This window comes from Pseudorca crassidens, chromosome 17 (assembly GCF_039906515.1).
Source record: "Pseudorca crassidens isolate mPseCra1 chromosome 17, mPseCra1.hap1, whole genome shotgun sequence".
NCBI classification, from domain to species: domain Eukaryota; kingdom Metazoa; phylum Chordata; class Mammalia; order Artiodactyla; family Delphinidae; genus Pseudorca; species Pseudorca crassidens.
Window position 1 is genome coordinate 76,895,279 of NC_090312.1, and position 1,153,433 is coordinate 78,048,711.

Genomic DNA, 1,153,433 nt, shown 5'->3' on the forward strand with positions numbered 1-1,153,433 from the left:
TGGCTTCTTTTTAATCTCCTCATTCTCATTCTACTACTGGACAGCTTCTTCTTTGGTCTTTGGACTCAGACTAATCTGGCTTAAACTTCTGTCTTGGTCACTTATCCACTGTGTGCCTATGGAAAAGATACTTTAATGGTATATACAGTTATAATTTGGGGTAAAACACCCAACTTTACAGAGTTACTGTGAGGATTAAATATCTAACACACTGCCTGAAATATGGTGGACTCACTACCCGGGAGATGTTCTGTGTTATTATCTTCTCTTCAATGTCTCTTTCTCTTATTGGAACTCTATCCTTTAATAGCATCATTTCAACCCATAGCAATTTCTTCTCACTCTCTATCTTCATATCCCATTAGTGGCCAAGTCATGTTGATTTTGTTTTTCTTTTCACTTTTCCTTGCATCTATACCTAACTTTCTCTGTATAGGCTCTTATTATCTATAACTTAGATCATTGCAAAACTTTCCAATTGTTTTGCTGCGTTCAGTATCTTATTCCTCCAAATCATCCTTCATACTGCCATCTAAGTTGTTTTCCTAAGGAACAGCAATAATGCCTTTACATTTTCCCTCAGATTGCTTCAGTGGCTCCTAATTGCCTGGAGTATAATGAGAAAACTTAACTAAGCATTCACAGTCCTTCTCAGTCTGATTTTTAGTTGCCTTTTCAGTTTTATCTCCTCCTACTACTCTTTATGAGTTCTTTGTTCTAGCCAGATTGAATAACTAACTGTTCTTCAAGGAAGCTCAATAAAGCATGCTCAATACATTTCCAATCTTTGCAAGGTCTCTCTTTCCTTAATAAATTCCAGTTAGACACAGCAGCTTCTGCCTCAGGCTTCATGTAGTATGTTGCTTGTATCTCTGTTAAGTGTTTTATTTCTTCCTTTCTCTCTTATATTGGTATTAGGTATGTGGGTGTCTTTCTTCACCACAAGTTGAGCCCATTAGAAGGAGAAATTACAATACAATAAAGCCAGTAAAATAGAAATGAAAGTAGAAAAACAGGACTGAAAAAAATAAAGCAGACCAATATTATAGCCCAAGACAACTGCTGTGATTATTACCAAACTGTGCTCTGAATTTCTGAGTACACTGAACTTCTGAATTCAATAATTCATTTCCCAAATATAATTTGAATGCCTTCCTTAAGTCTTGCACTGTGCTAAATTCTTGGGATAGAAATGCAAACTTCACAGGGAACTTTAAATGGCAAGTTACATATCTCAAATTTTCCAAGAAAAAGAGACAACATGCTTTGCAAGAAGCAAAGTTTCTTTTAGTACTAATGTTTGAGAAATGATTGGGATCTTATGAGGAAGTCATTGAAAAAATAATGAACAGGAGCCTCAACTATTCTCTCACAAAGACATAGAAGCGAATATCCATATGACTGTTAAAAAGCAATTTGTATCACTACATTATATGTAATATCCAAAAGTACTAGTGCCTCTGTTCATCAAAGTATTTTTGGTATTTTCATTAAACATAGCCAAATTCATTGATAACAGCATCTTTGACACATTAGTTAAATTCGTTCTATGCATTTATTTTACATTTAGCAGTAAGTAATCCTTAACTGACAGTCCTTATTACTGGCATTTCCCAATTTATTGTGTAAATTGTGACTATAGCCACTAATTAACTATTCAAATAAGCAAACTGTATGAAATAAATCTGCACCCACCTCTTGAAACAAATAAATCTTACTTTCCCTTAAGTTCATCAATAATTGCATGTGTATGTATGTGTGTGTGTATCTTTAATGTAGGTCCTGCAATTTTCTCTGACTTGCGATGTTAGTCTTTGGAATCAGAACACAGTAAGCTGATATGAGCTTGCAGGTTTCTCCCCTGCCTGTCTGTCAAGGTTCTGTTTCCTTCTCAGGGATTATTTCCACTCCCTTCACCACGCTTTCTAGTTTTCTGCATTTCCTCACCTAATACATAATGAACAATGGGTTGAAACAATTTATTCTATTTCTTCAACTGAAGCAAAGTGAAACAATAAAATAATATCTACAGACAGTGGTTAGCTCTTAAACAACTGATTTTTTATTCTTATGGTAAGATGTTTTTAGTTGTGAACATGCTGCTTATGTGATCTGCCAAAAAAAGATGATTTTGCACTGTGTGAACAATTTTCCATTGTTTACCAACGCATAAGAGTGGTTAGAAGACACATTCCTACTACGAGTCTACCGGTTTCACTTTACAAAATTTTAACAACCTTGGATAGTGTGGATAAAAATCCAGATGCATGAAGATTTTTGATTTGAGTCTTGAATGTGATCAAAGCATAATACGCTTCTTCTAGGTTATGAGTTACTCACTGGGACTTATTTAAAACCCAGGCAAGCACCCTCTAGGTTTGGGAACACAGCAGGAATTCAATAAATGCTGAATTATCAGTAATAGAAGCATCTTTCACTCTTCTTTTCCCTAGTAATCTTTATATTCTTGCCAAGTCACGTAGAACTTAAAATCAGATAGAAATAATTGATGCTGATGATAACATGTGTCACTAGTCACAAAATGCCATCTCTGGAGGTGATGCTTACACTAAAACATCAGTTATTGTTCTACAGAATATAGCATACTAGATATTTTTCTGAATGAGAAATATGTATATATATATATATATACACACATATATATTTAATAGTATGGCTTATGTAATTGGCATATATAATGCATACATTATATTTATTTTTATATGTAATATATAATATTTGCATGGCGTATCTTTTTTCACTCTTTCAATTACCTACGCTATTGAGTTTGCAATGAGTTTTTGTAAACGATGTATAGTCAGGTTGTGTTTTTCTCCACTCTTTCAATCTCAGTCTTTTTACAGGTGTACATCCATCAATCATATTTAAGATAATTACTGATATGTCTAAATTTAAGTCTTCCATTTCATTATTTTTGTGTTGCTTTCTTCTTGTTCTTACTCCTGTTTCCTTTTTTTCTTTTTTGACTTCCTGTGAATTACTTGAAAATATTTTTAGGATTCTATTTTGATTTATTTACAATGTTTTGAGTGTGTCTCTTTTAAATTGGTTACACTGATATTATAGTATTATATGTGATATCACATCATACTAGTACCAATATTTTACCATTTACAGTTCAATGTGGAAACCTTATTTTCATTTAGGTCCCTTTACTGTCCTCACATTTAAATATAATTATGTAAATATAATTATCTTAATAACAGATGAAGTTAGAATTTTTGTTTCAATTATAAGATTTATAAAACTCATGAGTTAAAGGATAGTCTATTGTATGCACTCAATCTGCTCCTTCCACTGTTCTTCTACATTCCTTATGCTCCAAGATTCCTTCCTTTGCAAGATTCCTTCTGTTTTAATAATTTCTGTGGCCAGTATTGAGAGTAGGTCTGTAGTGACTAAACCTTAATTTTTCTTGGTCTGAGAAAGTCTTTATTACCCTTTCATTCCTTGAGGATAGTTTCCTGTGTATAGAATTCACTGTTGACTTTTTTTCTCAGTGATTGAAAAATACGTCACTTCCATCTGGCCTCCATGGTTTCATAAAAGAAATCCACTATCACTGAATCGTTTCATTGGCGTTCCCCTATGGGTAGTGTGCCATTTCACTCTGGCGACATTCAGGATTTTTTCTTTGTCTTTTGTTTTCAAAAGTTTAATTACACTGTCTCTTGGCATAGATTTCTTTGGGCTTATCCGTTTTGGGGATCACTCAATTTCTTGAATCTGTAGGTTTGTGTCTTTTGCCAAGTTTGGACGTTTTCAGTGATTATTTCTTTGAATACTCTTCCAGCCTCACCAGTTCACTTTTTCCTCTTTCATGGGATAGCGATAATAAGAATGTTAGATCTTTAGTTAACATTAGGGGAGAGGGCTGGTTTTTAGGTGTGTGCTTTTCAGACTGAGTAAATTCTATTAATTCAATCTAAAATTCACTGGTTCTATCCTCTGTCATCTCCACTCATTTTCTAATGAGTCCACCCCACGTTTGTTTTGATTTCAGTTATTATATTTTTTAATTCTATAATTTCCATTTGGCTCTTTTCATGACTTTTATTTCTTTGCCAAGATTTTCCATTTTTCATTTCTTTCAAGAAAATTTGTAATTGATTGTTGAAGCATTTTGATGATGGTTTGCTTTAAAACTCATGTCAGACAATTCCAGCATATGATTCCTCTAGGTGTTGGTGTCAGCTGTCTTTTCTCATTCAAATTTAATTTTCCTGATTCTTAGTATGATGTATGCTTTTCTGTTTTATCTTGGGCATTCTGTCTGTTATGCCAGGAGATTCAGAGTTTTATTTTAATCTTTTATTTTAGCTAGAAGTCACCGGTTTAGACTTTATATGTGGGTCTAGAACAACTTTTGTGGATTGCAGTTCCGATGGCAATTTAAATTTTCAAAGCTTTGTGATGTTATTTTGGCCTACTTGAATTATCTGGTGTTGCTGGGGATACTACTGGTCCTGCCGATACTGCCTCGTGAGACAGGAGGGGATTTTCTGGGCCAGACAGCCTAGTATCTCTCAGTGGGGTAGAGGAGTCTCCAGCCTCAGGCTTGGCCCACAGGAACCAAGAAGCTTCCCTGGTCTGAGCCCTTGTTGGGGTGAAATCCTCTTGACACTGTTGCCTGCCCCATTCCCCTCTCTCTCCTTGGGGAGGGGAGTGGAGTACATTTCCTGATGCTTATTATTAACAGGGCTCCAATGGTCCCCCTTTCTGGTGATGCTGGGCTCTTCTGATGTTGTAGGAGAGACTTCTGCTCAACCTGACGTAAGAGTGAGCCTACCTGGACTGCCTTCTGTTGCTAGGCTGGAGTGCGAAAATGCTGTGCCTGGGTCATGTTTTTCTGATGGGTGGGCCATCATAAGATGCCCTACTGCTGCTTTCTTCCTTCAGTCCCATGATCCCAAACCAGTTCTTCCTCTTATCACCTTTCAGGGTCTCCTTTTTTTGTCTCTTGTACTCTTTCCAGTGTTTGTAGCTGTACTTACCAAGGAAGATCAAGAAGAAATAAGTCTATGCCACCTTGTTGGGTCAAGATGGTCCCATCAAGACCATATTATGTCAAAGTTGAATCAGGTAATCAGATAAGATTTTTGAAAAGGATGTCTTTATAATTCATTCAATTTATCGCTCAAAACCCTTGTACTGTTTACTGATAGTATGCAGAGTCTACATTAGGTTTTAAAAGAATGGGACTTTCTACACAATGATGAAGTTCCTACCCCTAGTTGGCCTGAAATCTTAATGATAAGGATAATTAAAACAAGAAACAAGTAAAGAAAACAAGTAAAAGGCAACTACAGGGAATAAATATATGTGTGTAAGATCGTTCTGTACATGACAAACCGTGTATGTAGGGAATAAAACTTTGATCAAAGACAATAGGAGATGGAATGGAATGGGAAGATTTAAGGAGGTTTGGCCATAACATTGAAATTAGAAGAAAGACATCCAGTGAGAGTTTTCGTAAGTACATTGTCGCTTATGCCTCAAGTTCTGCTTCACTTCACTAAGGTAACCTTGAGTATGTATCACACCATCTGTCCAGGAGAATGTTTCCATTCAGTGAGATCTGTGACCCTTATTCTTCTGGTCCTTTTATCTGTCACTTTGACTATTGCTGTGTTCCATATGCTCTCTTCCTTTATGGTCTATACTGTGTGTCCCTGACTGCACAAAAATAGTTGTGTGTTTGGTATTTTTGATCTATGGGCTCTTAGTGAAATGCAGCAATCGTTGCAGTTTCATACCGAAGCAGTTTAAGCATCCAAGGAACAGAGACATAATATAATCACCAGGTTGCCATGAGGCACAGGCCACAATTGCAAAGACATGTCATGTACCTTGACCTGGGTCTTCTAATTTGGGTTTATTTTATAGTAATTTCTTCCTTATTGTAATTTTCCTAAATATCATATTATCTATTTTTCCTCTATTACTAGCCTTTTCATATAGAGACATTTCGAGCCATATCATCTTGGGCATTTTAGTCATTCGCTAACTAAATCAGTATTTATGGAGCAACTGCAATGGGGAAAGCAGTATGTTAGACACTGGAAATATGCACATAATTTATACATGGATTCTGCCTTCATTTGTCTTACTGTCTAACAATAGGAGTCAGGACATTTACATAAATGCCTTTGTTTTAAGTATGCAAAAGATTTACGAAGAAGAGATACAGATATTCAGAAAAGGAATAGATTCTTTTGGATTGGATGAAGGAAAAACTTCATAATGGGACTGACATTTAAAATAGGCGTTCTAATGTTGCTTTGAAATTGGAAACTGAAGTTTAAGGAAAAGAACACTTTGGGCACACAAAACAGTATGAATAAAGGGAAAGATGGACTTACAATGGAGTTCGTAGAGGGAACAGTAAATAGATTACAAGATAGAAATACTTTTAGCTATAAGGAACAGGAAACCTTTCTAAACAGTGATTTAAACATAAGAATATTTATAGAATATTTATAGAATACTTATAGAGAGCCTTAAGACAGAACAGCTCAAGATAAGTTTCTTGATTCAGGCATATCCTGAAAGACCCAGACCATTTCCATCCTTCCATTCTTGCATCATTACCATGTTAGCCTTTATCCTTGAACTTCCCCCTTTATCTCATTTTTTAGAATTAAACTGCACGTCCACGTCTAGACCATGGGGAGGAAGGAGTAGAAATGACAAATGCCATTCTGATTCCTTCTCTGAAGGACTGTTGTTTCCCCAGAAAAAGACAGAGTTGGAAAAATAAAAGAGGCCATGGTGGTGGACAGGTAATCTGATAAGCAGCTGGCAGTGTCTGCCAGACTTCCTTTGGCTTCACTTTGGGTTTTCAATGTTTACAGGGATACATTGGGCGAAAACTTAGGAATTGTGTTTTGAGACCAATCCATATTGTTCAGTCCAGTGGTCACAGTTCAGCCCTCCACTCACCTGACCTCTTTTGACATTTGACCCTTTTAACTCTCCTTCCTTCTTAAGCTCTCGTGTCACCCCCTTTTCCCACTGTTTCCCTTCTTCCTCTTTAGTTGCTCCTTCTCAATGTACTTTGCTGCTGCTCTTCTGCTCCTCACAGAAATGTCAAGGTTCCTGGTTTCTCTCCCAGGTCCTTGCCTCTTCTCACTGTTCCAAATGAAATTCATATGCCATCTTATATGTGTTTGCTGCTATATTGCTTCTAAATCTCTAGCACAAGCCTCAAACTGTTCTTCCAGCTTTTATACTTTTTTTTTTTAAAGAGAGAGATTGTTAACTTTGTTTATTTATTTATTTGGCTGCGCCAGGTCTTAGTTGCCGCATGCGAGCTCTTCATTGCAGCATGCGGGATCTTTTCGTTGCATCCTGCGAGCTCTTAGCTGCGGCATGTGGGTTCTAGTTCCCTGACCAGGGATCAAATCTGGGCCCCCCTTGCTCGGAGTTCCAACTGCTGGACCACCAGGGTAGTCCCTGTATTTATTTTTGACTTTGGGGTCCCTCCAATCCGTTTTACACCTTCTGCTTTCACTCACATTGCCGCTACCTGGTATACTATGTTCCTTCGCATTTTTGTGTGGTAAATTAATTCTCATTCAGGCTATAGTTCAAGTGACATTCCTTTCAAGATGTTCTCTTGTATTCTCATGTTGATTCTCCTCCTCTGTGCTATCTGATACTTATTTTTTCGCTGTAGCCATTCTTTTAGAGACAACTTATCTTTCTCCCCAAGAGAAAAATCGGTAATTTATTGCAACCAATTGTATTCCAGATTTCTTTAACACTTCTACAAAATTACATTCTACCACATCAGCTCACATAGCATCAAACTTACCAGAGGAAGGAAACAACTATATTTACATTTAAAATGAATTATTTTTAGTGCACTTGTGGGTATAAGATGTGGTGTACATCCATTTGAACTTCTCTATTCTGTACTTTTAAGGTACTGTGTTTTCTCTATTAGACTTTAGCTAAAGGTACACATAGTTTGCTCCAGAGATTACTCAATTTATTTGTATAATGAGACTGGGTAGAGCCACGTTATCCAATTAAACTAATAACTTACATTCTATCCTGTCTCATAGATCCACCTGTATTAACAGATTAAGTTGTTTGCAGAGTACATCCATTAAAATACAAGCTCTTGAAGGGCGAGTATCTGTGTATCTTATATGCCTAGGCACCAAATAGGGATTTAATAAATTTTTAATTAATTAAAATGCTTAGTATTGATTGACTGGTAAATTTTAATTCACTGAGAACAATAACTTGAGTGATCTTTAATAGTGCACTAATATTGGTATTGAGTGTATTAAGGTAAAATAGAAACAGGAGGTCTGGCAGTATTAGTGATTATCATTTGTACTACTCTTATGCTAACATACTGATCAATTGTGTTGTTTATCGCTCTTTGCTAATTATTTATTGACCGTACTACCAGCCTTTGTTCTCACTTAACAAACTGCATGATGGTGCACTTTGTGTCTGAAATATTGTACATTGTCTGAGTCTTGTCCTCCTGCAAAACAGATGGCTAAGAAATCTCTCTACCTCTTTATGTCCCTTGAAACAACTAACCACAAAGAAGCATTCTGCTCTCCTTTACTCAGAGGTAACACCCATCTCCAACCCGCCTCGTGACTCCCATAAGACTCATTGGCCAGCCTTCTTCACGATCACCTTGTTTAGTTGCCTCTGTAAGACCCCAAGTTTTCTCCTTCCTCGAGACATTCTACATTAAGAAATATATTTCCTAATGCAATAGCCTGAACAAAATTTTCCCCTTAATTGTGTAATACAGTCTGTCTTTCATGTGAGAGATGCCTTGGGATAGAAATACATGATTAGGATAAAATAAACAAGTAAAATTAAAATATGTACTACTATATTAACAGATAGAATTCTATTTTAAATTACACACACACACACACACACACACACAATGCAGGTATTCGATAACATATCTTAGAGAGAAAAGTGAAATTCAGCAAGTTGTTGGGTTAAAATAATCTCTGTAATAGAATATTGTTTTCTGTGTTTTTACATAGTTCATTATTGCAATGAGGATGAATACAATAACAACCAGTTATTTAAATGTAGGGAAATACTTTAAACTGTTTGGGTAGTGTTTTCGTTTCCTAGTGCTGCTCTAACAAAGTATCGCAAAATTAGTGGTTAAAAACCCGCAAATTTTCTATCTAGCAGTTCTATACATCAGAAGTCCAAAATGGGTCTTACTGAACTAAAATCAAGGAGTCAGTAGGGGTGTATTTCTTAATCTGTCTTCTCGCCCTTTCCAGCTTCTAGGGGATGCCCCTCTCCTTGGCTTATGACCCCCTTCTGCCATTTTTAAAATCAGCAACACTGCAGCACTATTTACAGTAGCCAGGACATGGAAGCAACCTAAATGTCCATCAACAGAAGAATGGATAAAGAAGGTGTACATATGTACAATCGAATATTACTCAGCCATAAAAAATAACAAAATAATGCCATTTACAGCAACATGGATGGACATAGAGATTGTCATACTGAGTGAAGTATGTCAGACAGAGAAAGACAAATATCATATATTACGGCTTATATGTGGAATCTTAAAAAATGGTACAAATGAACCTATTTACAAAAAATAAATTGAGTCACAGTTGTAGAAAACAACCTTATGGTTACCAAGGGGGAAGGCGGGGGATGGATAAATTGGGAGACTGGGACTGACATATACACACTACTATATATAAAATGGATAACTAATAAGAACCTACTGTATAGCACAGGGAACTCTATTCAATACTTTGTAATGACCTATACGGGAATAGAACCTAAAAAAGAGTGGATATATGTATATGTATAAGTGATTCATTTTGCTGTACAGTAGAAACTAACACAACATTGTAAATCAACTATACTCCAATTTTAAAAATTAATTTAAAAAAATAAAATAAAAACACTAATTCAAAAATAAAATAAAATAAAATCAGCAACAGTGAGTTGAGTTCTTATCATGTCACACCAGTCTGACCTCCTCCTCCACTTTCTTTTTTCACTTTAAAAGATCCCTGTGATTATACTGGGCCGAACTGTACAATCAAAGATAATATCTCCTTCTTAAGGTCAGCTCATGAACAACCTTAATTCCCCTTCATCATACATAACATATTCGCAGGGTGTAGAGATTAGCACTTGAACATCTTCAGGCAGCTATTATTCAGCCAACCACAGATAATATGTTCGTTTTACCCTAAGTAGAAATAAATTCTTCTGGCAGAAGCAGTCTTAGGAAAATTGTGCTGTAGATGAGGTTTCTCTGCTCGTGTCTGAGATCTTTTTCTTTCCTTTACCCAGGCTTGCTCCTGCCCCATCTATGCCTTTTGCCCAGCCACTATCTCTTTGCCCCATTATTCCTCTGCACAAACCTGCTCTCAGGAAAGGTTCTAATGAATTCAGTCCTAGGACAGGACTGAAGCCATTAGTCCAATTCATTACAGATCTTCATATTTTTATAGTTTAACAGATGCTAACATGTCTAATTTCAGAGGAAGCATTTTGCTGGTGGAGGTGCATTTCAGAACTGTGAGACTGTGCTGTGTACAAAGCCATCCAATCACAAGGACTGTGCTCCTGTTAAAGTTCCACTAGGAAAGACAGATTTCAATTTTGGAACTCAGTAACAGCATAAACAACTGACTGTCTTAGCTGCTTACCTTAATCTAGTCCCCAAATCTCCACGAGGCACAGAAAACAAAATAAAATAAAACAAAAACTCTTTAAAAATGCACAGGCAGTGAAGTCACTCCTCCTCACATAGGTCTTCTTAAAATTAGGTCACCTAGAAAGAAGATAAAAATTATTAACCACAGAAATAAAAGAGAACATTATTATGGATCCTAAATATCAAAAGGATAATAAACGAGTACTATGAACTAAATGATATTTTATTAAATTCAACAACTTAAATGAAATACATTTTAGAAAGATACAAGTTTTCAAGCTCATTAATGAGGAAATAAAGAAATATGAGTAGCCAAATGTCTACTAAATAATGAATTCATAATTGTAAACAGTCCCATACAGAAAATTTCCAGACCAGAGAGGTTTCTTGGTGAACGTTCCCAAGAAAGAAGAAAGAATACCAATAATACATAAAACCTTTCAAAAAAAGTAGAAAAACTCTTTCCTACTCATTTTAAGAGTAGCATTATCCTGATATCAAAGCATTGAGGTATTACAAGAAAAAAACACAACAACTATAGACAGTATCTTTCAAGAATGTAGATGCAAAATTCCATAATGAAATGTTAGCAGATCGTATCTATTACTATTATAGATGATAATGATGCCGAAATGATGGATAGCCACATGTAAAATAATGAAATTGGACCCTTATCTCACAACATATACAAAAATTAACTTAAAATTGATTAAATATCTAAATGCAATGGATAAAACTATAAAACTCTCAGAAGAAAGCAAAGGACTAAATCTGCATAACATCAGATTTAGCAATAGATTCTTAGACACGATGCTAAAGCATAAACAACAAAGAAAAAATAGACAAATTAGACTTCATCAAAATTTAAAACTTTTGTGCTTCAAAGGACATGAGCCAACAAATGAAATGCCAACCAATAATAAAAAATACTTGCAAATCATTATATATCTAATGAGGAATTTATTTCTTGAATATATAAAGAACTCTTACAAATGCAAATCAAAATTACAATGAGGTATGACATCACAACCACTAAAATGGCTATAATCCAAAAGAGATAATTACAGATTTTGGTGAGGAGGTGGAGAAATCAGAACTGTCATACACTGTTGGTCAGAATATAAAATGGTGCAGCCATTTTGAAAAAGAGCCTGGCCATTTTTCAAATTGCAAACATGGAATTAAATATGATCCAGCAATTCCACTCCTAGCAATATACCTAGAGTAATGAAAACATATGTCCACACAAGAACTTGTGCATGAATATTTATAGCAGCATTATTATTCATGATAGCCAAAAGGTGGAATAATCCAAATGTCCATCAACTGATTAATGAATAAACAAAATGTGGTATATTAATATCATGGAACATTCTTTGCTTATATGGATGAATCCTGAAATCATCACGCTTGGTGAAAGAAGCCAGTCACAAAACATGAAAATTTTATAATTTATTTATATAAAATATTCAGAATAGGCAAATCTACAGAAACAAAAAGTAGATTAGTGGTTGCTTAGGTATGGAAAGATAGAAGGATAGGAGAGTAACAGCTAAAGTTTGCAGGTTTCTTTTTGAGATGATAGAAATGCATTGATGTGGTGATTGTTGCACACTTCTGTGACTATAAAAAAATTGACCTGTATACTTTAAAACAGATGATTTGTATGATATGTGAATTATATCTAAATAAAGCTGGTGACTGCATGCTTTCCCAGCTGCTGTCTGAGGATCCAGCTTATAATCAGCCTGCAATTTAAAGCTGACTGGGATCCTGCCTGGAGCCCAGAAGAGCCAGTGGGCACTTCCTCAACTGTCTCCCTCTTGCTTGCTCCAGCAATAAGACCAAGTCTCCAGCTTCTCCCTAGAAAGAGCTTGTCCACACATCTAGCACCCTAAGTATAATGGCTGCCAGCTGAGCAACTGTCACCGAGCTCTTGGTTCTGACAGGGCTCAGCACTGATGTGTCCCCTGAGACCACATGAAAAAAAAGGCAATTCTAGTTGGATGTAAAAGTGGTCCCAGCAACTATACCTGCTGGATCAGCACAGATTAAGTGGGCAGAAATACCCAGCACCTAGGTTTCTCCCTGATAGGGGCTAGACTGCTTAGCTAACCTCCTGACTTTGCCAGCTGTTACCTGAAGATTGGACTTTAAATTAGCCTGCACTGGGGAGCTGAAGGGGAAGGCAAGTATTAATCTTTCAGGAGCCAGAAGAGGCATATGGGCAATGTACCACTGGAACACCTATGGGTTCTGGCACACTCTCAATTATTGGGAGCCACTAAAAACAAAGATAGCTGCTTTCAAAACCACCAAGGTTTGAGGGGCAACCAGGAGTTTGGGCCATGCTGATTGACAAGGTTCATCTCATACAGGAGGCCAGTCTGTCAATACTGAGAGAGGTAACTCTTTGATCTAATGCAGATAAACCAACCCAAAGAGTCAAGGAATATGAATAAACATGGGGAATATGTTCCAAATAAAAGAACAAGATAAATCTTCAGAAACTGACAATAATGAAGTGGAGATGTGATTTACCTGATAGAGAATTTAAAACAATGGTCATAAAGATGCTTGCTAAGGTCAGGGTAGCAAGGCATGAACAAAGTGAGAATACACCAGTCAGAATGGCCATCATCAAAAAATCTACAAACAATAAATGCTGGAGAGGGAGTGGACAAAAGGAAACACTCTTGCACTGTTGGTGGGAATGTAAATTGATACAGCCACTGTGGAGAACAGTATGGAGGTTCCTTAAAAAGCTAAAATAGAATTACCATATGACTCAGCAATCCCACTACTGGTCATATACCCAGAGAAAACCATAACTCAAAAAGACACATGCACCCCAATGTTCACTGCAGCACTATTTACAATAGTCAGGTCATGGAAGCAACCTAGATGCCCACTGACAGATGTATGGTTAAAGAAGATGTGGTACATATATACAATGGAATATTACTCAGCCATAAAAAGGAACAAAATTGGGTTATTTGTAGAGACATGGATGGACCTAGAGACTGTCATACAGAGTGAAGTAAGTCAGAAAAACAAATAGCACACATTAGCGTATATATGTGGAATCTAGAAAAATGGTACAGATGAACCTGTTTGCAAGGCAGAAATAGAGACACAGACGTAGAGAACAAATGTATGGACACCATGGGGGGAAAAGTGTGGGATTGATTGGGAGACTGGGATTGACATATAAACAGTAACTAATATGTATAAAATAGATAGCAAATAAAAACTTGCTGTATAGTACAGGGAACTCTACTTCACCTCGCCGTACAGTAGAAACTAACACAACATTATAAAACAACTACATCCCAATTAAAAAAAAAGTCCCAAGTAGAAATTATAGAGCTGAAAAATAAAATTAAAAATTCAATAGAGATATTCAACAGTAGACTAGAACAGCAGAAGAAAGGATCAGTGAACTTGAATACAGGCCAGTAGAAATCATCTAATCAGATGAGGAAAAAAGGAAGGAAGGAAGAAAGAAAGAAAGAAAAAAAGAAAGAAAGAAAGAGAAAGAAAGAAGAGAAAGAAAGAAAGAAAAACAGTGAAGATAGTTTAAGGGACTTATGGGACCCCATCGAATGGAACAATAAACATATTTTAGGTGTCGCAAAAAGAGAAGAGAAAGAGATAGGAACAGAAAGATTTTTCAGAGAAATAATGGCTGAAAACTTCCTTAACCTGGGGAAAGAAACAGCCATCAGATCCAGGAAATCCAAAAAGTATGAAGAGGAATCCAAAGAAACCCACACCAAGACTGCTCTCTTCATTTATCTTATTGTTTTGTCTTTTATTATGCATGAATTATTTTAGGTGACCTTTTATTTTTGTTTTTATTTCAATTCACATCAAATGTATCTTTGAGGTATTTATGGAATAGATTTTTGGATGATAGATGAGAGAGAGAGAGAGATTTCCTCGGTAAAGAATACAGACCTCCTAATAGGTTTCATTATTTAGAGTCTTTTTCACTATGTACTTTTGGTCTAATATTCTAAAATGGAATGTTACCCACACATTTTCTAACAGAACAGGAAATTGTTCTTACTTGTTTGAAAATTTTACCTTGACTGTTTTGTCCTACATGACAGCTTTAAAATAATGTTGCTTTCAGACCTTAAAATAATGTTGTTTTCATACTGTATTACCTGTAACTGCCCTTCTGGGATCTATTTTTCTGAGCACAGCACTTGTGTTAGTACCTTCAGGCTACACATGTATCAAGAAGTAAATGGCTGCATTTTTAGTGCGCTGTTCATGGCAACTAATTAGGGTCAGAGATAAATAGGGAAATGGAAGGCTGCCCATTTATTTATATTACTCTGATCATTTTGCTTTTTGGCCATTTCTATGTATCTTTCAATATGTGGATGCAGGAGACTGTGACAAGTCACTTAATAATTAGGAGAGATACCCATGAAATGAATGTGGCTCTGCTGTGGTTGTCTTCAGGCACTTGCTCTTTTCTTTTCTCCTCCACAGCTTACTAAAGGTGCACCTTAACCAAGAGAGATTCGGCTTCCTGGATGGACATTTCTTTTTGTCAGTGGAGATTAAAGCTAACCAATCCAAACAGCTGCCATGAATATCTGGTGATATCCTTCAGGTGCCATTTTTATTTCTAATCTGTTGCTTCTACTGTTATCAGTATAACTAATCATTGCCTTACTTTGTTGGAATTATTATTTCATCGGTGGAAATCTAGGAAGGGGGGAAATGCCTGAAATATATCAGATAGTATCCTAATATAGCAGGTGGCACTATAAAAAACTATAAAAATTATACAGATAAAGAATATAAAACTTATACATAATAATGATCCTGGTAGTCACTGAAATTCATGAAATTCAGTTGCATCATCGTAAATTATATATATGCATATTTTAGTACACCTTAAAATTACTTAACAATGTTATATATATAGCAAAAATGGACTAATACTGACAATACAGCCAAAACTCTCATGGCTCCGTAATTTGCATTTGACTATTCCAAAATAGTTTTTTACTTTTTAAGAGAAATTAGGACCTACTGAATAGAACACGGAACTCTACTCAACACTCTGGAATGCGCTATATGGGAAAAGAATCTTAAAAAAGAGTGGATATATGTATATGTAGAACTGATTCAATTTGCTGTACACCTGAAACTACACAATACTGTAAATCAACTACACTCCACAAATTTTTTTTTTTAAAAAGAGAGAAAGTACCTTGTAAAGGTTAGGTCTCCACAAAATGTATTTCAAAGGGATTACTTTCCTCCAGTTTGAACCATAGTTTGAGGACATAGTAAGTAATAAGGAAGCTTTGTAGTTTTGTTTTTTTCACACGCACACACTGTATTTTATTTTTACAAGAGAGAAATAAACTGACACCAAGCATTGTAAATGGATGACCACAACAAAAGCAAAAAAGACTGCAATTACCAAACACGAAACACACTCACACTATGTCATAATACTGACATTCAGTCCGGTAATCCTCCACTGTAACAGGAAGCTTTGTTTTTAACAAGTGGTTAGCTCTCATCAAAACTGCCATTCTTTTGAGAAAAAAAGAAATGTATATTTGCGCACAGGGAGGTGATAACGTGCAATAATTTCCTCCACATAGCCTTAGCTCTGTTACTGTAAGCCTGAAATTGTTGTGCAGAAAGTATAATAAGCCAATCATTTTATCAAGCATGGTAGGAAATTTATATCATAAGTCTTCCCAGATTCTGCTAGTGTAGACAACTTACATATATATTTCTCCACATAGCTCTAACATCTATTTAACACTTGAAATCATAATCCTCACAAGATCCTCAGCACATCCTGAGAGAAGCTGCATAAAACTGTTTATGAATTTGGTAACAAACATCTATTAATATGGTGCCATAACATGAAACTGAACATTCAGACCTCACTAGCTGCTCCAGTTATTATGATCGGGAAATTTAGGGGCTTAAGCAACCATTTATTATGCTCACGAATTTGGCTGTAAGACATTCAGTCAGGGCCCTGTGGAGACGGCTCTCCTCTCTGCTCTGCGGTGTCTGGGGTCTCAGCTGGAAGACGCAAAGGCCTGGAAAACAGGGCTTCCGAAGGCTCACTTACACGTACATCTGCCAGCTGATGCAGGCTGCTGGCTGAGACCTTAGCTGGTGCTGTCAATCAGAACTCGTGTAAGTCCCCCTGTGTGGCCTGGTTTCTTCACAACATTGTGGTGGGCCCACGGGAAAACATCCGACGACCGGGAGGAGCCAGGTGGAAGTTATGTGACCAGCTGTGACCTAGCCTCTAGTTCCTGAATTCTGTCATTTTCTCCTTGTCGAGGCAGCCATAGCTCTAATTTCAAGGGGAGGGGAATCTGAAGCCACCTCTTGATGGGGGGCGGCAAGGTTCTGGAAAAAGATATGGGACAAGCAATACTCTGTGATCATTTTTGGAAACTGTAATCTGCCACTTTAACCATGAAAGAAATATCAAAATAGTGTGAGTGTACATAAATTAAACACTACTAGATTGTTGTGCGTTTTTTGTAAAACTTTCAGCCTCTTTAAGGGGCATATCTTTGATTTCCTTGACTTCCACTGGGCTCCTATTACTGGTAATTTTCTACATGTAATAGTCACTGCATGGGTTTGTTTAGAATAGTCAGAATAGTTCTTAACACATTGTGACTGGAAGTGTCTTAGATTTACCATGTCTTTTTATAAAAACACTGCTAAATTGTTACAGGACGATGAAAGGAGAAAATTGTTATTCACTTTGATATCTTCAGATTACTGTTCTAGAACTCAAGTATTAAATTATATTGAAAAAGGACTGTCTGCAAGGAGGATAACAAGGGCTTGCACACATTGAATAATTCACAGTGAGAACAAAACACAGAACGCCAAGCATATAATGGCACAGTTGATCTCACACCACATCTGAGTTCAAGGTTTGCCCAGGGAATTTAAAATGGAGTCTGGCCAGAATCAGAGGACAGATTTTGGCCATGCAAGAAGAAATGAACATGGTGATGATGAGAATGTAAATTATAAGTGTGAAAACCCTAAAAAGCTATTTAAAATCTTCAAAATTCCTGTTTGAAGATTGAAAAGAACAATGTAATTCAAATTATAATTAATTTAGTAAATTACAAATATGTATATTGAATTTATTTTTGACACATCCAGAAAAAATTTCATCCTATACATTATTGGATATTTCTCCAAATCATTAAGTTAATTTGGGGAGAAAAAAAGAAAACACAAAAACTCTGTATTCTAACTCTTCCAAATATGATTGATATATTACCCTACTCTGGGCCAATATAAAGGCTGTGTACTAGAAACCACAATCTAATAAGTTATTTACCATACTTAATTTCATTTTCTATAAAGACAGTTTTTATAATCACTTGCGCAAAAAAATGTACAAAATAGCAAGTGCTATAGGTAAATGTAAATAAATTCTCAATGAACTATTTAACCATACGGTACTCAGTTTGGTTATGGAATTACTGAGTGTTCGCTCTTCTTTCTCTGGTTTCCTAAGGGGAAAGATTAGATGATTGGTTTTAGATCTTTCTTCTTTTCCAATATATGCATTTAATGCTATAAACTTCCTTCTAAGCACTGCTTTTCCTGTACCCCACAAATTTTGATATTTTAAAAAAAATTTTCGTGTGTTTAAAATGTTTAAATTTTTTCTTGAGACTCTGTCTCAACCTATGTGTTATTTAGAAGTGTGTTGTGTTCATTAAACGAGGAGGCCATTAGACCAAGGTGGCTCTTATGCCTTGGTAGCTACATAAGCCACAGTCAATGCACTAGGATCTGAGAAAATGAAACTTAAGAACAATCATAAACAGCCAACCAGGCTTTCCCAAATAAAGAAATGTCTTACGCTACAGCCAATCAAAATTTTCCTTGCTTTGCTTCCTTGTCTTCTCTATAAAAATCTCTCCTCTAGTTCTGTGGGTGGAGGGCTCCTAAAAACTTTGGGCTTGACACTGCCCAATTGGAATCAATGTATGCTCAAATAAACTCTTGGAAATTTTAATGTGCCTCAGTTTATCTTTTAAGAGTTGCTTAATTTCCAAATATTGGTGGGGGGTTGGTTAATCGCTACCTTTCTATTACTGATTTCTAGAGTAATTCCATTGTGGTTTAAAAATACACTAAGTATGATTTTTTGTTCATTTAAATTTGTTAAGTGTATTTCATGGTCCAGAATATGGACTATTTTGGTGAATGTTCTATGCAAGCTTGGGGAAAATGTATATTCTCCTACTACTGGACAGGGTATTCTAGAAATGTTCATTAGACCAAGTTGATTTGAGGATACTGTTCAGGTCATCTATATCTTTACACATTTTCAGCCTCTTGATATATCAATTACTGACAGGTGTTAAAATATCCAACAATAAAATATAATTGTGCATTTCTCCCTTCAGTTCTATCAGTTTTTGCCTTATGAATTCTGGGGTTCTTCTGTTGTTCGCATACACATTTAGCATTGTAATGTGTTCCTGGAGAATTTACCCCTTTGTCCTTATATAGTGGCCATCTTTAATCCCGATGATCTCCTTGTTTTGTTCTTTTTTTTTTTTTTTTTTTGCGGTACGCAGGCCTCTCACTGCTGTGGCCTCTCTCGTTGCGGAGCACAGGCTCAGCGGCCATGGCTTACGGGCCTAGCCGCTCCGCGGCATGTGGGATCTTCCCGGACCGGGGCACGAACCCGCGTGCCCTGCATCGGCAGGCAGACTCTCAACCACTGCGCCACCAGGGAAGCCCGATCTCCTTGTTTTGAAGTCTGCTTTGTCTGAAATTAATGCAGTTACTCCAGCTTTCTTTTGATTAGTATTACCATGGTATGTATTTCTCAATCCTTTCACATGAAACCTGTCTTTATATTTAAAATGAGTTTCTTTTAGAAAACATTGTTGGGTCTTATTATCCACTCTGAAAATCTTTGTCTTTTAATTGTTATTTAAACCATTCAGATTGAAAATAGTTGTTGATACAGCTAGATTAATAGCTACCATGTTTGTAACTGCTTTCTATTTATTGCATTTGTCTTTTTGTTATGTCTCCCTTTCTCTTCTTTTTAAATTTTTACTTTATATTGGAGTATAGTTGATTTACAATGTTGTATTAATTTCAGCAAAGTGATTCAGCTATACATATACCTATTCTTTTTCAAATTTTTTTCCCATTTAGGTTATTACAGAATATTGAGTAGAGTTTCCTGTGATATACAGTAGGTCCTTGTTGATTATCTATTTTAAATATAGTAGTGTGTATATATTAATCCCAAAATTGTGTTTTTCTTTTTTCTCCTTATTTACTGCCTTTCATTGTTTTAACTGATCATTTTTAATGATGCCATTTTATCTTCTGTTAGCATATCAACTGTATTTATTTTTAAAATATTTTATTGGTTTCCCTAGTTTAAAATATACATTTTTAATTAGTATAATTCCACCCTGAACTACAACTATACACCTTCACATTTCACTTAATAACAAAATCTTCCCAATTTCTCCTTCCTGTCCCTTGTGATACTGCTGATATTCATTTTACTTCTCCATATACGAATTACTTTGTTGTTATTATTGCTTTAAACAGTGAGATATTCTTACCTTCATGTATTTTTTCTCTTTATGTAAATCTTTCCTTTCTTTATGTAAATCCAGGTTTCTGACCTATATATTCCCCTCCTGCCTAAAGAAGTTTAGCATTTCTGGTGGGTCATATCTGTCACCAGTGATTTCCCTCAGTTTTTGTTTATCTGAGAAAGTATTTATCCTTCATTTTCCAAAGATAATTTTGCTGGCTACAGAATTCAAGTTTAGTGCTTTCTCCTTCAACACTTTAAACATTTCGTGTCTCTCTCCTTTTCTTCCATGTGTCCTGATGAGAAACATTTGTTTTCTATAGGAAACATCGTTTTCTTTTTTTTTTCCTTCTCTGGCTTCTTTCAAGATTTTGTCTTTAATTAATTTTCTGCAGTTTGAATGTGATATGAGTAGGTATTTGTGTGTTTGTGTGTCTGTGTGTGTATGCATTTTTATCCTATTGGTGTTCTCTGAGTTTCCTGGGTTTGTGATTTTCTGTCTGTCTTTAATTTGGGAAGTTCTTAGCCATCTTTATTTCAAATGTATCTTATGCTCTGTTCTCTTCTCCACTTATTCCAGTTACATTTATGCTATACCTTTCCAGTGTCCCACAGTTTCTGGATATTCTGTTCTTATTTTTGGTTGTGTTTTAGTTTTCCATTTTCTTTTCTCTTTGAATTTCATTGTAGGAAGTTTCTATTGACCTAGATTAATTCTTTTTCAGCTGTTTCAAGCTTCCTGATGAATTCATTGAAGGCATTCTTCATTTCTGTCACAGTGTTGCTTTTTCTAGCATTTCCTTTTGATTCCTTCTTTAAGTTTGCATCTTTCTGTCAACATTACACATCTGTTCTTGTATGCTACTTTTACTATTGTAGCCCTGAACACATTAACTACGCTATTTTAAATTATCTGTTTGCCAATGCCTGCATCTATGTCATATCTGAGTCTGATTCTGATGCTTGCTGCGTCTCTTTAGGGGGTACTTTTCTTGGCTGTTACATGCCTTGTGTTTTGTTTGTTTTTTTTTTGGAAGCCAGACGTGGTGCTATCAGCTAATAGAAACTGAGGTAAATAAACCTCTCATTTGAAGATTTATATTAATCTGGCTAGCAGTTGAGCTGTGTTTAACACTTGTAGCTTATAGTTACCAAAGACTTCAAATTCCTTCAGTATGCTTGTGTCTCCTCTCTCAACTTCAGGTCCGCTTTATAATTCATGTCTGAGAGCCTGTGTCTTGCAGCTCATTCGGCTGTAATCCACTGTTAATCTCCTGGAGAGCTAACGGTGTGATGGTAAGGTGGGAAGTGGGGGGGGGCTTGTACAGTTGTCCAACTGAGCCTCAGTCTTTCAGTGAGCCTGTGTCTCAGGACTGGGACCTCACAAAGTATCTGTCCAGTTGTATAGCTCCCACACCATGTCCCCCTATTGTCCACTCCCTTCTCTGATTTCCAGTTTGTTTTTGTGAAGCCCTGACCCCTGCTGACTATGTTTCCCCCCTCTGTTGAGATCTGAAGTCTAGAGAGGAGGAATCCTCTTCCCTAAGCAGGGATAAGGCTCTGGCGAAGTCCTTTTCCCCAGAGCAGGCTTTGTTACAGAGAAGACTGAGGGCATAGTTCACAGCGCTTCCTCTTCCCCACTCCCTACTCCCTGATGAAGCCCTAAGGGGACCATTCTCAGATCTTCACAGGAAAACCTGGTGGGGTTCCTGGGGGAAAAGTCCATGGAAGTGTGGGAGCCCACCGAAACTCTGGCACTGTGGAGTTTCCCTCTGTCATGCTGGTCCACGCTCAGCCTCCAACAGTTCATCAAAATCACCATTTAAGTGCTGCTGCCAGTTTATGGTGCCAGCATCTGCTGCTCCAGGCGGATCTCAGTTCTCTCTCTGGATGTGCCTGTCCCCCCAAATTTCAGGGGAGCAGTTTTCCCTGAAATCTCAGTTCTCTTATTGGTCCAATGAAAGTCTTAATATTCAGTTTGTTCAGCTTTTTCTGTTGTACTGTGAAAGCTTAACTGGGAATTTTTCTCAATGTATTTTTAACTATTTACATTATCCAACTTCTCCAAATCTCCAGAGTCAAGAGCCTAGGTCATCTCTACAGTTTTATGGTCCTTTAAAAATAAGTTACACTAGGAAAACCTCCACCTCAAAGACAAAATGAGTGACAGGATATCAAACTTAACCAATTTGGGAAATACTACACTTTTATAAAAAAATCAAAAACAAAAAGCAGAGAGAATGTAAATTAAATTTTGTGGCTATGATGAGCCTCTGAGAAGACTAAACTATTCACTGACACTGCTGAAAATGCATAGTTCTAATAAGGGATGGAGTATAAAATAACAAGAAATAATATAATAAAACAAATATAACATTCTTCATAATTTTAGATCACTTAAGTCATTCATTATCTTAACTGATAGAAAACTATCACTAGTTGCCTATATAATGAAAATTAAGGAAAGGAACTATTCGTGGGCTTTTCTAAGTAAAATGAATGGGAAAACTATTGTTTTTGGTGCGTCATGACTTTTCCCCAAGGAAATCATCATTCTTATTCACTCAAGCTGTTTTATGATGAAGTTCTCTAGGGCATAGTTTCTTTATCTGAATCTAGAAAGTGGCTGGTTAGATCTCCATCTCGCACTAGCCAGTTAAGTTAAAGATAACCAATGCTCTCTAGTAATTAAGATATTCTCTAATATAAAAAGAGCCATTAATAAAAACCAATTAATGGGTCACAACAGATTTATAGGTTTGATTGGAAGGCTTTCCTTCATTATGGAAATCGGTCATTAATTTATTCATTCTCATCCTATTCATTAAAGTTTCATGGCATTTTTTTAGTTAATATTTTCACCATATGATCCACAGAAAGTATATTTTCTACTTTCATAAAAATGGATTGAGAAAATAACCTTTACTTACTTAAGTCTGAATATCTGTTTTTAGAACTAGCTTTCTGTCAGGACTCTGAAAGTGCTGTCACTGTCTCTAGTCCTGACAATTTATTAGTGTAATTTATTGTAATATTATGGGTGGCCTCGCAAAAAATTTGCATGTTATTTGTTACGAAATGAGAATACTTAGAAAACAGTAATGAAGTCAGCATTAAGGATAACGTTATATTTTCAGGCCAGCAAGACAATTTAAAAATTAATTTTACTGGCAGGTACTGAAAGTGGTAGAGACTACTGGACTCTGAAATTTGAAATATCTTAGTGGACCTTTAAAGACCATGGTTTTCTGAGTGTTCCTTGTCTTTCTTCCCAGAAGATTTAAACTTACTGACACTTTTGTTATTGACCTATTTTGTATATATGCCTTCCATCCCCACATTTTTCTTCTCTCTTTTAATGTTATTTTTGTCTTGTGTACAATCACCAGGAATGTTATTATGTAATTTGATCGGGAAGTATGTAGTCCCTCTACGGCAAGTTTATTATGCTGTTTATCATACTACTGGTATGAAAAAGTACACTTACAAATTATTATGACACACATTATTGTTAATGTAACAATCAAGATAATATTTTAAAGGAAATGCTGATTTAAATAGTAAATAATGACTTTGGAAATATGTAAACATAACAAAACTTCAAAACAACAGCCTTATGTTTTTGTTTTTCACGCTGAAGTGGGACTTGGCTTCCAGTGTATCTTCATGTACATTTTTAGATAAGTAACATCAGCATGAACACAACTCCAAATGATTAAGTGAAACATTGTTTTAAACATTCTTGTTGTAAAAGCAGAAAAGGGGTTGACTAAGCATGTTAATGCAACAACATACAGAGCAAATCGGTTTCACAGTTTGAATAAATCCTGAAAAGTATATATATCACAAAGGATGGCATCTCTGCATGTCTAAGTGGAAGACTTATTTATAAATAACTGAATGTTTTATTGTGGTGATTCATATTTTGATTTCCTGATCAGATAGCAGACAGTCGCCCAGAGTCTGACCCTTATGTCACTGGTAAAGTCCATTAACAATTCCTGGGAAATAAAAACAGAACCTAATAAAATAAAGTCTAAGCTTTCCTTTTGTCTCCTTTGTGCTTAGTCTGGTTTCACTTGCTCATAGGGTGCCACATGCATGGCCCTGCACCTGGTGCTTAGGACCAGAGTTCCTAGTATGAAATGGCTGCACCCAACACCTCAACTAGGAGGACCACGTGCAAAGATGCTGCACCCAACACTTGGATCCGGAGTGCTGTGAGCAGCACATCTGTACTGGACCCGCAAGAACTCTGTCCCCCTCTCCACTGACAAGAGCCGTAGAAAGTAACCCTCACCCCAAAGGCCTTTTGGAGAGTGCTACCTACTAGGCTTCATTCTCACAGAAGGTCAGAAAAGGCTACCCCGGGAAAGGAAAGAAGCCATCTGCAGCCTTGCCCCTCCTCAAACGAGAAGACAGCTTAGGTGTTTCCTGGGGAGGGCTGGGTTTTGCCACATCTGGAGGCATACATAACTAAATAGTTAGACCTCCGTATGAGAAGTTGAAAGGAAAGGACGATAGTACTTTTGAATGGAATTCCGAATGCAAAGGAGCCGTCCGAGAATGAAAGAATTACTTCAGGCTCCTGCCCTTGCCCTCCCAGATTTGGCTAAACTCTTTGATCTTCACATTCATGAAAGAAGGGAAATCGCCCTTGGGTATTAGCTCAAAAACTAGGGCCCCTTACTGGGGCGGCTGCTTATTTCTCTAAATAATTAGATCAAACAGCTAGGGGGTGGCCTCCTTGCCTGTGGGCAGTAGCAGCTACCCCCCCCCCCAAAATAACCTGAAAAGTTAACATCTGGTCAGCCAGTCCCTACATGGACCCCACACAGGGTTTAGGCTTTAGTACGTTCCAAGGGAAGAGAATGGTTATCCCCCGAAGGGCAGTTCAATTTCAGGCTATGCTTTTAAACAACACAATGGCTACTATAAAAACCTAATGCTAAAAAGCATGCTAAATCCTGCCACCCTGCTACACACAGAAACGGGGCCCCCGGAGCATGACTGTATAGAAACCATACACACCATCTATTCCAGTTGCCCAAACCTAGGAAGTGAGCCTCTCCCAAACACCGAAGAGGAAGGTTCACGACAGAAGCAGTTTTATGAGACAGGGAAAAGGGCTGGTGGGATAAGCAGTAACCTCCCAGACCCAACTCACAGAAGCAAGAAGCTTCCCCCCAGGGACTTCTGCCCAGAAGTCCCAGCCGATAGCCCTCACCCGAGCCTTAGAGCTCAGGACAGGGAAGATCTTAAATGTTTACACAGACTCTGGTGTGCATACGCTGTCCTACAGGTACACGCGGCTATCTGGAAGGAAAGAGGGATGCTTACTGCGGGGAACAAACACGCGCAGCACGGCTAAGCATATTGAAGCCCTTAGAAGCAGTGCAGCTTCCAGAAAAGGTGGCAGCAATTCACTGTAAAGGTCGCCAAAAGGGGGGTGCAGAGGTAATAAAGAGAAACAACAAAGGGGACGCAACCGCCAAAAGGGCCGGCCCTAGAACCAGTAACTTGGTAACCACCCCGCAAACCTTGCCGGCCAGAACCCTGCAATCATTCCCCAATCTATACAAAGGAAGCATGAGGCAGAGCCTGAAAACTGGGCTTCAACAGAGATTTAGGAAGCCATGGGTGACTAGTTAATGAACGTGGGCTATCCTTCTTTTCCCAAACTGCAGCTTGTCCAGCCATCAGGGGGGCTCATCAAGGAACTCACTGAGGAAGGGAAACCCTATGTAGTTGGTCAGTTGAGGTCACGGCAACTCCTGGCATGAAAAGTATAATCCGTTGGACAGTTGAGGGATGATGCTGCATCTGCAGAATGAACCACCGCAACACCAGACCCTCCAGGGGTCCCCAGATAAGGTCCATTCAAACCAGAGGGACATATCCTGGGGAAGACTGGCAGACTGATTTCACTGTCATGCAGAGCAGTACACATTTTCTGGGTGGACAGAAGCATTTCCTGCTAGAACTGAAATGGCAGGTGAAGTGGCTAAGGCATTACTAAAAGACACAACCCCCAGGTTTGGGCTCCCAGGATCCCGAGAAAGCGATAATAGTCCAGCATTTGTGTCTCAAGTGGTAAGGGAGATAATGAGTGAGTGCCCCGGGCATAAAATGGAACTTGCACTCCGCCTGGAGACCCCAATCACTGGGGAAAGTAGAGAGGTCCAATCAGACCCTGAAATGGGCCTTAGCTGAGCTATGTCAGAAAACTCAAGACAACTGGATTAAGTTAGCTCTGAATGCCCTGCGCTGCATGCGGTTACCCCAAGGGATAAGTTAAAGCGAAGTGCATTTGAACTCCTGTACGGTACGCCCACTCCCCAAGCCTGAGCACAGGGACATCTTAACCCCTTTGAGATAGAACAACTCAAGTCGCCCTCCAGGTAGGAGAAATCACGAAAGCCCTCACTGCATAGGGTAACCAGGTCTGCCCACACCCATCAACCCGGCCCTGAGCCCCTCCAGCCAGGAGACTGGGTGCACCTAACAACCTGGAAAACCCACAGCCCGCAGGCCCCGCTCCCTCCTAAGTGGGGCGGACCCCACCCAGTGATCCTAACCACCCGTTCCGCTCTGAAGTCGCAGGGCTGACTCCATGGGTGCTTCGCACTTGAGGGAAGAGGCGCCCCCACCCCGAGCCCCAACCTCCGGTGAGACAACTTGGGGCCAACAGCCCCCATGACTGCTCCCTCTGACCTGAAGCTTCTCTTCTGAAAAACAACCAGAGTGTGAGCAGGGCACACTCAGACCACAGCAGGGCACACTCGCCTACAGGCCGAAGACCCAGAGACCTGCATTTTTAGGAAAAGTTTGACACGTGACCACTATTGTCTTGTTGATATTTGGGCCACGCATCCTACATTGTCCCGGGTCCCTTGTCTCCAAAGACAAGTAACTGGTGGTCGCTCAGGGAGATGAAGAGTCAGGGCCGAGTCCTGGTGACACCCAGACACCCCTAAAGGCGGCTGGGAGAAGTCCTGCACCTCCACTCAGGGTTCCAACAATGCCTGAAATCAGCAAGAAGCAGTCACAGAAGACGGACCTGCGCCCTCACTGCCCCTCAGGAATGAAGAGCAGGCCAAAAGGCATTGGAGCGACATGTCACCAGCCTAACCCATGAACAATTCCCAGGAAATAAAAACAGAAAGTGGGCAGTAAAATCAAGTCTAACCTTTTTCTTTCTCCTTTGTGCTTTGTCTACTTTCCCTTGCTCAGAGGGTGCCGCGTGCAGAGGCCTCACACCCGGCTCTTCAGACCAGAGTTCCTGGTGCAAAACGGTAGCCCCGACACCTCAGCTCCGCGGGCACCTGCAGAAGCGCTGAAGAAACACCACGATTCAAGATGGCGGCGGCCAGAGCAACTAAGCCCGCGAGGCACAGCTACTGAGCCTGCGCACGGAAAGCCCGCGAGGCACAGCTACTGAGCCTGCGCGCCTAGAGCCCGCGCTCCGCAGCAAGAGAAGCCACCGCAAAGAGAAGCGGGCGCACCGCAATGAAGAGCAGCCCCCGCTCGCCGCAACTAGAGAAAGCCGGTGCGCAGTAACGAAGACCCAACACAGCCAAAAATAAATAAATAAATTTATTTATTTATTTAAAAAAAAAGATGGCGGCGGCAGGCCGTGTCCAGAGAGGCTGCACCCCATGAGAACTCCCCCCACCATGAGATTCTTATAAAGCAGCACCTCCCCAGCCTGGAGGAGGGGCAGGGGGACGCTCTAGAGCCGAGCTGGCATCTCTCCATTCTCTGATCAAAGAATAAAACTTTGCTTCAAAACAAAATTCGGTCTTGTTCTATTGGCCCAAACGCTACTGGGCAGAAGGAGCGACTCGGGAGGGTCAGTAATCCTTTCACAACTGTTATGCCAGCCTATCCAGCTCAAATGTCAAAAGTACAAGCTTCTCATGACTCCTGCAGAAGCAGGGTTTGATTGCCTTCCAGATATAAGAGCAGCTTGTGCTGAATTTTGATTTAAGTGATTTAAGTATTTTCTTGTACACAGTATAATTTGTCATTGTAACGAACCTAAACGGTATGATTAAATAAAAAGCCATATCTATGATTTAAATTTACTTCCAACTATAGTCTTCAAATGCATGCTGTTGCTTTAAGTCACTCTCGAAGATTTCTGAATACCTTATGGTTTAGATCTTAGAAAATCTGCCTTGACCAGCACAGATTCTTATAGAATAACTCTAACAAAAACTCCAGTGAGGCCCATTTTGTAAAAAAGGCGTTGATTCAGTTAAGCAGTAAGATATCCCCAGAGGATTTCCTCTAAAACCCTCAGAGGTGGTTTCTGTTTGTTCTACATTATAATCACTGTATAGTTAGAACCTGTCACCACATTTCCCATCAATGGATATATCTATGGACCATACAGTGCATTTCCTACACTAAGTTCAATACCTGTAAACTAAATTTCTCTTTTATAATGTGTTGTTATTTTATTAATTGCCCCAGTCTTCTATCATATGCATATTATAAAATAATTTGAACTTTACAAATAAAATCATTATGTACACTGTTTTCTGCTTATTTCAATCCATTTTGCATCTTGTAATTTGAATTTGCTTTATTTCCTTCTACGTAACCTAATTTGAGATAGATTGTAACTTAGACTAGAGAAGGTACATCCTGTGGAATTGGCAGCATGCAGCCTGTTTTTCTGCTAGGATTAAGTTCCTCATGGTCACTCCCATTTCCCTGAGATGTTGTCCCTCTTCCAGTCACTTCCTTTGTTGTATCAGACACCACAAACACAGGACCATTGGGCATAGCAGACACTTACAGAAGACTTGAGATAAAAGAGGGCAGGATAGCGCATTATGAATGAGAATTTGACCCAAACATTAGACATCATGATCTTTGACCTTGATCATGGGAATTTATCATTGGTCATTTTTTCCTCTGTCACCATTTTAGTTGCCCTCTCTCAGCATCTCTTTGATTTCATATTTATAATTGAACTGTACTGAACAGGTCTTTACAAATATAATTGGATAACTACACTAAAATATATTTTCTCTGCCATTTTTATGTCATACTACATTCTCCCTCCAATCAACATTTTGGAATAAGCAACTTTTTAAATAAAATGCTTTATCTGTGTAATTAGTTTGCTGCATAGTTTCAATTCAGGAGTATAAATATGAAATGATTATATTTTCTCCGATATCTCCTTTCCTAACTCTTCTGTGTTAGATTCCCTGTCTCAGTTTCTTAGTACATCATGCATATTCTGTACCAACTTTAGCCGTTAAAACTTGGTGGTTAAATACTTGTCTCATGTCCGCTCCCTGGCCAAGCAAACCACACTTGTGGCTTGTGGCTTGAGGGTTTCCTCGCCTACCCATACTTCCTCCCCCAGACTCTGCCAGCTGGGCAGGGGACAGGATGGAGCAGTGGGTGCTCATCTGAGCCAGACTGAAGTTGGAGGGAGCTTGGGAGGTGATCCTGCTAGCACTCAGGTTCCCTGGTGTCCCTGGGGCTCTTCTGATATGATGGTCTCCAAATTTATACACTTTGCTCACATGCATCAATAAAAACAACATTTCTTTCTTAATAAACCTATAATTATTTCAATCTATGACAGTTAGGTCACTGTTTGCAGAAGTTAAACCATTGAGAGTAGGCTATGGCTGCTAAACATCAAGTGAAGGCCGTGCTGTGCTCCAGAGAAAACCACTTTCCTAGTGTCCAGTGCAATGTGTTCCTGTGCCTTTCGAAAGGCAATTCATACAGGTGGAATTCTTGATGGAGCTTATATAAGGTCATTCTAAAAGAACAATGTGTAGAACAAATAGAACACCAGTAAATGCCTTTAAGATTGTGGATTCTCTTGCTGTGATGTTAATTCATGTATTTAATCGATACACTCCTACTCTTATAGTTGAGAAATTTCAATTAAAAGGAAAATCCAAATGAAGACTTTTAGGCGACATCTGCAATGTCTCATAAGATTACAAAAGGGAACATAATAAACATGTTGATTTGCATGCCACATTGTTTTTCTTAACACAAGGCTATTTATGCCTTCAAGTAGTTTGATACAATAGTAAAGAATACCACCACAAAATTAAATGATAACTGATGAACAGTTAGCCAAAGAGCCTTGTAGGAACAGAGCTTACAATACAAGAATGCAACTCTACTTTCTGAAATATTACAAAGGAAAAAGGAGAGTCACTGAATTGCTATACAAATTTGCCTCCGTAATTCATTTGACAAGAATCACTTATAGGCAGATCTAAAAAATTTCTCTTTGCACAGAGACAGTTTGCTATTGATACATGAGAAATTGTGGGTAAAGGCTTTAGAGTGGCCTTGACCAGGAGAGGCACCAGGGTACCTGTGTATTTGATTTGTGGTTTGACTGGTGTGGCAGTCTCAGAACACCCACAAGAGACTAGGTCTCTCACACTGAAGGAGAAAGGCTGAGAATGCAGGGGAAGCAGAATGATGAGGAAATCAAACCAATTATGTTGGGGAGGATGGAAAAAAGGATTGGCTGAAGCCTGAGCAGCCAGCTTGGACCATAAGGTAACCTGGAGCAGACAAGTCATTGGTTAGGATAACAGAACAGAAAGATAGCAGGAGAGCCTGGGACCTTCTGTCTCTGTGAAGCTGTGACATCGTATCCAGACTGACTCGCTATTGGATTTCTTGTATATGAGACAATGTCTTGTAAGCCATGGTTTTGGGGCTTTTCTGTGGTGCATTTCTATAGAATGGAAAGCATAGACAATTTAGTAAATAATAACGATAGAATGTGAAAGTGTTATAATAAGGGAATTCTCTTGGACTTCTGAGTACATAAAGCAGGAGTGTTAAAACCAAAGATGAGCAAAGGTCTCCCAGAGGAAAACATGATGAGTTTATAAGTTGCTGTGTTTAAGAACCAAGAGAGGGCTTCCCTGGTGGCACAGTGGTTAAGAATCCGCCTGCCAACACAGGGGACATGGGTTTGAGCCCTGGTCAGGCATGATCCCACATGCCGCGGAGCAACTAAGTCCGTGTGCCACAACTACTGAACCTGCGCTCTAGAGCCTGTGAGCCACAACTACTGAGCCCACGTGCCTAGAGCCCGTGCTCCGCAAGAAGAGAAGCCACCGCAATGAGAAGCCCACGCACATCCCCAGTCTCGGCAACTAGAGAAGGCCTGGGCGCAGCAACGAAGACCCAATGCAGGCAAAAATAAATAAATTTATTTTAAAAAAAGAACCAAGAGAATACAGCCTTAATAATTCATAGTTAATGCTGATATTCACATGTGAGGACAACGTTTATGACCAACCACATGTAGGAAAAGCAGTTTTTTCCTATCCCTTGTGATGGATTTGTGTTAATCTGTCCATCTCCATCCTCCACTCTTTTTCCAGATTCTTCTTTTACCTGTAGTTATACTTGTGACTGCATACGATCATGAATCAGAATGCGGATCACTGTCCTTCCAAGGTGGTCTTGAAGAGAAATGCTCTAAACAAAACTGCAGAGCTACAATGTTATAGACCAGAGCAACTGTGACATGCTTCTTGCGGGGGATCCTTCTAAGGTGCCCTGCAGTTAATCTTGTTGAGCAAATATAGATAAATGTGCTTCTCAAATATAAGACTCCTGTATAGCCCCTCTGTATTATTTAGCTTAGAGCCAGTATTGATCAAAAGCACGTTTCAAGGAAGGGTAAATATGCTTCTGGAAAAATCCCCTTAAAAAAGTATACTGCTAGAAAAAATAGTGTTAAGACGTCTTTTCAGAACAAAGTACTACATCCCTAAACTTATTTTAGGAACAAAATTCTATTTGAGCTATTTGAGCTAATCTAGCCTTGTTCCTAGAACAATGTGCAATGGTATAATAGCACAATTTCCTAATGGGCCATCTGATGTTTTAGGTTGTACATATAATTCATCATTTTATTTTTGCCCTATAATGATACAATTAATGGAGAACAAACTCCTCTGTGTTTGAAACATTAGGAGGCACTGTTAGTCTGAGAAAACAGCCTGCTCTACTTCCGAGCAGCATAGGACAGCAAAAGCCCTGAGGAGTGACTTGTGCTCAACATGAACTGAGATACTGAAACAGGAGGTGTAGTTATTTTCCCTGCTTATGGTTTTAATTTTACATTTGAAGACAATAGAAACAATCAGGTGGAAAATGTCACCTCCGTATAAAAGATAGAATTCCAGGTCCCTAAAATCAATGACTGTCAATCAGAACACAGACACTGGGTGATCTGATGAATAATTTAAGACTGATTTGTTAACTGGGCAGAACTGAAGTTAGCCATGCAGGGAGACACATTGTCAATTGCCAGCAATTTACTACGTTTTTGAAAACCACAGGCAGCAATTTACAGAAAAGATTAGGCCAGTTACTGTATATGTGTGACATTTTCTTGATTTAAGCTGTCAATCTGGAAAGCTGTTCACTGACAACTGGCGTTGGAATGAGGTTATAACGTTTATGAAGAACTGCTTTTACCTGAGAATGTCTATATTTCTGCCCTGGGGGACTCCTGAATGCACACCTCCTGCAAATGAGCGCTGTCAGAGAGGGTGAGTCACCTGTTCTGGGACCATTAAGCACCTTCGCATCACTCAGTGCTCTAATGCACTTGTCCCCTAGAAAGCATGGTGATGGGTTTGTTTCTTAGAGCTGATACTGTCTCAAAGAAAACACTATTAATGCATTTTATTTAGCTTAAGCTATCTCGATAGATATAACTACTTTAATCCTGCACCAGAATTCTTATTTTTTTTTTAGTTGTTTTCAAAAGAATATGGTATGAGCAAAGTAGAAAATTACCCCCTGGACACCACAGTAATAATTGCTGCAGGTAAGATCCACTGATGTATGATAAAATTAATGGGCAAACCTTTAAGGACAAACAGGTTACCTGCATAGCCTCAAAGTGTCTACCCCCAAACATTTACTAATTACTTTGTAGGTTTTAACCTATGTCCACAAATTTCTTTATATTCCCCTCCACTCCAGGAGGTGAAAGCCAATTTTCCTTCCTATCAGTATGGACTGGATTTAATGACGTGCTTCCAAAGAACAGAACATGAAAAGGGGGAAATGGTAACTTTACAGTGGAGAAATCTTATCAGACAGAACCTTAACCAAATGACTCAGGTTAGTGTCACCAAAGACAAGCCATGTTGGTATAATGTACCTCCTGATATGATGTGATGAGCAGGGCACTTCACCTCTGTGATATCCTTCCCCCAAATTCATAATCCTAGTCTAATTACGAGGAAACATCAGAAAAACCCAAATGAAGGACATTCTACAAAATATCCAATGTTCTTCAAAAGTCTCTATGCCACATTCATAAAATATCAAGTAAAGATTAAAACAACTGTCCCAGATTGGAGGTGCAACTAAGTTAACTAAATAAAACTTGGTATCTTAGGTTGGATCCTGGAACCAAAAACATTTAAACAGGTATTAGTGGAAAAATTGGTTCAATACAAATAAAGTCTCTAGCTTTGTTAATAGAATTTTACCAATATTATTTTAGCTTGATAAAGGTATCATACTTATGAAAGTTGTTAACATCAGTAGAAACTGAATGAAGGTATATGAGAATCCTCTGTAAAACCTTTGAAACTTGCTCTGTATCTAAAACTATTTCAGTACAAAAAGTGAAAAAAAAAATAAAAAGAAGAAAATGGTCAATGGACTTTATACGTGGCACTAAGTTCCCCAAAAGATAAGTCCTAACACTCAATGCCTCAGAATGTGACCTTATTGGAAATAGGATCCTTACATATGTGATCAGTTAAGATGGGGTTATAGTGAAGTAGGGTGGGGCCTTATTTAATGGGACTAGTGTCCTTTTAAGAAGGCACACAGACATACACACGCAAGGGACAGGGGGCAGAGATGAGAGTGCCGCAGTTTCAAGCCAAGGGACGTGAGGACTACTGACCTCCACAGGAAGCTAGGAAGCTGCAAGGAAGTTTCTTTTTCCTCACAGGTTTCAGCGGGAGCATAGCTCTGCAGACACCTTGATTTTGGACTTTCCAGCCTCCAGAATTGTGAGACTTTTTTATTGTTTTAAAGCATCCAGTTTGTGGTACTTTGTTTCATTAGGAAACTAATACAGCTGCAAACTAGAGTAAACTTCTGATCTCGTTTTTTATTAGCATGAACTATTTTGATCTGTTTCTTATTGATATTAAAGTTTTCCTTGAATTTTAAAGAAGCTACATTGCCAGTAGAAACTGTAAACTACAAGATGTCCTGAAGGTGCTGGCTACTCAAAGAGCATTTATGGGACAAAGATTTCATAATTCAAATGCAATTGGGAGTACAACCTGGTTTTGATCATTTCTCTGTGCTTTAGAATAAAATAAATTTAGTATACATTTCTAAATTTATTCTCAGGGTTTACATTAATTTATTAAATTCTTCAATATTTCCTAGGAAGTTTAAACCTTGTAAACCAGGGTGCTTATTATAATTCCTACGCTGAAATTGCATATGCCAATTCACATTTAAAATACAAGCTGAAGTTTTGTTTTCCATACGAGAAACAAGCCAACATGTCCTTCTTGTTTAGCAGCAAACTATATCTGAACATTGACACTTAAAACTTCTGCTGTATTATACCTTTTATCATTCAACTCTGATACTTTGCTTCCATCCTTCTTTTCCTCTGAATTTTTTCTCCAACGGGAAAAGAAAGAAGACTGTTTAAAAATTACTTTTTTATCTTTGATCTCAATTTTCAGAGTTAAATGTAAAATGGTTAGATTTGATGGTAGAAGTTAAACACTGAAGTAATTTGTGAATAGAAATTATTATTCAGCAATTATCCTGAGACTAGTCAGGTTTTTTAATTTGTGATTGCAAAAGACAGTTATTTGTTTAAAACAAATCAGCAGAGTTGACATTACACTGTACAAGGTAAGTGGACAGACAAAACGAATATGAATGGACTGGGGATTTTTGGTCTACTTTTAAAATACTATTTTGAAGACTGACAAATTCAGCTCTAAACTACCTCAGCTGTCATTTTTATTTTGTCCTGTAAGGCTTATCATGACAGAATTCAGATTTTACATTACTGACATACTCTTACATTAGGTAAGAACTCACCATGATTTTGGAATGGCGATTGGCAATTTCATTCAATTTTTCCCTTTAACTTAATAATATAATACCAAGCATCTACAATGATAGCTAACAAAGCTTACATTTCCATTCCCTTAAGTTTTTTTAGTCCCTTACAATAGCAAATATATTCAAAATTATTACAAATAGAAAAGTTTTCTAAAATTCTGTATACATACCTTATTTTGGAGACTAACTGGTTAAATCATATACTTTTATTGTGTATACTTTCCTTAAAAATTTAGAGTAGCCATAATGTAAAAAAAAAAAAGTTATTTCAGAGGGGTAGTGTTGGCTTATTTAGAGACAACCTGAGCCTCTTCCATGCCTAATTTCTTAACCTTCCAAATCCTACTTACGCATCACTTTACCTGTGCCTACCTGTATGTTGAATCTGATTATGCTATGCTTTGGCAAAGGTTGGCTCACTGCCTCTGACCAGCTGCTCTGCCTCTGCAGGTAGATTCAATGTCCTATTGGTCTTTATAATCTTGGGACATATCAAGTGGTTGGCACAGAGAGGACATCTAATAAAGTCAGAATCCCATCTTAAAGTTATATGCCAAATGTATAACATGGTTATACAATCATGGGTATAGAAGCATAGAACACGAAAAAGACAAGCACAGTGTCATTCTTAGAACATATTGGAAAAGCTACTTATATTTCACGCCCAGGGGACTGAGGTTCTTCATCAGATGGTCTTTCAGATAATGCTCCTTTTCTCAGACGCAATACCCTTCATCTTAAAAACAAGCCATCATATAAAATTTTTAAATGTACATTTTAGAACATTTAGTCTTCACATTTTATATATATGTATATTTGTGCACGTGTGTGTACAGTTTAATATATTATTAGCCTTTTTTTTCTAATGAAATTCCTATTACTGATGAACTTTTAGGAAACATGTGTGTTCCCGCAAAATCCATTGTAAAGTGCTGAGCCAGGGCCTAAAATGACACCCAGCTTCCTTTTGAGTACACTAAAGTGAATTTTAAACTGCTTTATTCTTTTCAGTTCTGTAAGTCTGAAAATATATTCTATTAGATTGAAACAGAGTTTGAAGAGGCAAGTACGCACGAATACAGTTTTGGTACGAAATTCTTAATTAGGAAATAGGATTTAAATGGCCCGGAAGGATTACGACAGAGAGAATAAATTCACACCCTTATTGGGATGTAAATTCTACTAAAATTTAATTAAAACACATCCTTGTCAGTTTCTTCCTATCCGAGGGGAAATGTTTCATTTCTTTCTCATCCTGCAGTGGGAGGCCCAGGACCTGAGGCAGAATGGCCCTCAGCCACAGGAGCAGAGCAGGGCAGCTCCTGAAGGATTCTTAGATGGTATGCACCAAGGCTGCAAAATGTAGGGTAGGAGCGCGGCTTGTGAGCCTTCCTCTCCTAATTTCAAATTCTCATTCTGCCACCTAATAGCTGGGTGTCTGAGCAAGTTACCTAACTTCCCTGAGCTTCAGTTTCTGCTTCCGTAAAAATTAGTTCAAACCTCACAGGATTACTGTGGGCACCGCTCTTCGAGGGATAAAGTTTATTATATAGCAAATCTTTGTTGTTCTTGTTTTACAATATTTGAGAAATTAAAAATAAAATCATTTCTGAGTATAGACATTCCTACTCTTCCTGTTTGCCATGTAATTGTCTCTTTGATTATTTATTCTTTGTTTCTACGACCACTTTCATTTCTCATCATTCCAGGGAAATGAATGCCCTAATCAACGCTAGACTTCTATTTTGAAAACCTCACATTTTTGGATGGGGGTTCCAAGTGTAAAAACATCGAATCTACATCCATAGTCCTGACTTTTCTGTGAAGTCTCATATTTCTTGCAATGGGAAAAACAGCAATGCTTGAATTCCTTGTCATCAATGAAAATTAAGTGGCCACTTGCATCATCTCTAGCTTTGCTGTTTTCCATCTGCCCTCTACCTTTGAACAATTCGAACCAGCCGTGAGTTCTTTGGGAACAGGGACTGCTGCTTTCATCTCTGTCCATACAACCTGAGCTCAGTGGTAGGGGTCAATAAATAGTTGTCAAATAAGAGAGTGAATGAATGATTGAAGAATGAAGAGTTTTTCTGGTCAAAAAGGGTAAAGAAGGGAAATAAAACTAATAATCAAAGGTATCACTAATTGTTTTCCTCTTTAGATAAAAATAAAATTGTTTGGGGCTGGGGAATTGTGATTGGGAATGCCAAGTTTTCAATTCTATTAATAATTAACTTATCTCTAGTACCCATTTCTCAATCTGTGACATAGCTATCCCCCAAATATTTTATATCATCACAAGGGTTTCTTGAGATGACCTCAAGAAATAGAAATATAGGGTTTACCTATTTCAAAAATTCCAGACTCAAATAAGTCAGCATCTAAAGGGACATAAGAATACACATGCTCATGCATTGACTCAAACACAAACACACATGAGCCACCATCTTACCCATCGTGATGCTATCCTTCCTTGCCAACCAGTACTAGAGTATTTTCCTGCCTATGAAAGATGAAATATGCAGTAGTTAAGATCAGCTTTTAAAATATAAATCGCTCAGAAATGTTGAAGTCATGTCCTTATAAGTTCTAAGAAAAAAATCTTAGCCTAAATAAAAAGTGCTCTCTTTAAGACCAAGTTTAAGTATATGTAGATCATGACTTCACAGTACACTCCACCCAGCTACTTTCTTTTCAAGTTCATGTAGAATATTCACTGAGAGATTCTATTCTGGACATTCAAAGAAGTCTCAGCAAGTTTAAGAAGGTAAAAGTCAGGGCTTCCCTGGTGGCGCAGTGGTTGAGAGTCCGCCTGCCGATGCAGGGGACATGGGTTCGTGCCCCGGTCCGGGAAGATCCCACATGCCACGAAGAGGCTGGGCCCGTGAGCCATGGCCGCTGAGCCTGCGTGTCCGGAACCTGTGCTCCGCAACGGGAGAGGCCATGACAGTGAGAGGCCCGCGTACCGCGAGAAAAAAAAAAAAACATGCCAAGTATGTTTTCTACACAAAAGAGAAATAAACTAGAAATCAGTAACAGAAGTTTATCTGAAAAACCCCAAGTATTTGGAAATTCGACAATATCCTAAATATTATGATTCATGAGTCAAAGAAGAAATCAGAAGAGAAATAAATATTTTTAAATTAATGAAAATGAAAACACAACATACCACAATTTGTGAAAAGCAGGTAAAGCAATGCTCGAAGGAAATTGAGAGTATTCAGTGCCTATATTGGAATAGAAGAAGTACCTCAAGTCAATAGTCCACTTTAAGAAGCTAGAGGAAAAAAGAAGTCAATTATACCTAACATAAACAGAAGGAAAGAAATCATGAAGATAAGCATGACAATAACTATTCAGTAAAACGTAAGGATGTACCATTTTGCTGTAACTTTTACTGTGACTCTCAGTTTATATGACATGATATGTTACCTGTTGTCTGGGGATATTTTTTCTTCATGTTATTCTTTAGTGTCTTAAATTATTTGATCAATGAAGCAAAATTAAAAACACTTATTGGATAGTTGTGGTCCTTAATACATAAGGAAGATCTCTGTAAACTGAAAAGCACAATAAGATGTGAAGTGATTTTTTTTTTGGCTATCTGTAACAATAGCCTAAGGGTCACCACTAGTAATTGAAATTCTGTGCATTACAAATTATTCAGAATTCTGCATTCTTTTTAATTATCAATAAATCAATATTTCCATATCAATGTGATGGACGTTATGGAATGAATGTTTGTGTCCCCCCAAAATTCGTACATTGAAGCCCTAACCCCCAGTGTAGCTATATTTGGACATGGGGGGTCTCTAAAGAAGTGATTAAGATTAAATGAGGTTATATATATATATATATCTCCATTCTTTTTCAGATTCTTTTCCATGTAGGTTATCACAGAATATTGAGTAGAGTTCCCTGTGCTCTACAGTAAGTCCTTATTAGTTATCTATTTTATAGATAGTCGTGTGTATATGTTAATCCCAGTCTCCTAATTTATCACCTCCCCCCTGGCTGATTCACTTTGCTGTACATGCGAAACCAACACAACATTGTAAAGCAACTATACTCCAACAGAAATTTAAAAAAAAAACAAGATTAAATGAGGCCATAAGGATGGGGCACTAATTCAGAAGAGTCCTTATAAGAAGAAACAATGCAGAGCTCTCTCGCTCTCGCTCTCTCTCTCTCTCTCTCTCTCTCTCTCTCTGTGTGTGTGTGTGTGTGTGTGTGTGTGTGTGTGTCTCGCCAGGAAGAGCAGCCTTACCAGAAGCCGACCCTGCCAGAACCTTGATCTTAGACTTTCCAGCCTCCAGACTTTGAGAAAGTAAATTTCCATTGTTTTAAGCCACCCAGTGCATGATGTTTTGCTATGCCAAACCCAGCTAACTAGTAAAAATATTAACAACTAAGTTGAGTTTTTATAGTACACCATAGTTCTAAACATTTTGCTAAGACTCTTCTATTCTAGTGGGACTGGTGTGCAGTGTTTAATCATATTAGGTAAAAAGCATTAAAAAAATTCATCCCAAATCATCGTGGCCTGATTTGTGCAGGCACCAGGAGAAATCAAGTACAAGCAGCCAGGTTGAGGCCATGCTCACCAGCGATGGACCAGATGCCTGTAACATCTCTGTTCCCAAACGTCAAGGTCAGAGATCCTGAAGCTTCACTGGGCTAGAAAGCAAGGGAACCTGGGCCAGCAGCTATTGTCCCCTCCCCTCTCTTGTTCATCGAGGGTTGCCAGGTCCCCTCTCAGGACCACCAGGCATAGGTGTGCTGGTGGGGCAGGTCATGACCAGGCAGGTGGCCTGGTAGGAAGTTCCTGGTGGACGCAGGGAACCTTGTCATCTCAGGCTCATCAAATCCACCTGGCATCAGTTAGCGACCACAGTCAGGCCAACTATGCCTTTTAGCAATTACCCAAACTGCCGTTCCTCTTAGGTGGTTATCTTTCACTCAGTAGATATTTGCTGTGCAAGATGGCGCAGGAAATTAAATTTTGAACAATAAAGTCATCAAACTCAGACCCTCATGTAAAGGTTGTTCTCAGACTGTCAGGTAATGGTCACGTACACCACAAGTATGATACACCACAGAGGGCGAGCAATGCTTTAGACAGACAGCACAGAGAGGGAAAGCCCAGTGTTTATCTCTTTCTCTGGACCTCTTTGAGGTAATGTCACAGCCACTCTCCTGCTCCCAGAGGCTGGGATAATTCAAGTGTTGAGATGAATTCACAACATGGATGGAGGTAATTAGGCTTTCGCTGTAGTCCGTTTGGTATCGGGTAACTCTGTTCAAGATGCTCAGAGCTGTGAGCCTCAACACTGACTGATGTGAAAAAGCCTCCTACCATCTTAAGAAAAGTGCTCAAATGAGCCCATTTTGTGGCTAATGCATTTCCCACGTCTCACAGGTCCCCCGTGCTGACTCAGTGACACTAATGGTAGCTTTTATCCCCTTTTCCACTGTACACCGTGTATTGCCTTGACAGGTGGTAACGCCGAGCACATTTTATTTTCCCTGTAGTTACATTCAGATGTACGTCTGGGCCTTGTTATTCTGGTTTTGTTTTTAAATGAGAGAGGAGACAATTTGTTTGACTTTTTTTCCTTTCGCCTTGAATAACAGCTTTATTTGCTTTAAAGTACCCACACACAAAAAGCACTTTTTCCTGCTGCTCAGGGGAAACTATACTCTGAGAAAGAATCCCATGCAAGAGAGGAGTTTCTCAGATATCCACATGGGGACAGAAATAGGGAGTTTGCACTTATTAATTGCCTCTTTCATGTTAGCCTCAGTACTTACCACCCGGGCCCTTTGGTTCTTAATCTTCTGCCTACCAGACTTCGGGACTGGGTTCCTAAAACCTGCTGTAGAGCTTCTCCCCAACGGAAGGGCCCATAGTGCTTGCCTGGGTCTCCCTGACAGCTGCACTGGGTCTTTGATTTCCCTGACTCACTATACGCCAGCCTCCTCCTGTCCCATCACATTCTTGGCCATGGTCCCGCAAAGGCTGACCTGTCTATCCAAGCTATAAATTTTGCAAATAAAGCTGCATGATCTCATGCCCTTGAGTTGATTTTATCAGCAATACTGTAATTAAAAGTGGGGTCTAGCCGCTCATCGCTCAAAAGCCAATAAAGAGGCAAGGTTGGTGGAAAGGAAAGTTTGCTTTAATTTGGATGCCGGCAACCAGGGGAAGGGCGGACTCCTGTCCAAAGGCCAACTCCCCCCACTGCCAATCAGGGGGCAAGACAGAGGGAGGGGGCTCCATGCAGAAACAGCACAGGCAGCTCTGACAGTCATCTTGAAATCAGCCACGTGGTGGTCTGATCAGCGTCATCTTGATTGTTTTAGGTACAGTTAATCTTCAGTTCCAGGGTCGGTTTGTTTCCATTTCCTTGAGGCCAGTTCTCATAATTGTGGCAGCTTGTGTCATGGCTACAGTCTGCTCATCACGTAGTTAACTTCTTCTACCCGGGGAGGGTTTCAATATCCATAAGACAGTTCACAGGATACGGCTCAGAATCTTATCTATAGCCCTTGAGGAGGAATTAAGGGTCCTTGACTTTGCTTAATGACTAAACTGTTATCATTTAGTCTTATTGGACTGTTTTCCTTTGCTTCTGCATTTTCTCACTTCTCTGATTAAACTTATTCTTTGGCTAAAGTTTTTCCGCAGACAAAAGGCAGGCGGAGGACATGGGGGGCAAGGACCACAGGGTCCTGCTCCGTTTCAATACCACCAGTGATTCAGTGAGCATGAGCTTGATATTTCAAGTAGAAAAACATGAGTCAAAGATTTGTTAGTGTCATAGGTCATGCATGTCCCATGGAAACAAGACGCTGAGGCAGAGATCTGCTGCAGGAAGTTGACTGGGAAGTGCTTTCAGAATTAACACCCCTGAGGGATGAAGGAAGTAGAACTGATCAGACAGAATGTGTTGGATTTTTATTGCTGCCATAAGAAACTGACTTTAAAATAACTATTTTTTGTTTTTAAAATATAATATATAACATATAAATTATCTACTTAGGACCTCGGAAACAATTGTTGTTAGATAAATTGCAGCTATTATGATAGGACATACTGTGGTATAAGCCCAATTGTTTACTTGGCTCTTCTGCTAAATAACTGTAACTTACAGGACAAGATACTGTATGATCCATCATTTTATGCTTAGCTCCCAGAACAGTACCTGGCATGAAGCAGTCTGCTTAATGCTTGTTGATTGGGTAGTTTTTTGATCAAGTGGCTAACAGAATACATGAATGAATGATTTCATTTCCAGTCCTAATTCTTAACTTAGGTCTCCTCTTATAAGCCTTCTATGATATCTTCTCAATAGGACTCTCAAAACTTACCTGCCCACTACAAGTTCCTCATTCCAGCTGGACTGGTCTCCTCATTTCCTCCAATCTAAAAATATTGTAATTTAATCTCACTCCACACCTTCTTTCATGGCTTCCCTCCTTCCCTCCCCATCCAAATCCAACCCAGGTATCGAGATCCAGGTTGAGTCCCACCTACTCATGAAGACTTCCCAACTCACTGTTCTCGCCAGAAGTTTGTGTATTTTAAATTCTCATTTTCCTACCATCGGCAACACTCATTTTGCACTCTGATATAATAACTTGCGCTGTTTGTGTTTTATGTCGTTAATCATAATGCAATCAGTTGTTTCTAAGCTCTTTTAAGGCAAGAAGTACACCTCATACCCTCTTTCATCTATTCTGAGTTTTCCCCCCACATTTCAAAAACTCTGAAATCAGAATGCATTTTACAATCAATGGCAATTAAAATCATCTTAGGCTTAATTGCTGTGTGTTCTCGTAGAGAGTATGAGTTTGCTTCTGTCAGAAATTACTAATCTGAAACCACTTTAGATTAAACCTGTAGTGTATTTTCAGACCACGAAGATGAGTGAATACCAGCTTCACATTTTCAAGTGAGATCTGTTTTCCTCCCTTGCCCAGGGCTGAGACTGAGACATGTAACTTCCCCTGTCCTTTTCTGCCTGTCAGGCTCATTTTTTGTTTACTCTTATACCAAGTGTATAACCCTTGTCTCAACTTAATGCAGGATCTCCTACTACTCTTGGTACGCTTTTCCTTAATTGAAAATAAAATAATAATCCACATCACAAACAGTGGCACCTTATGGTGTGCTGACTTGGGCGACTGGGATTGACATGTCTACACTGATGTGTATAAAACTGATGACTAATAAGAACCTGCTGTATAAAAAAACAAAAACAAACAAACAAAAAAGTGGCACCTTAGAGTCAATTCACTATCATAATATTTTCCCTGCCCCAAGTGCTTGACACAGTATTATTAGACGATAATATGTGTGTGCCAAATCGAATTCCAGTTACTCTGGACGCTCTTGTTCTTACTCCACAACCTACCTCTTTGTCAAATCCACTTCCTCTTGCTTATTTAACAACCCGGGTATGAGGTAATAAACCCGGGTTAGTGTAGAGTAGCACAGGTTACTTCTGCAGTCTTTGAAATCAGGCTGCTGGGTTGGCATCTTGGCCTTTTTTGCTTTCTAGCTCTTATACCTCAGACGTATAACTCAACCTCTTTAAACCTCAATTTGCTCATTTGCAAAAGTGGGGTTACTGTGGTATGGCCAAGGAAAGATGTGAGAATTAATTCAGAAAATCATGTGAAGCATTCAGCCTAGTTCCAGGGTCAATGGAACGTTGGTTGATTCTTAGTGTTAGTATATTTTTAGTCAAGTAAAACATAAAAGTCCTCCATGTATACCAACACAAATAATAATACACATTAAGATCTCACTGTGTCTCACTCAATCATCTGTGCCTCAGTTTCTGCTTCTGAGAGTAGGGATAACAGTAGTTCTGATCTGCTAGGGCTGTTGTGAGGATAACATGGGATAAAACATTGAAAACGCTCAGCATTCCGTGTGGCACGAGCTGTTGGTACCTCCATCGTGATCTCATTTCTTCCCCAACACAATTCTGTAAAATGGGTGCTATCGTTACCCCCAGCTGTAGACCAGGGTTGCAATAGCTTGTTCAAGTGCACACACTTACTGTTGTTTGAGCCAGGAGTCCAGGCCAGGCCTGCCTGACTACAGTCTAAAAAGTCTGAAGCTCCGTCACTTCCAGCTGCCAGTGGAAAGTAACTGTGACATGTGCCCTTTAAGCCATTTCTGCTCAGCACAGATTCTAATTGTATGAACTCTTTATCAAACATGAATATAAAAAGAGGAATTGAAAGTGATGTGGAGTCATCTTTCTAGCTTCGAAATGGTTGTGGTTAAAAATACGGTTGTGGGGTTTCCCTGGTGGCGCAGTAGTTGAGAGTCCGCCTGCCGATTGCAGGGGACAAGGGTTCGTGTCCCGGTCCGGGAAGATCCCACATGCCACGGAGCGACTGGGCCCATGAGCCATGGCCGCTGAGCCTGCGTGTCCGGAGCCTGTGCTCCGCAACGGGACAGGCCACAACAGTGAGAGGCCTGCGTACCGCAAAAATAAAAAATATATATATATGGTTGTGGTTTAAACTGAGAACATATGGATATGATTTAAGTGTGAATTTAGCAAGTTGAAGAAAATAAACAAGCAATAAAGGGGAAATTTTAAGCAGGACTTTTTGTATTTCTGAGCTTTTATAACAAGTGACCAGAAATATCTTCACTTTGTCATCTCTGAAGCCGTGTCAGTTGTGTACAATGCCAATTGTCTGCATTCCTCCATTTAAAAGTGTCTTTTTGTATATTAAGAGTCCTGAAAAAGCCTAGCAGCCCTTTTTCAGTGAATGGGTGCTTTTCCTGCATGATTAAATGGTCCCTTTATCTGCCTAGTATCTTCTAACCAGACCAGAGAAGAATAATTGCCTAGAAATTTCTTGTTCATCATGTCTTACCCTTAGGAATAATAATGGAGCATATTGGTAATTACCCTGTTAGAATTTATCAGGCAGTAGGAGGCATTAGTAGATAATTATCGAATTCTCTAATCTCCTGAAATTCAGCATCAGTACAAAGTCTTTAAAAATTCCCATATTTTATAATTATTAATCTTGAAGAATGTTATACCTTCTTACAGATAAATTGATATTTATATTTGAAGAATTAATGGCTTTGAATTTGCATACTATTCCCCATGTAATTATTTAGGAACTTGTAAATATAAGAATGCCCACTCACAGATAATTTGGGAAACTCATTTATCAAAGTTCTTATTAAACATCAAATAAAATTGTTCTAGTGTATGAAGGCACTAACCATTACTTCCTGAAATTACAGGTTTAGGATTTCTTTCATTCACTCAATCATTAATTCACTTAACACATTTTGTTTGAGCACTTGGGATATGCTAGGCAGTGGGACATAGCAGTGAAAAAGACAGACAAAATTCCTACTCAAATGATGTCTACCTTCTGATGGAGGGACACAGCCATTCAACAAAACAATCAATGAGAAAATACAAGATAAACAATAAATGTTCTGCAGAGTTAAAACAGAGAGGGAACCAGATGGCAGCTATCACTTATTACACCCTTACTGACTTTTATTAACGATCATGAAGAACTAACACAGGTAAAGCATAAACTTTGTCCCCTAAAAGCTTATATTCTAGCAGCTTACTAGAGTATAAACAATTTATGAACAATTTAAGAATAATTTATGGGTGTAAGGTGTCCCATGAGACAATTGTGGATAAGGTTGAGAGAGGACAAATGTCAGAGAAATTGCTTCCAAAAATGAGAACAAGGAAAGGAAGCTTTATGGGAATAAAAGAGCCTTGCATATGAATTTGAAGTATGTGTAGGATTCCATAGGTAGGTAATGATAAGACGATGAGAAGAGATTCAGTAAAATCAATGAGTGTGAGCCCAGTGACAGAAGAGAAGTGTTGAGAAGGGCAGGCAGGGCAGGCAGTCTTGTTGGATGGAGTGTAGGGAGTGACTGGAGATTGGGGGGGATGTAGCAGAACCACAGAGGAAATATCCTGAAATTTTATTTGCATTGTTCCACTTGACTAGATGGTCAGTATAAATTCCCTCTCCCAAGGTCAAATATTTCAAGTTTCAAATTGACTGATGGCTTCAATATACCCAACAATATTTAAGTGTCTAATCTAGAAAAGGCATCTTTCTTAATGCCTGAAATGTCTCTTATTTTCTTCTCAATTTCTTTATGATTTACCTGTGATATTGCTGTTATTTCTGTGACATTATAATAGACCAGGTGTCAGTAATCTTTTTCTAAATGGTGAGATATAACTATAAATATTTGAGACTTCATAGGTCATATAGTCTCTGCCACAACTACTGGATTCTGTCCTAGTAGCATGAAAGAAGCCATAGACAGTACATAAATAAATCAGTGTAGCCATGTTCCAATAAAACTTTATTCATAAAAGTAGGCAGCTGGCCTGTCAATCTCTGAAACAGACTGGAAACTTGTGAAGGCAGAATCCATGTCTGTTCTCTTGCAGTGCAGTGATTTTATGCCATGGATACATTACAAATATTTGTAAATTGAAGAAAGTCACATAATACTTCACATCATCTTTTAAGAAACTTTTAGCAGTGTCTTCTGAACGCTTTCATTTAAACATAATAACCAGTCACCAAATGGCTGATTAAATGAGTACACTGTTGACCCAGCTCATTTATTAAAATCACCTAAGTAACTAGACCGACTATTTTGTAGCCCACTCATTTCTGACATGTTAACAGTAATTATTAGTGTAACTGCAAAGTAATTCAACTATTTATTCAAAAAATATTTTATAATTAGTTGACTCAAATGGTGTATGCTTTTGTTTTCCCATTCATTCAGACACGAGAAATTTGGAAAATAATTGAGTTTGTATTATCATATATCATAATATACAAATATTTGCTTAAAGTTTATCTAATAAATGTGTCAAAACTCTGCTTAGTAATAGTGGTAATGGATGGGAGACTGGGGCCAGAACCATAGAAACTAAAGTGTAGCTTGAGAAAGCAGGGAGACATCAGAGAAGGAGACCTTCCCGAAAGGCATTTTGGGAGATCCCAGGATGGGGACCATACGTTCAGAAGCCACTCTGACCAACCAGGACTGGGCAAGGACATATATCAGATATGCTAATGTCCAGGCAGACTGTAGGAAAGAGATCAGAACCAGAAGCTAGCAGGCTCTTTTCTACATTTGGATCTTTTATCTCCCTCTTATGAGAAAAGCACAATAGCAACTATTGGCTTTAAAGAAGAAAGAAAAAGGGGGGAAAACAAGGATTAAAAAAAAATGACATGGTTTAGCATTTCAAAACTATGTCTGCCACTTCATCATGTGGCAAGAAAATAAATGTTCTAGTGCAATTTCCTTTGCCCTCTTCTCTATGATACATCCCTGACAAATGGTTAGTCTGGGTCCATTATTTCAGTGATGTTTCCATCACTGCAGTTACCTGTGAGAGAATGGATTCTAGAACAGTCAGACTGCTCAGAAAGTTAGTCCTTGTATTGAGTCATCGTGACATGACAGGAGGCATATGGACTTTAGGCTTAAATAAACAGAGATTGTTCAAATAAAGGCTCCTGTCTCTTGCCAACTCTGTGCCTTGCAGAGGAATAATGAGAAACTGGGGGCTGTTGATTAAAGATTAAAGAGTGACAGCCTGAAGTTCTCTTTGACAGCCTACAGAGGCTGTGATCCCCAACAGAGATAAGCAACAAGCAGATCTAACAGAATCAACTGCAGAGCTCCAGAGATACATGCTCTTCATTTGGTAAAGGACCTTGCAGGGAATCGTGGGGTCCTGAAACATGGAATGAGGTCAACGGGTGACTCCTGAAAGCACCGCTCAAGCCTCAGAGTTTTCAGTCATGATCCACTCTTATCTACAGATTAACTTTAAATTAATTAATTAGATCCTTTAATTAACTGAAGAATCCCTATCAAACTCCCAGATGCTTTATGCAGAAATAGACAAACTGATCCTAAAATTCATATGGAAATGCTAGGGATCCAAAAGGATCTTGAAAAGAAAAACAAAGTTGGAGGACTTATACTTCTCAATTTCAAAACTTATTAAAAAGTCACAATAATAAAGACAACATAGTACTGGCATACAGATAGACATTCAGATCAAAAAAATAGAATTGAGAGTCCCGAAACAACTATATTCATGGCCAAGTGACTTTTGGCAAGGGTACCAAGATAATTCAGTGGGAGAAGAATAGCTTTTCAACAAAATCTGCTGTGACACATGAATCTCCACATGCAGAAGAATGAAGCTGGGCTCTGTATTGATGTCCTAGCGTTGCCATAACAAATTACCACAAACACAGTGGCTTAAATAACAAAAAATTTATTATCTTATGGTTCTTTAAATTAGAAGTCAGGTGGACTTACTGTACAAAAATCAAGGTGCTGGCAGAGCTGCATTTCTTTCTAGAGGCTCTAGGAAAAATAAGTTTTCTTGGCTTTTCCAGCTGCTAGAGACCGCCTGCATCCCTTGGCTCCTGTACCCCTTTCCCCATCTTCAAAGCCCACAATGTTGCATCACTTTCTCTATTTTTCTGTATTTCACACTTTCTTCTCTCTTTCCTCTTCTGCCTCCTTCTTCTATTTTTAAGGACCCTTGTGATTACATTGGGCCCACTTGGATAATCCAGTATAATCTCACTACTTTAAAGTCATCTGATTAGCAACCTTAACTTCATTTAAAACTTTAATTCCCTGAAACCTTTGCCATGTAAAATAACATATTCACAGGTTTCAGGGATTAGGTTGTAGGCATCCTTACAGTGGCTATTATTCTGTTTACCACAAGTATCTTCCTTATATCATACCAAAAGTTAAATCAAAATGGATGGTAGATTAAAACATAAGAGTTAAAACGATACAACTCTTAGAATAAAGCATAGATGTGTATATTTATGATCTTAGGTTAGGTAACAGTTTCTTAGATATGACAGGAAAAACAAAAGTAACAGAAGAAAAAAATGAATTTTCACTACATAAAACTACAAACGTTTGTGGCACAAACAATGCTCTCAAATAATGAAAAAGTAACACACAGAATGGGAAAAAGTATTTTCAAATCGTGTACCTGGTAAGGGTTTTATTTCAGAATATATGAACTCTTACAACTCATAAGAAAAATGCAAGCAACCTAATTAAAAGATGGGTGAAGGAGTTTAATAGACATTTTCTCAAATAAGATATACAAAGGTTCAATAAGCACATAAAAAGATGTCAAACCATTAGCCATCATGGAAATTCATATAGAAATCACAAGATACTGCCTCCGATTCTCTAAAATGGCTAAAATAAAAAAGACAGACAATAACAAGTGTTACCATGGTGGAGAAATTTGAACCCTTAAACATCGCTGCTGGAAATGTCAGATGGTTCAGCCACTACATGGCTTAGTAATTCTACTCCTAGATATATGTCCAAGCATAATAAAAACATATATCCATACAAAAACTTGTACATGAACACTCAAAGCAGCACTGCTTATAACAGCTGAAAACTGGAAACAAGCCAAATGTCCATGAGTGGATGAATGGATAAAGAAAATGTGGCGTATCCATGCAGTAAAATATTATTCAAAACTTAAAAAGCAAGGAAGTACTAACAATACCTACTATAACACGGATAAATCTTAAAATTATTAATGCTAAGTGAAAGAAGCCAGGTACAAAAGACTACATATTTTATGAGTTCATTTATAGGAAATGTCCAGAATAAGCAAGTCTATAGAGTCAGAAAGTAGATGAGTGCTTTTGTAGGGGGAAAGTGGGGAGGGAGAGCGACTGCTTGTGGATATGGGCTTTCCTTTGCGGGTCATGAAAATGTTCTAGAATTAGATTGTGGCGATGGTCGCACAACTCTGTGAATATAATGGAGTCTAGTGAGTTACATACTTTAAATGGGTGAACTTTATGCTGCGTGAATTATGGTTACAATAAAGCTATTTAAAAGAAACCCCAAAGAACAAGTACATTAAAATTAAAAAGAAAATAATACAACAAGGGTTTTGGTAGTTGTTAGAAAGAAGTCTCTGGACATTCTTTAACATAACTGCCAATAATTCCAATAACATACATCCGGGAAGAAACTCATTGTATGTGTAGGAAACATATCTGATGAGAAAAACCTAAAAAAATGGAAAATGCTAGCATGAAATGTTACTTTAGTTTTCTAGTCGTTCCAAATAACATTCCTATTGATTACTGTTATTCTAATAACTAAGTAGCAATAAGTACGTATTAGTTAACCATCTTTGAGAAAATGGCTCTGTGGTATGATGTATGGATTAAGAATTCATAGAGTCTGTCGAAGGGAAAAGCCTGGTTCTATGACATACTACTTGCATAATTGTGGGTAAATCAATTTTACCTCACCTCAGTTTCCTCATCTGTGAAGTCGGTATAATAATAGTATGTACTTCATAGGTTTATTTTAAGAATTAAATGAGTAAACTATGTAAAATGTTTAAGAGAGAATCTGGCATATAGTCAGGTTTATGTAAGCAACTAACATTATTTTCTCATCAATTACCTTATTTTACTAGGGTAACAATGATTTTCTAACCAAAACATTAATTTCTGTCCTATATGACAAAGCTACTTTTAATGTTCAGTTGTCATACTGAACATTCTCCCAATCACCCAACATGTAAGATCTGATTTTTGAGGAAGTGATGTTTTGACAGTGGATGAGAAATCACTGGAGTAGAGAGACCACGTCCTCAGTTTCTTAGAGATGAATGTCAGCACTACAGATGTACAGTTAGAAACCAAATGTTGCTTCCTTTTTAATTTCATGTGATTAATATTAAGAAATTATTTCAGCACGTAGAACGTAAAAGCTAACTGGAAAGGGCATTGCATCGTGACATAAAGTTGCCTTTGGACTCTTAAGAAGCAGATTGTGCAGAGTTTATGCACACCGACATTCAGCAGAGAGCCTGGAGGAGAAGCTTGGGGGGCAACCAACATGTTGCTTGAATTGTGTCTTGATGGACTCTAAACACCAATTTAATAAAACTTGTGAGCTGAAAGGGACACTAAATGCCAACTACTCCAATCTCCATAGCTGATATTTAGAACAGTTGATATAAAGGGCAAGTGATCTGTACCATGTATTAGGCACTATATTTTCTACTGTCTCAATTTAAAATTATTGTTATCTCAAGAGTGCTCAAACCACAAGTTATTTCAAAGTGCTATATACAAGTGGGAAGAATGCTCTATATACATTAAAAGACATTTGAAAATTAGAACTTTAAAATATCCTCTTCTTAGCCACATTTTGAAATGGAATTTTAACAGTTTTCTGTAAGATTTTAAGAGAGAATTGAGCTTCTCTAAGCTATTGCCTTCCTTTCTGACCTAGCAGGAAGGAGGTGTGAACTGTGAGATCTGATCAGCACTCTACAGTTTTTCTTTTTTTGTTTTTGTGGTACGCGGGTCTCTCACTGTTGTGGCCTCTCCCGTTGCGGAGCACAGGCTCCGGACACGTAGGCTCAGCGGCCATGGCTCACGGGCCCAGCCGCTCCGCGGCATGTGGGATCTTCCCGGACCGGGGCACGAACCCGTGTCCCCTGCATCGGCAGGCGGACTCCCAACCACTGTGCCACCAGGGAAGCCCAGCACTATACAGTTTTTGCACCAGACAGCAGTGCATAGTTTGAGTAGCGCTGGTATAAACAAACACCTCAGCATTTTAGAATTCTCCCACCAAAGGAGAGAGAGAGCTGGGTATTTACCTGCAGCTCCGGAGGGTTACTGGTTATACAGAGACAAGGAGAATCTGGCGGTATTCGTTTCCTGGCACTTCCATTCTGCTGTGTTTATTCAGGGAGCCCAGTCCTCAGGGGCTCCTGAAAAAGTCCTCAGAAGCAGAAGGACAGAGCACACCAGAAGGATGGGATGGTGGGCTTTGAGGAACTTGGGCATCTGTTACACAACTTATTGCTGGGTGTGGGAACTCTCTGTGCCCACATGCAGATCAAGAGAATTAATGACTCTGGAAACAGTGTTCAATGACAGATGGACAGTTGGGGGATAAATACTCAGCTCCTCACGACGTCACTGTGAGGCATGTTCGCCGCCGGCCCCCCTGGGTGAGTGTGTTGCACATGCTCCTCCTAATCTGTCATGACGGTGATTCAGGCTAAAAGCACTGGATTTAGGGCTTCCCTGGTGGCGCAGTGGTTGAGGGTCCGCCTGCCGATGCAGGGGACGCGGGTTCGTGCCCCGGTCCGGGAAGATCCCACATGCCGCGGAGCGGCTGGGCCCGTGAGCCATGGCCACTGAGCCTGCGCGTCTGGAGCCTGTGCTCCGCAACGGGAGAGGCCACAACAGTGAGAGGCCCGCGTACCGCAAAAAAAAAAAAAAAAGCACTGTATTTAAATGGTTGGTGAGCAGGAACTCTGAAAGGGCGTCACATAAACACTCTGCCTGCAACTCGAGTTGGACACGTGATCGTGATTTTAAAGGTTTACGTGTGCTGGACAAAGCGCTATAAAGGATTTTCCTTTCCTCCCGGGTTTACTTTTCAACCATAAACCCTAAATAAACAAACTACCTGTTCAGGGGGAAAAAAAGCCCTTAGCAAAATGCGTTACATTTGTGCGTTTTGTATTTAACATGTTTTCTTTATTAGTTAAACATGAAATGTACTACCTACACTTTCTACTTATAATTACATATGTTGCTAGATCTAGAATTAAAAGAAAAAAAATTCTAGATGCAAGAAAGTTTACCCTACCACGTAAACATCATCTAACATATTTGGTTTTTCTTTTTCTTTCTTTTTCTTTCTTTCTTTCTTTTTCTTTCTTTTCTTCTTTCTTTCTTTCCTTTGTTTTCCCTCCCTTCCTTCCTTCCTTCCTTTCTTTCTTTCTTTCTTGCTGGCTTGCTTGTCTCCTGGAAGGTTATAGTTCTCTCCTTGTTGCTATGGTTCAAGGTGTCCTGGTCACACGCACAAAACAGATCCCTAGTGCTATGGAAAGTTACAAAGACTTTGTTAGCCTAGCCGTACAAACCCAAAGCTTTATGGTGATATCAGTTAACATGAGTTTGAATTAGGAACTTCGTCTCCTTTGCAGCATGTTTAACCATGTTAAGATAGTAAGAGTAGTATCAGAATGCTAACATGAAGAAGAGTGAGTTAACGTTTTTCCGTCGTTGTTTCCAGTGCTTTTCAAGCAACAGTAATCTTCGTGGCCTAGGTTCCCTACAAAACAAAGCCTGAAACACAACTTCATACGCGAACATGTTTTGAGAGGACCTCAATCTCAGGGAAGCAGAGTTCACTGGAGTAAGCCCACGGAGGAAGGAGGGTGAACACAGAGGGCACAGTACTGAATGACAAGGCTTGGTGACAAGGGGATTGTTTACTCTTGTCCTCAGAGAGACTGTACGAAACTATGCCGTTTTCAAATTGTATTCAAGAGGATGTTAGAGGAATTATCCGCTTCTTCCATCTCCTATTGGTCGAGCTCTCCTGGGGAGCGGTAACTTCTCTGCACCTCCTGTCCAATCAGATCCTTCAGAGCCTCCAGCCTCCGCAGCGTCAGGGATGCTCCAGTGGAAGAGCCGAGAGATAAAGCACCGTCAGGGCCCTTTAGAGCGTGAGTGCCGCTGGGTTAGGAGAAGCTGCCCCAGAACACACCTGGGTCTGCAGGGCGATGGCTGCCCCAGTGACAAGGAGGCCACGCCCCTGACAGCAGGACTGGCCACTGCAGTGACCTCTCCGCCCAGAAAGCAAAGCTCATGCCTTAGTTCAGGGTGGCGCACCTACGGATTCGAGCATAGTATAGACTTATCTCCCAGTTATCTTCAAGCACACGCTTACAGCCATTGTCAAGTTCATCTGTAAGGCTCAGTGTATTATTATTGAGACCATGAAGAAATACATTAATTTATAATTTAGTAAAGAAATCAGTAAACCACTCCTGGAAATCAATCTGAAGAAATTCTATGGATCAACCCACTTTTAATATTATCTATATAAAAGCAGGGGAGACGTGTAAAGGTGTAAATGATTGACCATAAGGAATTAGTTAAATAAATGATGATACATCTCCTTGAGGGATTATTATCTCATATTACTTCATTTTTAAAAGGACGAATTATTTTTAAATATTGCAAAATGGAGAAAACACTAATGACATAATGTTAAGTTCGAAAAGCAGAATGCCACACTTTCAAATTGTGATTCAAAATTGTGTTGGTCAGGAGAGGCTAATCGCACAGCAGTAAAAAACAACCTAAACATCTCAATGGTTTGAGACAATAAAAGATTGTTTACTGTTCACAAGTACTCTGCTGCATGTTTGGGAGGTTCTCTTGGCCACTGTCCCCTGTATTGCCCATCATTCTTGATCCCATCTTATTCTCCATCTTTGATGGAGTGGGGATGAATGACATCCTTCCCTGAACCACCAGGCTACCCAGTCATTAGAGTTCCTGACTGTTCTGTAAACGCAGGACTATTCTACTGTTTCTGATTCTACAATCAGAAATCATCAGATATGTCAAGGTCAAACATCAGACAAACCAGCATCTAGAGAACAAGCAAAAAGAAAGGAGGTCTTGCCCTGCAATGACTCACAGTAGTTCGGGGAGCCAGGCTCAGGCCGGGCTTGTCTGCTCAGGCACAGAGTGCCTGCTAAGATCGCCTTGGAATGCCTGTCTGTGTGCCTGACCCATCACCGTGACAGCACAACTACAACTTGTCTGACTCTGGGTCATAGTTCATCTTGTGCTGTCAGTTACAGTCCTGGTGCTGGTATTACTCATGAGAGTCCAAGAGGGTTACATCTCCGATCATTTGATGACAACTGTCCAGCTTACTGCAGCACAAACACTTTGTGGAGTTGGGCACACTTGATTGAAAATCTCTTGCTCCTGCCCAGGAAGGCTATATTTTCAGTTTATTTCACATAGACTGCCCTTCTTCAGATCCTACGTGGATATCTGTTTTGCTTGAAAAGGTCATTTATTCCAGTTATTCAGGATTGCAACTAAAAATCTATGCACCATTGGTAATTTAATATGGATATAAGAAAAATTTTCTGAGAATCTTACGGATTATTAAACACTAAAATGGGCTTCTGAAGAAAATTGTAGGATATCTCCATGCCAAGTTCTTTGGTTCTCTGTGGAGCCAGGGGAACTGCTTCTCAAGGCGCTTCCCAGGCCTGCGATTTTATGATAGGGACCATAAAATCAATATGCTAAGTTGAGGAAAAATTACATCTTACCAGTTGTGAAGAAAAATCTGCAGTATTCTAGATTAGCATTTACCATGCACTAAGCAAGTGTTGCTTCCTTAGCAAAGAAAGAAATGTACCCAGGTTCTTTGATTGCAAAGATTGCAGAAATGCAGCACATTTGGAAAAAAGTTTAATACACGGAGCATTTAGTATAACATTAAATGTGGCAAAGATGGGGAAAGTCTTTCCTTAAAGGAAATCATAGTAAATTCCAAGTGTAATCCTAATTACATCCTTGGTTAACAGAAAAACTATAGTTAAAAAATCATTCAAGGGGGTAGAGTTAAAATACTATAAAAGAGCATGAATATATAAATAGACTGGCAAATATCATGGCATATGGTTTTTGAACATAATTAAATTATACTCAAAATAATTCAGTGATAGGGCAGAATGTCAAACTAATATAAAGGAATCAACAGCCTCTGATACAGAAATCATAACCCGTTAGAAGATATAATATTGGAAAAAGTCCCATTTCCAATAGCAAAATAAAGTATAACATACTTAGGAATAAACTGAACAAGAAACTTGCAAAACCTACGTAAGGAAAACTTTAAAACATCCCTAAAGTAGACAAAAGGAGACCTGAGCAAACAGAAAAGCATCATTTGCTCTTGAGATAGGATAACTTAATACATGGTTAAAATGTTATTTCTCCCTCAATTGATTTATAAAATTAAGGTGATCAAAAAATAAATACATAACAGGCATTTTTTGGAGCTACACAAGCCAATACCAAAGTTCATAATGAAAAATAAAATGCAAGGATAGCTATGATGGCACTGAAAAAGAAAAACTACGATGAAGTATATCCCACATGAAGACATACTTAGAAGCCCCTATAGTTAAAACAGTGTGGTCTTGGCCCCTGAATAAACTGAGGGACCAGTGGAATAGAACACAATCTGAAAACTGACCCAAGAACAAATGGAAAATTAATAAATGATAAAGACTATCTCAAATCACAAGGGCAAAAAAGTTTTAAAAGCCATTTGAAAGAAGATAAAATCGGATTCTTAACTCACACTATATACAATAATAAATTCCAACTGATCTGAGTTATAGCAGTTGCCTGTGGGAAGAATCAAGGACAGAGCTTCCTGGGAGAGGGGATGGAGAGAACGAAGCGTGCAGACACGAAGCCACATGACTTTGCACGAGGTATTAGTAAGCCCACAAACACCAGCAAATAACCAAGAGCTCTAGGAAGATTGAGGCAACAGAACTGATCATGTGTTCTTCTTGGACTTTAGGTCAATGCCACATCTCTTGTACATCAGCCACATTTCAACCTTGACCCAGAGGTTTGCTTCGATGCATATGCCCTGTTGAGTTAGAAAGAGTGCCGAGGAATATGGTAAGTTCAGGAAAAGGAGATGTATTCTTCATTAGCACAGAAAGAAAATTCTAATTTTGGATAGATTGATGATAGGTAGCTAGGTAGGTAGGTAGTTAGCTAGCTAGATAATGGATGGATGGACGGATAGATAGACAAATACATAAATACATGCAGACATACACACCCACTCACAGAGACACACACAATCAACCACAACACCTTGCAAATATCTTCCAGTCTGTATTTACATGTTTCTGGCTTCTCTTCCACTTTTAGACGCCCCTTCATTTGTATTTAATACAATTTCATTTATATAAGCATTTACAATATAGGAGGATTACACCGTACAATATGACCCAGATCCTGCATTTTGGGATTCTTGGCTCACTTTGAAAGTTCAGTGATATTAGTGGTTCACCTGGGAGACTTAACATCTGGAAAGGAATTTCTTAAACATGTTTCACATTCACTGATGAAATGAAATAACGTCTGGTGATTATTTCAAAATAATCCAGGTGGTGTTATAAATGAAACAAGATTGGCCATGAGCTGGTAGCTGTTGGAACTGGGTGATAGGTACGTGGGACTTCATTTTCCTATTCTTTCTGCTTTAGTATTTGCTTGAGATTTTTAACAATAAAAACCTTTTTAATGAAAAGAAACATGTTTTATAAAATTGAAAAAAATGGTTGTCCCATCTTCCGCTTAGAGACCATCATGTACTGTGTTTTTATGCAAATGCTTCACGGGTTTATGAAGCTCTGGTAGTCCATGATCAAGAGGAAACGTTTCCTCTTGTTACAGAAAACACTCTATTTTTCTTTGATGACAGTGTGTACATTATCCACTTTGACCTCTGCACTGTAAGAGGTAGCACCCTGGTCTATAGGGCTTGGTCCAAACTCCACAGCTCAGTTTTATTTGAAAATTGCAGTTATAGACTATGTATATTCTCTGAGGAAATGAAGTGAATTTTACACGTTGATTGCAAAAGGGGAGCACACCTGTGACATGCTAAATGTGTACTTGGAATGATCTTTCCTGTGTCAAACCTCCTGACATGCTCTGAGAGGCAGAGACTCATCAGAATGTGTTCTTGCTGCTCTCATCATCAATGCCCAGAAGTGGTCCCCGGCTGGGCGTGGAGGGTCAAGCTGACAGTGACGCAGTTGAGCTGGCAGAGTTCTTCTGTGCTGGTCGGCTTTCCAAACACAGCCACCAATTCCCCCGAATGCACAATTAATCTTCCTTCCCTTCTCCTGGCCCCACTGATGAAGAAAAGACTTCTCCTTATATTCACGCATCATCTTTTAAATATTTTAAAGAATTTCTATTGATGATGCAACTCTGCCCATTTTGAAAACATTATGATGAAACTGCATCTTCTTTTTAATAAAATGCTCATTGAGTAAGTTTTATCCTGTGTCTGAAAGCCTATTAGAAAAGCTTAAAAGGTAAATATCTTCATTGTGTTGCTATTGACAACAAGATAATTATTTTTAAAAAATTCTCCCAGTCTTCGAGTTGGTGGCAGTAATTCACTTGGAGGCCCACACTGGTTTTCCTGGCCTGTGAGAGTGATGGTTCCCACACTCTGCTCCCAGACTGTGCCCTTTAGAACACTTCTCACCACACTGTTGAAACAATAACAGTGTGTTTGTGCTAAATGACAAAAAAAAAGGACCCTGCCTGTAGGACCTAATGTCCAACCATCAGCTGTTCCCAGCTCCCTAATCCAATATTTCTGCTGTTAAATTTCCCACTTGATGCTAGAAATTTACAACTGAACAAGAATAACTTTTGCTCTGGTCTAGTGGAGTTTTTTCACAGTAAACAGGTCACTTTATTTTTCAAAATTGTGTGATATTCTCATTGATTTAAGTTAAACGAAGTCAAAAGACTTCACTAAAAAAACTCATATCTAAATATCCACAGTACATACAATTTGGCTGATGTTAGAATCTTTACACAAGGTAAGGCAATGGCAACAGAAGTTGGGACTCGACTGGAAAAAATACAGCTATTCTTTGTCTGACCCCTACTGTTTGCCACAAGTAAGTGTAGTGTCAGAAAATACCAAAGGGAAAATTTGACAGTTACTTTTAAAAAATGGTGTTTTGTTTCATTCAGAACAGGAATTTGAAAAGGGTTCCAGAATAATAATTCACCTTCACAAAACTATATACTAAGCACAGAAACATAAACATACAAGGAACCTTAGATATTTTCAAATTCAGCCTTTGCATCTGATAGACAGGAAATCTGAGAAAGACACTTTTCAGGGTCATGAGCACAGTTTGAATTGGTTTTCAGGGCCCCACTTCTTTCTCCCTCACTCCACTTGTCTCTAATCGGTTCTACAAGAGCAGAAAGATAATCTGTGGGTTTTCAAAGCTTCCCATCACCACCTAATCTGCACCTTGAACAGCATCACCATCATCCCCAGGACAAGCGATGACATACACAAGGACCACTCCCCTTCCCGAGAAACCAGTGCTGGCTCCTGCCTGAGGCCGTGAGGACAAACAGATGGTACTCAAGCAAAGTGAAAGACAGAGATGGGCACAGAATTCCATCTATCTTAGCCCAACCCTAGTGCACAATTTTCTGCTTTCCTTATGTTGAACTGAAGTAATTGCCTAGTAATGGTCCACTCCAACCGCGATTTATATGGCCCTCCTTTTTGAGGTAGAGCTTCTTACAATTCAACCAATTATGTTTTCTTTGCCATTTTCTCTGCTTGTGGATAATCTCTTCCTGTAGTTGGAAGGCTTCTAATGATTTGCATGGAATGTCACACTATGTGAAATTACCAACCAGTGGCTTATATTTTCCTCCATGGCTTCAAAAACAGAAAGGGAGCACATGTTCCGTTACTTTTGCTTGTTTGTTTGTGGTTCTTTGTTGGATTTTTTTTCCCAAATGACATGCAGCATCTATAAGTTTTGGTCTCTTTGCCCCTTCATACCATCCTCAATTTAATTCTGTACATCTGCTTTCTTAAAACATACTTTATTCAAATATTCCTCCTCTTCACGGGATGCTGAACTCAGCCTGTTCATAGATGTTTTCCCAAAGGTGTGTGTCTAGTTTTAGATCTTCAAATAACTCAACTTTGTTTCCAAATTAATAAGAATATTTGTCCTAATTAATTTCTCTAATTCTAAACCAGGAAATTGTCTCTCAGGTGTTTTAAGATACTTTCAACAAGACATGACCTTTCAGATTGGTAGTTTAGCACAAGTCTACATAGCTAGTGGCCCAATTACACTCAGTTCTTTCATTGGGAATATTGCTAAGTGGCTCAAAGAAGGTCACGTTTGAAGATAGGATAATTATTAATCTCTGCTCTCTTACGTCTGTACTAGCCTGAATATTTGGAATAGAAAAAGTCTTTTTAGAAATAATGGAAACTACTTTTACTAAAACCCTTCAAATACTTTGCAGGATATATGTACATTTAAGTTTGTTTGCTGTGTTTGGAAGTCTGTCAGGATCAAAAGCAGTAAATAGATGCTAGGAGTAATCATGTCTAAGAGGAGACCTACTTCTTGACCATACACCATACTGGACCCTGACATCTCCATCCCTGTCTCAGCACCACTGTCACCCCTCTTGCCCAGCCTTTCTGGGTTTCCTGATCTCAGCCTGTGGTCCAGTCCCACATCATTTGTATGAGCTCCTCCAATGGAATTCTGATACATCCCTCTTTTTGTTCAGAGATAATTCTATTGATTACATCCAAAAACCCTACCTGATACAGAAATTATTTTTGAAGAGTGAGTTGTAGACAACAGGTTCTCAAAGAAATAGGGGGAAATGTGTAACTAGTCATCTGTCTAAATATAAGGCAGAAGGCAGTGAAATTCCCAATAATAAACCCACAGGGGAATGTAGAACTTCCTGAAGTGGCTGCAAAAACTACAGTTTCCCCAAATCAAGTTCTTTTGAGAGAAAGGCTTTGGGTGCTGCTGACCTGAAGAGAGCATGAAAAATGTTACAACTTCAGACTGTCAAAAGTCAAGTAGCAGCCATTGAAGTAAAAGAAGCGAAGTGGGCGTGGGCATTCTAGTAAACAGCAGAGAGCCATATGGTAACCACCTGGGCTGAGCCCAGCAATACCGATGATGGTCAGCTGAGGATTTCCTGGAACCAACATACACATAAGCAGCCCAGAAGGGTCCTACTTCGTTTGTAGGACCATAATATATTGGTTTGTTAGTTTAAAGACTCTTTCTGCTCATTTAATAAGAAATTACCTGCTTTGTAATTATGGCAGAGAAAAAACTTATTCCTAGCCTTCCCTGAGTAACCAATCATTATTCTCATCTTGAATACAGAAGAGTTTTATTGCTAGTAATTAAATCATGAGTGCATCTGTACTATGAAGACTAGGAAGGAACTTTCATATTTATTCTGTGACTTTGTAGTTTAGATCAGTTTCATGTGTACATATGTCCATGCATGGTTACTCCTTCACCCAAAATATTTACGTATTGTATAACTTGCTAAAATCTTCTTTGAATGTTTTAAATTTTTAATTTAAAATTACTCTGAGAAACCCAAGCTTACTTCACCTTTGAACAATAACATAAATTCTAAAAGGAATCCAAAGTTTCTTGTGAAAGAATTTGGGGTCCTCTTATTTTAAAGAAATGGCTTCTGTGAAAATGAAAAAGGACTTTCCAAGCCAATGAGGCAATGAGTACAAAGTCCACCTTTATCATGTGAAGCAGCTTCCAACACCACAAGGTTCTGTCAACGAGCAGTGCAACACGGTGTAGGGTGGGTTACCGGATTATGGTGTGGAACACAGTAAAAGAGATGTGTGTCCACAATACCTGATCTTGAAAAGGTCAGGGGAGAATTAGGTCTATTCTACAATTTCTTCACAGATCAAAAACGTATTTTCTAAAATCTAAACATATTTTCTAAAATTTATAACCAACTTTATTGAGATATAATTCACATTCAATAAAATGCACTCATAATACATGTACAATTCAGACAGTTTAGAAAAATGCCTGTCTATTTATCAACCAGTATAAACAAGATATAAAACATTTCCAGCACCCCAGAAAGTTTCTTGTGACACTTTGCAGTCACTACCCTCCTATCCCAGGCCTCAGGAAAACACAGATCTGTTTTCTGTTACTAACAGATTGTATTTAAAATTAGAATTTAAATACTGAATGAGAAATAAGTAATCGTATAAGGCCAGCTCTGTGAAGGACAGTGGACATTTGTTACCACTCATTTAAGAAACCAAGACTGATATCCTAAAATAACCTTCATAAACACGCCCATCTGAATGAGTATGCACTGTATTAGTGTTACTACTCAAGGTGCCAGCCCACAGTGTTTGCTACCGCTCCATTTCAAAAGACATACAGGGGGGCTTCCCGGGTGGCGCAGTGGTTGAGAGTCCGCCTGCCGATGCGGGGGACACGGGTTCGTGCCCCGGGCCGGGAAGATCCCACATGCCGCGGAGCGGCTGGTCCCGGGAGCCATGGCCACTGAGCCTGCGCGTCCGGAGCCTGTGCTCCGCGGCGGGAGAGGCCACAACAGTGAGAGGCCCGCGTACCGCAAAAAAAAAAAAGACATACAGGATTTACAAGTAGGGGCTTAGGAACTTTTATAGCAGTTTGAGACTGCCATGTCATCCAGCTACATGATCACTTTTCATAGAAGTTCCATTTTACTGTATTTTATAGAAGTATTGGTCAGCAGCAAATTTAAAAACAAAACAAAAGCTGGTACTTTACCACAATCAGAGAAGTACTCCTGAGGCTTCCAGTGGTTTGGTTTTCCTCCTTCTGTTATTTGAGGAATGGCTTTTAGGCTTTTAAAAGATATGCACTGGGGCTTCCCTGGTGGCGCAGTGGTTGAGAGTCCGCCTGCCGATGCAGGGGACGCGGGTTCGTGCCCCGGTCCGGGAGAATCCCACATGCCGCGGAGCGGCTGGGCCCGTGAGCCGTGGCCGCTGGGCCTGCGCGTCCGGAGCCTGTGCTTCGCAATGGGAGGGGCCACAAGGTGAGAGGCCCGCGTACCGCAAAAAAAAAAAAGATATGCACTGAGGGGGCCTCCCTGGTGGCGCGGTGGTTGAGAGTCCCCCTGCCTATGCAGGGGACACGGGTTCGTGCCCCGGTCCGGGAAGATTCCACACGCCGCGGTGCGGCTGGGCCCGTGAGCCATGGCTGCTGAGCATGCGCGTCCGGAGCCCGTGCTCCGCAATGGGAGAGGCCACAACAGCGAGAGGCCCGCGTACCGCAAAAAAAAAAAAAAAAAAGATATGCACTGAATCTAACGATGGAAATATATGAGTATTTGTCAAGATTTTAAAAATATGTAAGTTGAGAAAGAAATCCTCAGTGACTCACCTAGAATTAAACAAGCGTCCAAGCAAGGGAAAAGTCATTCATAAGGAAAAGCTGAGGAAATCACTGCTGCCCATTGGTTGATTTAAGCTAATGATGCAAGTAGCCATTACTTCAACTAATGGTAATGAATCTTCCGATGAGCAATTTAGTGAACATATCCCCAATGCTCCCATTCTGCAAAAGGCTCAGAGTTAAAAAAAAAAAAAAGGTATTTATTTTCTAAATTAATGGTGAAGAGATCATTGAGTAAAAGCAATATATAAGGATATTCTTTAGCGATAATAACTAATAACTTATTCTTAAAATTGCTAATATCTTGTGTCCTATAAAATGAGTTACTAGTACTAGTATTGGCAGACACATATAGCACATTTTATGTCAGGTACTGTTCTAAGTGTTTGACATATATTATTTCAATTAACCTTCATACCAACCCTATGAGGTCATCACTATTATCGCCATTTTGCAGATGAAGAAACTAATGAAGCAGATGAGTGACTTGCCCGTGTTACACAGCTACTTCATAGCCAAGCTGGGTTTTCAACCCAGGTAGGGTGGCTCCCAGAAGCCATTGAATGAGGCAGCTAGAAAAAGAGAAGTACATCCGTGTTCTAACTAAGGCATTTTCCCACAAATTTGTCATATCATTCAGTAACTTAAGGCATTGAGCATTAACTTCTTTTTCTTTCCTAGAAAATTTTCCTGGCGGCATTTGCTAATCATGCCGGGTTTATCTAATGTCATAATAATCAACTGAAAAATAATCAACTGAAAAACTAAAGAAAAAATAAATCACAAACCAATTGGCATTTTTAATGAGGTCAGACAACTATTTATTTTTCCTGCTTAAATAACCACCTATTTTGAGTGCTATCAAGCTGTAATGGCCTAAAGCCTGATCCAAAAAGAAATGCTAATATGAGGCTGCTGATACCATGCTTTCTTTCTGATGAAGCAAGGTGCCAGTCGTGGTTGAATTTCTTCTCTTATTTTATGTCTCTCTGGATCCAAGCACTACACACCCTCTTATACATTTAATATAAATGATGCTGCATTGTGGTCATACTACAGAAATCCTATGGAATTTTTAAGTCTGGAAGACTTTGAGGGAGAACATCTACAGAATTCAGATTTTTTCACGATATTTCCACTAAAATAGGATTGATTACTTCTGCCACTGATCTAAATGAGATGTTTAGCTTTTGATATTGTATATATTGGTGTGTTCATTTCCCATCAATTCAACAACTAGACTCAAAAACAGCATTCAAATATATCAGCACCAAAGAAACTATGTCTTCCCAGAGTCTTCCACAGTGACAAAGGCCTCTTATGAAAATTCCAGGTTAGATTCCCCTTAACGTTAAAGCAGTCGCTTGATAAAAAGAAAAGTATAAAACGTCACCTCACACTTTTCTGAGGTTGATTCACAGGCTAATGTGTAAGTTCTTTTCTATCCAACATGAATGTAATACAGATGCCAGTTTTGAATTAGAAAGAAAGTAAATTTGGGGATTAAAAAGGAAGATTATCTGAAAAATCCATTCATTTCACTTGAAGAGCATCATTAAACATGCATTATGTACTGTAATAAAAGTATATTGTTATTTTCCACACAAGGATTTTTCTATTTGAATAACGGCAAAGCATAAAATGTAAATTTCAAAACATTTACATCTGAAAGCACGATACATGTCCTTGGTAAAAGCAACAAGAGAATTTTTGTACAACAGATTAGTTCCATTAACATTTTAATTCTCTGACAGTTGAAGAGTCCCAATTTATCAGCTGAGATAGTCAAAGCTGGCCAGAAAGCAATTTCTTCCAAAAGGAGCAGAAATATCGCGTGAAAACAATGGATGCTAAAATATAAGAACTGACGTGGGACATGTCAGTAGTGGTTTGGAGTATCACATACACTCCTGTATATTTTAGCTTTGATTTTTTAAATATAGGAATGACAAAAACTGTGATTCTCTCATTGCAGTTACCACCAACGGTGAAAGCATTAAAATGTTTAGACCTTTCTTAAAGAGGCAATCATTCATCAGACATCCTTAAAGAAATTTTCTGTCCTCGAATTTGCCTCTGTGTATTTACTGAGTGATTACTATGTGTCAGCCACTGTACTAGCTTACTGTAGACAGAATGGTAAACAAGATATGGTGCCTGCCTCTCAAGACAAACAAGTAAAAGGCTAATATTTATATGATTTAATTATCTATACATACAAAGTTTGATTAAATGTGTCTATAAAAACAACAGCACATTATTTGAATAGCTTCTGTCTGGGAAAAAATCAAAAAATATTATTTTTTATTATAGAAAAATTATTTTTAAATCATAGCTTTAAAAAGTAAGATTAAAAAGAAGTGCTCCAAAAACTATAAAAGAAGTCTTGAGAATGAAATGTCTACGGTCTTTGAAAAGCTCTGACATATTCATGGAAATCTAGAAAGCCACATGCATGTGTAAGTCTGTGGACATGTCGAGGAAAGACATGAGGAAACCCTAATACTTCCCCTCTGGCTGACCTTGAGATTATTTGAAAGCAGGAGCAAAAGCTAAGGCACAGTTGTAAACTGCCATTTAAGGCGTGCCTTAACACACATGCAGATTCCCTTGGCAAAGATAGGAAACAGTGATTCAAAGTATTTAAGGAAATTTCTGGCCAGTCCTTAGCTGACCAGTAAGTTAACCAAGCAGAGATTTCAGTGGTTCCATATGACAAAGGTTATGGATTTTACATAATTAGCTCGGAAAAGTCACTAAACAAAGAGCAACAACAAAAAGTGATGGTAAGGCTGGAGTCTAATTTCCGGAAAATACAATGTCCAGTGAATTTCAGCAATAAACTATCCTAATGCTTCAGGGATAAAGAGGAAGCTCCTGAAATCCTAAAATACATACTTTTCTACTCCCCAGCACCACACTATGCCTTGATTAGCCAAGGAACTAAACTCATTATGCCTTTTTTTCCTCCTTGACAGTTACAACTAGAAGCCTGAGACTCCAGCCATCCCTCATCCATCCCCCAGTGGTCCCCAATCCCTGAGAGACTCTGCACGGTTCCTTTTCTTTCTCCTTCTCTCACCTCTCTCCATCTCTAATTCCAGAAACCCTTCCACTGTGCCCTTCAGAACTCACCACCCACCATCAGCAAGATCCTCCGTATTTTCAGCCTTGTCCCTAAATGTTCCTTTCACCTTCTTTATAGAGCAAAAGCCTGGCTCTCCCCAAAGACACCACCTTCCCTGTAATCCTCTCAAGAAATGGCTCTTTTTCTCCCACCGTCCTTGTACAGTTCCACTAAAAGGCAGAGTAGATATCCTTCTTCTTCCTCCTTCCCACTCTTATTCTCCTTCCCTTTACTCCAAAACTTTCCGGCTTTGAAGATCATGTGATAAAAAGAATACTGCTTGTAAGTCCTCATGGATCCCCAGATCATTATCCTACATTTCTTGATGACTTTAGCTCACTTTAGCTCACTATCATTCTCCTGCAAGATTGAAATTCCCTTCTGAAAATTCTTGGAAATTGCGATTTATAGCAGCCTGATCTCTCAGTGTCTTTTTTTTTCTTAATTTTTAATTTTATCTTGGAGTAGAGTTGATTAACAATGTTGTGTTAGTTACAGGGGTACAACAAAGTGATTCAGTTATACATATACATGTATCTATTCTTTTTCAAATTCTTTTCCCATTTAGGTTGTTACATAATACTGAGCAGAGTTCCCTGTGCTCTACAGTAGGTCCTTGTTGGTTATCCATTTTATTATTATTTTTTTATTTTTTATTTTTTTGCGGTACGCGGGCCTCTCACTGTTGTGGCCCCTCCCGTTGCGGAGTACAGGCTCCAGACGCGCATGCTCAGCGGCCATGGCTCACGGGCCCAGCCGCTCCGCGGCATGTGGGATCTTCCCAGACCGGGGCGCGAACCCGTGTCCCCTGCATCGGCAGGCGGACTCTCAACCACTGCGCCACCAGGGAAGCCCTGGTTATCCATTTTAGATATAACCGTGCGTACACGTCACTCTCGGTGTCTTGATCTCTTCTCTACAATGATCTCGCCCACTCCCTGAACCTCAGCCTCTCCCTCCTGTGGTGCTGTCCCAGGTCTGTCATTACCAGTAGCTGTAGAACAGGACGGCAGCTCCCGCTCAGGCTCAGCCTGCAGCCCCACATATATGAGAAGAGAGCTTCCCTGGTCATCAACAAAAGCCCCGACAGCAATGCCTCGGAATAAATGACCAGGGACTTGGAGACACTTATCTGGCCAAACCTGCTTCTCCTACTTGAAAAATAAAAGATGAAGGGTCTTTTTGTTCTATACGGAGAGGCCCACATGAAGATGAACATCGGTGCCTGTTTGTATTTGTATCATCATTGCGCTCTTAAGTAAATGAAATACATCAACTGTAGAGCATCCACTCACATTCCCCACAGTGTCATTTAAATAAACCAACCAACCAATTTAAATAAATAAATAAGCCGGAAGGAGTGGGAGATCCCAGTGTAAACAAACAAAAAAATTGCAGTTCCCCCAATAAAGTCAACTCTGGCACCTGGTGATTTAGATTTACTTTTTGTAAACAGTCCACATGAGATGGACTTAGTGTGTTGCCCTAAGGTAGAGTTATGATTTTCTAGCTTAATTTAATTTCAGTTCTGAATATGTCATTATCAAAATGCAAGGGATTGAGTTTGCCCTAGCAGAAGAGCACTGTTCTCTAATTACAGGCTTAATGTTAAATTAGGTCCTATTTCTCTGCAGCAGCAAAGTAATCAGAGGAGAATCCCATGCCTCTGTTAAACATTTACATTAGAACTGCCTAATTATGCCAGGATTTGTTTGGGTAGCAGCGGCAGATGTTCTGAAAGTCTGTGGAAGACGCAGTTGCTGTTTCATAGGAAATGGGCAACCACTTAAAAGCATCCTGATACAATAGCAGGGTACATGAGTGCACATGTAGATGAAAAAAATGTACCAGGTTTTTTTCAATATGATTCAGTAAAGTGCATCATCTGAACACCTGTAAGGAAGCTATTTGTTCTCCATCTGCCTCAGGAAAATATTGCAAGGGTTACCGTGGAAGTCCACTAAACTTGGATATTTCCACAATTGAGTGTTATGGAGGAAGAAGTTGACGTAAATTTTTACAATCAGAGTTTTCATCTTATTTTTAGAAAGTAATAAACCCACTTGAATTTCCATAGTGCCAGCTGACAGTACATTTTCCAAGACTTCTTTATGCAACATAAGGCATGAGATTTGAGAGACAATGAGATGGTGCTTGTTTTAAGCCCTGGTGTTTTGTAGCTGAGTGGGTGGCACCCTGCCAGCCATCTCTGCCGAACAAAGGAGTGAACAGAGCTGGCTCTGTTTTCTGTTTTTCCTCCCATACTGGTGTACTTGGGCGGGGGGATGGTAAACTGTGGGCCAGACAAGTGACAGATGGCATGTGTGCCCCAATGAGACTTGCCAGTGCAGGAGGCTCTTCCTTCCCACCATGCTCAGGAGCTGCCATGGCTCCACATACAAGTAAGATTGCTCCAGGAAAGCTTGCTTGAATGGACAAGCTTGGCACTGACCCTGAGTCTGGCAAATGGCCTGAAGGACCCCGATTTGACTTACCATAGTTCTGGGTCATCACTGGACATTTCCTTTCTCTCGGAGGTATTCCAGAACAATAAAACTACTTCCCACTAGTGCCAAGAACTCCCAGCACGGACTTTTCCTTTCTCTGAAGTCAGATTATTCCTGGAAAAAGAAAAATTAAGTTTAAGAAAAGAATAAAGAAAAATTTAAGTTTAAGGGAAGAATAAAATTCTCCCTTACAGGCAGTTTTGGGAAAAATCCGATGATGTAATCCTGTTTCCCTTCCAACCTACTGTACCTTCCCATGTCACTGGCTTTCTACTGCCATCCTTCCTCTCAAGCTCTGTCCTGCTGTTGTTCTCCCCCATCCTACCCCACCCAGATCCTGTTTCTCTGATTTTATAGGTAAGAAAGAAAAAATTCCTTGAAGACAGTGGCTGATCGGTTCCCAGCAACTAGCACAATGCCAGAATGTAATAGATATGTAATAAATGCTTATTGGATAAGTTTAGAAAGTGCTATATGATATCAAGAAAATAAGGAGAAAGAATCAGGACTGTCTATGTAACATAACGTATGTCCCCCAAAGAAATAAGCCATATTAAAACAAAAGCTCCATGTATTAAATGTCCACCCTCCTCTTCAGTGTTTGTTGTTCTTCCCACTAAAAGATAGAGCCTGTTTCTCCACCCTCCTTGAATCTGGACTGACTTTGTAAGTGTCGTTGACCCATAGAACATAAGGTAAGGTACATCCTATCCATTACAAAACCTAGTCCTTAAAAGATTTTGCAGATTCTGCTCTTGTTCTCTCGGAAGCCTGAAGCCAGTGCATTCTGAAAGGGCTGGGTATAGCCTCCTGGGGGGTGAGAGGCCACGTGGAGGAGAGCCAAGTTGCTCTAGTCAACAGCCAACTGCCAGACGCGTGAGTGAGGCCAGCTTGAGTGAGGCCCCTGTCGAGCCATCCACAATCAGCAGAAGAACCACCCAGACTGCAAACTAGTAGGACCGTGAGAAATAATCAGTCATTGTTGCCTTGTTGGGGGTCAGCTGCCCAGCAAGAGATCCCTGAAACCCTCCGTGCTGTCCGGGTCATCAGTACCTCTCCTCCCACCGCAAGGGTCTGGAGCCTACGGTCCTCGGTAACAAGGCTGCAGCTACTTTCTTGAGTTCAGGGTACTCCTCAGGGTCCCCCAACCAGCCCCTGCTCAGAATCCGCTTGCTCTCATCCATTTTCCTAGGATCCTGTACCTTTGCCTCATACCAGGAGCTTCTCTCCTTATCTCGCTCTCTCCAACAAATAAATCTGTTGAATGGTCTGCTTGGTTTTCATTTGAAATTTTTCCTTGTGAACCTACGACTTGGGTCACCCCACCTGAGTTCCGTGGAAGACCCCAGAGCTCATTGAACCTGACCGGATTCCTGGGACACACAATGCCCAGGACTCAGCTTCTTCAGGGAGGGGGTTCTTCAGATCAATGCTTTAAGTTTTTTATATTTTAATATAAAATATTTCATATTTAATATTTTAAAGAAAAAAGGCTATGGATAAATGTAACTCACATAATGAAATACTGATTATGAAACATTATCTTGAACACAAAACATTATCTTGAGCAAAAACACAAAACCCTCTCTCCATGTTCCGTTAAGGCCTTTATTACTATTTGTATTAAGTTTTTGCCATTATATCAGCAGATGCTCACCGGTAACCTTCAGGAAGCTCTTTACCAACTGGTTTTGTTATCATTTATTATCCCGGGAGTAACCTTGTCTGTTTACTTGGTCTGTAGTGAATGCCCTTTGACCTGGGTCTAGAGTCTTCTTCTATGGTGACATTCGTCTCATGAATTCTCTAGATACTTTGACAATAATAGTAATTTCAAGTTACTTTTAGTGGGAACATTCATTATCTGGTTGGGGTCCCAGCTGAAAAGGACAACAAAACCCTTCCAAAATTCCAGAATTAGTGTGACCACTAACCCGCCCCATGGCTGCTGCTGCCACATAGGGCTGTCTTTCTGCTCCAGTCTTTCATGGTTGCAGTCACTGCACCTGCATTCAGCTGCTGTGCCAGTGACAGTTCATCATGGCAGGTGGAAACTCATCATGGCAGGTGGCAGTGGAAACCACTCTTCCGCTCTTCCCTGGTCACCAGCTTTCTCTCCAGGCCATGGGCTCCCTCCTGAATGTTCACTTACAAACTGAGATCAGGAAATAGGCTCTGTTGTACGTAGCAGAGCACCTCCCTCACTGCGATCTATTGAAAGTCAGCCCTCGACACAAGGGTTTGTAAAAAAATAAATAAATAAAAAATAAAATTAAAAAAAAATTTTTTTTTAATTTTAAAAATTTAAAAAATAAATAAATAAAAGAAAAATAAAATAAAAAGAAGGAAATAGGCTCTGAACTGGGCAGTAGTCTTTCTATTTAGTCTTACCCATTGACTGCCACCCTCCAGAAGAGTTACAGAGGCTGAAAGCTTTCCTAGGAAAAATGAGTCACTCAGTGGCAATTATCTTCATATAGAGACATCATGCCTCTTTGTCAACAACAAGAGAAAGAGCCTGGCTCAGTGCCCACGCAATCTAAATGCACCTGGCAGAGTGCATATGCCCCCTCCCGTGTACTCTTTCTCAGGTAGATTCCCATCTCCACGTGACTTAGTTGTTCTTCTGGGGCTTTACCTTATTCCTTGGTCTGGAACATTTTTTTCTGCTGTTTCATTTTGTCTAAAATTCTATTTGCATTTTTATGTATGTGGAAGACGTGTTTTGGTGATTACTTTCTAGAACTGTGTTGGCACTGATAGTTCTCAGATTAGGGAAGCTGCAAACCCTCCATCCTGTACCCTGAATGACAGACTTTGGCAAATAGTGACAAATAAGGTAAGATCTAATAGTCCATATGCACACTTTTTATATTTTTTCTGTAGTCATTTATTAAGGTGAGCCAAACAAATTAGAGGTAAAAGATAAACAACTTTGCTGAGAAAGAAACTTAGAAGGAGTTTGCAGTTACTCTCAATTGTGAGACACACATTGCAACTTCCTTGTCGAGATTCAGTTGTTCAGACACTCCTGAAACCAGTAACAGCCAATATTCTGGATTCATTAAAGCTGGAAGATGTAGAGAGGAAACATGTGCATACATGAAGTGCACAAATTTTTAAATTCTACCTCTTCATCAATGTAGTACACTTCTAAGATAGGCCCATATAACATATATCTGACCCAGTACTAGAGTATCTTATTTGACTTTGAAGCAACATCTCTTGGGAAATGTCAGAGCTTGTTTAAAAATCTTTTTCATGTACCCTGGCTGGGAATCCTTCCAAAATGCTCTGCTCATCTCTAATCCACACCTGTTCTGTAAACAACCGTGACTGTTCGCCTGGAAAATAAGCACCAACTTGGATGCTAAAGTAACCCCAAGGGATTTCTTCATCAGAAAGAGAAAATGAGAAGGAAAACATCAAGCCTATTAAAATATTAATAGAACTTTTATAAGATCATTTTACTTATGGAAAAGAAAAACACTGCTTTAGAGTAAGAGAACTGTTTTAGTGACAAATACATTTAGTTTAAAAAAAATCAATTTGACAGAATCCTAACGTAGGAATTCAGATGTAATTATTCCTATCAAAAAATCACTATAGGGACTTCCCTGGTGGTCCAGTGGTTAAGAATCCACCTTCCAAAGCAGGGAACATGGGTTCAATCCCTGGTCAGGGAACTAAGATCCCACGTGCTGCAGAGCAACTAAGCCCAGGTGCTGCCACTAGAGAGCCCATGCGCTGTGGAGCCCGTGGGCTGCAACTAAGACTCAATGCGGCCAAAAATAAATAAATAAATACTTAAAAAAAAAATTGCTATACATTTCACTGAGGATTTTTGCCATAATTTAATAGTTGGGGCTCCGATCACATTTAAAATATTATTTAAGATATAAAATTGAAGGTAAAATGCAATTGCATGTACGTGAATTCGAGAAAGATTAAATCTGATCTATATTGCTGGCAAGCAGGTCAGTGGTTGTCTGGGCTGGGGAACGGGTATAGGGAATAACTGAGGAGGGGCCCAAGTGAAATTTCGGGGGTGATAAACGTGTTCTATATCTTGATTGCAGTGGTAGCTTCCTGAGTGCAAACATTTGTCAAAATTCACTGAATCATTCACTTAAAAGGGGTACATTTTATTGAATGTAAATTATGCTTCCATAAAGATGATCTCTACTCCAAAAAGACAAAAATAAAACAAAACAAAGGTATGCACAATATTCCATATATATATATATTTTAAACGAAGATATATCTCTAACTTAATTTTGAGATGTAAAAACTTTAATATGTCCCCAAATTAGCCATATTTATTGTTTTTATATCTTTTTCTGCCATGCTCCATTACCGACCTCTACTGAGCATTAAGTCGATTTTACAAGAAAACTTAGAAGTCTCATCTTAATAGGTTTCCTTTCTACTAGCTACTATTTCTTCACAAATATATATGCGTATTCAAACTATTGCATATAAGTAGTACATTTCTATTAAAATCCCTAGTAGAGCAGTCTGCAGGGTCAGGATAATCATATGTCCATTAGAGGTGCTCAGTGGACTTCAGACTTATTTGTCTTGGGGTGCAGTCTACTGAAGCCATTCTCATCTCAAGCTTTCACTTTTTTTTTATACTTTTGAAATACATCTCCTGTCTTCAAAAATACTGGATCTGTATTAGTTTCCTATTTCTGTTTTAACAAGTTACCACAAAGTTAGTGGCTGAAAACAAGACAAATTTATAATCTTATAGTTCTGGAGGTCAGAGGTCAGAAATGAATTTTACGGGGTTAAAATCCGCATGTTGGCAAAGCCATAATTTTTTGTGGTAGCTCTAGGGGAGAATCTGGATTTTTGCCTTCTCTGGCTTCTAGAGGGCCCCTAGCTTGTGGCCCCTTCTTGCATTTTCAAAGGGCATCACTCCAGGGAATTCCCTGGCGGTCCCGTGGTTAGGACTCTGCACTTTCACTGCTGGGGGCCTGGGTTCGATCCCTGGTCAGGGAACTAAGACCCCTACATATATATCCAAAATGATGGAGAATAGGTGTTCAAACAAAAACTTATATATTGTTCATAGCGGCACTACTTACAATAGCCAAAAGTTGGAAGCAACCAAAATGTCTATCAATGGATGAATAGATAAACAAAATGTGTATCCATACAATAGAATATTATTCAGTCATCAAAAGGAATGAAGTATTGATACATGCGATGGATGGCTGAACCTTGAAAACATTATGCTAAGTGAAAGAAGCTAGACGCAAAAGACCACATGTTGCATGTACATGTATTTGAAATATTCAGAATAAGCAAATCCAAGAAGACAGAAAGAAGATTAGTGGTTGCCAGGGGCTTGAGGGACTGGGGATGGAGATTGACTGCTTAATGGGTAAACAATTTCCATTTGGGGCGACAAAAAATTCTGAAACTGGACAGTGGTGATAGTCTCACAACATTGTGAATGTACTTTATGCCACTGAACTATACATGTTAAAATCGTAAAAATGGTAAATTGTATGTTTTGTGTATTTTACCACAATTTGAAAACCTAAGTAGAAATGATTCCTGATTCATGTCTTTCAAAGTTTCTTTTTATACATATGACACACTTGTATCTCATTGTTCTTATACACTTAGACATCTTCAAACCCTAAGTCAATCTCTTCTCCACACCTAAGCAGAGTTTACTCAGCAGCCTGTAGATGGGATATTCAAGTATAAAATGGGCTGTTTTCAGCTTCTAGAAATTCACATGAAGAAGGTTTTAAGTCTGATTTCTGTAATAACACCCACATCATTTTCTTCTACCGTGAGTCATTAAATGATTAAATGATATTCTAACGAAACATCCCAAATCATCCCAAATGTTACTATCTGACTAATCGGCAATTTTTTTAAAGATTAAGAGAGACTGTGTATTTGGAGATTATTTTTAAAGAGTCTTCCTTTACTTAGACACAAGCAGCCGTTCTGAGCTGACCTTGGGAGAGAATTGCCAGTCCAACAATTTGCATATGTAATGTTTGCCACTGCACTTCCTTCAGGCGTAAAGCAGCTCCTTGAAAATCTGGTCTTTTATCTGCTAGCAAAGTTTATAGATTATAAAATTACCATTTTGCTTTTATTAAGATTGGATAAAAAGGGATTCTGTGTAAGATGTACTGCTGAAAAATAATGTTCGATCTTATGTTTATTATAACACAATCTGCGTAAACCCAGTTGGCCCAATAGACCTCTGAAGTATTTAACAAATAGTGTGATTATCTCCGTTTCACCAAGGAGACAGTACAGCCCAGGGGAAGCAGAGAAAGTCCAAATGTCCAGCTTCCAACACCAGGGCTTGAATTCAAAAGAACACTGCTTCCAACATGTATTCTGTGAACATCAGCCTCATCCGGTTTGTTTTTGTAAGTAAAAGTTTCCAGAATAAATTAAACTTAGAAAATACTGAACAGTTGAACCTGCTTTTGAAGCTTGGGCACTCATATGAACATATTAAAGATCCTGAGAATTCCTGCCGTGGAGAAACTTTTAGATGTTGTTTAGCTTAGCACATGTTTGCTTCTAGATTTCATTATTCCATGTAATGCTGTTTGTATCCTACAGAAAACTCTTAATATAAGATACTCTAAAGGACTCATTAGAATTTCATGTACACACTGGTACTTATTTTTATCTTACCCTTGATAATTAGCCCATAGGTAGTAATATGGTCTAGGATATTGTAGAACCCTGAAGCTCATCTTTACACAGCCCCCAAATAATGTGCTATCTTCTGCCAATTATGATTATAAACAGGTGAATTACTTAATATTGAGTATAAGAATCATATTGCCATCATTAAATTCTACCACTACTTATACATTTATTGGAGAGAGCAGGTGTCCATAAAAGCAAGAAAAGGAACAAATGCCCATTCTTCACAGGATCCTCGTGGGTCATATGATAATGATTTGAAGAGCTACTGCCAGAAAGCACGTGCTGGGAGTCATGTTCACTGACCAGGAGTTCTGCTGGGGCATGGGGACAAGGGCAACTCCTACTCTGAGACTGACCTGCAGACACTCAAGGGAAATGGATGGCTCAGGGTATCAAGGGAGAAGAGCAGGTGTCTTAATCCTCTTCTGCAGCGATGGCTCAAATTTTCCCGTGTCTGTGAGATCAAGACCCTACCCTGGATAGAGCAGCATCTCCGTCACGCTGGCAGAGGCTGGCAGCAAAGGGAGAGGTCTGGAGGGCAGTGCATGCGAGGGAGTGTGTGACATAGAGCACACCTCTCACACTACTGGATGCTGACTCCCTATGCCTCTTAATTTGTCTAATTGAAATCTAAAAGTAATCGGTCATGGTAAAAAACAAACAGAAAAACAACGCACTAGACCATCTTTACCAAGGATCACCAACAAATCAACTTTACTGTTTCACAGCTGTCTGCACACAAGGAAGCGTGCATCTTTCTGACCTAACACTCAACAGTAGCAATTGGCTTCCTCCAAGGTTCACGCAGGTAGAGATGAGTATCGTAAGTAAACACAAGCATGTGGACACAGTTGGAATCACATTTAAATTGCATGGCAAACTGCTATGGACTACTAAACAGCAGCGCCAACCAAAATGAATTATTTTTTAAGACTTTTGAAATCATGTATTGATGATAATTTGTTTGTATTTAAAGTATCCCCAAAAATAAGAAAAAGAAAAATACTAATGCGTGCAATAAAGTGAAATAAAATACCCATAGCTCCCAAAAGTTGCTTTAAGATATCCCAGGGTACCACAGTGAACTCACAGAGATTTTGCAGGATATTTTAAATGTTCAAGGGAAACAGCGCTACTCAAATCTGCCGGTCACCCTGCAAACTATTAGCTAGAGTTCGTTCATATTTTCGGTATTCGATTGTGCCACCTTTCTGTAGACCCTATCATATCTTTGCAAAGCTATGTTTTCTGCAGTTGCTATGACAAAAGGCAAGTGCCTCAACAAAAATCAACGTGGAACAGAAAATGAGGGTGGAGGTGTGCGAGCCGATTCCCAGCTAGTTGTGAACGCTTCTGACTGTGCAGTCACCAGCGAGAACAGGAACCTCTTCTTATCCATCTTTGCACAACGTCCAGCACGAATGCAATGCCTTGCATGAGGCAGGTCCTCCCTAACTGTTTGTGACATGTTACTGTTGGATAAATACAACAGAAAGCAGCACATCACTACAGAGCAAAGTACTTATTACATTGTGTATACAACAGTGGTGAATGTCTTTTTGGAAAGCAGAGCCCGCGCTAAGGAATCTGTGGTAAAACCCATTTTGTTCCTATGGGACGAAGCAAGAAAATCCACGTTATCTTTTCTGACCCATCAGAGATGCCCTTTAGGCCCCAAGTTTCCTCAAACAGCTAGAATAATGTGTGCAAAATAGTTTCATAAGTGAAGGAGGAAAGGCATCACTGAATCAACGTTAAGAATAGGATGGGGACTTCCCTGGTGGCAGAGTGGTTAGGAATCCGCCTGCCAATGCAGGGGACACTGGTTCGATCCCTGGTCCCGGAAGATCCCACATGCCGAGGAGCAACTAAGCCCGTGCGCCACAACTACTGAGCCTGCGTGCCTAGAGCCCATGCTCTGCAACAAGAGAAGCCACTGCAATGAGAAGCCTGTGCACTGCAACAAAGAGTAGCCCCTGCTCGCTGCAACTAGAGAAAGCCCGCACGCAACAATGAAGACCCAATGCAGCCAAAAAAAAAAACAAAAAAAACCCCCAAAGAATAAGATAAAGGAGTCACTAAATGTTCACATGTTCCAAATGTCCTGTGTCCCAGGAAAAAAGAGAGGTGGTGTGAGAGACAGGAAATGAGTAAATGAGAGTCACAGAGACCCCACTGTGAAAGGGGAAGGATAGGAGGGGAAGGGACATTGTTAAAAAGTAAAGCTGTGTGTGTGTGGCTTCAGTAGCCACACCAGGGATGGTCTGGGAAGGAAGGGCTGACCGAGAGGAAAACAGCACCTGGGCTGAGACTTGCCGTGGTTCAGAAGGGGAAAGAACTGAACACAGCCCCATTCACGATGGGAGGGCAGAAGAATCCGGCCATGCTGTCACCATATCGTTGTTCCCCAAATGTGCTAAAAAAAAGACCACAGTAGGCACTGGAGGGGGTTTAGGCTAGTAGTGGAGGGATGTCTCTTTCATTGTAATGGCTATACACATATTTTTATGCATTTCCTTGTGTTCTAAACATATACCTAGCATCAAACACTTAGTATCACAACATTATTGCTGAGAAGAAGGAGGACAGAGGAAGCTACCTTGTTACCCACCAGACACACACCGCAGGGACCGCAGGCATGCCCCAGAGCTACTAAGTGCATGAGCTGGTGAAGACATTAGGTAAATGTTGGAGAAACACTGTTTACGATGGTTCCCCAAGAAACTGGCTCTGGCCTTTCTCAAATTTTGCAGGACCTTGTTATACAAATTCTTGTAATGTTGCAAAGCCTAACTTTGGGGGAAAAGAACTTGTTTGCTGGTGCATCTAGATAGGAGAGCAGTTGCTTTGAAACATGTGAAGAGAACAAGGTAAACATTTCATGCCCAGGCATGCACAGGTTAGAGCTCCCCAGATGTAAGAGGAAAGAAGAGTCCATAGGTGTGTGTAGTAGCAATATTCTGTATATTACGAATACCTAATGTGGCACAGGTCTAATAGGGAAAAAAACCTTTCTTTAATCATAAATTGTATCATTTTATGCCTGGTTGCTCCTTTTACCACAAGGAAGAAAAGAGTTTGCATTCATTAGAGTAAGTTTACCACTCTAAAGGAAGAATAATATTTTTATCATTTTCTTCCCTAAAGCAGGAGCTTCAGAAAAATTTTTAAAAGAGTAATATTTTCTGTTATTATTGCCCCACACTGATTTTTCGCAATTTTCAAAGTATTTCCTGTTTTTAGTGCTGTAATCCACTTATACTCTCCTCAGGGAAAAACATGATCAAGGAATATTTCTTGGTAAATGCTCTGAATTTATTCCAGCTTGTTTTGTAATAAAAAACATTCTGGAACATATTAGTTGGTAGAAATGAAGCAAAGATGGTAGAAACAAGCTTTTTTAACAAGACCTTATTTCACATGTAGAACATGCTGAAATGCTACTGAGATGGGAAATCAAAACAGAACTGAGTGTTAAGAATTATTGAGAAGAACACTGTGTGTGTGTGTGTGTGTGTGTGTGTGTGTGTTGGGGGGCTCCCTGTGCATCCTCCCTTGACCCCCATACTTCCCTATCAGAGCACTTATCATGCTTGATTAGAATTGCTCATCTGTCTGTCTCTCTCTTAGCTGCACACTCTAGAAAGGCAGGGAGGGAGTTTGTTTGCCTTCCTCATCACACATCTCCAGCACTTGATCACTTGTGAAGGGGAGGGAGGGGAGGGAGGGAGGGAGGGGAGGGAGGGAGGGAGGGGAGGGAGAAAAAAAAAGAGTGGATGAAATGACAGCTAAGGTCATGTTCTAGAAATCCTGAATGTCAGGTTACAAAGTTAGAAGTTCAATAGATAATGCGGAGTCATTCAAAGTTTCTGAGCCGGAGGCTAGGAGGGGGGAATGGTTGAAATGCTCAAACCACAAGCAGAGGATGACTCATGGTGCAGAGGACGGATTGGGCAGAGTAAGGGAAGCAGGAGAACAGAGAAGTCCTCCAGAGGAAGACAGTGAGAGCCTGAATGGGTTTTACGGGAAAAGGAACAGAACTGGACCAGTGTAACCTGGCTTTGGGTTATCTGACCAGAGCAACCCAGAGGTGACACAACCTGAAAAATGCTGATGATTCAAGCCCAAATGAATAAAAAGGTGGTGACACTATTAGCAAACAAATAATAAGTGTGGAAGTAAACTAAGTTCTGACTGAAAGAATGATGACCTTCGGGGTGGGTCACATTCAAGGTAACTGGTAACTGTGGGTTATCCGGATAGAAAGGTTGGGTGTAAATGTGGAGGTGATGGCCTCAGGGGGAAGAGAAGCCTAAAGAAGCAGCCTTGGGAGGCAGCTGTAGAGAGCTCAGGGTGGAAGCCACAGAGAGCCTGGCGCTGGTGATGGCTAGTGATGTAGGGAAGGTGAAGGAAAGACCTGTTATTTGCGGGATGGGAAGGGGGGCAGACTTCATAAGAATCATTATCAACACACATAAAAGTAAAAAAAAAATAAAAATTGTAAACCCACCAATTAAAAAATTCTTTGGAGTAGGTAGTATTTCCTACCTCAGTTTCACTCCCCTGGGTAAATAACACCGACATGCCTACTGGGTATCTTCTCCAGCCTTTTCCTTTGCTTATTCATATGGAGCCTAAGGCTCCCCTTGGGGTACACTCCCATCTCAAAAATCCATACCCTTTCAATTCATTCTCCAGCAACATTTAACAAATACTAGAGGGAAAATGGATTTCTGAGCTCAGAAGCATACAAACCCATAGTTATGATTGCATAGAGGGAAATATATATGCACTGAATTTATTAGGACTGAAGTACCTTGTTAAAATGTAGTTTTTTAGGACTTCCCTGGTGGTGCAGTGGTTGAGAGTCCGCCTGCCGATGCAGGGGACACAGGTTCGTGTCCCGGTCCGGGAAGATCCCACATGCTGCGGAGCGGATGGGTCCGTGAGCCATGGCCACTGAGCCTGCGCGTCCAGAGCCTGTGCTCCGCAACGGGAGAGGCCACAACAGTGAGAGGCCCGCGTACCGCAAAAAAAAAAAAAAAAAGTAGCTTTTTAAAATCATGCACTCAAATATTCAAATGCCAGTTTTTAATGGAGGAAAGTAATTATAAGCATTACATTAATTATGCATTTAAATACTTCAGGTGGTTGATTTGATATGCAGTTTGGGTTACTTTACTTTCCTATAAATATTCAAAATAAAAAATAATTACCCTAGAAGCCTATAAAAGCTTTTATGAATTTAGCCTGTCCAGTGCAGGTATAGAGTTATCAGTATCCAGTGAGGACACTTTGATCATTGGCGTAGACCCCACTCCAACAATCAGGAGAACTGACTAATAAGTCAGCTTTTTGAACCATATAGACAGAGAAGAACCATAAAGAACATTTTTGACTTATTCTGATCATCTCTAAATCTTTGTAGTCACAACGTAGCATCCATGTGAATAGTAAACTTCAAAAGAAAAGAGTATTTATTGATTCTGCAAGTAAGATGAGTGGCTAATGTCTGTCCTTCTGTTAGGATGTAAGTTCCATGAGGATGGTTTTATGTTGTCTTTTTTCCTATTGTGTCCCTAGACTTTAGTAGCATTATACAGAGTAGATGATCAATAGCAGTGGAAGGAAACAGGGATGGAAAGAGGTAGAAAGGGAGCGGGGGAGGGAGGAAAAAAGGGAAAGAGAGATGGAGGGAGGAAGCCTCCCCATTTGGACCAACTATGAAAAGCAGACCATGTCAGACTACATTCAGGTACATAAGGTACATTTCTTGTGTGTGTGTGTGTGTGTGTGTGTGTGTGTGTTTTAATTTTATTGAATTACAGTTGATTTACAATGTTGTGTTAGTTTCAGGTGTACAGCAATGTGATTCAGTTATACATATACATATATTCATTCTTTTCAGATTCTTTTCTCATGTAGGTTACCCCAGAATATTGAGTAGAGTTCCTGGTGCTATACAGTAGGTCCTTGTTGGTGGTTACTCACCCTCTTCATATTTTCTTTTAAAGATGAGGAAGAAAGAAACTTCTCACTCCCTGGAAGCATTCCTTCCTGGCCTGGCATCACCAGGGAGTTATGCTTGGTCTGCTCTTTGTAGGGTACCTTCCCAAAAATTATTTTCAAAATTATAAAGTCAGCCACTTCATATTTTTTAAGCATCTGACCAAGGATCTCATTTATTTTTCCACTCTACGATGAACAGACTATCTCAGTTATGAAGATATTTAAAATACTAAAATTTTCCTTAGCAGAGCAAAAGCTGGGTTAAATTTCATATCTACCATACTTATTTTAGGAAGATAAGAATGTTCCCATCTAGATATTATTGAAACTACCTTGGTGAAAACTTTCCTTAATAATCTGAGCCACTTTCCTATAAATGTTATTTTGAAAGATATATGGCCATTTACAAAGCACTTTTAAATATATCTTCCGAACAATCATGGGAGAAAATAGGAAATCCCATTCTACAGATTAGAAAATTGAGGCTGAGAAGTATTTAATAACATACTTAAAGTTACAGAGCTTGGAAGAGGAGGAACAGGTATATGAACTGTGATCTATCTGCTTCTTCCAATCAGCTAGCTGGCTCAGAGAAAAAAGAATTTTTTTCTATTATTCGTATTTAATTCGTAAACCAAGGCAAGCATCTTGCCACTAGCTCTCATTTTCTAATCTCTCACTAGGTTAATATAGAAAACACTAGCTCTGTAGGAATGGACTAAATTCTCACAGGAGAGATTCCTCAATGTGTTTAAAAACTACATGAACCATCAATACTTGTGCTTCAATTACCTAAGCATCTAAAAAGTCTTTTCTGTGTGTTTCAGAATGCACAGCTGTCAAACTGCTCCATCCATTTTATTCGTCTTGAAATTAGCATTTGTGTATCTTTCCATTGCTGATGCCTCCCCGTGACCTTCTAGACTGAAGTTGCCTTCAGAAGAGACAAAATATAAATGGAAGTCGTAGTATTCAAAGGCAGGAAATGGCCAAAAGCAATCATTTGAAAACACACAACAAAAAGTAGTAGTTGATGATTCTTAGAAAGTCAACTCGTTTCAAACATGAGGAACTTTTTTTCAAAATGACCAGGAGTAAGGCAACAAGTGCAGAGTGTTTGAATATCTTGAGGAAAAGGAATCTTTCTTAGTTATTCTTTCAAAGAATAACTTGGTCTTTGTGTAGTGTTAGGGATTTGGCCATTCTAATAGATGCATAGTAATATCTCACTGTTGTTTCAATTTGCATTTCCCTGATGACATATAATGTTGTGCCTCTTTTCATATGCTTATTTGTCATCTGTGTATTTTCTTTGGTGAAGTGTCTGCTTTGGCCCATTTTTTAATGAGGTTGTTTGTGTTCTTATTGTTGAGGTTTAAGAGTTCTCTGCATGTTTCAGAAAACAATCTTTTATCAGATATGTATTTGCAAATATTTTTTCTGTCCTAATCTTCAATCTTTCAGCAGTGTCTTTTGAAGAGCAGAAGTTTTTAATTTTAATGAAGTCCAGCTTATCAATGATTTCTGTCATAGATTGTGCCTTTGATGTTGTATCTAAAAAGTCATCACTATACTCAAGGTCATCTAGATTTTTTTCCATAGAGCTGAGGGATAGCAGGATACGCCACCCCAAAGCATGCTTCTTTAGTATATGGATTATTTTGAGCTAAAGGCCACTGAAAACTATTAGATGCAAGAAAAGTTCTAAAAATTGGGCGCAAGTTTTCCTTTTGTAAAGTAAATTTACATTTATAAGGAAAATTTCCGTTTGAGAAGTCTTCCTCTCCCTTACTAGGAGGAGGAGAACTCAACAATTCTTTTTTTTTTTTTTTTTGATGAAGACACGAAAAGAGAAAAATCCATTTATTTCTTTGTGCCTTTTAATGGTATTGTCTGTGTCCATTCCAAGACTAAGACAAACCACACCAGACCAAGCAAACATGGACGCAGAGTTATAATGCTCCTTTATGTGCTAAGTACACAGCAGTAATTTTATGTGGCCTTGAACTTTCATCAAATCTGTTTCTGGGTGCTGTCAATTCCACCTTTAAAAAGCACTACTGTACATCAGCAAAAATACGTGACTCAAAATATGTAACCAGATTGCTTAGTGGAACAAGAGATATCATTCCCTGAAAAGTATAGTAAAAAGTCACAGAAAATCATATGTGATATTTAAATAGCTTATTAATTGTTAAGTAAATAGAACATCTATCTTGGAACTTCATGTTAAATGAAGGTAAGGTTAACGTACCTTTGCCCACGCTCTTCACTAGAAGGAATCAAGAGCAGAATAACTGAGGCAGAAGAACGGATAAGTGACCTGGAAGGCAGAATGGTGGAATTCACTGCTGCAGAACAGAATAAAGAAAAAAGAATGAAAAGAAATGAAGACAGCCTAAGAGACCTCTGGGACAACATTAAACGCAACAACATTCTCTTTATAGGGGTCCCAGAAGGAGAAGAGAGAGAGAAAGGACCAGAGAAAATATTTGAAGAGATTATAGTCGAAAACTTCCCTAACATGGGAAGGGAAATAGCCACCCAAGTCCAGGAAACGCAGCGAGTCCCATACAGGATAAACCCAAGAAGAAACACGCCGAGACACATAGTAATCAAACTGGCAAAAATAAAAGATAAAGAAAAATTATTGAAAACAGCAAGGGAAAAATGAAAAATAACATACAAGGGAACTCCCATAAAGTTAACAGCTGATTTCGCAGCAGAACCTCTACAAGCCAGAAAGGAGTGGCATGATATACTCAGAGTGATGAAAGGGAAGAACCTACAACCAAGATTACTGTACCCAGCAAGGATCTCATTCAGATTCCATGGAGAAGTCAAAAGCTTCACAGACAACCAAAAGCTAAGAGAATTCAGCACCACCAAACCAGCTCTACAACAAATGCTACAGGAACTGCTCTAAGGGGGAAACAATTCTTATCAACGGAAAAATGGTGCCTACTTAAATCTGCATAACAAACTTTGCTTAAACAACCCTTGTTTCCCATACTTTTCCTGGTCACCTTCCCAGAACCTATCCTGCCCAGATGCCCAAAATGCCTTTTCTTTTGTTTTGGTCTAACTGATATATAAATCCAAGTTCTAACCATCCCTTTGAGCTTCTCATATCTGGATATTCCTATGTGTAAACTCATGCAAATAAACTTCTGTTTTTTTCTTTTATTAATCTGTCTCTGGTCTTTCTCCTTTACAGGAACTCAGCTAGAGAAGCTTAGATGGATAGAAGAAAAGATTTTTTTCCTCCCCTGCAGGGTTTAATTTTGTGGACCTGCTTTCCAATGTACCCGGTGACCAAAAATGAATCACGCAACTTCACTGAAACTCTTCATTTTAAAATGGGGAATATTATTTATATGCATGTGAGACTAAATGAGGTGATGAACATGAGGAGTCTGGTACATTAAAAAGTAAGTACTTTAATATTTAAGGGTTTTAATGGCACCAAGAATATCATTATGTAACCATGCAGGAACCAACCCTAAAGAGACTTAATACCAAACTCATTTCCACTTCACCCTGTTTTCTGTGTGGCATGAGAAAATGCTAGCTGAAGCTAACTTGGGACTTGCAAACAGGGACCCCGTCCTTAACAGCTGTGAGGCCTTGGGAAAGTAGAGTAATCTCTCATGCCTCAGTTTCCTTGTCTGTATGGGGTAAGCGGTAGTTTCTAGCACCTGGAATTGTGAGTAAAAAATGAATTAACACAGAAGAGGTCCTGGCACATAGCAAGGGGTCATGGAAGGTTAGTAAAAATTATTGTTGCTCTTGTTGTTTTTGTTTGCCAACTGCAGGCCTGGCTAAGCTGTAAGTACTAGAAGCTTCTGGTTGAGCTCTCCTGCTGTTCACTTTCTGTCAGCCTTTCTGAATCTGTGTCTTTGCCTCAACTAGACATAATATGAGGCTCAAATGTGAGTGTGGGTGTATTTTGATTTGTACTTTATTTATGCATAAATAACAATTTATTGCACAATTTCTTGCTTCTGTTTCTGCAATGAGTTATAATTCCTTTCTGTTTCTCTCTACTCACTCATGTTCACTTGCCTTTCCTCATCCTTACTTCCCCACCCCTGCCAAAGTCAAACCAAACTTAGCTGAAATGGCTTTTTATTGTGAATTATCTGTGCTGGATCAATAGCTTTCAACGGAACAGAAGCGTTTCCTACCTCCTTGAAAGTTCACTTTGCTTTTGTTCCTATACTCATTGCATTGTTAAGAAAACAATCTCATTTTAAGATAAATTTACTTGCAGAGATATTCAAAACAGCCAAATTTGATTAGTTCTCAAAACCAACATCAATTTGGCATTTCCAGTCATGAAAACAAACAAACAAACAATATTACCAATTCTGTAGTAGTTTATAGTCTTTAAAAAAACAAACAAATAAAAAAACCCCAAAAAACAGACATCACAGACAATATAGAATTGTTAAAAGTGCAGGTCTGAACCCTGACCTGCTATTATTAGCTCTGTGACATTGAGCAAATCACTTGACATCTCTGAGCTTCAGTTACCCTAGCTATAAAGTGAGGATAATAATGGGTACCTTTAGTGCTGTCGTGAAGATTAAATGCAGTAATTGCCTTGAAATGCTTACTACACAGGCTGGTCTTATGAAATACTAACAACTAATTTTAAGTCAAATGATTTTAACTTTCAATTGTCACTTCTAAATACATCTGAACTTTGGAATGTACCAAAGCTTTTCTAAAAATCTTTATGTAATTCCTCAGCTATTTGTACAACATAGGTAGTTTTGTTCTAAACTATTTCATGTGAAATAGTCTCTCTTGTTTGTGCACATGACCCATTTGATCTGGGAGCTGGTGTCTCCCTGAACTAGAGCAAGGATTTTGAGCCCTATTATCATGCATGACCAGTAAGGGATGAAAGTAGCCTTTATTTTTCTTTCTGAAACTTAATACAAACTGACGGACCATAAGCAGCCGTTTCTGCCTCTGTGTCAGCTCCGAGGAGCACACCACACTTCCTGACCTCCCCCTGACCCCAGTTCTTTGCCATCCCTCTGGGCACAAAAGGAAATTCACTCCCCGGCTCACAACCCTTCAGTCTCTTTGCTTTCCCTCCTAGATCTGCTAAATAAAAAGTGGCAAACTTCCAGGTCCCTCTCAAAACATTGTATAGTACTTGCTTGTTAAAAAAAGAAAGAAAGAAAGAAAGGAAGGAAGGAAATGAAGGAAGGAAGGAAGGAAGGAAGAAAGAAAGAAAGAAAGAAAGAGAAAGAAAGAAAGAAAGAAAGAAAGAAAGAAAGAAAGAAAGAAAGAAAGAAAGGAAGAAAGAAAGAAAGGAGACTACACATGCTTCCTGCCTCTGAGAAGTAGCTGTTAAGACCACCACAGGGTGCAGCATGGGGTACATATCTCCTGGAAAGGGGTAGCTGAGGATGACTCCAAATTTGGTTGGGGTGAGTGGACCCCTAAGATGCATCTAATTTTTCCATTGTCATGTGGCTACTGAGCTGATCATGTGGAAGAGAAACTTTCAGTTCAGTCTTAGATAAACTTCTTGGAAATTGTGTCAACTCGGGCAAATTTTACATGATAGGCAGTAGTGAAGATAGGACCTGCTTCTGATAATGCTTGTAAATATCCTCTGGGAACTTAACGAAAAGATTTATTTTTTCCAAAATTCAGAATATTAAAGACAATTAGATAAAAAGATGAATGTTGAATGTCTCCAAATCTGCTCTAAAATTTGCCTCTTTGGTGTTAAATTGTATCTAGCATTTCCAGTGTAACTCTGAATTCCGTATGGAATTAAGCATAACCGATGTTTTGTGTGTGCAGAAGCCATATGCCCTACCTGAAAATTTCTAAAATCCAGTTATTCTTTCTTATTATTAGAAGAATAATTAGAGTAGGGTTGCCAGACTTAGCAAATAAAAATACAGAACTCTTGTATTCTGAAATTCAAATTTAATCAAGGGTCCTGTATTTTACACAGTGACCCTGAGTTAGAGAAAATTTTTAAAAATAAAAAATAAATTAAAAATAAAAATGGTAATGATCACATAGACGGAGGCTGGGCAGGGGCTGGTGTCAGATTCATTGACATCAAGAGATCAGCACATGAGGCAGGCACAGAGATACTGGACCCTGATTCTGCAGATCAGAGATACGCAAATAGAACCAAGAAACTCATTTTAATATAGACAATAAACCTTTATAAACAATAAAGATTTAATACCTATAATTAACAAAATGCTTAAAAATTTACAAGGACCTACCAATGATATATTAGAAAAATTGAAAAGTGTTATGAAATAAAGTTCCCCAAGTCCAAATGGCTTGAGTGAAATAAATGGGAAAATGCAGAAAAGTAATTGATATATTGTTATAACCCTCGCGATGACACTGCAAGGGCCCAACTAGAAAAGCGACAGCATTTTACTCCATTTTAAATGGCTTTCGGTGGATTATGAGGGTCCATACGCAGCCTGAGACTGTTTGTGTCAAGATTATTTGAGAAGAACCAAGAAGGTATCCTGTTTCAAGCCCAGCTGATATAATGCAGTTCAATTCTAGCACTTAGCGCCTGGAATTAGTGCACACTCCACCAGGGAAAATCTCGGTCCTCCACGTGACTGTCCCACCTCAGACACCAGCCAGAATGTCAAGGGGTCCCCAAGCCACCTGATAGTACTGTAAATAGATCTCTAAAAACCATTGATATTTTTAGGATGTTAATTTTTTTAATTAATGGGCCCACTGGCTACAAATTCAGAGGTTCCTACAACCTCCATCAGTTTCAATTATTCACTAGATTGACTCGCAGAATTCAAGAAAGAGTTATACTTCTCATCACGTTTTTATTATAAAGGACACAACTCACAAACAGCCAAATAATGAATCACAAAGGTCTGGGAAGGTCCCAAATATGAAACTTTGTGCCTTCTTATGAAATCATGGTGTATCAGTTTCCCAGCGCATCCACGTGTTCACCGACTAGGAAGCTTCACTGAGCTTCAGGGTTCAGAGTTGTTACCGGGATTTCATTGATTGATTAAATCATTGGCCACACGACTGAACTCAATCTCCAGCCACCTTCCCTTCCCCAGGGGTCAGGCAGTTGGAAGTCCCAGCCCTCTCATCTGTACTTGGTCTTTTTGGTGACCAGCCCCCATCCTGAAGATACCTAGGGGCCGACCGTGAATTACCTCATTAGCATAAACTCAGGCATGATCCAAGGGCCTCGTGAATAACAAAGACCCTTCTACTACTTGAGAAATTCCAAAGGTTTTACAAGTTACATGCTAGGAAGTCCCGACAAAGACTGGATAAATTCTTTATTATACAGTAAAGGGTGAGCAATCAGAATAAGTGTTTGAAAAGGTAAAGTACTCTAGATAATTGTTTTTCAAAATTGAGGACCCATTCATGAGTAGAAAAAATGATTTACTCTACTGGGAACCAGTATTACTTTCAATAGAATATAGAATAAGATAGGATAGCATAGAAAATATTAAAACAGCGGTCCCGGGGCTTCCCTGGTGGCGCAGTGGTTGAGAATCTGCCTGCCAATGCAGGGGACACGGGTTTGAGCCCTGGTCCGGGAAGATCCCACATGCTGCGGAGCAACTGGGCCCGTTGCGCATCTGGAGCCTGTGCTCCGCAACAAAGGAGGCCGTGATAGTGAGAATCCCACACACCGCGATGAAGAGTGGCCCCCGCTCTCCGCAACTAGAGAAAGCCCTCGCACAGAAACAAAGGCCCAACACAGCCAAAAATAAATATACATAAAAAAACTTCGGTCCCCAACATTTTTAGTATCAGAGACTGGTTTCCTGGAAGGCAATTTTTCCTTGGAAGGGCGGGCAGTGCAGGAGGATGTTTCGGCCGTTAATGCGAGCGATGGGGCTTCGCTCGCCCTCCGCTCACCTCCTGCAGTGCAACCGAGTTCCCAACAGGCCACGGCCCAGCAGGGGTCTGCGGCCTGGGAGTTGGCGACCCCTGTATTAAAGTATGTCATATATAGTAAGGAGAACTGTTATTTTCTGAAATTTTGCTTTAGATAGATATAGATATACAGCTAAATATAGATCGAGTCCATTAGACATACATACACAGACATGCACATACATGTACATTTATATAGACATAAAATGGATTTTTACTGTGGTTTAAGGTCAAAAATATTTAAGACCAGTGCCCCAGATGGACAGATAACATTTCCAGATATTTTTAAGGTGTCAGGTGAGTTGCAGCATCATTTTGCCCATGCTCTATTTTTAGTTTATCAGTTACTTTTAGGACTTCAATAAACATTTTATTTAGCATACAAGCTATTTGAAAATAACTCAGCCCATAGGATGATGAATTGCACTTATTTCTCTTGTTTAAAGCAAACACTTACTACACTATCTATGTTAATTTTTTTTTTTTTAAACTATCCAGTCACCTAGCTGAAAGTTGTAAATTTACCCTGCTCCACGGATATGTGGCCATTCAACCATCAGAATAAGAAAATTGCAGCCAGGAAGTCTTCGAAGAAAGGGTTCGTATTGAATTATGGTGCTGCTGTGAAATACATTTCCATACTTCCTGCATCAACTGAATCCCTTTCACAACTGCTTGGTCCATGGGAACATTACTTCATATACATAAATCTGAGGTTTTCTTTATGGCTGAGTATATGATCAATTTTTATGTTTTATGTTTACAGAGGAAATACACATACTCTTTTTTTTGAATATAGTTGATTTACAATGTTGTGTTAATTTCTGCTGTACAGCAAAGTGATTCAGTTTTATATATATACATATATTTCATATTCTTTTCCATTATGGTTTACCGTAGGATACTGAATTTAGTTCTCTGTGCTACACAGTAGGACCTTGCTGTTTATCCATTCCCTATATAGCATGTATTCTTGTTAGAAGCAGAACTCCGAAAAGTCTACTAGGTCCAACTTATTATTTCTGTTGTTCAGTTCTTCTGTTTACTTGCTTATTTTTGTCTGCTTGGCCTTCAACCATTAGGAGAGGTGAGTTGAAATCTCCCATTATGGTGGTGAATTTCTCAATGTCTTCCTACTGTTGTGTCAGTTTTTGCTTCACATATTTTGAAGGTCTTACTAGGTGTTTAATGGCTTGAACATGTTCTCATTATGCAACTACAGTCTTCATCTCTTTATCCTAATCTCTGTTAATATGAAGCAGCCACTCTCTTTTAGTTAGTATCTTCCGGACAGGTTTTTAACATCCTTTACCTTCAACCTTTGTATCCAATATGCCTAGGTGTGTCTTTTGCAAACAGCATCTGTCAATATTTGTTCTTTAACTGGCATGTTTAGTTCATTTGCTTTTATGTAATAACTGACATATATTTCTATCTACCACCTTTATCTATTACTGCAGTTTGTCCCTCACTTTTTCTGTGCTTCATTTTAATCAGCCCCCAAAGACAAGAATTTTAGTGTTCTCACATCCCTCTGCCTATTCTGCCCCCAGCACTCATCAGGTTCATACCATGCACAACTTTGGTGGGTGGTCATAGCTATCTGTAAAGACGACAAGCAGCATCAAAATATTTGTTCATCTTTTCTTTACACTATTTCTTGCAACAGTATCTTCTAGATTTGTCTTTAAATACTTCACACAAAACTCTTCCCAGTGAGGAGTTTTGCACGGCAAGGTGTTCAAAGCCTTTACTTTACATGCCTGAGAATATTTATTTCATGCCCTCAGATTTAAATGACAGTTGCGTCAATATAACATTCATATGTTCTAAGTATTTTTTCCTCAATTCTTCAATGCTTTTAAAACACTACTCCACTCTCTATAGACATCTGATTTTTGTTCTTCTACAGTCTTCTCATTATATATGTGGGTTTTAGAATTTCCTTTGTCTTTGGTGGGATTAAATTTTACTATAAGCTGTAGATGTTTTTCCTTACCTCTTCTCTTTAGTATTCTATGTGTCTTTACAACCTAATGCCTATTTGTTTTTTTAAAATTAATTCTGCAAAATTTATTTATTATTTATAAATACATGAATAAAATAAAAATTTAAAAGGAATTTGTTCGTTTATTATTTCTTCAAATATTTCTTTAAATATTTCTTCCTCTCCATTTTTAATTTTTTCTCTTTCTGGGACTCCTATTAGTTAGATATTCTACTTCTATCTTCCATATCCCATAACTTTTATTTTATAATATTTATTTCTTTGCTCTTTCATCTCTTCTGGGAGATTTTCCAAGTCTGGTGCTCCAATTCACTAATTCATTCCTTGGCTGTATCCATTCTGTTACTCTTCACACTGATGTGTGCTTTATTAAAAGTAAAATTGTGGAAACAGCAAATATTTCTGCTTGGTTCTCATTTTCTTTTCCTTATTGCTAATAATTTTCCTGATCTCATTTTTCGTGCTTATTAGGCTGCATTTAAATTCTTGGTCCGTCTGTTCTGAGAGTTCTACCTCTTACAGAAACTGTAACAGTATGTTTTTCTTTGAAATGCTCCTCCATAATCTTGTTATGTTGTTGAATGAGCTCTTGTTTGCCCTGAACCTATAGGGCAGTGCATCAGACAAGATCCCAGACAACGTGAACTTCGTGAGCTTGGAGGAGGAGGGTTTGGGCCCTGCATGGAGGGCCACAACCAGGAACCCACATCACCCAATCAGCCCTCCTGCCTCAAAACAACTCAGCTCAGCTTCTTCACCCTTACTAGCCCCACGCATTCCAGCCACTGCCAGTAGTTGGTGCCTGGGACCCTCTCTAGATGATCATTCCCCACCTGGTGGCTTTGGAGGGACAGAGGAGAGCGGGGAGAGCACTGCCCATAGTCAGTCCCCACTTGTTTTTCTCAATTCTTAAGCATGAGACATTCAAGCTGCCCTGATTTTCCTCCAAAAGACCCTTGAACCAGAGCTCTAGGTTTCTGCAGGTGGCCGGGCTGGCACTGTCTGGCCCAAGGCATAGCAAGAAGAACAAAAGCAGAATTCTACGGCGTCCTTCCTATTTTATCCTCACACCACATCAGCATCATCACTGTCTGCTACCGCTCACCCAGCCTCTCCCCACCACACACCACCCCAGTTTTGCCCCAACCTGTGGTCTCTTAGGTTTTTTTGTGGTGTTTTTCTTCCATCATTCCTCCAGGGTTGACCTCTTTTGGGGGATACAGGGAAATCAGCACTTTGTAGAAACCAGAAACTGACCACTCTAGTTCCTTAACACAGCCAAATGAAAGTGTACACATTCATTTGTGCGCAAGCACAGTGTAACAACCCCCCCGGAGTTGTCTGGCCAGCAGAAGGGGGCAGGGAAAGTAGGGGAGAGAACCCCCAGTGATCCTCAGCCCAGGATACTCAGCAGGAGTTTTTGTTATAAGATTGGAAACTTCAAGGAGCCTTTTGAATGGGGGCGCTGAGAACATGTATTTGAAAAGAATCAGTGTTGGCCCAGTAGAATTTTAAGGGCCTACCATTGTGTTGAGACATTTAACTTTCTCTATGTAAATACTTACTGGGTATACTTCCTTATTTTAGGAGCATATAGAAAGGAAGAGCAAAGCAAATTTTTTTTTTTTTTTCTTATTAGGCAATGCAGATCTTCAGTAGGCATTTGGTTCCACAGGTCTGCAGCTTCTGGGATGCTTGGGTCACGCTTCAGTTTACCAAGGACAGTGGGAGCCATGGCAACAGATGACATTCATGAGAGAATGAGGGAAGAGAAGACGGAGGCTGGAACAGTAGAGGAAGCCACCACGAAAAGCAGATGGGGAGGAAGAACCCCTGAAAGAATTGGGGAGCAGTGAGAGGAAAAAGCAAAACCATGAGCAGGGGAGTTTGAGAAGCCAGGGAAATCAAGTGTTCCACAAAAAACAACCGCAGTGTCTAATACCCTGGTCAGGTCAAGTACAACCAGGGATGAAGTGTGTCCTTGATTTTAGGAACAAGGAGTTTATGGAATTCAAAATGCTAGAAGCAGAAAGCAAAATTGAATTAGGGATGAACTGATAGTGAAGGAGAGAGCCGGTATGAGCAACTGTTCCAAGAAGTTTGGTTGTAAAGTGGAGGGTATGGGAGGAAATGAGAGACGTTCTCTATATTAAAGAACTGAGCATGTTCAAATGACTAAGACAACAGATCTCAACCATGGCCAGCAAGTAACGCCACCTGGGAAGCTTTGATGCATACCTGTGGCTAGACCCTGCCCACGGATGTTCTGATTTAATTAGTCTGAAGTGAGGCTGAGGCATCCGTTTTTTTGAAAGCAACCTAGGTGAGTTCAATGCAGCCATATTTGGAGCCACTGGTCTAAGGGAAGGACCCAAGTGAGAAGGAAAGAGTGAAAATATAAGTGAGAAAAAAGATGGGAATTCCCTGGTGGTCCAGTGGTTAGGACTTGGTGCTTTCAGTGCTGGGGCCCGGGGAACTAAGATCCCACAAGCCAAGAGGCGTGGCCAAAAAAAAAGAGCGAAGGAAAAATGATAACCACTGGAGTGAACGGGGCTCAGGCAGGGCAGAGGAGTTGGTCTTCAACAGGAGGGACATGTCTTCTGTTGGGGAAAGAGAAAGGGAGGAAAGATGGGTTCAGAAGTTGGCAAGGGCACGGCTGAGATCGGGAAGGGAGCCCAGGCGTTCCTATGTGTCAGGCTGCATTTTCTTTGTGAAGTAGGAAGACAAGCCATCTGCTGAGGGGTCTGGGGAGTAGTTGGAGAGGAGATTGAGGACAGAAGAGAAGGGTTGGAAAGGTCGCTACAGCAGGAGCCTGAAACAGAATTTCTGACCTTGCTGAGGACCCGTAGGAGGATGTGGGGGAAGCAGTCTATGCTCTTAGGTGACTTTCTCTGGCAGTGTTAAGACTCCAGGTTTTTTTAGACTGGCAAAGTGGACATTTATAGTTACATGGTTCATGATTGAGAGGCCAAGGGACACAAAGGAAAAAGTGCAGATAAAGGGAGTTATAGGTGTGGATCTTCCCCAGAATCTGGGGAAGATAGAAAAGGAATTGAAGAGACAAGAGGGCTGGTGGGAAGAAAGTAAAAAGTTCAATAGACTGGAAAGATCAATGAGATTGAAAAGGAAAATAGCAAGAGAAGCTGAGTCATGAAAGGGGAAGATAGCAATGTTGTCATCAGAGTAGATGTTGGAATTTGAGTCTTCAGACGTGCACAGAGCTGGATGATGACCAGGTCTGGGTACCACCAAGCGTGTGTATGGCTGAGGCAATATAGGAGAAAAAGCACCAGAACTTTCCATTTTCCAGAACACCCACTTTCCCAAATATTTCAATTGTCTTACTTATAATTTATATCTATGGTTTATAATTATACTATAAATGGTATAAATAAATATACACTATATATAATATATAAATATAGTTATATATTATAACTATAGTTTGCCCAGTATATTTTTGAAAACATAATAGGGAGGGAAAAAAGGAAAAAATGTATATACAGATAAAAAGGACTAGATGATCATAAACCAAAATGTTAACAGTGAATCATGGTTAATTTTTTTTCTTTTCTTTTGTCCAAAAGTCAAATATTTCTATAATTAGAAAAGGCAATACATTTTATATTTTATTTTATTTTATTTTTTTTGTGGTATGCGGGCCTCTCACTGTTGTGGCCTCTCCCGTTGCGGAGAACAGACCCCGGACACACAGGCTCAGCGGCCATGGCTCACGGGCCCAGCCGCTCCGCGGCATGTGGAATCCTCCCGGACCAGGGCACGAACCCGTGTCCCCTGCATCGGCAGGCAGACTCTCAACCACTGCGCCACCAGGGAAGCCCCATTTTATATTTTAAAAGGAAATGGTTTACCCTAAACGAACTTTGGTCCTTCAAGATGTATTAGTCTGGAAAGGAAGTAATATTCTGAACTACGGAACATAGTGCCATGTATTGGTACAGAGAACGTAATGCAAAGAGTAACTGCAATGAGTCACTTTCTTTCCTGCGTGTTTTAACCTGTGAGATAGCCATCAGGCCTAATTATTTGGATTTATAAATATTTACTCTCAAGACAAGTTCCTTATGTTGATAATGTTGACTTAGTAAACGCAAGTTGACGTTGATATATAACAAGACTTCCTCTTTTGTAGGTTAGGTAATTCCACTGAAAGAACTTCAGGAAGGACAGCAAGAATAAAACGAGCAAAGAAGAGCTTCTCTGACTACCCAGTTTTAACCTGCAACCCCTTCAACAAACACACACACATTTCCTGTTCCCCTTTCAACCTCACTTTCCTCCCTAGCACTTATCTGTGCCACAGGAGTGCGTGAAGTCTGATATACAACATACACACAAGTATTCGTGTATCTTTGGTATAGATTAATTCAGAAATTCTGATTTACCTGGTCTGTGGTAGGATGTGAGTGTTGCTATGTTTTGAGGGTCCCAAGGTGATTCTTCCCTGTAGCCAGGACTCCACATCATCAACTCAGTTAAATCGAAATGGAATTTTGGGAGGCTTACTTCCTTGTTCCACGACTACCAAGACGTTTTCTGGGCTGTTAACATTCCTGTCACTTTTGGCCCCAGCCACCTTGAATACCTGCTTGTTCAATTTCCTGATACACAAATTTTCAGTGTCTGCCTTTTTGTCTCTCCTTGAAGAAATTGAAGTGTACTAACCAAGTAAAAATGAAGAAAATAGATGCCTACGGTCCTTTGAAAAATGATTGAGTAAAGGGCAAATCACATCTCTTAGGTACTTCAAAAAGGCAAAATGAAAGAAATGCCTTTGATGGAAAAGTTACACCTGTAAGAACTTGTCAAGGGCTGCTTGAAAATGTTTAATGGTGCGCACAGGGACACAGCTGGCAAGGGTGCCATAATGAGATTGAACAGAAGCCCGGTAGCCACAGCTGGCAGAGGTCACAGAGGGCCGCTGTAAGGAAGTTCATCAGGGATTATGAAGCAGCAGCTGGCAGGGCTACAGGTGAAACCAACTCAGATGACATGAACTTTACATAAAAAATCACTTTCTCAACCAGCATCATCTTTTTTTTTTTTTCAAGTTTTGCTTTTGAAATAATTATGGACTTATAGGAAATTGCAAAGATAATACAGAGAGGTCCCATGTACCTTTCACTCAGTTGCCCTGGATGGCTGCATCTTGTGTAACTACAGTCCAATATCGAACCCAGGAAACTGGCATTGGTACCAGGTGTGTGTACAGTTCTATGCCATTTTTATCATAGGTACACTTTCATGTACCATCACTACAATTGAGATATAGAAATATCCCACCATCTTCATTTCTCCGGGATAAATGCCCAGGAGTGTGGCTGCTAGGTCTTCCCAGTGGATTGATCTTTCTATCCTTACGGCCCTCTCCGTACCTGGTAATTCTCTTTGCTCTCAAGTCGGCTTTATCTGCTTTCTTCTGACTCATGTTTTCTTGATATATCTTTTTCCACTCTTTTACCTTTAGCCTATCTATATTGTTATGGTTGAACTGAATGTATTAGAGACAGCATATAATTGTGTCATTTTTTTAACACAAAGAAAAATTAATAGACTTTATCTTTTTAGAGGTTTTAGTTTGATGGGAAAATCTTACAATTCCCCTGTTATTAACATCCTGTTATTAACATCCTTGCAATTCCCCTGTTATTAACATCCTGCCTTAAATGTTCCAAATTGGAACATTTGTTACAATTGATAAACCAATACTGATACATTATTATTAACAAAAGTTCATCATTTACCTTAGGGGTCACTTTTGTGTTGTACATTCTATTGTTTTGACAAATACATGATGTCATGTCCCCCCCATTCCAGTGTCACGCGAGTAGTTTCACTGCCTGAAAAATCTCCTGTGCTCCACCTACTCATTCCTCCCCCCCCACCCCAAATCCTCAACAAGCCCTGATCATTTTACTGTCTCTATCATTTTGCCTTTTCCAGGATGTCATATATTTGGAATCATACAGTATGTAGCCTTTTCAGATTGGCTTCCTCTACTTAGCAATATGCATTTAAGATTCCTCCATGTCTTTTTACAGTGTTAGTGGCTCATTTTTTAAACATTGAATAGTATTCCATTATATGACTATATCACAGTTTGTTTATTCATTCACATGCTGAAGCCGTTCACATGAATCACCCCAGCAGGATTATCCCAGTGTCCTGGGACTAATGCCCTGCATGCCATGTCCTGTACTTCCAAGGGGCAAGGAAGCCTCAGGCTGACCCAGGACAAGAAATGGGACTGGAATCTCTAACCAAGCCCACCAGGCTCTTCCACAGATGCTACCTCCTTTCTAGTGTCTGCTTATTCTAAATGACTATGAAAGGCAGGACACACATTCTCCAGTACCCATTCATTTATTCCATAAATATTTATTGAGCAACTACTATGTGCCACACGTTGTGCTATCTCCTTTCCAGTGTCTGCTTATTCTAAATGACTATGAAAGGCAGGACACACATTATCCAGATACTCATTCATTTATTCCATAAATATTTATTGAGCACCTACTATGTGCCACATGTTGTAGATGTTGGAGGGACAGCAGAAGTAAAGCAAGTTCTCTGCTCTCCTGGAGCTTATATTCCCATGTTGGGAGATAGATAATGAATAAATACACAAGAAGAAAGATACACACATATATAGTGTAATGTTATGGCAATGAATACCATGGAGAAAAGTAAAGCTGGACAAGAAAGTAGAGATTTTCAGGGTGAAAGGCCACAGATGTGTTGGGGAAGGGCTCTTTGTGGTGGTGACCTCTGAATAGAGACCTAAGAAAGAGAGGAGAGGGGCCTTATAGACCTGCAGGCAAGTGCAAAGGCCCTGGGGTAGGATCATGTTTGTCATTTTTAGAAAAGCCAACAAGAGTGAGTGAGCAGGGGAGGAGAGAAAGTCAGAGGGGAGGCCCGGAACTGGATCACGTGTGGCTTTAGAGGTCGTGAACAGGATACTGATTTATTCTAAACCAGGTAGAAACCTCCTGAAGGCTTTTTGTTGTTTGCCTCGATCTGGCTTATACTTTCTGACAGTCACCCCGGAGGCTGCAGGGGGTACTTTCTGTGGAGGGTGGCTGCAGAAACTGGAACACCATCTACCAGGAGATGCTGGTAGTTTGGGAAGGACTAGCTGTGGTAGACTTGGTTGAGAAGGACTGTGATACGGAATCCATGTCCAATTTAGAGCCGGAAGAATTTGCCGATGAATTAAATGAGCAACGTGAGAAAATCAGGAGCACGCAGGTAGGTGCTGAGTTTAGAGCCTGGGCAATTGGATGACCATGGTGCCATTTTCTGAAATGACAGCACTGAGGGAGGAGCAGGTCTCCAATGAGAAATCAAGAAGCCCTGATGTAGCAGATGCTTGACCGTAACATTTTTCTGAGGTAAGTAGAGGACTTCCAGGAATCCTCCAAATTCATAAATACCACCATAACCTATGATTTTTCCCATAAAATACAGTAGAGTGGCCTCTTCCTTTTGGTCCCTTAAAGATCTCTCTCTTGCTTGAGAGCAGTTATGGCCGAGGCCAGAGAACTCTCTTGAAATGTCACAAATGCCCTTTTCTCATTGCTCCGTAAGACCACAAAGTGTACCCATTCAGGGGGTGACTGTTCCACACTAAAATTTGACATTGCACTCTAGTTTATCCAGAAATTTTAATTTTTAGCTAAGGATTTTTTAAGGCATTTCACTTCCATTATCAGCATTAGCAGTAGTTTCTTTTCTGGCCACTTTTCAAAATGAAATAGAATTGGTTTCACCTCACTAGGTGAAAATTGGTTTCTGAATATGAGACGATGACTCAGCATAAGAAAGCCAAGTCACAACAAGATTGCTAAGTGAGCTAGGAGCATCTCTCAGAAGCTAAGTAGATCATTCAGTAACATCAGCTTGCCTACACCTAATATATTCAACTGTATGAATCAGTCAAATTTGAAAGTCTTTCAAGTTACAAACGAGGTTTCCGTGTAAACCTCACAGATGATTAAAACCATGAATTTTAAATCCAAGAATGTTTAAGTTGATCACATCCAGTTTCTGCTAATTTGTTTTACATCCTGTATGCTATCCATGAAATTGTATGCTCTGAGACTTCTCCCCTTATGCCCTGTGGTAATGCAAACCTTCCCCTGCCTACTTTTATTTTGGTTGTTTTTGTTTTTTTTTGTGGTACACAGGCCTTTCACTGTTGTGGCCTCTCCCATTGCAGAACACAGGCTCGGGACGCGCAGGCTCAGTGGCCATGGCTCACGGGCCCAGCCACTCCGCGGCATGTGGGATCTTCCCGGACCGGGGCACAAACCCGCATCCCCTGCATTGGCAGCCGGACTCTCAACCACTGCACCACCAGGGAAGCCCCCCTGCCTACTTTTAAGAATTTGTTAAGACCTCAATAAAGCTTTAGATATCCTAAAGAAAATACGTTTGAACGGAAACAGAAAGACTTTGGTTCAAGTTCTATCTCAACCATTTACAAGCTGTGTGACTTCTGGAAATTTGCTTAGCCTCTCTGAGCATGTTTCTCCATCTTCCAGTGGGGATAATGACACCTACTGTGTGAGGTTCTTGAAAATGGTCTAGAGTAAGTGCCTGTGGTGGTCATGGAGATGCACCATGCAGACTGCCCTTCAAGAGATGCAGCCGTGGGCTTCCCTGGTGGCGCAGTGGTTGAGAGTCCGCCTGCCGATGCAGGGGACACGGGTTCGTGCCCCAGTCCGGGAAGATCCCACATGCCGCGGAGTGGCTGGGCCCGTGAGCCATGGCTGCTGAGCCTGCGCGTCTGGAGCCTGTGCTCCGCAACGGGAGAGGCCACAAGAGTGAGAGGCCTGCGTACCACAAAAAAAAAAAAAAAAAAAAAAAAAAAGAGATGCAGCCATGAGGAGGTCGGTGTGCCAGGGCTCTGGCTGCCACACCTTTGGATTTGCTGTAGCATTTACATAGAGGCCATTCCTCCCAAGCCAAGACACGGCAGGGGTATTAGCGCTGTGCCATTTGACGTCTAAAGGTCAAAACTCTGCTGCGGATTCCCATTGGCCTGGCTGAGATTTTTCTGAGAGCTGCTCTGAACAACCTATGACTATTTCTACCCAGTCATCTTTCCTTTTCTGTCTCCACGCACAAGAGTCAGACTGCATCACAGGCTGAAGGAGCTCCCTGTCTCCACCTGCTCTCTAGCCCTTCATCCTTCACACGTGTTTCCCTCAATATACCTCTTGCATGTCTGATTGTGTCTTAGTGTCTGTCTCTCGTGGGACCCTAACTGACATGCAACCTTTAATGGAGACAAGTAGGACCTTGGACAGGGGTCCTGAGTGGTCCCGCATTTCTTCTCACCAGGACATAGACCACATGGCTGCTTCTCTGAAAGATTACTTGTGAACAGCTAGTTCAACATTAGCCATGCTTGAAAATTTCTGTTGCTTTACTTCTCTTAACTTATGACCTCCGAAGCACATATATCAACTTCCCAGCATGGTTTTGTCTGTTCTCTTCAGAACTCTTAACTCCACCTTTGTGTCAGGTCCATTATCACCCCACCCGACCCCATCCCATCGCTATTCCAGCTCCTTAAAATTTCCAAGCTCTTGGAAATACATATACAGATAACCTCAGGAACTGGCTCATAATCCCCCTATATTAACATTACCAAGGAAACAAGAACTCAACTGTGCAACTACCCAGACTGCCTCCAAGTTTGGGTCATAATCATTAGTGTAGCATGGAGGGCAAAGCTTGTACTCTAGAGCCAGACTGCCAGGGCGCAGATCTTGAACCTGCCACTTATTAGATATGTGGTCCTGACTATGAGAATGTGACTTTGAGTAATTGGTACCTCAATTCCTTTGTTTTGTAAAAATCAGGTAACAATCTCATAGTGAATGTTCTTTCCTCATTAATGTCTGCTATTATAGGTATAACCATAAAATGTTTTTCCAATAAACTAGGATGCTGTTATGAATTTGGTTTCTAAATATGGATTTTGTTTTAGAGAATAAAGTTAACGTTAAGGGATTGTGTTTCCTACATCTGTTCATTTACATAAGTTTTGCAGTATTAGTTAAGCCATATCACAGTGCATAGTGCCTGAACATAAGTAGTTCACTAACAACAAATTAGCCTTCATAGATTGTAATGGTTGGATGGTAGGAAAAAAGAATTAAAGAGAAAATGGAGAATAAATGGAAAGAAAGAAAGCTAGACAATAAAATAATATCCAGGACCAAGGAGTAAAGATGAGGTTTCAATGTAGCGGGATCTTTATTTCTCAGTTTGTGATGCAAAGTAGCAGAAAGAACAGTAGAAAGGATGTAAGGCAGTGTTTCTCAACATTTTCTAACAGCTTTACTGAAGTGTAAATATGTTAAAACCTGCATTTATTTAATATATATAATTCCATGAGTTTTGACTTAATATCCATGAAACCACCACAGTGAAGTCAACTTTTAAAAATAACGATTGTCCCCTACCCTGTGAGAAACCTTTTTAGATATTTTTCTGTAACCATCCCTCCACCCCATGAAAATTTAATGCCACAGATATGTGTTTATGTAGTATGGCCCTTTGGAGATGACCACTGTAATATCTAAAAATTTTTTGCCCCCAGGAACCAATTTCCCCCCCATTGGAGGCAACACTGCCCTTGCTGAGAAGGGATGCTGTAATGCGCCCTGAGTTCTAGCCCTGTGTTGACTGATTATTCAACCTTTGCAAATCACTCTCACTTTTTGAGACTCAATTTTCTCATTTGTAAAATGAAGAGGTTGAACAATATGCTCTTGAAGACACCTGCAGCCCTGGAGTCCTGACTTCTCTGTGGTTCGCATGGACCCCCGGTAGCTGACCCATCCTGCCCTCCCTGCCTGCTTGTCTACCCATCTTTTCAGGCAGAAGAAGAAGGCAGCACACTCTGTTGTGATTGTCAATGTGTGTGCCACTCTCCCTCCAAAACCACACAAGCTCCTTTAAGACCAAGTCCATGTGCATTTGGTATAGTAACTGGCAGGAACTGGGCACTCGGTTGACTCTGTAGAATGGGCTGCACAGTGTACGTACAGGTGGAAGTACATGAAATCGCCAACGTTAGACCTTTTTGACGTCAAAATACAGGCTAACTCAGGCACTAGGGAATTAAATGACCCCTGCTTTGTACTGTAGCTCCCAGGGTGGTAACTGGCATTTCAAGAGGTCAAGAAACGTTTAAACAAGGAAAGAAAGTCCACAGTGAGACAAAAGCACAGAAGTCATACTGTTACCGATTTTATATTTCTTCAAAAGTGCCTGGTAACATTTAGCTAGAGCGGATGATTTTCCCCTAGATCCAGCAGGTTAGTTAATGAGCTTGGCCAAAGTTGGGCATACAGGGATATTGCTATTGCAAAATTTTATGCTCTTCATCGTATATATCTGTCATAAAAAATGAAAAGGAAACAATTGCTTACATTTGTAAAGCAGTTTCTAGTTTCCAAGGGACTTTCTCATTAAGTATCTCATTGCAGGCTCCAGAAAAGTTTCATCTAGTGCAAAAGGCAGTCGAACTAAGTAAATCCACTGAACCAGTAATTGGATCCTTCCACTGTCAACCACATGTTTATCTTATGTAGATGTCTTAAGCATTATCTTCACAGACTAGTTGAGAGTGTTCACAGTTGCCATGGATACAAGATGCCATTTCGCATCCTCAGCCATCAACCCTGTGAATAGACTAAGAAAATGTAAGAAACCAGTTCCACTAGCAGCTCCCAAGGCTTAACATCATAGAAAGCAAGAGGTAAAAGGATCTTTATCTGTCCGTGCAGTTATTCTTAACCTTAGGTACATCAATCCCTAAAATTGACTAGAAAACTTTATGGCTATGAGAATGTTTCGGATGAAATTCCATAGCTTTCATCAGATGAGGAAGGTGGACAGGCTTCATGATGACAGCCTACCATTTACATATGAGATAATGGAGCCTGGAGAGGCCAAGGGAATTTCTTGGGGTTCCACAGCACTAGTTAGAGGCAGAACTGGACTTGTGGCACTCCTAGTTAAATGTTCTTTTCCCTTGTCACTCAAATGTCTTCAGGAGCCATAAATTTTTGACTTCAGTCAGGGAAGAGATATATCTGTGTGTTTCGGAATTAGAATATGAAAGGGTCTTGCGCAAGCCTGTCTCCTTTATCCTAAGGTTCCAGCCTTTAATTGGGATGAGTCAGCATTTCCTTAATTACACAATCGCAGTGGTAAAGTATACAGAAAAGGAGTCATTTCACAAGGTGAAATTTGGTGGGTACACATAAATTTTGAACAGAACTGTTAATATTCTATGATTATAGATGAACACATTCAGTCCCCTTGGAAATGGTTAGGGCTGATGCCATTATTTAAGAATTAAGAAACTGGGAGCAAATCTCATTTGTAACGTGAACAGCCTTAATTCGTACAAAAAGCAGCAATGAAGATGGTGGAAAAGCTTATTCATGTAAATGTCAAGGACAAAATTTTAAAAGGCCACAATGCCAAAGTTACAAGTGAGAAGATAAGAAATGTTAGGAGAATTTGGGAAATAAGATTTCCCTTAGTTTTTGAATGTGGGAAGTTTCTCAAATTATCTGAAGAGTACTTTTAAAAATATATAGTTATCTCATCAATATCCTTAAAACTAGTCATTTAAGTAGTACTTTAAAAATATAGTTATCTTTTATAAGATAACTATATAGTTAACTATATAAGTTTATAACTATAAAATACAGTATAAACTATACCGTTTATAGCTATAAAAATATAACTATATTTTATAACTACATTTTTAAAAAATATAGTTATCTTATAAAAAATATACTTTTCTTAGTCTAAGGACAATCAATTAATTGGATGCCTAACTTATGTAAGAATAGGGAAACAGTTGCTGCTGTTTACAAAAGAATATCATTTTCTACCTCATCTGTCCTTGACCCATTATTCTAGCGCCTTCCTCCACGCAGATCTTCAGATGCCATATTTTGTCCTCCCGTCAAAATTAGCTTTCAAGAAAAAGGTCACAATACTAAAAGATAAAGCCCTGACAATATTGTCAATGTCTATATGGCAAACTGCCAAAATCTCAAAAACTGCAGGGAAATAAAACCCCTGAAGCACGTGTTACCCTATTAGCAAATGTCCAAATCTTTCCTGGCCTGTACAGTTCCGAAAATAGCAGGATGTGGATCTGAGGAACTGAAGCACCCGCTTCAAAATGAAGGACACGATGAGTGCGTTTGCTGCTCGCCAGGCAGACAACTAAGTTCCCCCAAGTGTCGTTGGAAGTCCAGCTCCCCATTCTTCCAAAGCCTGGAGGTCACCCAGGAGGGGACGGCGGAGAGAGGAAGGCCTTGGATGCCAAGATCCCCATCTCCAGGAGAGCGCGCTGGGGATGCAGAGGTGTGCTGGAGGCTCTGGCCTCGGGACTCTCGTGGCTCCGTCCCTGTTATCTTAGAAGAAAAGGACTGATAGTGGCTGTGGCCCAAAGATGGTGAAGACGTGAACCTTAGAGACCCTCTTTAGAGCACTTGTAACTGTAAGGGGCTCTTTGAGTGGGATGGGGAATTAAGCAAATGGTGGGGGAGGGACAGACACCGCGTGGGGAAACCATCCATCAGTCACCGTCACGGGACTGATTCCACAAAGGGTAGGGAAGATGCTACTTCCCTCTCCAGGTTCTGGTCCAGCTTTTGGCCGTCTAGGAGACAACTGAAAACTGTTCAGAGCAGCTGCAGAATTACGGCCTTGGGGGCCGGTAATCCTTTTGGAGCATGGAAGCTTAGAGAAGGTATCACAAAATGCTGTTCCATTAGCCCCCAATGACCCAACGGCCAGACTACTATGTGTAGGGCCCTGTGGTCCAGTGTAGAGCTGGGAACACAACCTGATTACAACCTGCTTATGGTGACGACTGAAAGAAACCCCCCTCCACTCCTGCTAGAATAACTGAAAAGAGGGATCCCTGGCCTGGAGTGAGGGCTTCTAAGTGGGGAGAGCAATGGGCCCCAGAGATGGATTGCATCAGTCGTGCTTCCTGGCACTGCTGACTGCTGCAAGGCTCCGTGCCCCCGACTCCCAGTAGAAAATATTTTTGGCCAGTCTCTGGCATCGTGCCTTATGTATTTGCGGAGCTGTTATTCTATAAGATCTGAGCCAGAGGCACGCCAGTTTTTTGCCAGTCATGCTGAATCTGCCATCCTTCCACCCTTCCACCTTGTATTTTTACTCAGAGTCCCAAGTGTGGGTCCAGGAAGAAGGGCTTTTGGTTGCTCTGTGGAGCAATAAATACATCTGCTTTATGTAGCTAGACTTGATGAAATTGGAGGACCCTAGAAACTAGTTTCAGGATACTTTTCTTTGAATAAGGGACCTGTTTCCAGCTCAAGAGAATGATTTTCATGAAAGACATAGAAATTATTATATTAGTTATACACACACACACACATGCTATTAGATCCTTCAGGCAAATATAGTTTAAGTAAAATTACCTTGCAGAGAAATTGAATCCTTGAGATTCTTCCACTTTCTTTCTCTTTTCTTCACTTCTCCAATGCTTTCTAAAGACTCCTAAATCACATTAGTATTTCCTTTTATATACCGTAGAATTGCCATACGTATAATCAGTAGTTATTCTCTAATTATTTGATTTTTCTCCATGCTTAGTTTCTTTCTGGCATTAATTTTGAGATATAAGAAGACTCAATTAGTTCTGTGAGTTCCCTAGACTAGGAAACTTAAGACCTAGCAACAGCTATTACTTAAACGCTATTTTTTACGAAGAGAATTTGGCACTAAGTACAACCAATCCTGATAGAAAATGTAAAGAATTGAAATGAAAAAAGGAACTATAAGTTTCTTAGCTAATATGTTTTCAGATTATTTTTCCATATTATAACACAGTATTTCCAATTCTAATCTATTTTTGACTAGATTTTAAAATTACTTCTTCTTATATGAATTCATTCTATGTATTTATGATACAGATACTAGCCAGGTTTATTTTTTCTCTAGTAATATAAAGTCAAGCTGTTTGATGAAAATGCCAGTTCCTTTACTTGTTGAGATACAACTCGTACGGGAATAATTGCTTTGGGAACCCTTTGAGTACAGAATGCTTTAAAAGTGTTCTTGTATTTACCGACATGGCCCTCATTGCAACATATTCTACTAATGTAAAATGAAAACACACAACTGAATCATCAGGATCAGTTGAAATTCACTTTTTCCACTAGAGAAGAATTTACTATGAAAAATAAAAACAGGGAAATACTCATTTTTAGTTTGCAATAATACAATTTCATTTAGGAAGACCGCTTACAAATGAGAGCCACTTTCTAGGAAGCAGGTAAAATGCGACTTTAAAACAGTGTTTTAGTAGGTATACACAAGTCTGGAAATACTTAATTTGGAAAGCATTTAACTGGAGGTTGCGAAGGGTCAACACGAGGGGAAAAAAAGCCAACTAGGACAAATCTTGTCCTCAGGTTCTCACTTGCAAATCCCAGTGGTAAAGCCAATGGAAAGTTTATGGAAATATCTGAAAGGCACATTTGGCCTAGTTCAAAAGCTCTCTTAAATTAGTATTTTAATACATTGTCCTAGTTAAGTCTTGTCTTTATGATCCTTTTAACATTGCTTCACCCAGGGTTCATTCATAGCTGACTCAGAAATCACAAAAATGAGGATAGGCTAACAAGAGACCTTTGACCTTTTGTTTACTTTCGGAGGTAACTTGACTTCCTAATCTTCTCCACCCCAATGCTGAGAAAAGGCCCTATGTTAAGAGATTCATGGATCCAAGGTAAGCTTTGCAGTTTTTTTTTTGTTTTTTTGTGGTACGTGGGCCTCTCACTGCCGTGGCCTCTCCCGTTGCAAAGCACAGGCTCCGGACGCGCAGGCTCAGCGGCCATGGCTCACGGGCCCAGCTGCTCCGCAGCATGTGGCATCTTCCCGGACCGGGACACGAACCCGCGTACCCTGCATTGGCAGGCGGACTCCCAACCACTGCGCCACCAGGGAAGCCCAGCTTTGTGTTTTTTAATGCTCATAAAAAGGGAAGTAAAAACAGATGTAAAATGTATAATACTGGCACTTAGCTTGGGAGAGTTTAGTCCCTGAAACTAAATTGTGTGTAACTGACAGTATCTAATGTCATGAATATTGTCATAAGTTTTATTTTATAATACTGAGTATATAAATATCATTGTAACTGTTTCTTGCATTAGAAGGAGGAAGTGAGGAAACCTCTAACTTCCTGTTATCTGTATTTACAAAGCTTCTATTTTGTCCTTGTAAGATACACAGCTATGTATCTTCTCAATGGTACCAAATTTTGTTTCTGGAAATGCAGGAGCAAAACATCACCTCACAACATTGTGGAGTCAGTTACCAATGAAACTTGATTTCCTCAGAGAGGTAGACCTTGTTAAGTACCCACCATCAGGTTTTTTTCAGACCTATCTTTGCAGGTAGGACCAAAGCAGCTTCTGGGAGAAATCTGCTAAGAGAAGAAGGAGCCGGCGAGACATTCTCTGCTCAAAACTAAGCCTTGTCCTGGAAGGATAATTTGGACCATACACTCTGGAGCCAGATGGACCGAGTTCATATCCCTGCTCCATCATTTACGGGCTCTGTGATATCCTTACTTTATGTAACCTCTCTGGGCCTGAGTTACCTCATCCCTAAAAAAGGTACACAACGAAAGGGTTTTGTCAGAATTTGAGTTCAAATATCTTGAGCATTGTTTTCTCAACTTAGTTCTCATTATGATTTTATATTAAGTTCTTTCACTTAGATTTGTCTCTTAGCCCAACTCTCCCCTCCCATTGATAAGGGGGCCTGTAGGGGGAAAAGCTGTGTGAAGGCAGAAGGAGACGGTAAGCTAAAAGCTGAAAGAGCTGCTTTAGTAAAAACTCTGTGAGCTTCCCTGCCCCTGCTCTACCTTGGTAACTATCTAGCATTATTTCACAAAAAGGAGAGAGAGGCCTTCTCCTCATGTTGCAACACAACCCTCGGTGGGCTTCTGTGAATCAGAAGAGGCGGATGGAGCCAGGGACCTGCCAATGCGGGGTGGCAGGGCTAGAGAAGAGGAATAAAAGCAGATGCTACTCTGCAACCATGTCTCTAGTTCCTCCGCCCTCTCGAGACACTCCCAGGCGGTGCTCGGAAACATGGTCAAGAATTGGGGCAAGGTGTTAAGCAGTTACCAGAAATGTATCAAATCACCAAGCATGTCTGGCTTCTCTGTTACGCACCAGGCATTGTGCTGGCAACTGGCGACACTAAAAGATGATGACGATGTCCCTGACCTCAAATCCCCGTCTGGCTCATCCAGGGACCCAGATATTTTAAAGACCATGTGTGGAATTCAGAAGCAGCTGAAGGCCCAGGAAATGTGCGACTGCACGGGGGACCCACGGTTGGCGGCCTCAAGGGAAGAGAAACGTAGACGGCAGCTCGGAGGAGAGAGATTTCAGACAGAGGGTGCCCTGCAGGGCAAGAAAATGAATTTTTGCTTTACATTTACATTTGCACCTCTTAACTAAGATCGTCTGAAAATGTTGATGGCACAAACGAAGTGAAGTCCTGCTTTAAAACCGAACAGATCAACTGCTTATGGCTTAAGCATGTAATTAGTCCTAACATCACCATTTCAGAAATGTCCTGACATTAATACTGACGAAATACAATTTTTTTCGCAAGAAGGGTGGGTTGCATCCGTTGGCGTCTGTGTGCACAGAGACGTGGGACATGAACAAAATTCCAGGAGAAAGGCCGGGAGGAGGTGGGCTCCGTCCAGACGTTGCACACGTGTCGCCAGTCCCGCCCCCGGCGCCCCGCCCCCGCGCCCCGCCCCATCCCGATCGTACAGGGTCCGCCAACGCTCGCGAGAGCCCTCTCGCCTTCCACGTCTGCCACGTTCCAAAGGACCGGGACAGACTGGAAAGTCGAAAGCAGCTCGCGCTCGCAGGCGGCTGCGTCGCGCCAGAACAGCCCTAAATCTGTAGGGGGTGGGGGAGCGCGGCCGGGTTCCGTCCCCCTCATAGGAGCCCTTGTGATTGGCTTCATGTCCCGTCACTCAGCTTTCCGCGGGCGGGGAGGGGGCGGGGCTCAGGCGAGAAGGGGCGAGGCCTCGTGCGGGAGAGCGGCGCGCTCTCGCGTCGGGAGGGCAGTCACCGGCTCGGCGCACGCGAGGGTCGGGCGCGCGCAGGTGGCACGCGGGCCAAAGTCCTTAGAGGCGCTGCGGGCGGTGCCGAGACACCCGCGCGGCTGCAGGAGCCGCAGCTCGAACCCGCTGCAGCGCCCGCCGCAGTCAGCGCGACCCGCGCCGCCCGCGTCCCCCACGCCTTGAGGGAGACCCCCCCACCCCTCGCCTGCTCCAGCGGTGCGCGCCATGGCCCCGCGCAAGAATGCCAAGGGCGGCGGCGGCAACAGCAGCAGCAGCAGCAGTTCCAGCAGCCCGAGCAGCTGCACCAGCGGCGGCAGCAGCAGCCCTGGGGCCCGGAAAGGTCAGAGGCGCTTCGGGGCCGGGGGCCGGGGCCGGCCCTGGGGATGGGGCCCGGGCGGCGGGCGCTGCGGGTCCACCGCACGAGATGCCGCGGAGCGTCTCCTCCATCCTCCGCGTCGTTCCTCCTTTGGCCGCGGGGCGGAGGCCGCGCTCGGTGGGCCTGGCGGGCGGGTTGGAGGGGCCGGGCCGAGCGGGGTCCGCGGCCTCGGGTTGGTCACGCCGGGGAGCCCCTTCCCGGCCGATCCTTCACCTGCAGTGCGCAGCCGAGATGGAGATCTTTTGATCTACTCTTTCTTGGCTTGCCGTGTAATTGGTGATGGGAGTAAGAGAAACAATTTACCTTTGCCGTGCATATTTTGGGGAGTTTGGAAATGAGCCAAAGTCAGAGAAAATAAGTTCCTGCCAAACCAGCAGCTTTTAAGAGCAACTCAAAGGAGAATATTCTATGAGGGCTGCAGGGGTGAGTGTGTGGGAGTGATCTGAATGTTCTCGAAGATTATCTTAGATACTTTTGCTTTTATGTAGCTTTCTTATGGTGTGAATACTGGGCGAGTTTCTCTGTTTTTTCCCTTTGTCTTTTAAAAGAATCTATTGGATATTCACCTTTCTCTTCCATGTGCTTATCCAGGAAAGTGGGAGAACAGAGGTTTTAGATCTGTTTCATCTCATATTTCAGTGGTTCTCGGTTTCTTTTATACGTCCTTTGACTCATATTTAGGATATTGAAACTGCAGTACACATGTGTATTGAATGTGAGCTGTAAACTTTCTTCTTTGAAATGATTTTAGATTCTTTGTTTCCTGAGGTCTACAAGTAATGTATTTATATGTATCAAGAAAGTAAATCAGAATACTATAGTCATACTTTTTTTTTTTTTTTTGTGGTATGTGGGCTTCCCACTGTTGTGGCCTCTCTCGTTGTGGAGCACAGGCTCCAGACGCGCAGGCTCAGCGGCCATGGCTCACGGGCCCAGCCACTCCGCGGCATGTGGGATCTTCCCGGACCGGGGCACGAACCCGTGTCCCCTGCATCGGCAGGCGGACTCTCAACCACTGCGCCACCAGGGAAGCCTTATAGTCATACTTTAAAGAACTGTTTTTTAAATGGCACTTACCACTATCCGACATTATTTATTTTCACGTGTATTGCCTTCCTGTCTCACCCACTCCTTGTTCACCCCTATTCCCAGCTCCTAGAGTGCGTCTGGCCCTTAATAGTTGCTCAATAAATTATTTGATTAGTGGATGAATAACTTTAAATGGTAGTGCAATTAAAATCATTGCATAAATTTACACTCTGAGAACTAATATTTGTAGAGAAAAAGTACAGTTTGAATTTCAAAACAGGCATGTTAATTTACCTTTGGCGTAAGTAAAAGTTTGTGTTCCTTTGCCACTTGCCCTTAAATGCCAGTCAGTTGATTTAAACAGGCAGACGGGTAGATGCACTGTCTCAGGCAGCTCTGGCTACCCTTTTTTTTTTGAGTTCAGTTATATTTTATTTTTAATTTTTATTTTTTTTGTGGTATGTGGGCTTCCCACTGTTGTGGCCTCTCCCGTTGTGGAGCACAGGCTCCGGAAGCGCAGGCTCAGCGGCCATGGCTCACGGGCCCAGCGGCTCCGCGGCACGTGGGATCTTCCCGGACAGGGGCACGAACCCGTGTCCCCTGCATAGGCAGGCGGACTCTCAACCACTGCGCCGCCAGGGAAGCCCTGGCTACCCTTTTTAAAGTTTCTAAACGAGAAGAGCCCATTGGGCAGCTTAAGCACCAAGCAGAGAAAGCTGATAAGACTTTAGTGTTAATTGTTTTCAAAAGTTTTCTGTAGCTGTTTACAAGGAAAGCACATCTTTGTTCCATTTTGTCCTTTGCAGTCGTGGGTAGAGTGGGTTAACTATCTGAAGCAGTTGCTTCATTATATGGCCTGTTGTTGGTGGGAATTAGTATTAGGAAGTTGTGTATTATATTCCCACCTCCAGTGGTTCAAGAACTAAACCAGTTTTAAAAGGTAGGTAATACATTTAGGAAATGTTAGGACCTAAATGAATATATTCCAGCTTTCATATTCAGGCATTTTAGAGCAAGTTCTGTCTGTATTTGAGGATCTACAGCCTTTTAAATATTTTACACATCGATTCTATAATTGTTATGAAACAGACGTAGTGTATAAAAGAGAACATGTAAAAGAGAGAAATATCTGTATTACCAGAAAAATCCCCAAACAGAGAGTTGGTATTGGAGTGTTGCGTGTTACATAATGAGCATTCTTTTTCCGCAGCATTTTTTTGAGTAAATGGTGAGTTCTGACTGTGTGCCAGGCGGAAGGCACTGAAGATGGTGAGGATTCTCTCAGTTGTGAGCAGTTACACTGTAGTGTGAATCTTTTTATATTGGTTTCTTATAGTAGGGTGTACCGGAAAGATCGAGCCACTTCTCTTTCGTTGCTATGTTTATTGGGTCACTGATGTGTAGACATTGATGCCCAAGTCAATCCCATGTGCTGGGGAAATCATAGAAGCTGAAGAAATTTTAGCTGTGGTGTTACGGTGAGGCCCAGAAAGATTGTCTGGCTCATTAAAGGTTATGTACTTCTTGGAAACCGAACTAGTTAATGGGTGACCCAAGACTAAACCCAGGTTTTCTCTTATTCGATCATTATATTATAGTACTGGACTTTAGGTTCTCTAATTTTATAAGATATTATGGAAATCTTAAAGTAGATTATCTTTTAAGTTTCCTTCTGGCTCTCTGTGGCATATTACACCTAGTTATTTAAGAAAAGTGTTCTTTTTGTCATAACACCGATTAACTTTTCTTTTACTAAAATTACGTGTGAAACAGTATATTTGAAAATCTTAGTTTGAGAAGTACATGGGCTCAAATAGTGTGTTTTTTGAGATGTTTTGCATTGAGAGTTTGAAGTTGATGATGACGTTGGTCACATTAAACATTATTATTTCTTAAATCTGTGCATGAAAGTACAGTGGAAAAAGGACCCAGTCCTTAGAAGCATGCATTTTAGGGAAAATGTGATTATCTGGACTTCTGTTTATCTTGGTGGTCATTTTTTTCAAAAGTGGTGCTTTGAAACTGTGACTTTGGGGATTTACATAACACTTGGATTTTTAAAGCAGGTGTCTGTTTTTTGTTTAACTCTTCAACTTAAATTGAGAACATTAAATATCTAGTTTTTTGCAGAGCTCAGTTTTACCTTTTCCAGTTTTATTCTTTAAAATATAAAACAAACATGAGTAAATTGGACATTTTACCTTTAACTTGCATATAAAATCTTGACTTGCACGGCCAGTTGAGGCCAAGGGGAACCTCTTTCAGATTTATTGATTTGAAAATCTTGGTTAAAAAGGATAATGAGACTTATTTTGTAGTTACAGACACTGGTATGTATAATGTTTTTGTTTAGCTTTTCCCTGTGGAATATCAATCAGTCTTTCCCTGTAGCTTCTAACTTGCTACAGGAATGGAAACATCTGTTTATTTTGTCTAATAGTGTCGTGCTACTACATCATGCTTTACCAGTAGGTGTCACTGTAGAACAATTTTTCCTCTTTCAATTTGAAGCTTCAGGTTATGTAACACCAACTCGTTTTTAAAATTTAATCAGCCCTGTACATACTCAAACCCATTGATGGACATCTACTTAAAAAAATGCTCAGCCACTGCTGTTTAATTCTCTAAAAATCTCTAACAAAAGGTTTTGGATTTAGTAGTAAGAGTTGGCCGCTAGCAGTCTTATTTCTTTAGGCTTATTGTATTCAGAATTAAGTGCATTGATAGACTGTAAAATTTATACATTTGCAGATATTTGATGGGTGTTAATCACTTAGAATTCTTTTCCTTCCTTTTTACTTTCAGTATTTCTTAGACTACTTAGTAATTAACAGATACAATACATTGCTGATGGTGCCCTTGAATGAGGAGGCCTTAGTGAAATTCCTTCTTTAGCCAAAGAATGTCAGTTAGGGCCAGTTGCTTAATCCTCCACCAGTCATTCTAGAATGAAAACATAGGAGCGCCATAATTCTTCCACTGTAAGAACTGTGTGCTGTTTTGTGTTCAGATGAACAACGTTTTGACCACCTGGCCAGATTGTATGAAACCAAGGGCTAAAAAATGTTCTGAGGGAATTCTTGAACACAATTTTAACAACCTGTTTTTGGCTTAAGTAAAAGGAGAGTTCCATACTTTAGCTTTGCTCTAAAATCGTGTGTCTCAGAGAGATTACTAGGAAATGAGAGGTTCTGATTTTCAGCAGATTACCAACAGGGTAAGTTGGATAAAGGGTCATGTGGGCTCTCCACTCTATTTTTAGTTAGTATTGGCAATTTAGCCCCTGCGTTCTCTGATCCCAGTAGAATAAACCTTATTTTCTCCAGAAAGACAGTGCAGTGTAGTTTGGGAAAGTCTGATGACCTGGATTCGCATCCATTTAAGAATCATGTGGCAGGTCACTCAAAATTTCTAATCCTGGTCTCCAATGGAAAGAATTATTCAGAGCTGTGATAGCCCTAAAATCAATTTTACATGCCTTCCTGTTCCTCACATTTTTCATTAAAGTACCTCTAATGGTAAAGGTGAGTATAAAACTTTGGAGAATATATAAGGCTGTAGAGCGAAGCAGGCTACAGCATGCTTGAAACGTTATGATTTATTTAAAGAAATCATTTTCTGTTATATTGTGTAGCATCTGTTTAAGTGAAGTGGATGTTCTAGAGGTCATGTTTATACTGGGCTCTGAGTATCACTTGACACATTTCTGTCTACCTCTGGGGGTGTACGTATCCCGTATGCACATCACCCTTCGAGTTGCTGATTTACCCTCTAACCCCTCCCAGATCTGTGCTATCTTCTGTTACTGGAGCTCAGATATATTTCAATCTTTTGATGCTACTCGTGCCTACTGTTTTAATATCATGAAAATATGCAACTTAGTTTGTGTCTTGGGTACTTCTGCATCTCCCACGTGGTTTGACTTCATTCTGTACTAAGATACAGAACATTTTAAAATTCACTTCCTTTAATAAATCTTGTATGTACATAGAACCCATCTGCAGTTTACCCAGATCTCTGGGGAAAGCCTCAGCCATCTGTCAGGAGACGTGAGTGTGCTCAGGCTGGCTCCTGTGTTTCCTGCCCCAGCGTCCCTGCCTGTTAGGATGTTCATTTCTTCCTGTCTTCATCTCTGTGTGCTGCTGTAGGGGCACCTATTCCAGAGGCGAGCGCTTTAGCCATTTCACTTCCTCCCGGTAGTGCTGGGAGTCAAGGGGGTATTTCCTCGTCAGTCGTTATTATTTTTTAATGAGGGTGCTTCAGGCATTTGGTCTGCATTTAATATTTGTTTTTCAGGGGTTGTCTTGCTTACCTCTGACTGATGTGGATATCTTTTAATGGCAAATCAGTGAGTGTAATTTAGTTCTCATCAGATTGATGACACCTGAGGACAGATTTGCTGTAGATAACCCATTAGACTCAAAGGAAATTTTGAGCTTACTTGGTGAATAAATCTTTTTTTTTTAACATCTTTATTGGAGTATAATTGCTTTACAATGTTGTGTTAGTTTCTGCTGTATTACACAGTGAATCAGCTATGTGTATACATATATCCCCATATCCCCTCCCTCTTGCGTCTCCCTCCCACCCTCCCTATCCCACCCCTCTAGGTGGTCACAAAGCACCCAGCTGATCTCCCTGTGCTATGCGGCTGCTTCCCACTAGCTATCTATTTTACATTTGGTCGTGTATATATGTCCATGCCACTCTCACTTCGTCCCAGCTTACCCTGCCCCCTCCCCGTGTCCTCAAGTCCATTCTCTACGGGTGCGTCTTTATTCCTGTCCTGCCCCTAGGTTCTTCAGAACCAATTTTTTTTTTTTTTTAGATTCCATATATATGTGTTAGCATATGGTATTTGTCTTTCTCTTTCTGACTGACTTCACTCTGTATGACAGACTCTAGGTCCATCCATCCACCTCACTACAAATAACTCAATTTCGTTTCTTTTTATGGCTGAGTAATATTCCATTGTATATATGTGCCACATCTTCTTTATCCATTCATCTGTCGATGGACACTTAGGTTGCTTCCATGTCCTGGCTATTGTAAATAGAGCTGCAGTGAACATGGTGGTACATGACTCTTTTTGAATTATGGTTTTCTCAGGTATATGCCCAGTAGTGGGACTGCTGGGTCATATGGTAATTCTATTTTCAGTTTTTTAAGGAACCTCCATACTCTTCTCCATAGTGGCTGTGTCGATTTACGTTCCCACCAACAGTGCAAGAGGGTTCCCTTTTCTCCACACCCTCTCCAGCATTTTTACTTGGTGAATAAATCTTTAGAAAAGATATTTACATAAGATCTTTTGAAGGACTGGGGCTGTTCTTTGGCCCCCTGCGAGTTCCAGGTGGCTTGCCTAGTCGTTCTGGCTGTAGCATGGTCTCATGTGCCATAGAGGCTCTCTGTGCTCTAACGCAGGTGGGACTGGGGGTGGTGGGCGGGAGGGTGTCTGGTTAGAGTGGAAACCATTATTGCTGTACTTGGAGAGGTGCCAGCGTTTCTCTCCTGCATGTGTTCCTACAGATTTAACCCTGTGACTCATTCTGTACGGAAGCCAGCAAGCAACAGTCTTAATTTTGAGTAAGAAAATATGACTTGAGAAAATAATTTTATTCTGTCACCAGTATTGTATAGCTGCCATTTCTCATATCTTATATAGGTTTCACAGCCTTTGCTGTCCTTCCCTAGTGCAGACTCGGTGCTGTCTTGTTCTCTCCTGTCTCTAACTTCTGGTTCTTGTTTATTATATTGCTAATATACAGTTTCTGACACTATCTTTCACACTCTGTTTTAATTCAGTTTTCCTGAATGGGTCTCCTGGAAAGTCTTTGATTGGTCTTAGGTTCACAGGTAAATTTTATTTAGAAGTTAATTTCTTTCCCTTACATGAAAATAAAAATCTGTGTTGTGAGTGTTGATTGAAAGAATACCTAACATTTAAATTTTCCATTCTTTGAATCAAATCAATTTGAATAAGATGGCTGTCACTTACTGAATTTTATAAAGTATTTATAAATTGTTTCATGCTTTATGCTTTTTGGTAGCGTGCCATCTCTCTAACTTTCAGAATACAAATATTTCTATGTGCTGCTCTTTAAAACTGTATCTATTTGAAATATTACATATTAAGACGTTTACAGAGATATAAAGAGCAATGCAGTGGTTACCACGTATCCACCATACAGATGAGGAGGTAAAATGTTACCAAATTCTTGGTTTCTCCTGTCCTGTGTTATCCCTTTCCAACCGCTCTTAAATATTTTGTGATAATCATTGTCATGCATTTCTTTGCAATATGTAATATATGTTGTATAATGTTATGTTGCATATTATATATTGTATATCCATTTGCATAAAATATATCTGCTGTTAAATGCCATATATACGAAAATTGCTTAGGAAGTATATTTATATCTCTATGTATAGAAACATAAATATATACATATATATACATACATACATATACACTTGTTTAGTACATGTTAAAAGTTTTATGAATAGGTTCATACTTGGCCCATTAATTCGACACTGTTTGAGATTGTACCAAACTGGCTCTTTGTTTTCATATATATAGTTCTTCACTGTATGAATGTGCTACTTTTTCTTGAGCCATTTTGGAGTCCAAGATCACTTTGTTTTCATTTTTCTTCTTTCAAAAACTGCTGCTCTGAACACTCTTAGAGTTATCCATCCTATAAATGTCTAAGTGTTTTTCTAGAGCAGCGGTCCCCAACCTTTTTGGGGACTGGTTTCATGGAAGACAGTTTTTCCACAGACACGGGGTGCGGGGGCAGGGGGATGGTTTCGGGATGATTCAAGCACATTACATTTATTGTGTACTTTATTTCTATCATTATTACATTGTAACATATAATGAAATAATTATGCAACTCACCATAATGCAGAGTCAGTGGGAGCCCTGAACTTGTTTTCCTGCAACTAGATGGTCCCATCTGGGGTGATGGGAGACAGTGACACCTGAAGTGTGTCGCTTGTGTCTAGTCTACTCCGCGATCTCGTTTTGGTCTCTGTCACTGCAGAAAACCCTGCTTCACGAAGATAGGACACTGGAAACGGAAGCAGGCTTTTCAGTGCTTACGTGGCAATCTCAGGATATTCCGTCTTGACTTTAATCCAGACGTATGGAGATTTGAAGTTGTCTCAAGCATACCTTTAAGGCCACCGTCATTTGTGATCTCAAGCAGTTGATCCTCTTCTAGCACGGAAGTCTGTTCACCTGGCTTATTCACAAAGGGGGTGCGGATCCATTCCTTCCCAGTTCGGGGGTCTTTTGTGGTTGGGAAGTAATGCTCAAAAGTCTTTTGAAAGCTGAGATAGGGGATCATACACCAGCTGGGAGAAAGAAGGCCCTGGCTCAGTCTCTTTCAAAATCTCTGCTAATATTTGAAACATGTCAAAAATCCCAATGTTCACTCATCGCCCCCATAATTCCAGTTTGGCTTTGAATGCAGCCACTTTATCTGCCGCCTTGAACACAGTTGTCATTCTCCCCTGAAGTGACAGATTGAGTTCGTTGAGCAGGTGGAATATGTCACACAAGTAAGCAAGTTTTGTGACCCATTCTGTGTCACTGAAATGTGCTGCCAGTGGTGACTGTTTTTCTAAAAGAAATCTCTGGAGGGGCTCTCGTAACTCCGAAACTCCGGCCAGGGATCTGCCTTTAGAAGCCATGTCACTTCTGTGTATAAGAGATGACGTGTGTGCTCTGCACCTATCTCCTCACGGAGCTGCGCAAACAGACGTGCAGTTAAGGGCATGTACTTTAATGGGCTTGATAATTTTAATCACATCCTGCAAACGTTGTTAAGTTCAGGTGACATTTTTCAGCCTGCCATCATTTCTCTATGGATGACACAGTGCGTAGACTCACATTCAGAAGCTACTTCTTTGACCCGAGTAGTGAAACCAGAAAGCCGTCCAGTCATGGCAGCCGCCGTCTGTGCATATACCGACACAAAATGACCAATTCAGTTTTCCTGATATGAATGAATGAAATTTTTCATATGAATGAAAATTTCCTGTACCATTAATTGAAGTGTCTTCTTTCTACACTAATCTGCTGTATCACCTCTTGTGTGTAGATACCTGTGGCTCTGTTTTGTTCCTGGCATGTGGAATTGGGCAAGTCCTTCTGCCCTGTCTTTTTCATCATTATCCTGGATGTTTTTGGACATTTCCTTGCCTGTGTCCTTTTAGAATCTGCTCAAGTTAAGTGTCATGAAAAAATTTCAGGATTTTGACTGAGATTGTATTGAATTTATAGAACAGTTTGGGACAAATACACATTTATATAGAGTCTTCCTGTACATGAACACAGTGTAACTTCCTACTTATTTAAGTCTTACAGTGAATTGTTATAATTTTATCCAAAAGTGATATGCCTCTTTTATTAGATTTAATCTAAGTACTTTATTACTTTGTGTTTTTTTAAACTAACATTTTATTAGGAAAAATTTAAAATATACACCAAAGCTAAAAGAATTGTATAATGATCCCATCCAGATTTTACAGTGGTTAACATTTCATATATTTGTTTTATATCATACTCATCAATTAATCTATTCTTTTATGCATTTCCAGGTAAGATGTAGACATCAGTATACCTCATTCCTAAACATGTATGCATGCCTGTTATTAGAGCTCAACATTTGTTATGGTCCCCTGTCCCCTTCCCCCACTGAGGTAATATTATCATACAGTAAATTGCACAAATCTTAGTGTATGATTTGAGGAGTCTTTATAAATGTAAACATCTGTGTAACCCAACCTCAGATGGAGAATATTTCCATGGTTCCAGGAAATTCTCTCAACCCTCTTCATTGCTACCACCTCAGCCCTCAGAGGCAACCATTGTGCTCACTTTTCTCACTGTAGATTGGTATTGTCTGTTCTAGAACTTCATTTTGTAAGTACTTTTTGTGTAAGCCTTCTTTTACTCAGCATATGTTGCTGGTATGAGTACCTTGTTCCTTTTCATTGCCAGGTAGTTCATTGTGTGACCATAGCACAATGTGTGATCCATTCTTTTATTGATGGACACTTGACCTTTCCCTAGTTTGGACTAATATGAAGAAAAGTCTATGAATATTGTACTCTTGGAGAAGTAGTTTTTCTTTTTTTTGGTGGACATATTTCTTCATTTCTCTTGAGCAGATACCCAGGAGAGGAATTAGTGGGTTACAGGGTAGGTGTATATTTAGTTTTATTTAAAAAATAGAAATAAAAACCTGCCAAAGTGTTTCCAGAGTGGTTATACAATTTAATTTAACTCTCACCAACACTGTGTGGGAATTTTAGTAGTTCTATATCTACCAGCATTTGGGATTGTCAGTCTTCTTAATTTTAGCCATTCTGGTGGGTGTTCAGTGGCTTCTCATTGTAGTTTAAAATTGTCTTTCCCTCGTGACTCTGATGTCATGTACTTTTTCTTGTGCTTATTGGCCATATACATTGTTAGCTTCCTTTGTGAAGTTTCTGTTTAGGTTTTTTTGACCATTTTTATTGCTTTTCTGTCCTTTTGTTATTGAGCTGGAATTTTTATATATTCTCGATAGAAGTTTTTTCAGGTATATATATTGCAAATATTTTTTCCAGTCTATAGCTTGCCTTTTCATTTTTTAAATAAAATATTTTGAAGAGCGAGTATTTTTAATGTTGATTTTTTTTTTTTTTTTATGGTTCTGTTTTCTGTATCTTGTCTAATAAGCTTTTCCTATTCCCAGGTCACAAAGCTATCCTCCCATATTTTCTTCTAGAAATTTTGTAGTTTTAGTTTTTGTGTTTAGGTCTATGATCCATCCCAAATCAATTTTGGATTCGTGTTTTGTTTTTCCCTAGGGTATCCCCTTGTTAGGGTACCATGTGTCGAAAAGACTTGGCTTTCGTCAGTGGATTGGTTTTGGTGCCTTTGTCAAAAACCATATGACAATATAATTGTAGACCTATGTCTGCACTCTCTATTTTCTGGCACTTTCAGATTTATTTGATTATTTTATGGGTTTTAGCTACTCCGTCTATTTAGTTGTTAACCAGTAAATACACTTGGAGGCCTCGAGGGCTGACATAGATCTAAGATACAGTTACTGATGACCTCTGTGGTACTAGTCGATCTATGTGTGAAACAAAATTACCCTTTTGCTCTGTAAGGTTATGTAGAGTAGGACATTTTTAAGGTGAAATTAATGTATGTGAAGGTGCAAAGCTTATAAGCAACTTATATTTATTTTTTCTTCTAGAGGTAGTGCAGTATTTGTGTTGGTAAGTCAGTTGTTGGAATGGTCTTGTGCTCCATGAGACATTTGAGATGATGAATAAGGATAGAATGAGATTGAGTAAGACAGAGCGCTGCTCACCAGCTTAAGTAAGTACTGATTTGGAATAAATTATGTACATTCAAGACCTTCCGTCTCCCTGGCCCCTCAACAGTGCCCTGCAGGCTCTCCGCGGTTTCTTAGTTGATGTTTACCGGTGTTTTCAGCCCCAGCTATTTAAATCTTCAACTTTCTGAGCTCAGGACCTACTACTTTCCATTCAGTTCTGGCATGTGGCTTCCTCCCATTGTGCAGGGAAACCAGAGGACATCCTGAGGGGAGTACTCATCGCTTCAGTGGTGGGTGGGGTTGGCCTTTGAGTTGCATGGCATTGGGGGGGCAACTGATGTGAGGCTGATAAGGAGGCATGGTCTAGGACCCATGGTGGCTGCAAAAGCCAGACCAGTTGAGAATCTCAGCAAGCTATTGCTCTGATTTGGGCATGGAAGTACCCAGCAACTGAAGTAGGTCTTGAACGCGTAGTTCAGTAAAGCTCCTTTTCTTTCTTCAGACTGAGGCGCAAGCCCAGCGGGGTGGTGGGTGAGTGAAGGTGAGCCAGCACCACAATTAGGATTTAAAATCTTGGCAGTCACAGCTCTCCTGGACCTTCGGCCCCCACCCACCTAAGAGGGAGGCCAAGCCTATGGTCGGAGTCCTGGATCTCTCTCGAGGACCCTTAGTGGGCACCACTTTCTCAGAGACCTGAACCGTCACTTACCTTCTCCCTGAGAACTCTCCTCCACCCCCTCCCACAGCCTGGACCCCCTTCTTTAGTCTTTCTCATTACATGAAAAAGAAAACAGAAGACACAAAGATCTTGTACTCTCCCTCCTCTAACCAGCCAGATTCTGCAGGTGAGTAGTATGGCTCCTTGCCTTCTCTCCCTCAGGTCTTTCTGGAATCAGCAGAGACTAAGCCCAAATCCACTGGGCTCTTCTTGTTCCTTTTCTTTATCTGCTTCCTGAAGGATAATCTTCCTGAGGATTCTTTGCTGGGCACGGTTCTAATCCTGTGCCACACACTCTTCACTTAATAACAGTAGTGACAGAGGAAAAACAGCACCTGTTACTGACCGCTAACTATGTGTCAGACACTGTGTACTTCTTTATATGTCAGCACTGAATTCCCACAGTAATCCTCTAAATTCCCTTTTTGTAGATGAAGAAAGGGAAGCTTAGATCAGTTTGCCGAAGATCAAGGAGCTTGTAAAAGTCGGAGCTGGAGTCAAGATCCCAATTCTGACTCCAAAGCTACTTTAGTTGAATGTTTTAGATCCCCGGTAGTTGTTGCTTCGATTACTCATAACTGGTCCTATTTCATCCTTCTGTCATTGTCACCTTCATTAATTGGAAGTTAGATCATGTCCCTTCCTTATTTGAAAACCTTGAGTAGTTCCCCCGGGTACTCAAGGTGTAGTTTAGATTTCTTAGCACCATCTGGGAGGCGCTTCATGGTCTTGCCTCTCTTACCCTCTCTAGCCATTCCCGGCCTCGCTCTCTTTATATTTATATTAATTAAGCCATATTTAGTCGCTCTCTGTCGTCTCTGCATGGGCACTTGCTGTTTCTTCCGTGACAGCTCCTCGCTTTCTCTTTCCCTATGTGGCTCCTGTACGTCCTTCAAGATGCAGCTCCTCCATCAGTTCTTCTTACTCTCCCTTCATCGTCTCCCCAGAGACTGGGTTTTGCAACCCACTTCCCCCTCCCCCAGCACGAGCTTCTGTAGCGCCCTCTGCAGTCAACTGTTTTAGCATCCTCATTGATTCACGGGTTCCTTCAGCAGATGAAAGTGTGACCCAATCATTGACAACAAACTATCAGACTGAACTGGACCCAAGTACTAGCGCCGCCACTCAGTTTTAACCTTTAGTACGTCAACAAACCTCTCGAAGCACCTTTAAATAGTTCTCCATCTTTCAAATGGAGAAAGTAATACTCATATCATACTTACGAAGATTGGCTGCAAAGTGACACGTAGTAAGCGTTTCCTAACTACACTTATTCTATATGGGTGATACCACCACGACCAAAACAGCCATTTTCTTTTGTACCGTGATGATCTGTTTTCTTTCATTCTTGCTTGATTGTAAGGGCAGCTCTGTGTTAGGAACAGACATCAGATGCAAACTCCCGTAAAGAGTTTAGGAATTGATTTCATTTAAAAAGATGCGATGTGATCATACCGAATGTGGTAGGATCAGTGGCTCAAAATGTCCTCAGGGCACGCGCCCTCTCAGTGTAGGTGCCTGCCATCCTGAGGCTGGCCACTCCGGGATTCAGGATGGCAGCCGGCGGCCGTTGGGATTGCTTGCCTCCCTGTTCACGCTCAGCAGAAGAAGGGGGCTTTTTCTCTTTTGCTTAGAGCAGGGCTCCTTGGCTCAGTCCTACCTGTCTCACCATCGCTGGCTGCCGAGGGGTTGCCACAGTTGTTCTGATCAGGGGTCAGCATTGTGGTCACATGATCGTGTTATTACATTTTTCTTTTGATTTCTTTTCAACTGATTTAAGAAGTGAAAATCATTCTTAGCTCCTGGTTCATACAAAAATAGGAGGTGGGTCACAGTTTACTCACCCTGGTCTAGAGTAATTGTTAGGGTTGGGAGAGTTACTCCTAATGTTTGGTGAAGGTAAACACCACGTTTCGTTTTCTTTTTATCTCCAGGGCTTAAATGATTGGGTGTAGTAGGTGCTCAGTAAATATTAGAATGAACAAATACAGGGGAAAGTCTTACTTCCCTCTCATAGATCAAAAGGGCACTGAGAATATATAGGCTGTGTTTTTGTGCCTTCTACGCTGCCTTGAATGTAATAAGTGCTCCAAAATTATGTGTTGCGTAGGTGGATTTTATTTTTTAGGTTTATGGTATGGGCCATAAGACAGATCACAAAGTCCTCTTGATGTTTATAAGTGTTGGAGCTAAAGAAATAAAAATTATTAAGATGTGGAGAATTGTTTAAATCAATCAAGTCCTTGCTGGTAGTTTCAACATGGTGGTGCTTCGGCCAGTAGGAAGCATTCAGAGTTCGTACTTTCTGACTGGGAGGAGGGTTGGACCAAAGCAGGCATTTATTTGTTCTGAATTTTGTGAAATTAGAAAAGCTCTGCTTACTTTGCAAGATTTTGATTTCCCCTCACTTTATTCTTAAATATGGCTCATAGATAGACTAAAATTATTTATGTGAATACCAAAATACTGCTAAGTTTTTGTTCCCTTTATTTTTCGGTTTTGGCTTTTAAAATTCTTTTGTAAGAATGATCAATATTTCCTTCTTGACTTAAGATTAAAGTTTGTCAATTTTAATTAAAAAATAAAAAATATGAACAATGCTAACATTTATAAAGAAGATTGTCCCTCAAAATGCTATATATCTTTGAATTCAAGAGGATGGTTCTTCCCAAGTGATTATTTTCATCCACATTGTCCCATATACTCTTTTTTCTTTAACATCTTTATTGGCGTATAATTGCTTTACAGTGGTGTGCTAGTTTCTGCTTTATAACAAGGTGAATCAGCTATACGTATACGTATATCCCCATATCTTCTCCCTCTTGCATCCATATACTCTTTTACCCTAATATAGTACTTACCAAAATGAATTTTTAATTTATTTTTATTTGTTTTTCTCCTCCACAGGACTGTAAGCTAAGTGGCCTCTCTTGTTCATTGCTATAGTGCAGGGCAGGGATTTCAAGACTATTTGTTGAATGAATGCATATTCAGGTGCATGGAGAAAACTGTGGAGGCCTTTTAAAATTTACCATCCTGTGATTTTGATTACTTTGTGTCTTAAAATCTTTACATTCGTTTATAAAGCTGAGAGAAGCTTATTCTGCTGATCCGAATTACATGTTGAGCAGAAATGTTCTATTTAGAACAAGACTTTTATCCGAGATGGTATTACAAATATTTAGCCACTGCTAGGGAAGGGACCCCAGTCAGGACAGCACCTGTAAAACATACCTGTGCTGTATAGCTGATTCGCTTTGTTATAAAGCAGAAACTGTCACACCATTGTAAAGCAATTTTACTCCAATAAAGATGTTTTGTTTTTTTTTTTTAAAAAAGCATACCTGTGCTTTCTGCCTGAACATTAGCTTCTCGGGAACTGGCGTAAAGCTTGGAGACTTCAGCCTTTTTAGCCGGTCAGATTTCATTGGGTCATACTCCTAGGAACTTTGGCAGCAGCCTAGCTGGGTTATTCGGGAACACAGCCAAGAGACCAGTATTTGCAATAGTTTGCTGCAGTGCAGCCTGAGCGCAGGATGGCAAGTGGGGTGTATGGTGACTTTTCTTCCCGGTGACCTCAGCCAGAGAGGGAGGTTGTGAGTTTGTTGAAGCTGGAGCTGGGGCAGGGGTCAGGGAGGGAGGTTAGAGTAAAAATGAGTCAGTGAGAGCAGAGTTAGGGGGCACCTGAACAGAACAGGTGGTCACATTGACCATCACTTGGGTTTTGAACTGGGGCAGGATTGGGAGGAAAGGGACAGACTTGGGGTGTGGGGCAGGGCAGCCGAGTCGACGAAGCCGATGAGGTTCTAGCTGGACCTGCCCTGGCCATTCCTGTCCCTCACCCAGAGCCAGACTGTGGTCCGGTTTTGTTTTCAGAATGCTCCATGTATGTTATATTTGCTTTACCATCTAGATGGCCCCCAAAATATTTATATTTGCATTGTTTTTTTGTGGGAATACCATGTAAATTGTCCAGTGAAGTTAATGAGGTTTACTATGTCCCGGGTCCTGTGCTCCGTGGGAAGGGGAATACAGCAGTCAAATCTAACACCAGCCTCTGGGAAGGTCACTGTCCTACGGGCTGCAGAGCAGTAAATACTCCGGTGAACGAAGTGTGCATGGTTCAGGGAGTAGGGAAAGGAAGACTAAAATGCGAACCCGCTAAGGCTTTTCAGGACTCTCAAAACTACAGCCCCAGCTAACGTCTTCTGGGCAGTTAAACTCTGTGGAATTAGAAGAGGTGACAAAGACACTCGAGGGACAAATGGCCCATTTGTATTGAAGAAAGAAAAGTAGATTCAGGGCAACTCTAAACTGATGTCTCATGACAATCCTAGACAAATTCTAGGATTAAAAATTTTAGGGTGAGAGGGAGGGAGACACAAGAGGGAGGGGATATGGGGATATATGTATATGTCTAGCTGATTCACTTTGTTATAAAGCAGAAACCAACACACCATTGTAAAGCAGTTACACTCCAATAAAGATGTTTGAAAAAAGGAGCAAAACTTCTATTTTTCAGTGGATAGAAAGGACACTGCGGGTTTACTAAGTGTAGGTTCTCGCTGTGCATTCTGGTAAGCTTTCTGGACAGGTGATCGGGATACAATCTTGTAGTTTTTCCGGACTTCACCAAGGTGTTCAACACCATCTCTGAGAGTCCCCCTGGGCCTCGGATGGTAGAGCATCCGTCTCGTGACAGAGTGTGGATCCCAGCTGACTGCGGCACTGGACCCACAGAGCGCTGATTTCGTGGGTGGATGTCAGTTTTCAGAGTGTCCGGCCCAGCTAGTGTCTCTTAAAGTAGTGTGTGGCGCACAGGTGAGGGCGGCTAGTCCCGGGAGGGGGAGAGACACCACGCAGGCAACCTGGCTGGGAAGGCGGACTTTGACGTGGTTGCACACTTCTGCAAAATGAACTCCTTGCTGCGGATAAGCTGGGACAGGCTTGAAGCAGGAGGTGTCTTTTCCAGAAGGGCTAGTGTTTTGTTTTGCTGGGGTTGGGTTTTTTAATTACTCGCGGTCTCAGAGGGTGCTGCCCACCTGATGTGTCTGACAAGGAAGCCCCTTGCACATGGCGGCCAGGTGAGGGAGGGAACGTCCCGCCCTACACAGGGCGGGCTGCCTCCGGAATTGCAGGGCCTGCATATTGGGGGCGGGGGTGGAGGCGGCGGGGTGTGGGGAGCGCCTTTCCGATGAGGCCCTGGGCCGAGGGTGTCCTGTTAGCCCGGTGTGGGGAGGGGTGAGCACCCTGGGACGCTGGCCCCCATGGAGCCCTCCCCGCGCCCCCGTCAGCGCAGAGGAGTTAGGCTTGTACTCCCAGGTGAACGGGAGGCACAGCTCAGGGCATTCGGTGGAGATGTCCAGCCAGCAGATGGAGGTCTGTGGGCAGAACTTGCCTGGAGGAGACCGTTTCCCCTTTGGTTTGTCATAAGTTGGAGGCCAGAGGCAGAATCGGTGTCCTTTTCATTACTGCTGGGTTTAGGACTGACTCGATCCTTGATTTCTCTTATTTATTTATTTATTTTAAAATCAGTTTAATTTTGTTTTTATGTTTATCCCACCTTTTGTTTTGAAACTTTTAAACCTATTTAACAGCAAAAAGGTTTGTACCTTGAAAGGCTCGTGTACTCGTCACCTGGATTAGCAGCTGCTGGCAATTGGTCACGTTTGCTGTTTGTGTATCTTCCTTCCTTCCTTCCTCCCTCCCTCCCTCCCTCCCTCCCTCCCTCCCTTCCTCCCTTCCTCCCTTCCTCCCTTCCTCCCTTCCTCCCTTCCTTCCTCTCTGTCTCTCTCTCTCTTTGGGACTTCTTTGAAGGTAACCTGTTAGTCATCATGACATTTTAACTGGCTTAACTACTACTTCCTTCCCCATATGCATCTCCTAAGGACACAGTAGGGTTCTCAAACCTAAGGAATGCAACACTGATGCGGTATTATCTAACTGCATTCCCTGTTGAGATTCCTCTAAGAGTCTCCAGAAGCATCCTTAAAACTTGAAGTTTTAAACTTTTTTACTTATCCAGATTCCAATCATGAATTAACCTGGGCGATTTTAGCATTTCAGATTTTTAACCCTTACTCTCTGGAGTACCTGATTCTTTTTAGGACTAGAATGAGCCTGGAAATCTGGATTTTCCCAACTTTTTAGGGTGAAAAAATTCAAACCTTCAAGACAGTTATGAGAAAATTCGTTTAGATTCACTAGTTGTTTTGATGCCTTTGCCTTTTCTGTTGGTCTCTCTAGACACACACACACCATTTTATTTATTTATTCATTTTTCTGCTGAACCACTTAATTAAATCATGATACTCTACCCCTGAATTCTTCAGCGCGTTTTTCCTAAGAGCAAGGATATGCTGCTATATAACCACAATGTAATTACCACACACAGAAAGTTTAACACTACTCACAGCACTGTTAACTAAAGTCCGTAGTCAAATCTTCCTAATTCACTCCAATGGTACCCTTTAAACAGCCACCTCCACCTTTGAATTGTTGGTCTCTCTTTTATTTAAAGATTTTTTTTTATTATTAAAATAGATTTTCTCCCACAAAGTCTCGTGAGTAAACCAGATGCCTTTCCTCTAAGATATGTTGCTTTTTGTAATATTCTGTAGCTCTTACGAGGTACGGATAAGGTGAAAATCACAGTAAAGAGACACTTTTTGATTTCTTCCTTCACAACAGACCGGTAATTTAAATGCGCGAGTCATGGGAAGTTGGGGGAAAACATGCCGATAAAAACACAAGTACACTGGTTTTTGAAAGAAGAGGTTGAAGTCTTGGCAGGGCTGTTGGGTGGCAGAGGCATTAGATTTATTCCATGCAGTCGAATTTGAGGGGAACATAACTAGCTGGGAAACTTTTTGTGACTCATGGGAGCTAATGAAAATAGTCCTTCAAGTAATCAAAGTTATCTTGCTTTTCCTCTGTGATGTCTGCCACTAACAGACATTGAGTTGACATCCTGGACTTTGATTTCATGACTGTCCTTTTCACTGGCACAGTGCTTGAGCCAGTGACATGGCTTCTGTGAATGGTTGTGTCGCAGGTCCAGTGATTGTGTAAAAGTGCTGAAGTAGACGTCACTTCAGGATGTAAAGCATGGAAACCCTGTCAAAGTTCAGCATTTTCCGATTTGGTGATATATTTAAAAAATATATAAAAGTAATACATTTTTATGACATTTCAAGAACAGGCAAACCTAACCTACGGTGGAAAAAAAGCAGAACAGTGGGGCTGTCCCTGCATTTGGGGTTGGTGTGGAATGGGGATGGTAAGGACCGTCAGAGCACTTAGGGGTGGCCTTAGTGTTCTGTGTCTTGATAGGGATTTGGGTTACACAGTATATATTTTTGTGAAAGCTAAGGGAACGTACACTTAAAATTAGGGCATTTCATTTTATGTACATCGTATGTAAAAATGATAAATGTTGGACTGTGGTTTACGATATAGAAGCTAAAGTACTTAGGGGACGTGTGTTAATGTCTATCATTTAGTTTGAAATGTATTAGACGTATAAAATGGATTACCGGATGGATATGGAGGGATAAATAGACATGCCATAAGCCAGATAATAAAACGTTAATTGTAGCATCTGAGTGATGCATACACGGATATCCTACGTCACATTCTTTCACCTTTGTTGTGTGTTGGAACTTTCTGTAATCAAATATCTTGAAACTAGTCATGCATTGTTTTTTGATCCTTTGAAATAGCCATTTCTGTGGGCTCCGTATGGTCAAGGGCTGGCAGTGTCTTACGGGTCAGCCCGCGTTTTGTGGCTGCTTTACTTAGCAGGCTTTGTCCGGCGGGGTACCGGCATGAAGCTTCATTTTCCTCCAGTCATTGTGGTTAGTCGGACTAGATTAATCTCTGGGTAGCAGAGGCTCTTGACCATCCCTGGGACAGATTCCTTAACACCCGAGTCACTCTCCATTTCTAAAAGCCTGTGTGCTTTAAATAAGATCTCGTTTTCAATGCAGAATTTCTCGTCTCCGTTGGCAGGAAGGCACGAGGGCCTGCAGTGGGGAAGTGGTATTTGCGTCCTCTCCACGTGGTCTGCTTTGGGGCAGTGCCCTTCTTGCCTCTTCCAGGCTCTAGCTTGTCAGGGATGCTAGGGAAGGAAGAGGGAGAGAGGGAAAGGCCTCTGTCCCCTTGCTGGGCCCTATCGGAGTCTCCTGCTAGTTGATAAGATCACCTGGCCCCCATTGCCCACAAGTGGCAGGCGCCCAAACGCTTCCTCTGTGAGTTCTTTGGAAGGCCTGGTGGGACCTTCCCAGGGTATACGATGTCTTCCAGCCCTCCTGGGCATCCACTCCTGGCAGAACACTTCACCCTCTCTTGCTCTGGGAAGTCACATGCTTGGCAGTCAGCGCTTTGGGGCGCGATGCTGGCGAGATGGTACAAACCCCTGCTCTCCCTTGCTGCCCTCTTCAGGCCAGGGGAAGCTGACACCTTGCGGGGGTGCAGACTTCTTGGTAGCCGCTGCCTTTCCTCTGCAGCCATTCCTCCCTGGTTTTCCCTGCTCCTGATCAGCTCTGCTGCGGGCGGGCCAGTCCCCAGGGCTGCCATCACTTTAGACCAGCTGGCTACAAATTTGAAGGTCCTCACAGCCACCCTCAGGTTTGATAATTCCTGGGAATGACTCAGAATTCAGGAAAGTGCTCTGTTCATCACTGCAGTTGCATTACAGTGAAAGGATACAAATTAGAAGTAGCTAAAGGACGAGACTCAGGACAAAGTAGGAAGGTTCCGAACACAGAGCTCCCATCGTCCTCAGGGACATAAGTATTGCCTAATATGCACGGGGTATTGCCAACTAAGGGAGCTCATCCGAGCCTTTGGTACCCAGAGGTATTTACTGGGGCTCCATCACATGCTGCGAGCATGGCTGCCATTAAGCGATACAGCCACACAGCCTGTCCCAAAGCTTCATCGTAAATCACATTGTTAAGACTGTCTGGTGACCAAAGACCCCAAGCAAACAAATCACTCCTGTCAGGCAGGACATGCCAGGGACCTCCAAGCAGGCAAGGGCAAAAGCCAGAGCTCTCTTTGGTTGAAGTTTAATTCTTCACTATGCAATTCACAATTGCAGCTATTCTTGCTTTTTATTATTTTTTAAATCAGATTCATCATTATTAATTTATTTAGTAAAGCATTGTTGGCTGTCCCCCAAAAATGTAGTATGATGCATAATTGCATCAGCTTTGTGCCCTGCCCTGTAAGTTTTTAAGACCCATATGTTTTGTAATTTACGTCTGAATTTTCCCTATATTTTGTGCTAATGCTTTTATTTACTCCCTGTCTTCTCGCCCTATTTGCATCTATAGGGCACTTTGTTGTAAACGCTGAATTCTTTTGCCCTAGAAAGTGGGGACTGGTGGGAAGGATGGGGACTGGTGGGGAACCCATCTTTTGCTGTCTAGATGGGTTAAGGTGGAAGTGGGACGCAGCAGCAAATTGGTGGTGGTCACACATAATGGCTTTGTGACCTAGTCTCATTGCCTTGGAATTAGAGCTAAAAGGGTAGGCTAGGCTTTTCTGTTGTTTTTAGTTTTGAAAAAAAGAACTTTTTTTGTTGTTGTTGTTTTTTAACAACTTTTCACCTCACCACCTCAGTTTCTGAATGGACACCACAACTTACTTTTTTGTTTTTAAAAATACATTTTTCCACTCTAGGTTCAGCAGGAGACTCTCTGAATTTCAATACCGTGCTAATAGCCATCCACACAGATGAATGGTTGACTAGGTTGGGGGTGTTTTTTCCTGTGAGACTAAGTCTTCTTTCTTTATTAACTTCTCTCTAGAAGGAATAACGGAGTTTAAAGAACTCTCTCATTAGGCCTGGCGTGAGCTTTCGGAATTAACTCCCATTTCTATTATGTTTTTAGCATCTTACCGGTGGAGTTTTGGCCCATCACAGATTCATAAGGTGGGGTTGATGGACCCGTGTTCCGATTCAGGTGTTCCCTTCTGCAGTGAAGCAGAGGTGATACAGAGAGGCACAAGCTAGGGCAGTGGTTCCCCAGCTTGGGGCTCCAGAGAATAATAAAGATTCCAAAAAGTATCTGGAGGCTGATTTAGATAGCTGTTGCTAATATTTCTCTTTCCCTTATTTGTCCTGATACGAATGGAAATGGCTTTCTCAATTTTGTTTTACTAAATTCTAAAACCCAGGGCAGCCCCTTGTCACTCCTCCAGCCACTCATGCCTTTTCCACACAGGACCATTCAGGAGAGGTGTTAGGAGCGTCAGGTGTCTGGCTGTTGGACCTGATGAATGCGCTACAACATCTCCTTCGTGCTCAGGCCTTCTTATGTTCAAGCTGGGTGTCATTCACCCAAGATTGATCAATGAGGAATTTATCTGACACAGAGCAATGAAGACTTGGTCATGGACCGATTTGGGTTCATCACCAGTATTTGGGAGGCACTGGGCTTCTTTTTTGAAATATCTCATTCTTAATGATTTATAGGTCTTTTCCTCTTATGAATGAATTTTAGGATCATTAAATTCTTGGAGATGAGGAAACCTGAAGTGACTTGGCATTTGTTGGACCATTTTTTGTGTCCCTTTGCTCTCTTATTTCTGAAGTGTAGGCAGGAAGAGGTTTGATTACTCATATAATATCAAGGACTTGAGAAAGAATTTACCTACTTATTTAACAATTAGGTGCAGGGCAAATGTACATTAATGAACAAGGCAGGTTCAGTCCCTGGCTTCATGAAACTTGCATTCTGGAGTTAGAAAGAATTTAAGAAATTAATTATTGTAGTTGTCTAATTACCAATGAAAGAACACTCAGAAGAGTACATTCTACAATGAGAGTATATTAGAAAATGTTTCCATTTAAGCCAAGTGGGAGGAGATAGCTAGGCTGGGACCACAGTGCTGCTATCCCAGGAAGAGGGAATGGCGTGTGCAGAGAGCCTGAGACTGGAAAGAGCATGGTGAGTTTTTTGTGGCTGGAGTATAGACAGCTTGGGGAAAGGACACGAAACTAAAGCCGGAGTGATAGACTGGGGCCATGTTGACTAGGGTCTTAAAGGCCACATTGTAGATTTTAATATTATCCTAAGAATACTGTAAAGCCATTGAGGGATTTTTAACAGGGTAGTGATACAATCAGATTTAAAAAATTATTCTGGCCGCTGTGTGGGGCACTAAAGGTCATGTTAAGGTATTGTAGTCGTCTAGGAAGTGATGCTAACTTGGATTTAGATGATTGTAGGAAAGAGGCAGAAATATGGGTCATTTGAGACAACTTCCCACTTTTTCATGGCATGGCGCATACAAAAAAAAGTTTTAAAAATATCATGCTGGGGTACATACAGGCAAGGGTGACCCAAGTACTGAGGAGAATTCAAATCTTGGCATAGTTGTAATCCATTGGCCTGATGTAGAAACTGATTTGGGAGATGGGTGTTTGGGAAACGGGAGAGAATAAAATCTAGGGTGAATCCCAGGGTTTTGGTTTAAGCCACTGGCTTGATGGAAGTGCTTATGAGATTTAGAACACTGGAGAGGAGGTGGGAAAGATGATGGGTCCAGTCTTGTATAAGTTGAGTTTGGGGTGTCCTTAAGTCACTCACATGGGGTATTGAGTAGACAGGTATGTGAGCTTGAAGGAGAGAAAAAATTAAGCTATCTAGAAAAGGTGGTAGCTAAAATAAACTAGGGAAAGGCCATAGGACCAAGGCTTCTGGAATTTCCATGTTTAAAAGTCAACTGGAGGAGGGTGAGCTAGGAAAGGAGATTGGGAACTAGAATTCCACAAAGGTCGAAGATGATTCTCGAGTAATGAAAGTCAAGGGAAGAGAATGTTTAAGAAGGAGGGAGAATTCTTCTGAGAGGACAAATTAGATGAGGACTGAAAATTTTCGATTCGCTTTAGTGACGTGGATGTCATTGGTGTGACATTGGCGCCGCTATACTGGAGGCCCGGGCAGAAGCCAGATTGCAGCCTCCAGGTTCTAAGGGGTGAATAGGGGGTTGGAGAGCGAAAGCAGTGACATGATGGCCCTACTGAGAATTTCACCTGTGACAGGGAGGTGGAAGGGCAGGGGCTATAGCTGTGGGGCTGAGGGAAGATGCCGTAAAGGCAGAGAGCTGATGGAATAGGACAGGGAAAAGATAGAGTATAAGGTGGCTGAGGAGGGAAGGGGCACGGAGGACCTAGGAGGGAAGCAGAGAATGAATGCACGCGAATTTCGGCTTGTAATGCTTGGTAGAGCACAGCCATTGCAGACAGCTTCCGGCTGATGGCTCTGTCTTCTCTGTGAGGTAAGAGCTATGGCATTTTCTTTTTTTTTTTGAGTTTGCAAAGATAGACTACTTTAGAGGCAGATAAGTTTGACGTAGTCATTGTGGAATAGCTGTGTTTGTCCGGGGAGCCAATGATGGCAGATTGTTACAGTGAAAAGGGTAGAGCAGCAGGGAGCTTAGTGAGGCTGGGAGTGATTTAAATAACGAATTATGGGCTCTTAAGGTGGATTTAGAAAGATGTGAAGGCAGGAGGGGAATGAAGAGGGGTGGGAAAAAAGGAGAAGCAAGAGACCTACAGGACCTAAGAAGAAATCGTTGAGTAAACAAGCTGGAACAACGGGAGAGTCGTGATCAGAGTGGTTGCTTACATATTCAATAGAACCTAAACCTTTGCCTGTAGAGGTAGTGTTCCTTCTACCTGGGAACAGCGGAGCTGGTGTGTTTGAGGAGATTTCACCCAATGTCTGCTGAGTTGCCTTTTGTTACTTCTGTGATACTGGCTGTTTAATATTGGGTTTAGAATGGTAAGACATGCTCATGTTTGCTTTGGAGACTATATATAGATGAGAGGGTTTTAGTTTTTGTTTTAAAGAACTGTATTTTCGCTATCTCATGGTATCCTGCAGTCCTCATGATGCACCCGAACAAGCAGAGCTTTCTTAGCAGGATCTGTTAGGACGGTTGTGCTAGGAGAGCTGCAGAGATATTTCAGCAAGAACGAAGATGTGATTAGGAGGGTGAGTTAGGTTGGGTTTGTGGTAAGGTCCATGGTGAGAATGTAAGGACTAGTGTGGATATAGAACGGAAGGGAACAAGGTCACTGGATGGATAAAGAAATGACGGAAAGAGAACCTGACATGCTGGCCACACAGCTGGACATGAAATCCCATGGTTATGGCTGGAATTGAGGTGAAGAAGGTTTCACTGAGAGGAGAGGTCACCGCACACGGGTGATGACAGTGATGGGGCAGGTGGAGGGTAGTATAATTGGACAGCATGGACCTTGGGGGAACAGGGTTCTGTTGTTTTTTTCTTTTTTAGGTGGTAAGGAATGATGGTCTGGAACTTGGTAAAAGCAAGAGCTCCTTTCCCCTGCTCCAGACCCTGAGAATTAGGGATGGCTAGTGCAGGCAGTAGTGCAGTGATTCTCTTTCTGTGTGGTCCCTAGACCAGCAGCATCAGATTACCCGGGAGCTTATTGGAAATACACATTCTCAGGCCCCTCTGCAGACCTACAGAATCAAAATCTCTGGGGGTGGACTCAGCATCTGTTTTGACCAGTCCTCCAGGTGACTCTAAAGTTTGAGCAGCACTTTTGATTGGGTGCTTGGGGGAGTGGAGGGAGTCATCACTGTCACCTCATGAGAACTCTGATGGGTTTTCACCTGGTCAGTTTGGGAGGCAGGGAGAGCGCTGGACTCCGTGGACATAGATCTTGACTCTTGTGGTCTCCAGTTGTGTCAGGTTGAGAGTAGTAGAGCACATTGCAGAAGTTTGGTCTTTGCTTGGACCTTAGGAGTTTGCTATTAGTTTCAGCAGCTACTACAAGGAATAGTTAATACTACTGTAGTTCTCTTTGCTAGGGTTTTAAAAATATGATTGCAATATGCAAATTTTAGTTAAAAGCCTTTATAAACATTTCCCATCATAAAAATGAATTGTTATTATAAGAAATAGTTACTTGTAAATCAGGATTTCTTTTTCCTTAAGCACTGTGATGGATTAAATGTTATTTCAGAGAGATTCATTCATCCTAATCACCCTATCCAGAATAACAGGTATGCCATTATTGCAAAATTGAGGAGGGAAGAGATTTGATTGAAATAACTGTAAAATTGTTGCAAAAATCAAAGGAGTAGGTTAACTCTAGGATGTGTGAATATGTGTGATAAAGATTTGTGGAGGAGTAGTAATTGCAGCTGTGTGGAAGGTGCCTCAGTGGTGAGGCATACCCGTACTTAGTAGCTGTAATTCTTGTCTCAGTTCAGTGTTTGGCCCCAGACCCAGAATGTAGGGTGCAGCTGGCCTTGTACAGGCCCATAAAGGGAAAGAGGAAACCCTAGCAGCCCCTGCAGTCTTGGTGGCAGGCTAGGATCATGAAAAGAGCTGTGAATTGGAGATGAGGAGACTTATGCACGAGTCCAGATGGATTCAATCAAAATGTGTTGCGTGCATGACTTCAGCAAATATTTGCACACCCCATTTGTGCCAAGACACTTTTTTTTTTTCGCGGTACGCGGGCCTCTCACTGTTGTGGCCTCTCGCGTTGCGGAGCACAGGCTCCGGACGCGCAGGCTCAGCGGCCATGGCTCACGGGCCCAGCCGCTCCGCGGCATGTGGGATCTTCCCGCACCGGGGCACGAACCCGTGTCCCCTGCATCGGCAGGCGGACTCTCAACCACTGCGCCACCAGGGAAGTCCCCAAGACACTTTTTATAGGCAACGAAGTCGAGGCCCAGAAGTTTGATGACTTCCTTAAAATCAAAGGTAATGAAGCAGCTGGAATTGAATTCAGGTCTCCTAAGTCTGAAGCCGGCTACCCGCCGTGTAAGTGTGGTGGCTTGGTTTCCAGTGCTCTCAAGAAGGGCCTCTTGTCACTTTCCCTCTCCCTCTGAAAACAACAAAAGAAGCTTCTGAAATATTTGTCTAGTAAACTTGTGTGCTGGTCGGTCATCTATCTTAAACCCCTGTCAACAGATGATTCATTACTCAACCTTGTAGCAGGCACCGACTTCAGTGGGACAGATCCTTGAGGAAAGGAATGGCTCTTGGTCAGAACACCTAAGACCCTGGTCAGTTTTGATTAGTTGTCCCAGTTGCCCTGTTCACTCTGTCCCAGCTCTGAGCCATCAGATACTGGTATCTTAGGTTGCTGACTCCTTTTCAGAACATTTAACTGTTTCATTTGCATGTGAAGCATTGTTTGACTGAAAAAATGAAGACTCACAAAGAACTTTGAAAGGTTGCTGCCTCACTCTGGAGACAATTTGTGCTAGATTGATTTAGTGGAACTGATCAGAGCTCTGATGAATTCTGTGAGCTGCCAATCTTAAATCAGTAAATAAATTGGGCTGGTTTTATTTCCCCAGAGAGAATATTTGGAGAGGGGACTGGAGGGAAGATGAAGAAAATCAGAATACGGTTGTACAATGGCTTTCCAGTTCCCTGAGATAGTGTTTCCTAGGTGATACTCTTACTGATGAAGAGTTCCTTCTTTCCCTGTCTCCTCACTCCATGCTTCCTTCACAGCTCTCTCTCTCTCTCCTTCTCTAGGGAAACATTTTTGTTTTTTGGGGGCCATGCCACTCGGCTTGCGGGATCTTAGTTCCCTGACCAGGCATCAAACCCGGGCCCCCGCACCAAGTCCTAACCACGGAATTCCCTAGGGAAAAAGTTTTTGATTGTTGCTTTAGTTTTGCTGTTGAGGGAATTAGTCTTGGGATGGTAATGCCTGTGAATCAGAATTCTAGAGCATTAATCCATTTCTTACCATTTAGGGTTCTGTTTCATTCAAACAAACTATGTAATGGACTTTTCATATAGGCATTGGATTAGATTCCGAAGGGTCAATTTAAGCCGTTGCAGGGCTGGGGCCCACATTTTATAGCAAGACTTGTTTCAGTTTTGAATGATTTGGTACTTGCTAAAACCATTCAAGACTGAATCCCAAAACACCCAAACTGGCAGTGCATTTGTTCCTTTTTTTTTTTCAGCATGCCTGATATTTTTTAGGGTTTGGAATTGGCGGATAGGACCAACCCAGAAAGGAATCCCAGCAGTCGGACTGTTAGCAGAGAGAGTATTTCAGCCTGAGTGATTAGCAGTATTTGGCCATGAGGAAAAGGCCTCTAAAAATAACTGGTGAGCAGAGTTTGCAGTCAGGTCCAATTTCAGTTCTAGAGGCCTTGCCCAAGGAGCTGTTGGCCATCCACAGCTCTAGTAACGAAGGGCCTGTGGTGTGCCTGATACCTGCTCATAGGGCTTTGGTTTTTTTTCTTCCATATATATTATTAATGGATTGAAGAAATCAAAATGGCAGAAGGTAAAGGTATATTTTTATTGTTTGGGTTAAAAGTGACTTGGGATCTAGCCGACGATTTTTAGCTTGGTTTTCAGTTGTGTGCTGTTCAAATATTTTTGGCTAAGTGCTTTGACTGCATCTTCTACGTTTTCTATTTTGAACTTCTGGAGACCTCGATGTTTCAAAATAGTTTAATTTTTCATGGACTAATCTGTCTGTAATATGAATATTAAGTTTTAGTGTCTTAACTTAGAATATCTTTTATTGTATCGTACTACCAGAGACCACATTTTACAAACTTCAGAAAAATAAACATGTTGTCTGTCTTGGTCTTAGACATTAATTACAGTGAACGTAAAGAATTGTGTGCATTCAGATCTCATGTAAAATTATAGGAAATTTAAGGGCTTTATACGTCCCTTCTTGTATTAACGAGCACACTTAGTTGGCTCAAGCAGAGACTTACCATATGTGGAAATGGACCTAATTTTTGTGAAGCAGGCAATAAATGCAAAGAAAAGACATTGGGACTTTTTTTTTTGTTTTTCAAATCAAATCATTAACCTTCAAGTGTTCTTTAATGATGTGTTGGTTTACATTTTTGTATGTGTTTGTTTTTGCTTTTCTTTGTAAGTTAAGATTGTCTTTTCATTTAATTGAAGGCAAGCTATATTGGCTCATTATATTGAAAATGTATTTAAGAAAAATAAAATAGACATATTCAAGACTGCTTCCAGCTCTCAGCTGCCCGAGCAGCGGCTGGAAGGATTCTATTATTAGTATAGAGAGTATGAGTATCTCTGCTTTGAACACTGTTTTAAATAAATGGTTAGAATGGCTTCCTTGACTTTTCTGATAAAGTGGCCCATGGAGCCGTGAAGAAGAATAGGAGATATCTAGCGGACTTTCAGTTCTCTTAGAAGGCGTTTCTCCTCTTCTTCATGGATTGCTTAACGTACATAGTGAGGCAAAGTCAGCTGTTACTTCTGACCCACTTTTAACAGTTCATGGCTCCTAAAGGGGGACATTTTGTAATGTAGAAAAATAACCAGTTTGATGAATTGCTTTTATGTTAACTTTAAATGAGTAGAATTTGTGTATAAATATGAAATCACCAGCATAATGCTTACCAAATCTCATCAATGGTTATTTGTAATTCACTTAGTTGTACTTCCAGTTAAGTAACTGACTTGTGCTCAGATGCTGGGGGTGCATCTTCTATTTTCCCTTTTCTAACCAAATAAATAAAATTTCCGATTGTCCCTAGCCCAGGCTTCATTTTGGGGAGACTAATTCCGTTGATAACCATGGTAATTTTCTGTGTTCGGTAGTATGTGAGAGCGTTTTCTGATTTGATGGGTCAATGTGGAAAAAAAATGAATCACATAGTTCTTGCCATATTCTTAACCCTCATTAAAAAAAAATCTTTTTTATTAATCCCTGGGACTATATAGGTTGACTGTGGAGCCAGAAATGAAATGAAAATTCTTAGATTTATTCTGATTTTAGAAAAGAGGGACAACTACTAGATGTTCTTCCAGAATATGTTTGGAACACAGTACTGGTTTCAGGTGTGCTTGGGGAGTTTTAAACTCTCTCGAAGGGTTTATCTTACTCTGCTTTTTTCAGTTTAGTTGGACAGAAACTGATCTGCCCTTTGGGACTAGGTACACCATATTTACAAAGTGACATACCAAGAGTGTGCTATTTAGTGTCAATTAAAAAGTTTCCCCTAGAAAAGATGTCTCAAGAAAGACTCCTTTCTATAATTTACTGTTTTGTTCCTTTATGGAATTGGTAAATATTAACAGTAAAAAGATTAATACTACTGGAGTAACACCTCATGTATTTGACATTATAAAGGGTTGGATAAAATAATGCTAATTATTTCATGTTCTAGCTAAATAACATTTACTCTTTTTTTTTGACGTTTACTTTTTAAGCGATAAATCCATTTAATAAAAAAATATTTTGAATGAAAATCTTTCCAGAATTTATTGTACATTTCTTGCATTCTTAAACAGTTTTAAAACAATAGTGTAATGACAGAATGAATATGATATCATGATTACCTTGTACTAAAGATTACTTTAATAGTTAAGGACTGTAAGTTTAATAGTTAAGGACTAGTCAGGGTTGCCAGTGAGCATCAATCGTAAATGGCCTCCTGCCACTCTTCAGGTTCTTGTGTCTACTCGTGCTGTATTCAGACATTTTATAGGCCTGCCCTCCATCAGCACTTGTTGCTTTAACTCCTTTGGGGGAGGCTGTCTCTAAGGTCTCTTCTTTAGTTTTGTGCAGTGAGTTAGGAAACTTGATTGAAGTTGTTAGCATCATGTCTAAAATAAATGGGAATAGATTCTAGGTAAAGGTGTATTCTTTACTGTCTTTGGTTTTCTCTCTCTTTACCCTCCTAATCCCTTCTCTCTGTTTTGGTATATGCATTTATATAATTTTTTTTAAAACTCATTTCCACTTTTTACTTGTATTTGGTGTTGCAGGTCAATAACTTAGACGAGTATTACGAATCAACTTGGATAAATGATACTTTCCTTTTGAGAATCTCAGGAATTTTCCCCCTCTGTTTCTGTTTTAAGAAAGAGAGAGAAATGGAGAAAGAATTGGACTTGGAATTCAAATGATTATTTTGTTTTACTAGCTATTTCTTTATAAGCTTATTTCAAATAGCATCGTCTGAGGTGTACTTTTATTGAGGTACACATTTTGAAAACTTAATTATTGAGTAAAAAACTGAGTCATGTCTGGCACATATGTGCTGAATAAATACATTAAATGAATGAATAAAATGTTGAACTATATTTATTTGGCCTTATTATTTTCTAGTTAATCAGGAACAGTACAAGAGACTGGTAATCAGTTACAAAATGTCCAAGAGGAGATAAGACAAGAACCCAGATTTCCTGCCATTTTAGCACTTATTTTAAATAAAAAGTTTAAGTTTGATTCTTAGGTAATAAGTAGCCAAGGGAGGAACATCCTTAGTCACTATTATAGTTCCATATTTAGAAGGCATTATTCTTTTTTTTTTTTTTTTTGCGGTACGCGGGCCTCTCACTCCTGTGGCCTCTCCCGTTGCGGAGCACAGGCTCCGGACGCGCAGGCTCAGCGGCCATGGCTCACGGGCCCAGCCGCTCCGCGGCACGTGGGATCTTCCCGGACCGGGGCACGAACCCACGTACCCTGCATACAGTCTTAAACAATGTCTTCATGTTTGTAGAAGTTCAGTAAATTAAACATACAACACTGTTACTGAATCTGTGGTGCTCCCCTTCCCACAGAAGCTATTTCTTTTCTTTTTAAAAATTATAGTGGTGCTTTATTTTATATTGTTCTTCGTATAACTTCTATCCTTAAGACACATAAAATTTTGGAAATCATCATTTTCCCTCACCAGCACTGCAGACAGTTTTCACCCAGTCTCCACTCCGGTGACTATGTTCAGATAATAAAACAGTGGAGCCTATTTTAAGTGGATTTAATAAGTAACATTGTGATCTGTGCCCAGCAGGTATTTTTTTAAATGTGTAAGTTATGTTTTTATATAGCCAGCTTTTAGGAGACTTTTAATAGATCATGTGAGGAAAAAGAAAAAGAAAAGAAACAAATCAGGTGGCCGGATCTTATTTGGTAAAGCATACTTTTGTAAGTTCACCATGTGATTATTCATAAATCTGGCCCTTATTGATGGGTCTGTTAATATTTAAAGAACACTAGAAAAGGAAATTGACTTTTTCTTTAAGAAGGAATTTTGTTTTATTTTAGTTCACCAATTTATATACTTAAATATAGGTATATAAGTAAATATGTGTATGTTTGAGTGTGTATATCCACAAACATAACGTACACACTCTAAGACTGATTCAGTTTTTATGACCCCTTTTGAAAAGTTGATCTAGTGGTTGGTTTAAAAAACATGTATATCTTTTTAACAAGAAGAATTGATAGTATGTTCTTGATTTAAGCCACTGGAAAATTACTACCAGTATTCCCTAATTAGAACTGGATTTAGGAATCAGGAAGCAGGTTTTAGATGAGAGCTAGTGAGGTATCTGAAATCATGTAATTTGGCCCATTCATATGGAGCAAGGAATTCAGGACCATAGAAGTCAGGGCTTATTCCTGGCTCGACCCACCTTATACTGGTGGCTTTGGGTGAACCATTTCATCATTTTTCTATAAAACAGAGATGATTATTCCCGTCTTTACCCCCAGTGTTGTAGTGGACACTTGGAAATATTTGGGGGTGTTTTTGTTTGTCATAATTGCTGGGAGCTACTTACCTGTGGGACCAGAGGAAACCAGAAATGCCAGCTGCCCTGCAGTTTGAGGAACAGTTGCACAGGATGAAGAATTTCCTGTTTAAACCCAGAAACACCCTCTTGAGAAACACTGACAGGACCCTTGTGAGAATCGCATGCACGTAGAGGAGGTAATGTGCTCCACCAGCGGAAGATAGCATCCTACTTTCCTACTTGCTTGATAAATTTTTCCTTTTCCCAAAGGGCATGTTGAGATATGACATATTCTTCTAATTTATTTATTAATATTTAATATTTATCATATTCCTTTTTAAGAGAAATTTGAGTTTTATGGTCCTTTTAAGGACAGTGTTGACCATTTTCTCTTAATATTACTTGGCTGTCATTATTTTTGTTTATTTTTGGCCGTACGAGTATTTCCAGAAGAGTATAAAGTATATTAAACATATCAAATGTGATATATGACACTTCTGGTGGACAGCACTTTACAAAACTGTATCCTACGTCGAGACCAATTATGAAAACCTTTCCCTTTTTCCCTGGGTCCCAATGGATCTTGTGGAGGTGGACTGAATTGCACTGTTTGGCTTCTCTTCTTCCCTGACCTCTGTTTCCTATAAATAGTTTCCTTCCTTTATCTCTGTGTCTCTGGCTAAGAATATGAAGCGTTTTGCGGGGAGCTTCTTCTATGGCAGTTACAGTTTTCAAGATTCTACAGAAACTAAATGCGACAGGAAAAATAAAGGCTTTGGCTACATTTATGATCTCTTTAAGTTGTTGATATGCTCTGAACTTTGAAGGAGGTTATATTTAGGTCGTTTAGATAAAGAACTTGGAAGGAATACACATATCAATTTTTATTTTAAAAAAATCGCTAGCCCATTAGTAGTTTATTTCTCTCGTTACTTAGAAGTTAGGGTCATACATATGTGGTATTGAGGCTAAGCATAGTCTTTTCCATTTTTAAAATCTTTATTTTGTGTAACATGATTTAAGAATTTAAGTGAAAACTATTGATAGTTTTGAAGTGATTTACCACTGGAAGTACTCACAAATTCCTGGAGAAATATTTCAGTGAAAAGAGGTTCAATAAAGTGTTTTCTTCTTATATAATGACATTGTCCGTGTGTTTTATTTTTTTAACAGAGACAAAGCATGGAGGACACAAGAATGGGAGGAAAGGAGGACTTTCTGGAAGTTCGTTTTTCACGTGGTTTATGGTCATTGCATTGCTCGGAGTCTGGACATCGGTAGCTGTGGTCTGGTTTGATCTTGTTGATTACGAGGAAGTGCTGGGTAAGGATTTTCATATTGTTTCTTATTGGTACTGTCAATTCTGTAGCCTCTCAGTGGTTCTCAGTAGGGAAGGAACAAAAGGGGATGTTATCAGGGTTACCTTGCTGTGGTACTTTCAACTTCTTTGAACATGATCTGTCATAGAAAAAAATAGGCTTTATATTGTCTATATATCACACCAAAAAGTTTTAACAGTACGTACTCTCGCGACATGCAGTACTCTATAATTTCTATTCTATTTTGTTGTATTATGAATTTTTAAAATACTGGTCAGGAGCCACTGAATTTATTTAGGGACCCATGAATGGATCATAAACACAATTTGCAAGACCCTGCCTTAAAGAGAGCATTTCCAAGCACACGCCTCTGTGTCCTTGTTGGAACTGTTGTGTGTGGATGTGAGTGTGTGTGTGCGTGCATGTGCATGTGTAGGTGTGGCCTGTAGGATGTTCTGAGGAAGTTGCTGTGTTATTTCTGATAGTTGTCTTCCTTTCCTCTCCATTTCCTTTTCTCTCCCCATAATCACTGCAGTTTTTCACGGTTTTTTACGTTAATGATTCTTTATAATTTTTGGAGTCATACTTTTTTTTTTGTTTCACCTGACCAAGTCTCTTTTTGTAATTGAGATAAAATTCAATATTGTAAATATGTAAAAACGTACAGTTCACTGTTTTTTTTGTTTTGTTTTTTGTTTTTTAACATATAATTTTGTGCTGTCATCATTATTAATTTCAGAATATTTCCATCCCCCTCTCCTTCTTGTCTCCTGGCAAGCACTAATACACTTGGTGTATTTGCCTATTCCGGACATTTCACATAAATGGAATCATACAATACATGGCCCTTCGTGTCTGTTGTTTTGCACTTAGTGTGATGTTTTCAGGGTTTGGTATTTACTCCATTTTATGGATGAATTATGTTCCATCGTGTGGATTCACCACATTTTGCTCATCCATTCATCATGGATGGACATAGGGATTATTTCCACTTTCGGGCTGTTGTGAGTAAATGGCCTTCCTTTCTAATAATCCAGTGAAAGATGTGGACCTTTTCACTGAAAAAAATGCATACCTTTCTCCGTATGTACAGTCTCACAGGGAAAATCCCCTCCCTTCCATAGACCGTTCTGCACTTTTGCTTTACTTATTAGTTTATAGCCAGCCATCTTTCCGGGGGGAAAGGCAAAGAATAACAAAACACACATGTAATCTGCCTTTTGTTAAAGCTTTTTACTTTTATTATTGTACTTCGAGGAAAGTGCCTCCGAGTAGATTGGTAAGAGTGATAGAGGAAGAATTTTAGTTTGGAGATGAACTTCTGAGTAGGTCTGTGCTTTTGTTAACTTATGTTGATGATGTTGCGAAGCAAAGTCTATCAGACAAAAGAAGAGATTTAGAAGATGTGTACATGTAAGCTCAAGTAACAATTTTCGTGTTTTTGTATGCATGCAGCCAAAGCAAAGGACTTCCGTTATAACTTATCAGAGGTACTTCAAGGTAGGCTATTGGAGATGCCTTTTAAGTCTACTTGTGTTAGTCTCTAAAACCTCATCCTTGGGCTACTATTTTAGTTATCACCTGCATCAGAGAATGTAAGTGGTAGGACCAATTTTCCCTCTTAAATTTGTGAGAAAGTATAGTATTTTCTGTCTTTTTATTGTTATTTGAACTCTGTGCTATACGTAGCCTCAACTGCAGACCAGCGCTTTTCACTTATATTTTCTTAGCTATAGAAATGATAACTTCCTTATGTCTACATTATCATTGTTATTGTCACTTTCAACGTGTATGTGCTTTGCCATTCAGACTTCTACATAGCAGGTTAACAATATTTTCCTAAGTGGAACAGGGCTCTGGGAGGGTCTAGGTTGGTCATAGCAACTCTACTCCCAAAGATCTTCCTGCTGTTGTGCAATGTTTTAACTTCTTTTTTTTTTTTTTTTAACATCTTTATTGGAGTTAACTTAGTTTTTATTTTAAAATGGTGGCAGTAAGGAGGGAAAGTGGCGGGGGATGGTGGTGGTGGGATGAACTGGGAGATCGGAATTGACATATATACACTAACATGTATAAAATAGATAACTAATAAGAACCTGCTGTATAAAAAAATAAATAAAATTCTAAAATTCAAAAAAAATAAGTAAAAATAAAAGCATTGCTTAAACAAACAAAAATGGTGGCAGTGCTGCCAACTGGTGTTTTAGTACTGATGCTGTATTTGTAAATGTGGTTTCAATATTGCTATTTAAAATATTGTTGTTTAAAATGTTAAATTAATAAGTCTCTTCACAGCCGTTGTCCAATGATGAATTATAAACTGTGTTGATTTTAGGATGTTTTTAGGGAACTGAATGTATTTGACTTATATTTGAAATGCTGAATAGTGCTCTGAGATGATAAAGTTAAAATACACAGTTACTGTTCTTGAAGGAGGAAGTCTGCTAGTATTGTCTTCTCAGCTTGTCTGTTCTAAGCCTTATTTTTTTTCTTAGTAGTAGGTGGCCAGTGCTAATTACATTTTTAAGTAGGATAAGTGTAAGTTTTCCTTTGTAGTTTCAAAAAGCCAGTTTTACATACTTTATTTCCAGAAGTCTGTTTTTAAAGGTTGATTCATGATGCTTCTGTCATAAATCATTATTATGAAACGTAAAATTAATCATCCTCTTATTTTTAGTCCTTATACTCGATGTTATATATGGTCTTTATTTGAGGCTCAGTGGGTGTTCTTTTGTTTTGAGTATTAATGGTGTGAGGAACTTCTATACTTTAGAAACATTAAATTTCATGTAACTGTTAGAAATGGATCTGTATTATTCCTTATGTATGTTGAAAATTTTACCTAAAATATTTTTAGCAGTAAAGTTAAAAAAAACTACTCTGAAATGATTAAATCTCAAGGTATTGTTAAGCCCTTAAAGAAAATATTATCTGAGTTATATTTCTTAGATTTGTTAGGTGAATATTTCCTCAATCTCTAAGTGAACTGCCTTCATTTTTAAGTGAGATTATCATTAGCACGGCTTTTAAGGATGAAAGGAGCAAAGAGTTGCATTGATTGGTTGCATTAATGGCCGATATGCAGGACTGTAAGAAATAGTAACACCTTATTAAATTTGTTTTTCCTTTTGTTCCCATATCCGTCTTTCCTTCCCCTCTTATAGGAAAACTGGGAATCTATGATGCTGATGGTGATGGAGATTTTGATGTAGATGATGCCAAAGTTTTATTAGGCAAGTACACATTTTTTTTTTTTAATTAGTGGTGCTAAAATGTTGGAAGCAAAATAATATCAGGTTGGCCAAATGAACCTTTTGGCCAACCCAATATTTTAGCTTTAGTAATGTTTGTGTCAGTCATTTCCATTTTATGAAAGATATTTTCCCACTTAAATCATTTATTTCATTCTTGTTGGGATGTTGAATGGCTTAATTATTTTTCTATAAACTCTCACATTTCAATTTACTGTTACAAATGGATAAGTGTATAGCTCCTGCACAGATATAAGTAATATGATTTCATATGTGTTTTTAGATTTAAAGCACTTTATATTCTGAACATAACATTTGCACATGTAGATAATGTCCTAGTCTGCTTTCACATATGGTAATGGTGACCATTCTTTAGCATCATTTGACATAATTCAATGTCCATTTGAAAATGTAAATTTCTGAAGGCTTACATAAATTCATTCTGAAATAAAATAGTGGTAGTAAACATCTTATAATGTCCTATGACTATTTGAAAGGTAACATTAAAATATAAACTAGTAGTCTTTGGCCAGGTTTCTTGATTTTTTTTAAGTCTTGGACCCTTCTCTTTTATCACCAGAATTACCCGTCTTTATCATTGAGTTTTTTTATAATAGATAAAGATGTGATATTCCTTCATTTAATTTTAAAATAGTCTCATACTAGAAAGGATGGTGCTAATTTTAGTATGCAAATTTTATATAATCTGGCCTGGTGAGATATTATTTCTGCTTGTTAAACAGCATCCTTTCCTTTGTTGTAGTATGTAGTGTAATATGCATTAAAACATTTCATACTAAAGTCTTTAGAAAAATAACAAATATGGCAAGGTTTACATACTAAGCTTAATAGAATAATGGCACAGATTCTTCCTAGACACACAATTTTGTGTATATTTTATGGATATGAAAAAAATGGGAGATACATCTGTATTGAAGGGTAATAAAACATCTTAATTTTGACATTGTTTTCTTGTTACTGCTCAGTGAGAACTATATTTGCTACTTAACAGTGAAAGCTTCCTATACCCATGGAATTTCTTTTCCTGTCTTAACCGTAGTAGAATTTTCTATACAATTTTGACATTATATATCTAAATTTGGGTTTCTATAAATATGGTAAATTCTCAGAAGACTATAATCCTAGGCCTTTGTAAGAAAGAAGATTACATAGACCTTATTTCAGAATGATGCTAATTTGCATGCCTATAAGTGGTTTGTTACTTCATTTTGTTACTTTTCTTTAAATGACAGATTCTGAATAGCAAAGCTTTTTATTTAAAAATAACTTCATGTGAGCCGTTGCCTCATTTTTAGAAATAATATTACTTATCTACTGTATTTGTTGATTTTTTTAAGGGGGCAGGTGCTTAAAATCAGCTATCTTGGTCTGTCAGGAAATGTCAACTATTAAAAATTAAAACATGTTATTTCTTCTACAGCACACATTGATTTCTATTGCAAACTTACATTAATCACTTGATTTTTAGTATTTTAGATTTCAAAAATGTATTCCCCTTAATATTTTTAAGCAACTGTTAAGAGTTTAATTAATTATAATTTAGAACATTACCATTTGTGGGTAGCCACATATGTGGTATGGGCAAATGGTAACTTGTTCCTTTTGCAAGAATCATATACTTGGAGACAGAACTCAGTTGGTGAATCTGAGTGTTCATTTGGTCATTTGACTATTAAATGCGCAAAGGCTAAGATAAACTATTTTACTGTATGTACAAATTCGCAGTTGGCTTGTGGCTTTGGTAAAGATGAAAGAAACTAATGTAAGCTCTTTGTCCTCTGACCTTATTCTGTAGTGTTTGAATTCTCTGCATGAAATACAACCTTGATGGGAATTGAATTTTATGACTAAGGTTCTTTTCTACTTTGTGAGGTTATTGTAGCCTAGTTGTGCCTCTATTACTGGTGGATGGTTGCAAGAACCAGGTGAAATTCTGGCCTTGCTGGGCTCTGTATGTTCAGGGAGAGATTACGGGGGAGCAGATTCAGTGAGTGTGTACCCTAAAAGGAGCCAGATCTCTGGGGTACGTTCTCATTGGAGAAGCAGTTCAAGGTTAAGGGCCTTGAATTAAGGCAGAGGGAATCCCTGGGGAGGGATGAAAGTAGAAAGTCAGAGATTGGGTGAGAGCTTGGCATGGCAGGTGTGGTAATAGTTATGCTGAACTTCCATAGGTTTGGATTTCTCTCATTAGTATTTCTTTCTGGAGTCTTAAATTTGCATATATCTAAATTTGATCAATTTGAGGAAATGTACACGTTCATGTTTACATTTCCTTTACATTTCAAAGTTTGCTTTTCTTATGAACTATAAAGAGAATGAAATATGGGAGTAAATCAAGATCAATAGGCATCATTAAGTTTATTACTTCTGGCCACGGCCCTTACAGTATACTTTGAAAATATTCTAAGCCTGGTCTTGTTTTACATTCCTTCCTACTTTTGTGGCCCAATTATCTAAACTAAAATGTCTTTGATTTTGGTTTGGATGATCGAAAGCTACATTGTCTCATAATGTATTCTTTGAAAACTTGTTTCCCAAATAAATCCATAGGAAAGAGGACTAAATTCTGAGTAGCATTTTCTTAGAGTAACACCACCTGTGGATTCCATAGTTATCCTTTTCCACCTAGCTGCCACCAGCTATGGCCAGAGAACAAAAGGGAAGGCAGTCCCTGGAGCCTTGACAAGCATTTGTGGACTTGACAGATGCCTGAGTGAGCAGTAGGGAAGGGAGGGCTGGATCTTGCCCAAAGGCAGGCACATGTTGCTCTTTGGTTCAGGCCTTTTCTTAGAGGATAAGGAATTATAAACCCAGAACATATTTTCTTTTTCTCTTTGGACTAGTACTTTTGTCTTAAGAACCACAGAAACGTTGCATAGTTGGGGAATCAGTTTTGCCCAGATACTTTTGCATATTCGTTGCATACTTCATCCTGTCATGCTGAAGGGTGGTAAAGTTTTGTATTTTATATTCAATACTTGGAAGTACTTGTATCGGAAAATGGAGAAAAAGAAAAATGTTTATTCTAAGTATACAGCCGTAGAGTGTTTGGACAAGGAGAAGAAATAGTGTTATTCCCACAGGGGCTTGGGGGGGAATACAGATCTCTGTTCACAGCACTTGTCAACTGTTCAGTTCAGTGAAGAAACATGCTGGGTTGGTCAAAAAATAATTTAAATACCGACTGAAGTTTGTGGGGTTTCCCCCCCCCTCCAATGCATGAAGAATGGCGCAATGTAGTTCTTCTATGGACTAATGTGGGGAAAATTCACTATCATCTTTAACATTAAACTAGTTGTCTTATTATTATCCCTTACCTGCCAATCTTGATTGCTGGTAGTTATGCTGTGTGGACAAATTCTGTGTTGTCAAAGCCAGAAATACCAGATTAGGTGGTTATAATCCGAACAGCTCTAAAATCGTAGATGTGCATATTTCTCACAGCCTGTCTTTTTTTTTTTTTCTCCTCAAAATTATGGAACTTACTGTATAGAACTTGACAGTTCTACTGGTGGACTTTGATACCTACTGGACCCAAGAGACCAGTCTTACCCAAAGCCAGTTCTTCACAGGAAAAAAACAAATGATAAAAACGATATATACACTGCTTTCTTTCCATATGGGGGTCTGGGATCTTTGCAGTAGAAGCTAATTCCGTGAGCTGATAGGGAGAGAACTCTGGAATGTTCCTGTTGCAGGTGACTGGCCTTGATCACATCTCATATTGGTAGGCTGAGCGAATTGTTATTAATAGCTGACTCTTATTATTGGTCAGAATGACAGGACCACAAGTCAGTAACCAGAGCATTGTAGAGCTAACAGTTTCTAGTTTTAAAATTTAAGTTGTTTATCTGGTATAATTTGAGCACGTTGGTGCCCATCTGTGGAGGCTGAACAGTTACCCTGCTAGTCATATCAATTCCAGAGTTTCCTAAACTAACTGCAGCTCCTAAAGGGAAGAGTTTGAGGAAATGAACATTTCTGTTTTCAGTGAATATTTATTGATATATGTAAGTGTTTGTATAATCAACTCTCGATAACATCTGGGTGCTACATGGGCAAATGTGGGGCTTGTCGGAAGTGTCTTTTTATCCTCATACGACTTTCACTCACTTTTCCCGTTGAAGTTGGTCAGTCTGTTTTGGCTGATACAATCTTGTGGTTTTTTTGGCTCTCAATTCTCTGATGAGAGAAAGGCAAACCCGGTTAGGGGCTGGTAGGAAGGGTGAGGATTGGTCAAATTGCTTTTCCTTTAGTCCATATGATTGAGAGTTGATTGTAAGGTGTGCATCTTAACCGATTTCTTTATTTTCCAAAATACCTTTTCTGTAAACTTCCTTGACCATGATGCACATCCTTTTTGAGATCACTCTTCCTCAACTTCTTTTTTCCACCTAACTGCTCTCCTTATTTTCTCTTTCTCTCTTCCTTTATTCTTATGTAGGCCTGACCAAAGATGGCAGTAATGAAAATATTGATTCTCTTGAGGAAGTCCTTAATATTTTAGCAGAGGAAAGTTCAGATTGGTTTTATGGTTTCCTCTCATTTCTCTATGATATAATGACTCCTTTTGAAATGCTAGAAGAAGAAGAAGAAGAAAGCGAGACCACAGATGGCGTTGATGGTACGTCACAGAATGAAGGGGTTCAGGGAAAGACTTGCGTCATCTTGGATTTACATAACCAGTAACTTTGATGCAGGGACTGAAGTCACTGGCTTGTGAACCCCCGAAGCAAAATCTCCTTTTTCTTTCTTTCCTTTGCTCATCCAGGGCTTAACATGCAGTGGGGCAGCTGCGATCGGACAATACAAGGCAACTGTGTCATCTTTTCCCCAGTACAGCGCCTAGCTGGTCCCTTGCTTGGCTTTCCCACTTGAGGAAAGCGGTACCCCCTCATTCTCCTACTGGTCCACAAAGTGCATTGAGAATGATGTTCTTGGTAGTATAATTGGTTTCTGTATCGTTTTGTTTCAACTCATGTACTCGCTGAACTAAATTCAGAAACTTAATAGCACATTGTTTTGTGATTAACCCTTGCTGCTTGTCCTTCTAACACGCTATTCATTAAGATGATTATAGTGGAATTAATTATAAAAATATTTCTAGCATGATACATAAATTCAGTGCTTCTCTGTTGTTCTTTAACATGACTGATGTGTAAAACGATGGTCCTTTAAAAGGCTGATTTTTTTCTTTAATTGTAATTTGTTTAGGTTGATTTGTCAGACAGGTTAATACAAATTTCAGTGTAAAATTCTGTATTAATGGTGCTTTTAAAATAATTTGAAAATAACCTCATATTTTTGCCTTAGGGTAGTTCAGTTACTGTATTCAGATAGTAGTGTGTCTGAATCTTTCTGTCTGTGAAAGCAAAATTTATTTTAAATTTCATTTCCAAATAGACATCCAGAGAAAGTAATTTGTATTTTTTTAAAGGAGGCATATTACACAGGAAGGAAAATGTCAGTATGTTATCTTAAATAATGTTGTACATATTAAAATTATTCATCCTAAATAACGGTCTTTTTCCATTTTTTCCTGTATTACCTTATTAATTGACCATCAACGTTGGCTTAGGTATATATGGTATATTAGGTATATATGGTTTTTATATTTGTAAATTAAATTTATTAAAGTGGTAATTCTTTTTAGGAGAATCAATTTTTGCTGTTAGAAAACCTTAAAAACACCTTTGAATCAATTCATGTAAAATGAATTGCAAAAACAATGATAGCAAAAACAATTGTATTAGACAAATGTAACATGCATTTCTTAAAATGAGATTTCATTCATTTCGCACCTCAAACAGAGCTCTTGTAGCTTAAGAGTGATAAGATCCAAGACCTTTGATTTCTTTTACCCTTTTTGGGAGTGGTGTTTCATGTTTTTACATCTCATTGAGCCTCTGTGAAACTTAGCCTAGCTTTGGTTCTTTATAGAGCTTAAAATTGGAAAATATTTGCATTTTTTAACATTTTATTTAACTATGATAATTTCTGCTTTTCAAATATTTATTCTTATTTTTTCCCATTTAATCAAGTTGCTTTCAGAAAGTAGATTATTCACCCATTTTTTCGGAAGGGAATATGACAAATTTAGTTTCTTTTTTAGAGCTCGCTCTTGCAGGCTTATCAAAATGAGAGCCTGAAAGTAAAAGTCTCGAATCAGAGCCCTGGAAGCACATCAACTTCCCCCTTGACTCAGCATTTACGTGTGTCGGGAAAACTGTCCAATTTGCTAATCTTAGTTTAAAAAAGCATTATTCAGTAGCTACTTTTGGAAATAGATACACGTGTTGTACATTGGACAGTGATCTCCTAACGCTTAAATAACTATTATAACCCTAGTTGGTCTTTTCCTGATTATTCAGGGACTGTGTTTCATTCTGTTAATGTTTCTGACAGTCCAAAGCTTCTGATTTTGGAATATTAATATTTTGGAACAAATGAGTATGATTTAATAATGTTCTTTCTGAAAGCTTATGCAGTCTTTGCCTGTATTTATCATGTCTTGCACTTTGAATTTGAGTACTGTGACATATCAGAGCTCATTAGGTTTAAATTCAAAAGCAGTCTGAGGTCTCACTCAGAGAAATTCTCTTAGACAAACGTCTGAGATTTGTTTTTTAAGGCAGTCTTGTTTCTTCATGCTTCATTGTTACTAACCCTAGAAGATGTTTGATCAGTTTATGAGAAGTAAATAATTAAATTTGTGTATTAAAAATGTTTGGAATCATTAATTTCTCATCAGGCTCTGCTTTTTTGTCATGCTACTAATGCACATTTTATGTACAGAAATTAATTATGCTGTATTCTTGTAAGTGAAAAATAAGGATGTGAGATTATAATTTGCCATTTCTTTGGTATCCCTTCTGATCAGCCCTTTTGAAAAGCCTCTGATGAAGGTAAAATCCAGGTAGCTGGTGAACCCCTGACTTCTGTGACTGCCTTCAACTTGTGCCTAAGGCTTGCTTTGGTGAGAAAATAAAGTTATTTGCAAAACTGGTATGGAGTACTTTGAAGCTGAACAAAGTTGCTTTGCTTACATTTTGTTTATTATGTATGTTACAATTCTTAATCTTCTGAGGCTTTATTGTGTAATTTTCTGTTCGATCATAGAAATATTTTCCTAGCTTGTGTCTTTTAAGCTTAGAAACTTAGTTAAAAATGTAATCTGTACGTTTGAATGTTTATTTATGGTGAATTTTACATTGTACTGTATTTACTCTGCATTTCCACTTTGGAACAACCAAAGGCACTTTGAGGAATGTGCTCTGAGTTCAGATGCCCTTGTCTCCTCCGAGCTGCCCTTCCTCAGAGGAAAGTGCCGTTTGTCCAACTGAAAAGGCGCTGGGTTCTCTGGAATTTGGTACCAAAACAAGGAAGTGGCACTCAGGGGACTTGTTTTCTGCACTTTAGTTTCTTTCAGCTCTTATTTCCCCTGGGATGTGAGGGGTGACGTGTAAGTCAGTTGGAGAGGTGTCTTCTGGGTGCTGATCTTATTAAATCCCTGAGGCCCAGCTGCCGGCTCACTGCGTCATGCAGATGCCTTGGACTTAACGTGCTGGGTGATATCCTGCTTTTTCACCGTTTTCACTTGATTCTTTATTCTAGAAATTACCTCCCTGTCTTATAGAGCTGTATCCAGGCGTGTAAGAAAAACTGTTTTCTCTGCTTGAATTCTGGTTTGTTTTCATTTACAGTTAGCTAGACGGGGCAAAATGTTTCCTCGTGTGGCCTGATGTTTATAACTTTGGAGTATTAGTAAAGGCAGATAGAAGCATAGACAGTTATGAACTTGAACACCTGGAGTTATACCTTTGGGGGCTTGATACTCAGCAACCCTTTCGAAATCAGATTCTGGTCTATAAAACAAGTAAAACGTTTTCCGTGTTTTGAGCTGTGGAAATGTCTTTGATCACCATGCATATTTGGAGCACTTTTATAAAATCCAGTGACGCAGACTTTATTATCACAAGTCGATAGATGGAACACTGTGCTGAATTCTCTGCCTGTTATTTGTTGCCATAACTCTGTAATACACAGGAGTAGATATTAACTAAATTGTGAACTGTCTGAAGTTGGGAGTCAGGTTAGGCTGCGTTTGAATCCCTCTTCAAAGCTGAGCCCAATATAGGGTATTTATTAAATATTTGCTGGGGTTAGTCCCGGTGAGTGAGAACGTCAGGAGTTACCTATTGCATAATAAAACGCTGATTATTTTTTTAAACAGCTTAAATAAGTGAAAAAAATTATTGGATGTATTTTGTTTTCCAAGAGAAATGACACTTTGAAGTTCAGACAATAAACTGACCTGTGCTAGCTGAGGTCTTTGCATGATCTCTCTGCTGTCTCATTCGTAGTTGTGTCTGGATTTTATCTTTATTCAAGCTCTCAGTCTCTGGATGTAATCCCTTCTTAAACTTTTAGTCTTTCAGTCCTCTGATGTTCTGATCTTCCCTCATCCCAGAGGGTTGGAAGGTTTGTAGCTTCCTTTTTTCAAAAACGTCTGTGATAATATTGTTACGCCATCTATTTAAAAATAAAAAGGAAAATGGTGTAGCGTCTTGACTTGCGTTTTGCCAAGACTAGACTTATGTTCTAGAGCAAGTCTGCCTAGCTTGCAGAATCTTCTTTTAGGCGTTCAGGGCCTCATGTCTAGTCAATGTTGAAATAAATTATGATGCTTCGTACAGGGCAGCAGGCAGCTTCGAAACTGAGGCTCAGAGTGACTCATTGGTCTCACCAGGGATGGTGGGAGTGACTAGGATGACCTAAGTATGACATGATACTCAGCTGACCAATTCTGTGACCGACTTCCTGAAAGCCTGCAGCAGCTATAGTACTTGGATTTCTGTAATGGAGCCAGTCTCCTAAAATTGTGGTGAAACCGCAGGTCCAACCGTGATGCAGCGTTTTAATTACACACAGAACATTTCACTTTGAAAATGTGTGTGGGATAGTGGCCCTGAGGCAGTTGCCAAAATAATGTCAATTACCTTAGGCAGCACCCTCAGGCTCTAAGGAGGTATATAAGACCTGCTTTTTCCAAATTTCTGTATAAGGATTACCAAATAGTCAACTTAGCTATTAACAGTAATCACCTTAAAACCATCAGAATAAACGCACAGGGCAAAAAAGAAGTAAACAACATGGTGATTACTTTTTTTTTTTTTTTTTTGCCATTCTCTTTGACCGTAGCCACATCCTAATGGCTTGGGTTCCATTATCATTTCTCTACTCTGCACAGCATTTCTTTACTCTGAGAAGTGTTTTGAATGGTTCTTTCCTCTCTCATTGGTCATTTTTTTAGCAGCTGACCTTTGCCCTGTGTCTGCACCTCCTGCTTCTGGCCTCCTCCTTTCTCTCCCGCTGACTCAGTTTCTCTACCCTTAGACATGCCTTTGTTTCCTAGCCCTTAAAACATAGGAATGCAGATCAAATTCTTCAAACTCTTATTCCTTTTCTGCCCACTGAGAATCTTGGGAAACCCCATAGATGATCAGTTTTCTTCTAAGGAGGGAAGAGAGGCGGTGATGAGCAGCCCTGGGGTTTTGCTCACCCTTCTTTCTACCTGTTTTCTCATTGTAACATGACCGCCTCTTATACTCCTTGTAAAACTCTATATGGGACATTTACTAATAAACAGAATTCAGTAGTGTCCTCATCCTAACCCTTTGTTCATTCCTTCCTTTCTACAACCGCTACTTTGACTTTTAGAATCCTGCATTTTCTATTCATTCATTCATTCATTCATTCCCTGCGTTTTCTTGACTCTCCCCTCTTTTTTTGTTACTTACAGGCTCCTGTATTACCTTCTGTTTTCCAAGTGCTGTGCTTTCTTTCATGTTTATACTCTTTCCTTCAGAGACTGAATATGATGATTGTTGTTTAAATTATTAGTTCAGTCTTTGTCATGTCAAAAATATTGATAAATGATTGAATATATTCTTTAAGTTCAGAAAAGACAGCTTAGGTTGATACTTTGGCATTTTATATAGTACAGTGGCACATTGTTAATTTGTATCACTTTAGGGATTTATACCCAAACTGGAAAAGTTTTAAATCAAGTACTTATTATATTTTCATGTTTCTGATCAGCTAATCTGATGTTGATCTAATATGTTGGCTTATTTATGTTAACTTTAGCCTTTTCATCAATATAGCTCTTTTGACTATATCATAATAATGGAGGGGTAGGGGGATAGTCTGATTCCCACCATTCTGCTTTTTAAGGGAAAATCCAGGCCTCCCCAGTCAAGAACATGCAGGAATCAGGAGGGGACATTAGCACCATTAAAAGTGTATTTTAATGCGTTACGCTAATTTCTCTTGCACATTGGATAATACCCATCAGGAGGGGACATTAGCACCATTAAAATTGTATTTTGATGCGTTACGCTAATTTCTTTTGCACATTGGATAATACCCATGTATTTAAAAGTTGTCATTGCAAGAATAAGTTTGACATTTTACCTAAATAAACTTTCTTGGGGAGTGGTCCAAGATAGCGTTCGGTATTACACGGTGGTATGCTGTTTTTGCTAGAGTTTAAGAAAGAACTGGGCTTTGTCTGTGAAAATAGTTGTTAGACACACACACTGGTTTTGGTTATGTATGCATGTCAAGTAACTGGATAGATACAGACAGCCACATGGAACAGTTAATTCACGTTTCTGTTTTTAATGTAGTCATTGGTAAGGTACGCTAACACTTTTTTTCCAGAATGACAATGATGATATCTCAACCAAAATAAGTTGCCATTCTCAAATGAACTGTCTCATATGATGGAAACAACTTGCCATGAACAGAGACAGGGGAGGAGATTTAGGAGTGGAGGGTGATTCAAACAACAGAACAGGAGTAAAAAAATCTCATACTGGCAGTGGGAGTGTGATTATGGTTTTGAGAAACATACCGAGGGGGTTCCACAGTTTCCAGCAGGAATATGTGTGAAAGGGCTGAGGGGCTTTCTTGGGACACTTCAGACCTTAGTTGTAGGGTGACAGGTTGTACATGGTGCTGCCTCCACAGGGGATGAGCAGAAATCACCCTACCTCCTACCCTGGTGTCCCCAGGAAATGGATTGGCAACCTGGAATGCCACTTTGGGAAGTTTGCTGATACGTGAGTGTAAAATAACATTTATGTGACCAGGAGATAGAATTGGGAACATCAGTTGGTTGGCATGCTAAGTACAGGCTGGCTGGAAAAAGTGTACGGCGAGGTATGTGGTACTGATATTTGTTAGAAGGTTAAAAATAAACACATCAGAACTTTCATTTGCCTAGAGAAGAAATAGAAAGCCTTTGCAGAGTTTTTAGATGAAGAGTAAAAAAGTTAGTATATACCTCCATAATGGTATAATTCTTATTTACGTAATTTTTTATAAAGAAAGTTTGAAACTATGGGAGAAAAGCCATGATTAATTCAAACAGTAAAGAGTAAAATTCTATCAAAATATGCTATCCTTTTTTTGAGTGGCAGTGATAATTGAGTAGGGAAATAAGGTCCCCAGGTCCTTTCACCCCTGGTGCTTGTAATTGACCATCTGTGTCCAAGCAGAAGTCCACTGACATCCAGGTACCACTGAGAGGGAAATGCCATTTCCTGTGGTAATTAGACATTTCTAAAGCCATCAATTCTTTCAGACCTAAGGCAGGTTGTGAAGTTGATTAAATCAATGATGTTTTTAAAATGCATTTTTCGGTTATAGGTAGTGAAAGTAAGGTTCTAAAATGACGTATGAATGATAGATATTTGTATGTTGCAGGAGTGTATTTTTTTAATGGTGAATTTATGTAAATTTGTTTAATAGTTGCATCAATTTAAACTATTTTTTAGATACTTATTTTTTAATTACCTTAATATTTTCTGTTTGTAACATATTTTCATCTTGTAAACACCAACAGAAGGACCTGGTGGGGTAGCCAAGAGAAAAACCAAGGCTAAAGGTATTTTCTCTTTTTCAAATTAGCCTTGAGTGAATCAAGTTTAATGCTTGAAAATGCATGACAGTTTATAGATAATGTTTTGTAGATGCAGCTACTAATGCTAAACATTATTGCTTTTTGGTTTGGGTGCACCTTTGGTTGTAAGTAGTTTTATCAAGGTTTCATTAAAGAGTTTTCTGCCTCGGGCCTATAATTTTAAGTAATTTCCTTTTTCAGATTATCAAAACCTCGGAACAGTCTTTAAACTACACATTAAATTTACAGTATATACATCCTATCTACCTTCTAAAACTTTTCTTTAGTCTAAATTTTTGAGGTACTGTCGGAAATAAAGATGAGTTCATCAATGATTGATTTCCTTTTTCCAAAAGCTCTGATGATGCTGTCTTAGAGCACAATAAAAGCTAGTGGGACCACACTTGTAGTTTTCAGTAAAATGAAAACTTAGATTTCATTATGCCGGTATAGAATTTGCTGTGTTTGATATTTTGACTCATTAAAAATTATTACACCTGTCAACCATTCTGTATAGGCTAACAGCTTATTATTGCAGCCTTATTTTATATTCCTTCGGTTTTTCTCGTTTACTGTAAAGATTTCTGTACTTTAGGGAGAGGGGCATGGGGAAAGTGCATGCTTTTCTTCATAAACTTGTAATACTCTTTTGTGTTCAAGTGCTTGGCACATTGTATGTAGTTGGATTTTGGTGGAACATTAACAGGTGAGACTTTTACTATGTGATTTACAGGGTTTTGTGATTTGTATTTTAACTTTAAGATTAGGAACTTTTAATGTTTTAACTTTGATATCCCGCCTGAATAATTCCCGGGAAGAAAACCAGAATTTTTACCATTTTATTCTTATGTAAGTAATTATGAAATAAATGGCCAATAAAGTATAATTTGACTCCTTGATCTAGAGAGGCAAATTCAACATTAAAGATTTAATATTTTAAAAACTGTGTGCAAAGTAACACGTGCCAGCATTGCACCAGCCTTCTGCTCTTGCAGTGTTACTTATCTATGTTACTCTGAACGGCGTTGGAAAAGAATGAGGACTTTGAGGATGGTTGATGATTTATGAATTCTATTCTGTATTTTTACAAGGTTTTAATAAAATTGTCAGGAAGAATCGAATAACATTTTGTACTCTGAGTTTTACATGATTCTGATGGGCAGAAACATCTTCCACGTTTTATTATATTAAAGAAATCTTTCTCTTTTTTGTTTCTGCTTAAATGCTACATTATACAGTAAACACCTTGCTTCTCGTATGATTTCTTAATGAGGAATCAAGGAGGTGAAATTCAAAGCTTTTGCTAGCAGCACTGTTCAACTTTATGTAAAGCAGGTTGAAAGCAGCACCTCACGTGAGATTTGGAATCACCTGTATATTCCGTTTAATTGTTCTCTCTTCTGTGAGCATGGACAGCATAGATGTTGGCTTGGAGTGGCTCTACGTAAAATAACGGGAAATATACTTAAAGGAATACTGATTTCATAATGTTGAATAGAAGCAGAAAAGAAGTTCTCCTTGTCATCTTAGACACTGTAGATAACAAACTTAAAATTTTGTACTCATGGAAATTGTGTTTTTCTAAACTAAGAAAATTAAATGGTATTTAACTTTTCATTTGTGCGTTATATTTGTTTCCAAGGAATGCAAGCACAGATATTTTAAAGACATACTTTTTTTGTTAGAGCTAAAGACTTTTAAATTATCTTTGTACAAATACTTGCAAGCTATGGAAAATTTGTTCCTTTAATTATGTCAGTGTTCCTTTAATTATGTTGTCATAGCTGTGACATGTGAGTTGTTAACGCTCTGTGTAAAGTGCTGCCTTTATGGCTGGACTCATTTTATTAATATTGCTTGTTAACCTTGTTCTGAGGCAAATCATACTATATTGCCAGCTGGGAAAGTGATGGCAAGTTTCTAGCATTTCTTTTATAGCTGATACTTCATAGAGGTTTGCAGCTGTTTTTAGCCAATTTAAAACTAGTGGATGAAAGTCACTTTTTGAATGATCATTTCATGTGTGTGGGGAGATAGAAAAAAAGACAATACTTTTGCACTAAGTTGCTGTCTATGAATTAAGAGATGACTTTCAATAAACATTTTTCCCTTTAATTGGAAAACCGGAAAGTTAAAGAACTCACTAAAGAAGAGCTCAAGAAGGAAAAAGAGAAGCTTGAGTCAAGGAGGGAAAGTAAGCATGAAGAGAGGAAAAGGGGCAAGAAAGAAAAGGAGGATGACCGGAAGGAGAAGAAAATTGCGGATTCAGTTGTCTCCAGGAAAGAGTCTCCTAGGGTTAAAAAGGACAAAGACAAGGAGAAAGCGGGACTAGGTAAAGGTACTAAAGCCAAGGAAAATAGGAAAAAATCAACGAATATCAAGGATTCTTCTGGTAAAGTGGCACCCAAAGACAAAGATGATAGAAAAGCAGGGAGAAGTTCTGCCAAACAGGCACACTTAGCAAAGGGGAGCAACGAGAAGAGAAAGAACTGAAGCTGCAGCAGCATCCCAGGAAGTGGTAACATTCTTCATCGTGATTTGCTGCTGAAGGGCATAGAAAACTTGGTATTGCTCTGGTTGGGGAAGATGTGTCATTTAGCCATTGACTATATTTATTGGTGCTCAACCAAGTAAATTCTTTGAAATTGAGGTACCCGTCTCATGCTTCGAAATTTAAAAGATGAAGCTTTAAAACAATATGTAATAAAAATATGATGTAATAACGTCTGTTTTTATTAACTTATTGATCGTGTATCAGGTAAATGTATATGTGTAATATGAATTGTAATGATTTATTAATACAGAGTATTTTCACTGGAGTTCAGCAAGAATATGAAAATTTTAAATAGTATTTATATGCAACGTGATTTGTAAGTTTCAGGAATGATAAATACTCAGGTAGGTAGGAGTAACGTTACCACCTTCTCTGTTAGCTGTTGTCTTTCTTCCCTCCTTCGCCTTCCTGCTTTCCTGCTTCCCATTCTTCTTCAACTACCCTTTTCCTTCTCCACTTCCTTTCTCCATCCCCTTTTCCTTCCCCCAGCTCTTCCCAGGGCATCCCCTCGGGCTCCTGTGAAGTTGCCTGTGAGTCTCCGTCCCCAGGCCCAGCCAGCGCCATCCCCCTCCCCCGGCCCCCCCTCAGGGGGCTGCTCCTTCCTCAGGCTCTTCCCCATTCAACTCCTTTTCATCTCTCCTCCTGGTCTTTTACCACCTGCTTTACCTCCTTTTTCACCCCCCTCTGCTGCCTCACTCCTCACCCTGCCTCACCCGCTCCAACCATCCCTCCCCCACCTTCTCCTGTTGCCCAGTACTTAGTGTTCACTGTGTTCTGAGAATTCTAGAAACAGTCCTGGATAAAAGAGAATTTTATGTAGAAGAACAATTTTAGAATGCTTATTTATGACATCTTTACAGACTCAGAATAGTTATAGAAAGGCTTTAATTGTTTCAAATTAGGATATACTTTCATTTTATATCACAATTTTTCAGTTATATTGGTGGAATGGCATATATTTTTCATATTTGATTGTATTGTACTTGTTTACCGTTGCTAAGGAGTTGCAAATTTGAGATCAAAATTGAGTTCAGAAAACATTTAATAAAATGAAATTTCTATAAGAAATATATTTCTACAAATGGTCTGTGCTGTTCTACATGAAGTCTTAATTCTGTAACCGTGACTGCTGGTGAAATTCAGTTACTGAATTTGAGAAGAATAACCTGATTTGTTGTAACTGCATCGTAAGTGCTGCCACAAAATTTTTATTTTATTTTTAAAATAATTCTTCACCTTTTTCTTTGAAGAGCCTTTAAAAACAGAGATTTTGGCCTAATTAAAGATATTTGAAATGAGAAGTGAGTGAGTGTTAAGTGCAAATTTTCTAAAAGTATTTGTGTTTTTTGGTTTTTTAATATGCTGGCACCTTTTACTGCTTAAAATCAAGCACCTGTACATTTAGTTGACAAAAATTCCAACAGACATAATAAAATTATCCAGCAAGGGGGCAGGCCTAGAGAATATCTAGTCTAATATCTCTAATCCAATCCTATCATTCTGTTGTTTAAAAACTGAGTCCCAAAGGAATTGTCACATGGGTTAACTTGGGGCTTCCTATGTTGATCAGTCCGGATTTTATTATTTTTATAGTTTGATTATAGGAGCACAGTAAACCACAGTGAATTTTATGGCTCATTTGGTGGCAAATACAGGGGCACTGGCTTGAGGTGAGTAGATCCCAAGTACAGACCTGTAATCAGCTGTTTCCTCCTAGCTCTCTTCTCAGATCTTGACCCTGCTGATTTCTACTTGACTTTATCCTATATGGAGGTGCTACCACTTGATGAGGAAGGTGGCCCTCCAGGGGCCCCAGACACATTTTTCTAGTTTAGCCATCCTTGTACAAAGATGCAGTTTTCTGGGCTGGCCCTGGGAGAAAAGTCCTGGGAGATTCTGGCTGTCCTGGTTAGGCCTGGAAGCATCTGTGACCATTCCTGTAGTTGGGGGACAGACTGGCTCCTGTGCACAAAGCTTTGGGTGTGGGTTGAGGGATTCCCTCTCAAACCACATGAAATGCTTCCTGCAGGAAGGAGTTTCTGGGAGGAGAAGAGGGAGACTCTGAGAACTGGATAGAACGAGAAGCAAAACTATATCCACTGACCACATAAAATTACAATCTTTAAAAAATATATACGGATGTTAGGTCTTGCTAAGATAAATAGATTGAGTTTTTAAATTTATGTATCAAATTTTAAGTGTTAATTTCTGTACAGATGACTTTTTCTTCTCCCTTTTAGAGAAGGGCAGCAAATTATAATGACCTTTACTGAGGGCATTCTAATAATTTTTACCTTGGTTTTTGAAGGACAGTCAATGGCTGTGGGGCATAAAGTACATAAATGCTAAATTCTAAGAAATTAGTGAAAAAAATTTAGACTAACCCTAATCAGCATAAGCATATAAGCATTATCTGTTGCTATTTAATAAAGCACCTGGAAATATTTTAGTTCTATCATTGAGTTTCCCTTTGAATAACAACTCAAGAATTGAATTGAAACTTCTGTCCTAAAATATTAAAAATATTTCAAGAGCTCTTGAGAACTGGGAATTGGCTTACTTTCTTTTTTTTCTTTCCTTCCATTTTCTTCAGTAAATAAAGGTTTCAACTGAATTTTATTGAAAATTGAGGTGACACTTTACTCAGATGCAGTTTTTTACTGTTCACCTAAAAAACTTAGTGGAAATATGCTTTTGGTCATGATTAATGGGTTAATATTATGCTTGCTTTCTCAGTTTTACTTACGTTTTATTCAGTATGTAGTTATTTCTATATTCTGCTGCTTCATATTTTTATGTAAGGATAATTAAAACCAGAAAGGTCACCTTTTTGAAATGTCAACTAAAAACAGGGACAAAAATTATATAACTTGAAGTAGTTGGGAGTCAGAAAAAGTCCTGAAAAGTGAAAATTAAATACTGAGTAGAAATGTATTTTGTTATATCACTAACATTACTTAAGCTACACTAAGAGATGATGCATAGAATTCTAAAAAATGACATTCTTGGCATAATTTTCCTTTGTATGGTAACATTTCCCATGTGAGTAGCAGTCATCGTAAAGACGGTCAGTTTTACAAAAATATTTGAGAGCTTATCAGTTTTTCCAGGAATCTATTATCCTATAGTGTTCAGAATACTTTCTTTGGAAGAACTTTATAATCATTGATATTTTTCCTTCAGTTGTGATGTGTAATTTCTGTGTTTTCATTGGTTAATGGCTTTGTGTGTGAATTTCAGTTATTTCTAACATTGCTTGTAATCAACTATTTGCAATCTTATTTTTTTCAAGATTTTCAGTTTTACTTTATGGATGATTTGCATTGTGTATAGGCGGTCCCACAGCATTTCAAAATGAGGGAGAGACTGGTAAAGAAATTGACATAAATCTGTTAGCATGAAAGTTTGAATTAATCCCGGGGAATTAATTCTGCCAGAGATTGGCTCATAGAGAGTATTTTGTAGTGTTATGGCCTGTGTAGCCATCCAACTTTGTAACTTCAGAGGTTCTCATAATGATTACTTGGGTAGTAGGGACTCCCTGTATATACTTCCATTAGAAAACAAAGAAAGATAGCAAACAAGTATGATTTTAAATGTTAACGGTTTGGGAATTCCCTGGCGGTCCGGTGGTTAGGACTCTGTGCTTCAGTGCAGGGGGCACAGGTTCCATCCGTGGATGGGGAAGTGAGGTCCCACATGCTGCATGGCCAAAGGAAACAAAATTTTTTTAGTGATTTAAGTTAACTATAAATGTCATTTTCCATGAAATGGGTCTGCTGATTTAGTCTGTGTCTCCAGACTTTTATTCCTTTCTCCTGTGTCTTCCACTGTTCCTTCTGTTAATGCCCATTGGTAACAATTCTCCAAATCGGTTACTCAGTTCACTATAAAATGCATCTTGGAAATGCTGTTTTTCTCTCCTTTCCCTCGAGGTGATTGTGCGTGAGTGGCTGGTACGTTGTTAGCACTCGTGCTTCCCTTTCTTTTGTCAGAATAATGGTAATAATTCTACCAAGTTGTTTCAGTCAGTTGTTAAAAGTTTGGAAGCACTGTGGCTATGATTCCCATTCCTTTTATCAACGGATTGTGAGACAAATAGTTAAGTTCTTTATTCTTTGTAACTAACGTATCATTGTAAAATGGGTGTACTGGGTCCTACTTTGTTTTACTGAGATCATTGAACGGGCAAATAAAAGTAATTCTAAATGTGACATATGTATAAAACTGCAAGAATGCTTAGTTATTAAAGGATACTGCTACAACATGGAAGCACAAGATGTGAAATGTAAAGCCTAGAGAAAAGTTATGAAGAAGTAAAGTGTAGTCTTAAGTATATGGTATAATTGAGAAATTTCATACCCAGTCTAAGTGTGAAAAACTTATTTATAAGTTTGCTTTGTACCCACAACACGTTTTTCTGTAGAAGCGATTTTATGGTCTTCAGAGGTTTTTCCATCCAGTCCACAAAAACCTATTCAATTCCTAATTTCCAGTTCTGCAAGTCTCGGTGTAACTATGTTTCTATGGAAAAAGCATTCATCATTCTTCCTCAGGATATTAGGAACACGTTTAGATTTACTTCTAAGTATTTTCCAGAATTCTTTTGGTTACATGTGTGAATCCATTCCACTTAGCTTACGTGGACCAAAAACATTGATTGGCTCACATGACCGTAAAGCCCAGGGGTAGTTGTGCTTTTTGTCTTTTGGTTATGCTAGCTCTGGGTGCTCAGACAGTGGTCTGGACCTCTCTCTCCATCTTTGGGCTCTCTCAGGAGGTGGCCTTCCTTCTCAGGCAGCCTGGAGTCCCCCGTGCTCATATTTATTCCTAATTCTTACAGAATGGGGGATGGGGTAACCAAGCTGTGACTGCAAGACCAAGGGCATGCGAGTGCCACCCTTAAAACTGGGATGATGGAGAACCAGTCCCTCAACGAAATCAGTGCTCTTTTACCGGGAGAAGGGGGGCTGGGTGCGGGGCAGGCCACACGGTGAATATTTATACCCTGTATTTCATCCGCACCAAAGGCAGGCACTTCTGGAACTGTTTTCCCCTTCTCTCCTCCTCACCCGATGCCTCCTGCTGCCGCCCAGATATGAAGGGTTGAACGGGATGAGCCTGAATGGGTATCTCAGAGTTAGAGGCCTGGGAATAGAGAGAACTCATCCCAACCCTTGGTCAACAATAACTTTAGGCAGTTAGAGGAATGTAAGAGAATATGCCATTTGATAAATACTGCCATTTAGTTATCAGGTGAGTTAGGTTTATTTTGTTAAACTCTTTACATTTTCCCCTGGTTCTGTCTAAAGAGAAAGTGTTCGTTCTTAGGAAACTGAAGGGTGAGTATTATATAGCAGACCCAGAAGGCTTATTCTCATGCAAATCTTGTTCGGGGTACTTGGAAAAAATCCTCAGTAACAATCTTTAGTGTCAGGGCCTACCTTCTCCATTTGCCTGAGGATAAAACCACATGAACTAGATGTTTATTACTGGTTTGGGATGTCATTTTTACGTAGAAATCAATTTCTGCAAAAGCTTCCATTTTCTAAGCCCTACAGAGCAGAAAATCATCTATTTTTCTTTGTTCTCATTTCATACCTCATTTGATTTCACTTCATGTATGTATTTATCACTGTTTATTAGCATCTCTACATCGTAGAGGTCTGTCACTTCTTCCTTGCCTCAAATATTTCTTCTCTAAGATTAGAGGAAGGCATATACTTAAAGTTTCTGTGTTGTTTTTGATAATGAAATAAAGACCCACATGCTGTGTCATCTCTATTTCCCATTTATTGGTTCGTTGAAGAAATATTCAGAGTGTCTGCAGTGTATTGGGGGCTGTTCTAGGCCCTGCGGATACAGTCTCTACAATGAAATGCTCTGAGATAAACAGGAGATGGAGAAAAAATAAACTGGACTATTGTCTGTCCTGCCCACTTCCCCTCTGCGTACAACACGCTCCCACTGTGGTGGGCTGCCTTCTGCCTCTCTTGCAGTATCCAGCTAAGTCATCACATCTGTCCTCACGTTCTCTGATCCTCCCAGGTGGTTGGATTGTGTGCCTTGCAATTATCATGCTCTTCACTTTGCTTCTTTCTGGGACTTTGTTATTAGACTATGATTTATGTCCAGTACCTATCATAGTAACTGACATTAACAGGCATTCAATGGATGTTTATTGAATGGTTAACATATAAAGTAGATAATTAAAATATATTTCAGGTCTGTATACACTGTTAGTAATATTAGAAAGGTGAAAAATGTTTAAAAAAATTTTGTTAAGGAAAATCCCGGAAGCTTTTTCATTAATTGTTTTAACCACCTTGTAAGTTGCCTTAAGCTTTGTTCATGTTGTTGTGAGTATGTGTGCAAGGCAGGCGGGAGGGAGAGGTAGATTTGTTTCTTTAGAAGAAATAAAGGAAAACATTAACTGATGGGGAAGATGTGTATTTTCTGGGTTTAAATTATCTCATTTAATTCTTAAAAGCCTTCTAATGAGTTACTATTTTATCCGCTTTCCATACTTGTGGAGACCAAAGTTGTAGCAGTGGTAATGTGTTCAAGATGGGATTCAAATGGATTCAAAGGCAGCGCTCTTGGCTGCTGTTCCTAAGCTCCTACACATGGTCTCCTGTTGTGAGATGTTAAACTGAGTCCACTCCAACCCCATCTTTGTGGAGTCCCTCCATTGGTCCTGAAACCAGGCTCTTAGGAATCTTTCTGGCAGTGTTTGATTCTTTTGAGATTTATGTCATCCTCTTCCTGAAGCCTGTCTGTCCACCTTGGGTCACGTGAAAATGATTTGAATCTGGAATGGCTCTTACTGTGTGTCAGGGAAGCTCTTATAGTTCCTGGCAGTAGGGCTGCTCTTGGGATACCTGCCAGGATTGTACCTGCTGATTATACAAGCCAAGAACAACAGCAAGGATTAGCATGGCCAGTTAGTACGGGTGCCTTTGTGGTTTATTGATTTCCCAGAATGGGAAGAAAATCCACTTATTCTTTCCCATTATGGTCAGGTGTAGTTGGGTAGCAGTGAATGAAGTAAGCTGATACTAGGCTACAGTAATTGTATCAGGTAATTAAATTTGCTATGAATGGTTGATTTTAAGTGCTCACTTCATTTACTTTTTATAACTTACTCCATTTTTTAATTACAATTGGAAGAAAATTTATACATTTATTAAATGTAAACATTTAAAAAAAATTTTCCTAATTTGTCTCATGTGCTCAAAGAGCTGAAAACAAGGTGTGTTTTAAGGGAACTAGTTGGTTTTCCAAATCATGCAGGAGCTGTCGTGGTTGACGTGCAACGTTCGTTCAACCCTAGATAATTACTGTCAAACAGTTGTGGTCATCCTGCTGCTCTTGCCAGTTTAGGAATGGAAGTGGGTTCTGGTTCTGACTGTTAAAACTGAAAGGGAAGAATGGTGAGAAGTTCCAGGAAGGATTTCCTCAAGCCTAAGAGAAGCAGAACAAGAGGTGGTCCTTTGCTTCTGGACATCATCTTGTCTGAAAGAGGAGCTTGCAGCTGGGAGAGCCCGGATTGCCACCCTGAAGATGAAGCCAGGGCTGAGAGCCAGCCCACCTGCTGTTAAGTAATAAACTTCCTTCTTGCTCAAGCCAGTGTGAGTCGGTGTTTTGTTGTTTGCAGCCACATCAGCATCAGAACCGATACATTCATTTCATAACCTGATTTTGAAGATTCATTTCAGAGCTGTATCCTTGCCATGTGTACCTCATAATAAATCCAATTTGAAAACCTTTCATTTGCCTTATTTTATTTATTTTTCTTGTTTAATTTTTGTTTACTTTTTGCCTAAAATCTTGTATGAGACATGGATTTACTACTATTTTCTGGGGAATACTTCATGGATTCATGGATTAAAATGGACTTGGGTAACAGAAAAAATTTTGGAAACATCACAGTAAAAGCTTCCACATGGGTTATCAAAACAATAAGAATTATTCTAAAATGTGTTTTTGTTAAATATTAGGAAGTTTATAAGGGTCTGGGGAAAGAGATGTGTTAATGCGATCTTCAGCTTCTTTGAAGTTTACAAAATATTTTTGCACTGATTTCACCTCTGGAAAATAGCTGTGACCAGGTATTAGTACATTTACAATTCAGCTGCTGCTTTGGACAGAAAAGAAAGCTACTCAATATTTTCTCTTGTTATGCGCTTCTGCTTTCTCCCGTTGTTTTTCACGTTTTACAATGTCAATTTTAGAGACAAATAGCTCCCAGCTGATTTAGAGAAAGCTGTTTATTAGGGGCATCGTGGGTCTGAATATTGATGTACTAGTTGTTTTCAAGCACTTTTAGGATCAAAATTTTTTTCAAATGAAACTTTTCTCAGAATCCAGTAAGAACGGGATTTTCAGGCAGCTTAAATCTTTATTGTTTGATGGGGGAATATTTAACTGCTTATTGAACCCATGGAGCACAGTTTTGAAAGCCTGCTACAGATGGGATTCGTGAAGAATGACCCTGTAATTTTTCATCCAAACTGAGATGCTTTTGAGAGTGAAGTCATTTTACCAGGACAAAAGACAAACCAGACCGTCCGGGTAAATTAGGCTTGTGGTACTGAAATGGTGGATGCTGCTAGAGCACAAATAGGCATCTCGTTGGTAAATAGTAGCAGGGAAATTGATGTGAGTCCGCCTTGCCTCCTCTACAGCCCTAAGCCTCGCTGGTGCAGCTATAGCCTTGGCCCTGCAGAGAGTCTGCAGCCCTTTAAAGAGCAGAGCAGTCACACACGGGGTGTGCTCAGCCCTTTTGCAGCAGTTTGTTGAGCACCTGCTATGTACCAGGTGTTTTCTGAGATGCTGAGAGTGCAAAGATAAATGATTCTGAAGACTCAAAGTTTAGCCTGTTCATTCAGCAGAACTTGGCCGTAAGTCCATACCTGTTCCAGTAATAGTTAAGAGACGTAAGCATGGCTTATTTAAGTGGAAAAGGTCATGGGAATTTTCAGCCCTGAATTTGGAATTTGAAATGAGATGTTTTAATAAACCTTCATCCCTTACCCCCGTGCCCTGAAAGTGAACTACAGTTAGGGTCTGTGCCTATTTGTGTATGCTTTCTCAGGAATCTATAGTTAGGAGTAGAACACAACTCTATGTATTGGTGTTTGTTTTCTAACGTTAGGTTTTTTGGCTAGGTCGTATCAGAAATAAGTAACTAGAGGAAATATAAATGATGAGGTGGGATCCTGTGAATCTGTTTCAGTGTCTTTTTAGGATTTGGGAGGGGATGGTGGGAGGGTGTTTTTGTCAGTGGGAGAAAAATGAAGAGATATAGAAAAGCGAACAATAAGGGAAAATATAAAGAACCAAAACAGAAGAGTAAGTGACACTGAAATGAGGATTTTCCAGACTGCAATAGCATATCTCCAATGAGTTGTATAAAGCTGCTTAAGATTAGAAAAGACCTCTCAGTTCTCTCCTGACCTTTTCATTCCAGCTATTGACATGCAGAACACATGCTCTTTAGTAGCTACTCTTGGTACAAGATTCTCGGTGGGGTAGCAAAGAGCCCAGGGTTTGGTAAATGGAATTGTCAGGCTCATGACAGTCTAATTTAGTTTTCTAAATAGCTGTATTTAATTGAGGATGTACTTTAATGTGCTACATATAAAATATCAAAGAACTAGCAGTATAATAGATTTTAGACCAGCATTGACTTTAAAAATCATCTTTCATATTAATTTACCCCGATGTCTTATTTTCCTTAAGACAAAAAAGGAAAAACATAACTTTTTCCGTATTTTTTTATGGAATAATATTGCTCATAAATGTTACCTTTAGAAGATTGTACATAGTGACTTATGTATTATTTCCTCTCATATTTAACTATAGTTTTCAAGAAGAATAATTAATTATATATAAATCAAAATATGGAGTACATGCAAATAACAGTAGAAGGTTCCAGAGTCTCTTAATTGTCTTATTGCTGAATTCGGAGTCCAAGAGTTAGAAGCTAATTAGTCACTTACGAACACGAGAGGAGACTGAACTCATACTGAATTGGCAAGTTCAGATACGGCTTTTTATTTTACTTTGCCTATTGTTTTAGTGCCTATATTTTAGAGATTTGTGAATATTCACACAATGATTTATTATTATTTTTTAAATGAAAAGTTCATTTAGGCAAAGAGATGTTAAAGGCCCAGGTGAAGTTAGAGAACAAACTATTTTCCTACTTCAGTTTTTAAGCATATCAACATTTTCCTGTAATATAAAGTCTTGGAAACTTTGAATTACTGGCAGTATTGATGAAGTGTTTGGAAACATTATTTTACTTGGTTTAACGTGTCAAAATTTTTTTAAAAAAGAAAGAAAACCTTAAGTTAACTTTGTGAATAAAAATGCAGGCTTTAAAGAAAGATCTGCTCCAAAGCCAACAGTCCCACCAGAAGAGGCCGAGCCGTACCCTTGGCTGGAGGATCAGGTCCTGGAGGGGCCAGGTAAGCTCTCCTCTAATTCTGACTGCTTGCACCTCAGCTGCCAGGTATCCCAGGTAGCAGTGTCCACAGTCATGTTATACCCATCATTTTGTTTCACAATGTTTGCAGAATAATGAAATGCTTTCTCTGTCTTCTGAAATTTTATAGTGAACTCTGTTCTTTTCTAGAAAAAGTTTATACAGGATCGTTTTAATTTTTGAGCTCAAGAATCCAAGGCACAGAGGAGGTTTCTCCTTGTCTGAACATAGTTAGAAACATTGTGAACTAAATGCTCTGTTTCTTGATTCCAAGTCCAGGACTACTGTGCCATATTACATTGAAAGTAAAATTACACATGTACCGTTGCACTAGTTTTGTCACATTATTTAATAGAGGAGGTCTACGGTGTTTCCAGTCTTTTTAATATGAGTCTCCTGTCTGCAACAAAAGGCTTCTCAGGCCTCCGTGTGATCCTCTGTGCAGCCTGTTTTACATCTGCATGAATTCATAGCTCATTTCAAGTATTTCCCCAGTCACTCAAGGGCCTGTGACCCATAGGATGAAGACTCCTGAAGTCTCTTAATAAATTGGTAAATGAAATTTGGTTCCATTACTATCATTTCCTATTCGTGCTTTGAGTTTTGTTGCAAAGTACTGTTTAATTTCTGTACATTTTTCATTTACCCAGTAGTTCTCAAAAATTTGGTTTCATCTTGCCACCTATTGGAAGTGTTAGGTATGACATTGCATATTTACTGGCAACTTTATTACTGAGTCCAGGTGGTATCAATACTTGGGCTGACTTTATCACTAGGTACTGGTGAATACTGTTTGATTTACCTTCCTTCCTTTTACTAAAAATCAATATGTTGCTCTTATTTTTTGTTATTGCTCAAATAATCCCAGGAGAATTTCCTGTCTCTCTCCCATTCCTGTAGAATTGCGGTAATCATACCATGGCTTCAGAGCAAGAGTGATTTTTTCTTTTTTCTTTTTTTAAGGTTTATAATTTGAATGTATATTTGGATTTAGCACCTCAGTTTTACTTTGTGCTAGATTAATCTATAATTTTAAAAAATCTTAGTTTTCAAAGCTGGTACTTACTCCGAAATGTACTATTTGCTTTCTCTCCTCCTTGTTTTATTCTTTGTTCATATTACTCTTTGCATATTACTGATAACTTGTCCTCCTAAGTCCTTCAGTTATCACCTCATATCCTTTTCAACTTCTTGGTGATATTTGATTTAGTTTAAATGTTGCCTTCTCAACCTTCCTCTTACCTAGGTCTTTACCTTCTGTCTTCTCTGACTACCCACTATTCTATAAACAGAGGTACATATCTTTCATTAAAACACAATGAAATAACCACCCCTTTGATCCCCACAGTTCTCTCCATCTGCCTTCCAGTCTCTCTCCTTGTACTGGCTACACTTTTGAAAGAAGAATTTGCAGTTGCTTTTTTGCCTTATCTACACTTAGTCTTTAACTCACTGCAGGCTGGGTGGGGTTTTTTTTTTTTTTTTTTTTGCCTTTACTCAACTTCCCCAGGGGAAAGGAGGGCATCAGAGACTCGTGGAAAGATTACACAGCATGGCGCAGTCACCAAATTCTAAGCCGGTGCTGGTAGCAGATGATTTTAGAGAGGCGTGTGAAGGCTAGATTGTGGAGGTCTTGCATTTCCTTCTGGGGCTTCAAGGAACTTAGATTTTCATCTGTTCAGGGAGAGGAAGCCATTAAAGGGTTTAAGAAGAGGAACAGAGTGCCAATCTCTACTTCTCTTTACTCACATTATATTTTCTGTTGCTGTCAGCAGTTGTAAAACTGGGAACTCTGCTAGGAAGCTATCGTGGGCATTGTGTGAGGGAAGAACAGAGATTGGGAAGGTCTCCTGTAATTCTGTGAGAATATGTATAAAAGTAGTTTGTGAAATATCAACATCTATAAAAATAGAAGGCACTCTGTGCTTTAGAAATGGTTTTGTAGTATAATTAGCATAGTAGAGTCTTACACTTTTTTCAGTCTGAAGTTCAGATTAACTTATTCTGTTTTTGTCACTGAAGATTAGTTTGTCAGTATAACTGATGTCGTTGGCATTATCTCATTTGATGGCATTCATGATACTAAGTCTGGTGCTACTTCTGTTTAGTGAACATAGATGACGTCTGTTAGACGGAAAATTTATAATAGTGTCAATGTAATTATAGCTTCTTGTTTGTTGTATGATATTGCAATAAGCCTGATAATCCGATAAGCACCACAGTGTAGTCGCAATGTCATTACTAACGTTGTTCACGTCTGTAATTTACATTATGACAGATGTGACTGTCAGATGAGGTTCTCCAATGCTGAGAGGATTGTCTTGTAAGGTCTTCTACTCACGCTTCCTGACACCTTCTGGGAGCAGGCAACCAACCATCCCAGCCCTCATACCAGCCAGGGAGCCCTTTCTCCTGACTATTGGGAAAGACAGTGGTTGACCATGTACTTTAATTTTATTGACCTCTTCCTCCACATTTTATCTTTGTTTCCCAGTACTTCCTTTTCTGAAAGCTTTGCCCTTCCCATTTGCTTTTTCTATCGTTAGTGTGAATTTTGTTAACTAGAAACTGAAATAATTTTGCTCTGAGTGAGGTTTTTTTTTTAAAGAGAAATCTGAACCCGAGTTAGTTTCCTATGTTTTAAAATCTTATGAAGTTGTTTAGCGTTTATATCTGCTGTCAAAATAAACCCAACTTTAAATATCTACCCTATTTGCCAACTTAAAAAACGGGCTAAGCTGATAGGAAAAGGGTACACAGTTGATTAGTCCAATATATTCATTTTAATGTGTATATGGGGAGGCCATATCTCATGTTCTACATTAATGTCTAGATTTTTTCTACTTAGTTATGTTTTAATTATTTTAGGGCTTCCGAATATTGAGGATGAAGTACAAGAACAAGTTCAGTCACTTCTTGATGAAACGGTATACGCAGAACATGGTATGAATTAAAATCTGTGTTTCATGCATTACTAAAATAATGGTTAATTACCTTAAATGACTTGGACATTATTTTGAACTTTAAATAATAGTTAAGTGGGCTTTTAAAAAAGCTACTGGAGGACAAGGATTTCTAAAATAACACTACACTCATTTTATTTTACCCCATTTTATTGTTAAGAGAATAAGCAAACAGAGACCAGTGATACATCAAGAACACATACCTCAGCAGCCGGGAGGAGGGGATAGAACAGAACCAAGCGAGCTGTAATGGGCTCTCCTGGAGCTGTCTTCAGCCCTCAAATTATACTGAATGCTTGGGTGGCCGCCACAGCAAAAAAGGGGAAACTTTAAGTTATGTGGGTCACATTACTAGAGAAGAAGTAAACATGCTATTTACTTAAAGAATCTAAAAAGTTTCTTATGTTAAGTTCTGTACAGAGAATATTAAATGATACTATAGAAACCAGTGTTTTTAAGATTTTGTAAGACTGTTTCTTGAAGCATCTGTTGATAAAAGCACAGAATCTAACCCCAAAATGTAACAAGGATTTTGAAGAGGGCAGAACACGTGGTGTCCTGATACTTCCGGTGGTTTGGTGTGAGCTGAAGGTAGTCCTAGAGGAAAACAATAATGTTTCTTAAAAACAGACAGAATTCCCTATCATTTAACTTGGGCTTTTGCAGGCCAGCTAAAGTATCTTACTCAGTCTTAGGTATTTGGGGGTTAAATGTAAAGCATCCCATCCAGCTCCATCTGTGCTCCTTTGGGGAGACCAGCTTTGGCTGCGTTGTAGATTTTTGCCCTGGGCTGCTAGGAGTCTAGGAGCCTGTGTCCTTTTATTACCAGTTTCTTCTCAGCTAGAAAAGCTACTTCACCTGAGCGTATCTGCCTGTATAAGCAAACGCAGGCTTTCCCTTCCTATATCTTTTTTTTATTTTTTATTTTAACCTAACACAAGGATGATGTAATCTCAATACATGATTGATTTCAATATGTTGAGGTAGGTGCTGTGATGGTGAAACACGTGATGCTATGTGGGGTTAGCAGAGGCTTCCTGGGGAAAATGACATACTGATTTAGGAGCTGGAGAATGGTGTAGTGCTTTGCCAGGCAAATGCTATGAGTAAAGAGTAATGTTTAAGCAAAGGGCATGGCATGTGTGAAAGTCCAGAGGTCAAAAGGGTCTGAAGTGAGGTGGAGGGATGAAGGGAAGGGTGTTTTTACTTGATTCTAAGAGGAGTTGGAACCATTGGAGGGTGGGAAGGAGTGTTGTGTATTCTGTCAGTGTGAAAAATAAGGTGAAGGAGATGTCAGCAGGGAGATCAGATGGGAGGTGGTACCCGTGACCCAAGTGAGTCGAGATGGTTGGTCAAACTAAATTTCACCAAAGGTTCCCAAGGTAGGGGAAGAAGGAAGTGAAGGATGTGGTAGACATTTAGGTGGGTGGGTGCAGGATGCCAGACAGGAGAGAGGAAGCCAGGCTAGCATTGGATTGTGTTCCTTGGACCTCTTCTTTATCAAGACTTTCTCCTTAGAAAATCACAGGCCATGACTTTAAATATTATTTAAATATTAAATATTGCTTCTGAATATGTATCTACGGCCCTCACGCTCATCTAAGCTCCTGGACTGTCTAACTGCATATTCTTATCTCCATTTGTATGTTTTATCTCAGACTTAAAATGTTCCTAAAACTGAATTCGTGATTCCTTTCCATCTCACAGCTCGCCTGCTCACCTGCAACAATGTTTTACTCTTATTCTAGTCTTTAGTTAATGGTCTCCCTATCCACTTAGTTGCTTAAGCTAGCATCCTGGGAGTTTTCCTTGATTTCTCTCTCCTCTTTTCCCCTCATATGTAATCCATCAGCCAATCCCTTCAGCTTTGCCTCCAAAACGTATTTTGACTTCTGCCGTGTGTCAGCTACCACCATCCCCTCTTCCCATCCACTTGGGCCCCTGTTTCCATCTTTGCTCCTCTGCACCCCCTGTTTGATGTGGCCGAGCCCACTGTGCCTTGTCTGGGCCTGGCCTCTCTCCCCTTGGTCACTTTTCTCTAGCTCACCTGGCCTTCCCTTTTTTCTTGGTCATTGCCAGACCTGTCCCTACCGTGGGGCCCTTAACTTGCTCTCCCTTCTGTTAGTGTGTGCGTGTGTGTGTTCCAGTCTTCACATCTTATCAGACCAAACTTGGCCTCCCTGACACCATCTCTGGAGTAGACTCTCTGTCCCTGTTATTCTGTATCTCACTGTCAGGTTTGGGTCCTGCAGTTGCATTTATAAGCTGTGTGGCTTTAGTCAAGTTCTTCAAGCCTCTCATACTTCAAAGTGGGATAATTGCTATCTCATAGGGTTGGTGCAGCAGCTGCAGGAAGGCATGGCAGTGCCTCCGGTGAGGTCCAGCAAACTCTCAGGAGACTGTTTTCCTCACGGCAGGCTGTCCCTGGGCCGTGGAGACTCACAGACAGTGTACGGTGCTCAGTTGGTCTCCCTATGAGAGCAGGGGCTTCCGTTGAGTAGATGGCTGAAAGAGCTCAGTCCCACTCACATAAAAACTGTAAAATTAGACTGAGTAAATGAGAGTAAGGGAAAAGGAACATGGCAAGAAGAAAAGAAGAAAAAGAGTTGTACGGTTAGTGACAGGAAGAATTGGTGATTGGTTTGCTGAGAAGCAGAAAATCTCAAATGAGGAGAAACAAGATAGCAGGCTGTGATGAGAAGACAGAAGACAAAAAGTATCGACAGAAAAGGGCCTAATAGTCCAGCAACACCTGAGAACATCACTGGGCCACACCAGAAGTAAAGTGACCAAGGACTCTGTCCTGCAGTGTGTGTGGGGGGTAGCTCCGTAGCAGTAGAAGTAGTAGTATTGTTATTACTGGGATGATGATGGTAAAAATATTAACGACAGCAGAAGCAGCACAGCAACAATAAAACCTAAATACTTATTATGGGCCAGGCTTTTTTCTAAGTGTTTCAGTCCTCACAACAATGCTGTGAGTAGGTACTCTTATTGTTTCTTTTTTATGGAAGAGAAATCTTAGGCACAGAGTCATTAAGTAACTCTCCCAGGGTCACACAGCTGGTCTAGGGACAGACCTGGATCTGGAGTCAGATATTCCAGATCGCACACTCCTAGAGCAATACTGCACTGCACACCTGAGTCTAGTTCCCTTGAGTTCTCTCGTTTAAGGGCTACATCCAGAGCATCCTCTGCTCGAGGCCATGGCAAGTTACTACTGGGAGAACGTCTTACACCGTGATGACAAGCTAACCCATGTGGCAGTGGAGTCATGCAGCATGTCCAGCGTCTACACAAGAGAAGCAGAATGGTTCAGTGTATCGTGAAAGTCTCAGAAGAGAAAATGAGCATCTTAGCATAACTTAAAGGCTAAACATAGGAACCTTTAGAAGCAAAGTATAATGCAGCTGAACTAATGCGGATGACGGGGCATACGGTTTAGCTGGTGGCCTGATGTTCTTTGTAATAGAATATTTGCAGAGAGTTACTTAAGATTGTTACGTGGAATTTTACGTCAGTTCTCAGTGGAAGGTTGCAAGGTGACCTTTCCTCTGACCTAGTGATAACTGAAGAGGCAAATATAGTAAGAATTCTGAATTCATTTATTCACTTATTAAATACGTATTGAGAACTTCCTATGGCTAGTCATGGCCCCAGGGGCTGGGCATACTTAGTCACCAAAATATGTGAGGTCCCTGTCCTTGGTGAGTTTATGTTCTAGTGAGAGAAGACCTGTTACCCCCTCGGGTACACTAGCCCTTGGCCAGAGAGAGGACAGAGTTTCAGCATGTGCAGTGGCCCAGAAAAGGGGCGGGGCATGCCAAGCAGCTGAAGTGGGTATGTGGCAGCCTTTCAGTTGGGGTGTCTGTGTCTGTGTGGGCTGCTGCCTGGGGCCCTTGCTATAGACCTGTGTCACTTTGTTCATTATCATTGTTCAAGGAGAGGACCTACACCAAGAACAGGATGGAGCAGCAGGAGAACTACAGCCCGAAGACGGTATCTTTGCAGAAAGTGATACAGATGACAGATACCAACCTGTGGGGACTGGAGCAGTGCATGAAGGTAGAACACAATTTTTTGGTTTCAGAATAAAACACAATAGGTAATTTGTAATTACGATTATTGAAGTTTTCTTAAACACCTTTAAAACCAATATTTAGCTTTTATCTAAAGTTTTTTTTTTTTAAGTTGAAAACTTCAGTTAAAATCAGTCTTTTCCCTAAAATAAATAGATATCCCAATTTTTTAACTCAAAGTACGTTAGGGGAAATTCTAAGGATACATACATTTCTTATAGGATGTAAGTGAAATCCTTCAGCACATTTACTTTTACTGTACTCTCCTTCCTAGAGTACCATTTGTTGTAAGAAATTCAAACGACTGATGAAATACTGACCTTGATAATCTATCACAGGCTCTTGTTCTAAAATAAACTCTATTACTACAGTGGGTAGAATACAGTTCATAGCCTAGGCATTGGCAAACTTTTTCTGTAAACGGCCGGCCGGTCAATATCTTAGGCTTTGCGGACCATGCAACCTCTGTCCCAACTACTCATCTCTGCTACCACGGTGCAAAAGCAGCCCTGGACGATGCCTAATTGGATAAGTGTAGCCGTGTTCCAGTAAAATTTTAATTAGAAAGTCAGGAGGCAGGCCCAATGTAGACTACATATGGACCACAGTTTGCTGACATCTGTGTATAACAATATTTTAAATTAAATGCTGGTTATTTAAATATCAGTTGAGTAGTTTACTTTGTATTATTTGCAATAGGCAAGTCAGAATTATTGCTATTCACTACTGACATATAGAAAAATTTTTATTCGTATACTTATTGCTCTGCTCTGCTTTAATGTGAGGCTACCATGATTATTTGGAGCCCTGCTGAGTTAAGTCCACATGCTTTGTTCTTGTGGTATCTATTCTCTGTACTCTTTTCTTAAAGTAGTCCTTTAAAACCTTAGTGGTTTTAAGCCACAAGTTTTGTACTCTGACGATTTTTGTCATTTTATTTACAATATATAAATGATATCATTTTATACTTAAAATGAGTGCTAAGGGAACCTTGTTTATTTAAGAGGGATGTTGTATTTCTAAAGAGTGATACAGGAAAACAAGCCTATGCTGAAACCGGGGAGTGGTTCGTGGCACCAACACAAAGTGAACAGTTACATGACGCACCCCGCTGTGTAGTAATCGTCAGAGTCTGTAGGACCCATGTAACAACACAGCACCACCGGCCGCCGAGGGTCTAGACTGGAGGTGCCTGGTAGGGTTCAAGGGTTATCTCAGCCTAAGTTGAGTTCGGAGACCGGACAGAATGGTAAGAAACAGGCGGTAGATCGGATCCGCAGTGCTAGTCAAGGTAGGAAGGTCTGGAGCCATAGGGTCGTGGATTCAGAGAGACAACCTCTGATGAACATGATCCACTAAGATGGGCTGGTATCCCACCACACCACTTCAGATCCTGGCTGCATTTTAGTATCCCCCGGGGAGCTTTTAAAAGAATTCCGGTGACCCACCCTGATCAAAGTGAATCAGAGTGTTTGGGGTACGGGGCCCCCAAAATGGACGATTATAAAAGCTCTCCAGGGGATACATAATTGCTGCCAGTGTTGAGCCCAGGTATGGTTCAGCTGTTTCCTGTCTCCTGGGCCTCCCCTCACTTCCTGCTCTGCTGTGTCTGCACGGGTTAAGGCTTGTGCTCAGAGCCAGCGGGAATCAGGCAGAACACACAGGACTCGTCCCGGCCACGTAAGAATTGAGAGGTCAGGTAGCCTCAGAAGATGCAGTTGGTAAATGGTCGCAAGGACTATTTTAAAGCATAAACATTATGGAAATGTTAAGTATGTCTACTTCTCACAATATCTAATATATTGGGGAACTACTTGAGAAGCAAACAGCTCCTAATTTATGAATGAATGTATTTCCAAAAGCTTATATTGATGCCTGTTGTTGAGAAAATGCACTTTTCCATAGAAATAACGTTAAAAGAGATGGTTTGGTTTCCATACGAACCTACAGAATTATATATAATGCATAATTTGGGGGAGAAAATGTAAGTTCAAAATGCTTTTGAACTTGTGTTTGATTCCAGTTCGATTGTGCATTGAAAATAGGCATTTACAGGGCTTCCCTGGTGGCGCAGTGGTTGAGAGTCCGCCTGCCGATGCAGGGGATGTGGGTTCGTGCCCCGGTCTGGGAGGATCCCACATGCCGTGGAGCGGCTGGGCCCGTGAGCCATGGCCGCCAAGCCTGTGCGTCTGGAGCCTGTGCTCCGCAACGGGAGAGGCCACAACAGTGAGAGGCCCGCGTACCGCAAAAAAAAAAAAAAAAAAAAAGAAAAGAAAATAGGCATTTACAGACTAGGTTTTGAACTTTAGACCTTTAGTTGTCATGCATATCATGATTTCTATGGGAAAAACTTTTCTAAGTTCTGAGTACGAATGCTGATGAAATGATTTCCACAATTCCCTGGAATCTCTTGCTGTTTCCCATCTTCAGCCAGGATAGCTCAGGAAGATTGACAGTTGCTCAGAATTTTGGTGTCCTAGATGCTGCTTACACAAAAAATTTCAGTTAAGACCCTCAAAGAATCTGAAACATAAGGCATTTGATATTTTTGAGGCTAGGAGTTATAGACTGGGAGTAGGAAGAAACACTTCTAAAAAGTTCATAAACTGAAGAAACCTTATTTTCTGACCTAATTTTTAATTGGGACATAGATTCAGTTTGAACATAAAAGTTGCTTGTTAAAAGTCTTCAGAAATTAGGACTTCCCTGGTGGTGCAGTGGTTAAGAATCCGCCTGCCAGTGCAGGGGACATGGGTTCGAGCCCTGGTCCGGGAGGATCCGGCGTGCCGTGAAGCAACTAAGCCTGTGTGCTGCAACTACTGAGGCTGCGCTCTAGAGCCCACGAGCACAACTACTGAGCCCACGAGCCACAACTACTGAAACCTGCATGCCTAGAGCCCGTGCTCCGCAACAAGAGAAGCCACCGCAATGAGTAGCCTGCTCACCGCCAGCGAAGAGTAGCCCCTGCTCGCCGCAACTGGGGGAAGCCCGCGTGCAGCAACAAAGATCCAATGCAGCCAAAAAATAAATTAAAAAAAAAAAGTCTTCAGAAGTTAAAAATATTTACACTCCATGTGGCTGTTAAATAACAAGGGTCACATGAGTGGCAGCACTTTGCCATCAGCGGTATGCGGGTGAAGGTATCAACCCATTTACCTTTTAGCTCCCCAAACGTATAAAGGCTCTGGGTTCTTCCTTTGTGTTCTCGTGTGGAGACAGTGTGCTTTTGCACTAGAAAATGGCAGGAGTGTCTAGAAAATAGAACAGCACAGTGGAATGTGATGGGGACATAGCTTTGTCACCACGGTGTTACTCTGTCTAAATTTTTCTCCCTCTTTATCCCACGTTGTAGTATTTGTCAACCTCGTGGGGTTGTTAAGTGGATCATAGAATGTGTGAGACGTTTCTAAGCGTAGTTCTAGTGAAAGATAAAGTGTTTAGCAGACATTTAATTGATATTTTCATGTTTTATTTTAATAGTTATTTGCTTTCAAAATAAAATCAATGATAAACATTCAGAATATACATATACAATATATAAACATACCATTTTATGAAAGTAACAATATTTATTTAATGTTATCTTTTTCAGTAACTGAAGATAGCTACCATGTAGAAGAGACAGGTGAGATTTTAATTTAATACTATTATTTTTTGCTTAGAATGAGTCTTTTCCTATAAAAGAGCATCATGAGAAAGAGATAACATTATTAATTTTAATATATTTTATATCAAATATCACCATACATAGTTAATTATTATATAATACATATTATATCACAGGTTTATATGTGTGTGTGTATGTATGTATGTGCATACACACACACACACACACACACACACACACATACATATATATGAATATAGTTTTTGTGCTTTTGAAAGTCTACTTCCTGAGGATAAATTCCCAGTAGTGGGATTATTAGGTCAAAAGATAATGTGGGAGTTTGGGATTAGCGGATGCAAACTAGTATATATAGGATGGATAAAGAACAAGGTCCTACTGTAGAGCACAGGGAACTATATTCAATATCCTGTGATAAACCATAGTGGAAAAGAATACAAAAAAGAATGTATATATGTATAACTGAATCACTTTGCTGTACAGCAGAAATTAACACAACATTGTAAACCAGCTATACGTCAATAAAAATAAATAAATAAATAAAATAGGAAAAAAATAGAAAGGTAAGAGAACAAAAGATACACTACTCTATACAAAGTAGTAACTAATAAGATCCTACTGTATAGCACAGGGAACTCTACTCAATACTCTGTAATGACCTATATGGGGAAAGAATCTAAAAAAAAGAGTGGACATATGTATATATATAACTGATTCACTTTGCTGTACAGCAGAAACTAACACAACATTGTATTGGGTTGGCCAAAAAGTTCGTTTGGGTTTTTTCATAAGATGTTACTGAAGAACCTGAACTATAAATCAACTCTACTCCAATAAAAATTAATTAAAAAAAAGAAAAAAAAGATACTGTATAATTGCATGTTTTGTAGTCTTAAATTAGCAAGTGAGTGAATGGTCAAATTGTGTATTGTCACATGTCACGTGTCCCCAGAAGGTATGACCACACTGGAGATGGACACACCATCTTCCCATAAGCCTGTGTTGTTGGCCGGTTTTTCTTCCAGTGTTGGAATAGATCCCTCTTTCTGTGCTTAAGGACCACAGGATATTGTTGGCTGGCATTTAGGACCTATATTATTTCAACAATAGGCACCTGTAAACACTAGAATTACATTGCAGTCTGGGGGTACTCAGGTGTTGAGTCCAAGTTACGGACTGGGGATGTGTGTCCTCGCTCAGGCTCACTCAGGCTAGTGCCTGCTGGGTGCCTGGGAGGAGGGTTCCCCCGCACTGCTCTCTCTGTGTCTCTGCCTCACTTTTTGTTTTGTGAATATAGTTGAATTTGCATAAGCTAAATGAGAATATAGCTCCACGATTTTGTGGTTCAATTACACTGATGATGGAGACTTTCTTATTTACCTTTGTATTTGGCATTTAGCACAGTTAGTACCTGTTTGTTTCATGAATGAACGTAAGTTTGAGCATCATTTTGATTTGATTTCTCTCTTTACTAGAAATTGTGCTTGTCTTGTTTTAACTATCAAGTGTAATCCTTTTCTGAGACATATTTGTAATTTCCTAATTGTTTCCTAATTTATAGCTTCACCAGCCTACAGTCAGGATATGGAAGACATAATATATGAACAGGAAAATCCAGGTTCGTGATATATGTTTCTGTTTGAGGCAGTGGCCAAGGTCATTTTCAACCAAGGTTAATGATCACTCTGATACAACATAGAAATCTCTTTATAATACTCAGCCATTTTTGGCTGCCCATATATTATATACATTTCTGAATATAGTTTAATATTACATGAAGAAATGGGGGAAAAGGGGATGTGTTTTTCAGACCACTGTTGGGATTTTGATCTTTGTAGAGAGGATGCTGGAAAGAATATTTGGAAATGAATGAGGCAGTATGATTTAGTGGAGCCAAACTGGGTACAAACCCTGCTCCTTCCTATCTTTGTGACTGGAGAGAAAATTATGGAATGTTATTCAGCTTAAATTTTATTAAATAATGATAATACTGTCTATCTTACACATTTGTGAGGTTTAGAATTAATTTGTAAATATTTTAGAATAGTGTCTAGCAGTGTGTTTGGTTTGTTCAGGTTTGTCAAAAATGTATGTTTTTTCTTTTTAGATTCCAGTGAACCAGTGGTAGATGATGCTGGAAGAATGTATCAACAAGCAGGTATGGACGTTTTCATTAGCTATTAAACATACTTCCAGCTCTATGGCTGCAATGCTCTGTTAACCTGGTGACTTTTCTTTTGATGGGTGAAAGGCATAATTTTAACACCTAATACAAGACTTTCTGCTTTGCAACAAAATTAGATTATTCAAAGAATATCAGTTTTCATATTTCATCTCATCTACCACCACCTCACAACAGAAGAGGATATTAATTCCTAATGTTTCTTTTGAATGTCTTGCTTTATGCCAATCTGAGGAATTTTTTTTGTTTTTGACAACAATGCCTCAGTTTTATTTTATTTTATTTTTTAACGACTTTATGGGAGTGTAATTCCTTTACAGTGCTGTGTTAGGTTCTGCTTTATAACAAAGTGAATCAGCTATACATATACATATATCCCCATATCCCCTCCCTCTTCTGTCTCTCTCCCACCCTCCCTATCCCACCCCTCTAGGTGGTCACAAAGCACCGAGCTGATCTCCCTGTGCTATGCGGCTGCTTCCCACTAGCTATCTATTTTATATTTGGTAGTGTATATATGTCCATGCCACTCTCTCACTTTGTCCCAGCTTACCCTTCCCCCTCCCCATGTCCTCAAGTCCATTCTCTATGTCTGTATTCCTGTCCTGCCCATAGGTTCTTCAGAACCTTTTTTTTTTTTAGGTTCCATATATATGTGTTAGCATATGGTATTTGTTTTTCTCTTTCTGACTTACTTCACTCTGTTTGACAGTCTCTAGGTCCATCCACCTCACTACAAATAACTCAATTTCGTTTCTTTTTATGGCTGAGTAATATTGCATTGTATATATATGACACATCTTCTTTATCCATTCATCTGTCAATGGACACTTAGGTTGCTTCCATGTCCTGGCTATTGTAAATAGAGCTGCAATGAACATTGTGGTACATTACTCTTTTTGAATTATGGTTCTCTCAGGGTATATGCCCAGTAGTGGGATTGCTGGGTCGTATGGTAGTTCTATTTTTAGTTTTTTAAGGAACCTCCATACTGTTCTCCGTAGTGGCTGTATCAATTTACATTCCCACCAACAGTGCAAGACGGTTCCCTTTTCTCCACACCCTCTCCAGCATTTATTGTTTGTAGACTTTTTTTTTTGCGGTATGCAGCCCTCTCACTGTTGTGGCCTCTCCCGTTGCGGAGTACAGGCTCCGGACGCGCAGGCTCAGTGGCCATGGCTCACGGGCCCAGCCGCTCCACGGCATGTGGGATCTTCCCAGACCGGGGCACGAACCCGTGTCCCCTGCATCAGCAGGCGGACTCTCAACCACTGCGCCACCAGGGAAGCCCTACTCCGCCATCTTGAAGGTCCCCCTGCCAATCTGAGGAAATTTTATGAAAATAATTTACCTGCCCTTTCCTCTTGTTTTTTGGCCAGAGGCATTTCTCACTGATTGTGCAAACATTAATATTTAAAGGAACAGAATTCTGTATTTGAGATTAAGTTGTGTTTTTTAGCTAAGCAATTACACAGAATGACTCAAGTAATATTGTAATAAGCAATACTTATTAAACAACTGATACTTATTTTGGTTTTACTCTCTTTTTTGCAGATGACATCACCTACCAAGAGTATGATGAGCAAGGTCTGAAAATGCTTCTTGACCTTAAGTTACCTGCTTGTTTTAAAATCTACTCAGAGTTTGTGAAGTATGGAGAGTAGTATTTTAGCTATAAATATTATACCATAACTTAAAAGATCCAAATGAATGGGTAATTCTCAAAGAGTTTACTTGGGGAGATTGTCTACCTATTCCAGTGGTTCTGCCATTGCCTAAATTGTTTCTTAAATTCTTTGCAAGGTGCCTTAGGAAGTGGTTACAAATTATTCAAGAAAACACATCTCATTACTTTATAATCATAGCTCTCTTTTAATGAAAAATAAGTCCCATGCTTGAAAGACTACTTTAGTCAGAGTTTAACTACTCTAGCTGCTTCTGCAGATTAACTTTAGTTAAATGAAGATGACTGATCTGCCAGCATGGAGAAAGGTGGAGCAGAACTTCATTCCGGGCTTTCTTCAGCATAAAGAAAACAGTTCTGGCATCAGATTCTGATTTAGACAGTTATAGCTCCTCTTGTTGCCCCAGCACTTCTCATGCTGTTTTATTAAACTCCGTGAAGTAGATTATGTTTTCACTACTTCCCAGATGAAAGAAGTAGGGTTCAGAGAATGTAAGTAATTTTGCATAAGTCCACATGACTAAGAAATGATAAAATACCAATGGTGGATCGTTTTTATTCTTATATCTTCAAAGATGACTCTGTAGAAGGAAAGAAGCCCTTTGGGTATAACTGTCTGTGACACAAGAAGGATGAACCAATGTGTAGTGCTTGAGTCAGATATGGAGGACTTCCTACGCGCTGGATGGTTTTAGCGCTTGACATTCAGTTACGAATAATATAGAGTCTCTACTTCCAAAACATTTGTGGTCTCATGTCAGTTGGTGAATCTCAAGTGAAGAAAATTAGGAAGGGCTGCATGTAGATCTAAGATGCTGAGTTATTAATCATGTGATTTTAAAATTTTAGACCCTACCAAGAGCACCATCCACAGTGGCTGTTCCTAATGGGATATGAAGGATCCCATTGGAAGAATCCTGCAGTCTGTCTCTAGGGAATAATATATTTTTTTTATAACTTGGCCACTACAATTGAATTTAGATTTTTTTTTTTCAATTTTGAATTTGAAGGAGAAGATAGGAATTTGGAATTTAGAAGTTGCACGTAGATGTGGGATTTGAGATAGTTTTCTAATTTCTGCCAGTCACTGTGGTGCTTTTCTAAATATGCTGGAAAGAACATGTTTGGAATGCAAGTTGCAGACTAGATCTAGAGAATTTTAAAATCAAATTTGCAAGAAGTGTAAATTAGATAAAATGCTAAAAAAGATGTTGTGAAAGTAAAGATATTTTCATAGGAAGAATGTCATAATAAATATAATTTAAAATGTTAACAGGGTAAAAATATGACCTGAGGGGTCATCAGGTTTTGATGAGATACTTTGAATTACCTTGTTATAGAACATAAACTTTTTCAAATCAAATAGATCTAAGAGAACAAAGGATTCTTCATTATGTGCTGAAAAGATACCATTGTGCAGTTCAGGAACCCAGATAGGGAAACCAAGTGACCAAATATATATGTATTATACACACACACACACAGACACACAGACACACACACACACACATATAAAGCTGTAAGTCGGGTGAAAAGAAAACCGTTTTTCAGTCGGAGAACAGAATATATTCTGTATTAAACGTTCCAAATTCTAGGACCTGGAAAACATAAAGCTTGTTAAGGCTGTAGAGGGAACCAGCTTTCCACATAAAAAATGTCCTGGAAAGCATTAAGCCTACATTGGAAACACCTGGCAAATGACAGTGCAGTCTTAACCATCTAATTGATTTGTTTATTCATACACTACATATACTACATATGTATCATGTAGCCTGTGTCCAAAATGTAGGACACTGGGGCAGTTCCAGTGAAGAACACACATGGCTCATATTCTCATGGACTGTGTATTTTAGCAGCGGGGTAGAAATTATACCAATCATTTTAGTTTAGTATTCAGTTACAATTACATTAAGTACTGGTAAGAATGAGCATAGTGTACAACGAGAGTATAAAGTGGCCCTACCTAGTTTGTGGACCAGGGAAGGCTGAAGTATGAGCTGAAGAGTAGAACAATTGACAAGGCCAGGGGAAAGGATGCTGGAACGTAGAATGAAGCTGCTGATGGGAAGATGTGTCTGGAGTGCTGAGCATAAGAGAGACTGGGGCTGAGATTGTGAGATGGTCTGGGTCCAGAGGTCAAGGGCGTTCATCTCCACCTTGGAACACTGTTCTAGGGCAGTGCATTTTGTAAGGATTGATCTGTCTAAAACGTAGCAAATAGATTGGAGAGACAAGAGTAGATGTGGGGAGGGAATTGCTTGGTAGTACAATGGTTAGGATTCCACATTTCCACTGCAGGGAAGCTAAGAATTACACAAGCTGTGCCACGTGGCTTAAAAAAAAAAAAAAAAAAAAATTGTAGATGTGGGGAGACCAGTTAGGTTACTGCAGTTATCCAAACTTGATGTTCACTGAGTCACATCTCTGCCAAACGAGGCATCAGAGGAGATGAGTTTTAAGAAAGGGGTGTTCAGCCCACCCAAGTGAGCACTGAAGACCTGCCTTGGATCTCGGGCTATGGAGGCCTCACCGGTAACCTTGGCAAGAACTGTTTGCAGTGGACAGAAGTTGGACAGAGATGATAGTGGTTTAAACCAGGGTGGTGGCAGTGAAGGTGAATGGAAGTGGACAAAGGGGAGAAGTAGAAGATAAAGTTGGTGGGGATGGATGTGCAAGTGTAGCTGGGGAGAGAGAGCAAGGTGTCGGGAACCACATCCACTGTTGTGCTTATGCACCCGGTGGATGGGGTGCTTTTTCCTCAAACGGTGAGACTGGAAAACAGGCTTGGGTACAACAGGCTACGAGTACAATCGATACACCCTGATAGTGCCTGTTGAGCCATCCAAGGGGAGATACCAAGTTAGCCGATGGATGGTGTTTGGATCTCAGAAGTCTATTCGTAGTTGAGTTTGAGAATCATCAGAATGTGCATTGTGATTGAAGCCAAAGGCTGAGATCATTTAAGGAGAGAGGAGAGAGCAGGAATAGAGGAGGATCTATGGCTGGACTTTGACAAAAAGCAACATTTAATGCCTGGTAAGAAAAAGGTGATGTGATGAAGGTTGAGAAGGAGAAAGGAAAGACTCAAAGGAGAGTATGGTCACATTGGAGTCCAAGGACAAGGAGCTGCTAGGAGACCTGATACAGTAAAGGCAGGAAGTGTCCATTGGGTTAAATGAGTGCTCGTGGGAGGTCTTAGGGGAGCATTTTCAGGGATGTTATCAGGGCCGGAAGACAGACTGGAGTGGGTTGAGGAGAGGAAGTGAGGAGACAGCATGTGCAAATGACTCTGAAGAAATTAGATTGTGAAATGGAGGAAGGAGAGGACAGGGAGAACCTATGATGGAGAAGAATCTGAAAAAGAATACACACACACACGTATAACTGAATCACTTTGCTATCCATCTGAAACACTGTAAATCAACTATACTTCAATAAAAAATAAAGGACATAATAAATAAATGAATAAAATTAAAGTAACAACAAAAAGAAAAGACTTGTTTATTTGTTTTTCAGTTGATAGACTTGAGCATATTAAATGCAGGCACCGTTCAGGGTGACAGAGTGGGCAAACATTCACTGCTCCTTTGTCTTCCAAATGCCACCAAAAGGATAGAAAATGATCTGTTAAAAATTATACCTTGCTCTACCCGAGCACTAGTAATAATATCTGAAACACAGTAGATGTTCAAATTTTTTTCTTTATTAAATGAACAAGGAGAATATATTTGTAACCATGCTAGAAAAAAAACACAGTTTGCTCTTAGGGTAGCAGAAATTTTCAGGCATTTTGGAAGATGGAAAAATAGGGATCAGGTTGACTAGGAAAGCAGTGAACCAGCCAGGCATGAGGGGAGACGGCAGCCGAGACAAGGGCCTCCTTTGCAGCGGAGCAGAGAGAGATGAGCCTGGACCGTGGTTAAAGTAGTGGATTAAGACCTGCCGCAGAACCCTGTCTCTCTCAGGGACTGGAGGCAGGCCATTTGCCCCAGGTGAAAGATCCGAGCATTGCTCCCTAAGCAAAGTAGAGAATCTGCCTGGTAAAAACTTGGACCCAGAGTGAAAAGCGGGTTGAGCCACGGGTAACTCAGAGCCTCCACTACAGTCACGAAGCAAATAAGAAAATGAAATTCAGTGTCACCCTGGGGTAAACAAATTACTGGATCCAGGTAAGCAGTGACTGGGGAGGAACTTTAATTTTCCCCATTTTACAAGAAGGAGGCATATATAATTGCTCCTCTGGCTAAAAGTGGCTGCCCTGCAATTTGAATACCAGGCCTGTTTTACTCCAGACCAAACTCTTCCTGGCTCTACTCTGTAACCTGCCGCTTCCCAGTGACTGAGACCCAGAGGTTCAAAGATAAATTAGACATTGAACCATACCGCAAATGTTGTGTTTTAATGGGAGTGACACAGTGCTCAAAGATTATTTTTTCTGTGTACTTTGCAGCGTTTGAGCCATCGGAAAATGAAGGGACAGAAAATTCAGGTAAGGTATTTGTCTAAGCAGATGTTTCCTGCAAGTCAGCTCCCCTTGTATTTGTGAAAATGAATATAGCTTGTGGAACAAAGGCTCCATAGCACAGGGAGATCAACTCAATGCTTGGGGACCACCTAGAGGGGTGGGATAGGGAATGTGGGAGGGAGGCTCACGAGGGAGGGGATATGGGGATATATGTATGCATATAGCTGATTCACTTTGTTATACAGCAGAAACTAACACAACATTGTAAAGCATTTATACTCCAAAAAAGATGTGAAATAAAAAGATAGATTTAGTCAGAAATACAAGACATTCTCAAGTCACCAAGGAAGTCATTGGATCATGTTGATATGTTTATTCCCTGTTTGTGGTGTAAGTTTTATGTCAGCAGGGATAATGCCAGCCGATTGATGTATTCTTTGAATATAATTTAGAAATTAAAGTTGATATTCTAGTGAGTGTCTCTATAAGAAGCCCCAATCTAAAAAGAGCCAAATTTAGGTCTGAGTGGAAATGTTCATTTAAGGACCTAGTGAAGATGAGTTAATGTAAGACATGTTTGCTTTTTTTTAGATAATGCTGTAGATGACTCAAACACAATTTTAGAAGGTAAGTTAATTTTATAGACATGATTTCACTTTTTATATTAAAATGATGTTCATTTCTTCAACAAGCACTTATTACACCTCACTATTTGCTGTCTTTACAGTGCTCAGGGGCTAGGAGGGCAAGAGTGCATAAGAGAGTTGGAATTCTGTTTTCACTGCAGCTGGAACTCTAGTGGCCAAAGAGATGATGAAGTCATTAAAGATTATGAGAAGTGCAGTGATGGAGATAAAACCAGGATCGTGTAGTAGAAAGTAACTTGTTAGGGTGAGGAAGGCCACCCTAAATAGGAGGAGGTGGTCTTGTGAGAAGGAGTTATCCCTAGGCAGAGGGGGGTTGAAATGGTAGGAGTGTAAATTGATACAGCCACTATGGAAAACAGTATGGAGGTTCCTTAAAAAACTAAAAATAGAACTACCGTATGACCCAGCAGTCCCACTACTGGGCATATACCCTGAGAAAACCATAATTCAAAAAGAGACATGAACCACAGTGTTCATAATTGCGTCCTTTACATTGTTACTCAGCTGGTAAAACCTTTTTTTGAACCTGAAGGATTTGTTTCAGAAAAATAAAACCTGTTACATATGTTACATAGTCGTGCTTCGACACGACTTAGATTTCTGAAGTTCATAACAGTTTGCAAAGCTCGTTCCCATATACTGTTTCCATTGTTTCTCACCATAGGCACTGAAGAGGAACCTGGGCAAATAGCATTGTACTTACTTTACAAATGAAGGGCTGAGAGCCTGAGGTGAGGTCAGGTGGCTGCCCGGGTTCCAGCTAGAGTGGCCGGGCTGGTCTTCAATCCAGCATTGGGGCCGGCAGTTGACCCTGGAGTCTGTGTGCTCACAAGGAACATGTCATGGGGAATTTTGCTCATGAGATTAATCTTAGAATTCATTTATGATCCACTGATTGTCAGTTTTCAGATTAAATGTTACTGCTTCTGAGCTTGGTTAGACAAAGTACAGTCAACTGAATTGGAGAAGATGGGGAGGGGGAAGGGGAGAGGAGGAGAGGGGATGCTAGAACTTCCCTCATTGTCCACTTTGCTGCTGGGAGAGACCCCAGCACAGGAGCTGTGGGCCGCTCTGTCTAAGCTGATCATCCTTGGAGCAGGCTGGATGGCACTCAGGTTTTCTCCCACCTCCTATTACTCAGTTCTCTATGGAAAATATAACTGAGTCTGTTTTTTTATTCAATTAGAATTAGAAAATGGAAACTCAGAATCCCTAGAAAGAACTTCATCCAACCCAACCCACATATATTGTTTTATGTAAAAGAACTAACCTCACAATATGCAACTTGGCTTTGCCTTTTTTTGTATTAGAAATACAGTTTTTGTGAAACCATTTCCTCTAAGATCAGGAATAAGACAAGGTTGTCTACTCTCACCGCTATTATTCAACATAGTTTTGGAAGTTTTAGCCACAGCAATCAGAGAAGAAAAAGAAATAAAAGGAATCCAAATGGGAAAATAACAAGTAAAGCTGTCACTGTTTGCAGATGACATGATACCATACATAGAGAATCTAAAGATGCTACCAGAAAATGACTAGAGCTAATCAATTAGTTTGGTAAGGTAGCAGGATACAGAATTAATGCACAGAAATCTCTTGCATTCCTATACACTAATGGTGAAAAATCTGAAAGAGAGATTAAGGAAACACTCCCATTTTCCATTGCAACAAAAAGAATAAAATACTTAGGAATAAACCTACCTAAGGAGACAAAAGACCTATATGCAGAAAACTATAAGACACTGATGAAAGAAATTAAAGATGATACAAACAGATGGAGAGATATACCATGTTCATGGATTGGAATAATCAACATTGTGAAAATGACTATACTACCCAAAGCAATCTACAGATTCAATGCAATCCCTATCAAACTACCAATGGCATTTTTCAGAGAACTAGAACAAAAAACTTCACAATTTGTATGGAAACACAAAAGACACCGAATAGCCAAAGCAATCTTGAGAAAGAAAAGCAGAGCTGGAGGAATCAGGTTCCCTAACTTCAGACTATACTACAAAGCTATAGTAATCAAGACAGTATGGTACTGGCAAAAAAACAGAAATATAGGTCAGTGGAACAGGATAGAAAGCCCGGAGATAAACCCACGCACATATGGTCACCTTATGATTGATAAAGGAGGCAAGAATATACAGTGGAGAAAAGACAGCCTGTTCAGTAAGTGGTGCTGGGAAAACTGGACAGCTACATGTAAAAGAATGAAATTAGGGCTTCCCTGGTGGCGCAGTGGTTGAGAGTCCGCCTGCCGATGCAGGGGACACGGGTTTGTGCTCTGGTCCAGGAAGATCCCACATGCCGTGGAGTGGCTGGGCCCGTGAGCCATGGCTGCTGAGCCTGCATGTCCAGAGCCTGTGCTCCGCAACAGGAGAGGCCACAACAGTGAGAGGCCCGCGTACCACAAAAAAAAAAAAAAAAAGAATGAAATTAAAACACTCCCTAACACCATACACAAAAATAAACTCAAAATGGATTAAAGACCTAAATGTAAGGCCAGACACTATAAAACTCTTAGAGGAAAATATAGGCAGAATACTCTGACATAAATCACAGCAAGATCCTTTTTGACCCACCTCCTAGAGAAATGGAACTAAAAACAAAAATAAACAAATGGGACCAAATGAAACTTAAATGCTTTTGCACAGCAAAGGAAGCCATAAACAAGACGAAAAGACAACCCTCTGAATGGGAGAAAATATTTGCAAATGAAGCAACTGACAAAGGATTAATCCCCCAAATATATAAGCAGCTCATGCAGCTCAATATCAAAAAAACAAACAACCCAATCCAAAAATGGGTAGAAGACCTAAACAGATATTTCTCCAAAGAAAATATACAGATTGCCAACAAACACATGAAAGGATGCTCAACATCACTAATCATTAGAGAAATGCAAATCAAAACTACAATGAGATATCATCTCACAGTGGTCAGAATGGCCATCATCAAAAAATCTACAAACAATAAATGCTGGGGAGGGCATGGAGAAAAGGGAACCCTCTTGCACTGTTGGTGGGAATGTAAATTGATACATCCACTATGGAGAACACTATGGAGGTTCCTTAAAAAACTAAGTAGGACTACCATACGACTCAGCAATCCTACTACTGGGCATATACCCTGAGAAAACCATAATTCAAAAAGAGTCATGTACCACAATGTTCACTGCAGCTCTATTTGCAATAGCCAGGACATGGAAGCAACCTAAGTGTCCATCGACAGATGAATGGATAAAGAAGATGTGGCACATATATACAATGCAATATTACTCAGCCATAAAAAGAAACGAAACTGAGTTATTTGTAGTGAGGTGGATGGACCTAGAGTCTGTCATACGAAGTGAAGTAAGTCAGAAAGAGCAAAACAAATATCGTATGCTAACACATATTTATGGAATCTAAAAAAAAAAAGGTTCTGAAGAACCTATGGGCAGGACAGGAATACAGACATAGAGAATGGACTTGAGGACATGGGGAGGGGGAAGGGTAAGCTGGGACAAAGAGTGGCATGGACATATATACACGACCAAATGTAAAATAGATAGCTAGTGGGAAGCAGCCGCATAGCACAGGGAGATCAGCTCGGTGCTTTGTGACCACCTAGAGGGGTGAGCTAGGGAGGGTGGGAGGGAGACGCAAGAGGGAGGAGATATGGGGATGTATGTATATGTATAGATGATTCACTTTGTTTTAAAGCAGGAACTAACACACCGTTGTAAAGAAATTATACTCCAATAAAAACGTTAAAAGCATTAGGGATGAACTGGAAAAAAAAATACAGTTTTTTCCTAACCTTTTGATCAGCCAGTAGAGGGCGTAACAGAGGCTGCTCAGGGAATTCCTTCTGCTGGGCAGTGGGGCTCTGGATTGTGCGCCTCTGGCCCAGCCCGCAGCTTCTATGTTCCTGCGGCACTTGAGTGCACAGCGAGAGGAGACTTGTCATCGTCACTCGCCCACCAAACTTCTCTTCCTTTGTCTTCCCCCATCTTGGCTGGTTGCATCAATAAGTCCTCGGGTTCCCAAACCAGAAATGTGGGTGTTGTGTCCTCTCCTCGTCTCTCTATAGCTAATCCCAAGTCCTGTTGAATAGTCTCCTTAAACATTTCTCAAATTTATTCTTTCCTCTGAAGCTCTGGTAATCTAGTTCAGCCCCTCATCAACTTCCTGGACAATGGCTGTAGCCTGCTAGCTAGTCTTCTTAACTCCACGCTTGTTGCCTTCAAATCCATCTTTCACAGTGTCGCTAGGATGAGCTCTTCAGAAGTACACATCTGGCTATGTCAGTCCTGTGCTTAAACCCTTCTGTGTCAGTAAGGTTACTTTCTGCTGCAGGTAACAGAAAACTGAATTTGAATTGGCTTAAGCAGTAAAGAGATGGGACAGATCATTTGGGGCCTTGGAGGACCTAGTAAGGAATTTGGATTTTTTTCTGAGTACAGTCAGAATCTATGGAAATACTTGTGAGATATGACATAATCTGATTTATGTTTTGAAAGATTACTTGTACTCTTAGAGAATGGATTGGATGGAGCGAGAAGGGAAGCAGGGGCCACCCTGTTAGGAAATTATTGAGTCCTAATCCAGAGAAGGGATCATGGTGGCCTGGAGGAAGACCATGAAGTGGAAATGGAGGGGCAAGTTTTAAACTTGAAATGTATTTTAGAATTACAGCTGATGGAACTTCCTGATGGTGGTGAAGTAAACAGGAATAAAGGGGCCTTTGGTTTGCTTTGAATAACTGTTGGATGATAGGGCTGTTTACTGAGAAGAAATGATTTTCTTTCCTGGTTTAGGGAAGAAAAATCAAAGATTCCATATTAGGTATTTTATGTTCAGGAATTATGTGAGATGCCCAGGTGGAGGCGTCAAGTAGGGAGTCGGATATGCCAATCTGAGCTCAATGGGTGAGATGCCCAGGTGGAGACGTCAAGTAGGGAGTCGGATATGCCAATCTGAGCTCGATGGGTGAGATGCCCAGGTGGAGGCGTCAAGTAGGGAGTCGGATATGCCAGTCTGAGCTCGATGGGTGAGATGCCCAGGTGGAGGCGTCAAGTAGGGAGTCGAATATGCCAATCTGAGCTCGATGGGTGAGATGCCCAGGTGGAGGCGTCAAGTAGGGAGTCGGATATGCCAATCTGAGCCAGATGGGTGAGATGCCCAGGTGGAGGCGTCAAGTAGGGAGTCGGATATGCCAGTCTGAGCTCGATGGGTGAGATGCCCAGGTGGAGGCGTCAAGTAGGGAGTCGGATATGCCAATCTGAGCTAGATGGGTGAGATGCCCAGGTGGAGGCGTCAAGTAGGGATTGGATATGCCAATCTGAGCCCGATGGGTGAGATGCCCAGGTGGAGGCGTCAAGTAGGGAGTTGGATATGCCAATCTGAGCTAGATGAGTGAGATGCCCAGGTGGAGGCGTCAAGTAGGGAGTCGGATATGCCAATCTGAGCCCGATGGGTGAGATGCCCAGGTGGAGGCGTCAAGCAGGGAGTCGGATATGCCAATCTGAGCTCGATGGGTGAGATCTGAGATGGATGTGAATGCTTGGAGCCATCCCCATGGAGATGGCGCCAATTCCATGGAAATAGATCATTTTGGAGGTGAGTGCAGAGGGAGTAGACCAGCAGTTCCAGAACTGAGCTCTAAGGAATCCCAACATTGTGACGTTTGAGGGAGCATGCATAGCCAGTGAGAAAACCAGCAGGGAAGGATGGGAAAGAGCAGAAGGAAGGGAGAGTATGTTCTGTGCTACTGCCACTGGAATTTCAGGACTTGCAAAGCATCGATCGCATTCGGCAATGTGGAGAATGTCGGTGATCTCAGCAAAAGCTATTTGAGTAGATTGATGGGGGTCAAAGCCATACTGAAGTGGGTTTACAAAGTCCTGGAGTAAGACAAAGTAGGCTCTATCAATAGGCAATACTTTCAGGTTGTGCTAATATAACGAATTATTTCTTTTAAAAAATCTTGTTATATCATTACCAAAATACATTTCAGATAAGTTTGTTAAATGTACATTTTCTCAGAACAAATTTGGATGAAAATTTATCACAGTAATAATGTCTCTCAGTATAACATCAGGGATGAAAATAACAACGGATGTGGTTAATACTTTACGATGCATACAAGTTTTTCAAATATACCTAAAATGACAAAAGTAAAAGAAGTTCTGAGAAAAATATTGGTCAAGTTGGTAAAGTGCTAACATGTCTCTAGATTATTAAGAACCAAATAAATAGGCAAACCGTGAACAAGCCAGTCACAACACCGAAAGCTAGTGAACATTCATGGTGCTGCCACTAGGAGAAGGAACTCTTCCAGAAGCTTAACAGGGGTCAGGGAGAATATGTGTGATAGTTTTCTGTTTCCTTTTTACTTTTATCTAAAATATTTCCAACTGTTTTGAGCATGTATCATTCTTAAAATTAGAAGCAAAGTAATGCAAGAAGAAAAATGATTAAAATAGCTGCATAAATATTTTGAGTTTTAGAAAATGCTAATAAAAATTCCTCCTTTTGATCAAAGCCTGTTAAAAATCTTGAGCAAAGGGAAAGCAGATACAATCTTACCTCTCGATTACGGTAATGTTACAGGGGTTGGTAGGGATGAAGATGTAAATATGTGATGTAATTTTATAGAGTGAATCAAGTCAGTATATCATTATACTGTTGAGTGGGGAGGCTTACAGTTTCTTTAGTTGTAAGTAGGTTGAAGTAGCCAAGGAAAAAGACTAGATGTTAACCTTCATATCCACATTTCTGGCTAGTTTTAGAATATGTTAACCTTGAGTATTATTTTTCAAACACAAGTTTATTAAAGATAGTGATATATTTTTAAGATTCGGTTTCAATTTGACTTTTTGTGCCATTAAGAAGAAATGAGATGCTTTAAATGTCTTTCTTCAGCTTTCTTGTCAAGTCTGATGCAAAATTGTGGTGAAAACTTAGGTTTTAGTTCATATCTCCTTTGCCAGACTGAGTTTTGAGGTCAGTCAGTTAGGCAGATAATGTTTTAAAGCCTGTAGTTCAGGACAGTTGAGAAATATACAACATTTTACAAAGTTATAGCTAATTTTTCTGTGTTGGGATGGTGGAAAAACCTAATGTTTTATGATAATTGCAGTTGAACACCCAAAAAAGTCTGTAAAAATGATCACTGTAACTTAAAGATCAGTGGTCTGTATTTTAAATACTGGTCAGCAATCTGTAATTCAGTGTTTTATGATTTATGATTTATTTATTTTAGAGGTGCACGTGCCCCATGCGGAGGAACAGCGAGAAGTACCACCGGGTATGGATTTTGTCATATGTATTGCTTTTTCCTTTTTTGTTTAAAAGATGCTGCTGATACACTAGTTGGAATAATTCTATGAAGAGTAGAATTCCTGAGAGAGGAGGATTAATTATACCTAAATTTAAAAAGAAACTGTTCCGTGTTTTCGTCAGTTGAGCCAAAGTAATGGGAAATAGACATCAGACTGAGTCTAGTACATATTTGTTGAGCTAGACTTTGAGGAGTACTCATGATCAAAGTACTGTATGATTGTTGCCATTATAGATGGTGCTAGTAGTGGAAGTTAGGTAGGCTTCCATTATAGATGGTGCTAGTAGTGGAAGTTAGGCTTTTTTTGTTTTCCTTTTGTTCTGATTGACAGGCTATCTGATGGAGGATGTGGAATCAGACTTGCCTTCAGATAAAAGATTAATAGTGTTTAAATTAGTGACATTGGCCCTCCTCCTCCCCCGTCTTCCCCGAGAGCACCCTTGTGCCCTGCGTGACCCAGGCAGTCCTTCCTGCCAGCCCACTGTGTTACACCCTCTGCTTTTTCCTCCCTTCCCCCGTATGTCCCTTTCATCATCAGTGAGTTTAAACTCATCATCAATGAGTTCAACCAAGGCCTGTGCTTTCAGATGCATTTCAGAGATGACATTAACCATACCTGCAGTCGGAAATTAACATAGAAACCTCTTGCTTTCAAAGTGGGAAAAAAATGTTTCATTAGGAGAGGATTTTCCAACACCTCTTTCCCAAATGTATTTCTTCTTGTCTCTCTGTTTTATTTCCATTTGTTTTCTTTCTGTGTCCTTTATTGGTTCAATTTTTACTCACGTTTTTCACATGATGCTTAATGTGAATTTTGTAGCAATGATGTACATTCGTATTACTGATTTTGGTAGAAATAATTGTGCCTTCCAAAATCTAGTGAAATACTAAATTTCAAGAGGAAAACAACCTTTTCTAATCAGAGTGTTTTTAGTTACACCACAGCTCATATTTGCTTATTTAATAGTTGGGATGTTTCAGATTTTGATAGTTGTGGCGTGTTGTACATTTAAAATATATACGAATACTAAAGGAGCTGCATTGTTGGTATTGTGATATGAGTGAGAAAAGAAATCCATGGAGAAGTTGATCTTTTACAAGATGACTGCTGGGCATATGAGTGTATTTTGTGTTTAGGAAAGATGCACAGAGCAGAGAAGGTCGATGTTTCTGCCCTGCTTCTGTACTTTCCTCTTCGTTGTTGAGCAATGCTTCACAGAGTGCCTCGTTTCTAACCTGAGGATGCAGGGCAGGTTACTGAATTTGCATTTTGATTACTGTCCATTCCTCTCAAGAAAATTGTTTCATAAGTATTCCTAAAAATAACGAGTTTCTGCAACACTGACTCTTTTCTAGTTATAGTTGATATTTTTTAATATTTACCTGACTTGAATGAAGGTAGGAAACGTAATAATATTTTCTGACCAAAAAGTTCTGTGCTTCTACTTTGGTGTCTTATAAATGCAGTCCAAGAATTTCCTTGGAACATAAATACAAAATACTAAGTGGTTGGGGGGCTGGAATAAGGTGCCTTTTTTGATGAGATGTGTAACAGCTGCAGTAAATGAAAATGAAGATTGGATTCATATGCATGTTTCCTGACACATATGAGCTCCCAGTACATGGTGGCCGTGGCTCTTGTTGTTTAGTAATTAATTAGCCTGATCTCTGAGCTGGATCAAGAGAAGCTAAATTCTGAGAGCCCTGATCAAGGAGTTGTAACCTGTCAGTTGTAATGCATTTGTCTTACATTCTGGTGTCATAAAAATTTGAGTGATGCACTGCACGGCTGTAGTTTGACCTTCACCAAAGAGGATGTGAGGCGGAGAGTCAGCAATAATTATTTGTAATGATTGCACTGGGTTTGCTTATCTCCTATTCTTAGTCTTACTTTATATTACATTTTTTAAATTATTCAATCTTACAAAAGAATAATATTCATACATCGGTCTCTATTTTGTACAATAAGGTGACTGCTTTTGCAACAGTGTTGAATTATGTGATGCAGGAACTGAGGAAACAATCGTGGGACCCATTTCCTTACTACCTTTCAACCTTTAAAATTCCTTATTCAGTGGAAAACGCAAACTGAGGCCCTCTGCAAAATGCTGGGTATCGGTTTTTCCTGGCCCTCGGAATCTAACTGATGATTTCTTTGCCTTCCCCGATCTTTCTACGACTAGGTTATACAATCTTAATATTGCGTATTAAAGTTCATAGTAACATACTTATCGCTGTGATAATCCCATCCTGTGGGTGTACAGCTGGGGATAGCAACCAAGACGGCGTCATTAACTTCTCAGAGTGGCAGCACCCAGAGGAGGGGGAACTAACCCGACTTTGGGGCCCAGAGTGTAAGCGTGAGGCAAGGCCTCCCACGTGTGGTCGTGCTGGAGCGGAGCCTTGAGGAGCTGCTGGAAGTGAAGGAGCTGGCACGTCGGGGGTGGGCACGGCAAGTGCTTGCAGCACAAAGTCCAAGGTGGTGTGCCAGGTACAGGTGTAAGTAGACAGTGTGGACGGGCAGGCGGCGCTTCTCGGAGGATCCCGTAAACGATGTTTGCGAATTTGAACGTGGGCCTGAAAGTGCAGGGAAGCAGCAGAAAAATTCCAAGCCGGGGAGTCGTGTGATCAGATCCAGATTTGAACAGAGGAGGTCCTGTGGGGAGGTGGAGACCAGTCAGGGGGCAGATGTGTTCATCTAAGCAGAAGTGGTGGGACCTGGAACTGGTGGCAGGGACGCAGAGCAGGGACGGATTTCACGGACCCTGGCGGTGGAGGTAATTTGGTGGGAGAGGGGCTGGTTGAGGGGGAAGAGTCGAGCTTGATTCCTGTGCTTCTGGCTTGAATGGATGAATGATGGAACCTTAATGGAGATACAGAAGGCGGGAGGAACAGAGGGTAGCAGAGACCACTGGCCTGAATTTGGAGACGCTGGGTTTGCAACTTGGTGGACTACCTCTGAGTGGAGACTTCTTCAAATACGTAGGGGCATAATTTGAGTCATTCAGAATTGTAGCTGAGCTTTTACGTTGTTTGCCTTGTTATTCTTTGAATAAGTTCCCATGGTCTCCAGGATTTTTGATTGCACAGGTTACAGAAATGCTTATTCCTCACAATCCAGCTAACAGTTGAATTCTAAGAGAACCTAAGGTCAAACCCATCTTTTAAAACTCTCTCTGTTGAGGTGTAATTTACACACAGGGAGGTGCTCACATGTTGAGGGTACAGTTTGATGGACTTGTACGTGTGATACATTCTTGTACCCACTACGCAGAGTTCTTCCAGCCCCTGGAGGTCTCTCCCTCTCCCCTCCCCCAGTAACGCGCCCACAAATGATAGCTACTGTTCTGACCTGTGTCATCATAGATTGATCTGCCCGTCTTTGAATTTGATTGAATAGAACCGCAAGTAAACACACACACATATATATACACTTCTTTTGTGACTGGTTTCTGTTGCTCATCATTATGACTGTGAGTTTCATCCAGTTTGATATTTATAGTTATTGGTTTTATCACTGCTATTTACTGTAATATTCCATTTAAAAATTCCCTTCTGTGTTTATGGCTGCAGGGGCTATTTCTAGTTTGGGGCTGTTATGAAGAAAGCGGCTGTGAATATTCTTATACATGTCTTTTGGTAGACAAACATTCATTTCTGTTGGATGTACAAAAGTATACATATAATTTCCAGTTCCTTCTCGTTAGCGCCAAATAATTCTGCTTACATAAGAATTTCTGGTTACACACACACGTATGCACACATGTAGACAGATACATAGGGAAGGAAGGAAGGGAGGGAGGGAGGAAGGAAGGATCGCAATCCAGCTTTAGAAATTATATGGGAATTTCGCTGGGCCTTTATGTGCACAAACGCCTTTTTTACTCTAACTGTAACATAGATCCAGTGCTGTGGTAGTAAAATAAATCAGACACTAGAGTTCAGAATAAGAAAATATTTGTTGAAAGTTGGACAGGAATGAATTTTACTTCTTTTAAAATAGTGTATACTTTTTTTACCAACCACTTATATCTTCAATAACATTAAAATTGATATAAGATTATTAAAGTATATATTTTAACTGCAACTTCAGTATCCTCTTGCCCCTTGAAAATCCTTCCTATATTTGTGTTTCAAATGCCATACTAGATTTCCCCCCCTCTATTGCATTTCGTTTTAATACAGTGAAAACATTGATGGGAGAAATTTAATTTAATTTGTATTTCGCAAAAGACTGACATTTTAAAATTCAGTTGTAATTCTCAGATGCTCTAGAGAACCTCTAATTTTCATTAGCTTTGCAATGAAAGCGGTAGGAACTACTTTCATAGTAGTAGGGCCCCCAGGCACTACTCTAGGTAGTGAATCATTCTGTTACCCTGTTGCTGTTAAAAACAACAACAATACAAAAAAAAAAAGCATTTACTTCTGTTGCTGGGTTTTTTAAAAGTAGAGTAAAAATGAAGCAGTTTCACAGTCTATGTCTAGTTGGTCCTTTAATTTAGATTTCCCCTTATCTTTGCAGATACTTAAAGCTTCAGAAAGGCTGCCCCTACCACCACAGGAGGACCAGTTTACCCATACGCTGCAAAAGATGGCTGGGATAGATCTTGTGAAGTAATTTCTGAGCAGACCAAGATCTTTGGGAATGAACACTAAAGATGTTTTGAATGAACCATAGTCCACTGGCATTTTAGTGTATTTTTTTTTAGAAACAAAAATCACATGTGATGTTACATTCCTGCATGTCCTTTTCTGATAGCCTTAGTGGATCCATTGGATTTCTTTTCTTTTTCCTTTTGTGACACAGCTTTTAGTCTTACCTGCATTTATGTGTTTTTCAGACAATAGTTAATCGTATTGATGATGTAGCAGCAATTGTCATGGCAGGATTTTAATATCTCTTATCTGTAATTAACACTAACTGTGTTGGGCTGACTTATATACACTGTGTGAAACATGATTTAAAACCACTAAGAGTGTCTTAAAGACACTGATGGGGTCATTATTAGCTGTGAAGATTTGCGTTGTATATATCTGCAGCAATACCTTTATAAAAAATTGCTACATTAGCTTCGAGTATTCAGGGTAAAGCTCAACATTTGAGATTCCTGTAGCTTTTAGCTTGTTAATTAGAAAAATTTTAAATTTCAATAAAAGTTTAAATTATCACGGTTAATTTATTTTTCAAAATAAGGGGGGAACGTTATTGTTAGGACGCAGGGGAAAGGAATGGCCTGTTATATCATGCAAAAATGCTTTTCCACACCTCGGAGTGATTGTAGAATAGCTGTAGTCCCGTGAGTATCTGTGTAAATTTTAGAAAGTCTCTTATCAATTACTGGTGCACAACGTAAAGGTTGTTCTGCCTTTGGCTGGTTAAGTAACGCCCGTACAACGCCGAAGCCTGCTCCGTGTATAAAAGTCCGCGGGGCCTCTGGCTGGGTGATGTAGGCTGTGTGAAAAGTGCTCACCAGCCAGAGGCCCGCTGCTGTTTGACAGTGTGTGAGCCCTTTCCTTTCCACGCTGAAGCATTTCTTCTGTTTTTAGTGTAATTTGTGGCTCAGAAATAGCCGCCGTGATGAAAATACTCATTTGTTAGGAAAAAAAAGGTAGCTACACCCTCATTTTGAAAGGACCCTGAGCTATAAAAAACAAACTCTAAGAAGTGGTTTCATTTGTGTGTCCGGGGAGCTCTTGATCATGTTCACATTGTTTTAAGATAAAGTGGCATTTTTTTCTGCTTTTAGGGTCAAAATCAAAGAGATTTTACATTTTTCTCATTAGAGGTCATCGGTACAATGTAGTAAGTTATGCTGAACCGTAGTGTAGTGAAACCCAAAGTAATATGTTAGTAAAGAAGCAATAATTTTCTAAAGCTGTGATCTGGGTAATACAGAGTTGCTACTCAGAATCTCCTAAGGCTCTTACTCCGTATTGTGAATTATAGAAGACTACTTTTTATAAAGCCATATTTTTTTAGGGAAACTTAGGAGTGACATAGAACTGATAACTGCGTAGAATAAATTTTGCTGGATTTTTGTATATAATCATCTCTAGAACTCTGGACATTGAAGATTCATTATGCTGTGGTCAACTTCAAATACTTTCTAATTCCAAATATCTCAACGAATGAGCCTTGTCTTTACAGATATATGCCAAGCTGGGCAGCATCAGTGGATTTTCTAAAAATAATGTAATCATCTTCTGTTGAATGTTATTTGAGTGCAATAAAATGCAGAATTCATCTCTACATTGTCCTTATTTTGAAGTATATTATTTTTTGTTTTGTTACATAACAAAATTGGTTCATTTTATACTTACTAGTATTTTAGAATATTATAGCATTTTTGATGACTAAAATCACAAAGGCGTACCTTCAACCTCTTTCTTAACCTATTTCTTGTAGGTAATGTTTATTTATTTTGTTTAACATTTACTATTATGCTACATTTTTGGGAGCAGAATGAAAATGAAATAGCCCCTGCATCCATCCTGTGTAGGTTTTTGTCCGGCACCTAGAAGTTCGGATAATTCCCTGGTGCGGCCACTCCCCTCCCCTGTACCCTCTGATCCTCTGTTGACCATCACACGGTGGGGATATTAACTTCAGCCTGGTTGAGAGGACCAAGGAGCAGCTGGAAGGGCAGCATAGGATACAGAAGGTTCTCTTCTGATCTTCATTCTGTGGGCAGAAAAGGAAAACTAGACACATAGGGACGAAGCTTCTGGGGTTCTAGAAAGTGTTGTTTTCTCTTCCAATATGCCCAGAAGAAACTCTTAGAAAAAGACTTTCAGGCTAAGCAGACCACTTTTCCTGACTGCACTTACTCTGCTAAGTGCTGAGTTAGGGAGTCGAGTTTTCCCAGCACATGGGTGTTATTACCCTGCTTGCAGACAAGGAGACTGAGGGTCAGAGAGGCTGAAATGCCTGCTGGCTGAGGTCATTCATGGCCTAGAGTCTAGAGTGCTCAGGTGGAGGGCACCAGGTGGAGGGCAGAAGCCATTGGAGGGCGGCCACAAGCTGGTGGAGGGCAGTTAGGTAACTAAGGAGTAATAGTCCAGGTGATGTTGTGATAAGACCTGACCTGGGGAAGCGCTATTGGAGAGAGAGGACGGGGGACCATGTGACTTAGTGAAGACTGGGTCAGGGAGAAGCGGAGCCCCAGGTCTGGGTCTTGGGGGGTGAACAGATGCCAGTGTGACAAGGAACTCGGGAGGACACACAGGCCTGGATGGAGATTAGCTTTGCCAACAAGAACTGGCCAGTAGGCAGATTAGCGCAGTAGCTGGAATATGATTGCGTTCAGAATAATTGAATATGCAAAAGTGATTTTTTTTTAATGGTTGTATGACAGTTTTTAAAAGATTAAGATCCTGTTCTTTTTAGTAAGATTTTCCTTATAATGTTAAATAGTGTTGAAAAAGAAGAAGTAGGCGGGAGCCCAGAGCGAGGCGCACAGCGGAGGAGTTGGGATCCGGCGCAAAAGTTTCCTCCTAACTGCAGGCCCGCGCGCCACCACCGGGGCCGGGGCCGGGGCCCTAAACCTCGGCGTCCCCGGCCCCCCGCCACCTGGGGGGTCGCCCTCCCCGCTGCCGCCTCCTCTCCGATTCCCGCCTGCCCGGGGCCAAGGGGCTCTGCTGCAAGCCCCCGGCCCGGAGGGCGCCCCGGGGTCTCTGTGCCCGCCCGCGCTCGCCGGCCCAGACACCTGTTCGGCCCAGCCCGGCCCAGTCGCCGGGGGCCAGGATGAAAGTGGCCGTGCGCCTCGGCAGGACCGGCACCATGGTGCCCTGCAAGGAGGGCCAGATGCGTGTCCGGAAGCTCACGCAGCAGGCGCTGCAGCGGTACCTGAAGACCCGGGAGAAGGGAAAAAGGAATCGGAAGCTCTGAGAACACTGCGCTTTACTCTCCCACATGGCAGCCATCAGTTGGAGCTGAGGACACCTCTTTAGAAGGAATCATCGTGCTGTAGTCTCCATCACCACCTTTCCCAGCAGATGAGTGTGCCCCCAATACAGCTTCCTTGTGTGCTGGCGCCTCAGGGTTCTGGCCTTTCTTTCAATCGGATCTCATCCATTCCATGGCTTCAGCTACCCTCAAGCACACACCTGTCTAGCCTTGAACTTGCTAGAACTCAATATCCACCAGCCTGTGGCCTTCACCTCCTTGATGTCCCATATACAGTTCGAGCCCAGCCTGTTCTCTGTACATCTGTTCGTCCCCATTCTCCTGTAGCCTATTTCTCCATTTCTGATGCCACCATTCACCTGGTTATCTAATCCAGAAACCTGGAAATCCTTCATTCCTTGATGACCTCTCATCCTCCATATTCTACCACTTGTCTAGTTGGTCAGAAAGTTCCTTTGATGCTTCCATGCGCTCTTTGATCTGCTTCCTCTTTTCTGTGCCAGACCTTGCGTTTCTCATTCCTGCCGTGGGGAACTGCAGCAGACCAGTTAACTGGCCTTTCTGCCTTTTCTAGCTCCCAACTCTTCCAGACTATTCTCCATTGAGGACTTTACAGCTGCAAACATGTCTGGAGTATGGCTGGGAGTATTTGAATGGCTCTACATTGCTTTTAGGTGAAAACCCGCTTTGCTTACCGGTCCAGTACCTTCTCTATTCCACTGTACCCTTTAAATTGGTACATGCAGTGTAGTATTCTGTCACATTTTCCCCCACCCCAGGTAAATCCTGCTTATCTTTTGGGATGAGTCTTCAGTTGCCTCTTCTCTAGGAATTCCCTCCCTCCCTTCCCCCCTCACCATCACTTAGGGGCCTCATTCTCGTGTTCCTAGAGCTCCCTGTGCTGTGCTTTCATTTTGAAAACTACATTTACATTATACTGTCTATTAGTCAGGGTCTAGTAACTTAACAGACAGCCCCCGAAGGACAGTGGTTTATCCCAGCAAAAGGTTCTCTTTCTGGGTGGGAGGTGTGAGCTCTGACCCATACAACCACCTGTCCACCATTCCTTTTGGCTTTGGAGTTTTCTGCAGATCCCCTGCACTGTGCTAACTGATGAACAAAGAGAGTGTGGAGGATGCCACAGGAGACGTAGGGCCTGGCCTGGAAGTGGCAGACATCACTTTTGTGTCAGCATTCTACTGGTGAGACTGGCCATGTGCACCGTCTAGATACAGTGGCCTGGGGAAGTAGTCCACTTGGACATAGGAGAGCAACTAGCTGGGCTCTGCCACATGGTGCACTCATTTTGTCTCTCTTACTCTACTGTGGGCTATTCAAGAACAAAGGATGAGTCATTTATTTTCCTATCCCCATTTTTTAGCACAGTATCTGATATATAGTATGTATACCAGAAATGCTCATTAAATTATATCAAAGTCCACATCGTTTTCTTTCATAAAAATGACCTTGTATTCAACACAGTGTTTTGTAAGTTTGAAATCTTCATATGTGGTATAGTTTTAAAAAGAAAGTCTAAATGCAACTTTTCTCGATTATCTTCAAATAGCTCATCTCATCCACATGTGCTGTAGGCAGTAGTTAGTGATCCGTTATATCTGCCACACTGATCGTCTTTAATAACAGCTTCAAATTCTGACATGTTGACTCACTTTGTAGATTTCTGAGAACTGAGCTCTGCAGTTGTGGATCGTCAGCAAAGGAACATCATAATGTTTTTGTTCCATGCAGATTTGTGCCGTGCTGTCCCATATATTTGAACAATGTTTGATTTTCAGCATTTTATTCATTCATTTCATGTTGATTTTAAAAATGATTCTGGACTGTCAAAAGAAAAAGGAAAAGTAACGTTAGTACAGTTAGAGAATGTGTAACATCGTTTTCTTTTCGTGTATGTATTTAAACACTAAATTCGAGTTACCGGCGAGATTGTAATTTTCTGGGTTGGACTGAGTGTAGAGTTCCCTTTTATGTATGGACTGCCCACTGTTGGAATATACAGAGCATGACTAACATAGTATTGTTGTAGAGTGTGGCCTTCTGAATCCGTCTTAATTGTTCTGCAACCCTTGGCAAGATTCCTTAGCCTCTCTAAGCCAGTTGCCTGATCTACAGAATTAAAATTACCTTTCAGAGCTGATCGAGTTAAATGGGATCATCTGCATTAAGTGTTTAGAACAATGCCTGGCAGACAGTTAAATTTTAATAAATCATTTTCCTTTTTGGCGCATCGAGGGCCATTTGAGGTCTCCCAGGGAAGCCTATGTACAAAGAGTAAAGTAAAGCAAAGTTACGCTTTATTCTACTGTGCAGAATGCTAGTGAGGTAAGCTGGATCTCTTAGAAAACTTTACCTAAGCTAAATTTAAGCTCTGCAAACCCGAGAAGCTAAAATTCCCTGCTCTGTGTATTTTCCACACCCAAACACGAGTCTCGGATCTCAGCATGCTGATGTGAGGTAGGGCAGAAGAGGACACAACCCACAGCTTTCGCCCCGGGGCCGGAATGATTGGGCTAGGCCTTCTTAAGGCAGCCTCTCGCCCGCCCTAGGTATTACATTGCAGGAGATACAAACACGGTGGCCCTGATTCCTGGGAGCGCACCTGGCCAGGGCCCTCCCACACCTATTTAAAAGGTGACCAGTGCAATCCACTCCTTCCTTGGTTTCCCCCCTGGGGCAGGAAGATTTGTGGAGAGCCCTAAACTTGTCTTCATGACCAGCACCTACCCGTCTTCTCTAGTCAACTTAGAAACTTGCATTTTACGCGTGATTTTTAAAATTACACTAGCCATGTGTCAGGTAACAGATTACTGGAAGGTGTGGAGACGCCCAGCCCTCCTGCAGGCATTGCTGGTACCGCAGAGAGAGAGCTCTTTGGAGATGGAGACTTTTGATGCTTTTCTTCTATCCTGTATCCCTGATGCCTACAAGAGTGCAGCTTAGTAACCGATGTACTGCCTGGACTGATAAGGACGGTATATATGAATAAGATCAGAAATTCTAGAAAGTTCAGTAGTGATCTAGAAGTCTTTTATTTATTTATTTTGCGGTACGCGGGCCTCTCACCGTCGCGGCCTCTCCTGTTGCGGAGCACAGGCTCCAGGACGCGCAGTCCCAGTGGCCATGGCTCACGGGCCCAGCCGCTCCGCGGCATGTGGGATCTTCCCGGACCGGGGCACGAACCTGCGTCCCCTGCATCGGCAGGCGGACTCCCAACCACTGCGCCACCAGGGAAGCCCTAGAAGTCTTTTTTATTTTATATCCTCATACCTCCTGAAGCACTGGCTAGTGTGTATACAGCCATCGTTATAAAACCCACTCTTTGCAAAAGTCAAGACCTGCACTTCTCTTTGCCTTCGTTTCCCTTGCAACAAAAGTAGAGGCTGGCACAGGAGAAAGAGCGTGTTTTGGGATTGTGTGCACCGCTGACCTTGATGACTTGGGCCCTCTACTTTCTCAGCTTCCGCTTCCTCCTCTGCACGAAGAAGGAGATAAGACCTTCTGCGGAGGGTGTCGGGAGACAAGAGACGTGCCTTGTGCTTGGCACCAAGCTGGCACACTTTTAGTCAGTTTGCTTCCTCTCACCTGGGGTCTCAAAGGAGAAAGACACTCAATGGATAAAAATCCCCCTTGCATCAGGAGCCTGCCTCAGATTTACTTCTCGCCTCCAGAAAATGAAATGGTTTATATGAATGAATGTGGGAAACTGGGGATGAAAAAATCCAATGATCATGACTGCAACCCTGAACGCACCCTGCATGGCACCCGCACCCTCTCACATCTACTCTGGGGAAAGGATGGAATCTATGACTTTTTAAAAATTAATTAATTTATTTTTGGCTGCGTTGGGTCTTCGTTGCTGCGCATGGGCTTTCTCTAGTTGCGGCGAGCGGGGGCTACTCTTTGTTGCAGTGCGCAGGCTTCTCATTGCGGTGGCTTCTCTTGTTGTGGAGCACAGACTCTAGGCACGTGGGCTTCAGTAGTTGTGGCACGCGGGCTCAGTGGTTGTGGCTTGCGGGCTCTAGAGCGCAGGCTCGGTAGTTGTGGCGCACGGGCTTAGTTGCTCCGTGGCATGTGGGATCTTCCCAAACAAGGGCTCGAACCTGTGTCCCCTGCGTTGGCAGGTGGATTCTTAACTGCTGCGCCACCAGGGAAGTCCCTGGAATCTATGATTTTTTTAATCAATCTCCCAAACTCTGCCCCATCCCCACTGGAACTCACGCATACACATCATTCCTAGGAATTTTCAAAGGCTAGATAAGTACCTACTGGGACAGAAATTAACTGGTCTACCTTGAAAATTAACTAGATCCTAATCTGTACTAAACCAAAGGCCAGATAGGAGGTTGTAAATGCAGAGATGAACTTGTTTACACAGTCAGGTCATGTGCTGTTGTTCCCTGTCTGTGGTGGGTGTTCTTCGGCCTGTCCAGGCTCTTGGTGGGTTTTGCTGTGCTCGGCAGCCCCATCCGTTGGTGGAGAGACACTAGCTGTGATGAACTTAGTGAGAGGCTGATACAGCCTCTCCTCAGCAGGTGAGCTGTAGCACACCTGGGCTCAGTGTGGGCATCCCCACTGGGTCACCTGTGGATGTATGAAGTGCTTGAGGAGTGAGGCTAGTGTCCTCAGTAGGGTGGCATGCTGCATTCCTTGAAAGCACACAGTGCCTATGATAAAGTAGTATATGGCTTTAGGAGGCAATAAAAATAGTGGACAGGCCTTGAGGAGGGCTTCTCCTGACCCAGTTTGCACCCACAGGGGCACTTACTGTTGGTGGAGATGACCCTCCACCCCTTATAGACCAGGAACATTCAGCCTGGTGCCCAATACCTACTTACTGCTCGGCGACTTTTATAAGTTATTCAGATTCTTAATATTTTATAACAAATTGCATGTGTAAAGAATTCAGGATTTAGGAAAATTGAATGGTTTGCCCAGAAATATTTTTCTGTTTTTTTAAATTGAAGTGTAATTAATTTACAATGTCGTGTTAGTTTCAGGTGTACAACAAAGTGCTTCAGTCATATATATATATAATTTTTCAGATTCTTTTCCATTGTAGGTTATTACAAGATATTGAATATAATTCCCTGTGCTGTGCAGTAGGTTCTTGTTGTTTATCTGTTTTATATACAGGAGTGTGTATCTCTTAATCCCAGAAATATTGTTCTTAAATGATATTTATTTGAATTCATTTAAAGATAGTCCTGTAATTTGAGATATTGAATCATGACTCTCACAGTACTTATTTTGCTTTGTCTTTTCAGAAACAAATAAGAAAACAGATGATCCAGAAAAAAAAGAAAAAGGTGAGATTATCAAATCAACGTTTCAAGTATACATAGGGAAGAGTTACTGAATCTATACTATCCATGAATAACATGATTTTATTTTATATCACTAGTTAAAATAAATTGCCAGTGAGTTTATTATTTCAATGATTTTATCAACAGACATTAATATTCTCCATAAACATTAAAAGCTAAGGCTCTGGAGAGAGATTGGCTTCTAATCCTGGTTTTGTCATTCACTGTACATGCATCTTGAGAATTACTTAGCCTCTGTGCCACAGTTTCCTCTTCTGTGATATGGGAATAATAATAATAGTACCAACTTCCAGGAACTGTTTCCACAATAGTAATTAAGTGAAAATATATGTAAAGTTCTTAAAGCAGTGCCTAGCACAGGGAAAGCACTTAGGAAACGTTAATTATTATTGTCACCTTTGTTGACAAAGGTGCTAAGTAGAGAGATCCAAGGTAGAGAGATCCAAAGATTATTAGAACGTGTTCTTTTTTCAAGGAACTCTGAATTGTGGGAAAGAAAGGCATGCAAACAGTTACATCCATAGAAAACGTCATCTCTGCCTTCTGAGAACTTATGACAGAGGCATTCTAATAAATTTAAGAATGGTGTAGCATTTTAATTCAACTCTCACAAAGGTCATTAGAGTGAGGAGCTATTAAATTTATAGTTAAATTTATAAATATTATATGGATGATCATAGAATAGTGTTTATACTTTTAGAGTCAATTGAATGATAAAATCGTCAATGATTAAACATTATTGGAGTTTCAGGAATGGCTTTAATTTGTGGTGATAACAGAAGTGTTTACGCTTAAAAGGTACAGTTCGAGTAAGGTCCGAGATCTTACTTACTCAGTGTGTAAATACTGCTTGAGTATATGGAGTTCCTGGCCTGTGGCCATTATTTTATAGCCCTTAGGCTGGGAACCAAGCGTTTAGCTCATGCATTTTTTTTTCTGACTAGTTGTTTTTAATTTTATATTAAAGTGATATACAGGTCTAATTTTTAAAGTGTGACTTATAAAGAAAAATAATATTCTTCTACCCTACTGCTCCCTATCCATTTTTAGTTGTTTCTTCTAGTACTTCCCTATGCATTTCTTTTGTTTTAATTGAAATACAGTTGATTTACAATGTTGTGTTAATTTCTGCTGTACAGCAAAGTGATTCAGTTATACATTTATATATATTGTTTTTTTAAATATTCTTTTCCATTATGGTTTATCATAGGATATTGAATATAGTTTTCTGTGCTATACAGTAGGACTTTGTTGTTTATTCATTCCATATATAATAGCTTAAATCTGCTAACCCCAACCTACCAATTCATCCCTCCCCCACCCCCCTTTCCCTTGGCAACCACAAGTCTGTTCTTTATGTCCGTGAGTGTGTTTCTGTTTCATAGATAGGTTCATTTGGGTCATATTTTAGATTCCACATTTAAGTGCTATCATATGGTATTGGTCTTTCTCTTTCTGACTTCACTTAGTATGATAGTCTCTAGGTGCATCCATGTTGCTGCAAATGGCATTATTTCACTCTTTTGTATGGCTGAGTAGTATTCCATTGTATATATGTACTACTCCATTGTACATAGTAGTACATCTTTATCCTTATATCTGTCAATGGACATTTAAGTTGTTTACACCTATGCATTTCTAAATAACTTCTGAATTCCGCAGTTTTCTCCTCCATGTTGGAAACCGTTGGCTGGCTTTTATATATAGATGACTGGGATTTCACCTGCTCATCTACTCACACAAGCTCTCCATGCTGCCTTACCTCCCCCATCTTCCACTAAATTCATGACTTACTCTGTTGGGTAGTGATGAGTACTAAGGAGAAAAGACAAAGCAGAGAGGAGGGTATCAGCAGCTTTTGATAGAACTGATCACTTCCTGTCCTCCGGAACACTTCCTTCTCTTGGCCTGCAAGATGCCACGGTCTTCTGACTTTCCTCCTCTCTCTACTGTTTGCTTTTTCCCAGCCTCTTGGGGTGGTTGCTCCTTTTCGCCCTGACCCTCAAGCATTGGAGGCTCCAGGATCAGTCCTCAGAGTGTTTCTCCATCTACACACACTCCCTTGATGATCCCATCAAATCTCATGGCTTTAAATATGTCTTTATGCCAAAGACTACTGCTTTAACTGCAGGCTGGGCCTCTTCCCTGAACTCTAGACAGGTATGTCCAGCTGTCTACCTGATGGCTACCTGGTGCCCTCAGTTGGGTATCAAATAATCGCAACAAACTTAAAAAGTATAAAACGGAACTCCTGACCTTCCCCTGAAAATACACTCCTCCTACAAATCTTCTCTTTCCTGCCTCCCTGTCATTCCATCACCAAACCCCGTCCTCTCTTCCGAATGGATCCTGAATCCAGCTACTTCCTGCCACCTTCTCCCGTCTGCCACCTGGGTCCCAGCTGCCACCATCTCTTGCCTGATTATTTCACTTGCCTCCTAACTGGCCTTGCTTTGTCTCTATAATCTTTCTCAATTCAGTAGCCACAGTGACCGTTTTCAAACCTAAGTCGTATCATGTTGCTCACATGCCTCCAGCCTCTTCACATCTTCCGCAGGGTAAAACCGAAGTCCTTTCCAGTGGTTTACAGCCCTCACGCATCGGGTTCTCACTCTCAGAAGGTCTCTGAGGAGGTTAATGATGTGCTCAAGGCCGCTGTGGGAAGACTTGGCTAAGAGCACTCCAAGCAGAGAACAGTCTGTGCAAAGGTCCTGAGGCGGGAGCGAAGGCCTGAGAAGCTGGAGCACCCCTAACAAGCTGAGAGTGTGTGCAGGGCAGTTGGAGAGAAAGTCAGGGGCCAGACCATGGCAGAGTCAGGATTGGTTTCTCTGTGCAGTGGGGTGCCACGCCCAGCCCATGCAAGTGCCTGTGCAGATCAGAGCCTTTCCACTTCACACTCTGACTGCTTGGCTTCTGGGAGGCTCACTCCAGCACCTACTTGCAGAGATAGAGACGGGAGGCTGGGTTGTGGAGGTCACTTATTGCCGACGTAAACAGGGACAAACCCTGCTCCAGACGCTGTGCACAGCGTTCCTGTGACCTCAGGCTGCTCACTCTGCAGGGCTCCGTTTCCTCCCTGGGGCTGTGTGTCCCTCTGCACTGCCCGGTTCCCTCTGGTACCCTTTGCACAGCTTTACCCTCCCGGGGTTCTGAGCCTAAAGCGATCTTTCCAGTGGCCTGGGAGGTGGGCTCCCTTGGCTATTTCTTCACGGAACCTGTGGAGAGAATCCGCAGCAGCTGCACCTGACCGGCTTCTCACTCCATCATGTAGAACTTATATTAATACCTATATCAGTACCAACCGAGGGATGTTGGCAACTGAAGTCTTTTATTGATTGTGACATCCAAGAAGAGTCTTAGGATTAAAAGACATAATGAATCAATGTTACCCCAGATTTACTGAAAATCCTATTTGAGCAAATTGTCAGCTTTGGGAATTCCATCCGTTTTTTACTCAGATAGATTCATACAGTGCTGTTAACTGGAAGGGCAGAGGGAAGGGGAAATATTCCATTTCTGGAATATGTGGTGAAAAAATTGAATGTTTTAATAGCCAGACATTAATTTCATAATAATAGACATGGAGATTTTTTAAAATAGTAATTGTAAATTTGTCTCAGGATGAACCATTAGGTTGTCTAATTTTCTACCGCGTTACCTCCCTCAAGTTCTTTATCAAAGAACCACGGATGAGAGGGGGAAGATATTATTTTTACTTAGAATTAATAATTATATGATCCTTTTCTTTTAGAGAATCAGGTTTAGTATATTTTGATAGAGTCATAGGTGTGGAATAGGGCTAATTCCAAAACAGGCCCTCTTTGGAGGTGCCAGCTTCTTAAATTGAATCAGTTTATTTACATCTGTTTTAGCTAAAATTGCTATATCAGTTTCTCCCCACTGGATGTCATCTTTTCCCACACATTCCATATTCCACAGCCACAGAATGGGATCGTGAGTAACAAAGTCATGCAACACAAAAATGGCTTATGAAATGTCCAGTTCAAACAGTTATTTTTATTCATCCATTTATTCAGAACATATTGAGTACCTGCTATGTGCCAGGCCCTGTTTTAGGCACTGGGGCTAAAACATTCAATAAAAACAAAGTCTCAGTTCTCGTGGTACTTATAACTTATATTTTAGTGTATGTGTATGTAGGGAAGTATATAATTTTAAAAAAATAGAATATAATATGCAGTGATAAGTATGAAAAGGAATATAAAAGAGGAAAAGAGTACAGAGAATGACAGTGGGCTGGGGTGTTGCTCTGTTGATGGGCCTCTTGGACAGTGACATTTGGAGATGCAAGATGCAAGGGCGTGAGCTCTGCAGCCACCTGGGAGAAGTGAGTTCCAAGGGTGGAATATGAATATGAAAAACATATTCATAGTCCCTCAGGGAGGTGTGCTTAGCACGTGTGAGGATTAGTGGGGAGGCTAGTGTGGCAGGTGAGGAATATGAAGGGAGAGAGAGAGGAGGGGGTGAGATCAGAGGGGTTATAGGGTCCAAATCACATAAAACTTTGAAGAAGGGCTTTGAATATGATCTCAAGTGAGATGGGAAGCCATTGGGAGATTCTGAGAGGAAGATTGATATGATCTGCTTTATGTTTCAAAAGGCTCATTCTGGATGTAGGGATGCAAAATTGGAAGCAGGGAGGCCACTTAGAAGATGCTTGCGGTGGTCTGGGCATGAGATGGTGACACCTGGGATTAGGATGTGGGGTAGATGTGGCGAGCAGTGGTTAGATTCTGCATATATTCCCATGTGAGGTCTGTAGGATTTGCTAATGGTTAGGATATGGGGTATGAGAGAAAGGAGTCAAACGTGACTTCTTAAAAAGCTGTGCGTTAACAAATTCATTGAACGTTAAAAGTATGCAGTGTGTTACTGATTTAATACATGTCAAATGTCAGTTATTAGAACAGGATTTGTGAGCCTTTAAAGAAATTTGAGGAGCAACAGAATATACCCATGCCTGCAAAAAGGGAATGTGCTTTTGCATGTGTTTGTATGTCTCTCTCTCTCTGTGTGTGTGTGTGTGTGTGTGTGTGTGTGTGTGTGTGTGTGTGTGTTGTGTTAGATAAAATTGCTTCTGGATCAGGGTCTTTTCCAGAAATTCTCCTTTGATTTAGACTAATATTTAATGTCCCACTATATTATTCATTACAATTAAGGATATGCTTACTCACTAAATTTTGTGAACGTCTTTAAGAAGGCATTTAAAGATTTCCTGGTTACTATTTGTGTTCTTTTAAAAGTAATAGTGCCTCAGCAAAACACCAGATGGCACTAGAAAACAAGTCACATTTACACTAACAAATGACGTTTTTTATGCAACTTAGAGAAAAGTCTGGGATGGCTATATTACTGCCCTTAAATCAGCTTAATGCAACCAGTACCTCATGTGGATATTTCTGAGTTTTCTGTGATCATAAGGAAAATAGAGAGAGAGCCAACAAGGGCAATAATCAAGCCTAATTAAGAAGTTTTCATGTTTTTAAAATATCAATATGTCTGTCTCCATGAAGATTTTCCTGGGATTCTTACAACTGTATATAACGTATTTGAGCAAAAATGGAGAACATTGCCCTGAGGATTAAAAACCAGACTCCTTACAGCAGCACCTGAAGCGTCTCAGGGTCTGGCTCCTGCTTATGTCTTTCCTCTGTTCAAAATGCGCTTCCTTGACTCCCCACTTCACAGTCACAAACTCCTGTTCCTCAGAACTGAGCTTAGCGATGACCTCTGCCAGGAAGCCTTCCCTGACTACACCCCCATCTCCTACCCGAGGCTAGAAGATGTACTTCTCCTCTCTGTTCCCAAGAAACCTCGTGTTTCAGATTTTTGACATGTATTTTGAGTTTTCCCCTTAATTTTTACACACACACACAAAAAACTTCTTAAGGGTGGGAACCATGACCTCCTCCACCCTTGTATTAGTCAAGGTTCTCCAGAGAAAGAACCAATAGTGTGTGTGTGTTTGTGTGTGTGTGTTTAGAGAGAAACACAGACACAGGTGTATTTTAGGGAACTGGCTCATAACATTGTATAGGCAGCAAGTCTAAAATCTGCAGGGCAGGCAGGCAGGCAAACTGGAGACCCAGAAGAGAGTTGATGTTATAGCTCAAGGACAAAGACATTCTGGAGGCAGAATCCCCTCTTTCTTGGAGGTGGGAGGGGTGTCAGTCTTTTTCTTTGGGTCTCCAACTGATTGGATGAGGCCCACTGACATTATGGAGAAAAATCTGCTTTACTCGAAGTCGACTGATTGAAATGTTAGTCTCATCTAAAAAGTATCTTCTCATCATCTAAAAAAATACCTTCACGGCAACATCCAGATAAGTTTGACCAAATATCTGGGTACCATAGCCTGGTTAATTTGATGCATCAGATTAACCATTACATCTCTCCAGTGGCAATTAACCATTACATAGTAGGAGCTGAATAAAATAGTTGTAGTACGAAAAAATGTGGTTAATTCCATTTCCTTTGATTGCCTCTTCATCTGATGGTGATAATATGAGATGCAAATAGCCTAAATGGTGGGAAGGGAGAATTATAAACAGAATATCCAAGTATGAATGAACTTTGTGTCTACAATGTACTATGTCTCAAGTTATTTTCACATAGTTTCTCATGTAATCCTTATCAAAAAGATCTTGTGAATTAAGTATTTTTTAGCCATTATTTCAAGTATTTTTTTTCCTTCTTTCTCTCTTCACTACTTCTGGTGTTCCAGTTAGTTACACGTTGGACTGCATGATACTGTCCCACAGGTTTTGAACCTGCGTTCATTTTTTTCCTTTGTATTGCATAATTTCTATTGCTCTATCTTTAAGTTCAGTGATTCTTTCTTTTGCCATTTCAAATCTGCTGTTGAGTCCATCTAGTTAAAATTTCATTCCAGCTACTGTCCTTTTCAGCTCTAGATTTCCAATGCTTCTTTTTTGTAGTTTCCATTTCACTGTCAAGATTTTGTATCTGTTCACTCATGAAAACCTTGTTTTTCCTGTAATCCTTTGTCTTCAGTTATAATCACTGATTTGAAGTGTTTTTCTGCTAACCCTGGTATTGGGCACACTCAAAGGCAGTCGCTATTGCCTCCTTTTTTGTATCCTGATTGAGTCAGGAGAGTCCTTTTCCTTTGCATGTCTAGTAATTTTTGGTCAAAAGCTGGATTGTGTATGTTATATGTTGTAGCATCTCTGGAATTTGTTTTGCTTCCTCTGGGAGTTGTTGGTGTCTTGTACACAGTTAATTTGCTTGGGCTCAAACGGAAAAAATCTGTCTCCCCTGTAGTAGGAAGCAGCGACTGCCTCTGCTCAGGGTTTTTGGCTTCTAACTGCTGTTTTTAAGTCTAGCCCTCTGGGGGGTGGCGGTCGAGGCGCCCTGTGCCTGCATAATTTACTGGTCTGCTGAAGATTTGGGCAGGATTCATACTCAGATCTCGGGGCTTGCTTCTGAGATTTCCCTTTGCATGTGGGATTCCCCGTCTAAGTTTCCGGTTGCTTTGCCAGCGCTACCTTCTGCGCAAGTTATATCTCAAGCCAGGAGGACATCTATTTTCTGCTACTCAAACTGTGTGTGTATTGAGAAATGTATTCAGGCAAGACACAACAAACTTACAGATTTCACCAGAAGCAGTTATGTTTTCTGAAGATCGATTTCTGCCATAGTTTTTGCTGCCATGAAGTCTCCCGATGATTCCTGCCTCCTAGCAGTCATGCCTCTCTGTAGTCCTCTCTTCACTGAATAGGGCGAACCTGTGTGACCCAGAGGGTATTGCAGAAATGACAGAGTGTGACTTCCAAGGCTAGGTCATGACAGACATTGCAGCTTCTCCCTTGCTTTCCTGTGGATACTGCTCTGGGGGAAACCAGTAGCCGTGTTATGAGAACACACAAGCAGCCCTTTAGGCAGGTCTGTGGAGGAGGAGGAACTTGTGTAAGATAAATGTTTATGGTGGTTGTAAGCTGCTAAGTTTGGGGGTAGTTTGTTTTGCAGTCATGTATAACGAATGCATCTTCTTCGAGTTTCTGCTTGCTTTTTCACCAGCCTCCCTGGGGTTACCCATGAAGATGGAAAGTTAACCATCAGCCAGGGATTTGGGCAGAGTTTACTCTCAGGATCTCAGTCCTTCTGTGGCTCTCCTGCTTCCAACATTTCTCCTTTAAATTTCTATCTGCTCTGTCGCTCTGAATGCCGCCATCCACGCCCTTCAGTGAGGAAGGACACTGCCCATGCAAGAAAACCACAAACTCATCATTCTTACCCAATGTAGAAACAATCTTTCAAGAATAAACTCTTCTATTTTTAAGTTTCTCCCTGTCTTTAGTCATGTTCTAGTGCCTTCAAATAATTGTTTTAATGTTTCAGCGATATTTCATTGATTTAATGAGTGAAATATAGAATACTAACACTCTGAATATTGAAGAAGCTGGATATCTCCAACCCATTCTGGATTCCCTGACTGTGAACTGCCTCTTCGTATTTTAGTTAAAAAAATTTTTCTTGTTGATTTTCAGTGGTTTCATGTGTATTACTGATATTAACCCCTTGTTGGATTTTTGTATTACCAAAATATTTTCCCAATTAGTTTTTAATCTATTAACTTCATGTACCATGCCTTACAGGTACATAATGGTTGGGATAAATGAGTGTATGAATGAATACGCGAGAGAATGGTGTTCTCTGGTCTGTTTTGGTACTTTGAACAGGTCTAACAATATCACCGTGCTTTCATATACTTTGCCATTATAAAATAATAAAGTATGTACAAAAACATTGGACAACCTTGATTCAGATGATTTTGTTTCTGGGAGCTTGGGAAGAGTGAGGCAAAGAATAAATGCTTCCAGCAAAGAATTTATTCATTATCTTATTGAGATAAGCACTGTAGTTTCTGACTGTGGAGACACCTGTCATCAAGCTTCAATTATTTGGTCTCTTAGCGTCCTTTTCATTGACGTACATGGGCATGACCAAGTCATCACTGCCTTGAACTCAGTTCCTGCACCGTCAGTGTATGTAGGTCTTCTGTCTTTTAGCTGTCGATTGGAGGTGCTTTGGTTCATTGTCTTTAGCAGTCCCTAAAACACTGTAAGCTTTTCATTATTAGTACCACAACCCATTTAGATGTAGCGTAGGCTGGTGGTTCAGTTCAGGCCACACCACTATGGCTTCAGAATTTTCCCTTAATGTAGAAGAGCAATGTAGCAGTAACACACTCAAGCCGACTCAGGGCAAAGCTTTGAAAAAACAATCTCCCTTCCACCCTTGCAGCTGTGAAAAGACATTATGAGATAACTGCTGTTAGAGATTTATTATAGTCATTACATTCAACAGCTACAGTAGTCTTAGTGGTTCCTAAAATATACCAGCAGTTATTGTCTGATTACTTCTCCAGATAAGTTAATTATAGGAGATTTCTGACTCTTATACAAGTCTGATTTAGAGAGAAGTTTAATTACAGCAATTTTGGTGATTTCAATAAGCTCAGCATATATTACCAGTCTCAGCGAGTGAAGCAGAGGTTTTTAGCTGTGTTGAAATACACATTTGCTTTGTTTTTATTTTTCATTTCATGATTTTTAACTGTATTGTAGTACGAGTGATAATTCAGGCACCTGTTTCCACTAGAGTGGCTCTTCCGTCAAATACACCACAGGACAATAATGGCAAATTCTTTGTTATCATTAAAATCCCATTCTAATGTTTCCCATTGAACACTCAACATTTTACAATGCTCATTTCTGTAATGATTGTGACAACGTGAGCAGGGAAGAAAAATAGGTTTCTTAAGGAAAAAACTCCGATATTAGTGTGTTTTACAATTATCATTAGGATCTAAATTTTCTTTTAACTGATGGGAAATGAGACGCTGCATCAGAATAATCCATTTTTTGTGTATTAACACATTGTCTGTTTGTATACCGAAGTATATTAAGGAGTGACATATTAGCTACATATGCCCAAGCTAGCTTAAAATTAAGCTTTCAAAAAATGTGCCGTAAAAAGACAGTGCTGTTGGTAGTTGAATAGATTCATTTACTTAAACAAGACTTCAAGTTGGAGAGTGCCTTAGTTTGAAAAAGATATTACTGAGAATTATCTCAGTCTGATTACAGAGTCCTTCCTCCCAGCATTTTTCATTCTTCTGATATAATGGTGAATTGTACTGACATTTACAGCAGTAATTCTTGCCATATGTTTATATTTTTCATTAAAAAATCAAATATGTGTTGACAACAGAAAGTATTAGTAATAGTGAAAATAAATCACATCCTTTCTGTTTCAGTTTGGGGGATTTGATTACGTTCTGCCTGGGAAGCTGGGCTATTTATCCCTAACACCGTGTCAGTCATGCTTTTCTCCTTTGCTAGAATGTTCTTTCTACTTTATCTCCTTAGATCCTACAGCCCTTTGCTGTTATTGAGGCTGCTTAGCAGTGGCACAGAGCAGCATGGGAGTGGCTGGAGCCTAAGGTCAGACAGACACTCAGGAAAGTCAGGCACGAGCAGCAGGTGGTGTCGGAAGGCCATCCAGTAGGCAACAGGCAGATATATCTTAGGAATGGGGAGAAGCCACTAACTCTCACAGGGATTCGGGAAAAGACCACAAGAAAGGCTGGGAGTGGGAAGATGTTTGCTGACAAAGTATTTTCACATAGAAGAGGAGCACTGAAATTCTCCAGAGGCCCTGGCGTAGGGTAGAGCCCACCGCCAGCCCTGCCATGGACTCTTAGGTCCAGGGTGATGGCAGCAGGGCACGGGGTTGGTGCAGGGACATCAGCGACACTCAAGGTTTATCAGCTGCCTTAATGCTTTGATTTAACCCCCCGCTGGCCTCCTCGCCCTCCATCCAGAACATTGGAAGCTGGTATATGGATAATGAACTGCTACTGAAACCAGGGAGGCACCTAAACACAACTGGCTTCCGTGTAGGCACCGGTGTGTAATGCAGCATTTCTCAGCCCCGCCTCCATTTTAGAGTCACATGTGGGAGTTTTCAGAAGTGCCCCGGGTCCCACTCCCAGAGACTGTGGTTTCCTGGCTCTGGAGCTCAGTCATTATAATGAGCAGACAGGTTGAGAAGTACTAGGTAAGGCATGCTGATGACCTGGTCAGCTTGGTCTGTGCACCAGGATCCTCTTAACTAGAACTTTTTCATTGGGTCCACTTGGTTCCGATACCATTCCTTGATAATATTTGAATCCAATTTGAAGGGCCTCTTTAATAAAATATAAAGACAACAAAAGGATTATCTGAGAGGAGCTGAACCTATACTATGGAAAGAACTATCGTTAAGTTTATTAAACAGCTCTCCTAAAGATAAATATACGAGCCACAAATGGTAAGCGACCCCTGCCCCAGCGGCGCAGGTCTGAGAACCGGCTACTTCCTCACTGTGGCGTTGGTAGGATGCTGAGCTGGGCAGGGTGTCTGTGTCTGAATTTGGTTCTGGACCCTTTTCCTCTTTTGCGGCTCATGTTCTGTCTCATCTGCAAACCCTCTTCTCACCTCACATGGGCCCATTCCTTTGCTAAACCTTGCAAATTTAAATCGGGACTAAGAGAAAAATGTTAACGAATTCTCAGTCTCCATCTACCCGCACTCAAACTTCAGGTATTAAAGAACAATGACGCTTTCCCAAGTCTAGCTTCTTCTGTTACCACTAGTTACTATCGCACTGATGTCAGCAAATGTTGGAAGCAACTTCAGCCCTTCCAACGCTACAGAGATGCCACCTGGGAAGACACTGACTGCCTCTCTGGCCTTTGACTAGGAGAGACCCACTTCCAGGCAGACTGTGCTCAAGCCCTCTGGCCCTACTGTCCTCTTTCTCCACCCTCCTGCAGCAGCCAGGGGCAGAAACTGCTCTCTTTGGGATTTTTGCTGTTTTACTAATTTAACCCTCATCATGTACAGGTTATAAAACATCTGGGGACCTAGGACATATCATTGATTGAAGATATGTTCCTGTATGGGATGAAAATGTTTGGGGAAAAATATAAACGTAATAATAGAGAGCAAATATATTGCACTATTTTGTCTCATGCTTTGCCCTCTCCTGATGGGGCCCAGCTGTGCTTTACACACAGAAGCTGCTCGGCATTGTGGTTCACTGCCGTGGATGCCTTCTTGGATGGCCAGGGAGAACTTTTTATAAACTCTTTTCTGTTAAAGTCGTAAAAAAAATCACTGAGGTAGTTAAAGGAATCCATTTCATACATCCTCCAAATTGTTCACTACTAGAAATATTAATCATTTAAGGCAAATGTGCAGCAACTTATATTGTAAATTCTAAACTTATTTCAAATCATAAGTACATTTGTCCATTTGATTATGGTAGAATCAGAGAAGACTGATTTTGCCTTTGAGTTAATTCTTAAGAAGTCAGCTCATGTGGATGAAGGGAGTAAGGGTAGGAATTGCATATATCCTAATACATTTCTTTTACCGGAGATTCACTTGTGTTGGGTGAAGGTATAGTCCCGGTTCACCCCTATGTGTGTTGACTTCTTAAAGAATGAGCGTGGGAACTGAGTCAAGGGACAGCAGCTTCTAGTTAAGAGGGACGATTCATTAAATTAACCAGTGTTTCAGCTTTGTTTGTTTGCCATGCTCTGTGGAGTGCCCTGAAAACAGAGCAAATAAAATAAAGCAAACGATATAAGGAGGCAGAGGTTATGAGCAAAATGCGGTGGGAGCACCAAGGAGGGAATAACTCACTACTGGGGGTGGGAGGGTAGGTGGAAAGAACGGACGTCTTCATAGAGGGTGACATTTGGGCTGGTCCTCAGTTAGCGAACAAGGGTTGTATCCGTGCAGGTCTCTTTGCATAGACCTGAGAATTCAGATACCTAATTTTTTTGTTGTTATTGTTTTGTTTTTTTGTTTTGCGGTACGCGGGCCTCTCACTGCCGTGGCCTCTCCTGTTGCGGAGCACAGGCTCCGGACGCGCAGGCTCAGTGGCCATGGCTCACGGGCCCAGCCGCTCCGCGGGATGTGGGATCTTCCCGGACCGGGGCACGAACCCGTGTCCCCTGCATCGGCAGGCGGACTCTCAACCACTGCGCCACCAGGGAAGCTCCCTAAGTATTTTTAATGACAGGGATGATGGGTTAAGAAAAACAACTCCTACGTGTTTCTGCATACAGCCAGCTCATCTTAACTCCAAGAGCAGTGCTACTAGGGTATCACAGGAATGCTGTCTATGAAACAATTGACATTGATTAGAGTCCCATTTTGAAACTCTTGACAACTGCCACTTTGGGGGAAAATTATAATTCTTTTTTTTTTTAAATATCCAGTGATTTTTAAAGTACTTTCCTTTGTTTCTTCAATAACACTGATGGTACCTTTTGTTTGTTCCTTTCCTGGTTCACCAAATAGATTAAATTAGAGCCTATTTCTAGAACTATTTATGTATTATTTATCTGGAGCCTTCAGGGTCAGTTAGCTACCATGATTATATAATATCAACTCTGCTCAAGGTGGAAGTAGCATTAATTGCAAATTATAGCTTCTGCATAAAACTAATGAACTTGGGTGAGCTTTTTATTTTGTTGCCTTGTCACTTTGATTCATACTGCATCTTGCTTTTTAACTGCTTCCATGAACCCCATGTGCTTTCCTTCTGCCTCGGGTGTTAAAGCTTTATTAACACTGCTTTGGAAAACAGCTAACTTAAAAAGCTAAATGCTAAGGGATTTATTATAAAACTCAATCGTGCCATTAATTGCTGGGGTAAAATAATGTATTCAGCAAGGAAGCAAGTTCCTGCTTCTCCCATGTGTCTGCTTGATTGTGCTATTGGTAGCTCACTCTTTAATTAAACGTGTCCAAAGATAGGATCAGCTAAAGTGTGTACTGTATAAATAGTTTTCATTCCCAGTTTGCAAGTTTAAAACCCTGGTAAAAAGAGTTTACCATCTGTTAAAACCCAAACATGCAGTGTGCCGTTGCATAAAAATAAGCTACACGTTATTCATAAAAAGAATCACAACATAGATCCTATCTTTCAGGCTGACAGTCATCTGTCATGTTTTAGAATGTCACCACCTTCTAAGTGACAGCATGCTGAGTAGTGCATTCTGTTAAAAAAACATGATCATCTAGAAACACAGTGAAATTAGTAGATTCATTTTTATTCAAGTGAAGATAGATTTGGATCTAAGTTTTACTGGTGAGAAATTACAGCTTTTTTCTTTGATATTGGCAAATGAAATTATTTCTAAGAGTTTTATTTTCAAATCTTCTTTTCCCTAAAATTTAACCATTTCATTTAGGCAGGAAATTGGCTCTCTCCCTGCATTGCCATTCCCTCAGCCCTGTGACAGCTTCTCCTCAGACTCTTACAATCACTTCCACTTTTTTTTTTTTAACGAAGTATAGTTGAGTTACAATGTTGTGTTAGTTTCAGGTGTACAACACAGTGATTCAGTTTCATATATATATATATATATATATATATATATATATATATATATATTCTTTTTTAGATTATTCTTCCATATAGGTTATTACAAACTATTCAATATAGTTCCCTGTGCTATACAGTAGGTCTTTGAGGTTATCTGTTTTATATATAGTAGTGTGTATCTGTTAATCCCACACTCCTAATTTATCCTGACCCCCCTTTCTCCTTTGGTAACCATAAGTTTGTTTTCTATGTCTGTGGGTCTATTTCTGTTTTGTAAATAAGTTCATTTGTTTCTTTTTTTTTTTTTAGATTCCACCTATAAGTGCTATCATATGATATTTGTCTTTCTCTCTCTGGCTTACTTCACATAGTATGGTAATCTATGTCCCTCCATGTTGCTGCAAATGGCCTTATTTCATTCTTTTTTGTGGCTGAGTAATATTCCATTGTGTGTGTGTGTGTGTGTGTGTGTGTGTGTGTGTGTGTGTGTGTGTGTGTACCACATCTTCTTTATCCATTCATCCGTCCATGGACACTTAGGTTGCTTCCATGTCTTGGCTATTGTGAATAGTGCTGCTACGAACATTGTATTGCATGTATCTTTTCCAGTTGTGGTTTTTTCTGGATATATACCTAGGAGTGAGGTTGCAGGATCATATGGTAGCTCTGTTTTTAGCTTAGGAACCTCCATACTGTTCTCCATAGTGGCTACACCAATTTACATTCCCACTAACAGCATACGAGGGTTCCCTTCTCTCCACAATCACTTCTTCTTATACTCTTTACCTTTCCACTTATATGTATTCACGACAAGAGAAACTTCCTAAAATGCAGGTTATTTATGATCATTCATTAAAACCATCAGTAACCATTGCCTGTGGAACAGAGTCTGAATTCCTCAGACGACTGTTCAAGAAACTCCATAATCTGACTCTGAGCCTTCTGTGAAGCCTTGATCATCACTATTCCTCACCCAGAGCCCTGTGAAATTCCACCAGACTTCCCACAGATCCCTGAACTGTCCTCTTTCAGGTTTCCACCTCCATATTTTCCTCTTTCTGTGGAAGACTTTTCTCTGCTTCTGTCTCATCCCAAGTTAGATCTGTGCTTCAAGCCTCAGCTAAACACCAAATTCTTCCTTAATTCTTACCTTATTGTTCCTATTAGAAGTAATACCTTGCTTCTTTGTGTTCCCAAAGTATTTTATAATTCTTATTTTGCCTAATAATTTTCAATATTCTATTCTAGTCATTAATTTACCTTTTTTTTTTTTTTTTTTTTACTTTCTAATGTCAATTATTTGAGAATAGAGATTTTTTTCTTAGTCTTTTCAAGCTGCTGTAACAAAAATACCATAAACTGTGTGGCTCAACAGAAATTTATTTCTCGTAGTCCTGGAGGCTGGGGAGTCCAGGGTCAAAGCACCTGCAGATTTGGTATCTGGTAAGAAGTCTGGTTTGTGGATGGCAGATTTTTGCTGTGTCCTGACTTGATAGAAAGGACTAGGGAACTCTGTGGAGTCTTTTTTTACAAAGCACTAATCCCATTCGTGAATGGGGCCTTCATGACCCAATCACCTCCAAAGCGCCCCACCTCCTAACACCATTACCTGGGCGGTTAGGATTTCAACATATGAGTTTTAGGGGGACAAAAACATTCAGTCTATGGCAGGATTATATACAGTTCATTTTTGTATCCTCTTCATTAGCCAGCATAATACCTTGTGAGGTACTTCATAAATGTTTGTCAAGATAGTTTGAAGGAGGAGTAAGACCTTCAAGATGGCGGAGGAGTAAGACACGGAGATCACCTTCCTCTCCACAAATATATCAGAAATACACCTACATGTGGAACAGCTCCTACAGAACACCCACTGAACGCTGGTGGAAGACCTCAGACCTCCCAAAAGGCAAGAAACTCCCCACGTACCTGGGTAGGGCAAGAGAAAAAAGAAAAAACAGAGATGAAAGGATAGGGACGGGACCTGCACCAGTGGGAGGGAGCCGTGAAGGAGGAAAGGTTTCCACACACTAGGAAGCCCCTTTGCAGGCGGAGACTGTGGGTGGCGGAGGCGGAAAGCTTCAGAGCCATGGAGGAGAGCACAGCCACAGAGGTGCGGAGGGCAAAGCAGAGAGATTCCCATACAGAGGATGGGATGCTAAGGCCGCTGCTGCCGCCACCAAGAAACCTGTGTGCAAGCACAAGTCACTGTCCACACCTCCCCTCCCAGGAACCTGTGCAGCCCGCCACTGCCAGGGTCCTGTGATCCAGGGACAATTTCCCCAGGAGAACGCACGGCGCGCCTCAGGCTGGTGCAATGTCACGCTGGTCTCTGCCCCCACAGGCTTGCCCCACATCCGTACCCCTCCCACCCCCCGGCCTGAGTGAACCAGAGCCCCCAAAGTAGCTGCTCCTTTAACCCCGTCCTGTCTGAGCGAAGAACAGACGCCCTTAGGAGACCTACACGCAGAGGCGGGTCCAAATCCAAAGCTGAACCCTGGGAGCTGTGTGAACAAAGAAGAGAAAGGGAAATCTCCCCCAGCAGCCTCAGGAGCAGCGGATTAAATCTCCATAATCAACTTGATGTACCTGCATCTGTGGAATACATGAATAGACAATGAAGCATCCCAAATTGAGGCAGTGCACTTTGTGTGATTTTGTTTGTACAACTTTGCTTTTACCATTTGTCCTACGGTTCTGTCTGTCCATTTTTTTTTTTTTTTTAAGTATGGTTTTTAGCACCTATTACCATTTGTAGATTTGTTTCTTGGTTTCATTGCTCTCTTTTTTCTTTCTTTTTTTATTACTTTTTAATATTTTTTTAATTTTTAAATTTTAAATTTTTTAATAAATTATTATTTTTTCTTTTTTTCTTTTTTTCTCCCTTTTCTTCTGAGCTGTGTGACTGACGGGGGCTTGGTGCTCTGACTGAGTGTCAGGCCTGTGCCTCTGAGGTGGGAGAACCCAGTTCAGGACATTGGTCCACCGGAGACCTCCCGGCTCCAGGTACTATCAAATGGTGAAAGCTATCCCAGAGATCTCTATATCAACATTAAGACTCAGCTCCACTCAACGACCAGCAAGCTACAGTGCTGGACACCCCATGCCAAACAACTAGCAAGAGAGGAACACAACCCCACCCATTAGCAGAGATGCTGCCTAAAATCATAATAAGGTCACGGACACCCCAAAACACACCACTGGACACAGTCCTACCCACCAGAAACACAAAATCCAGCCTTATCCACTAGAACACAGGCACCAGTCCCCTCCACCAGGAAGCCTACACAACCCCCAAACCAACCTTACCCACTGGGGGCAGACACCAAAAACAACGGGAACTATGAACCTGCAGTGTGAGAAAAGGAGACCCCAAATGCAGTAAGTTAAGCAAAATGAGAAGAGAGAGAAATACACAGCAGATGAAGGAGCAAATTAAAAACCTACCAGACCAAACAAGTGAAGAGGAAATAGGCAGTCTACCGGAAAAAGAATTCAGAGTAATGATAGTAAAGATGATCCAAAATCTTGGAAATAGAATGAAGAAAATACAAGAAATGTTTAACAAGGACTTAGAAGAACTAAAGACCAAACAAACAATGATGAACAACACAATAAATGAAATTAAAAATTCTCTAGAAGAAATCAATAGCAGAATAACTGAGGCAGAAGAATGGATAAGTGACCTGGAAGATAAAATAGTGGAAATAACTACTGCAGAGCAGAATAAAGAAAAAAGAATGAAAAGAACTGAGGATAGCCTCAAAGACCTCTGGGACAACATTAAACGTACCAACATTCGAATTATAGGGGTCCCAGAAGAAGAAGAGAAAAAGAAAAGACTGAGAAAATACTTGAAGAGATTATAGTTGAAAACTTCCCTAATATGGGAAAGGAAATAGTCAATCAAGTCCAGGAATCACAGAGAGTCCCATACAGGATAAATCCAAGGAGAAACACACCAAGACACATATTAATCAAGCTACCAAAAATTAAATACAAAGAAACAATATTAAAAGCAACAAGGGAAAAACAACAAAAAACATACAAGGGAATCCCCATAAGGTTAACAGCTGATCTTTCAGCAAAAACTCTGCAAGCCAGAAGGGAGTGGCAGGACATATTTAAAGTGATGAAAGGGAAAAACGTACAACCAAGATTACTCTACCCAGCAAGGATCTCATTCAGATTTGATGGAGAAATTAAAACCTTTACAAACAAGCAAAAGCTAAGAGAGTTCAGCACCACCAAACCAGCTTTACAACAAATGCTAAAGGAACTTCTCTAGGCAGCAAACACAAGAGAAGGAAAAGACCTACAATAACAAACCCAAAACAATTAAAAAGGTAATAGGAACATACATATCGATAATTACCTTAAATGTAAATGGATTAAATGCTCCAACCCAAAGACATAGACTGGCTGACTGGATACAAAAACAAGACCAATATATATGCTGTCTACAGGAGACCCACTTCAAACCTAGGGATACATCCAGACTGAAAGTGAGGGGATGGAAAAAGATACTCCATGCAAATGGAAATCAAAAGAAAGCTGGAGTAGCATTTCTCATATCAGACAAAATAGACTTTAAAATAAAGACTATTACAAGAGACAAAGAAGGACTCTACATAATGATCAAGGGATCGATCCAAGAAGAAGATATAACAATTGTAAATATTTATGCACCCAACATAGGACCACCTCAATACATAAGGCAAATGCTAACAGCCATACAAGGGGAAATCGACACAATAATAGTAAGGGACTGTAACACCCCACTTTCACCAATGGACAGATCATGCAAAATGAAAATAAATAAGGAAACACAAGCTTAAAATGACACATTCAACAAGATGGATTTAATTGATATTTATAGGACATTACATCCAAAAACAACAGAATAGACTATCTTCTCAAGTGCTCATGGAACATTACCAGGATAAATCATATCTTGGGTCACAAATCAAACCTTGGTAAATTTAAGAAAATTGAAATTGTATCAAGTATCTTTTCCAAACACAGCGCTATGAGACTAGATGTCAATTACAGGGAAAAAATCCGTGAAAAATACAAACACATGGAGGCTAAACAATACACTACTAAATAACCACGAGATCACTGAAGAAATCAAAGAGGAAATCAAAAAATATCTAGAAACAAATGACAATGAAAACACAACGACCCAAAACCTATGTGATGCAGCAAAAGCAGTTCTAAGAGGGAAGTTTATAGCAGTACAATCCTACCTCAAGAAACCAGAAACATCTGAAATAAACAACCTAACCTTACACCTAAAGCAATTAGAGAAAGAAGAACAAAAAACCCCAAGGTTAGCAGAAGGAAAGAAATCATAAAGATCAGATCAGAAATAAATGGAAAAGAAATGAAGAAAACAATAGCAAAGATCAGTAAAACTAAAAGCTAGTTCTTTGAGAAGATAAACAAAGTTGATAAACCATTAGCCAGAGTCATCAAGAAAGAAAGAGAGAAGACTCAGTAGAGTTAGAAATGAAAAAAGAGAAGTAACAACTGACACTGCAGGATCATGAGAGGTTACTACAAGCAACTATATGCCAATAAAATGGACAACCTGGAAGAAATGGACAAATTCTTAGGAATGCAAAACCTTCTGAGACTGAAGCAGGAAGAAATAGAAAATATATAAACAGACCAATCACAAGCACTGAAATTGAGACCGTGATTAAAAATTTTCCAACAAACAAAAGCCCAGGACCAGATGACCTCAAGGTGAATTCTATCAAACATTTAGAGTAGAGCTAACAACCATCCTTCTCAAGCTGTTCCAAAGTATAGCAGAGGGAGGAACACTCCCAAACTCATTCTACGAGGCCACCATCACCCTGATACCAAAACCAGACAAGGATGTCACAAAGAAAGAAAACTACAGGCCAATATCACTGATGAACATAGATGCAAAAATCCTCAACAAAATACTAGCAAACAGAATCCAACAGCACATTAAAAGGATCATACACCATGATCAAGTGGGGTTTATCCCAGAAATGCAAGTATTCTTCAATATACGCAAATCAATCAATGTGATACACCATATTAACAAATTGAAGGAGAAAAACGATATGATCATCTCAATAGATGCAGGGAAAGCTTTTGACAAAATTCAACACCCATTTATGATAAAAACCCTCCAGAAAGTAGGCATAGAGGGAACTTTCCTCAACATAATAAAGGCCATATATGACAAACCCACAGCCAACATCATTCTCAATGGTGAAAAACTGAAACCATTTCCTCTAAGATCAGGAACAAGACAAGGTTGCCCACTCTTACCACTATTATTCAACATAGTTTTGGAAGCTTTAGCCACAGCAGTCAGAGAAGAAAAAGAAATAAAAGGAATCCAAATTGGAAAAGAAGAAGTAAAGCTGTCACTGTTTGCAGGTAACATGATACTATACATAGAGAATCCTAAAGATGCTACCAGAAAACGACCTAGAGCTAATCAATGAGTTTGGTACAGTAGCAGGATACAAAATTAATGCACAGAAATCTCTTGCATTCCTATACACTAATGATGAAAAATCTGAAAGAGAAACTAAGGAAACACTCTCATTTACTATTGCAAAAAAAAGAATAAAATACCTAGGAATAAGCCTACCTAAGGACACAAAAGACCTGTATGCAGAAAACTATAAGACACTGATGAAAGAAAATAAAGATGATACAAACAGATGGAGAGATACACCACATTCTTGGATTGGAATAATCAACATTATGAAAATGACTCTACTACCCAAAGCAATCTACAGATTCAATGCAATCCTTATCAAGCTACCAATGGCATTTTTCACAGAACTAGAATGAAAAATTTCACAATTTGTATGGAGACACAAAAGACCCTGAATAGGCAAAGCAGTCTTGGGAAAGAAAAATGGAGCTGGAGGAATCAGGCTCCCAGACTTCAGACTATACTACAAAGCTACAGTAATCAAGACAGTTTGGTACTGGCACAAAAACAGAAATATAGATCAATGGAACAGGATAGAAAGCCCAGAGATAAACCCATGCACATATGGTCACCTTATCATTGGTAAAGGAGGCAAGAATAAACAATGGAGAAAAGATAGCCTCTTGAATAAGTGGTGCTGGGAAAACTGGACAGCTACATGTAAAAGAATGCCTTAGCACCATACACAAAAATAAACTCAAAATGGATTAAAGACCTAAATGTAAGACCAGACACTATAAAACTCTCAGAGGAAAACATGGGCAGAACAGTCTATGACATACATCACAGCAAGATCCTTTGTGACCCACCTGCTAGAGAAATGGAAATAAAAACAAAAATAAACAAGTGGGACCTAATGAAACTTATAAGCTTTTACACAGCAAAGGAAACCATAAACAAGATGAAAAGCCAACCTTCAGAATGGGAGAAAATATTTGCAAATGAAGCAACTGAGAAAGGATTAATCACCAAAATTTACAAGCAGCTCATGCAGCTCAATATCAGAAAAGCAAACAACCCAATCCAAAAATGGGCAGAAGACCTAAATAGACTTTTCTCCAAAGAAGATATACAGATTGCCAACAAACACATGAAAGGATGCTCAACATCACTAATCATTAGAGAAATGCAAATGAAAACTACAATGAGGTATCACCTCACACCAGTCAGAATGGCCATCATCAAAAAATCAAACAATAAATGCTGGAGAGGGTGTGGAGAAAAGGGAACCCTCTTGCACTGTTGGTGGGAATGTAAATTGATACAGCCACTATTGAGAACAGTATGGAGGTTCCTTAAAAAACTAAAAATAGAACTATCATATGACCCAGCAATGCCACTACTGGGCATATACCCTGAGAAAACCATAATTCAAAATGAGTCATGTACCACGATGTTTATTGCAGCTCTACTTACAATAGCCAGGACATGGAAGCAACCTAAGTGTCTATCGACATATGAATGGATAAAGAAGATGTGACACATATATACAATAGAATATTGTTACCAAATGATATACATACCTAATGTAAAATAGATAGCTAGTGGGAAGCAGCTGCATAGCACAGGGAGATCAGCTCGGTGCTTTGTGACCACTTACAGGGGTGAGATAGCGAGGGTGGGAGGGAGACGCAAGAGGTAGGAGATATGGGGATATATGTATATGTATAGCTGATTCACTTTGTTGTAAAGCAGAAACTAAGACACCATTGTAAAGCAATTATACTCCAATAAAGATGTTAAAAAAAAAGAACATATATATATGGATATATATATATGAGTCACTTTGCAGTACACCTGAAACTAATAAAACATTGTAAATCAACTCTACTTGAATAAAAAGTTTTGGAAAAAAAAAGAATCCACAATAACCAAATAAATAACCAAATAAATTCAGTGGAGAAATATAGGTCAGAGCAGATTTTCAGATTCAAGTATTCCATGAGAATTTGCTGCAAAGATTATTCCTTTCCCACTGAATTGCCTTTGCACCTCCATTGAAAATGTTCTTATACATATGGCTCTATTTCTGAACTCTATTCAGTCCCATTGATCTGTTTATCTCTCTATATATCAATACCACATTGTCTTGATTCATCTCGTTTTATAGGAAATCTTGAAATCATAGAATTTGAAACTTCTTTTTCAGTTGTTTTGGTTATAGTAGAGATTATTTGTATTTTCATATGAATTTTAGAATTAGTTTGTTAATTTCTACCAAATAAAAAATGTGCTGAGGTTTTGACTGAGATTGTATAAAATCTATATCTTTACTTGTGGTGAACTGAGGTCTTTACAATGTTGAGGCTTCTGGTCTCTGAATTTGGTGTGTCTCACTATTTAAGGGCTTTTAAAATTTCTCTTGGCGTTGTTTTATAGTTTTTCATGTACAGATCTTTCACATCTTTTGTCAGATTTAGTCCTAAGTATATTATATTTTTGGATGCAAATGTAAGTGGTATTAGTTTATAATTTCAATTTCTTCTTGTTTTTTACTGGTATGTAGGAAGAAAATTGGTTTTTCTATACTGATCTCCTATCCTGATGCCTTCCTAAACTGACTTACATATTCCATTAGTTTTCTTCAGGTTCTATCAGATGTTGTACAAAGTATTTAAGTACCTCTAAATAAGGACAGTTTTACTTCTTTGTTTTCAATCAGGATGCTTTTTCTCTCTTTTCCTTGCCTGATTCAGTGGGTAGAACCTCTCGTAGAATTTCAAACAGAACTTATGAGAGTAGAGATCTTTGTCTTGTTCCTGATCTTTGGGGGAAAAAAATCAGCCTTTCACCATTAAGTATGATGTCAGCTGTAAATTTTTCATAGATACTCTTTATAAGATTGAGAAAGTTTCCTTCTATTTCTATGTTACTGGGTTTTAGATTCAGTCGAAGACTGTTTCTGTGCCTAATAATATGATCATATGGTTCTTCATTTTTATTGTATTAATATTATAAATTACATTGATTGATTTTCAGATATTAAACCGACTGTGTACATTCCTGAGATAAATCTCATGATGCATTATCCTTTGTATATATTGTTGGATTTACTTTGCTAAAACTATGTTTGGAATTTTTTACGTCTATGTTCATGAAGAAAATCAGTTTGTAGTTTTCATCTCATGTAATGTCTTTGCCTGGTTTTGGTTTCATAGTAATGCTGATTTTATAGAATGAGTTGGGTAGCAATCCCTCTTCTCTGAGAATTAATGTATTATGTATTATTTCTTCTTCAAATGTTTGGTGGAATTCACCCGTGAAATGAGTGGGCCTGGAGTTTTCTTTGTGCTAAAGTTTTTAATTACAAATCCAATTTCTTTAATTGATGTAGGATATTCAAGTTATTTATTTCTTCTTGAGTAACCTTTAGTAGTTTGTGTCTTTCAAGACTTGTGTCTATTTCATCTAATTTGTTGAATTCATGGACACATAATATTGTTCATAATATTCTCTTATTGTCCTTTTTTTTTTCTCATTATCCTTTTAATAATTGTAGGATCTGTAGTGGCATCACCTGACTTATTCCTGATATTGGTTATTTATGTCTTCTCTTTCTTTTTCCTGATCTGTCTGGCTGGAGTTTTGTCAGTTTATTTATCTCCTCTCAAAGTCAGCTTTAATATTATTGATTTTATTATTTTTTTGCTTTCTAAGCTATTGATATTTTCTCTGACCTTTATTGTTTCCTTTCTTCTACTGCTTTAGGTTTAATTTGCTCTTCTTTTTTTTTTAGTTTTTTAAGTTGGAAGCTTGGAAAATATTCTGTGTGCCCTAGTAAAGATGTGTATTTTGCTGTCGTTGGGGAAAGTGTTCTAGAAATATCAGTTCGGTCAACTTAGTTTATACTTTGATTCACATCTTCTTTATCCTTGCTGATATTCTCTCTCCTTTTTTAATCAGTTGTTGAGTGAGCAATATCAAAATCTCTGATGGATTTGTAGATTTTTCTGTTCTCTTTATAGCTCTGTCAGTTTTTGATTCATGCATTTGGAAGCTCAGTTACTAGATGCATAAACATCTAGATTATTATGTTCTCCTAATGAATTCACTCCTGTATCCTTATGAAATGACCTTTGTCACATCTCTTCGTTGTTCCTTTTTTTTTTTCCTTTGTCTCTCTTCTTCTGGAGTAATAGAATAATTTTTATGATTCCATTTTGTCTCCTTTGTTGAGTTATTAACTATAACTCTTTGTTTTGTTACTTCAGTGATTGTTTTAGAGTTTATGGAATACATCCTTAACTCATTACAATCTACCTTCAAGTAATATTATACTACTTCACATACACTATATAGAACCTTATGATAATATACTTCCTTCTCAAGGAAGGGGAGGCTCAGAGAGTAACGACAGAACGTGAAGTGAGGAAATGGGCTGCTATGCTAAGTCTACGTTCTTAGCCAGTGGGCCCTGCCTCTCTCTCAGAGCAAAGCTCTTCTCCTGTTGACTTAGCACAGGATAGAGAGGAAAGAATTCACAAAAATTGTGGAGCATCTCTGACCGTCCAAAGAATTTTCCCTAGAGAGGCTAAAGAGGAAGTTTTGTAGACCAAGAGTCCTTGTTTAATCTCCATGAGTACCTCCCACAGACTTGTTCACCAAACATCATTTCAACAGACTGTAGATGTACAATGCCAACATTTTCTCATTATTTAAAAACCAACTTTCACATATGGGGTTTGAAATTTGCCTGTTTAGTGTTTATATTTTTCTTCACTCACAATATTCTGACCTGTGAAAAAAAGAATACTAAGTGGCCAAGGTGATCTTCTTAAAAAAAGCTCTTAATATCATAGAAACTATGCTTTTTGTTTAACTTTGTGTTACTCTGGAAAGAGTCTAGTATTAATTTAAAAAAAGCTTAAATGACTTGCAAAAAAACTGCTTTCTTCTCCCCTTAGAATTTGTGCTATCGTTGTCAGACGTTTTAATTTTACATATTCTCTAAAGCTTACACAACATGGTTATTGTTTTTGTTTAAACAATTATTTTATTTGAAATAATTATCTTTTAAAGACTTAAATAATAAGGAAGAAAACTATGTTAACCCATGCAGTTACCATTTCCAGTCCTTTCATTTTTGTGTGTGTAGATCTGTATTTCCCGCTATTTTTATTTTCCTTCTGCCTGAAGGATGTCATTTAACATATCTTGCAGTGCAAGCCAGTTGGTGATGAATTCTTTCAGCTTTTGTATATTTTTGTTTTGAGAGACATTTTTGGTGGGTATAGAATTCTCAGTTGACTTTTTTTTCTGTCCATACTTTAAAAATATTGCTTCACTCTCTTCTTCTCCCTTTCATTTTTTTCTGTTAAGAAATCTGTTATTCATATTTTTGTTCCCCTGTATGTAACATGTCTATTCTGTCTACATTTAGAGTTCTCTTTTTATCACTGGTTTTGAAAAATTTGATCTCTGTCTCTCAGGGATCACTGCCCTTCATTATCTGATGTAAGTGCCTTGCAGGCCATTGTTTCATGTATGATATGGAAGTATTTAGAAATTTGATTTTGTTTCGAAAGTATGCTCTCAACCTTAGTATTTGAAAATAACATCTCTTTCTTTGTGTTATTTCCACTACATATATTTCAGAAAGGCAATGGCTTTATTTTTCAATATGTTGAATTATAGGTTTATGTCTCTGTTATTGATCCATATTCACATTTGTCTGTAATTAAAACCTGGCCATTTAAACATGTATTTTCTACTTGTTAAAATATCAGAAATCGTTTGTCACTTTATCATCCTGCTATTGCCAGAGTAAACACAACTCTCTCTCATTCTCCAGAGATCCAGATCTTTACAGTTGGGTTGCTTGTTGAAAGTTTGTGGTCATCTTATCATGTCCGCCGTACTCCTACAAATCCAAATTAATACATTCTGTAGTAGCAGGTTTTCACTTCTGTCACACAGGGAGAAACTCCAGAGGCACTCTTGGGGTTTCTGTCATTGCAATGATCAAATTGTATTGAAAGATATCCACTTGGGTTTGGCGAAATCTTTGATGTTGTCTAAAAGAATGTGAGCCAGATGTAATTTCTGTCTTAAAAGATGTAATCATCAAAACCAATACCAATGCTGACAAACACCAATCAAATGTGTACATCCTTGTTGACATCTGAACAATCAAGTAAAAATCAAGGTAGTGTTAGAAACTTAAGCTTACCGATACCTACATTATTCATGTATGTAACATATATTAATCTTCAGATGTATCTGAGATGTTGCAGAGCAGAGTTACCTATACTTACTTTTTTTTAGTAGAGTGTCTTGTTGCTTCCTAACCCTAACCCTAACCCTAACCCACCCGCTTCATGATTCTTATCTGATGGCGCTTGGGATTGTCTGTGTTGTCTCAGGTTCCCCTGGTGATACTGATGTGCGGACAGGCTTGAGAATTATTGTGTTATTTGACATTACTGGGAAATCAATATTTCACGGAAACAGATATTTAAACATGACTTTAAAGACCCTTAAGCACCACTTAAACAAAATTAACACAAGTTGGTAGCTGCTTTTCTAAAATACTTTTTATGCCCCTCTGCCTTTTTAAATTGTATGCCGCACACAGTTTAACTTTCTTTGGTGATTAGAGACTGTCGTGCCCATTTTAATGAACATCAGTTATTGTGCAGAGATACCTTTTGGGGCTGTTGAAATACGTTAGCACTGTTTACCTGTACACAGTTTGACCCATATTGGAATGCTATTTGAGCTGGGTTCATTTCTGATGTCTTTCTTCCTTCAGTCTGTTGGCTTTTACATCCTGCTACTGAGTGTATATCTGATTCAAGCAACCCTCACTTCTTTCTGATATACTTATAATAAGGTAAAGGTGCTAGCCTCTAGAACCAGAAGATCAAGATTGTTAGAATTGTGTCTAAAATAAAATTTGGGGAAGGTGGCTATTCTCTCATGGAACAGTGAACATGGAGATGAAATTCTTAATGTCTGAATTAGCTGTTGGTAAGCCTGTGGACTGCCTTGGCACTGAAGGGGTTTCTGTTATGTATAGAAAACACATCACTTAGCATCTCTGAAATTTCTAACTTAACATATGGGGTCACATCTGTTAAAGGATTATTACTCTAGAAGGGGAGTGATGTATAATTTATTAAAATAACCCTATGGGGAGACAGCAGACTACATTTAATAAACCGGAATACTTGCTGGATCCATTGACTGCTCCCAGCTGAATCCCACATTATTTCAACAGAGGGGGCAGAGGAAAACAATTGCCCTTTATATAATGTTTACTGTGTTGTATTAGTTAGTGTCTCTCAGCAGAAAAACATTTATGTTAACTGTGGTTTAAGCTTTGAATATTGAGCTCCTGCTGGCATGTACTTGATATTTGACTCAGGAGAACAAAAGTCCGTTACTCCTTAGATGTAGGAGGAAAGGAAGGGTCCGCCTTTCTTCTTCCCTCCAGTCATCAGTAAAGGCTGGCAAGTAAGACGGTCTCCCCTGAGTTGTCAAGATTTACCTCTTCTCCCCTTACTATATACCTGCAAGGTGGATATATCACATTAGAGGAAGTGGGCTCAGAAGGGACTCTTTTTGGATCAAACACATTAATTTTCCTTTTTCACAGTGATAACAAAGACTCCCGCCAGAAGCACTTCTGTAGCTGTGTGCCGATTGGGTTTCCCAACAGCCAATAACATGACCCACTATCGATATGAAAGCAGATTTATTTCAGACCCTCGTGTGAAGCACAGCAATAGAATACCTTGCACAATTCCCACTTGTAAATGAAAGAGAAAAGAACTGAGAGCTCCCACCAACATCCCTGCCTGTGCCTTGGAGGAGCATTGGTAGATCTGGGCTTGCTTTCCCTGTACCCAGCAGGAGGAATTTCATCAAAAGCCCTAGTACTGGATTCTTGAAGTCTTGAATATTTCACTCTGTTGTTTCCTTCTTTTTTGTTATTTGCCTTAATTTATAGATTTCCTCACTGCCAGACAAATTTAGCATGGAGGTTTTTTTTCTTCCACTGAAATCTATCACTGATTTTAAAAAGAAAAGCAAAATTAACTTCCAGTTGTAACATAGGAAGACTAAAATATGTAGTGGGGTCTGTCGTGGTTTAACTGCTATTTAACATGAATAATATTGAAATTAGCATTACATGATTATTTCAAAGCTTCAGGCCGTATCTCAGATATAGAGCACGTTTTTCTTCAATGACTTATTTTGGTCTTACTCTTCCTTCCCTTAAATCATTTTGCTCTTTAGATTATTTTTTATCCAATTCCACCTTTGGATACCTATAACAAAAAGCAACCCTTCATGTTTTATGTGGTCCTGCTTGAAAACACAGTAGGGTTTAGAAGCAAAGGGAGTACAATGGGGCCCCATAGCTCCTTAGTCCTTTGTTGACCCAGGAAATACAAACGGGTTGTAGGAATGGTTTGGCAAAGTTATTAGTTGTCCAAAATCTCTGCCAGAGAAATGTTTGACCGTAGAGCAAATCTGGTATCTTAAAAAAATTAGTTCCTCAAACGTTTACTAATAAGGTAATATCTCCCATTTAATTAAAGAGCAGAATTTTAAAGGAAATGAAAGGAAATGAAAATAAGGTATTATAGACGGAAGGCATGATTAATATTTATATGATATTTTATGTTTATGTTCCTTTATGGTTGGTAGGTAGGGGTCAGATGTTATTCCTGTTTCATGGAAGTGAGACTAAGCAAGTCACCTAAGAAAGGCAGAAGTGAGGCTCACACCCTGGCCTCCAGACTCCATACCCTGTGACCTTCCTGCTAAGCCAGGTGTCTCTGTAATGTGTACACGCTGGGTCTTTGAGACACAGAATGAAGGGAAATCACTGTGATTATTTAACTGCCTTTATCCTCTGAGACAAGTAGTACAAAGTTCAGCTACTTCCTTACACAACATAATACTTATACTGATCCTTAATTCCACGCTGTCATCACTCTCCAAACATGCAGGAACACCCTGGTGTCTGAACTTTTGGGCCAGATGCCGGGTATACAACAAAATGTTGTCAAAAGCATAGACACTGGAGTCAAGACAACCCCCAGCTCCAGTCTTGGCTCCTACTGTTGACAATTTGTGCAGCCTGGGTGAGTTGCACATGTCTAGCAGGGTAAGTGATCAATGAATGTCAACTATTATTATCAGCAAATAATTTGACAAGGCACTAAGCAAGACTCAGAACATAAAAAGCAAGCTGCTTAGTGTAGTTTTTATGTTCTACTAAAATCAGCTGAACTTTGCAGTCCAAGAACTTACTGGTTAGTTGTATCTAATATTCTGCCACTGTGTTCTGAATTCTAAATATATGGAAAAACTAGAATGGAATAAGAAATATCGGTGTTCTCTATAAAATCTTTAGTGGGGATTGTCTCGCACTTACCTTGTGTCTTTCTCTTACCTTCCTCCTCCCTCCCCTCTTTTGTTGTCTGTTGACACTTTTTGGACTAGACCTTCTTTATAAAGCATGCTATTCTCATTCTCAATTCATTCTCTATCTTGGATGTTTACAATTTTCCGATTGTTTTTTAAATAACTGATACACCTAAGTTACAAATTGACATGGATATCCCCTTCTGGAATATCTTTTTTTTTAATTGAGTTATAATCAACATATTACTTTCAGGTGTACAACATAGTGATTTGATATTTTTTATACATTATGAAATGATCACCACAATAAGTTCAGTTACCATCTGTCACCATACAAAGTTGTTGCAATATTATTGACTATATTCCCTATGTGACATTCCATCCCTGTTACTTATTTATTTTACAGGTGGAAGTTTGTCCTCTTAATCCTCTTCCCCTTTTTCAGCCACCCCCTAACTCCCTCCCCTCTGGCGACCACCAGTTTGTTCTCTGTATCTGTGAGTCTGTTTCTGTCTTATTTTGTTTGTTCGTTCGTTTTGTTTTTCAGATCCACATATAAGTGAAATCACACGGTATTTGCCCTTCTGTGTCTGACTTATTTCACTTAGCATAACACGCTCTAGGTCCATCCATGTTGTAGCACATGGCAAGATTTCATGGAATATTCTGATTCATTCGTGCTTGCATGTGTTTATGTACATTCAGAAACATTTATTGAAGACTTTTCATGGCACAGACCATGTGCTGTGCTGGCAATAAATTATGAGGAAGACACAGTTCTTTCCTCACAAAAATTAACAATCCAGCAGTATGGGGGGTGGCGTGGGGAAGAGAGTGTACATCATATATAACCACATGGCCAACTTAAACACGGCCTGAAACTTTGCTATTTCTAGAAACAAAGTGTTGTATGAGCACAGAGGAGAAAGTTTTGTTGTTGTTGTTTTTTCACGAGGATGTCTTTAGATGACTTGCTAGAGGAAATAGCATTTAAACTAGACCTTGAAGGTTGAAAGAGAGTATTCTTTGGTAGAAATAGAGGGAAGGGTTTTCCAAGCTCCCACACCCAACCACCACCAAAAAAAAAAACACCATGAGAAAAATCACGGAAGTGTCACAAGTTCATGCGAAATTTGAGAGTCTGTGTAAAGGAAATGTAACTGCTTTGCAGGTAAGTAACAGGAGGTGAAGATAGAGTGGCTAGGAGACAGTTTGTCAAAGGCAGTAAAGCTGCTTCCAGGAAACAACTATGAAAGGCTTACTTCAAGATGTATGTATTTTTCTTGACTAAATACAACGTTTCAGATAGGTTTTGAGTTGGTGGGAGAAGTTCTCATTTTCTCTCTCTCTTCCTCCCAGTAAAGTTAATTTAAGGTCCTTAATCAGCTTACAGTGTTGTATCAAAAGCAGATGGCAGCCCCGGGCAGAGCGGCTGGTTTGTCCCTCAGCGTGGGAATCTTGAATCCCGCCTCTGGCTGGGGTGCGGGGCTACAGCTGTCCACTCTTGGTCTTGCATGTTTTCAAAAGCCCCATTCTTGCTGTGCCACCTCTTACAGTTGGGGTGTACATCCTCTCTCTACAAAACTAAAACTCCCTGAACGTGCATTTCAGGCCTCTTCTGGCTCTTAAAGCAGGTTCAGTGTCACTAAGGCCACGTACCCATATGTGGGGAGAAAGCAAGTCAGTGGCCGGGGTCCCTGAGCAATACCTCCACCACTGTGAGCTTTCCAAAATTCTGGAAAGCCCGGATTCCCATAATAAGAATATATATATTGCACCAAACCATTGTATCCAAGCAGGAGGAGATTTTTAGAAAAATAAAGAAAAATAACTAATGGTGAAAAATACAATGTCCCAAACTTGGGATTGATTTACAAAATAAATACTCTTTCCTCTGCTGGGAATGCTGCTTCTATCTGGGTCTATACTTAGGTCCTCGATTTCCCCAGAAAGCTTTCCCTCCCCCTTCCCAAAAAGATTAGCAGCACTCCTGGTCGCCCTTATAATTACCCTCATTCCTCTAAGCATTCATTATCCATTTACAGCTTTCTCCCCAGTGAGACAATAGCCTCCTTGAGGAATGTTCTGTTGAATCCCCAGCACTTAGCACAATCCTTGAAACATGGTGGCTTTTTAGCAAGTAGTTGAATTGAATGAATGAATGAACCAGTGAAAAATGTGGGTCTCAGTCCAAAGCCTGGGGCCCCCTCCACTGCTTAGAGTCACACACAGAAGAGCAGCAATGGTTTCCTATACTTCAAGAGTAGTCAAATTAAAAAAAAAAAAAAAAAAATTAAAAGTAGGGTGCTTGGAGGGTGGAATGAATGATAAGAAAGAGACAGGAGCAGAAAAGGTAGCTGGGATATTAAATAAGGAGAGAATTTTTCTTCCTTTTTTCTTATATTTGCAGGGAGGAGCTTCTTAAGCATAGTTGAATTTGAGTAAGTTCAAATTACCTCCTGATAGGTTCATGGCTGGCAGCGGAGAGCTCAAAATCAGATTTAATTTTATTTTTGAAAGAACAATGTTTTTATGCCCAAATGCTTCTCTTACTGATATACCTATCATAAGAGTCTTCATTGATTTTATTTTTTGTTGTTTGTTTTTTTGGCCATGCTGCTCGGCTTGTGGGATCTTAGTTCCCCAACCAGGGATCGAGACCTGGCCCTCTGCAGTGAGAGCTCGGAGTCCTAACCACTGGACCTCCAGGGAATTCCCGAGAGTCTTCATTGAGAATCATGTGACTTGTCTCTTCCTTAATAACTTTCTTGTCAAGTCAGGTATTGAGGTGTAATTTACATATGGTAAAATCCACCTTTTGTGGTGTGTAGTTTTGACATATGCGTTGACATCTAGTTACAATTTCTCCACCACAATTAAAATCTAGGACTTTGTATCTCAAAATTCTCTCATGCCCTTTGGAGTCAACCCCTTTTCCCACCTCCAGCCTCTGAAACCACTAATCTGTTTTCTTCCCCAACAGTTTATCCTTTTCTAAAATGCTGTGTAAAGGGAATCATCCAGTTAGTAGCTTTGTGAACTTGGCCTCTTCCACCGAACGTGATGCACTTGGGAGGGATCCACATTGTTGCACGTATTCTTATCGTGGCTGAGTAGCATTGCGTTGTACGGCTCTGCCATAAACTGTCCATCCACCAGGTGATGGACGTTTGGGTTTTGTCTACCTGTGGCTGTTACAGTGCTTCAGTGAATGCGTGCATATGAGTCACTGTGTGGACGTGTGTCATCATTTCTCTTGGGCCGAGAGCCAAGAGCAGGATTACTGGGACGGCATGCAGAGGAGTTTAGTGTTTATTTTATGTGCTTGGGGGATCCATGGCGATGGGGTAACATGGACAGATTGTGTTTCAGGAAGATCCGGAGGACAATGTAGAGAGAGAACAGACTGGAAGCAGGGAGACAGGTCCGGAAAGTTGCTTTTCTGTCTACCTTATGGCAGACCTTGCACCTTGCGTCACTTATCATCAGAGCGTGTCAGGGACATAGAGAGATGCAAAGATCCTGTGTCTGTTTTCATTGGTGGTCAGCTTCTCCTCATGTACCATAGTATGAAAACATCTTCTTCCGTTGACCAAGTGGAGAGCAAAGGGAGTCAACATTTAATTTTTATATAATCTGCATGTGTATTGTTAGTCTTTTTTCATGCCTTTAATTATTCTTTTATTTCCCTTCTTTTCCATTTCATTTGCTCTTAATGTTTCAACCACGGCAAGGGAAGTCAGGATTTGAAATGCAACGGGTCACTTTTTTTTCTTTCTTTGTGGTTTTGGAAAAGGACACAATACTTGTAATGGCAGTGACCAAAAAGAAAAGTTCAAAGTTTTATAAAACATAAACATCTGGTTCCTAAACCACTTTTAAAAATCCAAATTCAACAAAATTAACAACCCATGGCGATACTCCTAGGTCTACTTTGAAGGATTATTAACATGATTTAAATCAACTGAAAATTAAAAGTGCAGGATTTGTTCAGAGAACCATTTGTAGAAGAAGAAACTAAGGCCCAAAGAGCCTGAGAGAGTTTGCTCCATCCTGTCACAAGCCCTGAGACCCCACTCCTGGTTCTGCAGTAAGACCACATGTTTCCCCAGAACAAGAAGGAACAGATCTCTGTTTTTTTACAGTTGGAAAAATTGCCTTAGGCTTTTTATACACTTAAAAATAAAAATAGTCATGACAGGAATAAACTTGAATTTCAAAGAGAGGAGCAATATTAACAACTATTAAATAGGAAGGTTTGTGAAAAGAAATTTTATGGGACAAAGTAATTTCTCTTGGTAATGAGTGCTTTGAGATTTTTAATATCCTATTTTTTGTGATGATACTGAAATATGTTGACACTGAGTACAGTATGGCTATTTAACAAACATATTTTAATGTTAAATGTGTATTTTGGATGTCCTAAGCTGCCAATAGCTTTTTTTTTCCCCCCTGTAAATAAACCTCATGTTAACTTTGACAGTGGAACATGGGAGACGCGCTTGGGAAAAGTCCTGATGCCAGCAGTAACCCTCTGCTCAGGTGCTTGCCAGGCTTTCCTGGTCCTGCTGTCGTCCTGCTGACAGACACTTCTGCAAAACCAAAGCGAGCAATTGCGAGACATGAGTCAGTGCTGGGTGACACGACACTAACTTCCACCATTTATAAATCCCCATCTCAGTCGAATGTCGGTTCATTTCCCGTGTCCTCAGCACGTAAGCTAACACGTCATAGCATGCCGTCGAATGTGCCCACTAGTCACTATTTTTTCAGTCTCTGCTTTAGACATATTTTTCAACAATAGGGGGTCTTGGGGCTTGGGGGGAGGAGAAGAGAAAAGTGGAATAAATAAAAGAGAATACCAATTTTTAAAAATTTATAAGGAATGATATATGTACCACATCTTCTTTATCATTCCTCTGTCAGTGGACATTTAGGTTGCTTCCATGTCCTGGCTGTTGTAAATAGTGCTGCAAAGAACATTGGGGTGCATGTATCTTTTCAAATTATGGTTTTCTCCAGGTATATGCCTAGGAGTTATATACGATGGAATATTACTCAGCCATAAAAAAGAACAAAATTATTCCATTTGCAGCAAATGGATGGAACTAGAGATTGTCGTACTGAGTGAAGCAAGTCAGACGCAGAAAGACAAATATCATATGGTATCACTTATATGTGGAATCTAAAACTAGGGTACAAATGAACTTATTTACAAAATAGAAGTAGAGTCACAGATGTAGAAAACAAACTTATGGTTACCAAGGGGGAAGGGGTGAAGGGATAAATTGGGAGATTGGGATTGACACATACACACTGCTATATATAAAATAGATATCTAATAAGAACCTACTGTTTGGCACAGGGAACTCTACTCAATACTCTGTAATGGCCTATGTGGGAAAAGAATCTAAAAAAAGAGTGGATATATGTATCACCAATTCACTTTGCTCTACACCTGAAACTAACACAACATTGTAAATCAACTCTACTCCAATAAACATTGAAACTATATTATATACAAGGAATGAAATGAAAAAAGTGATCAAAGTGTCAGCTTTATTACTGATAAAAGTCAAATTGAAGAATGGGACTTAAATGAGCAGGAATAATAGGTTTCATAATCTTGAACCCGAGAATTGGACATACCCGCCCACTCCAGGCCGTGGAGAGCAGCCCTAGTTCCGCCACGTGGGTGGGGACCCCTCCCTGCAGGATGTGGCATCTGCTCAGCGCATTAGTGGTACACGTCCTGGGGGAAGGGAAGGGGTGGGACTGAGCTACACAAGCTTGTTGCTTCCCCCTAACTCAGTGATCAGGTAAGTCACACCACCTCCCCTGTGGGGAGAGGCAGGAGGCTAAGATACTTAGGAAACTTCCCTGTTTTGGGAAACCATTCAGGTGGGAAATGTAGATGGGAGAGGGGAGGTGTCGGAGGACGGACGGAACAAAAAGTGCCCACTGAACTGAGAAGGCATCTTGAGACCGAACAACGAGGCAGGAAGCCCCGTGTAATCAGTAGATCAACTTATTACAGGGTAACTTACTCACAGGGTGGGGCTGGGCAGAAAATGATCTGGAAGCATTCGCAGAGGCTATGGCCACTGGGACAGTTTGATAGTTAACCTGGGGTATGGGGTGCTTGGAAATACGGCGTGTATTCCTAAGTCAAGATTTATGAGTGGGTAACTAGTCTTGTGGGCGCCTGGAATACGCCAGCAAAGGTCTTCATCATTGTTCGGAGACTAAAAGAGCATAGAGGCCACCTGGTCCTAATGATGATGAAACAATATCTCTTAACTCTAAAGCCCCTGACAACAGAGAAGTGATTCACTGCACAGTACAGTCCTGGGTAGTGTCAATGGAAGGACAGGAGGAACTGTCAGGCCCAAGATGGCATCAACCATGCTAACGGCCATAGGGGAGGTGTCAAGGGACTGACCCCTTTGAAACCTCAGTGGCCACATCTGTGAAGTTAAGTTCCCCATGTCCAAGAGGTTGAGGGAATAAAAGGAGATATGGCCTGGAGACCGGCACACAGTGAGTGCTAAAAAAAATAGTAGCGATTACTTTCAGTCTTCGGATAATTCCTCATGTTCCTTCTTCTTTATTCTGGTCACAGACCGACCAGGTTTGTTATTTGGAAACAGATGAATACAGCGCCATCCTCTGAAATAGGGCAAATCCGAGACAGAACAGATTTGTGAGCAGTAGCAAATTTCACTTTGGATCTGAGCTTGAAGCCTCTGTGTAGGCACTTGGATTTATGATTTTTGTATTTCAGGAGAAAAGTAACTAGTTAACATGGAGCTCAGTTTGGAAATTAAACCGTGGAAGCCCTTTAGAGGCTGAAGACTGACCCTGATGAGCACAGCATGCTGGGGGGACAGGAGGAAAACCAGGAGAGCGGGCAACACAGGAGTCAAGGCGAGGGACCCTTTCAGGAAGGAGGGAGGAGTCCGCCGTGTCCGGTGCTGCAGGGGGGCCAGGTTGGATGGGAGAAAAAGGAACAGGGGGACTTGCAGAGATGGCCACACGCATTATTAGCTCTCAGATACAGAGCACTTACTGTATGTTGATCACTGTGCTAGTTGCCCACATGCAATATTATTTAATTCTCAAGAACGCTACCCCATGTTATAGATTAGGGAAGTGAGAGTCGGAAAAGTCTACCACCAGCTTGACTTAGGTCACAGATCTGGGACAGGACAGGCCCCTACCATCTGACTCTTAACCACTGAGGCTCCTTCCTTGTGGACGACTCCCTTTTGCCTCTGTGGTGGGTTAGGACAAAGCACTGTGGGTGGGAAGGGAGCCACGAGGGAGGGGAGGGGGGAGAGGATGGCGAGTGGGGGTGGGGAGGCTGAGGTTCGTCCTGGTTGGTTGGTTTGCTGGCTTTAGGATGGTGGAGACTTCAGCGCTATGAAACGTGCACAGGGGCTCAGAGGAAAGCCAGAGTGAGGAGGCCTACGGAGGCAGCAGAGTGCGGGCCTGTGGGGCAGGGCGGGGAGTGACCTTAGGAGGGAGAACCCCTCCTCCTGCACCTGGGGACAGAGCACAAGGAACTGAATGTGTTGGTTTAATGTCAGAGCATTAAGGAAGTTCTCCTCTGACTGTTCTCATTTCTCTCTACCTGGAACATCCGGCTTACCCTTCAGGGTCACACCTGGTCATGCTCTGAGCCCTGAGACAGGATTATCTGCTCTGGGTCCACCCCGAAGGCCCCAACCCTCCCCTGCTGGTCATGACTTCAGGCTGAGTCAGCAGGAGGAAATTCAGGTTGCATCAAAGACATGGTGCCACTCTGCAGGGACTTATGATTTGAAAAGGGACCAAGATAAGTACACAAAAGTCCCATATATTAGGGGGAAGAACCACAGGAAAAAAAAAAAGTCATATACGTGGTGCTGAGGATTTGAGTCGTGTGATAGAGAAAACAGAGCACTTCTGTGAGTGATACGTGGAGTGGGTGTGGTTTTCAGCTGGTTGTTGAAGGAGGGGCGTATTTTCAGCTGACAAGGAATAAGCCATTTTCCTTGGAGAAAGTAGCCTCAGAAATGGCAGGAAGCTTATTTGGGGAGCGAGGGGTGGTCCTGTCTGGCTAAAGTATGGAATATGCTGGAATTCAGGTCCAGGATGCAATGGAAGGGCCTTGAGTCCTAGACTAAGAAATCCTGCTCCCTTGAGAGTAATTTCCTACTTTTATCTGATCGGGAAACACTGTGGGTGTGTTCAGAGACAGTTGTAAGCAGCCTTTTGGGTTTAGCCAAGGAGTTGATCCTAAGAGTTTAGAAATCATACCTACCATTTTCATTCCAGAAATTAGGTCACTATCCTGAGAGTTTCAGGATACCAGAATGCACCCAGTCTCCCAAGAACACCTTCGAGCATCTGAGAAAAAGGGCCCTGACCGTCTCCCTGTGGTTTGGCAGTTACGGACTGGGTCATCCTGGGGCTTGGGAGAGCCGTGTGGGGAGCTGAGCCAGGACTGTACCTGGTTCTCCAGTTATAGGCTCAGGACCAATGCTAGGTTTCTTACTACTTTCGTAAATCACTATTGTCAAGAACTATTTCTAGACAAAAACTTAAAATAAAAATTTAAAACCTCTTTTTCTCTTACAGTGAAGAAAAAGAAGCCTAAACTATTAAATAAATTTGATAAGACTATTAAAGCTGAACTCGATGCTGCAGAGAAACTCCGTAAACGGGTAGGTGGTTGTTTTGCTTTTCGCAGGAACATGCGATGGTTTCTTTGTTAAATAAACTCAGCCATTACTCTTGATTTGTTTTTAAAAAAAAACTGTAAGAGAAACAACCTTTGAATAGAGTGGATTTTCCCCAGGCACGTCAGCATTCCATGTGAAGTGAATCAAATGAAAAGAAAAAACGGCAGCTGTAATGGCCACAGAGAAATAGAACTCCAGCCGACTTGGGTGTCAGCCCCTCCCATCACTGTCTACTTTGGTGGCTTTGGGCAGCTCAGTTAGTCATTCTGAGCCTCCGTTTCCTTATTTTAAAAAATGAGACTAATACGTGCTCTTCCTACTTCCTACTTGGTCTTTTCCAATGAGATAAGAGATTAAAAAAGAAGCATCAGTACTGCAAGTACCATACAAGTAGGGGTTTTCATTTTAAAGCAACGCGATGCAAAAAGAAAACATAGGTTAGTCCAATGCTCTTAGGATAGTTACTGTTAAGGTGAAATGATGTTAGATTTAAGATTCTTCTCACTGGGGGTTAACCTCACGCACCTCCAGTTTCCAGGGTGACTGAAGTTTTGCCTTGTCATCAGTTAATTTGAAATATTATTTGCGTGTGTTTCTGGATATTACAGTTTTTGGAAAGCCAGTTAACCCTAGATTGAAGTTATCTGTTCTCTTAACTCCATCATACTCATGTAATGATTGGGCCAAATATTTATTATAATGTATCTAATGACACCTTCGCTGAATCATCTGCAGGCACACCTCATTTTATTGTCCTTCACTTTATCGTGCTTCACGGATATTGCGGTCTTTACAAATGGAGGGTTTGTGGCAGCCCTGTATCAAGCAAGTCTACTGGTGCCATTTTTCCAACAGCATTTGCGCGCTTCGGGTCTCCCTGTCACATTTTGGTAATTTTCGAAATAATTTCAAGCCCTCCACCGGCAAAAAGATTAGGACTCGCTGAAGGCTCAGATGATGATTAGCATTTTTTAGCAATAAAGTATTTTTCAATAAGGTATGTGCATTGGTTTTCTAAACATAACGCTATTGCACACTTAATAGGCTACAATATAATGTAAACATAACTTTTATATGCACTGAAAACCAGAACATTCATGTGGCTCACTCTACTGTGGTATTCGCTTTATCGTGGTGGTCTGGACCCAAACTTGCAAGATCTCTGAGGTCTGCCTGTAGTTGTTTCTCATGAAAATTTCTTCCTCTACTCTGTACTTGAATTTATACTTGCATTTTAAACTAATACTCATTAGTTTTCCTGTAATGTGGCTTTTAATCAGTAGACGTTAGCTGAAAAAAAAAAAAAAGGAATAAGGGGACTGTCATAGGTAAGCGACAACAATAAAAACACCCGAGTTAGGCACTGAAGTGGGACGAGAATGTGCTTCCCCCATATTTACTGGAAAAGTCCCAACAAGCATGGCGACGTCTGTAACTAGCATTAGGCACGGTTCCCAAACCAAAGCCTGGCTCACCCTGGTCAGCAGCTGATACAAAGGTAGTAACTCCAAAGAATATTGCAGCGAAGTCTGTTCACTAAATTAACATCGAGTGATTTCTGTGTCTGTCTTGTTTGACTTTATAAAATGCAGCCACTACTCTTTGATGAAAATTTGCATTTCTTAATAGAAACGAAGCAGGAATCTTCTTTTTCTGTCACCTTGTTTGGCATTCTCCACTTTCTCTGTGCTACATGCCCTTGATGAAAATGGATGCCTATTTCACAGGTGACTTTAGGGATAAAGAACAAACGAACAGCTTTCGAGAAGGATTTGTATGTAATTATAATGAAGAGTAGAGAAGGGCTCAGTTATCAAGGGGCAGATAAGTCAGTGAAGCATAAAAATGCTGGAACGATCCATGGGGTGTTCTCCAGTTCTCGCTTATCTGGAGAAATTTTGCTGCTTCCTTCAAGGAGCACCGTGGGTCTATAACAGGGTAGATAAAGGAGGAAGAAGGGCCCACAGAGGCAATTCTTGCTTCTGAAACAGCAGGGAGCCATGTTATTGACTGAGTCATCAGCGTAATTAAATTTTTTAGGGTTGTTTTTATAGCTGGTAGTTTCAAATAATGCAGCCGACTATACTGGGATTGCTACGGCCATAAGGCAGCAAGGGTCAGAGGAGGCCTGGTCTCAGGCCACACCCATGTTTCAGAAACTATGTGACATGAAAGTACGAGGTCACTTTAGTTTTCCTGCAAAAATGCATGGATCATATTTTAATCATCAATTTTTTTTTTATTTTTATTCTTTGCGATACGTGGGCCTCTCCCGTTGTGGAGCACAGGCTCCGGACACGCAGGCCCAGAGGCCATGGCTCACGGGCCCAGCCGCTCCACGGCATGTGAGATCTTCCCAGACCGGGGCATGAACCTGTGTCCCCTGCATCGGCAGGCGGACTCTCAACCACTGCGCCACCAGGGAAGCCCAATCATCAATTTTTTAAAATAATACTTATTGCTTAAAACTCCTCCTTATGCCCCAGAAGAAGGATTTGAAATGATACACTGAAATATTTGTTCATTTGTTGGAATTAGTTTTTATTATTGTATTATAAGTGGAGAAAAAGAGAGAAAGAAGGGAAAACTTTATAAAGTCAGAGTAAGTGCGACACACGAAAGTTCACACCACAGGCTTTAAACGGGGCTGGGAAAGAAGTAAACTGCGGGCAGAGCAAGGAAGGGGTGTAGATCACACTGTCAGACGGATAGTAGTCCTCAGAATAGCTGTTCTGCACCAAGTCCAGAGAGGAACCTTATGCCATAGATCTTCATAAAGGGCCTAGTGATGGATGGCACGGTCTCCTCCCTAATGTCTCGCCCGCGGGTTCTCCGTGACCTCCATGGGGTGTGTCTTAATGTCCTTCAGCGCACCCGCTGACCTCATGCCAGAACAGGGGCTGGGGGTGGTGGGGGGTGAGGCAAGTACATGTCTCTCCAGTGAACTGTCTTGGTCCTAGGATAAAATGTAAGCTGTGTTGAAGAACAGATGATTTTCAGGCAGTTCTTCTGAGCACTCTATCCTGGGTTGAGTTTTTTAAGAAGAATTGTGTAATAGTATCTGGAGCTATATTCTCCAGCAAGAACCTGGGGAAGGGAAAGTTTTTTCAGACTAAAAGCAAACACATTAACTTTGCCAGACAGCTGAGGTGAGGGCAGCGCTGATGGTCCCTTAGGAAAGGCATAGAGCATGTGTGTTAAGGGATCCAAAGGGTGCCTAGGACAGAGGCAATGTATTCCATCATTTTTATAACCTTGATGGCCAACTAAGGGAGTGTTAAGCTGGAAAAAATACTTTCGCAGAGTTGTTATGAATATTGTTAATCCTATGGTTTAAATCTGGAAATGGTGCATTTAGCATGATTTTCACAAAAATAGCCTCAATATTTGCGATTTAAGTTGTGTAAGTCATGTGATAGGCGAAAAATAATCCCTCCAAAGATATTCTGTGTCCTAATCCCTGGAACCTGTACCTGTTACCGTGTTTGGAGAAAGGGTCTTTGCAGATATGATTAAGTTAAGGGTCTTGAGATGGGGGATTATCCTGGGTTATCCAGTTGGGCCCAAAATTCAATCACATGTTTCCATATAAGAGAGAGGCAGAGGGAAATCTGATACAGACGAAACAGGAGAAGGCAACGTGAAGACAAAGTGGAGATCGGGGTGATGTCAGGAAATGCTGTCGCAGATTCTCCCCTAGAGCCTCTGGAGAAAGAACGGCCCTGCCCACATCTCGATTTCAGCCCCAGTGAAACTGATTTTGGACTCCTGCTCTCCGGAACCATGTGCGAATGAATTTCTGTTCTCTTAAGCCACAGAGTTCGTGGTCATTTGTTACAGCAGCCTCAGGAAACTCATACAGGTTAGTTAGAAGAAAGTCACACGGAGAAGGATATTTAACTTGAATTCTTCATCCCTTACAATCAATCATGGAAGAAATAAAACGGTGGTTTTAGAAACTGTTATCCAAAATATACAAAAAACTCATAAAATTCAATGATAAGAAAAACAACCCAATTTAAAAATGGGCCAAAGACCTTAAAGGACAGCTCACCCAAGAAGATATTCAGGTGACAGATAAGCATATGAAAAGATGCTCCACCTCCTATGTTATGAAATGCAATTTAAAACAAAATGGATATCACCACACACCTATCAGAAAGCCCAGAATCTGGAACACTGACGCCACCACATGCTGGTGAGCGTGTGGCGCTTCGGAATCTCTCACTCACCGCTGGTGGGAGGCACAGTAGTACAGCCGCTTCGGAAGACAGTTCGGTGGGTTTCTTACAAAACTAAGCATGCTCGTAGCATACAGTCTAGAAACCTTGCTCCTTGGTATTTATCCAAAGGAGTTGAAAACTTACGTTCTCACAAAAACCTGCACACGGATGTTCATAGCAGCTTTCATAATTGCCAAAACCTGAAAGCAACCAAGATGTCCTTCAGTAAATGAATGGATGGATAAACCGGGGTACATCTAGACAATGAAATCTGATCCAGCACCGAACAGAAATGATCTCTCAAGCCATGAAAAGATAGGGAGGAAGCTTAAATTCATATTACTAAGTGAAAGAAGCCAATCTGAATAGGCTACATACTGTATGATTCCAACTATATGACTTTCTGGAAAATGCAAAACTATGGAGACAGTGGATACGTGTCATTATACATTTGTCCAAACCCACAGAAAGTACAACACCAAGAGTGAACCCTAACGTAAACTAGGGGCTTTGGGTGATTTCAGCGTGGCATTGTAGGTTCATCAGTCGTAACAAATGTACCACTGTGCTGAGCGATGTTGATTATGGGGGGAGGCCGTGCACATGTAGGCGTAGGAGGTATGTGAGAAATCTCTATACTTTCCTCTCGATTTTGCTGCAAACCTAAAACTGCTCTCAAAAAATAAAGCCTTTAAAAGGGTTAATATCGTGAGAGACACAGCATATTTTAAATAGCGACACAACGATTTCTGACAACAAATATAACTTAGAGAATATGTTCCTGACTTGATTTATCTCAGCCTTCAAGTCCTCATTCTCTTTGCATTGACCTGTCCATCAGATGAGAGACTTACCTGGGGCATGCTTTATTGTCTCATGTGGGCTCCCACATCCTCCCCACGCTACGATAGTAATAATCATAATAGCTACCATTTTTCATTGCTTTCCATGCGCTCTGCAGCGGCTATAAGCATTTTATATATGTTATCAGATTTGACCTTCACAGCTGCCCAACAAAGTGATCAGGTACCCTCATTGTACCCATGTCACAGATGAGGCATATAAGGCAAAGTCGTAAGTAAGTTGCCAGGAGTCACACGCCTCCTAAGTGGTGGAGCCCAGGGTCTAGCCAGTCACTCCGGCTCTGGAACCTGCACTCATGACCACTCCTCTGTGCATATACTGTCTCCCAGACCCTCAGCGCCGCTGATGGGCATGTAACAGGGAATAAGAAACCTCCTTCTTCCATGATTTTAAGGAACTTTAAAATATGGATATTGCCTGGCTCTATTTAGTCAAGTTGTGGAGAAGTAGGTATCAGTAATGATCAGGTAGTGATGTATGGTTTGCTGAGCCCAGCCACGTTTGAGGCGTAAACTCTGTTGCTGTGAAAACTCACTCAGTGAGGGTGACAACGTACAAACCACGGTCAGCTTGCATTTAAGCACGGAATGAATGGGTTTACAGATTGATAGGCAGCTGAAGTGGTGGTAAAGTTCAACTCAGAAAATCCATCTCCATCGCACGGTTCCAATATTCTGACCTGCTGCCTTCCATTAGACACCAGGGGATGTGTGTTCCTCCTTGTGGATGGACTGCGAAGGGGAGAGGGTGCCTCACCCCCATGCCAAGACCCTCAGCAAGCTTACCTGTTACACATCCCCCATTTCCGCTTGCACAGTGGTGGTCAGAGACCTACCGCAGGTGCTTGGACCAGCTTCTTAAGGGCCCGCGTGGGCTTTGGGGGGAGGGGGCGTCACATGACAAGGAAGCAGTGGGGTGCCCCAGCAACCCGGTGAGCCGCATCAACCCTCATGTTCAACGGGTGACAACGTTGGCGGCCAAGTGGCCCTGTCATCCTGCGTGCTTATTCCCTGCCGACAGTGCCCTTCTCATTGCAGACCCCAGGCATTCTAGCTGCTAGCAGTATGCTTCCCCCAACTGAAATCCTAAACTTTTTTAAGAGTGCGTGTGGGAACTGTACATATAGAGACAAAATGCAATTTCTTTGTTTTTCTTTTCTTTTTTTTTTTTTTTTTTTGCGGTACGCGGGGCCTCTCGCTGTTGTGGCCTCTCCCGTTGCGGAGCACATGCTCCGGACGCACAGGCTCAGCGGCCATGGCTCATGGGCCCAGCCGCTCTGCAGCATGTGGGATCTTCCCGGACCAGGGCACGAACCCACGTCCCCTGCATCGGCAGGCGGACTCTCAACCACTGCGCCACCAGGGAAGCCCTGTTTTTCTTTTTTAAATTTTTATTGGAGTAGAGTTGATTTACAATGGTGTGTTAGTTTCAGGTGCACAGCGAAGTGAATCAGCTATACATATACATGTATCCACTCTTTTCTTTTCAGGTTCTTTTCCCATGGAGGCTATTACAGAGTATTGAGTAGAGTTCCCTGCGCTATACAGCAGGTTCTTATTAGTTATCTATCTTATATATAGTAGTGTGTGCAATTTCTAGTACATCATTTGCCAGGTGTCTGCCTTTTAAAAAATAAAGTGTATTTATGTTCATTTCTAGTTTTCTGTTTGTCATAATGCAGTTAATTATTTAGAATCTTAGGATAAAATTGTCTTAAACTCAGAAAGGAGTCCAGGAAATTTTGACAAAATTACTTGGTGAATATTAAATGACTATATTGAATAACATTATGCATTTGAATTTATTGTATGTATATAATTGCCTCTTCCTAACAGGGAAAAATTGAGGAAGCAGTGCATGCGTTTGAAGAACTGGTTCAGAAGTACCCTCAGAGTCCAGGAGCGCGATACGGGAAAGCAAAGGTATGCTGAAACCTTGCTACTTAGGACACTGTTTTGATGTCCTTATGCTCTGTATAATTGGATTTTCAAACCCAGTGTTTGCATTTTATTTTTCCTTTCTAACTTGTATAGAGAATCAATTTCTCATGCATATACATAAATTCAAGCAAGAAATACAGTTTTAAATAAGACAGTTAATTATTGCTATTTTGTATCACGAATTTAGTAACATTTTTTGCTCCCCCTCCATCTGGCTTCTCTCCGGTTTTGAAAAGAAAATAAAGAATAACACTTTAGTCACTGATTTCCCATCACCCTCATTTTGTTCCATTTAGACCCACCACCTAGTTTTTACTTCAGGCTCCTTAGAGGTTTAAGAACCTCATTTTATCACTAGAGGTTGCAAAGTGTGCTTAGAAAAGACTTTTAAAATATAAAGTGGGATGGACTTTGTTCTCTGTGTAGTGTCTGTCAGCTGACTCATTTCTTACCCCTTACTTTCTCCCCAGCGCCTTCCCCACCTTCTCCTTTCTTTCTTTTTTTTTTAGTTAATTAATTTATTTACTTTTGGCTGCATTGGGTGTTCGTTGGGTTGCGCGGGCTTCTCATTGCAGTGGCTTCTCTTGTTGTGGAGCATGGGCTCTAGGCTCGAGGGCTTTAGTAGTAGTGGCTCTCGGGCTCTAGAGCGCAGGCTCAGTAGTTGTGGTGCACGGGCTTAGTTGCTCCGTGGCATGTGGGATCTTCCCGGACCAGGGCTCGAACCTGTGTCCCCCGCATTAGCAGGCGGATTCTCAACCACTACCTTCTCCTTTCTTATTGGACTTTCTCCATCCTCCAGCTCCTCAATTCATGAAGCTTTTCCACGTCCTTCTGTAGCTGGGAAACCCTCTGTGGGCCACATTCTGTTTTAGGTCCTGGGATTTATCATGAAGAACACTCTCGAGGTCTGTGTCCTTGTGGAGCTTATATTCCAATGGAAGATATTTTAAAAGTTTCTTACTCAAGTTTTTTGTAGTGAAAGGCCGCTCTGCGGTAGGCCTATTGTAGGCATCGCAGGCACAGCCATCAGCAAAGCACATGGTGTTTTCATTGTAATGGAGAAGACAGTGCATGAGACATAGAAGAAAGTCTCTTGCTTGCTACTGGATACTTTGTCAGGAGACAAAAATAAAGAAGAGCACAGCCACAGGATGTGTGAGGGGGGTGAAATTTTGGATAGGGTGGAAGGAAAATATCTCACCGAGGAGGTGATGTTTGAGCAAACCCCTGAAAGTCTTTATAAATAAATATCTATTTAAAGAATATTAGAAGGGTTAAAAACAAATGTATGAGAATATCTTACATGATAATACCTGCTCTAGAGAAAAGAAGGTCATGGAATAAAGAACATGTTATTATGATATTTTGTTTGTAGGTGGTGTGATTGAGAGTGACACAGCAACACTTATGATAATAAGGTGATCAGCAAAGGCCTCCCTAGGGAGGTGACAAGTGGCTGAAACATGTCAAGGTCAAGGAAGGAGCTGTCCAGGCAGAGGGAAGAAGGGGGGCAAAGGCCGTGATGCAGGGAATCAGCCTTGGCTTGACTGGAAGGACAGGAGCAGGGGCGTGCTGAGGGAGGTGACACGGGCAGGCGGGACCAGGGCCCCTCAGGTTGTATTCTCTGTGCACTGGGGGCCCTTGGAGGTTTTGTGCGTGGGTGTGCCCGTCTGGTTCTTTTTTTGTTTGTTTTTGTTTTTTGCGGTACGTGGGCCTCTCACTGTTGTGGCCTCTCCCGTTGCGGAGCACAGGCTCCGGACGCGTAGGCTCAGCGGCCATGGCTCACGGGCCCAGCTGCTCCGCGGCATGTGGGATCTTCTGGGACCGGGGCACGAACCCGTGTCCCCTGCATCGGCAGGCAGACTCTCAACCACTGTGCCACCAGGGAAGCCCTGGTTGTTTTTTTTAATAACGATCACTTTGGTTGCTTGGTGGAGAATGGATTCTGGTGGCACAAGTAGAAGCCAGAAGAATAGGAGACCATTGCAGGTGCCCTCGAGAAGCGCTGGCTCAGACTGTGGTCGTGGCCATGGAGACGGAGCAGTGGATAAGGGCAGAGCTGAGAGGTCTTGATGATGGATTAGATGTAAGGGTCAGAGAGAAGACTGGAGGGTGACTTCAGATTTTCCGCTCCATGCGGCTTGCTGGGTTCCAGACCAAGGATGGAAACCAGGCCCCCTGCAGTGGAAGTGCGGAGTCCTAACCACTGGACTGCCAGGGAATTCCCAACTTCAGGGTTTTTGGTTAAGCCATCTAAGGAAAGGATAGTGCCAGGTGGAGGAACAGGTTTGGGGCGGTACAAAATCAAGCATTCGCATTTGGTCCTGTGAAGTTTGTGATGCCTATTAGAGACGCAAGTGCACGTGTCAAATAGACGGTCGGAGATATGTAGTCTGGAACTCTGGGTAAAATCCAGGGCTGATGTACAAATGTCAGGCAGTAAAGCTCCTCCAGCCCTGCCTGGGGGGATGAGACTGTCAGCCCTGCTGGGAAATGGCAGATGCAGAGCTGCAGAAATTTTCCAGACCCAGGAGAAGCTGACAACACCCCTTTGGAGGGGGCAATGCCGTCACTTGTGGGTGACACTCACATGGAAACTAACGCATCTGGAGATAAAACGAGTGTGCTTTGCTCTGAACTAAAGGTGGCAACCACTTGAAATCCAGATGCTTAAATTCTTCCTATCTCCCCCTTAAAAACTTATTAATTAAATTTGTATTAATTCAGTTTTAATAAATTAAATTTGTGAAAATTTAATGCAAAGAAGCTCCTTTTATCCATGGTGCAATACAGACTAGGTTTAGCAGACAGCAACTGTATCATTTCTATAAATTAATTTGGTCAGTAATCCTCCAAAATTGCTAAATTGTATTGCTATTAAGCAAGAGAGAATATATTTATTACCAAAAGATGGTGCCTATTCAAATAAGTGATGTGCTTTGCCACTAGTCCCGGCAGTCATTTGATTATGGAAAAGCATATTAACTCAAAAGAATAATGATTGGGCCAAATGCTCATCATGGCAAAAATGGTTCATGCTTTAGAATTTTTCTTTGTATGTGATGTTAATTGCAGGTACCAAGGTCTAAATAAATGCATTACTTTTTACACGCGGCACTTGCTATATTTATACCCTTATTTACGGTCAGAATTTGAGATTTATGCCTCAGCAATATTTTTTATCTCTAAACTATTATGCTACAAGGTGTTATCAATATTAATGCAAAATTTAAGCATGGTAAATTAAATTCTAATAGAATAATTTAAAAGAAAGCTTAAATTTGTAGGAGTTTTAAAAATAAAAGTTCAACAGAAGACGGATTTTGTAAGGAGGAGTACGTGATGACTTTTTCGTTCTTTGTTAGCAGATTAAACAATTACTTTGGAACATCCCAACAAGTTTTTCAAATTCAGCAACATTAAGTTAAATAGAAACTACAGTATCTGTCATTTCTAAAGTAGCACTGGGGCTTCCCTGGGGGCGCAGAGGTTGCGAGTCCGCCTGCCAGTGCGGGGCACACGGGTCGGAGCCCTGGTCCGGGAAGATCCCACAAGCCGCGGAGCAGCTAGGTCTGTGTGCAACAACTACTGAGCCTGCACTCTAGAGCCCGTGAGCCACAACTGCTGAAGCCCGCATGCCCTAGAGCCCGTGCTCCGCAACAAGAGAAGCCACCGCAATGAGAAGCCCGTGCACCGCAACAAGAGAAGCCACCGCAATGAGAAGCCCACGCACCGCAACGAAGAGTAGCCCCCGCTCGCCGCAAGCAGAGAAAGCCCGCGCGCAGCAACGAAGACCCAACGCAGCCAATAAATAAATAAATAATAAAATACATGAAAAAAAAGTAGCACTGATAGTGTCTTATTCTTTGGATTACTGTGAAAACCAATTTTGACCAAGTTCCTTGAACATCAGACACAAAATTATGAGCTCAATTCACTTTATTATCTTACACAAACCATTAGTGCCTCTCAGGCAGAAAATGCCACATCTCAGGCATCTTCAGGCATCTTCCTGCCACAAATAGGAAGGTTGGATGGGGAATTCATTTGAATCAACAAACGTCTTTCTGATGTTAATGTCCTGTAGCAAATGCTCAGTTTCAGGGCAAATCCTTTATCTACAGATGCTAAACTAATCAATATCAATCAATTTTGATACTCAAAGCAAAGCCTATATCAGTTTTGTTTAAGAGACTTTGAAGAAATGTACTATTTTAACACTCATGTTAAAATTCCATTTCCGGAAGTTCTAAAATGTTTATACTTCATTAAAGTGAAGAACCTTGAAGATGGAGGAGGGAAAGGAGCAAGGCATGTAGTTGTATCATCTGTCTCTCATTTCAGATTGAGTTTAGTTAAGATATTTATTCCCCTCTATATAGAGAATGATGTCTCGGTCGACATTTGCCCTTGAACTAACCTTGAAGAGACCCTCCAGTTCCAGGATCTGTTTGGTAGCGTGAAGAGGCTACCAAATGAAGAAGGTGAACAAGGTGGTCTCAGAAGGGCTCTCTCAGCTCTAGGACTCTGGCATTCTGTGACGTCATCTATGAACGATCATGTTTGGGGGAGTTAACTCACCATAGCCAAACTCACAAGAAACTGATGCTTAAACAGAAAAGCCAGCATATGAATGTATAGAAGGCCGTGCAGTCAGGATGACCAATACAGGATATTGACATTGGACTTTCTCTCCTGGTAGATAAGTCTACTCTGGAGACCATTTGCAGATAATGAACAGATTGTTGTATATTCTGAAGCTTTTTTTTTCCCCCCCGTCAAGCACAGGTGAATTGCCCTTTTCTAATCTAGAGATTTTCATCCTGTCAATTTTCCTTTATCATAAAACTGTCCACTGTCCGTCACCACTGATTCAATTCCAGCCCTTATCATCTTGGGAAACTTACCCTTATCAGTACATATTAACAGGTTCTTTCTTTGATGTGGTATTTTATGAAAAGCTTCCCACAGGTATCTTACTTTATCAATTTGTGCTGATTCTTGCTAGTTTTTCATTTTGGGGTGGAGGAGGGATGTATCATTTCCTTACTGTGTCCTCAAGCTGTGGAGTTAGACTTTGTTTGGTTTCTGCAGGCATCTACATACTGCCTACAGCACACACTTTGTTTTAACAAGGTAAACATGTTAAATAGGATATTCTGAGAAAAATTACACATGCTACTTTTAGCATCTATATCGTTTTTTTCTCAAATGGTATGCTTCAAACTGTAGTCTACTAAATCTGATGAGATTTTTTTTTTTTTTGTAAGGTTCTTTTTTTTTTTTTTTGCTGTACGCGGGCCTCTCACTGTTGTGGCCTCTCCCGTTGTGGAGCAGAGGCTCTGGACGCGCAGGCTCAGCGGCCATGGCTCACGGGCCCAGCCGCTCCGCGGCATGTGGGATCTTCCCAGACCGGGGCACGAACCCGTGTCCCCTGCATCGGCAGGCGGACTCTCAACCACCGCGCCACCAGGGAAGCCCCCTCTGATGAGATTTTGATGACCATTTTACAGTCCGCCCCTCTCTTCCTACCTCTAATGTTTCAGTCCCTGTTCTTGTGGATGTTAGCATGGATGAACTGCTCTGGTCCCTTTCCCATCCCCTCTCACCTGCTGAAGGACATCATTCTAATTTTTGTGTCCCCTGCATCATCAGATTTCCGCCCTCTACAGGGTCTTCTGCATCAGCTTAGAAACATGGTGTAATATTTCCCATTGTTAAAAAACACTCCCTTGTCTCCACATTACCCTCCAGTTACTGGCCCATTTTTCTGCTCCCCTTTACGCCAGAACTCCTTGAAAGAGGTGTGTTCACCTCCTTCCCTCCTGTTTTCTCTTGAGCCTCTCAGCTGTGGGTCCCCAGCAGCCCCATGGAAATGCTCTTGCTGGGACCCTCAGAGGCATCACATTGTCCCCAATCCAGAGTGATCTAGTTTCAGTTCTCATCTTGTTCAACCTGACAGACACTTCTGATACAATTGATCACTCCCTCTCGATACCTTTTGTCACTTGGCCTCCAGAATACCACTTTTTAAATTGTTATTTTCTTCTCTCTTGCTTCCGTCCTTTTTGCTGGTCCTATCCTGGTCCTTTCTGACCTCTGATGACCTTGAAATCTTGCAGCACTTTAGAGTTCTGTTCTTGGACCTCTTCTTTGCTCTGTCTACACTCACAGCTGCATCTAGCTTCTTCGCTCTAAGTACCCTCTCTATCCTCGATGATTCCCCAGCGTTTCTCTCACTCTGACCTCTCTCCTGAACCCCAGACACATGTAGGCACCTTTCTATCCATATCTCCACTTGGGTACCTAATAGACATTGAAGCTTAAATTTGTCCAAAACTGAACTCCTGATCCCATATTCCTACAAACCTGCTTCTTTCTGCTCTAGCTTCCCATTCTCAGGAATGACAGTTCCAACTGGTCACTGCTCAAGCCAAAAATGTTGAATTCATCCTCGACTTCTCTCTCCCTTTCTCTTATACTCTACATTCAGACCATCTGCAAGTCTGTTGGCTTTGACTTTCAAAATGTACCTGTAATCCGACCACCTCTTACCACCTCATTACTGCTACCCTAGTCCAAGTTGCCATCACCCCTTGTCTTGATTCCTGCCAGAATGTCCTAACTGGGATCTCCACTCTTCCCTTTACCCACCTCTGTCTATTCTTCACATCACTGCCAGTGTCCTTTCGACTCATACAGGAGATCACGTCAAAAACCGTCAGTGTCTTCCCTTCTCAGGTAGAGTTAGTGTAGTAGGATTGGCAGTGGCTTGCTAGGCTCTTCATTACCCGATGCCCCACCCCCCATCAGTCTCCTCCTAGCTCCCCTTCAACGTACCAGCCTTTCCTCTATTCCTCACTTCTGCCTCAGGGCCCTTGCTCTTGCTGTCCTCTCTGCCTGGAATGTTCTTCTCCCAGGTATTTTCGTGCCTCACTACTTTCATGTCATCTCTGATCATCCCGATTAAACTAGCATCCTTCCTGCCACCCCACTCTCAGTACACAGAAGCCTACATTATTTTTATCCACAGCACTTACGGCCACAAGACACATGATACTTTTATTTGTATCTTGACTTTCCCTTCTAGAACGAAGCAAAATGAGAAAAGGGCTTTGTCTGTTTTGTTCAATTTGTCTGCCACCTGTCTAGAACAGAATATAGTTGTTGAAGGAATGAATGAACACAGGAATAACCTAGTGAAAGAACAGGAACTGTGGACTGGAGTTCTGTCTATTAATGATGTATAACAGGATATAAATTCCATCAGCCCTCACATATATTAGTCTTGCTTTTATGATACCCTTTCTCATCTGTAGCTTAGTAGCTAATTTTTCTTCATATTATTAAAATAACATGCTATGTTGCTTTCCTTCATTTTTTTAATCCTTGACAAAAAGAAAATTTGAATTTGTCTTGAATTACTTTTAAAGCATGTCCCAAAGTCGACTTTTCATAACTATTTTGAGCAACTGCAAATACAGCTTGTCCTGGGACATTTCTCCCTCCCTCTAGTGTGAAGATGATTTGGCTGAGAAAAGGAGGAGCAATGAGGTTCTGCGCAGGGCCATCCAAACCTACCAAGAGGTGGCCAGCCTGCCTGACGTCCCCGCAGACCTGGTGAAGCTGAGCTTGAGGCGGCGGTCAGACAGACAGCAATTTCTAGGTGAAATGGAGTAAGAATCAGTTCAGTGGCAATCAATGGCGTGCTTTTATCTGGAAAGACCTGCAGGCTGTGTATACTTTTAGAAGAGTTTAGTTACATGGAAGGAAACCTGAGTTTTATAACTAATTTCAGGCAACTTCTCTGATTGTGTCAGACTGAAAGAGTAATCCTTCTTAATTACAAAGATGCACATGGTACTTTGCCGCTTACCCATCCCCCCCACACACACTTTAAGGAGGAGGCAAATGGAATTCTGAGAGGTTGGATACGTTGCCTAAGGGATCATAGCTAATAAATTAAAACGTCTGCAGTCAAAAACTTCCTATCATGCCAAATTCTTCTTTTCTCTCTTAACGATAACCGACTGATTCATGGTGGCTGAAATCATCGGTGCAACAGTTTTTATGGAGGAATGTTAGGAGTTCTAAGCACTCTAAAAATTTTACCTGTAAGTTTTGACTCTATACTAAAGAAAATGATAGAAAAAAAATTTTTTTAATCACTAAGTAAATTTGCAAATGCTTTGAAAAGAGCAGCATAAAGCATCCTTTCTAACTGACCCAGGATCCCAGTGCCAAAGGCAAGGGAGACTCCCTGTACCCTAACTTCATTATAACCAGGCCAGTGATTGGTTCTCTCTCACCTAAAACGCCATCGGTAAGCCAGGAGGGAAGAATCTAAGCCATGTGTAACCCCTAAGGTGGGTTCTCTGCTGGCTGGATAAGTTATCTAGACAAATTATCTCGATTACACTAGGAAGTGCTCATAAAAGTAATATCCAAAGTCAACTGAACTTTATATCAAGGATAAGAATTAAAGGTAGTTGTGTTGCTTTGGTAGATAAGTAAAATCTGTGACAGGAGTAGAACCTAAGCGATGACTGGAAACTAGAAGGAATGGTCTTATTCTAGAAGAATGGACTTATATTCATAAGGGCCAGTCCTGGGGAAGGAAAACATACAGCACACATACAGGATGGAAAAGGCAAGGCTGGGGCTGCATGGAGGCGCTCGCCGTGGGCGCAAAATCAGTGTCACTGAGTTGTCCTCTCTCCTAGGGCTCTGACATGGCTTGCTTAGCACTGCGGATTTTTTACAGTAATTTTAATTTTTTTTTAAATGTATAAAATATGCATCTTGATGACTGAATTTTTGGTGCCCTCTTCAACTTTGCCTCTCTTGCCTCACCCTATTCCTGGCCCAGAGGAAAGACAGCCCACCAGTAGACTTAACCTTCTTTGGAAACAGTCCTTCGGTATTTGAATATAGTCTTTCCTCCGAATGAGAATGAGGCAAGTTCACTAGAGGAGGGACTCGTGTGCAGACTAGGTGGTGAAGTCCCTTGCGATTCAAAGTGGGAGAAGATTTGGAGATTGGACGCCAGTCCCCACACTCCCCTCTTCCTGGTTGGCAAAGTCAGTATTCATTGCAGTGGTGCAGGAAGGCTTCCTGGAGGAGGTGGAGTTTAGCTGACCTTTGAAGTTGGGCTACCATTTGAGAGGGCAGTCTTCTCAGGAGAGGAGAACTTTCAAAACAAAGTCATGGAAGCAGATGCAAACTATTACATATAGGATGGATAAACAACAATGTCCTACTGTATAGCACAGGCAGCTATATTCAGTATCCTGTGATAAACCATAATGGAAAGAATATTAAAAAAAAAAAAGTGGAAGGGGCGGGGAGGACATGGCAGCAGGACGGACTCTCACCTGGGCCTTTGTCCTTTGTTGTTTATCTATTTTATATAGAGTGATGTGTATATGTTAACCCCAAACTCCTAGTTTATCTCCTGCCCCTTCCCCTTTGGTAACCATAAATTTGTGGTTCAACAGGGGAAGTTTAAAAGCATCAGAAAAGTGATCCCAAGTGGGGCAGGTGGGGGAGGAGGGGTACACCATCCCAGACTGGTGAGGAACGGGGAGCAGCCCGTGGGGTGAGTTGGTGGTGTTTTATGCCGAACAGTTTTTCTATTACTGGAGCGTCCAAATGCATTTGCTTATCGATGGTCCTACCATGTCTTGTCTGCTTTTCAGTTTGTGGTCAACAAAGCCCTTTAGGTAATTAACTTTGTCACGTGGCCTCTCATTTTGCACATTCTCCCTTATACAATTTGTCTTTCCAACTGTGGTGAGGAGTGATGACAGTTGGCTCCTGAAATCTTCAATGTGCATCCAACGGCCTTAAAAACAACTTGAAGCTGGGTTTTCATGACTCGTGTGTGCATAGGCCCCTGTCGTCCACCAGAGGGTCCCCTAATACTGGATGATGTCTCCTTTGCTCCAGGACTAGGTCATTACTGAGAGAAGAGGACAGCATAGTACTCTTATTTGCCTGTCCTGTAGTCATAATTTTAATTATAATAAATCAAAAATATCCCAGTAAACATTTTTCAATAAGGAACTGGTAACTAAAACTTTCTTAAGAGGGAATTTGACATAAAAGGGGAAATGTTGACAAATTTAGAAAATAGGAGTGTCTTCAAAGGATTTATAATCAGCATTATATTCAGTATCTATTTATGGGAGTGACTGATGCCTCTGCAGCTGCAGGATGAAATTCTAATAGGTACTTAGCCATCAGTATATAGAATCAGATTTAAGCTGGTCCTCAGGCTCTGTTGAGTAGTCTCTTATGATTTGTAGTCTCAATACAGAGGTGTACAGAATCTGCTTTTATTTCTATTTTTTTTTTCTTTCCACCAATCAGGTCACATGAGGGGTTCCCTGCTCACTCTGCAGAAATTAGTTCAACTATTTCCTGATGACACTTCCTTAAAGAATGACCTTGGAGTGGGGTACCTCTTGATAGGAGATAATGATAGTGCCAAGAAGGTTTATGAAGAGGTAAGCAAGCAGCAATTTGCTACTAACAATTAATCAAATTATTTTGAACATGAGGTTCTTATGTTATTTGTAAATTGCGTTTAATACACCTAATCACTCAATCTCTTTAAGTTAAATCAAATTTGTCTCATTATAGTTGACATATCCTAAATTTTTTTATCTCCTTTTTTTCCCACTTCATCAGAAGATTTTAAATTTTAGTTAACACTTGGTACATCAAAACCTTCAACCTATAATTGTGATTTTTTTTTTTTTTTTTTTTTTTTGCGGTACACGGGCCTCTCACTGTTGTGGCCTCTCCCGTTGCGGAGCAGAGGCTCCGGATGCGCAGGCTCAGCGGCCACGGCTCACGGGCCCAGCCGCTCCACGGCATGTGGGATCTTCCCAGACCGGGGCACGAACCCGTGTCCCCTGTATCGGCAGGCGGACTCTCAACCACTGCGCCACCAGGGAAGCCCACTTGTGATCTTTTTAAAACTTATATATTGATATTTATCAGTCCACAAGCAGCCTTTCTAAAGGTGTTCTTTATGATAGGAAAAGGAACTGAAAAACTTATGAGCTTAAACTCATGAACTTAAAAACACATAATCTTGTACGTTTTTTACTAAAAGACCAAACTAGAGAGAGATTACAGAACGCAAGCCTTTTGAGCACATGGAATAAATGACGCACCTTTCAGAGGGCACTGACTACCTGATCTTCTGGCAAGGATACCTTTAAAAGAATGTCTGCCTTATCATGGATGCTCTAATGAATAACTGCTAAGTCGCAAGTGACTATGTAATCTAGAGAACTATGACTCCTTCAAGCAATGAGGGGCGTCGTTTGGTACAAGTTAAACAGGATACCAAATGAACTTTGAAGCTGGACCAAGTTAATGCATCTGTAAAAGAAAGATGGACACGTTGACTCGTTATTCTTTACTTTAGGCCTCGGGATCAGTGGTTTTCAGGCTGGTGCACTTTGCATCAAAATGCAGATGTCCCTACTCAGTAGAGACGATATGAGTCCTTCTGTTTTTAAAATGCTGTCAGGTGTAGTGATTTCATACTCAGTCTCGAGACTGGGTCCACCCACAAAGTGGTGCTTTCCTCCTTTTATTGCCGTTGGTCCCATAATTGGGGATCACTGGATTTGAGTGAAATCTGAGTGAAATCGAACCCCTTTGTGTTTTGCATAGAGGAGGGATAAAATCTGACTTAGGATTTAGTGTGTCCTTTCAGGACCCACGTGGAGAATGGGTTACAGGAGAGTGGGGCTGGGGTTCAGAGGATCGGCAGTTAGGAGGCTCCTGTAAGAAGGTAGCAGAGAGAGGATAGACTTGGACCAGGATGGCAGCGGTGGAGGAGGTGACAAGGCGTTTGATTCTGAATATATTGTGATGGTATCATTGGCTGGATTTGCTAGTGGATGAGGTACAGGCGCAGATGCAAGCTGGAAAACACTAAAATATTGGCAGGGTGCACTGTGGACTCACCAAGAGTATGGGGTCCCTGCCCAGCACACTTACTCCTTCTGTGTAAAAGATCCCATGACTCCCTTTTCCTACTCAGGCTCAAGGAGGAAGAGAAGCTGTAGGATAGTCATCTTTTCTCTACATGCGTTCAGCTCAAACCTTCTTCACCCTTCACTCTTGGTCTAAAGCAGCTTCCCAAGTTGAATGTTGTTTTGGTTTCTCACTGCTCATATTTACTTTAGAGGCATTTTGCATAATTTATCTTTAATCATAGTAAATGCATACGATAATAAACCATGATCTGATTGATATTAAATATTTACCTGGCTTTTATCACAGAATATTGGATTTGGTCACCACTTTATCCTCAGTCCTTAAAATAGTTTGGGTGTTCAAGAAATTTATGATGGATCGTGATATATTTTCAATGCAAATCTAAATTTTCTCGTAATTAAGGCAATGTATAAAGCATGTACATAAAGAAATGTATAATAACCATTTGGAGTTGACTTCAAGTAAAGGTAATTTAAAGCAGTTTTTTTTTTTTTTTTTTTGGCGGTACGCGGGCCTCTCACCGTTGAGGCCTCTCCCGTTGTGGAGCACAGGCTCAGCGGCCATGGCTCACGGGCCCAGCCACTCCACGGCATGTGGGATCTTCCCGGACCGGGGCACGAACCTGTGTCCCCTGCATCGGCAGGCAGACTCCCAACCACTGTGCCACCAGGGAAGCCCCCTAAAGGAGTTTTTCCTGATCACTACAAAAATACTGAAGTCATGAAATTGACAGAGGTTTTGCTGATTTGCATTGTTAAAGCGATGCTTTAATGGTCATTGCCTTTTCATTCATTTCTTCATTCTTGGAGAACATTTTGAGTTGAGGGGAATTGGGGCCATTTAAGCCTAAGATATTGCAATGAGACAAAACACTATAGCATTTTAATCTATAACATCATAATCCAGTCCAAGTACTGTACAGCAAAGCTAATTAAAATTTGTTTTGATGGTCATTTGTAGAATTCATAGTCCATCACAATAGCTTTTTGTTTTCTTTGAGTTTAGGTTCTGAATGTGACGCCTGATGACGGTTTTGCTAAAGTGCATTATGGCTTTATTCTGAAGGCACAGAACAAGATCGCTGAGAGCATCCCCTATCTAAAGGTAACTCCCTCCATTTTCCTCTTCTGATCCCTTTGAGTCAATTGGACACCCTTGATTATGTATTGTAGATTGACTGGCATGCACTGCTGACTCTTGTCAATGCTGAAATGTACACCCTTGGACCATGACATTCACAGACAGTGTGGACCTTCAGCATAGTCAAGAGTATCAGAGGTAGAAGTACCAACTATGTGAGCAGAGACTATGTGGAAAAACTTTTATGAAGAAATTCCTAAAACTGCAGTTGTTATTAGTTGATAAAATATTTTAAAATATGGACAACGTGTTAACTGTTACTTTTACAATTTAATTATACATTGAAATGACTTAGAACAGGGCTTATGGAAACCTTTACAAAGCAAGGTAACAAATGCAGACTGAATAGGTCAAATCCCCAAGAGCCTGATAGCCTTAAAGACTCAGATTAAAATATGCTATCATTTTTTTCTCACATAAAAATTGAAGTTCACCAGAATCACATTTCGTCTGGCTCAGGGGTCTCCAACAGAACTTACTGCCACAAAGGAAATGGTCTTTATTTGTATCCTCTAATACGGTAGCCACTAGCCACACGTGACTGTTGAGCATCTAAAATGTGGCTGGTGTGACTGAGGAGCTGAATTTTTTATTTTAATTGTAATTTAAATAGTAACACTAGCTACTAGCTACCATATCAGCCAGGTAGCTGATTGACTACTTGTGAACTTTAAGTAGTACTTTTGTGATCCACCTTTGTGATCTCTTTCTTTCACATGACTTTGATCCGAGATCCCAAATAGCAACCCACTGATTGCAAGTAGCTTGCATGTTCTATTTGGCCAGCATAATAGTTTTAAAAACAATTTTAATTGCTTGCCTTAGTTGAAAATCTGAACATTTTATATAATCATGCAGATTTCTGGTGTCTCTGGAAAGTTCACATGTGGCCCACATCTCAGCACAGGAGCTGAGCAATGGTGTCCCCTTGAGGTGGGCATGCACCCCTCAGTCTGTCTTGGCTGTCACTGGGCCTCTGCAACCTGCCTGTTCCCTACCATAACCCTGTGGGCATGTGGGTTTTTCTGATTTAAAGTGTTCCCCTTAGATTTCCTTTCATGTAATAAGGACCTAACAGTACTCACCTGGCTCAGAGGTGAGGAAGTGGAGGGCAGGGTTGGTTAGTTAATGAGCAAAGGGGCGTTTATTTGAGTGTCAGTCAGTCAGGAGCCGAGATCACAGCTCTCCTCTCATGAGTGATGCTTCTGTTCCGTGCTATTTTCCAACATTATGCAAATAAAATTTCTTCTGAGTAAAAGATAACGGGCTCCTTGTGAAGAGGCCTCAAAGATGCAGTTTTTTAGACATTTAAATACGTTGTATCCTCATCCTTCTTTTACTTTTCTAAATTCATTCTCTTGCTTTAATATTTTCTCTTTCTGATTTTTACATAAATTTAAATTTCAGTTCTTTTGTGGACAGTGGGGATGGAAATCAGCTGAGTGTTTTAGGATAGGAGGTGTTTAATAAAATTAAAGATTCCAACTGGCTTTAACCCTGTTGTATGTTCTGTCAAAGATTTCATTGAAAAGTGAGGACACATTTGTTTTGAGTGGAAAAAAAATATTATTTGCAGTTGGGTCTCTATCATTTCAAACATCTATGAGCAACTAACCATTTTGGTTCAGGGATAAAAAAGCCTCTAGATGACATATGGTCAGATTTGGAGAGCAAAATAAGTGTGATAGAAACTTGGACAAAGAAATCCTTTGAGATATTGAAATACGATTGCTCCTGCGGACACAGTTCACAAAGTGTCATACTGATTTTGTGGGGTATTCCACTGTTAATTGATGATGAATATATTGTTAAGTTGAAATTTATCACCTCCTTTTGGCTTTGCATTGTAAATGTTGACCAGTAACCTAATTGCCAAACTTTAATATTGAGGTGATTTTCTGATTCTTAGAAAACATTAAGTAAATCAATGAATTAAATCTGCTTTTTAATTCTTTCATAAATACTGACACTGTCCTTTCTACAGGAAGGAATAGAATCTGGGGATCCTGGCACTGATGATGGGCGATTTTATTTCCACCTGGGGGATGCCATGCAAAGAGTTGGAAACAAAGAGGTAATGCATTCGTGAACTTTTTGTTCTCTTTAACAGAAGATAGAGGAAGGGGAAAGTATTTCTATGAGAGAGTTACAATTGAAAAAAATGTGTTAAGCGTAAACTTTTGAAGGTGGTGATTTAAACTTTTTGTAACAACCTAACAATTCTTACTAAATCCTATAAAGAATTTTGGGGATTTGACTTTTATAATTTCTTTCAAGGAAGTATCTGAATACTCATGAGTAGCCTGTAAATTAGTGTGCCTGTGTGTATGTCTGTGTGTGTATCTATAGAGATAGATATTGCCTTGAAAAAATATTTTTAAAATTATGAAATGAAGAGATGTGTTTGAAATATTGAAAATATTTTTGAGATCATTTTACAGTTTGCCTAGATTTATTTTTATTTTATTTTGGAATTTAAAAAGTAGTTATTTTTAGAATGAAGTCTTTATTCAACTGATTCCTAAGCACAGTGAACCCAGTAGTTAATTGTGTAATTTACCTTCCAAAATATTTAATGCCAAGTTGAAGATGAATACCTATAGCTATAATAATGACTGCTATTGACACAGAAAATATAGTAGCTAAAGCAAATCACATGTTTTCTTTGTGATTATTCCTTTTTTTCTGAGTACAGTGTCAGCTTCTTTAAACATAACATTTGGTCATTAATCATGACATCATACAATGTAAATTCCCAAACTCTCACCATCCACTGTGGTTCACACAACATTGCTGGGCTGTCCTTCACCATCGCATGGCTCTAGGCTGGGCTGTCCTTAGAGTCGGGGATCAAAGGCTGTAGTGAGTCCTTGGCTTTTTGTAACCATGCATTCCATATATGTAATAAAGTGACATCTAAGGATAACATAGCTTCGGGTTTCTAAAATTAATAAGAACATGGGGCCATTTGGACAATTGAGGGTTCATTGGAGCAAGGGGTTTTGTGATGGGGTAATTGCCGGCTAGTGACAGGAACCAATTTCGGGTAACAGAAATTTGGATAATTGACACTGTTTTCTTTATACATTTCTGTGTATCTATACCTTTCCCCCTCTGACCTACCAGTCAATCAACTGGAATAGAATGAGAAATGAGAGGCAGAGAGAAAGAAGGGAGAAGAAATTGCTGATTAGTACTCACTTTTGTGCTCCTTCATTCTTTCAAGATGTAAATGCTGACACCTCCTTCGAATGAGAGCGATAAGGAAGATTTTGCTACAGTGTCTGACCTTGATAAGTGTTCATATGTGATGGCTCTAAATGTAATTGTCGCTAATTAATTTACCTTTTAACATCTCATGGTCCAGGACAAAGGCAGATAAAAGAAGTCTGTGATTTATTCTCACATCTTAGATGAAAACAGCCCTTACTTCAAGGGCAAAGAATTCACTACTACACATCGTTAGGGGCTTGGGATTTGAACCTATGGGATTGTTCTATCAGCTTAATTATCATTAAGACGCAAAGAACAGCACAGTTCTTGAATTTAAATGCTCACAAAGATTCATCCTTATAGGAGAGACAAGCCTATAGAAATCCCACGTTAGCATATTCTCCATATTAGATGTTGAGTCTGAGTGGACTCTCGCGCTCTGAGTTTTCATACCGGGAAGCAACCCTCCTTCATGCTCTTAAGCTCTGCTCCAGGCATGAAAAGAGAAGCAAACCCACGGCCTCTGTGCTGCAGAAGCTGACAATAAAGTTGTTTTGACTTTTCTCACGGGATCATTTCGTATGGGCAGGAAGTGGGAGAAAGACCAATCGTGATACTCTCGTAGCAATTCAGCCTCAGCTTTTCCCAGAATTTCTGTAACTCCCAAATCCACATTTGAGCTCCCGTCTCCTACTCAGAGTCCACAATCTACTGCCTGCCTAGTTTCTCCACACGATGCCGCAGATGACAACTCACTTGTTCTCCTCTAAAGGACGTTTCCTCCTGGGTTCTGGCTCTCGTTGGATGGTGTTGCCAGCTCCCAGGATCCAGACTTGAGTCAGCTTAGCTCCGCCCTTTCCTGTGACAAGCCCCCTCCTCACTCCAGTCCGGCCAGGCCAGTCAGCTTCTTCGGAGGTCTGACGTCCATCTCATCTTCCCTCTTGCTTGGCCGGTGTTCTCATTCCAGCCTTTGTTACCGTCCACCTCTGTGATGGCTGCAAGAACCTGGCTGTCATTTCCTGATTTAGTCTTACTTTCTTCCAGGCATCTTGGGCTCAAGAACCCCATGGTGCAAAATAGAAATAAAGCCCTCTTCCCAAACGATGGCATTCATGGTTCTCCCAGGCCAGTGGAACCACCTGTTCTCATCACAAGTGTGTGTCCCATGTCCCACTGTGCACCACGCCCCAGGCAGAACAGGCACTGGCTGGGGTCACGTACCACGGGCCCCAAACGTGGCCTGGGCTTTTCTGAGTTAGACTCTCTTGACATACTATTTCTATGTAGTTATGTAGTGAGTGTGTGTGTGTGTGTGTGTGTGTGAACTATACCTGGCATTAATTTGAAGTATAGTAGACATTGATATAGACCATATTTAACAAGGTGCCCAGCTATGCTTTCTGTCTATTTTAGTATTCCTGTAAAGAGGACATGTTCAGAGGATTCTAACAACTTGATCATGGATTTTCTAGCAACTTTTATTGTGAGGTAGTCTAGATGTTTAAAAAAAAAAAAAAGCAGTCTGGCTGAATTCATTGGGTCCCCTATATAATTGAAGGTATCGTTGAAGATGATTTTTTTTTATTTCGAATATATCATTTCACAGTTTTGTTTCTGTAAAAGTTAAATGGCAGAGGGTGTAAAACCAAGGGCCCTGTTTGATGCACTTTGAGTGTCAGAAAAGCTCTTATGGGCAGTTAAACATGTCCCCGTAAGCAAAGTCTCTTGCCCAGACATTCAGCCTGCTGAGTGTTAAGGCCAAGACTTGAAATCTAAGACTTGTAACTCCTGAACTAGAGTTATAAGTTTTTCTATAATATGTATATTAATATAATATGATAATAATATAATATATTTTCCTATAAGAATTTTTCTCACTACTCTAACAATATGCCCAGTCCTTAAAATGAATTGCTGATGATTAAAAATCTAATGGACTGTAAGAGTTTCCAAAAATCATCTGTTGTAATTAATAATGTTGTTTAACACTGAAGATTATAGGGAACAAGACCCTAAATTTAAATTGGACAAAAATAACTGAAATAGTCAATTTAATTTCAAAGGTAAAATGCTATATTTTTTGAAATGAATGAACCGTGAGCCGTTTTTAAAGAAATTACTTTATGGTTACCACTTACATGTATTTCAAGGAAAACATATAAGTGATTAGTATATACATTCTTAATTTGAGATATTATTGAGAAAGATAATTAAGTAAGAAGATCCCTTGTGATAGTTTTTTTTTTTTTTTAATGATACAAAGATAGAAGGAAAGAGGAATAAATTGCCAATAAATTGCCCTGGGTGATAATTCAACATATTTAGTCTTTTTAAATCTCAGATCGAGCATTTGTAAAGTGGAGCTATTTGGGGTTATTGGAAAGATCAAATGAAATTACGCATGCACAAGCTAGTAGTAAGCTGAAAAGTGTTACTGAAAATAGGAGTGGTTCTGCTATCACACTTGATTTTTCTAACGAAGGAAATTTTTTGACTTATGAATTTGAAGAGACTTAAAAGTTATTATTTCTTACATCTAAAGTAAGATGGGGTTTTATGAAGATATTCTTCTATCTTCTTACTCTGCCTGATATTAACTGCCTGTTTTCATTGATCAAAATATGTATTTGGAATCACTCTTCAAAAGTAATCATTAGATCAGAATTAAAATAATGGAGGCGATACCATTAGGCACTCTCCTAGAACCGTCTTCCCGTCTAAAGACAATGGGGTGAGCACGGTGCAGGAGGCATGTGGGGAGGGCCCCTGGGAGAGGATGTGGTTCGGGCGTCCTTTGAAGGGTACGTGTGGAGCTGCAGACTGCAGCCAGCTGTCCCTGAAAAGGCTAGTTAGTCTTCTTGGAGGCAAGTTGTATCATGTTACAGCTAGCCTGCAACCGCAAATGTTATCCCTTATGGCAGGAAGAAAAAATACTAGGAACACAAATTCCCTTCTAAAAAAATCTGACGTGGGCTATCACTCTATTTACTGCTAACTCAGAATAATATTTTCTTTCGGTCTGCTTCTTTAATCGAGGATTTATACTTCGTTACTTCTTCATGTGGACGTGAGAAGACTGTTCATGTTGCTGTCCGGGAATTCCCTGGTGGTGCAGTGGTTAGGACTCCCCGCTTCCACTGCAGGGGGCACGGGTTCAATCCCTGGTCAGGGAACTAAGATCCAGCATGCCACCAGGCGTGGCCAAAAAACAAAACAAGGAAGTTGCTGTCCTTCTTAACATCCCAATTCAGTAAATGCAGATATCTGTGAAGAAATGATGAAAATCATACTCCTTTCCTTTGAAAGGAAACACAGACTTTAAGAAATGAAAGCTAAAATATAAACATAGTCCCCTTTTGTGTCTTAAATGATTTATCCATTCAACAAAGTCCTAGATTCTGCTGGACACTCCGGGGAGACCAGTGAGTGCAGTGGAGTCCTGTGTTCAGAGAGCTTTCAGCCTAGGAGTGAAAATAAAAAACACACATTTATTTAAAATAATAGGTCATAATCAGAGACCCAATCAAATAACAGTATTTTTGCCAGTGTAACAGATTTGGGCACCTGACTAGCAAGCTCTTTATTTAAAAGTCAGACCTTGTTTTTAGGGACTTTAATTGTAAAATTAGTAAAACTGCTTCGTTTCGAGTTCAGTCTTTCTGAACTCTTCCAGGCATATAAGTGGTACGAGCTTGGGCACCAGAGGGGCCACTTTGCATCTGTGTGGCAGCGCTCGCTCTACAACGTTCATGGACTGAAAGCCCAGCCGTGGTGGACCCCCAAGGAAACGGGCTACACGGAATTAGTGAAGGTGAGTGTTAACTTTGTCGAGTCCTTGTCTGTCTCGTCCTCTAAATTCAAAAACGGCTTCTCATGGAAAGGAATGTCAGGGAGGAGATAGATTTTCTTTCCGGTGGCATTTGCAGAAAATACGGCAAAAGGGATCTTCATCCCATCAGCCAAGAGTTTAGGTGAGATGGTGAAGAAAGAAATTTGTTGAAGAGCAGATCTCAAATCTTTTGGCTTTAGGACCCCTTTGCACTCTTAAAACTTACTGAGCACCCCAAGGAGTTTTGTGTGTGTGTGCTGGGGGATTATATGTATAAATATAATTTTTAGAAATTAAAACTGAAAGGAAATTTAATCTTTATATGACTTCTATGAAAATAAAATAATAACTCCATTACATATTAACATCAATAAGTTTAAAAAATACATTTTCAAAGCAAAAAAAGTGAACTAAGAAGATGGGAATTGTCGTGTATTTTTACAAATCTCTTTGGTGTGTGGCCTAGTGGAAGACAGGAGGGTTCTCACCACTCTTTCACCCGTAAGTCCAGAAGCGTCCTGAGTGCGGGAGCTCCTGTCCTCATGGAACTGGGGTGCACAGCCTCCTGGCCTGTGGACAAGCGCACCCACCCAAAAGCACATCAGATCTTGTGGTTCAAGAGATTTATAGAGCTTAATCTGCAACACCCATGTCCATTCCCAGTGGTGGGTGGGCTGGAAGTTCCAGCCTTCTAATCACCTGGTCTTTCTGGTGACCAGCCCCATCCGGAGGCTATCTGGGGCCCCATGCTAAGTCGTTCTATTAGCATAAATTCAAGTGTGCTCAGAAGGGCTCCTTATGAATGACAAAAGTCACTCCAGTTATTCAGGAAATTTCATGGGTTTTGGGAGGTTTATGCAGGGAACTGGAAACAAAGACCAGATATATTTCTTATATTATCCGAAGCCACCCTCTGGGTTTTGAGCGCAGATCCCTTCTAACAAAAGAATCCTAACTGTTAACAGATGTGGGCACATTACTAGATCTCACTGAGTCATTAATAATAATGAGTCCAGTCCATTCTCACATTATATGAAAGTACCTCCCAGGGCGAGGCCCCTCAGGTTGGCAGGCCGCCGTTAGATCTCGTAAGTTCCAGAAGTAGGAGTGGTCTTGGCAACATATGGCTTTACCCTTTCAGACATCTGGTGTAGCTGAGCTAAGAGACAGTATCTTGCCCTGAGCCTCTTCGAGGTGTTAATGTAATATTGGATTTCCCTCATTACATACCCTATTTATTCATCCTCTTACCTTCAGCTGTTATTTCTCCTTTTCTTCATTTATACCCTAACTTTTCCATCCTTGGAAAGGACATTAAGTTTGGCCACTGTGCTGGTCTGGATTGCAGGCAGCTGTACTAGTATAGCAAACACCTCCTCTCAGTTCACTCCCATTCAGGTGGGGTAGGGTTACCCAGGGGCAAAACTCGTGGGCTGTTTGTCCCACCAGGCAGTATAGCTACATTCACTCATCGGAGAGAGGTGAGAAGGGAAAAGCAAGAGTGACAAAATATTGATAATTTTGGAATCTAGGTGATGGATATATAGAGGTTTCTTATACTCTTTTCTCTACCTTTAAGTATATGTTTTACATTTTTCATAATTTTTTTGTTAAAGAACATCTTGTTCTTTAAGACTTATAAGACTTCACTGATCAATTTGGTTTACTGGGGAAAAGAAATTTTCAATGAGGTTTCAATAAACGTATATTAAGTGAGTCTTCCTAGACCATGTTTATTCTGTATTTTATTATAAGATCAGAATACAAAAATAAATTGTATTTCTTTACACTAGCAAAAAAAAAAAACAAACCCACTCCCAAAATGAAATTAAGAAAACAATTCCATTTGCAGTAGCTTCAAAAAAGAATATAAGATACTGTATTAGCTTGATATACCTTCAGTAGCAAAGTATCACAAACTAATTGTCTCACAGTTCTGGAGGCTATAATTCCAAGATCAAGGTGTCAGGTGGGTTGCTTCCTTCCAGGGGCGGTAAGAGAATCTGTTCCATTCCTCTCTCCTAGCTTCTGGTGGTTTTCTGGCAACCTTTGGAGTTGTGTGACTTATAAATTTCTGCCATCATCTTCACATGGCATTGTCCCTGTTTGTGTATCTGTCTCTGAATTTTCCCTTTTTATAAAGGACACCCTTTGTAAAAGACACCAGTCATATTGGATTAGGGCCCACCCTAATGTCTTAATTTTAACTTTATTACATCTGTGAAGACCCTATCTCCAAAAAGGGTCACATCCTGAGGTACTGGGGGAGTAAGATTCAACATGTAAATTTGGGGGTCATCATCCAACTCTTAAAAGATACTTAAGAATAAATCTTACAGAGAAGTGCAAGACGTACACTGAAAACTATGAAATTGTATTGGAGGAAATTTCAAACCTCTAAAGAAATGGAAACACATTCCATGTTTATGGACCAGAAAACTTGATATTAAGATAGCAATATTTCCCAAGTTGATCTAAACTTTCAACACAATCCCTATCAGAATTCCACATGGCTTTTTTTTCTTTTATGGAAATTGACAAACGGATCCTAAAATGCGTATGAAAACACAAGGGACCACGAATAGCCAAAACAATTTTGAGAAAGAACAAAGAGAACTTAGACTTGCCAGTTTCAAAACTTACTACATACAAATTAAAGTAATCAAGACAGTGTGATAGTTCCATAAGGATAGACATATAGATCAGTGGAATAAGAATTGAAAGTACAGAAATAAACCCTTACATCTATGATTAATTGATTTTTGACAAAGGTGCCAAGACAATGCAAAGGGGAAAGAACTGTCTTTTTCACAGGTGGTCCTGGGACAATTGGATATCTAAATGCAAAAAATAAAGCTACCTCATACTATGTATAAAAACAAACTCAAAATGGATATAGACCTAAATGTAAGAGATAAAACTATAAAACTTGTAGAAGAAACCATAGAAGTGTTCATAACATTATTGAGTTAGGCAATGGTTTTCTTGGGTATGACACTGAAAGTACAAGTGACAAAAGACAAAATAAATTAGATTTCATCGAAACTTAAAACTTTTGTGCTTCAAAGGACATGATCAATAAAGTGAAAGTAAAATCCATAGAATGAGAGGTAATATTTGCAAGTCATATATCTAACATATATATATATGATATAATAAGAACTCTGAATATAATAAGAACTCTGATAACTCAATATAGAGACAGATAACTCAGTTAAAAAATGGGGAAAGATTTGAACACTTATTCAAAGAAGATAATGAATGGCTGAGAAGCCTATGTAAAGGTGATCGATGACATTTGTCATTAGGGAAATGCAAATCAAAACCACAATATGATAGCATTAACCCTCACTGGGATGGCTGCAACAAGAAAGATGAACATTAACAAGTGGTAGCAAGTATGTGGAGAGACTGGAACCCTGGAACTTTGCTGGTGGGGAGGCAGAGGGGTGCAGCCACTTTGGAAAACGATTTGGCGGTTCCTCAAAATGTTAAACACAGAGTTAAGGCCCAGCAATTCTTCTCCTAGGTGTATCCCCAAGAGAAATGCAAACATGTTCATACAAAAATGCGTCCCTGAATGTTCTTAGTAGCATTTCATAATAGAAAAAAAGTGGCCAATCACCCAAAGGTCCATCTAAATGATGAATGAAAGAATAAACAAAATGTAGTGTATTACACAATGGCAATAAAAAGGGAAGACGTGCCAAGGCCCATGGTACAGCATGAAGGAACCACGTGTTCCATGATTCTATCTGTATGAACTGTCCGGGAGGCAAATCAACAGAGAGAGGAAGGGGTGAGAGCCAGGGACTGAGGGAGGGCCTGAGGCTGAGCAACTGCTCATGAGTAAGGAGTTACTTTTTGATGTGATGAAAATGTTCTAAAATTAGATAGTGTCGATGGCTCACAGGTCTGTGAATGCACTAAAAACCACTGAATTGTAAAAAGTTAATTGAGTGAATTTTATGGTATGTGAGTTATGTCTCAATAAATCTGTTAAAAATTGGGAAACTGTGATATATATGTTGTGGTTCAAGTATGTTGAAAACTAAACAGGTTTCTGGGGGTTGATGAAGAACACCTAACTTAACCATCAGTGAGGCAGTACAGTGAGGCAGGTTAGAGCATCTGCTCCATAGCCATATTGCGCGGTTTTGTTGGTTTGTCTGTTTCGTTTGGTTTTTCACTAAAGTATAATTGATTTACAATATTATGTTAGTTTCAGGTATATAACATCATGATTCAGTATTTTTACAGTTTGTACTCCATTAGAAGTTATTACAAGATAATGGCTATAATTCCCTGTGCTATAGAGTATATCCTTGTTACTTATCTGTTTTATACATAGTGGTTTGTATCTCTTAATCCCATACCCCTATCTTGCCCCTCCTCCTTCCCCTCTCCCCCCTCCAGTAACCACTAGTTTGTTTTCTGTATCTGTGAGTCTGTTTCTGTTTTGTTATATTCATTTGTTTGCTTTATTTTTTATATTCCACATGTAAGTGATAACAGAGTATTTATCTTTCTCTGTCTGACTTATTTCACTATGCATAATACTCTCTAGGTCCATGCACGTTGCTGCAGATGCAGAATTTCATTCTTTTTTATGGCTGAGTAATATTCCATTCTCTCTATATATACACCACATCCTCTTTATCCATTCGGCCGTGGATGGCAGTACCGTGAAGCAGTTTAGAGCACTGGCTCTGTAGCCACACTGCCTGGTTTTGAATTTTTGGTCTCATTCTTTACTAGCCATGTGACATTGAGCAACACTTCTTCATGCTTCCGTTTCATTATCTGCAAAGTGCCTGTGGCAGTAGTGCTTGTTCCATGGTTGTTTATTTAATAAGTAGGTAGGAAGTGCTCAATAGACATTAGTTATTGTTATCATTTATAATTTTAATTTATGTGTTACCTTGTTTTCATAGGAAAGTATTTTCTAGTTTCTAAAAAATTAGTCGGAAAGCACATTTTGAAATTTTATGTATTATTGAAATAATAACATAACAGCCATCGTGTATGAAATGCCTATTTGTAATCATTGTGCTGAGCACTTTGGTATATAATACTTCTCATCTTTACAACAACTCTTCAAGATAGGTGTCACTGTACCCACTTACGTTTGAGTAAGTAAGGATTAGAGAAACTAAGAGATTTGCCCAAGGCCCTATATTTAATAGGTGAGGGCTGGGATTGGAACTGAGGCCTTCTTATGCTCAAGTCCGTGCCCTCACTGGTACCTCACTACGCCCTCAAAGCTACTGAGGTCTGCTCTTACATCTCATGTTATTCTCCTTCTAGCCAATTAAATCTTTATTTCAGGGGGCTTCCCTGGTGGCGCAGTGGTTGAGAGTCCGCCTGCCGATGCAGGGGACACGGGTTCGTGCCCTGGTCCGGGAAGATCCCACATGCCGCGGAGCGGCTGGGCCCGTGAGCCATGGCCGCTGAGCCTGCGCGTCCGGAGCCTGTGCTCCGCAACGGGAGAGGCCGCAACAGTGAGAGGCCCATGTACCGCAAAAAAAAAAAAAAAAAAAAAAGATTATTAAAATCTTTTTTTCAAAATTCTGTTTCTCTGGGCTTGATTTCAGCCCTGCCTGTTTTAAGCTCTGCTTCATCTAAGAAGAAAAAACCAAGTCCTGGGCATTAATCCCAGGGTCCCCAGCAGCATAGAATCTCAGAGTGTGTGACAGCTGTGGGTTGTGATTGTAAAGTTAGCTTTACTTTACTAACTACCTTGATTTGCAGTAATGTTAATATTGTATATGTTATGACTTAAAGTAATTTCGGGTGACCACTCACCAGTCGTGAGTATGACGAGGCAGAACTTCCTGTGTGAGGAACCCAGGGCCCAGAACCATTTAGCTGACACACACTTGCATATCAAGATTTTTTTCCATTTTCAAATTACAGATTTGACTGTTGTGGATCAAGGATCATCACCCAGGCATTCATACTGTAAGGTGGGAACCTTCTAGATGGGGTAGCTGCCATGTTTGGCCAAAATCCTTTTAGAATACTTACCCAGATCTGGCCCTTACGTAATGATTAACTGCCAGGCATAGCACATTTTCATTTAAATTATTTTCATTGTATGTTCCAGTGAGCTGTAGAGTGCAATTTTCTCGAAGGCACGGGACAGTGTTCAGTAAAATGTTATCATCTGTGTTTTTCCATTTTGTTGAATTGTCATTGTTTCCCCGTATTGTGTAGCTTGCAATTTGGCAATTCCGTGCACTGGGGGTGTTAAGAGGCTGTGCAACTTGATGAAAAAAATTTAGAGAAAAATATCCCAGTAGAGTTTTCTCTTTTAGGCATATGTTCATTAAAATTGAGTACTTTTTTTGCCCAAATAACAAATATGAAAACCCTAAGTGTTTTGGGGGTATTTAACGTAGAAATTGAAACAAAAATAGATTAATGTCTTTGCTAGGTTATAAATAGAAAAGGGAAAAGAAATCTCTTCCAGTGAGAGGAAAGCCATCATAGTTAAGAAGTTTGCTCTTCTTCTTTTTGAGATTAGCTTTTTGATCCAAATTATTCCATGGCTGATTTAGATGTAAACATGCATGCCTTGAAACCGCTGTAGTAACATGGAGAGCACAACAGCCAATAGCAACTGAAAACCATAGTTCAAAATAACCCTTTTCTATTTTTTCCCTGCTACTTAACTCTGCATTCATCACTGGGAAAAAGGGAAACCCTTGCATGCTTTTTCTGAGGTTTTCACAGCATTTGCTCTGATAGAAGCATATAGCATCGCTGATAAGTTTTCCCTCCTCATACGGTAGTTTTATTACAGTTGGAGAAGTGCCCAGTAAAACTTGCCAGTGTTGTGACACAGTGCGTAAGAATGATTGATTGAATGATACTCTTCCTGGCATTTTCTCTCAGGCTCTGGCTTTTATTAAGTAAGAAACCCGTTGTGTATGAATAATGCCACCTGGACAAAAATAGGACTTATACAGGAGTGAATTCGTGGTTCAGCATTCGTATCTGTGTGATTAAATATTTGAATATTTTCGCTGAACTGCTTTTGAAATGAATTGGATTGAGACAGAAGCAAAAATGTCAGACTTACAGTGGAATTAAGCTATAAAGTAAGAGGATTATCAATTTTATAGAAAAGTAAGTATCATCCTATAAAGAAGTGCTGAAAGCAGTTTCTTAAGATTAACGTAATAGTTTAATCCTATTTTTCTAAATCAGACTTTCGACTTTTGGATTCCAATGATATTTTCACTAAAAATGACAACAAGAGTCCAGAGAATTTACAGAATTCGATGGTTATGTGATTTAAAAGTGAACTTCAGAAGCAGGTTAGTTTTGCTCTCTGCTCTGACACCTTAAGGAAGTCATTTCATCCATCTGGGCCTCGGTTTCTTTCTCTCCAAATGCAAAATAATTGCCTCAGTTCCTCCTCTCCTACAAGGTGCAAAAACAGAACAAAACACAACAAAACACCACCATCGTGGATGTTCCCGTGTGTGTTTAAGTGTGAGCCCTTAATAAGAGCTGACACTCTGCTACGGTTATAGGAGGGTCTAAGATGCCAGTTATAGCAACATATCAAAAGGGTGAAATATTAGAAATTCTTTGAATTATTTCAAACTCAAAGGTCATTTTCTTTCTCAAAGCAAAATTTATGAGTTTTCAATATTTGTCAGTTTTTTCAAAAATGCCTAAAAATTGCCTTTATCTCTGGTCCACCTCGGGAGCTTGCAGTACAGCGTTTGACTTACAGACCCGGGCACTACACTGCAAGCTGCATCTGTAGGTTAGTACGCCATTTGCCGTTCCAAAATTTTTGATCAAGCGGTGTTACCAAAAGCGGGATCCGGCTGCTTACCGCTCAAGAGCTGGCATGCGGGGATGGGGGTGGGGAGAGGGCGAGGTGTGTGGAGGCAGCGGACTCCTGTCCAAAGGACAGCCAGGGGGCAGGGAGGGGCTGCGCGCAGAAACAGCACAGGCAGCTCTGACAGTCATCTTGAAATTGGTCACGTGGTGGTCTGACAAGCATCATCTTGATTGGTTTAAGTACAGTTACTCTTCAGTTCCGGGTCGGTTTGTTCCCATTTCCTTGAGGCCAATTCTCGGAATTGTGGCAGCTCATGTCATGGCTGCAGTCTGCTCATCGTGTAGTTAATTTCTTCCACCCGGTGAGGGTTTCAGTATCTACAAGACAGCTCACAGGATAGGGCTCAGAATATTATCTGTAGCCCTTGAGGAGGAATTAAAGGTCCATGACTTTGCTTCCTGACTAAACTGTTATTGTTTTGTCCTGTTTGACTGCTTTTCTTTGCTTCCGCATTTTCTCACTTCTCTGATTAAACGTACTCTTTGGCTAAAGTTTTTCCACAGACAAAAGGCAGGCGGAGGACATGGGGGGCAAGGACCACAGGGTCCTGCTCTGTTTCAGTAGGTCATGATCTGTATCTTAATATACATACGCACGGATGGATGCATGCGCACATACACATTATAGATAACTTGCTTATCTGTTTATCAAGTGGTTTATTATATATATAAACAGAAAGTCTCTGTCAGACTTGCAGCCCCTTGAGATTAGGGGCTTTGGGGTTTTTACTCCCTCCTGACCTAGCCCGCTGCACCGTTCCCCGTGGGTAGGGCAGGGAAGGAACGACAGAACTTTATTTCCCCTTTTACCTTCCTCTGACTGAGAATGTTGGCTGGCATCCCTGCCAGTCTGGGCTAGAGTACAGGAATGTGGGTCTCCTTTGCACTCTTGTGTCCTTGAAGCCCTCAGGCTGGCTGCTTCTCCTGGCAATCTGGGCTATCTTTTTGCCTTTCTCCTAGGAGAAGAAACCCCTTTTTTCCCACTCTTTAGAAAGAGCAAAATTCAGTCCTCCAAGACTCTTCTCTTGCCCTGTGCCACGTACTTTATGCTATCCTTTCCGTTCAGTAAGGATACGAGAGACTAAGCGGCAATGGCCAGACCATTTCTAAAAATAGAACCTTGACCTACAATCTGCAGCAGCCTGCCAGGGAAACGAACCCCTTTTCTACAATAAATAAACCAGGAAGCGAGCCTACTGTAGATCAGACTGGCAGGAGGCCAGATTACTATCTCCAGTGGCAATCCAGAAAGCTAAACAATCACTTCTATCACATTCTGCCCCAAATGGCCAGGACTTGATTGATAACTGACAGCTTTCCTAGTTTTTGTCCCCGCTTCCAACTTGGGACCCACCAGAGAAAGTCAAATATGCTCCGCTCACCAATCACCAGAACACCCAGCTTCTAGTCAGCCTGCCTACAGCTTCCCCAGGCCAACAGCCTCCAATCAGGGCACCCCTGAATCCTTCTCTTCTTTCACTAGAAAGTTTTCCCACGTCTCTGCCAAAACACTGATGATCGTGGCAGACTCCCTTGCTTGTCTGAATAAATAGCCTTTGCTTTTCTCATTTGGTTGGTCCTTATTTATTTCCACGATAAGAAATGTCAGATGTTTTCCTTTATTTTTATATTCAAACTTGAAAAACAGGAGGTCTGATTAAAATGCACTAGGGGGCTTCCCTGGTGGCGCAGCGGTTGAGAGTCCGCCTGCCGATGCAGGGAACGCGGGTTCGTGCCCCGGTCCGGGAAGATCTCACATGCCGCGGGGCGGCTGGGCCCGTGAGCCATGGCCGCTGAGCCTGCGCATCTGGAGCCTGTGCTCCGCAACGGGAGAGGCCACAGCAGTGAGAGGCCCGCGTACCGCAAAAAAAAAAATGCACTAGGACCAGCAAGAGATTGCTCCTTCAATGCTACTAATTTCCCTAGAGATTTTATTAAGATCAGCTTGCTGTGAGAGCATCGCACGCGCTGTGGTGTTTGCTTGGATTTCATCACTTCAGCTCGGTGCTCAGGAGGACGCCCCTCTACCTGGTATATTCCTTCTAAGGCAGGGGACACTGCCACCCGTGTCTTCTCATCACAGTGTAAAGTATAGGCATGTTTTAGCGAAGATTTAAGTAAACTGACTTTAAAAAATCAGATCTGTAATTCCTAAAATAATTAACTAGAGCCAGCATGTTCTTAGATAATGAGGTAAAAATGGTATACATTTTAGTAACGCACCACTATTATCAACGCGTTCTAACTCCAACTGAATGCGTAAACTTGGCCTGGAATAGTCTTCGACCACATGCCTTCTCTTAATTTAGAGTCAGAACCTTTCAAAGTACACGCACATCTCTGGGACTCTCAGTTGCCAATGTCTATATTTTCTCAATTCCCTTTTTTCTTAACAGCTAGTCATACACAGTTACTTACCTACTCTTGCTTATGTTAACCTGAGCTCTGTGAATTCTTGTGTTATGGTTTGTTCACGTGTTAAAAGTGTAACTCTTCCTGACTTTTCCCATGACTATGCTTTATTTTGCTGCTATAGACTTACTTGATTCCTGATCCCTTCCCATCTGCTATTTGCTTTCTTAGCTGGATCTAGTTCTAACCTGAACATGCATTAGTGTGACAAGTTACTTGTGTCCCCTCAAGAATTATATATTGAATTCCTCATCCCGTTAGTACCTCTGAATATGACTGTACTTGGAGATAGGGCCTTTAAAGAGGTAAAGTTAAAATGAGGTCATTAGGGTGGGCCCTAATCTAATGTGACTAGTGTCCTTATAAGAAAAGGAAATTTGGGGCTTCCCTGGTGGCACAGTGGATGAGAGTCCGCCTGCCGATGCAGGGGACACGGGTTCGTGCCCCGGTCCGGGAAGATCCCACATGCCGTGGAGCCGCTGGGCCCGTGAGCCATGGCCGCTGAGCCTGCGCGTCCGGAGCCTGTGCTCCGCAACGGGAGAGGCTGCAACAGTGAGAGGCCTGCATACCGCAAAAAAAAAAAAAAAAAGTAAAAAAAAATCAACAAAGAAGATCTTAAAATTCTCATCATTATCATCATAGCTCTATCCATATATAGCACAGTTACTTTTAGCACATTTAATCTTCTTATAGACTCCTGAGGGAAGTAGTAGTATTTTATGCTCTTTATAAGTGAGGACTCTAAGGCACAGGGTGGTTAAGTAATTTGCCTGATAGCACACAGCTAATAAGTGGCACAGTCAGATTTTCAAACCAGGCAGCCTGGCTCCCATGTTTTACACCCCTAACCACTACACTGTATTGACTTTTATAAAGCTTCTAGAGGGGAAAAGAAAAAAAAAATCCAAAAGGCATCAGATTTCCCAACAGCAGCACTAAATGTTATATAACGCAATGGATCGATGCTTTCAAAAGTCTACGTAGAAATTATTTACTACCTAGAATTCTGTACATAGTCAAGCCTTCAATCAAGTGTAAGAACAGCTTCAGATAAGTCAGAAAGACAAAGACCAATACCATGTGATATCACTTATATGCAGAATCTGTAAAACAACACAAATGAACATATATACGAAACAGAAAGAGACTCAGAAAACAGACTTGCGGTTGCCAAGGGGGAGGGGGTATAGGGGAGGGATGGGTCGGGAGTTTGGGATTAAGAGATGCAAACTATTATATATAGGATGGATAAACAACAAGGTCCTACTGTAGAGCACAGGGAAATGTATTCAATATCTTGCGGTAAACCACAAAGGAAAAGAATATGAAAAAGTATATATATATATATATACACACGTATAACTGAATCACTTTGCTGTACAGAAGAAATTAATACAGCATTGTAAATACTTCAATAAAATTTTTTTTTAAAGAATAGCTTCAGACATTTTTAGAAATTCAGTTTTACCTGTGGTGTGTCCTTTCTCAAGCACACAGATAATCCTTTATCCAGATTAGAATCCAATAATTAGGGAGCCTCATACTGGGCAGAGGTCAGGAGAAGCTCCCTGATGACAGTTGTCCGGCAAAAGCCCAGACACCGACCAGTTCAGAGCAGAGCGAGGCAGGTGGCTCCTGGAGGGCTATCTTCGGAGAAAGAGAGAAAGAAAGTAATAGCTTACATGATGTTTTTGGCAAAGTGTAGAACAGTATAAGAGGTTTTACAGCACCCTTGCAGGGCTATAAAGAAGAAACAGTGATAAGGCCATTACAGAATTAAGCCAAAGCAAAGGAGGCAGAATCTATAAATGCTGCATGTGACATGAAGAGTAATTGTTACAACTCAGTAAAACCCAGATGTGAGTTTACCCAGATGTATGAAAGGTTTGTGACATGAGCTGAACTGCTAGATGGAGACGAGGGAAAAGAAGACATCAAATCGTTAACTTGTTCCCTTCCCTGACAGAAAATGAGAGATCAAGTCTAGAATTAATAAATCAAGAGATAGCAAAATATAAACAGATTACTTAGATAGAAGCAGGCAGATATGAGAAAACAATATTTAAAGGGATTAGTTGGGAGTTGGACTCTGGGGAAAACTTGAGTAAGGTACTGCTGCTTCCATTGTAAGACTTGTAGTAATATTTGACTTTTAAAAAAATGTGTGTGTCTTAATTGAATGAAGGGAAATAGTTAAGAATTAGTCTGCTCCTCTAAAAGCTTTCCGCAAGAAATCAGTGTTAGGAGAAGCCTTTAAAAATAGGACTTAATCTGATGTGGAAGAGAAAAGTGAGCCAGCCGTCCAAGCGGGGTGAGCAGAATATCTGGGAAAGGAGGAAATGGCCCCGAACTGGAGGGAGGGTGTGGGTTAAGGAGAGCTGGCGCACAGTTTGGGATTGATGAGGCTTGAAACCGGGAAGTCCATCTCTAGATGACTGAGCGCCAAATACAGCTGAGGTGTAACTGAGAGGCGAGTGCTGACGACGGGTTTACGAGGCCATGAGGCACTGTGAAAACAAGCGAATCTCTGTTTTCTAAAGCCTGTGTAGCCAGAAGAGGAAACGTGAATCAGAAGCTGTTGTCTTCTGGGCAACCAACTCAAATACTAACCCTATGAGTTTCTCTTTTCAGTTTCATGAAATGAATGAATTTAGGGTCAAGGAAGTAATAGGTCAAATGAAACCTTTAAAAATGTAGGCATGGCCCGGTCTGTGTAAGCCTTCAAGTTCCTGTTGGAATTTCCTAAAAAGCGGAATTTTTTGCCGAGTCAGACAACTAATAATGTTACTGTAGAGAAAGTGCATTTCTTCTTTCCTCCTCCTACCCCTCCCCCCCGTCCCCCCTCCCTTTCTCTCTCTCTCACGAGCACACACGTAATTAGGTTTGGTCTTTAATCCCCTGTAACCATGTGAATGTTTCACAGTGCAGTTCATTGGTTTGTGCTTGAAAATGCCATTTCCGGGTCCCATTCCAGGTTTCTCCCTGATGCCCGTAAAAGAGACCCTGCCCCGTCTTTCCAAAGCTGAAAAACACCCCAAGCAGAATCCTTACTTTAGTAGAAAAAATGTTTCTGTTGAACACGTAGGGGATCGTGATGGTTGTGACCTTTGTGTTTTTCATCATGTCACCAGGTAGAACGGGTGTGATCTGGTTAGCCCAGTTTTCCCCAGCTGTCAGCGTGCGCCCCCTTTGAGACACACCCAGTTCCCAGCCAGGGACACCTTGTTCCACCAGTATGTGTCCAGTGTGTGCCCTGTAAGTCACAGGAGACGGGGACCCACGGCCGCTCTGCTGCCCCAGAGGGGCGCAGGGCCCCGAGCCCACCGCAGCCTGACACCCTCCTCCCACAGGTGCCCTGGGGATAATCAGGGGGCACCGCAGAGCCGGTTCTGGTGCTAGATGGTGAGACCTTAGGCTCAGTCACCGGCCCAAGGTGACTGAGGGTGCTCTGTCATCCCTAAAGTGGAAAAGTCTCCACTGCACTCACAGTACAGACACTTCCAGTTGTCAAATTCCACGACAAACTACTGAACTCTAAAGAGGAAATGCTGAGTGGCTGTTTCATGATGAAAATAAATGTCCGTGCAGGGTCTGCTCAGCACTGAGCGTACTGAGCAGGTCGGTGGCACTGCCGCAAGAGTGTTTCCAGCTTGGGACTGACCGGGAGACCCTGCATCTGGTTGCTCCTTTCAGCCAGACTGTCCTCCAGCACCCCTGCGGCACGTATAACAGGGGCAAACAAGAAAGTTTTTTTAAAAAGTCATCACTATTCCCGGAAAAGTACCTCTGCAGCGACACTTCCCTGGGGGGACCCTGGGGAGAGGGGTGCGGAAGGGGGCAGGAACGACATTTCACTTGTAAAAGACAGCCTGCCCTTAAAGAAAATTTAAACATTTTATTTAGTGATGCAGTCACTTGAACATTTTCCCTAGGGCTCTGGGCCCTATTTTAGGAACAAAAGATCAGCTCTTTCCAAAGATGCCCCTAAAATCAGCTTTGAAAAGAAATGAAAGAAGCCACTAAAGTACTGGGAGGGCAGAGGGTGAGAGCCTGCCTGCCATATCAGGCACTGATAACCTCATTTGAGAAGTAATTTCAAGTGTTAGAGAGGTGATTCTCCCCTGTCTTTGTGGCAGTTTAACATGAATTAGACAGATTTATCTAACAACTTGAATAAGTTACAGTAGCTGCGGGGAGCGTTGGCAGTTTAGGTACATTTGGGGAGATGCATCTGGGGTGCATTCTCTTTCCATGATCTTGGGATTCTTGAGAAAACCGTGGTCTTCTCTCACTCTGGGGACCTGCCTAAGTGAGGGGTTTTGAGTATCTCTTAATTGCAATGCAGTCTTTGACTTACTATTTATGAATTACCTTCTTGGGATGAAATAATATTGAAATTGTTGCCAAACCAGATTCGTTTACCAGGTTCGCAGCAGCAAAGAAAGGATTTATTCACAGGCAGCCAAGGGAGGAGACGGGAGAACCAGTCTCAGATCTGCCTCCCTGAAGGCAAGGAGCTTGAGATATTTATGGGATAAAGAAGTAGGGTGATCTTAGGGGTGGGGAAAGGTGATTGGATGTAGGGAAAAGGTGAGGTAATCAGTGGTCTGCCCAAGGTGTTTCTAAGTTACACGCTTCTTCATGGAATGTATGTGTAAAAACGGAGGGACTTCCCTGGTGGTCCAGTGGTTAAGACTCCATGCTCCCGATGCAGAGGGCACAGGTTCGATCCCTGGTCGGGGAACTAAGATCCCACATGCTGCATGGCATGGCCTAGAAAAAAAATTTTTTTAATAAAGCAAAATAAATAGATAAAATAAAATAACAGTGGAGGCACTTAGCATGATCTGAGTGTGCAGGTTTTGGTCCTCGACATCAAACAGTCATTCATCAGACACCTATACAGGCCCAGTTTTAGGGTCAGTGGTCCCAACCAGCCTTAGCCAGCTGGAGCTTGAACTAGACACAGCTGACTCCAAGTGCCTAGAAAACAACTCAGGCAAATGTCTTATTGTTTAGGCTAACATGAAGCTTGGAGGGTATGCAATTTGCAAGAAAATAATTAAGGCGAGCGTGGGTAGTAAAGTAGGCTGCAAGCAGATATATAGCAAACTATAAGACAAACTCAAGAATTTCTGTTAGTCACCAAGTTTCTGTTAACCCAATGGGGCACAGTTTCAGGGTGGTTTTTTTAACTCTATGGGGCATGGTTTCAAGATTATTTGTGGACAGATGATCCACACTAGCAGAGAGCATGGTGATGGTAACAGCAGCTCCAGATTTTGACACAAATCAGTGGGTGGGTTTCATAGCAATATAAAATCAATTGGTGCAGCTACTGTGGAAGACAATATGGAGGGTCCTCAACAAGTGAAAAATAGAACTACCAAGTGACCCAGTAATCCCATTACTGGGTCGATATCCAGAGAAATGCAAATGTAATTCAAAGTAAAATACTTTGAGATATCTGCACTTTTGCGTTCATTGTACCCTTATCCACAATAACCAAGATATAGAAACAACCTAAGTGTCCATCAATGGATGAGTGGATAAGGAAGATGTAAGACACACACACACACACACACACACACACACACGCACGCACGCACAATGGAACACTATTCAGCCACAAGAAAAGAAATCCTGCCATTTGTGACTTGGACGGACCTTGAGGGCACCAAGTGAGATAAGCCAGACACAGGAAGACAAATACTGTGTGGTATTACTTACAATGTGGAATCTCAATTTAAAAAAAAAAGTAAGACTCATAGAAACAGAGAGTGGAAAAGTGGCTGGCAGGAGCTGGAGGCGAAGGAAGTAGGGAGAGGTTTGGGTAAAGGGTACAGACTTCCAGCTATACGATGGATAAGGTCTAAGGACCTGATGTATGACATTGAGACCGTAGTTGACAGCACCGTATTGTAAATTGAAATTTGCTAAGGGAATAGAAGTCAAATATTCTCACTCCCAAAATATCAAATAAATAAATATATGAGGCGATAAATGTGTTAATTAATCAGGTGGGGGGATTCGTTTCACAATGTATATGTATATCAAATTACCACGATCTACATTTTAAATATCTTACAATTTTATATGTTAATTAAGCCTCAAAGCTGAATTTTTTTAAAAAAGAAATGTCAATAGACTCAAAGTAACAAGGGGGAAAAAAGCAGTATAAAATCAGTATCTAATCTTAAAACCTACCGCTTGCCCTAGAATATTGGAATATACCTAATGTGGTCACACAGTGTCACAAGCGTTCCCGGGGTTTGGCTGAAGTTGGTACCATGTCTTCACACAAATCTCTGAGTGTATCTGTCTTTGGTGGAGTCCTCTGCTTGTGCCGTCTTCCTGGCTCCTTCTTGGTTTTCCTACGTTGAATTGTTAATTCATAAAGCACGTGTTGGTAAAAACACTTTACACCTTCTCTTGTGCTTTGCCCCACCTGTAATTGGTCATCCAGCCTTCTCTTGAATACTTCAAAAGATAGAGACCCCTGTTTTATTTTATTTTGTTTTATTATTATTTTTTTGCGGTACGCGGGCTTCTCACTGCTGTGGCCTCTCCCGTTGCGGAGCACAGGCTCCGGACGCGCAGGCTCAGCGGCCATGGCTCGCGGGCCCAGCCGCTCCGCGGCATGTGGGATCTTCCCGGACCGGGGCACGAACCACGTCCCCTGCATCGGCAGGCGGACTGTCAACCACCGCGCCACCAGGGAAGCCCGAGACCCCTGTTTTATAAGGCAACTCGGTCCATTTTCAGAGCACGCTAATTGTTGCTTCCATCTTTTGTATGTGTTTGTAACTCATCAGCTTTACTTCCTTGCTCTTGAGCCCCGATTCTCGTTGAAATCATCTGTTGTGTTCTTCGCTATCCGGGTACCCGTAGACTCCACGACCACATCCACTTCCCATGCAACGTAGAAACGTTTGAAATTACGAATGTTTCAAAATCCTGGTTTCTCTGTGTAACCTAGCCTCTTTCATGCCGCTTTCGTTCTTTTCTCCTGATAGTACTTCCCCCTAGGCTGCCACTCCTGATGCTTGCCCTGGCCTGCTGTCCCCCATGGCACCCACCCCTCTGCCATCTCCACTGCTCATCAGTATCGCTGTGCAGTGAGGGTTCCCAGGAGGAGAGCCTGTCCTCCTCCTCCCATGGGATCTACCCTCACCAGCCAGGCACTTACTGACAGAGCCTAAGGCACCCTCAAAGTGAGAAGTCAAAGAAATGTTTTTGTTTGGCTGAATTCTAAACACGAGGACATTTATTGGCTTTGTTTTGCTACTAATTTTATAACACATCACATGCTCCAATGGACACTTTTCCAATGTTCTTGAAAGTTTAATTAATATTTACCACGTTGAATGGCATCTTTATGAGGACCTCTGTTGGAGGTGGAATTAAGTCTGTGATTTGTATTCCAGTTTGGACGCTGGAGTGTCATGTGGGCTGTACGGCAGGGTCCTGATGTAATGATGCTCAACAAGATTAGTCCTCTCGGTTGGTTAGGGTCTGTGAAAAAACGACCTTTAGGCAGACGTGAAAACAAATGTTAGACGGAACTGCTCTCGGCGGTTCCTGGGAATTACTGAAACGTTTATGCTGCGAAGGCACTTGGTTCTGAAAACTAATTATTAGGTGGGTTTTTTTACACCCTTGACAAGAGGTCCTAGAGGAAATTGAAATAAGTAATCTAGATGAGAGGGAACATTTCATTACTTATTAATCAGACAAACAAAAAGCTGAACGTCACTATAAAGTGTTTAACCAGGCATATTTTCAGTCCAGTAAAACCAGAATCTTCCCTCTAGTCCTTAGAAAGAAACTGGAAGTTAATCCGAGATGAAGGCCTTGCAGTGATGGATAGAGCCCAGGGCCTGTTTCTGCCTGAAGATGAGAACCTGAGGGAAAAGGGTGACTGGAGCCAGTTTACACTGTGGCAGCAAGGTGAGCATGCTACTTCCAGATCATTCTCTGCAACCTGATGGGAAGGGGGGGCTTCTGCTGATACCTCCCAGAGCTAGGGTTCCCTGACTTAAAGGAAACTACCTGGGAAACCCAGATTATGAAAATCTATTTGTTGCTTCTTGAAACTATGTAGGAACACTCATCTGTGTGTGTGTGTGTGTGTGTGTGTGTGTGCGCATGTAAATATATGGGTGTGTATATGCATGTGTGTATTTGGATAAATATATATATATATGTTGTATTTTGATTTTCCTGGTCTTTCCTGTTAAATGATATGTTACAAAGAGTAACCCTACTGTACAGACGTAACTGAAGAGCCCACCGTGTGCTCATCGACGCCTTAGAAAGGAGCTTTCCTGAGCCTCTTTTGCTCCTGTACCTTGGAGACGATGTTGTGCAAAATATCACCGCGGTGAGAGCCGTTAGGGGTGATGACAAACCAGAGTGACAAGTCAATAATAACTAGTGTCTGAGCTCATCAAGAATAGGAAGAGGGCTTCCCTGGTGGCGCATTGGTTGAGAGTCCGCTTGCCGATGCAGGAGACGCGGGTTCGTGCCCCGGTCTGGGAAGATCCCACATGCCGCAGAGCAACTGGGCCCGTGAGCCATGGCCGCTGAGCCTGCGCGTCCGGAGCCTGTGCTCCGCAACGGGAGAGGCCACAACAGTGAGAGGCCCGCATACCGCAAAAAAAAAAAAAAAGAATAGGAAGAGGTTCACAGTCAACCTAATATTCCTTGAGCTGAACCCAGGCCCAGGTACACAGACAGGGCCTCAATCTGTGTGTGTCCAATGAGTTAATATATCAATCTGTCCTCAAAATGAGGAGCACTGAATTTTATCTTTAAAGCTCTCTCCAATTCTCTTCTGGAAAATTCAAGTTAACCTGGGTTAACGGTAGCTGAACAAAAGTAAATCTATTTTGAAGACTAAACAGCATGTGTCACACATCTTTAGCTGCAGAAAATAAATTGAGAGGATGATAAGCAGTTGGTTTATATCATGGGACGAATAGCACTGTTGTTTATGTCGGTATGCTTTCAGAATACTAAGATTTACACGTCAGAGAAAGAAGAACGACTTCAGTAATATTTTCAGGGAAATGTCCAACAGAAGAGACATCACATGATTTCAAGTGACTGTGTCAGCTTTTTGCCAGCAAGATTTTTTTAAGTAGAGCTGTGATAAGGTCAATATGTGAACAACGTGCTAATTTTGTCTATTGGCATCTCACTAAATGAGTCAATTCTGTTGGCCGTAAGCATTCACCAGTTCATCTGATGGCTCCGTTCCATCAACATCCTCATGCTTCATGGCTTCCTACACTAAGTCTTCAGAATAGTATGCATCCTGGCAGTAATTTCCGGAAACCATAGTCTCTGCTAAAAGCACATGCTTTAATAAGGTTGAAATATGCAAAGCATTATGGGGCATAGAAAAGTGTTAAGAAAGGAAATAAATAATGGAGACAGTTTCATTGGGGGCAACATTTTGACTTTTAAGGTTTTTGTGTATTTAAAAAATTTTTTTAATGGTAGCACAGTACATATAACTTAAAATTTACCACCTTACCTGTTTTCAAGTGTACATTCAGTGGGGTCATGTATATTCATATTTTCATGCAACCAATCTCTAGAACTGAGTTTCATCTTGCAAAACTCAAACTCTGTACCCATTAACAACACTCCCCACTGCCCTCCCCCAGCCGTTGGCAACCACCGTTGCACCTTCTGTTTCTATGAATTTACTACTTCAGACACTTCATAGAAGTGGAATCATACAATATTTGTTAACTTATACATTTTCATATAGTTTGATTATACCTGATTTTCCATGAATTAGAGTAATTTCTTAAAATATTATTTACTTCCTTGAGCTTTGTTAAATTCTTCTTCCCACTGAATGGAATTTGCATGTTCCTTTTTTTTCCCTCTCTCCTTAAGTTTGACAAAGTGATCTAGTATGTTCTTTAAAAACCTCAAATTATATCTCACCTTATTTTGAATTTTTTCTAATTCCTGCTTTTATATTTTTCTTCCTCCTCATGTTCTTTTTGTTGTTTATTTTATCCGTTTTTTCTAAACTTTTCAATCAGAACTTCTTAGTAAGTTTATTTTCATTCTTTCATCTTCATTAATAAAAGCATTTAAGGCTATGGACTGATCTCTAGATTTAGCTTTGGATACTTTCCTTAAGCTATAACTTATATTTTCACTTGTATTATTCCCCCCAGAAACGACTTCATTTTTATCTCAATTCCCATTTCGATTCAAAATAATTTAGAAGTGTGTGTCTGTGTTTTATAAGTATCTGTTTTCCAATCAGTTGCAGTCAATTAAATAGAAATTAATTTCTGGTTTTATTTTATGATCATAAAATAATACAACTCCCATAGTTGCTCTTTCAAGAAGTTTTATTAAGGTTCTTGGTGGTCTTTTGTTTGTGGTTCCAGGCTTCTGTGAGAAACCCAGTAACTGTTTTCTGGAAACAAATTTCACAGTTTAAAGAATTTTGAAGGCAGCTAGTATTGTAGCTTGCATAGAAGCAGGGTGGCACCCCTGAAGGCAGATGCCCTGTTGGCCTGGAGACAGAGGGGAGGGAATCCTGCAGCAGGAGGGGTCAGGAAGGTGAGGGGAGGGAGATGGCGGGGTCGTTTCTTAGCCACACTGAGAGCTCAGATTCAGACAGGAGGCCCATGAGGATCTGACTTGTGAAGACTTAGAGGTTGTCTAGCCTAGTTAGGCAAGGATGCTCCTGGAATCTTGAAGGCCTTGAAGCTATGGCTGCAAGCTTCATTTCTATCCATATGTAAGTGGGAATCATGGAAGTTCTCTAAGTAACCCAACCATTTCTGAAGTATATTTATTCCTTTTTAAATGATCAACGTTTTTGAGTTGGAGAAAAAAAAAAAGACCGAATCAACAAATATACATAACTAATTTTTCCCCACAGATGTTTTCAGATTGCTGTATGAATGTTACAGAACATCTGTTTTGCTCATTTATTGTTTCAACGATGAACGCTAAAACATAGTGTTAACAAGTATGCCACACATGCACAGTCACGCTTTCTTCCAGAGCCCATGGGAGATGGTGCTAACCCATCCCAGTAGCCTTTCTGGATGAGCTCAAGCTGAACCTCTGAATCCTGCTCAACACAGTGTTCTAGGTAGCCACTGTCAACTGATCAGAGTTGTCATGCAAGATGAACCTATTGTCATCCCAGCAGTAAAGCCTTGAAACTTCAGAGAGATACAACCCAGAACCTTTAAAGATCTCACCTCCATGATATCCCTCATAAAGTGTATTCTTCACATGTAGATGAAATATTCAGTTGGTTCTTTCAGATTTGCATCAGCAGTTAGATCTCTTTCTGGGGCTGTTTTTCCCAAAGAAACAAAGTTTATCACTTCTTGAAAGTTACTTTAAACTGTGTGAGAAATAATAAATTACAAACAAAACCACACTGAGTTCAGCTGCTGGGCAGTTTTCTCCTCTGCAGAATGGTTTGTTCTGCACAGTTATGTTCAAATCCAAGACGTGACATAGTGAAAATCATGCTTTAAAGCATAGCCTTTGGAGACCGAGGATCCCGAGTTGGGGTCCTGGCTGCACCACTTGTTAGTGTGTGATGTGGGCTTGTTCCTGACTCTCTGAGCCTCAGATTCCTCAGCTGAAAAATGACGATGAAAATAGTGCCTCGACTGCCTGCCGATGCAGAGGACAGGGATTCGTGCCCCGGTCTGGGAAGATCCCAGATGCCGCGGAGCGGCTGGGACCGTGAGCCATGGCCGCTGAGCCTGCGCGTCCGGAGCCTTTGCTCCGCAACGGGAGAGGCCACAGCAGTGAGAGGCCCGCGTACCGCAAAAAAAAAAAAAGAAAAAAAGAAAAGAAAATAGTGCCTCGAGTATGGGGTTGTTACCAGGATCAGTGAGCAAAGGTCTGACATACAGAAAAATGATAGCGATTCTAGTTTTTAATACATAATAAGCATACATTATGTAACAGTAATGGAGACATCCTTAGGTCGCCGTTAAGAACATGGACTCTGGGTCCAGTTGGACTGGAATTCCCGCTCTGCCACTTACCGCGTGACCTCTCCGTGCCTCGCTTCCTCTTGTATAAAATACGATTCTAATAGTGTCCCCCTCCCTGGTGTGTAGGCATCAGGTGAGTGGTCCCTGGCCCGTGCTGAGCACCATGGAAGTGTAGTTGCGTTCCTAAACCCTCCCAATCACGTGTGAATAGTTAAAACTACCAACGGCAATCCACGAATGATAAGATTCCCCTACAGAGAACCTGTGTTTACAGACTAGAAAAGATTTATGTGGCTAAATGGCTAGAGATGTTCTCTAATTCACTCCTCACCAAGTGGCAATCCTAGTGACCCAATCTGTTAGGTTCCCCATCTATTAGCTCTCATTCGGGTAAGACACACGTGTTCTCCAAGTGACACGTGCTCAGCCCTCACCACCGTGCCCGTGGGAAATCCAGACACCTCTAGCCGCTCCTCAAGGCCCCAGGCCTCACCTAGCTGCTGCCTGAACACACAGAACCCACAACTGGTACTACCGCTAAGTCATCCCCAGATCCTGCATTTGGGACGGCATGGGAAGCTAGGGCTTGAACATTCTTTATGATGTCGTATACAAGAATCTATTGGTGCAAACTGACATTATCATTAAACTCATATTCAATTAGTAACTAAAAACAGCAACTACCATTTTCCTCAAGAGACAGATTACTTAGGAAAAACAAATATAGAAGTATTTTTCTAAAATATCAAGGTCCATTTGATTGAGGACGCTGCCGGTAAGATACATTCCTTGTTAACTCTCATTTTATTCTCAGTATATAATTATCTTAGGACACAACTAACATTAATTAAATAAAGTTGAACTCAGCTTAGATGTGTCAGTACCTTGTAGGAATCCTGAACAGGGAATTACAATGTCTCTACCTTTTAAAAAAAACCCATTGTTTTCCTCGTCCGTGAGAGCAAATGATGCTGTACCTTCCTAAGCACATCTTTCTTAAGAAACAGTGATTTTGTCGATGGTGAAGGAATTTGCCTAGTCCAGCGTGCTTTAGACTATGTCCCAAAATCTGTGTTCTTGACCAGGCCCTCAGAGAAACCCTCATCTCTCAGAGACCTCTCCCCTCGTCACTGAAATCCTATTCTTATCAGCGTATAAAGGATGACCTGTACATTGGAAAATACATTAAATTTCAATGAAAACTGATGTGTGGGTTAGTAGAATATAGTCCTAGAAAATGCACTTTTAGGTCAGAAGTGTAACATAAGCCATTTTCCTTCCTTGGGGGCTGGGGGGTGGATGAGTTTCCTGTGGCTGCTATAACAATGACCATAAATGTCGTGGCTTAAGATAACTCAGATGTTTTACGTTTACAGTTCTGGGTCTCACTGAGCTAAAGTCAAAGTGTCATCAAGGCTGCATTCATTTTAGAGGCCGCCCACATTCCTTGGCTGTGGTCCCCTTCCATCTTTGGAGCCCGCAGTAGCCACTCAAGTCTTTCTCATCCTGTAGCACTCTGGCACTGACTCCCTCTTCTACATTTAGACCCTGTGATTACACTGGGCCCATCCAGTTCATCTACGATAATCTCCTTCTTTAAAGGTCAGCTGATTAGTAATCTCCACGTCACCTGCAACCTTAATTTTCCCTTGCCACGTAACATAACCTATTCACGAGTTCCTGGGCTTAGGATGTGGTCTTCTTTAGGAGGGAGCCATTGTTCTGCCTGCCACAGGGGGAAAAATACGTATTCGACACGCGCCTTGCCCGTTAGACACCCTTAGTCAAGTACGGTAGTCCAAGGCTGGGTGCAGAGCTCTGGTCCTTGCTGTGCCCGTCAGTGTTTGTTGGAACAGGACACTGTCTTCTTGTGTTTACTCGGCCTTCTCATTCTTACAGTAAGGAGGACAATATAGATTGTGTGTGGTCAAAACGGGATGAGTTAAAGCTTTACTGTGATTTGTTTCTAACAGTGGTTTTATCATTTATTGTTCTAGGAAGGAAAAATGAAAATGCCTGTAAAGGAGCTCGTAAAACCTGTGCTTTACTAGATAAATTCCCCGAGACGACAGGATGCCGAAGAGGACAGGTACCAAGAATGTTTTCTGTGCTGGGAGGAGCACAGTCAGTTATTAGGGGAATAAATGGGAATGCTCATGTTTACAAAGAAACGGTTATTTCCTTTGACCCACTGAATGCCTCTTTTTTCACTTGCTTTTTAATAAAACATAATGTCATGCCCTCGACGGCAGCACTGAGGGTGGAAAATGTTCAGCGTTTATAGCTTTGTGGAAAATGGGAGTCCTTACTTTTAGTTCCTTCACAAAGAAATAAGACGAGGATATAAATTGAGTACTGCAGAGGCACTAATCTGAATTGACAGTAATTTTGTACTTTTAGCAGTTCTCCCACACCTTGGTAAATGGATGAACAGGGTGGTACGTTTTCTGTGCAGATCAAATATTCCGTCATGCACCCGGGAACCCACGTGTGGCCGCACACGGGACCCACGAACTGCAGGCTCCGAATGCACCTGGGCTTGGTGATCCCCAAGGAAGGCTGCAGGATCCGGTGTGCCAACGAGACCAAGTATGTTTCCTCCCATCCCTTTCTCTCTTACTCGTCACCTCTGAGGATGGATGTTCGTTACGACAAAGCTAGGCTCGGTTGGATTGTTTCTCTTCCTTTGTCACTGAAGTAGACTGGAGTGGGTGGTATTAATCCAGCTTCTTAGTCGGTGTCCCACCTCTGCGCTTTCCGTGAGTCTGGAGATACTCCCCAGTTCTAGGGCTGCCCTCCTTAATCACTTCTCCCCAGAGCATTCTTGTCTGATTGATGGACCTTCTTGCTTCTCTTTCTAGATGGACAGACTTGCATTCAGTCAGCTAACTTGTCCTAAACCCTACACATATTACACATTGTGTTTATTGCTTTACACCTTGAACTATGCATCAGTACAAAGAGTCTCCTTCCTGAAGAAGACACCCTGTGATATTTATATGTCTTGCTCTAGAGGACACAGCATGGTGCAGCGGACGTGGCTGCCTTTTCAGATCCCAGTTGTGCCAACTAATCCTGTGTCACCTTGGCCAGTCACTTAATCCCCTGCAGCCTCAGCCTGCTTACTTATAAAATCGGCAGCGTTGCTATCTGCTTTGCAGGGTTGTTGTCCAGATTAAACGAAATAATGCCTACAAGGCACTTAGCCCGGGTACCGGCCTGAGAAGGGACATGGTGAATGTCAGGGCAACTTCTTTTGATGCCTTTGCCTGTCCTGGTCCTATTACTCTGTTCCCCTGGAATGCCCGCCTTTTCACCCATCCAAAATTAACCTATTACTAAGATCCAATTTTGTTCCTAAAAAGGAACCTCTCCTTTGACTTCTTAGAGTATTTACAGGGTATATTCTCAGTGATTCTGCTTTTTATTTCCATTGCTTTTTATTAATTGGTATATATTGGTCTAATCTCTGGGACTGAGCTGTAAGTGCCTGGAGGGCAGAAACCAAGTTGTCTTCTCACACGTGTATCACGGCCCTTGGTGGAGGTCTGCCGGAGGGGTGTGCAGGAGGGTACTGGTTGTTCGTTTGGTTATTGGCAGACACCTGCCTGCCCCGGGCCTGGGGCAGCAGCCCACCGTGCCGTGAGGGATTCTGAGACGACTCACATGGGGGTCTTCCCCCACCAGAGGTGTCCAGTCAGGGAGAAAACACAGCTCGAAGGTCGTGAGTCATAAGAGAGGCTCAGGCAAGGATGCTGCAGGTGGTCGGTGGGCAGGCAGCTCATTTGCGCCGAGAATTGGGAAACCTGACAGTGGTGGCTTTTAAAGACAGGAAGGATTTGCACATTAAAAGCTGGAAGAGAGGGGCACTCGAGGCTGAACAAACGGCATCAGCATAGGCACGGAAGCCAAAAATTACGAGCCACGTGTGAGGAATATTGAGTGCTTTCAGCAACCAAGAGTGTGGATACTGTTAAGAGGTAAACGGACCTTTAAATTCTGGTAAATTTTTCCAGAATTTATTTGAACACATATGATTCGAATCAGGTAGCACCAAACCAAAGGTGGTTAGGAGCGCTCTACCGGCACGCGCTGGGGGCCAGGTTTTCATAGAGGAGCCGCTGAAGCAAAGCAAGGAGATGATTTGACTGGTTATGGTGTAAGCGGTTGCCTCGTTTGGGAAAGGCTGCTGGCTAATTGCGATTGGTCGTTCTTAAGTTTCACTTTCTCAGATTCCAATGAATTGACTCCGGGGTAGGTTTTGCTTTGCTACGAGGCTACCAAGGCATTAGAACACCTCCATCTAATGGCCTCCTTGTTTCGTTCCTTTAACATACGGAATGAGGTTGGAAAGTGAGAGAGTGGATTAGAAGCTAAATCATGGAAGGCTTTGAATACAAACTAGTGGGATCAGATCTCTTTTAGCAAGGCGTTCTGGAAACCCTGGGTGTGTCCGATGGGGCGTTTGGGAAGAACAGTTAACAGACTGCCTCAGTAGCCCACCCCAGAAGGGCAGGGATTGGGATCCTGGAAAGAAAGGGAGAGTAAAGAACAGAGGCAGGAGATGTGATGAAGATTGACTCAAGTGAATCTCGAGTGTGTGGGGCAAGGGAGGGGTGTCCGTGATGATGCGACAGTTTCCATTTTGGTCAGTAGGGGGGTGTTGATGCTTTAGCAAATGCTGAGAGCTTGGGAGGCATGAGGCAGGTTAGGGGAACAGATCATGAGTCCGGTCTTCATATTATTTGTTTAAGTTGCTGTTGGAACACAGGAGTGAAAATATCCAGGAGTCTGCTGGATAGTGAGGTCTGGAGCTCAGGGGAGAAGTCAAGTCTAGACATAAAGGTTTTAGAAGCAGGCTTATTGGGAGGCTCTAGAGGAAGCGTGAGAGTCCCATGGCCACATCGACATTTCGGAGGCAGAAAAAGGAAAGAGAGCCAAGAAGGAGCTGGGGCAGCAGAGGGCAGAGCTGGAAGAGCCAGGAGGGGGAATCAGAGATGGCCAGACCGGGCGAAGTTTCTTCCAAGATGCAATGGAGCTCACCAAGCCTTGCTGAGCTCCGTTCGGGTCTACAGGGTCTCTCTGCCAAAGGGGAGAGGGGCAGGGGACCCAGGGAAAACAGAGAGGAGGTGGGAGTGTGCTGGGGAAGGCAGAGTTTGACGAGGTCAACTCCTTGGAGGTCAAATAAGAATCACAGGGGCCGTGAAGATGGAGAGGAGCTTCAGACCTAATTTAAGTATACCAACTTAGGGTCTTAAACTGAAGCTGGGAATGTGATTAGGGGAGCTGTCAGCACCCACCAGAAGTAGGGAAGGGCTGTAAGCCCAGCCCCACAGCTCACTTGTAGGGTGATCTTGAATAAGAACATTGACTGGGCAGCCCCTTCATTCCCACTGGGCTAAAAGCCAGCCTCCTTCAGGTGGCAGTAAGTAGCTGCTGATAACAATACTTTGCAGATGGTATAGTTTACAAATTCACAGTGATTATTAAAAAGCACTTGCCGACACCCCGGCTCTCATGGGCTAGGGCGGCGGTTTTGCGGAGGATGGATTGTTTCACGCTGTCTCGTCCCCAGGGAGCTTTGAAGCATCGGTGCCCTTCCTCTCCCTCCTCAATGCTGGTCAGCCTCCTTCTCCACGTCCCTTCTATGGTACTTGTTTTATGTTGCATTACATTCTCATCCTTCATAATCCTTAACTCCAGGGTGGCCGGGTCAGGCTAAGTATTTCATTACAAAAAGAGTGTTTTTCATGAGAGAAATGGGTCAATGAAATTAAAGCACTGTGCAATGCTTCTAGTGAACATAGCTAGAGAGCTGAATAGTAGAGTCAGTTTATAAACTCTGAGGACAGAACGTGAAATCTGTATGTAATATGAAATCATACGTAATATGAAATCTGGGAAGTTTCACACTTATTATGGAAGCACTATTAGTGTGGAAACAGAAGCACACGTACCAGGACATCAGGCTTCCTTGTTATGGGCAAGTGGAAGCAATTTTTCAGAGCTTCTCAACTTTTGAAGGAATAGCAATTTGTGCCTTGTAGTTCTCAGGTATTAATCATCACACTGCGATTCCTGCTAGCGGGCGTGCGTGTTGGTTAAAGAGTCCATCACTGCAGATCATAGCACAGCTCTTTCTATCTGAAGATGGGCTTGAAGGTATGCAGCTGTCTATCTCAATAAGTAAAATGATCATTTAAAATGAATAAATGCTTTCCGGTGACAAAACTGATGCATGCCCCTGCTACCTAATTTGTGAAACACAGAGAAGCACGACAAAGAAAGTAAATATTATTTTTGATTTCGGTACTCAGAGATATTGCTCAGACGCTTCTCAGGGCCTGTATAATGTATATTCATGATGAGGAAGCTCCTAGTGATAATATGCATCGTGCTTGCTATGTGTCAAGCACGGTCCGAAGCCCTCTGCATACCTTCACAGCAACCCCACGTAACTGGGAGTATTAAAGTCTCTACTTTTCAGCTGAGAAGACTGAAAAGGCTGAGTAACTTCCCCAAGGTCACTCAGCTTAGCAAGTGTCGATATTTGTATCAGGGTCCTAGGGCTGCCGTAACGGATGACTTAAAACAACAGAAGTTTCTTCTCTCACCATTTTGGAGGCCAGAAGTCCGAAGTCAAGGTATGGTCAGGGTTGGGTCCTTCTGGAGGCTCTGAGGGGCAGTCCCTGTCCCCTGACTCTCTCCTGGCTTCCGGTGGCCGCGGGCTCTCCTTGCTGCGTCCTGGCTCGTAGGCGCATCACTGCCATCTCTGCCCCTGTCATCATGTCACCTTCTCCCTCCGTCTTCTGCCCTTGTCTTCTTTTCCAAAGGCGCTTACTGAGGACCTCCCTGGCGGTCCAGTGGTTGAGACTCCGCACTTCCAATGCTGGGGACACGAGTTCCATCCCTGGTCGGGGAACTAAGATCCTACGTGCTGGGGGCATGGCCAAAAAAATAAGCAAATAAATAATTAAAGGCGCTTACTGGATTTGGGGCCCAACCTAACCCGGAATGATCTCAAGCCCTTTAACTTAATTACAACTGCAAAGACCCTTTTTTCCAAATCAGGTTATATCCACAGCTTCCAGGGGGACATACTTCTGGGGGTGAGGGCCACCATTCAGCCCACTACAGTGTTGGAACCAAGGTTCCATGCCAGACAGTTTGGCTTGAAAGTTTGTGCTTCTGGCCTCAATGCCATAGACCCACTTATATATAGGTTTGGGGGATTTTTGAGTTTTGTTCACAAGATTAGGATCATGCTATACTTATAAGGTGACCACTTTGAATGCCGGTTTTTGTTTCCAGACATCAGGGTAACAAGTAGAGAAGGCTGCTGGGGAGTCTCCATCTCTGGGGGTTTGTTCGTGTCCCCCTCGACAGGCCATGCTTTGCAGTCAGTAAAATGAGCTCATTAGCGATCTTGAGTCAGAGCTGAATGAACTTGAGTCAGTGGATAAACAGGCCCCCGCTGGCAAGTGGGAATAATTGTTATCCTCACAGAGTGGCCAAGGTGTGTGAGCTTTGGGTGATCCCAGAGACAAATCCTTTCTTCTGAGTCTCCACGAGGGCTTCTGGTTCATGCCGGAACCATACCAAGGGAAAGGAGGGTGACCGTGCAGCTCTCCTGGAGACCCGGCCTCATTGCCTGTGAATCGCTGACCTGAAACGTTGCACAGGACCTATATGTAGCCAGAAAATCATGTGTTGGCATGAGTGTCAGCAACAGACTGAAGAAATGAATGGGCAAGAAGTCATTTAATTCCTCTTTATGTGGTTGTGGAAATAATGACCTTTCCCCACACACCTCGAGTATTCTAGGATATATCTTTTCACGACTCTTGCAGGTTTCCTATTAGGCAGATTGTGTAGAAGGCATGCTAAAATATTAACAGTCAAAGAGAGACCGTTGTTTTTAATCCACCGTGAATTGTTCGTAGACGTTATGTGTTACGTTTTCATAAAGTGTCCAAGAAGATAGTTTAAATTTTTTCTCATCATGTTATAGAAGCTGTAAATTAACAAATCATTTGGAACCAAATATTTTTGCCTCTTCTTCCTTTTTTGGGGAGAGGGAGGTTTGTTTTTTGGTTTTTTTACTCGTTTCCCTGAAGTCATAGATCTTCTGTTTCACAAAATATACCCATCTTCCATTCAAATTGTAATGTGACCTTTCCACATTACTTCATCCACCATTCAAGCCTGTCCATCGGGGACTGTAGGACCAAAAATGTCACTTTTAACTGGATGGGATGCTTCCCTTAAGGTTTGTTGTTAAATAGTGACGTTTCACGCTCTTTCTTCTTTTTCTTAAGCAATTTGGAGAATTAAAAACACCAATAAAGTTCCTTTACCCCTGTCCTGGTTAGCATGGGGTGTCTATGGCTATCCATACACACAGATGAATATCTGTGTCTCGACAGGGAAACAGCACTTCCCACATTGAAAACAGATTTTGTCCAAACATTTGTTCATTGAACTGATGGTTGAGAATTTGGAAAGTTGAGATCCATTTTGCTATGGCAGTAATAAATGATGTGGAGGTTCCTGGGCCAGCCCTTAAAAGCCTCCTAACTCATGGTCTCTGTTAATAGGGCTGTAGCACCAGTGGCTATTGGTTTTTTTAACTTTTTATTTTATATTGGAGAATAGTTGGTTAACAATGTTGTATTAGTTTCAGGTGTGCAGCAAAGCGATTCAGTTATACATATACATGTATCTATTCTTTATAATAATGTTTCTATGGGAAAACAGATCCTGAGTTTTCACTTCAGATTTTAACATCCTGTATCTTCATGAAAGTAAATTAAGAGCACCAAAGTCTCCTGACCTGGGTTCAAATCCTGGCTTCCCCTCTTATGAAGTGTAACTTTAGACAACTTGCATGGCCTCACTAAGCCTCAATTTCCTCATCTGTAAAATGGGAAGAATAAAAGTATGTCTTGGTGTAGTTTTGAGAATTAAAGTGATCCGTATAAATACATTCAGAACTGTATTTACAGAGTGTGATGTGGTAACCATGCTCAGTATTTTTGAGCTTTTATTGTGCTCGTCTCTGATTGCTGCAGAAATGGGGACTTCTGCCCCTTACCTCCCAGGGCGTGAGACCAAGCACTCCTGTACTGTCGGAGGTGGTCCTTGGAACCTGCAGTGCGCACTCTGGCGGGGATGAGGGTGGGTGCTCTAAGGAGACAGGAAGGAGGGGGAAACGGGAAGTCGAGGGTGTGCAGGGCCAGGGCTGGTGAAGGAATGGATCAGATGCAGAGGGGGGCTATGATGTGATAGGCCTGGGGCTGGGAGGGATGCTGAGGCAGGGGGGCACAGCAGGGCACAGCGGATGGCCACCCCCTCCATTTCCCCTTGTGCCGCCACCCTGGAGAGGGGCCAGAGGCATCCCAGCTCTGTGGCCTCGGGAGGTTTCCTCTCCTCTTCCCTTTCTTTGTCCTCCCCTTTTGGCTTTCTTCGCAATGTTACAGAGCCCTCTGCTACTGGGTAACCGAGGACCACGAGGGGGAAGTCAAAAGCTGTTACAGAGGCAGCGCAGGGGCTGCACAGCGGAGCCGAAGCCCCAGGCCCACTTGGAGGGGAGAGAATCCCCGCGGCAGCCTGGCTGGAACGAGCCCCCCCAGAAGGGGTGGAGAGAGATACTAGGGTGCATATATACAGAACCTGTTGGGGAAAGAGCTTCTTTGTAATTTAGCCATCTTTTGTTGAAATTACTATTTTGACATCCAACAAAATAGCAAATACCATACCCATTTCTCAGATGACAGTTTGTGAAATGTATCCTGTAAAATGCAATATGAAGACTAAAGTCCCAGCCAACAGCTTGGCTCAGAGAATTAAGAGAATTTCCGAGCTGAAAGAAGCCTTGGAGACCCTCCTGTCCTCCTCCATCATTGCACAGATGGGGAAACTGAGGCCCACAGGTGACATGCTTATCACAGCCACATGGCTAGTTAGCAGTGGTCAGAACAAGAACACAGGTGTCCTAGCTTCCAGAAAAATGCTTTATCCTGATAGATGATAGATAGATAGATAGATAGATAGACAGACAGACAAAGAAGGTATGTGCATGTGTATTTCTGTATTAGGAGGAGAGAAAAAAGAGGAAGTGGCAATAATGCAGTTTTAATTTCAATTCCAGGATGTGCCAGGCTTTCCAGTGCAGTCAGAAACTGAGGGATTTCAATGGATCAGAATTGATAAGAGCTGCGTTAAAGCAGCCTGATTTCCTGAGCCCTCTGACCCTTTTCTGTACTCCAGTCAGCCTGTTTAAATTCCTTTCAGGCCACCTCAGCATAGCAGCTATAGGTGCTGAGAATGTTTCCTACAACCGCGATCTTGAGCTAGAGGTCCGGCTGTAATGAAGCAAGCCTAGTGCCTTTCTGCTTCTTCCACAGAATCACGGTGTCACCGCAGGCATCCGAACTGACTTGCATGTGATTCCTTTGCTGAAAAATTAGAACCGCGTCATTTGTCTACCTCAGAACCTTTTAGCAAAGATCACTGAGATATAATCTATAAAGTTTTTAGGTGGAAAACTCTATAAGCACGTAGCGTCATTATTTAGCATTATTAATGGTGATGGTAATTCTATGGCAAAATTATAGTTATTAGGTTTATGCTGCCACCATTATACCATTATCATTAATTATAATAATCTGAGAAATTGAGGAATTACACAATGTTGGTTTATCTTGTGACCAGATATTCTTCTATCTTTTGGCAAACCAGGGAGAGACGTTCTTCTCGCAACAGTAAGAAATGCTAAAATTAAGCTGAGGTAGCCATCTGGGGATGGGCTGCAGCTCCCCACTGCTATCCTGCCTTTCTGGACCCGCAGAGGAAGGCTGGGTGAACGCCTCCAGGAGGACTTCTTTCCAAGGCTGCTCTGAAAATCTTTTCTCCAGAGGGTCCTTTTCTTGTCATAATCTCAGCATAACTTAAATGTATGTGGTGGAGATTTGCTCTCAAAGCGAGTGGCCTGAAAACTATTTTCTTTGCATTGCAATGAGTGTCTTTGTTTTTCACTCAGAAGAGGTGCAAGACCTTTGACATCTTTGAGCTCTGACTCTTTTTGTTCTGGAAAACCTTCATCCTTTCCCAGACAGGTGACACATCTCTTGTTGAACGCAAGTCACTTTAGTCTGCATGTCACTTGGACGGAGTTTTATTGTCCTTCCCAATTAGGGCTGCACTTTTAGTCATTCTAGCTCTCATAAGTGATTGAAAGACATCATTTTTTACCTATTCAGAAGGTATCTACATTTAAGAATCTACAATAAGTGATTATCTTTACTGTTTTCTGGGAGAGTGTCTGAAAGAAAATAGAAAGGCAAGTATAAATCTAATAGAATTTTATGGCCCTAATGGAATGCAGCCCCTCGGAATACCTCCCAGATTTCACGTTTAAAAAATTGTTTAATCAGTGGTTTACACTAGTCCATATTTGACCCAAAATATCTGCAAAGCCACAACCCAGTGCTAACTTAAGTTCCACCTTTACAGGCACTGGTATGCCATGAATGAACCAGCGCTAAAAGCTTTTCCCAATTTATAAGGAATTTAAGTTAATGAATGGAGTGCTTAAGGTTTTTCTCACATCCAGCATTCCTAAATCTTTGGCTTTCTTATACTTACCGTAATCTAGTGAAAAATGTCATTTTGTGCAAACTTAGAATGTTCAATTTAGTTGTCTTAATTACTTCCAGTACTTTAAGTAGGTTCTAGACTCTCTACCACTCAGAAAACGTTGAGAATCACTTGTCATTGCCGCACCAAGCGTTACGTCACAGATTCTCTTAGGGAGTTTTGATATTGCACCCCCTGGGAAGTTTTCAGTCTTCTCAAATAGAGGGAGATTACTCATAGAGAGTGATGCCAAAGTAACTTTGAATTTTCTGTATGAATTTGACTACTCTAGGTGCTGCATATAAGTGGAATCATACAGTATTTGTCCTTGCATGAGTGGCTAATTTCGCTTAGCATGATGGCCTAAAGGTTCATCCATGTTGTAGCATTGTCAGAATTTCCTTCTAAGGCTGAGGAATATTCCATTGTATGTATAGACCACATTTGTTTATCCATTCATCTGTCAGTGGACACTGGTGTTGCTTCCACCTTTTGGCTACTGTGAGGAATGCTGCTGTGAACATGGATGTACTGTTGTTTTCTTTTGCATGCCCTTCCCCCCTTGTCTTCTGCCTGTATTGTAGGCTTGTCACTGACATTGCTTAGTCCCACTGATAACAAGGCCGAGGAAATGACCACCAAACTGTATAAGCTAGGGATCATTTTGCTTCTTTTTTCTTGTCATTTTTTTCATTTCTTAACTTTGCTTTTCTTTTCAAATTTGACTTTGCATGGTAATGAATACATAGTCAGTCATTTGCCCCTGAGTCTATATATTTTTGTCCTTCGTTACACTTGGATGGGACTCCAGTAGACCCTGACCCTTCAGAGGAATTGGATCAAAGAGCCAAGCAACTCATTTATTGAGTGCAAGACTTTAGGGTAGGTGGGACCTCCCCTGCGGTCCAGTGGTTAGGACTGTGTGCTTCCACTAATGGGGTTGTGGGCCCCATCCCTGGTCAGGGAGCTAAGGTCCCACAGGCTGTGCGGCGTGGCCAAAAAATAAAAATAAACTCGCAATTGCACAACATTGTGAATCGACTGTACTTCAGTTAAAACAAAGACATCCGGGTAGGTGTGTGAGGCAGCGCAGGAGGTGGGGCTGGGGAGAGAATGGGTAACAGAACAGAGGATTGGTTCCCAACTTCAAGGAGCTTTTAACTTGCAGATATTTGTTACTTTAAATTATTTGGAAATTTTAGTGTCAGATTCATTAATATGTCTCAGACAAATTTGTCTCCCACTTCACTGCCTTCCAACTCAGGACATTTGGCAATGACTGGAGACTTTTTTTTTTTTTTTTTTTTGGCTGCATTGGGTCTTCGTTGCTGTGCGCGGGCTTTCTCTAGTTGTGGCAAGCAAGGGCTACTCTTCGTTGAGGTGTGTGAGCTTCTCATTGCAGTGGCTTCTCTTGTTGTGGAGCACAGGCTCCCGGTGCGCAGGCTTCAGTAGTTGTGGCACGTGGGCTCAGTAGTTGTGGCTCGCGGGCTCAGTAGTTGTGGCTTGTGGGCTCAGCAGTTGTAGCTTGTGGGCTCTAGAGCACAGGCTCAGTAGTTGTGGCACACAGGCTCAGTAGTTGTGGCACACAGGCTTAGTTGCTCCGCGGCACGTGAGATCTTCCCAGACCAGGGCTGGAACCCGTGTCCCCTGCATTGGCAGGCAGATTCCTAACCACTGCGACACCAGGGAAGCCCAGGAGACATTTTTGATTGTCACAGTTTGTAAGGGCGTGCTACTAGTATCTAGCGGAGACCAGAGGTGCTGCTAAACGTCTCACAGAGCACAGGACAGCCCCCGCCCCCCGCCAAAACAAAGAATTACCTGGCAAAAATGTCAGTATTGCCAAGGTTGAGAAAGCTTGCCGTGTGTAACATTAGATAATATTAGATAATATTATCTAATTTAATATTGATTAATCAGGTAATGAACATAAAAAGACAAATCATTTCCCTAAGGAAAACTTCTTTATGATAATGCAATAAGTTGAAATCAAGCTAGCATTTTCCTCCTATAATTTTAATTATTTGCTAATCCAGGAAGTAAGATTTTAAATACTTGAGAGGAATTTTGATATCTAGAAAAAATTTCCTAGTAAAAACTTCATTTCAGAAACATAACTTAGCATTTGCCATATTGACAATTAATACCTATTCGAAAAAGAAGAAAACATTAGCAGAAATAATAAACTTCCCTTGGGTTTGAAAGGCGTTGTATGACTGCGCCCTGCACTTTACTCTCTCGGCTGTGTCTTATTTAGACTAACACCGTATTTAGATCTTAGCTCCTCTACAGGTATCTTGTGAAGTAGTGCTGTCAGCCCTAAAGGATGTTTTGCAGCATTCATTTCAAATATTCCATGGATAACCCACTTGCACAGCGTATAACATTAGGAGTATAAACAATCTGCCCTTCCATAAAATGGAACTTTAACAAATGGAATGGGTTGAAAAGAGAATCATTTGGAGATGCACAGACACCATGCCTATGGGACATCAAAATGCCTGAGACCCAGTCACTGTCTGTACTTCCACACCAATCTCTGAAATGCCAGGGAGGATACCATGGAGCCATTGACTGGGAGGCCACCTTGGGAATGAGCCACTGGGGCACACTTTTGAGTGCTCGCCCGACTGAACAAGCCTTGCCTAGGTTTGTACCAAGAATAAGTTTACCCTTATCACCAGTCTCCTGCCTTTTGTATACCTTCAGTGCTGAGCGTGAAAGCTGATGTTCATGGTAAGCATCCTGAAATTCTTTCTTAATCACCGAGGAAAGAACACATCCTGTGTTTCACTTACCTGGTCCTATTGCAAAGGTTATCATGAGAGAGCCTTCCTGAACACAGACGTGGATTGATCCTCAGGCATCTGAATCACAAGCTTCCATGCTTTTCTGTTCCAGGACATGGGAAGAAGGCAAGGTGCTCATCTTTGATGACTCCTTTGAGCATGAGGTGTGGCAGGATGCCACGTCTTTCCGGCTGATCTTCATCGTGGATGTGTGGCACCCCGAGCTGACACCCCATCAGAGACGCAGCCTTCCTGCGATTTAGCATTTTGGGCAGGCTCAGGACACGCTGGAGAGAGGCTGCCTCTCTGGTTCAGTCACCTTGGATGTGGGCATAGACGTTCAAACACCACAGCCCTTAATTCCCTGGATTTGCAGCCTGAAAAATTCTAAACCTCCTCCGAGGGTTGGATGACACTAAAGGGAATATATGCCTCGCTGCAATTCTTTTAGAAAATACCTGCGGTATTTCATCCATGACAGCCCCCATCTGATGCCTGTATTCCAGGTGAACCCATGATAGCTTCTACCTTGCCGGCCAAAGATATTTTTTCCACTTAGAATAGGCGAAATCAGTGTAAATGAGAGTATATGTAGAAACTGTAAATGGATTGCTTTAGTTTTTAATTTTTCTATGCAATTATATTTTTCTAGGGAAGCAGGATGATTTTGTCATCACACACCGCTACTTTTTTGTTGAGTTTAATGGCAAGCTGTATAAACGCTTTAGTTCTGCTTAATCGTAACTTTCCTGATGAACTCAGACGTCCCTCTTTTAATTATTTTTAGTAAAAGGCACTCATATGAAAAAACGATTCTATTTTCCTAATACAAAGGAGAAAGACATAATTATGCCAATGTCTTCATGAACCGTACTGCTCCCTACCCATTGCGTCTCTTTGCTTTTTTGTCACCATTGAGAGCTCATGTCTTAATTTCTCTCCTCGCTATGTGAATGGTGGAGATACTGTCAAAATGGTATTTATTTCTAAGAGGAACTTTTTACACTGAAGAAGTACTTGGAGTCATTTTGTAATGAGTTATAACAATGACGCATGTAAATTTTTTTAATGTCAAGCACTAGGCATTAGAAAACAAAAAGTAAAATTTCTCCAAGTGAAAATTTTCTCTTGGGATCAGGTAATAGGGGGCTGCTAGGACACCTGGCTCCTGGTCTCTTTGCGTCTATGAAACAGGGCTGGAATCCAGAGTGTTTTCTGTTGGGGATCCTTGTGAGTGATGAGGCCGTTGAAAGGACTCCCATCAAAATTTTGTAAAACTATGAAGGATGGCAGAGTGGAAGACCAAGAATATGCCAGGATCTCTGTCCTGCGTGTAGGATGTAAAAATCGCTTTCCTCTTTGAAATTGTTTGGAAGACTCTGACATCTCCCTGGCTTGAGAAACTTCTGCCATTTGAGCTTCACTTTGAGATGGCAATCATTATTGATAGTTCGGCTTTAAAATTTCCTACTGCATAGAAAGAACAGTTGCCCACTCGTTCCGAAGATGACCACGTCATTAATTTAGAGGAATATTGATGCATTAAATTTTGTGTTTTTTAAATCAAAGCTAACTAGAAATGTTAGCTATAAGAATGTAATGATATTCATGCACTGAATTTTAAGCCAATATGAACAAAAATGCTGGAGAAATGACACATAGGTTACCAGATTTCATTCGCAGGTAGAAAAAACACTTGTGCTTTCTTTTCCATTGAAGGACAAAGAAAGATGCTTCCTTTATCTTGTTTAGAAAACATTCTTTAATATTGAAATGAACCCCCTTTGCTTGTCTTTAAGGACTTCAGCTTCCAGTCAGAGTTTGTAAAATATTTGTCCTCTTTCCTTCTGTTTTGCCAATGTTGAAAAATCTCACTAAAATAGATGAAGAAGCATGTGAGGAAAAATGTCCAAATTAATTACCGAAATCCAGAAGAAAAAGCAAACTCTTGAAAAATAAAAAAGCATTTGTGTCCTTCAGTATTTATTGAACAGAAGAAATGACTGACAAAGAACAATACAATCTAGTGTTCATGTGGTAACATTCATGTCACTTACTGAATTTGGTTCTTGTATGTATATTGCATACACATAAAGAAATTCAAAGTGTAAGTTGTCACTGTTGAACCATCATCTTTGATTCATTTAATGAAATCATGGAATAGAGTCAAAACTAGCTCTTAACTTAGTAATTATAGTATGGTATTTAAAATCGGGTCACTACAGGAGGATTCTAAATATTGCCGATTGGAAAGCCAGAGCTATTACTGCTGCAGAATGTTGGCAATAATAGACTCCAGTAGCATTTGAAATACTGGATCCCACAACTATTTTATAAACTCAAGTAATAAAATGGGTTTTCCAATTCGCTTTAATTCTTCATCTTTCTTCCCTATGTTGTGGTATATAAGAAAAGTGTTTCAGTCATTGCATTGGTAGAATTATTTCAGTGTTATTTTTTTGTTATTTGAAATGTCTACACAAAATGAATTGGTTTTATTTATACTGTGATGCAATTGGTTAAGAAATATTTTAAATTCTCTTTCAATTTTATTTCAAGGGTGGAATACAAAAATCACTTCTGTTATTATTTTCTACCAGTAGAAAAAAATTATAACACTAGATCCATTAAGAAAGAGACGTAATACATGATTAAGATTAGTATCTATTGAGGGTGATTATGGCCAGTTGAATCACCTCTTTCCTTTGAATTTTTTAGCCAACAAATTAACCCTCCCAAGTACTTAACGTGTAAAATCATATTTTACTGCTCATTATCAACTAAAATATTTTTTGTTTGACATTGAGCACCAACTGGTCATACTAATGAAGGCCCATGTCATGCAGATGGCTGGGAGAATAAGAGATAGCTAAGAACATACACCTGGTTTTGGGAAACATGGCACAAGTAAGGATATCATATCTTATGATAATCTGCTTATTTTTTATCTGATTTCCTTTGAATGGATAGCTGGGGACTCCATTTCTAAGGATAATAAACAAAGAAATAAAGTGATCTTTGGCATTTCATCCTGCATTCCTGGTCTTCTCTTATTTTCAGTTCTTTCATATTTCACCATCCTTAAGGGTCTTCCTCCATGATTGATACCTACCCTCTCAGCAACAGCCAGGCCCTTTCTGCACACCTTTAACTGGTTGCAAGGGGAGGTGAGGGGACGTGGGGAGCGGTGTGATACTTTTGTAGCACTTTTCTTTTCTGTAGTGACCCAAGTGAGGCAACTTGAATGGATTCATTAATCAGTGACATGTATTTTCAATGAGACCCCCCCCCACCCTCTAGAGACACACATCCCCTGTGGGAAGTCACATTGCTAAGATGAAATAGAGATCTTTCCGTTTGTGTCTTTGTTTAAAATTAGCTCATGATAATCAGCTGGTGGCCTGATCAAAGATGTGATATCAAAATCATTTTTGCAGGATATCAAAAAAAAAAACAACAACAAGCTCTGCAAACAGCCAGACCTACGAGAACGTGCCCTTAGGCTGAACAATTTGAAATTTGATGCTGGTGATGAGGTCAAAGAAAGTATTTCAATATAGGAATGGAAATCACTGGAGATACTATTGTCTTGGGGCTTTGCACTACATTAAACTTGACAGTTGTGTCTGCACAGTTTAATTCTTATGTATCTACTTGGAAATGCACTTAATCTTAAATTGCAAAAACTGGACAGAGTCTCTGCAAAGCCTCAGAAAGATCCTTATCCTAATGAAGTGTGTGCGTCAGATTTAGTTTTTCTCTTTTCAATTCACTTAATACTATAAATATGGGATGGGGGGAATCTTGTTTCCATAACTGCCTTGCTTCATCCTCCAATTCCCTCATTGAAAAAAAAAAGCATCTCTCAAGTCTTTGTTCAACTTTGGCTGCTTAGACCAATGGCTGGTGAGAGTCATTACTGGGTGGCAGGAGAGGAGGCCCTTGTGTCGAGCCGAACGCACGCATTGTGGGGTCAGTTGCACATGTGCTTCCTGGTGGCTGCTACCACTGAGGGCTGGCGATGTCCGGAGCACAGGGTGGCTCAGGGTTCAGTCCAGAGCCAGGAGTGGCTGAGTGTTCTCATTCTCTCCCTTGTCCTCATGTTTCAGGGTCCCAGCTTCTACCACAGACTGAGATCTAATAACAGGGGAAGGAAAAAGATATGATTACAAATAAGTCATGGTGTCAGCCATTTTGGAATCTTGTAAGGCATTCAGACTTTATGTCCCCCTTATTAACCAAGACACTCAAAATAGCTATATAACTTCTCCCCCCTTTTGTATCTCCGTGTTCCTTGCTTTTGTGTCTTCTACACCACATTTTGAGGGAGCGAGGCATCTTGGAATCTTCTTTGCAGGAATCTCTTCTTTTGGTAAAATGAACACGTGTTCTAGCCACAACTCTGCCCCCCGTCTAAACATTCTGTGGATCTTGAGATGTATAAAGTCTCCTAAATTTTGTTAGATTTTTAATGTTTCAAAGTATTTCTGAGAGCCTTTGTTTCTCAAGGTCATAGGAAGCTATCATGTATGATGTTAAGACCATGAGATTTGGAATCAGATGGTCGATGTATTCTTGACCCCTTACTGACAGGAGTCTTGGGGGAGTTTTCAGAACCCTGGACCTTTATTGCCTCACCTGTAAAGCAGAGCTGTTACCTACCTTCCAGCGTTGTTGAGAAAGACTAAAACTAATACTATACCTAAAGCACTTGACATGTACTTGTAGTCAAAATTTATGGGGCACTGTGCTATCACCATTATTGCAACAATGGCATTGATCTTAGTCTCTGGTGTGTCCTTTTATACTAGAGTAATAACAATTTCCTGTGTTTATAACATGATTGAAACTGAAATTAGTTTCTAGCTTTATAGAGAGAAGATGATAAGAGCTATGCACACAGTAGACATTCAATAAACGTTCACATACTAAAAAAAAAAAAAAGCCATTCAAAACATTAAGAAAATGGTTGAATTGGGTTGTTCAAATAAGCAAGATTTACATATATGTGCAGTAAATGGTTAACTCAGTAGGCCTGAGTTGCCCAAACCCTCCACATTCCAAAAGTCTTCAGGACTGTCCCTTGACTGGTTCTTCTGAACCCTGGGAGGATCCTGACTGATAAAGTGTCTTCGTTTGCCTGAGCTTTGGGTCACACCCTGTCAGTTGGACTTCTTGTTGGGGAAGGTGGAGGAGTTGAAGACCGAGTGGCTAAGGTCAGTCACACATGCTCTGCATGCCTATGTGACTGACGGACCCCCCCCCACCCCAATAAAACCCAGAACCCTGGGCATCAAGGCATGGGTGGGTGGTTGGTGACACTGTGCATGTGTTGTCACTCGTCATTGCTGAGAGAATTGAGCTCTCTCTGTGTGACTGTACGGGAGGCAAACTGGAAGCTTGCAAGTGGTCCAGTGTACCTGAACTCCACCCACTGCACCTTTTTCCTTTGCTGATTTTTATCTGTATCCTTGTGCTATAAGAAACCTTAACTGTGAGTGTAACTACATTTCCGGGTCCTGTGAGTCCCTCTAGCCAACTATCAAATCTGGGGATCCCAAACACAGTATATAATAACACTAATATTTGCTGTCTGTGCACCTGGTGTAGTTGTAACTTCTTTACATGCATGAAGTTACTTCATTTTCATACCCCTAAGGAGTGATGCTATTATTGCTTCCATCTGGGGAGTGGGAAAAACTAAGGGACCAAAAAAATCAAGTAACATAGGAAAGGCTGCACAAATAGAGAATAGAGAACAGGACAGGTATATCACCCTCACAATGTTCCTGGGTCTACCTCACACTGCAGAGATTTTTAGCTACTCTAAATGTCAATCCCGCCAAACAGTCCAACGTTAGGTACCAAGTCTAACCTTTGAAAATGAAATGGATTCGTTTGCTCCTGGGACAGGGCAGAGAAGCCCCAGGTAGTGTAGTTCAGCTCTTTTACACATTGCCTACGTATTTCTGTCTTTGCTTTTAAATAAGGCCTGGGTGTGTGTGTGTGTGTGTGTGTGTGTGTGTGTGTGTGTGCGCGCGCGCGCGCGCACATACACGTGGGGGGGGGTAATTGATTTATATAAGAAGAAGAAAAGCTGAAAACCCAGAAGGCATGAAAACAAACTGAAAAACAGAGAAGTAGAACTGCCCACACAGGCCACTCCATGCAGCACCTTGGACAGCTGCCTAACTGCTTTGCCCTTCAGGCCCTGGTGAAGATGAAGGATATTCAAGGCCGGTCCTTTATTACTGAAGTGTATTCTTCTACTTTCATGCCAGTTGGCTTTGTTTTACAACATGGCAAGAGAATCACAGCCACAGAGTTAGAAGGGACCTTGGCGACCCACTAGATTAACCCACTAGGACATATTCAGTCAGGAGCCACGCAGCCTCTTGCTGAATACATCTGACTTAAGAAATCTACTCCTCCATGCTCGTAGAGGAGGAGCTCTGCTAGGAAGTTCTTTCTTACACTGAACTAGAACCTGTCTTTTTGCAATTTCTCTATACTGCTTCTGGTTTCGTCTGCTGGAGCCACCAGAGTATGTGTAATCCATCTGGTCCACGTAACAGCCCTTTAAGTATTTCTCTAGTGCTCTCCAGCCCTCTCTCTGCCCGCACTAAAACTAACCAAACTCTTCTTGAGCCAAGGTTTCTAAAATTACCACTCTCCTGCATCTCTTCATCAACTGGTTGCCCTCAGGACGTCACCTCAAAAGGGAATGAAATTATCGCTTCCTCTCTTCTTCTTTTTTTGTATGCTTCTGTTGAAGCATAGAAAATGCACCTAGAATTGCCTTAACCTTTCTGGCACTCACGTAATAAAGCCGAGGGAAATATTAGCTATATTTACACATGCTGCTGTTAAGTCGATTCTCCCCCATCTTGAAAGTGCGTGGTTGAGTATTTCATCTTTTTTAATTTGGCTTATATTACCACTGTATCTCTATCCTTTTGGATCTAGAAATTTGTTATCCATCCAAATGATTGTCTGTGATTTTCACGAGTATTGGATTTGTTTCCAGACTTTCCCTTCCCCTATTTTGGGAGCCACTATGGGGAAAAAAAATCAACAGATTCTCAAATATTGAACTTTCAATCAACAATCACTTATTTCCACTCACTCATGGTAAGAAATGCTTGTGAATGTCCTCTGCTATATGCCAGGGACTGTGAGAAAATGTTCAGAACCCCTCATTCCTTAGTGGAAATATTGCTTCAGTTACCCAGTCATAAACGCACAGATAGGTATGGGATTACTGTGATAGGCACCCTGAGAACAGGGCATTTGGGGGAGGGGAGACATTAGCTCTAGAAGGAAAGGAAGGAAGGAAAAAGCTATCATTCACCCAGTGACATCATTCACAGTCCTTATTCAGGTGACTCTTCCCTCCACTTGGCATCAGATTTGGATCTATTTGGGATTTTTTAATACCCATACTGACAGCAGGGACACAGAATGCTAGTTTTGTTATCTCAGCCAATAGACTGTTTGTCTTGGGTGAGTGGTGAGTAACAATTGAACAGTTCTGAGGCACCGACCATGAGGGACCAAACATAACATTTTTTCCCCTTGTTTGCTTTTTTCCTGATGAGAAGGAGACCATAGCCTCTTTACTTCCGGCATGACATGATGCCATTTACCTGGTCACACAATGAACATTTGATATAAGGAACACACTCATCATGAAGTGTTTGAAATTCACTGGAAAAACAGAAAGCATATGTTGCTGTTTTCAAAATCTAGTATAAATAAAGCCAAGAGAAACACCTTTCTTAAATCTTGCCCTCAGTCCATTTAGCTGAGTCACAGTACTCTCTGGGAAGACCGATCCACTGCTCACTGATAGAAATGTCTCCACCACTTGTAAACAGAGAGCTCAGGAATTGTGCATTAACTGGAGGACCCCTTGCCTTGCGACTTTGTTGCCCAGATCACGCTCAGTGGTAATCCCTCCATGTGGTGGATTTGCCTTCTCCCAAGAAGATTAACACTTCTGCTAGAATAAACATTTCAGACTTTTCCCTTGGGTCCTCTTTCCAACACTGAAAGCCAGCTTAACCCCAAGGGCAAGCAGAGGAGTTATTTGAGCTATCTCAACCATCATTATCTCAGTGCTATAGCAGACTACCCTCACAAAGGCTTCATTCTTGCCTTCATAGCCACATTTTGTTTTCCTGCTATTATATCTCCTCTCTCTCTCTCTCTCTCTCCCTCTCTCTCTCTCTCTCTCTCTCTCTCTCTCTCCCCCCCCCCCGCCCCCATTCTCTCTACCTTTCTTCTTTCTACCTTCCCCTTTTCCTCTCCAAAATTTGGAACTTTCTCCACTGCATGTCATCAAACATCTATAGCCATGGTTTAATTTTTACTGATTCCAAAGGCAATTAAATTCCAAAAAGAACAAGATAAAGATGGAAAATGTTCACCATGAGCTAGTCCATTCTGCACAGACTTGCAGTTGAACTAAGAGTTCTGTTCTCAGTCAGAGGCTTATTTGCAGAACTTCACTTAGCTACCTTATCTCAACAGCTGTCACCACATATTCTTCTTACTAATGAACTGCCATGGCCTGGCTTGGGCTTTGTGGACCCCAAATAAGGGCACAGGAGCTCCGCCCTTCAACCCCAGACATTCACCTAGAGTCACTGAAGGCCAGGGCTCTAAGGAACCTCAGAGGCAATTTAGTCAAACCCTCATTCATCTCAGGTCCTCCCCGTTTCTCTTCCAGGGACCAACCTCGTCACTTCATCAGGAAGTATTCCATACTTCTGGTTTTTTTTCTTAAAGTTAGCGATGGGCTTGGTTTTGTGGAATAGTGCAGAACTGCCTAATATCTTAGTGAACCTGTATAAGAACTTCTAAACAGAAAGAGTGGGGGCTTTTTTAAAGATATTTTTAAAGATGCCTCTAAGTAATTCTGTTTAACCCCTGTTTCTCCCCTGTACGTTCAGTTATCAAGGCAGTTCCCTCAGGAGCTCCTGCCTGGGCTTGAATGATGGCTCCACTGCTGGCTTTGTGAGCTTGGGCAAATTCGACCCCCTCATGTGTAAAATGGAAATAGCATAGTGCCCACAACCTGGGACATGGGGGTGATGAGAATTAGATGAGTTACAGCAAGTCAGGTGTCTAGCCCAGCGTCAGCTTGTGACGTGCTCCTACATTTCTAGCCCTTGTTATTCTTCCGCATTTGCCGATAAGAAAGTTAAGGCCTGGCATATTTAGTTCATTGACACATTGGGTAACGAAGCATGAATTCAACTCCAAGTTCCCATAGCCTCATGATTAAACTTACAAGAGAAAATTGTGTGTCCTGCTTGATGTGTCGGGTAACCTGACACTAAGTGCAACTAAGATTTGAGAATGGATCCAGGCTCATATTTTAGAATTTCAAAATAAGTGATGCGACTATTCCACATGAAAGCTAACCTGATTATTTTACTTTATATCCTATAATTTTCAGAAGTAACACAGAAGTTCCCATCTGATTAACAATTATTTATGTAGCTTTCAGCACATCTATTTGTTGTTGTTTTCCACTATGTAAAGCAATATGAGGTTTCCTTCTACTATAATGCCTTTGATAATGTCCTTGATAAGGAGTCGTAAGTTATAGTTGTAACACATGTATTCTTCCGTCCAGCTACCAAACTCTTCAGTATTAGAATCATACTTTCAGGCAACACGAAACAGTTAATATTTACTGAACTAGTAAATAAATCACGAATCATAAATCAACAAAGCACTTTAACAAAAGGTAAACCTAAGTATTTTTCATGTCAGCAAAGCTTTTCCCTATCAAAGTAAAGAAATAAAAAGTCAACCTCCCTCTACTTTGACAATATAGTTAGCCACAACTTACTGAAATATAAAGAAACCAGTCCAAGAAAAAGAAATATTCTATTGCTTTTTAAGTGAACTATTTTTAGAGTGAGCCAAACATTCAACTCAGGTCTTGCCTATGTGCAGTATAACTCAAATTTAAATATATAACGTATTTCTATTTAACCATGATGGGTACTGATCTTATAGCAAGGAGGACAGAGCCAGGAGAAAAGGCACTTTCAGAAAGGATGAAATTGGGCTCACGTGTACATAGGACTAGAGCAGCTGTGTCCAACACAGAGCCCTAACCACATGTGGCCATTGAGGACTTGAAACTGGGCCGGTCTGAGTTGAGATGGACTGTAAAGATAATGTATACATGGGATTTCAAAGACAGTGGGGGAAAAAAAGAATGTAAAATATCTCACTAATACTTTAAAAATTATATTGAAATAATAATTTTGTACACATTGGGTTAAAACATATTGAAATTAATTTCACGTGTTTCTCTTTACTTTTGTAACGTGGCTACAAGACAACTTAAAATTCCATGTACGGCTCACATTATATTTCCGTTGGACAGCCATGTTATTTAAGACCTCATTCCCTCCATCACACTTGTAGCTGAGCCAGAGTAATATACTAATCCTCATTTAGAAATTCATAGTCATCCCAAAGGACCACAGCAACAACATTATGATCTGTCATTGCCAGTATTCACTGTGCTGAGTTATTTTCCATGTGTTAACTCATTTAACCCTCACATTGACACACACAAAGCCCGAGGTGACATGAGAGCTGCTTTCTGAGTATCGCTGTCGTTGCTTGAATTCTAAACAGAAAGAAACTTCATCAGTCTAGATTCCGTTAATTTGTTATCCTTTAGATGAGAGTGAACACATACCATTATTTTACCTCTAAATGAATAAATCATATGAAAAGATTTTAGGAAGAAATTTAACCTACTTGAAGGGAAAGAAATAAGTCCTTTCTGAACATATAGCAAAATTAATATTAACTTTGTGTGACCACTACAGATGTGTTTTGCCGTTCATTGTAAGGGTCCTTGGAGAGCTGAGCTGATGAAAGAGAACTAGACTGGGAGTTCAGTGCCTCTTCTCATCACCCCGTCACCAACTTGCTGTCACAAACTAGGGCTCTATGGAACACCTCACTTGGCTTCTATGATCCCACATTTTTCAACTGTAAAATGATCTCAGACAAAGTGCTATTTTTAACCCCAAGATTTCATGAAGTCTACGAGACTGGGTTAAATCACCCATTAGTTCTTGAAAATAATTAGACGTCATTTTTCAAATTTCTACAATTCAGACTTTAAGCTAATTTGCTCAGATAGTCTAAGTTCCTCTCTATCTCAGCATTTGTCTTTACCTCCTTCTAGAAAACCATAACAATACTAAAAATGACAAAATTTAGCCAGACCTGGAAAGCCTTTCCTGAAGTCTGTGTATGCCCAATACATGTAGATTTCATGAGTCAAAAAGATTTACCTTTTAAAAATATTTTTATTTCCGTAAGCTTCTAAATATTGAATTCAGAGCTGCCAGGTGCTACTTAATAACGATTTTCCTGTGTCATTGTAAAGCGTTTTAGTTTATTTAAAGGAACTTCTTGCTACATGTCCACAGGTCACAGTTTCCTGCTGCAGAGTAGCTCCCGTCTGCTCTGGAGCCAGCAAGCGTTTTCCAGTGTGCAGAAAAATTCCAGCTGACACCCAGCAAATCTTGCTTGTCACATCTGAAATCAGTTTCAGAATGTTTTGGAAAGGAAGATTTCAACACACACTTTAATCGGATATTTTTAGAATTATCACCTACAGGAGAGTTTCCCATCCCCAAGGCTGGTTATTATAATTACTGTCATCATCTCATCGTGACCATCAACAATAACAACCACACCATTTATTGAGTACTTATTTCATGCCAGGTTCTGCACTAATTATTTAGCCTGCATTATCTTTATTTAAACCTCACAATAATTTTCTGAGGTGAGTATTGGTTGATTTACAATGTTGTGTTAGTTTCAGGTGTACAGCACAGTGATTCAGTATATATATATATATATATATATATATATATTCTTTTTCAGATTCTTTTCCCTTATAGGTTACTACAAAATATCGAGCTTAGCTTCCTGTGCTATACAGTAGGCCCTTGTTGGTTATCTATTTTATATATAGTAGTGTGTATATGTTAATCCCAGCCTCTTAATTTATCCCAACCCCCGGTCCTTTCCCCTTTGGTAACCATAAGTTTGTTTTCCATGTCTGTGAGTCTGTTTCTGTTTTGTAAATAAATCCATTTGTATCATATTTTACATTCCACATATAAGTGATACCATATGATATTTGTCTGTCTCTGTCTGACTTACTTCACTTAGTGTGATAATCTCTAGGTCCATCCGTGTTGCTGCAAATTACGTTATTTCATTCTTTTTTATGGCTGAGTAGTATTCCATTGTGTATATATACTACATCTTCTTTATCCATTCATCTGTTGATGGACATTTAGGCTGCTTCAGGTCTTAGCTATTGTAAATAGTGCTTCTTTGAACATTGGGGTGCATGTATCTTTTCAAATTAGAGTTTTCTCCAGATATATGCACAGAAGTGGGACTGCTGGATCATATGGTAGCTCTATTTTTAGTTTCTTAAGGAACCTCCATACTGTTTATGGTATAGCCATAGTGGCTCCAGCAACTTACATTCCCACCAACAGTGTAGGAAGGTTCCCTTTTCTCCACTGAGGTGAGTGTTGTTAATTCTGCTTTGCAGATCAGGAAACTGAGCCTTGGAAAAGTTAATTAATTTGCTCAAGTTTCCACAGTTAGTTGTGGAACTAGAATCTGAACCCATGTGACTCTATAACCCACATTCTTAAACACTATGCTATACTGTACAAGAAGTACCTACAACTTGGTAAGAAACCAAAGGATACTAACATATATCCAGAACTGTTAATATTCAAGTTCTCAGAGAAGCATTTCTTCTATTGGCATCGACGAAGCCAGTGGTGAACAAAATCATCTATTATGTATTAAAACTTTATTTTAGGCACAGTGATGAAATCAGAAAAGAAAATAGCAGAACTTCATTCAGGAAAAAAAAGTGTTCTGATAATTACATGTTGTACAATCGTATCTTCATCTATAATGACCAGCAAAGAATTTAATAACAAACACTTCAAGATCCTTTCTTTGAAATGTACAGCATTCACCCAGATGCCTGGGAACAGCTCTGCAGAACTGGAATCAGTCAACATGGAGGGTCCGTTAGGATGGAGAAAGGGAGCAGATAAGATTATCTGAGAACAGAGCTCAGCTGCCAGAAGACAAATCAGACCAGGAACTTGGAGACGAGGAGGAAGGAATGGAAGGAAAGACCAGGAAAGGCCACGGCGGAAACTGGCAGCTGCAGCTGGATGTTCCGCTTTATTTATTTGCAAAATGGTTTATTGCTCTTTATGAAACAATGCATTCCTGTCATGTTAACTCACGGTTTTTCACCGGTACAATGAGGACAGGATATTACCACATTCTCTAGAGGGCTATGAGAGAGAAAAGATACAATAAAGTTCTTGGAGCTCTTTCAAGGAGAAATTATTTCAGTTGGAAAGACATCATTTTACCAACACTTCTCTGAATATGATCTCTGAGTATGAACAGCTGATAGTCTTTCTGGTAACAGAGGCAGCCCTCGCCTGCCGTCTTGAAGAAAACCAAAGAAAAGAATGCAAATTTAGAAAATAGATGATGTAGAGAAGAGGATTGTTTAATTATAAAAATATTCTTAATGTTACCGAGCAATTTCCCAAAGCATTCCTTTAAGCAGAGTCGCCCTAGTGCCCCTGAGGATGAGAGTGTTCAAGGTCATAATTAGCGTGTGTTGTGTTCCTTCAGAGGAACCCCAGGCAGCAGAGTGAGGTCTGCAGATGTCTTAGGACCAGTCTGTAGCTGAACCAGATGACTGCCCTTGCCATGAGCTCACATTCTGTGTGTGTGCAGGTTTCCAAAATGTTGAGAAACAGAATGCATTGCTATAGATAACTCCGATGTGGATTCAGGTGTCCTGAGCGCTCAGAGGATGGTTCAGATAATACATTTTCAACCTGCAGATATTTCTGGAGAGTTTTTTAATACTACCGATCCTATCTTAAAATAGCAACACAGCAAACGGCTACAGGTGCTGGTACCACCTGCTTTGAACGCACTCATCTTTCATTAGAATTAGACGGGCACGAAGAGCCGCCAGGCACTTTCAGAGCATCCCTAATTTTTCCAAATTCTTCTTCTCCCTGTGAAATGGATGGTGCACAGCCTCCGTGGAGTTCCTTTGCTAGAACTAGAATATGGTGTTCCGAAGCAGGTAGAGAAATGCCAGAGGCTGCCACCAGCTGAGACCATGAGGATGACTCATTCCACCTGAGTTTGAAAAGGATGGCTAGGGTTCTCGATAAAAACTACCTTCTGTAAGTCTGTTTTTGAGTTAGATGACTTAAATGGATCTAAATGACAGGACGTTAATGGACCTTCTTTGATAGTACTACATTAGCCTGAATATCAATTTTCTTCCTGTAAGCTGTAGCTTCCCCACTCAGAATGGGGTTTGGGGACAGCACAGTACATGAAAGTGTGACAGAGTAAGTTGCTTTTCAACTGTGTCTTAAAGACAGGGTACAATCCGGGCTGGCGGGAACGGGAACAGACATCCAAGACAGCTGCAGTGCTTTGCGCAAAGGCAAATGCCCCGAAGAGGTGCTCTGTAAGCCCTCGTGGAAGGAAGGAAAGGGAAGGAAGAAAGGAGGGAGGGAGGAAGGAATACGCAAAAGTGTGAGAACAGATGTGATAAAGGAGACAGAGCATTGGGCTTGGAATGAAGAGAACTGAATTTACAATATCTTGCCACCTACCAGCCCTGTGATCTGGGCTGAATCATTTAACCTCCGTGGGCTTCAGCTACTTGATCTATAGCATGGGGATAAGAAACTGTCTATTTTTATTAATTTTAATCTATTAAAATTCTCTATTTTTAATCATATCTATTTTTTAAAAATTCTCAAAACCTGAAAGGCTCAGTTTTTCAACAACCCTTGGAATAAGTCCAGGAACATCTGTGTCCAGTCTGGCTTGTGGGGAAATATTCCAGTCTAGGGCCTTGCCACTTAAAGTGTGGTCCCCAGAGTAGCAGCACCCATACCACCTGGGAGCTGGTGAGAAATGCAGATTCTCAGGCCCACCCCAGACCCACTGAATCAGAATCTGCATCTTAACAAGATCCCGGTGCTTTGGACGCACATGAGAATTTTCAAAGCATTGCTCTGGAGCTGTCACTACCTGGCTAAATCATTGTGGGGCAGTAAGGAACCTTCCCATCCCAGGTTCGCCTAGAAGGAAATCTGCTTTCGTCTACCTCAAGAAGAGCTGTAAGGATTTGTCAGGCGTGGCTCATTCAAACCAGATTCCTGCTTCTGTTCACTCATTGATGCAATATCTTAAAGAGTCAGAAGAGCTCATGAAATGCCAAATTTATTACTGGGGAAGAGCTCTCGGTTTAGGAAAATCTACCTTCAAATCTGGGAAATATTTCAAGGGGCAGGAAAACATTCTGGAAATTCAAAGCTGAGCAATCCTGCTTTCCCACTTCGCATTTTGTCCTTGTTCATGTCACACAATAAATTTTTTCAAAAGTTTTGAGCATGTCGGTGCTTTGTGACCACCTAGAGGGGTGGGATAGGGAGGGTGGGAGGGAGACGCAAGAGGGAGGAGATATGGGGATATATGTATACGTATAGCTGATTCACTTTGCTATAAAGCAGAAACTAACACACTATTGTAAAGCAATTCCACTTCAATAAAGATGTTAAAACAAAACAGTTTTGAGTATGTACTATATGCTAAATAAGGAAGGGAAAATATCTCTGCCTTCAAGGTATTCACATGGAAGAGATTCAGATTAATATAAAAACACCTGTCACTCTGGCAGCTCTGTATACTCTCATTCCAGAGAGTTGCCCAGACTCAGTGTCAACAGCTCACACACAGGTTGGAAACACCCTTGGAAAGTCAGGATTGTGCTGTCTCCAAGCTGGGCATCACTGTAAGTGCTGGACCACGGGACTGACGCAGTCAGAGAAGCCTTGTTCACAGACAATGAGCATGGAAGATGGAAGCAAACGAGAAACTTCCGGAAAGTGAGAAGTGCTGGGAAGCAAATGAATCAGGGCACTGTGACAGAGAGGGCCTGGGGAAAGGGGGTCTTGTTCCTTTAGTGAGGATGCTTCTCCAAGATGAACGACTACTGTGATTCAATTTGGATCACTGTTTTATACTTTGGTTCCAACTAAACTTTTCAAAATAGCACAAAAGTCAGATTTTAGAGTAATGCATCTAGACCTGTGTTCAGTGGGTAGAACCAACAAGGTTGGGGAGGAGGTTATGTGTTCAGTTTTGGACACGGTTAGTGTGAGGGCTTGTGTGGCATCCAGTGAGAGTAGTCACGTAGGCAGCTGCTTATACGGTTCTAAAGCTCAGAGGAGAATTCTAGAATGAACATAAGTTAGGGGCTCCAAGGCATAAAGGGATGCAAGCCACGGGAACGGAGGAGAGCTCCAGAGTGAACATCAGAGTGGTAGGAGGTGAACCAGAAGTGGCTTCCTTGAAGCCAAGGGGGTAGAGTGAGAGTTTAAGGAAGGATGGGGTAGTCTGCTCTACTGACCTTCTCCCCACTCAGTTCCTCCTCCAAGTTCCCTATCTTGGGAAGCAGAAATGTTCTCCAGCAAGTTACCCAAGCCAGAGACCTCCAGTCATTCCTGAAATCTTTTCCCTCTGTTCCCCATAATGACTTTATCATCAGGTCATGTTGATTCGACCCACTAAATATCGTTGAGTCCACCTTCTGTCTGCTTCCACTCACACAGCCCCGGTCCAACTACCGCCATCTCTTGCCTGTACTATTGCGGGAGCCCCAGACAGTCTCCGTGCATGTACCATCCCTCACTCCAGTTCATACTTTTCACAAAAGGCTGGGTGAGCCTTTTCATAAATTCATATTTTCATGTCACTCCCCTGCTTAAAACCTTTCCATGACTCTCCTTTGCTCTTGAGATAAAGGTCAACATCCTTCTCAAGACCTATGTGGTCTTGCATCCCCCCCCCCCCGACCTCTTCTCGTCTTACTTTCTGCTCTCCAGCCTCTCTGGGCTTTTCTGTTCTTGTTTTTGTTTTAATTCTGTATTTCATTGAATCTAAGATGTCATCATTTGTAAGACAGGTCCTGATTTCAGAGATTTTTAATTTAAAAAAATACATCTTATAATTGGTAAAACACAGTCGTCCCAGGAACCACCCTGCTCCTTCCAAATGCAGGGTGATTGCTCCAATTCCACGCTTCTCCTTTCACCTGGGAACCTTTTTCTCAACCCTCAAGTCTCAGTTTATGCGTCACTTCCTCAGCGAAGCCCTGTCTGACCAGCACCCCTCCCAGACCAGATTAGGACCCCCAAGATGCACCTCATGGTACATTGTCATTGTCAAAGCACTTGTCCTGGTGAGAATAAACCAGCTGTTTGTACAGTGATGTGTTTAAAGTCTGTCTCCCTTCATAGGCTGTGGACTCAGAGAGCAGGGGCAGGGTCTGCCCTTCCAACCACTCTATCCTCAGCAGCTAACACTTCACTTCATCATCACAGCACAATAAGGCAGATCTAATAGTTTTTCCCTTTGGAGAGAGGAAACCAAGGTCACAGAGAGATAGCTACTCAGGTCCCATGGCTCCTGATCTGAACCCACAGAATCTGACATAGATCCTGGTCTCTTAATGACTCTATCTTGTACTGCGTCTTGGTGTCTAGTAGGTCCTCAATACATATTTGCTGAATGAATAAATGAACAACATTTTCAAAAAGATAAGTATTATAAAAGGTAATTGTTAATGAAAATTCAGTAACTAGGAGAAATAATCAGACTAAGGAGTTAGTTATAGATACCCTTAGAGACAATTTCAAATTCTGATCAAACATTGATTACAAATAAGACGATGATACTGTCTTACTCCATTATGCGTGGTTGACTATTAACCTCATCACTCTACAGAGTCCTCTGTTCCTGACAGCATTTCCTGTCATACAGTTCCTTCCTTCCTTCTTTCCTATTTCCCTTCTCCTTTTTGCTCCCTGCCTCTCTCCTTGCCCTCTTTCTTCCTTCTTCAGAAAATGTGCATTGAGCATCTATTATATACTGGGGTATTTGTGAGGCACGGGGTACATACTGGTGAATAAAACAGCACAGCCCCTGCCCTGAGAGGGTATATCATCTATAGAAGGGAGATTGAATACATAAGCCAACAGATGTGTGATTATGGGAGTGTGATCCCTATTAAGAAGAAAACAGGGACTTCGCTGGTGGTCTGGTGGCTAAGGTTCTGCGCTCCCAATGCAGGGGGCCTGGGTTCAATCCCTGGTCAGGGAACTAGATCCCACACGCTCCAACTAAGAGCCCACATGCCGCAACTAAAGATCCCACATGCCGCAACTAAGACCTGGCGCAGCCAGATAAATAAATATTAAAAAAATTTTTTTAATGAAAACAGTGCTCAGTGACAGAGGAGAGCAGAATGGGAAGGGAGGGGTCTTTGGGATGGGGAGGGTGAAGAACTCCCTCCAGGGCTGTGGGTAGAGAAGCCAGCCCTGATGAAAGTGTGGGCCACGAGCCAGGGGAGAACATCTCGGAGCAGGGAGGCCCTGGAGGCGGTGGACAGAAGCCAATGTGGCAGGGGCCTGTGATAAAGGGGAGCAGCCTTCATCCAATGCAGGGAACCAGTGGGAAGTCTGTAGAGGATGTGGGGCAAAGGGGTGGCATCATTATGATTTTTAAAGATTACACTTAAGATTCCATGGATAATAAGTTAGATTAGAGGGACAGAGAGGAAGGAATAACACTAATAAAGACCAATAAGGATAGAACTGCTATCCAAGCCCAAGAGGGCAGGCTTACACCAGGATGGGTTGGTGAGTGGAAAATCAGTGGTCCTATGAAGCCTAGACCTTCTTGGCAGACAGAGAGGAGGAGAGGCAGGGGGTCTGTGTCGCTAATTCCCCCCACCCTGACTTTGCCTTCTGTGTCCAGCACCCACTATGCATGACCGTCCTGGGTGCAGGGCTCCAAGGGTACAAAATTCCTGCCCTCTGCACACATTAAGGCAAAGAAGAGGGAGATGGCCAGTGCAAGGCTGACTCCTAACCCGGAATTCAAGGCATCTCCCTTCAGGCCACCACACCTGATCACTGCCTGCTTCTCTCTTAGGGAGTTGGGAATTTCCAGCATTAGTGAGAAACTTCCACTGGGAAAGAAGTTAAAACTCTAAAAAACTGGAAATCCTTACGAACCATGCTGGAGAAGGAAAGCTACTACTTAGCATCCTGTTCCTCTGTAGGACGTCCTGGGTACTGTCTCCCCCTGCTGCCATCTGACTCTGACAGCGACCCCTGAGGTTATATCCACTTTAGAGTTGAGGCAGCCAACACTCCACGTGTGCCTAACATCACATAACTAGAAAAATCAGTGGAAGGAAGTGACCGGAACCCACATCTAGTCCCATAAGGGGAGACTGGGGGGGAAAAAAAGGCAAGTGAGAAGAAGAGAACTGTAAACACTGCCTCAAAGTCTCAAAGCGGAAGCAAGCGGGGGTGGTTAGGATGCGGTGACACGTGCCTGGAGCCCCTGAGGCCCGTCTTGAAGAGCAGTGGAGCAGAGGGAAGCCGGGCCAGCAGGGCTGACTGCCGTCATCACAGGGACACAGGCAGCTGCATCCCAAATGGGGCCCTGAAGGAGTTTCCTATGAGATGCTGAAAGCTCAACAATGCTCACTTACGGCCTTGACGTGAGAACTCGAACACTGCAGTTTGGATAATTTAAGCCCAGATAGGATCTACGGCAGGTTTGCCTAAACCTGAAAAGGAGCTGAAATTCTCTATGCAAGCAGCGCATTGTTTTTATGATTGACACTTCCAAGAGATTTTTATCACATATCATGTCAAATATTTGTTTTCATCCATACGATCACTAAAACTTATACGAGACACCCACTGCTAGCTAGATGTTGGGTACACACAGCATCAGCGTTATTGGAATCAGGCAAAATGTTTGTCTACCAACAGCAATATGTTCACAAGAAATAAGCTTTCTTTGCTTTTCTTGCCTAGACTACATCTCCCTTTCCAAGTAATTGCATCTGACTATGAGTCTTCAGCAAACAGGAGTCTTTTTCGGAACAGACACTGTGAGTAGCCAAACACTTTGCACTTGAAACTACACCCAGTCACACCCACGTCTGTTCATTTTCCTCTAATTCAACCCTACTTCCTGGCTTTGCCAGGAGCTTAGAACTCTTTATCTCATAATCTGTCATGTCATTCGTTAAAAAAGAGGAGAACGTGGCATCCCCCCACCATATTTTATCTGGCCTCATTCATGTCCTTATGGACTGAATTCATCGTAGATTTTCTTCCATTCTAGTGTTGCATGGCTCTATAGGATGCATTTGCAAGGAGATGCACCACCACCCGCATTTCTGCCCCAGCAAAGAAAGTTGTGTAAAAGCAGGACATCACCTCAGCCGGATGCACAAGTAACGATGAGACTAGCCAGCTATTTCTCTCGGTTCTTTAAGATATGTTAACAGTTTCCTGTCAGCACCCACGCAACACTTCAGTATCCAATAACCGACATAAAACACCAGGCATGTGTGGCGCACCCGTGAGGTCCTTGCTTCTAGAAGTGACGATATGTCAGGCATGAGCTGCCTGAAGAGGAGTGACACCCCGAAAGTACGAAGTTCAATCCTGTTTGAGCTATAAACCAGTCACAAGACAACTTACAGGGCAGCAGGGACTGTGGGGCATTCATTAAGAAATGACGCATTATGTAATTTTACTGAACGTAACCTCCATATGGAACATCTGTTCCCGGGCCACACAGTAAAATGGGCCCTTTTTTGCCCCGACTGCTTAGAAGACAAGGGTCCTCCTGTTTCCACACCGCCACCCCTCATTCTTTTCGTATGGGTTGTATTTCATGATGATGTATTACTTCTGCCGGAAATGAGTGGTTATCCAGCAAACGCGTGCATTCACCCTATAAGACGAGGAGTACATGCTGAAAGGTCACCAAGGTCACGGCCAATTCTATTGACAGCTGAAAACAGTTCAAACGACTTTTTTTTTTTTTAACCACCCAGGCAGGACCCAAAAGGGAACAACATGGCCAAAAATTTCCTTCTGGCTCAGAAATCTGAACTCGATCCAAGCATTCCCTCACCCTCTCCCCACTCCCTCCAAAAAAGCGGATGGCTCACAATGTCTTTTGACATCGTCCTACTTCTTCCATGTGGGATCGAGGAGAGGACTTTAGGGAACATAGGGACGAAGGCGTTTTGTCAAAGGGATCAAAAGCAGCCCTTCCACTGTGTAGCTGGACAAGACCCCAAAGCACTGGCCCCTCTGATCGCCCGGTATACAGGCTGGGTGATGTGGACCATTTCCCTGGAAGCTGGGGCCACTCCTTCCTGGCATGAGTGAAGGTGCAGCTCAGGTCTTTAAGGCCTCTTCCTCTACAAACAAGTTTCTGGATTCCTAATAAGTTCTAAAGGTTTAATAAATGAATGAAAACAGGAGTTATTGCATATACTCAGCCAAACTCTATCTATGATCAGGCTGCATCAAAGCCCCCCAAATTACTGGAAGTGACAAAACTTGCCAGTTTTGACTGACGCATGGTGTTATCTCTAGCTAAAAAAATCATCCTGGGAACAAACATCTTTACATGTAAATACACACTGAAGGCAGCACAATCATTGCCGTGTCGTGCCAACTTAGAAGGTCGGTATAGAATTTATATCTAAAATGTTACATGTGTGCTCTTCTACGTGGGTGCTGCAATATTGCCACTTTTTGCGTTGAGGTGCTTTGCACGCACTGGTCTTTTGATTCCATGAGGTGCAGGGGCCTGTGATCTCAGCACAGAGGAGCTCTCCCTAAATACCTGTCGAAAGGATAAGGCCAGGCTTCTACACCACTCTGTGTATCTTCAAAGTCACTTTGGCTCTGCTTTTCCTCAAAGTGACTCTGTCTGATTTGGTGGCTGGTGCGCCTGCATCACAGGCTGGGTTTAGCTGTGAGGCCCCATTCAGCTCACTCACTGTACAAGGAAAAAGAAAATGTGCCTTTCTGCCTATGGTAATTTCTGGCCTTTTGAGAAGGAACCACGGCTCCACCATCATCAGGCTAGGAGTTCCTCTTCCAGAGCTGAGACACGAATGTTTGTTTGGAAAATTAATGAGCTGAATGAGACTGGAATCCCAGATAGTACATTAAAAACATCATCATCATCATCATCCCTTTCCTTGAATAGCAGGGATGCCAGATTGAGCCCAGATCAAAATGCAGATGTATCTGAGCGCACTGCGAGGGGACCTCCAGGAAACAAAGGATGAAAATTGTGAGTGTAAATGCTCAATAAATGGTTCCAAATGCATCGATGATAGAAACGTTTTCTAGCAGATTGCTTTTTCATTCAATGGATCTCAAAGGTCCCACATTTCATTCTGTGTGAGTTAACAGATTCCGTAGAGACTAGGGCTGTAATCGTGACATGAATGAGGTCCCAGCCTTTTACTGTTTCTATCATACAATGGGAACAACTGTATTTCTGGGCCAGCCAACCCCCATTTACTTTCAGTTCTGGTGAAATCAGCTGAGAATGTATTGCAGTTTATTTTATTCAAGTTCTGTGCCCATAAAGGTCTTCAATTACTTAACCCACAATAGGCCCAAATCCAAAATGCCTCTGGACCTCTAACTGGGAGGCTCTGCTAACCCAGGCCTTACCTTTTCATGGGCTTGGGTGAGCACTCTCTCTCCAGATTGGAGGATGTGTGCTTCACGTGCATTGCGTTATAGGAGGTGTGAGTGTAGTCGTTTTCATCGCTGTAGTCAGGGCCGAGTAACGTCCGGGCCCAGGTTCCCATGTCATAAGGAGGAAGGGTTCCTCCAAATTCAGACGGCAAAAATTCAGGGTGTATTAGCTGGTGGAGGCTGTTTAAGTTGTTTCCATGCAGGAAAATCTGGAAAGAAAAAATAATTAGCAAGGAAAACATCCAAAACTTATGACCAAGCATTTAATCGAATACACAATCTAGCAGTGACAAAGTGGATGCGCTGCTGGTGATCACGGGGTTTAAAGAGGCGTTCAATTTTGTGTCTGTAGCTTAGTCTGCATAAAATGTTAATTTATTGCTCAGAAAAGGGCCTGAATTAATAGTCCTTAAAAATGAAGTTCATGAACAAATTGGGTATTACTTGGCCATGGCCCAAATTTACATGCACGACGTCATCTCTTAATTATCCCTGCTGATGAAAAGAGTAGGGATGCAGCCCATCCGAAACCATCGAGTCATGCTTCACACACAGCTCCACATTGCTGTGTTCTCCCCCGGCGTACCCTCTGAACCCTCCTCAACCCTCCCCATCCTTCCCAAGCCTACACCCAGTGGCAACTTCTTTCTCAGTCTGTCCCCGTGGCACCTGCCCACTCTGGTTCTCCCCTCTTCCCTAAATTAACTCTTCATTGTGTGATGACTTCTAGTTTTTTCTGATTTGTTCATTTATGTCTTGCTTCCCCATAGCAAGAAAAGAATGCTCAGGAAAAGGGACAGTGTCGTCTTTCTCTTTTAACACTCTCCTAGCTCCCAGGGTGGTGTGGGCACAAGGAAAAAGCTCAGTGAATTCTTAGTCAGTGGAACTGAAAACTGGGACCTGAGAATTTGCCGTGAGATATTTTTGCAACGATTTTCTATTTTTGTCTGGATTTGCCAATACCCTCAACAAACAAGTTTGCATCTTCTAAGCATATGATAGATGGTGATGGAAATTAGTCAAGCAGGGGAGAAAACACCCCCAAATAACAACATTTTCAAACAGATCTATAAAGTGGATAAGCCACAAGTTGATGATTACCATTGCCTGCGATGTAGGAATTGACTCCTGAAAGTGTATCTAAGGGGCATCTGTATAATGACATCGGTTCCCACACTTCTTCAAGTTGCAGGCTTAATGCGCGTAAATTGTACTCAAGTATAGGGCCATCAATTACACACACACACACCCACCCGTGCTTAACCATGATGAAGTGTAAATGTGATTTTTAAAATACACATAGTATAATAATATGCCATATAAGTATTATATTATGCTATGTACCACATACTACAGGCATCCCTTGTTTATTGTGCTTTACTGCACTTCACGGATATCATGCTTTTTATAAATCGAAGGTTTGTGGCAACCCTACGTCAGGCACATGGCATCAAGTCCATTGGTGCCATTTTTCTAACAGCGTTTGCTCTCCTCGTGTCTCTGGGTCACATTTTGATAATTCTCTCAATGGTTCAAACTTTTTCATTATTATTATATTTGTCATGGTGATCTGTGATCAGTGATCCTCGATGTAACTATTACACTTTTTTTGTTGTTTTGTATTTTTAATTAAGGTATGAACTTTTTTTAATCAAAATTTTACTTTTAAAATTTAATAATTATTAACATTTATAACATATTTACGTTGTTTTGGACAATTGTGCATTAATAGCATTTTTATGATTACCCAACTTTAAAGAAAAATTTTTGATACTTAAAGCATTAGGGTCATGGGTAATCAAAGAGTAATTTAAATTTATATACATATTTTTGTTGCAAAGAAATGTAACAGGGTGACCGATAAAATGCTTTTCAGTATAAAAAAAATGTTATATGAGGCTATGATTCGGTGGGGGAAGTATAATGGAAACACAAGTTCAAGGAGAACAAAAAGGACATGTAAAGTTTCTGACTGTTAATGAGGAATTTGTTTAATAGTTTTTTTAACATCTTTATTGGAGTATAAGTGCTTTACAATGGTGTGTTAGTTTCTGCTTTACAACAAAGTGAATCAGCTATACATATACATATGTTCCCATATCTCCTCCCTCTTGCATCTCCCTCCCACTCTCCCTATCCCACCCCTCTAGGTGGTCACAAAGCACCGAGCTGATCTCCCTGTGCTATGCAGCTGCTTCCCACTAGCTAGCTATTTTACTTTTGGTAGTGTATATATGTCCATGACACTCTCTCACTTCGTCCCAGCTTACCCTTCCCCCTCCCTGTGTCCTCAAGTCCATTCTCTATGTCTGCGTCTTTATTCCTGTCCTGCCCCTAGGTCCTTCAGAACCTTTTTTTTTTTTTTTAGATTCCATATATATGTGTTAGCATACGGTATTTGTTTTTCTCTTTCTGACTTACTTCACTCTGAATGACAGTCTCTAGGTCCATCCACCTCACTACAAATAACTCAATTTCGTTTCTTTTTATGGCTGAGTAATATTCCATTGTATATATATGCCACATCTTCTTTATCCATTCATCCAATGATGGACACTTAGGTTGTTTCCATCTCCAGGCTATTGTATATAGAGCTGCAGTGAACATTTTGGTACATGACTCTTTTTGAATTATGGTTTTCTCAGGGTATATGCCCAGTGGTGGGATCGCTGGGTCATATGGTAGTTCTATTTGTAGTTCTTTAAGGAACCTCCATACTGTTCTCCGTAGTGGCTGTATCAATTTACATTCCCACCAATGGTGCAAGAGGTAAGGTATGAACATTTTTTTAGACATAATGCTACTGCACACTTAATAGAATACTTTATCACAATACTCGCCTTTTTGCGGTGGTCTGGAACCGAACCCGCGATATCTCCGTGGTGTGCCTGTTTATTATAGTGTACTGTATAAGTACATAATAAATACTTGCTACTTTGTTCTGTTGTACTGGTTTTAACTTGTGATGTAATGACATCATTTAAAGAGGAAGGGGACAAGAAGCTAAGTGTTAAAATTCTTCACAAGAATACTGTAGCACTTCAGAAAACAATGTACATTTTCTGACACTGGATTGTTGGCTATGACTGAATTTTAACAAGAATTTTTTGGAAGAAATTCACATATTCTGGCTTTTGCAAAATGTCTCACTGGAGGAATTGTAGTATTTGAAGCATGGAAAAGCTGGAGCAAAATACTGGCCCTGGTACCCACCCATGCAACGCTTCCAGTTCTTAGAGGAAAAGGAGCGCTGTTGAAACTGGCCCTCTCTCCGGGGGTCCTGTGGGGTGGAGGAATTCAGCAGGTAGGAGGTGGAATCCCCACCTGTCAGATTCTGTTCTGCACCCAGAGCTTCAGAAACCCCCTTCAATGGCATAGCACAAATGTCGATTGCTTTGTGGGAGGAATTCCCACTGGATCCTTCTTAAGTAGAAAATAAAGCCAGTGGAAAGCATGAAGCCACACTGGGAACAGTCTAGGGCACTTCTCTGCCCTTATCACTGTCGTGAACCCCAGACAGATTGCAGAATGTTCCAGAATGCCTCTGCCTCTTGGGGCTGGTGAATTCTAGTTCCCAGTTCCACACTCATTTGGGGACAGCGGAATTACCCCGTATCCCATACCCTACTGCCGTGTTTCCTAAGGATCTGGAAGCATCTGAGGTCTAGGAGTTAGGAAACCTGCAGAGTGTGTATGGGAGGGTGTCCCTCACATCGTCATTCCCCCCCGAATACTCAGAGCTGTTCCCCAGCACGGGGTCCCTGGGGCATAGAGGCCTATGTAAGGCACTGTAAGACTGACCCTGGTTCCTTTAAGAGGTGATGTCCCTGAGCCAGGTGATAGCTGAAATCGGAAAGCTTACAAGAAAAGAGAGCTAAATGGGAAAGAGAAATTGGTGTCATAGAGTCTCTGCTACATGAATGGCTTTATGCTGTCTGTCTCATTAAATTACTCCAACCACTCTGTGATGTGGGTGTTAGTTTTTCCATTTTACAAATGAAGAAACTGAGATTCCGAGTGGTTAAAAAATGTTCGGTTTCTCAGCTAATCAGAATGCCATGAAAAAATACCCAGCTCTGGTGGAAGAGGCTGGCTTCCCAAATGTCATCAGCTGATGCAGTCAAGATTTTAAAAGCCTTCTTCCTACGAGCTCTATTATTTCCAAAGAAGAATGCTTTCCCAATCTCAAAGGTGACGGAGCTGGCAGCTATGACCCAAGAGCCATGGGGAAAAATACGAATCATCAGTATTCTTCTTGCAATAATATATTCACAGGACAAAATGCTAGCTCTTAAAATATTCCACGAACAGGAAGCTGCTTCACTCCATATTTCCCACAAGCATTTACAGTAAAAGGGGCATCTGGTATTTGCATACCTTCCATGTTTCCTTTGGTTTGTCACCCGGACTGTAAAATAACTCAGTTACTCAATTACTGATTAAATCCAGGCCATTTGCGAACTCCAGCTGAGCTCAAATGCTCAGGGACTACAGAAAAGCAGGGAAAAAAAACAATGAAAAATACAGAGAGAGGGAGAGAGAGAGAGGGAGAGAACAGGCTTTGTAACTGTGCCTCTGAATCCCCCCTTTGGGTTTTTGTTTTCATTACCCGTTTCCTGGTCTTGTCTTTAAGGAATGGCTTGATGAGCGTATACAGGGCATGAATGTACCAGGGCTGGTTGACAAAATGGACTCCTCCGAAGCGGGCAGGAAAGCTGTCCTGGGTGGAAAGAAAGAAACGCACACCAATGAGCGCACATCACAGGTTAGAGGGGAGCAGCCTGCTTCTTCTCTCAGACTGAAGCACCAGCTAGCGGAGGGAGAGACAGGAAACACGCTTACTTCCCAGCTGTTAAGGTCTTCTCTGTTCCCCTTGCCTCCCTCTTCCCCCAAGGCTCCACAACTGAGAAATCCTACATCAGGCCTGTCTTTTCCAAGTCACAATTATATGACCTCCGACATGACACCAGAGCGTTTGCAGCCCAGATAGTGAAGGAGCTGGAATTCTTCGTAGTGTCAGGGCACCAAGGCTTCAGTTCCCATGAGCCCTACAAGATGGCTGTCTTTACCCTTTACCCTCATTCTCTGCTCTCCGGCTCCAGCCCTCTCCACTGGGTGATCATGACAATAACTCAACTTTCTGGGTGATTGAAGCTGTGTAGGGAGGGGTTGGAAAAGGATTTCAAAGGCTCTTCAGAGATGGGGCTCTCTGAAATCCTCCAAAGTCTGACAGCATCCAACATCTGTGGCTCCTTTTCACAGATTTCAGAACTGACTCCTTACTTCAACCTGGGATCCACACAGTAGGTCCCAGGGACAGACATTTGCTCATTGATGGGCTAGTTGATTCCCCTAATTGAGGTCCTCCTTTTCTGCAGATGAACACATTTTGTAAATATCAGGAAATAAGAGCATTTAAAAAAACGCATTCAATTTTAGAATCCAGCTCAGGGCATAAGCTTACACTTTAGAAGCCGAGAAGCTGCTCTGCATGCTAATTAGATCCACAGAACAAGGGACCTTGACCATAAAACCTGAACTAGTCCCACAGCACCAGGTCCTGAGTTCCTGATATAGAGCTTCCAAAGATTGCATTCGTGTGGTTAATGGCATTAAAAAAGAAGGAACATCTAATGCAATTCGAATTGCCAAGTGCGCTGGCAATCAATTTCATTGCAACAAACATCTTTGTAGAATGTTAGCAAGATGGGATGAAAGCAGAAGGAGCCCCGTTATCTGAGCTAACAGTTCAGGCCACTAGCTGCTCCTTGCGGTGTATGAAATGCCCTGCCTGGGTCTTTTTTAGTCACAAAGAATGAGGGTTATTAACTTTTTTCAGAACCCTTTGAGTCTATAGGCTCCATGGGCACCTTCTACATTGAGACCTAGTTTCCAATGTAAGTACATGGACCTGTGCTTAAAGGTCAACCTTTAAAAAGTTTAACAATAATTTTGCCTCTATCTAGACATCTTACAGAGTACAAAGGAATTAAATATTTTGAAGGGTAAACTAGACAATTTCAGTAAAAGGTCTTTGTTCTGAGGGGTATGTATTTTTTCTTTTGTTTATTCTATTTTTAAAAAAATTAAACCACCAAGTAAGGTTGGAGAGACCATTTATACCAATTTGCACATTTGTCATAATCTCTCACTATTCCAAATGTAAATTTAGAAAAGTAGAAGTTCTTAATAAGGTTTTCTTTTCTCTTTCAGGTACAGTTTGGGATCTAAAAATTCTTTGGTTTCTTAAAAAGCAAGACCTTTCCCAGAAGGTTTTCCTTTGCAATGAGCACTAAGCAATAACCTCAGTCTTTTAGGGCCTTTTGAACTTGTTATCCAGAACTAAAAATAACTATAATTCATTGTCTTACATGCTAAACATGGGTTCTGGAGCTGTAGAAGGAGAAAAAGAGCAAAGAGTTTATCTGTAAACCAGGGCTTTACTATCCTTTTCTTTTCTTTTTTTTTTTTTTTTACATCTTTATTGGAGTATAATTGCTTTACAATGGTGTGTTGGTTTCTGCTTTATAGCAATGTGAATCAGTTATACATATACATATCTTCCCATATCTCTTCCCTCTTGCGTCTCCCTCCCTCCCACCCTCCCTATCCCACCCCTCCAGGCGGTCACAGAGCACCGAGCTGATCTCCCTGTGCTATGCGGCTGCTTCCCACTAGCTATCTACCTTACGTTTGGTACTGTATATATATGTCCATGCCTCTCTCTCGTTTTGTCACAGCTTACACTTCCCCCTCCCCATATCCTCAAGTCCATTCTCTAGTAGGTCTGTGTCTTTATTCCCATCTTACCCCTAGGTTCTTCATGACATTTTTTTTCTTAAATTCCATATATATGTGTTAGCATACGGTATTTGTCTTTCTCTTTCTGACTTACTTCACTCTGTATGACAGACTCTAGGTCTATCCACCTCACTACAAATAGCTCAATTTCGTTTATTTTATGGCTGAGTAATATTCCATTGTATATATGTGCCACATCTTCTTTATCCATTCATCCGATGATGGACACTTAGGTTGCTTTCATCTCCTGACTATTGTAAATAGAGCTGCAATGAACATTTTTCAATAGGACCAGTAAGAGGGTTTTTATTTCTATTGAGAGTCTATTATATAATATATTTCTAGGTTGGTCAAGTGGAAGAAAACTCTGTAAATACTACTGCAAAGGCACTAGGTAAAATCTCAAAGAAAACATTAACCTTTACGAAATATCTAGAGACTCCTAATTTTTGTCTGTGGAATCTCAGTCCTCAAAGACAGCAGCACTGTCTTTGATTTGTGTCAGAAGAGATTGAAAGAAAACAGGGCTGAGACCCATCAGTTGTCTGTGGGTTGGCCCTGGCTTGGAGTCTGCCATCTTGAAGGCATGGGATCTTATTGATCTCATTCAGGTCGGCAGACGAATATGTGCAGATAAACACATGTAACAAGGCTCTCCTGTGTAATAAGGGCAGTGTGCAAATGGTATGGTTATCCTCGAATGAGCCTGACGGCATTATTAATTATTGTGTGTGTGTGTGTGTGTGTGTGTGTGTGTGTGTGTGTGTATTGTGCAAAGGGAAGGATGAGGGAAGGGAAAATTAGAAAACAGAGGGCTCTTTTAAGCAATGCCCATCATTCTTGGTCGTTTTGCCTGATCTCATTAGCAAACCACAGATAAATGGGAAGTTGTCTGTCACGCAAATGTCTCCCAGGACCCCAAAGGAGTCCACCACCCTCACGAAGGTGCATTTCTTAGGGGCTGGAGCAGACCTGTCTCAAGATGGTAAACCTTGATTCCATGACAGTGTGACATTTTGTTTTTCAGAGTTCTTGGTGACTACAGAGTCTGCTCCAAAAACATACCCCGGGTTCAAGAACGTGGCATTAATTTCTGTGTATTTCATGCATTTATCAATAAAGATATAATTTTGAATTATAAACATATTCAAATCATTAAAATCATCTTTTCCCTAGTTTATTTTAAATTAATTTATTTCCTTATTACAAAAAATATACCCATTCTAGAAGAGTACAAAATTGATTTAAAAAATTATTTGAAAAATTAGAACATACAAAAAGATAAGAAAGAAGAAAAGAAAAAACACCTACCATCCTACTGCGAAAGACTATGTTACTTACTATGTTCTATGATTCAGGACAGGCTGTGTTATGTTATAGTCACACACAACCCCAGCTTTTTATCATTTAGAACTGGAAAGATTTCCTTCTCGTTCACACAGAATATCCTTGCAGGGTTGGCGGGAGCCGGGCTTGACTTGTTCTTGGCCAGGGATGCAGCCTCCCCGTCTGGAACAGGGCAGCCACAGCGGAGGGAAACAGCGTGGGGAATCGCACCTTAGCTCTTCAGGTTGGCTGCCAGAAGTGACATGCTTCACCTGTCACATTTTACAGGCCAAACACGTGGCTGACTTCTAGGGTGTCAGGAAGTATAATTCTACCATGTGGCTAGTAAAGAAAAGACCAGAAGTGCTGGTGAACAGCACTAATGATTACCCAAGCTCTCCTTTCCTTCTTCCCTTCCCTTCATTTCCGGTATTCCCTCCTTTTCTTCCTTCTTTGCTTTCTAAAGGGGATCATGTTTTTACATTGGACAACTGACGGCCTGCTTGATACTCGTGGAATAATATCAAATAATACAAGGTAGAGTTTACAGAGGAGAGGGGAAGACAGAAAATTGCCTTTGTGTAATGACTGGTTTACTGTCTTTAATTCCTCACTGAACAATCAGTTCAGACCTTGCACCTCTTTTTTTTTTTTTTTTTTTTTTCCAGTACGCAGGCCTCTCACTGTTGTGGCCTTTCCCGTTGCGGAGCACAGGCTCCAGACGCGCAGGCCCAGCGGCCATGGCTCACGGGCCCAGCCGCTCCGCGGCATGTGGGATCTTCCCAGACCGGGGCACGAACCCGTGTCCCCTGCATCGGCAGGTGGACTCTCAACCACTGCACCACCAGGGAAGCCCCAGACCTTGCACCTCTTCAATTCAGCACATACTTATGAGTGTCGACTACAGGACAAACACTGGATTATATTCTTTGAAGCACTTGGCAGAAATGGCCATCGCCACGGCCTTCTGGTACTTTGACTCCTTCTCCCTCCTTCTCTCCCTGAGCTCTACTCATGCCCTCGGCTGCTGAGGTCAGGTTTGTGTTCCTTGGTGTCCTTTTTTTAAATTTACAGTCATGCTTCTCTAATATTTTTCTTTGGAATAGTGGTGACACAAGAGGTAGCTTGGAGTGCTAACATCGCTATAATCAATCCTTCCTCTAAACCCCAAGTCACTCAAATACATGTTCTCACTAGATAATCTACAAGCATATCTTCCAAACTAACTAATATTCTAACTCCACATTCAAAGAGTGCTACCTCTAAATCCCTCCTAAATGGAATACTGGCTCAATGATTGACCAGGAAATCTGAAGCTAGGATCCCCTCTTTGCTCTCTGAATATTCAGAGAAGGTTATTCTCACCCATCTGCCTTATTTTCCTACACCAGATAAAAATCAGAGCATTCAAGGGTTACTAAAATAAGGATCTGATACCCGAGAGTGTAGGAAGTAGGGTGGAGATATGGGGATATACGTATATGTATAGCTGATTCACTTTGTTATAAAGCAGAAACTAACGCACCATTGTAAAGCAATTATACTCCAATAAAGATGTTTGAAAAAAAATGAATGAAGGAGGAGCCAGTGACCAAGAGAGTGGTGGGGTGATAAGAAATAGGTCTGAACATGTGGGGAAAAAAATTTTTTTAAGAAATTGGGAAAGCCAGTTGAGTGGGATAAATCAACTAGGAAAGAGAAGGAGATAGAGGAGGTTCTACTGTACATTCTATTGTTCAGAAATGTAACTGTGGAATGAGTATTGGAGATGGGACTTTACTGTGGAAAATAAGAGGGTGAACCAGAGTCACAGCATCATGGATGTGGCATGACTCTTTCAGAGCCATGCAAGGTACCTGGGCTTAGGACTGAGGTTAATTAAAGAATCAAGATCAGCTCCCTAGAAGGAATTCCCAGAGAGAGGATAACTGTTAACGCCCTGCGAGACTGATAAATGGGTAACAAGAGAGAGCCTTGTGGTGATGAAGGTGTTCTGTAACTTGACTCCACTGATGTCAATATTCTGGTCGTGCTAGTGCTCTGTAGTTTTGCAAGATGCTACCAGTGGAGGAAGCTGAATAGAGGTTGTACAGACTCGCTCTGTATTTTCTCCTACAACTGCGTGTGAGTCTACAATTATCTCAAAATAAAATCAAGGAATATGATTACTGTGAATATTTCAAAACTCCCCAGTAGGAGTAGCCATTTTTCTAAGTATAGTAGAAGCTTCTCCAAGGCTAATCTTTTCTGCCGTATGTGAAGTGTTAAACAAAGAATGCCAAGGTAAACGGTAAGGCACAAGATACACTGCAGGACACTCTCAGGGGCTCTCCTCTCTTGTCTTTGGGCGTCTGGAGCAGCACTAAGTGATTCGTGCAGTCCATTAGAAAAATCCTTCATTTCTAAATGGGCACTACGTTTGCACTTCATTTTCACACCGCACGATTCAAGCGTCACTCAGCTGCCTTTTCTTGTGTTTGATCAAGATTTAGGAGCCACACGGTACAGCCGAAACTATTTCCTCTCTCTTTCCTTGACAATCAGTTACAGATGTTACTGGTGGCAGTTGGCCGAGTTTCCTGCTGGATAATAAAGCACTTACTAGCGATATTCACTAAATTTCTAATGCCTGCAGGCAAACATACTTCCAACAGGGTTCAAGACACACCTGACCTCAAAATCACATTGCCTGGCAAGGCTTGGGGAGCTCTGCTCAGTCTGGCTGTCTCTAACTCCCATCCTTCCTCTCTTCTTCTACTGCACTTATGTGGAAACCAGAGCAGGACCACTCAAATTCACAGATACTATGCCCTCTGCCCATCTATTAAGATTCCTCGGAAAACCAAAGGCAAAGAAGGAAAGAGGGAGAGGATGAGGACATGAGCTGTGTTTTAGACCGTCTGCTTCTTCCCCGTGGTGACTCTGAGTGTCTTTCAGGACCTTGGCTGAAGGCCTCCATTCATTCACCCAACTGCATGTATGTAGGTCTGAAGGCAACACGAGGACACAAGCATGAAGTTGGGATTTGGTTCATGTCCTACTAATGACACCCATTTCCCACATCAAAGCAGACAGATAAAAACATTTTCAGCAGCATAAATGGGCTTCCCTGATGCAAGAGAGCCTTCTAAAAATGCTATATTTCATGGTGATGGGTTTCTGTTACACCATGTGGTACTCATTAGTGTGAAAGTCACATATCCACCTATTGGCAAGGAGATGGAGAGCTCATGCAGTAACAGCGACACACCAGATGCTTTACGTAGCAAGTCAGTAGCAAGCATGAGAGAGAAGAGCATGCGTATTCGGACGCCGCTGGGAGATAGCTCCAGCTGATTACGGGCTATGGACTTTCTTTGAATATGTGCTCCTAGAAAGCATCATTGATTTCTGAGACGCTGTACCAACCCAGTGTTCTCTTGAGGGTAGGAAGGATTGGGGCTTTTTATGCAGGTTCAGATCAGGGCATGCTAAAGGATGAAATTTTTTTTTATCTGCAGATCCTAGAACTGTTATAATGCTTTGGCAATTCTCCTAAACAGAGTAAGCAAAACCGGCCTTCTGTCAAACCAGTTCAGACGAGCAGATCAAACTCAGAGTCTTCCCTGGCTACAACCTAAACAAGATTCCTTGATGATATTTTTCATATTCCATTCTGGTCAACAGTTCACCCTGCAGTTACTGAGCTCAGCATATGAGTGAAATGCAGGGGTGCAGGGATACAGGATGTGCACTTCTGTGTCCCATCCGTTCATTGTCCGGTGGGAGAGACAGGGACACTGCGATGCTTCGTCTGAGAGAAAGACACAGACCAGAGTTTAGCCTGTGTGGTTTATGGTAGTTTCTTAGAGCAGAGCTAATAAACAGCATAGATAACCGGAGGTGAAGGTCAGGGAAAGCTGAACGTGCTGCAGAGGCCAAATAAGAAAGCCTTCTATAAAAGAGCTATCCAAAGATTTGGTGATTAATAAATAGACGTGACTACGTTGGAGAGTCTTCAAGCGTTTATTTGTCACCAGGAGACCCTACATTTTTCTTAGCTCCACTGTTTTCTAAGAATGAGCTTACAGATAATCTCTATTTAAAAAAATTTTTAAAGAAATTAAAAGGAAGGAAAGGAGGCAGGGAGGGAGGGAGGAAGGACGGAAGGGAAAGAGATCAAAAACCATCTATCTCATGGTGCGTGCCTGCCAAATTTTTGCCGAGACAACAGAAAATGTGACTGTAAACTTGAAGAGTATCTTGATTACCCTGATATCTGCCTCACACCTGGTAGGAAAGTCTATAGAGCAGGAAAACCAACTGTTTTTTGTTTTGTTTTGTTTTTACTTCCTACTTAATAGAGCGCCAAAGAGGAGAACTGCATTCTTCCTGGACTCTGGCAATCTCATTGCTGGCCAGGCAAGGTGACCAAGGAGGTGACTGTCCTCAAGGAGGTGACCGCTGTTGGGAGGAGAGAAGGGGTAAACTGCAAATCCATCCAGCCTGGTCACTCTGAGTCAGCAGAGCTGAGCTCAAGCAAAGAAAATTTAATTTGCCAGAAAAATCCCTCCTGCTTCTCTAACCACAGTAACCTATAAAAGGGCTTCTAGTTGACTATGAAGTACACAATACTTCATCTTCAGGTTTCCCTCAGGGGCCTTATGTGGTAAATAGATGATCGTTGCTCATTATTTAAAAGCCAATTAGTGGAGAAATCCAGATTGGTTGAATCACTGATTTGCACGGGCAATCAATGCCGGAAGATACGATGTGCCTCACCCTTTAGGCCTTACAGTCACAAAACCATGGTGTGTCTTAGAGAAAGAAGCGCGGTCAAAGGAACACAGAGGTCACTGGAAGCAAACCTTCTGGCAAATGTTAAAGTTTTAACCACCAAAATATCTTTGGTCTGTAACTACGCTCGTAATAAGTAAGTGTAGTAAGATGTTAAAGTCTTAATAGATATAATTTAAGAGAAAACATTGAAGTCAGTAAAGGTAATTTAATAGTTAAGAATTGGGCACTTAGTATCTACCAGGAATTTTTACATATGTTATCTCATATCATACCCATGACAATCTTATGTAGGTATAATACATGTGTTATAGTGTCTATAATATCCCAGTTTTACAGATGAGGAAACATAATCTTACTTAGACTAGTTAAAAACTTGCTCAAGTTCACACATCAAGTAAGAGACTGAATGAAGTTGAATCCAGACCTGTCAGTTCTTATAGTCGAAGCTCTTATCTCCTACTGTAGGTTCATACAAACTATATACGTCACAAAATTTGGATTGTCGACCATCTTCATGAGGGTTTTAAGGGTGCATATGCTCACTAATTGAGATAAAACAATAAACATTTCAAAGCATAAATCTCAAATCCAAGTTAGAATTTCTTAATCTTGCTTTAGCTGCGAGCGTTTTAGATGACATTTACAAGAGGACTGTCCTCATGGTTTGAAAGTGCTGTCATTTAAAGAGTTTCAGTTGCTATTAGAACAGAATGAACAAGTGTTCCTAATGAGCATGCTGGAAGTTTTAAAGGTCAACTTGAATTTCTCCATACTGGCCCTGCCTTGTGAGGGAACATTGTACTTTTATAGCATAGATAGAATCATTTTAACATGGCCTCATTCTGTACAAGATTTGAGTCAGCTGAAAATTTTCTTGTATTTGAGCACAATTTATTTTCCAATTACTAGATATACATCACTTCTCCATATCAAAAACTAGGAGTGGGGCTTCCCTGGTGGCACAGTGGTTGAGAGTCCGCCTGCTGATGCAGGGGACACGGGTTCGTGCCCCGGTCCAGGAAGATCCCACATGCCGCGGAGCGGCTGGGCCCGTGAGCCATGGCCGCTGAGCCTGCACGTCCGGAGCCTGTGCTCTGCAACGGGAGAGGCCACAGCAGTGAGAGGCCCGCGTACCACAAAAAAAAAAAGAAAAAAAAAAGCTAGGAGTAACCCATCTCCAAAACAGCAGGGAGGATTCTATTAAGACAAAGCCATGAAATTCACTTGTGGTACTGCCCCTTCCTCCTAGCAGTGGAGTTGGTGGAGCTCACCTGTACCCTGGTCTTCTCCCCTGTCTGGGAACCTGGCTAAACTACACTTCCCAGCCCCCAGGTTACAAGATGAGGCATACGACCAAGTTCTGGAGAGCGGAACGTAGGCAGAAGTAAGACTGTAGGTAGAAGTAAGATTCACCACTTCTATACGCAAACAAAATAGATGTGAATCTCCCATGCTTTTTTTTTCTCTCTTCCGCATGGCTGGAAATGAAGAACTCTGATGCCCTAGAAGATGGGGGAGCCCCAGAATGCAAGGAGCCCCAGCCTATGAGCCACTTGCTGGAGGAGAGATCCGTGCTTAGTGGAGCTGCCTACCAAGGACAGCAGGTAAGAAGTAAACGTTCATTCTCTTAGTAAAACCAAACTCAGCATAGCTTATCCAGCCCTGATGAGCTCGGCCACTACCACGACGGGTCGGGACATCTGGGCTGCCGAAATGACTTGGGAGTTATCAGCCTGTAGATGATGTTCGCATCCACGTGCTTTGTGAGTGAAGCTAGAGCAGAGATGAAATCTCAGGACTGAGCCCTCCGCTTCGCCACGTTTAAAGGCACAAATGTGAGAAGAATCCAGGACAGATATCTGAAGGGTGGCCAGTCAGGCAGGAAAGAGGACAGTGTCCTGGAGGCTGAGTGAAGGGAGCATTTTCAGACTATCTCAGTATTTTCACAGTTGACGGAGCGTTCGATGGTGTTGAATAAAACAATAGGCTGAATAAAATGCCGGCTGAGAGCTGTCCCTTGAGTGTGGCAATAGGAAGGTCCTGCCTTCAAGGAACTTACCCTCTATTTGGGAGGGAGGGAGAGATAATAAACAAAAGATAGAGGGGAGAAAAAGCTAGAAGGTGCCACGTTGGAAGATAAATAGGGAAGAAGGCTAGCGAATGTTGAGAAAGGGACCTGAATTTTAAAACGTTGATCAGGGAAGGCCTCACTGAGAAAGTCACCTCCGAGTAAAGGTGATGTGGGAAGCCAGCCATGTGGCTGCCTGGGGCTAGTATTTCAGGCAAAGGAAACAGGAGCAAAAAGCCCGTGGTGGGAGCATCCTCACCACCCCCACAGAAAGGGATCATTAAACTAGCATTTCCCAAAATAGGTACTGCAAAATATTATTCTGCAGGGTCTCTTCGTACAAAAAGAGGATTCCAAGTGAAACGCCGCATTCTTGGCCTTCTCTTAGGAAGTTAAAGAACATGTTGGTCTGTTTAATTAAAGCCTTTGAAAAAGTCTGGTAGCAAAGGAACCAATTGAACTTTGTTTAACCTTTTGTTTCCTATGCGTTTTACAACATAAGATCCATTTGGGGGAGGTTATCTATTAACCAAAACTAATATTCTAGAAAATCCACGAGGGAAAATATTGGACTTCCTCACCTCTCTGTGTAAGTCAGAAAACAATGTACTTCAGGTACTTGGATGGGTCAGGCTTGAGTAGGCAGTGTGACAGTTTGAATATTGTCAGATACCATTTTAAAGAAAGCTACTATGAAAGTCATATAGTTACAGGGAGCAAACATGTGATTTCAAGATATTACTTTATCTCTTTTTAAAGTTTGAACTGTGCTTTAGTCACTTGAAAATCTGTATTAGTCATATTTCACCCAGCTTACCCGTGATCTTTAGAAAGAGACGCCCTGCAACTTCTTGCAGGAACAAAGAACAGAACTGGCTCTCCTCCTGAGACATCTGTCTATATTTCCATCCCAATTACTTGATCTCAGGTCTGGGGAAAGAACCACGCCACCCATTAGAGTTTAAATGGTACCTATGTTCGTCTGAGATTAGGATAGAGCAGAATCTTGCCTTTAAACAGGACCACGTTAAGCACTGATTTGGTGTCACCTTGAGAGCAGGGCACCAACGGTAGCAGAGCCCGTGGAGACGGCTGACGGGTCATTATGACCTGGGATCCCAGAGAAGAGCCAGGCTGGACCTGAACAGAGCCCAAGTTTCCTTTCACTCAGGCAGAGAATACACTGCTTCTTACTGCCTAGATAGGGTTGCTGCTTTCCTGGATGAAAAAAACAAAAAAACACACCCTGAACGTGGAGGGCAAATAACTGATCTTGGGGAATTTTTTTCCCTTTCTTTGAAAAATTACCTCATTACTTCTTCTTTAAGCTCATGTGTCTGCCATGTGGAATGGGGCCTAGTTTGTCTTATAACCACTTACTGCACGACCCAAAGGAAATTCTCCCTAAATCCCAACACGAGTACCCAAATGGTGCCATGAACTTTAATGTTTGACTTAAGCATCTTGGATCTCATGCATTCATATATTTATGATTTATAAATGCATCTGCAGAAGAGTGTTGGCACTTATGTAGACGGTTTTATACACTTATTTATATGTTACAGTGGCCTAAGTGCTATTTTAAGGGTACAACTTAAAAATCCTAATCAGTTGGGCTTCCCTGGTGGCGCAGTGGTTGAGAGTCCGCCTGCCGATGCAGGGGACGCGGGTTCGTGCCCTGGTCCGGGAAGATCCCACGTGTCGCGGAGCGGCTGGGCCCGCGAGCCATGGCCGCTGAGCCTGCGCGTCCGGAGCCTGTGCTCCGCAGCGGGAGAGGCCACGACAGTGAGAGGACTGCATACCAAAAAAAAAAAAAAAAAAATCTCAATCAGTTCTCTAATAAATATTGACCATTATAAATATTTGAGTGATTTTTATCATGGACACAGCAGCTTACAGGGACAGTTCTTTTAAAACTGATAGAAACGATCCCAGAGGGAGTAACAGCTCACCAGCAGGACGTGTTAGATTCTAAATTCTACTGCTTGTGCTTTTAACTCAGCTATGAGGATCTTCAGGAATTTAAGGGCCAAATGAGAGAAGATTATTCCCGATAAAATTAGATATTTTCTACCTCCATCATTATAAAATACCTTGGGGAAAATGGCTTTCCAGTTTTTTATTAGTAACACAAATTCTTATAAGTACTTTATATTTTATACCAGCAAAACCACTAATTTATTGAAAATTACATCATTAAGGTATTCCATTTCAGATTAGAGCTTCCAGAATTACCTATTATCTTCAAGAAAATTCTTTTAATGCTATCATACACACGCACATATCTGCAGGATAACATCTTCAGGGATTATCTGATCGTCAGGGAGTGTCTCAATCAGCTCCATGGGGAAGAATGTGTCTTTTTGTATCCACACAGTATTCAGATTTGCTCTCCTAGCCACATCCCCTCTGTGGACTTCGACTTAAGAAATGGGAATCCTCTACTTGTGGGAAAAGATTCTAGGGATCTTACTCAGGATACTATAATGTTTCCTCCTTTGTACTTAATTTTAGTTAACATTTTATCCACTAACTCTAGCTCTGTAATGGACTCTTAACTCAGGATAAAAATTCTTATTTTGCTCTCTCTCCCCTTACACACACACACATGTACACACACACCACAGACCCCAGTGCATAATTGGTCTATGTCTATCTTTCGGCTTTTCTCTTCCGTGTTTATAATTGAGGGCTCCCAAATTTAGGATTAAATGAATTCAAATTTACAACAACAGCAAAAAATTCCAACGTCAGCCTTGTCAGCAAGCTGTGACTTATGTGGGCGTCACCTCAGGGGTGAGAGCAGATCCCCACCCCCTTCTACAAGCTGCAGATCCATCATTAAAGAATCAGCCCTCTGCCATAGAGCCGATCTCCTGGTAAAATAAGGACGCCACTGTCAGGGTAACACATCAGTTATTTTCCTCCCATTATTGCCCGGGAGCAGATCTGGAGCTGTTTCGGATGCGAGGTTTGTGTGCGTCTGTGCGCTGAGGGTGCTGATGGGGGCGGAGCGGAGGATGTGAGTGTCGGTGGCAGAGGAGAACTGTAGGGCCGAGAAGGAAGCCTGCAGAGGAAGGTGGAAGAGCGCCAGCTCTCCCTGCCTCAGCACCAGCTCTGTTCCTCCAGTGGCGTCACCGAAAGGCCCCTATTCATCGACACCTTTGAGTACCCAACACTGTGTTTCAGGGGCAGCACGGTGGATGCAAACTCACCTTCAGTGAGCTCTGATTCCAAAGCTACAGGCAGTACAACCTTGGGCAAGTTGCTTCATCTCTCTGGGCCTAGTTTGCTGCTGGTAAAACTCTGCGGGCGATTGTGAGGCTTCTCTGAATCAGAGTGTGTCATCCGCCATGTCCGGCAACCGGCATAGGCCCTGCATGTCCCCTCTCGTGGCAGTAGGTGTGGGCATGCCCAGGTGACCTGGCTGCTTCTGCATGCCAAGTCTGTCTTTCCGTTGCATCCTTATTTTCCCCAGCTTTGTCAGTGATATCTCAGGGGGATTGTGTGTGTCCTGGGCCTGTTTACCCCAGGGTAGGTCCATCACTCACCCTCCCCTCCCTGAGCTAGAGTGCAGGGTTTCTGCCCCTGCACCCAGGCCAGCCTCCCAGGTTCCTTTTCAGCCAACGGGGAACTCGGAGGTGGGTGGGATGGGGGAGAAACCAGGGTATTTCCCCCACATGGTTCCAGCTTGGGTGGCCTCTCCTCCAGGCTCCTGTTCCCTTGGGACAGGTCTGTGTGGGTTCCGCCGCTGGGTCCCAGGAACGCTTTGTCTTTCAGCCTCAGGTAGGTCTCTGCTTCCGGTTCCTGCTAATCTCCAGTTTGCCCCATCATCCCTGTTTGTCTTCTCAGATTGGTGTACCCAATTCCCTGTGTTAAATTAAGTTACCTCTGTTTAAAATACTTATTGTTTTCCTGGCTGGACCCTGACTGACACACGGATGCTGTGTTATGACGTTACTGAATTTTTGCCTCTGGGTTGGAGACTCACACTGTGGAATTTCAAAGCAATGGACTTGAACCCTCACAGAGCCAACTTAGCTTGAGGAGCCTGGTGAATTCAGCTCTACACATCAGCACAGAAGACACGTGTGTGATCCGTCCAGGTAGGACCTCTGTTTACCCCTGGCCACAGATTGTGTTGAAACAGGGAGCTGAAACTCCTGTAGGAAGGACCGAAGAGAATTTTGAAGACCAGAGAACCACTTCCTGAGACGAGCGATTCGTATTCTGCATTTGGGGAGGGGGCAAGACGTCCCATCAAGTTTAGGTTAAGTGTCATAAACAACGTCTGGGAACTTGCTGCTGTTTATGTCACAACATCAAGTGACGTGTCCCCAAATGGAGAGGACAACTCTTTACCAGCCCTATTAGATTCTCTGCATTTCTTAATCTTATTTCACTGGTAACAGGGACGAAATCACTACTGGAGTATTCATAACCTTCACCCATATAAACCCTCTTTACCGCTCTCCCCACCTCCATCCACTTCTAGGAAGGAAGGATGCTCTTGCTAAGTGGGTTGGTTCCAGGCTCTTTTCTGCAGTGCAGACTTAGGATAATGAGTGAAAGAGAGGGAGTCAAGGAAGCCAGAGAGGCTGAGTCTGGCACTGAGAAAAAAGCCAAGGGGCAGATGCCTACAAAGTAGGTGCCCATCGAGTGAGGGGAGAGACTTGGGGACCGGGGTGAGAGGCTGCAGAGAAGCAAGGAGTACAAGAAGATGGGCAGACAAAGAAAGGTGATTTCGTGAAGTGTTGTTGAACGTAAGTTACATCTCCTTTAAAGCTCTTTAAAACATGCAGATAAAAATCTGATGTACTGTAAAATGAGTTTTAGTGGTTGGATTATACTTTTCAAACATGTTTTACTTCTATACCAGACGATATGGGTACCTAAAGTTTATTCGGTTTACACGTTGTCGGCTGTGCGCAATTAACCCTTTCAGTGATACTGTCTTGTTCTCTCATTGTTTCAGATGTGTGTGTGCTGTCTTTTTGGCTAGTCAGAGAGCTGCTAACAACTGCCTTTTAAGTTATTTATTCACGTGACAAAAATTAATTTGAGAGCCTGCTGTGCGCCAGGCTCTGTGTAAAACTCCACTCTGCCCATGAGGTGCTCACAGCCCAGGGAGGGAGACAGAAAACACAGCCCGCGTTGTACCGTGGGGTAAATGCAACGATGGACATGAGGATACAGGGGAGCACAGAGGAGGGATGCTGCTTTCAAACACCTGGCCCAGAGCCAGGCACATAGCAGATGCTCAGACACAAGGCACATCCAGTGGAAGAGGGTGCTGGGCTGGACACCAAATGCAGGGACATAGCCATACCAGTTGTCAGGGGCCCAGCTCTCCACTTAACTATTATAAAATGGGAGTCAGTAGAAACAGTGGCTCAACCCACAGCTTTCTACCTGACAGCTAAACCAATTCCATGATTCGTCACGTATTAACAGCATCAGGACGCAGTGGTGGTGCAGAACAGGGACACACTGGTCTCTATTCTCAAGGCAACCTCATTCTCTTTAGGAAGATAAGACAGACACGGAACACAATTAGCAAACATACAAGGAAGCAATAAAATCATGAGCTAGAAGTGGCTAGGTATTGTGGGAATTGACTGTCAGGTAAGCCTTTCCTACATCAAAGAATTCATGCAACAGAAATTAATGCCCATAAGAATGTTTTGAGTATGTTAAGGTGGCACTACGGACCCCCAGGAAGAGGGAGTGTGTGTCGGGATGATGAGTGTAGGAAATGATGGATTGGTGTTCATGGGCTATACCCTGGTTGGTTTCCCACTGAAATAGAATAGAATCGAGGCAAAGTGTGAGATGGAAGCAAGTCAAAACTCTTCACTTATATCCTGTGGTCTCCTGTTGGGAGCCAGGTTCTAACTCTAAATAAACTTGTGAAAATGTATTCACAGCTGTATAGGGCCAGAGATACCAAATGATGGTGCTCTACCAGCTTAAAACTCTAGCTTCATGCAAAATGGAGTTGTATCAGATCTTTCATCCGTCAAGCACAGAAAAGAGAGCTAGTCTGTGTACTCTGAGTTTATCTCAGAGAAGAACCATATCTCACACGCAGAACTGTCGACTCTCTTCCCTCTTTTACACCCCAGACAGTATTCAATAAATATGTATAGAACAAATGAATAAGAGAAACCACCACACCAAAAAAGTCCACTGTCTATTCTAATCACAAAAACATTCAATTGAAATGAAGCCACATGGGGTTTGGGGGCAGGGGTACTGAGTAGTGAGTGCCATTAGGTACAGAGTTTCTATGTAGGGTGATGAAAATGTTCTCAAATTAAACAGTGGTGATGGTTGGACAGCTCTGTGAATAAACTACAACTCACTGAATTGGGCACTTAAAAGGGGTTAATTTTGTGGTACGTGAATTATATTTCAATACAGCTGGGTTTTTTAATCATAGTTGAGATTCAGTCTTGATGAAATACATTATAACTTGAGAATCCAAATACAGCTCATTGTGCATAGTGTAATCAATTAGTTTTATTCTTGAACATAAGGAGACTTATAATCCAATGAAAATTATGACCTTATGAGAGAGAAAAAATTATTCTGATGAAATATGAAAGCACTTTAAACTGAAGACCAGCATGTAAATGAGCAGGAACTTATTAGCTGAGAGCTGCAAATATTCTGTGTATCAGAGAATGGGTATTTGGGTTATTGGTTCATTTGGTCTCTCATCCAATGAACATTTTTAAAGAAAACTGAGTAGCAGTATTCTTCTAGGATTCTGAAGAGCTGTCTCATCACTGGCTGAATCAGTGAGCAACAGAAAGGTTTGAAATTCTCTAATACCTTGTGTATACACTACATCCCGGGCTGTATGGATCTGTTTCCTCTACAGCAAGACCTGGGGCTCTCTCAGACGAAAATTGGAAGAGAGTTACACAGCTGTAACAGAACTGTGTTCATCTTGACCACAAATCCTGATGCAAACAGAAAAATGGACGTTCTTTCCTAGCTATAGTGACTTTCCTCTAACATTTATGGCCCAGAACTACCATCAGTTCTCTATCTACCTGGCATCCAGTGTAAGCTTCAACGAACTATAGCTGATAGGCAGTCCAGTGCCTCTAGACACACGTGGTTATTGAACAATTGAAATGTGTCTTATCCAAGTTGGGATGTGGTGTCAGTGCAAAATACCCACCAAATTTTGAAGACTTAGTACTAAAAATCTAAACCATCTCTTTAATAGATTAAAATTTGTATTTTATGTTGAAATCACACTCTTTTGGATATATTGGGTGAAATAAAAATATACCACCCCCTCCCAATGTAGCTTTCTCTTCCCTGAGGATGAACAGCAAAGAACTCAGTTAAAGAAAGGTCAGCCTTGTGTAGGCAACAGAGAATATAATGAAAAGGGGTGAAGAGAGAGGCATGGCCAGTCTCTGCTCACTAACTTGTTATAACTGCTGTCATAACTGGGGGGAAATTATAAGAATGAGGTTTGAGGTGTTCATCTAAACCCTTCAGTCATTCTGAAATGTTAACACCATTTTATAACCAAGACTTCTTTCTGGAAGGGGAATCCCAGCTGACCACAGGCAGACTGTGTAGCTGGGCATTAAGAGCTAGGTCTCACACATAGGTTAATGTAACCGCTGCTGCTATGTACAGGCTCAACTGGACATTTGAGGCGTTGAACCAGCTGCACAAGGATGATCAAAAACTACTGGAGCCCCTTGGCAAGATGTCAGTAGTCATTTTTAAACGATATTCTTCATATACACGTGGATAAGGAGCTCATAGCAAGTGCATTTCCACTGCATAAAATGTAGGGATTTAATCTTCAGGATACATTCCCTGTGCATTTCCTTTATGTGAACAGTTCCCATTGAAAAAGAAAACACACGAATCTTCCAGAGTAACTCATATGTGCTTCCAGCTCTTTGCCATCAATAATCTAACAAGACCCACCGTGTCTGGGTGGAGGTATTAGAGACACAGTGATAAAGTGACTGGGTAGCCTCCCTTGAGAGAGACACAGTTTGTTAGGGGAAGGATCCGAGAAAACAAATAACTGCAGCAATTTTATACATATTGTCTAATACTTGTGGTATTTGACTATTCGTGGATGTGACATGTGGCTTTTTTGACATGTGGCTTTTTGTAAGTAATTAAAGGCAAATCTATGTAACCTACTGCCTGATTAACAAAGCTTCTAGTGCTGCGGGAGAACAAATGAATTATCTGCTAAGTATCTTACTTTAGAGGTTAGTCCAAGCCACTTTGGTGTCTATATATTCGTGTCTATGGTTATTTGCTGCTGGTGATATAGAACGAACAAATGAGGAGGGAGTGTTTTGTGAGGTACTCTATGCCCAACGCAGCCATTGGTCAGGGTGTGTGTGCTTTGCCCACAGCCCTTGGTGCCCTGGAGTCTTGGCTCTGCAGGAAGAGTAAAACCTTCGTGAAGTCCCCGTGTTCACTGAGAGGCACTCAGGTAGATAATAATGGCAGACAGTTTAGGAAAACAGATTAATTATTACGTCTGACAACTTTGGGGAAAAAAACAGGAGCTCATTTACAAATTTGCTAATTAGTCCTCTCCATTGTCTTATAATTAGGTGAGAAAGGAAAGCCTGTGTCCCTTGCAGGGAGAAATCCCTATAGGATATTATCTATGCTGGTCCTGCCCTAGAAAAGATGTAAAAGTCATGATGAGTTTGTTTTGAGTAAGCTAATTAGCATCATTAGTTTAACATGTTCTGCGAATTAGAAAAATTTCTAAATGGCCTGACTTGAAGAATATCTTAATTTTTAGTACTACTACATAATAAAGAGCTGTAACTCGGCACAAGTTAACAGCAGTTTGACACTTACTTATATGAGTCTTGGGGTGACACTAGTTAATAGAGGAATAAGCGCCTGGCCCTGAAGCCACAGCCTAGGAGAGGAGGTAGCAGGGAGGGGACCCGTGGGAGGTGGTCTCATCTGCAGGGCGGGGCCGGTGGAGGAGGGACCACACAATGCAGGGCACATTTTGCTCATTCTGGTAATGCTTTGAGATGCACTTTTTTTTTGTTAACATCTTTATTGGGGTATAATTGCTTTACAATGGCGTGTTAGTTTCTGCTGTATAACAAAGTGAATCAGCTATACATATACATACATCCCCATATCTCCTCCCTCTTGCGTCTCCCTCCCACCCTCCCTAGCTCACCCCTCTAGGTGGTCACAAAGCACGGAGCTGATCTCCCTGTGCTATGCGGCTGCTTCCCACTAGCTAGCTATTTTACGTTTGGTAGTGTATATATGTCCATGCTACTCTCACTTTTTCACAGCTTCCCCTTCCCATTCCCCGTGTCCTCAAGTCCATTCTCTAGTAGGTCTGTGTCTTTATTCCTGTCTTACCCCTAGGTTCTTCATGACCTTTTTTTTTTCCCCTTAGATTCCATATATATGTGTTAGCATACGGTATTTGTCTTTCTGTTCCTGACTTACTTCACTCTGTATGACAGACTCTAGGTCCATCCACCTACTACAAATAACTCAATTTTGTTTCTTTTTATGGCTGAGTAATATTCCATTGTATATATGTGCCGCATCTTCTTTATCCATTCATCTGTTGATGGACAGTTAGATTGCTTCCATGTCCTGGCTATTGTAAATAGAGCTGCAATGAACATTTTGGTACATGACTCTTTTTGAATTATGGTTTTCTCAGGGTATATGCCCAGTAGTGGGATTGCTGGGTCATATGGTAGTTCTATTTGTAGTTTTTTAAGGAACCTCCATACTGTTCTCCATAGTGGCTGTACCAATTCACATTCCCACCAGCAGTGCAAGAGTGTTCCCTTTTCTCCACACCCTCTCCAGCATTTACTGTTTCTAGATTAACGTAAGAAGGTAAAAGAGCAGCCTGATTTCCAGCTCAGCTTTGGAGTTCCCTTGGCTGGTGAAACAATTACAGGTCCCCGGAGGCCACCAGCCTTCAATGAGTCAGCCAATTTTTTTCCATTGCTTATTCAGAGGCATCCTCAGATCTCTTAGAGAAAATTCCCTATTTTCCCTCATTATTTCCTTCCATATTTTCACGAAAACACTTCTTAAAGAAATGGTCCCATTTGTAGTCTCGTTTGTGCCTTCATTTGTTCCTTTTTAAATTCATTAGTCTATTCATCAATTCTTCCTACATTGTCATCCCACTCTTATTGGTCAGTCACCTGCAGGGTGCCTCGTGCTGGGGGCAGCCATGGATCAGGTAGTCCTGGGGCCCCTCTTCCCCAGCCTTGGGGCCTCATACTGCTTCCACTGAGGCACTTTCCGCCGAGGCTGGACAGGTGGGACAACTGTGGATTCTGTGCAGCAAAATTACTGACTGCATTTGTGTTTAGTAAACTCACCTATTCTTTCACTCAGTTAACCTCTCATTGGTGTTAGAAAGAGGAAGCTTGAGTGGCGACTACAGTTTACCAAGCTCTTTTAGGAATCTGATTTCATTTGCTTCTGAAAACAATGTATAGAGTAGGAAAAAAGCTTGTTGCAGAATAATGCATATATCATAAATTTTAATACAAAAAATTCCTCTTTATTTATTTATGTTCGTATGAGCAAGGAGAAAGAGGTGGAAGGGTGTACATTGGGGCTGCGTGTTTTGCCTGTATCAGGAGGGAGGGCATGAGGGGGAAAGGGAGAAAATCAGCTTTGCCTTCATACCGTTTTGTTAGCACTTGTTTCGTTATGTAAACTAAGCATGCAGTACTTCTGTAGTTTGGGAGATATCAGGTAAAAATTTTACACTTAAAAAAACACAAAAATAATCCTATGAAGTTGAGATTAGCAATACCTCATTTTTATGGGAGAAGAAATTGAATGTGGGGAAAGCAAGGGTTTTCCTCAAGTGATAAGGCCAGAAACAGAGCCAGGCTCCATTCCAAACCTTCTGGTTGAGAGGACAGTGAGATTTCTGTCCCAAGCAGCTGTTTCCTTTCCATAGAACAAACACATCACAACTTGTTAGGATTGCGGGCAGTGTACCGAAGCAAAGTAAAACTCTCTGTACTGAGGGATAAGACATTTTGACTGAAAGGATAAACAGAAGGCCAGTTGGTTCTGGATGTGATGTCGGACTCCACGTTGAATACGCCAAGCTCTTCATAACTTCTTTTACTTTTCTTCTACCAAGTCCAGAGACCCTCTAAGAGCTCCCAGCTGTCATCAAATGTCTCTCAGGGCAGAGTAGCCAGCCTCTGGCACAAGGAAGTAGGTTAAGGGATTGACCAGGCTTTTTTGTACTTGTCGGGGTCTAGCTCAGGGGTCTCCAAACTTTTTGATAATGTATACTTATGTATAAATTGAATGCGTGGATAAAATCTACGAAGTTAGAAAATAGAAATTTTTCTTCCCATACATCAGTGGATCATCTTTTTTTTTTTTAACATCTTTATTGGAGTGTAATTGCTTTACAATGGTGTGTTGGTTTCTGCTTTATAACAAAGTGAATCAGCTATACATATATCCCCATATCTCCTCCCTCTTGCGTCTCCCTCCCACCCTCCCTATCCCACCCCTCTAGGTGGTCACAAAGCACCGAACTGATCTCCCTGTGCTATGCAGCTGCTTCCCACTAGCTATCTGTTTTACATTTGGTAGTGTATATATGTCCATGCCACTCTCTCACTGCGTCCCAGCTTACCCTTCCCCCTCCCCGTGTCCTCAAGTCCATTCTCTACGTCCGTGTCTTTATTCCTGTCCTGCCCCAAGGTTCTTCAGAACCCTTTTTTTTTTTTACATTCCGTATATATGTGTTAGCATACGGTATTTGTTTTTCTCTTTCTGACTTACTTCACTCTGTATGACAGACTCTAGGTCCATCCATCTCACTACAAATAACTCAATTTTGTTGCTTTTTATGGCTGAGCAGGTGGATCATCTTGTGCTCCATCTTGGGGCTGCTAGTCTGTCCCCTTCTTAACGACAATTCGTGTGCTTCATCACTTTGAGGATGAAGATTGGTGGCCACTTGTTGGAAACGCTTTGCTTATCTGGAGAGCAAACAGCATGGACCGTGTACTGGCAGCCACGGACGGCTCTGTGAGAGCTGAGTCCTCCAGTTCCTGGAATTCTGTAGCTCTGCTGGCGTTCCAGCAGCTCTGCCTTCCTGTGCACAGGGGTCCAGACATTCCTGATGAGCAACTGATCATTCTGATGACTTTGAATAGAGGTCTACACAGTGGAATGACTTAGCCATCACCATTTGAAAGACAATTAAGAATCTCCTAGGAGGGACTTCCCTGGTGGCGCAGGGGTTAGGAATCCGCCTGCCAATGCAGGGAACACGGTTTGATCCCTGGTCCGGGAAGCTCCCACATGCCGCGGAGCAAATAAGCCCGTGGGGTATAGAAAATAAGTTAAACCTCATGCCTGGTAAGCAGGCCAATTGTCCCTGTCTGGGAGAACTAAAGCAGAGGCAGGTGCTGTGAGGGGGAGCCGCATTTGACCCCTCGTCCGACTGGCGTGCAGGAAGCTGCCTGTTTTCCTGCACAGACAGGCTCAGTTTAATCAGATCAACTCTCAGCACCTTAATGATGGTGTTGCTTTCTTTTCCTCCGTAGCTTCTTTCTCCCACAGCTTTTCTCAATTGACTGTGGGCTGGTGACAGCGATGGTAAAGGTAGGAGCTGGTTCCATACATCGATCTGGAAACCTCAGACCTCATCCACCGCCCCAACCAAGGAGGAGGCCATTGCTCCATCTCTCGAAAAACAATTCTGAGACCTGGAAGTTCACAATAACATCTTTGTTTGTTAAAGATGTCTCATTCTTGAAACTAACAGTAAATCAACTATACTTCAATTAAAAAAAAAGTCTCATTCTGTTCTCCATTTCATGTCATAAAAATATCCCAGGAGAAAAGAAAAAGAATGGAAAATATGAAAAATAAGTTTTCTGATAAATTCCAGATGAAGCTTGAGTACCCTGTTTTTCTTCATTGCCTTTTTTTTTTTTTTGTGGTACGCGGGCCTCTCACTGTTGTGGCCTCTCCCGTTGTGGAGCACAGGCTCCGGACGCGCAGGCTCAGCGGCCACAGCTCATGGGCCCAGCCGCTCCGTGGCTTGTGGGATCTTCCTGGACCGGGGCACGAACCCGTGTCCCCTGCATCGACAGGCGGACTCTCAACCACTGCGCCACCAAGGAAGCCCCTTCATTGCCTTTTATAACCTATTTATTGTTTAAAGTCCCCTGCAGATCCCATTTCAGTCACGGGGCCTTTTTTGCCTAATTGCATGAACTCCCAGGTTAGGCATTTCTTTCTCAGAACTCCATAGCATCTTGGGCACACCCTTATTTTCATACTTCTCACTCTTCTTTGTATCAGTTTATATATCTATCATTCCTACAAAACTGCGAGCCACCTTGGGGCAGAAACGCAGATGTATTTCTTTTTCTTCCCTGCACTCTCTCATTTTACATTATGTTATATTATTATTATTTTCTGGTGGCCTAGCACAGAGTGCTCGGTGTTTGCTGATTGACTAGGTCCCCCCAGGGTTAAGTTACTAATCAGTTATTCAAAATTAGAAATTAATTTTCCAGTAAGTTCCATGTTCAGAATGGCAATTACATTACTGGCATCATTAATCACTCCCTCAAAGTATGTATTTGTGATCAAGGAGACATATTAGCTATGAGTAGCCAACAGCAATTCTATTGCAATATTAATGGGGTACAGTTGACCCTTGAACAACGCGAGGGTTAGGGGCGTCAACCTTCCACGCAGTAGAAAATCTGGTATAATTTGTAGTTCGCCCTCCATATCCGAGGTTCCTCCAGATGGGCAGTTCCGAATTCGGGGGTTCAACCAACTCCAGTCCTGTAGCAGTTTAGTATTTACTATTGAAAAAAAGCCGAGAATAAGTGGTCCCTTGTAATTCAAACCTGTGCTGTTCAAGGGTTAACTGTATATCCTTTGCATTTTGTGACTGTTGCTGTAGCATGTAATTTGCCCCACAAAATAAATCTGACCAGGAGTTTCAAACCGAACTCAAAGGGGTTGAGAAGTCGACCCTGGGCTGAGCCAGCCTGTTTATGGTTAAGTGACACGCCACACTGCCAGACTTGCAGTACCCCGAATTCAAGGGCCACAGCAAAATGACAAAATTGTTTGTCATAGCCTTGAAGTATCACGGCCTTATTTACACACAAACTAAACCAAAATATTAATTCCAAAAATACACAAAAACTTCTGAATGTAAATTATAAGGGCAAAAACCAAAGAGGAAGTAATAGGTATCTGTTATTAGTGGGGAATAAAAAAAGGTACAATTAAAGGAGAATAAAGAGTTGCAATTTAGAGAATATATATATTTCTGACAGAAAGGTCTAGAAAAGCCTAGGGAAATTTCAAACTTCCTAAACTAGGTCTTAACTCCTTCAATGACATTCAAGGCCCTCTGAACAATAACTCAAACCCAGGTCTGAGCCTTAGTTCTGCACCCCCTTTTGTGTGGCCCGGTCTTGGCCACACTGGCCCCAGGGTTCCTCGCGCAAAGGGTTCGGCTGGCCCCGGAGCCACGCAGCCTGGCGGTGCTGGAGGAATTGGGACACCACTATCCCTGAGGACACTTGGGCTTTGCACAAGTAAGTTCCACTCATCATGATACCACGATCACCTCCCAGCACCATCCCCACCAGTAATTGATTCTTACAACCCCGGGCAGATGCCAGCTCAGGGCTTCCGTGAAAATTCCTCCTGATTCACCAAGTCCCCGTCAGTCCTCCTTATCACAAAATCTCCACTGAGACCCCCAGCACGGTCGTTTGCTTTTCTAAATCTTCACAGTATTTCCACGGCTTTCATGGCACGTCTCATAGTATGTGTGTGCTTTTTAAATACGATTTTAAAATTAGAAATAATTTGAAACATGTGTTTTGTCTTAATTACTGGTTTACCTATGCCCATCCCCACCAAACCATCACTTTCTCTGAGGGTAGCACTTTGTCTTTCCCTGCTTGTACCCCCAGGACCCAGTGTGGTATGAGCCACAGAGAACGCCGTGTCCCCTTTGCTAACAAGGGTGGGAGCGGGTGATGCACAGTGAGGGCCCTTCGGGGGCTGAGCCTTCCTGGACGCACAGCTGCTTCCTTCGGGGCCCACAATGTTGGCTGAGGTGCACGGAAACACGTGGCTCTGTTTTTCTTGGATAAGGACAGAGCCCGGACAGAGCTGCGCTCAGCCCTGGGGTCAGGCAGGCTTCTTCTCATTCCTCCCCCCAAAGGGCTATCATTCTGAGCAAAGTGGGAAAGACTTGGAAGAGAAAGGGAGAGTGGATGAGAGCGAGTGAGAACGAGGACACTGAAGGAGTGATGAGTGAGAGCGAGTGCGCGAGGGGGTGAGTCTGTGAAGGGGTGAGTGTGTGAGTGCGTGTGAGTGTGTGAAGGCGGTGCTAGTGTGTGAGGGGCAGCGTGTGAGTGTATGACGGGGTGTCTGTGCGAGGGGGAGAACGAGTGTGCGAGGGAGTGTGAGGGTGTGAGAGGGGTGTGAAGTGTGTGAGGGTGTGAAGGGATGTGTGAGAGGAGTGTGAGTGTGTGTGTATGTGCGCGCGCCCGTGCTCGCGCGCGCGAGGGGCGGCCCCTGGGCGGCAGAGCGGCGGGAGGGCGCGGGGGGTGGGCCCCGGGGGCACCGCCTTCCCGCCCGGACCGAGCCTGCGCCCCGCCCTCCTCGGCCCCGCCCCCTGCGCGCGCGGGACGCGGGCGCTGCTCCCTCCGTGGCTTCCGGCGAAAAGCGGCCCCCGAGGCCCTGGAGCTGACCCCGACCGGTGAGAACTGTTAAGTGTGCTTCTTTGAGGTTCGACCTCTCTGTCTCCGTCTGTGTCTCTGTCTCTGACTCCCCGGCTCCGGAAGGGCGGAGAGGCGGCCCGTTCCCTCCTGTCTCTGCGGGTGTCAGGTCTGGACACGGCGGTCATTGGGTGGCGCTGCTCTGGGATTCCAAGTCCAGCAAGCTCTGGAGCCTGAAAAGCACTTTTTTTTCCAATTCATTTTCTTTTCTCTTCCTCCGCCCCGCCCCCGTTTTCCTTTCTGCCTGACCCGCTTGATGTATGTCTCTATCTCCAAAATATATTCTTGGAAGCCTACCTTTCTCTAATCCATCTATAAAAAGTTAATGATTATCTGCTCCCCAGAACAACTTTTAGGATCTAGATCCAACAGCCTGGAGGGCAGGTGTAAGTCCTCGCACATCTGAAAGCTTTCAAAATCACTGCATTTACCATCTTACAAATAAAAGCACAGAGAACGGAGGAGAAAACAGTTCTTTGTGCCCACAAACAGCAGCTTTAAGGGTAAATCTGATGGGGAGAGGTGGCGCAGGTGTGCAGAGTAGAAGCAGAGTGAAGGAGGCTGTTCTCAGGGGGGCCACGTGGCTTCTGAACCAAGAAATCACGTGGCTTCTGAACCAAGAAATCATACAGTCAGCTTCGGAGAATCAGATCTATTTCTTTTCATAGCCGATACATTTATATTGAGTAGAATTTCTCAAAGGAGCTAAATCTACTGGATAGTAAAACATTTTTAAGTCTCAGTAGTTAAAACGGTGTGGTATTTATGCATGAAAAGACCCAAGTATATATGGCGTATGATGAAGTGGCAAGTATAATCAGAAGGGTGGAAATAAATGTGTCCATAAATTGTGTTGGAACCAGACAGCCTTCTAGGAAAACAACAGCAGAAACCCACACTGTGCAGTAGGATAAGCTGCAAAAATGTAAATGCAAAATAAGCCATGAAATTTTAGGAGAAAATCCAGAAACCACATAAAACTGATAAACACTATAATTTTAGAAATGCTCTTATCTAGCAAAACCAAAAACAAAGCAAAAAATCCTGCAAGTAAAATCAAAAGATAACTGAAAGAAAACTATGGGAAATATTTGCAATTCATATGACAAAGAGCTAATCTCCCTAATGTAAATTGATAAAACCAACAACATAATAGAGGAAATGGGAAAAGGCTATGAACAGAAAATTAACCGGAAAGGAAAGACAAATTCCACTTAAACATATGAAAAGATGCTCCACCTCAGTCATAGAGAAAGCAAATTAATATTTCACTGAGACAACATTTTTCATTCTGTGAGTCTGTCAAAAATCCAAAAGGTTGAAAATACATTCTGGCCTTGGCAAGGCCTTGGATAATAGGTGTTCTCATAATGACTGATGATAGTGGATATTGTAGTGCATGCCCCATGGAGGGATATTTCTGAATATTTACCCAAATTACAAGTGGATAATTTTTAATTTATACAAAACTCCTACTTCTGGGAATTTATCTTGCAGATATATAATCTGTACATGTGCAGAATACTGTATGTACAAACTTGTTCCTTGCTGCATTGGTTGTAATAGCAAGATTGGAATTAAACCAAATATCCACTAATAAAGAACTGTGTTTAGCAAACTGTGGTACATCCATATACTAGAATACTCTGAACATGTAAAAAGCAAATAAAAAGAAAGTTTTCTTTGTGCTGATATGGAAAGATGTCCTTTCTGTGAAATGATATGTTGAAATCCTCAAGACATATTGTTTAAATAATAAGGCAAGATGGGTAATACTGTATAGAGTATGGAATATTTGAATAAAAAGGGGAAAATAAGAATATATACTTCTATTTCTGTTACACAAAAAACAAAGACACAAGGACCTAAGAAAAGAAGTTACCCTTGTGGAAATGAAGGATAGGAATGAAGTAGAAACATTTGATGAATACCCCTTTATATTGTTTGATTTATATGCAATGTGAATGGATTGCCTATTCAAAACATATATATTATGTGTCAGTCATATTGAAATATGTCTGATTTTGATAGTATCACTGAAACAGTCCTCTTAATGAAAACCAAAACAAAACTCAAAACTGCTTCTTACAAATTACTCTGTCTCCTCTTTTGTTTTCTGTTCCCGTTAGGGCTTTTAAGCCTGACATGTTTCTTCCTTTGACTTGGAGAAGAAGATAAATAACTGTGCTGATGAGTGGCCTGAGGATTTGAGGTGTTCTGTCAACAATATGGAGACCGCCGTTTCCCAATAACTCTGGATATCTGTCTCTGAGGCATCAGCTTTTCTTAATGCACTGTTTTCCTCTATAGGTCACTGCTCTCAACCTGCTAACGACACCCAAGTAGATCTACAGCAGTCATGTTTCAGCCCAAGAGTGACTGAAGTACAGGCAGTGTCTCTCATTGAGATGAATAGCACCAGGATCCCAGGTATTTGCACTTACGTGCCTGAGCTGCTTTTCCTCAGTTATAAACAGTGGTTTATATATAGTTTGATTTTATAACGCTTCCATGCAAACTATAACAATTCCTCAATGCATCTATGTAGATAAAGAAAGTCTGTGACGTGCTGTAGGCGTACAAAACCCTGACAGTGTCCTGGCCTGGTGGGTCGATTTCTAGGTCTAGAGATGAGAGTCAGGTTCTGACATGGCATGGGGCGCACCTGGAGGAGGCGAGGTGCGGAGTTGCAGGAAGGAGAAAGCTTCCACTTGCCTGTCTTCCCAATCCGATTTTTTTAAACTCTCCTAAAGGCCTTTGCACTTGCTGTGTCCTCTGCCTAGAAATTGCTGTCCCAGATCTTTGAATGACTTTCTTCTCTGTGTCATTTAGGTGCAAAGCTCCCCAGCCCTCCCGCGCCAACCATTATTCTATCGCGTCCTCTGGTTTTACCTTCTTGATAGCACTAATCACTGTCTGAAATGGTCTTTTTTACTCACTTGTTTACTTTTTCATCATTTATTAACCCTCTTCTCCCCACGACCCAATAGACTGCAGATTCCAGAAGAGGAGGGGCCTGATCTGTCTTGCCCTCCCACATATTCTTGTGCTTAGAATAGGGTCTGACACATAATGAGACCTCCATAAATATTTGGTGAATGAATAAATGAAGGATTAGAGTCCACGTCTAATTGGGTTTTGTACATAAAACCTAGCAGATGAAATTAGCAAATTCTTATTCAGTGAATGAATAAATTCAAGTAAACTCTTCTTAGACATGGGCATGACCTTTTAAAACACTCAATCGGGCAAAGAAAATACTCTAGGTTGACCCTTACTTGTTCAGTCATCACTGTTTTTTATCACACTTAGGACAATTACTGATATCTCAGAAATTCTGATTTAAAAAACCAGCTTTCTTCTATAATTTTAGTATTGGTTAAGAAGGCCCAAAGTGCACTAAAAAGCTTATTTAACTTAAAAGGCTTATTTGACTTTCAGAAGAGTTATTTGTTATACACATAATTTTTCTTGAGAATCAATGGAACTTGTGCTGAACTGAATTTAGTTTTCCTCCAATAACTGATTTAAAAATCAGTTGCACAGAATTCTCTGTCATGGACAATACAATATTTCTTTAGGTGCTTTATTCCAATTTCAAATGCCATTTTTATCAGTGTGAAGATAGATTTTTAAATTGTATAAACAACTAGAGTTAATTGATGTGTTGGTTTAGTAAATCCTAACCACAAGGCTACATTTATAATATTAATAGTCCTGGAGACATACCTAGTTACATTTAAAAATACAAATAATATCTGTGCTTTTTAATGAGGTTTAAATCCTTTTTTTGAAAAAGTATTTTCCTTCTGCAACATATGTCCTTTTCTAATGAGCTAAAATTACAGATAGTGAGCCAGGTTTTGGAAAGGAACACAAACATGTATTGGGTGTCTAGACATAGTTATGGGTATTCTTCATATGTTGGGGACCAATTAAATGTTCTCTGGAGTTTTCTGCGAACCACTGAGCCTTTGAGGCACAACTTTTGTGGGCTGTTTTGTGTGATGCAGTGTACATTGTGACGCGGAACCTTGGGAAACCAAATCCTTTTGATCTGGGTCCAGGATAAATCTTATTTTATTAAATTTATCACAAGTAATAATGATGTTCAATATACTGTAAAATCCTTGAAACTACAGAATCTTGTCTTTTGGAGAATTTTTGATTAAGATGATCTTATCTGGAGAGAATTATATGTCAAACTGCATGTAATCAGTCAGTTAATTAGGAGCTATCTTAGGTTCTCTTCCATTCTGAGGATTATATGTTAACTCTTTTAGCCTTTAATTTTATTTTAATGAACACATGCCTAAAAATCACATTTCAGATCAAAGGAGCTGAAACACAACTGATGACTAGTCTCTGTGTAGTGAATTACTGAAAAAAAGCGTTTTCTTGGAGCACAGAGAAGGGAAAGTAATGGGCCATGCACGTATTTTTTTATCATTATTTTCTTCTCTAAACTCATGGATCTGTTGTAACATATTGTTTTAGAAGATGGTTTGGAGTTCACGTGAGCAATGTATTCCATGGTTGAGATAGCTGAGTTGGGAGAAGTAACAGAAATTGAAGAGAAATTACTCTTTCCCCTCAGACACACAGAGCTATGAGTTAAAATTTGGAATCTTTATCTTACCTGTAAAGAGGACATAGGAGCTTTAATTCCATAGAGGGTTAGCCTGATAAAATGGACTTCCATACCTTACAGAGGGAAATGCCAATTGGTGGATCATGTCTGAAAGGCAATTTCTAATATGTACCAGGCACCTTAAAATACTTATAGCCTTTGACCCAAGAATTTCAAGGATTTGTAGACAGCAGCAGTTCTTAAATTATGGTCTGCCATGCTGCAGGGATCCTTGAGACCCTTTTAGGGGGACCACAAGGTCAAAATTATTTTCATAATCGTGTTAAGATTATTTGCCTCTTTCACTGTGTTGCTGTTTGCACCAATGATGCAACAGGAATCAAGAAAGTGGCACCAAATTGTACTAGAACTCATGGTCTTCCACATTGCCAGCCCCAGGAGAAAAATGTGTGTCAGTTCCACTTAAGGGTATCCTTGGTAAAGTAGTAAAAACCAGTAACTTTATGAAGTCTCGACCCTTGAATACAAATGGTTTTAATGTTCCGTGTGAGAAATGGGCAGTACAGGTGGAGTACTTCTGCTGGGCACTGAGGCATAATGGTTGTCTTGAAGAAATGCCATGTGTCGTCGTCTGATTTGTGAACTGGCTTCTTTTTACATGGAACACCCTTTTTGGGTGAAAGAACAACTGAAAGGCAAACCACGGGTATTCAGATTTGGGGCTTCAGCAGACACTTTCTCCTAAATGAACAGAGCAATCCTGTCATTTCAAGGATAACAAGTGATAGTATTTTTAAGTCAGAAGAGTCAGGGCTAGAAGCAGGGCTAGGACAGTAATTAACACGGTAATATTTTTAGATGAATTAGTGCTTCTGTTCCCTGCGCCTGGAGAGTTCTTTGTGACATTCCAGCATACCCAGTTGGTGGCTCAAGCAGCAGCCATTTCCCCTTAGCGCGTGTTGAGCAGAGCCGCGATTGGGTCCTGGTGGCCAACCCCTAGATCGTGGTAACTGGCTGGTTTAAGGCACACATCATAGTGCATCCTACTCTTTTCGCCAGGGCTGGAGATTGAACTTGACATTGAATCTCCTGCCCTGCAAAAGATAACTGTCCGGGTCTCTTTTGGGCAGGCTGAGCCCAGGGCCCTTCTGACAGGTCTCTGAAGGGATGAGTACCAGATGCCAAAGTTCTCGTTATCAGGTACAGTTAGCGCGTTAGTTCTTTCATCCTTATAAGGTATGCAAGTAGTGTAGACAGATGCCCTTACTGCAAATCCACCACCGTTTCCCTCTCTTTAATTAATTCATAACAACCTGACCTGTGTTCTTTGCTTCAAGTTTCCAGTTGATAGTTGCTGTTTTGAAAAATCCTGTTTTCTGAAATCTTTCTCGTCTGCTGCCTCTTACAAGGTAGTCTAATTGTAATGGGCCTTTCACCTATTCAATAAAGACAAGGATTTCTCTTTTAATTAAAATCTCCCCTAGGCATTGAAATGAAAATATGATAAGGAGGTGTCTGTATCAAATACAATTCACTCTTTGAAAAAACATTAAAATTCCACTAATGAATCATTGCGGTAGATAAAAATCAACATATAAGGTCTTTGCTCTCAAGGAACTACAATCTAGGGAGGCCAAGAGAAAAGTAAACAGACTCTTAGGATACCCTGGGACGGTGCTGAGATGGAAATGTGAACACTGGTTGGGGAGGGAACCCGAAGCTGATCAGTGGGCCAGGGCTGATTTTCTAGACAAGGAGCCTAGTCTTCAAGGCGCCCCCAAATCTGGTCCATGTTTATGCTCCAGTGTTTCCAGTAAGAACTCCTCACCCCAGGCAGGGCTCTGCTTACTCTCACAAACTCACCATGCTTTTTCCTGTTCCAAGGATCTTGCTTAGATATTTCCTATGTCTGGAATTCTCTTCCTACTCTCTCTGTAGCCATTTTTTTCCTATTGTGCGATGCCCGTTTCACCCGCTGAAGCCTTCTGGATCACACCAGCCTCCTTTCGAGAGGCAGTGTTTGTCATTTCCTCGGGAAGCCTCATATGGGTGCCCTTCCTACACGTTCCCATAGAATTCTCTGCTCATCTCTGCTTTGGTACTTACATATCCAGCTGCCAACATGAATCTCCACTTGGAAGGTTTCAAGCTTCCAGTGTACAAAACTGAACTTCTGAGCTCCCCGACCCCATCCCCGATCGGATTCACCTGAAGGCGTTGCCCTCCCCTCCATTCTCCTAGGGGTTAGCCCTCACCAAAACCCTGAATTCATCTTCGAATCCTCTCTGTTTCAAAACTCATACATCCAATTCTGGTGGCTCTAACTTAAAATATATCCAGAGTCTGGTTATCTTCCCACCACCTCTGTTGTTTTCACTCTGGTCTCAGCCACTAGAATAACCTCAAGCCTAAATGTTGCCAATCATGTCCCAACCTGTTTCCCTGCATGTGCTCTTGTGTTGTCAGTCTGTTCTTCACAAGCAGCCAGAGTGATCTGTTTAAATATTTGATTGCATCACTCTTCTGCTCAAAGACCTCCAGTTGTTCCTCATTTACTAAGACTAGTCCTTCCAAGGCCCATAGGGCACCCAGCCTCCCTGACCTCATCTCCTACAGCTGCTCTTAGTCACTTAACCTCAGAACTAGAGCTTTTTTGCTGTTCTGTGAATACCGCAGGCACTCCCACCTCAGGGCGCTGGCTTGCCCGCTCCCTCTGCCTGGAGCATCCTTCCCTCAGTAGCTGTATGGTTAACAGCCTCACCTCCTTCAAGTCTTAGCTCCAGTGTCACCTTCTTGATGAGGCCAATCACAAGGGCTCTAAATTGCACCTCATCTCATCTATGCCCCAGCAGTCTCAATCACTCTAATCTGTTTTCTCCATAGTATTTATTTTTTTTATCATACTATATAATTTATCTATCCACTTATTGTCCTCCTCTCCCAACTAGAATGTTTGCTCTATCTGGGCGGAGAGTTTGGTCTTTTTAATTCATTGCTGTATCATGAGCACCCCTAGGATAGTATCTGTGATGGTATTTGCTGAATGAATAAATATAAGTTATATGTTAATTTGCATTACTTCCTCACTAGACTATAAATTCCTTGAACACACAGATTCTGAATTATTCAACATTATATATTCAACATCCAACCCAGTACCTAGCATACTGCTAGTGCACAATCAATAATCGTGAGTGAACGAGTCTCTCTCCACTGAAATGCTGTTGTCTGCACTACCCATCTTGACATTTAATTATTGACTGCTCTAATGTCTCACTGAATCTTGTGTGTGAGCGTTCACCATTTGGTGAAAACTGCTTTTATTACAGTCAGAGGCTACAGCTCTTACTTCTTTTGTGCATGAACATGGTAGATTGATATATTGATATAGTCTACTGTATTTTTTGAGTTGAATTGAATGTATAATAACTAGTGGTGGATATTGTTGTCGAGCAGTGGGAGAAATGGGGCATCAGCATCCCTAGGAAGGTGTTTCCTAGAGACCATTGTTTCCAGTAATTGAGACAAGGTCTGTAAACTCAACACTTTTGGTTTTTTTGCTTGACTTGTCTATTTATTTGCCATCCATATTTTCCTGCATTTATATTCCATGGTCCCTGGAACAACTCCATTTACCTTTAAGGTCTCTTGCTTTTTATGGCTGCTAAGAACTTTAGGATTGTGTGAGTCTTTTTATTCATTTATGTATGCTCAGTATTAAAAAGTGACATAAATCTCAACATCCATCCATTCATCTGTCCATCAAATTACTGAGTGAGTTCCAGGCACTGAGGATGAAAGATGGTTAAGATATGGCCCCTGACTATAAGAAATTTATCCTCCTTGGAGAGGCAGAAACTTAAATCAACAATGCAGAATAGTATGTGAACTCTAGCATAGGAATATGTGCAGTGTGTTGTAAGAATATAGAGGAAGGCACCTAAACCAGATCTAGTTAATTGATATCTTTTTGAAATTAGTGGCACTTGAGCTGTGTCTTGAAGTATAATTAGGAACTAAAGAGTAGGGATAAGGCAGAAGATAAAACAAAGAGACATGAGGTAACATGGAATGTTAGGAACTACATACAGTTTACAATAGGTAGAGCTCAACATTTTGGAGATGAGGTTGGAAAAAGAGGTGCAGAGGGAGTATCCAGAGATGTGGCTGGAGAAGTAAGCAGGGGAAGCTCCAGGAGGATCTGCAGTCACAGGCTGTGGAGCATGAACTTGATCTGATAGGAAATAGGGATCTCCTGAAGGATTTTAAAAGGAGATGGTTATTGACTGACCAAACTAGGAATAGAAATTTCCTCAACCTGATACAGGGCATCTACAAAACATGCAACTAACTTTATACCTAATGGTGAAAGACTGAATGCTTTTCCCATAAGACCAGGAGCAAGACAAGGATGTCTATTCTTACCACCTCTAGTCGATATTGTACTAGAGATTGTAGCCAGAGCAATTAATCAAGAAAGAAGTCATCAGATGGGAAAAACAGTAAAACTATCTGTTTTCAGTTGACATGATCTAGTATATAAATAATCCTAAGGAATCCAGTTTTAAAAACTCCTAGAACTAATAAATGAGTTCAGCAAGATTGTAAGATACAAGATTAATGTACAAAAATTAATTATATTTCAATATACTAGCAATGAAAAATTAATTTCATTTAAAATATTATCAAAAAGAATAAAATACCTAGAGATAAATTTAACAAAAGAAGTACAAGGCTTGTATAACAAAAACTATAAAATATTTTTGCAAGAACCTAAATATCTAGGTAAATGGGAAGATATCTCATGTTAATCTGAGATGTTAATATGATGACATATGTTAATATGATGACAGAATATGTCAATATGTTAATATGATGACAGAATTCCCCAAACAGGTCTACAGATTCAGTTCAGTCCCTATCAAAATTCCAGTTCCATTTTTTTTTTCCCCAAAAATTGACAAGCAGATCCTGAAATTCATGTGAAAATGCAAGGGACCTAAGATAGCCTAAACAATCTTGAAAAAGAAGAATAAAGTTGGATGACTCACATTTCACAATTTAAAACTTATTTCAAAGCTACAATAATCAAGACAACATTATACCAGCATAGTATAGATATATGGATCAGTGGAGTAAAATTAAGGGCCCAGAAAGAAATCTATATGTTAATGGTCAATTGATTTCAAACAGGGAAGCAATACCATTTAATGGGGAAAGAGTAGTCTTCAACAAATGATGCTGGAACAAGTGGATATCTTCATGCAAAAGATTGAAGTTGGACCCCTACCTCACACTATACACAAAAATTAACTCAAAGTGAATCACAGACACCCCCCAAAAAATATAGGAGTGAATTTTCATGACCTTGGATTACACAAGTTTTTTGGTTTTTTTTTTTGCTACGATACAAAAAGTACCCACAAGAAAAGAAAAGAAAAAAGACAAATCGGACTTTATCAAAATTTAAACTTTCATGCTTCATAGGATTCTATCAATAAAGTGAAAACACAACTTACTGAATGGGAAAAAAGTATTTGCAAATGATATATCAGATAAGGGAATTGTATCCAGAATATATATGTGTGTTACAAGTCAATAATAATACGACAAATTACCCAATAAAAAATTGGCAAAGGATTTGAATAGACAGTTCTGCAAAAGGGTATACAAATGGCCAATAAGCACAAGAAAAGATCCTCAGTATCAATAGTCATTACGGAAATGCAAAGCAAAACCACAATGAGATACTGCTTCACACCAATGAATATGGATATAACTAAAAAAAAGACATTAGCTAGGGTTGGCAAGGAGTGGAGAAATTGGGACTGTCATACATTGCTGGGAGGAATATAAATGATACAGCCACTTTGGAAAAAATGTGTACATGAATGTTCATAGCAAGATGATTCATAATCATCAAAAGTGGGAAGAGCTCAAATGGCCAGCAACTGATAAATGAAAAAAAAAATGGGGTAGCCATGCAATGGAATATTATTCAGCAATAAAAAGGAATGAAGTACTGATAGATACTACAGCGTGGATAAGTCTTGAAAACATTATGTGAAGTGAAAGAAGCCAGTCACAAAGGATCACATAGTATATGATTCCATTCATATAAAGCATCCAGAATTGGCAGATCTATCCAGACAGAATGTAGATTAGTAGTTACCTACAGCTCTGGAGCGAGTGGAGGAAGTGATTAATGAGGAGTGACTGGTAATGGGTATGGGATTCTGGGGGAGGGGGTAATAAAAATGTTCTAAAATTAGATTGTGGTGATGATTACACAACTCTGTGAATATACTAAAACCCATTAAATGTACCCTTTAAATGAGTGAATTATATGGTATGTGAGTTATATCTCAGTAAAAGGTGAAAAGGAAAAACACCAAAATGTGAATTGTGGTTCTCTCTGGTTGATTTTTATTTTCTTCTTCATGTTTTTGAAATTTTCCAATAAGCTCAAGTAAATTTTTATTTTTTCAACTTATCATGAAAAATATTTATTTAAATTAAGACAAAAGGAAATGGTGTATATTACAAGACAGATTTGACTTTTAGGAAGACAATATGGAACCTTTAGAAGAATCAAAGCAAGCCTAGAACAAAGCAGGAAGAACAATTTTAAAAAATGTTCTGTCTTTTGGGAGAGAACTGATGAGGTTCCAAACTGAAGTGGCAGCTCTGGAGATGGAAAGAAGATGGAAATGTGAAAACTATTGAGATAAAATCATTTGGAATTGGAATTGGGAATCAATTTTTATATATATATATATATGTATACAACACACACACGCACATATATACACATACGCATACTATATATATGTATATCAACTAGATAGATAGATAGATAGATATACACTAATTCAAAATGATATATTTACCCCCATGTCCATTACAGTACTATTTACAGTAGCCAAGATACGGAAATAACCCAAGTGTCCATCAACGAATAAATGGATAAATTGTGGTGTATATATATATATATGTATATATATATAAAATTGATTCCATATATATACATACACACACACACACACTACAATGGAATATTATTCAGCCATAAAAAGAGGGAAATCTTTTCATCTGCAGCAGCATGGATAAACCTCGAGGGCGTTATGCTAAGTGAAACAAGTCAGACAGAAAAAGGCGAATCCTGTATCTGTATGTTCTCTCTTATATGTGGAATCTAAAAAAAAAAAAAAAAAGGCAAAAAATAACGTATGCTATAGTAGTGATTCTCAAAAAGGAGCATATCAGCAATGTCAGCATTATCTGTGAACTTGGTAGAAATGCAGATTCTCAGACCTTACTACCCCAGGCCTATGGAAATCAGAAACTCTGTAGAGGGGTTCAGTATTTTTTTTTAAACTTTCCTGTAGATTCTGAAGCATGCTAAATATTGAGACCTACTGATCAATACCATTCCCAAGTTCTCTTTTAGATCTAAAATTCAGTGGTCTAGAAGAAACCATGTTTTTAGGGGAAGAAACGTTCATCAGGAATTAGAAAATCTGGGGCTTCCCTGGGGACGCAGTGGTTGGGGATCCACCTGCCGATGCAGGGGACACAGGTTCGTGCCCCAGTGCGGAAGGATCCCACATGCCACGGAGCCTGCTGAGCCTGCGTGTCCAGAGCCTGTGCTCCGCAAGGGGAGAGGCCACAGCAGTGAGAGGCCTGCATACCGCAAAAAAAAAAAAAAAAAAAAGAATTAGAAAATCTGGAGAAAATCTTCACAGAGGAAGTAAGGTTTGGTCTAGCAACGTGACATCATACTAATCATAAAAGATGGAGAGGATTGTTAAGAGGTAAAAGGGTAGGGGGATTGGCAACATTACAAGCTGAGGTACCAGGGGGAATGGGAATGGAGAGAGGGGAATTTTATAATTCATCTGTGATCAGGGAGGAAATTAGGCAAGTGGTGCAGGAAAGGGGGGGTAGTTTTGGGCAGCGCTGGTAAATAAACTTGGATGAGCAGAGTAGAGCCACTAATGGTTGCTCTTAAATATTGAATATTAGTTTATGCTCATAGTTGGTTATTTTCTCTATGTGTCTATTATACTTTGAATTATTATATTTAGCTAACTTTCTTATGGAAGGTGTTGTAATTAAGACACTCAGTTTTTTACAAATATAAAGAAATGTGAGTATCTATAGGAAAAAGAAAACACAAGAATAATCAAGAAATAGAACTTTGTACCAAAGTACTCAACAATACTGTGCTCTGACCAGAGAAAAATATTTCAGAGTGTTCTCAGGCTTTATGTCTGTCTTAACTTCTGAGTCAGGTCTTCTCTTCTCTAGATCTTTTTCAAAACTGAGTTCCCCCTTCCAAAGTCTGAAAATCCACTTTAACGTTGCCCTGTCCTCTTCTTTTTCTAAGAATATCTTAATTAAAACCTCATTCAGTTAATGGAACAAGTTATTCATAATTTCTTCCAAATCCTTAATGAGTCTCTGGATTAAGGCATCAGGGATTACTCCTCTCAATTAATGACATTTCAGCTGAGCTGGCATTAGCTTAACCATTTAATTTTTTTCACATTGTTAATACTCTCCATCAAACATCTTGAAATTCCTAAACTCCACTCTAGTATTATTGAAGCAGGAGAAATCATGTTTATGACTGCATTTTTAGAGTTCCTTAGCGCTGAAAGATATTTTTCAAAGTCTTCAGTGCAGCTTTTGTGCGCAACAACAATCGCCCTGTGTCTGGCCAACACCCCTCATTTTTCATTTTCTCCTATGTGGAATGGAAGGAACACCAAGCTAATATCTGTCCCGTCAGCTGGTCCCTCCACCTATGCCTACCTGGAATTCTGGCGCGTGAAAAGTTGAATAAATGGTTGTTGAATTAAAGTGAATCTCCTCTTCCAGCCTTTGCCAATTCATGTTACCCATACTTATCAAAAACTAGCTCAAACTTTTCACAGAAAGTATTAAAGGATAACTGGCTCTGCCATCACTCTCCTTAATGTTTCCTCATCACTGATTTATCCATCTGCTAAAATGCATTTCAGGAGGCATTCTTCAATAGCTGGGATTAAGACAAATCAAAATACCGAGAAAAAAATTAAGTTAAATCCCTTCCTCCACACCTTTTCAAATGTAAATTCTGATAGATAAAAATGTTAAATTAAAAAAAAATCTAAGTCTAGAAGGAAATATGAATTTTATATAACATTTGGGAAAGAAAAGACTCTAAGCCCTAGCAAAGGCCACTTAACAGACTTGATCGTATAAACGTCTTAAACTGCTTTAAACAAGAACAGCAAAAATAAACATTAGTCATTGTAGATGCAAATTATGGAAAAATGTTTGTGACGTGAGAAAATGTTAATTTCCTTAGGTAATAGAAATCTCTTACAAAATTAGAAATAAAGCAATTTAAAAACCTCAACTGAAAAATGGTTGAAGTACATTAACAAGTGATACACAAAACAGCTAATAAAGAATGTCTAATAAACATATGGGAAAATGTTCCACCTCAGTAGTAGTCAAAGTGATCAAAGCAAATTAAAACAAAAAGGGGCCGTGTGGTGGAGGCATAGTGGGGAGGTTACAAATAGATCAAGACTTATTTTTAATACCCAGTGCTGATTTTGGTTCAGGAGCAGACCCTTTCATATAATGCTGATGAACATGAAAAACAAAAAACAAAAAAACCTTCTGTAGAGCATCTTCAAGATTCATTTCACCTCTAGAAATTAATCCTAAGGCAGTAGTTCATGTGGCCAAAAATTTAGTAAAAGGACATTCATGTCAGGAATTTACATAATACTGAAAAAATTGAGAACAATCTAAACATTCAGCAATTGGGAATTGGTTAATACATTATCATATAACTAAACAGTGGAATACTATGCAGTCGTTATAAATGATGGCTGAGGTAAAATAGCTAGAATACTGTTCACTGTGTACTATAAAGTGAGAAGACCAGATGCCCAGGTTTAAAAGGTCTATTTCTGTATAGGGTTGTGTGTAATTTGCATTTTCTTATTTTTATTTACCAGTATCACCAATATTTTTTAAAGATTTTTTTATACAGAACATGAATAATGAACCCCCAAGAGTGGGGTTTGGGAGTGGAAGCTGAGTTTAGGGAATGTTACAGATTTCAACAGCTGGAGGTGCTGAGGGCATTTATTGTTCTTCCATTTCAGGGAATCTATTAGACAGACTTTTAAAGAGCTCCAGCCATGGGAATTCCCTGCTGGGCCAGTGGTTAAGACTCGGCGTTTCCACTGCAGGGGGCGTGGGTTCAATCCCCGGTCAGGACACTAAGATCCCATGTGCCACATGACGTGGCCAAAAAAAATAAAATATAAAGAGCTCCGTCTTGGCAATGTGGAAGCTATTTTCACTATATAACAGAACTTCTCTGAAGTCCAAATAATAATTTCTGGGATTCCTATGTGATACAAGTGACTAAGGATTTGTCTCTTAAACTGTAAAATTTTCTATATCACATTATTACTGTTTTAGATGAAAATCTCTCTACTGTTTACACATTTCCATGGTGTCTTCAGTAATGCTTATTGAATGTGACTAAGGCTTTTTTTGATAGCTCAGGATCATGGCTGTGTACATCATATCTGCTCCATGGTATACAATGGTCTCAGGTACATTAAGCTCTATGCGAAACGACCTCAATTATAGTGCTCTCTAGTTTCAATAGTAAAATTTTTATCTTATTTGTGTTTCTTCCGTGGCTGACAGCTGTTATTTCTTGATATAGTCTATACGGCAATGTGAATTAGCCCCTCAACCAAATTCTTTTACAGACTTCTAACATGTGGTAAGTTTGGAAACTACATGGCCAAATTAAGAAAATAAACGGGCTCTAAAGGAAAGTTAGAGAGATTCTCTTAATGTAGCTATTTTGTGACACTTATTTGATGCTGCATATTCTGTATTCTATGGGATACAATTGTCATATAGTTAAATTCCACAAGGACAATGTGCTACTGCATTTCTTAGCCTTGGTATTTTCCAAGAATAATCTTATTTATTAAATTCCAAACATAGACATTAATAGTTTAGATCTTTGATGAAAAAAGTACAAGCAGATAGTACACCAAGTGTTGTGATGCCACGAAAGAATGATTGACTCGGGAACACCTGGACACCGGGGGCAGGTAAATCAAACTGTACTCTAGCAGAACGAATCTACCGTGTGGGAAGTCAGGATAGTAGCTACCTTTGGGAGTCAGCTACTGGGAGGGGGAAGGAGAGGCCTCTGGGTAACTGGCAGTATTCTTTTTCTTAATCTGCATCTGGTTACTTAAATGTTTTCATTTTCTGAAAACTCACTTGGCTGCACACTTACAGCTTGGGTAGTTCTCTGGATGTATATTAACATATCAACAAAAAGTTTATTGGGACTTCCCTGGTGGTGCAGTGGTTAAGAATCCGCCTGCCAATGCAGGGGACATGGGTTCGATCCCTGGTCCAGGAAGATCCCACATGCCTAGGAGCAACTAAGCCCGTGCGCCACAACTACTGAGCCTGTGCTCTAGAGCCCACAAGCCACAACTGCTGAGCCTGTGCGCCACCGCTACTGAAGTCCACACGCCTAGAACCCGTGCTCTGCAACAAGAGAAGCCACCGCAATGAGAAGCCCATGCACTGCAACGAAGAGTAGCCCCTGCTCGCCGCAACTGGAGAAAGCCCGCGTGCAGCAATGAAGACCCAACACAGCCAAAAATAAATTAAATAAATTTATTTTAAAAAAATGTTTATCCTAAGTATAAAAACAAACTACTACACTTTGAAAAATTATCTTAGGGCTAAAAAGATATGTGGCAGCCTTGACATTCACCATCCACAGTGAAAGGAACCATCACCAATCAGTGCCAGCATTCTTTTTTGCCTGAGCTGCATTCGGATTGTTTAGGTTTGGTGTGGGAGGGCAAGCCTATTTTCCGTCCCTGACATAAGCACTAAGGCTATATCCATGAAGGTAAAGTTATAGATTTGTAGCACTGGGTGGTTAAAAGGGTTGTAAGAATTATCTAGTCCAGTGTTGTCAAGAGTTGTCCCTGGACCAGCACATCACATCACATCACCTGGCGACTTTTTGGAAATGCTAATTCTCACTCACCTACCCGAACACACCCTCACCCTGTGCCAACCTACTGAATCAGACACTCCAGGGTTGGGACCCTGTAATCAGAACTTGAACAAACACTCCAGTGATTTTGGTGCGTGATGAAGTTTGAGAACCACTGCCCTCATCCAATCCCCATTGGGTTTTGCTGATGAATAATCTTAGGTCTATAGGTGTGATGCCATTTTCCCAAGGTTACCCATGGAATTACAGTTGCCAAACAAATAAAACTCGACTTCCTGATTCCTAGTTGCTACATTGGATAGCAAGTAGAGGATTGCAAGAAAACTTCCCTCTGATTTCTACCTTACGTTTCTAAGTGAAAATTTCTGTCATTTCCCACCATCTTTGGGGGGGGCACCCCTCCAACATTCTTAGTCTCTGTGGTTTGGGTTTAGCATCTTGGGTGGGCTCATAATCTCATCTGTCCAGAGCACCCTCTGTCCCCTCGCTCCTATCAAGAATGTGAAAAAACCTGTCTGAAAATGAAGTCCGTACAGAGATCTCATCTTTGGTGTGCTGAGGAATGTCATCCTGGAACTAAACAATTCACAGAGGTCAATTCTTTGTCAGGACTGATCTTCCACAGCTGCGTGAAGGCCCTTAATATATTCCTCTGCTGAAAACTCTTGTCCAGTGGAAAAGTAAGGCGGCATACTCCTTCCAGAACCATCTTCCTGGTCCCTCTCCTCAGTCCACCCACCCCCCTGGGTCTGTGGGACATTCTTCTTGATAGAGTTATCTCCGTTTCTCCACCGCCCTCCTCAAACCGGAGCTTTCTAGATGCCATTCCCACGGCTACACTGAAATAGTTTCCCTCCTTGAAGGCCCATCCTTTTAGTTTCTTTTTTTTTTTTTTGCGGTGCGCGGGCCCCTCACTGTTGTGGCCTCTCCCGTTGCGGAGCGCAGGCTCAGCGGCCATGGCTCACGGGCCCAGCCGCTCCGCGGCATGTGGGATCCTTCCGCACCGGGGCACGAACCCGTGTCCCCTGCATCGGCAGGCGGACTCCCAACCACTGCGCCACCAGAGAAGCCCTGTCCTTTTAGTTTCTTGAATGAGCTCGTCCTGCTTGTCAACCTGCCCCTTCTCTTTCATGGGCTCCTTCTCGTCTAACTTGGTCATTTTTGTTGCTCTTCACTTGGGTTCTTTTTCTCAGTCACTGGCTTCACTCCATAGTTTTTCTCCAAATGATCTTTCCTATGATTTCAAATACCACCAACTCTATAGATCCAGCCCAGACCTCTTCCCTCAGCTTATACTTAACGTAAACAGTTAAATACCCCATGGCATCTTAAGCTCAACATGTCCAACACTCATTCTCTTCCCACACCTGCGCACTCCCGTCTGCACCATCTCGTGGGTCGGCACCACCTCCGCCCTTCACCGGAGCTGCACACCCAGCTACATCCTCAACTCCTGCGCTTCCGCTTTCCATTCTCAAGCATCCAGCCACCAAGCACTGCTTTGCTTTACTTCCTATGTCCTTATTGAATCCTTTTATCACTCCTAATTTCGCCTTTGGTTGTTTCTTACTTGAATGATTGCAGTTGTCTTCTATTCGGTTCCCCTGCCTTTGAATCTTCCCTGCTCATACCTACCAAACTGATCCCGGATGAAATACCAATCTGCGGTGTCATCCTGCTTCAATATGTTCAGTGGCCCCCAACGTCTGCAGAAAGAGACCAAGCTCCTTAGCATGACACAGGGGCATACAAGCTGCTTGCCTGGCCCTTCCTTGTGCACGCCAGGATTATGAAATTAATTCTGCTTCTCTCTCTTAGTGAGTGATGTCTTGCCCATAATATCTCCTCTACTTGAAATTTCTCCCACCCTGCCTTCATGTAGCTATTCCACAGTCATCTGCTAAGAATCAGCGGAGGTGTGGCCTCACCCAGGAGGCCATTCCTAACTCCTCCTGCCTGGATTGGGATTTTATTAACCCGGTACATATGACCCTTCCTGCACATGCAACATTGTTTTCATCATTTGTTTATAGATCTGCCTCTACTCTGAATGATGACTTGTTGAGAGCAGGGACTGTATCTGTTTACTTTTGTGGCTGACTCAAAGTCAAGTCTTAGTTAACTGTTTCTTGAATGGATGAATCTGAGCACTGGCTAGGTCTATAATGCATGAGAGTCCAGAAAAACCAGTTATCAAAAATATGCCAGAGATAGACCTATATAATTGGAACTGTTTTCAATGGGCCATCCTGTCTGCCATCTGGATCACCAGAATGTCTTTACCTCTAATCGTCTTCCTGAGTTTAATTGATATTTAACAAGGTAGAGCATTAAAAGGGATATTTTATTCCTCTGATATTTCTATAATAACATATTGCACTACTGCAAACTCAGAATTACAGCTTTGTGGCCTGAGAAAGTAGTTTGTTTAGAGAGAAAGTGTTCTTCAGGCACCCCTGGAGTGTTCAGAATGAATTAAGAACCTTCTTGGCAAAATATATACAAATATCCTTTTCCTTCAATCTGTCTGTATCTAATATTCTTTAATATATGAAAACTGTAAGCATCAAAGACTGTAAATGTTACTGCTTAAAAGAGCCCTCCAGGATGAAAGAGGTGAATTTTGACCCCATTAATCACTCAGCTACAAAGGCTTTGGGAGTGGACTCTGGTGATAATTAAAAGAATCACAACACATAAACAGAAAGAAAAAACACCTCAAGTGCCACAGTCTGAACGAATAACACCAAGCTGGACCCAAGTCATTAACTGAGGTGAGAAGGTAGCTCCCTTGTTTGGGGTCAGTGAACAGGCTGGTGAGGTCAAACTTCAGAGCAGAGGCAATGGAGAGCAATTTCATTTAAATGCGTGAATTAGAGCCACAGGAGCCCACAGATAAGGGCTGGCCTCTTCATTCTTTCAGTAGCATTCTGCCTTTCAGTGAGCACTATGGCCTGGGCACTTTTCATTCACTATTTAATTTCTACCATAAACCTATGAGATAGTACTGTTTTGACACCACATTTTTACAGACGACAAAACCAGAACTGAAAGAGTTAAATGACTTGACTGAGGTCTTAAAGTGGCAGAGCCAGGACTGAAGCCCAAATAGTTGGACTCTGCTCTCACCTGCACCAAGGCGTGGTTGTACCGGCAGCAGTAGCATCACCTGGGAACGTTTTTGAAGGGTCAACTCATGGGCTCTTCTCCAGATCTACAGAATCAGAAACTGGGAGTGGGGTCCCGCCGTGTGTGTTGTAGCAAGTCCTCTGGGGAGTCTGTGTACTTACAGTTGTGATCCATCGCTTTATACCGCAATACCGTCTATTAGAGCAGTGCTCTCCAACTGTAATGTGAGTACACATCACCTGGAGAACTTGAAATGCAGATTGATTCAGTAGGTTTGGGGTAGGGTCTGAGAGTCTGCATTTCTAACCAGCTCCTGGTGATGTTGAGATTGCTGTTTTGTGGACTACACTGCATAATAAAACCCTAGAATGTAGCTTCAGGAAGCCAGGTTGCTTTGTTCTCTGCTGTCATCTGGTTTAGAAGAATACCAGGCTCACCTTTTCTTTTGAATGAATACACCGCAAGTCAGTATGTCTGCATGTCTGAGTCATAGACTGTTGATTTGGTGTGAATCTACTTGTAACTCGAAATGCATCTGCCCAATCAGCCTTTACAAATTTCTAATCACACTGGTCATTCATTTACCCTCAGGAACTGTCAGGTTTCCCGGTGACTTGACGGACGTTTTACTGTTCTAGTCTTTCAAGTGAATAGAGCACTTTGGATTCCCCAAGGGCAAGTGAACATATTGTATGTTTTGGAAAAGAGATGGAAAATCAGAATGTGGGAAGGAGTGGGATGTGGAAAGGAGGCTAGAGAGAATGGATGAAGGTTGGAAACAGTTTAATGAAAGGGACACCCAGGAGATGGTTGATTCCCAGCTGCCTGAGCCTCTGAGCCTTGCCCGCAATCCCCTCCCACCTTTGGGTTAAGAGTTGGAAAAGCAATGAACCTCCTTCTACACTAGACTGGCTCAAAGCTGTTGGGAGAGTTTAAATCAAAGTAGATATAAATATTATAAAACCATTTTTAACAAAAATGACAACAAAAGTCACACAGTAAACCTTAAACTGGAACAAAGAATTAATGAACTGATAAAGTGTCTGATTGGCTAGAAGAAAATGACATAAGCACAGAAATGAGAAAAAAACAAAAAGCGTGCTTCCTAGATCTCCTCTGGTGAGTGAAAAGTAAGCTTCTCTTTATTTTGTTCATTTGATATCAGTATCTCTTTTCATGCCAGTACCATACTCTTTTGATTACTGTAGCTTTGTAGAATAGTTTGAACTCAGGGAGCATGATACTTCCAGCTTTGTTCTTTCTCAAGATTGCTTAGGCTATTCAGAACCTTTTGTGATTCTATACAAATTTTAGGGTCATTTTTTGTTCTGTAAAAAACGCCATAAATATTTTGATTAGGATTGCATTGAATCTGCACATTGCTTTGGGTAGTATGAATATTTTAACAACATTAATTTTTCCAATCCATGAGCCTGGAATATCTTTCCTTTTATTCACATCTTCTTCAATTTCTTTCCTTAATGTTTTGTAGTTTTCAGTATACAGGTCTTTCACCTCCTTGGTTAAATTTATTTCTAGGTATTTTATTTTTTTTAAATTTGATTGTATTCTTGCTTTCTCTTTCTAATAGCTCATTATTAGTGTATAGATATGCAACAGACTTCTGTATATTAATTTTGTATCCTGTAAATCTACAGAACTTATTTATTTGTTCTAATAGTTTTTTGGTGGAGTCTTTCGGGTTTTCTATATATAGTATCATGTGATCTGCAAATAGTGACAGTTTTACTTCCTTCCAATTTGGATGCCTTTTATTGCTTTTCCTTGTCTAATTGCTCTGTCTAGGGCTTCCAAAACTTTTGTTAAATAGAAGTGGTGAGAGTTGGCATGCTTGTCTTGTTTCTGATCTTAGAGAAAAAGCTTCCAACTTTTCATTGTCAAGTATAATGTTAGCTGTGGGTTTGTCATAAATGCCCTTTATTATGTTGAGGTGTGTTTCCTCTATAGCAGCTTTGTTGAGAGTTTTTATCATGAATGAAGGATGCATTTTGTCAGATGCTTTTTTTGCATCTGTTAAGATGATCACATAATTTTATCCTTTGTTTTGTTAATGTGGTGTATCACATGGATTGATTTGTGGGTATTGAACCGTCCTTGCACCCACTTGATCAGGATGTATGATCCTTTTAAGGTGTTGTTGAATTCAATTTGCCAATATTTTTGTTGAGGATTTTTGCATCTATGTTTATCAGGGATATTGGCCTCTGATTTTCTTTCTTTTTAGTGTCTTTGTCTGGTTTTGGTAATGCTGGCCTTGTAGAATGAGTTTGGAGGTGTTCCCTCCTTTTCAACTTTCTGGGATAGTTTGAGGAGGATAGGTATTAACTCTTCTTTAAATATTTGGTAGAATTCCCCTGTGAAGCTGTCTGGTCCTGGACTTTTGCTTGTTGGGAGTTTTTTGATCACTGATTCAATTTCATTACTAGTAATCAGTCTGTTCAGTTTTCCATTTCTTCCTGATTCTGTCTTGAAAGATTGTATCTTTCTAGGTATTTAATCATTTCTTCTAGACTGTTCAATTTGTTGGTGTATAACTGTTCATAGCATTCTCTTATGATTGTTTGTATTTCTGTAATATCTGTTGTAATTTCTCCTCTTTCATTTCTAATTTTACTTTTTGGTCCCTCTCTCTGTTTTTCTTTATGAGTCTGGTTAAGGGTTTATCAATTTTCTTTATCTTTTAAAAAAAAAAACAGCCGTTAGTTTCATTGGTTTTTTAAATTCTTTTTGGTCTCTTTTTCATTTATTTCTGCTCTAATCTTTATTATTTCCTTCCTTCTACTAACTTATAATTGCCATTTAAAGCATTAAAATACAACTGGTAGACCCAAACAGAAGACTGTCACCAAGCTGCTAGCCCAGTGCCCATCACCTCTGTATTACATGGTATCAACTCCACTTGGGGATAATTGGGACTGTATATAACCAAGAAAAAAAGCAGTTAAACATCCAGGTTCAAAATAAAGGAAGCTTCTCGACATGACATTACAGGGTATTAAACGTCTTTTGCTTATTGTGGTAGATATTCTGATATGCTGCCAGGCCCCCTTTAGGACTGAGTACTTATTTCCCAGCTGCTTGAGGTGCTACCAGGAGAAAACTCTCAGATAATAGCTCCAGCCTCTGGAGCCCCAGGCTGAAGAGAGCTGCTTTGCCCAAACTCACAACCACTTCTCAGGACAGCCTGCGCCCAGTTACTGAACAAGGTGGGAATATAAAGGTCCAGTCCCTTGGCTCCAGTCAGGGACAACTCTGAAGGGTCATCTCAGTTTCAGAACACCTGAAGCTTTCATTGGAAATGATTGAATCCCAGCTTAACTTCTCCTGCTGCCAACCATTCTTCGTAGCTTCCCTTCTGCGGGTGCTGACCCCAAGAGCATTCCCTAATGAGTCTCCTGCATGTTAATCTCTGTGTCAGAATCTGCTCCTCAGAGAACCCAACCTGGCACAATTAGTAATTGAGGGTCTCACTGAACAACTTTCTTTATAGAGAACTAAGAACAGAGGTAATAGAGCTAAAACTTAGGGTTTTGAAACTAGGTTGTGATGCAGGTGAAGGACTGAACAAAAATGATTCTAAATTCTCACAACCTGAACACCCCACCCCCTTCTCCTGCACGAGGTATTGTGCTATCTGTGTGTGTTGAGGGGGTTGCCATATTTCAGGGCCCCAGATTCTCTAGGAGTTGATCAGCAGGTAATCCTAGATAACGTCTATGAACAGCTGAAACCCCAGACCAGATGGCCTAGCACAAAAGTAGTCTGATTAGTACCCCCGTGCCAGGTTACTTTCTCACATCTACCCCACAAAAGGCAGGACAGCAGAGAAAGCAAGTTCCCTTCACTGGAACATAGGGTCTCCCTCCCCTGCAACCTCCTGCATGTCTACAGGACACTCGAACCTCTTTGGGCCTCTCTGATGGTGCAGAGGAAAAAAGAACAGCAGTGACTTCTCATCTCTCACTGACCCTTTCCTTTTCTCCAGTAAAGTCCATGGCCTTTACCCATGCCAGTGGTGTTATGAAATTTATCTTGAACTTTCATGGCTGACAAGTGGAGACCTGTATGGGATCTTCCTTGTACCACAGTGTGACCACAAAGACATGAATTCTGCTAGTATCAGTTAGGACTTTTTTGAAATGCCATAAGCAGTTAATGGTTACACTGTGGATGGAAGCAATCCCTGCAGTGATATAAGGTCCCTGGGAGAGCTGGTAGAGAGGTGACCGTGGTGTCTGAATTCCCGCAACGCCTGAAAGGGGATAGCCTGGAGCGAGAAGTTGCCAGTGGCTGGCCAGAGCTGACCACCCACTGTAGGGCAAGAACCAAGCCAACAAGCTCGTTAGGACAGGGAGCCCATATCCCAGACAGAGGAGCTGCGTCCAAGCTCAGCTTCCCCTGGCAGGAGGGTCTGCACCTTTTTAAGAGTTCTTAGGTCTTCAGGGTCTGGGCAGGCAGAATTCACAGAAAAAGCTGCATCCCAGTCCAGACAGCCTGACGGGCCTGATGCTTTCCCACAGTCAAGGGAGTTTACCTTGTTTAGCAACAGAGAGGTCCAGGCCATTGCTCTGTGAGATGCTGGGAGGAAGTACTTTTTCTCCACTCTGACCCTGACCCCATGCATCTCCCCTTCGCCCAGTAGAGGCTATTCTTTAACCAGAGCTATAGGACGTTGTGGAGTTCAACCCGGACCCTGGTACATGAAGAGAGAAGGCCCAGATATGACTCGCTTTGCCCCACAAAAGGTCATCTAGTATTTCTTGTAAAAATATATTACAAACTTATGTACAGCTTTATGTTTTAAAACACATTCACATGCATTAACTCAGTAAGACCCACATTAGCCTAGAGAAGTTGGCAGGGGACATGTTATATAATCCACACATTTCCAGAAATAAAAATTGGAACACAGGGTTGGAATAAGTACATTTTTCTTCCTGATTTATGAAAAATCTTATAAATACATAGAATTTGAATCACAGCTACTTACACATGTAATGAATTATCTCTTTTTAGAAAGATAAAATTATGTGAAGCTTGTACTACACCACAGAAAATCCTGGAAATATGGCCAGCATAATTATAGGGAATGAAATAAACCTTGCAGCTTACTTTAAATCTCCCTTTGATAAAAGCTTTAAGGAGAGAAAGATCAGATGTTCAGAGGCTTAGATGAGAGGACGCTGAAGAAAAAGAGAGCTAAGAGAAAGTGATTGACAGTAAAGGACAAACAAGTCTATGATGGAGATTTTTTTTAAGGCAAGGCAGGATACTCTGTAGTCTAGAAATGCAAAAGCAAATTTAAAAATGTGCCCCCGATACACTGTGTGATGTAACTCCCCAGGATAATGTGGCATTCTTGGAACAGTGTGTACTTGTTCCTCTTCTGAAATAGGAAACCCTTTCAACAAAATAAGTTCCATTCAATAAACATGAGTTTATCAGAGGCCCTGTAAGTGCTGCATATTTGCTGGGAGCCAAATGTGAATCAGCCACAGTTTACGAAACAGGCCCATCGATTACTCATCACAGTAGAGTACGACGGGTGATGGAAATGGGTTTCCCAGTCTTGTACTTTGAAGAGCTTGAGTAGTGGCTGCTTGATCTGAGAATTAACAAATAGTTCGTGATCTATGTAGCTGCGTGTAACTGCCGTCTGTTGGGAGTCAGTCTTCCTACGAAATGAAGAACGGACTTGAGTTTTATCTATGCTGATTCTGAATCTTCCTGAACAATGATAATGCGTCACCAGGAAGCTAAGCAGCGTTGCTTAGCTCTGAGTTTGCTACTTTTCATGGAATCACCGGTCCTTAAAAGTAGAAGGGACCCCAGGAACTGACTACCCTAACCTCTACACAGCACAAAAACCCCTTCCCCAAAGTCCTGACAACTGGTCATACAAACAGGAAGTTGAGTTCCATATGCTTCCTTTGCACTGAAATGATTCACTTTAGTACAAACACCTCAGCACGTTGCCTTCAGAGAAGTGAGGACCCACCGGGTATATTTTCATGTGCAAAGATGCTTCCAGAAACCCTGGAAAGCTTCCATGCCACTGCAATATAAGGGCACACTCATAAAGTAGATGTTTTCTAGTTTTAATTTGTGTGAACTCTCACATGGATTTGGCTAAACATCTCCAAGCTTTATTCATAATAGCAGCGGTAGGTAATTTGTGCCCGTGGTAACAGTAGTTTAGAGTTGTTAATGAAAATGGAAGCTAATTTTTTTTAAAAAATCATCTCAACTCAGGCTGGGGTAAAAATACAGAGTATTCACAGGTGGATTCTATCAAAGTTTTCTTTTTCCATTCTCAAAGGCAAACATTACTTGGGTTGCAATAAGAAAAGAGCACACAGTCGCATACTATCTCATATGGTGCATTCATTGAACATACCTGCAACCCTTCAATGGCCAGTTTGAGGATTGATGGTGTCAGTTTGGAGGCTTGTTTGAAGGAAAAATTACTCCAGTCTATAATTAAAATGAAACCATTTATCTGGAGCTCCGGATCTTCAATAAGGACTTCCAATGACAGCAGGATGGCCCGGAGGATGTCTGTGAAGGAGTTCCTGCAGCCAAAGCAGAAAGGAGAGGCTGTGCGTGAATATTAGCAGGTGATAGGACTTTGTGTGTGAAGCACTGGCTGCCTGTCCTCTGCTCCGTGAGCCCAGCCTGCAGCGTAACACCAGTGTCCTGTACCCAAAGTGACAGAAATACATATGCTAAACTTCACAGGAACAATGCTTTGAGAATCACAGGATGGAACCTCCCTTTGATCTGACCGCACCAGAACCCCAAACTTTACAAGATGTCTCTCTTTTGTGTTTCCTTGGGTCTCTGGTCTCTTGCTTCCACCACAGACCTGATTGCATTTCATTGAAATGCATCCCTTACTTGTCTCTCCCTCCTGGGCCATAATCATAGTTGCGGCCCCAGTATCTAGCTACTTAATGAATATTGCTGAAAAAATGAGGTAAGGCCTTCATCAGAGGCACTTGTTTTGATTAAACCTCTTGTTCTTTTTGTATCGTTAAAATCTTGCTCAAAGTGTAAAAACAACTGTGCAATTGCTGCTATTTTTTAGCCTCAATTCATGAATAGAGAAAAATAAAGAAGAATAGCTTATTTTCATTGAAGGTTTGCAGAGTGTGATTCAGGAAGGAAATCGCGTGGAGTACAACAGTAACTATGACAACAGGTAGATCTGAATACAAACTAGAGTGACGGTTCTCTAGTGTTGTATGTGTTCTTCCACATCATATATTCCCAGTCACCAGTTGATTTTTGTTTTAAATAATTTTCAGACACGAAGAAATGATGGCATATTTTGCTAATTCTCCCAGCAAATTATTTGAGCTAAAAATTTAAGATCTTAAAGGATCTCTAAATCCTGTGGATGTCAAGTGATGGCAAAATCTGTTACTTCCTTCAGGCTATCATTACAATCAGAAGCTGTATCGTCTTGTGAAACCAGATGAAATGAACAGATTGCTGAGCATTTCAGTCTGATTCAAATTATAACCAAATCTAATGATTCTAGATTTTGGAAATCAGAAAATATGTGATTAAATATGGGATTAACAGATACAAATTACTATACATAAAATAGATTCACATCAAGGATTTACTGTACAGCACAAAGAATTATACTCAATATCTTGTAATAACCTATAATGGAATGTAATCTGCAAAAAATCCTAAAACTGTATCACTGTGCTGTACTACCGAAACTAACACAATATTGTCAATCATCTGTACTTCATTAAAACAAAAACAAAACAAACAAAAAACCAGTAAGAATTTACTGAGTGGCTGTTATAAACTCAGAGCTCTGTTTAATACTTGAAGTTATAGAATAGTATGTCATATTTCTACTTTCAAAGAGCCCTTAATTTAGTTGGGGTGGGGTAGCAGATTAGCAAAATGAGTTGAAAGGGTTTGATAAAATTTGAGTAACTAGGAAGAGCTTACAGAGGAATGAAAGCTTGGGCTAAGCCTTGAAGGGTAAATAAGATTTTGGATAAGTGGGAAAAAGAGTAAGACATCTCAGGAAAGAGGAGTGACGCGTGAAAAATACAGATATTAGCCCATTCTGTTTCTGTACAGTTCTTCTTACTCAAAAGGTCTTCCTTATATCAAGCAAAACTTTTCCTCCCCGAAATCCACCCACTGAGTATAGTTCTGCTACAAAGAAGAGAACCTCAGGTCTTCCTATACCACACACTAAATTATCTAAACATGGTGGACATGACGCCCTATATAATCTCTAGATTAATATATATATATATTAGTAACTTTAACCGTGTCTCATAGGAAGTGGTTTTTAATAATGTTCTCATCATTTTCTTTTACATATATTCTCTTCTAAATTTTAGAGATGTCAAATTCCTATTAATGTAGGGTAAGTTTTCACTAGGGCTTTGAGTTTTGTTTTTGGATTCATGGGAAATAGGATCTAAAGACCCAAGTCTTTTCTAGAGATACAGCTTTGTATTGGGAAGAAACATTGATCTAAGTGGAGCGTGAGACCAAAGATTGTGAGCTTAGGCAGTTCCAAAGGAAAATATGGAAATGCCCAATGGTAAACTATAAATGACATTAGGGAATTAGAGAGTCTGATCCTGGGTAAGCTTTCTTAGCAAGAATACACACATGGAGAGAATCAGGAAACTCAGAAAAGCTAAGCCTTATGTAAAGCTTACATACAGTTCTGAGGTTGAACGAAGAAAGGTTAAGGAAATAAAAAGTGAGAGAGGGCTTCCCTGGTGGCGCAGTGGTTGAGAGTCCGCCTGCCGATGCAGGGGACACGGGTTCGTGCCCCGGTCCGGGAAGATCCCACATGCCGCGGAGCGGCTGGGCCCGTGAGCCACGGCCGCTGAGCCTGCGCGTCCGGAGCCTGTGCTCCACAACGGGAGAGGCCACAGCAGTGAGAGGCCCGCTTATAGAAAAAAAAAAAAAAAAAGTGAGAGAATCATGATAGTAATGTGTTTTCTAAAAAGGGGGTTAGTGTTTCAAGAAGGATATGATAGATTGCATTACTGACCCCAATTCTTCACTTATCTGAGCATCCACACACTAGCTATGTGTTGACCTCATTGATGAGAGTGTATTTCTTGCCCTTTGGCCATGTGACTTGCTTTAACTGATGGTATGTGACTGAAATGACAGTGTACCAATTTGGGGCCTAGCTCTTAGAGACCTCAGATGTTACTTGTTCTCTTGCTTTCTGCCGTTGCCATGGAAAAACATATGCCACAGCTAGACTGCTAGACTGAAGAGAAGAATGACTCCCCAGCCAGCCAGCCAGCTAGCAGATCTTTGAAAGAAGCAGAGCCACCCAGCTGACCCCAGCCTAGATGAACACTAGCTGCCCCACAGATGTGTGAGCAACAGTAAATCATTGCTTTTCTAAGCCATTGAGTTTGGGGATGGTTTGTTGTAAATTAATAGCTACCCAATACCATAAGGTCGTTAACCAAGTCAGACGCAACAGAAAGATGAAGGAGAATAAGGAAGGAGAAAGGGCTATTGTATTTGACAACAAGTAGATCTTTGGAGAATTTTGAGATAGCCCTTTTCGTTGAACAGTGAAGACAGACATCATTGATTATGAAGATCTTTAGCAAATCGCTTAATTGCTACCACATTTTACTCCTCTGTAAATGAGAGATAGCACCTCTTCCATCACATATCCACTTGTATTCACTCCCAAGAAAGAAACATTGACTCTTGGAAACTTGAAAACTATTTTATATGTTTTCAAGACCAGAACCTTACTGACGGATAGGCATTTGCAATGAATGAAGTATTATACTTACGGGGTGATCCCAGGAGAAAAGTAAAATAATTTTGGAATTCACTATAGTTTCCAAATGTTTGAACACTTCACTTTTCTAGAAGAACTAGAAAGTTGGGCAGCAAAAAAGTTGAATGGGATGGGTCTCAAGTCATGAGGGTTACCCCTGTTGAGGGGTGTGACCGCCCCCTATATCTTAGCTGATCATTAGCTTGAACTCCTTACTTCCTGACTTCCTCAAATGGATTTCCTCTTTCTTATTTATGATATCTTTGAGTTGTGAAATCCTCTCAGCTTTTTATAATTTGACATACCAAATACTTTATATAGTTACTCCACCCTCATGGAGGTGGAACGTAGCTTCTCACTCCTTAAGTGTGGGCTGAGCATAGTGACTTTTCTTTTCAAAGATCTTGTACAGTGTGGAAAGGGAGGGAGAAAGAGTAACTTTACGAGAGAAACCAGACAAACACTTCCTCAGCCAGGTGACTAGGGTCGACATCAACAGAGATAAATCATGTTGAGAGTAGTTCCCCTTGATATGATGATGAAAATCATACTTTACCTCTGTAATCTTCCTCCCCCAAAACCATAACCCCAGATTAGTCAAGGGGGAAACATTAGGCACATTCTAATTGAGAAACATTCTACAAAATACCTGACCGGTACTCTTCAAGATTGTCAAGTTCATAAAAAACCAAGGAAAGTCTGAGAAACCGTCACAGCCTAGATGAGCCTAAGGAGACATGAAGACTAAATGTAATGGGATATTTTGGATGGGATCCTGGGACAGAAGAAAGATATTAGGTAAAAACCAAAGAAATCTGCATAAAGCATAGGCTTTAGTGAATAATAATGTATCGTATTGGTTCATTAGCTGTAATAAATATACTATACTAATGTAAGATATTAATAATAAAGAAAACCCAATGCAGGGGATAGAGCAACCTTCTGTACTGTCTTCACAATAATTCTGTAAATCTACAATTGTTCTAGGTAAAAAGTTAATTTTTTAAAACTGCTTACTGGAGTTCGTAATCTGCCATGGTACGTTTCCATGAATCTCTTCCAGAATTTCCAGAATTTACTCATTCTACCAACTCATTTAGACTTACAGCACGGTTTAACTCTAATAAACGGGGGGGGGAATTATTTTCTGTATTGCCTACAATCGCAGTTCTCTCAGTGTAGCTGAGCACTTATCTCAAAATGAACTAACAGGTGACAAGTGGATATTCAGATTTTTTCAGTCTTCTTCTGTAATTTGCAAGGCATTTACATAGTCAGCTATGGATTAGATCAGTTTTAGTTTGATAATTAAAAGCTCAAATGTGAAAATGTGCGAAAGCTCTGTGAATGGCAAATTGCCAGTGACATGTAAAGAACTTTTCTCAAAAAGGGATAATTTTGTATTAATTAGGACTTATTAAGGGTTTAGAGGTGGAGGTTCATCATTATATTATGAGCAATTAGAGATTATGAAAATGGATGCATTTGTAGTTCTACTGTTGTTTTTATGAATTGAGCACCCAACATTGCCACCCGAGGCTTTAAAGTCTAAGTCAACAGCGTAATACAAATGAGATGCAAAATAGTGTTTTATCTCTAAGAAGATATTTAAGTTTCAAGAAGTGACTCCTTTGTGCTTTGAATTTTTAGTGGAGATTTTAGAACCTAGATCCCAGGGCTAGACGCATATAAGAAAAAAGAGACTACCTGTGATCAGATAACCACTTAAAGGCATAATGTGGTTGCCAGTGACACTATTTCTCAGAAAAAGTGGTGGGAAGCCTCTTAGTTAATTCTGAAATCACAGTGCCTATTTCTATGCTAATTCTTCTGCATATAACAGCAAGAAGTCTGTTAATATTAGTAGTTAAAGCTCTTTTGGCCAGTTCTTGAAACCTCTTCACTTTACAATCAATATCGTTGTGTTTATGACTGTTGCTTGGAGATTTTTAGGGTCCTCCTTAAACCACAAACTAGTTGTGCAGATGGTTTGCCACCAATATCTATTTGCAGCAGGTGCAGAAACATTGCATCTGAGTATGTTTCTTTATCTCTTCATCCCATTTGAAGTTTCTTTCAAAGTGAATTACTAAAATAACCACAGCATGACTTTCACAGTTCCTACTTTGCCCCTTTTCTGATAACGTTGCCTAAGCCATCATGGAGAGGAATATGTGCTCCCTCTGCAACTCTTCTGATGCATTTTGGCCTCTAGACATGGCAAGAACCCTCTGAGTAAAGTGGCAAAAGAGTCTATACTCAAGGGCTTGACATCCTGGCTCTGCCACTTAATAAGCATGCAACTCTGTGTAGAAGACTGAAGTCCAACGTGGGGTGATTTCCTGTTTCTCCATGTGGGGGGCTGTTGCATGGTTATGCAGAATTACATGTGCGAAGAGCTTGGTGAATTGGAAAGTTCATCCCAATAGGATAGGAGGCAGTATTTGTACTTGCATGGAATATAGAGATACCCCTCTTGGTTACACTGCTTTCATGCTGGTGATGGCAGCAGGACAATAGGAAATGTGCAAAACTCCATTGTGTTCTGTCCAGATGAACCTATTTTCTCCTCTTCTAGGGCTGAGGGTCTTTGATAAGTGGTTTGGCATGGGAATTCGGGTGATATATTTTCCTAAATGGGTTCTAATAATTTGTATGTGAAGCAGGTTTCAGCTGGATGGTCTCTGTGTGTCGTTATGCATCTAGGCAAACAAATCTATATTTCTCAATGAGGTAATCAAGAAAAAGTAAAAGAAATAATTGTGTTCAGATAATATTAGATCAAGGAAGATGCTAACAAAAATGTTTAACTTTGCTGTGGTAGAATTAACATTTGCAAGACCTTAATCTTAAATGTATTACCCTGAATGTTAGCTGGAAAGTCAATTAGTTAATTACTTGTCTTAGCAGGGATGGTCTCCCAGAGAACAGAAGCCTGGGATTTAACTCTGCCTCATATGGTTTGATGAAGCTCATATGATTAAGAGGAGTAAGAAAGAAAAGGAAGGAGAAAGCAGGGAAGAAAGGAAGGAGGAAGAGAAAAAGAGAGAAGAGAGAGAGAGAGAGGAAGGAAGGAAGGAAAGAAAAGAGAGAAAGAAAGGAAAGAAAGAAGGAAAGGAAAAGAAAGAAAGAAAGAGAAGGAAAGGAAGGAAGGAGGAAAGAAAGAAAGGAAGAAAAAAGGGGAAACAGAGGGAGGAGGAAGGGCGGGAGGGAGCCCCAACTCACCTCCAACTCAAGCATTTGCTTATGGAGGACAGAACATAAAGGGTAATGTTCTTGTCTAAGAACAGGGCCCGGCTTTTGAACTAGTATAGAGAAGATAGTGATGTAAATGGTGAAGACAGTGTTCTCTCACTCAAGTAAAGTATGAAGATAAGAGACTGTTTCTTTAGACCAATCCTGACAGGCCCATCCATCTCAGGATATAGACACAAGAATGCAGAGTATTCATATCCACCAGTAAAAAGGAAACTGAAACGAAAGTTTTCAAATTCCAATTTGCCAGGGTTTCTCCTTGTTTGTGTTTCTGTGGTGAGCAAGTGTATAAATCATCTGTGTGTGTGTGTGTGTGTGTGTGTGTGTGTGTGTGTGTGTGTACACAAACAATGAATTCATCTTTTAGGGTTGCCTCCATTCGGGCTTTTTTAATTTTAAATGAGAAGCTGGTTTGAATAAATAAAAACAATATTTTATTACGTTTGGTCCAAGTGCTTCTAAATTCTCCCAAGAATTGAAGAGAATGAAATGAACATCAAATGCTTCTATCTGCTCACTTAAACAGTTAATGAAATTTATCATCACTCAATGATTTATTTTAAAAGTTTTGAAGTACCTAAAACCGGATAAGGAATCAGGAAGGCATTTATTCAAAGATATGACAAAATTTTACTTTGTGGAAGACACATAAGATAAAAGGATATTTTTTACTCTTCTGCTAGTAGATGGAAACCAGTAGAAGACATTAAAAAATACATACATGGGAGGCAGTGAAGCACAGTCATTAAAAGCATAGGGTTTGGAGTTAGCAGACTGATTCAAATCTCAGCTGTTCTGTGTAAGCTTAGCGAGTGAGTTTTATCTCTCTGTGGTTTAGTTTCCTCATCTGTAGAAAGAGGATCCTAGCACCTACCTCCCTGGTAATGATAACATGAGCTAATGTACACAAAGTCATAGAGCAACTGACTTGTTCTATCCATGGAATGAGTTGATGGTCATGTTGGTTTTCATTATTACATAAGTGAACGTGGTATCAGGTGGAAAGTGATAGGAATCGCAGAGTGTTTGGGAGTTATAAGGCAAGGTCACCCATGGCTGGGAGGTTTCAGAACATCTTCAGTTGGGCTGTGAAGAACGGGAAGGTTTGGATGCTGGATGTAGAAGGAAAAGGGCAGAAGGAGCACATAAACAGTAAGTTCTGAGAGTGTAGAGACTATTGTATTGGGAGCGATGGCAAGTTTGCCAGTGCCATTGGGGCAAGTGTAAAGGAATATAGAAAGAAGGTTAGAATTGTGATCCGTCTTCATCCTGCTTGCTGGGAGAACTACTGGCTGTTTATGCAGAGTAAGGGAGCAACAGCAATTATGCTGTAGGAAGATTTGAACTGGGAACAGAGATTATGTGGATTGGAGTTAGGAGACTGAAGACACAGAGTCCAGTTAAGAGGAGGCCATTGCAATATAGTGAGAGCTGAATGGGGATGGAAAGAGAGGAAGGTCAGAGGTACTATTAAGGACAGAAGGAACTCTGCTGGGTAGGAGGTGAGTTAGAGGTGCTATAGTTGTATCTAGTTCTTACACAGTAAGGATCAGCACCCAGGACAGCAACGCACAATATTAATATTAGTTATTAATATGACTTGACTTCGGGGCTGTCAAGGGGGTGCCTAGAAGTGCCTGGTTGTGCGGGGTCTGCATTCCTGCCACTCAAGTGATGAAATATCACCCTAAGTAGAAACCATGTCTGCAGAAGAGAATATTTCCTGTTCTCTTTGCAAGAAGGGACCACTTGCCTCTCTAACCTAGACTGTGAGCTCCATCAGGGGTGGAAGTGTGTGGTGTTTGTCTTTGAATCCCTGTCAATCACCAGTACCTGTACACAGTAGATGCTGAATAAATGATTCTTAGTAAATGAATGAAGGCAAACATGTTAAACCAACCTGTTGGAAGCTTTGAAACACTGAAAATAGACAAAACCCACTCTGGGAGCAGCACTGGGTACATTTTCTTCCTCTTCAATGTCTCTTACGCTCATTGATAGGAGCAGTGATGGCAGATGTAGGTCCTTAAGCCCTTTTCCCATTGTGGCTCATATTTATAAAATAATATGCTACTAAGTACCATGTGTACAAGAATTGCAAAGAAAACCAGGCTTTAAGGTTAATTTGGGGGACTTACCTCGTGGTGCAGTGGTTAAGAATCAGCCTGCCAATGCAGGGGACACAGGTTCTACCCCTGGTCCGGGAACATCCCACATGCTGAGGAGCAGCTAAGCCCGTGTGCCACAACTACTGAGCCTGCGCTCTAGAGACCGCGAGCTACAACTACTGAGCCCGTGAGCCATGACTACTGAGCCCGCGTGCCTAGAGCCCACGCTCCACAAGGGAAGCCACCGCAACGAGAAGCCTGCGCGCCGCAACAAAGAGTAGCTACCACTCACCGCAACTAGAGAAAGCCCGCGCGCAGCGACGAAGGCCCAACGCAGCCAAAACTAAATACATAAAATAAATAAACTTATTTTAAAAAAAGGATTAATTTTGGTTTAGGAGAGGGCCGTGGCTGTATTCACGTAAGGTTAGTGTGGGCGGTAAGAAGATTACAATCTAGAACAGTTAATAATAAATGCTAGATGGATGTCTACAGATAGGAAGGCTAGTATACCACGAGATTCTCAGCTCACTGGGAAAGAACTGGTCCCAAAACACCACTTTAAGACAGCCGAAATACAAGCAAGGAAGAGGTTTATTTCATTAGCCCTCTAGATGGGGATTGGGCCAGGGCCTATAGGAGCAGCAGCCATGGAAGAAAAAACACCCCAATGGGAGTCAGCTCTGGGCAGTCCATCCATTACTAAATGACTATGACAAACTAGTTTCATGCTTATCTATTCTGGTAACTCTTGGGCTGAGGAGCTTCAGAAAAGTAAAAACTAGGAAGAGTCTCAAGAATGCAAAGAAAGCACTTAAGACTAGACGTGGAGCTATGATTATATCAGCCTAACGGGGGTCACGAACAGCAAGATCTCCTCTGACATGGGGGAATGAATATGAATGGCCACATCACTCTTACTTACAATGGAATTCAATTGATATTTATAGATCTTGCGTGGAGTTCATGGTAGTGTACTAGCCACTGCTTGAAATGGAATATTCTTTCCTCTAAGTCTGTCTGGCTCTTATAGCCATAAAATCACTTTCAGGATAAGACATTGGACAATAAGGTGAGGAGGCATTTTAGGAAAACATACATCCCATGGTACTACACTGCTTTGAATGATTTTGCCCTCCTGAGGTCCTTCCCTCTGAGTGATATGCTGCAATCACTCTTGCAATCAAGATTCCTTTCTGAAATCACAAACTGTGTGCAAGACAGTTTGAACTAAATAGTGCATTAGCAAAACAACTCTATAGATGTTACCTTGCATGGAAGGCATACCTGTGACTTGAGTTGGAAGTATGCAGCATCTCATAATTCTAATTAATTCATAAAATTGCCCATCTCCAATGAAAACTCCAAACCTCTGTACTTAACGAAGAGATTGGTGTATTCTGGCAGGATAACAAGATCTTAAAACCAAGAGAAGTCCCAAGGTTCTAAAATTAGTTGCCTGTAACTAGGAGTCTCAACCCTGAAAAATATGGGTAGTCCACATCAGAAGCTTCAATAGAGACTGATTGAATTCAGAGAGTCTGCAATCTGACTGAAGTTTTCAAAGTTGGTTTATCCTTTCCCCTTTTGAAAATTCTAGCCTTCTAATCATAAGCTACTTAAACAGCAGCAGGCAATCAAAGGTATGCAGGATTAAAAGGAGAGAGCCACAAGGAAATCATTACATAATGGAAAGAAAAGGCTTATTTTCGTAGATAATATATTCAGGAGAGCTTTATAATCTACTCTGATAGAAATGCAACTTGGTGGCTGGTTTCCAGATAGGCATCCTCTATCTGGCTATCACCCTTGAGCTGTTTCATCTTCCTCAAGACACCTCAAGGTTATTGGATTCTCAGAGAGAGAAAGATACAAGGCTCCCATGACCGTCACAGCTGTCAGGCTCAGGAAGCCCCTTACCACTGTTTATACCATCTCTGAGCTTTGGCACCACTGAGGCTAGTCTGACAGTAGGACTTTTTGGTCTTGATCAACTCCTGTGATGCTTGTGATGGTTCACAAATTGCAATAATGACAAGCAGTTTGATCGTCCTTCTGAAACTAAGATAAATATATTTCATGCCCAGAAGGAACAAGCCTTTTGCAAACCCCACGTACTTTTCTTCCAGAAAAATCCCCTTTGGAGGTTTCAGAAGACAGGTGGGACCTTGAGTGCTCTGCCTATAATAGTTACCTGGCGGGACCAGACATGTCAGAATAGAGATGTGGGAATTTCTAGAATTCTCCTAGAGGAAGTTCCACATGCACATTCCCTGGGCCCCAACCCAGCCCAATTCAGGTGGTGGGTTATGGAGATGAAAGAGTAGCAGTGCCCTCTCCCTGCACCCTCTTCCCAAACCAGTGGCCTGGAAGCTCCCATGAACTCACTTACGGACCCCCAGTCAAAACACAAGCTCATATTTTTACCCTGCTTATTTGGGGAATCAGAATCAAAACAAAAGGTAACTCTTGAAACATTCATTAAAAAATAAACATAGGCTCTACATAGTTCATTTAACAACAACAACAAAACCAACGCAGGGTTTGGTTGACTTCTGCTAGCTGAGGGAGTGTGCTTAGAGGGTTAATTTTGCCCCTTAAGGTAACTTTCCTTATGGAAGGTCAGATGCCTCTGTAGGGAATCATTTTATGGAGGTGGTTAAAGACAACATTGGTTTCCTTTACTTAACTACATCACAGATTATCACTTGGCAATTCTCTAAGCAATTAGAGCCAGTGGTTATTATTTATTGCTGCCACTTAACAGTAGCTGCACTGCAGGAGATACTGTAAAACATCCACATACATTTATCTTCAACATAAGTCCAAAATATCCTACTCTGAATGGCAGAACAGAATTTGGAAAATGTATTACATATGTATAGAGACACGATTTATGTATTTTAAATATATTTCTCACACAAAGAGAAAATACAACATTTTAGGACTTGGAATTTTGCTGTAGGAGGATTTCACTGCCTATATTTATCCTAACAAAATCTCAGAGATTGTAAAGGACGACTTAGAAAGATCAGTAGTTTAATTTCCAAAGAGGAAAAAATTTAAATGCTCAGGCTCTGGAAAGTTTTATCTCAAAATTTCCCTCTTGCTTTGATTCTCATCTGCTACAAAGTGGTGGGTTATTACCCATTCCTCTTCTATTAGTCAAGGCACAAGGAGGGTATTTCTAGTTCTGGCTCGTAAGAACATTCCCAGAGGAAAGAGCTGGAATCTTCTGTCTCTTTCACCCACATTCAGGAATATGGGATGGTACTTACCCACCCACTTAGTTCTCTGGACTCTGGGGAAGCTTGAGGGAGGGAGAATGGATTAAGACGAGGTTGGTTCTTCCAGAATGAATTTACAATTCAAATAGAGTGAAGCAACAGAGAGCTACAAGGAATCTTGTAGGTGATTTTCAGCAGAAGGTAGGATCACTCCCTCCCCAGTTTGGGGGACATCTGGTTATGCATATGGGAGGGAGTCATTGCTGGTTTTTACAATATTTGGAGAACGCTGCCAGCATTTATTGAGCTGAATATCCTGCAATGTGCAGTACAGGCCCCATCCCCAATGCCAGTAACTTCCTTGTCTTGCATGGCGACGTTCAGATCCAGAGATGCTCAGTGAAACCTCATGAGCAGTTGGTTGCACAGTCATAACAGGGTTCCTGACTCCTGCGTCTAGTATGCCTGTCACAGCTCTGAGACTCACAGAACAAAGGAAGAAACACTGGCTCAGATGGGAGGCTGAGCGGTGCGTGGAATCAGGAATTCCTGGTGCTTCTCTTTTGCACTTTCTTCCTCTGCGCCTGGACTACTCTCTCCCTCCTCCTCACCAGGCTCTTTCTCACTCTTTAAGCCTTGAGTCAGATGCTACTTTGTTAGGGACACTTTCCTGCCACAGGAAGTGGCGGAGTGTTGACAAAAAGCCCCACCTTGACCGAACTTTAGTCAGGCTCCTCTGAGTGTTTTCTTCATCCAGGCCTCCTCCTTGGTCCACATCCTTGGCCTGCAGAGCCCAGTTTTCCCAAAAAGTCCTGCTAAGCCAGGATTTGAGAATATTGACAATATTGAGAAATTTGAGAATATTGAGCTCTCCCCACCTTTCATATCTTAAACCAAGTTTCTCCCTGCCACCCCCATCCTTGGCACCTAACCAAATTCCTCTTAGGAATTGTCCGTCCACTCCCTCTCCCTGCCCATCAGCCATAAATCTCCACTTGTCCCTTGTCAAACACTCTCTCCTATTACAATAGTCTTGACCCCTATATGCCTGTATATACGCAGCATAGGCCGACCTCACGTTATTGAGCTGAGCTTTGTTGCACTTCGTGGACACGGCGTTTTTTACAAATCGAAGGTTTGTGGCAACCCTGTATCAAGCACGTCTATCAGTGCCGTTTTTCCAACAGCACTTGCTCACTTCGTATCTCTGTGTCTTCTGGTAATTCTCACAATGTTTCAAGCGCTTTCATTATTACTCTATTTGTTATGATGATCTGTGATCAGTGACCTGTAATGTTACTATTTCCATTGTTTTAGGGCACCACAAGTCGCACCCATATAATAACTTAATGGATAAAAGTCTGTGTTCTGACTGCTCCGCTGAGTGGCTCTTCCACTGTCTGTCTGTCTCCCTCTCCTCGGGCCTCCCTGTTCCTTGAGACACAACGATATTGAAATTAGGTCAGTAACCAATAACCAAACAATGGCTTCTAAGTGCTCAAGTAAGAGTCGTATGTCTCCCACTTTAAATCAAAAGCTAGATATAATTAAGCTTAGCGAGGAAGGCATGTTGAAAGCCAAGACAGGCCAAAAACTAGGCCTGTTACACCAGTTAGCTAAGTTGCCAATGCAAAGGAAATGTTCTTGGAGAAAATTAAAAGTGCTACTCTAGTGAACATATGAATGATTAAAAAAAAAAAAAAGTGAGGGGCTTCCCTGGTGGCGCAGTGGTTGAGAGTCCGCCTGCCGATGCGGGGGACACGGGTTCGTGCCCCGGTCCAGGAAGATCCCACATGCCGCGGAGCGGCTGGGCCCGTGAGCCATGGCCAATGAGCCTGCGCGTCCGGAGCCTGTGCTCCGCAACGGGAGAGGCCACAACAGTGAGAGGCCCGCGTATCACAAAAAAAAAAAAAAAAAAAAAAAGTGAAACAGCCTAATGGCTGATATGGAGAAACTTTTAGGGGTCTGGTTAGAAGGTCAGACCAGCCACAACATTCCCTTAAGCCAAAGCCTAAGCCAGAGCAAGGCCTCAGCTTTCTTCAATTCTGTGAAGGCTGAGCGAGGTGAGAAAACTGCAGAAGAAAAGTTTGAAGCCAGCAGAAGCTGGTTTATGAGGTTTAAGGAAAGAAGCCATGTCCTTACCATCAAAGTGCAAGGTGAAGCAGCAAATGCTGGTGTAGAAGTTGCAGCAAGTTATCCAGGTCTAGCCCAGATAATTAATAATCTTTATAATAATATAATGATGGATACCTTTCATTATATATTTGTCCAAACCCATAGAATGTACAACACCAAGAATGAACCATAATGTTAACTATGGACTTTGGGTGATTATGATGTGTCAGTGTAGGTTCATCAGTTGTGACAAACGTACCATTCTGATGAGAGATGTTGATGACTGGGAGGCTACATGTATGGGAGCAGGGGGTATATGGGAAATCTCTGTACTTTCCTCTCCATTAGACTGGGACTCTAAAACTACTCTTAAAAAGAAACAAATAAAAATGGACATTTTATTAAGAGCAACTACAAAAGAAAATGACTCATACGTTCTTCTGTTTGTTAGGATGGACACTAAAATCCACATGCCCAGTGTACCCTAAGCGCATAGCTTTTAGATCTCTTCCGTTGCATTGTTCTTCCTGCATGACTCGGGCAGCCTCTCTCCTGGGATACTCAGATCTTGAGAGGGGAGACGGGTTTTCAGTTCTCTGCTCCTGAAGCTGGGCTTTGAGGGCAAACACACCTGTCAGCATAAATCTTCATAATCATGTTCAGCTTTATATCCTGGAAGGGGAATGATGGTGTCATGCCTGGAATTCTGATCAAATTTGGGACTTATCCTTGGATAAGACACACTGGTCGGGCAGCTCAGAGCAATAGGAGCAAATTGGCTAAAACTTGGCCTGACAGCCTTCGGAAAAGGGTACAGAGGAAAGTCAAATACGGCTGAATCTTGGTAACAGAAAGGCTAAAGAGGCTTGCACATGGTATACGATATAATGGTATATTGATTTGACTTGCTAGAAATGACTAGCTTCAGAAGGGAGGTAGGTGATGGGCGAACAAAGAACATTCTTCAAATATTTGAAGAACACTTTCTCTCCTTCCTTCTCTCTTTGTTGGATCCAGAAGAAGAGAGAAATTTCTTAAATTACTGTTTGAAAGATTCATGTTGAAAGAAAAAATGTGCTGGCAATAAGGATTGTTCATGGTGTGAATGGATTATTGAGAGATTTAGAATCAACTTCTCTGCTGACCTTAAGATATACAGAATTTTAGAACTGTTCCAAAGCCTTCATCTTTATACATGAGAAAAGAACGAGGCTCAGAAGACACAGCTAACAAATATCAGTGCCCAGATTTGAATGTCAGTGTTCGAATATCACAGCGGGAAGGCACCTGAAAGACCATGCCATCCCCACGTGGCCAGCGGGGTTTGTTTTCCACCAACTTTTTACTAAGAAAATGTCCTGGCAAACAAAAAAGTAGAAAGAATACCACAGTTATACACCCATCATTTGATTCAACAATTGTCAAAATGTGGCATAGTTGCTTTATCTATCATATACGTATGTATGCGTATGTGTGTGGACAGCTAAAAGCAAGTGGAAAGTCCCATACGTCAATTTTTTTAAATGATTTCCTCGTTACTTGTCCTGTAGAATGTCCTACACTTTTGTTTTCTCGTTATGCCGTTTAATTTGTTCTTTTTAAACTGGAAAGAGGTCCACAGGCTTGGTGAGATTCTGGTTAGATATTCCTGGAGAGACTATTTTGTAGGATGATGTGCCAATAGGCTTGAATTCATTGCTGATTCTGACCTACTGATGGGTGCCGCAAGTGCTCTTATTGAGAAAGAGTCAAACACTACATGGAAGCTCAGCAGAAACTGGTGCCAAGATGGACTTATTGGTATTGAGGGGGTGGGAACAACTTTATATTTATGAAGAAGAGGGAGGAAGTGAATATTTTTTCAGTTGAGATAACTGCAGACTCACATGCCGTTTTAGTCATTTGTGTGTGTCTATATATGTGCATTTAGTTCTGTGCAGTTTTATCAGACATATAGGTTGGTGCGTTCATCATCCCAGTCAAGATGCTGAACAGACCCATCACAGCAAGGGCCCTACATGCTGCCCTTATCATTCCTCCCTAAACCGTGGCAACCATTAAACTTGTCCTTTGTTTCTAAAATTTAGTCACTTCAAAAGTATTATAATAAATGGAACATTATGGTATATAACCTTTGGGGACTATCTTTTTTCATTCAGCATAATTACCTGGAGTTTCATCCAAGTGGCTGCATTTATAGCTTATTCCTTTTATTTCTGAGTAATATTCAATGGTATAGATTTGCCACCGTTTGTTAAACCTTTTGAAGGATATCTGAGCTGATTCTAGTTTTTGGCTATTACAGATAAAGCTGCTCTAAGCATTTGTGTATACGCTTTTATGTGAATATCAGTTTTATTTCTCTGAGACTAATGCCCGTGAGTCTAATTTCTGGGTTGTATGGTAATTGCGGGCATAGTTTTTTTTTTTTAACGTCTTTATTGGGGTATAATTGCTTTACAATGGTGTGTTCGTTTCTGCTTTATAACAAGGTGAATCAGTTAACCATATACATATGTTCCCATATCTCTTCCCTCTCGCGTCTCCCTCCCTCCCACCCTCCCTATCCCACCCCTCCAGGTGGTCACAAAGCACCGAGCATAGTTTTTTACAAAGAACTGTCAAACTGTTTTCGAGAAATGCTCTGCTGTTTTAGGTTCCCACTAGCAATATTGATGAGTCAGTTTCTCTTCATTCTTCCCAGTATTTGATGTTGTCACTGTTTTTATTTTAGCCATTCTGATAGGTGTGTAGTGTTAGCTCCTATCTCTTATTTAGTGGCTAAGAACTTCCAATACTATATTAAATAAAAGTGGTGAGAGTGGACATTGTTGCCTTATTTCCTATCTTAGGGGGACAGCATTCAGTCTTTTACCCTTAAGTATAATGTTAGCTGTAGGTTTTCTGTAGATGCTCTTTACCAAGTTGAAGTAATTCCCCTTTATTCCTAAACTGCTGAGTTTTCGTTAGACTAAAATAATCATAAATGAGTACTGAATTTTGTCAAAGCTTTTTCTGTGTCAGTTGATATAATAGTAGGATTTTTCTTCTTCACCTTGTTGATGTGGTGAATTGTGCTGATTGAATTTTGATTGTTGAACTAGCCTTGTATATTTGGAATAAATCCTGCTTAGTCATTGTGTATAATTCTATATATCATGGGATTCAGTTTGATAAATTTTTTGATGATTTTTGATTCTAAATTCATGAAAGGTATTAATCTATAGTTTTCCTTTTCTCTACTGTCTTGGTCTGGTTTTTTTTAAATTAATTTATTTATATTTATATGTATTTTGGGGGGCACTGGGTCTTCACTGCTGCGCGGGCTTTCTCTAGTTGCGGCAAGCGGGGGCTAATCTTCGTTGCGGTGCGCGGGCTTCTCATTGTGGTGGCTTCTCTTGATGCGGAGCACAGGCTCTAGGCGCGCGGGCTTCAGTAGTTGCAGCACACGGGCTCAGCAGTTGTGGCTTGCGGGCTCTAGAGTGCAGGCTCAGTAGTTGTGGCGCACATGCTTAGTTGCTCTGCGGCATGTGGGATCTTCCCAGACCAGGGATAGAACCCGTGTCCCCTGCATTGGCAGGCGGATTCTTAACCGCTGTGCCACCAGGGAAGTCCTTGATCTGGTTTTGCATCAGGGTAATATTGGCGTCATAAAATGAATTGGGAAATGGTTCCTCCTTTTCTTTTTTCTGGAAGAGATTATGTAAACTTGGTGTTAATTATTCTTTAAATGTTAGGTAAAATTCTCCAGTGGAACCATCTGGACCTGGAGGACTCTTTTTCAGGAGAATTTTAATTACGGATTCAACTACTTTAAAGGTTATGGGGCTATTCAGATTATCTGTTTCATATTGATTGAGTTGTGTTACTTTGTAGTTTTGGAGGAATTGCTCCATTTTTTCTGAGTTGTTGAATTTATGAGAATAAAGTTGTTCACGGTAGTCCTTTATTTCCTTTTTTAAGGCTGTAGGATCTGTAGTGATATCACCATTTCATTCCTGATATTGATGATTTTTGTCTTCTCTTTTTAAAATTTTTGTCAGTCTTGCTAGAGGTTTATAATTTTTATTGATTTTTTTGGAAGAGGCAACGTTTTGCATTGATTTTCTCTTTATTTTCCTACTTTCAAGTTCAAGGATTTCCATTCTTTATTATTACCTTTTTCTGACTGCTTTGGGTTTAGTTCATTCTTCTCTGTTCTAGTTTCTTAAGGCTGAGATTTAGGTTTATGATTTGAGCTCTTTCCTCATGTCTAATAGCAGCATCTCATGCTATAAGTTAACCCTCTCAGCACTGTTTTCTCTGCATTCCACATAGGTGGATGCGTTGTCTTTTCATTTTCATTTAATTGTATATACTTCTAAAAATTTCCTTTCAGACTTCCTCTTTGACCCATAGGTTATTTAGAAGTGTGCTGTTTAATTTCCATGCTTTTGAAGATTTTCTAGTTGTCTTTCTGTTTTTGTCTTATTTCAGCAGTGGGAAAATGCCATGCTTCTTCCTTCTGCTGCCATGGTCAGGTGAAAAATCCATTGTCACTTGAATTAGTGTCCCTGTATATGTAATGGGTCTCTGGCTACTTTCAAGATTTTTTCTTTGTCTTTAGTTTACAAATATTTTATAATGATGTGTCTTAATTTGTTTTATTCTGTTTGAAATTCATTTATCTTATTGGATCTGTAGGTTTGTATTTTCCACCAAATTTAGGAAGTTTTCAGTCATCGTTCTTCAAGTACTCTTTCAGACCACTCTCTTCTCTCCCTCTGGAACTCCAGTCATACAAATATATGATTTTATGATATTGTCCCCCAGATCCCTGAGTCTCTGTTCAGTTTTTTTCAGTCTATCTTCTATCTGTTGAGATTGGCTAAATTCTCTTTATCTGTCCTCAAGTTCACTGACTCTATCCTTTTTCTCCATTCTACTATTGAGACTATCCAGCAAAGTTTTTAAATTTTCTTTTATCATATTTTTCAGTTCCATAATTTCCACTTGGTTCTTTTTTATAACTTCTATTCTTTTGCTGAGACTTTCTATTTTTTCATGATGCACAGCTCACCTTATGTCACTGGAGAGAGTATTGTTAGATCCCAGGGGGAGGAATGAGGCCACCTGGGCTGCCTTCTGTTGCTAAGTTGGATGCCAGGAAACATTGACCCTGGGTCACTTTCTTCCATGGGTAAGGATGTAAGATAACCCAGGGCTATGCTATTTTCCAGTCCTGGGGTCTTAAACCAGTTTACCTTCTCCTTGCCACCTTCCAGCAAGGTTGTCTGGTTGTCTTCCGTGCTATTTCCAGGGATTATAGCTATGGTTAGTGTAGAGGAGCAAAGAGAAGCCCATCTATATCATTTTGTCTGGAAGAGAAGTCAGAAGAGACTGGTTTTTAAGGCTTTTTCTTCCCAGAGCAGTGGTTCTTAATCTGAAGTTATGTTTGGTGCCTTTGTATGCATCTGTCTTTCTCTGTAACCCGGAGTTTTCTTTTGTGTATCAAAGGAAAACACAGTGAAAAGTGTCAGGCCTTGCTCTCAGAGTGGCATCGTTTCCAGACACACTAGCTCTGCCCAGATGATGGGTTTCCATGAAAGGGCTCAGCCTGGCTCTTGGCCACTCCTGCCTCCCCTACTCAGGAAAACCAGAGCCTCAGCGCTGAGTATTTGTCAGAACCTCATGGTTAGGTAGCCCCTAAAATAGAAGCTCTACGAGGGTAGCATCTCCATGCATTTTGCTCACTGCTGTATCCTCAGAGCCTAGAGCAGTGCCTGGCATCAAGAAGTCATTCCGTAAACATCTGTGTGAGCAACACTTGTACTGGAGCTAAAGCAGCCTGAGAACACCCCACAGCCCCAGAACCTCCTTCTGAGCCCAGGGTAGCTCACTTACAGCCCTGTATGGGGGAGGGAGATTGTTCGATATGGGGTGAAGGCCTCACGGAGAAGACCCTATTTGATTTAGACCTTCCTGGGATGCCCTGACAATGTGGGATTCCTTGGAGGAGTCCAGACCTGAGCAAGTACAGAGGAAGGACGAGGTTCAGCATATACCCCATAACGTGACTTACTAGGACAAGCCATGGTGCCAGTTACATCTTTCTGGGACAGATGAGGACATGCATTTATTCCCTACCAACTTCCTCATGCATCCCAAACTTTTCTAGAAATCTCTATCAGCCCACCACAGCAGCCCACCAGGCAAGCAGCACACCATCTCTGTTCAGCTGCACAAGCAGAGAGAAGTGAGGAAGCCTTCATAAGAAAAGGCCAGATGCCCCTGTAACTCTGCTACCATCACAGCCATGTGGGTGACTGGGAATCACACAGTTAACTAAAGGCTTCCCCGCAGCTTCATTTCCTTTGCTAAACATGGTAATTGCTTTGCTCATTTTTGCTTTACCTTTGATTTCAATTCATATAAACAAAAACATAATGATATGAGGGGGAGGAGAAGAATATGCATTTTCTAAGCTGTCTGGGGGTTGACGATTGTTTGAATGTGTGCGTACTTTAAACAAGATGGTAGATTACACCATTAGCTTATCTTCAGAGTAATAAAGACTTTAGGAACCAAAAGTCTTCTAATGGTTCATTGAAATGGTTCCCTCTTGCAATGCATTATCGCCGTGCTTTACAATAAGGAGAAAAGTATGTTCCAGTACAACATCAGATAATGCCACGGACACAGGCTTGCAAGAGAAATAGCTCACTTGGGAAATAGAAGAAGCGAAGGAAACGCACCGAGTGCAAGGTGCTAACTAGAACTCTGGTAAATGCAGTGAGCAATGACCCACGTGGGACCCCCGATTGTCTTCCATGGTCAAAAACACTGAGGAAGAGGGTGAGTAGAGAGGAGCCACAGTTTATGTGTTTTAGTTCATTGAATACCCTCACAGACTTATTAACCTATGCAGCAGGCATAATTAAACCTTTCTTACATTTCTTGCATGGCAAAGAGACCAGGTGCCTCAATGATACAGTTCAGGGATTATTTGGATGGGGCTTAAAAAACACAGGCAGTGGGCTTCCCTGGTGGCGCAGTGGTTGAGGGTCCACCTGCCGATGCAGGGGACGCGGGTTCGTGCCCCGGTCCAGGAAGATCCCACATGCCGCGGAGCGGCTGGGCCCGTGAGCCATGGCCGCTGAGCCTGCGTGTCCGGAGCCTGTGCTCTGCAACAGGAGAGGCCACAACAGTGAGAGGCCCGCGTACCTCAAAAAAAAAAAAAAAAACCCGCAGGCAGTGCAGTGCACACCTGTGTTGTGTTTGGAAAGTGCTAGAAGGCCAGGAAGTGCTTGATGTAACTACCCAGACCGATCCTTCACCACCTGGTGACTCCTGCCCTGTGAAACGTTAATGTATGGAGGCTAATTCTGTATTCATATTTTTTTCTCTTTGGAATTTTCAAACGAGAAACATTTGGGAGTTTGGAATCAAGTACACCAGAATTGCAAATCATTTCAAATTGTTTTTTTACTGACTCCAAGTGGCAGATCAAGAAGGTTCTGAGCACTCAGATGGGGGATCAAACAGAAAGAACAAAAAACTTCCTGGCGTGTGTTCTGAACCATACGACAACCCATTCCGTCTTTGTATTCCTTCCTATCTCAGGCACTATCCCAGACACAGGTTCACATGCAGAAATCTGAGACGCATCCTTGACCCCAGCCTTCTCCCCTTCCTCTCACTAATTCCCAGGCAGTCACAGAACCCTGTTGATTTCACGTCCTAGTAACTTGGCAGTCTGTCCAGGTCACCTTATCTCCACCACCACCTTGCTCCTCCAGTCACCCTCATCTCTGCAGGAAGTAGCCTTGGGACTGGCCTCTGCTGCTTTCACTCTTACCACCCTCTAATCCATTCTCAGCCCAACGGGCAGAGGAAATGTTTTAAGAGACAAACCTCATTCTACCGATCCTTTCCTTCAAACTCTCAACGGCCGCCTCCTGCTGTGTCTCAGGATGACCTACCGGCCTCCGCGTGGCTTTGTCTCAGCCCTGCTCCACGTCAGTGCGTGTAAGTTGGGGCTCATTCTTGGTGCTGCTGCAGCCCCCTTTTGTGACCTGTGCCCCCTTGGAATTAGTTGTGCAGCAACGCCAAGGGTGCGTACATTTAACAAGAGAAGAAAGCACAATTATAGGAGTGAGTACCACTCTCCACCCAAGCTGTAAGCCTCCCGCTGACTGGCCTTCTTAAGTTCCCTGAATATACTATGCCTTTTACCACCTGAGGACATCTGCACAGACTCCGCTGTTGATATGGGATGCTAACCTTGGCCCTTTCAGATCTCCTCTCAAATCTCTGCCCCAGAGCAGATCAGGGGCCCTTGCTTTCCATTCCTTAGAATCCCGTTCTTCTCTCCTGAACAACTATCACACTTGTGCTTAAAAAATTACATGGGGCATTATTCGTGTGATAAACTGTCTCACAGCCATTTCTACCATTAGAGCAGAAGCCCCGTGAGCACAGGACTTCCATCTGTCACGCTCATAACACTGTGGCTTGCTCGGGGCAGGAACTCAGGGTCTGTCACATGAATAAATTACCTGGGAGAAATACCTGCTTCCCGGTTTACAAGGAAACCTCAGGGGAGCAAAATCTTGAAGGTTTGCTAGTGAGAAAGCGATGATAAATGGACATTAATTGTATGCTGCCTTTTTTCTAATTAGAGGCATATAAAAGGTTATCATTAGTGTTTGGTAGGAGCCCTGTTATATCTTGGTGAGCACAGGCATACTGACACAGGCTTTAAGGGCCTCTGAAAGGCTCCCATCCTTGACTTTTCTCTGTTTTGTTTGCTCATCTGTGTCCTCTACATGTCCATGCGGAGACTGCTTATGGCAGTGGTTTCAGCCCTGGCTTCACCGCTGCGGAGTTTTTCCAAAATACTGATGGCCTTGCCGCATGCCCAGAGATTCTGATATAATCATCTGGGGGCAGGTCCCAGGTAGCCTGAGTTAAGAAGCACAGACTGAGTTCCATTCCATACTTAACTTCCATAAGTTATTCCATAACTTCAGCAAAATGCCCTATGCAGGTACATTGGAAGTTCTTTCATTTTTAAATAAATGTTCCTTAAGATTTGATGGACACAATTTTACCCTAAGCCATTGGACCAGTGTGCTTTTTTATGAAGTGTATCACCACAGAGTTAAGTGTGCTCTCTCTTCATTGTCTAAAATAACCAAGAATGGATATGGGTTTAGGGCAGTGGAGTCAGTCACTCTTGAGCTAATTTGAGCTGAGTTTCCTGAAATACCTGCCCTACAGCCCAAGCTCAGGACCCTCCCCAGCCCTGCCCCCGGTGACCCTGCCAGTCTCTATATCCAAATTCTCCAGCACCTGCTGTCACCATCCACAGCCCTCCCCAGCTCAGGAACAAGGCTCTTCACTCACTTTTCTTCTTCTCTACCTCTTCCTTTCCTTCTATCTCTCTTCTTTTCCTCCTTTTCCCATTTTCTACTTCCATTCTGTTTTAGTCAAGCCTGGGCCTTTGAAAGACCTGTTCTTTTCCTGTAACAGCTGAAAAATATCTGCAGATGCCATCAAGCCAGACACACACCCAGAAGCAGCTAACAGGGAAGAGAGAAAAAAGCTGGCACAATATTCTAGAGGACATCCAGTCCTCCAAATGTAATGAAGAGTTTCCTTCTCACCCAGGACTATACACATTGCTTCTGAACCCTGAGCACCCCTTGCTTTTAGAAAAGGGTGTCCCACATGCTGTGTGATCTTTCTGAGCGACCCTCAGCCTGTGAAAGCATCTAGTATGGGGCACTCATATGAGGGTCGTGAACAATGCAATGTCAGCCTAGTCCTTGCTTTGAGAATAAAAATTAAAATGCAAATGGGATTTTATAAGTAATTTTCATAAAGGTAATTGTCAGTAATGGAAAAAATACAATTACAAGAACACGGTAATGAGAAGCAAAGTTGAACTTGCTTCATCTTGGCTCTCATGGATATGTTGGCAGGTGCATTGCTCTTCTGTAGCAATGTACTCTTTAATATAGGTTAATAAAGGGATTTGTTTTTATTAAAAACCTTCAATATGATAGTTTAGAAAACTACCACTGAAGAGATGCTACACAGCAGCAGATGAGCTGCTCTGAGCCAACAAAACACACATTTGCCTTTGGTAGCAGTGGATCACACGGATGTAATTTTCCATATCCGTTCCATATGGTACTTTTTCACTCTCTCTGGGATAGCACTTTTTCTTAGGTAGTTCAGACCCCAAACGGTATGCCTTTTGCAAAACCTCAATGTAATAAGCAAGAGGAAAAAATGAATACTTACCAAAGAAGTATGTCTTATAGCTAAAAAGTCAAGGCAAATATTGGAACCAAGGAAAAAATGAGAGCTGGCTCCTTCAACAAGGGGAAGAGTGTCTCAGATCCTATTGGCTATTCATTCATTTATGGAGCACCCATGTCTATGGCCCGATGCTCAATTCTAGAACAGCTGAGATAGAAGGTCAGCTTGCACATACTCCAGTCTGTACTGCAAGATGCCAGAACTGGGGGCAGGGGGTTGAGCAGATCGCTCTGGGGTCATAGAGGAGACAGAGGTGATCCGGCAGAGCTAGGCAGCTCCATTTCCTGGAGATGGAGTCTAATCCTACTGCAGTGTGCCGAGCACCGTGCCCCATCTGGTCCTCCTGAATTAAAGAGAGATCAATCTTGCACTGTATTCGGGATGGTCCACTTGTGGCCATAGTGGTGAAGGGTGGGAGCTCTGGAGCCAGACAGTAGGGTATGAATGTTGCATCTGAACTTACCAGCTTGACTTGGCCAAGTTTGTTACTGTTTATTAATTTCTTTGTGACTCAAGTTCCTTGTCTGTATAATCAAAATGAGAGTGCCAAATTCATAGGATTTTGGTGACAGAATTAACTTTGAAAAGATGTGCAAAATATCACTCATTTGTTTAGCAAAGGGTAACTGAATTCTGTGTGCCTTGCAGTGTGCCAGATGCAGGGGCAACAGAAGTGAGGGCAGCACAGCTTTGGTTTCCAAGCTTTTACCATTCAGGGAGAGACCAAGAAGAAAACCAAGCAGTAGATCTCGCATGAGAAATGCAGTGGTGAACAGGATGCCAAGCAAGGCAGACAGGTAGCTCAGGGAGCTTTGTGTAGGGTGGGAATTGGCAACACATGCCGACATCAAACTTCACTGGCCAAGTCACAGAGGAGCTAAGACCTCTCTCCCTGCTGAGTCCAAGGCAGAGCCCTCTCCTCTCGGCAGGGCTCTGCTCTGCTCTCTTTTCTCTCTCCTCCCATCAGCCCAGTGATGCAATTAGAAGGGCCCTGAGCTCCCCTCTGGATGGGGAGGAGAGTTCTTCCCCCTCTGCAAGGGGCACAGTGGAGCCAGGATGAGACGTGGGTATGAGGGGGAGGGTGCTCATAAGGGGAGTCCGCTGGACGCTCCAAGGAGAGACGAGCAGGTGCAGCCCAGTTCACACTGGAGCGAACAGAGAGATCTGGGGCAAACCACCACCTGGCACTATCCCTGCAAACACCTCTCAGGAATCTGGGGTTTTCGGAGTTGGGTAACTGAAGGTTAGAAATTCTATCGCTTTCCGCTGGAAAGCCAACTAACACATTTTCATGACTCTTTGAATCCGCCATTCTTCAGATGCTAAGCATTAAAAGCCCTCCAGGAAACGGCAGTGAGTTCAGCATCCATTCATACCGTGCTGTCTGGGTATGAATGAGGAAACAGCAGCTGTTTTCACTCAGGAGTGTTCACACCCAAATCTTCTTCAAATGCCCTTCAAAGCCATCAGTTAGATTCTGGTAGCTTTATCCCAACCTGCTGGTACAACCTTGGCTTTCGCCTCCAGCCTTAAAAGGTGGAGCATACTGCCAGACTGTCCCCCGTGTATACGTTTTTGTCTGAAACACAATTCTCAACCCCAGGGGAACGTTCATCTGAGTGACGCTCAACACAAATCCTCCCGGGTTGTAATTCACGGAGGCACGCGGCGCCTGGAGAGCTGGCCGCCCAGCGATACCAGATGGTGGGTGCGGGATTGATGAGGGACCCTCCTGAGAGATGCTGGAGGATACAGGCATGGGTGGGAGTTCCCAGCCTGCGGGCCAGGCCTATGATTTGGGACATGCATATTCACGAAGGCCCCAAAAGAGACCAGACAGCCAGCTGTGAACACATTGTATGTACGGAAAATGGCCCCCAGAGCACAAAGAGAGCGGGGCAGCGGGCCAGAGGGCCCTCCATTCATTTGTGGGCTTTAACACAGGTCTATTATCTTTAACAGCTTCACGCTTCCATCCAGTTTTAGTCCCAGCACAGTTTGCAGACCCCTTTCCCTCTAAACAGAATGATGGGCTTCTCAACGTGTGGAATAGAATTCATTCTGCTGTAGTGGCTAGAATGAAAAACGCCAACACCATCAACAAGCCGAAGAGGAAATGTTTTCTACTGTTTACCCGCTAGGCCTAACTTATTCTTCTCAGTGCACTTTAAAGGTGTGTGTTTGTATCCACAATACCTTTAAGAGAAGACCAGTATCTTCAGCGCCTCTCTCCTGCCTGTGATGTGTGCGCTGAGCTGACAGAACGGACACCTGGTTACAAAGCAGAACAAAGCAAAACCCAGGACCTACGAAGTGTCTTCCCATCCCCAAAACTGCCAACCTGAAAATATTCTACCCCAGAGTTTAAAAATTATTGAAACTATTAAAAAAGAGAGATTATTCAGAAACAAAATTTCTATTTGCTTTCAACAATACGATATTAAAATTCATCCAATTAGAAATGTACCCAGCACTTCCAGAAAATTAGGAGAGTTCCTATTCTTTATTCCTCCCTCCCTCCCTCTCTCTTTCTTTTTCTTTCTTTCTTTCTTTCTTTCTTTCTTTCTTTCTTTCTTTCTTTCCTTCTCCCTTTCTTCCTTCCTTCCTTTCTTTCTCTCTTTCTTTCTTCCCCCTTCCCCCCTTCCTTCCCCCCTTCCTCCCTCCCTTCCTTCCTTCCTTCCTTGTATTCCTCACTGATCCTATCCGAGGGGCTGTACCTCTCCTTTCAGACAGCATCCATCTGTGCCCTGAACCTGGCCTCTGACCCCTTAAAGAGTCAGAGTCCCTTTATCCACCACACTTGGTGTGCCTGCTGGGTGAGTTCCCTCCAGGGAAAGGCATGCCATCCCAGGATGCTTGGATATCTGATCCCCTAAAGGCTCTACTCTGTGCTTGGGGCAAAAGAGAAAAAAATCTGCCTTTGCTGCAGTCTCTTTTTCAAAAAGAGTAAAGCAGAAGTTTGACACGTTTTAGAATGTGACGTTTGATGCTGAGAGACAACCAAAGCCTTACATTGTAAAATAAACTCTAGATAATTTATACGTGTTACCTAGGTTTTTACTGCATATTTACAAATAGACTCCTACTCTGAAGAAAACTGGCTTAACAATTTCAGTGAGGAATACAAGCGGGTGGGCTGGGGCTTCTCCACGCCTGCTGGACCCTCTTTCCCACTCTGAGCTGTCAGCTTGGGTCGGGGACCCAGAGCCAGACCCAGAGCTGCTTCCAGCAGTTGCTGGGACACCACTCAAGCTTCCCTTCAGAGTATAAAGTCTCACCATACATTCATCCTTGAGAATTTCCGGGCTTTAATCCAACTTGAGACTCACATTTCCGTCTGTGAGTGATAGACTTCTGTTTTGTTATTATTTGATCTCCTAAGGAGGAGAAGAATCTCTCATCAGCCAGAAAAGACGACTTTTCCTAGTCCACTTGGACATAAGCGATATTTCCTGGTTCAGGGCTGATGCCCTTCTCTCCACCTGGATAGATCCTGGTCATTCACTAAGATCCCGCGTAGCCATCGCTGTCTGCCCCTCCCCCTCCCCACACGTGAGGTGCCTCGCCTTTGCATTGCCATGGCAACCAACATACTTATTTATGACAGACAGCACTTACTACACTTTATGGAATTACTTTACTCAGGTATCCCCTTCATTAGCCACTTAATTTTTCAGGGGTAGCCATCTTGCTTATTTATATTGACGATGTTGAAATTTATCCAATTTCTGTGATCCTGGGAAACAGCAGAGGTTACGCAATCTCCCCACCCTTTGTGCTCCAGGAAAAAAGCACTGACTGCAAAGAAGCACCCTGCCCGCATGACTTAGATCAGACTCACACAGACGCTCCCTCCTTTGTTGACCTGTGACACGCACAGACTCCCCAGCTCCCCATTCATTGCCTCATAAATGATTAGCTGAACTGCCGGTCCCCACTGATCAAAGGAGCAGAATGCTTGTTAACCAAATTTGGTTAAGATTCTCTCCTTTCCCTGGACCCTGAAGGTTGGTTCCTCCTCACCTGGTCTCAGGATAATACATTCTCTGATTTCCTCTCCATCTGGCCATCCTTTCATCCCATTTCCCACATCCAGATCTTTCTAGCCTTGTTTATTCCTCCCCAGAAAACTCTGTCTGCTTAACCCGTGAGATACTCGCAGATCTTATGTTCAGAGTGGTCTCCCTATTGCTTTTTTTTTTTATTATTATTAAAGTGTGTTTTTTTTTTTTAACTTTTTATTTTGTATTGGAGTATAGTTGGTTAACAATGTTGTGATAGTTTTGGGTGCAGAGTGGTCTCCCTTCCCCTGCTACAATAGGGGGACCCAAGGGAACTTAGGATGTTTCTACACTGCGCGTCATCTGTGTGCAGAAGTTCCTTCTGCAGGTTCTTGCCGTCCGTCCCAGTTCCTCTTGCTACCTTCTCCCATGGCTTCCACATGCTGGGCAGGGTGGCTGCATGGTGTACATTGTGATCTGTTGGGTTTTTTTCTGTTTAAAAAAATTTTTTTAACTAAAAAGCAACTCATTGAGTTACCTTGCAGTGGGTTGTGTCTAAATCTTTTTTTAGACTGGCTTCAGCATTGTGCAGTTTAAAACAAGTAACTTAAATAACTTAAACTTATTTAAATCCTGAATTGTAAAAAAAATTATTTCCTCCCTTTGCAGTAATCTTTTCTGAGTGAAGTCTCTCTTTACTAAGTCCAGATTTGTTTTTTATTTGACCATATATTTATTCTCACACAGTAAGCACTTGGTAAACTTTTTAAGCTGTTGTTGCTTTTGGAAGTTTTGAAACTTAAGGTCTCTGATGAATAATTAATCCTAAGGTTTCCTTTCTGTTTTATTTTTCTTGCAAGCTCCAGTTAGTCAAGTACTGTTAAGTCAGTACCTTTGGAATCTCTACAGGACTCTGTCAAGTATCACAACTAGATGATTGGCCTTTAATTTCTAAAGGAGTTTTCCGATTATAATTACTTCCTACTATGATGCTTTACCTATTTGTCACTGGATATGCACCTTATTAAACTTTCAAACTTTGCCATATCTTTCTTCTTGCCCTAATTCAAAGGGTATTTCAAAACTTTTTTGCTTCCTAAGCAGTGTAATAAAAAACATAATCAGTAAATGCATATAAAAATGCATGGACTGGGAGCTTCCCTGGTGGCGCAGTGGTTGAGAGTCCACCTGCCGATGCAGGGGACACGGGTTCGTGCCCCGGTCCGGGAAGATCCCACATGCCGCGGAGCGGCTGGGCCCGTGAGCCATGGCCGCTGAGCCTGCGCGTCCGGAGCCTGTGCTCTGCAATGGGAGAGGCCGCAACAGTGAGAGGCCCGCGTACCGCAAAAAAAAAAAAAAAAAATGCATGGACTAAAAAACTCTTAGGTATTTTAAATGTTAACATTGTAATATCCTTGCAGGAAAGTATAAAGAAAATATATGAACAAAATGAAAGAAACCTCTTACAGCTTCCAGTTAAACATGGCAGATTGAGCATATGATTTTATTTCCTCTCCACTTAAGACCTTTTTTACATAAGAGTAAAAGAATTTTTTAACAATGAGTAAACCTTGGGAACAAAGAGAACATATGGAGAGATGATGGCAGATGAGAGATATTATCAAATTTTGGAAGCTGGGAAGCAGACGGACAAGTGGCTGCTGACGTAACAGACCAGAGGAAGGAAGCCAGCGAGAAGCAAGTCGATTTTGCACCATGAGCTCCTGGAAATGCTCAGGAGATAGTCTCCTCTGAAGGATGGGGCAGGTGGCTCAAACCAGGGGAGTTCGTGGAACGTGTTTAAAGGAGCAGTTAGATACTAGATCCCACTCAGGAAAAGGACAGTTTACCCTCCGGAAGTTGGAACAGAGAGGCTCCCGGATGCTATGTGCAGCTGGGGCTGGGCCACGGGCCAAGCAGGGGGTTCACTGAAAGTCTGTTTCTGAAACTGCAGAAGCACTTGTCCTCCGTCCCCACACTCAGCTCCCAGAGAGCTGGCACCGCCCGCACCCCTGATCAGGAGATTGGGAGGACTTCTCTCTGGGGATGCTGAACCGGGCAGGAAAAAAGACCTACAGATACTGACAATTGGGAGGCCTCCATGGAAAAAGCCAGCTGACTACCTTGTCATGCCACCGTGGAGCTCACGGGGCCCTCCCATGCAGGCTGAACTTCCCAACAGGTGTTCAGTGCCTCCACTCTTAAAAATGACTTAGCCAAGGATCAAGGACAAGTGAGGAAACAAATTAACTTAGAGAAGGTGAGCATATGCAAGAAGGAGGACTATAATTAATATTATCGGAGAGATGAAAATATTGCATCTGTGGGGGAAAAGAGTAAGATATTGTTAACAACACAACCAAGAGTACTCTTAGCAAGGAAAGGTGTGATATCATGTGTGAAAAATGCAGAGAAGGGTAAGAAAGTCACATCAATAAAGTCTTAAAAAGATAAAACAACAAAAAACAAATTTAGAAAGTGGAAGAAAAGAGTAAAAAAGTTAGAAGTTAACTCCTGTAAATCAACCATTCACATAACAGGAGTTACAAAAATAAAAATTAGAGAAAAAGGAGAAGGGGATTTAACAATTGAAAGTGATAATAAAATAAGAAAGTTTCCCTGGACTTAAAGCACATGGATTTTCATATTGAAGGGCTCATGGAATGTTCAACTGAGTAAATGAAAAAGACCCAGCCCCTTCCTTTACCATGAGGGGTTTTGCACACACGTTTGGATGCTACACACCTGCGCCTCCATCAGCCCTTGGCCTTGGAGTGTGCACACAGTGAGAACATCTGCCTTTGCAAGGAGGACCTGAAAGGGCACGTGGGACCATCTGGGCAGGGAATTCTGGAGTCCAGGGGTTCAGAAGCCACATTTAGGAGGGCAGAGGGGCACAGCGTCCAGGTGGACATGTCCCTGTCCCCTTGGCTCCCTTGGCCAGGGGATCCCATGACATAGAGGGGCAAGGATGGAGGAAAGCCAGAGTCTAAGGCTCATGGCCAAGGGCAAAGGGCAGTGCTGGATGCACAGAACATCAAGTAATCTCTTATAAAAGCAATTACTAACCTAAGGGATAACAAAATGTTGTATAAGGAAGGAAATGTCATCATAGTTTTTAAAAACATTTTTTAAATGTTTTTTAATGTTTTTAAATGTTTAATGTTTTTAAAAAACATTAAAATATAATCATTTTTTAATGTGGTCAGCTATGAATATGATTTATATAGTTATAAAAATATAAACACTAAGTACTGATTTAGTCCCAAATTGTGTTTTCACGATTTTAAGAAGTTGGGAAGAGGGGAAAATGATGTGCAAGTTGGGGTTAAACTCTCTTAGCAGAATCACTAAATTCTCTTAGCAGAATCACTAAATAGTAACTTAAACCAAAATGATAAACAAATAGCAATTTATGCATGTCACTTCAAAATTTGCAAGTAAATACTAGAAGATACAGTCAAAATGATTGAAAACATTTGCCTCTGTACAAGGGAGTTAGAGATAGAGATAATGAGAAGTAAGGAGATGCTGTCTACTGTTCAAAAGCTATTATAATTTGGCTTTTGATAAAATCACAATTAAATGAAAAAGAAGATTACATTATTACTTTTATAAAATCAAAATTAAATTAAAAAAGAAGATAATTAGAAGGAAATACTGGGGGAAAATGAATGAGAAAAAATGAAGAGAAAATATAGAAACATCAAAAGGGAGGAACCCAAAATTTTTTAGAATAGAAAAAAATAAAAGGAAAAGAATGTACAGGTCCAACTTGCAGACATAATATTGAAAATTCCATTTTAGACACAGTGCACTATTCTGCAAAGATTTCATGGATTTGTCATTCACTTATTTTATTGCCTTAGCTTATTCCTCATAATATGCCTCTGAGTTAGCAAATGTTCATGGTAAATAGAGTGCAGGGTGAGGAGGGAGGGGAGTTAATAACCAACGACAAGTCTTTGTTACCTGAAGAATTACCTCCCGCTGAGAGACAGCCACATAAGTGGGAAAACATGAAAACACAAATGATAGACCCATAGAAATCCATCTAAGTGAGATTAGAAATGAACTCGCACGCTGGAGGACTCCTGAGGCTTCAGGGAATCTGCAGTCTGAAAGATGCTTTATGGAAGTAATGGATTTGTCTGATGAATGAAGGAAGAAAAGACAGTTCTTGCATGGAGATAAAGAAGGTGATTTTTAGAAAAGAGTAAGATTGGCCAGGACAAGGTTGAAGGGACAGGACAGCCTGCCCACCTGACCTGGCTCTAACTTGCCCACGATAACCCTGACCAGCCTGTGTGTCCAAGTCGACCCTCACCTTCCAATTCAAGCCCCATCTCCACATAAGCCACAAATGGGCCCTATTAGGAAAGACAACAATAATTTCTCTCCTCCTCACTGCTAGCTGAGGTCCTGTACCCTCATTTGGGGCACTTTTAAGATTTTCTGCCAGGTGTCCCGATCCAACTATTCCCTGGATTAGAAGGCCACCCAGAAAGAGCGTGGCCTTTGACACTGAATTTGAGTTAGAATTCCTGCTTCATCTACTTACTACGGCAGCGGTACTGGGCAAGTTCACAGAACTCCCGGAGCCTGTTTGCCCACCTGCAAACTGGGCGTAATGAATGTGTAATTAGAAATGTCTTTGGAAGAATGGAGATAATGCATGTAAAGTACCTGTCAAAGAGCAGGTGTGCAAAGCATGGTGGCTGCTGTTATTATTACCGAGATTATGGTTATTTACGTAAGTATTCTTTTCTCAGTTAAACAACACGTATCTTGAGAACAGCGACTTGTCTTTTTCCCTTCTTAGAATCATAGTGCCAGGCACATGGTGGATATTACTGCATCTGTGTAGATTAAGATAGGGTTGGCACCGTGTGTGTTTAGAGGAGAATCCTATACTACTAATAAAAGATGATGGCTGGGGGGAGGCCACTGAATCTAATCCTGACCCAGGAGCAGGGAAGGACACTTAGGTGGAGGTGATCTGACTATGTTGTCACACCCCTTTAATATGAGGAAGAGAAAAAAATGGGCAGAAGACCTAAATAGACATTTCTCCAGAAAAGGCATACAGATGGCCAAGAGGGACATGAAAAGATGCTCAACTTCACTAATTACTAGAGAAACGCAAATCAAAGCTAAAATGAGGTATCACCTCACACCTGTCAGAATGGCCATCATCAAAAATTTACAAACAATAAATGCTGGAGAGGGAGTGGAAAAAAGGGAACCTTCCTACACTGTTGGTGGGAATGTAAATTGGTGCAGCCTCTATGGAGAACAGTATGGAGGTTCCTTCAAAAACTAAAAATAGAGCTACCACGTGATCCTGCAATCCCACTCCTGGGCATATATCCAGAGAAAAACATGGTTTGAAAGGATACATGCACCCCAGTGTTCATTGCAGCACTGTTTACAACAGCCAAGACATGGAAGCAACCTAAATGTCCATCAACAGATGAATGGATAAAGAAGATGTGGTACATATATACAACGGAATATTACTCAGCCATTAAAAAAATAAAATAATGCCATTTGCAGCAACATGGGTGGACCAGGAGATTATCATCCTAAGTGAAGGCAGTCAGACAGAGAAAGGCAAATATCATATGATATCACTTACATGCGAAATCTAAAAAACATTATACAAATGAACTTATTTACAAAACAGAAACAGACCCACAGACTTAGAGAATGAACTTATGGTTACCAGGAGGGAAGCCGGGGGGAGATAGACTGGGAGTTTGGGATTGACATGTACACACTGCTATATTTAAAATAGATAACCAACAAAGAACCACTGTACAGCACAGGGAACTCTGCTCAATATTCTGTAATAACCTAAAGGGGAAAAGGGTTTGAAAAAGAATAGATACATGTACATGTACAACTGCATCACTTTGCTGTACACCTGAAACTAACACAACATTGTTAATCAACTATGTTCCTGTATAAAATAAATTTTTTTAAAAAATGAGGAAGAGAAAAATGCCTTCACAAGTATCTGAAAAATATTTCTTTCCAGTGTGCACACAGGAATAAAATCATACAGAAAAGTTGAAACTTTTTAAGTCATAGTTGGAATTGGAACTACAAGTTCGATGTGCTTTAATTCAGTTTAAATCTTGAGGAACAACTAAATGCAATGCTCTGAGAAAGTAGGTAATACAGAGTTTTAACTTTAAAGAGATAAAATATTTATATTACAAATAATTCTAAAAGTGATTGGAAATTTTCTGTTCTATCCATTAATAAGCAGAAACGTAAAACAAGGCTCAGATATTAGACAGTAGAGCATTGTCATGGCAACAGAAACACTGTGCTGTTAGTACATACATGTTTATGCTCAACTTTTACCATATTTTAAATTGCCGGGATTTAAAGTTCCTTTGATTATTTCAAGATGCAATTTATTGCAATATATAGAAACAATGCTTCTTCGTCCTGCCCCACCCCCCTTTTTTTAACTAAAGAGAAAAAATTGGATTTCTTCCTTGAAGGGCTCTCTTTGAATTTCTCATGCTCTCTCCATCTAATAGTTTCCTCTACACAGACATATATGGTGGCATATATTCATGTGTGTGAATTGTTCTTGCCTCCGGAACAAAGAGAGCTCCTTTAGCTCACTTTTTTATGATAGCCTGACTATTGTATTCATGAGAGTTGTCAAATCGAAAATCCAAAAATCCGTTAACTGAACTGAACATGCTCTTAGGGATTTCAAGTATTAAAAGATAAAAATCAGCATTTTTATGGCCACATTTATTATGTGGAGTGCAATCCTTCTAAATCATCGGGGGGGAAAAATGCCTTTGAAAGTATCTGAATGCCAAGTCTATTTTAAAAAGAACATCAGATTTGGAATTACTAATCTAAATTCTTCTTCCTCCTTCACTTCAACAAATATCTATTATAGCGCTTATTTATGTTAGATGATATGCTTGTTGCTGCAAAGAATATAAAAATTAACAGGACCTGGCTTCTGTGATACATTATTCAATGGTCACAAAGACCTCCCATCTCAGGAGACAGCTCCATTTGTAACGTGACTGGGCTGCACCCCTCAACCAGAAATAAGAGTCTCTTTCCGTACCTCTTCAAACCAGGCTGGTCACATGACTTGCTTTGACAAATAGAATGTGGAGAAGTAACATGTAAGTTCCAGGGTCTAGGTCTCAAGAGACCTTGTAACTTTTGCCCTTTCTCTCTTGGAATCCTGTAACCACTATAGAAGCCCAAGATGAAAGACTGCTTGGAGACAGAGGCCCAGCTTTCCAGCTGTTACAACTGAACCCAATTCACAGCTGACCCTACAGCTGATGCAGGCATGTAAGTGAACCCAGGCAAAACCAGCAAAGAACTACACAGTCAAGCCACAGGATCATGAGAAATAATATATCGTTGTTTTAAGACACTAAATTTTGGTACAGTTTGCTATGCATAATAGACAGTAGATCCAGATTGATACTGGGAAATGGAGTTGTGCTGTACCAAAAGCTTAAAACATGTGGCACTGGTTTTAGTTCTGGGTTGCAGGTGAAGGCTGAAAGGCAGTGAAACTGTTGATAGCAAAGGCTGGAAGAGCAGTGAGGAAACTGCTATTAGAGACTGGAGAAAGCCAGTTTGTGTTATCGGTGATGGAACATTTGCAAGACCGTTTTCTGGGGTAACGTAGAGCACAGAAAATGTACCGAAAGAACTTGTGACTATGGCAAAAAGTTGAAAGTGTCAACTGGCACTTTTTGGTCATGTATGATAAATTATGTCAAAGGAGAGATGAACTAAAGAAGGAACTCTTCAGTATGAAAGACCCAGGATTTGTTGAGTTGGAAAATAAAATTATTTCCTATTCTCAGTCTCTCCCGCTAGCAAACAATTCTCAGTGTAAGAAATGACTTCAAAATAGAGACCAAATCAAGGCTGTGCCTGTTGGTACTTTGCTAAACCTCACAAAGATTTAAAATGGCGCCCAATAAACACTTTCAGCTAGACACTTTCTGCCTGCTATCGTTGGGCATGACATGGAATGGGGCTTTCATGTAAGTCCATGGTAAGGGTAGGAGGAGACAGAGGCTCTGTTTACAGATGATATGATACTATATATATTAAAGACTCCACCAAAAACCTGTTAGAACTAATAAACGAATTCAGTAAATTTGCAGGATACAAACTCCATATACAAAAATCAATTGCATTTCTATACACTAACAATGAACTATCAGAAAGAAATTAAGAAAACAATCCCATTTACAGTAGCAGCAAAAACAAACAAACACAGGAATAGATTTAACTAAGGAGGTGAAATATTTGTGCACTGGAATATAAAAGATGAAAGAAATTGAAGAAGATGCAAATAAATGGAAAGATATTCTGTTCATGGATTAATGTTTTTAAAATGTCCACACTACCAAAGCACTACCCAATCTACAGATTCAATGCAATCTCTAACAAAATTCCAATGGCATTTTTCACAGAACAAGAACAAACAATCCTACAGTTTGTAAGGAACCACAAAAGACCCCGAATAGCCAAAGAGATCATAAGTGAAAAGAACAAAACCGGAGGCATCACACTTCCTGGTTTCAAACTAATATTACAGAGCTATCATAATCAAGACAGTATGGTTTTGGCATAAAACAGACACCAGAGAGAAAAAAACAGATACCTATGAAGAAACATCAGATTGACAATACACTTTTTTAAGGCAACCAAAATGCAATTAATTAATATCTTCAAAGTGTTTAGGGAAAACAATATTTAATCTAGATCCATATACCCAGTTAAAATATTATTTAAGAGTAAAGAAGAAATTACATTTTCATACGTACAGAGGTGGCTAAGAGAGTTTACTAGCCACAGCTACTCACTTCAGCAAGAAGGAAATAAATTCACAAAGAGGAGTCATGTGCAAGATTCAACAATGAGGGCTTCCCTGGTGGTGCAGTGGTTAAGAATCCGCCTGCTAATGCAGGGGACACGAGTTCGAGACCCGGTCCAGGAAGATCCCACATGCCACAGAGCAACTAAGCTGGTGTGCCACAACTACTGAGACTGCACTTTAGAGCCCATGAGCCACAACTACTGATCCTGGGTGCCACAACTACTGAAGCCCGCGAGCCCTAGAGCCCGTGCTCCACAACAAGAGAAGCCACCACAATGAGAAGCCCGCGCACCTCAACGAAGAATAGCCCCCGCTCGCCGCAACTAGAGAAAGCCCACGTGCAGCAACCAAGACCCAACGCAGCCAAAAATAAATTAATTAATTTTTTAAAAAAAGATTCAACAATGAGCAAAGAAATTGGTAAAACACCTTGGAAAATTTGAACAGGCATTAATTGTCAAGTGATAACAACAACAATAACAATAACTCTGGGTTTGAATACATGGTAGGACTAAAACAATAGATAGCAGTGATTTTAAATACGGGGAAGTTCAGAGAGAAGTTAGAGCTTTCTTTTTTCTTTATCCTGGATAAGAATAGAGAGATCGACCTCGAACTTTTTAGCAAAATCTGCTGGTAAAGCATCCATATTAAAATTTGGAGAATAACATGTAAAATAATAGAAGTAGATAACTTTCAAACCCAAAGGGTGGAAGTGGGGAAAAGGAAGAAACAATAAAACTTGATCAGACCAACAGAAAGCAGTGCTTTGATGACAGTATGCATAACAACACGTTGCATTGTACAGCAAGGAGAGAGGAGAGCTCTCATAGGCTGCTGGGGGGAATAGAGACTGGAACCTTATTTCTGGAAAGCAATTTAACTATATATGTACAAGAGCCATATGAGTTTTCATTGCTCACTAATTCAACTTCTTGGAATTTATCCTAAGGGGGGAAAACCAAAGATGTAGAGAAATATTTATATAGAAATATGTTCATTATGCCATTATTTATACTGGTCAAAAATTGAAAATAGCCTAATGCTCAGCATTAATTGAGTTTTAAACTATCCACTCATAATTTTGTGCTTAATACGTGCTTAGTAAACTAATAAAATAACCATGATATAATTTTAACTGAAAAAAAACACAGATTAATAAACTAGTGGTCACCAGTGGGGAGAAGGAAGGCGGGAGGGACAAGATAGGGGTAGGGGATTAAGAGATACGAAATACTATGTATAAAATAGATAAGCAAAAAAGGACACATTGTACAGCACAGGGAAATATAGCCATTATTTTGTAATAACTTTAAATGGAGTATAATCTATAAAAATATTGAATCACTATGCTGTACACCCGAAACCAATATAGTATTATAAATTAACTATACTTCAATTAAAGAAATTTACTGAATTGAAAAAAGCAAATCAACAAAAAATAGTTGACACTTATTGAGTGCTAAGTATGGGTCAGTCATTTTTCTGAGCCTTTATTTGTATGAACTATTTTCATTCTCATTACAACTCTTTAAGGTTGATACTGTTACTCTCCTCATTTTATGGGTGATTAAATTGAGACCCAGAGTGTTTAAGTGATTCGTCCAGGCTCAGGCAGCTAGTATGTGGTGGAGCTCTGACTCACATTCAGGCAGTCCAGCCACAGCTCTTGAGCTCTATATCATAGTGCTACCCTGCTATCCAGTATAAGCCTGATTGTGTGTGTGTGTGTGTGTGTGTCTATGTGTGCAAAATATACTTCAATTCTCAGTGTAAAAAGTGGTTATAGCTCAGTGGGGGGATTGTGGATGATTTCCAATGTCCTAATACTTTATTGACATGATTATCATCAGTGCTTACTCTTTTATTTTCCAGTTATATATATACATATGCATATATATATATATGTGTGTGTGTGTGTGTGTGTGTGTATAACTTTTTCAGATCCTATTCCGTCATAGGTTATTGCAAGATATTGAATATAGTTCCCTGTGCTCTGCGGTGGATCCTTGGTGTTTGTCTGTTTCACGTGTAACAGTAATGCTTCCTCTTACAGCCACATGGCCCTCCATGTTTAGGATAGAGCGACAGGCCCATTTGGCAGCCCTTCCGTAATACTATCCAAGTAGGGTCTTTGCTCCCCAGGGCATCGCAGAACTGTATGCACAGGGAAATCAGTAAATCGAATGTGGGGTTCTTAAACAACTTTTGGCTGTGAGCCTCTTGAGAATCTGATGGAAGCTGGGTACCTTCTATACCAAATGCACATGGGTCTAAAATGTCAGGAGATTTACAGATTCCCAGTGGCCAAATGTAGACCAAAAGTCTCTGCCCTCAGGTAAAATGAGCCAGGTCAATGTGCCTCACTTACCCAGCAGCTGCAATTACTTAGACACTGTGGAAAACAAGGAAGAAGGCATCTCCCACGTTTCTCCCCGGCTAAGGTGTCTATGAGCTCATGATGCTTTGCCAGTGTCCGTGTTCCTGTCCCCATCCCTGGGTGAACAGACCAAAGCAGTATAAATTTAAATCTATACATATAAAAATTATATTTTGGTCATGGTGGTGGGGTCAGGGTCATATGACACATGAGAAGGGGGTGGCAGCTCAAGTGAGGAGACCAAAGGGAGTGGGCCCAGGGACAGTGCTCTTTGGATCCCCACTGCCTTAGAGTAGGTGTTCAGGAAAGACACAGGGTGTAGTAAAAGATAAACAGAGAGCTAAGCTACTTTATGTTGCCCAGTATATTCTTGATGAGAGACAAAAGCTTGCATTTAATAGCTAGAAAAATCTAAACATAAAAATATAAAGGGTAGTCACCACTTTGGTAAAAACAGGTTTAGTCCAAGTGTAAATGAAAACATAGGTCCTTTTCTGTTAGGCTGGGCAAATGGTATAGAGAAGAAAGACACACAGGTCAGAGGGGGGTGTAGTATGTGAATCCAAGATGGGAAAAACCTTGGAAGAAAAACTGCCCAGGTTTTCCATTTTGCCCAGCTCCAGATAGAATCTGCATCAGAAGGTGCTTCGTGCCCTGCCTGCTGGTGCGTTAGGCAGAACTGTATTTCTGAGCGTACAGATGAGATGCCATAAAAGTCATGCACTGCTGCAGCTCATTTACATTATTTCTTGGGATTCCCTATAGATCTTCACCCAAAGCATACAATTCAACACGCTCAGTTTTCTGGCTTCCTAATCCACAGAAAATTAGGAGAAAGGGTTTTGAAGCAAGCCCACTAACGATAGCCAATTAATAGCTAAGAGGAGAAAGGGGTACTAAAGACAAAACAAAACAAACAAAAGAATTAGAAAGTGCACATAGCGTGGCAGTCTGGGCCTTGTAGCATGGGAACAAAGCCCATATGTTCCAAGAATCCTCATCACGATAGTTATTTCACAGCCCAGGGCATGGTAACTTATATTTACTGTTGTCAACATTTGTCATTTTATTTATTTATTTATTTATTTATTTATTTTTTTGTGGTACGCGGGCCTCTCACTGTTGTGGCCTCTCCCGTTGCGGAGCACAGGCTCCAGATGCTCAGGCTCAGCGGCCATGGCTCACGGGCCCAGCCGCTCCGCAGCATGTGGGATCTTCCCGGACCGGGGCACGAACCCGTGTCCGCTGCATCGGCAGGCGGACTCTCAACCACTGCGCCACCAGGGAAGCCCCTCATTTAAAAAAAGTATTACCCTATATTTGACAAGGGTAGGCAGTACATAATGCATTCTAAGGTGGTTTTTGTAAAAAAACACAACTGTATAAAATAACATTTTAAAATTGGCTTCTAAAAAGCAACCCTCAACTATCTGAAGATTTAACTTCTCTGGATGGGATACCCTCTTCCCTTACGAAGCCGTAAGGTAAATGAGGCATTGCAGTATTATTCTGGGGGGTTTCACAGATCAAATATCAAACGGAAATACTCTAGCTGTGGTGGTGTGATCTACTAATCAGTATGCGTGCTATAAAATTATATGATGGATTAGCTCATCAGAAACTCATGAGGAAACGCGCGAGCGACATCAGCCACACAAACCTGTCAGGCTGAGGAGGGTCCAGAGTAGAAATAAGACGCCGCTCGCAAAGAATGAGGCGGGGAGTCGGGTTTCCGCTCCCTGAGCTCTGCAGGGAAGGAAGCACCCTGAACAATGGGCGCTTCTATAACACGAAACCTTCTCTCAACTCGGTCTTATGCACAATGACACGCACGGAATACAGAATGTAAGAACTGAGAGAAAACCATGCAAGTCGTCTACTTCCACATCCTTATTAGGTGAGGAAATCGGCACCTGAGCTCATCGCACAGCGGATGGAGCCACGACAGACCCCGCAGTAGTGACTCCCGTCCCACGTCCTGGCTGCTCCTGCTGCTTCTAGGACATTCTCTGTCCCCCTTATGTCATGCTGAGGATCACTGGGCAGGCGGTAGACAGAGCATCCTCATCTCTTCCTCCTCCATTCTCAAGTTCAACTGCACACAACTCTGGTGCCCTTAACAAGAATATTGTCATTGGGAAGAGTCTACAAAGAGCTTCTCCCCTCTGGACTTTCCATTGTTCCAAACTTCTCCCCGGCAGTCAAGAGGGAGCGCTACTCCGTACCTGTGGATACCAAGGAGAAAAAGACACAGCCTCCTGCCTCCAGAAGCTTCCTGAAGCATGGAGAAGTGTGCAGCAAAGAAGATGCGTGTGACAGGCATTCAGGGAAGAACAAAGGAAGAGATCAGTGCTGCCCCAGCCGTGGACAAAGCTTCTTAGTGTGGAGAAGAGCTTTGAAAGAGGAGTAGGGCTTGATCTGGCCTCAAGCATAAAGCCCAGGTTCCTTGTGGCAAGCAGGGCCTTTCATTCCTGGCGTCTGCTTACCTCCTGAGCCACATCTCTCTCCACGTGAGCCCTTATAGTCTATGCTCAATGGGACCAACTGAGGCTCTTCCAACAAGGCTAGCTCTCTCTTCCCTGGATCCCTGCACTCTGTGGTCTTTTTGCCTCAAACGGCCCCCCTCACATTCCTCCCCTCTACCTGCTCAGTCTTCCCTCTGCTTCAAGTCAGATAATGGCTTCGGGAAAATGTCTCTGAGGCCCCAGCTTCCCAGTGGGTTAGATGCCTCTTGTCTGTGCTCCTGTAGGGCCCATGCTCACCTCATCATGGAAACGAAAACTAAATAGTAGGCACTAGGTAAGCAAAGGTGGGAAAGAGCTTCCATGAGTGAGGAGGGGGGAAGGGGGAGAGGAGGCTTACTCAGGTGGAAGATGTCCTTTGGATAAGGAAAGTAATGCCAGATGCTTAAGGTTTTCTATGGCAAAATGTGTGGCAAAGAGACTGAATCCGTTTTGTTAGGGAGCCCGTAAGGATTCCCGAGCAGGGAATTTGTAATAAATTGTGAGCAATCAGAGATTAGGTGACACAATCCCCAGAAGCAGAGCCCAAACATAACCGGGTATCATGAAGAAGGAGAGAGAGAAATACTCAGAATCAAACCACCAACCAGTCTTGTGATTTTGTCCAGATTAAACACCCTCTATTTAAAATGCAGATAATTCTCCTTCATAAATTGTTGGGAGGATTAAATTAACAACGTGGCACAGGAGATGCCCATTGCCTGGGAAGCATTACTAATATTAGCACACTCTTAGCCGGGAAGACACTGGGTGTTACTTGCGGGAGTGCCAGATTTGAAATTAGATTCGGAGACACTCAGCAGGGAGTATTAGAGATGGGGAAGAAACAGAGGCAAAGAGAAGAGAAAAATGATGAGAAACGAAAAGAGAATTTGCAAAGAAAAAACAACACATCACTTTAAAACCCTCACAACAAAATTTCCCTTCTCTTTATTTTCCTGTCTGATGCTGTTTCTCAGTATAGTGGCAATAACTTCTGCTGCGTTATAGGACTCACAATAAATGGCTTCTGAGCTTGATTTACAACCTCGGCGAAGTGCAGGCATTTAATCATCCCCAGCAGCTATTTAAGGTTCCGTATATCACCGTTCAGGAGCGATTATCTAGGAACCATATAAGGGCAGGAGAGCTGGGCGCTGGTGCTAGGACTGAGGTTCAGGGCTCAGGCACTGGGGGGTTTCCTTGGAAGCTCTACAGTGTGCTTCTTGTAAAGGGATCAAAAGATGCTTCCCGGCTGATGGAGAACTGGGGAAAGCAGCGAACTGCCCAGAAGAGCTTCAGATCATACAAGAAAAGGCCCCATAGCTCGCAATGCACTCGTTTGGGAAGTCAGCTACGCCCTTGAGAAAACCTCGCAGTGAACGCAGCGCACAGACAGCACCGTGATTAAAAACGCCCTTTCTCCGTGCCCTCTTCTACTACCGCTGGCCTTTTAAAGAGCAGACCCAGGCTGTGCCCCCACCGGAGCAGCATTTCAAGTCGAGTAAGTGAGCAAAGTTCTGGGTCGGCCGCTTTATCCAGGCCACGCTCCAGGCAGGAGGAATTTATTCTTAGACCCTCACATTTCCAGGCATCAGAGGAGACTTCCTTATCTACAAAATAATGAGTGTCATGTCTTTTAAACTCCTGGGTGTGTAAGTGAGAATTTGCGCGGAGCAGGTGGCCTGGAAAGATATGCTGTCAATGAAAGCTTGCTCTCCTGGTTCCCCTCCTGCTGCAAACCTGCCCGGCCTTTGTAACAATGTTACAGGAGCCGTGTGACATCTGACAGCTCCCTGAGGGGCAGCCACCCAGGTAGGCAGGAGCGTGCACTGCTGTGTTATCTCAGAGCAGAGACCCCACTGCTCTGCCTTCCATTCAGTGCACACGGGAGACGCGTCTAACGGGCATGCTTGCAAGGACCTGAGCTCAATCGAAGGGGATGTTGACAGTGGGCCGGAAGCAGCTGAGCCCCGGACTAAGCAGAATTAGAGTGTGAGTGCTGAAGAATGTCTGACAAGGAGTTCTTACGGAGGAAGAAGGGGATTTGAAAGAAATATTTGAGGAACTATTTGACTAACCCACGTGGCGAGCCATACACTCATCCAGCAGGTTGAGGAGGCAGAGTAAACTCTTCTAGCTTCATTTCCGCGTCAATCACCAGCTTTGTAGAAGCACGTAACAGAGATGTGGTCCATCTTATAAGGTGTTTAAACCGAATGAGAAATTGTATCTTGGGCATTTTACATTAGATCGACGTGGGAAAACCACCTGAATGATGGAAGAAAGGACATGGCTGTCTGTGTCAGACCCCTTCCTACCTAGCACCTCATTTAACCCTCACAGCTCTACCAAGGACACACGATTATTACCAGACAGTGAGGGAACCGAAGGTTAGAGGAGTTACGTATCTCGCCAAGGTCACAGAGCTGGTAAGCTGTGGAGCTGGGGTTCTGTTTGCCAACTGAAAGCTGACTCATCTTAGTGGAAGGAACAGGTAGGCAAAGATGACGTTTTCGATCACTATCTTAGATCACACTCGTACTAGGACCACTTTCTGTGACATATTCCAAGCAGTATCCAGATTCCTTTGTTGGGCTGGGGTTTTTAAAAAGTCAAAGTTGTTTTTGTTGTTACTCTTATTATGGCCAAATAATTAGGGTTGAGATTGGACAGGATCTTCAACATTTGATTCGCCAGGTTTCTATGAGATTGGAGGACGTGGCAACAGGATTTCCCTGTTAAGCTATGAGAGCCTTTTCAAGTCTTTGGGACCTTGAGTGACCAAGAGAGGCTTGCTCAGTCATACCTTGCTGAGAGCCCTCCAGAGTGTCTGATCGAATGGCCCCCAAGTTTGGCAAATGCGTTCTAGTGGTGAGCTATACAGAACGGTATTTGAACTATGGAGTTAGGTCTGAGATCCAGCTCATTTTAGCCATTTACCAGCTGTGTGACCTTGGATGGGTCACCTAACCTCTCTGAGTCTCAGTCTCATCACCTGCAAAATAAGGATATGAATAGTGACTACCTAAGAGCATTACTGCCTGCCGCAAGGAAGCACTCAACACTGTCTGATCTTGTGGTTGTAATATTCTCCTTCTCCTTCTCCTTTCAACTTTGCCCATTGCCAAGGTCACAACAATTGGAAAACTAATCACTCCCAGAACGATGCTGGGAATGTTTCTCTAGGAAGAACAGAGAGCTAGACCTTTTCCTGAACCTGCCTCGATAGGGCCTGGGACTGGGGAGGAGGGTTGCCTCATGGCCCTGGTGAGAAGCACTAAGTCCACCTGACTTGCCTCCCCCTTGGCTACCCAACATTCAGCACTGACATTTTGGAAATCTGGCCCCTCGTTCACAAGTTCTTATACTTAGGACAGTAAAACTGAATGAGGTGTAGACCCCCCGCTGCTTGTAAAAAGCTCTTTTATTTTCTTAGATTCCATATATATGTGTTAGCATACGGTATTTGTCTTTCTGACTTCCTTCACTCTGTATGACAGACTCTAGGTCCATCCACCTCACTACAGATAACTCAGTTTCGTGGCATAGCACAGGGAGATCAGCTTGGTGCTTTGTGACCACCTAGAGGGGTGGGATAGGGAGGGTGAGAGGGAGGGAGACGCAAGAGGGAAGGGATATGGGGACATATGTGTATGTATAACTGATTCACTTTGTTATAAAGCAGAAACTAACACACCATTGTAAAGCAATTATACTCCAATAAAGTTGTTAAAAAAAAAAAAAGCTCTTTTATGCTCTTCCAAAAGCTAAAGGTGAACCTCCGTCAAGTGGCTTATTTATAGTCTGAAGACTTACATCCCACCCACTAGCTCAGGGTTTTACTCAGAAGAGAAAACCCACTTAATGCGCATCTCCCACCACCGTGCTGTCGAGACGCAGGCCACGCCAGCCCTTTGGAGGCTGCCACAGCTCAGCAATAACCGGTGACGTCTGAAGGAGCTGGATCGCCAGCATATCCTTTAGCTCCATCACGTCTGGCATGAGGCGACGAGGAGAAGCTGAACGCCTGTCCAGAAAAAAAGTGTGAGTGGAAAAGCGCCCGTTCCCTGAGAGCAGATAGATCCTCGGTTGATTTCTTCGTTGCAAAGTAAACATGGCAGTGTCCTTGCTTTCAGAATTGTGACAGCAGGAAGGTCAAGTACCCTAGTATCATTCATCTTCCTGTCGTTTCACACCTGGAGGGACTGGGAGGGGGGGGGGCGGGGGGCTTGTGTGAGATGCCATTCTGGGATGCGGAGCTCCTTTGGACCTTCAGGAACTCGCCCAGAGCTGGCCAACTCTAACTGTTCAGCGCGTCTCTGGAGTGCATGGAGGAACGCGTGAACCTTGGATTCATCCCGCTAAACAACAGCAAGTCTTACAGTAGATAATTACACTATAAAGTGGTAACAGTACTTGTTTCCATACACTGAACCTTAACGGTGTGTCAAAGACTCCGCCAAGGGCTTCCCTAGTGGCGCAGTGGTTGAGAGTCCGCCTGCCGATGCAGGGGACACGGGTTCGTGCCCCGGTCCGGGAAGATCCCACATGCCGCGGAGCGGCTGGGCCCGTGAGCCATGGCAGCTGAGCCTGCGCGTCCGGAGCCTGTGCTCCGCAACGGGAGAGGCCACAACAGTGAGGGGCCCGCGTACCGCAAAAAAAAAAAAAGGCTCCGCCAAGTGCTTTGCCTGTATTATCTCGGCTCCTCACAGCAACCTTAGCTAGGGTTACTGCCAGGTCCCATTTGAGAAAGCCGGAAACTTAAAGAGCTACATCACCCAGAGTCACATAGCTCACAAGTGGTAAAGCTGGGATTGAACCATACTCTTAATCACTGGTCCCTAACGTGTGGACCCAATTCTCGTAAGTACCATCTCATGAGGAGTCAAAAAACTGCACACGGGCCCTAGTATTTTCTGCAGCCTGAATACATTACAGGCCCAGCTCTTACGTATACTGTTATTTTTCAAGTGTTACTAATGCTACTGCATTTCATAAAATACTGATCACATAGTTAAAAAAAGACTAGCATGTCTTGTCTATTGTTCAGCACCCCACCCATCTTCTTATTTGCTCAAACTGAAGTGATGGGTCCCTCTCCACTCCCTTTCTTCCCACTCTTATTAGGGACTAGACGGGCCCTCCCCATTGAGCCTCCAGATTCATCTCAACTTCCGGTGCACCCAACTTGCAATGCTCATCCTTCACTGTCTGAGCCCCCTGGGAACTCTCGAGGAATGGCTTTCTTGTTTACACCGAGACACCCTGGGCTTCTTGGCTAGGAGAGGGGGCTGAAAAGAGGCTGTGAAAAATCTTGCATTTGGACCCCAGGGCTGCTTTGCCACTTAGCAACACACCAGTGATTCAGACTTTGATTGTAAGAAGCTCTGGAAGCTTTGAGTTCAGGGTAGGAATGAGACCATAGGTAGGGTTTCATGGGAAGGCATAGTCTTTCTATTGACAGACAAGAGAAGCATTTCATCTCTTTTATAGATTACCTACACACATAACATAGATCCTTGCAGGACTATGGTAGGAATTATAAATTATATGTATCAAACACTTGGCACAAAGGCAATTAACAAAGGGTGTTATTGACATTGATGTTAGGACGTTTTTAGACACGCCCCATCAGGGGTTCTCACAGTGGGTTCTAGCTCCCCTAAGGGTTTTGGAAATATGAAGGTGGTCGTTCAGGTGATGACGGCACCTGGGACAGGGGATGCTAGACATTCCCAATGCTGGACACAGCCCTGCACATTAAGAACTAAGCGGCTTCAAATGCCAGTTGTGCTTCTTTTGAGAATCTCTGCTCTTAAGTCTTAGATCCTCTCCACTGTGGTCGTCTTCATCTACACCCTTGTCTACCACCAGGAAATCCACTTCCAGCCTTTCAGAAGCTCCGTGGATATTTTGAAATATCTAATCACTCAGGAGCTAAGCAGTCAGCTCCAAGTGTCTTTGCAATGAGCTTGGAATTGGAAGCCTTGAGTCTAAGTTTTTCCATTGATGAGTCATAATGCTCCGTGTTTAGAAAGTATCCTCTCCTCCCCAAACCTCTTCTTTGTTATTTGTAACTTAGTGATACTGAAACTCCTCAAATGGTTATGAGCATCACATCAGAAAGTGTACATGGAAATGCTTGGGAACCATAAGGTCCTAACAGCTGTATAGAGTATGGATGTACAGAATTATACACTGTAATATAACTGACTAGGAACCAACTTAAGGCTCTTCCCTGGAGAAATCTGATCGGCCTGAGCAATGCTGTGCTGAGCCATATTGGAATGCAAAGCACAAGGAAAACTCAATAATTCTTATCCTGCCTTCTTGAAAATTTGGATATTCTGTTCGTCAGGAAGTTTTGTTTGCGTTAATTTTAATTCTAAAAAATATTTTATGACAATGTTATTTACTTTGATTAATGAAGTGTTTCGGTGCCCCCTTCAATTTTGCATCCCAAGCAAATGCACCAACCCCTCACCCTTGTCCCAGCCCTGGGGCTGAAGCCATGGCTCAGGCTCCCTGATCTTCAATCCAGATGGTTGTGCTTCAGTGCAAATTTTTTGTCCCTGGTTCTGTATCTTGGGGAAAGAGAGCCTACAGGATCCATTGCCTTCTTATAATAACTCTGTATACTCGAAGGTAGTAATCAAGCTGTCCATCAGCTGCCTTTTCTCTCTGCTGAATTACCCTAACGTGGCTCTTCCTTAGAACGCCTCAGCCTCCTCAAAGAACCAACTTTGCAACTAATTTTCCACCTGGCTGCTGATTTTTCTTTTTTTCTTGCGGTACACGGGCCTCTCACTGTTGTGGCCTCTCCCGCTGCGGAGCAGAGGCTCCGGACGCGCAGGCTCAGCAGCCATGGCTCACGGGCCCAGCCGCTCCGCGGCATGTGGGATCTTCCCGGACCGGGGCACGAACCCGCGTCCCCTGCATTGGCAGGCGGACTCTCAACCACTGCGCCACCGGGGAAGCCCTGGCTGCTGATTTTTGAGCTTTCAGTTGTGGGAAACAAACAATACACTGACAAAAGAATGTCCAGTGTAATTTTATATATTTTGATTTACAATGCATTTCCAATTGTTTTGTCCCCCATTAAAGTACTTGGGGACCAGCTGGTCTGCACATGGCACCAACAGATACTATTGGAGTCTATTGTGGGGCTTGTATTACCTGGACTGCTCCCCGCCAATGCTTTTCTGATATCCTGAGACTACAGTAAACATAACAGGTAGGGACACTAAGACCAGGTGACTTCTTAGAGCCTGCCAGCCACAGCTGAGCTACCATGGAGGACTTTGGAGCATGGTGGCTTGGGGTCTTAGCTGTATTGTCTATACTTTTCAGGAGGAGGCAAGTTAGTAATGGCATCAAATTCTGCTGCCCTTAGAAACAACATCTTGTGATCTGATATCCTAGATACTTGCCTGCTTTGAGGTTTTTTCTTACGAAAGAGCTGCCGTTTACTGACTAGAGCTAATCTGTGATCATGGTCATCCCCACTTCACAGGTGAGAAGCTGAGGATAATAAGAATTTAAGCAACTTGCTCAGGATCACATAGCTGGTTAGGAGGCGGCTGGAATTTGAAGCTGGCCATCTGGCTTCAGAGTTTGTGCATTTAATCACTAGCCTATTCTGCCCCTTGGACACCAGCAACTAGAGTACTTGGGGTTAATCCTTGCAACAGCTCCACATGCCAGGTACTAGATCCATTTCCATTTGATAATATTGAGGCTCCAGAAAGTAAAATAACCTGACCCATTTTTAGCTCTTTTGTTAACTGAGCAAAATCCAGAAAAAAATAGACGAGTTCTTCTGTGCTCACGTTTTCCCCTTGGTGGGAAGGGCATTCCTGGGCAGATCAGGCTGTGTGGCCCCGTGCAAGTATGCAACTCATAAAGAAACAAGAAATAGATGTCTTTTTTATCAGATCTTAGGGGACAAGTTGGGAATTCTTGCCAACGTTGTTATGAATCTAGGTGAAAAAGATCAAAAGGCTCATTGAACAAGAGTGCTTCCTTAGGTCTCCGTTACACACCAGGCTGCTGAGCTGAAATGCACACTCTGCTGACCCTGGAGGTGCCAGCCGCACTGTATGAATGAGTAGATGGGCGCTGACTTAATCTAACTCGTTTCGGTTCAGCCCGGCAGCCTCAGGAAAGACAGAAGTCGGCTGAGGAGGCCAGCTTGTGCTCGGAGGCTCCTGTGCTCTGTGGGCACACCTAGCCCTGCACACGCCCCTGGAGGGTAGCACTTTTCATCACTCAATGTTCTGGGCTCTTACTCAGGCTGTCTGGGTCTAGATGAATGAGATTTACATCGTTTTAATAAATATTAATAACCATTTTAATCTCAGTAAACCTTTTATATAAGGCGTTCAAATCACTTTCCAGTCATCTCGGGCTCCCCACGAGAGTCAAGTAATCATTCTGCAAAGCTGTGCTAACTCTTCAGCCCTTCAAGGTTCCATTAGGCTAGGTCTGTGTGACAGGGAACACTTCTGGGGAGAAAGCTAACAACTGCTGAGGATGGGCAAGGGGCAGCTCACACTCGTCGGCCCACTTCTGTTCTCAAATATTGTACGCCTGTCTCTATTTTTACCTTATTTACCATCTGTGCTCTATTATATTTGTAGTGGGAGGTTTAATAGTGTTTGTGATAATACCAGAAGCTAACATTGATTGTTTACCATGGGCCAAGCAATGCGCTGTGTACCTTAAATGCCTTGTTTCATTCAGTCCTCCCAACTACATTATTAAACAACCATCAAGAGGCTGCTTGTCCCAGGTCATAGAACCACTAAATCACATGACAGTATCCAGGTTCAAATTGAGGTTTGTTTGCTTCTAATCATCTTTGGCTATCAGTAAGATAGCCCTGTCGTTCACCTTCTTGTTAAAGCCAAAGTGGTTTGGAACAAATAGTATTCTACAATCTGAAACAAACTGCCTCAAGTAGACCCAGCTTTGGGAGGGGTAGGAGGGGTGGAAGAAAGAGACTGTGTGTGTGTGTGTGAGAGAGAAGAAAGGATTACTTCAAAGAACCTAGTGAATCAGGAGCCTATAAAGTGAATTTTAAAATCCCTCTCCATCCGTAGGATCAGGCTGAATGAGCTTCACATTCATGAGCCGTTAGAGCTAGAAGATACCTCAGGGATTACCTAGTTCAAGCCTTTTATTTTACACCTGAGGAAACTGAGGAACAGAGACGTGAAGTAACTCTTTCAAGGTTATCTTAATCATAAAGATTTGAATTATTCCCTTAAAGGCTTGTTTCTTCTTGCTTCTTAACACATTCTGAGGTACATACAGACCAAAGACTGATACAAAACAAGGTATTTCCTGATGGTTTATCTCCTCGTGTGTAAATCATCGCTTACTGGTGTTCTGTGCATCTTCCGTCTTAGCAGAGACAAGTTCTCCAACACGTTCAACTAAGCACAGATGACCTCAGCATGATCATTCTCCAGAATCATCACATTTTTCTGTTTCGAAATCCACAATGTTCATGTGCCCTTTTCAAGAGGACAGCTGCTCCCTCTAGTTTAAGACTCATGTCCTGTGTTGATGGTTTACGTCTCAAAAGGAATTCTCCTGTGGTAGATGGGAGTTAGCTGTCTATGTGTTTGCACCATAACTGGACAGTGGGTGGCCCAAGGGGTTGTTTGCTGGAGGGACCTTGTATTTTCGTCGTTTTCATCATGTCCTTGTGCCTAAGCACAAGCCCTGGCACAGAGTCTACACTTGTCACATGTTTGTTGAGTGGATGGTATATGCAAGAATGTAAAGACCTGGAAATCTTTCTCATCAGTAGAGCATTGTAACAAGAGGCTCATCCTTAATGCTTATGGAATAAAAGAACAGAGACATAGCAGGGCAGCCCAGGCCTAGGTGCAGACCTGAACAATCTCTAGACTGATAGTGTTAAACATTCAAATACCTTTTCAGGGTTAGATTGCTCTATTCCAGTTTATCAGCCAGAAAACAACCAGTGGTCCCTAAGGTTTCCCATACGAATCATCATTTTTAGGAGGAGGAACAGTCATATGAGGCACTAAAGGGGCGCCCTAGAAATTCCTTTTAATTATATTTGGGGGAGGGGCTCTTTGGTATATTTTTAAAGTTAAACGTATGTTTCCCCAAATACCATAATTTCAATATGATCCCCCTGTGAGAGCTCAAGCCACAGGTGAAGTTTTGGAGATTAATTCATGCATTCTTTTGCATTCAACATTTATTGCCTATTGGACCATGTGCCCAAGAGATAAACATGAAAAAGTCACAGTCTCCTGCTCTTAAGGAACCTGCAGTCTTGGGAGGAGGAATAAGAAAGAACACACAAGCAAACACACAATTACAGTAAAGCTAGGTTAAGATAACTTGCTCTCAAGTCAACCCCACTCTGTATTTCACTAGTTGTGTGACACTGAATGACTTACTTAACTTCTCAAGACCTTGTGTCATCAAATGTAAAACAGGGATCATAGGAACACCCATCATGCAAAGTTCTTGAGTGGATTAAATGAGATAATATATGTACATATAAATGCTTAGCAGAGTATGTGGTATGTTTTCAAAAATATTAACTAAAATAACAGTGGTTCTTATACTCCAACTGTAACTACTTTAACGGAAATATGTGAGCAGAGGAAGGCACCTCACTGAAACAGGTTGGGATGGAAGGTAGGTAAAGACTACCTTCCCGAAGAACCATAGAGATAGGTGTGAGTCAGTAGGCAGGTTATGTCCAAGATGGTTGGACTTGGCATAAGAAATGGTTGATCCCTCCCTTAAGTAGCTGGTGGGGCAAGTCCAGAGGCTTGGAGGCATGTTGAAACCTCAGCTATTTAAGACAAGGCTTACACTTCGCACCAGAGAGCATGAAAAAGGGCAGAGGGTGAAGAAGAGCAGGAGATGCAGAAGTTGGATCATACAGAGCTTTACTTGGAAGACCTTGCAGATCGCTGAAGAATTTTAATGAGAGGAGCGACGTCATGGAATTTTGGAAGGGTTACTCTGATGATGGTAAAGACTGCAATGGCTCGGAGGAGACTAGACCAGAGGCAGGGACTCCAGTCAGGAGGCTGTCTCAGTGATGCAGGTGAGAAAATAAAGAGAAATTACACTAGGGCAGTAGCCATGGGGGCAAAGAGAGTGAAGAGGTTTGAGGTGGTTTTAAGAAGAAAGGGGTAGCACTTGGCAATTAATTGGATGTGAGCAGCAAGGGCAAAGGAGCGGTCCAGGAAGACACCCAGATTTCTGGCTCGAGAGACTGGAGGGATGGAAGAGCGGGGAGAGCGGGAAAGATGCTGCACTCCGTTGGGACGTGTTGAGTTTATGGTTCTTTATAGGACTTTGCGGGAGGAATGGCCGGCAGGCATTTGGATGGGAAGGTCTGGCACGCAGAAGAAAGGTCGGATATTAAAGTCATGGAGAGGATCCAAGAAATTAGTTCATGTGTTAAAAACACTTGACTTAAAGCCATCTACTGAATCCATTTTTGTTGTTGTTGTTGAAGATGAGAACCCTAAAGACAGAATATATGGTTCTCCTAGAAGACCAGATTTCAATTTCATTAAAACAAATGACCCACTTTGATGAATAGAGGTCTCTTACAATTCTAAAACTGTGATTCTTTTGTTCCAAAACATTGCTGTGGATCTGTAATCACCTATTGATGACAGTAAAAGACCTGTGGCCTTAAAATTCTCTTTGTGGACGTGTAGAATATATACTTTTAAATAAGAGCCCGTTGTCTGTAAAGGCATACAGCCCCAAACATGCAGTGACAATGCTTATGAAAAAGAAAAAACAAAGACACTATCTACATTTACCTACTCTGATCCCAATTGGCTGCAAACAGCAGAAGAATCTTCCTGCCATAGTGATCGCGGTTTTCCAGCACTCCAGGGAAGCCATCGATGAGGGCCCTCTTAATGCCAGGATCATCAGCCTTGAAGTTTTTGAACATGTCCAGGTTTAGCTGGCGGTACTGGAAGTACTGGGCCAGGAGTCTAAAGGCATCTGCTTGGTGAAACTTCCTGGCTCGGAGGAATCTCAGGATGAAGGCATCATCTGTGCGTAAAAATCCAATGTCAGGCCTGGTGATGATCATGTCCCTGACTTGCTGAATATCCTGGTGTAAAACGTCTGGGTTTTCATTCAGTTCTAGGCGAGCTTTCTCTATAGTCTCTGGGCTGAGTCCAGCCTGTAAATGGGTCATCTTGGCCAAATCTCCTTTCCAAGCGCTTAATTTCTGATATTCGGGAAGAAAAGAGACTGGTCCCATTCACGTGATGGTCTGCTGAAATTGTGGCCCATTCAACAGTTTTTTTTTACTACCAAGCTGCCACTGAAACAGACAAATAGAGGGTCTTCTTTCTGTTCCTGGAAAGCAGTAGGACATCCAGGTCCTATGTGGTGGCGGCCATCCCAAAGAGAAGCAAAAGCGAGGCCATTGCTTACTGCAAAACAAATGCACACAAGAGAAACAAACAGAGATGATACAAAGAAAGTCTGGGTAAGTTAACTGGAACTCAGAAAAGCAGTATATTATGCTGCAGATCTGATTAGAAGAATAAAGGGTATATTTTCTTTAAAAGAGGATACTTGGCCTAATTTTATTATTGACAACTTCAGTGTGTAATATGCAAGTATTTGCAATACGTTTAGGAAGTTTTTAGTTACATTGACTAGGTAACATGATAGCGTATGGTCAGATTAGTAATAGATTGCGTTTTTATGAATCACCCAAGAAGAGAGAAAAATCCTCCTCTGTTACCGCCTGCTTTATGGGGCCATTCACAGGCCTCCTATCCAGAGACGTTATGGCCTCCCATTAGCTTCTTTTCTCAGTTTCTTTCACAGAAATACGCCCTCCCCACCTGTTTTAAAGGCAGCCATTTGCAGCTTAACAATAAAAAGGGACTTTTAAAAGTCACCCTATTTTCACCCCACAGTACCTAATTACTCAAAACTAAACTCAGTAAACTGGAGCAGGGAGGAAAGGACAGGCTTATGGCTGGAAGCTTGACCTTCAGTCATCAAATTCAACAGCAGTGAGAAAGGGTCTCATGTGCAGACATTTACAAGTGGTTTTACTATTCTACTAAAGACAAAGGGACTTGAGGACTTCCCTGGTGGCGCAGTGGTTAAGAATCCGCCTGGCCAATGCAGGGGACACGGGTTTGAGCCCTGGCCCGGGAAGATCCCACATGCCGTGGAGCAACTAAGCCCGTGCGCCACAACTACTGGGCCCGCATGCCACAACTACTGAAGCCCGTGTGCCTAGAGCCTGTGCTCCACAACAAGAAAAGCCACAACAATGAGAAGCCCGTGCACCACACAAAGACCCAACACAGCCAAAAATATAAATAAATAATAAATAAATTTATTTTTTTAAAAACAAAAGGCAAGGGGACTTGAAACTCTTGGTTATCTCCCTACCTAACCCAATATCCATATGGACTTAAAAGTCATTTTTTCGTATAACTTTTCTGTTGTCCTGAGATATTATTTTACTCATGATAATGATTGTTTTTTGTTTGTTTGTTTTGTTTTTCCCTTGGTGAAATGAATTTATTTATTTATTTTTAATTTATTTTTTATTGAAGTATGGTTGAATTATAATGTGGTAATTACTACTGTACAGCAAAGTGACTCCATCATACATATATACATAGTCTTTTTCATATTCTTTTCCATTATGGTGTATCACAGGATACTGAATATAGTTCCCTGTGCTCTACAGTAAGACCTTGTTGTGTTTCCATGCTATATATACTAGTTTGCATCTGCTAATCCCACACTCCCAATCCAACCCTCGCCCACCCACCTCCCCCTTGGCAACCACCAGTTTATTCTCTATGTCTCTGATTCTCTTTGTTTCACAGCTAGGTTCATTTGTGTCATATTTTAGATTCCACATATAAGTGATATCAGATGGTATTTGTCTTTCTCTTTCTGACTTGCAATCCCAATCCTGGGCATATATCCAGATAAAACTATAATTCAAAAAGATACATGCACCCCTATGTTCATAGCAGCACTATTCACAATAGCCAAGACATGGAAACAACCTAAATGTCCATTGACAAATGAATGGATAAAGAAGATGTGGCACATATATACAATGGAATATTACTCAGCCATAGAAAACAATGAAATAATGCCATTTGCAGCAACATGGATGCAACTAGAGATTATCCTACTAAATGATTGAGTGTTTTAATCCCCTTGGATTTTTCTACCTAAATGGTATACAGACAAATGCTCATATTATTTGCGTCTTTAATATAAGTGTTTAAGCTCTCTCAGACATTGGTTTGGTCTAACTTAGAAGTTCTAAAAATCAGAACATATTAGGTTTAAAAAAACTTGCAGGCATGCATTTTTTTCCTAGCTTTCCTAGATCAAACAGTATATGCAATAAGAGGCAGAATATTTACTTCCAACCTAATTATTAATGCCATATCGTACAAAATAATTTTAAAGACAAAAATGATTCTTTTACTTAATTTAGGACTAGCAGTAATTTCTTCAGGGAGACAATCACCTCACACATTTCTGCTTTATATTGCCTTTGTGATATGGAGGAGATGAAGGTCAGTTCAGGTAACTAGTATTCATTTTCAAGAATGAATATAGAATAGTAAAAATTTTTATTTACAAAATGCTGGTCTTGTAAACTAATTTGTAAGAAAGTAGCACTTAGCTCTGTAATGTGTGAAAGTAAGAAGTATAACGGAGTCTTGATTCTCACTGATTAGAATAGTAAAGTAAATAGTAAAGAATAGTAAAGGAAAACAGTGCTATGCACTAGTCCCAGGATTGGAAGAATCTTTAAAATCCGTCTAGTTCGACATCCATCTGATTTTAAAATTCCCTCTCTATTAGCCTCACCACACCGCTTCAAAATTCATCTCTACACCCATTGCAGTCTACCTTTGATTGCTCTCACCAACCAATGACCAGGATGATCGTATAATTTATTATCCAGATTTAGGCACCAGGGGTCACTAATAACAATAATGCTCAACAACAGGCATAAATGGGGACATTTGCAAGCAAACCCAGACAGATGATCATTCTACTAGTGAATGACCTTTCTGCTGCTACCTCCAATAGACACATTTTGGTAACCTGTTATGGGCGACCCCATCAGCAGTTGATATTGATGGCTTCATCCTTCTTAAAACTCTCCCATTTTCCCTCTCTTTTCTGTGATTCCATATACCCTATTTCTCTCCTAACCTCTATCCATTCCTGCTCCATCTTCTTCTGTGCTCACCACGTCCATATGCTATTTTCCAGGATCCAACCGTGACTTAACCACCTGCATGTGGATAACTTCAGTCCATAGCTGTCTCCTGATCTTCAGGCTTACTTACACATCCCAGTTGCTCACTGATCACCCCCACTTAGATGTCCCCTAGACGCCACAAACGCAGTATGTTCAAAACTGAACTAATCGTAGTTCCTCATCCTGAATCTGCTCATCCACCTCCGTCTCTTACTGACTGACATCATCTCTGTATAGTTTCCCACGCTAGAAGCCTGGGAGTCAACTATTATTCCACCTTCTCCCTTACCGCCCACATCCAGGCAATCACTTCCGTAATATTTCTTAAATCTTCCCTGTTCTTTCCATCCATTTTCACTGTCTTTGTTTAGACCGCGTCTCCACTCATCTGTTTAGTTCTGCAGCATTCTCCCTATGGTACCCTTGCGACCAACCTTGACCTTTTCTTGTCCATTCTCTATACTACAATTGAAATCTGCTCATGTCACTGCTTGATTGACAGTGATCAATAGCTTCCAGTTGTCCTAGGATGAAATATAAAACTCTGTGACATGGTTTCCAAGACTCTTCATCATCTGGTCCCTATCTGTCTCTCCAGATTCACCCTCCAGCCATGCAGCCACACCGAGACACCTGTAGTTTCTTCTCTCTTCTCTGGGCCTTGGCAAAAGATGCTCCCTCTGTCTAGAAAAACCACTGATTAACTCCTCTTTCCCCTTTAGGAGTCATCTTGGAGATCATTTTCTCCACGAACCCTCCCTCACCTTCAGAGGTCACAGGTAGCCCTCCAGCCCTGACCACACCACATTTTATTGCCATGTTCCTCTCTCCCCTCTCACTCTGAACTCCTTGCACAGAATCTCATTAATTACCTGGATCTTACTCATCTGCGTATCGCCAGTACAGTGCCTGGCACACAGAGGGTCCGTGCCATGAGCAGAGCCACTCTGTTGTGTTCACTGCCTATTCTCAGTGCCTGGAACTGTGCCTACACTGAGTAGGTGTCATATATCTACGTACATACAGAACCAATTAATAAAGTAGGCAAAATGTTGCTTTAACGAGTAAGTGGTTTCGCCTTCTGTTTGGGTACCTCTAGGACTGTTTTCCTTAAATGAGGGTGTGGCAGCCGCCTTTCAATTTCCTTCCTCATCTACAAAGTATTTTTTTTCCTAGAAGAAGTTAGCCTAGGCACACTGTACTTCAGATCATTGCCTCTTTGAAGCATGCTGGGTGATATTCATGGTTCCAGCCACGGCACAGCGCGCTCAGAGCACAAGGCATAGCAAAGGCTCATCCCTGGCAGAATATTTAAAGCTGCTGGGAGCGAGTTACTTATCTTGCAGTTCAGGGAACTCAACAATGTTTCCAAGATAAATTACTGTGAGTTCAAGGGGAGAGTTGAGGTTGCATTTTTCATGGCCCACTTCCACACATAGTTATGCCTCCAATCTACAATCTCTGAAATAAATTTGTTTCAGTCTATATCTTTGTTCTGTGCTCAGCATACAGTGGAAGCTGCTGGGGAGAATACCCAAGCCAGGGTCACTGGGTTTCATACTTAGGATGAAATAGACATTTTCCATTAAAGGCAAATCCTTCATTTCAGAAGTCTGAATAGACTGCTACTAAAAATAACAGCTTCAATTGATAAGATTTAAGGCACTAAAAATGCTATGCTATACAAGAATGTTCTCCAAATGTAGCATTTTCAACTGTAATTTTTTTTGTTCACGTGAAGGATTTGGTTCTCATTCAACTTTTCTGAATTGGTCAAACAAGTATAAAGGATACATTGGACTAGGTATCACCTGAAGAAGTAGGAGCGGTTTCTGTCCTGGTGGTAATAAGAATTGCTTCAATTTGTTATTTATTATAACTGTGTTTATTATGTCCCAGGCACTTGCATACTCTCTTTTTTATATAGTATATTATTTAATCCTTAGAACACCTATATGAGATGAGTATATTATTGTCCCCATTTTTCAGCTGAGGAAACAGGCACAGGAGATGGTAAATGACTTTCCCTAGGTTACACAGTTACCAAGAGTCAGAAATGGGTTTAAGCCTAAGTAATATTTCTGGTGTCCCATGTTCTTTATGACTGTGCTATTCCATCCTTATATGTAGCAGAGAAGTTCTAGTATTTACCACTTAAGACGTATGTGACCTTCAGCAAGTTACCATCCCTGCCAGAACCTCACTCTCCTTCCCTAAAATTCCTTCCAAATTCACTATTCTGTAAGCCTAAATGTGCCTAAGGGGTCAACAGACATTTTTAGGTGGCCTAACGCCATACCTTACAAATGTCCAGTTACCATCTCGTCCTCATATTTCATCAGCGGATGACTGGAACTATTTAAAATCTACCTATATATGACTCTTCCGGCTATCATGGATTTTTGCTCTGCCTTTACGTATTTTCCTGTGGCTAAAATGACAAATCCGAGGCCCTGCCATTCTACTTGAAGGACTGATATCTCGGCATGACTAGTAGAGCTCCAGGCATAGCCTGGGCATTGAAGTGTGCTTGATAACCCAAAGGGGCACTTTAGGCAGGCTCCTAGGAGCCCCGGAAACTCTCTCTTCCACTGCTGGTTGGGTCTGAAATGATTATTTATTTAGAGATTGTTTCAAATACATGAAGAGTAACTCACTACACTCTCTGGGGAGCCCAGGGTAGAAGCTTACCTCCATTCCTAATCCATGCTTTTTCTAACGAACTAGAAATTTAGGTAGTGGTATTTTTGTGTGAGGGGGAGGAAAGGAGAGTCTCCACATCATGATATTTGAAATCATGGCATCCACAGATTCCAGATTCATACTTCATCTCAAATTTACATTAGAAAAAATACGTATTTGTGTATTTCCTCATACGGAATTCAATCTTAAGAAAGTGTATTTGCACACACACACTTTTAAACACATACCCTAGTCTTTATGAACCAAGGGGTCTAGGTGGAAAAATCATTTCAGAAAGTATAATAATTCAAATGAAATCTATTTTGGTTATTTTATAATCTATTATTCTCATTTATTTCATTATCCTTAGAAACACACATTAAATATAGGATAACAATCAGAATAATAATAACCACGTCTTATCTACAAATATGTACATATGTGTATCATTATTTCAAAGCATTTTACATCAATTATCTTTTTTCATCATTACAATGATTCTGCAATAGGTAGAATAAAGATAATTCCCTGGGAGATGCTGAGAATCATGTGAAATAATGTAGGTTAAAGTGCTTTGAAAATGAAAAGCTCCAGTTTACATTTACTGTAATATTCTTGTTGATATCATACTTCTGTTGTCTCCAGGTAGATAAAAGGATGTTGAAGCCTAGAACAGCTAAGCACCAGGCATTAAGTCAGATAGTGTTAAAAGTGAGGGAAAAAGCAGACAAGTATTTGTGACTACTTGTTACGTGCCTCGGGCTTTGGTATTATATAGTCTAATCTCCACACCAACCTTTAAAGCTAGGTTATTACTTATTAGATAAAAGGATAAATCTGAGATTTAGATAGATTAAGTATAGGTGGAAGAGCAAAGATTCATACCCAAACCTGCCTGACTCAAAGCCTGTGTTCTATCCATTGCCCTACCTTGCCTCTCAGAATAGGTGCTTTCTCTTTACCAGCCTGGGTATCAGTGCTCTCATACTCACTCACACAGCAAGCACAGACCTACACCCCATCAATCCTAAGGAAGAACATTTAAGGGATGTAAAATTGGCCAAATTTGGGAGGAAAGAGTATATTGTTGTCATGACCAGAAAGATGAAATCTATAAATCCTAAATATTGTTTGAAACGTAAGAACATCAATAACTAATGAATAATACCTCAAATATTTATTGCTTCTGAATGTTCTTGATAATACAAAGAACAATTTTAAATACACATCAATTTAAATTAATACAGATACAAAATGAGAGACTATACCTATATTTGTTTCATGGGTTTCTTTTATAAGAAAAAGATGAAGAATGAGTCTCAGTGATAAAACTTTCCACATGAAAGTCTAATCAACTACCTCAGCCATCAGTGTGAAAGATGCGTTTCAAAATTTTAAATGTATATTGAATTAGGTTAACCCTTATGGCTCTTCACCTTTCTAAAATCTCACTTCTAATTTTTTAACTGAATATGTATTTCCCCCTAGGAGTGCTGAAAGGGACTTTTACACTGAATGAAATAAAAATAGATGCTGCTGATAGATCAAAACTAAAATCAAAAGTCACAGTGAGCAAAAATCTTTTTCTAAGTACAGTTCTATTTGAAATCTTTCCTGAAAGATGATAGGCTCCCTTACTGCCAGTGGAGCCTATATTTAAATCTCAGAGGTCGGTTGATTACAATATTCTATGATGCTGACCAGAAAGGAATCTTATTTCCAAGTGATGAATTTGAGATTGACCATTAGGGTTTGTAGGACTTCTCTGCATAAGTACTGGCAAGGGAACATAAGCCTTGTGAGTAACAAATAGAACTCCAATCCATTGACTTTCTATCAAACATTAGCCAACTTGCAGATATGAGCTATCTACACCCGGGGCAGGGAGAGTAGTCTAGAAGGATAAAGGGGAGACCTTTAATCATCTGAAAGTGTAGTGAGGCCAGAATTTAGCCCCTGGCTCATGGTCAACTTTCTGTTGCCTTTAGCTCAGTAGTAGCCCAGGGCTCGCCCTTGCCACATAAATATTCATTGTATAGACTCCCTTGGCTCCCTTTAAAATAGCAACTAAAGGGCTTCCCTGGTGGCGCAGTGGTTGAGAGTCCGCCTGCCGATGCAGGGGACACGGGTTCGTGCCCCGGTCTGGGAAGATCCCACGTGGCGCGGAGCGGCTGGGCCCGTGAGCCATGGCCGCTGAGCCTGCGCGTCCGGAGCCTGTGCTCCGCAACAGGAAAGACCACAACATTGAGAGGCCCGCGTACTGCAAAAAAAAAAAAAAAAAAGAAGGCATGTGTTCCTTGCCGTTACTTCTCAAAGTATATGGTCCACGCTGAGCACCATCCGCAGCTCCTGGAGCTTGTTGGGATCTCAGATGTCAGGACCCACCCAGACATGCTGAATGGTTAGCAGAATCCCCGGTCAATTTGGATGCCCATTAATGTTTGAGAAGCGCTGACCTAAAGGATTGATAATCAAAGCGGTTGAGAAGGTAGGTTAATTACCCCTGAATTCAGAGCTCACTCTGTCTGCGGACAGCAGTGCTACTTTGTCCAAGAGGAGAGTAAAAGCACTCCCAGTGTGCTTTTGGAGCACTGACACTTCCTTTTGGAGTACTGACACTCATAAAAGATCACCTCATTAATTGTTCTCAAACATGCTGGCATGCTCTATATACCAACCAAAAGCAATGAAGGAAGGAAGGAGGAAGGAGGCAAGTGAAAGCAAGAGAAAGGGAGAGAGAAAAGGAAAGAGAGACAAATCTTACATGTTTAGTTTGATTTATTTTGTCCACACATAAGACTAGATGTCTTTTATTTATAGAGCCTGGGATTGGAGTTCCCAAGTGCCATTTCCAGGCCCACGGATTCTCTTATTCCCTCCAAAACTACAAACTAGTGAACACTGAGTACACTATGTACTTGACACACATACAGCTGTGGAACTTTACGTAAGACATTTGAGCAATAACACAGGCTGAACTGACGTGATGTTATTCTAAGGAGAGTAGATGGAGAGAGGGCTGAACGATACCTACAAATTGGAGATGTGGCTAAAAGTGTCCAGAAGACAAGATTGGATCATCTCAGACACATATGGGGAAAACCCTACTGGCTCAGCAGTCAGGAAGAAGAAAGCTCACAGAGAATTTAGCCCCCCGCATAGAAACTTTCATGTGATAGCAGGTCTGTAAAGGGGGAGAATAGGGTTACCCAGCCAGAGACAAGATGATAAGGGGCTGTGGGAATCAGCAGAAATAGTGGAGAATAATGAACTTATTAACTGAATAAATGAAAGCTTTCTTATGGAGAGGAGAGCGACCAGTTGATTTCTGCATCCATGAAGAATCAAGCCAAAGAAGATAAACCTTCCATTAAGCTAAGAAAAACTTGGATTGAAAAATAACCACAGTTTTCTCTAGAGAGATGTACACTTGGGGCTGACAGTGGAGGCTACAGTCTTAGAGTAATACTGCGGCTCTTCTCCTGAAATTTAGTCCAGTAAATAAACAACTGGATAAAATGAACAATAATCAAAACAATAAAAATTTGGGAGAAAGATGTAATGGGGAAAAGATCCCTCTTAGCTTAAGGGGTATTTCTGGACTGATTGCATGCGGCCAAATTTCATACTTTGTGTACCCATTCTGCTGTGTTACGTCCTCTGGGTCACCATTTAACGGGAAAGCAGAGAAGATCCAAGTCAGCCTGGATCCATTTACTAAGGATGCCTCTGCTGGGGAAATGTGTAAAATCGTGAATAGGCTTCTCAGGGTTACTAAGGTGTCCCTTTGTGAAACCTGCAGAAGTGAAAAGACACCACCAATTCTGGAGTTCTAGATTCCCCCATTTGGGAATGAATGACCTTCCAGCTTGATACTCCATGATTCTAAATGATGCACCTCTCTGGGAACATGTCTACAAAAATGTTATGATGCCACTCTGCTGGAAAGCGTGTTTTCTGTTCACCTTTAAATCCATCATAAAAATGAGAAAGTTCTGTTACTGAAAATATGAAAAAAGCAAAATATCCCTTAATAAAAAAAACAAAAGGGGAAGCCAGGATAGTGGCACTTTAGAAAAATTAATGAGCTCAGTATAATATCTTAGTCAAAGAAAAGCATTGCGTCTGAGACAGGTGCCTGTAAATCTCATGGAAGCAGCATTGTTTTGAAATTTCCCCAGCCACAGGAAATCGTATGAGGCACAGGAAGACGTAGCATTGAAGGCACTACATTCCTGGCCTGAGTTTCTAGTTCAAGCAGCTAGAACTGGCAGTATATACATTTTAAAAAATTGTCTGGGCTGAACCGTTCTTTGCAGACAGATAAGGGAGTTTTAAGAATCTGGTTGCCTGGGGACTTGAGAAGTCCAGTTTACTGTGGATATTACCAATCTAAGGACAATATATAGATAACCAGATTTCCTTCCTCTCTAAAATCCATTTCACCAGGTATTTTCACTAGTTTTCTTGGTTTGAATTCAAAAGTGAGTGAATTTTAGATGCAGATAGAATTAATTCATAGCAGTAAATAACTTTTGACAAAATGCTGCTATTCCTCATTCAAGAAGAGTATTTGATGTGAATTTTTCCTCAAAACTTCTTCCAGCAGTTCCTTGTTTGTGACTTTTTTTTTTTTTGACAATGCCTCTGATAATAAGCAAGCTGATTTAGACAAAACTTGCTTCTTTTTCTTTTTAAAGAGGCAGAATAAATGTACAATGGGGATTTTTTAATCAACCTTTTCTGTGCTTTGGTTTAAACTTGGTTGTTACATGTGACTGACATTATTCCCATATGAAATTATAATCCATCTCATTTTTAATAAAGATGTTGATTTTATGAAAAACAATTTGCTAAAAACTCCAGCATTTTGCTGTCTGGTAACAATTGATTAAATGAGTACCCACGAAAAGGTTTTTATTTATGACAGGCTCGGGCACTTATTTTCTGAGGTTTGTTAGCTCTTATAAACAGATGATCCTGGCTAAATCAAAGGGGTGCTATGACTTGTGTTTGTACCCTCAAGATATTTGAAGACCCTAACTTCCTTTCAGCTGAGATAGAAAATCTTAGCACTCTAAAAGCAGAACCTGGTAGAACACAGTTACATAAAATGCCTTTTCCATTTTTCCCCCCTCTATTACCCTTTACTATTATAGGAAAATGGTGTTATCGCCTGATTACTGAGAAAGCACACAGAAATCTCGCCTTCCAAATCCGAGTCAGTCCTTGACTAGGATGAACAAAGCCAGGCCATCTGCTCTGAATATCATTACTACTTTGGCCATTTGGGCAAGGGATCTATCTTCTCTGCTTCAAAGAGAGGTTTTAGATTGGAAAATTGAAATCAAATAAGTAGACAGGAAGAGACATTTGGACAAATAACACTTTCCAAAGAGAGCCCTATTTGTTAGGTTCTTATCGTCATGATCATTTTAATTTTCATTCTGGACACAGAGTTAACCTTTGGGGTCTCCATTTTACAAAACATTTCAGTAAAAAACTTAATTCCAGAGTTTCTGCAATAAACGCTTAGGAAGGAAAACCAGCATGTGGGTGAATATGAGTCATCAGTCACCCCCCCTCCGCCGCTTCCTGGTGATTCTCCACTGGAAAACCAGAAACATGGATTGAGTTTATACAGCTATTTCACCGGAATAATACTATACCGCAGGCCATGTTAATTTCCTGAACTAAACAGTCCCTAATCTGCTGAAAGGCAGCTGGCTAACTGCTGGTGTCTGGCAAGTGCCCCATCTGTCCCCCTGCCCAGGGTCTCTCTCTACTGTCTTCACTTTCCCGTTCTCTCAAGCAGGCGTCTCTCTTTGTTTTCAGGGGTGTAGTCCACCTGAACTTTCCTTTCTATGCCTGAAAACTTGGGCTCTTTTCCTCTATCCTGCGGACCTGCGGCTTTGTCTAAGTGACAAGGCACAGTTGTGTTGACTGTAGTTACGACGCTGGTGATGGTGGAGATCATGACGGTGATGGTGGAGATGGGGGGCTGATGGTGTAAGGAGCGCAGGCTGAGCGGGCGCCGGGGGGGAGGATGAACCACGGAGGCGGTGGAGAGTGGGGTGCGAGAGGGATGGAGTGAGCAGGGATTGCAGATGGGAGCTGTCCACGCACCGAAGTGCTGAAACGCCGCAGCCATGGCATCACAAGAGCGGAGAAAGGCGGGGAGGCGCTGCAAATATAGAAGGGAGAAAAAAGGCAACAAATACCTTCACACGGCCGCCCAGCCTTGCTTTGGGAATGTGTTTCTGCAGGTGTCCTCGTTGCTGAGCTGAGTGGGTGAGATCCCCTATTCTGGCAGGTTCGGGCTCAGATTTCTCTAGAAAGCTGTGAATGAGAGCCCTGGCTCTTAGGGGCTGTGATTTTGGTAGGAGGCGTGTGCGCCCGAGACTCTGTCCTTCTATATGGAGCCTGGCTTTCCCCTGGGTCCTAAATGCCTCCGCAACGTTGGGTTTCCTCGGTTCCGTCAAGACAATACTAAGAATTATTGTAATTTTGTAACATCTGGGACAAAAAGTATTTACTTACCATTACCCCCCGACAGACACATTTTAAAAAGAAAACCTTTTAAACAGATTAATGCAAGCGCTGAAACAAGACTCGTGTGTGTGTGTGTGTGTGTGTGTGTGTGTGTGTGTGTGTGTAAATTTAACAGATGAGAAAGTATTACAAAGCTATAGGGGAAAGGATGGGATTATTTCATTAACAAATGGTGGTAAGAAAATGAACGATTTGGAAAAGGCTCAAATTAAAGCCCCATCGTACCAAATTAATTCCACCTAGATTAAAGAGCTAAATAAGAAAGTAAAATAAAATTTAGAAAAACAACTAGAAGAACATAAGAAATATGGTTACTGATTTCAGCATAGGGAAGGCTTTCTAAGCACCAGAGGGATAGAAGCAATCATAAAGAAAAAAGGGCAATAAGTGTGAGTGCATAAGAATACTTCTGAATGTAAAAGTGTCGTTAACAATGTAAATATCAATGACCACTTGGAAAAAATTGCAACAAATATATGATTCATACATAGAATATCTCATATATCAAAAGAAATACACTATCAGCCCAAGGGGAGAAAAAAAGGACAAGCACATGACAAAGAATTCACTAAAGAAAGGTGAATGCGTTATAAACCTATTTTTTTTTAATCAACCTCTCCTGTAAAGAGATATGTAATTTAAAATAGTGGATTTTGGCTGACGGTTTAAATCTACTTAATATCTCATGTTGTTGAGATAACGGTGAGGAAGTGTAACCTTTCTATAAATCTATTTTGCAACATACATTGAGTCATAATATACATACATTTAGACCCAATAATTCCACTTTATGCACCTTATCCTGGGGATATAATCAAATATGCAGATAAGGATTTATGTACATAAATTTAATTTATAGGACCATAGAAACTGTCAAAAATAATGAAAGAATCACATTTTTGTATATAGCCTATAATATTTGCAGCTATTAAAAACATATTTTTGAAGACTACTATAGACAAAGAAACATGCTCACAAAATGGTAAGTGAAGAAAAAGCAAGATAGCAGATACAGTACCCCCATTATAAAGTTTTCACATTTACTAATAAAAAAAGAAACATTAAATATTTTAATGCAGTCTTTTTATCATATATTTCACACAGCCTTTACAATTGTCAGAATTCTTCCAACGCTGACATAGCATTATGTGTTTATTTACTTATCTGTATATTATCTCTCCAATAGAATGTAAGCGCCACGTGGTAGAAAATTTGTCTCTTCTGTTCAGGACTGCTTCCCAATCACCTAGAAGAATGCCTGAATGTCATAGAAGTTCAATAAATATTTGAGAAATAGAAAAATGAATGAATGAATGAATGAATGACATAACCCCCCCACATACCGATATTTTTTAAAACATTTTATAAAGCTATGAATTTCATATAAAAAGTTATCCAAAAAGGTATAGTACACCAAAACGACGTGAGGTTGCCACTGAGTTTCGATCACATATCAGCTTCAAGGGACATCTTCAAAAGTATAACTAATCATGGACGTGACTTGCAAAGTAGCACTAAATGGGAACTTTTTAGGAGAGAAAAGTTTTCTCTAATAATTTGCAGTCTAATACTGTTCACTTCTTCTTGATCATGACCCCTTTAAAAGCTTTGTAGACTTCCCTTTCTTCTCAGATGTTAATGTTAATTATTCTGCTTCTCTTCCTCCTTTCATCAATTTTATAACCACTAATAGAAATATAAACCAAGACCAAGACATAAGTGTTTCATTAGCCTATGATATAAGAAGACTTTTTCAAAGTTTCAAATGAATTTGGCTACCTTTGCTCAGCCTCTGTTCTCTTTCAGTCTTTTTTTCCACTGTCCATTGTGACTTTTGAATGACATCAGTGATAATCTAGCCAAGTTGTATTTGTAGAAACAAAAATCATATATGTGTGTGTGTGGTGTGTGTACTCTCCTTCCCGAGAAATCTTTATAGAAGAAAACTCTCCCCACTTGTATGAGGCTGAGACATAAACCCAGAGTGTTCCTGCCTGATGGAGTGATAGGACCTACAGAGATGGGTAGAGTAACCACGAAAGCTACTGGCTGCCAGTATATAGTCTTATATTCTGAAAGTTTTAAAAAACAGTTTTAAAATTTACTTGCACTGATCAGAGTGAAAAAAAATAGTTGTTTTTTAAAAAACCTCACTTTTATTTATGATTAGAACAGGTATATTCACTATATTACAAGATTTACTTCTTCCCAAAGTGCCAGTGAAAGTATACCATTTCACTTTGTATTTAAGGATATTATCCTTGTATTGTTTATCATAATACCATTCTACACTGCTTAAAATTTCTGTGTAAGAAGAACTGCCCTTTACCGAGTAGATGTGTCTTCACTGTGTTGGATCTTTTTGTTTCCAGGATCCAGATTATCTTTGCTCAGAGCCTTTGCTTGATAACTGTTAACCAGAGGCTTCTGTGATGGGTTTCTTTTCTTTCCTCACCCTGATTGATATTGTTCTGATACTTGGCACACTCTACTTACCCTCCATTTCAGCTTCTTGTATTTCTCAGCTGCCTACATATTTGTTTGCAGGGTTCCTCCATATCTCATTTGTGTATAAGCAGCTAATGCCAAGGGTTCAAGTGTAGTGTGCTCATCTGCTCACAAGCATCTTTCCTGGTCCCTGACCTCGTGCCTGACATTCCTAAGTTAGTTAACTCATTTCTGTACTGCCTTAAAGGACCCTGTTAATGTTGGATTTGCTGTGGTCTAGGTTCGGTTAATGGGAAGGTGCTTTCTGTGGTTGGCTAGTGACCGATGAACGTTGTATCCAGGTGGGAGTGCACTAAAGTCTTAAGAGTCCAGGCAGATGGGATAATACCCAGAGAAATCTTGATATTTATAAGAGGGATGTTAGGATGATATTACAATGGTAAAATAGCACATTTCTAGACAATTGGATGTTTAAGGACTGGGCAATGTATAAAGACTAAGGTCAAATTGCAAAAGTAAAAATATTTTACTTAGCCATAAGGATAATTCATTCTCCTTATGTATGTTTTGTAATGTACCTCTCAATTTATTTATTTATTTATTTTTATATATTTATTTATTTATTTATGGCTGCACTGGGTCTTCGTTGCAGCACACGGGTTTTCTCTAGTTGCGGCGAGCAGGGGCTACTCTTCGTTTTGGTGCGCGGGCATCTCATTGCGGTGGCTTCTCTTGTTGCAGAGCACGGGCTCTAGGCACACGGGCTTCAGTAGTTGTGGCTCGAAGGCTCTAGAGCGCAGGCTCAGTAGTTGTGGTGCACTGGCTTCGTTGCTCCGCGGCATGTAGGATCTTCCCAGACCAGGGCTTGAACCCATGTCTCCTGCATTGGCAGGTGGATACTTAACCACTGCGCCACCAGGGAAGCCCTCAATTTATTATTATAAGAGATTGTCACTGATATTTTTACTATCTAATATGCATGCCCATGTTGAAGTTTTAGAGTTTGTATTAGTCTGGATAGGCTAGGTAATGCTGAAAGAACAAATTAACTCTACACTGCCAGTGGCTTCCCACAGCAGTGTCTTCTTCCTTGTTTATACTTGTTTGGGGGCTGGGGGGAAGAGGAGCTGTGTTCCATCTAGTCACCTAAGGGCCAGGTGAGAAATTGGCACAGCAGGGAAGAACAATGCATGGAGAACTTAGACCTGCTTGAAAGTAACACACATCTTTTCTGCTCACAGCCCATTGGCCAGAACAAGTCACGTGGCCCTGCCTATATAAAAGGGAGCTGGGAAATGTGTACAAGCACAGGGATATTTGATGAGCAGTCAATATTTATACAACAGTCTACCCTTGTGGTTACCAAAAATGTCTTAACACACATAGAACATACTCAACCCATCCCCAAAGATTAATTTATTCACTACATCTAGCTCCAAGTTTCAGATCTCTAGGTTTTAAGGAGTTGTCTTATCCAGATGTGATCCTCTGTCCTAAAGATGTATTAAAATGCAAATAATTTGCAACCCATCTGCCAACATACCCAACATGTAACAGTAAGAGAGGGACAGGGTAACCACAGCAAACACTCCCGTTTAGAAGGGGAAGGATGGGAGGATACCTGGCAGTCACTGAGCCCAGTAATTCTGAAATCACACTGAACGGGTGCGGCCAAGACCTCCTACACTGGGGGTTAGAGGGTTTTTTTGATTAGAGTCTTACTCTGGTCTCTGGGAAAAGCTTCTTATTCCTTTGTTCTCTGTGACGCCTGGCACCACATCTGAAAGATTGCTGTTTTTTCCATTATACACCTTGGCCGCATCCAAAATGGGAATTACAGAATATGCCCTTAGTTGAAATTGAATTTCCAATTTTAGTTTCAATTTCTATTTCACTTGGGTCACAGCAAACATCCAGTTCTTTGAGTAGCAGTATGCGCTCAAGAAACCACACGACCACATAGTTAAACATTTATAAATTCCAGCCTTTATTTCCTCCAAAGTCTAAATGAGTAAGCAAGCTAAAAAGGTGGTAAAGTGGTTTACAAACTGTGTCTCTGAATTGGTCAGTTTTTCTCTGTCTTGACCACTACCAGATATCTTCTGCTTGTTGTCATTTCAAGGGTTCTTGGAGAGATTCAGGGAACCAATGTCACAGGTTGCTCCATCACTGCTGTGGCAGGTTGGGTGTATCTTCCAACTGGGACCTGGACGGTATCGATATACCTCACATTCCATTGATTCAAGGTTACAACATTCAGTGTTGCATCCTTAAACTGGAGTGTTCATAGATCATTGTATTCTAATCTGTCCTGGGCAAGGTGACCATATGCTCATCAAAGTATCCCATTTCCTTTGGAGTGACGTGGGAAAACTTAAGATCAAATTAAGTTCACATCTAGTCAATTTTGCATGTAAGGCAGGTGTGAGCAAGTGGTTACAAACAAGATGAGGCATCCTTTACAGTATTTTGGAAGATATATACTTCAATCTCCTTAGGGGATACAGTTTTTCAGACCATTACCTTCCATAGGGGTATGAGGGGGGCACACAAGTTATTTCAGTTCTCTAAGGCTCATGAATTTTTTATTCCAAGTTCATAGGTTTTTTGAAAGTATCATTCTCTGAATACTTTAGAGGTGCATTGTCTGTCTGGCTTAATCGGTTTCATATTATAATATCCACAGTATAGTTCTTTGGAGACATAGACTTCAGAGCTGCTATATTTATTTGCTTTTTTACTCCCTCAATACATTTTTTACCTCTCAGTATATTTGAGCCTCTCTGGAGTAGTAAGTGGTAAAGCCAGATCCTTTATCTGATCTTTTTCGGGAAAAAGTCTAAACCATTGAGAGGTTTTAAGTAACCACGAAGTAACATCCTTAATCTTATTCTTGCCAAAAATATCTGTTTTAATGGACTTTTCCTCAAGTTCTTTCTTAATTTTAACTCTTTCTTTGGGAGTAAAAATCAATCAGCTATTTCAACATGGTAAAGTGTTGGATTTCTAGAAGTCTCTATTTCCTTGTATTTCTACTTATAAAACCAGTCATCCTTTTCTTTCTCTCTTTACTATCTTGTAAAACACAACAAATAATAACCAAGACATTCTACCACACTTTGTTTTTCACTCACTTTCCCCTAGAAATTTGAGTTCTTTAAATATGCAAACTTACTAAGTTATTGCAGGTGACAGTTTTGCCAAATGTTTTACCACTGCATAACACGGACTATGTTCCTTACCTTTGATATCAGACTCCTAACCACATATTGCCAACCATTAAGTCAACACTACACAATTTATTTTTTAATACAGCACTTCACTTCCAGGAGATGGTAGGCTATGCTTCAGTGATAAGTAAATCCAAAGATCTGAGTCTTCACACAACAAAAGCTTATTTCTCATGCTGGAGGCTCAGGGCTGGTTGACAGGCAGACGGGATGCAGGGGAGATTGAAGGGCTCTGCTCCTCAAAGTCAGACTTAGGGAAGTCCCATCATCTGGAAAGCCATCATGACAGGAAGAACGAGTCCATGAGAATTCACATTTACTCTTCCTGCTCTGACCTAGAAGTGACATGTATCATTTCTACTCATAGCCCATGGACCAGAATAAGTTGTCTGCTCCTACTTGAATGCATGGAGCTGGGAACACGGGAGAGAGTAGTTGATGTGCAGTAGGATTTAATAGGGAAGTGCAAACCTAAGCTCATGTCCATGCTTGAGAGACTAAAAACAAAGACCTAACAAGGCACCATTATACTCTGATACTCATCGGAGGGAATCATCACGCAGGATCAAACAGTAGGAAGTGCTCGAGGTTGGACATTCTTGACAGAAAGAGTAAAGTCATTCAACCTGTAGAGAATGTCTACTATGTTTCAAACAAGGAAGCATAACCACTGCTATCAGAATTATTACTTTCTATGACTGGAACACAAAAGAACTCAGTAATCAACATCAGTGTGATTGAAGAAAGAGCATGAGATTTGGAGTTCAAAGGCTTTGGTTCAAGTCTCTGCTTCTTACTAGCTGTGGGATCTCAGGCGAATTACTATAGTAAACACAGGTTTTCTGTCTGGACTATATACCTTTGTAGAAACTCCTCTTCCCCCACTATCTGAAATTCCTGTCCAGACCATGACGTGGGCAGACACGTGACAATTTGATTAATTGTTGCTGTAGAGTGCCACAATGGGTAAACAAAGTAGGAGGAAATGAAGCCCGTGAGAGTTTGAAAACCTCTGGAGAGTATATCATTTTGTGGCGTCGCTGGCAGCAGATCTCCTGCCCCCGCCCCCCCGCCCCTCTTCCCGTTCGCCCTCAACAATGTTTTAGATCCTCTTCATCCTTCCAAGCCCGTCTCTTCCACAAAGCTTCGCCGGAGACCGGGCTCCCGCCATTGCCGCGCGCTGGGTGGACGGGGCCATGACTCTGGTTGTAGCCCTTTTAAGTACTGGGAAGACTCAGAGAAGAAAGGTCTAACCTGAGAGGCAGTATCTTGAGGCCATTTATTGTCTTCCAGAGGGAAAGGAGCTCAAGCAGGAAAGTCACAGTTTGGTGACTTCAGACTGTCTCAGGACTGTCTGCTCCTTGGGGTCAAAATGGATGTCGAATTCATCTTTGTTTCCCAAGGCACCTGGCACAGGCAGAAGTCATCCAGAGAGTCATGAGGACACTCAGGCAGCCTCTGGAGAGGCCCGTGTGGGAAGAAACTGAGGCCTCCCATGAGCTACAAGCACCACCTTCCCAGCCTGTGACTGCACCACCTTGGAAGCAGATCTTCCAGCTCCAGTCACTTCTGATGACTGTGGCCCTGGTGACATCTCGGCCGTAGCCTCATGGGACGCCCTGGGCCAGAATCACCCGGCTGAGCAGTTCCCAGATTAATGAACTGCACAAACAATATCATGATGGTTGTGGAGTTTCTGGTGCATAAGAATGGCCTGGGGACTTTCCTGGTGGCACAGTGGTTAAGAATCAGCCTGCCGGTGTAGGGGACACGGGTTCGAGCCCTGGTCCAGGAAGATCCCACATGCCTTGGAGCAACTAAGCCCGTGCGCCACAAGTACTGAGCCTGCGCTCTAGAGCCCGCGAGCCACAACTACTGAAGCCTACATGCCTAGAGCCCATGCTCCGCAACAAGAGAAGTCACCGCAATGAGAAGCCCGCACACCTCAATGAAGAGTAGCCCCCACTCGCCACAACTAGAGAAAGCCCGTATGCAGCAACGAAGACCCAACACAGCCAAAAATATAAATTAATTAATTAATTTTTTTTAAAAAAAGAATGGCCTGGAATAGAGTGGCATCTATATTAATGCTTTCTGCAGATGCTTGCATCCGTGTCATCAGAGCCTCCTTGCCTTCATGGGGCTCCGGTTGTAATATATGTTGTCCATGTTGCCACAAAGCAGCCTAAAGCTTCCCATGACTTTACACCAGCATATGAGGCTGAGAATGTTTGGAAATGTGCCCAGGGTGCCAGCTATGACAGCAGAGTAGAAAGAGGATCCCTGGATTTCACAGGCAGACGCACCAGACTTGCTGCTGCGCCCTTTTCTCAAGCTTACCACTGCGTGTGGACTGCGTTTGAATCCTTTTCTGAGGATGACACTGCCAATCCCGTGTGCACTACAGATGCGGGAATCGTATTCAAGGACTGTTAGTTGGACTGTGTTTTATATTGGTTTCACTGACCATATCCCATCAGACGATGGTGCCAATTTTAAAGCAGAAAGTACCCTGCTGTAGGGAACTTCACATGACGTTCCATGGACCACTCACTCCCTGAGTCACACCGGGGAGTTAGTCAGGTGTCACTGAAAGATGGCTTGGATTCGCAAAGAAAAAGCGTAAAAAGCAATGGAGAGTCGGTGCTCAGCTTCTAGTGGAGGTCATGGTTAAGTCTGTCAGGCTGGGCTGTAAGGTGGCATTTCCCCAGCAAGTACCTCTCATTTAAGTAGAATGTTTAATTATGAGATTGAGGAAAGGAGGAGGAGATCCAGATTCAGAATTCAGAAGGAAATGACTACTGGGCTGGTAACTCCTTCTGTATTAGTCAGGGTTCTCCAGAGAAACATTACCAATAGTTATACATGTATATACACACATACATACTTACATCTGTATCTGTATCTATATATCTATCTCTGTCTCCATCTCTATACGTATACTTCGCGGCCTTTGGCTGAGCAGGAGTGGGGGCAATGCACGTCCACACCCCTCCTACTTCACCACTGCCGGAGCCCTTGACCTCAGTCCCTGACAATGGCACTCTTTGTCCGGGGTGGTGTAACCAACTGCTGCTCTGGGGATGGAAATGTCACGCTTGCGCATGTTTTCTGTGTGTGTCTGCATGTTGAAATTGGGCAAATAAATGCTCACTCCAAACTAGTGGTGTATTTCTCGAACTTTTATACTATTTTTGTGATACTTAAGTATTTGCTGTAATTCTAAATAAAAATTTATATTTAAGAAAAAAAAGAAAACCTATGGCAAGAGAGTCCTGTGGGTCGCATTTCCTGTTCCAAGGTTTTGATTCCCAAAACTCTTCCCTCAACTGTTTGAGACACATGAACTAGCCCATCAAGTTCATTTGAATGGAATTTGAATTTTCATCTTTGCTATTAAGTAGTTCTGGTTAATCCTACTGATTTCTTTGAAAGAGTTTGAGGAGACCTTACTACTCAGACCATAATTTCTCTATGAAACCTGGTCCTATGAGAAATGTCTGCTTCCCTGAAAATTGGCCCCCGTAGTGAATGCCCAACCTTAGGAGGAGAAAATAAGAAGTACTAGTGAGTTTAACTGGCATTACCCATACTAGGATTTGCCTATGAGACTTCTTACCATTTAGCCAGATTACTTTGGGGAATCCCAAACTTCTCCACACACGTCTCCTCTTTGTTAGGGCAAAAATAAGCAGTTGAGTATTAGAAATTATACAGCTTAATCCCCACCAAACCTCTGCAAAATGTAAGTGTCTTTTAGAGAGAGGTTATTCATTGTGTCATAATAACTATGAGTTAGTGTCTTTCACATTGCAAGGAATAGATCCACACTTCATTTACTTCATCAGGTGGGAGCTTATTATAAGTATACACAGTTTATAATAATAATAATAATAGCTAAAATTTATTAAGCTTTTACTATATATAAGCAATACAGTAAGGAGTTTACAAGCAATATGTCACTGAATCCTCATAGCAATCCCATGACGGGGGTACTTTATTGCCCTCTTTTTACCAGGGAAACTGAGTCACAGAGAGTTTAAGTACATGGTTGAATTATTTGGGCAGCTGGGGGCATAATCCATGTCTGTTCCCAAGCCCAATGCTCTTAACCACTCTTCTATGGTACTATGTGAATCCCACAAGAATTGGGGGATGGGGCCTCTTGGAGAACTAAAAAGTGTCATATCTCAGCATCGCCCTTGTGGTCTCTTAGGCGGCTTCTCTCTTGGCTTCTCCATCCACTCCCTCTGCTTCTACCAGTTGCTTCTTTCTCTCTTCTCCTTTTTATCTCATGACTTCTGCTACTTACACTTTATGCCTACTGAGATTTTCTCTGTGTGTTGCATTCAAGCTTTCATAGAACCACAATCTGACTGGCTTATTTAGTCATTATCAATTGAGGAGTGTCCTCTCAGGTAAAACTCTTTCATAGGCAGCATGATAAGCTGTCCCATTGCTAGCCGCCTTTTGCTCAGGACCAGCCCTGTTCTAATTGGTTGTGGCCAGGGTGATAGCGGGGTGACATAATTGTAATGGAACACACATAGATACTCTTCTCAAAGGAGAACATGAAAGGTGTTCAGAACTTCATGGCTTATTAGTTATTTGTTGCTACACGTTCGTGTACATCTTTGCAAGTTTTAATAACTAAAAAATAGGCAAACCAGTCACTTATTTGGCAAGTTTCTCAGGGTTTGAGATGTAGGATCAGTATGTTTTTAGGAGTGGAATACCATAAATGTCTGGAGTCAGGAGAGCAGGTGGGAATTACAGGGGATCAGCGGATGCCTTGGAGAGACAGGATGCAGCAAGAGGACCTTGAATATCCAGTGGGATGGGGTTGGAAGTATGGCAGACACGCAGAAAGGGATGAACCAGTAAATGGAAGGACACCCTTGCATTAGTCTGCTGGGGCTAATAACAGGGTATCCCAGACTGGGTAGCTTAAACAACAGACATTCATTGTCCCACAGTTCTGGAGGCTGGAAGTCTGAGATCAAGATGTCTGCAGGGTTGGTTTCTGGTGAGGCCTCTCTCCTTGGCTGCAGACAACTGCCTTCTCGCTACTTCCATGCACATTTGTAGTCTCTTTCTCTTCTTATAAGGACCCCAGTCCTACCAGATTAGAACCCTATCCTTATGACCTCATTTAACGCTATCTCCATGAAGGCTCTATCTTCAGTACAATCATAGGCGGGTAGAGCTTCAACATATGAATTTAGGGGGAGATACAGTTCGGTTGGTAACACCCCCAAACTCTTCCCCTTTCCCTTTGGGTCATGACCAGCCCTGCACTCACCCTACTCATTCTTACACAGTCCAACAATTCATGCCTTATTTCAGGAGTGAAGGAAGAACCACATTTCTTTGATGTTTTCTAGAAATTTTTTGTAACGATGCTGTTTATTCTGCTCAAGAGAAAGAAACTGTTTAGAATAAATGGACAAATCCAAGTCTCTGGGTTTAGTCTGGGGAGCCTTTCTAGTTGTCTCCAAGACTGAAAAGCACATGCATGTCTCAAGCGAGGTTTAATGAAAGAAGACTGAAATGTACATGTGCATGTTGGTCATAAATAACTGCTTATGAGGCAAGAGTATTTTAAAGTATGTGATAAAAATTACTCCAGAACCTCTATTTTTTGAACTCTTATATTTGCAAATAAGGGGCTTTGTTGCCATTAGTGAAGGTGCAGGGAAATTCATCCCTCGTGTCTTTAAGAAATACCTTTTAAAGTATTTTTACTTTAAAATATGTGATATCCATTAATGCAGATATTTAGTGATCTTACTATGTTCATTTATTTTTGTTTCTATTTCAATATAAAACATTTTAATATAAAACTCATGATAAAATAGCTCTTCAATACCAAAAGTCAACAATATGATTTTTTTAATTGGATTCAGCAGAAACTGGATATCATTTTGAATTCCAAAAGAAAAATTCTAATACAAGGGATAAACTTAAGCAAGTGTGTATTTAATTGGGTTCGTTATTTATTTAGCATATTGAAACTATCCATTTAATTTAAAAATTAATCCTTTTGCCCCATGCTTTGAATAAGATGATTAATAATATGTACAGAAAATATTTAAGTATGTTGACTTCTTATCCTATTTAAAATAAGATATTTAAAATTCACTTTTGTCTTCTATTCATGTAATTTTATGCCTTCATGACAAATACTATCATGCTAGATGAGGCTTCATTTCTTCTAATAAAAATTAAGCAATTTCAAAGTTATTAGTATTATTTCTGAAATTCACAGTAACCTTACCAAAAATTTTATTGAGACTCAGAAAGTGGGTTAAGTATCTACTGGGTTCTAAACTCACTGTGTTTAACATATATATTATAGACACATATCATAAATAAATAATCAGCCAACCAAACATTCAACTTACATATGTATATCTTATTGGACTGATATTTCAAATTTATATCCTTGTGATACAGTTACAGTTTACATCCTTCCAGTTCCTCAAGGGTTTCAGTGGATATCTTAGAGTTATGGTTTGGGAAATTAGTGCTACAAATCGGCTCTAAATGGATTCCAGCCACCGTGAGTTCCCCTTTCTGCAAAATTGGAATAGCTGCGGAATGATTTCTGCAGATCTTTTCAGCAACCACAAGAGTTTGGTTTCTAAATTTGCAAGTCATTCTTTGGGAAGACCATAAGGAAAAAGAGAACTGGTCCTTGAGAATAGGAAAGAAGCAAAGGGAAAGGTAGAAAGGAGCAGAGTTTTTGCATGAAGACTTGGGAGAAATGAGGAAACTAAGGCACATCTGGGCCAAAAGCTGGAGGTGGGCTGCAGAAGAGGAGATGGCTTTGAATAAGAAGTCCTGTGGGCAGAGCTGTGTTGTAAGAAGGAAGGAGATTGGGGTTAGGAAACACAATTCAGGTTTTTTAAGCCCCCCTTTTCTTCATCCCAAATGTAACCTATATGACCTGCATCACAAATTCTAAATGTAATAGGGTCACCAGTCTCCTATGTTACTTAAATATGTCTCCCCAAACCTTGCCAGCAGGAAGTCCCCGCTTCCCCCAGGTTAACCCAGTCCGAAGGGATGGTGCTGGCCCCGGCCCACCCCACCCCAAGAGTTACGGTGCAGTTTGATTGGCCGCCCGGGCGTGTTTCTCACAGCCATATTCTATCTCTGGGAACCAGTTCCTACACCAGTGGTGCAAGTCCTGTCAGGGAGGGTGCCTGACCATCACTGTGGCCTCTGTCCCAAGCAGGGCTGCCTGTGCTCCACTGCGCAGCACCGGCCTGACCCACAGGCCCCAGGAGCATGGGATTAGGCTGGAGACAAGCACCCTTGTGGTCCAGGGAAAAGGCACCTTTAGCGATTCCAAGATGATCTCCTCTTCTGAGGGAGACCCTCTAAGTCATTCCAAGGGGCCCAGTCCTAAGCTTGTGGGAGTTGGAGGAGGGAAGTTGCCTTCAGTAATTTCAAGGCTCCTGCATATATGTATATGCGTGTATATGCATAGATGCATAGGTAGGTAGGTAGAGCTAGAGATAAATATGTACATATGTAAAATCTCTGATGACATCCAGCACCACATATGACCAAAGGAGTCTGCGGTACTCACACTACCAGAGAACTTGGAAAGTTGTGTCCAACACTTCTGGGTTATAAAGCAGAGACATTTTGAACATCTGCTTTGAAGACAGGACATACAAAAAAAATGTTCACAAAAAGAAGACAAGTTTACAAGGACCTTTTTGAAATCGTAGTGGAGGTTGAGCCTAAATGTCTTCTAGGAACCCAAGACTGGGTTAGTGCAACAGTCCACGTGATTGCTATTTAGTAAGTGTACAATGACACAGTCTTTGCTTACTGGGTTGTCTTTATTGGTTTGTTCAGTGGACATAAGAAGATTCATGAGAGACGAGGCCATTTGTTTTTGCACACCACTGTGTCGATCAATAAATACTTGTTGGATAAATGAGTTTACCTAAGACCTTGTAAATTCCCTCTAATTCCCCGTAAGAGCTTGATTCCCGCCACATGGAGCTGTTGTGAAGAACAAATGAAGCAATATATGTAAAGCACATAGCAGGAGCTAACATTTATGGGAGCTGAAAGTGAGAATCAAATAAAAGAAGAGGCATCCCCCCACCCATAGATCACCCCCTTGTACATACACCCTGGGCTGGGTTCTGTATCATGAGGGGCCTCATGGACACATATGTGGGTATCCCACACAGCAAAGCTCGTCCAGCCTCACCCCGCGACCAACAGCACGGGCATGCTCAGGAAGGAGGACCTTTGGAGCAGGTCCACACAAGCCCCAGGTGCAGCTTTGGGGCCATTTGGGCAGGGGATTCTTTCATTCCGGGTACTTGGGACATGGGGGGGGTGCAGACTCTGGGTGGACATGTCCCTGGGCACCAATGAGCATTTCATCCCACGGGGATGCTATGCACATGACCATGGCAAAAGCTCCCATTACCCAGATCTATGGGCAATGTTGGTGCTTCTAGAACACACCTGGTACATAGTAAATGCTCTATCAGTGGGGAGAAGGAGGGAGAGAGATGGAGAGCAAGAGATTGAGTGAGAGACAGAGAAAGAGAAAGTCAGAGAGACAGAGGGACTCCTGAGCCAGCAAGACCAGACTTCAATCAGATTGAAGAGACTGACAGATACAAAGTAAAAATATGGGTAATGAGCAGTTTAGTCTGTTATGGTGGAATTAAAAAAGGAGAATCTACAAGACAAATCAGTATGGCCACAGATCACTCAAGCATCAAAGAGGTGGCAACGGTAAGGAACAAGACACCAGAGGAAGGGAACAACCTGGTAGGGGATAGAGAAAACACCAGAGGTCAGTGGGAGCCACTCAGCCCCCTGATATGCTTGGGTCATGGGTCTAAGCCGGCTTCCCTTCCCCTGAGGGCACCATTCCCTCCATAAGGTGGCCTCCCCGATTCTTGCAGCTCAACCATTGCGTCTCTTTTCTGTGTTTCAATGTATTAACTAAAACGTGGAGTTTTAAGAAAGCAGGCTCCTGGGCTTCCCTGGTGGCGCAGTGGTTGAGAGTCCGCCCGCCGATGCAGGGGACACGGGTTCGTGCCCCGGTCCGGGAAGATCCCACGTGCCGCGGAGCGGCTGGGCCCGTGAGCCGTGGTCGCTGAGCCTGCGCGTCCGGAGCCTGTGCTCCGCAACGGGAGAGGCCACAGCAGTGAGAGGCCCGCGTACCGCAAAAAAAAAAAGAAAGCAGGCTCCTTCACAGACAGTTATTATCTGGTGTGGTTTTTGCTCATTCGTTTTTTTTCTTTTTGTTTTAATAATATCACATATACTGTGTTAGGTGCCAGGAGTACAAAACTGATTAAGGCATAATTCCTTGTCCTTGAGGTGCGAAGAGGCAGATGAGGGAGCTGAATATGTGAGCAAACGGTTATAGTGCATAGAGCTGGATAGAGACAGGAAAAAATGCTGTAGAGCACGGGGATGGCTTAGAACTAAGAGTCTAGTTTAATCAAAATCTAAAAGCAAAAGAGAATATTGCCAGAAAGACAACTTTACTGGTGCATAAATGCAAGAGTTTTTCAAGCAATCTTTCTCACTCATATAGATCTCCTGCTGGGACTGTTTGGGATGACCCCTCAGAAGACAAAAAAGGAGTAAACAAAAAAGAAGAGAAAGGTATTTTTTAATACATTTTAAAATTTTTATTGAAATATAGTTGATTAGGGTTTGTTATAATGTGATAGTTTCAGATGTACAGCAAAGTGGTTCAATCATACACATGTGTAAATATATATATATATATTCTTTACACTGACTTCCATTATAGGTTATTACAAGATGCTGAGTATCGTCCCCTGTGCTATACAGTAGATCCTTGTTGGTTTTCTATTTTATATATAGTAGTGCGCGTGTATTTTAATCTCAAACTCCTAATTTATCCCTCCCTCCACCTTTCCCCTTTGGTAACCATAAGTTTGTTTTCTGTCTGTGAGTCTCTTTCTGTTTTGTAAATAAGTTCATTTGTATCATTTTTTTAGATTCCACATATAAGGGATATCATATGATATTTGTCTTTCTCTGTTTGGCTTACTTCACTTGGTATGATACTCTCTAGGTCCATCCATGTTGCTGCAGTGTATTTTAATTACCAATCTGAACCTCGCCCTTCATTCTGTGGTCACCTGCCCTAATTGTTAATGGCTTATTCTAAATGTCTTAGAAAACCACCAGAAGCATTGTTCTCCTAACGAATGTTTAGCTCTGAGTCAGAAAGTGCAAGGAGCCCAGAATTCCCCAAACTAAACCTTTCTCTGTTCCCTTTTATGTTCCTATTATGTAATCGTGGAGCTTGCTTACTGCGTTAATGGCATGACTGGTTAAGAAGCACAGTTGCCTCTTTCACCTACCCCAATGGTCTTTTTGAAATGAAGACGTACTGACATAAGGAAATCTTGCATGAGTGATATGATAGCAATAGAAAATAATTTCTGAGCATGCCGTAAGATTTTACTAATGTATGTTAGTTTACTGGGTTGTTCTTTTGAAGGATCAATGGCATTTTAAAGGCAAGCACCTTCTACAAATTTATTTGGCAATTTTGACTCTTTGCTTACAGAAAGAAATGCCATAACTTAATCACCTTTCACAGGCTGTTCCCTTCATTTTGCAAAATAAGCAATAAACCCTGTGTGTGTGTGTGTGTGTGTGTGTGTGTGTAGGGGAGGGTGTTGAGTATAAGACACAAAACCCAGCTTTCTCCTTCAGCTTGGTTAAATTACTCCACCTCCTGAACTAAGCTTCCTTTTCATAACTCCTTCTTCTAAACTACTTTTGTGATTTCATTCATAGATTTTTAGTTGGTTCTGACTTTAATCTCAGACTAATATAACCAAGGCTGAAGTACAAAGGATTCTAGACGGACAGTCAGGATGTGGGTGAGGTAACCCGCGTATGAAACACACTGCTCATCAGTTACCTTGAACAAATCACTCACCTCCACAGTTTTCTCATTTCCTTACTGTGAAAACTGGGTCACAGACTGAAATGCCTTGAGGTGCCAGGCGGGTAATACAAATGCGTGAATGGGTTCAGGGGTCGGGCAGTGTTGATGGTGGGAAGTGTGGTGGACAGATCAGCTTGCCTTTCCTAAAAGCATTCAAAACCAAAGTTAAAGAAACAAAAACAATCTGTAGGCCAGACGAAGTTTGGAGTTCTGCTGTTTGCAATCTCTGAGTTAGATAATAATTCTCCCCCTCTCCGGTTTTCGTAGGTCTGTAGTCTTTGTTTCTTTGGCTTGAAGTCAAGATCTCTCAGCATGAGATTCTCCCCAGATTACAAATTGGGCACCTTTGGAAACTTCATTAATTCTTTTCATCACCAGAGAGCCCTTCCATAAATTAACTTATTCGTTGCACTCTTTATGTATTACTCATTGATTGCAGTCTTGAAGTTGCCTGACAACCTTATTCGTACTTGGAGAATTGAACAGGGTCTATAATATGAATTTTGAAGACGTAAGACACTACAAGTGTGAATCAATTGAAGAAAGTGGCACGAAATTTTAAGTTTATCTGGAGAAAAAGGATGTATTTTAAGCTAGTTTTAAGCCATCCAAACTTAAAAATAATCAGTGATTGTGTCCTCCTTTGCCATGATGTATCTTCAAAATGGAGATAAATTCTTAGGGCTTGAAAATCGGTAGCAGTGGGATGAATGAGGAAGGTAGCAATTTCCCTGCTTCAATGAAAACATTTCAGATTCGCTACATGTTAAAACACACCTGGAAACAAACTGTAATGAGCTCAGTAATCAGAATTTGGTTAAGATGGAGGAGGAGAAGAAAGCAAGAAGAGAAAAGTTTAAAGGAATTAAGTATGTCCTGGGTGAACTGATTCACTGGGTAGAGAAATGGCATTATCAATAACTGTCAAGAAGATTTAAACTCTGGGAAATAGAGCTAATTTCAGCTGGAATAAAGGAACACATCAGTAATGTAAGGAAAATAAATTCAAAGAATGTTTAAACTAATCCAAGCAAATGGCAACAAAATAAAAATAGATTCTTTAAAACAGTGTTGAAAGAAGAGCTCTTATGCCATTTTTTTAATCACCCATTGGCTGTTAGTGCAACACCAAGCATGATGAGGGTACTCAACAAATTACCTGATTGCCTGACATGTGAAATGTTTAAAATAAACCGAATGTTGCTTTTAAAATTTTTTATCTGGAATAATTAGCCATTTCTAATTCTTACAAGTTCAGAATGACTCTCTTATCACCAGAACAGCTGGTGTCAGCATTTTTTATTGTGCTGAGTAACCACCAGGGCCCATGAATGGCAGAGTCTCTTTCCATGATCAACCCACCAATAAAGAGTTAATTGACGCCCTTTTCCATGCCCAGTCCTGAGATAGATTCCTTAAGAGCATTGAGCAGAATTTTCTTAAATAAATTAACTCAAAATTGACAATACAGTTATGATAAAATGAATAGTTTATGGGTCTTGAAACGTAATCATACCAACTTGCAAAGCTCGTTTGTTATGCATGTAAGAAGGCAATAAACCCAAATTAGCTATGTACCTCAGTCATGACTATCATTTAATATATTTGCAATTAAGAAGGATGCTTAGGTTAGTCACGAGAAGAGGAAAAAATAAACTGGTGTGGAAAGTTCGGTTTTTTTAAATCATAGCTGTTTAAACAGTATATGGAAAATATAGGAGTTGCTCTATCTTTCAAGGCTGAAGATAATTTTTCCCATAAAATTATTGTCAGACTGAGACTAAGCACGGGTGATCTAAAGCAAAGAAAAATGTAAAAATAATGGAAGATTGTGTGTGTGTGTTGGGGTGGCAGTATTTAGGGCTTAGTGAGTATTTTATTTTACTCTGTTTTGTTTCTGTTGGTTTTAATTTTTAAATGTAACCAAGAATACGACACAAATTTGATACAAAAGTTATAAGATGCTAAATATCTGCTTGAAAAGTGGGAAATTTTATTTACAATAGCAGCCCTGGATTACGTGGGTAGTTCGCCTCCTGCAGATACAAAGACAAACCCATCCTTATTCAGCATCTTTATTCAGCATCTCATCTTTATCCAGCATCCCAGTCCGGGTGGTACACAATGCAGGCTAGAGTGGAGAATGAGGGAACTAAACTCTGGAACGACCAGGGCAGGCATTTTCTCTGCAAGTGAAGAAGAATGAAAGAAGTGGCTGGGTAAATGGCAATTCCATTTCTACCATCAGCCACCTACTCTTGGCCTGAATGCCTTGTCTGTGTGCTTCATAGCAGTTGGTGGTGGGAGCGGGTATTAAGCAATGAGCATTAGATTTGTTGCAGGAAGGGAGACCCCTTCCAGGGCCCAAGAGTGGGCTCTTAACACTCAAAAATGAATTGTCTGAGGAGACACACGTACTGACAAAGCAAAAGACTTTACTAGGAAGGGGCGCCTGGGCGGAGATCGTGGGGTAAGGGAACCCAGGAGAACTGCTCTGGCACGTGGCTCACAGTCTCAGGTTTTATGGTAATGGGGTTAGTTTCCGGGTTGTCTCTGGCCAGTCATCTTGCTTGTTGCCCATATCTGGTCTGACTCAGCATCCTTCCGGGTGGCATGCGCCTCTCTCAGCCAAGATGGATTCCAGCAAGAAGGATTCTGGGAGGTTGGCAGGATATGTTATGGGCTGGCATCTCCTCCCTCCTTTCCGCCCCTCTCGAATTCTCCCGGTTAGTTTTCGGTGGTAGCACCGTGCAAGCACCGTGTTCCTTATCGGGACCTCCTGTTGTGAGACAGCCCAGGCAAGTGGTTACCATCGTGCCTGGCCAAGGCGGGCAGTTTTGGTCAGCGGTTCCCTAACGGATCCACCGTGCACAGGGCTGCCATACAGAAGCTGCAGTATTTTGACTAGAATCCCAAATGACACTCTATTTTTATTCCATAATAGATATCCATTAAGCACTTATGATGGGCCAGGCGCCTTTCAGACACCAGAAACTGTCAAATAAAAAAAACAATTCCAGATTTATTTAAGAGAGACTATTCAGAAAGATTATTGCAAGGGAGGAAAAGAATTATTGCAGTAGGAGAAGAGGAATATTACAATAGAAAGGAAGCTGTGGCCATAAGATCTGTGAATACCTCAACGGTTAAACAAGGGTTTTTCTTTTACAGGGAGGAGTGAAAAGGCTAGAAAGAATCTGTGTGGGAGAGTGGGGTGAGTGGGAGAGTGGGGTGAAGGAGTGGTCTGATCAGACAGTAGATCAGAGAACAGTTTACCCTGCAGCCAACGTATTCTCACCCGCCTGCTGGCTCAGGCTGAGGGTGGGCCACAGTTCAGTGGTCTCGGGGAAGGAGAGAATATTAACCAAAGTTTGGTTAATAAATATTTCGATCCAATTGCTCAGTAGAGACAAGCAGTTCAGCTAGTCATTTAGAAGGCAAAGAATAGAAACTTGGAAGGTCTGTGTCTGGCCTTGTTATAGGTAAACAGGGGGCATCCATGAACTAAGTCATTTTGGGGAAGGATGGTTCTTTTTTCTTTTAACATCTTTTTTGGAGTATAATTTCTTTACAATGGCGTGTTAGTTTCTGTTTTATAACAAAGTGAATCAGCTATACGTACACATGTATCTCCACATCCCCTCCCTCTTGCGTCTGTCTCCCACTCTCCCTATTCCACCCCTCTGGGTGGTCACAAAGCACCGAGCTGATCTCCCTGTGCTATGCGGCTGCTTCCCACTAGCTACCGGTTTTACGTTTGGTAGTGTATATATGTCCATGCCACTCTCTCACTTCGTCCCAGCTTATCCTTCCCCCCTGCCCGTGTCCTCAAGTCCATTCTCTACATCTGCGTCTTTATTCCTGTCCTGCCCCTAGGTTCTTCAGAACCATTGTTTGTTTGGTTGGGTTTTTTTAGATTCCATATATATGTGTTAGCGTACCGTATTTGCTTTTCTCTTTCTGACTTACTTCACTCTGTATGACAGACTCTAGGTCCATCCACCTCACTACAAATAACTCAATTTCATTTCTTTTAAAGGCTGAGTAATATTCCATTGTATATATGTGCCACATCTTCTTTATCCATTCATCTGTCGATGGATAAAGGTTGACAGGTTGCTTAGATTGCTTCCCTGTCCTGGCTATTGTAAATAGAGCTGCAATCAACATTGTGGTACATGACTCTTTTTGAATTATGGTTTTCTCAGGGTATACGCCCAGTAGTGGCATTGCTGGGTCGTATGGTAGTTCTATTTTTCGTTTTTTAGGGAACCTCCATACTGTTCTCCATAGTGGCTGTATCAATTTACATTCCCACCAACAGTGCAAGGGGGGGGGGTTCCTTTTTCTCCACACCCTCTCCAGCATTTTTTGCTTGTAGATTTTTTGATGATGGCCATTCTGACTGGTGTGAGTGATACCTCACTGTAGTTTTGATTTGCATTTCTCTAATGATTAGTGATGTTGAGCATTCTTTCATGTGTTTGTTGGCAGTCTGTATATCTTCTCTGGAGACACGTCAATTTAGGTCTTCTGCCCATTTTGGGATTGGGTTGTTTGTTCTTTTTGATATTGAGCTGCAGGAGCTGCTTGTATATTTTGGAGATTAATCCTTTGTCAGTTGCTTCATTTGCAAATATTTTCTCCCATTCTGAGGGCTGTCTTTTGGTCTTGTTTATGATTTCCTTTGCTGTGCAAAAGCTATTAAGTTTCATTAGGTCCCATTTGTTTCTTTTTGTTTTTATTTCCGTTTCTCTAGGACGTGGGTCACAAAGGATCTTGCTGTGATTTATGTCAGAGAGTGTTCTGCCTATGTTTTCCTCTAAGATTTTCATAGTGTCTGGCCTTACATTTAGGTCTTTGATCCATTTTGAGTTTATTTTTGTATATGGTGTTAGGGCTTGTTCTAATTTCATTCTTTTACATGTAGCTGTCCAGTTTTCCCAGCACCCTTTACTGAAGAGGCTGTCTTTTCTCCATTGTATATTCTTGCCTCCTTTGTCAAAGATAAGGTGACCATATGTGCGTGGGTTTATCTCTGGGCTTTCTATCCTGTTCCATTGATCTATCTTTCTGTTTTTGTGCCAGTACCACACTGTCCTGATTACTGTAGCTTAGTAGTATAGTCTGAAGTCTGGGAGCCTGATTCCTCCAGCTCCATTTTTCTTTCTCAAGATTCCTTTGGCTATTTGGGGTCTTTCTGTTTCCATAAAAATTGTGAATTTTTTGTTCTAATTCTGTGAAAAATGCCATTGGTAGTTTGATAAGGATTGCAATGAATCTGCAGATTGCTTTGGGTAGTATAGTCATTTTCACAATGTTGATTCTTCCAATCAAGAACATGGTATATCTCTCCATCTGTTTGTATCATCTTTAATTTCTTTCATCAGTGTCTTAAGAGTTTTCTGCATACAGGTCTTTTGTCTCCTTAGGTAGGTTTATTCTTAGGTATTTTATTTCTTTTGTTGCAATGGTAAATGGGAGTGTTTCCTTAATTCCTTTTACAGATTTTTCATCATTAGCATATAGGAATGCAAGAGATTTCTGTGCATTAATTTTGTATCTTGCTACTTTACCAAATTCATTGATTAGCTCTAGTAGTTTTCTGGTTGCATCTTTAGGATTCTCTATGTATAGCATCATGTCATCTGCAAACAGCGACAGCTTTACTTCTTCTTTTCCAATATAGATTCCTTTTATTTCTTTTTCTTCTCTGACTGCTGTGGCTAAAGCTTCCAAAACTATGTTGAATAATAGTGGTGAGAGTGGGCAACCTTGTCTTGTTCCTGATCTTAGAGGAAATGGTTTCAGTTTTTCACCATTGAGAATGATGTTGGCTGTGGGTTTGTCATATATGGCCTTTATTATGTTGAGGTAAGTTCCCTCTATGCCTACTTTCTGGAGAGTTTTTTCAAAAATGGGTGTTGAATTTTGTCAAAAGCTTTTTCTGCATCTATTGAGATTATCATACGGTTTTTATCCTTCAATTTGTTAATATGGTGTATCACATTGATTGATTTGCATATATTGAAGAATCCTTCCATTCCTGGGATAAACCCCACTTGATCATGGTGTATGATGAAGGATGGTTCTTTGCAAGCAAATCATTTCTCAAATACAAAGGATGGGGGGATTTCTTAGACTTTAGTGTTTTCCAGGCTCTCAAGCATCAGGTAAAGTTTAGCACTGTCAGATGGCAACAAAGTAGACAAAGTGGGTCCTCGCAGTCAAGGACCTGAGATTCCATGGGATGAAATGAACAGGGACCTCTAGGCCTGTCCATTAATATGGTCGTTTCAGATCCTGCTAAGCCTATGAAGAAAAGAGGAGGATATGACGATGGTGGGCAGTGACTGGTTGAGGAGGCCTCTGATGGTGGAGACAAGAGAAGGTCTCCTAGAAGACATGCCATTTGAGCTGAGAATTAAGTGATGCAAATGCGCCATCATGGCAGCTAGACCATCCTGAATGAGGTAGGAAACAGGAATGAGATTGGAAAGGAAAGCAGAACTAGAACAGGTGGGACTTGCAGGTAAGGAGCCTAGACTCTGGTTGCTCTGCCGAGGATGGATAGAGCAGAGGGAGAGCAAAGACAGGGAGGCGAGTAGGAAGGGCCTGGGAATTCTGCAGAGCTGGAATGATGGTCTGGACTGGGGTTGTGGTACTGGGATAGTGAAAAGTCATCCAGTTCAAGGTATGCTTTGAAAGTAGAGCTAATGAAATTTAGATAAGGCATGAGGAAATGATAACAACAGCAAACCCTTCCATAGAACCTACAACGCTCTAGGCACCGTTGTGAGTGCTTGATGTGTACTAACACATATTTTATCTTCACCAAAAAACATGAAGAGATAGGTGCTGTTTGGTTCCCATTTTCAGATAAGGAAACTGAGGCACAGAACGATAAGGTAATTTATCCAAAGTCACAGAGCTGATAAGCGGCAGAGCTGAGATTTGAACCCTGGTAGGCTCCAGGGCAGAGTCTAGCATGCATGATTCCTGTAATTTTGATCTGAGCTATTGTCCTGCCATTGGTTGAAATATTTAAGGCTCGGTGGGAAGTGGACTTGAAGAGGAGATCAATGGCTCAGTATAGGCCATGTTAATTTTCTAGTACCTGTTAGATAACCAAGTGACAGTACTGAAAATTTAACTGGGTATATGTTTGGAGCTCGGGGAAAGTTTCAATTTGGAGCTGTAGCTTCCAGCATCTTCAGCATACAGATGGCATTCAACACCACAGGGTTAAATGAGATCGCCTCAGGGTTTGGGGGTGGGAGAGGAGAAAAAGCCAAGATCTGCACCCTGGGCAGGTCAGAGGTGTAGAAGCTACACCACTGGCTTCGAGCCTCTATTCGCGTTTTCCTGATTTCGGCATGAGGGTATCTGTTCCGATGCCTCCTTCTCATACTCTCGCAGCTTGAAAAGAAACTCTGAAGTAAGCTGGAAGTTAATTTGCAATTTATTGGGGGCGGACTATCTCTCTGTGTATAGAAAATCTCATTCTTGATCACTATGAGAATGACCGCTCGCTCAAGCTAAGATACCGCTTTGTTAACGTGTAGGAGACCTACTAGCACTGGAGCCCTAGACTATTTGAAATATAAAAGACCCAGTTGCAGTTTACTAAATGGTTTCCTATCTCCCATCCTCTTTGACCTTCACACACACCCCAGGAGGTAAGCAGGCCACTGATGATGATGACCCTTAGCTGGTGAGCGTCTGATGTTTGAGAGACTAAATTACTTGCTTAGGGCTACACTGTTGAGTAGCAGAACTGGGATTCAGACCCACATCATGTGCTACCAAATCCTTTGCCCCCTTCAGCGGCACCAAGCCTGCTCAGCACGGCCAGTGTGCTTCACTACATTTGCAACTCCCATTCATTCTGTCAAAAGACAAAGGTAGAGACGCAAACATTTAACTTCATCTCTCCTACTAGCCAAAATGTCCAAGTGTTGCTAATATTGAATCCCAGGACATCATGGGTTATAGATAAGAGCCCATAAAAGGAGTCCGACGGGAACTGGGCAGACTGCCAACACTTGCAGAGGGCGATCGGCCCAGTCGGGCTTCATTACTTTGTTAAACATGAATTCTCCAAGCATGCAGCACACCCATTTTCATATGTAAATATAAAACTACGTGTAGAAGTCAACTAAAAATAATCTGTGGGTTTTTTTAAACCATAATTGTGTATTTGCGATATTACAAATAATTGAGAGTTGATAGTCAAAGAAAAGCATGTAGGTAGAAAACAACAATATGTAAAACCCATCCCCTGTCCTCTGTGTGCTGGTGAAATGGGCAGGGACTTTTAGCAGAAATCTTAAGCAAATTATAGCAAATATCAGTTGGTTTTTAGTACCTGTGCCAGCCAAGCTGACTCTTTAACAAAGGATTCTTCTGGGTCATTTTTCACCTGTCAAGATTCCCGGGGAGGTGTCTCTCTCTTGTCCCCGCCCTTTCAAATGCCAGCTGATTCAGTCACTAGAACGTTCATTTACCTTCCTTCTTGGAGACAGTACAGCACAGCAGGTTTAACTAAATTGCCAACAAGACCATCTTAAATTACTGGTACCTCCACCTCCACCCCTTGCAGCACCTCCAGCGGGAGCAGGTGTGACGGGCTTTCAGAGCAACAAGTGTTCTTTGCTACTGTTGCTCTGAACCCTTTGGCAGACACCAGTCAGGAAAGAACAAGTCAAGGACAAGGAACCGGAGGGTGAGAGTACCCGGAACACTGGCCACCCTGTCACCCGACACTGCCTGCAGCCTGGGAGGCCGAAAATCATATACGAGGGGGAACTTGTCTGAACGCGGCATGGGCTCTGGTTGGCAGAGGAAGGCCACCTGATCTCTATCTTTCCAGATGCTGATGTCAAAGACAAGTTCAGCAGATGTGCTGTCACTGACATGATGCCATCCTCTGATCTCAAAACAAAGAACAAAATCCCTCTGAATTCTCACCAGACGTGCCTGTGAACCTGTACAGCTGATGGGTGAGTACTATCTTCCTGGACAGTCGAGCAGCATCCTACGACATGCTTTAAAAACGCAAGGCAGTGAGAACCGCTGTCAAAAGGTGAACGAAAGAGAAGCAGCAGTGATTAGACACAACAAGAGAGCATCCCTTGTCTGAAAAATGTGAACTGTGGCATCCTCCCTTTCGCCAGGGCTTTCTGTCTCTCTGGATTGGTGCAGTGGACAAGGACGTTGTGCAGAGACGTCTCCTGAACCCCAGCCTGGCCCCAAACTATATCCTTTCTACTCTCCTCTTTTAGTTTATTTATAATTCCTCTGAAATCAACTTTATTACTCAAGGGATAGTTAGCCTGTATGGGATTCTAAAACAGTACGGCTTAGCCAATGCCTCACAACCTCTTTCACATCAGCACACTCAGAACAAATGACAGTATTTGGAAAACACAGCAAGGGAAATGGATGAAGCTGGTCAAGGGTCCCTGGGCCACCCCCTGGGAAGCAGTATCTGAGCACACATCACTTGGAAGCACTGACTTAGATCAGGGAGCTCAAGCCACAGGTACTTGATTCTTGTAGGACAGGAAAACATGCAAGACTCACTTTTATGATATTATCAGGGCGCCAGCATGTAGATTCTGGGGTCCGGTACTTCCATCCTAGAGCTACTGAATCCAAATTCAAGTAGGCGGGGAGATCTGGGGATCTGAATTTATGCAAGCTCCTCGTGTCGTCTTCACGCGGGTTAAGGCTACAAACCTCTGTGTTTGGTGTCTCCATTCTCATCACCCTTACTTCCTCCCCAGCATCCCTTACTTCTCTCCCATATCCACTTCCTGGCTGGGGTGTTTCCTCTGGGGAGCTAGCACTTCCACATTAAGATAGTAGAAGACAGAAGAAAGAAAAAAGACTCAGCAGAACTAAACGCAGAACGTGGGTGCTCAGAGGCTGTCGGTACGTTTGAGCTGGACCGGAAAGGACCCCTCACTTTCCACACAAGACCCGAGGGCCCTGAAGATCAGAACTCCCACCCCTCCCCCAGCTCTTATTAACCAACAGCTTCACCGGAGGGGTAAAGAAAGAAATGACGCATCCCTGGCATGGCGAAGTGGGAAGGAGAGAGAGGGGTAAAAATACTTCTTCCCACTCAGCTGGCGTATGGGAAGAAGAGGCCCGGAGAGCAGCTGCTTGCTGGAAGCTAAAGGAAAGGCAGAACGCGGTCTGGTTCCTTCCTTTGGACAGTGCGTTGGCTTTTCCACCTAATAGTCAGACTTGTTTACAGGCACAGGGGCTCTCAGATGTCCCTGACCTTTCAGACGTTGCAGACACAGCCCAGGGCGCCACAGTTAATCGAAGGAAGCAATTCTAAGCACTTTCCTAACGCTCTGGGCTATTCATAGCCTTTATAAAAGGCAGGGGTTGGACACCCTAATAAGTAAGGTCTAGCACCTAAGTGCACAGATAACGATTAAAAACAGGGATCTGCCGCCCCAGTTTAGCTGGGCGAGGGGGCAGGGGAGAGGTGCCAGTCACGCTGACAGCACAAGGAGGAGGAGAAAGCAGAAAAGGGGCTCGATCGTGTGCTCTGGGCAGAGACCACATTCGTGTGAAGGGAGGGATCAGGTGGGCGTAGCGTTACTGCAGAGCTGCACCTCGGCCACCCCGCCAAGGCGACGATACAGCAGCCCCTCCTGTAAGCCTGGTGCTGCAGCTGGGGAGCTGGGGCCAGAGCACCCCTGCATGCAGCGATGCAGCACCGTGCCGACGGCTGCAGCCCGGGCTGCCTGCGGCACCGGCACCGGCCTGCTCACATCTGCTGTTCACCGTCAACACCCGTGCAGCTGCGCACGGTGCCGAGTGCTCTCTGGAGCCCCGTGAGTGTGTGTTCACAAAGGCTAAGCTAGAAGACGACTTTGAATGCACAGGCGATGCTTCCTGAGGCAGGCTATTGGAATCTCTCTCCTCGGGATGGCTATGACCACATGCTGCCTGCACTGTCTCACTCTTCTGTTACCACATCTCTGGTTTTGCCCTCAGCACCTCGGCTGCCGTTTCTGTCAAGTTTAACCCAACCCCACCCAGGACTGCACGTGATAACTGCCTTCCACCAATGTTCCCATCAAGGAAGACACCACGATAGCGATTCCTTCCTATAGAGAATTATCTTTGCACTTCAGGGTTACCCGATCTGCTGTGTTTTGGGGACTTCCAGTATGCCAAGGTCAGGAACCCCTCTGATGTTGTGATTTATACAGTATATACCAGCCAATGTGCTTTAGTGCTATGATTGCCATAAAATAGTCCCTCTGTGGGTGATGCTACCTCTCATGTGCGCGGTTTCGCCCAAATGGAAAACCTACCTAGGAAAGACAGTTTGACTTTCCAGGTATTTAAGCAATAGTTAAATTGGTATTGTATTTCATTCTTAAAATTGAAAATGAAGTTTTCATTTTCAGTGCACTCCGAAGTTATTCACTAATGATATGCTGCAGTTTTTAAGCAGAGATGATATATTAAATCACTTTATGAATGATTTTTTTAAACACAGACGTTGACTAAAATGCTGTACAGTAAGTCCCCTACATACGAACCTTCAAGTTGTGAACTTTCAAAGATGCGACCGTGCATTCCCTCACCATCAGGCGTGAGTGAAATTAAACCTCGCCCTCCGTCTGCTATTGCTGATGACCCTTCAGCTCTACCGTCTCCCGCCTCCTCTCCCTCCGCCAGTCAGTAACTCTTCTTGCCTGTTCACTCGATGCCAGCCCCTGTGTGCCAGCTGTTGTACTGTACTACTGTACTTTTCAAGGTACTACACTGTAAGATTAAAAATGTTTATTTTTTGTTTGTTTTTATGTATTATTTATGTGAAAAGTATTATAAACCTACTACAGTACAGTACTATATAGCCGATTGTGTTAGTTGGCTACCTAGGCTAACTTTGTTGGGCTTACGAACGAATTGGACAAACCCACTCTCGGAACCGAACTCACACGTATGTAGGAGACTTACTGTAAATAGTCTGGCTGTAGAATTCTTGACTACGCCTGGCTTAGGAATCTTTAATATGCAATTTTTCAGACATTGGAAGTTTTTAAATGTTTTGTACCTGCTGCGCCCCAGAGTTAGGGACTCTGCATTGCTCTCCTACTCTAGGTTTACACTAGAGCTTTGGCATGTGTCAAATGAAACCAAAGTTCGGCATTGCTTTTCTTCAAAACATTCTATTGTGCAGAATAAACTCTTACGGGAACAAGAACGTTAATTATGTAATAATTTCACTAGACAAGCAAAGAGCAATTCTAATCTAAGTAATGTCTCCTTATACCTCCCTTTTATGACATAAACACAGTGGCGATTTTGAATGCACTTACCAAGGATGTTCTCTATGGTTTAGGTGAAAGCCATTCAGCTGCTCCAGGCAAGGACAGCAGTAAGTAACAGCTGTGTCTGTGCTGGCGTCACGGGTATAATGCCTGGGTCACAGGGGTGAGAACTGATTCTGCTGGGCTTGTGCTTCATGGGATGCTTCTGTCTCTTGGTGCCCACCCCTTCCCCGGGCCACCTTTGTTAAGTATGATTTGGCTCAAACCTGATTCAAAGTGGTCCTCCTGGTGTGTACGCACTTGTTCAATAATATGAGACAACATTTTCTTCTCCTCTCCTTGCCAGGTGCATGACACTGCTTTGGACTTTCTAGGATGTAGGAGAAAAGAAATCTTTTAAAATATAAAATAATCAATTCTTTGGAAAACTGAGTTGGGCTGTGTTCTTGCTGAATGTTCTTATGTTGACTACTCAAATACCAAGATTTTTTTTCTTTGCATTTGGTTAATTAAAAATCTGCAAATTCACTTCTCTTTTCCTAGCTTTACTGAGGTAAAATTGACATGTAAAATTATAAGATAGTTAAAGTGTACCGATTCGATAATTAGATATACGTGTATATTGTGAAAGGATTCCCCCATTAATTAACACACCCATCACCTCACATATTTACCCCCCCTTTTTTATTTTTGGTGAGAACATCTAAGTTCTACTCTCTTAGCAAATTTCATTCACACAGTACAGTGTTATCAACTGTGGTCACCACATTATATGCTATGTCCTCAGACTTTATTCATCTTATAACGGAAAGATTTTTACTCTTTACAGACCTCTCGCTATTTTCCCCAACCTCAGCCCCTGGCATCCACTTTTCAAAGCTCTGCTTCTATAAGTTTGACTATTTTTTTTTCTTTTAGATTCCACAAATAAGTGATGCCACTCCATCGTTCTCTGTCTGGCTTATTTCACTTAGCATAATGCCCTCCAGTTTCACCATGTTGCTGCAAATGTTAGGATTTCCTTCCCTTTTAAAGGCTGAATATTATTCCATTGTCTGTCTATATATATATATATATATATATATATATATATATATATATATACACACACATTTTCTTGATCCATTCATCCATCGGTTGACAGACATTTGGTTGTTTCCCTACCTCGGCTATTTAATGCTGCAATGAAAATGGGGGTATAGCTATCTCTTCAAGATAATGGTTTCATTTCCTTTAGATACCCAGAAGTGGACTTGCTGGATCATACGGTAGTTCTATGTTTAATTTTTTGAGGCACCTCCATATTGTTTTCCATATTGGCTGCACCAGTTTACATTCCCACCAACAGTGTAGGAAGGGTCCCTTTCCTCCACATCTTCACCAGCAAGTCTACTTCTTTTTTAAAAAAATTATTGGAATAGAGCTGATTTACAATGTCGTGTTAGATTCAGGGGTACGGCAAAGTGAATCAGTTATACGTATACCTACGTCCACTCTTTTTTAGATTCTTTAGAGTCTTTCCCATATAGGTCATTCCAGAGTACTGAGTAGAGTTCTCTGTGCTATAAGTAGGTACTTATTAGTTATCTATTTCTTGTTCATTGTTAAATTCACTGTAAATGAAGGCTTTTACAATTAAAATGAGATTTGTTTCCATCTAAAGAAAGAGGCAAGAGTGCCTGCAAAACTGAAACATGGCCCGTGCGAGCAGAGCAGAGTGACAGGACTGGCTGGCTCGCCCAGAAATTCTGCCCCTTGCTTTTCTTCATGCCCTTATTTCCTCCCATCTGGTCTTTTCTCCTGTCCTTGGCTTTCTCGGTAAAAGTCATCATCATCCTCATCACCACCATCACCATCACCACTGACAACCATAAATACATATTTAATAAAATAACATATTTAATAAAAGAGCAATGAATAGCGAGTCTCCTCCAGCAGAGAAACAGAACACGTGAACACACAGTAATTCAGGTTAGTATGAGCCAGTAAGTGGCACACAAGCATATCTGTTTTCTAAATTCCAGTCTCCCAGCCCTTTACGTTGCTGAGAAACACTCAGTAAGCACTCCTGGAACACGGGCACAAATCTTACTGGGTTTGTAGCCTGCGACCTGCACTGGTGGGCACAAAATCCACTCGCTTCAGCTTTGTGAGCAGACAGGAGCGTCTCCAAAGTTAATTCAATTAGAGGGCAGAAAACTGAAAGCATCCAAAACGCTTTCCCTAACCTCTTCAAGTATGCTTGAGTAATATGTAATTTAAGCACTTCTCCTCGTGAGTTAAAACATATTTAACACTTATAAAATCTTAAAAGTCAAGATTTAAAATGTGTGGCTTTGCTGAACATACATCAAATTTATAGGCATTGAAGGCCTGCCTGCCATCAATTAATGGTGGCAAAACAGCTGAAGATGTTTTATCAGTCTCTGTTTGCTAAAAGGAAAAATCTGTCTACTCAATTAGCACAGACACAGAAAATGAAAGTGATGTTGCTAATGCCTTTGTTGGAGTTATCCCTACAATCTGGGTTTTGTTTCAATCAAATAGTATGCTGTAATCAATTTTAGCCCATTTTAAAATGCATGTGTTATGATCAATCAAAACCATTTTTTTTTTTTTTTTTTCTTTTTTTTGTGGTACGTGGGCCTCTCACTGTTGCAGCCTCTCCCGTTGCGGAGCACAGGCTCCAGACACGCAGGCTCAGCAGCCATGGCTCACGGGCCCAGCCGCTCCATGGCACGTGGGATCTTCCCGGACCGGGACACGAACCCATGTCCCCTGCATCAGCAGGCGGACTCTCAACCACTGCGCCACCAGGGAAGCCCTCAAAACCATTTTTAGTGCTATTTCAGGAAAGAAAATAATTCTGAACATCAGAGAAATTTTTTTATTGGCACCAGAAGCATCACCTCGAACGCATATGATGTAGGACCTAAAGCTCTTATAAAATTATATTTCCTGGGAGTTCCCTGGTGGCCTAGTGGTTAGGATTCCCGGCTTTCACTGCCGGGGCCCGGGTTCAATCCCTGGGTGGGGAACTGAGCTCCTGCAAGTTGCACGGCCAAGAAAAAAAACCTTATATTTCCAATTAGGAAATCAATAACCATAACACATAAGTAGTTAAGTTGATCTTGGTCTGAAACTTGCCTTCTTCAATTCACTTAGAAGCCCTGTATGTCATGAGAGGGCTCTAGTGATTTATTTTGTCAAAATGACCTGAAATCATCTCCTTCACTAACACCACCTCACAGATTTAATAAGCAAAATGCATAAAAACCACAATCAGTGACAATGGTCAGAACAGAGTTAACTTGTGCTAGTAATTTACTATTTGATTCCTATATAGAGTAGGTCAGTTTTAAAAATAATATTTTAAAATAGTGTATGATTCCACTGACATGAGGTACTAGACAAATTCACAGAGACAGAAAGTAGAATGGTGGTTAGCAGGTGCTGGGGGCAGGGTAAATGGCGAGGTTTTGTTTTACGAGTATAGTTTCAGTTCAGGGTGATCAACAGTTCTGGAGATGGATGGTGGTGATAGTTGTATAACAATGTGAATGTATTTAACACCATAGAGCTGTACGCTCAAAAATGGTTAAAACTGTAAATGTTGTTATGTATGTTTTACCACAATAAAAAATAAAACTAAAAAATTCACATTTTAGCTACCTTATTCTCAAAGCAATAATAAGTAACTGGTGTGAAAGGAAGTTGAACGATGTATTCCTTAAGTGAAAGACGGTACTTAGATTTCCAAAGTATATATCTCCCTTCTATTCAGCAGGGTCTATTTTCTTATAGCAAGGTCAACTTTCAGAGTTTTTTAAAAATTATGAACACTTCAGTGGCAAATCTTTCTGTTATTTTTGACATAGTATACAAGGTGCTTCCTTAGAGATTTATTTGACCTCTACTCCTGCTCTGTTGTCTTACTTGAAAAGATGCCCCTGAAACCAAACATCATACCATTCCACGCCTAAGAGAAGACAGGTGGAGATCTACCTGTAGAATGTAAATGATTGTAAGGAGAAGCTTATAAAGGAGCTAGAATAGCACTGATCAAGACCTGAAATTATATTGTACCTCTGTTTGTTATTTTCTATCGCCTTCACTGCTCCACACACACAAACAAGAATTTGACTTCTGTACGTACTGAGGTTTTGTCTGTAAAGCTCCCTACTACACCCTAAGCACCTTGTGTGGTTCCTGGAACATATTAACTGATTGATAACCATTTGCTTAAAGAATGAATAAATGGAGAAAATTGATGAGAAGTCTGGGAATTTGAAGGTACCAGAATCCTGTCAAAAGATCATATTTCTAGTAATTTTTTTGGCACACTGCTAATTTAGTTGCACAATCTCAGGCACGTCCCCCAACTCTCTGGGAACCTGTATCCTTGTTTACGGAAGGAAATCCAAGTTTCTTCCAGCTGCACTATTCTGTGATCTCATCCTGTCTTCCCTAAGGCCCTAGAAAGGGAAGCATCATATCATAGAAGTTGAATTCCCAGAATGGTACAACTCCTCCCTAAAAGAAAAAAAAAAAAACTACAAAAATTCGTAGCAAATATTTATTAGATAATGTGAATGTCAAGACAAGAGTACTAAAAATGGTAAATGATCACTTTACCACAGTCAGGCCAAGGCCCTAAATCAGAAATGAACTTGGCCTGTTAAAGAAACAGGAAAAAGGTCGATGTGAGTTGAATAAAGTTTGGGGCGGGAGGTGGGATGGAGGTCAGACAGGAGGAAACCAGGGGCCTGATCCTACACGTGTAGGAGTCTGGTTTTATTCTAACACGGGTGTGAAGTCATTTAAGCAGAAAGGAGCACGCTAGACCCTGTCCATCTTTATCTCATCTCTGCTTTTCAGTGTTGGCTGGTCTAGTTTTCCCCTGCTAAAACTGCGTTGCTTCCTAGGGAAAAGCCCTGTCACTGGCCAGAGGGCCTTGGCTCTGTAACTCGATGGCTAGTGATGTAGGCATGTCACTTAACCACTGCAAGTCTCAGTGCCTTCACTTTCTAGACAAGGAGATAATAAGGGCATCCGTTTTGCAGGATTGATTTGCATGTGAAATTAAATCTTCCATGAAAGCTTGGATGAGGAGTGACACAGAGGAGGTACTTTCACAATTAGCTTTAGTATCATAAAAGCTGTATCTTAAAACAGCCGTCCCCAACCTTTTTGGCACCAAGGACCGGTTTCGTGGAAGACATTTTTTTCACGGATGGGGGTGGGGTGGGGGGAGATGGCCTAGGTGGTAATGCAGGCGATGGGGAGCAATGGGGAGCAATGGGGAGCGGCAGCTGAAGCTTCATTCACTCGCCAGCCGCTCACCTCCTGCTGTGAGACCTGGTTCCTAACAGGCTGTGGATCTGGGGGTTGGGGACCCCTGTCTTAAAAGACTGAAAAATACATGTATTAGAACGTAACTGATCTCTGGATAAGGCCTGTTTTTCTAAACACACTAACAATAAAGGAAATATATGCAAATTCCACAGGTGATTTTAACAAAATTTAGAAATATTTTAGGGCTGATATATCCAGTTGTCTACATTTTACGCTCTACAATCCCAGGGAACAACGAGCAACAGTACATCCTTATTAAATGATCACATTAAAATAAAATCTAAAATAAGCTGGGTTTAAAAATGAAACAAATATAGTAGCCAATACCATGCTATTTAAAAAGTTCTAGGGAATTCCCTGGCGATACAGTGGTTAGGGCTTGGCGATTTCACTGGGGGGCCCTGGTTCAGTCCCTGGTTGGGCAGCTAAGATCCCACAGGCCTCTCGGTGCACCCAAATTTTAAAAAAAAGAAGAGTTCTTAAAATAAAAAGGACAAATTTTCCAGCTGTCAAAATGGCAAAGGTAAAATGCTGAAGAAATTGCAGTGAGATGGAGACCCTGTCAGCGTCTGGCAGTGTGAAGTGTGAATTGGCTTGCTCCTTCCAAAAAGAAATCTGGCCGAATGTATTAAGACCACTAAAATATGGGTATCCTTAAACATGAGACTTCTGTCCTTAAACATGTCCCTTCTAAGAACATCGGAGTTTACCGTACAGAAAGAATCATACTTACCCACCAAGACTGATGTATAAAAATATAAAGCAGGGTGAAAAATCAGAAACTGCTTGAACAGCCACAACAGCAGATGGATTCAATAAATCATGCTATCTTCATTTGCAATAATATTCTTAAAAAATACCTAATTGGGCTTCCCTGGTGGCGCAGTGGTTGAGAATCCGCCTGCCCATGCAGGGGACACGGCTTCGAGCCCCGGTCTGGGAAGATCCCACATGCCGCGGAGCAACTGGGCCCGTGAGCCACAACTACTGAGCCTGCGCGTCTGGAGCCCGTGCTCCGCAACGGGAGAGGCCGCGATAGTGAGAGGCCCGCACACCGCGATGAAGAGTGGCCCCCGCTCGCCGCAACTAGAGAAAGCCCTCGCACAGAAACGAACACCCAACGCAGACAAAAAAATAAATAAATAAATAGCGTTCCCTTTAAAAAAAAAGCTAATTGCGTGAGAAATTACACACAATTTAATATTAAGTAAAACAAAGATTTTTTTTTAAACTATGTGCAGCGTGACTCCAGTTGAGAGGCTGAGTGTCAGGAAGCACACAGGAGCACATGATGGTGGGTGGCCCACCACTGCACCGAGAAACAGAGAAAACCCACCTACCCAGAGAACTGGCTGGAACACAGCTGCGGGGAGAACCAAAGCAGAGCCTTTCTGGGTTACCCCCAGCTCGAGTCTGCTGCTGGGGCCCGGCAACAGCTGTCACCTTTGCTCTAGGAGCCAAGCTATAGCCTCTTAATGAAGCATCTCTTTGTGGGGAAAAGAGAAGGAAGGAAAGAAAGAAGAAAAAGAGAGGAAAGGAGGGACACAAATGTTCACGGTAGGGCCTTTCTGAGCGTTAGAATTACAGGAAACTGTTGATTCCCTTTTTTTATATCCACGGCACAGTCTCGGATGATCTCATAGCTTCTTCATTACACCCGCTCAGATCTCTAGGACCCCCTGCTCGGTCAGGAAGTCGTGTGGGACGGGATAGGAAGAACCCTACAAGTTAGGATCTGTCAGATCAAACCAGTCATTAAAGTGCCTCTTTAACTCATCCAGTCTCTGCCCGAATGACCCAGGTAAACACTCAGCGCTTCGGAGTTCTGTCCGACTCCCAGGACTGCCTGCCATCAGGTCCCATCATCTATCCTGATGCTCCCAGAAGGTCAGCCGCATAGCGTCTGGGCCTCACCTGTCTTTGAGTCCATCTGCCTTTGGAGAGGGGAAGGACCTGGTTCTGCCTTTTGTCTCGAGTCGGGATGTCTCTGAGTGTTGAGCTGCTTAGGTGTGACCGCGGGTCTCGCTCCCCTTCGGGCCCTCCAGCAGCTTCTCAGTTTTCTAAAGGATCCCATCAAACCACCGCCCCCTGGACAGGCTGCTCCACCATGGTCTGTCCGAAGGTTCCCAGAGTTTTGTCAAAGCAGGGAGAGGAGTCACTTTACCTCTCTAGACCTCAGCACCCTCAGCTCTTAAATTACTAATTGAACAAGTTTGGAAAAATGGCCCCTGGGGCCATTTTGGTGTCCAGCTCAGTGCCATCAAGATTTTCAGAACAGAGGAGAACTTCCGCCTCCATGGGCCGCCTCGCTCTCCCACGCTCCCTACTGGCATTTCCAAACAACCTCCTAAAAATGGACTGCATCGCTCTGGCCGGGGGCTTGCTGCCTAGGCCAGCTCTGACTTTAATCTGATAGAACCCTCTTACGTCTGGCACAGAGCCTGGGCTAACTAAAAATATTCCCTTTTGCCTTACTGATCATTTGGCCCATGGATATATTTCTCTTAGGGACTTCATATAAAGGAATGATTACTTGAAGGCAGGATCTGAGAGTTTCTGGGTCCTCTGGCCACATTAATAACATTTACTTATACTGTGTTCCTTAATTAATGGTCCTCCACCCACCAGTGTGGAGAGAACAGTGTCGAGGAGGCAGGTTTCGGCTCCGCTGACCCCTCACAGGCTAAGTGAGGGCTCATCCGTTTGAGCTGATATCCCCCCTCTGCCCCCTGCACAAGCTGTGTGACCCCAGGGAAGTAACTCAGCCTCTCTTGGCCACCATTTCCTCATTTGTAAAATGAGGTCAGTGAACTAGATGATCTCTACCATCCTTTCTGTTTAGAAGCCTGTAATCCTTCTCGTTTTTGTAAGTGCAGCCCAGCTGGATCTAGGCCCTGGGGAGCTATTAAGGAACAGAGCAGGTGCTGAACGCTGAGAGAAGAGATGGGATTTCACGAAAAGGAAAAGCCGTCCGCCAAGGAACAATGCCAGGGCTGCATTTGTGAAATTTTACTCTCGACCCCAGAGGTCTGTGCTTGGTTGGATTTCTGGGTCCCAGAGGGATGTCTGAGCAAGTGGCAGGGGCGGGGGACATCGCGCCCCCGCAGGCCACATCTCAGAAGGAGGTCCTCTACCCGCTCTCACTCGGGAATCCCTAATTGCCTGCTGTCGCCATGTCGACTGCCTCCCTGTAAACACTCCTCAGGCAGACTTCGCGGCTCTCTCTCACCCTTTCTCCCTCAGGCTTGAGGACGGTCCCTTCCCCGCTCTCGTGCCCTTGGCCGACGTGCTGTTCTCTCCCTGCCCTTGGCCCTGGCGGCACATTGCCTCATGTCAACCCTGCGTCAGCACAGCCGAGATGAACGGAGGGGAGCTTGGCTCAGGTACCGGGACTTATGCCACAGCCAACTCATTCCCGACCGGTTTTGCTTCCTCACCGACCATGGAAAGTGGTCCAGGAGCCTCACAGAAGATCCTGACAGCAATAGCACGTCTCAGCAGATCGGACCCCAGCCTCTGATTTCACCGGTCGGAAACCTGACTGCTGGGAGTGCCAGGCCCCGCTGACCGCGTGCCAGAGGGCACATCGCCATGTTGACTGTAAACAAAGAAGGAAAGTCTCCAAAGATCCTGGCCCCAATGGTCTCCATTCCTAGCCACAAGAAGTGGTTGGTACATTCTGTTTCAGCTTCAGGACACAGAATGTGCCAGAGAACAAGGCAGTCCTATATTAACCTTCAAGTCAAATCACCTGATATTTGTGGGTTCCGACATCCTTACAAATGCAGGCTGTCTCTGGACACCGCTGGTGAAGACCAGCCTGGGAAGAGGAATTGTGCGTAGACAAACCAAAAACTCTCCTTTCCCCCCACGCTCCTCCTCTCTACTTTCTAGAAAATCTTGCCCTCAAAATTTATAATTGCTTCTTTTCATTGAAAGACATGTTCAGAAGCTTTGAGAAAATAAAATGGTGAGTTTTGCTAAATTTGAATAAAACAAAACAAAAACTACAAAGTGTGTCCACTCAAGTTCCATTTTCTTGAGCTTTAATCGTAGTTATTGATAATAACACAGAACTAGGTAAATGCATCCGTGATTTGAAATTCTTGCCTCTTGAGACCATTAAAAAAGAAGGCAGAGGGCATTTCAATGCAGCTCTGCTGGGCTTCTGTTGGGATCCTCTATCTGTGGGTCGTTTCTCTGTTCAGTTTGGGGGCTGCCACAGATCCTCCAGCAACTGGAACATTTTTGTGTTCTGCTCATGTGCTTGGATTTTAACCTTTGAAACCTTTACTCTGCAATCTAAACAGTAATTGCTTACAGGACAGTCGAGTCATTGAGATGCTCTTTCCACAAATTCTTTTAGTGATTCCCTCTACCCAGCTCCTTAGACTTGCTATTTAAGTGGCTACCAGATCCATCTATGAGCTGCAATTAGATTGGTCATTTTAAAAACAACACTCAGCTTACTCCATTTAGGGTAACAATGATTATTCTGAAGTGACCTAGAATGGCGTGTCCCATGCAGAGAAAACCACCTGCTCCTTAGAGATCTAGGGTGGAAGAGAACCACAGCAGCTATTCTATCGGCTCTGATTTTTTTTTTTAAAGACCTAACTATAAAAACTAGCAAAAATTGCACCATTGATGCTGAAGCCTGTGAGCTCTGAACACCCCCGTTTTCCTGCCGAGACCCACGTCTGCTAAGCTGGTAAAGACTTGGGCAGTATCACAAGCGTTAGAAGTTTACATCCAAGGCCAGAGACCAGGGACTGACCCCTGGCTTGTCCTTGTCCACCCGTGTGATCTGGGGCAAGTTATGTATACTTCTAAGCTTCAGCTTTCTCATCTGAAGAAACTGAGGAGAATCAAAGTATCCAATCACGCAGGGTGGTTGTGAGGATTAAATGAGATGGTGTGTATAAAGTGACAGAAACTCAATGTATACGCCCCATCTTGTTCGACTCCCCCTGGCTTAGGGGGACTGGAGATACATTTCTACTTGTCCACAACTTGAGAACAGGGTCATGTGTCTACACGCTGCCTACCCTGAACTCCTAGCCCCAAATCTAGCATATAAAAAGCCCCTGCAAATATAAACAATTATTATTCATCAGAAATGTGTTGAGGATACCACTTCCCACCTGATTCTCATTGATTTCTGTTTGTGAAGGTTATGCCTATGGCCCCGAGGGCTCAGACACTGCCTTGCTATTCTGGGGAAGAGTGAAAGGCTGTTCTCTCCACTGCGGGAGCGGAGGCAGCCTACAGTGAGCAGTTAGTATGGCCTGTCATTGACGCGAAAGAGTTCTTCCTAAAATGCCAGGATCCCCGAACTCCACCCACGCACTCCCATCCTGTGTGGGCCTGCCAGGGAGGCACACTCTCCCTCCTGCTGGAGCAGCTGAATGAGAGCAAAGCTCCAATGTGCTTTGGGCCCCCGCCTGCCTGGACTCCGATAAAAGGCATGTCCATGCTCTGTCGATACAGGCGGGCCCAGCAGGGATAATTCACCTCTTCCTTTGGAGTAATTATCTACAGTTACTTATGCACAGACCTAGGGACCCCGAGCCACGCTGACACTCCAGCAGCAAGGGCAGGACAAAGGATGACAGGGCTCGTCAGACCAGGCCCTGTCCCTCCAGCCAACCAGGGACAGGATCCAGCCACCCTGCTTCCCCACTCCCTGGCTGAGAGAGACTTCTGCACTAGGGTCAATAATTCCCTGGTGCCGGGGGCCTGAGGTGAGATCCTGGACTAAGAAGCAAGCCATCAGCTCTGCTATCCATCCAACTGCTACCCCTTTCCTCTCCCCTTCCTGAGGTGGGTACGCAGGGAAGAAAAGAGTATCACTTACCCCCAGTGCAAGACTCACACTTCCAACCATTTCCTCGCTCTCTCTTTGGGGGAATCTTCTCAAAAAGAAAGGGAGAGAAAGTCTCCAAGAAAACCCTACCAAGCACTGGGTGTGCAGAGAGAAGGGGCTGGCATCTCGTTCTGCGAGTGGATGTCAGCCATGCGTAGCCCTGGGCAACAGACTGCTCCACTGGCCACGGCCACGCAAAGACCGGAGTGAGGGCGGGGCCAGGGTGGAGGGGGGATGGGCGTGTTTTACCCAGGTTGAATGGACCCCGTGGATGAAGCAGGTCCTTTCCCCAGCCAAGGGGACAGGCTGCCAGGAGAGGAGACCCCGGCTATGAGAGATTGGGGGTCCTCAGCCGGGACAGGCAGCGCTAGTGGCAGGCTTGGAAGAGGTCTGGTTCTGGGAGAAGGGAAAGGGATCAGCATTAAGCCAGAACTGAGTCTGAAGTTTTAAACTAGACGATACCAACCTAGATTTTTAAATAACTGAAAGTTGTAAAAAGCTATGGGTTCTTCCTGAGACTTCATGAAGAAATGAGAAATGGTTGATGGAGAACGGCCGACAGAAACGATGGGGAGAAAAATAAGAAAATAAGTCCTTTCCATGTCTGTCCTCCACAAAATCTCATACATGTAAATGACAGATATCTAGCAGTCCTGAATACCTCACAATGCAAACGGATTCATAATATGTAGACACTCCGTAAATTCTCATTTAGCCTTTTGAAGTATAAAATGACAAACTCTAGCATAATTTGTCTGGTAGATACACTAATATCTCCTACTTCCTAATTTTTTCACTTAGCAGAAAGAGAGAAACATGTCCATAATTCCCTCTTTAGTGATTTCCTTATAAAGGTTCAAACCTTTATATGTTCAAATGACTGCTAAGTTGTTTGATTAATTAATATTAGTTGATTAATAAGCAATGGTTTATTAATCAAAGATATTAAACAATTACTATCTTCTTCAGACATGCTAGAAAATAACCAACGTATTTTACCCTCTGTTAAAGCTTTACAGGGTTATATAATTTTTATATATTATTTTACTTTCCAAAGATTCTAGGAAGCCAAGACTAAAAATGAAAAGAATCCGCAAAATTAAGCAAAGAGCTAAAGACATGATCAAATGTGGTTTATTTTAATGCAACCTCTCAATAAATAATATAATTCATGCTGTTATGCTTTGCTCAAGAGGCCCTACTTATCATAGGGGGAGATGTGAAAATATGGCCAGGTAGTTGCCATGGTAACTGCTATGTTTTTGATGTTGGGTCAGAAAGTCCAGGGCTAAGGATCGCCCAAGACTGATATTGGGGTTTGGGGAGGCTCTCACTAAGGAAGTTTCTAGATCCATGGATATTCACACAGTAAAGAGACTACAGACTACATCGTGGTGGCGTCCAAAAACCAAGCCAACACTGCAGATCTGGGTTGCAGCTCCCAGTTAGTAGACTTTCTATGGGGAATGAACCTTTCAAATGAAGGAAGCTAGTCTGGGAAAACGTGAGGGTTAAATAAGACTTCTTTCTGACCCAAGCTTCTCATTCTTAAAAGGTCCAAAAGCTTTCCGTATCCACAAGAGCCCCAGATGTGGCTGACCCTAATGGACAGACCTCTTCCATATAGATGCCTGGAGGTCCCCGATGCAAACTATACTTTTAAAATGATCCTAAGACTTTTCTCAGGGCTCCTTCTTTGGTTGCTCCGTCGACCACAAGGGTCGGGAAGCATCTAACTACGGCAGCAAAAGACATACAGGAGGTCGCTATGACTGCCTCTCCCATATCTGCCCTCGCACACACCCATCCCTGTGTTGAATGAAGTGGCCCTGCCCTCATTTCTAGGTATGGGTCCCTACTGGTCTAAGCCAGGTTCTCAAACCTTAGTGTGCACAAGCGTCGGCACCTAGAGAGCTTGTGCAAACAGTGTGCATTCCCAGTTTCGGATTCAGTTGTCTGGAGTGGGGCCTGAGAATCTGTATTTCCAGCGAGTTTTCAGGCGACCTGGATGCTCCCCGGTTTCCTGTCACTTGCCTCCACTGCACTTTAAATAGTACAACAGGTGAATTCAAAAAGCGTTCGCTACACTCAAGAAATGAAAACCCTCTGTGTGCCAAGGGGGTAGGGGAGTTACGGGGGTCGATTTACTTTAGAGCAGTGGGTCTCAGCATTGACCACCTGGGGCTCTCTAAAAAAAAGAAAAAAACTGAGACCCAGCCCCTACTCTCAAGAGATGCTAATTTCATTGTTCTGGGGAGGCCTGGGCATCAGTATTTTTCAAACTCCCCCAGAGATTCTAATGCCCTTTTTAGTGGAAGCAAGGGACCCAGTGGACTCTAACAGGGGACTTGGTCCAGCTGGCCCTATGGATTCAGATAGCTTTTAGGGAAGATAGCTTTTCCGGGTCCTGGATCTCCAGGTAAACGGCATTGTCCAGTTTTGCGTACTAAGCCACGTGGCTAATTCTGCTCAACCCAAGTGGAAGGTCTGAGTAGATGAACAGGAAAAAGAGAAGGTGAACAAAAATAGCAAATTACAAAGTACACAATTAAGATTAAATAGTAGTGATGATATCTGCCTTACAGTACACTTTGAACTTGGATACTTATAGCTAATACTTAAGCAATACTTACTGTATTCCAGAGACTATCCTATGCTTTAACTATTACCTAAAGGATTCCTCCTAATAACTTCTAAGGAGGATGCTGTCTTTCTCATGATCCTTTTCCAGATGAGATTATTGAAGCTCAGAGAGGTTAGTCACAGGCCCAAGGCCACACAGCCAGGGAGTGGAGAGCTGGGATCTAGACCTAGGTGGTCTGTGTGATCAACCACTGTGCTACACGCTGCCCATCTGCTAATATTGACATTTGGAATACTTAACTTATTCACCCAGAAAAGCAAAGCAGAAACTGGCTACACAGTAGTTCCTGTCCGGGGTTAGCACACAGCCTTTGAGAACTTCATCTGTCACTGGCCCCCCCTTTAGTTTATTCCTGTTACAGAGCTTCCCAGATCTTAGAGAAAAATGCCCTTTTCGGATGGCCCAGCATTCTCCTTGCTGATGTAAACATCAGATAAGAGGACCCACGTGAAGGCTGTTAGAAACGTGCCTGGTACCACACAAATGCTCCGCCGCTCAGCTGTGCCCTGAATCCCGGGTTTTGCTTCAAGGGGCATGGTGTCACGGGGGCTTCATTTCAGACTCTAGTGGCTTAAATCCCACCGTTCTGCCTTGGGCAAGCTCCTTTGTCTCTGAGCCTCTGTTTCTCTACCTAGAAAGTGAACTAACAATGGAATTCAGTAATTAGAGTTATTATGGGGAATAAACGAGAACACAGGTGGGTGCTCAGCATGAGGTAAGAGCCAGCACGGGGAGTGTAAACCTCACCACAGGACGCATGCTGTTCCTTCTCTGGTTTACAGTCGACCTTGAACAAACATGGGCTTGAACTGGGCTGGTCTTCTTATATGCAGAATTTTTTTCCATAGTAAATACCGGACTATACCATCCTAGGCTGGTTGAATCCGCAGATGCAGAAGCGCAGATACAGGGACTGATTCTGGGACTTGAGCATCCGCGGATTTTGGTAACCATGGCGGGTCCTAGAACCAATCCCCTGTGGGTACCAAGGGATGACTGTATTTCTGTTGACAATGTCTTGCAAAGGAAAAAGATACTTAATAAATGTTTTTGAATAAATTAATGAGTGAGTGGATAAGACAAACCACTTAACTGTTGGTTTTAACTCACTCACTGAAATTCAGGGAAACCAGAAACAGCTGTTTCTCAGAAAAGTCACTTCCCTTTGGAACTAAACACAGAATCCCACAGACCTCAATCTGTCAGGGTACCAGTTTTTTATCTTCCCACCACTTCTGGTATTCGATTTCTGTGTATTTTCTTTCCAAACAGGAAACACCTCTTCAAACAGGATTTCTCTGTCTTGATCCTTCCTGTCTCATTAGTCTAGTCACTGTCTTAGCACAGGTTGGACAACAGCCTTGGTTGGCCAAGCATTTCACAGTTTTAGTACCAACAGTCCTGTGTTCAAGAAAACCTCTCTCACATCACCCTCCTTGGCACCCAGATATCTCTGAACTGTAAAAGCTTAACATTTGGGTACCACGCATTGTAATATAAAATGTCTCAAAATAACTCATTCCTCTGCATCTGACCTTTGTCAACGAACAACATATGCCTTCCCTCTCAGTGTCTTGTTTTGGATACGATCACGACGGGAAAAAGGTAAACACGAGAATGAATGTGTCATATTTATGGAAAATAAATACTAATTTTTTGGCAAAAGCCAAAACAGGAATTAATATAAAAGAATGACTCATATCCCTTCAAGGTATTTAAGTTAGATTATTTAAACAGAAGGAAATGTGAGAAAACGCTTAGAATGAAGCAAAGAGCATCAAGTTCTCATGAAAATGTAATGGTGTGGTTTCAGCTCAGGGTACATCAAAGGTTTGCTGGAAATGCGATTATACACTTTGCCAGAATCAGATTTTACAGCTGTGGGCCTGATGAGAAAGATTGTAAGATCGCTCACACAAGAAAGGAATAGCAGTTCTCACTGAATCCTTAAAGGGCTAGTTCCTCACAGCCAGGTGGACTTCACTGTTAATGAGAATTCATTCAATATGGCACTGGTCTATGACAGAATCCTGTTTTATAAGGCAATCTGCCTGGATGTTCATCTATTAGTACACAGCTCCGGACACACATGGATGTCATGGGCCTACTGGTAACACTTCGTTTTGTAGTATGCCTTTCAACTACTATCAGAACTTATTTATTAGAACCAGGTGTTGCTGTAATATAGAACTGCTCCTGAAAGGCTAAATTTAACATGGGAGCTGAGCAAGGAAAAACAAGTTTTCATAATATGACAGGTGTTCTTCATGTACGGTAGTCACCCCCTCATCCGCAGGCAGTACATTCCAAGACTCCAGGGGATGCCTGAAACCGTGGATGGTACCAAACCCTAAATATACCATGTTGTTCCCTACAGATAATACCTATGATAAAGTTTAGTTTATAAAGTAGGCAGAGTGAGAGAATATGCAAACTTCCAGCATCACTACTCTTGCACTTCGGGGCCAATGTTAAGTAAAATAAGGGTTACGTGAACACAAGCACTGCCACACCGCGTCAGTCAATCTTACTGGCTACTAAGTGCCTAAAGGAGAGGAATCGCTGGGCAAAGCAATGATTCACGTCCCAGGCGGAACTGAGCGAGATTTCATCACGCTACTCAGGACAGCGCACAATTTAAAACTTATAAATTGTTTATTTCTGGTATTTTCCACGCAATATTTTTAGGCCGTGGATGACCCAAAGTAACTGAAACCATGGAAAGCAAAACCACAGATAAGGGGGGACTCCTGTAATTCTAGAAGCCCAGGTCATCAGAAAGGAACCCTCACTATGGAGAACAGTATGAAGGCTCCTTTAAAAACTAAAAATAGAGCTGCCATAGGAGCCAGCAACCCCAGTCCTGGACATACACCCAGAGAGAGCCATAATCTGAAAGGCCGCGTGCACCCTGCTGTTCACTGCAGCACTATTTACAGTAGCCAGGACGTGGAAGCAACCTAAATGTCCATCAACAGAGGAATGGATAAGGAAGCTGTGGTACATATAGACAATGGAATATTACTCAGCCATAAAAAGGAACAAAATAATGCCATTTGCAGCAACATGGATGCAGCTAGAGATTGTCATACAGAGTGAAGTAAGTCAGAAAGAGAAAGAAAAATATATACTATCACTCATATGTAGAATCTAGAAAAATGGTGAACTTATTTGCAAAGCAGAAATGGATGCAGAAAACAAACTTATGGCTACCAAGGTAGGGAAGGGAGGGTGGGATGAACTGGGAGATTGGGATTGACATATATACACTACTATATACAAAATAGATAACTAATGAGAACCTGCTGTATAGCACAGGGAACTCTACTCAACGCTCTGTGGTGACCTAAATGGGAAGGAAATCTAAAAAAGAGTGGATATATGTATATGTATAACTGATTCAGTTTGCTGTGCAGCAGAAACTAACTCAACATTATAAAGCAACTATACTCCAATAAAAATTAATCAAAAAAAAAAAAGACAACGAGCTCTCATTCATTCTAAATACTTTCCAAAGAGAAACGCATTACCTGAGCTGTGCCATCTTTAGACCGCAGTGCCTTCTGATGTCCTCACTAGACGGACATCAATCCTCATTTTCTGACACCAGACCAACGATTGCAAATAGAACCAGTTACCTTCCCCCCATATCCCCACCTATTTGAGCCTCTTCCCTCCCCAGGCCCAGCGTTTAAATGAGAAGGCGCCACAGTATGGCCTGCATGATCGCCAGTGAAGAGGAGATGATTTTGATCTAGAAAGTCCACATGAGGAACACTCCAAAATTATTCTTCACTCTAAATTTTACTGATTTTAAGGGCAAACTGAGTTCTGCCTCAAATCCTGTTACAAGAAGACATCAAGATGCATGCCAAAGTGGAGAACTTGGTATTTCTTCACCCATTCACTCTGATCAGGTTAAAACAACACCAGCTATGAACAAAAATAAAGTGCTGCATGTGAAAAATGTCTTCCAGTTTTAAGGGCCAAGGCTCAAGTTGAAAAGCTTCAATGATCTTAAGGGTATGGACATTTTGTTTTCATTTTAAAAATAAAACATTTTGAGTGTCTTATATGTTCCAAGTCAAGAATGTAGTCACTCTTCAAAAACACAACTTCTGGGCTTCCCTGGTGGCGCAGTGGTTGAGAGTCCGCCCGCCGATGCAGGGGACACGGGTTCGTGCCCCGGTCCGGGAAGATCCCACATGCCGCAAAGCGGCTGGGCCCGTGAGCCATGGCCGCTGAGCCTGCGCGTCTGGAGCCTGTGCTCCGCAACAGGAGAGGCCACAACAGTGAGAGGCCCTCGTACCGGGAAAAAAAAAAAAAAACAACTTCTAATAATACCGTTGAACAATAAATTGTGGGCTGATTTTCCTTTTAAAAGTAACATCTATTCTTCACTAATTGATTTAGCCATCTTGAAAAGAGCCACAGGTTTTTAAAAAACTATTTGACCAGTTTTTTCATTTCTGGAACATATTAATCTTACTTCAGTAAGCATCTCTGCTCCAGTGCAACACTTGTGAGGCCAAAACAAACCTAGAGATTATCTGCACTGTAGTCAACGTTAGTAGTTATCACCCATGTATCTCAAATGGGAAATTCATGATTCTCCTTATTAAAAGGCTTACAGGAAATGTCTTGAGAACTAAGCAAAGATGGCCTTTTAGGGATAGTATTAGAAACCCAATTGGTTACACCATCTCTCATGGTATAATTGGAAATAGTGGACATGACATTTTCCTGTGCATTACATTTAGCAATTGCTACCCAGGAGGAAGCACTACCAGGACAGGCAAATGCATCCTGGGGATTAATGATAGCCCAGGGGTTGCCAAGGGACTGAGTTGATGACAAAATTCCATTAATTCCAACTAGTCATTTTGCCCTAGGATGTGCTGTCCAGATAAGTAGCTCTGACTATTTGTAGCGCGTGCAAATAGCCTGAAATACACACACTGACTTACAAAATTCATTCCCCTCCAGCCAAAATAGGATTTTTTTTTTCTTCTGGTTCAGGTTTCATCCTAGTGGTTCAATACCTGTAAAACTGTAAAGGGAACTGTGATATGAGTTTAGAAGAATCCCTTCAGAGTTGAAACTGCCTTACCAGGATTTGAGAATCCAGTGGAAACATCTCGCTTTCAAATCCCAACATGTTCAGCACATTGGAACGAGAGTGCCAAAGATTTCACTTACCAATAACAATGTGTGATATTTTTTAACTCGTTTCTCAGGATTTGACAAGTATAAATGATGGTCGATCCTAGTTCATAACTACTGGGCATGAAGGTTTCATGTTTTTTAAGCTTCTGTTTTCAAAACTATAAAATTACTCTGGTAAAACACAAATATGTATTTCTCCCAAAGTTATAGATGAGAATTCACGGTGCATTTACAGAGGATTAGAAAGCAAATGACCTGCAGTCTGGTTAAGGACCATCTCCTCCCATCTCCCCGTGCCCTGACCCCGTCCTGTGACCCCACTGAACATGAATTAACCACATCGAGAGAGGTGCTCTGTTTACTTGTTCATCTCTCCCACCTACAAAGACTGTGAGCTCCTGAGCTCAGCCGCTGTCTCTTGTTTGTTTGTATACCATCTAGTGCCTGGGCAAGTAATAGGTGCTTAATTAAAGCACTGAACCACGAGGCTAATATAGTCAACCATATTCTAACAGAGAAGCTAAATGGTGACTTGAGGCATAATTTTGATCCAAAATGCAGTACTCGCAGCATTTATACTTTAGAAGAGGAAACGTACTTGAGCATTTCTCACAGGCTACTTCCTTCCACCATTTGGTGTTACTTTTCTCCCTTCAACACCAAATAGTCTGCACTATTGATACTGTGTATAAAATAGATAACTCATGAGAACCTACTGCAGAGCACAGGGAACTCTACTCGATGCTCCGTGGTGACCCAAATGAGAAGGAAATCCAAAAAAGAGGGGAGATATGTATAGGTATAGCTGATTCATTTTGCTGTACAGTAGAAACTAACACAATATTGTAAAGCAACTCTACTCCAATAAAATTTTTTTTTAAAAAATCCACCAGTCTGTTAGGAAATATAAAGGGGGGCAAATGGCATTGTAGCCCCCTTCATTTGGCCCCTGCCGTGACTTTCTTGTGATTCGTGGGGCATACATACTTTGGTGAACTAGAAACATCTGAAACCCCAACTCTCCAATCTGTAAATATGAGGGACTTTCTGCAAATCAAGATCAAATCCACCTACACTGATGAGATGCTATTTAACACAACTCTTGGAAAAGGGATAGAAAATGGTAGAAAAGCCTCAGAAAAGGTAATGAAAAGCTCTAGAGGAGCTGAGATTTCAAGAACTTGAGATTAATTAGGATAGTATTTGAGAAAAGAGAAGGTGGGAAAATCTAGATCCAGACAAGCGATGAGCAGACATTTTTGCGTGATGGACAATTAAGGAAGGTTAAAGATGCTTAAATCTGTGCTTTTTGTTTTGAGTTAAAACATATTTAGAATAGCCTGGAGGTGGAAGGTACATGTTTCTAAAGGTTGTGTCCTGACATCATAGAAGAATGCCAATGAGAACCTTGCCCTAATGTCACAGGACCTGGATGCTAGAATGCCAGCACCCAAGCCAGGGCCTATGTCAGGGCAGAGGCTGGCTGCTTTGTGCACGTCCCAGTGGAGACAGAAAACTGGATTCAAATCCTCATTACGTCTACAACATTTGTCAAACTCCCTTGGGTAAAATACTATTTCTGAACGTCCATCTTGTAATCCTGTTTTGAGGGGTGATAAAATCAATCTGGTTTCCCCATCTTGATCCCCACAAATCAGCCTCTTTTCTCTATTTAAGCACATTAATGTTAGAGTGTTTGTGGCCCAGAGCCCAGCTCCTAAGGCAGCATCGCTGTCTTTGTGGGGAAGCTGTAAGGCGGATGCTAGCACGGTCTGCTCAATTCCATCCTCCAAACAGACCAGAGGGTGGAAAGGCCAGGCAGGTATATTTAGAGAGCAGACTGGCTTCCAGCGCACGTTTGTGGCCAGCGAGGCAAAGGCTCTTGGGGGGATCTTCCAAGCTAGTCCTAAGGATTCTAGACTCGCAATCATATTCCCTTGACACCCAGTTTTTGTCATGTGACCATGAGATCCTAATGAATTGAAACAGTAAGGAGCCAGTGCTAACATTTAATCTACAGCCCTGTGAGACAAGCCAGTACACCCTCCAGTTAGGGGTGCTCTCCATTAGCAGGACTCGAAATTCAGCGTGATGGTAAAGGACTACCAAGCCCCAGGGCAGGCCTACCAAGGGGAAAGTAAAGGCCAAGGGGATATGTTCTATGTCCCCCAAATCCTCCTGTGCTGGAATCTGATTCACAAACTCGGACTGAGTGTCCACTACCCAGTTTACATGTTCACGCACCTGGGAAGGACCCAAGAAGTGGAGTGAACAGGGGGTGGAATGACGCCGAGGCAGGAGGAGAGCGCGATCTGTTGACCCCAGGTCAGCTCCCTGGGTAGAAACAGCACTCACATTCCTCTCCCCAGTGGCACAGCCATGGGAGCCAGTTCCTTCCCCAGGTCAGCCTCGATTTCCCTTGACCAAGTCATAACTGTCATTCTGAAGGCGTGTACAATTTTTTAAAGTTGGAGGACAACTGAGCTCTCTCATTGTCAATTGAATTCCACCTCTCTTAGCAGTGACTTGGAAACTTTTAAGCAAGTGAGTAGGATGGCACTCAGAAACACACACGCACACAAGCACTTTCAATTTCAATGCTATGAGTTCAGCATCATTGGGAAAAAGGGGGGGATGTGAGGTTTCCAAGCCTCTTCTGGCTAGGATCCTGCAGGTAAATGAAAAGCCAAGTGATTCTTCGCCATAATCACAGTTTTTTTTAAAAAAGACCTTGACTAAACTTTACCTTTGATCATTGGTAAACAAGCTAGCTCATGAGGCTGGCCCAATATAATGAGTTTTAACTCATAGACTGTCAAGTTCAGGTGCACAGTGTGACTTTGGTACAATTTTTCACCTCTTCAACTGTTTTTTAATTTTTTTTTTTTTTTTTTTTTTGTCTTTGTTGGGTCTTCATTGCTGCACGCGGGCTTTCTCTAGTTGCGGCGAGTAGGGGCTGCTCTTCGTTGCAGTGTGCGGGCTTCTCACTGCGGTGGCTTCTCTCTTTGCCGAGCTCGGGCTCTAGGCGCACGGGCCTCAGTAGTTGCAGCACGCAGGCTTGGTAGTTGTGGCTAGCGGGCTCTAGAGCACAGGCTCAGTAGTTGTGGCACACGGGCTTAGTTGCTCCGCGGCACGTGGGATCCTCCCGGACCAGGGAATCGAACTCGTGTCCCCTGTATTGGCAGGCGGGTTCCCAACCACTGCGCCACCGGGGAAGTCCCTCAGCTGTTTTTAATGTCTGTTCCCCCGATCTGTGTGCCACACAGCCTTGCTACAGCAAAAGTTTTGATGCTACTATTTGTATATAGCCAATTTAAAGCAACTGCTAGGCTATTTAATGCAGTCTAAAAACGAACTTCTAATCTTTAAGGTTTTTTTTTTAAACTATGTCCTTTGAATACCTGACTTCTGTACCCAAACCGTATCTCATTTCTCCATCTCATCTTGGACCACAAAGCTTCAGGAGGTAAGAGATGGGGCACATTTCTTAGGAAAAAAAAAAAAAAGCTTGCAAAAGCTGAATATTTACTTTATGTCACACAATAGGAAACACGGTCAAAACATTTCCAGTGTGAAAACGGCTCTGTGGGCCCAGAAACTCAATTTTACAGCATTCACAAGGAAAAGAAGGATTCAAAGACTGAACCATCATAAACATACTTGTCAAACTGCTGCATTAACCAGAAAGCTGGTCAACTAATTCACAGTGGGCGATAGAGCTGAGAAGTGGGCTGGGATTCTCATGAGGTCCGGTTAGTGAATTCTTTCCCCATTATCATAGTTGCAAGGGAGGGCAGATTATAGCCAGAAAGTTACTCCAGGAGTTGGAAATCAGGGTGCAAAGAGCTGGACGGATATATTAGTTTTCCAACTCTGCCGTAACAAAATGCCACAGACTAGTTGGCTTCAATAACAGGAATTTATCTTCTCACAGTTCTGGAGGCTAGAAGTCCAAGATCACGGTGTCAGCAGAGTTGGTTTCTTCTGAGGCCTTTCTCCTTAGCTTGTGGGTGGCCGTATCCCCCCTGTGTCCTCACATGGTTTTCCCTCTATATGTCTGTGTCCAAATCGCCTCTTCTTAAAGGACACCAGTTAGACTGGAATAGGGTCTACCCATACAACTTCATTGTACCTTAACTACCTCTTTAAAGACCTTGTCTCCAATTACAGTTCCATTCTGAGGTCCTGGGAGTTAGGGCTTCACCACATGAATTTTGGAGGGACACAATTCAACCCCTACCAGTGGATGACTTCAAGGCTAGTTTACCAACATTTTCATAGCTTGGTACATCCATCCTCACTGCAAGGTGAGCCCACCGTGAGGATGTGCCGTTGTGGGGTCTCTTCAGGGTACTCTGCCTGACAGCACTGGAAACACCAGTTCTTGGCCCGTGGGATCCCCATTCGAGTTCAGTGATGACAGTCCCACCAGTGTTGCAATTTTCCTTCAGAGTATCTTTCAAGCGATTAGATCTAACCTTCCTGGGTTGCATTTTTATTTCAATCTCGCCTCTCTCGACTGGCAGCTTCCTTGGATTTGGGCTGTTCCCTAACTCCTGAGTCACACATTTCTTATGTATGACTTATTCTCTTATTCTTTTCCACAAATGGCCAAACCCATTCACCTAGTGGGTTTCATTAGTTTAACTCACGGAAAGCAACCGTATCTCAAAATTCTTCATTATACATTTCGGTTGCCACTAAGCCATTGATTAAAGAATTAGAATATAGTCATAAAGCGTTCTTGTAAAGATGTTGTTGATTTAACACTATAAGCTTCCCACTTTGTTTTAAACACAGTAGTGACATCACACACACACACTTAATTTGAATAACTTGAGTGCAGTTAAAAACAGAAGAAACGATACATAGATCAGAAATGGGCACAGCTATAAATGAAACTAAAACTGCAGACTGGTTCTGGGTCAAAGTGCCCACTGGCTTGAGAACCGGATATGCCATAAACCCAGCTTCACCATGAGGGTCCAGCCAATAGTTTAAGAGCTGCTTCTGGACAGGGAATCTCAGGAGACCAGATGGACGCAACTTTAGGGCCACCAGACAAGGAAGGAAAAACAGAGGAAAAACTTTGAAAGTAACCTATTTTGACGCAACTGCAAACCATCATTTCAAACCACATGAGAAAAATTAAACACTAAGAAAGATAACCAACAAACCAGCTTCCACCCAACTAGAGAGATAGTATAGTGCAGACCTGTCATTCTCAAGTTTGATACACATCACAATCACCAGGACATAGTGTTAAAAATATAGATCACAGATCCCCAAAGGTGCCAGGACAGGCGCAGAGTTGCCAGATACGATGCAGGTCAATGAAAATCTCTTAGCATAGGTACGTCTCAAATATTGCATGGGACACACTCATACTAAAAATAGTTATTCATTGTTTATCTAAAATTCAGATTTAACTGGTAATCTGAAAAATGACCAGCCAGAAGAAAACTGGGTTTTGCTTTTTGGCTTTTACTAACTGACAAATAACCCTGCTCCCAACAAAATGGAATACTTAATAGACCAATCTGAAATGACTTTAACATAAGTATGTTTTAGGACCTCAAAGAGATAAAGGAAGAAATAACACTCATTTAATCAAACCATAAAAGTATGAAAAAAAAACTGAGCAGATTAGCCAATTGCCCCCTGGAAATAATAATATATGTTGACATGGAAATTAACTTTTACAAAGTTAACAAACTGGATAAACCTATGACAGGGCACAGTTAAAGGAAGAAAGGATGTGATATGAAGTAATTTGCCTAGAACCCTGTACAGAGAGAGATATGAAGCTAAAAAGCACGCATGAGAGTTTAAGAGACATACAGGAGGGTGCAGAAGCTTCCTCATGCTTCTAACAGGAACTCTGTTCAGAAGACTGGATGGGAGGGCAGAGGGGTCAATGAAATGGGTAATGGCTCAGAGCTGTCCACAGCAGAGTGTGTACAGAAGGCCTCAGAGGGTGAGTAAAACAAACAAAAGCCACAAGGAGAATCCATATGGTAAAATGCAGAATACCAAGAATAAAGGTAAAAACTTTCAAAGCCACAGGAGAGAAAAAAGTCACAGAGTGACACAAAGGGACCATTAATGATGGTAGACGTTTCATTGGGGCCAGATGTGCTAGAAGGTCAGGGTGAGATGTTTAAACAGGATCGTGTACCACCCACAAACCACTCTGAAAGATCTGCAGAGGCGTTGGCATCACCTGAGACTTGGATGTAACATAATCACAGAAGCCATCTCCCATCACCTTGGTCACAGAAGCAAGTTACAGGTCACCCCATACACGCACACTCAAAAGCAGAGGTTATTCAAGGCCATGAGTCATTGGGAATCCTCTTAGAATTCGGTCTATGACACTGACCTTCAAATCATCTATCCAATTGCCTCCCAAATATCTTTATCTTAGACAACACAGGTACCGACAAAATATGTCCAAAAGTAGATAATCTTTTCCTCAACGCTTGCCCTTCCTCCTCTCTTGCAAAGCTCAGTTAACATTAACCCAGTCACTCAGGTCCAAAAACATGGCAGTCACCGTTCACTCCTCATTCCTTCTCACCACTCCCACTCAGACAGCCGGAAGTGGGACCCATCTCCCTCTTCCATCTCCACTGCCTCGGCCTTAGTCAGGCAGTGGTCTTCCTGTCCCTAGACGACTGCACTTGAAGCCAGTCTTGAAGCCGTTAAGCAGGTCCTCACGCTTATGGCTTGCCCACCCGAAGCCACATGATAGCCAATGTTCTATCATAGTTGAGTCTATCTTCTTTTGCAGCTTTTTTGAAGGGCTATAGAAATGTGACAATAAGTATTTTCTATGAGGATGGGATAAAACTTTCTAAGCTTGAGGCAGTTAGGCTGGGCAGTCAAGACAGCAACCTCCACACCCAGAGAACAAGCTTAGCCTCACAGCTGGCTGCTGGGCTCCAAGGCCAGCCCTGGATACTGAGGGGCCCCTCGAGCCTGGTCCACACAACTGTCATTCATTCTATTCATTGTGTGTCTCCCTTAGAGTTACCAGGTTGAAAACATGGTCAGTGCCTGTAGAAACGGATGCTGTTACCATAGTGACGGAGAAGTTTATTAAGATAACCCCCCATTTAGAAGAATTGGCATAGGGTCTTTTTTTTTAAACATCTTTATTGGAGTAGAACTGCTTTGCAATGGTGTGTTAGATTCTGCTTCATAACAAAGTGAATCAGCTATATATATACATACATCCCCATATCTCCTCCCTCTTGCGTCGCCCTGCCACCTCCCTAGCCCACCCCTCTAGGTGGGCACAAAGCACCGAGCTGATCTCCCTGTGCTATGCGGCTGCTTCCCACTAGCTATCTATTTTATATTTGGTAGTGCATATATGTCCATGGCCACTCTCTCACTTCGTCCCAGCTTACCCTTCCCCCTCCCCGTGTCCTCAAGTCCATTCTCTACGTCTGCGTCTTTATTCCTGGTCTGCCCCTAGGTTCATCAGTATCATTTACTTTTTTTAGATTCCATATATATGTGTTAGCATACGGTATTTGTTTTCCTCTTTCTGACTTCACTGTGTATGACAGACTCTAGGTCCACCCACCTCACTACAAACAATTCAATTTCATTTCTTTTTATGGCTGATTGATATAGGGTCTTGCACCACCCTACCTATCTTGTAAGCTGGATAATCTTACAAGAATCACTCAGCCTCGTCCACCCTATTTTTAATGGGACCATACACCTGCCCACAGCTGTCTCTTAGAAATCAAAGAGGATTTGTGAGAAAATCTCTCCAATCCCTTTAGAAAAGGGTGAGCAGTCAATTTGCTAAATTATTTTTCATGTCTGGTAGATATGTTCTGATAACTTTTATATTTTGTTGATTTTCCTGTTCAAACACTACAAAAATACCCTTAGTCATTGATGTGAAAAATGTGGGCTAATTTCTGAAACGATTGCAGCTCTTGCCAGGAAAGAGTAAGATGTAATACTGTTCTGATGTATCTCATATTTTGTCAGAACCCTTTCTTCAAAATTAATAACCTGGATGCCTTGCTCCAAAATATATGAAAGATAGGCTCTTTACAGAATTCTGCCGCACAGTTGAAACTAAATCAGCATGTGTGTCTGGAAAAAATCCATCATTTTGTGAAGCCAGTAAATATCCCTCCTTAGCAAATGTACTGGTAATGGATCACAAAGTCACTTGATCTATCTGTATGCAACCAACTATCTGAAGGCATTGCTAATTTCTGAGCTCTCATTTACAGTTTTGTTGAAGGACCGAGAACCCAGATGAAAGGTTACAGGGACGAATCTGAGTTTCCTGTGGACCTGAGCCCACCGCTCTCCCCCGGCTTCCATCCACCTGCGATAACCAGGGTGTGTCCCCTCCCACCGCCAGCGTGTGCTCGCCTAACTCCCTGAGCAATGTCAGCATCTTTCCAAGGCCCTCCAGTGGCAGAAAGCTGGAACTGCAAGACCAGGTAGACAGGCTGCCTGGAAAGCCAAGGGGCTGAGTGATTTGTCTCCACCCGCCCTCCCTGTGAACAGAGTTAGAGCTGAGAATCATGATTGATAAACATAACTAACCTTTTCCCTCACACATTCTATGTGGATAAAAATGGTGTCGAACTATGAGCCAAGTACTTCACAATCACTTCCTCCTCACCAAAACCCAATATACAGTTGGGAAACGGAGGCTGAGTCGGCAGGTCAATCACTGGAGGTCGTACAACTGGCCAGTGACAGAGCCAGACTGTGAGCTCAGGTCTCTCTGTCTTTTTCAGTAGCTTTCAGACCTGAGTGTATATCAGAATCCCTGAGAGTCTTTTAGAGCCTGGTACCAGAGCCCTGGGAGCCCCGTGGTCTGTATTTTAATGCTATCTCCTGGCAAATGTGATGTGCGTGCAACTTGAGGCCAGCTCTGAATCACACCACCTCCCGACAGTCTATCAGGAGAGCAAAGCAGGACTCTTCCACCTGAGATGTCAGCTGCTTTGGGGACGGAGCATGAGGCAGCATGGGTCTCACAGCTCCCAGAAGTTGCTCAACAAATAATATATGAGGGATATATATAACCCAATCAGTCTGCTGTACACCTGAAACAGACACACATTGTAAATCAACTATACCTCAATTTTAAAACTATGAGGTAGTTAGAGTAATCGAATTCATAGAGACAGAGGCAGAACGTACACAGCATACAGAAGGTATATAGAATGTATACAGAATATATAAAGTATACAGAAGGTACACAGAATATATACAGAAGGTATACAGAATATACAGACTATATAGAGAAGGTATACAGAAGGTATACAGAATGTATACAGAAGGTATACAAAATATATACAGAAAGTATACAGAATGTATATGGAATGTATACTGAATATATACAGAAGGTATACAGAATGTATACAGAAGATATACAGAAGGTATACAGAATATATACAGAAGGTATACAGAAGATATACAGAATATATACAGAATGTATACAGAAAGTATACAGATATACAGAATATATACAGAATGTATACAGAATATATACAGAAGGTATATGCAGAATATATACAGAAGGTATACAGAAGGTATACAGAATATATACAGAATATATACAGTATACAGAAGGTATACAGAATATATACAGAATGTATACAGACTATATAGAGAAGGTATACAGAAGGTATACAGAATGTATACAGAAGGTATACAGAATATATACAGAAAGTATACAGAATGTATACAGAAGGTATATGGAATGTATACTGAATATATACAGAAGGTATACAGAATGTATACAGAAGATATACAGAAGGTATACAGAAGGTATACAGAATATATACAGAAGGTATACAGAAGATATACAGAAGGTATACAGAATATATACAGAAGATATACAGAAGATATACAGAATATATACAGACTGTATACAGAAAGTATACAGATATACAGAATATATACAGAATGTATACAGAATATATACAGAAGGTATATGCAGAATATATACAGAAGGTATACAGAATATATACAGAATATATACAGTATACAGAATATATACAGAAGGTATACAGAATATATACAGAAGGTATACAGAATGTATACAGAATATATAAAGTATACAGAAGGTACACAGAATATATACAGAAGGTATACAGAATATATACAGAATGTATACAGACTATATAGAGAAGGTATACAGAAGGTATACAGAATATATACAGAAGATATACAGAAGGTATACAGTATACAGAAGATATATACAGAATATATACAGAATGTATACAGAAAGTATACAGATATACAGAATATATACAGAACGTATACAGAATATATACAGAAGGTATATACAGAAGGTATACAGAATATATACAGAATGTATACAGAATATATACAGAAGGTATACAGAATATATACTAAATGTATACAGAAGGTATACAGAATGTATACAGAAGGTGTACAGAATATATACAGAAGGTATACAGAATATATACAGAAAGTATACAAAATGTATAGAGAAGGTATACAGAATATATACAGAAGGTATATACAAGGGAATACTACTCAGCCATAAAAAAGAATGAATTAATGCCATGTGCAGCAACATGGATAGACCTGGAGATTGTCATACTGGGTGAAGTAAGTCAGACAGAGAAAGACAAATATCATATGATATCACTTATACGTGGAACCTAAAAACATGGTACTAATGAACCATTTACAAAACAAATAGAGTCAGAGATGTAGGAAACAAACTTACATTTACCAAGGAGGAACGGGGGCAAGGATAAATTGGGAGATTGGGATTAACATATACGCACTACTATATATAAAATAGGTAACTAATAAGAACCTGCTATATAGCACAGGGAACTCCACTCAATACTCTACAATGACCTACATGGGAACAGAATCTTAAAAAGAGTGCATATATGTATATGTATGGCTGATTCACTTTGCTGTACAGCAGAAACTAGCACAGCATTGTAAATCAACTATACTCCAATAATTTTTTTTTTAAATAAAGATTATGGTAACCAGGGACTGGGGGAGAGGAGAATGCAAAATTATGGCTTAATGAGTACAGAGTTTCGGTTGGGGAGGATGAAAAAGTTCTGAATTTGGATGGTGGTGATGGTTGCACAAAAACGTGAATGTACTTAATGCCACAGAACCGAATGCTTAAAAATAGTTAAAATAAGAAATTGTATGTTATGTATATTTAACTACAATTTTTTTAATGTTTTAATTTTTTAAAAAAGCGTTATCGTCATTAAGCTTAAGTAATTTCCTCGTGATGTATGAATTCATGAAACTTGGCAGATTTTCTGGTTCTTTCAACCAAATGAACAATTCTATCTACCTCCAAAATTTCTTTCCTAAGCAGTTATTCTTTATGGAAAGTTCAACCATTTCCTCTGGCTTAGCAGTTACTGAAACAGATACATCCTTAAATTGTAGTTTACAAACTTGACATCCATAAGCTACTCCCATTTTGCTTTTGTTTGGTTTGGTTTTGGATTTTTTAGTGGCGAAGAACTCTTGAAGAAAACAAATAAAATACGCTAAGTCCATTAGGTCATCTATTCGTGGGATAACTTGGCCTCATGGAAGCTTAATGAAGCTGGATTCCCACATACAGTGGAAACTGCTTTAATAGACAAGTAGCTAAACAAAGTGACATGTGGTACTTCACATTTGTTTTGTTATATGACATTGATTCTTTTCTTTTTTTTTTTTTTTTTTTTTTTTTTGCGGTACGCGGGCTTCTCACTGTTGTGGCCTCTCCCGTTGCAGAACACAGGCTCCGGATGCGCAGGCTCAGCGGCCCAGCCGCTCCGTGGCATGTGAGATCTTCCTGGACCGGGGCACGAACCCGCGTCCCCTGCATCGGCAGGCAGACCCCCAACCACTGCGCCACCAGGGAAGCCCTGATTTTAGATATTTTTAATGGCTTACTGACATACTATTGATACTGATTTTAGAGACACTGCAATTAATTCTTGTCATCAATATGCGTTTCTTAAAATTTAAGGTTAAAATCCACTGCAATTAATTCTTGTCATCAATATGCATTTCTTAAAATTCAAGGTTGAACGACTCTGAATCCAAGAATCGTCCGAGTAGGGCCTTCCCAGCCTCCTCTGAAGCCCAATCTGTGCTCTGCTTCTGCAGGAGACTTTCAGTTCCTTCCAGAACCAGTCAGGCCAGAGAAGAAATGGAAACACACCAGCCTCAGCTCCACGGACAGTGAACAGTGAGATAAAAAGTCCAGCCTGGGGAAGTGTCAGTCACTTACGGTGTCAGCAAGAAACCTAAGTCTAGGCGGAAAGGAGCTATAAATACTTCTGAGGGCCTCCCAAGAATTCTTGGAGAATGTTCAGGAAAATCAAGCTGCTTCCAATTGCTCTGAATTCCTTTTCCGAGTGTAGACAATGGTTCAATGTCGGCTTACTCCTCCCCTCTGGGCTCTGTTCAGGACACAGCCCACTTTTCTTTCTGTTGCTCATGTGACAAAGCCCCAGAGGACTGTCACACCAGCCATTCTTTCTCCTCCTGGCAATCAGTTAAATGCACGAAGCCTTGACTTCCTCTTATGGACTCAGATCCATGCCTTGTCTTACAGCGTTTTGCATTCTCAGCAAGCTTTTTCATTTCTGATAAATGATTGGGTGCCTGGAGAGGAGCTGTCCCTGTGGAAAGACTAGGTAGCTCAGGAGGCTGAGGAAATAAAAGTGCTTTTCTCTGATTCAAATCCCATTTGGTTAGTGGAGACAAGAGGCTATTGTCTAAAAGCCATTCACCAGCAGAGAAGGAGCAAATCTCCCCCATACCCGGGAGTCTTTGCAAAGGTCACTCCCCTGGACTTGCTGTGAACTGAATATTGTGTCCCTCCAAAATTCTTACTCTGAAGCCTCATCCCCTTAATGTGACTGTAATTTGAAGATAGAGCCTTTGGAAGTAATGAAGGTTAAGTGAGGGCATAAGAGTACGGCTCTGATCTAATAAGATTAGTGTTCTCATAAGAAAAGGAAGAGACACCAGAACTCGCTTGAGCTCTCGCTCTCTCTCGCTCGCTCTCTCTCTCTCTCTCTCTCAACCAATTCAGCCTGTATCTTGATCTTGGACTTCTGCCTCCAGAGCTGTGAGACAGGAATGTCTGCTGTTTGAGTGCTGTGTCCATGGCGTGTTGTCATGGCAGCCCGAGCAGACTCAGACAGGCATGAGCCATTTCCGCAAGCTCGCCCAGCCTTGTCTCCTTGGGCCTGCATTTGCACCCCAGCCTTTCTCCTGCCTGCCCCGGGACTAGCAGGTGACCCAGGAAGAAGCGTTTAAGGTACTAAGGTATGTAAGGTAGGTTCAGGTGGGGAAGAAGGCCCCTCCAGAAGAACACACATTCGAGAAGTATTTACTGAGCATCTCCTAGGCCCGGGACTCGGCCCAGTGAAGGCATTTGTAAGCACAGGCTGAGAGCACAAAGGAAGCAATTTTACTAGTAGCCAGTCGGGTCCAGATGCTACTGCAGCGTATTTCTTTATGATTCCTACCCTCATCTTCCAACCTTTCAGAAGCCATGGCAGATAGGCCAATGAGGTCTTTCTCTTGACCCCTTTCTTTCCTACCCTCACCCACCCTCTGACCTAGACTCATTTTGCTGCCGCCCCTTTAGGTTAGACCTGTGAGGGGAGCTCTGCTCTCAGAGCCCAGGCCGTCCAGCCCCTCATTATGCACTGCTCTGTCTTCTGCAGGAAGCACTTGCCAGACAAACAAAGCTCTCTTTTGCAACCCATGACCAACTGGCCGTGGCTTTAACTTTTTTTCCAGTTTCATCGAGCTATAGTTGACATACATCACTGGATAGGTTTAAGGCATTCAGCCTAACGGTTTGACTTACATATATTGTGAAATGTTTATCACAATAAATTTTGTTTGCCTCCATCATCTCATATAGATACAATGAAAAGAAAAACCAAAATAAGAAAAAATATATTTTTTTCTTTGTAATGAGAACTCTTAGGGTCTAGTCTTCTAATAACCTTCCTATACATCACCCTGCAGAGTTAACTATAGTCATCATGTGGTACTTTATATCCTTGGTACTTATTTATCTTCTAACTGAACGTTTGTACCTTTGGACCACCTTCCCCTGATAACTTTCGTTTTTAAATTGAGGTTTAATTTATGCACAGTGAAATGCCCAGATCTTAAGTGTACTGTCCACTCAGTCTTAACGAATGTGCATCAAAACACAGAACATTGATGTTGCCCCCAAAAAAAGTCTGTCTGCCCTTCCGCACTCAATTCTCGCTCCCTGGAGGTAATCACTGATCAGATTTCCATCACCATAACATAGTTTGCTTTACTTAGAATTTTATATAAGTAGAATCATACGTTTAGGTTTTGGCTGGTGAGGTCTGGCTTCTTTCACTAGGAAAATGTTTTTGAGGTGCATCTATCTTGCTGCGTATACCACTAGTTTGTTCCTTTTGCTTTGAGGTACCTTTTGCTTAGATGTACCACAGTTTGCTTATCCACTCTATTGATGGGCAAGCAGGATACTTCTAGTTTGGGGCTGTTATACAGAAAGCTGCTATAAACATGCTTGCACATGTTGTTTTCGTCTCTCTTGGATAAATATTTAGGTCATAGGGTAGTTGTAAGTTTAACTTTTAAAACACTGTTGAACAGGATGTACCACTTTAGGCTCCTGCTAGCAATATACGAAAGCTCTGCTTGCGGCATGTTATCTCTCATTTTATCCGTTCTAGGGGGTGTGCAGCAGTATCTCGTGATTTTCACTTGCGTTCCTGAAGGATCGTGTGTGCTTTTTCATGTGCTTACTGCCATTTCATTATCATCTTTTGTGCAATACTTAAGTCTTTGTCCAGTTTTTATTTGGTTGTCTCTTTTATTAATGAGTTGCAGGAGTTCTTGATATACTGGATACAAGTCATCTGTCATATGTATGTGTTGTGCATTATTTTTCCCTGTCTCTGAATTGCCTATCAATTTTCTTGATGGTGTTTTTTAATCCACAGGAATTTTTAATTTTGATAGTCTAATTTATTAATGTTGATCCTTTTATGGTCTGTGGTTTTTATGTCCTCTCTAGAAAATATATACCCACCTCAAGGTTGTAAAGATATGTCTGTGTTTTATTCTAGTAGGTTTATCATTTTTGCTTTCTCACGTAGATCTGTGATCCAGCTTCAGTTGATTTTTGTGCGTGGCGTGAGATGGAACAAGGTTCTTTATTTTTCCAAACAGATGCACAGCTATCCCAGCACTGCCAGTTGAAGAGATTTTCTTTTCTCCATTAAATGGCTTTGGTGCCCAGGTTAAAAATCATTTGAATGCTTTTATGTGGACTTACCATTACTTTAATATGTTTATGTGAAAAAGAGCCCCTTCCTACCAGGAGGAAGGGAAGGGCACAGAGAAATTGATTCTCATCTGTACAAGGACTATACCAGGTCTGCTGTGAACCCTCTGGAGCAGGAGCTGCCCTGTCCTCGAACAGAAGAAACCAACAGTGAATGAAACCCAGGAGCCTTCAAGCTGGGGAGGTGATTGGCACAAACCAGGGGGCATTTCTACCTGAGGCCTGATTCTCACGTTAGCTTCTCAAGCTCTCTGATGATGAGAGAGAGAGGGAAAATCAATCAAAAGAGCTGTTGGCATTTGCAAAGGACAGAGTCCCAGTTTGTTGTTTTCCATCCCCACTGAAAGAGGAATGGTCCCAGGTTCTTCATGAAGCTCTGCCGTGTGGGGCTTCTTGATCCAAAACACAGTCATTTACTCTCATTTCTAGAAAACTGCATGGAAACCTCCTCAGTGCTAGGGCACTGAGCAGATATATTTAGAGTTTTACGGCTGCTCTAAATCAGAATTAAGGAGTAAGTAGCCTGACCAATTTGCACTTTCCTATTTCCTCCTCATAAATTCTAAAGTGATTCTTATCATAGGGAAGCTGACATTTTAAGAATAGTAATTCTTTTACATCCATGGCAGATAGGTCTCTTTGAAGTTTTGGTGGAAAGCCTTCCTTCCAGCTATGGTTGTCAAAGTCACAGTGTAGGGGCCTTGTAAGTATATTGAGTGCTTGGAGACGGGCAGGAAAGGAATTTGCTGGGCACTGACTGTGCCGTGCACTGTGCTAAGCTCTTCAGAGGCAGCACCTCCTTTAATGATCACAACCACGGTACCAGGGAGGTTTCATCATTATTTTCTTCTAGATAACGAAGCAGAGACGCAGCGAGATTCTACCACTTGCTTGTGGACACAGAGCTAATTGATCCTGAGTTTGAACAGAGGACTGTCAAGCTTCAGTGCCTGTCCCTAACCACGATGTAGGCTACCTTCCTCTGTGTTGCTTTGGGTTCATTTATTTTATTTTTTGCCAGATCAAGCTATGTGTTAAAACTACCCGCCCCCCCCAAAGTGATACGGTGCCCTCATACGCTTTGGCAGCTAACATTTCTCAGGCCAGAATGATGACATGGTTGTTTCTGATTTTTCAGTTGGAATGTTTGGCAAAGAAACGCTATTTCCTCTGTTGAATCTGATGGTGTTGTTGAATACAGCCTCTTTCATTTCAGCTTCATTCAGAACAGACAAAAATCAATTTCTGCTTACGTAAAAAATAAAGTAACGTGCTCCACCGGGGGGGGGGGGGGGAGAAAAAGATCTCAGGTTCCGTGTTATTATTCTGAACAACGACAAAAGCAGGGATGGAGCTGAGCCTCTTGTCATTGCTGTTTGGGGTTTCCTTTTTTGCTGTCTTTGTGGAGAAGAAAAAAATTCTGATTTGCAGACTTTTTTTTTTCCAGCTGCCCAGATAGTCACTCTTAAAAGCCTAGGGATCTAGCTTAAAATGCCTTGTAAAGCATCTTGAAAGGACTAGGTTTTTTTTTGTTTTTTGCACATCTGAACTCCATCTAACCGTACTGGTGCAATTTTACCTGGAAATGCCCCCAGGACACCGGGTTCAGGAGCCCGCCAGGTGGCCGACATTCATCCTTTCCCTCAGTATCCTGGAAGCACCCGGCAACCCAGGACAAGCCGGACCCACGATGTTTTAGGGACAGCTGCATGCAGACGCGAGGCAGGGGTCCCGTGGGCAGCACCCTCCTCCTCCCTGAACCCCGAGGCCGCCACCCTCCTCCAGGAGCGACCCGTCCCCCTCAAGGCTCCCCCCCCCCCGCCCGGAGGCACAAACCTCCTCTCCCGTTTACTTTATCCTCGTTATTGGAGGACTTTATTTTTATGTCTACCTTGCCAGACGCAGAGAACAAACCACAACAGCGCTTCCGATTGTCTCCACACACGCTGCCCCTGGAGCAAACCCCACCCGCAGCCACCGTCTGCGAGACTGCTCCTTTCATCCGCGTGCAAACGTTTCCAACAGGCCTCTGAAAGGCAGCCACTTGCCCAGCCACGCGACTGCTTTCCCGCAAACACTGGGATTTCAGATTTCAACTGCAGCCCCTTGATTGGACATCAAAAGTCCATAAGTGGGCTTCCCTGGTGGCGCAGTGGTTGAGAGTCCCCCTGCCGATGCAGGGGACACGGGTTCGTGCCCCGGTCCGGGAGGATCCCACATGCTGCGGAGCGGCTGGGCCCGTGAGCCATGGCCGCTGAGCCTGCGCGTCCAGAGCCTGTGCTCTGCAACGGGAGAGGCCACAGCAGTGAGAGGCCCGCGTACCGCAAAAAAAAAAAAAAGTCCATAAGTGAGCGTTTGAAATGGCATTTCTAAAACGCAAATCTACCCATTTCAAGCGCTTCCGCAGGGTTGTCCGAGAACTGCACTGGTTTTGTTAGGCAGCAAGTTAGCCATGAGCAACGAGAGGTGGTCCCCTCGGCGGAATGTCCAACAGCCACCTAATCCCGCCAAGCTATTTTGCCAACCCCGCCCCAAACACGACCCCATCAGTCCTCCAAAATGGTCAGGGCACCGAAACAACCACCACCACCCCACCTCCGCCGGCTGACTGGAGGGACGGGCCTCACTCTGGCACATGCGCACATCTCAAGCTATCACGTCCTTAGATAACCTTTGGGCTCATTAAATGTTCATAAATATTCTATGAATACATACATCTAATTATAACAGACTGCATTATGGGAAGAACATGCACAGCAGAGCCTCTTGTTATATAACCTGCAGCTGTCAATTAAGACTATCAATCAACGACCTCCTGGACTAGGCAAAAACCTTGCCTAAAAAGCTCTACACCCCAGTCCTTGGGGGCCATGGCCTTCCTTGGCCTGGCCCACCTCTCTTTTGAGGTGTTCTCTCTGTTCTCTCCTTAACTTCAGTAAACTCTCTTGCAACGGGTAAGATCTCAGATTCTTCTTTGCGTCCTTACCAAGAACCAAGGCCCATGGGAGAAGGGGTCTCCAGACTCTCTTTTGCTAACAGTGTTCACCAATTTTTGAAAATTCGCTGGCACCACCCCTAGGAAAACACTCTGGTGGGTAGCATTCGTTATTCTTCACTTTCATAGTCACCTTTTTCAGATACTTACAGAGAATCTGAGCTTCGCAGCAGCCAAGAAGAAGAAGAAATAGAAGAGGAAAGACAGTGGGGGGGACATTCAGTGAAATCTCGCCCCTACCCCACGCGGGTCCACGAGGCACAGGGAGGGGCAGCTGAACACTCCCCTCCCCTCCCCTCCCCCGGCCTCCTCTGCAAGCGCCTGGTCTCATCCTTTCAACTTTAATAAACCAGGACCTCAAGGATTTCAGATCTGAAGATCTGCAAGGAAGGGGCTTGCATCCAAGTGGATCACCCTTCCCGGGGGAGAAAAATGCAAGAACTGGAAGGTACTCCTTCCAGGAAATATTTGTGAACCACTTGATATGTGCCTGGCCCTGTGAGAGGTCACGTGACAGGCCCCCCTCGTGCCCTGCTCCCCACCATCCCCTCACACTTTCCCATCTTTCCACAGGAACCACAGCCCTCTTTGAGGCCAAAATCTCTCACTTTAAGAAGCCCTCGGGGGTTCTAGAAAGAGCAACAACTTCAAAATCAGACTGATCTTGACTTCAGTAAAAGCTCTGCCTCTCTGTAGCTGTGGGTGCTTGAAAGAGCAACTTAACTCCACTACACCTCAGTTTTCTCATCAGTAAAATGGGGAGAATATCTACTTCATAGGATTATCATGAGAATTAACAAGATAACATAGCAAAGAACATAGCCCAGGGTCCAAAGCCAGTAAATGTTCAGTAAATATTAGTTTCCTCATTCTGGCCCCTTTCCATTTTCTGGTTTATTCCAAAATCCTCTGAACAGCACCAGACTTGAAAACCTACCTTCCTAATTCACCCAAGCTGCTGTACTAACACCGCAGAAGCCCAGCTCTTCTCTTTACCTCGACATCGACTTCCTGTTACATGCACGTAGGTACAAGAGTTTGTGTTCCTCTAACCCTGGCAGCCAGTGTACTAGTCAGGATTTTTTCATTGCAAGAGACAGAAATCTAATTTTTCAAACATGGTCTGGAAGTGCATTGATTCCCACCACCGAGAACTTATGTCCTGGCTTATCCAGGGCCCTGTAATGCCACCCAGCTCTCTCTGGCTCCATTTCTCATTCTGCTTTCCTTTGTGGAGCAGCCTCCTCTCCTGCTGCAGATGGCTTGTCTGATGGGTGGGAAAGATGGCTTTCTGCGGCCCCGGAATCTCATCCTCCCAGGGTATCGACCTCCATGAAAAGAGGATGCATCACCCACAGTGCCTGCACACCAACTCCAGGGATTTGCCCAACTGGCCCTGTGAGAGTTACATCTTTGTACAACTGAGGGGACAGGCAGATCACAGTGGCTGGGGCTTCTGGTGGAACCTCAGGGCAAGAGAGGGTCGTCATGACATTCTGGAGGGCACATGCCCGCTGCAGCCAAGGATCCTGGGCCCAGCGACCCAGGGCCCTACCCCTGGAGCATCAGACGAAGCCCGGCCCGACTGGGGTCTGTAATGGGAGTCAGGGGCGGGCTCCCCACCTGAACCTCCCTTGGGGGTAGGGGTAGAACCCAAACCAGGCTTTCTGTGTGATCCATAGAAACTTCGGGTCACAGAATGGGACAAGGCAGGTTTCCCCAGCATCTGGCCTCAGGAGATCAAGCTTAGAAAAGTGTGGAAAGGAACAGCAGAGCTACCCAGGGCCACTCGAGCACCTGGTCGAATGCAGGAAGTACTAAGCGCCATGACCTTGACCCTCTGTGTGGCTCAGAGCTTTGTCTTGCTGGACCAGAAATGAAGAAGAGTGAAACTGGAACATTTTCTGGCAGCTAAGTCAAGTCTTTCAAGGGTTCCCATCACACTGACAAAGCACTTCCGGCCTTACATTTATCTGCTCCCAGGACACACACACACACACACACGCCAGGTGCTGTGGTGAGGACAGTTACAGGGAAGTGTCTGCAGAGAGAACAAGAGCGTTGTTTGGCCTTTACTAGATGCCTTTTATCTGGGCATCACAGGAATACTTTTGAAATATTTAATTAGGTCACAACATGTCTGTAAGGAAGGTATTATTATTCACCTTCCCCAACTGAAAAAACTGAAACAGAAAGTTCAAAGCATTCCTAGGAAGTGGGATTTCCAGTAGCGTGACGGTCACAGATTCTGAACGTGGCCACCAACTCACCTCTTCTCCTCTCCTGCGGCCATCAGTGCGCCTTAGCAGCCGGAGGTCTAAATCCACATGGTTTAAGCTGATAAGTCCACACAACGCTGGATTCCTAAAGAGGAGGAGAAATTTTAAATATAAAAAATATTTTTAGCTTAATCTCACCCGCTTGTAGAGGTCATTGAATCCATTTCTCACTCTAGTCCTGGCCTGCAATGTTTTCTTTGAATATATCAAGGCACAGGGAACCATCCCCAGAAAACACTGGTTCCAAGACCAGACACCAGCAATTGTTGGAACATCCCATGTCTTATTAAGTTAGAATTAGTCTCTTCCTAACTCTATGCACTACGTCTATTTTTGCCCATTGGAATCCATTCATGTTTTCTTCCTTCCTTTCTATCTTCCAGCTATTACTGATTAAGAATCTACTCTGTGCTGTTTAAATTGGCTTGAGCACCAGGACACAGCATTGAAGAGGAGGGAAGGGCCCTTGCGTCACGGGGATTATAGTTTGATGGATAAAGAGAAAAAAAAAAAAGAAAACAAATGAACAAAAATTTCAACTCGTGCTAAGCCTTATAGAGGAAATGAAACAGGATGATGAGATAGTGTGGGCCCGGGAGGAGGGGCTTTCTGTGAGGGGTTATGAAGGGCTAAGGCGACATATGACCTGCAACGTGACTGTTCCTGGAATCACACAGCGTATTTCCAGCCCTCTTGCCTCGGCCTCTGCTCATATTTGAAGACAGATACCATGACACTCACGCACGCATGTGTAGGCACATGTAGGCACGCAGACACAGCTGTCTTCTTTCCTCTTGGTTAAACATCGATATTCCTCTATCATTTCAAACGTACAAATCTGTCCATCAGTGTTGCTCTTAAAATATAGCGTTCAAAACTGGAGAGTCCACTTTAAATTTGGTCTGACAGATACAGGAGGGGTGGGTCCATGCACTCACTCTCTTGTTCTGGACTCCATCCTACCATTAACTAGACTTCTGTGCTTCCAGACATTGGGGTGCCAAAGTCGCCATCGGCTTTGACAACCTGTATTCATTAGTCCTCCCATCAAGCCCTCAGCCAACTAAGTACAGGAAGTCTAGCACATGCGCTGTTGCCGAGTATCATCACTAGTATCCTGTCACTTTGTCATTTTGGGTGGGGAGGGGTAGTCAAGAGGAGGACCTGGGTCTCACCCTTTTTTTGTTAAAGCCATTTTGCTACCTGATTAATATTTTCTTTTTTTTTTTTTTTTTTGTGGTATGCGGGCCTCTCACCATTGTGGCCTCTCCCGTTGCGGAGCACAGGCTCCGGACGCGCAGGCTCAGCGGCCACGGCTCACGGGCCCAGCCGCTCCGCGGCATGTGGGATCTTCCCAGACCGGGGCACGAACCCGTGTCCCCTGCATCAGCAGGCGGACTCCCAACCACTGCGCCACCAGGGAAGCCCGATATTTTCTTTTTTTTTAGTGCAGATATTGTCATTAGGATTTTAACTGTCCTACATTTCACTCTCAGATTTGATAAGCATGACACCAACATTCAGATCCAACTCATGATATAAACATCTCCCAGGAGGGGACAGGGAAGGACTGTGGACAGTCAAGCAGTATCAACCCAACTAAAATATAATGAGCCAGTCCACAGAAAAGAGAAATATGCAAGACACCTGCTGAAATCCGAATACACTTATACATTCATTCAAGACCCAGTGAACAAAGAAAGAAGGTCATTGTGGTATTAAACCGGTGCTGAGTCTTGAATTTGAATTCTCGAAAACTCTCCTTTTGAAACTCTGTTCTAAATACGTGTTCTAGAATCTTGCTGTTCTACATATGGGCTCACCAGTTTAGGGAACACATATGTTTATTTTCCCCTTGAAAATTCCAACTTTAATCCCTGGATCATGTTCCAGGATCCCCCAGAGGTTGCTGACGGTGCTGCTGCAGTGGAAAATGAAGGGTTTTTCTCAATGTCCTGAGATGCAATCCATTTGGGGCCAGAGACTTAGAAACTTAGAACCCATAACAGCCTCACTTTTACAATCATTGATCTAATGCTGGGTTCCTTTTATGGTCATCAGTTCCCCCATTTCCAGTAAGATTCTCATCCCTAAAAAAAATTGAGGTAGAAAAAAGGAATTGAACACTTCTCCATTTATTGCTTTTCGTGTATCGTTTTCCTTGTTCATACCTTTTATTTGAGGATATAGAGAAGTTCCCCAAGAGTAAAGCAGAAAGTGATAGAAAGGAAACCTATATAAGAAATAAATGAAAGACAAATACCGCACAATGGCACTCATATGCGGAATATTAAAAAAAAAGTGAACCAAACCAAATGAAGACAAACACATAGACACAGAGAACAGAGTAGTGGTTGCCAGAGGGGAAGGGGCAGGGGGGTGGGCGAAATGGGTAAAGGGGGTCAACTGTATGGTGATGGATGGAAACTAAATTTTTGGTGGGTATACAGAAATAGACATATAATGTTGTACACATGAAACTTACATCATGTTATAAGCCGATGTTACTGCAATTTTAAAAATCTTTAAAAAAGAAAAAAATGAGATTTTACACCTATCTTTTTAGGATATTTTGAAAATTAAATTTCTAAATTCATATGTGCCTGGTCTAAGCACTATGGTAAGAAATTTCTTTAAGCTTCAGATGACATTCTCTTTCACACCCAAGGTTTTTATAATTACAAAGTATTCCCTCTTCGATCTGAAATAATTCCACAGCAACAATATCCACTGTTGCTTCTTTTAACTTCCTAGAAATAGAACTGTCGCCAAAACAAGTGGAAAATCTATCGGCAGCTCTGTTTTCACTGAGTGAGGGGTCCAGCCGAAGTCCGGTTATTTCCAGCCCTCGCTTGTGATTCGCTCTTTCCCCTAAGCCTGTCTTGGGGTTTGTATCGGGAACACGTGATTCACTTCCTGCCTCAGGCTGGGGAGGGGGGAGGATTCCACACGGACAAGCAATGCCCCTTCTCCTTTAAGCTTGACTGAGAAACCCTCCATCTTGTGAAGGGGACATTCTCAAAAGGAGGAAGTCCTGTTTCAGTCACCTTTTTGCAAGGGCTGCTGATCTTATGATCAATCCCATCACCAGGAAAGGAACTCAAATATGGGTTGCGCTTACCTAATTAAGTATGTCCCCCAAACAATATATAAAATATGCTTTTAACTCGGGGCTTTATAAAGACCCTACAGTCATGTTGATGATATATATATATATATATATATATATATAGTCAAAATACTGGTTAATACACCAGTATTCAACAAATAGATAAATACAGAAATAAAATATTAGAAATATGTATCATATATATGCTATTTTCTGAATGCTGCGATTGTTCTTAAGTGAGTTGAAATATCACTGAGGTCATAGAGTAAAGTTCCACTTGTCTCCATGTTTAGATGAGGTTATTTGAAGAAAAGAAGGAGACCGAAAAGAGGAAGCAGAGGAGTAAGGGGAGGGCTGATATTTCGGAGGACCTACTATACTGCAGGTGTTTTTGACACCTCGTTGTACTTTATGTACATGTGCACACATGACAAAACAACTCTTATTATTACCCCATTTTACATCTGAGAAAACGGGAGCTCTGATGAGCTCAAATAAGTGAAATGATAAAATTAGTAAAAGGCAGAAAATGGACACAGAATGAGTCTCACCCTTCTGGCCAAATAGGGGAGGATTCAGGGTCACTTTCAGCCTCGTAGGTGTGCCCAGGAATCTGCTGCAGCACAGTCACAAGCAGGGGTGAAGAATGGCAAGTCAATGGAGATGATGAAGGACAAAGAAACTGCTAAACGTTTCTCCCTGCTAATCAACGGAATCAGTATGAGAGGAGACACCTGTCGCCAATGGAAAGATCAAGGCTGCCTGTCTCCCCTCACTTTCTGCTTCTCTCCCTTCATCAGGCTGTGACGCTTTGCTGCCTTCTAGAGCACAGCCTCTGGAAATGTGCCTGCATCCTCAGGCTCCTTAATGCAGCCGCCTGCCTTCCCGCCCGCCCGGGTCCCGGGTCCGCTGCCCCTTGTCCGCCGCTGGCAGCGGCCCCAGAGAGGGTGCTTGGCGCTGGGGAGAGGGGCTGGGGGCCCGCGGCCGACGTTCACCGGCTCCTGCACCAACCTTAAGCGGGAAGAGTGTGTCACCAGATGATAAAATGCTAAACGACAACTCATTTTCATTCTGCGGAACAGATTTGTTGAATATTTCATTCCTGTCACCAGCTCCTTTTCGGGGCACCGTCACGCGGCTGGAAGGGCTCCCGGGGAATTGCTTGAAAGCTTGGCGCCTGCAGCGAGCGTGGGTCCTGACGCTCGGCTTCCTGGCGTGGCCCCCGGGCGCCGGCGCCGTTGGTGTCTCAACGCTGCCCTCTGCTGGGCGGAGGCCCGCAGTCACCGAGCGGCTGAACGGAGAGGGGTCACCTACGCGGGAAGGGAGCCCGCGCCAAGGGGTGTGTAGCTGTACACAAGGGGGCACAGCAGAAATCCACCGCCTTCGAGGGCATCGGACCTCACCGGATGGATGCTCAGCTGCTCTTTCTTTCCGCCGCGTGGCCGCTGCCACCCGCTCCCAGGCTGTCAGTACACAGATGAAGAAAGCCACTGTCGCCGAGGACTTTCCTGCCTGAAAGAGATTTGCTTGTGGAACGAAGATACGTGTGAGTTGGGGGCGTGGGGGAGGGTTGCTACTAGGAAAGAGCGAAAAAACACCTGGGGCGTATATACAAGATTTCCAGATTCAGGGTCCAGTGATAAACCACACATTCACCCCAGCTGGGAACCACCATCCCCCGCAAGGAGCACTCCCTGAGGGGACCCAGCCCCGCCTGCCTGGCCGGCTGCTGTCCCCGCCCTTCAGGCTGCGTTCCTGGCACTATTCCCCGTCAGACACCCCAACTTGCCCCTCCCCCGCCAGCTCTCTCCTCCCCAAGTCCATCCTCCACTCAACCCAAGGAAATCTACATTAAATGACTGAATTAACATAAAGCTCTTCATACAGTGCTAGGCATGGGGTAAGCACTGAAGAAATTTTAGCTAGAAATTTGGTTATCTCTGATCAGCCACTTCCTGCCCAGTGAATGCTTCAAGGGGCTCCCTAGGTACGTCAGCGGGCCTCTGCCCAGCTCTCTGCTTCCTCTTCAAGCATCTTCTCAAGCTTCACAAACCAGCGATGGAACCCCTGGGGCTCTCCCGTGCACACCCTGTGTCTGATCTCTGCCAGTGGTAGTGCTAATCCCTTTACCTACTAGACCCTCTCCTGGCCCCTTCATCTCTTTATTTATCCAGACTCAAGCCTTCCTGAAGGCCTCTTCTCCTTCAGGAGTTTCCTAAGTGTCTGCTTAGGAGTCTGTCTGCCCTCTGTGTATGAGCTTCTTGAATTCCAGGACTCTCTGAGTCATCTTTCCATCCCGTACAGCCTGCACAGTACCTGGAGACACTTGAGACTCACCAGATGTTCACTGCATGAGTGAATGAATGAAGGCAGGAAAGAATGCACACAGCAGAGGGGTCCCAGAAGCACCTACCCGCCCCATCCATCTCCTTGTGCCTGCCAACTCAGAGCCTTATGACTTAATCTGCTCCTGCGGTGGTTGGGAAGGACACCGCGTCACCTCCTGGGAGCCTTTGGCCAGTCCAGTTCACCTGGACCTTCAACTTTTTAAATTAGATGATGCTGGCCACTCCAAGCCTAGCTACCTGTGAAAAGGGAAGTGATTTTTGGAGGAGAGGAGAGAGAGGTTCTGGAGACTTGGGAACTTGGCAGAGGACAGGTCTGGCAGGAGTACAAGAATTGAGACCCAGGAGAGAGCTATTAGGACACTAGGCGCACAAGGAAAGAAGAGAGTGTGGGAGCTCCGCAGAGGGGCTTAGAGGAGAGGAAAATTGCCTGAGTCCCTTGTACGTGCCAAGTGCCGTTCACATCACTGCTGAACCCCATGCCAACCATAGAAGATCACGCTCCCCATTTTCTCAATGGGAAATTGAGGCTCAGATAGATTTGCTTCCATACCTGAGGTCACACAGCAACTGAGTGACAGCCCTAAGATTCAGAGCCGGGCTCCATGACTTTAAGCCTATATTTTCGCATTACGTTAACGTTTGCTCTGCTTTGAGAAGAAAGGCCAAAGCACCTGGCACAAGCAGGAACTAACCTCCCACCTCTGAGTGAAGTGGTCTAGCCCGTCTAAAGATCATTCTCCTCTCCATCTTGGGAGTACCGGTGGATTTCTCCACCTCTGAAACAGGCCCCCTTGAATATTAAGGGTCACCTATAATTCAGACCCCTTCATAGCTCCCAGTCTGGGCAAGTCCTAGGTCTGATGGGGAACAGTAATTGAAGAGTCTCATTTCCCATCTTATATAGGCGAGGTCCACTTTCATATACCCCACGTTACTAGGAAATATGAGATGCTACTTCATTCATCACGTTCCGTCCCTGTGTCACACTTCCTTAGGCATCAGTAGGATTAAATAGCCGTGATTAAAGAGATCTAATCGACTATTACAGTCTTTAGAGAAGAAACCCAAGCTCACAAATCTCTGTACTTTGGTGTTTCAGGGAAACCCAGACTTGTGTCTCAACTTTATTTCACAAAATGGTGCTGCAGTGAACCAGGAGCTTAGAGCTAAGAATCCGAGCCACGTTTTTACTGAGTCCAAGTTCGCTCTGCTCGCCCGCCACACGACAGGCCAATCAATTGGAGACGAGGTGCTGAGGCAAGGAAGATGACTGCATTCGGAAAGCCGGCAGACCGAGAAGATGGCGGACTAAAGTCTCAAGACAACCATCTTATCGGGGTTTGGATGCCAGTTTCTTTTATAGCACAGAGAGGGGGAGGAGATGAGGAAGTAAAGTAAAAACCATAAGTTTTGCAAATATCGCCCAGAATGGCCAGCCTCGGGGAGGGGATGTGTTAATTTCTTCTTTCTTGCAGCCATCCACAGGTGGACAGGGTTTTCCTGAACAAAGGCACTTTGGTTTAGCTTTCAGGCAGAGGGGCAGGGTGCCCCGAGGCAGGCCATTATGTAGAGACAGTATCCTTTTCCTGAACAAAAGCAGCAGAAAGCAAAGGTTAAAGTGAAAGAAACAGATCCAACATATAATCAGATTTGGCCCTTCCCTGTTAGAATGTCAGCAGGGGAAATCAAATCTCAAGTCTTCGACATCAACATCCACTGAATTCCACACGCATCCCACATGACCCTCCGGTGATACCATACCTGGCAAGAGTCAGAAATAGCAGCCTGAGAGCAGTGGTTCTCAAACTTCGGTGTCCATCACAATCACTTGGCGGGTCATTAAAATGCAGACAACTGTGCCTCAGAATCCCTGGGGTTTCTGATTCAGTAGGACTGGGGAAATCAAGAATTTTGGTTTCTAACCAATTGCCAAGTGATGCGGATGCTGTTGGTGTGGAGCTCGTACTTGGAGTACCGCTGCCCCCGAGCAGTTGTAGCCAGAGTCAGCGGGAGAGCCCAGAAGAGTAAGGACCGGCACTGGAGCGCCCCCTGAGCAACCCCAGTGGCTTCATCCTTAACTTACAGTGGTCCCCAAGGCATGTAACCTCTAGTAGAGTTACTTTTCTGTTGTGAAATGCATTTTTTTTTTTTTTTTTTTTTTTTGCGGTACGCGGGCCTCTCACTGTTGTGGCCTCTCCCGTTGAGGAGCACAGGCTCTAGACGCGCAGGCTCAGCGGCCATGGCTCACGGGCCCAGCCGCTCTGCAGCATGTGGGATCCTCCCAGACCGGGCCACGAACCCGCGTCCCCTGCATCGGCAGGCGGACTCTCAACCACTGCGCCACCAGGGAAGCCCGTGAAATGCATTTTTACGCCTCTACTCACCGACTCTGCACGTGCAAAAAACTCCAGAGGCCTCTAGGTGTGTTAGGGCTCGTTTGGTTTAAGTGACAGACAGCCTGGCTCCAGTTGAAATAAACACAAATACATTGCAAAATAAAAACAAATATATTGGTTCCAAAAGCGAGAAGTCTAAACCTGGCTTGATCGGGGCTCGAATGATGTCACCAGGACCAATTTCTCTTTCTCAGCCCCTCCTTTCTCGTGCTCTGTCTCCTCTCTCCCTTTCTCCTTCGCATAGTCTCCGTTACCATGAGTCCTTTTCACCGGGGTCTAAAGAAGGCTACTGAGGCTAAAGACCTGGCAGATTCTTACATTAAGATCTTTCCCAGGATTCCCAGCCAAAATCGCATTCCTGTGATCGCTTCTCATGGACACAAATTGAATCAAGCCCTCGCGCCGAACTGAACGGGAAAACGGCAATTCACGTTAGGCTGACATGGCGTACTCCACTCTTGACCCCCAGACAGATCGCAGGCGTTTGGAAGGTTCAGGTGCATGGACTATGGGCCTCCCCAGGCCATCAGGCAACACTGCCACTGCTAACTGCCAAATCTAATGGGCACTCTTCCATCTGAATCTTCAAGGGAGCATTTGCCTCCCTCCTTGGACCACTTTTCTCCTGGCTTTCTTGATTACATACTTTCCTTGCCCTCCTTCAACTTCACTCTGCCTTTCAGGATCTTCTTGTGCCACTTAAATCCAGGTGTACATCAAGGATTTTTCCTTAGGGCTCTTTTTGTTTTATGTACTTTCCAGGATGCCACTTTCCAGGATGCCACGCTCTTGCTTCTAAATACCACCCCAAGGCAGTTGATTCCCAAATGTATATCTCCATTCATGGAATATGGCAGAATAATGGTCCTCCAAAGATGTCTACATCCTAACTTCCATAACCTGTGGCCGTGTTACGTCACATGGCAAAGGGGGATTACAGTTGCTAATCAGCTGACCTTGAGATAGGAAGGATATCCTGGATTATCCAGTGGACCCAATGTCCTATAAGTAAAAGAGTGAGACAGAAGAGTCAGTGCCAGACTGGTGTGACAAAGACTCCACTGTGGTTGCTGCTTTGAAGATGGAGAAGGGGCCACAAGCCAAGGAATTTGGGCAACCACTAAAAGTGGGAAAAGCAAGAAAATGTGTTGTCATGTGTGTTACCTAGGACCCCAGAAAAGCCCTGACAACACCTTGATTTTAGCCTAGTGAGACCTGTTTTGGAATTCTGACCTCCAGAACTGGAAGCGCATAAAGTTGTATCATTTTAAGCCATGAAGTTTGTGCCAATTAGTTATGGTAGCAATAGGAAACTAACACAGATTTTAGTCTATTGATTCTCAGATAGATATCTCCATCCCAGATACTTTACATGGCAAAGATGTTTTGAAGCCAGCATATGTGGCAAAATTGCATCTAACTAAAAATACCCTTGAGAATTCCTTAAATCATTCACAAAATATACAAGGATTTTTCTATACATGCATGTACAGTAACATATGTGTACAAACGCATACTGAGTTTGGCTTGTGCTTAGTGGTATGTTACTAAAGCAATGTGTCTTTAGTCCCTAGAGCAGGGATCATCACACTTCATCTGTAAAAAGCAAAATAGTAAAAATCTTTGGGAGCAAAACTGTCTCTTGCTTAACTTTGCTAGTATATCGCTAAAGTGGCCATAGATAACTCACCAACCAAAAAAAGTGTTGCTGCAGTCCCCTAAAAGTTTATTTATAAACCCTGAAATTTGAATTTCATATAATTTTCACATGTCATGAAATATTCTTTCTAAAAAAAATTTTTAGCCACGCAGCTTGTGGAATCTTAGTTCCCTGACCCTGGCTTGACCCCGGGCCCTTGGCAGCGAGAGCGTGGAGTCTTAATCACTGGACGGCCAGGGAATTCCTAGAACCATTAAACCCCTGCCCCAGAATCACCATCAGGCCGACCCTCACACTCTGAAAGGCCCCTGGCTCCACTGAGAAAACGGATGGATAATGCCTGCACCGGCTGCTTCCCACTGGGCATATGCTCGTGAGCAGAGTGGCGCAAACAACACTTTTTAAACTCGTGTCTCCTCTCCCTGGACCTCCCTATCTCTGTGTCTATGGGCTGGGTGCAGTCGGATTTGCATACACTACATATGCTAATGACGTGTACCCAGCTGCCTGCTGGGCGCTGCCCCTGAACACCCCATAAACACCTCACGGGCACCGTGTCCAAAGCTAAGCTCCACTGAACTCATTATCTCTACTTTTTCTCCCCGCCCCACACACTTGACCACTCAGCCAGAAACAAGCCCCTTCTAGACACCTCTCCCGGCTTGTCAGCACCACGATGCACCTGGTCGCCCAATTCAGGCCTCGAGAACATCATTCTCCCCTTCTCTCCCTCATATTCTGCAGCTGGCCGTGAGAGCCTGTGGTGTCCACCCTTGCCACCCAACAGCGCCCTTGAACTGTCCCCCTAGCCGGTGCCTTCCCCAGCCTCCATCCCTAGGACTCTGCATCACAAAGGCCTCCTAAACCTGGGCTAGCAAACTCCAGTCTCGCCCCTTGCAATCCTTCCAACGTATTTTGCCAGAGTGACCTCCCAACTCTTTAGCAGAGTCACTCCGTGACTCCCGGACCCAAAGCCCTCCAAGATGTTGCTTCACTGCAGGGTGAAAGGTCCCCATGACCTGCCCCCTGCCTGACTGTCTACATCCTGCTGCCCCCCCCGCCCCCCCGCCGCGCTGATTACGAGTCACAAAGAACGACTTGCAACATCAAGAAACATGCTGTTCTGTGCTGTCACGCCTCTGCACGTGCCGTCTCTTCTTCCTGGATTCATGCCCCTTTGTCCACATGGCTGATCTATACTCACTCAGCACCCATGTGCTGGGGAGAGTTCCTTACCGCTGCCTCCTGTGCAGAACTGATGTGATTCCTCTCCATTCCACCTCTGTATCTTTTTACATCTGTCTCTCTGGCATGTATTTAACTCCATCGAAATTATTTGCTTTCCGGTCTGCCTTCCCCATAGGCTACTAGGTCTTCGAGGGCGCTATCTCTTGGTGTCTCCGGGACCAAGCACAGCACCTGGCCCTCAGTTGATGCTTCACGTGCATAAAAGCTCTAACCTCCAAGCTGACACGAGACCCACCCACGGTGCAGTAGAAGGACGCTGGTTCTCGCAGGACTTGGATGCTGGCAGTTATCACTCTTCCAATTCAGAATCTCACTGATTTCCATAAAAAGAGCCACGCTGCTCAGGCCTTTCTGAAAGGGAAGAGTGTCCTGGGTGAGGCCCACCCCACAAAAGCTGCATCTCGTGCTTGGCTAAATGGCAACAGGAGGGTCATGCATCCCCCGTGGAAGATGAAACCACGTGCCCTGAGTCACGCTGCGCTAATGACGTGCTGCGTGCACCCTAAGCCACCCCCTTCAGCATCATGGGAGTCGGGCATCGAGTCCCAGCAGGGACACTGGAGGCCCCATCACAGGAGCGAACCCCACCCCGCTCCCAGGGCATCGGAGGCGTCCAGTTGGCTGAGCAGCCGCTAGCCTGGGGGTAACAGCCCTGGATCAGCCCTGGGAGTCTCGCTACTAAGTACGCCCATGGACAGCTCGATCCCGTGAGAAAAACTGACAAGTAGGCGGGGCTCTGCCACACAGAAGGGCAGGTGCTACAAGATGCAGTGTCTCTGATGGAAGGAAGGACACCGACAAGGGTTCTCTCTTCTCTTTTGTGAAAACTGGGGCAACTGCTTCTTGGGGGCAGGGATCCACCTGCGCCAAAAGCCAGCCCCGTCCCACCAGCCTCAGCCCCCCTCACATAACTGAGGCGCCCTCAGCCGGTGCGTCTCCAGCTTCCAGAGCTTTCCGGGAACACCTTTCTGGGCCTGGCCAGAGTGTCTTTGGTTCCAGGCTCTCTCTCCTGACCTGCCCACAACACCAGTGTCACTTTTCATCACCACCAGCAGCCGATCCCAGCCCAGCTGCCCAGATCCCTCCCAAAGGGCTCCCAGGCCAGAAGACTGGGCCAATTTAGGGCTGGTTTCTCACACCGTGGTTTCACTTACCGCAAAGAAGGACACACGAAATCTCCCCACGTGTGAAAGAATCACAGGGTCATAAGGACGAAAGCACTTTGAAGCTCTAGCCTGACCCTTGCCCGATGCAGGTGCCTACCGGGATTCAGCAGCAAGCACAGTTCTTTCTTTCTTTCTTTTCTTTTTTGTTACATCTTTATTGGAGTGTAATTGCTCCACAGTGGTGTGTTAGTTTCTGCTTTATAACAAAGTGAATCAGTTACACATATACATATGTTCCCATATCCCCTCCCTTTTTCGTCTCCCTCCCTCCCTCCCCCCCTCCCTATCCCACCCCTGCAGGTGGTCACAAAGCACCGAGCTGATCTCCCTGTGCTATGCGGCTGCTTCCCACTAGCTATCTACCTTACGTTTGGTAGTGTGTATATGTCCATGCCTCTCTCTCGCTTTGTCACAGCTCACCCTTCCCCCTCCCTGTGTCCTCAAGTCCATTCTCTAGTAGGTCTGTGTCTTTATTCCTGTCTTGAATCACTCTCCCTTCTGCTACCAGAGGGAACCTCCTAAAATGCAAACACACTCAGGTGAAAAAGCTCTGGTGTCAAATGGTATGTGCACAACGTTGCTGTGATAATACCTCAGCGCAGAGCCACAGATGGAAATTACCTCCCCAGAGAAAAACACTGGGTCATCGGAGGGGGACATAGAGTGGGGAGTAGTCATCGCGGGGACCCCTGCCTGGGGATTAGGCGCGTGACCCTTGTGTAGAACAATCCCCAGGTATGCAGGTGGGCACACCCAGGGCTAACCTAGGAGGAGAGAAGGGTTCAGAACATTCAGGCCTGAAACAAGCCCTGAGCCAGAACTCCTTCTAACCTCACGAATAGTGAAATTATTATGATTTGATGCACCCGGAATTTTGGAACCATCTTAGGCCTCTGCCCTGGCATCAATTTTGCAGAGAAAGGTAGAGGCCCAGGGTGATCACCAAGGAGCCCCATGGCAACTGGCTTCTAGGCTTCTGAGAGAATCCCAATGTTCCTTCCATCAGCAGTGAAGTCAGGGAGGGGGGGCCTGCAGCCTGTACATTTCAAACCCTTGCCCTTGAGCCTCTTAAAACTCTTCAGAAAATGTTGTCTTCCTCTGCCTTCCTTCACCCCATCAGGCATTACTGTGAATATATGTAACTACCTTTTAACGAGATCCTATGTACAAATAAAACAAAGAAAAACAAATGCGATACTAATTATAATTTAGAAACATGTTTCCCCACCCAGGATGCCACGTTATTATTCATTCTGTTGGCTTCTGATCTATTTGGCGTAAGAGTTTTTTTGATTGATGACAGATATGTGAACTAACGCATTATATATTCATCCATTCACTGCAACTCTTTATTCACTGTCCACAGGACGCTCGGCATGAACTGGGCCAACGGGATGTACACAAAGGCGCCGTACTGTTCATGATATCTTATGGAATGTCCTGATCTACAGTGGAGCTTTGCAATATACATGTGCTTTCACACTCTTTAAACGAATTGTTCAATCAGGATCATTTAAAAAAAGCATGTGTTTAGATTCACACCAAAGAATATGTTAACATTGTCTTAGAGAGGTGTGCTGCTTTGAAAATATGTCTGCAAGTGGTTTGACAGTCCTGCCACCGAGAGGTAGCCGTCTGTATGCCCTCCCTTTGAACCCGGCCCGAACGTAGTCACTGGCTGACCAACGAGTTTGGCAGTCATGGTGCTACAGGACTTCTGAGACTGTGCCATAAAAGCAAGGTGGTTTTTACCTGGTTTCTGGAACATTCACACGGAAGCCCTAAGTCTCTGCTAGGAAGTTCTACCACGGAGAGGATGCCATTCTATGAGACCCAAGCTGGCCTGCGTAGAAGGACGCCACAGGAGGCCTCGAGACGACATGGGGAGAGAGAGAGGTGTGTGCCGGCACAAGCCTCTCTCTCCAGCCTCCTACTGTTTCAGCTCCAGCTACTGGCTGACGGGACCGTTCGGTAGACCCAGAGGCAGGTCAGCCTGGAGGAGTCTTCCTGAATCCCTGACCCTCAGAAACCGTGATTGATTATAAAATTATTACTGTTGAAAGACACCATTAATCCTGGGACTGGCTTCTTACCCAGCAACAGACAAGTGATACAGGAGGAAAGGGAAGGTTTTCAATATGCATTTCCACTGCGCTCATTAGGAACGGTCCAGAAAGTATTTCCTATTAACTTCAACAAGACAAACCACCTCTCTCTTCTTATATTTGACCAGTTATTTCTCTGAGTCGTTAATGTTTCACGTGCCCTTAAGTAACATTGGGCTTCTCTATTCATACTTGACTCTAAAAAGATTATTCCTAGATAGCAACCCCAACTTGCTTACATTTTAAAAGGAGACAGAGTTAAAGGAAAAAGCAGTAACCACAGGTTTAGCCACAGTGTAAATGTCAGAATCCCTGCAGTGGCAGGACACAGAACCAGACACAGTTTTTCCTCCACTTAATAGCTGTGTCACAGGTGCTCAAATCAAAGTCCTCTAATTGCTACACAACTAAAATGGCCAAATTTCATTCATCCACAGGCAAAGCTTCCACTGTGCCTCTTCTTTTCTGAAACAGATAACGAATGTGAAATTGTCTGGTCACCAGCAACCATGAGTTACTATCTCTGTTCCATTTAGCTACAAAAAATTCCATCTCTCTCTGTGGCTTGCCTGGGGCCTACCTTGCAACAAATGAATCAGCTGAGGGTTAGCATTCTAACAAAACTGGATGGGCTTCAGAATCTCGATCTTCCTGGTGTAGAAACAGGACTCACTGAACATTACCCTGGAAAAGGCTGAACAGTATCTAAGGCAACAAAAACAGAATCAGTCACTAATCAGTCAGGAATCCCCCAAACAACTTAGAAAAACTAACAGGGGCGCAGTAGAACTGCTCTGTCCTAAGAGCAAGCAAAGAAACAGTAGGACTGTGAGCTTATTATCTATTCCTCCAACAAATTGGGACAAGGTCAACTCTTGATGGTAAAGAAATGGGTCTTCTGGGAATTCCCTGGCAGTCCAGTGGTTAGGACTCCACACTCTCCCTGCTGAGGGTCCACGTTCAATCCCTGGTCAGGGAACTAAGATCCCACAAGCTGTGCGCTCAAAAACAACAAAGAAAAAAACGGGTCTCCTAAGTGGGTTGATATGAGAAGTAGCTATTCAGCAACGTGCTTTTTTGGGGTTTGGGCTGGAGAGTGAGAAGGAAGGTACAGACGGCAGAAAGCCGAAGTGTATTCACGTGTCAGTGAAGCTATTGAAAGTCGAGGCCGATGGAAACACTGGGACAGGTTGAGAAGCCCCAGAGTGGAGACAAAAGAGCACAGATGGAGGCCACGCTTGGTGGCTGCCCTGGCACGAATCCTCTGCCTCTTTCTCCTCTGGGTTCGGGATTTCATACCATGTTACATAACACACCAAATCAGGGCTTCCTATTGCAGGAGCCTGCGACCATTAAGAAGATGGAACAATAGTTAGAAAAAAAGAATCTAGAGGAAGGAACCCTACAGATGGAGGAAAAGAGTCCAGGAAAAAAAAAGCAGATGATAAAGACAACCAAACACCCAATTCTGTGGCTAGTTCTGACTGTGAGGGATCATGAAGGAATTTCTTTGAAAGCATCTAACAGATCAAGAAGAGTAAAATCGAACCCACGTGCCTGTGGAGTCATTCAGGCCTTACCCCCTCAGGTGCCTAAATGAGTTCCGAGAGGAAGTTAGATCACAATAATTCTTTCAGGACTGCGTGTATCTGTGCACAGATCAGGTGTCACTACTAAGAAATAGCTTTAGATCTAGGTGGTCATATACAGCAAGAACTCAAAAAATCAGATATTTGATTATACTGATCCCAAAAAGCTTGTTTAAAAAAAACAATAAAATCACTCAACTGAACATTCCACAGCAGCTGGTTAATGAGTTTTCAAAATAACTTTTTTTCCCCACTGTTGTTGCTTCCTAGATCTTCTATGTGTATTTAAAACCATCTCCCATTGGGATGGTCCTCTAATAGTGACGGTTGTGTTTATGACAAAGAATGGTTAACAGTGTCTATTTCACATGGTTTGTGGAACAGACTGTGCATCTCGAAAAAGAATGAGGGGAGGGGATTCTTTTTTGACTTCACAAGGATGCTGTTCGATACTGAATATCCAATTGGAATGCACAATGAAAGAAAAGTATATAATCTTAAAGTGTAGTTTCTCTCAAAGATTAATCAATTTGGCTTAAAATACTCAGTGTGCTATCAAGGGTAGATATAATATTCTATGAGCTCATTAGGCATATTCCAGTTAAAAATCAAAACTATAAAAAAATCATTGTATGTTTCCTCCACTTTATAGATACTTTTTTTATCCCAGAACACATACATCTGAGGCTTAATTATAAACTGAATCAATATTAAAAATAAATAAATAAATAAAAGACAACTCTTGTTGCTTAAGTTTTTGTCTGCAACCCTCTATTTTTTTTTTGTGGTACGCGGGCCTCTCACTGTTGTGGCCTCTCCCGTTGCGGAGCACAGGCTCCGGACGCGCAGGCTCAGCGGCCATGGCTCACGGGCCCAGCCGCTCCGCGGCATGTGGGATCTTCCCGGACCAGGGCACAAACCTGTGTCCCCTGCATCGGCAGGCGGACTCTCAACCACTGCGCCACCAGGGAAGCCCCTGCAACCCTCTTTTTGGAGGTTCTTTTGGCAAGCTCCTCCCCCATTCCTGTGGGCCTGTACAGGGGTGAAATCACCATGCTCATTTCAAGCCCCCCAGCAGGCCCACTTGGACCTGCCCGCAGGAGGGGAAGAGATCCCAGGCCCACACGGAACCATACCCCCAGGGCCCAGTGATTGGTTCAGGATGTACATGTGACCTAAGTGTAGAGTCCTCTGTGCCACCTCTTGGCTTCAGAAGGAAAGACTCCCCTTTCCGTTTGGGGATCGTGAATGGTAAGAAGGTCAACTCAAGACTTTCCAGCAATGTAAAGAAAAGTATGAATCAGGAAGAGAGTAAACCTGACATACAAACAAAAAACAGGAAAAAGCTGCTCTGAAAAATGAGAGGAAGAGAGAAAGTGACGACAGTGTTGTTTAAACCCTTGGATCCAGCTGTGCAAAAGTGAGAAATTTTCCCTAGACCTCAACTAAATCAGTCAGGGCTTCTGGTTCCTGCAGGGCAAAAACCCCTGATTAATACAACTTAGGTGGTTATTTTAATATTTCTTTAAAGCTGTCAGTTCCACTGGATACAAAAATTATATATTTTATGTACATCAGAATACACAAAACTTGGATGTACAAAATATTCCAATTTTGTAAAATAATAATGTAAGAAATAATTCTAGTTATGACAATAGCAAACAGTTTTGCCCACTTATTATGTGTACATATATGTATAAAGAGAAAGAGAGACGTGAGACCATGGTACAGGGCCAGCTAGCCTGGCAGGACAGACCTCCACAAAGTTCATGGTGGGGCTCTGAGGAAGCCTCGAGACCTTAGTGATTTCCATTCCTTTGGGTACTTATCATCCATTTCCAAACCTTCCACAATAAACTATATTACATTTGGAATCAGACCAAAAAAAAAAAAAATGTCCTTGAAAAAGACTCTACTCCATTTATCAAACCAGCAAGGCTATTTCTCATTAATTGTTGTTTTAATATTAATTAAGAACATTTATGTAATGTTGAAAAATCAAACTAAAATATATTATCTGTCATAGTTTTTCATTGCGTGTGTCTCAGAGCTGTGTCTTCCTATTAATCTCCCTGGGATATTTGCATATCGCTTTTTAAAATTCCCTCCCAGAAAACCTTCCTGGTACTAAGTAGGACATTGTTCTGACCCTGGAAAAAAAAACAACAATGGACTTCTTTAGATTAGAAAATCCCTTTGGACTGAATTTAAACAATAGTTGAAAGTTTGTTGCCTGTTTGTTTATTTTAACTCTCCCAAGAATGATTCCATGTGCCTCTATCATGTGTTCTTTTAATCTCGTGTTTTAAAGGAAGAAAAAAAAAATCACTCATGTCTTTTTCAGTCAGTTTGAACTAAGTGAGAAAAGAAATAAGATCTGGAAGAGACAAACCAAAATGAGGAACTGAATTTACGTAATTGTTTTAGTTTTAGTTTTAGTTTTGAGTAACCCCTTCTGGGTAAAACCTGACTCCCCTAGGCCGGCTGTGCTGTGGCATAACCTGTCCCCCATCCAGCCCTCACCCCCTCCCGGGACACTGTCGCACTTGTGGATGCAGTTGCCACCATGGGGGAGATAGACCCACTCTGTGTTTGCAGCACCAAAGCCGAGAAAGGGGAAGACAGCAAGGGTTAGCGTTTAAAGGCAGACTCCGGGGTTCATTGCCTGGAGGAGAATCTTGAAGTTGTCATGCTGATTGCATGACCTTGTCAAGTTGCTAATCTCTGTGGGCCTCCGTTTCCTCTTCAGTTGAGAGATAATTATAGGAACCGGCAAAGAGGTATGTGGAGAGAGATGAAAAGTGCCTGCAACACCCGGGTCCGGGACATACGGGTAGTAAGTGCTAGGTGATTGTTTGCTATTACTATTAGCCGAGGACTTTCCCAGACATTCACTCTCCTCTGTCTCTGATGTCCCCTGCTCCTCTCGTCCCCAAGGAGAACCGATCACCACCACCTCCCACCCTCACTTGGTGTAGGGACACTTCCAAGAGCTCAGGGCACGCATGACATGAACATGTGCGTCTCTGCACCACAGCGTAACTCACGAGGTTAATAATAGTAAGCCTGTATCTTATTGTCCTTGTGTGTCTGACACCCAACATCTAGTGGCCATTCCCTGAATTTAAAGGAATGAGTGGATGAATTCTAACATGAAGAACTGGAGGCTCAGCCGTCCTAAGCGGCTTCCTCGAGATCACAGGCCGCTGAGTGCCCGTCTGGTGCTTTCATTAAAGGGTCTGCAGGACCCACAGTGACACGCTGCAGTTTCATGTCCTAGAAAACTAGACAAGCTTGACTAGAAAGGGGACAAGATAAAGGGGCTGTTAAAAATAACGAATTTGGATCAAACATATGACAATAACATGCTCCCTTTATAAGAAATGAAGGCCTTGTCCAGACACGCACACACCACCTTTAAAACAAAGCGACCCACTCCAGTGCTGTCAAACACGTGATGACTGGGAATGATTCATCTCCTTCCAGGGATCAGTCACTAACCATGGAATCTCATATGAAGTACTGGCCTGTTTTTTTAAGACCTCCTAAATCTTGTCCTTTGGTTATGTATTCGTTGCTTTCATTCAAATCGTTGTTTTAAAACCCACTCAGTGATGGTGAATTTTGGAGGGTTTTTCGTCTGCAAAGGTTTTAACCTGAAAGTATAACCACCGAGGAACATTGATCCTCTGAAACACACGGGTATTTTACTAAAGTGACTTTTTAACAATTGATTGTCATCCTTTTTTTTTTTTTTTTTTTTTTTGCGGTATGCGGGCCTCTCACTGTTGTGGCCTCTCCCGTTGTGGAGCACAGGCTCCGGACGCGCAGGCTCAGCGGCCATGGCTCACGGGCCCAGGCGCTCCGCGGCACGTGGGATCCTCCCGGACTGGGGCACGAACCACATCCCCTGCATCGGCAGGCGGACTCCCAACCACTGCGCCACCAGGGAAGCCCCCCTCTCTTACTTTTCTCTGTTCCAAATCTTTGGAAAGAGTGAGGCCGCTAGCATCTTATTTCTAATCTTTTATAGAAATACACATGTAGTATTGACCTGCAAGGCTTTAATTGGCTAGTTATTTCAAGGCTTTAAGGAAAGACTTCTCTCTCTGCCTATTCAAATTATTTCAAAGTTTTAAAAATGGGAAGCTTTGCAATTATTTGATCAACATAGCTGAGCTCTGATATAAAATCTTACAAAGATAGCACTGAAAAAGAGAAAATGATTGAACAATTCTTAACTACGATAGAAATGCATGAAATTCTACATTAAGCATTAGCAAATTTAATCAAACTTATATTATCGAGATTAATACACCATGATCAAGTAGGTTTTATTCTAAGGATTCAGGAATGGTCAGAGGAAAAAAACATATGAACCTCTTTATGTGTGTGCACGAGTGCGTGTGTGTGTGTGTGTGTGTGTTTAGCATGGAGAACGTTACACCAGAATAATAACGGTGCTCACATAGGTGGTGGGCTTATAGATTCTGTTTTTTTCTTCCTTTTTCTTCTCTGTAAAGCCATTTGAAATATAATGAGGAAAAGATCTTACTCATAATAGCAAAAACAAAAACAAAAATGCCTAGGTGAGATTTAGCAAGAAATCTGCAGGACTCATTTAAAAAAACCTTCCTGAGATTACTAAGAGAAGACTCTACTAATTAGAGAGATTTTATGGCAAAAACAAATAATATATAAATTAATATCTATAAATGCAAAATAATCTATAAATTCAGTATAATTTCAATAGAAATTTCAAGGAAATATTTTGAAACCTATAAAAATGATTTTTGGACTTATTTGATAGAATGAATATGTGACAGCCTATAGTTTTAAAAAAGACAACAGAAAAGAAGGAAGACTCATTTTCCCATATACTAAAACATGTTCTAAAGCCACAGTAATTAAAAAGTGTACTAACAGCAAAGAACTCGGCAGAAAGATTTACAGAACAGAGTAGACCCGAAATGAGCCCATATATAAACAAATAGGTTATAACAGTAACATTCAAATCAACATGGAAAGGATCAATAAATATAGCTAGAACTTGTTAACTAAAAGGAATTTCAATTGAATTAAAGTTTAAATGTGAAAGATGAAACCACAAATGGACCCTGCTTGTGTTTCTTTTCCACTCCCAATTCTTTCATGCTACATTCGAAGGATAATACACATCCAACACATCTATCTTCACCAAAAGTAAATTCCAAGAAGATAAAATACTGAGCCACCATCCTTCTCTTGGGAAAAGTGACAGTGCCTTTTGGGGAAAGAAGAGCATCTTGTTTCTGTGATGAACCGTCATTACGTAGAGAATTTTAATAACCTGACAAATATTATGATCTTTCTGTTCACGGGTTTTCTAGTTTTTCGCACAGCAAAAGCTGAATATTAATATCTGAATATGTTCTCTTAAGCATCATTGCATTTTCTTCAGAAAAAATCCTGCTTATCTTTATACATCTTCACAGTTTTTAATTATAGGAAGGGGAAAACGTCCACATTCATGGATAGCTGTCTTAGATTTATTTTCCACCTAAGACAGGGCTTGAGACAAGGATTCTTGGGAAATTAAGAAACAGTTCTCCAGAGGGGACAGAGGGAGGGAGCAGGGGAAAGAAGATGCAGGACGGGGTCTCTTCTGGAGCCTGGCTGCAAACTGCACTGAGGGGTCCCTCCTTGAGAAAGGGGGGCTGGTCTTTTGTGCCCACTGCCAGTCAGTCAGAGCCACAGGCTGCTCCCCTTTCAGGGAGAGGGGATGGCGGAGCCTTAATTTCCCAGGTGAGGCGGCTCTGTTCACCCGAAGGGGCAACTGGAGAGCCTTCAGCAGCCAATGTGAAATTCCACCTTAACTGGGCGCCCTGTTTTTAGTTGCTTAATTTGGCAACCCTAGGGGGGGCCCAACACCACGTCCCCCCAGTAGCACATAGGTACCAGCTCTTTTATGGAAATTACTTCCTTTAGACTTTAAGAGTAGTAGTATTTTCCTTATAGTGTGAATAAGGAAAGTTACAGAAATCACTGGAAGAAGCAGAATGTGGACCCAGTATGACTCCCCAGCCTGAGGACACCAGCCTCCACCAGCCACTCAAAGGGACCCCCTGCAGTCACTCTTCCCCCCCTCACACCAGGTCCTCGGGCCAGCGCTTAGCCAAGGCGGGGAGAAACCCCAAGGAGAAAACTGCTTAGTGAATCCTAAAATAGACGGGAAAAATCCCTGCCCACGCCCTTCGCTCCAACCAGGCATCTTGCTAAGGAAAATGCTCTCTGCTCTCACAGGAAAGGCTGCTCCCCGGCTCAGGGCAACGCGGCTCAGAACCGAGAGAGACGAGCAAACTAGAATACAGAGCTGGAAACGCCCGCAGGCCTCTGAATCAACAGGGCTGCCTGGCCCACCAAAGAAAACAGAGCCTTCTGAACAGTGAGCTCCAGACTCGGGGCTGAGCTTTGCAACAACAGGCAGGACGTGTACAGCCGAGAGGGTTGTAAGCGGAAAGGAAAAACAAAGTCGGGGAAAATACAACCCCTGGATTAGGACTCACTGTATTTAGCCTGGTTGGGTCTTAGAAGATTTCTTGGAAGTTCTAATAGTCTGACCCAGGCTCACACATGTACGTATAATAATAGGTGTCCCTTTCATCCTTTCTTCCAAATGTTCTTAGGGATGCACATATTATCTGAGTATGAGTATATACAGAGAAAGAGATATACACACAGAGAAAGAGACAGACACAGAGAAAGTGTGAGAAATTGGAATAGGCTAAACGAGAGATCCACTCAGAGCTTTTGGATACCAGAATTACAGATCAACTACGTAGTCAACAATGACCCATGAATGGCACAGAAAAGTACCAAGCAAGTGTCACTCCTTTTGATATAAAGGAGAAATGTAGTCATTAGTGTATGTTTATAAGTAACATTGCAGATTTTTATTACACTTAATATAAGACCCAAAAGAGCAGAAATTCCTGTCTGTTTTGTTCTCTGATGAATCCCAAGTGCTGGAGCAGAGCCTAGTATAGAACAAGTACTCAATAAACATTGATTGAATGAATTACACTTCAGCTTATAAATAACCAGAGAACATAGAAACATGTCGGTTCACAATTCCACCCAATCCAAAGGAAAAGGCGATCTCTTGAACTCTGGAAATTGCAAAGAATGGTGGAAATCTTTCCAAAGCATCTCCAACGACATTTCAGTTCAATCCAGACAACACGTTTCTGTGCTAATTGATGTCCCGCTGAGCAGAGGGAGATGCAGATGAAGATGCTGCAATAGTCGACTTCACAGGGGACCATCCGCGGCTCCCGGTTGGTCCTCACAGGTGGAGAATCTCAGTACACTGGGTTCCGCAGAGCAAAGGAAGGCTTCTGTCCTGAATTCTGACTGATCTTTAGATAATTTCTCACTCTCTCTAATGTGCAGACCAGCCCTTACGGTTTCAAATTGTCCACCTAGTTTTTATGTTCTGCTTCCTCAGTTAGGGTAACAAGGACGTAGGTGATCAAAATGTCCAAAATCCATTAGGATAATCAAATGGGGGAGTGAGGGAGGGTGGCGTTCGGCCAGCTTCCGTCCATCCTCCTGAGACGGCCTTCTCAAAGATTCGGGACTGTCACTGCCTGGGCCCTCCGTCAGGCACGCTGTCACATGCAATCATGAAGCTGTGTCCATTTTCTCATTCATTCATTCATTCCATCAGCACTGACTACCTGGCCCTCCGCTTACCTCTAGGCATCCAGAGATAAGAAGCCTGGTCTTGTCTTCTCAATGTCATGGTACATCCCTTAAAGCTGACTTGGGGGCTTCCCTTGTGGCGCAGTGGTTGAGAGTCCGCCTGCCGATGCAGGGGGCATGGGTTCGTGCCCCGGTCCGGGAAGATCCCACATGCCGCGGAGCGGCTGGGCCCGTGAGCCATGGCCGCTGAGCCTGCGCGTCCAGAGCCTGTGCTCCGCAACGGGAGAGGCCACAACAGTGAGAGGCCCGCGTACCGCAAAAAAAAAAAAAAAAGCTGACTTGGGCTGATTCTTATCTATGAACTTCACAGTACCTGGGAGTGTACCCAGTAAGATTTCAATAGCTGTGTCTCCTCTGGGTGCCGGGAACAAAATCAGGCATCTCCACAAGGCCAAGTGCCTCCAAGCAGCCCGTCCAGGCAGGCAGCCTGCATCTGGGCTGCTTGTCAACGTGCCAGGGGCTGCGACGCCCCAGCACCATCTGCCGCCAAGAGGCCAGCAGCTCGTTCCGCGGGGCCTGGAGCAGGCCCGGGCTCGCGCTCCTTTTCTTAACCTCTAATCCTCCCACCATCATTGTGTGTCTCCCCTACGCCCAGTCTGGTTGAAGAGCCTGTTCCAAGCATTGTTTTTCTGTTTGGCTCCCCAAACGTCTTTAGCCTTCACTCTAAATCTTTTTTATTTTTTTAGGAATTTTGGATTTTTTTTTTTTATACAGCAAGTTCTTATTAGTTATCTACTTTATACATATTAGTGTATACATGTCAATCCCAATCTCCCAATTCATACCACCACCACCACCACCACCCCCTCCGCTTTCCCCCCTTGGGTCCATACGTTTGTTTCTATTTCATTTATTTCTGCTCTGATCTTTATGATTTCTTTCCTTCTACTAACTTTGTGTTTTGTTTGTTCCTCTTTTTCTAGTTCCTTTAGGTGTAAGGTTAGATTGTTTATTTGAGACGTTTCTTGTTTCTTGTGGTAGGCTTGTATTGCTATAAACTTCCCTCTTAGAACTGCTTTTGCTGCATGCCATAGGTTTTGGATCATTGTGTTTTCGTTGTAATTTGTCTCTAGGTATTTTTTGATTTCCTCTTTGATTTCTTCAGTGATCTCTTGGTTATTTAGTAACATATTGTTTAGCCTCCATGTGTTTGTGTTTTTTACGTTTTTTTCCCTGTAATTGATTTCTAATCTCATAGCGTTGTGATCAGAAAAGATGCTTGATATGATTTCAATTTTCTTAAATTTACCGAGACTTGATTTGTGACCCAAGATGTGAGCTATCCTGGAGAATGTTCCATGTGCACTTGAGAAGAAAGTGTAATCTGCTGTTTTTGGATGGAATGTCCTATAAATATCAATTAAATCTATCTGGTCTATTGTGTCATTTAAAGCTTCTGTTTCCTTATTAATTTTCTGTCTGGATGATCTGTCCATTGGTGTAAGTGAGGTGTTAAAGTCCCCCACTGTTATTGTGTTACTGTCGATTTCCTCATTTATAGCTGTTAGCAGTTGCCTTATGTACTGAGGTGCTCCTATGTTGGGTGCATATATATTTATAATTGTTATATCTTCCTCTTGGATTGATCCCTTGATCATTATGTAGTGTCCTTCCTTGTCCTTGTCCCATTCTTTATTTAAAGTCTATTTTATCTGATATGAGTATTGCTATTGCAGCTTTCTTTTGATTTCCATTTGCCTGGAATATCTTTTTCCATCCCCTCACTTTCAGTCTGTATGTGACCCTAGGTCTGAAGTGGGTCTCTTGTAGACAGCATATATATGGATCTTGTTTTTGTATCCATTCAGGAGCCTGTGTCTTTTGGGTGGAGCATTTAATCCATTCATGTTTAAGGTAATTATCAATATGTGTGTTCCTAATACCATTTTCTTTTTTTTTTTTTTTTTTTTTTTTGCAGTACGCAGGCCTCTCACTGCTGTGGCCTCTCCCGTCGCAGAGCACAGGCTCCGGACGCACAGGCTCAGCGGCCATGGCTCATGGGCCCAGCTGCTCCGTGGCATGTGGGATCCTCCCGGACTGGGGCACGAACCCGTGCCCCCTGCATCAGCAGGCGGACTCTCAACCACTATGCCACCAGGGAAGCCCCCTAATACCACTTTCTTAATTGTTATGGTTTTGTTTTTGTAGGTCCTTTTCTTCTCTTGTATTTCCCACTTAGAGAAGTTCCCTTAGCATTTGTTGTAAAGCTGATTTGGTGGTGCTGAATTCTCTTAGCTTTTGCTTGTCTGTAAAGCTTTTGATTTCTCCATCGAATCTGAATGAGATCCTTGCTGGGTTGAGTAATCTTGGTTGTAGTTTCTTCTCTTTCATTACTTTCAATATATTGTGCCACTCCCTTCTGCCTTGTAGAGTTTCTGCTGAGAAATCAGCTGTTAACCTTATGGGAGTTCCCCTTGCATGTTATTTGTCATTTTTCTCTTGTTTCTTTCAATAATTTCTCTTTGTCTTTAATTTTTGCCAATTCGATTACTATGTGTCTCGGCGTGTTTCTCCTTGGGTTTATCCTGTATGGGACTCTCTGCGCTTCCTGGACTTGGGTGGCTATTTCCTTTCCCACGTTAGGGAAGTTTTCGATTATAATCTCTTCAAATATTTTCTCAGGTCCTTTCTCTCTCTCTTCTCCTTCCAGGACCCCTATAATGCAAAGGTTGTTGTGTTTAATGTTGTCCCAGAGGTCTTTGGCTGTCTTCATTTCTTTTCATTCTTTTTTCTTTATTCTGTTTCACGGCAGTGAATTCCACCATTCTGTCTTCCAGGTCACTTACCCGTTCTTCTGCCTCAGTTATTCTGCTATTGATTCCTTCTATTGTGTTTTTCATTTCAGTTATTGTATTGTTCATATCTGTTTGTTTGTTCTTTAATTCTTCTAGGTGTTCTTTAATTCTTCTAGGTCTTTTTTAAACATTTCTTGCGTCTTCTCGATCTTTGCCTCCATTCTTTTTCTGAGGTCCTGGGTCATCTTCACTATCATTATTCTGAATTCTGTTTCTGGAAGGTTGCCTATCTCCACTTCATTCAGTTGTTTTTCTCAGGTTTTACCTTGTTCCTTTATCTGATACAAAGTCCTCTGCCTTTTCATCTTGTCTGTCTTTCTGTGAATGTGGTGCATTTTGTCTACTTTTCCTTCCACAGGCTGCAGAATTGTAGCTCTTCTTGCTTCTGCTGTCTGCCCTCTGGTGGATGAGGCTATCTAAGAGGCTTGTGCAAGCTTCCTGACGGGAGGGACTGGTGGTGAGTAGAGCTGGGTGTTGCTCTGGTGGGCAGAGCTCAGTAAAATTTTAATCCCCTTGTCTGCTGGTGGGTGGGGCTGGGTTCCCTCCCTGTTGGTTGTTTGGCCTGAGGTGACCCAGCACTGGTGCTTACCAGGCTCTTTGGTGGGGCCAATGGCAGACTCTGGGAGGGCTCACAGGAAGGAGTACTTCCCAGAACTTCCACTGCCAGTGTCCTTGTCCTCTAGTTGAGGCGAGCGGGGGCTACCCTTCGTTGTGGTGCGTGGGCTTCTCATTGTGGTGGCTTCTCTTGTTGCGGAGCACGGGCTCTAGGCACGCGGGCCTCAGTAGTTGTGGCTCGTGGGCTCTACAGTGCAGGCTCAGTAGTTGTGGCACACGGGCTTAGTTGCTCCATGGCATGTGGGATCTTCCTGGACCAGGGCTCGAACCCATGTCCCCTGCGTTGGCAGGCGGATTCTTAACCACTGAGCCACCAGGGAAGCCCTCCTCATTGGAGTTTTAAGTCAGGCAGGTATCAGATACGTTCTCTGTCATAAGAAGTTCTCTCTGGTAGTTATGAAAAATGAAATGAATGAGGAAGAACCTGGGGTCAGAGAAATCAGTTGAGAAGCTATTAGATTTCAAAGATAGAAGCTTTATGCAAAATTGCGTGTGTGTGTGTGTGTGTGTGTGTGTGTGTGTGTGTAAGGTATGCACAAAAGCTCTCTATGTACATCTAATTGATTCAAGTTTGTTTTTCAAATTCCTTTTATTGTTTTTTCTTCCTATAAATACTGATGAAAGCTACCTTAAGAAAATCTGTATTTAAAAATGTCTCTTAAAATAAATTTAAACATTCTGATCCAATTCTTGGGTTTTCTTCAAAAAACACATATGCTTTTGATTTGACCAAAAAAAAAAACAAACTGAAAAAATCTGTATTATATAGAATAAACCAAGTTTCCAAATGATGATTTGAATGTGTTTCATATTCTTACAGGTCACTACAGCTAATAACAATAAGATGTAGCAATAGACGGCTTTTGTAACTTGGGTGAGTTTTTCTTCTACTCCATCCAAATCACTGGAGTCAAGGACTGCATGAATTTCTCTTGGATTTCCCGTCACTGCCAACCACAACAATAGAGATAGCCACACTTTCTCTATACCTTTCAAGCACATTAATTTTAATCTGCTGAAACAACTGTTTAACCTCCCATTCACCTCAAGAGCTCTGAAGTTGACCAAATGATGAATCCAGCCTGACTCCTGGTTTATATGGACCAAGGTTCTTCCTTCTGCTGCCTGTAACTCAAGTTTTCATTATCTATAGCAAGAAGTTTTTAGAAAAGCAGAAATTTTGCAAGGCTGAGTTTGTGCTTCAAAGAGCAATGGGCTCAATTTGCTTACTTTCATGCCTTCTGAAATCCCAGTGTCTAGTAGATTGTTAATCACTTTCCGAATACATGAAACACGCAGAGGAAAAAAAAAACAGATTTTATGATCTATGTTGGCTATCTATTGTATTGTGCCCCGGAATACCAAAAAGCCAAAAGACTTAGTTGGAGTTTTGTTAGGCTTCTAGAAGAGGGGTCCGGTGGAGGGACGATATAATAGCATCTATTCTCCACTCATAAATTCCCACCCATCCAGGAGAGAATAGAGCCCTAACGTTTGCATTCTTTAAGCCAGCCCTTGCCTAAAGTTCACCCCTTCCTGAAATTCAACTCAACTGTTCAGCACATGTCGACCCTGCAGTAATGAATTGGCAGAAGCCTAATTCTTATGATGATTAATGGAGCGCCTCGGAGGCAGCCTATTATTTCATCCAAAGTTAAAACAGTGACTCATCATTAATCACTGTAAGAAATGGGCCAGTGATTCATAATTCTAAGCCAGCCCGTTTCCTTAAGGATCCCGTTTGCCTTTTGTTATTCCAGAAGTGGCACCGTTCACAGCCTTGTGCTGCCTACATTCTGATGTGCACATTTTCTGATTAATTCTCTTTAAAATCTCACATACTCCAAGGATATTTCCTTCTAACCCCAAAGCCTCTGAAAAAGCATACTCCTTTCAGATACCAATCTTTTTCTGGATCCAGCTGCCTTCAGATTATCCAAGTTAAAACAAGCACCCGCAACCCAGAGACTGAATGAATTAATCACAAGTCAATAATCCTCATGGTTACCTTTGGTCCTTGGCAAAGAACCACATTTGGAGTAGGGCCATTGGGTTGAAATGCACTCCCCTTGGCTATTTCTTCATTGTTATCCCTCACCTACAACCAGATGGTCACCAGTGGGCAAGGAAGAGCAGCAACACAACCGAGGCTTACCCTTCCATTCCTGGCTCAAAGTCACTGACAAGGACAGAATCACCGCTTTCTACACAGAGACCTGCATTGCATCATTTGCCATTTTGACGCTATTTTCCCTAAAACTGCCCATCCTGCATTTGCTTTACACAAAGAAAATGAAAGCCTCTACTAAGCTGGAGCACCACTGCCTGCCTTTCCTGCTGGTGATCAGGCAGTACACAAAAAACAACAGCATCACTGCTGGCGCGACTGCCTACACAGAGCTCAGAGAGGAAAACTTCAGCCCCAGAGCCAACTCTTTTTTTCTGTCCTTTTCCTTCTCCTCCTCCTTCATTACCTCCTTCCTGTTTCTCTCCCTTCACTCACTTCTCCTTTTCCCTCTCATTTTCCCCTTTTCCTATTTTCCTAAGATATTTCTTCCCTAGGGACCTAGTAGTAAATCCCAGATGACAGCTCAGCCCAGTAATGGCATTTAGGAATAAAGAGCTTTGGAGAGGCACGGAGCTTGTCACTATGATCCATGATATTCTCTCCAGAAGTTATAATTTCTAACCAAGTCAATTAGGCAAGAATCTTAAATAACAGGCATACAGATTGGAAAGGAGAAAGTAAGACTAACTCTATTTGCAGATGACATGATCTGATGTATAGAAAATCCCAAGGAACCCACTAAAAAACTACTAGAACTAATAAACAAGTTCAGTGAGGTTGCAGGATACAAGAAAAATATACAAAAATCAATTGTATTTTGATACAGTGGCAATGAGAAAAATAGAAAAGAAATTAAGAAAACAGTTCTGTTTATAATAGCATCGACAAAAAAATACTTAGAAATAAATTTAACAAAATAAGTGTAAAACTAATACTCTGAAACCTATAAGATATTGTTGACAGAAGTTAAAGAAGAACTAACTAAATGGAAAAGCATCTCATGTTCATGGTTTGGAATACTTAAGGCTGTTGTTAAAATGACAATACTCCCCAAACTGATCTACAGATTTGAAGTAATCTCTATCAAAACCCCAGCTGACTTCTTGGCAGAAATTGACAAGAATGGGATAAAAAAATTGAACCCACAGAATGAGATAAAATTTTTGAAAATAATATATCAGATAAGGGATTTGTATTGAAAAAATATACATAAGAATTATTACAACTCACTAATAAAAAGGTAACCCAGTTGTTTAAAAGTTGGCAAAGGATCCAGATAGACATTTTTCCAAAGAAGATATGCAAATGGCTAATAAGCACATAAAAAGACTATGAACAGTATTAGCCATCAGGGAAATGCAAATCAAAACCACAGTGAGATTCCACTTTACATGCACTAGGATGGCAAGAATCAAAAAGTGTTGGTGAAGATATGTAGAAATTGGAAGCCTCATACTCTACATGCAAAATGGTGCAGCCACTTCGGAAAACAATCTGGCAGTTCCTCAAATGTTTAAACATACGGTCATGCTACCGTGTGACCCAGCAATTCCACTCCTTAGGTATATGATGAAGAGACATGAAAACATATGTGCGTACAAATATTTGTACACAAATGTTCACAGAAGTATCATTCATAATAGCCAAAACATGGAAACAACTCACATGGTTATCAACTGACAAATGGACAAACAAAATGTGATATATACATACAATAAAATATTATTCCACAATAAAAAGAAATGAAGTACAGATACAGGCGACAACATGGATGAACCTTGAAAACATTATGCTAAGTGAAAGAATCCAGTCAAAAAGACCATGTATCTATATTAAATGTTCAAAATAGGCAAATCACAGGGTTTAGTTTGGTGGTTCCCTAAGGCTGGAGGAGGGGGTAGCATATGGGAGATTGGGAGTGATGGCTAAGGAACATAAGGTTTCCTTTGGGGGTGGTGAAAATGTTCTAAGATTGATCGTCATAATGGACGCACAACTCTGTGAATACACTAAAAGCCATTGATCGTACACTTAAATGGGTGAATTGTATATTATATGAATTACAATTTTCTGTTTCTGAAAAAAAAAAGAAAAAAAAACAATTTAAAAGAAATAAGTCATGGCTTGAAATGTAAAGCTTTTGTGGAAAAGTCAAAGTAAATTCTCCAAAATACTAAAAAATTTTAGGATACTATTTGAAGTTCTGGTGTAATTTCTAGTGCTGGAACTTACTCACGAATTTAGACCAGTCATTTGCTTAACTTGTATCATTTTTGCCTATGCCATAAAATAGTGGCTAATAAAATAGCAATTAATGAAATAGCGATGGACAATTCAACAGATCGGTCCCTCACAACGCATTGTGAGTCCTGATCATTGTCAATGGTAGTCACTGTCGTGGTCCTTAGGTCCTTGTCCTGCTTAATGAAACTATTCAAAAGTCTATCAATCATTCCAGTTAAATTCTGTCACTCTAAGGAAACACTTCAGAAGAGACCCCTTCGGTCAGGAATGAAATAGACTTGTCCTTTGTCATCCACACACCTGCAGTGGGATTCAAGGTGACTAAGAACTTCGGAGAGTAAAAGGGGGTAGCAGAGGGCGACTCCCGTGTTTCAGGCTTAGCTTTCCTGTTGCCCTGAGCAAAACTGGAGGCTCATGAATAATTAATAGCATTCAATCCACCAAAGTACTGTGTTTTCAAAAACACAACATTTATCATCTCTTTTAAAATGTCCTTTTACTCACGGTGAAAAAAGCCTGCTGTATGTCCCTTAATACACACTTTCCTGTTCTTCCTTAGGCAGCTGCGGACGTGGATGCCTGGTAAACACAACACTTCCCACCCTCCCCTGTAGCTAGGTGTGGTCACATGACCAAGTTCTGGGAAATGGGAGAGAAGCAGGAGTGGGGTATGCAGTTTGCAAAACCTTTCCTTCAAGGGTGGCCTGCACCTTTTCCTCACCTACTCGCTCCCTGGTGGCAGGGGAATGGACATATGGCTTCTCCACCAGCATCCACTTAAACCACTTAACACTTGATCTTGGTCAAAACTTGGATTTGTGGAGACACTACCACCGTCCACTGACAGCTTGTTCTCTCCTTCCAGATGCAGTGGAGGGTTATGATTCCTCACCCCTTGACATCTGGCTTGGCCATGTGATTTGCCTTGACTGTGAAATGTCACTAAAAGTGATATTTATCATTGTGAGTTTAAAACAATTAAGTAATTGCCTGTGTGTAAGTCTCCAGGGTGATCTGCCAGCCACTGCGATCAGGTAAACCCATTCCGATACATAAGTGCAGCACTAAAAGAATGTTATTTGTTAAAAATGGTCTCATTTGTTACTGCAGCACAGCCTAGCCTAATCCAAATGAAACAAGAAAACTGGAGCCAAATACAGGTGATGTGATCATAGAAAACACGAGGATGTTTTTAATGCGTTTCCTGGACTAGAAAAGTTATACCCCAAGCAATGTCTATATTCATTAAAAACACAATCTTTGGAGTTTGAGGGAAAAAACCCCACAAAAACTACAAAAACAAAAACAAAACCTGGTCTCGGCAATGGGAGCTTTGCAAGGTGGAGGGATGAGAGAGCGGGACTGGGGGGTCGGGATGCCGTTCCTGGAGAATCTGCTGCCAGCCTTTGACATGAGAGGGGACAAACTGTGTTTCTTGTTTAAGCCACTTCTGCTTGGAGTGTTCAGTCCCTGGCGACCAAACCTAAACCCACCCGTTAGACCTGCCTGCCCAAGAGTCTCTGGATGCTCTGTTCTCCAAAATCAAAGCCCACCCCTCCTAGTCTGGAAGTGAGGTCTGACGGTACAGCTTGAAGTAAAGGGCTCCAGTGGTGGCTGGGCGTGTTGGCACCATGAGGGGTAGGGGGCACTGCCGGCGTCACAGTCAATGAGCATGAAAGCCCTGCCCCACCTGTCTATGCTTGGGTCCCATCTCTCCTGCCTCCTCACCAAATGGCCTGTGTTTGGTCCACTCAATATGCCCCCACCTATCCCCACCGCAATCATTTTCGTTTTATTTCCTCTGCCTAAAATCTCTCCTATGCCTCTCACTAAATATCAGAGGTTCTCATCCTAGCCCCAACTTAGTTTCCATCTCCCCCATAAGTATCCTTAATTCTAGCATTTCAACGTTCACCCTCTTTTCTCTGGATTTCTACTGTGCATATTGTCTGAGTCCTCAAGTGGGACTAACTAGACATCGCATTCTATTGCTACTTGTCTCTAACATATCTCCTGTTTCCTCAAACAGATTGTAATTTGCCTGAGGTCAAGAATCATTTCTAGTGTCTTTGCTTCCCCAGGAGTCCAGGAGTGTGGCTTGTGTATATCAGGAATTCAGTGACCACTTGCTGCTGCTGTAAATGATGCTGTCACTCCTAATCACAGACCTTCAGCAAATGGATAACCCTGGAAAGTTTAGCTCCGTTGCTGCCCTCAGCAAACTCTTCATCCTTCAGACACATCCTCTTTATGGTCAAGAAACGCCTCTTGGGGCTTCCCTGGTGGCGCAGTGGTTGAGAGTCCGCCTGCCGATGCAGGGGACACGGGTTCGTGCCCCGGTCCGGGAAGATCCCACACGCCGCGGAGCGGCTGGGCCCATGAGCCATGGCCGCTGAGCCTGCGCGTCCGGAGCCTGTGCTCCGCAACGGGAGAGGCCACAACAGTGAGAGGCCCGCGTACTGGGGGGAAAAAAAAAAAAAAGAAAGAAACGCCTCTTGGAAGATTTCTCTGAGCCATTCAAGCTAATTTTCCTTAGTCGGACTTTGTAAATGTCTCTACAATTACTTACTATTTTATATAATAATTATCTGTTGCTTGTTTATCTTTGCTCCTTGACTGCAAACTCCTGCAATATGAGCATTATGTCTTATTCATCTTAGAACCGCTTGCACCCAGACGACAACTGGCGTACAACAGATACGCGATGAATGTTTGTTGAATAAATAAATAAACCATAAATAAAGACAATGGCCCAAGAAGGCTCATGGTTTCCCACTGAATCTGCTGCTCTGCCTTTCAAGCCAGTCTCTGGAGCCCTTTGACCCCAGGTTCCAGGCTTTCAGTGGCTCTCTTGACATTAACTAGCACCTTTGGTGCCCACCCAGATCACACGGTGGCCCCCTCTTCTGGCTCCACTGAAACTACAATGAAGTCCATGTGAAACCAGCCTGCCTTCAAGTGACACCAAGGAGAAAAGGTTGTCTGTCACACTCAAAAGACAGATGTCAGTTTCAAACTGAATCCTAACTCTTGTGAAGTTCAAGTTTCATTTCTGCTTGGCCAAACGGCATTTCCTGATTCTATGTAAGAAAAGTTTAAGGGTCTATATTGGAAGACCTGGAGGACTTTGGGGCTCTATCTAAGTGATACCCAATTTTATTTTGGTGATTAATGTACACATCTCTTTTCCTTAAGGAGCACAGATTTTACATTTCAAGGAAAAAAATATTCCGGCTTTGTTTTTGGCAAGATGTTCGGTGTGTTGCTCCACACTGACATTCGAAAGCAGGTAGAGACAATTCCCAAGATCCAGCTGTTATTGGCTTTTGCTCCTGAGAAGAGGCAGACTGGGGTTGGAACACTACACGGCTCTGACTCCTGCGACCTTGGGGAAGTTACTGAAATCCTCTGTGCCTCCGTGGCCCTGTCTGGAACATGGGCTAATCACCTTGCCTCTGATCCACCTCCCCGGAGGGTTGCAAGTATTAATGAGTTAATGATGTCTGGAGAGCATGTGAGCTTTGGATGAAAGATACAGAAGAACAAAGTAGGAGGGTTATTATGCATAATGAAAAGCTCCAGCAGAAACGCTGGTCTGAGTTGACCCCCAATACCACAATAACCACAACTCAGACATACCATAGGACCAGTACTCAAATACAAATCATTTTTAAATTTTAAAACTTAAAAGGGGACTTTAATCTGATTGCATGATTATACCAAACTAGCTTGTCTCACGAGCAGGGGGCTCATCATGACCGTGGGTAAGTGCCTGATTGCATTCCTACCCCGAGGCGTTGGTTATTGCCCCGACTGTGCACTACCGCCCACCAAGAGGGCAACTCTCACCCCCACACTGCGAGCTCTTTTAAGACTCTTTTTGAAGAACTCTTAGGGGTAGATCAGGGAGATCCACTGCTCCCAAACCATCCTCCCACGTGGTCATGGATTCTCGAAGTTCCTTTAAGAAGAAGACAAAACCCTTTGCAAATTAGAGAGGAAACTTAAAATACAACTACTGCCGGTAGTAGAGGAGAGCACTTAGCCTGTGAATTACGTCCACCAGATGACATAAACGATAGCAGACCCCACCCTCCACCTAGCGCAGGTTTCCACAGAGAAGAGAGAACAAATGACCTTGAGTTCAGGCATGAAGATGAGTTTCTCCGAAATATAGGGGCTGGGTGCAAAAGGAGAGACTCGGATGCCTGAGACAGTCACAGCCTCCCTTCCAGCTTCACCCAGAGCACAGACTGCACACAGAGGACCCTCTCATCTTCCTCCAGAGCACGGCCTCCTCTCACACCACCCAGGGAAACGCACAAGCCACGTGCGCTAGAAACCCTGGGCCGGGAAATAGCAACCAGCGCCGTCCTTGCTAGTTTCTGAGGGTGAAAAGGCAGCGTACTGTGAGAGCTCGTCAAACATCACCCCGCTCACACTTCTCCCAAATGGCCACCTAGCGGCCTCGGAGCGCTCCAGCTGCGCAAAGTGCTCTCTTTGCTGGTCAAGTTGATGTCTGAGTTGGACAGAATAGAAAGCAGGGTTTGCAGAGTGGAGGTGATGCTGTCCATCAGCTTCACAGGGGTTTGCCGCGGATGCTCAAGTACAGCAATCCAGGCAGGACCAGCGACGAGCAGGCACAGCCAGAGGAGCAGGTGGTCGGGGGGCGGGCGGAGGGCGTAGGGATCAAGGCTCTGAAGGCAGGTCTTCAGCCTGAAGGATAAGCCCAGGGAGCTGGGATGACGTCTTCATACGTGCGAAGAGAGAAAATCCGCTCTCTCTGTGGCGTTCCAAAGCACGGGACCAGGCTCAAGAGGCGAACACAGTTTAATCCAATAGAAGGACATGCTTTCTAATAGCACTGACCCGAGATGGAGTTAGCTGGCCACTGGCCACTGACCACTTCCTGAACTCAAGCAAAGGCTACTGCATTTATTTTTTAATAAATCTTTTTTTAAGAGATCTATTTGTCTATTTATTTATTTGGCCGCAGCATGTGGGATATCAGTTCCCCCACCAGGGGTTGAACCCATGCCCCCTGAAGTGGAAGCGCAGAGTCTTAACCACTGGACCGCCAGGGAAGTCCCAACCATGATTTAAGTCTTTTTAAATGACATTTTACAGTGAAAAGCATTATTGAGTCACTTCTGATATAAGAGGGGGAAAAAATAAAGAAAAATTTGAAATGGCTGCCTTACCGGTTCAGACACTGTGTCGAACAAATCCTTCTCTCAAGGCTCCTCTTTCAATATTTATATCCTCTTTATTATAAATGTGTTACAGAATTTGAAGATTCATTATAAAGAAGAATTTTTTCTACAGAATATGAGGTTTCGCTTTGTATTCTAAAAGAAAATTTAAAAGATTCTGATCTCTTGAATGACACTGGGAAGTGGGTAGAAGAAAAAGTCATATAGATGAATGGCTGAGGATGGGTGACTGTGGCTGCGCACGTCCCCGCTCTGTCCTGTAGGTGGCAGCATCTGTTTACAGCTGTCGCATTTACCTTCAATAGCAGCTGGAGGGCAACTGGGTTGAGCGAGTTTGAGTCCGGCTGCTTCAATTTCCAGAACATCCAGCATAATCAATTAAAATTTTAATATCATTAGGTAACTGCCTTTACTGAAGGAAAGAAAGAAAGAAGCATAGAAGTAGGCTCTGCCTGACAGAAAGGGAAGCAGCGTATTGATTCTATGCAAGGTCATAGCTCAAGCCACCACTGTCACATTTTTTTACCTGGACCACGTATTGAATCCTTTATTTTTCCTCTGCTCAAATCTACATGAATGCAACAAAAACTGTTGTTTACTGTTCTCTTGTCCTTCCCACGTAGATTTCAGAAAGAAACCAGTGAAGAAGTAGCCTACACTAACCCAGTGAAAATTCAGAAAGGCCGTGAACTGTCTACAGCTGAAACCAGGGAAGTGGGCTAGCGTTGCTTTTTATAAAAATAAATAAATAAAGTATACAATTATATTTTAAAGTTATATTTTTAAATATTATACATATTTTAAATATATATATGGAATGGAATAAACTTCTTGAAGTATTAAAAATGAAAAGCCAGATGTGCCTTGCTTGAAACACCAAACATTCCGCTCCCTGTGCCTGGGGTCTCTGTGTTGATATATTACTGCAAAGCCCCAGAGTAAGCCAGAGAGCATGGGGAGAGCAGGTCTCCGACTGCCATTATGGTCAGTCTTTTGGAAAACTCAAAATACTCTGTTGTGTAAGATCCTCTAGGGCAAACATTTCCAACCAGTAGATCAGGATCAACCAGTAGGGTCACCTAGCTCCTCAGGGGGGTGGCCAGGTCAGGGCTGTCCACACCCCGCCTGCTCATCCCATTTTTATCCCAGGCTTCCTGTTGGGAAAAAGACACCACGCAGGCCCACACCTCAGAGGCCTCCCCTGGGGAGACTCCCCCCAGCCCCTCAGCCCTCCCCCATGCCCAGGCTCTCGATCCTTTGGGAAAATAAAAAGTGTTCCACTTCTGGAGAGGCTGCCCGCCCCTGCTCTGGAGTCAGAAAGCCCCACTCTTTGGGGAATTTCCAAACCTTATTGTTTGTTTGATTTCCTGAAACCTGTCTTCTGCCCCTAAAAACCAAAAGCTGTTTTGCATAGTTGTTTCTTTCCCTTTAATTAAAGAAAAATTGAGTAAGTGTTGTTTTGAAATTTTCACGGCTCACTTAGACATAACTGGACACCAGGGCAGCACAGAGTCAGATTTGGGAGAGACGACTTCCAAAATTTGGTAAGTACGTTATAAATAGGAACAGAGAGACATAGCTAGTATTTTAAAACATGTCCTTCCAGAATATTAACTAATGCTTAAATGTATTACTTGGAACTTATAGAAAAATTATGAGGTTTACACTGAAAATGTGGGTTCTGTAGTCAGGTTTGCCCCGTGTATAGCCTTGGGAAAGTTACTGTATTGCTTTGCTAAGGCTGCCATAACAAAATACCACAGGCTGGGGGATTAAAACGACAGAAATCTACTTCCTCATGGTTCTGGAGGCTGGAAGTCTGAGATCAAGGTGTCAGCAGGGTTGTCTTCTTCTGAGGCCTCTCTCTTTTGCTTGCAGTTGGCCGCCCTCACCCTGCGTCCTCACATGGTCCTCCCTCTGTGTCTGTGTCTAATCTCCTCTTCTTATAAAGACACCAGTCATGTTGGATTAAGGTCCACCCTAATTCACTCCCCTCTCCCACTTCTGACACAGATATCTCAGAGCAGAAGATTGCTGGACCCACAGGAAATTCCAGCAGAGGAGGATCTATTTAAAGTTCTGACTTCTCGGCTTCCCTGGTGACACAGTGGTTAAGAATCTGCCTGACAATGCAGGGGACACGGGTTCGAGCCCTGGTTCGGGAAGCTCCCAAATGCCGTGGAGCAACTAAGCCCATGCGCCACAACTACTGAGCCTGCGCTCTAGAGCCCGCGAGCCACAACTACTGAGCCCACGCGCCACAACTACTGAAGCCCAAGCGCCTAGAGCCCGTGCTCTGCAACAAGAGAAGCTACCACGATGAGAAGCCCGCGCACCACAACGAAGAGGAGCCCTGCTCACCGCAACTAGAGAAAAGCCCACGCGCAGCAACGAAGACCCAAACGCAGCCAAAAATAAATAAATAAATAAATTTATTTTTAAAAAAGTTCTGACTCTAGAATTCAAACCAAACATGGGTTCAGAAGGAAAACAAGAAAAGAAAGATGCATTTTCCTTCCCTCAAAGAAGTGTCTGGCCGTGCACAGAGTGGGTGGCCAAGCAGAGAAGAAGCGATGGCCAAACGGCCGGCACCCCATGCTCCCAGGCACACCGACTGGGATGGAGTTTCACAAGCAGAGCTCTCCTGGCAGAGACAAAAGCTGGCCTGTCTGTCCCTTCTGCTCCAGGGAAAACGCACGGCCATTCACCCAGTCACCCCAGTGGCTGTGACACCTGATGCTGGCATAGCAGCCAGCTGCTGAAACAGCATTGCTAAGGTAGCCCGAGAAAACCAAACCATGGCAGATAAACGCGGTGATTTCTTGCTGGAGGGGAAAGGGCCCCAAGAAAAGAGCAACCAAGCAAGCGTGTTCCAGAAAGAAAGGTAAACAGGGATAGGCCAGGTGCCTCACTATTTCTTCCTTCACCTTCTCCCTGGTGCGTGCTTTTAATTTGCGACACGCGGTACTAAAGAGACTGTCCATAGATTTAGCATTGACGTTTCCTTCATGCAGTAATCCTTTGAATCCCATTTGCTGTAGATTTCTGCAGCGTGACATAAAAAAGACTTGTTTTGAAATTAGTGAGCACATTATAACGAGCTATTTTTTTCCAGTATTTGGGGCAACTTGAATAAGCTAACTCACCCAAACTCACCTCGCTCGGCCTGTGCCCAGGAAGAATTCTACAGGAATAGAGGCTGGATTACAAATCATCGCACTATCCATTGTTATGAAAAACGCCAACGGACACTGGCTCTAATCACATGATTTTTCCCACACAAACAACTCAGACCCTCACCCGACTTAAGGAAAGGATTTGTATGGGGTCAGTATGGCGACTTCAATAGGATTAGCCTTTTTTCCATCACACTGGTGCGCTGCAGAAAGTTGTGTATAGTTGTCACATACACAGTAAAGTATAAACAGAAGAACGATATACTCTCTTGCTCCTAATAAAAAGGTTTCTGAGATTCCACATTAAAAAAAAAAAAAAAGAAAAGGAAAGGAAAAACGAGAAGTTGGACGTCCAGTACAAGACGCTTACTTGGGGAAAACTTCCCATTTTGCAGGGAGGAGACAAGGGATTTCTTTCTCCCCGCCTCACACTGTGAGGGATGTGTCTTGCCCACGCCTCTCCATCCACGATCATAGCTCGTGCGGTGGTCCAGCTCCCACCGTATCGCCCTGGCTGCCAGCCCCAGTAATACCCCTTGGGGAAAGCAAAATAATGGCTTCCAAAGATGTTCATGTCCCAATTTCCCCCAATTGTGACTATGTTACAGCAGAAGGCCAAGAGGAATTAAGGTTGTCAGTCAGCTGATCTCAAATAGGGAAATTATCCTGGATTGTCTAGGTGGACCCAGTGTAATCACAAGGGTCCTTAAATGTGGAAGAGGCGGCAGAAAAGTGATGTTTGAGTGAGGTGATGGGAGAAGGACCAACCTGCCATTGCTGGCTTTGAAGATGGAGGGTGGGACTCAGTATCCAAGGAATGTGGGCAGCCTCCAGGAAACAGGTTCTCCTCCAGAGCCTCCAGGAAGGCCCTGGTGACACCTTGATTTTAGCCCACGGAGACCCACTGTGGACCTCTGAATTACAGAACTGCAAGGCAATATATCTGTGTCATCATAGCCATTTAGCGTAGGGGAATTTGTTACAGGAGCAGCAGCAGAAACTATCCACCACGCCTGCCCCTTGGCCTCTGGAACTAAGGCAGGGGTAGCCGCCTACTCTTGCAGACCAGCGGGTCTCCCCACTGCCCTTGACTAGATCTCAGATCTTTCATCACATGCGTAACCCACACATCCGGTTTCCTGACTGGTCTGTGACTGATATAGGTACCATCAGAGCAAACTGGTACTTAGTCAAAAAAGCTCAAATGCTAAGAGAAAAAATGCCACCTAATAAGCTAGCTGTCTAAAGAGAATCTTCAAACTTCTCCATCTGCAAATCTTTTCCAGTGAAAGAATCTGCATCCAGACATTAAATGTAAATGGATTAAATGTTGTATGCGTGCATCTCTGATCAGTCAAAAGAAGCAAGTACACATGGGAACAAAGACCTCAGTCTAAAGAATGTTCTTCCTAAAATCGAAAGCACATTCATTTTACTTCAATGTTTTGCCAGATCTGCCCAAACTTGTCCTAAATAACCAGTACCATCAAAAACACCCCGCGAGCTTTAACCATGGCATTTTCCCCTATTAGGATTTCATAAGAATATCAATAATGTGATCTTGCTTTCATTTTGGCAAAAATAATGTTATACGTTATTGTTAGTTTCTTTCCTAAGAGGCCTTAGGTCTTCTAGAGAGAGGATTTTAAAAACGGAATTAGTTCAGATATTTAGTAAAAGCGGAAGTATTGTACCCCAGGTAGTAGCTGCTAAATTATAGAACTTTTGTTTTATGAAAGACTTAATAATTTAGTTGCTTCTTTGTAGTGCATTTAAAGATGTGGTTTTGTTTGAGAAAAAGAAAATTCACCAATTATAATGAAATAAATAGTCCTCCTAGGAAAAATGTCCCCTCCCTCACTCCTTTTCATACAACTGCTCTTGCTAACATTCTTGCATTTACAAGAGCACTGAAGGACCCTGCCCCAACAGAGAGTGTATTAGTTTCCTACTGCGGCTCCATAACAAATTCCCACAAACTTCATGCCTTAAAACAACACACATGTATTACTTTCAGTTCTGGAGGTCAGAAGAGTAAAATGAGTCTCATGGGGTCTAAATCAAGGTGTCAGCAGAAGCTGGTTATTTCCGGAGACTCCAGAGGAGAATCTGTTCCTTCCCTCTTTTACCTTCTAGAGGTGTTACCGACCAGAGTTCTTGACCTCCTTAATCAACAGAAATTGATCAGAGGCCAGACAAGAAATTCAGGCAAGGCTTTACTGGGGCTCCTGCTGCAGCAGCGGGGAGCGAGAACAAGCAGCACATTCCCCTGCTCACTCGCTCTCTCCCTGAGGCAGTGGCAAGCTGGTTCCTTATATAGGGGCAAGTCCAGGGTCAGCCGGAGGGGGGCTTAGGTGGTTTGCTCACCCCTTTGGTGGTGTTGTGTGCAGCAGGTGTGAGCAGTACCCGGCTTTTGCTCCAGGCTCTTCTTTTTGTATCTTGTTGCCCATAATTTGCCCCTACTGTGCACGTACACGGTTATTTTTAGTCCCTTATAGTTTCTTTGTATTCTACTGCTGGAGGAGACATTTGTCCAGGTGCAAGCACTGCAGCAAAGGGTCCCAGGTCCCAGGTCCTAGCCTGTCTCAGAGGCTGCTGACATTCCTTGGCTAACGGCCACATCCAATCCAATCTGCTTCACGTGGCCTTTTCCTCTGTCTCTGACGCCTCCTACATCCCTCTTATAAGGATGTTTGTGATTATCAGGCCCACTTGGATAATCTAGGATAATCTCCCATGTCAAGATCCTTAAGCAAATCACATCTGCAAAGGTGCTTTTGCCAGGTAGAGTAACAGTCACAGGTTTTGGGGATGAGGGCCTGAACATATTCAGGGGGTCATTACTCAGGCTTTCACAGTCCACCCTCTGGCCCCCAAAGATTCACACGCATCCCACATGCAAACTGCATTAACCCCATCCCAAGGTTCCCAAAGGTCTTAACCCATCACAGTTTCAAGTCCAAAATCGCATCCAAGTCTCAGCAGCTCCCAAATCTCATCTAGGAAATACAAATCAGGTACAGGTGAGTCTCTGCATATAATCCATCCTAAAGCAGAAGTTCTCTCTTCCTGCGGACTAGTGAAATTAGAAAATGAGTTACATGTTCCAAAAAAACAATGATGGGACATGCACAGGATAAGTTATAGGTATGCCATTCAAAAAGGGTGAAAATGAAAGGAGAAAGGGAGAATGTGGGTCTCAACCAGTATGCAAAGAGGCAAACTCCATTACATTTTGGGACCCGGGAATGAGTCTCTGTGGCTCAGCCCACAGCTTCACCCTCGAAGCCATTCTTTTCCTTCTTTCCTCCCTTCCTCCCTCCCTCCCTCCCTCCCTCTCTCCCTCCCTTATATTTATTTATGTATGCAGTGCTGGGTCTTAGTTGCAGCAGGCGGGATCTAGTTCCCCGACCAGGGATCGAACCCGGGGCCCCTGCATTGGGAGTGCGGAGTCTTACCCACTAGACCACCAGGGAAGTCCCTCATCCTTTTTCTTGAAGGGTACTGCATGTTTGCAGCTGAGTACTTTTATCAGCCTGTCTCCTACCTGTGGAATTTGGGGAGCCCACCAGCCTTATTTTATTTCATCTTCTTTCTGTCCCTTTCCATCCAAGTGTCAGTGTTTCTGCTGGAATGACATTCTCAAAAACCTATGGGCCATTATTCAGCCTGCCACAGATTGCTCAGACAGGATAATTAATACAGGGAGGAAAACGTGACTTCTGAAGGATGCGTTTGGCTACCTACGTTATAAAGCACCACATACACAGAATGCAATCATTCACCGCTCTTAAATGTGGATTTAAGGTACGTCAGGTCTTTAAGTCTCAAGTTATACACTAGAACACGATATTATCTGAAAGACCTTTCAACTGTGATATATCTCCTTACAGGAAAAGTCAGAATGAGTGCTAAAAAGTAAAAACTGGACTGTCCAGACGATGCTCATGACTAATAAATAGAGAATAATTTTAAAAGGAAGGAGGTGCTCAGATTACAGCAGGAGGTATTAGGGACACCTTCCTCATAGGACCCCAAAGGAGCATCAGGAAGGTTTACGAAGCTGTGGAATCTGCTTCCTGGAAAATTTTTAACAATTTCTTTTGAAATGAATGGCATCAAGGACTTTCTTTCCTGAGTTAGGCCCCCACTGCTGGCAAGGTGGACACTGAAAAAGTGGCAATCAACTACTTTGGAAAACAGTTTGGTAAAAATTAAAAAGTGATACCATACAGCCCAGCAATCCCACTCCTACGTATATATCCTAAGTGAACGCTTGCAAATGGGCCCCTTTAAACGTGTTTAAGACAGTGTAGTATATAATGGCAAAAATGCCAATAAGCCACGCATCTCTCGACAGGAGAATCGATAAATACGTTGTTATGTATTCACACCATGGACTACCGTACAGCAGCGAACGTGAAGAAATTATAGCTACGTGCTTCAGTGTGGATGAAGCTTAGTAGCTTAGCAGCAGGTGAAATAAGTAAGTCATAGAAAAATACATACATATAGTTCGATACCATTTAGTAAAGTTCAAATCAAGCAACACATTATAGAATACTCACATATGAAACAATTGTAAGGAAAAGAAAGTCATGAAAATAAACCAAATATCAGGGTATTGATCAACTGGTAGCAGAGTGAAGGATGGACTGGGGGTGGGGCAGCAGGGGTCTACAGGGAACTTCAGGATTTGAGGCATGTTCTATTTCTTGGGTCAAATGGTGGGTTCACGAGGGTTCATTTTATTATGCAGATGAATAATTTCAACATATTGCATAGTTTTAGAGTATAAACCAGACTCAAGATAAAACTAAAAAATTCTCCCAACGTCATTTATTTATTTATTTATTTTTGGCTGCGTTGGGTCTTTGTTGCTGTGCGTGGGCTTTCTCTAGTTGCGGTGAGCAGGGGCTACTCTTCGTTGCGGTGCACGGGCTTCTCACTGCGGTGGCTTCTCTTGTTGCAGAGCACAGGCTCTAGAGTGCAAGCTTCAGTAGTTGTGGCACGCGGGCTCAGTAGTTGTGGCTCGTGGGCTCTAGAGCACAGGCTCAGTAGTTGTGGCTCACGGGCCTAGTTGCTCTGCGGCATGTGGGATCCTCCCAGACCAGGGCCCGAACCCGTGTCCCCCACATCAGCAGGCGGACTCCCAACTACTGCGCCACCAGGGAAGCCCCATACAGAGGTTTTTTTTTATCACTAGCCTTCCTTTTGGTTCTTAGAGTTTCCATCTCCCAGTTTATATTATCCATCTCTTCTTGCACGTTGTCCACTTTTTGAATTAGAGCCCTTAGCCTATTAATCATAGTTGTTTTAAATTCCCAGTCTGATAATTCCAGTATCTCTGCCATATCTGAGACTGGTTCTGATGCTTTCTCTCTCCTCAAACTTTGCTTCGTGTCTTTTGGTATGTCTTGTAATTTTTTGCTGAAAGCTGGGTATGATGTACTGGGTGAAAGGAACCCGGTACTGATTCCCATGGAGGTTTCTGCTCTGGTACCTCTACTCCAATAAACTGTGATTCTCTGTATCTGCCTATCTGTATCTCTAATTTGGGGGGCAGTGGTTTGCCCTGTGACCTCGGTCTCTGATGAATCTAGTTAAGAGTTGTTGCTTTTCAGTTTCTGAAGTCTTTCTCTTGCTGTGAAGATGGGAGTAATGACTTCCAAACTTTTTACAAGCCAGCCTGAAAGCTGGAAGTCCTCCCTTTTGTTTATACCAACAACAAGACACTCTCATCTCTGCAGACCAAGATACAATTTACTCTATTTGCCTCACGTAGGCTCTTCCCACTAATTCCAGGCTCTTGTCAAGCACACAGAGGAGAAATCCTCCATCAACCTCGGAATTCGCCAGAGATGGGGCCGTCCTCACACCCTCCAGCCTGGCATGCCTGCTGGCTTCTGCAAGCCTTGGCTCAGGAGACGAAGCCTGGACACACTCAGGTTGCCATCTTTCCAGAACTCTCTTCAATCCACCTGTACCCGATTTGCTGCCAAACCAAATGTAGATTCTGCCTCTTCTCTTTCTTTCCCTGTTGCCACTGGCCTGGCCCAGGTCCCCACTCCTTCTGTTCTCTCTTCTTCACAGGGCATTCTACCAGCTTCCACCCTGCAGGTCTCTTCCCAAACCATCCCAGCTCAGTCCCCACCATCAGTGAAGCATGACTTGGATCATTTCGCTGCCTCCTCAGGAACTGTCAGTGTCTTCCCAGTGCTTTCTGGATTAAATACAACATGCCTCGTCCTGACATTTAGGACCAATCTACATTTCTAATCTTAACTCTTACTGATCTCCTACAGACAACCTACTTCCAGCCAAACTAAAATTATAGCATTTTCCCAACACCTGGGCATTTCCTATTCTGTGCCTTGGCCTTATTTCAATTCTGCCACCTAAAATGCTTTCTCAGTTTGCTAAATTCTTACCCATTCTTCCCAAACCACCTCCTTTATAAAAGGACCAAACACACACACCACAACTTCACAACAAATAGCTAGCTCTTGCCGCACTTTCTCTCTCCTTTGTGAATCTCCAGGCCACTCTCACTTTCAGCATTTAACACTCGCTTTTATTAGAGTGTGATTGTCCTTCGGGCGCCTGTCTTTTCTATGATATTTCTAGTTTTCTGAGGACAGAGTCCATGCCATACTCATCTCCATATTCCCCCATAATATCTAACACAATGCTTTGCAGACAGTACACGCTCAACAAACATATCTTTAAATGAAACCATGTTATTTTAGGAAGGCAATCCGTGGTTTTCAGCTCATTCGTTATGGTTCTGATGTATTGGATAAAATAGATGATACGATATCCCTGATAGTCACAAGGGGAAGAAGGACTGGGAACCAGAGGAATCCCAAATGGTAGAACTCAGAAATGTTCATCCACCTCTTAATTCCTCCTTCATTGCGTCTCTGTCCATAGCTACGTGTTGACCAACTCCCCATGGATTAACTACATTTTCTATCTTTACTTAACGTTTTCTCTTACTTAATGATCATTTCATTCAAAGGAACAAAGTTTTGAATCACTTCATGAACGTTACTGTACGTGTGTTGGGAGCAGGTAACCAGGAGGCATACTGGCAGCCAATGAGCCTGGCAATTTGCGTTGTTGGGTTTTTTTATCTCCCCAAAATGACAAATGACTATAAACTACAGACCTTATGCTGTTTTTCTTACAGACGGTGATCACCACAACTGTTAAATCCTTATTGCTAAGAAACTACTATACTAAGAAGAATGTTCAAATCATCTACCACTTGCCATTGATAAAATGTAGTGCCAGCAATAAACAGCCCCAGGTCTGGAATATTACACCCTTGCTGTTCCCGCCGCCCCACTGGAAATCACATAGCTACAGTGATAGTCAACATTAACACTCTCAGTCACTAGAGTAAGATAAACTTTTTCTACTGACTCTATTTTTATTTTGGTAAAATACACATAACATGAAATTCACAATTAGTGACACTTAGTATATTCACATTGTCGTGCAACCATCACTACTATCTGGTACCAGATACACTGACTTTTGTTTTCTTTTCCTAATGGCTTTTTGCTAAAATAAATTAGAACTATCTTCTATAACGTAAGCACTATTCATTTTGCAGAATTGGATATTTTCAATCTCTTAGACTCACCAGCTTTTGTCAACGGGACAAATAAACAGCCCAAAAGAAAGAATCACTGCTGGGTCCCTTTGTTGGTCTGTGTAGAGGTATTCTGAAAGTCATAGGTAATTGATATCCATTTGCCTTGCAAGGACCAGGCAGCAACGTGGTTTCTAGCCCCTGGCGGTATGTTTCTGGAACTATAACAAACCTGGATGAAACACAGGAGACCCAAGACCTTGGCACGTTTTCACCTAAGCCAAGTCACACCATTAAACCTCAGTTAGGAAATATCAATAACTTGGGGAAGGTGGATTGCAGTTTAGCGTATTACCAGCTGTCAGCACCTCAGGAACTAAATTGAACAGCCAGGGAATTGAGATATGAAAAGTAAAGAAAGCAATCATATGGGTCTCCTTTAATATCATCTGTGGCATGACCACCCCCTGCCAGCCTCACGCCACTGCCCCTCCCCAGCTGAAACAAACATAAACAGTAAAACAGAAGTTTCATTTTATTTTTAAAGAAATAGGGACAGAGCGATTATAAAATTCCAGAAATATAAAAGTTGATGTCTCAAAGACCGCTACTCTTTCTATGCTTATATTTTCTAATATAAACCAGATGTTTTGAGTTTTTCCAAATAACTTCTTTCAGAGAAATAATGCTTTAGTCTTTGGCATGTTTTTGATCTTAGGTCAATTATTCTTACCTACTTTTTCCTCAGCCTTCACAGATGTTGTTTTCATACAATTCTAAACGTAAATATCCCCTAACTGGGCTAATTTGCATTTGCAGCTGTTCATCTCAACATTTAATGTTTATCATATAATAAGGTATTGGTTTTGGAAAAATTGGAATGTAATGAGAAAAATGCATTTACAGGCCTATCTCAGAGATATTGCAGGTTCAGTTCCAGACCACCACAATAAAGCAAATATGGCAAGAAAGTGAGTCTCATGAATCTGCTGGTTTCCAGTGCATATAAAAGTTACGTTTACATTACCCTATGGTCTACTAAGTGCAATAACATTATGTCTAAAAAAGATAATGGACGTACTTTAGTTTAAAAATACTTTATTGCTAAAAACGCTAACCATTACCTGAGCCTTCAGAGATCTGTAGTAATAACATCCAAGATCACTGATCACCATCACAAACATAATGAAAAGGTTTGAAATATTTTGCGAATTATCAAAATGTGACGCAGACACGTAGTAAGCAAACACCCTTGGAAAACGGGCACCTATAGACTTGTCCTACTCAAGGCTGCTGCAAACATTCAACTTGTAAAAAGGCAGTAGCTGCGAAGTGCAATAAAGCGAGGTGTACCTGTAGACAACTCTTTTGACCTAATGATATCCAGTTCTTTAGGAAACATTTGGGGGAACTAGCCCAATAGGGTTAGCAAACTAAGATAGAAGGAATGGCCCAATATACATAAAAATGCCTGAGGTCTCTACCATGGGGGGTTTCGTCGACCAACATCAAAAAAGAAGGAAGGAAAATTCTTGAATTCAAAAAGTGTCCTTGAATTTGTTAGATTTATTGTTAGAGTGAAAAATGCAACCAGTTTCAGAATGAATTAGATTCAATCTTCCTGAGGTTTCACTGACGGGTTGCATGCATTTCAGGCTCGCAGAAAGCCCAGCCAGTAACACAAATCAAAATGGCCATAAAAACAGATATAAGCTGAAACTAGAAACTTCCACTCTCTGACCAAGACACTGCCTCTCACCATGGCCTGGTCCCCTGCCCTGAGCCGACTGCCAGAGGCGGCAGATAAACACACAAACACACACCCAGGTGTCCTAATCCAAATCAGGCCACGTTAGCGAAGAAAATTCATCACTTGGGCCTCATGACACCGCACAAGGGAGCAACTGTGGTGTGTGTGCCTTGGTCCCCCAGACAGTTAACATAAGCCACACTGCAGAATGCAAAACAAATACACCTCCCTCCTTCCTGCAGCACGCAGCTTCTTTTATCAGCTGCCTGGTGCGCCCCTTAGACAGGCAGCCCCATCGGGTAGACTGGGCACGATGCTGTCTGGGATCCATCCCGGGAAAGCCCGGATGGGGGTTCTATGGAAAACTTCAGATCAGCACTCCCCTCGGCTCCCCCGACCCGACCCCAGCACTGCTTGTTAAGACAATAGGACAGCGAGGGCGGTCTGATCCCGAGTCTAAGGCAGCTCAGTCTAGAGCAAGGACACAAAGGCTGCTGAAGGAGGGGCCCAGTGTCCGCGCTGGCCACTGCCTGGCAACGCCAGCCGCGCAGACTCCTAGCCACCCGCCACCCGCCACCCCGGGCCTCGTCATGTGGCTCCGGCGTGGTCTGGGATCCACTGAGGCCGCCGGTGCTCTGCCCGCTGCTGCACGGGAGCGAGGACGTGCACACTGCTCGCCCCAGAGCGGAGCGTTTCCTCTCATTCCCCTCCCCTTCCCGCGCCGATTTCAAACCCCGGTTTGCTGGCAAAAAGCTTTGCGAGTGTTTAATTTTGGAGGGCCTGCTGGCTTTCGGGAGCTCAGGAATAGCTGAATGCTATTCATTCTGGGGAAAGTAGATTATCTGGTTTCTAGGCTAAGACCTGGCCCGAGGCCAGTAACACGTTTTGGTAAATATTTCAAGGACCAAATGTAAAGTATAAAACAGGAGCCCTAGCCGCAGAACAGCAGTAGCACTCCTGGGGAGACATAGTAATGGCCTGGCTGGATGAGGGTGTAAGAGAGGGAATGCACTGTTGCCAGAAGATGAAAAATGGGCCTAAATCTTAGTGCAGGGCCTCTGGCCTTCTTCCAGCGGGACGGTTAGACCTGGTATCAGGGCTGGTACGGCAGGAGTCGCTGAGATGACGCATTCTGCTGACAGAGCCACCCAAACAGCTGGCGAGCTGCCCTGCTCCGCCCGTCTCGTGCGCTCACCGCGACCGGGACGCATCCGGCACGTTCATCATCTTCTCCGGGGCGTGAATGGATGCTTAGCAGGCAGATAATTCCGCAGGCATATATGTGTGTATTATCATGCAGATACGACAATTATTTCGTAATAGAAATGGAACCTGGGCCGTCTCTGCCTGACTTTTGATCCTGCCAGCGCTGCAGAAAAAAACGCTCGCTGATATGTTCCATAGTCAGGAAATGGAAGCACAGAAGGAGAGCGAGATTACAGGCCACTCTGTGCATTCGCTAACACGTGCTGTGATTTTAGCCCTTTCTTGTGGATATCTCATTTCACAGGGAAGGGGAAAAGGCAAATGGGAGACAAAGAGGCCGCCACCCAGCATGCACGCATTTTCCATCCCAGTGTGTAACTAGAAAATAGAACAGAGTCATATAAATAAGGCAAAAGCGTATCAACAGACCAGTTGCTGTAAAATGGCGCAAAAAAAAAAAAAAAGAGAGAGAGAGAGGTGGAGGAAGAGAGAGAGAACAAATAAATGAAAGAAATGTGTAAAACTGACTTTTCCTTATGATAACTTTCTTTTGAGTCAGATCAGCATTACCCCACTTTGTTTCATTTCATGTTGAGTATATAGATAGATAGATGTCCATAGAGAGAAATGATTTTCTACGATAGATATTAAACTCAGTTAGGGCCAGACACGGTACTATTCCTTGTTTAATTCCATAGCCTCAAACTCTTGGTAGAAAATCTAATATTAAACTTTTTTCTTATCTAATTTGGCAGGAATTGGAAGATTTAGGGAAAGCAGGAAGTTAAATAGGATATGAGATCAGGTTTAACCAAGCTTGAATTGACTGAGCTGTAAAAAGAGGGAGGGGAAGGAAGCATTGCTGTCCAAGCCACTGAGTCCGCCATACTCCATTTGTAATCAAGGCGGCAATGGTTAGTCAGTGGCCCAGGACACCCCGGGTGTTTTCTGAGAAGAGCATGTGTGAAGAGGGGAGCAAGGATATTTGAGGGAAACTAGTACCCAACCAATCACTGATATTTATGGGCCATCATAAATTAGGTGTTTATAACTTGGGAGATACTTTTGTTTGCATCACACTTAGAGGAGTTTCAATCATAGTTTAAGGTTAGAAAGATGTGACCCATGCAAACGTTCTTTCATTTTAATTTGGATCTATTTCCTGCATCTAAGGAACGTGATGGTCCTGTTCGCTCAGCTCCCCCTCTTTCAGCCTCTACAGGGGTCACACCTTGCCAACACTGGAGGGTGCTTATGCATCTTGATCCAGATAAACTTAGGGGTGCTTGACTGATCTGTCATAATTCTTTCAAACTGTTGGTCCTGTTTTGGATCAATTCATTGCCCTTTCAGCTGTAGAGAAAGGAACACCCTCCGGGGAGAATGATCTGCACACACCTCTTTCATTTGCCTGGGGCTGCTATGTGAAAACAGCCACCTGCCGCCGTCTGGCATCAATCCATCAATCCATGCCCTGCTGCTTGAGCAGCTGGTGGTGCCTCCCATTCCTTAAGTACTTGAGAATCCTTCCCCACGAGCTGGGCCATTGATTAAGTGCTTACTTTGGAAGAGGTGTAAGTAAGGACTACAGCGTGATCATAGAAACCACGTATGCCCACTTGAACAAGAGGGAAAAAGACATAGAAGAGCATTTTTAAAGGGAGGATGTGATTTTCTGTTTCAAAAGTTGCCCCCCCCGCCCCGCCCCTGATTCTCGTAGATCAAACAGCCCGATAGGAACTCTCTTTGTTGAGCCAAGCTGGGAATAATAGTTCCTTTGTCTGAACACCCAGTATTTATTCATTTAACACTTGGTAAATGCCTACTAAGTGCCAGGCACTTTAAATGCATATTTGTTTTTACAAACAAACCTACAAGGCAACTATTATTATCCACCCCACCTCCACTACCACCACAAATATAATAAATATAAAAATCAGATGAAAGGAATGCAACTCAGAGGAAATGCTAAAAACCAATATAAAATTATCAATAAAAAAGATAGCCAAATACCAAAATATAATATTATTAATATATTATCAAATATTATATTATCAATATAATATTATCAATAAAACATATTATTAATATAATATTATCAGTTAAAAATGATAGCCAAATACCAAAAATATATAGACTTCCATAAAGGAAAACCTTATCATTTCACTTTGTAGTTTATTATTCCTTTTCACTAAGCTTGATTTTCCTAGAGGTTTCAGAGATTCGACCTAAAGACGATAGCTTAACAGTTCTCTTTGGAAGATAAAATGTTTATTAGCAAACATATACTTATAGTGCATGGTATTATTTTATTTTATGCTAAGATGTGAGCTGAGAAATGTGATTTTATTTATTGCAGGGGCACCATATTCAAAACCCCTTTGGTGCTATATATGGGAAGCAATGGATGGACCATGGTCCCATTAGCTGTGTTTAAATCTCCATTCTAAACTTTAATACTCTAAATCAAGTTTTTGCTAATGTAACTTGCCACAATTTTGGATGTGTCTTTCTGGGTTTTTCTCCTTTTTTAAGTGAATTAGATAACCTGACTACATTAAGTACAGTTTATTTTATATGTATGTTTATAAGAGCACCTACCATACCAAATATTCAGTCAACGTGGGTCATTAAAATATGTAACCTTGGCAAATTAAAACATAATCATTAAAACATCTTAAACCAAAAGAAATAGTAGAGGCACTTGAGAAACTATCAAAGAAATACTTTATATTTAGTATTTTCCATTAGGGACATAGGTCTGGAATTCATCCCCACAGTTGAGAGTTGCAGTCATGGGAGTGGGTAAGATTACCAAAGAAGAAATTCATGAAGGAGGGAGGCAGTCCTTAAAGGATAGAATCTTAATGGAAATATCTCCAGCTGGGCGTTGAGGGCAGTGGGCAAAACTGAGGAAACCAAAGAACAAGGCAGGGAAGTAGGGGGTGATTGGGGGTGTGCAGTCAGTGGAACAGCGGGTGGGGGGCATCTTTCACTCTGGGCTTTGGAGTTTTGGAGACTGGAGAGAAGCCAGTGTCATTACTGGCACCTGAGTGAGCCCAACACCTGGACACCTGGACAACTCCCCTGACGGGTGTACATGTCCTCATAGGGGCTCTCTTTCAACAGGCTGAAAGAGGACATAATATTGGCATGATGGTTTTTCCATGAAGTTAAACACAAACACTGACACTGTAGAACGGGAGAGGCCACAACAGTGAGAGGCCCACGTACTGCAAAAAAAAAAAAAAAAAAAAGAAGGATTTTAGAAGAATCAAGCTATAATTCTTCTTGGATCAATACCTACATCCTAGTAAGCAAACCTCAACAATGATCAGCTAAAGCTCTCAAAGACCTAGCGAATGAAACTAAAATGATAAGGGTAACATGCATAAGGAATGCACACAAAATATGCCAGGGGGTAAAGCCACCTACAGAAAACTCAGAGAGCTAGGACAGGGAGGCTCTGCTCAGAACCCCACGGACACGGCCCTCAAGGGTCAGGCCGAGCAAGAGGCATCCACGGAGGAAAAAGGAACCACGCCAGCGCTGTGAGGGAAACGGGGAGCGTGCAGGGAAGTCTGAAAACAAGCAGGGTGGACGCTGTCAAAAGCCGGATGTAAAGACTGAACAAAGATCAGTGGCAGCGAGGAGGTCCCAGTGACCCTGCTGTTCTAGGGGTGCTGGGAGCAGAGCCAGGGAGCGGCGGGGATGACGTGGAGGTGCGTGAGAGGCGCTTGAGCCAAAGCCTGGTGACTGAGTCAAGAAGTCCGCTGTAAGGTGCAGCCGGAGAGCTGTGTTACTATTAATAACTACTCATGTATGCAAATGACTTACTTTCAAAGGGAGGGAGGGAAGGAAGGGAAAAGTAGAGAGGCTTTAATATCACCCTTAGTTACTCATATCCTGATACGATTCCTGGAAATAGTGAGGCGCAGATGAGTTGGAGCTAGTGCGCTGGGAATTGCCTGTGACCCTGCATTTTAAAAGATTCCATGTGACCGCGCTGCAGAAGAGGCAAAATGGAAATGCAGGGCAGGTTAGGAGGCCGCTGCAGGAATCCAGGAAGGCGGTGAGAGCGCAGCCTCTTCACAGGCAGAGGGGGCATCACCGTGGAAATGGACCTAAAGATTGGAGAGCCTCCTGGGACGGGAAGGGATGAGAGATGAACCCAGAAGGGCGGGGGTAGGACACGGACCCTGGGAGAGGCTTACACGGCTGGGAGGAAGCCACCTTACCTTTGCCGGCTGGAGAGCAGGCTGGGAGGACGGACGTGGGTGTAGGTAAATTGTAGGTAGAGGGTGGGAAGTTACCAGAAAGCACGCGCATGCCCTCAATTTTCTCAATGACTCACGAGGTGAAGTTGTCTGCTGAGAGCAGGGGGCGTAGGAACTGAGAGGGAGTCTGTCTTGAGAGGAGCGCTGAGGTCTATAAATAGTCTTCTAACTAATGAGACTGCGGAGGGAGACCGTGGGTCTCTCTGGGCGCACTGGAGGCCTCATGGTGACCTCTTACTGGGGACCACAAACCCAGCTCTGCGCCCACTGCTGCGTGTGTCAGACGTGCAGTTAACATACCCAGCTCGTGGAGCTTTGCAGCCGCAGGGTCTCGGCCATATTTAAACAGCACTGAGGCTGGAAGAAGCTATTGATTCCAAAGTGGCAGCTTTTTTAAAAAATGGATTATTGGCAATTTTTTGCTTGTGCTTTCAAAACATATGGCTTGATGCTAACTGAAACAGTGTAGCCTTCGGAAAGTTTCTTAACCTCTCTGTGCTTCCTTTGCCTCTTTCGGAAAAAGTAAACAACCTAATTAATCCTCATAGGATTCTTGTGACAATTCAATAAAATGATAAATGTAAAACACTGAAAAAAGTTTCCGTTTATAAAAATTAAAGTGCTCAATAAATGATAGTTATTTTTGTCAAAAAATATGACTTGTACGTATATATCCATACCTTGAATATATATATATTTATATGTTCAGTGAAAGTATACATATACAATGTGTTGTAGCATTAATATATGTGTGTATATGTATGTAGGTATGCACATATATGTGTATTATATATGTATGTATGCATGTATAGACACACATATATATAATTATAGCAACCATTTATTCAATATGCATTTGTCGAGCACATTCTACGTGCCAAGAATGACGCTAGATTCCGAAGAGACAATACTGAACAAAAATAGATGAAGCATCTGCCATTATGGGGTGAACAGTCTGAAGGTTACGACAAGAAGAGGGTCAAACTGATGTAAAATGACAACGTGCTCAGTGCTGTAAAGAGCTCTACCGAGTGCAGTGAAAAGGTAAATCAGCACAGGTCAGGTGGTTCCGCCCCACCTGAGGTCACAGGCTGACGCGTCCTCGTCCTTCTCCCCGACTACATTACGATTCCTTCGAAAGCTGTGGATCGCTGCCTACTCCTCTCTGTTTACGGCACCTGACTCCTGACCCCCGTGCACACAGCAGGTGCTCAATGTGTGTCTGCTGGCTAACCTGATGCCATGGGGTATTCACCAGCAGTGTTAGTCGTGACAGCCACGTGGGGCACCCACTGCCTTTCTTTATAAGAAACCGCAGAGGGACATCTTGGTGGTAACGGAACATCGCCGTTGACTGGCTGATTTGACAGGAACAGCTCACCCCAGACACTGCGTGAACTCTCAGCCCAAAATGCAGCGTCATTGATGCTTTTCCTTTTAAAAAAGCACAAAGCGCAGTGTTCTCTGTGCTAACATACATCGAGGACCTATATGTTTATTTCCTCTTGTTTTTCAGCGCAACTTCCATTGATCCAGCAGGTCGTCGGGAAAATGGGGGAATGATTGTTCAATGGGTACAGAGTTTCCCTCTGGGATAATGAAAATTTTCTAGAAATGGATAGTGGAGATGGTTGTACAATGTTGTGAATGTACTTAATGCCACTGAATTATACAATTAAAATGGTAAGTTTTGTTATGTTGATTTTACACAATAAAAAATCCCCCCTCAAAAAAAAAGATTTAAGCTTGGGAATTTAGAAAATAGAAAACAAAAACAAAAAAAAACTAGGTATGAATAACTGTCACCTCTTCCTTAAAGTCCTTCAACAGTTCCCCATTCTCTCCTGACCAAATCCCAACCAGGCCCTTCATGGACTGGGTCCCGCTTGGCAACTCCTATGTCTGTCCTTCCTGAACCCCAGGCTCCACCCAGGCCAGATAGCTTGTGTTTCCCCCATCATGCATCTGTGTTTTGCCTGCATGGGTTCTGGTCTCTGGGATGCTCTTCTCATCCCCCACCTTCTAGCTGGAAAGGTGCACCTCAGCTTAGCCTCCTCAAGGGAACTTTTCCCAACACCCATTTCAAATCTTGCAGCCCCGGCCAGAGAAATGACTGCTTTCTCTCTCTCTCTCTCCCACTTTCCCTTGTGTAGCTCATTATCACAGCAAACACAACATTAAATGCACTTGTTTATTTATAGGTCTGTCTTCCTGTGCCCTGCCTTGGTGGCAGCAGGGGCAAAATCTTTGTTTTTTTTGCATACTATGGTTTTAAAATCTTTGGCTCCAACGGGGTGACCTTGGGCAAGATATTTAACCTCTTCTAGATCTGTTTCACCTTCCATACAATTTGAATAATAATAATAGTCTCTATGTCATACAGTAGTTATGAAGCATAAATGAAATAATGCATGTGACGTGCTTAGAGAGGGCCCGATGCACAATCAACAATGAAGTATTTGAAGAAAGGAGGTTCATAACCAATAACAATTGTTCAGTGGCTAAAAGGATGAATATTTAACGTTGAGAGTTGACAAGAAGAATGAATAACCTAATTCCAGATGTTTATTTAGAAAGACGAATGAGGAAGCTGAATGACTAGAAGAAAGAGCATTATAGGAGAACATCTTTTGCTGTGTGTATCATAATATAGTCAACATACTTCCAACAACCTCCCACGTTTCTGCCATAAACTCTTCCACTCCCTCCAGAATCAGGCTGATCAGGCTACAGAGGTCTTTATAACTAAAATATCAGAGTCGGAACGAGGGGAAGATGGCGGAAGAGTAAGACGCGGAGATCACCTTCCTCCCCACAGATACACTAAAATATCAGAGTCTTCTTAGAAAACAAAAACTCAATGAAACCGATAAGAAAGGCTCATTGCCACAGTCTTCAATACCGAACCAGTGGAGGCTCTTCATGCTTTAAAGAATATAAGGCAGTCCTGATGTGGACGTTGAGGAATTTTTGAGTGTTGTCTATACTGACCCACTTGCATCAGAATTTTGGCAAACTAGCCTGACTCCTGGAATTTAAACCAGTAAGTGACCTTTTCTCCAATCAGCTTGGCTTTGGGTGTAAATTCTTATTTTATTTTATTTATTTTTTATTTTTTTGCGGTATGCGGGCCTCTCACTGTTGTGCCTCTCCCGTTGCGGAGCACAGGCTCCGGATGCGCAGGCTCAGTGGCCATGGCTCACGGGCCCAGCCACTCCGCGGCATGTGGGATCTTCCCGGACCGGGGCACGAACCCGCGTCCCCTGCATTGGCAGGCGGACTCTCAACCACTGCGCCACCAGGGAAGCCCGTAAATTCTTATTTTACGTAAGCAGATGCTGGCTATTTTCAAGGTATGGAGCTCGCTCATGCGGTGGACACAAAACATTATGTGACGCTATGCACCGTTTCTTCTAAGGCAACACACACTGCAGGGAACAGTGCTGGAGTCTTCCAGGTGACTGTACCCGATTTCCACGCAGTCCCATTAAAGCGGACTCCACACGGAACCCCAGGAGTGGAGCTCGTGACCAAGGCCTAAGTCATCAGTTATCTCACTTCCCCATCCTTTGATCTTCGTGGATCATATGTGACCTAGTCAATGAAATGCAATGACATTTTCACTGCACCTTCTGGGGAAGAGACTCTCACTCATAACCTTTGACCTAAGACGTAAGAGAATGAGTGGGTTAGCAGGGACCTTTCTGGTACCCACAAAACCCAAGGCTAAAGTCAACGCAGTGGAAGGCAGAACAAAGGTTTAAAAGCTGGCAGGTGCCAATGGTGAGCCTGAGCCCTGAATTGAGTCCTGTCTGTAGGTAGCATCCCCTTTCAGCTTTTGAGTCAATAAATTCCCTTTTGGACTAAGCCAGTTTGGGTTGGGCTTTTCTGTAACCGCAACTAAATAATCCCAACTGGCCTTCATCAAAGCCACTCTTCCCAAACGGGAGCTCCACACTCTGATTCCATCCAAGAGATAACTGGTGTCTCTAGAGAACCCACATGTGAATAGAATCAGGGCATATTCAAGAGGGTAAGTGTCTGGGTAAGAAAATCTCTCCTTTGGGGATACCTGTGGTTCACATTTCTGTGTGGGCCAAGAAACTCCTATAAATTCCACCTGTTGACACATTTTCTTTGCGGGCACTTTGCTACTTCAGGGGGAGGAGCCGGAAACAGAGGTGGAGAAGGGAAAGCATGAGGCAAAATGCGAATTATTGTGCAGGAAGCAATATAGCAGATGGCCTTTTCACAGAGGGCTGGCGTGTGGGTACATGCGGTGTGAATTCACGGTGGAGGAACTAATCAGGCAGTGTTATCTGATCTGGAACAACAAGAAAAAGAAAGGGTCTCTTTCATTTTCCCCTGCTTTGGTATGTCTGAAAGCCCTTATCAGTGTGATAGGGCCTGGAATCACCCAACCAGAAAACCTTGACGGGATTGTGCTAAAGTGGGGACCTGGGATCTGGGTTGTTTTCCAAGGACCAACCGTCATTTCATTTTCAGAATGAATCTGGATTTTTGTTCTGTGAAAACAGGGCAGGTTCTGGATTGAAAACAAAAGTCAGACGTGCTGATGCTTGAATGTAAAGAACTACGGAGTTTCATAAGTTCTTCTGAGTAATAGAGGCTCGTCTCCAGCCTGGGGCCGAGGAGGCAGCGGGAGCAGACCCAGAGTCTGTGAGGTTATTTCTCCCGTGAAAAGCAAAAGCCCGAAGCAGGACTCTGAATAATCTAAGTACAGAGCTGCTCCCATGGAAGGCGACAGAGCTTTCAGGAGGGGCCCTGGCTTCTGGGTACCAGGAGGGGTTTCAAACTTGCCTCCATCCCCCACTGTCTCCATGGTGACAGAGAAGTTAGTTATCCTCTCTGAATGTATTTCCTCATCTGTAAACATCAGTTACGTTCTTGAGAGAAGTAAGTGGTTGAATTACATCAAGAGTGTATGGCCCATCGCAAGAACCCAAATAAATGGCAACAACATGATTTCAGTTACTCTGGGGAGACTTGGATCAAATACAGGGCTGCAGGTACTGAGACAGGAATACCTTCTTCTCATTTGTCAGGCAGAGGGGGCAAAGTTCAGTTTCTTCTTAATGTGATTTTCTGCAGAATATCAAGAGAAAAACACCAATTTGCCACCAAATTTCTGCATTTTTCTGGCTTCTTCGAAGCTCAGCAAAATCTTGTCCCTAAACCGCTGAACAGCTCTATAATTCCAGACTGGCTAGAGACAAAACCAAGTCAAAAGACTTTCATTGGACCATCAGTTTCTCAAGTATTCCCAAGTATAAGAATTGGGTTTTATTCCTCTTTTTAGGCCAGATACATAGCACGGCACCTTACGGGTTGCTCAAGAAATTTTTATTCTCTTATCTAAGAAAATGAATTCATTCTCAGACCAGCCAACCTAAACTTCTGTTGGAATGTGCTCAAAGAAGCTAGGAAGGATGGAAGGAAGGAAGGGAGGGAGGGAGGGGGGAAGGCAGGAAGGAAAGGAGACTCTCTTGGTGTATTAGTTAGGGTAAGAGCTAAGCTGCTAAGGGCTAATAAAGAAACCCCAAATTCCAGTGGTTTAAAAGCAGATAGGGAGCGGCGCAGTGACGGCGGCGGCAGTGTCGGCGGTGGTTGCTATTTGGAGCCGTTGAGACGCCTCTGCGGCAGCTGGTGGCACAGGTGGCTCGCGTGGACGTGGGCAGAGGCGGCTGGCCCGCCACCGCAGCCCCAGCGCCCACGGCCCCGGCAGGTAGATGAAGTTCCTGATGGAGCTGCAAAACCACCCACAAACAAACTCCCCATTTTCTTTTTTGGAACTCATGAGACTGCTCTTTTAGGCCCAAAGGACATATTTCCTTACTCAGAAAATAAGGAAAAGTACGGCAAACCAAATAAGCGAAAAGGCTTTAATGAAGGTTTATGGGAGATAGATAACAATCCGAAAGTGAAATTTTCAAGTCAACAGGCATCAACTAAACAATCAAATGCGTCATCTGATGTTGAAGTTGAAGAAAAAGAAACTAGTGTTTCAAAGGAAGATACTGACCATGAAGAAAAAGCCAGCAACGAGGATGTGACTAAAGCAGTTGACATAACCACTCCAAAAGCTGCCAGAAGAGGGAGAAAGAGAAAGGAAGAAAAACAAGTAGAAACCGAGGAGGCAGGCGTAGTGACTACAGCAACAGCATCTGTTAATCTAAAAGTGAGTCCTGAAAGAGGATGACCTGCCGCTACAGAAGTCAAGATTCCAAAACCAAGAGGCAGACCCAAAATGGTAAAACAGCCCTGTCCTTCGGAGAGTGATGGTACCTGAAGAAGACAAAAGTAAGAAAAAGGGGCAAGAGGAAAAACAACCTAAAAAGCAGCTTAAAAAGGATGAGGAGGGCCAGAAGGAAGAAGATAACCAAGAAAAGAGCCAGATAAAAAAAAAGGGGGAAAAAGAAGTTGAATCAAAAAGGAAAAATTGGAAGAAAAAAAAAAAAAGGAAAAATTGGGCTTCCCTGGTGGCGCAGTGGTTGAGAGTCCACCTGCCGATGCAGGGGACACGGGTTCGTGCCCCGGTCCGGGAAGATCCCACATGCCGCGGAGCGGCTGGGCCCGTGAGCCATGGCCGCTGAGCCTGTGCGTCCGGAGCCTGTGCTCTGCGGCGGGAGAGGCCACAGCAGTGAGAAGCCCGCGTACAGCAAAAAAAAAAAAAAAAAAAAAAAAAGGAAAAATTTAGCTAAAACAGGGCTTACATCAACCTCTGATTCTGAAGAGAAAGGAGATGATCAAGAAGGTGAAAAGAAGAGAAAAGGTGGAAGAAACCTTCCGACTGCACATAGAAGGAATATGCTGAAAGGCCAACATGAGAAAGAAGCAGCAGATAGAAAATGCAAGCAAGCGGAACAAATGGAAACTGAGCAGCAAACAACATGTAATCTACAGTAATAAAAAATATAGCGCATTTGGGGCTCAAAGCATTAATCCAGTTACTGAAAAGAGAATACAAGTGGAGCAAACAAGAGAGGAAGATCTTGAGACAGACTCATTGGACTGAATTTCCCCCTCCCCGCCTTGATGGAAGAATGTTCCAGATTCTAAATTGAGGACTTCGTTAATGGCATTATTACTGTGTTGTGACTGTTAAAAAACATTTCCTGTAAGATACACACTACATACTAAGGTCAGCCATCATTCCTGTTAAAAGTTTTTTACCAAGCTTAAAATGAAGCTTTGTGTTTGAAAGTTATAATAAGCTCAGATGAAGATGGTGGTTGTACATTATTTCATTTAGAAAATGTAAAAATTCATTTTGTTTTGAAGCTAGGTGTTAAACTGGAGTAGCTACTATACCCCCAGAGAATGGGGCAGTTGTGCCCTTCCCCTTGACATTCCTTTGTTGTTCAGTTCTTTAGAAGATTAATAATTGTTTTTTAATCCTGAGAGATTAAACAGTAGACTTGTTAAGGAAACAAAAATGAAATTGTAACCAAAATTTTAAAATAGAGTGTTTTAAAAATAAATAAATATTTTAAAAAAGCAGATAGAAGTTCATTTCTCGGGACTTCCCTGGTGGTGCAGTGCTTAAGAATCCGCCTGTCAATGCAGGGGACATGGGTTTGATCCCTGGTCTGGGAAGATCCCACATGCCGAGGAGCAACTAAGCCCGTGCGCCACAACTACGGAGCCTGCGCTCTAGAGCCCACGAGCCACAACTTCTGAGCCCACGTGCCACAACTACTGAAGCCCGGGTGCCTGGAGCCTGTGCTCTGCAGCAAGAGAAGCCACCACAATGAGAAGCCTGCATACCGCAACGAAGCGTAGCCCCAGCTCACTGCAACTAGAGAAAGCCTGTGCACAGCAACGAAGACCCAATGCAGCCAAAACTAAATAAATAAAAATTAAAAAAAAAAAAGAAGTTCATTTCTCCACCATGCAACAGTGCAAAGGTGAGTGATCCTGCTGCACCAGGTCATTCTGATCCCCAGGGCACTGTTCTCACCAGCGTGATCAAAGCTGATCATAAAAAAGAGTCCAGAGAAGCACACACATTATTTTAAGGACTGAACCCAGAAGTAGCACACTTCACTTCTACTCACATTCCACAAGTGGCAACTCAGTCACGTGGCCACACCCAGCCACAAGAGAGGCTGCAGAATGCATGCACATCCATGTTAAAGAGGATTAAAGACAAGTTGCATGATACCTGCAGGGCACGTATCTGATAAACGTCTTGCATCATGAATATATAAAGACTCTCAACACAACAATTAGAAAACCAACAACTCAAAGACAGTGAACAAAATATCTGAAAAGACACTAAAGAATATGGACAGATGGCAAATAAGCACATGAAAACGTGCTCAACATCATTAGTCATTAGGGACATGCAAGATACCACAACACATCTGTTAGAATGCCTAAAATTGCAAAAATAGATGTTATCGATTATCAGTGAAGATACGGAGGAACTAGAACTCTCATACATGGCTAGTATATGACTCTAAAATGGTACAAGCAAGTGAAAACAGTTTGTCATTTTCTTAGAAAGTTAGATGTATACCTACTGTATGACCCATCCTTTCTATCCCTAGATATTTAGCCAACAAAAAAGAAAGTGTATGTCCATACACAGACTCACACATGAATATTCACTGCAGCCTTATTTGTAATATCCCAAACCTGGAAACAACCAAATGTCCAGCGAAAGTTGAGTGAATAAACAAATTGTATAATACCTGTCTGATGAAATACTGCTTACCAATAAAAGTGAATGAACTCTTGAAATACACAAACAGCATGGAGGAACCTCAAAATAATTTCACTGAGTGAAAGAAGGCAGACTAAAAACAGTGTATACTATATGATTCCATTTATATATAATTCTAAAAAATGCAAATTAATATATTGTAACAAAAAGCAGATTAGCGGTTACCTGGGGAAAAGGGGATAAGGCAGAGAGGGACAGAGATGGGGGAATTGCAAAGGGATACAAGGAAACTTTTTGGAGTCATAGATATATTCTCTGTCTTGATTGTGGTGATGTTTTCATGGCTGTAGACATATGCCAAAATTAGTGACTTGTACACTTTTAGGATTTGCAGTTTAATGTATGTTAATTCTACCTCAATTTTAAAAGTATGTGCCTTTTTTAATGGATAATGAGGAGAACAGAACTTGGTGGTCAATCGGAAGTATCCTCCACATCTAGTTTCTTTTCGTCACGTCACTATCAAGTTCTGGGATATTCTGGACCACAAGAAGGGAGACTATGGGAGGAAGATTTCTGTTGGGAAACAAGACTCAGAAGATTTATCTACAGCTCTTGTCCCTGCCTCGAGCTCACGCGCTTCTCAAGCATCGACCAAGCTTCCTTCTCTGGTCTTGATTCTCTGCAGTGAACACATCCCATCCTGCACAATTCCATGAAACTCTCCCACCCACTACCAGTCCACAGTGCCAACTGCCAGAGACTTTGCACCCCAGCCTCAGCCCGCCTGCCAGACCACACCTTTCACTGTAACCTGCTGGCCCCAGGCCTCACTCCAGTTCAGCCCACTGGACAAAGTTCTAGCCAGGTGGATGCTGACCTGGCCAATGGGGTGATTTTTCTTTCCCTGACACTTTCAACAGAGTGAGAAAAGTGACTGTATCTGCACCCCATTGAAGCTCACCTAAAACCTTTCCCCAGAATTCCAGTTAGCATCAATGGGACTTTTTCTCTCAATACTCTTCCAAAAGATGTCTTCAAGTCTAACCCCTTTTGCAGCCACCATGCTCCTTCCCAACTGCACAGCACATTCGTTTTGGTAACACTTTGGAATCGTCCCAGGTGGAAGGCTGAGATATATAAAGGCATCATAAAAGAATTCTAGAGGGCTTGGGCAGGATTATTCTAAGAATTTTATCCATCCACTTCAAGCAATTTCTTCTGTTGATCTTTAGGATTACTATGGAAACAGCCAAGGCTTTTGCTGATTTATCCCAGAATATCATCCTTGTGGGAGCATAGTGGGGAGGTATCAGGGAGGCAAAGGTTTTTTTCCTCTGACTGGCTCAAAGTGGGATACCGGAGCTAAGTAAGAAATAAGCCTACGTAAGAATGAGAAGATTTAAGGATTATAATTGATTCTCATAAACTTAGTTGGGGAGGAGCAGGGTTGCAGGGGGAGTGATTTCCATCTTCCTCCATCATGTACTCAGGCCTTACATGAGAAACACAGCATACCACCCACCCTCCCTTTAGAGGTGAGATTTTTCTTGGAGGGGTGTGTGTGTGTGTGTGTGTGTGAAGGATGCTAGCATGAGCAGGGCTAGATCAACGGAAATGGTGCGAGCTGGAGTAAATAGCTGCTGATGAATCAAGGAGATACGTGAGAGAAGAGACGGAGCATAGAAAATGCCAGAGGTTGACCAAGTTGAATTTCACTGGGACAATGAGATCGCGGCGGTCCTGTTGACCGAAGGCCTTCCCTCTTGGGTTCTTGGAGCAGAATTATCCAAAACAAACTGCAGGAGAGCCTTTCTCCAGCCAGAATTCTTGATAGGCAGTCATGTGGGGGTAATTGCGCCTTTGTCTGGCTCCTACTCCCTCCTCGCCCTCAGACCCTCTGATTTCTGCCTGAATGGAAAGAACTCTTGCTGCGATTAGGTCTTGGGGAGGCGTGGAGGGCGGGGAAGGAGAGGCGCTCCACCGTCCTGACAAAGGCCCTGGTGGTTTACCTCTCCCCACGTGAGACAGGCAGGAAGGAAGCTGGTGGTGATGGGCTGTCCAGGACGGCAGGCACTGCGGTAGGTGATTTCTCCTTCAATATATGCCATAACCCTTACAGCGTCCCATGAGATGGGAACTATTAACCCCATCTTCACAGAATAAAGGACAGAGGAAAATAATTTACAGAATAATTTAACCTAGGAGGTTAAATAAGTTGCCCAAACTTCACAGCTACTACGTGATGGGCTGGAGAACTTTTCCCACACCTGCCCGAAGGTGGGAGTTGACTAACCTGCGGGGGTCAAGAAGCTGGGGGTCTGGGCAAGGCTTGACGTCCTGAAACAGGTACTCAGTGCTAAATGATACCCAGATCTCACAGACAGAGGTAGAGACAGAGAGAGTGAGAGAGAGATCTCTATCCTGTTTGCCTCAGGCCATGTTGACGCAGAGCCTCTAATTTTCAGACGATTTCTAAAAAGAACAAGGTCAGGTAGACTGCTTTTGCTATAGACCCTCTCCTTTTTGGCTGTTTTTTTTTTTTCCCCTATGTTATTACAGACCGAGATTTTAAGATGTTAAATTCCAATCTAGAAGGCTATGAGATAAGCGAAACTCAGTAGCAAACCAAGGCAATTAATTTACTGCCCTCTCTTGAGGCCCACCCTAGCAAGTATCCCACATCCTTTGGAGGGACAGTCTGACCACTGCCAGGGTCAAAAACCTCTTGACTGAGGCCACAGAAGGCCCACACCGTCATTACATGTTCAGGCTGGCACACAGCTAAACTGCACCCCCCAGCCTCTTCGCAGGGTGATGTGGCCATGGTCCAGCATCTGTCCTGATCTGGTCAAGTGAAAATGAGCAGAATTGATCCACCCCAATCCCGGGTCTGGATCACAAATCACCTGTGACCCTCCACGGGCTTTTCTCTTCCAGCCACTGGAATGATCGGACTCTGGGAACTGTCTTGAGAGCCACACACTGAACCTGGTGGAGTCACAGAGGAGAGGAGCTGCTGCTTCCAGTCACATCGTGGAGGAGAGCTGCCCGACCGGAAGTGTCAGCCTCAGACCGTCCTGAGATCAGGACACAGACTTGCGGCACGTAAGGCAGCTACCGTGCGGGGACTTTTCTGTTACAGCAGCTCGCACTTCCGAAGGCCGGGTCTGCTCACCTTCCCAGGATCAAGATGGGAACCTAAAAGCACCAGACCTGGGAGAATAAAAACCACTCTTCCAGAAAAAAAAAAAAGACCTATGGACTTCCGGACCTCAGGACTTTCCTCTCCTGCACTTCATGTCCCAACTACAGGAAGTGGGGAAAGACTTTCTGGAAAACCTTGTCTTTATCTGGTTTAGAAAGCGGCATCCAATTACGGCACCAAGAATATATATACCTTATTGGAGGGTAAAGTCTTAAAGTAAAACATTCTTTTTCAGACCAATTGTGGGAGAAGGTCAAAGGAAATTAGCGATCAGGGTGAATGACAGGGTATTTAGGTAGTTTTATTGCAGAAAATAAACAGTAGGCTGAAAGCCCGCAGCCTCCAGAAATCCTCAAAAACCTGCTTGTGTGAATCCAGACGATTTGCGTGGACCTGGCAACCACTGTTTGAGCGCAGTACGACGGTTTAAAGTGCTTGAGGTTGTTTGAGACAGTTTTTCTCTTAAACACTTTAAATTCACCCTTCCTGCAAATGTGTTTAGTCTGGTAACGTGCACTATCTGAGCAACAAGTAGATTTCATTTCAGCATCTGTCAAATGCTACAGCTTCCAAATGGGTGGCACTACGTATAATGAGGTTTGTTGAGTCGGTCTCCTTCATATTCCACGATGGGAGTAAAGTATACTATTGGAAGGAAGGCTCAACATCGTTAGATGACGAAAGGGTTGGTGTGAAACATAAGTCTTCTCCAAGGACATAAGAAATCCTGAAACAGGAGCAAGCAAGGAGGCAGTGATTTTAGATGCACAGGACTTAGACCAAGACTTTGGGTGCAAAGATGTCGCAGGGCTCTCCGAAGTCCTGCCTTCAGCCTAGGTAACCAGGGATTATCACTGGAACATCGTTTACCTGGTCAGGGTGCAGAGGAGAAGATCAGGGCTCTCCCAGGGCTGACTCATGCATCTGCCCTTGCAGGGAAGAGCAATGAGACGGACTGAACAACCCATCTGCACCAAGACCTGGAAGAAGGGTAAAAACACGGAGAAGATGCACTGGATCTTCAGAGCTGAAAGCCAGCACCCATGGATTACACTCTGCTCCCGGTGCCTTTAAGACGCTACAATGTGTGTGCGGCTGGCCCTTTAAAAACAGTTCCAAGCCAGAGAAACCTCAGCCAGCAGAACTAGTTTGTTTTAGCAACTGCTTCCCGTGCCCTGGTCTCCCATTACTTCATCTGCATTCCCCAGATGCTGGCCCTGTCCGCCCCCAGGCCGGTGGCAGTTCCCCTTGTGGCTTTCCTAATCTCCCAGGGAACTCCCAGTACCAGTACGAGCCCTGTGCCCCGCAGGACGCCACCTCCTGGGTCACAGGTGGAACCCGATGCCCTCACCCAGCTTCTCTGGTTGCAACCCTACCTGCCCCAGATTTCAGACCTGCGTCAGAGGCTGCCACACGAAGAGGGGGGAGGTGACCTTGTCTGGTCCTGCCCAGCCCAGCCTCCACCATGCAATTCCAGGCAGCTGAGAGTCCTGAATCCAGGGGTTGCCCAGGAAGGCTTCATTCAGAGGCCTGCCCCGCGAGGACTGTCTGTGTCTTTGCCCAGGGGCTCAGAGACCCGTCTGGTCGGCCTCTGCCTGGCCAGGGGCTCTGCAGCACACCCTCCCTCACACTGTCTCCCACCACCAAGGAGTGGGCGTCAGAGAAATCCCCTTGGATGCAAGGGACAGAGGCCGATTCCAGTGAGCTTAAAACAGGGGCTACTGGCTGGGAAGTGACACTGAGTCCAAGGATGCAGCGGGCTTCAGGCAGAGCTGCATCCAGAGCTGGTCCAGATGCTCTTGTCAGGACCTGTCTCTCTCCATCTCAGAAGCAGGGAGTCCACCCGACAGGCAGGACGTCTGCTAGAGGCCGGGACTTGCACCGCAATGCTTAGCAACCCCAGGGGAAGGGCCCGTCTGTCCTGACAGCTCCAGGAGGAAATGGCCAGAGAGCGGTCCAACCGGCCAGCCTGGGCCGTGTGCTCCACTCTGCACTGGTCACCGAGGCCAGAGGAAGGGATCCCCGTGGTCGGCCAGACCTGGGTCCACAAGCCCCCCCTGAGGCTAAGGTAGGGGCCAGAGCCACAGCTGAAGTGTATTGACAGGTTTTCTTCACACAGAATCGGGCTCAACAGTGGCCTCCCCTTTGCTGGCAGCAGCCGTCATCTGTAGGCCTTATCTTCATTGTCACGGACCACCCAAAACACCGGCCTGCTCACCCCATGGTCCCAGTCTCCCCCTTAACGGGCCTTTCTCAGCGCCCTGGCCTCCTCATGCTGGAGGCCCCCAAGCTTAGGCCTTGACCTCTCTCCTGTCTCGTCCGCACCTCCCCCACCCCCAATGGTAACCTTGTTCTGCCTGTGAACTCGAAAGCCATCTCTGTGCCACGGGCACCAAGTTTCTCTCTGGAGAGCTGTCCTCTCATGGGCTCCAGACTTCATTCTTCCACTGTGGTGACCGACAGGCATCTGGAGAACACCCAGCCCATTGCCCACTCCAGCCCTCCAGCCCTCTCCTTGCCCCCCATTCTCACTGTCCTTCAGGCCAAAAATCCCACCCCACGTCTTTGTCTCCACTCTTTCGGTCCCACACCACGTGCAGGCTGTTCGACCGCTGTCTGAGCTCCGTTTCTCACCTCGTCTGCCTTGGCCAGTCTGGGCCGAGTCATGTCACGTCTCACCAGTATGGTCACAGCCCCTCACCTGGGCGCCGTCTCCCCCTTGGTCCTCTTTGGCATCCTCTCGTCTCAGCCATCAGAATGAACCCGTGAAGGTAGTCAGATGATGACTTCCTCGGGTCAGCACCCGAAGCGGCACTCAACTCACTCAGAGTAAAACTCGTACAGCTGTCTGCAGAGCCCCTCACCCCACCCTCCCCATCTCCTTTCTGATACGCTCTGCCGCCCTACCTTGTCCCTCACTCACACCAGCTCCCTTACCGGTCTTCTGGCTCACTGAGCACAACTGTGCCTCAGGGCCTTTGCACCTGCCTTCTCCCCTCTGTGCACGGAAAGTGTCTCATCTGTGTGCCACATGTGATCAGGCCACCGAGAACCAGGGCGTTTCTCCTGCCTCCCAGGCCCCTCTGTGGGACCAGCAAACTGTGTCCAAGTCCAATCAGTGGCGATGTTTAATGTCCCTTTTCTGCCCAGAGCAGTCACCGCGCCTTAGAGAATGCATTATGTTGGGAGAAATGATCCTGCCACATGGAGCCCTTGGAGGCTGGGGGATGGGATGGGAGATGCAGGCAAAGCACAAGAATGCATCTCCCTCAGACTCCACGGATGTAGACGAAGTCAGCAATTTCCTCCAATGAGCAAAATATGCATTTTCAAATAAAGAAGAATTTGGATGCAAAAGGGGGTCGTTATAGAAACACACAAGGAAAGGAGAGCGTGAACACAGTAAAAAATAAAATAGAATCAAAAACAAGAATGGGAGTTTCTAAGGTTGGAAATCACCCACAGCGCTGTAAGGAACAGCCGAAAGCAGACGGCAAAGAGTTAAGTCTGGGGCTTCCCTAGTGGCGCGGTGGTTGAGAGTCCGCCTGCCGATGCAGGAGACGCGGGTTCGTGCCCCAGTCCGGGAAGATCCCACATGCCGCGGAGCGGCTAGGCCCGTGAGCCATGGCCGCTGAGCCTGCGCGTCCGGAGCCTGTGCTCCGCAACGGGAGAGGCCACAACAGTGAGAGACCCGCGTACCGCAAAAAAAAAAAAAGAGTTAAGTCTGGCCTTAGCTAACAGCACCCACTGGTAAGTCCAGGGCTCGTTCAGTGTTACTGTGTTAAAGATAATAGCAGACTTCTTACAACAGAGAGCTCCACATACATTAGTGCCCACACAGTGTCACCTGTCTGTGAATTCAGCAGAAGTTGCTCACAGAAGAATACAGTATTGCCATTGTCACAGCTTAGAACTACACGTTCATTAACAGAAACGGTATCTCTAGCGCCTCTATGCAATACTCAGTCCCAAAAAAGGCTCATTGTGGAATGTGGCCCCAGAGCCAGTAACGGCAGTCATTATGACCATGTGCATTAATATCAAAGGATCTGTAATTATTTTTACATTTTTCCTGGTGCCATCAGTGATTCTCTAAATGGTGCACCTCTTTTGGTGTAATCATGGGCCCTTAGAGCCTCTGACCATATGCAAAATTTATTGCAGGCTGTTGCAGAAGAGTTGCCTAGTAGAATGTTTGTTAGCTACCATTTTGTTTCAAATTGAACCTCAAATTGTAGTCCAGGTGATTTTGCTATCATTTAGCGATATTTAGCCAAAATCAAATCAATCAAGTGCTTCAGAATTTATAATTGGAACGAACGTAGTGAAGGCACCATCTCTCCTCTTCTCTATATTGGGTTAGGATGGTTTGAGCTAGCCACCAAAACTGGAGGAAAAGAGAGAAATTGATATACCCAAGAAAACTCAGTGGGAAAAAAAGATGACTTTGCCAGATGTGTGTTCGTTGCTGTAGAAATTCATAATCTTACCCACATCCAGTTCTCCCCTCCACTTATAGGTGGGCCATGTCCCAAGTTCTAGCCTATACATGACAATGGAAGTATGATGGTTATTTCTGGGCTGAGTTATAGAAGAGTCTGTGATACCTTGTACCCTTTCTCTTCCCTTTCTGCAATGTTCTTGTGAAAATTCAGCAAGCTGTATATTTCAATGTGCTTTTATCCTTCCATTAAAAAACATAAAAATAGGGCTTCCCTGGTGGCGCAGTGGTTGAGAGTCCGCCTGCCGATGCAGGGGATGCGGGTTCGTGCCCCGATCCGGGAGGATCCCACGTGCCACGGAGCGGCTGGGCCCGTGAGCCATGGTCACTGAGCCTGTGCGTCCGGAGCCTGTGCTCCGCAGCAGAGAGGCCACAACAGTGAGGGGCCTGCATACCGCAAAAAAAAAAAAAAAAAAAAAAAAATATATATATATATATAAAAAATATACATACAATGGAATATTATTCAGCCATTAAAAAGAATCAAATAATGCCATTTGCAGCAACATGGATGGACCTAGAGATTGTCATATTAAGTGAAGTAAGTCAGACAAAGACAAATACCATATGATATCACTTATGTGTGGAATCTAAAGCAATGATACAGATGAACTTATTTATAAAACAGAGAGAGACTCACAGACATAGGAAACAAACTTATGGTTACCAAAGGGGATAGCTGGGGTTGGGGGGGAGGATAGATAAATTAGGAGTTTGGGATTAAAATATACCCACTACTCTATATAAAATAGGTAAACAACAGGGGCCTACTGTGTAGCATAGAGAACTATACTCAATATCTTGTAATAACCTATAATGGAATAGAATCTGAAAAAGTATATATATATATATATATATATCTCTCTCACTGAATCACTTCGTTGTATACTTGAAATGAACACAACACTGTAAATTAATTATACTGAATACTTCAATTTAAAATTTAAAAATTGTTTAAAGTAAAAATAAGAGGTGGTCTTGAATAAATTTTGCCCTTCAGTTCTAAAAATTCTGCCATTAGCAGCTCCACTCACCAGGGTTCTTATTTTTGTTCATGGGATAATGAACAGAATGCCTTCTCCCTAGGCCCAAGGACCAAAGGAGGGAGAATATCAGAGCCTTGGTCAGAGATCCAGGTGTTCAGGGTTCGTTGAGGGAGGGCCTTATGGGAAAAACTGGTGAGGGGAGGGAGGGAGTCAAGCACGGCAGGGAGAGAGAAGAGCTGAGTAAGGCTGTTGTCTTGGAGGAAGTCCAGCTCTGCCTGACCCATGGTGGGGGGTGGAAGGAGCCCCAGGGCAGGGACAGAACTGCAGAGTTACTCCCCCGACCGTGATGCAGATGATCCCGCCTTGTGTACCCTTTTATCAGTCAGCCATTGCCTATGGGCCCCCCAACCCGGAGGGCAGTGAAAGTTTTCTTGACAAGGCTGTTCCCGTCAGCGGAGGGAAACGATTTGGAGAAGCATCCACCTCCGGGAACCAAGATATCTAAAACTGTGTGGACGGAAAACACAAATTACCCAAGTCAGTCATGATGCTGGAAATGATGGTGAAGAAAGCCACAACTGCTTCCCGGAGCCAGGTTTTGACCTCTCATCCTAAGAAATCAACTGCATCCTGAAACAATGCCTCATCCACACGGAGTGTGACCTTCATGCGGTCACACTCTAGGTGTGACCCAGATGCTCTGTTAAAAGGCTCTTCCACTATTGTGTCATGTTAGCAACTTCTGAATGGTGGGGTAGAGGGTCGAATGAATGATCTCACGGTCATGCACCCACTGCCACACCTCCTTTGCCACAGAGCGAGCCTTTGGTCTAAGGAGATGTTGTGTGTGATCCTGGGTCATGGACTCTCGGTAAGCCCTCGCATAGTCTAATGACCAACGTCCTGTGGGCAGAAAAGACCAACCCATGTCCAGAATGTGCATCAATCCCAGTGAGTGTGAATCACGGCTCCGTCCAGAATGGGAGGGAACCTTTGTGACAGGCTTACCACAAGCGCCATTCTGGTCTGCTCAAGGGGCTCGGCTTTGCTTAGCTAAGAGATCTGACTTCCAGCAGCACAGTTGCTAAATTAGCCTTGGTGAGAGGAAGCCCATGCTTTGGGGCCCATGCAGAGCCTCCTTCTCTGCCTTCATGCTTAGTGCGTTCATGAGCCCGTTGCTCACACACTGGGGAAGCCAAGGGTGGAGGTTAACATCAGCTGGCCAAGTCATCCTATCTGTTTAGCTGTTGAGCACTTCTTACTGCAGTGGCTCTTGGCATGTGAAGTGGCCAAGGCTCAACCTCTCTCCTGAAAGTTGTTTATGAATGAATAGGAGAGATGAATATGAGAGAGAATTCTCAGTTCATATGAGGGAGATCAAAAGCAAAACAGGGATTCAAGCTGGTTGGAATTTTGACTAGAGGAAGTCAAATCCTCCAGAAATCTTAATTCACAAACAGAGAGTACCCATCTAAACAACTTTTTTCTCATATGATTCAAGCCAATCTGGGAAGTACAAGGAATTCAAACCCTGAGAGATTAAGTCATCTAATTCAACCATTATCCATTGGAAACACCACCATCGACTGAGTCCTGAGAAAAGTAACCACCATCCTGTACTGAAGGAACTTGCAAGCCTTTGGGGATGAACTTGGATGCAGTGGGCCAGAAATGAACCACAGAAGTCTCAACGGCCTCATTTTGCAGTGTTTCTCAAATTGCAGGTTTCAACCCAAAATTGTATCTCTTGTAGGAAGAATAAGTATTGTTTTGTGAAGTTGTGTTACTTTGGATGAAGCAAAATGTATTTCTTACTGTGGTCAAAAAAACTGGAAAAGACTGCATTGAACATACAAAAGAATAGAATACTTCAACAAACAAATCAAGCCAGCCTCCAACCAAGGGGCACCGAGTTAGCATGACATCAAGAGAAAAGCGAATGACCAAAACAGAAGTGTTTCCGAGACTGATATAGCTACAGATGTTTCTGTACCCTAAGGGGTCACAGTAATGAAAAATAACACAGGTAACAGCAATAACAACAAAAAGAGCTTAATGCTTTTAAACGTTCTTTGATCGTGACACTCTCTCAGGGTCATCTAAGAGAGACAGGTGTTTGTGCATGTCCAGAGTCACTTCACATCACAAAAGGACCACCTCCAACACCACTCATACATGCTGAGCACTCACTTCTCCATAAAGTGGGTCTGAGGAAGTGGCTTTGATACACAGGCCTGAGCGGGGGAGCGACACACCAACCACAAGGGCAGGGGAGGCTGACGTGGACTTGAGATGCTTGCCAATGCTGCTTAAAGGACTGATCAGCACCAATCCTTACGTTGGCCACCAAGAAATCCAGGATTTCTTCTGTCGCAATCCATTCCACAACAGTAACTCTCCTGATCTGAGAATTCCCCCACTATAGGTCAACAAAAGTATAAAATGAACAGGAAAAAATGGATAGTTTTTCAAAGCACTTTTCATCCGGGAAGGGCTCTATAGGAGTCATGCTTCACACTTTCCTTCCCAAAGGGTCCTGAGAGCCTCACCCTGCTTATCACTGCCTCCCATATGGGAAGCAAAGATCCTTGGTAGGGACTCCCGGGGGCCCCAAGGCCTCAAACAGGGCTGGGATGTGTGCAGCCTGGAGAAGAAGGATAGTCATGCTTCTATCTACCACTGAGATGCTGCAGTTCCAAAGTCTCAAGCATGTCAATAGCCATAGTTTTATGCTTGGTTCATAAACCACAACTGAGCTGCTGGAATGTCAGGAACTTGAGTCACACTGGACAACCGGAAACACAGCCAGAACTGATTGCAAACGGGGAGCTGGAAAATCAGTTGAGGAGTTTCGCCCAGAACTTGCCTGCACCGTGTCCTCACCCAGGAGTCTCTTCCCTCCCACTCTGTGCTGGTCTGGCTGCTTCTCATCCTCAGACTGCAACACAAACGTCACCTTGTTGGAAAGCCCCTCCCTGACCACCCACCTGAGCCAGGTCACCCATCAACGCGCTCTCAGTGCCTCACTTCCTTCCCAGAGCTGATCACAAAGAATAATTATATGCTGACCGGTATGTTCATATGTTTAACACCTGCCTCCTCAGGTTACCAGAGGCTCTACAACAGCCTGTGGGGTTCACCCTGGACACCCAATACGCGGCCCCCGGCACCCAGCACTCCAAGATAGTGAATGTTTGTTGAAAGAGCAAATGAGTTCCCTTTATGAAATTGAAATTTCATTACCTCTTATTTACCATTAAGCAGTTGGTTTGCTATCAAGTTTAGAAGAGATAACCACTAGTATCAAAATATTAAGTGTTTAACGTACACTCGTGTTCCTAGTAGCAATGTTCGCAATAGCCAAAAGATGGAAGCAACCCAAGTGTCTGTCGACAGATGACAAGTATGGTCTATACGTACAGTGGAAAATTATTCAACCATGAAAGGGAACGACATGTTGGCACAGGCTGCACCATGAAGGAATCTTAAAGACAGTATGTTAAGTGAAATAATCCAATCGCAAAAGGACAAAGACCGTGTAATTCTACTTAGTATGAGGCACCTGGAGTAGCCACATTCATAGAGACAGAAAGTAAAATGGTTACCAGGGGCTGGGGGCAGGGAGGAATGAGGATTTAATGTTTAACTGGTACAGAGTCACACTTTGGGAAAGGTGAAAAAGTTCTGGAGATGGATGGTAATTATGGTTACACAAAAAACTATATGGTTGCATGCAGTTAATGCCAGCAAATTGCACATTTTAAAATGGTTACTCTTAGAGGAAAACATAGGCAGAACACTCTATGACATAAATCACAGCAAGATCCTTTCTGACCCACATCCTAGAGAAATGGAAATTAAAACAAAAATAAACAAATGGGATCTAATGAAACTTAACAGCTTTTGCACAGCAAAGGAAACCATAAACAAGACCAAAAGACAACCCTCAGAATGGGAGAAAACATTTGCAAACATAGCAACTGACAAAGGATTAATCTCCAAAATATACAAGCAGCTCATGCAGCTCAATATCAAAAAAACAAACAACCCAATCCAAAAATGGGCAGAAGAGCTAAATAGACATTTCTCCAAAGAAGATACACAGATTGCCAACAAACACATGAAAGAATGCTCAACATCATTAATCATTAGGGAAATGCAAATCAATACTACAATGAGATATTCTCTCACACCGGTCAGAATGGCCATCATCAAAAAATCTAGAAACAATAAATGCTGGAGAGGGTGTGGAGAAAAGGGAACATTCTTGTACTGCTGGTGGGAAGGTAAATTGATACAGCCACTATGGAAAACAGTATGGAGGTTCCTTAAAAAACTACAAATAGAACTACCATACGACCCAGCAATCCCACTACTGGCCATATACCCTAAGAAAACCATAATTCAAAAAGAGTCATATACCAAAATGTTCATTGCAGCTCTATTTACAATAGCCAGGACATGGAAGCAACCTAAGTGTCCATCGACAGATGAATGGATAAAGAAGATGTTGCACATATATACAATGGAGTATTACTCAGCCATAAAAAGAAACGAAATTGAGTTATTTGTAGTGAGGTGGATGGACCTAGAGTCTGTCATACAGAGTGAAGTAAGTCAGAAAGAGAAAACCAAATACCACATGCTAACACATATATATGGAATCTAAGAAAAAAAAAGTCATGAAGAACCTAGGGGTAAGACGGGAATAAAGACACAGACCTACTAGAGAATGGACTTGAGGATATGGGGAGGGGGAAGGGTGAACTGTGACAGGGCGAGAGAGAAGCATGGACATATATACACTACCAAACGTAAGGTAGATAGCTAGTGGGAAGCAGCCGCATAGCACAGGGAGATCAGCTGGGTGCTTTGTGACCACCTAGAGGGGTGGGATAGGGAGGGTGGGAGGGAGGGAGACGCAAGAGGGAAGAGACATGGGAACATATGTATATGTATAACTGATTCACTTTGTTATAAAGCAGAAACTAACACACCATTGCAAAGCAGTTATACTCCAATAAAGATGTTAAAAAATAAAAATAAAAACTAAAAAAATAAAAATAGAAATGGTTATGATGGTAAACTTTACGAGTATTATAAAAAAGAAAAATATTTAAATATTTTTAAATATTAAGTGTTTATTACTACTCAGATGCATGTTTTTGGTGTTATGGCAGTATAGGGCATATTTCGTATAAATGTTAAAAATACTGAAAATGTCGGCCCTCTATTAATGCAAGTTTTGTATTCTGGCTGTGATTCTGGTGGGGCTTTCATCCCCCCCCTTTTCTACCTGGAGAGGCCCAGTGTCAAGCTCAGTGTCGGACACACGGCGGGAGCTTAGAAATACTCATTGTACGGCTGCTGGAGGTCCGATAGGATGCAAGGGTGAACAGACAAGTGGGGAGACGAATAAAAGGATGTCCATGATAAAAGAAGTTGTTCAAAAGTATGTTATAGAAACTAGAATTCATATCCTAGATTTTGGTAGTTGTGACACCTATGTCCTCAAATCACTTCATTCCCTTTTCTAATGAAAGGTATATAAATGATAGATATTTTTAAATAATCAAATTTGAGGGGAATCTTAAATAAGAAAGGCAGAATTTGAAATTGTATGACACTCTTTCTGAAAGAAGAGTTTCATTCCCAAAGATTCAAAAAAAATTATAATCCTTATTTTAACATTTACAAGTTAGCCTTTTTTTTTTATTTTTTTTGCTGTACGCGGGCCTTTCACCGCTGCGGCCTCTCCCGTTGCGGAGCACACGCTCCGGACGCGCAGGCCCAGCGGCCATGGCTCACGGGCCCAGCCGCTCCGCGGCACGTGGGACCCTCCCGGACCGGGGCACAAACCCGCGCCCCCCGCATCGGCAGGCGGACTTCCAACCACTGCACCACCAGGGAAGCCCAGCCATTTTTTACCAGCCACATTTTACAGGAAAGATCATTGGAGCAGAGAGAGATAAGGACCCTGCTTAAGAGCACGTGACAAGAAAGTGACAGAGCCGGGGTACAAGCCAGAGCCCGTCTCGTGAACCAAAAGTTCTACCAGCTCTTCCTCTTAAAGAAAGAAAGATAGGAAGGAAGGGGGACGGGAGGGAGGGAGAAGGGACAGGAAAGGAAAGACCTCTTAGTTCAGCTTCTTAAAATTTAAAAGCCAAGTCATAATCAACTACCTGGTCTAATTTAATGCTCACATTTTAATACAAACACCTCAGAGTGGGGCTTCTGTGAACCCCAAGCCCACCTCCAGTCCAAGTCTGAGTCTTGCCAAACGAAGTCTCTTGTTTCCCAGGATGGTGGCCCCTGCAGCTGCCCTGAGAGCCTGGCCAGGGATCCTACGACATCCAGCGCCTCGCTCACTCTTCCTGTAACAGGGGATAACTTCCCTTAAGACACTCCACAGTTTCCGGGAGGCTGCATTGTTCTCAAATTCCCATTTTGGAGTTCCAAATGACCTCATTTCCTCTGGCCGTCCTTTCCCCTTCCCAGGCAAGCAGGGGAACAACGTAAGCCCTTCCATCCTCCTTTGCTCTGGTTCACCGGCTCCTGAGGGACCTTACGAAATACACTGAAAGTGGTTAATCACCGATATCCTCCGTGAAGACGCTTTACCGCCACAGGAGCACAACCTCGGCGTGCTGTGGAAGGAGCAGAGGCGGGGCGGGAATGAGGGGGAATCACAGAGGGAGGAGCCTTACGAAGAAAGTCCGAGAAAGTCCGTGATACTGGGTCTAGATGATACCAACCTACCCGCTAAAAATTTTATCAGGTGCACTCAAAAGTGTCATTGGGGCTTCCCCGGCGGCGCAGTGGTTGAGAGTCCGCCTGCCGATGCAGGGGACGCGGGTTCGTGCCCCGGTCCGGGAAGATCCCAGATGCCGCGGAGCGGCTGGGCCCGTGAGCCATGGCCGCTGAGCCTGCGCGTCGGGAGCGTGTGCTCCGCAACGGGAGAGGCCACAACAGTGAGAGGCCCGCGCACCGCAAAAAAAAAAAAAAAAAAAAAAAAAAAATGTGTCATTGAATTAGAATTTATTCTAATAAATGTTTTTATGATTGATGTCAAGTTAAATCAGTTTATACCTAAAGACAATATTTATAAACAGTAATTTAAAAAAAAAGAAAAGAATCTGAGGGAGGGGATGGTCTGTGTTTACTAGTACTCTTCTTGAGAAGTCATTTATCATCATTGCTGGGGTTTCTGCCTGGTCTTTATCCTTTAAACAAGTCTGAGGAGGGCTTCCTGTGCCTTAGGGAAATGATATCTGAGTTAGTCTGGGCAGACACCTGCATCTCCTAGAGATTACACTGAACAGACCTTCCTTTTTCCCCTCTCAGAATTCTGGCCAGCCCCTGACAATGCAGACCAGTTCTCGGTAATAGTAAGAGAGGTCGGACCCCGGGGCCGGTCACAGGGCCCAGGCCATTGCACACCTATTCTTCAGGATCCAAGTGTTGGCAATCTCTCTCCCAGCGGTGAGGCTGAGAAATCGTAAAATTACTCTTGGGTGTCTTGCCCTTATTTGATCAGTTGACTTTGTAAAGAATAAAAAAACAAAACAAAAAACATAGAACTTCCGACTGGAAAATGCAAACAAAAGAAGGAAATGACGGAGACACTATGATTTTTGAGCTCTCAAGAAAAGTGCAGCTTCGGTGAAGAAGGAATTTCAGACTTTCCCCTCCCCCACCCACTTCATCATCCTAGTGAGGTCAGGGTAGGAAACGTGCTGATCTCCTCAAAAGAAAAGACTAAAGACCAAGAATTTCAGGGGTTTTGTTTGTTTGTTTGCTTTTTCGCTTGATACTATTTGCTTGCTAATTTTTTAAAAATATACATTTTCACAAAAAGCTGTATGTACCCCCATGTGCACTGCAGCATTATCTACAATAGCCAAGATATGGAAGCAAACTAAGTATTCATCAATAGATGAAAGGGTAAAAAGGATGTGCTATATATACAACGGAATATTATTCAGCCATTAAAAATGACATCTGGGGCTTCCCTGGTGGCGCAGTGGCTGAGAGTCCGCCTGCCGATGCAGGGGACATGGGTTTGTGTCCCGGTCCGGGAAGATCCCACATGCCACGGAGCGGCTGGGCCCGTGAGCCATGGCTGCTGAGCCTGCGCGTCCGCACCCTGTGCTCCGCAATGGGAGAGGCCACAACAGTGAGAGGCCCGCGTACCGCAAAAAAAAAAAAATGACATCTTGACACTTGCGACTACATGGATGGACTTTGAGGGCATTATGTTGAGTGAAATAAGTCAGACAGAGAAAGACAAATACTGTATAATCTCACTTGTATGTGGAATCTTCAAACACACACCCAGGCTCATAGATACAAAGAACAGATAGTGGTTTCCAGAGGTGGGCGGTAGAGGCTGGGTGAAACAGGGAAAGGCAGCCAAAGGTACAAACTTCCAATTATAAAATAAATTAGTCATGGGGATATACGGTACAGCTAATGACTATAGTTAATAATATTGTACTGTATATTTGAAAGTTGCTAAGAGAGTGGCTCTTAAAAGATTTCATCACGAGAAAAAATATTGTGTAACTACATATGGTGACAGAGGTTAACTAGACTTATGGTGATCATTTTGCAATATATAAAAATACTGAATCATTACACTGTTCACCTGAAACTAATATAATGTTTTATGTTGATTATACTTTAATAAAAAAAGAAAATAGGGCTTCCCTGGTGGCACAGTGGTTGAGAGTCTGCCTGCCGATGCAGGGGACACGGGTTCGTGCCCCGGTCCGGGAAGATCCCACATGCCGCAGAGTGGCTGGGCCCGTGAGCCATGGCCGCTGAGCCTGCGCGTCCGGAGCATGTGCTCCGCAACGGGAGAGGCCACAACAGTGGAGGCCCGCGTACCTCGTGGTAAAAACAAAAGAAAATAAGCCATTGTTCAACTCTGAAAAAAATACGTATGTACATTTTCAAATAATATGCTCAGTGCTCATCTTTAACTTCCAGACTCCTTTTCCGACGAAGCGCCTCTAAACTGAAAGCATTAGGTCCAATCACTAGTCTGCAAAAGTAGACTGTCTATTGTCTAAAACATCTGGAAATTCAGGGCAAGTTGTGTACTTATTGTACGTTTATCAGACGTATCCTGAGTTTGGGGACCTCCTATATTTACCTCTCTTTTTCCAAGACCTCTGCTTCTTTTTTTGCAAACACTGTACTGGGTTCCTTCAGGAATCATTAACACAACTTCCCCAGAGAACAATCGTGGGTAGAATAAAGTCGCACTGAAAGTTTTACTCAGAGTTACACCTGTCTGGCAACAATGTTGATGAAGCAGCTCCCAAGATGACATAAGAGGGAGCGATGGTCAGAGAATCGGTAAAACTTCTTAACCAACGACTCTCGGGCATCCCGACTGTGGGAAGGTCATTCCTGGTTTCTCAGCTCTGAGTCAAGGACTGTTGGCTTCTGACCCTTGAGCTGTGGGCCCGAGGTGAAACCTGATGTGACCCTGGCTCTAACCTCTGCACTTGAACTTGGGGATGACGGAGAGGGCCTGGTGGAGCTGACCTGCCAGAGGAGCAGGTGAAGGGCTGCGTCGCCAACCTCTTGAGCCGCCCGAGGCTCTGAGACCGTGGTGTGCGCAGGGTCTTGCTGTTTACTCCTGACTTTAAGCTTCAGTCCATCTTGCTCACCAACAGAAAGGCCGGTGGTTCTATGGCTGGGTTCCTCTGTCAAGGTCGGTCCAGGCCGACTTGCAGCAGAAAAGCTGACTCTCTTTCACCAGCCTAAGGCAGCTCCTTGCTGAGCAGCAGCGGGGGTTACACTGTGCAGCAGGGGTCTCCTCTGAGCTCTCCGGCCGGAAAACCCTCAGGCTGTTCAGATCACGCCGGTGGAGAAAGTCCCCGGGGGTGACTGACACCCTGGAGACAGGGATGTCCCTCCCAAATTAGGGAGAAAGGACAGGAGCTCTTTCTGTTGCACGTGACAGACAGCAGTAGAATCACCATCCTCTTCGGCGGTGCTGGAATCCCCGCTGCCCACCCTATGCGATTCCCCTCCCCCCCCCGGGCGGGGTGTGCTTCCCTCAGTCTCCTCGCTGGGCTCAGCCATGCCACTAGCTCTGGGCGATGCCGTGACAGCAGACGTCATGCAGGCAGAGGTTTGGGGAGTGGCGGCTCTCTTGCAATTCTGCCATCATCAGGAGGACGGGCCAGGGCTGGTCTACTGTCCCAGGAGGAGGACAGGAGACACTCCGGCTGGAAGCCTTTCCGCCTGGAGCCCAGACCCTCAGACTTGTAAGGCCTGATAAAGGGTTGCTGTTTCAAGCAGCTGCGTTTGGAGAAACTTTGTTCGATAGTATTTCGAGGCCACAGTTAAGGAATACGTCCTGTCAGGTTTCCCCACTGGGGCCCGTATTGACTACTGCACCGCAGTTTTGCTTAAGGATAGAAGAGGCCTCAGAGCCAGAGGCACTGGGAGAAGGAAAAGTAGGCTTTCCCTTATTCTCAGCCTTTCCTCAGGGGTCCCCCTTCCTAGACCTCACGTAAATGGAGGAGGGGCTTCTGCAGAGGGTAACCATCCTCCAGCTCCCTTCATTCAGTTTTTCTTTACGGCCCAAAGGCCTGCAATCTTGGAGGGGGGGGTGCCTGGACCCCCCAAGAACTAATTGGTCATTGACATCTGTTGACGGTCATCAGCGCTCGGCCAGCACCGTCTTACTGTCGGGCTGCAGCACACGTGTTACCCACAGAGGGTGACAGGAAGTGCTTCAGAAAGAGATTCTGACACACGGCGGTGGTGGAAGGCGAGATAGCAAAGCCCTAGAGAGGCAGCAGCCCCTGTCCGTGTTCTGGCTTCCACTTGGTCTGAGAAAAGAGAGCGCCGGTAGGTGCTCGAATGATGAAGACCACGGGGGCAGGAATGTTTTAACACATGCCCCAGCCCCCTGCCTGTTCTGTCACCCTGATGTCCTTCCCGCCCCCCAGGTCATGGTCTCACCTCTTGGGAGGGAAGAAGGTCTTACCGACAGCAGAGTATGTCTCCCTCGATGCTACACGTGCTCCCTAGGCCCAGGCTCTGCGTTCTGGGCCAACTCTTTCTGGCTGGCTGCACACCTGCTCCCCACACCCCAATCTGAACACACGATGCCTCTGAACCTCCGTGAAGATCAAATATCTTTGTCTGAAGACTAAAACCTCCCACCAGTGCATTCGCCCCCTTATTTTATTTTATTTTGTTTCCTTGAATCCTTCTATGCAAATCCAGAAGACCTTCAGTCTTCTGTCTTCTCGGTCATCACATCTGAATTTTGTATCTTTTCCCTCATTTCTTCCTTTCCTTTAGAACAGACGCCGATTCGTGTTTTCTTGCTTTAGCTCCTCCTGAAACCCCCACCTGTCCCACGAAGGGTTTCATCAGCAAAAGCCGCTAATCACCTTGGACCTGTTCTGCACTGAATTATTGATGCCACTCACGCTGCTAGACGTCAAGTTCCTGCATAGCCAGGAACTTTGTCACTCGTTTGGTTCATTTCCTCTGCTGTGCAGTCCTGTGTTCGTTTACTACTCCAAACCCAGAATAATGAGGGAGTAACGGTGTGAAACCCAGAGGCGGAAACTGGGGATTTTTCTTTAAAGGCACAGAGAGAATCTGGGGCCTTTTGAATTATGCTGGTGCCTCTTCGCTCTGAAAGAACCACAGAATTGGCCCTTTCAGCATCTGGCTTGGGATGAACCTGACGTGGAGACGGATGCAGGAGGGGAATACAGAAGGTGGGTGAGTAGCCCCCGGGTGAGGAAGACGGCACCAGAAGCCCGTGCTAAGGGCCCAGCAAACGCCAAGTGTTTGTCCCGATGACCGGGAGCCTTGCCGGGCAGCAGGTCCAGAGAAGCAAAGAGGGTGCGCATCTTCCATCCTCTTCCTGCGACCCTGCGGCCCACGGCCCACCCTCCCGGGCCTTCGGTCTTCCCCTGAGGGCCGCCATTCCATACAGTTCTGTTCTCCTTGAAGAAACTTTCTGTCCTTCCTCTCACCAAAATTCCTTTCTATGCACTCTGGTAGCTACAGTTTACTGGGTTGTTCAGAACTTGACAGACTTGGAGCAAACATATTCCGGAGCTTTAAATAAAGGATCTCGTTTAATCTTCGCAGCAACCCCACAACGAAGCAGGCGTTATTAGCTTCTTCCTCTTACAAAGGAAGAAGCAGAAGCCCTAAGGGTTCGTAACTTGCCCGGAGTTACAAACCCAGCTGAGATCTGGACCCAGCAGCTTGACCCCCAAACTGGCCTCTCCCTACTGCTCGGCACCTCTCCTTCATGGCGGCCAACCTGGCCGAAGTCTTCAGGCGGGTGCAGCTCAGGGATGTGAGGACGTTAGGGGGTGAAGGAGCCGTCCTTCTAGGGAGGGGCTTCCCCAGCACCTTGGAAAGCCTGGCGCCTGGCACACAGTTTGTGCTCAATGAATACTGGACAAACAAAGGGGCGTCTTGTCGACAGCCACCTTCTCCATCCCTGGGCAGAATCCTGCCCCAAGGTTGCTTCGTCGAGGTCTTCCAGAGGAGCCCAGGCCTTGGCCCAGCATCTCCCAGCGGCTACATCTGTGGGAGGATAAGTGTGAGTGTGTAAAGAGCTCTTAACTGTGCAAACACGTAGGACCTTCACTTCTCCAAAACTAAACTTCACTCCCTCTGAAGCTCCTCCTTCCCACTGATGTTGGAAAATGTAGCCTTGCTAGTTCATGATGATTCAGTCAATTCGAGATTTCTTCTCAGTCCCTTTCAGGTAAGTGCTTAGTCAATTCATAGTTTGCTGCCCGTGCCTTGTCACTTCCTTCTTCCCCAAGATGATCTAAGTTCTGGGGAGAGGAACATTTCTACTCTAAGGCCGAAACTATTTCTGAATGAAGTGTTTGGAGGAGACTACGGCCCTGTTAGCAGTAAATCCTGAACGGAGGCAGACCCGCGGGTCTCGTGAGATCGGCACAGGGCTGCCCAGGCAGGCCCAGGCCACCTGCCACCAAGCGGGCAGCCCACGGGGGCATCCAGGGGCCAGGCTGAGCCAGAGCTTCACTGAGCTCTCCAGTGGTTTCTGTGATTATGGCAAAGAGACCTTAGAGGCAAACACACGTTCCAACGCAGGGGAGCGGCGTCGGAGTGTCCTCTGTCCCAGGAAACTGTCGTGGACCTTAACATGGCTCGTAGGAGTTGGACAGTGAGACTGGCTGAGCCGCATGGGAACTAAAATCACCCTGGACCTTCTGTCCTGTTTTACACCCTATGTTAGTTAAGGGAAAGAATAAGTACCAACATTTCTGTGGCTTAACACAATCAAAATGTATTTCTCACCCAGGTAACAGCCCAACACAAGGGCTCCCTGTGGGCTGGGTGGGTTCATCTCATGATTCCACTATCTCCTGACAGACGAGGGGAAAGAGAATGGTAAAGTCGTCCCTGATTCTTCAAAACCTCAGCCCAGAAGTGACAGGTTTCACTTCCACTCACGTTCCAGTGGCTGCTCTCCCTGCCCCGCCTCCCTCCCTCTGTGCTCCCTCCACCGTTGACCCAGTTTCCTGGGAGCTGCAGGGGCCTCACAGTAAACCAGACACTCAGGGGGAGACCACACCCTCACCGGCGCCAGGTGGGGGACTCAAACGCTGGTGGCAAATAAAGCCGGGTTAAAGTCCCAACTTATCTCTAACATGCGAGGTAACCTCGAGCCAGTTACTTCACTTGGGGATCAAGCGACACGTAAAGTGTTCAGCACACCCCTTGGCTCACGTGAAGCGCTTAATAGGTGTGAGCGATCGTATTTGCTGTCGTCTCCTGGTCAGACTGCAGAGGCCAGAGCCAGGTCCCCAGACCCGGTGACATGTGCTCATGGCCACTGGAACCATCTGCATGGCACGCATCCGGACTGGGGAGCGGGGTGCGCCCCCTGTCCCTTCTGCACCCTCCTTGGAGTCCACACATCTGGAGGAGGAGTTGAAGCAGAAGCGGAGGCAGGAAGGAAGGGCCAGGGCAGGGATGCATGTGGGTGTAACAGAGGAGAGGGGCCGGACAGAGGGAGGGAGAGCCAGGGGCAGCATGTGAGGGCTGGCAGGGAGTCCGAATGAGGAGTGGGGGCAGCAGGGAGCACCCGAGAGGGATATGGGCCCTCGGTGTCTCCCAGCCCATCGCCTGACCACTTCTCAGAGAACGGCTGTGGGTCTTGGAAATTACCCTTGTCTATGCTAGGTTCCAGGTCATGATTCTCCCAGGTACTCATCTCAGAAACACACTGTTATTCACCACGTGGGTTGAGCTCTGTCCCCCCAAGAAGATAGGTTGACGTCCTAACTCCTGGCAGAGGTGGAAGTGACCTTAATGGAAAATAGAGTCTTTCCACATGTAAGTTAAGATGAAGCCATGGTGGAGTCAGGTGGGCCCTTAATCCACTGTGACAGACGTCCTTATAAGAAGAGACACAGGGACAGGCACACACAGAGGGGGAAAAGCCACGTGACACGACAGAGGAAGAAGGAGGACAGCCAGGTGACCACAGCAGCAGAGACTGGAGTGCTGCCCTGTAATCCAAGGAACACCGAGGGCTGATGGTCACTGCCAGCCGCTGGCGGTGCGGGGATGAAGAGAATCCCCCTCTGTGCCCCCAAGCAGGAGCTAACCCTGCTGACAGCCTCCAGAGCTGGTGGAGGATAAAGTCCTGTTGTTTTTGTTTTTGTTTTTGTTTGCGGTACGCGGGCCTCTCACTGTTGTGGCCTCTCCTGTTGCGGAGCACAGGCTCCGGACACGCAGGCTCAGCGGCCATGGCTCACGGGCCCAGCCGCTCCGCGGCATGTGGGATCCTCCCGGACCGGGGCACGAACCCGCGTCCCCTGCATCGGCAGGCGGACTCTCAACCACTGCACCACCAGGGAAGCCCGTGAAATGCATTTCCTGGAGGGAAGACCCTCCAGGTCTCTGAGCCTCAGCGTGAGTCCACGCAGAGGGGAAGGATGCTACAGGAGCCCCCTGAAGGCCGGAGCAAGCTGCGGGATGCAACAAGCTTAGGCAGCAGGAAGGGAGGATCAGAAAGACCAACCAAAGAACGGAGCCCTCAGTTCCGGAATCTTCGAAAGTTCTCTGTTAAACAGGACTTAGTGATTTGCTTCAGCTCATCATCATTTCTTTGGTAACAGTTTACTTAGGAGATTCCTTGAGCATCCAGCAGCCTTAGAAGAGCAAGGGACCACGACCCAAGGCTCTCAGCATATCTGGCCCAGCAGAGGCAAAGTGGCCAGCAGAGAAATCTGGAACCCGGGAAACTCACGTTGAAATGCCGGGGAACCTCCAGAATTGGGCTTGACACGACCTAACGCCTCAGAGTGGCCGGGAATTGCTACCTTCAGTACCCTAACGCCTGGACTCCTAAATGCCGTGTCGTCACTAGTTACTGGGTGTGGACTGTGATTACCCCACTTGGAACAAATTCATTTGGTATGAATTTGGAGTGTCATGTGTACAGGACTTTCACAAGAATAACTGTATGATTCAGCATTAATTAAACTATCCTTCAAGTGAAATGTTAACATCAAGTCGTATTTCTTGGATCCCTAAGCCACTGGCAGAGCCTTTATTGTAACTATGATTATTTATGAATTGTGCGAGTTATTCTCAAATACGTGCGTTCACAGACTTCTCCCAACACCCGGCTCCCCTATCTATACATCTGCTCGTGCCAAACAGATTTGTCCAATCAATACCTCCACGTGTTAATCTTTAAAGATGTCATCTTGGGGTGCTTCCCTGGTGGCGCCGTGGTTAAGAATCCACCTGCCAATGCAGGGGACACGGGTTCGAGCCCTGGTCCGGGAAGATCCCACATGCCACGGAGCAACTAAGCCCCGTGCGTCACAACTACTGAGCCTGCGCTCTAGAACCCACGAGCCACAACTACTGAAGCCTGCCTGCCACAACTGCTGAAGCCTGCCTGCCACAACTACTGAAGCCCATGCACCTAGAGCCCGTGCTCCGCAACAACGGAAGCCATCGCCATGAGAAGCCCGCGCACCGCAACGAAGAGCCAACGCAGCCAAAAAAAAAATTGTTTTTAAAGGTGTCATCTTGTGCTCGCAGCTTAGCCCATCAATACTTTTCTATTATACCCCGAAAATATTCTCTTAATTGCTTATCACAGAATGGTTGATTCACCGCTAACCAAGATCGTGTTTTAGAATGTGAACGTTAGAATCAGATGACTTCGAGGGGAACGATATTGTAAGTCAGATGACTTCATATGAGTATATTTAGTGTATCACCTCAAACATGCTGATGCCAAGTGAAAAATGGACAACCATGCAGATATTTGTCATATTCCAACCAGACCCTGGATATTCTAAACACACAGCCCATCAGTTTTCTGGTGCAAATGGGAACGCGCAGAGAGGCAAACACAACAACACTAGAGAAAATATTCAGGAAAGAAACGCAAAATGGTAAATCATGGTGGTGCTGACACTTTTTGAACTTGACCTTAAAGATCTCAACAGCAAAAGAGAGTTATTTTTAAGTGGGTCAAACTATAAATTTATGTGGTGATACGGACCCAAAGCAAAGGTGACACACATATAGAATTTTGAGTTAGACACTCATTTTACCTATTTTATTCATTCCACTCCAACTTTTGACATTTGATGAGCCCCGCTTAGTATTCAATTTCCAAACCCCTAGAGCAGATGCCTAATGTCTACTGAATCCTTTTTAATTCCATAGTTTGTGTGTGTGCGTGTGTGTGTAAAACACAACGTAAGGCAGGGAAGGGAATAGTTTTTTGTAAAGTACAAGATCCATATTAACGCACAGCCTTGTTGGCTTTTATTGGGAGACAGTGTGAGTCTCCTTGAAACATTGTCTCGCCCGTGGGCGTGACGGTGTGATGGATATGATCACGGTCATTTCCTTCCTGCATTCCTTGCCCTATTGGACCAGGCATGGGATGGTGGTAATCTTACAAAAACTCCCCAAGATTTGTTTATTACTGGAGGTTTATTTAAGGCTGTCACCATCACCTGTATCCATTAGTAACCTCACAGGTTCTTAAAGGGACACTAGTAACAATACTCGATTTAAAAAAAAAGACTCTCCTGAATTTTAGTAAAAGCCCACTTGAAAGGTGTTTCTTTGCTCCACTTGTCCACTACCTTCCCATCCCTTTTAAGAACCATTTTGAGTTGTATCCACTTTTCCACAAAAAAATACTTCAGGACGTCTTTAACAAGTCAATGTTATGTAGTGAGGTGCACTAAAGAAAATAAAAATAAAAATGCTCTACACTCCTTTTTTTTTTTTTTGTCTGCACCATGGGGCATGCGGGATCTTAGTTCCCCGACCAGGGATCAAACCCTCGCCCCCTGCAGTGGAAGCGCAGAGTCTTAACCGCCGGACCGCCAGGGAAGTCCAAAAATGCTCTACACTCGAGTGAAATTGAATTCTCATGATCTGACTTGGTTTTGAAATGTTTATTTACTAACATGAAAAGAAAAACCAAATCCAGCCTAAAGTTGTAGTTGTTTCCTCATATCTACTGACACTAACCCGAATTCAACACGTGTACCGAGTGGTGGCTGTGCTCGTCGTGTTCTACAGATACCAAGACAAGTTAGCTTCTGGAAGGTTACTACAAACCCCGTATAGGATAAGCTCAACGCCCACGGCGTCCAGCAAAGAACTAAGCCTCTGACCAACTACTCCCTGGGAAAAACAGCTGCATCGATGAAAAACTGAAAAGATGAACCAGGCAAGTCCCTAAGGAGTATTTATGGAAGAGGCCTCACCTTTCAGAGCACCAGCAAAAGCTCTCACCTGAGCCTTCTGTCTGGACACCACACACGGGCACATCAGGACAGTCAGCCATTTGTATGCGCTGGTCCTGCATCTGCAAATTCAACCAACGGTAGATGGAAAGTATTCAAAAAAAATTCCAAAAAGCCAAACTTGAATTTGCCGTGCTGTCAACTATTTACATAGCATTTACACTGTATTAGGTATTACAAGTAACCTAGCGATGATTTAACGTATACGGGAGGGTGTGCGCAGGTTATATTTGAACACTACGCCGTTTTATATAAGGGATTTGGGCATCCTCAGATTCTGGCATCCATGAGGGGTCCTGGAATCAATCCCCCTCGGATACCGAGGGACCACGGTACCTTAGCATGCAGTTTGCGGGTCCATAGAGCTTAACTCTGTTCAAAATCATATTAAGGGTCTGCAAAAAAGGTGCATAAGGCACTATGTTTTGAAGTGCCTGATCTGTCAGCGTGAAAAATTTTTTTGTGTCCAGATGTGTGAAGCGAAATAGAAGACAGCTACACCCACTAGTAACCACACTGTGCACACGACAGTAATGCCGCACAGACTTCAGCGCTACGTATGCTTTACCCAGGATTCAGCGGTTAGGTCAGGGCCAGGCTGGAGACCTCCTGAGGCCTCGTTTAGTGAGCTGTCAACCCCCCTCCACACACACATGCGCACACACACACACACTCCCCACCACCACCATCACCACCACCATCATCACCACCACCACCGCCACCGCCACCACCACCACCATCATCACCACCACCACCACCGCCGCCGCCACCGCCGCCGCCGCCGCCACCGCCACCGCCACCACCGCCACCGCCGCCGCCACCACCACCACCACCACCACCATCACACACCAATTTCCCCGCAGGGAAGATAAGCCTCCCACTCTTCGAAATAAGAGAAGTCGTTTTGGAATACCAGAATATACCGACAGCTGCATTAACTTTCTCACCTTCTGTGTGAGTTTGCAAGGGTTGCCGTCACGAAGAAACAGCAGAAATGTATCGTCTCACAGTTCTGGAGGTGAGAAATATGAGATCAAGGTGTCAGCAGAATTAGTTCCTTCTGGGGGCCCTGAGAGAAGCGCCTTTCCCCTTGGTGTGTAAATGGCCATCTTCTGTGTCCTCACGTGGTCTTCCCTCTGTGTGTGTCTGTGTCCTAATCTTCCCTTCTTATAAGGACACCAGCCATATTGGATGAGGGCCCGCCCTAATGACCTCATTTAACTTGATTACCTCTGTACAGACGCTGTCTCCAAATAAGGCCACATATTGAGGTACTAGGGGGTTAGAATTTCAACACGTGAATTTGGAGGGGGACACAATTCAGCCCATACCTCCTTCCTACAGGGAATCTGGTGTCAGATAGCACAACCTTTAGACACTTTGTTTCTGGTTTTCTCCATAAAAGAATAAGCCAAACAGATTAAAGACTGAGTTTGGGGGAGCTAATTCATACCCGTGTTTCTTTGCCAACTCCTTTATATTCAGTAGAGGAAAAAACCCATGAAACAAATTATTATATTAGACAGGAGCTAGAAAGCCATAATGCTAAGGCAGGTAGACCAGGATGCAAGAGGGTGACTCCAGGCCACGGCACACGGACTGCGTGCTGGCTGGTTGGAGAAGCCTTGGGGAACTTGCACGAAAGCAGGACCGTGACATAACTGTCCCCAAATGGATCCTCCTGGTAATACTACCAACACAACGTGAAGTGCACGGTCAAGACACTTAGAAGAGTTTGCCTTCAGTCATCAGATGAAGCAAAGGTGATTCCACCTTGAACATTAACGACCCGACCAAAGAGTCTTTGATTTTTCTTCTGAGTAGCAAGGAGGGAGGCTCTCAGGCCCTGCGTCCTTTAAGAATGGGATTTTCTGCATTAAATGCAAGCTCAGTAACAAACCCATCTAGCACCGTTCCGTCTGCTTTTCTTGAACCAAATGAAGGCTGTTACTTAGTTTTGACGCTTGCCTGGAAAATAAAGTGGTCGCACAATCTCCAGAGATCTGTAACTTCACACGTGCAGAAGAACTATAAATTATGTGCTTTTGTTCCCAACCCGGCAACTGCTTCCTTACACTTCTTTCCTGTACAAACATCTGAAGAAAATGCTTGGAAACTGTGGGGAATGGTGGTGTAGGGAGAGAGGCTTCCTTTTAAGGAGAGGGAAGGAGAGTTCCTTTGGAGGATGAGAAAAACATTCTCTGAACTGTGGGGCTTGGTGAGGTGAACTTAACTTTTCAGAGGCGGTTCTAGCATCTCATTTGAATTGATTAATAACAGTGAAAATCTCCCTGAGAAAGCACAAAATAGACCATCCCAAACTCAGCAAAAAAAAGCCCAGAACACCATCTGTTGCTATGTTGAACCATTTGACTGGGAAAGGAGGTGGCTGACAAATTAGAAGGCTCGCACATAAATACCTACTCTGAGTCCTCTGCTTGGGACCCTCGTTGGGACATGTGGATTACTATGTTCTTAAAACACTGTGAAAGCACGTGAGTGGCACATTTACGGAACTTTAGTGAAGCAACGTAGATTAAGCAAAGGTGTCAGAGAAGTTTGAAGTAAGGAACATGTTAACGCTGCTTTGAAGGGATTTCCCTCCTAAAACACATAGAATTATCACTTGATGGTTGTTTATTTGCTAAACGGGATGACTACATTGAACACAGTTTAAACCAACCTCTACAACAATGGATGGTTTGCAGTTGCCCTGACCACGCCAGAATTCGACTCTGTCTTAGAGTGTTGAAGGGAAAAAATTTCCCTGGGAATAAAATACTTTTTAAAACATCGCACATGGCAAGATTCAGCGTTGTCTTTATCTGGGAAATCATGCTCTTGGCATATCGGCAGTCACCGTCTCTGCGCATCAATGTTCTCTTTAAACAGTGTCTTGCAAGAGCAGAGACTGGCGTTTGGTAATGAAGGAATGGCTTCCCAGATCAGCCGGGTAAACAGCAGTTTGATTAGATCATCTGGCCTTTAATAAAGAAGAATGGGAGCAGCAGAGCTGCTAGCAGACCAAACCGTGCTGGCTTTGCAGCGGGAACAGAAAACCCTCCTCCGGCCTCGACAGCAAATCTCCCTGGGTTGTCCCCGCGACTTCAAGTTGACCCACAACGGCAAAGCCCAAGGGAGCAGTTAACACACTCGCTGAGAGCTCGGTCCTGCCTAGGATGTTTACAGTGACGAGTGCGAAGCGGCCACACCGGCCTTCGGCGCCGCTCCCGGAGCTCCGGAGACGGCGGTCGTGCCCGAACCGGCCGGTAGATGGCGCACCGAGCCACCGACACAGCCTACTCGGCTTGGGCCGGCGAAACGAGCAAGGATTTTGATTCATCAAAAACATAAATTCTACGTGATGAACAATAATAATAAAGGAAATTGACTACTGGGCACCATAGAGATGAATTTTTAAAGCCCCGAAATCAAGTAATTTGAGATTATTTAATTTAATTTACTAAATTTGAATAACTGCAGTGTGATGATGCATGGCAGGGCATTTAGGTTTTATAGCTTCTAAATGCTCCTCTTTAGGGCGATTGCTCAGTTGCATGGTCGCCAGAGAACTCTGTCCCCATCTCCAAGCCCTGTAAACAAATCGAGGAAAGAATAATTACACGTTGGGAAAAAGGCAGGGGGAAATGTATGGAGGGGAGAGAGAGCCCAGTAACAAAATCTCCCCCTTTTTCGGGCAATACACCACCTCAGAAGTACTCCGAGGCCAGTGTTGGAGACCTTCTCAATATAAGCACAGCAGCTGAGCCTAAGCTAAGGGCTTTCTAGGCGCTTCTCGAAGTAGGATCCTCATCTCTTAATAAAACAAATAAGATCGACAACAATATTTACATTCACGTCTAAATTTTTTTAAGTTGGTGAATATGCATCTTTAATAGCTTCTAAACCCACAAATGAGGACACCGTAAAACTCAGAGATTCTGTTCATCTTTTGATCCACGAACACTTTCTGCAAGCAGACGCAAACAAGTCCTTTGGTAAAAGTTCAGCCCCCGCCTTCCCCTCCGTGTAGCTCCAACGCACACGTTCTGTGCGCACAAACACGCATGTGTGTCTGCGTGCACATACACACGTATCGGTTCAGATATCTCCGAGTGTGAAAAATAAATAAATAAATAAAGGCAACTTAAAAAATCACACAATATATACATATCTCCTGGTGTGTACACATGCATGGGGGGATACACACGCTGTCTGTGTACCCCTCTCCTCTATTGTTTTCAGCATAACTGATTTTGGCACCAGCGCTTTAGCACTTTGGAAGGGCCTTCATTAGCACTGGGACAGTGTCCAAAAAGGATCCAGAAAAATCAACACATGGCTGCTCTTGTTCTCACGATAAATGACAGCTTTGGTGGAAAACAACAACAGTCAAGAAGCAAAACAAAAATCAAAAAGCAACAAGAGTAGCGATGGCATGAATAGAGGAAGTCAGACATCACTAAACTCAGAGTTTTTAAATTCAAATTTATTTATTTATTCCATTTTTACAACTCTCTTCCTTTGCCACTAACCCTCTGGGTACTTTCGCACCATTAAAAATACAAATAGTGCAAGTATATTCAAGACCCTAATGGACAAAAAACACAACAATCATGGGGCTTACGTCTCTTTATAGACACAAACATGCTTATTATATTCTTTAAAATGTGAAACAGGTAAGGGGCACGTTTATGTAACTTTACTGTTATGGTGTGGCATGAGCTGCCCATAAACTATAGCAGCCCCCAATTGAAGGCTGTCCCTTGAGCTTTGCATACCAATAATCCACAAATCTTTGGAACTGGGGTTCTGAAGAGATGAGCCTTTCTTGGAAACTAGAATCTCCCTAATTACCTGAAAGTCTTGTCTCAAAACCATTAATGGGAACTTTTGGGCAGCTCAGATGCCATGAGACTGTGAAAAGAATGCAGTAATTTCTAAACTAGTCAAAAACCCAGTACCATTCAATATGTGTGTGTGTGTCCTCACACCATACCTTAATAGGCTGATGATAAATCACACTTTGAAGGAAAGCAGTAATCAAACAAACTACAGAAGACTTTGATTCAAAGGGTTAATTCTTCTGCTCTTCAGCTGTCAAAACAATAGTGGAAAATTGAAGTGTGCATGGCCCTTTAAGGCTCTAGGCTCTGCTCCGGAGACCAGGCAGCAAGGGAGAAAACCCCATTGGGTGTTAAGAAATGAGAAGTTATTGTGCTATTCATTCCTCTTTGCTTTCTCTTTCCTTTGCCTTCTCTTTCCTCAGTTTCTCAGTTAGATTTTGTGAGTTGTTTGTCATGGGAGGGTCTTGAAATTGTTCAAGGAAAAGGGAAAAAGGAACAGGGAAGCAGTAAAACAATTAAAAAAGAAAAAGAAGGGAGGAAGTACATGGGATTTGTAGGCATGTGTTTTCTCCCTTCTCTTCTTTTTTCTTTTTAAATTGTTTCACTGCTTTCCCCTTCCTTTTTCCCTTTTCCTTGAAAACTTTCGAGACCCTCCTTGCTTCAGGACAGGAAAAGGATGAGTGCAGGGTGGGCTAGAACCGCCTTTATGGGGAGCCCTGCAGGATGCTGGTGGCGAAGATCCAAAGGAGAAGGCTGGACATGAGTAGGTAGCAAGAGAAGCCTCTGAAAGAAACAAATCTTAAGCTTTAAGACATCCTGGAAGAACAGCTCTGGAGTAATTCAGAATCAGGAACAGCCTGAGAGCGTAATCACAGCAGAGAGGAAGCAGTGCGTCTCCAAATTAACTCATTGCTGCCACAAATATTAATTAAGCGCCTCTCATGTGACAGGTACCCATTAAGCACTAGGCATGTGAACGTAAACTAGCTGCTTCTTCTCAATGCCTTTCTTACGTGGAACACGGCCACCATCTTGTCTGAATTCACACTCAGTCAGTGCACAAAATCCTCTAACTCAGGAGGCAGAGGTGAAAACCCTTGTGAGTCTGTGGACCAAGAGGAAATTGAGTCCATCTCTCCTGATCACGGCACGCTGAACGAGCACCCTCTCAGGAGCTCAGCGGTTATTCCAAACTATAGCTTAAGTATCTGTGGACAACATTTCATCCTTAGAAATGGCTCCATTTCACCCCGTTGCTGATCATCATTATGAATAAACTCATGCTGGACAGACTGTCTCACTCTCCAAGAAGGACCAGAAAGCCGACTGACAGGTCTCCAACAGGAGAGATTCCAAGTAGAATGGAGGCTACTTCTCAACAGCCTGTTCAATAACTCCACAATATGAGGACAGAAACAACCTGGAGTTTGGCAGGCAGACCAATGTCAACACTCTCTATATTTACTTATTTATTGGCAGTTTGGAAGGCAGCCACAATTTATGGTCCTTCATTCCCAAATCGAGGGAGTGATGCTTCCTGCCAACAACATTTCCACACCACCTGACCGGTCTCTCTCTGCACAAGCCAGGAGGGGAATGGGTCCAGGACAGTCGTTGTTAGCCGCCATGTTTGTAACATATTTAATGCTGCCCATACTCCCAAAGATGCCCACTGGAGGAGAGAGCGGGCTGCAAGCTCTCCGACGTGGCTTAGCTCTCGCGAAAGGAAGGTTTGGAAGGGCAGAACCTGACCGTCCACACCCAGCCAGCCACACAGCCGCAGTGTAGTCAAGCCCACACTGGCATTCTGTTTGGAAGGAGCAACTTGAGGGTTATGCGAGGACCACGGAGACGGTTCCAGAGAGTTTCATGTCCATGTGGGTGAGGATATGTTTGGGAAATCTGAGAAACAGCCAAGGACATGAAGATTTGTTTGAATGGAGCAAAGAGGGAAAGGTAGAATGGGGTTGTGGGACCTGTAACCGGCTTCAGAATGATACTGGGAGAGTGAGCCTGTCCTTGAGAGGAAGCAGTGGTTCTCAACCTCTGGCACAGCTAGAACAAGAGAAATTTGGGGCATTTGAGAGCTGGACAGGTCCTTAGCAATTATCTAGTCTGAACTCTTCACTTGACAGACGATGAAGTTTATTTTTTAGGGCAAGATTCTGGACTAGAAGTAGGTCCCCTCGGTCTAAATGGAGGGCTGGATTCTCACAATTGGCTGACAACAGCACCCAAAGGATCGGTTTAGACGTTATTAGAAGCACAGACACATCACCAAAGGCACTCCAGCCACAGGTTAAATTCTAGATCAAGGTAAGCAAGTGTGTTCAGTCAGGAGCACAGCACACCCCTTGCCAGACGTTGAGAGACCTCCTGAAATCCTTATGATGGGATCAGACCACACTGCTTCAGAAAGCAAAGGGACTGTGGGAAGGGGGTACAGGCCAAGTTCGACCTGTCCAAGCACAGGAGAATGTGGTTTTATGAAAGTGCTGGAGTCAGCCTAGTTATAAAATCCAGAGAGCCTTCTAGACAAGCAGCTCAATGGCCACTCTCCAGTTGCTCCCTTGAGCTGATAGGCAATTTCATGGGAAGCAGGTTGTGGACACACCGTGTAAGTTACTAAAGCTCGGTGGACCTCCCCCACGGCTGCAGCGTGAAATTTCCTGTTTGCTCCACAACCTCCAAATTCAAAGCAAAATTGCCACCAGCTGTGCTTTCAACTTTCTCTGTTGCAAGTGAAGAGCAAAGCATCTTTGAGGATAACGTAAGTGGAGAAAAATTTAGGGAACCCCTTCTGCACCAAGAGTTCGTCAAGCCTGACTCAAGTCAAAGCCAACCCCAGCACTTGAAGAGAAGTCATCTGTTCTCAAAGATGGCATCCTGCCTAGCCCAATAGGTGAAGTAATGAGCCTGGACTGGAAGTCGAAGAAGACCAGAGGTCTTATCTTTCTGATAAGAAAATGCACACTCAAGATTTAAGTGGGTCCACAGGAGAAATATGACCAGAACCGTTTCAGCAGTTTAAACATTCATCATTGTTGCAGAAATGAGTTGTGTTATATTTTCAGTACCCGAAACACCTTGCTCTCCTTTTCACCCTGTATCTTTGCACACACCATTCCCTCTGCCATTCCCCAACCCGTGTTCCATCTCCACTTGGCCAACTCCTGCTCATCCTTCAAAACCCAACACAAATATCTTCTCAAGTGAAATCTCCTATTACTTCCTTAGTGGAATTAGGGACTACCCTCCTCTGTGATTCCAGGTATAAAATATTACATTTTATACATCTGATCACAGTATTAACATTGATCACATTAAACTGCAAGAAACAGTAAGGAGGAGAGAAAATAACAAGAGCTTTGGTGTCAGAGATAAGAGACTGTATCTCCCAACTCCTCCATTTACAAACTGTGTCCTTGAGCAAATTATCTAATCTTCCTCATCCTTCCTGCAATTCCATCTACAAAATGGGGCCAATAATGCCTGCTTTAGAGTATTCTTGTGAAGATCACATGAGATTGGCAAATAAAGCCCCTAGTGCTAGGTCTGACTCATAGCCAGTGCTCGACAAATTAGTCCCCGCCCCTTTCTCCTCCCTCCAAAGGCAAAAGCACGCTTTTCATCATTGTGTCCTCAATATTGAATTGAACACACTAAGGATTTAATACATGAAATCAGGCAATGAATATGATAACTAAGGGCAAACAGGGGCCAGTTTTTAATCACAGAATGCCAGGCCTAGAGAGGGCCCTAAACCCATGGCATTTGACCAGATGATTATCATGGAGGAAGTTCAGAGACGGAAAGCCGCAGGGCCCTTCTCTCGTGCTTGCAGACCAGGACTCTCCCACTTTCTCCCCACCAGCACATACTTACTGCTTTTCAGGGTTGCAGACCAGAGCCTGAGCGGGCCTCTCTGGGGGTGCATTTTAGCCGGCCTTTCTGCCCATGGACTTGGAGACCAGTACGAGTCTGGTGGCTGCTTTAGTAGGAATCCTGTCCAGCTCTTAGTGGTTAAGTTCAATTTCTCATCATCCACACAAATAAAGCTTCATTCAAATTGGAGATGATAGATGGTTAACAGGCATGAGAAAACGTGTTGTGCTACACTCAGAAAGGATGCAAAAACACATTGCCTTCTGGAGAGGCAGGGAAATGGCGGCACCAGAACGCACCCGGCTTCTTGCACCTTCGTGTCTGGCTAGACGGTTTTACGGCATTTAGCAGCACCGTGCGAAGGCACCCACGGCATCCCATAAGTCTCACAAAACAGCGTTTTCATGTGCTAATGGCAACGGAATCAGAAACACATGGACTTAATTTCCTCCAAGATACCCAGGGGTATCAAAATCAATGCAGGAAAGCCATTTGGCTAACTACACTGGGGGCTTTTCTGAGCCCAGAAATGGTGAGAAATTGTGGGAGATGGCTGCTGAGCCCAGAAATCCCACCAGGCTCAGCCCTCCCCGAGCACAGCCCTGGCCTAATGTGATGTGAAGCCCCGGCTGTGCTTTTGGAGAGAGGCAGGTGCTTGCCGTGTGGTACCTTCACGGCCGCCATCTCCGCAGAGTTCCTGCTTTCTGCTGTCCATTCATTCGCTCAGCTGCTCCCACCACAGAGCCGTCAGGGAGATCTCACTTTGGCAGCAGATCGGGATCCCTGCCTGAAAGTTGATAGAGGTTGAGCTATTTGCAGAAATAATACTTTCCAGACGTACTAAACAGTATCCCTCCTTCCAGATGGAGTGGCATTAGCGTTGCTTCCAGCCATTTCCTCACCTTCTGGTGTACTTGTCAGCTCTCGCATATGCATCACAAGCCTTCCATATTCTGGGGAATCTCGGAAAACTGCTCAAACCCTCAGCTTCTCACCACTTGCCTGCACAAATGCGTGCGTGCGCGCACACACACACACGCACACACACACACACACACACAGAGTCTCCACTGTTCTGTATGCACATACAGTTTTCTTCCTCCACGTCTTGGGAGTCAACTTAGATTTTCCAAGAGTGCTAATCACTAACTGTGATCGTTTAGCAGCTCGGGGAATTAACAGGCTTGAATACGTGGGACACCAAAGAATTCCCTTGGCGTGGTGGTGAGTTCCACCATCCGCAGTCACCGATGACTTTGCTACTCACATTGTCCTTTGGTGGCCTCTGGTTTTCAACGTCAGAAAGAGCCCTTGGTGAAGAGACTACTCCCTGGCCCCAAATCAACCTCCTGAGAGACAAATGAGGCCACTTTGCGTTCGTGGCCCATAAGACACTTTGGGTTGCAGGACCCCATAGTATTACATCCATGTGCTGCTACTCCTCATTGAGAAATTGCCCGGCTCGCCATATTGTGTGTGAACTCTGGATGGCTGAAACATGCCCAGGCTAGAAATCAGGTCCTTCTCCCAGGTCCTGTGTTAAGGTCCTTCCCAGTTCTCAGGACTACTGAAGTTACTTACATGCACTCAAGTCTGCAGACTAAAGTGGTTGATGGAGCACTGGGCCACATGGTGAAAGTCCAGTATGGCAGCCGTGCTCATTCGTCTACCAGTAAGTGTCCCTGTTGGTTTGCCATCCTGCCTCCCTTTCTAATTCCCTCCTGAAGCTGAGCTTCCCTTGTCAGGGGGAGGGGGAAGGGGAGGAGAAGGGAGGGGAGGGGAGGGGAGGGGAGGGGAGGGGAGGGGAGAGGGGAGGGGAGGGGAGGGGAGGGGTGGGGAGGGGAGAGGGGAGGGGAGGGGAGGGGAGGGGTGGGGAGGGGAGAGGGGAGGGGAGGGGAGGGGAGGGGAGAGGGGAGGAGAGGGGGGAGGGGAGGGGGGAGGGGAGGGGGAGGGGGAGGGGAGGGGGGAGGGGAGGGGAGGGGAGGGGAGGGGGAGGGGAGGGGGAGGGGGAGGGGAGGGGGAGGGGAGGGGGAGGGGAGGGGAAGGGAGGGGAGGGGGGAGGGGAGGGGGAGGGGGAGAGGAGGGGGAGGGGAGGGGGGAGGGGAGGGGAGGGGAGGGGGAGGGGAGGGGAGGGGAGGGGAGGGGAGGGGAAGGGAGGGGAGGGGAGGGGAGGGGAGGGGAAGGGAGGGGAAGGGAGGGGGAGGGGGAGGGGATATTACACACACACACACACAGAACCCCTTGCCCTCCTCACTCTCATTTCTCAGTTTGGCTGGGTTTTGTCCCTGAGTGGGATATGCTCTCCCCAAAATCTGAGATCTGTCCTGTTTCTGCCTCACATCCTGGGGTGGATGCAGGAGTGGGGCTGGCTTCTCAGAAGAGCCTGACGTTGGAGACACTCAGCACTACCAGAGTCTGTGAAAGTCAGGCTGAGCAGCCGAGGCCGATTACTAAACACAATGAAGACAAGATAAAACGAGAAAGCCGTTTAAAAAATATAGACCAGTGGATATAATGGATACCTTCCTCTTCAACTCGGCTCTTCAACTGTTACTCAGATCAGTAGCTCCTGTGTGACCCTGGGCAAGTTTCTTAACCCTTCTGTGCCTCAGAGGCCCCACCTGTAAAGTCAGGCTAACACCAGTAAATACCTCATAGGTTTGTTACGTGGATCGAATGAGATAAGGCATGTAAGTGCTGAGAACAAGCGTGAATACGCTAAGCAGTCTCTAAGTGCAGGCTGGTAAACAAACCGTGAATTTTCTTTTTGCCTCCAGGAAAGCTTACTTCCTATTACCTTCCACGCTTTTAGGGACTAAAAAGTCCTTGGCTCTTGACCCAGCAATTGTTACCAGAAGACATGATATTTGTAACACTTCTGGCTCATTATGGTCACTGAGATGCTCTCATCCTTTTGCTGTGTGAGGTGAGTCACTGATGGTCACATCTTGCTCCACGCGGGACCCTCACTGATGAGCTACTTTTTCTTCTGGAAAGGCACTGTCCTCATCATCTCAGGGAAGATCTCACACATTCGAACATAATTTCTTGTTTTATTTTTAGTATTCTACTATTTGTGTTTTTATTTTATTTTTTTATTGACGTACAGTTGATTTACAACGTTGTGCTAGTTTCTGGTATACAGCAAAGTGTGCTGGTGTACAGCAAAGAATATATATATATTCTTTTTCAGATTCTTTTCCATTATAGATTATCACAAGATATTGAATACCATTCCCTGGGCTATACAGTAGGTCCTTGTTGTTTTTCTGTTTTATATATAGTAGTGTGTATCTGTTAATCCCAAATTCCCGACTTATTCCTCCCCCCCTTTCCCCTTTGGTGACCATAAGTTTGTTTTCCATGTCTGTGAGTCTGTTTCTGTTTTGTAAGTAAGTTCATTTGTATCATATTTTAGATCCCACACGTGATATCATATGGTATTTGCCTTTCTCTATCTGACTTGCTTCACTTAGTATGATAATCTCCAGGTCCATCCGTGTTGCTGCAAATGGTATTATTTCACTTTTTATGGCTGAGTAATATTCCACTGTATATATGTGCCACATCTTCTTTATCCATTCATCTGTTGACGGACATTTAGGTTGCTTCCATGTCTTGGCTCTTGTAAACAGTCAAGCCTAATTTCTTGATCCCTACATCTTTTGATCTTGCTAGAGTGACAGAGATAAGCTCATTTTGCAACTGGTGTACCCAACTGTGCTATGTCCTTCCGATCAGGAAAGGAGAGAGCTTAGCAGTCAAATAATTGCTTCATCTGATCACCTGTGTATCTTCCACCTTGATCAAGTCTTCATGGGCTTTGAACCTTTCTACCCAAAGCTGGGCAGATTTGCCATGTTTCTTAAAATCCCCAAACTTTTTTCCTTGATGGTTCAAAACAAATAAAAGCAACAGCAAAAAGGCGTTTTTTTAAAAAATAAGTTACAGCAATCTTTTTAACATTTCAAAATGCATCTTATTGCTTCATTGATGGATACAAATCAACTGTTCCACATCCATCTTCTTGATGTGCACACTCTTTAATTTCTGGAAGTCCCAAAGAGCAAAATATCCCCCTTCCCAATTCTTTCTGCTACTGCTGTTGGTAACGGAAAATGAAATATATTAGTTACCACCCATCAACCCAGGCTTCTAATTACATTGTGAGACCTGCTCATTAAAGCAGGTATGGGGTGCAGAGCAAGAAAGGAGGTGTTTCCATTTAGCCCATGATGGGAGTAACAAGTGTGCTCAGCCTGACACACCAGCTCCACGAGGGGAATACCTTAAACAATCCCATCCACACAGATTTACTTCAACCAGGTGATATTTTAATGAGCCAACCCCAGTGCTCCCTGGATGACATGATGCCTCATGTCACACCATGAGAGGGGCACACCACCTTTAAAAGAAAAAAGATCACTAAAAAAGCCAGAGCGTTGACACTTGCAGATGAGTTGAATTCCCTTTGTCCTGTGGACATGCACGATGCTCGAGAGCCCCAAGTGCGAGGAGTTGATTTCTGCTGTCATCAGACCTGACCCGCACTCCCCTAGGAGCCCGCGGCCTGTCTGCTGCAATGACAGGAGAGAGAGCCAGCCTGTGACTTGGGGTCCTCAGCTGTGCAGCACCGCAGGCCACATCCAGCCCTGACGAGGGCAGCTGGATCGCATGAATTTTTAAAGTAAAACAACGGATTTGGGGGGGGAGGGGCAGGGGGCATCTCTCCCCACCCCACCCCCTTGTGAAATCCCCACAGAAGAAAAGCACGGACCCAGCATGTTGATTTTGGCAGAGGTACACACAGTCCCTCTGTTCGGAAGAGGAGCTGACACGTGCAGATTTGCAGAGAAGCCATTCCAAAAGGTTAATTAAATATTACCATTGTTTTCTGAGCTATTAATGCATATTCTTTTATTTCTTCATGTGAAAGCCTTCTCCCTACACAAAATCAGAGTTTGGATTTGCTTCCCAAACCCTTCCCCTTTTTGAAGCCTGGAAAGAGGATGACCGAGGGACCCAGAGAGAGAGAGAGAGAGAGAGAGACAGGAGATGCAGAATGCAGTTTGGAGCTGAGCAAGGAGGGGCTGTTGTCTGAAATGAAGTCCCTGAAACACACTCCCAGCTGCAGCTGCGGATTGGAATCGTGTGGTTCAAGGAAGGTTCTAGAAAGGGGCCAGGAAGGAACCTCTGCTCTTTCCACCTGTATTTATTGGCTGATGTAACTGGCCACTGGAGCTGAGGAATTGCCAGCCTACGGCCTTCGGTGATTCCGGGGAGGCTCAGGCTGGGATGAGTGAGGCCTGAGGCCAGAACACGGCCCACCCTGCACTGCCTGTCTGTCCCCTACCTCCTCCAAGCCACGCTGCTTTCTCCCTGCCCAGGGTGGGGCGTCCTGAGGTCGGCAGGACAAGACCCTCGATGCAAATGGGAGAGGGATTCCAAGACAGACGGCGAGGGAAAAGAAGACGGAGGTCAGGGAGAGGCCGAGGTTCCTCCCCGGCAGGGAGTGCCACCTCTGGGACCGCAGTTGCCAAGAGCCCTGAGCCGCGAGGAGCGCAGCAGTCTGCGGGCAACCTCTCCAGACGACACGTCTTCCAGAGCAAGCGGGACATGTTTGGTTTGCAAAGTCAAGATGCCTCCCTGGATGTGGGATGCGGCAGTGAACCTACAGCGTAATGAATGAAAAACAAAGGACAGCGTGAAGACAGGTGGTGACTTGCCGGATTGGGGGGTGTGCTGGCGTGGATGGGAAGAGGCAGCACAGGCGGTGCCAAGTTGGGCCGCGCAGTCCTGCCCAGGACACCGACCCCGAAGCTCTGCCCTCCCCACCCACCCCTGTACCTGCCCTGCATCTGCGGAGGGCTGGCACCCCACGGTGCTTCCACATGCAGACTTTGCCGCCCGAAGACCTGGGGTCAAAGCCGGCACTCTGGCCGGGCTTCCTTAATGTTTCTCATTTCCTAATGGCTTCGCTTTTAAACACAAATGGCTATGCTGTGGGGTTGTTAAAATGAAAAGAAAAAGTACGGGAGGTGCCCGATATATAGTAAGTGCTCTCGCAAAGGAAGGGAAGCGAGGGAGAGTCAGCGCAAGCTAGCCGCGGGGAGTGGAGGAGAGCATGGGGGAGGGGGCCTGGATACCTCGCCCTGTGGGAGCATCTGTTAACAGGCCACCCTGGAGCATCCTGGGTCCAGCTTCCCTGGATGAGCTCATGCCTGTCTCTGATGGTCCTGACAGGATTCTCATGCTGGTGCGGTCACCTTGACACACTAGCTACCCACATCTAGGGCTGAGCCCCTGCATGCGCGTGAGGCTTGGTGGTGACCTGTCTGGGATGGAAAGTGCCAAAGCTAAGTGTGTGTCCGCACAGGCCACAGCTGGAGAAGCAGAAAGGGCAAGCGCACACGCGTCCTTGTGAGCAGGTTGTAAGTGCTGAGATGTGCCCTCCGGGGAGAAGTGCTGGGTCTCCTGTAAGGTTGGTGTCCCGGGGACAGGGATGGCAGGAAAATGATGTCCCAGATTCAGGGACCTTGGGCTGAATTCATTACAACCAGGTGTGCATTGGCACCATAAGGAAATGTCAGGGGGCGTTAAAGAAGCCCCCCTACACACACACAGACCCTGCTCTTCATGTGGCTTACACCACATCATGGGGACCAGAGACCGAGAGGGTTAACAGTGACAGCGAATGACAGAGCACAGTGCTAGTGAGAAGGGGTGCGGTCAGGCAGTCAGAGTCACGGGAGGGAGCTGGCAGAAAGGCCAGCCGCACAGAGAGACAGCCGGTCGAGGTAGGGTGGGTGTGGCAGACACCCACTGGGTTGTCTAGGGAACACCACACCCCACCACTGGCAAGTGGGCAGCAGCGAGAACATGCCCACTGGACACTGGTAACCAACGTGAGGGTAGACAGAGCCCCAGCTCCCTGGCTCTGAGCTGACTGTTCCAGAAGCAGACTCCTGACTAGAGTTGCCAAACTCGGCAAATAAAGATACAGGATGTCCTGTTAAACTTGAATCTTAGATAATCAATTAATAACTCTGTAGTATAAGTATAGCCCATGCAACTTTGGGGAGATACTTATAACTAAAAAATAATGAGCTGTTTCTCTGAAACTCTCATCTGCTTGGACATCCTCTACTTTATCTGGCATATCCCTCCTCCTGACCCAAACTGGGCCCTCGAGAGTGCTTTCTGCAGGATGCAATGAAAAGAGAACAGAGTCTCCCTCTTTCCAGGGGCTAAAAGTTCAAGATGTTGTCTGACACATGAAGAAGGCCAACCAACCAAGGGAGAGAATGAGACGAGGACAGAAGTCAGAAGTCAGCAAGAGGCAGAGACAAAGGGAACAAGATGCTGACGGCATCCGAGGCCAAGTTCACGCCTCTTCCCTGCCTTCCCCGCAGGGGGTTATTCTGCTTTCTACTTGCCGATCCCTACTCCCTGCCCACCCTGCCCTAGCCCCCAGCTCCTGTGGACAGAGGAGAAGGCAGAGGCATTGTAATTCATCAGCTCAATGGTAATAAATACAAGCAAATGTACCTTTCGCACAAGAAGGCCAGAGTTACTATGTTATATGGTACATGGTCAAAGCCACATTACAAGAAGAAATACCATTTCTTATATAGACCAGACTGGGTGTTCTTCAAAAGGAAATTAATCGTCAGGATGGTGAATTGTGTTTGATTTGCAAATTTAAGGAGAATACAGCCAGTGTTGAAACATACACCTTCACCCAGTCAGTCCACAGAGCCAGAAGTCCCCCTGCGAACAAAGCTCACGGACACCTAAGTACCTAAAATTTGAATGACAAATTATTTACCACGAATAATAGGCCCTGGGTTCATATCCTACAAACCAGTAAGAAAAACACTGTCAGCACCTCCCCCCCCAAAATGGGCAAGGGGATATTTGCAAAAGAAATATAAATTTCTAATAAACATATGAAAAATGTTTAATCTCATTAATAAGCGAACAAATATAGACACAAACATTGAAATGGCCTTTTTAGACTGTTAAATTGGCAAATTAAGAAAAGCAGTTCCAGGGGCTTCCCTGGTGGCGCAGTGGTTAAGAATCCGCCTGCCAATGCAGGGGACGCGGGTTCATTCCCTGGTCCGGGAAGATCCCACGTGCTGCGGAGCAACCAGGCCCGTGAGCCACAACTACTGAGCCTGCGCTCTAGAGCCCACGAGCCACAGCTACTGAGCCCACGCACCGCAACTGCTGAAGCCCACGCGCCTGGAGCCTGTGCTCCGCAGCAGGAGAGGCTGCTGCAGTGAGAGGCCCGTGCACTGCAACGAAGAGTAGCCCCCGCTCACCGCAACTGGAGAAAGCCCACATGCAGCAACAAAGGCCCAACTCAGCCAAAAATAAATAAATAAAATTTATTTAAAAAAAAAAGAAAGAAAAGCAGTTCTGGACTCACAGATTTAAAGAACAAATTTACAGTTACCGGGGGGAAGGATGGGGGGAGGGCCAGACTGGGAGTTTGGGATTGACATGTACACACTGCTATATTTAAAATAGATAACCAACAAGGACCTACTATAGGGCACAGGGAACTCTGCTCAATACTCAATAACCTAAATGAGAAAAGAATTTGAAAAAGAATAGATACATGTACATGTATAATGGAATCACTTTGCTGTACACCTGAAACTAACACAACATTGTTAATCAACTCTATTTCAATATAAAAGAAAAATTTAAAAAGAAAGGTAGTTCTACTGAATGCAGCCCAGGGTACAATGGTGTGAGCATTCTTTTGCATGAATCTTGTGTCCCTAATATGCAAAGAACTTCTGCAAAATAATAAATGACAAAGAACCCAGGAGAAAAATGGGCAAAGGGATTGAACAGGCAATTCACAGAAGAGTTACAAGTGGTCAAGATAGATGAGAGAGATTTCAGTCTAGATGGTGATTTTGATTTAGGATAGAACTCATCCTCACGATCAGAGAAGGTCAGGATTAAACACGACACCAGCTCTTGGCCTATGATGTCATAAGTACTGATAACTTCTACTCCTCGGCAGGACATTGGGAAAGAGCCAGTCTCACACACTATTGGTAGGCGTCAACATTCCTACAGCATTTTTAAGGGATAATTCCACAGTATCTATTTAAAGCGCCCTAAAATCTCTGACGGCTCTATGTTCCTTCCTTGAAGATATTGCTTATTCTCCTCCTTGTAAAAGGAAATTCCCAATGCTTAGTGTCTCAGGAAATAAGAATTATTCCGTGGGCGCCCCCCCCCAAACACATTTTTTAAATTTTCAAACAATGGAGTTATTTTCCCTGGGTTCTGACCCATTTTCTCTCTATTCCGGGCATTCTTTGATGAATCATGTCTCATTCTTTAACATTCCATTAAGAATGAGGCGACCTATGTGGGCACAGTATTATTCTTAAAAAACAAAGCATAAATGCCCGAGCAATGTAACAAAGTAAGTACGTTTTCAGCAAAGATGGGGAAACAGTGATTGTGTTGAGTGGGTGAGGATCTCCTACACGCTGAGAATCTAAGCAGCTCTGCTAAGTCCTCCTTTTCCGTCTTTGGAATTTTTCCCACTGCCCCTTCAGCTAAGCATCTTCCCTCCTTCAAGATTTCCTTCGTTCAGGGCAGGAGTCCCTGAGCCTGGAATCCTGCCCTGTCCCATCTCGTCAAGCTGTCTCCTGAAATCATTCTACCAGCTCCTGAGACCTCCCTTCCTCCACAAACCGCCCCCAGCTGAGAGCAGAGTGACTCTCCTCCAGCTGCCCACCTGTTTGGAGCCACGGCGGCTCCCTCTCTCCCCCTCCCGTTGTCTGGACTGAACAGCAGCGGGCTCTACGGCGTCCTGTCCGCTAAATGGCTGCAGCATCCTCCACGTCCTTTTCTATGCCCGTCTGCATCCAGAGAAGCCGGAGCCCGAGTTTATCAACATGCTTTGCTTAGATCAGCAACTCGGGACGCTGTGGAGCGACATTTGTGTTCTCTGAGATCACCTTGCAGGGCATCACCAAGGACCAGAGTCCTGTGGCTCGGCACACTAGGCTCGCATTTATGGTCAAGTTGAGACTTCTCGAACCTCTCTGTGCCTGTCTCAGTGTCCCTGGGATACAGTAATGACTTAAACTGGCAAGTAATGACTTAAACTGGCTGACTTAAACTGGCAAGATCTGAAAATCAAACGAATGATAGTGACTTCAGTGAAACGGAGGTCTGGCTTTCCTTTAAATGGTTAAAACACCACTAACAAGTGGATCTAAATATTCAGATCTACCCTCCTGCAATTGTATTTTCCTCTTCTGTGATTCAGCGTCGCTGTAATTGAACTGAATTCCACAAGACTAGAAATCTGGTATCTAGGACTATAAAACACCTTCAGTTGGTAAAATATTTAGGAAGTTTTCTTTTAAGTCCTTTTTCAGATTTTGTCTCTCTCCACCGTTAAAATGAATTTCACACCCATTTTCCCCCTTTTACCTTTGGGAAAGATGCTTGCTTTTACAGCCTCCTCTTAATGTCAAAACAAAAGATCTCTTATACTTCTTAGAATCTTGAGATCCTTTTCTGGTAAAGAGGAAAACAAATGTGCTCTAATTAAGGCAATCGGGGAAGTATTGGGTCACTGCAGACCACAGCTAACCCTCTCTAACTTCCATGAACTGGTAGCTCAAATATTAATAGACAACATGAAACAAGAAAATGCCAGGAATCACACAATTTTTCACTCATTTACCCTTAATTTTTTCCTGAAGTGTTGTGTGCATTTTTGTAAGCCACAGTTTGAATGATGTACAGTTTAGGGTGAGATACAAAGAGATAAGTTTACAAGATCATATAAAATTATATTCTGGAGTCAACAGTGCTACCGTAGAGCAGAGGATTTTTCTTCCTTTCCCGTCCTCTGTCAGGAAACAAGAGAAACAGAACAAGATCAGGGTCTAAATCTTGGTTCATGTGAGTAATGTTTTATTTCACGTAGGCACTGACAAAAAGACCCCAAGGAGGACAAACAATAATAGATAATAAATTATAGATGCTAGAAAATTGAAGGACATTATGCTTCAGCATTTCTGCCTTCTAATCAACCAGGAGGGATGAGATGTCCTTCTTCATCTGTCTGCTTACAGACCGTTTGTTCATTCACACCCACTGTGTCGTGGGTCACCTGCACAGGACCTCAGCAGACAGACTGTAAAAGCAGGTGAGCGGCCGCTGACTGCTGAACCCCTGCCTCCCTCCCCCTCCGGCCATCTGATTTGGTCCAAGGGCATCCTTGAGAGCGCAGAGAGATGAGGAATGATGCTCCTCTCGGTGGCAAGAAGGGGCCGTGAAGGCTCACAGGTCCCAGCCTCTGCAGAACCTTTGTCGGCATCGAGGTCTCCATCCGCGCCTCCCTCCCACACCAAGCATACAATCCCTTCCCCAAATCCAGAAGATCAGCAGTAATTGATTTGGCTTCTGGCCCGTCCCCTTCTGGGGCAAAAGCAACAGTACAGTTCACTAGCTCTTTCTGATGTCTCCCTGCCCTCCTTTAAAGAGAACCCTCGTGTCTGATTAAAATCGGTCATGCGCCAGTCCTGGAGTGAAGAGGTGCTATTTATTTCCGTCAAGTTCTGCTTGGAAGGTTTGAGGCTTCCTCCTACCAGACATTTTACTAGTAAACAGAAAAGTTACCCATACTGTCATGCTCGCCCTGACCTGCAAGCTAGTGAACAATAAATCTTAATTACAGTTAAATGCCAAATCTGCAAAGAATGAGGCAGCGCCAGTCAGCTGTGAATCGGCCTGCGCGCCTCGGCCGGGGTGCAGCTGCAGGAATACATAAATTAGTTCGTGATTTGTTTGTGCCAGAACCATCAGTTGAGGCTGGTTCTTAAAAGCATTTCCAGTATCAGTGGACACTCAGGCATTCATCCTATCGCCATGTCAAATACAGGTGGCCTCTGGGAAGTTTTATCTTAAAGGACCTTCAGCATTATGCTTGGGTTAATAAGAAAGCGCTGTTTCTAAATATCTCGGCAGTTTTCCAAAATAGCGCTCAGTCTCCTGACATCTGCTCCATCCATACTTGTTACCTTTGGATTTGTTCGGGGAGCCGCTGAATAACCTTTTTGTTAGCAATCTCTTTTTTGCACCGTGCAGGGCTACTGGAGTGCAGGCAGGCATCCATGCAGGGGCCTTTTTTTTTTTTTCCTGCTGCTGCAAAGCTCATGAGCTCCTTGCTATTCAAGCGTTTGCTTGTCATCATGTTAAATAAAGCCACCCTGGTGTCCCCTCGCCTGGGTCCTCTTGACATATTGGCACCTATATGCAAGAATTAGAAAGATGATTGCCCACATAACTCTGTTCAATGGCTTCAGGCTGTTCTATCAATTTTGAGACTGACAGGAGGTCGGAGATGGAACGGAAGAAAGAATGGAGTTTGGGCTGCTCCGTGCTTGGTCCCATGAATCAATCTGCAATCTACTCATATTATTCTAGACGCAGATCCTGTTCTCATTGGGAGTCAATCATCTGCTAGATGCCCCTACCGGCAGGTTCCCAATAATAAGGTAGGCTCTGGTTCCCCCGAGCCTCTGAAATCAGCAGAGGGTGGTGGCAGGCCCGGGGTGCGATGCTATTTCACTAAAGAGGAGGTGGATACGTAAGTGGGTAAAAGGGAAGCAGAAAAACCCTTTCCCGACAGAGGTGGCGGGAAGAGAGTTGCAGAGTAGGCAGCTTTCTGTTGCATTTTTAAGAAAAGTGTAAGAGGGTGCATTATTCCGTGCTTAGATGGAGACGTCAATTTCACTTGGGATTCCCCGCGCGGAGAGGCAGCCCCTTCCTGCCCTAGGCCGCCTGCTCCCCCAGCATCCCGGCGGCCCCGCCGCCTCTCCGGGCTCTTCCCGGCTCTTGCAGGGCCCCATCCTGTCACCAGCGGTCCTGCTTCCTGTTTGTGTTGCCGCTTTGTTGCTTCCTGGCGGCCATCCGGAGCCGCCCTTCTGCTGCGCCTCCGCCCCGGGACTGGCTCTCTTCCCAGCTCTCTCTTGTGCTAGCAAATCTGTCTCCCTCCGTCTCGGTCTAAACCCCACGTTTTTAAAGGACCCGTCCTGGTGCTGGAGTCCTTGCCGCCAAGTCCCGCGGGGTGAGGGCCGGCCTCTCCCACGTGCTCTGATCCTCTGCAGACCTTTATCCGAAGAGCTGGTTCAAAGCATTTTTGCATTTGCTACCTCACCTGCCCTTTTGCATTCTTTTGAGGAGGGGCCAAGGGTTGTTTCCCGTTTGTATTGATTGAGAAAGAGGCCCAGAGAGACTGAGGGTTGACTTGGTCCTGAGGAAGAGTGGGGTGATTAGCAATCTGCTCACCCGGGCTGCAGGCTGCGAGCCTGACAGCATGCACCCTGGTCCAGTTTGTACTGCAGGCCAAGCCTTTCCAGGCCTCCTGGCATTTTAATCTCCCGTAGGCGTCATTAGCTTTATTTTAAACCTTGGAAACAAGGTTCACAGAAGCTATCATCTTGCCCAGGGTCACACAGCTGGCAGCACACTGCCTGACTCAAATCTTCCCTCTGCAGGTCCCACTGCGCTTCCCCCAATGACACCCGAGTCTCCTCCAGGGCTCTGCCCAAATGCCACCCCACAGATGAATCTTCTTTACATTGTTCAGTTCCAAATAGAACTCTCTGTCCCTTCACCCATCTTTATTTATCTTTGGAGCATTTATCTTTCTTTGGAGCATTTATCACTACCCAATAAGTATTATATACCAATACCCAATAATTATTATATATATATAAAATAAGTATTTTATTTTTTTATTATTAAAAAATATTTTTTTTCTTGTCTAATTGTTGCTAGCATGTGTTAGGAAGTTTGACTATTTTGATCCCTGCTGTATCCTCCCGGTCATTGGCAGGCATTTAATAAATATCTGTGGAAGGAAGGAAAGAAGGAAGAGAGGGAGGGAGGGAGGGAGGGAGGAGGGGGGAGGGAGGAAGGGGGTGCAAGGCTTTCAAGCTCGAAGCTAAATCAGTCATAATGTTTGGCCAGGTTGCCAGAAATGTCAGGCAACAATCCCATCTACATATGGAGAACTCGGGCATGAGGTGGACATGTTCAGGATTCTACCATAAAACACTGGTCGATCTAGGACTAGACCATCAAATTCTGGACTAACAGACTAAGCTATCGTCAGTTATCCTAGCAGTGGCTTCCTGCCCCCTGGAAATCCTGTCCGGGAGCTGTTTTATTACGCTTCTCCAAGTTTTCCTCCTGCACGCTGCAAAACTCTTGCCTAGACGTCGCTAATCCAACCACCAACACTCCATCGCTCCTGGGATGCAGAAGGTGGCAGGCCTGTTGAGCTGACCCCTATGCCTTCCAGACAGTACATATAGAACTTACTGCCTTCCTGCTGGCCACTCCCCAGATCCATACATTTTTTTAAGTCAAAGACTGTAATTCCGGTGTTTGCCTGGATCATGGAAGTAAGCCCTTCCGGTGTTTAAAATCCCTCACGCTCAGAGGATCCAAGAGGAAGTGTTTGGACCAGGACCCCCTAGAGTCCTGGTCCACTAGAAGCCCCCCTAGAAGTCCCACACGTGAAACAGAGTCCCTTCAGAAACCCCCTCTCTTTTTTTGTCCTTTAAGTGTTTTCCTCTGAGCTGCAGAGAACCCGCCAGGGACGGAAGACAGCATATTTGCAAGTCCCTTCCTGGCCTCTGCCTCTGCGCCCAGGAAAGAGACATCTACCAAAGTCAAATGTGGGGCAGCAGATCTGATGTGCTAGACCAGACCAAGGTCAAAACCCAGCTGCTCTCCCTGCTTTTCTTTTCTTTCTTCCACGTATGGTCCTTTTAGCCAGTCAACTTAACAGAGATGAACCCCAAAAGAAAATTGACTCTAAATGGAAAGCTTTCACTCTTCCCTAATCCTGGTGGCCCACAAGGAGGCAACTTGAGAAAGCTTTGGTGCAGCTGATGGAGTGTAGGGGGCTGGAAAGTGTGTGAGGCCGCTTCTACTTCAATTTCAAGGAGATGAGCATCTCGGATTAGACTAGAACACAGGTCACAGGGGATTCATTGGAGGCACCGATGTGCTTTGAAGGATAAAAAGGAAGGAGAAATAACCGTTGACAGAATCACAGTTCAGAAAATCAGGGAAGACTTCATGGAAGAAGTGACTTCTGAAATAAATCCGGAAGGAGCAACAGGATCTTAATAGGCAAAGACGGTGTGAAGGGAAAATGCCCTGGATGAAGGGGGTGACAAAGGCCCTGCAGTGGAGAACAGGAAATGTGAAAGGTGGGGACAGAGGCTGGATGAGTTTGGCTGGAGTATGAGGTCCATGCCCAGGAATTGCAGAAGATAAGGCTGCAAAGGAATTAGGGGGTAGAATACCAGTCAAAAGAGTTTGCACTTAATATGAAAGACAAAGGGGAGTGAATGGTCCAGCCCTACGGTGGGATGGTACTCTGCAATGAGAATGAGATTTTAAAAATTCGATTCAAATTTAACTAGTGTAAAGTCAACTCTAAAACCTGATGTTCTATTCAGTTATTGGCAATGTTTAAGGTATGTTTGGACAACTTGGTTTGTGAATCTTCTCTTAGAAATGTAATCTTACGAAAGCTAAACGCAAGATGAAGTATAACTGATAAAATTTAACTTTAAAATTGAGACGGGCTGTAACTATGCAACACACACTGGATTTGAAGCTCAGTACAAACATAGGATATAAAACATCTTATTCCTTCTTCTGATGTGGATCATACTTTGTAACGATAATATCTTGGATTTCTTGGGTTACGTTAAAATGTTATGAAAAATGAAGACCAAAAAAAGGCAAGGAGGAGCCATTGAAGGTCTTTGAGCTGGGCTGCTACCTGATTAAAGATGCATTAAAATAATAACAATTAATAAGAAGAAGGACTTTGAGGATGTGTGTGAGGCAGGTTGCAAGGAGAGTCTAGAGACAAGAAAATCCACGGAGAGGTTCTCTAACGGCTACCGCAGACAAAGCCTGAGTCAGAGGCTCAGAGATACATACTTTACTCACCAAACATGGCTCCCTGTTCTCAGGGATGTTCCCGCTGGGCTAACTAAGCCTTACTCCCCCAGTACTTCACAGTCAGGAGAGTTCTGGGCTCTATTGGGAGGGGTCAGTTACTGTGAAGAGTCACCCCGAAGGGTCCTGGACTGACCCTGACCCCTGGTTTGACTTGGAGGCAACCTGAGAAACTTTGTTATTGCATCTCGGGCTGGAATTTACCATTGGAAATGCAGCCTTTATCACTGGCATAAGGAGAACTGTTTTGCATTTGATGACATTTTCGAAATGGTGTGAAAAAACCTTGACATTTTTATTAGAAAATCTATAAAGCCCAAACAAATGGTTTCATGCTGCTCTGCCTCATTCTTCATATGTTCATTGGCAATCCATCATCCCTCCCGCCCCCCTTGAACCCAGCAGCGGCAACGTCTTGCCTGGGAATAAAAGGGCCTCTCAGAGAAGCCGTTTCAACCTCGCTTGTCCTGTGCCTCTCAACTTTTACCCCTTAAATCAACTACAGTCATCCCATTTTCACTGGCCCCCTTCCTGGAAGGCTAAACAGTGCTGTCACCTCCTTCCAGAGCCTCTTCCTGTACCTCTCATGACACTGAATTACAGAAGCTTGACCCACCTCCTCTTGAGTTGTACATGGGACTCTCCTTCTCTGGACTCTCTTACACGTGATTCATCTTCCAGTTTGGACCAAATAATTGGATTCAGAGCAAATCAGTGAAGGCTTTCTCTCCTGAAAAAAAAAAATACGTCCCTTTCTTAGATTACCATTTTGGATAAAGATCTCAGCTACCCTAAATTTCAACTAAGGTAGCCTGCATCATTCTGCCTCACTGTCTACTGTACCCCACCCGAGATGACTTCATCTGTCTGCCCATCGGTGTGCGACCTCCTGCCTCTGCCTTTAGGTTTCCTAAGACCAAGTGTTGTTTGACTTTCTCTCGCCGTCTCCACCGTGGGGGTTCTCCCCTGCTCCCCCTGCTCCGGGCCCTGTCTCTCACTCACTGGGCTGACACTGAGCTCTTAAGCACGGGTATCGCTGCTCATCCATTGGACCCCATCACTCTTTCTGCATCTTCAAGTGAGTCTGGTGTCTCTGCCAACACCATCACCATCTGGTTCTTTCTTAATTCTCCACCTGGCTCCCTCCTGCTTCCTTTGATTAATCAGCTTCTCTCTATGTTCTGTTTTGTACTCCCCTGTGTCTTTCTTTCTTTAACCAAATTTGTTGAACCAAGCAATGGTTGGCCAAGGAGGGTGTTAGCATGAGTTTTGTCTTACAAGGTCTTCATGTTTTCATTTAATTCTCACACCATCCTTATGAAGGACAGAGGACGGAGGTTATCGGCTCTACTTTCAAGAGGGTAAAATGGAGGCTCAGAGAGGGTAAATCCCTTTCCTAAGGCTCCCCAGCTCATAAAGGGCAGAGGTGAGACCCAGGTCTTCCGCCCCCAAATCACAACGCCTCTCTGCAGAACCCCACGTTCTCACTTCCTCGTTGCCGCTCTCCTGCACTCTCATTTCTGATTTCGGGCCTCTCCCACCTCTCATCCGTTCTCTGCTTAGCTCGGCTTCACCCACGTGGCTTCCTCTCCTCTTCGTCCTCTGCCCCAGGTTCCTCTTGCACAGTAACTGCCGGCCAACAGCCTCACACACTGAGCTGAAATGGACAGGTCAGCCAGAGGTCCCGGCTCATCCCAGAGCCCACAAGCTACAAGCTACAAGCTACAAGCTTGGCTACAAGCTCTTTAGAGCAGGATCTTGCTCTGAAATGCTGCCACTGGCTGTCCCCCACCTGCTCTCCACCCTCCCGCTGTCCTGTCACCTCCATCTCACAAACACCCATCAAACCCCAGGATACTGGCCGCTGGATGGCAGGACTGTCCCCTGTGTTCCCAATCACCTTAGGCTGTAGCACCTTGGGGGCTCATCTGTGTTTTTTTCACGCTTATTGTGATTTGTAGGACACTCTGGGAGCAAACAGATACCAGGGTGAGGGCTGACAGGAAAGGAAGACCCAGATGGCAGATTCTCCGGCCACACAAGGGACTGACTACCTGTGCGAGCTTCACTGCCTGACAGTCAACAAACCTGTACTTCAGGTAAAGGGAAAGTCTGTCCAAAAAAAAAAAAAGTCTGCTTTGTTGTGGGTTTTTTCTTTTCACGCCAAGACTTCTGGAGTCATGTTTACTGACTCCCCTCCAAGACCAGGATCAGACCCAGACAGAAATGCAGGGACAGTAAATAGAATTCCTGCGACACCTCAAGCCTCGCAGGAGTTCTTTTTGTCCCTTGATCCATCTCCTGTGCCACCCAGAGTGACAGCAGCCAGACCAGGCAGGCCCGAAAAGCCACAGAGAAGAAGTGACGCCCCCTCCCCGTCCTACACCCCAGGGGCCAGCGCCACGAGGGCAAGCTCTCACATCACGTGGCACTTCGGTTGGGTATCCTGGTATTGCACTGCAGCTACGGAATCAAAGTCAAATAAGCTCACCGAACAAGGCTGAGGGTGTTCCAGCTTGAAGTTGACACCAGGATGGGTGGGAAGCAGGTAGGGAGTGGGTGGGGACCAGCCAGCCAGCCCTCCCGGCGTGACACAGCACCTCTCCGCCTGTCCTCTCAAATCCTTGCCAACTAAGGCCTCAGCACGGCCAGCAAAAGAGACCAGCCCCCTTCCCCCTCCTGCCTTTTGTCCTCCCTGACAGAGCACTCAACTAGGAGTCCACTATATCAGCGGTCCCCAACCGTTTTGGCACCAGGGACCGGTTTTGTGTAAGGCAATTTTTCAACAGACGGCGGGGTTGGGCGGGGGAATGGTGCAGGCGATGGGGAGCAATGGGGAGCAATGGGGAGCAGCAGAGGAAGCTTCGCTCGTAGCCTGCCACTCACCTCCCGCTGTGCTGGCCCGTTCCTAACAGCCATGCACAAGTACTGGTCCGAGGCCCAGGGGTCGGAGACCCCTGCACTATATGGATTCTTTCTTACTGGAAACGATGCAAAAGCACAAATGCTCATCGCCTCAGCTTGTTTTTTGGTTTGGGTTTGGGCTTGGGTTTTTGGCCAAGCTGCGTGGCTTGTGGGATCTTAGTTCCCTGATCAGGGACCGAACCCGAGCCCTTGGCAGTGAAAGCACCGAGTCCTAACCACTGGACCACCAGGGAATTCCCTATCAGCTTGTTTTAAAAAGAAGATCATGCCTTCCTTCCACCGCCTACCCAATCTTCCCGCCATCCTACACACACACACACACACACACACACACACACACACACACACACACACACACACACACACACTCACCCAGCAACACCTGAGGGTTGGTAAGAATCCTGAGAGTGCTGTGAGCTCCTTTCCATGAACTCTGCATAAATATTAGAACATCTTTTGACCATGACCACCTGGCTATTTAAAGTGATCCTATACTATTTAAAAGAAAAAAATCTTAGGCTCTTTTCAGCTGAAGAAGAGAGAGCTTGGTAGCAGCCTGAGTAAGGTGACAGCCTCCCCTTTCCTTCGTGGCACAGTTTACACAGAAGGAAGAGAGCGGCTGGGCCAGGCAAGGCACGACAGGAACCTGGTCCCTTCCCAGCTCGGATGGAGACTAGAAAAACTTGGGATCTGCCACCCTCCTCCCCATCTGATTTTATTCTAACCAGCACAGAATTAATACACGTACACTGTGTAAGTATGTATGTGTATATATACTTATTTAAATATATAAATACATCAAATGTATACATATTTGCATACATTTATATGCTACACAGATTGTTTGCTTGCCGTGAGCCCATGCTCTAGACACTGAGAGTGTACTACTGCACTGTCGGTCTGTATTTCAGGCAAGGATGTCCCACGATTGTTTCTAGATGTTAACTGCAGTGGCTCCCAGGATTCCCAGCATGTCTGTCTGCTCCCTGAAAGCTCTTTGAGGGCTTCTCGTCATTACAGTTCCCTGAGTTTTCACTCTTTCCTGGCAAGCCATCTGACCTCTCTGCGCTGCAGCTGTGGTCACCGTCCGCCAACTCCATCCATCAAGAGTATTCAAAATTGCAACCAGAAATTTTGTTTCCCCAAAATCTAGAATTAAAATTTTCTTTCCTTCAAACCTCCATTTAGGTTTCATGCTTCATTTTTTTTCCCCTCAAATTCATTATTTATGCTCTTGGAATAGACAGGGCTGTGCACGAGAGAGAAAATGTCTACCTTTATTTCGTCATTTGGCCCCGTTAGCTGAGGCCGCTCCCCTCCATGGTTGCCCCTTGAACACTTACAATTGCCGTTAAACAGAAGAGCAGAGGACGGCAGAACGAAGGGGCCTTCGAGAGTCAAAGGTTGCAGACAAACAGCCCATGGGCTTGAAAGCCTCTGCCTGCTTCTCCTCAGAAGAAGCGGGGGTGCCAACCGGCAGGCCTTGCCCACAGCCATGAACCCTGGCCGGAGGGACATTTTGAGCGACCGAGAACCACCAGAGCACCACTCAGAGGAATCCATAACTGGTGATGGCATTTGCAGGATGCAGGAACGTGGGACCAGGAAGAGAGAAAAGCGAGAGGAAAGGCCCAGAGCCAGAGCTGCTGCTGCTCTGACCTGGGACAGAGGCGGGGACAGAGACAGAATTTTCAAAAGACCTTTTCACTTTTCTCATCTTCGGAACCAAGTAGCTCTCTCTCCCTTCTTCTTTATATTTTCAGTGGTTGTTACTGGTGCTCTTTACTTCCTTTTGTGTTAACTGAAGAAACACCGAAAGGCTATTTTGTGAAGATATCGCAAGCAACCCCATCGGCTCAGGACAGATTTTCCTTCGTTCTTAAGATGACAATTGTGAACCTGTGCTCCAGTGACACGGGGCATGTGACCAGTAAGACAACAGTTGGACGATGTCCTGAAACCCCTAACAATATGTGGTCGGAGGAGACTCACCGAGTCCATTTTTTTTTTTTTTTTAAGTACGCGGGCCTCTTACTGTTGTGGCCTCTCCCGTTGCAGAGCACAGGCTCCAGACGCGCAGGCTCAGCGGCCATGGCTCACGGGCCCAGCCGCTCCACGGCATGTGGGATCCTCCCAGACCGGGGCACGAACCTGTGTCCCCTGCTTTGGCAGGTGGACTCTCAACCACTGCGCCACCAGGGAAGCCCAACCAAGTCCATTTTTGATTCAGCAGCGTCGCAGTCAAAAAGTTCTCAGCTCTGCCCTCATTTGCCCCTTGTCAGTGGTGGTACAGCAGGCGTGGGATGTGAGGGAGCTGGGCGGGAAACAGAAGGAAACAAAGTGATTGCCAGTTCAGCCCAGTCAGAGCTGCAGTAATACCCGCTCATGGACCATAGGTTATCCCAGCGAAATACGGGGCAGCAACACGCAGCAACACATTTTTTTCTTTTTTGTATTGAAATATAGTTGCTGTACAATATTATATGTTACAGATGTACAATATAGTGATTCACAATTTTTAAAGATTATACTCCATTCATAGTTATTATAAAATATTGGCTATATTCCTCGTGTTGTACAATATATCCTTGTAGCTTATTTTATACCTAATAGTTTGCGCCTCTTAATCCCCACCCCTATCTTGCCCCTCCCCCTTCCCTCTCCCCACTGGTAACCCTTAGTATGTTCTCTATATCTATGAGTCTGCTTCTTTTTTGTTACACTCACTGGTTTGTTGTATTTTTTAGATTCCACATATACGTAATATCATACAGTATGTGTCTTTCTCTGTCTTATTTCACTTAGCATAACGCCCTCCAAGTCCGTCCATGTTGCTGCAGATGGCAAAATTTTGTTCTTTTTTATGGCTGAGTACTATTCCATTATATATGTATATAAATGCCACATCTTCTTTATCCATTTGTCTGTTGATGGACGCTTAGGTTGCTTCCATATCTTGGCAATTGTAAATAATGCTGTCATGAACATTGGGGTCTATGTATCTTTTCAAATTAGTGTTTTTGTTATTTTCAGATATATCCAGGAGTGGAATTGCTGGGTCATATGGTAGTTCCATTTTTCATTTTTTCATTTTCTGAGAAACCTCTATACTATTTTCCACAGTAGCTGCACCAATTTACAGTCCCACCAGCAGTGCACAAGGTTCCCTTTACTCCACATCCCTGCCAACATTTGTTATTTGTGTTCTTTTTGACGACATCCATTCTGAAAATGTCAACAAATTGAACCAGCACTGATCAAGTGCCTGCTTTATCCAAGTTTTAATATACAGGTTTTCATTTAGCTTTCTGTTATGGGCTGAACTGTGCCCCCCACCCCCCAAAAATTCATGTGTTGAAGTCCTAACCCCCAGTTCCTCAAAATGGGACTCTATTTGGAGACTGGGTCATTAAAGAGGTAGTTAAGGTAAAATAAGGTTGTAGATCCTAATCCAATCTGACTGGTGTCCTTATAAGAAGAAGAGATCAGGGTACAGATCAAGGAACGACTATGTTTAGACACAGGGAGAAGACGGCCACCCACAAGCCAGGGAGAGAGGCCTCAGGAGAAACCAACCCTGCAGACACCTTGATCTCGGACCTCCAGCCTTCAGAACTGTGAGAGAACAGGTTTCTGTTGTTTCCGCCCCCAATCTGTGGTATTCTGCAGCCCGAGCAGATGAGGGCACCTTCTCAACAGCCTGTACATTCAGAACAGAAGCGAGGATATAAAAGCTCAGTGATAGAAAGTAACTTGCTCAGAATCAGAATTGTGAGGGGGAAAAGCAGGCATGAAAAGGCATCCTCTGTCCTCAACTCAGGAGCCTTGAACAGACAGTGCAGTTTCCACCTCCTGAAGACAGGAGAGGCACTGGGCAAGAACGTCCCGTCCTACGGAGTGAACCCAGGGATTAAACCCGTAACTGCCCACCCTGGGCAGCTCTAGAGAAATCATTGACGTGGAGGTCCATGAGGGGCTGCAGTGAGGCTGGCCTGTCTCCTGCCGCTCAGAGGAGTGAAGCCCTGAGCAGCTTCATGGGCAGGTCCCTCCCCAGGGCTCCACATGTGTCACACCAGGTGATCCCCACTGCGTCCCATGAGCTCGGGACTTCCATTTTTCCCCATAGCTTTCCTCTCTCGGGTGCCCTCCATTACATTGATTCAAAGAAGACCTCTGCTTCAGAAAGTATTCTTTGGGTCACTTCTTGTGGTGCTGTTTTATGCCACTCCTTGTCTGCTCCTTCTAGCACTTTCTCTCCATCTTCCTTTCTCACAGAAATGCTATCTTCTCTTGCACGCTACATATCATACACATGCAAGCTGACCGTGTCTTTATTTTCTACAACTGTGGCCCCTGAAATTATTCTATATTCAACCCCCACTAGACGGGAGGCTTGGAAATAGGTGATGGAACACAGGAGACAATGAGACTAGTTGGCTCTCGTAGAGTTTACAGGTGAGTATCAAAGATGAAAGCAGACAATTACTTACAAATTAGACGCATTTCCTTACCAAAATAGAGACATAAGGGACTAAAGCAAGTTACCGAATGAGCTGCCCGAGAATGTGGCATCTCAGGGAAACCTGAATGGTCAGGGCTTGGTGAGGCCAGGCGGGAGCAAGGATAAACCAGGCAGAACAAAGAGGTCGTTGGCTTTTCGCATCAGAGCAGGCGTGGCCGAGCTGGGAGCCTGCACAATCGTGTGACGGGCATGAATGAGGTGAGAGGATGCAGAAGCCACATTGTGCCCATCCTGAGAAGCCACCACAAGGACTATGCACTATATACCAAGGATAATAGGACCACACAAAGTTTTCTTTGTTTGTTTAACTTTTTTTTTTCTTCTTCTTCTTCTTTGGCCACGCTGTGCAGCTTGAAGGATCTTAGTTCCCCGGTCAGGGATTGAACCCAGACCTCGGCAGTGAAAGCACCGAGTCCTGAGCACTGGACCGCCAGGGAATTCCCAAAGGGTTTTTTTTGTTTGTTTGTTTTTTGTGTGTGGTATGCGGGCCTCTCACTGTTGTGGCCTCTCCCGTTGCGGAGCACAGGCTCCGGACGCGCAGGCTCAGCGGCCATGGCTCACGGGCCCAGCCGCTTCGTGGCATGTGGGATCTTCCCGGACTGGGGCACGAACCTGCGTCCCCTGCATCGGCAGGCGGACTCTCAACACTGCGCCACCAGGGAAGCACCCCCAAAAAAGGGTTTTTAATAGAGGAAAAATTTGGTCTGATATGGAGGAGGAGCTGAGAGCTTATTTTACTTTTTATTTAAAATTTTTGATACGCAATCATACCTTCACATGTTTTCAAACACCAGAAAGCTTGAGAAGGTGTTCAGTAAAAGCTCCTCCCTTGTCCCTCATTTGCTTCTCTCCTAAATGGTATCGATTTTTTATAGTCTCTTATGTGTCCTTCCCGACTTTTTCTATACTCACTCATAATCAAATAAAACTAGCAATTCTTATTTTTCTCCTTACATATTCAAAAAGTAGGGCTTCCCTGGTGGCACAGTGGTTGAGTCCGCCTACCGATGCAGGGGACACGGGTTCGTGCCCCGGTCCGGGAGGATCCCACATGCCGTGGAGCGGCTGCGCCCGTGGGCCATGGCCGCTGAGCCTGCGTGTCCAGAGCCTGTGCTCCGCAACAGGAGAGGCCACAACAGTGAGAGGCTCGCGTACCGCAAAAAAAATAAAAAAATAAAAAAGAAGTAGCATACCATGCGCTGTGTTCTGTACCTTGAATTTTTCTGTGATAGCTCTTGACTGTTTTGCATATTGTCGATTTAGCTCTTAGTGTTAGTATGAGTATGAGTACGAGTGTTAATATTAGTATTAGTATCAGTTATCTTTTCACAAATGTAAGTTTCTCCTCTCTGACCAGATGGTACTGAGAGGCAGAAGCTGAGTCTTATTCAATTTTGTATGAGGTAGGCGTTCGTTAAAAAAAATCTGTTGAATTGAAGTAGGTGAAGAAAGAGTATCTTTGTCAAATAAATCAGTTACTATTGAAAAAAACAAAAGCTTCATCTGGCCTATTCACTTGAAATTTTACTTTTACTTAGGCTACTTTCCCAAGAGTCACAAAGGTAGACAGAATACATGATGAACCCACTTCGCCATGCCCCAGCTTCAACAGTTACCAATATTTTGACGAGCTTGATTCTCATCTATGCACACCACCCATCCACTCTGGGGAAGGAGAGGGCTGAAGTATTTTAAAACAAAGACATCGTGTCACTTCCTCTGTAAATACCCGAGAATTCACCTCTAACCGATAGAGCCTTCGCTTTGCGAACAGAAGGGTGTGCAGGCAAAATTAAGAGTAGCTCTTCAGCTAATGTCCACGCCGTGGTCAGATTTCCCTGATTTTCTCCAGAAGGTCTGTATACACTTGGCTTGTTGAAATCAGGAGTCACGCTCAGCCCACAGATAATACTTGGTCACTGTGTTGACAATTCTTACACCTCTTTGATTCCATCACAACCCCCTCTCTTCCCTCTTCTCTCTCTTGCATGCCATTGATTTGTTAGAGGAACCAGGTCATCTGTCCTGCTCAGTGCCCCACATTCTGCATTTGTCTGATTGCTTCTTTGCGGTCATATAACTTATTTTCTGTCCCCCATATTTTCCTGGAAACTGGCAAGATTTGTGTTTGGAAAATGTAATCCAAGTTGCTGTGAGGAGAACTGATGGGAGGTGGGAGAGTGGACAGTGAAAGGCCACGCTGTCCCCCAGGCAGGAGAGAAGGGTTCCCTACATGACAGCGGTGGCACATAGCTCCAGGGGTGCGAGGACAGAGAAGTGGGATGATTCAAGAAAAACTTAGGAGATATGCTCAACCAGACTGCTGGCTAATCGGGAAGGAGGATGCTTCTCGACGCTCTGTGAAGAATCTGGGTCTCCCCATGAGACAAATGGAAAAGTCTGCTTCCCCTGGAAACATTTACATGTTTTCTGACAATCTCCTCACAATAATCATTTATGACAAATTTTAAGGGCATGCAAAGTTGTAGTATTATTGTTGGTATTAAATTTTATTGCTGTGGCTTTAAAATGTAAACAAAAATAATTCCTTAAGTAGCTGGAAATTGTAATGATACTCTTGGGAATAGATTTTATTGTTATGGATACTGTAAAGCACAAAGATAATAAATTTAAATTGTGGTATTAGTATTGGGAATATATTTTACTGCTCTGGCTAGAACACAAAGAAGCAGGACCCCTAACTTTCTTCTCCCCAGCAACAGGTTTATATGAAATGACGCTGGATCTGGTGTGTAGGGAGGATCAAAGGTCACCAGCATCACAGATCACGTGACAAGGTGATAAACCTGGGCTGATGGGAGAAGGTAGAGAGAGGCTTGTCTCTTACAGGTGGCCAGGGAGCTGGAGAGACACAGGCCCAGTGTCTCTGAGTAGGAGGTGCAGGTGGTCACATAGCCTGCGGGAGGGTCATCTGGGAGGAACTGCTGCAAATCCACCCCCACTGAGATGTCTTTGCATTCCACCCGCTAGCACATGCACTGCTTCACCTGCTCCCGATTTGAGTCTAGTTTTGAAAACAAGCTCTACAGACCATTTGGGTTTGGGTATTGTATGGTCTTTCACGTCATGAACACTGCCCGCGGCTCCCTCCATATCCATCTCAGTGGAGGGACCCCCATGCTCCTGGGCAGAAGCAGCCTAGAAGCTGCTGACTCTCCTCTCTCTCTCACCATGGCACATCATCAGCCACTAGCCCTGCTGATTCTGCCTCCCCAAGTATCTTTCACATCAGTTGCTGTCTCTCCACCCCATCTCAGGCTGCCATCATTTCTCACAGCGTCTTTACTGTTTCGGATCCCACACCTTGCAGCCCATCCTCCACGCTCATCATCATAATAACCACTTCTATTGAGCAGCAGTAATGTGCCGGGGACCGTGCTCAGCACCTTATATCCGCATCTCATCTGACCCTCACGACTTCCCGATGGTGGAGGGACATCTCTTTTTCATAAATGAGGAAACTCGGTTCAGAGGTTAAACATTAAAAGACATAATAGACAACGAAAATCACCAGGCATAAGCAGAAAATAAACATTAGTTTTTTGTTTTAAACATCTTTATTGGAGTATAATTGCTTTACAATGGTGTGTTAGTTTCTGCTTTATAACAAAGTGAATCAGCTATACATATCCATATATCCCCATATCGCCTCCCTCTTGCGTCTCCCTCCCACCCTCCCTATCCCATCCCTCTATGTGGTCACAAAGCACCGAGCTGATCTCCCTGTGCTATGCGGCTGCTTCCCACTAGCTATCTACTTTACATTTGGTAGTGTGTATATGTCCATGCCACTCTCTCACTTCGTCCCAGCTTACCCCTCCCCCTCCCCGTGTCCTCAAGTCCATTCTCTACGTCTGCAACTTTATTCCTGGTCTGCCCCTAGGTTCATCAGTACCATTTATTTTTTTTTAGATTCCATATATATGTGTTAGCATATGGTATTTGTTTTTCTCTTTCTGACTTACTTCACTCTGTACGACAGACTCTAGGTCCATTCACTTCACTACAAATAACTCAATTTCGTTTCTTTTTATGCCTGAGTAATATTCCATTGTATATATGTGCCACATCTTCTTTATCCATTCATCTGTCAATGGATACTCAGTTGCTTCCATGTCCTGGCTATTGTAAATAGTGCTGCAGTGAGCATTGCAGTTCATGACTCTTTTTTGAATTATGGTTTTCTCAGGGTATATGCCCAGTAGTGGGATTGCTGGGTCATATGGTAGTTCTATTTTTAGTTTTTTTGTGTGTGTGTGTGGTACGCGGGCCTCTCACTGCTGTGGCCTCTCCCGTTGCGGAGCACAGGCTCCGGACGCGCAGGCTCAGCGGCCATGGCTCACGGGCCCAGCCGCTCCGCGGCATGTGCGATCTTCCCGGACCGGGGCACAAACCCGTGTCCCCTGCATCGGCAGGCGGACTCTCAACCGGTGCGCCACCAGGGAAGCCCTATTTTTAGTTTTTTAAGGAACCTCCATACTGTTCTCCATAGTGGCTGTATCAATTTACATTCCCACCAACAGTGCAAGGGGGTTCCCTTTTCTCCACACCCTCTCCAGCATTTACTGTTTATAGATTTTTTGATGATGGCCATTCTGACCAGTGTGAGGCTTAGGTCCTTTTTTATTCTTTAATACTCCTATTGTCATTTCTTCCTTCCTCCCTTCCTTCCTTCTTTCCTTCCTTCCTTCTTCCCTCCCTCCTTCCTTCCCTCCCTTCCTTCAACAAATAAACCCCTTGGAATTAAACACAACAGCACTGCCAATTTCTCCAGACTCATCCATCATCACAACCCTAAGTAAGGGTAGCACTCATTAACAAAGTAACGTGTAGTTCTTGGAATGCCATTTGCTCGCATCTAGAATGTAATCCCTTTCCCTTTCATTATCTCAAGTCCTGTTATCCTTCCAGATTTGTTTTAGACATCATCACCAGGAAGGCTACTTTTTTTTTTTAATTGGAGTGTAGTTGCTTTACAATGTTGCGTTAGTTTCTGCTGCACAGCAAAGTGAATCAGCTATACGTATACATATAGCCCCTCTTTTTTGGATTTCCTTCCCATTTAGGAGGAAGTCTACTTTTGAACTATGCATTTCCAAACACCATGAGCACACGCGTGTACACACACGGCTGGATCTCTGGCTTCCTCCTGGCTCCTACTGTACCCTGGGCATCTCCCTATCTTGGTGTTTATCGTACTACATCGTAACCATCCCCCTGGTCTTGGAAGCACTTCTGGACTGTAACCGGCCTGAGGGCAGGGACTGTGTCCTTTGTGTGTAAGCTCCCAGAATCTGCTGCCTGAATCCCAGTTCACAGTGAGCGCTCAGCGACAGCTTGCTGAGTGAATACACAAGTAAACAAAAAGGATAAAATACAATGAATTCAACAGTGATTATTAGAACAATGAGACATAAGCCTCTTCAATCTCAAAGAAATTTCAGGTCATGCTTTATTTAGTTTGAGGAATTATATTTATATACTACATTTCAAATTCAATCCGCAGTTACTCACCTGTTCTCAAACACCCAGCAACACGCTACCTATAAACTCAAGGCAGACCAAAATTAATGGAGGATAAGCAGTCCTTTTCAGTGGCCTTCAGCGAGTGCATGGAAAAGATCACCATAGCAACCACACAAATAAATATTGGGAGTAATGTTTACCGTGTCACAGCAAACTTGGAACGCTACAATCAGTTAAAGAAATTAGGTTTAGTAAGTTTGAATGCTCTCAAATGCCGGAATCAGCCCAACTTCTGTGAGCTTCTTGTTTGGGAGAAAACTCCTAAATTCTCAAGTTACACGAAGCTCTGTGCTTTGCATTTGGTCGCCATTGAGGTCAGAAACTTGCAGAGTCAGAGTATGGAATCTGAGCATATGGAAAGTCCAAGAAGCCGACAGGAACCAAGCCTCTGACCAGCGCAGCTTCCTGCCTCCATTTCTGTTTCCATAGAAATGACCATTGGCTCAGCAAAAATAAGTTCAAGATTCTTCCACTTTGTTTTCCTTTCTTCTTCCTTTGAGATAACCCCTCAAAGTTTTGCTAATTAGAGAAAATGGGCTTGTGGATGAAATTTGAAATGTCTGAGAAGTTAAATATCCTCCTAGTAGCAAGAGCGTGCCTCTACTCTGTCTCACATAGGCCTGCTCCAGTGACAGTTACCCGCCCCCATCTGGGGAGGTGCTCACAACCTCTGGATCTACAATCATCTTTCCGGTCACTTCCAGCAGTTGGATAACCTTTATGACTGAACACGTTGCTGGGGATTCACGATGGTCCCTATCAAACTGAGATGAATGCATTCCCTAATGTCTGTTTTTATTACATTAGCCTGGGAAGATGAAATCAAAAGGACTACGTTCAACAAAAATGCCCTGTGTCGACAGTTCAATACTCTTTCTACAGGCCCTGGAGATTGCCCTGATTGTGTGCTGGATAAAGGCTAAACGTGCAGCTACCTGTTAGTCTGACAAGGCTGTTCTCAAGCCAGCAGGTTGCTTAGGCTTCTTCTTCTTCTTTTTTTTTTTTTTTTTCACAGCAGCCCTCTAATTCCAACAAACCTACTGGATTAACAAAAACCTGAAAGTAAGATAGCACAAAATGCTATCCCTGCAGGAGCTACTCTTCTACTTTGCAAACTACAATTACACCAGTTCAACCTAAATGGCCCCGAACATTATTTCATTAATTCAAGCCATTTCAGAACTGGTAAATATTCCCTCTTCTTGGATTTTCTGTTATTATTCGTTCTCAGCAGAGAATCACGAAGCAGGCAGAGGCCACAACGGAGAACGGCGCCAACGGCACAGTCAAGATGACAGGAAGTGAGGGGCTGGCACAGGAACGGGAGTGAGAGTTGACAAAGTCGATTCGGATAGAAAAAGAGAGAAAACGAACAGGGGGAAAGAGAGAGAGAGATCAAAGAGAGGCATATCAAGGAGGAACTCTCCAGGTGGGTAGATGGAGCTGAACGGGCTGGTCCAGGGCCCGCGGCTGGCATGGGACAGTCATCTAGGAAACCGGGTCCAGCCCCGCTGAGCCCCACGGCCGCCGGGCATGTGCAGAACCTGAGCCGGCTTTCAAGACCCGCGTGCAAGACACCTTAGGGTCTGAGAGTCAAATCCTTTAAAGAGACTTCTTCCTGTGACAGAATCCTTGGACCAATACAGATGCAAGTGTTAGTTAATTTACAAGAGAAAAAAAAAAATGTCTTAACATTCTTAGTTGGTCCAAGATCTTCGTTCAGTAAAAGAGCCTTCCGAGCTGGGAAAGAGGATTTGGGGGAAGATCGTGGAGTTGGGCGCAGACAAACGACTTGTGTATTCTCAGCAGCTGTGTGCTGGGCAGGAAAGGAGGAGGACAGGGAAACAATATATCTCACTCGTGGATTCATTTCCATGGCAGCTGACGGTTAAGAGGAGGGATTTTGAAAAGAGAAGGACCTTGATTCCAATAGCAGCTTTGCTACTTACTAGATGTGATGGGGGGTAAGTTATTGAACTTCTACAAGCTACCATTTCCCCATCTATAAGAAGGAAATCCAAATAGCACCTACGTGAGAGAGTTTCTGTGAGAACTAAAGGTGCGGATAAGAGCTTAGGAAATTGCTGGGTACCTCTTTGACCTCAAAGGAAGGTTAGATAGTATTATTTGAAGCATAATAACATATGAGATGAATAGAACTAGATCTTAGGAGTCTATGAGAGTGAGGGAAAGGGGTTAAAGCCAATCTGAGGGTTTTAATTCTCATTAGCAAAACTGGGACATGAAGCTTCACGTTGGTGTGTAGCATCTTTCTAAGATCAGGTACTAGAAAAGGAAAGATATTCTAGGAAGAGGGAGGAGTCCACCTGCACCATCTGCACCATCAGTCCCTTCCTGCTGGTGAAGATGGCCGTTTGCACCTGTGAGGGAGAGAGGGAGGGAGGGAGGGAGGCACCCAGGAAGTGCTGGGAAGGGAAGGGGTCACAATGGAGGTGGGACTGAAACCAGTGGAGGTGGGGAAAGGATTGGCAGGGATGCAGGTCAAGCTGGAAGTTCTCCTTTCGGAACAACAAACATCTCCTGGAAAATGTCAGGTGCTAATCTCGGGGACAGCTCTGCCGGGAAGAAGGGCACCTGCCCACACGTCCTACAGGCAGACGTTTGGGGGAGCAGGGGGTCTTCCGTCATTGTTCGAGCTGAGCTGAATGGCCAGCTGGAGCTCTTGGGCGTTGTGCTAGCCTGGATTTCACACTGTTTGCACAATTACAGAACAACAGACAACAGAAAAGGTGCCAATTCTCTCTTCAAAGGCACATGAACACCCCTCGCTCCCGAGGCTGGTTGCAGCATGCAGACACCGCTGATTCCCGCATCCTTCCCCCTTTGGTACCTCATTCAGGGCCCAGAGCCCTCCCAAGGGGCATCTCCACACCCCCCTCTTTTGGATGGAGAAAGAGCTCCTTGCTGATGAGCATCTAGGACCCAGGCTCACACTGTGGTGGCAGCAGAGGCTTTTGCTGCCCTTTTTGCCCTCCTGGCTGCTGGGGAGGGAAGCCAGCTGCATCCCGAAAACAGTTCCACTCAGCAAACAATGCAGTGCCCCGACGAGTCATAATGAGGTCTGGTTCAAGTGCTGGCACGCACACAAAATATTAATTAAAATAACGTGCATGATAAATAATATTGGAATCCAAAGCATAGGACTCCTGGAAAGTCACAGTTGGCAATTACTTGAGCGCCTGCTAACACATACTCAGAATTCCAGGGTTGCTTCCATGACAAAATCAGTCTTGGGGAGGTGACCTTGAGAGGTCGCTTTGTGTGGCATCCTCCTGTTCATAAACTGAACAATGTCTAAGCAACCCCGGAAGAAGAGTATCCATCCTGATTTTCAGGTGCTAAGGAAAGAAATTCCTCGAGAACTCAATAATTTAATTTCATAATAAATACTGGAGTACCAGCTAGGCTGAGGCTCTCTCTGCTTAGCACTGGGGATAAGGGGATGAGGGACGGGAGGGATCCATGGTTCTGGTTTTCAAGAAGTAACTGGTTATTGGCAGATAGAAAGTCCTTCTATATGCCTCACCTAAATCTTTCATGCTGCTGTTAAAAACCCATTGCCACCTGTTTAATCCTTGACTGAGGACCCCACAGGATTCCAGTTCAAATGCTTCTAGAGCCTTTCTTAGCTACCAGGGACTTGGGGAGAGGGGTGACAACAGGTAAGTGTCCCTGGTCCTTCTGCACTACTGAGGTTTCCCACCAGCTCCAACAAGTAAAGCAATTGTGCACCATCTAATTTATCTAGACCCTTAAAAATGATTACCAAATGTATGGCCCCGGTTAGTACAGAAACCTAACTGGGAGAGGAAAAGACCCCATTATCTTAATTCCAAAAGCATTTTCTGTTTGTGGCTCAGGCAACATTTCAGCATCTCATTAAACGTGTTTAATTTCATTCCCTCAACAGTGACCCACATACCACACCAGTGACCACAACGTCGGTGCCCCAGCCCCTAAATTCTATTAGTGTTCAGAAAGCCTCCTGCTTGCAACATAATGTTCAATCAGTGCAGAGAAATTAATTAAATTAAAATTATTTTTATTGTGATTTAATTAGCTCGATTTAATTACTTTGTTCACTGACTGAGCATTCTGTTGTTACAGGCAGATCCTCGCTTTCATTCGTGGCATGAATGTTCCCACAGAATTACACATTTTCTCTGTTCAGCCATTGGAGCAGGCCGGGGGAGCCTGCCAGAAACCCACGATTTATCACAATCAACATCATCACAAATTATAGGAAGCATCCAGCAATATAACTTCTAAATAAGTGTCTGAAAGCAGGTCACAGCGCCAGCCTCGGCTGTTAATCCATCATATTTCATAGTCGACCCGACAGCTTGTCCAATTAGCCACGCCTGCTGCCTCTCTGGGCGCCCGAGTGAGGGGTCCAGCTCCTGCACAGGCTGGCACCCCTAAAAAGGCCTGGCCGGCCCTCCTTGGCCTCCCCAGGCCCCAACTCCACACTCACTGTGGCTGTTCAGGCTGCCCTTCCTGCTTCTTCTCCCTCTGAGCCTGAGCTTCACCGTCTGAAATTCAGTATTTCCTCTGATTGCAAAAGTAGGCAACAAACCACAGTGCCTAGCAATCCTGGGACTGAGTCACCAGAGCGCACCAGACACTTCCATGATTACATTACAGCTACTGTCGGTATCTTGGAACCCCTTACTTTCCTCATCACTTCAAAACAGCAGTGGGTATTCGACCCCCCAGTAGATCACACGTGAACTCAAACTTTCTCCCCCGCAGGCCAGTCCACGATGCCGTGTGTGATTCAAGCTGGACCACAGTGGCCGTCACAGTGGTGTTTTACAGAAATGAGATCAGCTCTAGCTTGGCTATATTTGAAATGTGTCATCTTGATTACTGTGCTCAAAGCTGTGCAAAGTTGTTTTCTTATGTTCTAGCAACAGTGTGTCAATATATTTGGCTTTCTGCACCGTCTTACGTGTTTTATTTTATGATCTGAATCCATTCTCCTGAGAAGGGATTTTATACGCTCTGCTAGACTGCTCTAACAACAGAGGCCTAAGCTTTTTTTTTTTTTTTTTTTTTGGTCTCTGTGTTAGTTTCCTGTGGCTACTGTAACAAATTACAACTTTGGTGGCTTCAAACAATAGAAATTTATTGTCCTGTAGTTCTGGAGACTAGAAGTTCAACCTCAGTCTCACTGGGCAGAAATCAAGTGTGCTGGGGCCATGCCCGCTCCAGAGGCTCCAGTGGAGAATCCTTGCCTTGCCTCTTCCAGCTTCTAGGGGCCACTAGCATTCTTTTGCTTGTGGCTGCATCACTGCAATCTTTGCCTCCATATTCACGTCGCTTTCTCCTCTTCTGTGTGTGCGATCTCCCTCTGCCTCTCTCTTATAAGTACAGTTTTGATGGCATTGAGGGCCCAACTGGATAATCCTGGAAACTCTCCCCATCTCAAGTTCTTTAACTGAGTCACATCTTCAAAGGCTCTTTTTCCAAATAAGGTAACATTTACAGGTTCCAGGGATTAGGTCCTGATATTTTGGGGGCCACAATTCAGTCTGCTATCGTCCCTACGCTTAATTCTTTATTGACCATACAATTCTGTCCTTGAGGAAGGGACATAAAATGATTTCAAAAATGTGACAAAATTGGTAGCAAGTTAAAATAGCTGTCCATGCAAAGCCCACTGCAATAATTAGATAAGAGTTCATGTGATGGTTAAAGAGACAGCAAGACTTTTTAAAAAAATTAAGTGTTTACCATGGCCCAGGAGAAGAAACAGGCCTGTTTCTTCACCTCCAGATGAAGAAAGTACAAGCTTTGCAAGGCTTGCTACTAGAACGTGTGTGGTTCTTGGGCCCTGAGATCGCACGGGGCCCAGGTTGGCAGTTCTGCTTTTCCCTCCTCCACCTTGTCCTGCCCAGAGGGGGCTGTATTTGTGTGTTCTGCAAAGTGCTGAATGAGGAACTTATGCCACTGACCAGAAGTGAAAAAGGGCAGGGACTGTGTGTTTTTCAATTAAATAGAACAAGAGGAAGGAAGTGTTAACTTTGACTTGAGCTGTTCAGGCTACCGATGAGAACAAAATCCCTGCAGTCAGGTGCGCCAGCCCAGAGTTTATCCAAAAGGAGTTCTAGAGCCGCCTCTTCTGAACATCATGAAAATGGTGCCTGGCAGATCCAGCAGCAGCCTGATCCCCTTCTCTGTCTCCCTGCCCCAGTTATGCCTCTTTAACTCATGTGATTTCATTCACAAAACCTGACCTCTCCAAGTGCCGGTTTCTTCAACCGGGCCTGATGTCCTACGTGGGCTCCTTAAAGGCAGGACTCACTCTTCATTCCCTGTGTGAAGCTTTGAGCACATGGCCTGGCACACAGAGGACCCTCAATCAATATCCACTTATCTGGGGCTTCCCTGGTGGCGCAGTGGTTGAGAATCTGCCTGCCAGTGCAGGGGACATGGGTTCCAGCCCTGGTCTGGGAAGGTCCCACATGCCGCGGAGCAACTAGGCCCGTGAGCCACACTACTGAGCCTGTGCGTCTGGAGCTTGTGCTCCGCAAAAAGAGAGGCCCGTGCACAGCGATGAAGAATGGCCCCCGCTCGCCGCAACTAGAGAAAGCCCTCGCACAGAAATGAAGACCCAACACAGCCAAAAATAAATAAATAAAATTTTTAAAAAAATGATTTACATTTTAAATATATATATATCCACTTATCTGAACCGGATGTCTGTCTTACCTGACTCACAGTCTCAAAGTCACGCCGGGCGCGCTGCCTCTGAGGATAATTCCAAAACTCTGCACAGACAGACAGCATCAGTATTGCTGCAGATGTCGTTGTTCTTGCACTGACTGACTTTGCAAGGTCCCTTCCAGCCACATGACACTTTCATCCCTCTTAAATTTAGCCTCACAGAATGAGCATCTGTCCTGGAAATGAGAAAAGAGGTCTCTGTTATACCCGTGCTCTTCAATTCAGAGGGCATGCGCTGTCAGTGGGAGACTGTGCACAGACCCTGGTGCCCATAGGCAGGCTGGAGAGACCTTTGAATTATCTAGTTCAACACCCTCCCTTTACAGCTAAGAAAGCTGACAGCTGTCCAATGTCACAAGGCTGGCTGGCAGCAAAGAACCCAGGGAGCTAGGACCCCTGCTACTGTCTTCTGGCCTGGTGTTTTCTCCACGCTATTACACTCCTTCTTTGACCCAAGGTCTTAGCTTGGCCTGGTAGAACTGGCCCAGCACACTACCTCACAGCTAAGTGCTCCAAACTATCAAAGGGTTGAGTATGTTACCGATTCCTCTCACACAGCCTGGGTTGTAAGAACCCATAAATAAAAACCACTGCAAGGTACTCAGAAAGTGTAGAATGTTTTGGTAGGACTCGATTTTGTAGTATATCATTTTGATTCCCTCTTCTTGTCTTCTCTGTGTTTTTGTTTTTCTTTAGTTATTTTCTTGGTGGTTACCTGGGGGGTTACAATTAACATCTTAAATTTATAACAACCTGGTTCGAATAATACCAACTTATTTTCCATAGTATCAAACATTCCACACCTATACGTCTCCATCTCTCCCCCTTTATATTGTTATTGTCACAGATTATATCTTTGCACATTGTGTGCCCGTTAACATAGACTTATAATCATTGTTGTATGAATTTTCCTATTAAATCATATGGGAAAAAGAGAGAAGTTACAAATCATTACCAAAGTGCAGTATTATGCACTTTTAAATCCAGATACTAGATTTTATATTTAACTATGTAGCTATCTTTACCAATGTTCCTTATTTTTTCTTATGGGTGAGATTTACAGTCTACTAGCCTTTCATCTGAGCCTAAAGGACTCCTTTTAACATTTATTTTACAGCAAGTCTATTGCTAATGAACTCCCTTGGCTTTTGTTTATCTGGAAATGTCTTAATTTCTCCTTCAGTCTTGAAAGATAGTTTTGCCAGATACAGAATTCTTGACATTTTTTTTTCCTTCAGGCCTTTAAATATGTTATCCCATTGCCTTTGGCCTCTATGCTTTTCGAAGAGAAACCAGCTGTTAATCTTATTGAGGATCCCTTGAACATCGTGAGTTACTTCTCTCTTGCTGCTTTCAAAATCCTCTCTTTGTGAGTTTTGACAGTTTGACCATAATGTGTCTTGGTGTGAATCTCTTTGAGTTTATCCTGCATGGAGTTCATTGAGATTCTTGGACATGTATATTCATGTACTTCCAGATTTGGGAAGTTTCTGGCCATTACTTATTCAAAATATTTTTCTTCCCCTTTCTCACTCTCTCCCCCTTCCTCTCTCTCTCCCACTTCTAGGACTCCTATAATGTGTACATGAGTATGTTTGATGATATCCCTCACATCCCTCATGCTCTTGTTCATTTTTTTCACTCCTTTTTCTTTCTGTTCTTCAGACTGGATAATTCCAGTTGTCTTATCTTCGATTTATTGCCTGCTCAGATCTGACATTTAACCCCTCTAGTAAGTTTTTCATTTTGGTTATTATACTTTTCACCTCCGGAATTTTTTGATTCCTTTTTATAATTTCTATCTCTTTGCTGGTATTCTCATACCAACAATGTTCATGTATTGTTTTCTTGATTTCCTTTAGTTCTTTGCCCATGGTTTCTTTTAGCCCACTGAACATATTTAACACAGATTTAACATCTCCGTCTAATAATTCCAATGTCTGGAATTCCTCAGGACTGATTTCTGTCAAACTCTTTTTTTCTTGTGAATGGGTCATGTTTTCCTGTTTCCTTGTATATTTTGTATTTTTGTTATTATTGTTGAGAACTGGATATTCTGAGAAGTGTGTTAACTCAACTCTAGAGATCTAGTTCTCCCACACCTCAGGGATTGCTGAATCTTGCTTGTTGAACTTTTCCAAACTATTTTAGCAACAGGTGTGTTCCTTGCTTTGTGTGGTCCCTCATGTTTCTGTTATCTCTGCAGCCAGATTTCCTTAAATGTCTGCCTCCCAGAAGAGCTGCAGGGGAGAAAAAAAAAATGGGTCCTGTCTCTTTAAATCCCCTCAAAAGCCGCTTCAACACATGGAAGGGCTGACAGTTCCTGCCAGTTCAGTCACTGTTTTGGTGGATGGGTAGATTCCTGGAGCTTTCTACTCTGCTTTCTCCCCATGAAGTCACCCAGTAGTGACTGACTGATTCTTATTTAGAAAAAAGAGAAAATAATTATTAATTTAAAATTCAAAGTACACGTTTTTTCCAAACATGAAAAAACATTTCATAAAATGTGGGTCTTAACTTTCTCATGGTCTCTCAGAAGAGATTAAACAACCCAGTGATTTTTATCTGCCATCTTTAAGTCACATACATTCTAAAACTCACTTTAGGAGGCAGGCACGTATAAAACACGCTGGAAACATGATCTGAAAAAAAACTTAGACCTAGAAGAGTCTAGCAGGAGGGTCAGAATTGAGAGACCAAAGTGATGTTGTTAAATGAGGTACATCTTCCAGAGCATGAAGAAAGCTTGTTCTCAGGATCAAGGAAAGTTTAATCAAGAGAAATATTGACTCTGAGCCCAAAAAAGTCCCTGACCTCCCTGTACTTATTGTATGCACTCTTAGCTCTTGGTCACCTGGTGTCTTGTGGCATCCCCATCTTGTGGTCCTATTTGGTCACTTAACTTGCATACCATTTAACTTCCACTGGGATAGGTGTCCTTTACTTCAGCATAATTAGATCTCTTTTGAGAACAAGAATAATTTCTTAAACATTATGATTAAGCTGAAGAAGGAGAAGAAGGAGAGAGGTATAATAAAGGGTGTATTCCTTTCCTCGGGCTGCTATAACAAATTACCACAAACTTGGTGGCTCAAAACAAAAACATTTGTTCTCTCACAGTTCTGGAGACCAGAAGTCCAAAGTCAAGGTGTCATTAGAACTGTGCTCCCTCCAAATCCTCCAAATCCCTCCTCACCCTTTCTAGCTTCTGGTGGCTCCAGGCCCTTAACCTGTGGGGTCTGTACTAATCCTGGGCAATTAGTGTCAGAATTGAACTGAATTGTTGAACACCCAGTTTTGGTGTTTAGAATTAGAGAATTTGTTGGTGTCAGAGAAAATACCCCACTAGGGTTAGGATTTGGATATATATTTTAGGGGTGCATAGTTCAACTCACTACGAAGAGGAAGGGAAAGAAGAAGCAGGATCCTTGTTTTCTCACAAAATCTAATAGTACTGAGCACATATTAATTAAATCTATGAATGTGTTATTTATGGAATCAACCTAAGAAGGCAAAGTAAAGAGGTTAATGGATCTTCCTGCTAGGGATCTCTTTTGCCTTTAGTAAAACATGAGGTCTTTGTACAAACTTTATAAAAAAGATTGCAAGATTTTTTTCAGGACTTGCATCACCTGCTCACCAATCCTGAGTTTACACTGCAGGAAATATGAATCACAGGAAATATGAGGATAGGCAGGAAATATGAATTACATTTAATGAGAGTGAAATCTGTGAGTTGATCACTGGAATTGTCACTGCCCTTAGAGCTAAGGAAGCATGCAACGATCTGAGGCCCAGATTAAGGCCCCTTTGGACCCCCTTCCTGGATTGCCCCCTGCAGTTTCTCACCATGAAAAAATAACTGATTAAATTCATGCCAAGGTCAGGTAGCCAACAAAAGGCATATCATTATTCTCAATCTTATGATTTTTACTTTCTTTCGTGTCATTTCTCTCCCTTTTCTAACATGACATTTTCTCTCTTTCTTTCCTTTTAAAAAAAAATAATAATAACAAACATTTGCTTTCACATGCAATTTCTCTTGCATCAATGCCACAAGGTAGGTGTCATTACTGCTCTTTTATAAAGAATGAAATGAGGCCCCAAAGAGGTAATGTGAGGTTACACAGACATTCAGTTGTGGAGCCGGCAATCAGCACTAAATCCCACTGTTTTTCCTCAGCTCTATCGTGTCTTCCTTTCTGCTATTTCCTTTTCTATTTCTATTTCCTTTTCTTCCTTTTTCCTTATTCCAAAGGCACTCACAGACCTAGGACATGCACCCACCCATTATTTTAAGAGCGATTGTTCTCAGCACTCTCAGTACCAAAACTACCCAGGGAGCTTTTATGAAAGCTGATGACTGACCCCATCCCAGGCCAATCAAATCATAACTTCTGGAGGTGTGGCCTGGACACCAGCATTTTGTCAAAGCCCTCCCCACCCCTGCCAGGTTATCTTAAAGTGCAGGGTTGAGAATAACATCTCAATGTATCAAGAGACAGACAAGATCTCTTCTTAACCCTAGAAAAGAAAATATTCACTCTTTCAAGCATAATCCAATCTTTGGAGCGCATCTCTGCAAACCTGGTTGACGAAAACCAAGAACAAACTGACCAATAAGACTTGCAGATGGCAATTTGAGCCAACATGCTTAATGCCCCCTCCCTTCCTAAATCCCACTAAAAGATCACAGAATTATGCTAAGCAGGGAGAAAAGTGTAAGACATTAATGTAAAATAAAGAAGAATGGGGCTTCCCTGGTGGGGCAGTGGTTAGGACTCCGCCTGCCAGTGCAGGGGACACGGGTTTGAGCCCTGGTCCGGGAAGATCCCACATGCCGCGGAGCAACTAAGTCCGTGCACCACAACTACTGAGCCTGCGTGCCACAACTACTGAAGCCCGCGCACCTAGAGCCCATGCTACGCAACAAGAGAAGCCACTGCAATGAGAAGCCCGGGCACTGCAACGAAGAGCAGCCCCCGCTCGCTGCAACTAGAGAAAACTCATGCACAGAAACGAAGATCCAACGCAGCCAAAAATAAATAAATAAAATTAATTAATTAATTTTAAAAAAAGAAGAAGAAGAATGGTATCAAGGGGCTAGAAACTTTGAAGAAGTTGGCATGATTCGGTGCAGGTGAAAATGTCGCACCAAATACTGACAAGCACTATTCAACACTGACAAAGAAAAGCCAGGTGGGAAGCAAGTGGATAAAATTCCCCCTCAAAGACCTGGGAAATTCTCAAACTTGATCTGGAAGCAGATGGGACTGTGGGACAGTTGGTGGGCAGAAAATGAGAGCAGTTTGGCAACAACACCAGTGCCTGACACGGAACTGCTGGCCGCCCAGGAGGCACCTGGGGAAGGAGGGACCCTCATCCACACCTCCAACACAAGAAGCTTCAAAGAAGCTGTTTGAAAAAGCAGTGACTTCCTGAGGCAAAGATGCCTTCTCAGTAGTTTGCTACCAACTTTTCCCAGCTGAATAGGTTCCCCAAGCAAGGAAAATAAAACTACCAAATAAATTTAAAATTCCCCCTTTGGGACTAAGAGAAAAAGAACCAGTACAATTGCTGACAAAACCATTTCAAATCTCCAAAATGAATAAATATAGATCTCCTTCCAAAGGGAAAAACAAATCAAAAAAATAGAATACAATAAAAATCACGGAGCATATGAAAAGAGAAAGAAGACATTTTTGAAGACTCAGAGCAAATGTTTATCTATGAAATAAACTTATTCCAAAGCAGGGGATAAGTTTAACACAATCTTTCATTTATATTTTCAACAATGTTGGAAGGACATTATGGAGAATAGCTATAAAGAGGAAACAATTGATAAATATTCCTATCAGTGAAAATCATGCTCACTAGAATTTTTCTTTCTTAAAAAAATTATTTATTTATTTTTGGCTGTGTTGGATCTTCATTGCTGCGTGCGGACTTTCTCTAGCTGCGGCCAGCGGGGGCTACACTTCGTTGCGGTGTGCGGGCTTTTCACTGCAGTGGCCTCTCTTGTTGTGCAGCATGGGCTCTAGGTGCACGGACTTCAGTAGTTGTGGCACGCAGGCTCAGTAGTTGTGGCACGCATGCTCAGTAGTTGTGGCACACAGGCTTCGTTGCTCCGTGGTATGTGGGATCTTCCTGGACCAGGGATTGAACCCATGTCCCCTGCATTGTCAGGCGGATTCTTAACCACTGCGCCACCAGGGAAGTCCCAAATTTTTCTTTTTTAATCAGCTTCAAGCTGGGTAGTTGTGAATTTTCCAAAGATGGCAAATCTCCCAACTCCCATATTCATTTGCAATGTGGACTTCTTCTTCCAGGAGGAGGAGTCTATTTCTTCACATCCTTGAAGCGGTCACGGGTGGCAGACAGACTAAAACTTCCGAGCGGTAGAATGTGTGGGAAGCGATGCTGTGCCAGCGCTGGGCACAGCTCCCCACTGGCCTAGCAGCTTTTGCTTCTTGCCAGTTGGAAGTCATCAGTCATGTAAAAGGTACGACCGCCCTGAGACCACCACACTGTGAAAAGCCCGAGCCACAGAAAGGCCCTGGAGAGTGAGATACCATGGTGGCGGGGCAGGGCCGCCATGCCACAGGAGTAGAAGCCAGCGTGTAAGTGGACCCTCCATCCACGCTGCGCCAGCCGAGGCCGCGTGACCAGAGACACACCACCCAGCCGAGCTACTCCTCACCCTAAGTACCGCGAGCAAAATAAAATGGTTATTCCAAGCCACAAAGTTTTGAGGTAGTCGTGAAACGGCAACAGATAACAGGCAGAGGCAGCCAAGAGCAGCCCGCAGTGCCTTACAGAAACAGGTGGGTTTTGGAAAATAAAAAGACACGAACGTTAGAGGACTCAAACAGACCCACAATCATCTGTTTATCCAAATAACAAAGAGTTCCGGAGAGAAAGAACAGAGAAAATGGAGAGGAGGAAATCACCCATGAAGTAACTCAAGAGAATTTCCCCATATTGAAGGGCATGACCCCCACCAAGTCACGTTACCATGAGACATCACAGCAGGAGTGAGAAAAAGAAGATTCTGCAAGGAGAGAGAGAGAGGATTGAAAGAGAGATTGAGAGAAATGTCACGCACAAATGATAAGAAATTGAATGACTTAGAATTTCTCAAAAGCAACACAGAGAGCTAAAAGACAACGGTGCATTGCCTTCTAAAATGATCTCCATACTGGACTCACCTACCCAGACAAACTATGAGTCAAAGGTGTGTGTAGAAGGAAGACATTTTCAGACATATGAAAAATTAACCTCCTCCTACAGTTTTTCTTAGGAAACTGTGGGAGAGTGTGTTCCATAAAACAAAGGAATGAACCAAGGAGGAAGAAGATATGAGGTGCAGGGCTCGGCTTCAACACAGTAGAACAATAAAGGGACTTCCCAGGCCGTTAGTGAAGGGGGACCTCCGAATGACAGTAGCCACTCGGCACAAGAGCTCGTCAGAGGACTCCCGGACAGACTCCCCCAGAAGAGTAAGACACAGGATGTCCTTTGTGAATGCTTATCTCAAGAGACATCTAAAACACTGGCATAGAATCAGGGATTGACAAATGCATGGAAAACCAAATAAATAAACAAACAAAACAATTACAATTCAGAGCAGCACCCTCAAGAGTCCCATATGTAATTTTACATTTTTTAGCAAAATCATATTAAAAAAAGAAAGAGCTGAAATTAATTTCAATAGTATATTTTATTTAATCCAATTTATCCAAAACCTTATTTCAACATAAAATCAATATAAAATGATTGAGATTTTTTTAAACATCTTTATTGGGGTATAATTGCTTTACAATGGTGTGTTAGTTTCTGCTTTATAACAAAGTGAATCAGTTATACATATACATATGTTCCCATATCTCTTCCCTCTTGCGTCTCCCTCCCTCCCACCCTCCCTATCCCACCCCTCCAGGCAGTCACAAAGCACCGAGCTGATCTCCCTGTGCTATGCGGTTGCTTCCCACTAGCTATCTACCTTACGTTTGGTAGTGTATATATGTCCATGCCTCTCTCTCGCTTTGTCACAGCTCACCCTTCCCCCTCCCCATATCCTCAAGTCCGTTCTCCAGTAGGTCTGTGTCTTTATTCCTGTCTTACCCCTAGGTTCTTCATGACATTTTTTTTCTTAAATTCCATATATATGTGTTAGCATACGGTATTTGTCCTTCTCTATTGAGATTTTTATATTCTTTTTCATATTAAATCTTTGAGGTCCAGTATGTATTTTGCATTTATAGCTCATCTCAGTTTGCACACTGAAATTTCTCAGAAATACTTGATTTTGGCTGTATTTAGTTTTCATTAAATCTGCAGTTGAAAAAGTGATTCACATACCCAAAGTGCTCCATACATACTTAATTTTTTTCCAAAAGCCATCCGTTTTCAATTTAGATGTAAACGAATTAATAATTAAATAATAATTATTATTACTATTATAACAATTTAATAATATTAAAAATTAATTCCTTGGTCACAGTAGCCACATTTCAAGCACTCAAAAGTTCCATGTGGCTAGTTGCTATTGTATTGGAGAGTTAAATCCAGAGTGATCAAAAAGTTATGTGGAAAAGGAAGAATCATTGTAGTTACGACATGGCTCAGCTTTGAGTAACATCCTCTGACTATTCATTTAATCAGAATCATAATATGAACTCCACTGGGAAGGTGGGGATGGGAAATGTTCATCGTGTCAAAGGGGGAAGAGGAAAGAAAGCTAAATCTCAAATGCCTAAAACTGAAAAATTAAGAAGCAGCAACATAATCCTACTGAATAGAAACACAGAAATAGATACAGAAGGACTCACTCACTCACCCTAGCTCCAAGTAACTGCCCCTGAGTAACGAGAAATGGAGCGGGAAGGGGCTTGGGACTCCTGGGGTCTTGTGTTTTGTGTTTTTTCTAACCAACCTCAGGGGACTGGCTGACTCTTTCAACTCATGCATATATGATTTTGATTTTTAAAAAGATCTTGAAAAATGATCTTGGGAAGGTGTGCGGAGTGAGAATTTTCTATGTGATGCTGCCAGTGTAGGACTGTCACTTTAAAATGTGCCCCTTTCTCATTGCTTTATGGAAGGAGAAAGCAGGGGAGGCAGCCCCTAGTTTAGGAGGAAAATAAAGTGAAAGGGAGCTCAGAGGTGGCAGATGTATCCTCCTGGCCAAATCCCAAATCGCACTCTTACTCAAGTGCCCACGCCCAGAGCAGGCTCCTAAGAGGTTACACAAAACAGCAGAGTTTTCAGGGGGTGAGTGCCGCCCAGGCCACAGGGGAGGCGTGCACTTTCTCCACATCTCAAACCTGCCCATCTGCGAGGCCTGGCAGCTCCAAGGGCAGCGCCAAGACCACCTCCCCTCCTCCAAGCCAAGCCCACCATCCTTCATGGCCCAGGACGGAGCTTCTTTCCACATTAACTTTTCCTGACTTCTACTGTCCTCACCAACAATCTTTTTCTGTTTTTTTTTCCTATCTCATGCAACTCATGTGGTATGTCTCACAGAGTTTGGGCCTTAATTATAAACTGTTTTGAATTGTACACTGTTAATTCCAAGCTGCATGAAAAGAACAAGGACAATCCCATATACTTCTGCAGGCCCCTCGGTACTCAGCATATAGTGTCGGTTTAAAGAGTGTTTGATGATTGATTGTTGAGGATATTATATATGCATTCATGCACTTCTACAGTAGCTCTTATCACAGAAACGATGGTATTAGATAGGTAGGTGGATGGATGAGAGAGAGAGAATTTTTATGCATAGGAACCAGGTACAGGGTTCAGTTCATTGTTTCTTCATTTCATGGCACATTATTATAATTAGTCAATATAAAACCCCCTCCCTTCTTTAATTTTATTTCGATTTTTTCCCTGTATCCTTGACCCCATGACCTGTTTCCCTCCTCTCTCCCCACCCGATAGACACCCATCTAAAGTGTTAGGAATTTGCCCTTGGAAACATACGTATCTTAAAGATAGAGTGTTGTTAGTGTGTGTATGCTTTTCCTAACTCTATTAAAATGGTATCTTGCTAAAGATCCCATTCTACATCTTCCTTTCCCATTCAACACTCTTTCTAAGGAACTATGTTTATCTGTTGCTTCATTGCTGCACGGTGTTTACCACTTCTGCTACATCTCACCTATCCATTCCCCAACTTATGGAGACTTATGTCACCTCCAGCTCCCTGGGACCCGAAGTAATGCTATGAGGAGTACCCTTACCCCTGTGCGTTTCCATATGGATGTACGCAACAGTTTCTCTGGCGTACGTTGGGATGGCCATGGCATGGCATATAAAATATATAATATACAATTTTTTAATTGCTGTCCAGAATGGCTACACCCACCTCACTTCTACCAGTTGTAGATGAGAACTCACTGCTGTGTAACACAGAAAGAGCTGTCAGACACAGTGGGACAGCTGAGCACCTCAGGAGGTAAGTCTCACAGTGACTCTCAGCATCTCCACGAAAAGGAGAGGACAGAAAGACGGAGGCTGCTCTGGTGGGTCTTTTCCCGGGCCACAGGGCTTTAATGTAGGGTCGAGGATGAGCTCTGGGAGACCTCTGCTTCCCTGATCTCCCCATTCCGTGCTGCTGACTCACCTGTGCTCCTTAGGGGTCAACTTATTTCAGACAGTGCTTTTGATTCGTAGCTCAAAAGGTTCTGTAACCCCCAGTTTCTTAAAGGGTAAACACACACACACACAATTAACTAGAAGGACTAGGGCTCTGAAGTTGACGGCTCCTCCCTACCAGCCTGGGGACTGGTGAACCCCTGTGCCAGGTGTGGCTGAGCGAAATGGACTCTGTCTTTTCCCACCGGCGCCCTTGTGTTTCATCTCCCACCGTCTGCAGGGTCCCAGCGGCGTGGAGTCCTTTTGTTTACCCTCGTCCTGCCTTCCACCTGGGGCTCCCTAATCGCGGCCCCTCTGAGACCTCTTCAGCCGTCATCTCCCCTCCACAAGTGTGCCCTGCGCCCCCCACGTGCCCGCACTTGAGCTTGAAGATCAGACACGCCAGGCGTCACTTCCCCACTTGGCCTCAGCTGCTGCATCCAGAGAGCTGGGCGGCAGGACAGCAGATCAGACGTGGAGACGGAGAAAGACCAAGCACCCAAGAAAGGGCAGACAGCCCTCTCCCGCCTGGGCCCCCGCACCCCTGCGCGTGCCCCTCAGCTTCCTTCCCCTGATTCCCACCATCTGGGATCCACCTAGGAACTGACAAAACTCCTGTTGGTCACATCTGGTTTAAGAGAAAGAAACGAGGAGTTAGGAGACCTCAACTAACAGGCAGCACTTGGCACGCACAACAGAAGCAGCTGCTGCTTACAGCCTGTTTTAGGGTGGCCTCGAGCTGGACCTCACACTTCCTGTCCCTGGCTCTCCCCTGGGGGGCATTGTTTTACACGGGGCATTTGCAAACCTCACAGTCCTGCAGCTCAAAAAAAAAAAAAAAAAAAAAAAAAATCCATGAATCTCATGAAGCCATGAAACTATAACGAACTCTCTTCCTGGGAAAATGTCCCAGACTCGGTCCTGATTGGTCTCTTATTGTAACGCAGGTCCCTACAGCTCCTAACTCCCCACTTTCTCCTGCCCAGTAAAAATGCTACCCCAGGAAGCCCTTTCCTGCATAACAGCCAACGAGGTTTGAAACACTTCGGATTTCTTAACTGGGAAAAATACCAGCAAGAATTCAGGGTGTCAGTTCAAGACCAATATCACACTGCCTAGGAGGCAAGTAGCCAGGGCCTTCCCAGCCCCTCCTGCTTGGCGTTGTTATCTGTGCGTCTCTGCTGACCCCAGGGCCTCTCCTCCCTGGTCTCATCCCCATAGAAACAAGCCAGGAGCTGGCGGGCGCGGAGAAGGCGCTGCGCACCATCTGACTCCGCCAGCGCCCTCCCAATACCCGCTTCTGAGCTCGCTCCGCTGGGCAAGGGGGTGCCTAATTACCTCCCTTCTGTTTTCTCCTTCCTCTCCTCTCTGGTCCTCTCCCCTCCCCACTCCCTCAGAGGACAGCCTTTCCAAGAAATAACACACGCTCACACCTGGCGCGGAGCGATAGGGAGGCTACCATGGAGACCGGGCTCCCATTCCCACCCCGGTGGCGGCTCCTGGGAATAAGCAACTATCTCTAGAATGCTACAAACTCCAGATGTGCCCCGCCGAGTGCCTGGAGACCCGGCTTCCTTGTTTCATTATGCCTATTTTTTTTTCTCCACAAGTTTCATATATGCATATCGAGCCTTCAGAAGGGGGAAAAAATGGTAAATGGTAATCTTCCTTTTAATATGCTCTCACATGCCAGCCCGGAACAGCTGTGCACACACCACACGTTGGACTGGACGTGAAATATAGCCCAGGACCATTTTTTAAAGCAGTCATTCCCAGGGCTTACAAAACACATTTACTTGGAGGGAGGTCACACAGTCTTCCCTCTGAATAAAAAGGTGGCTTTGAAATAGGTACAGCCATCTGGAGACAGGCTCCTCTGCCATTGATATGTAAAATGCACACAGGACACCATCTTGCTGAGACCGGGCAGAAGACGCAGAGACACACACGGGCCGTAACTGTTTAAATATACAGCCTCCGGTTCTCCGTGGTGCTTACCTTGCTCTGAAAACCCATTTGCCAGCAGCCTCGGTGACTCTGGACAGGCTGGGGGTGGGAAAGGGTGCAGTTTGCTTGCTGGGGCATTCATCTGTGTGGAGGGGGAGTGTTGTGGAATCCAGATTTGGGGGGAATGATTTGCACACTCTCCAGGGTGGCTCCAAGCTTGCTAATAAGGAAGAATACGTCAAGTGCCTGACTGCAAGTAAATAGCAAACACCCCATCAAAACTATGACCTCTGCTCCTTTGATCATTACAGCCAAGGGTTTGCTCCACCCCGGAAGACTTAGATCTCACCTTTAATAACTGGTTTGGTCAGGCATTTAAAGAAAATGTGCAATGGCTCCTATATGGCTAGCTGATCTCCATGTAATGGGGTGGGGGCAATGGCTCTGTATGTTTATTGACATTTACTCTTTAAAATGAGTAAACCGCTCCCCTCGGCAAGACCTTCATTGTGCAGACCTCATCCAAACAAATTCTTGACCTCTGAAGCTATTGAACTTTTGTGTTGTTTCTTCCATTTTTACTTCCTAGGCTTGTTTTTTAATCTGTTTTATTTTATTTTTTTAATATACACATGATATGGATAACATAAATCAGCTGCCTTAAAATTTAGAGTGCCAACCCAAAGCCGGACACTCTCGCAAAAGCAAGCCCAGAAAGGATGCAGAGCTCTGGGTAACCCAAAGGGTTAAGCTGTGAAATGCACAAATAGCAGAGCTCCTGTTACCGAGCTAGCAGGAGAGGGAGGTGACTGGAGGAAGCTCGCTCTAGGTCAGCCTGTCCTTTACATTGTGAAGAGCTTGAAAGGGGCTAATAAACCCAGCAGCCTATGGCAAAGGTAATTTATTTTATATTCTTAGTCATCACATGCAATATTTTTTGGAGGGGGAGAGCAAATATAATTCAAAGAAAGCGATAAACAATAAAAAAAAAAAACCACATTATCTAGTGATGCTTCCACCCGTAAGTCAAGAGAACTCGGCCCTTCTCTGCTTTTGTGGTGTATTTCTCATCCTGTTTGTGCCTCAACTTCTTCAAAGCGCTTCAGGGCTGGGGTCTGGGAGGAGGCGGAGTGGTGGTGGCTCTGCCTGGCCTGAGGTCAGGGTCCTTCCTGGGGTGGAGGAGGGGAGATGCAAATCCCCTGAGGGGAGCAGCTCCCAGGGTGGGCGTGGACACTTCTGCACAGGCACTTCCCAGCCCTACCCGCTGGAAGCCACGTCCACTTGACTTAGGAATCGGCTCCTGGATGGGAGGGATTACTGAGTGGACAGCTCTCCAGCTGACTTCCTGAGCTTCTCCTGGGCTCTGAGGGAGAGGCTGGGCCGTCCTGCTCCTGTCTCGCATTGGCCACATTTTATGTGCATGAGGTCACTGGGCTGCAGATGAGGTAACTAGGCAGCCGCCCGAGAGCTGGGAGAGGTTACCACGTGACCATTCACGTAAACACAGCGAGGTCCCCGCGGGGCCCACGACAGCTGGCTCTGCTGCTGGCTGCCCTGCCAAGCGGTGGGAGCTGCCGGACTCATGGAGCTTGTCAGAGCTCTTAAAGGAGCCAAATCGCTGCCTGAGCTTGTGTCACACCCGCCTTGAACACCGGTCCCCCAGCCTCAGGGCAGAGCAGCATCCTCGAGGGAGGAGCGCTGGCTGGTCCTGCGACACGTGTGCATGGTGGGGGCGCTGGATGAATAATACTGCCTCTTAAAAGAGGACACCCAAGGCAAAGAGGCACAGGGGTCTGAGGGGGCGTGGTCTCTGCAAGCCCAGCTCTAAACCTCTCTGCCCTCGGCCAGGAGAGGTGGCCCCAGCATTTGGGCACCTCCTAATCATCTCAAAGTTAGAAACGTGGCTGGAAAACAAGTATTTTTGTAAAAGCCAATAAAGAAATACATTTTTAAGCTCTTCTATGGAAGGACAGAATGCACTTCCAGACGTGGAGCTCTGCTGCTTAGGTGTTTCAGGGCCCCTTGACTCTCAAGGTCAGAAAGTTCTTTCCAAGGTCAAGTCAGATGCACTAAATTCCGCATCTACCCCAGTTCTGCATTTATTCCTTTTTTACGGAGCCCGACCGTGTACCGAGCTCTCCACTGAACCCTGGGAGTGTTGTAGGACCAAAGGTTTGGTCTCCACACGGACGAAGCTCCCACGCCGGCAGACAATTCCTGCTATTACACTAGCGGTATCCACGAGTGATGGCAATAAAGAGGAATGCGTGCAGGGAGGGGAAATGTGGGGTGCAGGAAAACAGAGGGCACGTCACGGAAGACCTCCCTGAGAGCCTCACTGAGCTGGGGCCAGACCTGTGAGTCCCAATAAAATTCACGGTGGCAGCCAAGATGCACTGTGGGACCGGTCACACATCGTACAACAACCTGGGAGGTAAATTCACTGTGATGCCCATCTTGCAGATGCTCACACAGCTTAAGAGAAGTTAAGTAACTTGCCCAAGGAAGTGGTAGAATCAGGATTTGAACCAAGGGGTGGGACCCCAGAGCCTGCACTGCATAATCGCTCTACGCCAGACAGTCACTGGGACACCAGGACAGGAAGAGCCTCAGAGCCAAGCGTGAGGTTGGTGCCCTGCCAGCAGCACAAGCAGCTGGGCTCACAGGAAGGGTGGGAAGACCCTGGGAGAAGAGAGCTAGGTGATGGAGAGAACATTCTGGAAAGAAAAAGCAGCAAATGTATAGGCCCGTGTGTGTGTGTGTGTGCGTGTGTGCGCGTGCGCACGCGCACGCGTACACATGCGCACATACGTGAAAGAGAGAGAGGGACTTTGCAAGCCATACTAAAGAATCTGAACTTTTTCCTAAGGGCCATGGGAAGTCATTGAAAGACTATAGGCAGATTAATGAGATGATCAGATCTGTTTGTTTGAAATGCTGCCCTGGCCGCAGTGTGGAATATGGATTGGACAGCAGTGAAGGGCGTGTTGGGATAATCCAAGTGAGAAATGATGGCCAGGTCTGAGAGGGAGCCGTGGGCGTAGAAGGGAGGTGACTTCTGCACAGGAAGCAGAATCAGCAGAGCTTGGTAACTGACCGGCCACGGGGAGGTGTGTGCGTGCCAGGGAAGGATGGAGGAAGGGGGGGAGGATGTCTTCTGATGGAGCTGCAGGTTGTGGAGGAAGATCAGGTTTAGAGGTGCTCACTAGGCATGTAGACACACAGATTGCAAGCTCAGGACCAAGATCTCGTCTGAAGATACAGAGCGAGGAGCCGTCGATACGCACACAGCAACTGAACCTGGGGAGCTGGCGAGCGTGGCCGAGATGTTACTGACACCCCATTTCTTTACCTTGGCTTTTTTGGGTTCTTGTAGAAAGGCCCATCCTCCCCCACTGGAATAGAAGCTACATGAGGGCAGGGACATTTTATTGTCTTGTTCTCCACTTGTTCCACAGTACGTGGCATTTGAAATGTAGGCAATGTTCCATAAATATTGTGGAATAAAAGAACTGAAGGATAACCCTTTCTAATATAAGGTTCTAAAAATAATACAGGCAGGCAGTTTTTAAAGTTGTAAAGCACACAAAATAATTTTAAATTTAAATTCTCCTTCCACCCTCACCCCTCAAACGTGCTATGTTAAGACCAGGAAATGAGCGTACGGAGAGTCCATCATGACCCCAGCTTTGGTCAGCTGCCATGCACCCTCCTACAGCATCAAGGTTTATATTTACCTTCTGTCTTTAACTATGTTTGGGTCCTTCTTGCTTTGTCAATTTAGGTTAACTCTAAATTTCAAAACAACATCAATTATACTACTGTTACTGTAAAAATATCACCCACTGCAGCATCGAGTGATGTGACGGTGCTCGTAGAAAAGTCAGTGCAGCCATTGGACTGTCTGTCACTCAGCTCACACTGCCCAGAGGAGAGTGTGCCCCACGTCAAGATCAAAGGCAGATGTGGAGAAAGGGAACTGCCGTGCACTGTTGGTGGGAATGTAAATTGGTGCAGACACTGTGGAAAACAGTATGGAGGTGCCTCAAAAAGGTGCCTCAAACAGAACTACTCTATGATCCAACAATTTCACTACTCAGCGTTTACCTGAAGAAAACGAAAACACTAATTCAAAAAGATATCTGCACCCCATGTTCATTGCAGGATTATTTACAATAGCCAAGATATGGAAGCAACTTGTCTATCAATAGATGAACAAAGAAAATTATATATATATATACACATATATGATACATATCTTTCTCACAATTTCTATTATCTTTCTTTTTTCGGATTCACGGAAGACACAGGCACCCGTCTTATCAGGAAAATCTTCCAGGTTCTTAACCACATAATGTGTGTAATGTAAGTACCTATCGTATTAAAGGCCTTCTTTATTGGGCCCTCTGCTGTCCTATACTCATTTGGATCAACTGCTTTCTAAGACTGCCGCACAGCTGTCATCCGGGATTCTTTTTCATTATGCTCCTGGGTTTGTTCCACTGTTTCTCAGATTCCCATTTTTCTCTTGGAGACTTTTTTGTCTCAGTCTTGTATTACTCTGTCTCAGCCACACTAGCACTCTCTCTGACTGCCGAAAATACCAGAAAGTTCCTATTTTACAGTCTCTGCCCGGGCTCTTGCTCTGTGTTTAATGCTCCCTCCCCTACCTCAGATCCTTACAAAACTCGGTCCTTTATCTGATTTAAGTCAGCTTCAAATGTTGCCCTCCTCACCGAGCATCCCTCTGCTACCATACCGTCAAAAAAATAAACAGACAAAAACAACCTCCCAGTCACTCGCTAGTAAAACAACTTCTTTTATTTTCAACATAGCACTCTCATTTCCTGATATTTTCTAGTTTTATTCACCGACTTATTTTCTTTTCTTCCCCATTAAAATGTCGGGCCCAAGAGAGCAGGAGTTTTTTCTGTCTTTTCTACCTGTAAACCCTAGCCCCTAGAGCAGTGAGAGACGTGTAGGAGAAGCCCAGGAAACAGGCTGAAAGAGATCTCAGAAGGCCACATTCGTACTGAACACCCAAATTTCTTCTACTCTATCCTCTGACACGACAGAAGAGGGGTCAGGCTCTTAGCATAGCTCTTCTGAAATCTTGCTAACCTGTGACGAAAAGCTCTCATATGGAAGAGGAGCTATAAATTGGTACAACAAGATGCTAAAGGACTGAGGGAGATGCTTAAGGAAAAATAGATGATTGTCCTTTAGCTAATTTACCAGGCTTTGCCTAATTGAAATGGTATGTAAGCTAAAAGAGAGAGAGAACTTGTTAAGTTCTGCCGTTAGAAATACAGAAGACTGGATACTTCAAATATTCTTTCACTGTGAAGCACAGAGACTGCAATATTAAATGAGTTGATTAATAAGGGAAATGCCCAGAAACATAAAGTGAGATAAAACAAAACAAAATAAGCCATGAGCAAAAAAGTAAGGAAACTCAGGAGCCGGGGCTGCTCAGGAAACAAATGCCAATGCCAGGATTCTACAGCAGGGATTAACAAACCATAGCACATGGGCCAACCACCTGTTTTTGTAAATAAATTTTACTGGCAGATGGCCATGCCCATTCATTTATGTATCGCCCATGGCTGCTTCTGTGCTACAACAGCAGAGCTGAGTAGTTGCAGCAGAGACTATATGGCCTGCAAGCTTTTAAACTATTTACTCTGATCCTTTAAGAAAGCCCTTAATGGTTGTTCAGGGAAATGGGGTCTTTGGACCTATACAAAGTTGGGAGAGGAACCCAAGAGTCATTGAAGCTTGAACCTTCAAAGGGGCTTACTCTCCAGGAAAAGGGTGGGCTAGAAAAACACACCTGCTGGCAAAACAAGTCAGAGGTAAATCTTTCTGTTTTCACCACAACAATGTTATTAATAAAAGTGATAATAATAAAGATTTTAAAATAATAATGATGATCTCCCTTGGGGATTTGTAACTATGAACCTGCTTCATATGAACCTCAGATTCAAATTTTTGCTACCCACCTAAATTTGAAAACCCCAAACAAAAAAATAAAGTGGTCCCAGTTTGACAACACTTGGCAGAAAGAAATGCAAATCCTCTCCAACGCAAAGCCTTCCTAACTCAGTCACATGAGGATTCCCACAGTTTAAGTTTGATTACATATAAGTTTTTGAAAAGAGAAAAAATTTACCAAACCACAAGGTAACTACCATCATAAGTGAGAATCGACAGAAATAACAAGCATGATTTAAACTCCCAAGAACTTCAATATTAGAATTATCAGATATAGGACATAAAAATAACTACACATGAAATGTTAAAAGAAATGAAAGATAGAAAAATGAACAAGTTTTGAAAAGGGTACCACCAAAGTGACCAAACAGATCTGACAAAGAACCAAATAGAACTTATGGAAATAAAAATAGAACTATACATAATTAAAATTATACATATATTACATATAATAATTATAATGAGATAGATACATTCATACATATATGTGTATGGGTGCGTTTGTATACACTAATGAATAGGTGAAACAACAAAATAAACATGGATGAAGAGAAGATTAGTGAACTGAAGACAGATATGAAGGAATCATTCAGAATGCAGCACAAAAAAACAAAAAAGAAACAGAAAGAGAAAGGGAGGAATAAATGAGAAGTTTTAATATACAGCCAAACAGAGTTACACAAAAGAGAACAGAAAGAATGAAAGAGAGAGAGAGACCCTGTTTGAAGAACTAATAGCTAAGAAAATGCCAGAACTAATGAAAGACATGGATCTGCAGAGACAGGAAGCATAATATATCCCAGGGAGAGTACAAATTCTTTAAATTATCACACACGTTTGGCACATCCTGTGAAACTGTAAAACAGCAAAGCCAAAGAGAAAATCTTGAAAACAACAAGAAAGGAAAAACAGATCACCTAACAAAGAATGACCGTGGTCTGACAGCAAACTTCCAGCAGAAACAATGAAGCCAGAAGACAGTGGAACCACATCTCCAGAGGCTGAAAGAAAATAACTGTCAATCTAGAATTGTGTTCTCAGAAATATTATCTTTCAAAAATGATATGAAAATAAAACCATTTTGGCAAAACAAAATCTGAGACACTTTACCATTAATAGATTCTTATCAAAGAAACTTCTAAAGGATGAACATCTAAAAGAACAAAATGTTCCTAAAAGGATGCTCTGGAACAGAACAAGAAATTCTGAGCTGAATTGCAGTGCACGGTGCCTGTCACAGGAGTGCTCAGTAAATGTCATTTCTTGATTTCCCTTTTCCCCAGAGGTTGTGCTTGGAAACTACCACCAACACTGAGACCTGATCTTAGTAGAAATGGGGGTGTTGAGGAAAGTAGAGAGGATTTTGAGGCAAGAGAAGAAAGGGAGACAAGAAAGCTGGCAAAAACAGCAACACTTTGTGGGAGTTAGAAGGAATGTCTAATGGATGTTTCATTATGTTTTTGCAGTGTGGGATGGATTGTGAATTCTTCTTCCTGTATTCCCACAATATCTTCAGTAAAGTATACATTTCTCTCAAGTGCTTTGTGGAGCCAAATTTACTTCTCAAGATAGGAGTAAGAGCCCTTCAAATGAAAAGTTAGGGCAGCACCCTAACCAAATCCAGCCTACTTCCTGATTGATTTTTACATTTTTTTAATGATTGAAGGAAAAAAAGAAAGAAAGAAAGGAAAACATTTCGTGACAAGTGAAAACTAGATGAAACTCAAATTTCAGTATCCATACAATTTTATTGGCACACAGCCATGCTTGTTCATTTACATCTAGTCTACGGCTTCTTCTGTCCCATCATGGCAGAGCTCAGTGGTTGCAACAGAGATAACAGCGTAAGGGCTGAGTAAAGTGCAAGGAAAGTGGCTGGGACTTACTTCAGAGGAAATAATGCCTGTGTAGCAACAAGGGTCCCCCACACCCCCACTTGATACATGTGCCTCACCTCCTCCTGTAGCTTTAGCTCCTTTTTCCTTTTGCCCAAAATATTTGTCATCAGATTCTTTACAGAAAGTGTTTGCCAACCCCTGGCCTAATTGATAGTATTAACATATTTAAAGAAAAAATGTAATAATCAGAAAGGTCAGTGGGTGTTTCAAAGGAAAAAAGTCAAGAAAATGAAAGCCAGATGTTCCCAGGCAAGTACTAACTTGTGAGGTTAGCCTGACAAAGGCCCTGGGTTAGCAGACCTCGTAGGGCCTGTTGCAAAACGATGCACTGAGCTAAAATTGTGTATCAACAGCTGCTATAACACCACTTGGCAAGCAAGGCTATGTGCCAGGCGTTGTGCTTCGCACCTCATATACATTATTAACGTAACACTCAGAACAAGACTATGAGTGTGGTGGGTGTTATTTCTACTTTAGTGGTAGAAAAAATATGAAGTGCAGAGAGGGGAAGTGGCTTTCCCAAGGCTATGTAGTAAGTAAGTGGATGAGTTGGAATCTTGGACCATCTGACTCCAAAGCCCCTAAACACTAACCTATACAGTTATTAATATTCTAATATTATACCCACTAAGAAACTGTCAATTTGGTCACTACTGCCTCTGCAGCATCTAGCCCAAAGCCTAGAGCATCTTAGGTAATTAGAAATCGTTTGTTGAACAAATAAAAGACTCTATGCTCACCCAGCAAGGTTTTTTATTATAGTCTGGCTTCCTAGGAAGTTGCCTGCATGGAAAAACTACATCAAATTGAGAACTCAAGACTCCTGCCTCTTGCCAGCTCACTCTACATCTATCAAGTCAAATAAAAATGGAGTTAACATATACAAGAGTCATTTATGAAACTGGTTAGTGGAAGTCAATCACTGATCTACTCTTGCGTGATAACAGAATCAAGATTTTTAGCCTGCAAAGCTGTGGGGACCAAGCCTCGTTCACACATCAGCACCTGTCGACCTTCAGGGCCCCACCTGATGACAGCCTGTGTCACTGTGCATTGCTGTGAGCCCACAGCAGTCAGACTAAGAAACAAAAGACCCAAGTGCCAAGGCCACCTCGCCAGTAGGAGCAAAGCTGGGATTCAAAACCAGTTCTTTCCTGTTCTAGACCCAGTACTGTTTCCTTCTGCCATACCTTCTCTTTTGTATGACAAAATGTCTACAATCTTCCACTTTCTTTAGTGACTCAAGAAATCCATATCCATTTTAGGAAAAAATTAACATAACAAATTAGAAAAAAATTTCACATAATCCCTCTCCCAGAAATTATCTATTAATATTCTAGGTTATATTTTTCCAGATTTTTTCTTGGGCATGCATGTTTTAACCAAAAACACAATTATACTGTTTTATAATCTGCTTTGGCCTCTAATAGAGTGTGAATATTTATGACACCCTACATACACATATAATCTTTTTTTTTTTTTTTTTTTTTTTGGCGGTACGCGGGCCTCTCACTGTTGTGGCCTCTCCCGTTGCGGAGCACGGGCTCCGGACGCGCAGGCTCAGCGGCCATGGCTCACGGGCCCAGCCGCTCCGCGGCACGTGGGATCCTCCCGGACCGGGGCACGAACCCGTGTCCCCTGCATCAGCAGGCGGACTCTCAACCACTGCGCCACCAGGAAAGCCCACATATAATCATTTTTAATGTCATGTTTTATTGTATTGATATGCTATAATTTATTTAACCAAAATCTTACTGTTGTACAACCGAGCTTGTCCTGGTTTCTAATTTATAATCTAATGTGTCTATCTTATTCTCAGTAAGCAATTCCCCCCAGCTCCAATCCTAGTCGTCACTTGATCAATGTCTCAGAAGCTAATATTAAATTTATAATGTTATAGCAATGATCATCACGGCTCTTTGCTCCATCTTTGAGCTCAAAATCAATGCAAAGTAGACACAGTTGTTCAACATGGCAACTTTATTACAAGAAGACTGTAGTGGACCACAGTTTAGATATGGCCACTATTGGCTCTTCCTAATGGAACACCACATCTGGACCAAAAGACAGCCCAAACCACTGCCTTGTCGTACCCTCTGAGTTACATCAAGCACACAGCAAGCAGCAGACCCAGCTTCGCAGCTCCTGGAACCCATAATATTTGTGAGCTGGCAAATCTCTGAGAGAGGAGAAGGGCTAAGATGCCACACTCGCTTCTCACAACCTCAACAATCAGACCCAAACACGCCCTCACCCGGACTGAGGAAGGGCAGAGGAAGCACGAGGAAGAGGCCGGGAGGGTCGCTCCAGCAGAAGAAGCCCCGCACTTGATGACACACCTACACCTCTCCAGCTGCTGCTGCGGCTTCTTCGTCTTTTCTCCTCCTCCCCCCAGATCTGAGTCGGGATGGCTCCCCACGGCTTCCCCATGTATCACATGCCTGTCGGAAGGCCACTGCCACAAAGCTACACGTTCGCTTTGGCCATGGCCACAGGCTCAGTGTGGCTGCCACCAGCCCCGCTGACTCAGCCCTGGTCAGGGTGGCCGGTCTGCAGAAGGGACTTGTTCTGCCTCGACGTGAGTCATTCTGAGTAATAACAGGAGCTGACAAACTCCGCAAGAACCTCTTTCTTCTCTCCTTGCCTCTGTCCCTTCCAGGCGGACACCAAAAGGTCCTGGCCACCTTTGGCGCTCCCAGGGCTGCAGCTCCTATGGCCACCTGCTCCCCACAGGAGGCTGCAAATCTGCCCACCCCGAATCTGTACTCCAGCTGCCCTGCCTTCCTGAGCCCGCACGGTCAGCAGGTGAGCATCCTAGCTCTGCCTGTGGGCTGTGTGACCTTGGAAGAGGCACCTGGCTTCTCTGGACCATAGCGCCCTCCTCTGCAGAATGAGGACCACAGGCCCGGGTAGAAATGTGAAGCTGGCGTGGCAGCAGGCACCCCACAACAGGCTGCCCCGCTCCCCACCCCCCAGCGCCTCTGCTCTTCTCTGCCTGTTTGCATCTCCCCCCCGGCCCCCCAACTTTCCCCACATCTGTCCTGTAAGTTCAGCTTCCCCAGGAACTCTTTCCTGCCTCCAGGCTTGCTCGGGTGCCCTCCCTGTGCCCATGGCCTCCCCTGCCCTGCCTCTTTCATACCCTTTCCTCAGGGCTTGGAGATTAATCCGGGTCACCTGTCGGCAGTCCATAGGTTTTTCAGGGCGGGAAGCTTGATCCTTTGTTCCCCATTTCCTAGCCCATTGGCTGACTCTAATGCAAGGTAAGGGGAAGGGGACAGGAGAGCCGTTCAAATCGCAGCATCCCAGCTTCTGGAAATCTATGCAATGTCTCCCTTTTCGTGTTTATAACTCTCCAAACACAAAATCTTAGACTGAACGCTGCCCTCTAAGGGCCCTGGGACACAAACCACGGCCACTCAGTGGGCAGCTTCGTGGGTGCTGCTCTGCTGGTGCTGGGTCAGCGGCTCCCAGCCTGGGATCACAGAGAATCTGGTGCCAGGTGCCTGCCCTGCAGCCCCAGGCCACGTGTGCACACAATCGTACCTCTCCAGTACAAACAGCCCTGGAAGACAACACCAGTTTGTTCCAAAGAGAGAGGAATTCTGAGCAGTGGCTCTTTCCTGGATGATGGAGTACTCTTTACACTGGAAACATGGACGGTCTGAACAGATTTATTCAAAAACAGCTTTTCCCCTTGTTTCAGACTAAGGAGGGGGTTCCACGTCACCTCTGACGGGTTTGTGACAGTGATACTGGAAACATGGAGGCTTCCAAAGATATTTCTGTGCTGCTCCCCACGGGGTACGCAAATTCCAGCATAAAACCCAGAAATGAGAGGACACAGAAGAATGCCAAGTATATGCAGAGTTTTCTGGAAGACTTGGGCATAATTTCTACCTCTGATCAGTCTCATTGTGCAGACGATTTTGCATGTAACAGAGACATTTTTTTTTTTTTAGCTTGAATCAGGCTAAGGAGAAAAACACTGCAGCCTTTTATAAGGGAAAGTGTCTCCCCAAGGAAATAATTGAAGGCCCCAATTGCTCAACTCTTTCAAAAGAGACTGTACAAAGTTCTCCTGAAAATACTGTGGGGAATAATTCTGTGTCAGCTGGGGAATTGGCTCGATGATCTAATAGGTCTTTGCCCTTGCTCTAATTTCTATGATTCATGTGTGACTTATTTAATTGTTATCATCTATTGCAGATACATAAAAGAATGCTTTTATTCTAAAAAAAAAAAAATCTAAATTCAAATCATCTTTAATATCACACCAAGTTCTTACTCCCATCAGCCTTCAGAACATTGACATATTAACTTTTTGACCTGTCTTGAACCTTCCCGCTACCTCCCAGGATACAAAAAGTACCTCTGCAGCGCTGCTGGGTGTACTGGGGAGCCCTCACCCCACAGTGCATTGAAAACAAGCTTGGGAGAACTAGGGTTAAGTGAAGTCCCCTAGGAATTCCAATCTGTTGCAGGCAGCTCATTCAGAGGCTGCCTGGGGCCTAGGTGTAACCACAGCTAGGCAAACAATGCCTAACTGCCTTATCCTCAGCAGCACTTAGCATTTATTATGGTCAGAAAACCACCTGTTACTTGGGAGAGATTCAAAAGAAGTATGGGCCATAATTAAAGCAAAAATGAATAAAAACATATTGCGAATCACTATCCAACCCCCAGGCAGATGTGTGATTTAACCGTGGGCTTGATCTATGCTATTAATCTGGAATTAAAAATAACAGACAACAAAACACAGACCCAACCAAGGCCCTGCCCTGCCCTGGGGTTTTGTTTCTTTCCAAGGCCGTGACAGTTGTGGTTAGTAACCCACTGCCAGCAGAGATGGCTGCAAACCTGAATGGTGTCTGGCAGCTGGCAGCCAATCGGAATCAAACGCACCCCTGCACCAACGTGACTACCCATAAATGAAGTTGAAGGAGCGAGTAGGGTTTCCATCCTCCCACACTGCCGGAGGCTCTCTTACGGAGGCCTTTTAACCCTGCCCAAGCCAACAGCTCTTTTACCCTAGGAGAATCACACCTGACCACCTGGGTCCCGCCAGGAGATACTTCAGGCATCTCACTGGGGAACATCTGAAAACACATTTCTCTGACCGTCAGCAGGATTGCAGTCAAACACAGAACATCGCATGGGAGGGTCAGTGGCGGGGGGGGGGGGGGGGGGGGGCAGTTTCTACTTGCAGGTTCTGTTTGGCGGCTCCTGGTTTGTTTTTAAGGCTCTGATTCCACCTCTTTAAGTTCCTGTGAAATCTTCTGGTAGAACCAGGCTCTAGAGGGGGTGAAGGAAAGGGCAGAGGGGGTGTGAGGTGAAGGAGAGAGGGGCAAAGCAATTTTGTGGCACCCGGGTGTTCCTAATTTTGTATAAAACATTACTCTTAAAAGAATTCAGAACTCAGTTGACATCCAAGCAAATGTGTGAAAAGTAGGAAAAGACAAGCTAGCGTTCATTTCAAAAGTTGAAAGCATCGCTTTGATTTGCAATGATCTTTAATCTACCTCTTTTACCACAAAGAAACACTGCAAAGAAAGGAGCCCCAAATGTCACGAAATGAAGTCTGCCGATGTTCTGTTGGCATATATTTTAATTCTTGAACAATTACCCTGCCATATACGTTTGTTCTTGAATGTTATATACTGACACATTAAATTTTGGAGTTGAAAGAGAAAATGACACACGTAAGTACACCCAAATACAGAGCCGACTTTACAATGTAGTCTACTAATCTGCGTGAGTGTGTGTGTGTGTGTGTGTGTGCGCGCGCGCGCGCGCACTACAGTAAATCTGTGAAAAGTTAAAAGAATGGCTTGTTTATTGAAGTTGACTTCGAATCACCCTCAAGGACTTTGAATACACATGTTCATGCCCTGAAAAAGTTTTGGGTTAGTCTTTTCTGGGATATGCTATCGTCTATATTTAGGATGTAATCTCTAAACTAGCAAAAATAAGGGGTGCTGATGTGAATTTGTACTTGAGGGTGGCCTTTGTGCGGCTGCAATCATATTGCTGCCCTTAGATGGCTCCTCCGTTGCCTTTCAAATTAATTACACACTGTCATTAATTCAAAGCTGCCCAAATACGGCCCCAAACGTCTTTTCTGGACTCACCTGCATTACTCTACAAAATCCACGGCGGCCACAGATGACTCCTGGGAGCGCCACAAAGCTCGCTTCCATCTCCTTACCGCTCTGTGAGAATCCAGTCCATTAGGAAGAAACTAATGGCCATGCAGATGCTCACTTTGCCCTGGCTTCACACATGCGCCTCCAGATGGGCCTGACACTCTACACCATCCTGGTTTCCATTTGTGCGCACTTAACCCAACTAAAAGGCCCCCAGCGGTGCCGCCTGCACACACTCCCAAGCCTTCTTAGCCACCCAGCTCTCTACCTCCAGCTCTCTGCTTCTCTTTTTCCTTGTTTCCTTCTATTTCTCTGTCTCTCTGAGCTTCTCTCTCTCCACCTCTCTTTCCCTGTTTGAGTTTTGCTTCTGCTTTCTCTTTCTCTCTCCCTCTCTCTCTCTCTCTCTCTCTCACTCACACACACACACCCCCCATGACATGCTAACTGGGCTCCCAGGAGAGTCTGCCTCACCCATACAGGCAGAAGTGAACAGAGATGGTGAGAAAGGACGCACTTCACACCTGTCAATTAAGCTCAATCGCCTATTGTGTGAAAATAGCCCGGTGCCCAGGAACAGGAGCCTGGCTGGCTCAGGCCCAGCCTCGGCTGCCCCTCCGAAGTGGGCCCAGGGAACAAATGCTCCTCGTGTTCTCCGTGGGTGAGAGCACCTCCTGGAGTGTCCCAGGAGCAGGTGTGGGCCCCTCCACAGCGTGGATGCAGGGGCCAGTTCCCAGTGAGTTCACAGGACTGTATGTACTGCAGTTGGTCAGCTCTTTTTACAAAATTCCAATTACATAGCTAAAGGACAATAATCACATAAGGAGGAAATAGGTGACATCCCGGCACTCATGTCACCGGAGCACGTCAGCGGCAAGGAAATGTCTTGGGGCTGGACTGGCCGTAATAGGAAAGAAATATGACCCAAAACAAAGGTGCCTCTATTAATATATTACTTGTGATTTAAAATGGTCTGCCAACTGGAACAGAGCCCATCGAGAGGGAAAGCTGGGTGTCACCATGAGGGAAGGTGGGAATATTTTTAAGGGTAAGCTGAGATCCAAGTCTTCATCTATCATTTGATGCCCTTGACAATTATTTGAGGGCTCACAGTGTTGAAAGCATGGTACCAGCTTTCAGAGGTTGTCCCCCAGCCTCATGGAGCTTACAGTTCAGGGGAGAATAAGGACAAGTGATCAAGAAGCACCCACGTTGTGTGTGGAGTGTCGCGGACACGGGAGTCCAGGGTATGAACATGGAAAGTAAGCGGGGGCCGGGGAGGGACCAGAGTTGAGCAGGAAAGGCCTCCCAAAGGACATGGCACAGAAGCTGAGTCCTGCCGCATGAGTAGAGTTAACGGCAGAGGGAAGGATGAAGGGTTCCAGGTGAAAGGGACAGACAGCGCCAAGGTCAGAAGGGAGAGAATCTGGAGAGGGGGGGACGCCAGATGACAACGGGTCTGATGGGCCCGTTAAGGAGTCTGGGTCTCATCCTCAGGTCAATGGGAAGTTATTAAAGGGTTTTAAGTGGGGTGCAATGTGACCAGAACTGCACTTCGGACGCATTGCTCTGACTCCGGTGGAAAGAGAAGAACCTTGGCAGCAGGAGACAGCTGTAGTGAGACACCGGAGGGCATGAAGGAATCAAGTGGCGTTTAGGAGGCAGATCAATAGGGCTTGACGGCTGATTGAGAGGCTGTTAGGAGAAGGGGTCAAGGAGGACCTCTCGGCCTGTGGTGTGAAGAGTGGCACCCTTTCCTACCTCCGGGAAGATGGAGAAAGCGCAGGGTGGTCAGGAGATGATGTGTCGGTGTGGCCATGCTGATGATGCTTATGAAACGTCTGGCGCTCAGACCCTACGGTGACCCACGATCCAACTCCTGGAGTTCATGCCCTTGGGTGACCCCTTCCCCTTGAGTGTGGGCAGGACCTGTGACTTCCTTCCAGCCAACAGACTATGGCAAAGGGGATGGGACATCACTGCTGTGACTACATTACGTTACGTTACAGAAGACTCTCGCTCGGCCATCCGGAACTAGAGACTGTCCCGTGGGCTTGACGCAATGAGCCGCCATGTTGGGAAAGCCCAGGTGCTGAAGAAAAGGCTGTAGACACTGAGACTGGGGGCCCCCATGGAAAGTGATTCTGCCAACACCTGAGTGAGCCTGGAACCAGATTCTTCCCTCAGCTAAGCCTCCAGATGAGATCACAGCCCAACCAACACTTTGATTTCAGCCTTGTAAGACCCTGAGTAAAGGACCCAGTTAAGCCGTGCCTGGACTCCTGGCCCATGAAAACCACGAGATGATAAATGTGTGTCAGTTGAAGGCACTAATCGGAAAATAACACAGTATCTAACTGGAGACAGCGAACAAGCACTTGATGTTTGGATCTGGACCACGAGACCGAGGTCAAGCCTGGAGATACACAGTTGGCAATTGTTAACGTATAGGTAGTAGCCAAAGCCATGGGAGAGTGTGCAGTGACAAGGAGAAAGTCCAGGACAGAAACTTGAGGATCCACCAATGCAGATGATAAGCAGATGAGCAGGGGTCTCAAAGGGTTCTGAGAAAGGGTGCCCAGCACGGCAGGAGAAAAACTAAGAATACGGTCGTATGAATCGCAGCTAACATTTATGAAGAACTTACCACGTGCCGGGTACTGTTCTAAGTGGATGGCAAGTATTAATCCATTTAATTCTTACAACCCTGTATGAGGCATTATCACGTTAGTACCCTTATATTACAGATGAGGCAACTGAGGTACAGACAGAAGAAGGAGCTTGTCCAAGGTCACACTGCAGAACAAGGGTTCTAACTCAGGTGGCTGCCCCCAGAGACCATGTTCTCTGCCCTCCTTCTTACGCCAAATTGACTCTTCCTGTTCTGAGGAACAGAAACTGAACGCAAACTGACTTAACCATGGGATTTACCAGTTCACCGTAACTAAAACGATGAGGGGTAGAACGTGGGACATATTTGAGGCACACCTGAGGGGACAGAGGCAATGTCATCACTTCTCTCTCTCTCTCTCTCCCCCTCCTCCCTTCCGCCCCTTCCTTTCTCTCTCTGTCTCTCAGCGCAGCTTCCCCTGTGTTGGCTTTATTCTCAGACACGCTCTACTGACTCCATGGCAAAGAGAGCTCCAGGCAGATCCTGACTGATGTTAATCTCCACAGAACAGTTTTTCTGCCATCACTTGCCAAGCCTGAACCAATTACAGGGTTCAGGGCGATGAGTTCCCCCTCCAAATTTAGAATCAATTGAGAGATGAATGCAAGAGCCAGACAAATAGAATAACATGTCAGATTTAAAGCTGGGGAGTTGGGGGGACAGTGGCATGGGGAGGATAGAGACATGACTTAGGTGTTTGGCAAAAAATGGGCTTTTCTAATATTGCACCTAAGAAAAAAGTTACCACCAGGCGTGGGCAAAACTGGACCAGTGGGAGATGTCCCAGCAGGGGCAGAGCCTGGGACCACAGCCTGTGCAGCCAGGCCGGCCACGCACATCATCGCGCACCTTCTCTCGGGCATAGGAGAGAAGGGAGCTGAATCTCGCAGGCCCTCTCCCAAACTCACCTGTTAAGATAATTCACCTCTCCACCCACCTGTCCATCTCTCCGTCCAGCAGGGAATAACGGAAAAGGAAAAAGAAATTCAAGCACAGACCTATCAGAACGGCTAAAATTTAGAAACCTGACAAAACCAAGTGCTGATGAGGACATAGAGCAACTGGAAGAATCGTCCATTACCGATGAGAGTGCAGAATAGTACAGCCACATTGGAAGACTGTTTCTTGTGCAGCTAAACGAACTTTTACCACATGACCCAGCAATCCCACTCCCAAATATTTAGCCAAGAGAAAGGAAAAGGTACGTCCACATGAAGATCTGTACATGAATGTTTATAGAAGTTTTACTCATAGTCACCAGAAACTTGAGACCATCCAAATGTCCCATCAACTGGTGAATGATTGCACAAACTCTAGTATATGCACAATGGATACTATTCAGCAATTAAAAAGACCACGCCACTGATAACACACAGCAAGGTGGAAAAATCGCACAGGCACTGCACTAAGTGAAAGAAGCGAGTAGTATTTCATCTACGTGATGTTCTGAAGATGGCAAAATTATAGGAACAAAATAAGATCACTTGTTGCCAGGTGCAGGGGGTGGAGGGAGGGATTAAATACAGAGGGGGATAAGGGAACTTTCTGGGGTGATGGAAGTATTCAATACCTTGTTAATGATAGTGATTACATGACTAGATACGTTTTTGTTTTTTTTTTTAATTTCTCGAACTGTGTGTGTAAAAAGAGTGACTACTACTGCATGTAAATTAAACTCCAACAAACCTAACCTAAAACAGAACAAGAATAAACAACAAAAAACAGGGGTGTTACGCTAGTTCTCAAATTTTAACGTGTGTCAGAATCGTTTGGAGAGATTATAAAACACAGATTGCCGCGTCCCACCCAGAGTTTCTGATTCAGTGAGTCTGGGGTGGGGAATGAGAACCTGCATTCTTAACATGTTCCCAAGGGATGCTGATACCCCTGGTCCAGGGGCCACACTTCAGGAACCGCTACTTGTGAAAACCCCTCCACGTGGAAACAAGGGGCAGGAGACAAGGCTTCACTCCTAACCAGCTGTTTGAGCAGCTCGGGGCAGGTGGTGGGGTCGCTGAGGGAGACCAGCCTTTCCACAGACAGCCCCACGGGAAGACAGGGGATCTTCCAAGAGGAAAAGAGGGGGTTCTTTTTCCAAAGGTGGAGGATCAGAAGGTAAGTAGCCCCAAAACAAAGTCTACTTTGGAGATGTACCAAAGAAGCCAAAGGAAGCATTTCTACAAAAAAGGAGTGGGAAGCGCTGTCAGATGCTCAGATGGGTCAAGGGGGTAAGAACTAAGGGGATCCTACCAGATTTCGCAGCACGGAGGCCACTGTGACCTTGGGCAGACCTCCTGTAAACGGGTGCTGGTGGTGGAGCCGGAATGCAGAGGGATGGTGAGGCCAGGTGGGACCATGCAGTGAGTGGGGAGCCATAGGGACCTGTGGGGTGGGGAGGGGAGGGGAGGGAGCAAGGGGCCAGAGCATCACACTTCTTTCTTCCCACGGGAGATACTTAAGTGAGGAAAGGAGTCCGTGAATGACGAGAAGCTGAAAGTAAAGGTGGAAGAGAATGGTCATGGAGTGAAGTCCTTAAGGAGGCAGGCCAAGGAGGGACCCCGAGCGCACAGGGGACAAGTGGCTGCGGAGAAGCACGAGCAGACGGGCACCAGCAAGGAAGACGGTGCAGATGTAGGGATGTTTGTGAGTTCCGTGGAGGGAAACTGAGCGTCTTCCCATCTGATGGCTTCAATTTGCTCTGAGGAGGAGACAACGTCAGTCAAGGGAGGCCCTAAAGCAGTGGGTTGAGAATTCAGTCTCCAAAGTCAGAGTTCAAACCTGCTGCATAACACTGGGCGGAGGACTCCAGGGCTTGACCAACATCTATAAAACGGGGATAGTGATGGGACCTTCCTCAAGGTAAAGGTGCCTAGAACTGGGCCCGAAATGTAGCAAGTGCTCAGCGAGCATTTGCTTCGTGTGAGTGAGGGTCTCGAGGAATGAAGTAGAGACTTAACCGTAGACCTGCTAAGAGGTAACAGCTGTTAAAGTTTAGCTTCTACCAAAGAAGTAAAACCCTGGTGAACCCAGTGGGCTGCGGGTCCAGGCGATCTGCAGAACGTCATCCGCGACCCTGCTCAACCTCTAACAGACGTTCCACCTTGTTTGTAAAACTCTGAGAGCCAGTGTGCACACGGGAGAGCGATTCAGAAGTCCTGGGTTCTGCTGCGGCCGCAGCCACGCCCAGCTGTGGGAACGTGAGCGTTTCGGAGGCGAGGCCACTGTTGAGGTCATCTCTGAAGTTCCATCAAGACCCAACAAGTTGGTGTTTCAGAGGCTCAGAAGTGAGTCACTCGCCTACAGTTGGCACCTTCAGACGGATCCATCGTGTAAGAAACCCAGGGGGAGGGAGGGGAAGGGAGCTGGACCTGGTTAACCTGTGGAGTCCAAGGTGACTCTTCTCCCCACCCAGACCACCGGCCACTAGCCGCGGCCACAGGTCAAGGACACTGCTTCCATCTCATACAATGGAAAAAGGGAGAGCATTTTCCCCCCAAAGCATTCCTTCTCCCACTCTGTGTGCCAGAGCTGAGCCTGCATTTCCAACGACGTTTTTTCTCCTGGAATTCCTTGAGCATGCTCCAGGTGTGAGTCCCAAATTAATCACAGGAAAAGCAGAACGACTCCAGTCCCTTTGTTCCTCTTCCAAAAGGAAGAGGTTTTTCTGAGCTTCTGGTTTGTGTTTTTTCTTCCTTTTTTTCCCCTCTATGACCTTTTACTTCGGGACTCACCGAACGGCAGTTACCATATTTCATCAGTCCTATGATGCACATTTCCCTCACATTCAACATCTGGGAAATGGAGATGCAGTTTACAGTCCACGGCACCTTAGTTTTGTGTAGTAGTTAAATTGCCCATCTGACAATCAGTGTCTTTGTTTGCATGAACTATGGAAATTGTTCTTCATTGAGTGCCTCAGCGCTGGGACTTTACGTAAATGTTTTCCACGGGTCTAACCACAGCCCTGAACGCTTGATGTGATGCCCCATATTATGAGGGAACTCGAGGAGCAGCCAGATTCAGTGACCTGCTTGAGGTCACCCGGTGCATAAATAGCAGAGCGGGCTGATGCCAAGTCACCCTGCTTCCTGGAATATGCGAGCTGGATCAGAATCGTCAACCAACCACAGCCATGAACAGTGCAGGGGAGATGAACAAGGTTCACAGGAGGATTTCAGCTTACACTATACTGTAATGTATGGACATATCAAGAGAGCCATGTACACAGAAATTTAGAACCAGCCGTGGCAAGAAGCAACCAGAGGACTGTAATCTTCCCTGGGTCTCTCAGTCTTGTAAACACGGTCACAGTGACGATGACATCTACCACTCATCAAGAAGCTGCCCATCACTGGGTCTGTGCCAAGCATTTTACCATGTTGTCTTATTTATTTTCTCACAACAGCCCCCAAAAGTAGATAGCATTGTCCTCATTAGAAACCGTTGCTTAGAGTGCTTAAGTTACTCACCCAACATTACAGATCTAGCAAGTATCAGAACTGGAATTCAACTCTGCCTGGTTGGCCCTGGGGAGCACAGAACCCCTGGGCCATTCAGCCCCATGGTCAAAGGAAGTAGACAAGATGACCTCTGAGGTCCTGTCCCTAAGAGGCAGTGGTCCTGCTTTTACAAATATGTACACAATGGCACGATGCTTAGTGATTTGGGGTTGACGGTTCCTCCGGAAGTTAAACAGAGAATGACCATGTCATCCAGCAAATCCACTGCTAAGTATAAACCCAAAAGGACTGAAAGAAGGGACTCAGACGTTTCACAGTCACGTTAGCAGCATTATCCACAACAGCCAGAAAGACGGAGGCAAGCCAAATACCCACCAACAGAGAAGTGCTTAAACAAAACGTGATATACGTGTGTGTATAATATATACAAAGGAACATTTTTCAGCCTTAAAAAGGAATGTCGTTTGAATATATGCTACAACATGAACGAATCTTGGACACTCTGCTAAGTGAAATAAGCCAGACAAATACCATATGATTCCATGTATATGAGGTACCTAGAACGTTCACAAATCCAGAAAAAAACAGAATCGAGATTAGCTCGGGCTGGAGGGAAGGGAGGGTGGGGAGTGACTGTTTACCGGGCACAGACCTTCTGTTTGGGATGATGGGGAAGTCCTGGTGATGCGTTGTGCAGCCGGTTGCCCGACACTGTGAATGTACTTAATGCCCCTGAACTGTGCACTTTAAAATGGTAGGTTTTATGCGGTGTAAACTCTATCACCATTTTTTAAAATCACCAAGGAAATGTATTGGTGACTAAGCATGCTACCCCAAATAGAGCAGGAAAACTCTTGAGACCTGTGTTCAGAGAGAAGGGACGAACCTCGTTCCCACAGTGTGTCAGGAGCAGCAGCGAGGGCGAGAGGGGAAAGGGGCACGCCTGGGAGGGGAAGATGCACAGGCAGAGGATGTGGGTTCTGCCAGGCGACGCCGGGCGCACACACACCCAGAGCATCCCGGAGCAGATGGCGAGTGCTGCCACGCCAGCAAGGAACAGCGAGGGATCTCACGTCACTGAGAAATAAACCATCCTCCTCCGGTCACACGCCCGCCTTCTCACATATCAGACAATACTGTATCCTTCCTGGAACCTGTAAATGACATCCGTGCATCCTAATTTTCACTGCAAGAAGGAAGCAGTCGACTTACGAAGTCGCTTCTCGGCCTTCAGGGGACGTGGGAGGGATCTAAAGTGTTTCCTCACATCAGATCCCCAGGGTCTGGATTACAGAGTGCTGCGCAGCCCCTGATAAATGTGCTCTGACGCGTGCTTCCTGCCAGGGGGCCGGCGGACAGGCTTTCCCGGGGGCTCCGAGAAGCTCTGTCCCCCGCAGCGAGGCTGAGGCCCCGCTCCCGGTCTCTCTGGACGCGCGCCTGCCTCCTGTTGAAACAAGCTGCACCCCGATGGGATGCTTGCACGCTGTTCTTACAGAGAAGGGAATCGAGTCCCCCGTTGAGAAGAATCTGGAAGGACTCTAGGGCTCACCCGTCTGGGCTCCTATTTGCGTGGGTGTCGTGGGCGGAGACGAGGAGGCCGATGAGACCCGGCCTGTCTCATCTGGGGAGCGCTGGTGCCGAGGAAGAGCCGGCACTGGTTTCAAGATTTATCAGAAACACAAACAAAGGAAAGTATTCTCTGAAAACGTACCAAAGCCCCAACTCAGGGTCAGAGGCTCATTTAATACCTCCAGTCCACTTCCGTGGGCCTGCGGAAATCTCAGAACCGCCCAGCTACCTCGGTGCAAAGCTTTACCTGCGCGCGGGCCTTTGGACCGTGCGCGCTGGGAAGTTGGCAGTGGCTCCCTCTCTGTGCCCAAGCTTCCTTGCTCCAAACAGGAGACATTGAAATAGGTGCTTTCCAAGGGTGATATATGTGCCACGTCGCCACTCATTTTGCATTTATAATTTTTAATGAGAAAGGTAATATATAACAATAAAATTTATGAAATGGAGACAAAGTTAATTACCTCTAATCCTATTGTTCTAACAAAGGTCGCTTAGTTTTATAGTTAAGTGTTTTAAGTCTTGCAGCATAACTGGTTCTGGAAAACACTAAAATGTTTTAGCTGTTTTTTCAGGACAAAAAATCTTATTAGTACATTTGATTTTTTTTTTCATGGTTAAGCCCTTATACTTTCTAAACTCCAAGGCCCTGTTCTGTGTCATGATGACTCTTGTGTCCTCCACAAGTCATATGCTGAAGTACTAATTCCCAATACCTCAGAAAACTGAGTATATTTGAGGAAGAGTTTTTAAAAGAGGTAATTACGTTTTTTTAAAATTACTTTATATTGGAGTATAGTTGCTTTACAATATTGTGTTAGTTTCTGCTGTACAGCAAAGTGAATCAGCTATACCTATATATATATCCCCTCTTTTTTGGATTTCCTTCCCATTGAGGTCACCACAGAGCACTGAGTGGAGTCCCCTGTGCTATACAGTAGGTTCTCATTAGTTATCTATTTTATACACAGTAGTGTATATATGTCAATTCCCAAAGAGGTAATTAAGTTTTAAATGAGGTCATTAGGTTGGGATCTAATGGTGGGTGACTTTATAAGAAGAGGCGATTTGGACAGACACACACAGAGGGAAGACCGGATGAGGACACAGGGAGAAGACGGCCATCTGCAGACAAAGGAGGGAGCCCTCAGAAGGAACCAACACTGCAGACATCTTGATCTCAAACTTCCAGCCTCCAGAACTGTGAGAAAATAAATGTCTGCTGTTTAAGCCCCCGAGACTGTGGTGATTTGTTCTAGCAGCCCTAACAAAGCAATACAATGAGATATGACTCTTTCTTGGTAAACTACTGATCACACTAAATGGTCACTGACCACAAGGTCCACATAATAATACCCAGGAAAACACACACACACACACACACACACACACACTATTTTAATAGCTACAGGTCTGTTACATTGTAACATGAGTGTGTTTTGCAACAATTTGTTTTGTTTTGATCCTGGAGCAGAACAGGGTCTTGCAAAGTAACCACATCCTCTCCCCCAGCTGCTTCTCCCTTCCTGCCAGCCAGCTCCACTCACATAGGTGCTTTGAGAGTGAGCCCAGCACAAGGGGTTGGGTGGGAGATCTCCCTCTATCCTGGCCTGCCTCTCCAGTCCTTTCCGAGAAGGTCTGGTGAACAGTCTGTTCATTCTGCCAAAAGGGAGACGAGAGACTGCCCCCATACGCCGCGTGCCCGCAGTGCCTTCCGAGTGGCTGTGAGCGGAAAGCCTTCTCCCGGGCTCAGACCCCCGATCAAACCTCCAGTGACTCACCAGCGGCAAGGAGAGCAGCTCCCTTGGCCTGTGCGGCCGGCTTCCCAGCAGCACTACTGTTTGCTTTGGGGTGGAAAGCTTCAGCTTCTCCTGTCCAGACCTGATCGTGGCAATGGCAGCCACACAGAGACCCGTTTACGTTGTCACCAGTACCGCTATAAACAACACCACCAAAGAGAACAGAGAGGGTTGGGCTGTTTTTCTTCAGGGGAGCAGGCCGCATGGCCCTGCAATTTTGAGTCGGTGTAACTGGGAACCACCAAGAGTTGAATCGGTAAACACTCCACCCTCTCCTCATTCCTGCAACATTCTAAAGAGACAGTGAAGGTCAAAAGGGACACAGTTATCTCTGCACCCAACTGCATGAGTTTCTGAAAACAGCTGCAGCCCAGCACCCGGATGACCTCAAGGGGTAGGAAGAGTGAATAAACGTTAGACATCGAGGTGCAGAAAAGCACCTATTATGCACAGAAGAGGACGGGGGCCCGCACATCCCTGAGAATGTCTCGTCTATCAAGCGACCAGGAACGGCACCAAGAAATTGCTAAAAGGCACAGCAGCCTGAAGGAGCATCAGTACCGACGCTGCAGTTACAACCTAGGTTCAGCTTTTGCCTCAACCAGACGGTTCATCTTCTTTCTCATGGGGAACTCTCCCATGACTACTGTCACCTCCACTCCTTAAAGATCAGCCTCTGCATTATCACTTCCTTTGCGTTGTCACCGAGGCCACGAAAGCTAAGGGAGAGAGTGACACCCGTGTGGCCCTGCCCTTGGGTGCTTCCTCCAGCCTCCCCAGGGATGTCATTTTTTGCAGGGATGTCATTTTTTGAAGGGACTAGCCAGGCTTCCCACAGAGGCGCCGCTCTGGGCCAGCGCTGCCCTAAGGAAGTAGCTAACAGGGGAGACGGTCACCAAAGCCATCAAAGGGGCTCTAACCTTGGACTTGTTCAGAGTAGGTTTTAAGGACCGCAATTTTAGGAGAAGGCATTGACCGGACAAAGGCAAGGGCTCTGTCTCTGTGGGCAATGCGTTCCACACACATCACCCCACCTACTCCTCACGAGTCTGTGAAATATTTATGCCCCCATTCTGCAGATGACCCGCCTTCCTTCAGGCCTCGGTTTATGCCAGCTTCTCAGTGAAGCCTTTCCTGGCCACGCTCCCTGAAATACCAACACCAGCCCCTCCTGGAACATTTCTGGTGCCTCTTCCTGCTTTGCTTTTTCACCGTACGACTTTATCACTCTCTAACATGCTAGTTTACTTACGTCTCCTATTTAATGTCGGTCTCCCCGACTCATATATAATTTCTATATAATCATGTATTATAAAAGCTCCATTAGGGCAGGACCATGTCTGTTCTGTTCACAGCTGTATCCCCAGCACGCAGCACAGCACTCAGCACACAGTGCAGGCTCATTCATGTCTATTCAATGAATGAATGAATGAATAAGGCAACTGAAGTTCCGAAGTTGAACCCAGCAATACAAGCTATTAAAAGGCAGAACCAGTACTGGATCTCAAATCCTGCCCCAGCACCAGGCCTCCCTTCCTGGGAGAACGGCTAAAACTGCTACATCAGCTGCGGCCTGGGAGATGGACGACCAGACAAAACGAGGCACAATAGGACCCAAAGGGGAGCAAACACATGCTGTTCGCATTTTCTTTGAGAAAGGCTAGAAAACCAAAGGCAAGTTGAAGGACCCGGGAGACAACAGAAAAGTGACAGCTGATTCCAGGCGGGCAAAAGAAGAAAAACATAGGAAGATAAGGCAAAATGAAAACAGAAACAGAGCTTGGGGTGGAGAAGCCTCCTCCGTCCCTGGGGCTTTCTTTAGCAGCAGATGGAGAAAGGAAAAATTCATACAGCCTCCTGGAGAGTCAGGAGAAGAGAAAAAGAAAGAACAACCAACATGTAAGAGAGTGAACTTTGCAAACAGCTTAAGGAAGCCCTCAGGGCTGCGATCCGGTAGGAGCGATGGGGTAGGACTGCCAGGTGTTGGGGGTGAGAAAGTCGTGGTGGGGGAGGAGGGATCCTAAAGTGGGGGGTTCTCTCAGAGTGGCCTAGAGGGGGTCGAGAAGCTTCACAATGAGAATGAGCCAGGTGGAACATAAGGGGGAGCTCAGCACCTCTGAACAAAACCAATCTGCACAGCCCGACTGTACAGGACCCACCAATGAAGGGAGGTTACACTGGGCTTCGATGATGGACATTTCCAGAAACTTCAGGCTAGAATCTCCCCCTGTCCAACACCAGTGATTATAAGAAGCGGCAGACATAGTGGCTTCCCTTGGGGATGAGCCCAGGATTCTTAAGGGAGGAGGCAACGGATTCAAAATATCATCGTGGGGCTTCCCTGGTGGCGCAGTGGTTGAGAGTCCGCCTGCCGATGCAGGGGACACGGGTTCGTGCCCAGGTCCGGGAAGATCCCCCATGCCACGGAGCGGCTGGGCCCGTGAGCCATGTCCGCTGAGCCTGCGCATCCGGAGCCTGTGCTCCGCAACGGGAGAGGCCACGGCAGCGAGAGGCCCACGTACCGCAAAAAAAAACAAAAAAAACAAAAAAAACATCATCGTGGCCCTGCACTGTTATGGGTACCACCTCAACCCCCTGAGGTTCAGAGCCTGGTCCTGGGGGAAGGTGCCTTGTTAGGAAAACACCTAACAAGGGTAAATGATGGGCAGGGGAGCACATGAGGACAGACGGGATAATGACCCGAAACTGAGAGCTGGGGACCAGGTGACACCCCAGACCAGGCCAGCTTGCTGGAAAAATCCAGCAGCCTTCCAGGAACCTGACAACTTTTGCTGGCAAGGAACTCCTGAAGGGTGGTCTCAGAACCAAGATGCAGGCATGGGTTTTACAGAGAGGCCCTGGAGTAGGCCCCAGGGCGAAATGACAAGAAGGGAGGTTGAACTTCCTGGAATCACAGAAAGGCTTTTCCAAGTACCTCTCAGAGTGTTTACTACTCTTGGCTGGAGTAACTACCAAATTAAAAATCATCCATATGGGTGAAATGACATGATGTCTGGGATTTGCTTTAAAAAGTCTCCAGGGTACTTCCCTAGCGTTCCTGTGGTTAAGACTCCGCACTCCCGATGCAGGGGGCACGGGTTCGATCCCTGGTTGGGGAACTAAGCTCCCGCATGCCACATGGCACAGCCAAAAAATAAATTAAATGAAATAAAATAATAAAATAAAATAAAAGTCTCCAGCCCCCTGAAGATGGGGAAGGTAATGGAAGAAACCTGATGGGCAAAATGTTACACAGTTTACATATTGAAGCTGGGTGAGGGTTACAAGGGAGTTTACTATACCAGTGGCTCTCATAGCGCCCTTTGGAGACCAGCAGCAGAATCACCAGGAAACTTGCAAATTCTCAGGCGGCTGCAGGAGACCTCAGATCTACTAAATAAAAACCTCTGGAGGTGGCCCCAGCATTCTGGAGTTTTCACCAAACCTCCCAAGGCTGCTGCTCCCGTGATGCTTGCTGATGCTTGCTCAAATTTGAGACCCGCTGCGTTATACTATTTTCTTTCTCCCTCAGTGTTTGTGCAATTATTTCCATAATAAAGGCTTTAAAAAAAAAAAACCCAACCCTATGGGCATCTTTGTTGTTGAGTTGTTTATTTCTTACATCACTTGTCTTCAATTGCCATTTAACTATTGTTTTGATCTTTTCCTGGAGCCAGAACTAAAAGCCAGGAAGCAGATGCGACTACCCCTCTCTCCCGCCCCTCCCTCCGCAGTTTGCAAATGTAAACTTCCTGTAAGAGACGCCCAGGCCGGGTACACAGCACTCACACCTGAAGAACTGGGTCTCCAAAGGGGCCCAGGAACAGCCCTCACCCCAGCCCCCCGCAGCGGGGCGAGATGCCGGGCGAGGAGACGTCTTCCAGGGGTCACCCTACAGGAGTCCGGGGCCCAGAGAAACTGCCACCCGCTGATCCTGGGGGTCAGCCGGAGCTCCCAAGAAACGTTCCCCTGGCCTGCCTCTCAAAACTGCAGCCCCTTGATCTCCGTTCTCCCTTTAGGAAGTTCTTTAGAAAGAAGACCGAGAAGGGAGTGGCGGAAGCCGGGGCCGGGTTACGGGGCCGCCCCCTGCAGCATCATCCTCTCCTCCCTCCTGTTTCTGCTGCTGGGAGCACGGGCGAGGCCGGGGAGGCCTGAGTGGCCGCGGGAGGGAAAGGGTTAACAGGCCGGGGCCACCTTCCCCTCCTGGCCAGCCGGCCCCCCTCCCCCCCACGTGCTGTAAAACAATCCCAGGGTTTCCTCTTTAAGCTGTTAGCCTCAGGGGCCATTATGGGAAAGAAAGGTAGCCGGGCTCTTTTATCTGCAAGAATCCATTAAGCTTGGCCTCGGTGCCGCGGGCCGCTGTTTACGGGCAGCTTCACTAGGGCACCCTAGGGGGACCTCTCCCCAGCCAGGACGCAGGCGCACCTGTACCCCATCTCACCGCCACCACCCCTCCCCCGCCAGGAACTGGAACTCGGGAGGCGGGGAGTGGAGAGCAAGAAGCCCCCAGACCAAACCAGAGTTCCGAGCAGTGGAGCTTCCGGTTCACACCTTCCTGTACGCCGGGGGAGGGGGCACACGTGCGACGGCGAGATGGGAATTGAGCCCCTCGCGGTCTTCGACTCTCCACGCAAGTCTGCGCGCCGCGCCTCGGGTGCTGAACGCGGGCGGGAAGGCGGGCGCGGCAAGATGCGCACGTGTGCCCGTCGGTCCGCGTGTCGGTCGGTCGCCGCAACCCGCGGAGCATGTGCTCCCGGCCCCATCCCCCAGCCCGGGCGCTCAGACGGCCACCGCTCCCCGCTACACCCGCGCCACCGCCCGCGGTGGAAGGTGGCGCTTCGGGCTGCAAAAGTGTTTCCACTGCGGGCCTAGGAGTCAGCCCTTTACCTCTCTTAAGGAAGCTGTGGCGCAAAACGCCGGCTGGAGAGCCCTGGAGAGGACACTAGAGGTTTCCGGTGTCTCATCAGAGCGCAGTCTAACACCGATTAATTATATCTTCCCCCGAGAATCATTTGCCCAAATGCCCACTTTGTGCCGGCCTCCCAATCAAAACGAGGGAAGAAACTTCGACAGGCCCGAGGCATAGGACCAGAGAAAGTTGGCTTTGAATTCTGGTCTTGGGGGCAGAGGCAGGGGGAGGGGGGGGGGCTACCAGGGCCCTGGGAAGGTCCAGTGTGATACTTTCTTGGAGCTTCGCGGGCGAGGGATATTCCCTTTTTCAAATTGCCAACAATGCAGATTGTTAAGAGGAGCAAAGGTGGCAGGGAAAGCAACAAAACAAAACTCTTTAAATTCTCTGTTGTGTCCAGCTAGAGACAGAATATCAAGTCTGTGCGTCTCCTTCTTGAAATCTCTGTGCAGTGACCTTCTTTGGATCTTCCCCTGCTCTTTCCCCATGAATATAAATATTTTCTCCACTTGCCATATGTTACCCACGCACTTCCACAGACCCCACTGCCACTGCCCCGCTGGGCTCCTTGCAAAAAGAGTCTGCCTGCCGCTCAACCGGGAGGGCAGGGGGAGGAGGGGGCAGTGTTGTTCAAGGGACAATGTCACTTTCTTCTTCGTCAAGATTCTTTGTCAATTGCTGGGGAAATAATTGACCTCAAGCTACTTCAGTCACAACCAATAGAAAAATGGAATGGTGATGTGTCCAGCTGTTAAGGGGAGGCACGCATGCAGGCTGGGAAACAAAGGTGGCTGGGAACAGAGCTGACATGAAAAATATGTAATGCTTCATGTTGGAATTCCTGGGAAACAGTGGACTTTCACTTAAAAAAACAACAACCCTAGTATTCTGTTCATTTGCCACATCTTCTAGTTTGTGGTCCTTAATTTATGCCTTTGGATAGCTTAAAAGGAGAATCCCAACCCAGAAGAGCCCTTTAATACAGCTGCCATCTTTTCAGTTCTCTGACCCTTTCCTTAACTTGCACAATGGTACTTTTTTCCAACACCCTCCACTCCATCAGCAGCCAGAATGACACAGTTCTGTCGGACTCAGGGGCCCAGGGAATGATTTGAGAGTTCAGTGAGTATTGTTTGGGGGTTTTTGTTTGCAGGCAGTGGGAGAAAGAGGCAAGAGAATGCTAGGCAGGGGACACCAGGAGAAGTGAGAAGAGCCCCCAGAGAGGCCACCAAGAAGAAATTCACAACTTGCCTTTGCTTCGTTCCCTGGGACAGATGATGGTTACAAGCAGTTTGTTAAAACAAATCTCCTATTTCAAACCACAAGATGTCCCATCTACGAAGCCAATCCTGTCCCAGGTTGGACCAATCGGGAACAAATCAGTAAGGACATTTGATGCCAGCGGTGCGGTAACAAGCAAGCACGATATCGAACAGCAGCTCAAATAGGCCTCCAGCACAAGCTCTGAGCGCAGACTGTGTGGTTGGCTTACAAAGAGGAGAAAAGAAGCCTTTGGAGGAAAAAAATTCAGATGCTACAAAAGCAGCCCAAGAGCTTTGGTGGTTGAAATCTTCTCCTCTCCTGTGTGACTAAGCCCACGTGGCAGACGTGTGAGTGTGGATGAAAAGCCATCACACAGAAGAACTAAGATCCCTGCCCTCTCCAGGCTTACAACTGAAACACAAAGGGCGGGGTGTCATATCAACATGGCACAAACTCCTGTCACCAGGGGGGAAGAGGTCGCCAGAGCCCACGCATGAATTTCTCGACAGCCTGCTTCTTCTCCATGGAGTCGCAGGGAGTGCGGGTATGTGTACAAGTCATCTTGAAAAGAAAGCACAGGCCGTGCACAGAAAGTGCATCATGGTAGAGGTAAGGCTGGTAAAACTCCATGCAGACGTCCAGTAACGTATACTTAGCGTCACTGTAGAACATTCCCCAATTGCAGGATGCGGTATTCTCAAATGGAATTTTTGAAATTTGTGTGTCTGCCCTCAGATGACCTCAGGTAAACAGGTTGATGGGCATATTTTCAAATTTCTCCAACCAGTAACTACACTTTACTTTTCTCAGAATTACTGACTCTAATAACCGGTGGGGTGGTATTGAAGCAAAAAACCTGTGGAAGGAATTCTCTGGTTTCCGTCATTGTTTGAAGCTGCTGACTGCCATTTCATCTGAAACTAGAGAGATGTTTTTCACATACCATCCTTGAAGAGAGATGGGTCTGGACTGGTTTTATTCTAGCTGGATCTGGAACGTTCATTCTAGAATCCAACAATTGTCCAACATGAAATATTCTAATGGTGCCTATTAAGCATTACCCCCTGCCAAGTTCATCTAATGGTTCAAAACAGAATCCTTTAGGTTGGCTGTCTAGTAATGGATTCTCCCTGGTGACCCAGGTGGGAAACCAAGAGTGGGGTGAAATTGGTGGCCACAGTAGTTAGTAAGGCTAATTGACTCTTGTGAGGATGAAACCTCTGGCCTGGCCTCATTAGCCCTGCTTTAAATCTAACATCTCAGAGTACAGTTGAATGGACATAGCTCTTGCCTGGAGTATATTTGGTAGAAATAAATATGGTTCTAACTAAACACTGCCCCATCTGCGACCTGTTCTGGGCCAAACAGAGGAAATCAGAGTGAGACGCCAATCAGGATTCACACACACTCACGTTGCTGTCACTGCCTGCACCAAGGATGGTCACCTGACCCAAAGCCACCATGCCATTAACTTCTTAGTGCCAATCAGATCCTCTCTTCTCAAGAATCTGAATAGAAGAGATGTATAAATTACGGTAAAGTGTAACGATAATAAGCTTTTCAGCTCAGATGCTGGCCTGTGGGGCAAGAGCGGGCGTCAGCTCCATCAAGAGCACAGATGTGGAGGACGGAGGCCTCTCAGATGAGTGGAGAAGGCTGGTCCGCCAGTGGGAAGCGAGGCAGAAACAAAGGCACCAGTGGCCACGCCGCCCTGTGCTGCCCAGAAGAGCTATGCCCATCCTCACAGCTGTCCCGTGAGAAACGCGCCCCAGGAAGCTCGTTGTATGCTAACAGTTCCACGTTTTATTTGAGCTAGCTTGACTAAATTTCTTTCCTTACAACCAAAAGGTCTCAGACTACAACAGAAATAAACACACAAATTATCCAAGTGATTGTCTCAACTTGCCAGCGAGGACCAGTGTCCCCAGTCTCAGGTCCCTGTGGATGTCTCTCAGGAATCTCAAACCCAGCATGCACACAAGCAAACACATCCACTTCCCGCCTGCATTTCCCATGTGTTCCCAGACCCTCCCAGTTGTTCAAGTAGAAACCTAGGCATTAGCTCGACCTTCCCCTCTCCTTTGCCTCCTGTATTCACCCTGCTACCAGTCCTCTCAAATATCGCTCAGATCCACCCATTTCTCTGCCCCTCCACTGCCCTGCCCTAGTCCAGGCTCCATCGCCTGCTGGTATCTGCAGCCATGTCCTATACCCATACGTCTAATGCTGAAGTCTGATTGTTGCGCGCGGTCGCGTGCATGCTCACACACACACACACACACACACACACACGAGCATTTAAAACACTCTCGTGGCTTTCCTTTCCCTTGTAGGGTAAAATCAAAACTCCTGAGCTCAGCCTACGATGCCCTGGCCATGCACCCTCTCCTGTCCTGCCTCTCAGCATCCCGCCCACGCTCTGCCCAGGCTGAACCTCTTTCAGTTCCTCAAAAATGCTGTGCTTCTCTGCCTGAGGGACTTTCGTGCACCCCGTTCCCCTTTGCACAGAACTCTTCCTCTACCTGGCTGACTCCGACTCTCCTGTGGCGTCTCAGCTTAGACTCCGTGTCCTCCACAAAGCCTCATTTGACTCTAAACTCAAGGCGAAGGAACCCCAATATGTGGTCCTGAGACCTTCTGACCACTCTGACCACTTACCAACCTTCTTGGTCGTTCCTCATTTGCATTATCTGTCTCCCCTGCTTGACTGTAAGCTCCATGCAGGTGTATCCCCAATGCTGAACCCACAGTGCACGCTTAGGAAGGACTGGAGGAATGAATGGATTAGGTTCATAACAACATATTGTTAGATATTTTAGTGAACCAGCCCTTCTACTCATTTTTGTTACAGCTTACACCTTTTAAGGATCTGATACAAGTCCTGAAAGGGAAGGTGCAAGATGAGGCCAGAGAAGAACATTAATAATAATGATTACTGTTACGAGCATTAACGCACCTGAAATTTCTCCTCCCTTGTTGCACTAGGCTGTAGATTATAGTCTCATTCCTCTGATTACAATTTGACTCTCTTTGCCCTTATGGTGAGTCCTTACCCAGGACTCTCTTGGATCTTCATGCAAATCAACCTCACAGCCCTCTCCAGAAGTCTCTCCTCCTAACATCAAACTTACGGTGGACATAAACCAAAACATCTCCCCTACACGTGTGCAGGAGCATATCATTTGGATGAGGAAACTGAGTCCTCGCACAGAGACGGCTGATGTAACAGATCAGACTGTTCTTTCTCTCCCACAGGCTGCCTTGGGGACCAAACAGTCTATGGAAGGATAGATCAGACAGGAGAGCTTGGAGGCTGGGGGCAGGGAGGTAGCAACCAAAACATCGCAGACACGACGCGCTCAAGAGCTAGATGTGTGTGGTGGTCTTGGAAAGGAAATAAGAGAGATTATCAGGTGGAGTCACTGTGGATGAAGATGCCTCAGACCCAGAGCCTCAGAGAAGTAGACAGCAGCCGGGAGGAAGGGTGTTCAGGAGAAGGTGGAACCAGCATGGTTCCCAGGGTGGAGTCATACATCCCGAGGCTGGGAGAGGATTTCTGTCGGAGAGGGAAGGTGGTCACTTGGGTTTTAGGTAGATTGGGTTTATGATGCCACAAGCAGTCCAAGTGGAACTTGGAGTCACAGGAAGTCATCTGCAGAGAGGGCTGGGGATGCCAATTCGGAGGTGACCAGTGTAGAGTCGGTAGTTGCAGGATGGATGCGGGAGATTCAACAGTGTGAGACAAATACAGGGCCAGCAGGTACTCCCCAGGTGACATCAAGACGACCACGGGAGACTGGGAGAAGGACTTCAAGGAGCCAGAGCAGGCCGAGATCAGAGGCATCCCAAACGTAGTGCGAGGCGACAAAGCCAAGGGAGGAGAGGCTTTAAGGAGTTGTTTGCGACCTTCAGCGCTCGTCATGTATCTGAGCCCCGGCCACGGGCCAGGCATGTTCCAAGGAGGTCTTCACCGATGGGCTCGTTTAACTCTTGCAGCAGCTCTCTGGGCGGGGTGCAATCATGATCCTCATTTTACAAGTGAGCTGAGACGCCGGGCAATCACACAACTCATCGAGGTCAGGTGGACAGAAAAAGGCAGAGGTAAGATTCAAACCCATCGTCATGGAACCCAGAGCTGGATCTTGAAAGAGGAAGGGAAATAGGGAACAGAGGATATGCCGGTGTTCTGTGACGCTAAGTCACTTGACAGAACAAAACAGAAGTCTCTATTCTGCATGGGCATTGAAGCTGAAAGAGACAGAAGTCTAGACACTCTTCTGATTAAGTGAGGCCAGGACAGGGAGGGAATCAGAGAGGTCTGAGAAGGGGCCACAGCCCTGAGACAGTGGCCGGCGTCTGCTGGGCTGGCTGCTGCCTCTCCCCCTCCCCTACTGGAAATGCAGCCCCAGGGTTGCCAGGATGGGTGCTTTCCAGTGGCCACGGAGCCAGTGAGGGCAGAGACGGGGAACAGCTCATCCACTTGCCAGAGCCCTAGTGGCAAAAGGCCCTACAACCCAGGAGCGAGGTGGAGGCCCTGAGAGGGACTTGCCTGAGGCCCGCGGCTGGGGGTGAGGGAGGGAGGTGACCATAAAAAAAGAAAAAGTCAATTGTAGGAGCCTCCGAGTTTGCTTACAAGTGAATTGAGAGCCCTAGGAGTGAGGCAGAGGGGCTGTCCTGCCTCATTCCTCAGCTGGGGGCTTCCTGCTGCCTCACTTAATATTCTTTTATCTCTTCCTCTCCTCCACATTCCACCCAAGAACTGGAAAAGCCTTGCCCACCATTCAGAAATCTAAATTTAGGAATGAGAAAAGCAGGAAAGGAAGGAAAGAGATGGGCCCTTTTTCCAGGGAACTCAGAGGTGACTTGATGCTTTCATGGGAGAAAAGAACCAAATCTGCCCTTGGCTGCTGGGACAGACCTGTGAGTGAGGAGGGACACCCCAGGCCTCTGGAAGAAGTGGGAAGCAGACCTGGGGGGCTGGATGGCAGGCACCTGAGACAGGAGGCCCACACCCAGGTCTGAGGGGGCTGCTTCTGGCGGCACGAGTCTCTCCCGAGGGGAAACACTGGTCCTGGTACACGGGTCACGGGTCTCTCCCCTCAGAACTGCGTAACCCAAGCCCGTCCCCACCAGTTGGCCAACTCCTCAAGATGTACCCTCTGACACCTCCCCCCCCCCCACTGCAGACAATGGATTTTTGCTCTGCAACAGCTGTGTCTTCTGCTTTCAATCAATATTGCCGGCTTTCAAGGCAAAGCAAAGAAGATTCGCAGGTAAAGAGGCATCGTCTGAGCTCAGCAGGCCTGCTGGTTTGCCTGTGGAAGTGACTCAGGGCAGACGCCGGTTACAGGCAGGCTGCAGGTCAGGACAGCGCCCCCTGGAGTTGTGCACGCAGCAAGTGAAGGAACCCTGGGCCTCCGCGCCCCCCACCCCCTGCTTCTCCCCAGCCCTGTGACCTGCGCCTTCCCTGTGTCTGCGACTGAAGCAGCTCCTCCCAGACTTCCTGCATCTCTCTGCCTGGACTGTTTCTCCCAAGTGGCACCATGGCTGCCTCCCTTTTGTGTCTTGATCTCAGCTCAAATATCAGCTCCTCAGAGAGGCCGTCTCTCTGTCCGGTGGTATTATTTTCAAAGCTCTCAGCCCTAGCCAGAAGTCATTTAAAAATTTACCTGTTAGCTCTCGCTCCCCCATAGGATGTAAGTTCCGCGAGAGCACGGCCTCGGCCTGCCTTGCCCTTCCGTATCCTCGGCACCTAGGAAAGCACCTGGCTGGGATCAAGGCTGCTCAGTGAAAGGATATCAAACTGAATTCATTTAACTGAAGCTTCCACCCACAACAAGTGGCCAAATGTTACAAATGATTTGTTTCTAAGCAATTACAACTTAGCTACAAATAATTATTTTTGCCCATCCCTCAAAAGGATGGTCCATCTTCTCCCTCCTCCTTTGCCTCTTTCATCTCATCAGATACTACATTCGGAATGTCGGGAACATCTGTAAACTCCCCTTGGTTAAAGGGAACCTATGACTTTAAAAAAGACAGTCATCACTGAAGTTGGTATGAAACGCGCTGTAAAAGGAAAATCTCCCAAGGAGATAAAGGGCATCAGGAGTAGGGCGGCGCCTTTTTATGAAGAGTTCCTAGGTGGTGCTGGGCCAGCTGCTCCACCCCGGTAAAATAGGGCAGCAGGGAAACCTGCCTGTGGCCTGGTTTAACCCTTCCCTGGCCCTCAGCTCACTAAGATGCTGCGGAAGATCAAAAGAATTCGAGCACTACTCGCTGACTGGAAGAAAAGAGCAAACGGAAAAAAAAAGACTGATTCCAACGTTGCTCCCCAGCCCCAAGCTTTCTTCTCCCAAAGAGCCTTCTGTTCGGAGAAATTAAAGGACTCTGATAGCAGATCACAAGTTCAGGACAGAAAAGCTTCACTGTGCAGCCAGAGACTGTATTGTGGGTAACCAGACATCGGACACTGTTTTTTGCTTATGAACTTTTGGAGACCATTCGAATAAAAGACTGTTTGTTCCTGGACACTCACCAAGCCTTTAGGAGGAGGGGGCATTTTTGTTTTGCATTTTCCCTTTGTAAAAAAAAAAAAAGAGCGAGAGAGAGGAGAGACAGAGACAGAGAGACACTTGCTCTATTTACTTTTCAGATGGAAGAACCTAGACTAATTTGTTTACTGTTGTCGGGGATTTGTGTTTACAAGTTCCTATGCCGTTGTGGTAAAAAGAAATGCTATTTTTAAAAAGCAAAACCCCACACAAGCCTCCATATGCAGGGCTTTTCTTCCTCTTCCTGTCTCCCCACCTTCATCTGACAGGTGGTCAGGAACCTATAAGGCAAGTCAGCACTCAGGAGCTAACTCGGAGGCACTTTTCTCTCCCTGCCTCCCTTCACAGAAGGCCATACCGGACCTGGAAAGCACTCTCTCGTCAAAGTTCAGTGAAATTCTACTTGCCCTAAAAGTCACACCCCAGATCTGCTGCTTTTCAGAAAACCCAACTCCTGGCCTGTAGGAGGAACCTACACCCTAGGTTTCAATTCCCCATCCCTTGCAGTCTTCATCCTCCTTGTATCCACGGACCGTTTCTGCAATCAAGCTAGCAAGACGTGGACTGATGTCCTTTTAAAAGAGGGTGTGCCGTAACTGGGTCACTCACTGTGTGTGACTAATCGTGGTTGCCTGGAACCACAGTGACTGTGGCTTCAACCTGACTTGGTTGTTCGTAAACCGCAAAATGACCCAGCCATCTGCAGGCTCTGGAGCTTACAGCTCTTCCTAGGCCCGTTCCTTCCTCAGCCACGGAAGGGATGGGAGCAGCCCTGGGCTTGGGGCCTCCGGGCATGTGCAGCAATCCAGACGGGTGGATCTGACCTGCTCAGACTTCCTCTCACTCAAGTCTTTGCAGGCTCCAGCCTCAGCAAAAGCACTGGCAACAGCTGCTCTCTGGTCCCAAGTCCACTTTAGCCACACTGAGTCCAAATGAGGAAAAGAAGGGACCCAGAATAAATTTCTTTTCAAGAAAGAAAAAAGACTTCTCCCAACTTAGTTTGGGGTCTTTTGTTGTCCCTATCTTTTACTCATTTGTTGCACTTAAAATGTGATAAAATCCATACATCTTTCCCCAATCACTACAGCAATTTAAGGAGTTTTCAGGACAGAAGCATCCTTTGCCAAAGGCTCCCCCAATGTATCCTAAGTTAGGAGCACCTGAGGTTGCTTTGCGGTAATTCTGGCCCCCCGCAGGGTCAGGGATCAGTCTGGTCCGGGTGCAGGGAGGGAGCAATTAACCCCTTCCCTTCCTGCCACCCCACATCATTTTTTGCAGGCCTGCAGTGCTAAAAAAAAAAAAAAATCAGGGCGAAAAGGTATAGTTATAAATGAGGAAAATGATTGGTGGTAGGGGAGGGAAAGCATCTGTTCTCACTGCCTCTCAGCACAAACGCCTCACCCCACCTCTCTGGAAATAAGGTTTTTTCCTACATAGTTGGGGTAAGAGTAGTCGAAGGTCCGCGGTGGACTCAGCCGTCTTCTTCAGCCCCGCCCCCTTACCTGCGTTCCTCTCACCCCCTCTGAGCAATCCCTCAGGGAGACACTCACTTTTTGCTTTCTTATCACATTAAGTCTGTAAGGTAACTACTGTCTTGGGGAGAGGAAGGGGGAGGCATTTTCTCGGAAAGGACGGACGGAAGCAACAAATGGGAAAGAAAACAGGCAACGCTTGTGAAACCCCAAACCGGATTGGTAAGAGCAACATCATAAATTATGGATCCCTCGAGCCGCCTCAGGCCTGTCACCGCGCGGTCCGTCTCCAGGGACCCGCCGGGCGCGGGCGACACCGTGGTCCGGGCGCGCGGGTCGCCGGGGCCTGCGATGCCCCGCGGGGCCCTGGGGGGAAGGAGCCCCCCGAGCCGGCCGAGGCCAGGCTCGCCTTTGTTCGCCGGGACCCCCGGAGCGCGGGCCGGGCCGGGGGACCGCAGGGGCGCACGGGGCAGGTGCGGGGCCGGGAGGGCGGCGTCACGCGCGGGACGCCCATCTGGCCCGGCCTTCCTCCAGCGCCCGCGGCGGCGGGGGGAGAAGTCAAGGTCAGCGGCGGCGGCGGCGGCGGGGCCTCGGTGGGCTCAGAGCCCCGGCCCCTGGGCCCGCGCCGCGCCCAGCGCCCCGCCGCCAGGCCGCGTGCGCCCCTGCTCGCCCTTCGGCCTTCCTGCGGGGCAGCTGTGCCGTGACCCCGGCAGCCTCCGGGCTGGCAGGATTAAAGGAGCCTCCGCCCTGCGTAGGAACTGCGAGCCGGGTCCCCCAACCCTCACCAACCCCACCTATTGTTTTGTTTTTGTTTTGTTTTTTGGCAGCATTTCAACCACTCTTCATAAGGTGGGCAAGCCCATGCCCCGGTTCACATTTAAATTTGTTTGTGTGCCAAATCGGCCTGCTGTTACAGCCTTTCAGCACTGCAACCCGCACCGCAGACACAGTGAATGAGGAGATTAAAGTCACCGAAAAACGACTCATCCTGCAGATGTTGCCTGCGGAAGGCTGCTCTATTGACGAATGTGTAAAGGGGCTTTGTGTGTGTGTGTGTGTGAGAGAGAGAGAGTGAGAGAGAGAGAGAAGGAGGGAGGGAGGGAGAGAGAAGCCTCACATTTGTTCTTCGGTAATTTGTCTTCAGTAAGTTTTTTTTTTTTGATGATGATGATGAAAGGTCAACCATGAGACTCAAAACTAAGCAACCTTCTCTAGCAAGCCCTACTCCCAGAAATGAACGGCAGAGTTGGGGCTCTCCTGGGGCAGAGAAAAGGGAACTCCAGATCAAGCCGAGTCGGGTGTGAGTTAGGCCCTGGAGAAAATTGTGCGGAGAGGAAACGTGGGGGACGGCTTCCTGGATTTCTGCTGCAGGAAGAAACCACCAGTGGGAGGGAGGGCAGCGAGGGGAAGGGCGAAAGAGGGGCGGGGGAGGGGAGAGGGCTGGGAGGAGGGACCGGGCCTCCTTAAGGCCGCGCGAGGAGGGCGGGGTGGACGGGGGAAGGTCGGGCTGCCTTTGTTTGGCTCGGGCCGGCAGGGGCTGGGCCCGGGGGAACTCGCCTGAGAGCGCCCAGGCGGTCAGCTGCCCGTTGAGGTACCAGCTGGCACCTGTGCCTGAGAATGCCGCGTGCGTTCGCAGCATCGTTATTGAGCATTAGAGCACCGCAAAGGTAATCATTAACAGTTAGAACAAGGGAGCACGGGGGACTGGAAACCCCAGACCCCTCGGCTTATGAAACTCCCAGTTTACACGTGTAATTTCCAGCAGGGTTTGGAGGCCACCACCTCTCGCAAAGCTGCCAGTCTGTGACTCTAGATTCGACAGCTGGAACCAGTTCCCCGGGGGCTTCTTTCCAGCTCTCCTCCTAGCTCAAAGGTCAAATTAGGGTCAGAGATAAAATGTCAAAGGTCATCACTCAGATGTTCTGATAACCGAAGCAGTTCCACCTGGAATGCCAGAACTATCCTTTTTACCTGGAATTAAATAGGTCAAATAAGGGGGAGTGGGCACTTTGGTCTTCAAATAACAAGAATCACCTCGACGGCTAATTGCTGAGCTCTTTTCCTGTGTCAGACACTCTGGAAGCACTTATCACCACCACTTGACAGATGAGAAGACTGAGGCTTAGAGAAGCCCTGGGGGGTACACGGAGTTACTCAGCGCCCAGCAGTCCTGTCGCACTGCCGGGAAGGGGAGGAGATGGCAGTAGGAGCTAAAAGCCCACCAGACAGCAGGCAGAATGAGAACGTATATTCTGATTTTCTGTAGCCATCAAAGACCCTTTCTCAAAGCTTGAGCTCTAGCACAGAAATGCTCGTTCTCCAAAGACATCCTCTCCAAACATGTCCTGGTTCGGGTCAGAAGTAAACCTCACAGAAGTTAATGTTAGGGTTTCTGGAAAACCAACTGTTTTCAAGGAGTGTCTTCTTTCATAGGTTGGTATAGTAATTTAATTAGTGAAAAATGTTTTACAAACTTCCTTCTTAAAAAGTTTGCCTTCGGGCTTCCCTGGTGGCGCAGTGGTGGAGAATCTGCCTGCCAATGCAGGGGACGCGGGTTCGAGCCCTGGTCTGGGAAGATCCCACATGCCGCGGAGCAACTAGGCCCATGAGCCACAAGTACTGAGCCTGCGCGTCTGGAGCCTGTGCTCCGCAACAAGAGAGGCCACGATAGTGAGAGGCCCGCGCACTGTGATGAAGAGTGGCCCCCACTCACCGCAACTGGAGAAAGCCCTCGCACAGAAACAAAGACCCAACGCAGCCAAAAATAAAATATAAATTAATTAATTAATTAAAAAAAAAAAAAGAGTAGCTCCTGCTCGCCACAACTAGAGGAAGCCTGCACGCAGCGGCGAAGACCCAACGCAGCCAAAATAAAATATAAATAAATAAATTTATAAAAAACAAAAGTTTGCCCTCAACACATGCAACTCATTATATGGACAATAGTAAACTGTTTAGGGATCAAAATCGGCTTTACGTTTGAGACCCAGCTAGGCTAGTAAACTCACCGCCCGACTCCTGACCTAACTTTTTTTGACGTTGTGGTGACTGAAATCAGAGAAGACATTTCGTTTTGGGTGTACATGTTGAATTATAGCATCAGATTATGATGCCAAACTGAAGCATTATTACTATTAATACTGATAGTAATGAATAACAGCAATCATGTAAACTGGGCAGTTGTTATGTGTCAAGTATTGCACCAACTGCTAAACATTCATTATCTCATTTAATCCTTACAAAGAAAACCCTGACTTCCACTCCCTTCCCAGCCTCCACTCCACACGGCAGTAGCAAGAGAGCTCTTTGTAAAATGTAAATGAGGTCAAGTGCTGCTCTTGAGTGAAGTCTTCCAATGGCCTCCCAAAGTGCTCAGGAACTGAGCTCCAACTGCTTCCCTTGGCCCACAAGCCGGCACCACCTGGACCCGCCTGTTGCCTATTTCCCCTCGCAGCCCACAGCACTGTTCTCCAACCAAGAGTCCAGTGTTCCGTTTCTTCAGCCTTCAAAGACTCTTGCACCTCAGGGCCTTTGCACATGCTTCTCCTTCTGCCTGAAATATCCAGCCTTTGCCTGGCTGATTTTGTTCATTCTTCAATTTAAATGCCTCCACCTCATGGAGACCTTCCTTCAAACCAATCAAATCACCCTATTTTCCTTCATAACACTTAACATCATGTAAAATTGCTTATTTTTTGTTTGCTTACTTGTTCATTTCCCTCCCTGAGCAACAAAAGCCAGAAGGACAGGGACACACATTCAGTGTTGCTCTCTGATGCATCCTCCACACCTGGTGTTTTGGGGACACGCAGTGGTATTTGTTAAATTAATCAACAGAGAAGCACTCTCACAGGAGGATACTATTATTACCCTCACTTTATAAATGAAGAAACTGAGGCACAGGGGTGTTGAATAACTTGCCAGAAGTCCTACAGCTGAAATAGGGCAATGACTGTTTCAGGTCGCTAGCTTTGACTGAAGGCAAAAACAAAATGACAAACACACGTGATCATGAAGAAATGTTAAGACCAAACTGGATTCTATGGAAAAGGGACTCTGAACAATTTGAATTTACAGAAGGGTGCTATTTCCAAATACATCATCAAAGATGAATACATCATCTTGCACACTTATTCCAGCCATACAGGTTAACATTAAGTATTCTGTGGCTTCAGATGCAATGTTTCCTACTATTTCTGACTTTTTTTTAAGGTTTCAAAGTATTTGAGGATTCAGACTATGTCTCTTCAAATAGCATGGGCTGACGGGCATTCCATCCAGTCATTTCTGCTCTTACCTAAGGAAACCAGCAGAACGTGGTTTTATTTCACAATAGTAGGAGCCAGATGTAGCCACAAACCCAGTGACCTATTCTTCTAGTACAGTCGGCCCTCCCTATGTACGGGTTCTGCGTCCTCAGGTTCAACCAACCTCAAATCAAAAATATTAGGGGAGAAAAAGAATTCCAGAAAGTCCCCAAAAGCAAAACTTGAATTTGTTCCATGCAGGAAACTATTTACATAGCATTTACATTGTATTAGATATTATAACTAATCTAGAGATGATTTAAAGTTTAAAGGAGGATGTGCATGTGTGTGTGCCATTTTATATAAAGGACTTGAAGATCTGCAGATACCCTGTGATCAATCCCCCTTGGATACCGAGGGACAACTGTACTTCTAAATCTTTGCATAAATCAGAAGAAGCCCTCACCCGAGAGAAAGGCAAAATTCAAAAAGAGGAGGGGCTGACTTATCCCTAAATTGCTGGAGTGCCTTTACACTTAAGGATTTGCTGTTTCTCCAGACAGTAAGCAAACAGCTTTTCTGTAGTGAGGAAAATGTCCTTAGTCTTTTTGTTGCTTTCACAGCTGGGATAAACCTGCAAGTCCTACTGAGGAAGTGCGGCCGGGTTCCAGCAAAGCCCCGTAGCTGCACATGCAGTAGCTTCCCTTCAGAGAACTGAAGTTTTCTGTTTCCTTCCGGCAGGAACCATAGATGCTCCATAGGAAAATACAGGAATTCGATTCACATGGAACAAAACACAAGCCCAGGGGAGGGAGAGATTTTCCTGAAATATATGAATTTCCCTGGTTTCACATGACACTGTGTATGGTTTATAATTCACGTACCACAGGAGGCTGAAAATTGTCATTTCCTGGCCCCTCCAATGGTGGTTTTCCAGTGAGGAGAGCGTTCTGACTAACCAGTGCTGTTTTTTTTTTACTTTGAGTCTTCATGTTTGTGAAAGAAAGCCGACCTGCACTTGCAGGGGGAGGGGATGAGAAGGTGGGATGCAGAGAAACAACCTAGAGTTGGTCTTATTATCAATCATCTCTGCCTGTTGCCAGAGTTTTAGCAAGAAAAACCTACCCACACAGACCGGCGTTGATGGGCATTTCGGCGCGTTACTTAGAGCATAAGTGAGACATCATCTAACTTTCTATCAGATGGGGTTTTTCAATATAAATATTCAGACCAAATTGAGATTTTAGGAGCGTTTTGTAACATCCAAACCTGATCATGAAAACACAGGCGAGAGAGACTATATGCACTCTTTTTGTATCTTTTAGTACACAATTTTGGTTTCACTGGTTCACTTTGTGTGCGTGTGCGCGCGCGCGCGTGCGTGTGTGTGTTGAGGGGGGAGTTTTCGAACCTTGAGCTTCTGTGTAACGTGCATTTGCTGTTATACTTAAATGACACTGAAGTTCAGCTGAGGCAGGCAGAGTGAACCTTCCGTTTGCTCTGGTTTCATCAGTGATTTCTCTTGTGTGTTGGATGTGAAAATTGTCTTTTCATGAAAGCAACATCGGGGCTCATTCAGCCCTTCAGGAAGGCCTTCTGTGACATGGGGAACCTTGGTGTATGAGGTATGATCAGCTGTCTGTAGAAATGACAGGCTCTCAGGGGTAGCCAGTGAATGTGCGGCTTGCAGAAAATTAAGAGGCCTGGTGTCACGGAGGGACGAACCCACATTCTCAGGAAGGTAACATCGAGTCACCAAAGAAGACCTTGGGCCCATCACAGTGAGGGAGTGAAGGGACCCAGTCTCAACTTGAAATGATCAGCACGGGGATTTTTAGATCCAGAAATTGTCACTGTCTCCCCAGAATTGTCGGGGGGAAGGGGGAAGAGGATGACTTGGCCGATGAGTAATACTATGCACTCTGGGACAGACTCCTGACCCCAGAGATGGAGGCAAGAAGGACAGACGTCGGCGGCCTCGTGTTGTAGGTATTCTTGACCATGTGGTTGGTAGATTCTGCATCACATATGAATTAGCTGGACTTAGGGCTGGCATGTCAGTTTCCTGTGGGTTTTGGTTAAGCGAGAAGCAGTTCCAAGTCAACCGCTCCAGGTGACCTAACTAATCATTTCTTGACCTGAGAAGCCTGGGACCAGACTGGGGACTTCGCCAGGCAGTGCCCCCTGGGAACCCAGCCTCCCAGCCAGCTAGCCCCACATCCAGCAACTCCCTAATGGTGGCAAAACCCCAGGGCCTGGAGAAACCCTGAGAGGGAAAGTGCCCCATCTCTTCACAACACCTCAGCCCACAGCTGCAATCCCGACATTTGATACTTTTCACACGATTCACAACTATTAATCAAAAAGCAGTTATTTTTCAACAATCTTGAAAATAGACACCCCAAAGTCAGAGTTTCTAGGGATTTTCCCTCCGGGAATAAATGTGTGAAGAAGAATCTTCCTGAATGGACATAACTATTTCTAGTGAGGCAAGAAGGCTGGAATATGTTCCTAGGAAATGAGAAGGAATCATGCTTACAGTTATGAGGTACGCTCAACTCCGAAGGTAAGGCCTCTCAGGAAGCAGAAGAGTGAATGAATGAATAAATGAATGAATATGGTGCCACTCAGTGAGGAAATGAGGGGTAATGCAGTCTCACTGTTTTCTGGGGGAAACACTTACTTGTTCACAGGGCCTTTTTTTTTTTTTTTTTACTGCTGGAGGAAAGCCACACATGATGTGTTTCTGCGGAGCAGCCTAGAGACAATTAAGCCAGGTTTCCAGAGAACATCCTGGCCCCGTATGTAGTGGGTCCGTGCTGGCCTCAAAGCCTTCCTCATCAGCCTCAGGTTACTCAGGTGGTCCTTCAATTTACTTGAAGGCGTTAGAGGAATAATGTAAAAATCTAGAAGAATTGAGCTCATAACGTGATAAGTAACACAATTCTGCGAGCCTATTAGAGGGGAAAATTGAAAAGGTTGCAGCCAATTATTAATAAGACAGGTGAACATGAGCTGTCTGGGGATGTGCTTGGACCACAGGAAACAGATTACCGGTGTGAACATGCTCGGAGCGGTCACCTAGCAGCCCTGAGGAGGGATCCAGCCAGGAGAGGAGGTGTTTTGATCGTCCACAGGAATTTAAAAAAAAAAAGTGAGCCAACATAAAATCAAGATTCTTTTTCTACACGTAGTAGAATCTGCACTTTTACCTTCTTTATCTCACACACTTACAAACAAAATTCTTCATTTTTTAGTTTGAGGACGCTAACCTGGGTCGGAAAGAGCAGGATACAGTGATTAATCTCATCTAAACCACCAAAAAAAATTGCTTTTGGGAAAATGAAACCACCATACTTCCTTGAAGAGGGCCGGGACTCTTATAAGACAGGCAGGAGCCCAGGGCACAAAATTTAAGAGGCACTTATGTCCGGCAAGTGCATGCAAGTGCAGGGCTGGCGGCTGAGAGGGAGAGGGAGGGCCTCCTTAAACCGGGGGCTTGTGCCTCCCTCTGGCTCTGGCCCACTAGGAATTACAGTGGGGTGGAAGGAAGAGAGAACGGTAGAAAGCATGAAGGCTCTTTTACTAAAATAAAATCAGAGAAGTACTGGGCTTCCCATTTCTATTATATTGTAGAACTCAAACTATAAAACTCTAAACCCTAATCCCTCTGACTCCATCACCTCATCTAAGAACACGCTTTTAGAAGCTTTGCTCAGGACGGCAACTCTGGTTTAATAAGGTGGTTTCTTGCTGCTTTTGAAACCTGTCCACCAAGCTCTGCGCTCCCTGTACATGTGGAATAGCTGAGTGATGTCTTTTTTAACCTTTATTTTCCTAGAAACATCACCTTTTAGCCCCTCTCAACCCCTTTCACCTTTTCTTATCAAACCCATTTTCCTTTAGTCATTGAGGTGCTAGGTTTCCAGTTTCCATTTAGTCACATATACTCCAGTGGTATCACCTAGGGTTTCCAAAAAAAAAAAAAAAAAAACACACTCTCTACAAAGATCTTTCTTTCAGCCAATGTCGTTTTAGGTTTGTACAGCGTATACTAGAAATAATGGTGGGAGAAAATACTGAACGTAATCTCTTGACCACAAAGATTGCTGATCGCTGTGCCGAGCAAAAAAGCCAGACTGGGGCTTCCCTGGTGGTGCAGTGGTTGAGAGTCTGCCTGCCGATGCAGGGGACACGGGTTCGTGCCCCGGGCTGGGAGGATCCCACATTAAAAAAAAAAAAAAAAAGCCAGACTGTAGCTTCTCCACGGGTCCCTTGATCTGCAACACAGCACAGCTCCATCATCCTGGCTGATTACTCCAGGGAAAGGGGTCTGACCTGACAGAAACGAGCTATAGGCTGGTTGGTGGCTGTGAGGTGTCCTGACATGACCACACTGCTTCATACAGACGCTCTGGACCAGATGCTTACAAACCCAAGCAGGTACCTTTCAGGGAACTGCAGTGTGAGCTGTTAAAGGAGATGCAGCTACAGTGGAGTGAGAAGGGATGGAAAGGGAATCAGAGAAGGACGTAAGCAGGAGGCATGAAGGCGGGAAAGCTGGAAGGCTGCAAGGCCATGAGTCATGGGAGTCCGGGAGGCTGAGGGGAGGAGGGGGAGGGAGGCCAGCGGTAGTGACAGCAGAGGCGCACAGGAGGCGCTGGCCTGGGCTGTGCTTGCAGCGAGCATCCCTTGTCCTTTCTTCACGCGGCAGGGGCATGACCATCCCTGGGGCACCTCCCCAACCCCCGTTCCGGGGCTTTGTTTTCAGGGCGCGGACGCACCCCAGCCCCAGCTCCAGCTCCAGCTCCAGGACTGGCCAGTCAGAGCATCCCATTCACCTGGCTGCAGGGACTGGTGTGAGAATGGGCCTGTGACCCAAACCAGGTGAGCGAAGCCAACGGAACTGGCTTCCAGAAGTATTACTGAAGCTGCAAAGAGAAGTTCTTTTTGCTGCGGTTGTGAAGCTAACCTTGCCCCGAGCCACCATAAGGAGGATGTCGGCCCCAATGCGAAGTCAGCCCAGAGAAAGGCAGACCCAAGGGGTCGAGGGGGAAAGCCTGGGCCATGAAGGTGAGGCCTACCTCTCTCTGACACAGAAGGAGGCACCGTGATGGGGCCAGGCGCTTGCTTCAGGGGACAGTGGCATAGCTGGGCCAGCTTGGAAGGACCGGCCCTCATTCTCTCTAGTGTGTACCATATAAACCTAACACCATACTTGCTGAAAGAAAGCAGCTCAGAACACAGTGGCTTCTTAGCTGGTGATAGTTATCATTACCAGGACATGACACACGCTTATCAGCCAGTGGGACCCCATCTCTGACTCTCAGGGCAAAGTCACAAATTTTCAAAAGGACCCTTGAAAGTCCCTTACAAAGCTGCCACATTGGAGAGAATTTCTCCAAGGTCCAATACGTCCAGATTCTCCTCACTTCTGGACAGATCATTGCTTCCTCAGTGTTTACATGTGAGCACTTGTGGAGAATCCATCTCTTTAAATGCCAGAGTGACAGAGATCAGGCCACAAAGGCGTGTGGCAGCTGAGGCCCCCTAGGAGAAGGACAGACTTCTGACGCCCATCTCAGCCTGCGAGGGGTGTAGCTCATTGAGTGGACAGACAACACTGCCTGCACTGTCATACTGTTATTCTGCACTCCCCACACCACCTTTTTTTTTTTTCTTTTTGACCTTTATTGCCAAATCCACTAAGGCAAATATGCATGTGGCAATTATGCTCTAATATTACGGTCTGTTCCCGGCTAAGTTATCACCATCCAATAACATACTATGTAGGTCAGCACCCAAATACCGGCTGCCAGGTCAGTCTACCTGGAAAACACTCTGACGTTTAGATTCTCTTTTCCCCAGCACGTGCCTAGAGCCGAAGGGGGCATTTCTGGAAAGTAAACTTTGTGGTAATTCTGAAATAGTCCTTGGAAAACAGTATGGAGATTCCTCAAAAAATTAAAAACAGTACTATCATATGATCCAGTGATTTCACTTCTGGGTATTTATCCAAAGAAAAAGAAAACACTAATTGGAAAAGATATCTGCAACCCTATTTTCATTGCAGCATTATTTACAATAGCCGAGATATGGATACAGCCTAAGTGCCCATCAATAGATGATGTGGTATACATATATGTGTGTACGTATATGTGTATATATACATATATACACACGTATATAAAATGGAATATTACTCAGCCATAAAAAAGAATGAACGGGGCTTCCCTGGTGGCGCAGTGGTTGAGAGTCCGCCTGCCGATGCAGGGGACATGGGTTCGTGCCCCGGTCTGGGAGGATCCTACATGCCGCGGAGCGGCTGGGCCCGTGAGCCATGGCCGCTGAGCCTGCGCGTCCGGAGCCTGTGCTCCGCAATGGGAGAGGCCACAACAGTGAGAGGCCCGCGTACCGCAAAAAAAAAAAAAAAAAAAAAAAAAAAAAGGAATGAACTCTTGCCATTTGTGCACATGGATGGACCTAGAGGGTATTATGCTAAGTGAAATAAGTCAGACAGAGAAAGACAAACACTGTATGATTTCACTTATATGTGGAATCTAAAAAAAAAGCAAATGAAAAAAAACATAGCTAAACAGAAACAGAGTCATAGATACAGATGACAAACCTACGGCTGTAGGTTACAGATGAAAGTTGCTAAGACAGTCGATCCCAAGAGCTCTCATCACAAGGGAGAAAAACATATTTTTTCCTATTTCTTCCATGTTGTATCTATCTGAGATGATGGATGTTCCCTAAACCTACTGAGGTCAATCTTTCATGATGTATGTAAGTTAAATCATTACGCTGTACACCTTAAACTTACACAGGGCTGCATGTCAATTATATCTCGATAAAACTGGAAGAAAACTAAAACAAAATTGTTCTTGGATACTTCCCAGGGTCAGAGGTTAGCAACGCAAAGGTTTGGCTTTCCCAAGAAAGCTGTAATCATGGATGCTCAGAGCAGCACAAGCCCCATTTCCTCCCTGGCACTGACCTCGCAGAGCGAGCGCTTCTGTGGGAGCCCTTCCCCGGGGGAAAGCAGTGCAGCCACCATGCCCACCACCAAGACACGCGGGGGGAAGTAAAGGTCTCCTGTCCTCAGAGGGCTACAATAACCTTAAAGGAGGAAACCTGATTCAGTTAGCACTCACTTTATACACTGGACCGAGATGGAACGGAGACTTGATGCAATTTGAGAGGACGCAGAAGGACCTAGAAACACTGAGACCAGAGAGTAGGGGCAGGGGATGGCGGTGGAAGGAAGGAGCATGGACTAAGGATTGAGAGTCATGGAAGGCAAATATTCCATCAACTTTCCACCACCACCCCTGCCACCTGGGAGATTAGGGGGTGCGGTGGTGAGTGGAACCAAGATCAGAAACAATCTGTCACAAGGCAGGGGACCCCATTAACTATTGGTTCTGGGTCTCTCTCTACTCCTCTTTCCTTCAAAAGAGAGCAGACTAATAGAAGGGTTAAGCGTTCAGGGTCTGAGCCAGATAAATCTATTGATAGATTCATACGTTGACCATCACCTGGTTGCTTTCTGCCCTGGAGCAAGTTACTTCTTTTTGCCTCAATTCCCTCATCAATGAAGATGATAATACTACTATCTATCTCAAAGGACTGTAAGAGATAATGGTTGAAAAGTGCCCAGCACATAGAAAATGTTTGGTAAATATTAGTTGCTGCTATAGTATCTTCTCCCCCATCCTTCACTATTTATGCAGCGCCTGTGGTATAGATTACTGACAGAGTGCCATCCTCCTCTGGGCATCCCGAGGCAGGAGAGGACGCTGGGGATGTCACTTTGATCTCGTGTGCGTTTACAGTCAGCAGAAATTAATCCACACACTAGATTTGTCAGTTGCCATAGGCTTCAGGTCCCACTTAGGAAAGACCTTGGACAAAAGAAAGAAACATTCAATGTCAGTAAGTGAATTTGGAACTTCACCAAAGTGGGCTCTTACTCAAATGAAGTCGCATGGAGCGTGGAAGTTCTCAGAATGGTCTCCCTTGATGATCAGGTGGAAGCTTCGGCCTTTACATTCCAAAAGCAAAGTTGTAAGAAATGGGCCTCTCAAAACCCCCAAATTCACACCAGAAAAAAAAAAACAAAAAATGGAATATCTCCACACCAGACTCTGTCACACACAAACTTGTTGAGAAGACGTTACTTATCTTTGCAATTTCATGTTTCCACTTGAGGGTGGTTTTCCCAATGTTTGCCCCAACAGGGGACTTAAACTGTGTTGGTCATTTTAGGACAAAGAGACACCCTTGACAAGGAGACTCTCACATACATCTTCTGCATTTTCTGCTGAATTACCCAATTTATTGTGGTTTGCCATCTTCTGCCTTTTCGTAAGGCTTGAGATTCAAGAAATCCTCTACTCATCTTTGGAAAGTAAACTGGTTATGAAAGTAGCTCTGGTAATATTCATTACAGTTTTAAATGACTCTTCTTTTTTCCATTTCATCATAGTCAAAATTAATTTTGTGGCTCAGGTACATGAAGAGATTTAAAGCGATGTTTATAAAATGAATTAGGCTCTCCCTCATGTTATTTAGAGTCCTCCATTGTGTAGATATTCAAACTGTAACGGAGAAGCAATTCATGAGGGAGCTCTCTGGTGTCCCTGATTCTGGATCCCAGAAAAGTCACATAGATCCCTGTGGTCTCCACCTTTGTCAGCAGTAAGATGAGGCTGTTGGAACAGACAAGCTCTAAGGTCTCTTCTAGCTATGAAATTCCATGATTTAGCAATTTACCAATTGTAAAACTGTTCATTCAGCTAGTCCTTATTTCAGTATGTCTTCAGGGTTCCGGTAGTTGATTACACACATACAAACACATCTTTAAAATTATATCTCTTTGCCTGTATTGAGCCATATCATGATCAACCGAAAAAAAAGACTTAAGCTAGTTCGTTACTAGAGCTGCCCCATCCAACATGGGAGCCATTAGTCGCCGTGGCTGTCTACCTGGAAACGAGTTCCTCCATTACGTGAGCCACATTTCAAGTGTTCCATGGCCACATGTGTATAGGACAGCACAGATACAGAACATTTCCACCATCACTGAAATTTCTTTTGGACCAGAGCTGTCATTAGAAGGAAAATTGTTTCTAAATAAGAGACTAGGGACTTTCCTGGTGGCCCAGTGGTTAAGAATCCGCCTGACCATGCAGGGGACATAGGTTCGAGCCCTGGTCCAGGAAGATCCCACGTGCCGCAGAGCAACTAAGCCCCTGTGCCACAACTACTGAGCCTGCGCTCTAGAGCCCGCGAGCCACAACTACTGAGCCTGAGTGCCACAACTACTGAAGCCCCTGCACCTAGAGCCTGTGCTCCGCAACAAGAGAAGCCACCGCACTGAGAAGCCCGCGCACCGCAACAAAGAGTAGCCCCTGCTCGCCGCAACTAGAGAAAGCCGGCGTGCAGCAACAAAGACCCAGTGCAGCCAAAAACAAATTAATAAATTTATTTAAAAAAAAATAATAAGACACTAGCTTGGGTGCCCAAGACTGGTTACTATTTTCCAAGGAGTATTCTTCCTCTTAATCCCAGATTGATAAATCATGACCTCCAATGCCAGTCCCATAAACCAATAGTCATTTTTTGGCAGAATTTAAGGCATCTCAAATGTCTGCTTAAAAATACCTTCCCCATGAGTTTGTCATGGGGTTTCCCCACCCACTCTTGCCCACTTCTCCCTCCCTCCCACCCCTGCCAACTTCCTCTTCTCTCTGCTGATCCCTGGTGTCTAGTAACCCTGATGTAATAACTCAGGGAAACAGCAACTAAAGAGGAGAAAACAGAGAATTTTCCCTCCATTCAAACATGCCATTGATTACAGGGCATAATATTGTTTGTTTTTTGGTTTTAACTTTTGACGTTGAGATGATTTTAGATGGCCTACAGGTGAGTTGCCAAAATAACAGAGAGCTCCTGTACGCTCCTCATACAGCTTCCTCATGTTAACACCTTACATAATCATAATACAATGATCAAAACTGAGAAACCAATGTCAGTGTAATTCTACTAGCTAAATTGCAGATTTTATTTGGATTTCACCAGTTTTTTCACTGATGTCCTTTTTCTGTTCAGCGACCCAGTCCAGCATCCCATGCTGCATTTATTTGTCACATCTCCTTACCTCCTCCGATTGGTGGCAGTTCCTCAGTCTTTTCTTGTCCTCCACGACCTTGACATTTTTGAAGAGTGCTGGTCAGTTATTTTGTAGAATGGTCCTCAATCTGGCTCTGCCTGATGTTTCCTCATGACTAGACTGAGGTCCCGCATCACTGGGAAGGAATCTTCAGAGGTAACGTATCCTCCGTGGTGCCTCATATCAGGAGGTACAGACTGCTCTCTGGCACAGGGACAATTGTAGCGAGTGACATTCCTGAGAAAGCAGATCCAACAGTGCTGGTTCTTCTGTCTCATGACTGTGCCCAGTGGTGTCAGGGGTGGGAGCCATGACAGATGGTACTAGGAGATGAGAGCCACAGGGTTTTCATTTGATAGATCCTGTGATGTAATCTGGTGGTGTTATGCCTTCTCTCACCCCGCTAGATTCTCTGGGATTCCCAATATCTTTTTTAATGAGTTTCTTTTCTGCTTAAATCAACCCCAGTAAGTTTCTGCTGCTTACCTCTAAGAATGCTCACGGATGGAGAAATTGGAACCAGAGGTGGTTATAGGAAACAGACCTCGAGGTAATGAGGGAAATCTGGGATTGGTTATCAGACCGAGTTGGGGCAGATAGCAGAAAAAAAGTTCAGGTAAGAATCTGATTCTGTCAGGTCCAATGCATGGTGGCAAAATGGTTATTCGTGACCTGTGGTCCTCCGAATTAAGTGCCCATTCAGGGCAGGCTTCAGGGAGACAGGTGACTCCTGCCAACAATGGTACAAAGGCCACAAGGAAATAAAGATCTAAGGGTGGAGCTCAAATATGTAAACTCTTGGCACAAAGCATAGTCAGAAAAACATGGGACTTGTATGACAGTTAAGATGAACTCATTTCTTGCAGATAAGCCTGAGGGAGACAACAGCGAGACTCAAAGCTGGGTCCTGAAGGCCGAAGAACTCCGTTGCCAGTTGAATTCACAGCCTTAGTAGGTATTTTATGCAAAATTTAGGGCATTGATCAGGAAAGAGTAAAAGTCTGGGAGTTGAAATGGGGATCTGGGGAGGATCCACTGGAATCCTCTGGCCCCCCGTGAACCTTCCACAAAGATCCACACCAAGGAGATACGTGCATATTTGTAGATCAAACTGAATTTAGTTGATAGAGGAGAGTCTGGGTTCACTGAGTTAGCTCAGGCAGCTGGGAACAGTTTCAGTTATTTATTTGTTTAGTCAACTGAAGTCTGACTCATCGAGAGTCCCTGCTGAATGAGACGGCGATACCCAAAATTAGTTGATGTAGTTGAAAAAATCAATCCAAAGACTTCAAGTTTGGAGGGACAGGACTGTTACAAGCAGATTTATCGTAAGTGAATAAGTGGAATATATTCCCCCAAATGTGCCGTGTCTCCAAAGAAGGCCCCAAGAAAACACTCCCTTTGTCAAAGCAATGAGAAACGCGTGGGTTAAGTGAAGGCCAGTGTATTCGTATGGCACTAGGGTTGCCATTTTCTATAGGCTGGGCTGCTGGTGGTCTTAGAAAACACCCACTTCTGGAGACCCGGAACACCACTCTAGTCCTCCAGTCAGAGAGGGAGATTTGGGAGAGTGACCTTTGACCGAAGTCCTCTCCCAGGAGATTCAGTAAAATTTTATCCTAACCCGCCCCCCCCCCCCGCTCCCCGCCCCCGTCCCCCTCCCCCACCCCACCCTTTACTAAGTGTGTCATCTCAACCATTCACAGAATCCTCACTTTGGCTCTCTCTTAGAAAAGGAGCAAAGGCTACTATGGTCAATGAATTGGATGGAAATCCCTGAAGCATACTGACTGCCCTGGTAAACAGTAAATCCCAAACTATGCTTTATCTCTGGGAGAATTGCAGAGATAAGTTCTTTCACCAAAGATGTAGGGGGTTGTAAAGTACATACATCAGCCAGAGTCAGTTTCTGTTGCTTCTGACTGAGGATGATCATGGGTAAAGGAAATGGAACCAGAAGTGGTTACAGACCTCAGGGCGATGCTGCAGATAGACAGGTTTTGGAGAATGAATGACAGTGGATTATCATAAGGTTAATAAAGTGGTTGTTCTAATTGCCACTACTCTTCCAGGAGTGGTCTCTCTCTACTGAAATAAGTCAACAGAGCCTCTGGTACTTTCTATGCGGGTAATAATCAACAAAAACAAAAACAAAAAAACAATGCTTTTTTCTCTACTTCAATAGGTAGAGAACATCTGAGGTTTTGTTTTGCCTGGTCGGCCAGCAGTACACTTCACCACCAGGCTCCAAGGCTCTGTGCCAAAGGGCCACTGATCATCTCTCCTTCCCAGAGGCATCACACTGGTCTACTCAGCCAGGCTCCACCTCGGCTCACGGCAGAGGCCTCCAGGTCTGAGAAGCAGAGCCACAGTCGTTTGGCAGGAATGATTTTTCTTCTGAGAAATAGGCATTGCTACTGGACCCTGGCGGGTGCTGAAAAATCTCAGCCTAGAACACCAGGTAAACCTGAAAGGCACATCACGAAGTGGGCTTTATCTCGTCCTCCCGGCCATAAATTCAGGCATTCCCAGACGCACCCATCATTCAGGCTGAACACATCCCGAAGGCACAAGGAGACCGTATGAGCAGATGACTCACGCTCCCGGTCTGAACCCTCCTCCTGTATTACGACCCTTCCCTCAACCTGCACCTGGGCCTCCTGGAGAATTCTCCTCACTATATGCTGCTGTCAGCCAGAGAGAGAGTTACACCTGACTCAGGGGTGGCCTTGAAGGATGGCTAAGAAATCTTCCCAGTCACTATAACTTTGACTTTTTTTCATCCTCTGTCTCACCTGGAAGGAGACTGGAGCTGAGCAGTCTATACAGGCAGTGGTTAACTGTTTAGCCATATGGTAAGGAAATGGGAAAGAGTAAAATTTAAGAGCTGGTGACCAGGTTAGGGAAAGAATATGGACTGGCCTCTAAAAACAGGCACAGAGAGTGCCATGTAAATACTCACCAGAAGTCCCTTGCGATGGAGGAGGCTTTCTTTACTAAGGTGGATGTGATGACCTATTTTATCAGTCAACATCTGGGCTCACTCGATAGGTTCATGAAGTAAGTGGCCATGAAGGGCGCCAGCGAAGCTAAGCAAGGGCTCAAAAACACGGGCATGTCCTCACCTGGCTGAGTACCCAGCTTGTCAGCAGCAGTGACTAACCCTGAGTGTCAATACGGTACCATCCCCAGGAGGAGCAGCCAGCTTCCTGGTGGCTGGTTAATTACGCTGGATCTTTTCCATAACTAAAGAGGTAGCAATTCATCCTTACTGGGATAAACACTGATTCTGGATTTGGAGTGCATCTGCCTTTCTTCCTACCATGCTTCTTCCTCCATGACCTGCACAGTCTTATGGGTGTCTTATTTTTTATTTATTTATTATTATTTTTTTTGTGTGGTACGCGGGCCTCTCACTGTTGTGGCCTCTCCCGTCGCGGAGCACAGGCTCCGGACGCGCAGGCTCAGCGCCCATGGCTCACGGGCCCAGCTGCTCCGTGGCATGTGGGATCCTCCCGGACCGGGGCACAAACCCGTGTCCCCTGCATCGGCAGGCGGACTCTCAACCACTGCACCACCAGGGAAGCCCTGGATGTCTTATTAATGATGGTATCTTATTAATGATTAATGATGGTATCTCACATTCACACACAATTACGTCTCGCCAAAGCACTTACTTCTGAGGGAAAGAAGACAGACAATGGGCTGGTGTCCATGAGACTCACTGATTTTACCCTGTAGCCCATTTCTCAGAAGCAGATGCCCTTATAGAACAGCAGAATAACCTACTGAAGACTTAGTTCTAGTGACAGGAAAAGTAGAAAAAAGAAATCTTGCCCTTAAATTGAACCAAATGATCTTGCCATTACACGACCATTTTTGACCTACAAAAATGGCGCGTTTAGGCCATTCAACCTAATGATTTAGGGTACACAGAATGTGTTGAGCCAGCAATCAACACGTGGTGCTTCCACCTGTGAATACGGTGGATTGTGGGAATGGTATGACCTCATGATCACTTGGAACCATTCTGTTTTCTGATCCCACAGCACTGGGCTTTGTTTAGAGGTCTTAATAAACAAGGAGAGCATGCTTCCTCCAGGTGGTTCCACTGTACTTGAAGCTGAGACTCACACCTGGACATTTTATGACCCTCCTCCATTGGATGAAGAGACAAAAAAAAAAAAAAGTGTGTGTGTGTGTGTGTGTGTGTGTGTGTGTGTGTGTGTGGTGATGGGGGTATTAGGGATTGGGGCTGAAGTAATTAATCTGTTTATAAAGAGGAAATGGAGTTACTGCTCCACAGTGGGACAGAGGGGGCAATGGATAGGCTCCAGGAAGCTCCCTGGAGAGCCTCTGGATGCAGTGTTCTTGGAACCTGGAGTCATGCGTTTTGATAAGTTTTCTCTTCCTACTTAAACGAGCCAAAATCGGTTGCTGTGAGCTGTAACTAAGAACTCTGCCACGCTGGGCTGGACCTCAGGTCCATAGCTGTAAAGTGGAGGTAATGCCCACTGTAGGGTAATGGCTAAGCACACAGACTTATGATTCCTTAATTCAAGTCCTTGCTCTGCCACTTTCCAGTTGTGGCATCTTAGGCAAGTTACATGACGTTACTGTCCTGTTTTCTCATCTATAAAATAGAAATGACGGGCTTCCCTGGTGGCGCAGTGGTTGTGAGTCCGCCTGCCGATGCAGGGGACGCAGGTTTGTGCCCCGGTCCGCGAAGATCCCACATGCCGCGGGGCGGCTGGGCCCGTGAGCCACGGCCGCTGAGCCTGTGCGTCCGGAGCCTGTGCTCCGCAACGGGAGAGGCCACAACACTGAGAAGCCCGCGTATCGCAAAAAAAAAAAAAAAAAAAAAGAAATGACAATTAAAGCACCTGTATCTTAGGGCTTTTGTAGGGATTAAATGAGATAATTTGCATAAAATGCATATAGCAAGGAGTCATGATGTTAACTATCATTATCTGTGTCTATTATTGATATGAATCTTAAAGAAAATTACCTAAAATTATAGAGTGTTAGTTATTATTTAGGATATATCCGCCCTTTCCTTCTCCCTCTGTGTTGTCCGCGGTAACCACTTGTATAAGGTATAAGGTGGACCATTTTGGGCGCTGCTGGAAGGAGTCCTGGGGTGAGAGTTCGTGCACCTGGGTGTAGATACCCGCCTCTCGCTGTGGGGACTGGAGACAGTTTCCTCATCTGTAACTTGAGAGGCTTGGGCTTGATTTCCTCCAGTTGGATCCAGCTCGGACAAGCTCAGGATGTTAGGGGAAGGGTCACAGGCTACACTTCTCCTGGAACTCCTGTCTCTGGGGTATGTCTCGCAATGGAGTGTTAGATAGGTGTTGCATAAAATAGAAATTCATTCACGTTCCAATTTTTCCCAGCACCGGACCTAATGACAAGTTCCCCTCAAATATTTCAGTCAAAGGAATCAGAACTTTCAAATGAGCTAAGACATAACAAATACTTAGAACAACTTTGGGACAACCATGCAAGTATAAACCACGATACCACACACTCCTAGATGTGTGGAGTGTAAAAAAATGTTCCAAGTTATTTGTTCCCCGTAAAAAAATAGAATGTGAAATTGACTCGGAAAAACTGACCCAACCTTTATAGAACAGGTTAGATTTGAGTAGTCTACTGACTATATTAAACAAAAAACTTGAAAAGCAAGGAAAAGATTTAGTAATCCCCAGAAGGTTGAAAGAGGGATAATTAATGGGGATGGGATGTCATTAACGGTGTTTCATCTTTAGTTCTGAAAGGTTTCTGAATTTTAGTCTTCTCGTTTTATTTCTTAACTAAATTTTAAAGTGTTTACTAAACAAAGAATCCTAAAGAGAAAGGCCAGCAGGCAGCGTATATTTAATAATGTTGAGTAATTACGTCTTTGTAAATGACAGCTCTTCCATTCTTGTGTTGCTCACAGGTACACTGAAATGACAGCAGGAGAGTGGTCGTTAAGTATACTTCAAATGTTATTAGACTAAATAAGAAAAGGAGAGATGTGCAAGAGGACTCCCTGATTTAGGCAAGGAAGCTTTCATAGGATTCTGGAGGGAAATGTTTTTTAGAGTGATAAGTTGGCATTGTTTGCAGATAATAGGATCACCCACCTGGGGCGGTGGTGCTGAACGAATCAACAACCAGCCGTTAGAACTAACCAAGAGCTTCGCCAGGTTTAGTCAGTGCGATCAACCTACTAAATAGCGGAAACCAACCAACTAGAAATTTTAATGAGAAATAAAATAAAATCCTTCATTCATAATAGCAACAAAATCTATGAAGTGTCTAAGAATCCTGAAGTCTTTTGTGGAGAAAACTAAATTTGAGGAGGAACATAGAAGATGACCTGAAAAACAACAGGGAAACGGTCCGCGCTCTTGGATGATTTAATAGTTTGTGTCAATGTCTCTAAAATTAACCCATGATTGCAATGCAATCATGATCATGACTAGAAATTGAATTTTTGAGGAACTTAAACTTATATTAACATGTATATGGAAAAATAAAACATCTAAATCCATCCTGAAAGTAATAGAGGATTTTCCACACTAGATAATAAAGTATATTACAAAGCCACAGGGGGGAAAGATGTGATATTGGTACAAGAACAAAGAGGCTAATGGAATATTACACGCACACACACACACACACACACACACGAAGTTAATATATGATCATGGTGGCACTATAAACCAATGGAGAGAGTACAGAATTTTTAGTAGCTGGTAATGGGGAAACTGGTTCACTCTAAGGAGAAACGTACCACTGCACTCTTACATAATAGCACTTACAAAGATGACATCCGGATAGATAAAATTCTCAATGTGAAAAGTAAAACTACCAAGTCAAGAAAGCCTAGGATAAGATCTTTCTGATATAGGTTTGGAGACTGACTTTCTAAGTAAAATTAAATTCACCAGAAAAAAAAGCAATCCCAATAGAAAAATAGGCAAAGAAGCTAAACAGGCAATTTACAAAATGAAACCAAAAACGCTAATAAACATGAAGAGATGCTCAAACTCATTCGTAAATAGAGAAATGAAAATAAAACCACAGGACATAAATTTACATCTGGCAACAGTTAGAAAGATAGACAATGGCACAGGCTGGGGCGGATGTGGAGGTAGGGCAACCTTGGTTCTGGGCTGGTGGAGGGTAGACTGGTGCAGCACTTCTGGGGAGCAGCCCATCACTGCTCAGGCACAGTGAGTGCAGGCACGCATCGGTGACCCTGCAACCTCATTTCTGAGTGCACATCGTAAGGAGGTTTGCATGGAAGTCCATACGAAGACATGAATGCAGATGCTCTCTGCAGCACTCTCTGGAGTGATGGAGAGTAGGGGCCAACCTGGTGTCCGTCACCGGGAGAGTGTGTACCTACAATGCGGTGGATGCACATGGCACGTGGAGGCTGCATGATGCTCCCAGAGGTGTCCCTGTCCCAATCCCTGGAACCTGTGACTATTACTTTGCAGATGTGATGAAGTTAAGGATCTCGAGGTGAGGAGATTATTCTGGGTTATCTGGGTGGGCCTGATGTGATCACAACATCCTTGTAAGAGGAAGGCAGGAGGGTCAGAATGAGAGAGAAAGATGGGAGGACAAAGCAGAGGCTGGAGTGATGCACTCTGAAGACAGAGGAAGGACCACAGCCAAAGGATACAAGCAGCCATTAGAATCTGAAAAAAAGGCAGTGAAATAGGCTCCAGAAGGGACCAGGGTGGCCAACGCCTTGACCTTAGCCCAGTGAATCTGACTTCAGACTTATGACCTCCAGAACCGTAAGAGAATACTTTGGGGATGTTATAAGCCTTTAGGTGTGTGTAACTTGTTACAGCTGTCATAGGAAACTAATACTCTTGCTGAAATTAAGCAAGAGTTAGAAGCAATGCAGTAACTATACACATAGGAACATAAATTAAGCTTAAATTTTCAATGTTAAGAGAAAAGGGTTTTTAAAAAATATCATGTTCATGGATTGGAAAATTCAATACCGTTTAGATGCCTTTCTGCTCAGATTGGTAGGTAGACTCAATGCAACCCTAATCAAATTCCCAGCAGGCTTTTTTTTTTTTTCCTAAAAATTGACAAGTGAATACTAAAATTGATATGGAAATACAAAGGAACTAGAATAGCTAAAACAACTTTGAAAAAGAAGAATTAAGTTGGAGGACTTAGATTACTTGACTTCAAGAATTATTATAGAGCTACAGTAATCAAGACAGTGTGGTCTGGGCATCAAGATAGACAAACAAATTAATGGGACAGAATATAGGGTCCATATACAACCCCAAAAGCATGACCCAGAAGGGAAACAAATTGATACACTGAACTTCGTCCAAACTAAACATTTCTGCTCTTCCAAAGGCTCTATTAAGAGAATGAAAAAAAACCACAGACCAGGAGAACATATTCACAAATTATACAAGTGTATCCAGATTATAAAAATAACTTTCAAAACTCAATAATAAGAAAACAAACAACCTTCTCCACAAACGGGCAGAAGATGTGAACAGACACCGCTGCAAAGGAAATACACAGATGGCAAATAAGCACATAAATGGTCCTTAATATCATTAGTCACTAGGGAAATGCAAATTAAAACCATCACGATACACTACTATGCACCTATTAGAATGTCTAAAATCAAGAGGACTGTCTACACCAAGTGTTGGCAAAGTGTGTGGAGGAATTGGAACACTTCTGGCTGGAAAATGAAACACTGCGACTGCTCTGGAAAGAAGTTTGGCAGCTATAAAAAGTTAAACTTATACCTACCATGTAATCCAGGTGCTCCATTTCTATGCATTTATCCAAAAGTAACAGAAGTGTCTCTCTATTAAAAAACTCATAGCAGCTTTACTTGTAACAGCCAGAAATTGGAAAAAACCAAAGTGTCCATCAGCAGGTGACTAGGTACATAGATTGATACATCCATATAATGGAATACTACTTATGCTACCACAGGAAGAAATGAACTATTGATGCACACAACACGAATGAATCTCAAAAACAGTCATGCTGGGCTTCCCTGGTGGCGCAGTGGTTGAGAGTCCGCCTGCCGATGCAGGGGATACGGGTTCGTGCCCCGGTCCGGGAAGATCCCACATGCCGCGGAGCGGCTGGGCCCGTGAGCCATGGCCGCTGAGCCTGCGCGTCCTGAGCCTGTGCTCCGCAACGGGAGAGGCCACAGCAGTGAGAGGCCCGCGTACCGCAAAAACACACAAAAACAGTCATGCTTTGCAAAAGAGGGCAGACAAAAAAAAAAAGAAGAGTACACACCATAGAATCCCATTTATAGAAAATTCTAGAAAATGCAAGCTAATCTATAGTGATAGAAAGCAGATCAGTGGTTGCCTGGAGATGACGGGTGGGAAGGGGCAGGAATAGAGGGGTTACAAAGAAACAAGAGGGAACCTGAGGGATGCTGGACCTGTCGTTATCTGGATTTTGGTGATGGTTTCACAGGTGTCCAAACTTATCTCAACATGTTCAGTATAACGTCTGCCAATGATATCTCAATAAAGCTGTTAATAAATAAGATAAACTCACAAGATTAAAAAGTAGAATGAGATACACAAACTACCATTTACATAATTACATATATGTGTGCACGCAAAACAACACACATTTTGAAAAACATATAAGCAAAACTAAAGCATATATCTGTGATAAACACATTAGAAAGTGTCTCCTAGGTGAGTGGGAGCTGAGAGACCAGAACTGGGGTAAAAGAGAATAAAAAAAGAAATGAAAGAAGAGAGAGACTTTTATAGACCAATGACGATTAATGAGGAACACAATGAACTCAACCCTCTGCAGAAAAAAATTTTTTCTCATTATTTATTATAAAAAAAAAAGTTTCCTAGGAGAAGATAAATTTTTGTCTCAATTCAAAATGGGAATATTTTTGAGATTTTTATGAAACGGATGCAAGAACTTTGTCTCCAAAGGGAGACAAGTCACATTTTAGTGCTTCTGGATATGGACTTGTGGCTGGTACGTGTCACATCTCTGAAAATCCTGCTAGAAATCCTGCCAGCAGCAAAACGCTGCCATTCCAAAGGGCGTAATTACCTTGATGTTTACAAAACTCCATCATACCCTTTTCGTGGGCCCATTGCACAGATGTTTAAGTACCTTCAAGCTGTGTTTTCCTATGTACAGCTAATAACGCCTAGTGGTCGTTTCCCTTTAAATAAGGCCAACAGTAACCAGAAGATACACTTGGCAGAAAGGGTTCCCTATGTAAAACATCATTTATTTTTAGTTTATTGCAGAGAAATGAGGTAGGGGGAGGGTGGTTAGAAAAGAATTAAAAGTGTGTGCTTCCTTATAACATGCTATCTCCACTAACTGAACTTCTAACCTGACATAAATACATTGCACACTGTAACCTGTTTCGCCTTATTATTAACCTTGAGCGTGGCAACCTATAAATCATCCCCGAAACAGCTGGCGCTCAGCATTGCCCCAAAGGTACATGATTACGATCGTTTTATATACGTCTTGGTATGCAGACATGAAAAATTCATTGAAGAGGTTGGTATTGTAAGACTCATTGTAATGAATTTTCTCAAAAACATAGATCATGCTTAAAATAGGTGTCTGCTTATTATAATGCAGCCATTTATATCTTCTTGAATTACCTTGTCCATAGCTCAGCCATTTTCTTAAAGTCAAACACGATGATACCGAAACAGATTTACTGCAGTCACTTTGCACTGCTTCAAAGTAGAAGTTTTTTCCCCCCTCCTTTCTATGTTAATGCCTACAGAATCCAAGGGTACAGATATTTTTTAAGGGAATCATTTGGAAGGTCATTCCTTAAAGGCACCCCATTTACTTCGGTTTCTCAACCATGAACACACAGAGTATAGAAACCCCCCAAATTGTTATGCTTCTCTCAACTCGCTAAGCTTTTTCACTGCTCCTGCAGAATGGTTCATATCAACATTTATTAGAATAATTAGACGTTAGTGCTGAAAGAGTCCTCAAGTGTGAGGCCCGGGCCTTCACCGTGTAGATAAAGTATCCCCAGGGGGCGGTGACCTCCTCAAGGTCACACATCTGGGAAGGAGGAGGTTCCAGACCTGGAGCCAAGTGTCAGGTTTGCAATAGTAACAAAATAATCACTCAGATAGTACGTCTAGGTACAGGTTCAGTGCTAAGTGCTGGACACATGGCAAACGGCTGGATCCTTCCGGCAGGCTTGTGAAGTGGGCACTACCACCACCACCACCACCACCACCATCACATTTAAGCAAACAGCCCCAGCGAGGTAGAGCAGCTTGCCCTGGGCATGGACTTGTAATTGGCTGAGTAAGACTCAAGCAGACTCACTCCAACCCAAGTCCGTATTCCTCGCCACTGCTTTTTACCTCTCTGTGATGGTTTCTTATTTTTTCCTTTTCTCATGTGTCTGGCCAGACTTTTAACCTGTTACTATATGAATTCATAAAGCACACAGGGTGTCAGTTTGCTGGGGCCGCTGTAACAAAGTACCACGAATGGCGTGGCCGAAACAACAAATTTACTCTCTCACTGTTCTAGAGGCCAGAAGACCAAGATCAAGACGTCCGCAGTGTTGGTTCCTTCTGAGGCCTCTCTTCCTGGCTTGTGGACGGTCGTCTTCTCTCCGTGTCTTCACATGGTCTTCCCTTGGTCTGTGTCCTGATCTCCTCTTTCTATAAGGATACCAGGCACACTGGATTAGGGCCAACTGATAGGACCTTATTTTATCTTAATTACCTCTTGAAAGACCCTGTCTCCAAATACAGTCACATGCTGAATCACTGGCGGGGGAGGGGGGGCGGTCAGGGCTTCAGCGTATCAACTGTGTGGCGGGAACTCAAGTCAGCCTATAGCACAGCATGCCTTTTCCCAGTGGAAAACACCTGATTTAAAACAAATAGGCCTAGGGCTTCCCTGGTGGTGCAGTGGTTAAGAGTCCGCCTGCCAATGCAGGGAACACGGGTTCGAGCCCTGGTCCAGGAAGATCCCACACGCCGTGAAGCAACTAAGCCCGTGTGCCACAACTACTGAGCCCGCATGCCACAACTATTGAGCCTGCCCTCTAGAGCCCATGAGCCACAACTACTGAGCCCACGTGCCACAACTACTGAAGCCCGCGTGCCTAGAGCCCGTGCTCCGCAACAAGATAAGCCAGCGCAATGAGAAGCCCGCACTCCGCAACAGAGTAGCCCCCGCTCGCCACAACTAGAGAAAGCCTGCGCGCAGCAACGAAGACCCAACACAGCCAAAAATAAACAAATTTATAAAAAAATAAATAAAACAGGGGCTTCCCTGGTGGCGCAGTGGTTGAGAATCTGCCTGCTAATGCAGGGGACACGGGTTCGAGCCCTGGTCCGGGAGGATCCCACGTGCCGCGGAGCAGCTGGGCCCGTGAGCCACAACTACTGAGCCTGCGCGTCTGGAGCCTGTGCTCTGCAACAAGAGAGGCCGCGATAGTGAGAGGCCCGCACACCGCGATGAAGAGTGGCCCCCACTTGCCACAAATAGAGAAAGCCCTCGCACAGAAACAAAGACCCAACACAGCAAAAATAAATTAATTAATTAATAAACTCCTACCCCCAACAACAACAACAAAAAAAAACAAAAAAAAAACCCAAAAAAAACCAAATAGGCCTAATTCTTGTAGGTATATACATCTTCATTCGTTACCAGGTATGAGCTGTTAAAACCAGAGAAACCTTTTGTCTCTGTGTCCTTTTAAGCCAAGCTCCAGAAAAGAAGAGCTGGTTCTGGCAGAGGACTTGTTTGCTTGCATTTCAGCCCCTCCTGGGAGCAGGACCTGACCTCATGGTCCATCTGTATCCAGCACAGCCTGAGCTGCCGCACTGCCTACTGCTGTGTCCAGCAGAGCCGCTGCTGTGTGGAGCCAGGCGTCATGACTGAGTCGCGTGACAGCAGACAATGTGGTGGGCTTCGCAGATAAGAAGGCAGAAATCCAGCCTCCCCCAAAGGCAAGCAACGCACACACAGAGGCATCTTCCTTCTCAACTCACATTCTCCTTCATAAGGATGGAAAGTGGAGGGCAACTCTCTCGGTCCTGTTTTGTTTTCTTCTGATTTGATTTTTATATGGAAGGGTGAGAAGGCGCCCGAGTACAGGTCCTGGGTGTTGTCTGCCATCTGGCAAGCAAGGCACATGGGTGCCCAGGAACCCGGGGTAGCCTGGCAGGCACGCCATTCCGGCCCTGGGGCCGGCTTCCAGAAGCCAGAGAGGGAGGAAAGGACTCGTTTCTATCCTCTAGCTTTGTACGAGGACCGTGCGGCCAGGCCCAGACATATATTTGATTGCCCTGAATTTCTATCTATCAGCCTCGATCCTAATGAATGAGGGAAATAATTCATTCTACTAAAAACAAACACACACACTCATACAAGAATGGAGCAGATACAATGGGACAACCTTCCCTGTGGTACCACCGTCACGCAGGGTCCGTGTGCACAATGGTTGACATTGTGAACGTGTTTATCTTGCGCCCATTCTACTCATTGTTCTATATGCATTATCTCATCCAGTCTTCAAAACAGGCCTATATGGTGGGTGCTCTTTCCATCCCGACTTGGTGCAGTTGAAAAGGGGGGCAGTCATGACCGCTGGCTGCTACACAATGGAGAGAGGCATCCTCTATCCAGGAGACGCGTGGAGGACGCTCAGTTTAACTGTGAACTGGGTTTTCCTCTTCAGGGACTGGTCTTTCATCGGTTCTCCATTTCTAAGTGGCATTAAAAGCAATTCCCAGTCAACGCAAACTTCATTTTCTGGTTCTCTTTCTCACCACCCTCTCAAAGAGGGAGTCAGATGCTTTGAAAACCAGATGAAACTTAGGGACACTCTTTCCAGAAAAACGCACACACACAATTGTGCATCCAACTCCAGGATATCTGAGGCCACCTTCACGTCCCTCCCACAAAGCCCACCCACAGGCCCAAGTTAAAAGTCCTTGTTTTAAAGCACAATTTTCCCCAAAGCAGGCAATTATAGATTTCAATTTATTGAAATAATTGAAATTTCAATTTATTCAAATAATTTTCCAATAACCATCCATTATTGTATCCTAAAATCAATTTAGAGGGGCGTGAACATTTGTTTTTTTAATGGAATAGGATACAACAGAGAAGAGTGCATTAGAGGAAGTTAGGATATGTTATACTGTATGAAGTTTTGAAAAAAATTCATATCCAAATGTGAATATGTACCAGGTCCCAGTGCCACTCGTATTTCTCTCTGGTGTTTGAGAGCCAGCGCCCTGGAAGCCTTGCCGCCGCCCAGACTCCCTCCTCCAGGCTCTGCATTGCTCTTGCCCGCCAGCATTTTCAGGACGGGCATCAGCCTCATTTCTGTGGGACCTTCCTTGCAGAGCCGTCACCCCAGCCCCTCCCTCAGTGCTTTTCAACTGCACCTCCTACGCTGCTTGGCTAACTCGATAGATGAGGATGGTTTCATTTACTTTTGTTAAGCCTTTTTTTTACTGGAGTATAACCGCTTTACAATGCTGTGTTAGTTTCAGGATGATTTTAAAGTCATCCTTTCCCGCGTCAATTCAGTGCCAGGCGCTAAGGACTTTGCACAGTCACAATTTCTAATCTTCCCACAACACTACGAGGAAGGCATGTTTGGTGTTATTTTTATTTTTATTCCAAGTTTACAAAAGACATTGGTGAGGCTCAGAGGAGAACGGAACTCTGGCCGTGCAGGGCTGCCCCGCTGTGCATAGTGGAGTTGCCTGCCGGCTGTCATAACGTGGTAGAAGGATCTCTGGGTTTACAGTCCAAACACCTGCCTGCATGCTACTCCGGGATGGCTGAGCCTTAATATATTCCATCTCTAAACTCGCATCTAACTTGCGGTTTCAAAGTTCTATCAGCTGAGATAACGCCTGCATTCGTGCTCTGAAATCTCGAAATCGCAGGCAGGTATATACTATTTACACGCACTGCGTCAGCAACACGCGAAGGGCCCAGAGAGCAAGGAGCCTGACTACGCCCTTTGTCCCGCGTCGCCCCCCCGGCACACCCTCTAGCTGCACATTAAATATTTGCCAACTTATGGCGGCTGCTTAAGAACAAGAATGATGCCTATTATTCCCTCTCTGTGTCCTTCGTACACAGAAAGACTCCATGACGTTTGTCCTTGAGAGAAGAGGAGGCTTCTTGTAGGAAGCCCGGAGCACAGAATGGCTGCCCGAATCCACCAAGCAAGGGTGTCCAGGTCCAGGAGGAAATCGGCTGTGGGCACGGGCCGCGGGGATCCTGTCCTCGGCCCCGCCGCCGTCATTGTCAGATCACCGCTGGTGCACCAACAAGAAAAGAGGCATCACGACCACGTTCACGCAGGAGGGGCTGACGTGTGAGCCGTGAAACTGACATTTCTAAACTTTTTTTGCGGGGGTGGTGGTGGCAATGATTCAGAAGCCCAGATGGCCTCGCCTTCGAGTTAATCGAGATCAGTTCAAGCTGCTGGTGCTCTGGAAATGAGGCTGTCAGGTGCAGGGAGCTAAAATTACCTGGAGCCGAGGACAACCCATCGTTGTCCCCCCCTCCTCCAGGATCTGTGGGCTCAGGCCCTCCTGAAGTATTCAATACATTTACACACAGCTGACAATCAACTGGCCAGGATATTGTGTACCTGGAATGGCTATTAAAACCGTAAGTCTGCCTAAACCCTCCAGTTACGGTGGATTTCTGTGTTTCCTTGAGGGCAGGGAGAGGCACCAGACTCCCGTCGCCCATGAGGATACATGTGCCACGTCAGCAGCATTTTAGACAACGGGAGCGCTGTGACCAGTTCTCCCTTTTCCCTGTGCTTTAATGCTATATACCACCTGCAAGGTAAAATCATGCGCTGTCTGATGCACACGGACGTACACAGAGAAATAAGTTCAAGCATGTTGGGAACGTGTGGACTGGAGATGAGTTTTTGGCCATTTAGTCATTTGAGCTCCAAATACAAGGAGGAACGCCAGATGATTTGCAAAACTGCTTTTCTTCCTGCGTCTATTTTCCACCTTGGTCGCCCAGTCCCCTCTCACCTTTCACAGGTCAGAGCTGTAGTGCTCCCAAACCACATTAAAAAGAACAACAGGGGCTTCCCTGGTGGTGCAGTGGTTGAGAATCTGCCTGCCAATGCAGGGGGCACGGGTTCGAACTCTGGTCCGGGAAGATCCCACATGCCGCGGAGCAACTAGGCCTGTGAACCACAACTACTGAGCCTGTGAGACACAACTACTGAGCCTGCACTTCTGGAGCCTGTGTTCCGCAACGAGAGGCCACGATAGTGAGAGGCCCGCGCACCGCGATGAAGAGTGGCCCCCGCTCACCACAACTGGAGAAAGCCCTCGCACAGAAACGAAGACCCAACACAGCCAAAAATAAAACAACAACAACATAAACACAAAAGCTTTTGTTTCTCTGACATTACAAACGGTATTTGGGTTTTCGCTGTGACTGTCCCCCACAGGAGGGTTTTAATGGTAATAAACATTTGATACCCGAGAATCTCCTAGCAATGGACAGCTTTCTGGTTGAAACGTAAAGGGACACTTTCAGCTTTAATTGCATCCTGCCCTCCCCCCCGCAGGCTGTCCTGATGGCCAATGGTGTTTTTTTTCTCAAGAGCCGTCTGGAGGCTGAGGGGCAGAGCTGAGCCCCTTGTCCTTGAGTTGCCATTGCTGTGTTACTCTCTCTGTTTCCTCTCAGAACACACAAGCTCTGCACAAGATGAGGCTCGAAAGAAAAGGGGGTTCGGGGTTTGTTTGTAACTTTACGTTTTGGAGAGTGAGGGGGAAAGGGAGAATTTTAAACTGTTTCATGTAACCCTTCAGGCCACTGAGTCAGTCCAGCGGCTCCCCAGAGCAGGCCAGGCTGAGGCAGCAGAAACCCAGCGGCTGAGAAGCAGGCCAGCTTCGTCCAGCAAGAACAATGCCTCCGCAGTCAGACACGGTGGCTGCTCTCATTTTCAAGGGACACTTAGAATCAGATGGAAAGGACCCCAGAGGCGCCTCGCAGGGCTTCCAGCCTCGTGAGAGAACAGGAGCTCTGCAGCTACAGATATGCAAATCCGTCCTGAGAGCCACAACTGCCCAGAAAAGCTCTGTAGGGGTGGAGGCTGCCAAGGCCGTGTCCCATCCCTGCAGGGACTTCAAGTCCCAGACTTAGCTGGGGCTGCCTGCTAGGGCCATTCAGATACGCGATTCACTATCCAAAAATTCTAAGGAATAAGCTTCAAGAATGTGCAAAGACATTTAGACTGTCAGCTGCGCAGGTTCTATCATAAAATCAGCGTGGATGTAAATAAAGCAAGCTCGTAACTGTATACACTTTTTTTTTTAACTTGAACATCTTTCAGTCATCCTGTCCTGGGGTACTTTGGTCTTGCAGCATGAGAGACTGCAACCTTCTGGCTTGTTCTCCAGATCAAGCTGTTATTAGGAGAGTGTGTAGCTTATTCTATTTTAGGTTGGGAGTTTTTGTTTAAGCTCACGGACCTGAATTAACAAGAATGGCAGGTTTATACTTCACACAGACAGCCCACTGCTGGACACGGCTTACACTGGAGGAGTCTAAATACTAGTTGTCGCCACCACACCTGTCTCAGCACTCAGACTTGGGCAAGAGATCCTGCCTCACCAGGTAAACGGCTGGTGGCAAGAACTCTGAGCTAACTCGCCAGGCTGTGCTGTGGGTTAACTCACAAGTGCCTATTACCAAACACAAATGCTGAATTCTAAAGTGTTAAGAGCCTCCTGACTCCCAAGGAAACATGGTGAAACATGTTGAACAGGATGAATTTTCCGTTCCAAGACGTGATGTGTGCTCCCCAAACTATTAAATTTACAGCCCGCTTAGGTTTCAGTCACCCAGCCTACATCCAAGTTGAAGTCGCATTAACTGCAGCTGACAATTAGGAGGTGGTTTGGGGTTGCAAAGGATGTGAAGCTACTGCAGTACCTGGCTTGAGTCACGGAAAAGAATCAGGTTCCTCTCATTTGTAATTTTGAAATCAATCAAAATTCCTGTAATTTTCAGATCAAAATGCAGAGGCGGGCAACGGACAATGGAGGAAACCACCCAGAGTAGAGTCTTAAGTGATTCCTAAACAATATTTTGACTTAGTGTTTCTCTTTATTATACCTTAGAAATAAATCTATTATGCTGTCCTTCAGCTGTAACTCAGATTCACCATGACAGATTTATCTTGGAGCCCAGTAGAGACCTCGCAAGTGAGAAAGGTTCACAGGAAGAAACATACTGGGAGACAGCCCGACACTTAAATAACATGTCTGTATTGTGTTTGGAGATGGGTTCTGCCATCTTTGTTCAATCGACGAAAATTTCAACCAGTTTAGGAGCTACACAAATGATAAGAGTCAACCGTTCTGGAGCTAAAGATGTCAGATGAAAAAATATTTGAAATTTTAATTGTCATTACCCTATTCTTCAATTTCATTTAAATTACATGGTAAACATTCATCAAGGAGATGCAAATTAAACATCAACTCTACATTGGTAGATCCAAAATAAGATCTACAGACCAACAGGCCCATCAGGACGGTGGACCTACGTTGCCAACACACATACACAGGGAGTTTTTTAGTTTTGGTCTACAGCATTAGGGAAGTTCAGCAAAAACCTTAGACATAGAAATGATTTATATAGCTCAAACTACTTTGAAAATCACATTCTAACTCCTACAAGAAAAAAAATCTCCAAATTAGGTGAGTCTCCCAACAAAAAATTCAAGGATGAAATACTTTCACTGAAGGAGTCTTACGTTAGATTAAATATTCCGGATGGTAATTTACACATCTATTTTGCCAAATGTAGTTTACTTTACTATAAAATGTCTATAAAACGATGGTAAATCTTACCTGTGCTAAGAAAATACATAAAATTGCTCATTAGAGAGCCAAGTTGAATGAATAAGGTATATTCTAACTTTTAAGTGCTTGTTAGTAGAGGTCATTTACATTGTTTTGCTTCCTAATTTAAATTTACTGATGGCTCTGGAGGCGCACTGATGTTCACTGCACATGCATCACTTCAACGATGCACACACCTTCTTACCTCCGCTACCTGTTAGAAATAATTGCTGAAAACTCTTCCCAAAGATAATTAACAAATAATTTTCATTGAACTGAAAAGGTAACTTTGTAACAGGGCATGGATGGAAAGATTTCTGTTCCTAGCACCTTTTCTATTAACACTAATCATGGAATTAAAAAAAAAAAGTGTATGTTCTTCATCTGTTGGTTTTACCTTTGGGCTAATCCTGAAAAGTTAATTCAAATTATTCACTTAATGTAAATTGGAGGCTCTATTTCTTCAAAACATAGCCCAAATCCATTTACTGCCTTCCATCTCCATTGCTACCTACTGCCTTGATCCAAGGCTGCTGCAACAGTCTCCTAAATGGGGCTCCTGGTTCCTCCTTACAAGTCATTTTTTTCACATTGCAGCCATAGTGATTATTTTTTTAGAAACATGAATATGATATCACTTCTCTGCATAAAACCTTCCAAGGAACTTCCTATGGCACTTAGAAAAGAAATCCAAATCCTCCACCAGCACCGGTTTGGTCCCTAGCCCCCAAATCTTGTAGGCAAACAGGCTCCCTGCCCCTGCTTCCTCCAAGCTCACTGTCAACACAGGACGTTTGCACTGGCTCTTCCATTTGCCTGGAACATTCTCCAACCAGCTCTGTCTGGCCACTGCTTCTCATCACTCAGGTGTAAGCAGAGTTGTCCCCTCCACAGACCTGAGCACCCCATCACCTTATTTAATAGTATTCCTCCATCTACAAAAATTGTATTTGTATCTGTGTATCACCTGTCTCTTCCTATTAGCATATAAGCCCAATGACAGCAAGGCCCTAGTCTATTTTTGGTTTTCGCTATATTCTTGCCACTAAAACAGTACCTAGCACATAGCACCCAGTAAATGTTTGTTGATGAATGTTAATCACCCCAGTGCAGTGATTTAAGTGCCTAGGGTTGAAATACCCCAGAAGTTAGATCAATCTGAGTTGAAATACCAGGTTTGCTATTTGCTAGCTCTGAGGCTTAAGTTAATCTTTTCCAAAGACTTGACTTCTTCATAAAATAGAAACATTCATGGGGCAAGATAAATCCAAATTTAAATGAGGTAACTGGGACTCAAGTTTGCCTGGTCAGAGATCACACTCTTCTTCCAGGTTCTGCTTCATATAGACTGCCTCTTAATCCCCAATCTTAGATTTAAGGTCCCTTACGGAGGGGTAAGGGAGGGGGGAAACGTAAAAATACAAAAGCCCTAGACACTTCAAATCATCACTAAATAACTATTTTATTTCAGAGACCAGAGTGCAGTATTTCAAGAAACTGTAAGGAAGCTCTAATGTTAGACTGCCTGGGTTCAGATCCAGCTCCTGTACTTACTGCTAGCCAGTTACTTAAAGTCTCCAAGTCTCTGTTTCCTCCTGGAAAGCAGCACTTCCCTCACAGAAGAGAAGTGACGGTGAAACAGAAACGCCATGGAAAGCACTGAGCACCTCAGTGCTTAATTTATACAAGCACGTGACGAACACCGGTTATGAAGAATCAGACTGAATTTAAAATATTTCTTACTTAGGCAAATTCGAGATCTCACGTCGAGAATTAATTCCATTAGGAAAAAAAAAAACCAAACAAACGCATTTTTTGCGTTTGGAAACTTGCATGACTTCAAGGCCACCTTCACAGGTAAATCCCAGATGACTCAGGGCCAGCTGCTGACCTACCTATCATGTCAGGGTTCCTTCTGGCCACAAGCAATTGATGCCTCTGCTTTGAAGATCGTCATTGTTCTCAGCATCTTCCTTTAACAGGGACAGAGTCACATCGTGTGCTCTATTTACAGAGTGTCATAGGAAAACTTCCAACGCTATAAAGAATTTCAGAAGAAGCCCCTTTAAGACTCACTTTATGAAACATATTCTCCCTACCTAAGGTCCTGTTTTAAGGCTTAAAAAGTCTTTCAGTTATTTAAATATTTAAGTTCTTTATACTTTGTGGAAGTCTAGTCTTATTTTCCACGTTTGAAGAATTCTGCTCCCGAAGCTATTCTTTTAAAAAAATTCTTTTTAATTTTATTATTGTTTTTATTCAAGTATAGTTGATTTACAAAAGGCACTTTCCTGCCCGCGCACTACCCAGGCGCTCTTCAAGAAAGAGTCACGGTAACGTGACAGGTGAAGCCACCACGGGGCGTCTAAGGTGGAGGCTTCACGGAGCTCTTTTTCCAGAATCATCATGGGTATATTTTCATCTTGCGATGCTAATTCACGGAACCTCGTTAACTAAAAGGGACTCGGACAGCCTGTCTCGTGCCACGTCGGGCGGGGGACGGGCTGGGCGCGTCCCGGGGGCGGTACGCAGGGAGCCACCACAGACCACCCTCACCCTCTCTTCCCCTCCTTTTTAACTGCAGGGACACGGCACTTTATGTTTGGTCAGGTGACATTACAAGGTGAAAACAGAGCATCTCAAATTCTAGCTTACCTTGAACATCAGAGGTCATGAAGGAGTGCCCGAACCAGCGGCTCCCAGCCCGTGCGTGCGCGTAGCTGCACGTGCGCGTAGCTGCATTGCGTGCGTGCGCGCGCGTAGCTGCATTGCGTGCGTGCGTGCGCGTACCTGCATTGCGTGCGTGCGTGCGCGTCGTTCTACGTGGGGCTCCGTGACGCTGGCACCGAGCCCGGGCCCTCAGGACACCAGAGTGCCTTCGCGTCCCTTGCTGACACCACGGCATTGTGTTTTTCTACCCATTAACCGAGGATAAATGACCCAGATATTGTGCCTATTAAAGCCTCATTTTTCTTTTGACCCTTTGTTCCTCGGTGTACCACATTATCAGACGCTGCACACGTTTTTTAAGTAGTCTCGGCCTCGGGTGACCTTTTGAGGGAGTAATGGGAGGTTTCTGCGTGTGGTTCTGTTGAGATATCTGGAGTGGAATTATGTCAAGGTAATGTGAGGTTTTTCTTCCAGTCTAGGCGGAAGACAATCAGTTGAGCGTATTACCAACAGCTAATCTGGTATAGGAGGATGTATCAAGAAACTGTACAAAGGCCAGAATGCTGTATTTGCATCTATTGCGAATACAAAAAATAGAGTGAAACCAGTTCCCCTACGCTACTACATTCTATACTTACATCTCTGCATATCATGGGTCACTTTTATTAAAAGCATCATTACTACAGTTGGCAGCAATTTACATTTTATCTTACATGATAGCAGTTTTCAAAGGAAAAAAAATAAAAGGACATCACAACAAAGAAAAACAATACATTTACAAAGTCATGTCTGTAAACTTCAAGGCTAGTTTAGAGCTGAGGTAATGCTGTTTTAGCTTGTGGCTAAAGTAACGAAGTCCTTTAATTTAAAAAAGGTACCTGATTCTCTCTTCTCTCACTCTTTATTTATTCATCTATTTATTTTGTTTATACCAGTGCATTACAAGACCACGAGACAATGGAACTGCAGTTCTGTCTGGCAAGAACCCTCCCAGTAGGTTAATTTCCAAAGGGACCCTTCACATTCAACAGCTGCCTTATTATTGCTGCGCCTCGGGACAGAGACGTTCACACTAAGGTGGAGATTGTCAGAGTGTGTGGATGTGTGTGATGCGCAAGTGCGGGAACCCCCGTGTAGTCAAAAAGGGAAACAAATGAGCAAGGATGATATGTATGGTAAATTTCATCTTGACCTTCACAGCAAAAAAATTAAAATTAAAAAATTAAATATATAACTTCATACTTCCTTTGAGCAGCACTTCCTTTCATTCGTGCCACTTGGTTACAAATTGCTCTTTATTATAATACCAATGGTACCAAAGGAAAAGAAAAAAAAAAAAAAAAAGCAGAGCATTATGTAAGTTTCCTTAAAAAGACACGATCATCTCTCAAATTTCATCTCTCCTAGGGATAATAAATAATGCACTGCACAATACTTAATGACCAAGATACCTTCTGACACACCTGTATAACATGACTTGGACTTTTTTTTTCTTTTGCTACACTATGTTACAGAACAGCTTATAAAACTAGGTATGAACATTAACTGTGAGTGTAAACAGTAGGACTACCACTTGTCAAAAGTTTTAAACACTTTAACTGAAAACTGGTACTGGTTATCCATCATTTTCATTGTTTTCTATTTCGTCCCCCCCGTCGAGTGAGTCTAGCTCTTCGCCCTGTGCTATCTCGTCTTCTAAGACTGAGGACTCCGCCGTCTTGTCCAGGCTCTCCTCGGCGTCGCTGCCCTCGAGGGTCTCCTCTTCCTGAAAGGTGCCCCCCTCAGCCTTGTCGGGAGCCTTGTCGTCGCCGGAGCCCACGGCGTTCTGCAGTCCCGCCAAGGCGGGGAAGCCCGGCAGCGTCAATCCCCCCAGTCCCGGAGGTAGAAACATGGACGGGTAGAAGAGGCCCGGGGCCATGGTGGACAGGAGGAAGGGGTTGAAGGCGAGCGGGTTGGAGGGCAGGCCGGCCGGGGCAGTAGCAGCACCAACAGATCCATTCGCAGAGTCCGGGCCCGGAACGGCGTCTGTGCTTTTCTCCGAGTCCTTGTTCTCGTCCTCGTTCTCGTTGCCCTTCTCCTCCGCTTTGCACGCGCCGTCTTCCGGCTCCGCGGGGCCGGCCGCGGCCGCGGTGTTGCCGGCGGCGGCAGCTGCAGCTGCGGCGGCGGCGGCGGACAGCGGGGTGTTGAGCAGCCCGCCCAGCCCGAACATGCTGGGCAGGCCGGCCACGCCCGGCAGCACCAGGGGCAGCACGGCGGCCGGGTTCTTGGTGTCTCCTCCGGCGGCAGCGGCTGTGGCCGTGGCCAGGCCCGGAGGGAAGCCCATGAGGCCGGCCAGCTGCAGAGACTGGAGGTTCTGGAGGCTCTGCAGGCTCGTCAGGTCCATCCCAGCGAACAGGCTGTTCACCAGCAGGGGGTTGATGCCCGACGTGGAGGCCACGGCGGCGGCGGCGGCGCGGGCGATTTCACTTTTGGGCCTCCGTCCCCGCCGGCTCGCCCCTTCTCCCCGCACCACGGGTCCGGTGAGAAGACGGTCAAACATCGACTCAGGAACGAAACCCTGAAAGGAAGGGAGAGGCAAACAGGGGCTATCAAACGCTTCGGAAGAAAACCTCATTTCCACGCGGGCCTCTGTGATGGACTGAACACTGACATTCGTAATGGAAATACACATGCAATTATTTCCATTCTAGAAGCTCAAGGATCAGACCTCGGAAAGCAGAACTTCTCTTTTTTAGCATTACACAGCTCACCGAATTATGCTGAATTGCAGAAAAAAATGTTAAAGGCTACTCTATCGGTGAGGTAAGTGTCAAGATATCTGCATCCATAGCTAACTCGAGAAATAGCACATCAGAAGGAAGTGGAAAACGATGGAAAATTTAATTAAAGTTATATTTTAGTATCTACCCTGGAGAAACAAAAACTCATGTTCACACAAAAACCTGTACATGAATGTTTATAGCAGTTCTACTCATAATTGTCAAAGTCTGAAAATAGCCCAGATGTCCTTCCATGGGTGATGGGTAACCACACCCAGGGGTACATCCACACACAGGAGCCTGATCAGCAGCAAAACCTGTGACACATGTAACCACTTGGATGAATCTCAGTATGATGAGTGAAGGAAGCCGTCTCAAAAAGGGTACGTGATTTATGCTTCTGTTTAGGTGACATCCTCAAAAAGACAAAACCTCTAGGGATGGAGAACAGATCAGCGAGCGGTTGCCCTGGACTAGGGGTGGGGACGGAGAATAATACAAAGGAATTTGGGCGAGTCACAGAACTGTCTGTATTCTGATTATGGTGGCCGGTCAAGAAACCATCCATGTGTGAAGACTGATAGAACTGTATACCAAAAGAAAAATAAATAGACAAAAAAAAAAAAAAAATCAAGACGTTTAAACACGTTAATTTAAAAAAGAAACAGTGAAATTAATGCTTAGGCAGAACTGCTGTATTTTTTCATTTGTTTATTTTAAAATCAGAAATCACAGTTAATCTTAAGGATCTCAACCACCATAAATTCCATTCCACAGATGCTGTTAGCCACGTTTACCTGGGGCATTCCTCCCTGGAGCAAGTCTGCCTCTAAGACTGTGAATGTATATTTCTACACAATCCCTTTAAATCAGAGCTGTCAAATTAATCCACCTTGGTGGATTAATGACATATTGATACAAGGAATGATGATGTATTAATGATGTATGAAAATGATGCATTATGTCAACTCTTTTAAGCCAAGAATAAGTTATCATTGAATAATTAATGGCCCACAGAAAATAAAGAAAAATTCAGGAAAACAGTTTTGTACAGATACCTTTCTGGACAGAAAGGCGGAGTCTGTACTTACAGACTGCTTGACTATATCGGTCCAGTCTGGGGCAACTGCAAACTCGGGGTTTTCTTCCAGCCACCGGGGTAGATCCTTCATGGGAGGCGCCATAGCTCCACCCATCTAGGGAGAGGCGTTTGGAAAATGATTTAGAAACAGACAAAGTCTTCCCTCTCCCCCTCCCATCTGTATATCTACACATATACATACACAGATCATATAAATACACATGTATTCTGGAAGAAACATAATTCTTTTCCCCTATAAAAGATGTCAGAATAAAACACTTCTTTCTGGGAGAAGAAATCACATAGAGATCAATTCCCTTTCCCAATGTTTACCTTCTTCCCATTTCGTTTATTGACAACAGGCACCCTTTCTTCTCCTGTCAAAGTGTTTATATCCAATTTATTAGGGTTTCGACATCTGTGTCGTTTCTGTTTCGGTTTCTGAAATGAGGAAAACAGCACATCTGCATTCTTCTGCAAAAAAACAAAAACAAAAAACATATTTAGTAAAATTCTACTTAGTACTTATTCTTTCCTATATAAATGACAAACAGAACAGTCAAGCCATTTTCAATTACTATGGAAGTTTCAAGAATCATTTTAATTATTAGAAACCATAGTTTCCTTTGAAAGGAAAGACTATTCTCTTTTTCCTTTACTTAAGGAACAAACTTAGAAGCGGAGAACATACTTTTCCTTTTATCTCTCAATAACCTGCTTAAAATCTTTTCTTCAAATGTTTAACCAAGTCATGGTATTTGAAAAGGAAACTTTCTCTGGTACCTTTGCTGATCTCTACTCAGAGACTTGAGTGGATACAGAGGTGATCTCACATCTACGACATGCGACTGACTGTACACGAGGAGAAACAACCCAAGGGATAAAAGAGCCTTTGCAGGAAGGTGCATTCTGAGTGGCAGGAACTCAACAAGATAAAATGTAAACTCCTACGCTTAAGTTTTCAAAAATTCAGGGCTTCCCTGGTGGCGCAGTGGCTGAGAGTCCGCCTGCCGATGCAGGGGATACGGGTTCGTGCCCCGGTCCGGGAAGATCCCACATGCCGCGGAGCGGCTGGGCCCGTGAGCCATGGCCGCTGAGCCTGCGCGTCCGGAGCCTGTGCTCCGCAACGGGAGAGACCACAGCAGTGAGAGGCCCGCGTACCGCAAAAAAAAAAAAAAAAATTCAATCACGTAAGTTATAGGACGTAAGACATCTGCACAACTAGCTCGCAAGCAGTTTAAGTGACAAATCATCTGGAGATCCTGTCTCATGTTTAATAAACGGCATGAGTGTTAGTTGTTTAAGAAAGAAGCTAAAAAGTCTTGGGCTGTGTTAGTGGCTCAGATCTCTGCAGTAACAGCTTCCTAATATTCTGTGCTGGGCAGACCCAGTCCAGAGACCAATTAGAGCACGTTGGGGAGTGTCTTCCCAATAACGAGTCCCCCCTGGAAACCACGCCATGTGAAGAGTAACAGAAAAAAACCCACATCTCTTTGGTGGGAGAAGGAAAAGGCAAGGAAATGCACACTAGGCATCTTCAAATCAGTACAAGGCTGCCCTTCACGTACAACAGACCTGAAGCTAGTTTCTCTAATGTAGAATATACAATGACAAAAGCTGGGAAACGTCCGAGATGACGAGACAGTCAAGTGAAAGGCAGAGGGACCAGGGACTTCTCCGTCGCACGGGAGAAGGAAATGGACTGACTGAGCAAGAATCCTCCCAACCCTACACTCTGTGATACTCACTGGTACGTAACTTGGCATATCAACAGTGTAAGCGGGATGCAGCTTCAGCCATTCGACTAAGTCCTTATTTTTAGGAGCTTCTTCCCCCACCAGCCGAGTCCCATCTTCGAGATTTATAACAGGGATCCGCGTGTCTGGGTCCAGCTGTCCAGGAGAAGGAATGTTTCTTGTAGGTGGGGTCTCTATATCTTCTTCAAAAGCTTTGGTCACCTCAGCATCCTCCTGCAGAAAGTTGACAGTGGTCGGAATTCTCACATGAAGAGAGAGATCCTGACAACATCCTAGCCCGAGGAGACGCCAGCCTAGCATAATGGATCTCTGATCATAAAGGGAAAAAAGTTACTTGAAACAACGGCAGTTTGGGAACAGCTATTAAATGAGGAGATGTGTATCATTCTTCACACTGTAGCATTAGTAATGGGGTAGAAAATTCACAGTCCATCACCGCTCCGTGTCTGAGATCTTAAGCAAGCCGCTAGGAGCATGACACAGGCAGCGGAGCCTGAGCCCGATATGTATGAAAGGCAGCCTCTCAGTCTCTTTTGGGGATCCCTGGATAGCATCATTAAAGAAATTATAATTAAAGGAATGTTCCCAAAGCCAGTTTATACCTAGCTTTGTGGCACTCTGTGATCAGCACACTTTTGTCAGTAGTACAATAGTTCATATTAGGCGTGTGTGGCAACACTGGAAAGATCAATGCTAACTGGAGCTGAGTTAGAGTTGAGACTCTACCATCGCCCAGCCACTGGTCCTCAAACTCCGTTATTTCAACCTGCAGACATCTTCAGTGAGGCCCATCTGTCCATCCCTACTGTTCCCGCTTTGGTTCAGGTCGCCATCACTGACCACCTGTATCACTGCATTACTCCTAAACGGTCCACCTGATTCTAGTTCCACCCTTCTTTAATCCAACCTCCACTCTGCTCAAAAATCATGTTACATCACTCCCCTGTTTAAGCTATTTTGATAAGTGAACCTGCATCACCTTCAGGATAAAATCCAAGTTCTTTAGCATAGCAATCACAGCCCTCCGTGATTTGCAGCCTACCTTGTCGCCAAGGTCATCTCTGCCAAAGCTGCCTCCTCACCAAATTCCCTGGCCGGTAACTTTCAGTTCACCAGACACGACAGGCTCTCTCTGGCCTCAGTCCCTTTGCACATGCTCTCCCCGCCCCCTCTTTTCAAATGACTTACCCCCATACAACCTTCAAACTTTCACCAAGGTATGACCAACTCCAGGGAAACGTCCCCATCTGTTTCTCTCCACATCCACCTCCTCCAGTCCCATTCTTCCTTTGGGTTTTCAAAGTACCCCAGGGACTTCTCACAACAGTGATATGTTGTTATTTATCTGTCACCCATCTTATACACTGAGTTCTCTGGTGCAAGCACCCGTCGGGCCTTTATTCTTCGCATCCCCACGCCTGGCACAGGGCGGGGGTGGCTCTCACAACTTACTTACTTTTCACGGCTGCACAGTGGTCTCCAGTCTGAATGCTAACACAACACAAGATTTTGGGATCTGTCTTGTTCCACACAAGTAACCTTGCCGACCTCTATACCTCTTCACTACTCAGTTTATTTACAGACCAATCAGCATTCTCCTTGAATTTTATGTGCACGCACATAACCCTCTATAATACCAAATGAGGAATCCCCAAATTCCAACAGTTAAGAGTTAAAAAAAAAAAAAAATTAAAATACATTCTCTTAAGATCTGTTAGGAGTTTTGAGCCACACTGCTAAGGGAAAAAAACAAATTCCTAGGGACAGCTTAAAATATGTGAATGAATAAAGTCAGCCGTAAGTTTAATATAGGGTGTATAACTACAATGGGAAGGAGCACTTGGTCGCGCTGACTGTTAATCCCTGACGCTGGGTCCACAGACAAACGTGAGATTCAAATTGAAAGACAGTAAATGAAGCCGCCCGTGTGCGAGCTGCAGAAACTCCCCGATTTGTTGATGTCTGTTCAGTGAACAAAACCTATCAAAGCATCAGGGTGGTTCCCAGCAGGAAGCTAATGGCTGGCGATGCCACTTTGGGGACCACACACCTAGAAATGGCGTTTTAACTTAGGGAAAAAACAATCACAGCTGATCCACTGTGAGGTGTATTTTTCAAGATTCTAGAAGTAGTCAGATGATCAACAAAAATGACCATTACTACCACTGGTACATTTGTAATGAGTTTTGAAAATTACCTTTTAACTACCCAGATGCTTCTGGTTTAATCAGACCCCACTAGGGGGCAAGTTTCAGTGAAGGCTATTTTGTCACTTCGAGACTCTAACTTGACCACGCCTTCCCTACTCTTTTACTAAGTTTCCTCTAAATTCAAGAAATAAAAAATGGGGAAATAATAATAGGAATGAAATAAGGAAAAACATATTGAAACAAACGTCTCCCCTCGGTGTTTCCCAAACTGTGTCCCGCCGCCCAGGGGATGGGCCGGCCGCCGGCATCCCATCTCCTTGGGCAGGAGCTCCAGCACCTCTGTGCTGATTCGGGTTTCAAATCCAAAGGCTTAGAGTACCTTGTACCAATTTCAGTGCTTTAAAAAGACTTCGTGTAATCGGGTTCTCTGGGGTAAAACCTCATCGTTAGTTGGGCGGCACTTTTTTAGGTGAGTGGTTGAAGCGCATTAAGGAGGAGAGTTATTTTGATTACACTGCACTCATTTCCTTTGAATTGAAGAAGAAAATGACAAAACCCACTGACACATATTTCTTGCAAACCTAAACTAGCACAGGTCTCAGTTCAGTTGAGATTTTTTAAATATCTGCTTCTGGAGGCAAGAGAATTTGCAATCATTAGCTTTGCACGCGAACAAAAATCTTAAGTCTGAAACTGAACGAATCTAATAAACGCCAGGCCCCAAACAGATGGATACTTTTAACAGCAGAAGCTTTTTCCACCTCGAGGGTTCAGAGCTAACGATTACAGGCTCAGAAGAACGTGTTTTTGTTTTGGGCTAGTCTTCCGAGAGTGATCAATATATTAGGATCTTGGGCAGAATAAATCCTCAAGCTACCCGTGGTTCAGGCCGAGTGATCTGCGTCAACGCTCTACACAGCTTTCCGGCTCAGAACCACGACTCTGTCCATCGCGACTGCTTCTTTAGCGGAAGGGGCCGGCTTTCGCGCCGCGTCACCGAGGGGCGCGTGCCCCGGAGTGGGCAGCAGAGCCGGGACCCGGGCCGCCGGCGCGGGCACGCGGGGGGAGCCAGCCCTGGACTTACTGCACTCAATGACGTCCGTTTGTGGCTCATGAACAGCAGGTCGAGGCCCTCCACGTTTTTCCTCCTTCCCCGCCTCCTCTTCATGGGAGGCTCTCCGTCCACGAGGGAGCCGTTGAGCAGATGCCTGGCGGGCGTGCGGGACAGGCCTGCCTGGAGCAGCTCCATTTGAGTCTTAAAGGCATCAGACATGGGCGCCGAGACATTAGGCAAGATAAACTTTGAAGTAAGAGATGAAAAATTTGAGGTAGAGCTTGCTGCCTCTCTCGAGGCCTTTGATAAATCGACAACTTTCTCCTGTCCGTTTTCCGAGACCACCTGATTCCCCCGCAGCTGGGCAACCATCTCCATGAGGTTTCGCCGCTTAGCAGCTCTTTCGGCCTCGATTTCGATCTTCCTCCTCCTCCTCCTCCTCTGGCGAGGGACGGAGAGGTTGAGGGCGTCTTCCTGTTGAGAAATCCCGACACAAGAGTGAGCCAAAACTGCACCTGCTGCAGGGCCGGCTCGCGGAAAGCGGGAACGGGAAGCTTAAGGAATTAAACATCCGGGGCTGCTGAACGGAGCTGAGGAAACAGCCGCCTCCTTAGCTCTCAGCAGGACCAGTGAACACGAGCTTCCAAACGGAGTCAAGGGAGCTTATCTTTAAGCGGCACCAGCAAAGCGCTCTAACTGACCTTGGACAACTGAGGGGAAGCGGTGAGGTCCTCGCTGCCGCTGATGCTCGCCTGGCCCACCATGGAGAGCTCGGCCAGGCTCCTCTTCTGCAGGGGACTGTCAGCAGTGGGGGGCGTGTAGCCGGGGATGAGGCCCTGGAAATCAAACACCTGGCGCCTATTTACCGGCCATTTGCCTTTCAACACTGCTTCACAGATGTTGTCTAATCGGTTTATCATTACTCGATCCTGGAGGGGGAAGAGAAGTCACACGAAACTGTAACAAAGACCTGGTGAAAATTACGGGATAAATACATCCACTGAGACGCTGAAGAGCAGAAAAGGCTTAAAAGCAGACGGGCGAGCGAAAAGCAAAAGTAAACAAAAAGCAAACAAGCGTGGAAATAAACCAAACCCACCAGAACCACTTTACTCTGGTGTGAGGCCTGAAGGTGACCGCAACACGTAAGACTCAGCATTTTTCAATTACGCACAATGAATCACACAAACGAGAGAATGTTACATAACCACCACCTCTAAAATGTCCCCATGTTTTACGAGTAACTGTTGTGTAGGCTAAAGATTGTTGGTGCACGTCAGCAGGTGACAATGGAAGCCTGCAGTCAGCTTCTCGACGCTCTGGTGCTTCAGTCCCCAGGCTGGACTGCAGCCTGTCCCAGGAAGTGGGACATCATTAGCGTCACTATTAATAAAGTTCAGCATTACGAATGGGCACCAACCTAGGAACACCTAATGAGCGTCAATTTGCATCTCCCACCTATTATCACTTCAAGTTTCATTGAAGCGTGTCCTTTAAAAATGTCTAATTACAGCTCTCAGACCCAGTTTCCATAGATTAAAAGCCTGCCACTATAGACCTTTCGGCTTACCTGGGAAGCTGCCTTCTCAACTCAATAAGGCAGACTAGCAAAACACGGGAAATAAGGGAGCATACAGAGGAAAAAAGAAATGTCTCCGATAGTACACTCTTCAGTTAAAAATTTCACATTGTTTCTTCCACAGTTAATACTATGGGAGAGCAGCCTGGGGAGGAGTCGAAGGAAGCCTTTTCTGTGTTGTTTGTTTAAACCAGACAGCCCTGTTATGGTGATTAGGATGATTATCTCTCCACCCTGAGAAACAGACCCAAATTACATAGGGATTTATTATGAAATTATGCCAGTTAGCCAAAAAAGTAATTTCTACTTTGCTTTTGGGTTACAGATAACTACATTTGGAATTATCTCATAACGTATTCGAGCAAATGGGTCAACGCCCACCCTCTCCCCAGTTCAGAAGATTACAGGGTTCCAAATGTATGAAGTTGTCTTAAATCTGAAAGTTCTGCTTCAGGATTTAAAAACCACCCAAAACACACAGTTTTAAAGTACACACAGGTTCCATCGGGCATTGTTGTTGGGATTACAAAATGGTACAATGGCCATGGAAATCAGAACAGAGGTTCCCCCCAAAATTAAAAATAGAACCATCACATGATCCAGCAATACCACTTACGGGTATGTTTCCAAAAGAAATGAAAGCAGGGTCTCAAAGAGACATTAGTCCATTCACATTTACACTAGCACCATAATAAGCCAAGAGGAGGAAGGTACCCAAAGGTCCCAATGATGGATGAATGGATGAAGAAAATGTGGTATATACACACGACAGAATGTTATTCAGCCTTAAAGCAGAAGGAAATCCTGTTACATGCTTTGACACAGATGGACCTTGAGGACGTTACACTAAGTGAAATAAACCAGTCATAAAAGAACTAGTACTGTATGATTCCACTTATATGAGGTATCTAAGCTAAAGCAGTCAAGTTCACAGAAACAGAAAGTAGAATAGTAGTTGTCTAGGGGCAGTGGGGCAGGGGAGTTGATCTACGGGGAAGGAGTTTCAGTCCTGCAAGATAAAAAAAGTCCTGGGGGTCTCTTTTACAACAACCTGAAAATATTTAACTCTACCCAACTGCACACTTAAAAACAGTCAAGATTGTAAATTTCATGGTATGTGTTTTTTACCACAATAAAAAATTCTTTTTAAAAAAGGTTCACACATTTTATTTTGTCAGATGGGTGAGTCTTTTGAAACAATAATCCATAGACGGCACTAGACAAATAATCTAAAACACCGCGAGGAAGCAAAGATCCTTATGAACAGTTCTTTTTTCTTATTCGCTTTGCTTCCTGGCACCTTTCCTATCCTATTAAAAAAGTTATTCCACAGAATTTTTTCTTTGGGCTTTCCCAGATCATTCTTTTAAAAACACAAGAAAAATCTACAATCTTCATACACTGTGTCAGAGTTTACCTTAAAATTAGTTGAAAAATCAAGCTAGAATGATTTCCTCCACCCTATTCTTTTTTGGTCACCAAAACAACAACAACAACAAAACCCCACCGACCTTAGGCCAAAACGAGAAGGCAAACGTTCTTTCATGAAGGAGCTGAGCTACGGACGGATCTCCATCCTCCATGTAGAATCCGTCTCGGGTCTCATCCCTAGCAGTGCTCATGGAAGCATTGCTCTCTTCATCAAAATTCTTCCCTCTCGAGACAGTTCCTGCTGAGAAATGAGTTAATGTGCATCGCTCACAACCAGCATATTGCTGAAAAGGGAGTGTAGAAAAGACATGATTTAATATCTGAATGCTGATGAGCTCCATTTTATCGAGTACCTACTGCGGCTACAATGGTATCAGGCACGTTACAAGTCTTGTCGCTTAAAGCTTGCAAGGGCCCTTTCACGTAGATGGTGTCGTTCCTGTTTTACAGATGAGGAAGTAGAGGCTTAGGGACGTTACGTCTCACTAGTCGTCAGGCATCCTGCGAACAAGTCTCACAGGCGGCTGAATCGACAGCCAAGCCTCTGACCCAGCAGAGCCTCTGTTCCTCCACCAGGAAAAGGATTAATGCGTTGGCCACAGTTCCGAGCCGCAGCTCCGGCAGAAAAGTACAACGCGGCGCTTCATTTTTCCTTCGTGGCAGGTACGGCAACCTACCTGGGACTTAGGAAGAGAACTGGTTCTTCCCAGATTCTACTCCCACCCTTTACTTCGGAATGAAAAATAAAGCATCATTTGTTTTAAAATTGTTAGTGTCTGTAAAACCCTCCTCCTGGGAAGTTAAGTCGTTCGAAATAGCATGCTTACACATCGTATCAGAGCAAAACATACATCTAGGCATAACCTGACACTATTCCTTCACAGAAAGAAATGTACGCTCATTACCTTTAAAACGACCGGAAAAAAAAAAGAGCACCGGTCACATGACAGGAAGACACCTGCGGGGATGGGGTCAGGAGAGGCCTGAAGGGCCAGGAGTTACCTTCGGGCTGGGAAGACTCTTCCGACTTGTCATCGTCCTCCAGCTTTTCCTCTTCGTCCTCCTCGGAACCCTTTTCTGAAATGGACTTGGGCCCCATGTCCGCACCGACCTCCGCCCCTCTCGGATCGCTCTTCCCAGCGCCGGGTTCGGCCTCGGCCTCGCGGTCCTGCTTCCGGTCCTTCCCGCCGCCCTCGGCCTCCTCCTCCTCTGCCTCGGCCTCCCCCGCCTCCCCGGCCTTGGCCTCCGCCCCTCCCGCCTTCTCCTCCTGGCCCGGGGCGGCGGTGGGGGCGGCGGTGGCGGCGGCGGCGGCGGCGGCGGCGGCGGCGGGCGTCTGGCCAAAGCCCAGGGCCAGCGCGCTCAGGGCCGGGGCGCCGGCCGCCCCTCGGGTCTGGGCGAAGGTTTTGTGCGCGTCCAGGAAGGAGAGCTCGGGGTCGTTGAGGATGTGGTAGTCCGTGCGGCTGACCCCGTGCTTGGCGGCGCCCACCAGCAGGTCCCGGTCGTGCCTGCCGCACTCCCACCACTCGGGCAGGTCCAGGCTGGGCTGGCAGAGCCGGAGCCGCTCGGCCAGCTGCGGGTGGCGCAGCACCTGCTCGCGGATCTTCCGCAGCAGCTCGATGCGGTACAGGGTGCGCGAGGCGCGCTCCTCCGTGATGGGCTCGATCGCCGAGGGCAGGTCGGGCGGCTCTGCGGCAGGGGGAGCGCGTGTCACCCGAGGGCGCCCGCCCCTCCCACGCCCCGCTGTTCCGTGCCCGGCGAACCTACCGCCATCTGGCTTGGCGGGCACGCGACACACCCGCCGGCACATGGCCACGAAGCAGCTGAAGTACTTCTCCAGACTCTCATCGGACTTCTTGTCAAGCCTGGCAAAGGCTCGGAATTGGTTCCAGTCGAACTGCTGTTTCGCCGGGTCAAAAATAACCCCAAACGTGGACACCACGCGGTAAAAGTCCGCCTCTTCCCGTCTCGTCCACCTGTCAGAAAGGAGACGTTAGCCGGACTTGGGCTGCGTAAAAAGGCTTCACGTTTATTACTGCTTTTCCTCGTTTGCCCTGAACTTAATTCACAGGGCTTGTCTCTTTCTGCGGGGGGCGGGGGGGGGGGGCGCTTTGACGGCGGTTATCTTGCCTGCGATGTCTGCCTCCCGCGGGTGCAGAAGAACAGAGGAGAGGGCAAGGTACCAGGCGCTGGTAAACCCTCAGAAACTCACTTCTGCCGTTTCTCCGATATTATAGCCTCCCTTTCAGCTTCCAGGGCCCGCACTTCCTCCCGGGGCCGCCGTCTCCGCCGGTCGGTCTTCATCAGGGCCTCCTGCCTCATCTGCTGCCTTTTATAGCTGCGCTGATAGGCGGTAATGAGCCTGCGCAGACGGGTGGTCAGGGTCGAGGTATTGGGCCAGTACAGCTGGCCTAACTCAGCGCTGCCCTCGCTGTGCTTGCCTGGGGAATCGAAGAGAAGATGTCTGAATGTGCAGCCATAACCTCGCCATACACAGAGGTTTCCCAGCAAAACGAGATGACTCGCTAACAGTCAAATGGCAGCACGGGAAGGGCATCGTAGTGCTCTCGCTTTTAAAATATAAGTAAGTTGTGATGTTAGTGTGGAACTTGTAAACCATTTCTTTCTCAGCTCCTTAGGGGGGAAAAACCAAGGTCATACGTCAATCCTCCATAAAGAAACATACTTTGTGCCACAGACTACGTGATAAGGGTGCTCTCCTGTAATGTGATAATCTTGAACGTAAAAAAGAATCACATGATTGTTAGCCAATGACCTTACATTAGGAAAAAAGGGTAGTAGTGTCTCAATAAGCGGGCAGATACTTAACAAATGCCCTGTTTTTAAGAGCTGTGTTTCTAAAGATGCTTAAAAGTTTTCACCACCTGATTTGAAACATAAATATGTAAATTATCTTAATCCAAAAAATAGTTATTTTATCAAAGCAATTCAACAGAATGAAAAACCGAGAATAAACAGGCATTAGAATTCTTCACAAAAGAGGTGAGTCAGCGTAGATGAAGCGGCACTTGAAGACGCCGCCGTGGTGAAGCGGCAGCAGTCCAGCCGCAAGGCAAGGCCTGCACCCCACTCTTCAGCCCTGCTCCCCCCAGCTTTCAGGGAGTCCTACCTGGGCCGCGTATTTCCATGGGTTCTTCCTTATCTTCTGGAGGAGAATTTGCAAATTCCTCAAAAGCAAAGCGAGAAAGAGAAATTATTTTAATTTGGGGTTTTATTTTGCTTTTATCTTTTAAAGAAAAGGCCGTTATCTATAAAGTTTAACAAGTCTTATATGAGCATACAATATTTTACTGGTGCCGTAAAAGTCAATGTACTCAAGTTCTTACATCTATTTCATCCTTGAACGGCGTTCTGGTTGGTTTATATTCTGGGTCTTCATCTTCTCTATCAAATTCTCCCCTATATAAAATTTATAAAAATGTTTAAATCACACTGGTTAGCAAGAGACTGAAGGGAGCCTGGGAAAGAGTAACAACCCGCCTGATGCTACTTTGAATTCTGCGTCTGACATCCAAAGCGACTCTGTCGGTATTCAAAGCGTGCAGCCATGGGGGGGGGGGGGGGGGGAGGTGTGTGTGTGTGTGTGTGTGTGTGTGTGTGCGCGCGCGCGCGCGTTGGGGGGCGGGGGGTTGTCATCATTTGGAAAAGACAAGACAAGTTGCAGATTATCTAGATCATATATTGTGTTTAAATAGTCATTATGATATATAAACAGACTACACTGGTAAACATCACTTAAGTCCAAATCAGATGCAATGTAATGCACAGTGCCGTGTAAGAACTGAACCCTGCCAGTAGATGTGACACTGACATAAAGTTTATTAAAATTTTAAAATGTCCTTCTTACCCATCACCGCCATCTGCTAGCATGTCTGTTCCTCTCTGCTCGGCAGCGATGGCCTTGGCATCGGGCATACCAACTCGTTCCAGGAAGCACAGCGCGGGGTCAGCTCGCATGGAATTGTACTTCTCGTACCCTGTGCCGTCCCACCGGCCCACAGAGGACACACACGGAAACAACGAAGGCCCGTCACTCACAGAATCACGAGCACGGCCACCCCACCCGTGGCTCTCGACTGAGATGATCATTGTATGTTGGCTTTAAACGAACCAGGCTGCAGTAGCCTGTTCTACGGAACCCTTATCCCCGGGCAGATTTGGAGGGGGAGGAGGGGGCCAGGTTACATTTCAGGGATGTTATCAGAACGACTGCAAATACTAACGGAAAAACGGGTTCAGAATAACTGCAAGGTGCCTGGGAAGGTGTCTGACCCGACCGTCCCCAGGATCTCATTTTGCTTGGCATTAAAAGGCTTCGTAATGTTCTTCTGTGACCTCTGCAGGGGTCCACCCCACCTTCCCCGGGAACGGCTTCAGTCCTGCAGGAACGTGCACCGCCGGCTGAAACATGCCTGTCTACGTCAGGCCAGCGAACCTGTCTTATTAGGTTTAGGATGATGCGTGTCAGTAAGATGACACTGTTCCCTCTATGGTTTTCAGACTGCAATTTGCTTTCTGACTGCCCAAGTTGACTAGATGGAAGATGGCAGATCCCAGCAGTGCACTGCGGGAAGATGATTTTTAGGCTGAGCTCACAGAACACGGCTGTGGTACAGAGGCAGAACAGCACAATTCAATTAGGATGTGTACCACCACACCCCGCTCCTAACTGCTCTAGAGCCGCAAGCCAAACTGTAATCATGAAAGGTTTTATAAGCCATCATTCTCCCCTTTAGTCAGGCTGGGCTGCTGAGAATACCTCCACGACCTCCAGAGACTCGGGATTATAATCAGGAATCGTTCACTGTATATATCATGCCAGTTCTGCATCCCCAGCCTTTCAAAGTTAACAAGGCTGCATCCCACTCAGGGGAGCCACGAGTTCTCGGCACTGACATTTGTGAAATATTGCTTGGAACAAAGCCCAGGAGGCACTTGTACAGATTAATAGCAGAGGTTAAGCCCACCGTCCACTTTGACACGGGCTGGCAGAGCCCGCAAGGGGAGCCAGGCTGGAAGCAAAGTTTAGGGACAGCTATAGGACAACTTGGCTATTATTAAAACAAATATGGCTTGGGTTTTATTTACAGCCAAGAAAGAAATGTTTTCTTCTCAAATACTCAACAAACATTCAAAAACAGCATCTGATATTTACAGTTCATATTAGATTTTTAGTACAGGAAATGGTAGACGCCAAGAGTCCTCTGGAACTATCCTCATTAATATTATGACTTTGGAAAGAGAATGCAAAGAGCTCTAAATAAAGACAAAGCCACACGGTCAAGATGTGGTCCAACAGAGACGCCCCTTACCGTGCTTGAACACTCCAATCAGGAGGGACTTATCAGCTTCCTTATCCCACCAATCTGTGGGGACTTCCGCGTGGAAAGGCTCAGGTATCCACACATCAGCTTCACTACAAAGACAACCGTTTACGTGATATTTAAAACAAATCCCAGTATTAAAAAAGAACGCCAAGGGACGAACGCAACCCGCGCCCCCTTCCCACAAGCACCTGAGCATCGTGAGGTGGGGGCTGGGGGCGGCGTGAGCAAAGGTTAAAAGAAAGGGCAGAAGTCGGCCACGTACGTCCTAGCAGGACCAGAGGTGAACTTTACCACGCAGGGCCCCATTTTTTAAAGGTCAGCTCGGAACACCGGTCGTTTAGTTCACACCTTTTCGTACATCCACACATACATACGAACAGGCTTTTCCCGATTCTCATCACGTCCCCAGGCTGGTAGGGCAAACAACTGCTCTTGAGATGCAAAAAGGGAGAGGCGCCACTGACGGCTGACGGAGGTTCGAGGCGCGCCCCGCGCTCTGTTCTGACCGCCCGGCTCATCGCCGAGGGGAACGGGGCGAACGTGGGCTCACACCAACCTTGAGTCGGCGCCCTCTAGGATCTTCTCCGCCTGGTCTCCTATCACTTCTTGTCTCAGGTAGTACAGCATGCGGACACGCAGCAGGACCCTGGAGAGGAAGACGGGGGCGGGGGGGAGAAGTTCTTAACTTCGGGACTGTTTGCCAACAGCGGCTCCTGGCAGCTGCTGCTGTTCATCCATCATCCTGCCAAGGCTGATTAGCCATGCTGTATGGTAGGCTTGAAGCGTGACAGATGGTGGCACATAATCACCTCTGTGTGGTGCTTTCTGCTAGCTTCCAGCAGGCCTGCCTGGCAACCGCTCCCCCTGCACAGAGAGGGCCAGAGCTCAGCCCGGCCCGGGCACACTTCGTGGAGTCTACCTAGTGCAGCTTGTGAAGTTTAGACACGTAGCCCACCGCTGCCTCTGAAGTATCGAAGCGAGTTTGTAAACAACGGAGCAGATGGCTTTCAGTAACTGTTCTGCTTCATTATCTCGTAAAACTTCCTCAGCTGCTGCCTTAATACCATTTTTGGAAGCACATCAGAAGTTGTAGGAATAAACGAGATATAAAATCTGGTTTTACTACCTTACCATAAACCCTCAATATGGAACGTCAGGTTTTTCAGATTATACAACTTTGCTTCCGAGAAAGGAAGATGGTGGTGGCAGTGGATCCTTACGTTTCCCCCTTAAGGAACAGTAACCCGGTTTTTATTCCTTCTAGCTTATATTACCTGGAAGCCTAAGTTATAGCTTAACAAGTAATAATAAAACATCACAAAGGAGATTAAAATGTGTCCAGTTCACTGAAGTTTCTAGTCATCTTCAAGGAATCAGTTTTTAAAAACTCATGGAATTCTAGGAACCAGATTTTTGATCTCACTTGGATTTCCTCAATGGCGTACACCTAATTCTTTCAATAATGCCCCCCTGGTAAGTCCCCGAGGCCTGTCTACTCCAAGTCTAGCATCTCCTGCTGGACAGCCCCACTGTGCACTCAGGACTCACATCTGAAGACTACCTCCTTGGCCATGAGTAGGTAACACCGAGCGCTACTCCCCTAGCTGGATAATCCCATCATACACTTGCAGAACACTTTACAACCCATGTATCACACTGACTAACACTAGCCCATTTGATCCTTACAATAACTCTATGACAAAGTGGAGCAAGTCACAATTTCCATTTTCACAAACATGAAAACTGAGGCCAACAGAGGACAAGTGACATATCCAAGGTCACAGGGTCACCTTGAGCATGGACCACTCAGAATTAGGCCTTCTGACTCCATCACTTCTTAATGTCTCTAGGGACGTGGCACTTGTCATTGAAAATATCAAAATGACAACTAGGGGCAGCTTCACCACGACAGGCCACTCCCAATCACACACAGATACCCCGTGACCCGCCTTCCTCTCCACCAACAGGCTGCTCCTGGCCAACCTGGGTTCTCAGCGGGCAAAGCGTGAGGCTGTAAATACCTGAATGCACTCCAAAGTAAGCGGCCTTTCTGGATAATTCGTTTTTATTTTTTAAGATTTCTTTCTTTTGATAAGATTAAACATTGGCTGTGCCGTACTGAACCAGCAGAAGAGAAGTGACAGTGCAGGCCCCATGGCTGCACAAGAAGGAACTGCACACCACGTCTCCTTACAGAGGATGCCTGGCAAGGGGACGCCCTCCACCTTTAGCTGGATCCTCTTTTATTCACCAAAACTCGGTGCGGCAGCAGTGATCCTGACGGTTTCTCTCCCTTCGGTAGAAGACAAAGTTTTCTACCTCGTGAGGAATTTTGGTTTTGTGGAGACTTTTACGAATGAACTGTGAATGTCACCTTTCTTCTAGAGGAAAAAATTCAAACCAATGCACTGGCAAGCTGAGTGGCCTGGCAGGATAACGGGGTGATGGGAGGTGGCCTCTGACCCTAAGGAGCTTGCACGTGGTGAGTCAGACAGACAGGACTCCTAACAAGTCCCCAGACCTCATTCTCATTTCAGCGGCTATCCCACTGGTGCCCGTTTTCTGGACCAGCATCAAGGCCGGGAGCACGTGTGCACTGAACTGTCCTACCCCCTTTTCGTCTCCTTCAACTTGAGACAGATCCTGTCTTTGTCTCTTGAAACTTTTTTTTTTTTTTTGCGGTACGCGGGCCTCTCACTGCTGTGGCCTCTCCCGTTGCGGAGCACAGGCTCCAGATGCACAGGCTCAGCGGCCATGGTTCACGGGCCCAGCCGCTCCACGGCATGTGGGATCTTCCCGGACCGGGGCACGAACCCGTGTGCCCTGCATCGGCAGGCGGACTCTCAACCACTGCGCCAGCAGGGAAGCCCTGTCTCTTGAAACTTTTGAAGAGGACTGGCCAGCTGTTTTCCAGGAGGTCCCTCAATTTGGGTCTCATTTTCTCTCTGACTGCTCATCCCAGAGAGGAGATGGAAGAGGCACTGTCGATTCTTCTCCTGAGACCCAGGGGAAGATGTGAAGAACACTAGTTACATCTCACGTACTAACTGGGCCCCGTACCCTGCAGAAGTCTGTTACTGACATCAAAGTGGGGAATTAAAAACCGCCACCATGACACTGGGGTCCGGGAAGAGGAGCCGTTGTTCCCACACTAAACCCCTTCACTTACAGTTTGTCTGAATCCAGAGTTCGGAAGGTTATGGACCTCAAGTTCACATAAACCACAAAGAAACAGAAGTTTTCTAATAGCTCTAGGCAGGGCAGGACTTTAGGGAGAACCATTATGCTATGGCAGTAACAGCAGTTTCTGAGGTGCCAAAAGGGTTTGAGGTAATGGTTTTGAAGACTCAGAAGGGAAAAATTTTGTCGGTCAAAATCCAGCAATGATGATCAAAGCGAGTCCCTGAAGGCACCACTGCATTTAAAAAGGGACGAGAACCACAAGTCAGTGCGACCCAGGAGTAGCAGATGTTCTCCAGGAATTATTTCACTGAGGTTTTCGACAACCCTGAGGGGAGGCAGGGTTCCGAGATGGGCAGGGCTGCTCGGAAGCAAAGGTGCTCGCTGCCCCTTAACTAGCCGAGGGACCTTAAGCACCCGAAACTTGGTCTCCTTGCCAGGTAAATGGGGATGAAAGAGCACGACTTATCTTAGACAACTCAAAACACATAATCCCTAGGAAGCGCTTGGCGTGCTGCCAGTATTAGGTGCTCAGACTTTTGCTGCTACGATGTCTAAGAGAGATAGACATTTATTTAAGCTCTATTTGACGAATACAGAAAGTGGGTCTTTGAGAGGTCAAGGAGCTTGCCCCAGGTCGCCCAAAGCCAGGAAGGGGAGAGCTGTGCGGCGGTAGCGCTGCCTGAGCCCGGATACCGCACATGCACGCTCAGGGGACGGAAGGAATCAACACATGTGGACGCTGGTGTAATGTGTCGGCAGCTCACAGAGCTCCAAGCGAGGAAAGGAATTCAGACCTAGTATCCTTCAATTATATATAATCAGGTTCTGGAAGTAAAGATAAGGAATGTGATTCTAAGCTCAGAGGTAAGAAGAAAGGACCCAGTAACTGAGGCATCATGAAGCAAAAAATACCATGTGAGCTCCGCCGTTGCTCGACTGAAAGCAGTCAGTTGAAGGCGGGATCATATGAAGTTAACCATAATCCTCTAATACACGTCGGTGAAAACTCAGTTATCCACAACGTCCACAGCAGCATCATTCACAACAGTCAAAAGGTATCAGCCAACCCAAGTGCCCACTGATGGATGGATGGGTGGATGAACAAATGTGGTCTATACGTACAACGGAATACGGCTCAGCCATAAAAAGGAACGAAAATCTGGCACAAGCTACAACACGGATGAACCCTGAAAACACTGGGCTAAGTAAAATAAACCAGATACGGCAAGGCAAATATTATACGATTCCACTTATGAGGTACCTAGAATAGGCAAATTCACAGAGACAGAAGGTAGAATGGTGTGGTTGCCAGGGGCTTCAGGGGGGAGAAATCATTTAATAGGTACAGAGTTCGTATTAAGGTCAACAAAAAGATTTTGGGTACAGACAGTGGTGATGAGGACACAGCAATCTGCGTATGATCATTCCCAGTGAGTTGTTCACTTGCAAATAGTTAAAATAGTAAAACTGTGTCATGCATCTTTTACCACCCAAAAAAACAAAAAAAAACTCAGTTGCCTGAAGGCAGGCTGCCACGTGACTTGGCATCATGTTTCAAGAAAAACAGTAAGGTTGTACCAACACAGTAAATATGATATAATAGCCTCACTGATATATATCTAGTATATACATCTACTTAAACACATGCATGTTTAAGAAGCAGGGTCGCCAGCTCCCCACGACCGCCCTCCCTGACGTACTTGTTGCAGTGGTGCTTCAGGTGCTTCTTGTAGCTGTCCTCCTGGAACAGGGCATCTGGGTTGCAGCCGGCCAGCCAGTCAGCGTCCTGCACCACTGGATGCGAGCTCTGGGCTTTCACCTTTTTGCCCTTCCGCCCCCTGGGCACCGGGGCTGATAAACCTACAAGCAGAGTAGTCATGATAACCATAGCAACAGAAGCTCTCCACGACCCCGGTTATGGCGTCAGGGTCAGGAATCTCCGTGCAAGGCAGGGACACACGGGGTCTGGGACACATCTCGAGCGTCCCCGACAGCTCCCTGGGACCCCACCGCACAAGGCGCGACGCCGACCCACCGGAATGGTTGACCAGGGCTCGCGTCTGGCCATCGGCCGTGGGCGTGATCAGATCCCAGATGAAGCTCTTGATGTTCTCGTCCCCCCGGTAGTGGTTGAGGCAGTACACGAGGATAGTCCTGCAGATGGTTTCCACGTCCTGCTCGCTGAGCGGACGCTTGTAGCGGCCATGGGAAAGGATGTCTGTCCAGCGCCCCCAGCTGCAAAGCAAACATTCACATGCAGACGGTGCCTCTGGGTTTAGACGTGCGGCTTTGGTTTCATGGTCAGGTGGCAGTGTTAGGAGAGCCTGGGTCAAAACTAGCGACATATGACATCAGGTTATCGTGAGGCAATCCAGGGTGCCGTTACCACCCGGCCGCATGTTCACTGCGCCACCGGGCAGGGGCTGACACAGCCCTTCCCAGCTGAGACCTGGAAACCCCCCGCTCCACTTCACGTGGGCATGGTTCGTACTTTCCGAAGCTGACCCACCGTTTGAGACGGAAGGTGACGGGAATGACTACCCCCAAATCAGGGATGCACGCGGCTAAAGGTGCAGCTGCATCTATTCACCTCCAAGGGACGCCCTGATAATTAATGAGAGGCCATGAAAGGTCTCCCTTTGAGACAGGGGTGCTAGGTACCAAGTATAAGAGCGCTCCTAGGTCCTTGTGTGAAACGGGGGGAGAGAGGACCGTGGACAGACCTACGCGTGCAGTGCACAGGCTGACGCTGCGTGAGCGTGCCCTCCCCAGGTTCCAGGCGCTCAGGGCAGGAACCAGCCTCCACGCGAGGGGCACAGTTCACCCCGCGGCCCCGCCTCTGCCCCGCCTGGTCCTCCCAGCTTCAGAGAAGTTTCCCCAGTTCCTCAAATCGCCTTCGGACACACGGCTCTTTCTGCTGGGAACTGTCTCCTCCTCCCTGCCCGACGACGTCCCACCCTCCCTCTTACCCCAGCTAATTCATGATATCCATTCACGCACCTCCTTTGATTCCCCACCCCCCACAGTGGGCAGACAGCCCCAAGCTGCATCTTAGAGAGGACGTGCCTCTGCCCCACTGGCATGTGAGCACCTGTGCAGCTTTACCAGTTTACTGCCCTTTCTGCTGGTTCACCTGCCTGCCCACCTGCCCCCGGGGTGGGGGGTGGGGGCGCCGTAACCACCTGCTCACGGCCCTGTCCTAGCAGTGCCCTGCAGGTGGTAGGTGTCCAACACACCTGATGCCCATGGGAGGCGGGAAGGGCGTTACTGAAAGACAGATGTCCTGAGCATACTGCTCAGCTTCAGCAGTTATTCATGTTCCGTCTCTAAAGTGAGCAGCAACATTCTCAACTTTGATCATTAGGGTGAAACATGGAAGCAGGGGAAGCAGCAAAGGGCTCGGTAGCTAGGGGTGGCCAGGAAAGAATGCCCGGCTTGCAGAGATGACGATGAGAGGTGACCCAGCTGCCGAGACACAGGACCGGCTGCAGCGGAACCTCCTTTACTGCATAAGCAGCCACTGACCCAGCGCTCACCGTGCCTACGGGCCCCGCACTCTGCCCCGAGGACACGAAGAGGGAGCCCTGGTCCTCGCGGAGCCCTTCACCAGGGCTCCAGCAGGAGAGGCTATCACCTGACATGCCGAGTGTGACAGCAAGTGCAGGGAGACCCTCTGGGGCAGGTGCTGAGGTGATGCCTGCTCAGAGGTCAAGGGCAGGAGATGGTGGGCGGGCAGGGCTGCATGTGGAAACAGAGGGAGCAGCGCACACGGCAGGAGAAGAAGCCTCTGTCCCAACAGCAGCCCGGGGTGCCCGCAGAAAGGACCCACGAGACAGACAAGGGCCAGGTAGGAGCCCTGTCTGCCACGTTGGCAGGATGTTTGTGTTTCTTCTGAAACTAATGATGAGCCATCGGAAGAAAAAAAATCACAGAGCAGATGTCGCCAGATCTATAGAAATACCGTTTTGGCGGCAGCTTTTTCACTTGAGCGGCATTCGCCGGCAGTCCCGCCACGTGCCAGAGCAGGCGTATTTACGAATCCAGATGCACGCCGAGCATCTGCCTTTCAGAGCCCTGTGTGGGCGCCACAGGGTCAGACATGGGTCAGATGTGGATCTTGTGGTCCAGGAGGAGAAACACGACCCATTCAGAGAGTTGAAATGACCGCCATTTATGTTGCAGATGACTTGGAAGAGCTATACAAGTTGAGACGATTGCCTTTAACAAGTTTTTATAATGGAAAAATAATGAAAGATTACCATAGTGGTAAACTTTATGTGAAGGTACACTAGGAAAAGAGGTTGTTATTCTGAGACTTTGCTCTGAGTTATTAATGATTAGCAAGTCAATGTGGATGTGACACAATTCCTTAAGGGGCAAACCCCCTTCGAATCCGTGAGGATCTGCACGGCTTTCAGCTCTTTAACCAAGAGGCCCCAGGCCTGCCCGGGTTGCGTCAAAGGCATTTGCTACGGGGAGTCACAGAAATCCAAACACAAACAGGGTTTTCCTCCGCCACCTGGAATTCTAACTATTTTTCGAATGAAAGTCCATCTCTCACATGAGCCTGACTCACCCGTAGACAAGCAGGTTCTTCTCTACTCGGAAGCACTCGCTCCTGGCATAGCCCTGGGACCTGTCCTGCGGCCGCCGTGGCTTCGTGCTGGGCTTCTCTTCAGAATCGCTCTCCAGGTCTGAAAATTCCATCAGCTCATCCTCCTTCACTGCACTGTACAGCCTGGTTTGCTTCCTCACTCTTGGAGTGTCAATAACCAGGTTGTTCTGAAAGACAGCAGATACATTGGAAACTTCTGAAAAAGCAACCCCTGGGGGAGATCAGGCAGACTGTGAAGGGGCCTCTCACTCACCCTCCCATTTAAGGCATCGATATCCAATTCCGCCTTCTTAGCCCACTTTTGCCAGAAATTTGGATCATCCAAGGAAATATCTGTCCTGTTTCCAGATGCAACAAAACTGGCCTAAAAGGGAAAAACACATGCATTACTTTGAGATGCTTTTCTCAGTGGCAAAATGCAAAGCAGTTTTCACATATTCATTCACTCGAACATGGACCCATCCTTCTACCGTGAGCCAGAGGCTGTGGCCCATGGGACTGGGATGAAGGACTGTCCCTCAGGCAGCTCACTGTCCAGGGGTTGATAAAAGATGATAAAATAAAAGATGACAGCACAGCATAGTAAATGACAGGCAACAAAGGTACGTACAGGTGTAGCCGATATACAGAGAGGAGCCCTAACCAGGCTCAGGTTGGGTGAGGGTACAGGGAGGGCACTGCTGGGAGGAGAGAACAGGCCCTCCAGAATACGGTGCCTGGACCAGAGTGTTAAAAGCCCACAGAACAGGAAAGCATGTGGAAACGTTCAGGGTGGGGCATGTGCAAAGGCACAGAGAAGAAAGGTGATCACGTCATACGGCTGGGGATTTGGGCGGTCAGGGGAGTGTAGCCCAAGGTCAAGCTGGTGAGGAGGCAGAAGCCGGGTCAAGCAGGGCCTTGCATGTCCTGTTAACAGAGTCTGAACTCCATCCTGAGGTAGTGGGGAACTCTTTGAAGATGGGAATAATCTCAAGAGGTATGCGACCATATCCAAAGTCACCTGCCAGAGGGACCACAGCGGTGTCCTGGAGCAGGGAGGGCAGAACAAAGAGGACAGGCTGCGGCCATAGTTTAGGGAGGAACAGTGAAGACCGGCAGAAATGAAGAAAAGGATACAGTCTAGAAGGCAGTCTTTAAGAGGTAAAATTAAAGGAGATGGAATCTGAGTGGATGTGAAGCCTGAAGGACGAGGAAGCCAGGAAAACCTCAGCACCCAACCCTGGCATCTGAAAGGTGTGGCTCAGGTGAAAAAACAGGGGTGTGTGTGTGTGTGTACATGCATACGCGTGCAAACAGAGGGTGGAGGGACAGGGATGATTAATCTGCTTTGGTACCTACTGAATCTGAGGTGCCTGTGAGGATGGAGGAAAGAACCTGAAAAGAGGCTGAAAGATGTGAGCGAGAAGGTGTTGGGTCACAGAGCCCAGAGGAGGAGAGACTTTCAAGACTGGAGTAGCTGGGACAACTGAAGTAGCTGAAGTAACTGGATATCTACAGGCAAAAGGAGGGAGCTGGACCTCTGTCTCACATCACACACAAAAATTCACTCAACAGGGATCAGAGACATAAAGTTAAGAGTGAAAACTATAAAACTCTTAGAAGAAAACACAGGAGCAAATCTCTGTGACTTAAGGTTAAACAATGAACCAAAAGCACAAACAATAAAAGAGAAAATGGGTGGGCTTCTTAAAATTAAACACCATTAGGAAAAGACTAGGGGAAATATTTGCAAATTGTATTATCTGATGAGAAACTTTTATCTGGAATTCTTAAAGTTCAATAAAAAAGACAACTCCCTCAAAAGAGTTCAGAGTTGTTCAAAAGATTTGAATAGACATTTCTCCAAAGATTTTATATATATATATATATATATATCTCTCCAATAAGACGACGAACAGATGCTAAACAGTAGCAGAGAAACGCAGATCGGACCAGAGTGGGCTACCACTTCACACCCAGTAACAGGACGGTAGTCAAAAAGTCAGCCAACGAAAAGCGCTGGTGAGGATGCAGAGAGATTCGAACCCTAAACACTGCTAGTAGGAAGGGAAAATGGCACAGTCACTTTAGAGAACAGTCTGGCAGTTCCTCAAAGGATTAAACACAGAGTTAACATACGACCCAGTAATGCCATTCCCGGTACATATGCGAGAGAAATGAAAACATATGTCCACAAAAAACTTGTTCACAGATGTCTGTAACAACAGTATTCATAATAACCAGAGAACAGAAACAATCCAAATTTCATTATCGGCTAGTGAATGGATCAACAGTCAATGTCCATTATCAAGTGGTAAACGAGGTATAACCATAGAATGGGATATTGTTCAGCAACAAAAAGGAATGTCTGACGCGTGCTGCAACACGGATGAACCTCAAAGACATGCTGAGTGAGCGAGGCCAGGCACAGAAGACCACACGTTGTATGATTCCACGTATATGAAACGTCCGGAGTAGGCAAACCTCGAGAGACAGAAAGCAGTTGAAGGGTTGCCAGGACTCCGAGGGGGAGGGGACGGGAGGCGGGGTGGGGGGACTGTTACTGGGGTGATGGAGACGTTCTAAACTTAGATGTGGGGATACTTGTACGAGTCTGTGGATACGGGAAATGCACTCAACGGTACACTTAAAGTAGGGGAATTTTGCGGTAAGTAAATTCCATTTCAATAGAGTTGTTAAAAATGAAAGTGTGGCACTGGGCCTGGGTGTGGATGGGGGAAGCCTCAGAAGGGGTCCTGGGCGGAGGGGATGGAGTGGAGAGGTGAGGGAGGGGTGGAAGCTGGCAGGTGGGAAATTAGCAGAAAGGGAGGCAGGGGAGAGAGCTGCGTAGATAACGCGTGCGTGGCTCTTCGCTGCGAAAGAAGAGCTGCGGGCTTGTAGCCAGAGCGGAAAGCAGACGGGGTCTTCTTCAGATAGGGGTGAGCTGACTGGTCTGAAGGCTGTCAGGGGTCAGGATCACAGGAAAGCGGGGAGAGGGTGACGGAGCAGAGGCTCAAGAAGCAGAGAGGGCGGGGCCGGAACACAGGTAAAGGACGAGCCTGGCGAGGCGGGAAGCGGGGCCGGGACAAGGTGAGGGTGACCCCGAGGCCCGGTACAGAGAAGAGAACCCAAAACACAACGAGTGCTTCGTGCATCGGGGGCCCCATCGAGCGGGAGTTAATCACTAATCTCGTGACGTGCAACATAAAGCAGACATCACGTGTGCTTCCCGGGAGCGCGTGACACAAACTCCGTGCCGCTGCCGCAGAACACCCGCCGCTCGGGATCGATCCGCACCTTAGCAAACGTGGAACCCTTTCCCTCAGACTCGATGGTGATGGTGTGGGTTCGCCGGAGGAGAATCTGGTCGATATCTTCTTCGCAGAATTTAGACCCTTCGTCCTCCTCATCCATGAGGGCACCATAGGCCCCTTTCCGGAGAAGATCCTCTATTTCTTTCTTGGAAAGCTGCTGTACCTGTTTTAGAGAAATATTTTTAGAATTGCCTGTAGACTGAACAAATGATTCACCTTTCTCAAAGAGGGTAAACCCTAATGACAAGAAAGGAAAGTGTGACAAGATATGCTTAAAATATCGAGGCCAAAAGATAATCAGATGCCGGAAAATTTCTCAGTATAAGCTAAATAATGGAGCGAGAGTGAATGCACGGTGTGGGCAGCGTGCTTTACCCCGTTGGGAGCGTTTTCTCTTCCGCTCATGGACTGCAGGACAGCTTTATCCAGACCGAGCTTCAAGCTAGCTTTGTCGAACATCTCCCTCTCGTAAGAATTCCTTGTAATCAGCCTGTAGATTTTCACAGATTTGCTCTGTCCTATTCTGTGACATCTAGCCTGAGCCTGGAAGAAAAAGGAAATGAATGGCTACCAAAGAAAGAAAAGATTCGACTGTCAGTTATAAGAGCATCTGTTCCAATAAACAGGGGTGCAGTTTAACAGAAGAGGGTTAACACACTAAGAAATTACTGTCACATTATTAATAAATTGATTACTAGTTGGTTCATTTGCCCCAATCACGGGACACTGCCTGAGCGACTACACGATTTTAATTTATTGGTCTGACACAGCAGAATGACTTTCAAAAGTGGGAGAGGGAGGCATCGGGGAGATTTTCTTGCATGCTTACCTGGAGATCATTTTGGGGATTCCAGTCGGAATCAAAGATGATGCAGGTATCAGCAGCAGTAAGATTAATGCCTAAACCTCCTGCCCTTGTACACAGGAGGAAAACAAACCTATCAGAGTCAGGTTTGGAGAACCTGTCGATAGCTGCCTGGCGGAGGTTCCCTCTGACCCGGCCGTCAATCCTTTCGTACGGGTACCTAGAAAATGTCAGTGTTAACAAGGAGGCCTGACGAACGCCCAAAATACGCTTTTCCTTCTTTGGTGTTTCAAAGCAAGTACTATAATGTGGGATATATATTAACAGGATGGCATTATTTATCAGAAATAAATTTCAGAGCAAATAGGTGTTGTTGTAGTTTTTCATACAACTGGTCGAATGCCCCAAAGATTAAAGTTCCTGCTGCTTCCTCTCCAGTGTCTGAAAAGGGCTGACACCTCCAACAGTGAAACAACAAACAATTTCAATTTTCGGTAAGAACTATTCTCGCCTAGCCAAAGGAAAGAAGTGGAAAGCAGAACTGCCCACAAAAGCACGTGTCGCATGGAATAGCCGTCATGCCCATCTACAGCTTTTAAAAAGAGGTGTGACACATGTCCCCTACTCCATCCCCTTTACTATAAACGCCACTTCAAGGGACTTCCCTGGCGGTCCAGTGGTTAAGACGCCGAGCTTCCACTGCAGGGGGCACGGGTTTGATCCCTGGTCAGGGGGCTAAGATCCCGCATGCCGTGCCGTGTAGCCAAAAAAATTATATATATAAAAAAAACAACTCCCCCCCGACGCCACTTGGAGGCAAAGCGCGTGGAGCCCCGTCTTCTGACCCCAGCTCGCCAGCCCGGTGCGCGGCCCTCACCGTCTCTGAATGAGGTAGTCTTCCAGGATGTCCAGGCAGCGCACCATCTGGGAGAAGATGAGCACCCTGTGGCCGCCGGCCTTCAGCTTCGGCAGCAGCTTGTCAATCAGCACGAGCTTCCCAGCAGCCTGGATCATCGCCTGGAGCTGAAAATCTGGAGAGTCGGCATTGTGTGTTTCTTTAAACTCTTCCAAAATCTTCTCTTCAGCACCTGCAGAGATTGGAGAGCATAATGGGAACGCTGTAATATTCTGTTACGGTATGGAATACTGTTTTTAGTAGTAAGAACGGTGAACCTGCTTTCGAAACCCACTGCAAACTGTAAGGGCCGGGAGGCCGCACGCGTGTTTATGAACACACATCCGTCCACGGGCTCCAAGGAGGGTCTACACAGAACCGTGGAAGTACAGAAGGGATCAAAGTTTTAAGCGCAGCACATTTAGGCGTTTGTGGGGGGGAAAAAAACCCCACATTTTCCAACAAACAAATGTTTGCTGTCTGTAGAAACTGAATTTCAACAACAGACTGTCAGCCAGAAGTGGCAGAAACAAGCCAAGGGCCAGATACCTACAGAAAACCTGGAACCTAAAATGCTAAAGAAAGGAAGAACTGTTTACTAGCTGAATATAAACACAAATAACAGAATCTGTTCTGAAACGAAGAGACAAGGGAACAGGGTTCTAACAGTTACGGTGCAAGGGCAGACGTCTGTGTATCCAACTGCACATTAGTACAGCCAAAAGGGCTGCGACAACAGGAAGCCCATTTTCCAGGGTCATTTTAGGGATTTCTCAGGGTGCCTGAGCATATCTTTACTGCGGTCTCTGCAGCTCCCTCCACGTTCATTCTCAACTGGTGAGTTCCTAAGGTACAAAAATTCTACCCTGAATTATCCAAAGCTTTAAAAAAACAAAAACTGACCTCTGTTTCATGAAAGACTTCTATACCTAACCCTCTTTTTCTCATCGCCCCACAAGAGACCTCTGCTTTGCTCCAAGACCTGGCTGCATCAGAGAGAAGCCTGGAGAGAGAGGCACCTTCCCAGGGATGGAAGCCCTTCCACCTCCTCCCCTGACCCCAGACGTGCTGGCTCAGGGAGCAGCAGGCTGAGCTGCCTGCAGCCGCTTAGGTGGCTTAACTAGAATTAGGCGGCAGGGGTTCGGCCGCGCTGGCCGGCGGGGGGGTCAATCAGGGCCGGCAGCTGTGCTCAGCCAGCCCCTCTCCCCTGGGGACAGAGGGGTGGTCACCTATCCTTTGGAAAATACAAACAAAATCATCTAATGGGATTTGTCCTCAGCCTTAAACCGTACCAGGAACTTTAAACTACTCTTCTTACCACTGGTTTTAAACGTGAACGAACTATGCACAGGATGGGGATACGGGACCCTCACAGGGTGTAAAGGTCACGTGAGCTGGGCCACCAGAGCCGTGAGGACAGAACGGTGGCACACAGCAGTGGGTGGGGCAGAAGTGCCCTCCATTCCCGTTTTCAGGGCACTTGGGCAAGTTAAGTCATGACACGGTCACACACTGAAACACAGCTTGTTCATTATTAATCAACAAAGGATCTTACTGAGACCAGATTAAAGTCACTAATGCCTGGACCGGGCACTGAGGTCCGCGCAAAGTGCATCGCTACTTCTCAGGAAGGGCCTGGCAGAAAATGCCGGCTGGGTCCAAACTGCTGTCTCTCCCTCCCCCTTCCACATGAATAAAACGCTAATGTTCAGGATGTTAATCTAAGTGAAACAAATGGCAAAGGTTTTACTAGGAAAAGGTAAAAACCAAAATGCTGTTTAAGAGAATCGGCAGGAATATTCTTGAATAAAGAATATTCTTAAATAAATACTCTTGTGTAAAGTTGAATAATGTTTTTCAAGGCAAGAAATTTAGAAATCTAGGTTCTGGATTCAGGACAAGAAGGCCCTCAGGAGACAGGAGAAACAGATTTACATCCATATATTACATTAGGTCTTTTCAAAAAGTTTTTTCTTGTTGGATAATATACTAAAAGCTCTGCAAGTCAGAAATAGATTTCACTCATAATATCTGGGCAGTTATTTTTTGCTCATATTAGGATTACAGTCCATAATCAAAATACAGCATTTTAGCTTAAGCTAATGGTCGGTGAATAGCTTTTAAAAATGAAACAATCGTTTTGACAAAATAAACATGTTTGAGTTATTTTAGTAAAAAATTTGAAAATATAAGTTCAGTCTAATTAGTAAATTTAATTTTTTCATTTTAAATTTATCTATATGACAGAAATAACTTTCCTGTTTTTTCAATATTACCAATGATTTCTCATGTCATCAAAAGTAGCCAGAATTAAAATACACTTTTTCTTATCTGACAGAAGTTCCTCCTGAATTAATCAATTCAGCTCTTTGCTGTGAATTTAGGTTCTTAGAGTGGCAGCCAGTGGACACTAAGAACACTTCATTTAGAAATATCGTATCAGCAGACATATTTCCTATGTGGTTCCTGTTGCACTGTATGATGCCCAGAAGAGCTGAAGACAAGAGGGCAGGGAAGGAGCTGGGGAGGAAGGCAGCACCTCCCTTCTGAGTCATTACAAGGCCGAATTTGCAAGTTCACCAGTTAAAGATTTACCTTGATGCTAGATTTGTAAATATCAAATCAGAAAATTAACTGGAAATAGGTTATGATAAGCCCAAATACACCGTTGGCACTGCCCTAAAGTCCTGCATTTACATTTAAAAGTGTGTGTGTGTGTGTGTGTGTGTGTGTGTGTGTGTGTGTGTGTCAGAGATAACTTGAAGAAGTGTGGAAGTCTGTTTCCTTAAACAGATGGTCACTGTGAGGGCAGGAGCTGCAATGTCACCTGGCCACATTAGCCGCAAACAAACAAGAAATTCTTTTCTTTTTAAATTTTACTTATTTATTTAATTTATATATTTATGGGTCTTCATTGCTGCGTGCTGGCTTTCTCTAGCAGCAGCGAGCAGGGGCTACTCTCGTTGCGGTGCGCGGGCTTCTCATTGCGGTGGCTTCTCTTGTTGCAGAGCACGGGCTCTAGGCGCGCGGGCTTCAGTAGTTGTGGCTCGCGGGCTCAGTAGTTGTGGCCCACGGGCTTAGTTGCTCCGTGGCATGTGGGATCTTCCCGAACCAGGGCTCGAACCCGTGTCCCCTGCATTGGCAGGCGGATTCTTAACCACTGAGCCACCAGGGAAGCCCAAGAAACTATTTTTTTTTGCAGATTACCATTTTCTCTCTGAAATTCATTCCATCACGTGAGCTCAGTCTTGTCTTCTTTCTGCCCACGGCTCTCCACCGTCCTCGCCCCACCACCAACAGAGGATGCGTAAGTCGCCCTGAAACATCGGGGCCCCTACCAAGTCTTCAACATCATTTTCACTCTCACATACGGCAACATACAGTTACCTGCTCAACTTTTAGCAAGAAAAACAACTAGCAACACTTACCAAGCGTTTATTATGGTCGCCTAACACTGTTCGATGCTCTTAAAAGTCTCAGTACATATTAGAGACATTTCTCATTTATGTACAGTTTGTGTTCTACAATCACTTCTAATGTTTTTTCCGCTTTGCTGATGTTATCGCTCTCAACCTACACAAACAGTTGCTTCTCTTGTCCACGATCACAGAAATGTTGTGCTTTGTTGAACTGAACTTTCATTTGACCGGGGCTGCTTTGCTCTTTCACAACCAACCCAAATGTCAGTTTAATTTTCAAAACTGAAAGCCTCCTGTAACTGCTCGATAAATGAGCGTGGAGCTGGCATTGGGTCAGTACTTCTGTCCTTCCTTCTCCAGGTTGTGGATGAGAACAGACAGTCCTGGCCCTGGGTCAACCTCTGAAACACAACCTTTACATAGGTCATCTGGGCAGCTGTAGCACCCGGTGCGTCCATGTGTGTATTTTTTTTTACTATCATTTCCCAACGCGAAGGCATGTTAAGGATGCCTGCTTAACAGATACCTTGTAACTTGCTGTCAGGACAGAAAAGCTGACCTCGAGGTGTGACCGATCAGAACAGCAGCCATGGATCCACACCTGGGAAGTCCTCAGGACCTCTGCCAACAGGGAGTGACACAGGATGACCCCGGAGAGCCGTCAGCCAGGGAGGGGACCTCTGGGCCGTGGTTTGGGGTGGGCTGCCCCCTTCAGAGTGCTCAAGGCACGTGATTAGCATGTAAACCAACAAGGTAAACTGATGGGACTAGGGCGGATTTCTACCAGCCACTGGGGAGACATTCCTTTCCCACACGTCCTGCTACAGCATTTCAGCTTTTGTTAGTGCCTTTTCTTTCCCCTTGGAAGCTACCGTGCCTCATTTTTTTTTTTTTTTTTTTTTACAGACATTAAATGAAAACGTGTGTGTGTGTCTCTCTCACGTGCGTGTGTCCATGCACCAGAGTTTTACTCATACCATCAACCACCTTCAGCCCCAACTCCATCTCCCCAGCTCAGAACCAGGCTGGTGACACTCGCCACAGTGGCCTCACAGGCTCTTAAACACATGGCAATTAGCAGGCTGGCAGCATTAAAGAGGCAATCATCACACGTGATACTCTCTTTAAAGACCAAGCTACGAGCGCAAAGTTTGAACAAGACATCCACTGATGTCACACCACAGCCACGACCTCGTGTGCTGCGTCGAGACAGTCCCAGGTGGGGACTACTCTGTCGTTTAGTAACTGCAACTTCTGGATGTGAGGTGGTCGGTACGTGTGTAGCTACGCAACGGGGAGAGACGAGGAACTCTTTAATTTAGCTGTGCTTGAACCTCATGGAGTGTGATAATGACAAACCTGGCTTTGTTCCTTCTCCCCTGGAAAGGAACCTAACTGAATTGCTGGCCAATTACAATTGCACACAAGCACCCTGATTTAGCTGGCCATCACTTTTCTTTAACCCATATTAACTCCGGCCTGGACTACAGCAGTCGCCTCCTAGCGGGGCTCTCTGCTTGTATGTCTTTCCCTTCTCCCGTCCATTTCATACCGTGTTGCCAGATCAATCCTGAATCACATCTCTAATCATTTCCAAGCTTCACCCAAATTCCACGAGCTAGCATCTGGGCTTCCCACAAGGTCCCACTGTGTCTAAGGTTCACTGTCCCACCGTTTCTTACGCGTCCTTTATACTTTGGGCAGGTTCCCCCTTTGTTCTCTTGCCTCCTTCTCTTTGTTCATGTGATTACATCAGCCTAAATGCCCTTTCTTTTTCTAACCCTGACTGGCAAAATCCTTGTCTCAATGCCATCGCTTTCTAACAGCTTTCCTAATCTCAATCCCTCACCAACTGAAGGTTCTTGTATTCCCCAGAGTATCTTACACATCATAGGCATGAAAGCTTTGTTCCTCTAATGATTTTTAGAAGGGTACGATACAGGTTTTTACTCATATCAGTTCATAACACTATCAATTTAGTTAAGAAAACAGGAAGACCATGAAGCATCCGTCAGCACCAGGAACCAACTATTATCAACACTCGAGATAACCTCTCACTCTTAGAGAAAGGATGCTAGAGGCCTGAAGACTGCAAGAACTTTTCTCCCATCAAAGTCTTGAGACAGCTGACAGCTGCCTCTCACCCCAAAGCTGCTCTTTAACTTCTCTGACCTAAACACACACACATACAGAGCAGGGAAACCTCAATCAGGGGCTAATTTCTCTTTAACTGTTACCATGTTTGATGACTTCTAGCCACCAAGCAGCAACACCTCCCTTCAAGGGGTGAGATGCAGACACAGGAAAGGTGAGTGGAGGTCCTGCCTCAGGGATCGGCGGGGACAACAGATCTGCACCCTCGGCTACAGAGAAGGAGGCTTTGTGAAGAATAGGAAGATGATGAAGCCCACACTGGGATGATTATGAACCGTAACATCATCAGTCTGGAGGGAGAAAAGGATTTCTGGGGTTTGGACAATTACTGAAACAAGGTGCCAGGCGGGCAGCTTACCGTTAATAAGGTAGGGATGATTGCAGCACTTCCGTAATTCCATCATAGTGTTTAAAAGGTTGGGTACGTTAGCTTGACCACCACCTTTGGAAAGAAACGTAAAATTCTTCTCAAGGATGGCTCGGTAATATTTCTTCTGAATGTTTGTTAGCTCGACTTCGATGATCGTTTCTTCCTTGGGGGCCAAGTTCTTTTCCACGTCCTCTTTGAGACGTCTCAACATCATTGGCTTTAGAATAGCCTGGAGTTTTTGCACCTAAAAAAGGACCTCAAGTAAATACCGGTATCATGACTTGCTTGCATGGTATAATATATACTAACATGAAAAACCACGATTCTCGTATTTATTTACCATTCATTTTCATTTGTCAAAGCCCAGGAAGGGTATGGAAGCACTGATCTTACATTACAGATGTCATAACAGAAGCGCATAAAGGTTGCGTGGCCAATTTCCGATGGGCTACTTCGCTTGCCCAGGAGTCCTGAACAGCCAGAAGGCTTGAACGGTACAACACAGCAGAAAAGAACCCCACTTATTCTGTTAGTTTTCCCTTCTGTGTGTCTTAAGCCTTTGTGATGATGAGGAAGGAAGAGACAATGTCATGGGAGTGCCACACTTCAATTCTCTTCCTTTCTAGAAAGAGCTGATAGAAAGCGTGAGGAAGCCAAGGAGCTGTCCGGTCCCTGCACCAATGAGCGTGCAGGGACGTCCCTCTCTGTTCTTTTCTGTTGACTGGCAATAGGATACTGCACACTCGACAGCTCTTATTTTAAGAAAAGCAAAACAAAACAAAACAGACTCCACTTTGAACTAAGCTAAGAGGTTTTAGACAGTAAGTTAGGGGAGGGGGCACATGAAGACCAAGATTTCAAGCGTATCTCCGTGTTTATCTCAAATACAGCCTAATAACCAACACCAACATAACTCTCACGATGTATGAAATAACCGACCACTTTTCATATGCAATACCGTATTTATTTCTCACAGAAATCCTGCAAGGTAGTTAGGACCCATGTTTCTAAATGAACATATGCAGACTCAAGAAAAGTAAGCAATGTGACCGAGTAAGAAATAAGACTAGAACCTCAGAACTCCAGGAGGGAAACGGCTCGACAAATTTCAGCAGCTTCTGACACTACACCCAAAAGCATACATGGCAAAACCACCAAACTCAATAGCACAGCGGCTGAAAAGTACATGAACAGTTATGGAACCTCTCTATGCATCTCGACAGCCCTTCCGGAGGGCAAAGGGACAAACAAACCAATCAGAACACCACCTTAACGAAGACTCAGAATGTCCAAGGAAAGGGGGTGTAAAGCTCACCGGTCTACTGAGGTTGGCTGGGGGCGGGGGGAATGGATGTAATTTACATTTTTAAATGGTTGAATCTTAACGCTCTGCCCTTTCGGGGGTTAATCTTCAATGACGTGACTGAGATACAAAGGAGGCTTGGTGAGTACCTGTTCTTCGGTTTTCAGATCACCGAATTCTTGCATAAAGGTGGTTTCCGAAGGGAATCGACCTGGTTCCAGGAAGTGAAGCAAGCTGAAGAGCTCTTCCACGGTGTTCTGGAGCGGGGTCCCTGTCAGCAGCACTTTGTGTTCCTACAGGGGCGCGAGGAGAGCAACTGAGCAAATCGTAACAGAGCGCATCTCTTAACACCAGAGCCTCTCTCGACACAGGCATTTTCCGACTTCCACTCAGGAACGCTGAAATCCAGCACCCACCCTGCGTAAAATACAGGAGTTAGAGCCGAAGGCGGAGACGCGAGAAATGTGGTCTCTGCTTCAGACAGACTCCCGGACCCCGTAACCGTGTCTTGCCATTTTGTTTTTTCCTGGGATTTTTAGGTCCCAGGAAACATTCTGGTGCTGCGGCTTCGCAGGTCCCCTACATCTCGAGGCTTCTCTCCCCACCAAAGTTTAAGCCTTTTCCTCAAATCCCTAGGCTCAGACAAAGCTCGCATGCTTCTCTCTGCTCTCCACACCGACAGGGCTCTCCCCTCCCCGTCTACTTCCTGCATGACTCACTTCAGAGACAAAAGAAGGTCTTCCACAGGCAACAGCACATGAAAAACTATTTTTTTCTGCAAACATTTCAAACTAGCAAAGAGGTCAGCTTGGTTTTAAATACCACAATCACTTTTTTGTTTTTTTTTTTTTAAATAGATGCTATTTCTAACTTTGTCTCCTTGAACCAAGGTACGTATTTCTTTAAGGCAATTCTTCCTGTTTACGAGCTCTTTCTCCAGCTTTCCTTATGCATTTGTACCCTTGTCCTCATACTTCCACATATCCGACATGGTGACCAGTCTTAACGACGGTGAATTTATTAATCTGAAGGGCCTTATTATTTTCTACTTTGGCCATCTGGTACACAGTCCAGTTACTAAAGCTATTTCAAAAAGTGGCTACACCTTCTAGGAGGTTCAAAAGCAATATTCTGACTCAACTGGAAGTCCGATGAGGCCTGGTTGCCGAGCGGAGAGTATGTGCTCAGTAAACCCTGGATGGTGATACACCTAAGGGCATGCTCTTTTTCTCAGTACCTACCGTGTCTTATCTGTCAATGGAGTACTTTGAAAGCGAGGTGAAGCAGTTCAATTTGCTTTTATTCTTCCTTTGCTCCCTTTTGAATAAGGGGTCTCTGATTCAGGAAGATACACAGACCATCATCATCTTCCAACTCATTAAATTCATAAAGAGTAAGAAGCTTGCAAATCAATTCAGGATTTTCTAACGTATAACCATACCGGTGAGTAACCTGGGCCATGGTCCCTGACATATTCAAGTCCAAAATTACTTCATCCAAGAATTATTTAAAATATTGTCATAGATTCAGGAAAAGAGTTATTGCTGTGGGAGAGCTGTGTGGGTACTAAAGACTGTCTCCTGGTTTTTTTTATATCCTTTGTGACCAAGTGAAATGCTGAGCTGCTAACCAAATATCAGTACTTCAGAAAAAGCCTTTTAAGTTATTAATTTCAAAATTAACTTATTTGGGGGGGGGGGAAGAACTTTTTTATGCTGCTTCCCCTCAAGGGCTGTTTAAAACCAGTTTCACTGAATGATTACACATATGACCCTTTGGTAAGGCTGCATGGGTAGCAAAAAAAAACCAGGTTTCCCTTTGAAAGTAACTATTATGTAACATACAATTAATATACAGGGGTCACAGAATGTCACGTGAGAGACGGGCTACCAAGCTTATCATCTCCAAGTTCAACTATGTCAGCAGCTAGGCTTTTGGCTTGAAAACGTTACCATTCTTTTTAGCTCTGATGGAGTGGCGTCCATTTGATTTCATTTCAGCAGAGTCTTTAATTTGTGTGAGGCCTCCTGACAATGAAAGATGAGATAACAGAATCCACGAAGAACTACTGCCACCTCCAGAGAGTCCCCTCCTTGTCAAGAGGGGACAAGGAGATGGCCCTGCTCCCGGGGCTCCCGTGGAGGACAGTGGGGACCGTAAATGCCCCTCATCCCAGCATCTTCACAAGAATTTCCTTTGCGATGGGAGAGCTGAAAACATTCACTGGTCCTCCCTTTCTCAGAACGCACTTAAAGACAACCCGAATCACCTCCATCATAACTGCGTCTAGTGCAGGTAACAGTAGTTCCCTGTGACCTGCTCCACAGCTGGATATAGTTATTATTTGCTATTTGCACCATGCCTTATTCTAGAAAAGATGAACAAAAAGTGGCCAGTGTATAAGTTCTCATGATGGATATTTTAAGTAAGGACTTAAAGACCAGGCAATGAGCTCTTCAGAACTGGACAAATATAATTATATTCTAACTCTGAACAATAATAATGTGTTCCATCTAGAAAACAATTCTTGTGAAAGTAAAGATTCTTGATCATCAGAAAAAAGAATGATTTTGTTCATCTGTTAATCAGAGCTTCCCATGGTGAGACATGAATGAGTTACAGGTACGCCAAGTCCTTGGGGCAGCCGGCACGGCTGTGACAGTCAGGACCCCAGGGCCGGTCACCTGCAGTAGTGGCCAGCCTTCTCAGCTTACCCCAGTATGATATACAAATATCATTTTCTATATGTGCCATTATGTGAAAATGGTTAGAGAACACTGCAATATGTAACAGAAAAAGTATCTGGGTAGCAAATTCTAATCCATCAATGAAGTGTTACTATAAACAACAGAAAATCCTTTGAAATCTCCCAGCGACAATTAGGTTGTTTGATGTTGACAGTTAAACGAACTGTGCTCACCAATGAAGGGCTGTTTTGCTGTTAAGAATCTACTACCTGGGAGCACAGACACTAATAACAGAAAACAACTGAAATAAACTGAGATGACTATCTAAGCCTTCAGGAGACGGTGCCGTAACTGTGTCTTATATGGACCGCTGTGAAGATGGGTCCCTACTCAGAAGACGCAGTTAGATATTTCATGAGAATCAATGTTCACCTGAACATTAATAGGTTTACTTCAATGTAAGACTAAAATATCACCTAGAGAGACCAAATACAGCCACAGAGTTTCTCTTTTCCACATGCATAGTTATTCATGTCTTCAAGACTGTTCACCATTTACAAGTGTTCTAATTCGTTCTGTGGACTGAACACCAAATAATACAAAACTGCTCTGAGAAAGGTCTTAAGGATGGGAAATCCCATCCTAAATAAGATAATTCAGTCAGACCTTTTCCTTTAAACAAAACTAGATTTTTGTTTGTTGTTAATTAAAAGAATAGCTGGCTAATCCAATCCCCTTAATTTAGGAATAAAAGAAGCTGCTTCAAAGAACCAGCTGCAACAGAAAGCATTTAAGTGTTCTTTTCGGTGGTACCAGTCTTCAGTAAGAAATTTACAAGCCGTGAACATACAGCATATTCCTTCCCATCTCAAACTCTCGATTAACAAGAGATCAAATTAATCTATAGAAGTCAACACTAAAGGGATTTAAAAAATCTTTCTGTATTTTTGAAAAGCGCATCAAAACATCCAAGACATGCTAAATAACAATATCTTTGCTTCTTAAATGTACATTAAAAATAAAAACAAGTGATCAAAACCCACCTTGTAAACTACAGAGAGAAAAGAAACCTGAGGATGACTGAGTCATGTAGTAATTTCTGCTAGAAAATCATACAGCAGTGTGGAAAGGAAAATCAGTCAAATTCCACCACTTCTACAATATGTTTTCCTATGATATGCCTACTGAAAAAAAATCTAGAAAAATCTAATCAGGAAGCCCTGACTATCCCTTAGGAAGCTGGAAGAGCATGGGATAGACATGTCTACAATTCCAGATCAAACGCAAGGTCTTGCAATGCCCCAAACTTCTAAGTGTCTGCGTGAACTGAACCAATTCCAGATATCCGTTCAACTTACTGAGAACTTGCACCTACAAGTCCTCCTGGCCCCTGGACGCCAAAACCTACGAGCCCTGGAATATAACTGGATGATCATCACGGAGCTAACATCTGGCCCAACAGCTTATGAAATGGCAGTATTTACAAACACAAAAGGGAAAAGCAAATACTGGAAACTCATTTCAGTGAAAAATACCATGACTATCCTCTGCTGTGATACAACCGTGCAAAGACACCAGCCAACAGCGTGAGAATCAGGAAGACGGCAGCGACTTTTAAGTCACTGGAAGCACAGGAGCATACATCACAGCGTTTGACTGGTTTTGCAAACACCCTTCAAAGGTATCATTCAGATTCAGAGCAACGGGAATACTGAGTCAGTGACAATTCTATCCAGGGTCAAGGGAATCGCCAACATGACCACTGACCAAGTCCATCAGCTTGAGTCCCTCCAACAGCTTGCAGTTCCGATTCTTCAGCCTGTGGGCTTCATCAATGACCACGCAGCGCCAGGGAATATTCCGCAGCTCAGGACAATCGGTCAGAATCATCTCAAACGTAGTGATGATGGCATGAAACTTATAGGACCCCTTTATCACTCGACCCTACAAGAACAACTCTGGATTATTACTTAGCATTAAAGGTTACATTAATAACTTTAAGGATGAATAAACAGCAGTAAAATATATGTATTGATCCCCTTGGGGACATCTTTATTCTAGGTCACACTTATACTTTGTTTTCAAGATGTTTTGGAGGTTTTAAGCTCTTGTGGTACAACAGAGTTTTAAAACCTTACCTTTTTCAAGGAAGTCTGAAAATTGTTAGTAAAATTTCCAACCCAATTTCCTTACAGATCACCCGCAGTGAAGAGTCACTAGGTGTGCCCATTCTAGTTACATCCTACAGACTCCAAAAGGTGAAAGGCCGAAGAGATTATGTACGAAGACAACTTTTTTAAACCGCTTTTACTTTTTAAAACTTTTTATTTATGTATCTAAACTTTTGTAACTTTTTTTTACTTTTTACTTTTTAACGTGCTAACTTTTTTTTTTTTTTTTACTTTTTACTTTTAACGTGCTAACACGAAAAGAACACTCAACTCAGGACAGAACTTATAACAATTTCCCAAATCTAAAGATCAACACCAAAATAGATTTTAGGTTTTTTCTCCTTTAAGTATTTAATTGTAGGGCAGATTTTACACTCAAGCTAAACAGACACAGACAACAAAACCCTGCCCTATTTCCAGCTATAGGACTTCCATTTACTACCTATTGCTTAAAACTATTTTCACATATACTATTTATTCTTCCTTCTTTGTCATTTATAATGCTTCACTGTCAATATCATAGGATAATTGCAGACAGGTAACTAAAATTAGTTAAAAATCATAGCAGTTGCTACTAAGAGCCAAAGTATAAATTCTCCCCTTTGGGTATATTTCATTCAATGTACCAGTTAATACCACATACCTAGTATTTTTCACTTCTAGCAACAATAAATAACACAATATTCTTTCCATTCACATTAAAAAAACTCCATTTTCTGTTTCGCTTTCTTCTAGGGCTTGCAAAATAAACCAAACTAGCATATCAACACATTAAATGATGCTTAGCAGTCATCCAAGGTAAAACGAAATTTCATTCATTCTAATAATTAGAATGACCAAGGCTATAAAAATAAAGAGCTGCAAGCAAAAGATGTGGAATTATAAGACAAACACAAATTGGGTAAGGAATCTAAAGCAAAATTCTCTTATCTGCAAAATCTAGACCTCCCCTGCCAAAGGTCTGAGACCATTTTAACATCCAACGCCTTAAAATGTCTATAAGCCTAAGGACCGCCCGCCTGTGATGCTTTACCTGGGGATCTTTGAAGTACATTTCATACAACTGAATGGTCCGACGACTAGCTTGACTCCCATGATACACAACCACGTTCAACTCTGTCCAGGTCCGGAATTCCCTTTCCCAGTTGGGGATTGTGGACAATGGGGCAATTACTAAAAAAGGGCCATGGATTCCTTTCAAATATATCTCATAGAGAAATGTAATGGACTGGATAGTTTTTCCCAAACCCATTTCATCTGCTAAAATGCAGTTTCGCCTTTGGGAGGGAAATAAAACAAGGAAACTTTGGTAAGTATACATACAAGACAGTGCTTTCATACTCATAAATGCATGCCTTAGATGTTCCCTTACATACAACAAAATACAGTTTCAAACAAAATGCTCTAAGACATAAAAATTATTGCTACACACTTCTAGCAATCTCTATATTAATATGTGTTAAGTAAACAAATATTAAGCATACTTCCAGTGTTTGCTTTTTTTTTAAAATAATTTCTATTAGCGAGTTAAAATGTTAAGCTATATTTGATCAATACTTTAGATAACGACAAAAGAGCTACTGTAGGCTTTTTTTTTTTTAAGTGAAAAAACCCCACATTTTACGTACATGTTGTACCAATTGAAAAGTAGCCAGTTTACTCCCTCCAACTGGTATTCCCTGAGTTTGTTATTGTTTTTATACTCCCTGGAACTCTCCGATTTCTTCCAGTCATCAGCAGGAGGTCGCTCCTGTTTCAAATATAGTAAAAGTCCCATTAGTGGTTTCTCAGAGACCGCATACATTAAAGCCACCGCCACTCGCCCTCCTTACCACGCGCTCTGTTTCCGGCTCCCGGGACAGCAGCTTCTCAAACTCTTCGATCTTGGCTTGGTCTATGTCCTGCCTCAGCTCCCACGTGCTGTCTTCATAAGGCAGTGAGCACCACTTCACCAGGTAGTGAGTCACGGGCTGGGCCGGGTTTAAACACAGCACAGTTGGGTTCATGCTCTACTGCACTTACCGACAGACACTACCCCAGACACAGTGAGATGGAGCTGGGAGAAGTTTTAGAGCTATGACCACTGAACGAGGAGTCCTTAGTTACAGAGTCTCAAGTCTAAACCGGAAGTAATATTACTGAATATTATCAGAACAAACTGACTTTTATCTAAGCCACTGGTAAGTCATGTTCAAAAGCCAAAAAAGTACACAGACACAGCTAGCAAATAACAAAGCCGAATCTGAGCCTTGCTCTTATCTGTGCAAATCATCGGGCGTCTGATTCAGACTTACGTGGTAACCCATCTTGGTGTGTTTACATATTTGCCTAACTGGCTACTTTCTTAAGGAATGAGAAACAGACTTCAATTTATTAGGATTTCTGCCTTCTTCTTAAAGAGATACTATTTGCACGCTATCACTTTAAAATAATGTGTTTGAGCTCTAGAAAGACTGCAGAGCAAAACAGTTTGGATAACGCAGATCAATAGGACTTCCTTTGTCTTTCTTCTTGAAAATATTTTGGTTTGTTGATCTTCATCTCAGGACCAAGGTACACTGACCTGGTTGTGATGTTACAGACATTTGCTGTACTAGGTAAATATACGATGGGGAAAAAAAATTTTTTTTTAAAGTACAACTTAGCAAAACTAGAAAGGTAAACATCATGTCACAGACACGATCTCTGAAACATCGTGGACCTCGTGATACAGAGTTTGGAGTAAAATGGGAGTTCACTGCAGACTCACTAGACAAGCAAGATACAAACCTTTACAAAGTTTAATTTACAGGAAGAAGCTAGGAATGACATACCTCATGGCGGGTGGGCATAGACTTACTAAGACACAATGCTCAGAAGTCACTAGACTTGTCTTTACTCTTATGCCCTACCGACTGTCCTTAACAGCCTCATAGGGTTCTGCAAAGCAACCTGGGCATGCCTAGACTGGGATCTCATAAAGAGAAAGATTTTATAGTATCTTCTGTGCACCACATTAAATGAGGTCCGTCAGCTTCACTAAGGACGCCCAATGTTAAATATCTCTGCACTGCATTCTGCTATAAGAGCACTCTTAGTTTATAAGGGAAATTCATGCTACCTAATAGATTTATACCAAAATACATTGAATCCTTTATTGATCGTATCTGGAACCGTGCAAAAAGTCTATTTGCTTCACACTGAAAATTGATTTCTTTTAAAAAGCTCTCAGACTAAACAAAACAACACATTTACAGTGATTAAGTCCTAAAACTAATAGTAAGTCAATAAATTTCAGTTAAGTTTAGAGCAAGTGTGTCATAACCCAAGGCCCCGACCAGAACCAGATCTAGGAGTCCACCATCATTCTCCATAAGCACACATAAGCTCTCTGAGTCACTGGCTTCTAATACAAATGATCTTCTGTTACCTCTCCCCGGTCATCTGTGCTGCGTGCAAAGTCCATTATCCGGTCAACCTCCACGTAATCTGGATTAAAAAGCTCATCTTCAATCTACACCAAAGGAAAAAAAGTTAGAATGTTTATTTAACTCCTCAGAGTAGACACTATTTCACTCTTCATCAGGCAATAATATTTTGGGTCACGGCAATACACAATTTATATTCGGCAAGTTCTATCATATCAATGGAAATGCTACAATTTAGCAAAATCACTCCCCATGAGGAAATCAGACTTCTCAGACTTTGTTAACTGGGTCTTTTAATTACTGTGTGAAACCTTTTCACTGTGAGAAAATGTTTAAGAATATTTTAAATGAAGTGTGAAATTATAATTCACTAATGAGCAATCCAAAAGGCTTGTGGCACACAATGCATTTGACATTCTTGAAACCACAGCTTGCAGTGAAGACTCAGAGCCATGCACAGTAAGTGCTGTTGGAGTCTCATAACTACTGGAGTCGTCTGATGCCTCAGAGCATCATTTGCAGAATGTTATTCAAAAGCTAAAAACGCTGAGACCAGTGAATTCCATATTTTGGTGTGAACAGAGCTTATGATGGCTGGTCGTCTTTGCCAATCAGTATTAGTATCTCATTTGAACACAGTCTTGGCGTTCATCTAAGTGTTCTAATGATTTATTTGTACTGAACATAGAGCATTTGGCTAAAACTCTTAAGGATAAAGAAATGAGGCTGAAAAAATTGGGTTCTTTAGCCAATATATTAACGATCTTTACAAAACTAAAGTAAGGCTGCGTGCCTGCAAAGTTATCTCATGTAAAAGAACAGAACGCGGCTCAAAAGGAAGTTATAGACTAAGCCACACTCAGAGTCAGACAAGTTAGAAAAGATACATTATTATGTGTTTCTAGAGATTAATTTATCAGTAATATAACTTCATTCAAATGCTTGGCAAAGACATATTACAAGCCACTTAGATACTCTTTGTATCCCCTGAGTTGCAGGTTGAAGGGCCGTTTGGTCACAGTTGGCTTGAGGATAACAAACATTCCCTGGGCCCCTGGGCCCACTTACAGCACCCAGTCTGGATGCTTTGAACTGTGAATTATAAAACAAAAGCCAGAAATACCAGAATGTGTTTCAACTGCCTCAGGCCTTTACACAGAGTTCACGACAAAGGCAAAAAAACCTTTGAAATGTTCCGTTAATTTAAAATGTTCATATATCAAATGCACTGGCTTTGTCAAAGCTTCTAGACGTAGGTACACAAGATCTATGTATTATTCATATAAAGCATAAGCACTAGAACTTCCCATAAACTAGGCTCTTCTGATAAAAGCTCTAAGACAACTTGCTCTTAAACAGAATCTTTCATTACTGACATAAAATCCTTAACTTGACTCCTAAACACGTTTATCCTTCAAGCGAGCCATCTATGCCACCATGCGTGTGACATAATGTCAAGTTCTGATCATCTTTTTGAGTAGAGATTTTAGTTGCAGTGACTTAAAAGGAAGCCTAAGGTGAAACAGAGAATGCAAAGGTGGTCATAACTAAAAATCCCAAAGAAGCAGAACCCTGGGGTACCTGAAGCCAGGACCATCTACGGGACATGACAAACAGTGTGTGTGGTGAGCAGGGGGTGGGGGCCGGGGGGTGCGTGTGTGTATGTAAGAAAGAAAGAGGGGAAGAGAATTGGTATCCTTCTCTGTTAACCTTCAGATCACCTCTTCAGACTCAAGTTTATGCTACTTCCATTCAGGACAAAACTTGAGATCTCTAGTTGCCAAGTTACCAGCAAGCTAATGTATTTCAGCCTTGGTACAGGTGATTCCCAGAGACAGACTCAAAAAGGTAGACTACACACCTCGGGCCGGGCCCACGTCCCTGAAGGGCATCCGACTCCAAGAAGCACAAATAAATTTAATGAGCAGAACCATGATTTAAGGAGCAGGGTGGGGGTAACCACTGTAGTCTTTCCTTTTCCTAACACGGATGCACAAAAACATCAGTAGAACGTACAGTGTCTCTTTCTAGGAGGAAGCTAAGGATTTCAACTTGCCCAATATCACGAACATTTAACTTTAGTTTCATTAAGGGGCATGAAAAACAGAACTTCCTAGTATTTTCTCAGAACCTGTCCTTTCAAAGAAAGAATCACCTACATATTCCCCAGGACACGAGGGAGTGAGTCCCATCCAAGCACCTGCACCCCTTGGTGCTGACCACTGCAGGCAAGGAGGCTGGTGCTCGGTGACACGGGCACATCTGTCTAGCGGAATCCCCTCCGCCTCATTTCCCATCCAGTGCAGATCTTACAATAATGCCTTTGGGGGCGTGGAAATCAGACTCCAGGAGAACCCAGACCTGTCACCTGAGGGTATAAGGATTGACTCTATGACATAAAACTACGGAACTTTCTTCCGTCCCCTGTTCCCCCATCTCCAACAAGGGGTCGGTGTGTGTGAAGTTGGTCGTGAAGCAGGTATTATTTTCCATCAAATTTCACACTTCTTTACAGTTTGCATTCTGTTAATTCCCTTATGGAGAGGAAAACTAATAAATCAGCCAATTTAGTCTTTCAATGTGAAGGTTTCTCTTTTATCTGCTTCAGGCTGTAAAGTGAAAGCAAATTGGTGGTCGCAAGCCCAGGGACCCCAGGAAGCGCTCTGTGAGAGCATTTTGTCCATGTAATTGACTACACTGGAGGGGAACCCGGCACTTCGTAAAACATGCAGGACTTCTTCCCTGCCCTAGGTATGGGTACCTTCTCATCATGATTGATAACCTAGGATAAAGGGGGGCAGGCAAAGGTATCAGAATATTATATCAACTCCTGTACCACAGCGCGTAATCTGTGAAAAGGAGTTCAGTGAAAACTCTCTGTAATTAGGCACTGACTTGAATAGAAGAAATTTGTCACACACCTCCCCCAACAGAAAGAAACTTTTATATCCTAGAACTTATACTTAATACTCACTGTAGCGTTTTTACCCTGCTAAAATCTTAATAGGACTTTAGTCTACTTACTTTTTTCACTGTCTACTAACTGTATTTTCATTACAAGATTTAATCGTACCATCATATTTCCACATAATATCATAAGGACCAGTATCTTCTAGAACTAAGCAACAGGAAGAATGAGAAATTTCCTGTTTACAAATTATTTTAGCAATAACCAGTTACCGATACGCAAGTAACAGCACCAAATGAGGCAAACTAGTTTTTCTTAATAATATACTGACCTAAAATTCAAAATTCAGAACATTTTAAAAAGGTAAATACTTTAGAAAATTAACCAGGTTTTCCATACCTCTGAAAGGAATTTGTTCTGGCCCTGCTTTGCCTTAAATCGTTTAATCTTTTGCTGAATTCTCTTATCTTTTTCCAGATCTTCTACAGATGCCCATTGACAATGAAGATAAGAGCTAAAAGAACAAAATAATATCCTTGAAACAGGTAGAAGATAATTAGTCTTTTATTATACATGTTCATTATCATTCCCCCCCCAAAATGAACTAAACAGATAATTAACATAATAACCTGTTTAATTACTCACAGAGGTTGCCAAGCCACGTTCAATATAACTACTAATGTTTGAGAATAAGAAAAGAAAATCAATAATAATGCCTAAAATTTGCCTTCTGTCCTGGGCCTGCAGTTCTCTTACCCACTTCCCATTAAAAAAAAAAAAAGAAAAGAAAAGAAAAGGAAATGACCTAGTAACAAGCTGTTTTCATAAGTGAATGGATTACACTTCAATACAAAACAATTAGCACTACAGGGTGGCCTTAATTATGAATTTGTTTTGAGCCTTTTATCATTAATTGAGAAATAAAAGGTTTTTGTCAAGGTAAAAGAATTCAAATTTAAAAGAGCAAAGGTAAACCTAACTCCCTCCTTCTACAGCTGCTGGGCAGCAAAGGGCCACCACCAGCTCCGGAACTCCCTTGTCCCCAACCAGCTCCTGGTCAGTTCCAGTCTCCCAGCTCTGAGAGGACTGATGCCCCTTGGGGTCCCTTGTGAATCTTTCACTCCCTACTGTCTACCCTCTTCCTTGCACTGGCTAGTCTCCTCCCGTTCAGACCTGCCACAGGCCTGTGCTGAGAGCATTTGCTGTGTCTTCTCTGACCTGAACTTGAATACTCCCCACCCTTCCTTGTCCATCCCCAAGACTCACTGGTATATAGTTACTGTTTTATGGTACCTCTGACATTCTTTCGTTTGGTATTTCAATATTCTTCTGTACTATCATCCTCTCTCTGCCACCCCCCCACCCCCCTCCATGGCCTCGACTGTCTCTTGTTTCTCTTTCTGGTGATGACATTAAAAAGAAATGAGGTGCTTTCACAATCAAGGTACCACTACTCTTAGAAATTATGCAGCCACTATAAAATCTCTCAAAAAATAATTAACGATATGGAAAAGGCTTCTGACATTAAATATCACATCATTTCTATTTATGTAACGTCTAATATGCATTTTCATAGGTAGGATTGATTTAGTCCTTCTACAATTGACCAAGGGAGATAAGGACTTTAAAATACATATACCTTGTACAGATATGAATTGACAGAAACCCTGCGCACAGAGGGAGAGAGAGAGAGAGAAAAAACAGACTAGACGAAAATGCATCAAAATGTTAGTAATGATCATTGTGGGTGGTAAGATTGCAAGTATTCTATCTTCTACTTTCAACTTGTAATTTCCAAATTTTCAATAAATAATTTGCAATACTGCTATAACCGAAACCAAATATTATAAAAATCACCTAGTCTAGTCTCCTAATTATTGGACAGAAAAAGGCATGTGTGCAGTCAGCACCCTTGTCTCGGCTGAGGTGAACCTGCCGTAAAGCACTGCCAGGGTGACCACAAGGGAGACACAGGTACTTGAGCAGCTGGGTCCAGCCCTGCTCTCCCTCTTGGAAACTGGGCTGAAACTTTCTGGCAGTGACTCTGCTTTAACTCAATGGAGAAAAACCACAGGCTTTTTGCTCTAGGATCAGAAATAAGGCAAGGGTGCCCATATCTCCACTACTATTCAATATCATATTCCAGGCATTAGCCAATGCTATTACATGAGAGAAGACAACAAGAGGAGTGATAATTGGAAAACAAGAAGTAAAACTATCTTTATTTGCAGATGCCATGACTGCATAACTGGAAAACCCTAGAGAATCAATTAGGAAACTAATTCAAATAATAAAATAAAATAATTCCGTTATGCAGCAGGATATAAAATTAACAGACAGAAGTCAAATGTCTCCATTCACACAAATAACAGCCACTTAGAGGAAATCGCATTAGGGAAAAACCTCTTTTACGGTATCAACAAAGACAAAATCCTTAGTAATATATTTAACAAGAAGTGTGTGCAACTTGCATGAGGAAGCATTTAAAACCCTCCTGAAAGATACGAAAATCAAGTTGAACCAACTGGAAAGACATCCTTGTTTTTAGATAGCATGACTCAACATCATAAATCATAAATTTGTGATTTAACACAATGTAAATATAAACAACCATTTTAATGGAGTTAGACAAGTGAATGCTAGATTTCTATATAAAAATAGACACGCAAAACATCCAGGAAAACACTAAAAAGGAAACATCTTAGGAGAAACTAGATAAATCAGATATTAAAATACACTATAAATCCTCTACAAGTAAAATAGTGTGCTACAGACTCGTGAAGAGACAGAGCAAAAGATTAGAATAAGTAACAGATATGGATACAATAAATATGTATCTTCAGTTCACGATAAAGATTGCATCTCAAATCACCCGGGCAAAGATGGGCTTTTTAATAATGGTGCTGGAACAACAATATTTGGAAAACAATAAAAAAATTAGAGTCATGCTTTACCCCATATACAAGAGTAAACACCAGTGGATCAAGCACCTAATAAACAGAGAAAATGAAACCATTCAAGTACTAGAGGAAAACATGGCAAATTCCTCTTTAACCAGGGGGTGGGAAAAGGCTTTCTAACTATGATTCAAAAGTCAGATCCTATAAAAGGAAAGATTAATAAATCTCAATATACAAAACACTTTTTAAAACTTACAATGCTATAACCAACAATAAATAAAGCCAAATGACAACGGAAACTGGGAAAAGATAGCTGCAACATATAACGCAGATTAAGGACTAATATCCCACATATATAAAGAACTGTTAAAAACGGAGGGAAGCACAACAGAAAAATGGGCAAGAGATAGGAACACATAATTGACAGAACAAGATACAAAAGTGGTCGTTACATTTATGAAAAGATGTTCTAAATCACTCACAATAGAAGAAAATGCTAATTAAAACCACACTGAAATACGACTTCCCACAAAAAGTAAAAATAACAAGAAACAGAACAACAAAAAAACACACCACACTACACTGGAAAGGCTGTGGGGAAACAGGTGCTCTCCTACATTGCTGGTAGGAATGCAAACTGACACAACACTTCTGGAAGGGAATTCTGCAATGTCTAACAGAACTACATTTATGTATGCCTTTTGATCTAGCAATCCCTATTCTAAAAATTCACCCTGAAGCTATGCCTCCAACAATTTGCAAATACACAGGCATGAGAATATATATTGCAGCATTATCTGTAACTGTGAAATATGAGAAGCCATTTACATGCCGGCATACCCAGGAGACTGGCTGGATAAGTTATGACACAGCCCTGCAAAGGAGTACTAGGCAGTCGTAACAAAGAATGAGGAAGACGCTATGAACTGATGTTGAATAACTTAGCATACGTAGCATTGTGAAAACAGCAAAGTGCAAATGTGTACTGATGCTATTCCTTTGTGTTTAAGGAAGAAGGGGAAATAATAGTATCTATCTGCACATTCATGCCAAAACTTACAGGAAGGATAAATCTGGGATTAATGAAAAGGTAAGTTAGGAATGAGGTGGAAAGGAAGGGAGGACGGCGTCTCTTCTTTGGGCATCATTTTGCGTACAGTTCTGACTACTGAACTGTGTTAATATTTCATGAACTTGGAAAAAAGCAAAAAGAAAAAGAAAAGAGAATCAACAAGGATGGGGGTGGGGGCGGCCTACAATGGAATCCAAACACAGAAACTAATGAACCAAACTGAGTAGCAAATAACATTGCACTGAAGGGGGTCGGGGAGGAGAACTAACCTGAGGAAATACTGGAAAAAGCATTTAGCCTCTACAGCATCAGGCTAAAGACAGAAGAACTCCTAACAAATACTGAGTGAACGCTAGTTAGCAGGCTTCTTTTTCACAGAAATATGGTCTAGTAATTCTGAAAGCACTTCCTATACACCCTAGGGTTAACAAATAAGAAAATATATTATGGAAAACAGGAGCCAGGTTTCTCATAGTCGAAAGAATGGAGTTATTAATACTGGAAGGGGAAAGAACAGAATGAACCCCGTGGTACTGAAATAAATTGGAAGTATCACTATAAAGGCACTGGTTTTCCTTGTTGGTAGGGAGGTGGGCAGACAGACGTGCATGTGTGTATATATAACAAACATATATGTGTGTGGAACATATGTAGGTATATATGTCATACATACATACATATCATATATACACATGCACGTGCATGCCCTTCCTAGCCCCATCCACTGAGAGGTCTGGAAGCAGTGACCCCTCCAGCAGCAATGAGCACACCTAGTACCCAAATCTTGGTTTCTAAATGCCCTTCTCCAGTAAAAAACAACCAAGGCTCCTTAGAGAAACGATCGGTTCCAGGACTTAAATAGGAAGTTGCAAATGGGTTAGGAACATCCTCTGGTGCCAGAAAGTAAGGAAGAGCTCGAAGAAGGATGGGGACAAGACAAAAGGAAGGGAGGAGACAGGCTGCAGGGGCTCCCACCAGCCAGATCTGGGATAATGTGAGCCAAGTAAGTAACGGTAGGACGGTAAGGAACTATGACGCACTGCATGAAAGAAGACTCCGCAAGTCCACACAGCTATAAATAAGCAGACAGGTAAGAAGGTAAAGCTCTTCCTAACAGCAGAAGCCCGACCAGTAAATTCAGGAGGAACAGTGGAATTGTTAAATCACCACTTAGCGACTGTCATGCGTAATAGTCTCAAAGCATCTTTCCACAAGATACTTTTTAATTATAAGAAGAAAACCAGGAATTCTTTGCACTGTTTTTGCAATTTTTCTGTAAATCTCAAATCATGTCAAAATGAAAGGTTAAGAAAAACTTTTAATTTTATGGAAACGTTAACTTCCCTTAGATCTCGATAACATCAGAGAGGAAAGCTACTTCTGAGCACTGCTTTGCCTCATCTCACGGGACCGATGGCAGACAGGTGGCTCGCCTCCCCTGGCTGGCGGCAGTGGCACCTGGGCAGGGAGCCCGGGCCCAGCTCTGGGGCTGTGCGCAGGCGACTTGAGATGGTTCCCACAGACCGAGCGCCTCACCTCCCACAGCCACACGCTGACCGGGACGGGTGCCTGTCTCATGGTGCCACTTCCTGGCAATCGATACTTAAACTTCTGTGCTTTGAGTGTGATTTGATCAACTGGCCAGAGAACTCTCTGACTCTCCGGCTTACTTCGTTTTCTCCTCCTTATCTGGTCTTTCCACTCTCCTTATAAGACGATCTGAAACCATGCCATGTGCATAACTTGCACATGTGTAAACTCATCGTGCTCTGAGTACAGAACCATGACAGCATCTAATGTTTGCTGAGCATTTTTCATTTCACTGCATTCTTACAATAACACTGGTAAGAGACTCCTTCATCTTTTTACCTGGTAAAAGGTTTTGCCCGCAAACGTCAGAAATGCATCCGTTAATTAACACAGTGCCAACTGCAACGGGGGGAATGACAGAAACCACGAGGCCTGATGCTTTTATTTTCGAGGGTAGGGTAAATTTTCTTAAGCTGTTCTGACAGCTCCCCAAAGCCTCTCTTTAACCCTAGAATTTATTAATATGGTACTTGAGTTCCTTGCCTCAAAAAGCTTAAAGTACATTTAAAAAGTTTACAGTACATTTAACTTTTATGTTATCAATAAATATTTTTGTCCTTGTTCTGTGATTGTTATTTGTCCTCCCCAGCAGGATGACTATTGATGCTTCCAACGAGGTTGCCTCGTCAGAGCGTGCCTGGCCCTAGTATCCAGCTTCCATCTACAATCACGGTGGTTTCTCATGCAGCTTTCTTAAGAGTTGTGCAATTCAAATTCACTAACAAAAATCAGAAATGGAAACGGAGCAACAAAATCATAGCTCACTGCATTTCAGAACATGAGTGATGTCACGATTTCCTAGAGCCTCTGCCTGAGAGCAGAGTTCTCATCTCGGGTGCCAAGCGTCCCAGTGAAATATGAAGGCAGGGAGCCCCGCGGAGCAAAATTCATTCTCAGAGTCAGGCTGGTATTATACTACTTTGCTCACTTTTCCGTTATCGTATGAGCTTTCATCCCCTCTAAAAAGAACTTCTTGGTTATACACAAAAGCTAGTCAGCCTGTACACCAATTACACATTTTGCAGAAAAATAAAGTTCATAAACTATCAAAGATGGAAAAGTTAGTGGGCAACGGCCTATGGCACTGAATAAACCACACCAGAATTTCCCCGGTGCCAATTTTTTTTTAAAAAAACTTCCTGATTACCTTTTAAAATTTGGTACATTGAAAATACATTCCTCCATGGAAAAAAAAGAACTCACAATGTACTTACAAGTTTTTGTATTTCACGTAGAACTCCTCAACTTCTACCTCTTCTCCAGATTCCTTCTGCAACAGAGGAAAATTTCAGGCATGCACTTGAAACCATCTACTAGAATGTTCCAAAGTCATGATTTACTCCCGTGTGGGCACAAACAGGCATCGCGGAAGCGGCACAGGGCGCTCGCTCCTGGAAGGATGAGCATGTGGTGAGCTGCTGGGAGGCCAGAGGGATGAGGGCGGACCATGCGCGCTACCCGATGGGCTCCGGCTCCTCAGACGTGCATGGCTTTAGCTCGTCCCTAACCACATGCAGCTTCATTCACAACAGCCTGACCCCAAATGTGGCTTTCTGCCAAACCCACAGTGCTAAGTAGACGTCAAGTGCACCATTTTCTCAGGCAGCAGCCAATTAGCCACTGCTCTCCTGAATGCCATATGGATTATTTTTGGCCGCCTCATGGCAACTTTACATGGTGGGTTTTGTAATGTTTTAAAATATTTAAAAGACATTTATTCCTCCATATAGTTAATAACGCTAAACAAGAAACCATCTAAAACTAAACCTTGTTCCGAGGCTGTAATTTCAGTGTATCACTATTCACAGTTTCAGTTTGACTCAATGGTACAATTAAAATCTCTCAGACAAGATGTCACATACACATAGCAAGCCAAATAAAATTAACACTCCAACTACGACACCGAGGTGAGGTTAAAATCGTGACCCATCAGCAAGTCAAGGGTGCAGCGGCGAGATTATCTCGAACGTCTCCCCTGGTCCTGCCTATTGTAATGTCTGCAGAAGATACTGCACATATAATATTTTAAGCATCTCTTTCAATATTTTTTTTCCTCTTGGTTGTAGGCTGTTAAACAAGTTGTAATATGTAATGTTCTTTTGGAACATTTGATCAGATAAATCAGGGATGTAAAAAAATCAACACCACTTACAGATGTCTAGAGATTGCTTTTACACTCTTACAAGAGCACCTGCCTTGAGGGTCACATTTGGCTGCTAAACTGCCTCAGAGGTGCCGCAAAGAAAATTAAGGCAAGTCAGAACACAGCAGAGGGCGAACAAAGGAGCAGAGACTTCTCACTGGGTGACAGCCTGGCACCAGATCTGCTCAAAGAGCCTAGGATCAGCCTCCATCCCCAATCTTCGACCTACTGTCAAAGACTGTGAGCTTAAAACTTTTCTTCAAAACTCTCCCACGTATCAGTTAAACCTAAATTTTAAGCAGTTTTTCCATCTGCTTAGAGATCACCAGTAAGAAGACAGGATATTCAGGAGAGGGGTCGAAACCCATTAATATCTGATCCTGCCCTCATGGATCTATAAACGGTCATCACCCTAAAGCAGCTTCTTAAATCCACGTGTTCAGAAAACCATCTGTATCCCCAGATTTTCTTTTTTTAAATTATTTTTTATTGGAGTATAGTTGCTTTACAGTGTCGTGGCATGTCCCAGACTTTCAGGTGTCCAAGCTGAAAAGAAATGTTTGCTGGGTACCCTCAAGAGCAGGGATATAAACCTGCAATCACTGTAGAGGTAAGTTCTGGTCGATTCAAGCAACAATCCATCCCGAACTCGCCTGACATTTTTCTAGCCCTTAACATTACCCCGTCCCACTCCCACATTTCAGCAACCATTTCAAGACACATTATCTTTGCACAGAACTGGAGATCACAGTAGAAAGGCAGAGATAAGACTGTGGTCAGCCGAGGAGAATGGGGAACCAGGGTGAGCCTAGATCTCGCGATGCTTCTCATAGCATATCAGGAAATTCAAACCTCGAGTGGAATTCAAACGTCTGGTCTACTGGTTTTGCTTTTTTTGATGTTAACTATATTTCTTTCAGTTCTGAAAGAGTTTTTCAAAATTACTTACCTTTGAGGTAGTAAAAAGACACGCTTTATCCTTTCTATGTTCTGTTATCTCCTGATTTCCTTCTTCCGGATCTTTCCTCCCGTACTGTCCCCTTTCCATCTCGTTCTAAGTGGCCTCACTGTCTGTAACTTCTAAGTGGGCCTCAAAGCACACAGATCAACTCTTGAACAAAGGGGCAGTTTTCATTCTGTCTCGATTCTGCTCCAGAAAGTTCCGACTCTTAACGCCATCAGCTGTCTGCCCCTGACTCTCGTGAACACCCATTTTCTCATCACGATCAGCTACGCCTCTGGGGGTGTGCTGTGGAGATCTCAACAAGAGAGTCTCAGGCTGTCTGGGAGGAGGTGATCAGGTTCTGAGACCTCATTTAGTAGCACCTGGAGCTTGTAGAGAACTGTCCCAGGACCTATTTCTCTTGGACGTCCCAAATTAGAACCCTGTGCTTTGTTTAACTGACCACACATACTGGATCAGCTTCTTGCTCCCAGAGCTGTAAGTAGAGAGCTGTAATAGAGCTGTTTTGCCCTTCATTTCATAATATTATCACGCTGGCCTCTTCTGCTTTACTTAGGGCAAAACAATTAACAAAAGTGTGTGCATTCCTAAGCTCTCAGGAGCATCATTTTAATCACGCACTAAACGGCAGTCGGTTTGACCAGACTCTCTTGACAGTTGAAAACAGCCCCAGCCTCTACCTCCCATGCCCCAGTGTTCCGAAGCCTTTCCATAATGGGCATATCCGATGCATAACTGAGTCAAGGCACTATTTCACACACCACTCAAATTTATTTCTAGGACAGTTACCGTTAAATTTGAGAGTCCTCTAAAGTAATTTTATGTGCTCGATAGACTAGTTTTGAGAAATGTGTGTATCTTTTCATTCATTAGACTCCTAAAGCAGTCTGTCAAAATCCTTACTATTCACATGAAATTGAAAGTTCCAAACATATTGAACCATACTTGTTCCACTGTTCACTTGAAACAGAAACCTTGACCAGGCACTAAATCAACTCTTCTGGTCACCTGGATTCTAAAACAGCCGTTCAGCAAATGATAATCCTGTTGGCCTGAAAGAATGAATGACCTTTCCCAAGCATCCTATTACTAAATTAAGCAGTCACACTGGGGAAACAAAGCTAAACTGTAGTGTGAAAAGGCAGAAATTTTGTTAAACAATGCACAAAAGAATGAGAAAGCGCCTTGATAAAGGTAACAATAAAGCAAAGGTATGAATCCATTCCTACTTCTGGCCCAACCTGCTGTATATTCTACCAGAGATGCCAAATCATACTTCATTTAGGAAGAAAATAGGACATAATAATACAGAATCCACTTTCAAAACTATTTTTGACCTTCTGGTACAAAAAGGATTTGAACTGTTTTCCCCCAAAGACAGATGGCTCAAAGCAGAAGGGGCTACATGATGACCAAATGTGGAAAAGAAGAAAATTAACCTTTATACAATACAAAAGTCCATTCTTAAATCTACCTCGAAATTCAAATACAAGTACCACCTATGTCCCTTGCACTGGGTCTCACGCACACTCATTTGGGTTTAGAACAACATAAGTGCCTGAGCCATCCCTATGTAACACGCGGTGCGGAGTTAGGGAGGTTCTGCCGGATGAGTTCTGTGAGTTTGCACGACTCCACCGTAACGGCTGATGCTTCTCAGGCTACAGTGATGAGGTCAGCTGATCGCAAAACCCGTTAGCCGTCCCCACTATGTGTCGGCACCATGCTGGGGAGGCTCTGAGCCCTTAACCAGTTTCCACAGTGCTGCCAGTGGGAGACAAAGGCACCTTCTCACAGCCATGTCTTCCATTATTCATGGTAATAGGAAACAGACCAGCAGGCATAGCTAGAATCCGGGGGAAAATCTCAAATTTCCTTTTGCTTCTATCTGCTACACTTTCCTCCAATATTACTGAAGCTGATAACTAAAGTAACTATTTGGAGAACATGAGCAGTTTAAAAAGTTAGCACCTGCTAATGTTTACAACCTTCTAATGGTTTTCTATGGCCCTTTATGAAATGCCACTAATCTACAAGCGACTCAATGGGCTCCATACCTCTTTCTTATTTTAAATCATACCTCAAGGCATATCTCTCCTTCCAGAGGAAATTTCCCATTAATTTTCTCCATCCTAAAAGTCACCTACTCAACAAATACTCTACCCTCAAGTACAGTTACAGTGATTTTTAATCTCCTGTGTTAAGATAAACCTGGTCATCTGTAAGTGGCAGCAATACCTACTCCTCAACTGTGGGCACCTATCTTTAAAGGGTTGGAAAGAAAAAACAAAAAATGCCCTCCGGTGGGCAAAACAGAAAGAAAAAGTGATGCCCTACATCATGCGTAGTCTAAGCAGCTCTGAATAACAGAGCTAATTATAATTTGCAACCCCCAAACCTGCTGGGTGTGCCTGCTGAAGCACTATCGGTTGAATGAAAATTATTATAACCCATCCAAACCACGTGCTATTTATTCAAACAAGCCACTTCAATTCGCTGAAGGGGATTATTCTTTAAAGTACACCAAGCATTCAAATTTTGCCATATACCTACAATTCACAAGTTAACAGTTCTAGAGTCATTAGAAGGACAAAAATGCAACCTTTCCAATTAGTTAAATAGTGCTCATTTCTGCTTGAACGGGTGGGAAATTTGGTTGAGATTTTATGTTCATCAGAGAGGAAATCCTCAGGTTCAAAGAGCTACCAGATAGACACCCCATACACTCCCACTACCTACACTCATTATGAAAATATCTTGACATGTTGTTCTTGATTATTTTTGTTTGAAGCAGAGTTTTATCTTCTGATAAAAATCTGTACTTTGAATAACACAATACAAAAGCAGAGAGTACTGGAGCAAAGGTAAAGAGCAGTTTACGGCTGGTGCAATACCATTTTCAAGGATCTCTAGATAGTATCTGAATAGTCAACGTTTCCTGTTTGATAAACCCAGAAGCTCACTTTAAATCTCATAATTCCTACATTCCTCATCTCTCTCCCTGGAAATTACACTTTGTATACACTTTACATCTTTAAAAAAAAAAGGCTTATTTTACATGTCAAAACAATGAGGTTGTCTTCCACACACCTTGAAAGCAATAAAAAGTAACAACTCTGCCTTTGACAATGATTCAAGCTAGAAGACAGACACCTATGTCTAAAGGAGACCATTTTCTAGAGACACCGAACACGGTTTGCTGGAATATGTAAATACATCTGGATGCCTATGTGCTTCTTCAAAGTAAAGTGTTTTCTCAAACTGGGCAAGAAGGGTGGGATGAAATGGGGAGTCTCCATCAGTAAAAGAAGATGCAGTGTTCCTGGAATTTGTTGTCACGGCGTGTATCTGCCCCTCAGTGACATGGGCACCAGGCTAGTGACAGGTACTTAGGGCTTACCTTCGCGGATCAGCATGAATTCCGAATAATTTGGAAGGATAAGTCACATTATCTTCAAAAATTACACTGAAAATAGTTCTGTATTTCACTTCTGCACTAACAAAAGAATACGAATATTTCAATTGCATATGAAAAGTATGAGAAAACATCTACTTGCTAACATGATAAAGAGATCTTCCGGGGGGTGGGGGGCTGGGGTAGGGACCTCCCTAAGAGAGATGAGAGATAGATTCATGGTCATGATTTTCCAGAAATAATATTTATGAAAAAGGCAGCCTACAACTCTAGGAGTCCTAATATATTTCTTTTGAGACGTTTGAGTTCTTGCCTACTCTAAATGGGGTAATAAAGCACTGATTGTTTGCTACATTTTAATTTCATTTTGGGCTGAACATCCCAAAGATTGATATTGGACTAATAAATCAGACAGGATTAGAAACATCACCAGAAGTTTCATTTTCAACAGTGAAATTTTTTTTTTTTTTTTTTTTTTTGTGGTACACGGGCCTCTCACTATTGTGGCCTCTCCCGTTGCAGAGCACAGGCTCCGGACGCGCAGGCTCAGTGGCCATGGCTCACGGGCCCAGCCGCTCCGCGGGATGTGGGATCTTCCCGGACCGGGGCACGAACCCGGGTCCCCTGCATCAGCAGGTGGACTCTCAACCACTGCACCACCAGGGAAGCCCAACAGTGAAATTTTTAAAGGAAATTATAAAGCAAAAAATAATTTAAGAGTCACACACACACCACAGGTTTTGATAGCTCTACACGGTGCTTACCTGTTTTTTTACTGAACGACTACTCATAATTTTTTCTACCACTGGACCGTCTGCATCAACAGATTCCTAAAACATAAAGTGGAATGAATGAATCCAAACAGAAAGTATTTCATTCTAAGCTGTAAAAGCAAGAAATCATTCCCTTTTGCACCTCCTTCCATACCCTTTAAGTTCATACCCTTTAAATCACTGGGTACGATCACCAGTGGGGAATATGACTGAAAAGAACAAAAATCTCCCTTGCAGAAAGGCAAAAGGAAGAGCTGTGTTTATTACTTCACGATTATGTGGTTTAATTGTGTGGACTAGCATGGGTCCCTAAAGCCAAGGAGCGTTCAGAAATTCCAGCTGCTAAGAGAAAATGATCTCTGCGTGACAGCAGAAACATAACTTTTCCTCGTCTGGACCCATGGGGTTAATATACTCATCATTCTGTTATTGTAGGCAGCTTTTTATCTATGGAGGTCACATAAAACGCTATATAACAACAGAGCGCAAATTACCAAATAAAATACAAAACTGTATTTAATATATTTTTCAATGGGTTACCAGTTTGTTAACTAAAGCACAGTAACAGTAAGAAGAGGGCTTTTGTGTGTGTGGGGGGAAGATCTTCACAATAATCAATCCTCCATTACTACCCATACTTTATACAAACTCTTTTATCCATCACTTACATGGCACAGAGAATAAAGTAGGCCCTGCTGGGTACTACAAGGCAATAATTTCATAAAGGGGCTCTTACAGTGCCAAGCAGCAGGAGACAAGCTTGAGTGGTGTATTAAAGTCCCAGAAGCTACGGCACTGAACTCTCAGAGGTAAATTCAGCCTCCTTGCATCCTAGATCTGCCTCATCCTCAACAAAGACCATTAATTCTCCAAAATTGTGTCAAATTACGTATCACAGGCTTGTACAAAAATAAATCCCAGTGAACGGGGCTTTTTAAAAGACACTCCTAAAGGACTAATTTCCCATAGCGTGTTCACCAACACGAGACGAATGTTCCCAGCTCAAAGTCCGACGCTTCTACTGAACTTCTCAGATTCCAGCTATAAAATTTCCAGCCCATCTTCTGATTTTTTTTTTTTTTTGTGGTACGTGGGCCTCTCACTGTGGTGGCCTCTCCCGTTGCGGAGCACAGGCTCCGGACGGACGCGCAGGCTCAGCGGCCATGGCTCACGGGCCCAGCCGCTCCGCGGCATGTGGGATCTTCCCGGACCGGGGCACGAACCCGCGTCCCCCGTATCGGCAGGCGGACTCTCAACCACTGCGCCACCAGGGAAGCCCTCCAGCCCATCTTTTGAAATGCACACGAGAACTGCACAGGCCACTCACCTGCGGCTCCGACTGCGAGGTTGTGGAGGGCGAGTCTCTCCCAGCAGCGTCTGCGTCATCGGCCTCCTCATCGGAGATCTTGAACTCCAAGTCCTCGGTGTACCGCTTTCTCTTCACCTGCCTGCTGGACCGTCTCTTCTAAAACGAAAACCCAACAGCCTGGGTTTAGAAAGCTGCTGCTCTCCCCCTTCTCAGAATGGCACGGTACATTTATAAAATAATAATAATCGTAAAGAAAAGCTGGTGACTTTAACCCTGCAAATCACAGAAGATATCACAGTGGCAACAAATATAATGGAAATGGGGGCAATCTGAAACCAGGCGCCTCGGCCAGCGATGGCCCTGCCACTCCCGGGTACGTGACCTTTAACTGGGACATGGAAGTAACGATACATCTTCCTCCTCGTTCAGCCGGTAAGTTGCTCAAACGTGAAGGCAATACTGAAGCTGGGTGATGGATATATAGGGGTTCGTTATACTATTCTAGTTTTGTATGTTTTAAAAATTTCCCCCCCAAGAAAAAGTCAAAGAAAGTGAAGGCATGAGAAGATAATTTGTGAATAATAAAGTTCTAGATAACTATTGTTACAGTAGTATCCAAGGTTCTAAAACTATCTCAGAGACCCAGTTAAATAGAAAGTTTGTATTTTCATCTTGGTCCTGAAAGAAAGAGTCTGAACATTTTTAAAGAGCTGAAGGATTGAATGGCAGAATTTATAATGAGTGACTAGGAAAAGGAATTAAAAAAAATTTTTTTTACTGCACTGATGAAAATGTGAAGGACTGTTACTAGCTAGTATTAATAGGATTATTGGCAAAATGGGCCCTCTCCCACCCAGTGGTCAAAATAGAACGCAGTACACCTTTGCAGGACAGTGTGGTCAAAACGTAAAACACGCCCATCCCCCTTCCCAGCAAGCGCACGTCTAGTAAGCTACATGACGCATCTGGGTAACATCTAGCAGATAAATGGTTAAGTAAAAAGAAAAGCAAGTCAAGTAACAATAGCTAGCTTATAGTTCTAAGATTACAAAAAAACCTTGTGTATCTATTTGTATGCGTGGGCGATAAATATATAAACTCCTCCAGAGAAACATACTGTAAATCCTGTTTACTTCCCTACACTCAGTGAATATTTGCTAAAAAATGAATGTATACGGGTATGTTTTCAATAACAGAAAAAAATCTGAAAAGACACAACAAACTGTAATAGCTATTAATTCTGGAGAGTGAAATGAATGGAGCAGAAAAAAGGATTCTGTACTTTTTGTTCAAAACAATTCTAGATGGCTTGACCTTTTTGATATAGAAATAGTTTTGTCAGTTAATTAAAAACAGACAGAAATAACCTTCTCATTAATATGTGTATGTGATGACATCTCAGATAACTCTAAAATGACACGTGTAAATTTTAAAACCCTGTTCAATTACAACTCATGGGTGAGTTGGCGAAGCACATGGAAGAAATAAAAAGAATACTGAGAAAAGTAACACTGATACTAACTGTTCTCTAAGAATTATGAAATAAACTCTTCTGAAGAGCCTTTCGAATTTTAAAGTTGGGATAGTAAGGCAGAGAGAGGCAAATCACCCTGCCGTGCAGACCTCAGGAGGGACGGGCATGGGACCTACGGGGCACAAGTCAGGACCAACAAGCCCCCGTGCCATGTCTCAAAGAATGGGAACCACTCAATTTTACTGTATTAAGTTTGTGTTCGCCCTGCTCTCAAAGGGGATGTGAGACAGCTCACATTACGACTGTGTATAACAGGACCGTCAGACGGGTCATTCGAGGCTGTGAACTCAGCCCTACAGCCAGGGCTGCAGAGGCACGATGTACCCCTCTGCCGGGAGGTATCTGGGAGCTGGGTGGGGACATCTTATTAACAGACTTCCTAGCGGCTCAGACGAGAGGGAGCGGTGATGTGGGCCAAAGGCTCCACCTCTGACCCTTCTCTCCTCTCCAGCCCCGCACAGAATAACCAGTTCCACGTGGAGGTGACACCCAGGCCAGAGGGGGTCCTACCACCGTCCATCTTGCCCCACGTCACCAGGGGCAGTTTGACCTCGGGGGTCCAGGAGCTGAGTGCCCACGTTAGAATGAGGCCAGGCTCTCACTGCGTGACCCTGGACGAGTTCCTTTAGGGACCTCAGCTTCCTGGTCTGTAGACTAGGGGTAATGATAGTAGCTGCCTCATCAGTATACTGTGAAGATCTCCTACGAGAATTCATTGAAAGCACTTAAAACAGCGCACTTAAAGGGACATGTTAATGCCAAACGCAATTAGTAGGATTACAGTCATCAGTAACTAGCTCCACCTTTCCAAGGGAAAATCAGAAAGCAATGAGGCTCCGAAGCCGGGCTACGTCATGTGGCTTCCCTCCTCTTTTCCCAAAGCTGATCTGGAATAGCTCCGCCTCTTCTGCTTACTTCAGCATTGCCTGCTTCTGGCTGTCAGTTTCTTTAAGATATAAAAGCCTATTATCAGGAACAACATTTTAATTTGGTGAAATTTAGTATAGTATCTGTATTTCTTTTGATATATCAATTTAGCTAAATGGAAATGGATGAATCTACAGTTTCACCTTTCCGTCATTACTGTAAGGAGAATGGGCTACTAATGACACAACTGTGATGTTTCATCAGGTTTCCATGGTTGGGGCCACACTGCCCTAGTATTCTTGCAGCACAAGTAACTAAACATCCTTGGACAGAGTCTAAGCTTGGACAGAGTCTAAGACAAACCTACTTTACACTAAATCCCACTCTGATATTAAAGAAATGTTCCAGTACAATAAAAACAGAGACTTCTGTTTATTTTTCTAATAGAAATGTGCATATTGGTGAATATAATGTTTATAACGGAAGTTTCCCCTCATATCAACTTTGTGTTATAAATCTATGCAACAGTGATAGGGTTAGTAATAGTGGATACAAGGTCACTTCATAAGAGTAAAAGAAACCCCAAAACACAATTAGAACTCAACCTTCTGAAAGTTTTAAATGTTACATGGCTTCTCTGCCTTCTAAATAATAATTGATCTTAAGTTCATTTCTTTTGGATATCAAGGTTCCTTTCCCAATTTCCAAACATAAAATAAAATTATTTATCACATAATAGGCTTTTTATGGTCTGTTAAAACTATTGTTATTTGAAACATTTGGGGGAATCAAAATAAAATATAAGAACTGCATTTAAACCAACTGCATTGAAAGCTCAAAACTTTTGAATTAACACTACAATAACAGGTCAACTTGTTAAACTTGGATTGTTTTAGAAAAGTTTCATATAGTTAAAACAGGTATGCTGAAGAACAAATTTAAATGTGTTACCACAATCTCACTGTTGTAGTACTTTGTGACACAAACTTTTCAGTTTGTTAAAAGAAAAAGAAAAAAAAAAGACATGGCATTTAGTAACGTTTAAACAAGTTGATCATAAAACTCGAGAACTTTAAGCCCTTTACGCGTGTGCTACAGGAAGAAATACAACAAACAAGCAGTCAGCGTCACTTCCTGTGTTGCTGTGATACAGAAGAGACACTGAGAAACATGGACCTGTGTGTTTACTGATATTAGCTGTCTGACCCGTGACAGTTCAGCACCAGCCAATTAGAAAGGATGCCCGGATGTCCATTTGCATTGATTAGCATTTTTCTGTAACTGAAATGCAGAAGGAAAAAGAAACACCACTAGTATTTCATAAAGTCCATTTGAGTCTGTGTTAATGCAAACAGACTTGTAAAAAACAGCAGTGTTTGTGAAAGAACAACAGAATTTTCTTGACTTGTGTGACAGTCTTCTTAGTATTGTCCAAATACTACTGCACAAAGGTCTTAGTTTAAGCAAAAGCAATTCAGGGGAAAAAAAAAAACACCTGTGGGCATAAGGAATAAATTCAAAATAATTAAAAATACTTTAGTTTAAAACCCCCTAAACAATTTTTTAAAAGATAGCTACTTACCTTCCCAATATCTTTTCACTGATATGGAAAGTTAGAGGAAATTACAAGATTAACTCTAACTGCCAGAGTTTATCACTATGTTAGTTATAGAACCAAACCAAACTGAAACACATTCATTTACACACACACACACACACACACACACACACTCACTCACTCTCTCTCTCTCTCTCTCTCTCTCTCTCTCTCTCTCTCTCTCTCTCCCCCCCCGCCCTTTCAGGTCCTCTAAGGTTACGTCGGTCTGTGAAGTTATAGATATCAGGGAGTTCTAGTTAAACCCACACACACAAAATCTATCTGAAATTCTTTAGCACAGAGCTGTATATTGCAAGTACTTTGTTTCTAACTTTTAAGCAAATCAGTAGGTACAGGGAGAAGTACTGAGAGTGCACCAAACCATTAGAAAAGGTCAAACCCGCTTCCAGGGGCTGCTTGCTTTTCTAGCAGGATCCTCAGTAACTGCTCCTTGGTAACTTACATGTCATTCACAGAAGCCACATTCCCAGCCATCCCAGAGGACCAAGCTGGCATGCTTCCAGGGAACGTAACAAGGAAATAATGTTTAACGGTCACGTGTAGGGGTCCCTTACTTACTGTCCAATCAGCAAAGGCAGTGTACTTTACGCACAAGAACCTAAATTCCTGATGTTTATTTCAGGGCCAGTTTTTTTTGACTGATTCCTATAAAAGTCTCCGAAAGCCAGGAGACTCTAACACTGGAAAATTGTGTGGGGCTGCTGTCCAGAAAGTCACTAACTTGTTCAGAAACTTTAGGGTTACACAAATACATCTCGGCTCTGACCGTCAGATGTCAGAGACCTGAAGACGAGCTACAGATTACACTGGGACTTTCTGTTCTGCAAAATAAAAGAACTGACAAGGAACCAAACTTAGCAGAAAATCAGAAATGTGGGTGAAGCTTTAAATGAACCAACATATTAAGACTATGTTAACACTAACATAAACATCAAAAGATACATGTACAGAAATAAATGAAGAGTCTCAGTTTTATTTATCACAGAGTCAAAGATGGCAAAACCAAGAAGTCAGGAGTTTAATTCTGGGTTGGCCCCCCCAGCTCTCATCACTATGGATATAATGTTCCAGGCGACAATAAAGCCATCTCTACGGCAGCTCTATAACAAAGCCAGGGAGGTTCAGTGCACTCGATATGCAGCTAAAGTTACCCACGCTAAACAACCACAGCTCGGGATCAGAATAATGTATTACCTGAACACCTGGGTCCTCGTCTTCTTCAGGAGGAGGAGATGATGGGGGTGTTTTGTCTAAGTCTGAATTCTCAGAACCTTCTGTTTTTCCCTTGTTGGCCTTTTTCTTCAAAGCACTTGCTTCTGAATCAGGTTTCTTATTACTAGAATTCAAAGTGGATCACTTAGTGTTCACTTTTTAACAAGGTTTTTCGTACGCCCCACGCCTTATATTTCCCACATCAATATCCCTAAAGTATCGATAACAATTGATAAATCAATGCACGTGGGCCATCGAGAGTTAAATAGTACTCTCAATTAAGTTTTTACAGCAAAACCCCATACTGATGACCTTCAGCAGATATCTGACCTAATGAAAAGCTGCATGCAAAAACTCCTAAAACCACACAGAATACATTTGTTCATCTAGACAATGCACGATCCCTGCCAATACACCAAGCCATAATGAAAAACTGGATTAAGAAATCATTTTGCTATCAACTTTTTAAGGTACCAGAAAATGGTTTTTAAAACTGTCAAGGAAAACTAGAACATAATGATCATTTCTTCTGTGTCTCTTGCAGATAGTTTTAAATACTCCTGTTTAAGTCCTTTTCTTGACTAGTACTACTAGGTGTCCTCTTTTATAACATTCAGATACATTTTTATCCAATTTATAACCTTTTAAAACATAACAAGATATATAGCAATTCCTCTTCTACATAAATTTATTTAACGCTGTATCCTTAAGTAAAAATCAGCTTTATTTTGGTGCTAGACTTATTTTTTTTTGAGGTAGTCACGATGGCCTTTTTTTCAAAAGCTGGGTCTCCAAAATACAGAAATATAGCAAAGTGACCCCAGCAATTCAAGTGCGCGTTCCATAGTATATTTCCATCAAATGTTAATAGGATTTGAATGTTACATAAGTCAAAAGACAAGAATGAACTGTAAGAAAAAATTTTTTTAATTTAAGTTTACTATCACCTTTAGAACCTTTATTTGCCATTCTTTTAGAATGCACACTTGGTGCTGCCTTCCATACCAATTTCCAAAACCCAGCCCCAAGGGTTTTCTAATATTGATTATTACCATTTACTATCCAACATTTCAAATAATCCAACCTCAGTAATAATTATTTTTACTATTTCAAGAAAGCCTAAAATTCTAATAAATTTTGAAAAGATACATTTCGAAAAGCTTTGAAAAGTTTATTTAAGTTTGTAAATTCCTAGAAAAGTATGCTGTCAGAATGCACTAAACAGTATTTTTTTTCAATCCCAACAACTACAAAAGGAAAAGAGGCCAAGATACCAATATGCTTTTATTTAAGTAAAGCATGTCATGTAAAATGTTTCAAAAGTACTTAGTATAATTACAACCTAAAAGGCATTTTTGTAATGAATAAATACAATATTTGATAAACTAGTCATTTTCAAATACTCAGAGCTTGTTTTTATTTTGTTCTGTTAATATCTGAGCCTAGTAAATGGCCACATAAGGAAAAAACTTACGACAATTCAGATTACAGCAAAGCAGCAGTTAGGTTTAAAGAGTTCTTTTTAATTTACAAAAAAATAAATAAATAAATAAAAGGAGTGTCCTAAAAACTTCAAGCCCCCGAAAGATCCACGGAAAGCATAATATTTTTTAAATTAAAAAAAAAAAATCCATACAACAGTTCTTCATCCAACTGTCCTAGTGTTTACGCTACACATGGACAGAAGTCTCCCCTACTATGAGGCTCCATTTCCAGCATTTATTTCCGCTCTAACTGCCACAAATTATACAATACTACAGCTGAACGCTGGGCCCCTTTCCTTTCATCTGCACGCCAAGAGCAATCAGATTACCCTGGTAACCAGCGGTCACATGACCAGCACCTGCTCTTTTGGCTGGATGCCACTGACTAAAGCCATCTGCTTCCCTCAATCAGCTTTCAAACATTCTCAACACCTGCGCTGCAGTGTTTTGTGGTTTCTTTTATCAAATCAGTGCAAAACTGCTTCCAAAACTTTACATATTTCTCAAATTTGTTTAAATCAGAGGTAGGCCTGTCACGGAGCTGAACCACTGCCAGGTAAAGAAAGCTGGCAGCAGGTCCTTCCCCAGTGCCCTCTCCACGCCACAGTGAAGGACACAATTTGATTTAGTGGGGTTCCTGCACCAGGGGTAAACTGTCCTACGGGAGAAAAAGGCTTACTGCCTCGGAGCCCGCCAGAGCCCAGGTCTGAGGAGACGTCAATCTGCTGGAGGAGAGAGGTGCTAATGATGTTCCGTCTGTCCCAAGGATGCACTCTGTGGAACCTCCAAGAACATGCAAAGTCAGACAGGACCTCTCCAAATGCCCGGACAAAATGCCTGTAGCCAAGGGAAGCAACCACCCCAGTTCTGATGACTGGAGGATTTCTAAACTCAGTGGACCTTGAGCTATTCATGCTGCCCCGAGACATCTAAGCATTTCCTTGCTAACATCTTCTCGTGACATCAACGTACAAATCAAAAACATACCAAGCGGTCAAAAAAGCTACAAAGTCTTCAATGTTCACCCCAAGACATTACAATCACAGACAAGATGAAGTTATTTACATCAGATTGCCTTTGCCACTATTTTGCAATAAGCTCATTTGGATTTTCAACTGTTATATTAAAACTGCTTTGCCCCAAAAGAGCTAAAGACAGAATTTTTTTTTTTTTTTAAGCCAACGAGGAGCACTGATTTCAGACAGCCCTCAGTTCAAGTTCCAACTCTGTCATTTATAACCTGTCTGTCTGTGACTCTGGATACGTCATTTCTTTTCCCTGAGTCTCAGTTTTCTCATCCATAAAATGAGGTGAGTAATTACATTTTGCTCCAAGATTCGACCTTTCCAAGCACCTGGCACACTCGACCGGGAGCTGTTCTCTGACTGCGGCTCAGACCCACGGGCGGAATCAACTGCGGAGACTTAGGGACGGGACCCTCTGCGTCGTGACCACATCACCTAGGCCACGTGAAGAGAAGGAACAGCCTTTATCAACAGTCTCAACACCCGCCCAGAGGCCACTCGCCTCTATACTCCTGGCCCCTGCTTTAGTTCAGACGCGTTATCATGTCCCACTCCGACCGTGACAACGGCCTCCCCGCCTCGTCCCCGTCACCAGCCAGGGGCAGGGCCACCCGCCATCAGACTGCTGGCGAGAGGACACGTATCCCACGGCCACAGCCGCGACCCAAATCTGTAAGGTTCAAGGCTGGTCTTTCGCAATGTCTGAGCCAAAACACGGCCGTACACATTCCTCTCCCCAGCTAGAATCTGGGAAGCCTGAACGCACGAAGAGGGCAGCTCTTCCGGTTGGGGAGAAGGAAGCGGTACTTATTCACAAGGACCACCCCTCAACCCGACACTACGAGGTCCGGGACGAGGCCACGGGCTGCCTGGCGCGAATCCAGAACCTCAGGGCGCCGCCAACAGCTGCAGGGCTGGCCCCGGCCCGACGCCCCGCCAGCCAGGACGGCCAGAAGAGCCAGCTGTGCGGGGTCCAGCCCCGACTGGCCGTGGCCCGGAGAAGCCCCGGCTGCCTCCACGCGCCCCCTGGGCCGGCCCTGCCCGCCGCGTCCCCGAGCTCTGTGGCTCAGTCCTGACGCCCGAACATGCCCTGCGAACCCAGCTCCAGGCACCAGCAGAGCGTCGCCGCTCACACACAGACCCGACCGAATCATTCCGCCCAAAGCCGCAGCCCCACGTGTACTGACGTCTGAGATTCTCGGTGCGCGGTTTTTAATCATCGGCAACATGAACTTTATTTTTCTACTTTTCCCACACCCCAAACTCTCCACCCTCCACCCTGCAGATATACAGGACCGCTCCCAGAAGCGTACGCGCATCTCTCCTCCCTCCACTGCCCCTCGCGCACTCATCTGCAAGGCTCAGCTGGACACCACTCAGTCAGAGAACCATTTTCTGGCCACCAAAGTCTGGATTAGTAAGATCTCACACTCTCTGCATGCCACGTGATGTACCCCCACACAAGGGATGTTTAAAACACACAGTACTGGGTGGTAACATTACTGCAATGCAGTAGAACCAAAGCGCCAGCTGTGTGTGTGTATGTCTTTCTCCAACTATCCTGTTAGCTCAAGAAGGAAATGTGTCTTATTTATCTCTGTATTCCTTGTACCTGGTCAGGTGGGCTACTTATAAGCTTCAGCTGACCAATTAAACAGTACAAGTAACCGTGAAATCAACAAACACACACACAGCCCTGACCACGTGCAGCTACAGCGCTCTTCTCCTTAACTCATTTACGAAAACCCCACGCAGATTCTATCTTGACGAAGCTCAGTAAAATGGGGCTAAACTACTACCAAAGTAGAGTGAAACCTAGCAAGTTTTCAAACCCCGTACATCTGTATACCTCCCCTCCGGACTCACAGAGTTCTTTCATTTCTTGACCCTTATCGCCCACCATTACTGGTGAGGCCAAGATGCAGGGCCACCCCCTCGTGAAGCTAGGCAGGCCGTTGTACTCTTGGAAAGGGTTATATCTTTCTGGGGATGCTGCTGGCCACCGTAGGGCCACCATCCCTCCACCAGCTTTACTTACATGTCACATTTCACCATGAGAGGGAGGTCCCAGTGGCGGGCAGCGGGATATCCGCAGGGTCCATGGCTAAGTGACACTTAGGTCACCCTGCCAGACCGAGCTCTAAAGTTCTGTGGTTGCCTCCCCCAACCCCAAGTGATCAAAACCTACACCACCCTGATGAAAACTCCAAGAAACAACTGCTGGGTTCAGAGAGGAGGAATCCACATGGAGGGAGTCATCCCTCTGGAAGGACATATTCAGTGTATGGCTCTAAGAGTCCACAACGATGGGCCCAGTGACAGTACCTGAAGTGGGGCTGGACACATAAATCCAAGCTAAGATAGAGCATGTAAATAATGAAGTCTTTTCGGTGAGAAACGAGTACAGGTTTTTTAAACACGACTTTATGCAAAGGGCTAGAACTTCCTGGAAAGCCAGCTAGCTGCCCTGATTTATTACAGAGCGCAGGGAAACATGGGTAAGCACCAGCCTAAGGGTCTAAGTCCTCGAAGGAAAGACGGTTTGAAAAGGAACCGTATCGTGGAGCCAAACATAACGAGAGGAGTGGAGTCAGCGGGTGAAGCTGTGTGGACAGTGGCGGGGTTGGGCGGAGCGGGGGCAGCGAGGATTCTCCACCACACAGACCCTCGAGACAGGACACGTCAGTGACGGGCCCCCTCACACCGGGGAAAATCAACCTGGAGGCGCGTGAAGATCAAACAGGTCCGTTTTCAGGAAATCAAGCCGACGTGTCACACGACCATCTTTCAGAAGAGCAGAGAGTATTGAAACATATCCTTATACTTTACACACATAAAGGCCTTTTAATAAAAAACTGAATGTCATGGATGAGAAGTGAGTGAGGGATGCCTCTGGCACAGGAGGTGTATGGCTTGTCGTGATTCAGAAAGATCACGTATGATAAAATACATGAGCCGCTAGGGTCGAGGTCTCAAGGCTGGTAGGAGAAAAGCGTCTGGCCTCTCAACTTCAGATTTTCCTCTAAGTTTTTAAACAAGGAAAAAGAAAATTAAAAGATAAAGAGGCAAACTAAAAAAGCGACAAGATCAAGGACTAAAAGTTTAAAAGGATCAATGAAGGCAATATAAAATGTGATACATCATGGAGTAAAATAACCCAACAAAATAAAATAAAAATGTTACAAGTCCTAAGACCAAAGTTTTATTTAACAGCTAAACTGGGATGTGATAAAATGCAGGTGACAGAATAAACTAATGAAATAAGAGTCAAGACAAATTCTGCACGACAGACAAGAAACGCAGAAGTCAACACCACCTTCACACGAAGGCCCTTGGAGCTCCCTAGGCCAAGGGCCCAGCAGCGGTCAGCAGACGGTCCGAATGCCTGAGACTCCCTACAAGGCCACGCAAGGCAGAGAGCATCTGGGCAGGATCGGGGGACAGGAGCCCCCGTCCGCCCAGGCAGTCAGCCCTCGGGTGCTGAGCCGGCCCCCGACTCCTAACTGCCACCCGCAAATTCTTCACCCTACGCTTCTGCTTGAGAAAGAGAAAGGAGAGCTGAGAAGTGGAGGAGAGAGGGGGTTAGGGGAGGGGGCTCTATTTTACTTCTGAACAACAAGCTGCAAAGACAAATTATCAATCGAGTTTTTAAGTTCTCTGCCTCGAAGACAAATAATTTCAATTGTTACCTTAGGTAGCTCTTACACGATCAAGTACTCCTGAAGTACATTAATTGTGCTAAATTTCTAGGAAGGGAATAGCGAAGTTAGGAAAGATACAGAAACCCAGCTTGCTTTCATTTAAAATGTGTATTTCAAACTCAACAGGCCTCGCCTTCACATCTTACAATCAAACTGTGCAAGGATAAGGAAACAGGGACAAAGAGGTTACACACTCGGCCCAGGAAGCAGTCGTCCCAGGACTGGGCCAGAACCTGCCCGGCTCCAGAGCCCCTGTCTCCGTCCTGAGACCGGCCTGAAGGTCTCACCTCCTCGTGGAGACGTACTATGCGTCCAGCACTGGCCTGGCGTTTTGGGGGACCCTCCAGGCCTTGGAAACCTTCCCTGGTGAACGCCTCTGTTACTCCAGCTCATCCCTGGGTGGCCTTCCAATAACATCAGAACCCTGTCCTGAGGAAAGCTCCAGTTGACCATTTTATAAAGAAGAATATTTTTAAAAAATGAAAGAGAAAGTACAGTAGAAAGTTCTCCTGAAAGAGCTAAACGCATTTTTAATGTTGAATATACTGTAGATGGGGGGGAAAAAAAAATCACAAAGTCACGAATTATCATTGAAAATCTAAAGGTTATTGAGTTTTATGGACTGAATGAAGACCCACCAGAAGTAAGATGGAAGCAAAGTCTGGTGAGCTGATGTGTTATCCGATCCCAGAAGCTCAACAAACATCAACATTTAGCCCCCCAGCTCTGCAGCACCACCTGGCACTGCAACACGGCAGAAAGGATCGGGCAAATCAGACATCACACGACCTGCGCAGAAAGCATGCCTTTCAGTGCCCTTTTACTATGGGATATTCTTCCAAGGGCCAATACTTGGCTGTCTGTGCCAAGTCCTAAGACGCCAGCCTTACTCACGCCCAGCGTTCCCACGACCCAGGACGGGGAGAGTGAGGACAGCGTTAGCAGCCAGAAGCCCACTTCCTGGATTCATAAGTATCCTCTCTGATCCGCCAAGGTGGCTATGACAACCGGTGAGACGTGCAGCCCACCCTCGGTTTAATCAGGTGAGGTATGAGGTATGTAGGTGGAGAATTAGGCAGAGCAAATGGCAAGGCCTACGAGGAGAAAACCTCACCACCTACCGCAACAGAAGCAGCATGAAGTTACATCATTCCTACAGGAATCGGGCTACACATAAAATTAGTAATCTAATGGAAGTTCAAGGGTGCTGCCTTTCTAAAATTAAGAGAGAAAGAAAGAACAGTGTCTTTTTTCTTTCTTTCGCCACAGCACTCGGCTTGTGGGATCTTAGTTCCCCGACTAGGGATCGAACCCGCGCCCCCTGCAGTGGAAGCGCGGAGTCTTAACCGCTGGACCGCCAGGGAAGTCCCACAGTGTCTTTTTTCTTAATTCGAACGCTCCAGCTCCCTGTTTAACATTTTAGAGCTCAGTCACACGGACTTCCACGGAAAGGTGGGTGAAGCAAAGGCCGGCCTCTCACGTGACTGATGCTCTCACAGTGGCTTTGCATCCAACACCCCACAGGGAGCTCTGTCTGGGCAGAAGACAACTAGCAAAAAGATCTTTATGTACCACGTGACAAGTTTTGCATCCGCACAGAACTTCATACTTTTCAAAAGCACATTCATATCCACAGACATTTTTAACGATAATTTAAAAAATCAGCCTGTGACGCCTTCTGCTCTTTATCTTCCGACTCTGACACCCCCAACACATCTCCTACGGCAACACGTGCGACACCCTAAAATTCCACTTAAGAAGACTTCAAAGGAAGGTGTCTCCAGAAAAATGCCCCTTTAACATCCTCCTGCTGCCCAGGGCCTCCTCACCTCTCACCTCTCCTCCGACGGGTGCAGTGGGACCTACCTCACCTCTCCCACACAACCACAAGGCCAGCAGGCCACCGCTCTGAAGTCCACTGCAGCTCCCTGGACGGGCAGGAACAAATTCCCACCAGGCCCACTGTGGCCCGTTCCTGCATCCGGCACAGAGCATGAGTCAGCAGAACTTGCTGTTTAGGGTCAGTGACGTTGGGCATCCGTCCCCGCCAGGGAGCGTAAAGGGAATCACGGGCTATCAGAGACGGAAGGGTCTGAACTGAAGGCGGCTGACAGCTCCCTCACTGCTCATCCTGATTTAAGACAAATCAGATAGAGGAAGGGTCACAAGGTGGCCTGTCACTGGCCTTTTACATGTACAAGGAAGTCTCTGAGATGGTTATCCTTCCTTTCTCGAAGGAAAGGAATCCCCACGGGGATTAAGAAGACCTCACGGCCCGGCGCCTTTGTCAAAGAGAAGGCAATCTTAGGAAGGGGAAGGGGGCACCTGGTTGCACCCCTGGCCCGGAGCTTGGACGTAGTGACCAGGAGCGGACAGGGCAGGCCGGTGGGCAGACGCCTGATGCTCACGGACACGTCTTCCTTGTTCCTCGCCAACACCTAAAGGGCTCAAAAGTCCTTTGTAACCACATGCCAAAGAAACCTACACTCTCTTCTGCTGGTACAGTATCCAAAATACCTAATTCGGTCTGTTCAACTATCCAATGTCTTGGGTCAAAGCTAAGTCACGGCACGTGAATAAAAGAAAGAACAAGAAAATAGAAGAAGAAAAGCTGCTGGTTTCGTTTACTTTATTACCTGATGGGGAGATACCTGACTATCTAGGTTTTCTGTACTCATTAGCAAAACAAGTTTAACGGTTTGCTTTTGTGTCCAAGAAATTTTACATATATAAGAGCACATTAGAAAATATGTATTAGTTACTTAAAAGACACCACTATTGGGCTTGCTGGCTGAATAAAAATATTTCTCAGGTAAATGCTGCTACTCTTTTAGATCATGATTGAGAAAACAATATCTGAAAAGTTAACTAAGCTCCTCAGAAGAAAGTAGCAACATAAATATTAAGGACAGCGTGGTATGCAAAGAATACACTTAACGTGTTTGGGGTACTTTATATGTCTTTTGAAGTAAGAGTGGTGTTTCACAGTTTAAAAAATATATATCTTCACTCTTAATTGAGAAGTAGCATTTTAGCTTCCTATTAACTTTAATACTGGGGGTGGAGAGGGGGGGCAAGGACCAGATGAGTTCCTAGAAACTGCATTAGAAGCAAATCTCCACGGCTTCATTTAAATGAAGCTTCAGTAGTCAAGTCACAACCTTTGGCTAAGTTCCCTTCTCTATGTACATTCAAAGAATCTTTATATAGCTAAATGGACCACTAAATCCTCCAAGAGTCATTCAAAGGAAGCACTTCCTCCAAATTCTCTCTCATTTCACAAGGCCCAAGCATACACAACAGAAAACGCATTGAAGAGAAGACCACGAGTCCTCATACTTCAGCTCCGTGAATCCTTCCATATGCAAAATGGCATCCTCTCCAGGCCACAACTGTCTTAGCCTTTATTTTCAATATTAACCGTCAATATTTAAAAGCTATAAAGACACCTGGGGAAAGCACTAGACAGGTAGAAAAATATATATTTAATGTAAAATGGGAAGAGGGGAAGAAAGATATGGTCCTAATTAGAAAAGAGGCATGTGGTCCATTTTTTCCACCAAGATTTTAAATGTCTCTTTTTGGGGACTTCCCTGGTGGTGCAGTGGTTAAGAATCTGCCTGCCAACGCAAGGGACACGGGTTCGAGCCCTGGTCCAGGAAGATCCCACATGGCCGCGGAGCAGCTAAACCCGTGCGCCACAACTACTGAGCCTGCGCTCTAGAGCCCGCGAGCCACAACTACTGAGCCCGCGTGCCACAACTACTGAGTCTGCACTCTAGAGCCCGCGTGCCACAACTACGGAAGCCCACGAGCCACAACTACTGAGCCCACGCACCGCAACTACTGAAGCCCGTGAGCCTAGAGCCCGTGCTCCGCAACAAGAGAAGCCACCACAATGAGACGCCTGCGCACCGCAACGAAGAGTAGCCCCTGCTCGCCACAACTAGAGAAAGCCCGCGCGCAGCAACCAAGACCCAAGGCAGCCAAAAATAAACAAACAAACAAACAAATAAATAAATGTCTCTTTCTGAAATGCTGACACCTTTTTCTGTTTCACTACCATTCTATATAACAGCTTCTGGGCAGATTCTTTTAGGTTCTCCTGCAGAGGCAAGACAGACCCAATTATATCTTGGTTGCCAAAAGGGCCAGTGTGCTGGGAATGGCCACAAATTCAAGCCTCAGTGGCTTGCAGGGATGACAGGTAGTGAGAAGGACACGGTGAAGGCACACAAAGAAACTCAGCCCCACCAATGACGGCCACCTTTCTCATGTCATTTATGACAGTATGTGAATGACGCAAAACCAGCTCTCTCCTGTGTGGACATCATGCAGACCCCCAGCGGGTCACTGCCGTCACCAGCCGCTCAAAGGGCAGCACGTTTGTTAGGAGAATCTCACCAGTGATAAGGCATAGAGGGCCAAACAAGAAAGATGTGAGTAGTTCTACAGTAAATGTTTCCTTCCATTTCTGTTTATCCCCTCTGCTTCAGCCCTCTGTAGGAGAATTATTTTCTGTATAAACAAATTCATCAAGTCAACTTATTCAAGGATGGAAATAACTGGTATCACATAACGTTTTGCAAAACAAAATTGCCACTGCAGCATTCCAGCGCCTAAAGCAACCTGCTCCGGCAATTCAGCCCCAGCACTGACATAACCCAAACCTCCTATTACCTTCATGACTGCATATTCAATTTACATAATTATTCTGCTATGCTATTCAGAATTTACATGTAGCTGTGTGCAATCTACTTATCCTTGCTTCAGGGATGCTTTTTCCTTCCAGACTTAGAGGAACAACGAGACCACAACTTGAGATACTCCATTCCCCTGACCACCTGAAACACTGTAGCTCAACACAATAATGGGTTGGCTGGTTAATTCAATGACAATCTCTATTCAGTTACCATATTCTTGGACAGCCACCCCCATCTGAACATTAACGACAGGAAAACCTCTCAGGCATCGTCCTCACCCCACTTCATCCTAAATCAGCAAGTGGCCCTCCAAGGGCAAGTCGCCAGGGCCAGCAGAGGTGCTGCAAATGCTCTCAGTGGCCCTCCTGGACGCACCCCCTTCCCATTTGCACTTCTCCAAGCTCTAAAGAAGGGTTCCCCTCAATTACTTTCACACCACTTGGGGAAAAATGACTGTCACCTACAGCAGCCATCAACTGAAACTACTAGTCAAAAGCAAAAATAAAGAGAAAAAAAGTAATAGACGGGCTTCCTTGGTGGCGCAGTGGTTGCGAGTCCGCCTGCCGACGCAGGGGAAACGGGTTCGAGCCCTGGTCCGGGAAGATCCCACATGCCGCGGAGCAACTGAGCCCGTGCGCCACAACTACTGAGCCTGTGCTCCAGAGCCCATAAGCCACAACTACTGAAGCCCGCGTGCCACAACCAGTGAAGCCCGCGCGCCTAGAGCCCGTGCTCTGCAGCAAGAGAAGCCACCGCAATGAGAGGCCGGCACACCACAACGAAGAGTAGCCCCCGCTCGCCGCAACTAGAGAAAAAGCCCACGCGCAGCAACGAAGACCCAACGCAGCCAAAAATTAAAAAGTAAATAAATTTATAAAAAAAGAAAAGAAAAAAATAAAGATAGGGTCAGTCTGAGGTAGACTGAGAGCTTGAAAGAATATATTTGGAAATTTACGACAAGTATCCAAGATACAGTGGGGTTTTTTATATCAATTTCTACCATTTGGTAATAAATTCAAAAACTTAAGATAAAAACTTAAGACAGATGTATTTTGAGGCTACAGTTAGTTTTGGTGATGTATGTTCTGAGTTCCAGAAACCTTCTTTAGAACACACACTCTTACATTGTAAGTTTGTTTTAAAAAAAATACATTCTTTTAAGATTTTGCTTTGATTTCTTTCTCCTTAGGAGAAATAAAGCACATGCTTCCTCCTACTAAAAGCGCAATACTCAGACTTAAGCAACTATGTATTTTTTAAAACCCCCTCATAAATCAGACTGAAAGTCTAACTGTCCTCTGGCCTCACATCCCTAAGACTTAACACAGTACCTACAAACAGTAAGTCCTTAATAAAGTATTGCTTAAGTAAATGAAAAGAGAATTTATAATAAATTCTGAGGTTAGAGGAGTGTTCATAGGGAGAAAAACATAATGGGCTTCCCTGGTGGCGCAGTGGTTGAGAGTCCGCCTGCCGATGCAGGGGACGCGGGTTCGTGCCCCGGTCCGGGAAGATCCCACATGCCGTGGAGCGGCTGGGCCCGTGAGCCATGGCCGCTGAGCCTGCGCATCCGGAGCCTGTGCTCCGCAACGGGAGAGGCCACAACAGTGAGAGGCCCACATACCGCAAAAAAATAAATAAATAAATAAATAAAAATAAAAAACATAATGGCTTTCAATTAAGAGACCACATACTGAGGCATCAAAGGACACTATAAGTGAATGCAAATATTAAGTTACCTATAAGACTGAGTTACTGAATATACGGTGGTCCCTCAGTACCTGCAAGGAATCGGTTCTAGGACCCTGGCGGATACCCAAATCTGCAGATGCTCAAGGCCTTTGTGGAGGGCCAACTGTAATTCAGTTATCTGGGTACCATAAAAAGTACTGGTGACAAAAGTTTTGTTAACGTCTATGATTCAAACTTGCAGAACACTACAGAATAATGTATTGGGTTGTTTAGATATTTTTAGCAGGAAGCTGAAAATCCAAGTTTGTTCTCTCACTTTGCGGCATCTTTCTAGTTACAGAAACCACCCTTCTTTGTGTACCTGCTCCTGACACACAAGCAAGCTCACAAGCCCAGGGCTGCCAGGCCGGCGAGCTCGCAAAGCCCACGTGGAGCATGTCAGTCTCGGGGTGGAACGCCACGCGCCCTGCACAAGCGGGCATTCGCTCGTGGCGGGAAGCGGTGGAGCGTGTTTTCTCCTGCGTCCGCAAACAGGTTCAGAGTAACCAAGTCTGACCATACTTCCATCTGGAAACTATATTTTCTAACATGAGCCACATTCTGAAAAACAGATTCAGATGTTTGGAACTGGTTCAGAACAGTTGCAAGAAATGTTCGGTACAAATGAAAAAAATTAGTCTTCAATGTCTTCTCCTCTCAGCTTTTCTTACTGAATAAATATGCCTCCTGGGGGGTCAGAGAGCTGGTGGGGAAGTACCAGAGGGGAAGCACGATGTGGAGGCGGCTATTTCCTAGGACCTAAAACTCATGCTACTCTCCAGTGCATATCTAATGGGTAACTGCTATTTGATTTCTCCCACGTTGCCCACTAGGATTCCAACGCTGCCCCTGGAAGGCTTCCTCCGCCTGCCAAGTGGAGAGAATGCATTCTCCCGTTTCAACTTCTGGGAAGCAGGACTGAAAAGCCTAGCGAAATGCAGTGACTCGCCTTGCCTTCTATAATCCTTCTTACCCAGTTTGGCACTGTCGCTGAAAATGAGGCTGGTGGTCTAAGCTCACAAATGATTCTGCTGGTAACTTGGTTCTGTTTGTTAAATGACAGGCTTTCACAAAACTACAAGAAAGTGATTTTAAAATAATAAACAGTTTTCATCCAGTAACGTTTCTAAAGAATCTACCAACCAAATCAACAGTTCATAATAACTGAGTCCTAAATCTCAGAACGCATAAACACCTCAACTTTTCAGTTCGGGTACGAGAAAAAGCAGCTCAGCCATGAGGACACGTGTCAGAGCGTCCCGCGCCCACCCCGTGTCCCCACCCCCGTTCCACAGGCTGTGACTGCTGTGCTCGTGTCTCTACTGTGTTTGGTGGTGGTGGTTTCTGCCCACGGCCTACCTTGACTTTTTGCTGGATTTGGGTTTTGGCGTGGCAGTTTTTGCTTTCTTTTCCTTTGGCTCTTTGGGAATCTTAGGGGCTTTCGGGGTCTTGGGTTCCTTGGGCTCTTTCTTCTCCTTGGGTTCTTTCGGTTCCTTGGGATCTTTTTTTGCCTTCGGCCTTTTCTTTTTCTTTTTCTCTTCTTGGGACCCATCCAGTGAGTTCCTGTTTAGTTCTTGGTTATCAACCCCACCAGGGAAGTCATCTTTACTGAAACTTTTACTGGGATCCTCTGCAACAATGTGGTTGTTTTTCTTTTTCTTCTTCTTCTGCTGCGGCTGCTGTTCTACGGACAGCAGGTAATCATCACTGTTCACTAGCTGAGCGTTCGGTCCACTAACCTGAGTCATATCCGGCACTGGTTTCTCTAGAAAGGGCTCCGATGGAGAATGCTAAGAGACACAAATAGGAATTGAAGTTAGTTTATCGTTCTTCGTAGTGAAGAAAGGAACTGAAAGTTAGGTGGCTGATGCTTCTGAAACTTACACTCAAGGTAGCAAACTTAACCAACTACCCATTTGTGTAAACCTATCATTTTCTCTCATCCAGAAAAAAAATAGGTTTCTTCAACAGGAAAGCTTTTAAATAAATAAAGAGGGCAATTTAGTAATACAGTAAAAACTTCTGTTCAGGTGGAAGAAAATTTCTCATTCAGCTGAAGACACTTTCCATGTTCTCAGCACCCATGTAGGAAATGGTGAAGAACAGAAAGAGCAGCAAAAGCTAAGACACACAGATGGAATTCAAGTGGAATTTTCCCCATGCAGGAACGGGAGCTCCAATTAAAGATACATAATCAAGTCACTTTTAAAAAGAACAAGTGTACTGGGCGTTGTAAGAATCAGATACCATGAAAGTTTGAAATCCGAGTGTAAACACATAAATCTTACACAGTACAGGTCATTTCTGATTTAAATGACATTCAAATGTCAAATTAAAAGCACATATACAAGCTTAACGACTCTGGGTTGGTTAGATTTCTCATACTGATAGAAGATGCAGACAATGTTTTTCTTAAGTTATTAAAGCTTTACATTTCCAAATCTCACTGAGAGCGAGAGCGAGAGAGAGCGAGAGCGAGAGAGAGCGAGCGAGAGAGAGCGAGAGAGCGAGCGAGAGAGCGCGAGAGAGAGCGAGAGAGAGCGAGAGCGAGCGAGCGAGAGCGAGAGAGCGAGAGAGAGAGCGAGAGCGAGCGAGAGCGAGAGAGCGAGAGAGAGCGAGCGAGAGCGCCCCACATAGTCAATTTGACATGCCTTGCAGGAGATTTTCAGCATCCACTAAGACCATATCCAGAAATGGTCTTAAATATGGTGGAGAATACCAACACCTGGGATGGGACGCTGAGTGGTCATGATACAAATCAGGGCAGGGGTAGGGGACCATCTGTCTCCACTGCAAACTATGACATCTAATGAGCCTTTACATTTCAACGCAATACTTGAAAATGTTGTATCTGCCTTTTTCATATGCTTCTCCAGACACGAAATAGTAACTGTAATATAAACAGCAACAGCCACGAGCGTGTACGCAACAGCCTCACCATGTGCTGGGCATGTGCTCAGTGAGCACTTTACGCCCGGACCCCATCCGATCCCCACGCCAGCCCGGAGAGCTCCATGGAGACACAGACTTGCTAAGATGAAGAACGCACCCAAGGAGTTACGGATGCAAGTGACAGAACTGAGAACTGGGCCCCTCACACGTGACCCCCAAAAGAGGAGCCACAGGAAAGCCCAGGCCCAGGTCTGCTGAGGCGCCCAGGAGTTGCTACTCACCACCCACAAAGGGATACAAATCAGATTCCGGTACAACTCACATCCACTGAGCATCTACTTCATGTTATACACTAAGCAAGGTGCTTGCAGGAGTTTGTGCACCCGAACCTCACACCAAAATGTGATAATTTACCCCCATTTTTCAGAAAAGAAGTAAAATTTGAGAAGGCCACGTGGCTACTCAAGGCCACAGCATGGGGGACAGAGGTGACATCTGAATCTAGGTTTCCTAAATCCAGTGCTCTTCTGACTCTGTCCGGCTCCTAAAACCTCACACACGGGCGTCCTCCTAGGAAAGGTGCCGCAGGCTTCACTTTATTTCCAAAGTGCTCAGTGACCCAAAGAAACGTTTAAAAAAAGAAATCACTGCCAGAAAAGAAACTGGTTTTCCTGTTCCCAATAAAACCTACTATGGTTACTGAAGAAACCTACATTCAGTTCTCCATCTGCACCAGTGTAAGGGAATGAGCCCAGAACCGTGAGCTGAGAGAGAAAATTCTAGCCCGGGCCCTGCCATGAGCTTTGTAATCTGGGGGAAATCATTTCACTTCTTCTTCATCTGCAGAACGAAGCGTTTGGTTTAGATGATTTCCAAAGTCTCTTCCAAAATCCTACGGTATGAGAAAATCTTAAAATACACATTGCCCTTTCTTGGTCAGAGCTGAGAGAGAAAGATGCTGAAGGAGAGTAAGGACAGACAGGAGGGGAGAGAAGCCAGGGCAGAGGAGTGAGAATGAACACATGGATGCAGTGTCCATCCAGGGGTAACACAACCGACCAGATCCTGAAAAAAGCCACTCACCTGCCCCCAGTTTTTCCCTCACAAACACGCTTAACAAACATCAACCAAGGAGCTCTCCAAATTATACTCGCTGAGAAATAATGGGATCTGATTTAGCGGTTTTACTATACCTAAGTTACTGAAGCAGAATTAATTGTTACATATTATTTCCTAATGTAAGGAAAAAGCCAATTCTTTTCATGAGAGACACAGAGGTCAAACTTATTTGGGACAAGCTATTTCTCAGGAGATGGAAGAAAAAACATTTTCCTGGAAAGGGAAGGAAAGAGGAAAGTCTACCAGTAAACAATGCTTACAGCTTAGAACGGGGAATTAATTCCAGGTATGTGTACCTTTCCTTCTTTTGTTTTAATTTTTGAATTTTATTTTATTTTTTTATACAGCAGGTTCTCAGTAGTTATCTATTTTTTATACATCAGTGTATACATGTCAATCCCAATCTCCCAATTCATCCCACCACCACCACCACCACCACCCGCCATTTTCCCCCCTTGGTGTCCATACGTTTGTTCTCTACATCTGTGTCTCTACTTCTGCCCTGCAAACCAGTTCATCTGTACCGTTTTCCTGCATGTGTACCTTTCTTTAATCTGCATGGCACTAACTCCGGTAACCAAATGCCAGCCTCTGATGAGAGACACCTGGTCCACATTTGTGAATCAGAAAAAGCGTGTAACACGTGATACCCGACGACTGAAAATTTATCTGCACGTGAGCACACAAATCATTCTGGATGCCCCTTTCAGTAATACATGAAGCCATAAATTAGTATCCCTTAAAAATTTAATCTTCCATAAGAAGGAAAAAAATGTAAAGACCAAATACAAAAAAGATAGTAGTCCTGTTTGATACGCGGCAGAATTATGTTTTGGTACTGTTTGAAATAGGGTGGAAAGGTGCTCGGAAATATTATAGTGTTTACCAGGCCCACATCTCCTTAAATCTTTTAGAGAAAAGCTGTTTTTGTAAACATTTAACAAAGAACAGATGGCCTGCCTTAATCATGTGGGGAAAAAACCTGGAGCTCACAGTAATACCCTGACAAAGTCTCCCAGGCCCGCCGTTCCCCTCCCAACGCCCCGCGCATGGTACAGTCTTCTCTAATGCTATTTAATTTTACAGCGGACATTTTCCCATCAATTCCCACTGCCTGACAGGTAATCAATGCCATTAACATCTGATATCACCATATAGGGCATTCCTCAAACCTCTCATTTACTAGGGCAAAAGCCGAGAATGTTAGATACCAGAGGTATTTTTAAATACACCCTTTAGAACTTCCTGCTTGACATATTTGCTATCATAATTCCATATGCCTTTTGGAGCATTATGGAATATACAAGGACTACACGTGGACTTCTGAAACTGAAACAGAATGACGGACAGTTGAACAATAAGTTAAAACGATCCAAGGTGCGTGTTGTCCAAAAAATTACCATAAACTAAAGATAGTCGTTTTTAGCCTTAACTTCACTTTTCGTAACATATAAATTAGACAAACACATAAACAAGTTCCCTCACATAAAACAGCAGAGTAGACAGGATGGGCCTCTCCCAAAGGAGAGGGGCCGGGGAGGCGAGGCCAACCCCTCCGTTACCTTTAAGCAAACATGACCCAAAACGCTCAGGAGCCTTCGTCAGAACAACATAAATACAATGTGTGAGAAGACACTTTTCATCCGTCTCCACTGTGTTTTCCCTCCAACATTACCCAGCATTTTCTGACTTTCAAGGCTATCTTATTTAACCATATTTTGTCTTAATTATAGTCCTGAAGCCTCAGCGTGCTTTCAGCGTCAGGCACCATGAATGAGCAAACAGTGTGCAATGTCCCCAGTATGGACACTCTCTGCAAAGCCGCGCCATTCTGTAATATAGGACGTCTCTGGGCAAACATTCTACTTACTGGGTGACACGAACACGTCTAAAATCAAAACACTACTTTATAATAAGGAGAAGATACTACCAACTGGAGGAGAGTAACATGGCCCTTCCAGGAGACACGCCCGCCCCGCCCCACAAATCAGGCCGAAGGGAGACAGGCACTTGCGAGCTCAGAGAAACGCAGGTTCTGGGGGAGACGCGGCAGGCCAACTACGACCCACGTGACAACGAGTACAATCTTAAAACGCTACACTAGGATTTAAGTGGCTTGTAAAAATACAAATATTAAGTAGTCATTTAAGACTGAAAAGTACAATTCAGTTTTTGGGTTTTTTTTTTTTTTTAAATCGCTTTGGAGACACATTCCTACTACCGGCCTTCTTCACTTCTATTTACTCTTCCAGTATCCCACAGGTTCTCAGTCCCTCCGCACTCTTCTCAAAAGGAATTCCAATATGAGCCCTGAAGCTCAATCTCGAGCCAAAGGAGTGAACCAGGTTCAAAAGATCATTCGGCCAATGTTCAGCAAGTCCCACTGAGATTTTCACATCCTTTTCTTGTCAGTGACACTGATAAAAAGAAGAGCGCTCGGTAATACTCGGTGCCCAATTCATGTATTCATCCAACAGACAGCTGAGGACGTAACAGTAAACCAAGCAGCCCTGGTACCTGCCGGGGGAGAACAGAGCGCCTAACCCAGGCTGATGCCAAGGAGGGTTCTTGGGAAAAAGGCAGCCAGGCTGGGACTGAAGGGGAGACACATGCTGGCCAGGGGCTCCTTCCCCAAGGGACCAGCCCAAGCAACAGACCATGTCCAGGATGGGGTGACAGAAGGCACAAAAATGCATCACAAGCGGCTTTTAAAACCTTCTTTGTGGGGAGGAGATCAAGAAGAACAGATATTAGTTTGAATGGTCAACTGAAATAACTTTTAACTTTGATTCTTTGATACAAAATAATACGTACAGAAATAATCTTAAGAAAAGAATCAAGGATTAGAATATTTTCTGCTTGACTAAATTTGGTATCAGAGTCAGGCCCTCAAGTTCAAGCCTTTCATCTATCAGCTAGTTTTATTCAGCTCGTTTTTAAAGACAATTTCTAGGGAAAAAAATATTGAGTGAATACTTTTACGGACACAGACACAAAGATGAACAACATCACGCCTGTTGGTCATATGACTTGAGAAGGCAGAAAGTATAGAACAACATTTTCTAAGTTTAGGATTTTAAGACGCGTTCCAAGAAAAGAAGACTCGGGTCACAGGAGTGTTGAGAATTCTGGGTTAAACAAAGTTAAGCATTTTTCTTTACTGTAAAGCTCTCCAAGCCCTTACTACGCTCTGAGGGGGAACAGGACACAGTGTGCCATACAGGAAAAAGACATTCTTTATCCAAGAATATCCTGAATAAAAATGCTCTTCAAAATACACTCTGGGGCTTCCCTGGTGGCGCAGTGGCTGAGAGTCCGGCTGCCGATGCAGGGGACGCGGGTTCGTGCCCCAGTCCGGGAAGATCCCACGTGCCGTGGAGCGGCTGGGCCCGTGAGCCATGGCCGCTGAGCCTGCGCGTCCGGAGCCTGTGCTCCGCAACGGAAGAGGCCCGTGTACCGCAAAAAAAAAAAAAAAAAAAAATACACTCTGGATTACACTGATACAGTTAATCCGTCACCTCCGTGGCAGGGATATGAGAGTGTGAGAGAGAACGAGAGAGACGGCACGCGCCGGTCTCAAAGCAGTGGTTATCAAATGGTTCAAAACATAGTATATGACTCTACGAATAAATACAATTTTATATAAAGGCACTGAAACAGCTCACTCAATTATGCTCAGATGTAGGAATAAAACAGGAATATTAGGATAATCATATAATCTTCTGACTTGTACAGTTTCCATTATAATATATATGCAGTGAAGATAATTACTAAGTTAAATAAAATGAACTTTGAAATATAATAACTTATCTTAGTGGGTCCCTCAGAAGAATCATTAAATTTTAGAATTAAAAAAAAATTTTTAATTACTGTGAAGTATCTCGTCTAAAAATCATCTGAAGGCATTTTTGAACCTTTGGTTTTCTGCTTACATTCTGTCCTTAGAACAGATCTGCCATATGCACAGCATCTTCAACAGCTACAAATTAACGTGAGCCACTGTGACGGCATCTACGTTATAAATGCATTTTGAATCACTGGAGTCCAAAATAATGAGAATACTGAACCAACTGGTCATGTTAAATTTAATGTTAAATGGCTTCCCATCACATATTGAATACTGACCACCTTCCAGTCTTCAGGGTGGAACTACGCCACAGGAAGGGTCCCATGGCCTCTGTAACGTGTGACACACCATGCTGAGGTGTTTCTATGGTCAGCTGGACCACAACAGCCCAGCGGTGAGGCTCCAGCAATGCAAACCTCCTTCCTAAGTGTCTGAGAAGCTCTAAGTGGCGTGGACTCCCCCTCAGTGGAGGAGAAGAGGGCGTCTGGCCGCCGCCCCTCACTCTCGCCGCCGCCCACTGTGTCTGTGCCACCAGGCTCAGGAGGTGCTGGCCCAAGGGTGCGGCTCTGTGGCCACCATTCCAGTTGGGTAACAGGTCAATTCTACTTCTCAGAAAAAGCACCAGGCCAAGTAACAGGTTTGCACTTAAAAACCATGCAGTGAAATAACGTTTGTCTGCCACACACACACACACACACACACACACACACACACACACACCCCAAGGGCACAGAATTGAAGTGATGTTAAAGTTCTGAAATTTGTTTTCTGTTTTTGTCTTTTTGATGTCTCTCCACAAGGGCCTGGGAAAAGTAGCTTAATTGTTTGGACAAGAGTTGAATGTCGTTTTAACATGTGTTAGTTTTCCAGAAAGTGTATGCGAGTCATCAGACCAAGCCCCTGACCTTGAGAATCTCCCATCCCACAGTACTTTTAATAGAAGGAAGGGAAACGCCGAGGGGCCGAGAGGAGCATCACTCCGCTGGGCAGGGGAGAAACAAAAACCAGCACAAACTCGACACAATTCCAAGCCACTCGCTGGAACGATGAGTAAGTTCCTAGGCCTCCTGGACCGCACACAGGGGAGCAGGCCCTGCAGGCAGCAGGGCCACCCACCCATTCTCCTCCAACAGCAGCCCCCCAAGAAGAAACAGGGCCTGCAACTGTGGCATCATGGTGCCTCTGACTTACAATAAGCAAACCAAAACTCTGAGCCCGCTAGGGGAATCCGAGACAGTCATACTTTCACCCTCTCGCTCTGAATGTCTTGGTCCCTAAAGGCGGTAAATCATCAAGTGTTGTCTTTTACCAGACACTGCCTGCTAGAAGGAAAAACAGAAAAGATGAACGTATGTGCTCAGGGTCCTCAGCAGAGTCAACGGTATTGTCTCTCCCGTCCCTCATTTTTTCTTCCTTCACCACGGTGCATATGGTGCCCTACCCTTAATAGGCTCCACTCCCCAAAGAGCAGGGAATGAGGGTCTAGAGAACCAATCCCAGTTCGCGGGCGTTTCTCTTCCTTATTTCAAGTTCTCTCTAAGGTCCATACTGTCCTCAAAGGAGTGTCTGGAGGCTGGACTTTAGCAGCAGATACCCAGAGGTGAAGCCACCCAGCTTACCAGGGATAAAACTCGGCAAAAACACAAGACAGCAGGGCTTCTGGGCTGGTCGACGTGTTTTAACATAAATAAATCCTATTCAAGGCACTAAGGACAAAGACCAAATTTACGTACTAAAAATCATTTCAATTCAATCTTTTTTTTTTAAACCGTACACTTCCATTGTTTTTAGCTATCACTGATGTACCTAAATTGTAAGTTTGATCCTCAAGTCAGAAAGGTGAACTGTATGGAGTTTGGCTCTGGAGAAGCAATTTATTCCAAGTTTGCACTGGCCTAAAAAAGGTCAACGTTAAAGGTAACTTACTATAAAGCAGAAACTAACACACCATTGTAAAGCAATTATACGCCAATAAAGATATTAAAAATAAATAAAAATAAAGGTAACTTACGATGCTATTCCTATGAATTTAAAAAGTCAAACCTCAACAGACTGAAAGGAAAATGTGCCTTTTTACCTAACATTGAACAATCCCAAGGGTCTGTGTAGAAATGGGAATAGAACAATCTTTCAGGGGAAAAAAAAATCCATTTATAAAGAGCTTGGTGATAAAGCTAATTTACACTCGGCAAGTTCTCCAGGATTCAGAGCCTTTGAGTATAGCAAATCTAGTTGGCAATAAATGCTTAATGATGGACTACTTTGGTCCTATAAAAAAAACTCATTCACATCTTGTAGGAGGCCGAATTCTAAGGTGACCCCATGACCTCCGCATCCTGGCTGTGGAGGCACCTGTGCTGCAAGCCAGCAGAACATGGCAAAGCTGAGAGGGTCTCGCAGGTGTGGTTAAGGGGCCCAAGTCAGTTCGTTCTGAGTTACTCAAAGGGGAGATTACCGTCGGTGGGCCTGACTTAATCAGGGGGCTTGTGAAGAGGGTGTGGGCCCCCCTTGAGGGCCAGACACTCCCTGTTGCCTGCTAGGAGGCAGCCCCCATGGTCAGGAGCCAAGGGCAGCCTCCAGGGGTCAAGGGCAGCCCCAGGCAACAGGCAGCGCAAGCTGAGTCCCCAAGTCTCACAGCCGCCCGGGATGAATTCTGCCCACAACCTCAGTGGACCCGGAAGCTGATCGCTGCCCAGCCAGGGCTCCAGATGTGAACGCAGTCCTGACACCTGACTGTAGCCTGGAGAGACCCCAAGCGGAGGGGCCAGCTAAGCTGCGCTCAGATCCTGACTCCCGGATGTGAGGGATAAGAAGACAATGTTGTTTCAAGCCACGAAATCTGCTGCAATTCGTTATGCAGCAATAAACAGTGCATACCTTAAAATCCGCTGCCACTCAAAAAGGCATTTTTTCCAGTCTTTTTTTTCCACCCAGGATCCCCCTTCCATGCTAGACATGTCTCTGTCCGCAGGAGGACGGACAGCACAGCAGGACTTCCTTATCCCTTTGCGATGCTGCTCTGCTGAGGGTCACACTGAGCCCTTCTGTGCCAGGCACTGTTCCAGGCTCACAAAGAGGTTACGCATTTGTCCAAAGTCACAAAAAGCTGGTTGTAAGAGTCAGGACTCAACCCAGGCCACCTGTCTGCAGAGCCCACATCTCAGCTGTCACACGGCTCACCCATTCCTGCCGCAGTGTCTTCAAAGAGGAGGAAGACGTGATGACACTGAGAGCTGGGTGCAAGGCAACAGCTGGACAGAGGTGGGACCCTCTCCGACAGGAAGAACCCGGATGACATAAAGGGTGTAGCTGTTACAGGCAGGCTGGAGCCTGACACTGTGAGACAGTTAACTAGCATTGAAACCATCGCAGGCAGAAGATTTTAAAAGAAAATCACTTCCTTCCAGTAAAAAAGAAAGAAAGGAAGGAAGGGAGGAAGGAAGGAAGGAAGGGACAAAGAAGAAAAGGAAAAGAAACTGCGCTACAAGCGACATCAAAGGTCCCTGATAATGTATTTTAACAGAAAATTTATTGCACCTTAGAAACAGTCAGTTTAACACTTAAAGGGGATTGTGTCCCCATGACTCCTTCCAGCTGGAATTACACATGAAACAGAAGATACCAAAGCAATTAAGTATTTTATAAACACTGCTGAGGGGTCAAAAAGAGGGAGGTTCATTCACTGACTAATAATGCAGTAATAAACAAACAGCAATGTTATGCAACTGAGAAAATTATTATAATTGAATCTACACAGCTGGGCAAGAATAGAAGCCTGGTTATGTATATCAGCTCACAAATGCTTTGTGTGGGTAGGTTTTAGTTTTAGAACTGGTTCAGATTTGAGACCCTTTAACAGTCAGATTTTTTTTCTCTCAACCGAATACAATTCCACAATTACAACTGCAGAAGAGAAAACTTAATGAACTGCCCCACCAATTATTTGCTATTATTTGTACTACGGAGGAATAAGTGTGTACAGAGCGGTGAGGAGGTGAAACTTCCTTGCGATGCACTCATTTCAGATCTCTTCCAGAGACATTTTATCTTGTTTGTGCACGGTGATATGAATAATGAATGACCATGACTGGGGCACATACTGGAGGGAAAGCCCAGAACAAAGTTGCTTTTCACATTTTAACATTCAGCTCCCACTGTGTTCTTGGAGTTTCCTTCCCACCTTGATATTTTCCCCTTTGCAGAAGATAGGCAGAGAAACACCGCCAATTACCACATTTAAGTTTACACAGATGTGCCTAACAGGGACCAAAGAGTGACTAGTATATTTCCCTTGAATTGCTGAAGTTGCAGCATTAGAATCAGAGAAACATCATTATTCTCTGGGGTTCAAGAACGAGCTTGGTAAAAAGCCACCGTCCTTCCATCAATTAAATGTAGTTAAAATACAAACCAAAACAAGTTTCTTTTCATAGGATATTCTAGCTGGATATTATCCTTCTTACTCCATGAATTCTCTTCTTAATTAAGTGACTAAATCCGAACAAATCTGTGATCTATGTCAAGTTCCCGTCTGCCTAAAACCTAACTTCAAACACGAAAGGATGATTAGCTAACCATCAGGGCAGAAGTACCCATGTATCTTCGACAGGCACACATTTTACATCAATGATATCTATTTTTATGAGATAAAAGTACTAAAGCTTTAATGGTGGCAATTAAAACAGCCAAGAGTTTGAGTAGCTCGATGGCTGAGTCACAGACCTTTTACCTATAATGGGATCCATTATATCCCTGAGCTCAGTCTGAGGGAGTAGAGGAGGAACAGATTTTTAAATATGGTGATAAAACAGCAGTGCCCTCTGAACTAAGCTGTTTCAGTTTAAACCGCTGCGTGACTTACCCCGCGCCTAATGTCACCCTCCATTCAAGCAGCCTTCTTCGTGGTCCTCAGATACCTGTGTCTATCTGAAACTATTTGAACAATTTGAAGACGCTGTTATGTAATGATGTATATTTTGAGTAATCTGTTTCTATTTTAACTTATTTATATTTAAAATTCATCACTTTTTTTGAAAATGTGTAACTTCAGATGACTTCTGACAAAATATCACTTATGCCTAAAATAATAAATATTTGTATTTTTTGTTTGTTTTTGGTTTTGTTTTTTGCGGTACGCGGGCCTCTCACTGTTGTGGCCTCTCCCATTGCGGAGCACAGGCTCCTGACGCGCAGGCTTAGTGGCCACGGCTCAGGGTCCCAGCCGCTCCGCGGCATGTGGGATCCTCCCGGACCGGGCACGAACCCGCGTCCCCTGCATCGGCAGGCGGACTCTCAACCACTGCGCCACCAGGGAAGCCCAAATATTTGTATTTTGATATTCCCTTTTAAAATGTAATTTAGGGGGATGAATAAGAATGTATTTATTCACAATGAGATGGTGTGTTTGAGCCATATTTACGTATGGACATCAGCAAACAAAGGAGCGGAGGTTTTCAATGGCGGTTTAACATTGTTATTCAAAAGTATTAGGATGATCAACTCTCCAGTTGCAAAATTTAATAATCATCTAACATCCAGTCCAACATTAAACACTTCTCTAATTCAGGAACCCTAAAGGTTTTCTCTTTTGCTTCTATTACAGCAAATCAGAACTAGAAACAGAAATTATCTTGGGGACAATCTCACAACTGTTTCTATCTGTTACCATCCCGACCCCAGGAAGAGCTGACAAACAGGAAGCAACATGCAGAAAGGATTTACCTCCAACCAGGAAGGACCCAGCCAACAGGGATGAGGCCAGCCACGGAGCGGCCTTGGCCCAGGGCGCCTGACGGCAGTCGAGGTCTCTCGCGGCTGCAGTGGGTCTGCACCCACACCCAGCACGCCAGCGTCAGCCGGGCACTCACCTGGGCACGTTCCTCTGTGTGCTGGCAGCTCTTTTTTTTTTTTTTTGCGGTACGCAGGCCTCTCACTGTTGTGGCCTCTCCTGTTGCGGAGCACAGGTTCCGGACGCGCAGGCTCAGCAGCCATGGCCCACGGGCCCAGCCACTCCGCGGCATGTGGGATCTTCCCAGACCGGGGCACGAACCCGTGTCCCCTGCATCGGCAGGCGGACTCTCAACCCCTGCGCCACCAGGGAAGCCCCTGGCAGCTCTTGTGATGTAAGTCAGCTGAAGGAAGAACAGGAGGATGGACTAGAGCATTCGCTATTATGTCTGGCTTTGGGGATTTTCTCTGGGGGGCTTTAACAATCAAGTGTGAAGACACTCTTCTCAGGATGCCTCAACTTCCTGTCTGAAAGATGAAGAAGTGGATGAGCTGATCTGTAAAGCCTTCTAACTCTAAGACTCTACAGTTGGATATTCTCTACTGCTAAGATCTGGCTTCAGGGCTTCCCTGGTGGCGCAGTGGTTAAGAATCCGTCTGCCGATGCAGGGGACACGGGTTCGAGCCCTGGTCTGGGAAGATCCCACATGCCGCGGAGCAACTAAGCCTGTGCACCACAACTACTGAGCCTGTGCTCTAGAGCCTGCGAGCCACAACTACTGAGCCCCCTGCGAGCCTCAACTACTGAAGCCCGCATGCCTAGACCCCGTGCTCCGCAACAAGAGAAGCCACTGCAATGAGAAGCCCGCGCACCACAACGAAGAGTAGCCCCCCGCTCGCCGCAACTAGAGAAAGCCCGCGCGCAGCAACGAAGACCCAACACAGCCAAAAATAGATAGATAGATAGATAGATCTGGCTTCAGCCCTGCTTAAATAACCGGCCCACACGTCCAAAAAGGAATGAGCATTTGTGAAGTGAAATGGGAAGTGAAGATAATTTCAGAGGGAACTATTAAGGAAGTTTCTTAAACACAAAAAAATAAATAAAACTGATTTGAAAAGCTACAAAAGAAAGCCCAAATTAAATGAGATACACCAGAATTAGAAATATAAATGAAATCTTAAAATATACAATTTACTTTTCCCATTTATAAAAAGGAGAACTTTTATAACTGCATTGCAATAATCCATAATCTCATTTCATCGATACCTAACCTCTACAAGGTTTTCTCCCATTAAGTTTAGTCTCTGCTCAATACAATGTGTCACAATATTTATTAAACATCGCAGCACGCGCCAAATACGACTACTTAGGTATAAAAATCCGTTCATGTTTGTGAACCCCTGAAGTCATGGATCCACACCACATAAACCATGGGGAGGTGACAGGGAAGGGGAAGGACAAAGGTGGGGCAGGAGGGACAGGAAGCAGCGTCGCTCACAGGAGCCCCGGGGCCCCGAGAAGGCGCACACGAGGGCCACTGCACAGGGACCGTCTCCCAGCCCTGAAAGGTGTGCTGAGACTTTTGGAGCGAGGCACGGTTGACTTCAGGCAGGCAGGCAGGCACAGGGAATTCCTGGGGACCCCAAATTCCTCACGACACAGCTCAGTGTGGGCCGCAGCAGCACAGATGCCCATCACCCGGGGGCCACGCAACACCAGCCCCGCAGCCGTGCGCGGGCTCCCCACGGGACAGCCTGGTAGCAACAGGCTTTAAGAACGGTCATTTACAGAAGTCGGCCTCGGGATGATGTAAATAGCGACAGCCTCCAAAGGTACCTCATTTCTCTCCACCTTCGACCCCCTCCGCCCCTCGCTCGGATTCTCAGCGACCAACGGGGCCTTTCTTGAGCCCACATCCTCCTGCAGCCGGTCACCTGTCTCTGCACTCCTTTAGAACAGAATCCTCCACAGAGTGAGCCTTTGCTGCCTTCCTCCCGGTCGACAGAGTTCACACTCACACTCCACCAGGGCGGCCGGCCCTCCCCCTTGCGGGGACCCCAGGCCCCTCCCTCCCTCGCTGCTCCTGGCCCCTCCGTCCGCAGGAGCTGACACAGCCCTGCCCGTTCCAACCTCAACCTCTCTGCTACATCCCCTGAGGTGCTCTGCGCCTTCACATTTGGATCTCAGATCTACGCTTCCTCCCTCCGGGGGTGCCACTGCTCTAAATACAGCCCACCCACGGCTGATGGCTCCCAGGGTCCCTCCCAGAGCCCAGACCCCTCCCCTGAGCTCCATGCTTCCCTATGCGACCGTCTACCTGACACGGCAACCTGCACGCCCCAAGAGGCATCTCACACTTAATGAATTCCAAACCAAACTCTTGATTTCTCTACCAAACTCCAGCCCCATGAACTGTCACTCCGCCAGCAGCAGTAGGCAGATGCGTGGAGTCACCCCCACTCTCCACTTGGTCTCACCTAACGCGTTCAATCCACTATGGCAGTCCTGTTGGCTCCGCCTTCAGCAGACAGGAACTGGCCTCTGATGCCCTCTCCACACGCCGGGAGGCCTGCCTGGACCGCTGCCACAGCCTCGATAACTGACCCGGATTCCCAGGTCTGCCCTCGGCCCCAGTCTGTGTGCTGCACAGGCCGAGTGATCCTTCAAACATGTAAATCAGATCATGTCACACCTCTATTCAAAACCTCTAGTACCTTCTCATTTCATTCACGGTAAAATCAAAAGTCCTGAGCCTGTGCATCCGGAGCCTGTGCTCCGCAACGGGAGAGGCCACAACAGTGAGAGGCCCGCGTACTGCAAAAAAAAAAAAAAAAAAAAAAAAAAAGTCCTCAGCATGGCCTACAAAGCCTCAAATGACATGGACTCTGGCCACCTCCCTAACCTCATCTCCTACAATCCCCCCCAGCCCCACCCTGGCCTCAAACTACAGATGTGTATGTAAAATTGCATAAATGCACTGACTTCCTTCTCCCTGAATATATTTTTAATAAACAGCATTATCCTACCAAAAACAAAAAATTGAGGCCTTCCACTCCAACTGTTTTGACCACTTGCTTATTGTCAAACAACGAAGGCCAAAAGCCCTTCCACCTCAGGACCTTTGCACAGGCTGTCTCTGTCCTCAGAGCTCTTCACCCAAGTTTCTCCATGGCTACCTCCCTTGCTTCCGTCAAAAGGGCCGGGGCAGCAACAGATTAACGCAATTTTAACAAAATGTTAACTGGTGATTTCAGGTAAAGGATAAACAAGTATTCATTGCGTTAATCCTTGAAGTTTTCTGTAGATTCAAAATTTTTCAAAACTCAAACTTGGAGGGGGAAAACCTCCTTGCTTCCACATAATCACTCCCTCTTGTACCTTGTTTCTGACCATTCTTCCCTCATCTGCCCTTTCCTGACCCTCCTCCTTCCTCTGTGGTTTCCCCCAGGTCTGGGCGTCCCCAGGACTCCAGTCTCCACGTGACACAGTCCAGCAGGCCCGGATGCTCAGCGCGCTGAGCCTGGATGTTGCCCCAGCACCACAGGGTCAGCCGAAAACCAGAATCACTCTCCTCTGCCAACAGCCTTGCCCTCCCACCTTGGTTAAAGTCACCATGATTCCCGGTCACCCACTCTTGTTTCCCCCTCACCCTCACTGGCCACAGCCCACCGGTGGCTAAGACCTGCCTCTCCTCTGGCCCCATTCTCCTCTCCGTGCCCATCCTTCTCCCGCTAGGCTCGCCTTCTTCACTGGACTACCTGAATCATAGCGGAGACCATTCTAAAATGCAAAGCGCCTCTGCTGCTTTTCTTTGCACCATTTGTCGGTGATTCCCCATCAATTACATCTAAAACAGAGCTGCTGGGGATGGCTGGTCAGGGCCCTCCCCCCGCCCCCTCCCAGCCCTGGGTCCACCTCTCCCCACCACACACACCGTGCCCCCAGGCCAACAGCTGCGGTCACACCCAGGTACTCTGCTCTTTCCCAGCTTGTGCCTGTGGACAAGTCACTCCCCGGCCTGGAATGCCTGTTGCTACTCTCTCCTCCCAGTCAAATCCTACTCCATCCTCAAAACTCAACCCAGACGTAACCTCTTCCTGAGGCCTTCCCTGATCCCTCCAGGTAGAGTCAAACAGCCTCACCAGGCTAGTAACACCACAGCACTTGGCTCTTTACCATTAGATCCTTCTAGACCCCGGGACTATAAGCCTCTGAAAGACTGTTTTCGCAGGTACAGGTGACCCTTGAACAAGGACTGTTTTCCAACAGCAAATGCGATGACACTACAGTCGAGGCTGGCTGAACCTGCAGGTGCAGGACTGTGGATACAGATGAACCATGGACACCTGGAGGACCAACTGTAACTCATACTCCGATTTTCGACCGTGCAGAGTTGTTCAAGGGTCAACTGCATACAGGAGCATATAGATACAAGAATATGTGTCTGTCTGTCTTCTCTCTCTCCAACACCTGAAGCAAGAGCTGATACATACCGTAGGCCTAGTATTTACCGACTGAATATCAAACCCTCCCCAAGTCTCCTCCAAACGTTAAAACAGACGTCACACCTCCAGCCTGTCCTGATCACGTGCACACCCTTTGGGAGCTCCTTGCATCCTTGCAGCAGCTGTACCCCCAAGGTGCCCAGAAGGGTGCCTTAAGCCGTTGTAGAACTAATAAATGCATACGTAAGTGGGCACACATTTTACTGACCGGTCCAAGGCAATGTTGAAACATTTGCTGTCCACTGAAAGAACCATATTCTGCCTTTTGTCTGCACGAACTTCTTCATTATTCCTCTTTCCCTGACTCACGTATCACCTTTCTTCCTGGCCCTGCAAATAGCTAAGTTGTGTATCTACTCCCATACAAGTCTGCACTTCTCTCTTTTCATTGCAGTTACATCACTGTTTAACTGGAATTTTTTCAAGGGGAGAATAGCTTCTTTTATATATCTCCACGACCTCACATAGCGACTGGCACGTTATAAATGCTCAAAACTGCCGACCGATGAATAAATGGAGAATGAACGGATGGGTGGACAGATGGGTGAGGTTCTCACCTCATCTTTAAATATCCTTAAATAAGGCCTGACAGGCACCAAACGTTGTCCCCCTGCTATGAACTGATTACCATCCCTTATCTCATTCCCAACAAAAGCGCTCCTGGGGAAGACATCTAGGAAGAGTTTTCAGAATCTGACCTCCAAAAATAAAAAGGTACAGACATTTTCCTGTAGTTGCCCAACTACAATGATCATATATTTTTATCTAAGATGGCTTTTAATTTCCCTGTATGTAAATTTTTTTTTTTTTTTTTTTTTTTTTTTGTGGTACGCGGGCCTCTCACTGTTGTGGCCTCTCCCGTTGCGGAGCACAGGCTCCGGACGCGCAGGCTCAGCGGCCATGGCTCACCGGCCCAGCCCCTCCGCGGCACGTGGGATCCTCCCGGACCGGGGCACGAACCCGTGTCCCCTGCATCGGCAGGCGGACTCCCAACCACTGCACCACCAGGGAAGCCCCGCTTGCTTCTCTTTTTTGCTCTGACCACAGCCCATCTCTCGAGAGGGTGGGGGGAAGATCATCTGTCTTCCGCTGAAGCCCAAGAAGAGAGGCCTGGAGCCTGCTGGAGGGATGGATGGCCCAGGGGTCTGCGCTGGGTTTAAGGAGCTCTAGTCCCAGTTCCCAGGCCCCAAGGTCATAAAGACCCTAGACTAGGCTCCGTCACCATGAAGCCCGATGACCTACGTGGACCTCCAACTCCAGAACCTCACTCACCATCTTACCTCCTGCCCCTCTACTGCTGAAACAAACACCCAAAGACCTTGTGCTCTTTTTGCTGATGTCTTCCACCTACCTGTGAGGCCACCACTCACCTGGTTAAGCAAGCGAGCAACGTGGTGGCCCGATTCTCCCTCCCCGACACACTGCCGCTGTCTTCGTTCCAGACCCAATACCTCCCGCCCACCTTTTCCCAAGGCCTGTGACGTCCAAGGCGGCGGCCACCAGACACGCGTGGCCTCAGGGCACTGGAAATGTGGCAGGCCTGACCTAAGAGGGGCTCCAAGTGTAAATCACAGCAGAGCTCAAAGAATTAGGGGAAAACGTGTGAACTATCCCGTGAATATTTTTGTATTAGATACTGTTTGTTGAAAGGATATTCCATTATTATATGCTGAAACCATACTTTGGATATAGTACATTACATTAAATGCATCCAAATGAACTCCACTGCTTCTTTTTGCTTTTTTAATGTGACAACGAGGCGATTTTACTCCACACCTGGGGCTCACATCCGGTTCCCAGGGGACAGCGCTGCCCAGGGCAGCCCTCAGTTTCTTTGCCGGCCTCCCCCTGTCGTCTGTCTTCCCCACCCACCCTCCCCAGAGTCCTCCAGGCGGCTGCCCCGTGACCCTCCGATCTGGCTGCCTTCCACCAGCAGGGGCAACTCAGCCCAGAAGGCACCTCCTCCAGCAGGGGGGGGGGGGTCCCTCAATACCATTCTCCCCACACCCCCTTCCCCCCTACAGGGCCTCCTCTCTCCCAGGCTCTGCCGTGCGGTGTCGCACATGGGACGTGCCCTGCACTGGGAATATGACACAGAAGGTGATGGACAGGAGCCCTCACCTAACTTAGAACACAGCGGGGGGCGACAGAGAAAATACCCTGTCAAATACTCTAGCAAAAATAGAGTCACAGGAGTAGTTATGATATAATAATGAGGCATTAACAGCAGTAGTCACTTACAGACAGCAGACCATGTGCCGGGCACAATTCTAAGCAAACCACGTGTACGATCCCGCTTAATCCTCCTAACGACAGTATCAGACAGGTACTAGTATGATTCCTACTGTAGAGATGAGAAAACTGAGGCCCAGAGAAGCTATGCAGTTCGCCCGAGGTCACACAGCTCGTAAGTGATGGAACCAGGACACTGCTCTTCCACGCTGCGCCCACTCCCAAGATGAGTGATCGCACAGGTGCTATGGACACAGAGGGGCAGCCCGGACCCCACAACAGGTGGGGTGAGAAAAGACATTACAGAGCAAGTGATCTCTACACTACAGGCGAATGTTCTGAACCAGAAGTTCTGGGGTGACAAGGTCTGGAGGAACTAGAATCAGTTCACTGTGTCTGAGGGGGAGAGAAAGGGCAGCAGGTAGAGGAAGACAGGGCTTTGCTCATCTGTGGTTGCAGAAGGGGCTTTTCTAAAGAGCCTGCAGGGTCTGTGAAGCCATGAGACAGGCCGACCCAGAAGCCTGGCGAAGGACAAACCAAAAACCGGGGAGATGGGCCCCTCGCATGGCTCCCTGATGTAAGAGAAGGGGGCCCTGCAGCGCTCACTCCCTGTCCGATGCGCCTGCCAGAACCTCCCGTCTTGACCAGTGGGAAACCCAGTCCTCGTGAGGAATTCTAGTGGCCCTGCCTAAGGGCTTCTGAAGATTGTACTAATTTTATCCGACGGAGACATACACCTAGACGTTAAGGAAATTTCTGATTACAAGGTTATGGAGTAGAAATGTTACAAAACCACCAGCTTAAGCATTTCCCCAAAGCAGCCAACAGGGATTCAAAGTAACCCCCAAAGCACATCTTCCTGAAGCATCAGAATTTTTGCTTAAGGGCTTGGGGTGAAGGGGGAGTTAAATGATCAAATAGTTAAGCAAACATGACACATCTGAGTGGACTGCAAACTTCACTTTCATTGTAAAGATGAAACGTGAGATTTAGAAGAAATGCTTATCTTGTCAGTCAATTCAAGCAACACCACAAGGACACCCCCTAGCCCCCAACACACACACACACACACACACACACACACACACACACACGGGTTCATTCTTTTTTTTATTTTAGTGACAGCACATGGTAGGAAAGTGGGACAAGCAATACGCAAAGATTCCTACTGGCACCTGGGAAGTACAGTGATTTTGTTTTTCAAGTGGACATCCTCCCATAAATATCTTCATAAACGTTAAGACTGGTTATTTTTTACAGTGTAAAGCTGGCACCGGCTGGAGGAAGGTGAGCAGCGACTGAATGTCAGGTGAGTCGCGACTGAATGTCAGGTGAGTCCTGGTTCTGATGCTGCTCTCAGCACCACCTCCCTGCGAGTCATCTATCGTCAGCTCCTCTGCGGCGCTCCATCGATCTCCGCCTATTTATCATGGCAAGCGTTGAACTAAAATTTTTACATACCTTCTCTCTTAAGATGACAAGTCTGGGAAGTTTACAAGGGCCTCTCCTATTCACCTTTGTACCTCAGGAGCCAACGCAGCCTGGTACGTGGTAGCTGCCAAGTGCTGTTACAACCGTCTCTAGGTGAACCGCTACCTCAAATGCAGAATTCTGCTAAAATTTAACAACTAAAAAAAAGAGTGATGTTGGCGAGAAGTATATAAGGATAATGACAAGGGTTGACCTTTCAGACTGAAAACTGGTAAGATTCAGTCCTCGTCTCACTGGACCTCACAGTGAAGAGCATTTGACACCATGCGTGGCTCCCTCCTGGCAACCCTCTCCCCGCCTGGAATCCAGGACGTGCACCTGGCGGTGGTCCCTCCTTCTCATTGTACCTTCCCGGATCCCCTGCTCTAGTCTAGAGTATTAACAATGGGCTGCACAAGAGCCCTAGCCTCACTCTTCTCTTCTAACCATCTGCTCTAAATGACCTCGTCGAGGCCTGGCAGCATATACCACCTATGCAATGGTAACTCTTAAGCTCCTCCCCAAATTTCCATATCCGACTACCTATCTGAAACCTCCACTGGAGTCTAGAAGCATCTCCAAATTAACATGTCCAAACCAAAGCCATCTCCAGACCTCCCGACTGCTCGAGTCAAAACCTCGAGGGCTCTCTCTCTCTCAAACCCCATTTCCAATCTGTCAGCAAAACTGTCACTTTCTACTACCAGCCCCTAGTCCAGGCCACCACTGCATCCTGCCCCATCAACAGTCCCCTTGTGGGACCACATATGCCCTCCTATCTAGTCCTCATAGAGCAGAGTGAGCCTGCTAAAATACACAACACATGGTGCCACTCTCATGCTCAAAACCCTGCGATAGCTTTCCATATCACTCACAGTAAAATTCAAACTCCTTACCATAGCCCACAATACCCTACCTGATCTGACCCCCTTTCACTCTCCTAACCGAAGCGCCTATCACTCCCTCACTCTCTCCCTCCCTCCACTCCAAACACACTGGTCTCTCTGTGCCCCTCAAACATCCCAAGCACATTCTTGCCTCAGGGCCTTTGCACAGGCTATACCCTCTTCCGCCAGATGTTTACAAGACTTGCTCCCTTTACTTTATTCAGGTTTTCTGCTCAGTGTCAGCTCCCAAGGAGAAGTCTCCTCAGCAGCAAAGAGTTTAAGTAAGAAATATCAAAAGGGGGCAGTGCCAGGGGGCAAATGCCTGTTTAGTGGTGACGGTCATGCAGACCGACACAATTTAACGTATTTGTTTGAACTGAAAAATAAAATTTAAGTTTTTTTGTTTCAAAATTCTTTTAGGGGACCAAAAAACACTGAATACCTCTGCTCTATCGATTATGACTCTAGAATTGTGCTGTTGGATACAGGAGTCACCAGCCACATGTGGCATTTAAATTGCTTAAAATTAAATAAAATTTAAAATTTAGTTGCTCAGTCTCACCAGCCACAGTTCAAATGTTCATAACCACACGTGGCTACAGGCTACCGGAATGGACAGTGCAGAAGACACTTCCATCCTCCAGAAAATTCACAAGGCAGAGCCGCTCTGGGGTCTTGATCAACTGCTTAATAAAGGACTGACTTTGTTTCTAGAGGAAATCCTGGATTTTACCCACAAGCATTTTTACAGCCCCAAATGCCAACAGCAGGTGAGAGATTTCCATCTACGTGACAATGCCTACTGGGAACCCAACTTTCAAAACGGAATGTTCACCCGATAACCCGATAATCTAGTTTCCAAAGAACAGGGCTCTGGCTCTCCACCAGTAATATACAAAATTAGTATTTTAGACTCTTTTTTTTTAATTGAGTTGAGATTCACAGATATAAAATTAACCATTTTAAAGTGAATAATTCAGTGGCATTAAATATACTCACAATAATTTAGACTCTTGATGACCTAAAGAACTGTCAAATTATCTTCTGTCAAGAGCCTATCCATGACCTAATTAATAGACCAGAAGTCTCGGGGAGATTGCCTACGACGTGCAACCCGCCACCTCGGACGTCCTCAGCCCACAGACTTCACCGAGCAGGCTCTCTGGGATACATCACCTGGGCCAGGTCAAGGCAGCCCTCACAGGACAGCTTTCGCCTCGTAGCCCTGAGTGCTACACTCCCTCGGACAGTATCATCCAGGGTCAAGGAAGGAACTAGCAGATGAAAAACAAACAAAAAACCCAAAACTATTTCTACATGTGTTGTAAAACTACTCTTGTCAAGAAAAGTATTTGTGATGCCTGTCGACACCTCCTACATATAAAATACACCAAGCACAATTTCTCTTAGGATTTCATGCCAAGAAAAAAAAAATATCTCTGAGGGGGGGAAAAAAGTTTCCTTCTTTCTGATGAAGAGAAAGATACATCCTCCCTGCTTCCCTCTGCAAACTCACCAGGGCACTCAGCCCAGCAGCCAGGGCCGCAATTAGCATATTTCCTCGCTCTCCATTTCAGAACCTGATTTCCTGTTTCTATTTCACTCACACACACACGCACGCATGCACACGCACACTTTTGTCAAAATGTCTCAAATCCTTTTTGGAAAAATATCAGCTAAGGACTATAACCTAAATTTCTATTAATTCCATTTACCCTCTGCCACTAAATCATACATTAGAAAATTTGGGAACAACAATATCAATCTTAATATAGGACTAATTCACCCTAAAATAACATCTTATAACAACTAAAGTTTCTCTGCTTGTCTTTAATGCCAAATGAAGGCCAAGCACCTTCTGATCGAGAGATCCACACAGGTACCCACGCCGACCTGGAGATGTGCAAAGTACAGCCTGGGAGGCCAATGGGCAGGAAACGGTTGGCACCCACTGAAGAAAGCGTTTTGAAATTTTTTCTTCCAGGAATGAGGAGACCGAATTTAATATCAAATTGTGAAAAATCTTTTTCGAGGAGAAAAAGATTGATTTTATCACCTGTAATAACAGCTTTTCAACTTACGAAACCGAGTACTATCCAACGTTTTATATGAAGTATTTGTGACCGGGATGACTTTGGGAAAGAAATTTAAACAACGACTTTCTGAAAGATCACTTATATTTTCAAACAAGACACTCTCTTCACATTACTAAAGAGAGTGCGCTGTGTTAAGCGACAACTGGCTGGTACCCAGCAAAGATTTACTCCAGAAATAATGAGGTGAACTGTGTCGGCATTACCACGTGTGGATCAGTCACTATATCCTCTCTACCACGTGTGGATGATTCACTATATCCTCTCACTATCTAGCAGGGCCCATGCGGTTAAGAGGTGAGAGAATAACGGTAGAAATACAAAGCTTACACTGGCTACGCACTCAACAAAACACTGTCTTTTTCTAGGTCTACTCGTTACATCTTATATTCCTGTGATTTAAATAATTTGTCTAATTTGGTTATACACACTGAGCTGTCCAACATGCATGTCACTAGCCACATATGGCTATTTAAACTTAAATTAACTACAATTAAATTAAATTAAAATTTCAATTCCTCAGTCTCACTCGCCTCATTTCAGATGCTCAGGAGCCCCATGTGGCTGGTGGCTTCCATACCAGACAGAGCAAACAAGGACCATGCTCACCATCACAGCAAGTTCACAGACAGCACTAGGCTATACATTTCCTACAAGCACGTTACTGTGTGACATCCAAAAACATGGCAAACTTTCTTTAAAAAAATAATTTGGAAAACACTAGATACTTTCTGACAAACTTCAGTACACAGCTAAGTATATTTAGAGGCGTTTTTTTTCCCCCTAAACATTGAATTAAATGAAAGTATATGACAGGCCTGGATTGCAGCCACTCTCTAGTATTTCCATAATGTGAAGGGAGCGCTTCATTTTACACACAGATTGTAGACTGCGGTTCAAAAAAGTAGTATGTACAAACCCCACACATGGTATTTGAGAAACACATTATATCTGGACATTAGACAACAAGAGGTTTTCCACTTACTTCTTTCTGATCTCGCTTTTCAACCAATATTGTTATAAAACGCAAAAACCCACGGTACATAAAGTTTGAAGAGGATAAGCCAACGGGCCCCGTCCCTCATCTGCAAACAGGAGCAAAGACGCAACTGTGACCTTTCCTACAGAACAACACTCGGGCTCCAGCCTCTGCCAGCTCTAAAGCGCCAGAGCTCCAAGCAGCAAACTTCAAAGAGGGGCAACAGTGTTAGGAGTTGCATAAAAATCGTTTCCAAAGCTGTAGACCTCACATACTCAAAAATGTCAATCACCTCTTCTTTGGCAATGGTTTTAAAATTTAGCTACTAAATCCAACTACAACAAACTATTTTCTTTTTTGACTCTCTCACTTTAAAACATGAAGTCACTTTTTAAAGAAAAAAAAAAAAAAGATTAGGAAAGGAAACAATAAAGTGGTATGACCCTCACACACCAAGTGAGCTCAGAACTGCGGGCAGTGCTACTTCCCCAGGAACCCGCTCACCAAACAAATCCAACACTGCAGTTTCAGCTCAAGGTGTGTGAGAACCCACGGTGAAGACACAGCAAGATGCCAGCCAGGACGACCGGATGAAGTGGATCGCTGCATTTGTGGTTAACAGCTGTAACTTTAGATTTATATTTAACCAAGTCAAGACTGACTATATATAGGTGTAAACAGAGTTCGTGGGTTAACCTCTTGGATGCTGGAGGGAACGCCAGCCAACTTCCCTCGCAATACAAAACAGGATGCTGGCTTCACCCCTGCAACCTCAAGTTGCTCAACGCTGAAGAGATGGTTTTCGCCTTGGTCAAAATTGGGAAGAAATTAAACACTGAGAAAGAAATTAGTATTTTATCTATAGTATCCCATTTCCTAGAGATTCAATTAAAAAGAAATACAGCAGCATGATAGCAATTTTTGCCCCCCCCTTAAAACTATTATGAATTTGTGTTTGCCCAATGGAGAATCTGATACATCGGTTTTTAGGGCGCTGAGATAATGATGTTCTATTTTACACAACAAGGGCAAGTTTTTCTATTTTATGATGAAGAGTAGAAAAGGGGAGAAAAATTCCAAGAGCTCATTTCAACAACCACATTTACAAAAGTTATAATAAAACAGTTAAGACTCCCTGAGGACCCACTGAGTGTCCTGCACTGTGCTAAAACTTCACAGCCAAACTTCACCTCCTTTAATCCTTGTAAGAATCTTGTGCAATTGGTACAATTATTATCCTCAGCAAACTAAGGTTTAGGGACGTATCCAATTTTTTTACCAAGTCAAAATTTTTGCCAAGCAAAACACTGGAAGAGCGAGACTCCAATGCAGTTCCTGTGCCCTAAAAACCCATGGTCTCCACGGCTCTGCACACGCCCGTGTCCCCTCAGCTACCTCCTGCCAGCAGGGACACACAGAGCCCAGTGAGGCCACTGGACCCAAGAGCAGGCGTGAGGCGTCTAAACTATGAGGAGAGAAACTCTAAATGAAACAAGTAAATGGACACCTCTTCCCATTCCCTTATTCTTGGAACTATATTTATATTTAATATGAATTATTATGCTAGCATCTAACACAGCACAGCATTGAAAGGATTTCCACTCAAGTCTGCAACGAGGGAAACATTAAAACCGATCTTATAATCCGGCTCATTTTTACTCTATAGGTGACTAGTTTCTTCCTTTTTTTTTCCCTTCACCAATGACACCCTAGCTTAGAGACCTTACTTATATGAAAATATTGATTTTTTAACTTCCTTGCAAAAACTAAAGCTGTGAGCTTGAAACTCGGCTCTAAGGACTAGACCTTTTCCAAAATCAGACCCTGGAATATTTCCTGCCTTAAGCTAAGTCTTCTACCATCGTTTCAAAGTAAGAGGGACGCCTGGCTGAGTCAGAAGTTGAGTGATTGAAGGCACTGAGCACACGAGCCACTGTGGCCTCTGACCCCAGCGTGAAGGATGGGGATGCTCCGTTAACATCCCCAGAGTTTGGGGGACGACGGTTAAAGTGAAAAGGATATCAGATATTCAGAGAACTGTAAAAATAAAATACTACCTAACTTTTCACCAAATCATCAACTTTTTCCCTGAAGAACTCTCACTTATCTCCTTTAATCCATGGTGTGCCTCCATGTGTTTCATCAGCTTTCCTTTGTGAAAATGTCCTTGCAGTGTTAGAGCCGCCAGAAGCGGAGTTAGCTTAGTAGTGAGTGGGCCGAGTTAAAGCAACGCTAGCGCATCACGCTAGGTCACTGCCCCAGTGCCACGGCGTTCCGTGGCTACTCACAGATCCCCTGGAGATTTACAGCTGCAACTCCAGAGAAGGGAGAGTAACAGCGAAATGTCAAGGTTAACATAAATTCTCCATAAGTCCCCACTGTCTATTTCTAGCCACTTCCATGGTGGTATTAAAGTTCGACCATCGCTTCATGCTGACATTTTGAGGTATTTCCAACATTAACAGTGAAAACAAACACATCACAACTCTGAATAATCCCACAATTGTATATGATGTTTTTCTAAGTTAAAGAGAATGTTCAGACTATAAGAGTCTATCTAGAGGCGTAACCTAAAAATTGAACCCTAATTTCAAGTATTACCATATTCAGTAAGAACTCTAAGTCTAGGACTTCCCTGGTGGCACAGTGGCTAAGACTCCACACTCCCAATGCAGGGGGCCTGGGTTCAATCCCTGGTCAGGGAAGTAGGTCTCACATGCATGCCGCAACTAAGAGTTCACATGCCACAACTAAGGAGCCCGCCTGCCGCAATTAAGATCCGTTGCAACCAAATAAATAAGTAAAATAAAATAAATATTAAAAAAAAGAGAACTTTAAGTCTATATACTGCTCCTTCGTTTATTTTATTTTATTTATTTATATAGCAGGTTCTTATTAGTCACCTACTTTATACGTATTAGTGTACATATGTCAATCCCAATCTCCCAATTCATCCCACCACCACCCTGCCCCCCCGGCTCTCCCGCCTTAGTGTCCATATGTTTGTTCTCTACATCTGTGTCTCTATTGCTGCCCTGCAAACCAGTTCATCTGTACCATTTGTCTGGATTCCACATATATGCGTTAATATACGATATTTGTTTTTCTCTTTCTGAGTTACTTCACTCTGTACAACAGTCTTTAGATCCAACCACATCTCTACAAATGACACAATTTCGTTCCTTTTTACGGCTGAGTAATACTCCATTGTATATATGTACCACACCTTCTTTACCCATTCGTCTGTCGATGGGCATTTAGGTTGCTTCCATGACCTGGCTATTGTAAATAGTGCTGCAATGAACATTAGGGTGCATGTGTCTTTTTGAATTATGGTTTTCTCTGGGTATATGCCCAGTAGTGGGACTGCTGGGTCAGATGGTAATTCTGTTTTTCGTTTTTTAAGTAACCTCCATACTGTTCTCCATAGTGGCTGTATCAATTTACATTCCCACCAACAGTGCAAGAGGGTTCCCATGTCCCTTCATTTAAAAGTACATCCAGAAATATAACTTTATTAAAGTTTTGGAAAAAGGATGATCTGAAAGTCCTTGCCTATGCACTAGCATCTCAGGGAAATCCACCCTGAGATGCTCCTGACCCCCTACGATAAACAAGAGGCAGGGACTTCACAGCCCACCAAAGGGCGAGGGTGGGATTCCTATGCTAAGGCTGCACACCTGTCCAGCCAGCCCATGACAAGGCAGGAGAGCACAAGTTAACATCATTGGAGAAACTCTTAACCAGGTTTTTCCAACATCACCACTTGCACTGCCTTCGACATTCTCCAACTCTACGCCCACAGCCAAAGTAAACAAACAAAGCAAAAATGCTCTTGAGATTAAGACCTCTTTACTTACAACTTAAAACAACTGTTTTTACTTTCACCCAGTTAGCGTTCAAGTCTAAGAATTCTCCTGAGATCTGTGGTACAGAATTATCTGGAGTTAAACTAAACACAGAAGGCAGCAGAGAACAGACCAGAAACGCTATAAAGCAGATGAGAAATACCATGCTCTTCACGAATGGGCATCAAAATGGCGTGTTTCCTTCAAATAACTTCCTGGGTGCTGATTTTGATTCAATCATTAAATGAAGAATTAAGGAAATCCCACCCAGTCTTCCCAGACCATCGCTCTCATCATTCAATCCAGACCAGGACACAAGCAAGCAGAATCACAAGCGCCTCTGTATCTATGTTGACTTTTTAAAATGGTGCCAATTTCTTGGCCTTTTCCCAACTTCGTTTAAGTTCTCCACTAGTACCCTGACCCAGTGCCATGGCCCAGCCCCTAGAAGGTCTATGTTTTTTACACTAAGTGAAGAAAAATTGAAACCTCACTCGTGGTGACACATCATCACCTACGAAGGTTTTGCAAGGCAAAAGCACAAGTAGGGCTTCCCTGGTGGCGCAGCGGTTGAGAGTCCGCCTGCCGATGCAGGGGACACGGGTTCGTGCCCCGGTCCGGGAAGATCCCACATGCCGCGGAGCGGCTGGGCCCGTGAGCCATGGCCGCTGAGCCTGCGCGTCCGGAGCCTGTGCTCCGCAACGGGAGAGGCCACAACGGTGAGAGGCCCGCGTACTGCAAAAAAAAAGAAAAAAAAAAGCACAAGTAGAAGTTTGCTACTGACTTCCTTCGCTGATAAAGAGCTGTATTCAGTAACAAAGGAAGAATGAAGGCCATCTCCCCGTGGTTACTTAGAGATTATCTACAGACTGACAGCTGTAACTACAGAGAATGAAGACTACTATTAGATAGCAAGATTAAGATAAATTCTCCAAGTTAGGTCCAGCGATGCTTTTCCCTTAACTGTCCCCCTGAGCTTTTTCCCAATTCTCCTCTCCCGGCCAATTATCGCTCTGCAGTGCCAGAGACTGCCTTTCTGAACAACTGATAAAACGAAGAAGAAAAGGCAGCAGAGAATAAACAGGTGAAAGGAAAAAGAGTGGAGGGGGCCGGCAGGGGCACGTGGCAGTGCATGTGTAAGTGAAAATGAAGGCTTTCTCCCTCATCCTTGGAGGACCAGTCTCATAAAGAAACAAGCATCAGAGACAGAGGGGCAAAGAAAGGTTGAGCTGGTGTGTGTGTGTGTGTGTGGGTGTGGGTGTGTGTGTGTGTGTGTGTGTGTGTGAATAACTACTAAAAGTATCCAAAAACCACTTGAAACTAAATGGCTATAATCCACCTTTCTGAGAAAAATGTTATTTTTTTCCCCACAAGAAAATAGAAAGACAGCCTTCTTTGAAATCTAAACAAATGAAATTTCACTTTGATAATCTATCTTTTCAGGAACTGATACTGATACTATACACACACACACACACACACACACACACCCCCCTCCAATGTATTGTTCATATATTAAAAAATGCTACTAAGTTTCCAACCTTACAATGAGGGTGCTAACACCTGTGCTGGAGGTTGACTGTTGTCATTAAACAATTTTAAATTTATTTATATGTGCATTAGTCTTGCTTACACTCTGACTTGTTTTCCAAAAGAATGAGAAGCAACGGCTATGGAAAGAGTATAGCTCTGCACTGTCCAATATGGCAGCCACCAGCCGCATGGGGCTACTGGCTTGCCTTATGCAGATACAAATGCAGAAGGGCTCTGCCTGTAAGTACACACCGGATCTCAAACAGCTGTGTAAAATGTCTTTTTATTCTGATTATGTGGTGGAATATCCTGGATATATTTGGTTAATTAAATATACGATACTAATGCGTGGTTTCTTTTTTTTTTAATGTGGCTACTAGAAAATTTAAAGTAACACATGTGCCTTGCATTCACTGCTCCCATTACATTTCAGTTGGACAGCACTGGTCTACAACATAGTAGGTAAACAAAGAAATGAAGGTCAGGTCATACCTAAATAACAAAATTCCCTGTCCATCTCAGTGAAGGCCTTGACCTCCTCCCCAGCTTCCAGCACACCGCCAATCTCTGTCCTTAACACAGTGCACAGCACATAATAGGCACTCGATAAATGTTTCTTTAATGGAGCTGAATGAAGGCAAACAAGTTACAAGATTAAAAAGCAGTATCTAAAAGTGGCTTCTTAAAAGTTAAGAAAACCCACTGGCTACTTGGGACACCTAGCAGATGGTTAACATGCAGGCTTTGAAAGTAAATTTAAAGACGAACTTCTTATTACCTACATTTTTTGACAGTCACAGGAAGCAATACCCTTTTACAAAATAAAAGCCACTAAGACGCAAGGCTAACATTTAGTATTCGGCTCATTTCATGCTTTCAGACTGTGGGGTGAAAGGACAGATGGAGTAGACTGCTTTTCTTTGCTCTAAGTCTACACTTGGCGTTTTCCATTTTAACCCACCGAAACGCTGCCCTCTGGATAAACCAGCTATGCTCGAGGGACATGCCGGGCAGTGCTCACTGAGCGGTAATACATACGAACAGAGGTGGTCAGAAGAGGCATCTTCAGTCTTCGTGAACAACAGGAGGCTCTGGGAGCGCCTCATGGACCAGGGAAGTCGAGAGCAATCGGGGAGGGGCAGGCGGCCTTAACCCACGATGTCCCGAAGGCCGGCACGTGGGAGAGCAGGGCTCCCCCTAACAGTGCTGCAGGGCAGCTGCTCCAAGCAGGTCTAACCATGGGTGCCTGTCCCTGAACGTGGGCACACTCACCACAGCCCCTGGGAGCCACTTAGGTCCAAACTGGGTTTTCTTCAGAGATGATCCGTTTTCCCATCTCCACCAGACGTCTTTAGGGCTGTGAAAGTATAAGTCTGTCCGGAGTAGTATTCAGAGAGATACGATTCAAAAGGCCCTGTCCTCTACTTCTGAGCACAGTTTGCATAAATGAGGCATAAGATGCGTGCCTATTTTTTCCATAAAAATGTATTTAGTAGTTGCAGTTACTCTGCTCGTGTCTGCAATTCTGTATTTACCGGGTGAACTGAGAGGATTTCTCTGCTTGAGATTTACCGGGAAAAAGTTTCCCAGAAAGGCTATTTTTTAACGATATTCGTAACACATCACGGAAAGACGGAGGACTGGAGAAGCTGCACCACTGATTCTTCTGGATCTGTTTTATTTTAATCTCCAGGGGAAAATTAGGACACAGAAATTACTATCCACCACCTCAGTCTTAGTGGTCCTTTGAAAATGCTTTCTGCTCTGTCCTGCTTCACCATGACTGTATTTCAGGACCAAATTAATGAGGGGAGCACACATAAATACACCCAACATACACTTAATCCAAGGACACAATATTGCACATCCTAAAAATCCCACCAGGATCTGCCCGTCTGTGAGCGTAATCTGTGAACCTACCTACACCTGTGTAGGCCTAAAAGCAGGATGAGTTATTCAGAAACTCAGAAACTCCCTTGGAACCTCGAAGGACAACCCACGTAACCAGTCTTCCTTAGACAAGCTCTTCAAACAAACAAAACGACGTGCTGAGCTCTCCTTCCAGGTGGTCCTTGCTGGCATCCACCTGGCTCCGTTCTCTGCTCGCTTCCTGCTGCCGAGGACAGTGCCGGCTCCCGCCACGTCCTCCCAGTGCACCCGTGGACCCGGGGCCTGGTAGGAGCGTCCTGCAGAGGGGTCCCCCAGGCCCCGGCCCCACATGCCAGGGACACAGGCGCACTCTCTTCACCCTCACGGTTGCCAAGCCTTAAACTCTCTCCTCCTCCACCCTTGTGTGTCCTCCTCTCAGCTCAACTGATGCTCCACAGCTCAGCAGAGCTGTCGCCTGCCCCGGCACGCCCGCCCACGCTGGACCAGGCGCTGCCCCCAAGCACGCGAGCTCACCTCCGTGTTGCGCCTTCCAGGGGCTTCCTGCACCACCTCTGCCCCGACCGGCCCTTCCTCTCTCCCAGGGAGCAGAAGGTGAAGCCTCAAGGTCTGCTAACTGCTCCCAGAAGCCAAGGGAAGGAAGTGCAACAATTCTGACTGTACTTAACACTGGAACAAGTGCTTGAGATTATTTCCTAAACTCTGTGACAAGCAACTGTAAACATCTGCCCGATGATAACGGATCATTTGTGAGTGCCCACCGCGTGTCTGTCACCATGTTAAATTCTGAGAGACGTCATTGCTAATCTCTCTATAGCTCTAATCAGGAAGGTGTATCGTCCCTCATTTTGGAGAGAATGCAGCCAGGGCCCTGAGGTTAAGGAACCTGCCCGAGGTCGTGGGGTGAGAAATCAGCTGCTGATTCTCTGGCTCAGGAACTGCAGGCTCCGAGACCTACGCTCCTGCCCCCACACCGGTGGCTCTCAGGGTGCGGGACCTGCGAGGTCAGGACCGTTTTTCATAAGGACCCTGAGATGTTCTCCGCCTCTCACTCGCCTTCTCTCCAGGCGTGCACGGGCTTGGCCAGAGGCTCCTGCAGACTGCACGGAGAAGTGGCTATTAGAATCCAACACTTCGGAAAACGTAAAACAACGCCGTTAATGTTCTGTTGTCTTAGAAAACAGCTGCTTTTTGGTTAAAAATGTGATGTATGTTAACGCATAACGGTTTATTATTTTTACTGATTTTAAAAATGAGTAACAAGTATTTCAAACTGTCCTCAGTTTAAATTTCTAAGACAACAAATACCAACACATAAAGTCCACATAAACAAAGGATCTTTGGAGTCACCAGTAATTTTTAGGAGCATAAAAGGGTCTGAGATGCAAAGAAAGACAAACGCTGTATGACTCCACTTACATGTGGGACCTGGAAAAGCAAAACAAGCGAACAAACATAACTAAACAGAAACAGGGTCACAGATACAGAAAACAAACAGGTGTCTGCTGGAGGGGAGGGGGTTGAGGGGAAGAGAAATAGGTGAGGGAGGTTAAGAGGTACAAACTTTCAGTTACAAGACAAATGAGTCACAGGTGTGAAATGGACAGTGTGGGGAACAGAGTCCACAATTATGTAATATCTTTGTATGGTGACGCATCGTAACTAGACTCACTGTGGTGACCAGTTTAAAAGGTACAGAAATATCGAAGCACTGTGCTGTGTAACAGGAACTAACACAGTGTTGTAGGTCCATTATACTTCAAATACAAACAAAAAATTCACAGAAAAAGAGATGAGATCTGTGATTACCAGAGGCAGGGGCTGGCGGAGGGCGAACTGGAGGAAGGTGGTCGAAGGGTACAGACTTCCAGTTGTAAGGTAAGTAAGTACCAGGGGTGGAGCATGCAGCGTCGTAAGGATAACGAACACTGCTGTATGCCACAGACAGAAGCTGTTAAGAGAGGAGATCCTGAAAGTTCTCGTCACAAGAGATGTTTTTTTCTATTTCTTTCTTTTTGCGCTTAGATGATGGGTGTCCACTAAAGTTACTGTGACAATCACTTCATGATGTAGGTAACTCAAATCATTATGCTGTGGCCCTTGTACACTTTATACAGGGCTATACGTCGGCTGTATCTCAGTAAAACTGGAAGAAAAAATTAAAATATAATAAATTATTTAATGATGGATGGATGGATAGATAGATAGAAAAACAGGTCTGAGAATGAAAAGGAGAACCACTATCCTAATCGGCTGTTGACACAGAAGCTAGGTTTTCTCCTTCCTTGTAAATTTTTATCAAATCATCAGGCTCGTCTGGAGCTTCCATTAAAGACTGTGTCCAGACAATGAACATGTGGCCTGATGAACTCTGGCCTCGGTTCTAATATTTTTCTTTGCTGACTCTTTAATATAAAGTTAAACTTATCTTCAAAGATACTTTAACATGCGATAGAATTTAGAAAATATCTGTTCGCTACCCATGAAACATCTAAAAAGCATAACTTCTATTTTTTTTTCAAAGTAATGACTCAAGATAAAAAAGTCAACAAGCGGGCTTCCCTGGTGGCGCAGTGGTTGAGAGTCTGCCTGCCGATGCAGGGGATACGGGTTCATGCCCCAGTCCGGGAAGATCCCACGTGCCGCGGAGCGGCTGGGCCCGTGAGCCATGGCCGCTGAGCCTGCGCTCCGCAACGGGAGAGGCCACAACAGTGAGAGGCCCGCGTACCGCCAAAAAAAAAAAAAAAACCAAAACCAAAAGAGTCAATAAGCCTCTCTGAATGTGATAATTCAGCAAATTACATCAATATTTCAACTTAATCTGGTGATTTCCCTGCTGCACAGCATGGTTTCAAACCACCATCCGGTCATACATGAAATGCAAAATAATTTTAGTAGTTCTAAAGCAAAGCAATAACAACAGATTATTTGCTAGAGTAGCACGTGAGTCAGTCCCAGGGAGGGCGAGGCGCTCAGGATGCTGTAACAGCATTTTGAACCTACCTCATTATCCTCACCACACCCAGCAACACGGGCAAAAAGGCGGGTAATATTTCCACAAGTCACATTTCATGTGTCACAACTAAGGCTATATTTCATAATATGCAACCTGTTCCTTAAAAATAAAAGTAACTTTACATTGTATTTAGTACATCTGAAATGACATGAATTATAAAGTAAGGTTCGCATTGCAGGAGATCAGAAACTAAAACCTAGAGGAGAATTCACACTTAAGTATGCACCACCGGCTAGAGATCACACTCACTTGATGTGAGTATATTACCCTAATTAATCTCAACCCCTTTTGAGATGGGTACTATTTTTCCTGTTGTACTGATGACGAATCTGAGGTTCAGAGAGGTCAAGCTGCCTGAAGCCACCAAGCTAGTAAGCAGCAGACCTGGACTTCAAACACTTTGCTGATTTCAAAGTCTGTGCTCTTCTCAAGACTTTATACCTCCCTAGTATGATGTGCAGAACTGAGTGCTTCAAAAGCTGAAGCGGATGCAAAGGTGAGCAGAAATAAGAAAGCAAATACCGTGAGAAACGTTTAAAACATGCAACTGAACTTATAAAGATACCTCAAGTGTACTTGTTTGCACCCCTTAAACCGTTCCAAGTGTGCCTGCGATGGCACGCTCGAGAAAATGGAGCTGGAGAAAAAGGGAAATACACTTGGTGTCCCCCAGCGCTCAAGGACCCAGAGTCCGCCTACTCACACTCGTCCTCTGAAACACCCGTTGAGAAATCTGTGCTCTTAAAACTAAGAAACGCTGGAGGAGACCAACGATTCCCAACCAAGGATGGGATTATAGTCACAGGGGGTCTCCTTCAAACTGTGCTTGTCCTCCAGGGAGGAGAGAAGATGCTGGGACCAGCAGAAGTCTGAGGACCACTGCTCTGAAAAGATCCCATGTTTAGTAAGAAACTCCCAAGGAGCAAGAAAAGAATAATCCCTGGAAACTAAGTCATGTTCATTTCTGCCCTAGGAGCCATCCAGGTGGGCCGAGGCCCCAGCAGCTGGTAAGACGCCCTTTCTCATCCCCCTCCACGCTGTCCACAGTCTCAGGAGCCCGCTCCCATCACTGCAGATGAGGCTCCCCAGGAGGGAAGCGGCTCTCTCCTGGGCAGCGCAGGCCCGGTGGCTGAGGCCCACGTGGTCCCCGCTGACCTCGGGGCTCCTCCTGAGAATCTCCAAGTCTGCCGGACCTGTGAGGGCAGCCTTCCCGAAACCCCAACGAGTCCTGTGTCCTGAGGTCCCCAGGAGACTTTCCTGGCCTCCACTTCCCCAGTCCCACCAGGCCTGAAGCTTCTGATCTCCAATCTAAATGCCTCTCCACCCAGGATGCCCCAGAGGGCTTTGTTTCCTGACCCGACCCTTTTACTTGCACATAGTTTCATTCCCTTCTGTTCCCATTCCCCAATCCCTGGTCCCCGGACCAAACTGTCCTCACAGGCCTGGACCACAGGCTCACAGTTCATCTTCTGGTTCCCTGGCTATCCCCGCACACTGTCTAGTTTGATATCACTGGCTCCCCAATGAAGTCCAAATCCTTTACAACAGAAGATCAGACCTCTACCACCTGGCCCTGCCCTGCAGCGAATTCATCGTCCCGTGCCCCCTCTAAGGAACCATCCCCTAACCTGAAATGCCATCCTCGGTTCACATCCCTGGCTACGTCCTAGCCAGATTCCAAGTACCCCAGGTGCTGCCTCTCTCTGAACACCTGTCACATAACCCTGCATGGTCTTTTACTATACTTTATACTTTCACGTATTGGTCATGTTTCCCCAAATTGATTACAGGTTCATTAGGAACAAGCATTGTGCCTTACAGCTCTAAAGATCACACTGTGCCATCCACGTACAGGGCTGCAATCGTAGTGGAAGATCAGTGCATATTTCTGAATAGCACTCTGAATAATCTAGACAGACATTATTTTTCCTAGAGCTAGAGCACAAACGCCAACATTTATAATGGAAAGATGTGTACGGGAGTACTAGAGCTTAAAACCTAAATCTGTCTGCTTATAAATTCTGTCGGATAAAATCCCAGCATACGAAAAGGAATACTTCTGCTTTTAGTACTAGGTATCCAGATCTCTCAGAGACCGCTTTGTGTGGCCTATCATTTACTGTGATTTTCTACAGTGTGCAAGTTAACACTAACATTCAACAACTGGTCCAATAAGTATTACAGAAGAACATATTTTGTAGCTTCCCAAGGGAAAAATAATAATTTTCTAAAAGAGGTGGGAGGGACCATCACAAAAATATAAAACGTTGCTGGAAACCAAGTTTCTGTGTGTTTTTAAATCAGAGAGAGAGAAAGAGAGAGCGGGAGGGAGGGAGAGAGCGAGCACAGCATAGAAGAATAAAGAGAAGGAAAAAACAGTTTAGATCCAATGTCCGTCTCACTGCTGGCAGTGAGAACAGAGCTCCTTGCAGGCAGGACCCAGGCTTAGTTTTCTACGCACCCTCAGCTCCAGCACAACCCCTGGGACGGGAGGAGTCACGACTTTTTGAAAACGTGAATAAATACACAAGCCAACAGTGAGAGAGTAAAAAAAATAAAGTAAGAGAGAGAGAGAGAGAGAGAAACAGAAAACAAGTGAGATGCTGGGCAGCTTACACGGCAGAACTCAAGGACCTCGGGACGAAGCAACGTCTGGCGAGGCTGAGAGGGAGCCCTGCGCGTCAGGCTCCTCGCGCCTGCGCCCCACGCGGCAGAGCGGGCAGGGCCACGCCCCCTTACCTGCGGCACAGGCACTTTCTGCGGGGCGCTCTGGGGCGAGGGGTGGAGCTGTGCCCAAGGCTGGTGGTGCGAGGGCGGGGGCGAAGCCTGGTGGTGCAGGCCCGGATGGGGCTGCAGCGGAGGGCAGCTTGGCAACTGCTGGAAGGCCGGCGGCTGCCCGGGGTGCTGCTGGCCAGGGAGCAGCCGGTCCTGGATCGCCTGCGGGTCTGTGAGGCCGACGCCGGGACAACCGTTGGCTCTCAGGTGCCCGGCCAGCTCCCTCGGCGCCGGGGACATGCCCATAAACGGACGGGACGGTTGCATGTTCCTGGGGCCCATGTTCCTCTGTCCGATCCCCATGGCGCCAGGGGGCTGGTGAGACGGCTGCGGGTGAGGCATATTTGGGTAACTGCCGACTTCCATCGGGATCCCGGCACTTCCGGGCCGGACTTGCGGAGGAGGGGTGCCCGCCGGGTTACTCATTGCTTTCATGGGTGACATGGGAGGCGGAGAGGCGTAAGTTCCCTGAGGCTGCGAAGGGTGCATAGTTTGCGTGTTCATTTGGTTAAGGGAGCCGCTGGGGTGGATAGGCTGCTGGTGCATGAGTCCTTGGCCACTGTTCGATGGGAATCCTACAGCGTTGGGGTATCTTGGGACGGACTGGTTCATTGGAGTATTATTTGTAAGGCCTAGATTCTGATTCATCCCTGTATTGTTAACTAATCCCTGATTTAGGTTACTGTAAGGATAGCGAGAATACTGCCCTGAGTTGTTTATAGTAGGTGAGGGGACGGTCTGGCTCCGAGAACTAAAGGTGAGGGTCTGCGGCCTCACGGCCCCTTGCGGGGGAGGGTTGGGGGAGAACCGGGGGCTGTGGGCTACGGGCTCCCCGTGGAGAGCGGCGGGGGGATGGTGGTGGAAGGGCTGCACCGCGTGGCGCAGGCTCGGCGCCACCCCGGGGCTCTGCGGGGGCACGTGCGACAGGTGGCCGGGGCCGGCGATGAAGGGGCTTCCCTGACCGAGGCCCTCCTGGCCCGGGGGAAACTGGCCCATCCTCGGCTGCGGCTGCCCGTGCTGCTGCATGGAGAAGTCCCCGCGCGCCAGGTAGCCGCCCAGCTGCTGCAGATGCGGGGGGTGACCCTGCGCGGGGGGCCCCGACGGGGCCGCCTGGGGCTGTGGCGGTGGCGGCTGGTAGGGGGCTCGGATCTGGTCCGGCACCTGCACGGCCCGGGGAGCCCACATGGAGCCGCCGTCCACGAAAGACTGCCCCCCATGCCGCTCGTTCGGCAGGCCGGGGTAGACACCCATCTGGCCGCCGCCGCCGCCGCCACTGCCACCGCCGCCGCCGCCACCACCGCCGCCAGCCCCGTGGGGGACCTGGGGGACGGGCGGGGTGTGGTACTGCGAGTGGGGAGACGCCAGTCCGTTCCCAGGGGCATTGCTCATCATTCTGTTCGGCTGGTCCATCAGATGCATCTTTTGCTGCTCGTACTGATTATAGTGATCGAAGTGGGTCAACTTGGTTTGATTCTGATTCGCGGAGGGATGGTGGAGGGACGGCTGTAAGGAGGCAAAGCCTTGGTCTATCGGCATCTGTTGACCCATGGGATTCACGGGATTTTCAGGGTAACCACATTCTCCCAGGCTTTCGAGGCCTTCGCTGAAAATATTCCCGTCCTCGCCGAAAAGACTCATCATTCCTGGATCCGCCATCTTCTCCCAACACACGGCTCCTCCAGACCAGCGCTCAGGAGCTTGTCTGTGCTTCACTTCACTGAGGGTTTGTCCTCAGAGCCTATAATCCTTGACTAATCTTCTTCATGTCACTCCATATTTCTCTAATTCTCTTGGACCCTGCAGTGTCAGGCAAATCTGGATAGAGGTCCTAGAAGGGGAGCGGGAGGTGGGGAAGAGGGAGGAAGAAAACAAAGAATTAGGAACAAATGATAAAAACTGCCGGCATTGTACGCATGTGAATTTGGTCTCCATCGACAATACTGATCTAGCCCCCTCACTGAGCTGTATTTTATAAATCTAGTTCACTTTAAGAGAAACTCATTAGCTTCTACCAGAAGCATTATTATGATCGGTTACTTAGAAAGCAAGCAAAACACTAACCTTAACCTTAAATTAATCCATTCACTCCACTTCCTCACGTTCCATTCTTGGATGGAACAGAACAAAAGAACACAACATGAAGCGGCAGCAGCTGCCACAGCAGGCCAGCAGATGTATGAATGTCGCCAAGCAGCCCATCTGCTGCACGAAAGCCCTGGAAATGCTCTGGTTACCAACAGCCCGCCCTTAACCTTATTCCCCTGAGCGGTGTAATCAGATGAGCAGCCAGAGCACCGAGGGCTGTGAAAAGCTCAACTTAGTTAAATTGACTAGAGGATTATACAAATACCAAAATCAGTCATTTCGTACAAATTGGATATTTACGGCCCACATACAACCAACTACAGAACGGCAAACAGAGGCGTCGAAGGAGAAAGCGGCGGAGGCAAGGATGCTGGCAGGCACGCTGGCGAGCGGAGCGGTAACTCATCATTTCCTTACGTCCGTCTGACGGCAGGAACACGCCAGGCTTTCGTTCTCCAGCAACACACGCCCGCCCCCCCTCCCCCCTGCCAGAGCAAGTCCCATCACGGGTCCCTCATCCACCCGAGGGCCCTGGGCTCTGGGGATGGACCAGGAGCCATGCGACCACGCGGACAAACTCTAGCTGGATGGACAGTTTCTAGACGATGACCATTCTCATCAGCAGAGACAGAAACACTTCCCCCAAACTGGTCAAAACTGAAACTTTTAACAGAATGAAGTTCAAAATGTCCATGCAGCCCTCACCCTCGCCTTGACCTCTTCTGGGACAAGGCAGACCGGAGCAGGTAGGCGGAAAGGTGGGCAGGCCTGCCCGTAGGCATCCCCTGTTTACAGCACACCGTGTAGACTAACTACTGCTCTGCGCTTTATGCAAACACTTGCTAACAGCTTCTGTGTCAGATGAAAATAACCAACTTAAAGAATGTTTCCACAATCAAGACAGGAAAGTGTTTTTGTTGAATGCTAATTAAATCAACGACCTAATAAAGAACTAATTCACATAGGAAAAATGTCCAAAATCTTAAACATCTCTGGAATTTAACTCATTTTTTTTCCTCTTTCATAAGCACTTGAAGCATTGTGTGATACTGCCCAACTTGAAAAAAACAGTATCTTGTTGAAGAATTTCAAAAGGGATATTACAAACAGGCCCCGCCATAAATCCTACTGACACACGTCCACAGGAGCACGGGAATGGGGACGGCTGGGGCGGGACTGGGGACGGCTGGGGTAGGAGTGGGGTGGAGGCAGCCAGCCCCACCAGAACCCACGCCCCCATTAAGGGGAGAACTCTGCCTCCGGGAAATGTATGTAAACAACATTCCTGCTCGCTGTCAGAACCACAGACAGCACACCTGAGAGGGTCTCCAGGTCGGCAGTACTCAGGCGACAGCTGTCAGCCAAAGCCAAAGGTCTCCTCACTCTGCCGCTAAGTGCCGTGAATTTTCTGATCTACTTTCTCCAGAAACAGAGGTCAGGCGGGTGGAAGTAAGGTGAGCATGAAAGCCATTTTATTTACAGACATGCTGCTTTAAAACCCAAACCAAAGAGAAGTCGAAATCTCCAGTGCCAAATGAAACAAATATTTATAAATTGAATTTACTCCTAAAAAGCCTACGCGGTCAGTCCTCATTTATTCAAGGCTCCTTCTAGCTTTCAAGGAAATAAATACGGGAATGGACTTGATAAGAACTTAAAACCAGCCGTGCAGACTAACCACTTACCAAAATAACCTTTCAAATTAGCTGAAGGAAGGTAATGTCTAGTTGCCTGTCCTGGGTGGCCTTTACAGGATAATGGTGGCTTCATCCTCCAGGGCCCAGCATGTGTCACGGGGAGGAACTGCTACGGACTGGATGTGTTCCCAGCCAGCTCCAGAGGGAAAGGAGCCCGGGGGAGGAGATGGCTCGGTCCACTGCCTGGAGGGGCAGCATGGAGTTGGCACTCACTTTATAAGGCTGAGCAGAAAGGGAAAAAGAACTTGACTACAGGCCCAGGGGAGGGGCAAAACAGAGCACTCACTGCGAGTAATCCTACCCGACACTTGGGTCTCCAGTTCCCGGCTCCTTCCACCAAGAGGCCATTTCCCAGCAGCAGGAAAAATGGCAGCATTACCTGGTACAGCAAACGTGTCACCCACCACAGCTGCGACCACAGTCACGTGAAGTCCGGGCAGAGAAGTCCAAAAACTATGGCTTTAGTGTGTCACCGGTCACCACTTACGCCTGCTGGGGCAGCCACCACGGCCTTCCTGCCCCTTTTCTGACCTCAAGACTCTGGCTGGCGACTATGCTAGGAATCCATCTGGTAGCTGGATTTCATATTTCTGATCTGAGCTAATCTAATTAATTTATTTTTGTCTTTTTTAATTTGATCAAGACCATTTGAATGCCCACTTTCCCAAGTCACAGCTGCAACATTTAATTTTGTTCCTATCAAAGATATTCATTTAAAATTCCTTTTTGGAGTTTGCCCCCTTGTCTACATTCACTATCTACATTTTCTGTGTCTAAATCAGCACTGTCCAATGAGCCATCAAATCAAAGCCATATTTGTCTAAAATTTTCTAGTAGTCACGTTTAAAAAGTAGCCCCAAAGAGAGTGAAATTAATTTTCATTATTTTTATTTAACTAATAAAAGCAATTTATTGGTTAAATTTTATTTAACCAATAAAACCAATTTATTTATTGGTTTTATTTAAATAAAACCAATATATGCAAGTAATTACATATTACTTCAACATGTAATCGATAGAGATGAGACAGTTTACATTTTTTGGTACTGAGTCTTTGAAACCCGGCAGTTCACACTTACAGTATATCAATTCCAACTGGCCACATTTCAAGTCAAGAAGGTGCACATGGGCGCAATGGCTACTATACTGGACGGCACAGGTATAGATTATTAAAAAGAAGAGGCAGAAATGCAAGTTATCAGTGTTACCAAATAATTCTCATCATTATCACTTGGGAAATAAATATTCAAGTTGTATTTACATTTGATTTGGCTTTAAATGAAAATCACGTTAAATCTCAAATAGCATTTATGTATTCAAAATATATTTACTGAGCCTCTACTATGAGCCAGGCACTGATCACAGCTGCCAGAGATCTATCAGTGAACAAAAACAAAGTTCCCTTTTTTCCTCATGGAGGTTACAGTCATCTGTAAATGATGAAACTTTTAATTAAAAATTAAGATTCATGGGTTATGGTATAAAAGGTTACGATACCGTTTTACAAAATATTTCTTGGTAATTCATGATGACAAGTGCTGTGTGTGTGATATTATATACTAAACAGTATAGACACCTATAACGAGGACATAATACATGCTTCTGCTCAGCACCCTACTGGCAAGTCTCTTCTGAGTTCAGAAGGTGCTTGGGGGCGTGTTTAGGGGTGAAGAGAGGCACCATGAGACACCCCAGCTCACAGCATCGTGGACACCATGGAGACTCACTGTGAAACCAATGATGAAAATTTAGAGCCGGCCAACACTTTGGAGACCTCCTAATCCAAGCCCCTCTTCATTGTACAGATGAAGAAACCCTTTTATATACGAGAGCAGTAAACATCTCCAACAAAATATTTTAATGACGAACAACTCCCAGAGACGAAAGAGAAATGTATAGATGAAATGGCAACTCACCAGTGAAGCCTAGACGGGGTCCTATGAAAGGCCTACACGGGGTCCTATTTATTCAGAGATAAGTCACTAGAACAATTGCTGAAACCACCAAACAGAAGAGACTTTCCTTTTAAGAAAATTTTTACTTATACTATCGATAACTTTAAGGAAGCAAGCACATATTAGCACCACATTGAGGCTACTGGTTAATATTTTGGGAAATAAGCAGGATGCAAAGTAGGCAGCCCCCAAAAGTAAACAGCACCCAGAAAACTGCGGACAGAAGCAGGGGGTGTACAACAAACCAAGGTGAAAGAAATAAGTCATGCAAAATTACATATTAAGATTTTGAAGTGAAGTTCTGACTTCCCAAAGGTTACATAAACAATGCTTAACTACTGTGCTCTGCTTAAAGTAGGACGGCATTTGTGTAGCCCAGTTTTAATTTGGTATCACAGTGGCCTGAAAAGCTAGAAAGGAGATGGGTGAACACAGGACACCTTTCATTTCGTGGGCAAAATACTTCCTACAGCTCAACCACCTTGTATTCGGTTGTGGAAGTAGAATGCCATCCAGGTGCTGTCCATTTTTTCAAAAGTATCCAACACATGGGGCAAGTAAAAGGGAGCTGCCCTGCAGACGCTAAGACCACCTTAGTGTTCCGTAGCTCGATCTGCATTGTCCTCTTTACTCGTCTCTCCTCCACCTCCCAAGAGCCTAAGGTTTGTGACATTACTTGATCAGGGTTCTCGGGACCGGGTGGAGCCTGTGCCAGCATTTCCAAGGGAGTGTGGAGCAGCGGGAAAGCACACCTCCCACCCTCAGCGCAGCCCGGGAGATGCCTCTAGACCCTCACGGCTACAAATCACATCGCGAGGGGGAAGGACCCACGGCTGAGAGGGGAATGGACAGAAGAGAAACGGCTCCACGTGGCTGGGCTTCTCCTCACCCTGAGAGTCCTTCCAGCTCGATCACAAGGCCTATGGATGGTACTCCCCACACACGGCCCCTAGCAGCCCCCGAAGGGGGCGGGGCGTCTGCCCAGGCATTGACCCCACGGACAGCGACCCAGAGAGAGAGGCGGGAAGCGCCTCCAAGTTACCAGCATCAGTTCATCACCAGTCAGTTCCAGGTTTGCCACACGGACCAAATGATGCCCCTCCCGGACCCCCCCAGCCCGGGCTAGGCTACATTTTCTTCCTCGCTCATGTGTCGGGGCTGTGGCTGTGCTGTCCCACACGGCAGCCTCTGGCCACGTGTTGCTGTTTAAATTAAAACTAAATAAAATTTTAACTTCGGTTGCTCTGTTGAACAAGTTGCATTTCAAGTGCTCAGCACACCCGTGTAGCTGGTGGCTGTGGTGCACGTGTGGACAGTGCACCGGTGGAACCCTTCCATCAGGGCAGAAAATTCTACGGACAGCACTGCTACCGATTTCTTCCTAGAGCTAACGTTCTTAGGTGAAGACCATATTAAATAGTAGCAATTCTCTTTGATGAAAAATTTTTTCTCCTGCGCAGGGATTAGTGTTCTTTCAAAGGTCCATACCTAGCCCTTGTGATGAAATTTATAGTATTCTTTCCATACATCATATTTCATGTTATTAACTATACTTTCAACCTATAAAATTTCTCCTTTCTGTAATGTCTCCCAGCATATATTTCTATTTCTTTTTTCTTTTTGTTTCGTTTTGTTTTGTTTTTTTTGGAATCAAGCCATTTTATTGAGGGGCTTCGGGGGAGGGTCGAAAGGCTGGGAGGACAATGAGATTCGACGTCCTTCTCCCGGCCGGCCGGGACCTCCCCAGCTTCAAAGTTGCTGAAAAGGCTCTATTCCTTTCTTTCTTTTTTTTTTTGCGGTACGCGGGCCTCTCACTGCTGTGGCCTCTCCTGTTGCGGAGGACAGGCTCCGGACGCGCAGGCTCAGCGGCCACGGCTCACGGGCCCAGCTGCTCCGCGGCATGTGGGATCCTCCCTGACCAGGGCACGAACCTGTGTCCCCTGCATCGGCGGGCGGACTCTCAACCACTGCACCACCTGGGAAGCCCTCTATTTCTTAATAAATAATTTTTATTATGTTAGGAATGATTCTCAACTACACAAAATTCAGACACTTAGGAATAATTTGAGAATCCTTTTCACTTATAGTTGCCATATTACCATTGCTCTTTAATGAAGTATTTGCAAGCTTAATTTTAACACAAAAAAATCTACACAGCAATAGTGAGGCCACTACTTTTTTTAGTGGCTTCGTGCATTATTTTCATTCTTTTTACTGGAAGAAAAGGATGTGAAGTCTTTCAGAAGGTCTATGTTAGTCCCAAGCACCACATGAAAAATAAAACCAAAAAAAGGAAATAAGAAATGCATTTACAGTTAGCTTCGATTTATATCACTAGGTAGCCTCCAATTTTGCTGGTGTTAGTTGAACAGATATATCTTTCGTTGTGTAAAGCAATGCTGTGCTTTCCGCCAGCATTCCCCATGGCAGTTAAGCTCCCTCCACCCACCCCTTCCACCCAGCCAGATGATGGAAAACCACCCTCAATCTTTCTCAGCATTCATTCACTTAAAAAATATTTAATGAGGGCCAACCCTGCATAAAGCATTTAATAGACACTGGGTATACAGAGTTGAATGAACAGACGTGGCCCCTGTTCCATGCAGCTTGCTGTTCTAATAAAGCCGTGAGGATGTCCTGCATTTCAGTCCACTGACCAACCTGTGGATTCTCCTCCCAAGTATCTCACAAGTCTTCATCCTCCTCCAGTTCATAGTCTCTGATGTAATCAGGCGTCATGGTTTCGTGAAGGACAGAACTTTAAAGGCTGACTGGTTCTCCTGAATCCGGTCTCAACACGCTCGCACAGCTGACTGAATGATCTTGTAAGACACAAAATGTGTCCCCTCTCCTTAAAGCAGTTCCCTAGCTCCCAGGATGGAGCCCCAAAGCTCCAGCAGGTCTCAAGGCACTTTGTATTCAGAGACCCGTCAGCCTCTCCATTCTCTACGCCCCAGTTTCCTTCCCTCTGCCCCTGAAGCCTTCACGAGCACCCAGGCTGGGTCCGTCAAGGCACGAGAAGTTTCCTGTGCATCACCCACTCACCTCCTCACACCTTCCTCACCCCCACGCCGTGCTGTGCGGTCTGACCTCCCACTCGTGGGCTCGGTTCCTTTGTTACCACTCATCCCAGGAAGCAGCCTGACCCTCAGCCCTCCCTGTTATTCCCACCACGCTGGGGGCAGGAGCTACACAAGCACCAAGCACACCTTGTTCTTGTTTCTTTCCCTGCCTCTCTCCCTGCAGACCGCAGCCTTGCCATTTGAAGGAGGGTCCTGGAAGCACTGGCACTCCCCGGGAGCTGGTGAGAGATGCAGGGTCCTGGGCCCAGCCCAACCTCCCGCCCCGGAGTCTGCGTGTTATTAACAAGGCGCCCCGGTGATGCCCGCACACGTGCAAGTGTAGCAAGTCCTGCTGGCAGACTCAGCTCCTCCGGAACTACAGCTGGGATTCCCCTCAATTAACGTGAGAAGGAATAATCAACAACAGGTCCCAAAGAATTACAAAGCAAGTAAAACAAAGGTATGTCATCTTACATTTAAGGAAAGGGAGTCTTGGCATTCCTGACCCACAAAGAAACAATACTGACCTCATCCAAAGAATTAGGAATAACCCTTAGTGACAAGTTTTAACTTGTCAAAGAGAGGACATCTGAAAGTGGTTTAATTTCAAAGATTCATCTGTCCCTCTGCCTGACAATCATTTTTGCAAGACAAAAAAAAAATGCAGTTAATATTAATATCTAATGCTATGTTACATAACACCCTATTTCACAGGTCTCTTGCAGAAATACTTCAGTTATTTCTACACAACTTTGAGGAGTCTGGATATTCTGAGCTGCCTTTCAGATAAAGATGGGTTTTTTGCCTACGTAAGAGTCCTGGGGCTAATATGTTTTCTTTCAAGGCAACTAATGAAATGGGACTCAGCTAACAGTTTATACTAAGCGCACTGCCTCTGCACTTTTTTTTTTTTTTCCCTAAATTGGTCGAAAGGCGTATGCTGTCCTATACATAAGTTGTGCCGCTAAAGCACCGGCATCAATGTCCTCAGAGAACAACCTTTACACCCTGCAATTCAACACTGAAATATCACTCCTTGAAATTAACTCCTTCTAAGACTAATAAGCCCAGTGAGAAGACAGCTGACCTGCTCATCCCACCACAGACACCAGGAGAAGATCTGGGGCAACCTTCCTTCCATATGCAGCTCAGCGTGGCCCAGCAGGAGGCCAGTACACATTCCAGGAACACTTAAAATAAGCAACAGTATATGGCAGAAGAGGGATGAGGAAAATCATCTGTATTCAGAGCCATACATACCATATCCATGTAAGTAAACATCTATGTCAAATATGTGTATCTCTCCCTTATCTTTTTAATGCTTCCCTAATTAATTTTATTGTAGGTGAAGGGGAAAGCAAATGAAGAGAGACAGGTCCAGAAGTAAGAAAATGGAAATTCTTTGTGTAATTTGTTTGGGACTGGGAAAAATTCAACTTTGGAAATGTACTTCAACCCACTTGACAGGGAGGTGTATAGTGCAGACTAAGGGGAGAGTAATACAAATTTTACACAGTGTGGTGATCACTAGTGTATCTTGCTTAACATTGTAAAACATCCTGGGATAGTTTAGACAAAACCTGGCTGGTCTATAAAGGTAAATGACACCACATGTTTACTAACCCACTAAAAAAAAAAGTCATTTGAAAATATATTTTCCCACTCACTCTAGATCTATTTCAAGCTACTGATTTGACACACACATGCACGCACACACAGGCAGGCACACACATCTGGGTGAGGCCTAGCCTACAAGGAGTGAGCATACGATAGGAGGAGGGATGGAAGGTGCAGCCCGGGACCACCCCCCCATCCTGAGATGCCCTGGGTGATCCCGAGCTCCTAGGCAGCGACCCTGAATCACTGGAGGACGCCAAGGGCAACATGCTGAGGGGATGAAAACACCGTGAGCAGCCAACTGCTCCTGTAAGAACCAAGCTTTCTGTACACTTACTGTGGTTGTCACTGATTAACTAACTCATCTGGCAGTTGCCTACATTCTTTTGCATTTTAAAAGGTTCTGGAAAGCTGAAAGGGGGATCTTGCCTCATAGTCTTGGGAGAGTTTAAAACTGTACCCCAATTCTGCTTGGTTGAAATGAAGGGAGAGAGAGTGTGGTTAAACAGTCTCCTCTGATACACACACCTCCAATGTTCTTTTCCTTCGGGGGGCGGGGTGGGAACCCCTTCGGCAACACCACAGCTGAAAATTATCTATTTTCCCTGCGAGAGCAGAGCGCATGTGATGACAAGGGAGCCTTATCCATCACGAATAAACCCGAGCTCAGAGCCAGGCCAGTGTCACAGGACACCGAGGGCAGAGGTCACATGGCAACCTGGAGGGTGTTCTAAGATGCCATATTTCATGCAAAAGAGAAATACACAGGAATTATATAAATCCAAACTTCCATCAGGGAAGTGAGCAATATAAAAGTCAAACAGGGGACTTCCCTGGCAGTCCAGTGGTTAGGACTCCGTGCTTCCAATGCAGGGGACGCAGGTTCCATCCCTGGTGGGGAAACTAAGATCTGCACGGCGCGGCCAGAAAAAAAGAAAAAAGGGAAACAGAACTGTTAAGGAGGGTCGAGGACACCTTTGGAAGAGTATTAGAGAAACTATTTTGGAAAACTGACCATGGTCTCAAAAAGCTCAATCTATAGACAAAAAAATGGAAGAAAACAAATTTCACTTACTCTGTGACTACGGTATTAAATTACTCTTTCAAGAAATTATATTTGAGAAAGGAAATGGAATTAAGGCTGGAATATACAGTAAACAGTTTGCATTCATTATTTCATAATCATTCTGACATAAAACAAAGTTGGAAACTCTTTTCCATACGTACACTTATGAATGCAAGCTGCTTCTACAACGCCACCATAATCAAAACTATGTGACAGTCAAAACCATTATCAAAAACTATTACAATAAAATAACTAGTATTAAAACTATCCATTTCATGCAACTAAGTAAGCCTGATATCTCTTAGCTAAATTAAATGTCTTCATGCATATTTGCATATAATAAAAGACAAAAGATTTATCCATAAACTATGTGTATATTTTTCTGCATCCATAGCAAAGGCTCAACCCTAACCGGGCCCCTTTCCTCGTTGCCCCGAAATCTTCTGAGCCTTTCCCCCAATGCGCTGTGTGCCGTGGGGAAAAGTAACTTTATGAAATATCTTTTATATTTTTCTAAGGAAACTAATTCATAACCTAAATCTGCTTCCAAAAAAGCTACAGTACAGTCTGTAACACATTCTTTTATGTAACATACGTACATATACGTAACACATATCTGACTGCATCACCAAACTCTTCTGCATCACTGAAAGCCTCCTGTAATGACCTGCCTCACATACTCCCCCTAAAAATTACTCGACTAGCCATCTTCCATCTCTCCACGGTTGCTGTGCCATTTTTAAAGTTTTATTTATTTATGGCTGCGCTGGGTCTTCCCCGCTGCGTGCGGGCTTTCTCTAGTTGAGGAGAGTGGGGGCTACTCTTCTTTGTGGTGCGCGGGCTTCTCACCACGGTGGCCCCTCCCGTTGTGGAGCACGGGCTCCAGGCGCACGGGCTTAGTTGCTCCGTGGCATGCGGGATCTTCCCGGACCAGGGCTTGAACCCATGTCCCCCTGCACTGGCAGGCGGATTCTTAACCACTGCGCCACTAGGGAAGTCCTGCTGTGCCGTTTAAAAGGAGAACTGCATGCTGGTGACAATCTTCTAGCTTTACAACTCCTTGTTTGTGTAATGACCTGCTCCAGCCTTCAGACTAAACTTTCCAGAGCAACGTGACCTGGTGCACTTCCCATCAACAGGGTCCAAAGGACCCGGCAATCTCTTCTCCCCACTTTATGTTCTACCTATCCTCTGGTGTACCCAAGAAAGGAATGCATTAAATGCTATTTATTGCTTATTGCAGTTGTACACCTTTCCTCCAAAAAGTCCAAAGTTCCCTATACACTGCTTTCTCACCTATTTTAAGCTCCATCAATAATTGCTAACCATCCAATTTCAAGTACCATTAAAAACTATAATGTTATCTGGCACTCAAAAAGAAAACGTTTGAAATAAATTTTGATTATAAATTTCACCTGGCCCCTTTGATCCGCAGCTTCTATTTTAAAATTTCCGATGTAAATCTAGTATTTAAAAAGTAACCACGTGGGGCTTCCCTCGTGGCACAGTGGTTAAGAACCTGCCTGACAATGCAGGGGACACGGGTTCGATCCCTGGTCCAGGAAGATCCCACATGCCGCGGAGCAACTAAGCCCGTGCGCCACAACTACTGAGCCTGAGCTCTAGAGCCCGTGAGCCACAACTACTGAGCCCGCGAGCCACAACTACTGAAGCCCGCACACCTAGAGCCCGTGCTTCACAACAAGAGAAGCCACTGCAACGAGAAGCCTGCGCACAGCAACGAAGACCCAACACAGCCAAAAATAAATAATAAATAAATAATAATAGTAAATTTTTAAAAAGTAACCATGTGAACATGTTGAAAATACCTGCTTCTTGATAAATCATTTTTAGTAAAATCATTTTTCTGCATTATAATATTGGTTGTGTGTTCATACAAATGCTTTGAGTTCTTGAGTTTGTTTTCTGTGAATTTCTTCTGACCCCTCCAACACTATCAGCTATTGTGTTGCCCTTGGGGAAGTGTTTCGGTGGAGATAAGCACGGCAAGCCAAGCATAACACAGGCGCCCCCCCCAACAGTCCCTGTGTTGTCCAGTACAGGATCCAGGAGCCCCGTGTGGCTATTTAAATTTAAATTAACTACAACTACAAAACATTTAAAATCCAGTTCCTCTGTCACACCAGCCACGTTCAAGCGCTCAACAGCCACTCGGGTGGCTACGGAACGGGACACAGCAAACACACAGCTCAGCTGACTTGTCATCATGACAAGAAATTCACAGGCAGCGCTGGTCTAGAAGACTCTGCCTAAGCTGAGACCTCAAGGGCAAACAGGAGATTGGCAAGTAGAGGGTCTGGGCAAGAGGGAGGTAGAGAGGCCTGAAAAGTCCATTTCCGAGGTGTAAGGATCTTAAGCAGAGGCCAGATCGTGAAGGGCCTCATAATTCATTCTGAATTCATGCAGAAGTCAGTCTAAAGTTTTTCAGCGATGCTGTTTAGAAAGACGTACATCTTATTTTCTAAACTGAAGTATGATTTATAATATTGTGTTAGCTTCAGATGTACAGCAAAGTAATTCAGTTATATGAATATACATATATTCTTTTTCAGATTCTTTTCCCTTATAGGTTATTACAAGATATTGAGTATAGTTCCCTCTGTTATAAAGTAGGCCCTTACTGTTTACCTATTTTACATATAGTAGTGTGTATCTATATTAATCTCATACTCCTAACTTATCCCTCCCCCACCCCCTTTCCCCTTTGGTAACTATAAGTTTGTTTCCTGTGTCTGTCAGTCTGTTTCTTAAATAGATTCATTTGTATTATTTTTTAGATTCCACATATAAATGATATCATATTAATATCTCTGTCTGACTTCACTTAGTATGATAATTTCTAGGTCCACCCATGTTACTGCAAATGGCATTGTTTCATTCTTTTTTATGGTTGAGTTATGGAATGAGTTATGGTTGAGTTATGGAAAAAATATCTTCCATTGGGGGGGGGGTGTGTGTGTGTGTGTGTGTGTGTGTGTGTGTGTGGTATGTACACACCACATCTTCTTTATCCATTCAGAAAGATGTACATTTTAGACAAAATCTCCCTTACTAAAATATGGATCACAGATTGGGAGGGGGGAAATATTACAAGACTAGGGCCAGGAAGACCAGTTTGAAGGCTCTTAAAGGAATTCAGTAAGAGATGATGGTGCAGAAAAGAAGGGGATGGAGATACTGGAGACAGGACACCAGCCATCTGACTCGGTTTCTGATTGGATGCTGGAGGGTGAAGAAGCATCTAGGAGGACAGGACTCTGGCTTGGGTAACTGAGCAGATGGCAATACCGTGCACTGAAACATAGGGAACAGAAGAGGAGGAGAATTCACACGGTGGGAGGGGGGAGGTGCAGAGAAAGTCCGCGAGGAGCTACCCAGTTAGCAGCACAATGTAAGAGCGAAGAGCACTCCAGGGAGAGAGCAGAGCTGAAGATGCAACTATTCAAGTCACTACAGACAGAAGCAGGGCAAAGTCTAGGAGCAGATGAGATCACCCAGAGAGCACGGTCAGACATATCCTAAAGGGACAAGAGAAGAAAACAAGGACAGAATCCTGCAGAATACCAACACTTACAGAGCAAACAGCAGAGTCAGCCAGTAAGACAGAAACAAACACCACAAAGAGGCTGTGAGGAAGAAGCGATCAAAAAGTTCAAATGCTAAAAAAAAAAAAAAAGTTCAAATGCTATAGAGAAAGAAGTGTCCATCAGACTCCACCAGTAGGAGATTAGTAACTGTTAAGAGGGGTTTCTATAAAGTAGTGGTGGCAGAAGCTGAAGTGCTCAGTTATGGTGATGATGGGTGGGGAGAAACAGTACAGAAGGCTCCCGACTGTGGACCGAGAAGGGGAAGGGCCGGGAGTCGTGGGCGTGGACAGATCAAGGACTAGTATTGTTCTCCCCAGCGTGAGAGAAACTGGGTTGTGTTCCCGCACAGGCCGGGTAACCCTGGGCAGGTTCTTTAGCCTCTGTGTGCCTCAATATAATATGGGGATGGTAAGAGTATGTATTTCATGGGTTATTAGAATTAAGCGCGTTAATATTTGTAAAGCACTTAGAACAGTGCCTGCCACTTAGTAAAACATACAAACACTAACAGAAGGAGAGCACGGAGAGCAAGAGTCTGAGAAGTGGCGCAAAGAAGGGGAAGAACCAGTGCACGCATCTCTGAAGAAGGGAGATGAGTGAGAGCCACAGCACAGGACACGAGACCCTCTTGCACTGGGACAGTAAGGGGGGCGGGTGCAGAGGCTAAGTGGTAATCAAGAGAACGTGGTCTCATCCCCATGGCTTCAACTGGCTTGAATTCAGAGGGAGGCGCTGGTTGCGAGGTGCGAATTTTAAAGAAAGAAATGGAAGAAGACACAAATAAATGGGAAGATATTCCATGCTCATGGGTTGGAAGAATTAATATTCTTAAAATGTCCATCCTACCCAAAGCAATCTACAAATCTACAATCCTTGTCAAAACGCCAATGGCATTTTTCAAAGAAACAAGCGATCCTAAAATTTGTATGGAACCCACAGAAGACTCTGAGAAATCGGCTGAACCAAGTGGCAGAGTCAAAGGGCACTATGAACCCAAGGTCTGAGACCAACTGTGAATGACGTCCTGCTCTAGAACTTCCTTTTCTCAACTGTAAAGTACAGATAATACCACCAACCTCTAATTCATGAAGACGAGAGTGTATACATAAAGCGCCTGACACAGCGCTTGGCACACACGTAGTACACAATGCAGATGATCTCTTTCTCCTTCAACATGAGAAATTTAGATACACAAAGTATGTCGACCAGGCTGTGTGGCCTTGACCCAGTTACTTAGCCTCTCAGTTCCTGGTTTCTCACCTGTAGGGTGCGGAGCTGGAAAGGTAGCTGAACAAAATGGCAAACATCCCTCCACTAGAAGACCGTAACCTAAGTAGCTGTGCAATTAGACTTATGCAAAGTATAGCTGTCATCTTCTGAAACTCACACTTTTTTTTTTTTTTTTTTTTGCGGTACGCGGACCTCTCACTACTGTGGCATCTCCCGTTGCGGAGCGCAGGCTCAGCGGCCATGGCTCACGGGCCCAGCCGCTCCGCGGTATGTGGGATCTTCCCGGACCGGGGCACGAACCCGTGTTCCCTGCGGACTCTCAACCACTGCGCCACCAGGGAAGCCCTGAAACTCACAGTTTTAATGGTAGGAAAATAATCAAAATTTCAAGAAGCACAGATAATTGATGAAAAGTGATTATAAAGATAAATTACACACACATATACGTATCATGTAAATAATTCAGTGAAGCTTCAGTTTTAAATGTAAAATTGCTCGGACCCACTAGTATTTCTAAAGCAACTGTTGCTCCCTACACACAAATTAGCACCTGGTTTACACAGCAAGACTATGAAGCCATCACTTCTCAGAACACGTTCACTTGTCATAGGAAATCCCTCGGCCTCAGCCCACCTGGGGAAAGAGGTGTCAGGGCCACAGGGTACCTGCTGGTACCACCTCTAGGACAAAGGCCTCGGACATCTCCCAGGTCCCTTCCTGAATGTCTGGAGCCCAGGCAGCCACCTGAAGCGAATTTCCCAGAAGAGGGAAACCTCACGCTTCCTTTCCGCAGCAGAACTGGCAGCACACTCTCCCCGCCGAGCACCAACAGTGGACGCTCTTGGCCACACAACTGCGATTCCTCCATTAACTTAACAACATTAGTGTCCAGAACACAGCTATATACCAGGCACCCTAGAAAGCTCTGAAGTAAGAGCTGGGTGCTGGATATATTCTTTCCATTTCCCATTTATTTGCTGAACAAACTTAAGTGCGAAGTAACTTCTTTAACTTCCTTTTCCACTAACAAAGCAGGTTACTGTCAACTGTCATCTTCAGGGATGCTGTGAGGATGACTTAACTACTTCAAATTCCTACCGAAAATATGCTTAGTAAGATAGAAAATATATAAAAATGTTTATTCTCCACTTCGATTAGTCTCGAAGGTCTAGGTTGGGACGCTTCTTCCCTGAGAAGCCTTGACAATGCACATGGGAAGACTCTCTCATCAAGAAGCCACAAGAGATTTCACCTTCAAACCATCCTTGACCTCGGCTTCCACTATTTCTTTAGAACATCTTCTTCCCTAACAACCCACGATCAGGGTGTTTCCCCGCGTCTGGAGTCCAGAGCAGGGCACCTCTGCCAGACGGGTCCCTGCCTGGACCCGTCACCCCGAGGAGCTGGGGGACCCCGGCCACGGCCCCCAGAGCCCCAGGCTCTTGTCATGGTGCACATCTCACTGTGGCCAGGATGAGCAGGTGCACAGACGTGCTGGTGGGAAGAGTAAGAAAACTAAGAGCTCTTCCCAACAAGTAATCCACAAAGACTGGACTTTCTAGTTCTTGATACGGGAAGGCACACTGCAAACACCCAAATGTTCTATTTGCGGATCCGGCCACCTGTTTCTATACTCACCCCCAGGCTTACCTGCCCTTTGGTTTTCTGTGTCTAACCACCCTGGGCAGCTTAAGGGTTTAGATCAGCATTTTCTCATCCTTTAACTTTTAGCGGCCGCTGTCAAACATTAAGTTTACAAATGTTAAAAGTTTATAAAGGGCTTCCGTGGTGGCGCAGCGGTTGAGAGTTCGCCTGCCGATGCAGGGGACACGGGTTCGTGCCCCGGTCCGGGAAGATCCCACATGCCGTGGAGCGGCTAGGCCCGTGAGCCATGGCCGCTGAGCCTGCGCGTCCGGAGCCTGTGCTCCGCAACGGGAGAGGCCACCGTAGTGAGAGGCCCGCGTACCGCAAAAAAAAAAAAAAAAAAAACAGTTTATAATATCACCGCCTCTCATCAAAGATGAATGATGCCCAATCGTGACATCTCTTCAACACTTCAGAAAAGCCTGTAACCGTCTTGGAGACAGAAATGAAGAAGAAACGTCAGGGCCAGGGAGGGAGGCAGAAGAGCAGCACCGAGAAATTTGGGGAAAACCAGCTCGATCTGGATCTGGCTCTGACACTCTCTCTACCTCAGGCAAATTAAAGCAGGTCTGTGGACCTCAGCTTCCTCAACCACGAAAATATGAAAGTAAGTGTTCCATCACCTCCCCCAAAGGGATACTTAGACATGATCTCATTTCACTGTCGCAAGTGGCTATTCACAAACCACACCCGGCAGGCAGACAGTAACACTAGCTGCCCTCCCCACATCTGCACCGACCTTAACCTGCCACCTTTTGAGGCAGACGCAGGGCTGTCAGGAAGGGACAGGATGGCTGCAGACAAGTCCCCTGCAGGGCACCCTCCCAGATTACAGGGGAATCCTACTTTCATGCCTCGGGAACCTGGGAACCCCAGAACGGGAGCACTAAAAGACCAAAGCTCTAATCCGATCACTTGACCTTACACAGAGGCGCTGAGGAGACACGTGCTTTGTTCAAGGTCACCCAGCTAGTCAGGGACAGAGCCAAGGCTCATGCTCGGTCCCCAAGACCGGGGCCAGTGCTACTGTAATAAACATCCTACACTGCGGAAGAGCGTGCCCCCTGTTCTCAGACTAGACAACTGTATTTATGCATCATCGGGAAAATGTTAACAGACAGTGGAGGCAATACGGTTTTAAAACAGGACACCCAAACACGATCTATGGAGTGAGCTCTAGTCATAACTTGAAGCCGTTCCAAATAAGGCGGCATTCTAAAACGTCCTAACGTGGTATTCTGTCTCCAAGGTCACTACGCTGAAGGAAGCAACATTCATTTGCATAATGTCTGGTGTATTAAGTCAACTGTGTTATGAGGAATTTTTTCTTTTAACCAGCAGAGTATACTTGCTTCCCCAAAATGCCTCTGAGAAGCCTTTATACACACAGACATCTGCTCTCTACACCACCATTCCTGTACCCCTGCATCCTTCTAGATGGTGGTGCATGTCAGAAACCATCCAATTCAAGGCAGATACAGAAATAGGTTGTACGACTGAGTTGCAACCTTTTTTCAAAGAGCACCACTTCGACTTGGGGGGGGGGAAGAAAACTGAAAAACTATAGTTATTCAGACATGAGCACTTGGCAGGCATTTTCCTCAAAAGTGAACAAAATAAGTCTGTCACTTCAAGGAAAACAATTGACAGTTTTGTTGCCAATGACAGAATTTGAGTTTTCAAAGCAAAAATCAGAATTTTGGAAAATCTCTATCCATCATCACGAACTTGACAGCTTCCCAATACCTAAAGACTTTTCTGATTAGATGGGTGGTGATATTAACAAATGTGATATTTTTTAATATTGTATAATGAAATGTGTCAACATTTCTGTAATTCACTGAAGCAATATTTTCCAAATTACCAACACATGATGTTACAAAACCATGCACAGATAAAAAACCCATGCAAAGTGCAAAACACACCAACGAATTTTAATGAAACCAAATACAAAAATTTCACTCATAGGATTTCAGAGTCCACATTGCAACTAACCTTTAGGAAACTACCCCTTATGGTTTTAGTGTAATATCAAATTATCTGAAAAGGCTCTTCAAATACTCCTCCCTTTTCAATTACAAATCTGCATGCCAGATTTTCTTCATGTTCTTCAACCAAAACAACATATTACAACAGATGGAATGTACAGCAGCTATCAGAATCTGTCTTCTCTTGAACCAGACACTGAAGAGGTTTACAAAAATATAAAGTAATGGGGGGAGGGGCAATATACGGGTAGGGGATTAAGAGGTACAAACTATTAGGTATAAAATAAGCTACAAGGATATATTGTACACTTAGCCATAAAAAAGAATGAAATAATGCCACTTGCAGAAACATGGATGGACCTAGAGATTATCACACTAAGTGAAGTAAGCCAGACAGAGAAAGATAAATATCACATGGTATTGCTTAAAAGTGGAATCGAAAAGAAAAAAAAAAAACAGAAAACAGAGAAACAAACTTATGGTTACCAAGGGGGAAAAGGGGGTGGGGGAAGGGATAAATTAGGAGGTTGCATGCAATTAACATATACACAGTATTACATATGAAATAAACAACAAGGACCTACTGTATAGCACAGGAATTATACTCAATATTTTGTAATAACCTATAAAGGAAGAGAATCTGAAGAAGTGTGTGTGTGTGTGTGTGTGTGTATATATATATATATATATATATATATATAAAAAACTGAATCACCGTGCTGTACACCTGAAACTAACATACTAACACAATACTGTAAATCACTACACTTCAATTAAAAATAAATAAAATAAAATAGAGGATATTTTTTATAAAAGGATATATTGTACAACATGGGGAATAGAGCCAGTATTTTATAATAACTATAAATGGAATATAACCTTTAAAAATTGTGAATCACTATATTATACATCTGTAACATACAATATTGTACTGCAATTAAAAATTTTTTTTAATAAATATAAAGTAACGTCCTTCATTCTCACTAAATTTTTGTTTGGGAAAATAATTATCTTTCATAAAAATTATGTTGTTTATATTAGTATGTAATGGGCTTAATGTTATTTGAAATTAACTAAATAAGATGTTTAAACAGTTTACATTTCAAATACAGTAAATCTCAATAGATATAACCCACATCAGCAACAGCTCTTTGGGGTTCTCGATAAGAGTATAAAGTGGCCGTGAGATCACAAAATTTGAGAACCACAGCTCCAAATGATTCAGAGCCTCATCACTGGTCAACAACATTGCTGAAAATGCAATACACCTACCATTAATTATACTCACACTTAAAACGTGTATACCGTAAAACATTTTAAACGTGGCAAAACAAAAAACGAAACCAAAAAAAAGACCTTTCAAACACAATACCTGGCCATGAAAAGCAAGTCTTACCCGTGGAGAACTAGAAACTTGGTAATTTCCGACGCCACAATCACCAAAAGAGACACAGCCACCCTTGACAGGGGAGAAGGTGACACTCCCCAGGCCGCCTGGCTAAGATGCTCGGCTTTCAAGAGAAGCTGGGTGAGGGATGCAGACAAGAGAAGAAGGTAAAGAGAATGTCCCCGCAGCCAGCAAGTCAAATAACCGGGGAAGTGTCCAGGGCGGAAAAGCAACAGGGCGCGTTCCCTTTGCTTTGAGTTTACTAGCAAAACTCTCCGGCCTCCACCCCTTCGTTCTTCTCTTCCTCAAGGATGTGACACATCCGCTCCCGCCACTTCGTCTGAAGGGTAGGAAGACCCAAAGCTTTTATTTTATGTATGTATCGTAGCTTCCATAACCCTATGAGATGAACAATATAAACATTATCCCCATGTCACAAATGATGGAACTGGGTTTAAAAAGACTTCCATAGATGGGTGGGTGCACCAGCATCCCGACCCCAAGTCTCCTGGGCTCTTGTCTGAAGCCCTTCCACACACTGCTTAGTGGTTCTCAAGTGTGGTCCTGCACGAGAAGCATCAACGCCACTGGGAACTTGTTAGCAACTTGACTTCTCAGACCAATCCAAGCCTATTAAATTCGAAATTCTTGGGGTGAGCCCAGCAATCTGTGTTTCACAAGCCCTCCAGGTGCTTTTGATGTTTGGAGCGATGGCCTACGAACAATGATACCCTAGGCAGACACCCATCTGTCAGGACAACTATCTCAGTTGCTGGAGCTTCCACAGGCTGGGGGGCTTAAACTACGGGACTTCATGTCTCACAGCTCTGGAGGCTAGATGTCCAAGCTCAAGGAACTGGCAAGGTAGGTTTCATCCTGGGGCCTCTGCCCTTGGTGTGTACATGGCATCACTGCATTGTGTCCCACATGACCTCTTTGTGCCAAAGAGCGGAGAGAATTCTTTCTCTTCCTCTTATAAGGCCATCGATCCTACTCGGTGAAGGCCCCACCCATGTGACCTCATCTAACCTGAACTGCCTCCATTAAGGCCTATCTCCAAACAGTCACGTTGGGATTGGGACTTCAGCGCATGGATTTGGGGGGACACGGTCCAGTGCGTAACCAACTTCAGAAGGAATGCTTGGGCCCCATGCCAAGGCTGGCACTGCTGGTCCAGGAGCTCACCTGCAGAGCCCGAGAGATGCCAGGGCAAGGAGAAAGGGGTTCACTTGGAAGAGCAGCACCCGTCAAGGCAATTCCAGCCCTGATGAGGGCCCAGAGCAGCTGAGCAACTCAGGGGCTCCCACAGGAGGGGAGGAGGGAGGGAAAGCCACCTCCCACACTGGTGCCTCATGCTGGCGGTGGCATTCACTCAGCTGCCAGGCTCCAGATGCCCTCACTCATGTAATCCTTGCCACCCCTGTTACAGGAATGGAAATGGAGGATTTAAAGGTTAAGTAGCCCGCCAACGAGCCGCTGCTGGTCGCACCAGCAGTGAGAGGCAGATTCCCAAGGCTGCTCTCAGAGCCAGCGGTCCTAACCTCTACTCTCTCCTAGAAGGGAGAAAAGGGCACAGGCTCACATGGGATCTTCAACCAGAGAGCGATTCCAGGTGCCAGAGGCCACAAAGCACTTGACGCAGGGGACGGAAGCTAAGGAAACACAGAAGACCGTAACACACATGGAAAACACCCGACTTCACGGACAATGAAAGAAGGGCACCTACCAAATTGGCAAAGGACAATGACGTCCCAAGTTGGCAAGTGCAGAAAAAATGGGCAACCCCACACCATGGAAAGGACGGTGAACTCAGAGGACAGGCACCCTACAAGATGGACACAGCCTGGGACCCCAGGACACCCCTTCCTAGGAACGTGCTCTAAATAGGGTGCATGCAGATGGACAAGAAGGGCGAATCTTCACAGCAGCACTGATTTCAACAGGGAAACGTGGGAAATGACCTAAATGCCCATTAAAGGAGGATGGGCAAATGAAGTGACACGGCATAGGATGTCACTGTCTGAGCTATTTGAAAAGATGAAGTACAGCGCCATGTATAGATATGAAAAAATCAGCCACAGTATTATGAAAAAAGGGAGTTGCAATATGTACAGTATGTTTGCACCGTGACAACCTTTCTCCCGCTAAAAACCTAGAGGAATAATTTGTATACCAGAGTTTATCGGGATGGGGGCTTTCATCTTCTACTTTATACATGTTTTATGGGGTGAATCTTTGGGAATGAGCATCCTTACAATTAGGCAGATGTTAGAAAAATAATTTATTACAATTTATTTTTTCCTATGTCATGCTGATCTAGCTTCCATCCAAGTTGCGCTAACGGGTAACCCTGGCTGCGTTATTCAATCTCACAAAGCCCCGGCTTCCTCACCAGTCAGCAGGAACAGTGCTGGGGACGCGGGGCGCCTGTAGGTCTGCTCTCAATGTGCCCCCTGCTTCCCTTCATTGCGCTCACACCTTGGGCGTGGTGGCGAGGGTCTGTGGGCTGGGAGCCCCCAGACGGCGGGCCTGTGTGCCCTGTTCACCTCTGTTATGCCAGGGCCCCCTGAGTGCCTAGTACAAAAAGTTGACCAAGTGATAATTCGTGAACAAGATGACCTAGAGCTAGCATACTGAATCAATGCTAACCATATAAGAATGTGTCAGTCCAAGGCTGAAATACATTTCACTCTCAAGGGAATCTTGGAAAAAGGGGCTTATGAATCTTTGAAACGCCACACACACTCCAAACATTCTAAAGGTATAAAACTGATTCACCTATCTAAATGTCTTAACAATTGTGGAAGTTTAAAATGAAAGATGTCCAAATTTTTCCACATTCCTGTTGGAAGCTTAAAAAATATTTTCAGGGCTTCCCCGGTGGCGCAGTGGTTGAGAGTCTGCCTGCCAGTGCAGGGGACATGGGTTCGAGCCCTGGTCTGGGGGGATCCCACGTGCCGCGGAGCAACTGGGCCCGTGAGCCACAACTACTGAGACTGCGCGTCTGGAGCCTGTGCTCAGCAACAGGGGGAGGCCGCGATAGTGAGAGGCCCGCGCACTGCGATGAAGGGTGGCCCCGCTTGCCACAACTGGAGAAAGCCCTCGCACAGAAACGAGGACCCAACACAGCCATAAATAAAAAATTTTAAAAAATATATTTTCAGGGTACTCATCTGAAATCATAACTCAGATGTATTTGAATCAAAAAGGAAGTCTGTCGGGGCTTCCCTGCTGGCGCAGTGGTTGAGAGTCCACCTACCAATGCAGGGGACGCAGGTTCGTGCCCCGGTCCGGGAAGATCCCACATGCCACAGAGCGGCTGGGCCTGTGGCCGCTGAGCCATGGCTGCTGAGCCTGCGCGTCCGGAGCCTGTGCTCTGCAATAGGAGAGGCCACAACAGTGAGAGGCCCATATACCGCAAAAAAAAAAAAAAAAAAAAAAAAGGAAGTCTGTCATCTCCAAAGCTTCTTACCCCTTGGGTGACAAATTCTTTCCCAAATACAAAGAGTGCATTTCTCAAGTGATGGTCCAGAACGTGAGACGTTATCCATGAACCTATGATCAGACTTTCATGAGTCAACCCTTCCAGCTAGTTAATTTACACTTTTCAGGCCCTCCCGCCCACCCATCCCCTGCACGGCTAAGGTTTAACTGTGTAACCAGTCGAGTGGCAGCGTGACCAGGAGCAAAGTGCAGACACTGCGGCCACTTACTGTACGACTACCAAGGCCTCATCCATGTCAAGACCTCAGTCACTCTCTCTCTAGATAAACAAAATGTACGGTGAAATAACAAATGCAAAATTATTTGGAGCTCTTGGAGAAGAAGTTCTACACGAAGGCTTCAATTGCCAAGTCCAGTAACTAACCAAAATGTTTCTATTACAACCAACAAGTAACAACTAAATGGAAACACCACAGTGACCCACTTTCCTTCATTTTCCAGCAGACAATCACTGTAATTCTAATTGGCAATAAATTAAAGTTATGCATGGAATTCTAATAACCTCCTTTTCAAGACGGAATACACCCCCTTCACCAAATGATCAAACCAGACACCAGCAGTAAATGGGACGGAGAGACATCATGTCCCCCGACACAATGCCCTGAAGACAGACACACCATCGCCCGTGTGCTACTCTGACCAAAACAGGCTTAACCTAAGTCTAAGCAGGAGGGGGAAAGTCTAATTTGCTCATTAGGCTGCTAGGCGGACCACTGCAAGGAGAAGAGGTGCCTCATTTCTGAACGCCACCACAGTATAACAATAGCTGCTACCTTCCATGAAGTTCCAACTGCTGTGCAGGCCAAAAACATGTACCACAGAGAAGCACACTGACGATCTCTTTCCCTCCGGTGATGAACTTCCGTGGACTCTGACGCAGAACTGTTTCCAGAGCACCTGCCACAGGTGGAAGGCTGGTCCAGGCACTGGGGAGGCGGCAGTAAACCTCACAGGCAGCAACTCCCTCCTTCGTGGAGCTAAACTGCCGTCTAGTGAGGACAGAGTCAGGACGTAAATTATCAGTACAATAAGTAAAAGGTAAAATGAGAGAAAAACCACAGCACGGAAGGAAGACAGGCAATTTGGAGGGAGGGGTAAGATTTCAAAGTGGAGGTGGGGAAGCTTCTCAGGAAGAGGACTCTGGAAGTCTGGGACCAAGGGTCTGGAGGGCGCTGGGCAGAGGGCGCAGGACCGAGGAAACAGTCTGAAGGCAGCGGGCAGATGCAGAGACCAGTCAGGGAGCCGCTGCAGGAGCTCCATCAGGAAAAATGGCCACGTGGGCAGACAGCACAGGTACAGACAGAAGGTGTCGGACCCTGCCCGTAGTCTGAAGGTGGGGCCAACAGCCTCCGAGGACGAATGCGATGCAGCCTGAGTTGGTGGGCGGGGCAAGTCAAAGAGCATCCCAAGCTTCCACGTCAGACGGCCGCGTGATGGAGGCTCCGGAGGCCAGGCGGATGTGGGGAAGCACCGCCTCCTAGAGCATCCCATCGCACGCCGCGGCACGCACAGTCCCGTGAAGCAGGCTGTGAAGGTGGGGTTCCCACCCTTTACAAATGCAGGGAAGGAGCCTGAACCAGCAAGTGTTCTGTCTACAGTAGTGTTGGAAACAAAACGAAACAGGAGCCTGGATCCCCTTCCCAAGTGTAGGGTTTTTTTCCACTACCTCGTGTGGCTTTTTTTGGTTTTCCGTTTATTTTTTCAAGGCAGAGTACTACGGAAAATGGAGAAGCCTTGTTCTAAGGTGTTTCCAAAGCTGGCTTCGACCACGAGCTGCCTCACCAGAACTCACCTGAAGCTGGTGGTCGGGAAGCTCCCTTTACCAAGCAGAAGCCCGATACACGCAGGCCATCTGTATGCAGAATCCCTCACTCAGGGGAGCCTGAGCGATTCTACAAGGGATCCGCACAGCTAGAAGGACAGCAAGGGCCCATCCGGCCCCAGAGCTCCAGAGTGGAGCCTCGGGCTGTCCGCTGCTCTCCCTGATCTCCCTTGAGAGGCAGATCGTGTCCTTGTTGCTGTTTCGTAACATCACCTGTAAAACCCTCATGTCCTTCCCCAGTCACATTTCTCACTGATCCCAGGAGACATGCGTTCAGCTATCCTGTAAACTCAAAAAACAAATGTTTTAGACAGAATATTTCTCTTTCTGACTCTCTTGTGGCTGCCAGAAGAATGTCCTTCCTCTTCCCTGTGTCACCTGCACCCTCGACACCCCACCACGGCCCTTGCCGGCCTGTCAAGTCCATCTGTCCATTCGCTCATCCACTCGGTGAGCACATCTCTGATGAGAATTAAGGCGTTCTAGGCCCTGGTATTTCCATCTCCCCGCAGGTAATTACAGCGGGATGGAGGCTAGGAAAGGGGCCCTAAGCAGGGCTACAGCCGGAGAGGGTCTCCCAGAGCGATGACCATGACCGGAAGCGAAGGAGGGGCAGAACCGGTAGGTGAGGGAGGACGGGTGGGCAGGGCCCGCAGAGGGCGTGGAGGCAGAGAGTCCCGGAGGGGCTAGGGGCGAGAAAACCTTAAAAATCACCAGGGCTTCCCTGGTGGTGCAGTGGTTGAGAGTCCGCCTGCCGATGCAGGGGACACGCGTTCGTGCCCTGGTCCGGGAAGATCCCACATGCCGCGGAGCAGCTGGGCCCGTGAGCCATGGCCACTGAGCCTGCGCGTCCGGAGCCTGTGCTCCGCAACGGGAGAGGCCACAGCAGTGAGAGGCCCGCGTACCGCAAAAAAATTAAAACAAAAAAATAAATCACACCAGAACCCCTGGCCTGTGTGAAGGCAGTGAGAAGCCAACAGAGGGTATTAAGCAGAGAAGTGACAAGACCGGGCTTTTCGGGGGAAAGGTCACTTTGAGCGCAGTGTGAGGCTTCCTCCTGATTTCTTCTCCTAGAATCTCTGCTGGTTTAACCCATACAGCAACCGCTCCAGAAAAGGTCCTCATCAGCTGTGCCCACCTCCCCCAAAGCCTCTGGCTTCCAAACGGTCTTGACATCCACACCGCATAGAGAACGTCACCTTTGTAAATAAAACAATGTTTTGCTCCTGTCGCTCTCACTTCAGAACTGTGATCACTTCTGAAATCAGACGAAACCTACTGATCCTAACGGTGGCACAAATGCCCGTCACCCACTACATTCTAGCAAAAGAAAAAAAAGTGCTTGCAAACTGCTCCTCAAATGAAGCACTGCCTTTAAATTAAAATGGGAAAGACTTCCTTAAAACGTTCACACAAGCACCTACAGCAATTTAATTCAGAAAGAAGTCTTTCCTTTCGGTGATACATATTGAGGAATATTTTTAAATAAAATAAATATGCTGCCTGGTACCTGCTTCTAAATAATACAGAACACGTGGGAAGCTGGTGAGTGTGAATGAAATAAGACTGGCCGTGAGTTAACGAACCTGGTAAAAGGTCCGTGACGACCGACGCTGGTCTTCTGTCTACTTTCCTGTGCTAGAAAGGTTTTACTCTTTGGGTATCTGAAGCATCTCAAAGTACTCAGACTTCATAAAAATTCCTCTTCTTTTGTTCTTTTACTTTTCCCTATAGAAGATGAGGCTGTGGGCTTCCCTGGTGGTGCAGTGGTTGAGAGTCCACCTGCCGATGCAAGGGACACGGGTTCGTGCCCTGGTCCAGGAGGATCCCACATGCCGCGAAGCGGCTGGGCCCGTGAGCCATGGCCGCTGAGCCTGCACGTCCGGAGCCTGTGCTCCGCAACGGGAGAGGCCACAACAGTGAGAGGCCCACATACCACGAAAAAAAAAACCCAAAAAACAAAACAAACAAAAAAAAGATGAGGCTGCTTAGACTGACACTGAACACAACCCTCAGAGGTTAAGCTGTAGTGATGCAGCAACAAACGTCTCAAAAAAGAAAACTGTGATTTTAGAGCAAGTTGCTCAATGATGCATTTGAAATGACTTTCTAAAAACAGTCCTGCCTAAACATCTTCCTTCCACCAAAACTAGTTTAGTCAAACAATTCTACTTAGCACTGACAGACTAGTAAAACTGGAGTCGATATGTACTAACAGGTATTTCTGCATCTCCAAACAACCTCCTTACATTCACAATATACGTTCTACTTCATTTGTTAACTCCCAACCCCATATATGAAACACGTTCAGTAAATGTGACGTGCCAAGTTACAGAATCGTTGACTTTCAAGGTTGCAAAGGACGCTGAAGGTCCTCTAGTCGCCCAGCCATTTGATGTTTTTGTCTCCAGATTAACGTGCGTACGTAACCTGTGAGGATTTAGTGGGTCATCTGATGCTGCGTGCTACGATGCACTACATACAGTAGGAAATGGGAAGGCCCTACCTAATATCACCCTAAATAACTGTCACTTTAGTAAATAACACTAATATCTCCATGTCATGTCGGAGCTTCTATCGTAGACAATCACAGGCTGCAACGAAATTTTATGTGCGACACTTTCCGAAAAGCAAACTTCACCGTTTTGCACTGAGTCGCCGGTGCTTCCCCACAGTTCGCTCAACATTTAAAGTCAAAGTCATCAAATAACGAAAGATTTCATTACCACCCTGTACTGACAGAGACCAATATTAATTATTATTTGAATTAACCTCTGAGCCATGGTTTTCATCAGTACTCAGAAAAGACAGGGACAATTTCTAATTACATGCCACCCTCATTATAGGCCACCAGGCCGCAAAGCTGTATCTGATGAGGCTGCCACACTTTGCCTTGAAACTGCTTTGGACTCCATTATTACCTTCTCATCTCAAAATGGAATTTGAGGGCTTCCCTGGTGGCGCAGTGGTTCAGAGTCCGCCTGCCGATGCAGGGGACACGGGTTCGTGCCCCGGTCCGGGAAGATCCCACATGCCGCGGAGAGGCTGGGCCCGTGAGCCATGGCCGCTGAGCCTGCGCGTCCGGAGCCTGTGCTCCGCAACGGGAGAGGTCACAACAGTGAGAGGCCCCCGTACCGCAAAAAAAAAAAAAAAAATGGAATTTGAAATGTAATTCAGCAACCTTCAGAGATGCTCTCCCCAGGTGTTACCACTTTTTCCGTTAGAAATGGGATGTGGGACTGCATGCCAGTCTATGAGTAAAAGTCCTAAATGCAAGTAAATGGCATTCGCTTTTACACTTTTCCATAAAGCTGGGAAGCGGTGCCTTCTCACAGCTCCACGTGGAAAAGACTTTGGGGTCTAGTAAGTGGAGGAGAACTGAAGGGAACACTGCGGTATCACACCGATCATTTCCCCCAGATGTTAACTGGCTCTACTTGATTTTGTGTGAAAATAACCTGATACAACAAGGAAAAGAATCCAACAAGAGAGAAGAATAAAAATGGAAAAATGACTTTTATTTCTCTCTCCCACTGCCGACCCTGATCTCATTCTCCAAAGATGATCATCTTAACGGTTTCTTATGTATCCTTTCCTGCCTATGTGAGAGCACGGAGATGTGTCTGCACACACCACGTATTTTTCCAACCTTTTCCTAGGCAGGAATCTAGGAGGTAAACATCCGAGCCATTGTCAACATCCAGCTGCAGCCACTCCTGAGTGAAGTTCTGGTGCCGCCCCTTCCAACCAGGCTGCTCTTTGGGTACACGTTTCATTCTAGTCTCAGAAAAATGCACCGTTTTTAAATCCTTAAAGTGTCAGGTTAATGATCCATGACACAAATATTCACATCTAAAACACCTGAAGATTAAGGACTCAGGTAGGGCATGATATAATTCCTAAAACAACGTCAAGAGGAGGAGAGGACAGATAAAAACGTCTCTGTGTTCTCAGCCAAAGGAGACACCGAGTTTCTTCTGAATCTTGATTAGAATTCGATTTTAAATTTGACAAAATCGACTGTATGTTAGAATGGTAATTTACCAACGTTAGCACAGTCGGTCCAGTAAAGAAAGACAAGATGTCATCTCCCACAAGGCAGAGAGAAAGCTGAACGGCGCGTACCCAGTGCCAGGGACTCACCCCTGGACCATCCACACGGCAGTCGTGGCATCTGTTCTCCATCGGGGCACTGCTTCCAGGGTGAGTACTGTTCTGTTACTGAAAAGAATACTGCTCCTGGGAGTAACATCATCAGTGAGATAAAGACAAAAATTTTTTAAACTAAAAAGCCTACATAAGAATCATAATGAATTAAGAACCTATGTATTTTGATATCTAAAATTTCTTTCATATTTTGAAAGACCATAAGAGAACCTTTCAGGGACTTCCCTGGCAGTCCAGTGGTTACGACTCCGCACTTCCAATGCAAGGGGCGCGGGTTCGAACCCTGGCTGGGGAACTAAGATCCCACATGCCACGCAGCATGGCCAAAAGATAGTAAGAAGAAGAGAACTTTTCATGTAAACAAGATGTAAAGAAGAAACTGGTATTTGGAGAATTCTTTCCCCAAAACCAGGAGTGAATTTTTGTAATCACTTCAAGAACAACTTGCATGAACATTACTAAGGGAATTAAAACCTGAGATTTTAAAAGAGTCTCCAAAACTATTCCTACCAACCTCCCTATGTGTGAAATCTCCAGTCTTAAACACCCCACTGCTAATAACAAATTTAAAGTATTTGAATTTATACAAATTATTACAAGACACTTTTAAACTCCTCTGTAAGAGAATCCCTGTCTTTAAATGTCAATTTTTATTATCCTTGTTATTAGAGGTAAGAATTGTAACTAAAGTTTCCTTTCACCCTTAAATATAGTTTCAATTTCCATTTAGAAACGAAACCATGTATGGGTGTGAGAGACACTGTGGTCCTGGGAATAAAAAGTAAACAAGAAATTCCTGAGGAACCCTAACAGGACACAGTGTGATCTGGAACTCTAAGAACTTAGTTACAAAGTAACTTTTACCGAAGAGTTTTTATTTATTTTTCAATTAAATTCAAAACCTGTAAACCTACTCCTGTAGGCTGATTGCTGGCTGCTATGCGGATACAAAAATAAGATGAATGAGTGCCCGAGATTTTTACATTTTTTATTTACCTTCCTCACCTTTCTCTAACTTCACGCTGATTTCTAGTCAAGCAGACATAGGATTCCACCCCCCACCCACCCAAGGGAATCCACCATTTCATCAAGTTCAACAAAATATCGCAAGCTATACAAAAGTGCCTTCGTTACATCTTAGGGAATGTACAACGTAACTACCTATTTTAGAAATCAGATCTAACCCTTAAATAGGCATAATCAGGAAAATACTAATTAAAAAAAAATTAAAATAGCCCCAGACTGCCTTCAAAGAACTTATCATGTAAAAGAAGAAAACAGGAGTGTAGATACTTCAGGGCAACGTCATCTTAGAAATTCTGCAAAAGCAGCGTGCTGCAGGCAGAGCCCAGCACCAAGGAGAAGCGGTGATCCTCCCGGGGAAGGACCAGACAGCGAGGACTCCACGGGGACCATGGGGACATGCGAGCGACAGCAGGACGAGATGGTGCCGCATCTCACCTGTGTGCTTACTGACTGAATCGTCCGTCTACAAGGCGACATGTGCACCACACAACTGAAAACGGTATGAGGTAAGGCAGTTGTATTCCGCTGCTGAGAATTAGAAATGGCTTTACAGAAGATGTAGCATTTGAGACAGAATCTGAAGACAAATAGGATTTTGACGGGCGAGGGTGGGTTTGAATGGACGCAGCGCAAGCAAGAGCAGAGGCACGGAGGGCAGGAGCAGCTGTGTGCTCAGGGACCATGAGCGATCCAGGTCAGCCTGATTACGGGAGACGTTTAAAGAAGAGTAGATACTATGGCTACAAAGTTAGGCTGGCATTAAGAATCAAAGACCTGAGTGCCAGGAGGAGGCGGTCAGTTTGGTTTTCAAGGGGAAAACACAAAGACGGGGGGTGCACAAGTGTGAGATGAGCAGGCAAGGGCATTCTAGACACTTCTGGAACATGCACAAGCAGAGAATTCAAGCCAGAAGTCTCTGCAACAGTCCAGCACACACGGAAATGTGGGCAGGACCTGAGAGGCTATGTCGGGGAGGTACCATCGACAAAAGTACAAATTTTGACGATGTTCTGAGTGTGGAGGGTTACAAGGAGAGGGAAAGTGTGAGTGGAAGAGCATGAAGTGGAGACGGCATCCCCTGGGGACGTGGAGAAGGGCTGGGGGGTGGCACGGAGGCTGCATGTGACTTGGAACACCTAATGCCCCAAGCACAGCTCTGATATCTCCACCCTCGTGTGGAAGCCTCCGAGGGGCTCCACACCAACTATGAAATAAACCCAGGCTCATCCAAAAAGCACCCCTGAAGCTAATCTTCATACTTCCTGTAACTCACCCACACCACAGTCTTCCTATTTCCTAAATACAAAGCTTTGTTTTGCCTGCCCCCCTCCCCTTGGCCACTCTTCAGATCCTGCACGAAAGCTAATGCCTCCGGGACTCTCCCCGACACCTTAACTGGCCAAATACTGCAACCGTTTAAGATTTTAATGGTAAACAATGTCAAAAAGAACTTCCCTCTTCTTAATGTATGAAAATTAACTTTCAGCGTGTTCACTTCTTTAATGACAAAGTATCTTAACTGACAGATTTAAGACATCTTAAATCAGCAAATCATAGCTAAATTACTATACTTCTGTCCTCATAATTTGAAGACAAATGTGTTACTCTCTAATTTATCTTTTTATATGTTACAACTCTAATTCTTCCTTTTTATTATGGTTCTTCAACAATGAGAACAAGATCCTCCATTAACAAGGCCAGTTAACATGTGATTACATAACAAGTGGTCCAGGATCACCCTTTGTTCTTTCATCACCTACACTGCTCAGACAAGGTTTCAGCATATTGTTTAAATTATTTCTATTTAACTATATGCGAAATTCTAGTCAAGCACAAAAATATTCCCTGGTCTCATAAAATTCACTATTTTATCAAGTGTTTAAAAATATAACGTACTATATATATAAGTGCCAACTACCTCATTAGTGTCACCAACTTAAGCAATTCATAATGGCTCAACTACCTAATCCAAATTCAAATTTTAATCATTTTAAATAATTCTGCACAGACGTAATTAGAAAACAAATAAAATATTAATCAGAAAACTTGCTACATCACCCAACAGCAATCAGATGGAATGAGCATAATAATCACCACAGCATAAAGAAGTCTGTGGGTTTGTATTAGACACTCCCATGCTGTTTGGAACTGCAGAGCTGAGGTCCACTAAAAACTGTAATACATCCTTTCAGAATGCCCATGGTGGTGAGGCACTTGACTGTTGCGGAGTCATGAGGACTGAAATCAAGTATGTGGCATCCACCTATACTATATGTGTGTCTCTGGGTAAATCCTAAGTTTCTTCATCTATAAAAGGTCACAAGGATTACAGTGCCAATGTGTGTTAAGGTGCCCAGTAAGCAATAAAACACGGTGTGAATGTAAGTCACTTCATTACATAATGTTGATCGATGCACAGGGGTTGATGTAAAGAACCACATGGCTTTTCTCCATCTGTTTTCTCCTCTACATATGTCACCATTATCTTCGTACTTCATATCTAAATCTCAAAGAATGGGTGGGGTATATTTCTCTAAAGCCCATGGATCAAACCATTAGCAAGAATCCTGCCATTTTCACTCCGTGAGGTTCATTTACAGATACCTCAGCATAAATTAAGTTGGTAACACTCAGGCACTCAGGAATAATGCAGTATGGCTCATGTTGACAGCATTTCATATTTTTGCAAACTTGATAAAATAGTGAGTCGTCTTTCATGTATAATTTCATGCATAAGCCCAAGTGACAAGTCTAAATTTTCAATGAGTCCAATTTTTCAATGAAGCCCAACAACTCAGTAACTATCAGTCTAGTGCTATGAAGGAAACAAATAAACATGTTTATACATAAATACCTCTTTGTCCCCAGTGAATTCTTGCTCTGGTTGGATGGGCAAGGCATAAATAGGTAACCTCACTTCCTACTTTGCAGGGAGAACAGGCGCCTCTCCTCACACCCGCACCCCCCCCCAACCTCCATCCACTGCTCCTGCCCTCCTGTCCTCACAGCACAGATGTGCCCACCCGAGGTCGGGCTGGTCTTCCAGATCTGGGCTGAGTCCCTTCCCCTGCTCTCAGGAATCTTACTCCATCAGTTGCCCTTTGCTCTCCCATGGAGAGTCCTATATAATCTGTTTCTCAATTGGATCTTTCCCACCTGTTAGTCTCTGCCATTTGATTAAAAAGAGAGAGAGAGAGAGAGAGAGAGAGACAAACCTCACCTGGTTTAGAGGGGAGGGGAGGGGAGGAAGAGCTGGGGAGCCTGCAGCTGGGTGTCTGGCAGGGCCTGCTACAATCAGGTGTGTGACGGTCCGACATTTCACTACCCCAGGGCTGCGGGAAGCAAGTGGGTGTGAAGATCCAGCCGGGACTCCACCAGCCCTGCCTCATGCCCTAGAGAAAGGGCATCTCGTTAGCCTCACAGGCAGCCTGTGTGCCTGGGTGGCCCCACGGACATCAGTCACCCAGCTGGCCATGCAGGCGAACCAGAAGCCCAGGCGTCACCCAGGACACCTTCCCCTGATGGCTCCCATACCTGATCTACCATCAAACCGTACCTGTGAAGCCATCCTCAGCCCCGTCCACCTTCTGTCCACACCCACGTCCACCACACTACGTGGAATCACCACTTCCTCTCACTGACTAGGCAGTGCTCTCCCCACCACCTCCAGCCCCCTCCAACTACACACACAACACAGAGCAACTGTTCCCCTTGTTCCTGGGGTTCAGACCAAGCTCTCCTGAGTGCAGCCACTCAGCCTGCAGGCAGGAGGACCCCAGCTCAAGCTTACCTTCTCCAGGTAAGCCAGTCTCTCTGCATCTGAGTCGAATGCCCATCACCCACTCCACGGCACCACATGCTGCTCCTTCTTTTTTTTTTTTTTTTTAACAATTGTTACAGTTGCACTTGTACATGTTTGTGTGACTGCTTAATACCCATCCATCCCACTGGCTGCGCGCACCTGGTACAGTTTTGCCCACCTCTGCATCCCCAACGCTCAGCACAGAGCCCAACCCACAAACAGCATAGCTACTCTTTTGGATCCGTAAATAAAACGTGAAACAACTAATTCTATGGCCAATACCTTAGGGAGGGTGAGATAAGATATATGGATCAAGCACATGAACACTGAGGAAACTCAACCAAGGGAGAAACTTTCCTGTGAGTGGTTTAGTAAGTTTTAAAAAGCACAGGGGGGGCTTCCCTGGCGGCGCAGTGGTTGAGAGTCCGCCTGCTGATGCAGGGGACGCGGGTTCGTGCCCCAGTGCGGGAAGATCCCACATGCCGCGGAGCGGCTGGGCCCGTGAGCCATGGCCGCTGAGCCTGCGCGTCTGGAGCCTGTGCTCCGCAACGGGAGAGGCCACGACAATGAGAGGCCTGCGTACCGTAAAAAAAAAAAAAAAAAAAAAAAGCACAGGAGACCTATACTGTTGGTGGGAATGTAAAGTGGTGCAGCCACTGTGGAAAACAGTATGGAGGTTCCTCAGAAAACTAAAAATAGAATTACCACGTGATCCAACAATCCCACTCCTGGGCATATATCTAGACAAAACTCTAATTCAAAAACATACAGGCACCCCTATATTCATAGCAGCACTATTCACAACAGCCAAGACATGGAAACAACCTAAATGTCCATCGACAGATGAACAGATAAAGAAGATGTGGCACATATATACAATGGAATATTACTCAGCCACAAAAAGAAATAATGCCATTTGCAGCAACATGGATGCAAGTAGAGATGATCATACTAAGTGAGGTAAGTCAGAAAGAGAAAGACAAAAAATTAACAGTGAAACAGGCTGGGGGCAGTAACTGACATTTTAGTAAGTGCTCACTGCGGACCGAGCCCTGGGCTTGGTGCTTTACACACACACACACACACATACACACACATACACACACACACACTCTCTCTCTCTCTCTCTCTCTCTCTCTCTCTCTCTCTCTCTCTCTCTCTCTCTCTCTCCCCCCCCACAACTACCCCTGAAGTAGTACCTGCCCATATCTTGTAGATGAGGAAAGTGGTATTAAAGCAATCAAGTAACTCTCCAAACCACAAAACTGGTAAGTGGGGGAGCTGGTTTTCCCTTTATTTTGTCCAGCCTCCAAAACCCAACATTGCAAAGGAGAAAGCACAGGCCTCCTGCCCCACCGACCCTGCACAGAGCCCGATACCAGGGGCTGAAGGATTTGCACAAGAGGCAGAAACAGCTATGCAGCAGGGTAAACGTCCTCTACAGAGAAATCAAACAAGCCACAGTGGTGATGGGTGCCCCCACCCAAAAAAGAGTGGCAGAGAAGCATGTAAAAATCCCCAGGAAGGTTAAAAATATCTTCTAAGTTCACATACAGCTGTTACCTAACAAAATACCTTTCAAATGGGCAGAGTTTGTTTTTTTTCCCTCACCAAACCCACCTTTCCTAATAAAATTCTCTCTTTAAAAACTGTAATTACTTGGGACTTCCCTGGTGGCAGAGTGGTTAACAATCTGCCTGGCCAATGCAGGGGACACGGGTTCGAGCCCTGGTCCGGGAAGATCCCACATGCCGCGGAGCAACTAAGCCAGTGGGCCACAACTACTGAGCCTGCGCTCTAGAGCCTGCGAGCCACAACTACGGAGCCCGCGAGCCACAACTACTGAAGCCCGCGCACCTTAGAGCCCACGCTCCGCTACAAGAGAAGCCACTGCAATGAAGAGTAGCCCCCGCTCGCCGCAACTAGAGAAAGCCTGCGCGCAGCAACAAAGACCCAACGCAGACAAAAAAAAAAAAAATTGTAATTACCTGATAAAAAGTTGTTCCAAGAGAGCATCATATTAAGAAACACTCCCATTATATAGTATAGACATCTATGCAAGAAAGAACCATGATACAATCAGACCGTCCAAGCTATGTGGAGAAACCACAATATCACCTTTGGGTGAGAAACACCCTCTCGTTTACAACTAGTAAACCCCATCCACTCCCAAACACACGGCCAAGTTTACCAGAAATGGGGAGGAAGGAAAAAGAACCTACTTCACCTTAAGGGACTTACACTTCTTTGGGGAAATAAAGATGCTGAGAATGGAATGTAAGACCTTCTGCAGATGAAACCCATGACTGAAAGTCCGGGTCTGTGGCCGTGATCTTGTCCATCACGATGACCCTTTACTAGCACTTTATCACAGAGCACTCAGGACCAGACACTTTACAAGGGCTGTCCCACAACAAGACGGGGACTCACCCGCTGCCGCTGCTGCTTATATACATGTGTGCACCACAACTCTGCATCTGGCCCGAGGTCTGCTGACCTGGCCGAGCTGCAGCCGCCTTCCTGTCCCATCACGTGGGACACCCTGAACCACTTTGGGGTGACGTCTGCGTGCATGTGTGTGCTCTTCCCATCCGGTTATTTTCCGGCCCGAAGAGACATTATTCACAGACCTCACCCAGCTCAAAATTCACATGGACACACTGTTCCAACCCGTGAGCTCAGCCCACGGCTTCTGGAAGGTCCTGCCTCCCAGGAGGCACTGACAGGCCTGCCGCCCCGGGACCTGCTTGGCACTGGGTGCTGGCCCCCTGCAGACCCGAGCTGGCAGAGGTCAAGGCACCTTCCCAGGGCCACGTGGCACGGCGAGGCCTCTAAGTGAGAACCGGGTTCTGACGCCAGGACCCACCCATGCTCCTGACTGAGGTGACGCCACCTGCGATGGTCACCAGCAGCAGGGCTGGAGGCTGCACCGCCCCTGTCTGGAGACCGTCAGGTTGGGCTAAGCAGTACCTCGTCACTAGCCCCGGAGCCAGCACGTGTTTACGTCTCTACAACTATTCCGCCACCCGACGTGGCATCATCTCATCATGTGAGGTCACGCACAGTAACCTCCTAACTCTGCGGTCCCGATTCCTTGGGTTTCATCTTGCCTTCGTCCATATGGGCTGAGATACACACGATCATTGGTTTCTGTCAGGTCAGGACCCTGTCTCAGGGGAGCATCCAATGAAAAGGTCCATGGACCTCCTACAGCATGGCCAGGGGCTGCAGTAGCTGCCGTAGGTGGTAAGCTTCTAGAAACGTCCTAGACACAATCGTGAAGGTGAAAGCTCCAGTGTGGTTGGAAAGAGCCCAAGGCCAGCAATCACCAAACATCAATTCAGTCTTTAGTTTTACTCGTAATCATATTCCGAACTTGGCTGTTTGGAATCTAAAATATTTCCATAGAAACAAGCTCTGGCTATGAAACAATAACAACAATAAACGGGGGCGGGGGGGGGGAACCAGTTCATCTAACCCATGACGCGGCTGAGAGCAGAATATGAGGGACAACCCTAGAAGTCGGTGGCACATGGGGTTGAAGAGGAGGTGAAAAGTTAATTCAACTATAAGCTCCTTCAAGTCCTGCCTTCTGCTTATTCTAGCTTTCTATGCCCCCCTGCCTCCACCCCATCCAACAGTAGAGGGAGGGTGCTCAGCAAGGAAGCAGAGAAACTGGGCCATACTTCACAGCAATGGGGGATACGCAGGGCCAGCTCCGGCAGAACAGGTTATCGTAGGCTTTAAACAAAAAAAAAAGAAAGAAGGGTCTTCCCTGGTGGCGCAGTGGTTGAGAGTCCGCCTGCCGATGCAGGGGACACGGGTTTGTGCCCCGGTCTGGGAAGATCCCACATGCCGCAGAGCGGCTGGGCCCGTGAGCCATGGTCGCTGAGCCTGCGCGTCCGGAGCCCGTGCTCCGCAACGGGAGAGGCCACAGCAGTGAGAGGCCCGCGTACCGCCAATAAATAAATAAATAAATAACGTGATAAAACATAAAACAGGACCTATCACATAGCCCTGGCTCACTCTGGGTGACTAGCAACAGAACAGTTAAATATCAACATTTGGCCACTTTGAAATCATCTCAGTTCTTCTTGGTCATATAATTCTTTGGTGACATTAAAGTATCAGTTCATATCACCTAAGATAGAAGAAGCTATGGGATAAGACAGAGACGCCCCTGTCCTGTTGCACGAAGCAGAGCTCCCACACCTCACGATAACCCAAGTGCACACTGCCACATTAAAACCACTCCTTACTCAACCACAAGACACGGGGGAAATCCAGAAAACCCTAACCAAGGTATCATAGCAAAATGCTCTACAGGGAGTCACCACAATCATACTCTCAGTCTTTTCTTAATAACTAATTGCTCTCAAGTTGCCTGATGCGCACTGCAGTGCCAAGAAAGGCGTTATCTACCATCTTCATCTGAAACCTCTACAGTCACACTAATAGACACCAAGGCTCTCCAATCTTTACATCTCTCACTTTCACATTCTCTTTACTGAGAAACAAAGCAAGCCGTGACACTGTGAATAGCTGCTCATTCTAATGAATGGCTGGTACATGACAGACACTGAAGAAGGTACTATTATTAGCCCCACTTCGTAAATGAGGAAACTGAGGCTGGGGATTAATTAACTTGCCCAAGGTGCCAAAGGTAGTTAAGTGTTGGAAGCTAGCTTTAAACCCAGGCCGTCTGACTCCAGAGCTGTTTGCTGGCGTTCACCTCTCCACCATGCTACCTATCTGATCTCCAACTAGACATACAGAGAACCTTTACATTGCTATCATTTCACTGGAAATTTCTCTTCCTTACGGCTGGTGGGGGAGGAAATCTCTGACATCATTACATTAGGTCCACATTTGGGTCTATATTCTTTCCATCCTGGCTTCACACTATCTGCTGCAAAATCCTCTCAAACTATCCTAGATACAAAACAAAAACAAAAACAAAGAAAGAAAGCAAAGGGCCCTTTCCTTGCTTTGTATCACTGAATAATTAGATTTTTAAACTTATAAACAAAAAACATTCATTCTGCATTTGTACAACGTGGGCACCAGCCTAGCACTAAGCTCAGAATCTATACCCAAATACTCGATTGTCAAGTCAGGCTTTTAATGGTTAGCAGTACGTTTCTTGTTTTATTGTGAGTTTTAATAGATTTTGGCATCACCCTTCTGGAATAGTCTTGGTGACACTGTTTTATGGTACCCAATGTGTTGACAGCAGTCTGGCAGATTAACGCTATAAAAGGTGGCCCACTGTCTGCTTACATTAGGTCCAGTAGCCAAGCAGGTTCATGCAGAAATGCCTGATTCATAAGCCCATCCAGGCTGTGCTCTACGCGCCGTTCACAATGGAGGCAGCAAGGTGTGCACGGGACGGCACCAGGTGTGATTAAAGTGACAGGCAGCTGTGAAATCTTTTTGCTAAAGATTAGAGGCTTAAGTTCCAATTTCAGATGCAGTCAGGTGATTTTCATTTTTGTTCAGTAAACGAAACTGAAAAACACGAGTGACTGCCAACTGAAGGTTTTCTAATTTTTCACTCGTTACTGTATTTCACTGAATCTAAGACATACTTTTTTTTTCACATTCCCATAGGTCAGAAATAGGATCTATCTTACAACTGACACCATCTTAGATGTGTATGAAATACAATAATAAAATGAAGTTGCATGTATTCTGGATTCTATGGTTTAAGTTTTATATTACCATCAACCCATGTATTCATAATTAATTTAGGAGACGATGTTAAGATTTGTCTCTATTTTTCCTTTTCTAATCCTCCTCTGTTTGCCATAGAAGATACAATAAAGGATGTTTGAGATATATGAAAGGTCACATAACTTCAAGGAGACAAAAGCTTTGAAGCTATTTTATTATAAGTGCAAAGCTGTTACCCTCCTATGAAGAAAATAGAGCCTGAAAGCTTCTCCAGGCTGCATGCGACCCAAATGGTTTCTTCTGTGAGAAAGACACAATTCCAAGGTGGAAGGGCTCCAGATGCTCAAGTCTTCCCACCAGCGTAAGTCGACTCGCTCCAAGACACAATAAGCCTTTAAACTCAAGCTCAAAACTCTCAAGGGGTTGGTTTCTCCTCCACCTCCCCAGTATCAAAATCATGCTCCCATATTTAAACAATTAGGTGAGATGCACTAGCACTGAAATCTGAGTGCTAAATGTTTAGTAAATACTAACCAAATTCAGATCTCATCTATACAAGTTTTTAAAAAGATGATTCTTGTTTTCTTTGATTTCAGAAAACTTAAGATAAAAAAAGAAGGCAGGGGTCTCCTAAATTCAACTTACTGCAGAACAAAATTTCTGTGAGATAGAAAAAATAAGCCAAATACTGCTCAGTGATCTAGAAAAAGGGAAAACCCTAAGAGGCAAACATTGGGGTATTCATTTCAGAAATGTAACTAGTTGAGATTATAAAGATTTCCCTGTTGGACTTCCCTGGTGGCGCAGTGGTTGAGAGTCCGCCTGCCGATGCAGGGGACACGGGTTCGTGCCCGGGTCCGGGAAGATCCCACATGCCGCGGAGCGGCTGGGCCCGTGAGCCATGGCCACTGGGCCTGCGCGTCCGGAGCCTATGCTCCGCAACGGGAGAGGCCACAACAGCGAGAGGCCCGCGTACCGCAAAAAAAAAAAAAAAAAAGATTTCTCTGTCTATACCACAAAACACTGAAAACCTGTCAGGAGTTCTTTTTTCCATATCTGGTATAAGATAGCTTCTTGGGGTGGTGATGGTTGTTTTCCTTGATTATGAAAGTACCTTTCAGTATAAAATTTAGAAAATACTTAAGGATATAAAGATTAGAATAAAAATAACCCACAATCCAAATAACTAACATTTATGGAGGCTAACAATGCAGCGAGCACCGTGCGAGGTGTTTCAGAAGCGTCGCTGCGTTAATCCCAACAGGCCTAGGAGCTGAGCACTGTTACCATCCCCCCGCCACAGCTGAAGAAACGGAGTCTCAGATAAGTTTAAAAATTTGCCTGTGGGACTTCCCTGGTGGCGCATTGGCTGTGAGTCTGCCTGCCAATGCAGGGGACACAGGTTTAATCCCTGTTCCAGGAAGATTCCACATGCCGCAGAGCAGCTAAGCCCGTGCGCCACAACTGCTGAGCCTGCGCTCCGGAGCCCGCAAGCCACAACTACTGAGCCCACGTGCTACAACTACTGAAGCCCACGCACCTAGAGCCCGTGCTCCGCAACAAAAGAAGAGACCGCAATGAGAAGCCCGCTCGCCGCAACTAGAGAAAGCCCATGCGCAGCAACGAAGACCCAACGCAGCCAAAAATAAATTAAAAAAAAAAAAAAAAACTTGCCTGTGGTCATAGAGCTACTAAGTCAGTTGTCCAAAGTCACACAGCCAGTAAGTAGTTGGGCAGGGATTCAAACCAGACCTGTGTAACTCCGGAATCAGAGCTTTTAACTAAGTGAAACTGTCAATCCCTGAAACTACTCATTTTTAAAATTGATGTATTTTCCCTAGTCTTTTCCTAGGCTTGTGATTTAATTTGTATAAAACTGGGACCACAGTTAATATATTCTTTTGTGCTCTACTCGTTGAGGCTTTATGTTGTTCAAAAGCGTGATGTGTAACGCCTGCATCATACTCTTAACATATGAACACAGCACACATTCAACCATTCTCAGTTTCTCACTGTCAGAAAAAAATGCTGTGACCTCTTATTCATAACAGCTGACTGGATTTCAGATTCTTCCTTAGGATGGATGACTGATATGACTGGAATGGCCATTCATAAAGGTCTGGACACATATAATCTCCAATTACTTTCCAAAATGTTTGTACTTGCTGAACCTTAGTCTGAACCTCAGACGGCAGTGATCGTGCAAGTCTCACCATATTCCGTCAGTATCAAAACTGTTTTTTAAATCTTTGCTAATGTGATTAGGAGGAAAAGTATCTCGTTTTAATTTGCATTTTGTTATTACTCCATAATTTGGAAATTTTCATGTTTTTGGCAATTAAATTTTCTTCCTATGCATGACCTGCTTATATCCTCTACTGCTTTTCTACTGGGCTGCAGCTGTTTCTCTACTGTATTTGTTGATGTGTCTTTTTAATAGATCCACACGCACACGTTAGAGCAGGTGAAGCATAAAAGGCGAGACGGTTCGTCCTAACGTCAGAACACACGCTCAGAAGGAAGCTCAACTATGGTGAACGGAATAACTTCCGTGTGTAATAACTGTGTAGCCTCTTAACAAACTCCCCAGCTACCATCGTGCTGTTTTGATTCTGAAAGAGCAACAGGAACAATCCCGCAGAATTCGTTCGTGTTATTCTATGCCCACGTTGTAAGGACATTTAAAAAAATAAAGTCAGACTACATGTGAAAACAGTTCCAAAATCATTTTTATAAGACACTGACTTTACTTAAAAAAAAAATTTACTATTTCGCTATTTTTTGGCTCGCAGGTTGCACAGCTTCGTGAGTGATGTAGCTTTATTCTGGAAGCTTTCTAAAGTGACCTTTTATCTTTTCACACATCTCACCCTCCTCAAACGTTTCCTATTTGGGGATCTAATCTAAGTTCAAATCATCAAACCTTGGCTCTCCTGAAAAGAGGCTGCGAAGCCATTCTCAGCTCCGAGCCGGCCCCTGGAAGGAACGGGACTCACCCCGCTCCCCGTCCCCCCCCCGGATCTCCCCCTCTTCCCAGGTCTCCCCCGCTCCTCAACTCCCCTGGCCCTGGTGCAGCCCCACGGCGGCTGCCTACGCTATTTCAACAGCCTCTGACTTTTTGCCTCTAGTCCCTCTTCAAGCGCAATCCCCCACGCGTCGCCAGACTAACCTTTCAACTCCATTTCCAACACTTAACGCAAGTCAGGATCTCACCGGGTCTGAACTTCCAACTTCGCCACGGCCTATCCCCAACCCCGTCTGTCCAGCCCCTGCCCTTCTGCTCCCAGCCACCTCTGACCCTCCTGGGCCCAGGAACGGGGCTCCCTGCAGTCCCAGGAGGCCGGGAGGAGGGCAGGTGTATGGCAGGGCGCCCCTCTCCCTGGGGCCACGGGCCCCGCCCCTGCGGCTTGGTCTGGGCACCCTGGCCTCACAGTATCTCTGTGTTTTCTGTTCATGTCATTTCTCAGTCCCTCCAACCTATCAAAGGGCACAGGTCACACCTGCTGATTCCCTCCTCCACTACCAAGTCCCTGCCCGCAGCGCCACCCCTTTTCGGCACCTGACTACATGCCGCGCTGTCCGGTTCCACCTCGTCACAGGTGTGCTACCCTGCAGTTCCCGGCCACGGTGAGCATGTTTAGTATCTCCCACAGAACTCAAGCACCCCTTCACAGACGTTAAAGTCACAAGAATATTCTTAAGATCTGCACACTCCTAATTCTTATCTATCTCCTCAAAGAGTCCATACGAGAACAGCTTTCACCAGACACATCCACGTTTCCAAAACCCAAAAAGACTTCACGATAAACCTCACCCAGAAATCACCATTTACCCTTTAGAGGTGGAAATCTGAAAACACTGTTGAATTTTCCCTGCTCCTTACTAGCCACGCCTTTGCACTCATGAAGTCCTTCCTACAGCCGACTTGGGTGCGGCCCTTATGTAAGAGCTCACTCCGCCGTGACCTTGGAGGCCCGTTTCTGAGGCCCCCGCCTGAGCAGCCACCGCGGAAGGCAGCCGTCTGCCCTGATGCCACTGCCACCACATGGTTCCCTGGTGCGAAGGGCACCTGCTCCGGCACAGTCCCTCAGGCCACGCTCGCCGCAGCAAGCGACTTCCCCCAAGAGGACTTCAGCTGCTAGTTGAACAGCTTTCCCTCCGACACCAGATTATCACACGGACATTACTGTGCTAACCTGCATACCCCTGGACCGACGACCCACAGGGCATCTTAAGCACCTAATCAGGACACCTCGACCAGGAATAAAGAAAGGCCTTCCGACCGGACGCCGGGGACACGACACGGGCTGAGGCCTGAGGAGGGACTCTCACCTCCTCTCCCCACACACATTCTGAACCAGCTGGGGGACAGCCAGGCAGGGCTGGAGCCTGTCACTGGGGAGGCCAGGGAGGGGCCAGGCCGCAGGCACAGGGCAACCCCGCCCCGCCTGAGACAGAGCCTCGCTTTAAACCTGTCAGCCCGTCTACACCCGGAGGCGTGGAGCAGGATGCCTCTGCGGGAGCCTGGGTGCTTCCAGACCCGCAGTCGGGGCGGCAGGGCGCCCAAGGAGGACGCCGGGAGCGGCGAGGGAGGGCGGGGGTCTCCTCCAACCAGCGCAGGCAGGCGACGGTGATGACAGCCAGGGCTCAGCAGGCCGGGGACTATGTTCTAACGGGCGGGCGGGGGTCTCAAGGGTGCAGCGCAGTGGAAGGTGCCCCCCTGAACTCAGAGGAGCCTGCAGTGGGCCAGCAAAGGCCAGGACGCGGGGCGGCACGGAGCACGCCGTTCGGACTCAGATGCTCAGATGCGGGGCTGGGCTTTAGGCAGGAAAAGGGGGGCCGGGGGTGTTGAAAAGACTTCCGTTTCAGACAGGTGGGGAACATTAAGAACAGACGTCTGGGGGCGATACTGGAAATAAAAATACAGTCTTAGGAGTTAACCACCTGGAAACAGGAGCTGGAGCTGTGAGTCTGAACTGGGCCCTAGAGAAGCCGAGACGGGCACTCTGGGTGCAGGACGCAGGCTGTAATTCAGGGGGCAGCAGAGGAATGAGGACCCCGGGGAGCAGGCCCAGGACGCGGACGGCACCTCCCAGCCACGGTCCAGGCCGGGGAGACGACAGGGCAAGAGGCCGGCACAGCCAGTGAGGAACGAATCGGAAAGGAAGGGAGACGGAGACCTGAGGACAGAGCCCGGATGCCGCTTCCCATCACCTTCCGCAGAACACCCAGCTCTCACGGAGAAGGACGCCGCCGAGTCCACCCACCAAACTCCCTGCCACTCTCGCTTTACTTGTCTGACCTGCCCTTGGAGACAACACCGCTTGGAACGGGTGCCCCTAACAGTTACTGCTGCCTATTAAATCCACTAACACTTCTTTTTTATTATTATTTTTTTTTAATTTAAATTTTTTTTGGCCGCATCATGCAGCATCCGGGAGTCTTAGTTCCCCGGCCAGGAATCGAACCCGCATGCCCTGCACTGGAAGCCTGGAGTCTTAACCACAGGATCGCCAGGGAAGTCCCCTAAATCCACTCACTTTTCATACCACATAGACTAGAACCGCACATAAGACAAGTTTTTCATTATTCTGTGGCAGAAATGAAAATAAAATTTAACAAATACAACCCATGCTGCTCTCTGACCTGTTTACCGCCACCTTTGAAGTGGACTATACTTCCAAGCTCAACCATGTGTCCATCTTTACCTTTTATATAACTGGTATCTCAAACAGCAACTACATTTCATTCATTTACGTGTAAGAGAATAACATTACTTGCGAAATTCCAAAATATATTGTAAAAATATATGTTACCATTTTTCTGAACTGTTTTGTATTTCCATGGTACGTTCACTGTATAAATAACATACTGGTCTAAACGTGTGGCCTTTTAGAATGTATCAGAAGCACCTAGATAAAAATTCAGACCCTAGATGGTCCACAGAGATTTTTTTCTTTTGAATTTTATTCTATTTATTTTTTTATACAGCAGGTTCTTATCACAGAGATTTTAATTCAGGAAAAAAACTGGCGTAGGGAATCTGCATTTGTTTGTTTGGCCGCGCTGCGAGGCTTGTGGGATCTCGGTTCCCCGACCGGGGATTGAAGCTGTGGCCTTGGCAGTGAGAGCACCAAGTTCTAATCACTGGACCCCCAGGGAAATCCCAGAATATGCATTTTTAACAAGCACCTCAGGTGACTGTGTTCATTCTAAGGCCCCAATAAATATCTATTTTATTAGTTATTCTAATTTTACCAGATGGACTTTTTAAATAATTATATAAGATCCTCAAAGTCACGTAAACAGACCCGTTTTACAGGTCCCTTGGAGAAAACAGATGAAAAAGCTACATCATCCAGCTCACCATTCTACTCTTCCTTAAAGACCAATCGATGCATTATTTCTGCGAAACCACCTTGTACCTCTGAATCCTGGATGGGTGGAAGGGCGGGGAGCGGAGACAATTGCTGAAAAGCTACAGGACAGAGGCAGAGGCCAGGCTCGCAGCAGCTGCTCCCTCTTCCCCCAGAAACCACTACATACTGTTAGCTTTTCTGCCCAGGAATGAAGGACCAGCATTTTCTATGCAACTATCTCAAAACAGTGCGAAAAGGGAAAGCTGGGGTTCCTTTCACAAAATAGAATATTGGAAGAGACAAACACAAGAAAATTTAATAAGGATATAAATTAATGCTGTAATGCTTTGAATAAAAAGACCCGTTTTCTTACCTCTAGCCTGGAGCTGGCAGGCAAAGCAAATCAGATCACTTACTAAATTCAACAGCTGGCTCAAGCAGTCTGTTTTAGAAGAGGTGCAGGTAATCAAGTCGTTTTCAGGTTTGCCAAGTGAGGATATTACTATTCTGAATGTTGTTATTATGGTGGTGGTGATCCATAAAGGATAATGCTGACGATGTGGGCATTTCTTTTTCTTTAAAATTTATTTATTTATTTATGGCTGCATTGGGTCTTCGTTGCTGTGTGCGGGCTTTCTCTAGTTGCGGCAAGCAGGGGCTACTATTCTTTGCGATGCACAGGCTTCTCATTGCGGTGGCTTCTCTTGTTGCAGAGCACAGCTCTAGGCACGTGGGCTTCAGTAGTTGTGGCACATGGGCTCAGTAGTTGTGGCTCACGGGCTCTAGAGCGCAGACTCAGTAGTTGTAGTGCACAGGCTTAGTTGCTCCACGGCATGTGGGATCTTCCAGGACCAGGGCTCGAACCTGTGTCCCCTGCACTGACAGGTGGATTCTTAACCACTGCGCCACCAGGGAAGTCCCTATGTGGGCATTTCTTCAAGTTCTGAAGAGCCTGAGCTACAACAAGCGACTGACAGTCGGTCCCCTATGTCACCAATCCACCAGCAAAGCTGGGCTTTCATGCAGATCCTCGGGCAGTACATCACCTTTCGTTCACACCAAGACAAACACCACGTTTCCCAGGTACTCCACGGTGACACTGCCTGCCTGCCCGCAATTCAGGTACAGCCGTGTCACCACCCATGGGCTGAACCATGTGGGAAATTACCTGATTGCGTCATTTTATTGCATCCCTACTAAGTATGTGACAGCACATGAGACAGGGTTCTCTTTATCTTGCTTGACCCCAGCAGCTAAACGAAACGGCTCTCAACAGCCCACAGCAGCCACGAAGTTCCCTATAAACTTGAACTTTGCTTCAAACACCAGCCTAGATTTTTATTTTTTGTTTTTTAATGAGAGGGGAAAATGGAAAACTTAAAATGCCAATTCTGGTGATAAACCTAGCTCTCTGAAACTTAACACAATCAGAAAAAAGTTAAAATTTCAAGTGCACCAGAAATAGCAAAACTTCAAGTTTTAACAAGAGATTTACTGTACTTAAGCTGGACAACTATCCGTTCAGTTGTGAAGGAATAAAACCCATAAACATATACAGAATCTAGGTATGTCACCATAGAATAGTTCTAAGACGCAAAGGAGTATTAGGATTTGGGATACTATCGTTTTTTTGTTTTTTTGTTTTTAAATCCCCTGAAAAAGGAACACACATCCACCCCATAACATATGAGCCTACCTACTGCTTTATACATCTGAATCTGAGACCTACTGACACCAGGCAGCGTGCAGCTGCAGGGGACGGCCCGTCGTCCTGCATGTGAGCAGAAGCGGTGTGCAAGTACTTCCTTGAGTCTGGCTGTTGACTAGGTTAAGTATTTACCAAGAGCGAGTGCTACGGCTGGGAGCTTAGGGAACATCCTGTCTTCTTTCCTGAGCAACTCAAGTCCTCTGCAGTGAGACAAAGGTGCTCCATGAACTAATACACCTTGGATAAACCCCGGGAAGAAACTCTGAGGACAGCCAATTCTGTAGCAAGTGGAATACTCTGATGTTGGCCACGTCTTGGACTGATAAAAACAGGGTAGAACACTAGTAAGTCTTACAATAAGTGAGTGTCTTTTCGGTAGAAAGTGTTTGCAATCGATAAGGTATGACTTGTGAGGAAAAGAAGCCTCCCTGACGCTAATGCGTTCACGGGCAGCTCTGGGCCGTTCAACGTCACTCCCAGAGGTGGGCCTTGAAAGCACAGGTGTGTAAGCCTTGAGACAGATGCTTCTAAGGCCAAGGTCATTCTGATGGGAGCCTCCAAGGCAACTTCTGCAGAGAGGTTAATGCTACATGGTCTTAAATAAGCTTGTCCTGATTTGAGTCCCAACTCCACCATTAATAGCCGTATTCTTGGGCAACTTTATTAAACAATCTCTAAAACTCCATTTCCTCACCTACATAATGGCAATTGTTGCTCCTACCTCAGCGATTTGATTAATCCTACTTTGGTAGTCAGTGACCAACAGTCCACGTAAGTAAACAGGTTAGCAAAATGCAAACTCAAATAAAGCCTACGCTCCGCACGTGGTAGCTACTGAGATCAAGCCCTTAGAGTCACTGTTATTCAAGAAATGGGTTCGAGGGCTTCCCTGGCGGCGCAGTGGTTGAGAGTCCGCCTGCCGATGCAGGGGACGCGGGTTCGTGCCCCGGTCTGGGAAGATCCCACATGCCACTGAGCGGCTGGGCCCGTGAGCCGTGGCCACTGAGTCTGCGCGTCTGGAGCCTGTGCTCCGCAATGGGAGAGGCCACAACAGTGAGAGGTCCGCATACCGCAGAAAAAAAAAAAAAGAAATGGGTTCGAGCCCTGTTCCGGGAAGATCCCACATGCCGCGGACCCGCAAGCCACAACTACTGAGCCCGCGTGCTACGACTACTGAAGCCCGCGCACCACAATAACGAGTATCCCCCGCTCGCTGCAACTAGAGAAAGCCCGTGCAGCAACGAAGACCCAACGCAGCCAAAAGTAAAATTAAATAAATAAATTATTTAAAAAATTTAAAAAAAAAAAGGCAGCAGCAGCTTCTCCAATTTTTCAACCTTGCAGTAAGGACGGAAGAATACGGGGAACTTCCACAGGCTCATGTCTGTCAACTGTTTCTACTCTGTCCCATTTCATTTTCCCTTTAGAGTCTCTTTTCAGTGAAAATAAAATAGGATAAAACAAAACAAAAGCTGTCTTCGTTCCATCTCTCCCACTGTCATGCCAATCTGGAGAGCAGCGGGATTCCAAGGAAGCTGCCCCACAGCCTCACCTTTGCAGAGGCAGGGAACCTTTTCGCTTTCTCCTTGCTACTCCTATCCCAGATCCCACCCCAAATCTACCCATTTTAGATAGCTTCTTGTCCGTTCCTTAAGCAAGGCACAGAATTTGGGGGAAAAGGACCGGCCCCGACGTTCAGAGACTTGAGGACCTAGAGTTACAGATTTTGAGAACACCGTGTACCTCTCCAGTCTATATTGGAAGGTTCTAACGCTCCAGAACGGATGGAAGATGCCCACCACTGTTTACCCAGGCTAACATCTCCCACCGACTACGGAGAACTGCAGGTTTGGGGAAAACAGGACTGACGGGTTCCCTGGTAAGACAGCCACAGCTCAGCCAGCAGACGGGTAGCTCTGTAGCCAGAAAGCAACTGCTCCTTCAGATGTGCCATTTCTAGTGTCTGGAGTATCCGAGCCGCCTCTGCGTAGTCAATGAGAGGACTAGGTGAATAACATCCAGTTCTGTGCCTGGATACAGGCACACACCCATGTTAATTCTGATGTCGACTTCTGAGGAAAGGTGAAAACCGTGCAGCCAGGATCCACTGCAGGCCTCTCATGCTTGGCCAGTCATGATTTAGGATCCGGGGACTTTTTAAATTAAAACCAAGACACATGGTTTGATAAGTTCAATGACTACCAGTTAGCTAGTAACTACTCAATAAATATGCCTTACGCTATACCAAGTGCTTTAGGTGGGATACCTCATGCAATCTTCTGCCGTTAGTAACCCCGGCTGGTTGAGAGTATTATTGTTCCTATTTTTCTGATTCACTAGCTGATCCTTCTGACGCCACAACTCTCGGCCACCACGGAATAAAACCTCCACAAGAAAAACTGCTCTCCTCATCTCCGTGGGAGAGGAAGGGCATTAGGGTGAAAGGCATGGAACCCAATTGTCCTAGGGGTCAAGATATACCAAGATGTATGCGCCCCATGAGTACAGTAGGCACAAAAAGAGAAAGTGTGGACAGAAGAGCCCAGCTTTCCTACTATGTCACCACATGGGAACATTACTACCCTTAAATTTTAGACGTATCCAAATAATCCCTCAAAACCACTAGAAGTGAGAGTAAACCTTTCAGATGTAGCATGCCCCCACAGCTAACATAAGCGCCTGAAAAATCTGCAAAGCCACACAATCGTGCCCACCCTGAGGAAGTCAGGGAGGGCCCTGGTGGACTCGATCAAGTCACAAGGACACCAAAAAGGCCTATGAGGACCAATGTCAAACAGAGCACCTTTGAAATAGAGCCCCAACCAAAGACAGAGAGCCCCAGGAAGGTTCTCCCTGCACACGAAGATCAATGTCTGACCTATAACAAAAATAAACGGGTAGGGCTTCCCTGGTGGCGCAGTGATTAAGAATCTGCCTGCCAATGCAGGGGACATGGGTTCGAGCCCTGGTCCGGGAAGATCCCACAGGCTGTGGAGCAACTAAGTCCACGCGCCACAACGACTGAGCCCGTGCTCTAGAGCCCCCGAGCCACAACTACTGAGCCCGCGAACCACAATTACTGAAGCCCGCGCGCCTAGAGCCCGTGCTCCGCAACAAGAGAAGCCACCGCAACGAGAAGCCCGCACACCGCAACGAAGAGTAGCCCCCACTCGCCGCAGCTAGAGAAAGCCTGCACATAGCAATGAAGACCCAACGCAGCCAAAAATAAATAAACTTTTTTTAAAAATTTAAAAATAAGGGCTTCCCTGGTGGCAAAGTGGTTGGGAGTCCGCCTGCCAATGCCTGCCAATGCAGGGGACGCAGGTTCGTGCCGCGGTCCGGGAAGATCCCACATATCGCAGAGCGGGTGGGCCCGTGAGCCATGGCCGCTGAGCCTGTGCGTCCGGAGCCTGTGCTCTGCAACGGGAGAGGCCACAACAGTGAGAGGCCCGCGTACCGCAAAAAACAAACAAACAAAAAAAAATTTAAAAATAAATAAATGGATAACATCGTTACTATACAAACTGGCAGAAACAAAGATACAAAAAACAAAATAAACAAACAAAAAAACTGTTTCAAGATAAATGTTCAGCAGATGATGGCTTTTTCTCACGATGGTCTGCGGATGCCACTGTGGGCAGTGCCGATAAAGCCAATGGCTCAGCTGATGCCAGGAGGAGCAGAGAGCCCTGCCAGGGGTGGCTGTGTCTCTTGAGCGCAGGCTTGCTGAAAAGTTGTATGGCTGGACTGGGATCCTCTAGGACGGGATGTCAATGCCCCTCCCCTAGTCACCCTGGCCTCGTTTTCTTACAGCTTCGTTTCTCCCTCTACCCCACCCCCAGTTTGCCTACGTAGGGCGCCTGGCTCATGAGGTTAGCGGAAGTACCAGGCAGTAACGGCTACACTGGAGGAGAAGAGAAAGGAGAAGGCCAAGATCCACTACCCGAAAAAGCAGCAGCTCATGAGGCTACGGAAGCAGGCCGAAAAGAACATAGACAAGAAAACTGACAAATTCACAGAGGTCCTCAAGACCCATGGATTCTTAGTCTGAGCCCAATAAAATTGACCATTTATTCTTAAAAAAACAAAAAAACAAAAGATAAATGTTCAGGGTTTTCATACTTTTTCTCATATAATATTAAAGTCAGCAACTTGGAAGCTTTTCTGGATTTATCAATTAGCATCTCTCACTTGCGACCAATCGCGCTCTATCATCCACTTTTTATAATAATTGAACAAAGTGACTGTTAAGATATATTAAGGTAGTTTATACATAGTTCCTCCCCCAGAACAGGTAAGTGTTCTGACCGAGGACAGTATTTCCCTCCACAATTACCTAAGTAATGTATTCATTTCTACCACACCCATGTTTGGCCACAACCGGCTCCTAAAATGCGACCAGTTTCCTCCATGGGGAGCACCAGCTATCTTCCGGGAGTCCAAGGACCTCGTCCCAATACATAACTAGCAACAGAAAGCGGCACCAGGAAGACAACCATGACAAGGACAAAATGTGGCAAAGTCTGCTCACCGGAGGGTCCTCTTCCTTGTATGAGCAAGCAAACTCCTATTAAGCAAGTAAGAAAGTACCATATATCAAGGTAGATAACAAAGTTTCCCTCTTCTCTCCCCTTCCACTGACACCACCAGCAATCCTTGGTGGGCTCGCCATACACCGACATCTTTGGGGGGAAGCTGGCAGACTATTCTGGGAAGTTTTAGAATGCCGCTAGCAATGGAAAGAAGGCTGAAGCAACAGTTTCACGGTCCGCTATCAGCCACCTCAGTCACATGCTTCAAGAGCTCGTGAACTTCCTCCTCAGACCAGGTCCTGATCAGGTGCTCCCTACCTCGGAGAGCAGCAACCCCAGCCAGCCGGCCATGCAGCGAATACACTAGAAACCTACGCTCCCCGACACCTTCCTCTCCCTGAGAACAAATCTGTCTTCAAATACAAGTCATTGGGCCTCCTAAATATCTCTCCAACCTGTCCACTTCTCCATCTCCACGACCACCAGTCTAGCCCAAACCACTGGTCCTTCCCACCCCGTGGACCACAGCAATAGCGGGCAGGACGAGGTTCCCAGCCTATTCTCTCTCCTCTGCCCCACCCACCAATTCAGTCTTCAAAACACAAGCCTGCTCATGTCAAGCCCGGCTTAACACTCACCAGTGGCTCTGCTGCTTTTTTTTTAAATCCCAAATTCCATATCCTGTTAGCCCCGCCCAAGCTGGCCTGTGCCCGCCTCTTGCGTGTCATCTAGCTGCTCTCCGTGGGCCTCAGACACGCTGCCTCCCTCCAGGTGGGCTAGCACTGCCCCTTTCTCCTTACCATCGCTTGGACGGCAGCGCTGAAGCCGCTCCTAACAGGTGACTGTCCTTCCTCCCAGTCCGCCGCCCAGCACCTATGACGTTGCGGTGGCTCTATTTTTCGCGTGGGTCTTTTATGTCTTCTCCTGGCACCACTGTATTCCTAACTCAGGCATAGCGCGGCGCCTTTGAGGTAGCAGGTACCCAATAGACACTTGAGCCGATGAACAAGAAAACAGGTGAAACAGGAAAACTGATCACAGCCCAGTCACTAGCCACTAGAGCCAAGCCTGGCACCTACAGCAGTGGTGTAAGGTCAAAAGGACCACTGAAGAAAGTGTCTTTGATGCCACATGGCCACAAACAAACAAGCTCAGGGACCAATCGGCCTCTTACTGCCAAGTAATGCTTCTTCATTACTATTCTACCTTATTTTTATTTTTAAAAAGATAGTTTTTACTTTTCAAAATAAAAACAAAACAAAAACCTCCAAAAATATTTCCCTGAGAAAACAATTATGTTTGCAGTCACCTAACATTAGTTAAAGGTACTGGAACCTAGTTACGGTAATGAATACGTGCTTCTATAATGAAAACAATAATCAAGTCTCAGAATAATTTTCTCTGCATTTCTCTAGATGGATAATCATACCTCCCCGCTCCCCGCCTCCCCAAAAAAACCTCCAAACCACCACACAGAGGCAAATACAATGCCGTTGGCTTAAGAACACCCTTAAGAGCTATGTGAGCATAGGCTATAGGATGCTTAAGCCAAAAGGTGCTTTTGAGTCAGAACATACGAGGAAGAGCTAGTCTCTTCCCGAAGCAGCTCAGTCATCCAACAAAGACCAACCCGGCACTCCCCTGCATGAGCACCCAGCTAGGCACCAGGAAGACAACCATGACCAAGGCAGCTCTGCCGGCAGTAACTGGGTGGCCAGCCAGAGACGGCTCCTTTAATTAATCCTCTGGGCTTTAGTTCCTCAATCTGTAAAATGAGAAAGTTCAACTAGCTCTCCAAGGTCCTCATGCTCTAAATATCCAAAGATTTACTAATGACTGTAAGATGAATTTCTACTTGACAATATCATTATGATTTCCTGTTTCTATTTATTATTTTTATCACACAGGTGTGGTTTCATTTAAGAATTTTAATATATTGATAAAAGTAAAATATAAAAGAACGGTACTAATGTTTTTAATTACCATCCCAGCTCTTAACTACCACCATAATCAGCTATGGGCTTTTGCCATAAGTGCAACTGAGTAATACCCAAATTAAAATAAATCATTACATCTTCATATTTTTTGTAGAAAAACAGAAAAGTGATAGAAATAGAAAAGTGATCATTTACTCCCAATTTCTTTCATATTTTTACATCATCCATCATCTTTGAATGTCAAAGTTTTCTTTAAAAAAAAAAAAAAAAACTAGGACAGAATAATAAAGATCTCCAGAGAAAAAGGAAAATTTTATCTCCCAAACTGATAAAGCTATAATGGCTTTAGAAACCTGATAAGATATAACAATACAAAATTCTGAATTTCTAAAAGGGCATAAAAAGAATACTCTTTTAAAGATATACAAAAGTGTCCGAGTGAATGAACAAGACAATTAAAGAGTCACACAGCGCCATCATGTTCCCGACATCATCTCACCATCATCACCCCAGATGCTCCTTCCCCATCTACCTTAGTGAATTTAGCTCTGTGACCTGCATCTATCTAAGTGCTGGTTTGTTTACATCTAGAAAGCATCTGAATACTGGAAGCAAATCACTTGATTACAAAGCTGAAATTTTAAGGGTCATTTTTTTGCAGCCACACATTTTGCTCAGCCCTGACTAAGCATTTTTATTCTTGCAATGCCTTATTTATAGTAGATGTCTATAAGACGGCCATGGCGACTACTATCAAACCTGAAAGGCCATGTACGGATAATAAAAGATGGACAATAACAACACATCCAAAGCTGATCTTAAAAGTTAAAATCTGAGTACTTGGTTACCTATAGAACGCGCTCTCCTAGTAGATGGTAAACTCTGTGAGGGAAAGCACCGCCTCTTATTTGTCGTTTTACACACCGAAAGCTTGCCAGTGACTGCTGAATCAAAAGTAACCAAATGGATGGTGACACTTTCTCAAGCACAGGGAATAAAATGCTCTTCGGCTAGGTTTGAAATAACTACTCTAAACTCGGCACTGAGATTGCTCTTACGGGTTACACGGCATGTACGTAGAAGCACTCCGACTGTATTTTCTCATAGACGAAAATATTCTTTTACTTTTGACCTTTCTGCCTAAAAACTATACAATAGGTAATACATTACTGACTGCATCTGTATGAAGAAAAAATTGTCACATTTCTTTGATACAGTTTTATAAAGGTACTCCCCATGGTATTCATTTTAACTCAATAAAAGTAAGACGCTCATGAAAAAAGTTTTGGAAATAGTCCTATAAGTCGAACTGATTAACAACTAAACCAAGTACAGGAGAATCTATGAAAGTACTGCTTCAAAATTAAGTTACTAGACCTGCTATTTTAAACTCAACTTAGGTATTCTCAACTTGGGGAAAAAAAACAAAAGTGCTATTTTTTTTCCTCAAAAGAGGAAAATAATGTTTGAGTTTTTAACCATCACCGTCACCTATAAATGACCTACATTTCTCTATCCTGACTTTCAAAATTAAGACAAAGAAAAGGAAGCAATTTTTTTAATTGACGTAAAAATAATTTCATTGATTAAACCAATATAATTAGAGTTTGGAATTCACATACCAGTCCCTTTATTATAATTATTCATTTCTTATCAAGAAACTCATTTGAATCCTGAAAAACCTAGAACAGAATTCGTCAAGCTTCAATTTACTGGCTTGCACAGAGGGAGGAAAAAAAATAGAAAATATCAACAGACTATAAACAATAAAATCCATAGTGCTAGAAAACAATTCTTGAGTGTTATGGTGATGAAATTCACCTGTTACAAGCCTCACAAAAATCCATCATGTCCCTTTAGCTGGTTACCAAAAGGGCGGGGGGGGGGGGGATGTCATAATTTCACTATTTGGCAAAACAAGAAAACTTAGTTTCTAAAATTTGCTGCAAGTCAGCTTTCCACTTCCAAATTCTGTTTACCTTGTAACTTTTTTCCACAGAACAGATTTTTCAGGGAAAACAAACTTTCTGTGAACAAATCTGGAAGACATAAAATGTCTCCCACTTACTATCACCTAGAAAGGCAAACCCAGTCCTGCTCCGTGCCCCAAGCATCTAGCTTTCAGCCTCTTTATTATCATTGTCAATGAATGGGCCCCAGTCAAATGAAAGCTGCCATTTTAGGGTAAAGACTGGAGGGCTTCTGTTGTGCAACAGCAAGACAAAAACACTCCGCGACAGATGTACTCTGGGGGCTGGGAGGCGGATTCAACTTCGCAGAATCACTGCTCAAGTTATTTCTGAAATAAGAAATTACCTACTACTTACACATTGCTACAATCTAAACGGAATTATAACTGGGATAAATCAGGTTCCCATGCTGCTAAGATCACAGTCACTACGATTTTTTTTTTTTTTTTTTTTTTTTTGGCCATCGTTAGACTAGATCTGTGAGGAAATAAGGATAAGTTTTGTGTGGTTTGTTGTTGTTGTTTTCTATTTGATTATTACCTTTAGTGAGTATTCCCACCTCCCCTTATCGGGAGACAAATGGGGGGAAAACACACTCAACCTCTTTGAAAGGTACTGCCCACTGCAAAGACGGCTTTAATGAGAATTTTCAGAAAATAAAAATCAGGGCCTTCACATAATCCTTTAGAAATAAGTTAAAATATTTAATGCAGCCCAAAAATCAAGCCCAGAGAATGGACATATTTCAAGATAAGTTCTTTAAATCGATGGCTAGATAATATACAATGGGAAACTAAAAAGTATACTTAGCAAGTGGAGAGATGGATAGTGTATCTAATTCTAGCAATTCAAAAGGAAACTCTCCATGTGGGTTGCTACTTTTCTTTTGTCCATTGTCTGTTTGGAAGAGGAGGAAAAAAACTAGTTTAAAAACGAGGCGTGAACAGTCCCTAAAAGTGACCTCCAGGAAAACCGGCCGCCGGGTAGCAGAAGCACTCCCCGCGCGTCCGCTCGACGGGGGCGCTCACAAAGCCGGCGGGCGGGCGGGCGGCCGCGAGTTCGGGGTGCGCTCCCACGGCGCGGGGCTCCTCGAGGCACAGCCATCCGGAGAAAGGCGGCTCGGTAATGATGGCTGCTCGGGGCCGGCGGCTCCTTCCCCGGAGCCTCCCGACCCCCCGCCCCCCCGCGCCCGGGATCCGCCGCCCTCCCCCGCCCCCCGGCCGCGTTCGCCCCGCGCCGACGCGACCGCCCCGCACCGCAGCCCTCCGGGTGCCCGCGCCCCCGCACCCCCGGTGCCAACCAAACAAACAACGCGTCCCCCACCGCCCTCCTTCCTCTGCCCGCTGACCGCCTGGCCTCCAGCCACCTCGGCCGTTCACGCCCCGAACGGCGGATCTCGGCGGGGGCAGAGCGCACCCGGGCCACCCCGGGGGCCACCTGGTGACACCCCCCCTCGGCGTTGACCCCCGGAGGACTCGGGGATGGGGGAGCTGAGCTGCCTCCGGGGGCTTAAAGTCGCTATTATGCAGCCGCCGCCGCCGTTGGCCCGGCCAGCTCGGCAAGGTGGGGTTCCCTCCGCGCCGCGCCTCCCCGCGCTCGCCCCGACCCTGCTCCCTTTCTTCTCCTCCTCGCGCACTTGGGAGCCGCCGGGGAGCCCCGGGAGCCCCCGGCTCCGGGCTCGCAACTCCGCGCCCGCGGCCGGCACGGGCCGGGCTCGGGACGCCCCCCGCGCCGCGTGTTCGCGCCGCCCCCGCCCCACGCGGCGCCCCGCGCACTTTCCTCGCCGCCGACCCACCTCGCCCGGTGGCCGTCCCCGCGCGGGCCGGCGCCGCCGCGCCAGGAGGGACGCACTTTGTTCGCGCCGGTGCGGCCGCCGCTCCCGGCGAGCGCGGCGTGGTCGGTCCGGGGCGGGGGGCGGGGGCTGGAGGCGGGGGTCGCCGCCGTCCCCGAGCCGCCGCCTCCGCTGCTCAGCCGCCCCGCGCCCGCGCGCCCATCGCCCACTCGCACTGGAGTTGCAGCCCAACTTTTCCTCCTTCCTTTTTCTTTCGAATGGAGCCGGCAACTCGTGCTCGGCGCCGGCGGGAGGAAACGCGCTCGCGCTCCGCCGCGCGCAGACACGCTCCCTCCTGTCCCCCGTCCCCCCCCCACGCCGGCAGCACAACAAAAAGCCATTTACATGCGAGGAAGTGACCCTCGGCCGGACCGCGCGCCGCCGCCGCCGCCGGCCCAGCGGACGCAGGCAAAAGTTGGGTCGCCGGGCGGCGCTCCGGCCGCGGGTTCGGGCCCCGCGGGCGGCGACGCCGGCGACACGGCCCGGGCGGCGCTGCGCTCCAGCGCCGGCCCCGGCCCCCGCCCGCTCTAGCCCCTCGCCCCGCACACGCCCAACTCCTCGCTCCCAACTCCTCGCGCGGCCCCGGCCCCGGCCCGGAGCGATTTCCTGCCGCCGCCGCCCCTCCTGGGGGCGCCCGGCGAACTCTCGCGCTTACCGGGTCGGGCGGGCGGGAGGGCTTCTCCGCTGCCCTGTGCCGAGGGGGAAACAAAACGCAGAGCGGGCTCCGGAGTTGGCTCGGCGGCCGCGGCCAGGGGGTTGAGTCCTCGGGCGCGGAGTTGGCCGGGGGCGAACGCGGCTCTGGCGAGTTTCAGGGTCTCCGGGTCCCCGGGTCGCCTCCTCAGCGGCGCTCCTTTGTGTAATTGCACTCGATTCAAGTTTAATCCGATAGTTCCCGAGCACGAGCGCGTCCGCACTACCACGGCTCAACCCCCGCGCCGCCGCCGCCGCCGCCGCCGTCGCCGCCGCCGCCGCCGCCGTCGCCGCCGCCGCCGCCGCCGCCGCCGCCGCCGCGGCCCCAGCACGCCAGCGCCTGCGCGCGCCCGACACGCCTGCGCGCGCCCGAGGCCGCGGGGCCGCGCGCGCCCGCCGCCGGCTCCCTCCTCGCCGCGCCCGCGCCCGCGCGCCGCCACCTGACGTCAGGCGCGCCTGGCATAATTTATGCAAGAATTCGGCCCGGGTGTGGAGGCCGAGGGAGAGGCCGAGAGAAAGGGGGCGGCGCGGGGCTGCGGGGCCGCGGGCCGCGAGGGCGGGCGGGGCGCCACTTCCCGTCCCCGGGCGGGCGCCGGCGGTGCGGGCGGCTCTCCCCGCGGGCCGGTGCGCGGCCGCCGCGCCGCCTTCCCGACCCGCCTCGCTGGAGCGCTCGGCCGCCGCGCGGCAGCGCCCGGGACGCGGGCTGGAGACGGTGCCACGTTTCCCCAAGCGGCACCTTCCCGGGGTCCGGGTGCGCCGCCCGCGGGCAGGAAGCGGCGGCCCGGCCGGCGGCGGTCCTCCCGGCCGCGGCGAGGGGCTTCCGAGGCTGCGCGGACGGACGGCCCCGGCTCGAGGGGTTGGGACGTCCTTTCTGCAATTATCCGTCAACTTGGAACGATTTTCCCACCTGAAATTATTTAGAATGGGCACGTTCCATTTCAGATAGATTTCTCCTGCCTCTCCACGTTGCTTGTGTTAACCTCCTCGTTGACAGGACCGCCGGACCCACCACTAAATCAAAAAGTTTAACTAGATGGCGTTGATTTTGTTGAATTTGTTGCCATGCCAAAAAAGGGAGAGGGAGCGCGATGGTTATGAAACAAAGAAATAGGTTGTGTGACCATTTTTAAACATGTCAGGACTAGAGTGTTTTAATCATTCTTTGGCCAAAATGGCACTTTTGTATGATCTCCTAGCCTCAATTACCCAAGCCTCTTATTCTATTTCCCTTCTCGGTACAAAATTAATATGAAACCTGGAGAAATTTCTCTTTTACCAATTTTCCTTTTAGGAACTGGATCTAACAAACATTTATCAAGCACCTTTTATGTGTAGATACCAAGCAGTTATAATTCTTTTAAACCGTCAACTGTTGTACACTTTAAGGTGATTTTATTAGGTAAAAGATTACGTTTATTTTTAAATCAAGGAAGGAACGTAGATCAACCAAACATAGACCTATAATAGATACAGAGGAAAGCGAATTGCTCTTATTGGACTCCAAAATAAACTCAGAAAATTGCAAAACTATGCAAAATATAATTTCTCCTCATTCAGCGCCTGTAGTGCTAAGACTATCACGATACTTCTAGTTGAACCAAAGATTAATCAAAACTATTTTGTTATATTACTACTACAACTCTTCAATACCTAAGTTTGATTATCCTCGACTTAATCACTAAAACATTTATTTCCTAACATGAGCAATGATTTTCTAAATATTTGTTACATTTTACTGTCATTGATTGAAATGCCGTGGTTTGGGCTTTCTTTCATCATATATTTGAATGGTCTTTTGAAAGACGTAAATGTTTCATTCAAGGGATTTACAAATAAACAGCAGAAAGAAGGTTGACACTACAGAAAATTCTGACGTTAAGAAAACAGGAAACACTAAAATCAACTTCTACCTTTTTTATAGTCCATTTCATAAACCAAGAATCAGAATTCCGAGGTTAGGTTTACATTTCCATTAAGTTTATGTGTCTCTTGAAAGCACGTTGGGGATGCTTTGGGGTGTGCTGGGTGCATAGGGGTTAAAGACAGGACACATGTCTGCAAAGAAATCACTAGCAACAGATCATATTAGAGCCCATAAAAGTGGCATAAAAGGGATTATCTCTATCCTTTACAATATACCCCGCTCATTGTCAGATGTGCATATATTTCAAGTCAATTTACGAGCTTAAAAAAAAACAATGACATCTACATAAAGTGAAAATATATTAGTTAACCTTTAATTAACAAATAGTATTGAGTCTGAGGAGGTCCCCCTGTGCCCTTGTCTGTTTAACTAGAAAGTGAGGACACCTCCCTTTGAAACATATGAAAAATGGTAAAATAGTACAGCCAAAGCTCAAGGTGGAAACCAACAGCCCTGCAGCCCCTCCCTGGTTTAATCTCCCTCCTCGTCCCATCACGGGTCCGACAGGATGGAGGAGTCTCTAAGCTTTCAAAAGTGGTAACGGTGCAGAGCTAGAGGGGCCTTGGAAAGCGGAAGGCCTCAGGGGCAAACTCCTAGGCGGCTCTGGCCTGCTGGAGTCATAACTCCCCTCCCCCTGCCCCTCCCCCCTCCCTACCCTTTAGCCTCCAATGTTTTCTCTCCATTTGCTTCACTATTGAAGTTTTCCCATTGAGAATAATTTGAATTCACAAGCTTTCCCTTTGAGTATGCAAATTCCTTAGGGAGAGATAAGGGACTCCTGGTCATTCACAGATGAGTGTAAATTAGTTCAATGGGTTGTTTTTCTCCCAACACGTAGCTGGGACTAACAAATTTAGAGATTTATTCATTCATTCAACATTGAGTGTCTAAGAAGTTCCAGGCCTTGTTCTAGGTGCTGGAGATACAGTAATGAACAAAACAGAACAATGTTTCTGCCCTCTTGGAGTGTACAGCCTAATCAGTTGGTAGTTTTGATTTAGTGCTGAGAGAAAATGGTAACTTTGGAGTCTGAGCCCTTGGGGAATAGGACAGGCTTGAGTTCATTGTAGCCAGAGGGCAGTGGAAACGTACAAGGGGCCTGGAGGTGGGCCTAGAAGTGGGTGCCCCCAGAAAGCTGTTGAGAAAAATTCCAGAGACAACTTGGCCTGTTACAAAAAAGGTTTTCTAGGCCCCATGAAATGAATGAAAACAGTTTCCTCTAAGAACTCAGACTAATGCTAACTGACCTGTAATTTGGCTGCATTACTGCTTAGACAAATAAATATTTGTCTCTGTTTGGAAACATAGTCATAATGTATCAACCTCTAATACCCAAACTTCAGAACACCCTCAGTTTAAAACTATCTGCTTTTCCCTATCTGCTCTTCCAAATCATTAAAATCAGCTTACACAAATCAATTACACTAATTCCAGTGTTGAGGACTTACTTGATGCATTTTTGGAACTCATCTTTTGAAACTGTGTTCAGAACCAATTTGCAAGTCATAGAAAATAACTCTCTTTAGTGCCCAATTTCTTTTTTTCCACTAAAAACTATATTATTCTACTTTATCGTTTACCAAATTTGTGTCCAAATGATTTTGGCAAGCTCCAGACAGTATATTTTGCCTTTAAATGATGAAGATGGACTGTCATTGAAAATATATAGAATTTAAATAGTATACATGATAGCTATTCACAAAGTTTTAAAAATTTGACTTGTAATAAATTCTGAGTAAAGTATTTTTAATCCATAAAATTAAGAAAAAGAAAGAAAAGATAGAGAAAAATAAAACTATAGTTATTCAAAGGGCTATAAATGCTGAAGAAAGCACCAAAAAGAGAAATCTGAAAAGCATTTCCTGCATCACTGGAAGGACAGCATAACCTTCCTGGGTGATGTTTTCATGGGGGAAAGAATCTGGCTGGATATGGAAGTTCAGCCTCCATATTCCACTGGTAATGGACCCGGTTGCTACTGCCTTTGCAGGCAACTGTCCAGACTGGAAAGGTGAAGATATCAGGTGAAAAGAAAGTCACTAGGGCTACGATCAGGCCACTGCTGGCTCCCAAAGACAGCATGGTTAGCTAAGTTTTAGCAAACATTGATTGAATGCCTACTATATGGCTAACTCTCTCTTAGCCTCGGAGGACACAGTTAGCTCCCTGTTCACACGGAGCTCGTGCTTGGTGGCAGCATAAAGAAGGGAGTGATTCTTGCTGCCGGGACAGCAGAGCAGCCTTCCTAGAAGAAGGGAGGCTTGAGGATTTCCTCAGAACGAAGAGAGCAGGACAGATGACCATGAGGTCCAGTTGTTTCAAAGCCTAGTGAGCACGGGTCATTGCAAGTGGTTCCATACTGAGTGGAACACGGAGGGCGGTTCCTGCTCAGTCTTCTCTGACTGACCCCCCAGGGTGGGTTGGCTGTCCTCTCGTTCACCCATCTCCATCAATACTGGTTTACATTAAATTATAATTCATTCCTGGGACTTCCCTGCCAGTAATTAAGACTCCGTGCTTCAAATGCAGGGGGCGTGGGTTTGATCCCTGGTCGGGGAACTATGATCCCACATGCTGCGCAGCACGGCCTAAATAAATAAATCATTCATTCATTCATTCTTGTCTTGTCTTCTCACTGGGTTGTGAGCTACTTGGGGGCAATGGCTATACCTTGTCCTTTGGCATCCCCAGGTGGCCCAGAGCCCTCGCACAAGTGGCAGGGTGGGGAGGTAGTAGATGAGACTGGAGAAGTAGACAGGGCCAAGGAGACGTCTTGACTGCGCCCCAAAGGTGCTGGGGGCTCATTGAAGAGTTCAGCAAGAGAGTCACACATCAGATCCTTACTTTGAAAGATCTCTGTGATGGGGCAGACTGTGGGAAACGAGAAGCAGGGAGAGAAGAGAGGAGACACTCATGAGGCAAGAGAAGGGGAGAAATAAAAGAAATTACCCACATCTTGTATTCTTATTATTTTTCAGACTCAAGACATTCAGGCAAAGCAGCGCTGCACGACCACTTCGCCCTGTGGTGGAGGAAGGGGCGCTCTGTCTGGAAGGAGCACTGTTGGGGGCCATGGGGGCAGTGGTTCCAACATGACCCTGCCGCCCACCTGGAACGAAGCATTTGCTTCTTCTCCCCTCAGTTACTGGCTCCAACTTCCGTGACTTACCACCAGACTCATCCTAAGTCATGTCGAGCAACACCTAAACTCTCTCATCTCTATTTCTAGACTGACAAATGGAATTCATGGTGCTAACTTAGACAATTATAAGATATTTTTACAAAACATTAAAAGTGGGGAAATACAGTGTTTTATTCATTCAATAGTTATTGAGCACTTGCTGTGCATCACACACTGTGCTGGGTGCTATGAAAATAAAAATAAAGCCACCCCTGCCCTGGAGGAGCTCTCTGAATCTATTAGGGGTGACAGACATTTAAGCCTGTCAGTACAATTAAAATGTGTACAATCGTGGTACTATTGGGTACCTGGTTGCTCAGAAGAAGAGGCGCCTCATTTTGCTTCTGCCCAGAGAGGCAGGGGAGGCTTCACAGAGGATATGACATTTAATCTGAGTCTTCAAGGACTCTGCAGATGGCAGGGGTGGGGAGGTACACCAGGCAGGAAAACTGTCTGAGACATCCATGGGGCAGATGGCTAGTGTCGGCGCTGCAAGTAATTTGGCTCGGAGCACAGCGTACACAGGGAAAGGGCGGAAAATGAGAATGGAAATAAAAGTAGGGCCAGGTCAGAAAGGGTTTAGTAGCATATTAAGAAATCTTTCCCTTATTCCGTAGGTGATTGTCAGCAGGAAAATGATCAGGACAAATATGGATGTCCTGGCCAAATCTCAGAGCAGGGAGGCAATGAGTAGACGTTGGTGATAGTCAAAGTATAACGTGATGAGGCCCTTGACCAGGGCAGCATTCAAGGTGATGGAGATAAAGCAATAAATGTGAGAGACATTTAGGTGACATACTTGATAAGATTTGGTGAATGACTGATTGTCGATGAGTGGATGAAAGGGAGGAGATGAAGATTCACTTCTAAGTTCCCTCCTTGAGTGACTGGTAAGTACATGCATCATTATCCAAGGTAAGGAATAAGCGGAACGTAGTTTGTGGAAGAACGACACAGTGCTTTGGTGTGTGAATTAGAGGTGCTCTGTGGAATATTTAAACGGGGATGTCCATTAAGTAAGAGATGGGAACTTAGAAGACTGATCTGGTTTAGAAATGTAGGTGTAAGAATTACGAGGTATGAATGGTACTTAAATCCATTGGAATGGATGTTTGGGAAAATATGCAACATTGGAGGAAAGCAGGATGACAACAGGAATCTTTAAAATACCAGGTTTTCTCGGTTGTTTATCATTGTATATCAAACCACCCCAGACCTTAGTGGCTTAAAACAAAAAGGTATTATTTATGTGATGGGTTATCTGGAGTTGGGCTCAGCTGGAAAAACCTGGGGTAGTTGACATTCTCTCTCTCTCTCTCTCTCTCTATCTCTCTCTCCCTCTCTTCACTTGGTCTTTCATCTTTTTTCTTTTTTTTCTTTCATCTTAGTCATCCAGAAAACAAGGAAGTTCCTGAGGAGTGTTCCAAGAAGGCAAATCCCACTACACAAGCCTTATCGAGCCTCTGCTGACTTCATGTTTGCTGACGTTCCACTGGCCGAAGCGAGTCACATGGTGCAGCCCAGGCTCAACGCCAAGGGAGCCCAGTGGAGTGATTCACTGGGACCATTACTTATCCATGTAAAACACATGTTACAAGATGGGCAGAAAAAATATTTAAGGGGGACATCAAAAGAGAAGCCATTGGAGAAAACGTATGAAGATTTGTCTGAAAGAAAGAGTAAGACATCAAGGAAGCAGAGTTTCTAGAAGGGAAGGGGCAATAGTGCCAATTGTCACAGAGAGAACAGGTAGGGAAGGAATAAAAAGTGTTCATGGGGCTTGGTCTTTGTTAACCTTTCCAGTTTCAAGCGTTGAGGGTAAAAGCTGAATCGCAGAGGGAAGAGAAAGTGAATGGGCGTTGAGGAAGTGAAGGCAGAAGATGTGGATTCCAGACTCTTTTCTCAGAAGGTTGGTTATGAAATGAAGAAAAGATGGGGTAGGGCTTCCCTGGTGGCGCAGTGGTTGAGAGTCCGCCTGCCGATGCAGGGGACACGGGTTCGTGCCCCGGTCTGGGAAGATCCCACATGCCGCGGAGCGGCTGGGCCCGTGAGCCATGGCCGCTGAGCCTGCACATCCGGAGACTGTGTTCCACAGCGGGAGAGGCCACAACAGTGAGGGGCCTGTGTACCGCAAAAAAAAAAAAAAAAAGATGGGATAGTATCTAGAGGAGAACTCACATTAAAGAGAGAGTAATAGTTTTTTTGTTTGTTTGTTTTCTTTAAAGATCAGGGTGATACGCATTACTTTAGAGTAAGAGACAGGAGCTGGGATAGGACAGTAAGGGCTACGGGGAGGAACAAGCGTCCAGCTGACGGTTGATGGGAAGAGCAACACCTGTTTTTTTTAAATCAAAGAAAGGCTGGTGAAAATGGCAATAAGTTTGTAGGTTGGGGTAGAGAGAGATGACAGAAAGTTAAGCAAATGCATTTATAATAGCTTCTGTTTTTCTTCTTAATTCAGTGGTTAATCATCTACTGAAATTGAAATGCTCATGAATGGCCAAGAGATCTGAGGCAAGGGTTTAACTTTTGGAACAGTCTCCACGGGGAAGAAAGAAGCTGTGAAAAGAAAGTAAAAGAACCCTCCCTGAGTCCTGAGAGTCCTTGAGTCCTGAGCTGAGACTGCAGAGGCACCAACTTGTTACACAACTTTCTTACGTGATGTTCCACCCTGGGGAAAAGGAGTATGAATGGAGAATTTCGAGGTTCACTAGTCGTTGTTGTCTGTGGAGACACAGACCCAGGCCACATAACGAGCAGGGTTCCCAGGGACCAGGTAAGATCAGCTTGCATTATTCCCTGGAGTCATGAAGTAGCCACAGTCACAGGTCCTTTGTTTAAATATGGGACATGAGCTGTATATGATTATATTATAATATGATATGCAGAGATTTCTGGCCATCTCAAATCCTCTTTGGGGAAATAAATATGTTAACAAAAACAAAGAAATAACTAAGTATGTCTCTTCTTCCCTTTATTCCCTTAAGTCCCTGGGTGGCTGGTTGGCTCATGTGGTTGGATTCCAGTGTTAACCAGGCCAAGGCCTTGGGTTCTGTTTCTGTTATGGTGATTTCAGCAGTGTCAGTGTCATACAGGGGGACATAATATTATCATTGCAAGTTCTTGGACAATTCTAGGCTGAACTATGTCAAACTCAGAGTTGTGCTTTGATATGTAAAATGAGAACAGGTCATAATTTAAGGTTACCTAATTCCATAACCCATGTGTCAGACCTCATGATACTCCCACATTTAACTCTGGTTTAGGTATTTGCCAAAAACTATTGCTAGCATGTGGTACTCCAGCCCTTTTCCTCCTTGGTCAGAATATTCACAGTAGAAAAAATATTAGATTTGGGTTTTGCAGATCATGCACATATAACCCTCTTTTACAGATGAGGAATCTGAGGCTTGAGAGGTTGCCCTGCTGTGAATGACAAAGGTGGGATCCAAACCCAGGTCTTCTCAACCCCAAAGAGAAATCCAACAACTGCGAAAAGATGCCTTGCCTTTGTCATGATCTGCTGCGAACTGAACTCCTTTACATCCAATTGTGTACACTCTCCTCTGCTCTAAAGGGAGAAAAGTCACATTTGACAGACAAGTCTGCACCCTGATTTTTACAAGATCTTCTTTAGGCTGCAGCTCTGGATAAGACGGACTTGAGAATGATGCAACCAATTATGACGAATGCCTTCTCCTGGGTGGAAACACAAGCTACTCTCTGCTCACTGCTCCACAGAGAAATACGGTAGTCATGTGAACCCGCCCATCCAGTACAGCCCTCAGATTCGTGAGAGGTTGGTTCAGGACCAGCACCTAGTACAGTGCCTGACACAGAGGAGGCACGTGACAACTGTTTACGGAATGAGTGTTGCATTTAAGGTACTAGGATGGCCGGATACAGAAAGGCAGGAATCATTAAAAAAAAAAAAAATTCTGTGTACTTGAATCTGAAAGGAGAAACATTCTTAATTTTATCTTAATTTGTAATTTAACAGAGTTAACTTCCTCCAAAGTAATTACTTGTTAATATGTTTCTAATGTGTTTCTAATGTGACGGAGTTGCTGTACTGGGGCTTTTCATTTAGAAAGCTAGCAAGACTCTATGTTAACCGTCTCCTAAGTGCCCCTCTCAGCAGTTTCTCTGGATGTCATTCCACATACTGACTTCAGTTCCCAGGCAGAGCTTCCTGGGATCGAAATGGCAGGAGCTGAGTGGACCCAAGGCTGCACACCACCCACCGGGTCCCTGTCCTCCCAGGGCTGTTGTAGGGCCCTCACAAGCCACTGCCCTTGAGTCACTCCTGAGTCACCTGGGTTGAAAGTCACAGAAGTATGGCTACATGTGTTTCACCAACAGTCTACTTCTTTTTTTTTTTTTTTTTTTTGCAGTACGCGGGCCTCTCACTGTTGTGGCCTCTTCTGTTGCGGAGCACAGGCTCCGGACGCGCAGGCTCAGCGGCCGTGGCTCACGGGCCCAGCCGCTCCGCGGCATGTGGGATCTTCCCAGACCGGGGCACGAACCCGTGTCCCCTGCAACGGCAGGCGGACTCTCAACCACTACGCCACCAGGGAAGCCCCAGCCTACTTCTTTATTGCCTCTCTCAGGAAAAGAAAATGTAATATTAGCAGACCTCTCTCACCAAGGGTCAGATAGTCCACGTGAGCTCAGAGCGGGTACAGATCAAGGCAGCGGAACAAAAATGACTACGTTGGGGAAGCAATACCACATTCTACAATAATATACATTTCCCTTGCCTCATATCTTTTATAAATAGTGGTAAAATATATATCATATCATTTGAACCAGTTTTAAGTGTGCAAGCCAGGGGCATTAAGTACATTCACAATGTTATGCAGCTATCAGCTCCATCCATCTCTAGAACCTTTTCATCACCCCAAACAGAAACTCTGTCCCCACTAAACATTAACTCCCCATTCTCCCCTTCCTGGTAACTTCCATTCCACCCTCTGTCCCCATCAACTGGCCAAGTCCAGGTGCCTCATGTAAGTGGACTTCTATCTGTCCTTTTGTGTCTGGCTTACTTCACTTAGCACAATGTTTGCAAAGTTCATCCATGTTGTAGCTTGTGTTAGAATTTCCTTGCTTTTTAAGACTGAATAACATTGCATTGTATATATAGACACACTTTTTTAAATTTTTATTTTATTTTTTTATACAGCAGGTTCTTATTAGTTGTCTATTTTATACATATTAGTGTATACATGTCAATCCCAATCTCCCAATTCATCCCACCACTGCCGCCCCCGCCCTGCCATTCCCCCCTTGGTGTCCATACGTTTGTTCTCTACATCTGTGTCTCTATTTCTGCCCTGCAAACCGGTTCATCTGTACCATCTTTCTAGGTTCCATATATATGCGTTAATATACGATATTTGTTTTTCTCTTTCTGACTTGCTTCACTCTGCATGACAGTCTCTAGATTCATCCACGTCTCTACAAATGACCCAACTGCGTTCCTTTTTATGGCTGAGTAATATTCCATTGTATATATGTGCCACATCTTCTTTATCCATTCACCTGTCAATGGGCATCTAGGTTGCTTCCATGACCTGGCTATTGTAAACAGTGCTGCAGTGAACATTGGGGTGCATGTTAGACACACTTTCTTTATCCATTCCTCTGTCGACGGAAACTTGGACTGTTTCCACCTTGTAGCTGTTATGCATAACGCATCTACGAAGATGGGCGTAGCCTCATCTTTTTTTAAGACAAAGACCCCTCCAGCGGAGGTCCTGGCACTTTGTAACTCCTCCTTGCCTGAGAGCGCTTCAAGCCAGTTCCTTCACCCACTGCCTGGTGAAGGCCTCACCCGCCATGAGCAGAACAGAGACTGGCTCCCAAGTGCACTGCCGCGCTCTCTCCTTGGGGTGCTTCTCTTGGTCCTGCAGATTCCCTGCTCCTGACTCTGGACGTGGGGCCTTGGCAGGATCCAGTGCCTCCCTGGAAGCCCCGCCACAGGCTCAGGCCCCCTCAGCCCCATCTTCATCAGCTGAGACCTAGTATATGTCAAGGTCAAGCCTAAACCATGGCAAATGCCAGTGAAAGATGGATGTGGTTTGAGTGGCCAGTGCTATAAGACTTTCCCAAGTTACTCCTTAAACATTTGTATAAAGTAGAATTACTTTCTGCTTGACTATTTACTGATAAAAGTTGACAATCAGTTATTTATTAAGCTTTTCCTGTGTGGAAGGTACCATACTCTGGATCTGTGGAGGACTATACTAATGGGGTCATGTCCCTTCCATTGCCCTCCGAAAGAGTACATTTAATCAGAGAGGTATGGGCCATGATGGCGTAACTAATCAAATAAATTAGGGTTTATCTTTACTATAGAAGCTGCACAGGTATTAGAAAGAATGAGGTAGATATGTATGTACGGATGTGCTATAATCTCCAAGCTATATTGTTGTATGAAAAAAAAAAGTCTAGGGACCTCCCTGGCCGTCCAGTGGTTAAGACTCTGCACTTCCACTGCAGGGGCCGAGGGTTCGATCCCTGGTCAGGGAACATGTGGCGTCACCAGAATGAAAGAGTCTAGATGCAGAAGAGTGTATACGGTATGTTCACAGCCGCAGAAAAAAGCACAGAAGGATTTATAAGTGCACACATATATACATATATGTACCTATATGTGTGCATATATGTACATTCATGTGTGTGTTTATAAATTCATAGGTGTGTCTGGAATGATACACAAAGGACTAGCAATAGCCGTTGTCTCTGAGGCAACTGTGGATGGCAAATACCTTTTTCCTGTGCAACTGTCTTGTACTGTTTGAATTTTCCACTGTGTGCACAAGTTGCCTTCAAATTTTAAAAAAATGTTTATAAAACTAACAATAAAAGAGAGTGCATGGGAAGTAGTAAATGAGTAGTGTACAAACAACACGAAAGGCTCTCAGAGGAAGGAAAGCTTGCTCTAGGCTGCAGCAGTCAGGACGGTTCATGGGGGAGGAGAGGACATTTGAACTGAGCTATCTGGGGTGGGTGGGCTTTGGGGAGAGGGGGATGCTGGTGGGACAGTAGGATGGGGCAGCATTCCAATCAGAAGGCACAGAATAAGCAAACTTGGAGTCGTATGAGGTAAATCAATTGACCTTTGCCTGGGTGGAGGAATGTAGTAGCATTTTATTTACTTAAGGTACACACGGACTCATTTCAAAATGCATTTTAAGAAGCTTATAAGATAATTAACAGCACAAAATTATTAAAGTAGAAATAGAATCTGAACTCAAGACCTCGGAGAAAATATAAAATTCCTAACCAAAAAAATTAACCGGTTATTAAGCTTTGCAACTGTACAATATCTGAGCCTCCTGATGGCCAGGGTAAAAAGTGAAAGTATAAATCCATAGCTTTTCCTATGGATAGAAGGATGTCATACCAGCTCTCTGAAAACCAGTTCTTTCTGCCGAATTTTACAAGAAAGTGTCACATGGGAATTCTCATGGAAGGTAGTAAGTTGTGTCCCCTGGCAGAAGCCGTGTCAGCAGGGTCATGTTCAAGAGCGTCTTGGTTGAAAGTCACCCAGGATGCAGAGGGTCACTGACTTACCTCACAAAGTTCTTGGAAGGGTGGATAGATACCATGTCTACTAGAGAATTTTCCCTGAATGTTCCCTCTCCCAGCTGGGAGTTCTTTGTGTTGTTGGGTATTTGTGTGTTTGGCTTGTAATTAGAGCCAGAGGGCGGGTTTACATGAGGGCAGAGCGTAAGTGGCTGGCAATCTGTATTACTGGTTGACGGCCAGGCACATGTTTTGGGACAAACGCAAGTGTGAACACCCTACCAGGAAAGCCGAAAAAGCTAGCAAGCGCGGTTTTGCCAGGGTGACAGGCAACTTTGCCTTCCCCCGAGGGCCATAGGTGTCCCTTGAGACAAATCCAGGATTATCCTCAGAAAGAAGCTTTGCCTTATTCCACTGCTTGAGTCAGTGTTTGTTTGACTCTCCAATATTCAACACTAAAAGAAGATGTCAGGTATGACCTTGGTCCAGTGGCAGTTTACAAAGCGGAACTGGGGAAAAGAGAGACCAGTGGGGGGAGGGTATTGCAATATGTTTAAAGCCTTTATGAGGGCAATGGGTGTGAGAATCAAGGGGCAAGGATGCTAACACTCTATAGAGAGAGAACTGGAGGGTCTTTGTGACTGAATATGGGAGCCAAGGGAAAGTGGAGGGCGGCCCTGAGACTAGGAGCCAAGCCATTTAAAAGGACAATAGAAATGGCCGAAACAGAGACCGCGTCGAGAGGCAAAGCCTGTGCGGGAGAAGATAAATTTGTTTTTAGATGTGCTGATTTTGAGATGATGGCCAAATACCAGTTAGCTGGAGATAAAGGGATGAAGCTGGACACAGACTTGGAAGCCATCTAGATAAATGAGATTCCTGATGGAGCTATATCATTTCCCCTTTGAAATCATCTTGCCAAAAAAATGGATTTGAATCAGCTCACACCTCTAGATCTGACTATAGTTTACTGGAAATTTGGGTGGGCGGAGGGGACCAACGTGATAAACAACCCCAAGGGCATGTGATCAGCAAAATCCAGAATGTGGATTTTGAGCACCAATGAGCTGGTGTTTTCTACAAATAAACTTCGGGGGCGAGGTGGCGCAGCGGAATAAAAAAGGGGAATCAAATGATTAAGGGGGATTTAAAGAGTACAATGTGTGGACCTTGTTTGGATCCTGATCTGAACAAAGCAACTCTTTAAAACATTTATGAGACAACTGAGGAAATATGACCTGATTGGATATTCGCTGATGTTAAGGGATTCTTTTTCATTTTTAGACATATTAATGTTTTTGTGGTTAAGGCTTTTTTTAAAGGGTCCTTATATTAAAAAAATATATACTGGAATCTTTACAGATGAACTGATATGATTCTGAGATTTGCTTCAAAATAATCCAGTGGTGGGGCATGAGGAATGGCGGGGTACAGATGAAACAAGCATGGCTGTACGTGGATGACTGTTGGACTTGGGTGATGGTGCCTGGGGGCAGGGGAGGGGGTCACTACACAGTTCTCTCTATCTCTCTGTGTGTTTAACCGTTCCATAATAAAGAAGTTAAGAATAAATGAATAAAAGAGAGTGTTCACTCCATGAAAGAACACTGCTTTGTAAAAGTAAATGTCTATAGACAGGGAGCAGGTAGTCCAGAACAGAAAGTCCTAGGAAAGTCTCATATTTAAGGTGAAATCAGGAAATGAGGAACAATAGGTGGAATAGAAGCAGTGTGCTGTCCCGGTTTGGAATTCAGCAAATGGTTTGAGTTTAGCTCTAACTCTTACTAGCTTTGTCATCATGAGCACATTGTTGACCTCTGAACACCGACAAGCCTCGGTTTCCTTATCTGTAAAGTGGGGATAATAATTGCATCTCCCTCACAGAGTCAGTACTCTGTGGGTTAAAGGAAATGATGTATATAAGGCACATTACCTTCTGCCTGACGCAAAATAAGTGCTCATGAAACATTAGCTGTGAGCACTCATGTTTTATTGCTTATCAGAGTGGTCATAAAAAGGTAAGAAAAGAACCAGAGTATGTAGTGTGATGGGAGGCAAGAGGAAATTTTGATGGAAGGACAATGACCTTAGTGTCGTGTTCTAATCCAGGAATATGGTGCCTTCATCGGATGAGGTAATTTGGAGGTCACTGGTGACCACAGAGCTGTGGTGTGTGCCACCCGGTGACAAGGAATCGAGTTAGGAGCGGTGATGAAACACCGGGAGCAGTGGATACTGTGTATTTCCTTATTCGGCGATGAAAGAAAGGAAAGGGATAGAGCAACAAAGACAAAAGCGCCCTTCCTCAAAGTATAGGAGCTCTCGCAAGTCTGCAGGAGGAGAGGAAGAAGCCTACGGGGAGGGAGGATGGAGAATGCTGAGCCTGGAGCAGTGGCCTCAGCTGCAGAGAAGAGAAGGAGGGCCAGCCCTGCCATGACTAGAGATTCAGGGTAGGTGATTTACAGTGAGTTAGGTTTGGAGGATAAAAACAGGACAAAGCCGTGAGAGCAATCAGGGTTTCCGAGGACACTGGAAGGGACTGGGAGGGAGGAAAAATAAGGGAAGGAAAAAAGATCAGATGGAGAAGGGAGAAGGTTGGAATGAGAGTGAAAGAGAGACTAGGTGAGTGAAGGGCTTGCCATGTGGGCTGGTGTCTGAGGCTACAAGGCTGGTTACAAGCAAGAGCAGGTTTGTAGTGCAGACTGGGGTCCCCTGCAAGCAACATCTGCAGCCTGTCCAGTGGCAGAGATCGTGGCCACTGATGACACCACCTCTTGGGCGATTGGAGCAGGGCGTCTACAGTGGCCCGTGGAGGAGCAGAGACCTCCAGCTTCCCGGGGTGGAACTGCAGGTGCTCAAGGATGGGAAGGGCTAGGAACATGCCCCAGAGAGCCTAGCCAGGGAGAAATAGGACAAAGCCAAGCTGGCCCATGAGACTCAGGGGCTAGACAAGATGTGTTAAAACATGACATCCTGGGCTTCCCTGGTGGCGTAGTGGTTGAGAGTCCGCCTGCCGTTGCAGGGGACACGGGTTCGTGCCCCGGTCCGGGAAGATCCCACATGCCGCGGAGTGGCTGGGCCCGTGCACTATGGCCGCTGAGCCTGCGCGTCCGGAGCCTGTGCTCTGCAACGGGAGAGGCCACAAGAGTGAGAGGCCTGCGTACAGCAAAAAAACAAAAACAAAAACAAAACATGACATCCTGCCTTTGTTCCTACTGAGCCCTTTCTCTACTGACACCCCTCACCTCCACCCGCTCTCCCCCCACCTCTGAACCTCATCCTAAGGACACAGTGATAGCACTTGTTTCTTTCATTGCCTGGTAATAGGAGAAAACCTGGAAATTTAGGGGTTTGCTTAATGGGAAAACCCCTGAGTCTAAATGTCATGGCTGGGGACTTCCCTGGCAGTCCAGTGGTTAAGAATCCGCCTTCCAAAGCAGGGGACACAGGTTCGATCCCTGGTTGAGGAACTAAGATCCCACATGCCGCGGGGCAACTAAGTCCTGCATTGGAAGGCGGATTCTTTACCACTGGACCACCAGGGAAGTCCCTGGCCGAACCTAATTCTAATTGGTATACCAAGTATTAAGATGAACTAGTCTTTGGTTAAAAAAAAAGATAACATAAAAGGTAATGACAATATTTATGAGAATAAAATTATAGAAATAAAATTATAAGCCAAATTATCATGTTAGAACAAACCTATAACAATGTGTTCTTAAAAGTATATTCGGCGACTTATTCAACAATTGTATTGTGTTGGGCCCTGTGTCAGACTGGGAGGATGCCATTATGAAGATGTCACGGTCCCTGCCCTCATGAATCTCACATCTGGGGAAGCTGTAACACAAGTATGATGGGAGGAAGAAGCAGAGAGGGCTGTGGGCACACACGCTTCTCCTGCAGCACGAGGGAGGCGCCAGCACCTGCTTTCTCAGAGATGAGGTCCAGCTGAGCCCTGAGGAATGCGTAGGAGTTTGTTAGACAAAGAAGAGGGAAGAAACAGCATGCAAGGCAGTGGGATCTGCTGGTGCGGACACTTGCAGCAGAGGGAGCATAGCACTTTTGCAGGGCTGCCAAAAGAGCGGTTACAAAGGAGGTTTGTTCCTGCAGAACTAGCCTGGGACATGAGCAAACAGGGCCCCATAACATGCATTAGCAGAGGCCTCGAGTGAAATGGAATGAGACTTAGAGAGAGGGCAGTTTTACGGAGTGTAAGAGGAAGTCACCAACAGACTTGCAGGGAAGTCCTGATGGACTTTACTTTGGGCTCGACTGGGGTTGCAGACCGTCAGCCGATGTGCACCGGTCCCAGTGCACACAAGTGTGGACACCCCCCAAGAGGCGGACTGGGTGCTTGGGGAGAGAGAGGCTGACGGGTGGGGTCTCCATGAGGTCACGGGAAAGGATGGAGGCTGTGGATACAGGCTACACATGGAAGCACCTGAGAAGCAGGGTGGCTGCAAGCAACGTCCTCAGTGGACGCGGGAGAGCCAGACTCAAGTCTGGAGTGATGGCTCCGCAGGGTGGCGGAGGCCACAGCTCAGGGTTCTGCTTGGGAAGAGCTGTGGCAACGCCGATACCAGGTCAGGTCCAGGAGAGACCTGTACATTGAGGAAGAGTGAGCAGCTTTCCCTGGAGAGGGATACCTAGGGGGTCTTGTCATGCGGGCAAAGACTGAGGCTGGGTCAAAACTCAAACAGCCACACAGAAAAGTCAGGTGCAAGGCACCAGGCAGACCAAACAAACAGGTTCTCAGCCACTTTCCCAATGCACACATCCAGATTTGTTTGTTTAAAATTTTTTTGTGGTAAAATATACACAAGATAAAACATATGATTCTAACCATTTTTAAGTGTACAGTTGAGTGACATTAATTACATTCACAGTGCTGTGCAACGATCACCACTGTCCATCTCCAGAACTTTTTCATCACCTTGAACTAAAACTCCGTACCCATTAAGCAGTAACTCCTCTCCCTCTCCACCCCTGGTAACCTCTGTTCTACGTTCTGCCTCTAGGAATTTGACTGCGTATTTCATGAAAGTGGGATCATACAGTATTTGTTCTTTAGAGCCTGGCTTATTTCGCTCAGCATAACGTCTTCAAGTGGTAGCATGGGTCAGAATTTCCTTCCGTTTTAAGGCTGAATAATATTCCATTGTATGTAGAGACCACGTTTTGTTCATCCATTCACCCATGGACATTTGGGTTGTTTACACCTTTTGGGAGCTGCCATGTTTTTTTACCACCAGTGACAGAAGGTTAATTACAATAAAAAGAGTTGGGAGAGAAGTGAGCAGGGAGAGGGAGAAACCCAGAGCAGAATCGGAACGTAATCTACTCTCTCCTTTTTACACATGTGGAAATTGAAGTCTGTAGCAGGTCTGAATGGCTCAAAGTCACAAAGAACTCAGGTCTTCTGACCTTCAGGCTGCTTTTTCTTCTAGTGTCACGTTTACCGTGAAGCTAGTGTGAATCTAGCTGAATCCCACGACAGTCAAGGACCATGGGTAGCACCAGATGCAGAGATCTGGAAGCCTAAGAACAGAAGCTGGAACCCCAAGGCACCATGTCACACCTGCACAGAAATGGAGCTGGAGGGACAGCCCCGGGCAAAACTATCAACGTGCTTTTGGGTCCCCTCTCTATGGGTCATCCATCCTTCCTTTCTACCTGGGCTGTTCACGTGCTCTCATGTGCCCATCTTGTTCCCTTTCTTGGTCTCAGCAGGATAAGAACCATCTCTGCTGAGCAGGTAACAGATTAGTTAGGTGTTAGCTTCTAGTGCCAGCTACACCCCTCGCAGGGAGATTTCTATTTTAACGGGCAAGTTTAGAAAATGGACGATGTTAGGACCCAAGAGAATGAGGATAGAAGGGCAGAGGATGAGAGTGTTGTATTCAGGCAGGAGTCACCTCCTCTGCTTGCTGGTGGGGTTGGTTAGAGGCAGTGGGAAGTTGCCCATCCAGCCTCCTTCCCGGGCAAAGAGTGTAGGCTCACTCACAAACGTCTAGGTCTTTGTTTCTTTTCTTTCTCAGAATTCTTCCTTGAGAGAAAATGCACTTTGTATTTATTTTACCATCCATATTGTGTACACTATAGCTTTCTGCACGTAAGTTCTCAGTCAAACCAGGGGAGGATGATTCACCGCTGGCCAAATATTTCAAACTTGGGTGAAGGAGTCAAGGATAATAGAAGTGCTTCTTTTGCCACTTTGCTACTTTATCCTCCGGATTTATCATGCGTCAATAATAACAAACAAATACTGTCATCAAAGAATATCTTCCTTTTTTAGCCTTTGACAGTGAGCACTGAATAAGATATACTTCATTAAATATTTGCCTTATTTTTCTTTATCCATTCTTTTTTTTTTTTTTTTTTTTTTTTTTTGCGGTACGCGGGCCTCTCACTGTTGTGGCCTCTCCCGTTGCGGAGCACCAGCTCCGGATGCGCAGGCTCAGCGGCCACGGCTCACGGGCTCAGCTGCTCCGCGGCATGTGGGATCTTCCTGGACCCGGGCACGAACCCGCGTCCCCTGCATCGGCAGGCGGACTCTCAACCACTGCGCCACCAGGGAAGCCCCTCTTTATCCGTTCTTATCAGTTTCACACACATATCACCTTGCCCTTGCATTCTACACAGAGCATAACAAAATGTAGACTGTACCAGAATGCTCTGTACCCTTACTACAATGATTATTTTTATATACAGTGCCCCAATTGTCTCTAATACCAGCTATTAGCCATGAACAAATGCAAGGATGTATGAACCCTCCTTAGGGAGTCAGAGTTTATGAAAAAGCAATTTATTTCCTTCTTAGATTTATATATATATATACATAAAATACAATTTTACGATTTCCATGAAAACTAAATGTCTCCAATTCCAAAGCAGAATGTGTAGGACAGTACCAGTAACTACGACTTATCCAGTGTTTCAAGGCTGGCAGGATGCATTATCCGCACTTGATCCTCACATATGCAGTGGTCAAGATGATAAATAGTTGCCCGATTTATAAATGTGGAAAGTAGGTCTCAGACATAACTTGCAGAAGGTATAAAGCTATCTGACTTAGACCTGAGTCTTTTAATTCCAAATCCCACCCTCTTTCCACTCTGCTGGTCATCACTATCTGCATATCTCGACTAGCCGATGGTTTATTTTCAATACCCAATTAACTTGAAATCTCTGCCAAAACCAACAGATGTAGCAATTGGCAATCTTAGATCTCATCTTCAAGGTGTGTTTCTCTCAAGTGGTCACCTAATCAGGTTTGACATGCTTAAATAAGGCAGAAATGTATGTCATTGCACATATGCTCTTTTTATTTTATTTTTTTTACTTCTTTTTAGGCTGCGCAGCTTGTGGGATCCTAGTTCCCTGTCCAGGGATCGAACCTGCGCCCTCTGCAATGAAAGCACGGAGTCCTAACCACTGGGATGCCATGGAATTCCTGATATGCTCTTAAATTAGCTTTTTTTTTTTCGGTACGCAGGCCTCTCACTGTTGTGGCCTCTCCCGTTGCGGAGTACAGGCTCCGGACGCGCAGGCTCAGCGGCCATGGCTCACGGGCCCAGCCGCTCCGCGGCATGTGGGATCTTCCCGGACCTGGTCACGAACCCGTGTCCCCTGCATCGGCAGGCGGACTCTCAACACTGCGCCACCAGGGAAGCCCAAAAGTAGCTATTTTTAAACAAAAATAGAGCTACCACATGACCCTGCAATCCCACTGCTGGGCATATATCTGGAGAACAACATGGTCTGAAAGGATACATGCACCCCAATGTTCATTACAGCACTGTTTACAATAGCCAAGACGTGGAAGCAACCTAAATGTCCATCGACAGAGGAATGGATAAAGAAGATGTGGTACATAGGTTCTGAAGAAACTAGGGTCAAGACAGGAAAGATGCAGATGTAGAGAATGGACTTGAGGACATGGGGAGGGGGAAGGGTAAGCTGGGACGAAGTGAGAGAGTGGCATGGACATATATACACTACCAAATGTAAAATAGCTAGCTAGTGGGAAGCAGCCACATAGCACAGGGAGATCAGCTCGGTGCTTTGTGACCACCTAGAGGGGTGGGATAGGGATGGTGGGAGGGAGACGCAAGAGGAAGGAGATATGGGGATATATGTGTATGTACAGCTGATTCACTATGTTATAAAGCAGAAACTAACACACCATTGTAAAGCAATTATACTCCAATAAAGATGTTAAAAAAAACGATGTGTTACATATATACAGTGGAATATTATTTAGCCATAAAAAAGAATGAAATAATGCCATTTGCAGCAACATGAATGGACCTAGAGATTGTCATACTGAACGAAGTAAGTCAGACAGACAGAGAGGGATATCGTATGATATTGCCTGAATCTAAAAAGAAATGACACAAATGAACACATTTATGGGGCAGAAACGGACTCACATACTTGGAGAATGATCTTGTGGTTGTGGAGTGGAGGAAGGGTGGAGGGAAGGGATAGTTGGGGAGTTTGGGATTGGCATGTACACACAGCTATATTTAGAAAGGATGACCAATGGGGACCTACTGCATAGTACAGGGAACTCTGCTCAATGTTATGTGGCAGCCTGGTTGGGAACGGAGTCTGGGGGAGAATGGATACATGTATATGTATGGCTGAGTCACTTTGCTGTGCACCTGAAACTATCACAACGTTGTTAATCGGCTATACTGCAATATAAAATAAAAAGTTTTTTTAAAAATTAGCTATTAAAAAATTGTTTCACTATAAACAGTTTTTTAAAAATCCTTTACCACTCTATGGTTTGGAAATAAGATTTTTTAAAAGGTTTAAAAACTAAAAAAAACACAATTAGCTAAAATGTAGGTAAAACGTACTTATAGGATTTTTACCAAATCACAGTATCTAAAATGTTTTCTAAACTCAAAATTATCCAAGCCTACATACACAAGAGAGAAGCCATTTCTCCCACATTTCTTTTTCCCTTATCATTTGTTTATAATAATCACTTGGCATGTCCTGTAAACAGATATGGTATATGCTGAAAGAATACTTCTCTGTAGAAATAGTAAATAATTATAATGCATATTTTTCTCCTTTAAATACTTTAAATACATTACTTGCTTTTACTTTTATATAATCTCATTTTTTTGCTTATTTCACTAAACAAACTTACCCTCCCTTTTTTAAAAAAAATTTTTATTTCTTACTAAATTCCACTCCCTTCCACCAAAGTGTAAAAAAGTCAACAGACTAGTTGTACAGTAATGAGAAAACCAACAAGGATCCCCTTCAGAGTAAGGCTGAAGGGAAACAATTTGTAGTAGTTAAGATTTATTCCCCCATCCTCCCTCCAAATATTATATCTCTCAACAAAGAATTCTTGTTTAACTTTATTGGAAAATGTTTAGCAGGGTGGTGTTTAGAAATACTACAGATCTAAATGTGCATGCGTTAGCATTGTGATCTCCAAGTGAACACAAGGAAAATGAGAATTTCAATTTGTTACACAGACATCTCATGTAAGCAAAAGAAAAATATTAAGTGTATCAGGAGTTGTTTGTTAAAGTCAGTTTCAGAGCAATTTCTTAACATACGGATAATGCTATCCTAAAAATTAATAATAATAATAAACAAGGAACCAGAACTCTCAGCTTAATACTCTTTCCTCCCATGCCTTCCCTCAGTCACTACTGGGGCATTACTTTCAGCTCAGTTTTAAAGATTCAGAGTCTGACCTTAAAAGGAACCCATTTAACCCACTTCTGCCCATTTGCATTGAACAGCAGCCACTGGTCCAGAGTTTCATTTCACAAACCACACACACTATTTCTGCTACAAGAGATTTATAGTTAATTGTGACAAAAACATCACACTGGTTTAAGTAAAATTTATTGGTTTTTAAAAACGTTACTCATAGAGAAACCTGTAACTAAGAAGAGGAATTCAAAACTGAAAAATACAGCAACGTAAAATGAATCTATCAGCAGACACCTAAGGCTACCGGTTCCCTGTGCCCATCATTGTGTATTCTAAAAGGGCTCTGACCAGTATAGCCTAGGAGCTGGGAACAATGTTGAGCAGGATGCAGCCCCTGCTTTGAAGGGCAGGACAAGTGACTGCGCTGTATGGCTATGGTTTGCTGCAGAGGTAGGGGTGCGATGGGTGCCCCTAATTCTCACTTTGGGGAAGGTGAGGGAAAGGAAGGAAGCCACCTCTCAGGAAAGCAGGAGAGCGGGGAGGGCTGCGGAAGCCGGAGAGGACTGGGCACGTTGAGAGAACGGGAAGCAGTTCAGGTAGGCTGGAACTGGGGACGGGTGGGAGGAGTGGCCGGTGGTCAAAGATCCAGCAGGGGACAGGATTAGGAGGGCCTTATAAAGAGAATTTAAGGAGATAGGACTTCATCCCCAAGGCGACAAACACCCCCTACAAGAGTGTAAACGCGGGTAACACGATCCGATTTACTTTGCAATAAAGTGTCTCTCTGGTTGCAATATCGAGACTGGGGTAGGGCAAAACCCGAGACTGAGAGACGAGTGATCAGGTAACTAACGGTAATCCAGGTGGGAGACGCCGGTGCTGCACGGAAGAAGCCAGAGCATGGCAGGAGCGACAAACAGGAGACCAGAAGCACGGAAGTAAGACGGATCCTGGGGCTTAATGACTGGAGGCCGGGGTAAGGGGTGAGGACCAAGCTGTCGTGATGCAGTTGCTGAGATGGGAAACACGGGAAGTTTGGAGGGGAGGTGTGGAGCTCCGTTTAGGACACACAGATGATGAGATTTCTGTGGCACCCAAGTCAACTATGCCTGGACCTCAGGATGGGGTCGGCTGGAAGCAGGACGACGCTCTGCGAGTGGACGAGACCATCCAGAGGAAAAGGTGGCCCAGAACGGCTGCCCGGGGAATCCCTCCCGTGCGACCGGACAATGCTTATGTTCTTTTTCCTCACATATACATCGAATCACAAAACACGCTGCGCGATTAGTCAGAGGAGTTCATGGCTTTCATTTTGCAGGTGAGGAAAATGAGGCTTCGGGGTACGGGTTTGTTCACGTTCACATACACCCCCTACTCTACCCTAAAAATTAACTCAGTGTATCTGATGGCTGAAACATATATTCTTCCCCAAATGTTCGGTAGAAGAGATCACAGAAATGAAATTAGTTTTAAAATGCCTTTTGTTCCTTTTCTCCCCCCAACTCCCACGATAAAATATTGTGATCAACTTTCGGTTTTAATAAATATTACCAGATATTAAAAATATGTAACCACATTTCTTTAGAAAAACTCGTACAGAGGAGAATCTTAGAGCCTATCTCACCAGCAAGTACACAACTTCTTTTAGTTCTCTGTGCTGCATAAATAAGCCTTGACAGATCCTGGCTTTATGCTCACTAACTCGGCACGTCCATCCCCGGTTTTCCAATCTCCGGGACGTGCCCACTCGCCCCCTCCCCTCCCCTCCCCCCTCCGGCCTCACCACCTGCTCCCGGCGCCGCCCCCCTCCTCCCGCCCGCCCGCGGCGGTTCTCACGCGCGGCCCGCGCCCCTCCCTGCCGCTCCCGCCCTTTCACTTCCGCGGAGCTTCAGAGTCGGAGCCGGTGGCCTCCGCGCCCGGCTTCCCAACCGCTCCACACTCCCGCTTCCCCCGCCCGCCTCCCGGCACCGCACCCCCCACGAAGTTCTGCCTCCCGCGCCGCCCCCCGCGAGGACTTCAGAGGCGGTCCCGGGCCGGCCGACGCTGATTGGTTGCCTCCTGGGCGCCCCGCCCCCCGTGCACGCGCAGGAGGTGGGGCGGGCCCAACGTGGGCGCGCGCCCGGCGCGGCCCCGAGAGCGAAGCGTCCGTGACCCGCGTGCCGGGCCCAGGCGTCCGGGGCCAGGCGATAGCGAGGTGGGGGCGGGCGGCGGCAGGGCGCTCCGGGGCTGGGGTGCTCACGTGGCGCCGAAAGCCCCCGCAGGCCCCGGCAGCGCCCCCCCAGCCGCGGCCAGCCGGGCGTCCCGCAGGGGCTGGGAGCTGCCCAAGGGGCCGTCGTTGTCGCCAGCCCGGTAGCCCGGATGTCGCTGCCCCCCGCGGCGGGGCCGCCGACGCGCTCCTCGGCCCGGGAGGAGGCTCGTCTTAAAGGGACAGCGCCGCGTTCGAGCCAGAGGGGGCAGCGCGCCCTGCCCTCCGTGCGCGACCCCTGCCCCGGGGGACGCTGCGGCGCCTGCCGCCCCGGGCCCCCTGTTCCGGGCGGGGCGCAGTGGGAGCGCGGCGCCCTGCCCCGGGATGGCCGCAGAGAGCCGCCCGGAGGCCAGGTTTTCCTGCGGCCCGAGCGTGGCCGGTGGCGCCGCGCGGGGCCGGAAAGCGCTGGCCTGTGATTGGCCGAGGCCCCCGTGAATGCAGGACATTGTCTGGTCGCGGCCGTCTCTGTCTCTGCCCGCCGCCCTTCCACCGAGCAAGATGGGTGCGCAGCGAGGTCCCGGGGCGGCCCGGTCCCTCCGGCCCTTAGTCCCTGCAGCGGTGGGAACCCGGAGTGGGAAAACCTAACTTTCACGAGATCATGGCATCCGAGAATGGAACCGAGGTGCTGTTTCAAAATACAAAGCCATCTCCACTAAGAAATAAAATCATTTGTGTTTGACATAAAGATTTCCTTTAAGATAAAAAATGCTAAGGTAATTGAAAAGCGCCAACAGTTATAAAAACGGCTGTTTTGTCTTCAAGATTTCTTTAATTAGGATCTATGATAATTCCTCTGAATATCCTTTATAAAAATTTAAACAATATGTATATCATATATACATACATGTATATAGGAAACAACCTTGTTCTAGAAGTGCAGCTTCTCTAGGTCTTAGTGTCCTTACGCTGGACTAGTCGCTTTCCAAGTTTGCTTCCATTGTAAAAATAACTGAGTCTGATTCTAGGCGTAAAGTTCTGATACATCCTATGTACTGGATCATATCTCAAGGCCTTGGAATAGATGAGACCTTTTAAAGAACCCTTGAGGAGAGTCCTCCTAAGATTGTCTTTGAAAATATGTGGGAGTTATTTAAGTGAAGTTATAGTCCTTTAGTAATTTTGGCAAAAAGGAAAATGAGCAGTAGAGAAATGTACGGAGATCAATCAGTTATTAGTCAATGTGAAAAGCAAGGTTTTCTTTCATTCTAAAGAAGTTTTCTAGGTAATGGAATATTATAATAAGGAATAACCATCTTTCCTATTTTGTTCCCAGTATCAAAGGCGTAGGAAGGTGGCAAAGGAGAGAAGACACACATGAAATAAGAGATACAGAAATGGAAAATGTTTGGAGAGTTTTGAATAAAATTAAGTCGGTATTTGTTTTTAAAAAACTGAATAGGAAAAATTATTGTAGAGTTAAAAGCACACGCGTTGATATAGATAATATTTTGTAGGTTCAGTTTTGTGCTCTCTTCAAAATTAAAAAAAAAATCAGTGCTTTCATTTAACTGAGCAATCAACAAGAATTAGAGACTTGGAAATGACAAACAAATGAAGGAAGGAAAGTATCCAGAAAAGAAGATAAATTTAATGGACATGATTCATTGCAAGAGACATGACCTCATTGCTTAATAGAGGGATTTCCACTAAACCAGATTTGATGTTACAGAAATTTGTTTTACAGACTTTCCTCAAACTTATACTAATTTGATATTGCCCCCCACCTTTATTTGTTATGGAAAGGGAAGAAATACAAGGAAAAAATTTAAACATTGTTGCAGCTTCCTCAAATGACAATTGTTGCAGGCTCCCTCACCCTTACCCATCGTAATAAAGGAATGAAAAAGAAATCACCAGCATAGATTCTAGCTGTCTCCAGAAATGAAACATGAATAGTTGTGTGGATGTCTGTGAGAGAAGCAAATTTAGTTTTGATTATTTAAGCTTCTAGTATTTAAATTGTTGATTTTCCTAATTAAACAGATTTTTACTTAAAAGTTATTAAAATTTAGAGGTTAAGCTGAGTGAAATAAAAATAAATTGTTTACAATAAACACAAGCAGCAGGTAATATGATACAGTCTACAAGGCATGCAATGTCTTACCAAATAAGTTTAAGACTTTTCCAGAAAGTTTTTTCCTTAAGATTTTTGCTTTGGTATTTGATGTATAACTATAAGTTAGTCTGTATAGAGTGATAATATTTATGGAACACTTGGTACATGCCAAACCCTGTTCTAAGTGTCTTCTTTGATCTTCACAAAAATGTTGGGGGCAGGTACAAGCATCCCCATTTTAAAGATTTGGAAACTGAAGCTCTAGAGGTCAGGTAGCTTGCCCAAGGTCAGACAGTTGGTGGGTGTAGAGCTGGGACTTGGGCCTAAAATCATGTCTGAATCTGCTCAAAGCAGCTGGCTCTGTGTTTTCAGTCACTCACGAGGCCGACTTATTACTTCTATGGATATGATTATTCATTTTTATCAGTTCTTTTTGACAGTTAGGCTTTAAATATTTTTGCATGAGCACTGTCATTCATTTATGTTTCAGGTGACCATGTAGATACAAGATTGCCACCTGTATTTATTTTGCTACAGAAAGTGAAGCATCCCTATCATTTTTAAAGAGAAACACCCCCTCAGATTTGCATCTCCTGTTCTCTTTTAAACAGACATGTACATGGACAGTAGCCCATGCGCCAGTGCCCTCACCCTCTGCTTTTCTGTCTTTTGTCTTTTTCTTCTTTCTGGCGTATTGCTTCTCAGGACGCCCATAATACCTATTGGCCGTGTTAGCTGCATCTAATTGGTGTCAGTCCCAGAGCAGGCATTGGCGTCATTCAGTTAGTGTCTGAATGCTTACAAATCAGCCAGTCCTTCACAAGACCAAGAAGGGAGGATGAATCAAGAATGCAAGACAGGAATTTGGGGGGCTCAGTAGCATAAAGCTGTGGCAAAGGGCTGTGCCGTTAAGATTTTTTTTTTTTTGCCTTTTTTCCTTCAGTCTGTATCTTTAGCTGAGAAGTGGCACATCCTTAATGACAACCAAGGGTACAGGGTCACTGTCCCCCACATTTACCTTGCTCTGTCTAGGCACTGGTCCCAGAGTTAGCGGCCATTATAGTCTTCATCTGTAGCTCTGCCCAAGGCAGGGGGGAGGGCAGTCTGTCTCAGTCCCTGTGTTCGCTTGTTCCAAGTGCCTGTATCAGGAGGTTAAGAAATTAGAAATAAAATCATTCTGAAGGGGATCACTTGTGACTCATTAATCCATGTGATTTCTGATGCTCATTCTCCCTGGAAATTGAGTTGGCTAAGTCTGTTTAACTTCTGTGATGAGGGATCAGCGTTCAGATTTGAGGTTCTGGGGGCTGAGAGGGATGAAAGGATTGTGTTCAGCTGTCCTCCACTCCCCACCCCGCACCCACCGCAGCACTCCTGGCTCTTTGTCCGTGGTCAGCAGGCCTCCGTCTGCAGTGAAACCCTGGCAGGGAGGCGCACAGAGCAGCGTGGAGGGTGGCACAGCACCTGGTAAACCCGACCCGCCCAAGCCCGCTGCCACCAGGGGGTGACGGGCACGACCAGCATCAGTGTCTCAACAGCCCAGGTGCCCAGAAGGGCAGGGGAGACACCTCTGCAGACCCCACAGAGAGAGCCATCTGGCCTCTTATTCCTCAGTGGCTGTCTTTTCACTGATTTTTTTTTTAAACAAAGTCCATAATTAAGCTCTTACCGTCTGATATTTCTCAAATCCAAGTATTAAGACACCTTACAAATGTGTAAAAATGTGTTAAATCGAGTAACAAGCACCCACTCTCATTTCCCTTTGTATTAGTATTCTTAGCACTCAACAGGTGGCCACTGTCTCTTCCTGGGCTCCAGCACACAGCCGGATTCTGGAAATGCCATCCTCTCTCTGTACCCCTGAGCCTCGGTGGGGATGCTGGTACCCAGTTGCCTTCCTTTGCCGATTGCTTTCAGTCTGCCCACACTTCTTCCCGTTGCGGAGCACAGGCTCCGGACGCGCAGGCTCAGCGGCCATGGCTCACGGGCCCAGCCGGTCCGCGGCATGTGGGATCTTCCCGGACCGGGGCACGAACCCGTGTCCCCTGCATCGGCAGGCGGACTCTCAACCACTGCGCCACCAGGGAAGGCCTGCCCACACTTCTTAAAAGTCTTTTCAAAAAGCCTGACTGAACGTGTGTATCTCCTTCCCCCTTCTGGTCCTGCCTGCCTCTCATCGTCAGGATCTGACCCTGGCCCTCTCCTCCAGCGCAGCCTGCGGCCTGGCCCTTCTGCATCCTCTCTGTCTCTCACAGCAAACTCCTCCTCCCCACACACCTGGACCCTCGAGTCCGCTGCTCTTTCTGTCCCGAACACACTGTGAAGACGCCCTGGGCCCCTTGCGTGTGGGCTGCGTCTGCTGTTCGCTGATCACATCGTTTTTGAATTGCTGCCTTGCCTTTCCAAGACTGGAGGTTCCCCGAGGTCAGAGACCACATCTTAATCACCTGTGCATCTTGGTGCTTCGCACAGCACGGAACACATGGATAACATCATGAAACCATCGCTAAATCACAGCTGAAAAGGTTTTGTCTCCTCTATTGATTTTCTCCCGAGATCAGCTTTCTAGCTTTTCAAATTTTAATCAATTCAAAATTGAAGTGTCATTCGTTTCAATCTTGTCAGTATGTACGTAGATAAATGTATATCTTATAATTAGTAGTCACACGATAGCATGTTCTTACCACACTGTATACAACAGTAATGCTCTCAAAAATTGAGTAAATTAATATTTCTAATTCAGGTGTTTAAAATTTAAGGTCATTTGATTTCTTTACTAGTGGCGAGGCTTTTTTTTCCCCTCCTTTTTGTAGAGCAAATAGTCATACTCTAGGTTATTTATTTTGGAAATATTACTTCCTGTACATCAGATTTACCTTAAGAAAAGCAATTGTATGTTGTACCCTACTACATTACAAGTAGATTTAACTGAGAAGTGTCATTTTTCTGTCTTTTGCCCGTAAATATAAAAGTAAAGACAACGATGCAACAGTCGTATTTTTCCTCAAGGCCACGCACTGTCTGTGTGTTTTCGGCGGTTGGAGAAGGTGGAGGGGTGCGCAAGCTCCTCTGTCCCTCCCTGTGTTTTCCAGCTCTAGCAGAGACGTTTTCTGTAATTGGTTTTCCACATTTGCCAAGAGTCTGTTTCCTCTTAACATTCAACATGTTTAACAGAAGTCTTGTAATAGTTCCAAAAACAATAAAACCAGTCTGGAGCATAAAAATGATACACATACAAAACACACTGGTTTTTTGTTGTTGTTCTTGTGGCTTTGTTAAGTTCTTTCTAATAATTTTTAGTGTCAAATCATGTGGTAGAAGTAAAAAAGGTTTTCTTCACAGTAATAGAAACCCCCTAAAGAAATGCAATCAGAGAGCTGTCAGCACAGAGGCTGTCCGGGGACAGTGGTTCCCTCTCAGTGTCCTGCACGTCGCAGTAGTGATGAAGTGCGGGTTACGATTCAATTTAATGCTGTGTCCTCAGAAGGAACAAAAGCTTATTTGAGGTACAGCCTTCTGATGTATCGGTAAGGCTGTTCTTAATCTGTGAAAGTCCGTTTCTCACATTGTCAAATGTTAACATAAAAAAGCAACACTAGCGTATATTTTATCCCACCCACCATCACTCCTAAGAAGAGGGCTAACACGTCCCAACGATCAATTTCTCTGCTTTAACAATTAGATGTTTGACAAGCGAAAAAAAAATGGAGACTTTTTTTCAATTATTACTTAATTTAAATATTACAGTTACTAGTTTTATTGTTGTTCAAGCAGCTTTAAGTGTTCAGGGCATCAGGACTTAGGAAGAGCTTTGAAATCCCAGAGAGGAATCAGAGGCACTGACAAGCTGGAAACTGTGGAGCTGATAACAAAATCTCCACGATCTCGTGCAAGGCATTTTAACCGTTTCTTCATTAGTAAACTGGAATCCAAAAGATAAGTCCTTGGCAATAAAAATAAATAACCCTGGAGAAGGGACGTCACCGCAGGAGCGAGCAACACAGAGCTGGCAAGGTTCTATCTCCTGATCCAACCCATGATTGGGAGGCCTGTTCTGGACATTTCCCCAGTCCGGCCCTGGCTGTCCACTAAAGGAGCCGGCAGTTTTCCACCGCACCCCGATGGGGCGTTAACTAAAGCTTTGGTGCTCCAAGCATGTTGGGTGACCATAGACCACGCTGGAAATGCAGAGGCTCAGGCTGCACCCCGAACCTGCATCTGAACGGGGTCCGCGGGTTCCCGCCAACACCACCCCAGCTGAAGACCAAGCAAGAGTGTCCAGAGCTGGTGAACTGGGAACCCCCTCGGATACTGTGGGTGTCATGTGAGCATCTGTTTCCCGGAAGTGGGAAATTTGGGGGGGAACAAAAAAGGAGTATTTAACCTCACGGAGCTCGACCAATACATGGAGTTCAAATTATATTATCACCTGCGAGGTAAAAAAACAAAACAAAAAACTGGTGGGCGCGCTCGTCACCCAGTGGAGAAGGCTTATCTTTCAAATCAAAGAAATGGGAGAAGGCACCCATTGCTCAGGGCTGCTGGAACAAGGAACCACAGCCTGCGCGACCCGCGGGCCTCGCTTCTCTCCGGAAGTAGAAATGCCGGCAGGCGGGGCCGCTCCTCCCCGACGCTGGGCGCGTGCGCGCGGCCTGGGCCAGCCTCGCGGATGCCCGGCGGTCCTTGGCTCGCGGCCGCAGCGCCCCCATCTCCGCCGCGGGTGACACGTGGCCTCTCCTGGGTGTCTGCCTCTTCACAGGGTGTATTTTCTTCTTCTGGAAAAACCAGTCGTGTAGGATTAAGCCCCCTCTTTCCCAACTCCTCTGTGATGTCATCTGCAAAGATGTTATTTCCGAATAAGGTCACGCTCTGCCAGCCTCCAGGATGCGAAGGTGAGGAAGACCTCTTCTGGAGGGGGAGAGGGCAGAGCAGCGTGAAAGCCTCAAAGGGTGTCTTTCCAACTTCAATTCAGGACACCCCCCAGCCCCATTTCGAGTCCGTGGCCCTGTAACAAGCCCCAACCGACAGCCTCACTTGCAACCCAGCGCCACGGGCTCCAGGACGCTGGCGGAAGGCCCCATCCTCCCATCCCGCATCGCCCCCGCCCGGCGCGGCCCCAAGGGCGCTGTAGACGGATGCGGGAAGTGTGAGATGGAGACAGCGGAAGAGCCTCTTGCTGGGGAAAGCAATTAGGAGTTTGTCACTAGAGTACAGTGACAGTGACAAGGTCCCTTAACAGTGTCACGACGCACATTTTTATTGTTGTGAGGTCCATACACCAACCTCAGGCATTTCAAACTAGAGGCGGTAAACTCATCAGATGTTCGAGCGCCAAGCACGCGCAAGACCCTGTACTCAGCGCTGCGGAATTTGGGTGGTTGGCTATTAGAAACAAACAAACATCAAATTAAATAAATCTAGGAAATTAATCCAAGGTTGCAATTAAAATTTTTTTATTTTGCCAATTATGGGCATTTTTTTAAAATTGCCATCATAAAAGTAAGGACTTCAATTACTTTATTTAAAATGTGTATTTATTTTGAATAGTAATATCAAAATGTACGAAGGATGACAGGGAAAAGTAAATGTCCCTCCCACAGGGACAACCACGATTTCTTGAGAAAAGACATTTTAACACCAAAGAAGTAGGAAGGACATAATCTTAGAGGGAAAAAAGGAGCTTTTTCCAAAAAAGGAACAGTTTGAAAAAAATATATATACATATATTTTTTTTTCCTTTCTTTATTCATCCATTTATTTTTTACAAGTATTTTTTACACTCCTTTTATGAATGCGGCATTGTTTTTCGTGCAGGAGACACACATCAGAGAACAAAAGAGTGAAAGTAGCGTTCCCTGCCCTCTTGGACTCTACGTTTTGGCGAAAACTGAATCTGAAATTGGGACAGAGGAATCCAGGTGGATGAAGCTGAAGGAAGAGGATGCCACCGTGGCCGAGAGCCACCCGTTATCCTGCAGGCACACGAGGCACAAAGGTGGCGTGAGTTTAGAAGCAGCCCACCTGCCTTGCCCAGGACCTGTCAGAGGTCGGGACACGAGGGCCAGTTTCATGTGTGGCTCTGAACAGACTCGAGAAACAGAGTCTGACAATAGAATTTGGTTCAGGGGTGAGTAAAAGTGCAGGAGGTGGGTGTCAAGGTGGGTGTTGGAGGGATATTATGGGCAGAGAGGAGAGTGATTTTTAATTTTTTGATGGGGTTTCTGCTCATGCAAAGAAACCAGCCAAGTCTGCATGCTACCTTCTTCCTTCTTCAAGTGTCCGGGCGTGCCTCTAACCCAGGGAGCGGTTCAGCTGTGGCAGATTACTGGGCTCTGCCTGTGGCTCTCCCATCAGGAGATCTGGTGGGAAGCATAAACCTCAACCTTTACACTTTTTTTTTTTTTTTGCAGTACACGGGCCTCTCACTGTTGTGGCCTTTCCTGTTGCGGAGCACAGGCTCCGGACGCGCAGGCTCAGCGGCCATGGCCCACGGGCCCAGCTGCTCCGCGGCACGTGGGATCCTCCTGGACCGGGGCACGAACCCGTATCCCCTGCATCGGCAGGCGGACTCTCAACCACTGCGCCACCAGGGAAGCCCCAGCATAACATTTTTATCTTAAAATATTATGCTGCGTGCAATTTCTTTCTTGACGTGAGTTTGTCACTATTTGACATCACGACACAAAGCTAGAAATAAAATTTCCCCTCTTTAAACTCCATCAACATTTAATGACCAAGTAAAGCTTTAATCCTGGATGTTACTAAGAATTTTTATTTTTTGGTAGGCAAAAATTGGCATCTCTTTGTTTCAACTTATATTTTACTGATCTTGACGTCTTTTCATATGTTTGGAAGTAATTTGTATTTCTTCTTTTGTGAATTGTCAGTTCATGTCTTTTGCCTATTTTTTTCTTTTGAAATAAATGTTCATTTATACAAGTAATATATTAATGTAGTAGTATTATTAAGAAATTCAAATAGCGTATAAGTGTATAGAATTAAAATAAGAATTCTCCATCCAGAAATTAGTTATTAAGTCCAAAGTTTGGGATGTACTCCTCTATATAATTTTCTGTGTGTGATACATATATACATACATGTGTATATATGTATATATATGACCGTAATATATGTATTATGCTGCATTGCACTTTTTAACTTAACAATGTCTTGTAGATGTAGATTTATATATTATATAAATGGTTTTACTTAATAATGTTATATATATTGAAGCCTGATTTTTTTTTACCATTGCTTAGTGTTACATGAATTCTTTTTTCTTTCTGTTGAGTCAACATTTATATACTGCTTACTGGGCATAAAGTACTCGTCTAGTGCTTCATAAATATTAGCCCATTTCATCATCATAACAACCCCATGGAACAGGTATGGCTAGTATCCCCATTTTATCAAGGAAGCAGGTATAAAAAGGTGAAGTAACTTGCTCAAGGTCACAGTGCTAGTCAGTTGCAGAACAGATTTAAAATTTATTCTAAAATTCCCTTATCGATAGGTTTAAGTTGTTTCCAATCTTTGACTGTAATCAATATCCCAGAGACATGGCAAGATGCCTGAAGAAGGGAGGGGGAGGAAATCAGTCCAGAAAGGCTGACGCGGAGCGGCTGGGCCCGTGAGCCATGGCCGCTGAGCCTGCGCGTCCGGAGCCTGTGCTCCGCAACGGGAGAGGCCACAACGGTGAGAGGCCCGCGTACCGCAAAAAAAACAAACAAGTAAACAGAAAGGCTGAGAAAGTCAGAAGGAAGTACCAAGCCAGGTAGGAGAAGGAGGGCCAAGGGCACTGGGTGGGCACTGGTCTGCAGAGAGCACTCATCTTTACAGTGTCTCTCAGGTAAAAGGGTACCATGGAGCCAATCAGCGCAATCTGTCTTGGGGACAAGGCTAAGAGAGCCCGCCTGCTGGGCAGGACACCATGTGGAAAACTCGATTAGGCCATAAGCAAGGACTCCGACAGTCATTATTTTTCAGTGATTTGGACGCATTATATTATCAAGTAGCACAGTCACGTGATTTACTATTACTTACTTGGCACATACCCAGTATTTGCTGAATGTTCACTTATACTGAATTGAATCAAATGCATACTGAGTGAATATCTGCTGTTTATTTGGGGCTGACATTTTATAACTAAAACAAGAGAAAGGCTGTTTTTTAGGATAATGAACTAAGAGAAGTATAGAAGAGAAAACAAGCAGTTGAAAAATAAAAATAGACGAGAAATGAATAAAAATGAGCAGAAATCATAAAATGCCTCAGATGTGGTTAAATAAAAAGCAAAATGGGGGAATTCCCTGGTGGTCCAGTGCGCTTTCACTGCCGAGGGCACGGATTCAATCCCTGGTCGGGGAACCAAGATCCCCCAAGCTGCGTGGTGCGGCCGAGAAAAAAAAAAAAAGCAAATTTGAAAATGCAGAAGTAAGATTAATTTTAGACTTTTGGAAACAAACTGAGCTCCTCAAAATTCTGTTTCTGGAATGAATGCCATTATCCTAAAAGTCCTTGTTGCACAGAAAGACATATCTTGTTCCTGGATGAGAACATTTAATATCAAACAATGTCAATTTTCTCCCAAGTTAAACTATACATTTAAAACAATTTTTAAAAATCCCAATAGAATTTTGAGGGTCTTGAGAGATGGTGGGTGCTAACATAGAAATGTAGAAGTCTGTGACACAATAAAAATGTCAGAAACAAGTCCAAATATGCATATAGTTTTTTTGGTCTGAAATTAAAGCATTTAAATGTAATGAGGAAAAGATGAACTGCTTAATAAATGACACCGAACCTAAAGATTTTCAAGTCGCCAAAACTACATTTTTTTAAGTAAAAATTCCCATTTTTGGTAATTGAGTACAGGAAACAGGCCACTCTCAAGGTCTATTTGGAATATAAATTGGTACGTTTCTCAAGGGAAATTACATATATAAAATCTTTAACAATATCTGTACTTTATGAACCAGTAATTCTGTTTCTAAGAATGTATTTTAAAGAAATAATTGTTGATGTGCCCAAAGATTTAATGATAAGGATGTGCACTGAGTGTTGATTACTCTGTCTAAATACTTATAACCCTGGCAAACAGGAGGGGATGATAAGATAACTGATATCACCTCCACACAGTGAAATGCTATACAGCCACCAACAGCATGCAGAAAATACAAGGTAATATTTACTGAGCACTTACTATGTGTCAAGCAAATTTTCAAGAACTTTCCATGTGGCAGCGTGGTTTCCCCTCCCCGCCACGGTATGAGGTGGGCGATCGCTCCTTCCACGTTATAGATGAGGAACCTGAACGAGGCGGTTCCAGCCCTCCCCAGTCAGCGGTCCAGCCTGTATTTGAAGGTGACAGTGGAGCTCCTGAGCCCGCATTCCTCCTCACTACAACTAAGGAGATTCTGTAACAACATGGCAATAAGTGAAAGAAAGCCATGTGCACTGTGGGATGCCATTAGCGTAAAAGAACATATACAGACATAATCACAGAAAGAGACGGGAAAGAAATACAGCAAGCTGTGAAATCGTTTTCTGTGGGTGCTGAGATGCTGGGTCATCTGAGCGGACGCTGTTGGTGCCCCTGGTCCCCACCCTCGAGTCACCAGCTCGAGTCCTTTATTACAGGCCAAGAATTCCCTGCCTAAAGGCCCGCTCGTCGGTGTACAGGGCGGCCGGGGGTCTGAGGTCCCAGGAGCAATGGCCGCCAATGAAGGAGGGGCCCTTGGCTGCGGTGCGTCCCGCTCCGGGTCTCAGAGGGTCGCCGTGGGAACGAGGCCGGGGCACCTACGGCAGTAACACTTCCCATAACGCCCTTCACCAGCGCCACCTCCTCTCCCCGTTTCTGCAGGTCCTCACTGTGCCCCTGGGATCCCCTCCCCCCCAGATCACTTGCACCCAGAACTTGTCTCAGAGTGGGCTTTGAGGGGTATCCAAACTTGGAGAGTAGTTTTACATTTTTCTTCTTTTGTTTATGTTCTCCACAGCAAATAGATCGCATTTTAACAAGTTATAAAGGAAGATGAAGTTTTTGTTTTGTTTTTTTTTGAAGGAATTCACTGGACTTCTAGTCAAACAAGGTGGATTGAACACATGCATTTATCTCCTCCCCAAGACCTCAACAAATGGCACTACAGGAATAAAAGGTACAAATACACAAGGGCAAAGAGGATAGGAGAGGAGATTGGCAGTGTATAAAATGCCCGGGACTTCCCTGGTGGTCCAGGGGTTAAGGCTTTACCTTCCACTTAAGGGGGTATGGGTTCGATCACTTGTCGGGGAGCTAGGGTCCCACATGCCTCAGTGCCAAGAAACCAAAACATAAAACAGAAGCAATATTGTAACAAATTCAATGAAGACTTTAAAATTGGTCCGCATCAAAAAAAATGTTAAAAAAAAAGGAGAAATGCCCACAATATTCTGACTTAGCAGAGGGAAGGTCTGTGAACAGTGAGCCAGTCACCTGGGAAGGGGAGCTGGAGACGTGCGGTTGGCCCATACCACCGCCCACCACTGCGGAGCTAGAGTGCCCACCTCTGTCCCTCCAGCACAGGGGCGGGAGGGTGACAGGGACGCACCAAGAGACAGGTAAGGAGCCGGACTGAGAGCTCTGGGGAGGAGATTGTGAGATGGGGCCGGATGGGACGAGGGATGGCTGTTTTTACTGTAAACCTTCTAATACTATTCGTCTTTTTAAAAACTATGGGCAAATATCATTTTAATACTTTAAAAAAATAAAACATTGAAGTCATGCTTTTGTTATTTAAATGTAGAAAAATCAGAACCAGGTTGGCGCCAAGTACTATCAGGTAATCAGACTGATTTACACACACACACACATACACACACACACACACGTGTCCATTGCAGCCGTGGTCATAATAGCCAAGAGGTGGAAACCAGCCCAACGTCCCTCAGTGACTGAATGGACAAACTGTGGTTTTACCCATGCGATGGAATATTATTCAGTCATAACCAGGAATGAAGTACTGATGCACATTTCAACACGTGTGAGCCTCAAAAACATTATGCTTAATGAAAAAAGTCAGACACAGATGGCCACATGTCGTATGCTTCCATTTATATGAAATGTCCAGAATAGGTAGAACCACAGGGACAGAACACAGATTAGCGGTCACCAGGGGCTGGGTGGAGGGGTCAGGGGAGTAACTGATGAACAGGTACGGGGTCTCTTTTGGGGCGATGATGAAAGTGTTTTGAAACTAGATAGAAGGGGTGGGTTGCACAGATGGGAAGTACTCAAGGCTACTGATTTGTTCACTTAAAGATGCTTAATTTTGTTATGTGAATGTCACTTCAGTCTAAAAGAAAGAAAGAAGTATTCTGGTTGAGAAAGGAGTGGGAAGGCAAGAAGGATTAGGAAGCTTGGTACCACTGCACACGCCCCGTTTTCAGTAATTTCATTCTGCAGATGGCGATGCTGTCTGATAGGATGACACATGGCCCTCAGACCGGGTAGCATCATGGAGACCCACGCGTGCCGGCCCCATGAAGCTGTGGAGGCCCAAGTGGCAAAGGGCTCAGGTTCCAATGTTTTTTTTTTTTTTTTTTTGTGGTACGCAGGCCTTCCACTGTTGTGGCCTCTCCCGTTGCGGAGCACAGTCTCTGGATGCGCAGGCCCAGCGGCCATGGCTCACGGGCCCAGCTGCTCCGCGGCATGTGGGATCTTCCCAGACCGGGGCACGAACCCGTGTCCCCTGCATCGGCAGGCGGACTCTCAACCACTGCGCCACCAGGGAAGCCCTCCAATGGGTCTTGATTAAGTAGTGAGACATTCAGAATTAGGAAGGGGCTTATTTCATGGTTGAGCTTTTCTCTAGATTTAGTAGACACAAATGAAAATAAGGAACCTGAAGGGAGCATTCTTTAAAATCTCTACGCCTAGCTTGTTCATGTCATGCGGTGGTCCCCAAAGCTGCATCATAAACACAGACTAGGCTGATTATAGAGCTGAGTGCCTTCCTTTCATACTGTCCAAAATCCATAACCCATAACCACATTTGTTATGGGCTGCACTGTGTACCTCCCCTCCCAAATTCATATGTTGAAATCTTAAACCACAGTATTGAAGAACATGACCTCATTTGGAGATAGAATCTTTAAAGTAATCCAGTTAAAATGAGGTCATTAGGGTGGTAACCAGTCATAACCCATATGACTGGTGTCCTTATACAAAGAGGAAATTTGGATACGAAGACACACATAAAGGGACGATGATGTGAAGAGACACAGGGACAAGATGGCCATCTACAAGCCAAGGAAAGAGGCCTAGAACAGTCTTCCCTCACAGCCGTCAAAAGGGAGCAGCCCTGCCGACACCTTGATCTTGGACTTTTAGCCTATAGAACTGAGGAAATAAATTTCTGGTTTTTAAGCCCCCAGTTCATGATACTTTGTTCTGGCAGCCCTAGCAGACTAATACAGCATTACATAATGACCCCTCCTTTTCACCCTTGAAAGGCACATTGGTTGCATAAATGCTTCACCCATCATGTAATGGCTGGTCCCATGGAATAAATCATGGTCCTTGGAGATGGTAAGTTTCCATAGGACAGGTCCCAGGAACAGACAGCTTTGTGGCCACAGCCCCTGACAGAGCCATCTCTGATTACAGTCCTTAGCAAATGTTTTCATAATTCGAATTGCAAAGAGGATGTTAAACTTTAGTGCTTTAACACAAATCAGCACCTGCTTGAGGGAAAAGTATGAAATGAAGTATGGATACGTGTCCCGGCTGCGCCCAACTCACGCAGAAGCGCGTGTGACAAGACAGAGCGGAGGGCGGACTGCAGCCAGTTTCCACGTTCTTGTAAATGTGAATTCTGTGCAGCAGCTCCTGGGGACTGGAATGTGGCAATTTTAATGCAAAATTAATTGTCAAGTAGAAGACTGCAGGGGCCTTCTCCCTGGTGACTATCTCACCCACCAGCTAGTTGCCTTCACTCTTGTTCTCGATGCTCTGTACCTTGTTAGCAATATTCAAATGATCAAAAATGATTCCAGGGGCTTCCCTGGTGGCACAGTGGTTGAGAATCCGCCTGCCAATGCAGGGGACATGGGTTCGAGCCCTGGCCTGGGAAGATCCCACATGCCGCAGAGCAACTGAGCCCGTGCACCACAACTACTGAAGCCCACGTGCCTAGAGCCCGGGCTCTGCAACAAGAGAAGCCACCGCAATGAGAAGCCCGCGCACCGCAATGAAAAGTAGCCACCGCTCGCCACAACTAGAGAAATCCCACGCGCAGCAACGAAGACCCAATGCAGCCAAAAATAAATAAATAAATAATGATCTCAGGATCTCAATCTCAAAACCCAACCCCTCTTGGTCAGCTCGCACCTACTTTTTGTTTTTACTTGCTTACTTTCACAACAGGATGTCATTGCTGAACTTGCGTTAACATCTCCACTTTCACTGTCAGCATCGTAATCATCGTTAAGATCACACTTGTACACACTGACATCTGCTTCAATTTTAAACTGAATTCTGGGCTTAAGTAACATTAAAAATGCTATCTTTAACGTCATATAAGGAAAGTCCTGTGCTGTATCTATGATTTTTCATGAAATCCCTATGTACAAAAATGTTTCATATTCTGAATAGCATCTGGATGTGTAAATTAAATTACTCTGAAGCAGGAAGATGTAAAAATATTCCTAGAGATTAACTTTGCTTCTCTCACGATGATTTCTACACGTGCTACGCAGTGAAGCAGCTGTTACTCTCCCATAAACCTACGGCTTCAACACGACCTTTCACTGAAGGGACACAGACAACCTATCAAAAAATGTCTTCATTCATAGGATGTAAGGTATGTATTAATTTCCTAGGGTGGCCGTAACAAAGTATCACTGACTGGGTGACTTGAAACAGCAGGAACTTCTTCTTCCACAGTTCTGGCGGCTCGACACCAGAAGTCAAGAGGTCGGCAGGGGTGTAATCCCTGAAACCCGTGGAGGACTCATCCTAGTGGCTGGTGGTTTGCTGGCCATCTCGGGGCTCCCGGGTTTGAGGCTGCCTCGTCCACGTGGCCTTCTCCCTGTGTGTGTATTCACATGGCCGTCTTCTGATAAGGACACCGGCCCTGATCCTGTATGACTCCATCTTAACTCATTACATCTGCAACCATCTTGTTTCCAAATAAAGACAAATTCTGAGATACGAGGGCTTAGAACTTCAGCATATATATTTTTTGGGGGGCTGGTGGGGAGCACAGTTCAATCCACGAAAAGGGGATAGGGTAGACTTCACATATTCAAGTTCTGAGAGCAACTCATAAGGCAGCATTTTTGATCGATGGAGACAAAGCCTTAATTTACAAGAAAGTACACACATCGGCCCAGTTTAAAGGATTCTAAAGCAAGTATCCGTGTAACCCCCACTTAGGTCAAGAAACAGAACATGTACCAGAGAAGCCCCCCGCGTGCCCCTCCCTCATCAGAACTGCCTCCAGGACTCATCCAGCACCCCATATTACATTCAGCTATCACATCTGTCTCCTCCAATCTGTGTGCCTCATTATCTTTCACAACCTTGGTATTTTTGAAGAGCGCTAGCCACTTTGTAGGATTTTCCTCAATTTGGGTTCGTCTGAGGTTTCCCAATGACTAGGTCGACGTTATACATGTTGCGCAAGAATTCCACAGAACTGTGCAGTGTGGTAATGTCACTTTTTAATACTATAGGTAGGTTCTCATTAGTTTTTATTTCATTTTGAGTTCCTGGTACATCATGGTTGATTTTAATTATTTTCAGAGTATGTGAAACATTACTGTAGTTTTGAGTTAAACGAAACTGTATATTGAAAGGTGCTACTCGTCCTGATTCGCCTTAGTTTCCACTCTGTACTCACCCCCTAATGAGACTAGGTAACCAGTCTCATTAGTTTCTAGTTTATTATTAGTTTCTAGTTTATTATTCTTGTGTTTCTTTTGCACAGGTGAGCAGATACATGTATATTTTCGTCTCCTGCCTTCCTAATTAAATGAGCGATGGTAAACTGTAGACACGCTTGCATTTTGCTTTTCTCATTTTGCTTAACAATATATCCTGGAAATCATGACATCAGTACACAGAGCTCTTCCACAGACTCTTTACACCCGTGCAGGACTACATTGTGTGACGTACCAGCTTACTGAATCACTCTCCTATGTAAAGACATTGAGGTCATTTTCAATTATTTTGCAATTACAGCCAACGCTGCAGTGAGCAACCTTGTGCACATGTGCTTTCGCATTGTTGGAGGGTATCATCAGGGTATTTTCCTAGAAGTGGGAAGGCTGGGTCAACAGGTAAGTATCTCCTGGTTCTATTAGGTATTGTTGAGTTCCTCTCCAGAAAGCTAATATCAGTCTGCACTTCCACCAGCAACATATGAGACATTTCACCAACAGAATGTGTTGTCATACTTGTATTAAACTTCTTCCAATATCATAGTTGAGAAATGGCATCTCAGTTTTAATTTGCATTTCTAACTGTCTGAATTTTAAAACATATTTTAGGGATACTTTTACTTCATTTTTTTGTGAACTGTCTTTTTCCATGTTTCCTATCAGGTTTTTGGTCCTTTGCCCTTCAATTTTTAAGAGCTGGGCTGATGATTTTCTAAACCTAATGAACACTGAATATATACACGTGCACCTTAAAGTTTCCCATCATGACTTCAGCCAAGTAAGTAGTGTTATCCAGTATATACCAATGCAACATGAGATACTCTACTTATGGGGTTAGGCTCTATTCTCATTTGAACACTGAAGCACATGTGAACTCTTTCCAGGAAACACAGGTAGATATGTTCATGCATTTGTATAGTCAATTATTTATTATGGAACAGGGTTATCTTTTTGCATTATTATGGGTTTTTGTGGTATTAATTTTTAGCTCACATAGTCAAACCCTGTGCTGCCAACCTTAGTACTGAGCTTAGATGGAGCTTCACTACCTATGAGGGAATAAATGTTTAATGTGTTCCAAACACAAATCATTTGAGAGATTAGACACATTTTGGTATCATATATATTCCTACTCTCTTCACTATTAGAATGATTAGAAACAGGAACTATTTTCCTCTTAACAGGCTATTTTAAAATTAAAAACATAACTTATAATGGAAAAGAATTAAAAAAGAACATAGATGTATACATATATAACCGAATCACTTTGCTGTACACCTGAAACTATAACACAATACTGTAAATCAACTATACTTCAATAAAAAATTAAAAATAAACTGTGTAGGAAGATATAGTTTCACTCTCATGTACTGTTTGAATTGTATAGCTAATTATACACTACTCTTCCAAAAATTTGGTCTTAATCCAGTTTTGTTAAACCCAGAAGGCAAATTATAACACTATATTTATGAAGATTACAACTTTGGAATATTACATGTTGAGACATTAAAAGTTTTATTTTTTGTGACTGATTTTCTAGCTCTTAAAACATGTCCATAGGTGCTACCAAAATTGACCAAAGATCATTTAAAGACTTAATTACAGTATTAAAGCGTTTAGTTCCAGGTGCCACTATTACATTATTTGTGACAAGGATAATAAAACAGCAGAGTAGAAACCAGACGGTAACACTGTTTTGTCGACTGACATAAAGGATTCATCACATATGTTCCTTAATGGCAGAGGAAACTTGTAGAGAAAGTGGTGACAACTACGGAGAAGTCCTCTACCCGCCCCTGTGGCCCAAGGCCGAGGCAGGTTAAGGCTACTGTGCAGGGGCTGCATTTGAGGGCTCCAGCTCTTCTTAGGTTATTAAAATACATGTGCTTTGTTGTTGTTTGTTTTCCCCATGACTTTCTCTTCTTACACTTGATTTATAAAAGAATTAGAGGAGACAGCATGGAAAAGAAACACATTAAGTTTCTGGAAAAATTAACAGCAGTTTAAAAGTAACAGTTACCAGGGCTTCCCTGGTGGCGCAGTGGTTGAGAGTTCACCTGCCGATGCAGGGGACGTGGGTTCGTGCCCCGGTCCGGGAAGATCCCACATACCGCAGAGCGGCTGGGCCCGTGAGCCATGGCCACTGAGCCTGCGCGTCTGGAGCCTGTGCTCTGCAACGGGAGAGGCCACAACGGTGAGAGGCCCAAGTACAGCAAAACAAACAAACAAACAAAAAAAAAAACAGTTCCCAAAGAATCATCCTCTTCCTGGTACAGAGCAGAACAAGTTCTAGTTGTCTTAACTTGTCCTACTCACCACTAATGAGAGTGAATGGTAAGATCAGTGAATTTGATAAGACCACTTTAAAGAAAAAAAAAGTTCATAATAAAAATACTCAAGAAACTCAATTTCCCCTCACCTTTCTCTCTGTCCTCTAGGAGCTAGTTAAAGCAAAAAACTCAGATAGCATTGGGTGACTTCCCACAGGAGTAATGTCAAAGCTTTGACAGAGCACTGCTGAATCTTCAGGAAAGACCGGTAGAAAGCTGAAGTCAGTGAGCGGATTGAAAGTAGTTAGTTTCATACTTAAAATACTTGCTTACATCATCAATAGCAAAAAGAATTTCAATACGGTAAAAAGATTTTTATCACATTCTAGCAAAATTTTTAAAAAGGGTAGTGTTGTTAAACATCCTGACCCTTAAAAAAAAATGTGCTTTATAATACATGTAAAAGCTGTGGATGGACTGAAAAACTGCATTCTTAAAAAATGATGTGGTCATAAAAAAAAAAGAACACTTTTATACATAGGATTTTATTTGCACTGCTATAACAATTTCATTATAGTCCAAGGGAGAAAAAGAAAAAGAAGGATAAAACCACCACACTGAGCAAATTACTAAAGCTTTTCTACTTTTAACAGGATTTTCCATCTGGTAGGTTTATTGTCATATCCCCTTCAAAACAGACAAGATGCTCACCATATTTTAAAGATTATAGGTTGCCACGGAAAGAAAAATTTTACACAGTCACTGTACATCAAGGGTTGAAAAACTGTCCTGCGTGAAAAATATATTTAGAAATCATGTGAATAAAAGAAAAAGAAAACATTATTGTGTTCAAGGAAAGATTAAAGTCCTCATAATGTGCCGTCTAAATGTGGACACTCATTCCTCCTGGAGTCGCTCAGGCAGAGGGAGTCCTTTCTTCTGCCCACCTCACTCATTATACTGTGTTTTTACCCAACAGTCTGCATTAAGGCAAACAAATCCTTTTCTGAAGAGGTCTTAAAGAAACTGTGGACAAATAACAAACTTTTGGCATTAAAACAGGTTAACACACACATAGCCTTTAGAATGTACATTAAGCATATTTCTCTCGGACTAGTGACAAGAAAAAGATGAACATGCTTGTTAACAATGTCAAAAAGTCTAAAATTCAGTGTCCAAGCAATTCCTAACGATGCTTCTGTAGCTTTAAGCTCTAAACAGTATAGAATTTATGCAAATGCATTAAAGAATTCAAGCTTGGCAAATTACACCCAAGCAGGTTATAAACTATATATACAGAAAGTAAATGATAAATACAGAATTGAAAGAGTCCTTCGGTTTTCCTTATAGCCTTGAAAATTGACAAACTTTTGAGGACAGTTCTATAATATTAAACATTAGGTAACCACAGGTGTGGGGAAACCTAACTACACAAACCGATTTAAAATACTCAAGATGACTCTGTAGTGTTCAATACAATTCAGTTCGTAGGTAAGGGCACAAGACAACATTTAACAAAAATAATCACGTCAATTGACCTAGAAATCAAATGCAAATAGATATGAATACAATCTCCAAAATCTGTCTTTTTAAGTGAACATTAACCATTTATTCAAAGTTATACAAGAATTTGAAGGATTAAAGTCTTCTTCTGTGACATAAAGCCATTTCGAAGAGTTTCATGTCTCAGCTGAGCAGGAGGGTGAAAGAATAGGTGAGTAGCCCCTTCTGGGCAGCGAGACAGTAAAAACAGACTCAACAGCAGCCTCCCCCGGCCTGCTGTCCTCCCTGACTGCCTGCGTGCGTGGCGTTAGTAGCAGCATGCTGAGGGCCAATTTTAATGCCATTTGCCTGGAATGAAAGACAGAAGGATAATAAATGTATCTGGAGCCAACCAGACAGTATAATTTAAATTTAAGAAATCCTCTGGTTTCTTAGTGGCACAATCTTACCAAACAACTAAAAAAAAAAAAAAAAAAAAAAAAAATATATATATATATATATATATGCTAAGCAGATTTTTACAACAATTAAAACAATATCTCTCAGGGGATGTTCCTTCCTTTTAAAATAATACTTGTGGAAATATTCCTGCAAACAATTCCTTATCATACCAGGTACTGCGTTAACAGAAACCAGAGTGCTGCTTTTAAGGGAATTCTCACAATGGAGAGATTGTTTAAAACGTAATCTTTAAAAGAGAAAAATATGCAAAGCCTATGCTCCTCTAATACAACGTACAATCTTTCCTCTAGACAGCGTTTCTGTTCCATGTTGAATCAGCTGTACAGGCTAAGGGCATATGAGTGTTCTGTGTCATCAATAATTTCTATGATCCCCAAAGACATGGCAGCTTGCCAAGAACCCACACACAGAGTGGTTCTTTCATTCATCAAACTCACACTTATGTCTCAACCCTCACTCCCTCAAGTGGATTTTACCTAAAAATACAACACTCTGAGAAAAGTAATACAGTAGCTTCAGAAATTAAGCTCTTAAGGAAACTTTACGTCACAGTAAATCTCAGATTTATAGTGCTTGGCAGTTGTTCTGCAACAGTAGTAGCCTTGGGGTTTCTGGCACTAGCTCAGTATTGACAGCAGCTGATGTGGTTTCTTTTCGCTCTTCTGACTCCTCTTTAATAAAAAGCATGCCCTATGGCTCATTGGTTTTGCCCCCTCTGGGCTGGTAGCAACTTCTTGAGGAATCAAGAAGTCAGACTTGGCATCAGGCCAGATAAATCGCACGGCCTGTTGGCTCCTGACAGCACATTGCAATCAAAGCCACGCCAGGCACAGTAAAGCACTCAGCTACTATATGAAACCAGACAGAGACAATGAACATGCCCTTTACAAAGACGCCCAATTACTGTTCAATTTATATGGCATTAGTCTCTGAATGGTGTCGCCTTTAAATTAACTCAAGGTCTGTTGCCATATAAGCCTGGAAAGTATGGGTTAGAAACTTTATCACTACAAATTAAAAGAAACTGGAAAATCAAACACTTTTTGGAAACCCTAGGCAAACTGTTGTTTGTTTTAGCCAAGAATATTGAGACAGGTAATAAAGAGGCTCTCCTGCACATGCCAAGAGATGCACACACAATGTCTTCCTAACACAGTGCTTCCTCACTGCACCTGGGGGAGGAATAAGGGTTTTTCTCTTGGAAGCAAGACGTCGTATTATAGAATGGCAGAAACATTTATGTAAAAGTAAATAATATGCTCTTATCCACATAAAAATTCTGAAATAAATAAGGACAAATGCATAGTGGTGATTTAGGTCAAAATGATGGCCTTTGGTAAACACTCTGAATTATTTGTTTCAAAGTTACATTTTATCCTAATCATGTTGATCAAAACTGGCTCAAAATAATTTTACAAAAAAAAAAAAGAAAAAAAAAAGGAAAAGAAAAGAAACCCACAAAAACAAACAAAACAACTAGTGCCAACTGCCAATTACATATACTAACTCAGGCTCCTGAAAACACACTATGCTGAACTGGGAGTAACTTCCAATTGGACGCCTCCCTTCTCCGCACCAGACACAATGGAGAGAGCACCTTGCATTAGCTGACGTCGCACACGCATTTACACACTAGAAAATTATTCCCAAAGCAGATGACACCATATGGATGTGTAGATGAAAGTGGATTTTCTTCTCTCTTTGGAGGATTTATATTATTTTGCATTGCTTGCAATAAATGGATAGGGTCACTTACTTTAATCCGTTTTCATAGATAAAGTGATGCTTCACTAGAACATAAACATTTAGCTATTATACAACATATAACAAATTTTCAATGAGAAGATTATAAACGTATGTGTTAACTGACATCATAGATCCATTTTAGGAATTTTAAAAAGTAGAAATCTTGACTCCAAGTAATTAAAATTCAATTCTAAATTAACTAGCCAATAATATTTATATATATATATATATACCTCATTATTAATGTCAAAGACTCCTTCTTGGATTTTTTCATAAATTTCTTTTGCTGTATTAATAAATGCCTGAAATATAAGGTAGAGAAATTGGTTCAAATTATTTAAAACCACACAGTAAGAGAACATTATATAAAAAGCTCCATAAAATATTACAATGCTCAACATAAGAAAATCAACCAATGGAACACACCATATTAATAGAATAAAGGACAAAAACCACATGAGCATTTTAATAGGTGCAGAAAAAGCATTTGACAAAATCCAACACGTTTTCACAATAAAAGCATTCAACAAACTAGAAATAGAAGGGAACTTCCTCAAGCTGATAAACAGCATCTAAGAAAACCCACAGCCTGTATCATACCCAGAGGTGAAGTCTGAAAGCCTTCCCCCTAAGATCACGAACAAGACAAGGACGTGTGGGAACTAACACCAGTAGCAGCAACAGCCAAAAAGTGGAAACAACACAAATGTTCACCAACTGAAGAATGAAACCCAAAATGTGGTATAACCATACAATGGAATATTATTCAGCCATAAAAAATGAAGTACTGGTTCATGTGACAATGCTAATTGCTAATAAGTAAAATAAGCCAGACATGAAAGACCACGTATAGTTCAATTCCATTTATATGAAATGTCCAGAAGAGGTCAATCCACAGAAGGAAAATAATTATTGGTTGCCAGGGGTTAGGGGAAGGAAGGAGTGGAGTGATGAAAATCTTCTGGAAGACAGTGGAGATGGTCGCACAACTTTGTGAATATACTAAAACCCATAGAATTCACCTTTAAAAAAGGGTGAATTTTATGGTATGTGAATTATATCTCAAAAGAAAAAAATTCATGACTGGAGAAGGGGAAGGGGGAGGGGGAGACCATAACATAAGAACAGCACACCTGAGAAAAACATGTCAATTAGATAAGCTGCATAGATGTCCATGTTGAAACTAGCTTACTTCTGGAGGCCACCGTTCCATACAGGATCCTTTTTCCCAGACAATGTATTACTTAACATACAGTTTGGCGGGTGGCGGGGGGTAATAATCAAAGGATGCTTATGATAAAGAGATAAAGGCAGCTCAACTTCTATGCCATGTTGAATAAAGTTTCACCCTTTTCCCATACAGCATACTACTAAATGACAAGAAATTAGCATGAGAACATTGTAACCAAATTAAGCCTCTAAATACCAGAATCAATCCAAAAGCATTCTATATTTATGTAAGACATTAAGATATTTTACACATTATTGCCAATGCTACAGAAGGTGTATACAAACTCAGGTTCTAAACTATCAGATATGAGAGATAATAGTATTAATATTATATTCAATTAGCATTCTATAAAAATTCATAAAAGAAGGCTGTTCTCCACTACTACTGATACAGACCTAATTCAAAATTTAAAAAGTAAACAGGTCCATGGAGAGGAACACATCATATCTTTCGTCTTTTCTACACTGTAAATATCTGACTGCTGAACCTGCCACCAGAGCTTTTGTTTCCTAATTAACAGGACTGATATGTTTTCACCTTTAAGGCCCTACAGCTCCCCAGAGCAATCAATCTACTGCCGCTCAATTACTGCACCAAGAACACACCAGTCAGTGCAGGGCGCGTGAGCGACTGCGGCAGGCGCGCAGAGGAATGAATATGCATCAACTCTAAGTGGCTGATCGAACCATCAGAGAGGGTCACGAGAACTTGCAGAGAAATAATGAGAAGAATTAATCACTGCAGATTCACAAGGCACTTCGGAAGCCAGTGTGCTTTTCCAGTGTGCGCTGGAGCTCAAGTGAAGGAGAAACTGGCTGTCAGCCAACTATGAATTGATTCACATTCCTCAAAATGGAGGTTATCCTTATAAATAAGGGAAAACCTAACTCTATTTCCAATAACATGTCAATTACGGTGATGGCCAGGCTAACTAAATATTGAAGTCAACAGATTCATAAATTCACAGAGTTGGAATTCCTGCCAGGGGCACCCACATGTGTACATTTCACTACAACATTAGAACTACAAGGTCCCATAAATGAGTTATAACTTCATATAAACAAGCATTTATATTATAAAAGTCATTATTACATGTGCCATTGGATGTAAATAAATTGGCTTTTTGCTAATCTGTTGATGAATCACTTTAAAAACTGGCTTAAGAAAGCTATGTCTTTATTTATGCTAAAATTTCCAAGTCACTACTTATTTTATTACTTAAATAGTATACTTAATACTTTATTTAAGCACCTTCAAGAATAGCTGTACCCAATGGACGTAAGAGGTATTTTATATCAGAAAGACATGCAATTAACTCCATTATAATTAAATATAGCAAATGGTTTTCTTTTCTAATTCCCATCATCTCAGTGAAATACTCTTTGGACAATGCTACAATTTACTTGTCATCCAACTCTCTGATTACATATTAAAGACACTGAAATAAAATATTTTCCACTTCTCTGAGCACACTATACAGAGGACACTATATAAATGGATTGTTTTATTTACATCATGGCAAAAATTAATATTTAATATATATTACTAAGTGATTAATTAATGATCAATTTTAAGAAGTCCTTAAGAGTTTAAAACCAATGTGACAACTGTAGACATCAGTACACCTCTTTTCAAAGTATGTGGCTGTGGACTGAAATTGTTGAGTTCCCAAACATAATGAGCATTAAGCAAATACTGTTAAGGCTTAGTAGAGATAAAATAAAACTTCTAAGAGAACAGCCTTGGTTGTCACGGACAATAACTGTCCACTAAAGCTGCAAAGCACTTCAAAAACTCAGAAAGACAAGAGATACATATCTGTTACAATAATTGACTAGAATTTTCTTTCATTGCTCATTTCACTCCAGTCACTAAAAATCAATCTCCATATATATCTTTCAAGGAAGAGATGTAACAACCTGAAATACCTCTAGAACACAGGAAAAAAAAAAAAAGGAAGAAATTAGCACCAATAAGTTAACTAAATAGATACTACAAAGCCTTTACACTAAAGCTCATGCTTTTTTTTTTTTTTTTTTTTGTGGCTGTGCTGTGTGGCTTGCAGGATCGATCTTAGTTTCCTGACCAGAGATTGAACCCGGGGCCCCGGCAGGGAGAGCGCAGAGTCCTAACCACTAGACCACCAGAGAATTCCCTACAGTTCATGCTTTAATAGGACAGTCTTAAATTGAAATTCCTTCCAATTTTAGACATCATTTTAACTAGTTTTACTTTTTCTATTCCCCAGGCTACAGAAGCAAATTATGAAAAGGAGAGGGAAGGAGAAAGAGAAAGAGAGTGAGTGTGAGGATGTGTCTGTGTGAGAGGCCAGCGGGGATGTGCATGTGCGGTTTTGGGGAAGAGGCCACGGGGGAGCCCGCACATGGCAGCGGCTGCGGGAGCAGTGGGCCTGTGTGAAGATGGGCTCACAGCTCCTGACTGAAGAGGGCATGTGTTGGCCAAGGTGGCCCGAGTCATCAAGGGGGGAGAGACTCAGGATTTCCTGTTTAACATAACACAAAACACGTTCTTGAAACGTCTTCATTATTCTTACGAGTTTTGATGTTTACCAGGGAAAGATTTTGTAACAATTAACTTATCTGGAATAGTTATTTCCTTACTATCAGAAAAATGAAACAAGATGATGGCATAACTCCAGAAAATTTTTAGCACTGCTTAATTAACATAATACTCTAAAAACATGACATCCTAAATATCACTGCAGGTTTTGTGACAAGTCAGAATTACAAACATATTCATCTATACTCCATGTTTCAAATACAGTCAAATCTGAATATTAGTTAATAGATTATAGAACAGGAAAAAACATTTGCTGAGAAACTGATGTGAATGGATTTCATTAACCCTGTGAAACAATCTAGGCAGATCCACGATTAAGAAGTATAAGAGATTTCCTTGCAGCCAACTTAACTTGGCGAGCCTCTGGCCTTCCCATGCAGCGCTGCACACCCGTATCTGAAGCCTAACTCTCTCTACATTTTCCCATTAGCTCCCCGCTCTGCCCTACTTTGATTAATTGCCATGTCCAGTCCTTTACCTTCATTAGCCATTAATTGCCCTCCACCTCAGACACTAATCTTTCAACCCTTGGCAGTAGTTATCTGAATGATTCTGATAATACCTAAACTTAAGTAAGTTTTCAGGGACTTCTATAGCACAAATTAAAATAAACATAACCACAAAGAACTAAAAATGTATATCCTACCTATTACCTGGCCGTTACCCAAGGGCACCTATTCACTTGCTGCCACAGATCTGGTCCTTCTCTGGGTACCATGGAAGGTCCAGGGAAGAGGACGACTGCCGTAGTTCCTACTGCTGCTGAACTAAAACAATTTGGTTGGGAGAATCTCAGTATGAGGGCTTACATTTCGGTTGCAGATGCAGGAAAAGTAAACTCTGCCCTGGCTTACAGGGACAGCGTGTGCAGGGCAGGACCAAGGCAGGTCTAGTTGTGGGCTATGGACACTGGGCTATGAGGGCCTTCACAACAAACGAGGGGGAATACAGACAAAGGGGAACACGGAATAATATTTTGTTTTTATTATGGTTTAACAGTTTTTAAGGCAAAATACTGAAAACTAGTCTACAACAGAATAACATTTCAATTGCTTCCTTGTGTAACATGCTGCCACCTGGTGGCAAGATAAAAATTATAGCATCTGTTAGGTAAGAATTCAAAATAAATTGAAGTGTCTTCGTTTTATTTAAACATCTTGAATAGATGTGAGTCTTTGGTTCTCTCTGAGAAGTGGGAAACAGAGAGCTATAGGATGCTGTTTAATTTTCTTCTCCATGCTAATCAAGGCTGTGGACATTCCAGGTGTCCATTTGCCAAAGCTTACACTAACCAATATTTACCAAATATTTACTATGGGTCAGTCACTATACTAAGTGATTTACACAGGTTCTCGTTATTTCTGAAAAGAAGTTCAAAATATGTGTAAAAACGAGGAAATTAATTGTGCGGGCTGAAGCTGTATCTCCGTTTGCTAGCAGAATGGCGAAGGGGAGGCTCTGAGCCAGGCTGTCGGGGTCAAAGCCCAGCGCCACCTCTTACCACACGTGTCTCTTGGACCTGCTGCTTTGCCCCTCTGTAAAAGGAGGGCAACCGTGGAGCCTAGTCCAGACCTGCTGGCTCGCAGGCGGACTCGGCACACGCCCGCCCTCGGCACCACGGGGTGTCGGAGCATACCACCGCGGGAACGAGAGGAGAAGCTGGGAACGAGAGGAGAAGGGGGGACTCAGGAGCAGCCTCCTCAGCGAATTAAAATATCCTGATTAGATAGAACTAAGCATCAAAAGGTAAGTTAACATATAATGTGTACGGTGAGCCGAAAGAAGAAAATGTATTGAGATAAGACTTTAGTATTATGCAGACAGGAAAGTCCTGCGAAAAGAACATCAGACGAGAAGCAAGACAGGCGGTTTACACATGAAGCTTCGTCGAATTCCGTGACGGAAAATATTCTGGTTGGAGCTGCGTTAGCTTCAGGAGAGCCTCCCACACACCGCGGCCGATGCAATGGCTTCAAGCACGTTCACGGACATGCCGCGGGGGCCACCATTTCCTCCCCCTCCCCCTCACTTTCCGCGGCATCCCCTATTCCAAAGTAGAGTAGTTCTGCTCTTCTTTCTTTCATCCAGTTTCCTGTGTTTCATTAGAACAAAGAGGGCTGCTGCTACATCTACTGACCTGTCATAACTCTCACTGTACAGACGGCACTGGGCTGCCAAGGAGAAGTGACTTGCCCAAGACCGGGCACAACTGTAGCAGAAGCAGGGTTAGCAGGATTCATATTCTGCCCATGTTTATCCTCTATTAGGATCACTTATCTTTAACACAATTCAAAGGAATTTTCATTTATTTTGCTTATGTTGCCACTAAAATTGAAAATAAAAAGCACACAATTATCCTCTTAAAAACCTTCTAGCTAGAAATTATTGTGGATTGCTAGGATTATTTTTGGAAGTACAAAATATTTGTGTTACTTCTAACACACAGATATGTTTAATTCCTTAGTAATTTAGTTCTTCCATTCAACGAGCATTTACTGAGTGTCTGATTTGTACCAGGCACAGAGCATACACTCAGTTATATACTTGGGTACATGAATGTCTTTGACCTCAAGGATGTGGGAGTACTACAGGACAGATGCAAATCCAAAATTGGCACGTAGCACGAAAACCTCCACAACAGCTGTCTAGAAGGGTAACGTGGCATGACCGCTTCTGCTGGTAAAAAAACTGTCAAGAGAGAAAGCCCCGTGAATGAAGGCTTGAAGGAAAGTAAGCTCCCACTCATTTATTAGGAAAATTAAGGGGAGGAAAGACTGGTCTGGACGGAGAGGCAGACTTTAAGCTCAGTTACAGGGGAAGCTGGGGACAGGGAGCCACGTGGGATGAGGGTAGACAGGGCCCGACAGACCTCAAGGAACCTTGAAAAGGTAGGAAGCAGGCTGGGGACAAAATCAGAGGCTGCTCTAGAGGAGGAATTCTAAGGAGGAAGGTTGGCAACAGGAAGGCCAGTAAGGAGTTGAGAACTATAATCAAGGTAAGAAATGAAGGCCTGACAAAACAGTGGCAACCAGAATGGAAGGCAAAGATCAAACTTAATATCTCCTTTGGAGAAATTAACAGGACTTGGTAAAGAACACGGTAAGGATGACTCCATTTTTGGCTTAAGTGACTGAGGTGGAAGGGTATGCCGTGAAACAAAAAAGGAAGAAAATCAGATTTCAAGGAGGGAATGAAGAGTTTACTTTCGACACGTGGAAGGATCGCTAATGCTGATGGGAAAGTCTTGGTAGCTGGTGATCTATATAGTTGTGTAAGTGCATAACATGCACCTAACAGCATGAGTTTCTTCAGAAGTGTTTAGCTACCCTGGTTTAGAAGTAGAGAAATTGGACGTAACTTTCAAAGTTAGTTTGGTTTGGATCATCCCTGAAGTCCCCTAGGGTGACGGCCAAACAAGGAGCAGAGAAGCTGACGCTAGTCCGCAAAGCCTTCCAATCTGTGGAAGGGAGTAGTAAATATTTATTACACTAAGCTCCCCTCAAGGGATGCTGGAAGCTTGATAAGCTCAGGTCAGATTTCCAGTGAAAAGCCCCGTGGTACCCATGACACTGAGAACAGGGTTGAGGGGTAACACAGCTTTCAGTTTACAGCTACATTCCAGCTCTACAGAAACATCTGTTCCACCACTTACAACACAGCCCAAGGCAAGGAAGATGTCCCCTCAACCCAAATTCTGTCTGTAGATCTCAAGTAGCAGGACAGGACGCAAGTATTCACAAGGTGCCTTGAAACTGGTCTTAGTCACTAAAGCCTTACTGTCAGGTGTTCTCCCCGCCCCACCCCACACAGAAACCCACTGACCCTGTCAAGGTTAGATGTCTAGGCAGCCTACTCCAGTGTCTTCGGGTCAGGTGGCTGTATTTTCAGCTGTCATCTTGGCTATATCTTTAGTGCTTTAGCAGCTAAGCCAGGAATTTCCAGCCCTGATTTTTCAACAGTTTAAGGTATTTTTAATTACTAAACTTTTGCCTCAAAAGTTTTTGATGTTTATATATTCTTCTGGTTTCACATAAATTTCCAATCTTAATTTTAAGTAAAATTGATGAATATTAGGGAAAAATCACCCATCAAATGGCTAAGAGATTGAGAATGTTTGACAAAGTGACAACTGGTTGACAAACAATATGTTTATTTCACACCACTATCACCTTTGGGTCCTAAAGGAAATATAATACTGTTGAAGTTTTGGTAATGTACAACTCTGAGAAAATGAAATTTTAATTTAGAGGGAATACACAGAGAAAAACAAGGAAGGAATCATAGAAGTAAATATATCACTTCTAGAATATTCGGACACCTTTAAAAAGTTGACCTGCAGCCTTTGGGAAGGGGTACTTTCCCTAGCCTGCCATAATCTTTGCTGCAGTTATTCCTGGGTCTAAAAAACCTCTTTCAAACCACAAAGACCCCAGGCGGCTACTGGAGGGAGCTCCCAATCAAAGGAGAAGCCAATCTATTCACCTGTGTTTTTCAAAACTCATAGGTTTTAGAATGCTTAGGGCAAAGAAGGTTTCGGACAGAATTCCACCTACAAGTTAACAAGTGAGACCAAAGCATAAGCTGATTAAAGACTGCGGGGAGAGGAGTAAGGTTAAAGTAATTAAATAAATACATAACCATCCAAACAATTATCTACCGTGTGGGGAGAAACTGTGCTAGGCGTTGGGGATGCTGAGATGAAAAGACAGCCTATGTTTTCAAGGAACTCTGTCCTCATGTTGAGCCAACGTGAAAAACAAGGGCCATGACAGAGTCATGAGAGAGTGCGAAGATAATAAACCCCTGACACAGGAATGACTAAATACAGAGAAAGGAGCACATAAGAGTGGTGAAGGGGGCAGGGAGGGTGTGTCACGTGTCACGCATTCCAAGAGGAGGAATCAGACTCACTATATACCCTTGAAGGATCCGGTCGGAAGGAGGGCGTTTCAAGCGTGGAGAATACGTTCTGCGGAAGCAGGTCAGGGGCACTGCCCTGTGGACGCGCTCTCTAGTTTAACAAGAACACAGAGGGGAGGACTGGCAAATAAAGGGACCTGTCTTCCAAGCTAAGGAGTTTGATGCAGAAGCCGTGAGAAACCACCTCAGGGTTTTAATAAAGCTGGAGAGTGACATTCAATTTTCATTTTTAGAAAGATCTTATAGGCAACAGTGTAGAGGACTGAAAAATGAACACAGGGAGTCCAATTAGGAAGCAATCACAGAAGAGGACAATTTGGAGAGATATTTAACAGGCAGAAATAATAATACACACATGGAAGGCAATACATATTAACTGAAGAAATGAGTGTAAAAGGGTAGGGAAGGGGGTTGCTTTAGGATACACGAGAGTGCACATCTGCAGACTAGAGCAGAGGAGGGCTATCAGTTCAGTCTGAATGTGTTAAACCGGAGGCTCTGAGACCCACTCATGCAGAGCTGTCCAAGTAGAGCTAGACACACAGCCTAAGAAGGGTATTCATGGATTTAGGTGACATTTCAACGTGGAAGAAGGAGATGGTAAAGGCGTCTGGAAGGCTAGAGAGCACAAATAAAGATTAGACCATGATATCATGGAGCTAAGGAAAGAGCAAGTTTATAGACCGAAGAGTAGTCAAAAGTATCACTTACCCCCCAGGGACTGTTCAAGGTAAGAAGAGAAAAGCATTTGTTAGGAGGTCTAGGGTGACCTTGGCCATGATGGAGGAAGTCAGACTGTGAACCGAGGTGTGAAATCCAATGAGGAAACAGCGGTAGATCTTACTAGAAGCTAGAAGAGAACATATCCAGGAGAACAGGGACTGATAGGGTTTGTTTTTAAGATGGCTGAAACCTGATTATATAATTATATTCTGAGAGCCAAGAATCAGTAAAGGAGAGGATGAAGATGACGAGAAGGTCTGAAGAAATCATGAATCTGCAGAGCAGAGAAAGGACAGCACTTGGCTGGACCGTCTCGTTCACTCACAGCCGGGTGACTTTCCAGCCTCTCCGCTCCCCAGAGGGAGCCCGGGTCACGGTACTGACATCACCTGAGAGCAAGTTGCAAATGCAGACTTTCAGGCCGCACCCCAGACCTACTGAATCATAAGCTGCATTTTAACAGGATTCCTAGGTGAAGTGAATGCACATTAATGTTTGAGAAGCACTGTTCTAAATACAACTGATTTGGAAAAAAATATTTTTACAAGATATTCTGAGCTTAAGAAGAAAGTAGTCTCCACTTCCCCCACTGCAACCTCTATGTGACCATGAAGTAAGAGAATTAGCAAAACTAAAGGACATCAATCCTTTGGCTATTACGCACCCTCCACCCCAATTCCACTGGGGCGGGGGGGTGGGAATGGCTAAATCACACTTGGAAAACTCTAGGTTAAATAAAAGCCAACAAATTTCTTAACAGTGGGTTTTCAGAATAGGAATAACACACTACTATTGTGAATTCTGGTTTCCTAAAAGGGGGGTAGACCCCAGCTCCTCCTAAGCTCACCTGACCACGGAACCCTAGGCAGAAGCGATCATTTTAATTCATGCTCCTCAAAGAAGGGCAGGCTAACCTTCAGTGCTGCTATTCTTTTTTTACACTTTTTTCAGATGGCCCTTTTGACCGGGGGGAAGTGAGACTTCATTGTAGTGCCGATTTCCTTTGCAAGGTTGCTTGGTTGGCCAAAAAGTGCGTATGCGTTTTTTCGTGAATCAGGAAAAAACGCATACGCCCTTTTTGGCCAAGTGCATCATCGTGGACGTTCTGCCTCTTTTCCTATGCTTTCAATGCAATTCCAGTCTACCTCCTGAAATCGGTTTCCTGCAATTCTGCCCCGCTTTCAAGTCCTCTTGGCAGCCTTACTTCAGTATATTTTTGGACGATAGCTGTCATTTATAAGTCTGCAGGTTTGTGAATTACAGTGTCCCTGAGCTCCTTTCTTCAACTCGCTTTCTTGTGAGTTGGCCGCAACACCGCAGGATTGCTTCAAGCCCTAATCTGTTTCCACTGTGTGGCAGACAGAAGGGGAACGAATGGGGAACCTGGAACACCTGGGTTTGAGTCCTGACTACGTATGTGAAAGAACTCTGACAATATGCCATACAAATATACAACCACATTATTATTTCAGGGACCTGACATATTTTAATCATTTGAAAATACTTCTGAAAGAAACCTTCCACTTATGAGACACTCTTCTAAATGCTGCAAGCAAGATCACCAGATTCCAGTGGCTGGAGGAGCGTCCCTTCATATCAACTCCTCAGTGTGTCACAGGACAGACCACAGAGGTCAGATCTTCCTGGAACCCTGCAGACTAGGACACTAAACAAAGCTGTGGTTCTGGAATGAACTGCCAGAGGGTGGCGGCTGAGGAGGCGTGTAGCCAATGGGAAGCCTGGGCAGTTACCAGGCAGCATGATATCTTGATGTCCTCAATAACCTTTAAGTCTCATTTGAAAATTGAAGTCAAACTAATATTCAAAAATATTTACTGCTGGTCACATGGTCGATTTTTATTTCCTTATCAGCAAAATGGAGGTCAAAATAATCGTTTTTTTTTCTTTTTTGTCCACCAGAGGTAAAAGAGCCTAAACCTCATTTTCCCAATATAAGATGTGATGACACTATACATGCTCTGTATATTCAGCATGAACATCACTTGAATAAATGGTAGACAACTAAATACACGGGTCCCCCCACCATATGTTATACACTCAAATATATGTGTATAGCATCTAAATATTAAGTTTAAAAATCTGTACTGGGAACTGAAAATGTAAAGGATGAGTTCTGGTCTCCTATTTCTATGGGAATACCACATAGGCAAGAATATTTTGGTTGTAATTGGCTTTTTAATTTCATTGACATTTAGGAGATGAATTCTGGGGTGTACCTCTACTATCACATTTAAACGTGCATTTCTTCAGCAAATAGCAAAAAGGATGAATGATAATTGCATGTTTGGAGCAACCCCAAGTTGTATAAAACTGACTAGAATCCACTTCATAGGAAGGGTGAATTCTCTTATTATAACTTGTAACTTGGAAATTATAATTTACAGTTTGGAAACAAATAAACATAATACGTGTGTACCACAGTAGTTTGCTAATACAGAGAGGTTTTATGTGGAGAGAGCTTTCTATGTTTGTATTATATAAAAAAGTGTTTCGGGGCTTCCCTGGTGGCGCAGTGGTTGAGAGTCCGCCTGCCGATGCAGGGGACGCGGGTTCGTGCCCCGGTCCGGGAAGATCCCACATGCCGTGGAGCGGATGGGCCCGTGAGCCATGGCCGCTGAGCCTGCGCATCCAGAGCCTGTGCTCTGCAACGGGAGAGGCCACAACAGTGAGAGGCCCAAGTACAGCAAAAAAAAAAAAAAAAAAAAAAAGAAAAAAAGTGTTTCTTTGTGTGTATATAGTCTGTGTGTGGTGTTAATCTTTTTTTTTTTTTGGTGGTGTTAATCTTATACATGATTTTATAAATATAAAATGATACCCATCTATTTAATAGTAGATCTATCTGAGAAATTCTTACCTCTGTAAGTATCTAGTTTAGGCAGACTAGGGTATCATTTTATTTTTATGCTCTTTATAAAATAATTTGAAAAAAAAACTGGAAGTACAGTCTTGGGTGCCATTTTCCATTTATCATCCCAGTTGAAGACAAGCAGCATAAATTCAGGTAAGAGCAGAACAGTCGGCACATGAGAGGCTACAGTTAAAAGAAAAACATGAGTCCGCAATATTGTAAGTAGAGCAGTGCTGAATGATGTTGCCAGCGGGGCCCCGAACTGGAAAAGAGAAGGACATCAGCCTGGTTTAGAAATATAATGAGCTTGGATCCAGCTGTCAGCATCATCAGCAAGACGATGAAACAGCTGAGGATTCTCACTGTAGAATTCACAGGTCAGAGCCAGTCCATAAAACAGAAGTGGGGCCCTTCATAACAGGACTTTCCAGTCTTCACTCTCTCCCCCAGGTTGTCATTGAAATGAAGCTTTTTTAGATCAAAATATACACCATCCTACCTACTACTAAATGAATAAAGAGGATTCATGTATTATGCTAAGTTGTTGGTGCTTCACTTCATTGATTTTAATTATATCCTGTTATTTTAGCTCAGTGTTACTGACATTTTGGACTCGGTAATTCTTTTTTTGTGGACAGCTATCCTGTGCATTTTTCTCTAATACCACTTTGATCCTTCCCCTCAACAGATCCTTCGTGGACGAAATCATTATGCTGAGTAAATCAGTACATCCAGAGATTAACAGTAAACCTATTTCCAGCAACAACGCAACAAATGCTGGAAAAATGGTGCTATCTTATGCTGCAAATTGTCCAATTGCTTACAGGGAAATACAAGAGTAAACTTCATGGTCTCGACTTGCATTAGGTAACTGGACCTTGGTTAAAATATAAAGATAGACCACAGCACAACAGGAAAAGGAAACAGGTCTAGTTCTAAACTGAAAGGAATCATCAAGGTACCAGTTAGGCTTAATCTTAATGAATGATCACATAGTTTTAAATTTCTAAAAAGAACCCTTAGTCAGACGGTCCATGATCAGGACACTGGCATTTGTATAAATCATTCTATCTTTAAACATAATTATGTTTAAATAATTTATATTTAAAAATGGCTTTTAAGAAAGTTTTTTTCTTTAATACCGGAGTTCTCTAACTTCTCTACACATGAGAGCCAAGGATTGGCTAGGAATCAAGTACTTTTTAAAGATTATACAGAAGAGGACACTGACCTGTGAGCTGCCCGAACACCGACCACCACTCTTACTAGCTGACCAGGATGCACTAAGGATACCTGCCTTACTTTTTTAACTCCTCACATGATCAGCTCTCCCAGAGGGTCCTCAAGTTCAGGCAGTAAGCTGAGGATAAACTCCTGTCTGAGCCCACAGCCCAAGTTTCTACCCACTGTGCTAAACGGCCTCTCCCATGGAGGATGGCATAATTAGGCAAATCCAAGTCCTTAGAAAGCAAAAACAAAAGGTATAGCACTTAGAACAAACATCTTTGAAATGAATTATTATTTTCTCCAACCCCAAGTCTAAGTCACTAACTGATCAAGAATCTAAAGACCCTGTAAAACTAATGTATTTATTGCTTGTTTTCAGGATGATTCCTCTTTGGATCTAATTCTAGCAGGCTAACTCTTGCTTAAATCCCAGAGAGCGTATACTGTAATTTTATGAGCTGAATAGTTTCCCACTGAGGCCTCAGCTCTCCTGCTGCAGGAGCCGGTGCTGACTGCTGTAACAAGGAGGGTGTCTGACAGATGCTGGCTTAGTTCTCCTTCCTTCCCTTTTCAAAGTAGAAAGAACAGGTTTTGTTAGTCTTCCCTGACCTCGAAGAAAGAAACTAAGTACCTGTTTTCCAACATCAATTGCTGAATGAAAAAAAAAAAGGGGGGGGGTGTTATTCAGACTTGATATCAGATATTATTAAGGAATTACTGCTAAGTTTGTTAGGTATAATAATGGTATGATGGACATATTTTTTTTTAAATTACTGCTACTGAAATTTGTAGGTAAAATATTTCTGGAATTTGCTTAAAAACAGGGCACATAATAAAATAGTATCATCAAAATGTCAAAATGGTGGTAACTTCTGAAGCTAGATGATGCATATGTAGGTTTACTTTTAAAAATGGTGACACTATTTAAACTGATTTAAAATAGCAGCTCCATCAATCTTACTGTGAGGCTACCAAAATGCTTTTAATACAGGGGATGTAAAAAAAAAAAAAGGATAAATGTGTACTGTCATATAAATGCTCTTTACTTAATGATGAACTTAATTATTTTAAAGTCTGACATGCATAGAGGTCATCAATGAACTCTTTTTCAAAAAAAAAATACTAGTTCAAAACACCTAATATTTAGCCCATTTTTGGCATTCTTCCTTTAGTTACTTTGTACAACTCATCATTATCTTCCAACCAGGTGTTTTTTATTCCATATAGCCTAGCTGTCTTTTTTATGAATATTAGTGTAATTTCATGTTCTGCTTCTTCTGAGAAGTTGTATGAAGGAAGTCTATGCATAATAAAAATCACAACAGTAACTCTATTATTTGTTAGGCATATGCTAAACATACAACATTTAGCATGGAGGGAACTGGTTGCATAAAAATTTGCTCTGTGTAAGAATGTGACAGACTCATGAAAGAGCCACACTTAACAAATAATGACAATAATTTGAAAAAGAAATCCTGGGGTCTTCATGAATTAAAAAAAAATCACTTAAGCCTTTATAATTATATTCCATATTCTCACATTAGTATTTCATTACAGTTGTGAGGTTTCGTAATCCTTAATTTTTATTTTTTAAATTGCCATTGTGATCTTAAAGAACAGGTTAAATTTAATTAAAGTTGCTTGTATGTGGTTATTACTATTATGTTTTGATCAAACTTTCTGAGATAATTACAGACTGACGTGCAGGTGTAAGATAATACAGAGATATCCTGTGTGACTTTCACCTCGTTTCCCTCAGTGGTGGTATCCTGGAAACATACAACCAAAATAATGAAAAGGGATACAGAACATTTCCGTTTTCAGGGATCCCTCACGCTGTCTTTTTATAACCATACCACCTCCTCTTCTACCCTGACACCCTGGCTTAACACTGGCAATGACTAATCTGTTCTCCATTTCTCGAATTTTGTCATTTCAACCAAGTCATATAAATGGAATCACACAATGTGCAACCTTTTGGGACTGACTTTACTCATTAAGCATACTTTCCTGGAGATTCATCCAGGTTGCTGCATGTCACAACAGTTCGTTCTTTTTTAATGCTGAGTACTATTCCATGATGTGGATGTACTATACACTTTGTCTAACTATTCATCCGCTGAAGGACATCTGGGTTGTTTCCAGTGTTTGGTTATCATGAATAAAACTGCTATGAACATCTGTGTATGGGTTTCTGTGTGAACATACGTCTTCAATTCTCTCGGATAAATGCCCAGGGGTGCAATTGCTAGGTCATATGATAGATGCACACTCAGCTCTTAAAGAAACTGCCGAACTGTTTTCTAAAGTGGCTACACCACTTTAACATTCCCATCAGCAATGCACGAATGACCTAGTTTCTCCACATGCTTGCTAGCATTTGGTGTTGTCACTATGTTTCATTTTAGTGTGTAGTGATACCTCATAGAGGTCTTAATTTGCATTTCTCTAATAGCTAGTGATGCTGAATATCTTTTCAAGTACTTATCTGCCATTTATATATGCTCTTTTATGAAATGTCTGGTCATGTCTTCTGACCATCTTCTAATTGGACTATCTGTTTTTTTTTACTATTGAGTTTCAAGAGTTCTTTATTTTAGATACTAGCGGTCCTTTGTCGGATATTTGGTTTGTAAATACTTTCTCCCAGTCTGTAGGTTGTCTTTTCATCCTCTTACCAGGTTTATTCATAGAACAAAAGTTTTTAAAGACTAATTTATCAGTTTTTCCTTTTATGGATCATGCTTTTAGGGACAAGCATGCTTACTGCTAGAACCAAAAGATTTTCTCCTATTTTTTTCCATAAAAGATAAATAGGTAGAACATTTTACATTTAATTCTGTGATCAGTTTTGAGTTAGTTTTTGTATAAGGTTGTGAGACTTGGGTCCTTTCTTTTTTTTTTTGCTTATGGATGTCCAATTGCTACAGCACCATTTGTTGAAATGGCTATTTTACCCTGTGAATTGTTTTTGCACCTTTGTTAAAAAGCAGTTGGGGGCTTCCCTGGTGGCGCAGTGGTTGGGAGTCCGCCTGCCGATGCAGGGGACACAGGTTCGTGCCCCGGTCCGGGAAGATCCCACATGCCGTGGAGCGGCTGGGCCCGTGAGCCATGGCCGCTGAGCCTGCGTGTCCGGAGACTGTGCTCTGCAGTTGGGCATATTTGTGCGTTCTCTATTTGGTTCCACTGATGTTTCTCTCCCTTCACCAATATCACACAGTCTTGACAACTACAGCTACGTTAAGACTTGAAATCAAATAGAGTGATTCTTCTTACTTTATTCTTTTTCAAAGTTGTTTTAGTTATTCTAGCTCCTTTGCCTTTCAGTATGTATTTTATAATAATATTGTCAGATTATCTACAAAAAAATCCTACTGGAATTTTGTTTGTTAAGAGTTGGGTTAAACCTGTATATCAATTTACGAAAAAGTGACATCTTTACTAGGTTGAGAATTCCAAACAATGAACACAGTGTATGTCTCTCCATTTATTTAGATCTTCTTTACTTTCTTTCATCAGCATTTTGTAGTTTTCAGCATACATGTCCTATACCTGTCATTTTTAGATTTATACCTAGGTATTTCATTTTCTTTTTGTGTGATTATAGATGGCACTGTACTTTAAATTTTGGTGTTCATTGTGAGTATACAGAAATACAGTAGATTTTTTATATATGTCTTGTAAAAATCCTGTAAACTTGCTGAACTCACTTATTAGCTCTAGTTTATTTATTTTGCAAATTCATTGGGATTCCTACAGAGACAATCATGTCATCCACAAAATAAACAGTTTTATGTCTTCCTTTTTGAGCTGTGTGCCTTTATTTCATGCCTTTATATCATGAGAACAGGTATCCTTGCTTTGTTCCTGATCTAAGGGGTAAAGCATTCAGCCTTTCACCACTAAGTATAATGTTAGTTGTAGGTTTTTTTGTAGATGCTCTTTAACAAGCTGAGGAAGTCCTCCTCAATTCCTTTTTTTTTTTTTGAGGGTTTTTAAACACGGCTGGTGTTGGATTTTGTCACATGCATTTTCTGCACTGACTGCTATGATGTGATTTTTCTTCTTTATCCTATTAAAATGGCAGATTATACTGAACCAGCTCTGTATCCCTGGAATAAGTTCCTTCTGGCCATGATGTATGTATTACATAGGCACATGTATATGATTTCATATGTTGTTGAAATTCTACTTGCTGATATTTTGTTGAGGATTTTTTTCATATATTAATAAATGTTATCAGTCTGTACCCTTTTTTTTTTCCCTTTGGTTTTGGTATCAGGGCAATATTAGCTTCTTAAAATGAAATGTTCTACCTCTTCTATTTTCTGGAAAAGATAGTGTAGAATTGGTGTTCATTCTTTCTGTAAATGTTTGGTAGAATCCTCCAGTGAAACCATCTGAACCTAGATATTTCTTTTTGGAACATTTTTAAATTACTAATTCAATCTCCTTAATAGTTATAGGGCTGTTCAAACACTCTATTTCATACTAGGAGAGCTGTAGTAGTTTGTGCTGAGTTTGTGTTCTTTTTGTCCATTTCATCTAATTTACCATATTTATGTATTATTCCTTTGATGTCTGCAGGATCTATAGTTATAACTTCTGTTTTGTTCCTGATATTGGTAATCTGTACCTTCTCTCTCTGCTTCTTTGTCAGTCTTGCTATATTATCTACTTAAAAAAAACCAGGCTTTAAAAATTTCCTCTATTGTTTTCCTGTTTTTGATTTCACTGATTTCTGCTCTTATCTTTATTATTTTCTTCCTTCTATTTGCTTTGGGTTCTTGAGGTAGGAGCTAAGATTCTTGATCTGAGACTTTTCCCTTTTCTAACGAACGTGGTTAATGCTATAAACCTCCCTCTCTGCACTGCATTATGTGTTTCCCACAAATTCTGGGATGTTGTATTTTACTTTTCATTCAGTTCAATGTATTTTTAAAATTTCCTTTGAGACTTCCCCTTTGACACACACATTATGTAGAAGTGTACTGTTTAGCTTCCAAGTCTCTGAAGAATTTCCCAGTTACCTGTTATTGATAATCAGAACCAAAAGAACTGAGAGGAGAAACAAATCCATAATTATAGGGGGAGACGATGATTGATTTCTAGTTTAATTCCATTGGTTCTACTGGTTTTTGCTTCATACATCTTGCAGCTCTGTAGTTTGGTGCACATAAATTTAGGATTGCTATTATCTCCCTGGTGGACTCTTCTTTTATTATCATATAATGTCCCACTCTGTCAACTTTATCTGGTATTAAGAGAGCCACTCATGCTTTCTTTTGATTAGTGTTTGTGTCATATGTATTTTCCCATCATTTTATTTTCAAACCACCTGTATCATTATATTTGAAGTCAGTTTCCTGTAGACACCATATAGATGGGTCATATTTTTGAATCCTCTCTGCCAAGCTCTGTCTTTTGATTGGTGTATTTAAATCATTTATATTCCAGGTAATTATTGCTATGTGAGGGTTTAAGTATGCCACTTTATTTTTGTTCGCTAATTTTTTTCTTTTTCCTGCCTTTCTGAGGGTTAACTGAACACTTTTTAGCATTCTACATTGATTTATCTACTGTTTATTAGTGTGTCTCTTTGTATATTTTTTAGTAGTTGCTCTGAGTATTGCATTATACATACATACATACATACATACATAAAACCTTATCACAGTCTGCTAGTGTTGCCATTTTACCAAGTCAGGTGAAGTATAAAAACCGTACATCCCTTGATGTCCCTTTCTCCAGTGTGGTTTTATTTCCTATATGTACACTGAAAACCACATCAGACATTACAGTTTTGCTTCAATTGTCAAATGTAATTTACAAGACTTAAAAGTTTTAAGAAATAAGTCTATTGTGATTATTCATACTTCTGGTTACTGGCGTTCCCTCTTAAAAGGTTCTTTCTTTTATCATTTCATTTGTTAGATAATTTCTTTAGCCATTCGTTTATGGTGGATCTGCTACTGATAAATTCTTGCTTTTCTTTCATCTGAGAATGTCTTGATTTCCCTTCACTCCTGAGATATTTTTGTTGGTTCTAGTATTGTGGACTGAAAGTTTTTTTTTCAGCTCTTGAAAAATGTGCTATTTCCTTCCGGCCTCCATGGTTTCTGACAGAATTCTGCTGTCATTCCAGTTAGTAAGGAATTGTTTTCCAACAATTGTTTTCACTGCCTTCAGGACTTTTTCTTTGTCTTTAGCTTTCAGAGATTTGCCTATGGACAGAAGTTTGTCTTGGTGTGGATTTTTAAGGTTTATCCTGTTTGGAGCTGCCTCAGATTCTTGAATCTGTAGGTTTATATCTTCTGCCACATTTGGGAAGTTTTCAGTCATTACTCCTTTGAGTACTTTTTCAGAGCCATCTTCTTTCTTCTCTCCTTCTAGGAGTCTGATAATACAATGTTAGAGCTTTTATTATAGCCCCACAGATTCCTGAGGCACTGTTCATTTTTTTTCTACTCTATTTCTCTCTGTAGTTTAAACTGAGTAGTTTCTATTGTTCTACCATCCAGTTCACTATTTCTCTCCTCTGTCCCCATCATTCTGTTGTTGACTCCATCCACTGAGTTTTACATTTGTTGTTATATTTTTCAGTTCTAAAATTTCTACCTTGTTCTTCTTTTTATCTTGTAGTTATTTTGCTGAGACTATTTTTCATTTGTTTCAAGCATGCATGCATGTTATTTCAAACATGTTTCAAACATGCATGCATGTTGAGGCATTTTTATGATGGTTGCCTAAACAATCTTTGTCAGATAATTCTAACATCTCTGTCATCTTGCTGTTGGCATCTATTGATTTTTTTTTCATTCAGTTTCAGGTCTTCCTACTTCTAGGTATGGTGAGTTTCTACTGGAACTTGGACATTTTGGGTACTGTGTTATGAGACTTGGTATCTTATTTAAACCTATGCTTTAGCTGGCTTCCTCTGACACAACTCCTACAGGGAAATGAGGAGCGTGGAAAAACCTCATTATAGCCAGCCGATGGTGGAAGTAGTACCATAATTTCCTTTGTGATGTTTGGCTGTAGTAGAATATTTTCTCTAAAAGCTTTCTGTCTGGACTTCCCTGGTGGCACAGTGGTTAAGAATCTGCCCGCTAATGCAGGGGACATGGGTTCGAGCCTTGGTCCGGGAAGATCCCATATGCCGCGGAGCAACTAAGCTTGTGCGCCACAACTACTGAGCCTGCGCTCTAGAACCTGCGAGCCACAACTACTGAGCTTGCACTCTAGAACCCGTGAGCCACAACTACTGAGCCCACGTGCCACAACTACTGAAGCCCGTGCGCCTACAGCCCGTGCTCTGCCACAAGAGAAGCCACCGCAATGAGAAGCCCACACACCACGACAAAGGGTAGCCCCTGCTCGCCGCAACTAGAGAAAGCACGTGCGCAGCAATGAAGACCCAAGGCAGCCAAAAGTAAATAAATAAAGTTAAAAAAAAAAGATTATTTCTTAATATTCTTGGCTTCTGAGAGGCAAATTAATTTACATGATTAAGTAAAGTACTGCTCTCTCATGAGTATGGGAAATTCCCGCCTGATCAAATTTAAACAATTATTTTTATTATTAACCAAGGATACAGAATTTTTGTAATAAATGCTGCCAAAACATTAATGAAATACATTTTATTTAAATGTTCAGCCAAACTGCCAATAGTAATTTGCTACTTACACATAAACACCTACTGTTACTTGTTAAAAATAAGAAAAATGAACACAAAGGCATTAGAGTCAAAACTAGAAATTTAGAATTACTTTCCGGTAGTGGCTGCCTTGTCATCTAACTTCACAGTATGGTTCTTTCATAAAATACAGACAATTCTGGCTTTAAGGTTCGCAAAATCAACAAGAAAATCCATTGTTAATTATCAGTAAGGATATGTTTCAGATGTCTTGAAACCCCCATAACACGTTGGCCCTTACAGTTTCAAATCCAACACCTCTAATAAAGGAGTGCTTCATGGAAACAGGCAGCTTTATATGTCTATTTTAAGTCAAACAAGAGAACAGAATGGATTTCTCTCTGGGTTTGCTGGGTGAAGTAAAACATTATTCTTGGATGTTATCAAGATGTAATTAATTTGCAACACAGGTAAAGCATTAGTTGGAGCCTGTAAGAAGAGTATTAAGGACAATCACAGAGCACCTCATCAAGTATAGATGAGTATAATATCTTACCTAAGAATTCTTCAGTGAAAATACCAATGCTGTTGAACTACCGTAGTCAAGTTTTGGGTTCAACGGTTAATCAGACATGCTCCGAGTATTATTCCTAATAAGTATTTACTCATTGTTCACTATGTTGAAGGCACAGTGCTAGTTGTGGCCTATGACCCCATCCTCTGCTATCCTTAGGACAAGTGCTTCGCCAATCATTTGTTTTCTAGAATCCCCTTCTGCCGCTGCTCTTAAGATTCTTACCCAGAAGGTGGAAACTCCAGCATTACTCTGGGCAAACTACATATTTTCTTATTCTCATTTCTGCTTTTTATGAAATAGAGTGTAGTAATACATTTACCTAAGAGAGGATTAACTGTCTATTCCTGTATGTATAATAAATAAATACCATATCCACATACACAAAGCACAGAAGAACATGGTGTGTTCACAAAACTTCCATAGTTCAGGTTGATCAATGGAAATAACTGATACTACAAATTTTATTTATTAATTATGTCAGAATTCTCATGCTTTGTATAATGTTACATTGCAATAACATAATACTTTCCCTACTTAAGCAGAAGTGGATACAAACAGCTACAAATGTTTAGTGTCTTGAAACATTTCCAAATTTTGTTAATGTTCTTTTTTTTTCCCTCTCAAGAAACATAAAAATGATTTTAAGGAAAGTATATACAAAGATCTGTGAAAGCATTTTGGCTTCAAGTGAAGGCTCAGAATATAATTGAAGAGCCTGATATAAGATGAACATTACAAGGCATTTCAAAGGAAAGAAATTTTCTACTTTACAAGCTTCAAGGACTATCTGTGACTAAAAAGCTTACAGGGGATAATCAACAAATGAATATTAAGGTATATAAAAAGTTTCTATTAAGAAGATAAAACATTTTAAAAAGGCCTCTTACTTACCTCTTCTACATTAGAAGCAGTCTTAGCCGAAGTTTCCATGAAGATAAGTCCATGTTCTCGTGCAAAAGCTTCACCTTCTTCTTTTTTTACTTCTCTTCTAGATTCTAAATCACTAAACACAGGGAAGAAAGGACCAAGTTATCAACCAACATAGTACAATTAGAGACATCTGTGGAAACTGTACCATAAGATTCAAAGTTGTGCTGACCATTCTTGCAATTAATTTTTGACACACAATAATCAACTTCATTATTCAGTGTATTATGAGAGTCAAAAAGAGCACACTGCTTAGCTTCAAAGAACTAACAATCCAACTAAAGAAAGATTCTAAGTTAGAGCCCTAGAATGCTAAAACTAGAGAAACCCAAAGGGAACATCTAGCCCAAACCCTACCTTTCAGTTACAGTGGGTTCCCAAAGAAGGGAACCATCTTACTCAACATAATAATTTGAGAGAGCAAAATTACACTAGTCCCCTTATCCTTTAGCCAGACTGAGTTTCTATGAATGTGATAAAAATAAGTCACACAATTTTCAGAAACTATAGGAAACTGCTTAATAAAATTCAAAGCAGTTTAGAAACATTAATTAATTTTTAATCCCAGTTAATTCCCAATAGAACTGTTAATGGAAGAAGAGAGAGAGAAACAAAAGTCTAAGCTAGAAATTTTGGACAAAAGTATGGTATTCACTTTTATCATACTGAAATTGTATTAGTTAAGGTAGGGGTAAAAAGTAGAAGTCTCCTCTTCAAGTGTGTTTTATTGTAAACACATTTAAACTTTACTATTACAAATTTATGTGCCCAGAAAAGGATGGAGAAAAATATAATATCCGTGTACTTCCATCTAGCCTTGACACATATTATTTTGACAGATTTGTATCAGATTTCTTTTCTGTTGAGAAATAAAATCAATAGTTACAAGTTGACTGTGCTATGAAATACTAGTGGTAAAACGAGAACATAAAAAGCAGGCAAACTCAGTTTGCAAATATCATAGCATGACTGGACGAGGATAATTTATCCAACTATACTCTGGGGGCTTCCTGTGTGCCAAGCCCTATCCTGGATCTGGGGACAGACCACTCAACAAAACAGACATAGTACCAACCCCCTGCCTCCAGGTGGAGCTTATATTCTAGTAGGTGTAAAAAATGGCGGCGCGGGGGTGGGGGGGTGGGGGGGACACTAGCAACAGTGACATGGTAACGTGCTCCTGAAATTCAGTCCCCTTATCTGACAATCATTCTTAAAGGAAAATTAGCTTTGAAGTACACAAAATCTTCAAGAAAATACTTTCCCTTAACTGCCCTTTATCCCATTTTATGCATATGCCACATTTTATTTAAACAATCCCTTATTTGGAGATATTTAAAGTTACTCCCAGTTTTCCCCTACCAGTATCGCTGATGATGCCTGCATTTGCAAATGTTATCTTAACAAAGAGGGTTAAGGATGTGAACATTAAAGGGATGGTTTGAAAAAAAGAAAGCGGCACTTCAGTATTCTGTATTTCTGTTTTATCACTCTTCGTTTCCTCAGTTTTCCAGGTGTAAAATCATATTGTTGTCTTTGACTTTTCACTCCATTAATCCCATTTAAACTGCTTTTACTACTTAACTATCTTTCTTTCCTAAACCATTCTCTTAATTTATGCTTTTTTGTTTAGGGTATTCTAATCCCTTGACTATTAAAAACTTTCATCCTTGCAGACTCTGCATCCTATTTCTTGTATAACCAATATCAAATGCCACAGTTAAGAAAAATCCATATCATATCTGTCATTCTGACTAGGTCACTGTCTTTCTCAAACCCCTCCACTGGCTCCCTACTGCTTAATTCACCTAACTCAAAAATTGTTTATTCCCTGTTTCCATGTCTACCCCAATTCACCTCATCTAATAATAATCCCCTCATTTATCTCTGCTCCTTTCCATTCACTCTTTGCATGCCATACATTCTTTCTTCCCTTCTCTTAGTTTCTTCCCTAAAATGTCTTTCCACACCTACTGTATCCTAAGGATAAGAGCTACCCATCTACAATCATCAGAAACATCTTCTGTACATACTATACTTTGCTCTTTCTTTTCACAACTGAACTATGGGCAGCAACCAAATTTAAGCCACCAGTAAGCTGCCGGCCACCTTGTTTCAGACACAAGGAAAACACCGGCAAGACAAAACTATGAAAATTCTCTTTATTCTTCAAATATTCTCTTACTATTTCACACATTATCATTGAATGGTAGTATGAATACTCCCATATTACAAAGACTAAAGCTTCCCTCCAATAGCCTTATGCTTAAAAGGATTTTGATATCTGTGGGGAATCCAATCCCCCATGGATGTGGAAGGACAACTGTATGTTCTCTTAACAGCAAACCTCAATTAAAATAACACTTAAAAAAAATCTAATCTATGCAGTATAATATTTATTTGTTATATTACTTTTTTTACAGTTTTACTGCAATATAATTGACATAAAAAACTGCACATTTAATATAAAATTTGATGAGTTTCACGTATGTACACCTGGTGAAGCCATCAGTCTCCCAAAAGTTTCCTCATTCCCCACTGTAATCCATCCTTTCCTTCCCCTGTACCCTAGTCAACTAATGATCTGCTTTCTGCTACTAGAGAATAGTCTGCATTTTGTGGGGTTTCATATTAATGGAATCATATAGTATGTTTTCTTTTTTGTCTGCTTTTTTTTTCACACTCAGCATAATTATTTTGAGATTCATCCACTTTGCTGCATATATCAATAGCTCATTCCTCTTTATTGCTGAGTGTATTCCATTGTACGGCTGTATCACAATTTATCCATTCACCTGTCAATTGAATTTTGGGTTGTTTCCAGTTTGGTGCTATTGCAAATAAAGCCACTATGAGAGTCTGTGTATAATTTTTTGTGTAAAGCATGTTTTTCTTGGGTAAATACCTAGAAGTGAAGTGGCTAGGTGGTATGACAAATGTACGTTTATTTTCTAAAGAAACCACCAAATTGTTTTGCAAAATCGTTGTATCATTTTGCATTTCCACCAGCAATGCGAGAGTTTCAGTTCCTTTAGATCCTTGCCAATACTTGGTAAGTTAATCTTTCCTATTTAAGTGATGTTTGACAAAACCAGAATCCCTAAGATTTTATATGCTTTCTTCTAGAATATTTTTTATACTTTTAGCTCTTGTATTTAGGTCTGTAATCCATTTCCAGTTAATTTTTGTATATGGTGTGAGGTAAGGGTTAAGGTAAATTTTTTTGCACATGGCTATTCAATTGTTCCAGCACCATTTGATGAAAACATTACCCCTTCCCCCACTGAACCTTGGCATCTTTGTCAAAAGAATTAATTGACAGGACTTTCCTGGTGCTGCAGTGGTTAAGAATCTGCCTGCCAATGCAGGGGACACGGGTTTGAGCCCTGGTCCGGGAAGATCCCACATGCCGCAGAGCAACTAAGCCCATGAGCCACAACTACTGAGCCTGCACTCTAGAGCCTACAAGCCACAACTACTGAGCCCTCGTGCCACAACTACTGAAGCCCTCATGCCTAGAGCCCGTGCTCTGCAACAAGAGAAGCCATGGCAATGAGAAGCCTGCACACCACAATGAAGAGTAGCCCCTGCCAGCCGCAACTAGAGAAAGCCGTCATGTAGCAACAAAGACCCAATGCAGCCATAAATAAGTAAATAAATAAATATAAAAATATTAGTTTTAATTGTTACCACTGTAATTTTCTACTAAACTAATGAAAACTTTCCTACACTCTTGAAAGTTTATAGAAACTATGGTCAAGAAACTGTTTTCCCATGTACTATCATTTTAAATGTAGAGCACAAGGACATTCACTGCAAATAATGATCCCTAGATATATAAAGTAAAATAAGATTGAAAAAACAACATGAGCACGACACTAATATGTAAGTCTTAGAGGTAAGCTTAAAAGTACTAACGTGATATCTACTAAACAATATTAGAAGTGTTTCAGGCCTTTAAGTAGAAATACACCTGATTAATCTATGTATTATATTAAGTCATATAATACACATTAAGTCATGAAGAAGGGAAAAAAATATTTTTCTGAGTTCTGCACAGATCCTTATTTACACTGCCAAGTATTTTTGATAATACTGAACAGTGACCTAACCACCAAACATATCAGTGGGTTTTATTTTAAATTACTAATCAGATAAAACTACTTAAGAGTATTCTTTAAAGTATAGCTTCCAACAAAAACTATTTCAAATAATAATTTCCAATAAAGCTTATTATATGCATTTAAAAAAACAAAAGAAACATCTTAGTATCTTGAAATTTTTATAATTTAAGAAATCAATAACTTATATTTTGCACAATGTACAAGAGACAGGCACTTTAGCAGTTACCACATAAACAGTTACCATATAACAGCTATCCAGTCTTCATCATTATGTAAAAAAGCTTTAAAAGAGTCTTTTTACCTTTTATTTCCAATAAGCATAATGACCATGTTGGAATTGGAATGCTGGCGGGCATCTTCTAACCAGGTTGTCAAGTGGTTGAATGTGTCTCTTCTAAACATAAATGATAATTTGATTACTGTTTTCAAAGTATTTCCCCTAGTGGTGTACAATGAACAGTATACATTCCATTAAAGATAATTATTTTTAGCCATGTCCAAGTAGGAAACAGATTTTAAGTACAGTATCTGGAGTCAGAGCTCACTGACTATAGTTCAGTTTAGAAATTAAATGTAACCTCACTTTAGGAAATTCCAATGTATAAATATCATTACTAAATCGATCAACTTGGGGTGCTTATTAATATAAGAGAATAACTTAGTTACAGATTTCTGTAGTAAATTTAAAGTTAATTCAAGATACATAAGTTTTAAAGGCAGATAGCCAGGACATAAAGGCAAAGCTATACTTTTATTACTGATAATCATATTTATTTAGAAAGATTCTCTGCACTGACCACTGAACCAAAAAATTTCCACGTTCTCACCTTGTAATATCATACACTAGCAAAGCCCCTGCTGCACCTCTGTAATATGACCTTGTGATGGAACGAAAGGACTCTTGCCCTGCCTGTGAGGAGAGAAGAAAAGGTTGATAGTTTCCTTCAACAAACTGTCCTCTACATTTTCTTATTATTCATATGTAGAATATGGACAGGTAGGGAATGAGTGCATAAAGGAAAAGAAGAAATCCTAACTTCACCAGTCTTAGGAAAAAGTCACATAATACTATACTACTACTGCTCAAGTCAACCAGACGCACATGCAATCCACAACCCCCCACCCCCCAAAACAAGACCTCTAAACCTTTTTTGGCAATCCCTGACAACCCAATTTACTGAATGGCTTCACAATACATGAATCATTATTAGAGCACAGAATGGACTCCTAGCAACTAAGCTCTGAAGACAAATTTGAAAGGAAGCAAATAACCCAGAGCCTCACATTTGAATTCAATAACCCACTCCCTGGGGCAGCTGTTGACACTAGAATAAATAAAGTCCATTGTAAATAAATGATGAATGACATCTTTACGCCCACCATCTGCTGGTGTAAAGGTTGTTGGAAGGCCAAGGATGCAGATTTTATCAGTTATATCATAAACTACAGTGAGCTTTCAACAGTCATCAGATGGAATTCTTTGAGCAATCATTTTATTATGAAAAACAGAAAATGGTTCTGAATTTATGAAATTTTTTTCTCTACACTTAATCAATTTTCTGTTATTTGATATAAAATGCTTGTCAAAAGGCAACAGGACAAAAAGTCATCTTTATATCCACTTGTGAAAACAGACTTCAGAGATTATGCAAAATTAGTTACTTTCCCTTCTACCAGTGGCACTAATGTTCTGCTTCTTAAGAAAGGCTGGTGTGGGATATGCCTTTTGCCTCTGAGTTTAAAATTGAGACAGTTCTTATCAAAAACACTTTTTCATTTTTAATCACTTAATTTCTACCTTTGAGAAAAAATAAGTATGTAAATTAAGTAAACAAAGCCAGTGTTCACAATTTTTGTATTCAAAATCTACTAAGTCCTTGAAAAATACTCATGTTTCCATATTCTGAGTTCTGATCTCCAAGTGTAAATATTAAGCCCTTCCCACCCTCAGAATGCACATGGACAGTCAGGTTCTGCCCTGTGCTAACACTGATACTCAATGCTGTAATTCTTGTTGCCATCCCACTACACTCCTGTCCCCCAGCCCCAGTGCCTAGCACTGGGTCTGGCACACATCAGGCATGCAGAGAAAGCCTGCTGAGTGAAAGAATGAATTCTAATGTCTCAGTCAAATGCACAAAATGGTCATTACTCCATCCCACCTAAATGAGTGGACATCAGTAAGTCCTGACATACTAAGATTCAGTAAAAATAACTTCTCCCAAGTGGAAACTAAAGATTAGACCTTCTTTCGGTAACCCGAAAGCATTTCTGGCACTTAGAATAATGTCTTATGATAAATTAGATACTGAGAAAGCCATCACATAAAAGGGCTGTAAAAATAGCCAACTCGTTTCACAGAGTTTGAGGTTAAAACACTAGATGATACTAGCTGGAAGCATGAAATTAATTAGTCATTTTTATATAATTTATTGAGACACATCTTTCCCAAAAAATCCTTTCAAATCCAAGTTCAAAACTCAAGCATTATGGGAATTTCTTCTTTAACTGCTTAGCATGGGAAAATTAAGGACTAGAACAGTGTGAATTATATATACCAAGGAAGGATCATGTGGTAAACAATACAGAAAAAGATAAATATTAGTTCAAAATGAAAATCAAGCTTAGGCTCTTGTATCTCCCAAGCCTAAACAATGAGCAATGGTAAAAGTTCTTTAAATCAATCTTGGTGGGACCTTTTGTGGGAGGAGTTAAAATGAATACAGTTGACCCTTGAACAACACCGTTTTGAACTGTGTGGGTCCACTTACATGTGGAGTTTTTTTCCATGGCAAACAATACAGTACTACACAACCTGAGGCTGGTTGAATCCACGGACACAGAAGAACTGCGGATAGGAAGAACCACAGATAGGAAGGACCAACTATAAATTAGACCCAGATTTTCGACTGTGTGGGAGTTGGCAACCCTAACCCATGTTGTTCAAGGGTTAACTGTACACTGCTATAGATCTTATAGAAGAATTATAAGATCTAAAACTTCAGTGTTTCCAGTCTAGATAAGAAATAGTGAAAGGGAAAAAGTTTAGGAAAAGCACATATCTATATACCATTCCCATTCCTCCTGAACTGTTTTACAAAGAACAAACATGTTGCAATATGGAAATAATGTATATAATGCATCAGTTTATACTGAATCCACTGAATCTGGATGGATTTTGCCCATCATTACAAAATCAAAAACTCCAGCAAATAAAAAATGAAACATTCCAAGTGAGGGCTGTGAAGGTAACTGTGCACCTTGAAATTTAGGATCACTGTGTAATAAGCGAAGATCAGTGTTCAGAAGTTTCCAAAATCTGGAGACCTGGCTTGTCGGGACAACACCCCACACTCTGGCCTAGTCTCTGTCAGTGGTGCTGGTAGCCTTAACATAAGTCTTGCCCGATAACGTGTTTTATTACAGCTTCTCCAGCTATAAACAAACTGTTAAACAACTAACTGCAGAAAGCTAGCCCAATGGTTATCTTGATCACATTAAAGCAAAGTAATCTATTTTTAAGAAGCATTTTAATATAAACCTATTCAAACTGTGATCGACTGATATTGTTTTAAATGAAAAAGAACGTCAACTTAGGGCATATAGATGTTTTTGATCCTCTTCACTATAAGATGCTGGCTTAAAGAAATTTTAGAACTTGGAACTGAACAGGATATAGAATTCTTTGTATCAAAAGAAAGGGACGCCTGGGACTTCCCTGGTGGCACAGTGGTTAAGAATCCGCCTGCCAATGCAGGGGACACGGGTTCGAGCCCTGGTCCGGGAAGATCCCATGTGCCGCAGAGCAACTAAGCCCGTGCGCCGCAACTGCTGAGCCTGCGCTCTAGAGCCCACGAGCCACAACTACTGAGCCCGCGTGCCACAACTACTGAAGCCCACGTGCCTAGAGCCCGTGCTCCCAACAAGAGAAGCCACCGCAATGAGAAGTCCGTGCACCACAACGAAGGGTAGCCCCCGCTCGCCACAACTAGAGAAAGCCCGCACGCAGCAACAAAGACCCAATGCAGCCAAAACTAAATAAATAAATTTATAAAAAATAAACAAAATAAAATAAAATTTGTGCCCAGGATTTTTTTTTAAAAAAAAGGGGGACTCCTAACAGCAGCTAAGGGTATAAAGGAAAATGCATTTCATGAGACAGGAACTAAGTGAACAGCACCAGAAAAACCTGGTTGGGACAGCCAGAGTAGACCATGAGCTGCCAACTCACAATACAGCTCTGTGATTTCTGGGTAAAAAAAAAAAATCAGCAAGATACCAGATATGCAAAAAAGCAGTACAGAAAAGTCCGCCTCGGGAGATAACAGGCATGTTCATTTTGAGGACACTTACTACTAAAATTAGAGCCACAGAACACGTGTGAAAAAGAAGCCTTGTAGCCCTCCATTTTTCATGTGAGGATTGTTAAATTAAATAAACTTGATTCTTTGCCCCAATACCTTTAAAATTGACCTCCAATTGCCAGATAAAGATTCCCCCAAATTGGCTTCTCTGAGTGCCTGTCTTTCTTTGAAACAATTTTTGTAGTAACCAATCTGGCAACTTAACTCCTCCTCTTCTGTTATCTCCATAATATACAACTTCACACACATCAAGCTACTGTTAAAAAAAATCTCTACCCTGAATGTAAGTCCTAAGCTCTTGGGAATCTGATCTCTATTTGTTTCTCTAGAATTTTATATTATTATTCAATAAAAGTCTTGGTCATACAGCCATTTTTTTTCTTACTGGTATTCTGCCCATATTCTGAATATTCCTGCTTTTGTGCCTCTGTTTAAGTCTTTGCCTGAAAATCTTTCTCCTCTATCTATTTATCCAATTTCTATTCCCTTTGAGGACCAGTTCAAGCCCCCTAATCTTCTCACAAAGCTAGGAAGCTTGCCTACCACAGCCTATACTTATCCTTTTCTCCTCACAAATCCAAAAGCAATTTCATGTGATCATTTGGTTCTAATACTATTGATTAGATAAAATGAACACACTGCTCAAATGCTTATCTTTTTTCCTCCTTAGTTCTCCTTGAGGGAGAGCCTAACTCAGAACACTGAAGTATATTTATAGTGGACACTCAAATATGTTATCTTGATTGATCCCAAACAGCCAATGAAGTTAGAAAATTAAGATTTGTGAGAATCAATATTACAGTAATACCTCTTACTTTCATTGTTAGTCATTTATCTAGCAACTCCAGCTACACAGAACACAGCCAAGAGCCAAAAAGAAAAAAAGGATTTCTAAGTAGCCAAATAAGTTGTCCAGTGCTCAAGCATGGAATCTCAGGTAGTTTACTAAACAGACTCAACTTAAAAATCTAGACCTGTGATCAAGGAACTGCTGTCATCGAGGAAAAAGATTTTCAAATCTACACACAAGAGCAAGACTTCTGGTTGGGACGACAGCAAGATTAGTAAGAATCACAGTAATTTTTAGGCTGCCTCAGTGACCACAGCAAGGATGGAGAAAAAGTCAACTGGGACAATTTAATTCTAGGTCTTTTAAAGGAGTTTCATACAGAAATTAAAGTAGATTCTGGTAAGAGAAATAAAGGTTGTGACTATCTAGGAAAGAAAAGATGTTGAATGCTTTAACAAATTTAAGAAAAGTTACTTTGAAAAAAGACTCAGGATGCAATTGCTGACTTCAGATTCTTCTAACACTGCCATATAAGAGAAACTGGAGACCACAGGTGGGAGGTAGACATTAATGTAGAATGACATGTCTAAGATAGTTTCCTGTCCCTGTGCTTGTTCAAGAAAATGTTGATAAACAGCTGCCAAAGGAGGTGAAACAGCTGGACCTTCAAAGGCCTCTCAGCTCCTGGGGCTGGGGGGCTGGAGGGGTGGGAGCAAGGACTGGCAGAGGCAGGACTGCTCCCCGGGGCTTGGCTCCAGGCTCTTTCTCTAGCGCGCCTGAACTCTGGTCACCCATCCTCACTGCTCCATTGAGACAACAAAAATTCTCATTTTGGGGGTAAGAAGGTGGATATGAACTGACACATTTTACAAAGGACCAAAAAATGCCTGTCATTTGCTGAAAAGGTACTTTCAGCATATAGGTTTCACATGATTTTCTACATAGTTTCACTCACTTTTATTTGATGGGAAAAATATTTGTCAGTCTAATGTAAGAATATTTTCAGGGAAGCTGAACAGACACATGGACTTAAAACATCCATACTACAAATTTTGGGGGAGAATAAAATTTGGATATGCTGGGAAGGCAACTGAAAAAGTAACAAAAAGCAAAAGACAAGCAAGAATAGAAAAAGGTAGGTAAAAACTGGATGAGGGTCTGAGAGTGAGAATGGAATTGGGTACAAGGCATGTTTCTCCTTTGACTTACCTTGACAGACACCAGGAATATCAAACATTTGACTTCCCGTAAAAGAAAAAAGGTTACAACAGGGGCAGCGGAAAGTGCTTTAAAGGATACACTGATAACTATTATCACTGCTTCTGGCAAGGCCTTCAAGGAGTATCTGTTGGCAGCTGTACTTACTATTTTTGAAAGAAAGCAAAGATGCTGGATGTGGAAATTTTGCAAGGAAAACCCCTTACATTTATTTTTATTTTTATTGTGAATGGAAACAGATACACAACGGATGACAAACATCCTAAGATACTGAGACTCAGTCATTGGGAACAAAAATTCAGTTTCTTAAGGCTGATGAAACAAACCATAATATTTGGCTAATTATTCCCTGAAGGACTCTGGGATGAGTTTGTAAATATCCTGGGCCAGGAACAGCCATGACCCTTGCTACTAAAAACACAGCGTGCTATACAAATGTATAGACACGCTGCAAAACGTTAACGATATGGGAAACTGTGTTTCACCAGATATAAACTAAGTGTGGGAGCAACCTTCATGTGTGTCAGATAACATCCATTAAAGAGTTTCAAAAGTTAGCTATGAAAGAAGAAAACCAATGATAAGAGGAAAACCTGTCTGTAGGGCAGAGACTCAAGAAACTTTCATAAGTTAACAGAGTTTTTTGAACAGTCCTTAAAATCTGGCCATGGTTCCTAGCACCCTCATTTGGAAGCCCTGGAATTCTTTCTGGGGGGGGTCACAATGTCTTCAAAGACGCCAGTCTCTTCGTGTTAGACAAAGGGGAAAGAAGACCACCCCCTGCCCTTCAGAGTAAGTGTGAACAAGAGGGTTGTTTTTGTTCTATTCCCCTTTCATACTGTCCAGCATAAGTAATTATTATAGATTTCTTTTGAAAGATCACTGCAGGTAAAACAATTAACTCATAAACTAAGGGGAAAAAAGGTACTTATCAAAAGAAGGCATGACTAGTTATTCTAGAAAACAACTGGGGAATGAACGATTTGTTCAAGTTTCGAAAAGAGGGGAGGGATTATTTAACAGAATACCTTAAGGATAGAAGAACAACTGAATAAACAAAATGAACTACAATGAGGTGGTTTGTGCCTAAAATATCATACAATTTTTATTACTATATTAATCTTTCCTTTTGAAACCATGTACTTTAGTAGATGGTATCTTTTCAGCACTTCCAATGATCCTAAAGTTGCTTAGACAGAATGAGATAGATACTTCACTCATTCATTCAGTAAAATTTACCAAACATTGCATCAACCAGTATAAACTAAGAATACAAACAAGGCACAAAGTTGAATAAGACATAGATGGTTCTTTCCCTCATGATGCTTATTCTGAGGAGGGTAAATATGGGAACAAAAAAACTCTAATAACAACGGGGTAAGAGCTATAACAGAAATATGAATAAAATCTTAAGGGGACACCAGCTATCCCATGGGGGTCAGAAAGGCTCCACAAGTATTGATACCTGAGCTAGTCTTAAACAGAAAAGGGGGAAAAAGTACTTCAAGCAAAGCAGGTATTTATGCAAAGTACAAGGTATGAAAAACATATTTATTAAAGAATAGCAAGTAGTTTGGTTCACACTACACTGCAGGATGTGTGCTGCACAAGTTTATTAGCTAAGGAAGCAAGGTGGTTTATGTTAAAACAATCCTTCTGAAAAAGAAGTGAAACTTTTAATACAGAAGTAGAAAATACTTCCTTTTGGTTAGAGATCATTAATTTTAAATCTTCAGGAAAGAAGGGACTGTGCATATTTGACTTTTTGTCTTGCATGGAAATGCAGTTTTGAAGTCATGTCGCCTCAAAGAATATAAATCCAGAAAGTTATGAGATGCTACTGGCTGGGAGGGGAAAACACTAAGAAATGGTAAAAGCATAAATCTTTACTGCAAAAAGAGGAAATAAGAAAGCATAAAAACACAGAGCCCAATGTATAACTCTGGGACAGAGCAAGCCAGAGATTTGGGGTTTTCCATTTCAAGGATGATTGTGTGATGCATGGGAAGGATCAGCCTTCAGAAACTTGCTTGGTCTTCTTGAGAATCCAGTCTGTGAGACTGAATAGTCTTCAAGGTGCCTTCCTTCAATAATGGCTATTAAAGGTGACAGGTGAGACACTACGACTGCATGATTAGGGGAAATAAAAAAAAAAGACCGGGGTATATGATGATAAAATTCCCCATATTTTATATTTCATTTACTAGTTTAGAGAGATGCTCTTTGTAGGAGACATTTTGGTTTTTCTCAACTGGGGTTCTGTGAAGAATAAAGTCCTAACTGCCCTAAGGTAGTGGTACTCAAATTGTGATCCCTGACCCTGGGGAGTCCCTGAGTCCTTAAGGGTCCATGAGATCCTCCACTTCCCAACTACCTATTTGTGTGAGGTTATATTTTCTTCATGTACTTCAACAAAACAACACATAAGACTCAATACAGGGGCAGATATGAGAATCCAGCTGTCTTCTACGAAGCAGACAGTAAAGAGATTTTTCAAAAGGTAACAGAATGGCACTCTTCACACTGGAAAAAATACAGTTTTTTTGTTTTGGAAAAACAGTTAATTTCCATAAAAATTGCATCGTTTATCCTAACATACAATGAGTTTATTATGGTTATTGTACAATGAATTAATCATTAACTATTTAATAAGCTTCTCAGTTTTAATTTCTAATATGGTAAATATTGATAGCTATAAGCCACATAAGCAAAGCCTCTTTGAGGTCTTCGCTAATTTTTTAAAGTATAAAGGGATTCTCAGACAAAAAAGTTTGGGAACCTCTACCTTGAAGCATCCATTGTATATAATAAAGTAACTTCTCTTTTATGCATAATATAGGAAGACAAAGAAAAGTCACTCAAATCATTTTCTGTGGTTCAGATGAGAACCATTAAAACACTACATAACAAGATATGTAATAGGCACTCAATGAATATAAATGACAGAATCAGGAACTGGAGCAAGGTAGCTTCAAGTGGTTGGAACTAAATCATACTTTTAAAATAAATGAATAAACTGTCAGATCAAGTGACTCTATCGTATTGACATTCATGTATTTTACTTCTTATGTGTATGTTAGATATACTGCTTGTTTTTCTTAAAAACATAGTTTCTAGAGCATTTCTGTTTAGATCCCATAGACTGAGCATTCGCTCAAATATGTTCACCAAAACCTGACACCTCGGGTACCACTGTTTGAAAACACTGCATAATAAAAATGAATCTTTTCTGGTACCACATTTTCCACCATGGCTGCAGGGGCGTTGGTGTCTAACAAACCATAACAGGCATAAAATAACATTAAAATAGAACAAATGTATAATGTAATTTTATAGAACAACTTTACTGAGGTCATACAGTGTATTTTTGCTATACTTACTGTATCCCAAATCTGAAGTTTTATCTGTTTCCCATCAATGGTTATCATTCGAGCACCGAACTCTACACCTGAATAGGACAGAAAATGTTTTGTTATACAAACTAGTGGGAATATATTTCACATTTAAGGATTTTTTAAAAAAGGCTGTCTATTTCTAGCACATGTTATGCCAAGTGATATACAGATTAACAAATACAGCTCCTATCCTTAGAAAATGTATAAGCTAAGGCAGAGGCTAAGGATATAATTAAAACACTAAGATATCTGAGTCTAGTGTAGTCAAGAAACCAACTGTGGTCTTCATGTTTTGCAGGCTCTGTAATATTTAAAAAATCTAGAAATGAGATTCAAGAACCATAATTATTAATCACAAATATTAAAATTTCTTAAAAACTATTAGTGTGTAATAAAATTCACTAAAACGGACAGATGAATTTCAACATCATCGTCTTGGTTCCCAGCATGGGTTATCAACTAGGAAAGAAATCTCCAAATCCACCCACTAGAGATGACCATTGTTTAAACATATTTTCAGACATTGCTCCATGAATAAAATACACACAGAAGTATACAATTTTATATAAATGGGAACACATAAATGCTGTTCTGCAATTTGCTTTTCAGTCACTGTGTCATCAACATTATTCCATACCACAAAGTATCTTTACAAATCAAAAAATATATAAAACTATACTATTGTTTTTGATAGCTGCATAATATTCCTGTGTGTGTGTGTTATCTCTCTATATACACGCATTTTATTAAGTTGGTTACTCTATTGCTACAAATTTTGGTTGTCCTCAAATTTTCACTAAGTAGTTGATGCTGAAATGAATTTTTCAACTTATGATTATGATTCTTGGCAAATTACAGGAAATAGGATTGCAGGTCAAAGGGAATACAAACTTTACACTTACCAGTTTACTACTCTGGCTTTTCTCCCTGCATATACCAGCTCTTTTGAAAGTACTCATTTAATCATCAAAATAGGAGGAGGAGAAAAAGAGGGGGTAATTTCAGAATAGCAAACAACTGTGAAGGCGACTCTGCAAGAAGTCTATCACTCACATTACACCACATCATTACTGCTTGGAGTGTGTTCTATCAGTATTTACATCAGAGTCAGGGTGAAGGGAAGACACATATGGTCCCCAGAAACCAGATGTCATCCAGGCAGAAAAACAGCTTTTAGTTAGTTGCCCAGGAAAGGGCATACTGCCCAGTGCCAGAATTCCATTTCAGCATCTCCTATAATTCCCCCAACTGTGACTAGGAGAGTGAGTACAAAGGTAAGTTAGCCTCCCAGAATATGTAACTTGATGGAGTTTCCACTCTATATTTTATTACTTATTCCATCCTAGGGGCATAGTCAATACAAAGAAACTAACGGTATGTTTCTCAGACTCAGAAATACAGGTAAGCCAAAGAAAGGGACCCAGGAGTCATGATGTACTAGAATGAAAAATGCAAAACTATAAAACTATGTCATATAAAACCATTACAGTGGGGCTTCCCTGGTGGCGCAGTGGTTGAGAGTCCGCCTGCTGATGCAGGGGACGCGGGTTCGTGCCTTGGTCCGGGAAGATCCCACATGCCGCGGAGCGGCTGGGCCCGTGAGCCATGGCCGCTGAGCCTGCGCGTCCGGAGCCTGTGCTTCGCAACGGGAGAGGCCACAACAGTGAGAGGCCCGCGTACCGCAAAAACAAAAAACAACCATTACAGTGTTTACATATTTATCTATCTACATGCATTTATTCATACATACTGTGTGCCACAGGGTGGGGGGCACCCAAAACAACCATCCACCAGCTTACCGTTAGTGACACGAAAACGAGTAGCTGAGGAAAGAAACCAGTGACTAAGTATGGGACAAATGTTCTTTGAAATATCCAGTATTTAAAAGGAATGTTCTAAAGTAGAAAATTCTACACATCAGCAAGATAGTTGACAAAATGGAGGCCTTTTCATGAATCTATTGGTTTTTTTTTTTTGTTGTTGTTGTTTTTCGGTACACGGGCCTCACCGTTGGGGCCTCTCCCGTTGCGGAGCACAGGCTCCAGACGCGCAGGCTCAGCGGCCATGGCTCACGGGCCAAGCCGCTCTGAGGCATGTGGGATCTTCCCGGACCGGGGCATGAACCCGTGTCCCCTGCATCGGCAGGCGGACTCTCAACCACTGCGCCACCAGGGAAACCCTCATGAATCTACTGTTTATAACCACAGAGAGAAATCCTATTTTTCCTTCCACTGTCATGGATGGCTTTTTAACCACAATCCAAAAACATCTGCATGGCTCAATGGGATTCAAGATTTCTTAAATCCAATGCATAATGTCAAATTTGATGAAAAACAACTGCAAATTAGAAACAGACCCTTGACTGACACCAAGGGTGGGCAGGTAAGGGCAAGCAGATGCTCCTTCTCTGGAAATGACATCCTGGGCAGAGGGATAAAGATACTAAAATTTTTCTTTTTTAACATCTTTATTGGAGTATAATTGCTTTACAACGGTGTGTTAGTTTCCGCTTTATAACAAAGTGAATCAGTTATACATATATATATGTTCCCATATCTCTTCCCTCTTGCGTCTCCCTCCCTCCCACCCTCCCTATCCCACCCCTCTAGGTGGTCACAAAGCACCGAGCTGATCTCCCTGTGCTATGCGGCTGCTTCCCACTAGTTATCTACCTTATATTTGGTAGTGTATATATGTCCATGCCACTCTCTCACTCTGTCACAGCTTACCCTTGCCCCTCCCCATATCCTCAAGTCCATTCTCTAGTAGGTCTGTGTCTTTATTCCCGTCTTACCCCTAGGTTCTTCACGACTTTTTTTTTTTCTCCTTAGATTCCATATATGTGTTAGCATACGGTATTTGTCTTTCTCTTTCTGACTTACTTCACTCTGTAAAACAGACTCTAGGTCCATCCACCTCACTACAGATAACTCAATTTCGTTTCTTTTTATGGCTGAGTAATATTCCATTGTGTATATGTGCCACATTTTCTTTGAGGGATAAAGATGCTAAAATTGACTGGCAACCATTCCATCATCTGCTGTAGGATGGCTTTTATGGTCTCTGCTTCCTGGCCTCTTAAGATGCGTCATTCCTGCCCGTTCCCAAGTCCATGTCCCCACCCTCCTGTGGGTTCTTTATAAAACTCCATATATTCCCTTTCCTTAACTTAAGCCGTAATTGAGTTTTGGTATATTTATCACTTTAATCAAAGTAAATACACAAGAGATTACTGAAGCTTAAAAAGTCCTTAAACAAAGATTTTGCCCCTAAAAACACATCCAATTTTAAAGACATGTTACACGAAAATCAGGATTGGTTCTAAAGCAGGTAAATATAATAAGATTGCTATTTTAAATTCACTTATTAATAAGGTCAGGACAGAGAATAAAAAAACAAGAAGTCAAGAAACTAGTTAAAAGACTACTATATTATCTAGGAATGAGATAAAGAATGATAAGAAGATAAAGAATGGTATACATCTCCAAAGAAAAAATTGACAAGCACTGTTGATTACTGAAAAACTATGATTTCTGTTTTCCTATCAAGTGAAACAGAAACAATTCAATTTCAGCCTCAAAAACCTTAACTCTTTCCCATTTACCTTCTCATAACTGGGTTCAATGCAGGTTTTACCTTTGTGTTCTATGTGGCAAAAGAAAATACTGAAACCTGAAGTGTCCTAGAACTCACAGAAACAAACAAAAAACCCAAAAACCTCATACTTCTCTTCTGGATAGTAAAAAATTTTATTAAACTTTTTCCTTAAGTATATATATGCTTGAGAATCTCATTTAGAAAGTTTTCCTTATCTTTTTCTTTTTTTTTTTATGGGATAAACCATCATTCCCTATGCCCTTGAGGCTCTCTTCCCAGACACATTTTCAATTAACAGCCAATTTGGCTGCCAGAGAAATTACCTGTGGAACCAAAGGCCGGGCCTCATTTACCTGACACAGTCAGGGAGTGATGCTTATTTTCTTCTTAGATGTTAGTCACTTTCAACCTTCCAGGACAAAATACTCTGAAGGTAAATACACACTTTCTAAATTACCTCTACATCATTACCATCCTTGTAGAGTAAGTACTTGCATCCTTGCACAGTATCCATTTCCTGAACATTCAATAATCGATACCTACTAATTGTGTGACCCTGAGTAAGCTAAGTTATTAAATCTCTTCTGTGTTTTAGTTTCTCTTATTTGTAAATGGTATTAATGATATCCATCTCATAAATTTTTTTCAAGATTAGAAGAGTTATTACATACGTGCAATCTAAAAAATGATACCAATGAACTTATTTAAATAGAAACAGACTCAAGGACATAGAAAACAAACTTCTGGTTACCAAAGGGGATAGCGGTGAGGGGGCGGGGGGAGGCGCATAAATTAGGAGTTTGGGATTAACGTAAACACACTACTGTATATAAAATAGGTAAACAACAAGGACCGACTATATACCACATGGAACTATACTCAGTATCTTGTAATAACCTATAATGGAAAAGAATCTGAAAAAGAACATATATATATATGTATGTATTACTGAATAACTTTGCTGTACACTTGAAACTAACATAACACTGTAAATTAACTATACTTCAATTAAAAAAAAAGTTACTACATACAAAATAAGTGCCTGGCACACAGTAAATATTTGGTATGGGTCCACTGTCATTATTATTTTATATTATACCCTCCTCTACTCATCAAGCAAAGGCAAGTACGCAGCAGAATCAAATACTGCCTTATACCTATTTTAACAATCACTCCAACATTCCTTTAAAAAACACGTGCTAATTACCTTCTAAATTGTTTTTATGTCAGAAAGATAAATTCTTGTGATGGGTGTCACAAGGTATAGTAGTCAGGGTCCAACCAGAAAAACAGAAACCATACGTAGGTATTTAAAACAGAGGGGATTTAAAGTAGGGAACTGGTTACATTAAAGGAAGGGCTGAGAAGCCCAAGGAGCAGAGGGTAAAGCAACCCAGAGGTTAGGAACAGCCGGAAGCTGCTGCTGTCCCTAGGCCAGGGGGCAAAGAGAGAAACCAGGGTTCCCAGAGCCCAGGAGCCAGACCATCAGTGGGTCTGTCGGGCAGGGGCTGTGGCTGAAGCCACGGAGGGCACACAGTCTCAGCAGAGAGGGGAGAAGTCCCTCAGCTTCACTTTGCTTTTAGCCTCCTAACTCCCAGTGCCTCGCATCAGCGAACCCAGAGGGAAGCCAGCTGGTACAGTTACATGGGTTACAGTTTTCTAAAAACCCCCTCTGGTGTACTCCCCCTTACATAGGCTCCCACAAGTAGAGCCTATGCCGATTTCTAACAGCAGTGAGGTTCCGGCCCATCCGCCCAATCAGGTGTGCCCTAACAACTAGAAATTTACACGAAAGCTTCAACGAAAAGGAAGACACTTTTGTCTAGTACCCTATACGAAAAACAACTGGCTAGTTGTCTCGGGACCAAATCATGCCTAAGAGGTGGCCTCAAGGTTCAGACCTACGGAGCAAAGAGCAGATCCTACACAAGGATGAGCTCACCAAAGTTAAACTGCACCATGACGATCAGCATGAAAGAGCAGTACCTGTTTTACCCATCATTACTGGATATAATTAAAACTATCAAAATGAAAACAGAACCACATATTCTTATTGATAGTAGCCAGTAAGGAAAGATTTTAATATATCTACAAAGTACATGTGGCTTGGCTGAATACTATTAACTGATCTAATAATTTGATTCGTAAACTCTATCTTCGATTTGGTATTTTAAAAGTACACAGGACATGAGAATCACCTTGTTATGAAGAGTGAGTTAATCATATCTATAGAACATAAGCAGTCACTGGCTCAAAAGATACATTAAGCTATCAATTGTAAAGTTTAACTAGATTTCCAGTTACCTTGTTTCTTCATGGTTGACTAATCTCTAATTGTTACTGGGCTACAGCCATAGAAGAATAATCTAGATTCTTTAGCTTTCAGGGTATAAATATTTTTTTAAAACAGATAAGAACCCTGAAACAGTATGCTTAAAGTTTTTAGTTTTTCACTTAATTTTACACTTTTGCATATTAATGAATAATATCACTAATAATAAAAACTAGTGTAGCTAATAGTAATAACAGCTAATATTTGTTGACCATTCCTTACCAGTAACTGTCTCATTTATTCTTCACAATTGAGGAAACTAAAAAATGCTTGATGGTAGTTTTTCTTAATTAATAATTATAGGTAAGCCTAAAGCACTTAACACGCTGCCAGGCACTGTTTCAATGCATCATATTTATTAACTCATTTACTGTTCAGAATAATTTTGTGAGATGGTTACCACTGTTCTTCTCATTTTACAGATAAAGAAACTGAGGCATGGAGTGGGAAAGTGGCTTGCCCAGCTAGTTAGCAGCAGAGCCCTGATGTGAACTCTGACAAACTGGTTCAGAGTCTGCTCTTAACCCCTCCCTATGATATACTGTCTCTCAATCAACTGTTTTATCATTAAATACAATCAAAATCAAGTATTAATGTCTTGCTGCATTCCAACCACTTTTACAGAGTTGGGGAATATTATTTTTACTATACATACTTATATTTTTTTAAAGTGATGGAGACTAAACTCTGTACAGCAACAAATCTAGTTTCACTGATTTCTGACTCATCACTGATGGAATGAGCCCTCTAGCACATTCCATTCCCACTACCCAAAACTTCTAAATGCTTCTCATCTCTTTATAAAACTTACCAATAGTAAGATCATGTACTGGCTGAAACCTCTTGTCTGTAAACTGTAGCAATAAGCATGATTTACCAACACCTGAAAGTTAAAAGAAAAAAAATTTAAGGGACAAAATTCACAGAAATTAAGAAATACTTCATACGAGTACTTGGAAAAGAGGCAGCTAGGGTGTCTGGTGCTCTGAGAACACAGTCTGCCATGATTTTTCAGTGCTCTCATTTCTTGGGGAATTAGAGGACTGATGATTTGGGTGAAAGGTGTTGACCAATCCAAAACACGCTTTTCATCCTTTTGCATTCATTCAGCATTTCAATCTGAAAGATGAGAGTGGCAGCAACTCCCAGAGACAACCAACCAGGTCCTCCCAGCAGCCTCTACACCACAGGACTCATGCAGTGAAGTGTTCATGCACTTCTGTTTTTTCTGTAGTAGTGAAAATATTTTGAAAACATAGTATTTTCCTCCTTTTATAGTTTATTTTATCTTAGTCTCCTACAAACAAACAAACAAGTAAGTGTTCGGGATCTACTTTTCTGGGAAAAGCTGCTCACTCTATCTTCTGGCTGATCCATTTCAGGATCGACTCTATAATCTGAATAGCATTCCTACACTCTATTATTGAGGTCTTGAGTAACTTCCAAATTCCCAAATTAAAGGCAAATTTTCTATATACATCCTACTTGCCCTCTGAGGAGACCTGAATATTGAATACCACACCACTTCCTACTCATTTTCAGGCCTGTAACCTCACACTAGACCGAATCTGCTTACTTGTTAGCAACCTGCACTTACAAAACACAAAGGCAGTCATCACTTATTCATTCATTCACTTACTCAAAAAGTCTTCATCAAATGCTAACTGTGCACATGGAAAGCTGATATGCTTCCTTCCTTACAATCTAGCTCAGGGAGAGAAATTTAACAGAATGAGTGCACAAATAACCTATACGAACTGTAATTTGAAATAATTATAATGACTGCCATTTGTTTTTTTTTTTTTTTTTGCGGTATGCGGGCCTCTCATTGTTGTGGCCTCTCCCGTTGCGCTCCGGACGAGCAGGCTCAGCGGCCATGGCTCACGGGCCCAGCCGCTCCGCGGCATGTGGGATCTTCCTGGACCGGGGCACGAACCCGTGTCCCCTGCATCGGCAGGCGGACTCTCAACCACTGTGCCACAGGGAAGCCCATGACTGCCATTTGAAAGAAGAAAATAAAGTTCTATGAGGAAGAGTAACAAAAGAGACTTGAAGGGCCGGAGAAGGTCTTTCTTAAGTGATGCAAACTAAACTGTTCAATGTCTTCTAGATTATCCGCTCAATGAGAGAAGGACAACGAATACCTTGTCACTTGCTGCCTGTCTTAAGGCAGAGATAAATCACTTAATAATTTTGCTGAATGACTGGCCCTAGTGTCAAATGCTATAATGATTGTCAAAATGCCCAGTGACAAATCAAATACATGGTCTACTCTCTGTGTGTGTGTGTGTGTGTGTGTGTGTGTGTGGTGTGTTTTAGGAACTATTTTATTTGTTCAAAGTTTTTTGAATGTTTTAAGATTCTAGTTAACTGAAAATAAATTGGAATTTCAAAACATTTGACCTTGGTTTTCTTCTCTTTCTTTTATCCACAATTTCTCTTTTACATTACAAAAGGCACAAACTCCTTAGATTTCTAACACCCTTGAATAACCTTTCAGATCTAGGAGAGAAAGAAAAGAAATTTTTTTTTAGTTCTTTGTGTGTTTTAAAAATTTTTATATTAGAGTATAGCCAATTAACAATGTTGTGATAGTTTCAGGTACACAGCAAAGGGACTCAGCCATACATATACATGTATCCATTCTCCCCCAAACTCCCCTCCCATCCAGGCTGCCACATAACATTGAGCAGTGTTCCCTGTGCTATACAGTAGGTCCTTGTTGGTTATCCATTTTAAATATAGCAGTGTGTACATGCCAATCCCAAACTCCCTAACTATCCCTTCCCCCCATCCTTCCCCCTTGGTAACCGTAAGTTCGTTCTCTAAGTCTGTGAGTCTGTTTCTGTTCTGTAAATAAGTTCATTTGTAACAGAAAATTATTTTTTAAGTGTTAAAGTACAAAATAGGTGAACAACTGAGATGTGAAACTTCAGTTCTGTTTTAAAAAAAGAGGCTTTAGGGCTTCCCTGGTGGCGCAGTGGTTAAGAGTCCGCCTGCCGATGCAGGGGACATGCGTTCGTGGCCCGGTCCGGGAAGATCCCACATGCCGTGGAGCGGCTGGGCCCGTGAGCCATGGCCGCTGAGCCTGCGCGTCCGGAGCCTGTGCTCCACAACGGCAGAGGCCACAACAGTGAGAGGCCCGCGTACCGCAAAAAAAAAAAAAAAAAAAAAAAAGAGGCTTTATTTTTAAAAGCACTTTTATAGGTTCATAGCAAAATTGAGCAGCAAGTACGGCAAGTTCTCATATACTCCCTGCCCCAGGGGAGCACAGCCTCCTTCCTTATCAACATCCTGCACCACAGCGGTAACACTGGTTACAACTGATGAACATACACTGACACATCATCACTTAAAGCCCTCAGTTTACATCTGGGTTCATTTTCGGTGCCGTCCATTCCATGGATTTTGACAATTGTATAATGTACCCACCATTACAGTATCATACAGAATAGTTTCACTGCCCTAAAAATCCCCTATGCTCTGCCTATCAGCCCCTCCCTCACTCCTAGCCCACTAATCTTTTTACTGTCTCCATAGTCCTGCCTTTTTCTGATTGTCATATAGCTGGAATCATATGGTATTTTAGCTTTTTCAGATTGGCTTCTTTCACTTAGCAATATGCAATTAAGATTCCTCTGTCTCTTTTCTTCATTTCTATTTTTAACATTTGAAATCTCCCCATATGGTATAGAAAAAAATTATAATTAGAAATCACAGACTTTATTACTGAGGGACCTCAAGAATCATCTCACAGTCTGATAATCACTTAAGTGATACAAGAGCCTGAAACCCTTTTCTTACCTCACAACAGAGTATGGATTGCTCTAGCAATAACAATACCACTTATTCTGACCAAATACTGACTTCACTTTCAAGACACCATATTCTTTCTTCAGGTAATCAAAGTATCTTTCAATGCAGAGAACATATCCAAGTGCCACTGTGGTGTTTCCCAAGTCTCCTTAATCACCTATCTGTAGATCATTTGTCAGGATCGGTTAAATTTACAGGTAGCTCATCTTATTCAATATATGTTGACTTCTACTATTTAATTCTGGATAAAATACTTGGGGTTTCTGGCTCACAATCACCAACACTTTTCCAGATTGCCAAATTGAATTAGCTAGTCTTTTTCTCAGTCCTCAATTTATTTGATCCGGAAACAGGATCTGTTTACGTCCATAAAATATTTCCATATAGTTTATCTACCTACAACCTCCTTGAAAATGATCACTTCTAGCTTTAACCACCTCCTTGGTCCCTTAATTCTGTGACAACTGCTCTTCTTCCATGCAAGCCTTAAATACTGGAGGTTTCACCACCATCTCATATTTGGTTATCTTTTCTCTTCAGCTGAGAGAACTAATCCAGTTCTATAGCCCCAACCTACACGTATAAATTAGTCAGTGATTACCAAATCCATCTCTTCAGCCACCATCTTAATTAATTTCACTTTTATTATATCCAATTGCCTACTGAACATGTCCACTTTGATTCCTTCAGGGCTGAAACTCAAACTTCCAAAACCGAATCCATTCCTTTTCATTTTCCTGCCTACCATCCTTCCAACAATTCAGAACAAACTCAGCATCTCCTTCAGTATTTCTTTATCTCTGGAGTTGGTTCCCAGGGCATCACACCAACAAGAAAATCACAGTCATCCTTAATTCCTCTTCCTCCTTTATCATCTACAGCGAATGGCTCACCAATCTCATGAATTCTCTCAGAAACACCTTGAATTCCACGTTCTCCCCTCCTCTTAATCCTCAGTGCTCTAGTTCTGGTCCTAGACATGATCTTTCTGCCTTTAGCCTTTGCCCTTTCTCCAACCTACTTGTATAAACCTCTGTGAAATTTTTGCTAAAATGCACATGATTAACCCGCTCTCACGGAATACTGCTTAAAATATAAAATTCAAGCCCTTCGAAACAGTAAACAAGGTTCTTTGCATTTAGGCTGAAAAACTGTTATTCCAATAGATCATATTATCATACCACAGTCTAGAGACCCTAGATTTAAGCATAACACACCATCTCCTGTCCTCTGAAATGACACCATGTTCTTCCCCCGTATCTCTTACCAAGGAACACTTCACTCCTTGGCAACTCTAAACTCATGCTTAGAGATTCCAGCTTAGGGATTCCTATGCCTTCTTCACTAAAGCATTCCTGTTCCAAAGATTCTACCAATCCTCAGGCAGAACTAATGGTACATTGGATTTCCATAATATTTCATTTATGCCTCAAAACCCTGGTCAGAATCCCAGCTGTCACTTTACTAGCTGTAACATGGGGCAAGTATTTGACCTTTCTGAGCTTCAAAATCCTATCTATAGGGCTTCCCTGGTGGCGCAGTGGTTGAGAATCCGCCTGCCGATGCAGAGGACACGGGTTCGCGCCCCGGTTCGGGAGGATCCCACATGCCGCGGAGCGGCTGGGCCCATGAGCCATGGCCGCTGGGCCTGCGCGTCCGGAACCTGTGCTCCGCAACGGGCGAGGCAACAACAGTGAGAGGCCCGCGTACCGCAAAAAAAAAAAAAAAAAAAAAAAAAAATCCTACCTATAAAATGGGGGAAACTCCTACACTTTGGTGAACTGTTGTAAGAATCAAATGAAATAAATAAATGTAAAAGGGCCCCTCTACAGTGCTAGTTACCTGTGTCCAGTTCCTAAACATTCTTTGAGCTGTTTATTTAGGACATGTGCCTTTTTCTATATGCATGATATACTGCAATAAAAATAACAACATTACAGTCTTTCTGATGCATCAGCTTGACTAGGGCCCTCTCCAGTTATTCAATCAAAGACTAATCTGGGTGTTGCTGTGAAGGCATTTGGTAGACAAAATTAAAGTCCATAATCAGTTGTGTCTGGTATAAGATAGAGGTCCAGTTGCATTCTTTTGCATGTGGCTGTCCAGTCTTCCCAACATCATTTAATGAAGAGACTGTCCTTTTCCCCCACTGTGTATTTTTGGCTCCTCTGTCATAAATTAATCGACCATATATGTGTGGGTTTATTTCTGGTTTCTCTATTCTGTTCCACTGATCTATGTGTGTTTCTATACAATACCATACTGTTTTGATTACAATAGCTTTCTAATACAGTTTGAAATCAGGTAGAGTGTGGTGCCTCCAGCTTTGTCCTTCTTTCTCAAGACTGCTTTAGGTACCTGACCATTCTTTAATTAATACAAATTACTGCACCTAATAATGCCGCTGTTAAGAGTTCCTACTATGAAGTCACCTTACCTTCTTCCTTTACTCAGGGTCCAACACACTGTCCTCAGCAGGACTCAGTGTTGTGAGAATTGACTATCTGACTACCACCACATCAATGCCAAACGATTACAAGTAACACTCATTAAAAATGCCGATTCGTAAAACCCCCACCCCACAGATTCTGATTCAGTTAAGTCTTTGGTTAGGCCCAAGAATCTAATAAACCTGCCAGTGACTTTTTTTAGGCAACGGGTCCTTCTCCACAAGGAACACTGGCATAAGTGCTAGGTATTCTACTGAAGTTTATTTTCCTAGTCCTAAACTGATTTCCACCAACTTCAAGATAATTAAAAAAAACTGACGATGGCTCCATTTTTAAAATTGTAAGACATATAACTTTAACTTAAAGGATGTGGAAAAAGCAAAAATATAAAAGACCAATTCCTAACTACCGAAGTTTTGTCCAACTGTCATCCTGAAATCATGGCTGCATACTGTCATCTACTACACTGGGTTCTCAAAAAACAAAATGTAACAAACCACGAATTAATGACCTATCCACATAATTGAAAGTAATCCACTGAAGAGTTATATGTTTTAAAATCATACCAAAGAATTGACAGACCTCAAATACAGATCATACAGAGATATGGCAAATTGGTTTAAATGTTAGTAGCTTATTTTGCAAACACAGAAAACTATATCCTTTGTGCTAACATTCCAAATCGAAAAACCCGTGAAACATGTAAAAACAGTAAAGTCTGCTGCTCTTTTTAAACAGAAAATTAATAAACTCAGCATAGACATTAGAAAGAATACAAGCTTTACAGTTGTAACACCAGTATTCAAGTCCACCTGTATTATTTCATAACTTGTGACCTCAGACAAATTAGTTATAGAAACTAAGCTCCATTTCCACATCTGTAAAATGGAAAAAAGAAAACATGGCATTCCTACTTCAAAGGAATATCATAAGGCTCAAATGCAAAAATTTTGAATTGTGCAAATTCAGAAGTTCAATAAAAAGTGTTAGAGGATTCTTCAGGATGAATACAGCTGAGGAGCAAAATCTCCAACCAAATCCACCTGACCTTGAGTTCAAATTTTTAAATATATATTTTCTAAAATTAACTGAAGAAAATAGTCACAATCTATAATTTTCTTTTAAATAAAATGACTTCAGAGTTGTTTTCATGCTGCTGGTTTTCCAAACATCATCCCCCTCACATGCACGATAGCAATCCTCTCAATTACTGCAACTAGATACTAATCTGGTGGCTTACTGGAGTGAGCTAGAATGGCTCCCAAAGAGATATGTCCAAGTCCCAACCTCTGGAACCTGTGAATGTGGCTTTATTTGAAAAAAGGATCATTGCAGATATAATTAAGGATTTTGAGATGAGATCAGCCTGGATTCAGGCTGGGCCTAATTCCAATGACAGATGGATATGCAGGAGAGAAGGCCGTATGAAGACAAGAGGCAGAGAATAGAGTTATGCTACCACAGCCAAGGAACACCTAGAGCCACCAGAAACTGGAAGCAGCAGGAAGGATTTTCCCTGGAGCCTTCAGAGGGAGCATGGCCCTGCCTATCCCTGGATTTCAGACTTCTGGCCTCCAGAACTGTGAGAGAAACAGCCTTTTATTGTTTTAAGCCCTGAAACAACTTTCTGATAATTTGTTAAGCTGCCCTAGAAAACCAATGCACTTATCAAGAGTATCTGCCTTCCTTCTTCACCTTAGATTTTTACATTGCTCGTCTCCCACTCTTGTTGACTCCGTCTCTAATAATTCCTACTGTAATCAATAAAGAGACTCAAACACCAGAAATATTGAGAGAGTAATAAGGGAAAAAGGAAGCAAAGAATACAGAGCATTTATTTGAAAAATCTCTCAGTGAAGGCTAGGAGGGTAGGAAAGAGAGTCACTCAAAAAATATTTATTAAGTACTCACTATATTCCAGGCACTGAGCTTAGTAATAAAGAAATTAAAGAAAGTTCTCAAGAGGATGTAGCTTTAAGAACGTAAGACATCTTTTCCTCAAAACTGGAAGGTATAGAAACAAATACGCAGACAAGGCTGAAAGACTTGCTTAAGAATCAACAAAATGAAAAGGAAATAGGAAGATGTGGAGAACTAGCCCTCCTTCCCTTGATGCAAATCATCTACCGCTTTTCTTTATCTTCGTTTTACAATATTAAAGTACCCCAAGTACTAAAACACTTTTTCTGAGATGAGACCAAAACCATGAAAATGAGTAAAGCAGATAACCTCAGCTGAAAGTCTCTGATTCCTTAGGCTAGTACGCCTTATACATCAGGTCTCTGCAATATTTATTTAGCATACTTTAAGAGCTCTTTCTCCAACACTCAGTGACTTTTTGTCCACTTAGCTAACAGCTACTTATTTCTAAAACTCAACTCAAATGCTGTAACCTCTAGGAAGCTTCCATAGTGCACACCTACCTTCACAAAGTGAGTTAGGTATTCTTCTGACTCTTAAATATAGAGACTTCCTGGCTGTGTGTGTATATAAAATAATCAATATAATTGTCTGGCTTCCGGGAAGAAAACAATATCCTCTGCTGTAAATGCAAGAGGAAGGAACACTGCCAGGTTTCTGTGATCTCCCTCACCCTGTGTATGGCACGGGCTCCAGGAACCACATCCAGACCTGAGCTCAGACCAACAGATGAAGAAGGCAGGCCTCACTGAAGGGTAAAACACAGGCTTAGAAGAGCTCCAACCACTCTCTTTATTCAGCCACTATGGGGACTGGAGAAGCCCTAACCTGGCAGTTTATTTCTTACCCTGCAATCTTTATGAAACCTCCTCCGCAGTTTGGATTTTTGCCCCCTTAGTTTCTACCTCCGTTTTCTGTCCCAGGATCCCATCCAGGACACCACATTACACTTGGTTGCCGTGTCTCCTCAGGCTCCTCTCGGCTGTGATAGTGTCTCAGACTTTCCTTGCTTTTGATGACCTGGACAAAAGTCTTGAGGAGTACTGGTCAGGTATACTGTAGAATGTGCCTCAGCTGGGATTTGTCTGATTTTTTTTCCCTGCGACTGACTAGAATACGGGTGTTTGGGAGGAAGACGACAGAGGCAGAGTATGATTCCCATCAAAAGGGTACATACTAGCAACATGACTGATTATTGCTGATGTAAACTTTGGTCACCTGGCTGAGGTAGTTTGCCAAGTTTCTCCACTGTAAAGTAATCCTTTTGCCCTTCCCTTTTCATACTAGATCCTTTGGAAGGAAGTCACTGTGTAGCCTGATCCTCTAGGCTTAACAAAGTTTTAACCTCTGTATTCCCCCTGCCTGGTTTCTCTTTGTACGATGTCATATTTCACCTCCCCCGATATCCAGTCTTCTGCCCTTCCATAATGTTTCAACAGTATCATGTGTTTTTGTTACTTTTATATTAAAAAATATATGAAATAGAGCTCACATTTGGAGTATGTACTCCTCTGAGATGGAAAAGTGCCTGAAAATGTTTTAATTTTTTCACTCCCTACAACATCCTCCCCTAAATCCTGTTAATTCCAACTGTCACCAGTATCCTCTTCATTTTCACTATCATTGTCTTAGATAAGGCCTTCGTTACTTCCTACCTGGATCACTGTAGTAACCATCCAACTACACCCCATCTTTCTAATCTGTCCTACATATGAGTGCACCAGAGATGGATGAGAAAAGATAGAAGGACTACATTTAACATCTAGTATGTCTCTGCTGCTGTATTACAACATGAATATATACAGACATATACATACACATGTGTATGTGTGTGTGTGTATATATACACATTTAATTTCTAATTTAGTCGTAACTCTAGTCCTGTACTCTTTCCTTTAAAAACTTCAATATTTTCTACTGTCTACAGAATAAAGTTCAAACTCTACCTTAACCTGTCACAACCCAGTACTTACCTAAGTCCAACATGTCTAATGAACTTATCTTTCCTTATTTCCACTAACTGTCTGACACAGGGTCTATACTACGGTTAAGCTGAATGGTTTACAACGAGGAAATTACAAGGTATGGCACTTAGCAGATGTGTAATAAACGACAACTATCTTTCTGGTTTTTGCCTAGCTTTACATTTTGATTATTTAACATTTTTACTTGTCTAAACCCTACTCACTTTCCAAGGACCAGCTCAAATGCCATTTTACCCTAAGTTTTCCGAGGAGGAAGGCACTCTGGACCCTATGAAGTTCCAGGCTTTCTCCAGGACCTCAATCAGAGCCCTTATGACATTCTACCAGCACTGCTAAACTATAAACCCCTTAAGGGCAGGGACACACCTGATTCACTTTTTAAATTCTTCTTAGAACTGTGTTTTACATTTGGTAAACTTTTACTGTTGCAGCCTCCTGCATTGCAACACACACCACCAGTTTAAGAGATAAATACCGGACTACTTTTGGATCCTGTGTGTGGTGCTGGTAGAAAAAGTTGTTTCAGGTCTCTAGGCCTTGTTTGCTTATTTGTATAATGGTAATCATACCATTCACCTTATTCAGAAGGCTACTGTGAGGAATAAAAGAAACAGCATGCAGAGAATAAAAGGTAACACGTCTGTGCTTTTTCTTCCTTCCCCAGTACGCAGAGGCAGACCAACACACCATCCCATGCTACGGCACAGTACTCTACACGTACGCTATTAAGCACTTCTCACATTAAACTTTTACCATCAGTTCACACATCTACCTGCCTCCCTTGGGGGCAGAAAATCACTTTGCTCTGTGGCCTGGCTTAGAAAGCTGATGCTCAGTGAGTGAAGAGCATGTGTATCGCATGCTCACTGAAAAGGTCACAAAATGACATACTCACCTTTTCTACTTAGTGACAAACTTAGTCTACATTTTAAAAAGTCAATTTCTCAAAAAAAATTGTATTCCCCATAGTGGCTTTTCCAGATAGAAAAATGATGCTAGAGAATGAAAACGTGACTGCATGAAATTAAGAACTGCGTCCCTAATAGTATCTGCCCCTAATTGAAGTGTACTTGCCCTTTGGAAACATCAGGTCTAGCAAGTGCACTGCTGTGCCAGGTATCAGTCAAGTGCCTCCTGCTCTAGACCCTCTCTGGCCTGCTGGAGACACGAGGACGTCTCTCCCTTGACAGCTGGCATGATAGGAAGTACCACCGGTAGAAAGTAGCACTCCAGCTCTCTGTGGCCACTGGCCCCCAGCGCCCCTTCAGGCTGCTTCTCAGGGGCTCCCAGGCGCAGCCCCGCCCCACAGAAGGCTTCCCACAGCTTCCCAACCCATCATGGCCCCTCAAGTGCAATTCTCGGCCACCAGATGGGCCTCAGCTGCGAGCCTCCAAAGATGTCTGGATGCCAGATTTGTTTGTTCCTTCCTTCCTTGCTCCGCCTCAGTCTTAGGGGTAGTGGCTGTGCCCTCTACCTGCGGTTGCTGTATTCTTAGAGTTCTCTTAGCCAACTCCCCATTACTCTAATCCCATATTAGAGTCAGTGGTTCCTTACACCAGACATTCCCTGTTCGAATTCCTGTGTGGTTTCTGTCTCCTAGTTGGACTCTGACTGATATGAACTAATATGGTTAAAATACATGCTTCATTAAAATAAAACAAATTTAACTTGGTTAAGTCAAGGATTTTTTTTAACACAAGCCGAGTTTAGATATCCTTAGGAAAGACCTAGTTTGTGCAATATTTTCACAAAAACAAAGCTAGGTGCAATTTACATTTTTAAAAAATTGAAAAAATGGAGCATTTGCTAATTTACAGAGAATAAATGACAGAATATTAAATTTAATAGCAAGTAAGATAGCAGAATGTGGTTAAAAATAGCATCTCTTTCCTTTTTTCCTCCCACTCTTGGGACTTTCCTGAACTAGTTTGTTTAATGGTGGAAAATGGCTTAGAGTGAGAAGAATCAGAACGAAGAAAACTGAAGTATAAACTACCTCTCAGAATATCAGAATGTCTCAGTATGCTGGAACCAAAGAGGTCTTCTGTGCAGTGTTTTCTAAACAGTAGGCTGTAACCAGTTAGGTCATGAAATCAATTTACTGGATTACAACTAGCAGTAAAAAAATGAACTAGAATAAACCAGCAAATATTAGACTGTATGTACTAAATAAAGTTAGGATGAGTGCTGTTTGGAAACGATTGTTTTAGATATATATATGCACTTACACACATATCTGAACCCTGGGTTGCAATGTAATAGGTTATTGCAGCTTGTAAAAAACAAACTTGGAAATTATTCTCCAGCATCTCATCCAATCACATATCCAATGAAAGAACCCATCCACAATATTTACGTTAGTAAACACGGCAAGACGAATCAGCCAAAGAATCTAGAATACTTCTATTCTCATTTAAAGAACACTTACAAGAACAGGGATCAAGGGAAAAATATGACTGAATCATCAGTTGGCAATTTAACATATAAATAAATAAATAAATAAATAAATATACCTTGCATACCATGAGTCATCTACTAGGTGACAATTCTATTACATAAACCTCTTTGCAAAAAGATCTTTCAAATAGATAAAATTAGGATGACCCTGTATCCTGGTTTGCCAGGGACAGGCTTAGTTATTCCTGGTGTCCTGAAACATTAGGGATCAGCCTGGACGATGAATTACATGGTTTCCCTAAAGTGCTGATTCTCAAAAGTGTGGTCCCCAGAACAGCAACATCAGCAATCTCTGGAAACTTGTTAGAATGCAAATCATCAGCCCCGCCCCAAACTTAGTGAGTCAGAAACTTTGGGCTGGAGTACTGAAATCAGAGTTTTACCAAGCTCTCCAGGTGATTCTCATGTGCCCTAAAGTTTGAGAACCACTGGCCTAGATATAACCAATTAAAATGCTGGTTTCAGCGTCTCATCCTCTTTAGTTTTCCAGCTACACAACTAGTGTGACGCCATTACATGCTTGGTATAACAGAAAAGCGAAGTATGTTTCACCTCGGTACAGGTTAAGTTCAAAACAGGGTTATCCTGGTTTCCACTTAGTATCTTTGGCAATTCCTCAGCTTAGAACAGCTAGACTACCTGATGCCTGCCAAATAGCCAAAGGACATGCTTCGCTATACACAAGTAGTTTTTACTGCAGCCATGGAGTCCTACAATTGAGTTTATGCTAACATACTCTTGTCTTATGTAAAATATATGCCTGACTTTTGACATTTTGAAGGTGAAAATAAGCTCCCTCTTCACACACAATCTTATCTGACCATAACAGTAAGCCTATGGCATCAGTAAAGCAGGAATGATAACCTTTTTAAAAAATTTTTTTTTTTTGCCATGTGGCTTGCAGGATCCTAGTTCCCTGACCAGGGAACTGAACCCAGGCCGCGGCAGTGAAAGAGCTGAGTCCTAACCACTGGACCACCAGAGAATTCCCGATAACCTCATTTTGAAGATGAAGAAAGTGAGGCTTAAGTGACATGCCTCAAGTTAACACAGTAAGAGGCAGAACTGAAAGTCAGAATCAGGTTTTTTAATTCCAAGCCATATTTTTCCACTATACTGTCCAACCTCCTGAGTTTGTTCTCAGATACATATTACTACTTGCAACCAATACCTCTGCTAACTAAAAAGAAGATATCTCACTTACCAGGTTATTAGCAGCGATACTAAGAGGAAGAAGGGAAATGTTCTATAAGCTAAATGACTCTGACAGAGCAGAAATTTAATGAAGGAAGAAGGTTTTAAAAGAAATGAATATACAACTTCCTCGATGTTGACTTTATCCCAAACAACAATGTTCCAGTGAATACATCAGGTATACTAACATACTTCAATCTGACCATTTTCCTAATCCTTTCATAGGTAAAGATTCCAAATAAGAACTACAGCATCTCAGAAATAGATTTCAGTGAAATAGTTTGAAGATGATACTTTTTCATGATGCTGTGGGAAGGAAGGTGTCTGGATGTAAATGTACAAAATAATTACTGTACAGTAAGTTTATTGTACATGATCTCTAAGTAGTATGTTACGATATAAATGGGTATCAAAATTAGAGGCTGTAAGCAGAAAGATCTATTTCAAGCAGCTGCCAGATTAATAAGAAGTATGTGATAACAGTAACTAAATCAAGCTGCTAAACCCCCAAACATAGACTTGGTATCAGTCGACAAAGATAATGTTGAGACTAGCCTGTTAAATTTAAGTACATGAAATACATACCGAGCTCAAAATTAAATATTCTTTATAAATTCTTATTTTTAATGGAAGGTGATTTGTGACCTTCCATTGTGGTCACATGTGACCTAGGCTGAGCCAATCAGATGTTCCTGTTCAGAATTTGGAATGCTGAAGGAATACTTCAATATCAGGGACCAACAAGCGAGAATTCACGGTGGCTGCAGAGGAGGTGACAGACGACTGGCAACGCATCAGCATCTGCTTCAGCAGGAGTTTGGCTGTGCCTTGCCTTCCTTGGTTTTGTCATTTTCAAGCTTGATTATACTGCCTTCCTATTAACTCTATGGAGCACCCAATCTTTACAATAAAATCTTCCTCTGCTGAAGTTAACCACAGTAGGTTTCTGCTGTTTGCTACCACAGACCAGGACTAACAGAATCAGGAACTGACTGAATTAATAATGGTTCAGCTATGCAGGCTTTTTTAAAAGAATGAAACAGATTTACATGTGATGATATGTTAAGACACCCAAGATTTACCCTGAAGTGAAAAAAATAAAGGTATAGAACAGCACAATTTGTATAATCATATTGGTGGGACTGGGACACACACACACACGCAGGCTTAAAGATGTACAGAAAATTTCTAGAAGGATACACAAACCATTACTATACTATGTAAAGTGGTGGAGTATTTAAATTTTCATTTTTTACCACAAGCATTCATCATTTTTACCATAATAAAAAAATGTTTTTCAAAGAATCTATTTTAGCATCAAACACTATATAAGCAATACTTTTACTGGCCTCATCCAGTGACCTCCATAGCGATGTGGCATTTAAATAACTAGCAAAACTTCTAGTGTGACCAGAAATAGTTACATTAAATATTGGTCTGCTAAGAAAATTAGAAGCCTGCAAGTAAAATAATGTGTTGTGAAATAGAAGATTTTGATTTCTTTTTTTAACTCCTAAAAACCACTAAAGAATAAGTAATCAGCAGTTCTTTTAACAAAACATACTCATGGCTAAGGCTCAAAATTCACATATTCACGCTCACATCCAATACAATTTTTCCAGTTCTCAGGTAAATTCTCCAAGAAAGGAAACTCTAAGCCAGAGAGGACGGGGGAAAAAAAAGACCGAGAAAGAAAATAAGGTTAAATGGAGGAAAGGCCTCAATAACCTTTGTCAGAAACCTGCATGAAGGGTTGAAATTTATCCCATTTAGAGATGGGGAATAAGGCTTCTTCTGTGAAGCGTCCAGAGGATACAAAACCGACTCTTGAAACTGCACCACACAACACTCTTCACGGTACATGGTCCCGAGATTCCTTCAGTCTTCACCTCCCAGAAACCCTGACAAAAACTCTACACGGCCACACTCCGGATCACGTTCCTGGTATAAAGTCATCTGCCCTTCTTGGCAAAATAAAAGACTGAGGAGCTCAGCTCAATTCTCTGTTCTCCACACATAACAAATACAAAAATAGGGGCAAAAGTACAAACTGATTCTACGGGATTATTAGGTGGAAAATTTCTCAAACAAACGAGACCATGCCTGATCAAGTCACATCTGATCTATCATTTGTAAAATGTGGCCAAGAGCTATCTAGGATTACTGTGAGAAACATATGAAAGCCATAGAACAGTATTCAGCATATAGTAGGTGCTCAATAAATGTTTACTGAAAATCCGAATCTGTCATGAGCCACTCACTCCAGTCAGAATGAACCTTCTCCATGCTCCTTTAGTACTCTCTGTACATACACATCTCTATTTCATCATCTTGTAATCTCTGTGGCAAATTGGTCTCCCCTCTAGGGTGGGGCAGTCTTGTTCGTTTTTCTAACTCCAGCACAGGAAATGCTCACATAGTATCTTACATTTCTTTAAAAAGAAAAAAAAATTCGAATCCAATCCCCTACTGTTTGCGTAAATACTATCTTCCAAGCCCTAATGTGTCAGTCAAACCTCTGCTTGCACAGCCTCGGTAACAGACCAACTCACCACTTAACACACTCTCTCCATTTCACAGGCAGTCTTCTCTTCCTGGTCCTGGTTCTGTCCGCGAAAAGCCACAAAGGGTAAGTTTAAGTCCTTTTTTATATGACAGTCACCTAAGTATTTGAAGGTCATTATTATATTCTCCTTTGCCTTTTTTTTTTTTGTTGTTAAAATGTTTCGGTTATTTCAACCATTCCTAAAATGTCATGGTTGACAGAGACCCTGACTGGTCTCCGAGCACAGACTCCAACGTGCAGATATCCCTCTGAAATAAGAGTTTCCATAAGCGAATTGCAGTTGAGTCCTGACAGAGTACAACCATTACCTACCTTGTTTGTACATCACACTTCTACTAACCTAGAGCCACATTTATTCCTTCGTTGGCTTTATTACTCATCTGACTCATACTGAATCTAGTCATGTAAAACTTTTTAGGTTTTAGACATATCCTGCTATTTAACCAGGTGACCATCATCTTGTATTTGTATGGTTGTTTTAAACGTAAATATAGGGCTTTCACTTCATTTTTATTAAGTTCCATTTTGCTAAATTTAGCCAATCATTCTGGCTGTCAAGGTTATTTTGGATTCTGTCTGGTGTAATCCACACATCAGCTCTTTCAACCAAAGTGGACTTTATCCAAGCTCTTGCCAATACGAAATATAAAAATCCAGGACTGAATATAGCAGCATGCTCCCTCCAGCTTGCCTACATGGGGAAGTCCTTTATGGATACAGTCATTCAACCAGTTAAAAATCCACTTTTTAGCTGCAAAACCAGAAGAATTTCTTCACCCCATACCAAAGGTTATCCTGAAAAAGTGTAACAAATACCTTCCTTAAAGGACTGGTGAATCAACTCACCAGGCACACAACTACTACTGCTTTAACTTGTAACTAATTTCCCTATTTATTAATCTTTGTATCAAGTAAAGCTTTGAGTGTAAGTGATTTTGGACACATGTACTTTTACTTTGCCCTTTGAAACGGTTTAAACTGAAACAACAATACTTCGTCCAAAGAGATAAGAAGATAACCTTTGATCAACAGATTCATTTATACTGAAGACTTCTGTAGATCCACAGAACTGCCTCTTTCCAAAAGGGTTCAAAATTGAGAGAAAGCATTCAAGAGGTACATCAAGGTACCAAGAGTGAGTGTAGGAGCCCACTATCAGCCTTATCACCTCCTTCCTGAAGACCGCTGAAAAAGAACACCTCCTACCTGATATTCTTCTCAATCTCAAGTGGCTCATGAGGACATCTGAGCTTGGAAAAGACGTTTTCTTTTATGCAGTCCAGAAAGAATTTCAGGATCAAAGAACTGCCATTTTGCAGGTTAACATGTGCTCTTGCTTCCTTCAACTCAAGTAACTACAGTTTGAGGTCAGCATGGTGAACAGCTTTTTCTATAGGCAAGACCTCCCAAACTAACTAAATTTTAGGGTACTCAACAAATTAGAAAAAATTATCTCTAAAATATTGCTATTAATGAAGCACTTTGCAGCTTAAAGGCATCTGTGCACAATGTTTATTTCAAACTCACAAGAAAATCCTGTGAAGTAGCTAAGCCAGACATTACTACTAACTTTTTCTAGATGAGAAAACTGAAGTTGAAGACGTCTGAACTTTACCAAGGGACAAGTAAGCAGAGGAGCTGTAATATTCTAATTACAAATACCAGGCTCTTAGACAATTTTCAAGAGTGCTGTCTAAGCTAAAATACCCAGAAAGGACTTAGAATAATATATTGTTTGCCTTCTAGATGCATAGTAGTTATTGCTAAAGGTGGACAAATGCTAAAGGGGGAGCCATCCATCAATGTTAATAATGCTGGAGGCCACAGAGCAAGCATAAAGGCACCACTTACACTGATTTATCAACTGTAAATAAACAAAGGGAAACAAATCACTGACACTTGCGTTTCAAAGACAGCTACAAAGTTGGGAAAAAAACCAAAAACCAGCGCTAGAGCACTGGTGAATAACCCTATAGAGTGCACTAGCCGGTACTTTACACATTTTACAAAGAGAAAACTCAGGAATCTAAATTAATTGTTCACCTGCACAAATGAGAGTTATTGGCAGGTATCCTCTTTTCACATTGCCCTATAAGGAGCAGGTGACACTATACATGCTTGGGAAATCTGACCACCATACTGCTTCCTGTGTGGGACAAGTGCTGCCTCTCCCAAAAGCCCATGGCAAAGGGGCATGCCTGTGACCTATGCCCTGATCCCTGCGAATGGCTGAACCAGGCTGGTGCCTAATAGTAGATAAAAATTCAAATTCCCCAATGATTAAATTCTCCTAGTAAAAGACAGCCTCTCAGATTGAATTTTTTAAAAATATATCACTGGGCTATATAAAAAACAGGTTTAAAAAAAGTGACATAGGGCTTCCCTGGTGGCACAGTGGTTAAGAATCCACCGGCCAATGCAGGGGACACAGGTTCAAGCCCTGGTCTGGGAAGATCCCACATGCCATGGAGCAACTAAGCCTGTGCGCCACAACTACTGAGCCTGCACTCTACAGCCTGCGAGCCACAACTACTGAGCCCGTGTGCCACAACTACTGCAGCCCACGCACCTAGAGCCCGTGCTCCACAAGAAGCCACCACGACGAAGAGTAGCCTCCGCTCGCCACAACCAGAGAAAAGCTTGTGCGCAGCAAAGAAGACCCACGCAGCCAAAAATAAAATAAATAAAAATAAAATACTTAAAAAATTTTTTTAAAAAAGTGACATAGTAGGGCTGAAACAAAAATTAGAGTTGACTGATAACTACTCTGGAGAGTGATTCAGATTAGCTGGTAGAGCTGAAGAGGGGCACCCATTCCACCCACAGTTCCACTTGAAGGTGTATCTCCAGAACTCAGCACATGTGCTCTAGGAGCAGGCATGAGAATAACCCATGCAGTGCTATCTTTTAGAATGCAACGGAATATAAAGAAAACTAAACTGATCAAGCAATAAATACCAACAAAATAGAGCAAAATATATTAATATAGATAAAGCCCTGAAAATAATGTTGAACAAAACAGTTTCAGAGCAAGTACAGTAAAATTCCATTAATATGAAGTTGAAAAAAATACAAAAAAGTACTGTGCATTGTTTATAGGTACATACATATATACATATGTAGTAATCATTTGGAAACTTTCATAGGAATAATAAACACCAAATTCAGGAGACTGGTTACCTCTAGGGACAAAGAGGTGAAGCACATACAATGGGCTTCAACTGTATCTGTAATGTTTCCTAAACAAAACAAAACAAACAAAATACCTCATTCCAAAAGAAAAAGGAGAGAGGATAAAATAAGTATACACTAGGCAAATATGAACAAAAAGTTAATATTTAAAATTAATATCAAATACTTGAATACTAAAAAGCATACTACCAAATACACAACATGTAAAATTATAGGGGAACTTAAATAACAAAGGAATAATTAACTTTTCAGCGAGATATAATGCCCATACACACCTTACAAATTAGCCCTCAAGTTCACTGGGGGTGGGGGTGGTGGTGGAATCAATTTGATAAAAACTACAAAACAAACAAAAAATCCCCCAAACTCACCCAACCATCGTAATAAGAGATATTTACATCTCGCCCCCAAATTCAAAAGACTATGAGGAATACAGAAGGTGTGACACACACAACTAGCAGGACTGCTCTGATGGACACGTATGGAGCCCTGAACCCACCACACACCCAAGAATATACTTTTCCAGCGCACATGCGACATATACAAACAGTGACCAAGTACCTGGCTACAAAATTAGTCTCAAATACTGAAGAATCAATATACACAGTCTGTATTACTTAAGCGAAATAAAGTCAGAAACTAATAATGAAAAAATATTGTTTTTTAAAAGAAGAGAGAAAAAGAAAAAATATGTTTAAAACAAAAAACACATTCCTAATTATCTTAAGGCTTAAAAGAGAAGCCATGAGAGGAAAACAAAGATTTCAGAGTGTCCAGTTCCCCAAGACTTGATCACAGTTTTTCTTGGATTCCTCAGCACTCTTCAAATTCTTATCAAAACCTCTCTTCTTCAGCTAGCTGGAGGAGGCTTTTGTTCTTCTCAATCAAATGGGTCCTTCCTAGAACAAAATCAGTCCTTCTACATCATTAGTGGATTGGATGGGCATATAGGCTACATTAAGCAAAGCCGATAAAAATAGACGCTTAATAAAATGAATCTTGCTAAACAATTTTGAATCTTGTTAAAAAAATGTTGATAAAGGAACCTTCCATAAAACATCTAGTGGCAAACAAATATGGTAAGTACAAAAAAACACCAACGTAGGCTAGGAAAGCAACAATTCGAGTCAAGGATGGCAAACTCTTTAAAGTATCAGCTGGCCATAAATGAGCAAGCTAAGCAGGGAAGTGGAAAAAAAAAAAAAAAAGAAAAAAATCACCACATTAGGACACATGCAGGGCGAAAGAAATTACTTCTGTTATGAACAGCATTAGTCAAACACTATACAGCACTGGTCAAGTTTGGGTTAGTTTTTCAAATGTATATGGGGAAATTACTGAAACATTCAAAGAAGCAGAATAAAAAATGAGGATGAAATATTAACCATTTCTTGAGTCAGTGTTACACATATTATCTCATTTATTCATTCCATTTTATAGATGAGGACCCCGCGACTCAGAGACTGAAGAGGTTGCCCAAGCTCACAGAGCTTGTGAGGAGCAGAGAACAGACTTTATTCTTTTTTTACATAGAATAGTTCTGCCCTGTTTTGAAGAGTGGAGGTGGCTTCTGTTTTAGTAAAGGGAATTGAGGGACTGTGTACTCTCACGTCAACTCAACAGACCAAGCAGTTGGTAAGCCAACACAAGAGCCGTGACATGGAATTTGTGGGAATCAAGAAATGCATATGGGAGATGCATACGGGAGAGAGAGCATGGACTCTGGAGTCAGAAGGACCTGGGTTCAAATTCCAGCTTGGCCACTTAATGGCTGTGTGATAGGACAATAAGTCTCCCTTTCCTCACCTGTAAAATGGAGCCTTCCTCACGGATATTACTGTTCAGATTCATTGAGTTATACCACTAGAAAAGGCCCTATGTGTATAAATATATTACTTGTATATTTACATTTTTCACTACTTTACACTGTATTCTTTTTAAGAAGAATCAGAAGAAAATGCCTTTCAAGACTCAATTAAGGAATAAGTATATGAATGCACGTACTTTTAAAAATGGATACTATAATTAAGGTAAATGAAAACAGGGTTCTCTGCACAGCTTAGTACTAAGTACAGTGCCCACTTCAAAAAGGTATACACAACACGGGTATTTACTGTTTCTACCCACTGCTTCTCCTCAGCCTGCTGTGGTAGGCAGAAAAATGCCCCACCCCCAAAGACATACACACCCTAATCCCCGGAACCTGTGAATGTGCTACCCTACATGACAAGAGGGACCTTGCAGATTAAGATTACAGATCTCGAGATGGGAGATTATCCTGGATTATCCAGGTAAACCCAATCTAAGTATATGAGTCTTTAAAAGCACAAAACCTTTCCCAGCTTCAATCAGATATGGGATGACTCAAGAAGAGTCAGAAAGATGTGACATAGGACTTCCCTGGTGGTGCGGTGGTTAAGAATCCGCCTGCCAACGCAGGAGACACGGGTTCGAGCCCCGCCACAACTACTGAGCCCTCGTGTCACAAATACTGAAGCCCGTGCGCCTAGAGTCCGTGCTCCACAACAAGAGAAGCCACCGCAATGAGAAACCCGCACACTGCAATGAAGAGTATCCCAGGCTCGCAACAACTAGAGGAAGCCTGCGCGCAGCAACAATGACCCAACACAGCCAAAAAAAAAAGATGTGACATAAAAGGACTTGATCCACTGTTGCTCGCTTTGAAGATGAAGGAAGGGGGTCATGGGCCAAATCATGTGACGATGTGGGTAGACGCTGGAAGCCGGGAGGAGATGACAGCCAGCAAGAAAATGGACATCTCAGCATGGAACTCTATCCCTACCAACACCCTGAATCAGCAAGGACCCTCCAGAAGGGTACCCAGCCCTGCCAAAACCTTGATGTTAGCCCAGTGCAACACACATCAGACTACTGATATGTACATGAACTTATGTAGAGCTTCAGAACTCTAAGATAATAAATTTGCATTGTTTGAGCTGCTAAGAATATGGTGGTTTGTTACATTAGCAACATGAAACTAATACGCTCTCTCTTACTTGCATTAAAAAAACTGTAAAAAATTTTTATGTAAGTGCCCTTAAATCCTTTCTGAAACAAGGACAAATAAATTGGCCAATGCATGCAGCCTAACCAGCAGAGGCTACCTAGCACACATTCATCGTTTTCTGAGGCACTAACTCTGTGCCAGGCACAGTCTTGCCTTCAAGAACTACACTCAGCGTCATCCATCAATATTCATTTTCTCCCTCAGATTTGACCAGAAACACAAGTAACTGTCAGCTACCCCTGAAAAATGGCAACATTTTCAAGACAGAACTGGAGAAACTCAGAGTTACATCATAGCTATGAAAAGCAGAAGAGGTGGGGAGAGGGAAGAAACAGTTTGCCCCAAAGGACATAGCTCAGTTTCTTCATCTATGAAATGGTAACCTCACACATACCAGTTGAAGGACTGAAAGATAAAAAGCTTTTGATATTGTGTATGAACTATAAAAAGTGTGGAGAATCCCTCATAAGAATCTACTAGGTAGACAGAGTGCCAAGAACTAACGTAATGGAGAATTCCATATAAATTCACCCTGGATATGCCTTAGGGATTACTTCAACAGAATCCCAGAAAGCAGAAAATCTTACAGTTTTAGAAAAGAATCAATTTTAGAAAAACAGGCAAAAAGGCTCATAATTGACAAGGAGAGGAATGTCACAGTACCACTACAAACAATGCTTTTAAAAAACAGATGTCCAGGACTCACTGCAGATCTACTAAAACAGCATCTCCAAGGACGAGACCCAAGTCGTTTGAGTTGAGAAACACCACAGGAATGAAAGGGGGTGTCTACGGGTGTATATAGCAGAGGGAATCTAGCATCTTTTTGCCAGGTGTCCTTTATTTACAAGTGAAGAATAACAGCTAGAATGTGGAGTATTTTCAAACCAGCAAATAAACGAGGCTGATGAAATCAAATGGGGAAGTTTCACAGAAAACAAAAAGTCAGAAAGAGGGACAAGGGCGGTATGTGGTTGCATCTCTTGTGGCAAAGGACACAGCCTCCCAGACTGAGGATGAGCAGAGAATAACAAAATGGAGCAAGCACAGCTGGGCCAGAGTGAGAGGGAAAAACAGCTAAGCTGGCAAAATCAGGATCTGCTCAAGTGAAACAGCAAAATTACTGGCTACCACAAGAGGAGGAGAGCTGTCGAGATGACATGGGGGAGGGGGAGCAGTGGGGGAGATAAAGGAGAAAATTAATTTCAGGTTGGCGCAGGAATGGAGCGCGGGCATAAAGGACGAGAGCACTAGCTAGAAGAGCGAGGGCCACAACTGGAGATGAGGACGCAGGTTCACCAGGAGAGAAGGGGAAAAAGGAATGAGAACAATAGGGCCACGGCCTCCCCGCTTCACTAGAAAGTCTCAGGAGCAATATAAATATTAGGGGAAGCAAGCAGGACATAAACGGTCTAGGAGAGAAGGAGAAAGAGAAAGGGCAGTCAAAAATCCTGAAAGACTACAAACAACATGCATAAAGCAAAAACTTCAAGGAAATTCTAGATGATGTTAAAATGTATGTTTCAGGCACATTTTAGCTCTCTCATTTAATAAAACAACTAAACACATCTAAAAACAGGCAAAACTAAACAATATAGTTTAGGGATGTGTAAATGATACAACTGTGAAGAAAAGCTAGGGAAGGAATAATACAGAATTCAGGCTAGTGGAAGCCTGGCGGAGAGGTATACGATGAGGCTCTGTATTTCTCTGGAATGGGTGTTTGATTCAATACTACTCTTTAAAGTGTGTAAACATATAACATGCATATGTTTTTATATGCATGATATATTTCATAATTTAAAAAAAACTTCAGTGGAATTTTTCTTCCTCCCAATTTCCCAGTTTGTTTTCCTACGTTTGTTTTCCAAAATAATCTAACAAACTTGCTCATATAATTATATAAAATGATTAGCGAGTGTTTCTGGCCTCAGATTTTGTAACAGGAAGCTGCACCTCAGGTCTAGTGAATCAAAATCGCTGAGAGTTGGGCCACTGAATCCTTCAAAAAAAAGAATGAAACCAACACCCTAGGTGACTCACAAGAATCTAAAGAAACTCAAGTTTGAGTCTCCCACAGGAAGAGGTCTTCTTTCTGTTACAGCCCTAAAGCTCTGGAGAATCAAATGCCATTCCTTCCCCAAGTTCTCTGGGATTTTGCTCCTGCCCTCTCTCTAGTATTTTCAAACTTTCAACCTCAAGTCTCCCCTATCCTAATACACACACACACACACCAGCCAACTTGATCCTGCAGCCAACTCTAAACTCACTCTTTCCTTCTCTTTCACACTCAAAGTTTTCTAAAATGGCCCACAGTATGGCTCTGTTTTTAACTTCCCAATATCACTCTCTCTTTTAAAACCATCATTGATTGAGCTGCAAACATGTACTTCCAATTACCTACTAGACATTTCCCCTTTGCTCACCTGGCAAATCCTTATGCATTCTAATTTCAGCTCAAATATCACCTCCCAGGTAAAGCCCTGCAGCACCTCCCCCAAGCGCCCATCCACTCACCTATTAAACATTTCTGATACAGAATGCCTACCCTTACTTTTAAGACAAAGCCAAAAACTTTCCAAACAAACAAAAAAATTAAGATGCACGTAGTAAAGGTGGTCAAAAGGTACAAACTTCTAGGTATAAGATAAACAACGCCTGTGGATGTAATGTATGGCATGATGAGCATAGTTAACAACAGTGTATTGAAGAGCTGAAAGTTAAGAGAGTATATCTTAAAGGTCTCATCAGAAGAAAAAAAACCTTTCAAACTATGTGTGGTGATGGATGTTAACTAAACTTATTGTGGTAATCATTTCACAATACATACGTTTATCAAATCATTAGGCTGTGTTCCTGAAACTAATACAATGCTATACGTCAATTATATCTCAAATTAGAAAATGCATTCAGATGATATGATAATGTGTGACCAGGCTGGTCTCGTTTATTTACTTATATAGCACTTGTCCCTGAAAGAGTTTAAGCAAAAACAAAAACAAGCCAACCAAACCAAACGGTGGAGGTGGGCAGAGAAGGAGGAAGAGTGGAGGTGACCGGCACCAGGCGACAGGGACGGCACCAGGCGACAGGGACGGGTGGGGTTTGTTATCATCTTAAAAGAATGAACGAATAGGAGTTGCTCAGGTGAAAAAGTTCTGACCTAACCTGTCTTTTCACTTTGGCTGGGAGTGGGGCTTTGGGGAGTGGAGCACAGTAAGAAAGGGTATTTCAGACAGAACACAACCAGGTTTGTGCTTTTCTGTGCCTAGCTGAAAGGCAGGAAAGGGGAGGGAGGGTTAGTGATGAGATTAAAATGGAAGGCAGACGTCAGAATTTTAGAAGCAACAATTATAGGTTTACTACAATTTTTCTCTCCCTCTATACTTTATAATTATCTGCTTATAATATTAGTCCAGGCTTGTTAAAAGCTAATTTCCACTTTATATCTAGGTTTAAATGACACATTTTCCTAAACAATTTTTCAGGAACAAGACATTACCAATGAAAAATTGTAAAGCTATATTTTAACTACATTTGGCCATGCAGTAAGAAAACGAACATTTCAACAGTATCATGATCATGTAAAACATTTTAAAAGTCTCTTCTGTGAAAGAGGGAACTCTGGAAAGGAAAATGTGTGCGGTACTTCCACATTTGTCCTCATTTTAGCTCTCTACTGAGAGAAGGGAAGGCTAATAATGATTGCTTCACAGGCTAGGGAAAGGGAGAATCAGGAAAAACAGTGATTTCCTTCTTTCTAAAATGCATATTTTTCACACTATGACTTTTTTAAAAATCAGGATGGATTTCCCACTACTGATTACTGATCATTTTTTTGTGTGTGGGGAGGGCCACATTAAGTGGACCTTACAACTACGGGTATACTTTGAATTAAGAAAACATAGTAAAGGATTTTGGCCAAAGTTAATGATAGTAGTAAGAAAGTGGCAGAATTGGACTAAAAAATTCTTCTGTCAAGTTATTAATGTATATTAGTAGGAACATTATGGCCTGTTTGGCTGTTCTTTCATCAATTTAATTAAATGTATGGAGCCTACCGTCCATCTTCTACAGGCTCTTCCTGGAATACAAAACCATACAAAACACCTTTTCTGCCCTCAAGAGGTATATAAGCAATTATAGATGTCTACACAAGTGTCTACAGAACAGTCAGGAATTAATATCAGAAGAACAATACAAAGTGGGATACATCCAGATAAGGAGTGGTGGTCACTTCCAGCCAGGATACCAGGAAGGCCTGACACATCAAAATAACTTAATAAACATTGACTCTGAAAGATTACAAAAGACTCAAGTGAGACTTTGAGGAATGAAAGAATTTCGACAGAGAGGCACTCCAAGCAGAGAGGGTAGCAGAGACCAGGAAAAAGCACAGGGCCTCACTGGCAGGAGGAAAGTGGAGACTCGCGAATACTGGGAACGAAGGCTAGAGAAGTTAAACACGGGCTAAAATATGGAGTCCCCTGAAGGTCAAACTAAAGAACGTGAACAGAGGAACAGCCTCCGAACAGCTGTGTTTGGGGAAGGTTAGTCTGACAGTCAACTATACCACCTGAGCTGGAGTGGGGTGAAAGCAAATGCTGTGGACAGTCCAGGGTCAACTGCTCAGTGCCGGAACTAGGTGGTAACGGTAGCAATGGCAAGAAAGAATGTCGTCCCTTTGAACCGCCAGGGGACTGTTTTTGCATGAGGGCAAATTCCAAAAGAAGGGAGCACCGCCTTGTGAATATTTGTAGCCCCACTACTCCCAGTACAATACTTTACCCACAGCAGATGCTTGGTAAGTAAGCTGAACGAAGGCAACCTGTAAAGGCTAATCTGAAGCGTCACTACTGCTTCACGTCCATAATCACTCTTCTCTCTACTTCTCAAACCCACTCATATAGCTGTTAACGTGAACTCCCTCTTCCAATCTCAGTGTTACAGCCTCAATCAAAATTTGCCAGTAGGCTTTAGAACCCCACTTCCTTCAAGTATGCCACAACATTTAAAAAAGCATATAGACACACTATGAACATGTGCAAAACACTGCTTTATCCAGGATTTTACGCAGAAAACTATCCCGTTTCCACATGCACACCAAAAAGCCTTGCTGAAAGACTGTTTACAGCAGAACGTTTTTCTTTTAGGCAGCAATCAACATGCTTCTTGTGCTACTTATTCAATCTGCCATATCACTAGTGCAACCACAAGCTGCTGCTTACATTTCCAAAGTTGTGCAAAGGGTCCAAAGTTGTGCAAGAGTCATCACTGCAACCAGACTCCGGTATATTAATAGTTATAACACCTGAACAAGTCTTAGTTTTATTATCAGATTCAAAGTAATGCCAAGAAATCGCAGATATTAAAAATATTTTCAACGAGTTTGACTACTTTATCTGCGAAATACAATGGAATGTTATCTTCAGTGCAAATAACTGTATTTCTTTCTGCTTCGAATGGACATCAGGTCACCTGATAACTGGCAGTTGTGAGCCTGGATTTGATGTATCGAAAAAACCAAAGTGTCCCCAACACACACACACACACACGCGCGCCAGCGCACACCAAGAGCGCTGAACGCCTTGCATTACTATCAAAGAACCTCAAGTTTACACGTGGCAGAAGTCGACAGAACTCTTTCATGCTTTAATGACCTCGAAAGGGCCCAGGCGTCAAGTAACGGGATGTGACTTACTCTGACTTGGGAGTTGAGTGATAAAACTACATACCTATGTTACTACTATTATTATTTTTTAGAGGTTTCTGTCTGTCCTCAGCTGGCTGTCCCACGCCAGCAAGCGCTCTGCCCGGGCCTCGGCAGGTGCGTGTGGGTCAGGAAGCCCAAGGTCCTCCTCCCATCACCGTCTGCTCTCCTCGGCCCCGCTTTCCTCTCTCGGGGGCGGCGAAGAGGCCCAAGGCGAGGGGCCCGGGGCAGGGCGTGCGATCCTCAGAGCCAGGCTCTGACGGCCCCGGGCTGGGCCGGCCCTCCTCTCATACACTCCCCCAGATCGCGCGTCGAAACGGCGGCCGCGGCCCCCAGCTGCAGGGCCGGGGCCGGGGCGGCGGGCCGGGCCGGCCAGGCCAGGCCGCGGCCTCTCGCAGTGCCCACGTCACCAGCTCCAGCACTGCGGAAATGGAGCGGCGCGGCCGGGGGGGAGGCGCCCGGCGGCGGCAGCTCCCGCGCCGCGGCCAGACGCCGTGTGCCCCCCAGCCCCGGCCCGGAGACCGCCGACCCCCGCCCGCCGCGCTCACCTGTGTCGCCGATGATAATGTACTTGAAAAGATAGGCGTACGCCATGGCCGCGGCCGCTCGGTGCCAGGGCACGCGGCTCCTCCTCCTGCTTCTGCTCCTCCTCCTCCGCGCCCCTCACCCCGGCGCCGCTCGGCCTCGAAACGCCAGGCCCCGCCCGCCGCAGCCGCCGCCGTCGTCGTCAGCCTCCGGGAGTGAGGGGCCGAGAGGAAGCGGGACAAATTGACACCCTCTGAGCCAAGGGAGACAGCGCCCAGCGGAGCCCAGCTGAACAATAACAGCCGCCGCGGCGCCTCCGCCCCGCCTCCGCGCCGACCCGGAAGTGCTGCTGCCGCCGGCGCCGCCGCCGGGGGAAAGGGGAGGAGCCCCGCACGCCGGCAGCGCCACGCCGGCTGGAGCCCCGCCCAGCCAGAGCCCCGCCCCGCCTCGCCTCGCCGGAGACCTCCCCGGTGCAGCGTCGGCCGCTGCTGTCGGCCCCGTCGGCCCAGAGCCAGGCGGGGCCGGGCGCTGGTCTTGCCGGCACCTTTGAGCGGCGGGCTCCGGCGGCCGGGAGACGCTGGGGCAGGGGAGGGGCCTTGCGGCTCCGTCGCCGCGACGCGAGCGGAGCCGCGTCCTTCCGCCCTGCGGTGGAGACGCGGGACACGTGGGGGGAAGGCGGAGGTCGCGTTCGGCGCAGGGCCTGCCCTGGGCTCGTGACAAGGTGTTCGAAAATGATGGAGCCTCTCGGGGCGGGGTTGGAGGGCGAGGCTGTATCTGTGGTGCGGGACGGGGCTTTGACAGGGAAAATGGAAGTGTTTGTAAATTCGAAACCCTAAGTTAGGGAATATGCGGTAAACCATGATATGCACCTGCGGTGGAATACTATGCGGTCTTAAAAAAAAAAGCCTGACTTAACGTTACGCAAAAACAAGGCACAGGACTCAGTGTATAAATATACATTTATGTTATATATATTATTTATATATACAACTATCTTATATATAGTAAGTGATACATAAATTACATTTGTATGTTTATAAGCTATATTTTATTGTTATATAAATAACTTTTTATTTTACCGTTGTGTAGAAAAATGACAGGAATATACTTAAAGACCCATACATAGTACGTAGTCAATCTGAAAGGACACACCTGGGACCAGGGGAAGGAAGGGATGGGATTGGAGGGAATATCTACTTTTCACTGAATTTTTCAAGGGCAGTTTGAAATTTTGCAGTGTTCATGAATAACCTATTGAAAAATGCACTTAAAGGAAAAAAAGTAACTTTTTTGTTTATTCAACTAACACTTTAAGTACATACTATATTGCATGCACTGCTAGGCCCTGGAACTAAAGGCAGACACTGTTCTAAAGGAGCACACAGATTTTGGAAGAGGAGATGCAAGACAGAGTTAAAAGTGTCAGGATAGGTTATCTAGAGAAGATGATGTCTGACCCAGAAATATGAATGAAGAGTTTGTCAAGAGGACAGAAGGTGGGGGAAGGGAACTGAAGTTTAGGCGCAAGAAACAATGTGCAAAGGTCCTGGATCTGTTCAGGGAATATGAAGTTGCATAAGGAAGCTTATTTGCTAACCCATAGCCTCTAATGTTGGCAGTGGAAGGAGAGCCATTGCTAGGGCAGAAGTGACTGGGGTTTAGTGGCTCTGGTTCCTGTTGCCTAATATTTTCCTCTCCCTTTTAGGATCTGTCATTCTACCGAAACCTTCATGCTGGGCTGGCAGTACTTCGTTGCTACATGGTTTGAATGGCCTTTCCAAATGTCAACTCACAGGTTTGTGTTCGTTTGTTTGTTTTTACTGTTTGGAGGGGATTTTCAGAGACAGCACACAAAAATTTGATGTGAAAAATTACCAGGAATTGCATAATCTAGTTCACCCATCTTTAGTTTGGGGGTGGAGAAGTCCCTTCTTAGGCCTGCCATGTTCCAAAGGCCGTTTTGTCCCTCCCATCTGAGTGCCTTCACTCAAGTCTTTCCTGGTGATAGACATGTAGAAAGTTCCCTCCTTCCAGGAGAAACTCAATTTCTTACTACTCTCAGCGGTATGCCCTTTACACATAGCCTGAACAGGACAACTCTGTGGGGATGTTCCACGAAAGCCTAGCATCCTTACGATCAGAAGCATTCCCATACTGTTAGAGGAGAACTGTGGGAGAAGTCACTGGTGCCAGGTCATGCACGGGCTTGTTGCCATGTCAGGATGCATGCGGCACTTTACCCAGTGGACACGGAAACTGAGAAGAGAAAGGTCAGAACTGAATGTAAAAAATTATAGAAAAGGATACGTATAGAGCTTTACAGGCAATGCAGTGTAAAGAGAACTTAGGAAACCTGCTTTTGATCTTGGTCTTACCACAAACTGGTTGGATGATGGTTGCAAATCTTTTGGCCTCCTAGAGCTTTGACACACTCATTGATAAAGCAACGGAGTTAAGTGTTACCTGAAAGGTCTATTCCAAGTCTGAAGTCCTTTAATTTTATGTCTGTCCACCTCCAGATCTAAAGCACCTGTAAAGTAGGTGGTAATCTTTCTCTCATGAAAATGTCAGGGCCACAGGAGTCAAGTGTATATGGTTCTTGCACAGAACTGAGAGGTGTTAGTTATTGGTGCGCAGGAATTATAACAATCAGTGGCTTTGAAAAGAGCAAAGACTAGCTTTTCAAGTCCCTCGCTAAGCCTCGGTTTCCTGGTCTGGAAAATGTAGAGAATAACTGCCTCTCAAAGTCAATTTAGGATCAAATGATATAATGTATGTGAAGATATTTTGTAAATTATGAAAAACATATACTTAATGTGTGAAACCCTTAGTGCTGCATAATTTCTAAAAATTACCTCGAAGGAGTTAAGGCCTAATCACTATACAAATTCCTGTTTTAAAGTCAGCTCCTTTTCTGTCTCTATTTTATGTCTCGACGTTTATTTTTTTCTATGTGTAATTCATAATATTTTGTTACATTTTCTCTAAGCCTATATGCTGTCTTAAATTCTCTTTGAAACAAGGTGTAAATAAAACCCACACAAACTTCATTTTAAACACTTTACGTAGCCCCCAAAATCCAAAGACATTTTTTCAAGAAAAACTCCTTGGCAAAAATGACAGAAATAAAACTCTCTTCCCTTAAATTATAGGATACTTCGTGGGATTTTCCATTCTGTTCGATTTTCAGCTATTTCATTCACTTGGGGACGAATTCTGATAACCTCATCTCTCAGTCTTACATCATATGTGGTCTGAAGGTCATAACTGTGAAATTTAAGGATTGTTTAAGGCTACATTCTCCAAGGTCTCCTCATTCAAGTTTTCCATGACATTTTAAAGTAGAGAATTATATTAGACTTTTGAATTTGCTCTTCCCAACCAAACTTTTCATGTGTTTAAATTTTCTCTGGTTTTGATCACTCTCAGACTGTGGGAAGAGAGGTAGTGGGGGAATGGGATGGGAGAAGAGTGGCTTAGAATACTGTAATGCATAGGTTCTTACTTTGGTTCCCATGGTTTCCTTAGCCAGCTCTCGAATGCACTCTGGGAGCCCTGTGATCCTCCAGAAATGATATGCACAATGTTGTATGGATTTGCATATATGTAATTTTATGGGAGAGATCCTCGCACGAGTCCATGACCGAGAAATAATTAAGAACCACTGTGAAATGCTTGCTTTAAGCCATTTCTAAACACCATGACAGAATTAATTTTCCTGCATATACTCATAAGCTCAGTACCAGTTTGGAGGAAGAAAGAACTCCGTTCAACTCCTGAATTCACCCCCTGTCAGATGAGTGATCTTGGATAAATTACTAAACTCTCTAAGCCTTAGATTCCTCATGAGATGACACAAGTGTCTAGCAAAGTGTCAAGCTCTCAGGAGACACTAAGTAAACACTGAAGTCATTTCCCCCTTTCCTTCACCCTCTCCCTGTGTTCCACCTCCAACCTGTCACTAAGAACTGTAGGAGTTAAATGAACCCAACAAAGACGCTCCCTTAAAGGAGATTAGAGTCTCTCTCATGTTAAGTCATGGGTAGTCATTGTAATACATGATGAAATAATTATACAACTCACCATAATGCAGAATCAGTGGGAGCCCTGAGCTTCTTTTCCTGCAACTAGATGGTCCCATCTGGGGTGATGGGAGACAGTGACACCCGAAGTGTGTTGCTTGTGTCCACTCTACTCTGTAACAATCAGCTTACTTGTCACTTGCCACTCACTGATAGGGTTTTGATATATCTGCAAGCAATTGATTTACTATGGTCTCTGTGCAGTCAAACCTCTCTGCTAATGATAACCTGTATATGTAGCTGCTCCCCAGCAGAAGCGGAAGGAGAGCCATCTAAGCTGAGCCTTAAAGGGTCTTATCTTTCATAGTTATTGCTTTACTAGTCATTCCAGATGTATCAGCAGCCCTCTCCACTGTACTTTGTTCACCTTATCCACCTCATCTGCCATTTATGTTCTTGTTGGGTAACACACTTAGTATTCCCTCTCTTACTTTTCTACTCATGACTGATTTCTGACCACTTGTCAAAGCCAGAAATGACTGGTTTCTCTCTTCCATTGCATTCTTTTTTCTTTTTTTAAACATCTTTATTGGAGTATAATTGCTTTATACTTCCATTCCATTCTGCTCATCCTTCAGAAGTTTACCTGAAGGGTCAAAATGGAATGATTGCAAATTCACATCCTGAGTCAATGTGTGTGTAGGTGAGTGACGAAACTTTCTTTTGTATGTAGGTTAGTTTTGTTATCGATGGACTTACTATTCATAACAGAAGGGGCCTACATAAGTGCACAAATGAGAGAAACAGTGAATATTGGAATAATAATAAGCTCATTTTATAAAATCGTGGATTAAAAAATATAACTACATAATGATTAATAACAAATTTAAAAGTGAGTTAAAAACCAAAATAGTGTTCTTAAACTACCTACTTTTCTCAGTCCTTAACAGTTGCCTAGTGCTTTCCACAGAGAGAGTGGTCTGGGGAATGGCCCAATATTGGATTCCAGGAGGCCTGAATTGCAGTCTTTCTTGCCACCAACAAGCTGACCTTGAGAATTTTTGTCATATACTCAATAGAGATGATAATTCCAGTTGCTAATAGAATCACTGGGAGGTAGATATGAGAGCACTCTGAAAAGTACATTATTACTAGGAGAGAGTATATATACCAAATTGCAGGTGAATGATTTTCTTGAATGTATCTAGGTATATTAGAAGACTGACCCCTATAGAACTGTGTAACATCGGTAATATTTTACTATCTGCATTGTTGGGTTTTTGTCAGCAAAGACTGGACCATGCAATTACTTCAAACCCTCTGGTTTGAACACATATTCATCCATTTATCCTGAACGTGTTCTGTGTCTCGTGTTCATTGGTAGGTGTCCTTATTTTGGAAAAGTCAGGATCAGAATGAGAATGAGGATACCTGAGAAGTATACCTCATATTTTGCTGAAAAGAAACCATTTACTACTCCCATGAGTGTTTCAATTTATTTTAATCTTTACCCGTAAAGGCCTTTAAATTTTGATAAAGGGAAATCCATTTTCTCTCCAATTGTGAGGACATGATAAGCTAGCTCTGTCCCAGTGGGAGGTGCGGACTCTGAAAACCTTCTGTCACTGATGTCTTTTGTGTGAGATGGGTGCCAGGAATTACGAGATCACATTTCAACCTTCTTCCAGCTCCCCTCCCTCCTATATAATCTTTATCTCTGCTTCTAACAGTCTCATTATCAGAATTTTAAACATGTGGAGTGACAGAGAAGAAAATGCCTATCAAAGAATCACATTTTCACTTCTAATATGGAGAAAATAGGAGTCTATTTTTCCAAACTTTTTTATTTTAAAGAAGTTAGTAAAATAAAATAAATCTGTCTGTTCTTCAGACATTGAGGTTACATACATTTAAAAATCTGCAAGGCTAATTTAAATTTGTCGAAGAATCATTGCTGTACTTCTACCGCTCTTTTAAATTTCTCAATGTAAGTAATCTGGGGATCAATTCCCAGCAATTCCTTCAAATGAAACAGGTTGCGAAAAAGTACAGTATAACCTTACAACAGCAGTAAACATTTATTCTCACACAATTTTTATGCATCAGAAATCTAGGAGCAGCTTAGCTGGGTGGCTCTGGCTTGGAGGTCTCTTCATGGGGTTGCAGTTAATCTTTCAGCCAGGGCTGCAGTCTGCAGTCATCTGAAGGCTAGATTGGGGCTGGATGATTTATTCCCAAGGTGGCTTATGGCTGAGGCCTTAGTTCTTTACCACATGGACCTCCCAGAGAACTGCTTAGTATCTTCATGACATGGAAGCTGGTTTCTCCCAGTGTGAGAGATACGAGAGAGTGAGCATAAGGCCAAAACCTCAGTGTCTTTTGTGACCTAACCTTGGAAGTCACATCCCGCCACTCCTGCTGTATCCTTCTGGTCCCATGGACCCACTGTGATAAAACATAGGAAGGGACTACACAAGGACATTAATAACCAGAGGTGAGGATCACTGCCATCCTAGAAGCTGGCTACCACAACCTACAGAGATCAAGTGAAAACAAGGATCTAATAAATGTCTAACCATCTGAAATCAGATACATTTTGGGTCAAATCAGTTTCATTTAACCTGTCTACAATAAAATTTTACTACTAACAGATTAGTCTATAAAGAAGTTTATTGTGGTTTTGGTTTTGTGCACTTCTAAAAGTATTTTTGAAAAAAAAAGACCTGAAAAAGAATCATTTTACAGTTGCAAAAGGAAGAGAAAACATATTTCTCAGGTTTTAAAAATTACATTTCAAAGCAATTTTTTGAGGATCAAATACAATGACAACGATCTCCTAAAAAGGATTTTTAAAAAGGAATTGCTGTTTTCTTTCATCTCAAGTCCTTAAGGATTCATGTGGTTCAACAGAGTTAACAATTTATTTCTACTTTTTCATTAACTTATTTGAATAATTTTATGGGAATCAGTATTTTCCTACCTGCACATATTTCCTACCTGCACTGTTATGTCCAAATATTATAGCAGTTGATCATGCGTTTTATGTCTCAGGTTTAAAAAAATCTATATTACAACATGGATGGACCTAGAGATTGTCATACTGAGTGAAGTAAGTCAGACAGAGAAAAACATATCATATGACATCACTTATATGTGGAATCTAAAAAAAATGCTACAAATGAACCTATTTACAAAACGGAAATTGAGTCACAGATGTAGAAAACAAACTATGGCTACCAAGGGGGAAAGAGGTGGGGGGATAAATTGGGAGATTGGAATTGACATATACACACTACTATATATAAAAGAGAACCGATAAGAACCTACTGTATAGCACAGGGAATTCTATTCAGTGCTCTGTAATGACATATGGGAATGGAGTGTAGAAGAGAGTGGATATGTGTATATGTATGGCTGATTCACTTTGCTGTACAGCAGAAACTAACAACATTGCAAATCAACTATACTCCAATAAAAAATTAATTTTAAAAATCTACATTAAATGGAGGTAGGGGAAACACTGCCTTTAAAAGGTTTAAGGTACAAACAAGTAGAGTTTGACTATCATCTTATTCCTTAAATGTAGTGTTTTCTTGTACTGTAATATTTATTAGAAGAACTGCAGGCTTATGTCACTTTGGGGTCTTATCTTGAAGTTTTCATTACTAGACTTAATGGAGAAGATTTTTTATTCTTAGTAAATGGATAATTTTCTTCACACTGCATTTGATACAAATTATAATACAAAAGCGTCTGTTGGAAAGAGCAGATTATTCATCATTGATATACTCTAATTTTTGTTAATTTTTCCTTTAGAAAAATCAATTATAGACAAAGACCTCTTTAGAACTAGATCCCGCTTTCTCTCTTTGAATCAACTGAGTGCATTTCTGGAAGGTTCTCGTTTCACTTCACTCCAAAAAACACTAAATCCAAATGCCAAAAGTGAGATTGTCTCCTCTGAACCCTGAGATAAGCTATTTTGCTTATTTATAAAAGAACAGACTGAGGCTCTTGAATCACTAATTGAAACAAAAACTGAATTATTTACATTTTCTTTCTTGGAAACAAGCAGAGATGAGGAAGTAAGTATACAGATCTCCCTTGACTTACTGTAGGGTTACATCCAGATAAACCCATCATAAGTTGAAAATATCTGTTAAGTTGAAAATGCATTTAATACACCTACTGAACATAGCTTAGCCTATATACCTTAAACGTGCTCAGAACACTTACATTAGCCTACAGTTGGGCAGAATCCTCTAACACCAAGCTTATCTTATAATGGTGTTGAATATATCATGTAATTTCTTGAATACTCTACTGAAAGTGAAAAACAGAATGGTCGTCTAAGTGCAGAACGGTTGTGAGTGTACCATTGTTCACCCCCACGATCGCGTGGCTCCCTGGTGACTGCGGCTCACTGTGCTGCCCGGCATCACGAGAGACAGTATTGTACAGCATGTCACTAGCCCGGGAAAGAGCAAAATTCAACATTCAAAGTACATGTTCTACTGAATGTGTACCCCTTTTGTAAAATCAAAAAATCGTTAAGTCAAACCATGGTAAGTCAGGGACTCTCTGTATAGTATGTTTAACTATAAGCGACCCAGGGTACAGGAAATGGAGGGTGGACTCAGTATACAGGCCTCCCACCATTAACATGAATTCACTTAAGAAAAATTTGAAGTCAGGAAACAACTGCTCAGTGATTAATTTAATGTAGCTGTATAAGAAAGAATTGAGACATGCTGTTCATATGTCAGGTACTATGCCAGCTGCTAAGGATATATATATATAGAGAGAGAGAAGCTAAGGAACCTTAAGCTCAGGGTCCCTCACTTGCATGACCCCTTCCAAGGCAAATGTGTTCACGTGGTCAATTTTCTTTTTTGGTAAAATTTGCAAAAGTAAGATATTTAAACTTTAATTTGTGAATTCTGTTCTTTCTCTCCACTGACACTTCCCCCTTGTGTTGGGAAGTGCTGGAGTGTCTACAGGGTTTTTTTGTTTTGTTTTTGGTAATGGTTAAGGAAGGGTTGAGAGTTGAGTGAGGGAGACATTTAGCTCCCTAGGGTATATTTATTCAGTCTCTCATGTGTGTAGCTGAATCATTCCAAGTTGTCCAGCATAGAAAAGGCTTCCAGGGGACTTCCCTGGTGGCACAGTGGTTAAGACTCCACGCTCCCAATGCAGGGGGCCTGGGTTCGATCTCTGGTCAGGGAACGAGATCCCACACGCATGCTGCAACTAAGCGTTCACATGCCACAACTAAGGAGCCTGCCTGCCACAACTAAGACCTGGCGCAAACAAACAAAACAACAACAAAAACACATGGTATTCTTTTAAAAAAAAGGCTTCCAGGAATACTGTAATCCCTACTGTGCTGACTCATCATATGGTGTAGAGGTCATATCTCAATATAAGCATGTCCTACTAGATTCGTTTTCTATTGCTGAGTAACAAAATACCACAAACTTACTGGCGAAAAACAATACCCATTTATTAGCTCACAGTTCTGTAGGGCAGAAGTCTGGGCCTGGTGTAGATGGGTTCTCTTCTCAGGATCTCAGAAGGCTAAAATCAAGGTATCCACTTAGCTGCATTCTCATCTGGAGCTTGGGGTCCTTTTGCAAGCCCATGTGATGTGGCAGAATTCAGCCTCCTGCAGTTGTAGGACTGAGGTCCCTATTTCTTTTCTGGCTATTAACCAGGAGCTGCTATCAGCAACTAGAGGCTCCTGCATTCCTTGCCACGTGGCTTACTCCATCTTCAAAGCCAACAGCAGAGAATCTCCCTCATTTTTAATCCCTCCTGCTTTGAATCTCTTTGTTAAGAAGGGCCCCGTCACTTTTAAAGACTCAAGTGATTAGGTCTGGCCCATCCAGGACCATCTCCCTATCTTGAAGTCAATTGTTTTGGGACATTAATTGAATCTGCAGAATCATTTCACAGCAGCATCTAAGTTAGTATTTGGTTGAACAACTGGAAGAAAGTGTGTGTACACGGGGGAGTGGAGATCTTGGGGACCATCTTAGACTTCTGCCTGTAAGCAATGGACATATATATATAGTTTAGTAGAAGATATACCTATTATAAAGCTTTCCAACTCAGAATAGATACCTTCAAAGACTCAGAAGAAAAATTCAAACATAAATAAATGAAAATTTTTTCTAACTTGACACAGCTCTAGAGAACCATTTTTTGTGGTATGCGAGCCTCTCCTGTTGCGGAGCACAGGCTCCGGACGCGCAGGCTCAGCGGCCATGGCTCACGGGCCCAGCTGCTCTGTGGCATGTGGTATCTTCCCGGACCGGGGCACGAACCCGTGTCCCCTGCATCGGCAGGCAGACTCTCAACCACTGCGCCACCAGGGAAGCCCCTAGAGAACCATTTTAACTGCAATGTTTCTAGTAAAACTAATAAGAAATTACAGGCTCCTAATTTATTTATTAAAAACCTAGAGATTTTTATTTATTGAAAACAAAGTGTTCATAAAACAATAATAGAAGATGCAATAAAAGCAATAAAGATGAATGATAAAATTAATAAAAATCATCCTGTCATAGAGAACTAAACTGTAACAAAAGTCTTTACAGGACACAGCAAAAGCCATAGTTTGTTACAAAAAAGAAATAAATTGTGAAAAGAAGTAATAGGTAGGCTCAGTGACTGTCTTGGACTCTGGACAGTGGAGGGGGCCCTTCCCTGATCCCAGCACTTGAGAGCACCTTGCTCATCATAAATACTGAAGCACAGGGAGAGTTAGCTTGCTTTTTGACCTTATGGAAGAGGTTTCTGAAAGTTTGGCACCCAGAAGAAGACTGGAAATTATAAGACGGGGACAGGCAAGGAGGCCTGGCCCCGAGGCCAGAGGAGACCGAGGCAGGAGACAGCATGTGGGGTCAGGAGGGACTCAGCACCCCAGCCCTTGGAGACCAGCAACCGAGGAGCTGCTTCAAGCTGGTCCCTCCGCACCACCCAGGTGGGTGTCAGGGTCCCTAGGCGCTTGCTTTTTCCTCTCTTCTGCTCTGCTGGTATAGTTTTCAGAGGTGAACTTCCAGAAGGGATGGGATTTTTTGCAAGGCAAGAGGGAGGGTATATGCCCACCCTGATTTCCTGAGGCTCTTGACCGTGTCCCTCCCCTCTGGCTTCCAGAAGGGTCGAGGCAGCAGCCAAGCTTCCAGGGTCCAGCCAGTCACAGCTAGCTGATGTAGTATATACGGAAGGACTGAGAAAGAGAACAAACAAGCATGATTCCTAGATATTTTGCCAAATGAACAGGGTAACACATTAATTGCAGGAGAAGAACAGGTAGGTGGGAAAGAGGGGAGAGAATCAAAGATTCTCTTTTGGACACGTTGAACTGAGATGCCAACAGTCATTCAAGTGGAGGGATCAAATGAGCAATTGGACATTTGGGTCTGGGGCTTGGGGGAGTGGTCTGAGCTCCAGATAGAAATACCATGCAGCTGGTACGGCTGTTGGGACCAAATGTTTTTTCAAGTGTCTGATAGACACTTGTGGTTCTTCTATTGTGTATTATCTGTTTGCATGCTCTACCTGTGTATCTATTAAAGTCTCTGACAATCATTGTTAAAATTCACATACGTTTAATACAATTGAAAATGTGTAACAAACCTCCCAAATCATTTAATCTTCACAACAAATCTGAAAATTTTTAAATTAATTTATGTGTTTTTATTTTTTGCATTTTACCCTGAGGGTTTTTTTTTTTTTTTTGGCGGTACGCGGGCCTGAGGGTTTTTTTTTTTTTTTTTTTTTGGCGGTACGCGGGCCTCTCACCGCTGCGGCCTCTCCCGTCGCGGAGCACAGGCTCCGGACGCGCAGACCCAGAGGCCATGGCCCACGGGCCCAGCCGCTCGGCGGCACGTGGGATCCTCCCGGACCGGGGCACAAACCCGCGTCCCCTACATTGGCAGGCGGACTCTCAACCACTGTGCCACCAGGGAAGCCCCTGAGGGTTTTTTTTTAATTGACTTACAGTGTTGTGTTAGTTTCAGGTGTACAGCAAAGTGATTCAGTTCTTTCCCTTATAGTTTATTACAAAATATGAGTGTAGTTCCCTGTGCTATACAGTAGGTCTTCGTTGGTTTTCAGTTTTTTATATGGTAGTGTGTATATGTTAATCCCACTGATAGTTTTTTAATTTAAAATATTTAAAGAAAAAGAATAATAATCAGAAATGGAAAAAAATGTTAGAAAGTGAAAATTCTTTTGTAAAACTTGAAAGGGCAAATTGAATCAACTTTCAAAAAGGTAGTGAAAGGATTATCATAATCCTTTAATATATGCAAACACTTGCACCTAAATTTCCAAATTCTGATAATATAGCTAAAGGAAATAAAAATAAATATACAGAGAAAAAGTCTTTATTTGATAGAAAAAGAGACTGAAGCTTAAAGAGTTTAATTTCTCATGTCATGACAGCTAGTAACTGGCAGTGCTGGAAGCTGGAAATATGGGTCCAATGAGAGTTTTGACCTCCACATACAAATTTAGAAGTCATCAGCATGTAACATGTAAGAAAAATGTATTTGTCCTCCACAAGGAAGTGATGAATGCTTTATGTTCATGAAGAGGGGTTAGATTGAGGCTCCCAAGGGAACTCACAGGTTGGTATATATAGTAAAGGAAGCTTAGAAACCTGATTTCTCTACACATCAAAAGTGAATCCATCTTTCAGAAATGGACTCACATTAACCTAGTTTACAAGTCTGATTTTTAAAAGTAGAGTGTCAAATTGCAATAAGAAATCACTATCTCAGAGACAGGAATGTGCGAAATGCATTCCACTAGCTTTTTCTTTTCCTTACAAAGAGTAAAGTGCATGGAAATATTTAATGACTTTAAGTGGAGGGAACACGAAACGTTTGGGATGGTCTTTCCTGGGGGTAAAACCTATGCCTCCTAGTGCATTTCGTCCCTCATTCATTTCATCAGTTCGACCACACCCTGTCGTCTCACTCTGACCTGCAAGCCGTATCTGTTTGGCCTCCGAAAGCATTTGTAACCCTGGCCCAATAGCCTTAACCAACTACCAAATATTTTGATGAGTTAAAAACTCCCCTGAGTAATATTTCAATAGAGAATACCAATTTTTATCTCCAAAATTTTCCTTTTTCCAGCGTCTAAGACTGGCCAATCCTCCTTCTGATGGACTTACCCAATTCAATCAAATTACCATCAAGTTCTGGCCCTGGGATTCAACCTGCATCTTTAGGTTGCTTCTGGTGAACTTCATTTTGCAGTATATTAAGCCCCCTGTCTCATTAATTACCTACCATGTGACCTAATGAAGACATTGATTCCATCTGAAATTCAGTTTCTTAATCTGTAGAATGGGGAAAATAATATCAAAATCATAGCATGACCATGCAACGCAGAGGGTGTGTGAAGCTCTCAGTGTGTTATCTGTCATTTTCACTACCTGACTGTCATCATTACATGTTGAATGTTAGCCTGAACTCTCAGGGCACAAACTTACTTCCAAGTTCTGAGGAGAACCCTTGCTGTAAAATCTAATGACTATAATCTCAGTCACACGTGGTTCTGATGCTAAGAAAAAATGGGACAGTGGGCCCTGTAACGTGAGCTTCAAAATTGAACTGAGGAGCAGTAATCTGAGAGATTTTTTAAAAATTCGGCAGGAAACGTGGTGTTTTCTTTCAGCAATAGATCCCTTTAGCATTCGTGTAAAGCTCATGGATGCCTGCTCAGAATTATGGTATCAAAGGTACAAAAACAAAAAAACAAAGGATTACAGAAAAAATTATATTAGAATTGTTATTAAAATATTTCCAAAACAAATTTGTGTCAGAGTAATATATGTGCTTCTTTATTAATATATTAAAAACCAAGATCTAACAAGAGGTCTAATAATGGCTATAATTTAGCAGTTGGGATGAGTGTAAATGATATGACAAGATGTTTGTATCAAGTGTATTGTAAGATGACAACATCTGTATTTCTATTAGTGACAAATCGGTAGATACTGCTAATAGACCATGGTGCTGACAACAATCATAGTTGAATAAAATGTTAAATTTCAGTTAGAGTTAATACAAATAAAGATGCAAATTTCCCCCTATCCATATCTATGTAATCCACAGCCCCCAGATTAAGAACCTATGCATCAGAGGGTGGTAAACACAGACTCCAAAGGAAGAGAGAATTTTTGAAGGACAAACTGATTGACACATTTAATAAAAAGATTAGAAATGATAAAGATGAAAATACTTATTGGGTTTATCATTTAGGAGTTCATCAGTGACATCGCCATTGAAGTTTCATTGGAGAAGCTGAGGGCATAAATCAGATAATAGTAGTTTAAGGATTAGTTGGGGAAGGGGAGTGCGAACACTAGGAAGTAGGGAAGTCAGTGAAGGCGGCACTTTTTTTTTTTTTTTGGCCAGGCCACGTGGCTTGTGGGATCTTAGTTCCCCGACCAGGGATCAAACCCATGCCCCCTGGGTTTGAGGAAGCGCAGTCTTAGCCACTGGACTGCCAAGGAAGTCCCGGAGATGGCACTTTTAAGGAACCTGGCTGTGACGGGGCCGTGCCAGAGGTAGGAAGTGCATTAGTAGGAGGGAAGACTTGGTTGACAGGAGAAGGTCTGGGCATAGTATGTATCTTGGGTGAAGAACCATAGAAAGGGAGAGTCAAGACAGAGGGAAAATGCGTGATGGGGAGAGAGGTACGCACTTCTGAGGAGGTAGGAAGAGTCTGGACCAAGAGAGGGAGTGAAGGAATTCACCTTGGACTGAGAAAGGAACATCTCTTCTACTGAGAGGAGGGAGCTACACCAAAGGCAGATGCAGAAAAAATCTGAAGTAAAGAACAGAAAGTTGGGAAAGTTTTGAAATAGAAATCGATGCCTTTGTCCTGCCCTTCACTGCCACTAGCCCAAAGGGCCATGTTCTTTATGTAGAGACAGCAGGACCTAAAAGCCTAAGAAAGGTATTATATCAGGTAGATTACTTGCCATGGTAAAAAACAGGAAGTCCAACATTTGGGGTTTGTTATTTAACTTCATTGACTTAAGGAATAAAGGTGATTTATTGCCTCATTCAACAAAAAAACTCCAGAGATGAGTGAAAAGTTTTACATGAAAAGTTTTACATGAAAGTTTTACATGAAAAATTCCAGGGTAAAAAAATCTGTTTCTTCCAGATATACTCTCTCCAGAGAGCTCCCTAGCAAACCTCCCCTTACACACCATTTACCCAAGCTGCATTCTTTTTTAAAAAATAAATTTATTTTTATTTATTTATTTTTGGCTGTGTTGGGTCTTCGTTGATGCGCATGGGCTTTCTCTAGACGCGGTGAGCAGGGGCTACTCTTTGTTGCGGTGCGCGGGCTTCTCATTGTGGTGGCTTCTCTTGTTGCGCAGCATGGGCTCTAGGCGTGCGGGCTTCAGGAGTTGTAGCATGTGAGCTCGGTAGCTGCGGCTGGCGGGCTCTAGAGCGCAGGCTTGGTAGTTGTGGCACACGGGCTTAGTTGCTCCGCGGCGTGGGATCTTCACAGACCAGGGCTCGAACGCGTGTTCCCTGCATTGGCAGGTGGATGCTTAACCACTGCACCACCAGGGAAGTCCCCCAAGCTGCATTCTTATTCCTGGACCACCACCTGTGGCAGAGAAATTCCACCCCACGGTTGGCTTACCAACCACTGCGTAAGTTCCTGAACTGTCATTAGCAGGAAACACTGTGCTCCCTATGGACCAGCTGTTCAAGCAGAGCCTTGGCATTCAGGTGTGTGTTGGGCATTTTGGGTCATTAGAATGACTGCAGGAGGAAGTTAGGGATGCAAGACATCCCAAGATGCATGGGACAGTTCAGAGCAAAGAGCTGGCCAGCCCCAAATGCCCATTGTGCCTGCTGCTAAGAAATGCTGCTGTAGACAGAGAAGCCCACGCTTGAATTTCACTGGCTTCATGAGGAGGTGTGGTATAATAAGAAATATATTTGGTATGTCCCCATTCCTAGCACAGAGCTCCTAAAACCCTTGGAATTTCCTGAGCACTCAGAAAGTCTTTTGTTATTCATAAGAAGCCCATGTTTTGATCACACAGGAGTCTATGCTAATGAGGAGACTCAAGGCTGTGTCCCTACATAGCCTCAGGATGGGGCTGGTCACCAGAAAGACTGAGTGATTAGAAGGTGAGACTTTCAGGCCCACCCAGCAACCTCTAGGAAAGGGAAGGGGTACTGCAGATTAAGCTCTATAAAAACTCTTGAACAATGAGACATTTGAAGAGCTTCTGGGTTGGTGAACACATGGAGGTGCTGGGAGAGTGGTGTACCCAGAGAGCGCATCTCTTTCATCTAGCTGTTCTGAGTAGTATCCTTTTATGAAAACCAGTTAAATGTTAAGTAAATGTTTCCCTGAGCTTTGTGAGTCATTCTAGCAAATGATCAGACCCAAGGACCCCTCGCGTTTCTGGGAACTCCAATTTATAGCTGGTCATTCAGCAGGTGGCCCCTGGACTTGAGACTGGATCTCAAGCAGGGGAATCTGGTGAGCCTGAGCCCTTAACCTGTGGGATGTGATGCTATCTCCAAGTAGATAGGGTCATAATTGAGATAAATTTGTATGACACCCAGCTGATGTCCACTGACCTTTGGAGAATTGCTTGGAGATGATGGAAAACACCCCAGGAAGATATGGATACCTGAACAAAAGTGTGGAAGGAAGGGGAAATGGATTTAGGGGAGGCGGTCAACAACAGCTGCTATGGATATCATAGATCTCAGAAGCAGAGAGCCTGGGGCTTAAATCCTGGCTCTGCCACTGAGGAGCTGTGTGATCTTGAGCAGGTTAATGAATGTTTAAAAGCCTTACTTTCTTTAATAAGTAAAAATAGAATAACAAAACATACCTTTGAGACTTCTGAGAGGATTAATGAGAGAATGTATGCAAGGAGTCTGTCAAAGGTCCTGGCCCCTAGAAGGGATTCAATGAGTATTGGTTTCCTTTCTTCCTGCTCTTACATGCATTAATTTCCAGGGTAGCTATCTGATAGGATCTGAAGGGATCAGTACCTTGCTATTTCCAGCAAATGTTTTTGAGGTGCTAATATCTTCTAAGGAGAACATGAGCCATCATTTAAACCATTAGATTAGGAACATTACAGATGGTCCCAGCACAATGTGTTCGCGTCGCAGATGGCTCGTAATAGCAAGTCAGTAGTAATAAGCAAGGAGAGAAATATCAGTTTTAGCTCTGGGCTTTCAACTCCATCTTTTTTTAAAACAATTATTTATTTATTTATTTGGCTGTGCCGGTTCTTAGTTGCGGCGTGTGCGATTTAGTTCCCGGACCAGGGATCAAACCCGTGCCCCCTGCGTTGGGAGCGCAGAGTCTTAACCACTGAACCACCAGGGAAGTCTCTCAACTCCTTCTTAAATATACTACTGCTGTAGAAAATAAATACAATAAGTATGTACACATATGTTTGCCTTTCTATGTTTCTTTTATTTTTTTATTATTATTTGGCCACACTGCGCGGCTTGCGGGATCTCAGTTCCCCAACCAGGGATTGATCCCGGGCCATCGCAGTGAAAGCGCTGAGTCCTAACCACCGGACCGCCAGGAAATTCCCTCTATATGTTTCATAATTAGGTGAAGATTCATAAGAAAATGACCTTCATTCCGGTTTTGAATGCATCTTCTTCCCTTCAAACACAGGCCTTTGTGCTTTCTGCCCTCTCTGGAAGATGACTCATTTTTCTTTCAGAGTCCATGTAAATGATCAATTCCTCTGGAAACGCCTTCCAATTTTCTAGGCTAGGTAGGACATTTTGTTTTTGTTCTCATAGCCTTGTGTTTTTGTTATCTATTAATGTGTTACAAACCACTCCCAAATTCAGTGGTTTTAAATACCAACAGGGTATTAATTACCATGATTATTTTTGTTGATCAGGTGGTTCTCATTTCTTCATGTGAACTTGACTGAGGTGCTGAGATAGCTGGAAGGTCCTGAGCCCGGCATATCATGCTGGACACCAGCTGGGAGTTCAAGGCCCCTGGTGATCCTCCATGTAGACTGTGCACTTATTCGTAGAATGGCAACTGGGTTCTAAGAAAGTGCATTCCAAGAGGTCTAGTCCCATTGGGCAAGTGCTCATCAAACCTCTGCTGGCACCATGTATATCATGTCCCAAGAATCAAAATTAATTATGTAGCCAAACCATTGTCAACGTGGAAGGGGATTGCACAAGGGCAAACTGCCAGGAGGCCTGGTTCACTGGGGGCCAAAGTCTACCACATCCAGTGAGCCTTTCCTTCATAGGACTCATCATTGTTTTCAATTATATATTTATATGTGTTATTATTTTTCTCTCTCAATAGACTCAAAGATCCATGAAAACAGGATCTTTTTGTTTCTTTGCTAATTATTGTGGAGCAGAACCTTAAACGCAATTTAAAGGTTTTGAAGAAGCCCAAGTGACTGAGAAACTAATACCAGGTGCCATCATGCAGGTCTTGCAAAAGAGATCGGTCCCCAAATGGCCTGCCCACTGTTAGCTGATCACCTACCATGACACTGTTTCGAGGAGAATTGTAGGTATTCTGTTCTCCCTCTCATCTCAAGCCAAGGGAGAGGGATTTCAAAAATTATTTGGAGAACTTAGCATGTGATCCTTGAATTTTGATGCACCATCCCTGCTGACATCCCTTTGTTTGCAGGCACCAAGGTTATTTGTGGGCATCAGACCCTGCAAGGGAATTGTCTCAGGAATGTCCTGCCAGGCATTCCCTCTGAATGAAGTAATCTGAACATGTCCTGGATGGACACCCAATGATGTCTTCTACCAAACGACATGAGCTACATTTTTTGAGTGCTTCTTATATTCAGGGATGTCCCATATATTTTTTCTAATTTGTATGATAACACGGCAAGGTATGTAGGTTTCATTCACATTTTACAGATGAGAAAACTAAGTGAGGTTGAATTACTTGTCTGATGTCCCATAGCTAATAAATAACAGAGCTGTGTTTCGAACCTGGGTCTGAATGTTTTCAAAATTCGTGTCTTTACATAGCACCCCACCGTCATAGTTCAGGCAGACATGGAGGAGATACATCTTCAGAGGCACACACGGAGACCAAGTGTGCGGTATATTTGATAGGAATATCAAATATTCCTTCCTTATAAAAGGAAGGGGGGTAGAAGCAGCATTGGGCAGATGGAGAAGTTGCAATACAGGCTTCAGCAACCCTGCAGGAGCTCTGGAACACATTGTGTCCGTTTGTGTGGCACCCTTCAGGTAGAAGACTGGACCTTCTACCTTCTGCCTTACTCAGGCAAGAGATGCACATTGCCCCTGTGCTAATTTTGTGTCAACTTGACTGGGATACAGGGTGCTCAGATACTTGGCTAAACACTATTTCTGGATGTGTCTGCGGGGGTGTTTCTGGATGACATTAGTGTTTGAACTGGTAGCGTCAGTGAAGCAGATTGCCGTCGCGATGTGGGTGGTCATCATCCCATCAGCTGAGCGGCTGAATAGAAGAAAAGTGCAGGGGAAGGGAAAATTCACTTTCTCTGCCTGACTGTTGAGCTGTGATGTTGGTCTTGTGCACTTGGACTGGGACTTACATCATCAGCTCCTCTGGTTCCCAGGCGTTGTGATTTGGACTGGAATCGACACCACTGTTTTTCCTGGGCCTCTGCCTTGCAGATGGCAGATCATGGGGTTTCTCGGTCTCCAGAATCATGTGAGCCAGCATCTTGTAATAAGTCAATCTCTCTCTCTTTGTATTATCTCTGTCTCTATCTACCTCTATCTCTCTATTGGTTCTCTGGAGAACTCTGACTAATATACCCGGGAAGCACCTGTCCTCAGGGTGCTCTCTGCAGCTGAAACCAGTCTCAAAGTGGCTGGGGGTTACGTGCTAACTTCACAGCCCACAGCTAGGCAGCACATCCTTTCTGCTCTTCACAGCACAGCCCCATGTCTACCACAGCTCTCAGCTATTAATTTTAATTTTGCTTTTGGTATTTTAGTTTTTTGACTTAAAAAATATTATTATTCATGTTTTAATAATATTGTTACCTTGAGATTCATTTAAAAGCTAATCAGATTTGAGCATGGACACCTATATTTAAAATCTGAGTGCCAGTTAAAATGGTAAATTTTATGTTATGTATATTTTATAACAATAAAAAAAATCTATGACTCCTACACATACCTATATGAGAGTCTAATTTCCTTATCGTGGTCCATGAAACCTATCAGTCAGATCTTAAACTATATTTATAAGCTTCTACTACTGATCAGTCCCGCTCCACTTTTAGCCTCCCATCCCTGACTCCCCCTGCTTCTGGACAATGCTTCAGCGATACTCAACTTTTCACTGATCCCCAAATATTCCATCTTCTTCAGCTACTGATGTTTTGCACATCCTAGATTGTCCGCATCACGCTTCCTTGATTTCTCTGCCTGATGAAATCCTACTGACCCTCTTCAAGACAAAATGTAAATATTATTTGACTCTCTGGGCAATTTTGTTTGCTATATCCTTGTGTTTTCCTATTATGTAGCTTCTAAGGATTCTTGGTTTACATATACATGCATGTGTATGATTGCGTTATACATACACGTTTCATCATTTGCACTGTATTAGGATGGTGTTGGCTGCAAGTAACAGAAAAATAGGTCTTGCCCCTCTATTGGCTATACCCCTTTAACCTATAATTCTGTTTTTGTTTGTTTGTTTCTTAAAATCTTTTATTTAATTTGTTACAATATTGCTTCTTTCCTGTGCTTTGGTTTTTTGGCCACGAGGTATGTGGGATCTTAGCTCCCCAACCAGGGATCAAACCCGCATCCACTGCATTGGAAGGCGAAGTCTTAACCACTGGACTGCCAGGGAAGTCCCTATAATTCTGTTTAATGTAAACATTGCAAATTCAGTGGTGGAGATGTTTCAGTTCTTAATTTACTTGACTTCAGTTCTAGTTATCTATTGCTATGTGTGGTACAATAAAGAATTTGTTTGATTTTTATCCAGGTTGCTGGCATAGAGCTTCACAAATCCTTGGAATTTCCTGTATGATAGGAATGTCTTTCTTATGCTAATGAAATGAGTCATGATGGGCCCCCTAGATAGCTTCAGGATGGGGTCTCATTACCAGAAAGAGTAACCACAGGATTAGAAGGTTGAGCCTTTCAGCGCCTCTAAGGAGGGGAGCTGGAGATTGAGTTCAGTCATGTGGTCAAAGATTTAATCAATCATACCCATGGAGTGAAACCCCAATAAAACCTCTGGACCTGAGACTTGGAGGATCTTACTGGCTAGTGAATACGTTGATGTGCCAGGAGGGTGATACGCCCTCATTCCATGGGGAGAGGGCCGGGAAACTCTACACTGGGGACCCTCCTAGATCTTGCCCTGTGTGCACCCATTATAATAAAACTGTAATCCTAAGTATGCCACTTTCCTGCATTCTGTGAGTCACTCTAGGGAATCATCAACCCCGAGGGGGCTGTGGGAACCTCTGAGTTTGTTGTCAGTTGATCAGTAGTAAGCGTGGCCTAGGGACCACCCCCCACCCGACCCCCCTTAGATATGCAGCTGGTGTCTGAAGTGAGAGTTGTCTTGTGGAGGACTCAGCCCTTAACCTGTGGAGTCTGTGCTAACTCTGGGTGGATGTGTCAGAATTGAATTGCCGTACACCCGGTTGGTGTCAGTTGGAGTTGACATGACATACTCTGTAACTTGTATTAACTGTTTAAAATAATTTTTAACAGTTAAAATATTAACAGTTAAAATATTAACTGTTTAAAATAACTGTTTAAAATAATTTAAAATAATTTTTAAAAATCATGATTTCTTAAAAAAAAAAAAAATCATGATTTCTCACAATTCTGTAGGTTGACTGGGCTCAATCGATTGGTCCTCCCTCACCTGAGGTCTCCCGTGCAGGTACAGTGAGATGGCAGCTGAGGCCCGGGCAGGTGATGCCTGGCTGGGATGGCTGAGCATCTCTCTTATCGTTAGCTCGGGCTTTCTCACAGTGTGGTGATCTTGAAGTAGTCAGACTTTTTACGTGGTGGCTGGAACCTTCCAAGGGACAAGGATTGGAAGCTGCAAGTCTCTTAAAGTCCAGGCCTGAAAATGGGCACAGCATCATTTTTGCTGTATTCTACTGGACAAAACAGTCACCAAACCCACCTAGACCTAAGGGGAGGGGACATAGAACCCCACTTCTTGATGGGGTTCTATGAGTGCCAAATAACTGGCCATCTTTAATCTGCCTCATCCTCTCTTTGGCATTTCCCACTGTTTTCCACAAGCGATATGACATCATGTTCCCTGATTTTTCCTTTATCACTGACTCTTCTTCTCTAGTCTCCTTAAGTGCTATCTTGCCCCCACTATTTGAACGTCCTCTTCCTTTTTCTCTCTCACTGCTCATTTACCTTGGAATATTGTATCTACTCTTGTGACTCCAGTCACCACCTTCAGGCTGGTGATGCCTCAGATCTCTATGGACGTCTACTCTAACCCTCTGACTCACACAGCCAAGAAGCCTTTACGACTCATGGGAGAGGTATCTGGATGAGGCTCGTGCTCACCCACCCATGGGCAGAGCCACAAGTTTTGTCCAAAAGGCGGCCAGGTCTTCCTTGTACAGCTTTCCTGAGAGTCTCCTGCTTGTCCAACTGCACCACATTTGTGGCAACCTTCATGAATGACCTCCACAAATGACAGCCTAGGATGACACAGCTCATGGAACCCACAAGTGTCCAAAGGATGTGGCAAGGCTGACTGGCTGAATGAACGAGAATGATTTACACGAATATGTAAAATCTTTCACTGTAGAACCTACATTTAGCGCTTTCCAGATCCTTTGGCTATAAGAAGTGTAGACACAGTTTGTATGTTTCCATGAACTGCACTTCATCATAATTGCACCTTCACAGGTAAGAAGAGAACACCAGAGCAGCCAATGCATGACCCACAGCACTCATTTCTATAGAAACGGCGTTTAGCCGTATCCTTTCTCACAGGCCGTGTGGACATGGCATTCGACAGTAAGAATAAGCTGGTAGTGGTTCCTGAAAGCAAACTTAAAAACAGATAGATTTGAAAGAACAGCTTGCTTAACAAAAAAAGAAATAGGCTATGAACATTGTTTAAGTAAATCCCAATTTTGTTATATGTATGTAACAGTTTGTGTTAATTTTGTTATATTTATACTTGAGTTCTGTGTTGGCAGACCATTTCTGTGTCACCCCACGTATTAACTCTAAGGGGCAAGGACCTATGTTTTGGAATATGGGTCCTCAATTGGTTTCTTTCCCATAATTGGCCCAAATCTGGGACTGGTTCTCCTCTTCAGTCTGTTGTGTAAGCATCGCAGTTTAAGAATGTACCACGATTTGGCATCCTCAGTCTGACACCATCTTCAGTGAAATCCAACAAACATTTGTAAGGCACTGTGTTCCATCCCGTGGAGGATACAAAGAGCCTGGGATGTCAAGATGAATGAGGGAGAGGGGAGTCACAGAAAACTGCAACAGTGCAGCAAGGCGACTGTGGCACACAGACACAGGCTTGCTGCCCTGTGCAGGGAATTAACTGTCGCTTCTCATCTGAGGAGCGAGAGGGATGGGGAAAGGATTCCAGATGGAAGGAGCACAGTAGAGGCACAGAGCAGGAGTTCAGGCTGCGGCTGGGGTGAGGAAAGCCTTGGCTGGAGTACAGAGCATATGCAGGTGGGTACCAAGGAAACCGACCGAACAAAAATGGGGCGGGGGGGGGGACATTGTGGAAAGCATCGTTCAGAGAGAGTTGAGTCATCAAGGCTTTTGAACATAACTAGGGCTCACTCCCAGCCCCCGTTCTGTGACTGTCTCCCGTGGAGTATCATGTCAGCCCTTGATTGCATGGGCGTCTTATTCTCACTCTTCCCTGATGGAAAAGACTCATTTAAAAATAAAAAGCAAAACAAATAAACCAAAAACCCTGTCCTTGAGCTGAATCTCTTTCTAATAACTTTCTCCCTACACGGCCAAGCCCATCAGAACAGGCGAGAAGCTCTGAGTCTGAGTCCCCCACTTCTGATGTATCTATATATCACTATCTCTATATATCTGTAGGTACATTATCTATCTATCTATCTACACACACACACACACACACACACACACACACAAACCCTACTGGTTCCATCTCCTCTGGACAACCTGAACGAATATACCAGTGGATCTCAAACTCCAGTTGCATTCGAATCACTTGTCTTACTCATAATACAGAAGATGCCGTGAGTCCTTTTCTCATAGTTTGGCTTTAGTAAGTCTGGAATTGGGCCTGAGATTTTGCAATTTCCTCAGCTGCTTCTCAGGCACATGGTGAGAGATTTACACGAGAGACACTGGTCTGCATGACGATCTCCTCAATTCTCCTGGATCTGACTCTTGTCTGTAAGGAGATTATTCCCAGATCTATAGCTCTTGGCCAGAGCTCTGCTGAGTGCCAGATCCTTGTAACTGTCTGTTAAACATCTCAACTACTTGTTCCTTAAGCAGCTAATCTCACCATTTCCCCTGTAACATCTTTTCTTAGTTCCCATTTCAGTGAATGATACCAACATGTACCCATTCCTTCAGAGGAGGGAGCTGGGAGTCCTGCTGAATCCCTGCCGCCCACTTCTCCATGTCCTCAGCATCTTTCATATCTTCTCTACCTTTCCACACCGCTGCCACGGTCTGAACCTCCCACTCTGTGGAGCCTGGGCAGCAGTAATGAGCTCCACCCTGCCCCCTGTCTCTTGTCCCCTGCCCTCCCAATCCAATCTCCACTGCTTTGCCAGGTCCATTTTCTAAAATCAAATCTGATCAAGGTTAAACCCTTTAATTGCTTTACAGCCCACAGAATAAAGCCTCCGTTCCCAGGATGACGTAAAAGCCCTCCTCCATACCTAGCCCTGCTCTGCTTAGTGAATGCCTCCCTTCCCAGATAGGCCTGTGCTATGTCCAGCTGTTTGTAGCTATGTAGACACATGGGGCTGCTTTTGGCATATTCATGGTCCTGTTAAACTGATCTGACTTCCTAGAATGTGTCCTCTGCCATCTTCATGCAAAATATCCTTTTGCTGCTCATCCTTCAAGACTCAAGAATCATCTTTTCTGCCAGGTCTCTTCTGATATTCCTATAGGTAAACTCACATTTTTCCAGTCTTACTTTGATCATAGCCTCTGGAATACTTTATTGCATTTTTTAATTTACATGTGTAACAGTAAATAAATGGCAAATAATTCCTATTAGATTGGGAATTAATTGTTCACTTTTATATCCTAAGTACTCAGCACAGAGTGTGACATATAGTATAAATGTATGTTTGTTCCTATTGAATAAATAAATGAATTTATTATAGTGGAAAGAACATTGTTCTAAATAAGGTCTGAGGATCTAATATATAACATCGTGACTGTGGTTGATAATACCATATTGTATAATTGAAATTTGCTAAGGGGGTAGACTTTAAATGTTCTCACCACCCCCAAAAGAGAAAAAATATATAAATATGTCTATGAGGTGATGGATGTGTTAATTAACTAGGTGGGAGGAATCTTCACGATGTGTACATATATCAAATCGTCACAATGTGCACTTTATCTTACAACTTTATTTGTCAACTATATCTCAGTAAAAGTGGAGGAAAAAAAAGAAAGAACATTGTTCTGGAAGTTCAATTACATGAGTCTACTCCTGGCTCAACCACTAATTCTTACCTCGGACAAGTCATTAACTCTCGTGCAGTACAGATAGCTTTGGGATTCGCTGGAAAGGAAGTGGTAAAAACAGCAAACGATGGCAGAACTGGCATGCAGATCCTACTGTGACTATCATGAGCCCCTCTAAAAATTCTTATCAATGCTCAGTTTATGTACCAATAATCCATGTTGTGCTGAGGTCGCAAGGTTTGGAATCCTAAAAGAATTGGGGCAAAGCGTAACTCATGGTGCAGAAATAATACAGATCTCCTTCCTGCCAATCCAGAGGGTATGAGAGGAGAGACTTCAGGGTAAACAGAAGTCGAGGCGGGTGTCCAGCCAGCAGGGGAGCAGAGGGGCCTCTTACCACACAACGCGCATCTGCTGTGGGACTGGGAAGGGGCTTCCCTTGCCTCACGCGCAGGGCACACGACCACAAGGCTGCCCCATCACTGATAATGAATCAGGCACCCTGGCTGGCAGTTGGCTTTTCTGATTCTATCCTAGGTTTAGGGTAGATCTGTTGTGTGAGAGGAGCCCTGTGCTCAGGCTTCCTTTCACTCAGCCGCTGGGGGAAGCAAATGAAAAGAAGTAGGGCTCTCGGCTGACCTCTGCTTTGCTTCCTTTCCCTTCATGGCACCATCTCCCTGAAAGATTAAGAAGCGCTTTCTTCCTGAAGCTTGGTTGGCCACGTCCCCCTTTCTTCGGAAGCGGGGAGGGAGAAGGTCTTACGTTTTAGGCTTAGACGTTACCATAACAACAACAACGAAACAGCAGTAGCAGCTACTGTTTGGAGGACAGATACTGTTTTCCAGGCTCTGTGCTAACCATTTGGCACATGCTGCCTCATTTACTACCCGTGATAACCCTAGGGGATGAGGACACTTTTTATCTTCCTTTACAGATGAGTAAATAGGCTCAGACAGATTAAGGAAGCTGCCTTAAGCCACACAGCTGGTTAAGAGGCAGAGCCAAGGAACAACCCAGGTCTGTCTGACTCCAGATTCCTCCTAACTGAGGAGTCTTCTCCTGAACTATCCCAATTCTATAGCATACACTCAAAAATTGATATTGGTGATTCTGTATTCCTTGAATTCAAATCTTTGAATTGATCGAGCAGTTATATGCACAGACATGTACATGACTTATAAGAAAACTATGACAGGGGGCTTCCCTGGTGACGCAGTGGATAAGAATCCGCCTGCCAATGCAGGGGACACAGGTTTGAGCCCTGGTCCGGGAAGATCCCACATGCTGCAGAGCAACAAAGCCCATGCGCCACAACTACTGAGCCTGCGCTCTAGAGCCAGTGAGCCACAACTACTGAAGCCCACATACCCAGAGCCCGTGCTCCGCAACAAAGAGTAGCCGCAGCTCGCCGCAACTAGAGAAAGCCCGCACGCAGCAATGAAGACACACACAGACAAAAAATAAATTAATTAATTTAAAAAAAAACAGTAATGCATTATTAAAAAAAGAAAACTATGACAACTTGAAAATATAGGTCCTTGGATTTTTCTGATTAAAAAAGCCAAAGCCCAACCAACCAACCAAGAACCCCCCAAAACCAATCAACTAATAAAAACCTCTTATGTTAGAAACTTTGTCCTAAACAGAATGGCATTCTAAATACTGGTGAAGCCACAGGTTCATGGATTTGTGAGTCATCTGGTGAATCATTTTTCACCTCTAAAGGGCACTCCATTTCCAAACACTTTATCAGTGAGAGATTAATGCATGAGCTCTGAAGTCTTAAGAATTATTCACTATATGTCTTACTTGCTCATCAGCTGAATATTTTCTCCACCTATGGTTCTGATCAGTCACTGCTTCAAATATGTTGTTTCCAGTGATAATGTTGTTCATTCCCTACTCATACAAGTTCATTTCTTCTGAGCCCTGTCTCCCACCGAGTGCCTCTTTTAAAAATTGTTCTTGTGAGTAATAATCTTTCACTGCCAACTGCTGTGATTCATGGGTGAGGGCAAGCCTGGAAGGTGAAGAAAAGACATTCTTATTTTTACCTTAGTGTGGCTATTCCAACACTGCCTTCCGAGTCATCCCTCCCACCTACACCCCCATGCTCTGAAGATACCTGATAGTTTGCTGTTGAAATTGTGAGATCTGTGAGTTACAGGGAAAGATTAAGCCCATTCCCTGTCTAAACACTGCATCAATCCAGATCCAGATGATTCAGCCAGAAGGACGGGCTACACCTGTCAGCCCCAAGGGCCAGCTATTACTCCCCAGGCTTGGGAAGCATCAGTACCTCGAGGTTGCAGACCCTCTTGGCTTATCTTTATCCCTTTGAAATTCAGTAGCCAGGTTCCACCCTGCTGCCATCCACAACTGATCTGGAATTCCCACAGGACACAACCGTAAAAGTTGCCCCCAGGCTCGCAGTTGTGGCACTTGGGCCCAAGAGGAGACAACTTCCCTCAAGTCAACTTTGTAATTCTAACCAGTCATTCTTACTGAGTAGGTGCTAACATTTATAAAACCGTTATTAAGGTGGGGATCCCCTCTGCATTTAGGGGGCGTGGGACAAAGCTTTGGCATCCCACCAGTGCTTCTGTGTCCCTGTGGTAGTCTCTGGACGCTGCCTCAGTCCCCCTGCAGGAAGAAGGGATTTATTTGTGTCCATGCTGTCTTCAGGAATCACCTCAACTGAGGAGAGCTGCCTTGCCCATCATGGTAGATGTCTAGTGACCGAAGGAGAGCAGGGTGTGAAGACAGGTTCCCTACCCATCTTGGGCTCTGCTCTGAAGGGTGACCAGAGCTCCAAGCTCTGGAACCTCACACCTCTCCCCTCAAAACTGCTCTACCTTCTGTCTTTCTTACCTTGATGAATAAGTCATGCAGCCACCCATCCAGCTCAGATGCCAGAGCCCTGGCAGTCACCTACGCGTCCCCTCTCTTTACTGCCCCATCCAGTCACCACGTCCTTTTTAGTGACTGTGTTGTGGACATTTGTCATTTGAAAAAAAAAATTATTAATTTTTTTTTTTTTTTTGGCTGTGCTGCGAGGCTTGCGGGATCTCAGTTCCCCAACCAGGGATTGAACCTGGGCCACCACAGTGAAAGCACCGAGCCCTAACCACCGGACCGCCAGGGAAGTCCCTTAAAATTTTTTTATATGAAGAAACTTTGATTCTTTTTTTAAAATTGAGATTTCATTGATGTATAATATATATATTTAATTTTTAAAGTTTTGTTTTTATACATTAAAAGTTGACATATACCACAAAGTTACACTTTGCTAGGGCTTCTTCCAGAATCTTAGGAGATATCCCATACAAATGAAGTGACCAGAAACATATATTTTATTAGCTGCATAGTAAACCCCACTCTGAGTACAACTTACTGGGCATTTGTTACCTGATAGACATTGAATTAGACACTTTATTATCTCATATCTGTTATGTCATATTTCATATTATCATCCTATTTATTTATTTTATTGAAGTATAGTTGATTTACAAAGTTGTGTTAGTTTCAGGTGTACAGCAAAGTGATTCAGTTATACATGCATAATTATATATTCTTTTTCAGATTCTTTTCCTTTATAGGCTATTATAAAATATTGAGTATAGTTCCCTGTGCTCTAGTATAGAGTAGGTCCTTGTTGGTTATCTATTTTATATATAATAGTGTGTATCTGTTAATCCCAAACTCCTAATTTATCCCTCCTCCCCCCTTTCCCCTTTGGTAACCATGGGTTTGTTTTTTATGTCTGTGGATCTATTTCTGTTTGGTGTTTAAGTTCATTTGTATCATTTTTTTTTTAGATTCCACATATAAGCGCTATCATATGATATTTGTCTTTCTCTGTCTGGCTTACTTCACTTAGTATGATGATCTCTAGGTCCATCCATGTTGCTGCATATGTCATGTTTGATGTACAATACTATGTGAATTTCAGGCGTACAACAGAGATTCATGGTTTTTAAAAGTTATGCTCCATTTAAAGTTATTATAAAGTAGTGGCTGCATTCCCAGTACTTTACAGTATATCCTTGCAGCTTATTTATTTTATACGTAGTAGTTTGTACCTCTCAGTCCCTTACCCCTACATTTGTCATTTTCTTGATGGTTCAGGCTCTGACTTCCGTTTCCATTTGGGGGAATTCTGCATCGTGTGAGATTCGGTGAAGCCAGGACTCTGCCCTCCGCTTTGGAAGCCAGGCTCTCTCTCTTTCCATCCCTGGTAGCTCTGGTGCAGGCACGTGACAGGCAGTTGGCTAATTGGATGCTTTCTTTGGCATTTTAAATTCGGTTTCCCATTCCACTCTTGGCCCTTCAATTTCTTTTCTGTAGACGAATCATTTAGAAATATAAGTCAGACCATGTCACTCCTTGCTCAAAATCTTCTAATGCCTTTCCATCATATGTGATACCAAATTCAAAGTCTTTATTGCAACCCCCAAGGTCCTCCACGATCAACGAGTGGCTGATTCTCTGTGTTCATGTCCTATTGCTCTTCCCCTGGCCCATCTGCTCCAGCATCCTTACTGTTCCTACAGCTTGCCAAGTACACACTTTGTATCTGCTGTCCCTCAGGCTGAAAGGCCCTTCTCACTGATTTTTACATGGTTCACTCTCTCTCTTTTTAAAAATATTTATTTATTTATTTTGGCTGTGCCGGGTGCACGTGGGATCTTTTAGTTGCAGCATGCGAACTCAGTTGCGGCATGCATGTGGGATCTAGTTCCCTGACCAGGGATCGATCCTGGGCCCCCTGCATTGGGAGCGTGGAGTCTTACCCACTGGACCACCAGGGAGGTCCCCATGGTTCACTCTCTTAATGCCGGTTTTATTCAAATGTTTACAGAGAGGCTTTCTATGACGCCTCCTGTGCAAAATAGTCACCCCCTTCCCAAGTCCATCTCTGACCCCTAACCCGACTTTATTTTTCTTCAAAGCACCTCCCACCATCTGATGTTATACTGTTTACTTCTTTGTTTACTGGTCTATTTTGTATCTTTCCCACAAGAATGCAAACTCCCTGATGGCCAGGATGCAGTATATCTGTATCTAGCCCTGGTGTATGGTAGGTAAGAAAATAGTCACTGAATGAAAACGTGGTAGGGTCAATGGCTTGGGAGCCTCAGTGGGCTCACAGAATTGCTGCAATGGAATTTCAAGAGGCTTTCTCAACAAGGAAGCTGTTGGTATTTTGAGTGGTACTGCTTCACACATGGCAGGACATTCAGCATTCTTCACCCTTAGCCGTGACATGCCAGCAGCACCCCTTGTCACCTGATGCTATGGTCTGACTATCCAGCCCCTCCAAATTCACATGTTGGAAGCCAAACACCTGATTTTTTTTTTTTAATTTTTATTGGAGTATAGTTGATTTACAATGTTGTGTTAGTTTCCAGTGTACAGCAAAGTTAATTAGTTACACATATACATACATCCACTCTTAATTTAAGACTCCTTTCCCATACAGGCCATCACAGAGTATTGAGTAGAGTTCCGATGGTGTTAGAAGCTGGGGCCTTTGGGAGGTGATTAGGTCATGAGGGTGGAGCCCTCATGAATAGGATGAGAGCCCTTACAAAAGAGACCCCACAGAGCTCCCCAGCCCCTTTTGCCATGTGAGGACACAGCAAAAAGTCTGCAAAAAGGAGAGAGCCCGCACTTGGCCGTGCTATTTCCTTGGACTCCCAGCTTCCAGAACTGTGAGAAATGAATTCTTGTTTTTTGTAAGCTACCAGGTCTGTGGTGTTTGTCATGGCAGCCTGAACGGACTAAGACATCCACAACCAAAATATTGCAACATGTTTCCAGATTTCCCCTTGGAGGGAAGGTGCAGGGCAGCCCTTGACAGAGTACCAGTAGTAGAGGAAGTGACTGGAAGTACAGGAGGCTGTGATCAGAGACTCAGATGCTCTTGTTTTTTCATTGTTCATATTTCTATCTTGGCTCATTCATTTCCACCTCGGTCCCTCCTACTAACCTCTGAGTTCTTTGAGGGCAGGAATCATGGTTTGTCTGAGTGTATTAGCCCATTTGAATACATGAATGTATATGTACATGTATATGTATGTGTGTGTGTGTGTGTGTGTGTGCGCGCGCGCGCGCATATATTTGTATTTATATCTTTTCCCTTTTGGGCCGCCTGGCCTCCACAGCTCAGTTCTTTTCCCCACCCTCTGACCACGAGGCATCACTCAGCAGATAGAGTAAGACAAAGCAGGGACTCTGACATAACGCACACTGGCCCTTGTGGGACCATCTGTCCCAGCCGTGAGCCCGAGTCTGCTCTTGTCACTACGGGTGTGATTATCTCCATTTTACAGGTGAAGAAATTGAGGCTCATCTTTACCTGCCACTCATTGATTGATAACCAATCGGTCCTTGTAACCCAACCTTTGCTCTCGCCTCCATTCCGAAAAGCTCTTCCTCAGCCTCAAGTCATGATTTTATAGAGAAGGCTCTCCAGGAAGGAGGAGAAGGTGCTGATAGCAGTGTCATTATTTTAGGTTGGGGAGACTGATAGACCTGCAGTCGTGCCCTCAGCCTGTGCTAAGTGACCTTGAGAGTGACCTTGGAGTTGGAGCAGCCGCTGCGGCTGGCAGTCACTTGCAGCTGATTCTGCTGCTTTGTCTCGTGAGATGTGAAGTGACCTGACCTCCACTGACCTAACGAGTGATGTAGCTGGGACAGGAATTCAGTATTCCCTTCTTGGTCTCACCAGATTCTCTGTGTGCTTGGTGTCTTCTTGACTTCAAATGTGCCTTGTCTGATAGGACCTGAATCTCCATCACCTTCAATTGTCAACTCCTCTGGCCCCAGGCGTCCCAGTGGCTGCCTGGAGCACAGACAGTCCCATGTGCTCTGTTACTAGGGCTCTAGGGCTTTTGTCCCCATATTCTTTTACCTTGGTGCCTTGGGCAGGAACATGTATAAACCCTTTGAGTTTAAGGTTTGGAGAGGCTTGGGAGACCCTCAGCCAATTTTCTTAGTCTAGACCCACACCCTCCTTTTTGCCCTTGAACTGAGGCACAAAAAATATGAGTTCTTGTCCTTCAGGCCTGAACAAAGTGGCCCCCTTTCCCCACAGCAGTGTTTTTTAAACTCTGGGTCATGACCAATTCGAGAGTTGTAAAGTCAATTTTTTACAGTTGACCAGCATTAAAAAAATGAATAGAATAAAATTTAAACTATAAAAGTGGTAGTGAAGCTCTGTTCTATGAAGTTTTTTTTCAGTCATGTGTGTGTATGAATGTGGCTATGTGTGTGTGTGAGTGTATCCTGCATCACAGTTCAAAATGTATTTCTTATTACATTTTATAGTAAAAAAAAAAGGGGTTCTCACCTTGCAGGTGATGATTTTGATTTGGTAGAACACAGAGCAATATGCCACTAAAAGCATATCAGTCTCTGGAGGGAGCGCGATAGGTATGTGCGTTTATTTATTTATTATTTTTGGCTGCGTTGGGTCTTTGTTGCTGCTGGCGGGCTTTCTCTAGTTGCAGCGAGCAGGGGCTACTCTTCGTTGAGGTGTGCGGGCTTCCGCTTGTGGTGGCTTCTCTTGTTGCAGAGCACGCAGGCGCGCAGGCTTCAGTAGTGGCACGTGGGCTCTAGAGCGCAGGCTCAGTAGTTGTACGCAGGCTTAGTTGCTCCTCGGCATGTGGGATCTTCCTGGACCAGGGATTGAATACATGTCCTCTGCATTGGCAGGCGGATTCTTAACCACTGCACCACCAGGGAAGTCCCGGTATGTGTGATTTTGTTATTTTATTTTATTAAGTATAGTTGATTTACAGTATTATGTGATACAGTTATACAAATATATACATTCTTTTTTATACTCTTTTCTATTATGGATTATCACAGGGCACTGAAGATAGTTCCCTGTGCTATACAGTAGGACCTTGTTGTTTTGTATGTGTGTTTTCAAAGTTCCTGATTAAAACATACCTGCCCTGCTATTTCCGTAGTGTGCCTGCACGTGCGTGTACTCTCTCTCTCTCTCTCTCCCCCCCACCCCACCCCAATGTTCTTTTTTTTAAAAAAAATAAATAAATTTATTTATTTATTTATCTATCTGTCTTTGGCTGCTTTGGGTCGTCGTTGCTGCGCACAGGCTTTCTCTAGTTGTGGCGAGCGGGGGCTACTCTTTGTTGCGGTGCACGGTCTTCTCACTGCGGTGGCTTCTCTTGTTGCGGAGCACGGGATCTAGGCACACGGGCTTCGGTAGTTGTGGCTCATGGGCTTAGTTGCTCTGCGGCATGTGGGATCTTACCGGACCAGGTCTTGAACCTGTGTCCCCTGCATCGGCAGGTGGATTCTTAACCACTGCACCACCAGGGAAGTTCCCCCCCACACCCATACGCCCCTCTGCTGTTCTTGAGAACAACAATATCTTAACCATCTGGATAGCCCCTTATTCCTGAAACAGTGCCTGGCGCTCAGGGGTACCCAATAAATGCTTATAATTGTCAAATGACAGAGCTTCGAAGGTTAAAAGGTGGAATCTATGTAGTTTTCTTTCACCATGCCCAGCACACACTTGGCACTTCATAAATCACTGGGTGTGATCGTGATGACTTATGGAAAACAAAAGTACAATCATGAGACGCTGCGTGAATCAAAGGCACAGGTGTGATGAACAGCCGCAGAGCGGGGCCGGCCTTCACAACAGAACAAAGCTCTCTTCCCCCTCAGTGCACTTCAACAAACCCATCCAAACCAGGAAACCTCAGGGACAGAGTGGCTGTCATCTCCCTAAGTAATAGAGCCTATCTCCTCTTAACCTTTGTGACCCTCAAAAACCAGTAAATTCCTTCTTTTATCTATCCCAAATCCTTTATATTACCCCCTAAGCCAATTTTCTGTTGTACTGTATTCAATGGGAATTGAAAACAGCTGGTCACCATCTGCTGTAGATTAATTCTTCATGTACTTGAAGCCTATAATTAGGTCATTCCTCAGCCTTCTCTTCTCCAGGCTAAATATCTTCTTTCTTTTAGCCCTTCCCCAAAGGTTTTATTTTCCAATTATTTAATTGTCTTCCTAGTGTTACTCTCAGCGTCAGGCTTTCTGTTCTCCATACACCTCAAGTGGAGAAGGCTGATTAGTGTGAAGGGTTATGGGTGTTGAAGGTCACCACTGCCACTTTTGAGGAGTCTTTTCTTCCGTGAGTTGTTTATTTTCAGAGGGCCATTTAGAAATGAACAGCAGCCTTTGACTGCCACAGTGAAATTGGAAACAGAGTAATCAGACGGTTGTGCTTTGCTTCCACCCTAATTCCAGATACGCTGGACAGTCGCCTTGACTTTGCACCCCGAATCTGTGAGATGCCAGTGCAAACCTACAGGGAGTAATTTCACTCTGGATTACGGGTGCATCACTAGAACAGCATTTTGGAAGTGTCTTGGAAGCCTGGAAGGTCAGTGACAGCTGGAGACAGATTTTTAACTTTAAGCTCAGGAAACAAGCGTCTGGTAGAGAGAAGTGTTCTCCCTCTTAGGTCCAGGAAATATCCTGCATGTGGAATAACCCCGGTGTCCAATCACCATTCTCCAAGGCAGTGGTTTTTACTTTTGTTCTTTCTGGAATTATGTATATTCAACCCATTGCCTGGTATCCAGATTTTTAAATGAAATACAGGAATATTTTGTGGATCCATCAATTTTTGAAATGATTGAAATCATATCTTCACTTCTGGGGCTTTCTGCTCTGTCTCTCAAAAGTGTGTTGGACTTTTGGTTGGAAGAAGTTACCCTCTGCTTATCTGTCCTTAAAAGACTCCATCATTACTCAGAAATGATGGCCAGACTAGGTAATATTCTTCGCCTAACTCTATTGACTATCCCCTCCAGCTGCACGCACCATGACTAAGCCAGAAACAGCCCCTAATGCATGGATTCTGTGATTTCATGTGCACAGTCCCTTCATGAGGTACATAGCATCACCCTCATTTTCACAGATGAGACAGATACAGAGAAATTGTTTTTAAATGTGTTTACGGTGGCTTAGGCAGCAGAGCTGGGATTTGGACCCAGGTCTGGTTGGTCTCTAGTGTCATCATGGCCGCCTCTGCATGCTTGTTAAACTGCAGACATCAGGATCCCATGCTCAAATTCTGAGTTAGGAGATGGGGCCCAGGTACCTGCCTTTTCAGTCAAATAACCCAGCAGAGCTGATGCAGGTAACCCAAGTCCCATGCATACAAAAACACTGTCTAACTTGGTCCCTGAATTAGAAAATTTAGGTCGCTGTTCCTCAAACTCTGTCATACATCTACCCAGGAGCTTGGTGAGAAGAGGTCTGGCTTCCACTCCGCAGCTACTGAGTCAGAAGCAAGGAAGGGTCGAGTCCAGATGCTGTATTGTTTAGTTTTTAATATTTGTTTATTTATTTATTTATCTGTTTATTTGGTTGTGCCGGGTCTTAGTTGCAGCATGCGGGATCTCTAGTTGCAGCATTCAGACTCTCAGTTGCAGCACGTGGGATCTAGTTCCCTGACCGGGAATTGAACCTGGGCCCCCTGCGTTGGGAGCACGGAGTCTTAACTGCCCGACCGCCAGGGAAGTCCCTGGACGCTGTATTGTTAACGTGCAGCCTGGGGTATATTCTGGGTCACTCTGAAGTTTGGAAACCACTGGTGTGAGTCTTCCTGCCAGAGGTATCTTATGCCCAGCACTTCTAGATGCTTTTGTGGGAGATGGAGGCTGGTAGGGTGGAAGATGGGATGGTATGGGCTTAGAGCTCTTGGCTTCCTGAATGTGGAAGGAGCTCTTGGCTAAGGAAACAGTGGGGAGATCACCCCTGAGAAAGCCTGCTTCCTTACCTCCTACAGAAGAAACTTTAACCCTAAGGATGAAAAGCCAAGTGTTGCATTTGATATCAGAAGTCCAGCGAAGGGATAACCATCCGTTATGATGTCGTAGCAGGTAGTGTTGCCTTGGCAACATAGCAGGAGACTTACCGAGGAGATAGAAGAACAGATGGGCAGGTGTCATTCCTCGGAGAACACAGGGGTGACAGAGGTTTACTAAAATGAGCAACGTAAAAAAATACTTGGCACCCTGAGAAAACCAGTCATAGAAGATGAAAGCTTAGAAGATTTGGTTTATGAATATATTTTAAATCTACAAAATAATGTTTTAACAGCAGCGTCAGAAGAATCCTCACAGACGTCTGAGAAATCTTCGTTCTATGGACCCTCCTTTGCAAGCAGCTTTCTAGTAAGTCACATTCTGTACCATATGCTAGTAATATACTGTGTGAGGGAAAATGAGGCGAGGGTTTGCACTTAAAAGCCAAAGCTACACAAGGATAATTAAACTGTCACTGGATGACCCGAAGAGAATTGATTGAATTCAGCACAGCAATTTCTTGAGTCAGTATGTATCAGGTAAATAGATGGAAATAAGTTTGAAGGTTCATGCACACTCGTATTTAAATTTCCGTATTATAATATTTATAGGCGATATTTAAAAATGGATCTAATTTTAATTCCCTAGATGAATTGTGACTCCTATTTAATTCATTTTTACTTTGAACCAAGGAAAGGTTATTACTTGACACTTCAACATCTATACTCCATCAATTCCTCAAATGCATAATAACCTAATGAAGATTATGGGGGGGGCCCTCCCTACTTCAGTAATTCAACTTCACTAGTTCCTTAAGTACACAATTACTAAATTTAAATCATTTAAAAGGAAACATATGCAATCTATAAAAATGTTTATCCTATCACTTGATAGAGATCAAGCAGGTTTTCTGCCAAGTTAGGCAGTAAACAGATGCTGACCTTATCAGATAGGGCATGGAAATTCCTCACATTTTTCTTGGTTGAACTGGTCTGTGAGCTCTAAGGATGGGAAAAAGAATGACACCTTATGCACGTGAATGAATCCCCTCTGGATACTCCTTGGGATACCCTGAGAGACTGAATCCTTCCTATAGACGGGAGTATTCCCAGTTCTTGTTGGGCTGCTTCCCAGATCCTGTGCAATCCTACCCTTTCTCCTCCTGACTCCCTGTAATTTACCTATTCTAACGTCTCCTTTTGCTTCAGAGCCTGGTAAATGGTAAATGGAACACCTTCCGATCAGAGCATCTCTCTGCCTTTCTTTGGAGGCATCTGATTTTTCCTTATTCCCCTGTCGTCTCATAACCGCTCTGGGTCCCTGTGTTCCACTCTGCATCACAGATGACATCTTCAGTCTTCCCAGGATGAATTTCCCACACTGCTTCCTCCTGTGAGAAGTGGAGCCCCTGAAATCCAATTCTGAAGCAGGCAGATTTGCTCAGGGCATCGATGGAGAGCTGAACTAAGCTCATGGCTGTGTGGGACCCACGCTGTTTATTCCTGATCACCAAAATCCCACCCTTTCCTTATGTCAGCACTAAGGAAGGTAGTTGTGGGGAAAATTGAGACCCGCTTTTACAGTGTGACCAAGTGAGAAAGTTATGGAATAACCTCAGTAAATACTTACCACTTAGGGGTTTTCCTGGAGGTCAAGTGGTTAAGACTTTGCCTTCCAATGCAGGGGGTGCAGGTTCGATCCCTGGTTGGGGAGTTAAGATCCCACATGCCTCATGGCCAAAAAACCAAAACATAAAACAGAAGCAATATTATAACAAATTCAATAAAGACTTAAAAAAAATCCACATCAAAAACAAAATCTTTAAAAAAACCCAACAAACACCTCCTACCTAGAACATAGAAAAAGGAGAAGAGCCATTGTTGGTGATAAGCCCAGAGCTCATGCCTTCTATTGCTGATAAATTACAGGATCCCAGAGTCTCGGGGTCACCTCATTGCTGGCAGTGGAGTCAGTTCTCTGGTTAGCGGATCTGGAAGTATCAGGTTCTGACTCCTGGGTGCCCTTGTCCAGTGCCTTTTCAGGGCCATTGGAGAGTTGCACATGGGATGATGTGGGGTGTGCTCAAAGCAGTTCACTTTCTGTTGGTGCAAATACTTGGGCCTTGGGATTGCTTTAGAAAATGAGAAATTGTGGGCTCTCCTTCACTAGATCTGAGTTTCTCTGGTTTTTGTTTTTCTTTCCTATTTCTGGCAATGCAACTCCCTTAAATCATTATTTTAAATTCCAGGACTCCATTTGCTCATAACCACTGGCAGAAATCCTGTGTGTCTGTTGCCCAACATGGGGTCAGGTCATGCTCTCCCATGCCCCTGGCTTTCAACTGGAGAGATGAGTTTTCTTCTTTTTAAAAATATTTATTTATTTTATTATTTTTGGTTGAGTTGGGTCTTCATTGTTGCGCACGGGTTTTCTCTAGCTGCATCGAGTGGGGGCTGCTCTTCGTTGCAGTGTGTGGGCTTCTCATTGTGGTGGCTTCTCTTGTTGCGGAGCACAGGCTCTAGGCATGTGGGCTTCAGTAGTTGTGGCACGTGGGCTCAGTAGTTGTGGCTTGTGAGCTCTGGAGTGCAGGCTCAGTAGTTGTGGCGCGGGCTTAGTTGCTCCACGGCATGTGGGATCTTCCTGGACCAGGGCTTGAACCCGTGTCCCCCGCATTGGCGGGCGGATTCTTAACCACTGTGCCATCAGGGAAGCCCGAGTTTTCTCCTTAATCTGCCCTGGAATGTTCCTCCGACCTCCTCTGTGAGCACCATCACCTGTGTCTGCCAAGAGTAACTTTGGTCTAATCCCTCCTTCTCAAAGGCTATATTTGGGAGAGTCTATCCAGATCTTGGGAATGAAGAGTTGAGCAAAGAGCAGTGATTATTCATTCACTCCATTCCCTAGCCCTTGAAACTGGACAGGCTCGCCACACACCACACGTGGGCTGGCTTTCAAAAGCAAGCCACGCATGATACTGGTGGGAGTGGTGGCGTATTCTAAACAATATCCACCATTAAACATGGTTTAGTAGTATTTAAATAATGTGTTCCTTTCCGTCTCCCAAAAGTCTGCTTACACTCACTCTCTGGTCTTCTGGGCTGAACTCTTAGCCCTAGAGTCAGAATTCATACTCTGTCCCCCTGGAACCCTGGGCCCCCTTCTTGACAGTTTGAGGGGTGGCACTACCTGGTTTCCATGTCTGTCTGTTGCTCCAGTCTTGGCCCCCTCCTCATGACCTCTGATCTCACTCTAGCCCTGTAACCCAAGAAACCCAGAGCATCCCCAGGATCGGAGGGAAGACACACAGTGGGGAGACATTTCTTTGCCTTCTTCGTCTCTACATTTTCTAGTGTCTTTGTTCCTGGAACAACTAAATAATCCGGAGGGAAAAGTTAGAAAAAAGCACATTCCTTGGGAGCAGTGCACAGCCCCCTAAAACTATTCCTCCCAACAGTCAGGGCTCTGAAAGATCACTCCTGAGCACACGATGAGAACATCATGAACAAACTTTGCTTTGGGTCAGTACTTGGATCTTGGGTCCTCCCAGGTTGCCAGTTAGGGCAACCTAACTGGGCTGTTCTTTTGAAAAAAGGTGGGTATGTCATGCTTTGGGGTTGTCTCCCTCCTTCCTCATCCCTCCCTACTTCCCTCTTTAAGTTGCTTTCTCTTTTAAAGATTTACTGCGTACCTATTGTGTGTTGAGTGCAGTGCTCTGTGTTGGGAATAGAATGGTGTACACAGACAGACACTGTTCAGTCCAGTGCGGGGAGAGTCAAGGCATCACGTATTATTGTTGTGAAAAGTGCTGTGATGGGGAGGTGTACAGCGCGCTATCGTAGAGCAGAGCAGGGATGCCTAATCTGGACATGGGAGGGTCAGAGAAGCCCTTCAGTCACTTTACAATTGAGATCTGAACAGTGAATAGGAGTTAATCGCGGAAATTTAGACTTGATGATGATGGTGATGAATGGGAAGTAAAAAGAATTTAGGCAGCAAATGTCTAACATGTCAGCCATGTCTCCCTTCTGCTAAGATCTGGTTAGGATGGACTCCAATGCCCATCTCACATTCTGCAGAAGTTCAAAGTTGGCCTCAAGATCTCTGAGACTGGTTTTTGGGTTTGTGTCTCTTATCCCTGGCAAACTTTGCCCTTTCCTTAATTGCTGCAAAAATCTACTCACACAAAGAAGTTAGTCGTGGACTTAACTTTCTTCAGCATTTAGGGATCACACTTCCTGGCCAGATTAAGCAGAATAAGAAATCAGAGACTTTGTTTTGAAATGTCCTTTGCTTGCACGACCTCAGGGGCTTCCTCCCTTCTCCTTCACCCTTTAATGGCCCAATCCTGCACCCTGCTCTTGTTCTCCTCTCTTCCCTCCCCTTTCATTTGTCCTTACTACCTCCTCTCAGGACAAACCCGCAAAATTCCTCTCCCTGTTCATCTGCTCAGGGTCTTATCTTTTACTAGTGGTTTCCTGAAAATGCAACCCCTTGACGCTGATGGTGGGAAATCCAAGCGCAAAGATTGACTGTAGAGGAGAAATATTGAGTCATGAGTTTTCTTGCTCTCCCAGGATCATTCCATAAATATTCTTAGGCATAGGGATGGTTGTAATATAAGCTACCCACTTACATAGATCACTTCTATTACTGCTGCTACCGCTGCTGCTACTGCTATATCAATAGTACAGTTACCACGACTACGGCTCTTCCTTCCTTCTCCTGTTTCTGCTGCTCCTTATTGAGTACTTACTGGATGAAGCTCCTTACATCTGTCATTGTGTCTCATCATCACAACACCATTAATTAGGTATTATCCCCATTTTACAGTTAAGGAAATTAAGGCTTAAAGAGTTTAAGTAGCTTAAAGTCACTCAGCCAGCAAAGGATGGTGACAGCCAATCTTGAAGCCATACATTGAATCATTATAATAGCACGGTCGCTGTTACAAAGCCCCTTTCCATGTTTCTTGGCTTTCATTATAATATAGGTCAGGTGTGTGCCTTTGTGTATAGTGGTTAACAGTGCCATTCATACTGTAACACAGTCTGTGACTGAAAATATGCACATTAGTTGAATAAAATGGAAAAGTATCTTCACATCTGTATTGAAAATCAATGAGAAAATATATTTGAAAATTCAGTTCTCTTTTCAGAGATGGTTTAGCAATATACACAAATACAACAAGAGAGTAAGGCGCACTTGCCACAGCTGAACTGTGTTCTGTTTCAGTTTCCTACAGGATTTCACAGTCGCACTTATGGGTATGATTTCACACTGAAATATTTGCATAAGAGAAAGCTTGTGATTAACTGCATATTGCTTGAGTGTTCATCTGTGAACATGATGAATCTCTGTTTTTACTTATTCCTTGCTTCTCAGTAAAACAATCAAAATCCTGACAAATATCTAATATATTTGAGGACCACAGCTACAAATTTCTGCATTAGTACTTCTCTCCCTTCCTATCTCCAAATGGGTAACTCAGAATCACTCCCAATAAACTTTTCCAAAATGTTACCTGTGAACTGTGGTTCAAAATGCTTCACACATTCCCATAGCACTCTGCTTTTAAGTGTCTAAAAATATGGAATTGAAATACAAGATTTTCATGCTTTAGTGAGATTTATAATCAGAAAACTAGTGTCTGCATTTTGGCTTCAACATCTACCAGGTCGGTGACTTACCAGCCTCAAATTCCTTTTCTGTCGGATGGGTTTGTTTAAAAATATGGAGGTCTAGGGACTTCCCTGGTGGTCCAGTGGTTAAGACCCCAATGCAGGGGGCCTGGGTTCGATCCCTGGTCAGGGAGCTAGATCCTGCATGCCGTAACTAAGACCCAGAAACCCAGAACAGCCAAATAAATACATATTAAAAAAATATGGAGGTCTAGGGAAATATGCGAGTTTCTAGAAGCATACGGTAGGGAGTGGGCAAAAATCGTTGAAAGTGATCAAAAGGTATAAACTTCCAGTTATAAAATAAACAAGTCCAGGAGATGTGATGTACAGCTTGATGATAATAGTTAATGATACTGTATTTACATTTAAAAGTTGCTCAGAGAGAAGATCTTAAAAGTTCTCATCACAAGAAAAAAACCTTTGTAACTCTGAGTGGTGATGGTTGTGTTGATCATTTAGCAATATCGAACCATTATGTTGTACACTTGAAACCAATATAATGTTTTATATCAATTATATCAATAAAAATTACATTACAAAATTTTAAAATGTATATAGAAAAAAGAAAGACTATTATGACATCACTTTTGGTAGGTTAGACATCTGGCGAGTTTCTTAATCAAAAAAATTATTCGTAAAACTACAGTGTATCCGTATTAAAGAAAGGAAAAGAAATACTGAGATCTGGGGAAAGAATAAGCATTTCCTGAATACCACAGATCAGAAACCCCTCCGTTAAGTCCTTCACATCTGCAATGACATTTAATCCCCATGACACTCCTCTATGGTAAATAACATTATCCTTTACTTACGGACCAAGAAGCAAAGGCTAGGGAAGTCCAGACATGCAGGGACCCACTAACAGGCAGGATCAGTGGCAAAGAGCATCCAGACAACTTCTTACTAGGAGAAGGAAGCCCATGCAGCTGAACTTTGTTTCGAAATCTTCTGTTTCCTAGTTCTTCTGTGACCAAGTTCGTCTTCAGCACACAGCCACGTCCACCGCTGGACAGTGTCCAGCGAAGCCTTCCCTGTGGTCCTTGTCTGAGTCCCCTCCTCCTCTGGGCTTGCAGATGAGGACAGGTCCCTCCCACTAATCCTCTTCCGTTCTCGTTAGTCCACATTTGTTCTCTCTCGGTCCACACTTGGGGTTGTGTGTTTGCGTCCCTCCCCTTCTGAGTCTCATCCCCGGGCAGCCTTCTCTCTGGTCTGGGGCTTCTTCCTTTTTTCTGAGATGCCTGTTCAGGATCACTATCTTCTTAAAACACGGAAAAGCAAACATACGATATGAAAATACTCCATCTTTCTTTGTGTAGAAAGAAAAGTATGACACTTCTGCCTAACTCTAAGTTGGTAAATTTATCTTTCCAACTATTTCCTTTCCTTCTCCCTCTGGGTATATTACAAAGTATTTCAACTTGGACCCTTTGAAAATTGAATTAATTATTTTCTTCCTGGAGTCTCCAAGCACCTTCTTCTGGGGTCCAGCACCTCCTTCCCCCCTTTCCCTTCTCTTTCCCTCCTTTCCACGTTTTATCCCTCTCCCTCCCCCATCCTATCACTTACTTCCTTTACTTTGGCTCCACATCACCCAAGCCAGAAGCACAAGAAGCATCCTCAATGCCTGTCTTCTTCATATTCCACGGGTACCATGTCCTATTTATAGTAGCTCCTAATTGATCCATCTTCACTTCCTTAAAAATAGGAAATCAGGAACTTCTCTGGCAGTCCAGTGGTTAAGAATCTGCCTTCCACTGCAGGGGGCACAGATTCGATCCCTCGTCAGGGAACTAAGATCCCACAGGCCACAGGACATATTTGCCACATGCCGCAACTACTGAGCCTGCACGCTGTGGAGCTCGTGCCACAACTGGAGAGAAGCCTGCGCACCGCATCGAAGATCCCACATGCCGCAGCTAAGACCAAACGCAGCCAAATAAATAATTAATTAATTAATTTTAAAAAAATAGGTGCTTTTGATGAGATAAAGTAGGAAGTACACAGGATCACCTATGAAGCATTGTTGCAAAAAAAGTAAAAGGAAAAAAGGACATTTAATCTAAATCTGATTAAATCTTCAGATCTAGCTACAGTTTACAGGAAATTCAGGAGATAGAGGAACATGTTAACTGCTACCATATGGATGCAATCAGCAGAATCCAGCAAATGAGAAATTCTGTAGGTTTCTCCAACAAGTAAGTGGCAATAAAAATAGCACAACAAAGAGTAGGGAGGGACTTCCCTGGTGGCGCAGTGGTTAAGAATCCACCTGCCAATGCAGGGGACGCTGGTTTGATCCCTGGTCTGGGAAGATCCCACATGCCGCAGAGCAACTAAGCCCATGTGCCACAACTACTGAGCCTGCGCTCTAGAGCCCGCAAGCCACAACTACTGAAGCCCGTGCACCTAGAGCCCGTGCTACGCTACAAGAGAAGCCACCGCAATGAGAAGCCCGAGCACCGCAACAAAGAGTAGACCCCACTCGCCGCAACTAGAGAAAGCCCGCGTGCAACAATGAAGATCCAATGCAGCCAAAAAAAAAAAAAAAGTAGGGAAATCGTGATGGTATAAAGAGACATAAAAGACATCAATTGAATGCAACGTGTGTGTCTTTTATTGGATCCTGATTTGAACAAGTACGTGTATGAAAAAAGTTTTGAGACATTTAGGGAAAAATTGAAAATATATTGAGTATTAAATGATATTGAGACATTAATATTAACTTTATTATTTTAGATAATGATTTTGTGGTTTATGTTTTAAAAAGACCTTATGTGTTAGTTTGTTGGTGTTACATTCTGAAGTATTGATAGATAAAGCAATATGTTTAGCACTTATTTTGTGTTATATACAAAATACACAGTTTTTAAAGCATTTTTACATACGATAACTCATTTAATCTGTATAGTAACCTTACTAGGTAGGTATTATTATTATCCCCATTTTACAGACTGGGCAACTGAGGCACAGAGCAGTTAAGTAACATGCCCAGGGTCTTGCCAGCCAGTAAGTGGTGGATTCAAATATATCACAAGAGTTTCTTGTTTCCTGTTGTCTCCCAGACTTTGTTCACACGCTCACATATTTTCATAGCTGTAGTTGTAATACACTTAAAATCAGATACTCAGACTTATGTTTATTAGCATATTCTAAACATTTCCCCCAAATTTTACACAGGCCTAAATGTTACAATTTTAAATGACTGTATCACATTCTACTGAACATAACTCAGCATCACAGTCAGTTTGATTGTCTCTCTTTGGAAATTTAGGTTGTTTTCAAGTTTTTCTGTTACAAGTAATACTAGAATGATTGTGTTAATGCATGTAGCCTTTTATTTCTTTAATTTTTTTTTTACTTAGGATAAAAACCTTAACATCAGACTAGTTGTAAAAGAATGTAAATGGTTCCATCATTCTTGATGGGTAATGAAATCAAGAAAAGCTGTGTAAATATGTACCATTAATAGCATAAGAATCTTGTTTTCTTCCCAACTGTACTTAAATTTTGCTGGGTATTCTTGCTTACTTTTGAATATGTGTGTAGTAAGGAGTTCCCTGGTGGCCTAGTGGTTAGGATTTGGGCTTTCACTGCTGTGGCCCAGGTTCAATCCCTGGATGGGAAACTGAGATCCCACAAGCCACATGGTGTGACCCCCAAAATTTAAAAATAATAGATATATAGTAGAATTTCTCTTTTTTCATTTTCACTTATTTATTAGGAATTTTGGATAATTTTTAATAAAATGTTTCTTTCCCTTTTTAACTGCTGTATTTGCTGCAAATATCTTTCTAATCTATTGTTTCTTTACAATTTTAATAGTTACCTTCAAAGAAATTAAAAACCTTTTTATGGGTCAGAATGGTTTGTCTCTTCAGCTATAATATCTCCTGTTTCTTGACTTTTAGAATGTCAGCATTCTAATACAAATATTGTGGGTTATTTGTTTATGGGCAGAGGGCTATTTGATTTTTGGTACACATGGATTAAATTGCTAAGAATCGGGGCTTCCCTGGTGGCGCAGTGGTTGGGAGTCCGCCTGCCGATGCAGGGGACACGGGTTCGTGCCCCGGTCTGGGAGGATCCCATGTGCCATGGAGAGGCTGGGCCTGTGAGCCATGGCCACTGAGCCTGCGCGTCCAGAGCCTGTGCTCCTCAATGGGAAAGGCCACAGCAGTGAGAGGCCCGTGTACCGCAAAAAAAAAAAAAAAAAAAAAAAATTGCTAAGAATCAGTAAAAGTCCCAGAAGTTACCTAAGCAGAGCTCTGAAGGATAGTTGGAGTGTCATGGAAAGCTGTGCAGATAGCTGTCTTCCTCACCACATCTACACCATGCTGTAGCAGTTCACAATTTAATGCCCACTGCTACTGAATTTATTTACAGTTTGAAGACCTGGAATCCTTCCCTGCAACACAGATCTGGCCCAAGACAGCAATTCCTCCAGTTTCATAGGCTACAAAGCTATTTGGAGGAGTATTTGAGGTGAACTGGCAGGTGCACATCTAATACTGTTATTTGTCTAGGTCTGTACAATGGCATGTGACAATGTTGGGATATTATTAAGGAAGGTTGGTTGTGTCAATGCCCACGTGTCTATAGATGGCATTTACCATCTATAGATTCCACACTATCCCAGATCAGGTTCTCAGCTTTAAAGCTTCAAACATTTAACATTTTAAGCACACTTGGTATGAATCCAGCCATCAGGGGCCGACTCCCATTAACTCAGGTGACAGAAGACTGAGGTATACATCGAAGTGCCAGTATTATTGTGCGGTGGCAACTCTGAGCATCCCTTTGGCGGAGAGATTTAGGCCAGTATGACGAGCATATGCTCTCTCTCCTGGCAGCTCTCCTTGGGGAGTAAAATTATACTCAGGAGATTCCCTAGTGAATACAGAATCAGAGCAAAGAGAAGGAGTTGTCTGATTTAGATAATTAATCACATTGGGTTTCAGGTCCACTGATCGTAGGGCTGGGGTCTGTGGGCCGCTCCACCCGCCCCCTTCATCAGCGCTTGTGTGGGTACCACCCCCTGGTGGATCTTCATGTTTCCTGAATCTGTGTGTAAGGCTGACCATGCTTTCAAGTTCACTCTTTCTTCTGATAGGGTTCAGTATAATTGACTGATTCTCTTGATTGCCTGATTCCAATCACACAGCAAGTCGGCCTTCCTATGGTAGTTCTTGAGTCCTTCTGGACTGGCGTTTTGGGTGTTCTGACCACCTTTCAACAGTCTCTTGGGTTAACCAGATGACTAACCTCTTACATGAAACGTAGACTCACCAGCTTAGCTCTTTGGGGACAACTTTCTTCCATGTTCCTGGGGGGTGGTCACTTTGTGTTACCTGCTTTGGCTCTCTACATTGTGGTCCAGGGAAAGTGAGGAGTTTTGGTCTCTTTGTCCTTCAATCCCTGGCATCTCCTTGTTGCCCCTTCTAGGGAATTTTCCTCGTTCAGACAGTTGGTCTTCTCCTTTCTTTGCAAATGTCAGGCCGTGCAAACTTGGGGCTTGGTTTTCTTCCTTCAAAAGTCACTCGTGATCCCTCCTGAGCTAACACGCAAGGCCCAGACTGATCTGCGGGGCCACCCGGGCCTCCAACTGCTTCATCTCAGCTGGGGTTTCCTGACTGTCCTCACACCCGCCCTCCGCTGCTGCCCTCTCCCGGGCTCCCCTCCCTCTTCTCTCACCTGGTCCTGGTTCCTGGCCTCATGCCTGGCTCACCAAGCCCAGGCGAGCTCTGCCAGCTGCTTAGTGATGGATGACACTCAGGGACACGCTGGCAGTCTGGCCACGTCCCAGGACAGGCTTTGTTAAAACCAACAGAATAAAATGTGCCCGAATAGGTAATGTACTACTTTGGGGAAAAATTTTAAGATGTTTAAAAGTATGTTAAGAATAGTAAATTTCACAGAATTTCCCAATGCGCGGCACAATGGCTTGGGCTAATAAAAAAAGAACAAAAGAGCAGAAGTGAATCGTTTTCTCGTTACGAAGATATATCAAATGTCGTTAACTGTTCATGAACACCATGCCAAAACAATAGCATTTTTGTTATCAGAACTGTTGATTGATCAGGAATTTATAAAACTTAGCAAATGTTGTACTTGTAAAAGTTCACCTTCAAACTGATTCTATCATTTTGTGGGCAAGGACACAGCACTGGCTAGAGCCAGGTTGTATAGAATTCACATCTTCTTGTTCTGAGTTTAAGGCTCTTTCCATTATAATTGATGACACAGAATCATCTCCTTCAGTGAACCGCACCCCAAAGGCAAATGTGTAGACAGGTAGAGGTGAGCAGCTGGCTTAGAACTCAGCCCGAACTGGGATCCAATCCTGGCTCTGCTGGTGCCAAGCTGAGGGGCCTTGGGCAAGTTAATTCAGCATTCTGAGTATCAATGATTTTCCAGCTGAGAAGCTGAAATAATAATAAAAGCAAATAATGAGAATTATTACCATATAATAAAGTGGTAATAATGCACATGAAGTACACAAAGAGATGAGTCAAATAATAGCTTTTATTACATATATATGTATCACGTCATTACGTAGCCACTGGGTCATCAGTCTAATCAGTGGAGACAGAAAAACTGGATGGTCAAGGCTTGTGAGGATGCGTAAGAATTCTCTGTTCATAGAACAGCGTGTTATCACATTAGCCTGGTGGTTCTCATGGAAGCTTTTGGTTGGAACATCATTTTGCTGGTACTGAATTATATATTTCATAGTTATTTGCTCCAATGGTGTTCTATTTGAATTCCTGAAAAGAAAATGAGGAGCTTGAAAACTAAGTTGGAAAAATAAGTAATTAGATTGAGTGTAGGTCATGGTGAACCTGTTTTTTGAAAATGTCCCCTTTTTGAGAATACAAACAAATCCTGTATCTGTATAGGACTTTGAGTCTATGAAGTACTTCATATCTATGAGCTCATCACATCCTCATGATACTTTATGAAATAGTGTGTTATTTACATTTTCATACATGAAGAAATTGAGCCTCAATTTATTTTTATTAGAGTCCCATCTAGGATTCTAATTTCCGGACTTCCCTTCCACGTGGTCACCAGCCCTGGAGAAATGATACCTGTATGTGACTAATGAAAGGTAGGCTTCTGACAAACATGTGCTTTTCTTGCCAAGTGCCTTCTTCATCAGGCTGTTACATGTCGTGGTTGACAACTACAGTGACAAGCACTAAGAGAACGCCTCTTCTGTGTCTGAGACCGTGTCAGTGTTTTTTTTCCTTATTTTTTTGTGGTACGCGGGCCTCTCACTGTTGTGGCCTCTCCCGTTGCGGAGCACAGGCTCCGGATGCGCATGCTCAGCGGCCATGGCTCACGGGCCCAGCCGCTCCGCGGCATGTGGGATCTTCCCGGACCGGGGCACGAACCCGCGTCCCCTGCATCGGCAGGCGGACTCCCAACCACTGCGCCACCAGGGAAGGCCCCGTGTCAGTGTTTTTATGTGTGTGTGCCAGGCATTGCTTATTTGCTCTCAGACCCAGTGTCACCCTTTTTCTCTGCTCTGTATCTCCAGGAATTACCTTTCCCAGGCCACCCTGTCTTCTGACCTCTCTCTCCTCCAGGCAAGGAGACTACAGGGTGGTGAAGGCCTTTCTCCCCGTTCCCGTCTGCCTTGTGTGGGCTCTCCACATCCAGCTAGTTCTTCTCTGTGGTGTTAATTCTCCTGCCCTACCATGGTCCTAGCTCCTGCTAGGGACCCTGACGCCTGGACTCTGTACAACTACCACCTTCCTTTGACCTGCTGGCAGCCAGTCTCAGGATGAGCTCTTTATTCTGTTTGGTTCCTCTTAGCTCTTCCATCCCCTGTGAAATCAAACCCCTGCCTTGAATCCTGTCTGTGTGAAAGACCTGGAGTGGTTTTGTTTCATGACCCGTCCATGCAGCTACAGCATGATATTTACATCTGACTTTGACAGCATTCCTGGGAGGAGGTAATACTATTATCTCCATTTACAGACAAGGAAATTGTGGCTCGAAAGACGCAAGTGATGTGGCCAGTCTCATATAGTCCATAAATGGGAGCTCTGGGGCTCCAGTCCAGCACTCCCCCGAGGACAGGTGACTCTGACTGAGTGCATTCCAGTGTCAGGCCTTGGGACCTGAGGGTGCCTATATGCACCGTCCCTTGTGGCCCTCACAGCCTCCCCGGTTATGGATGAGCCCCCAGAGTTCAGAGATGTTAGCTCGCCAAAGATGCAAAGCTGGTAAACAGCAGAGAAGAGATTCAAACCAGATCTTTTCTGACTCCAAGCTTGTTTTCTTTCTACTCCTACAAGCACTTCCCAAAAGGTAGTGTGTATCACAGCTGCAGCGGTGTGGTGTGGTTGAGATATAAATTCCTAGTCCCTAACCCCCCGAAATTCCAGTTCAGTAGCTTTGAGAAGGGGCTCAGGAACAGGCACTTTGCACATCTGCCCTAAGTGATGCTGAGGCAGAGGGTGTGGGAACGGCATGGGGCCAACCTCAACCTCCATGCCTCCCGCCACCCACCTGTGACACCCATGTAGCCTCTGCATCCTCTCCCCACCTGCCTCAGTTTCCTTGTCTGTAAAGTGAAAAGTTGGACTGGATAATCTCCAAGGTGATCCTAGGTCTCTGCTGAGTCCCCTGTGCTGCCAAGGGGACCACTGCTGTGCCACTGAGCCCTCCCAGGGCACAGCTGAGGGCTGGGGGTCTGGGGTTTCTCATGGATCCCCCAGGCTGCGAGATCGACAGGAACCCTGTGGCTTGAGAGTAAAGGGAAGCCCTGTTTATCGGTTTGCAGTAGTTGGCAAACTGGCATTTAAAAAAGGAAGTGTATTGTGGGGTGCGGGTTTTAATTCAGGGAGATACTCGAAGAACTCAGTGTTTGCTCTGAGAGGTCATTAAATAAGTTTTGTTCCCACACTCTCTGGAAAAATGATGCTTCATTAAAATGGCAACATGAGGTGTAGAGAAAACGGTGAAATTGGGAACCCTGAAAAGACACATTCACTAGGTTCCACTTAAAATGTAAAAGGAGTGTAAAGGAAACAAATGGACATTTTCTTGAGGCAGCTGAGCGATACAAAACACAGGCATCTTTGTCTCCTTCTTGAAAACTTCCACAATGGGTTCTCCTTTCTTCCTCTTGACCAATCTCTACTTCTAAGAGGTGTTGAGTTTCCGCCAAACTTTCTGCTCCGCTCGCATCAAAGGCTGCCGTGTCGTGAATAGTCAGCTCTCACCTACCGATCCTCACCTGCCGACTCCTGCCCAGCGCACTTAGGTCATTCACCATCATTAGCTCATAGACAGAATTTCCGGGCGGGGTCCGGGAGCATCAGTCACAGGGATGAAGGGGAGGTCGGTGCGTGGGAACCGCGGGAGGTGCCGGGCGCAGAGCGCGCAGTGGTCCCTACGACCCAGTCGCCGCAGATCTGCCCGCGCGACGCTGCAATGCTGCCTCGGTTCCCCTCCGGCCACATCTGTGCTCGACAGACAGGTCGTGTTCGTTTCCACACAGCCTCAGAGGTGCAGAATACCCCATGGGGGGAGGCAGGCGAAGTTTCTGTTCCTGCTGTCTCATGCCCTCTCTACCTGGTTTCCAAATGCGTCTGGCTTCCAGGTTGGGGTTTTCTTCGTACCGTTAGCGGTTCTGCGCTTGGGGGTGGGGATGGAGTTGGGGGTTGGCGTGTTTAACAACTAATGGTACGAGGGAGACTTGGCTTCTGCTTTGGGCCCCGCTGCTTTCTCCTTAAAGCCCTGATTTCTCGTGTGTCATTGTTTCATCCATAACATGAAGGTGATGGTTCAGAATTATTAGCTAATAATGAATAAGAGTGAGGTCAGAACACTTTGAAAATACAAAATAACTTTACGTATGATATCCTTGGTTGCTGTTTACTAATATCCTTTACCGGGAGTCTGGGGTCTTGTTGGTGCAAGTGCCCCAGGCGGCCTCTTCCCCCGAAAGCTGGTTCCTGCTCTCTGACGCTGCAGAAAGCGCTGGGGCCTGCGAAACTGTGAGTTCAGCGCTAACCTAAGTCTGGTCGTTTTTGATGCCTGTATACTGTGTGCCTGTTCTCTGGGACCACCTCTCAGCACCACCTTGCCCAGCAGCTGAGTGCCCTGCCGTGCATAGGGCAGGAGGAGGGCTGGACTCCAGCTCAGGCCGAGGGCCTGCTCCCGGGGGCTGTGTGCCGCTGCGCCTGGGGCACTTCCAGATCCTGCAGCGCAGAGAGGTTTTCCTGGGGGAAGGGAGGGCACTTTGACACTAGAGAAAGCAAGTGGCCCAAACCTAGTGAAGTCTAAAGCAGCATCAGGTCTATGCTGTCCCCTGGTGGTCGTATGTTGTACTACAGCCAGCTCTCGGAGTCTGTGAAGTTACAATGAGCTCTTCTTTTTCTATCCTGCAGTATGGAAGTCCAGAGACTTCAGGAGTCAGTCAAGATAGCCTAAGGGCAATGAAAGCATAGATCTAAATCTTCTCATGGGCCTGAATATAGAACTTTTACTGTAGGAGCCATTTAGTCTTTACCTGGTAAGGTGTATAAACTAGTAAACAAGGCCAGAATAAAAACGACGCATTTGATGGATTTAAATTGGTTTAGACGGTTATAATTAAAATCATATTATTTAGTCTATTTTGAATTTAGTCTATTTTGCCTTTTACCAAGTTTGTTTTCGAGTTCCATCTCATTTTTATGGTTTTACAATAGTTTGGGGGGAAGAGAACGATATAGTTTTAATCCCTGTTTCACTGATACGGAAAGAGACAGGGGCCTAAAGTCTCTGCAGAGTCAGGGTTACAGGTCTCTGGGCCCAAATCAGAAGTCATAAGTGGGACAGGGTGACCAGGGGCAGACCTGGAGAGCTTTCCTCTTGGATTCACGGCCTCACACCCTCCACTTCTGCACATTCCTGTCACTCGCACTAGGAGTGTTTCTAGTCAGCTGTGTGCGCTATGTTAGGCATTTCAAATATGTTTCTGGAAGTTGTCAGGGCTGTTCTCTGTGAGGCCTGAAGGCAAAATTCAATGTTTGTAGTAAATAAGTACTAAAATTATAGCAGCTATTGAGAGGATGGATTACTTCCAGCTTGCTTAGCCGTATTGGCTGAGGGTTGACTTCAGCACTGGTGCCAACATGCTATACACAAGAACCCTGTGTTCCCGGGAATCGCGCTGAACGTGGCGGTGCAGAGTCTGCTGGGCAGGACACCAAGGTGTGGCCAGCAGGGTTCAAGAAGTTTATGGAGATGCAACAGAAGGTTCTGGAAACTTTGCTGGGATGGCACTTCCCTTGGACTAGTTCCTGGAGACGGATATAGAGGAGACGGGCAGCATCAGAAGCTAGACTTACAGTGTTTTACAAACCGTGGGCTCCAAGGAATGTTTGTTCCTGGAATCAAAGCCACCTCTGTGTGGGATTCTCTCTTCCCATCTCTCTAAGTCTCTGTTATGGGCTGAGTTGTGTTCCTCCAAAATTCCTACACTGAAGTCCTAACCCCCGGTGTCTGAGAATGTGACTTTATTTGGAGACAGGGCCTTTAAAGAGGTAATTAAGTTTAAATGAGGTCATTAGGGTGAGCCCTCATCCAGTATGACTGCTGTCCTTAGAAGAAGAGGAAATTAGGACACAGACACGCACAGAGGGAAGACCATGTGAGGACGCAGGGAGAAGGTGGCCAAGCAAGCCCAAGGAGAAAGACTTCTGCAGAAACCTACCCTGCTGACACCTTGATTTCAGACGTCCAGCATCCACAATTGTGAGGAAATAAATGAATGTTGTCTAAGCCAGCCGGTCCATGGTACTCTGTTACGGCGGCCCGAGCAACTAAAAGAGTCTCCTTTTGGATTTAGGGAGCGTGACTGAAGGGCCCATCCACTCAGAATCAACGCCAACCAAGTGAAAACCACCAAGCCACTCTGTAAGGAACTAAAACATCTTGAAAAACAGGAAGGTGACCTGTGAAATAACACCTGGTTTGAATGGCATCCGGTATCTCTTACTAGACAAGATACACTAGCATGATTTCTGGAGAAAAGCCCAAATACATGCCCCAAATATGTACACCACGGTAAGGACTGCATATAAATCTTTTTCCCCTGGCTCGATGGTGTCCTGTGGAAGGAATCCAAATAGTATGAAGCATGTCTTCAAGTCTTAGTGAGTCATGCAGCCAAGTTTATGGAGTCAAGCTACAAAGCTATCAATTACTACAAGAAAAAAATATTTGCCTATGTCACCCTTAATTTTTCTTTAAGCTGCTCTGAGGTATCTGGTGTTTAGCTTACAGGTTACATTATTTGATGAAGATCTACAAAAGATTTAGTTAAAAAAAAAAAAAGAACCTAAGCACCCAAGACTTGGAACCCAGCAAATGCAGCTGTTCTGCTTGGTTTCATCAGTGGTGGCCACGAGGTTGATGCTGGTGATGAGATAATTTTTACTGAGTGTTTCTCATGGCAAAGGCACTAAATTAAGTGCTTGAAACAGGTGACTTAGCTTTCACAGAAACAGATAGATAGATAGGTAAGACGTGGTATAAGGTAGCTGTTCAGTCTTGGCCCCCGCTACTACTCAGCCTTGGGATCTTGAGCAAAGTACTTTACTCTCTGTGACTCAGCCTTCTCATTTCAAAAGTTCGTTGTTAATACACGAAGTGCTTGCAGTAGCCCCTGGCACAGGGTAAGGTTTCAGTGAGTGTAGGCTGCTGGTGTTTTTCTTTCTTCCTTTTTTTTTTTTAATTTTATTTTTGGCTGTGTTGGGCCTTCATTGCTGCGTGTGCGCCTTCTCTAGTTGCAGCGAGCGAGGGCTACTCTACATTGAGGTGTGTGGGCTTCTCATCGCGGTAGCTTCTCTTGTTGCGGAGCACGGGCTCTAGGCGTGTGGGCTTCAGTAGTTGTGGCACATGGGCTTCAGCAGTTGTGGCTCGCGGGCTCTAGAGCGCAGGCTCAGTAGTTGTGGTGCATGGGCTTAGTTGCTCCGTGACATGTGGGATCTTCCTGGACCAGGGATCGAACCCATGTCCCCTGCATTGGCAGGTGGATTCTTAACCACTGCACCACTAGGGACGTCCTGGTGTTTTTCTTAATGTCTTCAGATGAGGAAACAAAGGGCAGTAGAGATGTGAGGCACTTTGCTCAGTACCTCGTGTACCACTGTGGAGGGGAGTCTAGGCAGGCACAGTGTTCAGGCTCTCCAGCACCTCCCATTTGGTGATGCTGTCCTTTGCAGGTACTTGTGACCTTATTCTTTCTGGGACACACATGAGGGTGATCTTTTTTTTTTTTTTTTTTTTTTTTTTGCAGTACGCGGGCCTCTCACTGTTGCGGTCTCTCCTGTTGCGGAGCACAGGCTCCGGACGTGCAGACTCAGCGGCCATGGCTCACGGGCCCAGCCACTCCGCGGCATGTGGGATCTTCCCGGACTGGGGCACGAACCCGCGTCCCCTGCATCGGCAGGCGGACTCTCAACCACTGCGCCACCAGGGAAGCCCGAGGGTGATCTTAATACGTGCTTTCTTTACGTGTTCCCACGCTGGCTTCCCCTCGGAGAGGAGTAACCCTAGTTAACATTGCTTATCTCCAACCGTTCAATTCTCTCTTCTTCTAACCATTACAATTTTTATTCCATTTTCTTCACATCCTCAAGTGCCTTATTTTCTTTTTTCTTTTTTTTGGTACGTGGGCCTCTCACTGCTGTGGCCTCGCCCGTCGCGGAGCACAGGCCCCGGACGTGCAGGCTCAGCGGCCATGGCTCACGGGCCCAGCCGCTCCGCGGCATGTGGGATACTCCTGGACCGGGGCACGAACTCGCGTCCCCTGCATTGGCAGGTGGACTCTCAACCACTGTGCCACCAGGGAAGCCCTCAAATGCCTTATTTTGACCATGCTTCTGCTACGTGGCTACTTTTGGAATGTAGAAATGCCTCGGATGCTAGGACTCTGATTCCCAGACATTTCTTCCATCGAGGAAACGACTGGCTCCTATGGAAGAGCCCTGCCCCAGGGCTCTCAGCTTTACCACCACTGCACGGGCTGCTGGTGGTTTATTCTTCCCAAGAAATCACTTGCTGTGTATACACACCTGGCAGGAACTGAACCACCTGCTAAATGACAGTGTAGACAAGGGGTGGCCGCAATGCCATTGTTTCCTGGCTGGCGGTTCTCAGGCACACTTTCTAGATGTTAATTCCAAGGGCTCTGTTTGCTCCTTTTGGGGTAAAAGAAAGAGGCAAAAGGCCCATTGGAAGCTTAGACTTTGGAAATGAGTGAGAGCATAATGATGCTAAAGAGAAAGATGACATTTTGCTAACAATGACACAGTGAAGGTGTAGAGTTATTGTTGAAATGGGAAAGAATTGGCCGTTTACTTAAAAGGTGGGAAGGAAGGTTGGGAGTCTACATAAAAAGGAAAGTGTGAGTTCCAGAGAGCCATCTGCTTGCTAGTTATGGAACAAATAGAAATAGAAGTTTGCACATTACAAAGCACTTTCTGTACCCATGCCTCCATGCACCCATGCACCCATCCATTTGTTATCTGTTTATTCAGCACTTCCCCGCTTCCATCCTAGGCCCCAAGGATGCAGATGTAGAAAAAGGAAAACCTCAGTCCATTCAGTGGGGCAGGCATCACAAAGGGTAATTACAGTGTGGTGTGGTAGGAGCTGTACAGGGGCCATTGCTGGGATGTTGGGGGCATAGAAGAAGGACTAAGTCAGGAAATGTATATGGAGTAGGAACATTTCATTAGGATCTTGCAGTATGTGTAGGAGTTTGCTGTGTAGATGAGAGGAAAGATTGCATTTCAGGTACATGCAAAGCCTGGAGTTACAAACAAAAAGGAAGTGATCTTGTGAGGTCAGGGGAGGCAGAGCCCTTGGCTTTGACTGGCTCTGTGGGTACTTACAGCCAAGCAGCATCTGATTAGGGAGAATCAGCCCAGCTAAAGTCAGGAGGGGGAGACACTAACTTAAGCCCCCTCACCGTGCCCTCCTGGGCCTTCCTGAACCTTCCTCCTTTGATCTGTTGGAGGGAAGGGGCTCTGAAGGTATTTGTTTAATGAAAGAGAAAAATGAATAACAGTTTAAGAGAGTTGTTCTCACCCAGGGCTGCACTCTGGAATCTCCTTGGGAAGTTTTTGAGATTTACGTGGTCAGACCATTGTCCAGAAGCTCCGACTCAGAGGCCTGGGTGGGCCCAGCGCTGACCCCCTTGACAGAGCTTCTGAGGTGCGTCCTTGGTAGAGACCATCTGCTATATGTGTTTCCTTTACCAGGAGTATCTGCCTGCGGGGGGAAAGGATATCGGGTGCCCTACGTCCCTCTCGGAAGATGGGCCCTAAGGAACCTCTCGGAGGAAACACGTTCTGTCTCCCCTGTGCTGGATGTAAACTCTAGCGATAGGACTGCCACCCGCTTCCCACCAAGTGCAGCTCAATTCCAGGAAATACTTTCAAGTAAGATTTTCTAATCTCCTCTAGGGTCTCAGACTCCATTTACATCATACTTTCTGTTAATTTTTATGATCTGGTTTTATCATCAAGTTGGAGGCTGAGAAGAGGCACATCCAGGGCTTCTGAGTGCTGGCTCTGCTCCGTTTCGTGACCGAGTGCTGATTCCATGGGGTGTTCATGCTGTAAAAACTCAGCGCGCTGCTCACTTACCATGTGTGTACTTTTCAGTCAATATGTGATATATTATTTTTCCAGTTTCTTTTTTTTAAATTGAAGAATAGGTGATTAACAAAGTTGTGTTAGTTTCAGGTGTACAGCAAAGTGATTCAGTTATATATACGTATAATATATATATATATTCAGCTTTATATATATGTATATTTCAGATTCTTTTCCATCATGGGTTATTACAAGATACTGAATATAGTTCCCTGTGTTGTACAGTAGGTCCTTGTTGTCTATTTTATATATAGTAGTGTGTATCTGTTAATCCCAAGTTCCTAACTTATCCCTCCCCTTGCCCTTTGGTAACTATAAGTTCATTCTCTGTGAGTCCCTTTCTGTTTTGTAAATAAGTTCATTTGTATCATTTTTTTTGATTCCACATATAAGTGAGATCATATAATATCTGTCTCTCTCTGACTTACTTCACTTAGTATGACAATCTCTAGGTCCATCCATATTGCTGTAAATGGCATTCTTTCAATAAGTGAATCATTTTAGAGCTGAAGTCGTAATGAATGCAGAGCCCGTGTTCCCCTTGGCCAAACCCCTCGCGGTGGGCATATTCCCAGGACGGCCCCGGGCGGCTCTGTGCTTTGGCAAGGATGTACCTCGCGGTCCAGGCAGCGGCACAGTCCCCCATGTGTGGAGGGCTCCACGGGCTGTGGGAAGGGCAGACTTGGATTTCCTGACTTTTGTCCATTGATGGTCTCACTCACAGAGTTGCATTAACTTGGTTTTGTAGGCTGAATGAAACCACTGGCAACTTTCTGATTTGTTTTTTCAGCCCGAGTAGAGGCTGGTAACTAAGCCAGGAATTCCCAAACTTTCCCAGGCCAGCGCGGAGACACACTGGGACGTCTTTTTCTTCTCCCCCGTCCATCTGCAGGCCAAGTGCGCATCGGTCAAAGGCAAACTCTGAATTGAGCTTTGTGCCAGTCTCTGGAAAGACACCCAAGAGCGTGTGATGGGGAGAGTGACAGTGGCGGTGGCAGCGACATCTGCAGTGCCAGCCCCGTCCCTATCTGCCACAGAACGCGTGTGGGCACGCTTCATGAGAACAATCCAGCCGCCAGAGAATGGGGCCTTTGACATCAGCTGCGGCCCGGGCTGCCTTACAATGAGAGGCCTGTTGGTGAAAGGGAGACTGTTTAATGAACTGAGAAGCAGAGGCCAGCTCTGGCCATCTGGACTGAGCATCTTTGGAGCAACTCTTCATCGTAAATGGCTACACTGAAGCACGTTGCCTTTCCAAGAAAGCAGTTGCAACAGTAAATTCATATTTCAAAATCGTGCACAATAAACTCATATTTCAAAATCGTGAACTTTTAGATATTTGTGTGTGTGCATGTGTTGGAAAGCATTGTATAAAGGTTAGATATTACCATCTTAATTAGCACGGAAGCCTGAAAAAGCATCCCACTTTTGGTTCTGAGGTCAATAATGATAATGGCTTTTTCCTGACACCGGGTAGCCATGTCCTGTCAAGGATGTGAAAACACTCTCTGAAAATGAAATCCATTAGAGCCCTAATGATCAGGTGAGGGAGGCAGGTGATCACGATTGTCACCACTTGGCTGGCAAAACACTGAGACCCAGGGAGGATGATGACTCATGACCAAGGTCGAGTGGCAGGTGGGGGGTGGAGCTGATAGCTAATTGTGTCCTCCAGCCCCAGGCGCTGGGGAAGGACATGCAAAGCCGGGGCTGACTTTTCCTGGCAGGCTCGCTCTTCGCAGCCGGAATGCAGGTGGCACTGTTGTGATTCCTGGCGTAAACTTCAATGCGTCAATGAGCATGTTGGCTGGCGCCAGGCCCCAGCTGAGTGTCACAGTGCAAGACCCGGGCTTAAGCGGTGCGTGCCGAGGTTCTCCTAGCAGCGTCTCATTTATTAGCTGTGTTGGAAAGAAATCCTTCGCAGCTAACCGGGTACCTCTGGATTTTAACAGCTGTGGTTTATAAGGGATTGGGGAGAGGGTTGTTTTCAAAGTGCCCTTCAGAAAGTATCACCTTAGAGGGGAGTTTCCCTTCTGATCCAGGAGGACGACTGGCACCAGTGCTCTGCTCAGAAAACCAAGCCTGCAAGAAATATCAGGTTCTATTTTCTTACAACCCATTTTAGCAAGTGTGCCTTCACACCACCTACCCGTCTCTTCCCCTTTGTTGGCAACAGCCCCGATTGGAAGGGTTTTAAGTCCAACGTGTCTTAGGAGGTGCCCCGCACAGACTGCGTGGCTGGGGGCTGGCAGTTGCGGTTGGATCGGGGGACCTCGAGGGTCCCTTCCAGTCTGAGATGTTATGAGTTCAGAACGAATGCGTCTCAACTCCCAACATGAAACGGGAATAACTACCAATTACCGAGTACTTTCCGTGTTCCAGCCCTGTGCTGAGATCTTAACGTGTTACTCTGAATTCTAACAAAATTGTTGTGAATATCACCCCCAGTTCACAGATGAAGAAACTGAGGTTTAGAGAAATTAAAAACCTGTCTGATAACACAGGTTTAAGATTTCGTAAGTGACGGTTCCCTGGAAGTTGAGTCCAGACCAGGCTAATTCCGTGCTCTAAACCCACAACTTAACCAGGACGAACTTTAGTCGCCTTGTGGTTCCCTCTTGTCAGATGAGCTCAGATCTCCAGCTCTCAGGGTAGCTGGTGCTAGTCTCTTGTCAGACTCAGTGTTGAAATCAGAGAGGAAAACCCCAGACAAAGGCTGCGGAGGTCCTGGTGCACGAAGACTCCTCTCAGCTTCCCATCCTCCTGCCAGTCAGATATTCTCTAACTGTAAATACAAATGCCCTTGAAGAGATAACGCATTAATTGTCACCCATTAACACTATTGTGTAAATTAGTGTAATTTAGCAAATGCTCGGAAGGAGTAGATCCAGATTAATTCCGACATGGGCACCAGCACTGGGGAACTCTGAGACGTCTGTTCAATAAAGATTTGTTGACTTTAAAGATTTGTTGAATTTTGTTGACTGGAAAGTTTTGCTTTCCAGTGGGTCGAAAGCATAATATTTATTAGAAGGAATGCTTAAAATTCTGACCTGTGTGTATGGAGAGCACGTATAATAAACTACAATTTATTTTAAAAATATGGTCTGAGAAGTCAGATTTATTATATGTGTAAATATATTTTTTCCACAAAAGGAGATATCTATATCTATATATCTTTATCTGTATTACATATAGACATCTATAGCTGTCTCTTTCTCTCTCTGTATATATTTGCTTTTTGTGAAAAAGTTATCCCTACCGTCTGATCCCAAGGGAATATTATTTCTCATCCAGTCTGTGACTAACTGTATTACAAAGTAATGCTTCCTGTCTTTCGAGTGGAGTACAGGTCCAGTAGCAGTCTACCCGGACTACTTTTAGCTGTAAATGTTTTGTGACATCAAAAGTCACTTCTCTTCCACAATTAGCTCTAGAGGTTTTATGCAAATAGTTAAAACTTCTTTGTCATAAAGGAGATGATAATAATAGCCAAGTGGCCTTAAGCCGTGTGAAATATGCAAGTACAATCTAACACTCATGGTGAAAAAGACAATATTTTAGAATAATTCAAGCTTTGCAGTTTGTTTTAACTTTGGAATGAAAATGAACTCAAAAGTTAAAAAAAAAAAGGGAAATGGCTTTATTAGATGTCAGGGTGTTGAGACACAAAGTATACAAGCAGATACTGCAAGAATATAGGTTCATCTCATCACTCAAGGCCCATTAAAAAATCAACACCAAGCTCAGATTTCGTCCATGAAGCTAATATTTTTTTCAGATTTTATGAGGAATTTTCCAACTTTGATGTTTTCCGAAATCCACTGCAGGCTCAGCTGGAAGTTGCCTGATGATGCTGAGTGAGGAAGATGTCAGCCTGCTTCCTGCTGGCCGCCAGGAAGACGAGGTTGGTCCGAGCTGGGTCAGGGGCCTGCTGACAGTGCGTCCCATGCGGCCCCAGGACACCCGTCGGCACGGGTGTCACTGAGGCTCTGCAAATCTTGTAAAGTGAACAAAACCCCCCGAATCTGATATAGATCTTTCTCGCTGACATTTTAACATTTGAAAGATGTCATGAAAATTTCAGATGGCTACGTAGAGAGGCAAGATCTATTCTACTTTTAATGCCTATGAGTAGTTCTTTCTCTTTTTTTTTTTTCAACAAGAAAAGGGAGCATAGCAAAACTACTTTGGAAAATATGAGCAGTGGAAGTACCTCGTTAGATGGGGATGCAGGAAGGAAGGGTGTGGCGAGTGGGGCTGCCAGGGCTGCACGGCACACTCCCCTGCCTGGTGCTGTGTGTTCTGAAGGCAGCATCCTTCAGCAGGGCTCGGTGGCACTCGGCTCCTTAAGGGGTATGTGTGCTCCAAGGCTACTGCAGGTGGAAGGCTACTCTGCATCTCTGAGTTTTTCTAGAACTGTTGCTCTTCCCTTCTCCTTTATATAATTTGACCCCTGGCTGCTGTTCTGATCAGTAGTATTGCCTCAATATACTGAAAGGGGAAAATATTGGTGAAGTCAGTCCATCGGTCAATCGAGCAATAAATTTTGATGTGATGTAATGAAACATCTGGTGCAAGAGAGTCTGGCTAAAATAGGATTTCGAAGGGATAATAATGGAAATTTAATCACGAATCTATGTATTTTCAACACTGACGTTTCACACAAACATTGGTTGTAAATCTCCAACGTCACAATGTTTTTGTCTTATTACATCTCATTAATTATCTTGTTAAAATAATAGTGTAAGTCTTCCAAAATTCTTTTGGAGCTGGCTGGATAAGTAAGATAAGTAAATCCTAAATTAGTGAAAGAATATACATTTCTCTTTGAAGTTAGGTCACATCCAACTGAAGAAGCCCTAAATTACTCCCCATCTCAACTCTAATTACGACTTCTTTCCTTCATCCCTTGTTTTTTTTTTTTTTTAAGATGTTGTGGGTAAGAGTTTATTAATTTATTTATTTTTGCTGTGTTGGGTCTTCGTTTCTGTGCGAGGGCTTTCTCTAGTTGTGGCGAGCGGGGGCCACTCTTCATCGCGGTGCGCGGGCCTCTCACTATCGCGGCCTCTTTTGTTGCGGAGCACAGGCTCCAGACGCGCAGGCTCAGTAGTTGTGGCTCACAGACCTAGCTGCTCTGCGGCATGTGGGATCCTCCGAGACCAGGGCTCGAACCCGTGTCCCCTGCATCGGCAGGCGGGCTCTCAACCACTGTGCCACCAGGGAAGCCCACCCCTTGTTTTTATCGAGTCACTGTTCTACTCGCTCAAGCAGAACGTTTGGGGACCCATCATTGATTCATCTCTTTGTTTTCCTGACCAGCAAGTGTTTATTAACACTAAACGTTACACTCTGGCACCTGTCTTCCCGGGTTCTAGACTCGGACTACAACAGCGAAAAAAACAGATAAAAGGTCTCTGCCTTCTTGTAGCTTATAGACTGGTAGTTTAGAAAATCAATAACTACGATAAATAAATTTTGAATTGGGTAGTGATATATCTTCGCGTGGCCGGCTCTGCTTCTGTGTGTCTGTGTCTTCTCTTCTGTCTCTTATAAGGACACTTGGCATTGAATTTAGGGTCCACCCAGGTTATCCAAGATGACCTCATCTCAAGATCCACGATTTAATTCCATCTGCAAAGACCCTTCTCCCAAACAAGGGCACAACCCCAGATTTCCCGAGATTAGGATGTACATATATCTTTTTGGGGGCCAGCGTTCAACTCCCTACAGGGGAGAACAAGAAGAGCTGTTTTTTTCAGTTTTCAACTGGAGGGCCTTTCTGTTAAGGTGGCTTTGAGTAAAGACCTGTAAGAGGCAGGGGAGGGAAGCACGCGGACCCTGGAGCTGAGAGCCCAGGAAGCGGGAGGGGTTGTGACGGCTTGGCGTGCGTTGTAAAGGCCAGAGAGCAGACAGAAGGGGTGAAGGCAGAGACAAGGAGAGCGGGTCAGGCCCGACAGGAAGCCAGGAGCGAGCGGTGGCCCGAGCCCCCGTGGCTGCTGCAGACGTGGTGAGAGGTGGCTGGGCTCTGGCCGTGTTTTAACGATGCTGCCAACAGGATTTGCTTGTGGACCAGATTGGGGGTGAGAGGAGGCAGAGTCAAGGGTGACTCCACGGTTTTGGCCTGAGTTACTGGAAAAAATACAGTTGATGTTTACGAGATGCAAAAGACCTGGGGTGTCAGAGACCTAGTCCTGGGTGCTCTCCTGTGAGCTAGGGTTTTGGGGCTGCAGTCAGCTTTTGGTCGTCTGGATTCAGGTGGTGCTTACACAGCGGGGCACACAGTCTGGGACAGGCGGGGTCTGCGCTGGAGATTCAAATCTGGGACCTAGAGCATAGAGAGGAGACTGGGGGAAACCTGCCAGAGTGGGAAGGAAAGAGAAGTGGTCCAGGGGCTGGGCCTGGGTCACTCCAGTGCTTAGAGGTCCAGGAAATGAGGAACCGAAGGTGTCTGAGAAGGAGAAGAGGTGGGTGGGTGGGGGGTCAGGCAGCATGAGGCTGCAAGTCCAGGAGAAGAAGTTTCCACTTGCTCAGCTGCATCCTTCAATGTGGTTATTTCTCCCCTTCTGTCATTTCTTATTACGCCCTGTTCTTCCCATTTGCCTCGTCTTCCTCATTTCATCACCTCGCATTGCGGTGACAGTCCCAGCACCAGTTTGAGGCACAAAAAGTGGGATTTCAGAGCCCATTCCATCTGTCACAGGTGTACTGGTGTCTCCCTGGCTCATACCCATGGCTGTACGGTGGGGCAGGGGGCCCTTTGACCAGCTGATGGAGAGAAGAAAGGCTAAGCTTAGTTCACGCTGGGTCAGCCTGGAATGTGATGCAGGCTAAGACTGGACCACGGCTGTACTCCGGCCCCATGCAGGGGGGCACTAAAGGACAGAGGGCAGGGGACATCCGACGGGCGGGGAGTTGGATGGTCCAACTAATCACCCTCTTAGTGTGTAAGGGGAACGGCCAAGGCACATGGATTCCCGAGCAGTGGCCGATGGCCTGGCGGGATGGTCAGAGGCCCGCAAGGAGAAAGGCTGGACCCTCAGGGCAGAGCAGGTCTGGTGAAGAATCAGGTGGACGGGCACCCAGTGTGAAGGGCTTTGTTCCTCAGGTGAGACCTACAGACAGCATCCACCACTCACCAAAGCCAACCATCCTCCCCATCGGGCTCCCCAGGGCTGGCCATGTGGCCTGACGATGGAGCAGCCCGGCTGGCAGGATTGGAGGCGACGTGTGGCCCATCAGCAGGCCCCCGGTCACCGAGACTACTGGCTGCAAGGGTCCAGCCAAGACAGGGGTGCACCTGCGTCACAGTCTACCTGCCCCATCTGCTCAGGGCTGCTGTCTTTGCTCCCTCACAGTGTGTTTCCCGAGAGCACGCCCTAAGGAACACTCTGCAGGCAAATAACTATCTTTGAGTTGTTCCCGGGGAGCCTGGGCTAAGACAGGGAGGGACACGGAAGAAAGTGGAAAACAGAAAAAGAGAAATGAACATCCGACATGATGTCATTGGCTGACACAGAGAATGCTTCCTCCTGTCTGTATCTCTTTGTTTCTGTCTGTAGCCCACACAAGTACATGCAACTTTTATCTTAGAGCACGTTTTTCAAAACATCCACTAGGTGGAGAACTTGCATCAAGTTTGCCACTCAAACAGTCCATAAATGCAGTTGAGGGAGCTGCATTTATGGACTCATTTATTTGTTTATTTAACCGTTATTGAGATGAACTGATGGGTGCTAACCGACGAGATGCATTTATGGCTCTTCTTAGTGGCCCAAGCTTTTCAAATATTATCGGCCCGAAAACATCATACAGAATTACATTACTCTTGTGATTGACTGTTAGTACGGGACGTTTTTAGGAGAAAATGATTAACTGGGTGAGGATAAGCTAAAATTTTTGCATAATCATTTTTGTTGAATGCTGACTCTTGATAAGTTTGTTATGATTTACTCTAAGCTCTTTTAGCTTTGCAAGATTTTGATTGTTTGTTTGTTTGTTGGGTTTTTTTGAATCTCTGGAAGTGTGTATTGATTGAATGATAACTGCAGATCAAGGAAATAATTTTATTCATTAAAAAGCCTCATCCATTGACGTGCTTTTTACATTTCAATGTTCAAACACTGGGCAAAGGAACTTCTTTTCATATGCATTGTTATTCTTGCTGATTATTGAGAAGGTTTTATTGAGGTCACAGAATGTAGGTTAATAGAATTGAGTATACTGTGCGTTCTTGGTTGTAGCTCGGAATGGTAGGGATGCGTTCCCGATTCAGCTGCCAGCCATCCCTGTCCCGGGAGCACTGCCCCAGGAATCCTTGTTGCTTCCCCATGACGCTTCTGCATGGGCTTCTAGTCCTGTCACCAGTGTTAGGAGCCCTGGACAGCAAAGGTTTCGCAGCCCTCGAACTCAGAGTGGTTTTTACAGTTGGACACTCTCAGTCCATTTGATGATAGAAAATACTCACTTTGAGCCACGATGGTGTGAAATATTTTCCTTCTCGTCCCTCCTGCCAAATTCCATTCTTCTCATTAATAGACCTGTACTACAAAAAATCATGCTCACTTATGATATTTTGGATTTTATCAGGTAACATTTGTGGGAATTTGTTTTCTCTTTGGAATGTAAGCACCTAGATAATACCCATATTTTGCCTCTTGACCTGCAAAGCCTCTAGTATTTATTATCTAGTTTTTACAGAAAAAGTTTACTGACTCCTGCTGTAGAGGGTATGTCCAAAATTTTATGTAAAATAGTGTCTGAAACATGTGAATTTTCTTCTGGAGAGAGGGTTCCTGGCTTTGCTTCATCTGAAAGGTGCATGTGAGCACCAAAATGTTAAGAACCACCAGTGTCACTGGATGAGGGCCTATCCACTGCCTTTAATAATAATAATGATGATGATGATGATAGCTCAAATCATTATGGGGCCAAGGTACAAAGAATGATCAAAATATTACCCATCTGAATTTAAAGGGACCAAGTGTAGGGCTGAATTGAATTATTAAAAATTTGCAAGCAACTCTTCAGTCATAATCACAAAGCTTATTATGTTTTGCTGGGAATAGTGTAGGTGCTTAGTAAGTTCTAGTGTGATCAGCTTTATGACATAATGTGAAAAACCGGAGCCTCCTTCTGTGATGCACTTGAGAAAAGCACGGTGCTTGGCACTGAATAGGTGTTTAATTGGGGCCCATGACTGGATGCCCCACATGAACACAATTCACTGGACATTTGAACCGTCAAAGGCACATAATTAGGGTGATGCAATCATTTATCCTTATGAATTTGGAGCTAACCTAACCAGGATGGCGCCTACAAGGAGTGAGGCTATAAATCGTGTTTTTTGGCATTTCCTTCATTTCGTAGGGCCCACTTTGCAGTTTACCTAGTGACTGCAAGACTCTGAGGAATTAATATCTTTTAGAAAACAGACAGGGACAGAGAACCTTCTGAGAACCAACCAGTGATTCCTTAGAAGGCAAATGCCATAACTTAGTTCTGTTCAATTACAATTTCTGGAAGGCCCAGTCTTCTCACCTTTTCAGATCCTACCCCTGAGTATTCAGAAAGACTAAACGGGTGTTGGTCACACCAGACACATCCTTCCTTTCTGGAGCTGGCTCCAGTTCATCCTTTCTGCAAAGCCGGGTGCAGACATGTGGTCATTACCACTCCCACTCACTGGAAAGAAGCAGGGGCAGAAAGGAAAACAGAGACGAGACCACTGCCTGGAATCAAAGCCAGTATATTCTTGCTCAGCAACCTGGGAAGCGCTGTCTCAAAGGACTGTCCTTGGGGCTTCCCTGGTGGCGCAGTGGTTGAGAGTCCGCTTGCCGATGCAGGGGACGCGGGTTCGTGCCCCGGTCCGGGAGGATCCCACATGCCGTGGAGCGGCTGGGCCCGCGAGCCATGGCCCCTGAGCCTGTGCGTCCGGAGCCTGTGCTCCGCAACGGGAGAGGCCACAACAGTGAGAGGCCCGCGTACCGCAAAAAAAAAAAAAAAAAAAAGGACTGTCCTTTCTTTCCCAACAGGATACTTGGCCTAGTTTATAAAAAGGAGGAGGATTCAGACACCTTCTCCTCTGATTGAGCTGTTTGTGTTGCTGTGAATTCTGGCAAATGTCTCCTAGGGCTTAGCTGAGTGGTTTAAGTATGACATCGCTGACTGTTCCAATTTGGAAACTCTCCCGAGATTGCATGAAGACAAAGAGGCTGCGGAGAGCTGCAGCCAGTAGTGCCTGACGCTCTAATCTGAGTTCTGCTCCCACAGACCTTTCTAATCCTCTTGTACCTGTTGTGGAGAGCAGTCTAGGGAAGGGCAGCTAGAGCAAAAGCTGCAGCATACAGGTTTAATTCAATCTAGCAAACATTTACTGAGCGCCTCCTGTGTGCCAGACACTGGGCTGGGTTCTGGGGCTAGAAAGATTAGTAAGATCTGATTCGAGAACTCAAAGCCATCACGGTTTGCAGGTAGAGAGGCACAGCTGCATGAATAATAATACAGAAGAGCGGGGCAGGGGGAATTCATCACTAAAGGGATGACAAGCGTGTGTCTTCACTGAGGAGGAGATGGTAACAGGTAGAGAAGGGGCAGGTGGACAGCCTGGGCCGAGGAAACGGCGTAAAAGCAAAGTTAAGAAGGAATCCTAGTCCATGGTGTTTGGGGTGAAAGTTGAAAGGATGTTGTCTCAGAGAGAGGTGGGAGAAAAGGCTAGAAGTGTAGGCTGGGCACAGTTGGTACTGCTCAAGACAGAAAAGCAAAGATAAACAAGTCTCCCCTCCCCCTCCTTGTGAAGCTTACCTTTGGAGGTGAGGACGGATAATAGATATAAAACACAGGCCGATTATTTGGTGTGATTATTAGTTTGCTAAAGCTGCCATAACAAGGTACCACAAAGTGGGTGATTTGGACAATAGCCTTTATCGTCTTACAGTCTGGAGGCTGGAAGTCCAAGATCCAGGTGTCTGCAGGGTTGGTTCCTTCTAAGGCTGTGAGGGAGAATCTGTCCCGGCCGCTCCCCTAGCTTCCGGTGTTTGTTGGCTTTTGCAAAAGCTCCATCCTGAACTCTGCCTCCTTTATCATATGGCATCTTCCTGTGTGTGTGTGTCTGTGTCCAAACTTCCCCTCTTAATAAGGATACCAGCCGTATTGGATGAGGGCCCACCCTAATGACCTCATCTCAACTGGATCATCTGCAAAGACCTTTCTTCTAGAAAAGTTACATTCTCAGGTACTGGGGATTCGGGCATTAACATTTCTGGGGGGGACATAACACAACCCATATTAGTATGTTAGAGTGTGATAATCCTCTGGAGCCAAAGAAAGCATCATAAAGTGTGTTGAGGGGGTCGTCTGTGTAGGAGGCAAGGTACGGGGAGGTTTGCAATTTTCAGTAAGGTGGTTCAGGGTATGACTCACTGCAGAGGAGACATTTGAACATAACCTCGAAGGAGATGAGGGAGTTAGACTCACAGATGTTGGGGGTAGTGTTCTGGGCAGAGGAAAAACCAGTGCAAAGGCACTGAGGTAGAGTGTGACCGGTGAGGCTGGAACAGAGTGAGGAGAAGACGATAGAAGGAGATGAGGTCAGTGATCATGAGACATGCAGGGTCTTATTGCTGCTGGGAGGACTTCATCCATGGGGCTACTGGGCAGTTCTGTTTTTTTAAAATTTATTTTATTGAAGTATAGTTGATTTAAATGTTGTGTTAATTTCTGCTGTACAGTAAAGTGACCCAGTTATACACATACATACACTCTTTTTTACACTCTTTTTTACACTATGGTTTATCACAGGATATTGAACATAGTTCCCTGTGCTCTACAGTAGGACCTTGTTCTTTATCCATCCTATATATAATAGTTTGCATCTGCTCATCTATTGGTCAGTTCTGAGCAGAAGAGTAAGATGATCTGACATAAGTTGTAAAAGGTTTGGGGGGAATTCCCTGGTTGTCCAGTGGTTAGGGCTCGGCACTTGCACTGCTGGGACCCGGGTTCAATCCTTGGTTGTCAGGGAACTAAGATTCTGCAAGCCGCGTGGCACGGCCAAAAATAGAAAAGGTTTGGGGGTTGCTGTGTTGAGAATAGTCTGGAAGCAGGGGCCCGGGTAGATGTGGGAAGGTGGGTTAGGAGATGACTGTAAGAGTCCAGATGAGAGGTGGAGGTTTCTGGGACCCGATGGCGAGTGGAGGTAGTGAGCACTTTAGATGAATTGACGTTGAGCTACATTTGGCACACACAGGTGGAGATGGGGATGGAAGCTGAGGCCAGGCTCTGGAGTTCACACTAGCCTAGGCCATCTCATCACTTTCACAGAGATAAGCCTCTCTTTTATGAGGTCAGGGACTTATTGTACATACGCAATAGGACACTCCAAGGGTGTGCTTCTGTTTTCTGTGGAAATGGCTTAGCTCCTTAAAGGCTCCTTAAAGGCTTCAGAATGTCTAGTTCTGAAGAATAGGCATTCAGTGATAGGGAATCATGTACTGTGGACTCTCTCTTCTGAACAACAGAGAAAAGACACACAGAGGTAAGTAACCCAATATGATCCAGACATTCTACTTTTGCATCATTTGGGTCTGGTACAATCCAGTGCCTTGACTGTCTTCATTGAGTGGTGGGCTTTGCAGTAGCTGTGCTGTAGGAACCTGCTCTACTAGGCAACCAGGCAAAGACAAGTCAGAGTTGCTTTGGGGTTGACATAACCTCATCCTAATCTACTTCTCCAATTAAATTGTGTGCCAAATTCTGAGTCCCTTTTGTCCCTTCCTCTGTCACTGTCCTATTTCAGGCCTGAATTTCCTCTCACCTGGGCTATTGGAATAGTTTCCCCAATGATCTTCCTACTTCTAATCTCTCTGTATTTCCTTCTAAACTGTTCTGACAGGTTTTTCCAGAATGTGTCTCCTAAAATATAAAGCTGATGATAGATGTCACTTCCCGCTCCCTCTTGAAACCCTTGGATGACCTGCGTTGTCTTACGGAAGCCTACATTCTCTGTCCTGGCCCACGAAGCTGTTCTCAGTGTGGCCCTGACCTGCCTTTTTAGCTTCCCCTTCCTCTGCTCTTGACCTCAGATCCCAGACCTTTTCCTTACTGTGTAAGTCCCTTTCCCCCTAACCTGCCCCCGTCTATGCCAAGAAGAAAACTTTCATCCACAACAGTAACCATGATTGACTAGTCTCCATGTCCAACTATATCATTCACTCTCATGGAATAATCCAAAGGGCATGGATTTCTAAATCGGCAAGACCTGGATTACACTCATGGCTTTGAAAATGATCACCTGTGTCACTTTGATCAGCTACACAAACTCTCTGAAACTCAATCTCCTCATTTATACAATGGAGATAACCATATCCACCCTGCAGGGGTGTGGTCCAGGTGGAGATCACGTCGTTAAAATGACAGCTCACCACCAGACTTGTAAGAGGTTCTCATTGAGTGATGACTGTTATTAGCAAACACCAGTTTGGAGCTCAGGGGAGAAATCGTCTGGAGTTAGACTTTGAGGAGTCGTGAGCATCTGTGGAAGCTGTGGGCAATTTATAATTTCCCAGGCAGATCGTGTGGAGAAAGAGACAATGACCCGGGACAGAACATGCACCGTTAATTGACATTAGGTTTTAATCTAACGCATACTCACATCTTACCAATTTAAGTTCAACTAATTTAGATTTTATGACACTGCAGGCAAAACTGGGTTGGAGCTTACTTCTGTGCTATTTATGAGAAAATTAATAGGGAGAACATGATTCCGAGCTCTAACGTGGGATGTTTAACCTACTTAAACAGCTCAACTGAAGCTCTGTTGGAACCAGTTTAGCGAGATTAGTTTATGTAGAGACAATGTGTTACTTTACATGATTTAGAGATGTACAATTAGAATGTGGAAGCCAGAAAGGATATTGAGATCATCAGCATATGTCCCTCATTTTAAAGATGAGAAAACAGAGAAATCAAAAAGGTCAACTTGGGCTTCCCTGGTGGCGCAGTGGCTGAGAGTCCGCCTGCCGATGCAGGGGACATGGGTTCGTGCCCCGGTCCAGGAAGATCCCACATGCCGCGGAGCGGCTGGGCCCGTGAGCCATGGCCGCTGAGCCTGCGCGTCCGGAGCCTGTGCTCCGCAACAGGAGAGGCCACAACAGTGAGAGGCCCGCATACCGCAAAAAAAAAAATAATAATAATAAAAAGTTAAAAAAATATACAAATAAACTCTCCTTTTAACAGGCAAGGAAAAAAAATCTTTTCTTTTTTTTTTTTTGGCCAAGGGTGTAAGGTCCGCAGAGTTATTATTATCTGACTTCTGGAGAATCTGAAAAGAAGGAAATCTAGTGTGATGCATTTTCAAAAGGTCCATGTATTTGTTTGACTTAAAAATTTGTATCCTAGTAGCACTGCCCTAGGCTGTCAAGACAAAATAAATCAGTGTGTTAATTACTCGAATAAGATAACAGTAGAAAAATAGCTTCAGTTAATGGAACGGAAACAAATGGAAGCCGTTTTATTCCACTGCGGAAGATTACAAACTAGGCTGGAATTCAATACAAAAAGAAATCGGTAAAAATGTAAACTTCTTCACTCTGCAAACCACACAACAGTTAAACACTACAGTCCTCTTTCTACTTGGGATAAAGCAAACTATGAGTCATCCTTTAACCTCTGAGATTTCCATGACTCTGTCTTTTTTTCCTCTTCTTCTCGGATTTAATAATTATAATGGGAATAAGAATGCAGATCAGACTTAAATATTAAATTAAATTAAATATTATATATCCTTTATCTTTTTTGGTCAGAAAGATAAAGAACATAGGAAAGACACTGGTATGAACCGTGCTAACTCGTAGTTTTTATTAACCCAAACGGACTCCAGCATGTGGCTGGGTGGTTATGGGACGCACCAGATGCTCTATGCCCAGCTGGAAAGCTCCTTTCTTTCTTTCTTTTTAAAATTTTTATACAGCTTTTAAAGTTTGCTTTCCACTTAAAGTTATTACAAAATATTGGCTCTGTTCCCCATGTTGTACGATACATCCTTGAACCTGTCTTACATCCAATAGTTTGTACCTCCCACTACCCAACCCCTAGAGTGCCCCTTCCCCACCCCCGTAACCACTAGTTTGTTCTCTACATCTGTGAGTCTGCTTCTTTTATGTTATACTCACTAGTTTGTTGTAGTTTTTAGAGTCTACATATAAGAGATCTCATACAGTATTTATCTTTCTCTGTCTGACTTATTTCCTTAGCATAATACCCTCCAAGTCTATCCATGTTGCTGCAAATGGCAAAGTTTTCATTCTTTTTTATGGCTGAGTAGTATTCCATTGTATATATGTACCACATCTCCTTTATCCATTCATCTGTTGATGGACACTTAGGTTGTTTCCCATGTCTTGGCAATTGTAAATAATGCTGCTATGAACGTTGGGGGTGTATGTATCTTTCTGAGTTAGTGTTTTTGGCTTTTTTGGGGGATATATATCCAGGAGTAGAACTGCTGGGTCATGCGGTAGTTCAAATTTTAGTTTTCTGAGATATCCCCAAACTGTTTTCCATAGTTCGGAGGTATCTCAGAAAACTATGGAATGTAATTGGCTCCACCAATTTACATTCCCACCAACAGTGTACAAGGGTTCTCTTTTCTCCATATCCTTGTCAGCATCTGTAATTTGTGTTCTTTTTGATGATAGCCATTCTGACAGGTGTGAGGTATTATCTCATTGTGGTTTTTTAAATATAAATTTATTTATTTATTTTTGGCTGGGTTGGGTCTCCGTTGTGGTGCACAGTCTTCTCATTGCGATGGCTTCTCTTGTTGCGGAGCACGGGCTCTAGGCTCGTGGGCTTCAGTAGTTGTGGCACATGGGCTCTAGAGCGCAGGCTCAGTAGTTGTGGTGCATGGGCTTAGTTGCTCTGCGGCATGTGGGATCTTCCTGGACCAGGGCTCGAACCCGTGTCCCCTGCATTGGCAGGAGGATTCTTAACCACTGCCCTACCAGGGAAGCCCTCATTGTGGTTTTAATTTTCTTTTCCCTGATGATTAGCAATGGTGGAAAGCTCATGATTTCTAACAAGTCCATGTTGCCGTGAATAAAAGAATCCAAGGCCTTCTCACTAAAAGTTTTGGCCCTTTGTAGCAAAGGCAACATCATTGTGTCATGATGTCAAGTTCTGTTTGGGGATGTGGCTTTGTCTCCAGTGTCCTATCTTTCCTTTCTTCTCTCTCTCTCTCTTTTTCTTCCTTCCTTCCTTCCTCTCTGCCTCTCTGGCACATAGTTGGTGCCGAATAAAAACTTGCTAATTGAACGTCAGATGAGCTGTGTTGAGAAAGTTAATTGGATGGGAAAGTCAAGAAAGTTGTTCCAGGAGATGTATCTGAGCTAGGTCTTGAAGGCTGTGCAGAAATTCATCAGATAGAGAAGGATGAAAACAATAATCCAAGTGGGAGTGGAAAACATTGCTTCTTATATAAAGACCTTGGGTTGATTTAGATCATCACTTTGAAGTGATGGCTAACAGCGAAGTAAAAGAAAGGATCATTGTCTAGCTGAGATGGTTTCGAAAATATTTGCTAAAATATTTTGAGGACGTGTGTTGAACAAGTCACCTTGGTGAACTTCATCCTAAAAGCAAGTCTTTGATGGATCCTTACTAATTAAAACAGTACCTGGGTATATAGCAAGTGGTCAGGGAGGTTAGGTAACTCACCAAAGGTCACACAGCCAATACGTGGATTTGAACTCAGTTTTCTCTAGTTCAAGAGTCTAAGCCATGCCTTAAATTTATGAGTAAGGAAGAGTAAGGAAAATGCCTTAAGAGTCTAAAACAGTGCTGTCTAACAAAAATATAACGTGAACCATATATGGAATTAATACGGTTTTTAGTGGCCACATTAAAAAATAAAAAGCATGAGATTATTTTGAATGATACATTTTATTTAACCAAAATATTATCATTTCACCATGTAATCAACATAAAGTAATTATTGATGAGACAATTTACATTCCTCCTCCCATATTGTCTTTAAAATCAGTATATATTTTACATTTAAATTACACCTCAATTTGTTCAATTCGTGGCATTTCAAGTGCACTTTGGACACAAGTGACATTGGACAGCGCAGGTCTAAGCCCTTAACACAGTCTCTGAGTCTCGTATGATTTTGGTTGGTAATTGGGTTGTTCAAAGGGCTGAAGCATAGTTTTTCACCCTTTTCCTAGGAAACTCCAGATTCAGCATTTTGCTCTTAACGTCCTCAGTTTTATTTATGGAAACTGTGTTAAGTCTATTTCTGTATTTCATTTCTAGGACATTCCTATTTAACTGCATTTGTTCTCTAAACTTGGTCATAAGAGACATGATTGGGTTGATTACAAGCAGCAGGTAACACTGTCTTGTAATTGTCACTGAATGTGATCAGTGTCTGTCTCCAAACTAGCTCCTGAGTCATCTGAGGGCAGGTTAGACCTCCAGGGCCTAACACATAATAGCTGTGCTGTAGAGTTTGCTGGATGTTAAGTGAATATTTCCACAACAGACCCCCGTCAACTGTTTCTTTCTTTTGGTGAATTACTTGGAATCAGGCTACTATGCAAGATCCTGGAAGGTTTCACCTGTAAATCTGTTCAACTCTGACATGGATTTTAGGACCCAACAGAGTCACAAAAGCAATCTGTATATAGGTGAACTTGCTATTTCTTGTAAGTTACCAGTATTATGAAATGGAGAGTTTTGGGGTTTTTTTTTGCGGTACGCGGGCCTCTTACTGTTGTGGCCTCTCCCATCGCGGAGCACAGGCTCCGGACGCGCAGGCTCAGCGGCCATGGCTCACGGGCCCAGCCGCTCCGCGGCATGTGGGATCTTCCCGGACCAGGGCACGAACCCGTGTCCCCTGCATCGGCAGGCGGACTCTCAACCACTACGCCACCAGGGAAGCCCCTGAAATGGAGAGTTTTTAGAACACTCTTGAAACATTTTAAAAACAAGACCTGGGACTTCCCTGGTGGTGCAGTGGTTAAGAATCCGCCTGCCAATGCAGGGGACACAGGTTCCATCCCTGGTCCGGGAAGATCCCACATGCTGCGGAGCAACTAAGCCCGTGCGCCACAACTACTGAGTCTGCACTCTAGAGCCTGCGAGCCACAACTGTTGAGCCCGAGTGCCACAACTACTGAAGCCCGCGCCCCTAGAGCGCGTGCTCCACAACAAGAGAAGCCACTGCAATGAGAAGCCCGCGCACCGCAACGAAGAGTAGCCCCCACTCGCCGCAGCTAGAGAAAGCCTGCACATAGCAATGAAGACCCAGCACAGCCAAAAATAAATAAGTAAATAAATTTATTAAAAAACAACAAAAAAAAACCAAGACCTGAGAACCCATTAACAGGAATATGGTTTAGTTTGCAGAGTGATTCATAAAGTTCATGATCCTTTTTAAATTCACGTTACCCAAGTTTGACGATTGTCTTTGCACAATCACCAAGACTAAGATCTACATGAAAACAGTGGGCCTTGGCTGTCAGGACCTTGCCCGCTCCAGGTATTTTTTATTCTATATTCCCATTTAACAAATATGAGAGCTCAGGTTGGGATATGCTGCTGATAGGAGCAAAGTTTTCCTAACAGTGAGTTTTTACTCTGCTTTTTGGTTGCTGGAAATATAAGTTTCATCTTGCAGACTTCTATTTGGTATTTCAATCACGTTCCCTATACATTCCCAAAGGTCAGTTGTTCTCTCTGTAAAGCTTGCAAAGGAATTTTTACTGGCACACAAGTGTAGATTCAACCTTTTTGCTTATCCTCCGATCTCTATCAGCAAATTGAGGTTTGGGATTTGATGGGGTCATGTCAGAATCAAATTCCCTTAATTCTCATTTTAACACAGTGTTCTATCTAGTTGAAAGGTCTTCTGCTCTGTCGACATTTATTTCTTCAACATGGGATGAATCAAAGAAGGAAGTATTAGAGTCTTGGGTTTTAAACATCAGTCTGAACTCCGGCAGTAATGGCTGATGTCTCCTGCACTGTGGATTCTTAACTACGGTATATGAATGGGAAGTTATGGGTTTGAATGTCTTGATCGAAAATGACTTTATAACATACTAAGTGTTGATGACTTGTCCTGATTTTATGCATATTTTCAGCATAGCTTCATCTTGTAAACACATGTTATAGCAGCAATATTAAACTGTTAATTTGATGTTTACAGCTCTGTGATTCACCTTTTCTTAGGAACAATACTATTTTCTATTTTGTCACTGTGTCTCCAGTAGTTTTTGGACCATTTCTTTGTGACTTTTTTCTTGATTTTTCTGGGAAACATATTCCTGTCAGCTGAGCTGTTGTAAGTAAATGAATAAATGAAACCCTTACTCCTGTGGAGCTAGTCTGTTCTTTCGTTTTCCTAAACTTAGAGTCAAACCACAATATCTGACCAGCACCGTCTAGTGGGATTTACCATGATTACTTCTAAGGTGAAAAATTTACATTTGATTGTTAATATTCTTCTTTAAAAAAAGTACTGATTTTTGTGGGGGAGGGTGTTTGGAAGGGGTCTACATTTTTTTAAAAGTTTAGATAGAAGTAAAATGCTTACTTTTCAGTTGAACATACCTAAATTGAAAAGGACTCAATAAAATTCACATCCTGAGTCCCTGAAAATAAATACAAGCATTTTATTATAAGTGGATCATATGTTTTGAGTTCAGTGAACAAAGAGTGACCTTAATTGACACCTGGAAAACCTTCCTTTACAAGTATTTCCAGAAAGAAGGACTTCAGAAACTAAAAACTCATAAGTTTTAACAGACTTTGCTAACCTACAGCTGGCCAATAGTGAACAGCCCGATAAAGCAGGTCAGTCCAGTCAATCATGTTAGGGCCAATTCAGCCAGCTATCCTGGGAGGTTCGGTGAGTAGTTTTACTACTTAAAGCTGGATCTCAAAAGGGGCTTCAATGAGGTTTTTTTTTTTTTTCCTGAGATTTTGGTAAATAATTTTCCATACAGAGACGCTTGTTTCCATGTTCTAAATAACAGAGCTTCGAGACTCAGGGGCTCATTTTTCTGTGTATTGGAGTAGAAAATCTTGCCTGGGTCCCCCCATACTCTTAGCACCCTCACTGCAGGACTGGTGCCTTCCTACTCTGCATATGACTTTTTTTAGGTGTCTCAGCTTTTATAACCTTACCCCTCTCTCAGCCTACTACAGAAATACACGTGTTGGCTTCTAAATGGCAACAGGGAACTCCTGCACTTTTAAGCACTGGCAGGAGGGTTCCTATGATCCCAGGGTGCTCTGATGCAGTCTTTAGGGTCATGTGCCTGAAAGTCGTGCAGCCCATTTTCTAGATACTCTCACTTTTACTTCTACTTTATTTTATTTTATTTATTTCTGTATGTGTTGGGTCTTCGTTGCTGCGCCCGGGCTTTCTTTTAGTTGCGGCAAGAGGAGGCTATTCTTCGTTGTGGAGCATGGGCTCTAGGTGTGTGGGCTTCAGTAGTCGTGGCATGTGGGCTCAGTAGTTGTGGCGCACGGGCTTAGTTGCTCCATGGCATGTGGGATCTTCCCGGACCAGGGCTCGAACCCGTGTCCCCTGCATTGGCAGGCGGATTCTTAACCACTGCGCCAGCAGGGAAGTCTCACTCTCACTTTTAGTTCTGCATGAAACCTAAACCACATTGTTTTTGTTCTCCTACAATGAAATTACTTTGCTGAATTCAGTTTATATGACATGCCATGGATATACCTTGAAGGAATATTATAAATGCCTTATGAATATTCTTGTGTTTACTATAAGAATATTGGTGAAGGTACAGGGTACTAAATTAAAGAGAAACTTCTTTGTAAAGACCTACCACAGGAGACATTACGCTCAGATTTCAGATACTGAAAGTTAAATAGATTTTGCTTATGATTTCGTTTTTGTAGTGATTGCTAGAGAGCTCAGAGTCAAATTTTCAGGCCAGCTCAAGCAAGTGTACATGCTGTAATGCACTATTTCATCTATGGCTTTATTTTTGTCTTTCAACTATTAAGTTTCTATAAACTCAGTTCCTACTTGTTATCATGTTTCATTTTACAAATTTCTGGACTTTAAATCCTTTGGAACTAGATATAGTACAAATAAAGAAATAGTACAGGACTAATTACTTTTTTTGGGGGGGTGGTTAGAACCAATTAAAATGTCCACAGAGTGCAATTCCAGTGGCAGGAAGTGACTCCAGCATCTATGGCAGTGGGTAGGACTTCAGCAGCTGGGTGGGCAGCAGACTGTGGTTCTCACCAAAAGGGGATGGGAGCAGAGTGACAATAAAATGACAGGTTCAGGGTGATAGCAGACAGGATAGCAAGCATCCTCCCTCCTCAATAAAAATACCTTCCAGAAATAACTGGAGCCGGAGACTTTCTAATGGGAGGTGCTGGGATCACAGATGGATGGATAAATCAGTGGTTTACATTGTCATTGCTGTTGGGACAGCTTGATTTTAAACAGAAAGTTGGGTTGGTCTAACGAGACAAAAGTTACATACAAATGAGGTAAGCAATTCTTCAGGATGAATTCTGAGGGGAAGCTCCATAACCTGCTGTAAAGACTGCACTGCCATGATTTGAACGTATCCCTAAGAATGAAAGTTTTGTGTTTTCAGGAGTCTTTTGTTAAAGATCCATAAGTCCGAAGGCAACACAGTGAGATTTGGCTGTGTCACTACCAATACACGGGGACTAGCCTATCAGATCGTTTATGTCTGGGAGGGGATATGAAAGCAAATGTGTCACAGAGGAAAGTATGAATTCTGCCTGGTTTGGGACATAAGACCCAGAGGACAGGGAGGTGGTCTAGCCCTGGGAGAGAGAAGAAATGCCATGAGAATAGAACTGAAATCTGTATCGCTGTGGTTTAAGAACCATTCTAGAACTGAGGAGGCTAGAAGTCCTACACCAAGGAAGGTGGTCCTCAATTCTGACTGATACTGAGCAGGACCCTGGGGGGCTCCTGGGCACAAAAGCCTTTCTGTGTCCCCTGTTTCTTGATTACAGGAAATAGGCTTCATTCAGCCTCCGTGACCTTCCCTGAGTTCTAACAAGCAGATTGAAACATTTGCTAATTAGGGAAAGGAGGGGATGCCAGACAAGGGAGGAACAATCAAAAGAAACAATAGTGCAGCCTTGGGGCAGGGTCTCTGTCCTCCCTCAAGAAATACACAATAATATCCCTGAGCTGTTTTGCAGGTACTGAGACCCCCACCAGGTGGGAGAAGTTAGCTGTGTGCTGCCCACAAGCACAGAGACCCCAGGTGGGTTGGAACCAGAAGGTTGATGATGCCGACTCCCACTTACCTTACCACCGACCAATCCTAAGAACGTCCATGAGCTGACCACGCCCTCTTTGAGCTATTACTATAAAATTTAATCAGAGAAGTGAGAAAATGCAGAAACAAAAGAAAACAGTCAAAGGAGACCAAGGAATAACAGTTTAGTCATTAAGCAAAGTCAAGGACCTTTAGTTGCTCCTCAAGGGCTATAGATAATATTATGAGCCCTATCCTGTGAGCTGTCTTGTAGATACTGAAACCCTCACCAGGTGGAAGAAGTTAACTACATGATGAACAGACTGTAGCCATGACATAAGCTGCCACAATTCCAAGAATTGGCCTCAAGGAAATGGGAAAAAACCGACCCTGGAACTGAAAATTAACTGTAGTTAAAACAATCAAGATGACTCCGATCAGACCACTGATGACCAATTTCAAGATGACTATCAGAGCTGACTGTGCTGTTTCTGCGTGTAGCCCCTCCCTGCACCTGTAAAAGCTCTTGCCCCCTAGTTGCCGGAAGGTGTTGGCCTTTGGACAGGAGTCCTCCTCTCCCCCACCCTAGTTGCCAGCATCCAAAAGAAAGCAAACTCTCCTTTCCACCAACCTTGGCCTCTTTATTACCTTTTGAGTGGTAAGCAGCCCGACCCCACCTTCAGTTACACTAAGAGTTCTTATGTATTCTCGAAACAAGTCCCTTATCAGATGTATGATAGGCAAAAATGAGTTGGGAAGTGTTTCTTTTCCCCTCTTTTATGTTTTGGAAGTTATAGTAAAGAATTGGTATTAACTCCTCTTCAAATATTTGGTAGAAGTCATCAGTGAAGCCTTCTAGTCCTGAGCTTTTTATTGTGGGAAGTTTTTTTTTTTTTTGATTACTTTTTGATTAATTCAATCTCTTTACTTATTACAGGTCTATTCAGATTTTCTGGTTTTTTTGAGTTGGTTTTGATAGTTTGCATTTTTCTTGGAATGTATCCATTTCATCTAAGTTACCTAATTTGTTGGCATACAGTTGTTCATAGTATTCCTTTACACAGTAATTCTTTTTATTTATGTAATATTTGTAGTAATGTTCCCTCTTTCATTTTATGATTTTAATACTTTGAGTTTTCTTTTTTTTTTTCTTAATTAATCTAACTAAAGTTTTGGCAATTTTTTGATCTTTTTAAAAAAACCCCAACATTTGGTTTTGTTGATTTTTCTTTATTGTTTTTCTAATCTCTATTTATTAATTTTAGCACTAATTTTTATTATTTCCTATCTTCTGCTTGCTTTGTGCTCAATTTTCTCTTCTTTCTCTAGTGACTTAAGGTGAAAGGCTAGTTTGTGGATTTAAAAATCTTTCTTTTTCTTTTAAGCTAGGCATTTGCAGCTATGAATTTCCCTCTAAGCATTACTTTAGCTACATTCCATAAGTTGTAGTACTACGTATGTCTTCATTTTCATTCTTCTCAAAGTATTTTCTAATTTCCCTTTTGATTTTTTCTTTGATCCATTGATTATTTAGTAGTGTGTTGTTTACTTTCCAAATATTTGTGAGTTTGCAAAATTTTTTTTCATTTTAAATTTCCTATTTCACTCCTTTGTGATCAGAGGAAATAACACTGCATGATTTCAATCCTTCAAAACATGTTGAGGTTTGTTTATGGCTTAATATATGGTCTATCCTGGAAAATGTCCCATGTGCACTTGCTCTCACCTGTGAATCAGAATTTGCAGAGCCCCTGACTGTTGTGCTGCTGGGCTTAGGGAGTTGCTCTTGTTGATTTTGAATTCTCCTGTTCTCAGGGCACTCAGATGCCCCAGTTTCCTTTTTCCACATGAATGGAGATATCAAGTAGGTCTTGTCACTATTGGTGGTTCAATCCACACTTGTAATACTTTGAAATTCTTATCAGCTAGTTTTATTGTAGATGCTTATATTCCTTTGATAGTGTGGTTTTACCCTAGATATCACCATACGAATACATATGTGGTTTCCTTCAACTTCTTAGATCACACCTAGTAATAATTCTATACTTTTAAATCTTTATGTGAATCACAGAATACTGCTTCTAAGCAGAGGGGAGATGACAGAACGACTGTCTAGGGTTTTTCTCACAGTGGTGAGGTCTCTGAGTCTTCTTAAACCTGATGAGCTGGTGTATCTAAATTTCATTTATCTGAACTTTGTCTCTGATCCAGTTCTAAAGAGCTTCAGAAGGGAGAAGTGGCAGTTTAAGGCCATTCTATTTCTGTGTTAAAAAATATTCTCCAACCTAGAAAATTAATGTCTTCACCCTATGAAATTCTTAGTCTCTTGAAATCACTAGGTTTTTAAATAACCAGGCCTTGATCCTCAATTAGAACTAAAATATACAAAGTCCTTAACTGCCAAGGTATTTGATGATCTACTTTCAAGGCAAGCCTAAAGTTATAAGCTAATCATATATATGCTAAAAGAAATCACAGTTGAATTATGGTCAATTTTTCATTATCAGAGATGAGGCTTGGAATTTTCAATGAGTCCCCAAAGTCAGTTATTTTACATGTGTATGGGGTTAAAAGCAGTGAACATTTCTTTGCTGAACTGCTGATGTATAAATCTGGGGCATATCCTACTTTACTAAGTTCTGTAATAAAATATAAGAGCTGGAGCTATTTAAAAAAAAAAGCAATGCCCTAGTGCGTTGAACGTTTCACTTGCTCAGAGACAGAATAATTGATGGGATTTAAAAAATCATAATCATGGGGCTTCCCTGGTGGCGCAGCAGTTGAGAGTCCGCCTGCCGATGCAGGGGACACGGGTTCGTGCCTTGGTCCGGGAAGATCCCACATGCCGTGGAGCGGCTGGGCCCATGAGCCATGGCCGCTGAGCCTGCGCGTACAGAGCCTGTGCTCTGCAACGGAAGAGGCCACAACAGTGAGAGGCCCACGTACTGCGAAAAAAAAAAAAAAAATCATAATCATGACTTTGACATTCCTAGTTTCTTTGGTCCAATTATTAATTACTATAAATCTCATTTAAATTTTCCTTGCATTTCCTTATCAACAAGTAAAAGTGTGTGATCTCTATTTCCTTTGGAATCACATGGAGATGGAGAGATAAAGAATGGTAAAGAGTGAAATAAAACAAAATAGAAATTGTAAAAATTTTTGCTTCTATATATTTCGAATACTTGAATTCACAAAGAAATTTGGTTTCTTTGAAGATTAAAAAAATGGCAACTCAAAAAAAAAAAAAAAGGCAACTCAATGGTCTACAAATGGACTGTTTCATTTCATTCAGTCTATTTTCTATAATTTTTTCTCCTTAGTAATATAGAACAGTTTCTAGCTTGGTCCCCAAATTCCCTAGTGATATGTGTTCCAGGGTCCCGCTCTCTGTTGGAGTAGAGACTGAAGGGCAGTCGGGAAAGTATGGTTCACAATTTCTGCAGCACTGTAAACCTCCAGCAACACGAGATGGAATAGGACAGTGAAAGGAGAGAAGCAAGAGTGCTAATAGGCAGTGCACTACTGAAGAAGTCCTGACCCCCTTTCTAGAGATCACTGTCAGCTACATGCTTTTGGAAGGAGAATTTTCTATTACATTCTCCACTTAGGATGCTACTCTCCATACACCAAGTAGGCACAGCGAATAAATGAATTGAAATTCTTCCCAATCAGGATAAAACTCAAATACTGCTTCCTCTTTGAAGCCTGTCTTGATCCCTAGTCAGAAGCGATCTCTGATTCTTCCCTTCTCTGATGGCCTATGGAGTCCTAAGAGGAGATGTGTTTCCTGGTGTTGACCAAATTCAGGGCTCATCCTAAAATCTTTACCAGAATGTAAGGTTGTGGGGAATTGTATTTCCTGTTGGTGGCTCCAATATGTATTCGATCCCATCCCACTGCTCTTCTTACAATATGATTGACACTCCTCCCACCAAGACATGGGGCTATTGGAGGTTATATTCCATCTTCTTGAGTCAGGGGAGGGTAGGGACACTCACAAATTGTCCCAGCTGCCCCAATGGAGTATGGCTGAAAGGGTCCTGTGTGACTTCTGAGGCTACGTCATAGAAAGGAGACAGCTCCTTCTTCCCACTCCCCCATGATGTTACCCTCAGAACCCAGAGCTGGTTTTGTAAGGAAGCCTAGGATGCTTCTCAATCTGTGACCAATGGCCAGCATCAACACCAGACACGTGTGAATGAATCTTTGGATGATTTCTTTTTCTTGCCTAATTGCTCTGGATAGGACTTCCAATACCATATTGAATAAGAGTGGTAAGAGTGGGTGTCCTTGTCCGGTTCCTGATCGTAGAGGAAAAACTTTCAGCTTTTCATTGTTGAGTATGACGTTAGCTGTGGGCTTGTCATTTATGGCCCTTATTATGATGAGGTAATTTCCCTCTATACCTACTTGTTGAAAATTGTTTTTAATCATGAATGGATGTTGAATTTTATCAAATGCTTTTTATGCATCTATTAAGATGATCATATGATTTTTATCCTTAATTTTATTAATGCCATCACATTGATTGATTTGCCAAAGTTGCACAATACTTGCATCCCCAGTAAATCCCACTTCATCATGGTGTATGATCTTTTCAATGTGCTGTTGAATTCAAATTTGGTTGAATTTGCTAATATTTTGTTGAGAATTGGTTCATCTATATTCATCAGGATACTGGTCTATAGTTTTCTTTTCTTCTAGTTTCCTCATCTAGCTTTGGTATCAGGGTAATGCTGGCCTCAGAAAGTGAGTTTGGGAGTGTCCCCTCCTCTTCAAGTTTTTGAAAGTGTTTGAGAAGCATTGGTGTAAATTCTTTAAAAGTTTGGTAGAATTCACCTGTGGACCCATTTGATTTTTGTTTTGTTTTGTTTTGTTTTTTGGAGGGGAGGGCTTTATGGATTATTGATTCAATCTATTTACGTGTTATTGGTCTGTTCAGATTTTCTGTTTATTCATGATTCAGTCTTGGTAGGTTGTTTATTTCTAGAAATTTATTTATTTTCTTCTAGATTATCCAATTTGTTGGTGTATAATTGTTCCTAGTAGTCTTTATGATCCTTTATATTGCTGTGGTATCTCTTGTAATGTGTCCTTTTTCATTTATGATGTTATTTATCTGAGTCTCTTTTTTTCTTAGTTTAGCTAAAAGTTTGTCAATTTTGTTTATCTTTAAAAAAACTAGCTCAGTTTCATTGATATTTTCTATTGTTTTTCTGGTCTATTTAATTTCTTTCTGCTCTGATCTTTATTTCTTTCCACGTGCTAATTTTGGGCTTAGTTTTGTCTTTTTCTAGTTCCTTGAAGTGTAAAATTAGGTTTTTTTAATTTGAGATCTTTCTTTTTTTCTTAAAGTAGGCATTAACCTCTATAAAATTCTCTCTTAGATGTGCTTTTGCAGCATTCCATCATTGTGCATTCATTTTCATTTGTTTCCAAATATTGTTTGATTTCCCTTTTGATTTTTTTCTTTGACCCATTTGTTGTACAAGTGTGTTGTTTAATTTCCACATATTTGTGAATTTTCCAACTTTCCTCCTATTGTTGAACTCTAGTTTCATACCATTGTTGTCAGAAAAGATACTTGGTATGATTTCAATCTTAAATTTGCTAAGACTTGTTTTGTAACCTATAAAATGATCTATCCTGAAGAATGTCGCTTGTGCACCTGAGAATGTGTACTCTCTGCCATTGGATGGAATGGTCTGTATATGTCTGTTAGGTCCAATTGTTTTAAAATATGGTACAAGTCTAATATTTCCTTGTTGATTTTCTGTTTGGATTATCTCTCCATTACTGAAAGTGGGGTATTGAAGTCCCCTACTGTTTTTGTGTTGTTGCTTATTACTCCCTCAGGTCTGTTAGTCTTTGCTTAATATATTTAGGTGCTCCAATGTTGGGTGCATGTATATTTATGATCATTATCTCTTCTTGATGAACTGGCCCCTTTATCATTATATAATGACCTTCTTTGTGTCTTGTTATTATTTTTGGCTCAAAGTCTATTCTGTTTGCTATAAGTATAGCTATTTATGCTTTTTTTGTTTGTTTCCATTTGCATGGAATATCTTTTTCCATCCCTTGATATTGAGATTGTGTAAGTCCTTAAAGCTGACATGAGTCTCTTGTAGGCAGCATATAGTTGGGTTGTGTGTTTTTTAATCCATTCAGCCATATTAAGTCTTCTGATTGGAGAATTTAATCCATTAACATTTAGAGTAATTACTGGTAGGTAGGGACTTAATAATGCTATCTTAATGATTATTTTCTGACTGTTTTGTAATTCTTTTCTCTCTATCTTGCTGCCTTGCTTTGCAAATTGATGATTTTCCATAGTTGTATGCTTTGATTCCCTCTTTTTCTTTTGTGAATCTGCTATAGGTTTTTGCCTTATTTTTACTATGAGGTTTATTTGAAACATCTTATAGATATAACTATATTTTTTGCTAACAGAAACTTAATTTTGCATACAAAAACTCTACCCTTTTATTGCCATCCTTTTATGTTTCTGATGTCACAATTCACCTCTTTTTATTTTGTGTATACATTAACAAATTATTGTAGCTATAGGTATTTTTAATACTCTTGCCCTTCACCTTTTAATTAGCATTCAGTGGTTAACACTTCACCATATTACAGTATTAAAGTATTCTGAATTTGACTATATACTTACCTTTACCAGTGTCTGGTATATTTTCATGTTACTGATTAGCATCCTTTCATTTCACTTGAAGAACTCCTCTCAGCATTTTTCATAAGGCAGGTCTAGTGGTGATGAATTCCCTCAGCTTTTATTTGCCTGGGAAAGCCATTATCTCACCTTCATTTCTGAAGGACAGTTTTGCTGTGTAAAAACTGGCTGGATTTCTTTTTCTTTCAGCACTTTGAATAACTATATCATCTCACTCTCTCCTGGCCTGTAAGATTTCTGCTGAGAAATCTGCTGATAGCTTTATGGGGGTTCCCTTGCAAGGTATAAGCTTTTCTTCTCTTGCTGCTTTTAAGATTCTATGTCTTTGGTTTTTCAAAGTTCTATCACAGTGTGTCTTGGAGAGGATTGCTTTAAGTTGATTTTGTTTGGTGACCTATGAGCTTCATGAACTTGGATATCCATCTCTCCACAGATTTTGGAAGTTCTCAGCCATTATTTCTTTAAATAAACTTTCTGTTCCCTTATATCTCTTCTCTCCTTTGGAACCCAAAATATAGAAAAGCAGAGAGAAGACTATAGAAGGTAGTTGCTAATCCCATCACTCACTTATAATTCCTCTTAGAGTTGGGGTGTGTGTCCCTTCAGTTTTTTCTTATAGTTTATACAGTACAAAATGTTACATTCCAAGCTTTTTCCCTGAATGCTATTCTATAAATATTTTTCTATTCATTTAGAGATTGTTATTACTATTAAATGATAGCAAAATATTCTAGTGAAACACATACACCATGAATTATTTAAAGATTTCATATAGCTGTATATTCAGGTGGTTTGTTTATTTTTTTAATATTATAAGACAACTCTACAATAAGAGTCCTTGTAGCTCAGTCCTTGCACAAACCTCTAGTTATTTTCTTTGGAAAAATTATTAGAAATGAAATTGGTAGGTCAACAATATGCACATTTTTGAGGCCTTTGAAAGACTCACACCCAGCTGCAGTGTAAATATTGGTTAGCATCCAAACATCTTTTACTCTTTAGCTGGGTTTCCTGCATTCCAGCAAACATATTACTGGTATGGTGGACAGGCAGGGTGAGGCTTAGAGAAATAAACTTCAAGGACAACGTTTTGGAATAAAAATGGCTACCTTTTAAATCTTACAAGTATTGATGGCAGCAAGATAAGGGTAAGCTAGAACCAGATTGAATGTGTGTGTGGGCATCTCTGTTTGGTAGCTGTCATCAGGGGTCCACTTTTTCCCACAATAAGTTCCAGACCATCCTGACTTAGGATGTATACTTGAACTTGCCTGGAATAGCTGCTGTAGTGGGATCCTGACTTTTGAACACCTTACACTCAGAACCTGCCACCTCTCCTTTAACTGGCCAAATTCCCAAATAATACTCATCTAAAGCTTGGAACACTTGAAAATAAAGTAACTTCTGCAGGTGTAGTTGCTGTAGGGTAGAGCTCCGTTGGGTAGGTTCTTCATAGTGATGAAATAGAATCATTTAGGACAGAAGGTATATGCAGCTGCGTGAATCTATTTTTACCTCTTGGAAAGACAGCCATTGTGTCATCCGTGTACTATGTCATTGGCTAACTGGTGGCCATTATGTCTAGAGAAAACCACCACCACCATCACCATTACTTCAGTCTTTCTGCTTAGAGAGTAATTGATGATCAGTTCTTAGTACAGGATATGTATTGCTTACATTTAGCAATAAAGAAATAATCACAAATTCCCATAATGTGAATGTGAAATGAATTAGAGCCAATAGAGCATTGCCCATTGTTTACATGTCAGATCAAAATTTCTTTTTGGGGTCTGAACACATCAGATGGCAGAGAGCAGCAGCATTCTTCCTTTTCACCAAGGGAACTTTTACTGTGCCCGGTTTCTGTTTATGCATGCCCAAATTGGTCACAGAGACAAGACTTTGGTGCTTCCCTGGTCTTCCAAGTAGCTGGTGGTGGCAACGAATGGTATTTACGCTGGGAAATCTGCTTGCACTAAACTCGCTTGTGTGCTGGCAAGCAATCCAAGTGCTGGCTGTCAGGGCCGGCAAACCTGTGGTAGGCTGTTTGTCTCTGAGGTTCCTACCTCCCCTCCTTGTACACCTTCTTCACTTTCTGTTCTTCCTACTTCCTGTCTTGCAGCCTGGGTCACAGAGAAGAAAGCTCTGATAAACAAATTTTCAGTAAGTTGATAACAATGCATGTTACTCCTCCTAGAAATATTTAAAATTTAAAGTAGTTTCCCAAGAAGGAGGACATTCTTAACAAAAGAGTAATTAGTTCCCAATGTGTGCTTCACTGCCACTTCCATGTGTATGTACGTCTTTATGGAGACATATAGGTGGTAAGAGGGCGAGAAATGTTAGAATAAAGCGTAGAAGAATATAGCTTTGTAATGTAGTTGTTTTTATTTGGTCCAAGGATTGTTGATTGATGTGACAATTTGTCAATGTAAACAGCCATTTGGTTGGTGGACGATTCATTCCTTTTTCATTTATAGTTCTTTACCCTTCATCTGTTCTCCTACTATTAATGGGAGCAGAATTTAGAAGCTGTTAGTGATTTGATTACTATGAAAATCACTGACTGTTTTCTTGCTTTGTTAAAAAAATTCTTCATGGTTCACTGCAGCAAATTTCTTCCTGATTATCCTGGAAACGTTCGCACAGCTCATTGTATTCTTTTTGAAATATGGAAAACATTTGCTACAATTTCTAGTCACTAGCGGAACATGTAGGGCTTTAAAAACGTAAACAAGATAAATGCATCTGGTCCTGTATTTATACTCCAACTCTTCCTATTCTTTTGGAATTCAAATTTCTTTTTAGGTGCAAATACCTACTCATAAAAGGCAAAGAAAGATTGAAGAGACTGTATTCAAATAAACAGGCGCTTTTCTAGTGTGATTTCATGGTACATATCTTTTAAATTATTTTATGTGCTTTTATTAAGAAGAAAATTTTACTTTATCCTTTTGGTAATAGGTAGTATACATTAGAATCTATGGGAAGAATTATGTATTTTCGCCTTTAATTTTGTTTGGAGGAATAAACCCTAAAAAGAAAAATAATTTCTTTGGTCTTTTAGGATAGTTATTACTACGTATTGTACAGAAAAAGCTCCATATATATTTTCATTTTATTTGTTACCCAATTTTTAATGACTTTATTTCAATGCACCAGGAGCTTCTCTTTGGGTGGATCAAGCTACGAGGATTCATCACTGTGAGAAAATAGTTCAGTGTCGCAAAAAAGAATGTCCCTTGTAGGTCTGTGGAGTTGACTCAGCACAAATCAGTAGCTAAAATTCAGGTAAAGGTAATAAATATCTCACAAGAAGACCAAGACTCTGATTCTTCGTTTCTTAGGCCGTTTCTGAAGAAGTCATTTAATTTCTCAAGTTGCATCAAATGTTGCTCTGATGTTTTAATTTCTTTGATTCACTCTCTCTAAATACCAATAGCATTTACTGTATGAAATTCCATTAGCACGTTGACATTCTGCTCTTTTCTAAAATGGATCATAGCACATAGAAAGGGCATTCAAACTGCCACCACTACCACCATCACTGTCACCAACATCAACAACTTGATTCTGGCTTGGGTTGAAGTAAATTCATCTTTGTGGGATTTCACAGAGCAAAGGTGGAGTGAAGAGGTATCTCCCAGTCATGCTATGCTTTATTAAACACATGGATCCACAGAGGACTAAAGTTGCACTGCAGAAATGGGTCAGGTCAAGCAAATCAATATTTAATTAGCAAAAGAAGTTCACCATTGAAATGAATGGGAATCTCATAGAAAATGGTTCCTGGAAAATTTTCCTTTATTTATTTATTTAGGTATTTATTTACCGTAGGTAAAACGTTATTCTCTGTTTAGAAGAAGTCTTTACGTGCTGATCAAATGTCAGTCCTTGAGGGTTTAGGGTCTTATCCATAAAGCGATTAAGAAAAGTATATGATGAGATTTCTGGAGAAAGCATAGGCTATTCACTTAGTGAGAAAATGAAAGGACTAAATGTTGATATATAAACTTTTTATCATGTGGAACTCAACCAATTCACAGTCACAGTTTTCACACCTAGATCCCCAGGATTCATGCACTTATCAGTCTAAGAAGTGTACGGTGAGTGGCTGCCACGTGTTGGCACTGGGATAACTGTTGGAGATAAAAGGTGAATGAAAATCTGTTTTTCGGAAGTTTATAGCCTTGTGAGAAGACAAGACTTCACAGAAATAACTATGGAAATTAAAAGAGGCATGAAAATTGCTGTGACATTCTGATGGACTAACTCCAGCCTGGCGAGAGTTAGGAAAAGCTTCACCAAAGAGGTGACACTGATTGGAGCTGAGTCCTGAAGAAAGAGTAGGAGTTGAAGATGGAGAAGAAAGGAAGGCGTCAGAGGCAAAGTGAACAGCACGTTCAAAGACACAAAGCAGAGCTTCTCAGAGTCCTTCAGAAGCACAGGGGCGGGGGGAGGGTACTCTCTCAAAATGCAGATTCCTGGGCTCACGCAGCTATATTTGGAATCAGAATCTCTGTGGGCGGGGCCTGATAATTTACATTTTGGCAAGCGTTCAAATGTATTCTTATGTATGCCACAGTGTGAGAACCACTGGTGTGGGGGAGAGACAAGAACTTCTAGATTCCCTAATACTATTAATAATGAAGGTATCATAGGTATTACATGCCACAGTGTGAGAACCACTGGTGTGGGGAGAGACAAGAACTTCTAGATTTCCTAATATTAATAATGGAGGTATCATAGGTAGTACATATTACATGCCACAGTGTGAGAACCACTGGTGTGGGGGGAGACAAGAACTTCTAGATTTCCTAATATTATTAATAATGAAGGTGTCATAGGTACATATTACAATTATTATCATAGTCTGGCAGTTTGATGTCAGATAAAGTCAATTTCCTAGGCAACTGTTGTCCTTGCTTTACTCTGTGCTCTTTAAATTTTCATATCTGGAGGACCATCACTGGTTGAGTTGTGTCCCCCAAAAGATATGTGCGAGTCCTATAACCCGCAGTACTTGCAAAGGTGACTTTATTTAGAAAAAGGATCTTGGCAGACGAAATCAAGTTAAGATGAGGTCCTAAGAGTGGGTCCTAATCCAATATGATGTCCTTATGAGAAAGGAGAGATGCAGAGAGAAGCGCACACAGGGGAATTCTGTGTGATGCCAGAGGCAAAGTGGGGAGTTTCTCTGCCACGAGTCAAGGCGCGCCTGGAGCTCCCAGTAGACAGAAGAAGCAAAAAAGGATCCGCCTTCAGAGAAGTCAGAGGGAGCACGGCCCTGCCAACAACTTGATTTCAGACTTCTAGCCTCCAGAACTGTGAGAGAATAAATTTCTGTTACTTAAAAAAAAAAAAAAAAAAAAAAAGAATTTCTAGATTTTCCCTGAAAAAAGTCAGTCTTACAATGGAATGTAGAGATTCAGCAGGCCCTTCGGGGAATACGGTAGACTGAGTGGTTGCCATATTGGTAGAATTTTTAGGGGTCAGGTGATCCGGGCTGTGTCAGGACATCTCCTCCAAAGCACTGCATCTTACCCTGTCTTTCATGAAGAAGGGATCACAGTGCCTGTGTGGCCTCTTTGGACTGTAGAAGCAGCGGGTTCCACGGCTGGAAATACTGCTCCAGCTCCCATGCTAAGTGGACCAAAAGGCTACTTACGAGCTCTGAATGGGACCGAGTAGGAAAGGTCCCTGCAGCAGGTGTGGGATGTATCAGCAGCGGGGCAGAAGGTGTGTGGAGCACGTGGAAGGCCCCAGTGGGAGAATCACTAAGCAGGCCCCCAGCCTCCGCTGTGCTCAAGCCATTTCAGAGCAGCATGGAATTACACACTTTTGAAAAGCATCTCCTGCTGTGTTACTGGGCTTTGGAGCACCCCGTGGCCATGCAGCTGGATCTGTCCATCATGAGCAGGGCAGACCTAGTAAATCATAAAGTCAGGCTGGCCCAGCAACAATCCAACGTGAGATGAAACGGAGAGTCCAGGATTGAGGTCCAGCAGCTCTAGTGGGCAAAGCAGACGGCGTGAACAGCAGTGCACACCCCAGTGCGCCATGTCTGTTGTTCCTTCCCCCAGTGGCTTAGCCCCATAGCCATACAGAGCTTCCCTCTGGAGGGAGAAAAACCTCATGCTTGCTTGTAGAGGGTGAGCTCGTTGGGTGGGTGCAAACTGCAAACGGACCACCACCATGTTGCAGGCTCCCTGCGAGGCGGCCTTGCTAGAGTGTGGTGAGAGAAAATTCTTCCAGTGGGCAGTGCACCTGGTCACCCACTTTAAAATGAAAGAGAAGTGGCCCAGAGTTAGAAATCAAGAGAATCCTGGGAAATAGTGAATGGCCTGGCCAACTGGGCAGGGGTTTAGAAGGAAAAAGATTGGAAGACCACGGCTGTGTGTGGATGGACACATGGAGGGGACCTGACGACCTTTGTATCACACATTAACACGAGACAGGGTAGCCTCAGAAGAGACACTAAACAACGGAGCAGACAGAACGCCCCAGCCTCACTGGTAACCACCCTAGTGCTGGCGTGAGGAGCCCCTGAATGCAGGGGCCGTGGTGACTATGCAAGGGCCCAACAGCACGGACCTACACCCACCAAGACCCGTCTGGCTGTGGCTGCCATAGAAAGTCTAAACTGCCAGCTCGGAGAAGAAGTACGAGAGCTTCTGTCTTCTCCAGAGCCCTGCCCTGGATCACTTCCGTCCTATCCCAAAGGGGCTTCGGATTCACCCTCAGAATAGCTTCTTGAAAAATCCGAGACATTGTTCACTTTGGAAACACTACCATCATACTTAGAATTCTTAAAACTTTTCACCTGCTGAGCTGCTAAACTGGACAGATCCAGTTTTCTTATTTTTAGTTTTTCTTTTCCTTTGTGGATTATTACAGGATATTGAATACAGTTCCCTGTGCTATACAATAGGACCGTGTTGTTTATCCATTCTATATACAATAGTTTGCATCTGCTAATCCCAAACTCCCAATCTATCCCTCCCCCACCTACCCCTCCCCCTTGGCAACCACAAGTCTGTTCTCTATGTCTGTGAGTCTGTTTCTGTAAGATCTAGTTTTAGTCCTAGTAGAAATAAGATTTGACTTAAAATTCTTCACGTTGTCTTTAGACAGTTAATAAACTGACATTTATTGAAGAAGTCAGTTTTAATAGCACTAAAACAGCATCACAGAACTCTCATGTTGGGAGAGGTGGAGGCCTCATGCAAAGGCCATGGGTGAGAAGTTGATTTTCTTTAAAACTCCACTTCCCCCATCTTTTAAATCAAATGTGTCTCAATTTCTGTAGGAAAACTCAAAAGCATTAATTCACAGTATCTCATAATAACGGGTGAAAATCTCATAGAATGTACTTTAAAACACCAATTGTGTTTGAGAGAAAAAAACCAAAGTGATCTTTCACAGAAGCCACCGGTCATATAAAAGACCAATTCCATAGCTCGGAAAACATAAGAACATTCATTTGTAATGTTTGTAATCCGTCAAGATGTGAATACACAAAAGTCTAGCTTTTGAGAAATCCATTCTTGGCAGGAGAGCAATTTCCACCGGCAGAAGTAATCCTTGAATCAGTTAATGAATTATCTGGAATTTCAACATCCAGATAAAACCTGCTTGTTTGGGTTAAACCTGCTTTGTGGCTCCAAATTTGTAAAACTTTGCCCCGCCCTGTATTTTGAACTTTATCAAAGTGACTGGCAAAAAAAAAAAAAAAAAAAGTCTCTATAGGATTTTGCCTTAGAGGGACAGCATCATACAATGATCTCTGGAGGTGTGGTGTCACTACAGCACAGGACAAAAGCTTCTCTGGTTTTCAGTGATAGAAATGATCACGGTGTATACTGTAAGCTGACGGCAGAAGAGGCGTCTACATTCCTTCACCGCAGGCAACTAGGCAGAAGAGCCGAACTCTCTGAATGCCTGATGAATAATCCAATGGCACATGGAACTTGAAAGAGAACAGGAATTGCCTCAGGCATCTTTCCAAAGACTGTGCCTTTGGGAGGCCTCTGCTTTTAGAGATTTTGGTAGCAAAATAATCAGTGTTTCTTGTATTGAATTAATAGCTTAAAACTGAATGAAGTCATATTAGGAACTTACACCTTTGTTTTAGGGAAGACTTAGCTTTGCACTTCCTGGGGTTCCAACACCCTTCTGAAAATCTTGTACACCTGCCTCGCCAGTTCTACTTCTCAGCAAGCGCTTGGCTCTCTCACTGTGCTGTGTGCTGTGCCCTGAATTCTCTCCAGTCCTAATGCCCCCAAGTCTCTGCTCTGTTGGAAATCCTCCCCTGCCACCCCTGCCTCCTGGTATCCTATCCATTCTTGAAGATCTAGTTCAAATATCTCTTCCTTGAAGAAACCTCTCATCTGTACAACAGGGATCAGTCTCTCCATGGTAAGATCGCTCACAGAATTCATCACATTCAGTTGTGTTAATGAAACTGAGCAGGACCCTGTGGGGCTCCTGGGCGTGGAAGCCTTTCAAACAGTTGCTAATCAGGGAAGGGAGGGGATGCAGAGATGAGAGAGGAGCAGTAAAGAAACAACAGTGCCACCTTGGGGCAGGGTCCCAGCCCCCCCCCCCCCATAAGGGAAACACATAACAATATCTTTAAGCTCTTCTGCAGAACTAAAACCCCTGAACCAATGCAAGATGCTAACTACTTGATGAAGCATTCTTCAGAGATCAGGAGACCACCCGGGGCCAGATTAAAGGAATGCGGGGGTGGGGGGGGGTGGGGGTGGGGGTGGGGTGTGGGTGGGGGGTGTGGGTGGGGTGGGGTGGGGTGGGGTGGGCTTGGGGGCCTGCCCTGCACACACCCTGTACCTTATCAGCAACCCCGCCCTTGAACCATCGCTATAAAACTCACCAAATCCTCTCAGGTTGGGACACAGTTTCTGGATGGCACAAGTCCACTGTGTCTCCCTTTGCCTGGCAAAGCAATAAAGCTGTTCTTTTCTACTTCACCCAGAACTCTGTCTCTGAGCTTCAATTCAGCACCGGCGCACGAGGCCGAGATTTCAGCATAGGGTTTCGGCTAATGCAAAACCTATTTAGTACAAGTGTATCTCCTTCTCCGAAACACAAGCTGAGACGGGGACTTGCCTCCCTTTTCCTCCCCTCCCCTGCTTTGCACACAGCCTGTGCAGGCGTCTACTTCCTGGATGTCAACACTTAACACAGACTCCTGCCACTGAGGTCTGAACTGTCTGCCTCCCACCCACCCCACCCTTCAGCAAGATTGTAAGCTTCAGGAAGGGTGGTTGTTCTGTAAGTATCTTGGGAGTCATTGTACCCAGTGTTCAAATCACGTGAGGAGCGCGTGACCCACAGAAGGCGTTTAGTATATATTTGTCGCTGCTTTATCCCTCTGCACTTGCTTTCATAGTGTGATAAAATTAATAATTATTTTTTCATTTGGGTCAAACTGCATTAATTAATAAGCCTTCCCAATCTGTCAAGTGCTTTTGGAAATGAAATAATATTATCGTTGTCTAAGCCCAGTTCGCTTCCTCTAAAGCAGAGGCCAGGCACCATTATTAATGACTTGAATGCTTTGGAAGATTACCAGATTGTTTATACAGTCGAGAGTGAACTTCTGCAGGCACTTGGCCTCTCTTAAATCAGCAAAAGCCACAATGTTGGATCCAAAGGAAGGTACACAAATGAACACAGGGTACATTTCCAGTGTTGTAACTTTTCCTTTAACAAAAGGATCTCTGGAAGCAACCTGTACCCCTATGTGTATTCCTGTGACTTCTCAACAGGTAACACTAAGGAATTGTAGCAAACTGGAAACGATCATGTGCTCCACTAAGTACATTAGAAATACGTACGATTTATACCCGTGGTTTTCTAATTTTGTAATGTGTAATACAACTGTGAGGATTTGGTACAAGAGTTGGCAAAATGTTTTCGTCTAAACACTGTTACATTAACTAACTGGCTGTTCTGCAGGGGAAAATGTAACTTAGGAAAACTTCAGCTGAATGGCGTGAATGTGCGGAGTTCCAACTCCTTGACCGCAGTGAAACCCTATTACCCAAGTTTAGAAACTGTTTACATAAAATAACACTGAATCTTAGAACTTCTCAGATATGCAAACCCAAGATTAAATAACAACACGAATGACGCAAACCAGGGAAAAGGCTGTTACCCTTCTCTAAAATAGGTCTTTTCATGGAAATAAAATAGGTGATACATATCTTTTTCTGAGTTAAAATTTGGTTCATTTTCATTTAGGGTTGCTATTTGTTCACCATTCTCCCAGCTGCATAACATCTTTGGAATGTTCTTAGAAACCAAAGATCCAGACTCCTTCACTCTAGTGAAAAGAAAATACAAATGCAGAGTGGAGATTTTATGCCCAAGCCCGTATTTTGAATTCTGCAGGGGGCGTCCCACAGACGCTACTTCTAGTTCTTTCATAATCACTTCTGACATTTTCCAAGAGAAGAACAATGAAGTTGAAATGCGGTGAAAGCTGATTGTGTGAATTTATTTGGTTTTACTTACTTGGAATTAGGGCCATTTGGGGTAAATTTACTCTGCGCTATCACTGAGGATGAGAAAACACCCTCCTCACCGGCGTGCACAGGCTTTTCTACTTTCATATCTATGTCTGGGTCTGTTTTTGCAAACCTTCCCCCTTTTCAACTTTGGAGCCATGATAACTATTTTGGCTCTGATCTTTAAATAATTTTATGTCTATTAAAAATGCTCAAATACATCATAATTGATAAATGTCTTCCTTATGATAGTTGTAGAATAGCAGTTAAGTGTGGGTTCTGGAGTCCAACTTCATAGATCTAAAACCTGAGCCCATTGTTTCCCGGTAGTTGCTGAGCCTCTCCAAGCTTCCGGGCACCATCTCTAAAATGGAGACGACGGCTGAACCTCTGTCTCAGGGTTGTTATGAGAATAAATGAGATAACGTTTGTATATAGCTTAGCAGCGTCTGCTAGACAGTGAGTGCTCAAAAAATGGTAGCTATTGTTTATATGTGGGTTACCATTACTGTGCGATCTTCTCATTTTTCAAATTCTATTGGGAATATCATCTTATTTGGCCCTTCATTAGAATCATAACTGGGTCATCCTAAGTTATCTCTGCCAGAGAGGTGCTTCAGGCCTCACCTTACCGAGCACTGATACTAATTCATTTCTTTTTAATTTATCAAGGGACTTCCATCAGCTACTAATTTAGCAGAGCCCAGAGTCTCCCTGTGTGTCCTTGAGCTGAGATGCAGAAGATCAAGTATGTAAGTGAGGAACAGATATGAACTGCTTAGCCTGCCAGCTGTTCACCTTCTTGTTTTTCAAAGCGGCTCTTAGCAGCAAGCAGGACACAAGAGCAAGGTTGTTTTAAGTTGGAACTTGATTTAATGTGTTCTGGACACAAAATTTTCACTTTCAGCCCCGTCAAGCCTGAAATACATGAACTACAACCTGCAGTGTATTCAGTGCACTGTAAGTGGCCTAGACGTCAAAGGGAATCAGGCATTAGGGGAAATCTGATCCTGTTGAGAACTAGCTCCTTCAGGCTGGCTTAAGACGGATGTGCTTGGGCTTCCCTGCTGGCGCAGTGGTTAAGAATCCGCCTGCCAATGCATGGGAAACAGGTTCAAGCCCTGGTCCGGGAAGATCCCACATACTGCGGAGCAACTAAGCCCGCGAGCCACAACTACTGAGCCTGCGCTCTACAGCCTGCGCGCCACAACTGTTGAGCCCGTCCGCCACAACTACTGAAGCCCGAGCGCCTAGAGCCCATGCCCCGCAACAAGAGGAGCCACCGCAATGAGAAGCCCGTGCGCAGCAATGAAGATCCAATGCAGCAAAAAATAAATATAAGTAAAATAAATTAAAAAAAAAAAAAAGATGGGTGTGCTTGACTTGGTTCCTGACTTGGGAAGCAGGGACAGGGAGGTTAACAGTGGCCCCTCTGGAGCAGGGACAGAAAAGCCTTTCCAGATTCCTTTCTCTTAACGTCTGACTTTAGGCAGACTGAAGTGGCCGTAGCTGAGGCCACAGGTCCATTGGCTCCACGCACAGAAGGGACAATTGCGGTGTGGGAACACGACACTCAGCTCTGTCAGTGCTCAGACCTGCAGGGTCCAGGGCCTGTTTGCTGAGAGCGGAAAGAAAAAGGCTACTTCCAGTTTATATGGGGTGGAAATTGTTGCTCTGCCTTGTTTAGCTCTGTTGCAACTTGTTGACTTTTATTCTAGTTAAGACTCATCAAGGGGTAAAAATCTATAGAACCTGAAAGGATATTTATAACAGAAAGTAATCTAAGGATTATTTTTCTTTTTCTCCACTCTGTCTTTATTCAGAAAAAAATTTACATGCAATGTGCTTAAGTTGAAACAGATTTTTACAGTTCAAATCATAATTCTGATACTAAATAGTTGTTTTACTTTGGTCCCTTAATATTTCTGGATGTCTGCTTCCTCAGATAAAAAAATGAGGGGCTTGGAATAGATGAGCTATAAAGACCCTGTCAGATTTAAAAACTTTATGGTTCTTCCAGAGGCTTAATTTATAAAAAAATATACACTCCCGTATCCCAGTCAATCCCAGACAATGGGCTGTTTTTCACAAACATTACTGATGTAGCATCTATTTTCAGTTTCCTTTGAAATGGAGAACAATGTGACACATTTAAAAGCTAGCTCATGAGAATATTACCCTGCGTTTATCAATCCTTCTAGTTAATTCTCTTGATAAGGACCATATGATAGAAACCTTCCTTTGCTGCAAAACTAACAGCAGTCTAGACTATATTTGATAATATGGTACATGCACGCTGTAATAGCTTTGAAAAATGATTTCATATTTGTTGCCAATTGAGTTTGCTTGAGTTGAGAAAAAGAAGAAAATTCACTTTTATGTTCATCTGTCCTAAATGACTGAACAGTGAAAAAGACATATGGTTTCTCCAGATCGTTAGAACGTATAGCTGTTAATTTCAACGTGGATTGCTTTTGTGTTGATGATCCGGAAATGATTGCTATTAAGATAATAAGAAATTTCTTTTTCAGTTTTAAGAAAATATTCTTCTGTTCACATACATGCTTTCTTAGGATGAATTAAAGGATGTTTACTAAGAAAGACAGGAGAGTAACTGAATAATGGAAAGCAGCATTATTTTAATAAATAACTCAGTTCACGGATGTAGTTTCCTAAATTTCATCTATCTAACAGCAATCTGGCTCATGTCTAACCATTGGTGATAGCTAAAAGAGATAGTAGAAATCTGTTTCCTTAGAGAGGAACAAGGCTGGGAGATATTGGGTCAGCGAGGTCAATGGCTCCTCGTCTTTATATTCACTTTTAGTAACAAAGCTCCTATTCCGGATTAGGGGCAAACACCAGAGTACATATTTTTAATGATGTGTTAACTTCTAAATGCATAAGTAAAAAAATACAACAAAGGGCTTCCCTGGTGGCGCAGTGGTTGAGAGTCCGCCTGCCGATGCAGGGGACGCGGGTTCGTGCCCCGGTCCAGGAAGATTCCACATACCGCGGAGCGGCTGGGCCTGTGAGCCGTGGCCGCTGAGCCTGCGCGTCCGGAGCCTGTGCTCCGCAACGGGAGGGGTCAGAGCAGTGAGAGGCCCGCGTACCGCAAAAAAAAAAAAACAAACCAAAAAAACCACAAAGTGATGGTACATTAGCCAGTAGACATTCTGCACACAGAGATACTTAAGGGATGCTTTTTAAAAGCAAAAAACCAACCCATCTATACTGATAGTACTTCTCTTAATACTTTCCAATCTCTGATATCCTTTCTGGAAACATGGCACACATGCGCGCATGCACACGCGCACACACACACACCCCCCTCTTGAGTTGTTGATGGCGGGGAAGGAGGACACACCCTTCAGTGGCAGCAGTGGCAGTGCTGAGTGGGGCTGGGAACCCGAGTCACGGCAGGAGCACCGCAGGAGCACCGTGTGTACTGTTCCCTTATCTCCAAAGGCAGCTGCAGAACAAGGTACCCAGGAGAGGGGGAGGGCAACACGGGGTGTGAGCTGGGGAGCATCCTCAACCGCTGCTCAAGGATGATGCCTCTGTCTCCAGCTCACTTTTAACAGCAGTGATACGGAGAGAGTGTGGAAAGTGAGTGACGGGAGAAGGGGACAGTGAGACGGAGGGTGAGGGAGAGAAACTGAGGGAGGGGAGAACGTCTGTCCATGAAGCACGGAAGTGGCCTCAGAGAAGGGCGACCAGGCATCCGGGGTTGCCTGTTGTCCTCATATAATTAGAAATAGTGTTCCTTCACTCTAAAAGTGTCAAATGTGGATGACAAATTGTTACCCCAGGTACATGCCCCAAATGCCGGTAACATAACTGATGACAGGTCACCAGTCCTGGGGCTCTAAAGGGTCAACCGACACAGCCAGGGAAGGAAAATTGCTGAGGGTTCGCTGGTAACTTGGACAAAAAGGGAGAAAGTGTCACTGCATTCTTCCTGTGTATTTCTATGATTTGATTGGTAGGCTGCCGGCAGCTTAGCAGCGTGGCTGTGTGGAGGTGTTTTTGTATCAAATACTACAATCTTAAGGTTCAATAAGACTTTCCCCTCGTCACATCTCTCCCACTGTCTCTGTCTGCCTTTTGCTGCTAAGACAGACCCAGTGGTGCTCATACCCTCGTGTTATCCCTTCCCCTCGAACGTAGGCTGGGATTTTGGGACTTGCTTCTAGCAGATAGAATGGGGCACGGGGGATGGGATGCCTCTTCCAGGTTAAGTTATAAAAAGACTCTGGATTCATCCTGATTCTCACCCTCCCTCTCTCTCAAACTGGCAGCCATGTCCTGAGCTGCCCTGTGGAGAGACCCACATGGAAAGGAACTGATGTCTCCGGCCACCGGCTTCCAGGGACGGAGGCTGCCCACGGCCACGTGAGTGAGCGTGGAAGCAGACCCTGCCCCAGCAGAGCCCCAAGGTGACAGCAGCCCCAGGTGACACCTTGACTACAGACTCGTGAGGGACAGAGGCTGGCACCCAAGCTAAGCCCAGAGTCCTGACCCACAGAAACCGTGAGATGATGTTTTTTAAACTCGTATTTTGGAATAATTTATTATGCAGCAATCGATGACTTAGATGAACATCATTTTTGTCCCCTTTCAAGGTTCGTGGATTAGCTTCCCACCGACCACACCCGATTAAAGCAAATCCTGTAACTGGGCTATCACTGAACAAGGTTAATCGAATGTCTGCTGCTTAGTAGGAGGGCAGGGAGTCAAGAGTTTCTGAGGGAAACGGCCCCAGTGAGAGGGTGTATATGCAGGGGAGGTGTCATCCTGGAGAATGTGCCCAGGGCAGACCTGGCCTTACTCCCGTCCAAAGTCTCTTACAGTTCGTATCGTCTATGGGAAGACTCCATCTAGACTCCCACTTCCCCTTCTTATGAGCTGCTCTTCAGCGATGGGGTCCTCATACAGGTTCTCCACCCGAGACCCCGACCCTTCTAGTCCATTTCATTTGGGGCGGAGGCCGAGGCCAGGCACGTGGAGCTCTCGCTCTTACTTTGTTTGGAGAGTGATGTTTCCACTTCCTGCTGCTGACTAGCGAAACTTTCGGTTGACTTGTTCCACATTTTACTTTGAAAGCACAGCTGATGTCATGGATAAATGAGGTTTGAAAGCACAGCTGATGTCATGGATAAATGAGGCCCCCGTTTCTC

General features: G+C 43.2%; 4 protein-coding genes, 2 long non-coding RNA genes, 1 other non-coding gene and 1 pseudogene across 18 annotated transcripts; 5 read left to right on the forward strand and 3 right to left on the reverse strand.

The window, feature by feature from the left end:
- Positions 1–109,956: 109,956 nt before the first annotated feature.
- ASPH (aspartate beta-hydroxylase) lies at positions 109,957–327,893 on the forward strand. Of its 12 annotated transcripts, none has more exons than XM_067712242.1 (28): positions 109,961–110,314; positions 144,164–144,313; positions 145,765–145,809; positions 147,474–147,542; positions 152,026–152,205; positions 159,493–159,534; positions 172,486–172,578; positions 175,464–175,538; positions 179,501–179,623; positions 183,230–183,262; positions 184,824–184,880; positions 185,370–185,420; positions 186,999–187,031; positions 191,579–191,617; positions 192,185–192,220; positions 199,498–199,542; positions 212,770–212,811; positions 251,750–251,835; positions 258,776–258,862; positions 266,396–266,546; positions 269,252–269,388; positions 271,907–272,005; positions 274,026–274,115; positions 278,928–279,065; positions 297,170–297,305; positions 303,358–303,449; positions 303,816–303,949; positions 327,261–327,893. In XM_067712242.1, exons 1-28 carry the CDS (start codon positions 110,200–110,202, stop codon positions 327,283–327,285), a joined length of 2,403 nt encoding a protein of 800 aa, XP_067568343.1. In that variant the 5' UTR covers positions 109,961–110,199; the 3' UTR covers positions 327,286–327,893. The 12 variants fall into 12 exon arrangements, with proteins under 12 accessions (XP_067568349.1, XP_067568341.1, XP_067568343.1 ...); XM_067712238.1 differs by lacking the exon at positions 327,261–327,893 and adding an exon at positions 315,899–318,815; XM_067712241.1 differs by lacking the exons at positions 109,961–110,314; positions 327,261–327,893 and adding exons at positions 138,612–138,758; positions 315,899–318,815.
- On the reverse strand, positions 318,941–530,977 carry CLVS1 (clavesin 1). The gene is made up of 8 exons (XM_067712250.1): positions 530,944–530,977; positions 491,538–491,641; positions 461,968–463,544; positions 449,598–450,227; positions 395,556–395,730; positions 343,147–343,257; positions 338,511–338,746; positions 318,941–319,923 (listed from the first exon to the last, which is right to left on the reverse strand). Exons 4-8 carry the CDS (start codon positions 450,050–450,052, stop codon positions 319,836–319,838), a joined length of 1,065 nt encoding a protein of 354 aa, XP_067568351.1. The 5' UTR covers positions 450,053–450,227; positions 461,968–463,544; positions 491,538–491,641; positions 530,944–530,977; the 3' UTR covers positions 318,941–319,835.
- CHD7 (chromodomain helicase DNA binding protein 7) lies at positions 487,934–932,168 on the reverse strand. The gene is made up of 46 exons (XM_067712237.1): positions 931,861–932,168; positions 871,500–873,363; positions 834,081–834,511; positions 820,060–820,201; positions 814,865–815,002; positions 813,529–813,594; positions 807,457–807,512; positions 801,080–801,194; positions 797,775–797,858; positions 796,198–796,335; positions 795,994–796,115; positions 795,399–795,642; positions 793,962–794,138; positions 789,657–789,800; positions 788,193–788,448; positions 782,244–782,454; positions 781,391–781,586; positions 780,937–781,104; positions 780,545–780,724; positions 777,522–777,632; positions 777,230–777,435; positions 774,689–774,888; positions 774,354–774,513; positions 770,027–770,116; positions 769,456–769,559; positions 767,991–768,120; positions 767,470–767,542; positions 767,253–767,310; positions 766,335–766,563; positions 765,890–766,098; positions 765,128–765,811; positions 764,206–764,366; positions 761,817–762,044; positions 761,146–761,589; positions 757,903–758,124; positions 756,488–756,628; positions 756,165–756,269; positions 751,540–754,871; positions 664,984–665,174; positions 645,871–645,984; positions 621,426–621,490; positions 620,468–620,540; positions 535,073–535,573; positions 530,944–531,037; positions 488,549–491,641; positions 487,934–488,038 (listed from the first exon to the last, which is right to left on the reverse strand). Exons 2-38 carry the CDS (start codon positions 873,189–873,191, stop codon positions 753,930–753,932), a joined length of 9,057 nt encoding a protein of 3,018 aa, XP_067568338.1. The 5' UTR covers positions 873,192–873,363; positions 931,861–932,168; the 3' UTR covers positions 487,934–488,038; positions 488,549–491,641; positions 530,944–531,037; positions 535,073–535,573; positions 620,468–620,540; positions 621,426–621,490; positions 645,871–645,984; positions 664,984–665,174; positions 751,540–753,929.
- LOC137210404 (uncharacterized) lies at positions 535,465–540,440 on the forward strand. The gene is made up of 2 exons (XR_010936503.1): positions 535,465–535,607; positions 537,509–540,440. It is a non-coding gene; the product is annotated as an uncharacterized lncRNA (long non-coding RNA).
- LOC137210104 (PC4 and SFRS1-interacting protein pseudogene) lies at positions 588,036–591,904 on the forward strand (annotated as a pseudogene).
- LOC137210807 (small nucleolar RNA SNORD35) lies at positions 924,526–924,612 on the forward strand. The gene has a single exon (XR_010936736.1). It is a non-coding gene; the product is annotated as a small nucleolar RNA SNORD35 (small nucleolar RNA).
- A 2,413-nt stretch (positions 932,169–934,581) lies between the features above and the next one.
- On the forward strand, positions 934,582–942,254 carry LOC137210405 (uncharacterized). The gene is made up of 3 exons (XR_010936504.1): positions 934,582–938,749; positions 939,462–939,776; positions 940,395–942,254. It is a non-coding gene; the product is annotated as an uncharacterized lncRNA (long non-coding RNA).
- A 32,686-nt stretch (positions 942,255–974,940) lies between these two features.
- RAB2A (RAB2A, member RAS oncogene family) lies at positions 974,941–1,050,945 on the reverse strand. Its single transcript, XM_067712254.1, has 8 exons — positions 1,050,807–1,050,945; positions 1,022,752–1,022,823; positions 1,015,997–1,016,064; positions 1,007,072–1,007,154; positions 1,006,546–1,006,638; positions 1,002,085–1,002,196; positions 979,664–979,732; positions 974,941–977,570 (listed from the first exon to the last, which is right to left on the reverse strand). Exons 1-8 carry the CDS (start codon positions 1,050,850–1,050,852, stop codon positions 977,475–977,477), a joined length of 639 nt encoding a protein of 212 aa, XP_067568355.1. The 5' UTR covers positions 1,050,853–1,050,945; the 3' UTR covers positions 974,941–977,474.
- Positions 1,050,946–1,153,433: the final 102,488 nt, after the last annotated feature.

Excerpts from the sequence above, each read along its gene's own strand:
- RAB2A (XM_067712254.1), bottom strand. The coding sequence starts at position 1,050,852 with ATGGCGTACGCCTATCTTTTCAAGTACATTATCATCGGCGACACAG. Across the intron at positions 1,002,197-1,006,545 it reads ATGCTTATTGGAAATAAAAG|TGATTTAGAATCTAGAAGAG; the intron begins GTAAAAAGACTC and ends CCCTGTGTTTAG. Across the intron at positions 979,733-1,002,084 it reads CTGCTTCTAATGTAGAAGAG|GCATTTATTAATACAGCAAA; the intron begins GTAAGTAAGAGG and ends CTTATATTTCAG.
- CHD7 (XM_067712237.1), bottom strand. The coding sequence starts at position 873,191 with ATGGCGGATCCAGGAATGATGAGTCTTTTCGGCGAGGACGGGAATATT. Across the intron at positions 794,139-795,398 it reads TGTACTTCAAAGATCCCCAG|GGTCGAGTGATAAAGGGGTC; the intron begins GTAAAGCATCAC and ends TTGTTCTTGTAG. Across the intron at positions 777,633-780,544 it reads AGGGTTCCACGTTTGCTAAG|GCCAGTTTTGTTGCATCTGG; the intron begins GTGCGGATCGAT and ends TTTCCCTTTTAG.
- ASPH (XM_067712238.1), top strand. The coding sequence starts at position 110,200 with ATGGCCCCGCGCAAGAATGCCAAGGGCGGCGGCGGCAACAGCAGCAGC. Across the intron at positions 144,314-145,764 it reads TGATTACGAGGAAGTGCTGG|CCAAAGCAAAGGACTTCCGT; the intron begins GTAAGGATTTTC and ends GTATGCATGCAG. Across the intron at positions 185,421-186,998 it reads AAGAATGTATCAACAAGCAG|ATGACATCACCTACCAAGAG; the intron begins GTATGGACGTTT and ends TCTTTTTTGCAG.
- CLVS1 (XM_067712250.1), bottom strand. The coding sequence starts at position 450,052 with ATGGGACCAGTCTCTTTTCTTCCCGAATATCAGAAATTAAGCGCTTGG. Across the intron at positions 395,731-449,597 it reads GCCAATTGGGATCAGAGTAG|GAACTCCTTCACAGACATCC; the intron begins GTAAATGTAGAT and ends CTTTGGCTGCAG. Across the intron at positions 319,924-338,510 it reads TCACCCAAGCCCATGAAAAG|ATCTCAGTCTGTGGTAGAAG; the intron begins GTAAGGCCTGGG and ends CCCTGTTATTAG.